Genomic DNA, 1,153,433 nt, shown 5'->3' on the forward strand with positions numbered 1-1,153,433 from the left:
TCTCCATTTCCTCCCATGATGTCACAAAAGACAGGAGTTCCATCTTTTCTTTCTTTCTTTCTTTATTTCTTTCTTTTTTCTTTCCTTTCCTTTCTTTCTTCTTTCTTTCTTTCTTTATTAAGTGCAGATTGTTTTTATATTTTTAATGTCAAAGTTAATTATAAAATAGTAAAATATTTGAAACCATTATAAAGTCTCAACAATTAAAACCACATGACACCAGCACAGAAATAATAAAGTAGATCAATGAAATATAATGAGCACTATGCAGACAAACATATATATCTGTTTAATACTGTAACATATGATTAAACTGATATTTCAAATCAATGGGGAAAATAAGGCTTATTCCAGAAATAAAGTGCATGAACCACTTTTACTTGAAATAAAACATATATAGAGCCATATTTCACACATTATACAAGAAATATTCCAGTGAGTTAAAAATGAACATGTAGAATCTAAGGAGTTTTCAGAGATAATGCAAACTAATATTTTTCTTAACCTGAAGTAATATATTCAAACCCAGGAGCTATAAAGTAAAATATTGACAATATGGCTATATTAAACATTTAAGACTATATGGTAATATATATATATATATATATATATATATATATATATATATATTTGCACTCTGTTGTCCATGTCCATAGGTCATTCAAACATGTTCTTTATTATATTACCATATATATATATATATATATATATATATGTGTGTGTGTGTGTGTGTGTGTGTGTGTGTGTGTGTGTGTATGATAAAGGACAAGTAATAGAATGGGAAAGTATTTGCCACCCATCTAAAAAAAGATTAATAATTGTACTTTTTTGGGGGGTGGGTGAAAAAGTTCTATAAACCGTTAATCAATTGATGGATAAAGAACACAAAAGTTATTTAAAGCTCTTTTAAAATAATAGAAATAGGCAATAAATATACAAAAACAGGTTTACTTTTAAGAAATAATAAAGGAACCATTAAAATAGCACATCATTGTCAAAATCAGATTAATAAGTATTAAAAATATCGGTAATATCAAGTATTGCCAATTGTGAAAGAAACTGGATATTCATTAACTCCTTTTATTCATCTTAAAGCAGTCCTTTAGCATATTTTGCAGTGCTGGTTTGGTGGAGGTGCATTCTTTTAGCCTTTTTTTGTCTGGGAAACTACTCATTTTGTCTTTCACTTTAATTGAGAGCCTTGAGAGATTCGAAGATGGCAGCAGAGTAAACAGGAGTCATGCTGACCACCTCCCAAGATCAAACTGGAATTGTGACTAGATAGTGGGGAAATCACCTGGAAAACAATGGAACAAAAGAGGGAGAGGAGCCTTGGAGATGCGAACAGAGAGTGGATTCAACTCTCACACATCCCTATGGGTGAGAATTGCGGTGGAGGCCCGAGAGGGTGGGCTGGGCTGGGCACCCACGGGCACCAGCGCCAGAGCGACAGTGAAGTGGCCAGTTGGATGCCTCTGAGAAGAAGAGGGTCTGAACCATAAACAGGGACCCCTAGGCTACAGTAGCTAAAACCAGAAAAACACACAAACAAAAGGCAACCCAGAAAAGCTTAGGGGCGCTCTTTGCCAGAAACAGGTGGCTGGGGATGCAAAGAGACATTTAAAGGGCCAACGCAAAAAATTTGCAGTGGCACCCACCCTCCTTGATCTCTGTGTAGGGGTGACAGCAGAGTGGGCTGGTACCTGGGAAAAGACTGATGAGGAAAACTTTGTGAAGAGAACAGACACGGCGGCCGGTGGAGACCCGGTGATAACTCACCTCCCACTCTGCAGCTACCATCTTGCTAAGGTGTAAGGAAATCAATTAAACTGCCTTTTGCGTGCTATGCACACAGCTTGTGCACATGAAAACTGGGGGCTAAGTGCAGACAAGCTGGAAGAAATAGAGGATCCCTGGCCAGAGGGGTCACACAGCTGCATAGAGCCTTGAGGAGAGACTGGAGATGGAGACGTTGGGGAAAGAAGGTGGGGAGGAACCGGGGAGCCCTGACTCCCTACCTATTCCATAGTTTCCATTTTGCACAGGCAAGACAAGCCCCCAAAGAGGCAGAAGTTGGGCTCGCGCTAGCCTGTCGGCCCGCGATTACAATCTGATCTGCAGAAATAGTGGATCCTTGGCTGAAGGGGTCAGAGAACTGTCCAGGGACGCCGGAGAAGAGACTGGAAACGGAGGCATTGGGGAAAGAAAGGGAGGAAGAACCGGGGAATCCCAACTCCTTCTCCTTTCTGTAGTCTCATTGTAGGCTGGCAGGCCAGGTGCCTAAAGAGCCAATGGCTGAAAAGCACACAATAGACAGCCCAAAACTACCCAGTACAGGAGCACACACTCTCTGAGTTGCTGGCGAGAGTTGGCGAGCCTGTGTGGGGAGCCACGACCGTGAGGGCTGGTGAGGGCTCCCGCAGGTTGGCACCCATGGGGCCTGTGAGGGAGTGCACAGATAGGGGAGGGCAGGTGTAAACCTGTACCTCAAGTGTAGAGCGGTCTGCAGAAATAGTGGATCCCTGGCCGAAGGGGTCACAGAGCTGCCCAGAGACCCTGGAGGAGAGATTGGAGACAGGATTAAATGGAGAGTCCCGGAACTGACTGCCTCCCATTTCCGTAGTCTCCATTTTGCGTGGGCAAGTGATGCCCCCAAAGAAACAAAAGCAGGGAAAGCACACAATCTAAAACCTTAAACTGACCAGTGCTGGGGTGCCCGTTGGGCACGGGTGCTGGACGTGTGCATGAGGTAGGGCAAATAAGCGCCCCTGGGCTGGGGCAAGTGCGCGCGTGCCAAAGAAGGCAGGGGATCATGCTGGTCCCGGGAGCTCACTGGAGGAGCCACTGTGAGAGTGCAGAGCAATCCACAGAAATAATGGATCTCTGGCCAAGAGGGTCACAGAGCTGCCCAAAGCAGGAGTCAGACAGACAATAGACTCCAGGGAAGCTCAAACAATCGACCCAAGGTCATATACGGTCAACAACTGACATCATCAGAGGCAGGTCCAGAAAAAAAATAAAGAAAATAAATAAATCAATAAAAGACCCACATAGTACGATAGAAGTTTAATCCACAAAGTTAGGAAATCTAGATGGATCAATTGAAGCAGAAGCGAAAATAAATAAATAAATAAATAAATAAATAAATAAATAAATACATTAATTAATAGACTCTCAAAAAATGGGAAGAAAAAGAAGTTCCCCCCGAATGAGTGGAAAATGGGGCTCCCCACAGAGAGAGCTAAATGAAATAGAGGCAAGGGAAGTGACAGATATTGAATTCAAAACAATGGCTCTAAGGAAGCTCAATGAGCTCAGCAAGCTCAAACAGAACTATGAGAAACTGCAGAGAAACTATCAGGATCTTACAACAAACTATATAAACCTGGAAAAGGACATAGAAACTATCAAGAAGAGACAAGAGGATATGAAGAATACCATTTCTGAATTGAAGAACACAGTAGAAGGAATCCAAAGCAGGCTGGATGAAGCTGAGGATTGTATAAGTGAGATGGATGATAAGGTAGTATAAAGCTCCCAGAAAGAACAGGAAATGGAAAAAAGACTCAAACAGAATGAAGAGGCATTTAGGGAAATGCAGGACAACCTAAAACGCAATAATATCCCCATAATAGGGATACCAGAAGGAGAAGAAGAGGAGTAAGGTATAGATAAATTATTTGAGAAAGTAATGATGGAAAATTTCCCCAATTTGAGGAGAGAAAAGGACTCATAGATCCAGGAGGCACAGGGTGCCCCACTGAAGAGTGACCCAAGGAGGTCCACTCCCAGACACATCATCATTAAAATGGCAACTATCAAAGACAAAAAGAGAATCTTCAAAGCAGCAAGGGAGAAGGAGAAACTAAATAGAAGGGCCCCCCCGATATGGCTACAAGCTGACTTCTCTACAGAAACACTACAAGCCAGAAGGGAATGGCAACAAATATTCCAAGTAACGAAAAGCAAGGGCCTACAACCAAGGCTTCTCTACCCAGCAAGGCTCTCAATTAAAATAGAAGGGGAAATACGGAGTTTCCCAGACTCGAGAAGTCTAAAAGAATACATCTCTACGAAACCAGCACTCCAAGATGTGCTAAAGGGACTGGTTTAAGAAGATGAAGGAAAAGAGTGAGAAAGAGAAAAACACAGGTACAAAGAGAAAAAATGAATAGGTTTCTATCAGTAATAATTCTCAATGTAAATGCACTGAATACCACAATCACAAGACACAGTATAGCTGATTTTTTAAGAAAACATGACCCACATATGTGGTGCTTACAAGAGACCCACCTCAGAGCAAAAGACCTACACAGGTTGAAAGTAAAGAGATGGAAAAAATATTTCAAGCAAATGAGCAAGAGAAGAAAGCAAGGGTTACAATATTTATATCAGACAAAATAGATTTCAAAACAAAGGCCATAAAAAGTGACACAGAGGTACACTTTATAGTACTTTAAGGAAAAATCTATGAGGAAAACATAGACATTGTAAACTTATATTCTCCCAACATAGGGGCACCAAAGTATACAAGGAAAATCTTGTGTGACTCCAAAAAAGATATTGACAGCAACACATTGATTGTAGGGGATTTTATCAACTCGCTGTCAAAAATGGACAGATATTCCGAACAAAACATCAAAATGGATATTGTGGAGTTGAATAATGCACTGAATCAAATAGACTTAACTGACATATATAGAATCATACATCCCAAAAAAGCAAAGTACACATTCGTTTCAAATGCTCATGGAAGTTTTTCAAAATTAGACCACATGACAGGACACAAAACCAAGACTTAGCAAATTCAGGAAAATTGAAATAATACCAAAGTTTTTCTCAAACCACAAGGCCTTGAAACTGGAAAATGAATCTTAAAGAGAAACTTCAGAAACTTACAAAATCATGTAGCCTGAACAGTAGGCTATTAAACAATGAATGGGTAAATAAAGAGATAAGAGAAGAAATCAAAAAAATTCTGGAAACAAATGAAAATGAATAGTCAGCAGACAAAAACCTATGGGATACAGCAAAGGCAGTCCTGAGAAAGAAGTTCATTGCAATACAGGCTTACCTAAAAAAGATAGAAACATTTCAAATAAAAGACCTAAAACTACAACTTCAAGAACTGGACAAACAACAACAAATAAATCCCAGAGCAAGTAGAAGGAAGGAAGTAGTCAAGATAAGAGCAGAACTGAATGACATAAAGATGAAAAGCACAATTCAAAGGATAAACCAATTCAGAAGTTGGTTCTTTGAAAAGATAAATAAAATTGACAACTCTTTAAGCAAACTCATCAAGAAAAAAAATGGAGAGGACCCAAATTAATAATATCAGAAATGAAAGAGGAGAAATAACAACTGATACCACAGAAATACAAAGGATCGTCAGAAACTACTATGAACAATTATATGCCAAGAAGTTTGAAAATCTCGATGAAATGGACAAATTTCTAGAAAAGTATAATCTTCCAACACTGAAGGAGGAAGAAACAGAAAGTTTTAACAGACTGATAACAGCTGGGGAAATTGAAGCAGTCATCAAGAAACTCCCGGCACACAAAAGCCCAGGGCCAGACAGTGTCACAGGAGAATATTACAAAACATTTAAGGAAGAGCTAACACCTGTCATTCTCAGACTACTCCCAAAAATCCGAGAGGAGGGAAGACTCCCAGACCTTTTCTATGAGGCCAGCATCACCCTAATCCCGAAACGAGATAAAGACCCTACAAAGAAAGACTACAGGCCAAATTTGCTGATAAAGATAGATGTTAAAATCCTCAAAAAATATTGGAAAACTGCATCCAGCAATACATTAAAAAGATTATCCACCAAGATCAAGTGGGATTCATCTCAAGGATATAGGGATGGTTCAATATATACGTCAATAAACATAATAGATACATAAATAAAAGAAAAGACAAAACCACATAATCATCTCGATAGATGCAGAATAAGTATTCGTTAGTGTACAGCACCCATTTATGATCAGAAAACTCAGCAAAATGGGAATAATGGGGCATTCCTCAACGTAATAAAGGTCGTATATGAAAAATCTACAGCCAACATCATACTCAATGGAAAAAAAAAAAAACTAAAAGCTTTCCCACTAAGATAAGGAACACTACAGGGATGTCCGTTTTGACCACTTGTTTTCAACATGATATTGGAAGTCCTAGCCACAACGTTCAGACAAGAAAAAGGAAAAAAAAAGGCATCCAAATATGAAAGGAGGAAGTAAAACTATCATTGTTTGCAGATGACATGATAGTGTACTTAAAAAACCCTGTAGTCTCTACCAAAAATCTTCCCCACCTAATAAGTGAATTTGGCAAAACAGCAGGATACATAGTCAGGATTCAAAAATCAAAGGCATTTCTGTTCACCATCCATGAAACAGAAGAAGAAGAAATCAGAAGAAAAACTACCATTCAATATAGCAACAAGAAAAATAAAGTACCTAGGAATAAATTTAACCTAGGAGATAAAAGACCTGAATGCAGAAAACTATACAACATTGAAGAAAGAAATTAGGGAAGACACAAATAAATGGAAGCATATATTGTTCTCATGGATAGGAAGAATTGATATCATCAAAATGTCCATACTACCCAAAGCAATTTATAGATTGAACGAAATCCCTATTAAGATACCGATGACATATTTCACAGAAATAGAACAGGCATTTGAAAAATTTACATGGAACCATAATCGACCCCGAATACCTGCAGCAATTTTGAGAAACACAAAGTAAGAGGGATCACAATACCGGACATCAAACTCTACTACAAAGCCACTATACTCAAAACAATCTGATACTGGCACAAGAACAGTCCCATAGACCAGTGGAACAGAATAGAAAGCCCAGAAATAAGCCCAGGTTTATATGGGCAACTAGTATTTAAAAAGGGGGTAAAAGCATAAAATGGAGCAATAATAGCTTCTTCAACAAATGGTGTTGGGAGAGCTGTACAGCTACATGGAAAAAAAATTAAATTGGGTCATCAGCTGACACCATACACAAAAATAAACTCAAGATGGATAAAAGACTTAAATATAAGTTGCAACACCATAAAAGTCCTATAGGAGAACATTGGCAGGAAACTCTCAAATATCCCACGCAGCAATTTTTTCACCGATACGTCTCCTAAGTCAAGGTACATAAAGGAAAGAATAAACAAGTGGGACCTCAACAAAATAAGAAGTGCCTGCATGGCTAAAGAAAACATCAGCAAAATGAAAAGGGTGCCAAACGTATGGGAAAATGTATTTTATAATGATACATCAGATAGAGGTTTGATCTCCATAATTTATAAAGAACTCACTTGACTCCGCTCCAAGAAGACAAATGAACCAATCAAAAAAATGGGCAAAGGACTTTGGCAGAGTATTTTCCAAGGAAGAGATACAGATGGGCCAGAGACATATGAAAGCATACTCAGCATCACTAGCCATCAGAAAAATGCAGATCAAAACCACCATGAGGTACCACCTCACACTGGTCAGAATGGGCATCATAAAACAGATCAACAAACATCAAGTGCTGGTGAGGCTTTGGAGAAAAGGGAACACTAGTACACTGTTGGTGAGAATGGAGACTGGTGCAGATATTGTGGAAAGCAGTGTGAAATTTCCTCAAAACGCTGAAAATGGAACTGCCTTTTTATTCAGTGATTCCCCTGCTGGGACTATACCCTAGAAATTCCAAAATGCCAATTCAAAAGAACCTAGGCACCTCAATGTTCTTAGCAGCACAAAATACGGTAGCCAAGTGTTGGTAGCAACCTCAATGCCTATCAGTAGCTGATTGGATCAAAAACTATGGTACATTTACACAATGGAATATTATGCATCAGAAAGAATAAAAGAACTATTACACTTCGCGACAGCATGTATGGAACTATAGAGTATTATACTAAGCCAAATAAGCCAGGGGACGAAGGACAAATACCGTATGATCTCACTTATATTCGTAACCGAACCAAGAATACAAAGATGGAAGTAAAATAATACCAGAATCCCTAAAATGAAAAGAAACCAACAGAGACAAGAGGAAAGGAGCAAGGGGTCAGCGCGGGGGAAAGGAAGGGAAGGGGAAAATCAAGGAACTAATATCAAGGTCTCATGGGCAAAACCAAAGAGGTAGGATTGAGGGAGGGAGTCAGGGAGGGAGCAAGGTAAATTGGTCGGTGGAAGGCAGAGAGAAATGTATTAAAAAGAAAAAAACAATGGGAAGGTATATACAAAATACAATCATGAATTTATTGATAAAGTAAAATTTAAGAGCCTTGCTGTGTAGAGCACTCTTGGTTGCAAGCCTTTCCTTTTCATGACTTGGAATATTTCTTGCCATGCTCTTCTTGCTTGCAATTTTTCTGTTGAGAAGTCAGCTTCTAGCCCTATCTAGGCTCCCTTATATGTTACCACATTTTCCTCCATTGCTTCCTTTAGGATTCTCATTTTTATTTGATAGTTGTCCTTTTAATTATGATGTGTCTTAATGTGGATTTCATTGGACACCTCTTGAATGGGACCCTCTGTGCTTCCTGGAATTTTGTGACTTTCTGTCCTCCAGTTAAGGAGGTTTTTGATTGTGACTTTGTCAAACAGTTTATCCCTTGCTCCTCTTCTTCTCCTTCTGGTATCCCTATTATACAGATATTATTGCATTACATGTTGTCCTGCATTTCATTGAATGTCTCTTCACTCTTTTTGAGTCTTTCTTTATTTTCTTGCTCTTTCTGGTCGCTCTTTTCTACCCTGTACTCCAGCTCACTGACTCATTCCTCTGCTTCATCTAGTATGCTTTTGATTCCTTCTACTGTGTTCTTCTATTCAGAAATTGTGTTCTTCATTTCTTTTTGTCTCGTATTGATAGTTTCTATGTCTTTTCTCATGCTGATATAGATTGTAATAAGTTCCTCATAGTTTCCCTGTATTTTTTCCTAATTCTCTCTGAGCTCACTGAGCTCATTTACATTCCTTAGAACTGTTGTTTGGAACTCAGTATCTGATAGTTTATTTGCCCCTATTTCATTAGTTCTATTTCTGGGAATTCCTCCTTTCTCTTCAAGTTTGTGGGTGGTTTTCTTTTGTCTTCCTATTATTTCTGAGACTCTTCTCTTTTGTTTCTGCCTCTTAATTTCATCTGCTTTGGTTTTCAGACTTCGTAGTGTGAACTTCTATGGTAGGAGACCGCTGTTTTTTCTTTCTGGGTCTGCCTCTGATGATATAAGACGTTGATCCTGATTTACCTTAGGCTGCCTTTAAGAAACTTCCAGGAATCTACTGTCTGTGCCTGTCTCCTTCAGGTGTTAATCAAGTAACTCTGCACTCAGCAGGCCTGCTTCCACAGCTCGGAGCTGGGCGGAGTCCCTCCTGGGGGCAGGGGTATTGGCTCCTCTCATGTCACTGTCATGCAGAGGAATGGTTACTTCCTGAGCTAGACTGTTAGTGCTATATGGGTGAGGAGTCAGCACTGGGATCCTGCCAGCTACTCTCTATGTTCTCTCCCCAAAGTCTCCTCCCCAGTCTCTCCTTAGGTATCTCCAGGCCACTCTGTGCCACCTTTAGGCAGGTATCTACTTTTGTGGCTGCCACTCTGCACTCATCAGGTGTTTCAGAGAACATGAGGGAGCAGAATGTCACATGTGGGTGGGGCTATAGGGTCCAGTCACACTTTTGCCACTCGGGGGAGTCGTCTCTGCCTGAGCAAAATGGCTACTGCCGCATAGTTCATGAGTCAGCATTGGGATCCCGCTGGCTACTCTCTCAGTTCTCTCTCCAAAGCCTCCTTCTCCAGTCTCTCCTCAGGTGTCTCTGGCCCATTCTGCCCCCGCCTTTGCTGGAAACCAGGGTAAGTGGCTGCAAATACAAATTTATGCGTTGGACTTTTAAATGGCTCTTTGTGTTTCCATCTTCCTCTCTCTGGCAGATAGCAACTCTGTCGCTTTTCGTAGCTGGCTGTTTTCTGTGTACCTTTGGGGCTCTGTTGATGTAGGCTGGAGATCCCCACTTTTGGTTTATACCTCACTCTTCTCAGGGTGATCTAACTGGCTCTATCAATATCCTTCTGGTGATGCCCCCTGTGGGCACCCCACCTACCTTCTTGAGTATCTACCACACTCCTTACCAGTTACATCGTGCTAAAGCTGATTTTTCTGTTTCCAAGTTTAGAATGCTCCTCTTGCTATTTTTCAATTGTTTGTTGTAGGCAATTTCTCCACAATTTAGTAGTAATTCCAAGGTGTCCCTGGGAGGAGGTCAGTGTGACGTCCACTCACTCTTCTGCCATCTTGATTCTCCTTAAGGGTATTATTGATTAGTATTTATTCATGGCCATTTTTCCCCTTTGTAACTGTGTTCCTCTCTCTCTCACTCTTTTTCTCATCTGCTTAATGCTGTCCCTTTAGCATATCTTGCAATTCTGGTTTGGTGGCGGTGTACTCTTTTAGCTTTCTTTTGTCTGGGAAACTTCTTTTTTCACCTTTATTTTAATTGAGAGCTCTGCTGAGTAGAGTAGTCCTTTTTACAGGTCTTTGCTTTTCATTACTTGGAATATTTCTTGTCTTTCCCTTCTGGCTTGTAGTTTTTCTGTTGGGAAATCAGCTGCTATCCTTATTGGAGCTCCCTTGTATGTTACTTTCTGTTTCTCCCTTGTTGCCTTTAAGATTCTATATTTGTCTTTGAATTTTACCATTTTAATTATGATGTCTCTTGGATTGGCCTCTTTGGATTCTTCTTGTTTGGAACCCTCTGTCCTTCCTGGACTTGTGTGACTCTTTCTCTCATCAAATTAGAGAAATTTCAGTCATTAGTTTTCCAAAGAGTTTTTCTTTCTCTTTCTCCTTTTCTTCTCCTTTTGTTATCCCTATTATATGAATATTAATATGTTTCAGGTTGTCCTAAATTTCCCTTAAAACATTTTCATTCTTTTTGAGTCTTTTTTCCCTATTCTTGTTCTTTCTGTGTATTTTTTCTACCTTGTCCTTCTCCTCACTGATTCAATCCTCTGCTTCATCTAGCCTAATTATAATGTCTTCTGTGTTCTTCAATTCAGAAATTGTATTACTCATTTTTTCATTGCTCTTGTAGTTTCTTTGTCTTTTTTCATATGGATGTAGTTCACAGTAAGTTACTTGTAGCTTCTCTGCAGATTTTTTGTTGTTATTGTTATTCTCACTGAGCTCATTGAGCTACCTTATACTTATTGTTTTGAACTCCACATCTGATAGTTTACTTGCCTTTATTTCATTTAGCATTCTTTCTGGTGATTCCTCTGTTCCTTTTTATTGGAGGTTGTTCCCCTGTCTCCCCTTTATAGGGGAAACTCTTCCTGTATGTTTATGCTTCTTAAATTTATCTGCTTTGATTCCATGCCTTTGTAGTGTGAACTTCTATGGTAGGAGACAATTCATATTCAATGGTGCAGTCTCCTTGATTTCCTGAACTTGATGGTCTTGGGATACCCTTTATACCATATATGTTGGCTTTCTGGAAGTAATTGGGTTTTGATTTTTGTTGCTCATTCTTTGGTGGGTTTCTCCCTCTATCTGCTTGACTGAAGGTCACTCCACCCACCATGTCTTGTATGCTGTTGAGCAGGTGCTGCCAGAGAAAAACCACAAAGCCCAAGAAGCAAACCTATATGCACAAAAATATATCCCACCAACAATCCAACTATCAACAGCAAATTAACCAACATTAATAAGAGTTTAAAGAGATTAAAACTATTTTAATGAGAATAAATGAGATGACCTACTGAAAGAAAAAAATTATTTTGAGAGGTTCAAGGGGAGAGCACTAGAAAGAATAGGGAACAAGAACAGTGTGAAGAAAGTAAAATTTACATCATAAATGAAAAAGGGAAGGAAGAAGATGGAATAAACAATAGAAGAGAATCATATTTTATTAGTTTTAAACATAAATTTAAAAAATAAAATAAAGTGAGAGAAAAGAACAGGAAAATAAAGAGATAATAAAAAAATATGAATCAAGTTGGAAAAAACATCCTCCACATCAGTATTAACAACAAATGTGATAAAATTAATATAGGTGTCATGGGGAAAAGAAGGAAAAAATAAAAGAGGAAAAAAGTTTACAGGAAAGGGAAATCATTTTCAATTGATAGAGGCAGAGGGAGTACTAAGATTGAGGAATGGAAATCAGGTTAAGAGATAGAAAAAATAAAATTTGAGATGAAAAGAAAAAGAAAAAAAGGGGGGTAAATGAAAGAGGGAGAAAAATAAAAGAAACAGGCTAAGCCATGGAAAAATTAAAATTTGGTATAAAAAAAGAGCAGGAGAGGGCAATAGTAAAATTTGAAATTCAACATGCAAAACTAGTGAATAACTTGAGATAAAATTTAAAAAATGCAACAACAACTACCCTATCCACAACCAAAGAACAAAGATTGTTAAAGGTGGAGAGAGGATGCAGGTATTTTAAGAATGGGAAAAAAATGTAAGATGACCATTGACAATAACATTGGTTTTAAGAGACTGGACGGGGAAAAGTAGTAAGAGTGTGGAATGGAAACAAGTTATAGCAAGAGAGAAAACACACTTTAAAATTAAAATAACAACAGGAAAGAAGATGATAGAATGGGGTAAGACAAGAGCAAAATATGTGAATTGAAATAAACTGTAGTGTTAAAATCTAGTGTCTTAATATGCACAAATTTGAAAAACAAGAAATGAATGTTACAAAGCTATGCATGAAAGAAAATATTACAAATCATGAAGAAGACAATGGTGGATTTTGTGTCAGTAGCATCTGTTATTTAACATTATATTTTCTTTCTGGGTCTGCCTCTGGTGATGTGAGATGTTGACCTCATCTGGCTTTAGGCAGCCTGTTTGAGACTGCTAGGGATCTACTGAGTGTGCCTAAGTATATCAGTTGTTAACTAGTCACCCTGAACTCAGAAGTCAGGCTTAAGCACCAGAGGTGGGGCAGACTCCCCCCAGGGGGCAGGACTATTGCTTCCCCTTAGACTGTTGCCACTGGGAGGGCAATGTCTGCCTGAGGAGGATGGATGCTACAGTCAGGGGGATGACTGAGCACAGGGATCCTGGTGGCTGCTCACTCATTTCTTTCCCCAAAGCTTCCATCCCAGTGTCTCCTCAAGTGCCTCTAGTCTACTCTGCCCCTGCCTTTTCCAGAGCTGAGGGTAAGTTGCTGCAAATGAAAATTTATGCACTGACACTTTAAATGACTCTTTGCATTTCTAGCCATCCATCTCTGGCAGAGAGAGCAACCCTGCTGCTTTTAGCAGCTGGATGTTATCTGTGTACTTTTGGGTTCTGGTGCTGTAGGTTACGGAGCCCAAATTGGGGTTTAGATCCCACAATTTTCATCAAGTTCCAACTGGCTACCTAAATGTCCCTCCAGTGCTTCAGCTGCTGCCTGTGGGCACCCAGCCAGCCCTCTAATGTATTCCCGTCACTCCCTACAAGTCAGGTTGTGCTGAAGCTGTTTCTTCTGTATGTCCGTAGTTATAAGGCTTCTCTCTCACTATTATTCAGTTCTTGTTCCCAGTGATTTCTCCACAATTTAGTTGTAATTACAGATTGGTACTGGGAGGTTGGTGTAACTTCCACTCACTCTCCCATCATCTTTGATGTTCAAAATATAATATTAGACTTAAGGTTTACCCACAAATGTGAGCCACAGGGAGTAAGGGGTCATAAGTCATCATAATTGGCTGACATGAAATTTCTTGGGCAGTGCTTGAATTGAAAGAACACTTGACTGTGTATGCAAGATTGTCTATAATTCAATCCTCTGGTTCAACCATAGTACAAAGTTCCAGAGCTCTGGAATCAGGAGACCTGGGTTACAGGCACAACTCCACTAGTTATAGCTCTAGGTCTTTAGCTAAGTTAATTCACCCATTAAAGACTCTTTCTCTCTCTCTCTCATACTCATTTACTTCCTACTTTTTGCAGTAAGTGTCAAACAAAAAACAACATAACTTCTTTAAATACAAAAAAGTGGCATGGACATGCTGGTTATTCTTGTGGCTTATTTGTTGTCATCTCCATATTTTCTTTAAAGGCTTCCAGCTATGATCAATGCTTTAAAGACTTAGTGTGGATTTATTGCATCATTAGCAAAGAAATTTACTTTTCTGAGAGGGCCAAGAGTACATTCTGTATAACATTGCCTTCCCTTGAAGTGACCACTTTCAAGTACTAATTTTGCATGCTACCAAGCATTTCACAGATGAAGGGGAACATTTTTGAAAAAAAAATCATTCCATTCAGACAATTGTTTCAAAACAGAGACAAATCATTTCTGATCAGAGCAAGACTACAACATTTTAAATGGAACTTGTTAAAAATGCAGCTTTCTCACAACTTGTTCTTATGTAAGGAGAATACTAACCTCTGTCTTTTATCATTAGGTTTGCCTGAGACAGATCACAGATGAAGGAACTTTTATGAGCCTTTTAGCCAAATGACTCATGCTTGCTTCATTATGTCACTTCGGAGAGCATTTCTGGCATTTCTCTTTATTCTCTAACACCATCAATAGAGCAGCTATTGTGCACCCATGATCAGGCTGATTATGAAAATGTGCTCAGAAGCCTGAAAACACCAATTGTCTTTTATCTGAAGAGGCCAACTGATATTGCCTAGATCTTGCAGTTCTGTGAATGGCAGAATTTGTTCTAGGACAGACAGATGAAGAACTATGTGTGGAATATGAAAATTACTTTTTTGGAAATGATTATGACATATGTGCTGTAAATTTTCTTTTTAATTTTTTTTTTATTTTTAGATCACACTTATTCTGTAAAAATTGTCTGAATTTTTCACCCTTTGCCCTCCTCAACCCATCCCACCCAGCCTCTCTCTCACAGTCAATTCCCATTCTATTGTCCATGTCCATGGGTCATTTGTACATGTTCTTTATTTAGTCCCTTCTCTTCTTTCCACTATTGACCTCCTTCCCCTTCCCCTCTGCTCACTTTCAGTCTGCTCCATGTTTCCATGCCTGTGGTTTATTTTATTTCTTAGTTCATTTTGTTGAATAGATTGCACTTATAAGTGAGATCATATGCTATTTGTCTTTCATCAACTGGCTTATTTCACTTAGCATACTACTCTCCAGTTCCATCCATGTTATCACAAAAGGTAGTAGTTCCTTCTTTCTTTCTTTTATTTTTTTAAATGTAGATTTCATTTATTTATTTAATGTCAAATTCCATTATAAAATATTAAATGTTTTCAATCCATTATAAAGTTTCAGCAATTAAAACCACATGACACTAGCACAGAAATAATCAAGTAGATCAATGAAACAAAATGAGCATTCTAGAAACAAACATATATATCTCTCTAACAATGTAATATATGATTAAATAGATATTTCAAATCAGTGGGGAATATAAGGCTTATTCAATAAATAAGGTGCATGGATCACTATTACTTGAAATAAACAAATATAAACCTTTATTTCACATATTACACAAGAAATATTCAGTTGAGTTAAAAATTAATATGTAAAATCTAACAATTTTAGGAGAAAATACAAAATATTATTTTACTTACCCTGAATTAAAATATTCAAACCCAGAAACTATAAAGTAAAATATTGGCAATATGACTATATTAAACATTTAAGACTATATAGTAATATACATATAAAAAAGTTAAAGGATAAGTAATAGAACAGGATAATATTTGCAACAAATCTACAAAAGGGTTAACAGTTTTGGGGTTTTTTTTGTCAAAAAATTCTACAAACATTTATTCAAAACATGGATAAATACCAAAAAGTCATTTAAATCTTTTTAAAAATAATAGAAATTGACAAGAAAAATACAAAAATAAGTTTAGTTTCAACAAATAATCAAGTAACAATTAATATAACACATCATTGTCACAATCAGTTTAATAAGTACTAAAATATTGTTAATATCATGTACTGGTGACTTTGACAGGAACTGGGTATTCATAGAATCTTTTTATTTATCTTCTTAAAGCGGTCACTGTAGCATACCTTGCAATTCTGTTTTGGAGGAGGTATATTTTAGCCTTCTTTAGTCTGCAGAACTTTTTATTTCATCTTCCATTTTGATTGAGAGCTTTGCTGGGTAGAGCAGTCTTGTTTGCAGGCCTTTGTTTTTCATGACTTGTAATATTTTTTGCCACTTTCTTCTGGCTTGCAGTGTTTCTGTTGAGTACTGGGGCTCCCTTATATATTACTACCTCTTTCTCCCTTGCTTACTTTAGGATTCCCTGTCTTTGCTATTTGCTATTTTAATGATGATATGTCTTGGAGTGGGCTTCACTGGGTCCCTCTTGAATGGGACCCTCTGTGTTTCTTGGACTTGTGTGATTTTTTTTCTCTCCTCAAAATAGGGAAGCTTTTCATCATTACTTTTTCAAACATGTTCTCTATCCCTTACTCCTCTTCTTCTCCTTCTGATATCCCTATTATATGGATATTATTGCATTTCAGATTGCCCTGCATTTCCCTAAATGCTTCATCATTGTTTTTGAGTCTCTTTTTCATTTTTTTGCTTTTTGTGGGAGTTTTTTCTACCTTATCCTACCACTTGCTGATTCATTCCTCTGCTTCATCTAGACTGATTTTGATTCCTTCTACTGTGTCCTTCAATTCAGAAATTGTATTCTTCATTTTCTCTTGTATCTTCCTGATAGTTTCTATGTTCTTCTTCATGCTGATATAGTTTGCAGTAAGTTCCTTATAGTTTCCCTGTAGTTTTTGTAATTCTCTCTGAGCTCACTGAGCTCATTGAGCTTCCTTAGAACCGTTGTTTGGAACTCAGGATCTGATAGTTTATTTGCCTCTATTTCATTTGGTTCTCTTTCTGGGGATTCCTTCTTTCCCTTCAATTGCTGGGGGGGGTGTTTCTTTCCTTACCATTGTTTGGTTGATCTTCTCTTTTGCTTCTGCTTCTTAAATTGATCTGTCTTGATTTTCTGACTTTGCGGTGTGAACTTCTATGGTAGAGACCGTTGTTTTGTTTTTTTTGTTTGTTTGTTTTTGTTTTTCCCTTCTGAATCTGCCTCTGATGATGTCAGATGTTGTCTGTTTGTGACTTTAGGCAGTCTGTTCAAGACTTCCAGGAATCTACTGTCTGTGTCTGTCTCCTTCAGCTGTTAATCTAGTCACTCTGCAGGCCAGCTTAACAACAGCACAGGGTGGGATAGAGCCCCTCCTGGGGGTGGCGTTATTGGATCCTTTCACTTTCTGCCACTCAGGGGAGTGGTCTGCCTGTACCATATGGTTTCTGCCATATGGGGGAATAGTCAGCACCTGCATTCTCCCAGCCTCTCTCTCCGCCCTCTCCCCAAAGTCTCTGTCTGCAGTCTCTACTCAAGCATCTCTGGACCTCTCTGCACACCACCTCCCCCTTAGCCTGGGATCTACTATCTGTGGCTGCCACTCTATACCCAGTCATCAGACCTTAGCACTACTGGCTGAGAGCCGAGTCCCTCCTGGTGGTGGGGCTAAAGTTACCTCTCACACTGTTTCCATTCAGGGCAGTGGTCTGTCTGAGCAAGATGGCTGCTGCTGTCTGGGGGATGAGTCACCACCGGGATCATACCAGCTACTCTCTCAGTTCTCTCCCCAGAGCCTCCTTCCCCAGTCTCTCCACAGGGTCTCTAGCCCACTCTGCTCCTGCCTTTGCAAGAGACCTGGGTAAGTGGTTGCAAAAGAAAATTTATGTGTTGGCCCTCCAAACTGCTCTTTGTGTCTCAAGTCATCTGTCTCTGGCAGAGAGTAACTCTTTCACTTTTCATAACTGGCTGTCATCTATGTACTTTTTGGGCTCTGGTGCTGTAGTCTGGAGATCCACACTTTTGGTTTAGACCCTGCTCTTCTCAGGGGGATTCTACTGGTAATTTCAATATCCTTCTAATGCTGCCACCTGTGGGTGCCCCTCCCATCTTCTTGAGTCTGTACCACACTCTTTATCAGTTAAGTTGTGTTAAAGCTGATTCTTCTGTCTGTCTGAGGTTATAAGGCTCCTCTCTCATTATTGTTCAGTTGTTTGTTTTGCATGATTTCTCCACAATTTAGTTGTAATTACAGATTGGTCCTGGGAAGATGTTTGTGTGACTTCCACTCCTCCACCACCTTGATTCTCTGTGCTGTAAATTTTCAAATGTAAATGATAAAATAGATGTATGATTTTTCACTGTGAATGTCAAGTTAGGTGTAATAAATATTATTGAATTATTAAAATTTATTTATTTTTAAAGAGGGGGGAGAGAAAGGGAAAGAGAGATGGATAAAAATTGATGTGACAGAGACATCATTAGGCTGCTTCCCGCTCATACCCCAACAGGGCGCCTAACCCACAACCCAGGTGTTCACCCAGATTAAGATTAGAACCAGGGACTGTGCTTTGTGGGACAACCCCCAGCCAACTGAACCACACCAGTCAGGGCAAAAAAATCAGTTCTGATTTATTAAAGAAGAAATTCCTAGAAAGATTGGCCTTGTCCGTTTTAGCCATTTTCCCGGTTTCCCCTTTGAAGATTCTTTGGTCCTTTCATTTTAATTTCACGTTGTCAAGTTATTCTAGGGTTTGTGGGAAGAATGCTTATTAAACTTAAGGCCTTCTAATAGAGAATGTGTTTTTTCCCCCCTAAATGCAATTTTAAAAATTCCGGTAAATACTTTTTTATAGAACATATAAAACTCTAGCTGTACCTTTAATAAGTTTTCCTGGATATGTGATGACAGCTTTCATTCATTGTTAAAGATAAAAATGATCTGTGAGGTTCTCTGATTCTGGGTGTGCTGTTGGCCTGTCTGACTGGAGGAGTGGTCTGCACATGATGGAGCTTGGGCTCCCTTAGGACCACTGGCCTACACCCCTCCGAAAGTCATCCAAATGAGGTTAGGGGCTGTGACATGTGACCTCTAGATAGAGCATAGCTAAGTGCCTCCTGGGGGTTAGCTCTATGATGTTGACCTCATCAACTTCATATGCTCCCAACTGAGCTAGGGCAGGGTGTCCTGTTTCTGACAGATTTGACATTGAGTGAACCTATTGTGTTTCCTTCTCTAGGCCCTTTATTCACACAAGTAACCATGTGGCATTTCATTCTTTGCCCCTTATCCAGCATCCCTTTGCACCTTTTCTTGCTTGGAAAGACAGAGTCTATTTTAAATAATTTAGTTTGGAATCCCAGATTGCCCTGACAGTGTTTGAAATAGATTATTCTGCAGAACCTGCAGGGAGGCCCAGTTTGACTACACAAAATGACCTCCCGATATATTCAGGAAAACTTTATGCGACAGTAGCTAAAACTTGACATAGTCAATTCAAGTCATCCGTGACAAACTGTTAGTTCTGTAAATCAGCAAATCCCTCTAGTAGTCAAATAGTGAGTAGAGAGAGACTAATTTTATGTTGCTTTAATGCTTTAAAAAATAGTGAATCATGATTGTGTTTTTTGTATTGACCAGGAGTCTAAAACATGGATATGAAAAAGGGTCTGGTGGTAGATAAAAATACTCAATTCAAGGCCACCTGGGAACTAGAGAGAAAGTTTGGTGAAGAGCATAGGTTAGAAACCTTGGTTTAGCATCAGAATTGCCTGGGGAGTTTGAAGAACATACCTTTGTCCAGGATCCACACTGAGCAGTTAAGTTTGAACCTCTGGGGAATGCCCTGACATGGCTGTTTTCACAGCTCACAGGAGATTTGAATGTGCATCCTGGAATAGGAACAATTTTTGGGGGAAAGGAAGCACAAGATGGGATTTCTTAGCTTAGTCTCTGTCCCTCATTGACGTTGTGAACTTGGATATATAATTTAACCATTCTGAATTTCAACATCCTCATCTGTAAAATGGGAATTCAAGTAATAGCTACTATTTATCAATTATTTCCTATGTACTCATCATGTGCTGACTGTAGTACATGTGTGAACTTGTTTAAGCTTTTTAAAAAACCTCAGAATATTTCAGTACGACAGTTATTTCCATTATACGGATAGGGAAACTGAAGCTCGGAGAGCTTGGATAATTGTTCCGTGCCATACAAATAATTAGTTTGCAACCAAGACTCTAATCCAGGTGATGTTGACTACAGAGTCTAAGCTCTTAAACATTATTCTAGAAAATAAAGATGACCACTATCACAATTTCTTTGCAAATTATCAATTAAATGAATTAATATATGTTTAAGTATTCTGTAAACTGTACATGGACATTCACAAGGAAGTTTTTTGTTAGTAGTTGTAGAAGTTTGAAGACTAAGCTGGGCATTTCAGTTTACAAAATATTAGCTTCTGATGAGAGGCTGCAGACATGTAAACAGAACTGTGAGTGGGATGTGGCTGAACGTTCACAGACCCTATGCCTTGGTTCGAATTACAAGACAGTCTTTTGGAATTGCTTAGCCCAAGCTAGCCAGGCCTTGCCAGGGTCTGGAGTCTGTTCAGAAATACATCTGAGATACCCTCCTCAGGACCTCTCTTACCTCATGTTTATGCTTGCTAAATTTCATATTCTTGCTCAGTTTACAGAACTAACTGTGCAATATCAACATCAGACAATTTATGTTGAGGGAGGGAGGAAAGGAGCAAGGGAGAGAAGAGGGAGAGGGGTCATATTTGGATTAGATGCTTTGACTTAGTGGTGGATTGGTCACACACATAATTTCACTCCCTACCAAAATCACCCCAAAACTATAAATAAATGACTTTTAAAAGATATAAACCCAAAGCACTTGGAAAAGTGAAGAGGAAGTAAAAATTGGGAAGCCAGAATGCATTTGGACAAATAGTAACTATATAGAAGATCTAGAAACCCAGGTCCTAAGTCAGCAGTGGGAAGAGCTGAGAATCAACCCAATTTATGTCACAGACCCCTCAAAAGACACAGGAATTGATGGTGCCGATGTCCCTGGCAGTGGGAGTGAAGAGGGTTCAAAATACAGAATACTGGTTGAAAGTTGTGTAAAGGGATGTTAGATCCATAATTCCCCTCTCTCATTCTTATACTCCTTCATTTTTTCCACTCCTGCAGAAAACGAGTGTTTTTTTTTTTTCTCTCAAAAGGGTAAAACAGAAAGTTGCTGGCCTAGGGTACTTTCCTAGAAACAGGGACACTAAATGAAAACATGCATGTACCACCAACAAAATTCAGGGACCTCTAGTCTAGTCTGCTTCCCCCAAAAATGCTGGCATCCAGGAAATAAAGAGAAATGTTCATTAGCTTCCAGTGGGAGGGAGGAAAAGAGGGAGTAAAGAAGGAAAGGAAGGAAGGAAGAAGGAGAGGGTGGGGGAAAGAAGCAAGTGTCATACATAGGGACAGAAATCAAAATGGGTTTGAACTTCATAACAATACTGGAAGCTAGAAGACAGTTATCAGTTCCCAAAGAAAATTACTTCCAACTTAAGATTTCTACCTAGCCATATTATCAGTCAAATAGGATGGTGTAAGGAAGACTTCTTCAGATATTCAAGATTCCAAACATTGTCTCCAACCAGTCCTTTCTGAGTAAGCTAAACAGAAGATATGTTTATTTAGCAAAGTGAAGGGATAAATGAAGAGAGAGGATTAAATCCATATAGGGAACAGGAACACCAACAGAGGAGAGAGGCAAGCTTAAGTCGCACGATGATGGTGAAGAGTTTCTCAGATATAGAGGGGAGCAACCTAGGTTGGAGTAGGTCAAAAAGCTCCAAATGAACTATATCAAAAAGATAAAACTGGTAGTTGATGTGAGGGGGTCTATATATGGTACTTTTGCAACTGCTAGAGAGTTTGGAGTTGCATTAGTGAAAAGTGTGTAGAGCATTAAGCCAAACAAAAATAAAAAAAACAAAGATGATTAACTCCAAAGAATTGTGAAGGAAAGGAATAATCATAGTTTTAGTATACGGCTTAATGTTGAACAGTATATATAATAAGAAGAATGTAATGTTTATTTACTTAAAGTTTTGATATAGATATGTTGGAAATTTGTAAGTACTTCATAAATTTTAGGTATTAACCCCTTATCATATGTATCGCCAAATATGTTCTCCCATTCTGTGGGTTTTCTTTTTATTTTATTGATGATTTCCTTTGCTGTGCAAAACATTTTAGTTTGATGTAGCCCAATTTGCTTATTTTTCTTTTGTTTCCCTTGCCTGGGGAGATATAGCCAACGAAAAATTTCTATGAGAAATGTCCGAGATTTTGCTGCCTATGTTTTCTTCTACAATTTTTATGGTTTTGGGTCTAATATTTAAGTCTTTGATTCATTTCAAATGTATTCTTCTGTGTGGTGTAAGAAGGTGAGCCAGTCTCACCTTTCTGCACATATCTGTCCAACTTTCCCAAAATCATTTTTTTAAAAAGATTTTATTTATTTATTTTTAAACAGAGGGTAAAGGAAGGAGGAAGACAGGGAGAAAACATCCATGTGTGGTTGCCTCTCAAGTGCCCCTCACTGGGGACCTGGCTTGCAACCTAGGCATGTGCCCTGACAGGGAATTGAACTCGTGGCCATTTGGTTTACAGGCCAGCACTCAAGCTACTGAGGCACACCAGCCAGGGCCCAACACCATTTCTTGAATAAACTATCTTTAGCCCATTGTACATGCTTGCTTCATCTATTGAATATTAATTGACTATGAAGATGTGGATTTATTTCTGAGCTCTCTATTATGTTCCATTGATATAAACACCAAAACACACACACACACACACACACACACACACACACACACTTTAAAAAATGGGCAAAAGACTTGAGTAGACAATTCTCCAAAGAGGACATACAGATGGCTAATAGACATATGAAAAGATGCTCAACATCACTAATCATCAGAGAAATGCAAATTAAAACCACAAGGAGATATCACTTCACACCTGTCAGAATGGTTATCATCAGTTGCACAAATAACAAATTCTGGTGAGGATGTGGAGAAAGGGGAACACTTCTGCACTATTGGTGGGAACGTAGATTGGTGTGGCCATTGTGGAAAGCAGTGTGGACATACCTCAAATATTTAAAAATGGATTTGCCTTTGACCCAGTGATCCCACTTCTGGAAATATATCCAAAGGAACCCAAAACACTAATTCAAAAGAACATAAGCACCCCTATGTTCATTGCAGCACTATTTACAATTGCCAGGAAATGGAAGCAGCCCAAGTGGCCATCAATAGATGAGTGAGCAAAAAAGCTATGGGAGATTTGCACAATGGAATACTAATTGGCCATAAAAAAAGAGAAAATTTTACCCTTTGCAACAGTGTGAATGGAGCTGGAGAATATTATTCTAAGTGAAATAAGCCAGCGAGAAAAGACAAATACCATATGATTTCAGTCATAAGTGGAATCTAACGAACAAACAAAACTAACAAGCAAAACAGAGACAGACTCATAGATAGAGAGCAGGATGACAGCTGGTGGGGGAGGTTAAGGGTGGAGGGACTGAGCAAAAAGTAAAAAGGGCTCATGGACATGGACAACAGTGGTGGGGGAAGGGATGTAAGGGAACTAAATGGTAATGGAAAGAATAAAACAAAGATTAAATAAAAATAAGCATGTTGGAAATTTGGAGGGATGGAAAGTACTTCAGCATGTGGTGGGGGAAGGGTAAAGTAAGAAGGCTAAATGCTCTTCTTCCTTAGAGGACAGTCAATAGAAAATACCTGAAATTGGAAAATCAAGAACTAGCAATCTAATTGTGTTATTTAGAGAAATGGGGATAAGTTCCCAGAGAATGAACTAAGGAATAGTTGCAAGCAATTGCTTCTTGAGAAGGGGGGAAGAAGATGAGGATGAAGTGCAGAGCTAGAGACTGCTGTTTGTCTTAAATCTTTTAGAACTAGTTCACTCTTTATGATTATGCACATACATAAATTTGATAAAACCTCAAACATCTGCTGTTTCCATTTGCAAACACAACCATGAAAAATACACTGTGATAGAAAGTAAACAAAAAAATCACAGAAACTCTTACTAAAGGCATGATGGTTACAAAAAATAAAGAATTAAGTTCACCATCAGAGAAGGAAAGTCTTCCTCAAATGTTATTTCTGAAAGAGAAATTAACATCAAGAGAATGGGCTGCAGTACATCAGGAGGAACAAGAGCCCTTCCCCCACCACTTGATGGTCACTTATGCATTGGTGTAACTACCTAGCCAAGAGTCCAGAAAAGCTGCACAGAGACCCCTTCATCTAGTCTCGTCTCTTTTTTATTGTTTTTAAATCCATTGGAACCAACCCAAATTCAATGGACACTTAATAGGTAGCTTCTGAAAAGAACATGAAACAGGACTACTGTTAGCATCTCCTCTGTCTAGGAATCTGGATTTTCCCTGACTTTAGCATCACTCTTTAGTATTTCAGTTCTTTCAATTAGAGTGAACACTGGGCAGATCCTAAATGCCAGTTAGCAGGATTTAATGAAATCCAGGAACTCCGCACACAGGAAAATCACAATAACAGATATATGTAGACATTTACATAATCTCTGTGATTCACTAGTTTAACCAGGAGATTATTAGAATTATTTGTTACTGTTTTTACCTCCTTTTGTATTTCTGCATAATATAATTGTGGTGATGACAATATATATTGACCAACTCCCCAGGGAACGTATACTTTACGACAAAACTTCCCAAGAAACAGCATTGCTAATGAAGAACTCAATGACATAGCTATGTCAACACTTCCTGTCTTTCAACAGACAGCAACAAAGGGGTTACAGTGGCTTTACTCTCCAGAGAAAGGGTTAGCAACATCAGATGGGGGCAGATGAAGATGAAAGTGTCCTGAATTACCATATTTTCTTGCTGAAGCACTAGTTTGTGAACGTGAAATGGATAGTGCCTCAGTAGAGTATACCAGACTCCTCTACTTGCAGAGCATTGCAACAAAGAAGAGCTTTTAAGCTGAAAAGTGCTTAATAGCATTTAAAATATGTAGCCCTACTGTTTTTGTGTGTTGCCCTAGGAAAGGCCCTAGAAAGGGTTGGGAAATCAGATATGGATGAAGAAGGAAGAGCAGTAATTCCAAAGAGCAATATGATCTTGAGCTGGCCAGGGACTTCCTTTCAGTGCACTAGGTAAAATCCACACAGGAACTCTTGATTGCATGTTGTTATATGGTATTATTAAGTGAATACGTTTTTCATGGATCACCTGCTAGTGTAACTAATTAACAGCTATTCTAATTAATTACACTGATCAGGATCATAAAATAATTTTAAGTTGCTTAACATGATCCGCAAGAGTAAAATGATTTCACTTTAATCCCTTAATGATTCTTTTCACGATTAATCAAACAAAATATATGTAGTTATTTGATCCACTTTTTTCATCTTGGAACCGTAACTCAGGGAAATTAGAGACATAAAGTGGATGCAAACTTAACTACATTTCATGCAGTAGCTAATTAAGCAATAAAGCACAATGGGGTGGGGGTATATGATTATCATGAGATAATCACCCTCCTGAAGAATTGCAAAACAAAACGTACAGTAGAGTACCTCTGCTCCCACAGGGCAGTGATTACTTTCAGATAAACACATATCCTGTCGAAGCCTTATTGCTAATTGAAAATTATTTTAATTTTACATAGAAATAAATTGAGAAAAATTACTTTGATCATAAGAAATGGTTCAATACAGTTTAAAGTTTTCATCTATCAGCAGTGACAACATTAATTTGTGTTTTAAAATGTTAAATAATAAATCATCATCTCTGGGTGATGGGGACCATTTTAAAAATTGTAAATATTTTAAATTTATTGTTTACACTGGAGAGTGCATACATTTGGTAGGCTGAGTGTATGAAATAACCCTCAAATGCTCATACTTCTAATAATTAAATTCCATATATTTTAGAAATCTTGCATCATTATAAAAAATAGTTGGCTAACTAATTTCCAACTAAAAAAGAGAAAAAAATACATCCATACGATCAGCTACAATTTATCAGACCATTACCAACTGAAACTTTTTCTCCACCCTCCAGTACTCCAGATGTGACAATAGGAACACACGTCCATTTAAATAGTGGACAGGTTTATGCCTCTTTTTAGAACATGGATCCTCTCCATTTCAACTGAAGAAAAAGGGAATGAAAAAAAAATCAAGCCCATGCAGAAAACAACAAAGCACAGTGAATAATAATATCCTTTTTATGCCAGGGCCAATTGGCCTTGTGAGAAGTCCCTTCTCACTTGCATGACACTGTCCCGTGACAATAATTTCTTTATCCCTGCCTGTACCATGCATGGTATAGGAAAACTGAATTTGCTCCAACCATCAGACCAAGTCATTTCTCCATTTAAGAGCAGTAATAGGGTTAGAACAGAGGTCACACAGGAGAAAAGCAAAATAAACAAAACCTTACCACTCTCACTGGAAGCTTCTTTTTTAATTTTATTTTTAAATCATGTTTATTCTATTATGGTTGTCTCAAATTTTCCCCTTTTGCCTTTGTTCACTGATTGCACCCACCACCCATGCTCCCACAGTCAATTGTCACTCTGTTGTCCATGTTCATGGGTCATTCATACACGTTCTTTGTTTAGTCCCTTCTTCTTTCCATCATTGTCCTCCTATCCCGTCCCCTCCGGTCACTTTCAGTCTGCTCCATGTTTCCTTGCTTCTGGTTTATTTTGTTCATTAGTTTATTTTGTTGAAGAGATTCCACTTAAAGGTGAGATTATGTTATTTGTCTTTCACTTCCTGGCTTATTTTACTTAGCATAATATTCTCCAGGTCCATCCATGGTGGTGCAACAGGTTGGAGTTCTTTCTTTCTTTTTAAATGCAGATGGATTTTTAAAATTGATTTATTTCTTTTTTATTCATTTTCCACATACATTTGCCTCCATTTACCCCCCACCACTTTCCCCTGCCCCACCCACTCCCACCACACCCTCTCAATCCTTCTCCACCTTGGACTCCTCAATCTGTCCTAAACACCTTTATTTTGATCTGACCCTTCCCATTCCCCTGCCACTACACCTCTTCCTCCATCCCTCCTGTCCATGTCACTGTTTTATTTCTTTCAACGTTGCTGGTTATATTTTCCTTCCCTGCTTGCTTTGCTGATTAGTTTCCACTAGTAGGTGAGATCATATGGTATTTATCTTTTTCCCCCTGGCTTATTTCACTTAGCATAATGCTCTCTAGTTCCATCCGTGCTGTTGTGAAGGGCAGTAGCCCATTCTTTCTTTCTATTGCATAGTATTCCATTGTGTAAATGTACCAGAGTTTTTTGATTCACTCATTTACTGATGGGCACTTAGGTTGCTTCCAGCATTTGACTATTGTAAATTGTGCTGCTATGAACATTGGGGTGCATAGGTTCTTTTGAATTGGTGTTTTAGGATTCTTAGGGTATAGACTCGGAAGGGGAATCGCTGAGTCAAAAAGAGTTCGATTTTTAGCTTTCTGAGGAAATTCCAAACTTTTCCATTGTGGCTGTACCAGTCTGCATTCCCACCAACAGCGTACTAGGGTTCTCTTTTCTCCACAACCTCGCCCACGCCCATTGTTTGTTGATTTATATATCATGGCCATTTGGACTGATGTGAAGAGGTATTTCATTGTGGCTTTAATTTGCATTTCTAATATGGCTACCGATGTTGAGCTTCCTTTCATATGTTTCTGGGTCCTGTGTATGTTGTCTTTGGAGAACTGTCTGTTCAGGTCCTTTGCCCATTTTTTAATTGGATTGTTTCTCTTCCTGGAGTGGAGTCGTGTGAGTTCTTTATACATTTTGGAGATCAAACCGCTGTCTGAGGTATCATTGGCAAATACATTTTCCCATAAAGGTGGTTCCCTTTTCTTTGTACTGATGTTCTTTTTGTCATGCAGAAGGTTCTTATTTTGAAGAAGTCCCTCATGTTCATTCTTTCCTTTATGACCCTTGCTCTAGGGGATATATAGATGAAAATATTGATATGTGGTATATCTGAGAGTTTCCTGCCTCTGTTCTCCTTTAGGACTTTTATGGTGTCAAGGCTTACATTTAAGTCATTTATCCATATTGAGTTTACTTTTGTATATGGCATCAGTTGGTGTTCGAATTTCAATTTTTTTCATGGAGCTGTCCAGCTCTCCCTACACCATTTGTTGCCGATACTATTTTACTCCATTTCACACTGCTGCCCATGTTGTCAAATATTAATTGACCATAGAGACATAGGTTTATTTCAGAGCTCTCTATTCTGTTCCACTGATCTCTGTGTCTGTTATTATGCCAGTACCAGGCTGTTTTGATTACAGTGGACTTTTAATATAGTTTGAGGTCAGGAATTGTGATCCCTCCTACTTTTTTCAGCTTTCTCAAAATTGCTGCGGCTATTTATGGTCATTTATCTTTCCATACAAATTTCTGAATTTTTTTATATATGTGAAATATTCATTGTCATTTTAATAGGGATTGCATCAAATCTATAAATTGATCTGGGTTGTATGGACATTATAATTATTTTAATTCTTCCAATCCATGAACACAGTATATGCTCCCATTTAATTTTGCCTTCCTTAATTTCTTTCTTCAGTGTTGCGTAGTTTTTTGTCTGCAGGTTTTTGATCTCCTTGGTTAAGTTTATTCCTAGGTATTTTCTTTTTCTTGTTGATATAACAAAGGGATTTTTCCCCCTGATTTCTTATTCTGATATTTCATTTCTGGTATTCAAAAATGCCTTAGATTTCTGAATATTGACTTTGTATCCTGCTTTTTTACCAAATTCACTTATTAGATCGAGTAGTTTTTTGAGGAGTCTATGGAGTTTTCTATGTACACTATCATGTCATCTGCAAAAAATGACAGTTCTCCTTCCTCCTTTCCAATTAGGATGCCTTATTTCTTTGTCTTGTCTGATTGCTGTAAATAGGACTTCCAATACTATGTTGTGCAGAAGTGGTGAAAGTGGACATCCTTGTCTTGTTCCAGATCCTAGTGGGAAAGCTTTTGGTTTTGCCTGTTGAGGATGATGTTTGCTGTAGGTTTTCTATATATAGCCTTTATTATGTTGAGGAATGCCCCCTTTATTCTCACTTTGCTGAGTGTTTTTTATCATAAATGGATACTGTACCTTATCAATTGTTTTTTCTTCATCTATTGACATGACCATGTGATTTTGGTATTTCCTTTTGTTTATGTGATGTATTATGTTTATTGATTTGCGAATATTGAACCATCTTTGAATCCCTGGAATGAATCCCAATTGATAATCATGGATGATGTTTTTAATGTGTCACTGGATGTGGTTTTCCAGTATTTTGTTGAGGATTTTACCATCTAAATTCATCACTGATATTGGTCTGTAGTTTTCGTTCTTTATTGTGTCTTTATCTGGTTTTGGGATTATGATTGTCCTTGCATCATAAAAAGAGTTTGGGAGGCTTCTCTCAGATTTTTTGGCATAGTCTGAGAAGGAAAGGGGTCAGTTCTTACTTAAATGTTTTCTAAAATTCTCCTGTGAAACCATCCTGTCCAGGGCTTTTGTGTGATGTGAAATTTTTTATTACTGCTTCAATTTCACCAGCTGTTATTGGTCTGTTCAGGATTTCTTCTTAATTTTCATTCAGCATTGGAAGATTACACTTTTTCTAGAAATTTGTCCATTTTATCGAATTTTTTCTAATTTCTTGGCATATACGTTTTCATACTAATTTCTTACAATCCTTTGTATTTCTGTAGTATCAGTTGTTATTTCTCCTCTTCCATTTCTGATATTATTTATTTGGGTCTTCTCCCTTTTTTTTTTTTCTTGATGAGTCTGCATTCTTCTTGATTTTGTTTATCTTTTCAAGAAACCAGCTCCTGGATTGGTCGATCCTTTGAATTGTTCTTTTAGTCTCTATGTCATTGAATTCTACTCTGATCTTCATTATTTTCTTGATTCTACTCTCTCTGGGCTTTGTTTTTTGTTGTTTCTCCAGTTCTGGAAGCTGGATGGTTAGGTCTTTTATTTGAAGTGTTTCTATTTTTTTTCTTTTTTTTTTATGATAGACCTGTATTGCTATGAACTTCCCTCTCAGGACTGCCTTTGCTGTGTCCCATAGGTTTTGTTTGGATCATTGTGCATTCATATTCATTTTTTTCCAGAAACATTTTTATTTCTTCTTTGATCTGATTATTGACCCATTCATTGTTGAATCATGCACTATTCTGTCTCCATGACTTTGAATATTTTTGAGTTTTTCCCTTGTGTTAGGGTTCTTGTTTCAAGCCCTTATAATCCAAGAAAATTTTTGTTATATTTTTGATTTTCCTGAATCTGTTGAGGCTTGTTTTGCATCCTATCATGTGGTTTATCTTTGAAAATGTTCTGTGTGAATTTGAAAAGAAGATATATATTGCTTCTTTGGTTTGCAAGGTTTTATAAATGTCAATTAAGTCCATCTGATCTAATGCATCATTCAGTTTCAAAATATCTTTGTTGAAGTTTTGTTTTGAAGATCTGTCCATTTTTGACACAGAGGTGTTAAAATCCTGTACTATCAGTATATTACTGTCTATATCTCTCTTGAAATCCCCCAAGATTTTCTAATATATTGTGGTGCTCCTATGTTGTTGGGTGCATATAAGTTTACAATGTTTATGTCTTCTTGATGGATTCTTCCTTTAAGTATTATATAGTATCTTTCAGGGTCTGTTTTTATGGCCTTTGTTTTGAAATCTATTTTGACAGATATAACTATTGCTACCCCTCCTTTTTTTTTCTTGTTCCTTGGCTTGAAATATTTTCTTTCCATCCCTATACTTTCAGTTTGTATAAGTCCTTTGTTCAGAGGTGGAGCTCTCATAGACATCATATGTGTGGGCCACATTTTCTTATCCATTCAACTATCCTACGACTTTTGATTGGGGTATTTAATCAACTTATATTTAAAGTTATTATTAATAGATACTTATTCATTTTTCCCTTTGTACCTATGATCCTCTATTTCTCACTCTTTTACTCATCTTCTTAAAACTGTCCCTTTAGAGGGAAGGAGGGAGGGGCAAGGGAAGGTGGTGAGGGGTAGGCAGAGACAAATGTATTTGAAAAAATAAATTAAAATAAAATAAAATAAAATAAAATAAAATAAAATAAAATAAAATAAAAATCCTGTTCCTTTAGCATAACTTGTAGTGCTGGTTTTGTGGAGGTGTATTCTTTTAGCTTTCTTTTTTTCTGGGGAAATCTTTGCTTCACCTTCCATTTAACTTGAGAGACTTGTTGGGTAGAGCAATCTTGGTTGCAGGCCTTTGTTTTTCAATACTTGGAATATTTATTGCCATTCTCTTCTGGTTTATACTGTTTCTGTTGAGAAGACAGCTGCTAGCCTTATTGGGGCTCCCTTATATGTTACTACCTGTTTTTCCCTTGCTTCCTTTAGGATTATCTGTTTGTCTTTGATATTTGCCATTTTAAAAATGATGTGTCTTGGAGTGGGCCTCATTGGGTTCCTCTTGAATGGGACCCTATGTGCTTCCTGGACTTGTGTGACTTTTTCTCTCCCTCAAGTAGGGACGTTTTCCATCATTACTTGTTCAAACAGGTTTTCTACCTCTTGTTCCTCTTCTCCTTCTGGTATCCTTATTATATGTATATTATTATGTTTCAGGTCGTCCTGCATTTCCCTGAATGCCTCTTCATTCTTTTTTAGTCTTTTTTCAATTTTTGGCTCTTTCTGGGAGGTCCTCCCAGCTTTGTCCTCCAGCTTACTGATTCTATCCTCTGCTTCATCAAGCCTGCTTTTGATTCCTTGTACTGTGTTCTTCAATTCAGAAATTGTATTCTTCATCTTGTCTTGTCTCTTTTTGGTAGTTTCTATGTCTTTCTTCATGATGATATAGTTTTCAGTTTTCATAGTTTCCCTGTATTATTTATTAATTCTGTTTGAGCTCACTGAGCTAGGTTAGTTTCTTAGATCTCTTATTTTGAACTCAATATCTGTTGGTTTAATTGCCTCTATTTCATTTAGTTCTCTTTGTGGGAATTCTTTCTTTCCCTTCTATTTGGGATTTTTTTCTTCCCATTATTTGTGGGTGTCCTCTTGTTTGCTTTTGCTTCTGAAAGTGATCTCTCTTGATTCCCTTACTTTGCGCTGTAAATTTGGTAGGAGACTGCTTCCCTCCCCCTTTCTTTCTGGATCTGCCTCTGGTGATGTGAGCTGTTGACCCTGTCTGACCTTAGGCAGTCTTTAAGAGACTTCCATAAATGTACTATCTGTGTCAGTCTCTTTCAGTTGTTAATCTAGTCACTCTGCCCTCAGCAGTCATGGCAGAGGAGAGTCCCTCCTGTTGGTGGGGGTATTGTGCCTTTCACGCTGCTGCCACTCAAGGGAGTAGTGTGCCTGAGCAATATGGCTGCTGCTGTATGGGGGAGGAGTCAGTACCAGGATCCCTCTAGGCTACTCCCTCAGTTCTCTACCTAATGCTTCTGTTGCAAGACTTTCCCCAAGCCCCTCTAAACCACTCCACATCTCTTTTATCCGGGGATCAGCTATCTGTGACTCCAGCTCTGTATTCAAAACTGAGGCCTGTGTAATGCTTAGTCTGGGCCTTGCCTACTCAGGGCATGACTTTGTGTCTTTTCACCCTGCAGCTACTCGGGGGAGTGGACTGCCTGACCAAGATAGCTGCTGTTATATGGGGGACATGTCAGCACTGATATCCCTCCACCTACTCACGCAGTTCTCTCACCAACACCTCCTTTTTCAGACTTTCATTTAGTGTTTCTAGACTACTCTGCATCTCTTTTAGTCAGGGATCTACTCTTTGTGTCTGCTTCTCTGTCCTCAGTGCCCCGGGCTGTGCAACACTGGGCTAAGGGCTGAGCCTACTGGGAGTGTGGCTGTGACCTTTCACTCTGCTGCCTTTTGGGGGACCACATCACCTGAGCACAATGGCAGCTGCAAAATGGGGAGTGAGTCAGCACTCGGGCCCTGATGTCCACTTTCTCAGTTTTTATTTTCCCTAAGCCTTCTTCTCCAGTCTCTCCTCAGGCGGCTCCAGCCCACTCTGCCCTCACCTCCACCAAAGCCCCTGGAAAGTGGCTGCCACTGCAAATTTTTGCATTGTCCCTTTAAATGGCTCTTGGTATCTCCAGCCACCTCTCTCAGGCAGAGAGCACAGTGCTTCTTTTCACAGCTGATGTTTCTTTGTCTTCCCATTATTTGTTAGGCTCTTCTATTTTGCTTCTGCTTCTTAAATTGATCTGTTTTGATTTCCAGACTTTGTGGTGTGCATTTCTGTGGTTGGAGACTGCTGTTTTTCTTTCTGCGACTGCCTCTGATGATGGCAGATGTTGTCCCTTTCTGACATTAGGCAGTCTTTAAGAGACTTCCAGGAGTCTACTGTATGTGACTATCTCCTTCTGTTAATGTCGTCACTATGCATTCAGCAGGCTGGCTTATGGACCCCACAGGGCAGGGCAGAGTCCCTCCTGGGGATGGAGGTATTGCATCCTCTCATGCTGCTGCTGCTCAGGGGAGTGTTCTGCCTGAGCCAGATGGCTGCTTCCATATGGGGGAGGAGTCAGCACCTGGAATCTGCCAGCCTCTCTCTCTGCCTTCTTCCCACAGTCTCTATCTCCAATCTCTCCTCAAGGGGGACCCCTCTGTCCCCCCCTTAGCCAGAGATCTACTATCTGTGGCTGCCACTCTGTACTCTGCAGTCAGGATTTAGCACTACCAGGCCAGAGCCAAGTCCCTCTTGGGGGCAGGGCTATTGTGACCTTACACACTGTTGCCACTCTGAGGAGTGGTCTGTCTGAGCAAGATGTCTGCTGCCATCTGGGGGAGGAGTCAGCTCTGGGATCCTGCCCACTCCTCTCTCAGTTCTCTCCTCAAAGCCTCCTTCAGCAGTCTCTCCTCAGGCATCTTTAGCCCACTCTGCCCCCATGTTTGCCAGAGACCAGGGTAAGTGACTGCATATAAATATGTATGCATAGGCCCTTTAAATGGCTCTTTGTGTTTCTAGCTGCCTGTCTCTGGCAGAGAGCAACCCTGCTACTTTTTGCAACTGGCTGTTTTCTGTGTAGTTTTTGGGCTCTGGTGCTGTGGGCTGGAGTTCCCCACCTATGGTTTAGACCCTGCTCCTCTCAGGGAAATCCAATTGGCTGTTTCAATATCCTTCTGGTGTTGCCATGTGTGGGTGCCCCACCTGCATTCTCAAGTCTGTACCACACTCCTTACTAGCTAGGTTGTGCTAAAGCTGATTCTTCTGTCTGTCAGAAGTTCTAAGGCTCCTCTCTCACTATTATTCAGTTGTTTGTTTTAGATAATTTCTCCACAATTTCATTGTAATTCCAGATTGGTCCTGGGAGGAGGTCAGTGTGACTTCCTCTCACTCCTCCACCATCTTGATTCTCCCACTAGCAGGTTCTAAACAATAAATAATATAGAGGAACACCTCTCATTGGCATGCCTGGTGGTATGTGTTTTTGTTTAATGTTCAGAATACTGTTGTAAAAATTTTAGTTTATAGATTATGCTCTTATAGTTGTCCCAGTTTTACATTTTGCCTACCTACACCCAGCACTCCCCACTCCCTGAGACATCCATGCCACAATTGTCCATGTCCATGGATCATGCATATAAGTTTTTTGCCTACTCTCTTCCCTTTACTGTACTGTAAATTTGCATGACTCTTCTGTAACTACTTATTTGTATTTCTTTTTTTATATATTTATTGTTCAGCTAAAGTTGCCCCACGTTTTCCCCATTGTTCTCCACTATTCCATTACCCCACTCTGTTCCCACTGTCAACCCCCGCATTGTCTGTGGCAATGAGTCCTCTATTCCTGTTCTTTGGCTTGCCCTTTCCCCTTTCTTCCCCCATTATCCTTCTCCCTTCAGGTCACTGTCACTTTGGTCTTTATTTCCATGTCTCTGGTTCTATTTTGCTCATTTGTTTGTTTTGTTGATTAGGTCCCACCTATAGGTAAGATGAAATTATTTCACTTAGCATCATACTCTCCAGTTCCATTGATACTGTCATGAAGGGTAAGAGTTCTTTCTTCCTTTCTGGTGCTTAGTTTCCATTGTGTAAATGTACCACAGTTTTCTGATCCACTCATTTACTGATGGTCACTTAGGCTGTTTCTAGAATGTAGCTCTTGTAAATAATGCTGCTATGAACATTGAGGTGCATAAGTTCTTTTGAATTGGTGATTCAGGATACTTAGGGTAGAGCCCCAGTAGTTGGATCTCAGGGTCAAAAGACAGTTCCATGTTTAGATTTTTGATGAAATTCCATACTGTTTTCCATAGTAGCTTCACCAGTCTGCATTCCCACCATGCACTAGGATCCCTTTTTCTCCACAACCTCACCAGCACTTGTTGTTTGTTGATTTATTAGTGATGGTTATTCTTATCATTGTAACATAGTATATTATTGTGGTTTTACTTTGCATCTTTCTAATGGCTAGTGATGTTGAGCATCTTTTCATGTGTCTCTGGACTCTTTACATGTCCTTCTCTTTGGAGAAGTGTCTGTTCAAGTCCTTTCCCCATTGTTTAATTGGATTGTTTGCCTTCCTGGTGTGGAGTTGTGTGAGTTCTTCATGTATTTTTGAGGTCAAATCCTTGCCTGAGGTGTCATGGGTGAGTATGTTTTCCCACATGGTTGGTTCTCTTTCCATTTTGGTAATGTTTCCCTTAACCATACAGATGCTTTTCATTTTGATGTAGTCCCATTTGTTTATGCTTTCCTTTATATCCCTTGCTCAAGAGGATGTATCAGTCAATATATGGCTGCATGGGATATCTGAATCTTTCCTGTCTTTGTTTTCTTCTTGGACTTTTATGGTATCAAGACTTATATTTAAGAATTTTATCCATCTTGATTTTATTTTTGTGTATGGTGTGAGTTGGTGATCTAGTTGCATTTTTTTTTGCATGTAGTTGTCCAGATCTCCCAAAATCATTCATTAAAGAGACTATTTTTACTCCGTTTTCTGTTCCTGATCCTTTGTAAAATATTAACTGACTGTATTGACATGGGTTTATTTTGGGGTTCTATATTCTGATCCATTGGTGTATATGTTTGTTCTTATGCCAGTACCAGTTAGGTTTGAATACAGTGGCCTTGTAATATAATTTGATATTATGTATTGTGATCCCTCTGACATTGTTATTCCTTCTCAAAATCACTGAAGCTATTTCGGGTTGCTTATGGTTCCATATTTTTTTTAAAGATAGCATTTATTTATTTTTGGATGGAGAAGGGGGGGGAGAGAGAGAGAGAGAGAGAAATGTGCAATTACTTGTCACATTCTCCTTATGGGGACCTGACCCACAACCCAAGCACATACTCCAACTGAGAATTGAATCAGCGACCCTTTGGTTTTCAGGCCAGCATGCAATCCACTGAGCAATACAAGCCAGGGAGGTTCTATAAGACTTTTGAAATATTTGTTCTCTATCTCTGAAATATGTCATTGGTATTTTGATAAGGACTACACTGAATCTATAGATTGCTATAGATAATATGGTCATATTAATTATGTTGATTCTTCCAATCCATTAACATGGTTTATGCTTCCATTTATTCATGCCTTCTTTAATTCCTTTCTTCAGTGTTGTGAGTACAGGTGTTTTACCCCCATGGTTAAGTTTATTCCTAAGTATTTTATTTTTCTTTTTGCTATAGTAAATTGGATTTTTTGCCTATTTTTTCTTTCTGATATTTCATTATTGGTGTACAAAAATGCCCTTGATTTCTGAATGTTGACTTTGTATCCCACCATTTTGTAGAATTCACTGATTAAGTTGAGTAGTTAGTTTTTGGTGGAATCTATAGGGTTTTCTATGTACACTATCATGTCATATGCAAACACTGATAGCTTTACTTCCTTCTTTCCAATTTGGATGCTTTTTATTTCTTTCTCTTGTCTGATCACTGTGGCTAGAACTTCCAATACTATGTCGAATACAGGTGAGGAAAGTGGACACCCTTGTCATGGGCCTGATCTTAGGGAAAAGCTTATTGTTTTTGCCCATTCAATATGATGTTGGCTGTAGGACTCTCATATATGGCCATTATTATGTTGAGATAGGCTCCCTCTACTCCCACTTTGCTGAGGGTCTTTATCATGAATAAGTGCTATAATTTACAAATGGTTTTTCACCATCTATTGATATGATTGTGTGGTTTTTGTATTTTGCATTGTTTATTGTGGTATTATATTTATGGATTTGCATATATTGTATCATCCCTTCATCCCTGGGATGAATCCCACTTGATCATGTTGGATGATCTTTTTAATGTATTGCTGGATATGGATTTCCAATATTTTTTCTGTTTTTTTTTAAATTAATTAATTTATTAATCATATTTATTCTATTATAGTTGTCTCAATTTTTAACCCTTTACCCCCTCCACCCATCCCAGCCCCACCTGCAACTCCCATAGTCAATTTCCACTCTGTTATTCATGACCATGGGTCATTCATACATGTTCTTCGTCTAGTCCCTTCCTCTTTCCACAATTGTCCTCTTTCTCCTTCCCTTCTGGTCCCTTTTAGTCTGCTCCATGTTTCCGTGCCTGTGGTTTATTTTGTTTGTTAGTTTATTTTGTTGAATAGAGTCCACTTATAGGTGAGATCATATGATATTTGTTTTTCATCAACTGGCTTATTTCACTTAGCTTAATAATCTCTAGTTTCATCCGTGTTGTCACAAAAAGTAGGAGTTCCATCTCTCTCTCTTTCTTTCTTTCTTAAATGCAGATTTATTTTATTTATTTTTTAAATGTCAAAGTTAATTATAAAATACTTTTAAAAATTAAAACCACAATAAAGTCTCAGCAATTAAACCAACATGACACCAACACAGAAATAATTAAGTACATCAATGAAATATAATGAGCATTCTAGAAACAAACATATATGTCTGTCTAACAATATATGATTAAGTTGATATTTCAAGTCAATGGGTAAAATAAGACTTATTCAACAAATAAAGTGCATGGACCACTATTACTTGAAATAAAACAAATATAGACCTTTATTTCACACATTATACAAGAAATATTCAGGTGAGTTAAAAATCAATATGTACAATCTAAGGAGTTTTAGAAGAAAATAGACTAATATTTTTCATAACTTGAAGTAAAATATTCAAATCCAGAAGCTATAAAGTAAATATTGACAATATAACTATATTAAAAATTTAACTATATAGTAATATACTTATAAAAAGTGTTAAAGGACAAAGAATAGAAGTATTTGCAACACATCTAAATCATGGTTAACAGGGTTTTTGGTGTTTTTTTTTTTTTTTTGAAAAAAAGTTCTATGAACATTTAATGTATGAATGGATAAAGACTACCAAATAGTCATTTAAATTCTTTTTTTAAATAATAGAAATAGACAAGAAATATACTAAAACAGGTTTAGTTTCAACAAATAGTAAAGGGACAATTGAAATAACATCATTGTCACAACCAGATTTTGAGTATGAAAAATATTGGTAATATCAAGTATTGTCAACTTTGAAAGGAACTGGGTATTCATACAAACTTTTTTTTTCATATTAAAGCAGTCCCTTTAGCATATTTTGCAGTGCTGGTTAGGTGGGGATGTAGTCTTCTGGGCTTCTTTTATCTGGGAAACTCCTTATTTTGTCTTCCATTTTAATTGAGAGCCTTGTTGGTTAGAGCATTCTTGGTTGCAGGCCTTTATTTTTCAATACTTGGAATATTTCTTGTCATTCCCTTCTGGTGTATACTCTTTCTGTTGAGAAGCCAGCTGCTAGTCATATTGGGGCTCCATTATATGTTATTACCTCTTTCCCCCTTGATTGCTTTAGGATTATTTGTTTGTCTTTGGTACTTGACATTTTAATGATGATGTGTCTTGGAGTGGGCCTCATTGGGCTCCTCTTGAATGGGACCCTGTGTGCTTCCTGGACTTGTGTGACTTTTTCTCTCCTCCAGTTAGGGAAGTTTTCCATCATTACTTTCTCAAATAGGTTCTCTATCCCTTCGCCATCCTCTTCTCCTTCTCATATCTCTAATATATGGATATTATTATGTTTCAGGTTGTCATGTATTTCTCTAAATGCCTCTTCATTCTTTTTTAGCCTTTTTTTTTCATTTTCTTGCTCTTTCTGGGAGTTATTTTCTATCTTGTCCTTCAGCTCGCTGATTCGGTCCTCAGCTTCCTCTAGCTTGCTTTGGATTCCTTCTAATCTATTCTTAAATTCAGAAATGTATTCTTCATTTCCTCTTGTCTCTTACTGATAGTTTCTATGTCTTTTTTCATGCTGATATAGTTTGCAGTAAGTTGCTGGTATGTTCCCTGTAGTTTTTGGTAATTCTCTCTGAGCTCACTGAGCTCATTGAGCTTCCTTAGAACCATTGTTTAGAACTCAATGTCTGATAGTTTACCTGCTTCTGTTTCATTTAGTTCTGCTTTGGGGGATTCCTTCTTTCCCTTCAACTGGGGGTTGTTTCTTTGTCTTCCTATTATTTGTGAGACTCTTCTGTTTTCCTTGTGTTTCTTAAGTTGATTTGTCTTGATTTCCTGACTTTGTTCTGTGAACTTCTATGGTTGGAGACCTCTGTTTTACTTTCTGGATCTGCCTCTGATGATGTCATCTGTTGACCCCGTCTGACCTTAGGTGGTCTGTTGGAGACTTCCAGTAATATACTGTTTGTGGCTGTCTCCTTCAGCTGTTAATCCATTCACTCTTCACTCACCAGGGCGCCTTATACAGTTCAGGACGGGGTGGGGGTAGTCCCTCCTGCGGGTGGAGTTATTGGGTCCTTTAATGCTGCTGCCATATGGGAGAGGATTCCGCACTGGGTTCTTGCCAGCAACACTCTCTGCTCTCTCTTCAAAGCCTCAGTCCCCAGTCTCTCCTTAATTGTCGCCAGACCTCTCTGCACCCTCTTTAGCCAGGGATCTATTGTCTGTGGCTGCCACTCTGCACTCAGCAGGCAGCTTAGACAGCACAGAACAATGTGGAATCCCACCTGGCGGCAGGGCTATTGGGTCTTTTGACACTGGTGCTGCTCATGGGGTGTGGTCTCTTCATGAGCAAAATGGCTGCTGACAAATGTGGGATAAGTCAGCACCAAGATCCCGCCAGCTACTCTCTCACTTCTTTCCCCATAGCCTCCTTCCCCTGTCTCTCCTCAGGCGTCTCTGGACCACTCTGCCCCTGCCTTTGCTGGAGACCAGGGTAAATGGCTGCAAATAAAAATGTATGTATTGGCCCTTTAAACAGTTCTTTGTTTTTCCATCTGCCTCTTTCTGGCAGAGAGCAACCCTGCTGCTTTTTGCAGCTGGCTGTTTTCTGTGTACTTTTTGGGCTCTGGTGCTGTGGGTAAGAGATCCCCTCTTTTGGTTTAGACCCCACTCATCGCAGGGGGGATCCAAATGGCCTTTTCTATGTCTTTCTCATACTGCTGCCCGTGGGCACCCTGCCCACCTTCTCGGGTCTGTGCCGCGCTCTTTACCAGCTAGATTGCTCTAAAGCCGATTCTTCTTTCTCCCAGGTTATAAGGCTCCTCTCTCACTATTGTTCAGTTGTTTGTTCCAGGTGATTTCTCCACAATTTAGTTGTAATTCAAGGTTGGTTCTGAGAGGAGGTCAGTGTGACTTCCACTCACTCCCTGCCATCTTGATTCCTCCCCTTTAACATTTTATATAATAATGGTTTGGGGATGAGAAACTCCTTTAGTTTTTTTTTTTTCTTGTCTGGAAACCTCCTTATCTGCCTTTTGATTCCAAATGATAGCTTTGCTAGGTAGAGCAATTTTGGCTGTAAGCAGCTCCTTTTCATGCCTTAGAACATTTCTTACCAATCCCTTCTAGAATGCAGAGATTCTTTTGAGAAATCAGCTGATAGCCTTATGGGAGGTCCCCTTTAGGTAACAAACTGCTTTTCTCTTACAGCTTATATGATTTTCTCTTTATCTTTATTTAACCTTTGGCCTTTTCATTATGATGTGTCTTGGAGTGGGTCTCTTTCCATCTATCTTGTTTGGGACTTTCTGTGCTTTCTGACCTTGCATATTTATTTCCTTCACCAAATTAGGGAAGTTTTCTTTCATTTTTTTCAAATAGATTTACAATTTCTTGGTTTCTTTTCTCCTCGCACTCTTATGATGCAAATGTTGGAAAGCTTGAATTTGTCCCAGAGACTGCTTACACTATCCTCCTGTTTTTCAGATTAATTTTTATTCTTGTTCTAATTGATTGTTTTTCCTTTGTGTTCCAAATCATAGATTTGATTCTCAGCTCATCCACTCTACTCTTGTATACCTGTTAACTATTCTTTATTTTAATTAGTGTATCCTTTGTTTCTGACTGGATATTTTTTATGATGTCGAAGTCCTCACTAATTTCTTGAGCATCTTATAGCCAGTTTTTTGAACTTTGCATCTGATAGATTGCTTATCTCCATTTTGTTTAATTCTTTTTCTGTTTTCTTTTTAATTTTTTTTATTTTTTTTTCCATTTAGGCTGTGTTTGTTGTCTTTTCCTTTTGGCAGTCTCTCTGTCTTATTTTTCTATATATTAGGAAGAGTTGCTTTGATTCCATTTCTTGGTAGTGTGGCCTAATATAGTAGATATTAGGAGGCAGTGGCACAGCCTCACCTAACACCCAAGCTGGGTACTCTAAATGCACTCTTTGTGTGGGCTGAGTACACCTTCTTCTGTAGTTGAGCTTTGATTGCTCTTGGCAGGTCTATAGGAGGGCTTTACCCAAGCTAGTCAGCTGCAAGGACTGGCTGTGACCACTGACCACCAACTTCCACCCTCCATGGAGGATGAGCTGTGCAGGGGCAGGGTGGTGGTACTGTGATGTGGTCTGTAGCTGTCTTCTGGGTGTGCAAGCTCTTGGGTTTCCCAGGTGGTGCAAACCAAGGTCAGCCCTGCTTGTGTTTTGCCTGGGGCCACCCTTCCTGAGCTATAAAGCAATTTGAGAACCTGCTACTTGTGCTGGGCTTGGAGATTCCCAGGCAAAGCCAAACTATGAATCTAGGTGGCTGCTGTTAGTGCTATACCTGGGGCCACTTAAAAAGAGGTATGGGGCATCGAGACTTACTGATGCCAGCTGTGGCTTGTTTGATAGGATTTAGTAAGTTGTGAAGCATGAGCCTAGACCAGATATTCATATGGTAAAGTCACTATTAATGGCTTGGGAGGGCTAATAATTTGGGTGGAAGGGAGTCTCAGAGGATTTCCGGGGTAGGGCAAACAGTATTAGCTAGATGATGGAGTCACAGATATAGTACCAATTTGTCAGCTCTGTCTCTCTGTGAGTGTAGATTCTGAAAAGGGACAATGTCCTCTGCCCACCCTCCTGTCTGGTACAAGTACAAAGCTGCCCACCAGTTCCCATCTTCATTCCAGACACTTTGGTTCCTCCCTGTATGCCACTGGTGCCTTTCAAGCTGCTACTCTGGTGGTAGAGCTCAGAGTGAGTAAGTCTGAGTGTCTGTGTGTAGGTTCTTTAAGGGAAAATTCTTGGCCCTCTGGAAGTTTCTTCCACTGACTCAGCACCCACTAGTATTTGCAGCCTGAAGTTGTGGAGACTTATCTTTCTGGCACTGGAACCCTGGGCTGGGGGTCCTTGTGTGGGGCTAGGAGTCCTTGCTCCTGACATATCTCTCCTGAATCTACTACACATGAATGTAGGACCAGCCTGTTCCATGTCTCTGCCCCTTCTACAAGTTCTGATAGATATGATTTCTTCATTTCCACAGTTGTCAGACTTCCATTCAACTCAATTTCTGACTTTTTGATTGATGTGGTTGTGTGAGAAAGCAAGCTATATTTACTTATACTGCCATCTTGGTTGGAAGTCCTAGAATAATTTCATTCTTATTAATCGTAAAGGAATACCTAGCAGTCTTTATCTTGATCAACTAAACTTCCTTTTATATTATGAAAAATCACTATATCTGACTTATACCCAAAATGATCAGATTTATTTAATTTTATATTACCCATGTTTTCTCTAAAATAATTAAGGCTTTCTCAAACATAGTTGTGTTTTTCAATTTTGACTCAAGACAATGACACAGAACTTATATTTGTTGCTTCTTAAAGATATTCATCCAAGTTGACCATGTTAGTTTCAAAATAAGGATTCATTTTAACATTGGTTTGCTTGTGAAGGGAATGTAGCTGTGTACTTATTGTGGCCCTGTGAAATAAATATAAATTATATCATATACAGGATACATTACTGACTTTATGAGATGCATAAATTGACAACGGAGTGCGCCTTCCATAAAAGTATCCTCCCATTGCTTACACTGTGTTTTTAATGTAACTTTGTTGACAGTGTGATGTCTTGAAATGTATGTAAGTAAAACAGTTGAACACTAGACTCAGGGATTATCCTTCAAGTGTCAGTAAATGTTATTTTTGAAAAAAAAAAAGTCTCACTTTTAACTTTGCTAAACATTCAATTCAAGCCATATGGTTTGATTAAGTCAAACCACTTGGTCCCATGAGGCTGTGCTTGGCATGGGATTCTCTACCATACAGAAAACAGTTTTTGGTCATAGTTAAGAATGATCAAGAGAAGATGGCGGAGGAGTGAATGGGAGTCACGCTGACCTCCTTCCCCCAAGACCAAACTGGAATTGTGACTAAATAGTGGAGTAATCACCTGGAAAACAATGGAACGATAGTGGGAGAGGAGCCTTGGAGCCACAGACAGTGGATTCGACTCTCACACATCCCAATGGGTGAGAAGGGTGGTGGAGGCTCGAGAGGGTGGGCTGGGTGCCCCCAGGCACTAGCACCAGAGGGAAATTGAAACGGCCAGTTAGCTTCCCCCGAGAAGAACGGGGTCTGAATCATAAACAGGGACCCTAAACTACAGCAGCTAAAACCAAGAACATACAGACAAAATGCAACCCCAAAAAGCTTAGGAGGGGCTCTCTGCCAGAGACAGGTGGCTGGGGATGCAAAGAGACATTTAACGGGCCAATGCAAAAGTTGCAGTGGCAGCCACCCTCCTTGATCTCTGGGTAGAGGTGGCAGCAGGGTGGGCTGGTGACTGGGAAAAGACTGGCGAGGAAAACTTTGTGAAGAGAACTGACACTGCGGCCGGTGGAGCCCCGTGATAATGCACCTCCCACTCTGCAGCTGCCATCTCTCCCAGGCATAAGGGAATCAATTAACCTGCCTTTTGTGTGCTCTGCACACAGCTTGTGCATGTGAGCTGGGGGGCTGAGTGCAGACTGGTTGGGAGAGCCTTGAGGAGAGACTGGAGATGGAGGAATTGGGGAAAGAACGGGAGGAAGAACCGGGGAGTCCCGACTACCTCCCCATTCTGTAGTCTCCATTGTGGGCTGGAAAGGAGCAGCCCAAAGAGGCAGAAGAGGGGCACACATGAACCAGACTGCCTGCGATTGAAACACAGTCCGCACAGGGGGTGGATACTTAGCCGAAGGGGTTATGGAACTGCCGAAAGGCCCCTGAAGAGAGTCTGGAAACGGAGGCATTGGGGAAAGAATGGGAGGAGGAACCAGGGAGTCCCGACTCCTTCTCCTTCCAGTATTCTCAATTGTGCAGGAATAGGCCACACCCACAAGCAGCCAAAAGCTGAAAAGCACACATAGACACCCCAAGAACACCCAGTGCAGGCACGCGCACTTGCACCGAGTGACCGGTGAGTGTTGGAGAGCATGTGTGTGACCCGCACAGGTTGTTGAATGCTTGCACCAGCCGGCAAGCCCTCCCACAGATTGGCAACAATATGGCCTGCAAGGGAGTGCACAGAGAGGCAAGGGCAGGCGTAAATAGACCCACCCGCCAGCGATTGCAGAGCGGCCCACAAAATTAGTAGATCCCCCGCCGAAGGGGTCACAGAGCTGCCCAGAGTCCCTGGAAGAGAGACCAGAGACAGGATTAACAGAAAAGTCCTGGAGCTGACTTCCTCCCATTTCCATAGTCCCCATTTGGCAAGAGCAAACAACCCACCCAAAGAGCCAAAAGCGGGGAAAACACAAAATAGAAGACCCTAAAATGACCAGTGCCGGGGAGCTCGCTGGTCAGGGGGGCCAGATGAGTACGTGAGGTCGCAAATAACCCCCTGGTCTGGGGCAAGCACATGCAAGCGCAGGCAGGCTGAGGATCCTGCCATGCCGGGAGCGCGCTCAAGGAGCCGGCATGAGAGTGCAGAGCGATCCCAAAAAATAGTCCATCCCTGACCGAAGGGGTCACAGAGCTGCCCCAAGCAGGAGTTAGACACAAAGAGTGGACTCCTGACAGTCTCAAACAAACAACCCAAGGTCATATTGGGTCAACAACTGACATCATCAGAAGCAGGCCCAGAAAGAAAAGTAAAGGACAAAAATACTTAACAGACTCACGAAAATGGAATGAAAAAGAAGTTCCCCCAAAATTAGCGGAAAAGGGGACTCCCCACAGAGAGAGCTAAATGAAATAGAGGCAAGGGAACTATCAGATATTGAATTCAAAACAATGGTCCTAAAGAAGCTCAATGAGCTCAGCCAGCTCAAAGAGAACTATGAGAAACTGCAGAGAAACTATCAGGATCTTACAGCAAACTATATCAGCCTGGAAAAGGACACAGAAACTATCAAGAAGACACAATAAGATATGAAGAATACCAATTCTGAATTGAAGAACATAGTAGAAGGAATACAAAGCAGGCTGGATGGAGCCGAGGATCGAATCAGGGAGATGGAGGATAAGGTAGAAAGAAGCTCCCAGAAAGAACAGGAAATGGAAAAAAGACTCAAAAAGAATGAAGAGGCATTTAGGGAAATACAGGACAACCTGAAACGCAATAATATCCATATAATAGGGATACCAGAAGGATAAGAAGAGGAGCAAGGGATAGAGAACCTCCTCGAAAAAGTAATGGTGGAAAATTTCCCTAATTTGAGGAGAGAGAGGCTCTCATGGATCCAGGAGGCACAGAGGACCCCACTCAAGAGTGACTCAAGGAGGTCCACTCCCAGGCACATCATCATTAAAATGGCAACTATCAAAGACAAAGAGAGAATCTTCAAGGCAGCAAGAGAGGAGAAAGTAACATACAAGGGGGCCCCCATATGCCTAGGACCTGACGTCTCAACAGAAACACTACAAGCCAGAAGGGAATGGCAACAAATATTCCAAGCCATGAAAAGCAAGGGCCTACAGCCAAGGCTACTCTACCCAGCCAGGTTTTCAGTTAAAATAGAAGGGGAAATATGGAGTTTCCCAGACAACAGAAGACTAAAAGAATACATCTATACGAAACCAGCACTCCAAGATATGCTAAGGGGACTGGTTCAAGAAGATGAAGGAAAAAAATGAGAGAAAGAGGAACACAGGTACAAAGAGAAAAGATGAGTAAATTTCTATCAATAATATATCTGAATGTGAATGGACTAAATGCCCCAATCAAAAGACACAGGGTAGCTGAATATCCATTCATGAAAACATGACGCACACATATGTCACTCTACTCTACTAAACTCTATTACAAAGCCACTACACTGAAAACAATCTGGTACTGGCACAAGAACAGACCCATAGACCAGTGGAACAGAGTAGAAAGCCCAGAAATAAGCCCAGGTTTATATGGGCAACTAATATATAAAAAGGGGGAAAAAAGCATAAAATGGAGCAATAATAACTTCTTCAACAAATGGTGTTGGGAGAGCTGGACAGCTACATGCAAAAAATTGAAATTGGATCATCAGCTGACACCATGCACAAAAATAAACTCCAGATGGATAAAAGACTTAAATATTTGTTGAAACACCATAAGAGTCCTAGAGGAGAACATTGGCAGGAAATTCTCAGGTATCCCACCCAGCAATTTTTTCACTGATATGTCTCCTAAAGCAAGGGACATAAAGGATAGAATAAACAAGTGGGACTTCATCAAAATAAGAAGCTTGTGTACAGCTAAAGAAAACATCAGCAAAATCAAAAAGGAGCCAACTGTATGGGAAAATATATTCACTAATGATACATCAGATAGAGGTTTGATCTCCAAGATATATAAAGAACTCACTCGACTCCACTCTAAGAAGACAAACGATCTAATCAAAAAATGGACAAAGGACCTGGGCAGACCCTTTTCCAACGAGAAGATACAGAGGGCCCAGAGGCATTTGAAAGGATGCTCAGCATCATTAGCCATCAGAGAAATGCAGATGAAAACCGCCATGAGGTACCACCTCACACCAGTCAGAATGGCAATCATAAACAGATCAACAAAGAAGAGGTGCTGGCGAGGCTGTGGCGAAAAGGGAACCCTACTACACTGTTGGTGGGAATGCAGACTGGTGCAGCCACTGTGGAAAGCAGTGTGGAATTTCCTCAAAAAGCTGAAAATAGAACTGCCTTTTTATCCAGTGATTCCCCTGCTGGGACCATGCCCTAAAAATACCAAAAGGCCAATACAAAAGAACCTATGCACCCCAATGTTCATAGCAGCACAATTTACAATAGCCAAGTGTTGGAAGCAACCTAAATGCCCATCAGTAGATGTTTGGATCAAAAAGTAATGGTACATATACACAATGGAATACTACACAGCAGAAAGAAAAAAAGAACTACTACACATCGCGACAGCATGGATGGAACTGGAGAGCATTATGCTAAATGAAATAAGCCAGGGGGTGAAAGACAAATACCAAATGATCTCATCTATAAGTGGAACCTAACTAACAATACAAAGATTCAAGGTAAATAAGACCAGCAACACTGAAAGGAAAAGAAATCAACAGAGACAAGAGGGAATGAGGGAGGGGGGCGGGGAAAAGGAAGGGAAGGGGAAAGTCAAGGAACATATAGTAAGGACTCATGGACAACACCAAAGGGGAAGAGCTGAGGGAGGGAAGGAGGGAGGGGGCAAGGGAAAGTGGTGTGGGGTAGGCAGAGACAAATATATTTGAAAAAATAAATTAAAATAAAGAAAAACATTTTCACATAAAAAAAGAAGTTGCTGATACCTTGCTAACTTTAGAACTCCTGCTAAAAAAGGGATATTAAATATACCCTATAAAGAAGCAATTGTATAATGTGCACTATAAATCAACATTAAAAAAAAAAGCTAAAATCTACCCTTTTTGCCATTACTGAGATCCAGGACTGAATATGACCCATAAGATTAAGGTCCTTTGTCATCGCTGATATCTCTATACATACATGTATATATGATATCTGAAGAAACATTTACAACAAAGCCTTGGTTGGTTGTTCGTTTATACAATGTGGCAGTTCTTATTCCAAGATTCACAGCTCTGATTTTGACATGCTCCAATGTGTCAATGAATTGGTCTAGATGGTGTTATAAAGCCACTAAAAGATCCTCAAAGCAAAATTAATTTAGTTAGTTTTTCTTAAAAGAAATATAAGCCATTCAGTACCTATGTATAAAGGAATGGTAAGAGTGTCCTGAAGTCCAAGGAACACAGATAGGGAATTGCATTTTCAGAATCGGTGGGAAATTGGGCCTGCTGGGTGACTTTTGGGAAGTTCCCTGACTATGGATGAGGCAAAGTATTTTTTTATTTGTTTTTGTTTTGTTTTGTTTGCTTTTGTTACAGGGGTTGGTGAAATATTTTAAACTCTTCTGCAGACATCTCTGAAATTTGCTTTTTTCATTCTTGTCTTGAAATTCAATCTTAGTTTGTAATGGTATGCGTTTAAAACTGTTTTTAGAAACAGGAATGTTTAGTGCTGTGTAGAAAGTCTCTGAGCCAAATTCTGCCTTAAGTGTGTACTTACATTTCCATTAAAAGACAGTGGCAACTCAGCTTGCAGAGCTGAGGGAAAAATTTAAATTCTGCTTCAGGAAATCAGAGTATTAGGAGCTGGAGTATTGAATTTCACTTTTCCCCAATGCTGACATTGACTTTCCTCCAGAGCATCACTAACTAGTGAGATCTACTTAAGTTGCATGATTTTTTAAATTTCCTTCCACTAACCCAAATTCAGAGATAGAAATCCAGGGCTTAGGGGGTCTCATATAGGTTTGCAATATTCCTAAAGGCCTGTGTGATCTTAATCACTTTTATATTTTATTTATAAAACAAATGCTTCACGACATTTAAACATTAAATGGATTATACTCAGCCATGTGCAATGTATAATTTTTAAAATCTCTGGTAAATTCAACGTGGGTGATTTTCATTCTTTGATATGTGGCTTTGATATAATATGTAACAAGCAATAACTACTTGAAATATTGTGGAAATGTGGTTTGATAAATAGTATTAACACCTGCCTTATATGTTAGTTGGGCTATATTAAGCTCTGAATGTACATGGGTATGTTTCTGAAAATTGATTTGATTTATGTTCCATCTAAACTGGTATATGTAGTGACTAGCTGGATTATAAAGGGTTCTATTTTCTTAGCTTTTGTTTCAAATCCAAGTATAAATTTTGGGGAGTTTTATAGCAGCATTCCTTCTTTTCTGCACTTTTTAATTCTTGTGGAAGCAGAATTGCCAAAGTACTTCCCTTGCTAATTCTTCTCCTCTTCCCCCCACACATTTACCAAGTCAGTTTGTACATTGTAACCAGGAAATAAATAACAAAATCCCTGCCAAAACCTGTACCATGAGACAAAGGCATGGAATATGGCCCTGGTGACATATGTCCTGTCATGGTATGGCATAGCCAATCCATACTAGGCAACAAGGATGAGGATTGTCACCAAATTAGATCTTTCCCTGCTTCTATAATAAGGCAACCTTCAGCCCATGGGAGCAGACTTTTTCCAGAGGATGCATGGTCTTCCCTTTGCCCCTCACACATTCAGCTTGTCTTTATGAAGGTGAAGAGTGAGTGTAAAACAGAGCATGTGAAAGCTTTTGGCTCTTCCTTAAGCATTTCCTGGGCTCCACTGCTGAGTAATTGGAACCTAGCTAAACCCCACTTTCCTTTTCTATAAACTCGAATTGTTTTAAGAATTAGGGATTAGAGAGAGAATGCACATACCTGGGACAAATATGGGTGCATTATTATGATCACTGTTATTCATTTCCATGCAATTAGTAATTGTGATTATAAATAACTTGGTATTGAGTCACAAGTGGTAAAAATGATCTGCTTGTTGATCTCTTTGGTGACTTGTGATAATAGCCAATCCATTCTAGGATGCCTGAATCCTACTTCAGGACTTCTTTTGCTGGGCCATGATGCTCTCTGTCCTCTCAGTATTCCATGACAGACAATGTCTATATCTTTATTAATTTCTTCTCCAAACAATGAAAAAGTTAAAAAAAAACAAAAAACAAAAAGGCACATAAGTAGCATTATGGACAGAGCAAGTTATATTTGTATTTTCTTTTTTTCCACTTTCATTTTTAAGGGAGCCATAGTATTACACACGAAAGTTGTATAGCTGTTTCTTTTTTAGTTGGCGAGATGAGTGATTTATGGAGTCAGCTGAGGATCTATGCCCTCAACTGAATTACTGCCTTTCCTAGTGCATTTCTAGTGACTAGCATGCTTGGAGAGGCTTGCACCTTGATGTGGATGACATGTTGGGTGGTGCTACAACCTGGCATTTGGGAAATGGTATGAGGTTATCTCTTCACAGAATGACACTGACCTCAACTGGTTGTTATGAGACTTTGAAAAGTTAATTGTGCTAAGAGTTAAAATAAAATGTATTTTTATATATTTTATTTTTCCATATAGATTTTAACCAATAAATCCATCTTAAAAGGTAATTCTGGGAACTTGTTAATTTATAAATAAAGTTAAAAGGGAATCAACACTTTGAATAAATTGCATTAGTGAACATGAAAAACAGTAACTTATTAAAATATTTTGTAATTCTTGTTAGTTCAAAGTCTTAAAAATATTATCCTGTACTTCTACTGTTCCCAGTAGGAATATAGGGAACAAGCTCATTTATGACCTATATAATGTAACTTTGGTTAGACATAAAACTGGAGCTCAGATATTCAGAGTTAATTATATTGGGAAGTAGGGAAGACACTGAGTAAGTAGTTGTTGTTTTAGGCAGTGGAATATATTCTATGGTGCATTTTTGTCATGTATCTTTCTAACTGACTAAAATTGTCAGCAAGTGCCCTGGCTGAGTGGCTCAGTTGGTTGGAGTTTCATTCTGTGCACCAAAAGACTGCATGCAGGTACAATTTTGATCAGGGCACATACCTAGGTTGCAGGTTTAACTGATCAATGTTTATCACAACGATGTTTCTCTCTCCCCCTCTCCCTTCCTCTCTAAAATCAATAAACATGTCCTTGGGTGAGGATTAAAAATAATAATAATAATAATAATAATAATATGAGGGAAGGGGAAAGTCAAGGAACATATAACAAGGACTCATGTACAAAACCAAAGGGGAAGAGCTGAGGGAGGGAAGGAGGGAGGGAAGGAGGGAGGGGACAAGGGAAAGTGGTGCTGGGGAGGCAGAGACAAATGTATTTTAAAAAAATAAAGTAATTCAGTGAAAAAAAAGATAGAAGTTTAAAAAAATAATATAATTGACAATTTGAGAATGCTATGCCTTGGAAGGTGACACTTGCAGGAAGGCATTTGAATCTTGGAAGGCAGCTAAGCTCACCACTATAATATCAATGCACCATGGCATTTGAATTTTGGAAGGTGCTCTCTTGGTAGAAACTGGCTCATTGACTGCTGCTTCTGGATGCTTCTCTCTCTCTCGCTATTTTGTGTTCAATTTGTCAAAATTAAATACAAAATTTAGGTAGTATGGTCTAAAATTAGCATGAGTTTGTAAGGATGAAAAATATATATGTATATACTTATGCATATTAGTTTCCTAAGGGTGCTGTAACAAATCACTACACATTTACTGGCTTAAGACAACACAAATCTGTTATTGCATAATCTGAAGGTTAGAAGTCTAAAATGGGTCAACAGGGTTGCATTCCTTCTTGAGGCTCTAGAGGAGAATCCCTTTTCTTGTCTTTTCCAGTTTTTAGAGGCTGCCTGCATTTCTTGGTTATTGGTACCATATTACTCTGACCTCTGCTTCTGTCATGCCTTCACCCCTCCACCTTTCCTGACTCTGCCTCCTGCTTACAAGAACCACTGTCCTAACTCTGGATCCAACTGGATAATCCTTAATAATTCTCATACATCAGAATTCATAACTTAATCACCAATGCAAAGTCCCTTTTGCTGCATTAGGCTCATAGTCAGAGAGTCCAGGGATTAGGATGTGGACATCTTTGGAGGCAGATTATTCAACCTACCACACATATGATTTACCTTCATGTGCTCCATTTACTTCATTTGTAAAGGATTGGCTAAAATGCTCCTTCACCTCCTCATACCTATTAGCAGTTCCATTCCTTGAGGTTTAGTGAAATATTTTCTATAAAGTTTGTTAAGGCAATGATTTCTGTATGAACAAAATGTGGTTAACAATGATTTGCTAGTTCAAATATGAAACATGAAACTCAGGCTTTTAAAAAATATTTTATTTACTTATTTTTAGAGAAAGGGGAATGGAGAGAGAAAGAGAGAAACATCAGTATGTAGTTGCTTCTGACATGCTCCCTACTGGAGACTGGGCTGCAGCCCAGACATGTGCCCTGACAGGGAATAGAACCGACACTCCTTTGCTTCGAAGTCCAGCACTTAATCCACTGAGCCACAACAGCCAATGTGAAACTCAGACATTTTTTACATCACCTTGTTTTATTACCTAACCTTTCATTTGTTACTTCACTTTTTTCTATTTTTAATTTATAAACTATGCTTATTCTATTACAGTTGTCTCTATTTTTCCTCCTCTACACCCCTCCACACATCCCACCCCAAATCCCCACACCCAGAGTCAATTCCCACTCTGTTGTCCATGTCAATAGGTAATTTATATATGTTCTTAGATTAGTCCCTTCCCCTTCTTTCCATCATTGTCCTCTTTCCCCATACCTTCTGGTCACTTTCACTCTACTCCATGTTTCAATGCCTGTGGTTGATTGTTTTATTTTTCATTATTTGATTTTAAATTTATAAATCATGTTTATTCTATTATAGTTGTCTCAATTTTTACCCCTATACACCTCTCTACCCATCCCACTACCACCCCCAGCTCCCACAGTCAATTCCCACTCAGTTCTACATGCCCATGGGTTAGTTGTACATGTTCTTTGTCTAGTCCCTTCTCCTCCTTTCCACCATTGCCCCATTTCCTCATCCCCTCTGGTCCCTTACAATCTGCTCCATGTTTCCGTGGCTGTGGTCATTTTGTTCATTAGTATATTTTATTGAATAGAGTACACTTATACGTGAGAGCATATGACATTTGTCTTTCATTAACTGACATATTTCACTTAGACTAATATTCTCCAGTTCCATCCATGCTGTCCCAACAGGTAGAGTTCCAACTCTCTTTTTTTTTCTTCTTTCTTTCTTTCTTCATTCCTTCATTCTTTCAAAATACAGATTAGTTTTATTTATTTTTTAAATGTCAAAGTTAATTCAAAAGACACAGGATAGCTGAATGGATAAGAAAACATGACACACACATATATTTCCTACAAGAGATCCACCTTAGAGCAAAAGACCTACACAGATTGAAAATAAAGGGATGGGAAAAAACATTCCAAACAAATGGGCAAGAGAAAAAAGCAGATGTTGCAATCCTTATATCAGACAAAATAGATTTCAAAACAAAGGCCAAAAAAGGAGACCCAAAGGGGCACTTTATAATACGTAAAGGACATATCTATCAAGAAAACATAAACATTGTAAATTATATGTCCCCAATATATGAGCACCCAAGTATATACAGAAAATATTAGACAATTTTAAAAAAGATATAGACAGCAACACCCTGGTAGTAAGGGATTTCAACACCCCACTGTCAAAAACGGACAGATATTCTAAACAAAACATCAATAAGGATATTGTGAAGCTGAAAGACACACTGAATCAAGTACACTTAACTGACATATAAAGAATCTTATATTGCAAAGAAGAAAAATACACATTCTTTTCAAATACTCATGGAAGTATTTCAAAGATAGACCACATGATAGTACTAAAGCAAGCCTCAGCAAATTCAGGAAAATTGAAATAATGCCAAACTTTTCCATGGACCACAAGGGCTTGAAACTAGAAATCAACGTCAAAGAGAAACTTCAAAAACTTGCAAACTCATGGAGACTGAACAGTAGACTATTAAACAATGAATGGGTCAATAATGAAATAAGAGAACAAATCAAAAAAAATTCTGGAAACAAATGAAAACTAACATACTACAGTCCAAAACCTAAGGGACACAGCAAAAGCAGTCCTGAGAAGGAAGTTCATAGCAATACAGGCTTACCTAGAAAAGATAGAAACATTTCAAATAAAAGACCTAACACTACAACTTCAACAACTGTAGAAACAACAACAAATAAATCGCAGAGCAAGTAGAAGAAAAGAAATAGTCAAGATTAAAGCAGAACTGAGTGGCATAGAGAAGAAAAGAACAATTCAAAGGATCAACCAATCCAGAAACTCATTCTTTCCAAAGATAAATAAAATTGACAATTCTTTAAACAGACTCATCAGGAAAAAAAGGGAGAAGACCCAAATTAATAATATCAGAAATGAAAGAGGAGAAATAAAAAATGATACCACATAAATACAAAGGACTGTAAGAATCTACTATGAACAATTATATACAAAGAAATTTGAAAAGCTTGATGAAACGGACAAATTTCTAGAAAAGTGTAATCTTCCAACACTGAAGGAGGTAGAAACAGAAACCTTGAACAGACCAATAACAGCTGGGGAAATTGAAGCAGTCATCAAGAAACTCCCAGCACACAAAAGCCCAGGGCCGGACGGTTTCACAGGAGAGTTTTACAAAACATTTAAGGAAGAGCTCACCCCTGTCCTTCTCAGACTATTCCAAAAAACCCAAGAGGAGGGAAGACTCCCAGACTCTTTCTATGAGGCCAGCATCACCCTAGTCGCAAAACCAGATAAAGACCCTACAAAGAAAGAAAACTACATGCCAATTTCACTGATGAACGTAGATGCTAAAATTCTCAACAAAATATTGGCACACCGTATCCAGAAATACATTAAAAAGATTATCCACCATGATCTAGTGGGATTCATCCCAGGGATTCAGGGGTGGTTCCATATACACAAGTCAATAAACATAATACATCACATAAATAAAAGGAAAGACAAAAACCACATAATCATCTCGATAGACTCAGAAAAAGCATTAAATAAGGTACAGCACCCATTTATGATCAAAACACTCAGCAAAATGGGAATAAATGGGGCATTCGTCAATGTAATAAAGGCCATATATGAAAAACCTACAGCCAACATCATTTTCAATGGACAAAAACTAAATGGGCAAAAAGATTTCCCTCTAAGATCGGGAATACGACAAGGATGTCCGCATTCACCACTTATTTTCAACATGTTATTGGAAGTCCTAGCCATAGAGGTCAGAGAAGAAAAGGAAATAAAGGACATCGATATAGGAAAGGAGAAAGCAAAATTATCATTGTTTGCAGATGACATGATAGTGAACATCGAAAACCCTGTAGATTCTACCAAGAAACTACCCCACATAATAAGTGAATTTGGCAAAACAGCAGTATACAAAGTCAGTATTCAGAAATCAAAGGCTTTTTTGTACACCATCCGTGAAATAGAAGAAGAAGAAATCCAAAAAAGAAAGCAATCTATATAGCAACCAGAAAAATAAAGTACCTAGGAATAAATTTAACCTAGGAGGTAAAAGACCTGTACGCAGAAAACTATACAACATTGAAGAAAGAAATTAAGGAAGACACAAATAAATGGAAGCATATACCGTGCACATGGATTGGAAGAATTAATATAATCAAAATGTCCATACTACCCAAAGCAATTTATAGATTCAATGCAATCCCTATTAAGATACCAATGACGTATTTCACGGAAATAGAACAGACACTTCAAAAATTTACATGGAACGATAAATGACCCCAAATAGCCACAGCAATTTTGAGAAGGAAACAAAAAGTAGGAGGGATCACAATACCAGACATCAAACTCTACTACGAAGCTACTATACTCAAAACAATCTGATCCTGGCCAAGAGCAGACCCATAGACAAGTGGAACAAAATATAAAGGCCAGAAATAAACCGAGGTCTATATGGGCAACTAATATTTAACAAAGAGGGCAGAAGCATAAAGTGAAGTAAAAAATCTCCTCTTCAATAAATGGTGTTGGGAGAGCTGGACAGCTACATGTAAAGAATTGAAATTGGATCATCAGCTGACACGATGCACAAAAATAAACTCAAGATAGATAAAAGACAAATATAAGTCATAATATCATAAAAGTCTTACAGGAGAACATTGGCAGGAAACTCTCAGGTATCCCACCCAGCAATTTTTTCACTGATATGTCTCCTAAAGCAAGGGACATAAAGGAAAGAATAAACAAGTGGGACCTCATCAAAATAAGAAGCTTCTGCACAGCTAAAGAAAACATCAGCAAAATGAAATGGAAGCCAACCCTATGGGAAAATATATTTGCTAATGATACATCAGAGAGAGGTTTGATCTCCAAGATATACAAAGAACTCACTCGACTCTACTCCAAGAAGACAAATGATACAATCAAAAAATGGGCAAAGTACCTGGGCAGATGCTTTTCCAAGGAGGTGATACAGAGGGTCCGGAGACATTTGAAAGGATGCTCAGCATCACTAGCCATCAGAGAAATACAGATCAAAACCACAGTGAGGTGCCACCTCACGCCGGTCAGAATGGCCATCATAAACAGATCAAGAAACAAGAGGTGCTGGCGAGGCTGTGGAGAAAAGGGAGCACTAGTCCACTGTTGGTGGGAATGCAGACTGGTGCAGCCATTGTGGAAAGCAGTGTAGAATGTCCTCAAAAAGCTGAAAATGGAACTGCCTTTTGATCCTGTGATTCCCCTGCTGGGACTATACCCTTAGAATCCCAAAACACCAATTCAAAAGAACCTATGCACCCCAATGTTCATAGCCACACAATTTACAATAGCCAAGTGTTGGAAGTCACCTAAATGCCCATCACTAGATGATTAGATCAAAAAACTATTGTACATTTACACAATGGAATACTACGCAGCAGAAGGAAAAAAAGAACTACTAAACTTTGGGACAGCAGGGATGTAACTATAGAGCATTATGCTGAGTGAAATAAGCCAGGGGGCGATAGACAAATACCATATGATCTCACCTATAAGTGGAACCTAACCAACTGTACAAAGATATAAGGAAAATAAGACCAGCAACACCGAAAGGAAAAGAAACTAACAGAGACAAGAGGGAAGGAGTGAGGGGGAGCGGGGGAAAAGGATGGAAAGGGGCAAGTCAAGGAACATATAGCAAGGACTCATGGACAAAACCAAAGGGGAATAGTTGAGGGAGGGATCAACGGAAAGTGGTGGGGGGTAGGCAGAGACAAATATATTTGAAAAAATAAATAAGACAATTTAAAAAAAAGAAAAAAATAAGTAAATTTATTTTTAAAAATTAAGACATTATGAATTCTCAGCTATTAAACCGACATGACACCAGCACAGAAATAAGAACCTAAGTCAATGAAATATAGTGAGTATTCTAGAGATAAACGTATATATCTAACAATGAATTATATGATTAAGTTGATATTTCAAATCAATGGGTAAAATAAGGCTTATTCAACACATAAGGTGCATGGGCCATTATTAGTTGAAATAAAACAAATATAGAGCCCTATTTCACACATTATACAAGAAATATTCAGGTGAGTTAAAAATATTATGTAGAATCTAAAGAGTTTTAGAAGAAAATAGAACTAATATTTTTAATGACCAGAAGTAAAATATTCAAACCTTGAAGCTATAAATATTGACAATATGATTGCAATAAATAATTAATACTATATAGGAATATACATATATATAAAGTTCAAGGACAACGTTTAAAAAAAAAAGTAGTTGCAAAACATCTAAGACATGCTTAATAGTGGGGTTTTTTTTTAGAGAAAAAAGTTCTACAAACTTTTAATCAATTAATGGATATAATACCAAAAAGTCATTTAAAGCTTTTAAAACTAATAGAAATAGACAAGGAATATAAAAAAACAGATTTAGTTTCAACCAATAGTAAAGGAACAATTAAAATAACATCATTGTCACAATCAGATTAATGAGTATTAAAAATATTGGTATTTTCAAGTATTGGAAACTGGGAAAGGAACTGGGTATTCATAGAATATTTTTCTTAATCATAAAGCATTTCCTTTATCTGTCTAAAAATGTAATATATGATTAAGTTTATATTTCAAATCAATGAATAAAATAAGGCTTATTCAATAAACAAGGTGCATGGACCACTATTATTTGAAATAAAACAAATATAGAGCCTGATTTCACACATTATACATGAAACATGCAGGTGAGTTAAAAATCAATATATAAAAATTTAAAGAGTTTGAGAAGAAAATACAAAATTATATTTTTCTTACCCTGAAGTAAAATATTCCAACTCAGAAGCTATAAAGTAAAATATTGACTATCACTATAATAAGCATTTAAGACTGTACAGTAATATAGTATAAAAAACGTTAAAGGACAAGTAATACAATAGAAAAGTACTTGCAACACATCTAAAAAAGGTTAATGATTTTTTTGTTTATTTCTTTTTCTTATTTTAGGGAAAAGTTCTACAAACATTTAACCTAAAAATGGATAAAGGATACCAAAAAGTCATTTAAAGCTTTTTAAAAATAATAGAAATTGGCAAGAACTATACAGAAACAGGTTTAGTTTCTACAAATGATAAAGGAATATTTAAAATAACCCATCATTGTCACAATCAGATTAATATATATTAAAAAGTATTGGTAATATCAAGTATTTGCAACTGTGAAAGGAATTGGGTATTAATAGAGTCTTTTTATTCATCTTAAAGCAGTCCCTTTAGCATATTTTGCAGTGCTGGTATGGTTGAGATGTGTTCTTTTAGCCTTCTTTTGTGTGGAAAAATCCTTATTTCATCTTTCATTTTAATTGAGAGGCTTTCTGAGTAGAGCAGTCTTGGTTGCAGGCCTTTGCTTTTCTATACTTGGAATATTTCTTGCCATTCCTTTCTGGCTTGCAGTGTTTCTGTTGAGCAGTCAGCTAGCTGTATTGGGGCTCCCTTATATGTTACTACCTCTTTCTCCCTGGTTGCCTTTAGGATTCTCTGTGTGTCTTTGATATTTGCCATTTTAATGATAATATGTCTTTGAGTGAGCTTCATTGGGTTCCTCTTGAATGAAACCCTCTGTGATTCCTGGACTTGTGTGACTTTTTCTCTCCTCCAATTATGGAAGTTTTCCATCGCTACTTTTTCAAACAGGTTCTCTCTCTCTTCCTCATTCTCTTCTCCTTCTGGTATCCCTAGTATATGGATATTATTATGTTTCAGGTTGTCCTGCATTTATCTGAATGCCTCTTCATTCTTTTTGAGTCTTTTATTCATTTTCTTGCTCTTTCTGGGAGCTTTTATCTACCTTGTCCTCCAGCTTGCTGATTTGGTCCTCAGCTCATCTAGCTGCTTTTGATTCTTTCTACTGCGTTCTTCAATTTGGAAATTGTATTCTTCATTTCCTTTTGTCTCTTATTGATAGTTTCTATGCCCTTTTTCATGCTGGTGTAATTTGCAGTAAGTTTCTCATAGTTTCCCTGTAGTTTTGGTAATTCTCTCTGAGCTCACTGAGCTCATTGAGCTTCATTAGAACTTTTGTTTGGAACTCAATATCTGATAGTTTATTTGCCTCTGCTTCAATTAGTTCTCTTTTTGGGATTTCTCCTTTTCCTTTGAGTGGTGGGTATTTCTTTGTCTTCCCATTATTTGTGAAACTTTTTCATTTTTGCTTCTGCTTCTTAAGTTGATCTGTCTTGATTTCCTCACTTAGTGGTGTGAACTTCTATGGTAGGAGACCACTGTTTTTACTTTTTCAATATGCCTCTGATGATGTCAGATGTCATCCCTGTCTGACCTTAGGCAGTCTGTTTGATACTTCCAGGAATCTACTATCTGTGGCTGTCTCCTTCAGCTGTTAATCTAGTCACTCCACACACAGCAGGTGGCTTAGACAGCAAGGGGCGGGGTGGGATCACACCTGGAGATGGGGCTATCGGGTCCTCTCACGTTGGTGCCCCTCAGGGCGAGTTGACTCTGCCTGAACAAGATTGCTGCTGCCTAATAGGAGAGTGAGTTAGCACCGAGATCCGGCTGGCTACTCTCAGTTCTCCCCAAAGCCTCCTTCCCTAGTGTCTCCTCAGGCGTCTCTATCACATTCTGCCCCCGCCTTTGCCGGAGACCAGGATAAGTGGCTGCAAATAAAAATTTATTTATTGGCCCTTAAAAAGGCTCTTTGTATCTGCAGTCACTTGTCTCTGGCAGAGAGCAACCCTGGTCTTTCGCAGCTGGATGTTTTCTGTTTACTTTTTGGTCTCTGGTGCTGTAGGCTAGAGATCCCCACTTTTGGTTTAGACCCTGCTCTTCTCAGGGGGATCCAAATGACTGTTTCAATATCCTTCTGGTGCTGCCACCCGTGGGAGCCCCGCCCGCCTTCTCTGATCTGTACTGCACTCCTTTCCAGTTAGATTGCACTGAAGCTGATTCTTCTGTCTCTGAGGTTCCAAGGCTCTTCTCTCGCTATTGGTCAATTGTTTGTTCCAGGTGATTTGTTCACAATTTATTTGTAATTCCAGGTTGGTTCTGGGAGGTCAGTGTGACTTCCACTCACTCGTCCCCTATCTTGATTCGTTCCTCCTCATTTGTTACTTCATATTTCCCACCATTATCTGCCATTGACCAAATGCAATTGGAGTTTTTTCCCTTTCTTAGTAACTTCCTCATTAATCCATTTTACAGCCTACACCTTGGCACAAATCCCTTCTTCCCTAAGCCATCTGATAAAGTCCAAACTTCTCAGCCTGAATCTAATACCTTCTTCTGTGCCCCAAAGCTTCTTTCCCATACTCATCCACCTTTGCTTCCCTAAATTTGCTCTTTCTTCTAACAGTCTCAGACACTCACTGTCCTTTGGTTTGGCTTGGTGCACTCCTAGCCTTAAGCTTCATGCTGTCTCCATTCCCTAGACACCTTTGGCATCCTATCCATATTGCCAGGCTCCAGTTTCAACTCAACAAGGAATCTTCACTTGCCCACTTCAGTCTTCAAGGATTTTCCTTTCTCTAAACCCTCTACTAGTTATAATTTATAACACTTATTTGACTGGTGTTAGGTAGCATCTAATTTGCTTAATTATTTTTACACATCAATAGGTCTTACTTCTACAAATAATTATAATCTTGAGATCAAGGGCTAACTATGGCTATACCATCCTGAACATGCCCGATCCCATCAGATCAAGGACCACAGCTTTCACATTGGTGAGCTCTCCACTAAGTATTTAACATCCAGTGAGTCTCAAATATATATTTCTTGATAGCAGTGTATGTGAATAGGGATTAGCTTTGCAGGCCTCTTGTTCTGTGATTTATTTTTCTGTGCTATTAATCAGGTACTTTATAACATTTAAATATATTGACATTTAATTTATTAGCTTGCACATGAACCCCTCTCTGTCTGCTATAGAAAGTTATGAACTGGCTCATTTTTTATGACTGCAAAACTATACAGAAGTTGATATAAGTTCTTTTTTAAGCTACACAGACACCTATTATAGTTCTGAAGGTAAGGACTTTTTCCTAAGCTTCAGTCTATATTTATGATCAGGCCTATCTAACATGGGTTCTCTTCTGTGAAGATTTTTCCCTTGGTGAATATATCTGAAGCTACTATTAACAAAACCCTCTCTTCTTGTGCATTGGTTTTGCAATGCATAGTCTTTGTGATTTCCTCCAAGGGTGCCCCAATATGAAGAATTAAATTTCACCAAAGCTATTGAATATACACTGCTTTCCCAATATGCAAGTTTCTACTTGCAACTAACACCATTATTATTTATACACTGAAAAGTGTATGCAGCCATATTAGCAAATGAAGATGCTTGTAGAGACAGACACTGCACATGTAGGAAAAACATTTCTAGAAGCTTTCAACTTTAAAAGGAGACATCGTCATCAGACCTATCCCAGGTTTTTGGCTTCTCTAAGAGCTGGATTGATGAGTTGGTCATTTTTCCTTGTGGCAGCACAGTAATAAGAAGGTAGGACTGAACATTTGATTTAAGGAAATGTTCTGATTAATAAAAAAAGATAAGCACTGTGAAAATAATTATGACTCTATTGGTGAAAATTCCCAAGTGATTTGAGGTGATGGAAAATGTAGGCTCTGTGATCTTTTTTCCCCCTTTTTTATGGGGCCCTTGGAAAAGAGGGGGAGGGGAAGAGAAGGAGGGAGTCAGCATTCCACAGAGTTACAAAATAATCACTGTATTTGTGTCAAAGCTATCTTTTGTGGCTATGATAATAATCACATCACAGATTTTAAGATGGTCTTTCACTCCATCTGCTAAATTGGAGAGGTTATTTCATGAGACTCAACGGTGATTATAAGGTTGGTTTTTCAGGCTTCAGTATGGCCTTCTGTCATTTTCACCCCCTAATATATGAGGCAATAGAAATCAGAAGTATGAATTCAAACTTTCTTTATCACTGAAATTCCCCACTTATAGTTAAATAATTAATTTTGAAGGCTCAAGTGACCTAATGTGCTGGAAATTAACCAATTGCAGGTGCAAAATCTTGCATCCATAGGAAGGTTTTGATGGGAATTGCCTTAGGAAATTGATCTCTTGTTATGTGCTGGGATGCAGGATTTGTGAGGAGATGGGTGTAAAGAATATTAAATGGAAACAGAAAAGAGGAAGAAGCAGGTGCAGGAGCTAGAAGGCGTGCAATTACAGTCCGCAGAAATAGTGGATCCCTACCTGAAGGGGTCACAGAGCTGCTCAGAGACCCTGGGGGAGAGACAGGAGACTGGATTAACCGGAGAGGTCCAAAGCTGACTTATTCCCATCTCCCTAGTCTCCATTTTGCATGGGCAAGACACACCCCCAAAGAACCAAAAGCGGGGAAAGCACACAATAGAAGACCCTAAACTGATCAGTGCTGGGGCACTGGCCGGGCCCCTCTGGCAGGTGAATGCACGAGGTCAGGTGAGTAAGCCACCCCAGGCGGGGACAAGCACGTGCGCCCAGGCCAGACCTCGAGTGCACGCAGGCGGGCGCAGGATACTGCCACAGCGGGGAGCATGCTCAAGGAGCTGCTGTGAGAGTGCAGACGGATACATAGAAATAATGGATCCCTGGCCAAACAGGTCACAGAACTGCCCAAAGAAGGAGTCAGACGCAGACAGTAGATTTCTGGAAGGCTCAAACAAGCAACCCAAAGTCATATAGGGTCAACAACTGACATCATCAGATGCAGCCCCAGACAGAAAAATAAAGATTAAATAAATAAATAAATAAATAAATAAATAAATAAAAAGAACCGCCTACTACCATAAAAGTTTAATCCACAAAGTCAGAAAATCTAGACGGATGGATTGAAGCAAAAGCAAAAACAAACAAACAAATAAATAAGCAAACAAGCAAATAAATAAAAATAATAGACTCTCACAAAAATGAGAAGAAAAAGAAATTCCCACCAAATGAGTGGAAAACTGGAATCCCCACAGAGAGAGCTAAATGAAATAGAGGCAAGGGAACTATCACATATTGAATTCAAAGCAATGGATCTCAGGAAGCTCAATGAGCTAAGCCAGATCAAAGATAACTATAAGAAACTGCAGAGAAACTATCAAAATCTTACAGCAAACTATATCAACCTGGAAAAAGGACATAGAAACTATCACGAAAACACAAGAGGATATGAAGAATACCATTTCTGAATTGAAGAACACAGTAGAAGGAATTAAAAGCAAGGTTGATTTGAAGCTAAGGATTGAATCAGTGAGATAGACGATAAGGTCGAAAAAAGCTCCCAGAAAGAACAAGAAATGGAAAAAAAGACTCAAAAAAGAATGAAGAGGCATTTAGGGAAATGCAACCTAAAACACAATAATATCCACATAATAGGGATACCAGAAGGAGAAGAAGAGGAACAAGGGATGGAGAACCTCTTTGAAAAAATAATGATAAAAATCTCCCCAATTTGAGGAGAGAAAAGGTCTCCTGGATCCAGGAGGCACATAGGGTCCCATTCAAGAGGGATCTAGGACGGTCCACTCCAAGACGCATCATCATTAAAATGGCAACTATCAAAGACAAAGAGAGAATCCTAAATGCAGCAAGGGAAAAGGAGAAAGTAACATACGAGGGGACCCCAATAGATGACTTCTCAACAGAAACAGTACAAGCCAGAAGGAAATGGCAAGAAATAGTCCAGGTAACGAAAAGCAAGGGCCTACAGCCAAGGTTGCTCTACACAGAAAGGCTCTCAATTAAAATAGAAGGGGAAATAAGAAGTTTCCCAGACAAAAGAAGGCTAAAAGAATACATCTCTACCAAGATATGATAAGGGGACTGGTTTAAGAAGATGAAGGAAAAGAATGAGAAAGAGAAAAAGACAGGTACAAAGAGTAAAAAAGAATAGGTTTCTATCAGTAATAACTCTCAATTTAAATGGTCTAAGTGCCCCAATCAAAAGACACAGGATAGCTGAATTTTTAAGAAAACATGACCTACTCATGTGCTGCCTACAAGAGACCCACCTCAGAACAAAACACCTACACAGATTGAAAGTAAAGGAATGGAAAAAAAAATATTCCAAGCAAAAGGGCAAGAGAAGAAAGCAGGAGTTGCAATACTTATATCAGACAAAGTAGATTTCAAAACAAGGGCCATAAAAAGAGACACAGAGGGACACTTTATAATACTTAAAGGACATATCTATCAAGAAGACGTATACATTGTAAACTTATATGCATCGAACATAGGAGCACCCAAATATATAAGGGAAATCTTGGAGGGCTTCAAGAAAGATATACACAGAAACACACTGACAGGAGAGGACTTCAACACCCCACTGTCAGAAATGGACAGATCTTCCAAACAAAACATCAAGGATATTATGGAGCCGAATGACACACTGAATCAAATAGACCTAACTGACATATATAGAACCTTACAATCCAAAGAAGCAAAATACACATTCGTTTCAAATGCTCAAGGCAGTTTTTCAAAGATAGACCGCATGATAGGGCACAAAGCAAACCTCAGAAAATCCAGGGAAATTGAAATACTACCAAAATTTTCTCAAACCAGAAGGGCTTGAAACGAAATCAACCTCAAAGAGAAACCTCAAACACTTGAAAACTCGTGGATACTGAATAGCAAACTATTAAACAATGAATGAGCCTATAATGGGAAAAGAGAAGAAATCAAAAAAATTCTGGAAACAAATGAAAATGAACGGACAACAGTCCAAAACCTATGGGACACAGCAAAGGCAGTCCTGAGAGGGAAGGTCATAGCAATACAGGCCTACCTAAAAAAGATAGAAACATTTGAAATAAAAGACCTAACACTATACTTCAATAACTGGAGAAAGAACAACAAATAAATCCCAGAGCAAGGAGAAGGAAGGAAATATTTAAGATTAGAGCAGAACTGAGTGGCATAGAGAAGAAAAGAACAATTCAAAGGATCAACCAATCCAATAGCTGGTTCTTTGAAAAGATAAATAAAATCGACAAGTCTTTAAGTAGACTCATCAAGAAAAAAAGGGAGAGGACCCAAATAACTAATATCAGAAATGAAAGAGGAGAAATAACAACTGATACCGCAGAAATGCAAAGGATTGTAAGAAACTACTATGAACAATTATATGCCAAGAAATTTGAAAACCTTGATGAAATGGACGTATTTCTAGAAAAGTATAATCTTCCAACACTGAAGGAGGAAGAAACAGAAAGCTTGAGCAGACCGATAGCAGCTGGGGAATTGATGCAGTAATCAAGAAACTGCTGGCACACAAAAGCCTTGGGCTGGATGGTTTCACAGGAGAATTTTACAAAACATTTAAAGAGTTAACCCCCGTCCTTCTCTGACTATTCCAAAAAATCCAAGAAGAGGGAAGACTCCCAGATGCTTTCTATGAGGTCAGTATCACCCTAAACCCAAAACCAGATAAAGACCCTTCAAAGAAAGAAAACTACAGGCCAATTTCGCTAATGAACATAGATGCTAAAATCCTCAACAAAATATTGGCAAATTGCATCCAGCAACACATTGAAAAGATTATCTACCATGATGAAGTGATATTCAGCCCAGTGATGCAGGGATGGTTCAATATATGCACGTCAGTAAACGTAATACATCCCGTAAATAAAAGAAAAGAAAAGAAAAGAAAGCACATGATCATCTCGATAGATGCAGAAAAAACATTCGATCAGGTACAGCACCTTTTTATGATCAAAATACTCACAAAATGGGAATAATGGTGCATTCCTCAACATAATTAAGGCCATACATGCAAAACCTACAGCCAACATCATACTCAACGTTCAAAAACCGAAAGCTTTCTCACTAAGATCAGGAACACGACAAGGATGTCCGCTTTCACCACTTCTTTTCAACATGATATTGGAAGTCCTAGCTATAGCAGTCAGACAAGAAAAAGAAATAAATGGCATCCAAATAAGAGCAGAGGAAGTAAAACTATCATTGTTTGTAGATGACATGATAGTGTACATAGAAAACCCTCTAGACTCCAGTAATAAACTAAAATTTAAAAAATTAAATTAAATTAAATTAAGAAAAGAATATTAAGTAGAAACTGATTCCCTCCCAGTGAAGAATTATGTGAACATTGACCTTATTTGATTAGGCAAAAGAGACCCTTTACTCTAAGCCCTTTACAATAGACATACCCAGAACACTATTGGACTGGAGATATTTACAGGTATACTCCACCTTTACCATCTACCTATAAGAGTTCAGTAATGTCACAGCTTGCCACCCCTCGCCATTTCATTCAAAATCAAGGTGAGATGTTTGGACTTGAAATTTAATCTCCAGAAGAATTTGGACCCCAGTTTTGTCTCCCATAACACGCCCTCAGGAAACCTGTGTTCTAGATTCCTATTTTTACTCAGGTTGATGAAATGACTTCCACTGCTTGAAATACCTCAAATAATCTGTCAAGATCCACCTTAAATCCTCATATCTTCTAATATTCTTTTCCAGCTCCTCTAGTCAAAGTTAAAACCTTTGTCCATTACATTCACATAGTATTTTGTACTTTTTTTTTTTTTTGGTACTTAGGCCTGAATTAGAATAATTTATTTCTCATTTATTTGTATATTCCTATAAAACCTAGTCTTAGTGTGGGAAAGAGAGAATGGATGAAAAGATGAGGGGATTAAGAAGTACATATAGGCTCTCGATGGTGTGCCTCAGTGGATTGAGTGCTGGCCTACGAACCAAAGTGTTCCTGGTTTGATTCCCAGTCAGGGCACATGCCTGGGTTGCAGGCCAAATCCCCAGTAGGGGACTCATGAGAAGCAACCACACATTGATGTTTCTCTTTTTTTTCCTTTATTTTTATTTTTAAATCATGTTTATTCTATTACAGTTGTCTCACTTTTTTACCCTTTCCCTCACCCACCCATCACACCCCCAACCCCTTCTCCAACGGTCAATTCCCACTCTATTGTCCATGTCCATGGATCATTCATACATGTTCTCATTTAGTCCCTTCTCCTTCGTTCCACCATTGTCCTCCTTCCTCATCCTCTCCGGTCAGTTTCAGTCAGTCCTGTGTTTCCATGCCTCTGTTTTGTTTTATTTGTTAGTATATTTTCTTGAATGGATTCCATTTATAGGTGAGATCATATGGTATTAGTCTTCAACAGACTGGCTTATTTCACTTAAAATAATATTCTACAGTTCTATCCATGATGTAGGAAAATGTAGGAGTTCCTTCCTTCTTCCTTTTGTTTTTAAAATGCAGAGTGTTTTTATTTATTTATTTATTTTAAATGTCAAGATCCATTATAAAATATTAAAAACTTTAAATCCATTATAAAGTTTCAGCTATTAAAACATGAAACCAGCATAGAAATAATCAAGCAGATCAATGAAATAAAATGAGGATTCTAGAAAAAAGTGTATATATCTGTCTAACAATGTAATATATCATAAAATTGATATCTCAAATCAATCGGGAAATTAAGGCTTATTCTACAAATAAGGTGTATGGACCACTATTACTTGAAATAAAACGAATATAGAGCCCTATTTCACAGAGTATAAAAAATATTCAGGTGAGTTAAAAATCAACATGTAAAATCTAAGGAGTTTTAGGAGAAAGTGCAAAATAATATTTTCTTACCTTGAAGTAACACGTTCAAAACTAGGAGCTATGAAGTAATTTGACAATATCACTATATTAAACATTTAAGACTATATAGTAATATACATATAAAAAAGTTAGAGGGCAGGTAATAGAATAGGAAAGTATTGGTAACACATATAAAAAAGGGTTAATAGTTGTTTTTTTTCTTGTTTTAGGGAAAATATTCAAACATTTAATCAAAAAATGGATAAAGAATACCAAAAACTCATATGTCATTTATATCTTTTTAAAAATATATTACAAATAGTCAAGAAATATACAAAAACAGGTTTAGTTTTAAAAAATAATAAAATATCAATTAAAATAACACATCTGTCATAATCAGATTAAATATTAAAAATATTGGTAATATCAACTATTGGTGACTGTGAAAGGGACTAAGTATTCATAGACTCTTTTTCTTCATCTTCTTAAAGCAGATACGTTAGCATATTTGACAATGCTGGTTTGGTGGAGGTGTATTCTTTTACCCTTCTTTTGTCTGGAAACTCCTTATTTCACCTTCCATTTTAAGTGAGAGCCTTGCTGGTTAGAGCAGTCTTGGTTGCAGGCCTTTGTTTTTCATGACTTGGAATATATCTTGCCATTCTCTTCTGGCTTGCAGTGTTTCTGCTGAGAAGTCAGCTGCTAGATGTATAGGGGCTCCCTTATATATAACTACCTCTTTCTCCCTTGCTTGCTTTAGGATTCTCTCTTTGTCTTTGATATTTGCCATTTTAATGATGATGTGTCTTGGAGGGGACCTCATTGTTTTTTTCTTGAATGGGACCCTCTGTGATTCCTGGACTTGAGTGACTTTTTCTCTCCTCCAATTAGCGAAGATTTTTATCGTTACTTTTTCAAACAGGTTCTCTGTCCCTTGTTCCTCTTTTCCTTCTTGTATCGCTATTATATGGATATTATTACATTTCAGTTTGTCCTGTATTTCCCTCAATGCCTCTTGATTCTTTTTAGTCTTTTTTCATTTTCTTGCTCTTTCTGGGAGCTTTTTTCTACCTTATCTTCCAGCTCACTGATTCCATCCTCTGCTTCATCTAGTCTGCTTTTGATTCCTTCTCCCCTGTTCACATCAGAAATTGTATTCTTCATTTCCTCTTGTCTTTTATTGAGTGTTTCTATGTCCTTCTTCATGCTGATATTGTTTAAAGTAAGTTCCTCATAGTTTCCCTGTAGTTTTTGGTAATTCTCTCTAAGCTTACTGAGCTCATTGAGTTTCCTTAGAACCATTATTTGGAAGTCTGGTAGTTGACTTGCCTCTATATCATTTAGTTGTCTTTCTGAGGATTCCTCCTTTCTCTTCAAGTTGTATTTCTTTGTCTTCCCATTATTTGTTAGACTCTTTTTTCTTGCTTCTGTTTCTTAAGTAGATCTGTCTTGATTTCCTGACCTTGTGGTGTGAGCTTTATGGTAGGAGACTGCTGGATTTTTTTTTGTTCTTTCTGTATCTGTCCTTAGTTATGGCCGATGTTGACCCTGTCTTACCTTAGGCAGTCTGTTTAAGACTTCCAGGAATCTATTGTCTGTGGCTTCTCCTTCAGCTGTTAATCTAGTCACTCTGAACTCAGCATGCTGGCTTAGAGACAGCACATTGTGTGGCAGACTCCCTCCTTTGGGCAGGGTTTGGGTCCTCTCATGCTGCTGCTCAGGGGTATGGTCTGTCTGAGCCAGAAGGATGATGCCAAAAAGGGGAGGAGTCAGCACCGGAATTACACCAGCTACTCTCTCCATTCTGTCCTCAAAGCATCCATGTCTAATCTCCCCTGAAAAGTCTCTAGACCTCTCTGTACCCTCTTTAGCCAGGGATATACTATCTGTGGCTGCCACTCTGTACTCATCAGGTCCATGTCCCTCCTGGGGGCAAGGTTATTGGGTCCTCTCAAGCTGTTGCCAGTTAGGGGAGTGGTCTGCCTGAGCAAGACAGTTGCTGCAGCATGGGGGATGAGTAAGCAGCGAGATCTTGCCAGCTACTCTCTGAATTATCTCCCTACAGGGTCCTTCCCCAGTCTCTCCTCAGGCATATCTAACTCACTCTTCCTCCTCCTTTGCCAGAGTTCAGGGTATATAGCTATAAGTAAATATTTATGTGTTGGCCCTTTAAACAGCTCTCTAACATTTCCAACCGCACACCCCTGGCAGAGATCAACCCTGCTTTTTGCAGCAGGCTGTTATCTGTGTACTTTTTGGACTCTCCTGCTGTAGGCTGGAGATCCCTGCTCATGATTTAGACCCTGCTCCTCTAAAGGAGATCCAATTTGACATTTCAGTATCCTTCTGGCACTGCCATTTGTGGGTGCCCCACTGGCCTTCTCGAGTCTCTACCATGCTCCTTACTAGTTAGGTTGTGGTAAAAGTGATTCTTTTGTCTTGCCTGAGTTATAAGGCTCCTCTCTCACTATTGTTCAGTTGTTTGTTCCAAGTGATGTCTCCACAATTTAGTTGTAATTTCAGATTGGTCCTGGAGGTGAGTTCATGTTACTTCCACTCACTCCTCCTCCATCTTGATTCCTGATGTTTCTCTTTCTGCCTTTCTCTCGTCCCCTCTCTTTATGAATGAATGAATTAATTAATAGTAAACTTTTAAAGGACGTACAAATAGGCAGTTATAGAAAATCCCTGGGGGTGTAAATAACAGTTTTGGAAATGCGGTAGCCATAGAACTTATATGCATGACCCATGGACATTAACAATGGTAGGGGGATTGCCTGAGGGAGTTGGGGGATGCTGGTTGGAGGGGGGCAAGGCGACTAAAATCAGGACAATTGTAACAGCATAGTCAATAAAATATAATTTAAAAAAATTACAACCACATATTTATTGTAGGAAAACCTCGACATAAGAAAACAAGCACACATTTTTTTTAAATAAGATTTATAAATGTTTTGTAGCTCATTAGTGATTTAATAGGGATGCTAGGTAATCCTCTGTGACTGGGAGTTGAATTTTTAGGATAAACTGTCAATTGGTGATCAATTGGAAATGAAGACAAAACTTTTAGAAATGATAATCAGTGAGAAAGTGGAAGTTGACTGATGATAGTTTAATTTACACATAACTTTGCAATAACACAATTGTCACACACACCAGTGATACGTACAAGCTATCTTTTGTTTATTTTTAGCCTGCTACACTTTTCCAAAATTGCAGGCACTATTGTAGAATTAGATGGAAAGTCAAATTGTCCTTTTGAAGGAAAGTGGTGTCTTTTAATGCAATGTATGGATCTAATGCTAGGTTCCAGATTAAACAAATGAGATACAGTATTTCAGTTTTTAACCACTGTGAGGAGTGATCCCTGCTTGGTATGGTGAACACTTTGGCCCATTCTATCCAGCAGGACCTGTGAAAACTCACCTCCAGAGTCAGCAGAATCCAAATTTCTGTGACAGGCTACTTCTTGCATATTTTTTACTTCTATTTTATTGAATTTCACTCTTAGCTTTCTTTCTGGGTAATGACAGAGGACTAACCAAGTTTTCTGAAATAATCATTCTACCCAAGAGATCTTATGCATAATTTTCCCACACTTTTTAAATTCCTGAAATGAAAGTCTATTTCTGTTAACTAGAATAGATTTTTGCTCTGCTCTAAAAAACTTTGTCATCAGTTCTTGAGAATCTGAAGCAAGATTATATGACCTTTTCCACCCAACACAAATTGTTTCTCCCTCTCCCTCCTGTCATTTTCATGCTGAGGGAATTCAAGCTCATTTTTTGGTTAAGAAAGTTAATACACAATACGCAGAATCATGGAACACAAGAATGCTCTCAGAAACCAAGAACAAACTCTCCTTAGCTTACACACCGCAGTTGATTCTTTTTGCCAAAGCTGCCTTGCACAAAGGAGGCATGTGATAAGTTGGGAAGAGTTATAATGGAACTTTTATATCACCAGTGTCAATAAGTTTAGACAGAGTTGCCAAACCATTACCATGGCTCTGTATTGTAACCCCTAAAAGAATTTTCTGTGTGTGAAACTACAATGAATGATGTCTGATATTTCCATCTCTTTTATATTTGTGCTTTTAGGGGGCCTTTAAAAACTGACTAGAATGCAGAATATTATAAAAGGAGATATGTTTATTCTGTTCATGAGAAGGCTCAATGAGCTTGGCTCAGCTGCATGTGAATCATCATGTCTTCCCTCACATAAAGGATAAATATGGCATTCATTTCAACCCATTTAGACCATTATTCTTTTGTATATAAAATAGGCCCAATTAAGACATTCTTGTGTTAATATCTGCACTCTATGTATGGCTAGAAAGAGTTTAAAAATATCCATCACAGCAAATGTCTCAAAGCTCTTCATGCATATTAAACATACTACCCTTACCTCCCTCCTCAGCTAAAGGCAATAATTCACTTAATCATGGAAATTTGCAAATTTTGGTTTTCTACTTACTCACACTCTGTCTATGCACAATCCAATATTTAGATTAAAAATAAACTTTGAAATATCTTGGGTTTTGGCTACATTTTTAAACTTTATCCAGATGTCTAGCATTGTAGAAACCCAGACTAAGAATCTACTCTCTTCCTGTTTTAATTCATTTATACTTATCCAAGTACACAAACAAGAAGTGACACGCTTGTCTTGTTCTCTCCCTCTTCTTCCTCTGTCTTCCCTGTCACTTCCCATGAAAGGGGGGCCAGGATCATCATTTTCCTTGGTGTCTAGCAGAAACTCCATTTTGTGTCTTCCATTGGTTATGCTAATTCATTAGACAAACTACACTGAGGCACCTTCAAGGCCGGGGCTCTAATCCTTCCATCAACTACTAGCTGTATGATCTCTGGAAACATTTAATTTCTCTGGGGCTTCGGCTTCTTTAACTATGAAAAACAGAAGGAGCCCAGGAAAGAGCTGGGACTTGTAATTGCCAAGACTCCATTGTAACCTGAACTTGTGTGAATTCTCTTAGCTTTACCTTATCCATGAAAATTAATTATTAATGAATATCACATTGCTAGTGAGCCTTTTGTCATCCTTTAGTCCACTGTTAGGCTGTTTTGACAACTTGTAGGCAAATTGGTAGAGGATATAATAACTAAAGGCATAGTTTTCAAAACTTTATTTTATTTTTTTCAGTTCTTTTTTTAAAATTAATTTATTTACTTTTTAAATACATTTGTCTCTGCCTTCCCCCCACCTCTTTCCCTTGCCCCCTCCCACCTTCCCTCCCTCAGCTCTTCCCCTTTGGTTTTGCCCATGAGTCCTTGCTATATGTTCCTTGACTTTCCCCTTCCCTTCCCTTTCCCTGCCCCCCCCTTCCCTCTTGTCTCTGTTGATTTCTTTTCCTTTCAGTGTTGCTGGTCATATTTTCCTTGCTTCTTTGCATTGTTGGTTAGGTTCCGCTTATAGGTGAGATCACATGGTATTTGTCTTTCGTCCCCTGGCTTATTTCGCTTAGCATGATGCTCTCCAGTTCCATCCATGCTGTCGCAAAGTTTAGTACTTCTTTTTTTCTTACTGCTGAGTAGTATTCCATTGTGTATATGTACCATTATTTTTTGATCCAGTCATCTACTAATGGGCATTTAGGTTGCTTCCAACACTTGGCTATTGTAACTTGTGTTGCTATGAACATTGGGGTGCATAGGTTCCTTTGTATTGGCGTTTTGGTGTTCTCAGGGTAGAGTCCCAGCAGGGGAATCCCTGGATGAAAACACAGTTCCATTTTCGGCTTTCTGAGGAAATTCCACACTGCTTTCCTTAGTGGCTGCACCAGTCTGCATTCCCACCAACAGTGGACTAGGGTTCCCTTTTCTCCACAGCCTCGCCAGCACCTGTTGTTTGTGGATCTGTTTATGATGGCCATTCTGACCGGTGTGAGCTGGTACCTCATGGTGGTTTTGATCTGCATTTCTCTGATGGCTAGTGATGCTGAGCATCCTTTCAAATGCCTCTGGGCCCTCTGTATCTCCTCCTTAGAAAAGCATCTGCCCAGGTCCTTTGCCCATTTTTTGATTGGATCGTTTGTCTTCTTGGAGTAAAGTCGAGTGAGTTCTTTGTATATCTTGGAGATCAAACCTCTATCTGATGTATCATTAGCAAATATATTTTCCCAAACGGTTGGCTCCCTTTTCATTTTGCTGATGTTTTCTTTAGCCGTGCAGAAGCTTCTTATTTTTATGAGGTCCCACTTGTTTATTCTTTCTTTTATGTCCCTTGCTTTAGGAGACATATCAGTGAAAAAATTGCTGGGTGGGATATCTGAGAGTTTCCTGCCAATGTTCTCCTCTAGGACTTTGTTGGTGTTGTGACTTATATTTAAGTCTTTTCTCCATCTTGAGGTTATTTTTTTGTATGATGTCAGCTGATGATCCAATTTCAATTTTTTGCATGTAGCCGTCCAGCTCTCCCAACACCATTTGTTGAAGAGGCTGTTATTGCTCCATTTTATGCTTCTGCCCCCTTTGTCGAATATTAGATGTCCATAGAGACCTGGGCTTATTTCTGGGCTTTCTATTCTGTTCCATTGGTCTATGGGTCTGTTCTTGTGCCAGTACCACATTGTTTTGAGTATGGTGGCTTTGTAGTAGAGTTTGGTGTCCGGTATTGTGATCCCTCCTACTTTGTGTTTCTTTCTCAAAATTGCTGTGGCTATTCGGTGTCGTTTATGGTTCCATATAAATTTTTGAAATGTCTGTTCTATTTCTGTGAAATACGTCATTGGTATCTTAATAGGGATTGCGTTGAATCTATAAATTGCCAAAACCAGATAAAGACCCTACAAAGAAAGAAAACTACAGGCCAATTTCGCTGATGAACATAGATGCTAAAATCCTCAACAAAATATTGGCAAACCGCATCCAGCTATACATTAAAAAGATTATCCATCACGATCAAGTGGGATTCATCCCAGGGATGCAGGGATGGTTCAATATATGCAAATCAGTAAACGTGATACACCACATTAATCAAAGAAAAGACAAAAACCACATGATCATCTCGATAGATGCAGAAAAAGCATTTGACAAGGTACAGCACCCATTTATGATCAAAACACTCAGCAAAATGGGAATAAATGGGGCATTCCTCAATGTAATAAAGGCCATATATGAAAAACCTACAGCCAATATCATACTCAACGGGCAAAAACTAAAAGCTTTCCCACTAAGATGGGGAACACGACAAGGATGTCCGTTCTCACCGCTTCTTTTCAACATCGTATTGGAAGTCCTAGCCACAGCGGTCAGAAAAGAGAAAGAGTTAAAAGGTATCCAAATAGGAAAGGAGGAAGTAAAACTATCATTGTTTGCAGATGACATGTTAGTGTACATAGAGAACCCTGTAGACTCTACCAAAAAACTCCTCAACCTAATAAGTGAATTTGGCAAAACAGCAGGATACAAAGTCAACATTCAGAAATCAAAAGCATTTTTGTACACCAGCAATGCAATAGAAGAAGAAGAAATCAGGAAAAATATACCATTCCATATAGCACGAAAAAAGATAAAGTACCTAGGGATAAATTTAACCAAAGACACAAAAGACCTGTATGCAGAAAACTATACAACATTGAAAAAAGAAATTAAGGAAGACACAAATAAATGGAAGCATATACCATGCTCATGGATTGAAAGAATTAACATCCTCAAAATGTCCATACACCTAAAAGCAATTTATAGATTCTCCTTCTATTTTAATGGAGAGCCTAGCTGGGTAGAGCAGCCTTGGCTGTAGGCCCTTGCTTTTCATGGCTTGGAATATTTGTTGCCATTCCCTTCTGGCTTGTAGTGTTTCTGTTGAGAAGTCAGCTCCTATGCGTATCGGGGCCCCCTTGTATGTTACTTTCTCCTTCTCCCTTGCTGCCTTGAGGATTCTCTCTTTGTCTTTGACATTTGCCATTTTAATGATGATGTGTCTTGGAGTGGACCTCCTTGGGTCCCTCTTGAGTGGGGTCCTCTGTACCTCCAGGATCCATGAGAGCCTTTCTCTCCTCAAATTAGGGAAATTTTCCATCATTACTTTTTCGAGGAGGTTCTCTATCCCTTCCTCCTCTTCTTCTCCTTCTGGTATCCCTATTATACGGATATTATTGCGTTTCAAGTTGTCCTGCATTTCCCTAAATGCTTCTTCAATCTTTTTGAGCCATTTTTCCATTTCCTGTTCTTTCTGGGAGCTTTTTTCTACCTTGTCCTCCGTCTCACTGATTCGATCCTCAGCTTCATCCAGCCTGCTTTGGATTCCTTCTACTGTGTTCTTCAATTCAGAAATGGTATTCTTCATATCCTCTTGTGTCTTCTTGATAGTTTCTGTGTCCTTTTCCAGGCTGATGTAGATTGCTGTAAGATCCTGATAGTTTCTCTGCAGTTTCTCATAGTTCTCTTTGAGCTGGCTGAGCTCATTGAGCTTCCTTAGAACCATTGTTTTAAATTCCATATCTGATAGTTCCCTTGCCTCTATTTCATTGAGCTCTCTCTGTGGGGAGTCCCCTTTTCCACTCATTTGGGGGGAACTTCTTTTTCTTCCCATTTTTGTGAGAGTCTGTTAAGTATTTCTGTCCTTTAATTTTCTTTCTGGGCTTGCCTCTGATGATGTCAGTTGTTGACCCTATAGGGCCTTGGGTTGTTTGAGCCTTTCAGGAGTCTTATGCCTGTGTCTGACTCCTGCTTGGAGCAGCTCTGTGACCCCTTCGGTCAGGGCTGGGCTATTTTTTGGGATCTCTCTGCGCTCTCACGAGGGCTCCTTGAGCGCGTTCCCAGCGAGGCAGGGTCCCCCACCTGCCTGGGCTTGCATGTGTTTGCCCCAGACCAGGGGGCTTATTCGTGACCTCCCGTACTCGTCTGGCCTCCCTGGCACGCGAGCTTCACGGCACTGGTCAGTTTAGGGTCTTCTATTGTGTGTTTTCCCTGCTTTTGGCTCTTTGGGTGCCTTGCTTGCCCTCGCCAAATGGGGACTACGGAAATGGGAGGAAATCAGCTCTAGGACTCTCCGGTTAATCCTGTTTCTGGTCTCTCCTCCAGGGACTCTGGGCAGCTCTACTTATTTTGTGGGCTGCTCAGCAATTGCCGCGGGTAGGTCAGTTTACGCCTGCCCTTGCCCCTCTGTGTAATCCCTCGCAGGCCGTATGGGTGTCAGTCTGTGTGAGGCCTTGCCGGCAGGTGCAAGCGTTCACCAGCCCGCGTGGGTCACACACACGCTCGCCAACCCTCGCCAGTCAGTGGGCACAAGTGTGCGTGCCTGCTCTGGGTGTTTTGGGGGTGTCTATGTTTGCTTTTCGGCTTTTGGCTCTTTGGGGGTGTGGCCTCTTCCCGCGCAATGGAGACTTTGGCAAGGAGAAGGAGCTGGGACTCCCCGGTTCCTCCTCCCGTTCTTTCCCCAATGCCTCCGTTTCTAGTCTCCCCTCAGGGGCCTCTGGGCAGTTCTGTGACCCCTTCGGCCGAGGATACAACCCCTGTGCAGACTGCGTTTCAATCGCAGGCAGTCTGGTTCATGCGCGCCCCGCTTCTGCCTCTTTGGGGTCGCTCCTTTCCAGCCCACAATGGAGACTACCGAACGTGGAGGGAGTCGGGACTCCCCGGTTCCTCCTCCCGTTCTTTCCCCAACGCCTCCGTCTCTAGTCTCTCCTCAGGGCTCTCCCAGCCAGTCTGCACTCAGCCCCGTAGCTCACAGGTGTACAAGCTGTGTGCGGAATGCACAAAAGGCAGGTTAATTGATTCCCTTATGCCTGAGCAAGATGGTAGCTGCAGAGTGGGAAGTGCGTTATCACCGTGCTCCACCGGCTGCAGTGTCAGTTCTCTTCACAAAGTTTTCCTCACCATTCTTTTCCCAGGCACCAGCCCACCCTGCTGCCGCCTGTACCCAGCGTTCAAGGAGGGTGGCTGCCACTGCAACTTTTGCGTTTGACCTTTAAATGTCTTTTTGCATCCCCAGCCACCTGTTTCTGGCAGAGAGCGCCCCTAAGCTTTTTGGGGTTGCGTTTTGTCTGTATTTTCTCAGCTTTACCTGCTATAGTTTAGGGGTTCCTGTTTATGATTCAGACCCCGTTCTTCTCGGGGGGAAGCTAACTGGCCCTTTCAATGTCCCTCTGGTGCCAGTGCTCGTGTGCACCCAGCCCACCCTCTCGAGCCTCCACTGCAATTCTCACCCGTTGGGATGTGTGAGAGTAGAATCCGCTGTCCCCGACACCAAGGCTCCTCTCCCACTATCGCTCCACTGCTTTCCAGGTGATTACTCCATTATTTAGTTGCAATTCCAGTTTGGTTTTGGGAGGAGGTCAGCGTGACTCCCTTTCACTCCTCCGCCATCTTTTTTTCATCTCTAGTTTTCAAAACTTTAAAATAAAAGGACAACATTTTGAAGCCACTTCTATTTTTTAATGTTGTTGCAATCCATAGTCACCTTATATTACCTTTTTTTAAAAAATTAATTTTATTTTTTAATTTTAATTTTATTTTTTAATTTATAAATCATGTTTATTCTATTACAGTTGCCTCAATTTTAACCCCTTAACATCCCTCCACCCATCCCACCACCACCCCCTCCCTGCTCCCACAGTTAATTTCCACTCTATTGTCCATGTCCATGGGTCATTCATACATATTCTTTTTCTAGTCCCTTCCCCTTCTTTCCACCATTATCCTTTCCCCATACCCTCTGGTCACTTTCAGCCTGCTCCATATTTCCATGCCTGTGGTTTATTTTGTTCGTTAGTTTATTTTGTTGACTAGAGTCCACTAATAGGTGAGATCATATGGTATTTGTCTTTCACCAACTGGCTTATTTCACATTGTTGTCACAAAAGGTAAGAGTTCCATCTCTCTGTCTTTCTTTCTTAAGTGGAGATTCATTTTATTTATTTTTTTTAAATGTCAGAGTTAATTATAAAATATTTAAAAATTTTAAACTATTATAAAGTCTGAGCAATTAAACTCGCATGACACCAGCACAGAAATAATCAAGTAGATCAATAAAATATTATGAGAATTCTAGAGAGAACCATATATATCTGTCTAACAATATAACATATGATTGAGTTGCTATTTCAAATCAATGGGTACAATAAGGTTTATTCAACAAATATGGTGCATGGACCATTATTATTTGAAATAAAACAAATATAGAGCCCTATTTCACACATTATACAAGAAATATTCAGACGAGTTAAAGTCAATATGTAGAATCTAAGGAGCTTTAGAAGAAAATAGAACTAATATTTTTCATGACTTGAAGTAGAATATTCAAACCCAGAATCTATAAAGTAAATATGACAATATGACTATATTAAACATTTAACTATATAGTAATATACATATAAAAAAATTAAAGGACAAGGAATAGAATAGGAAAGTATTTGCAACATGTCTAAAAGATGGTTAATAGGTTTTCATTTGTTTGTTTTTCTTTTTTTTAAGGGAGGGAAGTTCTACAAACCATTAATCAATAAATGGATTAAGAATGCCAAAAAGTCATTTAAAGCTTTTTTTGAAAAATAATACAAATGGGCAAGAACTATACTAAAATAGGTTTAGTTTCAACAAATAGTAAAGAGACAATAAAAATAACATCATTGTCAAAATCAGATTAATTAATATTAAAATATTGGCAATATTAAGTATTGGCAACTCTGAAAGGAACTGGGTATTCATAGAAAATTTTTCTTCATCTTAAAGCATTCCCTTTAGCGTATTTTACAGTGCTGGCTTGGTGGAGGCGTATTCCTTTAGGCTTCTTTGGTCTGGGAAAATCCTTATTTCAACTTCCATTTTAATTGAGAGCCTTGTTGGGTAGAATAGTCTTGGTTGCAGATGTTTTCTATTCATTACTTGAAATATTTCTTGCTATTCCTTTCTGGCTTGCAGTATTTTTGTTGAGAAGTCAGCTTCCAGCTGTATTGGGGCTCCCTTATATGTTACTACCTCTTTCTCCACGGTTGCCTTTAGGACTCTCTGTTTGTCTTTGATATTTGCCATTTTAGTAATGATGTGTCTTGGAGTGGGCCTCATTGGGTTCCTCTTGAATGGGACCCTCTATGATTCCTGGACTTGAGTGACTACTTCTCTCCTCCCATTATGGAAGTTTTCCATCATTACTTTTTCAAACAGGTTCTATATCCCTTCCTCAGCCACTTCTCCTTCTGGAATCCCTAATATAAGGATATTATTATGTTTAATGTTGTCCTGCATTTCCCTCAATGCCTCTTCATTCTTTTTGAGTCTTTTTTCATTTTCTTGCTCCTACTGGGAGCTTTTTTCTACCTTGTCCTCCAGCTCACTACTTTGGTCCTCAGCTTCATCTAGCCTGCTTTTGATTCCTTCTACTGAGTTTTTCTTTTTTTTAAATTTTAATTAATTAATTTATTTTTTTCAAATATATTTGTCTCTGCATACCCCCCACCACTTTCCCTTGCCCCCTCCCTCCCTTCTTCAACTCTTCCCCTTTGGTTTTGTCCTTGAGTCCTTGCTATATGTTCCTTGATTTTCCCCTTCCCTTTCTTTTCCCCTGCCCCCCTCCTTCCCTCTTGTCTCTGTTGGTTTCTTTCCCTTTCAGTGTTGCTGGTCTTATTTTCCTTGCATCTTTGTGTTTTTGGTTAGGTTCCACTTATAGGTGAGATCATATGGTCAGAAATTGTATTCTTCATTTCCTCTTGCATCTTGTTGATAGTTTCTTTTCCTTTTTCATGCTGATATAGTTTGCACTAAATGTATTTGTTGGTAATTCTCTCTGAGCTCACTGAGCTCATTGAGCTTCCTTAGAACCTTTGTTTGGAAGTCTATCTAATAGTTCACTTGCCTCTATTTCATTGAGTTCTCTTTCTGGGGATTCCTCTTTTCCCCTTCGATTGGGGTGTATTTTTTTGTCTTCCCATTATTTGTGAGACTCTTCTCTTTTGCTTCTGATTCTTAAGTTGATATTTCTTGATTTTCTGACTTTGTTGTATGAACTTCTATCATTGGAGACTGCTGGTTTTACTTTTTGAATCTTCTTCTGGTGATGTCAGATGTTGATCCTCTCTGACCTTAGGCAGTCTATTCAAGACTTCCAGTAATCCACTGTTTGTGGCTGTCTCCTTCAGTTGTTAATCTATTCACTCTGCACTCAGCAGGCCACCTTAGAGAGCTCAGGGTGGAAAGGTGTCTCTTCTAGGGGTGGGTTTACTGGGTCTTCTCACATTGCTGCCATATGGGGGAGGAGTCTGCACTGGGATCCCGCCAGCTACTCTCTCCATTCTCTCCCCAAAGCCTGCATCCCCAGTCTCTCCACACCCCTTTGCGCTCCCTTTAGCCAGGGATCTACTGTCTGTGGCTGCCACTCTGCACTCAACAGGCAGCTTAGACAGCACTGGGCAGGGTGGAATCTCACCTGGGGGTGGTGCTGTTGGGTTCTTTAATGCTGGTGCCATTCAGGGGTATTGGATTCTGCCTGGGCAAGGTGGCTGCTGCTGCATGGGGCTTGAGTCAGCACCAAGATACCTCCGACTACTCTCTCAGTACTCTCCCCAAATCCTCCTTCCCCAATATTTTCTTAGGTGTCTCCAGCCCACTCTTCCCTGCCTTTGCAGGAGACCAGGGTAAGTGGCTGCAAATAAAAATTTATGCCTTGGCCCCTTAAAGAGTTCTTTGCATCTCCTGCTGCCTGTCTGTGGCAGTGAACAACCCTGCTGCTTTTTACAGCTGGCTGTTTTCTTTATACTTTTTGGGCTCTGGTGCTGTGGGCTAGAGATTCCTGCTTTTTGTTTAGACCCTGGTCTTCTCAGGGAGATCCAACTGGCCATTTCAATATCCATCTGTTGCTGCTGCATGTGAACACCCCACCTGCATTCTAGAGTCTGTACTGCACTTCTTACCATTTAGATTGCACTACAGCTGATTCTTCTGTCTCCGAGGTTAGGAGGCTCCTCTGCACTAGTGTTCACTTGTTTGTTCCAGTTGTTTTATCCACCATTTAGTTGTAATTCCAGGTTGGTTCTGGGAGGAGGTCTTTGTGACTCCCACTCACTCCTCCTCCATCTTGAGTCTCCTTACCTTATTTTAAAATATTCCTTGTGTATACCTTTTTAATTATCTCAGCTTGTAAGAATCTCATACAAAATATGTATCCCCAAGATGACATAATGTTTGGTTGCTAGAAAGATTAGCTGCCAGAAAACACTAACAAAGTTCCTCTGAAATATGATATACTGCTTTGAATTTCAAAATATTGTTTTCTTTTAAGTTAATTTATGGTAGGGAGAAAATGATAAACTTTTAAAGACAAGTGACATCTAGTGACAGCATATAGAGTATATATAATGAATCTATCTTTCTCTCTCTCTACACACACACACACACACACACACACACACACACATTATTTTACATTATCAGAAGAAGCTAAAAGTTATTTATAATCTGAATACTATTCTTCTTCTAACTCATAAAAATTCTAAAAATCTGCTTGAATCATGAAACAAAACATTTTCTTACCCAGGGGACAATTAAAGCTTATAAATTTTGATTGAATTTTTAAAACTGTACTATTTTATTCCTCTATACATCTTTAGCTGTATGATGGCATATATCAGAAATTGGTACAAGGTAGATTTTACAAGAGGGTCTCATTTTAGCTTGGAGGATTTATTTAGGCCTGGTTATAATTTTCTTAATGAAGAAAACAAATTGACCAAGCAAGTACATTGTGCTACTGGAAGATGTGTGCAGGTCCTACACAGGAAGAAATTTCTAGTCAAAATGGGTGCCTGTTGAGAAAAAATTTGGAAATGAAATACTTTATTGTACCTTGTATCTTGCTTCTGACCATAGATCCACTCACAGTCAGACAACCCATCATGACAAAAGAGCTAATTATGCTACCAAGTGAGATTATGGCCCAACTGTTCAGAATACCCAAGGATTACAAGGGAATTGAGATAAACATTGTTTTCTTCCTCAGCTTTTTATATTCTTTTGTCCCTCACCATGGCCTGTTTGTCTTCAAAATAGCTCAAGCTCGACATTTTGCAAGATTCCACAAATAGTTCTGCACACAATTCCTTCCAGATTTCAGAAAGCCCTTATAATTTGTCCTGTAGAAGTTCCTCTGACCTCTCTTATCAAAGGGCTACAGACTTTCTTGCAAATGGCTCAGTGGCTATTGTCAGCAAAGCAGAGCTGGGAAAGGTGTGTGTTATGTGTGGGAGTGAAGTCTTACTGTTAAACCAGAACTCGAATAAGGACTTTTGACCACATATATGGTTGAGCCCCTTGAGTTTTAATTATATAAAAAGAATCTCCCAGTTGTCTGCCTTCAACTTATTATTCCAGGTAGCTCCAATGTGTTTGGTGTATATACTCTTTAACGAAGTTCTTAACACGTAGATTGAGAGAAAAGTGAGTTTTATTTTTTATTCCTGCTACTAACCATTTAAAAGGTTGGAGGATGACTAAAAGATGAGAGCTTGGTGGAAGAAGAAATGCTGAATTAATTTGATATCTCTGTGCTAATTATAACAGCATATTTCACATATGCATTCTTTAAACAACCATGTGGGGAAGACTTATCATATTGTCTGTATCTGAGTTCCCAGTTTCACAAGCTACATAGAGAAGGTACATACCTAAATATATAATAGTATTTTTTTGCCATTTTAACTCAAGAGGTGACTTTCCCAAGGGGCAATCTTGGTGACTGCTATTTCACACTTGGCTATGTGGTTTTCTGAGTCCTGTGTTATATACCAGCATATTTTTGTTTGCTCTAGCAATTTTGCCAAGAAATTCTTGATTGAGATTATTGTCCTAACAAAGCATTTTCCTCAGTGCGATTAGAAATTCATCATTTGAGGGTGACAGTAACTACCACCTCAATGCAAACTCTTTTGTGCTTACCTTGGGAGAACTAAATCTTCAGTATGTCTCTAACATGAGAGCGCAGGTGTTGTCATCATTGTCAAACCCTGCATAGTACTTTAAGCAAAGCTGTCACCAGAGTAGGAGTCAAAGGCATTAGGTTTTTCTGGAGGTGGGGCATATTGTACCTTGTAAATTGGTTTTATAAAATGAGCCTTGTCTCTCACTCCTACTAAGCAGTTTAGTTAGTGATTTTCTTAAGAAATCCATACTTGGTGGTTTGTGGATAACAATTGTATATGCAATGAACTAGGTAGCAGAAGAGTTGGGCTTGTAATAAAGATTGTTATCATTTTTCCAAGAATTACTCTCCACCATACTATTTTTGTTCATAGGCTATACCTTAGAGTTCCCCAAAAGTATATGTCCAGGGTCATTGAAAAATCTATATTAATCTATTCATTTAGGAGACACTGAAATTATAACTTGCTGCTTTTTGTCTCACCAGATTATTTTATGAATCACTCAGCATGTCCTGGGCTTAATAAAAAAATATAGCCATATCTCCTTTTATGGTGAGTTTTGTTTTGTAACTTATAGTAGCCTTACTCTGGAAAAGATGTCCAGATTAGGAGAGCTGGATGCTAGTCTTGCTAAGATTCAGACTATGCTTTGTGATTTCCAGAAAATTAGTTTATACACATCTCTAATGTGTATTAGTTACTCCACCTTTACTGGGGCTCTTTTTTTTTTTTTTTTGCCTCTGGGAGGTTTCAGAATTGTATTGTCCCCAAAGGAAAAGCAGAGCCTGCTTAGCCTCCAAATTTTAGCCAAATGTAATAACCGCTTATTTCATGAAGACCTTTTATCAGAGCTGCCAGTTCATACCATACAGAATGGATGTGCAGTCTTTACCTCTTCACTTTCCTGATCATTCGCTCACCCAACAGCATTCATATCGAGCAAAATAATGACCGAAAATACTTTCAAGGGAGAGCCTCCAAGGTAGTAAAAGCTTATGAAGCACATAAGTGTATAATTTCAGAATAGGAGATCTTAGGGATCTGTTCTGGTCTAGTTACTACAGCAGAAGTGATGCATAAACTAAGGACATACAGCTTTATGAATTATGGTACCTATGTTACAGCAGAAGCCCTCTCCTTAGATGAGATTAGGACCAGAAGTTGATTGATTAATCAGAAAGTCAAATAAAGCAGGGCATTGTTGAAAATTTATAATATATAAAACTTTTATTTTAACTTTACATGTATAAAATATATATTAGCAGTAATTTTGATGGTCTTTTTGAAATACTGGATGGCTGACTAGAGTTGTGTGTTGAATCTCTTGCATAATTTATTTGCAGATTATTTCTTTGAAGTGAAACAAGAGCTTAAAGGCATTTTAGCAAAACATCTCAGCCTTGACATTTTCTGGATCCTTTCATTTATTTTTTAATCCTTGACAGTTGTCTAATCCATAGTTTGACAGAAATTTTTTAGCGATGCATTTTAATCAATTGTTTCTAGACATTCAGCTTAGTTTTTAACAGTTACTCTGTTTTCCATTCATATTTAGTTTATCTAATACTTGTATTAATCATATATTATCTTATATATTCATGATAATTACTACAACTGCCATAAACAAGTTTAGGAACAAACATAAAGCTTTGTGGTAAGGATACAACTCAACTAACAGAAACAGATGTGTCCAGACACTTTACATATGAGCCCATGAGCTATGAGTATTGAGATATTTTTTTAATAACGTGTTAAGATCATCCATTCATTTATTTGTTGAGAACTTACTACGTGCTAGGAACATATTAGTAAATAAAATAGAATTCCTACCCACCAGGAGCTTACATTCTAGTGGGAGAGACAGAAAGTAACAAGTAAATATGATATGGACTATTGTCTTATTTTCTTGAGTCTTATTTACTTTAGCATTATTTGTATTACTTTTTTTTATTTTAGAACACTAAGAGCATTAGGATTGCACCTCTAATTTCCCTTTAGTTACTTGTTTACTTAAAATCTAGATCCTTAGTGATTAAAAAATTATATATTCTAAAACCTGAAAGAGCAATGGTGAGTTGAGATGTTGTACTTACATATTAATAATAGATATAAGCACCAGATGATGTGGCTGGCCACTTCTGAGAGCTCTGTAAGTGATTTCTGTTCATTCGCTGCACACAGTTAAGTACTGTATTAGTTGGGGTTATCTAGAGAAACAGAATCAATGAGAGATTTAAGGAACTGAGTCACACATATGTGGAAGCTATAAGTCTGATATTTCTATGGCAGACCAGCAGACTAGAAATTTAGATGAGACTTGTTGCTATAGCCTTGGGTCCTAAGGCTGGAAACTTAGAATTTCTATGTTGTAGTCTGAAAGTGGAATTTCTTCTTCTCAGGGAAACCTCGATCTTTGATCTTAAGGTTAACTGATTGGGTGAGTCCCATCCACATTATAGAGGGTAATCTCTTTTGCTTAAAGTCAACTGATTGTAAATGTTGAGTGCATATGCAAAATACTTTCACCACAACATCTAGATTAGTGTTTGAATAAACAACTGGGCACACTAGCTAGCCAGTTTGACCCATAAAATTTATCATCACAAGCCGCTTCTCTCTGCAGGTGCAGTGGTTGGTGCTGGGAGCACAGACCAAAAAGGCTCAGTCTCTGTCCTATAAGGCTTAGGGTCTTATAATTCAACATTCTCTGACTTGAGTGTCAGAACCCTTCGATGGAGAAGAAAATCCATTACCTGTAGTGATGAAGACCCAGGCTAGCTCATGCCAGAATTTTGACATAAAATTGTTTTCCTGTTCTTGCCTTTCTCCCCCTCTCTGCCTCATCCTCATTCTCTTGCTACTTGCACTCAACACACGGTTTGACAGCCATGGTAGTACAGTCTTTCTGGTCAATTGCCACTTATTTTTCCTTCTAAGTTCACTGTAAAGTCCTCAGGGACATTTTGAATTGGCATCCTGGGGAGGGAATGGATGAAATAGAGGCTGCAATGTGTAACCATTGATTCTATGAGGAAACACCCAAATAAAAATAAAAAAAATTAGCTTTCAAATTAGCCCTAAAGGCTTATAAAGATAGCATCATATAATATAAAGAACAGTAGCTCTCAGGATATCCACACTGTAACTTTCTGGGCAAATCACTGCCCATCTCTGGCCTTTAGTTTTCTCAGATGTAAAATGAAGAGGCCTAATTAACTGTTCTTTTAGATCTAAATGCCAGTTATTTTAGTTTACACCTGGGCAGAGGACCATGAATGATCTTTAATATTGAAAAAATCACAAAGACTTGGTTTTCAAAACATTTGAGAGGGTTAGAGCTTGAAAGAAATTGTTTTTTTTTTTTTTTATTAAGATCTGTATGAATGGTTGTGTCTTGAAAAAGTAAAATGTCTTTGCATCCCCTCATTCCATTGTGCCTAGCTGAGTGCCTGGCCAGTGTGTGCATGTTAAAGTTTGTAGAAATGAACTGAAGGAAGAATGTAAGTATTGGGGAGTTTGTTTTAGTCCTAATGTTTCATATAAGTGTATTATCTCTTCCATTAGGTATAATAAAAATATATTATATATTATATATGTGTGTATATATATGCATGCACATGCATGCGTGTGTGTGTGTGTGTAGGACTGGAATGCACGTACGTGAACATTGATGACTTCACTGTCCTGACCAGTGCGGGTGGTAGAGCTGTTGAGTGAGCAGGTGTACTGTTTAATCACAACATTCAAAATGACTGACTGAGCAGAGCAATGAATCTGCATCAAATTTTGTGTTAAGCTTGAACATTCCTCTGTGAAAACTATTCCAATGATTCAGAAGGCCACAGCTATGGGCAGCTGGTGATTGGCAGCTTCATCACGACAATGCACTGGCTCATGCATCACATCTCATGAGGTTTTTTGACAAAACATCAAATCACTCAGATGACTCAGTCCCCCTATAGCCCAGATTTGGTGCTCTGTGACTTCTATTTTTTTTTCCAAAACTAAAATTGCCTTACAAAAGGAAGAGATTTCAGACCATTGATGAGACTAAGGAAAGTATGACAAGGCAGCTGATAGCAATTGGGAGAACTGTGTGAGGTTCCAAGGTGCCTACTTTGAAAGGGACTGAGGCATCATTGTCTTAGGTACAATGTTCCTTGTATTTTGTATCTCCTTCAAGAAATGTCTTTATTTTTCATATTACATGACTGGATACCTTCTGGATATATTGATATATGGAGACTATATATATATTCCTTCTCCTGCTCAAACATTTGAATAAAGATGTTATTTTTCACTTGTTCTAGAATAAATGAAAACATGTTTAAAACCACCTCAAATAATTTGAGGTACAAGGAGACATAACTAGATAAGTAAGCACAATAATAAAAATAAACAGATAACTTTTTCACAGGGAAGGCCTGTGTAGGTGATAGTCATTAACATAAAATAAGCTGTAGCTTTTTACAATGCTTCAAACTAGAAGAGCCACACCTGACCCATAGACCTAGGATTAAGCATCTTGTATTCCAACTATTTTGGCAACTGTGTCTAACACGAGGTTTCATACTTTGGCCAATATGTGTGCCTTTTAAAACCTACAAGGCCAGGAAAAGGTCTGCAATAGCTGACAGTTTTATATTCAGTTAGTGATTTTCTAAACACAATATGACAAATAACACATTTATTTTAATTCTTAAATTGTTTAAAAACCAGTAGCTCTAGGTATTGCTAGTTAATAATATATAGCACAACATAGACCATTTTTAATTTTTTCTTTTGAATTTCTTTTTTTTATTTTTTATTGTTTTAATTAATTAATTAATTTTTTCAAATACATTTGTCTCTGCCTACCCCCCACCACTTTCCCTTGCCCCGTCCCTCAGCTCTTCCCCTGTGGTTTTGTCCATGAGTCCTTGCTATAGGTTCCTTGACTTTCCCCCTTCCCTTCCTTTTCCCCTGCCCCCCCCCTCCTTCCCTCTTGTCTCTATTGGTTTCTTTTCCTTTCAGTGTTGTTGGTCTTATGTTCCTTGCATCTTTGTATTGTTGGTTAGGTTCCACTTATAGGTGAGATCATATGGTATTTGTCTTTCACCCCCTGGCTTATTTCGCTTAGCATGATGCTCTCGAGTTCCAACCATGCTGTCGTGAAGTATAGCAGTTCTTTTTTTCTTCCTGCTGCGTAGTATTCCATTGGGTATATGTACCATAACGTTTTGATCCAATCATCTACTGATGGGCATTTAGGTTGCTTCCAACACTTGGCTATTGTAAATTGTGCTGCTATGATCATTGGGGTGCATAAGTTCTTTTGAATTGGCGTTTTAGGATTCTTAGGGTATAGTCCCAGCAGTTGAATCACTGGATCAAAAGGCAGTTCCATTTTCAGCTTTTTGAGGACATTCTACACTGCTTTCAACAGTGGCTGCACCGGTCTGCATTCTCACCAACAGTGTACTAGTGTTCCCTTTTCTCCACAGCCTCGCCAGCACCTGTTGTTTGTTGATCTGTTTATGATGGCCATTCTGACCGGTGTGAGGTGGTACCTCATGGTGGTTTTGATCTGCATTTCTCTGATGGCTAGTGATGCTGAGTATCCTTTCAAATGTCTCTGGGCCCTCTGTATCTCCTCCTTGGAAAAGTGTCTGCCCAGGTCCTTTGCCCATTTTTTGATTGGATCATTTGTCTTCTTGGAGTGGAGTCGAGTGAGTTCTTTATATATCTTGGAGATCAAACCTCTATCTGATGTATCATTAGCGAATATATTTTCCCATAGGGTTGGCTCCCTTTTCATTTTGCTGATGTTTTCTTTAGCCGTGCAGAAGCTTCTTATGAAGGTCTGAGTCTTTAAAATTTCTGAGATAGTGGGAAATTTTGAAAGGTTGAGTGATGCCTCTTCTAAAAGTTAAGCTTTTTTAATCATCAGAGGTCTTGCAGGTCACAGACCCCCCCTCATCACCACCTCTAAACCTGTCACCAGCTACCCTTCACTTTGGACTTCTCTCCTTTTCCACCTGCATTTTTCAAAAATTGTGTGCAAATAAGACTATAATGATCTAGCTCTAAATACATTTGATTCCAACATGACTTTAAAAGAAAAGACTTCTTCTGGATGCATCAGCACTGAAGTTGCTTCTACCTTTTAATGCCACATTATCAGCATTATATTACTTTCTATAATAGTATCAATATAATCCTTATAATGTCTGGACAGATCATCTTTAATTTGCTGGTTCCCTTTTCTCCACAGGCTCGCCAGCACCTGTTGTCTGTGGATCTGTTTACAATGGCCATTCTGACCGTTTTTTGCTGTGTGTTTTGATCATAAATAGAGGCTGTACCTTATCGAATGCTTTTTCTGCATTGATCAAGATGACCATGTGGTTTTTGTCTTTTCTTTTATTTATGTGAAGTATTATGTTTATTGACCTGTGTATATTGAACCATCCCTGCATCCCTGGGATAAATCCCACTTGATCACGGTGGATGATCTTTTGAATGTATTACTGGATGCAGTTTGCCAATATTTTGAGAAGGACATTAGCATCTATGTTCATCAGTGAAATTGGCCTGTAATTTTCTTTCTTTGTAGTGTCTTTATCTGTTTTTGAGATTAAGGTGATTCTGGACTCATAGAAAGAATCTGGGAGTCTTCCCTCCTCCTGGATTTTTTGGAATAGTCTGAGAAGGACAGGGGTTAGCTCTTCTTTAAATGTTTTGTAAAGTTCTCCTGTGAAACCATCTGGCCCTGGGCTTTTGTGCATTGGGAGTTTCTTGATTACTGTTTCAATTCCACCAGCTGTTATCGGTCTGCTCAAGCTTTCTGTTTCTTCCTCCTTCAGTGTTGGAAGATTATACTTTTCTAGAAATACGTCCATTTCATCAAGGTTTTCAAATTTCTTGGCATATAATTGTTCATAGTAGTTTCTTACAATCCTTTGCATTTCTGCGGTATCAGTTGTTATTTCTCCTCTTTCATTTCTGATATTAGTTATTTGGGTCCTCTCCCTTTTTTTCTTGATGAGTCTACTTAAAGACTTGTCGATTTTATTTATCTTTTCAAAGAACCAGCTATTGGATTGGTTGATCCTTTGAATTGTTCTTTTCTTCTCTATGCCACTCAGTTCTGCTCTAATCTTAAATATTTCCTTCCTTCTCCTTGCTCTGGGATTTATTTGTTGTTCTTTCTCCAGTTATTGAAGTATAGTGTTAGGTCTTTTATTTCAAATGTTTCTATCTTTTTTAGGTAGGCCTGTATTGCTATGACCTTCCCTCTCAGGACTGCCTTTGCTGTGTCCCATAGGTTTTGGACTGTTGTCCGTTCATTTTCATTTGTTTCCAGAATTTTTTTGATTTCTTCTCTTTTCCCATTATAGGCTCATTCATTGTTTAATAGTTTGCTATTCAGTATCCACGAGTTTTCAAGTGTTTGAGGTTTCTCTTTGAGGTTGATTTCGTTTCAAGCCCTTCTGGTTTGAGAAAATTTTGGTAGTATTTCAATTTCCCTGGATTTTCTGAGGTTTGCTTTGTGCCCTATCATGCGGTCTATCTTTGAAAAACTGCCTTGAGCATTTGAAACGAATGTGTATTTTGCTTCTTTGGATTGTAAGGTTCTATATATGTCAGTTAGGTCTATTTGATTCAGTGTGTCATTCGGCTCCATAATATCCTTGATGTTTTGTTTGGAAGATCTGTCCATTTCTGACAGTGGGGTGTTGAAGTCCTCTCCTGTCAGTGTGTTTCTGTGTATATCTTTCTTGAAGCCCTCCAAGATTTCCCTTATATATTTGGGTGCTCCTATGTTCGATGCATATAAGTTTACAATGTATACGTCTTCTTGATAGATATGTCCTTTAAGTATTATAAAGTGTCCCTCTGTGTCTCTTTTTATGGCCCTTGTTTTGAAATCTACTTTGTCTGATATAAGTATTGCAACTCCTGCTTTCTTCTCTTGCCCTTTTGCTTGGAATATTTTTTTTTCCATTCCTTTACTTTCAATCTGTGTAGGTGTTTTGTTCTGAGGTGGGTCTCTTGTAGGCAGCACATGAGTAGGTCATGTTTTCTTAAAAATTCAACTATCCTGTGTCTTTTGATTGGGGCACTTAGACCATTTAAATTGAGAGTTATTACTGATAGAAACCTATTCTTTTTTACTCTTTGTACCTGTCTTTTTCTCTTTCTCATTCTTTTCCTTCATCTTCTTAAACCAGTCCCCTTATCATATCTTGGTAGAGATGTATTCTTTTAGCCTTCTTTTGTCTGGGAAACTTCTTATTTCCCCTTCTATTTTAATTGAGAGCCTTTCTGTGTAGAGCAGCCTTGGCTGTAGGCCCTTGCTTTTCGTTACCTGGACTATTTCTTGCCATTTCCTTCTGGCTTGTACTGTTTCTGTTGAGAAGTCATCTATTGGGGTCCCCTCGTATGTTACTTTCTCCTTTTCCCTTGCTGCATTTAGGATTCTCTCTTTGTCTTTGATAGTTGCCATTTTAATGATGATGCATCTTGGAGTGGACCGTCCTAGATCCCTCTTGAATGGGACCCTATGTGCCTCCTGGATCCAGGAGACCTTTTCTCTCCTCAAATTGGGGAGATTTTTATCATTATTTTTTCAAAGAGGTTCTCCATCCCTTGCTCCTCTTCTTCTCCTTCTGGTATACCTATTATGCCGATATTATTGCATTTCAGGTTGTCCTTCATTTCCCTAAATTCCTCTTTGTTCTCTTTGAGTCTTTTTTCCATTTCTCATTCTTTCTGGGAGATTTTTTCTACCTTATCCTCCATCCCACTGTTTCGATCCTCAGCTTCCTTCAGCCTGCTTGTTATTCCTTCTACTGTGTTCTTCAATTCAGAAATGGTATTATTCATATCCTCTTGTGTCTTCTTGATAGTTTCTATGTCCTTTTCCAGGTTGATATGGTTTGCTGCAAGATCCTGATCCTTGCCCTGCAGTTTCGCATAGTTATCTTTGAGCTGGCTGAGCTCATTGAGCTTCCTGGGAGCCATTGCTTTGAATTCAATATCTGATAGTCCCCTTGCTTCTATTTCATTTAGCTTTCCTTGTGGGGATTCTACTTTTCCACTCATTTGAAGCGAAGTTCTTTTTCTTCCCATTTTTCTGAGTCTATTAAATTATTTATTTATTTATTTATTTATTTATTTATTTATTTATTTATACATACTTCTGCTTCAATTTTGCCGTCTAGATTTCCTGACTTTGTGGATTAAAAGTCTATGGTAGTAGGCGTGTCTTTTTTATTTATTTATTTATTTATTTATTTATTTATTTTTCTTTACTTTTCTTTCTGGGCCTGCCTCTGATGATGTCAGTTGTTGACCCTATATGACCTAGGGTCATTTGTTTGAGCCTTCCAGGAGTCTACTGTCTGTGTCTGACTCCTGCTTTGGGTATCTCCTTTACCCCTTCAGCCAGGGATCCACTATTTCTGTAGATCGCTCTGCACTCTCAGGCTGGCTCCTTGAGGGTGCTCCCCACCCTGCCGGATCCTGGGCTCACACATGCTTGCCCCAGCTCCGGGGGCTTATTCGTGGTTTCCCACACTCGTCTGACTTCCCAGCCTGGTGGGCACCCCGGCACTGTCCAGTTTAGGGTTTTCTATTGTTTGCTTTATCCGCTTTTGGCTCTTTGGCTGTGTCGCCTGTCTGTGAAACTATGGAAATTGGAGGAATTCAGCTCCATGACTCTCCACTTAATCCTGTCTCCAGTCTCTCCTCCAGGAACTCTGGGCATCTCTGTGACCCCTTCAGCTGGGATCCATTATTTCTGCTGACCACTCTGCACTCGCAGGCCCCTGCAGGTCAGTGTACGCCTGACCCCGCCTATCTACACACTCCCTCACAGGCTCCATCAGCGCCAACCTGTGGGATCCCTCGCCAGCACACGGGGGTCCACACACACGCTTGCTAACCCTTGCCGGTCACTCAGCGAGAGTGTGCGCTCCTGTACTTGGTGGTTTTGGTCTGTCTATTGTGTGCTATTTGGTTTTTGACTCTTTGGGGTTGCGGCCTGTTCCCACACAATTGGGACTACAGAAATTAGAAGGAGTCTGGACTCCCCGGTTCCTCCTCCCATTCTTTCCCCAACACCTCTGTCTCTAGTCTCTCCTCAGGGGTCTCTGGGAAGTTCTGTGACCCCTTCAGCTAGGGGTCCACTATTTCTGTGGACCACATTGTAATTGTGGGCTCTCTGGCTTGTCCGCACCCTGCTTCTGCCTCTTTGGGGGCACTTCCTCCCAGTGCTAAATGGAGAGTTTCGAATGGGGAGGGAGTTGGGACTCCCAGGTTCCTCCTCCTGTTCTTTCCCCAATGCTTCCGTCTCTAGTCTCTCCTCAAGGCTCTCTATGCAACTGTGTGACCCCTTTGGCCAGGGATCCACTATTTCTTCCAGCTTGTCTGCACTTAGCCCCCAGCTCACAGGCGCGCAAGCTGTGTGCGGAGCGCACAAAAGGCAGGTTAATTGATTCCCTTATGCCTGAGCGAGATGGTAGCTGCAGAGTGGGCTCCGCGGGACACCGTCTCAGTTCTCTTCACAAAGTCTTCCTCACCAATCTTTTCCCAGTCACCAGCCCACTCTGCTGCCACCTCTACTCAGAGATCAAGGAGGGCGGCTGCCACGGCAAATTTTTGCGTTGGCCCTTTAAATATCTCTTTGCATCTTCATCCTCCTGACTCTGGAGGAGAGCGCCCCTAAGCTTTTTGGGGTTGCATTTTGTCTGTGTGTTTTCCTGGTTTTAGCTGCTGTAGTCTAGGGGTCCCTGTTTATGGTTCAGACCCTGTTGTTCTCTCCCTCTGCCTTTTTATAATAAGGGCACCAGTCCTTGGATTTAAGATCCACCTTGAATCCGGAATGATTTTGTCTGGAGATCTGTAGCTGATTATATTTATAATGCAAAGCCTTTATTTCCAAATAAAGGTCACCTTCATAGGATCAGACATATCTTTTGGAGGTTACTAGTCAATATGTTACAGGGAGCAAATTCCAAGTATAAGCATCATATAAGACAATGGAAGATGTATGCTTTATATTAAGACATGTAGAAGAAGCTTTTGTTTTTGTTTTTGTTTTCCTGATGGGAGTGCATGAGTACAGAGACAGAAAAATGGAGAGCTTGGAGTGGTATGAAGGTAGAAAAGGTCAGGATAGGGATTAACTTTCCTGGGCACAGGAGAAAGAGAACAGAGGTGAGGGATAAGTTTAGGAAGACAGAATAGGGTTATGTCAAAACCAGTGACTTGGGAAAGATTAAACACTATAAAATCAGAAAGGAGAATGTGAGAATTCATCAGAGAGAGGTAACCAAAACTTGAATTAGGGCAGTAGCAGTAAGAACTGATGGAAGGATTGCATTCTGAAGGTAAAATGGCCTGGAAATTTATATATGTTATAGATGGAGGGAGTGGTCCAAGCAAAAGCAAGTAAAGAGAAGGAGGCAGAGATGAGGTCCAAATGTCAAGCCTAGGTGACTTGGTGTTTGGTGAAATTTTTGAAAGGAATGAGCAGCACAGGAGGAAGAGTAAATGTGAGGGAAAGTTAGATAATACTGATTTTGAGAAAGCTATGCAGAAATGACCCTGAACCAGGTGATATTTCAGGACTTGAGTCCAGGGAGGTGTCATGACCTGGAAATTTGGGGGTCTTTTATATAAAATCATCTTCCAAGCCCTGAGATTTCCCTTTTCTATCTCGCAAGGTAGAGAAGGGAAAACATATGGTGCTGGAGAGAGACTTGGGGACTTCATAATTTTGAGGATGAGATGAGAGGAACAGAAGGTATCAAAAAGGAGACAGTAAAAGAAAAGTCAATGCAGCAGAATGCAGTGAAGCTGGTCTCCATGTTTCAGAAGCCAGGCAAGAGGGTGTCAAGAATGTGGGGGTAACAGAGTCTTGAAAATAGTGATGATGGCCACACAACATTGTGAATGTACTTGATGCCACTGAATTGTACACATGAAAATGGTTAAAATGACAGGTTTTCTACTATATACTTATATATAGAGAGCTACAATTTGAAAAATTAATAATGTAATACCCCCCAAAAATGGAACTGATCAAGAATGTCACATACTGTGGTTAAGTCTAAAGGAATGAGAGTTGGAAAGAGAAAGCAAACTGCTTTAAAAATAATTACCTGAGAGAACCATGATTAGAAAAGTTTAGTTATCCCCAGTCACCCTGCTTTCTTTGGCAATTTGGAAACCATATTGGCAGAGCGGGCTGCTTCCTCTGCTGCATATCTTGGCTTGACAGTATAAAAACATTCACAGAGCTATGAATGCATGGACTCCTTAGAGCCAAGATGCTCACATCCATGTTTAAACTTTGAAAAAAAGAAGGTAGGTATGAAATATGCCTTTAGGAGTATAGTCACAATGCTTATAGATAATGATATCTTCATTGCCATAAACATATAGTGTCAGTTTCTTCAAGACTTTGGCATCTCCTCTGGGTTGCAACAACTGCACTGTAGTGGGAAACTAAATTCTGCCTTGGTGAATGAACTGCAGTGGTCTCTAGCAAGCACCTCTCGGCATGCTAAGATACCAGATTTACTCAAACTTCGTTTTGATGTGTTAGTTGTCATTGCCCATTTAAACAAGCATTTACACTATACATAAATATAATTATTATCATAGTCCTATTAAATATATTAAAATAAAATATGCATTTCACAATGTATTTCCTGTTTTAAAACAATTATCCAAAGGCAATAGAAACCTCATAATAATAGTAATTATCCTTCTGTGAATTACAAGTATATGGCGAGAATTAGAGAATGTGTGTGTGTGTAAGTACAGGGTAGGGAGTGATTGAAGAAATAAGAAGTGATAACCTTTCTGGGTCTCAGTTCTTTCTGATCTCTAAATGAGGGAACAGAACCATTTGACCTCTATGAGTACTTTCAATAGTAAATATTATGTACTCCTAATATTGTGAATAGAAAAGCAACACACAGGTTTAAAAGTTTGAGAAAACACCTTATTTGCTTTCAGGTGGTAAATTGTTAGTTTAATTAATCAGAACTTTAAAAAGTCAAATGTTTGATTAATTGCACCATTAATCTGTTTATATTAGTCAATCAAAACAAGTTGTTTGTTAAATGAATTTCCAGTTGGTAATATATAGATTTGTAATTTAATTAAAATCCCCATTCCTTATTTTCTTAAGACAAAAGGCACATCGATATATAGTTTGATGAGTGAAACATAGAAAATGCTAAGGAATCAGCTCAGCTGCAAGGATGATGATTTCTTACTAAGTTTTTTTGCAAAAAGAGAGCTGGGCCAAGCAATTAGACCCTCCCAGAATTGTGGGAAAGCAAGCTATTTTATGGGATATAAATTCCATTGCACACTGACAGTGAGTACAGCTCATGCTGTCCTCAGAAAACCTGAAAATTATATTTTCAGAGGCGTGGAGCCTTCCCAAGATTATTAAGCTCTCATCCTGTTATTTGAATCAGCAACTCTCAATCCAGCTATCCTGCAAACACTGCATGAGCCCTTCTGGTAGAGCCAAGCCCTTCCCTCTGTACCCTCTTCTCTACAGGCCCCCTTGAATGTCAGCTCCCTCTTTCCCAAGACTGACCTTCAGAAATTGATAAAAAGCCTCTGTGTGTCCTGAGTCTTACTTTTTAAGGTAAAATATCTCCAGCTCTTTCAAACAGTGACCACAGGCCAGTGCAGTGAGCCCTCTCCACTTTCCTTGAAGCTGAGCACATCCCTTTAGGCTTTGTTCCTCTGAGAGCACTGGGCCCCACAGAATTCCCACTGTGGGGACTCAGGGTGACCAGCTAGAATTACTTTCCTTTGGGACCTTTGTGCAGGCCTGGGAAGCTCCTTGATGAGGAAGAGTATTCCTACAAAACACTCATAGGAAGCCATTTCCCAGGTAGGTATTAGTCCCTCATTGGGTTTTATTTTTATTTTATTTTTTTAAAAAGTGTATTGTTCAGTTGCAGTTGTCCTCATTTTTCCCCCCATTGAGTTTTAAAAGGCACTGGGTTCCTTATGAGGTGATTTGGTTTTGATTTTCTGGGTAAATGAGGGGAGCAATGATTGGGGCTACACAACAACTAATGTTTGCACTTGTATTTGTAGTGTAATTACCAGGAATTTGGGAAAGTAGTTCTCTTCTTTGTTTTCCTCAAAGACTTCCATAATTCTTTCATGTGGGAAACACTGAAGGCCAATGAGGTTAAGCTCCAATGATCAATGTTTATAAGGTGAGGGACAGCTTGCCCCTCCCTGTACTCCCTCTTTCCCATGCACTGTAAGGCAACGTATAGAAAGTTTCCTCTTTCCTCTTTCCTCTGCTTCAGGTGTTCCTACTCATGCCTGAGCCTGGGATTGACCTTTCAGACACTTGACCCCTCCTCCCTGTCCTGTGACCATTCCTGTCTCCAGCCAGCCTGCTCTCTTACTATTTTTCCCACTAAGTTTCTGGACAGAAAGACAGGAAAACAAATTGTTGCTGGAGTTCAGAATAGATTTATTCTTACTAACCTTTATAAGACTTCTCCCATTGGTGCTAGCAAACCCCTGAATCAGTTTGATGCCTTCTTCACAGTTGCCATTCCAGAGCTTTCATTTCTTCTGTGAAGAGAGGTCCGCCTCTCTCTCTCCAAGTACTTAGCAGATAAACTTATCTTCTCTTCATAAAGGCCATTTGGCCATTTGGCATGAGTTTCTTAATCTTTCTTCCTCTCTACTTGTCACAGTACCTCTCACTGCTTCTAAGTACCTCTGGATCTCAGTTCTCTTCTTTCTACCTCCGGGGAAGAAGAATTGCTGCCACCTTCCCAATTGACCCATCAGTCTAAAAACACTAGGGTTTTCCCCTCCTCTTTACATTAGGGTTCAGGGTTCTAGATTATTATATTGGCTAAAAACTGCCTGTTATAGAAGCTACACACTAAATGAATAAATCCCTCTCAGTCTAAGAATATGCAGTGCGATTATATTGATAAATTCTTTCTGCTTAAACCCTTGAAAAGTAGAGAAATAATGTTTCTGGTTCTGCAGATTGTTTTAAGAAATATCTTAGAAAGAGGATAAAGAGATACATTCTTACCTCAATACTCCTCAGCTTCAGAACTCGTCAAACCCCCTTACCCATTGCATTTTGACAAGAAAAAATGTTTGAGCACTTGGCTCTTGCTCAGGACTTGTCACACTTGCTAGAACTTGTATTAGTCACAACGTCACCCTGCAAGAGAAAATGCTTCATTGTTTGATACTTGTTGGTTTCGTTACTCATTAGTTTTGCCACTCATCACAAGTTTCCTAACAAATTAACGACAAGTACCAAGATACCACTGTAGTTGTTAAGTGCACACATACAAGACAAGGGCAAGGCAGAAGCCCAATTGATCTAACTAGAAAAGATACAACATAATTTTTTATTTATCCAGTTAAGTACATACGTAGGCAGTGCAAAGAAGGACAAGCCAAGGGGGGACAGGTCCTGTCCTACTTGTCTCACACACTAAAAAAGGAGAATAGGGAAAGAAAATGAATTACATGAATACAGAGTAACCTGTAGAATACCCCGATGCTGAAGAATTCATTCTAGACTGCAGTGAAAGGATTTTTTTCCTCTACAACTTCATCTAAAGGGGTTTGGGGGACATGGACCAGAAGTCAGGAGTTGAGAAGGAATTGCCTCATGACAGTCTCCTAGAGGAGATAAGGAGATGAGTGGAACATGGCCACAGAACAGCTCCACAAAGGCCTTCTCTCCTCTCATGTTTTGGGATGGTCAAAAGACATTCTGCTGAGACTCATATCTGCTGTGACTCAAACCGCTTCCCACTTCCAAGGTCTCCAAGGCACCATGGCAAAACCTTGCCCTTAAAGCAGTAAGGGACCAGATAAGGCACAAGTGATGATGCCGTGCCTTAATATCTATTTAAAACCATGCCTCTGTGAGATTGGGAATTCCATTGAAATGCAAAGAGCATTTGAGTTTCACTGGCCTATGAATCCAGTAGTGAGAGACCAAAAACTAACTTCTATTTAACTTGCATATTAACTTAATAATCATGTATAATCTACTTTATGTTTAATGCTTAAGCAGAATTTCATTAATTTTTTGTCATTAAGCCAAATTTTATTTTAAAAATATATATAAATATAAATATATTTAGAGAGAGAGAGAAATTTTTCACAAACATTTGTCTCCATTTAGCCACCACCACTTTCCGCTGCCCCACCCACCCCACCTCAATATTTCCTCACCTTGGCTTCCTCCATGTGGTCTTCACACCTGCTCCTTGATCTGACTCTTCCCCTCCCACTTCCTACTACCCTCTTCCTACCTCCCTCCCATCCCCATAGGTTTCATTTTTCTTTCAATGTTGCTAGTCATATTTTCCTTGCCTGCTGGCTTTGCTGATTAGGTTCCACTTATAGGTGAGATCATATGGTATTTGTCTTTCACTACCTGGCTTATTTCACTTAGCATTTTGCTCTCCAGTTCCATCCATGCTGTCGTGAAGTGTAGTAGCTCTTTATCTTTTTCTATTGCTTAGTATTGCATTTTGTAAATGTACAATAGTTTTCTGATCCAATCATTTACTGCTGGGAGCTTAGGTTGCTTCCAGCACTTGGCTATTGTCAATTGTGCTGCTATTGACATTGGCGTGCATAGGTTCTTTTGAATAGGTGTTTTGGGATTCTTAGAGTATAGTCCCAGCAGTGGATTGGCTGCATCAAAAGACAGTTCCATTTTTAGATTTTTGAGGAAATTCCAAACTGTTTTCCACAGTGGCTGAACCAGTCTGCATTCCCACCAATGGGGTACTAGGGTCCCTTTTTCTCTACAAGCTCATCATCACTTGTTGTTTATTGATTTGTTTATGATGGTCATTATGACGAGTATGAAGTGGTATCTCATTGTGGTTTTGACCTACATTTCTCTGATGGCTAGAAATGCTGAGCATTCTTTCAAATGTCTCTGGGTCCTGTGCATGTCGTCGTCAGAGAAATGTCTGTTCAGGTCCTTTGCCCATTTTTTATTAGAATGTTTATCTTCCTGGTGTGGAGTCCTGTGAGTTCTTTATACATTTTGGAGATCAAACCCCTATCTGAAGTATCATTAGCAAATATATTTTCCCATAAGTTTGGTTCTTTTTTGATTTTGCTGATGTTTTCTTTAGCCGTACAGAAGCTTCTGATTTTGATGAAGTCCCATTTGTTTATTCTTTCCTTTATGTCCCTTGCTCTTGGGGACATATTGGTGAAAACATTGCTGTGTGGGATATCTGAGAGTTTCCTCCCTATATTCTCCTCTAGGACTTTTATGGGCTTGTGACTTATATTTAAGTTTTTTATCCATCGTGAGTTTATTTTTGTGTATGGTGTCAGTTGGTGGTTGAATTTTAATTTTTTGCATGTTGCTCTCTAGCTCTCCCAACACCATTTGCTGAAGAGTCTATTTTCCCTCCAATTTATGCTTCTGCACCTTTTATCAAATATTGAATGATCATAGAAACAATGATTTATTTCTGAGCTCTCTATTTTGTTCCATTGATCTATGTTTCTGTTCTTGTGGCCTTGTAATATAGTTTGATGTCGGGTATTGTGATCCCTCCTACTTTGTTTTTCTTCTCAATATAACTGCATCTATTCGGAGTCATTTATGGTTCCATATAATTTTTTAAATGTTTACTATATGTTGTGAAATACACCATGGGTATTTTAATAAGGAGTGAGCTGAATCTATAAATTGCTTTGGATAGGATGGACATTTTGATGATGTTAATTCTTCCAGCCCATGAACACAGTATATGCTTCCATATATTTGTGTCTTCCTCAGTTTCTTTCTTCAGTTTGTATAGTTTTCTTCTTACAGGTCTTTTAACTCCTTGGTTAAGTTTATTCCTAGGTAGTTTATTTTGTTGTTGTTGTTGTTGTTGTTGCTATAGCAAATGGTATCTTTTTTCTGATTTCTCCTTCTGCTATTTTGTTGTTGGTGTACAAAAATGCCTTCAATTTCTGAATATTGACTTTGTATACTGCTGTTTTTCCAAATTCACTCATTAGGTTGAGTGGTGTTTTTGAGGAGTCTATGGGTTTTTCCATGTACACTATCATGTCATCTGCAAACAATGGTAGATTTACTTCCTCCTTTCTAATTCAGATGCCTTTTATTTCTTTTCTCATCACTGTGGCTAGGACTTACAATATTATGTTGAATAGAAGTGGTGAAGGCGGACATCCTTGTCTTGTTCCTGATCTTAGTGGGAAAGCTTTTAGTTCTTGTCCATTGAGTACGAGGTTCGCTATATGTTTTTCATATATAACCTTTATTATGTTGAGGTATTCCTCCTTTATTCCCACTTTGCTGAATATTTTTTATTATAAAGGAGTACTTACTTTATCAAATGCTTCTTCCACATCTATTGATATGATCATGTGGTTTTGGTCTTTCTTTCTTTTTTTTTTTTATGTGATGTATTATGTTCATTGATTTGTGAATATTGAGCCATCCTTCCATCCCTGGGATGAATCCCACTTGATGATGGTGGATGATCTTTTTAATGTATTGCTAGATGCAGTTTGAAAATATTTTGTTGAGGACTATACCATTTAAGATCACCAGAAATATTGGCATGTATTTTCTTTTTTCTTCATTGTGTCTTTATCTCGTTTTCAGATTAAGATGATGCTGGCTTCATAAAGAGTTTGAGAGTCTTCCCTCTTCTTTGATTTTTTGGAATAGTTCGAGAAGGACAGGTGTTAGCTCTTCCTTAAATGCTTTGTAAAATTCTCCTGTGAAACCATCTGGTCCAGGGCATTTGTGTGGGGGGAGTTTTTTGATTACTGCTTCAATTTTACCAGCTGTTATCAGACTTCTCAGGCTTTCTGCTTCTTTTTCATTCAGTGCTGGAAGGTTATATTTTTTTTAGAAATTTGTCCATTTCATCGAGGTTTTCAAATTTCTTGGCATATAATTGCTCATAGTACTTCCTTACAATCCTTTGTATTTCTGTAGTATTGTTATTTCTCCTGTTTCATTTCTGATATAATTTTTTGTCTTCTCCCTTTTTTTCTTGATGAGTCTGCTTAAAGGCTTGTCGATTTTGTTTATCTTTTTAAAGATCCAACATCTGGATTGGTTAATCCTTTGAATTGTTCTTTTAGTCTCTATATCATTCAATTCTGCTCTGATCTTGATTTTTTCCTTTCTTAACTTGCTCTGGGCTTTGTTTTTGTTATTTCTCCAGTTCTTGATGCTGGAGGGTTAAGTAGGTTTGTTTTTTTTTTTTTTTTTTTTTTTTAATATTTCTATCTTTTTAAGTTAGGCCTGTGTTGCTATGAACTTCCCTCTCAGAACTGCCTTTGCTGTGTCCCATAGGTTTTGGACAGTTGTGTGTTCATTTCCATTAGTTTCCAGAAACATTTTGATTTCCTCTTTGATCTCATTATTGACCCATTTATTGTTGAACAGTGTACTATCCAGTCTGCATTAATTTGAATGTTTTTGAGTTTTTTCCTTGACTTTGGTTTCCAGTTTCAAGCCCTTGTGGTCTGAGAAAAAGCTGGTTATGATTTCTATTTTCCTGAATTTGTTGAGTCTTATTTTGTGTCCTATCATGTGGTTTATCTTTAAAAATATTCCATGTGCATTTGAAAAGAATGTGTATTTTGGTTCTTTGGGATGAAGTGTTCTATATATGTAAGTTAAGTCCATTCGATCCAATGTGTCATTCAGTTTCACAGTATCCTTATTGATCTTTTGTTTGGAACATCTATACTTTTTTGACAGTGGTGTGTTAAAATCCCCTACTACCATTACGTTACTGTTTATATCTTTCTTGAAGTCCTCCAAGATTTTCCTTATATATTGGGGTGCTCCTAAGTTGGGTGCACATTTGTTAACAATGTTTCTGTCTTCTTGCTCTAATCTTCCTTTGAGTATTATGAAGTGTCCTTCTGGGTTTCTTTTTATGACCTTTGTTTTGAAATCTATTTTGTCTGATATAAGTATTGCTACCCCTGCTTTTTTTTTCCTGTCCATTTACTTGGAATATTTTTTCTATACCTTTACTTTCAGTCTGTGTAGGTCCTTTGTTCTGACGTGGGTCTCTTGTAGGCAGCATATGTGTGGGTCAAGTTTTTTTTTTTTTTTTTTATCCATTCAGCTATCCTGTGTCTTTTGATTAGCGCATTTAATCCATTTACATTTGAAGTTAATATTGATAGGCAGTTATTCGTTTTCCCCCTTTGTACCTGTAGTCCTCTTTCTCACTCTTTTTCTTCATCTTCTTAAGGCAGTAGCTTTAACATATCTTGTAGTGCTGTTTTGGTGGAATTATTTTTTCTTTTTATCTCTTATCTGGGAATCTCCTTATCTCACCTTCCATTTTACTTGAGAGCCTTGATGGTTCGACTGTTGTTAGCTGCAGGCCCTTGCTTTTCATTACCTGGAATATTTCTTGCCATTCCTTCTGGCTTGTAGTGTTCCTGTTGAAAAGTCAGCTCCTAGCTGTATCAGGCCTCCCTTGCTACCTATTTCTTCCTTGCTGCCTTTAGGATTCTCTCTTTGTCTTTGATATTTGTCATTTTAATGATGATGTGTCTTGTACTGAGCCTCTTTAGATTCCTCTTGAATGGGACTCTGTGCATTTCCTGGACATGGGTGACTTTTTCTCTCCTTGAATTAAGGAAGTTTTCCATCATTACTTTTCAAACAGGTTCTCTATCTCTTCCTTCTCTTCTTCTTCTTCTCCTTCTGCTACCACTATTACATGGATATTATTATGTTTCAGGTTGTCCTGCAATTCCCTGAATGCCTCTTTAGTTTTCTAGTCTTTTTTTCATTTTCTTGTGCTTTATGGGAGCTTTTTCTACCTTGTTCTTTAGCTCACTGATTAAATCCTCTGCTTTGCCTTGCCTGCATTTGATTTCTTCTACTGTGTTCTTCAATTTGGAAATTGTATTCTTCGTTTTCTCTTGCCTGTTCTTGGTAGTTTCTAAGTCTTTTTTCATGCTGATATATTTTGCTGTAAGTTCCTCAGTTTCCCTGTAGCTTTTGGTAATTCACTTTGAGCTCTCTGAGCTCATTGAGCTTCCTTAGCCAGGGATCTACTATCTCTGTCTGAAGCTCTGTAATGAGCAATTGAACTTGCCCAACCCCATCAGGTTGAGCATCCTGCGGGAAGGTCTGTTGTGTCCCTTCATGCTGCTGCTGCTTGGAGGAGTGGTCTGACTGAGAAAGATGGCTGCTCTTGTATGGGGAAAGAGTCAGCACTGGGGTCCCCGGCTATCCCTCAATTCTCTCCCCATTGCCTCCATTGCCAGACTTTAATCAAGCGTTCCTAGACCACTCTGTGTCCCCTTTAGTCAGGGATCTACTATCTGTGATTGCCGCTCTATGCTTGGCACTGGGACCTGTGCGACACCGGGCTGGGGCTGAGCCAACTGGGAGCATGGCTATTGTGTTCTTTCATGCTGCTGCTGCTCAGGGGAGTTTTGCCTGAGCAAGATGGCAGCTGCAGAATGAGGCATAAGTCAGCACTTGGCCCCTACTGTCCACTTTCTCAGTTCTTTCCCCCAAGCATCCTCTTCCAGTCTCTCCTCAGGTGGCTCCAGCCTACTCTACTCCCACTTCTGCCAAAACCCAGGGAAAGTGGCTGCCACTGCAAGTTCTCGTATTCACCCTTTAAATGGCTCTTTGTGTCTCCAGCCATATGTTTCAGGCAGAGAGCACACTACTACTTTTCACAGCTTGCTGTTATCTGTGTGGTTTTTGGGGTCTGGTGCTGTAGGTTGGTGATCTGTCCTTATGGTCTAGACACTGCTCTTCTAAGGGGGATCCAACTGGCCATTTCAACATCTCTCTGGCGCTGCTGCCCATGGGCACCTAGTCCACCTTCTCAAGTCTCCACCACACTCCCTTCCAGTTAGGTTGTTCTGAAGCCAATTCGTCTGTCTGTCTGAGGTTTTTAGGCTCCTCTCTCGCTGTTGTTCAGTTGTTTTCCAGGTGATTTCTTCACTATTTAGTTGTAATTCCTGATTGGTCCTGGGAGGTCAGTTTGCCTTTCACTCATTCCTCTGCTATATTGAAGTCTCCTCATTAAGCCAAATTTTCAAGTGAATTTGAACTGGTATTCATTTCTTAAATTGATCTTTCTTTGGAATCAATTGAAAAGTGTGAGAGTCTTGTCCAAATTCCAGTGAATGTGAGTCAACTTGTTAAGTTAAATTTTAATATCTACACATTACATAGTATAATATTTATACTAGTCAACAGATTTTCAGTGTAGAATTCAAAGTAGTATACACTATGACTTGAGATTATAGTATGGTAATCATTGAAACCAGAGAATTGTGGGTTATCTCCTACTGAGATTGGTGCAGCTTGAGCAAAGGCTTTTGAAATATAAACACTGTCAAGCATGCAGTTCTAGCTTGTATTCATTTCTTGTGTTTTATGGCAATGGCTGATTATTGATTTCACTGTTATTGAGATACTTAGGGGAAAGATGGCTAACACACAGTACCATCTACTAAGTTGGATGGATAAGAAGTCAGTGAGGCCATTAGTAAGCTCTCTGAGCATGTCCAGAGCTGGACTGGCTTTGGGCTGGTGCAAAAGGAATGAGCTTACAATTGAAACAGTTGAAACAGGTGACTCCTGTGGTCTCTTTTGAGATTCTCTAATATAAATCTGTCTCATCCCTAAGTTGTGGATGTACATGTGTGCATACATACGTCCCATGTGCATTCACTATACCTTAATATTTAGCCAGATAATTGGTTTAATAGCTTGCAGTTTTGCCTATAAGATAACATTGAAACAGCCAGTTACAAAGAAAGCATTCTGTTACTCACTTGGGCATTTCTTTATTTAATAACGCTCTCTGCCTTGTGCTAAATGATGGGCTTTCCTTGGAGAGCTTCCAAGTTACTTCTCTCCTAAACTAGCCCAACAGTCAGGAATATTAGAGCCTTTTTATATGGAGTAGGTTGCTTCCAGACACTAACTTCTGTTAACTTTCAGTGATTCATGAACATTTTAAAGGAAAACTTCACTACATCTTATCTGTTCAATCTCCTGTTTCAAAACACCTGGAGTAGAGGAACACTCCTTTCTCTTCCTCTCTCACCTTTCATTTCTCTTACAAAGCAGTGAGCTCAGAGCACTGGATAGGCATCAGGCATCCCAGTGGGTGGTAGGTACAGAGAAAAGAGTATTAAATTATGTGTCATAAAACCAGGGCTCCAGCCCAAAGTCATGCTACTGAACATGTGGATGACATTGGGAGACCTATTTCCCCTCTTTGTATTTTATCTTGTCCATAATGAAAACTGATGGTTTTGATCTCCATATCCTATGAACAACTTTTGATTGAACAATTTTCATGATCAATTTTTTTTTCTGTTTTCACATTCCTGATTTAAATTACAATAATGTGTTATTGCAGGTGTGTGGTGCCTTTCAGGATAAATTTGGAAGATGTAGTGTCATCTCTATTGTTGTAATGTCATGGAACCCTCTTATTAATCAATAAAATTGACAGGTAATATGTAAAGTTTTATAAATGAGCAGCCACAGATTTAATACTCTATAATATGTAAATGTGATGAATCCATCTCTGTTGTGCTTAAGTACAGCATAAGGGGGCACATGTGGCCCCACTTGCCTTCAGTAATTGAGCATTTAGTTATTTGATATAATTTAAATATTTTGTGTTAGTCTCTTAAGCTACTTGCATATGAATAAGAAACATATTTCAGATCACTTTCAAATTGTTATTTTAATTTACTTTTACTTAGTAATAATACCTTAAATCTTTATAAAAGAGGGAAATTTTCTCTCTTATCCCCCTCTCTCAAAGATCTAGTTCTCTTCTCTTAGTGATAATAAGGATAATGCTAAGTAACATGGATAACACAATTTACTTTCACAGATGTTTTCACTTATATTATTATATTTGAGGGTCATAAAAATTCCAAGAGATACTTACTGATGAGAAAATTCAATCCTTGGAGAGCCAAACTGGCATTAAATGACAAAACAGGTATGGATGAACACATACTCTTTTTGCCCTGCTTCACCCATTAGGCATCCTTCAGAAAAGTAAGATGCTTTTCAGAGGGAGCATTTGAAAGTTTTAATCAGTCTTCATCATTCATTAATTAATCACCTCTGCTAAGAATATTGAAGCCCCACTATATGTTATGTAATGTCCATAGGCATTGGGGAGATAAAGGGGATTAAACTGCTGTACCTGTGGTAAGCAAAATAATGCCCCTCCAAAGATGTCCATGTCCTAAGCCCCTAAAACTGTAAATATGTTACTTACAAAGCAAGAGAAACTTCGCAGATGTGATTAAGTTAAGGATTTTGAGCTCCAGAGTTAACCCTGGGTTGTACAAGTGGGCCCTCCATGTAATCACAAGGATCTTTTGTAAGGAGAAGGACAGTCAGAGTTAGAAGAAATGTGATGATGGAAGCAGAGGTGAGAAAGAGATTTGATGATGCTATACTGCTAGCCTTGAAAGTAGAGGAAGGGATCACAAGCCAAGGGAGGAATGTGACCCTTAGGAGATGGAAAAGGAGAGAAAACTGATTCTCTCCCAGAGACTTCAGAGGGACTGTAGCCCTGCCTAAACCTTGATTTCAGCTGTGACCCATTTCGGTCTTCTGACCTCCAGAACCAAAAAAATAAATCCATTGTTTGAAGTCACTGAATTTGTGCTAATTTATTACAACAACCACAGGCAACTGATACAATGGCTGTCTCAAGGGACTCACCCTCTATTACAGTAAACAGATCAATCAGAGCAAATGAGGGTGAAGAGGAGCTGTGGAGTGCTGGGCAGTGGAGACGAGGCTCTGAATCCAGTGTGGATTGAAGGTGCAATATCAGCGAGGATTCCTCAAGGAGGTAACAAGGAAGATGAGTCACAAACATCTGGGCACAATTTTTCTCTGTGTCACTGTGCCCAAGGTAGGGTTTACTCCAGCAGGAAATGAATATTCCATTTGTCTTAGGGGTGGAGAGCAGAGCAGTAGAGGACCTACCATTCCTGATGATTCTGTACCCAGACCTGGTTTTGGTAGAGTCCTTGGCAGAGTCATCCCCTCTGCTTCTATGGAACGCACTGGTTGGTCATCAATTATAGATCTGTGTGAAATCTATATACATATAATATATGAGTGTATACACACACATACATTGAGTGCAACAAAACATATATATCAGCATAATATTCAACATCCATAAACTTAGAGACATAGTGTGGAATTTGAAACAGCTGAAACTTGAAGTTAATCATCTTTCCAGTTTGCGTTAGGCCATATATTACAATTAATGGAAGCAATTATAGGCAGATTAAATGACAGTGTCATGATTCATTGGAGTAATTCCTCTAGACAATGAGTATTCTAAATAACAGTAACTTATATTAGACTTTCAGTATTACTTGAGCATGTAGGGGGCTATGGATCAATGGGTATCTGATACTTGAAAAGCTTCAGCATTCAGTTTTTGTTGAATCTGTAATTAACAAATGAAATGAAACTAATCACAGTAAATTATTCATTTGCCTACATTCTTGTTGTTGAGCACACTGTGTGCTGAGGAACAAGAGTGTGAAACACTGCAGGGTGCAGGCTTGTGTGTGCTCTTGTATGTTGTGAAACCCATCAACAAATTAATGCCTCTATCAGACCATATTCTAGTTGTGTTACTGTGATAAAATGTTCCATCATTGCAAGCTGCTGATTCATCTGGCTTAAACAGTATGTGTTAATCAATGATTGCTTTATATTAAAAGGCACAATTTAATTTTGCTAGAGATTGGCTGGCACTTTCCCAAGAAAATATCAGTAAACTGAGGAGTTCTAAAAGTAATGTGTGAAATGTATGTGAAACAGGTAGAAAGAAGATACTGGAGGCTTATGCTAATCAAGATTTCTTCTAGCAATTACAAACATCGTAGAAAGAAAACAGGCATTAAAGTCTTCAAAACTGCGTAGAATTTAGATTTAAAGACACAGTAACTGGTAGATTGTCACACTCTATCATTTATTCCCTCTAGTTTCTATAGCTAAACAAAGTCCTCATCTCGTAGAATGAAATTTATAATAAACCAAGAATAGTGCTTAGGCTCTTTTGATATTTCAGAGAAGGGCCTTTCTGGACAGTGTTCGTGATGCTTATTAAAATATTAGGGACCATGATATCATTAGCTGCTTAATATAATTCTGTTTTACTAGTTTACTGTGCATCAGTATGCTCAATTGAGTCTTAGCATTAATACATTAATAATATACAGTTCACTGCCTCCATATGGTGCATTGGGTAGAAGTATATTAAACATATTACACAAACAGAGCTCAACACCTCACATATTGTTGATCAATAATGCACTAATTAGACAATACAACAGTCATAAAAATAAACACTGGCATATGTGCCCACAGTCTAAATGAAAGTAAGATTGAGAGAACAAATAAAATAGATAATTGGAGTTAATAAAAGAGGACCAACATAGGTTATACTGTTACAGTAAACTCAGAAGCACAAAATATTTTGCTGTTCTGAAGCAGAGCACTGAAACCAATATTGTTTAAGCTAAGTGGGTAATTAAATAGATCTAGAAAATCTCTTTTTAGTCTAGCAGTGCCCAGTAGAAATAAAATGTGAACCACAAATGCAAGCCACATATGTCAGTTTAAATTTTCTAGTTGACACATTAAAAAGCAAAAAGAAACAGGTGAAATTAATTTTAATAACATGTTATTGAACTCAGTGTATGCCAAATACCATTTTAACATGAAATCTGTATAAAATTATAAATTCTGTATTTAATACTATTTTCATAGTCTTTGAAATCTGATGTATCTTTTATACTTATAGCATATTTCAGTTCATACTAGCCACTTTGCAAGTGCATAGTTTGGCTGGTGGCTATGATTTTAGACAGTGCAGCTTTAGATTATTGCATTATAACTCTCCTCTTCCTATATCGCATGCTCCTTTGGATAAGTAGTTCCTTAGAAGGTTGTGATAGTGAGATTGAATGTGTTAACTGTGGGGACTGAGGCTCAGAGGGACCTATGACTTGCTCAAGTTCACACATCTTTAAGTGGCAGAATCACTCTCTAAAGCCTTTCTACTACATGGTCTCCTCCTTTCAAAAGTCCATCTTATATATGTCTTCTATTTCATTATTTTTCTTAAAAAATCATTTTTATTGACCATTAGCTAGTCCATTAATAATGATAACCCATAGAAAGTCATTTTCCGAAAGCCTTAAATAATGTTCCTTTGCTTCTAACACTTCACAACTTTTCCCATATTCTGAAAGAATAAAAGTAGCAAACATTTTGCAATTAGAGCACAGGATGATATAGTAGAAAAGTGTTCTTGGACACAGACAACTTGCCTTCATACCTCATTCTGCCACCCATTAACTGACTGACAGTGAGAATATTAAGTAATTAACCATTCTGGGTCTCAGTGTCTTCCATCTGTGAAATGGGAGGTTGTAGTTCCTGTCTCACTTATTTATCAGGGTAGGTTCAAGTCTCATGTAAGATCATTCTTGCGTAAGTGCTTTGTGAAGTGAAAAGTACCATGCAAGTGTAAAACTCTGTTGCTTTTCTAAAGAGAAGCAAAATTTTAAAAATCCTGGCATGTACCATATTCAGCTATTTGATTTGTAATTACATTAATAATATGTGAAGACACTCACCTTCAAAAAATTATACCACTAGACTACAGATAAGGCTAAGTTCTCCTCAATCAATCCCCAATATCTCTTCTCTCCCTTTAACCACCCATTGCAAGTTCATTTTATGCAGGCATTTTATCAAGATATGAACATTTAGGTTAAGGCCCAGCACCAGATATGACATAAGCAATCAGCACACCCATAATTGTGAATGACCAACTGGGCTAGTGATCTTAGGTAAGGAGGGGGCCCTCGATAGCTGAGCACATCTGTACCAATGCTGTAGCTCTGTGCTGCCACATGTAATTTGTAAGGGAGTGTGTGGATGCATTATGCCAAGATGCAAGAGTGAATTTTGCATTTATGGGTAAATCCATTGGATCCATACTAGATTTCTGGGATAAACTTGCCTTTCATATTCATTTAAAGATTCTTTTCATAAGATCTGGAAAAATAAAAGCTAGAATTTTCTTTTTCATATTAATTGACAGGAATGTTGGCTACTAACCTACTATGGCAGTATTTGCTGTAGAAAATTTTCTTTTTTATCAGTGAGTGCTGTAGAGGAGAAAGAAAGCTACCAATACTATCATGACAACTTAAATAACGATAATGATTATGATTATAGAAATAAGAACTGTTATTTGATCAAAAAGTACTTTTTGTTTAAAATATGATATATGAAAATATTAAATTGTAAGGCAATATCCATTTTTACTTGCTGCTTTTCAGAAAGCAAATGCAAAGTGACAGAACATTTTAATAACAATAGTGAGCATACCTAGAATACGTATTGTAAACCAAGTTACTAGCAGTGATATAATTAACTTTTGTAATTTTTTCAAAAGATGAATGTGTTGTTTTAATTTGCTTTTAAACATCCACAATATGGTCTCCAAGTATTTAAATACAAGAGAGACAGTTTATTAGAACAGAAGGAAACTATCTGGATGTATTGGTAACACCTTGCTTCCAAGCATTTCCAACAGCAACCTTCTGTTGAAGAGAAGATTGCATAAATTGCCAGTTATTATCATTTTAAATTTATAAACTTTCTTTTCCCTCCCTCCCTCTGGCATTTCTATGTGATTGTGTTCAAAAAGAATATTTTCAGTGGGGCCATTTTTATTACAGAGTGATTGAGCTCTGATTTACACATCAATTACCAACCTTCATGGAGATTTTCATGCTCCCCTAGCTGACATCAATGAAGCATAACTGCATAAATGCTTTATTTCATACCTGTTTTGAATGAAACTGGTATAACACATTGTCATATTGAGACAATATAGAAAACAATAAATACTTCCCTTGGAAATCTCATCGATTCTTTATGAGCTCAGCATTCATATTCTTATATCAGTTATCCATTTCTTTCTATAAGACTCTCCCCCTCAATTTCACAAATGCAATTATATGTTTATCCTTGAATATAAACATTTGCAAAAAACAGACTCTCATTTTCCAGCTTACCCAAAGAGCAGAAAATCTTGCTGTTTTCCTGAAAATATTGTAGATCAATTTCATTAAAACATGAACAAACAATCTAAGGAACTGAGTTTGGGGGCATCTTTAGTCTCTGGTTCACTCGTCCATATTTGTTCCATGGGATCATCTTTAGTGTCACTTGGCTCAGGTGTACTTGAACTAGCTGATGAACAGAATGTGAACTCCTCAATTGTTCAAGGTCCAGCTGGAATTCAGCTGCCTGGTTTTGCTTCCCACCCCATATCAACCTGAAGATGTTCCTACAACACTTTGTCTCTGTAGTCATAGCATTATTTTGGAATGGATTTACCTTTCCTTCTGGACTGTAAATTTCTTGAAGTCTTTTACTGTGTCTCATTATTTTTTCTCAGAACTAAACATTATGTCCCACATCACGTAGGTACCCAGTAAATGTTTGTTGATTAAATAGACAAATTGATTAATATGTTAATTAATATTGTTGTCAACATTTGTCACTGAACTTGGGCAGAGAGAATATATTTGCTTGTCATTTATTCAATCAGTCAGTCAAAAATAATTATTGAGAGCTGAACACTAAGATTGACACTTTTCCAGATAAATGGGAAGCAGAAATGTGTTATTACTCTATGCTGACAGTTTCACTTAACACTCTTAGTTCTCTCAGTCAGAGCAGGAAAAGGAGAACAAAGGGTGGTATAGAAAGTCAAAGGAGGCAGACTTAAAGATTGGGGAGAATTGACTGGAAGTCACACTGATCTCCTCCCAGGACCAATCTGGAATTACTAATAAATTATGGAGAAAACAACTGAGCAATAGTGAGAGAGGAGCTTTGCAACCTCATACAGAGGAATCAGCTTTAGCACAATAAACTGGTAAGGAGTGCAGTAGAGACTCAAGAAGGCAGACTGGCCGTCCACAGGTGGCAGCGCCACAAGGATATTTAAATGGCCAATTGGAAACCCCAGAGAAAAGTGCAGTCAGAACCACAGGCAGGGATCTCCAGTCTGCAGAACCAGAGCCCAAAAAGTACACAGATAACAGCCAGCTGCAAAAAGGCAGGTTTGCACTCTGGCAGACACGGTAGGGCTAGAGATGCAAAAAGCCATTAAAAGGGCCAATGCATAAATTTTGATTGGTGGCCATTTAGCCTGGGCTTCAGCAAAGGAAAGGGCACAGTGGGCTACAGCCACCTGAGGAGAGATTGGGGAAGGAGATTTTGGGGAAAAAATTAGAGAGTAGCTGGCAGGGTCCCAGTGATGACTCCAGCCTGATACTGCAGCAGTCATCTGGCTCAGGCAGACCACTCCACAGAGTGGCAGCACCATGAAAGGGCACAATAACCCCATCCAAAAGAGGGATTCTGACCCACTCTGTGGTGCATAAACATGACGGCTGAGTGCAGAATGAATAGATTAACAGCTGAAGAAGACAGCCACAGCCAGTAGATTCCTGGAAGTCTCAAAAAGAGTGCTTAAGGTCAGATGGGGTCAACAGCTGACATCATCAGAGGCAGATCCAGAAAAGAAAGAAGAAGAAGAAAAAAAAAAAGAGTGGTCTCCTATGTTAAAAATTCACACCACAAAGTGAGGAAGTCAAGACAGATCAATTTAAGAAGCAGAAGCAAAAAAGAAGAGTCTCACGAATAGTGGGAAGACAGAGAAACATCCCCCAATTGAATGGAAAGGAGGAATGCCCAGAAAGAGCTAAATGAAATAGAGGCAAAGAAACTATCAAATATGAAGTTCCAAACAACGGTTCTAAGGAAGTTCAGTGAGCTCAAACAGAATTACCGGAAACTACAGAGAAATAACGGGGACTTACTGCAAACTACATCAGCAGGAAAAAGGACACACAAACTATCAATAAGAGACAAAAGGAGATGAGGAAAAGATATCTGAATTGGAGAACACAGTATAAGGGTTCAAAAACAGGCTAAGTGAAGCAGAGAATTGAATCAGTGAGCTGAATGACAAGATAGAAAAAAGCTCCCAGAAAGAGCAAGAAAATGAAAAAAGATACTCAAAAAGTATGAAGAAGCGTTCAGGGAAATGGAAAACAACATGAAATGTAATAATATCCATATAACAGGAATATCAGAAGGAGAAGAGGAGGAAGGGATAGAGAACCTGTTTGAAAAAGTCATGATGGAAAACTTCCCTAATTGGAGGAGAGAAAAAGTCACACAAGTCCAGGAAGCACAGAGGGTCCCATTCAAGAGGAACCCAATGAAGCCCACTCCAAGATACATCATCATTAAAATGGCAAATATCAAAGACAAACAGGATCCTAAAGGAAGCAAGGGAGAAAAAGGTAGTAACATAGAAGGGAGCCCCAATATGGCTAGCAGTTAACTTCTCAAGAGAAACAGTGCAAGCCAGAAGGGAATGGTAAGAAATATTCCAAGTATTGAAAAACAAAGGCCTGCAACCAAGACTGCTCTGACCAGCCAGGCTCTCAAATAAAATGAAAGCGGAAATAAGGAGTTTCCCAGACAAAAGAAGGCTGAAAGAATACACCTCCACCAAATCAGCACTGCAAAATATGCTAAAGAGACTGCTTTAAGATGAAGAAAATGTTTCTATGAATACCCAGTTCCTTTCAGAGTTGCTAATACTTGATATTACCAATATTTTTAATATTCATTAATCTGATTGTGACCATGATGTTATTTTAATTATTCCTGTACTATTTGTTGAAACTAAACCTGTTTTAGTATCTTTCTTGCCTATTTTTATTATTAAAAAAAAACCTTTAAAGGACATTTTGGTATTCTTTATCCATTTATTGATTAAATATTTGTAGAACTTCCCCTCCCCCCAAAAAAACAAAAACGAAAAAAACTATTAAACCATGTGTTACATGTGTTGCAAATACTTTTCTATTCTATTCATTGTCCTTTAATTTTTTTATATGTATACTACTGTATAGTTAAATGTTTAATATGGTCATATTGTCAATATTTACTTTATAGCCTCTGCGGTTGAATATTTTACTTCAGGTCATGAAAAATATTAGTTGTATTTTTTTTCTAAAACTCCTTAGAGTCTACATATTGGTTTTTAACTCATTTGAATATTTCTTGTATAATGTGTTAAATAGGGCTCTCTATGTATTTTTTTATTTCAAGTAATAGTGGTCCATTTACCTTATTTGTTGAATAAGCCTTATTTTATCCATTGATTTGAAATATCAACAATCATACATATATTAATCAGATATATACATTTGTCTCTAGAACGCTCATTATATTTCATTGATCTACTTGATTATAACTGTGCTGGTGTCATGTTGGTTTAATTGCTGAGACTTTATAATGGTTTTAATTTTTTAATATTTTATAATTAACTTTGACATTTAAAAATAAATAAAATCAATCTGCATTTTAGAAAGAAAGAGAGAGAGAGATGGAAGTCGTATTTTTTGTGACAACATGTATGGAACTGGAGAATATCAAGCTAAGTGAAATAAGCCAGTTGATGAAAGACAATTTCCATATGATCTCACCTATAAGAGTAATCTATTCAACAAAATAAACTAATGAACAAAAGAAACCACAGGCATGGAAACATGGAGCAGACTGAAAGTGACCAGAGGGGATGGGGAAAGAGGACAATGGTGGAAAGAAGGGGAAGGGACTAGACAAAGAACATGTATGAATGATCCTTGGACATGGACAACAGAGTGGGAATTGACTGTGGGAGTGGGAAGTGGGGGTAGGATGGGTGGAGGGCGCTAAAGGGTGAAAAACTGAGACAGCTGTAATAGAATAAACATGATTTATAAATAAATAAATACATACATACATACATACATTTCTCCTCTAAAAAATAATGGTACATTTACCCAATGGGATACTACACAGCAGAACAAAAGGAGTTGCTCCTCTTCGCAACAGCATGGATGGAACTGGAGAACATTATGCTAAATGAAATAATCCAGATGATGAAAGACAAATGCCATACCATCTCACCTGTAAGTGGAACCTAGTTGACAAAACAAACAAGCAAGGGACATATAACCAGCAACATTGAAAGAAATATAAACCAACAGTGAGAGAGGGATGGTGGGAGAGGGGTAATGGGGAAACAATGGGAAACATCAAATCAGGGAACGTATGAAGAACAATGAACAAAGCCACAGAGGGGTAGAATTGGGGGAGGGAAGTTGGTGTTGGTTATGTAGGGGAGAGTGGTGGCAGGAAAATGGAGGCAGAAGTATTTGAACAATAAAAAATATTTAAAAATAATGTTAAAGGGAGTTGCATTGGGATAAAATGAAGAGTAATTGATAACATGTAATTTGGAGTAAAATAAGTTTATAAGATCTTAGTTACCTGCCGTTATTGCGATGAAGTTCAACATTTTCATTGTGAACTGGCTCAGAAATGCAGTCTGGGATGTACTAGTCTGCTAGGGTTGCTGTAACGAAGGATCACAAACTAGAAGTTTTAAATAGCAGACACTTATTTTCTCCATTCTGTCAACTAGGAGTTTGAAATCAATGTATCGCCAGCATTGGTTCCTTCTGAGGGCTATGAAGGAGAATCTATGCCAGGCTTCTCCCTAAGCTTCCAGCAGTTTGCTGGCAGTTGTTGGTATTCCTTGTTTTATAGCAGCATCACCCTGATCTTTGCCTTTATTTTCACTTAGGGTACTCCCTGTGTGTCTCTGTGCTTAAATTTCCCCTTTTTATAAGGTCACCAGTCATATTAGATTAGGGACTCACCCTAATGTAATATAACCTCATCTTATCTAACTACATCTGCAATGACCCCATTTTCAAATAAGGTCACATTCTGAGGTATGGGGGGTCAGGGCTTCACCATATTAATTTTTAAGGAAAAAACTTCATCTTATTATGGGGGGGCACTTAGTCAGGCATCTTGTCAAGGCAAGAGGGAGAAGTGTAACTCAGGAAGAAGTCATAACTAAAGGTCCATGTGACACATGAGAAAACAAACCTGATATGATAAGATTATGCACAGGGCAGCAGAAGAAGCAGACTCTGCCTGGGCAGTTCCTTGTTGTAGTCTTGATTTCAGGCTCCTGAATGCTCAGGCCAGATTTCTGTGGGAGTGAGTATGACATGGAATGTCAAGGGCCCAAAAAGTAAGCCTTAAGGAGATAGAATTTGCCTACATCATAATTATCGAGTACATGCAGATCAAAGTCTTTGGTGAGACATGAAAATACAGTTAGCTTAAAACTGTCAATTATAAACTACTCATTAAGGGCACTAATTTCCTTAGTTTAAAAGTAGTGAAGAATATTATTTCTGAGAAAATATTGCTTTAATTTAGGTAGTTTTGGAAATTGTCTTGCTATAGCTAACTGAAAATAAAACACCTTTTAAAAGTGTCATTTATGAGGTGCTGAGTTATATTAAGACCTTGACTTGGAAAAGAATTCCCAATATTTAATGGGCATAGAGAGGAAATACTTTGGACTGTTTTTACTTTGTTTGAAAGACAGAGTTGTTCTTTGCAGATTGACTGCAGAAACAACAGGTGTGGAGCTGGGGATAAGGCACAAGGAATGGAGCCAGAATACATTGGGACTGGATGAGAGATCTTCAGGAGCAGAGGGCCAAGCCAAGCCTTGTGCAGCCAAGGACAGCGTGTGCCTGCCACAACACAGAATTAAAACCAACCAGAAAGTTTTTCTGAGCCACCATAAATACTCAAAGTCTGTCATTGTATTGCCTCTTCTTGTGTCAATCCATGAAATAATTTCTGTTTCTGAAAAGTTGACATTTCCTTGAAGTAGATCAAGATTTAGATCTAGCAGCTTTTTAAAGATCATCATTAGCATTGACTGATGAATTTAAAGAGAGAATCCTAAATAAGAAAATAACAAGTTGACACTGAAGAATGCTTGAAGAAACACTGCAAGAATAAACAAGAAAATAAAAATTGTTACCTTTGATTTTGTTTTTTGGGGGGGTGTTTCTTTGTCTTCCCAATATTTGTGAGAGTTTTCTTTTTTCCTTCCGCTTCTTAACTTGATCTGTCTTGACTTCCTGACTTTTTGGTTTGGACTTTTATCATAGGAGACTGCTTTTTTTTTTTTTCCTGGATCTGCCTCTGACGATGTCAGCTCTTGACCCCATCTGACCTCAGGTAGTTTTTTAGAGACTTCTAGGTGTTACTCTCTGTTGTTGTCTCCTCCAGTTGTTAATATGGTCACTCTGTACTCAACAGTCAGGCTTAGGCACCACAGGGTGTGGCAGAGTCCCTCATGTGGGTGGGGTTATTGTTTCCTCTCAAGTTGCTGCTTCTCAGGTGGCTGATATGCCTGTGAAACGTGGAAGCTGCTGAATGAGGGATGAGGATGCACCAGGGCCCTGCCGGCTACTCTCTCAGTTCTCTCCCAAAGCCTCCTTCCCAACTCTCTCCTTAGGAAGCTCCAACCCACTCTGTGCCTGCCTTTGCCCTAGCCCTGGGTAAGTGGGTGCCAATACAAATGTATGTGATGGCCCTTTAAATTGCTCTTTGTGTCTCCAGCTTCCCTTCTCTGGCAGAGAGCAACCCTGCCACTTTTCACAGCTGTTTGCTATCTGTGTATATTTGAGGTCTGGTTTTATGGGCTTAAAGTCACCCCCTATTGTTCAGACCCCTGTCTTCTCAGGGGTTTCCAATTGGTCTTTTAAATATCCCTCTGTCGCTGCTGCCCATGGGTACCCAGCCCACCTTCTTGAGTCTCTACTGCACTCCTTACCAGTTATGTTGTACTAGCCAATTCCTCTCTCCACCTGAGGTTTTAAGTCTCTTTTCTTACTATTGTTCAGTTGTTTTCCAGATGATTTCTCCACAATTTGTAACTCCCGATTGGTCCTTGGAGGAGATCAGTGTGACTTCCATTCACTACTCTGCCCTCTTGAAGTCTGCCTGTTTTAATTTTTGAACTGATTCAAAAGTGATAAATATATAAATATGTACATGCACTGTATTCACTCTCTGACTGCATCTTTTCTTGGCTTGTGGTAAACCATTCCAAGACTCTATTAGTCTTCAGGAAGTATTCTTGATAGATTCTGGGTCATGAAATTATTTTCAGCTCTCCCTGTTTTGCCACATTGAATGTGAGGTACTTGCAAGTGATTGGTTTTTGTTGTCATTGGGTCAGTGAGCCAGGAGGAATGATAACAAAGTCTCATTTTCAATGAATGTGTCAAAACTAGACTTACTTTTAAATGGTTTTCTATAAAAGTGGAAATTAGACGCTAAACCTAAGAAAATGTTGCCAAAGTAGAAAAGAAACTCAGGGCTGCTTAGATGTTTATTGTGCAATGGAGTCTTCTTGTAGTGGAGTACTCAGTAAGACAAAGAGGGTGCTGGACATGAAGTTGAAGGAGATAAACGTGCATAGTTGCAGAGGTATAGCTAACACATTCTGAGCTGCCTGGGGGAGGAGAGAAGTAACCTTTGTTGGGGAGTCAGACACTTCTCTCCAACAGTCATGAATATTTCACCATGTCTCAGCAAACAGTTCTACTGTGGAAGGACAAAGAATTTAATTTCACTGGAAAGGCTGCTTTTAAAATACATTTTGACAGGTTTCTAGAAAATTATTGATATATTGACTACTACTGCAGGCAGATGGCAACATTTGAGCTGCCAGAGTCATGCTCATTCTATATAAAAGGGGCATTTATATTAAAATGGAATTTTGTAAAAAAATGGAATTTTAGTGCACTCTTATAATTTTTGATAATCAATATCTATTTGAGTACCTACCTGTGCTTGCTGTTCTGAGGTCTATACCATGCTTCAAAGCTGAAATATTCTGCAGGGAGTTTATGTTTTAGAAATATCCCTGAATCAATAGTACCATGTTTGTTGTATAAGCAGAGCTTAAATATGTGGATGCATTTTCTCTTCTACCTACCAGAATCTTCTTTTTGGCTAAGAGGATGGAGCCTGGATTCTGGCAGCCTCAGTGGTCACTTAATTTTGTGACACTGGGCATGTTAACCTGTCTGGATCTCATGTGTGTCAGTTACCTCATCTGAAAAGGGAGGATGAGGCTATCTCATCGTAGCTTTTGTGAGGATTAAATAAGAGAATTCTCATAAAATGCCTAGCCTTGTTTCTGGCACGGAGCAAAAAATTGATAGAGAGTAAATATCAGTGTTATTAGTGCTATTATTCTGCATGACATGTCTCTTTTCGCAATAACTGCTTTTCACCTTCAAGGCCTTTGTGTGGCATATATCAGCAATGCAGATTTCTGCATAATAGAATACATCTGTTCCCTAAAAGGGCCTGGTTCTTGATTTATCTTCATGTTAAATCCATCATATTTTGGTATGCACAAATGGGTCCAATAAAAAGATTTATATGTGAATGATTCTATCATGTGTGAAGATGAAAGTTGTTTTATAGTTGTTGCCTAGGACCCACTCTGGGAAATTCCAGTGTACTTGATCTGGCATGTTGACATGTGGCCCAGGGCATCGGGATTTAAACTCTTTCCTGGATGATTCCCATGTGCAACCAAAATTGAGAACCATATTAGAGAAGGTTAATGATATTTAGAGATATTTTAAGAAATCATTGTTTTAAACTTCAGACAATATTAATTTGTGAATTAAGTCCATGTATTGACCAATTCGGTGCCTCTATCTCAAAAATCACTTTCGGATCTAGACAGGAAAGTCTTCAGAGGATATCTAATGAAATATATTTTATGCTAGTCTGTTATTAGAAAGAATTTAGGCCTCAATAATAATACATTTTTGTCATATTTTTGGAGTAAAGAGAAGTTGTGAAAGCTATATGTAAATATCTTTGGCATAAGCATGTCTTGTCATAGTATCTCAGACTTTTTGAAAGAACACTGGATTGGGATGTAGCCTCATAGGCTGGTACTTTTCTATGAGCCTCAGTTTTTCATTCTTAAATGGAAATAATAATCCCTGTCTTGCTAATTAACCAGGCATTGTTGAGGAGCACATGAATCAATGTGCAGTATGGCTTTGTGTGATGAAGGCACAGAATGATCAGGTTGCCAGTGAGTGCAGCCTATGAGCAAACAGTAGTAGTTTACAAAAGCCTTCCTATCCACTATCATATTTAACCTTTACACCAACTGCATGGAGAGGGGAGAGAAAGATTATTCCCATTTTACAAAAAGGAAACTGAGGCTTAGAAATGTAAAGTGATTTATAAATGACCAAGAAACTTGTAACTGAAAGAGTGAGTCCCAGCCCAGATCTCAATTTGGATACCATCACTTCCAGACATACCTCAAAATTCTTTAGAAACAACAAAACTTGTTTATTTGGTTAATGTGAGGTTAGGTTTTTAGAATTCCTAGATGCATTCAATTATCTTTGCAGGTTGAGTATTTGGTATTTGTTAAAGGTATTATAACATAATTTTGGCAGTTTAGTAGGCTAGTCCATTTGTTGAAGAGAGCGATTGTATACAGATGTCTCAGTGAGTCCTGTTGTTTAAATATGACTTACAGGTTCTGATCTTATAAACTCCTTTGAGGGCTTTGTTCACATGGCCAGATCCAAAGTTCTCATGTGTCTTCCCTATGTGTGTAAAACAATTATGACCTGTTTTTAGCTTTTTAAAAAGCTTTGAATTTAGCACTTCACCCTTAAGTGCTTATGGATATTTGCAGAAAAAAAATAAATATTTTACTGGGGGTGATTTTGAAGATATTGAATAACAGAGCTTCTCTTTTTTAACTATAAGATGGTATTCTGAGATGTGGTCAATGTTAAATTCAAAATGGTCTAGATATTGGAAAAAAAAGTACCACTTGGAACTCTAGAACGTGTATTGCAGTAAGTAAATATAGAAATTCCATAGAAGGCAGAAATTCAGTCAAGAGAACCACAAGAAGAGAGTTATAGCTTATATTTGTACTTTGTGTGAATAAAATATGTATTTTTATGTTTTTACAAATATATTAGCTGAAATGAAAGTATTTTAGTGCCAGCTGGCTTAAAAAACAGTGATATTGAATTATGTGCCTTCATGTGTATCATTACTACAGTAAATTTGTATTAGCAGTATTTTTAAACTTGTACTTAAAGTAGCAATGTTTTTAATCTTTACCCATCTACCTTTGTAAAATGACCTAATTAGCTAAATAACGATTATTAAACCATGATAAATACAAACTGAATAAATTTAAACTGGTTCCTACTCTCCCTCACTCAGCTTCTCCACAAAGATATAGTTAATTTTTACAATCCCTTTACAGTCTGTACATTTTGGTGTAAGGAAATTAATGGGTTTTCTATACTGGAATCCAAATTAAATTCCCAGAGTTTTTCCCTACTGGCAATTTTTAATAAAATATAATCCTAAGGAAAATTGACCAATGGAGTGCAAATGAAACAAATATTTAATTTTGAGTGTGATGGAAACCTGGGAGGCAGAAGTGACAAAGAATTGTGTATGAGGAGGATAACCCGTTTGGGAATTGGAAGACCTGGGATCCTGCCTCCTAGTTCTGTCATACCTGCCGTGAGACCCTTTATCTTTCTTAGCTTAGTTTTCTCATCTGTAAAATTAGGTTACAGAACTAGATGATTACTAAAATCTCTTCCTATTTCAACAGTCTCTGTTCTAAGAGACTATCCTGCATTGTCAGTCTGAGTGTGCTACCACTGTGAGCTAATGAAGATGGCATAACTGAACCTTCTCAATCTCAGTGAATCTACATGTCGCCTGGTTTTATCGTCCCGTAAATGCACTTGTGACTTATAATGATAAAAAATGGAGTTACCTCTGTATAAGATCAGATTTAAGGGAAAGGATAGGAAAGTATCTGAGTAACAAATATGGGAAGAAATTGCTTGAATATGAAGATGAAAGAGGCATGGGTCCATATCTTCCTTTGCCATTACCTTGATGAGGGCTTGGAACAGCTTCTCTCATCCCAAGAGGGCCTTACCTTCCTCCTGTGTTAATAAGAGAAATTTCTCTGTTATTGGAGATCAAGGAAACAAACATGTGGGTGAAATCAGACCTAATATAAAAGTCTCCTTCTACAGAGACTTCTTGTCATCACACCTTACATCGAAGTAGCAGAGTTTGGACATAACTTGTTCTATTGTGCTTCACTTTATTGTGCATTACAGCTATTGCATTTTTTTTTTTTGCAAATTGAAGGAAGGACACTCTACCAGAAAAAAAGATTATAACTCACTTTATAGAGATACTTTATAGGCACTTCTCCAAAGAGCACATACAGATGACCAATAAACATATGAAAAGATGCTCAACATCACTAATCATCAGAAAAATGCAAATTAAAACCACAATGAGATATCACCTCACAACTGTCAGAATGGCTACCATCAATAAATCAACAAACAACAAGTTCTGGCAAGGATATACAGAAAAAGGAACCCTTTTGCACTGCTGGTGGGAATGCAGACTGGTACAACCACTGTGGAAAGCAGTATGGAGATACCTCAAAAAATTGAAAATGGATCTGCCTTTTGACCCAACAATCCCACTTCTGGGAATATAGCAAAGAAACCCAAAATACTAATTCAAAAGAACATAAGTACTACTGTGTTCATCACAGCATTACTTACAATTGCCAAGATATGGAAGCAGCCCAAGTGTCCATCAGTAGCTGAGTGGATAAAACAACTATAGGGCATTTGCATGATGGAATATTACTTGGCCACACAAAAAAGAAGAAATAAAATTTTACTATTTACAACAGCATGGATCGATGTGGAGAACATTATGGTAAGTGAAATAAACCAGTCAGAGAAAAACAAATACCATATAATTTTACTCATATGTGCAATCTAATGAACAATCTGAACAAAAAGGAAATTGGGGACAGGACTGATAGTTGGATAGCAGAATAACAGCTATTGGTGAGGGAGGTTAGGGGGTAGAGGGATTAGCCAAAAAGGAAAAGGGATTCATGGACATGAATAACATTGTTTCCATTGCAGAGAGGAGTGGGGTATAAGGATGTTAAATGGTAATGAAAAAATACAATAAACATTTTTTAAAATAGATACTTTATTGCTGTAGTCTGGAACAAAACCCATAGTATATCTGAGGTATACCTGTAGTTAAATGGAGTTTGTGCTTCTTTCTGTCCTTTTCCTGTCAACTAGGGCATGTATCAGTCAAGCAGGGATTCCACAAAGATAAGTTATAGAGAGAAAAACCAAAGACCTTTGGTTAATTAGGAATAAATTGAGTTTTGATTGTTCAATGATTTTTATGTCACCATAATGTGACAGAGTTCATTATATCTGGGAGAAAAATATTGAAAGAACACCTTAACTTGCTAAGAGTTACGAGTCCTTGAGTTGAGCTTTTTGGTTCAACTTCCCAATTTGAAAGTGAATTTTCACACTGGTAGGACCAATTTATCCTCTTTTCATCAGTGTGAATAAACTAGAATTATTTAAACTAATAATATGATAATTAATTCAGATTTTTGGCTTGAGTATTTCTTCATGGGCTGTAGAGCCCTTTGTTTCTTTGGGAAACAAGCCTGGGAGTGTAAAGGTACATCTGATTATCAGGGGAAATACATATGCTTTCCTGTGGCCTCTGCAGGACTCACTGATTCAAACACAACCTGCCTGAATCATAAGAACTTTAAATTAGTAGATAAAAAGGTCCTCATAATTATAAACTGCCATAGATATAATGAGGCTAAATACATAGTTGTGGTTTTAATAAGCTGGTGCTTCAAATTAATAATTTCTGTTTCAATCAGAAATCAGTGATGTTCTTTCTATACACTGTGAAAGCCTCATGTACTTTATTCCTCATTATACCTCGCCCTGTGAAGCTTTCAATACAATGCCACACTGAGTGAAAAAGAAAAAAAAAATGGAGAGATTCAGCTGCCTTCTAAGAGCAGAACTTTCTGGAGATTAAATCATTCTCACCAGAGACATGAGAATTAACTATTCTTTGTTTTATGTGTTTTAAAATGTAAAGTCAGTTTTCTTGCAACAGATAACACCCACATGAATAACTAATCTGCTCTTCAGATTTTTGTCTGGAATTTGGTAGCTAACGGACTAATGCAAAATGCAGCTAAGCACCTCCAACAAATCAACCCCAGGTCAAAAGAATAGAAAGTGCCTTGACTGTTGGCCACTTGAAGGGTTGAAGAATGTTTTACTTTCTTCTCCTTCTTTTCCTTCAAGTGTTTAATTATGTCTATGTCTCAAAAGAGAAGAATAGTAATCTACAAAGCCAAGAGACCAAAGTACTTCAGTCATGGGAGAACCAAATGTGATCTATGGGCCTGTTATTCTGGGCTGTCAGGTGCACAAAATGAACAGATAGCTAGAAAACTGACATCTGCTCACATTTCTCAGAAGCAGGAGACTTTGGCTCTTATTTGTATGTTGAGAATCATTTTCTATGGAATTCAAACAAATTGTGTACTTCTCCTTTGCAACAAAGCCTCCTCCCACCCTGACTAAATATTTCTTTAACTTGTTCTCTCCACCTCCACTCCTGACATCCTATGTTTCTTAGGTTTTGACAAATTAATGATAGGTTTGTGTAACCCATAGCCAATGCATGGTGCTGAGGTCAAATCTTGTGCTCCACACTTTATGGACTGAAGATGTTACTATCCCTAGGTGATTCTATATTAGCCTCCAACACAAATACATTGAGACACATGACGACTGTTTGAGATTCTGAACCCAACTTGTGAATGGAATTGAGAGATGATGCTAGCAATCGTAATACCTGTGGATAACATTTGAGACTACAAATGGTAGAGTGGCTTTCAGTATCTGGACTTGGCATCTTTCTTGACCAGGCGGGGCCCAGATGTGGAGCCTGAGCTTTGGGTAGAGTTCTAGAGGTTCTTTGATTTTAGAGGCAGTGATAACATTTGTTGAGCACACACATGAATGGCCCAGTGAGCTCTCATCTATCTGGCGTTGTTTGTAATATGAAAGCATATTGTATATTTAAGCACCCTATAAATTGCCACTATTTGTAAAACGGAGAAATTAAATGTTGTTTATCCAGAAGATAATGCTATCAAAGTCACTTTGAATTTGTCATTTCAAGGATTCCTGTGGAGAAAGGTGGTTGATTAAGTGTAGTGGCATCTTACTCTTTATGTATATCAATATCTAGATCCGCCATGGGTATTTCATGCTCCTGGCCTCTTCTTTTGTAAATTAAAGTCATGATACTCACAAGAAAGCTAGGCTACCAGTGATGGGCATTATGATTTGGGCTGCATTCTAAACCTGTCAGCTGTACATTTATATCGGTGTAACTCTTGCATTTTCTTTAGCTATTATGTTCATTTGCATGTCAATTATCTAATTAAATCTTAACCTTAAAATATTAATGTGGGGAAGGAAAGCAACATTTTTCTGGCACCTGCTAAGCATTTTACATAAGTCATATAATTCAAATTTTTGCAACATATATATACTCACCTTAGGTAAGATTGCAATCAAAAGCAGGGTGGGAGGGACCCAAATGAACAATATAAATCCACTACTTTAAGGCTTAAAGATTATAGTTGAATATGCATGGTTTTACATGATGGAGAAAATATATATTTTTTAATAAGGAAGCATTTCACGCTCACCAGTGTGGCTCAGTTTGTTAGAGCATTGTCCCTCATGATAAAAGGTTACCAGTTGAATTCCCAGTCAGGGCATATGCCCAGGTTGTGGGTTCAGTCCCTGGTCAAGGCATGTGCAAGAACCAGCTGTTTGATGATTCTCCCTTACATTGGTATTTCTCTCCCTCTCTTTCTCCCTCCCATCCCCTTTCTCTCTCCCTTCCCCTTTATCTAAATAAATAAATACCCAAACAAACAAATAAATAAACAAATAAAATATTAAAAAAATAAAGCAGCATTTTGTTCTATAAAGTTCAAGGGCCCAGAATATATCTTAGACATTGTCTGAAAGCTTTTCTATTGGTCCTCCAATAAGAAAGCACAAAATGTGATGAGTCCCACAGAGATACATGTATTTATAAAACACTTGTGTGTTAAAGTTATTCAAGGCTTTTACACCTTTTTTTTATTTAAAAAAGTTTGTTGCTCAAGCCAGACCCCTTTCTTTGTCAAAAGCTTCACAAAAAATGCTTTCAGTCACCCAAGATAAAAATTATGCTCTTAATGCAGTATCAGTTTGATAGCCATGACTTGCATTATTTTCTTCTTATTAACAATGAGAGCTAAATGATTTACTTGACTAATTAATCTATTTGTCCTTTTGTCTTTCTCTTTTCATTTTAGTCACTATGAACAAGACTGTAGTGCACTTAAGAAAATGGAATGGGAGTGGAGGAATCAAGAAGTCCAACAAGAAGATGATCTCTTTTCTTCAGGCTTTGATCTTTTTGGGGAGCCCTACAAGGTAGTTGAATATGTATGTAATTTATCTTTCTGGAAAATGGTTGCCTGTTACATCTTCGAATGTACTAATCAACATCAGATCTATATTTAAAGCACCCAAATCATTTCCAGGAGAATATACTTTATAAATAAATTACATACATGCACTGTATTTAGGGCAATTGCAAGGTTATGAGGAAGTCTTCAGAGGCAGATTCCATCTTCTTTGATGAGCAAAATAATATTTGAAAAGGACTTGTCAGACTTCCTGTCTCCAAAGAGGTCTTTACTGCCTAGCACTTCCTACAGCAAGGAGTGCTCCCATGATACTTTCTCCCACTTTGATATCAGCAAGGCAGCCACTGAAGACTTTTCAGAATGTTAACGGATATGTCTATTTCTCCTCCCAGTAAGTGCCATTCTATGCAAGGCTGCTGCATTCCTTTTTCATTTTAGGATTTTAAGATCTGTTTTGCCTTTTGGTTAAAAATCAAGCTTTTGGAGATTGCTCCAATCACAGAGAGTAGTGTAGCTAGGTTTATTTTCTAGTGGTATTCCAGCTGGTGTGTAGCTGCAATAACAATCATACTTCTATGTTTAAGTATCGATTTTATTTTATTTTTTTAATTTTTTAAATATTATTTTATTTTTTCAAATACATTTGTCTCTGGCTACCCCCCACCACTTTCCCTTTCCTCCTCCCTCATTCCCTCCCCTTGGTTTTGTTCATGAGTCCTTGCTATATGTTCCTTGATTTTCCCCTTCCCTTCCTTTTCCCCACCCCCCTCCCTCCTTCCCTCTTGTCTCTGTTGGTTTCTTTTCCTTTCAGTGTTGCTGGTCTTATTTTCCTTGCATCTTTGTATTGTTGGTTAGGTTCTGCTTACACGTGAGATCATATGGAATTTGTGTTTCACCCCCTGGCTTATTTCACTTAGCATAATGCTCTCCAGTTCCATCCATGCTGTCACAAAGTTTAGTAGTTCTTTTTTTCCTTCTGCTGCGTAGTATTCCATTGTGTATATGTACCATTACTTTTTGATCCAATCATCTACTGATGGGCATTTAGGTTGCTTCGAACATTTGGCTATTGTCAATTCTGCTGCTATGAACATTGGGGTGCATAGGTTCTTTTGTATTGGTGTTTTGGTGTTCTTAGGGTACAGTCCCAGCAGGGGAATCACTGGATCAAAAGGCAGTTCCATTTTGAGCTTTTTGAGGAAATTCCACACTGCTTTCCACAGTGGCTGCACCACTCTGCATTCCCACCAACAGTGTACTAGGGTTCCCTTTTCTCCACAGCCTCGCCAGCACCTGTTGTTTGTTCATCTGTTTATGATGGCCATTACGACTGCTGTGAGGTGGTACCTCATGGTCGTTTTGATCTGCATTTCTCTGATGGCTAGTGATGCTGAACATCCTTTCAAATACCTCTGGGTCCTCTGTATCCTATCCTTAGAAAAGCGTCTGCTCATGTCCTTTGCCCATTTTTTGATTGAATCGTTTGTCTACTTGGATTGGAGTCGAGTGAGTTCTTTATATATCTTGGAGATCAAACCTCTATCTGATGTATCATTAGCAAATATATTTTCCTATACGGTTGGCTCCCTTTTAATTTTGCTGATGTTTTCTTTTGCCGTGCAGAAGCTTCTTATTTTGATGAGATCCCACTTGTTTATTCTTTCCTTTATGTCCCTTGTTTTAGGAGACATACCAGTGAAAAAATTTCTGCATGTGATATCTGAGAGTTTCCTGCCAATGTTCTCCTCTAGGACTTTGATGGTGTTGCGACTTCTATTTAAGTCTTTTATCCATCTTGAGTTTATTTTTGTGTATGGTGTCAGCTGATGATCCAATTTCAAATTTTTCCATGGAGCCGTCTAGCTCTCTCAACACCATTTTTTGAAGAGTCTATTATTGCTCCATTTTATGCTTATGCCCCCTTTGTCAAATATTAGATGCCCATAGAGACCTGGGCTTGTTTCTGGGCTTTCTATTCTGTTCCACTAGACTATGGGTCACTTCTAGTGCCAGTAGCAGATTGTTTTGAGTATAGTGGTTTTGTAGTAGAGTTTGATGTCCGGATTGTGATTCTTCCTACTTTGTGTTTCTTTCTCAAAATTCTTGAGTCTATTCTGCATCGTTCATGATTCCATATAAATTTTTGAAATGTCTGTTCTATTTCTGTGAAATACGTCATTGGTATATTAATAGGGATTGCGTTGAATCGATAAATTGCTTTGGGTAGTATGGACATTTTGATGATATTAATTTTTCTAATCCATGAGCACGGTATATGCTTCCATTTATTTGTGTCTTCCTTAAATTCTTTTTTGAATGTTGTATAGTTTTCTGCATACAGATCATTTACGTCTTTGGTTAAATTTACGCCTAGGTCCTGTATTTTTCTTCTTGCTATATCAAATGGTATTTTTTTTTCTGATTTCTTCTTCTTCTATTGCATTGCTAGTGTACATAAATGCCTTTGTTTTCTAAATTTTGACTTTGTATCCTGCTGTTTTGCCAAATTCACTTATTAGGTTGAGGAGTTTTTTGGTAGAGTCTACAGGGTTCTCTATGTACACTCTCATGTCATCTGCAAACAATGATAGCTTTCCTTCCTCCTTTCCTATTTGGATGCCGTTTATCTCTTTCTCTTCTCTGACTTCTATGGGTAAGACTTCCAATACGACGTTGAAAAGAAGCGGTGAGAGCGGACATCCATGTCGTGTTACTGATCTTAGGGGGAAACCTTTAAGTTTTTGCCCATTGAGTATGATATTAGCTGTAGGTTTTTCATATATGGCCTTTATTACATTGAGGAATGCCCCATTTATTCCCATTTTGCTGAGAGTTTTGATCATAAATGGGTGCTGTACCTTATCGAATGCTTTTTCTGCATCGATCGAGATGATCATGTGGTTTTTGTCTTTTCTTTTATTTATGTAATGTATCACGTTTATTGACTTGCGTATATTGAACCATTCTTGCAAGCCTGGGATGAATCTCACTTGATAATCTTTTTAATGTATTGCCGGCTGCGGTTTGCCAATATTTTGTTGAGGATTTTAGCATCTATGTTCATTAGCAAAATTGGGATGTAGTTTTCTTACTTTGAATGGTCGTTATCTGGTTTGGGGATCAGGGTGATACGGCCCTCATAGATAGAGTCTGTGAGTATTCCCTCTTCTTAGATTTTTTGGAATAGTCTGAGAAGGACAGGGGTTGGCTCTTCCTTAAATGTTTTGTAAAATTCTACTGTGAAATCCTCCAGCCCTGGGCTTTTATGTGCCAGGAGTTTCTTGATGACTGTTTCAATTTCCCCAGCTGTTATCGGTCTATTCAAGCTTTCTGTTTCTTCCTCCTTCAGTGTTGGAAGATTATACTTTTCTAGAAACTTGACCATTTCATCAAGTATTTCAAATTTCTTGGCATATAATTGTTCATAGTAGTTTCTGACAATCCTTTGTATTTCTGTGGTATCAGTTGTTATTTCTCCTCTTTCATTTCTGATATTATTAATTTGGGTCCTCTCCCTTTTATTCTTGATGAGTCTACTTAAAGGCTTGTCAATTCTATTTATCTTTTCAAAGAACCAGCTTCTGGATTGGTTGATCCTTTGAATTGTTCTTTTCGTCTCTATGTCATTCAGTTCTGCTCTAATCTTTACTATTTCCTTACTTCTCCTTGCTCTGGGATTTATTTGTTGCTGTTTCTCCAGTTATTGAAGTTGTAGTGTTAGGTCTTTTATCTGAAATGTTTCTATCTTTTTTAGGTAAGCCTGTATTGCTGTGAACTTCTCTCTCAGGACCGCCTTTGCTGTGTCCCATAGGTTTTGGACTGTTGTAGGTTCATTTTCATTTGTTTCCAGAATTTTTTTGAATTCTTCTCTTATCTCATTATAGACCCATTCATTGTTTAACAGTCTACTGTTCAGTCTCCATGACTTTGCAAGTTTTTAAGTTTCTTTTTGAGGTTGATTTCCAGTTTCAAGCCCTTGTGGTCTGAGAAAAAGTTTGGTATTATTTCAATTTTCCTGAATTTCCTGAGGCTTGCTTTGTGTCCTATCATGTGGTTTATCTTTGAAACACTGCCATGAGCATTTGGAAAGAATTTGTATTTTTCTTCTTTGGGATGTAAGGTACTATATATGTCAGTTAAGTCTCTTTGATTCAGTGTTTCATTCAGCACCACAATATGTTTATTAATGTTTTGTTTGGAAGATCTGTCCATTTTTGACAGTGGGGTGTTGAAATCCCCTAATATCACTGTGTTGCGGTCTATATCTTTTTTGAAGTCATTCAACAATTTCCTTATAAACTTGGGGGCTCCTATACTGGCACCATGTAAGTTTACAATGTTGATGTCTTCTTGATAGATTCTTCCTTTAAGTATTATAAAGTGCCCCTCTGGGTCTCTCTTTATGCCCTTTGTTTGGAAGTCTACTTTGTCTGATACAAGTATGGCAACCCCAGCCTTTTTCTCATGCCCATTTGCTTGGAATATTTTTCTACATCCCTTTACTTTCAATCTGTGTACGTCCCTTGCTCTGAGATGGGTCTCTTGTAGGCAGCATACGTGTGGGTCATGTTTTCTCATCCATTCAGCTACCCTGTGTGTTTTTATTGGGGCATTCAGTCCATTCACATTGAGAGATATTACTGATAGAACCTTACTCATCTTTTCTCTTTGTACCTGTGTTCCTCTTTCTCTCATTCTTTTCCTTCATCTGCTTAAACCAGTCCCCTTAGCATATCTTGGAGTCCTGGTTTGGTAGAGACGTATTCCTTTAAGCTTCTTTTGTCTGGGAAACTCCGTATTTCCCCTTCTATTTTAATTGAGAGCCTAGCTGGGTTGAGCAGCCTTGGCTGTAGCCCCTTGCTTTTCATGACTTGGAATATTTGTTGCCATTCCCTTCTGGCTTGTAGTGTTTCTGTTGAGAAGTCTGCTCCTAGGCGTATTGGGGCCCCCTTGTATGTTACTTTCTCCTTCTCCCTTGCTGCCTTGAGGATTCTCTCTTTGTCTTTGATAGCTGCCATTTTAACGATGATGTGTGTTGGAGTGGACCTCCTTGGGTCCCTCTTGAGTTGCGCCCTCTGTATCTCCTTGGTCCATGAGACCTTTTCTTTCCTCAAATTGGGGAAATTTTCCATCATTACTTTTCGAGGCAGTTTTTTATCTCTTTATTCTTTTCCTTCTGGTATCCCTATTATGCGAATATGTTTGCATTTCAGGTTGTCCTGCATTTCCCTACATGCCTCTTCATTCTTTTTGAGCCTTTTTTTCCATTTCTTGTTCTTTCTGGGAGCTTCTTTCTACCTTATCCTCCATCTCACTAATTCGATCCTCGTCTCCATCCAGCCTGCTTTGGATTCCTTCTACTGTGTTCTTCAATTCAGAAATGGTATTCTTCATAACCTCCTGTGTGTTCTTGATAGTTTCTATGTCCTTTTCCAGGATGATATAGTTTGCTGTAAGATCCTGATAGTTTCTCTGCAGCTTCTCATAGTTCTCTTTGAGCTGGCTGAGCTCATTGAGCTTCCTTAGAACCATTGTTTTGAATTCCATATCTGATAGTTCCCTTGCCTCTATTTCATTTAGCTCTCTCTGTGGGGAGTCCCCTTTTCCACTTATATGGGGAGAACTTCTTTTTCTTCCCATTTTTGTGAGAGTCTGTTAAGTATTTTTGTCCTTTACTTTTCCTTCTGGGCCTGCCTCTGATGATGTCGGTTGTTGACCCTATATGACCTTGGGTTTTTTGTTTGAGCCTGCCAGGAGTCTACTGTCTCTGTCTGACTCCTGCTTGGGGCAGCTCTGTGACCCCCTCTGTGAGGACTGGGCTATTTTTCGCTATTGCTCTGCACTCTCATTTTGGCTCCTTGAGTGTGCTCCAGATGCGGCAGGATCCCCAGCCTGCCTGTGGTTGCATGTGCTTTCCCCAGACTAGGGGGCTTATTTGCGAACTCTAGTACTCATCTGGCACCCCTGGCTGGCAAGATCCCTGGCACTGGTCAGTTTAGGGTCTTCTATTGTGTGTTTTCCCCACTTTTGGCTCTTTGGGTGCTTTCCTTGCCCTCGCTAAATGGGGACTACAGAAATGGGAGGAATTCAGCTCCAGGACTCTCCGGTTAATCCTGTCTCAGGTCTCTCTTCCATGGACTCTGGGCACCTCGGTATCCCCTTCAGCCGGGGAACTACTAATTTTGTTGGCTGCTCAAAAATCCCGGGCCGGGCGGGTCAATTTACTCCTGCCCTAGCCGCTCTGTGCACTCCCTCGCAGGGCATATCGGTGCCAATCTCTGTGAGGCCTTGCCGACCCATACAAGCATTCTTCAGCCTGCATGGGTCACACACACGCTCGCCAATCCTCACTGGTTACTCAGCGCACGTGTGCGCCCCTGCACTGGGTGTTTTTGGGGTGTCTATGTGTGCTTTTTGGCTTTTGGTTCTTTGGGGGTGTGGCCTCTTCCTGCTCATTGGAGACTACAGTAAGGAGAGGGCGTCGGGTTCCCGGTTCCTCCTCCAGCTCTTTCCCCAATGACACCGTCTCCAGTCTCTCCTCAGGGGCCTCTGGGCAGTTCTGTGACCCCTTTGGCCAAGGATCCACCCCCTGTGCTGCCTGCATTTCAATCGCAGGCATTCTGGTTCATGTGCGCCCCGCTTCTGCCTCTTTGGGGTCGTGCCTTTCCAGCCCACAAGGGAGACAACAGAACGGGGAAGGAGTCGGTGCTCCCTGGTTCCTCCTCCTGTTCTTTCTCCAACGCCTCCGTCTCTAGTCTCTCCTCAAGGCTCTCCCAGCCAGTCTGTACTCAGTCCTCCAGCTCATATGCACAAGCTGTGTGGAGCGCACAAAAGGCAGGTTATTTGATTCCCTTATGCCTGAGGGAGATGGTAGCTGCAGAGTGGCAGGTGCGTTATCACCCGGGCTCCACCAACTGCTGTGTCAGTTCTCTTCACAATTTTTCCTCACCAGTCTTTTCCCAGGCACCAGCCCACCCTGCTCCCGCCTCTACCCAGAGATCAAAGAGGGTGGCTTCCACTGCAACTTTTGCATTGGCCCTTAAAATGTCTCTTTGCCTCCCCAGCCACCTGTCTCTGGCAGAGAGTGCCCCTAAGCTTTTTGGGGCTGCGTTTTGTCTGTATGTTCTTGGTTTTAGCTGCTGTAGTTTAGGGGTCCCTGTTTATGATTCAGACCCCATTCTTCTCGGGGGAAGCTAACTGGCCATTTCAATGTCCCTCTGGTGCTAGTGCCCGGGGGTACCCAGCCCACCCTCTCAAGCCTCCACCACCCTTCTCACCTGTTGGGATGTGTGAAATTCGAATCCACTGTCCGCGGCTCCAAGGCTCCTCTCCCACTATGGTTCCATTGTTTTCCAGGTAATTACTCCACTATTTGGTCTCAATTCTTGTTTCATCTTGGGAGGAGGTCAACTTGACTCCCATTCATTCCTCTGCCATCTTCTCTCCTCTCTAATTATTGATTTTATAATGACTAGCTCTGAACTTTCTATTTGGGGTGGCAGTTGGGGAGAGATTCTTTTCAAACTGCTGGAAGCTGATTGCTTTTTATTGAAATTTCACAACAGTGTAATTTTCTGTAATAAACAAAAATGATGTAAGATGTAAAATAAAAATAGAGACTATATTTATGTGTTCTGATTTTAGAAGAGCACCATTTAGGGAACAGTGACTTCTTGAAAAGGAAACTTCTTAATAAGGACTGCATGAGCACAAATACCACCATGAGATACAGAGTATGTTGTTTAGATTGATATCTAGTGAAACCAGACTCTTACTGCTTTGATCGGAATAAGTAAGCAACTCTTGTTCAAGACCCTCAAGTGTCTTACAAATTCAGTTAAGTCTGACAGAGACTTTAATCACTTAAAATATTAGTTTTCAATTTGTAGGTAATAATATTATTTAAAAAGGATTTTTCTATCTCAATTGATTTAATTTTTATACTACCTTTGAATCTGCATATTTTGAAAATTGATTAGTTTTTTTTCTTTTTCTTTTCTTTTATTTTTAAATTATGTATTTTTTTTTTAAATTCATACATTTGTCTTCATTTACTCACCACCACTTTCCCCTGCCCCACCCACTCCCACCTGCCCCCTCAATCTTTCCCCACTCTGGCTTCATCCATGTGTCCTTCACACCTGTTCCTCGATCTGACCCTTTCCCTTCCCCTCCCTGGTATCCCTCTCTCTCCCCTTCCCTTATCCGTCGTTTTCATCTTTCTTTCAATGTTGCTGGTTATATTTTCCTTGCTTGCTTGCTTTGCTGATTAGGTTCCACTTATAGGTGAGATTATATGGTATTTGTCTTTCTCCACCTGGCTTATTTCATTTGGCATAATGCTCTCTAGTTCCATTCATGCTGTCACGAAGTTCAGTAGTTCTTTTTTTTCTTTCTGCTGTGTAGTATCCCATTGTGTAAATATATCATAGTTTTTTGATCCATTCATTTACTGATGGGCAGTTATGTTGCTTCCAGCATGTGGCTATTGTAAGTTGCGCTGCTATGAACATTAGGGTGCATAGGTTCTTTTGAATTGGTGGTTTTTTTTTTTTTATTCTTAGGGTATAATCCCAGCAGGAGAATCACTGGGTCAAAAGGCAGTTCCATTTTTAGCTTTTTAAGGAAATTCCACATTGCTTTCCACAGTGGCTTCACCAGTCTGCATTCCCCCCAACAGTGCACTAGGGTTCCCCTTTCTCCACAACCTCACCAGCACCCATTGTTTGTTGGTTTATTTATTATGGTCGTTTTGACCAGAGTTAAGTGGTATCTCATTGTGGTTTTAATTTGCTAGAGAAATGATTAGTTTAACAAGCATTTAAACTAATACTCAACAGTCTTACAATGTATAGCATCTTTGGTTTATTCCCCTTTTGTAATGTCAAGTCCTGTTCAATCAGTCGTCTTACAACTTTAAGGTAAATATCAACTCTTGTTTACAAGGGCTGTTATATATGTATATTTATTTTTAGATGTAAGTGTTATTTTTTTTGAGTAGGCATTTAAAAATCTGTTATCAACATTGTCAGAAGTTTTAAAAAGCCATCTTGATATGTCAAGTATGTATCAGATACAGACACTGATGGGAACATTAGTCTAGTGCTGGGTCAGGACTATAATGTCATTACTAACCTGTTGCCTTTATGCTTCTTGATGAGGAAAAGGCCTTTGTTTTTGAGGAGACTGTGAAGGAAAGGAATAATGTTAACACTTGTAGTTTTTCCACATCTTATGATACTAAAACTGATGTGCACCTTCAAAAGCTCCCCATACCTGTACTGGTGCGGATATCCTTGGAGTAGCTTTACATGCTGTTGGCAATGGGAGTTCTAGAGCTCGCCCATGATCTACTGGTAGAGATGAAGGCATACCATTACTCTTTTTGGGGTTGTGTGGGAATGCTTACCAGACTAAAAGTCAAAATTCCTGGTGGTGGATCAGGATTTTCAGGGAACTTCTTTCCACTGTAAACCCTAAAACATTGCTTGATCACTTGTCCAACAATGTCAGTGATAATAAACTAGCCAATGAACACCGGTCCCTAGGACTGATTGCCCTGTCTAGGCAGAAAGAAGAAATGGTGATTTCTTATGTTCTTAGCTGATTTCTTTATTTGCTTTACCTCTGCCAGTCTCAGAATGGGAAGAACATTGATCAGTCTTAGACTAGATTGGTAGGTAAACTCTGTGTGGCTGCTTTTGTTGCTCATACCTTTTGAATTTGAATTAGTGTTATGCTGTGGAGAGGGATGTCTTTAAGTGATTAAAAAGTGTGACATACTTAGTTTAGTGTGGAAAGATTGAGAGGGATGAGAAACTAGTATGTATCAAGTGCCTACTGTTTGCCTGGCACTGTGCTGGGACTTTATGTATGTACTTGGTTAGTCCTTTCAATAACTTGTGTAAGCATCTTCCCCATGTTTCCCATGAGAAATTTGAGATTAAAAAAAGTGAGCAGCTTATCTGTACCTTAATGTCCATATTAAGTGGTAATCTAGAGCCAGTTTAGTGTGATTCTGTATCTGTAACAGGAAGCTGTTGATACATTCTGACAGGAAGTCAGAAGAAGCTTACCTTCTATGTGACTTTGGGGTAGAAACTTCATTTTTCTGATCTAGTTTCCTCTTCTTTGAAGTGAATAATAATACCTGATAATAACAACTGCTTACATTTATTGCTTTTCACAGCTCAACAAGAATGAAGAAATGAGGAAACAAGGAAACTGGGGCACAGAAAAGTTAAGTGGATTATATAAGGCCATTTGTATTGGGACAGTTAGAAGCCAGACTGAGACTAGAGCTGCTCTACTGAGTCACATGATTGTTGTAAGGATCAAGATAAACAACATGGGAAACCTTGCCCTGAAATCTGTAAAGTTCTGTACGAATTCAGGTTATTATAATTAAAGAAATAGCAATTTACAGCTTAGAGACATTAACTGTAAAAATATTAGAATTATGAAAAAAGAATTACTAAATCACATATATTAGCTACAATGAAATAAAAGGAAGAAATGAACCTCAAAAATTAAGTTAACTACATTTATTAAAAAAATAGTATGGTACAATTACATTCTAGAACATTAGTCTCGCAATGAAACTATACTACTGATTTGTAGATAGTGTTAGAAGCAAACTGAGGCAACTTTGCATTTCCTGAAGTAATGAGAGGCAAAATGCTTAAATGAAGGAGTGCTGTTAGTCATGAGCCACAAAACAGATATGTAATTCATTCCTGAAAATACTTGGAAAATGCATTCCCTTGTTAATGGAGAAATTGTGATTACTCAGAAAATAATGGTTGCAGAGGTTACCTTTAAAGAATCAATGAATTATCTAGAATGGAAAGTAAAGAATTGGCCAAACTGAAAGAAACCTGTAGTTATTGAAGTGACTGGATTTTGTTTTTGCCATTTTTATAATGTTCAATCAAGACTACTCAGAATACCTTGCTCTTAATAGGATTGCTAAAACTCTTCAGGGTGAAAAAGAAGTTGCTATGGTGTCTAATGAGAGTACATTGTGTAGGTGTACATAAATGTATTTCAGGCCCCACTGAGTTTTCTATACAGTGGATCTCATATAAGCACCTTGAGGAATTTAAAAACTGATTATTGTCAGTTACCCACCTCCAATGGTGGGAAGGCAAAGACTTCACTCAGTCCACTTGGACTGTACTATTAATTATTAGAGATTCTTAAATGATGGATCTCTGAAGCTATGTGTATGTGTGCCCTCTGTGCCTAACCCTGTCTCATGAGTGTTTTCAGCTTACCAGTATGTGTCTTAAAAATGACCATAGTAATTCCTACTTGTAGCCATAGGATGTATATTTTTCAAATAATATGGATCTTCCCTCAATGGGCAACATAGAAAGTGTTGCCAGTGAACTCAATCTTGAACTGTCTGGTCACAATTCTCTGTGAGACAATTCCTCTGTGAGCAAGATAGTCTAAGTGAGGTAACATTCCTCCATTCTTTCAGGTTACCCCAGCTCCATTCTTTTGTCATTACATAGGAAAACCCCACATTTGGAAATATTAGTCTAGCCTTGTTAACTCTACATGCAGACTTGCCTTCCTGGAGTTAGATTTTAATACAATGTTCTTGCTTTTTAGTCATCATGAGGAAAAGCCACACAAAGACATCTTTACATTTTCTGTAAAATCGGTGCTAAAAATTATTTTATTGTTCAAAGGTTCTTATAACTGAACTTAGTCCAATAAGAGGAATATATATTCATGTTTTAGTACATGGTAATCATTTGTTTTATTTAAGGAAGGTATGCTTCCTTCCTTAGACAAAGAGAATTCTACAAACTGAGATTTTCTTTATTCCCTTAGCTACCAAGAAGATTAGAGTTCAATTTAATGTTCAGTTGCAGTATCAACTTGGCTTCTCTTTTGATTTTCTATTGACAACTTTTGCTCCAAATCCTTTATTTTGATATAGGCAAGGTATGAATTATAATTTAATTCTGTTCGATTCAACAACAATTTATTGAGTATCTAATATGCACAAGACATATTGCTAAGTCTTAAATGTAGAAAAGTAAATAAAAAGTGGTCTCTGACCTTTAAGACCTTATAGTTTTGTGCAGGAAAAGAAATCAAAACTGTAGTGTAGTCTATATAATAAAAGGTTGATTTTCTAGACTTATTTAGAGAGCTTTCAATTTTCTTCCAATTTTATTCATATGGACAGTGTTTTATACATTGACCAATTTAGTACTTCGCCTAATTTCAAGCATATTTTAAAATATAGACATAGAAAAGATATCTAAGCATGCATCAGAATTACAGATCACTATAACAGTAGACATAAATGAGGAGACACTAAAACTAATCAAGTCGGGATTCGAAGATGGCGGAAGAGTGAATGGGAGTCACACTGACCTCCTCCCAGGACCAATATGGAATTGCAACTAAATGGGGGAGAAATCACCTAGAAAACAATAGAACAATAGAAGGAGAGAAACCTTGGAGCCGCGGACAGACAGTGGATTCAACTCTCACACACCCCAACAGGTGAGAAGTACGGTGGAGGCTCGAGAGCATGGGATGGGTGCCCAAGGGCACCAGCACCAGAGGCACATTGAGATGGCCAGTTGGATCCCCCTGAGAAGAACAAGGTCTGAACCATAAACAGGGAACCCTAGAATACAGCAGCTAAAACCAGGAAAACACACAGACAAAATGCAACCCCAAAAAGCTTAGGGGCACTCTTTGTCAGAGACAGGCAGCTGGGGATGCAAAGAGACATATAAAGAGCCAAGAAAACAATTTTCATTGGCAGCTGGATAGAGGCAGCAGCAGAGTGGACTGGTGCCTAGGAAAAGATTGGTGAGGAAAACTTTGTGAAGAGAACTGAGATGGTGTCCAGCAGAGCCTAGTTGATAACTCACCTCCCACTCTGCAGCTACCATCTCGCTCAGGCATAAGGGAATCAATTAACCTACCTTTTGTGTGCTGCACACACAGCTTGTGTGCCTGTGAGCTGGGGGGCTAAGTGCAGACAAGCTGGAAGAAATAGCGAATTCCTGGCCAAAGGGTCAAACAGATGCATAGAGAGCCTTGAGGAGACACTAGAGATGGAGGCGTTGGGGAAAGAACAGGAGGAGGAACCTGGGAGTCCCGACTCCCTCCCCATTTGGTACTCTCCATTTAGCTCTGGGAGGAAGCGCCCACAAAGTGGCGGAAGCAGGGTGCAGACAAGCCAGACGGCCCGCATTACAACGTGGTCTGCAGAAATAGAGGATCCCTGGCCAAAGGGGTCACAGAACTGCCCAGAGACCCCTGAAGAGAGACTGGAAACGGAGGCATAGGGGAAAGAATGGGAGGAGGAACCAGAGAATCCCAACTCTTTCTCCTTTCTGTAGTCCCCATTGTACACGGGCAGGCCTCGCCCCCAAAGAGCCACAGCTGAAAAGCACACAATAGACAACCGAAAACCACCCATTGCAGGCGCACACACACACGTGCCTAGTGGCCGGTGAGAATTGGCAAGCATCTGTATGGACCCACGACTGCACAGGCTGGCAAGGGCTCCTGCAGTTTGGCACCAACGGTGCCTGCGAGGGAGAGCACAGATTTGCAAGGGCAGGTGTAAACCAGTGCCCACATGGGCCTGCAAGTGCAGAGTGGTCAGCAGAAATAGTGGATCCCGGCCGAAGGGTCACAGAGCTGCCCAGAGACCCTGGAGGAGAGACTGGATATGGTATTAACTGGAGAGTCCTGGAGCTGATTGCCTCCCATTTCCATAGTCTCCATTTTGCATGGGCAGGCAACGTCCCCAAAGAGCCAAAAGCAGGAAAAGCACAAATAGAAGACCCTAAACTGAACTGCGGCGCCCGCCTGGTTCAGGTGCTAGACGAGTGCATGAGGTAGGGCGAATAAGACCTTGGGGCTGGGGCAAACACATGCATGAGCCCAGGTGGGCTAAGGGACCTGCTGGGCCAGTGAGGGCACTCAAGGAGCCTTTGTGAGAGTGCAGAGCAATCTACAGAAATAGTAGATCACTGGACAAAGTGGTCATAGCTCTCCCCAAACAGGAGTCAGACAGAGACAGTAGACTCCTAGAAAACTCAAATGACCCAAGGACATATAGGGTCAACAACTGACATCATCAGAGGCAGGCCCAGAAAGAAAAGTAAAGAAAAATAAATAAATAAAAAGAAACACTTACAACCATAGAAATTTAATCAACAAAGTCAGGAAATCTAGACGGATCAATTGAAGCAGAAGCAAAAATAAATAAATTAATTACTTAATAAACTCTCACAAAAATGGGAAGGAAAAAAAGTTCCCCCCAAATGAATGGAAAAGGGGAATCCCCACAGAGACAGCTAAGTGAAATAGAGGCAAGGGAACTCTCAGATATTGAATTCAAAGCAATGGCTCTCAGGAAACTCAATGAGCTCAGCCAGATCAAAGATAACTATGAGAAACTGCAGAGAAACTATTAGCATCTTACAACAAACTATATCAACCTGGAAAAGGACATAGAAACTATCAAGAACACACAAGAGGTTATGAAGAATACCATTTCTGAATTGAAGAACACAGTAGAAGGAATCACAAGCAGGCTGGATGAAGCTGAGGATTGAATCAGTGAGATGGAGGATGAGGAAGAAAAAAGCTCCCAGAAAGAATAAGAAATGGGAAAAAAAGACTCAAAAACAAAGAGGAATTTAGGGAAATGCAGGACAACCTGAAACACAATAATATCTGCATAATGGGGATACCAGAAGGAAAAGAAGAGAAGAAAGAGATAAAAAAAAAAAAGCCTCGAAAAGTAATGATGGAAAATTTCCCCAATTTGAGGAAAGAAAAGGTCTCATGGACCAAGGAGATACAGAGGGTGCCACTCAAGAGGGACCCAAGGAGGTCCACTCCAAGACACATCATCGTTAAAATGGCAGCTATCAAGGACAAAGAGAGAATCCTCAAGGCAGCAAGGGAGAAGGAGAAAGTAACATACAAGGGGGCCCCAATACGCCTAGGAGCAGACTTCTCAACAGAAACACTACAAGCCAGAAGGGAATGACAACAAATATTCCAAGTCATGAAAAGCAAGGGGCTACAGCCAAGGCTGCTCAACCCAGCTAGGCTCTCAATTAAAATAGAAGGGGAAATACGGAGTTTCCCAGACAAAAGAAGCTTAAAGGAATACGTCTCTACCAAACCAGGACTCCAAGATATGCTAAGGGGACTGGTTTAAGCAGATGAAGGAAAAGAATGAGAGAAAGAGGAACACAGGTACAAAGAGAAAAGATGAGTAAGGTTCTATCAGTAATATCTCTCAATGTGAATGGACTAAATGCCCCAATCAAAAGACACAGGGTAGCTGAATGGACAAGAAAACATGACCCACAAATATGCTGCCTACAAGAGACCCACCTCACAACAAAAGACCTCCAAAGATTGAAAGTAAAGGGATGGAAAAAAGTATTCCAATCAAAAGGGCAAGAGAAGAAAGCAGGGGTTGCAACACTTGTATCAGACAAAATATGTTTCAAAACAAAGGCCATAAAAATAGACCTAGAGGGACACTTTATAACACTTAAAGAAAGACTTTATCAAGAAGACATAAACATTGTAAATTTTTATGCACCCAACATAAGAGCACGCAAATATATAAGGAAAATATTGGACGACTTCACGAAAGATACAGACAGCAACACACTGATAGTAAGGAATTTTAACACCCCACTGTCAGAAACGGACAGATCTTCCAAGGATAGAAACATTTCAAATAAAAGACCTAACACTACAACTTCAAGAACTGGAGAAACAACAACAAATAAATCTCAGAGCAAGTAAAAGGAAAGAAATAGTCAAGATTAGAGCAGAACTGAATGACATAGAGACAAAAAGAACAATTCAAAGAATGAACCAATCCAGAAGTTCATTCTTTGAAAAGATAAATAATATTGACAAGCCTTTAAGCAGACTCATCAAGAAAAAAAGGGAGAGGACTCAAATAAATAATATCAGAAATGAAAGAGGAGAAATAACAACTGATACCACAGAAATACAAAGGATTATCAGAAACTACTATGACCAATTATATGCCAAGAAATTTGAAAACCTCGATGAAATGGACACATTGCTGGAAAACTATAATCTTCAAACACTGAAGGAGGAAGAAACAGACAGCTTGAACAGATCGATAACAGCTGGGGAAATTGAAACAGTAATCAAGAAACTCTGGACACACAAAAGCCCAAGGACCATAGAGTATAATAGGACAATTTTACAAAACACTTAAGAAAGAGCTAACCCCTGTCTTTCTCAGACTTTTACAAAAAATGCAAGAGGAGGGAAGACTCCCAGACTATTTTTATAAGGTCAGCATCACCCTAATCCCCAAACCAGATAATGATCCTACAAAGAAAGAAAACTACAGCCCAATTTCACTAATGAACATAGATGCTAAAATCCTCAACAAAATATTTGCAAATGGCATCCATCAATACATTAAAAAGATTATCCACCACAATCAAGTGGGATTCATCCCAGGGATACAAGGATGGTTCAGTATACGCAAGTCAATAAACATAATACATCACATAAATAAAAAAAAAGACAAAAACCACATGATCATCTAGAGAGATGCAGAAAAAGCATTCAATAAGTTATAGGACCCATGTATGATCAAAACACTCAGAAAAATGGTAATAAATGGGGCATTTCTCAATGTAATAAAGGCCATATATGAAAAACCTACAGCCAAATAATACTCAATGGGCAAAAACTAAAAGATTTCCCACTAAGATCGGGAACACGACAAGGATGTCCGCTCTCACCGCTTCTTTTCAACATAGTATTGGAAGTCCTAGCCACAGTGGTCAGACAAGAAAAAAGAAATAAAAGCCATCCGAATAGGAAAGGAGGAAATAAAACTATCATTATTGCAGATGACATGATAGTGTACATAGAAAACCCTGTAAACTCTACCAAAAAACTCCTCAACCTAATAAGTGAATTTGGCAAAACAGCGGGCTACGAAGTCAATATTCAGAAATCAGACATTTTTGTTCACCAGCAATGCAATAGAAGAAGAAGAAATCAGAAAAAGAAATATCATTCAATATGGCAAGAAGAAAAATAAAGTACTGAGGAATAAATTTAACCAAGGAGGTAAAATACCTGTACACAGAAAACTATACAACATTGAAGAAAGAAATTAAGGAAGACACAAATAAATGGAAGCATATACCGCGCTCATGGATTGGAAAAATTAATATCATCAAAATGTCCATGCTACCCAGAGCAATTTATAGATTCAATGCAATCTCTATTAGGATACCAATGACATATTTCAGAGAAATAGAACAGACATTTTGAAAATTTATATGGAACCATAAATGACCCAGAATAGCCACAACAATTTTGAGAAAGAAACACAAAGTAGGCGGGATCACACTACCGGACATCAGACGATACTACAAAGCCACTATACTCAAAACAATCGGGTCCTGTCACAAGAACAGACCAATAGACCAGTGAAAAAGAATAGATAGCCCAGAAATAAGCCCAGGTCTATATGGGTAACTAATATTTGTCAAAGGGGCAGAAGCATACAATGGAGCAATAATAGCCGCTTCAACAAATGGTGTTGGGAGAGCTGGACGGCTACATGGAAAAAATTGAAACTGGATCATCAGCTGATTCCATACCCAAAAATAAACTCAAGATGGATAAAAGACTTAAATATAAGTCGCAACACCATAAAAATCTGAGAGCAATTTTTTCACTGATATGTCTCCTAAAGCAAGGGATATAAAGGAAAGAATAAATAAGTGTCACCACATCAAAATAAGAAGCTTGTGAATGGCTAATGAAAACATCAGCAAAATGAAAAGGAAGCCAAGTGTATGGGAAAATATATTTGCTAATGATACATCAAAGAGTGGTTTGATCTCCAAGATATATAAAGAACTCATTCGACTCCTCTCCAAGAAGATAAATGATTCAACCATAAATGGGCATAGCACCTGGGCAGATGCTTTTCCAAGAAAGAGATACAGAAGGCCCAGAGACATTTTAAAGGATGCTCAGCATCACTAGCCATCAGAGAAATGCAGATCAAAACCACTATGGGGTATCACCTCACACCGGTCAGAATGGCCATCATAAACAGATCAACAAAAACAGGTGCTGGCAAGGCTGTGGAGAAAAGGGAACACTAGTAGACTGTGGGAATGCAGACTGGTGCAGCCATTGTGGAAAGCAGTGTGGAATTTCCTCAAAAAGCTGAAAATGGAACTGCCTTTTGATCCAGTGATTCTCCTGCTGGTACTATACCCTAAGAATCCCAAAACGCTAATTCAAAAGAACCTATGCACCCCAATGTTCATATCAGCACAATTTACAATAGCCAAGTGTTGGAAGCAACCTAAATGCCCATCAGTGGATGGTTCGATCCAAAAATAATGGTACATTTACACAATGGAATGCTATGCAGCAGAAAGAGAAAATGAACTTCTAAACTTCACAACAGCATGGACAGAACTAGAGAGCATTATGCTAAGTGAAATAAGCCAGAAGGCGAAGGACAAATACCGTATGATCTCACCTATAAGCAGACATAACCAACAATACAAAGATGAAAGGAAAATAAGACAAGAAACCTTTAATTGAAATGAAACCCATAGAGACAAGAGGAAAGGAGGGAGGGATGGGCAGGGGAAAAGGAAGGAAAAGGGAAAGTCAAGGAACATATTGCAAGGTCTCATGGACAAAACCAAAGGGGATGGACTGAGGGAGGGAGAGTGGGAGGGGCCAAGGGAAAGTGGTGGGGGGAAGGTAGAGATAAATGTATTTGAAAAAATAAATTAAAAATTAAAAAAAATAAAGAAAGTAAAAACTATTCAATTCTCTCTCTACTGAAGTAAAAATGAGCGTGTCCCTCTTATATACCACTGAACAGGAACAGGTATGTGACCCCTGATATGGTTAGCCTAGAGAGAGATAATTACTTCTCAGGGTTCTGAGGTATTTTGGTGATCTTTTTGAAATCATGAGACAAGGTTTTGATCCTGTAGAACTCTGTTTTAATCAAAGTTCAATTAATTTTCAATGAAAGACAAGTAAAATTTCAATAAATTTAACTTTGAGCATCATAGTAGCTAAGGCAATAAGGCTATAAAATTTACTTCATCTGATGGAAGGAAGCATGGCCTAACTCAGTGAATGAGACAATGTAAAATGAAGGCGTTTAAAATGGGAAATGAAGTTATTTCCCCTTGTTTGATAAAATCCTTGAAGCTGGCAAATTATTAGTGGTCATTAGGCAATATTTTACCCTAGAGCTAAACAGTTTGAGAGAACAGAACAATGTCTTGCATCAAATTCTTATGGGGCCCTCAGCTCAATGAAATCTCCTTGCCTGAATTTAGGAATTGAATAGAAAGACTGGTTTTGGCCTCTGCCCAAATGGTTAATTTTCTAACTCTCTTGAAGAGGAGACATTTATACAAAGGATTTGTCCTTGCCTTAGATAAAAAGTAATTTCTGCCATTAAAATGTACAAATTTAGGGCCTTTAGAGAATAAAAGTGATATCTACCCATCTTTATTTATGAAATATGCCTTTTAAATATATTTCTGAAAATGGAACATTTGTTCAGTTAAGGGTTATATGAAATGTTAATTGTTTAATCACTACTTCAGCACCAAGGTTATATGTAATGCAATATAACATGTTCTTGAGGACAAGAAAACTAAACTGATATACTTATATAGATTTCCAAAATTCTGCATCCCTGACAGACCCCTCTTAGCATATTTTAGCATACCTTTCCTTAATCTTAGAGATCATATTTTCCAAACTTCCTTCATTTTTTTAAAAGTGTCATCTATGATTTAACACATGGTATGAGTTGAATACTGTATACAATATATGGAGTTCATGCTAATAATGAAGGCAAGGTTTCCTGTGTGAATCCACCTCTGGTTATTCCTCTCTGGTATCTTATTTGGCTCCCCTCCTCCCTCCTAGTCTCTTAAAGGTTGATGTTTTCCAGGGTCCTCCCCTGAGGTCAATCTTCTCATTCTCCATTTTCTTTCCCTGGGTGATTTCATCCATTTTTGGAACTTCACTCTCCATTAATTTCCATATCCTCCCATCTTCACATACAGAGAAGAGCACACAATCATATAACCTAGGTTTAGACTGAAATACCAAATAGGCATACTCTCTGTGTGCACCTAGAGACTGGATTGTGTTAAAGGCATGTGAGAAACCTCAGATGTTAAAAATCTATCTTCAGTAGAGGTTATACCAGTGAGGAGGTGATTAAATCCTCCTGTGTTTGGAGAACAAGCTTATGGCTTCTGGGATACAAAGGTAACGTAGAGTGGGTGTCTTTCTTAACCACTGGCCCTGCAGGCACATGCCTACATGGGTGCCAGTAAACTTGATTATTTCCAACATCTTGGACAAAAAGAATGCAGCCTAGGCAGGAAAAAGTGCCTAGGCACTGTGCCCTTCTGAATTAAACATCTTATTTTGATAATATCCTTTTATAATTTTTATTGATTTATAAATCATATTTATTCTATTACAGTTGTCTCAATTTTTACCCTTTGCCCCCTCCAACCATCCCACCCCCACCCCCCACTCCAACAGTCAATTGCCACTCTGTTGTCCATGTCCAAGTGCCATTCATATATGTTCTTTGTCTAATCCCTTCCCCTTCTTTCCACCATTGTCCTCTTTACCCCTTCCCTCTGGTCACTTTCAGTCTGCTCCATGTTTCCGTGCCTGTGGTTTATTTTGTTTGGTAGTTTATTTTGTTGAATAGATTCCACTTATAGGTGAGATCATATGGCAATTTTCTTTCATCAACTGGCTTATTTCACTTAGCTTGATATTCTCCAGTTACATCCATGTTATCACAAAAGATATGACTTCAATCTCTCTCTCTTTCTTAAATGCAGATTGATTTTAGTTATATTTTAGATGTCAAAGTTAATTATAAAATATTTTTAAAAAACTTAAACCATTATAAAATCTCAGCAATTAAACCAACATGACACCAGCACAAAAATAATCAAGTAGATCAAAGAAATACGATGAACATTCTAGAGACAAACATATATATCTGATTAATATATATGGTTTAGTTGATATTTCAAATCAATGAGTAAAATAAGGCTCATTCAACAAATAAGGTGCATGGACCATTATTACTTGAAATAAAACAAATATAGAGCCCTGTTTCACACATGATACAAGAAATATTCAGGTAAGACAAAAATCAATATGTAGAATATAAGGAGTTTAGAAGAAAATGCAACTAATATTTTTCATGACCTGAAGTAAAATATTCAACCACAGAAGCTATAAAGTAAATATTGACAGTATAGATATATTAAACATTTAACTATATAGTAATATACATATAAAAAAGGTAAAAGACAAGGAATGGAATAGAAAAGTATTGGCAATACATCTAAAACATGGTTAATAGTTTTTGTATTTTTCTTTTCTTGGGGAAAAAAGTTCTAGAAACCTTTAATCAATAAATTGATAAAAAATACCAAAAAGTCATTTAAAGCTTTTTTAGAAAATAAAATAAATAGGCAAGAAGTATGCTAAAACAGGTTTAATTTCAACAAATAATAAACGAACAATTAAAATAACATCATTGTCGCAATCAGATTAATGAGTATTAAAAATATTGGTAATATCAAGTATTGGCAACTCTGAAAGGAACTGGGTATTCATAGAAAAGTTTTCTTCATCTTAAAGAAGTACCTTTAGCATGCTTTGCAGTGCTGCTTTGGTGGAGGTGTGTTCTTCTAGACTTTTTTTGCGTGGGAAACTCGTTATTTCGCCTTCCATTTTAAATGAGAGGCTTGCTGGGTAGAGCAGTCTTGGTTGCACGCCTTTACTTTTCATTACTTCGAATATTTCTTCCCATTCCCTTCTGACTTGCAGTGTTTCTGTTGAGAAGTCAGCTATTAGATGTATTGGGACTCCCTTATCTGTTACTACCTCTTTCTCCCTTGCTTGCTTTGGGATTCTCTATTTGTCTTTGATATTTGCTGTTTTAATGATGATGTGTCTTAGAGTGGGCCTCATTGGGTTCCTCTTGAATGGGACCCTGTGTGCTTCCTGGACTTGTGTGACTTTTTCTCTCCTCCAATTAGGGAAGTTTTCCATCATGACTTTTTCCAAACAGGTTCTCTATCCCTTCCTCATCCTCTTCTTCTGTTATCCATATTATATGGATATTATTATGTTTCAGGTTGTCCTGAATTTCCCTAAATTCCTCTTCATTCTTTTTGAGTCTTTTTTCATTTTCTTGCTCTTTATGGGAACTCTTTTCTAAGTTGTCCTCCAGCTTGCTGATTTGGTCCTCAGCTTCATCTAGCCTGCTTTTGATAGAGAGAAAATTCACCTTAATTAAAGAACACCTTCTACTGTGTTCTTCAGTTCAGAAATTGTATTATTCATTTCCTCTGATCTCTTATTGATAGTTTCTATGTCCTTTTTCATGCTGATATTGTTTGCAATAAGTTCCTCATAGTTTCCCTGTAGTTTCTTGTAATGCTCTCTGAGCTCACTGAGCTCATTCAGTGTCCTTAGAACCGTTATTTTTTTTTTATAAACTCAGTAACTGATAGTTTATTTTCCTCTATTTCATTTAGTTCTCTTTGTGAGGATTCCTTCTTTTCCTTAAACTGGGGGTTGTTTCTTTGTCTTCCCATTTTTTGTGAGACTCTTCTCTTTTGCTTCTACTTCTTAAGTTGATCTGTCTGGATTTCCTGACTTTGTGGTATGAACTTCTATGGTTGCAGATCGCGGTTCTTACTCTGGATCTGCTTCTGATGATGTCAGATGTTAACCCTGTCTGATCTTAGGCAGTCTGTTGGAGACCACCAGTAATCTACTGTTTGTGACTGTCTCCTTCAGCTGTTAATCTATTCACACTGCACTCAGCAGGGTGCCTTTGACAGCTCAGGGCAGGGTGGAGTCCCTCCTGAGGGCAGGGTTTTTGGGCCCTTTCACGCTGCTGCCATGGGGGGAGGAGTCCACACAGGGATCCCGCCAGCTACTCTTCCATTCTCTCCCCAAAGCCTCAGTCCCCAATCTTTCCTCAAATGTTGCCAGACCTCTCTGTGCTCCCTTTTGCCAGGGATCTACTGTCTGTGGCTGTGACTCTGCACTTAGCAGGCAGCTTAGACAGTTCAGGGCAGGGTGGAATCCCACCTGGGGGTGGGGCTATTGGGTCCTTTGACGCTGGTGCTGCTCACGGGGTGTGGTCTCTTCCTGAGTAAGATGACTGCTGCCACATAGGTGATGATTCAACACAGAGATCCTGCATGGTACTCTCTCAGTTCTCTCCCCAAAGCCTCCTTCTTCAGCCTCTTCTCAGGTGTCTCTAGCCTACTCTGTCCCTGCCCTTGCCGGAGAACAGGGTAAGTGGCTTCAAATAAAAATTTTGCGTTGGCCCTTTAGAAGCCTCTGCGTCTTCAGCCGCCTGTCTCTGGCAGAGAGCAACCCTGCTGGTTTTCGCAGCTGGCTGTTTTCTGTGTACTTTTTGTGCTCTGGCGCTGTGGGCTAGAGATCCCCACATTTCGTTTAGACCCTGCTCTTCTCAGGGGGATCCAACTGTCCATTTCAATATCCTTCTCTTGCTGCCGCCCATGGGAGCTCCGCTCACCTTCTCAGGTCTGTACCACACTCCTTACCAGTAGACTGCACTAAAGCCGATTCTTCAATCTCTGAGGTTACAAGGCTCCTCTCTCCGTAGTTACTGTCCAATTGTCTGTTCCAGGTGATTCCTCCATGATTTAATCTTAATTCCATGTTCGTCCTGGGAGGAGGTCAGTGTGACTTCCATTCACTCCTTTGCCATCTTGATTCTAGGATTTTGATAATATCTTAAGCAGATAGGAGAATAATTAGAAATCACTCTTGAAGTTAAAAAAGCTTTCATCAAGTCATTTCCAAGTATAGAGTTCTCTACCATTTTTAGGTATAAAAGGCTGTACATTTTTTATTTATTTGATTATTTATTTATGCAATTTGTTCCAATATATTTGTCTCCATTTACCCACCACCACTCTCCCCTGTTCCACCCACCCAACTTCCCCCACTCAAACCTGCCCCACCTTGGCTTTGCCCATGTGTCCTTCACACCTGTTCCTTGTTCTGACCTTTCCCCTTCCCCTCCCCACTTCCCCCCTTCCTATCTCCCTCCCACCCTGTCGGATTCTTCTGTCTTTCAGTGTTGCTGGTCATATTTTCCTCGCCTGCTTGCTTTGGTGATTAGGTTCCACTTATAGGTGAGATCATATGGTATTTGTCTTTCACCCCATAGCTTATTTCACTTAGCATAATACTCTCTAGTTCCATCCATGGTGTCGCGAAGAGTAGTAGCTGTTTCTTTCTGCTGTGTAATATTTCATTATCATAATGTACCATAGCTTTTTGATTCACTCTTACTGATGGGAAGTTATTTTGCTTCCAGCATGTGGCTGTTGTCAATTGTGCTGCTATGAACATTGGGGTGTATAAGTTTTTTGAGTTTGGTGTCTTGGGATTCTTAGGGTATAATCCCTGCAGTGGAATCACTGGATCAAAAGGCAGTTCCATTTTTAGCTTTTTGAGGAAATCCCACACTGTTTTCCACAGTGTCTGAACCAGTCTGCATTGCCACCAACAGTGTACTAGGTTTCCCTTTTCTCCACAACCTCACTAGCACCTGTTGTTTGTTGATTTATTTATGATGGTCGTTTTGACTGGTGTGAAGTGGTATTTCATTGTGGTTTTAATTTGTATTTCTCTGATAGCTAGTGATGCTGAACATCCTTTCATATGTGTCTGGGCCCTGTGTATGTCCTACTGGGAGAAGTGTCTGTTCAGGTCCTTTGCCCATTTTTTCATTGGATTATTTGTCTTCCTGGAATGGAGACATGGGAATTCTTTGTATATTTTGGAGATTGAACCCCTGTCAGAGTAATCATTGGCAAATATATTTTCCCATACCGTTGGCTCCCTTTTCATGTGGCTGATGTTTTCTTTACCCATGCAGAAGTTTCTTATTTCAATGAAGTCCCAATTGTTTATTTTTCCTTTATGTCCCTTTCTCTAGGGGACATATCATTGAAAATATTGCTGCGTGGGATATCTGAGTTTCCTGCCTATGTTCTCCTGTAGGACGTTTATGGAGTCATGACTTACATTAAGTCTTTTATCTGTCTTGAGTTTTTTTGTGTATGGTGTAAGTTGGTGGTCAAATTTCAGTTTTTTGCATGTAGCTGTCCAGCACTCCCAATACCATTTGTTGAAGAGGCTCCATGTTTTTTGCTTCTGCACAGTCTGTCAAACCTTAATTGACCATAGAGTCATGGGTCTATTTCTGGGCTCTTTATTCTGTCCCATTGATCCATGTATCTGTTCTTATAGAAGTAGCAGACTGTTTTGATTACCGTAACCTTGTAATATAGTTTGATGTCAGATATTGTGATCCCGCCTACTTTGTTTTTCTTTCTCAAAATTCCTGCGGCTATTCGGGGTCACTTATGGTTCCATATAAATTTTTTAAATGTTTGTTCTATGTCTGTGAAAAATGTCATTGGTATTTTAATAAGGATTGTGTTGAATCTATAAATTTCTATGGGTTGTATGGACATTTTGATGAAAATTCTTCCAAATCTTGAACATGGTATATGCTTCCATTTCTTTGTCTCTTCCTTAATTTCTTTCTTCAGTTTTATATAGTTTCTGCATACAGGTCTTTTACCTCCTTGGGTAAGTTTATTCCTAGGTAAGTTATTTTATTGTTGCTCTAGGAAAGAGAATTTCCTCCCTGATTTCTGATTCTGATATTTCATTTCTGGTATACAAAGTTTGACTTCATTTTATGAATATTGATCGTGTTTCTGCTGTTGTTACAAATGCATTTATTAGGTTGAAGAGATTTTTAGTTAACTTTATGGGGTTTTCTATGTACACTATCATGTCATCTGCAAGCAGTGATAGTTTTACTTCTTCCTTTCCAATTCGGATGCCTTTCATTTCTTTGTCTTGTTTTATTGCTGTGGCTAGGACTTCCAAAATTATGTTGAATAGAAGTGGTGGAAGTGTACATCCTTATTTTGCTCCCAATCTTAGTGGGAAAGGTTTTAGTTTATGCCCATTGAGTATGAGGTTGGCTGTAAATTTTTTCATATATTGCCTTTATTATATCGAGGTAGTCCCCCTTTATTACCCCTCTACTGTGGGGTTTTATCATAAATTGGTGCTCCCCATTATCAAATGTCTTTTCTGCATCTGTTGATGTGATCATGTGATTTTGGTCTTTCCTCTTTTTTTATGTGATGCATTATGTTTATGGATTTGCATCCATGGAATGAATGCCACTTAGTCATGGTGGATGATATTTAATGTATTGTTGGATACAGTTTGCTGATATTTTGTTGAGGATTTTAGCCTTTATGTTCATCAAGGATATTGGCCTGTAGTTTTCATTCTTGATTGTGTCTTTATCTATTTTTGGGATTAGGATGTTGCTGGCCTCATAAAAATAGTTTGGCAGTCTTCCTTTTTCTTGTATTTTTTTGCAATAGTCTGAGAAGGACTGGGGTCAGCTCTTCTGTAAATGTTTTGTAAAATTCTCCTTTGAAACCATCTGGTCCAGGGCTTTCATGTGCAGGGAGTTGTTTGATTAGTGTTTCAATTTAACCAGTTGTTACCTGTCTGTACACGATTTCTGCTTCTTCTTCAAGCAGGGTTGGAAAATTATATTTTTCTAGAAATTTGTCCATTTCATCAATGTTTTCAAATTTCTTGGCATATACTTGTTCATAGCAATTTCTTACAATCCTTTGTATTTCTGTGGTATCAGTTGTTTTTACTCCACTTTCATTTCCGATATTCTTTATGTTGGTCCTCTCCTTTCTTTTCTTGATGAATCTGCCTAAATGCTTGTCGATTTTGGTTATCTTTTCAAAAAAACAGCTCCTGGATTGGTTGATCCTTTGAATTGTTCTTTTAGTGTCTATGTCATTCAATTCTACTCTGATCTTCATTATTTCCTTCCTTCTACTCATTCTGAGCTTTGTTTGTTGTTGTTTCTCCAGTTCTTGAAGATGGAGGGTTAGATCCTTTATTTGGAATGTTTCCATCTTTTTGAGGTACACTAGTATTGCTATGAACTTCCCTCTCAGGCCTGCCTTTTCTGTACCCCATAGGTTTTGGACTGTTTGTGTTCACTTTCATTTGTTTCCAGAAATGTTTTAATTTCTTCTCTGATATCCTTTTTGACCAATTGATTGTTTAATAGTATGCTATTCTGTCTCTATGAGTATGAATGTTTTTGAGTTTTTTCCTTGAGATTTGTTTCTAGTTTCAAGTCCTTGTGGTCCATGAAAATGTTTGTTATGATCTCAAGTTTCCTGAACTTGTTGATACTTGTTTTGTGACCTATCATGTGGTCTATCTTTGAAAATATTCCATGTATATTTAAAAGAATGTGTATTTTTCTTCTTTGGGATGAAAAGTTCTATTTATGATAGTTAAGTTCATTAGATCTAATGTATCATTCAGTTCTTCAATATCCTTGTTGAGGTTTTGTTTGGAAATATATCGATTTTTGACAGTGGGTTTTTAGAATCCCCTACTATCAGTGTGTTGCTCTCTATATCATACTAGAAGTCCTCCAACATTTTCCTTATATATTTGGGTGCTCCTGTGTTGGTAAATTTTCGTTTACCATGGTTAAGACTTCTTGATGGATTATTCCTTTGAGTATTATGGCGTGTCCTTCTGTGTCTCCTTTTATGACATTTGTTTTGAAATCTGTTTTGCCTGACATAAGTATTGCTACCTCTGCTTTTTTTCCCTGTCCATTTACTTGGAATATTTTTTTCCATCCCTTTATTTTCAGTTTATGTGGGTCCTTTGTTCTGTGGCGGGTCTCTTGTAGGCAGCATATGTGCAAGTCATGTTTTCTAATCCATTCAACTATCCTATGTCTTGATTGGTGCATTTAATCTATATATATTTAAAGTTATTTTTGATGGGTACTTATTCATTTTTTCATTTTGCATCTGTACTCCTCTTTCTCACTCTTTTTCTATATCTTCTTTAAGCATTCCCTTTAGCATATCTTGTAGTGCTGGTTTAGGGGAGGTGTATTCTTTTTGCCTTCTTTTTTCTGGGATACTCCTTACTTCACCTTCCATTTTAATGGAGAGTCTTGCTGGGTAGAGTAAACTTCAGCCCCTTGCTTTCTTTGACTTGCAATATTTCTTGCCATTCTCTTCTGGCTTGTAGTGTTTCTTTTGAGAAGTCAGCTGATAGCCTTACCAGTTCTCCCTTGTACGTTACTACCTGTTTCTCCCTTGCTGCCTTTAGGATTCTCTGTTTGTCTTTGATATTTTCCCTTTTACTGATGATGTGTCTTGGTGTCATCCTCATTGGGTTCCTTTTGAATGGGACCTTCTGTGTTTCCTGGACTTGTGCAAACTTTTCTCTCCTCCCATTAGGGAAGTTTTCCATCATTACTTTTTCTAACATGTTCTCTATCCCATGTTCCTCTTCTCCTTTTGGTATCCATAGTATATGGATATTATTACATTTCAGGTTGTCCTGCATTTCCTGAATGTCTCTTCATCCTTTTTGAGTCTTTTTTTTTTCATTTTATTGCCCATTCTGGGAGCTTCTTTCTACCTTGTCCTGCAGCTCACTGATTCAATCCTCTGCTTCATCGAGCCTACTTTTGATTCCTTCTACTGTGTTCCTCAATTCAGAATTTGTATTCTTCATTTCCTTTTGTCTCTTAGTGATAGTTTCTATGTCCTTTTTAATGCTTATATAGTTTGCAATAAGTTCCTCCTAGTTTCCCTGTAGTGTTTAGTAATTCTTTTTCAGCTCACTGAGCTCACTTAGCTTCCTTCGAACCATTGTGTTGTACTCAATATCTGATAGTTTACTTGCCTCCATTTCATTTAGTTCTCTTTCTAGGGATTCCTCCTTGCCCTCCAATTTGGGTGAGTTTCTTTTTCTTCCTTTTTTTGTGAGATTTTTTTTTTGTTCCTGCTTCTTAAATTGATTTGTCTTGACTTCCTGACTTTGTGGTGTGAACTTTTATGTTAAGAGACCATTTTTTTTCTTTCTTTTTGTATCTACCTCTGATGATATCGGCTCTTGACCCTGTCTGACCTTTGGCAGTCTGTAAGAGACTTCCAGGAATGTACTGTCTTTGTCTTTCTCTTCCAGTTTTTAATCTAGTCACTCTGCCCTCAGCAGTCAGGGCTAGGTAGAGTCCCTCTTGTGGGCAGGGTTCTTGGTCCTTTCAAGCTATTGCTTCTCAGGGGAGTAGTCTCCCTGAGCAAGAGGCCTGCTTCCATATGGGGTAGGAGTCAGGATTGGCTTCTCCCTTCATTATGTCTCCAACACCTCCATCTCCAGTCTTTTCTCAAGTATCTCTAGACTACTCTGCATCCCCTGTAGCCAGGGAGTGCTATCTGTGACTACCAGTCTTTACTCAGTAGTTAGGCTTGCCCAACACCAGTCCAGGGCCCAATACTCCTGGTGGTGGGGCTATTGTGTCCTTTCATGCTGCTGCCACTAAGGGGAGTAGTCTCCCTGAGGAAGATGGCAGCTGCCATGTGATGGAGGAGTCAGCACCAGGAAACCCCTGGCCACTCCCTCAGTTCTCTCCCCAATGCCTATCTGCAGACTTTCCTCAAGCATCTCTAGACCACTCTATGTCCTTTTTAGCCAGGGATCTACTATTTGTGACTGCCTCTCTGTACTCAGTACCTGGGCTTGTAAGACACCGGGCCAGGTCCGAGCCTCCTGGGAGCTTGGCTATTGTGTCTTCTCACACAGCTGCCGATCAGGGGATTCAAAGTCTGTGCTTTCTATATTAGAAAAAAATATTCAGGGACTTAGCTATTTATAAAACAATCACAGTCATTTTAATAAGATTGTTATATCCTATAGGGGGTAGTATAGCTGGCATGTTGGCTGTCCATAGAATGGTTCCGTTGCCAACATCACTTTGAAAATCTGACTTTTATTTACTTAAGTGACAGTTTATATTGAAAAAAAATTTAAAATTGTTGAAAAGACAATGGAGAGCTTAAGTCACTGTTGATGAGCAGTTATATTATTTCAGAATAAACTAGTATGAATCAACACTATAACCCCCGGAATAAATAGGAAGACACCAGTAATTTATAGTTCTTTGATTAAAAGAAATTAGATTTGTTTTAGTCATAACTTAGCTCAATTAGATATTGTTTAATCCCATGCCTTTTCTAAACTGAAAATATTCATGGAGGTATAGTTTAACTGACTTCTTTCTCCATGAGCTAAGCCGTTTTTGTAGTATAATGTAATACAAAGTTCTGGCATGTCAAGAACAACTATATGTCAAACTTATAGTTGTTTATAATTCCAATGATCAGTAAGCACAAGTTGTGAATCACAATGCAGAATATCACAGCTCAGTTCATCTGATTTAAAGTTAGTTATTTTGCTAATAAAATTAATAAATGAAGTAATTTAAAACCTTCTTCCAATGAGCATGTTTAAGGACAGGCCAGGAAATATACAAACTTTAATTACATAGGTCATTTAAAGAGGCTATTTCCATAGCATCATTAATTTCTTTTACATAGCACATGAAAAGCATGAAATTATGTAGCAGCAAAAAGATTTAGAGAACTCTATATGCTAGTTTACTTAGAATATCTGTTTGAAACATTAACATTAGGAAACACAAACCTATTCATCCTCTCTCCTCTCACCCTAATTTTTTTTGTTATTTTAGACAAACAAAGGTGATACACTTGCCAATCGAGTCCAGAACATGCTGGAAAACTATGATGAAATGAAGGATTTATTAACTAATCATTCTAATCAGAATCATCTAGTTGGAATCCCAAAGAATTCTGTGCCCCAGACTCCCATCAACAAAAACAAACCAAGTTTTTTCCCAGAACAAAAGAACCAAATGATCCCACCTTACCAGGATAATACTCACCCTGCAGCACCAATGCCTCCACCTTCTGTTGTGATACTGAATTCAACTCTAATACACAGAAACAAGAAATTAAGACCTGACTGTTCACGACATAGTCATAACACTAGCAGTGTACTGGTAAGCCAGACCAGTAATCAGCCAAATAAGATGCAGGCATCTGAACAGGACCAGCCCCAAACTAGACTGGAAGACTTCTTTATTTACCCAGCTGAACAGCCTGAAGTTGGGACACTTGAAGAGTTAAATCCATCAGCAAAGGAAGACACTAATCTCAAATCCAGTGCAGGTGGTACATTCAAAGACATATTTCAATCCAATGCACCAGAAGAATATAAATTTACAGTGCAAGCACCTGGGTCTCCCCTAGTTGCATCTTCTTTATTGGCTCCTAGCAGTGGCCTTTATATTCAAAACTTCCCATCAGGGCTTTACTGCAAAACAAGCATGGGGCAGCAAAAACCAACTGCATATGTCAGACCCATGGATGGCCAGGACCAGGCGCCAGACATCTCTGCAACACTGAAACCTTCAATTGAATTTGATAACAGTTTTGGGACTCTGTCATTTGGATCCCTGTTGGATGGAAAACTCAGTACAGCCAGTTCAAAGACTAAGCTATCAAAGTTCACAATTCTCCAGACAAGTGAAGTAAGTAATTTTAAAGTTTTGTTTTGCTCCTTTTTTGATTTACTGGTCTAACCTCCATAATCAAGTATTCACAAGCAAATCTATTTACCTTCTAAAGCAATAAATGATGAGACTCTTCAAGGTCTGAGTTTTGATCTTCTGTCACTTGTGACTTGAATGATTAACACTCTGCAAATAGAGTTAAATCTTCATAATGTGAAATGACAAAAGAGTAGGTCACTCTGAGTGAATAAAAAGCTGGAGTCATGAAGTAGTTTCAGACAATACATTTTCAGTATTATGTAACAATTAACACTGCAGATTTGAATTGGTCGTAAACAATATGAGGCCCATGAAAAAATTGTCAGTCATGATAGGTCTTGATTAGCCAATAACATATCATAAACATAAACCACATAAGTTCCTTAAGGTACAAGAACATACAAGTGTGATTTGCTGGAGCTCAAAGTGGAAGGCATTCTTTAACAATCTTAGCTTCCTGGGTGCTTGCAGGGCTATCCCTTGGTAAGATTTTATGTTATATTCCATATTCCTCAATCTTCCCTTTTGCATCACCTTCTCTCACAAGTACCTATATTGCCATCTTATACTACTCTCAACTAACTTGAGTCCTCCTGTGAAAGCCAGACATTATGTTCAATCAGAATTCCACTGGGTTTAGAATTACTAAATGCTCTACCCATCTCAGGAATCACTGCCTTTTAAAAGAGAAGTCCCAAGGGACAAATGCATCTCCTAAAGGAACAAATCACTAATGATTCGTTCTCAGTTCTTGTGGCCCCTGGGTGTGGTACATATATTAGGTGCCCCTCATACACCACCATGTAAGCTACTGCCTACTCTACCTTAAGCACTTGATTGGTAGAAGCCACTGCTTTTTTATTAGATTCCTGTTACTGGTGACTAAAAGCTTAAAAAGACACAGAGGAAGAAATTAGGTTGAAATTCTTAATAGGAGTCACAGACAGTCTATATTGTTGCATACTCCAAGTTAGTGACGTCTAAATTAAGAGAAGCTTGCCCAAATGTGCACTCTGGCTTTTCTTCCTTTATTCATACTTATTAGGTGGGGTAATTTCAGAGGATGATGGAAACACAAAGGAAAGGAGGGCTGGAGTTGTTGGTTATATTTTCTGAATGCATATTTTTAATATTGTTTCATTTCTGAGACAGATACAGAAATTGTGAGCTCACTGAAAATAAGGAATGGTTCCTTCTCCTCTGTATCCTAAGTGCCTGACAAATGCTTGGCATATAGCAGATACTCAATAAATGTTTGTTAAATGAATGGATTTCAAAAATGGTCACTTGATTACATTTTCTAAGCCATAATGTTAACCAAATAAAATGAATAAAGGTAAACAATTGCTAAAAAATATATCCTCAATTATATTTTATAAATTGTACTCTGTCTTCCTGTATCTTATTGTACTCTTGCATAGTCATTTGGAAGCCCAGATTCCAATTTCCACTGGATGACTTAATACAGGATTGTAATACTTATAAACCAAAAAGAAACTGACTTTGAAGGAGGAGTATAATGAGAGACTGGGATATCATTTTAGTTCCTGCCCTTGCCCTGGTATCTGCTGTTGTTCCATCCTTACACAGCAGTGCCTTCATTCAGGACTGGTCTGGAAATACCACTGGCCCATTAAGAGGTCTGTCAACCTGTGCACAAATCTCATTAGTGGCGTGACAGATAACAGTTCCAGTGAGATCCACTCTGTTGTAATCCTTTCTCTTATGCATTCACAACTTGGCTGACCCAGATTCAGAAACAACTTCATGTTTTTTGCTCAGTCTATGGAACACCATTGAGAGTTACATTTCCAAAGAGTCTTAGCTGTCATCAACTCTGGAGATGATGATCCAAGAAGCTGCCAATGTGCACTGCACACAGTGTTCAGTAATGGACAGTGCAAATAGACTTTGGTAGAGTCTTATAGGAAAATGAGCCAGGTGAAATAAAGTCATCATAAGAGATCATTGAAGGAAATACTTATTTTAAAATATAGCTTTCAAGGAAGGATATAAAAGAGGGGTAGAGGGAAGCTTAACACCCTAAAGTCATGAGAATAAACAGACTCTAAGGGTAATGTGAAAACCAAAAATAGGAGGAAAGGAAGTGAGAGGTTAGACAGCCTAACAAAGAGCTCAGAAATGTGTAAATCAGAACATGGGCATAAGTATAGATAGGGTGGGACATTATAGAGCTTTAAATCTAATGGAATTTATGTGGCTAAAACTCTGACCAAGTCTAGAAATTCATCCTATTATATCTTGATGAACTTTTCAAAAGCATTTATCATTAGAAGTTAGCCCCAGTCCCTGGTGCCAAGAGTTCTAATCATTGAGTTCTGGGTCCCTAGTCAAAGTAGTCATCTTTGATGAGTAGCAGCACTATATTATTACTAACAAGGCTTGTCAATAATCACTGGATTTTTTTGAACATTCGCAATTCTTACCCTGGCTCTAGTGATAGGAGGCTGACATGTGTGTTAGTTCAATGTATTTGGGAGGACTGGGAAGTGAATGACCAGGAAACACAGTATTCTAAGATGTACAAATAAGCAGACATATTTGTATTTGTGAATTGAGACATGATAAACATTAAAATGAAATGTGCATGTGTGTGCACCCATTTGTTTCTGTGTCTATGCTTGTGCACATAATGGAGAAAATTTAATTATATACTATCCTTGAAAAATTCCCCTGATTCATAGGATTTCTATACCAATACTAAGGATACTAGAAGTCTAACCAAATTTATTGCAAAACATTAGTTTCTAAATAGAAGCATGCTTTTTAAACAAATAATTTGTTTGTGTAAAAACCTAATATCACAGATTTTATTATCATCCCAATCGAAAATAGACTGATGTGCTCTACAGTGGGACTTAGAAGAATTTTCTAGGAACTACATTTGAAAACAGTAACACTTATTTATATAGCAAGTGGAAACTGAGTGTTGCTTGCAGATGGTGTTTTAGTAAGAAATGAATTTGTTAATAAATGTAACTTTATACATGATTTTTATTACAAATGTTTTATTTTTCCATTAGAATAAGAATCTTCTGGTGTAAATAGCTTTGCACTTTGATGCAATTTGTTATTAGTGTTGTTTGGGAAGTAAATAATTGCATACAAGTGAAAAGGTCGATGACATGTATTGTGTCTCTATCCTAAGTCAATAACTTTCATGAGTACAATACTAATATGTGGGGTGTCATCACCATAAAGGGTCACTTTCTTTACAAGCTGCTCTTGGCTCTGACCTAAGACTATTTGAGTCTTTAGTTGCCTCAAAACTGTGAGTGCTTAGAATGTTTAATGGAACTGATACGATTGATGGGATTTGACTTTAGCTTATTTATTGACTACTTTTGTCAACCAGCTGAAAAGTTATTGTTCACATTTGTGACTGTGCCTGTTTTGTTTTATATCCTATGCAGTGAGCACTGTGAGTATCATTAGCTTTATTTATTATGAAGTAGATAAGAATCTCAGATTCCTTGTATGAGAATTGCAGAGAATGTTGGGAACTTACCATTTGTGGGCTGGATGTGCCCAGTTGGGCATACAGAAACCAAAGCATCCAGCTGCTGTGTGCAACTCATGCTACGCATTTTTCACTTGATGTATATTGTACTTTTTTATACATTCCTATGAAAATAAAATATATTCAGTCTGAATGCTATAAACCATCTAATTTCAACTCCATTGGAAATACCTCTGAAAGTTTTCGTTTTAGGGTACTGATAGAGACATTGATCTTAGCATTTATTCAGTAAAAGTGTGGGATTCAGAAAGTTTTGAATATCCTCTTCCAATCCATCACTAAAGGATGCTTCTTGTTTTTGGTTTTTGACTAATTCTTCCAACTCTTCAGTCTCATTCATAATTAAAATTGATTTTCTTCTCTGCATTTCTTCATCTCCCCCCACCATCTTAAGTGTTCCCCTGGGCTGAATGGCTCCAACAAAGCATCTGAAAAGGATAATTAATAATATCAATAGAACAGGGAGCACTGAATTCTTTGTGATGGAGAGGTCTGAGATGCTAGGAAAGGATTAAACTGAGGTTGTCACATTTTGGTGATTAGGAAAAGTGTTTTAGGTAGGCGTAGCTGAGATAATCCTCACAATCATAGGGCGGTTTCACCATACATAGAAGTCACCTGGGAGGCTTCACAGAGAAGGAGGTGAGAGATTTTGAACTTTACCTTGAAAACTGGGTGAAATTACAGTAGATGAAAAAGATCTGAAAGGCAGTTCATTTATGTGAAAATTAGTGATGGGTGGAGAGAATGAGAGATACAATAAAGAGAGGTGAGCTTTGGCCAGGTAGCTCAATTGGTTGGAGCATCATCCCTTACACAGAAAGGTTGTGAGTTGCAAGTTTGATCCCTGGTCAGGGCACATATCTAGTTGTGGGTATGATCCTAGGTTGAGGTGCCTATGGGAGGCAACCCATCCAAGTTTCTCCCTCACATCAATGTCTCTGTCTGTGTCTCTCTCTCTTCCCCCTCAGTCCCTCCCTTGCTAAAGTCAAACATATCCTTGGGTGAGGATTTTAAAAAAGGGAGAAGTGACAACATGCAAGGATATTCTGAGGACAGGCCAGGTTGTCTGCAGCTGTATGTTTGTAGGACCAAAGTGAGATAAGGCTCCAAAATTAGGCTATTAAGTGTCTTGACTGCTCAAGCAATGTCACAGCCAGATTGTGATGCTGAAGTTGAAGCTTTACTTTTTCAGTGGCTTCATGCATGATGACTTAGGGACTATCTCAAATGATGCTCTCCAAAATTCTAGCAGTAATTTTCGAACTCCTTTGTTTGCTACTCTCTTAAAAGAAAGCACATTTCATTTCTTGGTCTGTACACATCAGCTTTTTCTGAATATGTTTACCCAAGGCTTTTGTAAAGTAGTGCTGAAATGGTTCTAAACCATGCTATATTACACTGGCTTATGTGGCACAGTGGATTGAGTGCTGGTCTTAGAACCAAAGGGGGCCAGTTTGATGCCCAGTGTAAGGCACATGACTGCGTTGCAGGCCACTTCCCCAGTAGGGGACATGTGAGAGGCAACCACACATTGATGTTTCTCTCCATCTCTTCCTCCCTTCCCCCCTCTCCAAAAAATAAAAGTGCATTTAGAAAATAAATAAACCATGCTCTCCTTTCTTGGGAGTCCCTGTCTTTCCATTTTCTCATTAGCACTAGTGAAACCCAGGAATAGATCACAACTTTGGTTTAGTAAAATTTATCCAAATACCTGTGCTTTTTCTTTCCTTCTTATTTCTCAAGTGCTGTTCTTTTTAGTGTGTTTGTGTGTTTTTCTTTTCTTTTCAATGCTGTATGTGATTCTAGCCATCAGCATCCTGAAATAATGCCAGCTATTTGAACATTGCATTTAAAAAAATGAAATAGACTAATTGGTTTCTGTGCAACCATCTTGGTGTTCTGTGCTTTTTACATCCCTTGTTACTTTTAACATTTTGAGGTTGGAAAGAAACCAAAACATTGATTTATTATTTTCCTGTAAAAAAACAACCTTCAATTCCCATATTATGCAAATTTAAGGTATCATGAATGAAATATGTTAAAACATCACTATTTACTAATAATTTTAGAGAGTCTTTTTGAGATAGCCAAAAGTAAATCTTATGTGAGGGAATATATTGTGTATTAATTACAAAGCATAGTTTAGGTGATGTCAACTGAGATGTGAGTTCCACTTTAGCCAGGACTTGCTGTGTGAATTTGAGAGTGATTTTAACTCTCTAGGCTTCTTGTTTCATTGAGAGATTAGACTAGTTCATCAGTGAGGTTTCTTCCAGTAATAAATCTCTAAGGGTGTGCTTCTCCTTTGTGATGAAGCCCAAAACCACATCGTTTGTAAACTAACTTTGGCCATTGCCTCTCTCACTCATACCCCTCCAAGAGTATGGACATTAGAATAGCATGAAGTGATATGAGCCCAGTCTGCACAATTCTCAGTACTATCCCTTTAGAATAGTTGTGAAAATTTTAAGACTAGATAAGTATGGGAAAAATAGAATTAAATCTCCTTTTGGGATTAGATACCAATTCATCATGTAGTATTACTATATTTGAACTCATTTTTTAAAAAAAGATAAATATATGCAACTTTTAATTGGGCAATACCAAAGTGTGGACTCAGAAAATACCCCTGTAATATTTTTGTCACCACCCACTAAAATAATGAAAGACAGAGAATTTCTACTTTCAGATTACTTCTAGGAAAATATTTTGACAGATTCAGTATGCAGTGAACTGATAAGCCTTGTTAAGTGTGTCCTAAATCACCCTGTTATATCACTAGATATATTGATTAACTTAGTACATTCTGAGCCAGTCATAAAAAACAGACTGCTCATATTCTGAGTTAAAAAAAGAGAAAAAACAACAGGTAGATAACCATATTATCTCAACCCATATAGTGAATGTGAAGGGTTTTAGGGTGTAAAAGTTTTTATGACTGTTGTAAGTCTCTTTAGTTTTTTTAATTGATGTGAAAGCAAATTATCTTTACTTAACTATCTTTTAAAAAAGTGCTATGCTTTTCTTACCAAATATAGTTTATAATATAGGTTACAGTAAAAATCCTGGCACCTTTATACTTTATAGTTTACAAGTGCTTTCACATACATTATCTTGTTCTGTACAGATTCACAGAGGTATAATTTACAAATAACAATTGTATATGTTTCAGGCATAAAACTTTGTTTTGAAATACTTATACATTGAGAACTAATTTCTACAATCAGGCTAATTAACATATCTCATATAACTACCATATTTTGTTTGTGTGCTAAGAACATTTAAGTATAATCTTTAAGCAAGTTTCAAGTATATATCAATTATTGTTAACTACAGGCACATTGTTGTATATTAGCTCTTCAGAATTTATTTATCCTGCATAACTGAAGCTCTATACTCCTTGACCAACATCTTTCTACCTCCCCTTCCCCCAGCCATCTTATTTTGACCTCATTTTACAGGGTCAGGGATTATCATCATTCCCTTTTCACAAAAGTTGAAATGCGAGGTCTGTCCTGAAAAAGTCCAGCCATTGTTAACATAACAAGAACAGTTTGTGCAACATCCATGTAACCTAGCAGCCAAAGAGAGTGGACTGGAATGCACATGCATGAACAATGACAACTTCACTGTACTAGTCAGTGGGGAGCAGTAGACGCCATTGAGTGATCATGTGTGCTGTGTGGCTATCACATTCAAAATGACTGAGCGAGCAGGCAACAAATCTACATCAATTTGCATTAAGCTTGAACATTCCTTTGCTGAAACTATTTGGATGATTCAGAAGGCCGCAGCTATAGGCAACTGGTCATTGGCAGGTTCATCACGATAATGTGCCCGAGCATGCATCACGTCTCATGCAGAGTTTTTTTGGCAAAACATCAAATCACCCAGTTGACTCAGCCCCACTACAGCCCAGATTTGGTGCCTTGGGACTTCTGGTTTTTCCCAAAACTAAAATCACCTTTGAAAGGGAAGAAACTCCAGACTATCAATAAGGTTCAGGAAAAAAGGACAGGACAGCTGATAGAAATTGGGAGAACTGTGTGAGGTGCCAAGGTGCCTACTTTGAAAGTGATTGAGGCTTAATTGTCCTATGTACAATGTTTCTTGTATCTTGTATCTTCTTCAATAAATGTATTTTTTAGTATGTGGCTGGATACTTTCTGGACAGACCTCGTACAGTCTTAAAAAAACTAAAGGGACCTTGCCTTTAGTCCAGCATGTGGCTGTGGTGAGATTAGAACCCAGGTATATAGTGACATTTCCATGATGGCATTTCGTGTACAGTGTGCTGCTGTATATACATGGGTTAATTTTCTAAAAGTAACTTCTCTACTGACACATAAGGGGCAAGAGAATAATGAGCTGAACCTAGCTTCAGTTGAAATTCCCTTGCTGGGTTCATATTTCAAAAGTCCAGAGCCAAACATACTAAAAGAACAATTTTTCTTGTGGTATTAGAAGTTGCAGGCATGTGTTTTTCATTTACAAATATGGTGAGAAGTAGTGTTTTTCCAATTGCTAAATTAATAACATACGACACTGTTAGAAGACCTATTCTTGATTCATAAAGTTTCTGAGTGTTTTGTTTATCTGGTAGGGTGACTTTAGCAGAATCCTCAGACAACATAGCTAAAACCTGGATTTCTGTGGCTAAAGCACAAATGCCCTCAAGATAAACCTTAGATGTCAATGAGAGGTCCCTAAAAAGTAAGCATGGTTGCCCTAGAGGGAGCAAGACTTCTCTCAAATGTTTGAGCCTCACAAGATTAACTTTAAAAACTACAGATCATCAGATTGCAAAGGTACTTCACAAAGAGCAGGCTTTTATCAGAGATACTAAATGTTTGAGCCTCCCTGTACTTCAGCAAAAGAATGCAGATAATCCATAGATTTCTACCTAGAAAATTACTGTGAGAATAAATGAATTCTCACAGTACCCTTCTTGAGTTTTATTGCTGTTGTGGTTAACTTTATTCTCTCCCACACTACCCCAAGTTTCTATCACTAACTCTCACTATATCTTACCATCTAACCTCGCATAGGCATTCTGCTTTCTGGACTCAGCTCACATTCTTTTTTCCCATCTAATAAGACTCATATCTTTTTCACCTTTTATAAAAAGTGGCTACTTGGTTGAAGTATCATACATATTGCTGTACTTCTCTAAATATCTCCTATCTCTCCTCTCCTTGTTCGTACTTTAAATCCTATAGAATACTCTCCCACTGTCTTACACCATTCTGCCTTTGCCCTGCCCCAGATCATATACAAGATAAGATGGGAGTTTTGAATACCAGTAAACCCGCTGGAGGAGAGAACACATCAACAAAGGAGCCACCAAAAGGTGATGCCCAAGTACAACAACAGACCCCACACAAACAGAAGAAAGGGCAACTCTAGAACATCCAGACAAGGAGATCAAAGAAAGCACACCACTAAGTCCCACAGAACTCCCACCACAGAAGTTCATACTACAAAGACAGTAGACAAAGCAGAGCATTGGGAATCACAGAAAAAAAAGAGTCACCTAAATTGGGGAGACAAAGAAAGAAACTGCAATAAAAAGGAATAGAAGACTCTCCACTAAAAGAGCTAAATAAAATGGAGGCAAGCGAACTCTCAAATATAGAATTCAAAAGAATGAGTATAAGGATGCCCAAGTAACTCATAGACAACTACAAGGAACTGAATAAGCACTACAACAGTATGAAAAAGGAAATAGAAACTTTAAACAAGAACCAGGAAGAATAAAATTTCTGAAAAAATACACTAGAAGGGATTACAATCAGGCTGGATGAAGCAGAGGACCATATTAGTGACCTAGAAAACAAGGTACAAAGAAATACCAAGATAGAGCAGATGCATGAAAGAAAGGCTAAAAAAATATGAAGATACCTTAAGGGAAATGAGATAACATGAAACACAACATTTGAATCACAGGAATACCAGAAGGAGAAGAAAAATAGCAAGTGATTGAGACCCTATTTCAAAAAATAATGACAAAAAAATCCAAATCAGAAGAGGGAAAACACCATGCAAGATCAGGAAGCACAGAGGGTCCCAATCAAGAGGAACTCAAAAAGGCCTACTCCAAGATACATCATAATTAAAATGCCCAGTTTTAAAGACAAAGAGAGAACCTTAAAGGCAGCAAGAGAGAAAAAAGAAGTATCATACAAGAGAGCTCCAGTAAGGGTAACAGCTGACTTCTCAACAGAAACACTACAAGCCAGAAGGGAATGGCAAGTAATATTACAAGTAACGAAAAGCAAAGGCATGCAACCAACACTGCTCTATCCAGCAAGGTCTCAATTAAAATGGAAAGCAAAATAAGGAGTTTCCAGAACAAAAGAAGACTAAAAGAATACACTGCCACCAAACCAGCACTGGAAAATATGCTAAAGGGACTGGTTGAAGACTGTGGAGAAAAAGAGAGAGAGAACACAGGTACAAAGGCAGGGAATGAATAACTATCTATCAATAGTAACCTTAAATGTTAATGGATTAAATACTACAATCAAAAGTCATAGAATAGCTGAATGGATAAGAAAACACGACCCGCATATATGCTGCCTACAAGAAACCCACTGCATAACAAAAGACCTACACAGGTTGGAAAAAAAAATATTCCAAGCAAATAGACAGAAAAAAAAAAAAGCCTGGGTAGCAATATATATAAGACAAAATAGATTTCAAAACAAAGGCCATTAAAAGAGACCCAGAAGCACACTTTGTAATACTCAAAGGTAGAATCCATCAAGAAGACATAAACATTGTAAATATATATGTATCCAACATAGGAGCACCCAAATATATAAGGGAAATCTTGGAGGACTTCAAGAAAGATATGGAGAATAACACACTGATAGTAGGGGATTTTAACACCCCACTGTCAAAAGTGGACAGATCTTCTAAATGAAATATTAATAAGGATATTGTGATATTGAACAATGTTCTAGACCAATGGACTTAACTGATATATATATATATATATATATATATATATATATATATATATATATATATATATCAAGTTTTCATCCTAAAGAAGCAAAATACACATTCTTTTCAAATGCGCATGGATCATGTTCAAAAATAGATCACATGATAGGACACAAAAGAAGCCTCAACATATTCAAGAAAAATGAAATCATATCAAGCATTTTCTCAGAGCACAAGAGCCTAACACTAAAAACCAACCTCAAGAAAAAAATGCAAAAACACACTCATGGAGATTGAAGAGCATGCTATTAAACAATGGATGGGTAAATATGGAGATCAAGGAAGAAATCAAAAAGTTTCTGAAAACTCCGAAACTTATGGGCCACAGCAAAGGCAGCTCGGAGAGGGAAGTTCATACAGATACAGGCTTACCTAAAAAAGGTAGAAATAATTCAAATAAACAAGCTTACACTATATCTACAAGAACAGGAGGAACAACAACAAACAAAGAATAGAACATCTAGAAGGAAAGAAATAACCAAGGTCAACACAATTTTAAATGACACAGAGATGAAAAGAACAATTCAAAGAATCAATAAATCCAGGATCTGGTCTTTTGAAAAAACAAATAAAAATGACAAGCCTTTAAGCAGATTCATCAAGAAAAAAAGAGACAGGACCACAATAAATAAAATTATAAATAAAAGAGGAGAGGTCACAACTGATACTACAGAAATATAAAAAATTGTACGAAATTACTATGAACAGCTATATGCCAAGAAATTTTAAAACCTGGGTGAAATTGACAAACTCCTAGAAAACTGAATGAAGAAAAAGCAGCAAGCCTTAAGAGAGCAATAACAGCTGGTGTAATCGAAGCAGTAATAAAAAAACTCCTGGCCCACAAAAGCCTTGGAGTGGATGGTTTCTCAGGAGAATTCTACAAAACATTTAATGAATGGCTAACCCCTATCCTTCTCAGATGATTCCAAAAAATCCAAAAAGTGGGAAAATTCCCAACTCTTTTTATGAAGACATCATCATCCTAATCCCAAAACCAGACAAAGACATAAGAAAGCTAAAGTTAATATCACTGATGATCATAGATGCCAAAATCCTCAAAGAAATATTGGCAGACCACATCCAGTAACTTATTAATATTATCACCAACGATGATAAAGTGGGATTCGTCCCAGTCATGCAAGGATGGTACAATATTCACAAATCAATAAACATAATACAGCACATAAACAAAAGGAAAGACAAATCACATGATCATATCAATAGATGGGGAAAAATCTGATGTTACAGCATTCTTTTATGATAAAAAACAGTCTGCAAAGTGAGAGTAGAGAGAGCACACCTCAAGATATTAAAAGCCATATATGAGAAACCTAGAGCTAACATCATACTCAATGGGCGAAAATTAAAAGCTTTCCCACTAAGATCAGGAGAAAGACAAGGGTGTCCACCTTCACCACTTCTTTTCAACATAGTATTTGAAGTCCTAACCACAGTGATCAAACAAGAAAAAGAAATATAAGACATACAAATTGGAAAGAGGAAGTAAAACTGTCACAGTTTGCAGATGACATGATAGTGTACATAGAAAACCCCATAGACTCCACCAAAAAGCTGCTCAACCTAATAAGTGAATTTGGCAAAACAGCTGGATACAAAGTCAATATTCAAAAATCAGAGACATTTTTGTACACAAACAATGAAATATCAGAATCAGAAATCAGGGGGGGAAATCCCATTTGCTATAGCAATAAGAAAAATAATGTACCTAGGAATAAACCTTACCAAGGAGGTAAAAGACCTGTACTTAGAAAACTATACGACACTGAAGAAATTAAAGAAGATATGAACAAATGGAAGCATATACTGTGTTCATGGATTGGAGTAATTAACATCATCAAAATGTCCAAACTACCCAAAGTAATTATATATTCAATGCAATCCTTATTAAAATACCAATGACATATTTTACTGATATAGAACAAACATTTCAAAACATTATATGGAACCATAAAAGATCCCGAATAGCCACAGTAATCTTGAAAAGAAGAACGAAGTCAGAGGGATCACAATATCCAATATGAAACTATACTATAAGATTACTGTTATAAAAACGGTCTGGTACTGGCATAAGAACAGACACATAGACCAACAGAACAGCATAGAGAGCCGAGGAATAAACCCATGGTTCTATGGTCAATTAATATTCGATAAAGGAGACGGAAGCATTAAATGGAGTAAAAATAGCCTTTTGAAAAAATGGTGTTGGATCTGGACAGATAAATGCAAAAACAATGAAACTTGACCACCAACTTATACCATACACAAAAATAAACTCAAGATAGTAAAAGACTTTAATATAAGTCACAATACCATGGAAGTCCTAGAGGAGAGCATAGGCATGAAAATCTCAGATATTCCATGCAGCAATATTTTCTCCATTAATGTCCCCAAGAGTAAGTGACATGTAAAAAAAAAGTATAAATAAATGGGATTTTATCAAAATAAAAAGCTTCCACATGACTAAAGAAAACATCAGCAAAATGAAAAGGGAACCGACTGTATAGGAAAATATATTTGCCAATGATACCTCAGACAAGGGTTTGATCTGCAAAATATATAAATAACTCACTCCAGAAAGACAATCAACCCAATGAAAAAATGGGCAAAGGACCTGAACAGACAATTCTCCAAGGAGAACATACACAGGGCCCAGAGACTGATGAAAGGAAGTTCAGTATCACTAGCCATCAGATAAATGCAAATTAAAAACACAATGATATACCACTTCACACTAGTAAAAATGGCCATCATAACCAAATCAACACACAAGTGGTGGTAAGGTTATGGAGAAAAGAGAGCCTTAGTGCACTGTTGCTAGGAATGTAGACTGATGCAACCACTGTGGAAAACAGTATAGAATTTACTCAGAAAACTAAAAATGGAACTCCCTTTTGACCTGACAATTCCACTGCTGGGATTATACCCTAGGAATCCTGAAACACCAATTCAAAAGAACCTATTCAACCCAATGTTCATAGCAGCTCAATAGCCAAGTGCTGGAAATAACCTGAGTGTCCATCAGTAAATGAGTGGATCAAAAAACTATGGTACATTTACACAGTGGGGCACCATGCAGAAGGAAGGAAGGAAGGAAGGGAAGGAAGGGAAGGAAGAGAAGGAAGTGAGAGAGAGAGAAAGAAAGAGAGGAAAAGAGGGAAAGAGATAAAGAGAGGAAGGAAAGGAAAGAAAGAAAAAGAAAGAAAATGAAGGAAGGAAAGGAGAGAAGAGGGGAGGAGAGAAAAAAGAAAAAGAAAAAAAGGGAGGGAGGGAGGGAGGGAGGAAGAAAAAGAAAGAAAGAAAGAAAGTAAGAAAAGAAAGAAAGAAAGAAAGAAAGAAAGAAAGAAAGAAAGAAAGAAAGAAAGAAAGAAAGAAAGAAAGAAAGAGAAAGAAACTACTACCCTTTGTGACAGCATGGATGGAACTGGAGAGTGTTATGCTAAGTGAAATAAGCCAGGTGGTGAAAGCAAACACCATATCATTCCACCTATAAGTGGTCCTTAATCAACAGGACAAACAAGTAAGCAAAATATAACCAGAGACATTGAAATAAAGAACAGACTGATAGTAACCAGAGGAGGAGGAGAGGGGCAACAAGGTGAAAAAGAGAAGGTTAATCAAGAAGCATGTGTAAAGGACATATAGACAAAGCCAATAGAGGGGTAAGATAGAGGCCGGGAGGTAGGGATGGGAGGGACAGGGGGAGTGGTTGGGGGGGATGTAGAAAGTTGTACTTGAACATCAATAAAAGAAAAATCTATCTTCTACTCTTTTTACCTATCCCTACCACATAAACATGTTTATTTCACCCTCTGGGAAGAAAACAAAATTGCAGCATGTTATTGAATCTTTCTGAAATTAGCTTTTTGAATTTAGAAAGACAAAGAGTTAGTGCCAATTCCTTCTAAACACACAAAACAAACAAGATACTTTCTACATTTCTTTCAGTATTGGTTCAACTCTTAAATGGAATTAGTCAAAAATTGGTATTAAAATTTCCTGTGTGTTATATACCAACGCTTTGGAATGTTACAGTACTTATTGGGTGGAGAAGAGATTCCTGCTTAAATACTAGATATAATTTGTGGATTTTATTGTGACATATTTCATTTTGTGATTTACAAAGGCAGACATAAACATATTTATTTCCAAACCATGTTACAATATACACAGCAAAGCCATATAATAAAACAAGCAAAAACTATACTTGATCACTGCGAAGAAAATATTACCCTTATTTTTTCAAATGGAAATCGGATAGTAAAGTCAAAGTGGAATAATAGAAAAAATATTTCTTTAATAGAACTTTAAAAAATGCACCGTCATAAATCAAGAAGATATAGTACTTAAAGCTAGAAATAACAGTGTCATGCTTCCTGTTTTGAAAAGGCTTTTAGACATATTTATTTTTGCATTCCTATATAATCTATATGGCATTATTTATTCCAACAGCGTTAACTTTTTTGGCAGTAGGCTATATGACCTTTAAAATTTAAATTGGATAAAAATACCTTGAGAACATGACTTAGGACACCTCTTAAAATTTATTTTCAGTCACTTCTCTAATTATTCATTTATGTAATATTTGAAAAAGAAAAGAGTCTTGAAAATTGAAAGTCTCTGACAGAATTACATCCCAGATGAATGGTCTCAGTATTTCAGTCAGTTCAGTAACATCCTTGATTGCTAAAAAATTAGTGATGCCAAATGGAAGCTCTACTACCCTTTTACCTTGCCAACCTGAATACATTTCAGTTAGAATAGCCCACACTGTTTTTTTCTTATTCTGATTTTCCTTAAAATAACTTTCCACCATTATTCCCCTCCATCCCCAGGTATTTAAGATCCCAAGGTTGTAGGTCACTGAATTACAAACTTTGATACTTCCATTAACCAAGCAAGGAGTCAATTACTTTAGCTTACTGGATGATTCTCTGTGCCATTTATGTGAGTATTTCAAATATAAATTTGAAGAGCCTTATTTTGTTTACTATATCAATTAATTAGAAACTAGATTTTAAGCTTAATAAATACTATAGTTCTGAATAAGCATACTGATTTCAAAGAAAATCAATGTTTCTAAAGATGGAATGAATAAAGCTAGCCTGCTCTGAGCTATGCTGAAGAACAAAAACAAATACAAAGTAAGAATAATATTTATTCATTCATTTATTATGTATTGAGCTCATCTACATGCATACTGCACTTTCACAATTTGTGGGGGACCTAAACATGTTAGAAGAAGAGATTAGTGGATTTTGCCAATTCCAGTCATGGTACATAGCATGGAGTAGGTGCTTATTAAGCATGTGCTGAAGAACTGAAGAGTCCATAACATGTCTGAGATGTTATACAATAATCACAAGAAAATGTGTATTCAGTTTTGTGAAAACAAGGTAAAACCATAAAGACTTTCTTGAAAGTGAGTACCCTGGGATTGACCATCAAACAAGGTTAAGTTGAGCTTTCTAAGTGAGGGAAATCAGATGACCAAATGCCAAGAGTAGAAATAAAAGTTTTGATAAGTAATAAGCAGTCTCTTAATCAACCTCTTTTGACAGCTGTCAGGCATCTCTTTTGGTCAGAATACTGTGCTTGGGCTTTGAGGGAGACAACATTGGACAAGAAACTTACTTATAGCAGGGCAACTAAAATATGTACAGAAATAACAATAAAACAAGGTCAAACATCAAGGTTACAGGATAGTTCAGGTGACTCTAGGAGGTCAGATGAGGGAGATCTGCTGGCTGGCACATCTAAGATGACCCTAGGGAAGTATTGCCATCTGCACCAGGTCCTATGAAGTACTTGGATGAAATCATGGTAGTTCATTATCTTTTGGGGCCTTAGACCTTTTGAGAAACCAATGAAACCTCTAGCTCCTTTCCCCCAAAAAATGTACAAGTGTATATACCCAAACAATTTTGTGTGTAATTGCTTAGACTTCCTGAAGACAATCTATGGATCCTCCAGGGAGTCCGTGTACCCAAAACTGAGACTTTTGGTGGAGGGAATACATGGTTTTGGGAAAGGTAGAGAGCTTTATTCAGATTGCAACTGCATCACCTCTAGCTATGTGATTTAGGCAAGTTTCTCAAGCCCTCAAAGTCAATTTCCTCATTTATGAAACAAGGACAATAACGTCTACTTTAGAGTCTTGAGGCGTGAGTTAACAGAAGTCGTGTGATTACATTGCTAGATGTGAAACACATTCTACATTTACAATGTGGCTGATGCCCCTGGGAGTAGGGACATGGGCTGCCTAGCTAGGTTACTTTATTATGTACTGTCTTCCCTCTATCCATTCCCACTGCTCAACAGGGTATTTGTGTTTTAAAATAATCATCAATATATAAAAAGAGAATGAGCATATGAGCAAAAGTACCTGGGAAATATGATCCCCATACTGGATTCTTAGGATAAGAAAATTTGAAAATGAGCCTATATGTTCTATTTTGATGTTAAATACAGTATGTGTAAAGGTGTGTGTGTATGCATTTTTCTGTGTGTGTGTGTGTGTAAATAATAGAATGTTATAATGAGGCTTTCATGTTCCCTTTGATTCACCTACATGCCAGAGAGCTTTATGCTTTCATATTTCTCAGATATACCTGCAGACATTTTCAAATATTTCTCCATTGTTTGTTTTGATTTGCTGATGGATGCCTCAAGATTTTGGTAGGAGCATTCATACTCACACCGAAACACACACATAAATACAAATGTATACATATATACACACAGAAATATGCATACCAACAAAACAAAAGCAGCAGGTGACCACTGCATACTGTAATTATAACTTCGCTTTACAAACATGATATTTATTGAAGAAATAAAAGGATGGTAAAAATGAGTGGTTAAGTTTAAAATCAAAAGTCACTCAACTGGTCATTGTACGGCTGACTTTGAACGTTTTGATTGCAGGGCTTAAACATATGTAATCCTAATTTTAAGAAAATTGGCAGAGCCTTTTTACCCAGCAATTCCACTGCTGGGATTACACCCTAAGAATCCCAAAACACCAATTCAAAAGAACCTATGCACCCCAATGTTCATAGCAGCACAATTGACAATAGCCAAGTGTTGGAAGCAACCTTAAGTGCTCACCAAAATGAGTGGATCAAAAAACTATGGTACATTTACACAGTGGAATACTACACAGCAGAAAGAAAGAGCAAGCTACTACCCTTTGCTGCAGCATGGATGGAACTGGAGAGCATTATGCTAGCTGAAATAAGCCAGGGAGTGAAAGGCAAATACCATATGATCTCATGTATAAGTGGAACCTAATCAGCAAAGCAAGAAGGCAAGGAAAATATGACAAACAACTTTGAAAAAAAGAAGAAACTGACAGGGACAGGAGGGAGGGAGGGAGCGGGGTATCAGGGAGAGGAAGGGGAAGGGTCAGATCAAAGAACAGATGTGGACACATGGATGAAGCCAAGGTTGGGGAGGATTGAGGTGGGAAGGTGGGGATGGGTAAATGGAAACAAATGTATTTGAACAATTTAAAAATAAATTAAACAAAAAAGTGGGTAGAATAAATATTAATTATATAAACAAAAGTTCTTTCATTCAGCTTTTCATTGCTCTGTATTTTATCCAAAATAATATGAGCGATTTTTTTAAAGTACTTCTAAAAACCACATGTAGGCATGGCTTGTTCCTCATGTCTACAATCATTTGAATGGAAGTGCCAAAGCCCTGGTGCTGCCATAGACCATAGCCAAGTCTCCTATGAATCTTAATCTCACAAGTTACATTGGAAAGAAAAGACTGTCGGACCATCCAACTGCTCTGAGAAAGATGCAAAATGTTAGGTCTGGAGAAGAGTGACAAGTTCTTGTCTGAGACTAGAAACAAAGTAGGTATTTCATACATTCATGTAGGTAGCTAGGTAGGTGAGTGGGTGGGTAGATGGATGATGGTGGACATTTTAAACAAGCCTAGTGATATAACAAGTTTAGAATCTTTATATTAAATCATCAAGACATGTTTATTCATTTACATGAAAAAGGACACTTTTTTCTAAACAAGATCCTTGTGATTAGGTTTATAATAGCTAACTCTGCATATTTAAATCAAAATTTTATATAAAATGATCCTAACCTGTATATTTGGGCATTTTTTTTCTTTTACAGAGAAATTCAAAAAAGTTGATGATTTGGATAATTTCTAAATCTCAGGTCTTTGGTAAAGCATATTGGAAGTCTGTGTTGTTCGGGAAATGGCATATATTATTATTTGCATTTTTGTTATCATTTAAAGGACAATGGAAGGTCAGGAACGACAGTGGAAATGTTTCACTACACCACACCTTTGCCTGAGGGGAACCAAGTGTAGAGATCAGAAAATAATTTGACTGCTATCTAGCTGATCTAAGTTGCAGTCTTGTATCTTCTTGTATTGAACACACATACATTGAGCAAGTCGCATCTATTCTCTGAGCCAAATATTTCTCAGCTATATAAGATGGAGAAATCATCACTACTTTCCTTAAAATGTTCTGTAAACATATACAGATGTTATTGACATCCAAGTGCTGTGTAAACTCTAAAGTGTATTGTTCATGAAAGATGAGAGCTTACCAGATTCTTTTATCTGTCCAGTGGGAGTACATGTTATTCTCAGTCACTGGTTGTGAACAGGAATGTATCAGTCTACATAGTACTCAGACTAAATAGATTGACAATTGAGGTTAAAATATGTTTTGAGCTCTAACTTTTAATGTTATTGACTTCAAGATTTCTCATGTAGAATTGCCCCTTCCTATTTTGCTTTCTTGTGGGTAAGAGGGCCACTAGTGGTACTGGATTACTGCTATGTTAATTTTATCCTTGTTGGTATTATGTGAGAGATATTTCTTTTCAAGCATAGAATTTATATTCAAGGCCTATATCTCCCCTCTCATCAATAAACTGTAACTGAAGTTCTTGTTTGTAAGCTTTCCAAATCAGGTTGTTCATTCCACCAACCTTTCTCTTGACAAAATACCAGCCACAAATATTTTGCCTATTTCTGATCAAGGTGCAGTCTCAAGCTCTTCCTGGGTGGTAAGAGACTTACTTGGCTTGTTGCCTCTCAGAAGAGCTTTTGAGACTTGCATAACTATTCAGAGTATTTCTGTTAATGAGAAATTGCACAACAGAAACTTGCTTTCTGTTGACTTTTCTTCATTGAAATGAATGTGTGCCTGCCATACATTAATTTAATTTAACTCATACCTAATTGCCCAGAAGTTACCCTGTCTGAGAGCCTATTCTTTACATTTTAAATGAGGATAGACTGATGTTAAAGACATCAGATCATAAAGACAATCTAGATCTTAAAGACATTAACAAATTCACAAGCATTTTCACTGGAGATAAATTGATGATGGCTATTTTTAATGAATAAGATCATTATTATAAAATAATGAATCTATCTATCTATCTATCTATCTATCTATCTATATATATATATATATATATATATATATATCTTAACACCTACACACCTACTTGATATTTTTAAATATCAGCACAGAGACCCTAAATTTGAAAGTGAACTTCAGCAGCAAGTGTCCATTTACAGAATAAGCGCCACTGCAGCTAAGTTGAGAAATATAATTGTAGTTATTTGGTGAAGTAGAAATCAGGTAATTGCAACTGTACATATATTATCAAAGGAAAATATCTTCATTTTGACTAACTGCCATATTTTAACCTCAGATTTGTTATAACCTATTTTTCCATGGTTATCATCTGTGTGGTATATATTTAGGAATCAAAGCAGTTTTTAGGCTCCAGTAGCTAAGTGGAAATAAATGTGTACTTGTTGACAAGCTTTTCTAGTATATAAGGAGAGAGTGTTGCTTTTCTGATGTAAGTAGCATATCTTAGAACAGGGTTCCAGGTTAGATATTTCAGACTAAAGATATTTCGGTAGGTGCTTAAATTCCAATTAAATGTGTTAAATCCATACTTAGAGTCAAATTTGATGTGAGACAATTTATTCTGAACCACAGTCCTAAGTAGTGAGAAGTGATCTGCTAGGTCAAGGCTTAACTCAGACCTTGGCAGTGACTCTATGGGTGAGAGTGGGGAAAGAGGAGATGGAAGAACAGTGACCAGTGGCTGAACGCAATTTAATATTATCTTTGCGCATTAGTTAGTTCTTTCATTTATTTAAACAAAATCAGGAACGTTTCAACCTAGCTGTTTTGCCTGTCCTATGGCAGAAATTATTAGAGGATGCCAAAGGAATATGCTGGGTCTATGTACAGAGGTTTTGAGTTTTCTTTCCTGACTAGCACAATTTAGCACAATGGTGATGTTATTTTCCTATGAGTTTGAAATTTTTAAATATTGTATAAAATATTCAGAATCATGAATACCTAAATGAAAGGTATAAACTCTAGAATAGGAGAATAAAAGCCTATGGTCAAATACCTGTTCTTTTATATAATTGATAACAACAATTCTGGTGAAATAATATTGTAGATATGAGCCATTCCAGAGTTTATATTTATGTATATGTAAGCGTTTTGGAATTTAATGCTCAGAATTGCAAAATACTTTTTTCCTGCATAGCTCCCTCACAGCCTACTAACATAATATCCCTTTGTCTTCAGATTTAAAATCCACTGGGATATTTAACTCTTTTGTAAACATTCAGAACTTTAATATAAAATGTGTCCAGGTGAAAAACCCTTATTTCCCCTCCATACACAAACACCTTGCATATGCGAGCCTTTCTTTCTCTGTCTTTGTTTCTCTCTCTCTCCCTCCCACCCTTCTTCTTTCTCTCCCTCCCTCCCTTTCTGATGTGCTCATACACACTGATAAGTACTTTCATTTTCTTCTCAGGAGTTATAAAGCCCAAAGACCTATGCATTTTTCAATTTCAGAAATTGCCTACATGGGATTCAGTGGTATATTTGTAGTGGACATTTTCTAGTCTGTGATTTTTAGCGAAGTCTAATAAAAATCATAAAATGTTTGGTTTCTGTAATGGTTTCCATTATGACAAATTTCTGAAAATTTCATATAGACTTAAAGCAATCCAGAAATCAAGGCACGAGATGTAATTATTGATCTTAGTTTATATGTGATGAATAAAAGGTCCAGGGGGAGAGATAGGACACAATTACACCAACATTTCTTCAGACTCCCATATAAATGTCCATAGCAGCCATGACCCCTTCTTTTTTGCTCTTCATTCAGACTTAGTCAATCAATCAACATGCAATGATTGAACACTTACTCTGTGGTAAATATTTATAGGGTATGGCTCATAAGGCCATATAAGTTATTAGAGTCAACACTTTTTACAATGAAAGAGGATATTAATGAAGCATTACAAAAGGTACTAGGGACCTTTAAACAAGTGCTTAGCCTCTTTGAGCCTCAGTTTCCTCAACTGAGGATGAGAATAACACACACACTAAGTAGCATGTGTATAGTGCATTAACAGTGCCTGGTGTACAGTAAACCCTCCAAAAGTGTCCATTTCTTCTTCTTCTCTGGAAGTGTTACCACCACTGGAATGCTGTACATTTTTTCCAATACTTAATTATACTTACCAAAGCCTGCCTTCTACTGAGGTACTTGTTCTATACACATGCCTTTTAATGCTATTTGCATCATAATTCATTGGAGAGCTGAGTCTGTACCTTACTAATCTTTACATTTACTATGGAGCTATTAATTAGCTACTGACTGAACACCCTTATTTAACAAACAAAAATATTTTTAAAACAGGATGGGCATAGATAGATAAGCTTGAAAAATAAAGCATACTTTCATCAAATTAATGTATAAGAAGTTGTGGAACAAAAAGTCGATGAGTTCTCTAAAGATAATTTAGTCTAATACTCAAGCAATTCTATATGACTAGGGGAATTTCTGGACTACATTTAGATATAAGACTCATTTTTTTTTCAGAAAACATGTATTGGCATGTTCACTGGAATTAGGAAAGAGTAAATAAGTAACCATCTCTACATCACAAGGTTTTTATTTGTAAAAAGCAGAACAAATTAGCAGCCTTCAGTTTCAACTATTTAAAAGTACTGCCATGAGCTTGTTTTAAAACTTGTAATTTTGTTCATTTTGGGATGTGTCTGGATTTTTAAAAATTGTTAAAATAACTTATAGAGATTGCAAAAACTAGAAAGTTTTCTCATGGCAGCATCCTGTTTATTTTTAATTAATGTCAAGTAGGTGCATATCAATGTGTTAATTTGGTGCAGCAGAAAATTTCATAGTGCCATTCTTACTAAAAAACATTGAAAGGCATATTTTCAAATGTCATTTAGTTGATGATATTTAAAGGGTTTTTTTATGTATTTAGTTTTCTCAAGATGATATTGGTACTTAGATAAGTGCTCATTATCTTAACACTTTGATTTCTTTTTTTTAAACATAAATCATTTTTATAAAAAGCAAAGTAGATGTGGAGGAAATTTTCATACTGAAATGGTAAAAATAATATCAAATAACTCAGCCAAATAACTAGAAATTTTCACTGAAACAACTAGGAAATAAGTATTCATTTCTAAATTTTGGGGTGTTACATGAAATATGCCCATAATCTTCCCTTATAACTTTAATATCTGCTTTCTGGCATGCATTGTTTCAGACAAGAAGCCAGCCATTAATTTCACTGTGGTTAATTTTTATGTGATGAATCACGGACACTCATTTCAAAATTTTTTCTCCTTTTCTTTTTCGCATTTTTACAGTTATCTATCTATCTATCTAGTTATTTATTTATTAATGTATTGTTCAATTTTTTTTCAGTGTTTTTTCTTTAATTTTTAACGGATTTATTTTTTTTATTTTTTTATTGTTCAAATATATTTGTCTCCATTTTCCCACCACCACTTTCCCCTGCCCCCTCCCCCTCCCTTCCTCCCTTTGATTTCTATTCTGCTTGATATTGCTGTGTAACCAGAAGCTTCCTTCTCTAATTTCCTAGTTTACTGGTTTCTCTCTACACAATATTTTTTCCCTTTGTGGCAGAACCCAGGATGCAGGGAGTTTTGCTAGTGGCTACATTGATGTTTAAACATTTTAAGTTGCTAAAGAAAACCAGCTGGGTAATGAATTTGGACTTGTGTATGATAAATCTCATTACTTTCTGCCTTCCTCTTCCTCCCCTCTCTCATTTCCTTTTTTCCTATATTGAATTACTGCTATGCACTAGGCATCAGATATTCATATGCAGCTGCTTTCTAAAAATCTGTACTTGTATATTCCCACAGATACCCCATATTTGACATAATTGGTACTACCAATTGGACATAATTGGACATAATACTGTTGAGTAATGGTACTACCATCAGTCCCAGAAATCTGAAATCACCTTAAAATTCCCTCCCACTCCCTTCTGCTCTATTGCCTATCAATCATCAAATCTTATCTTCCTCATTTACTTTGAAATTATAGTTTCACCTTGTACCAGTTGAGCATCATGTCTCACCTGATTTCTGAACATTGTTTTCTTGCCTCTGGTCTTGCCCCTCCTCACCAAGCCTTCATGTTTTATTCAGGGTGACCGCTAAGTGCATCCCGTTGCCTAAATATGTACGTGAAGCCTCTGGAAAAACACTTTTGACCTGGTCCTGGCTGCAGTTGTCAGATTCTTCACTCAGCACTACCTCACATACTGCCTTTCAAGCCACATGAGATGTGCCAATGCTCCTCTAACCTTCTGCTTTCAATTTGCACTTCATATTCGTTAGAAAGACTTCCCAAGCCAGGTACCCATCTTCTCCATTGCTGGGGCACCATGTTTTTATCCCATTGGAAATCCATCTCACATTCTCCAATAGCCAAAAAATTCCTTAGAGGTAGAGGATGTAGATAAATTTACTTATCAGTGTATCCCCAGCACTTAGCAGAGTGTGTCACACTTAACTTGGTGTAGTATTACTAGCTATATTAGTTTGCTTGGGCTGCCATAACAAAGTATCATAGACTGAGTGTCTTAAACAACAGAATTTTATCTTCTTGCATTGCTCAAGGCTGGAAGTCAAGGGGTTGGTGGAATCTATTTCTTCTGAGGATTCTCTCCTTGGCTTGTAGTTGCCATCTTCTCCGGGTCTTCACATGGTCTCCCCTGTATGTCTTAGTGCCCTTATCTTGTTTTATAAAAACACCATTTATATTGGATGAGCACCTACTTTATTGACCTCATTTTAAATTATCTCTTTAAGGTCCTTTCTCTAAACACAGTCATATTCTGAGGTACTGGAGATGGGGGCTTCAATATACAAATTTTGAGAAGACACAAATGGGCCCATAACACTTGTCTTTCAGGTAGTATCAGTCTAGTATACAATAGTCCTGCTTAAGGCTTATCTTACTACATATGGGAAGACATAGTGAAAGTGGGATTCTCACAGTGTGTTCCTGGGAAGTTGGGGAGTCTTCAATTTTAAGTATGTGAGCTTCCTAAGACTACTGCTGGGCAGTTTCTCTTTTTCTAGTCCATGGATTAAGTTGATCTGAATCAAGTAACAATGCCAATAAGCTGTTCAGGAGACTAGATGTGAGTGGGTGTCCTTCAGTAATGTCAGCTGTACTACCAGATCCTAGGGATTTTACTTTTCTCTTAGTACTGAAAACTACTTTAACAATTTATTATGTGCCCATTAACAAAATACCAGGTTTATGTGACCAAATCTAATCACTCACTTTTTGCAAGCTAATTTGGAAAACAATATCCTTAAATCCTCTGAGTTGACTTGCTACCATAAAGCAAACTTAGATACTCAGAAATAAGTTGGCTGACATTAGTACATTTGTCAGTTTATAGATGACTGTAATCTATTGGTTATTTTTTACTCAGAAACATATAAATTATCAGTACCTTATTCTCTCCATGGTGTGTTTCATTGACAAGCATTGTTGACAGGGTCTTAGGTATTATTTTTTTTCTTACTTTAAATTTTTTATTGTTCAAATACATTTCTCTCCACCTTCCCACCACCACATTCCCCTGCCTGCCTCCCCCAACTCCCTTTCTCAATCTTTCCCCTATTTGGCTTTGTCCATGACTCTTTATACATGTTCTTTGATTTGACCCTTCACTTCCCTTGCCCTGCCCCCTTGACTCCTTCCCTCATGAGTCTGTTGGTTTCTTTTTCCTTTCAATGTTGCTGGTTATATTTTCCTTGTTTCTTTGTTTGTCTGGTTAGGTTCCACTTATAGGTAAGGTCATATGCTATTTGTCTTTGGCCCCCTGGCTTGTTAATTTAGCATAATGCTCTCTATTTCCATCTATGCTGTCACAAAGGGTAGTAGCTCTTTCTTTCCTTTGGCTGTGTAGTATTCCATTGCTTAAATGACCCAGAATTTTTGATCCAGTCATTTACTAACAACCATTTAGGTTACTTCCAGGCTAGGCTATCATCAATTGCGCTACTATGAATACTGGCATACACAGGTTCTTTTGAATTTGTGCTGGGTATAATCCCAGCAGTGGAATTTCTGAGTCAAAACACAGTTCCATTTTTAGCTTTCTGAGGAAATTCCACAGTTTTCCACAGTGGCTGCATGAGTCTGCATTCCCACCAAGAGAGTACTAGTGTTCCTTTTTCTCCACAGCCTCGCCAGCACTCATTGTTTGTTGATCTATTTATGATGGCTATTCTGACTGGTGTGAGGTGGTACCTCATGGTGGTTTTGATCTGCATTTCTCTGATGGCTAGTGATGCTGAGTATCCTTTCATATGCCTCTGGGCCCTCTGTATCTCTTCCTTGGAGAAGTGTCTGTCCAAGTCCTTTGCCGATTTTTTAATTAGATTGTTTGCCTTGGAGTGGAGTCATGTGAGTTCTTTATATATGTTGGAGATCAAACCTCTATCTGACGTATCATCGGCACATATATTTTCCCATACAGTTGGTTCTCTTTTCATTTTGATGATGTTTTTTTTAGCCATGCAGAAGCTCCTTATTTTGATGAGGTCCCACTTGTTTATACATTCTTTTATGTCCTTTGCTTTGGGGGATAGATTACTAAAAATGTTGTAGTGTGGGATATTTGAGAGTATCCTGCCTATGTTCTCCTCTAGAACTTTTATGGTGTCATGACTTATATTTAAGCCTTTTATCCATCTAGAGTTTCTTTTTTTGTATGCTGTCAGTTGGTGGTAGAATTTCAATTTTTGCATGTAGCTGTCCAGCTCTCCCACTACCATTTGTTGAAGAGGCTATTTTTACTCCAATTTATGCTTCTGCCCCCTTTGTCAAATATTAATTCACCATAGAGACATAAGCTTATTTCTGGGATTTATATTCTGTTCCACTGATTTATGTGTCTGCTCTTGTGCCAGTACCAGACTGTTTTGATCACAGTGTCCTTGTAATAGAGTTTTATGTCTGTTATTGTGTTCACTCCTGCTTTGTTTTTCTTTTTCAAACTTGTTGTGGCTATTCAGGATCATTTATGGTTCCATATAAATTTTTGAAATATCTGTTCTATGTCTGTGAAATATGTCATTGGTATTTTAATAGGGCTTTTGCTGAATCTATAAATTGCTTCGGGTAGACATTTGATGGACATTTTGATGATGTTAATTCTTCCATTCCATGAACATGATATATGCTTCCATTTATTTGTGTCTTCCTTAATTTCTTTATTTAGTGTTGTATAGTTTTCTGCTTACAGGTCTTTTACCTCCTTGGTTAGATTTATTCCTAGGTACTCTGTTTTTCTTGTTGCTGTAGCAAATGGGCTTTTTTCCTAATTTCTGCTTCTGCTACATCATCGTAGGTGTACAAAAATGCCTTCAATTTCTAAATATTGACTTTGTATCCTGCTGTTTTACCAAATTCACTTATTAGGTCAAGTAGTTTTTTGGTGGAGTCTATAGAGTTTTCTATGTACACTCTCATGTCATCTGGAAACAATGCTAATTTTACTTCCACCTCTCCAATTTGGATGCCTTTTATTTCTTTTCCTTCTCTGACTGCTGTGGCTAGGACTTCCAATACTATGTTGAATAGAAGTAGTGAAAGAAGACATCCTGATCTTGTTCCTGATCTTAGTGGGAAAGCTTTTAGTTTTTGCTCATTGAGTATGAGGTTGGCTGTCAGTTTAACATATATAGCCTTTATTTTGTTGAGGTATGTCTCTTTATTACCATTTTGCTTAGTGTTTTTATCATAAATGGGTGCTTTACCTTATCAAATGTATTTTTTTGGCATCTATTGAGATGATGTGGTTTTTGTCTTTCCTTTTGTTTATGTGATGTATTATGTTTAATGACTTGCGTATACCGAACCATCCTTGTATCCCTGGAATTCATCCCACTTGATCATGGTTAATGATCATCTTAATATTTTGCTGGATGCGGTTTGCCAATATTTTGTTGAGGATTTTAGTGTCTATGTTCATAAGTGATATGGACCTGTTGTTTTCTTTCTTTGTCGTGTCTTTATCTGGTTTTCACATAGGATAATACTGGCCTCATAAGAAGAGTCTGGGAGTCTTCCCTCTTCTTGGGTTTTTTGGAACAGTCAGACAAGGGCAGGGTTTAGCTCTTCCTTTAATGTTTTGTAAAATTTTTCTGTGATACTGTGTGGCCCAGGGCTTTTTTGTCCTGGGAGATTTTTTGATTACTGCTTCAATTTCACCAGCTGTTATCAGGCTGCTCAAGCTTTCTGCTTTTTCTTCCTTCAGTGTTGGAAGATTATACTTTTCTAGAAATTTGTCCATTTCATAGAGGTTTTCAAGTTTCTTAGTATATAATTGTTCATAGTAGTTTCTTACAATCCTTTGTAGTTCTGTGGTATCAGTTGTTATTTCTCCTCTTTCTTTCTGATATTATTTATTTGGGTCCTCTACCTTTTCTTTTTGATGAGTCTGCTTAAAGGCTTGTTCTTTTTATTTATCTTCTCAAGGAACCAGCTTCTGGATTGGTTGATCCTTTGAATTGTTTTTTTACCCTCTATGTCATTCCATTCTGCTCTGATCTTGATTATTTCCTTCCTTCTTCTTGCTCTTGGATTTGTTTGTTTTTGTTTCTCCAGTATTTGAAGCTGTATGGTTAGGTCATTTATTTGAAATATGTCTATCTTTTATGGTAGACCTGTATTGCTATGAACTTCCCTAGCAGGTCTACCTTTGTTGTGTCCATATCTTTTATACTGTTGTGTGTTCATTTTCATTTGTTTCCAGAAATGTTTTAATTTATTCTCTCACATCATTATTGACCCATTCATCATTTAATAGTGTACTATTCAGTCTCCATGAGTTTGAAAGTTTTTGATGTTTTTGCTTTAGATAGATTTCTATTTTCAAGCCCTTGTGGTCCAAGAAAATGCTTGTTATTATTTCAATCTTCCTGAATTTGTTGAGGTTTATTTGTGTCCTATCATGTGGACTGTCTTTGAAAAGGTTCCATGTGCATTTGAAAAGCATGTGTATTTTGCTTCTTTGGGATGAAAGTTTCTATATATGTCAATTGATTGCATTTGATCTAATGCATCATTCAGTTCCACAGTATTTTTGTTTATGTTCAGTTTGAAAGATCATTCCATTTTTGTCAGTGAGGTGTTAAAATCCCCTATTGTCAGGGTGTTCCTGTCTATACCTTTCTTGAAGTCCTGCAAGATTTTTGCTGTATATTTGGGTGCCACTATCTTTGGTACATAGATGTTCACAATGTTTATGTCTTCTTGATGGATTCTTCCTTTGAGTATTATAAAGTATCCTCTGTGTTTCCTTTAAGGTCTTTGTTTGAAATATATTTTTTTCTGATATCAGTATTGCTATGCCTGCTTCTTTTTCTTGGCCATTTGCTTGGAATATTTTTTTTCCCATCCCTTTACTTTCAATCTGTGTAGGTCCTTCATTCTGAGGTGGGTCTCTTGTCAGCAGCATATGTGTGGGTCATGTTTTCTTATCCATTCAGCTACCTTGTGTCTTTTGATTGGGGCATTTAGTCCTTTCACAGTGAAAGTTATTATTGTTAGGTACTTATTCATTTTTTCCCTTTGTGCCTGTGTTATTCTCTTTATCATTCTTTTTCTTCATCTTTTTAAACCAGTCCCTTTTGCATATCTTGTAGTGCTGGTTTGGTGGAGGTGTATTTTTTATTCTTCTTTTCTCTGGGAAACTCCTTATTTCACCTTCCATTTTAATTGAGAGCCTTGATGGGTAGAGCAGTCTTGGTTGTAGGCCTTTGTTTTTTTATGACTTGGAATATTTCTTGCCATTCCCTTCTGGCTTACAGTGTTTCTGTTGAGTAGTCAGCTGCTAGCTGTATCAGGGCTCCCTTGTTTGTTACTACCTCTTTCTCCTTGGTTGCCTTTAGGATTCTCTCTTTGTCTTTGACATTTGCCATTTTAATGATGATGTGTCTTGAAGTGGGCCTCATTTGGTTCTTCTTGAGTGGGACCCTCTGTGCTTCCTGTACTAGCGAGAGTTTTTCTCTCCTCCAATTAGGGAAGTTTTCCATCATTACTTTTTCAAACAGGTTCTCTATCCCTTGCTCCTCTTCTTCCCCTTCTGGTATCCCTATTTAATGGATATTATTGCATTTCATGTTGTCCTGCATTTCCCCTAATGCTTCTTCATCTTTTTGAGTCTTTTTTTCCATTTCTTGTTCTTTCGGGGGTCTTTTTCGTACCTTATTCTCCAGCTCACTGATCAGATCATCTGCTTCATCTAGACTGATTTTGATTCCTTCTACTGTGTTATTCAATTCAAAAATAGTATTCTTCATTTTCTCTTTGCTGTTGTTGATCGTTTCTATGTCCTTTTTCATGTTGACATAGTTTGCAGTAAGTTTGTCATAGTTTCCCTGTAGTTTTTGGTTGTACTCATTTGGGTCATGTTTCTTTTCTTTCCCATTATTTTTGAGGCTCTTCTTTTTTCTTTTGCTTCTTAAAGTGATCTGCCTTGATATCCTTACTTCGTGTTGTGAACTTCTAAGGTAGTGGATGGGTCTTTTTTTTTTCCTTTTCTTTCTGGGTCTTCCTCTGATGATCTCAGATGTTGACTTTGTCTGAACCCTGGTAGTCAGTTTGAGGCTTCCAGGAATCTACTGTCTGTGTCTGTCTCCTGCATTTGTTAATCTAGTCACTCTGCCCTCAACCATCAGGCTTAGGCACCACAGTGTGGGACAGTTAGGTTCTTGTGTCCTTACTGGCTACTGCCACTCAGGGAAGTGGTCTGCCTGAGCAACATGAAAGCTGAGGAGTGGGGGAGGAGTCATGTCTGGGGACCCCCTGGCTACTTACTCATTTGTCTCCCCAGTGCTTCTGTCTACAGTCTCTCCTCAAGCGTCTCTAGACAGCCCTTTGTCCCCTTTAGTGAGGAATCCACTTTCTGTGCCCCTGCTCTACACTCAGCACCTAGATCCATGTGCAATTTCTGGCTGGGGCTGAGCGTCCTGAGGGCAGGACTATTGTTTCTTATCATGCTGCTGCCTCTCTGGGGCATGGCCTGCCTGAGTGAGATGAAGACTGCAGAATTGGGGAGGAGTCAGCACTGGGATCCACCCAAGCTACTCCGTCAGTTCTCTCCCCAGTGCCTCTGTCTCCAGCTTCTACTCAAGCGTCTCTAGACAGCTCTGTGCCCCCTTTAGCCAGGGATCTACTATCTGTTCCAGCCACTGTGCACTCATAACCTAGGCCTGATTGTTGGCCCTTTAAACATCTCTGCATCTCCAGCTGCCTGCCTCTGGCAGAGAGCAACACTACAGTTTTTGCAGCTGTCTTTTGTCTGTGTGCTTTTTTGGGTTCTGATGCTGTCAGCTAGAGGTCCCTGCTTATGATTCAGACCCTGTTTTTAGGGGGATCCAACTGGCTGTTTCAATATCCCTCTTGTGCTGGCGTCCTTGGGCACACAGCCCATCCTCTTGAACCTCCATTGCACTTCTTACCCGTTAGGTTCTGTGAAAGCCAATTCCACTGTCTGTCTGAGGCTCCAAGGCTCCTCTCTCGCTGTCATTCCATTGTTCTCTAGGTGATTTCTCCACAATTCCAGTTTTGTCCTGGGAGATCACTGTGACTTCCACTCAGTCCTCTGCCATATTCCCCAATACTCCTTAGGTATTTTTTTTTGTACAAAAAATTCCAGATCCACATGCAGTTGAAATATGAAATTAAGATTTTACTGAAAGACTTGGGCTTTTTTTTTTTTTTTTTTTTTTTTTTGCTGAGTCTAGCAGCTCATCTATCATAAGGCTCATTTTGATTGATGGGACTTTGATGTCATCAAACTCAGAGGAATGTGCTGGTTAGAGGGATGTTCCTCAGATTAGAATTTTTTCTTCACCATATTAGAGTGATTAGATTTCTTCCAGCTGCCTCATCTTTTAGAGACACTGTGGCTGACAATCTCACTTGAGAAGCAGTAGAGCTTGGTGGTTAAAAGCATGAACTCATGAACCAAACTGCCAGAATCTGAATTCCATATTGGCTCTATAACTGTTGGCAAAGTATTTCATGTCTGTATTGGTTTTCTAGGACTGACATAAAAATCTTTCACAGACTGGGTGGCTTAAGCAACATACATTTATTTTCTTTCCACTTATGAAGGCTAGAAGTTCAGGATCAAGGTGTTGGCAAGGTTGGTTTATTATGAGGGCATCTTGGTTTTTGAGAGGCAGCTTTTTTTCTGGTGTCTTTAGGTGGTCCTCCCTCTCTAGATGTCTGTCCTAATCTCCTCTTCCTACAAGGATACAAGTCATATTGGATTAGGGCTAACCCCAATAACCACATTTTATTTTAATTATTTCTTTAAATACATTATTTCCAAATACAGATTGGGACAAAATAGGTTTACAATTATTCATATGGAAAAACAATACAATATTTAATAAATAACAATAAAATAATAAACTCTTGTTTTACATACTCAAAACTGTAAACGTACTTTTGCCACACCTCATATGTACACATTTTGAAGTACTGGCTGTTAGGATGTCAATATATGAATCTGGGGACAGGCACAATTCAAGCTATAAATATAACACTAGGCCTTGGCTATCTTATCCACAAAACAGGAATGATAATATATCCTACCACAGAAGGGTGAGGGAATTAAATGAATTGGTTCAATGTAGAGTGCTTAGAACAATAACTCAGCATGTGGTAAGCCCTCATGGATTTTTAGCTAATATTATGTAAAATTACATTCAGAATAGTTTTGAAGCTGTTTTGTTGTTTACTAGACAGAAATAGTAATAGTACATTCTTCATTTCTAATGGATCTTTAATTCATGAAGTGACAAATATTCTAAAACCCCTTGTTAAATTAAACTGTTCCAAATGGATCAATATAACTTGAAACACATTGAACCTTCATACAGAGGGTTCTGAGAGCTGGAAACATAGTATGCTTAAAGAGACAATCCTACATAATATCCCTGAAAAGTAAAAATATTTACCAAAAGATGGGATTTTGTAATTCTGTTTGAGCTTTTAATCCCATGAGCTATCACTAAATAACTCATCTTTCTTGATTAGTTGACTAACAATGGGAATATATTTTGGGACTAAAATCCTCATGGATGAAACATTAAATTCAGATTTTTTAATTTTTTTTAAATTAATTAATTTATTTTTTCAAATACATTTGTCTCTGCCTACCCCCCCACCACTTTCCCTTGCTCCCTCCCTCCCTCCCTCCCTCCCTCCCTCAACTCTTCCCCTTTGGTTTTGTCCATGAGTCCTTGCTATATATTCCTTGACTTTCCCCTTCCTTTCCTTTTCCCCTGCCCCCTTCCCTCCTGTCTCCTATAAGCAGAACCTAACCAACAATACAAAGACGCAAGGAAAATAAGACCAGCAACACTGAAAGAAAATAAACCAACAGAGATTTTTTTTTTAATTTTTAAATTATGTTTATTCTATTATAGTTCTCTCAATATTTCCCCATTTGCCATCCTCCACCCACCCCACACTTCTCTCCTCTCCCACAGTCAATCCCCACTCTGTTTTCCATGTCCATGGGTCAGTCATACATGTTCCTGGTTTAGTCCTTCTCTTTTCCAACATTTTCCTCCTTCCCCATACCCTCTGGTCCTTTTCAGGCTTCTCAATGTTTCCATGCCTGTGGCTTATTTTGTTTGTTAGTTTATTTTGTTGAGTAGATTCCACTTACAGGTGAGATCATATGGTATTTGTCTTTCACTGACTGGATTATTTCGCTTAGTATAATATTCTCCAGTCCAATCCATAATGTTGCAAAACTTAGGAGATTTTTTTCTTTCTTTCTCTTTCTTTCTTTCTTTCGTTCTTTCTTTCTTTCTTTCTTTCTTTCTTTCTTCTTTCATTTTTTAAAATGCAGATTGATATTATTTGTTTCCTTTTTAATGTCATGATCAATCATAAAATATTTTAAAAATTTAAATCCATTGTAAGGTCTCAGCAATTAAAACAACATAACACCAGCACAGAAATAATCAAGTAGATCGAAGAAGTAAAATGAGCATTCTAGAGACAAACATATATATCTGTGTAACAATGTAATATATGATTAAATTGATATTTCAAATCAATTGGGAAAATGAGGCTTATTCAGCAAATAAGGTACATGGGCCACTATTACTTGAAATAAATATAGAGCCCTATTTCACACATTATACAAGAAATAATTCAGGTTAGTTAAAAATCAATATGTAAAATCTAAAGAATTTTAGGAGAAGATATAAAATAGTATTTTTCTTACCCTGAAGTAAAATATTCAAACCCAGAAGCAATAAAGTAAAATGTGGACAATATGAATATATTAAACATTTAAGACTATATAGCCAAAAAAAAGTTAATGGGCAAGTAATAGAATAGGAAGGTATTTGCAACACATCTAAAAAAAGGTTAACAATTTTGGGGGAGGTTTAGGGGGAAAATACTACAAACATTTAATCAAAAAATGGATAAAGAATACCAAAAAAATCATTTAAACCTTTTTTTAAAGTTTTTTAAAGATAATTAAAATAGGCAAGAAATATACAAAAACAGATTTAGTTTCAACAAATAATCAAGTAACAATTAAAATAACACATCATTGTCACAATCAGATTAATAAGTATTAAAATAATAGTAATATCAAGTATTGATGACTGTGAAAGGAACTGGATGTTTCTAAACTCTTTTTCTTCATCTTCTTAAAGCAGTCCCTTTAGCATATCTTGTAATGCTGGTTTGGTGCTGGTGTATCCTTTTAGCCTTCCTTTGTCTGGGAAACTCCTAATTTCACCTTCCATTTTAATTGAGAGCTTTGCTGGATAGAACATTCTTAGTTGCAGGCCTTTGCTTTTCATTACTTGGAATATTTCTTGCCATTCCCTTCTAGCTTCTGTTGATTAGTCAGCTTCTAGATGTATAGGGGTTCCCTTATACGTTACCAACTCTTTCTCCCTTGCTTTCTTTAGGATTCTCTGTTTGTCTTTGAGATTTTCCTAAAAGAGATGTGTCTTGGAGTGGGCCTCATTGGGTTCCTCTTGAATGGGACCCTCTGTGCTAATTAATAATTAATATTTTAAATTAATATTTAATTAATATTTTAAATTAATATTTAATTAATATTTAAAATGTTAAAATTTAAAGACAAAGAGAGAATCTTAAAAATAGCAAGATAAAAAAAGCAGTTATCTAAAAGAAGGATCCCAGAATACTGTCAGATGATTTCTTAACATAAACTTCACAGGCTGGAATGGATTGGCAAGAAATATTCAAAGTGATGAAAAGCAATTAACTACAGCCAAAATTACTCTACCCAGCAGAGCTATCATTTAGAATCAAAGGGCAGATAAAGTTCCCCAGACCAAAAATAAAAGGCTAAAGGTGTTCATCACCATGAAACCAGTATTACAAGAAGTCTTAAATTGTCTTAAGGAGAAGGAAAAGAAATATAAAAATATAAAGAATAAATTGGAAATAAATACATATCTATCAAAAATTATGTTAAATGCAAATGGATTAAATGTTCCAATCAGTAGACATATAGAGGCTGAATGTATAACAAAATAAGACCCTTATATATGTTATGTACAAGAGACTCATTTCTGATCAAAAGACACACAGAAACTGAAAGTAAAGGAATAGAAAATGATATTTTCTATTGTGAAAGTAGACACAAACAAACAAGAAACTCTTGGGGTAGCAATACTTATACCAGACACAACAGACTTTAAAACAAAGGCTATACAGCAAAGGACAAAGAAGAACCCAACAATTACACTTCTGGGTATTTATTAGAATAAACCAAAATCAATAAATTTAAAAGACATGTAAATTCGCATGTTCAATGCAGCATTATTTACAATAGACAAGCTATGTAAGCAACCTAAGTGTCTCTCAATAGTTGAATGAGTGAATAAGAAGTGGTGTATAAATACAACTGAATATTACTCAGCTGTAAAAAAGAATGAAATGTTGCCATCTCCAACAGATGGACTTAGGGGTTATTGTGCTGAGTAAATAAGTTAGGCAGAGGAAGACAAATGCCATGATTTCACTTATATGTGGAATCTTAAAAACAAAATAAATGAACAAGTAGAAAAGAGACTGACTCATAGATAGAAATAACGTTTTGACAGTTGCTTGATGTAAGGGGGTGAGAGGAACAGGTGAAAAAATTTAAGGAATTGAAGAAGTACAAATTGGTAGTTATAGAATAGTCATGGGGAAGTACAAATTGGTAGTTATAGAATAGTCATGGGGATGTGAAATAAGGAATATAGTCAATAATATTGTAATAACTATGTATGGTTCCAGGTGGGTACTAAATTTATTGAGGGATCACCTCATAAGTTATGTAAATATCTAATTGCTGGGCAGTACACCTAAAACTAATATGATATTGTATGCCAACTATAATTGGAAAAATAAAGTAAAAAATAATTCTGGGGTAAAAAGGAGCCACAAATAAACTGAAACTAGTGTTTATTTTACTTGTGCCATAAAAAAAGAATCACGTACTATTAATTTTTGGCAAGATAATGTTACATTTATTTTAATGTCATATATATTATATATAAAAATAAGAATCTTAAAGATATAGCTACATGTTCCATTTACTTTCTTAACTTATGTTAGTTTTGTTATATATATATGGAGACAAGATGCTATCACTGCAAAATGATGCTACCTAGGAAATCAACTCTACAATGGGGGTTTTTATGTTGTAAGATTTTGAGGAGAGCTTTTAGGGCCAACACTTATGAAGGACTAAAGAATCTGATATAACCCTTCAGCGTTCTCTTGAACTGAATTTGGGCGCCAGGCCTTTAAACCTCTGCATCAACCGGTTACTGGATGTGGGCTGACCCCAGGAAGTGGATGCAACTTTGTTTGAGGGGCTCTCTTAGACAATTCTCCAAAAGGTGACTCAGTTTTATCAGTAAGTAGCCAGTTCGTCCACCATTGGAGGGATGAATACTTCTGTCTGGAATAGGAGCAGGAATCTGGGATACTACATGGACACATGCATGTACACAATTATGCATATCTATTTACATCAATGGTGGTATATTTAATAGATGTTTAGCTTATGACTTTTCATGCCTATTTTTAGTTCTTCCAATATTCCTCTCTGGAGTGGTCCTAGATATATGGATATATAGATTAGATATATAGATGATAGATAGATATAAAAGACATATAGATAATATAGATATATATTATCTATATATGTATAAATAGATATAGATATAGATATTTCTTTTCTTTATATCTTCTTCAAATGACTCAACTTAATACCTGTTTATGGCCTCCTGGACCAAGCCACTTGAGGAAAAGTGATTATTTGTTATACATTGGCATAATTATTTTATATCTGTGTGAGAACCAAAGCCCATAGGTTGTACTTGCCAAAGGAGAAGAATACATGGGATTGCTCAGAATAAATCGATTGTTTCAACTGCATAACTGCCTCTGGTCTCACCTGGCAATAAATTATTATTTGATATAAACTTATATAGACTTCAAGTTTCTCTCCTCATGCCACCCCTTCAAAATAAAAATAAAAAGCAGAGTTCTATTAAGAATGTTATATATACACAATGGAATACTACACAGCAGAAAGAAGAAAGAAAGAAGAGGAAGAAAGAAGAGAAAGAAAGAAAGAAAGAAAGAAAGAAAGAAAGAAAGAAAGAAAGAAAGAAAGAAAGAAAGAAAGAAAGAAAGAAAGAAAGAAAGAAAGAAAGAAAGAAAGAAAGAAAGAAAGAAAGAAGGAAAGAAAAGGAGCTACTACCCTTTGGGACAGCATAGATCGAACTGGAATGCATTGCGCTAAGTGAAATAAGCCAGGTAGTGAAAGACAAATACCATATGATCTCACCACTAACTGGAACCTAATAAATAAAACAAACAAGCAAGAGAAATACAACCAGCAACACTGAAAGAAAAAAAAAAGCAAACTGACAGTAATAAGAGGGGAGGAGGGTGGGGGGTAAAGGGGAAAAGAAGGGGAAGGGTCAAGTCAAGAAACATATATAAAGGACCCATGGACAAAGCCAAAGTGGAGAAGGATTGAGGGTGAGAGTTAAGGTTGGGTGGGCAGGAGAAAATGGTGGTGGGAAAATGAAGACACATGTATTTGAACAATAAAAAAGAAGAATGAATAAACTTCATTTAGCATAAAATAAACCAGATGGTGAAAGACAAATACCATATGATCTCACCTATAAGTGGAACCTAATCATCAAAACAAACAAGTCAGCAAAATAGAAACAAGGACATGGAAATAAAGAACAAACTGACAGTGGCCAGAGGGAAGGGGGAGGGGGATAATGGGGGAAAGAAGGGGAAAGATCAAGAAAATTGTATAAAAGATCCATGAACAAAGAAAAGGGGGAAGGAGAATTGAATGTGGGAGGTGGTAGGGTGTAGGGCAGGAGAGAGTAATGAAGGAAAATTGGGGACAACTGTAATTAAACAACAATAAAAAAGTTTTTAAAAAGAATTAATAAATTTATATTGACTTCAAGTTGCTCTCCGTATGCCTCCACTTTAAAAGTAAAAAATCAGAGTCTTGTTAAGAATGAAATATCCAAGGCCATAAAACTGCAATTGGCCAGAACCAACCTACTGATGATGCATTTGAAGAAAGGCTCCATTATTTAGAGAACACCCTTAACTCAAATTTGTATGCTCTGAGGAATAACCCTTTTTGAGCTTAAAGGGACCATTGCATGCAATCTGTTGTCCATCAACCATGCCAGGTAGGGGATAGAGAGAGGTGAATAAAGTTCATAAAGTTTCAAAGCTACTCTTGAGCAAAATGCTTGACTGTTTTGTTTTATTTATTTTCATTTTTATTGTTCAAATACATTTATCTCCATTTCCCTGCCACCACTTTCCCCTGCCCCTCCCACTCTCACCTCCCTCCCTCAATCCCTCCCTACCATGGCTCCATCCATGTGTCCTTCATACATGCTCCTTGATTTGACCCCTCCCCTTCCTTTCCCCACTACCCCCTCCTTCCTTCCCCCTCATTTCTGTTGGTTTCTTTTTTTCTTTCAATGTTGCTGGTAATATTTTCCTTGCTTGTTTGTTTTGTTGATTAGGTTCCACTTAGAGGTGAGATCATATGGTATTTGTCTTTCACTGCCTGGCTTATTTCACTTAGCACAATGCACTCTAGTTCCATCCATGTTGTTGCGAATGGTAGTAGCTCTTTCTTTCATTCTGCTCCGTAGTATTCCATTGTATAAATGCACCATAATTTTTTGATCCCCTCATTTACTGATGGGCACTTAGGTTGTTTACAAAATTTGGCTAACATAAATTGTGCTGTTATGAACATTAGGGTGCATAAGTTCTTTTGAATTGGTGTTTTGGGATTCTTAGGGTATAATCCCAGCAGTGGAACCACTGGGTCTGAAGGCAATTCCTTTTTGCTCAAAATGCTTGATTGTTTTCAATATTAAAAGAAAAGAATGATCTTTGTTGGGCTCAAAGCACCTGGGGTATGTTTGAATATTGCATTGCTCTAAATCCAGAATGATGCATGCGCATAAGCATTTTATATTCATACTGCAACTATCATGTAATTATAATGAATTAGTTTAGGAAAATTATGTGATTAACCATTTCTAATAAAGCTTTTGATAATTTGTTTCATTTTTAATTATAAAAATAGAATGCCTGTTTGAAAGTTTGAATGGAATATCATAAAACATATTATTAACAACCATCCAGCCAGTCCTCTGAGTTACCATTTCTATGGTCTAGGTTTTATTTCTAGCTTCATTTCAACTTTACAAATATCTACTGAGTGCCTATTAAGCACAAAGCAGTATTTTTATGGTAAAACCCCATCTGGTGACAGGTAGGGAGGCTACACATTTGGACAGTGTTGAAACCTGATCGTGATATAATCTATGCCACTGGAGACAATAACTCAATTCTGTCTGAGGTAATGACATTCTAGTCTAACACATGTATATAGAATCTGAATACAGGTGTGGTGAAGAACAATACCATCTGAGAGCAAATAATCAATGTAAGAAATGTAGTTCACAGCAACTTGCTTGCTCTTTACACTGTCATGGTTAATTGGTCATTCTTATTGCCCTTTGTTTAAAATCATCTAAGAGTTAATTGACATTCATTAACAGATACCTTTGCAGTGGAGTTTCAGAAACAGTCATTAAGTTAGCTAATAAACATAAAAAAATAAAAAAAGGTCCTATTACTGGGCCTCAATAGGCTATTTAACATTTTGAATAAAAATGCATAAATATAAATTAAACATTTTTCAAACTGCTAAGAGTGTGGTCTATAATAATGCTTTGATCTAATTTGTTCCTTTGAAGAAAGTGTACTCCAGATAAAGTGGTTCTAGTTAGAAATCATCACCTTTGGTGATCTCTCGGAGAAGCCAGGGAAAAACCAGAGGTAAACCATCATGCCAAACAGTATATTTTACCTAAATGTAGCACCTTCTAGTGTAAGACAAGAGCTAATCCTTATATCATGGCATTATTTGACCACATAGTAGGTTCCTAAAGTAAGTACCTTAATGAGATTTAGAAAACAGACTCATTTTACAAGAGAAAGAAACAAATTTCTGCTTTTAACAATAAGTGATATTTTCCTGACCAAGTGCCTCAGTTGTCGTTCATCAGTGTTATAATGTCAAATCATCAACCATATCTCATGAGAACAAACTCCAAGAAACATCCACATTATTTTGGAATGATTGAAGGATGCTGACCTCTGATTCTACCCAAGGACCAGGGACTAGGACATGTAAACATTTTCAAATAAGCTTTAACCTTCATCTCTGTATATCTTTATATACACAGCTCCAGTTTACTCCAAAAGGCACACGATTCTAGAAGTGATACAAAGTGAGGCTACAAAATCAATAAAAAATTATCATTCTTACTTTGTGACACAACCAGGCATTTCCAGTTATCTGAATGGAAATGGAAAATTATATAATTTAAAAAGTTCACTATTCAAAGGATATTTGTGTTTTGTGGCAGTTTGTGTTTTTAAAGACAGAAAGAGGAATGAGAATAAGGACAACCTTTGCTCCAACATAAAATACCATAGGAGCTCCCTTAAGTTACTTCTACCCAATGAGAACTTGCAAGATTAACCAGTACTCTCTAAGCACTGTGGGAAATCCATGGGCTGTAGCCTATAACACATACACTGATGGAATTGGTAACTTTTGAGTACACCTGATGTTTCATCTCCTACCAGTTGAATTGTATGGCTAGTGGGGTTAGCATTTATAGTCCCCAATCATGTTAATGCTGATTGTACTTAGTATTGTAGTCATGTAATTTTATAAAATATGGTATAAACCAAAGAAAAGTGAGTGTGAAAAAAAGGCAATTTTCTCCTATAATGTGAAGTTGAATGTTTTGACGAAAAATATTTCTATTTATTTTCTTTTTTAAATTTTATTTTAATTTATTTTTTCAAATACATTTGTCTCTGCCTACCCCCCACCACTTTCCCTTGCCCCTTCCCTTCTTCGCTCCCTCAGCTCTTCCCCTTTGGTTTTGTCCATGAGTCCTTGCTATATGTTTCTTGACTTTCCCCTTCCCTTCCGTTTCCCCACCCCTCCCTCCTTCCCTCTTATCTCTGTTGATTTATTTTCCTTTCAGTGTTGCTGGTCTTATTTTCCTTGCATCTTTGTATTGTTGGTTAGGTTCCACTTATAGGTCAGATCATATGGTATTTGTCTTTCGCCCCCTGGCTTATTTCGCTTAGCATGATGCTCTCCAGTTCCAGCCATGCTGTCGCGAAGTTTAGTAGTTTCTTTTTTATTTCTGCTGCATAATATTCCATTGGGTATATGTACCGTAACTTTTTGATCCAATCATCTACGGATGGGCATTTAGGTTGCTTCCAACACTTTGCTACTGTAAATTGTGCTGCTATGAACATCGGGGTGCATAGGTTCTTTTGTATTGGCGTTTTGGTGTTCTTAGGGTATAGTCCCAGCAGGGGAATCACAGGATCAAAAGGCAGTTCCATTTTCAGCTTTTTGAGGAAATTCCACACCGCTGTCCACAGCACAATGGCTGCACCAGTCTGCATTCCCACCAAGAGTGTACTAGGGTTCCCTTTTCTCCACAGCCTCGCCAGCACCTGTTGTTTGTGGATCTGTTTATGATGGCCATTCTGACTGGTGTGAGCTGGTACCTCATGGTGGTTTTGATCTGCATTTCTCTGATGGCTAGTGATGCTGAGCATCCTTTCAAATGCCTCTGGGCCCTCTGTATCTCCTCCTTGGAAAAGCGTCTGCCCAGGTCCTTTGCCCATTTTTTTATTAGACTGTTTGTCTTCTTGGAGTGGAGTCGAGTGAGTTCGTTATATATGTTGGAGATCAAACCTCTATCTGATGTATCATTAGCAAATATATTTTCCCATAAGGTTGGCTCCCTTTTCATTTTGCTGATGTTTTCTTTTGCCGTGCAGAAGCTTCTTATTTTGATGAGGTCTCACTTGTTTATTCTTTCCTTTATGTCCCTTGCTTTAGGAGACATATCAGTGAAAAAATTGCTGGGTGGGATACCTGAGAGTTTCCTGCCAATGTTCTCCTCGAGGACTTTTATGACACTGAGACTTATATTTAAGTCTTCTATCCATCTTGAGTTTATTTTTGTGTATGATGTCAGCTGATGATCTAATTTCAATTTTTTGCATGCAGCCATTCAGCTCTCCCAATACCATTTGTTGAAGAGGCTGTTATTGGTCCATTTTATGCTTCTGCCCCCTTTGTCAAATATTAGATGCTCATAGAGACCTGGGCTTATTTCTGGGCTTTCTATTCTGTTCCACTGGTCTATGGGTCTTTTATTCTGCCAGTACCAGATTGTTTTGAGTATAGTGGCTTTGTAGTAGAGTTTGGTGTCTGGTATTGTGATCCCTCTTACTTTGTTTTATCCTGTGTATTCTGGATGAGGCATTTAGTCCATTTGCATTGAGGGTTATTATTGATAGAAACTTATTCATTTTTTCTGTTTGTACCTGTGTTTTTCTCTTTCTCACTATTTTTCTTCATCTTCTTAAACCAGTCCCTTTAGCATATATGTAGTGTTTGTTTGGTGGAGACGTATTCTTCTAGCCTTCTTTTACTGGGAAACTCCTTATTTCCCCTTCCATTTTCAGTGAGAGCCTGGCTGGGTAGAGCAGCCTTAGTTGCAGGCCTTAGCTTTTCATAACTTGGAATATTTGTTGCCATTCCCTTATGGCTTGTAGTGTTTCAGTTGAGAAGTCAGGTGGTACTAGCTCTATCTGGGCTCTCTTGTATGTTACTACCTGTTTCTCCTTTGTTGCCTTTAGTGTTCTTTTTTTTTTGTCTTTAATTTTTGCCATTTTAATGATGATGTGTGTTCAAGTGGGCCTCATTGGGTTCCTCTTGAATGGGGCCCTCTGTTCTTCCTGGACCCATGAGATCTTTTCTCTCCTCAAATTGGGGAAATTTTCTATCATTACTTTTTCAAAGAGTTTCTCTATCCGTTGCTCCCATTCTTCTCCTTCTGGTAACCCTATTATGTGGATATTATTGCCTTTCAGGTTGCCCTGCATTTCCCTAAATGTCTCTTCATTATTTTTGAGTCTTTTTTCAATTTCTTGTTTGAGAGATTTTTTCTACCTGTCCTTTATCTCGCTGATTCAATCATCTGCTTCATTTAGTCTGGTTTTGATTCCTTCTACTGTGTTCTTTAATTCAGAAATGATATTATTCATTTCCTCTTGTATTTTCCTTATAGCTTCTATGTCTTTTTCCATGTTGAAACAGTTTGCTGTAAGATCCTCATAATTTCTCTGTATTTTCTCATAGTTCTCTGAGCTGGTTGAACTCATTGACTTTCCTTAGAGCCATTGTTTTGAATTCAATATCTGATAGTTCACTTGCCTCTATTTCATTTATCTCTCTCTGTGGGGATTCCTCCTTTCGAGTCCTTTTTTTTTTTTTTTTTTGCTTCTCCTTCAATTGATCCATCTATATTTCCTAACTTTGTGGATTAAACTTCTACAGTAGTAGGCAGGTCTTTTTCTTATTTATTTTTTCTTTCCTTTTCTTTCTGGGTCTTGCTCTGATGATATCAGTTGTTGACCCTGTCTGACCTTGTGCCATTTCTTTGAACATTCCAGGAATCAACTGTCTTTGTCTTTCTCCTGCAATGTCAATCTGGTCCCTCTGTCTTCATATGTCAGGTTTAGGAACCACAGGGCAGAGCAGTGCCTGCTGATGGTGGGACACTGTTGTCCTTATAGCTTGTTGTCATTCAGGAGAGTGGGCCACCTGAGCAAGATCGAGAACAAGGACTGGTGAAGGAGTCATCACTGGGATCCCCCCCAGCTATTCCCTTAGTTCTCTCCCCAATGCCTCCATCTCCTCTCTCTCCTCAAGAGTCTTTAGGCATCTCTGTGTCCCTTTTAGCCAGGGATCTACTATCTGTGCAGGCAGCTCTGCACTCAGCACCAAGTACAGCATGCAACTCTTGTCTGGGCCAGACTGTCCTGAGGGCAGGGATATTATTTCCTTTCCTGCTGCTGCCTCTTTGGAACATTGTCTGCCTGTGCAAAATGGAAACTACGAAAAGGGGAAGGAGTCAGCTCTGGGACTCCCTGGTTGCTCCTCCAGTTCTTTCCCTAATGCCTCTGTTTCCCGTCTCTCCTCAAGGGTCTATGGGCAGCTCTGTGACTCCATTGGCCAGAGATCCCCTATTTCTGTGGATTGCACTGTACTCACATGCCTGCCCGCTCACAGGCGCACCAGCCTGCTTGTGCACTGGCCCGCTCATGCCCGCACTGGCACTGGGCAGTTTAAGGCCATCTATTGAGTGCTTTCCCTCTTCTGCCTCTTTGGGGCCATGGCCTGCCTGCACAAAATGGAGACTATATAAAGGGGAAGGAGTCAGCTCTGGGACTCCCTGGTTACTCCTCCAGTCCTTTCCCCAATGCTTCTGTCTCCAGTTCTCCGCGAGGGTCTCTAGGTAGCTCTGTGTCCCCTTTGGCTAGTGATCCTCTATTTCTTCCAGCCACTCTGCACTCAACACCCCAGCCCAGATGTGCACAAGCTCTGGGCAGAGCATGCAGAAGGCAGGTTTATTTATTCCCTTATGCCTAAGCGAGATGGTAGCTGCGGAGTGGGAGGTGAGTTATCACCACAGCTCCGCTGGCCACTGTCTTAGTTCTCTTCACAAAGTTTTCCTCACCAATCTTTCCTCAGGCACCAGCCCACCCTGCTGCTGCCTCTACGAAGTGATCAAGGAAGGTGGCTGCCAGTGCAAATTTTTGAGGTGGCCCTTTAAATGTCTCTTTGCATCTCGAGCTGCCTGTCTCTGGCAAAGACCACCCCTAAATTTTTCACTTTTGCATTTTGTCTGTGTGTTTTTCTGATTTCAGGTGTTGTAATTTAGGGGTCCCTGTTTATGATTCAGACCCTGTTTTTCTCAAGGGGATCCAACTGGCCATTTCAATTCCCCTGTGGTGCTGGTGCCCATGGGCACACAGTGGAATCTAAAGGTTTCAAAGTGAATCCTATCAGAATTTATCTTTCTCTGTTGAACTCATTGCACTTAGCATATACCCTCTAGGTCCATCCACAGTGTCACAAATGACAAGATCCCATTCTTTTTTATGTTCCGTAGTTTATATGTACCACATCTTTATTATCTTTTTGTCTACTAATGGATGCTTGGGTGGCTTCCGTATCTTGACTATTGTAAATAATATTGCAATGACCATATATATTTTCAAATTACTGTTTTATTATAGTTTAAAAAAAATTTATTGTACATTTTCCATTACCATTTAGTTACCTTGTAGCCACCTTCCCCCACCCCCGATTGGACCTTTTTATCTCATTTCTTTTTTTTAAATTGTTGTTCTATTACAGTTACCACAATTTCCCCACATCACCCTTCCTTGCCCCACCCACCTTCACTCTGATAGTTAATCCCCTCCCTGCTGTTCATGTCCATGGGTCATTTATACTTGTTCTTTAATTACGCCCTTCCTCTTCATTCCTCCCTATCCCTTTCTCCCATTTCCTCAGGTCCCTATCAGTTTGTTCCTTGTTTCCATGCCCATGGTTCTGGTTCTATATTACTCATTTCTTTGTTTGTTTGTTTATTCTATTAAGTTCCTGTTATAGGTAAGATCAAATGGTTTTTGTCTTTTGCCAACTGGCTTATTTCAGTTAGCATAATACTCCCCAGTTCCATCCATGCTGCCACAAAAGTTAGGAGTCCCTTCTTTCCTTCTGTTGCTTAGTATTCCATTATGTAAATGTACCACAGTTTTTTGATCCATTCATTTACTGAATTAAAGTAATTCAGTAAAATGAATTTTCTGAATCTCTTTACCTGTTAAGCTCAGAGTGAAAAGGGAAGCTCAAAGCTGCCAATATTTATATATAGTATTTGTTATGGTTGTTTCAATTTTTAGTAAAACTAGTCAAAGGGAGACAGACTTTGAGAGACCAGAACAAACAAAAGTACATAGAAAAGTATTTATTTAATCAATGCATGGTGTCAAAGCATTTAGACTTCTCTGTCCTACTGTCAGTATTTTCTGTTGCCTTTAACAGTATGCTATTTTTCTACCCTATGTTTACTGCAACATCATAGTTCAGGAGCAAATTATTTACCCAAGTTTTTTCCATGTCACAGGGCCATGAACACCAAATTATGTTAAGTCTTGACCAGGAAACTTCAGATTATGATGATTGTTTTTTTTTGGTCACTTGGTCATTATTAAACATGAACTGCCTCTCCCATTCTTAAAGAGAAAATATGTGTCATGCCAAATAGATCCTTTAAATGTTGTCTATTTCCCATATTGTGGCTTGACACATACACCAGGAAAATGATTCTCATGATTTCCATGCCGCCCCCAAGTTATATTCAACTTGGAAAGTAAAACAGTAGTTTTATTCTAGGTGGGTTATGGATTTTGAAATTTAGTTTTTGTTTCATAGCTTTTTGAGGGTAAATCCCTTGCTTAGTAATTACTGATCCAGTGGGACAGGCAACATGCCTGCTCAACTCTAAGCTAATAGAATTTAATGAGGTTATCTGCATGTTTCCAGCCTCCTTCTACCCTTTCCCTGCCACATATGCTGATGATGAGCAACTCATATCTCCTGTTTACTAAAATTTCTTTTTTTTCTCTCTCTTTTTTTTTAAATTAATTTATTTACTTTTTAAATACATTTGTCCCTGCCTTCCCCCCACCTCTTTCCCTTGCCCCCTCCCACCTTCCCTCCCTCAGCTCTTCCCCTTTGGTTTTGTCCATTAGTCCTTGCTATATGTTCCTTGACTTTCCCCTTCCCTTCCGTTTCCCTGTCCCCCCCTTCCCTCTTGTCTCTGTTGATTTCTTTTCCTTTCAGTGTTGCTGGTCATATTTTCCTTGCTTCTTTGCATTGTTGGTTAGGTTCCGCTTATAGGTGAGATCATATGGTATTTGTCTTTCGCCCCCTGGCTTTTTTTGCTTAGCATGATGCTCTCCAGTTCCATCCATGCTGTCGCAAAGTTTAGTACTTCTTTTTTTCTTTCTGCTGCGTAGTATTCCATTGTGTATATGTACCATAATTTTTTGATCCAGTCATCTACTGATGGGCATTTAGGTTGCTTCCAACACTTGGCTATTGTAAATTGTGCTGCTATGAACATTGGGGTGCATAGGTTCTTTTGTATTGGCGTTTTGGTGTTCTCAGGGCATAGTCCCAGCAGGGGAATCGCTGGATCAAAAGGCAGTTCCATTTTCAGCTTTCTGAGGAAATTCCACACTGCTTTCCATAGTGGCTGCACCAGTTTGCATTCCCACCAACAGTGCACTAGTGTTCCCTTTACTCCACAGCCTCGCCAGCACCTCTTGTTTGTTGACCTGTTTATGATGGCCATTCTGACTGGTGTGAGGTGGTACCTCATGGTGGTTTTGATCTGCATTTCTCTGATTGCTAGTGATGCCGAACATCCTTTTAAATGTCTCTGGGCCCTCCATATCTCCCCTTTGGAAAAGCATCTGCCCAGGTCCTTTGCTCATTTTTTTTATTGGATCTTTTGTCTTCTTGCAGTGGACTCGAGTGAGTTCTTTATATATTTTGGAGATCAGACTTCTATCTGATGTATCATTAGCAACTATATTTTCCCATACAGTTGGCTCCCTTTTCATTTTGCTGATGTTTTCTTTAGCCATGCAGAAGCTTCTTATTTTGATGAGGTCCCACTTGTTTATACTTTCCCTTATGTCCCTTGCTTTAGGAGACATATAGGTAAAAAAAAAAAAATGTTGCATGGGATATCTGAGAGTTTCCTGCCAATGTTCTCCTCTAGGACTTTTATGGTGTTGCAACTTATATTTAAGTCTTTTGTCCATCTTGAGTTTACTGTTGTGTATGGTGTCAGCTAATGATCCAATTTCAATTTTTTGCATGTAGCCGAACAGCTCTCCCAATACCATTTGTTGAAGAGGCTATTCCTTCTCCATTTTTCACTTCTGCCCCCTTTCTTGAATTGTAGATGCCCATATAGACCTGGGGTTATTGCAGGGCTTTCTATTCTGTTCCACTGGTCTATGGGTCTGTTCTTGTGCCAGTACCAGATTGTTTTGAGTATAGTGCCTTTGTAGTAGAGTTTGATGTCCAGTATTGTGATCCCTCCTACTTTGTTTCTCTTTCTCAAAATTGCTGCAGCTATTTGGGGTCATTTATGGTTCCATATAAATTTTTGAAATGTCTGTTCTATTTCTGTGAAATATATCATTGGTATCTTAATAGGGATTGCATTGAATCTATAAATTGCTTTGGGTAGTATGGACATTTTGATGATATTAATTCTTCCAGTCCATGAGCACAGTATATGCTTCCATTTATTTGTGTCTTCCTTAATTTCTTTCTTCAATGTTGTATAGTTTTCTGCATACAGGTCTTTTACCTCCTCGGTTAAATTTATTCCTAGGTACTTTATTTTTCTTGTTGCTATATCGAATAGTATTTTTTTTTCTGATTTCTTCTTCTTCTATTTCATTGCTGATATACAGAAATGCCTTTGATTTCTGAATATTGACTTTGTATCCTGCTGTTTTACCAAATTCACTTATTAGGTCGAGGAGTTTTTTGGTAGAGTCTACAGGGTTTTCTATGTACACTATTATGTCATCTGCAAACAATGATGGTTTTACTCCCTCCTTTACTATTTGGATGCTTTTTATTTCTTTTTCTTGTCTGATCACTGTGGCTAGGACTTCCAATACGATGTTGAAAAGAAGTGGTGAAAACGGACATCCTTGTCTTGTTCCCGATCTTATTGAGAAAACCTTAACTTCATATTTTGATGACCTCAGTGAGATAGGGCCTTAGAGCCCAGTGCATTCTGTCTCCCTGTGGGGAGTTCAAAATGGGCCCTTTTATGTGTTAGCCTTGCTGTCTTACTCTTGAAAAAAAAAGAAAAGAAAAGAAAAGCCTTCTGCTTTTTGTTTATCCTGCCCAGATGGTTTTTCAGATCTTTCCAGCTCCTGCAGGTGGTGAGAGATTGAGTTCAATTTTCCCTTTCCAGTGATCCCACCAAGGAAGTGGGCGCAGTCTAGCCTACAATAATCACAGGTACACAGTTTCTAGCCCACTGCCCTCAGAATACTGTGCACTCCGCACTCTCCACTCTGTACCATTGCTTCAGGCTAGGGCTGAGAAACCACCTTACTTTGCATCCTTTGATCATTCTGCCAGGCACTCTGAGTGGGAACAAATCATACCCACAATACTCCTTCCATGTTGACTGGGCAGGTGCATGTGCGCTGTCCCTGCCCAGCAAGCCTCAGTTCCCCTTTTGTAAAAAGTCTCTGTGAGTGCTGCTGCTACTTCAAAACACTTCCTGGCTTTCCACATTCTCCAAATCCCTGCCAATTCAAGAATCTATCTCAGTAATGTCCAGTCATGACCCTCATCCTTCCCAGCTCCAGGTCCCACCAAGGGTCCCCCAACCTTTGCACTGTCCTGGCTGGCAACCACCTCCCCAGTTTGGGTGCACCAGAAGCTGTGTGCATGTGTGCAGACTGTTTCTCCCCAGCAACTTTGTACATTCAAGTCCCTCCTGGCATGGGTTTGTGGTTTCCCTGCTCTGAGAAGGGAAGGAGCCTCTTGAGTTTCATATGTTCTTTATAAATTTTGAGTATTAAACCATTATCAGATATATCATTGGCAAATATGTTCTCCCACTCAGTGGGTTTTCTTTTCATTTTGTTAAAGGATTCCTTTGCTGTGCAAAAACTCAAGTAGTCCCATTTATTTAATTTTTCCTTTTATTTCTTTGTCCAAGGATATAGATCAGAAAAAAATGTTGCTATGATAAATGTCTGAGATATTACCTGTTAAGTTTTCTTCTAGGATTTTTAAGCTTTCAAGTCTAACATTTAAGTATTTAATTTATTTTTAATTAATCCTTGCATATGGTGTAAGGTGTTCTAATTTAATTTTCTGTATGTGTCTGCCAATTTTCCCAACATCATTTATTGAATACACTATTCTTACCCCACTGAATGTTTTTGCCTCCTTTGTCAAATATTAATTGACTGTAAATGCATAGGTTTATTTCTACGCTCACTATTCTGTTCCTTCGATCTATGTGTCTGTTTTTATGCCAGTACCGTACAATTTTGATTACTATGGCATTATATTATAGTTTTATACCAGGTAGCATGATATGTCCAACTTTGTTCTTCTTTCTTTAGATTTCTGTTACTATTCAAGATCTTGTGTGGTTCTATATAATGTTTGGGGTTATTGGGGATATTTGTTCTAGCTCTGGGAAATACACCATTGATATCCTGATACAAATTGCACTGAACTTATAGATTGCTTTGGGTAGTTTGGACATTTTAATGATGTCAAGTTTCTCTATTCATAAATACAGTATATGCTTCCATGTATTCATATCTTCTACAATTTCTTTCTTGAGTGCCTTATAATTTCCTGAACACAGGTCTTTACTTCCTAAGTTAAATTTATTTCTAGGTAATCTATTATTTTTAAGCATTTGTGCATGGGATTTTTTTTCTAAAGATTCCCTTTCTGATAGTTCATAATTAGTGTATAAAAATACAGCTGATATCTGGATATTTCTTTTGTATCCTGCTACTTTACTGAATTCATTTATCATGTTAGTAGTTTTATGGTGGAATCTCTAGGATTCTCTATATACAGTGTCATGTCATTTGCAGATAATGGCAGATTTACTTCTTTTAAAATTGGGATGCCTTTTATTTCTTCTTGTCTGATTTTTGTGGCTAAGACTTCCAGTTCTATGTTGATTTTGAGTGGTAAAAGCAGACACCCATATCTTATTCCCAATATTAAAGGAAACACTTCTAGTTTTTGCCCATTGAGTATGATGTTGGCTGTTGGTTTGTCATAATAGGCCATTATTAAGTTGAGGTATGTTCCCTTTATTCCCATTTTTCTGATAGTTTTTAACATAAATGGGTGTTGGATTTTACAAAATACTTTTTCTGCATCTATTGATATGATCATATGTTTTTTGTTGTTCATTTTGTTCATGTGGTGTATGAGGATTATTGATTTACAGAAATACTATGGATTGGCCAAAGGGTTCATTCAATTTTTTCCATAAGATGGCTTTACTAGAGATTAGTTGTCTTTTACTTCATTCCAAAAAATGTCGTTAACCATATCAGCATGCATTTTAAAGAACTTATCATTATTGAATTTTTGTGTAGCCATTTTAATATTGAAGATGGAAGAAAATATGTAACATTTTTGGCATGCTATGCTTTAATATTTCAATAAGGGTACAAACACAACTAAAATGCAAAAAAAAGTGCAGAGTATGGAGAATGTGCTGTGATTGATCAAATGTGCAAAGGTGGTTTGCAAAGTTTTGTGCTTGAGATTTCTTGCTGTACAATACTTCATAGTTAGGTAGAACAGTTGAAGTTGATAGAGATCAAATTAAGACATTAATTGGGAACAATCAATATTGTATCATGTGGGAGATAGTTGGCATATTCAAAATATCCAAATCAAGCACTGAAAATAATTTGCACTAACTTGGTTATATTAAGCACTTAGATGTTTGGGTTCCCCAAAAATTCAGTAGAAAACAAACTTTCTTGAAGGTAAGAGTTGAATCATGGAACATGTTTAAAAGACCCATGAAAAATGACAATGGAGTGGAGAATTGAATGTAGGAGGGGGTTGGGCAGGGAAGGGGAGGGTAAAGTGGGGAAAATGGAGGTCACTGTAATTGAAAAACAATAAAAATAAAAACAAATAAAATAAATTTCAATTTAAAAAAATAATTCTTGATTTTATATCCACATGTGATTCTCTACTTAAATGTAATGAAAGTGTTCCATTTTAAAAACAAATTTTAAGGGAATATGGCAGAGAAATGAGTGGAAGTCACACTGAACTCATCCCAGGAACAAACTGGAATTGCAACTAAATTGTGGAGCAATCACCTGGAAATAAATGGAACAATGGTGAGAGAGGAGACTTGGAGCCTCAGACAGACAGTGGAATTGGCTTTGGCACATCGTAACGGGTGAGAAGTGAGGTGGAGGCTTGAAAGGGTGGGCTGGGTGCCCACGAGTGCCAGCCCCAGAGGGATATTGGAAAGGCCAGTTGGATCCCCCTAAGAAGAACAGGGTCCAGATCATAAGCAGGGACCTCAATCCTACAGCCTAGAAGCCTATGCCAGAACCCCCCCCCAAAATAAAAACACACAGAGAAAAGACAGCTACAAAAATCCTAGTGGTATTCTCTGCCAGAAACAGGTGGCTGAAGATTCAAAGAGATGTTTAAATGGCCAACGCAAAAAATTGCAGTGGCAGCCACCTACTTTGGTCTGTGGGCAGAGGCAGGGGCAGAGTGGGCTGGAGCAGCCTGAGGAAAGCTTTGGGGAGAGAAGTGAGACAGTGGCTATCGTGGCCCCAGTATGATTCATTTCCCACTCCATGGCCTCCATCTTGCTCACTCACAGAGGATGCAGTGGCCTTGCCCCTAGGAGTGTCTACCCCTGCCAGGGGTTGTACACAGGCCTGGGTGCTGAATGCAGAATGGCCAGCACAGATGGTGGATTCCTGGCTGGAGAGGACATAGAGCTGCTTGGAGACACTTGAGGAGAGACTAGAGACAGAGGCCTTGGGGGAAGAACTGAGGGAGTACCCAGGAGGATCCTGGTGCTGGCTTCTTCCCCAATCTGCAGTCTCCATCTAACTCAGGCAGGCCATACCCTAGAGAGGCAGCAGTGGGAAAGGCAACAATAGCCCCACCCCCAGGAGACACTGCCCCTCCCTGTGAAACTTAAGCCTGACAGATTAGAGCAGAGTGACTAGATTAACAATTGCAGCAGTCAGACACAAACAGTAGTTTCCGGGAAGTCTCAAACAGACTGCCAAAGGTCAGATGATCAGAGGTCAACATCGGACATCATCAAAGGAAGACATAGAAAGAAAAGAAGAAACAAAAAAAGACCTCTCTACTACCACAGAAGTTCACATCACAAAGCCAGGAAATCAAGGCAGATAAATTTAGGAAGCAGAAGCAAAAAAGAAGAGTCTCACAAATAATGGGAAGGAAAAGAAACACCACCCCGCATGAGGGGAAAAGAGGAATCCTCACAGAGAGAACAAAATGAAATTAGATATTGAATTTAAAACAATGGTTCTAAGGAAGCTCAATGAGCTCAGTGAGCTTAAAGAGACTTATGAGAAACTACAGGGAAACTATGAGGAACTTACTGCAATCTATGCCAACATGAAAAAGGACATAGAAATGATCAACAGGAGACAAGATGAAATGAAGAATACAATTTCTGAATTGAAGAACACAGTAGAAGGAATCCAAATCAGTCAAGATGAAACAGATGATGGAATGAGCAAGCTGGAGGACAAGGTAGAAAACAGCTCCCAGAAAGAGCAAGAAATGGAAAAAAGAGTCAAAAAGAATGAAGAGGCATTTAGGGAAATGCAGGACGACCGGAAACGTAATAATATCCATATAATAGGGATACCAGAAGGAGAAGAAGAGGAGTAAGGAATAGAGAGCCAGTTTGAAAAAGTTAGGATGGAAAACTTCCCTAATTGGAAGAGAGAAAAAGTCTCGCCAATTCCAGGAAGCACAGAAGTTTCCATTCAAGAGAAATACAATGAGGCCCACTCCAAGACACATCACCATTAAAATGGCAAATGTCAAAGACAAAGAATCATAAAAGCAGCAAGGGAGATAGGGGTAGTAACTTTACGAGAGAGCCGTGATAGGGCTAGCATCTGACTTCTCAATGGAAACACTGCAAGCCAGAAAGAAATGGCAATAAATATACCAAGTAATAAAAAGCAAAGGTCTGCAACCAAGACTAATCTACCCAGAAAGGCTCTCAATTAAAAAGGAAGGTAAAATGAGGAGTTTTCCAGACAAAAGAAGGCTAAAAGAATACACCTTCTCCAATGCAGCACTATAAGATATACTAAAGAGAATGGTTTAAAAAAAATGAAATGAAAAAAAGAGTGAGAAAGAGAACACAGGTACAAAGAGAAAAAAATGAATAAGAACCTATCAAAAATAACTTTAAATGTAAAAGGAGTAAATATCCAAATCAAAAGACACAGGATAGCTGAATGGATAAGAAAACATGACACACATGTATGCTGCCAACAAGTGACCCACAACAGAACAAAGGACCTAATGAAACTGAACGTAAAGAGGCGGAAAAAAATATTCCAAACAAATGGACAGGAAAAAAAAATCAGGGGTAGCAATACTTATATCAGAAAAAATAGATTGCAAAACAAAGACCATAAAAAGAAAATCAGAGGACACTTTTAAATATTCAAAGGATGAATCCATCAAGAAGACATAAACATTGTAAACATATATGTACCCAACATAGGAGCACCCAACTATATAATGAAAATCTGGCAGGACATCAAGAAAGATATAGAGAGCAACACACTGATAGTAGAGGATTTTAACATCCTTCTGTTAAAAATGGATAAATCTTTCAAACAAAACATCAACAAGTATATTGTGGAAGTGAATAGTGCATTCAATCTAATGGACTTAACTGATATATATGTAGATATAGATATAGATATAGATATAGATATATAGATATATCTTTATCTATATCTACATCTATCTATCTATCTATATATTTTTTTGAACCTTTCATTCCGAAGAAGCAAAATACACATTCTTTTCAAATGTACAGGGAACATTTCCAAAGATAAAATATGGGATAGGACATAAAACAAGCCTCAACAAATTCAAGAAAATTAAAATAATACCAAGCATTTTCTTGGACCACAAGGGCTTCAATTTGGAATCCAACATAAAGGAAAAACCTCCAAAACGTTCAAACTCATGGAGACTGAACAGAACACTATTAAACAATGAATGGGTCAATAATAAGAAAAGAGAATAAATTAAAATGTTTTTGGAAACAAATGAAAATGAACACACAACAGTCTAAAATCTTTGGGACCCAGAGAAGGCAGTTCTGAGAGGGAGGTTCATAGCAACACAGGCTTACCTAAAAAAGATAAAAACATTTCAAATAAATGTCCTAACCCTGTAACTTCAAGAGCTGGAGAAACAACAACAAACAAATCACAGAGCAAGTAGAGGGAAAGAAATAATCAAAATCAGAGCAGAATTGAATGACATAGAAACAAAAAGAACAATTTAAAAGGTGAACCAATCCAGGAGCTGGTTCTTTGAGAAGATAAGCAAAAAGGACAAACCTTTAAGCAGACTCATCAAGAAAAAAATGGAAAGAGCCCAAATAAAAAAATATTAGAAATTAAAGAGAGAAATAACAACTGATATCTAAGAAATACAAAGGATTGTAAGAAATTACTATGAGCAATTATATGCCAAGAAATTTGAAGACCTTGATGAAATGGAGAAATTTCCTGAAAAGTATAACCTTCCAATTTTAAATGATTAAGAAGCAGAAAGCCTGAACAGACTGATAAGAACTGGAGAAATTGAAGCAGTAATCACAAAACTCCCGGCACACAAAAGCTCGGGGCCGGACAGTTTCACAGGAGAATTTTACAAAAAAATTTAAAAAGAGCTAACCCCTACCCTTCTCAGAATATTCCAAAAAGTCCAAGATGAAGGAAGACTCCAACACTCTTTTTATGAAGCCAGCTTCACCCTAATCCCAAAAACAGATAAAGACACAACAAAGAAAGAAAACGACAGGCTCATATCACTTATGAACATAGATGCTAAAATCCTCAACAAAATATTTGCAAACCACATTCTGCCATACATTAAAAAGATCATCCACCATGACCAAGTAGGATTCATCCCAGGGATGCAAGGAAGGTTCAATATGTGCAAATCAATAAACGTAATTCATCTCATAAATAAAGGGAAAGACAAAAACTACATGATCTTCTCAATAGATGCAGGAAGAAAAAACATTTGATAAGGTAAAGCACACATTTATGATTTAAAAAAAAATACCCAGCAAAATGGGAATAAAGGAGTCACACCTCAACATAATAAAGACCATATATTAAAAGCCTACAACAAACATCATACTCAATGGGCTAAAATTAAAAGCTTCCCCACTAACATCAGGAAGAAGACAATAATGTCTGCTTTCATCACTTCTATTCAATATAGTATTGGACTTCCTAGCCACAGTGGTCAGATGAGAAAAATAAATAAAAGACATCCAAATTGGAAAGGAGGAAGTAAAACTATCATTGTGTGCACTTGACATGATACTGTACAATGAAAACCCCATAGACTCCTCTGAGAAACTATTCTACCTAATTAGTGAATTTGGCAAAACAGTAGGATACAAAGTAAATATTCACAAATCAAAGACGTTTTTGTACACCAACAATGAAATATCAGAAGCAGAAATCTGGAAATGATCCCATTTGCTGTACCAACAAAAAATAAAGTATGTAGGAATAAATTTAACCTAGTAGGTAAAACACCTGTAAGCAAAAAACTATGGAACACTGAAGAAAGAAATTAAGGAAGAGACAAATAAGTGAAAAAATATTCCATGTTCAAGGATTGGAAGAATTAAGATCATCAAAATATCCATACTACACAAGCAATTTGTAGATATAATGCATTCTTTCTTAAAATATAAATGATGTATTTCACAGACATAGAACAGACACTTGAAAAATTTTTATGGAACCATAAATTACCCTGAATAGCTACAGCAATTTTGGGACAGAAAAACAAAGCAGAAGGGATCAGAATAACAAATGTAAAAATATATTACCAGGCCAGTGTAATCAAAAGAGTCTGGTACTGGCAAAAGAACAGACACATAGATCAGTGGAACAGAATAGAAATTCCAGAAATAAACCCATGTCTCTATCATCGATTAATATTTGACAAAGGGGGCAGAAGCATAAGTTGGAGTTAAAATAGCCTCTTCAACAAATGGTGTTGGGAGAGCTGGACAGCTACATGCAAAAAATTGAAATTTGACTATCAACTGACACCATACAGAAAAAATAAACCCAAGATGGTTAAAAAACTTAAATATAAGTCACAACACCATAAAAATCCTAAAGGAGAACATAGGCAGGATATTCTCAGATATCCCATGCATCAATATTTTCACCAATATATCTCTTAAAGCAAGGGACATAAAAAGAAAAAAAAAAAAAAAACAAGTGGGACCTCATCAGAATAAGAAGCTCCTGCATGGGTAAAAGAAACATCAGCAAAATGAAAAGAGAACCAGCCATATGGGAAAATATATTTGTCAATGATACATCAGAAAAATGTTTATCTCCAAAATATATAAATGACTCCACTCCAAGAAGACAATCAGTCCAATTAAAAATTCGGCAAAGGACCTGGACAGACAGTTGTCCAAGGAAGAGGTACAGAGGGCCCAGAGACATATGAAAGGATGCTCATCATCACTAGCCATCAGAGAAATGCAAATTAAAACCATAATGAGATACCACTTCATGCTGGTCAGAACGGCCACTATAAACAGATCAACAAACAACAAGTATTGTCGAGGCTGTGGAGAAAAGAGAGCAGTAGTACACTGTTGGTGGGAATGCATACTGGTGCAGCCATTGTGGAAAACACTTTGGAATGTCCTCAAAAAGCAAAAAAACAGAGTTGTCTTTTGACCCAGCTATTCCACTGCTCTGATTATGCCCTAAGAAGCCCAAATCACCAATTCAAAATAACCTATGCACCCCAAAGTTCATAGCAGCACAATTGACAACAGTCAAGTGCTGGAAGCAACCTAAGTGCCAATCAGTAAGTGAGTGGATCAAAAAACTATGGTATATTTACACAATGGAATACTACACAGGAGAATGAAAGAATGAACCATTACCCTTCGCAACAGCATGGATGGAACTAGAGAGCATTATGCTAAGTGAAATAAGCCAAGGGGAAAAAGACAAATACCATATAATCTCACCTGTAAGTGGAACCTAACCAACAAAACAAAGAAGCATGGAAAATATAACCAGCAACATTTAAAGAAGAAAGAAACCAACAGAATCAAGAGGGAAGGAGGGAGGTGTGTGGGGAAAGGGAAGGGAAGGGTCAAATCACAGAACATGTATGGAGGACCTATGTATAAACCATAGTGGGAAAGGTTTGAAAGAGAAAGGTGGGGTAAGGACATAAGGAAAAGTGGTGGCAGGAAGGTGGAGACAAATGTATTTGAACAATAAAAAAAATAAAATAAAATAAAAATAAATTTTGATGGGTGATGAAAAGCGGATACTTTACAGTGATGTGGAACAGAAGAGATTGTGGGGCAAGTAAAATGGATCATGACTAGCCATATGAAATGTTGCTTTGCATCCAAAGAAGGTGATATTGTGTATATGGTGGGATTGGAGGGATTCTTCTATTATGAGCTCCATCCAAAATCCAAATGATTAATTACAACAAGTACTTCTCTCATAGACCAAATGAAAGTGGCAAAAGATAAAAAGCATCTGTATTTAGTCAACAGAAACTGCATAATTTTTCATCATGATAATGCAAGACTACATGTTTTTTGATTACCAAGGAAAAACTGTTACAGCTTGGCTGGGAAGTTCTTATTCATCTGCCATATTCACCAGACATTGAATTTTTGGATTGCTATGTATTTCAGTCCTTACAAAATTCTCTTCATTGAAGAAATTTCAGTTCCCTAGAAGACTGTAAAGGGCACCTGGAACAATTCTTTGCTCTGTGGATAAAACATTTTGGGAAGACAGAATTATAAAGTTGCCAGAAAAATGGCAGAAGACAGTGGAACAAAATGATGAATTTGTTGTTCGATAAAGTTATTGGTGAAAAGATTTTTAAAATGTGTATTTTATTTTTACTTAAAAACAAAACCTTTTAACAAATCCAATACCAACTTTGTATACATGGGATAAATACCATTTGATCATGGTATATAACTTTTTAATGTATTGCTGGATCAGGTTTGCTAATATTTTGTTGAGGATTTTAGCACATTTATTCATCAGAGATATTGGCCTATAATTTTTTTTTATGTAGTGCTTTTATTTGGTGTTGGAATTAAGAAAATGCTGGTCAAATAAAATGAACTTGAGAGTCTCCCCTCCTCTTGAACTTTTTGGAATAGTTTGAGAAGGATAAGTGTTAGTTCTTTGAATTTTGGTAAAATTCAAGTGTGAAGCTCTCCAGTCCTGATTCAGTTTTGGAAGATCCTATGTTTATAGAAAAATATCCATTTCATCCAGATTGCCCAGATTGTTGGTATATAGTTATTCATAATATTTTTTCACACTCTTTTCTATTTATTTTTTAATATTTCAAAAGATTTTATTTACTTCTAAGAGAGAGGGAAAAGGAGAGAAACATCAAAGTGCAAGAAATAGATTGATTGGTTGCCTCTCACATGCCCCCAACTAGGGAAATAGCCTGCAACTCAGGCATGTGCCCTGACAAGGAATCAAACCTATGACCTCTTGCTTTACAGGCCAGCGCCCACTTCACTGAGAAACACCAGCCAGGACTCCTTTGCATTTCTTTGGTGCCAGTTGTTAATTGTCCTCTTTCATTTCTGATTTTATTTATTGGGATTCTCTTTCTCTCTCTCTCTTTTATTATGGATGAGTCTTATTATAATTTGTCAACCGTGTTTATTTTTTTAAAGAAAAACTCTTGGTTTCAATTATCTTTTTCCATTGCCTTTTAAGCCTCTATTTCATGCTTTTTCTCTGGTATTTCTTAATTCCTTTCTTTTGCTCACTTTTGGCTTTGTGTGTTGTTTATTTCTAAGTTATTTTAAGTGTAAACTTAGATTGATTCTTTGAGATTTTTCTTGTTCCTTGAGATAGGAATGTAATGCTATGAATTTCCCCATTAGAACTGCTCTCATAGTGTCCCATAGATTTTGTGTTATTTTGTTCTCACTTTCAATGTTTTAAGGCAGTTTTTCTTTCTTCCTTGATCTCATTGTTAACACTTTCATTGTTTAGTGGAATGTTATTTAGACTACATGTCTTTGTGTTTTTCAGAGGTTTTTTTTTTTTCCCCTGTGATTGACTTCTAGTTTCATACCATTATGGTTAGAAAAGGTACTTGATATGATTTCAATCTTCCCAAATGTAATGAGAATTGTTTTGTGTCCTAACATGTGGTCCATTATAATAATATTACCTATGAACTTTAAAAGAATACATATTTTCCTGTTTTGGTTTGAAATGTTCTGAGGATATCAATTAAATCCATGTGATCTAGTGTGTCATTTGAGGCCACTAATGCCTTATAGATTTTCTTCCTGGAAGATCTATCCTTTGATGTCAATGGAGTGTTAAAATTCCCTACTAAAACTGTATTACTGTCAGTATTTCCCTTATAGCTCATCAATATCTATTTCAAATATTTAGGTCCTCCTGTTTTGGGTGCATAAATGTTAACAGAATTATATATATTTGTTGGATTGCTCCCTTCATCCTTATGCAGCATCTATCTTTGTCTCCTAAATAATCAAGATCAGGGCAGAATGAAATGGGACAGAAACTAAATGAAAAATCCATAAGATCAATAAATCTAGGATCTGATAGATTTCATTAAAAGATAAATGAAATTGACAAGTCTTTAACTAGACTGAACAAGAAAAAAAAAAGAGAATGGGCTCAAATAAATAAAATCAGAATCAAATGAGGAGAAGTTTCAACCAATACCCCAGAAACAGAAAGGATTGGCATACTATGAACTAATATATGCTGAGAAATATGAAAACCTGGGAAAAATGTAAAAAAAATTCTATAAACATATAATCCTCCAAAACTGAATCAAGAAGCACAAAGACAGAACAGACCGATAAAAGCTAGAGCAATTGAAGCAGTAATTTAAAAACTCCTAGCTAACACCCATGAACTGCCCAGTTTCACAGGAAAATTTTACAAAATATTTAAGGAAGAGCTAACCCTTGCTCTTTTCAAACTATTCCAAAAAATCCAAGAAGAGGGAAGAATCCCAAACTCTTTGTATGAGTCCAGCATCATCCTAATCCCAAAACAGATAAAGATACAACAAAGAAAGAAAACTACTGGCCAATATCGCTGGTGAATATAGATACTAACATCCTCAACAAAATATTGGCAAACCACATCCAGAAATACATTAAAAATATCATGCATTATTATTAAGTAGGATTCATCCCAAGGATGCAAGGATGGTGCAATATTCACAAATCAATAAACATAATACATCACATAAACAAAAAGACAAAATCACATTGTCATATCAATAGATGTGGAAAAAGCATTTGTTAAGGTACAATATTCATTCATGATAAGAACACTCAGCAAAGTGGGAATAAACATGAGCATACCTCAACATAATAAAGTCCATATATGAGAAACCTACAGCCAACATCATACTCAACAGGCAAAAACTGAAAGCTTTCCCATGAAGATTGGGAACAAGACAACGGTGTCTACTTTCACCACTACTTTTTTGAAAGATAAGATTTCTTTCTTTTTTAGAAAAAGGTTATATTTATTATTTTAGAGAGTAGAAGGGAGGGAGAAAGAAGGAGAGAAACATCAATGCATGGTTGCATCTCGCACGCCCCCTGCTGTGGACCTGTCCTGCAATGCATGCATGTGCCCTGACTGGGAATTGAACCAGTGACCCTTTGCTTCACAGGCTGGCACACAATCCACTGAGCCACTCCAGCTAGGGACACTTTCACCACTTCTATTCAACATAGTATTTTAAATCCTAGCCACAGTGATCAGATGAGAAAAAGAAATTAAATAAAATTAGAAAGGAAGAAATAAAACTGTCACTGTTTGCAGATGACATGATAGTGTACATAGAAAACCCTATAGACCACCAAAAAAATTCCTTGACCTAAGCGGTGAGTATGGCAAAACAGCAAGATACAATCTCAGTATTCATAAAAAAGGAAGCATTTTTTGTGAGTTAAATTAAACATCAGCAATTAAATATCAGAAACAAAAAATAGGAAAAATATCCCACTTACTATAGTAACAAGAAAAATGAAGTACCTAAGGATAAACCTAACCAAAGGGAAAAAAACCTGTACTCAGAAAACTAAACAGTGAATAAAGAAATAAAGGAAGACGAAAATAAATGGAAACATATACCATGTTCATGGATTGGAAGAATTAACATAATTAGAATACCCATACTACCCGAAACAAATTATAGATGCAATGCAATTCCTACTAAAATACTAATGACATATTTCACAAATATAGGAAAATATTTCAAAAGTTATATAGAACCTGAAATGATCCTGAAGAGCTTGAACAATTATGAGAAAGAAGCACAAAGTAAAAGGGATCACATTAACTGACATCAAACTATATTAAAAGGTCACTGTGATCAAAATAGTCTGGTACTGGAATAAGAATAGAAACATGGATCAATGGAACAGAATAGAGAGCCCAGAAATAAACCCATGTCAATATGGTCAATTAATATTTGATAAAGGGGGCAGGTGTGTAAAATGGAGTAAAAATAGCCTCTTCAACAAGTGGTGTTGGGAGATGTGGAAAGTACATGCAAAAAAAAATAAAATAAAATAAAAAGAAAAATAAACTCAACCACCGAATTACACCATACACAAAAACAAACTCAAGATGGATAAAAGACTGAAATATGTCATGACACCATAAAAGTCCTAGAGGAGAACATAGGTAGGGAAATTTCAGATGTTCCATGCATCAAAATTTTCACCGATATATCCCCTAGAGCAAGAGATATAAAGGAAGGAATAAACAATTGGGACTACATCAAATTAAAAAGCTCCTGCAAGGCTAAAGAAAACAGCAACAAAATGAAAAGGAAATCAAACATATGGGAAAATATTTTAGCCAATGACACATCAGGCAAGGGTTTGATATCCAAAATATGCAAAGAACTCACATAACTCCACACCAGGGAGACTAACAATCAAATTAAAAAATGGGCAAAGTACCTAACAGACACTATGGACAAAGCCAAAGTGGGGAAAGATTGAGGGTTGGAGGTGGGCTTGAGTGAGGCAGGAGAAAGTGGTGGTGGGAAAATGAAGACAACTATACTTGAACAACAACAAAGAGAAAAGGGAAAAAAAAAGAAAATCAAGATGAGATACCACTTCACACCAGTCAGAATGGCCATCATTAATAAATCAACAAGCAACAAGTACTGGTGAGATTGTGGAGAAAAGAGCACCCAAGTACACTGTTGGGAATGCAGACTGGTGCAGCCACTGTGGAAAACAGTATGGAATTACCTAAAAAAAAAAAAACAAACTAAAAATGGAAATGCCTCTTGACCTGGTGATTCCACTGCTGGGATTTTACCTTGGAATACTGAAATACCAATTAAAAAACCTGTGCATCCCAATATTCATAGCAGCATTATTTATAATAGCCAAGTGCTGGAAACAGCCTAAGTGTCCATCAGTAAATTAGTGGAAGAAAAAACTGTGGTACATTTACACAATGGAATCTTGAGCAGCAGAAAGAACGAAGGAACTCCTACCCTTCATGACAGCATGGATATAGCTGGAGAGTATTATGCTAAGTGAATTAAGCCAGTTGGAAAAAGACAAGTACCATATGATCTCACTTATATGTGGAACCTAATCAAGAAAACAAAGAACGAGACAAATAGAACCAAAGACATGGAAATAAAGAACAAATTGACAGTGACCTGAGAAGTGGGGAGAGGGGAATAAGGGGGAAAGAAGGGGAATGGTCAAATCAAGGAATAGATATAAAGGACACATGGACAAGGACAAAGGGCAGAAGATTGAATGTGGAAGAAGGATTTGGGCAGGGCATGAGAGAGCAAGGGTTGAAAAATCGGGAGACCTATAAATGAACAACAATAAAATATTTAAAAAATAAAACCTTTGGTTTTAATCTATTCTGTCAGATATAAGTATTGTACCCCAGCTGTTTTTCCTGCCCATTTGCATGAAATATCTTTCTTTCTTTCTTTTTTTTTTTTTTTTTAGTCTGTATGTAACTTTTGCTCTGATGTGGACCTCTTGTAGTCAGCATATATATGGGTCTCAGTTTATTATCTATTTATCTATTCAACAACCCTATTTCTTTTGATTGAAGTAGTTAATCCATTTACATATAGACTATTGATAGATACATATGTATTTATTGCCATTTTATTATTCTAACTCTGTTCCTATGTTTTTTTCCCTCCCCTTTTAAAAGGAATTCTGTTAACATTTCTTCTATACTGGTAACAAACTCCGTAGATTTTTGTTGTCTGGGAAGCTCTATATTCTTCAATTTTATATGTTACCCTTGCTGGATAAAGTAGTTTTGGTTGAAGGTTCTTGCTTTTCAACATTTTGAATATTTCATCCCAGTCACTTCTGGCCTGAAATGTTTCTGTAGAGAAATCAGATGACAGTCTTATGGGAGCTCCCTTATAGGTAACTAGCTGTCTTTATCTTGTTGCTTTAAAATTCTGTCTTTTTCTGCCCTGGCTGGTGTGGCTCAGTGAATTGAGCACCAGCCTGTAAACCAAAGGGTCACCAGTCTGATTTCCAGTCAGGGCACATGCCTGGTTTATGGGCCAGGTCCCTGGTGGGAGGCACACAAGAGGCAACCACACATTGATTTTTCTCTCTCTTTCTCCCTCCCTTCCCCTGTCAAAAAATAAATAAATAAATAAATAATCTTTGAAAAAGATTGGCTTCCATTTATAAAATGAAAGATAAAATAAAAGAAAATTATGTACTTTTCTTTAAATGTTACCATATTAATTATGATGTGTCCTGGTGTGAGGTTCATTGAGTCAATCTTGTTTTGAACTCTTCACTAAGTTAGGGAAGTTTTGGGTTATTATTTCTTCAAACAGGTTTTCAATCACTTGCTCTATCTCTTCTTCTTCTGGTACCTCTATGATGTGGATATTGTTATGCTTTATGCTGTCTCAAAGGTCCCTTAAACTATCCTCATTTTTTTTCCTTTTTGTTGCCCTGTTTAGATGTTTTCTGCTACCTTGTCTTCCAAACTGCTGATTCAGTCCGCTGTATATCCAACCTATGATTTATTCTGTCCAGTGTATTCTTCATTTCAGATATTCTGTTTTGTATTTCTGACTGGTCTTTTTTAATGGTTTCTATGTTCTTTTTCATACAATTGAATATCCTTATTACCATTATTTTCAACTTTATATCTTATAAATTGATATATTATATTTCACTTAGCTCCTTTTCTGGAGATTTCTCCTGTTTTTTCATTTAAGGCCTGTTTTTTGGTCCCCCAATTTTGGCTGTCTCTTTGTATTTGTTTCTATATATTAGGGAGATCTGATATGTCTTCCAGTTTTGTAGGCTGGCTTTATGTAGTAGGAGGTCCAGTGGTGCAATCTCTTTGATCAAAAGCACTGGGTGCTCCAGGAATGTCCCTTGTGTGATTTATGTGGGTCCTCCTGGTATAATTGAGTTTTTACTGCTATTGGCCCATTCATGCGTGGGATCAATACTCAGCTTGGCTTACTATGAGGATCAACCCCGACATCAGTGTGGAAACTGTTGAGTAGGTGCTGACCACATGAAGTAGAATTCACCTCAGCAGTGACTTGTTCCTACAAATATCTCCTTTGGGATATGCTACTTGTGCAACTTATTGGATCCTGTTCTGATGTTTTTTGGAACTGAACACTGTATGTGTTGGTTCTGGGCCTCTTGAGAGGCATGCTTGTGTGGGCAATGTCAGTCAGAGCCTGTGACTGACCCTGGGCAAACTGTTTGGAACTAAAAGTGATCCACAATTTGTGGGTGCCTCTCCTGGGCCTGTGTGTGTGTGGGAGGGACCAAGCAGCTCACCAAGTCTGGTTTTTATCTGTACTGGATCCAGGGGTAATTCCTCAAAAGTCCCAAGGTACCCTGAGATCTTCCTCCACTTCTCTCTGCCTGCCAGTTTCCTGTTAATCTCTGTCATATAAAGAGTCTCTGGCTGTATATGAGTTGCATGATGTAGGCCTCATAGTGAGTCACCAGGTAGAGGATAGTAACAGGTTCAACTCAGTGCCAGTACTGGGTCTGAGGCCAATTGCCAAATGTGCTGGGTATATCAAATCTAGTGGCCACCCACTGGGTGCTTGCACACCTTTGTGTTGGTGTTGGGTATCAGGGAGTTTTCAGGTTGAGATCCACAGAATTTATTAGTCCCAAACAGAATAAAGTTTGGATGTGTGAAGGAAGGGCTCTGGTTCAGTTGATATTTTCAAGGAAAAATGTTCTCTCTTCAAGAGCCACCCCCTCCCATATTCTGCTGGGAGGAGATAAACTTCATCAGGGTGGGGTTGCTGGGAGCTGGGAGGATGGAGTTATTCTCCCATGATGGAGTAATACCAGCTAGGCTTTGGGGAAGGCGGCATGTGTGGTCCCCTCTCCAAGAGTCACACTGCTCAGTCTGTCCTTGATTTTTCCCAGACCTCAGCAGGGCAGAGACACTAAGAGTTGGGTAGGTGTTGCTTCCAGGTCCAAAGAGGGAGCCTGGGGGACGCATCCACCAAAATCCCAGATTATGTTTCTAGCATATCTCCTGTGAAGGGGGAGTGCCACTCAGATTCACAAGAAGGTGGTGGGAATGGCTTCCATCTCAAAGACACACAACTCATTCACTGACACCCCCTGAATTTACACAGACTTCTACATCATGGCCAAAGCAGCTGACTCCTCAGCATGGTGTAAACTGCAGGGTGGGATTAGACATATTTTAAAGTGTGGGGGTCCTGTTTTCCCCAGTGTGATACCTCAAGGAGGAAAGTGTTCCACCCAAGAAAAATGTCCTTTGAAGTATAGGCGAATGACTCAGCACAAGGATCCTGGTCACTGTCCCTTCAGCTTTCTCCTCAGAGCCACAATCCTCACATTCTCCTCAGAAGACTCTATTCCATTCTGCCCTCCCTCTGCTGGAGCCCAGGGTAAGAGTCTGTGAATGAAATTTTGTGTGTTGTCCCATTAAAAGAATGCCTGATCTTTAACTATCTCTAATCTCTTTCTGATGGACAGAAACTCCATTGTTTTTCACAGTCTGATTTTATGTGGGTGTCTCTTCCTGACTCTGGGCTGGGGAGCCCATCTTGAGGTTTAGACCCTACACTTTTCAGGGGGAACCCCTGGCATCTGATATATCTCTCTGGAAACTTAGCCACAAGCTATGGGAGTGGGGCCATCCCTTTTTGCATCTCAACTCTTCCTACCAGTCTTTATGTGACTTCTGCAAATGCTTGGTTATAAGACCTCTTCAGATAATCCTCAGTTGGTTATTCAGAATGATTTTTATATAATTTAATTGTAATTCTAGTTTGGTCCTGGGAAGATGTGACTGTAGCTTCCACCTACTCTACCACCATCTTGGATCTCCTTAGCATTATAGTCTTAACCCAGTGTCACCTTTAGGACTTTGCAATACTTGTCATTTATTCCAAGAAAGACTAAAATATAAAGCGATTCAGAAAGTATGGCTTCTCAAAATTTAATGGTGGTAGTAATAATACCATTATGGGGCAGGGATTTTAAATGATTAAAATATTAAATAAATCAACTCCTAAAATAAAAAGGACAAATATTTTTTTTCAGAATTTCTGTGAAGCCTTCTAAAATATTTCAAGCTCTGTTAACTTACAGCAACATTTGTTGGCTGATCATCATTACTACTCTTGTATTTTGGTTATTTTGTAATATATGCCCACTCATATATTCCAAAATTCTCCGTTAATTTAATCTTTTTTTTTTAAATCTTCAGGATATGATATATGAACTGGTCTATAATTTGTATAGATTAAAACCTGAACTGTGTATTTTAACCAACATAAGGAGATATTTACAACATCCTCAAAAGTTATGCTATAGAATAAAAAGGAGTTAAATTGAATATTTAAATTGTTCCATGTCACTCTATTAGAGACAATTCGCATATGCCATTGTAGTGCAAATGAAAAGTGAACTTTACAAGTAATAACTTCCTTCTTATATTCTTTGATCAACTAAACTCCAAAAGTAGGAAACTCAGAATCAATTTGAAAAAAATTTCCAGCATGTTAGTTCCCCCTTTTTCTAATTCAAATGACAACATTGTCATACTTTGGTCTGAGTAAGAAGTCTAGATATAGGGCAATGTAGTACAAATTGAACTACTTCAGAGCAAGATTTCATGGGTCAACATTTATGGTTAAATTTTAGGGTAGTCAGTTTTTGGATTAAGCTGGCTGCCTTAGCCAAATGTGCTGGAGTTATTTTGGGACCACCCTGACTACTATTAACTTGAATGTGAAAAGATGTGTCAGAATGAGTACAATGACTATCTTGAAAACATGTCTTTCATACATCCTTGCAACCTAATAAAGTGGCTGGCACTCAGTAAAGGATAGGCACTCAATAAATGTCTATTTTTGAATGAATTTGTGTCTTTAATGTGAGCAACATTATATACTGCCCAGGGAAAAACACAATATATTATATATCATATTAGCAAAATTATCATTGTACTGATCTCATAGAATTGGTACAAGGCTAAAATTATATAATCATGTAAATTCTCTTCAGTAGTATGTAGTATATTGTAATATCTCAATAAGTATTTATGTACAAAGTATATAGTATAATAAGGTCTTCTTACAATGGCTGCTGTTGGAACTACCTGTGAGACACACACACATGCACACATGTGTACATGCACACACAGAGACAGTGCTGCACAGTAGAAAGGGTAACATATCTGTGGCCAAGAGAACTGAATTCTGATACTCGTTTCACACTTTGTATGATCTCTGACCTCAGAAAGTCACCATTAACTACCTAGCTAGCTTCAATGTCTCACCTATAAAACGGGAATTATAACTCAAACTGCTTGAAGGCAAGGTTTTAAAATAAACCCTCTCTAGAGGGCTTTTCTAAGATTCTTAAGTGCCACAAGTCAATGATAATCTTAATATAAACTGCAGACATCTCATATGAGAACAAATTTATGATACATAAACACTTAATCTAAAAATTGTTATTGAGGTGATGATCAGGGACTCTAGAACAGTCATGGATTATTTGAATTGGAAGGGTTCCTCACACAACAGATTGTGTATGGAGATCAAGTTAAAGAAAGTAAATTCCCTAAGGCCAGTCCTAATTTCTAATGAAATTTCAGATTATAAATTACTTATTTAAATGGTGATGAGTTTGAGTAAGTTATTTTTATTACATCAGTGACTTAGATGAGAAAAATGGCACAACAGAATTGAAGAAAAATAATGCTCTTAAAACGTATCCAGCAATACAATATACCTTTTTGAAAATGTATGATTCCATATACCCTACTTCTCTACCTTCCTTGATAGCAGTTTCCATCCATCATATAGGAAATAGATCTGAGAAATATATTTATATTTTTCTAGGGTTCTGTTCTATCTTTCTGCTTAGGAAAATAGAAACACTTAAATTCTTATGATTTTATATGTAACATACAATTTATTTATTTTTTATTGTGGTAGAAAATATATGACATCAAATTTACCATTTTATCCATTTGTTATGAACAGTTCCATGCCATTAAGCACATTTGCAATGTTGTAAAACCAGCACCACTATCTATTGATATTTCCAAAACTTTTATTATCCAAGATATAAATGTTGTAATATAGTATTTTGTGAAATAAAGTTGTATCTTGACCTTTGAAAAATTGTGTTGGGATAGCACTTTATCTCTACATAGATAATTTGCCCAGCGGCTTTACTTTATGCTTTTTTTTCTCCTGCTAAATTCTATTTAAATAATTGGTTTTATTTTCTAGATATATGCCATATTCCTCAGAGACAATTTTCACATTTTTTTGCATCTGTGAAATCATAACAGCTCTATAGGATGGGATGAGGCACTGGTTTCAGGTCATTGGCTAGGTAAGATATAATTATTACCTATCTTAAAAATCATGACAGGGCTAATTTTAGTATTCTTCTAACTGATTGATTTTTATATGTTGTTTAATTATTTATAAACTTCTTTTTTCAGTAACAAATTACATCTGAAGTTACTAGCATTCACATGTATTTAAATATATCAACCATAGTTAACCACAGTCATTGAAATGCTTAACATGCCAAATTTAAACAGCAAAGTCAAGAGCAAATGAATAAACAAGGAATGAAGGTGTTGTTACTGTGTAGAATAGTTTTTACCTTGATTGCATATATCATAGTTAAAAAACATTTTTTTTAAGTAAGAACAAAATCTTCAATCCAGTTTGGCTCTGAGGAAAAAAAATCATTCTGTAAAATGGATAAACTGCTATTTTCCTTACCCAGTGATTTCTACCCAGTATTTCTAAATACTGATAAAAAATTGTTACAAGTCTTTTAGGTAGCATTATTTGAAAATCTACTTTATTATGTATGACAGACTACATCAAAATAATTGTCTCTGCCTACCCGCTTTGGTTTTGTCCATGAGTCCTTGCTATGTTCCTTGACTTTCCCTTTCCCTTCCTTTTCCCCACCCCCTCCCTCCTTCCCTTTTGTCTCTGTTGATTTCTTTTTTTTTAATTTTATTTTAATTTATTTTTTCAAATACATTTGTCTCTGCCTCCCCCCCACCACTTTCCCTTGCCCCCTCCCTCCTTCCCTCCCTCAGCTCTTCCCCTTTGGTTTTGTCCATGAGTCCTTGCTATATGTTCCTTGACTTTTCCCTTCCCTTCCTTGTCCCTGCCACCCCCCCCTCCTTCCCTCTTGTCTCTGTTGATTTCTTTTCCTTTCAGTGTTGCTGGTCTTATTTTCCTTGTCTTTTCCTTTCAGTGTTGCTGGTCTTATTTTCCTTGAAAAAATAAATTAAAATAAAATTTTTAAAAAATCCCCCCCAAAATAAATAAAAACAGCTTGATATGTCATGAGTAATAGGAAAAAATGACCAAATAAAATCTATAAAGTTTAAAAAAAATAATCGTGTGTGGTGCTAGTCTGGGTTAAAGAGAATCACCTTTGATGTTATTAATTTTTATATTATTTCACCCATAAAAAATCTTATAGCAGCAAAAGTTTTATTGCAATGTATTTCAGTATCTAATTTATTCATGGAATAAATATTTCCTATAATGACTTTTGAAGTAAATGTATTCTGAGATTCATGCATACCCATGGCTGCTGTAAAACCATAAAATTTTGGTTAAATTGAGGTATCTCTTCATTCCTCTTGGAAAGTGTAATTGGGAGCCTGGAAGATTTTATGCAAATAAAGACAAAATTGTTTAGCTTTCCATTTCATCCAACATATCCCTTTTACTGAGTTCAAGCTATTATTACAATTAATAAATTTAAGTGGAAGCACTTCATCAACTGTATTGAGCCACTACTACTACTAAAAGGGTACCATATGCTAGGCCCATTTTGTGCTATTGAACATATGTTCTTGATAGAGAAATTCTTTTTTATTGCCTTTTGAATATTTTGTGTGGTACTGGTTCAAGAGCCTTCTATCATTTAGTTTGGTACCTGCCCTTCTCCTCTCACTCCTTCCCTGCCTCATCTATATCTTTGGATTCTTCTGGTGGTTGTAGTGGTGGTGGTTGCTCAGCTCTTCTTTGAACTAGATTCCATGGATATCTACTTACCGTGATCTGCATACACTAAACAAACATGAATAAAAGTATTAGTTTCACATACTTAGTCACACTCACCTCTATCCTCACTTAGGAGAGTAGGCTCAAATTACTTTACCAGGTATTTTATTCTAGTATTTTCTCAACTCACAGATGTAAGAGGTAATTGTAGTATTTGGAAAAATGGAATCTGTGTTTATCATTAAGCTCAAGAATCTTTGTGACTGATGTGGGAATATTACTGCATGATAAGCTCATGAAATTATATTTAAAGATTCAATTCACAGAAATAAATTATTTTGAAAGCATAATATTATATTACACTTTAAATGTTTTTAAGTAGAATTGCATATTTTTAAAAATTTGAAGTTTCCTCTCCTCAAGAAGTAAAGGAAGTCACTTTTCCTTAAGGACAAGTGAGGCAGAAGCATGGGCTCTGATCCCACAGAGTCTGTCCTGGGGTCTTCATGGATGGGGGAAGTAAATTGAGTCATCCCAGACACTTCTCTGAATGCTAAGAGAGGAGGTGGCTCTACCCTCTAATGGAGAAGGCCCCAAGCCTTTCTCTTGAAGTGTCCTTTATTGAGAATCATATGTGCAGGGGTATACAGCAAAGCTCATCAATCAATGTCAAAAGGCTATATTTACAGAAAACAGATAGAGATCATAGATAACAATTGAAGGAACACAAGAGATTTGCCTCAGGTCAGGGTCTGTGAATAATGTAAATTTCCTTTCCAGCATGAGTGGGTTATCATAGCTTTTGAGGGAAGAACAAAGCATGCTTAGAGGAACTTCTACACCTGATCTCTTCCCCCCACCCCCGCCCTAGGAAGTGCTAGATTTGGTTTAGGGCTGCACCTGCCTTTAGTATTGTTTCCAGCCTGAGCCAGGTGAGTGTGGCAGAGCTGCCAAGAGATAAGAAGACTTCTTTCAGATAGAATGAAGACTCCAGCCATATCAAAGCCAAGGGGTGAGGGTCTTTTTGCCTATTCTCCATGTCCCCCAAGTTCTTCCCTGATGCCCATGTGGCTATGCCTGTCTTAGGTTTCCCCTGCCATCAAGTGATCTTACCTGTCATTGAATAACCAGCCATCCTTCGGGGCCAAGCAGAGTGATGTGAGGGAGGCAGGGGATGCGCCCCTTCCAGGGGGACAGGTTTTATCTCCTCAGTGGCCTATTTTCCCAAGGCCTCCTTGCTTAGCTCCAGCCTTGGGGCCCTTTCGACTGTCAGCGAGGCTACAGTTCCTTAAACCAGATGGGGAATTTCCCAACTGACAAGGACAATGAAAATTTTACAAATCACACAGTACGTGTTCCTCTATCTAGACAGCTGCTTTGGCTTGGAATCCTCTGAAAGATTGGTCAGAATGAAATGTGTGACTACTTCCTCAATTAAGAAAAAGGGAACTTGGCTCTAAAATATGGATTTTGATGAGTATAATCAGAAATTCAATATATAATTATTTTTTCTTTTGAAGAGAGGAACTTTTATGCATTCATGTTCATCCATTCAATGATATTTATAGTGCACCTACTATATTTTAGTCACTTTTCTAGGCACTAGCAATATATTAATGACTAAAACAAGCCAAGTTACTGTCTTCATTGACATTATATTTCATACAGGGGAGTAGATGGGAGACAGAAAATAAAATAAGTATGCAAAATATAGAATATGCAGGATGGTAATAAGTGCAAAGGAAAAGAGTAAAGCAGGAAAGGAGTTGTGACACAGTTTGGGGGCTCAATTTTTTTCTTTTATTTTTAAAGATTTTGTTTATTTACTTTTAGAGAGGGGAAGGGAGGGAGAAAGAGAGGGAGATAAACATTGATCAGTTGCCTCTCATCTGTGCTCTGACTGGGGATGGGAGACCAAACCTGCAACCCAGGCATGTGCTCTGACAGGGAATTGAACCAGTGACCTTTTGCTTTGCATGTCTATTTCCAACCTGAGCCACACCAATCATGGAAGGTGGCTCAATTTTTAAAAGAGTGTTTAGGAGAGGCCTCAATCATAAGACATGTGAGCACACACTAGAGGGAGTTGAGGAAACAAGTAATGGGGCTCTTTGTGGGAAAAGCCTTCCAGACAAGGGAAACAATAAGTGCAAAGGTATGTCTGAAAATATACCTAAAACTATTAGAAATAATATTGAATGTGAACTATAATTGAAAAATAAAATTATATAAAAGTATGTCTGAATATATGAAATAGGCTACTGAGGTTTGAGCAGAGCACGTGATGGGGGAGAATGGCAGGCAATGAGGCAGGAAGGTGGTGGTTGAGTTTGAGGCAGGCAGACAGCAGGTCATGTTTTTAAAGATTTCTTCCTTCCTCCCTTCCTTCCTTCCTTCCTTCCTTCCTTCCTTCCTTCCTTCCTTCCTTCCTTCCTTCCTTCCTTCCTTCCTTTCTTTCTTCATTTATTTAATAGAGAAGGGAAGGGAGAACGAAAGGTAGAGAAACATCCATGTATGAGAAAAACATCAATCAGTTGCCTCTCAAATACCTTCAACTGGGTACCTGGCCTGCAACCCAGGCATGTGCCATGACTATAAATCAAACTGGTGACGTTTTTCTTTGTGGGATGGCACACAACCAACTGAGCCACACCAGCCAGGGCTCATGGAGCATCTTGCTGGCTATTTGTAGGGCCTTGGATTTTACTCTAAGTTATATGTAGTGTTTTGAGCAGTGTGTTAGGCACCCTTGTGTAATATTTTAGTAAATAAAGAAATGCATCAAATTTAGTCCTTTCCCTTGAAATGACAATGTTAACTTTGGTAAGAGCATTTTATAAGCCCATATGTTCTAGAGGAATCATCTTCAGTAGTGAGGAGAACTTGGACTTTCAAGGAAGACTGCACAGTTTGATTTCATAAGGAATGCCTCCAATACAGAATTTCTAGTGCTTCCTGTTCCATCCAACAACAAAAACTTCTGACAATAACTTATGTCCCAAAACCACTAACAGTTAGCTTAATTATAGACATCTGCACAGTTCCATTTATCCATTGGCAGAAATAAACTTGAAAAAGGTACCCAGATATTTACTCTGAGTCCAAAAAACAGTGTGAGGTAGTCAGTTTGCAAATAAAAGAAGCTGAGAAGAATGCAGGAAGAGGATTAAAAGTTTATCCTTTTCAGAAATGCAGGAAGAGGATGTTTCCCATCTTAACGGGGCCATAATTCCCAGTAGCTCTCTTATTGAGGCTCTATTTAGGTAAGTGAGTTAATTTTTGTCCGCTCAAAAGTTCTGTTATAATGGTTCTTTCAGAGTATGAAACTGCAAAGAAGTGAATGTTGATGACCAGATGCATGGAAGCATGTTTTAAATGATTACTATGTAATTGATATATCCTACTATCCATTGTACCCAGGTCATAGTGGAGCTAAAACAATTTCAAGAGGGTCAAGACATACTTGGATTACTTGCTGCAGTGATATAAAAATCTCCCAGCAGTCTGCCTTAAGTCCTATAAAATCATATTAGACTTAATGAAACCTTTTGCAAGAACACTGCACTTCTATGATGCATTTAACTGAGTTATTGACATGTTGTATCTGGATTGAAGAAATATGTAATCTTTTGATTTATTACTGTGAGATTAAGGAAATAAAATATGTGGATCACTAATTTTTTTTAAGATTCAGGGCATGTATCTTTATGTATAATCACTCCCTAACTATTTAAAACACGCTCCCTTAAACTTTGTCTTCCTTCTCAGACTAGCACTTGCATTTCTACTATGTGATTTTAGTTATAATGCACATTTTTAAGATAGAAAACTCTGATACTTAACTCTGAAAGGAGGTGTGGTCATGTTGTTTATTTTTGTTGCTTTAGCACAACTGAGTTTGATTAAAAACTAACACTAGGTCAGTTTAGTTCTGTTGGAAGGATGAAGTGACTGTGGAGTGCTTACTCTGTGTCATACTGCGTTTATTATAGAGTATCTTCATGCATCATCTTCAAAATGAATGAGTATACACCGCAAGGCTGATACAAGAAAGTTACTGAGAACCAAAATTTTCTGTCAATGAACTGTTTATAGTCTCCTTTTCTCTTAAAATATCATCTTCTAGATTCCAAAGTTTTGATATGGACAGCTACTGCCCAAGATTGAAATGTCACTCTTTCTTCAGACATAGGTATTCAGGTGCTCCCTCTGTCTTGTCAACCTTCATAAGCCCAGCCAATTTGATGCCATAAAATTAACCATCATAGTTTTTGACACTCAGTAAGTACTTGAAAGAATGAATAAATACAAATACAAACATTTACTGAATACCTGTGTGCTGGTAAGTGAAGCAAGTAAGTCAGAGTTTCTCCCCTGAAGTACATCAAGGGCTTGGTGGAATAAGGGAGAGAGGTGGAGATAGAGACAGGAATCAGAGAAACAAATATAAAGGGAAAAATAGTGTGAGAATGTAGAGTAAAAGAATGGAGATGTCTGTTGGTAGAATTTGGGAATGACTTCCATGTGGTGGTGGCCTTCAGGGATCACCTAATTGACCTTGAGTGGTAGAAGGTGGGAGAGGGTAGACTAGGCTGGGAGAGTGGTGCTGATAGAAGTTCCAAGATGGGAAGAAAATGTTATGTTTGCAAAGCAGCAAGGGATCTGGGTTACTTATCAAGCAATGTGTAAAAATGGATTTCAGCTGTCATGTTCTTCTAGAACATTTCATATCATTGAATTCAGTTCTGGTTAGACATACAAGCAAAGAAGAACAAGTTAAGTGGGTATTCCACCAAGAAAGTGCAAGATAAGCATGTGCATGTGCATTTTCTTCTCCTCCCTGAAAACTTATACAAACCTGTGATGAGAAACCCCTGAACATACACACACAGAGAAGCATGTGTGCACCGTAGCTGCTTCTAAGGACAGGTTTTTCCTGACACTGACAGAGTGGCCTCTTCTAATGATGGGGAGAAGACCACAGAGAAGGTTCTTGCACACATCCCAACAGAGTCTGTATGTGGTTGAGGATGACATAGGTCATGTGAACACATATAGCGAAGGAAAATCTGTGAGATTCAAATTGTATGCTGTCCACATATAGACTTTTGAATCTAGATGGACGAGTTCACTAGTCTATAGCCTAGCCATGAACTTGTTTGTTTAGCACCATGTGAATCAAGATTCAAAATATGGCTACATCACCTCTTCAAAGCCCATCTTCTAGGTAGATCCCCTTGTATTGCAGGTATTACCATTGAAGCTTTCTGTGGACAGCTACCATCTCAGACATTCCATATATATTTTAGAATAGTGCCTGAATTGTGAAAGTCTTTTGCAGCATACATTATTTGATTGTAAAACTAAATGCTTTGCTATCATATAATTAATTTAAAAAGTATATAATATATTGGAACATACTAAGTGCAGACCAAAAAATAAAAAACAGAGGGAAACAGTCTGGCAATTCTGAGAAAAAGTTAATCACAAATTTACTGTATGGCTTAGCAATTCCAAGAGAACTGAAAACATTTGTCCACACAAGAACTTATACATAAATATTCATAATAACATTATTCATATCAGCCAAACATTGGAAACAACCCAAATATCCATCTATGGATGAATGGATAAACAAGATGTGATTTATGCATACAATGGTATATTATTCAGCCATAAAAAAGAATAAAGTTCTGACCCATTCTTGACATTATGCTAATTGAAAGAAGCTAGACACAAAAGGCCACCTATTGTATAATTGAATTTATATGAAATGTCCAGAATAGACAAGACCATTGAAATAGGAAACAGATAGATTAGTGGTTGCCAGTGGCTTAGGGGAGGAGAGAATGGGGAATCATTGTTTAAAAGCGACAGGGTATCCTTTGGAGAGGGGGTGATAAGATTTAAGTGAATCAATAACATAACCTGGGGAGAGCAATGGGCCTAGGAAGGTAAGCATAGGTTTGAGGTCCAGCCCTTGTGTTTTTAATCTGTAAAACACTGGGCAAGGTACTTAACTTCAGAACTATAGATTTTGCATATTCATTCTAGAGGTGAAAATACCATCCCTCCCTATCTTACAGGGCCATTGTAGGGTTCATGTGAATCAAATATGTGAAAATGCTTTGAAAAATGCGATTTGGTTACATAAATGGAAGGTATTATTTTTAGTTGTCAAATTTAAAAACTTTTATTCAGAAAATGTAAAACTTTCAATCCATTCTTTATATAGAACCTATGGGTGTTTAAATGTTGATAAATATGTTTTTATTTTATAAAAGCATATAAAGACTCTGAGCCCCTTGAGAACAGAGAAACATGTTTTTATTTAACTTTGTGCCCTCACTGCCTAGCACCATTCTGTCAGCATGGTAGGAGTGCAGTTAAGCATGGTTGAGTAAATGGATAAATAAACCAATTGTATGTTTAATAATACTCATCATGTAATTATATACAGTGTCCTAGGCTTGGCCAAGAGCACTGTCTGAGAAATTCAATACTCAGGTGTCTGAGAATTGATGGAGAAGCAAGCTGACAATCTGGAACTAGGTTTGAGATCATGTCATAATAGTTATTGTATTATCACCTATAATAAAGAACATGGTTGAGGCCACAGCAGTTCTCAGGGCCAGTAAACCTAGGCAGTTTGGAGTAGTATATGTGAGGTTTAGTTGTAGTGACCCAGGGAAAATTCAGTTGGAAGAATTACTTCACCTCTTTTTGTTAGTCCATGAAGTTCTGCAAGTGGCTCCAAGCATTGCAGTCCTTCTTTAAGAAGATGGTGGGCCATATGAGTAGGCTGTAAAAGGTCTGCTGTCAGTAAATGCATTGACAATGTGTTTTTTACCTCTTTACCCTTAAAATAATGTCACTGGTCATAATGAGATAATTCTTTTGGCTTAAGAATATCCAAAACACTGGCATAAATTTACTTTGTGGTAGGTACAATTTTGTGGATACCCTGCTCATTAAGCAGTGAAACTTAGAAAAATATCAGTTAAGGGTCTTGGGATGGTAAAAATGCTTCACTGGTTGTCTCTCATAGAACTAAGGAAAACCAAGGCTTAAAAGATTGTATATGCATCCTCAAGTTGTAACAGTTGACAGAAATACATTGAATGTCATTCTGAAACTTCAAGATCATGTGTATTTTTTTTTTATCTTTCAGATAGACATAAGAGTCCCTATCTCATTAAGTGGATGTGGGAATCAAAATCAAACAACTCATTTATTCAGTCTAAGTACTCACACATCTGAGGATGAATGGAGAAAGCTAATATCACAGGATTGAGGTTGAGGTCATTATTAGCTTTTTTATTATCACCTAAAGTTGTTGTTTTTTAAAAAGCATCGGTGAAGGTGGAAATTAAGCATAGCGTATGACAGTACCTAGCTGTTTACCTGAAAGTAACACAGAATAATATTAAGTGTTAACTGTAATTGAAAAATTAAAAAAATAAATAAATAAAAGCACATAGCTGAGTTCCTGGCACATAGTAGATGCTCATTGAAAAAAATTACACACTAGCCACAAGGCCAGATACTTGGCAGTAAACATGTAGAATGTTACAGAACACCATTTTTCTCAATTAGATGGATTAAACCATTGTTTCCATGCACTCTTTCTGCCTCTTCTATTCCCTTCACCTTGTCCCTCCTGCTTTACTGGTATAGTATTGAGTCGTTTTCTCTATTAGTTCTCTTCAATTCCACTTTTTTTCCCCTCCATGTTTGGCTTCATTCCGCAGTGAGAGCTATGGGCACAAAATACCCCAACTACAATAATGCTTATGGCTAAACTGGCTACTGAGGTTTTGTTGGGGTTTTTTTTGAAAAATGTATATTTATTTATTTGATGCTGGACAACTTATGGAAATGTTGCTCCAGTTTCCTTGGATTTTTTTGATTTGTTTTTAACCACATGGCATTTTATTGTATTTCTTGCCATTACCATTTATTCCCCTTACACACTCTTCCAACCCCCTACTTCTGCAATTACCACTTTTTTACCCATGTCCATGAGCTCTTTTTAGTTTTTGCTTGATCCCTCCACCCCCCACCAAACCACATCAAGCTGTCAGTCTGTGCTCTATCTATGAGTCCATCACTATTTTGCTTGTTAGTTCAAATTGTTTATTATATTCCACATATGAGTGAAAAAAATGTGGTATTTTTCTGGCTTATTTCACTTAGCATAATGTTCTCCAGGTCCATCCATGCTTTTAAAAAGGGTAAATTTTCTTTTATTTTACAGCCAAATAGTATTCTATTGTGTAAATGTACTATTGCTATGTTACCTACTCATCTACTGATAGACACTTGGGCTACTTCCAAACATGTAAATAATGCTGCAATGAAATAGGGATACATACATATTTTTTTGAATTAGCGTTTCAGGTTTTTTGGTATAAATTCCCAGAAAAAGAATCACTGGTTCATAGGCAATTCCATTTTTAATTTTTTGAGGTAGCTCTGTACTGCTTTCCACAGTGGTGCACCATATTAATTTCCACTAACAGTTCAGAAGGGTTCCCTTTCTCTACATTCTTTCCAGCACTTGCTATTTGTTGATTTATTTATGATAGCCATTCTGACTGGTGTGAGGTGATATCTCATTGTGGTTTTAATTTGTATTTCTTTGATGATTAGTGACATCGAGTATCTTTTCATACATCTATTGGCCATTGATTTGTCCTGTTTGGACATTTTTTAATTAGAATGTTCAGTTACCTGGTGTTGAGTTTTATAAGTTCTTTATAAACTTTGGATATTAAACCCTTACCAGATGCATTGGCAAATATGTTCTCCCATTCTGTAAGCTGTCTTTTCATTTTGTTGATGATTTCCTCTACTGTGCAAAAACATTTTAGTTTGATGTAATCCCATTCGTTTTTTTTTTCTTTTGTTTCCCTTGCCTGAGGAGATGTATCAGGTAAAACATTGCTACAAACAATGACTGAGATTTTACTGACTGTGCTTTCTCCTAGTATTTTTATGGTTTCAGTTCTAACATTTATGTCTTTAATCCATTCTGAATTTATTCTTCTGTGTGGTGTAAGAAGGTGGTCTAGTTTTATTTTTCTTCATGTACCTGTCCAATTTCCCTAACACCATTTCTTGAATAAACTATCTTTAGCCCATTGTATGTGTTTCCTTCCTCTGTCAAATATGAATAGACTATGAAGGTATGGTTTTATTTCTGGTCTTCTCTATCCTGTTCCATTGATCTATATGTGTATTTTTATGCCAGTGTCATGGTTTGAATACCACCACCTTATAGTATAGTTTGATATTAGGTAGCATGATTCCTCTAACTTTATTCTTATCTCTCAAGATTGTTGTTGCTATTTGAGGTCTTTTGTGGTTCCATATAATTTTTTTGAAATATTAGTTCTAGGTCTGTGAAATATGTCATTGTTATCTTGATAAGTATTACCTTGAATCTATAGACTGCTTTGGGTAGTATATGCATTTTAATGATGTTAATTCTTCCTACACATGAACATGGTATTTCCTTCCACTTATTTGTATCTTCTTCAATTTCATTTTAGAGTGTATTATAACTTTTTGAGTACAGATCTTTTACATTCTTGGCTAAATTTAGTCCTAGATATTATATTCTTCTTTGAAGCAATTGTGAATGGGATTATGTTCTTAAATTTTCTTTCTGATAGTTCAGTATTGTCATGTAAAACTGCAACTGATTTCTGGATATTAATTTTGTATCCTGATACTTTACTGATTTCACGTATCAGTTCTAATAGTTTTTTGGTGGAATCTTTAGGATTCTCTGTATGCAGTATCATGTCAACTGCAAATGATGACAGTTTTACTTCTCAAATTTTGATGCCTTTTATTTCTTTTTCTTTTTTTTGAAACTGCACTTATTTATTTAATTTTTTTATTGTTGTTCAAGTACTTTTCTGATTGTGATGGCTAGGACTTACAGTACAATGTAGAATAAGAGAGGTGAAAGCAAACATCCCTGTCCTGTTCCCCATCTTAAGGAGAATGTTTGTAGTTTTTGTCCATTGAGTATAATGCTGGCAGTGAGTTTGTCATATATAGCCTTGAATACATTGAGGTGTGTTTACTCCCACTTTACTAAGAGTTTTTTTTTTTAATCATAAATGGGTACTGGATCTTATCAAATGCTATTTATGCATCTGTTGACATGACAATGTGGTTTTATCCTTTATTTTATTTATGTGGTGAATCATGTTTATTGATTTGTAAATGTTGTACCAACCTTGCATCCTCAGAATAAATCCTACTTGATCATGGAATGTCATCTTTTTGATGTTTTGTTGTATTTGATTTCCTAATATTTGGTTGAGGCCCGTAGCTTCTGTAATGATCAAGGATATTGGTTTAGAAATTTATTTATTTGTAGTATCTTTATCTGATTTTGGAATTAGGATACTCCTGGCCTTATAAAATGAGTTTGAGGTTCTTCCTTCCTCTTGAATTGTTTTTGGAATAGTGTGAGAGGGAAAGGTAGTAGTTCTCTGAATGTGTGATAAAATTCACTTGTGAAACCATGAAGTCTAGGGCTTTTGTTTGTTTGGAGGTGTTTTTTTGGGGGGGGGGATTTTTTTTATTTCTCCTTCAATTTCTGTAGTTTTAATCTGTCTATTCAGATTCTTTGATTCTTCCTGATCTAGTTTTGGAAGATGGTATGTTTCTAGGAATTTTTCCATTTTGTTCAGGTTGTATAATTTGTTGGCATATAATTGCTCATAACATTTTCTTACAATCCTTTGTGTTTCTTTGGTGTCAGTTGTTATTTCTCCATATATTATTTTTATTTTTTTGCATCCACTTTATTTTTTATTTTCAATGAGTCTGGTTAAAAGTTTGTCAATCTTGTTTATATATTTCAAAGAACCATCTCTTATTTTCATTGATCTTTTCTGGTTTTTTAGACTCTATTTTGTTTATTTCTGCTCTGATCTATATTATTTTCTTCCTTCTACTTTGAGCTTTGTTTGTTGTTTTTTCTTCAAGTTCCTTGAAGTGTAAATTTAGATTATTTATTTAAGCTTTTACTTATTTCTTGATACAGCCTGCAATGCTTTGAATTTCCCTCTTAGGACTATTTTCCCAGTGTGACACAGATTGTGGGTTGTTTTTTCATTTTTGTTTGTTTCAAGGTATCTTCTGATTTCTTCCTGATCTCATTGTTACGCCATTTATTGTTTAATAACATGTTGTTTATAGCTCCCATGTCTTTGTTTATTTTTCAGTTGCCTTCTGTGATCGATTACTAGTTTCAAAACTGGTCAGAGAAGATGCTTGATATATGATCTCAATCAAATTATTGAGAATTTATTGTACCCTAACATAATCTATCATAGAAAACTTTCCAAGTGTACTTGTATTTTCTGCTACTTTGGGATGAAATGCTCTAAAGATATCACTTAAATCCATTTGATCCTGTTTTTCATTTAAGGCCATTCTCTCTTTGATAATTTTCTGAATGGAAGATCTAGCTATTGAAAACAATGGGGTTTCAAATCCCCTGGTATGGATGCACTTCAGGTAGCCTCTTCCTTTATATCCATCAAGGTTTGCTTTACATATTTAGGGGGTCCTATCTGGGGTACATACATGTTTACTAGATTTATATCCTCCTTCTGGATTGGCCCCATTATCATTATGTAGTGACCTTATTTGTCTCTTACTATACCTTTGGTTTAAATGTCTATATTGTCAGATATAAGTATTTCTGTCCCAGCTTTTTTTTTTTCTATTCATTTTCATGAAGTATCTTTTCCATCCCTTTACTTTTAGTCTGTGTGCATCTTTTTTTCTGAGGTCTCTTGAAGACAATACTTATATGGGTATTGTTTTCTTATCCATTCAGCTAACCTATGTCTTTTGATTGGAGCATTAAAGCTATGAATATTTAAAGTGATTAGTGGCAGATGCATGTTTATTGTCATTTTATTCTTAAATATTTTTTCTGTCCCTCCTCCCTCTCCTTCCACCCTCCTCCTCCTCTTTCTCCTGCTCCTTCTTCCTTCTTCAAACAAGCCCTATAACATTTGTTGAAATACTGGTTTGGTGGTAACAAACACCTTTAGCCTTTTCTAGTCTGTTAAGCATTTTATTTCTCCATCATTTTTTTTATTTTTTTAATTTAAAAAATTTGTATTATTTTTTTAAAATTTATTTATTTCCTCTTTTTAAAAAATTTTCACATATATTTGTCTCCATTTACCCGCTACCACTCTCCCTTACACCACCCACCCTCACCTCCCCCCATCAATCCTTCCCTAATTTGGCTTCATCCATGTATCCTTCACACCTGTTCCATGATCTGACCATTCCCCTCCCTGCTACATCCCTCCCCTACTTCCTCTCATCCCTGTGGGTTTCTTCTTTCTTTCAATGTTGATAGTCATATTTTCCTTGCCTGATTACTTTGTTAATTAGGTTCCACTTATAGGTGAGATCATATGGTATTTGTCTTTCACTGCCTGGCTTATTTCACTTAGCATAATGCTCTCCAATTCCATTTATGCCATCATGAAGGGTAGTGTCTCTTTCTTTGTTTATGCTGCATAGTATTCCATTATGTAAATATACCATAGGTTTTTCTTTTATATTTTTGCTTATAAAGTTCACTTAGGTTATTTTTTTATTTTTATAACTTTTCATATGCTTTTCTAAAATTTTTAAATCATGTTTATATTATTACAGACAATAATTGAGACAATTATTGAGAAAAATTGTCTCAATTTTCCCTGCTTTACCCCCTTACACCCATCCCACCCCCACCTCCCACACCCACAGTCAATTCCCACTCTGTTGTCCATGTTCATGGGTCATTCACACATGTTATTTGTCTAGTCTTTTCCCCTTCTGTCCACTATTGCCCTCTTTCCCCATCCCCTCTGGTCACATTCAGCCTGCTCCATGTTTCCATGCCTGTGGTTTATTTTGTTCATTAGTTTATTTTGTTGACTAGATTCCAATTATAAGTGAGATAACATGGCAATTGTTTTCCCCAACTGGCTTATTTCACATGGCATAATATCCTCCAGCTCCATCAATGATGTTGCAAAAGGTAGAAGTTCTACTTTTCTTTCTTTCTTTCTTTCTTTCTTTCTTTCTTTCTTTCTTTCTTTCTTTCTTTCTTTCTTTCTTTCTTTCTTTTTCTTTCTTCCTTCCTTCCTTCCTTCCTTCCTTCCTTCCTTCCTTTCTTTCTTTCTTCTTTCATTCTTTCATTGATGAAGATTATTTTTATTTTTTAAATGTCAAAGTTAATTATAAAATATTTTAAAAATTAAATCCATTATGAAGTCTCAGCAGTTTAAACAACATGACACAAGCACAGAAATATTCAAGTAGATCAATGAAATATAATGACCATTCTAGAGAGAAATTATATATCTGTCAAAAATGTAATATATGATTAAATTGATAATTCAAATCAATGGGTAAAATAAAACTTATTCAACAAATAAGGTGCATGGACCACTATTACTTGAAATAAAACAAATATTGAGCCCTATTTCATACATTATACAAGAAATATTCAAGTGACTTAAAAATCAATATGTAGAATCTAATGAGATTTAAGAGAAAATACAAACTAATATTTTTCTTACCCAGAAATAAAATATTCAAACTCAGAAGCTATAAAGTAAAATATTGACAACATGCCTATATTAAACATTTAAGAATATATAGTAATATACATATAAAAAACTTAAAGGACAACTAATAGAATGGGAAAGTATTTGCCACACTAAAAAGGGTTAATAGGTTTTTTTTAGGAGGAGGAATTCTGCAAACCTTTAATCAAAAAATTGATAAAGAATACAAAAATTCATTTAAAGCTTTTTAAAAATAATAGAAATAAGAAAGAAATATACAGAAATAAGCTTAGTTTCAACAAATAATAATGGAACAATTAAAATAACCCATCATTGTCACAATCAGATTAATACATATTAAAAATATTGGTAATTTCAAGTATTGGCAACTGTGAAAGGAACTGGGTATTCATAGACTTTGTTTCTTCATCTTAAAGCAGTCCTTTTAGAATATTTTGTGGTGCTGATTTGATGGAAGAGTTTTCTTTAGCCTTCTTTTATCTGAGAAGCTCCTTATTTTGCCTTCCATTTTAATTAAGAGACTTGCTGGGTGTAGCAGTCTTGGTTGCAGGCCTTTGCTTTTCATTATTTGGAGTATTTCTTGTCACTCCCTTCTGGCTCGCAGTGTTTCTGTTGAGAAGTCAGCTGCTAGCCGTATCGGGGATTCCTTTTAAGTTACTACCTATTTCTCCTTTTCTGCCTTTAGGACTCTCTGTTTGTCTTTAATATTTGCTGTTATAATGATGATGTGTCTTGGAGTAGGCCTCATTGGGTTCCTCTTGAATGGGAGCCCCAGTGATTCCTGGACTTGTGTGATCTTTTCTCTCCTCCAGTTAGGGAAGTTTTAATCATTTTTTCAAAAAGATTCTATATCCCTTCCTCAGTTCTTTTCTCTTTCTTATATCCCTATTATACAGAAATTATTACATTTCAGGTTGTCAGGCTTTTCTGCATTTCCCTCAACGCCTCTCCATTCTTCCTGAGTCTCTCTCTCTCTCTCTTTTTTTTTTTTTTTTTTTTTTTACATTTTCTTGTTCTTTCTGGGAGCTTTTTTCTCCTTTGTGATAAGCTCACTGATTCGATCCTCTGCCTCATCAAGCCTGGTTTTGATACCTTCTGCTACATTCTTCAATTCAGAAATTTTATTCTTCTTTTCATCTTATCTCTTATTGATAGTATCTATGTCTCTGTTGATACTGATATAGTTTTCAATAATTTCCTCATAGTTCCCCTGTAGTTTTTGATAATTCTCTCTGAGCTCACTGAGCTCCTGCGTTTTCTTATAATTGTTGTTGTGAACTCAATATCTGATAGTTTACTTACCTCTATTTCATTTAGTTTTCTTTGTGGGAATTCCTTCTTTCCCTTCAACTTGGTATTGTTTCTTTTCTCCCCCCATTATTTGTGATTCTCTTGTTTTTGTTCTCTGCTTCTTAAATTGATGTGTCTTGACTTCTTGTCTTTGTGGTGTGAACTTCTCTGAAAGTAGACCCTTATTTATTTTTCTTTCTCTATCTGTCTCTGATAATGTCAGCTGTTGACCCCATGTGACCTTAGGCAGTCATTAAGAGACTTCCAGGTATGTCCTGTCTGTAGCTGTCTCCTTCAGTTGTTCGTCTAGTCACTCTGCCCTCAGGAGTCAGGGCAGTTCAGAGTTCCTACTGTGGGTGGGTCTATTGTGTCCTTTCACACTGCTGTCACTCAGAGGAGTAGTCTGTCTGAGCAATATGGCTGCTGTTGTATGGGGGTGGAGTCCACATTGGGGTCCCCTCGACTACTCCCTCAGTTCTCTCCCTAATGTTTCCATCGCCAGACATTCCTCAAGTGTCTCTAGACCTCTCTGTATCCCCTTTAGCCAGGTATCCACTATTTATAACTGCCACTTTGCCCTCAGTACCCAGGCCTGGCAATACCTCACTGGGACCAAGCCTCCTGGTAGCATGGGTGTTGTGTCCTTTCAAGCTGATGCTGCTCAGGACACTGGTCTGCCTGAGCAAGATGGCTGCTGCCATATGGCGGAGGAGTCTGCATTGGGATACCCCTGGCTACTCTCTCTGTTCTCTCCTCAATGCCTCCATTGCCAGACTTTCATCAAGCATCTATAGACCACTCTGTGTTCCCTTTACCCAGTGCTCTACTATCTTGACTGCCACTCTGTAGTCAGTACTCAAGCCAGCACAACACCGGGCCAAGGCTGAGTATACTGGAAGCATCGCTAGTGCATCCTTATATGCAGCTGCCACTCGGTGGAGTAGTCTGCCTGAGAAAGATGGCAGCTGCAGAATGTGGCGTGAGTCAGCACCCGGCCCCGACCATCCACTTTCTCAGTTCTTTCTCCCAAGCCTCCTCCTCCAGTCTCTCCTCAGGTGGCTCCAGCCCACTCTGCCCCTGCCTCCATCAGAGCCCAGGCAAAGTGATTGCCACTACACATTTTTTTTTTTTTTTTGCTTTTAAATGTCTGTTTGTGTCTCCAGCCACCTGTCTCAGACAGAGAGCACACTGTTGGTTTTCGCAGGTGGCTGTTGTCTGTGTGCTTTTAGGGCTCCCGTACTGTAGGCTGGACATCCCCGCTTATGGTTTAGACCCTGTTTTCTCAGGGTGATGCAAATGGCTGTTTCAGTATCACTCTGGCACTGCTGCCTGTCGCCACCCCACCAGCCTTCTCCAGTATCTACCACACTCCTTACCAGTTAGGTTGTGCTAAAGCCAATTCCTCCTTTGGTCCAAGGTTTTAAGGCTCCTCTCTCACTGTTGTTTAGTTGTTTTCCAGGTGATTTTTCCCCAATTTAGTTGTAATACTAGATTTGTCCTGGGAGGAGGTCAGTGTGACTTCCACTCACTCCTCCGCCATCTTGAAGTCACACATCTTTCCTTCAATTTTAAATGATAGCCTTGCTGGGTAAAGTCACCTTGGTTGTAGGTCTTCCCTTTTTATCACTTTGTATATTTCATGCAAATCCCTTCTGGCTTGAAATGTTTCTGTTGATAAATCAGATGACAGTCTTATGGGAGCTCCCTTCTTGGTAACTAACTGCTTTTCTCTTGCAACTTTTAAGATTCTCTCCTTGTCTTTAAGGCTAGCCATTTTAATTATGATGTGTCTCATTGTAGCCCTCCTTTCAACCATCTTGTTTGGGACTCTCTGCAATTCCTGGACTTTTTTTTCTTTTTCCTTCACCATGTTAAGGAAACTTTCAGTTATTATTTCTTCAAATATTTTCATAATCCCTTGCTTTCACTCTTCTCATTTTTGGTTTCCCTATGATGCATATATTCTTATGATTCACGTTGTCCCAAATGTGACTTAAACTATCCCTATTTTTTAATTTGTTTTCCTTTTTGCTGCTCTGTGTGTTTTTTCTACCTTGTCTTCCAAACCACTGATTTGATCCTTCATCTAACTACTTTTTATTCCTTCCAGTGTATTATTCATTTCAGATATTGCATTATTTTTTTCTGACTGGTCCTTTAAATGATTTCTATGTGTGTTTTATGCTGTTGAATATTCTTATAATCATTACTTTGAACTCTATATCTCAAAAATAGCTTGCCTGTGTTTATTTTAGCTATTCCTCTGGAGAATGCCCTTGTTCTTTCATTTGGGGTCTGTTCCTTTGTCTTCCCATTTTGGCTCTCTCTTTGTGTGTTTTATATCTATTAGGTAGATATTCAAAGACTCTGGTGTTGCTGTATGCCAGACACTTCCTCTGATTGGCCTTGGGCAACCTGTTTGGAGATATCAGCAATCCACAGCTTGTGGCTCCCTTTGCTGGGCCTGTGTTCATATAGGGAGGAAGAACATGAAAACCAAGGCCAGCTTTTATCAACACTGATCCCAAGGGAGGGTCAGCTAAAATCTCGTAGAGCCCAGGAACTCTTCACCTTTGCAAGCTCTTTGTTAAGCTTAATCACTGAAAAAGCCTCCATTGGTATACCAATGGAGTTTAAGCTGCACAGGGTGGGGCAAGCTACAGATGGGGTTATTGCTTTCTCCCAGGCTTATGCCACATTGATGGGTGGGCCCTGCCTGAGAAAGATCATTTCTACAGTTTGGAGAGTGACTCAGCACAGGAATCCTGGTGGCTGACCCGTCAACTCTCTTCCCAGAGTCACCAACCCCAGGCTCTCCTCATATGGCTTTCATCCCCTCTACCCTCCTGCCAGAGATTGGGGTAAATGGTTACAAATGAAATTTTGTGCTTTGGCCCTTTAAGAGGGTGTGTACGTCTCTAGCTGTCTCTCCATGGCACACAGACCCCCCACTGCTTTTTACATCTGGTTACTATTTGAGTTCCTTTCCCTGTTCTGGTTCTCTAGGCTGGGGAGCCCCACTTTGATTTTATACCCTATACTTCTCAGAGGTAACCCCCTAGCTGTTGAAATATCTCTCTGGAACTTCAGCTGTTACCCTTGGGGGCCCAGCCAGTCCTCTTGTACCTCCACACTTCTTACCAGTCTCAGTGTGGTGGTGTGGTTTCTTCTGTAAGTCCTTTGTTATAAGGTTTCTTTCCAGCTAGTGTTCAGTTGATTATTCAGGATGATTTTTCTATAATTTAGTTGCAATTCTAGTTTGGTCCTGGGAGGAGGTTAGTGTAGCTTCCACTTACTCCACTAACATCTTGGATCTCCTTCTCAGAATTTTTAGATTGTTCTTGTACCTACATTTCATGTGCACTGCCTCCTTTCTCTTTCTCTCCTTTCCTCCCTTGCTTCGTGTGTGTATGCATGTGTGTGTCTGTGGGTATCTTCTATTATAAATATAAATATATATTTTGTATATATAATATATCTATATTATATCTATACCTATCTATATATCTATATCTATATCCAGGCCACACACCTATCACCTATATCCCATATGCATTGTCCCCTTTCTCTTTCTCTTTTTCTCCTTTCCTCCCTTGCTTCTTTATATATATAAATTATTGCCCTAGCTAGTATGGTTCAGTGGATTGAGTGCCAGTCTGTGAACCTAAAGGTCATCGGTTCAATTCCCAGTGTAGGGCACATGCCTGGGTTGCAGGCCAGGTCCCCAGCAGATGTGTGTAAAATATGACTACACATTGATATTTCTCTCCCTTTCTAAAAATAAATAAATAAAATATTTTAAAAAGTATGTGTGTATGTATTTATATAATTTCTTATTCTGCCTATAAATCTTATTTCTTCTTTGTTTTTCCCCCTTTGGACTTAATATGTATCTATGGTTGATGCTCCATAAATGTTTATTATGAGCAATAATAATAATAGCAGTAGAAAGAGCAACATATGAACTATTCCTCAGTGGTTTTTATTTCATGTACCAAATTAATCATTAATGTTGTCTTCAATTACTTCTCAAAGTATGGTGGAAACATAATTCTTAGTAATATTTTATAATAACTATATAAACAAATATTTGCCATGCTACTATGATCCCTACTTCTTCATTCATAGAAGAATATTGTTTTACATTGTCAAGTAAGAGGGCGGCAATTGAAGTGAGACTTGCAATTTATGATTTGCTTCACTTTCCAAGGCAAGTCCTGAGAGGTGGCTTTTTTTTTAGTGGATCTAGGATCATTCTTTTGAAATGTATGCATGTTGGAAAAAACAGATATCTATATCTGCATGCTTATGGTTATATCAATATCTATGCAACCATGCTCTGCAACGTAGGATACTTTCCCAGCCTCAGGAAACTGAGTTGACCCCAACTGACCAGGGTTTAAAAAATGCCTAATTTTTTCTTGACATTATAGGCTTAAAATCTTAGCATGGAGAATTCCTCTCACTTCATGTAGGTGGACTTTCCTCTGAGCATATTTCACAAGATGGTACACAATGTGAAGGAAACTTTCACATTTGGATGTAGTATAAAAGTGAACAAAATTAGGCAAGGCTAAAAATAATCATATGTGGCAAAATGGAAACTTGAACATTACAGTGAAGAACACATGCTTTCGAGTAGGACATAACTGGTTTTACCATTTATTTGCCATGTGGCATTGGAGAATGTTCTTCTCTGGTCCAGTGCTTGCACAACTGTAAAATGGTGTTAATTGTTCCTGCTTTGTGATGTCATTATTGGGCTGAAATGAAAAGAATGCATTTGAAATCACTTGTGAGGATATCACAAGATAATATTTTATCAAATGTTTATCACCTGGAATCACATAATAAATGGGAGCAGTTATTATTGTCCCTTAAGATGAATTGTCTTTGCAGTCTCTTGTTAAAAGGATGCCATCCACTTAAGGCCAGCAATAGAGGACAGGGAAGTATTGTGGGCTAATGTTTTTTTTTTTTTTCCCTTTGAAGGACAGATCATTCCAGTCTTGAAGAAACAGGGTGAGCTTCACAGAGGAGGCATGATTTTATCTGGTTGTTTCAATTCACAAGTGTATTAGTTTGTTAGAGCTGCTTTATAAATCAGCACCGCAAACCAGGTGACATAAACAATATAAAAATATTATCTCAGAGGTCTGGAGGCTAGGAGTTCAAAATCAAGGTGTCAGCAGGACCACACTTTCTCTGAAGGTTTTAGGAGAGGATACTGCCTGTTTCTTTGAGTTTCTGGCTCACCCAGGTGTTCTTGGCTTGCAGCTGCCTGCATCATTTCAATCTCTGCTCCCATCAACTTTAGATCCTATGGTCATGTAGAATTTTCTGTGTGCATGTCTTAGTCTAGATTTTCCTGTTCTTATAAAGATATTTATTGTATGGGATTAAGGTCTCACTTTAGTCCAGTAAGACTTTCTCTTAACCTCTTTAATTACATCTGCAATGGCCCCATTCCCAGAGAAATTTAGTCTTACTCACTGGTACCAGGGATTAGAACTTCAACGTATCTTTTTGATGGACAGAGTTTAACCCATAATGGTAATTATGGGTATCTTTTAAGGTATTGCTTTCTACTTGGTACTGACCTTAATCTGGAAGGAATAAGCAGGGCTTGGAAAAGGGAGGACATATGAGGGAGAGATTATTTGAGGTGAAGTTCAGGAACAGAAAAGCAAGACTTTGTTCAGAAAGTAACATAATGACATGTTTATCAGTTGAAGTTTTCCCCTGAGCATGGTGGGAGGAGGTGCTGGGAAGATGGGCTATGTGATATATGTTCAGGCCTTCTGATGTTTGGAGTCACACTGGCCTCTTTAACCTTGTTCCCAAACTCAGGCATTGGCCATTGCTTCCACTCAGGCTTGCAGCAACCAAACCTGCAAGATATTCTACATTTCCTGAATCTTCCCACCTCCACCTACTTCTCTTTGGTCAATCATTAAAGGCTGTCGAGCTAACTCTCCCCACACCCTTATTGCCTGGATCATGGCCACACTACTTTCTAACTTGTTTCTCTGCAATCAGTTTTTCTCCGTATCTGGCCCTCCATACTGCTTCAAATATGTGCATGCCAATGCCCTGTTGAAAAATTGTCCAGTGATTCTCCATCACTTATACAACAAAATTCAAACTACTTGGTTTACCACAAAGGTCAAATGTACCTACCCTTTCACTACCAGGCACCATTCCCCATAAACACCCTTCATCTCCATCACAGTGAATTACCACCACCTTTAGCACCTCAACTACTTCATACTATGGCATGCTCAATGCCCACTTAAATCCTGTACCTCTAAGAAATATCCTGTTCCTTTTTGACATTTCACTCTCTTGTTAGACCCTTCTCAACCTTTATCACTCAAGTATAACCTTCTCCATGAAGCCTTCCTTGATCCCCTTTCTGGTCTGTGATAGATGCTAATTTTTCTCGTGCTTAATGAGTATACAACTATTTTCAAGTCTCTATTGTCACATAGCAGCACTGATTAACTTGGTTTTCCACTCCACATAACCAGTGTTTGAAAAGGGTCTCTAGCTCAAGCATGTCTGTAGCTTTCATGCATAGTGGTAAGCCTAGCCCAGAGAAAGCAGCCAGAAAATGTCATTGGCTAGGGAATGGAAAGGTGAGGGAAAGCCAACCTCATGGCCTGTGAGTTGCTCCTGAGATGATTGACCCCTAATGTGTTCTGGCAAAACTGTAGGTAGAAACATCTTCTACACCACTTACAAAAACTGTGGCAAGGGAGGAACTTAATAAAACTGATAGATAAGGAGAGAAACTTTCTAATTTTACAGTCCATGGGCCCTGACATTTGGCAGGGCTCATATGTAGGGCTCACTTTTCTCTGTTTTAATTCACCATTTTCCAAAGTCTAATTACTGAGAACAGATTAAGCATAAGATAGGAAGTGGGGGTGGGGGAAACACCTTCAGTATGTTTCAATCACCTTGTAAACATCTTGTGATGAGGATGGCTATTAAACAGGAATGCTCAGCACCAACTGAAGCTCAGACAAGTTCAGTCAAGCAAATCAATGAAAGTTAATCTTTCAGTGTCAGCTGGCTGAATTTCAGATGACTGATTAATGCTTTTACTGGAAAGATGGAATGTTGGAATGCGAGATAGTACTCTGACAGCTACAGATGGTGGCAATTACTACCAGTAGAGCCTGTCCTGCTATGAGCCCAAGATGTCTGATCTGTGACCACAGAAAAATAAAAGAGGGGCCTTCCAGCTAGGCCTGTAACCTGTCTTTTATTGTTCTGTAACCAAAATTGGATTCAGGTGTGAACACTTTTTTTTCTTTCTGTGACAGAGTGTTGAACATGAGGAGGGGACATGTTAATTACATAGCCATGAGATAGGTGGGGCAAGTCACTACCAATTTTAGCCATGCCTTCCCACCTTATTCCCAGCAAACTAATTAAATCATCATGGAATATGGACAAAGGCAAATGAAAATACCCCACATACTTATGATTCCCATGGGACTTTGTACACATCAGTATCATCTGGGGCATTATTTATTGGGGTGCCCTTCCTAGAAGGATCACTGTGCTTCTTCCTGTGGCAGCCTTCAGAGCTATGCTTTTCCCAAGTTTATATCATGGTAACAATTGGGAGCATGGTACATATTTGGGGTCTAACATTCAAAAGCCCACTAGTTTGCTGCTTCTCTGAGAGATTAGCTTGTACTAAGACTGAAGGCAGTGGCTAAGAATAAAACCTTGGCTTAATCTGCATTATCATTATAAGAGGAACAATAATAAAATTTTTACAAATAAGAATAACATGGACAAAAATAGTATCTGTAGCCACTTTCATATATTGAGTTTTTGATGCATGTTACTTATGTTACTCTTAGTCTTCACAACAACCTTGCCTGAGAGATATTACTACCCCTTTTGACTGAGTGAACTGAATAACAGAGAGGTTGAATGACTTGCCCAAGGCCACAAAATTACTGAGTTATGCCACCTACATTTTAACACAATTCTCCAAACCTAAAAACAAGTGTGGCCTAGAACAGAAAAGAAGATTATTCATTTCCATGTTACATAGTTCAAGAGTAAGTTAATAACTTGTTGGATGAAGCAATAAAAGTATTAATACTGGGCTGGTAAATAATAGTGGAATAGCAAGGGAAGGCAGAGAGGCAACACTGGTGGTAGTAATTAACACATCATTTAAATTTTTCCTATTATTATTGGTAGCCATGTTTTATTTCCAATGGGCTGTGACAGAATTTTATGATTCTGGCCCTAGATGATGGTTAGGCATGGGGACGGTTTTCTTGGAGCAGGCAAGGAGATAGTGTCAGCTGGCATCCCATAGCTTGAGTCAAGAGGAGGCACTAGCCTATTTGAATTACTGAGGTTTGGAGTGGCAACTCCAAGGATACCAGGAGCACTGTCGCCTTCACACAGCCTGGTACTATGTGCCACCCCAGATCTGCTCTGTCCACTCAGATGTTGCCCTCTATTTGGCGTGGTTTCCTTGGAGGTAGAGTTGGTTGAGGGTGTCTTCTGGGGTCCTCTTCTCAGGATTTGTACATACAGGTTCTGGGTCTGGAAGATCAGGTTTTCCATTAGAAGACTATCACCCCCCCACACACACATACTTCTTACTAAAACATAAAGCAAAATCAGGTTCCATTGACTTCTGGGAAAACCTTAGAAAATTAACACATCATCGTAAAATGTGTTTTCTCCAACTTTATGGGCAAAGAGAGAGAGAGAGAGCTGGAGTCCCAAGAAAACTTGATTCACTAAGAAACAGCCAGTGTTCTTAAGACATTTTCATTTTTCTGACATAACGCTCATCTTTCATAATCTCCCAATATATTTTCCTTTTTTCTGTTTTCTTTTATTTCTATATTTTTTCTGTATTCAACAGAAATTATCATTTAATGAATTATTTATTTTGGGGGATATTTAATGGAATTTGTCTAGACATCTGTGATCTCTCATTGATTTTTTTCCCCAAAAGGCAATTAGTTATGAGAACTTAAGCAACTCAGAATTATTTTATTTGTGATATTGAAACCTTCGTGGACAGAATATCTGGACCACTTTAGTTTTCCTTCCTGGCTTTTCAAGATGGTTAAGGGTATCCTTTCCAGGGATGTCCAACCCAAGCTTATGGTTTCTGAAAACTTCTCCCATTGATTCTCACAACTGTCCTCTGAGGTTGATATTTTCATTCCCAATTTATAGATTTAAAAAATTTATAGATTTAATGAGCTTGAAACATGCTGAAAATCTCTTCAAAGAAACAACCAGCAAAGTGTGGATCTAAACGCAGACATTCTGATCCCCAACTCTATTGTTTTCACTTTTACCACAAAGTTAGCTTTTAAACCCTCAGCCCCTCACCTTTCTTTAACATGGAAATAGCTTACATCAGAGCACACTTCAGTGGCAATTTGCTAACAATGTTTATAGCCTTGTAATAATGTCTCAAGGCTGTTATTTTTTTAGCAAATGTTCCTTAATTTTTCAATTCAAGAATCAGTGTAGTTCCTATAGGAAAAGATTATATTTTGTATATTTTTGGTAGTTGATGGTATTTATCAACTGCTGTGGGCAGATGAGTGCTATAGAAGAGTTGATGGAACAGGAAAGAAGTTGCAAGACAAAAACCTGGAAAGACTTACCAAATACTATTCAGAAAGAGTAACTGGTTTTGTTTGGAGACATAACCTCTATAAGGCAGATGGGGTGGAGAAGCTTTCGGCTAGTGAACTCTCCTGACAACAGAGATGATCATCTAAAAGTCTCTTGGGTTTCTCTGCTTTACTAGTAAAAACTGCTACTAAGGCACTGCAGGTTGTAAACATGGATGCAACTAAAGTATCCAATTCCTTCTCTTAATCATTTGATATGCATAGCTAAATTATAGCTAGTTATAGCTAAGGATGGAAACTGTGTGCAATCCTCATTCCAGACAGCACTGCTCTTGCAGCATCACTAGGTTTACTGTTCATTTTTCTTTGTCTCAAGCTATTTAATGACAAATCTATAGACTTAGCTTTCCCTAGGCCTGGCTTCTTATTAAGAGAATTTTTGCCATCTCTTGAACCCACTTTCATTTCCTGTCAGCAAGAAGAGAGGGGAGAAAACTGATAGTAATCGATAGGCCATAGGCCCCAAGTGGACAGTTTTTTGGGGACTGGAGAGGATGATGGATCATTTTATGTAACATTAAACCCAGGTGTGTTACCGAACAAATGGACCCTTGCAGTGTGTGGGGGGGGACGCCCAGATGCTATTACCGAAATGACACCCCCCTTTTTTGGGGTCCCTCGGTTGTAGGTCCTTTGCCCACTGCCCTTGGAATTATGGCTCTGAATGGCAGAGTTTGGTGAAAAAGAAAGGAACTATTTATTCAAAAGTTATACAGGTTTGATTAATGGCTGAATGTCACCCTTAAACCTCAAAATCCCTTCAGAACAATCAACAGGACACACACCATCCTGTCTTCCCCCCTTTGCCCAGTTAGGCCAGTCAGGCCAGTCTGGGGTACTGTCCTTCAGAAGAAAAAGAACAGAAGTCCGGGGCTCGACTGGGCAGGCCTCTTGCGGGTCTCAGCACCATCCACTGCGTCAGGGCGATCTCCATCTCTTAATCTGTAACCATGTGGCACCTTCTCATGGCCCACTAGCAAGAGTCTTTTCTCCCCTCCTTCTTCCCACATGGTCTTCCCACATGGTCTTCACACTGTCCCCCAGAGTCTGTGTCCCTTTGTCTCTCCTGCAGGCCCCCTGTCTCTCCTCTTTCTCTCCCAGTTAAATTCTGTATTAAGTCTTGTTTAACCTTCCTGATTAACTTTCCTTATAGGCAAAATAACCCTTTTTTCAAATGAAGAATGAAGCTATCCTGTTATTGACATGCAAAATGACTCTCAATGGCCCTGCTCCTGGCCCCCATCCTCCATGGTAGCCCACCCTGGGGTGGGGAGAATATATTTTTCTTGGACACCCCAATCTCTGGACCCTGTTATAAATACCTTTGGGGGGGCCCTGGCTGTGCCCCGTTACAGGTGGGCACTTACCCACTTTTCTTTGGTGCATCCAAAGGACTGTCTAGGACTTGGCACAAATTAATGTGTTTGTGTTTCATTCCACTTGGCCACTGGCCAGACAGGATACTCTATTTTCATTTTGAAATTTCACTCAGCAGATCCTTAAAAGTCATGAGAGAACTTTTCCTGAGTAATAAAAAGCATCCTTTATTTAAAAATAATTATTTTTTAATATGAATATGTCAGATGTTTGAAAGTGTTCTGGTCATATTAAAGCATGTTTTAATAATGTGCTTACAAACGCAGATCCAATAGTAAAATTTTTTTTGATGGTAACTTATAAGCAAATCATTACAAAATGTCTCTAAGCCTAGTCTGATGCAGGTTTAGAAATCTAATGGAAAAAATATCCACTAGTTGAGTAAGTCAATTATTTGAGATTGCACAAATATTGTAAACTTCAATACATAACTTATAACATGTTTTTCCTTAGGAACTCAGACAGTTAAAATGAATGCAGATTTCATTAACTGAGCAGTTTTAAAATTTTAGAAGGAAATGGGATCTAATTACTTGGGAAAGTTTGGGTTATTCCGAGTATACATCATTTTGTGTTACATCACTGGAACACCTCTGTATTTTTGGTTCTGTCCACACACATGGTTATTATGTGTTTCCTGTATTCTAGAGTCCAAGCTAGCCACTGGGATGTATATAAAGCTCTAAGATTAATTAGATATTACCTTTGCCTGCCAGGAATTTACAGCACTATGAAGTGAATCAGAAGAGGGACAACAAAGACAAACAAGCCAGAATGAGGTTTGTAGAAAATAGAGGTATACGGGATAACTTTAGCAAGCAGAGCCTGCTGTATCTTCTGACTGAAGGGACCAAAGAAGAGGAGGATAGAAAAACAACCACTTGAGTGAGAACTTAAAGTATGAGAATACTATTGATAAGTAAAATATGGAGAAAGGTCATTTCTCATTGAAGGAAAAATAAAGTCATAAAGGCATGTAAGCACATGGTGCATAAGGAAGACTGTTAAAGGAGCAGAGGATGAAAGATCTATATGTCATACTAGAGAGATTATTCTATTTTCTGTAGAGGTTTATGAGAAGGGGAAAGGATATGCTCTCTGCTGAGAATAAGTGTCTGAAGGGGACTAACATGTTCAGACCTCATTTTAATTCTGGTGGAGAATGGATAAGAAGAGCATGAGACTGGCGACATGGAGACAGATCAGTTAGGAGCTATTGCAGTAGTTCAGGGAAGGGTTGATGAAGGTTTGAAGGGGGTCACTGAAACAATTATCCAGTAAATTTAATCAATGCAGAGAGTGACCTGGCTGATTCAGGGGTGGTGATGGGAAGGGAAACACTTTACTCTCAATTACTTGCTTTAATTGGCTTGACTTGTCCAGATAATTTTCTTGACTCCACACTTTTCATTGTCAATGTCACAGCCATTGTATGGTTGGACAAATTGCTTAGTATCTCTGAGTTTTTTTTTCATCAGCTGTAAATTGGAGATAATAATTCTTGCCATCAATGATAATTGCCTCAAGGGAATGCTTTATGCATGTTGTGAGGGGTAGCATATTCTTGGCATCAAATAATCATGAATAGCACTTCTAATACTTCTACTAATGTGTTTGGAAATCTTCAGAAAAGTCAGTACCCACAATAATAAATATCTTAAATATGAAGAAATATTGAGAAGTAATAAAAGGGTGACACCATTTTGTTAAACAATAATCCCTGATGGCTTCATTTTCATTTGCAAATCCTCTCTGATCTATTTGCATTTAATTCACAGAATATTTTGTTTAATGAATGCAACATCCAAAGTTGCCTTGAGAATCTTTCTAGGATTTTTGCAGCAGATCGGAAGCTGCCTTCTACCAGCTCAAATGATGTTCCAAACACTTAAGGCTGCTAGATGGTTGTTTGCCTGCCCATCTATGAGTAACAGTTGAAGTTCAGGGGTGTCTCAGAGTTTGACAGAATCCTTTGCCTGTGACCCAAAGGCCAAGTGACTGAAAAATTTGTTATTTTTCAAAGTGGTGATGGAAGTTTTAAAAAAATGCCTTTGATAACTGACCTCAGGCTATTATAGAGTGTTAAGGAAATAAATTGGCTGAATTAAGGGAACATTTAGATGACATTTTATGTCAGGAAGCGAGCCCACCTTTCTTCATCCTCTGCCCCCCCCACAATCAAACAAAGCAAAAGCCAACATTTACTAATAGTTTGATGTTCATATGTTGTGATATGAAGACATCAGATATTTTTCAAAACACCTGGGGCTGGTTGGCCAGCATTAGCAATTCTTAAAGAAAATTAGAAAAACACCCAAATCCAACCATGCATGTCAGTTTTACTATCAGCAAACAATTAAAACTATTTCTAGGGCTTAAAGCCAGCTCACCAGGAAATTCAGGCAAGTGGGAGCTGACCTTCCCGTTGCAAGGAAATGTGCTTTCTGATTGAGCTGAGTCCCCAGGAAGCTCAGTTGTGGAAGAGAAGAGCTCCATTTGAACCACTAACTAGACAGATGATATTGAAAGACCTTTCTCCAGGACGAAGAGTTTAACAACCAAGAGAGTTCTACTCACACTTACGGGCAAGACCCCAGAGGCCACTCTCCCAGAAATCAGCTCTTTCTGACAAGTCACTTTAGTGAGAAAACTACTTCAAATTATAGCAACCAGTTTGTTGTTTAGGTAAAATCTTCCTGATGCTCCTCTACCCGCAAAAGACCCCAGAATATTGGCTTCTGTGCTTTACCAGGTGCCTTGGACCAGGTTCCTCTGTATATGTGCACAACTCAGGATTCAACAGTGTTGAGACAAATTGCATGTACCCTTTCTTAGCTGGTTTTGGTGAAGGACCAGTCCCAAAAGTCCTAAACTGGTGTGAAAACATTTGAATCCTTCTAAATTGGTTGTTCTACATTATGCTAAGTGAAATAAGCTAGGTAATGAAAGACAAACACCATATGATCTCACCTATAAGTGGAACCTGATCAACAAAACAAGCAAACAAAATATAACCAGAGACATTGAAATAAAGAGCAAACTGAGAGTAATCAGAGGGGAGGAGGAAAGGGAATAATGGAGGGAAAGAAGGGGAAGGGTCATCAAGGAACATGTATAAAGGACACATGGACAAAGCCAAAGCAGGTAGCATTGAGGGTGAGAGGTGGGGGTCGGTTGAGTGGGGGGAAGTGGTGGCAGGAAAATGAAGACAACTGTACTTGAACAACAATTAAAAAAATAAAATAAATAAATTGGTTGCTCTAATATGAATGGGAAGATTTAATCTGTGTGAATATGGGTCTGGCTTTGACTTGACTCCTGGTCCAGGTTTTAAGTTTCTAATAAATAGCATTTTCTTTCAGAGGGCAACTTCTACATTTTCTTACAATTAACAAAAAAAGGAAGTATTTGGGTCATAATACTTGCTTTTAAACAAGATAGAAAGCCCCTGTTTATTTTTAGGAAGGAAGAGTTTAGAAAGCATTTTATATGAAATCAAAAGGCCCAGGGTGCAAGGGGAACTTCTGCCAATTTTTTCATTACTATAAGTTTGGGTAAGTCACTTCAACCTCCTAATCTTCTGTTTCTTAACATATAAAATGGGAATGTCTAGTACTTGCCCCACTAGCCTCTAAGCATTGTTTGGAGGACCAAAGAAGATACTCCATATATACATTCTTTAAAAACTATCAAAGGCTGTTTATTTGGGAGTTTCTATTTGGATGAGGAATGTATTATGAGCAAAGGGACTATGGTTGTCCAGGTTAATTATCTGTGACTAGATGCAGGAAGAATCCAAGTTTTTGTTTGTTTTTGGGAGGGCTTTTTTTCCTTGGTAATTAAATTGCCACAACTTGGAAATTATTTGATCTTTGTTCAAGAGATTATCATTGACTCATATATAGAGATGCAGTTAACTTTCCACCAGTGATTGAGGTCAACCTTAAACTTTTATAATAATTATTTTTCCCCACAAGGTTTTGTCTGGATGTGGTGTTCACCATTTCCCCCATCAATTAACTGGTGAGGATAAAGTAATCAAATATTAATTTATTTTGACAGGTCCTGAAACATACTGCCCACAAGCTTTATGTTATCTGTTGAGGACATTTGAATATGGATGGATTAAATTGCCATGAATTTATTCATTAAAATATGTGTGACATAACACTCATGTCTCCCACCTTAGGTAATAAATACTATAGGATTTTTTGATCATAAAATATTGTCTGTTAAATCTAGTATACTTTTGTGCATTAATTCATCTACTTGATAATATTGGAATGAACCTTTATTCTAAGAAACTGTGCTAGTATTCTGGAGGTGGGCTTTGCTAGTCTTATCTATGATCCCTGACATAGAAGAGACTCTATAAAGTAATTTTTTTATGAAAATGAAAAAAAATTAAAACACTACCAATGAAAAAAAAGCATAATTTTATTAAAGCAAAAGCTACATTTTCTGAAACCACATGGTTTGTATTTTTTCTGCCTGTAGGATCAGGTTTTGTTTTGTTTTTTTCCCTTTCCATTTGGAATGCTGCCATTGGGTTAACATATCAGTGGATGCAAAACCCACCAGTCGATATAATTAATGCTTGGAAATTGTGATTTTCACTCCCATCAAGTACAGGAAAATAACTTAATGAGACAGTGAGCCTCACCAAGTGCTAATTTTTTCATGAAGACAAAACCAGCCAGTTATGAAGCTACTTGCATATGGTTTGTAATCTGAGTGGAAGGCGACTAAAACTTACCCAGCTATTTCCATGTGGTGGCCTCCAACAATAGTGCCATTCTCAGTAACACTGTTCAATATGGCATCTCTTTATGTAAGTATAGTGGTTTGGGAGCAGAAGCTTGGGGACAGAAAGTATGATATGGACCTCTCTTCAGCCAGTGAGGACACCCCAATCCACATTAGGCTCACACAGGGAGAAAGGTGAAGTATTTGCTCTGAACTTTTTTTTATCTCCAGTTGTCTATGGATCCCCTTCTTATAATAAGTTCTTCTTTGGCTCTTGACCTTGAGCATAGCTCAAGAGCTTGGCCCAAAAACTGAAAATGTAAGAGGGAAGGAATAAAAGTACTAAGTATATACTATTTGCTTGGCAATTTGAAAGGCCTTTAAACAACACACTTCATTTGAACCTCTCAACACTCTAGGGAATAGCTAGCAATATATCCTTACTGAATGATCAGTCTGCCTTCCCAAAGCTATGTAGTAAGGATAGAGCCAGGATTGAAGCAAAGTTCCTTTAGACCTCATGCCTTGTGCTCTTTTCAGTACACTACACTGACTTCGTCTTTCCTGTCTTGATTATAGCTACTCAAGAGAGACCATTCTCTTGGTTGACTTAGACTGAACAATTTCATAATTTTGAATATGCTCACTAAAAATCATTTTAGGAATTAAGAATACTTTACAAGTCCAGCTCATTTTATACCAGTGAGAGAGCCTTTTCCCCACCACTTCCATCAAATAATAGGGGCAGTGAAACCTGTCTATAAAAATAGTCCATTGTAAACCTGGTTTCCATAAGTTTAGTGTCTTTGTATTTCTTGTCTTTCCTCAACTGGTTTAAATATGTACACAGAAATAGGTGTGAAAACTAGAAGAATCCTCCAAGATCATCTAGCAAGTTTGACAAGATGAGTAAACTTGGATCCAGAGGAGATTGTCAGTTCTTCCAAAGTCACATAGAAAGCAAGTGGCAGCAATAGAACATGACCCTGAGAAAAATGTAACTGTGTGCTTACAGCTATAAATTAGATCACACAAATTCATTAGATAATGGTTCAGATAAGAATAGATTCTTGAGTTTTTCAGTGCCTTGACAGATATGGCACTGCATGGGATATACTTGAATGGGATTCACATGCATCTTAGGCATTAAAACAAGAGATGGCACATTATATTTGATGTTAGAAAAGCGAAATACACTGTCATGTTATGTGCAAACAATGACAGTTTTACTTCCTCTTTACCAATTTGGATACCTTTTATTTCCTTTTCTTCTCTGATCACTGTGGCTAGGACTCTGAATACTATGTTGAATAAAAGGGGTGAAAGCAGACAACCTTGTCTTGTTCCCGATCTAAATGGGAAAGCTTTTAGATTTTGCCTGTTGAGTATAATGTTGGCTGTAGGTTTCTCATATATGAATTTTATTACGTTGAGATATGGCCCGTTTACTCCCACTTTGCCGAGTATTTTTATCATAAATGTATGCTGCACCATAGCAAATGCTTTTTTCTGTATCTATTGATATGATCATGTGTTTTTTGTCTTTCCTTTTGTTTATGTGATGTATGACATTTATTGATTTGTGAATATTGAACCATCCTTGCATCCCTGGTATGAATCCCACTTGATCATGGTGGATGATCTCTTTAATGTATTGCTGGATGAGGTTTGCCAATTTTTTGTTGAGGATTTTAGCGTCTATGTTCATCAGCGATATTGGTCTGTAGTTTTATTTCTTTGATGTATCTTTATCTGGTTTTGGCATTAGGACGATGCTGGCCTCATGAGAAGAGTTTGGGAGACTTTCTTCTTCTTGGATTTTTTCAGAATAGTCTGAGACAAGTGTTATCTCTTCCTTAAATATTTTGTAAAATTTGCCTGTGAAACCATTTAGTCCAGGGCTTTTCTGTGCTGGAAGTGTTTTGATTACTGCTTCAATTTCATAGACTCCACCAAAAAACTACTCACCCTGATAAGTGAATTTGGCAAAACAGTGGAATACAAAGTCAATATTCAGAAATAGAAGGCATTTTTGTATACCAACAGTGAAATATCAGAATCATAAATTAGAAAAAAATCCCATTTTCTAAAACTACAAGAAAAATAAAGTACCTAGGAATAAACTTAACCAAGGAAGTGAAAGACCTGTATGCAGAAAACTATACAACATTAAAGAAAGAAATCAAGGAAGACACAAATAAATGGAAGCATATACCATGTTCATGGATTGGAAGAATATAAATCATCAAAATGTCCATACTACCCAAATGTATAGATTCAACACTATGCCTATTAAAACACCAATAATGTATTTCATACATAGAACAAATATTTCAAAAATTTATATGGAACCATAAATGACCCTGAATACCTGCTGCAATTTTGAGAAAGAAGAAAAAAGTATGAGGGATCACAATACTTGACATTAAACTATATTACAAAGCCACTATACTCAAAACAATCTGGTACTGGCACAAGAACAGACCCATACACCAGTGGAACAGAATAGGGAGCCCAGAAATAAACCCATGTCTCTATTTTCAATTAATATTTGACAAAGGGGGTAGAAGCATAAAATTGAATAAAAATAGCCTTGTCAACAAATGGTGTTGGGAGAAATGGACAGATACATGAAAAACATTGAAATTCGACCACAAACTTACACTGTACACAAAAATTAACTCAAGATAGATAAAGGACTTAAAAATAAATTGTGACACCATGAAAGTCCTAGAGGAGAACATAGGCAGGAAACACTCAGATATCCATGCAGTAATATTTTCACTGATATATCCCCTAGAGTTAGGGACATAAAAGAAGGAATAAACAAATGGGACTTCATCAAAATCAGAAGCTTCTGAATGGCTAAAGAAAACATCAGCAAAATGAAACAGGAACCAACCGTATGGGAAAATATATTTGCCAATGATACCTCAGACAGGGCTTTGATCTACAAAATATATAAAGAACTCACATGACTCCACTCCAGGAAGACAAACAATCCAATTAAAAAATGGGCAAAAGACATGAACAGACATTTCTCCAAGGAGGACATAAACAGGGTCCAGACACATATGAAAGGATGCTCATCATCACTAGCTATCAGAGAAATGTAAATTAAAACCACAATGAGATACCTCTTCACACTGGCCAGAAAGGCCATCATAAATAAATCAACAAACAATTAGTGCTGGCGAGGTTGTGGAGAAAAGGAAGCCCACGTACACTGTTTGTGGGAATGCAGACTGGTGCAGCCACTGTGGAAAACAGTTTGGAATGCCCTCAAAAAGCTAAAAATGAAACTGCCTTTTAACCTAGCAATTCCCCTGCTGGGACTATACCCTAAGAATCCCAAAACACCAGTTCAAAAGAACCTATGCACCCCAATGTGCATAGCAGCACAATTTACAATAGCCAAGTGCTGGAAGCAACCTAAGTGCCCATCAAGAAATGAGTGGATCAAAAAACTATGGTATATTTACACAATAGAATAGTACACAGAAGAAAGAAAGAAGGAGCTACTATCCTTTGTGGCAGCATTGATGGAACTGGAGAACATTATGCTAAGCGTAATAAGCCAGACGGTAAAAGACAAATACCATATGATCTTACCTATAAGTGGAACCCAATCAACAAAACGGACAAGCAAGAGAAATATAACCAGAAACATTGAAAGAAACAACAAACTAACACTAAGGTGATGGGAGAAGGGAAGAGGGTAACGGGGAAAAGGAGGAGAATGGTCAAATCAAGGAACATGTATAAAGGACCCATGGACAAAGCCAAAGTGGGAAAAGATTGAGGGTGGGAGGTAGGGGTTGGTGGGTCAGGTGAAAGTGGTGGCGGGTACATGGAGACAAATGTATTTGAAAAATTCATAAGTAAACAAACAAACTAATACATACATATTTTAAAAAAGAAAAAAATTATAGATTAAAGTACAAATTAATATTTGGCAATATTTACTGGACAAATTTTTTTAATAAATCTGTTATTTATGTCTGTACAAAAAATATACTTAATTCATTATGTCCCCTCTAAATTTGGAATTAACTTAGATTTGTTAAAATGGGGGAATTTTGGTTCAATAATTATTTTGTATGATTTGTAGGTGTTATTAGAAATGATCAATTTCAAGCTCGATAATTATCATAAAATCGTCTATTATTAATGTAAGTATTTCATTTTAAGTTTGATGAGGCATACAACATATTATAGTGGAGTAATTACTACATTAGAATCAGAATTTGCTGGACTGTTGTTTTTCTGTCTATAAAGTAAAAATGAACTTAACTTAAAACTGAACTTAAAATGAAGTTAAGGTTCCTAAAATTCTAAAATCACGTGGTTGGTGAATTAGCATCTACTTTTCAGGTAGGGGAATTAAGAAATATATTTGCTGTAAAAAAATGGGCATTAGGTATTATTTTACCACAGGAATAGGATGACTGGTTCATAAATATCAGTGGGTCATGTTCTATGTTCCTAGACTTCACATTTCCTTTATGAACTCGTATTATTCCATCTTCCCACAGTCACTCAAGACATCTGCAAATGCTCTCTAGATTTCTTCTCTTTGATTATTTTCTATTGGGATTATGTTCTAGCCTATATTTTCTGCTTATTCAAAGTTATTTTTTTCTTGTAATCTTGGTTTTCACGTATTTTTGTGATTTTCTACTACTTTGTGTTTCCTGGCAAAGGTAAATCTTGTACTGTTCACCCGTTTAAAATTCTAGTCCTAGCTTCCACCTCCTCCACAAACATTCGTTCTCTAATCTGACCTCAAATCTTCCATCCTGGCTGGTGTGACTCAGTGGACTGAGTGCTGGCATGTGAGCTGGAGGTCACTGGTTCAGTTCCTAGCTGTCGCATGTGCCTGGTTTGCAGACTGGCCCTTGGTGGTGGTGTGTGTGTGAGAGGCAACCACTCATTGGTATTTCTCTTGCTCTCTTTCTCCTTCCTTTCCCCTTTCTCTACAAATAAATAAATAAAATCTTTAAAAACTTTAATTTTCTTTTCAATCTACAGTTTATTTTTCTTATGAAGCTTTTGTAATATTTTCACCTTATGGACTAAATAAGAAATTAAAAACAAATGACATTGTATTATAATGATCTAATGTAATCAACTGAAACATGAATGTGTTGTTTTTCAAAGAGTAACTGTATTTGTCAAGTGAGTGTTACTCCATCTTAAATAATAAAAAGAATGTATTTGGCATCCTTCGATAATAATTGTAGATGAAAGTGAAGATTTTGATGAAGGTTTATAATTTTTTAAGTGACTACTGAAAATAGTAGTTGTGGCAAGTGTTTAAATATAGCAAAGGAACACCTTTGGAGACACACACACACAAATACTTCTCTTGGGAATGGATAATTTGTTCCTCATGTCTTACTAAATAGTTCAAACTAACATTCAGTAATGAATCTTTCAATTCTGGGTGTGGTGTGAGTATGTTTGTAAGTGTGTGTATGTGTATATATCATGGTGGGGAGGTTGCATGTGATAAATTTCTTATTTTATTCTTTCTGCTCTTTCAATTTTCCTGGAGGACCCTGAAGTCTTTATTCTCTTAATCATGTCTGCTTACTCAACAACAAAGAAAATGGACTGAGAGCGTACATGAATAGAAAAGGTGAGAATTCTAATGTGATCTAAAAATTAAGAAAAAAAAAACCTCTTTGGGGGGATTAGAATAGGGGATACTAGTTATTTGATTAAAAATGAAGGCCTTAATGAATTCTATCACAAATAGATTCCTAAATTATTATGAGATGTGACATTCAGGCAAAGAATGGAGAAAACTATAGAGTGGGTTTGTTTGAATGGCTTTTAAAAGAGAGCATAGGAAATGGGGGTGTGTGGGGCAGGGAAAAGTGGTGGCAGGAAAATGAAGACAGATGCATTTGAACAATTAAAAAAAGGAGAGCACAGAAGTATAAATAAATATGTATGTAAGAAATATATGGAAACAAATGTGTAAATATGTGCTTATATTATTGTTTTTGCTATGCTGTGATTTCTGTATAGAAACAGCTTAAGAATTCCTATCCCTAATTGTTTAGATCTATGTATCCAAACAAAGGGGTAAGTAATGGTGCAAAGAACCCAAGAGGATAACCTTACATTTTCAAATCACTACCTTCTACCTCCTTTCATTCAGTGCTTGAAATAGCCTTGTTTTGGAGGAGCCCCTATAAGGGCAGTTATCTGGGGACTCAGCACAGTTAAGTAGAAATTTACTCTCAAGTACACTGCCAGTAAATGGCAGGCCTAGGGCTCAGCCCTGACTCATAACCAAGTGTTCAATTTTTCTTGATAAAATCTTATTATTCTATAATGTTAAGAACTTTGCATGTATGTAAAAATACAATTAAAGTAGCCAATTATTTTACCAGTATGAATGTATTTAGAAATGGCAATTCAGGACATGCAAGTTATGACAAATCATAGGCAAGTCCAGCGAACAAAGTAGAGACAAACATTACTTTGTAGAGAAAAAGGAAGGAGTTGGGAAGGGCTATTATAAACAAAATGTCTATCAAAGGAAGCCAGAAGTTTGAAGTGTAGTGGTATCCATTGGCTGTGACATGGTGTTTTCTCATTGGCTGGATCTGTTGCTAGGCAACGAGAGAATGTTCCTCTTGCTGGAGTGGTAAGGTAAGCTTCTTCCTGGGGATAAATCTAAGGGTACAGTTTTCTGTGGGAGTCTGCAAAGTGCAGTGAGTGATCATACGTAAGAGCTACTCCTCCAGTCCTTCCTGACTCTATTTTAAATGAGATTTTCTTTATTCATTTTCACAAGTTTAAAGAAGAAAACGAAGTTAAGGCACAATATCATCACCCAGAAATATTGACTATATTGTTTTATATTTTTTAAGATTGCATTTATTTATGTTTAGAAAAAGGGGAAAGGAGGGAGAAAGAGAGGATGAGAAAATCAATGTGAGAGAGAAACATTGATCAGCTGCCTCTTGTGCACACCCTGTCTTCAGGTTTAACCCGCAACTCAAGCATGTGCCCTGACTGGGAATTGAATGAGCTACCTTTTGCTTCACAGGATGACAGCCTGTGAAGAAACTGAGCCATACTAGTCAGGGCGACTATGTTGTTTTATTTATGCATATATGTTCCTGTGGAAGACAGGAATTGAGATTATCATTGCAATCAGTTTTGTACTTTGTATTACTCTTCTTAATGTAATATTGTGAACATTTTCCCAAGTCATTAAACTCTTCAGAATTATAATTTTAAGTTGTCTGTGCCTTTCTCCTGATTCGTGCCTCCCCTTTCAAGGTGACAATGTCAGAAATGGAAACATGACACATGCTGACATTCTAAGAGCCTTCTAATATTTATGTTATTGTTCTACAAAAGCGTCACATTAGTTTTGTTTTGTTTTAGTTTGTTTTGCCTCAGGTTTAAATAAGGAAGGCATGGAGAAAGATGCCTCTATATCCAACATGTTTTTAAGCTGACCTTGCTTCCCTTACTACCCTTAGACTTGTCATGATCCTTCTGTTATTTCTTATCTCTAAAGTGGGAATGCTCCTCATTGGTGAGGGGAGAATACAATGAAGATACAAGATCCCTTAATATGTAGAACATTGTCTAAGGAAATAAAGGTTACACTAGGATTTCCTGAGCTGTCTCTACCATGATGTGTTAGGTGGTAACCTTTGCTCCTGGCTCCTGCTTTCCTTAGAGGGACCTGTGGGCAAATTATTGATCTTGTAAATATCTTTTGTTAATATCCTTTCCTTTTGAATTTATTGAAGTTACATTGGTTAATAAAATTACATAGGTTTCCAGTCTAAAATTCTATAATACATTATCTGTATGTTTTATTGTTTTCACCATTTAAAATCTAGTCTCCTGTTAAATCAACTGCTGATCAAGACTCCTAAGTTTATGTATTGTGCTTAGAATTGCTGTATGAGCTTAAGACAGTAATTTTCTCTCTGTGGCTTCATTTCTGAAATTGGATTCTCTAAATGTTGGACTAGCTGATCTACCCAGGTCCACAAGTTCTAAAATTGTTGTATGTTTGTCGTATTTTATATAATGAGTGGCTGACCAAATATGAGCCCTCTAATGCAGCTCCATAGGTAAGGATGAAGAGGTGGAATATATTTTCTAATTTCCATTAACCCCTTGCCACATGTACCCTCACCTCAGGATTTCTCTTAGAAGCTAAATGATTCTTGGCTTCTTGCAAAACAGTGTTTTGATGAGTTCATTTAAAACGGATCAACAACATATGGACTCTATTTAACTCAAAATGCCCATTGCTTTGAAAATGAAACAAACAAATAAAAAAAGGCTTTGGTAAATGTTTTTAAAAGTATTTTGAAATGTATCCTATACTTCCTGTGGCTGTGCCTTTATATGAATGTGATGATTATTGTTTGCATCTTTTTTAAATCCTGAAGCCTATAGTGTCTGTTGCAAATATATGTACATTAAAAAAACAACAACAAAAAAACAGTAGGTACAAGTAGACAATCATACTGTATTATTGGAAGGGGAGAGAAAGCATGCACCATGTAGTTTATCAATTAAAAAATAGTAGCCAAAGCTAAAATGAATAAATATCAGTAGAAATGGCAGCTTTATTAGTAATGTGTGATGATGCAATAGGCAGACAAGGAACAATAGTCCTCTACTTATGTTTATTCTTAATCTTGAATTCCTGATGGGCTTTTCATTGAAAATCCAGTTTTTCTCCTCTGAATATTAGCTCTTGTGTGTAAGAAGCTATTTAATTTTCTCTTACCTATGACCTAAACTATCCCCTCTCAAGCTTTTTTAAAAAATGAGTATGTCATAGCATCATATGCCTTTCTTTATACTCACAGTGTTTTGGAAGATTACACATAAGAGAATACAAGTTGTAATGACAAGTAGAATCCTTCCTTTTACTTTTATTACATCAATTGGAGTGTTGGTTTCTCTAAAGGGACCAATGTCGTTTAACTGTTGGAGCATATTAAACCCCTGCCTATGGTGGGGGAATAGAGAATTCATATATATATGTAAGGTTAAAGTCATTTTATTCATTCATCCAATCGTTCATTCATTCACTCTTTATTACCTGCTACTTTCTGTCTTATACAGGAGACAGACAAGTAAATGAGTGATGGCAATACCATGCCCTCTAATACAGAAATGGCCAAGATACTGCGGCAACATGAGAAAGAAGGGACTGACTTGACTGCCATCAAGGAAGGGTTCTTCTTAGAGTGCATTTTCTTCTTTAAGACTGAGGACCAATTCACTGGTAGGAATTGGTTGGGGAAAGCATCCAAAGAGATAGAAACAGATTGTACCAAAGCACAGAAATGTGAAAGGGTCTGTCTGACTTTGAAAAGAAAGAAGTTCAGCCTGTGTAGTCACTGGCATGGTGGCAGAAAGGTGGATGGTTAGGGGATGGGGACCCTAGACATAAGAGAAGCATTAGAGAAACACAGATCTTTTTTCAAATACATCTTTCACTATGACTATATGACTTCATGAATCCTTCTTGACTCACACAAGCAGAGACACAGACATCAATAAAAGTTATTGTTGGCAATAACATGAATTGTTCCCCCATGAACTCCTACTCACCCTTCAAGACATAAGTGAAATGGCACTTTTGAAAGGAAGTCTCCTTTGATACCTGACTGCTGGTAACTTCACATAGCATGTACCACAAATTATGGATGTTGCCTTTTTCAATCGCCTATCTTGCTCACGGCTATATTTCAAGCCCCAACATAATGTCCAGTACCTATAAATAGCCTAGTAAATAATTTTGAATATATAAAGGTATACATTAGGCCCACTAAAACTCTCTGAATGATACAGGTACAACCTTGAGCATATTTGGGAAAAAAAATCTTTCAACTTAGATATCAATGGAAGTAACACAATTTGAACCTTCATCACAACACATGAACTGTTAGCACCAAGTTAAAGGTTTTTGGTTTTTTATTTGCATTTTATATCCCAGAGTCACTTCCCAAATATTTATGCCTGGGACTATTTTGCCGTTTACCAGTTTCTTTTCTTTTCTATTATTTTCATCAACAACGCATACTTTAATATGATGTTACACTGAGCTATATTAGATCATCTATAAATATCTTAGGCTTTCAAAGCATAGGCAATATATATTCAAAACAGGACCTAATATTTCAGAGCTTCATATTCTACTATAATTATATGGTTCAATGCAAGTGATTATATCTCTTCTTCAGTAACGGGATGAAAAGTTTTGGTTTGCTGGTTCCCTCATAATTTACTGCCTAGGAATAATAGGCCAGTCTTGCAGAAGAAAAAAAAAGATGATAAATGATGCTAGCTAGGAATCATAGATTTATTAAATTTCTATCAAACAGTGCAAAAAATCTGCTTAAGTTAAAAATGGGCTCAAATTTTTTAATCAAAATTCATGAGTCCTGATGCTTGGTTCAGTAGGTCCAAGGAAGGCTTGAATTGAAGACTGATTAAAGAAAATAAAAAGCTCTTTTGAAGTAATTTTTCAATGACAGCTTTTAATTGGATGTTAAATCAAATTCTTATCTGCCTTTCTGCAGATAGCACATTATGTAAAATATAGTTAGTGGAACTACCACTGTAACTGATACACTGAATATCAATTGACTTCTCACTTTACGCCAAGAGGGGAGAAGGGCTGTGGTTGTCAGCCTGACAAAAATTAAGTATGCAAATTAATGCTTCAGTGTATGAATATGATTTACAAGGGGTTCAAAGTGTTGTTGAGAGAAAATACTGAGGTTTTTCTTTCCCCTTCAAGGTTAGCAAGTGCTCAGTGACTTTTGCAGATTGTATATGGGCATAGGTGCATTAGTGGGGTCCCCATGTGTGTATTTTGCCACTGAGCATTGGCTGGAAACTGAAATACTCCTGAAGAGCAAATACTGAACTCATTCCCTAATGTCCCTTTCTAACATCCATGAATGTCAGCCCATAGAAGCAACTTTGTTAGCATTTCCTCATTTTCCAATATAAACAGTTGGTGTGGCCTTAATAATTGGCCTTTATACATCCTTTGCAGAAGATGGGTGCTGTGCCTCTGGACGGAGGGGTCTGCCAGTACTGGGGAGCTTGCAGAGTACTTTGGTTAGCAAATGGGAACACTTGGGACCCTATGTTAAAACAAAGGTGGGTATTCCTGGAAAAGTCTGCTGTCTTTTCTTTATTCTTGTTTATTCTATTACAGTTGTCCCAATTTTCCCCACTTTGCCCTCCTCCGCCCAGCCCATCCTCCACCCCAAAAGTCAATCCCCACACTGTATCCATGTCCATCGGTCATTCATATGTGTTCTTTGTCTAGACCCTTCCCATTATTTCTGCCATTGCTCCCCTCCATCCTCCCATCTGGTCACTATCAGTCTGTTCCATGTTTTCATGTTTCTGGTTCTGTTTTGCTCATTAGTTTATTTTGTTCATTAGATTCCTCTTATAAATGAGATCATATGGTATTTGTCTTTTACCACCTGGCTTATTTCTCTTAACCTAATTGTCTCCAATTCTATCCATGTTTTCGCAAAATGCAGACATTCCTTCTCCTTTCTTTCTGCTGCATAGTACCCCATTGTATAAATGTACCACAGTTTTTCAATCCATTTATCTACTGATGGACACTTAGGCTGCTTCCAAAACTCAGCTATTGTAAATAGCACTGCCATGAGCATAGGGGTGCATAAGTTCTTTTGAATTGGTGCTTCAGGATCTTAGGGTATATTCCCACCAATGGCATTGCTGGATCAAAAGGCAGTTCCATTTTTAATTTTTTGAGGAAATTCCATACTGTTTTCCACAGTGGCTGCTTCAGTCTGCCTTCCCACCAATAGTCCACAAAAAAATGAAAATAGACCACCAACTTACACCATACACCAGATAAACTCAAAATAGATAAAATACTTAAATATAAGTTGCAGTACCATGAAAGTCCTACTAGGAAACATAGGCAATAAAATTTCAGATATTCCATGTAGCAATATTTTTGCCAAAATATAGGGCAAGGGAAATAAAGGAAAAATAAACAAAGAGGATTGTATCAAATTAAAAAGCTTCTGCATAGCTAAAGAAACCACCATCAAAATAAAAAGGGAACTCACTGTATGGGAAAACGTATTTACCAATGATGCACCGGACAAGTGTTGAATATCTGACATATATAGAGAATTCATACAACTCAACACCAGGAAGACAAAAAATCTAATTAAAAAGGGCAAAGGACCTGAATAGACACTTCCCCAAAGAGGACATACTGATGGCCTCAGAATGGCTCTCATTAATAAATCAACGACAAGTGCTAGCAAGGATGTGGAGAAAAGGAAAAGTCTGCTGTATTTTGGAGGTGGTTAGTTGGAGGAGAGTGGAACAAATGTCTCACAGCTGACTGAGATGGTTTTGTTTTGCAAGAGTTAATGGAACTTTTTGAAGTGCTGAGTTAATTCCCAGAATAGTACTTACAGATTGAAGGAATGGAGTTTGCATAGATACCATAAAAGAGACTAGTTTTCTCATACATATTTTTAATGGTAGATTTTTAATAGACAGTTCATTAATTTCATGGTTCTTTATACCAAGAATAATATTCTTTAGGCTTGGAAAACATTTCTCCCATTTTTTTTCTTATTTTAAAAAGAACTGTAAAAACTCTATCATAGAATTTTGAAGTGGGGAAACCCTAGCACATAGCTCAAATCCAAATACATCTTCATTTCCCTGTTACCCTAAGTAAAATTGCATCTGTATTGGTTTCCCATGTTTGAAATTACACATGCTATAATCATTTTGCTGCTTGAGAATGATCAAACCTAGTGAAATGTATGTCTCATAACTAGAAAATCTGTTCCATTGTATATTTTGCTGAACTTTTTAAAGAGCAGACTTTAGTTTAATTGCCCAATTCTACATTTCAACAATAACACTTATATCTGTACATATTGTGTGCTTTCTTTGGGCTAGGTTTGTCACTTTATATCGATGGCAACCTGTGGTGAGTGAGGGAACACCAAAGGAATGGCCCAAGACCAAATGGCTAAAAGTGACCAAGCCTGCACTGCAATCCTGCTTGGACTGACCACAAATACAATGTGCTAGGGGACGCAATGCAGCATGCTTTTCTCCCTCAAATTTTCACAGCTTTTATAAGGTAGCTGGCATTAAGCACATTTTACCGGGAGAAATCTGAGGCTCAAGAATGCTAAGTTATTAAAAGCATAGAAATTAAGAGGCTGATGTGCATTTTGTGCCATAATCTTTCCATTTCTTCCTTTCACCTCTTCCTCCTCACCTCCTTATACTTCCAGGCACTTTCTCTACCATGATGCTGAATGCCTACACTCCCAATGTGCTTTCAAAGACTCCTAAGCAGTGATTCTTTCCTGATTTTACTTTTGTCAATGTAAGAAACATCCAAACCTATAAGAATTTTGGGGGAGTTTATTTGAGCCAAACTGATGACAATTTCTGGGAAGCAAAACCTCAATGGATTGAGAAAATGCTCTGGAAAATGGCAGCTTTGTACCTTCAAAGAATTGCAGTATTAAACTCCTCACCATTTCCCCGCCATTAACTACTTGTTTTTCAGGCTTCTGCATATATTCCTTCCACTGCTAGGAATGCCTTCTGTGCTAATTCATAGCCATCTATATCTTCCAAATACAACAGAAATAACACGGTACTATATGAACTTAATGAGCCCTTGTCTTATATCCACTGCTAGGCTGTCTAGCTACCACTTTTTGTCCACTACTGAGCACAATGTCTTGAACATAGGGTGAGCTCTCTTGCTGTTTACAGATGGAACAAAGAAAGAGAGTAAAGGAGGGAGGGGAGAGAGAGGAAAAAAAGGCAGCTGGGGGGCCATTTAGTCAAAGCACTGGAGAATCAAACAACTCGTTAATAATCCAAGTATGGAGTATGAACCTCTACTTTTATTCCTGAATAGCAGCCCAATTAAAAAACTGGATTTCAAGTGATAGAATGTCATGGTCACATTAATATTGAATGAACCACAGCATATCCCTGATTTAATTATGTTATGTGAAAATCCAAGTAGTGATATAAGAACATTTCCCTTTTGGGGCATTAGTTGTTTTTTAATTTAACCTTGTGGCAGTGGAAACCATCTCTTCAATAAAGCAGTATTATCTGGTGAAAATTCTAATGAACTTTGGCAGAAATTCATATTTTTCAGTTAATCACATAGAATAAAAATATTATGTTACTTGCACGGATATGTTTCAAATTATAGTTTTGCATTATACTATTTAATTGTCTTTTATATGCAGTATTTTACATTTTGTTAAGAATTTCTGAAGCAGAGGGTTTTTAGATATTGAATGCATTTCTTAAGACTGTACATTTTAATATTAAAATCTCACTTTTTTCCCAGAGTCATGTTGCAGGTTATAATACTCCTTTCCCAGGGCACCTCATCCCCATACCTGAATGCAAAGACCAAAGTCAGGGGAGCTTGAGAAGCCATTTGTAAAGCTCACTTCTCCTTTTTCAGCTCTAAGACCTTGGGGATATTGTGATGCTATAGCTGTTTGTCTGTGGGGGAGAAAATAGGACTAAGTGAAATGAAACCATAGCAGGTCACTCAACTCCACATTGTTATAGTATGCATAATCTGTTTTTTCCCCTGGAAGCCATGAAAAATGTTCTTTATTTCTTGTTTTACAAAAATAGCTATCCCTGTGTCGATAATGCTAGTTTGAATTTTTCAAAAGAATCTGTGAATTGTAACTGCTTTGATAGTTTTGCAATTATTTTTTAGTTTGTGGTTTTGCTCTGAAAATCATACACCGTGGGGTAAATTGATGTACAACTAGAGGAAACTTTTGAGGCAACAGTATAAATGGATTTATGAAGCAAACTCTCAAGAATACGGCCCAGCAGATTTCATAGCACATGCATCTGGTCTTATATGCTTTGGCACACCTTCATTTATCTCACTAAACTTATCCTGGCACATTTTTCGCATAATGGCTTTTCTAATTTCTTTGGTTGGCAAAATATCAACATTGAATCTTTTGAGGGAATATAGCACTTTCTCTGTTTTGTTCTCCTGGAGCTCTGATGTACTCATATGTCCTGCATTTTACCTAGTGGCAGAAGGGCAACTTGTCATTGTTGATTATGACCAGGGTAAATGGTGAATGTGAGATTTTATCTAGTGCTTTGAACTGAAAATTTTCCCATAGATAAATGACAGAAGATAGCATATGGAGCCCATATTCTTTGAGTTTATTTCTAAATCCCATGGGAGCCATTGCTACCTGGTCTGCCACTTAGCCTTCTGAATACCCCCTCACTCTTTCTGGAAAAATCATTCTCTCTCAATCTTGCTACATGTGTCCAGCTAAGATGTACATAATACAGACTCTAGAACTTCCCTATAGTTAAGCAAAGTATTCTTCTGCACATGAAGGAACAAAATAATAGTGGAGCTTTTGTTTCTGATGAAGATCTTTTCACTGAATAAATCAGGATTATGATCAAGAATAGACCAGGAAAGCAGAAAACACAACCAGGAGCCTCTAAAATCACTGAACCTAGTATATTTATGTTTCAAATCTTATTCAAAGAGCACTAACGTACAATCATATTGATTATACAAGAGACCTCATTATGTATATAATGATATGCAACACACATGAGCAACCATACTATTTAGACTTTTTATCTCTATTAATCTGATAAGCACTAATGCAACATTTACTTACCAATACTTCTGTTTACCTTCTTAGAATGTTAAGGAAGTTTTGGGAGTGAATCTGGTTTTCCACAATTTTTAAATATCATTTTCTAGTGAGCTGATATCTATTTTTTTCCTCTCAATAAACTTTTCTATAGCAAAGACTATCAGGATCATTTCCTGAACAGTAGAACTGATTTTATATGTGTACCCATCTTCAGAAATAACCATTGTAAAATCAAAACTCCTGGAGATCTCACAAGGAATTTCATGATAAAAATCTAGGGACCATAATTTTCCTGGTCATTTATTTTCTGTTTTGAACCTCTCCTCCCCTCCCCACAAAAAAATAATAATAATAACTCCATTAAAAATCAGGTTTATCTCTGAAATTACCAGAAATCACAAAATGTCAAATTATTGTGGTAGTGGAAGCCAGTATAAAAAGGGGGAAGATTTATTTGTTTGTAGGGAAGACCCAAGGACTGTTATGGGCTGACTCCCTATATGGGTCCAAACATCTGACCTTTCTTAATGCCAACTGAGAGAATGAGTCACCTTTGAGATTTTCTTCCTGCTTTGCCTTCCCCCCATTTTCCTTTCTCAGCATCAGCAGGATAGAGCCCTGCTAGAGAATCCATTAATTGTTTGGGTATTGATTATACATTGTTGAAAGAACAACTAGCTATTGTGAAGGAAAATGTTTAATGTGCTGAAAAATGAAAACTCCTTATGAGTAGAGACACTTCTTTTCTGTTAAGAGATTATTCAACTTAAATGTACTGTTATGGAATACAGAGGAATAATGTGTAACCCTTGCCCTCCAAAAGCTCATTATCTAGTAGAAAGGCTATGTGAAATATGCAAGAAATTACAATGAAATAAGTAGCAGGGCTTTCATAGTATTTTTGTGGGCTGTGGATAAATTGGATGAAAGCGTGAACATGCAGGTTGCGCTCACTCTTTCATAGATGGAGGAGTTTTTCTAAGTTGGTTGTATTGACAATTATGTTTTTTTTTAAATAATTGCCAGAACAAGTTTAGGAGTTGAGGGGATAGATTAATATTTGAAACTTCCTGATTGTTTTCTAACTTGGTATCAAGTTACCAATTTACATGTACTTACCCTAGAAAGTCCCATGTTCAATAAATTCTTTGCATTTTGTATAGTTAAGTCTATTTTCTTCGTAACAAAAACTGCTTTTGTCACTTTTGTTTTCAAATCACTATGACACTGAGACAGTTCAGTGCTTTGTCTGTGCTTAATTATGATATTTAGTTACATAAAAACCTTTCCTTTTTTCCAATCTATATCAGAGCCTTTGTGCTAACCTCCCAGTTCTGGGTCATATTGTATTTGCTCCTCAACAGAATAACACAGGGGTTCCTGTTCAGGTTACACTAAATCACAGACTGATGAGAGGTGACAGTTCTGCAGTAAGCTGTAATCATGTGTTGTTTGATGTTTGCCTCTGTGGGCCAAATTTTGACAGAAAGAATGACAGGTGAGTTCACTGTATATATGCAGATAGTCTAAAATGAGATTACAGCACCACAGGGATAGAATTTTATTGCACCTTATTCTTTAGGCAAGGAAAATATATAGAATTTATATAGAATTTTCTAGCAACAAAACCCAAATACTCAAACATTTTTAAAGCCATCACATAGTAAAATATCCAAATATGTATTAATATTTATATTCATGGATATATATGTATGCAATTATTATAGATCTTATATTATTAATTATATGATGTGTTAATTTAATCTATATATCTGTCTCCTTCTGTCCAGCAAGCCATTTTATAAGATGTTTTCTAAATCTTATATGAGATGTTCCCTAAATTTTCTTGGAACTCCCAAATACCTTCTCCAAAACAAACATTCTTTTGGTCACCTGAGTTCACTCCTTTAAGGAAAATCCATGAAGCAGAACTTCTGAACCTGAAACATTGTCTAGCTTCCTTGTTTATGATTAATGATTATTTATAAGTTTGATGGACTGACCAGTGAAATACTTAGAGTAGATTTGTATCAATGAAGAGCAATATAGAGGATTAGTATATAATGGGCCTTAGAATATAACAGCCTGCATTTATATTCAGGAGCTGTCTCATATTAGTGTGGGCAAAATATTTAACTGATCTTAGTCACATTTTCATTATCTATAATGTGGGGATAATAATAGTGCTTACCTTAGACAGTCAGTAAAGATCACCTGAAATAAACCATGTAAAGTGCTTAGCACAAAAGGTTAGCTCTGTTGTATATGAGCTAACATTCAATTTGAGCTGTCTTGGGTGAAAAACAGAGCTGGGTAGGGTTAGCAGAAAGCAAGAAGAGTTAACAGATTAATGCAGTGTCTCTCCTTATTGTGCTATATACCTTATAGTGGGATGATCTCATGTAAAAGAGCTAACTATGCCTTCCTTTATGCCGGTAAAGTATGAGAATTCTGAATTTTATACCTTTGAGATGTGAATGATTCATTTGATATTGGTTATTTATGTCCTTTATAATTTATAAACAATTATCTTATTTATTTGAAATTGTTATTTCAAGAGCTGACACATGCCCCTCTGTTAGCTCTATATTAGTAAATTTGAGGCTTCATTCACCCTGCCTGAACAGTATTGAAACCTGCCCAGGCACAATAACCAAAGGATAATTTTGAATTGTAAAAATAAAATAAATAAGATAGATGTTTTGCAGTGAAAACTTCCTTACTCTCTGGATGATTAGATTTAGATTGTGCAAAAGGGATATTTTGATGGCTTATGACAGCTTAGCACAATGTATTCTTGGAAGTTATGTATCAGAAATCAATTATCACCTAAGAAAATGAGACACATAAATGTAAGGAGTAAATGAGAAGCAGCTAACTCTTGATTTCTGGAATTATTACATCTGACCTGTAGACCCCTTGTCAGAGTGGGTATTAAAAAATGCCAGGGTACAATCACATGACATGAGTACATGGAGTCTTAAAAAAGGGTCCTCTAATAGGGAAAATAATATAAGAAGGTTAAACTGTAAAAGCCTATCCAGTTATATTTCAATCTGCTATACGGTATTTAAGGAATTTTGTTCTATAAAAATCTTGCCTCAGGATATAACATTTTGGTTGTGGCCAGTACTACGCTGAGTTTTATTTGGTATATAGCGGGAGTTTACAAACTATGGATGCTTGTTTTTTGTAAATGAAATTTCATTAGCACACAACCATGTCCATTTGTTTACATATTTTCTGTAATTGTTTTTGTGCTAAAAGGGTAGTGTTAAATAGTTGTAACAGAGACCATACAGCATGCAAAGCTGAAAATATTTACTACATGGACCTTTATAGGAATAGTTTGCTGACTTATATATATTATATCCTTGTGCTATATACATATGTGTGTGTGTGTGTATATATATATATGTATATATATTCCAGAGCATCATACATGCATATTTTAAGTGTATTTTATTGATAATACTATCACAATTGTCCCATATTTTCTCCCCATTATCTCCCTCCACCCTGCCTCTCCACTCCCACAAGCATTTCCTTCCTCCCTTAGTTCATGTCCATGGGTCATACATATAAGTTCTTTGGCTTCTCCATTTCCTATACTATTCTTAACCTCCCTTGTATACTTTGTACCTCCTATTTGTACTGCTTATTCCCTGTACCATTTCCCCCATTCTTCCTCCTTCCCTCCCCTGTGATCTCCATTTCTATGATTCTGTCCTACTTGTTCGCTTACTTTGTTTTTTGTTTTTGTTTTTAAGTTCTGTTATTGATAGTTGTGAGTTTGTTGTAATTTTTTCTGTTCATAGTTTTTGATCTTCTATTTCTTAGATAAATCTCTTTAACATTTCATATAATGAGGGCTTGGTGATGATGAACTCCTTTAACTTGGCCTTATCTGGGAAGCACTTAATCTTCCCTTCCATTCTAAATGATAGCTTTGCTGGATAGAGTCATCTTGGATGTAGGTCTTTGCCTTTCATGACTTTGAATACTTCTTGCCATCCTCTTCTTGCCTGAAAGGTTTCTTTGAATAAATCAGCTGATAATCTTATGGGAACTCCTTTGTAGGTAACTGTCTCCTTTTCTCTTGCTGCTTTTAAGATTCTCTCCTTAACTTTAATCTTGAGTAATGTAATTATGATGTGCCTCGGCATGTTTCTTCTTGGATCCAACTTCTTTGGGACTCGCTAAGTGTCCCAGACTTACATGTCCAGTTCCTTCGCCAGAGTGTGGAAGTTCTCCATTATTTTTTCAAATAAGTTTTCAATTTCTTGCTCTTCCTCTTCTCTTTCTGGCATCCTTATGATTCAGATGTTGGAACGTTTAAAGTTGTCCCAGAGGTTCCTCAGCCTCTCCTCATTTTTTTGAATTCTTGTTTCTTCATTCTGTTCCAGTTGGATGTTTATTTCCTCCTTTTGTTCCAAATCATTGATTTGAATTCTGATTTCCTTCCCTTCACTTTTGATTCCCTGTATATTTTTCCTTTATTTTGTGACCGTGCTCAAGCATTTCTTTGAGCATCTTCATTATCAGTGTTTCAAACGCTGCATCTGATAGGCTGTCTATCTATCTCCTTGTTGCTTAATTATTTTTCTAGCATTTTGATCTGTTCTTTCATTTGGGTCATATTTCTTCGTCTCAATGCACCTGTTACATTGTAAGGGGGTGGAGCCTTAGGTATTCACCAGGGCAGGGTTGTGGTCCTGTATGTGGGGGAGGGGTCAGACAGGGAGCAATGCTGCTTGCTAGCTTACTTGGATCTCACCCTACTTTTTGTCACTTCCCTTGCTTCCCACAAGGGAATTGTGTCCTTTCAGGTGTTTATTCCCAACTGGGTAGGCTTTGTGTGACTTGTAGGACCCTGTGGGTCTTTCCAACAGACTCTCCTATGAGATTAGGATTGTCTTGCACCACCACAACCCCCACAGATTTTTACAGCCAGAGATTTTGAGGCTTTATTTCCCTATATTGGAACCCTGGGTTGTGTGGATTATCTCACGCCCCAGTTGTTCCTCCCCGCTTGTCTGCATGTGAATGTAGGTTATTCTGGACCACCAGCCGCTGCCTTGTCATGTGCCCTCTCTGCCCTGGCTGCCTGTCTCCACCCCTCCTGCCAGACTGGATGAATGTTTCTTCCATACATGCACATTAATTAAAAAATAATATAGATTACTATGCCATGCTCCTAGCATCGTGATTTGCTCTCATTATATTTTCATTATGTGCCCAATAATTGAGTTATTAGTAGATTCTTAAGATACAAAGACTACTCAAAGATTTGACAGCTTCTTGTGGTCTTGCTTGTTTGTGGTGATTCTTAGGCAGATATTTATAATAACTTGTTTTAATAAAAGTAATAGATGTTGTTTGTATAAAATTGGGAAACTTCAGAAAAGCTTAAAGGACAGAATAACCTTAAAGGACATAATCTCACCAACCAATAATTACCAGTGTAGACATCTCAGTGAAACCTATCTCTCCAGGTTACTTATCTCTCCCAAACAAAAACATACTGTGTATTCTGTATCAACTCTTTGGCATCATTTCATGCATACCTGGCTTTTTTTTTTTTCCCTTTAGTAAAACCAAGGAGTGGAATTATTGGTTCAGAGGGTAAAAACACTTTTAAGTCTGTTAATACTTGTTGCTCAACATCTTCCATCAGAATAAATGAAAGCAAATATCCCCTACTCCTTTTTGATTAGCAACATTAGGTAACATTACCTTGAAATGTTTGCTATTTTGAGAGTTTAAATGTGTCATTTTTAAATGTTTTTACAAAATATTTTTTTCCTTACCACTCTCTCTGTCTGTTTACCATCTTTGAGGTGTTTGGAGATTTTCTGAAATAGAAGGCTGAATCTTTGTCATTCAGGATGCTTTGTGGAAAAGATTTCCCTCAAAAGATGGAACATTGTATCTTGTTTTATTCTTGATTCTTGCTGCCCAAACCCAGGCCCAGGAAGTGTTTCCACTCTGCTGCCAGGGAAAGAGATTATGTTTTAGGTAAGAAGACCAACAATCTTGAATTTAAATTGCTAAACAGGTAGTCCTGGGAAAATCAGGACAGTTGATCACATTATTTTGCTTTGTGTCATAGTAATTGGACTTAACTCTTGGAAATGTCAGATGGGGGCTGCAATGTGAGGAAGTCCTCATAGAAAGCAACTTTTATATGAAAAAATTCTGTCCTTTGGTTCTCACAACCCTTGAAGATATTTACAAAATTATAAGCCATTCAAATTTTGGAACTTTGAAAAGTTTTACTGTTCTACTTAATTATTTTCATGACTTTAGGAGTTCTGGGGCTTATTTCACTTCTTTTGAACTATGAAAGTAAACAACACTTAAACCAGAAAGAATGAAGGGCTTTGCTGCTCAAGAAATATTGTGAAATGAATTCAATGATTATTACTGAGATAAGAAGGTGAGAATGCAGTGTGACAATGAATGCACAATATATTCAGAGAATCAAAGTGGTTCTGAAAGTGACATTTTTTGACACAGTTCTCAACCTACATTATCATAACCACAGAATGCACTGTATGTAGACAATGTTGATTCCAAATCACAACAAGGGATTGTAGGGTAAGTGGAGGCAGTCTGGCTCCCTCACCAGATGCATGGGTAACTGGAGGGAGCAGCTCCTCACAACCTTGCAGGAGTCTGATAAAGCAGTGTTCTCACAGCCTTGAGCCTGAGTCTCCCAGCCTTGACTCCGGGTGCAGTAAACTGCCCTGTAGCCTTGAGTAAGCTCGCATGCACAGCTTATGCTTGATTACTTCACTTTCTGGCCTATAGCCTGCTGTTTGGGTCTAGTACTTAAGGGGTAGGAACTTTGGACAAGGGAGGGAATCAGGTGCCGGTAGAGACATGGGCTTGCGGCCTGTGTGACTCACCCGAATAAAGGCATGTCAAGCATCCCCACAGCTCCACGCATCTTCTTCTATCTACCTGAGCCCTGAGTGGGCCTGCCCAGCCTAGAGAGGCTGCTACACAAGGGTGGAGATATTTTTTGTTTTATTTCGGGGATGGAACAATAATTATGTTATCCAAGGGATAGTTTCATTACTAGAAATGCCTCTGATCTTCCCTATATCCATCGTAAGCACATTCAAATAGCTTTAGGGACATTGTTCCTGTGCCTCACGTCACTTTACCTACTTACTGTGATTATGAGAATTCCTGAACTGTGTCTAAGAAACCCAAGCCATATTAATTCTAGAATGAGAAAACATAGTCTCACCAAATGAATCTAGTAATTTCATCAACTTCTTAGGCACGTTGTAAAAAAAAAATGTAAAACAACTAATGGCAGTTGTAAAGCTCCCAGTATTTTTTAAAGAGGTTTTCTTGACACCCTTCCTTTGAGCCAAGGGTAGTGAAGGTAGACTGGAAAATTCACCTGAAAGAGGTTGTTCATTTTTTCTAACAAATGTACCTGCCCAAAAGCTAATTCAACCCTTTGAATAATAAAAAATAGTGTTTTAAAGTTAAAAAGAAAACATTGAAACTAAGTTGTTTGTTCATTTATTTGTTCCAATGTGCTGGAATTGGAATTTTCATCAGATTAGAATAATGACTTGCAATTTAAGACCTAATAAGACCTAAGTAAATATAACATGGTATAGCCCTTCTCAAAACAACAAATAATTGATATTTTAAAATCTTTTTTTTAGTATTGAGAATTTCCAAGCATTTATATGCATTTTATACTTGACAGTATCCTCCTGATAAAAACCGTTGTGGTTTAATAACCAAAGTTTAAAAAATACCCAAACCAAGATTTAGAATGGAAACAGTGACATACCTCTTGAAGTCTTTGGAGCAACTTTGAATGGAGCTACATAAATAACCAAAGTGGAGTTTTCTATGGGTCCCCTGTCAACAGATTCTAATTCCCACCTATATTACCTGAATACAGAAAACAGTATAAAGCACAAATCAGAGATGTCACTTTTCTTCCTTTCTGACACAGTTCATAAAAATTTCCTCAAGTTTTCATTAATGTCTCTCTCAGTGGATCCTGGGGAAGAAAGATCGCCTTTGGACATTGTCAAATATTTACAGGGATATAGGTTTAAGAATGTAGTACCAATTACACACTCACAACTGGGCTGACTCTGGATTACTGGAAAATGGATGGGCAAGCTGCTAGTGTCATTGAGAAGAAGCAAAATCATTGAAAATTAAATTGGAAATTTTATGTGTATTAAAGCGTAAAATACTCCAAAATATAGAACTGCACACCTAGACTTTATATCCTTTATCTCCTTGAACACTTAGAGCATTTTCAAAGTGCCTTAAGCAAAGCATTGTTGGATAGTTTGTCAATCTCGTAAATAGCATATGCAGCTCTTATTAAAGTTTAAAGTAATTTATTTCCAATATAAATATGCAGAATTTTGTGAAGATTTTATTTATTTATTTTTAGAGAGAGAGGAAGAAAGGGAGAAAGAGAGGAAGAGAAACATCAATGTGTGGTTGCCTCTTGTGCACCCCTGACTGGGGACCTGGCTGCAACCCAAGCATGCGCCCTGACTGGGAATTGAACTGGCAACTCTTTGGTTCACAGGCCGGCAATCAGCCCACTGAGACACACCAGCCAGGGGTAAATATGCAGAATTTTTAAGTATGCCTGTATTAACCTGACAGTCAGTGCCAAGTCCACAATTTTGGAACCTAAACAATTTTATTTACCCAAAGATTTAAGTGCAACTCTTCTGTATTGTGATCTTTATGTATTATTTTATCCATATACACAACATAGTCTTACATTTTAATAACATTGTCCCTATGTGTTCAAGCCTCAGCTTTCTTATATGAAAATTAACTTTGTATCTCCCTACCACTTCATGGATTTGCTGTGTAAATCAAGAATGATACGTTTGCTGGACAAAAAGTGTGGGTAGTTATAACTCCAGCCAAAGTTGAAATATGTAGCTATATTAAAACTTATAGATTGGAGTATTTTTATTCTTTTAAACTATTCTTTAAAGTATTTTTGATACTATATAGTTTGAGGAAAAGTTGTTGTACTTATGGTTTAGTTTTGTGTGTATGTAGTGCAGGTATAGGAGATATAAAAACACAAAATTACAGAGAAAGTCAATGATTGTGATAGCATACCACTCAACTGTCTTTCAAAATGAAGTTCCAAAATGCCTTGCATTATTTATTTCTTCAATTTAAAGCATTCACTATCCAGTCTACCTTTATTTCCCATTAAGTGCAAGCCCTGATGTTAGGTCAACAGTCCATGATTCACTAACTCTTTAGAGTGAAAATTTATTCAATGATTAATTCAACAAATGTTTTCAGAGCCCTAACTCTCTGCCAAGCACTGTGCTAGGTGCTTAGAATAGTGAAAAATGTGTCTTTGACTGTGGTTACCCCAATGCCTAGCATCTGTCTGCTCTATAGTATAACTTAATAAAGTTTGTTGAACAGATGATAATCAAATAAATTAGTGTATGACTGAGGAAGTGAGTGACACAGTTCTCTGCAAGTATAAACTATTTTATCTCCGAACACGTTTCTCTGCCAATCATGAACCTCACTACACTACTTATATCAGGGTGCATGATCCATTATGTCACTTAGCATCTCATCATGAAGATCTAGAAAAAGAAGTTTCCTCAGATCTCCATCTGAGAACAATGGATCTTTCTTAGCATCTAGTTGGCTCATTCTCAATTTCATGCACCCCCTGCATCTCATAATGTGTCAGGAAGACCTCTTTTCTCTGGCTGCCAGGAAAGAGTGCCTTCTTTTTGACTCACCTGGAGTAAGTTTCTAGGCATTTGTAGAAAGCATTTAGGCAACTTAATCTTGACCTGATACCATTTTCCTTATTCCCTCTATTTTTATATCACTGTACTATGTTTATCTTCATAAGTTACCTGAAATTCATTTGTGATAGAACAGGGTTGAACTTGTAAAATATGAAAAAAAAACTAGATGTGGCAAATAGTTACACACCTTCAGAGCCCAGGGTAATGAGGCCTTTTGTGGATAACTTACTTTTTGAACTCCATGTGTGCTTTGCTGAATTATTTTATAGTTTCAAATAAATGTAACATGGCTTGGCCCTTTTCAAAACAACAAATAATTTATTTCTAAAAATATTTTTTTTTAGTATTGAGAATATCTAAGTATTGTATAGGCTAAAGGCATCTATACTTGACAATATTCTCCTGATAAAAACTTTTGTGGAACTTATCATTGTGTTGAACATGCATAAAATGTTCGCTGAATTGAATTATACTGAATATTTTATGTCCTGGGCTTTTCCAGGGGAGTAAAACCCAAATTTGCAATCTTGGTCTCAGAGATATGTGTAGAATATGTTTGTTGAGTGGTGCCATTTCCCAAACACTTTCTATTTTCAATGAACAGGAAGACCTTACTACAATATAGGGTTAATTTGCTATTTTCCACTTCTTTTAACCTGATTATTATTTTTATGAAATAGCAAGATAGGAAATTAGTAAGAGAAATTGAAGATGAATGAATGGATGTTCAAGTTCTGCAATTCTAAATAGACAGCTTTGATTCCCAAATGATTAATTTTTATTTTTATCACTGCCTTTACAGTGGTGCCAGTTGGAACCATAGCACGTAAGGTGTCACCCAAAAAAGAAATGTGCTCAAGGAATAAACTAACAACTCTAAGATTTTCGTGGGAGGAGAAGGAGTAATCAGAGCAATAACTTTTAGAGACTATATTTTGGAAAAATTCATGCTTTAATATTGAAATAATAATTACATTAATCTTTAGATTAGTCAGTTGAAATGTTAAATCCTTTGGCACAGACTTAATGAAAATTATCATAATGATGTCAGAAAGAAATCTGATGGTTGCCTTTTAAATGTCAAAGAAATTGCCTATTGTGATAAAATACAGATGTGGCTTAGAAAGAAACTTGCAGAGTGAGCAGATATATAATCAAAATATATAATTAAAGCAAAGAAAGCTTAAATCAAATTAATTTTCATTTGACAGGAACAATTATGTTTACATCATTGAGTGCAAATATCATAGCCAAAACTGAAATTAGAAACCAATAATTTTGATGAAAGGACACTTATGCTGACTTTTCTCATGCATAATTGGAAAGCATACAAAATGCAATGCTTGTTCTAATTAGAATTAACATTAAAAGATGCCAGTTTTGATGAATTCTGGATTTTGCCATAAAATAGATTGTTTAAATAATTGAACTATAGAGACATGCAAATGCATTTGCTTGTTTGTTCAAAATGAGATCAGGAAGCCAGTTTAGGAATATAACTTTAATAGTAGCAATGATATTAATTATATTAATTTTTTTCTGTCAATGGCATCTTGTAATTTTGTTGGCTTTGGTTTGTTTCTATTTCTTTTGATAATCTGATTTTAGTCTCAAAATTTGCCTTTTATTCTCTTTTGCAAAGTTTTTTATTGCATTTGTACCTCCATACACAAATGCCTTATAAAAAATAAGATCCAGTTGTTCACTTGGCATATACAAAAAGTGTTTTATGGCAGGTTCAGAAATGCAGATATCAAAAGACCTTGTGATATGGTCTTGTTATTTCATCTTAAAGTTCAAATTTGCTATTTCTGAATGATTGTACTCAAGGGGAAAATTTGCTTCCCATTGACAGATCCTTTTGAAATAGTTGTTCCTGAATTCTTTGCTAGAATCAATAACTTTGGTGACATTTCCAGTGATTTTGGCAGTTGAGAGAAGCAGGGTAAGGTGTTAACTGGCATGCTGGGGCTTTGAATGGGGGTCCACAAATTATTACTCTGTGGAAAGTGTTTTACCACTCTATATCCTTTGCTTTTCTTGATTTCTTGTCATATTTCTCTTTTCTTATTTGTTTTTTTTCTTCTTTCTCTTTCCTTATTTTAAAGTTAAAGCTTTGGACTCATCAGAAGCAGCAGTGGTCCTAGATGCCTAACTAAATCTTCAGGGACTTTTGGAGTAATTTTATTCTTTGCAATTAGATTTCTTCTATCACATCATTTCTTTTTCAAATTACTGTAAATTATGAAACTCCTAATCCCATCTATGTTGGAAACATATGTGTTTCTAGCAAGACAGGTGGACCTAGATATACCAATGGATACAAAGAGTACCTTAGTTGCTTCCTGAAAATAGATTGGGATTTATGGAATCCTTTTTTGCATAACATGTAAAATTTCTATTTAGGGTATATTGAATGCCTTACTAATCAGGGCCCTTTACAATGTGTCAAAGGATTACTAAGTGAGGATATAGATTCCCTTCTTTTTTAAAAAATTTTATTTAAATTTATTTTTTCAAATACATTTGTCTCTGCCTCCCCCCCACCACTTTCCCTTGCCCCCTCCCTCCTTCCCTCCCTCAGCTCTTCCCCTTTGGTTTTGTCCCTTCTTAAGAAAGTCTTTATAAGCAATGAGGATTCTGATCTGCCAAAGATTATTTAGGGTGATGATGCCTGAAGTTTCTCTAATTCTATGATCGTGATCACTGTCACCTTTATTTTTGGCTTAGTGTTATCTCAGAATTTCCCTGTGCTCAGAAGTGCTAAAAGAGGTACTGAAGTTGTGGATTCTCCCTTGATTATTGGTAGAATTAATCATCTTTGGTCTTCACATTTTTGTTTGGATTGTGTTTTTGTTTGTTTGATTGATTTTGGTATAAGGGAAAAGGGCCATAGAGAAAGTAAGTAATATGTGATTTTTAAGGACCAGAGTAATATGGTACATGAAATACCATTTGAATATAACGTCCCAGATGATTATTATATTGCTAACAACTATTATAGGTAATTATTAATATATTGTACATAGTGTTAAAGAAAGGAAATTGGAAGGGAGAGAGGCTTTTCAATGTCAAAATACAGAATAATAATTTATCATGAAGTCCAATTTGAACTATTAATATAGTTAGGTGACATGGGTTAAACTATCATAGTCAATTAAATGCTAGTTGTAGCCTTGACCAGATAGCTCAGTTAGATAGAGCATCCTCCTAATATGCTAAGGCTGTGGGTTCATCCCTGATAAAGGCACCTACAATAATCAACCAATAAATGCATTACTAAGTGGAACAACAAATTGATGTTTCTGTCTCTCTGGCTCTCTGTCTCTTCCTCATTCTCTCTCCCTCTAAAAATCAATAAAAAACATAGATGCAAAAGATAATCATTAATAACTTCTTAAGTAAATGACTTTTATTTGATGAAATGACACCATGGAAGAAAGCATGATGTGATGTAACCATTGGAATTACTGTGACAATACCAGGAAGATTTCTGTTGTTAAGAAGAAAAGTAACCTCCAATGATGGACTCAGAAGAGTTTTCAATTGAGAGATTTTGACGTATGTGCCTATTGATGGCAGGGGTCACCAGAGAAGGCTTCTAGAACCTAAAGCTCAATCTTAAGAGAGAAAGGAATTCCGAAGTCTATGATTTCATAATACTCTTGCAACCACATGTTGAACAAACTGATTTGCTAAGAACTAAAAAGGGCTGGGAAACAAATAATAGTGATCTTAATAGAGGGTGATTTTGGCATTTATAACTCAGTTGGTTTTCCTTAATTATATAAGACAGCTTTATTTTCACAACCTGGCTTATAATGAGGTGAATGATATCTAATGTATTTCTAATGAGCAATACTATGCTAGAATATAGCATTTTACATTTGCAGTTATTATTGAAATCAATTTTATTTTGTTTTCTTTCTAAGGGTTTGGTGATATAGGTCAGGATAACCATGCCAATTGTATAGAAGGAATAATTGTATGTGTGGTTCCAATGTAATGAGACTTAACAATATAATCTGAACACTTACATCCTAAAGTCGGGGGTCACTGAGAGTATGGCTATAAATTTTACTTGGATGGTGCCTCTGTCAGGCCACACATCTCCTCTGTGCTGTTCCCTGTGCTTGGAATATTAGGCTGTCTTCATTTTTCCCTGCATGGTGAAATTTATTTATCCCACAAGACCCTGCTCCTGACCTCTCTTCTGAAGGTTACTCTGCTCCCTTCCCAGCACTCTTCCTAACCCCAGAAGTTCGCCCCATTTTCCCTAGTCCAACATTTTTTCTTCCTGCAACCATTAGAGCATGTATCACTTTGACTAATGCAGTCTGGTCACATATACTTCTTGGACTAAACTTGTGAATCCCTGTGGACCTTTACCTGAGATGTGTGTCCCAGTTACCTGCAACTGTCCTTTCTCTTCAGAAACTGGGAGCTGAGATTGAGGTCTTAATTAAACGTAATTCATATCACCTTAACTATACTTCCAGGTCTTCAGAGCCTGCTGTCTCTACCCTACTGCCCTTCCTGACAGTTTTATAGAGGGGTCTCATTCAAAATGAAACAAAATTGTGATTTTGTGAACACACGCATCCACATACATTTGTAAATCACTGTGGTCAATAGGACTTTTCAGTTTTTGAGCACTAATGGTTTAGGCTATAGATTAGGTTTTCCCATACATATCATATGGAGTATAAATTCAAAAGAAAATTTGGGATTCAGAGGATGGCAGCTGAGTAGGGGGAAGCTGAGCCCACATGCTTGGGCTCCAACCACAGATTTTTGGCTGATCTTCCATCAAGTGAATTGAACAATCAATGAATCTCAGCTGATTTGAATTTAGACAGGAAGTCAAAGCAGATCAATTTAATATGCAGAAAAAAAAGAATCATCTAAAGCAGGAGACAAGGAAACATTCCCTAATCAAAATGAAAGCAGGAATCCCCGGAAAGAGTGCTAAATGAAATTGATGCCAGCAATCCATCAGACATAGAATTGAAAATAATTATTATTAGGATGTCCAAGGAGCTCAGTAAGAACTACAGAGAACTATATGGGAGTTACAAAGAAATCACTGGGAACTACATCATCATGAAAAAGGACATAGAAACTAAGAATAAGAGCCAGGAGGAGAATACAATATCTGAAATGAAGAATACACTAGGAGGAATTAAAAGCAGGCTAGATGAAGCAGAGGAATGAATCAGCAATTTGGAGGATAAGGTAGGAAAAAAAAACAGAGCAAAAAAACGAAAAATGACTCAAAAAGAATGAAGACAATATGAGGGAGTTGAAAGACAGCAAGAAACATAATAATATTCACATCATAAGGACACCAGAGGAGAAGAAAAGAAGCAAGGGATAGAAAACCTGTTTTAAAAAGTAATGACAGAAAACCTCCCTAACTTGGTGAGGGAAAAAGTCATGCAAGCCCGGGAAGCACAGAGGATCCCAAATAAGATGAGCCCAAAAAGGCCCACTCCAAGATACATCATAATTAAAATGGCAAAATTTAAAGACAAAGAGAGAATCATAAAGGCAATGAGGGAGAAACAGCTAGTAACATACAAGGGATCTTGGATAACACTATCAGCTGATGTCTCAACAGAAACACTACAAGCCAGAAGGGATGGCATGAAATCTTTCAAGTAATGAAAAGCAAAGGCATGCAACCAAGACTGCTTTACATTGAAAACATTAAGTTAAAAAGGAAGGATAAAAAAGAGTTTCCCAGACAAAAATAAAGGCTAAAAGAGTACATCTCTACTAAAGAAGCCTCATAAGAGATGCTAAAGGGACTGCATTAAGAAGATGAAGAGAGAGAGAAACACAAGTTCAAAGGGGAAAAAATGGCAATGAATAAGCATCTATCAATAATAACCTTAAATGTAAATGTATTAAATGCTCCAAGAGACATAGGGTAGCTGAATGGATTAGAAAACATGACCTGGATGCATGCTTTCTACAAGATATCACCTGAGAACAAAAGAGCTACACAGGCTGAAAGTGAAGGGATGGAAAAAAAAATATTCCAAGCTAACAGATATTAAAAAAAAAAAAACTGGTTTAGCAATATTTAAATCAGGCAAAATAGACTTCAAAACAAAAGCCATAGCAAGAGACAAAGTAGGTCACTACATAATACTTAAAGGAGTAGCCCAACAGCAGGATACAACAGTTGTAAACATATATGCACCCAAAATAGCAACACCAAAATATATTAAAATTTTTTTCTAGGACTTCAAGAAAGATATCAACAGCAACATTGTCATTGTAGGGGGTTTTAACATCCCTCTGTCAATAATGGATAGATACTCAAACAAAGAATCAACAAGGATATTGTGGCATTGAATGACACTCTAGATTAAATGGACTTAATTGATATAACAGAAAATTTCACCCTATAGAAGCAAAATACATATTTTTTTTTCAAATGCATAGGCTACATTTCCAAAGATAGACTGCATGGTAGGACACAAAACAAATCTCAACAAATTCAAGAAAATTGAAATCATAACAAGCATTTTCTTGGAGTATAAGGGCTTGAAACTAGAAACCAAGATCAAGAAAAAACTCAAAAGCAATCAAATCCATTGAGACTGAATAATGTTGTTAAACAGTGAGTATATAAACAGTGATATCAAGAGAGTAATCAAAAAATATCTGGAAAGAAATGAAAATGAGCACACAATATCCCAAAACCCATGGGACACTGAGAAGGCAGGCCTACCTAAAAAAGATAGAAAAATCTCAAACAATATACCCCACATCTATAAGGACTAGAGGTACAACAACCAACAAACCAAAGAGTAAGTAGAAAGGAGGAAATAATCAAGATCAGAGCAAAATTAAATGACAGACTCTAAAAAATAATACAAATGAACAGTGAATCCAGAGCTTATTCTCTGAAGAGGTAAAATAAATAGACAAATATTTAACCAGACTAATCAAGAGAAAAAAAAAAGAGAGGATCCAAATAAATAAAATCAGAAAATGAAAAAGAAGTTACAACTCATACCACAGAAATACAAAAGATTATAAGAAAATACTATGGACAACTATATGCCAAGAAATTGGACAACCTGAATGAAATGGATAAATTTCTAGTAATATATACAGTCTTCCAAAAGTGAATCAAGAAGAAGCAGCAGCCTAGCAACTAGCAAAATTGAAACAATCATAGAGAGACTTCAAGATGGCGGAGGAGTGAGTTGAAGTCACACTGACCTCCTCCCAGGACCAATCTAGAATTATAACTAAATTGTGGATAAATCACCTGGAAAACAACTGAGAAATAGTGAGAGAGGAGCCTTAAAGCCTCGGAAAGACAGAGGAATCAGCTTTGGCATAACCTGACTGGTAAGGAGTTTGGTAGATGCTCGAGAAGGTGGAATAGGCACCCAGTGGTGGAAGTGCCAGAGAGACATTGAAACAGCCAGTGGGATCCCCTTGAGAAGGGCGACATCTAAACTGTAAATGGGGATCTCCAGCCTACAGCACAAGAGCCCAAAAACACACACACAGATAACAAACAAACGTGAAAAAGAGGCAGGGTGTTCTTTGCCAGAGACAGGCAGCTGGAGACACAAAGAGCCGTTCAAAGGGCCTACGCAAAAATTTGTAGACATCCACTTACCCAGGGCTCCAGGGGAGGCTAGGGCACAGTGGGCTGGATCCACCAGAGGAGAGACTGGGGAAGGAGGATTTGGGGAAAGAACTGAGGAAATGGTCAGCAGGGTCCTGGTGCTGACTCACCATCCATTCCGTAGCTGCCATCTGACTCAGGAAGACCACTCCCATTAGCAGCAGCAGTTTGTAAAGGCACAATAGCAATGTCCCCAGGAGTCTCAGCCAAGGCTCCTGTGATGGGGAGGCCCAACTGCTGAGTACAGAGCAGCAATCACATAGTAGATCCCTGGCTAAAGGGGGCACAGAGTGGTCTAGAGTCATTTGAGGAGAGACTGGAGACAGAGGCATTGGTGAGATAACTGTGGGAGTAGCCAGGAGATACAGATGCTAATGCCTCCCCCATAGCAGCAGCCATCTTTCTCAAGCCGACCACTCCACTGAGTGGCAGAAGTGTGATAGGACACTATTGCCTGGCCAGAGTGGGGACTCTGCCCCGCCCTGACACTGGAATGCAGAATAACTAGATTAACAAGTAGAGGAGACAGACACAGACGGTATATTCGTGGAGGTCTCTTAAAGATTGCCTGAGGTCAGATCAGGTCAACAGCTGACAGCATCAGAGGCAGATCAAGAAAGAAAAAAAAAAGAAAAGAACTCTCCTACCAGAGTTCACACCAAAAAGTCAGGAAGTCAAGACAGATCAATTGAACAAGCAGAATAAAAAAAAAAAAAAAAAAAAAAGACGTCTCACAACTAATAGAAATAAAAAGAACCACACACCAATCTAAAGGAAAGAAAGAATCCACAGAAATAGAGCTAAATGAAATAGAGGAAAGAAAACTATCAGCTATCAAGTTCAAAACAAGGGTTCTTTTTTTCTTTTTCTTTTTTTTTAATTTCTTCTATTTTAAAAAAATTTTCACATACATTTTCCTCCCTTTATCTGCCTCCACTTTCCCCTGCCCCACCCAACACCACCTTTCCCCCTCAATCCTTCCCCACCTTGTTTTCCTCCATGTGTCCTTCACACATGTTCCTTGATCTGACCCTTCTCCTTCCCCTCCCCTCAACCTCCCTCCCTTCCATGCTCCTGTCCTTGATAGATTCTTCTTTCTTTCAATGTTGCTGGTCATATTTTCCTTGCCTGCTTGCTTTGCTGATTAGGTTCCACTTATAGGTGAGATCATATGGTATTTGTCTTTCACTGCCTGACTTATTTCACTTAGCATAATGTTCTCCAGTTCCATCCATGCTATACTGAAGGGTATAGTAGCTCTTTCTTTCTTTCTGCTCTATAGTATTGCACTGTGTAAATGTACCATAGTTTTTTGATCTACTCATTTACTGATGGGCACTTAATTTGCTTTTATCACTTGGTTATTGTAAATTGTGCTGCTATGAACATTGGAGTGCATAGGTTCTTTTGAATTACTGTTTTGGGATTCTTAGGGTATTATCCCAGCAGTGGAAATGGTGGGTCGAAAGAGAGTTCCATGTTTAGCTTTTTGACTAAATCCCACATGGTTTTCCACAATGGCTGCACCAATCTGCATTCCCACCAACAGTGGACTAGGGTTCCCTTTTCTCCACAGCCTCTCCAGCACCTGTTGTTTGTTGATCTGTTTATGATGGCCATTCTGACCGGTGTGAGGTGGTATCTCATTGTGGTTTTAATTTGCATTTCCCTGATGGCTAGTGATGCTGAGCATCCTTTGATATGTCCCTGGGTCCTGTGTATGTCCTCCTTATAGAAGTGTCTGTTCAGCTCCTTTGCCCATTTTTTAATTGGATTGTTTGTCTTCCTGAAGTAGAGTTGTGTGAGTTCTTTACATATTTTGGATATCAAACCTTCGTCTGAGGTATCATTGGCAAATATATTTTCCATACTATTGGTTCCCTTTTCATTTTGCTGATGTTTTCTTAGCCATGCGGAAGCTTCTTCTTAGAAAAAATCCCATTTTTAAAAATTTTTCCATTTTATCCTCTGCTCTAGGGTACATGTTGTTGAAAATATTACTGTGTGGCATATCTGAGAGTTTCCTACCTATGTTGTCCTCTAGGACTTTCTTGGTGTTGTGATGTATATTTAAGTATTTTATCCATCTTGAGTTTATTTTTGAGTATGGTGAAAGCTGGTGCTTGAACTTAAATTTTCTGTATATGCTGTCCAGTTCTCACTCCACCATTTGTTGACAAGGTAATTTTTACCCCATTTTGTACTTCTGCACCCTTTGTCGTATATTAATTGAACTAAAGACATCAATTTATTTATGGGCTCTATATTCTGTTCCAATGATCTATGTGTCTGATCTTATGCCAGTACCAGACTATTTTGATTACAGTGGCCTTTTAATATAGTTGAGATCAGGTATTGAGATATATCCTACCTTGTTTTTCTTTCTCAAAATTCCTGCATCTATTTGAGGCCATTTATGGTTCCATATATATTTCTTAAATATCTGTTCTATGTCTGTGAAATATGTAATTGGTATTTTAATAGTGATTGTGTTGAATCTATAATTTTTTTGGGTAGTATGGACATTTTGAGGATATTAATTCTTCCAATCCATGAAGATGGTATATGTTTCCATTTATTTGTGTCTTCCTTAATTTCTTTCTTTTTTGTTGTATAGCTCCCGACATACAAATCTTTTAACTCCTTGGTTAGGATTATTCCTAGGTACTTAATTTTTCTTGTTGCTATAGCAAGGGTTTTTTTTTCCTAACCTCTGATTCAGATATTTCATCTTTGATATACAGAAATGTCTTTGATTTCTGAATATTGAATTTCTACCCGGCTGTTTTGCCAAATTCACTTGTTGGGTAGTGTAGTTTTTTGGAGGAGTCTATGGGGATTTCATTGTACACTATCATGTCAAGTGCAGACAATGATATTTCTACTTCCCTTTCCAATTTGGATGCCTTTTACTTCTTTTTCTTGTCTTGTCACTGTGGCTAGGACTTCCAGTACTATGCTGAATAGAGGTGGTGAAAGCAGACATCCTTGTATTTTTCCAGATCTTACAGGGAAAGATTTTAGTTTTGACCCATTGAGTATGATGTTGGGTGTTGGTTTTTCATATATGGCCTTTATTATACTGAGTGATGCCCCCTTCATTTCTACTCTGATGAGTGTTTTTATCATAAATGGGTGCTGTACCTTGATTATGTGACATATTATATTTATTGATTTGCGAATATTAAATCATTCTTGTATCCCTAGGATGAATCCCTCTTGATCATTGTGGATGATCTTTCTAATGTATTGCTTGATGCAGTTTGCCAATATTTTGTTGAGTATTTTAGCTTCAATGTTCATCAGAGATATTGACCTGTAGTTTTCTTTCTTTGTTGTGTCTTTGTCTGGTTTGGGGATAAGGATAATGCTGGCTTCCTTAAAAGAGTTCGAGAGTATTCCCTCTTATTGAATTTTGTGGAAGAGTCTGAGAAGGACAAGGGTTAGCCCTTCTGTTAATGTTTTGTAAAATTCTCCTGGGAAACCGACTGGTCCAGGGCTGTTGTGTGCTGGGAGTTTTTTGATTACTGCTTCAATTTCACCAGCTGTTATCAGTCTGCTCAAGTTTTCTGCTTTCTCTTCATTCAGTGCTGGAAAGTTATATTTTCTAAAAATGTGTTCATTTCTTTGAAGTTTTCACATTTCTTGGCATATACTTGTTCATAGTAATTTCTTACAATCCTTTCAATTTCTGTGGTACCAGTTGTTATTTCTCCTCTTTCATTTCTGATATTATTTAGTTCAGTCCTCTCCCTATTTTTCTAGATGAGTATGCTTAAAGGCTTGTCGATTTTGTTTATCTTTTCAAACATACAGCTCCTGGATGTGTTGACATTTGAATTGTTCCTTATGTATCTATGTCATTCAATTCTGCTGTGATATTGATTATTTCCCTTCTTCTACTAACTTCGGGCTCTGTTTGTTGTGGTTTCACCCGTCTTGAAGCTGGAGGGTTATGTTGTTTAGTTGAAATGTTTCTATCTTTTTGAGGTAGCCTGTATTGCTATGAACTTCCCTCTCAGGACTGACTTTGTCGTGTCCCATAGGTTTTGGACTGTTGTGTGTTCATTTTCATTTCTTTCCAGAAAAATTTTGATTTATTCTTAGATCTCCTTATAGACTATTCATTGTTTAAGAGTATGTTATTCAGTCTCCAAGAGTTTGAATGTTTCTGAATTCATGCCTTGAGTTTGGTCTCCAGTTTCAAGCCCTGGTGGTCTGAGAAAATTCTCCTTATTATTTTTTTTTTTGGAACAATTAAATTATTTACCAAGAACATCCCTTTTCAAAACCTGCCATTTGTATTTTTTTAATTTATTTACTTTTAAAATACATTTGTTTCTGCCTCCCCCCCACCACTTTCCCTTACCCCCTCCCTCCTTCCCTCCCACAACTCTTCCCCTTTGGTTTTGTCCATGAGTCCTTGCTATATGTTCCTTGACTTTACCCTTCCCTTCCCTTTCCCTGCCCCCCCTTCACTCTTGTCTCTGGTGAATTCTTTTCCTTTCAGTGTTGCTGGTCATATTTTCCTTGCATCTTTGCATTGTTGGTTAGGTTCCGCTTATAGGTGAGATCATATGGTATTTGTCTTTCGCCCCCTGGATTATTTCGCTTAGCATGATGCTCTCCAGTTCCATCCATGCTGTCGCGAAGTTTAGTAGTTCTTTTTTTCTTTCTGCTGCGTAGTATTCCATTGTGTATATGTACCAAAATTTTTGGATCCAATCATCTATGGATGGACATTTACGTTGCTTCCAACACTTGGCTACTGTAAATTGTGCTGCTATGAACATTGGGGTGCATAGGTTCTTTTGTATTGGTGTTTTGGTGTTCTTAGGGTACAGTCCCAGCGGGGGAAACACTGGATCAAAAGTCAGTTCCATTTTCAGCTTTCTGAGGAAATTCCACACTGTTTTCCATAGTGGCTGCACCAGTCTGCATTCCCACCAGCAGTGGACTAGGGTTCCCTTTTCTCCACAGCCTCGCCAGCACCTGTTGTTTGTTGATCTGTTTATGATGGCCATTCTGACAGGTGTGAGGTGGTACCTCATGGTGGTTTTGATCTGCATTTCTCTGATGGCTAGTGCTGCCGAGCATCCTTTCAAATGCCTCTGGGCCCTCTGTATCCGCTCCTTACAAAAGCATCTGCCCAGGTCCTTTGCCCATTTTTTGATTGGATCGTTTGTCTTCATGGAGTGGAGTCGAGTGAGTTCTTTATATATCTTGGAGAACAAACCTCTCTCTAATGTATCATTAGCAAATATATTTTCCCAAATGGTTGGCTTCCTTTTCATTTTGCTGATGTTTTCTTTGGCCGTGCAGAAGCTTCTTGTTTTGATGAGGTCCCACTTGTTTATTCTTTCCTTTATGTCCCTTGCTTTAGGAGACATATCAGTGAAAAAATTGCTGCGTGGGATATCTGAGAGTTTCCTGCCAATGTTCTCCTCTAGGACTTTGTTGGTGTTGCGACTTTTATTTAAGTCTTTTCTCCATTTTGAGTTTATTTTTGTGTATGGTGTCAGCTGATGATCCAATTTCAATTTTTTGGATGTAGCGGTCCAGCTCTCCCAACACCATTTGTTGAAGAGGCTGTTATTGCTCCATTTTATACTTCTGCCCCCTTTGTCAAATATAAGATGCCCATAGAGACCTGGGCTTATTTCTGGGCTTTCTATTCTGTTTCATTGGTCTATGGGTCTGTTCTTGTGCCACTACCAGATTGTTTTGAGTATGGTGGCTTTGTAGTAGAGTTTGATGTCCGATATTGTGATCCCTCCTACTTTGTGTTTCTTTAACAAAATTGCTGCGGCTATTCGGGGTCATTTATGGTTCCATATAAATTTTTGAAATGTCTGTTCTATTTCTGTGAAATACGTCATTGGTATCTTAATAGGGATTTCGTTGAATCTATAAATTGCTTTGGGTAGTATGGACATTTTGAGGATATTAATTCTTCCAATACATGAGCACGGTATACGCTTCCATTTACTTGTGTCTTCCTTAATTTCTTTTCTCAATGTTGTATAGTTTTCTGCATACAGGTCTTTTGTGTCTTTGGTTAAATTTATGCCTAGGTACTTTATATTTTTTCTTGCTATATCGAATGTTTTTTTTTTTTTCTGATTTCTTCTTCTTCTATTGCATTGCTGGTGTACAAAAACGCCTTTAATTTCTGAATGTTGACTTTGTATCCTGCTGTTTTGCCAAATTCACTTATTAGGTTGAGGAGTTTTTTGGGAGAGTTTACAGGATTCTCTATGTACACTATCATGTCATCTGCAAACAATGATAGTTTTACTTCCTCCTTTCCTATTTGGATGCCTTTTATCTCTTTCTCTTGTCTGACCACTGTGGCTAGGACTTCGAATACGATGTTGAAAAGAAGCTGTGAGAGTGGACATCCTTGTCCTGTTCCCGATCTTAGTGGGAAAGCTTTCAGTTTTTGCCCATTGAGTATGATATTAGCTGTAGGTTTTTCGTATATGGCCTTTATTACGTTGAGAAATGCCCCATTTATTCCCATTTTGCTGAGTGTTTTGATCATAAATGGGTGCTGTACCTTATCGAATGTTTTTTCTGCATCTATCGAGATAATCATGTGGTTTTTGTCTTTTCTTTTATTTATGTGATGTATCACGTTTACTGGTTTGCGTATGTTGAACCATCCCTGCATGCCTGGGATGAATCCCACTTGATCGTGGTGGATAAGCTTTTGAATGTCTTGCTGGAGGCGGGTTGCCAATATTTTGTTTAGGATTTTAGCATCTATGTTCATCAGCGAAATTGGCCTGTAGTTTTCTTTCTTTGTAGGGTCTTTATCTGGTTTTGGGATCAGGGTGATGCTGGCCTCATAGAAGGAGTCTGGGAGTCTTCCCTCCCCTTGGATTTTTTGGGTAGTCTGAGAAGGACAGGGGTTAGCTCTTCCTTAAATGTTTTGTAAAATTCTCCTAGGAAACCGTCTGGCCCTGGGCTTTTGTGTGTCTGAAGTTTCTTGATAACTGCTTCAATTTCCCCAGCTGTTATCGATCTGTTCAAGCTTTCTGTTTCTTCCTCCTTCAGTGTTGGAAGATTATACTTTTCTAAAAATTTGTCCATTTCATCAAGATTTTCAAATTTCTTGGCATATAATTGTTCATAATAGCTTCTGATGATCATTTGTATTTCTGTGGTATCAGTTGTTATTTCTCCTCTTTCATATCTGATATTATTAATTTGGGTCCTCTCTCTTTTTTTCTTGATGAACTTGCTGAAGGCTTGTAAATTTTATTTATCTTTTCAAAGAACCAGATTATGGATTGGTTGATCTTCGGAATTTTTCTTTTGTCTCTATGTCATTCAGTTCTACTCTAACCTTGAGTATTTCCTTCCTTCTACTTGCTCTGGGCTTTATTTGTTTTTGTTTCTCCAGTTCTTGAAGTTGTAGTGTTAGGTCTTTTATTTGAAATGTTTCTATCATTTTTAGGTAAGCCTGTATTGCTATGAACTTCTCTCTCAGGACCGCCTTTGCTGTGTCCCATAGGTTTTGGACAGTTGTCTGTTCATTTTCATTTGTTTCCTGAAATTTTTTGATTTCTTCTCTTATCTCATTATTGACCCATTCATTGTTTAATAGTGTACTGTTCAGTCTCCATGAGTTTCCAAGTTTTTGAAGTTTCTCTTTGAAGTTGATTTCAAGTTTCAAGGCCTTGTGGTCTGAGAAAAAGTTTGGTATCATTTCAATTTTCCTGCATTTGCTAAGGCTTGCTTTGTGCCCTATCGTGTGGTCTATCTTTGAAACACTGCCATGAGCATTTGAAAAGAATGTGTATTTTTCTTCTTTGGGATGTAAGCTTCTATATATTTTAGTTAAGTCTCTTTGATTCAGTTTTCATTCAGCGTCCCGATATCTTTATTAATGTTTTGTTTGGAAGATCTGTCTATTTTTGACAGTGGGGTGTTGAAATCCACTACTATCAGTGTGTTGCTGTCTATATCTTTTTTGAAGTCATCCAACAATTTCCTTATAAACTTGGGGGCTCCTATATTGGGAGCATATAAGTTTATTATGTTGATGTCTTCTTGATAGATTCTTCCTTTAAGTATGGTAAAGTGCCCCTCTGGGTCTCTCTTTATGGACTTTATTTTGAAATCTACTTTGTCTGATACAAGTATGGCAACCCCAGCCTTTTTCTCATGCCCATTTGCTTGGAATATTATTTTCCATCCCTTTACTTTCAATCTGTGTAGGTCTTTTGCTCTGAGGTGGGGCTCTTGTAGGCAGCATATGTGTGGGTCATGTTTTCTTATCCATTCAGCTACCCTGTGTCTTTTGATTGGGGCATTTAGTCCATTCCCATTGAGAGATATTACTGATCAAAACTTACTCATCTTTTCTCTTTGTACCTGTGCTCCTCTCTGTCTCATTCTTTTCCTTCATCTGCTTAAAGCATTCCCCTTAGCATATCTTGGAGTGCTGGTTTGGTAGAGATATATTCTTTTAGCCTTCTTTTGTCTGGGAAACTCCATATTTCTCCTTCTATTTTAATGGAGAGCCTAGCTGGGTAGAGCAGCCTTGGCTGTAGGCCCTTACTTTTCATGGCTTGCAATATTTGTTGCCATTCCCTTCTAGCTTGTAGTGTTTATGTTGAGAAGTCAGCTCCTAGGCGTATCGGGGCCCCCTTGTATGTGACTTTCTCGTTCTCCCTTGCTGCCTTGAGGATTCAGTCTTTGTCTTTGATAGTTGCCATTTTAATGATGATGTGTCTTGGATTGGACCTCCTTGAGTCCCTCTTGAGTGGGGTCCTCTGTGCCTCCTGGATCCATGAGAGCCTTTCTCTCCTCAAATTAGAGGAATTTTCCATCATTACTTTTTCGAGGAGGTTCTCTATTTCTTGCTCTTCTTCTTCTCCTTCTGGTACCCTATTATACGGATATTATGCGTTTCAAGTTGTCCTGCATTTCCCTAAATGCCTCTTCATTCTTTTTGAGTCTTTTTTCCATTTCTTGTTCTGTCTGGCAGCTTTTTTCTACCTTGTCCTCCATCTCACTGATTCGATCCTCGACTTCATCCAGCCTACTTTGGATTCCTTCTACTGTGTTCTTCAATTCAGAAATGGTATTCTTCATATCCTCTTGTGTCTTCTTGATAGTTCCTATGTCTTTTTCCTGGCTGATATAGTTTGCTGTAAGATCCTGATAGTTTCTCTGCAGTTTCTCATAGTTCTCTTTGAGCTGGCTGAGCTCATTGAGCTTCCTTAGAACCGTTGTTTTGAATTCCATATCTGATAGTTCCCTTGCCTCTATTTCATTTAGCTCTCTCTGTGGGGAGTTCCCTTTTACACTCATTTGGGGGGGAACTTCTTTGTCTTCCCATTTTTGTGAGAGTCTGTTAAGTAATTTACTTATGGTATTTTTTCTTTTATTTTTCCTTCTGCTTTAATTGGGCTGTCTAGATTTCCTGACATTGTGGATTAAACTTCTATGGCAGTGGGTGAGTATTTTTATTTATTTATTTATTTATTTATTTATTTTTGTCCTTTACTTTTCTTTCTGGGCCTGCCTCTAATGGTGTCAGTTGTTCACCCTATATTGCCTTGGGTTGTTTGTTTGAGCCTTTCAGGAGTCTAATGCCTGTGTCTGACTTCTGCTTGGAGCAGCTCTGTGACCCCTTCGGTCAGGGCTGGGCTATTTTTTGGGATCTCTCTGCGCTCTCACGCGGGCTCCTTGAGCGCGTTCCCAGCGCGGCAGGGCCCCCCACCTGCCTGGGCTCGCATGTGCTTGCCCCAGACCATGGGGCTTATGCGTGACCTCGCGTACTCATCTGGCCCCCCTTGGCACGCGAGCTTCGCGGCACTGGTCAGTTTAGGGTCTTCTATTGTGTATTTTCCCCGCTTTTGGCTCTTTGCTGCGTTGCTTGCCCTCGCCAAATGGGAACTACGGAAATGGGAGGAAATCAGCTCTAGGACTCTCCGGTTAATCCTGTTTCTGGTCTCTGCTCCAGGGACTCTGGGCAGCTCTACTAATTTTGTGGGCCGCTCCGCTATCGCGGCGGGCAGGTCAGTTTACGCCTGCCCTTGCTGCTCTGTGCACTCCCTCGCAGGCCGTATGGGTGCCAGTCTGTGTGAGGCCTTGCCGGCCAGTGCAAGCGTTCGCCAGCCCGCGTGGGTCACACACACGCTCGCCAACCCTCGCCGGTCACTTGGAGCACGTGTGCGCGCCTGCTCTTGGTGTTTTGGGGGTGTCTATGTGTGCTTTTCGGCTTTTGGCTCTTTCGGGGTGTGGTCTCTTCCCGTGCAATGGAGACTACGGCAAGGAGAAGGAGTCGGGACTCCCCGGTTCCTCCTCCCGTTCTTTCCCCAATGCCTCCGTTTCTAGTCTCCCCTCAGGGGCCTCTGGGCAGTTCTGTGACCCCTTCGGCCAAGGACCCACCCCTTGTGCAGACTTCACGCAGGCAGTCCCCCTCTGCCTCTTTGGGGTCGACCTTTCCAGCCCACAATGGAGACTACCGAATGGGGAGGGCCGTTTCTTCTCCCGTCCCCCATCCTCCTTTCAGTCTCCCCTCAGGGGCCTCTGCAGTTCTGTGACCCCTTCGGCCAAGGACCCACCCCTTGTGCGGACTCAACGCAGGCAGTCTGGTTCATGCGCGCCCCGCTTCTGCCTCTTTGGGGTCGCACCTTTCCAGCCCACAATGGAGACTACCGAATGGGGAGGGAGTCGGGACTCCCCGGTTTCTTCTCCCGTTCTTTCCCCAATGCCTCCGTTTCTAGTCTCCCCTCAGGGGCCTCTGGGCAGTTCTGTGACCCCTTCGGCCAAGGACCCACCCCTTGTGCGGACTGCGTTTCAATCGCAGGCAGTCTGGTTCATGCGCGCCCCGCTTCTGCCTCTTTGGGGTCGCACCTTTCCAGCCCACAATGGAGACTACCGAATGGGGAGGGAGTCCGGACTCCGCGGTTCCTTCTCCCGTTCTTTCCCCAACGCCTCCGTCTCCAGTCTCTCCTCAAGGCTCTCCCATCCAGTCTGCACTCAGCCCCGCAGCACAACACGCATACAAGCTGTGTGCAGAGGCCACAAAAGGCAGGTTAATTGATTCCCTTATGCCTGAGCGAGATGGTAGCTGCAGAGTGGGAAGTGCATTATCACCCGGGCTCCACCGGCCGCCGTGTCAGTTCTCTTCACAAAGTTTTCCTCACCATTCTTTTCCCAGGCACCAGCCCACCCTGCTGCCGCCTCTACCCGGCGATCAAGGAGGGTGGCTGCCGCTGCAACTTTTGCGTTTGCCCTTTAAATGTGTTTTTGCATCCCCAGCCACCTGTCTCTGGCAGAGAGTGCCCCTAAGCTTTTCGGGGTTGCGTTTTGTCTGTATTTTCTTGGCTTTAGCTGCTGTAGTTTAGGGGTTCCTGTTTATGATTCAGACCCCGTTCTTCTCGGGGGGAGCTAACTGGCCGTTTCAATGTCCCTCTGGTGCCAGTGCCTGTGGGCACCCAGCCCACCCTCTCGAGCCTCCACCGCACTTCTCACCCGTTGGGATGTGTGAGAGTAGAATCCACTGTCCGCGGCACCAAGGCTCCTCTCCCACTCGAAAATTCTCCTTATGATTGAGATTTTCCTGAATTTGTTGAGGCTTGTTTTGTGTTCTATCGTGTGGTTTATCTTTGAAAATGTTCCATGTGCATTTGGAAAAAAAAATGTGTACTTTGCTTCTGTGAGATGAAATGTTCTATATATGTCAGTAAAGCATGTTTGAACTATTGCAACATTCAGTTCCAAAACATCCTTGTTGATGTTTTATTTGGAAGATCTACTCATTCTTGACAGTGGATTGTTAAAATCCCCTACTCTCAGTGTGTTGCTTTCTGTATCTTTGTTGAACTCCTCCAAGATTTTCCTTATATATTTGGGTGTTCCTATGTTGGATGCATATAGTTTTACAATATTTAGGTCTTCTTGATGGATTCTTAATTTGAGTATTATAAAGAGTCCTTCTGGGTCTCCTTTTATGGCCTTTGTTCTGAAATCTATTTTTTTCTGATATAAGTATTGCTACCCCTGCTCTTTTCCCCTGTCCGTTGGCTTGGGATATTTTTTCTGTTCCTTCACTTTCAGTCTGTGTAGGTCCTTGGTTCTGAGGTAGGTCTCTTGTAGGCAGCATATGTGTGGGTCATGTTTTCTTATCCATTCAGCTACCCTGTGTCTTTTGATTGGGGCATTTAACCTATTTACAATTAAAGTTATTATTGATGGGCACTCATTCATTTTTTTCCCTTTGTACGTGTGGACCTCTCTTTCTCACTCATTTTCTTCATCTTCTTAAAGCAGTCCCTTTACCATATCTTGTACTACTGGATTCGTGGAGGTGTATTCCTTTAGCCTTCTTTTCTCTGGGAAACTCCTTATTTTGCCTTCCATATTAACTAAGAGCCTTGTTGGTAGAGTAATCTTGGCTGCAGGCCCTTATTTTTCATTACTTGTACTATTTCTTGATATTCACTTCTAGATTGTAGTGTTTCTGTTGTGAAGACATCTGCTAGCCGTATCAGGGTTCCCCTGTATGCTACCTTTTTTCCTTTGTTGCCTTTTGTATTCTCCCTTTGTTTTTGATATCTGGCATTTTAATTATGATGTGTCTTGGAGTAAGCCTCATTGGATTCCTTTTGAATGTAACCCTCTGTGCTTCCTAGACTTGTGTGACTTTTTCTATCCTAAAATTAGGAAATGTTTCCATCATTACCATTTCAAAAAATGTTCTCTATCCCTTGTTCCTCTACTCCTTCTGGTATCCATATTATATGAATATTATTACATTTCAGGTTTTCCTGCGTTTCCCTAAATGCCTCCTCATTCTTTTTGAGTCTTTTTCATTTTCTTGCTCTTTCTTGGAACTTTCTTCTACGTTGTCCTCCAGCTCAATGATTTGATCCTCTGCTTTATCTAGCCTGCTTTTGGTGGCTTCTACTGCATCCTTCAATTCAGAAAATGTATTCTTCATTTCCTCTTGCCTATTATCGATAGTTTTCATGTCTTTTTTTTTTATCCTGATATCCTTTGCAATAAGTCCCTCATAGTTTCACTATAGTTTTTGGTTATACTCTTTGAGGTCACTGAGCGTCCTTAGGGCCATTGTTTTGAAATCAGTGTCTGATGATTTAATTTCCTCTAATGCATTTAGTTCTCTTTGTGGGGGTTACTCCTTTCCCTTCGATTGGGCGGTATTTATTTTTCTTCCCTTTATTTATGAGTCTTTTCCCTTTTGCTTCTACTAATTAAATTAATCTGTTTTTACTTCCTGACTTTGTGGTGTAAACTTGTACAGTAAGAGACCCTCTTTTTTTTTTTTTCTTCCTGGATCTGCCTTTGACGCTGTCAGCTGTTGACCCTGTCTGACCTTAGTCAGTCTTTAAGAAACTTCCAGGAATCTACTGTCTATGTAAGTCTCCTTGAGGTGTTAATCTATTCATTCTGCCCTCAGTAGTCAGGGTGGGGCAGAGTAACTCCTGTGGATGGCGCTATTGTGTCTTTTTACGCTGCTGCCCTTCGGTAGAAGTGGTCCACCTGAACAAGATGCGTGTTGCCTTTTTGGGGGAGGAGTCAGCACCAGGATCCCCCAGCTACTCCCTCTGTTCTCTCCCCAGTGCTTCTGTCACCAGGCTCTCCTCAAGCTTCTCTAGGCCACTCTTCTTTCCCTTTAGCCTGGGATCTACTATCTGTGACCGCCTCTCTGTACTCCTCTCCCATGGCTACGTGACACCGAGCCAGGGCCGACCCTCCTGGGAGCATGGCTTTGTGTCCTTCACACTGCTACTGCTGCTCGGGAATGGTCTGCCTGAACAAGATGGCAGCTGAGGAATTGAGGTTGAATCAGCAGTAGGACCCCACTGTCAACTTTCTCAGTTCTTTCCCCAAAGCCTCCTTGTGCAGTCTCTTCTCAGGCGGCTCCAGCCCACTGTACACCTGCCTCCCCAAGACCTCCAGGTCAGTGGCTTCCACTACAAATTTTTGCGTTGTCCCTTTAAATTGCTCCTTGTGTCTCCAGCTGCCCATCCCTGGCTGAGAGCAACCCTGCCACTTTTCACAGCTAGCTGTTTTCTGTGTGCTTTTTGGGCTCTAGTGCTGTAGGCTGGATGTGTTGTAGACTCTCTAGGCTGGACAGGTCCACTCGGGCCTCAGGTAGATTGAAGAAGATGCGTGGAGCCTTGGGGATTCTCGACATGCCTTTATTTGGGAAAGTCACACAGGCACAAGCCTGGTCCAGAAAAATCACACAGGCCGCAAACCCTGTGTCCCTGCCACACACAAGCCACGAGACTGTGTGGAGTGAGTCACGCAGGTCACAATCCCATATCCAAGCCGGCTCCCCGACTCCCCAACCAATCCGAAGCTCCTATCCCTTAAATACTAGCCCCAAACAAAGCAACCAACAGGCCCAAAGGTGAAGTGACTATCTTGAGCTGCGCAGGCAATCCTACTCAAGGCTACAGGGCAGTTGATCGCACCTGGGGCTCAAGGCTGTGGGAAAAATGCTTTATCAGACTCCTTCAAGGTTTTGAATAGCTGCTCCCTCTGGTTACCCATGCATCTAGACCACCTCCACATACCCCACACTGGATATCCCTGCTTATAGTTTAGACCCTGCTCTTCTCAGAAGGATCCAATTGACTGTTTCAATATCCCTCTGACACTTGCACCCATGGGTGTCTATTCCAACTTCTCAAGGTTATACCCCACTCCTTATGAGATAATTTGTGCCAAAGTCAATTCTTCTGTCTGTCCAAGGTTTTAGGGCTCCTCTCTCACTATTATTCAGTTGTTTTCCAGGTGATTTCTCCACACTTTAGTTGTAATTCCAGATTGGTCCTGGGAGGAGGTCAGTGTGACTTCCACTCTCTTCTCTGCCATCCAGAAGTCCCCCAAAACAATGGTTCTAATGAAGCTCAGTGGGCTCAGTGAGCTCAAAGAGAATTACCAAATACTACAGGGAAACTATGAGGAACTTATTGCAAACTGTATCAGCATGGGAAAGGACATAGTAATTATCAATAAGGGAGAATAGGAAATGAAGAATACAATTTTAGAATTGAAGGATGCAGTAGAAATAAACAAAAGCAGGCTCAGTGAAGCAGAATATTGAGACAATGATATGGAGGACAAGGTAGAATACAGCTCCCAGAAACAGCAAGAAAATGAAAGAAAACTAAAAAAAAAAAAAAAAATGAAGTGTTGAGGGAAGTGCAGGACAACCTGAATCATAATAATATCTGTATAATAGGGAGACAAGAAGGAAAAGAAGAGGAAGAGGTAGAGACTCTGTTCAAAACAGTAATGATAAAAAACTTCCCTAATTGGAGGAGAGAAAAAGTCACACAAGTTGAGGAAACACAGAGGGTCTCCTACACGAGTAACCCAATGATACCCACTCCAAGATACATCATCATTAGAATGGCAAATATCAAAAACAAAACAAAACAAAACAAAACAGAACAGAACCCTAAAGGGATTCTGGGAGCAAGGGAGAAACAGGCAGTAACATACAAGAGGGCCCGAAATGATGAGCAGATGTCTTCACAACAGAAACACTACAATCTAGAAGTGAATATCAAGAAATAGTACAAGTAATGAAAAATAAGGGCCTGCAGCCAAGATTACTCTACCAACAAGGCTCTTAGTTAATATGGAAGGCAAAATAAGGAGTTTCCCAGAGAAAAGAAGGCTAAAGGAATACACCTCCACGAATCCAGTAGTACAAGATATGGTAAAGGGACTGCTTTAAGAAGATGAAGAAAATGAGTGAGAAAGAGAGGTCCACACGTACAAAGGGAAAAAAATGAATGAGTGCCCATCAATAATAACTTTAATTGTAAATAGGTTAAATGCCCCAATCAAAAGACACAGGGTAGCTGAATGGATAAGAAAACATGACCCACACATATGCTGCCTACAAGAGACCTACCTCAGAACCAAGGACCTACACAGACTGAAAGTGAAGGAACAGAAAAAATATCCCAAGCCAACGGACAGGGGAAAAGAGCAGGGGTAGCAATACTTATATCAGAAAAAAATAGATTTCAGAACAAAGGCCATAAAAGGAGACCCAGAAGGACTCTTTATAATACTCAAATTAAGAATCCATCAAGAAGACCTAAATATTGTAAAACTATATGCATCCAACATAGGAACACCCAAATATATAAGGAAAATCTTGGAGGAGTTCAACAAAGATACAGAAAGCAACACACTGAGAGTAGGGGATTTTAACAATCCACTGTCAAGAATGAGTAGATCTTCCAAATAAAACATCAACAAGGATGTTTTGGAACTGAATGTTGCAATAGTTCAAACATGCTTTACTGACATATATAGAACATTTCATCTCACAGAAGCAAAGTACACATTTTTTTTTCCAAATGCACATGGAACATTTTCAAAGATAAACCACACGATAGAACACAAAACAAGCCTCAACAAATTCAGGAAAATCTCAATCATAAGGAGAATTTTCGAGTGGGAGAGGAGCCTTGGTGCCGCGGACAGTGGATTCTACTCTCACACATCCCAACGGGTGAGAAGTGCGGTGGAGGCTCGAGAGGGTGGGCTGGGTGCCCACAGGCACTGGCACCAGAGGGACATTGAAACGGCGACCACCGAGAAGAACGGGGTCTGAATCATAAACAGGAACCCCTAAACTACAGCAGCTAAAGCCAAGAAAATACAGACAAAACGCAACCCCGAAAAGCTTAGGGGCACTCTCTGCCAGAGACAGGTGGCTGGGGATGCAAAAACACATTTAAAGGGCAAACGCAAAAGTTGCAGCGGCAGCCACCCTCCTTGATCGCCGGGTAGAGGCGGCAGCAGGGTGGGCTGGTGCCTGGGAAAAGAATGGTGAGGAAAACTTTGTGAAGAGAACTGACACGGCGGCCGGTGGAGCCCGGGTGATAATGCACTTCCCACTCTGCAGCTACCATCTCGCTCAGGCATAAGGGAATCAATTAACCTGCCTTTTGTGGCCTCTGCACACAGCTTGTATGCGTGTTGTGCTGCGGGGCTGAGTGCAGACTGGATGGGAGAGCCTTGAGGAGAGACTGGAGACGGAGGCGTTGGGGAAAGAACGGGAGAAGGAACCGCGGAGTCCGGACTCCCTCCCCATTCGGTAGTCTCCATTGTGGGCTGGAAAGGTGCGACCCCAAAGCATTTGGGCTGGAAAGGTGCGACCCCAAAGAGGCAGAAGCGGGGCGCGCATGAACCAGACTGCCTGCGATTGAAACGCAGTCCGCACAAGGGGTGGGTCCTTGGCCGAAGGGGTCACAGAACTGCCCAGAGGCCCCTGAGGGGAGACTAGAAACGGAGGCATTGGGGAAAGAACGGGAGAAGAAACCGGGGAGTCCCGACTCCCTCCCCATTCGGTAGTCTCCATTGTGGGCTGGAAAGGTGCGACCCCAAAGAGGCAGAAGCGGGCGCGCATGAAACACCCACACCCAGCCAAAAGCAGAAGGGGGCGCGCATGAACCAGACTGCCTGCGATTGAAACGCAGTCCGCACAAGGGGTGGGTCCTTGGCCGAAGGGGTCACAGAACTGCCCAGAGGCCCCTGAGGGGAGACTAGAAACGGAGGCATTGGGGAAAGAACGGGAGGAGGAACCGGGGAGTCCCGACTCCTTCTCCTTGCCGTAGTCTCCATTGCACGGGAAGAGACCACACCCCCAAAGAGCCAAAAGCCGAAAAGCACACATAGACACCCCCAAAACACCAAGAGCAGGCGCGCACACGTGCTCCAAGTGACCGGCGAGTGTTGGCGAGCGTGTGTGTGACCCACGCGGGCTGGCGAACGCTTGCACTGGCCGGCAAGGCCTCACACAGACTGGCACCCATACGGCCTGCGAGGGAGTGCACAGAGCAGCAAGGGCAGGCGTAAACTGACCTGCCCGCCGCGATAGCGGAGCGGCCCACAAAATTAGTAGAGCTGCCCAGAGTCCCTGGAGCAGAGACCAGAAACAGGATTAACCGGAGAGTCCTAGAGCTGATTTCCTCCCATTTCCGTAGTTCCCATTTGGCGAGGGCAAGCAACGCAGCAAAGAGCCAAAAGCGGGGAAAATACACAATAGAAGACCCTAAACTGACCAGTGCCGCGAAGCTCGCGTGCCAAGGGGGGCCAGATGAGTACGCGAGGTCACGCATAAGCCCCATGGTCTGGGGCAAGCACATGCGAGCCCAGGCAGGTGGGGGGCCCTGCCGCGCTGGGAACGCGCTCAAGGAGCCCGCGTGAGAGCGCAGAGAGATCCCAAAAAATAGCCCAGCCCTGACCGAAGGGGTCACAGAGCTGCTCCAAGCAGAAGTCAGACACAGGCATTAGACTCCTGAAAGGCTCAAACAAACAACCCAAGGCAATATAGGGTGAACAACTGACACCATTAGAGGCAGGCCCAGAAAGAAAAGTAAAGGACAAAAATAAATAAATAAATAAATAAATAAATAAAAATACTCACCCACTGCCATAGAAGTTTAATCCACAATGTCAGGAAATCTAGACAGCCCAATTAAAGCAGAAGGAAAAATAAAAGAAAAAATACCATAAGTAAATTACTTAACAGACTCTCACAAAAATGGGAAGACAAAGAAGTTCCCCCCAAATGAGTGTAAAAGGGAACTCCCCACAGAGAGAGCTAAATGAAATAGAGGCAAGGGAACTATCAGATATGGAATTCAAAACAACGGTTCTAAGGAAGCTCAATGAGCTCAGCCAGCTCAAAGAGAACTATGAGAAACTGCAGAGAAACTATCAGGATCTTACAGCAAACTATATCAGCCAGGAAAAAGACATAGGAACTATCAAGAAGACACAAGAGGATATGAAGAATACCATTTCTGAATTGAAGAACACAGTAGAAGGAATCCAAAGTAGGCTGGATGAAGTCGAGGATCGAATCAGTGAGATGGAGGACAAGGTAGAAAAAAGCTGCCAGACAGAACAAGAAATGGAAAAAAGACTCAAAAAGAATGAAGAGGCATTTAGGGAAATGCAGGACAACTTGAAACGCATAATATCCGTATAATAGGGTACCAGAAGGAGAAGAAGAAGAGCAAGAAATAGAGAACCTCCTCGAAAAAGTAATGATGGAAAATTCCTCTAATTTGAGGAGAGAAAGGCTCTCATGGATCCAGGAGGCACAGAGGACCCCACTCAAGAGGGACTCAAGGAGGTCCAATCCAAGACACATCATCATTAAAATGGCAACTATCAAAGACAAAGAGAATCGTCAAGACAGCAAGGGAGACGGAGAAAGTAACATAAAAGGGGGCCCGGATACGACTAGGACTTGACTTCTCAAAAGAAAGAGTTCAAGCCAGAAGGGAATGGCAACAATTATGTCAAGTTATGAAAAGCAAGGGCCTACAGCCAAGGCTGCTCTTTCCAGCAAGGCTCTCAATTAAAGTAGAAGGGGAAATATGGAGTTTCCCAGACAAGAGAAGGCTAAAAGAATACATCTCTCCCAAACCAGCCCTCTAAGATATGCTAAGGGGAATGCTTTAAGCAGATGAAGGAAAAGAATGAGATAGAGAGGAACACAGGTACAAAGAGAAAAGATGAGTAAGGTTCTATCAGTAATATCCCTCAATGGGAATGGATTAAATGCCCCAATTAAAAGACACAGGGTAGCTGAATGGATAAGAAAACATGACCCACACATATGCTGCCTACGAGAGACCCACCTCAGAGCAAGAGACCAACATAGATTGAAAGTAAAGGGATGGAAAAAAATATTCCAAGAAAACGGGCATGAGAAAAAGGCTGGGGTTGCCATACTTGTATCAGACAAAGTAGATTTCAAAACAAAGGCCATAGAGGGAGACCCAGAGGGGCACTTTATCATACTTAAAGGAAGAATCTATCAAGAAGACATCAACATTGTAAACTTACATGCTCCCAAAATATGAGCCCCCAAGTTTATAAGGAAATTGTTGGACTACGTCAGCAAAGATATGGACATGAACACACTGATTGTAGGGGATTTCAACACCCCACTGTCAAAAGTGGACAGATCTTCCAAAGAAAACATTAAAAACACATATTGTGATGCTGAATGACGCACTGGATCAAAGAGACTTAACTGACATATACAGAACCTTACATCCCAAAGAAGATAAATACACATTCCTTTCAAATGATCATGGCAGTTTTTCAAACATAGACCACATCGTAGGACACAAAGCAAACCTCAGCAAATTCAGGAAAATTGAAATAATATCAAACTTTTTCTCGGACCACAAGGGCTTGAAACTGGAAATCAACCTCAAAGAGAAACTTTAAAAACTTGCAAGCTCATGGACACTCAACAGTAGACTATTAAACAATGAATGTGTCAATAATGAAACAAGAGAATAAATTAAAAATTTTCAAGAAACAAAAGAAAATGAACAGACAACAGTTCAAAACCTATGGGACACAGCATAAGCGCTCCTGAGAGGGAAGTTCATAGCAATACAGACTTACTTAAAATTGATAGAAACATTTAAAATAAAAGACCTAACACTACAACTTCAAGAACGGGACAAACAACAACAAATAAATCCTAGAGCGAGTAGAAGGAAGGAAATAGTCAAGATTAGAGAAGAACTGAATGGCATAGAGAAGAAAAGAACAATTCAAAGGATTAACCAATCCAGAAGTTGGTTCTTTGAAAAGATAAGTAAAATGGACCAGCCGTTAAGACTCATCAAGAAAAAAAGGGAGAGTACCCAATTTAATAACATCAGAAACGAAAGAGGAAAAATAACAATTGATACCACAGAAATACAAAGGATCGTCAGAAACTACTAAGAACAATCATACGTCAAGAAATTTGAAAATCTTGATTAAATGGACAAATTTCAAGAAAAGTAAAATCTTCCGACCCTGAAAGAGGAAGAAACAGAAAGCTTGAACAGATCGATAACAGCTGGGGAAATTGAAGCAGTTATCAAGAAACCCCAGACACACAAAATCCCAGGGCCCGATGGTTTCCCAGGAGAATTTGACAAAACATTTAAGGAAGAGCTAACCTCTGTCCTTCTGACTACTCCAAAAAATCCAAGAGGAAGGAAGACTCCCAGACTCTCTCTATGAGGCCAGCATCAACCTGATCCCAAAACCAGATAAAGACCCTACAAAGAAAGAAAACTACAGGCCAACTTCCCTGATGAACATAGATGCTAAAATACTCAACAAAATATTGGCAACCCGCCACCAGCAAGACATTCAAATGGTTATCCACCACGATCAAGTGGGATTCATCCCAGGCATGCAGGGATGGTTCAATATACGCAAACCAGTAAACGTGATACATCACATAAATAAAAGAAAAACAAAAAACACATGATCATATCGATAGATGCTGAAAAAGCATTCAATAAGGCACAGCACCCATTTATGATCAAAACACTGAGCATTATGGGAATAAATGGGGCATTCCTCAATGTAACAAAGGCCATATATGAAAAATCTACAGCCAATACCATCCTCAACGGGCAAGAACTAAGAGCTTTCCTAGTAAGATCGGGAACACGACAAGGATGTCCACTCTCACTGCTTTTTTTCACCATCGTATTGGAAGTCCTAGCCACAGCTGTCAGACAAGATAAAGAGATAAAAGCATCTAAATAGGAAAGGAGGAAGTAAAGCTATTATTGTTTGCAGATGACATGATAGTGTACATAGAGAACCCTGTAGTCTCTACCAAAAAACTCCTCAACCTAATAAGTGAATTTGGCAAAACAGCAGGATACAAAGTCAACATTCAGAAATCAAAGGCATTTTTGTACTCCAGCAATGAAATAGAAGAAGAAATCAGAAAAAAAAATACCATTCAATTTAGCAACAAGAAAAATAAAGTACCTAGGAATAAATTTAACCAAAGGTGTTAAAGACCTGTACACAGAAAACTATACAATATTGTGGAAAGAAATTAAGGAAGACACAAATAAATGGAAGCATATACCGTGCTCATGGATTGGAAGTATTAATATCATCAAAATGTCCATACTACCCGAAACAGTTTGTAGATTCAACGCAATCCCTATAAAGATACCAATGACATATTTCACAGAAATAGAACAGACATTACAAAAATTTATATGGAACCATAAACGACCCCAAATGGCCTCAGCAATTTTGAGAAAGAAAAACAAAATAAGAGGGATCACAATACCGGACATCAAACTATACTACAAAGCCACTATACTAAAAACAGTATGGTACTGACACAAGAACAGACCCATAGAGCAGGGGAACATAATAGAAAGCCCAGAAATAAGCCCAGGTCTCTATGGGCATCTAATGTTTGACAAAGCGGGCAGAAGCATAAAATGGAGCAATAATAGCCTCTTCAAGAAATGGTGTTGGGAGAGCTAGACGGCTCCATGCAAAAATTTGAAATTGGATCATCAGCTGACACCATACACAAAAATAAACTCAAGATGGATAAAAGACTTAAATATAAGTCGCAACGTCATAAAAGTCCTAGAGGAGAACAGTGGCAGGAAACTCTCAGATATCCCATGTAGCAATTTTTTCACTAATATGTCTCCTAAAGCAAGGGACATAAAGGAAAGAATAAACAAGTGGCACCTCATCATAATAAGAAGCTTCTGCTCGGCAAAAGAATACATCAGCAAAATGAAAAGGGAGCCAACCCTCTGGGAAAATATATTCGCTAATGATACATCAGATAGAGGTTTGATCTCCAAGATATATAAAGAACTCACTCGTCTCCACTCCAAGAAGACAAATGATCCAATCACAAAATGGACAAAGGACATGGGCAGATGCTTTTCCAAGGAGGAGATACAGAGGACGAGAGGCATTTGAAAGGATGCTCAGCATCACTAGCCATCTGAGAAATACAGATCAAAACCACCATGAGGTACCACCTCACACCGGTCAGAATGGCCATCATAAACAGATCAACAAACAACAGGTGCTGGCGATGCTGTGGAGAAAAGGGAGCCCTAGTCCACTGTTGGTGGGAATGCAGACTGCTGCAGCCACTGTGGAAAGCAGTGTGGGATTTCCTCAAAAAGCTGAAAATGGAACTGCCTTTTGATCCAGTGATTCCTCTGCTGGGACTATACCCTAAAAATACCAAAACGCCAATTGAAAAGAACCTATGGACCCCACTGTTCATAGCATCTCAATTGACAATAGCTAAGTGTTGGAAGCAACCGAAATGCCCCTCAGTAGATGATTCGATTAAAAAATTATCGTACATATACACAAAGGAATACTATGCAGCAGAAAGAAAAAAAGTACTGCTAAACTTCGTGACAGCATGGATGGAACTGGAGAGCATTATGCTAAGCGAAATAAGCCAGGGTTTCAAAGACACATACCATATGATCTCACCTATAAGTGGAACCTAACCAACAATACAAAGATGGAAGGAACATAAGACCAGCAACAGTGAAAGGAAAAGAAATCAATAGAGACAAGACGGAAGAATGGAGGGGGGCAGGGAAAAGGAAGGGAAGGGGAAAGTCAAGGAACCTATAGCAAGGACTCATGGACAAAACCATAGGGGAAGAGCTGAGGGAGGGAAGGAGGGAGGGGGCAAGGGAAAGTGGTGGGGTGTAGGCAGAGACAAGTGTATTTGATAAAATAAATTAAAATAAATTGAAAAAACAAAACAAAACAAAACAAAAAAAAGAAAGAAGTCCTAGACACAGAAGTCAGACAAGAAAAAGAATTAAAAGGCATCCAAATTGGAAAGGAGGATATAAAGTGTCTTTGTTTGCACATGACATGATAATGTAGATAGAAAACCCCATAGACTCCTCCAAAAACCTACTGAACCAGTAAGTGAATTTGGCACAAGAGGAAGATGCAGAGTTAATATTCATAAATGAAGGCATTTTTGTACACCAAAAGTGAAATATCAGAATCAGAATTCAGGAAAAATTTCCCCATTTCTATAACAACAAGAAAAATAAATTAACTCAGAATAAACTTAACCAAGGAGATAGAAGACCTGTACACTGAAAACTATAAAACTATAAAAAAAGAAATTAAAGAAGGCAGAAATAAATGGAACCATATATGATGATCATGGATTGGAAGCATTAACATCATCAAAATGTCCATACTACGCGATGCAATTTATAGATTCAACACAATCCTTTTTATAATGCCAATTACATATTTCACATACATAAACCAAACATTTATAAAAATTTTATCGAACCATAAAGACCCTGCATAACTGCAGCAATTTGGAGAAAGAAAAACAAAGTACGAGTGATAATAATACCTGTCGTGAAACTATATTACAAGGTCACTGTAATCAGAACAGTCTGATACTGGCATAAGAACTGACACATAGATCAATGGAAAATAATAGAAAGCACAGAAATAAACACATGTTTCTATGGTCTATTAATGTTTGAGAAAAGGTGCAAAACCATAAAATGGAATAAAAATAGGCTCTTCAACAAATGGTGTTGGGACAGCTGGACAGCTACCTGCAAAAGAGTGAAATTCGACCACCAACTTATACCATACTCAAAAATTAACTCAAGATGGATAAAAGACTTAAACTTAAGTTGCAATACCATAAAAGTCATACAGGAGAACAGAGGCAGGGGACTCTCAGATATTCCATGCAGCAATAATTTCACCTCTATGTCCCCTAGAGCAAGGAACATAAAGGAAATAAATAAACAAATGCCACTTCATCAAAATAACAAGCTTATGCCCGGCTAAAGAAAGCATCAGTAAAATGAAATGGGAACCAACCATATGAGAAAATATATTTGCCAATGATACCTCAGACAAGGGTTTGATATCCAACATATATAAAGAACTCTCAAGACTCACTCCAGAAAGATAAAAAATCCAATGAACATATGATCAAGGACCCGGAACAGACACTTCTCCAAGGAGGACATACACAGGGCCCAGGGACATATGAAAGAATGCTCAGCATCACTAGCCATCAGGGAAATGTAAATTAAAACCACAGCGAGATACCACTTCACATTGGTCAGATTGGCCATCATAAATCAACAAAGAATGGGTGCTGGGGAGGCTGTGGAGAAAAGGGATACCTCATACACTGTTGGTGGGAATGCAGAGTGATGCAGCCACTGTAGAAAACAGTGTGGAATTTTCTCAAAAAGCTAAAAATGGAACCACCTTATGACCCAGCCATTCCACTGGTGGGACTATTCCCTAAGAATCCCAAAGCACCAATTCAAAAGAACCTATGCACCCCAACGTTCATAGCAGCACAATTTCCAATAGTCAAGTTCTGGAAGCAACGTAAGTCCCCAACAGCAAATGAGTAGATCAAAAAAAAGTACACTTACACAGTGGAAAACTATGCAGCAGAACGAAAGAAAGAGCCAGTACCCTTCGCAATAGCATGGATGGTACTGGAAAGCACTGCTAAGTGAAACAAGTCAGGTGGTGAAAGACAAATAGCATATGATCTCACCTATAAGTTGAATCTTATCTACAAAGTCTGCAGGTAAGGAAAATATGACCAGCAACATTGAAAGATGGAATAAACCAACAGAGATGGGAGGGGGTGAGGTAGGGGGTTAGCGGGGAGGGGAAGAAGTGTCAGATCAATTACCGGGTGTGAGGATCTCATGGATTAAGCTAAGGTGTGGGAGGATTGAGGGAAGCAGGTGGAGGTGGGTGTGGCAGGGGAGAGTGGTGCTGGTTAAATGGAGACAATGTATTTGAAAAAGTTTTCTAAAAAATAAATAATTTTTTTTTTAAAAAAGGAAACAGTAATCATGAAACTCCCAGCACACAAAAGCCATGGAGTGGATCGCTTCAGAGGAGAATTTTACCAAACAGTTAAAGAAGAACTAACCCCCATCCTTCTTAAAATATTCCAAAAGTTTAAAGAAGGGCGGAGACTCCCGAACTATTTTTTTGAGGCCAGTATTATAATTCCAAAAGCAGGTGAAGATACAGAATACAAAATACTTGAGGCCAGTATCTCTGATGAACATAGATTCTAAAATCCTCAACAAAATATAGGCAAACCACATCCAGCTTTATATTGAACAGATCATACATCATGATCAATTGAGATTCACCCTAAGGATACAAGGATGGTAAAATATTTGCAAATTAATAAATTTAATATATCTCATAAACTTAAGGAAATATACAAATTACATGACCATATCAATACATGCAGAAAAAGCATTTGGTGAAGTACCGCATCCATTTATGATAAAAATACTCAACAGAGTGGGAGTAGTGGGAGCATACCTTTACATAATGAAGGCCGTATACAAGATATCTACAGCCAGCATCATACCCAATGGGCAAAGACTAAAAGCTTTCCCACTAAGATCAGGAACTAGGCAAGGGTGTCTGCTTTCACTGCTCCTATTTATCCTTGTACTATAAGTTCTAGCTACAGCAATCAGAGAAAAAAAAAAAAGAAATAAAATGCATCCAAATTGTAAAGGGGGAAGTAAAACCTTCATTATTCCTAGGTGACATGATAGTGTACATAGAAAACTCTACAGACAACAGAAAGTAGGAAAAAAAAATGGCTTTTACTACAGCAGCAAGAAAAAAAAAAAGTAGATAAGAATAAATTTAACCAAGGTGGTAAAAGATCTATAGTTGGAAAACCATAGAACACTGAAGAAAGGAATCAAAGAAGATACAAATAAATGGAAGCATTTACTAAGTTTATGGATTGGAAGAATTAACACCTTTAAATTGTTCATACTACACAAAGAAATCTATAGATTCAATGCATTCCTGTTAAAGTACCAATGGCATATTTCATAGGTTTAGGAAAAATATTTCAAATATATATATGGAACCAAGAAAAACCCTGAATAGCAATCTTGAGGAAGAAGAACAAAGTAGGCCCTGGGTGTTGCTCAACAGAGTGAGTACTGACCTGTTAACCAAAAGTTCACCAGTCTGATTCCCAGTCAGGGCACGTGGCTGGGTTGCAGGCTGGGTCCCCAGTTGAGGGTGTGCAAGAGGCAACCAAACAATGTATCTCTCAAACACTGTAGTTTCCTCTCTTTCTCCATCTCTTCCCCTCTCTCTAAAAATAAATGAATAAAATCTTTAATATAAAAGAACAAAGTAGGAGGGATCACAATACCTGATATCAAACGATATTACAAGGCAACCATAATCAAAACAGGCTGCTACTGGCAGAAGAACAGACACATAGATCAATGAAATAGAACAGAGAGCCCAGAAACAAATCCATATCTATATGGCCAATTAATATTTGACAAAGGGGGTGGGATATGCAATGGAGTAAAAATAGTTTCTTCAATAAATGCTTCTGGGAGAACTTGAGGGGTACATGCAAAAAAAAAAAAAAAGAAAGAAAGAAACTAGTCCACCAACTTACACCATACACCAGAATAAACCCAAAATGCATAAAAGACTTAAATATAAGTTGTGATACATTAAAAGTCCTAGAGAAAAACCTAGGCAGTAAAATATCAGATATCTCACATAGCAATATTTTTGCTAATTTATCTCCTAGGGCAAAGAAAATAAAGGAAAGAAAGAAAAACAAATGAGACTACATCAAATTAAAAAGCTTCTGCATGGCCAATGAAACCATCATCAAAGCAAAAAGTGATCTTATCATTATGGGAGAACATATTTGCCCATAATACATTGGACAGGGTTTTAATCTCTAAAATATATAAATGACTCATATGACCGAATACCTGGAAGACAAACAATCCAATTAAATAATGGGCAGAGGACCTGAATAGACACGTGTCCAAAGAGGACATACAGATGGCCCATAGACATATGAAAAGATGCTCAACATCCCTAGCCATCAGAGAGATGTAAGTTACAACCACAATGAGATACCTCTTCACACCAGTCCGAATGGCCATCATAAACAAATCAACAAATAACAAGCACTGGAGAGGTTATAGAGAAAAGGGAACCCGAGTGCACTGTTAGTGGGAATGCAGACTTGTGCAGCCACTTTGGAAAACAGTATGGAATTTCCTCAAAAAGATAAAAAATGGAACTTCCTTTTGACTCAGCAGTTTTACTGCTGGAAATATACTGTAAGAATCCTGAATCACCAATTCAAAAGACATTAAGCACCCCTGTATTCATAGCAGTGCTATTTCCATTAGCCAAGTGCTGGAAACAGCCAAAGTACTCATCTGTAAATGAGTGGATCAAAAAACTGTGGTACATTTACACAATGGAATACTATGCAGCAGAAAGAATGAAGGAATTTTGTGACAGCATGGATGGAACTGGAGACTATTATGCTAAGTGAAATAAACCAGGTGGTAAAAGACTAATACCATATGATCTCACCTTTTAAGAGGAATATAATGAACAGAAAAAAAAATAATTAGCAATACAGAACCAGAGGCATGAAAACATGGAATAGATGGACAGCTTCCAAAGGAAGGGAGATACTGGTGGAAAGAAGGGGAACAGCCTCATCAAAGAACATATATGACTGACCGATGGACATGGACAACGATGTGGGTATTGACTGTGGGATAACGTGGTGCACAGTTTGGAGGAGGGCAAAGAGGGGGAACTTGGGACAACTGTAATGTAATAACAGTTAAAAAATAAAGCCCTTTTGAAAATAATAGAAAATTTGCTTTCTAGGGTAGTGATTGGGGTAGGAAAAAGCAGCACTTGGGAAAACTGACCAAAATGTCTTTGCTTTGGCAGAACATTACGGAGACATGTTTTTGACTGCTATAAAACTGACCCTTAAGTGGTATGTGGTTCCTCCCAGACAACATGAACTTAGGAAACAGATCTTGCTATCATCTCACTTCTTTTTTATTACATGCATGTGACACAATGTGCACACACATAACCACATAATAAGGTAGAAATTCTTCTGATAGATATAGATTAACTCCAGCCAGGGTTATTGGGAATACGTCAGAAGCAGGATATTGTATTTGATCTGAATGTTGAAGTATCAGTGGGATTTGTAACTGTGGAGTTGAGGAAGGTGTGCAGTTTCAAGATCAAGAGGCAATCCAAGTGGAGAAAATATAATAAAGGTATAGACAAAGGTTTGGAATCTCATGAAAGTTTAAATTGCATAATGCGTTATTGAAAGTTAGCTCAAGATCCATTGAGAAATAAAAAGGATGATCTGTAGTCTGGAAAGTCCTCATAGAAGCCTTAGAACATTTGGAGAGCCTGGACTGGGAAAGCCTCTCACTCCTTCATGAGGACTGATCACAAAACATTTTAACACAGGGGCTTCCTTGACCTGCTTATGATGATTTTTCTTTTGCACACTGAAATTATTTATAGTTTCAAATAGTATAAATATATTTCAATGCAATTATATTTTTTTCAGAAAATATTTAAAATTTCAGTAGTGAAACTGCGATCTTTAGAAGGGCCTGTTGCAAGATTGGCCCTGGCTGGCCTCTGGGAACTTGGCATTGAAGACATTCCTTAACTGAAAAAGCTGTCTCACAGTGCTTAGGCTAGGCTGTTCCTACAAACAATGTGATTTATGCTTAACACCTGCTTTCCTTCTGGGAGTCTAGAGTTTTAGTACATAGTGGATATGTAGTACCTACATGACAAGCCCCAAGTGAAAACCTTGACTCCCAGGTCATTAACAGGCTTCTGTGGACAAAGGTATTGCATCCATGTGATTACATTTTCAACATTGGGACAGAGTGTGTTTTTTGTGGCCTGTCACAGGAGGGACAGAACATAAGGAAGCCTAAATATGGATTCCTCTAGATGCCACCTATGTTTTCCCTATAATATCATCACTTATCCTTTACCTGTAGAAACCTTAGCTGTGACTACAACTAACTATATGCCAAGTCCCATGAGTTCTCTAAATGTGTGGTTGATGTTTTTTAAATTGTCACCTGAGGATATGCTTATTCATTTAATTTTTTTAAGTCCTCACCCAAGGATATGTTTTTATATTTATTTGAGAGAGATAGGAAGGGGGGAGAGAGACAGAGAGAGAGAGGCATTGATGTGAAAGAAAAACATCATCAATTGATTCCCTCTGATAAGTACCCTGACTGGGGATCGAACCCACATCCTAGGTATGTGCCCTGACCTGGAATTGAACCCACAACCTTTTGGTGTATGGGATGATGTTCCAACCAACTGAGACACCTGGATAGAGAGGAATGTGTGGGTGATTTTAATGGGCACTGCAAAACAGGATTACACTGTACATAGGACTAAACTGCAACTTTGTGTCATTGAAAACAAGAAAATATCAGTTTTCAAATGATATCTGTCCAACTAGAGGAAATCCTGATGATCTTCCAAGAACAGGTCCAAAACCTGTATTTTCTCCATATATAATAATAACATCCTCTTTCTCTTTTCCATCTGTAATTGCAAGAAGATAGCCTCTGATTTTCATTTTTTATTGCCTGCCACTGAACATCCATCCAATTTATTGAATTCCCAGAATAGATGCCACTTTATAGCCTCACTACCATCTTGTCTGTTGAGACTGGAAGTAATCCAAGTAAAGACAATACTATAGTAAATATTTTTTCTCCTCTCACACCAGGTGATTCTCAGTCAATCTGATTGCTGACATATTTTATCTCTACCTGTAACAGATGTTTCGTTTGGAGATGGAAATAAACATTACAAAGCATTAACAACAGGAGAACTTGTATGAAAGTGAACCCAAATGATTCCCTGCTCATTTAATACAGCATGATCTTGGCCTGTTGTTTTGTCAGGTTTTGCCAGTAGATTTCAAGGGACTTATTTTAAGTTGGCAATTAGTTATGCGAAGTAACTTGTACATGCATTGAAGAGATTTCTTAACTGAAAAATCTGTCTCACTGTGCCTAGATAGCTTGGAGTAGTGAAGGTAGAAAAACAGACCCTTGTTTGAAATGAAAGGACAGATTGAAAGTTTACTTGCAAAAAAAAAAAAAAAAAAAAAAACACCTGCAGAATTTATGCAAGACTGGACATAGGCAGGAGACTGCTGGCCCTACAAATATTTTTTTTGAGCCATAATAGCTTACTACCTGATTTAATAGGTTACATTCACTGCCTTTATGGCCATCCTTATATTCTATTTTCAAGGAAGTCATCTCAACACACATTTGATATGGCAATGCAATTAACATTCCTTTGGTATAGGTACTGGTTAATGAACCATACTGACTTTTTTAGAATAAATCACTCATGTTTTGTTTTTCAAATAAAATAGAAATGCATTTATATGGTGATGTTTGATATATTAAAAATTCTCAGATGACTTAAAACTTTGAATTCTCATCCTTTATGTCCACAGTGTCTAGACATGAAGAAAAGATCTAAAGAGGCATCTGAAAGAAGTTTAAATGTTTGAAATTTAGAATCCAAGAGTAAAGAATGACAAAATTATGTTTTTGAAGAATTGAACATTGGCTATATAAAACTACTACGTTATTACTACAGAAGAGTGGTCTTGCCAGGTACGATGGCACAAGCCTGTAGCCCCAGGAGGCTAAGGCAAGAGGATCGCTTGAGCCCAGGAGTTCTGGGCTGTAGTGCATTATGCCGATCAAGTGTCTGCACTAAGTTCGACATCAATATAGTGACCTCTTGGGAGCAGGGACCACCAGGTTGCCTAAAGAGGGGTGAACCGGCTCAGGTCAGAAATGGAGCAAGTCAAAACTCTCATGCTGATCAGAAGAGTGGTCTACATTTTCAAAGGTCACCCCCTCACCAGAGAACCCTATCAATTTCAGGTATAATATTTGGTTACTTGAAAACTTCCATCATTTGCCCTGGCTTGTGTGCCCTGACTGGGAATGGAACATCCTGTGAACCAAAGGGTAACAGGTTCCATTCCCAGTCAGGGCACATGCCTGGATTGTGGGCCAGTTGCCCAGCAGGGAGCATGTGAGAGGCAACCACGCATTGATGTTTCTCTCCCTTTCTTTCTTTCTTTCTCCCTCCCTTACCTCTCTAAAAATAAATTTAAAAAATATTTTTAAAAAGTCTATCATTAGGATCCTCTATGTACAATATCATGTAATCTGCAAATAAAGAGTTTTACTTCTTCCTATACAATTTGGATGCCTTTTATTTCTTCTACTTGTCTGATTGCTGTGTCTAGAACTTCCAGTACTACGTTGAATAAGAAAGATGAAAGAGGGCATCCCTGTTTTGTTTCCCATCTTAAAGGAAGCAATTGTAGTTTTTGCCCATTGAATATGCTGGCAGTGGGCTTGTCATATATAGTCTTTATTATGTCTAAGTATGTTCCCTCTATTCTCACTTTGCTGAGTTTTTATCATAAATGGGTGATGGATTTTATCAAATGCTTTTTCTGCCTTTATTCATATGATCATATGGATTTATCCTTTATTTTGTTTATGTGGTGTATCACATTTATCGATTTGTGGATTTTGTATCAATCTTGTATTCCTACTTGATCATAATGTGTGATTTTTTTTATGTATGCTGTATTTGGTTTGCTAACATTTTGTTTAGGATTTTAGCATCTATATTCATTAGCGATATCAGTCTACAATTTTCTTTGTAGTGTCTTTATCTGGTTTTAGAATTAGGATAAAGATCCTACAAAGAAACTACTAGAACTGATAAATTAACTCAGTAAAGTATCGCTACAAAATTAATATCCAGAAATCAGTTGCATTTTTATATGCTAATAATGAACTACCATAAAGGGAAATTAAGAAAACAATCCCATTCACAACTGCTTCAAAAAAATAAAATACCTAGGAATAAATCTATTCAGGGATGAAAAATACATGTACTTGGAAAATTATAAAACACAAGAGAAATTGAAGAAGAAATAAATGTTTAAGTACATATTGTATTCATGGATAGGAAGAATTAACATCATTAAAATGTCCATTCTACCCAAAACATTCTATAGATTCAACTCAAATCCCATCAAGATACCAATAACATATTTCACAGAACTAAAACAAATATTTCAAAACCATAAAATGTCCTGCATAGCAATAGCAACCTTGAGAAAGAAGAAGAAAATTGGAGTTATCATGCTACCTAATATCAAACTATACTATAAGCCCATCGTAATCAAAACAGCCTGGTACTGTCATAAAAACAGACACATAGATCAGTGAAACAGAATGGGGAGCCCAGAAATAAACCCATACCCTAATAGTCAATTAATATTCAACAGTGGAAGCAAGCACATACAATAGGCTAACGGTAGTTTATTCAATAAACAGTGCTGGGAAAATTGGCTAGATATGTGCAGAACAATAGAACTAGACCAAATTCTTATACCACACATAAGAATACAAAATGGATTAAAGATTTAAATGTTAGACCTGAAAACATAAAAATCCTAAAAGAAAACACAGGCAGTAAAATCTAGGACATTGCTTGTAGCAATATTTTATCTGATACATCTCCTCAGACAAGCAAAGCAAAATAAATAAAAAACCAAAGAGGGTAGGTTTGAGTGTGGGAGGAGTGGATGGGTCCAGTTGGAGAGAGTGGTGGTGGGGAAATGGAGACAACTGTACTTGAACAAGAATAAAAATAAATAAATAAACAAATAAAAATAAAATAAACAAATGGGAGTACGTCAAACTAAAAAGTTTTTTTTTTTCACAGCAAAGGGAACCATCATCAAAGACAACCCCTACAGTGGGATAACATATTTGCCAATACTACTGATAAGAGGTTAATATCCAAAATTTATGAAGAACTTATAAAACTCAACACCAGAACAATAAACAATTCAATTTAAAAAATAGGCAAAGGACCTGAATAGATACTTCCCCAAAGAGGACATACAGCTGGCCAGTAGACCTATGAAAAATTGCTCAGTTTCATTAATCATCAGAGAAATGCAAATTTAAACCATAATGAGATATCTATCACCATACACCTGTCAGAATGACTATTATCAATAAATCAACAAACAAGAAGTGCTGGCGAAGATGTGGAAAAAGGGGAACTGTTTTGCTCTGTTCGTAGGAATGTGGATTGGTGCAGCCACTTTAGAAAACAGTATGGAGATACCTCAAAAAATTAAAAATGAAACTTCCTTATGACCCAGTGATTCCATTTCTGGTAAGAAACCCAAAACACTAATTTGAAAGAACATAAACAATGCTATGTCCATTGCAGTTATTTACAATCGTCAAGACATGGAAGCAGCCCAAGCATCCATCAGTACTTGAATAGATAAAACAAATATGGAGCATTTACACAATAGAATACTATTCAGACATACAGAAGAAGAAAACCTTAGCCTTTGCTACAGCAGGGATGGACCTGGAGAACATTATGCTAAGCCCGTCAGGGAAAGACAATCACCATATGATTTCACTTATATAAGGAATGTAGTGAACAAACTGAACTAACAAGCAAAGTAGAGACAGACATAGATAGAGAGCAGGATGACAGCTATGGAGGTGATTGGATGGTGGAAGGATCGAGCAAAAAGAAAAAAGACTCATGGGCATGGGCAACAGTGTGATGATTTCAAGGGGAAAGGGGTAAGTGGGAGACAAATGGCAATGGAAAAATACAATAAAAATAAATTTTAAAAAACTTCCATTAAAAACACTTCCAAAGTATGTTTGAGATGTAATATTTTTATTCTCTATAGACAGCTACATGATGATTTCTTTATTTGAGATTTCCAAATAATTGAAAGCTATGAAGAACTGAGATATGTAATCTTAGAACTGAGAGTGAGAAGACAGGCGCTTTATACATTTTATTTTTCCTTTACTTATTTGTCTTGGATTTTCAATACTTTGTAATTAAAACCAATATTAAGATGAGAAGACAAAATACAGGGGTGGGCAACCAGTAGGTTTACAGATGTGAGTACACAAAACAGTCTATTCTTATATTATTATTTATTAATTATTTTATTATTTTTCATACCAAGAACTGTAAACCTACTTTTTCACACACCTGCATAATGATAGCTAATCACCCATTTATTGATCAGGAAGCAATTGGTTATATACGATATAATATTTTTTTGTAAATCAACAAACAGAAAGACTAGGATACTATACGCCAAGATGTTAACTAGTAATTTCTAGGAGTTAAAGTCTTCTTTATTGTTATTTTTATATTTTATATCAATATCATGCTGTTTTTTGTCATAAGATGAAACTGTGTATCTTTTTTAGAAGAAGCAATTATTATGGGGACCTAAAAAAGTGATAATGACTATACATTTGATTATGGTTACATTTTTTTTCAAATCTTCATGAGGATAGAGCAATCCTTAAACAAAGGCTGTTTCCAGCTCTTGTTAACCAGTGTTTTATAAATAAATTGAGGGCCTAGGTAATTTCACAAGCACTTGTGAAGAGCCTCTGAGTGGTAAATAAGATTCATGCTATAAATATGCAAAGTTGAGGAGATAACTAATCAGAATGACAAATGCAAATGTGCAGTATACTATATAGATGTAAAGCTTCTGTTGAAAAAATGTTAAAGGTCTGATGAAATCAGGTCTCATTTTAGGAGCCCTTAAAGCAGGGAGATTTTATGGTGGAAAATAGGACAGAAGACAGTTTTTGTCTTTGGGATGAAAACCATCTAGGGAAGTATGTGGGCTCTACAGAGTCCCTCAATATTAGAACAATACAGAAAGCAAAGATGATGAGGTCCCTGGATGTGCAGGAAACTAGGACTCTCTCAAGCAATCAGTTAGAAGTATTTCTTTTGCAAAGGATTAGAATGTTGGAAATGTGTGACCACCCTGCTTCAACATGTTATTTCACATTAGACTGTCTTGATCTTTTGAGAGAAAACCTCTCTTTCAGAGAGTTTTTCCTTGACCCATATAGTTTTCTTATGCTTAATGACAAGCACTTGAACAATCTTATCTTTTCTTCTCCTTCCCTCTTCCTTCTCACTTTGCTGACTTCATATCCTATGTTCCTCCTTTACTCATTAATCTTCCTTGTGTTTCCCTCTAGGTTTATATAAGGCTACTATATACTTGGATACTGCTATTGTAATACTAATAGTCACTGCTTTAAAAAAATAATACTGTCTAAAAACAACCTGTACAATTTTAGAATCACCACTCCTTCTCCCTCGTATTTATGGGAACATATTGGTTTTGTTTAGGGGATTTTTTTTTTTTTTGCCTCAGACCAGTGGGCTTGGAATAGCTAATGAGACAGGTTACTTTCTGCAAAGCAGTTTTCCAGTGCTACTCCTTGTTCTTAGGCCAAATGGCAGAAAAAAAAAAATTAGTAACTGTTTCATGCAATGAACTTTGGAGGCCTTTTGAATAATCAGAAAGAGAGAGCACTGGACTATTGCACTGGAACCTACAGAATAATTTTTATTGATTTGGTACTCAGCTTTTTTGGGTTTTTTTTCCCTTGATTCATTGGAATTATGCACAGTCAACCAATCATTAATCTAAATGATTATTTATGCAAATTGATCTGCCTTTATTGAAAATCTCTACAGGACACTGTAGCCTGTTTTATACATTTAGATATGGTTAATATCAGGGAAGGCAGTTATTACAAAAATTAACTAGATGGCCCGGAAAGAGTTGTCCATTGTTTTTGGTTAACAAATTCTTTCAAATTATAGTTATAAGTTGTATATAAGATGAACATTCTATTATAGTATCTGAAATAGCTTATACAACTGGAGCTACTGAATCTGACAAGCTGGAATAATAGTGACTCCTGCACTAGCATGTACTTTGCGTTTCTCAATAGTACATGTTAATTACTATGTAAGCACTAGATTTTGTTATTATTACTTATTTGCAAATTTTCACATTAAATCTATGAGGAAGACATTGTTAGCCCCATTTTTTAGCCTAGCAAAGTGAGGTCCAAGGTTGTATTATTCTCTAATAGTTCTAGAGGTATGAAAAATCTAAGAGAAGGTGAGTGCAAGACCCTCTGGAGGCTTCAGGGGAGAATTGTTCCTTGTCTCTTCCAGCTTTTGGTGGCTGCCAGCGGTCTTTGCTTTATGGCCCCATGACCCCAATCTCTGCTTCCATCTTCATATTAACCTTTTTACTGTATTTGAGTGTCTTCTACTCTTTTGTCTGTGTCTGTTCTAAAATTCCTTCAATTTTTCTCCTTTAAGGATGCATGTGATTGTATTAAGAATCCACCCAGATAATCCAGGATAAACTCCTCTTCTGAAGCTTTTTGACCTAATCTCATATTTTGCCAAAGAAGTTAATATTAACAGATTCAAGACACTAACCATGAACATATCTTTTTGACACCATTTTGTGTATGACACAAAGTTTATCCCATCAATAAATAGCAGAACTGAAACTGAATGGAATCTGGTATCTTAATACCAAAGCCTTTGTTCTTTGTAATAACAGTCATAAACTACACCTATCTCTGCTGTACAGTAAACTTGGAGATTACTCAATGTTAGTTCTCACTTTTAGAGGATAAGAAACCAAGTCCCTCAAGGAGAAATTTTTTGGAAATATTGTTAAGAATTCATACTAAGAAACATAAAAACAAAACAGAGTAACAGTTAATAGAGCAGAATATTTTCCCATTTCTGTATAAGAAAGTAAGGATTTTACTTGGTGTGTTTCAGACTGAAAACTTTGGATATTATTTGGTCTAAAATAATATTTTATTTCGTCATTTAGTGAGCATATTATCAGTAACATATTTAGCATAAAATTTATTAGTGACATGTCTTTTAATTTAGCTTGTTCAATTGGTGCTAATTTAGTTAGATTGCATTAAATTACACAATTTAATGTAGCTATACATGGTCAAGAAATCTATTCCAACAATTTAGGTAATTTTTCATGTACCTGAACAGTAAAATTATTATATTAGGTAACTGAAAAATGCAATATTTAAAAATAATAATTTCCCAGGTGTCTTGAAAGGAGCTTAGCACACAGAGCGTATCTTCCATGTCTACTCATTTTCCCATGCAGAATAAATAACCAAAATATAGATGCAGAAAAATAAATTGATACTTTTAAAAGCATATCAGAGTCATTAAAAAGGAGCCTTGTTCCAGCCTTCATTTCTGATTTGCCATGGTAAGGAGCCAATAACATTGTGGAGAGTGTTTCCTATCATTGATCTGTATGTCTTCCTATTTGAACTTCAGTGGTTAGAAGATGGCAGTATGAAGTTATTGACATTTTTCCCTCAGTGGTAAAAGGAAAACACAATAGACGTTCAGAAAACCTATATACAAAAGTAAAACATTATCCAAATTTTCTTCATTGTGCATGATGGTAAAAAGAGGACAAAGAACAGGCCCATGCCTCCTGCTTGCTTTTAGTTTTGCCAGTAATGACATGCATCACACATCTCCCACAGATAACTGAATGGATCCTGCAATATCACTGAAAGCCATTCTAGAAGGTAATAACCATCCCTAGATAATACTTTGTAACTTGTCTTTAGAAGGAAAAATTTCCTTGGTCTTTGGGGGATCTATGATAATTCAATTTATACCTACAGGTAACTTTTTCTTCTTTCTTTTCAGAAGTGAAAAACACTGGGTGGAGTTGCTAAACTATAGACAAATTTGGCAGAGACTTAGAGCTTCTTCCATTTGTGAGAATCACAGGAGAATCAAGCCCTGGGTGCCTTGTAAACTGAGTGAGCACCATGCAGTGGCCGAAGCAGCCCTCTCCCCATGAGTTTCCAGCACAATCTAGCTTCTGTCTCTCCTCCTGAGTGTTTCACAGTAAAGGGAGAAAATGGTGCACGGCCTAATTGGTTTTGCCACGGTATGTGTCTGAAACTGGTGCCTTTAGTGGATGCCCTTTTTAGTGTTTATAAAGACACTTAGCCTGGGGGTGACAAGAGAGCAGAATAGATTAAAGAAAACTTACATAATGCCAAAGAACTAGGAAGGTGTCTAAGCCATTACTGTCATCAGACAACATTGTCACTGTGGCATTCACCTTGCACACTAGAGCCTGGCTATGGGTAGTACTGGGTCACTGAGATCACATACCTGGGCCTCTTCCTTGAAGGAGGCTGCTGAGGTGAAGTTTTTCTTCAGTTCATGGTGATGAACTTTACTGTTGCCAATCGCAATACTCATTTGAAAAAGGGGCTCAGGTAGGAAAAGCTGCAGGGAGTGAGGAAATTTGCAGCAGCATTTTAAAGGAGAGGAAAAAAAAGTTGGGAAGGGCAATGCAAACTCAGGAAGGCCAGAGGAAAGTGCAGTCTGGCAGCATTCTGGCAGAGGTACCTGTTTGTTGAAACCTCCCTCTGAATACCTTGATGAGATGAACCCATTCCTTGGTACCTAATGCTAGAACGCTTCAGAATTGGATACCTCTCATTGAGTACCATTCATTCTAATAAAATTAATGTGACAATTTGGAATGAGATTTCATAATGGGCTCCATAATGGGCTCTAAATATGCATATTCTACTTGGGAACTGTACATAATTACTCAATTACACCTGCAAATTATGTTGTAGCTCACTAATTATTCAAATACTGGGTACAATTCCACAATTGTGTGTGTAATTGGTTTAATTGTTAATGCAGTTAGGTACAGGTGCACAGTGGTTAATTACACATGCAGGAGTAGCTCTCAAGCAGCCCGCTTTCCTCATGCATGAGCCCTCTCACTTAGAGAGAGAGACACATGTGGGTGATGTACACAAAGCCACGGGTTATCAGCGAGGGTTGATTTGGCATGGCTTTCACTTGGGAATTGCAGCATATACATTTAGGAAACAATTATTTCTTTAACTAAATTCAGCTGTTTATGCTTTTTTTTTTCTCTTGCCCCCCCACCCCAACAGAGAGAGGCAAGGGGCACAGACATACACACACAGTTACACAATCAGATAGTAACAGAATCACATACAAAGTACTTCATGCTGTGGCTCTACTCATATTTTCATGAATAGTCTCATTGTCTGGTGAGATTAGCTTTTAGTTAGGGGTTTTATTACTGTCTTTCCCAGTCACCCATATGGTTTCAGGAATCTCATTTATCAGAACCCAATGTCAGGATATTTATGTCACTTCTAGGGTAAAATATATACTGGAAGGTGAAATTAAGGTGATTTCTGGGACATTCTGATGGTTTATGTCAATGAGAACAAAATAAGAACTGCTACTGTAACTGTGTAAACTGGAGTTCAGCCACTTGAGCCTTCAGTCTACATGACTCAATAATTAGTGTTGAAGGAAACAGGTTTTTATTAATAGGGTTCCAACCTTGGGGTGGGGGCTGAGACCATTCCTGTTCAGCCTTTCCCTCCCATGAGACCCAGCACTTCCCTTGCTCCCCAAAAGGCTACAAGCCAAAACCATGCCCAGAAGTCCCCCATATCCTTATCTGTCCATCAGCAGTCCATGCAAACAGATTTCCATTCTCTTTGGAATGTGCACTTGTGGGTTTCTCCATCCCACAATCCTCTCCATCCTCTCAGCAGCTATCTCCTTCCAGATTTGGGGTGCATGGTTCACAGCTTCTATGTAGCAATCCAGGAAACCATGTACCATGTTACACTGTCCCAGAGGGTGGAGCCCAATGAGGCACACATCCCTGCATGGGGCCCTGCCTCCAGGAGTGGGCTCCCATCATTTGTTGGGTCTAAGCACCTGGTGGGCCCGGCATCTCCTGGTCCCATGGGCGGTTCTGTCCGTGCATGGAGCAGGGCCAGAAGCTCAGAACCTCCAAATGCCAAACACCCAGAGAAAGAGAAAGGGCTTGCACTAAGCTCTAAAATCCTATACCAAGGGAGCAACTTCTCTGTACATGCTTCAGAAAAGCAGAAGTCTGCAGCTCAGCGTTCCAGGTCACAGGCCAGCTCCAAGCATTTCTCATGTGCTTGTGAGCTTGGACTGGCAGGTCCCCGCAGCTCTGTGAGCTCTGCTGCTGTTTTCTCCAGGCAGACTTCCAGGAAACCTTGTGGCTACTTTCTCTGCAGACTGTGTCCTCTCACCTTGTGTCTCCCTATTTAACTATTGACCTTCCCTAATTTAAATGATCGGCTTGTATGTGACCTCATATCCAGCTCTTTCTATAATGTGTTAGTATTCACCATTTTTGCCAGCTCCCCAGTGTATTTGACACCCTTTTGGCTGCCATGTTTAGTCAGGTCAAGATCTCGCAGTGACGCACAGGCAACCGGGAATGACATCTGCCCCTCTTGCTACGTAATGAGTCAGTGCATGTTCTTACAGTCACATACACATTTTGCCTCAGGCTGCAGCCTTTTTACTGTCAGGAAGGCATGGCTATTAATTTGACTTTGTATTGCAATGTGTCTTAAATGCTATACTTCCTGCTCTGTAGGCACCTTGCTCTTAATCCTGCCTGAAGATAGGATTGTGGGGATTGTACCACTTTTATCAGGGGACACATGCTCTGTACCCTGTTACACTGCCACATTCACACTTCACCTTTTCACTCATCTCTTCACCTACTTCAGCCTCATTTCACCTTGTGGCTTGTCTCAAGGAACTGGTAAGAGCCTTCCTGGTCAAATCTGATAAATGCTGAAACCTTGTGTGTCTGTGGGTCAGAAACTGGGTGCATTATCTCACTCTACAGAAGATATACTACAGATATGCCCTCAAGTTTTCAAGATGATTTAACTTCACATATCGTATACAGTCATTCCCGTAAACCAGAAGTTTTTAACCTTTGATGAATCATAGTGTATTTTGAAAGTTTAATCAAAATGCAGGGAAAGGGAAGGGAAGGGGAAAGTCAAGGAACATATAGCAAGGACTCATGGACAAAACCAAAGGGGAAGAGCTGAGGGAAGGAAGGTGGGAGGGGGCAAGGGAAAGAGGTGGGGGGGAGGCAGAGACAAATGTATTTAAAAAGTAAATAAATTTTAAACAAATAAAATAAAATAAAAAAAGAAAAGGCAAAAAAAACAAAAAAACAAAATGATGGAACTGCTTGCCACAAAATGCACATAGGCATGCACACAAGATTTTGCATATGACTTCAGTCTCCTTTAAGCCCTTTCATATATCCCAGGTTATTAACTCATTCCACAAACGCTCCATGTTTTAGCAACTAACAAAGTGCCCAGTTCATAGCTGAGCTTTAATTGAATGAAATGCATTATATGAAGGAACACACACACACACATGCACAAAAAGAACTTTTTGATGATAAATTCATCTTTATTTTGTCTGGAAAGGTATGGTCAGCAAAGCTATAAGTTTCTGTTATTATTATGACCATCTTTTAGTTTCACAACAGAGTTGGTAAACTTAAAAATGAGTATTCACAGCCAAGTATCCATTTGATGATCTGGATTGCACCCTTGGGAAGTAGGGAAGAGAGGATGAGTTGGGAATGATGCACAGTAGATGTCAATGGTCTTGTGTAAACACAGATCTACTTGTACACAGAATGGGGGACTCCAAGTCTGCATGTGCCATATGCACATTGCACCTCAGGCCCTTGTAGCAATCAACATATATTTATTATTTTGACTCTGTGCTCCCTAAGCCTAGCTCTGAGGAACTGGTTCTCTCATGAAAATTTTTATATACCCTTCATGCCCTAAGGGATGTGGGTCATCTTTAAAAAAAAAGAAAAAAAATTAATCAGCACTGGTTTGTGATCCCAATGCCAAAAGGAAAATGGATCACAAAAAAGACAAATCAGTCTGTCAACAATATGGGAGAACCATTTTAGGAAGCATGGAGATTAGGGGCAAAGGAACCCACTCAAATGTGGACTTGGTCTGATAGAAGAGATGCACTCTGCCTCACTGATGCATGGGGAATGGAACTAACCTGCTTCATATCCAAATCCATGGCCCAGAAGGTGCCCAGTGGAACATAGGGACAATTCTAGAACTCACATCATAGGATTACCGTGAGGATTAAGTGAGACAATCTTTGTGGGACATTTAGCATAGTGCCTAGCACATATTAAATATTTAGTAATAATGGCTATATTTTGTATTATTATTTTCTTTTTTTAAAATTTTTAAAACGATTTTAATTTTTTTTATTTTTAGAGAAGGGAAGGGAGAGAGAAAGTGGAAGAGAAACATCAGTGTGTGGTTGCCTCCCTCATGTGCCCTGATGGGGACCTGGCCCACAACCCAGGCATGTGTCCTGACTGGGAATTGAACCGGTGGCCTTTGGTTTATAGGTTGGCACTTGATCCACTGAGCCACACCAGCCAGGACAAAGTTCTTGCTTTTTTAAAAATTAAAAAAAAATATTAAAATTTTATTTATATTTAAAAATATACTTAAATTTAAACTTTACAAGGCTTTGCTATTATTATGTAGTGACAGTCAGCATAAAGATTAACCAAAATATTTAATATTTACACTTGCTTTTGGCTTTTTATTCTTCCTTTCAGTTGTATTTGGTTTATTTTTTTCTTCCTGAAAATATCCCTTTAATATTATTTTTTAAAAATTATATATTATTGATTTTACTATTACAATTGTCCTGGTTTGTCCCCCTTTTCCCACCTCCACCCAGTGTGTCCTACTCCTTCAGGCAATCCCTCCACCATTGTTCATGTCCATGGGTCATGCATATACGTTCTTTAGCTACTCCATTTTCGATACTATATCTTACCTCCCCATGGCTATTCTGTAACTATCTGTTTGTACTTTTAATCCCCTCACCTCTTCACCCATTCTCTCCTCCCCCATCCCCCCTGGCAACCTTCCAGTAAATAAGTTCTTTTCTCTTGCTTTTAAGAGTCTCTCTTTATTTTTAACATTTGGCCCTTTGATAATGATGTGTCTTGGAGGGGGCCTCTTTGCATTCATCATAATTGGAACTCTCTGTCTTCCTGGACTTGCATGCCTATTTCCTTCACCAAATTAGAGAAGTTTTCTTTCACTATTTTTTCAGAGATATTTCTAATTTCTTACTCTTTCTCTTCTCCTTTTGGCACCCTTATGAAGTGAGTGTTGGACCTCTTAAAGTTGTCCCAGAGGCAGTTTATACCATACTCATTTTTTAAAAATTCTTTTTCCTTCTTGTTCTTCATGGTTGTTTTTTGCTTCCTTATCTTCCAAATCATTGATTTGCTTCTCAGCTTCATCCACTCTAATGTTGTTTCCCTGTAAATTGCTTTTTATTTCAATTAATGTATGCTTCGTTTCTGACAGGTTTTTCTTTTTTTTTTCTTTTTTTTTAAGCTGCTGAGGTCCTCACTAAGCTCCTTGAGCCTCCCTATAAACAGTGTTTTGAACTCTGCATCTGAGAGATTGCTTATCACCATTCCATTTAGTCGCTTTTTTCTGGAGTTTTGAACTGTTCTTTCATTTGGGCCATGTTTCTTTCTCTCTTAATTTTGGCAGCTTTCCTGTGGTTATTTCTAAGTAATATGTAGATCTGCTTTTTTCTTTCTTTAATTATTTTATATTTCTTAATTTATTTTTTCAAATACATTTGTCTCTGCCTACGACCCACCACTTTCCTTTGCCCCCTCCCTCCTTTCCTCCCTCAGCTTTTCCCCTTTGGTTTTGTCCATGAGTCCTTGCTATATGTTCCTTGACTTTCCCCTTCCCTTCCTTTTCCCCACCCCCCTCCCTCCTTCCCTCTTGTCTCTATTGATTTCTTTTCCTTTCTGTGTTGCTGGTCTTATTTTCCTTGCATCGTTGTATTGTTGGTTAGGTTCCACTTATAGATGAGATCATATGGTATTTCTTTTTCGCCCCCTAGCTTATATCGCTTAGCATAATGCTCTACAGTTCCACCCATGCTGTCGCGAAGTTTAGTAGTACTTTTCTTCTTTCTACTGCGTAGTATTCCATTGTGTATATGCACCATAATTTTTTGATCCAATCATCTACTGATGGGCATTTCGGTTGCTTCCAACACTTGGCTATTGTAAATTGTGCTGCTATGAACATTGGGGTGCATAGGTTCTTTTGTATTGGCGTTTTGGTCTTCTTAGGGTATAGTCCCAGCAGGGGAATCACTGGATCAAAAGGCAGTTCCATTTTCAGCTTTTTGAGGAAACCCCGCACTGCCTTTCACAGTGGCTGCAGCAGTCTGCATTCCCACCAACAGTGGACTAGGGCTCCCTTTTCTCCACAGCATCGCCAGCACCTGTTGTTTGTTGATCTGTTTATGATGGCCATTCTGACCGGTGTGAGGTGGTACCTCATGGTGGTTTTGATCTGTATTTCTCTGATGGCTAGTGCTGCCGAGCATCCTTTCAAATGCCTCTGGGCCCTCTGTATCTCCTCCTTGAAAAGCATCTGCCCAGGTCCTTTGTCCATTTTGTGATTGGATCATTTGTCTTCTTGGAGTGGAGTCGAGTGAGTTCTTTATATATCTTGGAGATCAAACCTCTATCTGATGTATCATTAGCGAATATACATTCCCATAGGGTTGGCTCGCTTTTCATTTTGCTGATGTATTCTTTTGCCGTGCAGAAGCTTCTTATTTTGATGAGGTCCCACTTGTTTATTCTTTCCTTTATGCCCCTTGCTTTAGGAGACATATCAATGAAAAAATTGCTGGGTGGTATACCTGAGAGTTTCCTGCAAATGTTCTCCTCTAGGACTTTTATTACGTTGCGACTTATATTTAAGTCTTCTATACATCCTGAGTTTATTTTTGTGTATGGTGTCAGCTGATGATCCAATTTCAAATTTTTGCATGGAGCCGTCTAGCTCTCCCAACACCATTTGTTGAAGAGGCTATTATTGCTCCATTTTGTGCTTCTGCCCGCTTTGTCAAACATTAGATGCGCATAGAGACCTGGGCTTATTTCTGGGCTTTCTATTCTGTTCCACTGGTCTATGGGTCTGTTCTTGTGTCAGTACCAGATTGTTTTGAGTATAGGGGCTTTGTAGTACAGTTTGATGTCTGGTATTGTGATCCCTCCTACTTTGTTTCTCTTTCTCAAAATTGCTTCTCTTTCTCAAAATTGCTGAGGCTGTTTGGGGTCGTTTACGGTTCCATACAAATTTTTGTAATGTCCGTTCTATTTCTGTGAAATATGTCATTGGTATCTTAATAGAGATTTCAGTGAATCTATAAATTGCTTTGGGTAGTATGGACATTTTGATGAAATTAATTTTTCCAATCCATGAGCACTGTATATGCTTCCATTTATTTGTGTCTTCCTTAATTTCTTCCTTCAATGTGTATAGTTTTCTGCATACAGGTCTTTTACCTCCTTGGTTAAATTTATTCCTAGGTATTTTATTTTTCTTGTTGCTATATCGAATGTTTTTTTTTTTTCTGATTTCCTCTTCTTCTATTTCATTGCTGATGTACAGAAATGCCTTTGATTTCTGAATGTTGACTTTGTATCCTGCTGTTCTGGCAAATTCACTTATTAGGTAGAGGAGTTTTTTGGTAGAGTCTACAGGGTTCTCTATGTACACTATCATGTCATCTGCAAACAATGATAGCTTTACCTACTGCTTTCCTGTTCAGATGCCTTTTATCTCTTTCTCTTGTCTGACCGCTGTGGCTAGGACTTCCAATACGATGTTGAGAAGAAGCGGTGAGAGCAGACATCCTTGTCCTGTTCCTGATCTTAGTAGGAAAGCTTTAGTTTTTGCCTGTTGAGTATGATATTGGCTGTAGGTTTCTCATATATGGCCTTTATTACGTTGAGGAATGCCCCATTTATTCCGATTTTGCTGAGAGTCTGGATCATAAATGGGTGCTGTACCTTATCGAATGCTTTTTCTGTATCTATCGAGATGATCGTATGATGTTTGTCTTTTCTTTTATTTATGTGAAGTGTCACGTTTACTGATTTGCGTATATTGAAATATCCCTGCATGCCTGGGATGAAATCCACTTGATTGTGGTGGATAATCTTTTAATGTATTGCTGGAAGCAGTTTGCCAATATTTCCTTGAGGATTTTAGCATCTATGTTCATTAGCGAAATTGGCCTGTAGTTTTCTTTCTTTGTAGGGTCTTTATCTGGTTTTGGGATCAGGGTGATGCTGGCCTCATAGAAAGAGTGTGGGAGTCTTCCTTCCTCTTGGATTTTTTGGAATAGTCTGAGAAGGACAGGGGTTAGCTCTTCCTTAATTGTTTTGTCAAATTCTCCTGTGAAACCATCCAGCCCTGGGCTTTTGTGTGCTGGGATTTTCTTGATGACTGCTTCAATTTCCCCAGCTGTTATCGGCCTGTTCATGCTTTCTGTTTCTTCCTCCTTCAGTGTTGGAATATTTTACTTTTCTAGAAATTTGTCCATTTGATCAAGATTTTCAAATTTCTTGGCATATATTTGTTCATAGTAGTTTCTGACAGTCCTTTGTATTTCTGTGGTATCAGTTGTTATTTCTCCTCTTTCGTTTCTGATATTATTAAATTGGGTCCTCTCCCTTTTATTGTCGATGAGTCTGATTAAAGGCTTGTCAATTCTATTTATCTTTTCAGAGAACCAGCTGCTGGATTGGTTGATCCTCTGAATTGTTCTTTTCGTCTCTATGCCATTCAGTTCTGCTCTAATTTTGACTATTTCCTTCCTTCCACTTGCTCTGGGATTTATATGTTGTTGTTTCTCCAGTTCTTGAAGTTGTAGTGTTAGGTCTTTTATTTGAATTGCTTCTATCTATTTTAGGTAAGCATTTATTTCTATAAACTTCCCTCTCAGGAGTGCTTATGCTGTGTCCCATAGGTTTTGGACTGTTGTCTGTTCATTTTCTTTTGTTTCTAGAAATTTTTTTGATTTCTTCTCTTATCTCATTATTGACCCATTCGTTGTTTAACAGTCTACTGTTCAGTCTCCATGACTTTGCAAGTTTTTGAGGTTTCTCTTTGAGGCTGATTTCCAGTTTCAAGCCATTGTAGTCCGAGAAAAAGTTTGATATTATTTCAATTTTCCTGAATTTGCTGAGGTTTTCCTTGCTGCCTATCATGTGGTCTATCTTTGAAAAACTTCCATGAGAATTTGAAAAGAATGTGTATTTTTCTTCTTTGGGATGTAAGGTTCTATATATGTCAGTTAAGTCTCTTTGATCCAGTGCGTCATTCCGCATCACAATATGTGTTTTTAATGTTTTGTTTGGAAGATCTGTCCACTTTTGACAGTGGGGTGTTGAAATCCCCTACAATCAGTGTGTTCCTGTCCATATCTTTGCTGAAGTAGTCCAACAATTTCCTTATAAACTTGGGGGCTCTTATATTGGGAGCATATAAGTTTACAATGTTGATGTCTTCTTGATAGATTCTTCCTTTAAGTATGATAAAGTGCCCCTCTGGTCTCTCTTTATGGCCTTTGTTTTGAAATCTACTGTGTCTGATACAAGTATGGCAACCCCAGCCTTTTTCTCTTGCCCATTTGCTTGGAATATTTTTTTCCATCCCTTTACTTTCCATCTGTGTTGGTCTCTTGCTCTGAGGTGGGTCTCTCGTAGGCAGCATATGTGTGGGTCATGTTTTCTTATCCATTCAGCTACCCTGTGTCTTTTGATTGGGGCATTTATTCCATTCCCATTGAGAGATATTACTGATAGAAACTTACTCATCTTTTCTCTTTGTACCTGTGTTCCTCTCTGTCTCATTCTTTTCCTTCATCTGCTTAAACCAGTCCCCTTAGCATATCTTAGAGGGCTGGTTTGGGAGAGATGTATTCTTTTAGCCTTCTCTTGTCTGGGAAACTCCATATTTCCCCTTCTATTTTAATTGAGAGCCTTGCTGGAGAGAGCAGCCTTGGCTGTAGGCCCTTGCTTTTCATGACTTGGAATATGTGTTACCATTCCCTTCTGGCTTGTAGTGTTTATGTTGAGAAGTCAGCTCCTAGGCCTATTGGGGGCCCCTTGTATGTTACTTTCTCCTTCTCCCTAGCTGCCTTGAGGATTCAGTCTTTGTCTTTGATAGTTGCCATTTTAATGATGATGTGTCTTGGAGTGGACCTCTTTCAGTCCCTCTTGAGTGGGGTGCTCTGTGCCTCCTGGATCCATGAGAGCCTTTCTCTCCTCAAATTAGGGAAATTTTCCATGATTACTTTTTCGTGGAGGTTATCTATCTCTTGCTCTTCTTCTTCTCCTTCTGGTATCCCTATTACATGGATATTATCGCGTTTCTGGTTGTCCTGCACTTCCCTAAATGCCTCTTCATTCTTTTTGAGTCTTTTTTCCATTTCTTGTTTTTTTCTGGGAGCTTTTTTCTACCTTGTCCTCCATCTCACTGATTCGATCCTCGGCTTCATCCAGCCTGCTTTGGATTCCTTCTACTGTGTTCTTCAATTAAGAAATGGAATTCTTCGTATCCTCTTGTGTCTTCTTGATAGTTTCTATGTCCTTTTCCAGGTTGATATAGTTTGTTGTAAGATCCTGATAGTTTCTCTGCAGTTTCTCATAGTTCTCTTTGAGCTGGCTGAGCTCATTGAGCTTCCTTACAACTGTTGTTTTGAATTCAATATCTGATAGTTCCCTTGCCTGTATTTCATTTAGCTCCCTCTGTGGGGAGTCCCCTCTTCCACTCATTTGGGGGGAACTTCTTTTTCTTCCCATTTTTGTGAGAGTCTGTAAAGTAATTTACGTATTTTATTTATTTATTTTTGCTTCTGCTTCAATTGGGCTGTCTAGATTTCCTGACTTTGTGGATTAAACTCCTATGGCAGTAGGTTGGTCTTTTTATTTATTTACTTATGTATTTATTTATGTATTTATGTATTTATTTATTTATTTTTCCCTTTACTTTTCTTTCTGGGCCTTCCTCTGATGATGTCAGTTTTTTACTATATATGACCTTGGGTCATTTTTTTGAGGCTTACAGGAATCTATTGTCTGTGTCTGACTCCTGTTTGGGGCAGCTTTGTGATCCTTTTGGTCACGGATGGGCTCTTTTTTGGGGTCGCTCTGCTCTCTCACGCCTGCTCCTTGAGTGTGCTTCCCGTTGCGGCATTATCCCCCACCTGCCTGTGCTCGCATGTGCTTGCCCCAGACCAGGTGGCTTATTCCCGACCTACCATACTCGTCTGGCCCCTTTGGCTGGCAAGCTTCCCGGCACTGCTCAGTTTAGGGTCTTCTATTGTGTGCTTTCCCTGCTTTTGGCTCTTTGGGTGCTTTGCTTGCCCTCGTCAAGTGGTGACTAAGGAAATGGGAGGCAGTCAGCTCCAGGACTCTCTGGTTAATCCTCTCTCCAGTTCTCTCCCAGGGACTCTGGGCAGCTCTGTGACCCCTTCGGCCCAGGATCTACTAATTCTGTGAGCCGCTCTGCAATCGCGGGGGGGGGGGGGTCAATTTACGCCTGCCCTTGTTGCTCTGTGCACTCCCTTGCAGGGGATATGGGTGCCAATCTGTGGGAAGCCTTGACAGCCGGTGCAAGCGTTCGCCAGCTCGCTCGGGTCACACACATGCTTGCCAATCCTCACCGGCCACTTGGCACATGTGCGCGCCTGCACTTGGTTTTGGTGGTCTATGTTTGCTTTTCGACTTTTGGCTCTTTGGGGGTGTGGCCTCTTCCTACGCAATGGAGACTTTGGCAAGGAGAAGTAGTCGGGACTCCCTGTTTCCTCCTCCCATTTTTTTCCCCAACATCTCCGTTTCCAGTCTCTCCTCAGGGGTCTCTGAGCAGTTCTGTGACCCCTTCAGCCAAGGACCCACCCCCTGTGCGGACTACATTTAAATTGTGGGCAGTTGGGTTCATGCGCGCCCCGCTGATGCCTCTTTGGGTTCCAGCCTTTCCAGCCCACAATAGAGACTACAGAATGGGGAGGGAGTCGGCTCTCCCCGGTTCCACCTCCCGTTCTTTCCCCAACGCCTCCATCTCCAGTCTCTCCTCAAGGCTCTCCCAACCAGTCTGCACTCAGTCCCCCAGCTCACACAGGTACAAACTGTGTGCAGAGCGCTCAAAAGGCAGGTTAATTGCTTCCCTTCTGCCTGAGCGAGATGGTAGCTGCAGAGTGGGAGGTGCGTTATCATGAGGGCTCCACCGGCCGCCGCGTCAGTTCTCTTCACAAAGTTTTCCTCACCAATCTTTTCCCAGGCACCAGCCCACCCTGCTCCTGCCTCTACCCAGAGATCAGGGAGGGTGACTGCCACTGCAATTTTTGCATTGGCCCTTTAAATGTCTTTTTGCATCCCCAGCCACCTGTCTCTGGCAGAGAGTGCCCCTAAGCTTTTTGGGGTTGCATTTTGTCTCTATGTTCTTGGTTTTAGCTGCTGTAGTTTAGGGGTCCCTGTTTGTGATTCCGACCCCGTTCTTCTCGGTGGAAGCTAACTGGCCGTTTCAGTGTCCTTCTGGTGCTAGTGCCTGTGGGCACCCAGCCCACCCTCTCGAGCCTCCACTGCACTTCTCACCCATTGGGATGTGTGAGAGTCAAATCCACTGTCTGCGGCTCCAAGGCTCCTCTCCCACTATCGTTCCATTGTTTTCCAGGTTATTACTATTTAGTTTAGTTAAACTATTTAGTTTACCAGTATTTAGTCACCTACTATTTAGTCACAATTCCAGTTTGGTCTTGGGAGGAGGTCAGCGTGACTCCCATTCACTCCTCTAATATCTTAATCTCTGTATTATTATTTTCATTGTTACTATTTCTATTGTTGTCATTTGTGTCTGAAAGTATGGGAAATTTACCCTATAGTGTTGTTGCCTTCTTCCTCCTCCCCCAGCCATTACTCTCTGACCCCTGCCATTGAATATTATTCATACATTCTTTTTGGCATTTTCTATAATTTGCCTTGTAGTGTTGGTATTTGATCCCACCAACTAAGCTATATAACCAAATGAATTTGTTGGGCTGCCATGAAAAAATACTGCAAACAAGGTGGCTTAAACAACAGAAATATATCATCTTACAGTCTGGAGGCTGGAATTCTGATATCAAGTTGTTGGCAGGGTTGGTTCCTTCTAAGGACTGTGAAAGAGAATCTGTTTGAGGCCTCACCTTGACTTGTAGATAGCTATCTAATCATTGTGGCTTCATACTCACTTCCTCTATGCACATCTTTGCCTAAATTTTCTATGTGCAAGGACACTGGTCATACTGCATCACAGCTCACCATAACTGATCTCATTTTAATTTGATTATATCTGCAAAATCCTATTACCAAATGAGCACATATTGTGAGTTACTGGAGATTATGACTTCTACATGGATTTTAGGGAGAGGGCAAAATTGAACCCATAGTAATGATGATTAATTATATGACGTATATTTTATATGTTTTTGAAGGTCCTACAGTGCTGTTTAGTGTGGTAGATGGACTACAGTAGAAGCAGCAATGGGTCTCTTATTCTAATGCTGTTTATCTCTGCCGATGGTCTAATTGGCCATTCTGAACCTATTCACTATCTAAATGTAAGGTACTAATCCCTATTTCATGGACCTTATGAGAATTATACCTTATATACATGCATATAATAGATACTCAGGAAAGGGTAGTTATTACTTGCAAATGTTTAGTGAATTAATGAATGAAAAAAAGTATGGAGGGATGATTGAAACCTAGGTGTCTAGTCACAATGTAGGCCAGAATTGTAGGTTTTTAAGTTCTTTGCTAAGATGGTCTCTTTTTCATTGCATTTTGTGATTTTGTGCCCAGTCCATGCATAAAGGAAAGGAATATGTGGCTTGGTTTGGGAGCTACAAAAAGTTACTCGATATTCTAAACCAATTTTTGAATAATAGTCAACATTTTGGCATTGTGTGTGTGTGTGTGTGTGTGTGTAAGTATCTGTATGTATAAGTGTGTGTGTGTGTTTGAGCAGTCCAAGTGTGTCTCTGAGATTGTGATACTTAATCTTTAGATAGACAAAATCATTTCATTATCCTTCTAAACTGAAATGTGTTTACTATATCTTATAAATGTATTTCAGAGGTGTTGGGGAAAGAACTGGAGGAGTAACTGGGTAGTCCCAGAACTAACCCCTTCCCCTTTCCGTAGTTTCCATTTCATGCAGGCAGGCCACACTCCCAAAGAGGCAGAAGTGGGAAAGCACACAATAGACGACCTTAAACCGCCCAGTGCCAGCCTGCGAGTGCGAGCAGGCCAGCGCACGTGTGAGCGGGCCGACATGGGAGTACAATGTGGTACACAGAAATAGGGTATCCCTGGCCAAATGGGTCACAGAGCTGCCCAGAGACCCTCGAGGAGAGACTGGAGACAGAAGTGTTGCAGAGAGAACTGGAGGAGTAACCGGGGAGTCCCGGAATTGACTCCTTCCCCTTTCCGTAGTCTCCATTTTGTGCAGGCAGACTACACCCCAAAGAGGCAGCAGCAGGAAAGGAAATAATAGCCCTGACCTCAGGACAGTCAGCCGGGACAGGAGCAGTGTGCTGGCCTTGCTGCTGAGTGCAGAGCTACCTGCAGAGATAGTACACTCCCAGCTAAAGGAGACACAGAGATGCCTAGAGACTCATAAGAAGATACTGGAGGCAGAGGCATTAGGGAGAGAAATAAGGGAACAGGTTGGGGGGATCCCGCTGCTGACTCCTTCCCAAGTCCTCACTCTCCATCTTGCTCAGGAGGATAACTCCCCTGAGTGACAGCAGGCTACAAGAAGAAGATAGTCCAGCCATCAGGAGGCAATGCTCTACCCTGAGGTGCCCAAGCCTGACAGATGAGGATCGAGTAACCGGATTGACAATTGCAGGAGACAGACACAGACAGTAGATACCTGGAAGGCTCAAACAAATAGCCCAAGGTCAGACAGAGTCAACAACTGACATCATCAGAGGCAGACCCAGAAAAATAAGGAAAAATAAATAAATAAATAAAAAGACCCACCCACTACCGTAGAAGTTTAATCCACAAAGGCAGGAAATCTAGACAGATCAATTGAAGCAGAAGAGAAAAAAAAAAAAAGACTCTCACAAATAATAGGAAGGAAATAAAGTTTCCCCAAAATGAGGGGGAAGGAGGAATCCCTACAGAGAGAAATAAATGAAATAGAAGCAAGTGAACTATCAGATATTGAATTCAAAACTATGGCTCTAAGGAAACTCATTGTGCTCAGCCAGCTCAAAGAAAACTATGAGAAACTGCAGCAAAACTATGAGGATCTTATGGCAAACTATTTAAACATGGAAAGGGACATAGAAACTATCAAGAAGACACAAGAGGATATGAAGAATACCATTTCTGAATTGAAGAACACAGTAGAATGAAACAAAAGTAGACTAGATGAAGCAGATAATCGAATCAGTGAGCTAGAGGACAAGGTAGAAAAAAGCTCCCAGAAAAAACAAGAAGTGGAAAAAAGACTCAAAAAGAATGAAGAGGCAATTAGGGAAATGCAGGAAAACGTGAAACGCAATAATATCTGCATAATAGGAATACCAGAAGGAAAAGAAGAAGAGTAAGGGATAGAGAACATCTTTGAAAAAGTAATGATGGAAAATTTCTGCAATTTGAGGAAAGAAAAGGTCTCATGGATCCAGGAAGCACAGAGGGCCCCATTCAAGAAGACCCAATTAGGCCCTCTCCAAGACATACCATCATTAAAATGGCAAAAATCAAAGACAAAGAGAGAATCTTCAAGGCAGCAAGGGAGAAAAATGTAGTAACATAAAAGGGAGCCCCAATATGGCTAGCAGCTGACTTCTCAACTGAAACACTACAAGCAAGAAGGAAATGATAAGAAATATTCCAAGTAATGAAAAGCAAGGGCCTACAACGATGGCCGCTCTACCCAGCAAGGCTCTCAATTGAAATAGAAGAGGAATTAAGGAGTTTCACAGACAAAAAAAAAGGCTAAAAGAATATGGCTCCAGGAACATAGAGCAAGGACTAATGGAGAAAACCAAAGGGGAAGAGTTGAGGGAGGGGGCAAGGGAAAGTGGTGGGAGGAAGGCAGAAACAAATGTATTTGAAAAAATAAATTAATTAATTAAAAAAAAGAATACATCTCCACAAAACCAGTACTACAAGATATGCTAAAGGGCCTGGTTTAAGAAGATGAAGAAAAAGAATTAGAAAGAGAAAAACAAAGGTACAAAGAGAAAAAATGAATAACTTTCTATCAATAATAACTCTCAATGTAAATGGAACAAATGCCCCAATCAAAAGACACAGGATAGCTGAATGGATAAGAAAACATGACCCACACATTTGGTGTCTACAAGAGACCCATCTCAGAACAAAGGACCTACACAGATTCAAAGAAAAGTGATGGAAAAAATATTTCAAGCAAGTGGACAAGAAAAGAAAGCAGGGGTAACAGTACTTATATCAGAAAAAAAAAAAAAAAGACTCCAAAACAAAGGACATAAAAAGAGACCCAGAGAGTGACTTTATAATACTTGAAGGAAGAATACATCAAGAAGACATAAACATTGTAAACTTATATGCACCTAATATAGGCGCACCCAAATATATAAGGAGAATCTAGGAGGACTTCAAAAAAGATATAGACAGCAACAAAATGATAGTAGGGGATTTTAGCACGCCACTGTCAAAAATGGACAGATCTTCCAAACAAAACATTAACAGGGATATTGTGGAGCTGAATGATGCATTAAATCAAATGGACTTAACTGACATATATAGAATTTTACATTCCAAACAAGAAAAATACACATTCTTTTCAAATGCTCATGACAGTTTGTCAAAGATAGACCACATGATAGGACACAAAGAAAACCTCAGCAAATTCAGGAAAATTGAAATACAAACAACAGGTGCTGGTGAGGCTGTGGAGAAAAGGGAACACTAGCGTCCTGTTTTTGCGAATGCAGACTGGTGCATCCATTGTGGAAAACAGTGTGGGATTTTTTTTTCAGAAAGCTGAAAATGGAACTGCCTTTTGATCCAGTGATTCCTCTTGGGACTATATCCCAAGAATCCCAAAATGCCAATTTAAAAGAACTTATGTACCCCGATGTTCACAGCAGCACAATTTGCAATAGTCAAGTGTTGGAAGCAACCTAAATGTCCATCAGTAGATGATTGGATCAAAAAATTATGGTACATTTACACAATGGAATACTATGCAGCAGAAAGAAAAGAAGAACTACTACCCTTCATGGAAGCATGGATGGAACTAGAGAGCAATATGCTAAGCAAAATAAGCCAGGGGGCGAAAAACAAATACCATATGATCTCACCTATAAGTGGAACCTAACCAACAAAACAATGATGCAAGGAAAATTAGACCAGCAACACTGAAAGGAAAAAGAAACCAACAGAGACAAGAGGGAAGCAGGGAGGGGTGGTTGGGGGGTGGAAAGGAAGGGAAGTGGCAAGTCAAGGAACATATAGCAAGGACTCATGGACAAAGCCAATGTGCGGAAGGGAGAGGGAGAGGGGGGAGGGGGCAGGAGAAAGTGGTGGGGGGTAGGCGGAGACAAACATATTTGAAAAAAAGAAAAAAGTGTGTCATTTTGTAGAACAAAACAAAAGAAAAACCCCTCCAAGTAACAACAGGTGTCATAGACTGACCCCAATATTCAATAGTAAGGAAGCAGAGCACAGACAATTTTTTGGAAACAAAGGAAATAAAAGTTCATATTGACATTGTTCTTGATTATGGATTCAATTCATTAGCATAAGAGTGTCAAAATCAAACTTAGATTTCCTTTTGCCTGCTTGTCTCAACATTTCAAAAATGGCTAGACGTGTATTATTTGCTATTTGGTTGAAATAAATTGGAATATCATTTGGTTGGCCAAAAAACCAAGCTCATAACCACCAGTTTTTAACGTTGTCAATTGCTGTAATTCACAGAGATATAGATACATATAATTGTCATGTTGAAGGTAATTGAAAGATGTCGAATCTCTAATCACTTCAATGAAAGAGATTGCCATCAATAAAAAGACTCTCAAACTGGGGAGTTATATTCATTTGAGCAGAGGGATTTGTGAACTCTCTGCTATCTTGTCCTTCAACAACTGTTGCATACACCTTTGAAGATGTAGTAGCACATTTAGTGGAAGAAAAGAAATCCATATTCTAGTTAATTGTACTTTGTTCATTTTCAGCTTCCAGGTTCTAACGTGAGTCTTCTTAGTAGATGGCTAAATTGTCATTTGTGATATCTAAAATTTGATGTATCTCTTCCTATAAAGCACAGCCTCACTGTTTGTGGCAACACATTCTATCTAGTTTAGATATCATGGAAAAATCATTTGTGGATAGGAGGAGAGGGACATTAGTGACTATATTTTGTCAGAATTTTTCACAAGCGGCAATTGGTTTCATAATCACTCTAAAGCAGTTACAGCATTGTGTGTTAAATGAACATTAAACAGTCTAATGCAATAAAGATGAAGCAGGAACATTGTACTTCCATTAGGTTTTCTATTCTCAGCAGTTCCACAAAGTCACATATCAAGAACTATCTGAGCGGATTCATATTAATATAGTATCTGTGTGATTGCAGAATCAAAGGGCCATTGTTATTTATATTTGGAGCCTAAACCAGCGTTCTCTGTGCAGAGTTGACCTACCTTTCCACTGTCCTGCTCCTGTTCTTACCACCTTCTTCTGTATGCTCGGGAGGTCATATTTTAAAATTTCCCCAGGCCCAGTTTGTCGTGCAGTCACATTTCTTATCACGTCTGAAGGATGTTGTGCTTCTTACGGTAATGAGGCCTTCTTTGTTTCAGCTTCTGCATTGCTCTCAGTGATTCCCATCCTTCCTGTAGTCTGAAGGCTAATGCTGTGATCACAGAGCCATGGAGGGCCTCTCAGAGTAAACAACTCACCTATTACTCAGTTGGGACTTTAAAAACTGATTTACATCTGTTTCAGGCTTTAAGATGCCATGTTTATTGTTTTTAATGCATTAAAACAATTTATGAGCATCATTTGTAATGCTTGCTTGTGTGGAAGTTGTATGTTTGTCTCGGTTATTGTGTTCATGTATACATCTTACTGCATATTTACAAAAAAGGCTGAACTAAGTGATGCCCACTTGAATATGTTTTAGAGAGAGAGCAATGACACACCTGGAAGGCATTAATTTTTTTTCTGAATTTAGTAGCTACCATAGTGTATTTCCCACTAAAACTACTGAAGAATATTTTCCATCTTCTCAGAAATGATTATTATTTGGTTTTAAATTGTTTTAAAGTGTATCTTAAGAACATGTTGTCTCTAAGGAGATGTAGTCTGTAAAAAAATAAAAATAAATAAGTCCATGCACCTCTCATATCTCAGATATTTAAGACTCTAATCCTGCAATCCATTTCTAGACACCAGAAAAATGAATGGGGAAATTGATGCAATAAAAGGATGGTGGATTGAGTTTTCTATGGCCCCATTTGTTTCCCTAGTAGCTAATAATACCACCAATCTAACAGAATCTGTGTCCCACAAATGAGGACAGAAATATTGGTTATTGCCAAATGTGATTATTTCATCATAATACTACATAGGGTTAAGAGTCATGGTTAAATATGTTTGTATATAATATAGGGGCATGTATCGAACACAGAAACAATCAGACCTATTCATTTCATAGTGAAGAGACAATGGTTCAGAGAACAGAGGTGATTCGCCAAAGATTCACAGCTAGATAAAAGAAACAATGAAAAATGGCCCCCAAGTACCAGAATATGGTACTTGTGGTTCAAATGATGTATTTTGAGGCTATCAAATGGTACCTTGACAAAATGAAGATGGTCTGATAATCCAACCCTTACCAAATGTTCTGGATGAAAGCATAACAGACCCTCTTAAAAAAATACTTATTTTCAGTCATATTGATTATCTGTAAAATCAGTTTATTCAACCACCAGTCATAATCCTATTTTGGGGAGCTCTGCAAATTGAGATATATGTTCTTCGAATCTCTTCATTCCATAGGTGGAAAGCCAAAGAGAAAGAGATCTAGAGAGAAGAGTACAACCAGGGTCTCCTAAACTCAGCTGCAGGGTTCATTCCCATTGAACACCACTCTCCTCTCATGGGAAACCATATATTTTTAAAATTCACTCTCTGTTGTTGGTACAATTAGTCAGACCCAGTGTGAGGTGTGTCCATTGCCTGACCTAAAGCTTAAGAAACAAAAATAGAAGTACAAGTTTATTGATATGTTGAATTGACTAGTTGTCAAAAGGTTAGCTTGGCCATGGTCAAGGTGAAAGGAACATTTCAAACATGACCGGGCTGCAGGGTATATTCCCTTGAATATAGTGAAAAGTTTTTCATGTTGCTAATACTAGAAAGAGTAATTTTTCTCTGATTAAAATAGAATAAACAACCCAGTAGTGAACCTCTTAGCAGGAACTTATGAGACATGCAGTCTGAAAAATTTGCGATTAGATTATCAATGGTAGTCCAATGTCAATTTATTCTATATGTACTCTTCCATACATATTTCACATTTGCAGAAACACTAAAGTTTCAAATACAGAACTGCACAGTAGGCCAATTAAATCTTTTTAAATATTTGCTCCTGAATTACTTGTCTTTTTTTTTTTATTGCTGTTAAAGTACAGTTGTCTTCATTTTTCCACCACCACTTTCCCCAGCCCCACCCACCCCCACCTCCCATTCTCCATCCTTCCCCCCTTTGGCTTTGTCCATGGGTCTTTTATACGTGTTTCTTGATGACACTTTCCCTTCTTTGAATTACTTGTCTTTTTTTAAAAAATATTTTATGTATTATTTTTGAGAGAGGGGAAGGGAGGGGGGATAGAGAGAAACATCAATGTGTGGTTGCCTCTCGCATGCCCCCTACCGAGAACCTGACCCTTAACCCAGGAATGTGCCCTGACTGGGAATTGAACGGGCGATCATTTGGTCACAGGCCAGAACTCAGTTCCCTGAGCCACACCAGCCAGGCGTGAAATACTTATCTTTCTTCAACATGCTCAACATAGTCTTACTTTCTAGTTTGATTTAATTTGTTGTTTACAGTAGTCTCCTTCTTAGCCACTGGAGATGTGCTCCAAGAACCCCAGTGGATGCCTGAAACTGTGGATAGTACTGAACTCTGAATAAGGTACTTTTTACCCTATACATAAATACCAACGATAAAGTTAAATTTATAAATTAGGCATAATAGATTAACAACAATAATTAATAATAAAATAGCAAAATTATAACAATAAATTGTAATAAAAGTTATGTGATGTGGTTTCCTTTCTCTCTCTCTCTCTCTCTCTCTCTCTCTCTCTCTCACACACACACACACACACACACACACACACACACACATTGTACTTTTCTCACCTTTTTTGTTCTTATAATGATGTCAGGTAACAAAATGCCTGCAAATGCCTACTTGATGAGATGAAGAAAGGTGAATGACATAGGCATTTTGACCTAATGCTAAGCTACTATTACAATTTGGGGTCATTAGTAAGTAAAATAAGGACCATTTGAACATAAGCACTTTGATACTGTGACAGATGATCTGGTAAACGACATGGCTCCTAAGTGACTAATAGGTGGGTAACATATACAACATGGATATGCTAAACAAAGGTGTGATACATGTTCTAGGCTGGAGAGAGTAGGCTGGCATGAGATTTCGTCACACTATTCCAAATAACATGCAGTTTAAAACATTAGTGTTTCTACTTTTATTATGTTTCTGATTATGATTAAAAACAACTATATAAGTTCTCAGAACAAAGGACTCACTCTCTGGCTCTCACTTGCAAAAAAAAACATAAATTTTTTATTTCTTTAATTTTCTATTTAATGTTTGCACCACATTGACAGAAGGTAACTAAAACCACAGAAAGCATAACCATAGTTGAGGGAGGAACTACTGCAGAAACATAAAAGGTATCAAATCCTCTCATGGCTATTTTAATCAGTTTCTCTTTGAGATCTTATGAAATAGTCTATTGAGCTGTACATTATACTTTATATAGTTTGATTTGTAGTGATTGTATTATCCATAGTAGCGAATGCAAAGAAATAATCATGATATCTTGTTTATCCTACAGAGTTAGATTTATTATAACCTTATGCTTATCAGAACAATGGAAAAATTGGGCTCATTGAAATGTAACTTATATTTGCATGTTTACTACATTATGTTGTATTAGCATAACAAAGATGTTTGACAAAGTGAAAATAATATATAATACAACTCATTTTTAATAGGGACTGCTACATACATTATGTTTTAATTTTTTAAAAATTTTTATTTTGATTTAAGAGAGAGAGAAAGGAAGGGAGAAAGAAAGGGAGAAAAACATCCAGGTGACAGAAACATCAATTGGTTCCCTTCTTTACAACCCTCAACCAGGGATTGAACCTGCAATGCAGGCCTGTGCCCTGACCAGGAATTCAACTGGTGCCCTTTTGATTTGAAGGACAATGCCCAACTAACTGAACCACACTGGCCAGGGCCATAGTTTATTTTTCGATGATATAACAGAGAATGTCTTCATATACAATGGTTAGGAACACAAGTTTGAAGTCATACAGATATAGTTTTCTATCTTGTCTTTTTCACATATTAACTGTGTGATGACCTTAGGCAAATTACTTAACCTGTCTGAACCTCACGTTTATCATTTAAAAAATGCGTATAATAATGTCTACATCATAATGTTGTCATAGAGATTTAGTAAGATAAATGATAGGCCTGGCCCATTGTAACTGCTCAACACGCATTTCTATAAATAGACCTTTATATGACCATTTTAATACTAAAGATATAACACCAAAAGACTGTGTTGACATGTGCATCTTACCTTTAGCTCAGTATACTATTAAGCTGTAGAAATACTTATGTAAAATGCCAATGCTAGTGTGGTGTGGCTATAGTATTCATTGTTCCTTGGGGGCAACTGCCACCAAGAGTTCACTGTAGAGTCTAGATTCACTAGGTCCAAAGGTTGCTGTTAGGTGCTGGTTTGGGTAATGGGATATATATCACAATGTCTAATTAAGGAACGCAAATGAAACTGATCATTTCCCTTTTGGTGTGCCTCTTCCTTCCATTTAAGGGCTGGATTCTGGGATTGCATTAGTAAAATTGGGTAACCAAGTAAAAAGTAAAAGAAAGAAATAATAGAGGAAATACCCTAAATTTTCAGAAATACCATTTAGTATGTCAAATTTCATTTTTGAAATGAACACTATTATAAAGGAGGTAGGGATAGATCATTTGCACAAATGGGGCATTTGTAACTTCTCTTATACATATCTTTCCAGAAATTAACAAGTATTATTATTTTCTGCACTTAAATAATAATTTTCAAAATGGCTTTATTCACCAAACCTTCTCTTCTCAATACTTCTAATTTGCTAACATTACCTTTCCTCATTGCCTTACTGTGATTGGCTCAGTTGTCTAGACAACATGGTGCTATGAAAGCCAAGGAAATACACCAGGAAACCTCACCATGCTCTATGGCCAAGGGGTCTAAGTGGGAGGTTCAGCCTATTGTCTAACACACCTAGCTGTCAGCAAAGCTAGGTTTTGACTTCCTGATGATAATAACCTTTGGTGGTGATGGTGGAGGAAGGAGGGGCCTGCACTGCTGAGCAGATGAAGAGCTAACATATCAAAAAAAGACATCAATCTTTGTCTCCCTTTTTATGTGTCATCTGTTCTTGTTTATGCAATGCTTTCTCAGACATCTTTTCATCACAGTTTTAACAGCCACCATTTATCACACTATTTAATATTTTAAGAGATATTTCTTTTAGTAGAATGAAACCACAGTTCTCAAATTTAATTCATTCCAGAAAATCATGAAAGATATGATTTGTTCAAAAAATGAATCTCCTTTGTTTGTTGTCCGAGAGATGTGTGACTGATCATACAGATATTGGCATGAAAAGGTTGTTGGGTAGAGAATCAAGACCTGAAGTTTTGTTTGACAATTGAGACATTTTTTTTTTCCATGAACAACTTGGTCTAGGACCAAATTTTTTGAGAATCAAGACTTTCAAGAACCAAGGTTTGACTGTACTTGTTTTCCATGGTAAGACAGGTCACAACTCAGCTCCTCTCACTTCCCAATAGAATACAAAGAAAGCTGTGCAGATAGATCTATCAGCTCTTTCTGATTCTTCTAATCAGGGGAATTGTGATTAGAGCTTTTTGAATGGATTAAATGGACATTAATTGAGTTGAATGGAATCAAATGGAATTATGAAGTAATGAGTCCCTTGCCATGAGAGTTCTGTAAGCAGCGGTTATATAACTACAAAAAACTTGGCCTTTTTCAGTAAGATGGATCAGAGTTTATTCTCAGATCTTCCATTCACATGGTTGTATGAACTTAGGAAAATTATTTCACCTCTCTGCAATTCATTTGTCCTCATCTTTGATGGGTCAAATCAAATGGGTCTCATATTAGAAGGTTGGAGTTTAAAACCCCCAGAACCCTTTCTCTGTTGAGAGTGTATCATGAGCCCTGGCTGGTAGGCTCAGTTTGTTAGATCTTTGTCCCAATATGCCAAAGTTGCAGATTCAATCCCCAGTCTAGGCATATACAAATTAATGCATAAATAAGTAGAACAACAAATCAATCGATGTTTCTCTCCCTCTCTGTCTTTCAAATCAACTTAAATAAAAGTATATCATAAAGTGAGTGTGTACATTACAGGAAAATAAACTAGTAACATTAGTTTTGCATGTGACATATGGCACATTTATCATGAGAGAGCTATTCCATTTATCACTTAGTTCTTCTCCTTTCCCTGCATTATATTTACCAGATAACAGTCAGATTTTTAATGCTCTGGACCAAAGGTCACTACTACACCTGTAATGGCTGTCAGAGGCAGTTCTTTTACAGAGTGTCCATCTTATTCTCAGCAACCAAATTTCAGAAGATGAAAAGGTGCCCATACAAGCTCTGGTTGGTTGTTTACCCTCTCTTTGAATAAAGCAATAAAAGGAGAAGGTTATATTGTGTTGAGTGAGCAAGTGTCTTTCTTCATTCTAGCCTTGGCATGACATCAGTAAGCTCATTTCACCACAAATCCATGACATCTAAAATCAATATTAACTATGGATGTTCATAGGAGGACAATTTTCCAGCATATTTGGACTGCCAATGAAATAGTACAAATTTTAATTAAATGTGAAATGGCCAGTAAGCAAAAGCTAAGGGAGGAATCAAGCACTGGAGTAACAAGGTGTTGACTGCAATGTGGAACCTAAGTCCTCAGTGCTTCATAATAACTTTGGAGGCTTGGCTGGAGGAAAGAGTTGGTCTGCCAGTGACCATAGCAGGTATCTTCAAAGCACAGACTCTGAGTCATGACTGTATAGGTGATATTACTTCAAGATGCTCTTTTTCCTCTCTAGAGTTTTTGACATACCATTTTGTGGGTCTCTTAAGACTATCAATGTTTTTTTGTCTTTAATATTGATGGTCAATTTGGAATTTGTTATAACATTGTTTGCTCTATAACAGAGATATTATCCTCTTACCTTAGAGGGGAACCTTCATTAAATTTTATGAACTTGGCTCCTGAATTCTTATGGATTTAGTGGGCATTCTGTAAGTCTATGTTTATAGACCAACAGCATGAAATAATGGAAGATATACTGGATTGAGTAGCCGAAATCCTAGGGCCTAGTCTTCACCACTAATGCCTAGTCTTCACCATAAAATGTCAGGCAAGTCATGTAACCTTTTGACACAACTCTAAATTTATGAGGGGTTATTTGTATAAATATTGGTCTTAGTAGAAATAATAATAGATTTTTAATATTACCCTCATATAAATGTCCTCATTCCCTTTTGTATTCATAAGCCACTAGAATGCTGTTTTTAAGAGTTTTGAATTAAGGTGCTAATATCTTTACATTAAGGATCTAGGAAATCTCACGTGGGGTTAAATGATCTTTTATAGAGAAGAGAAACTGAGGATGTTGAAAATGCTAATTGGAAAACTTATCATCACAAAATAGATAGTTGATGCTCCTTAAAAACATTGCATCATCCTGATAAGGTATCACATTTTCTTTTTGAGCATGAATTGTGAAACAAAGGCAGAACATTTAGAAAATGTATTTTATAAGTATACGTAAGTGCTAGAATAGGTAATTTCAAGATCAGTATGATCATAATAAATTTTTATTTACATTACACCCTTAGCCAATTGTCTTGTGGGTGACCAACTAAATGTACACTAAGTATTAATAATTTCATAATTTAAATTGTTATGTTAGCGTTGGCTGGTGTGGCTCAGTGGAATGAGTGCTGGTCTACACACTAAAAAGTCACCAGTCTGATTCCTGGTCAGGGCACATGCCTGGATTGCTGGCCAGGTCCCTGGTTGGGGGCATGAGAGAGGCAACTGATCGATGTGTCTTTCACACATTGATGTTTCTCTCCCTTTCTTTGTCCCTCCCTTCCCCTCTATCTAAACATAAATAAATAAATATTAAAAACATAAACTGGTATGTTATTTTAAATTTTAAGAGTCTCTCTTTTCATGATAATCCATTTGAATGAAGAAAAATTTTGAAACTGATTTTAAAGATGTTCAAATAACACTTTATATTGTAATATATATGGATTAGTTTATTTGTCTTAACTTGGGAGCTTTTATAGGTTTCAACTATATGTGTTTGCCACAAATTGTGTTGTTTGTGCTTATGGCATCAGTGAGAATAAATGGATGGTGTGGAGTCTGTGAGGGCCACTGGAGGAAAGTTTCCAATCTCCTAATACATATCAGCGTCTGTATCTGTTTCTGATGTGGTCCAACAAGAGGTCAACATTCTTAAGCAAAGGAAGGCTTTCTAAGAGTGAACAGTAGACACTGAAAGTAAATTAATGAAGACCAACAACTAATAATCTCTTTGACAAGAAGCAATTCTTGCTGCCCACATTTAGAGACCACTAGAAGTTGTCTCCATTGGCAACTAGGTTTTGACTTTCTGCCCTGAGCTGCCAAAAATATTACAGTAGAAAATGTGAAAGTTTCACTTTGAATTGTAATTTCAATGACTGTCTAGTGAAATGGATTTGTGCTCCAACACTGCACCTTTGAGGCTTTCAGTTGATTCACATAAGATGAAAATTTGTGTGGTCTGACAGGTGAAAAGGTCACAAGCACACTTGATGTCTGATGGTCTCAGTACATTACCAAATCTTGATTAAAAAATGAAGATTTAGGAACTATTATGGGATTTTAAAAAATAATCTTTTCAAACAAGCCATTTCAATATGGTTTGACAAGTTTATTAATTTAAACAAGTATAGATATTTTCAGTATAATTCAGCAACAAGAAGCTCTCACATGACTGAGGCACTTTGGCTTTTTGAAATTGACATCTATTTGTCATTTTGGTCTTCCTGATATTCAAAACTAAACTGTCCACTCTTTATTGCTTCCATTGAAGTTCTAAAACATGGTGTCTTTCTGTTTCATCTTGAAGATATTTTCTGGAATGATGTTTTACTTCTGTATATCATGGGGGCCCTATAGCTGTGAAATGTACAGTTTTTCATTTTAGATTGGAGATGTCTACTAAAGATCAGCTAATGAATACAAGTTGAAATTTTGAAATTCATTTGCTTTGGACAACAGATTGATAGACTTGAGCCACTTTACAGATTAGATTCTAGATCACTCCTTTTGTTCTATATCTTGAGAAATTGTGACTTGCCCAAAGTCATACAGTGCCATAGTTACTACCTATTTGAATCCTTTTTCTTATTTAAAGTTAAGGTCAAGTCTCAAGTCATTTCCTCACCACCCTAGATTCATGGACACCTTTCTCTTTTGCAACTTTCTATTACAGTCAGTGTCAAAGCCGTTCATCTATCTTTTCAAAGTAGGATCACCACACATTTTTGGATTTCTAGAATAGTCCAGATCTGCAATAATCTTTCATTAGCCCCATATTTCATATTCTGGAAATTGCCATATTTAGCCATCTAAGTCATGCAACCCAAACTGGTTCCCACACCTGCTCAAAGAAAAATCCTCCTTCTGTCCATGTGCCTGATTCAAGAATCAGAAAATATGTGCCAATTTTCATTTCCATTTACTAATTTTAAGTAGATAGGTCATATTTACTCATCTAAAGGAGATGTTCCCTGTGGACATTTATTCTTTATCTCCTACTGAATTTCCCACAATTCTTAGTACAGTGTACTGTGCAGAGTAGAGATACAGTGTGTGTTTTCCTACTTGGAAAATTTTCTTACTGTGAACAAAATTTCCAAGCTCCAATTTTGCAAGTACCCCCAACACATTGATTCCAGTCAAGAATAAGTGTGGTCATTTTAATTTTCATTGAGTTTATTTTATTTGTATCAGTGACTTGTTTTAACTATATCTGAAATTATGAAAATCAGCCAGGTATCTGTTATTTCTTAGTTGTGTGAAAGTACACAGCTAGGAAATAATCAATGTTTTCATGTGGCTATAGCACAAGCTAGGATCATTGCTGATATACATATGCTGTCCATGTTAATTGACACAAATCACTGGGCTCCATAAACCATGGTACACAATGCATCACCCCCTCTTTGTTATTCAGTGTACAATACAACGTATTCAAGACACTTTACAAAGTGGGCCCACACTTAATGAATTCCACAGACCTTCTTTTTGACACTATGTCAAAGGTTTGGGTTTGAAGAGTGATTTTCTGGAGAAGTGCCATGCCCATCCATGAGCCAAATGTTTTCAGAGTGTCCAATACATACTGGGTAGATTGGGTCCTGGGGCCATTTCTCCAGTTAACTGGAGATACTAAGTAAGGCCAAGGGAAAGTTTAACAAACAGGAACTTCTTATATTTGTTCTATTGATTTTTCTGTCAAAAAAAAGTGTATCAAATTGTGGTGTTTTCAAATAAAAGCATCTGGAATAAACTCTAATTTTAGAGAATGATTTTCTGGATGCACATGAAGGTGCATTTGGGGAAAGGCTGGATGTAGCAGGAGATAGGTAACAATGTAAGGTTACTTAACAAAGCAGGAAGGTCAAGGGCTAGGGTTATAAATCATTATTTACAGTTGAACAAAGTAGCAATTTTAGCAACTTTCCATTCTCAAATGTGAGACCATCTTCATGGTAATCAAACTGTTACTCTGATACAGTTTGCTTATCGGGAGACAGATTTGAGATTGTGACCTGAAAATGGAATATGTCTTTCACTTAATTTCAATTGCAAACAGGGCAGAAAACCTATTCCTACTGTGGCATATTTTTTAAAGCAAAGTCAGGCACCTACATTGACCTCTTATTTACATTTCTTTCAGAAGAAAAAATGAACCACACTAAAGCTATCAAGAAAAACATTTCACAACAGGCAAATTAATTGTTTTTACAGTATTTGAGTGTAGGATTTGTCAAATAAAACATGTCTTGACAGTTAATAGTGTCATTTAGAGTCAGAAAAGTATTGGCTTATTTGTTACTGAATAAAAAAGACAACAAATGTTTTGTATAAAGAAATTTTAATGTGTTCAAAATCCTCATTAAGGATTAATGGACATGCTCACTTAGCATAACTCCTCATTAATTTGAGGCTAAACAGTTACTTCTGCATTTCAATCTCAGTATTGTTTCTTAACATATTTTTCAAACTTCTCTTTAATTAGATCTTATACTTGAGTTTGGTCTCTATATCATTGGAGATGTAGAATTAATTAATGAGATATATAAATCTAATGGAAGTGAGTTATTATTAACAGACATTTCATTTTAGTGAGCAGTTAAACCACATGTAAGTAGGTGCAGCACTAATAGATTTAAGAAGTATAGAAAAATGTGAACTTCCCTTTATATATTTAGCACTGTCACTTGGCATTAATAGATACAATTGCTTTAATTGAAGTTATAAATAATAGGGGAGCTGGCTAGAATTCGGTTCCTATGCACAAAGCTTGTTCTTTAGAATAATCACTGTCAAAAAAGAGCAATTGTAAGTCTGTTTCTGTGGAATTGCAGTGTCATCCATGGGTAATTAAGATCATCCTAAGTGCAAGGTATAGAGAGTCAAAAAAGGTGCCAAGTTCATTAGAGGTTAGTCTGAAAGTGCACTTTCTATCAAGTGTATTCTGTTGTCATGTTTTTATTGAGAGTATGTATGGGCACAATTTATAAAGTTTATTCCACTTACACTGCTTTAAGTAAATTTAGCTGGTAGAAAGTAAAACTGAAGTCTGTTTTTCTTTTCTTTCTTTCTTTCTTTTTTTTTTTTTTTGTATTAAAGCAGACACTTAAATCATTACCTATGTCTTTAGAAGACTGAAGTAGTTTCTTTAGGTTAAGGGATTGTGAATGCCAAGGATTGACCTTTCTTTTCTAAAAGACTTTCAAAAATAAGAGCCAAAGATATGTATTTAAAATGTTCTTTCATAAATAATGTTACAGAACTTAAAGGCCCCAGAATATACCTGTGGAAAAGTCTTCAGAGGCTACCAGTAAATCCTGAACTCCCACTTCACTCCCTGCCACCATAAGGAAGTTCTTGTATCTTTAGAAACCATAAATGCTTTGAAGAACTTGTGAAAAGTGTATTATAAAAATAATCATATTTTAAAATGTTTCATGCTAACAATCACACAATAAGTATGTAAGATATTTGCTTAAATAAACAATATTTAAATGATTAAACTTAGCACTTCTTTAATCAATTTGTAAACTACTTCCAATGTTATGTAGGAATGATCTCTTTCAGGAAGATATGGCTTAATCAAGTTCTCTGTTTCCCTATAGAGGGAGTTGAATTCATTTAGCCCCAGACAGGTGAACTTCAAGTCCTGGGGCCATATTTCACCCTGGGAATAATTTCATCTCCTTCTGGATGATATCATGGGATTCATCATTGTGGGATCCCAGAAAATCATTACTCCTACTCTTGGGCTCTCTGCTTCTTCCATTCAGAACAAATCCTCTTACAATTAAAGTAGTTGGAGAACTACAAACTGTTTAATTAGCTAGTCATTGTTGGAAAGAGCTATAATTAATATTGGGGTGCAGAATGTCACCTCCTTCTAAATCACCAGAGCTACTTGGACTCCAACTCTCTCCTCTGCCATGCTTCCTCCCTCTTTTTTCTCCCCTCTTTTTCTCCATACTCTCAATATATACAGTATTCCCTTCTGTGTTTCAGACTGTAACTAGCTAGCTAGCTCTTTCTCCCTATTCCCAAGTAGTTTTGCTATATTTCCCTAGCAAATCCATGTTCCTGTTCTTTTTTTAAGATTTCATTTATTTATTTATAGAGAGAGGGGAAAGGAGTGAGAAAGAAAGGGAGAGAAACATCAATGTGTGCTCCCCCTGCTTGGGACCTGGACTGCAACCTAGGCTTGTGTCTTTACTATAAATCAAACTAGTGACCCTTTGGTTCCCAAGCCGGCGCTCAATCCACTAAGCTGCACTAATCAGGGCTCCCTGTTCTTGTTCTTGAAGAAAACTATTTCCTACCTTTCCATTCTCCTCATATTTCCAATAACCACCTCCCATTCTCAGCTGATGACCTTGCCACATACTTTATAGAGAAAAATGGATACAATCCGACAAGTACCACCTCATCATCTCATCTTTAATTTCTCCAGTCCAACTGCTTATGTGTACCTAGGCACTCTAGCTTCCTTCCCATTATAGTGGAAGTAGTATCTAGAAGTGTCCATGCTCTTACTTCAGGCCAACCTCTCCAACTGTGTCTCAATCCACTCTCTATCTTCTCAAGGATTTTGCTTTTACCATCACCCTCTTTCTCTGTTGCAACTCTTTACCCCTGTCCACTGAATTATATGCATTGGTATATAATTATACTTTAATATTATCCCTCTTAAAAAATAAAGAAAAAATCTTCACCTCCACACTCCTACTTCCTATCACCCATTTCTCTGTTCTCTTTCACAGTAGAAGTTTTTTATTCAGTCTCTCCACTAACCCTCCTCACTCTCTCTTCAACACACTCCACTCAGGTTTGCATGCACTGCATGCCACTGAAATAACTTTTACAAAATTTATCAATGACCTGGATCTTGCCAAACCCAATGGCAGATTCTGCATCTATATCTCATTGTCCAGTTTCTCCCTGAAGCACTTTGTTCTCCAGGTCTCTAGGATGCTATGCTTACCTGATTTTCCTCCTGCCTTTTTAGACACTAAGAATTCATGTGTGACTTTGAAATACATGGCATGTGATAGATAATATGTTATGCTCCATGGAATGTGGACTCCTAGCAAAAGGTACTATATATGGTCTTTTGGTTCAGTTTCATCTTAGGATGACTAAGGCGTGAAACCAGTTTTATAGATTAGGCCCATAGTACACATATGTTACATGTTTTATATGACTTTTTATGTAATGGTTACCTTAATTATTTTATATTTGTTAGTACAAAAATTAGTTTACATTTCCCATGCACTAAAAAAATACATAGAGGAAGAGAGAATGTACCTTGAATTTTACAATCAGCATTAATAACCCACAATGAAAATAATTAATGCATAGGAGATAGAGAATTTAATGCTGAGAAATGGACTACTACATAGAATAACAATATATATGATACAATAAATATAAAATCATGTAATCAAAGAGATACCTCAGAGATCATCTTTCTTGACAGTCAGTCAAATATGAAGGTGCTGTTATTCTTTGGCAAAATGGGAAATATGAAAATAATCATATATGTGAGTGTGTTTAATGTCACTAAGTTTGCTGTCATATTTGCAAAAAAAAGTCCTTCCTACTTTTTGTGTGTTGTTTTTGTAATTTTTTATGACTCTCTCTCTCTCTCTCTCTCTCTCTCTCTATATATATATATATATATATAATATCCCCTATTATTTTTGTACTGCTCTGTGAAATGCAAAACACTGGGAATTTTTAATATACTTCCATGTCTTTGTTGTATAAACTGAAGAGTGATGAAGTGAATTGTCCAAAATCAGGCAGTTAATTCACAATAGGACATGTACATGAAACTACTGTTTCCTGACTGTGACTATGTTTTTCTTTTCACTGCTTCATTATATTATATTTATGTGAAAGTGAGATAACTGCTTTGCAATTGCTTCTTTGTTCTATACTATGAGATTTTGCTATCATCATGGACCAGTCAGGTGAATCTGAAAACTCTCAAAACTCTAACATTTAGTCTTTATTTGTCAAAATTCAAAAGTGAACTTGCTTCCTGATATATCATTTTTTGTATATTTAGATCATGCAGGTTAGCCTTGTTAATGGTGATTATCGATATAGTTCAGAAGCAGCCTTACTGCACTTCAATTTCACATCTGTATTTTTACGGTATTGTCCTAGAAGAAATGATGGGCCCACACACAAGATAACAATTAACGTTAATGGAAGCACCATAAGAAATGATTTGTAGAATCAGTATTTTATTTTTTAAGATTTTATTTATTTATTTTAGAGAGGGGGAAAGGACATAGGAAGAGAGGGAGAGAAACATCAATGTGTGGTTGCCTCTCACGTGCCCCCTACTGGGGACCTGGCGTGCAACCCAGGCATGTGCCTTGACTGGTAATTGAACCAGCTACCCTTTGGTTTGCAGGCCAGCATTCAATCCACTGAACCACACCATCCAGGGCATAGAATCAGTATTTTAATCTTAAATGGTTCTTTGTTGTGGTACTATTTGGGCAGAGCAGAAGTGCCTATTCCATGGGCAATAAGGAGTCGGATGCCTGCCCAGAAATTTCAAAAGGAAGGGAACATGGTTGTAAGGCATTTGGGTTGTAGAGAAAACACCAAGAAAAGAAAGAAGGCTGAGAAGAGCACAGGAAAGAATGGGCAACCAAGTTGGATCAGAGTTTGGAGGCTGGCAAGGAGAAATAGGAGGATATGGCTTGAGTGTGAGCAAGAGAATTAAGGATCTAGGAGAGAAGCCTGAAAATGTGTAAGGAATGGGGTCTGACTGTGGATAATCTGACCAGCAGTGACTGCACAGCCCAGGCATGGATGTGGGCAGTAGCATCAGCAACTAGAGTGACCTCAATTCACAGTTCAGGTGACCAGAGGCAGGGTATCCTGGGGAGAATGTAGGTATGGTGTCCAGGCACTTCCTGATAGGTTCTTAGTTTCTTAATGTAATCTTTCTAGATGTGTACCTTATTTTACTTTGAGATTAAAGCCCCTTCCCTGTTCTTAGGTCACTCTTGTACAGAAACCAGTTATTAGAGCAACTACATGAACAGAGAGCTAATGGCTATTCAGAGCTGACTCAATTAAGTGCTCTCCACTTGAAATTCCATCACCATTAGGTACTCTCAGCTGATGATGTAACTTGCTGCATATGCTTCCTCCTGTTGCCCATACCTAATGTAATCGGTGAAGAGATATGCTTATAATGAAACACATCACCCACACTTACCCCACTCCTTCTACCCCTACTCCCCCGTTTCTCCCTGTTGTCTTATGCCCTCAAGTACTGTCTCCAGTCTCCTTTTTCACCTTCACTGAGAGTCACCAGATGGAGCAGCAGCAACTGGACACTCTTTTATACACTGGACCTATGAATAGGATTTAATAATTAATGACATTCACAACATTTCTAGTAGCCAAATTTACAAGGTGACCAAACTACCTATTCAATGGTCATAAGGATCAGGGTATTGACACCTTTCCAAGGGACTTAGAGGAATAGAATAGAATGTGTTCATGGAGACTTATGACACCTTTTGCTTAGCTAAGGTACTTTTTATAAAAAGATTGTATTTATTTTTAGAGAGAGAGGAAGGGATGGAGAAAGAGAAGTACAGAAACAGCTATGTGTGGGTTGCCTCTGGCACAGCTCCAACTGGGGACCTGTCCTGCAACCCAGGCATATGCTCTGACCAGGAATTGAACCTGCGACCTTTTGGTTCACAGGCTGGCACTCAATCCACTGAGCCACATCAGCAAGGGCAAAGGTACTTTTCTATACCTCAGGACATCTCAATCTCACAACAATCTTAGAGGTAAATTTTTTTATTTCCCTTATATAGAGACGGAAACAGGCTTAGAGATGTTCAAGCATCAGAACTGGGATTAAAATCAAAGTTTGTCCAGCTTTAAAAACATTGCTCTTTCTGTTATCCCTTTATGATGCCCCAAACATAGTAACTTATCTCATTTATTTGCTCAAATAAATAAAATGTGATTGTTATCTCTTCCTTTTTAGTTTTAGTTCCATGTAAGATTCTAGGCCACAGGTAATTTTCTATACTTGGCTTAAAATGACATGTTACATTCCTTTGATCTTCACACTCTGCTTTTGGTTCCTTCTTTTCTTAGAAGGAATGGTGAATATTAGCCTGTTTTACATGGGATATTTTGATCATGAGGCTCCCTTAAAATTGTCCAGAAACAATATTTTATTATAAGCACCAACTCTTTGGACACCCAATATGTTTTCTCAATTAAAATGAAATCAAAAGATGACCTAATTGGAGGAGAAGATGGTAGAGGAGAGAATGGGAGTCACGTTGACCTCCTCCCAAGACCAAACTGGAATTGCGATGAAATAGTGGAGTAAGCACCTGGAAAACAATGGAACAATAGTGGGAGAGGAGCCTTGGTGCGGTGGACAGTAGATTCGACTCTCATATATCCCAACGGGTGAGAAGTGTGGTGCAGGCTCGAAAGGGTGGGCTGGATGCCCATGGGCACTAGCACGAGAGGGACATTTAAACGGCCAATTAGCTTCCCCTGAGAAGAACGGGGTCTGAATCATAAACAGGGATCCGTAAACTATAGCAGAGCAAGAACATACAGACAAAATGCAACCCCAAAAAGCTTAGGAGCGCTCTCTGCCAGAGACAGGTGGCTGGGGATGCAAAGAGACATTTAAAGGGCCAACGCAAAAATTGCAGTGGCAGCCACCCTCATTGATCTCTGCGCAGAGGTGACAACAGGGTGGGTTGGTGCCTGGGAAAAGACTGGTGAGGAAAACTTTGTGAAGAGAACTGACACGGCGGCCAGTGGAGCCCAGGTGATAATGCACCTCCCACTCTGTAGCTACCATCTCGCTCAGGAATAAGGGAATCAATTAAACTGCCTTTTGAGCACTCTGCACACAGTTTGTACCTGTGTGAGCTGGGGGACTGAGTGCAGACTGGCTGGGAAGGCCTTGAGGAGAGACTGGAGATGGAGGCATTGGGGAAAGAACGGAAGGAGGAACTGGGGAGTCCCGACTCCCTCCCCGCTCTGCAGTCTCCATTGTGGGCTGGAAAGGCGGGAACCCAAAGAGGCATCAGCGGGGAGTGCATGAACCCGACTGCCCACAATTGAAACACAGTATGCCCAGGGGGTGGATCCTTGGCCGAAGGGGTCACAGAACTGCCAGGAGGCCCCTGAGTAGAGTCTGGAAACGAAGGCATTGGGGAAAGAATGGGAGGAGGAACCAGGGAGTCCCGACTCCCTCACCGTTCTGTAGTCTCCATTGTGGGCTCGAAAGGCGCGTCCCCCAAAGAGGCAGAAGAGGGTGGCGCAGGAACCAGAATGCCTGCGATTGAAACACAGGCCACAAAGGCAGTAGATTCTTGGCCGAAGGGGTCACAGAACTGCCCACATACCCCTGAGGAGATTATGGAAATGGAGGCGTTCTGGAAAGAATGGGAGGAGGAACCAGGGAGTCCCGACTCCTTCTCCTTGCCGTACTCTCCAATGTGCGGGAAGAGGCCACACCCCCAAAGAGCCAAAAGCCGAAAAGCACACATAGACACCCCAAAACACCCAGTGCAGGCGAGCACACTTGCGCCGAATGACCGCCGAGGGTTGGTGAGCGTGTGTGTGTGTGTGACCTGCACGGACTGGGGAATGCTTGGACCGGCCAGCAAGGCCTCCAACAGATTGGCACCCATACAGCCTGCAAGGGAGTGCACAGAGCAGCAAGTGCAGGTGTAAATTGACCCGCCTGCCCGCGATTGAGGAGAGGCCCACAAAATTAGTAGAGCTGCCCAAAGACCCTGGAGGAGAGACTGGAGACAGGATTAACCGGAGAGTCCTGGAGATGACTTCCTCCCATTTCCGCAGTCCCCATTTGGTGAGGGCAAGCAATGCACCCAAAGAGACAAAAGCGGGGAAAAAACACAATAGAAGACCCTAAACTGACCAGTGCCAGGGAGCTCGCCGGCCAGTGGGGGCAGATGAGTACGCGAGGATGCAAACAAGCCCCCCGGTCTGGGGCAAGAACATGAGAGCCCAGGCAGTTGGGGGATCATGCCCGACGGGAGCGCGCTCAAGGAGCCGGCATGAGAGTGCAGAGTTATCCCAAAAATTAGCCCAGACCTGACCGAAGGGGTCACAGAGCTACCGCAAGCAGGAGTCAGACACAGACAGTAGACACCTGGAAGGCTCAAACAAACAACCCAAGGTCATATAGGGTCAAGAACTGAAATCATCAGAGGAAGGCCCACAAAGAAAAGTAAAGGACAAAAATACTTAAACAGACTCTCACAAAAATGGGAAGAAAAGGAAGTTCCGCACAAATGAGTGGAAAAGGGGAATCCCCACAGAGAGAGCTAAATGAAATACAGGCAAGGGAACTATCAGATACTGAATTCAAAACTATGGTTCTAAGGAAGCTCAATGAGCTCAGCCAGCTCAAAGAGAACTATGAGAAACTGCAGAGAAACTATCAGGATCTTACAGCAAACTATATCAGCCTGGAAAAGGACATAGAAACTATCAAGAAGACACAAGAGGATATGAAGAATACCATTTCTGAATTGAAGAACACAGGAGAAGGAATCCAAAGTAGGCTGGATGAAGCTGAGGATCAAATCGGTGAGATGGAGGATAAGGTAGAAAGAAGCTCCCAGAAAGAACAGGAAATGGAAAAATGACTCAGAAAGAATGAAGAGGCATTTAGGGAACTGCAGGACAACCAGAAACGCAATAATATCCGTGTAATAGGGATACCAGAAGGAGAAGAAGAGGAGAAAGAGATAGATAAACTCCACGAAAAAGTAATGATAGAAAATTTCCCTAATTGGAGGAGAGAAAGGCTCTCATGGATCCAGGAGGCACAGAGCACCCCACTCAAGAGGGACTCAAAGAGGTCCACTCCAACACATCATCATCATTAAAATGACAACTATCAAAGACAAAGAGAGAATCCTGAAGAAAGCAAGGGAGAAGGAGGAAGTCACATACAAGGGGGCCCCGATATCCCTAGGAGCTGACTTCTCAGCAGAAACACTACAAGCCAGAAAGGAATGGCAACCAATATTCCAAGTCATGAAAAGCAAGGGCCTACAGCCAAGGCTGCTCTATCCAGCAAGGCTCTCAATAAAAATCAAGGGGAAATACGGAGTTTTCCAGACAAGAGAAGGCTAAAAGAATACATCTCTACCAAACCAGACCTCCAAGATGTGCTAAGGGGACTGGTTTAAGCAGATGAAGGAAAAGAATGAGACAGAGAGGAACACAGGTACAAAGAGAAAAGATGAGTAAGTTTCTATCAGTAATATCTCTCAATGTGAATGGACTGAATGCCCCAATCAAAAGACACAGGGTAGCTGAATGGATAAGAAAACATGACCCACACATATGCTGCCTACAAGAGACCCACCTCAGAGCAAGAGACCTACACAGATTGAAAGTAAAGAGATGAAAAAAAAAATTCCAAGCAAATGGGCATGAGAAAAAGGCCGAGGTTGCCATATTTGTATCAGACAAAGTAGATTTCAAAACAAAGGCCATAAAGAGAAACCAGAGGGGCACTTTATAATACTTAAAGGAAGAATCTATCAAGAAGACATCAACATTGTGGAGCTGAATGATGCATTAAATCAAATGGACTTAACTGACATATATAGAACCTTACATCCCAAAGAAGAAAAACACACATTCTTTTCAAATGCTCATGGCAGTTTTTCAAAGATAGAGCCCATGACAGGAACAAAGCAAACCTCAGCAAATTCAGGAAAATTGAAATAATAGCAAACTTTTTCTCGGACCACAAGGGCTAGAAACTGGAAATCCACCTCAAAGAGAAACCTCAAAAACATGCAAACTCATGGAGACTGAACAGAGGACTATTAAACAATGAATGGGTCAATAATGAGATAAGAGAAGAAATCAAAAATTTTCTGGAAACAAAAGAAAATGAACAGACAACAGTCCAAAATTTATGGGACACAGCATAAGCACTCCTGAGAGGGAAGTTTATAGAAATAAAGGCTTACCTAAAATAGATAGAAGCAATTCAAATAAAAGACCTAACACTACAACTTCAAGAACTGGAGAAACAACAACATATAAATCCCAGAGCAAGTGGAAGGAAGGAAATAGTCAAAATTAGAGCAGAACTGAATGGCATAGAGACGAAAAGAACAATTCAGAGGATCAACCAATCCAGCAGCTGGTTCTCTGAAAAGATAAATAGAATTGACAAGCCTTTAATCAGACTCATCGACAATAAAAGGGAGAGGACCCAATTTAATAATATCAGAAACAAAAGAGGAGAAATAACAACTGATACCACAGAAATACAAAGGACTGTCAGAAACTACTATGAACAAATATATACCAAGAAATTTGAAAATCTTGATCAAATGGACAAATTTCTAGAAAAGTAAAATATTCCAACACTGAAGGAGGAAGAAACAGAAAGCATGAACAGACCGATAACAGCTGGGGAAATTGAAGCAGTCATCAAGAAACTCCCAGCACACAAAAGCCCAGGGCCGGACGGTTTCACAGGAGAATTTGACAAAACAATTAAGGAAGAGCTAACCCCTGTCCTTCTCAGACTATTCCAAAAAATCCAAGAAGAATGAAGACTCCCAGGCTCTTCCTGTGAGTCCAGCATCACCCTGATCCCAAAACCAGATAAAGAACCTATAAAGAAAGAAAACTACAAGCCAAATTCCCTGATGAACATAGATGCTAAAATCCTCAAGAAAATATTGGCAAACGGAATCTAGCAAGACATTAAAAAGATTATCCACAACGATCAAGTGGGTTTCATCCCAGTCATGGAGGAATGGTTCAATATATGCTAATCAGTAAACGTGATACATTACCTCAATAAAAGAAGGGACAAAAACCACATGATCATATCGATAGATGCAGAAAAAATATTCGATAATGCACAGCACCCATTTATGATCAAAACACTCAGCAAAATGCGAATAAATGGGGCATTCTTCAACATAATAAAGGCCATATAAGAAAAACCTACAGCCAATATCATACTCAACGGGCAAAAACTGGAAGCTTTCCCAGTAAGATCGGGAACACGACAAGGATGTCTGCTCTCACAGCTTCTTTTCAGCATTGTATTGGAAGTCCTAACCACAGCGGTCAGACAAGAGAAAGAGATAAAATGTATGAAAATGGGAAAAGAGGAAGTAAAGCTAATATTGTTCACAGATGACATGGTAGTGTACATAGAGAACCCTGTAGACTGTAGTAAAAAACTCCTTAACCTAATAAGTGAATTTGGCAAAACAGCAGGATATAAAGTCAACATTCAGAAATCAAAGGCATTTTTGTACACCAGCAATGCAATAGAAAAAGAAGAAATCAGAAAAAAAATACCATTCGATATAGCAAGAAGAAAAATAAGGTACCTAGGCATAAATTTAACCAAAGACGTAAAATACCTGTACGCAGAAAACTATACAACATTGAAAAAGAAATGAAGGAAGACACAAATAAATGGAAGCATACACCGTGCCCATGGATTGGAAGAATTAATATCATCAAAATGTCCATACTACCCAAAGCAATTTATAGATTAAATGCAATCCCTATTAAGATACCAATGACGTATTTCACAGAAATAGAACAGACATTTCAAAAATTTATATGGAACCATAAACGACACCGAATAGCCTCAGCATTTTTGAGAAAGAAAAACAAAATAGGAGGGATCACAATACCGGACATCAAACTGTACTACAAAGCCACTATACCCAAAACAATTTAGTACTGGTACAAGAACAGACCCATAGACCAGTGGAACGGAATAGAAAGCCCAGAAATAAGACCAGTTCTCTATGGGCATCTAATATTTGACAAAGGGGGCAGAAGCATAAAATGGAGCAATAATAGCCTCTTCAACAAATGGTGTTGGGAGAGCTGGACGGCTACATGCAAAAAATTGAAATTGGATCATCAGCTGACACCATACACAAAAATAAACTCAAGATGGATGAAACATTAAATATAAGTTGCAACACCATAAAAGTCCTAGAGCAGAACATTGGCTGGAAACTCTCAGATACCTCATGCAGCAATGTTTTCACCTATATGTCTCCTAAAGCAAGGGACATAAAGGAAAGAATAAACAAGTAGGACCTCATCAAAATAAGAAGCTTCTGCACGGCTAAAGAAAACATCAGCAAAATGAAAAGGGAGCCCACCCTATGGGAAAATATATTTGCTAATGATGCATCAGATAGAAGTTTGATCTCCAATATATATAAAGAACTCACTCGACTCCACTCCAAGAAGACAAACGATCCAATCACAAAATGGACAAAGGACCTGGGCAGACGCTTTTCCAAGGAGGAGATACAGAGGGCCCAGAGGCATTTGAAAGGATGCTCAGTATCACTAGCCATCAGAGAAATGCAGATCAAAACCACCATGAGGTACCAGCTCACACTGGTCAGAATGCCCATCATAAACAGATCAAATAAGAACAGGTGCTGGTGAGGCTGTGGAGAAAAGGGGACCCTAGTCCACTGTTGGTGGGAATGCAGACTGGTGCAGCCACTGTGGAAAGCAGTGTGGGATTTCCTCAAAAAGCTGAAAATGGAACTGCCTTTTGATCCAGTGATACCTCTCCTGGGATTATACCCTAATAATACCAAAACGCCAATACAATAGAACATATGCACTCCAATGTTCATAACAACACAATTTACAATAGCCAAGTGTTGGAAGCAACCTAAATGCCCATCAGTAGATGATTGGGTAAAAAATTATGGTACATATGCACAATGGAATACTACGCAGTAGAAAGAAAAAAAGAACTACTAAACTTGGCGACAGCATGGATGGAACTGGAGAGCATTATGCTAAGCAAAATAAGCCAGGGGGTGAAAGAGAAATACCATATGATCTCACCTATAAGTGGAACCTAACCAACAATACAAATATGCAAGGAAAATAAGACCAGCAACACTGAAAGGAAAAGAAATCAACAGAGACAAGAGGGAAGGAGGGAGGCGGGGCGGGGAAAAGGAAGGGAAGGGGAAAGTCAAGGACCATATAGCAAGGACTCTTGGACAAAACCATAGGAAAAGAGATGAGGGAGAGAAGGAGGGAGGGGTAAGGGAAAGTGGTGGGGGGTAGGCAGAGACAAATGTATTTGAAAAAATAAATTAAAATAAAATTTAAAAAAATAAAAAAATAAAATAAAAATACACACACACACACACACACACACAAAACACACACACAAAAAAATAGTTGACCTAATTGGCTGTAACATGTCATTGTTGTGAAATCTTTTGTGTTTTGTTTTGATTAGTTATATTATCTGAAGACTTCTTTCTGCATCTTATGTAATATTAACTGTTCTCATTTAATCATAGGCTCCTGAATACATACTAGAATAGGGCAGGTTAAGGTGAGGGAGGGAGGAAGGGAGAGAAGGATCCTAATGTGAACTGGGTTTGAAGTTTTCCAAACTGGAAAAACTTGGACTCCCTGAATGGGGAGGGGAAATAAAACCTTTGAGGCTGCTGTCCCTTGTTTTTAAAATTGACTAAAGATAGAGGATTAAAAGTTTTTAAGAGATAGAATACTCATTTGGTAGTAGAATATCATAACTTGAGTTCTCATCTTATTAGTAATTGCCATGTCGAAGGAGCTCTTTGTCCTATAAATCAATCATGGGTGAAAATGTGGTAATTTGTTAATGAAAATACAAGTGAAATTAGTTTGGAAGCCACATGTCATGAATATTAACTATATTAACTGGACCAATAGAATAGTATTTGGAGTTAGTGATATGTCTCTCAGTGTCCTTGTCATTTTTTAGGGGAATCCAAGCATTCATTGGCTATTAAACTTGCAATTTTTGAATTTTTCTTTACAAACTATTTGCCAAAGTGGAATATACCCAGAATAGTGGGCTTTAATTGCCAGGTATCATGGGACAACCTCAGGGTGATTTTAGGGAAAAAAAATGACCTCTCTTCTCCCACAACCTCTTAATAATAATGTACTCAGAGATATGCCTTAAGCTCCTTCAGGTTAATAATATGGTGATTATTATTCTTTTAATGTTTTAAATTAATCTTCCATGTTTTCTATTAATGCTAGCTGCTGCTTATGTCTCTCAATGCCACAATCAATATATTTTTGATATGTTGTATTACCCTAATTGCCAAGAAGTATGCTCCAAACTGATTAATTCCAGAATGATTAGAGCACCCTATGCAATTCATATATTGTTGCTTCAGTTAATTGAATATTTGATGATTTAAAGGTACCCTTATTTTTTCCTAAAATATGTATTTATCACCAAACAGGTGATCTCTGTGTGGTCTCTCTGTGGCTCTATGGGATGGCAGCCTGTCACATGCAGAGAGGGTAGTCATTTGTGAGGGTTCTCGGTAAACTCACCACATGCCTGATGTGCACCACCTTCCTGGCCCTCAGAAGACCATGTCCATGCCCAGCACAAGAGGGACTTTTGGGGCCAGGAGTGAGGAGAGCATAGTCTCCCCTGTATGGCATGCAGCTTGCTTTCCGCTCCAGGAGGAGCGGGCAGAGAGGGGAAATACAAAAGAATGCTGCATCTCTGAGTAGTTAACTTGCGCTTTGTGGAATATCTGAATACTCAAGAGTGGATATTAAGAGAGGAAAAGATGGCTCCAGAATTAAACAACAGCTTGGCAACTCATTGGGTAACAATTCTAATCCTAGTGTCACCACTAGCTCTCTTCCTCACTCTCCTTTCACACCTGTCTGAGTGACTAGCGAATTATTATAAGAAGGGTGAATGTCTCAGAGAGAGAGAGACAGAGAGAGAAACTGAAAAAAATTTTGGGCTGAATCTTGGCCTCAGTCCAGCTTTCTTCCCTGGCACAGCACTGCGGGGGGCTCAGACACTGAAGTGGCTTCAGGTGGCCCCACCACTTCTCAGCCATGTCAAGTCCTTGGCCTCTCACTCGTATATGGAATGTGGACTACAGTGGGGACCTTGGCAACTGGGAGCTTCTGTTGGACAAGGCTCTGTTCATAAATCCAGTAGGCACCCTCCTCCCGACACCCAGATCAGACTTCTTGCATGAAATTATCAGTGTTGTCTGTTTCTGTTTGTCTCCCCAGTTTCTGTGGGGTCTTAAATTCACAAATTATGTTGTCTTTAGTTCTTTAAATCCTCCCTCTTGGCACCATCCTGAGCACAGTATGTGCTCAATCAGAATTTGTTGTCTAAATAAATAAATGGTATATTTCTTGCTGATTTCTATTATTTTAAAAGAAAAGCTTTAAATGAATTTTTGGTATTCTTTATCCATTTATTGATTAAAGGTTTGTAGAACTTCTTTCCCTAAAAAAAGAAAAAAACAGCCTATTAACCATGTTTTAGATGTGTTGCAAATATTTTTCTATTCTATCCCTTGTCCTTTAACTTTTTTATATGTATATTACTATATAGTTAAAAGTTTAATATAGTAATATTGTCAATATTTATAACTTCTGGGTTTGAATATTTTACTTCAGGTAATGAAAAATATTAGTTCTATTTTCTTCTAAAACACCTTAGAATCTACATATTGAGTTTTGACTCACCTGAATATTTCTTGTACAATGTGTGAAATAGGGCTCTATATTTGTTTTATTTCAAGTAATAGTGGTCCATACACCTTATTTGTTGAATAAGCCTTATTTTATCCATTGATTTGAAATATCAACTTAATCATAAAGTGCATTGCTAGACAGATATATACATTTGTCTCTAGAACATTCATTATATTTCATTCATCTGATTGATTATTTCTATGTTGATGTCATGTTGGTTTAATAGCTGAGATTTTATAATGGTTTTAATTTTTTAACATTTTATAATTAACTTTGACATTTAAAAAATAAATAAAATCAATCTCCATTTAATAAAGAAAGAGAGAGAGAGAGATGGAACTCCTACCTTTTGCAATAACATGGATGGAAGTGGGGGATATTAAGCTAAGTGAAATAAGCCAGTTGATGAAAGACAAATACCATATGATCTCGCCTATAAGTGGACTCTATTCAACAAAATAAACTAACGAACAAAATAAAGCACACGCATGGAAACATGGAGCAGATGGAAAGTGACCAGAGGGAATGGGGAAAGAGGACAATGGTGGAAAGAAGGGGAAGAGACTAGACAAAGAACATGTAGGAATGACCCATGGACATGGAAAACAGAGTGGGAATTGACTGTGGGAGTGGGGGGTGGGGGTGGGATGGGTAGAGGGGGATAAAGAGGTAAAAATTGAGACAATTGTAATAGAATAAACATGATGTATAAATAAATAAATAAATATTTACAAAAAATAAATGGGAGAATTGATGAATAAACAGAGGCATGAATGAATGCGGTCCTATTACCTTTGTCAAGATTACCTTACAATGTATATCCCAGTGTGTCTCTAAGATTTTATTTTACCATCTCATCTAGACACGTAATTCTGAGAAAAAAGAGGTGAAGTCATGTAGTTATTTGTGTTAGCAGACCCCCACCCTGCACACCATTCTAGGCACCGAGGAAATATTTGCTGGTTACTTCAAAAGCACTTGCAGAGGGAAAAACACTTGTGGTTCAAATGTACTTATCTTGCAGTAAAAACAGCTGTGTGGCAGGACTAGATGAGTTTGTGGAACTAGTGGCTCCATGTGAACACTGGACTCCAGTATTTATTTTTAATTATTCAAATACACTTGTCTCCATTTTCCTGCCACCACTTTCTCTCGCCCCACCCACCCCCACCTCCCACCTTCAATCCCTCCCCACTTTGGCTTTGTCCATGGGTCCTTTATACATGATCCTTGATTTGACCCTTCCCCCTCTTTTCCTAGTTACCCCCCTCACTCCTTCCCTCTCATTAATGTCAATTTGTTTTTTCTTTCAATGTTGCTGGTTATATTTTTCTTGCTTGTTTGTTTTGTTGATTAGGTTCTACTTATAGGTGAGATCACATGGTATTTGTCTTTCATACCCTGGCTTATTTTGCTTAGCATAATGCTCTCCAGTTCCATCCATGCTGTCATGAAGGGTAGTAGCTCCTTCTTTCTTTCTGCTTCATAGTATTCCATTGAATGTACCATAGTTTTTTGACCCACTCATGTATTGATGGGCACTTATGGCTCTAGTATTTCTTTTAAAAAAAATCTGAACACTCGGTGTGGATGAATATTTATTTGTCTGCCCTTATCTATAAACCTCTTCCCAATTCTGAGTGCTAGCAACCCCAAGGGCTTATTATTAGATTTGCTGCAAAGCCCAAGAGTCCACAACTTTTTCTATTTTGATAAGATTCCTCCCATAAAGAAATGGATATTTATAATACCACATGTACAGATGATATTTTCAGTTGGCAAGAGTGAGTCAGATCTTACCTTGAAAAGATGAGAACACTGGACTTACATTAAAATAAAACAGGAAGAAGAATGACAGGTCAAGCAATAATAACTTGACTGATTGTGTGGGGCTTTGTGGGTCACAAAGCACATTCACATTACTTATTTCGTTTGCTGCTCAGTGAAATCCTATGACGTTTGAAAAGAGTAGGTATTATTATTATCTTTATTTTATTTTATTTTACATTTGGGTAAAGTGGGACTTGAGAGGTAAAGTTACTAAGTTCTGCTCCTAGGTGGTACATCCAGGATTTTCACCCAATTCTTTAGACTCATAAGGAAGTGTTCTTGCTTTGTCTGCATATTGATGATATTTTTCCTCCTTAATTTGAAAATTAACCTTTATGTGTTTGTGTGGAAAAAGAATAACAAAAACCTCTTCATGAGAGTGGGCCATACATTTTTAGTCCAGGCATCCTATACTGATACAATGCATCAATGATATTAAAGGTTGAAGACTTTGCTATAAACATTTTGAGATTTATGTTTTGGGGAGGCATTTGTTAGAAGTTTAGGAATTGTTTTTAGAAAATACAGTTCCTGGAGCACTGAACAACGGAATGAAATTTTATTTTCTATTAAGAATAAGCAATTGGACTCTGGAATCTCATAATAGACCAGCATCTCTCAGCATACATTTGGCAAATACTCATTCTGTGCAATGGTAATAATTGTTAGTGGGGGGTATCAAAACTAAAGTCCCAAGAATTCAGTCAAGAAAGTTGGGAATGTGCTGCATTAAACCAATGAGACAGGTGTCTCAGAGCTTCTAATTTGCATCATGTATCTCCAAGAGGATAGAATGCAGCATTTCCCTCACTTATTTGGGCATGGAACCTTTCATTTGGAAGAACCAGTGTCCATGGGATGATCTCCTTTTTAGCACTTACCACAGTTAACAGTGGTACATTAACTATGTGATTCTTCATATGCCTTCCTTTTGAGTCTCCAAACTCCATAAAGAAGGAAACTGATTCCTTCTGCTTCTCTTTGTATCTGTGTCTATTGCAAGTCTGGGAGTACAGTCCCTGGCCTTCAAACAATATTTGTTGAATGAATGGATGAATGAACAAAGGAACTGTGCTAGGCCAAACATCTATGATTTCCTATCAGAAACCTGTATTTAAGGTTCTTTACAAAGTGTGCCCCACCAACTTTTTTAGCCTTTCCTTCCACTTTTCCTTTCCAGTATTAGAATATGATTGTTCTTGGAAGGGTAATTGTATAATTTATTGTCCAAACTGGGACACTTTTTTTTAAGGTAGAAAGAGGACACTGTCAATTAGTTATGCCAGGATAACCCAGGCTAGATGGCCCCTCATTGTTGGTGACTCTCACTTAGCCTGCCTCCTGCACTAGGGATTTTATGCTTCTTGGAGCAGATAATTTTACATGGAGAAGGCATTCAGTAAATATTAGCCGAAATTTATGCATATGCAATAGCAACTTTAATGCTAATTTAAGATTTGCTGATGATTTTAACATTTTTTTTAACATTGAGGAAAACTGGAGCCATATTCTAGGCCCCAATTCCTGAAATATAATTATGTTCATACTCCAATATATCAGAGTAACTAAGGGGTTATGACTTAATTGCCCTGTGAGAGGCCTGGAACATGAGGGCTCTGTAGGAGTGCACTCTGTATAAGACTGGCAAATCACGTCCCAAGGAAATTAACCAAAAGACCAAATCTTCTTATCAGAGCTGGAGGAAGGTGGAAGTGTTCAGACTGAAATCCTGAAAGGGGGAAGGTGTGAAGGAGAGTGTTAAGAATATTTAGAGGATGCACATGAACTGCGCAAGTGACATCAGGCCCAGAAGACATTTTTCCAGGTGGTTTTCCCATTCTCAAGGCCCTGTCATGCACTGTTTTATAGCTGGTGTCTCTTTGGCTTCTTGTATTCATTATGGAACCCCTGGTGGAAAGGACCACTGGCCAGATATGGAGTAAGTCCTCAGTAAATTTTGGTAATTGATTGAATTTTGATTGATTAAGAAGGTGTCACACTGGAAAAGATGGCTCATAAGATTCATTTCGTATCTTTGTGAGAGTCTCTCTAAAGCCAAGGCAAGCACACAATTTACACAAGAGTTTTCCACTTGGTGCTCTGGATAACAATTGTAGGCATCTGGTTGGGCTCATAAGATCAGATAACTTAATTTAATTATGGAAGTGTTTCATTTTTTAAAAATATGTGATTATGAGTAACATACCAAACTATGTAAGAAAGCCAAAGAGGTCTTAATGATTAGGAAACTAAACTCCTTCTTTGGATAGTTGAGCAAAGTGAAGCCTATGGAATGGGAGAGGATGGCTCAACATCCACAGCAAATCAATGAGAGAATGAGTCGTTCTCTTTCTGCACTTCGCACTGTAGTCTTACCGCTTCACTAAAGTAGAGTAAAATTGGCCATTTCCAGATTCTTACTGCTTTGTATTTAATAGGGAAATGCCACATTGTCAGCTGTATTTACTTTCTTTACATTTTTTCCTACAGAGTAAAAATATTATGCAATAAGCTTTTCTGAAAGTAACTAGATTATGCTTAATTTTTTTCTGTCTATTTTGTTTTAGGTAAGCCTTCCCAGTGATCCAAGCTTTGAGGAAATCTTGCTGGTGAGTTTGAACTTCTATTTCTGTGTCTTTTAATAATGAAGCAATCTATCTGCTGAAACTGTTTAAAGTGAGTACTGTTCTTTTTCTGGGAGTATAACTTCAAGACCCTTCTGCTTATACATCCTGTTTCATTTCTTATCTGTCATCTCCCCATCCTTTAATTAGGTAGTCAGTCTCCTAATCTCACCAATCTTCTGTCCTGTTATTGTATCTTTATGGGTCTTTCATTTGGGGTCTAGATGGACTTACCACCTTTTAAAGGAAACTTACCCTAAATTTTTGCCTTTCTGCTTTCTGGGATTCCAAGTCAACTTCATTGTTGCCTCCACTACATTGTTGATGGCAAATGGTTATGGAAATTGTAGCTTATAATGAGGGCCTGAGGCATGGAAGCATGGATTTGAGGAGAAGAGGAGAGATAAGAACGATGTCAAGTTGTAGGAAATGATACTAAAGGAGTGAATTTGTGCATGAGAATAGCATGGAGACAGCACACATTTACAAAAGGTGGTAGTAACCTCTCCCAAAATGAATGATTAACCAAAGGGAAATACTAAAGCCAAGCTAGAAAAATTAATCATCTCTGGCTTTTGGGATTGTAAGACAATGAGGTACATGAAAAGCAAGAATACTGGGAGAGAGGTCCAGTCCTGCCTCTCCCATTTGTCATTTATGTGATTTGGACAGATGACTTAATCTTTCTGGATATCCCTTCCTTGTCTGTAAAATAGGACAATAATACCTGTCCTAATTCCCTTATAAGCTGCCGAGTGTTAAATGCTTATTATTATGATAAATGTTGACAAATGTGGCCATGAGAAAACCATGCAGGCTTTCCATTGGGGAAAGAAAACAATCTGTGTGCCAGTTAAAATGCTGCACCCCTTTCCTCACTTACCAAAGTCATTCCAACTCCTCCTGAAATTCTTCCTGGTAAGTTCCTTCCTAGCAGCCCAGTGTTTGAAGCAAACCCTGTGAAAACATAGCCAAAGGAAAAATTAAGAGCAGAAAGCCGTTTACTGTCAGATTGAATAGCCATGTGATTCTACCTTTTGTGGATATTTGTGTATCTTTTCAGCTCTAAAATATCATTGTTAAAAATAAGTCCTATCACTCTGATCAGAGATGAGACTATCTTAATTAGGGATATACTAGCTACTTTTGTAAGATAAGAGCCCAGGAACCCCTTAGTCATCTCTCTCCTGTGTCTAAGTGTCTGGGTGTGGGTTAGGTGATTGTTGTGAAATCCACAAATATGATGTACCCTGGGAACCCAGTCACTTGCTTCTTCCATTGGGGAGAGAAATGTCATACACCAAATACACCAAATCCTTACTGATATGTTGGTTACCTTCCATAAAGAAACATCTCACCCTGGTCTCTACAGTAGTATTGTTCTTCCAAATGATATCAGTGGTCTTTTATTAATTTTCACAAGAATGCCAGACCCATTTCAAAATCACTGCCTAATTTGTCACAGTTGAAATCTCTACTTAAGAGTAGCTGAGCTCAGTTACCTAGGAGGCTCACACGGTGACTAAGTGAGGGGAGTGAGTGAACACACGACAGGGACTGGCAACTCCAGTCTGCTGGGGAAGACACTTAGAGAAACAACAGAATGTCACTTAAACATGGAAGGAAAAGAAGCAGGTTCCCTTAATAAGCTTGTAAAACTTAGCACCCTTTGGGAAATTAACAAAAGTTCTGTTGTTCTTGCAAGAGAATGTAGGTGAATGTCTTTTTCTTTTTTAAGGGACCATTGATTATATGCAATTCTTGTTTTTTCAAAAAACACCATTAATAAGTGAGCTTTTTTATTGAAGAATAACGTGTTTCATTTTCTTTGCTTAAAATAGAAATAAGGGGAAAGGTCAAGTCAAGGAACTTGTATATAGGACCTATGAATAAAGACAAGGGGGCAGAGGATTGAATGTGGAATGTGGGGGGTAGGGCAAGGCAGAGTAATGGGGGGAAATGGAGACAATTGTAATCGAACAATAATAAATAAAATGTAAGAAAAATAAGGTTTCTGAAATTTGTCTCAAATTTTATTACTAATTCTTAAATTTTTATAGACCGTATTATATGGCACAATAGAGTTCTTGCTGTACATTTTTGTTGTCACATGTTCATGTTCCTATTTGCTTGAGGGCCTTATGGACATTTGGATCATTCTACAGAATGTCTATTTTTGTCATTTTGTTCCTCATCTGTCTCCTTCTTTGAGCAAGAACCTTTTATCTTTATCTCCAACTATCTCTAACCCCCCTCAGTGCTTTTCAAACTAAGCACAGTCAAGAGCAAGTGAGGTCATCTTCTCTTCCTTACTGAAGTGGAGCTATTGAGAGGAAGGAGCCTAGGAACAGAAAAATCTAACTTTCAGTTGCTCATGATATTCTTTTACTTCCTAGCTATGTTGCTTTTTGGTCTTTTCATCTAGGAAACAGGGGGTAATCATTCACCCACCACCCAACTGTAGTGAAAGAATCTTTAAAATGTACATGCTGTATGTATATATAATATAGAGATCTCAGTTTGTTTGCTCTTCCAACTATCCCAACTTCCCTGATTCCACCTTTTTTTCCTCTACAACACTGAAAACAAATTCATGCAAACCCACTTTATATCACATAGGGACAGGCTTCTTATATTCACCAAAGGCAACACAAATGACATCTCTCCCACTCTCAGCCTCAGTGCCCAGGCAATAGAACTATTTTTGCCTAATCCATTTCATTTTGGCTCCTTTTTTCAAGATGCCAGTCAAATTTAAACCAGCTGGCTTTCTTGGAAAGCTTCTCTCACCATTTCTCTGATAATGGGCTCAACTCCCTTTCAGATCAACACTTCCAATTCTCTTTGTTTGCTTGCACTCCTGGTTCTCATACTAGGCTGTAGCCCACCTTGTATGTCATTCTAGGGCTCATTTAACCTGATATGGCAACTTTATTTCCCTATAGCACATGACTGTCTTTCAAAACACTTGAACCTTGTTTTCTTATCTTGATCATAAGAAACATGTCAGTCCCTTACTATTTCTAGAAATTGAGCACCAAAAAGGATATAAATGACTTGCAATCAAGGGTGAGGCTAGTATACAGCAAAAAGGAAATAAAACCTTGTCTTTCTTTTGTATTACACCTGTTGACCTCCCTATCACAAACCTACAAAGAGAATCTTTTGATTTATAAAAAATGAATTGCTTAAATTCCACTTCTGAGAATATATACAAAGGAAATGAAAACACTAACTTGAAATAAATATCTGGACTCCCATGTACACAGCAACATTATTCACAATAGCCAAGATAAGGACACAACCTAAGTGTTCATTCATGGATGAGTGGATAAAGAAGTTGTGGAGGAGAATCAAGATGGCAGAGGACTGAGTGGAAGTCACACTGACCTCCTCCAAGGACCAACCTGGAATTACAACTAAATTGTGGAGCAGTCACCTGGCACAAACAACTGAACAATAGCGAGAGAGGAGCATTGTAACTTTGGAGACAGAAGAATCGACTTTGGAGCAACCTGACTGGAGAGGAGTGAAGCAGAGACTTGAGAAGGCAGGCAGGGCGCCCACGGGTGGCAGCACCAGAGGGATACTGAAACTGTCAGTTGGATCCTCCTGAGAAGAGTGGGGTCTAAACCAAAAGAGGGGATCCCTAGCCCACAGCACCAGAGTCCAAAAAGTATGCAGAAAACCTCCAGTTGTGAAAAGCGGCAGGGTTGCTCTCTGTCAGAGACAGGTGGCTGGAGATGAAAAGAACTGTTTAAAGGGCCAATGTAAACATTATTATTTGCAGCCATTTACCGTGGTCTCTGGCAAAGCTGGGGGCAGAGCGGGCTAGAGACACCTGAGGAGAGACTGGGGAAGGAGGCTTTGGGGAGAAAACTGAGAGACTAGCCGGTGGGACTTCGGTGATGACTCGTCTCCCATGTGGCAGCAGTCACCTTGGTCTAGTAGAGACCACGCCCCTTGAGTGGCACCAGCATCAAAGGACCCAATAGTCTCACACCCAGATGGGATTCCACCCCACTACGCACTGTCTAAGCTGCCTGCTGAGTACAGAGGGGCAGCCACAGGTAGTAGATCCCTTGCTAAAGGGGGTGCACAGAAGTCTAGAGATATTTGAGGAGAGACTGCAGACGGAGGTTTTGGGGAGAGAATGGAAAGAGTAGCTGGCGGGATCCCAGTGCTGACTCCTCCCTTATACACAGCTGAAGTTAGAGAAGACCCAATAACCCCACCCGTAGAAGAGACTCCGCCCATCCCTGAGCTGTCTAAGGTGCCCTACTGAGTGCAAAGTGAATAGATTAACAGCTGAAGGAGAAATCCACAAATAGTAGATTACTGGAAGTCTCGAACAGACTGCCTAAGGTCAGACAGGGTCGACAGCTGACATCATCAGAGGCAGATCCAGAAAGCAAAAACAGTGGACTTCATACATAGAAGTTCACTCCACAAACTCGGGAAATAAAGGAAGAACAATTTAAGAATCAGAAGCAAAAGAAAAGAGCCTCTCAAATAATGAGAAGACAAAGAAACACTCCCCACTAGAAGGGAAAGCAGGAATCCTCAGAAAGAGAACTACATGAAATAGAGGCAAGTAAACTATCACATATTGAGTTCCAAACAATGGTTCTAAGGAAGCTCAATGAGCTCAGTCAGCTCAGACAGAATTACCAAAAACTACAGGGAAACTAGGAGGAACTTGCTGCAAACTAAATCAGCATAGAAAAGGACATAGAAACTATCAATAAGAGACAAGAAAAAATGAAGAATACAATTTCCGAATTGAACAACACACTAGAAGGAATCAAAAGCAGGCTTGATGAAGCTGAGGACTGAATCAGCAGGCTGGAGAACAAGGTAGAAAAAGCATCCTGGAAAGAGCAAGAGAATGAATAAAGACTCAAAAAAAAAAAAAGGGTACAGACATTGAGGGAATTGTAGGATAACCTGAAATGTAATAACATCCATATAATAGGGATACTAGAAGAGAATGAGGAAGGCATAGAGAATCTGAAAAACTAATGATAGAAAAGTTCCCTCATTGGAAGAGAGAAAAAGTCACACAAGTCTAGGAAGCACATAGGCTCCCATTCAAGAGGAACACAATGAGGCCCACTCTAAGACACATCATCATTAAAATGGTAAATATCAAAGACAAACAGAGCATCCAAATGCAAGCAAGGGAGAAAGAGGCAGTAACATATCAGGGAGCCCCGATATGGCTAGCAGCTGACTTCTCAACAGAAACACTACAAGCCAGAAAGGAATGGCAAGAAATATTCCAAGTCTTGAAAAGCAAAGGTCTGCAACCAAGACTGATCTACCCAGCAAGGCCCTCAATTAAAATGGAAGGTGAAATAAGGATTTTCCCAGACAAAAGAGAGCTAAAAGAATACACCTCCACCAAAGCAGCACTGCAAAATATGCCAAATGAACTGCTTTAAGAGGATGAAAAAGTTCCCATGAATACCCAGTTCCTTTCAGAGTTGTCAATACTTGATATTACCAATATTTTTAATACTCATTAATCTGATTGTGATGAGGATGTTATTTTAATTGTTCCTTTATTATTTGTTGAAACTAAATCTGTTTTAGTATATTTCTTGCCTATTCCTATTATTTTTTCTTTCTTTCTTAAATACAGATTGATTTTATTTATTTTTTAAATGTCAAAGTTAATTTTATTAAAAAATTTAAAACCCTTATAAAATCTCAGCAGTTAAACCAACATGACACCAGCACAGAAATAATCAATCAGATCAATGAAATATAATGAGCATTCTAGAGACAAATGTATACATCTGTCTAACAATATATGGTTAAGTTGATATTTCTTGTCAATGGGTAAAATAAGGCTTATTCAACAAAGAAGGTGCATGGACTACTATGACTTGAAATAAAACAAATAAAGAGCCCTATTTCACACATTATAGAAGAAATATTCAGGTGAGTTAAAAATCAATATGTAGATTCTAAGGTGTTTTAGAAGAAAATAGAACTAATATTTTTCATGACCTGAAGTAAAATATTCAACCCCAGAAACTATAAATACATATTGACAATATGACTATATTAAACATTTAACTATATAGTAATATACATATAAAAAAAGTTAAAGGACCAGGAATAGCATAGAAAAGTATTTACAACACATCTAAAACATGGTTAATAGGGTTTTGCTTTTTAGGGAAAAAAGTTCTACAAACCTTTCATCAATAAATGAATAAAGAATACCAAAAAATCATTTAAAGCTTGTTTTTTTAAAAAAATAATGAGCTGACTGAGCTCATTGAGCTTCCTTAGAACCATTGTTTGGAACTCAATATCTGATCGTTTACTTGCCTCTATTTCATTTAGTTCTCTTTCTGGGGATTCCTCCTTTCCCTTCTAGTGTGGGGTATTTCTTTTTCTTCCCATTATTTGTGAGACTCTTCCTTTTTGCTTCTGATTCTTAAATTGATCTTCCTTGATTTCCTGACTTTGTGGTGTGAACTCCTATGGTTGGATACCGCCGTTTTTGCTTTCTGGATCTGCCTCTGATGATGTCAGATGTTGACTTTGTCAGACCTTAGGCAGTCTGTTTGAGACTTCCAGTGATGTCCTGTTTGTGGCTTTCTCCTTCAGCTGTTAATCTATTCACTCTGCTCTCAGCAGACTGCCTTAGACAGCTCAGGGTGGGGCAGAGTCCCTCCTGGAGGCAAGGTTATTGGGTCCTTTCCCGCTGCTGCTGCCGTATGGGGGAGGAGTCCGCCCTGTGATCCTGCTGGCTACTCTCTCCGTTCTCTCCCCAAAGCCTCCTTCCCCAGTCTCTCCTCAGGCGTCTCTAGCCCACTCTGCCCCCACGTTTGCCAGAGAACAGGCTAAGTGACTGCAAATAAAAATTTTACATTGGCACTTTAGAAGGTTCATTGCATCTCTAGCTGTCTATTTCTGGCGGATTGCAACCCTGCCACTTTTCGCAGCTGGCTGTTTTCTTTGTTCATTTTGGGCTCTGGTGCTGTGGGCCAGAGATCCCCACTTTTGGTTTAGATCCTGCTCTTCTCAGGATCCAACTGGCCTTTTCAATATCCTTCTGGTGTTGCCACCCATGGGCGCCCCGCCCGCCTTCTCAGGTCTGTACCGCACTCCTTACCAGTTATATTGAGCTGAAGCAGATTCTTCTGTCTGTGAGGTTACAAGGTTCCTCTATCGCTCTTGTTCAGTTGTTTGTTCCAGGTGATTTCTCCACAATTTAGTTGTAATTCCAGGTTGGTCCTTGGAGGAGGTCAGTGTGACTTCCACTCACTCCTTTGCCATCTTGATTCCCCTCAGTAGTGTTTTCCTATTATTAAAAAAAAAAGTCTTCAAATGACTTTTTGGTATTTATCCATTTATTGATTAAAGGTTTGTAGAACATTTTTCCCTAAAAAAGAAAAGAAAAGAACAAAACCTATTAACCACGTTTTAGATGTGTTGTGAATACTTATCTATTCTATTCCTTGTCTTTTAACTTTTTAAAATATGTATATTAATATACGGTTAAATGTTTGATATAGTCATATTGTCGATAATTACTTTATACCTTCTGTGTTTGAATATTTTATTTTAGGTCATGAAAAATATTAGTTCTATTTTCTTCTAAAACTCCTCAGATTCTATATATTGATTTTTAACTCACCTGACTTTTTCTTGTATAATGTGTGAAATAGGGCTCTATATTTGTTTTATTTCAAGTAATAGTGGTCCATGCACCTTATTTGTTGAATAAACCTTATTTTACCCATTGATTTGAAATATCAACTTAGTCATATGTTACCTTGTCAGGCAGATATATACATTTTTCTCTTGAACGTTCACTATATTTCATTGATCTACTTGATTTTTTCTATGCTGATGTCATGTTGGTTTAAATGCTGAGACTTTATAATGGTTTCAATTTTTTTAAATATTTTATAATTAACTTTGACATTAAAACATAAATAAAATCAATCTCCATTTAACAAAGAGAGAGAGAGAGAGAGAGAGAGAGAGAGAGAGATGGAACTCCTACCTTTTGTGACAACATGGATGGAAGTGGGGGATATTAAGCTAAGTGAAATAAGCCAGTTGATGAAAGACAACTACCATATGATCTCACCTATAAGTGGACTCTATTCAACAAAATAAACTAACAAACAAAATAAACCACAAGCACAGAGACATGGAACAAACAGAAAGTGACCAGAGGGGATGGGGAAGAAGACAATGGTGGAAAGAAGGATAAGGGACTAGAAAAAGAACATGTATGAATGACCCATGGACATCGATAACAGAGTGAGAACTGACTGTGGGAGTAGAGGGTGGGGTCGGATGGGTGGAGGTGGATAAAGGGTTAAAAACTGAGACAACTGTAATATAATAAACATGATTTATAAATTTAAAAAAATAAAATAAAATTTAAAGTTTATTAGAAAATAGAAGTTGTGGTATGTCAGTTTACATATACACAATGGAATATTATTCTGCCATAAAAAATGAAATCTTACTCATTTTTGACAATATGGATGGTCCTTGAAGATTACAAACACTGTATGATCTCACCTATGTATTAAATCTAAAAGTATTTGTTAATATGCCAGTGTCTCCCTTTTTTAAAATTTTTTTAAATGCAAATTCCTTTAAAAAGAGCAAAACCATAGAAAAAGAGATCAGACTTTTGTTTACCAAAGGCATAGGGTGAAGGGAGGTGAAATTACAGAAAAGTGGTCAAAAGCACTAGGGATGTTATGTACAACATGATGACTGAAGTTACCATTACTATATGGTATATGGTAAAATTATTGAGAGTAAATCTTACGAGTTCTCATCATAAGAAGATCTTCTTTTCTTTTTTTCTTTCTCTTCTTTTCATTATATTTATGTGAGAAGATCAATATTAGATGAAACTATTGTGGTAATTATTTCACAATATATAAAAATCAAACTATCATGCTCTACTCCTTGAACTTACACAGTGATGTATGTTAATTGTTTACCCAAATCCATCTTCAATTCACAAGTTCCAGTCCACTTTACATTTAACATAATAGCATAAACCAACAGTTCATTTCACCTTTTGTTGTTTCCTTAATCTGTACACATTTGATTATGTCAAAATAACTTCAAGCAGTTTTCAAACAATCTGAATTTACCAGTCTATAGCACTTTTCTGCCAAAATGCCCTTTTTAAACAGAATAAGTTGCTGAAAATCAGATTTTTCCTACTTGTCAAATACATTATTGCTTATTATAAATTTTAGAAATCACAAACCTCAAGGCAGCAATCTGCTTAGTGCAGCCCAGCTTGTTTACTTGTTTTCGTCAGCATGCCATTTTCTCTTGAATGTCAAGCTACTTTCAAATACAAACAGAAATGAAAAATAATAATCCTGGCCCCAGTGATAGCATTTTGCAGTCACAATTCATCCACCATACAAGGGATTCCTAAGCTGCTCATATGTAATAATATGGGAAACAGCAGAAGCTTCTTTTCTGAACTACATGGGGTTTTATGGGTCTTAGAGTAACCATTTCTGAAAGAGTTAAGACAATGAGAACAGCATGTACTAAATGGATGGATGTTCAATGATTATTAATTCTGCAGTACTATGATTTATTTATTCCTAGTAAGAACTTACTTTGAAATATCAACTATCAATCAAGTAATTTCTAGAGTAAAAATTTCTAGAGTAATGCAGTTAGAGTGCTTCTCTTAGATTTTATTCTGAACAGATGTGTTTCCTACCAAAGTACTTTCAGTAGCTGATAATTTCATAGACAAATATCTGTAACAGAAATTCACTGTTTATAAGGGATGCTGAACTTGCTATCAAGGATTTAGGGAACTTGATTTGATAAATTATTGTCTCATAGATCTCTCCCTGCCATATGGATCAGGTTGAAAATCACTGACATGGCTACTTTTTATTGACTGAAGTATTATCTGTGTTTACAACATTCTAAATTATGGCCATTCTACTTCTTAGGTGTATGTTTAAGTTTACAATTTTAGCATGGAAAAAAAACTTACTAAATAATTACAGAATGACCATATATAGTATGTGCTATTTTTTACTTTTAAAGGGGAAAGATATGAAAAGGCACATCTTAAGAGTTAGAAAAATATGCCAGGAAACAAAATTGATCAGATAATTATATCTGAAAAGAAATTTGATTATATTATCATAACTATGAAGCATAATCAAATACCCTTCAGTACAACTTATTTGATAAGTGTAACTAATAATTTGGCAATCAATTTTTTATTCTGTGAGATGAATGTATAAATAATGTTCAAAATGGAATCATGCAATTTTCTATATAATTGTCTTAAATACTAATACTTCCAGAATATGTTAAAAAGCATCTCTCTTATACCAGTGTGAACTTTTAAAATCATACTTCCTGAACTATTAGTATACTGTTACATCCAAGAAAGGCAACAATTCTTAAATATAATTTATTCTATAATTAATGTTAACAATGATGGAGTCAAATGAACTAAGAAATGATTGTATTCTCTGCTATTCTGATGACTAGATCTTACCTAATGGCTTTGGGAAATATGTAAATGTATCAGTGGATGAAAATGCTCTGGGATGGGTAAATTATGTGGGGTGTTGCCATTTCTGAAGCTAATTCAAAGCACTCATGGACTTAATATGTGGTATGCGTATGTGAGATGAGCTATTCATGGAGCCAAATTAGCCCATTAGAGATCTTACCCATTATTTGCCTCCCCATAATCATTTCCTGTTTTCTCAAACACAAACCAACCTAGAAATATGATAAATTTAATTATAACAACTATTATGTGAACAACATAGGTAAGCCATCCAGTGTGCTTCCAAATGCACTTAGAGATTGTCAAGCAGTTAAAATATTTTCATGTGGAATTTGGGTATTTACATCTAATATAGGATGTAAATTTTATTTTTAAATTATATTTTATTGTTTATCTCTTGCAGTTGTACAAATTTCCCCCTTTGCCCCCTCCACCTAGCCCCTCCACTCCCTCTGCCAATCCCCACACCATTGTCCATGTCCATGGGTCATGCATATATGTCCTTTGGTCATTCTATTTCTTATGCTGTACTTTATATTCCCATGATTATTCTGTAACTATCAATTTTTACTCCTTAATTGCTTCACCTTTTTCACTCACCTGCCTGAACACTCTCCCATCTGGCAACCATCAAAATGTTCTCTATCTATGATTTGGTTGCTGTTTTACTTGTTTGTTTCTTTTGTTTTTAGGTTCAATTGTTGATAGATATGCATTTATTGCCATTTTATTGTTCATATCCTTGATCTTCTCCTTAAAGAATACCCTTTAACAATTTCATATAATACTACCTTGGCAGTGATAAATTCCTTTTACTTCTTGTTTAGGAAGCTCTTTATCTGTCATTTGATTCTAATGATAGCTTTGCTGTGTAGAGAAATCTTGGTTGTAGGTATTCACTTTTTATCACTTTGAATATTTCTTGCCAGTCCTTTCTAGTCTGCAAAGTTTATTATGAGAAATCTGCTGACAGTCTTATGGGGGTTCCCTTGTAGGTAACTAACTGTTTTTCCCTTGCTGCTTTTAAGATTTTTCTCTTTGTCTTTAACCTTTTGAATTTTAATTATGATGTGCCTTTGTGTGGTTGTCTTTGGGTTCATGTTGTTTGGGATTCTCTGCATTTCCTGGACTTGTATGTCTATTTCCTTCAACAAATTAAGGAAGTTGTCTGTCATTATTTTTTCAAATAAGTTTCCAATTTCTTGCTCTCCCTCTTCTCCTTCCAGCAACACCATGATTTGAATGTTGGAATGCTTTAAGTTGTCCCAGAGGCTCCTTACACTATCCTCATTTTTTTAGATTATTTTTTCTTCTTGTTGTTCTTATTGGTTGTTTCTGTTTCACTGATTTGATTCTCAGATTCACCCACTCTACTGCTGATTCCCTGTAAATTGTTATTTATTTTAATTAGTGTATCCTTTGTTTCTGATTGAATATTTGTTATGCTGTTGAAGCCCTCACTATGTTCCTTGAGCATCCTTATAACCAGTGTTTTGAACTCTGCATCTAGTAGCTTGTTTATCTCCATTTTGTTTAGTTCTTTTTCTGGAGTGTTGTTCTTTCTCATTTGGGGCATATTTCTTTGTCTCCTCATTTTGACAGCCTTTGTGCTTGTTTTTATGTATTAGGTAGAGCTGCTACATTTCCGAAGCTTTGTAGAGTGGCCTAATGTAATAGGTGTCCTATAGGCTCCAGTGGCATAGCCTACCCTATTACACAAGCTGGGTACTTGAAGTGCACCCACTGTGTGGGCTGTGCACACCCTCCAGTTAAAGTTGAGCCTTGGCTTCTGTTGACACATACAAGATCAACCACTGCCTTTATTCTGCCCAGGGTCGCACAGCATAACCTACAAAGCAATCTGCAGATGGCTGAAACTTGTGTTGGCCTTGGAGGTGTCCAGGCAAGGCCAGGTTGTGAACCAAGGCTGGCTTCTGCTACTGCTGGGACTGGAGAAACTTAATGAGATATATGGGGTTTTCTAAAGCCAGATGCTGCTTGTTTGAGAGAATATGGGAAAATCTGAAGCATGGACCAAGACAAGCCATTCCTATGAAAAAGCCACTGGATATATCTTGGTTTGGCCTGAAAGCTGAGTGGAGCAGGACCTCAGAGAATCATCAAGGGGGGGCAAACAATGATATCCAGGTTGATAGAGTCCCAGATATGGCATCTGTTGCTGGTTCTGTGGCTCTGCAGGTGAAAGGTTCAGAAAAGGAACAATGGTCTCCACTATCACTTCTGCCTGGGAGAAAGCTGCCCACTCCCTGCTCTCTCCCTGATGCCAGATAATGCAGTTCCTACCCATATGTCTCTGATGCCTTTCAATTTGCTGCCCCCATGCTGGAGCTTAGAGGAAATGGGTCTGAGTAAGTCTATGCATGGGCCCTTTAAGAGGATCTGTCAGGTATTCCAGGAGTTTCTGCTTTCCACAGTTTCAGTTCCTGCTGGATTTTACTGCCAGGAGTTATAGTTACTTATTTTCCTGGCACTGGAACCGTGGGCTTGGGGAGCCTGGTATATGGCTGGAACCTTTGACTCCTGAGATTTTACTTTATTTTACTTTACTCCCTACTTTTATCTGCCACACATGGGTGTGGGAACAGCCTGTTCCACATTTCCACCACTCCTACCAGTCTCGATGTGGTTTCTTCTTTAATTCCATAGTTGTAGGACTTCCATTCAGCTCAATTTCTGATGGTTATGAATGACGGACATTCTATAGTTTAGTTTTAATTTTGATGCGGTTGTGCGAGGAAGCAAGTACCATATTTACCTATGCTGCCAATCTTACTGGAAGTCCCATGATGTGAATTTTAAGTGATTAAACAAATGTCATTGGGATAATGAGTAATATAAGTAATGAGGCGGCTGGCCCAGTGAATCATGGGAATCTGTCAAACAAGGGAACATGTCATAGAAGAGAAGATGTCAAATACCAGTAACTTAGCAAATCAGCATTTAGTTGCCCAGGTAGTGGGCAAGAGTTAGACCCTTTAAAACACCTGAGTAAATGTATGAGTCCCTACATATCTTAGGTGTGCTATAAAAATAACTCTTCTATAAATAAAAGACCCATGGGCAAAGCCAAATTGGGGAAGGATTGAGGGTGAGAGGTGGGGATGAGTGGGGCAGGGGAAAGTGGTGTCAGGAAAATGGAGATAAATGTATTTGAAAATTTTTTTAAAAAACTCTGTTCTCTATCAACCTGTTCCTCTTTGAGAATATGGTGATTTATTATATTCTATTGAATTGAATGAAAGCAGGTGAGAATGTAAGCCATGTGTATAATTTATACCTACTTTCTGTATCTTGGGTGTACAGAGAGGATAACAAAACAATGTATTAGTTTGACTAAAAGCAGTCTATGCTTATCTGAAAGAAGTAATAGCTTCCAACTGTTGTGTGAGAAACAACTTTTTATCCTGTCTGTGCTTGTAGGATTGAGTTGGTGGAAAAAGAGGTAATGCAAGGACCTTAACCATTCCATTTTCATCTGTGTAAAGGTAAAACAAGTGTCTCTGGAAAATGCATTGAGGAAGTAGTATCTCAGAATCAATTTGGTAAGCATCTTCTACTTTTGAAATGAAAGATGAAGCAAGGCCTATTCCTTCTCTTGTTAATCACCAAACACATTATGGAGAATGAGAAAAAGAGATGTTAACTCTATAATTGATCTAACTAAAAGACATCTATAAGCCTAAATTACAATTTGTTTTGTGAAGGTCAAACAAGGAAGACTCCAAGAGATGATTCTTATGGTCGTGAATCTGGGGCTTATGAAGCACTGATTTGCAGGATAAGTGGCACACCATGAAAAGCAAAAACAATATTGGAATAATGAGAATGGGTGTGAAGGTTTGTGATGGGAGTTTCCATGGACCAAGTCTGGGACACATATACCTTGAGAATGGGAAAGGTAGAATTAAATGAGAAACTACATAAGTAATCCACATTTGTGGAAAGCACTTTGTTGCTGAAGCAAAATGGAAGAGTTGAGATGCTGCTTTGCGAGAAGTCTGCAGGGCTGATGTCTCTCGATAAGCTAGAAGTAAAGGCCAAAGCAAATGGTGACACACCCTGGTGTTCAGAAGAGATTCTTGCTAGTCTTAGATGAAGCCATAGACCCCGTTGCCACACACACACACACACACACACACACACACACACACACGCACACACACACAAATCCTCCAAATAACTGGTCCAAGAAGAACTCTTATCACTAAAAAACTAGTAATGTCAAGAAAGGAATCATCATAAGATCGATGCAAAAATACACACAAAAAATCGTATGAGAAAAATGTAGCAGAAAAAAGCATTGCTAGGGAACAAATTAAAGCTATGACTAATGTAGTTGAATGGATTGTTTTAAAAAGCAATTTTATCTAAAAAAACAAGAACCAAAGAGCTAACAGGTGTTATTTTAAAAATAGATAAATCACTAGCTGCAAAATATATAAAACAAGCAATAATACAGAGAAATAACTTTTCAGGTACAGACAAAATAATATAATCATGAGTAGCACTTTACTTACTTCTGTACAAATAAATGTAATCATCTAGATGAGATGGGCAGTTTTTCTAGTGAAATATAATTAACTGAAAATGACTCCAGAAGATAGAAAATCTAAACAAACTTGTCACCACCAATTAAATGGAAGCTAGTCCTGCCCCTTAATGAAATCTTCACTCTCAGATGGGGTTTCATGGGATAAGTCAACCAAACCATTAAGGAATAATAGACCTCAATTCTTCCAGTATATAGAACAAGAAGAGAAATTTGCAACATATTTTTTAGAAAAGCCAGACTAGCATATAATATTGATACCAAGGTCTGACAAAAACTAAAATAGAAGAAGAGACATGGGAATATAGAACAGACTGACAGCTGCCAGAGGGAGAGAGGGGAGGAGGATAATGGTGGAAAGAAAGGGAAGGGATCTGTGAAGGAATACAAATGAATGACCCATGGACATGGACAGCAGTGTGGGGACTGACTGTGGAACAGGGTGGGGGCTGGGAGGAAGAGGGAAAAGAGGGAAATTGGGACAACTGTAATAGTATCACAATAATAAAAAAGAAAGCATGAAAATTACTAAAAAACACATTACTTTCTGTACATTGATGTAATTTTCTCAATGAAATACTAACAAACAGCTTTGGCTGGTGTGGCTCAGTGGATTGAATGCCGGACTGTGAACCAAAGGGTCACAGGTTTGATTCTTAGTCAAGGCACATGCCTGAGTTACGGGCCAAGTCCCCAGTAGGGGACACACAAGAGGCAACCACTCATTGAAGTTTCTCTTTCTTTCTCCCTCCCTTCCCTTCAATCTAAAAATAAATAAATAAATAAATAAAATAAAGAAATACTAACAAACAGAATCAGACAGAGCTTTAAAAAATATGTACTATGACCAAGTAGGTTTTATTCCAGAAATGTAAAACTATTCAATACTGATAAATCAATCAATATAATATCTTTTTTATGAATATAATAATAAGAAAAAAACTACATGAACATATTCATAATGCTCAAAGATGCTTGATAAAACTCATCCCTAATTCATGATAAAATAAAAATAGATGAAAACATCCTTAATCTGATAAAATACATCAATTTCAACACAAAAACTAATGTCCCATTTCACAGAGAAACTCTAGAAACATTCCCGTTATAGTTAAGGAAAAAGACTAGATTTTCTTTGTCAACATTATTATTTAATATTGTTAAAGATTTTACCCATGTCAATTAAACAAGCTAAACAAAAGTAAGAGGTAGTTAAATGGGAGAGAATGGGTAAAATAATTATTTGTAGAATATATATGTATATGGTTTTCCTGAAAATTTCAAGATAGTTAACCAAAAAGCTATTAAGAGTAAAAAAGCAATTCAGCAAAGTTTCAGTGTACAAAGTAAATATATAGAATAGTCTGTTATTCACCACACTGTGTGGCAGGCAGGGGGGTGAGTGGATTACGCATCGTGTAATAGACTGTACATGCATTTCTTAGAATGTTTCTATATTTGAAAGAATACATTGTTGAAACAGTGGGCAAAAGCTTGTTCTGTTTTTTTAAATATCACTATAATTTCATTTACAGTTTCAAAGTTGCAACAAATGTAGTTCCTTAGTAGCTCTTTAAAAAATGATTCATTACTCACTTGTACTCATTGATGAACACAGTATTTGCATTGGTTTACCAGTAAATACTTTTTTAAAAAAGAAATCATGGACATGGACAACAATATGGTGATTACAGCGGGAAAGGGGAGGAGGGTGGGTGGAGATGGAAGAGGGTGTAAAAGGAATAAATGTTAATGGAAAACTACAATAAAAAAGAAAAAAACAAATTGAATATGTAAAGCAATTAATCTATAAGGTATAATGAACAAAAATACTCCATTAATAGCTTATAAATTTATTTAACAAAAAATGTGCCAAAGCGACATAAACATGTTGTCACTATGCAAGACAATGAAGAATATTTAAATAAATGGAAAACCATGCCATTCTTAGGAAGACAATATGAAAAACATATCTATTCTCTCTAACTTAATCTTGGATCCTTACCTCACACCATACAGCAATATTATTTTCAGCTCAACGTATTTCCATTTTATGATTGAAAATAGGACTTCTGGCCAAGATGGAGACATAGGTAGATAAAATTAGCCTCCTTGTACAACCAAAAAGACAACAAGAAAGTTAAAAACAAAAAAGAACCAGAACTTCCAGGAAATCTGACAACCAAGGAGTTAAAGAAGAAACATCCATCCAGACTGGGTGGAGACAGGCAGCCAGGATAGAGGACGCATGGCAAGGCAGCAGACAGGGCGGGCAATGTGGAAGCTGGCAGACAGGGCAGTCCCACATTTGTGACGGATAAACTGGGAGGAGCAACTGGGGAGCAAGACAGACCACACAACCCACGCCTCCAGTGCGGAAAAAGAAAGCTTCAAAACCTCTGGCTGTAAAAATCTATGGGGGATGCGGCAGCAGGAGAAACTCCCAGCCTCACATGAGAGTTCATTGGAGGGACCCACAGGGTCCTAGAATGTACACAAACCCACTCACCTGAAAATGAAAACCAGAAGGGCCCAATTTTCTTGTGGATATCAGCGGAAGTCACTAAAAGCTGTCGGAGAGCTGAGCAAGTGGCACTGTTCCCTCATGGACCCCTCCCCCACACACAGCGCCACAATGTACTGATGTGGGTTACCCTGCCCTCGTGAACACCTATAGCTCCGCCCCTTCTAACATAACAGGCTGAGACAAAGAAATATGACCCAAATGAAAGAACAGATCAAAGCTCCAAAAATAGAACTGAGAGATGAAGATATTGCCAAACTATCAGATGTGGAGTTCAAAACACTCGTCATCAGGATGCTCACAGGAAGAGACAGGGCTACCTGAGAAATACAGTAAAATTATGAGGCAGTTCCAAGGATATAGGTCAGATTGAAGACATGTAATTTGTACTGGTTCCCATCTGCAGATTGTGTAATTTTCTCCATCAGTACTTAGCTCATTACTCAGACACCATTGACTAATGAGCCAAGGAGAGCCTGGAGGCCTCAGAGAGGTTGAAATAAGTGCCCTAAATCACATAATTTAACAGCTACTAAGCAGATGAAACAAGATGAGAACTCAGGTTGGCTTGAATTGAATCTAATATTAAATAGTTACATAGTAGTTTTTTTGTACCTGGCACTGTTCTAAGGATTTTACATGTAGTAACTCACATAATCACCATGCTGATGCCAATAAGTAAGTACTATTATCATCTCCCTAATACAGATAATGAAATGGAAATACTTTGAGCTTAAATAACTTTCCAGGTTCAACAGCTAGTGTGGCAGAACCAAGATTTCAACTCAGGCTGTTAACCATTATGCATTACACCTTTCACTATAAAAATACAGGGCTAAAGGAGTAGGTTTTAAATGATTACTACAGGGCTCAGCCCCTGACACAGTGGATAATAATGAAGCTAGGTGAGAATGCTAATACCATCTGCCAGAATCAGGAAAACAGCTTATCAGATGGACCAAATCTAATCAATGATGTTTCATAGGAGTATACCTATATGGTAATGCATTTGAGTCCACTAATGTTTAGAGCAGACAAGAAAAGTTTAACAGAAACATACATTATTGCCCACAAATGTATTAATAGAAGGCAAGTATCTGGAGCAAGGATCCACAAAATTTTCAAGGACCATATTATAATTATATGTTGTTATTGAGGCCATACATTCTCTGTCTCAACTTTTCAACTTTGTTGTTTTAGCATAAAGCATTCATAGACAAGATGTAAAAAAATGCTTTTGACTATATTCCAATAACACTTTATTGACAAAAACAGGCAGTGGACCAGATTTGGCCTGTGAGTTGTTTTATGACCTCTGTTCTAGAACACCTGGAACTGAGAAGGTAATAGGTTCCCTTCGCTCTGTGATATTTAGACCACACTTGGCATGTGGTATTGATTTTTGGCTAGCACATTAAAACATTATACTCACTAAAATTTACTATTTTTTAATTACAGTCATATGAGTTTTAACATAGCATAAATTTCTATAATCCCCATCTTTAGCAGACTACAAAACAGAATTAAATCCAAAAAAATTCCTCATCTTACCCTTTTGTAGTCAGACTCTCCTCCCCACCCTCCAAGCCCTAGCTAGCACTGATCTGTTCTCCATTCCTACAACGTTGCCTTTCCCAGTATATTCTATGAAGAGTATACATTATATAATTTTTCCATAGTGATTTTTTAAAAGATTTTATTCATTTATTTTTAGAGAGAAGGTAAGGGATGGAGAAAGAGAGGGGAGAAACATCAATGTGTGGTTGCCTCCTGCACGCCCCTCACCAGGGACCTGGCCTGCAGCCCAGACATGTGCCCTGACTGGAAATAGAACCGTTGACCCTTTGGTTCACAGGCTGGCACTCAATCCACTGAGCCACACCAGCCAGGGCCATAGTGATTTTTCACTAAGCATATGACTTTGAAATTCACTCAGGTTATTACATGTACTGATAATTAATTCCTCTTCGTTCCTGAGTAACATTTCTTTATGTAGATATCCAATATTTTGTTTCTCCATTTACTCATTGAAGGATAGTTGGGTGTTTCTAGTTTTTGGTGATTTTGAATAATTTTGGTATTGATAATTGTGTACAGATATTTGTGTGAACCTATATGTTCATTTCTTTTGAGTATATACCTAGCAGTGGGATTGATAGGTCATATAGTTAATATATATTTAACTTTATATAAAAGTGCTGAATTGCTTTCTAGAGTAGCTGTACCATTTTTCATTCACACCAACAATATATGAAATATTCTGTTGTTTAGCATCCTTGCCAGCACTTGATCTTATTGCTATTTTTTTTTTAATTTCAGCTTTTCTAATAGATGTATAACGGTGTATCTTATGGTTTTAAATTGTGTTTCCCAAATGACTAATGATATTGAGCATCTTTTTATGTACTTATTCTCATTTTTGTATATCTTATTTGATGAAGTGTTTGATTAAATCTTTTGCCCTTTTATTAATTTTTTTAAATTTATTTATTTATTTTTTTAATTTTTCAAATACATTTGTCTCCATTTACCTGCCACCACTTTCCCCTACCCCACCCACTCCTCCCTCCCCACCTCAATCCTTCCCAACTTTGGCTTCGGCCATGTGTCCTTCACATCTGTTCCTTGATCTGACCTTTCCCCTTCCCCTCCCCAATACGCCCTCCCTCCCTCCCTCCCATCCCTATCAGTTTCTTCTTTCTTTCAATGTTGCTCATCATATTTTCCTTGCCAGCTTCTTTGCTGATTAGGTTCCACTTATAGGTGAGATCATATGGTATTTGTCTTTCACCACCTGGCTTATTTCACTTAGCATAATGCTCGGTTGTTAGTTATCTTATTGCTAAACTTTGAGAGTTCTTTTTGTATTCTGGATATAAGTCTTTGGTCAATTATGTGATTTGCATATTTTTTTCCAGGTTGTGGATTGTCTTTTCACTCCCTTGATGGTGTCTTTCTAAGAACAAAAGTTCTCTTATGGGTTGTACCAAACGCGTGACCGAAAGTTTCAGGTCTGAGAACTTGTCTAACCCAAGGTCATGAAAATTTTCTCCCATGTTTTGTTCTATGAGTTTTACAGTTTTATGTTTTACACTTAGGTCTTTGATCTGCCTTGAATTAATTTTGGTATATGGTGTGAGGTGTAGGTTGAAGTTTATTGTATTCATTCTGCTTTCGAGCCATTTGTTGGAAAGACTATTTTTCTCTATTGAATTTATTTTGCATTTATGTAAAAGTGCCTTGACCTTATTCATGTGCTTTTACTTCTGGACTCTGTAGTTTATTATATTGGCCCATATCCCTGGCCTTTTTCCAATACCATAACATGTTGATTATAGCTTTATAGTATGTCTTGAAATAAAATAATGTGAATCCTCCAACTTGTTTTCCAAAATATTTTGGCTATGTTAGCTTCTTTTCCAGTGTATATGAATTTTTAGAAACATGTTATCTATATTTACAAAGAATCCTGTTTGAAAGCTGTTTAATATCATATCTATAGATTGATTAGGGGAAATTTGACAACTTTACTTACTTGTTGCTTCTTTCAATTCAGGAACACAATGTGCCTTTCCATTTATTTAGGTTGGCCACTCTGTTTTTAGAGGGACATTGATATCCTATCATTACATTTTGGAGAAAATCCAAACTCACTTAAGAACTATATGAACAAAGTTATCCATTATAACATTATTTGTAATAGCAAAAATAAAATGCTACTATATATCAAAAAAAAAAGTAAATTCTGATCTATACACTCAAAAATAATCAGCCATTAAAATGTTAGCTTTGAGTATGGTGTGGTGACATGGAAAACCTTATGAAATACTGTTAAGTGAAATAACCAGAATATAACAATTTAATTTCTATAGCTATGTAAAAAAGATAATTAAAAATAAAGGAAAATATTCTGAAATAATAATTCTTATTTTATTAGAGTGACAAGATTATAACGTTTTTTTCTTTTTTAAATTCTCTCAATTTCTATAATTTACATTACTTTAATTAAAAATTTAAGAAAAATGCTGCTGAACAGAATTGCATTTAGCAAAGTGTAAGCAGAATAGTGAGTGGTCCTAAAATCAGAATGGCTGGAGATAAAGTAACCAGAAGAAAATTGAGCTGGAAGAGGGAGAAGACATGAGTGTCTGAGGTACTCACCATATGGAAGGTAGTGTCAGAGGCTAAATTTAGGGGAGGAGACCTCAAATGGTGGAACCCAACCCCTGAGTGGCAATTATAGGGGGATAAGTATTTGAGCAATAAAAGGAAGAATGCTCTAAGGAGACATCATCATTAAAGAAGTAAAGCTTCACTCTTCTCACCTGCTGAACATTTTTGGGTAACTTACCCACTCTAGATTTCATTTACAAAGTTGTGGTAATACTGCCTAATTTTCAGGATTAGTGGAAAGATTGAGTGAGCTGATGTATGTGAAGCCCCTAGTGTAGTGCTTGGAACACTTCATAAATATTAAATCTTTCTTCTTTCCCCTGTTCCAACTGGCGGATCTAAGGATAGAAGGGAAGTGAGGTCTCTTTGTCACCAAATGTTTTCAAGAAGATGTGCTCTGTTTCTAAGCACCTAGAGGATAAACTCCAAAATCCTTATCTTGGCAGTCAAAACCCTGCCTGTAGGCCATAACTTGTGACTACTTATCCCTTGCCACTTTTCCCAACTGCATGTTCTTTTCTCCATCTTCCAACAGACTTCTTTCCCTTCCTTAAATATCCCATCCTTTCCCCCAAGCCACCCCCGATCTGTATGTGTTGGCTCCTCCAACTGTGTGGAACCCCATCCACTCTTGTCTGCCTGGTGAACTCTTGTTCACACCATGTGAGAGCCAACACAGAGATCACTTCTTTTCTGAAGCCCTAATACTGTTCAAATGAAATGAATCACTCTTTTTTCTTCTGGGTCCTCTCAGCACTTCATGTACATCTACACTTGCCACCTATATGTGTTAGGGGAGCTGCATCTCACAGCATAGTGCAACATCTTTTAGAGCAGAGAATGTGTCAAACTCTGTCCTATTGGCCTAACCCAGAAGTACTCCCTCCATACACACACACACACACACACACACACACACACACACACACACACACAAAGTGATTAGAACAGTTATACAAATGTCAGGCATTATAACTACTCCTTTCTTACTTTTCCAAATAATATATTTAACACCATATTTGATGTTTTTCCAGTACCAATTATTATTTAATATAATTGATCTTGCCTATTTTTAATATCATTCCTCAAAGTAAAATAATGTTAGCATTAGCACTGTAAACAAGATATTGATTAAAGGAGAGTTCCATATGCTTACTATAATTGGAGAAAGGAGAAACAATTTGAATCTCTCAAATAATGTTAGCGGGACAGATTTGGTACTATTTACTGTGCATATTATCATTGTGGTCAAAAGAAAGAAGCATTTATGAAATGTGCTCTTTCCTCCAAAGTAAGTGTCCCAGACCCTTTTGCGATTGGATGCCTGCATGTCATTTCCATTAAATACTCTCAGCCTTGTAGCAAAGATTATGTTAAAATGGAACTTTCCTCGAAAGCACTCCATTCCTTGGATGAATGTTAACATGAGCAGACTCATTCAGTTCTCCACTAGCAATATGGTAATTAGAAATTGCAAAATTCCAAAAAAAAAAAAAAAAGAACTAAGGCTCGTCAAAAACAAAGGCATCCTGGTTGTCTGGCCCTCTGATAATTTTGTATTCAGCTCCATAACCAGCTTCTCAGGAACTATTGGGACTGGAAGAAATCTGAGAAGCTTGCCAACCCTGAAGCATTGCAGCCTCTTTCCTGCTCTTTAACCCAGGAGCCCCTGGTACAGTGTCATACACAAAATACTTTTGATACAAAAATGAATGGTTGTCTGATCTGGAAGCTGTACCTCAATGTTGTTAGAGCCTGGTCTGTGTTACAGAGTAAAAGACCTTGAATTGGCCTTTGGAAGAACTGGGATTAAGAGGAAAGAAATGTATCAATGACACTGGACTGTGCATCAAGAGATCTCAAAGCTACTCTCAACCTTTTTAGTACCTTATTTTGTGACCCTCAGCTATTTTATTAACATTACGTGCTACAAGTTTCCCATCTGTAAAATTGAAGTGTTGACTCCAAGGTCTGGCACAAATAACGCCCCCTTTTTATTACAAAAATCATAAGCATGTAATTCTGTAACATAACAATATCACAGTTAAGTACACCATATGACATTTTAGGTTAAATATTCAGATAAAAACTATAAATTATTACACCCATATTATTAACCTACCAACCACACTCAAGCAGGCCTTACTTCTGCCACACCCTGTATTTTGCACTAATACAGTAAAAATAGCCACATGTGACTGGTTATTTAATACAAGTTAATTAAATGTTAATAGGAGTTTAGTTCCTCAGTACATTAGGCATATTTCAGTGTTCAGTAGGCACATGTTGCCAGTGGCTGCCATAGGACAGTACAAAATACAATATTTCCATCATTGCAGAAAGTTCTATAAAGAGAAGTGCCCCTAGATTATCCCTTAAGCACCATTGACATCTTAATTCTGAGTGTTATCATTAAATAAAAACAAATAATTTTACCTTCCAACTATGTACCTTTAACTATGTTTAGAGTATATCTGAATAATTTATTTCCATCCTGAGGCTTATGTAAAGTATACTAGTCTAATGTTACTCTAGCTCTGAGCAGTGTACCTACTATATAAAAAAGGACTAAAAATCTAACTAAATAGGTAAAAAGCGATAAAGTGGATGTTCTCACAAAGAAGAGAAGAGGACAGAAATTTAAGACATATATAACTGGCTTGGTGGGTAGGGCAGGGAAGGAAATACCCTCAGTTCAAGCCTCAGGCAAGTTCCTTTCCCTGGGTGCAGTAGAAGTGATCTTGCCTTCATCATCAGGCTCTAAGAAGGAAAGAGTATACAAAACCCTAGAAGGGTCCTTTCCAGAAAAAGCACTTGGGATTTTATATGACAATTACTTCCTAGGGAGAGTTCCTTATGCAGGGCTTGATCTGTACAATCATAGACACCTGAATTGTTAATCTTAAAATGGTCTAAGTCCTGAGAATAGCCATTCATTCAATTGAATTTTGGTGACAAGACACATTTAATAAATCTAGCCCTTTCTAAATAGGGAGTCTAAATAGTATACCAATCAGACAGGAGAATGAGAAAGCCTGGTTCTGCTGCATGCCATACAGTGTTACCTGTATAGAGCTCATCCCCATGGAGCATGGTGGGGACTAAAGTCCAGAGCACAAAGCCAGGCCCCTGGAAAAAGGTCATTGATCTGCTACATACTGACTGTGTGACTTTGTGCAGTGGTTGTTTTTCATGGAGACTCAGGCATTTGATATATGACATGAGAATTAAAAACAAAAACAAAAACAAAAACAAAACTACTTTCCTGAATTCTAGAGTGGATGAAATACACTAACATAAATGAAATATTTAGTGAATTCTAACCCCTAAATTCATGGAATCTTCTATTGGATTTTATTACGAGTCTTCCTATTATTGTTTAACAATTCCAAATATTTTTAGAGGGTGACTTTGAATTCTGTTTCAACCTTTTACAGACTCCCAATGTAACTTAGTTGAGGAGTTTAATTTGCCCCTGCAATGGTTTTCTTAACTATTAAATATGTAAGCCTCTTTCATGTCCCTAATTCAGCGTAGTACTTTTTTTCCTTTTTCATTTTTGACTATTTCATGGTTTATAAGTAACATTGCAACTTTTTAAATTGTCACATTTGTTTAATTAGCTCAGAGACTGCCACACTGATTTATTGTTAGCTATATAACAGTCTGCCTGGGTAACTGCCAAATTGCTGACCACATTTACCTCTTTTTTCAAAGCAAATGAAAGAGAGACTACGTGAGCAACAGCCAGTGGAGGGGAGAGGCAGTGTACTGTTGGGCTGGGAAGAAAGAAGTGCCCAGTATAAAACCACTGGATGACAATTGACTTTTGGTCAAGAGACACAAATTGATTACATACTACAGTCAGAAGTCCAGGCCTGAGAGAATCAGGTTTATGGGGGAGAATGCTGTTTATTCACCTGCAGCCCAATGTGCCATTTGCTCACGAGAACCTTTCCAACAAAGGGTTTGACATTGTTATCTTTGAATCTTTTCTCCGAATCTTCTCTTCGGTGCTTTACTAAATTTATAACAAGGAGTAACTTTATCGACTTGGTTACCTGAAAAGATGGCATAGCCTAAAAACAGGTATAGGTTTAAAGAGTATTTCGAGACATCCATAGGCAAGAGATACCAACCAAATTATTAGGGAAGCTTTGGGTAGAGGACAATTGGAAAACATCCTTTACTCAGGGTAAGCAAATACTTTAGCATACAGATATGGGTGCCTCAAAGATGTCAAAGGGAAACACTTAATGAAAGACACTTTGATAATAGACCCCATGTACGATCATTACCTTTTTATTTAAAAAAGAAAGCTAGGTAGTGAAATACAAGAATTGGACTGGATTTCTCTTTAGCAAATACTTAGTATATTATATCTCTGTGATAGGATTTCCATACACATATTATATCATTAGTTATTCCTAGCTTACACTGTTGGCAGGTGGCTGTTTTCGCCAAGGCAGAGAAGAACCTGTCTTCCTGATTTCAACACAGCATTGCCACTTTATAGCATGCCTATACGGCAAGGTTTTAAGTCTACATTGCCTGGCCCTTAAGGCGTTCATATTGAATTAAAAATGTTGTTTTTCTCCATTAGTCAGACATCCATTTAGAAAAAATATGGCTCTCACTTTTGCCACTTACTTGATACTCTTAATATAGAATAAATAAACTATATATTTACCATTATTTGAAGTAATTGCAGACAAAAAACTAATCTGGAGAGAGAAGCAACTGTCCAGGTGTGGAAGTCCCCATCCCATGGAGCCCTCCAGCCATCATGGATGAAGAAATAAGTCATTCCAGACTCAGCTTGTCTGCCAGGAGAAAGGGGTGGCAATTCCCTCTAGCGGAGAATGCCCGAGCCCTTCTCTGAAATGGCTTTTATTGAGAACAATATGTGCAGGGGTATACAGCATACATGCAAAGCTTATCAATCCATATCCAAAGGCTCTAGATAACAATAAAAGGAACACAGATCAGCCTTGGGTTAGGGTCTGTTAGACATACTGGAGCCAGATGGTCATTAAGCCAAAGTTCAGGGGCTCAGGAATCTTCTTGCCCACTATGAGACTAAACACTTGTTTGTTTGTTTGTTTTTTTTCTTAACAGGGCAGTACAAAGCAGGGCAAGTTTCAGTGGACACAATGCATTCTTTAGGCCAGATTTCCCAAGGGAACCCTTGGTGCTAGCATCGGGTCATGTCTGCTTCTCAGTATTCCCAGTGTTCTGGTTGAGACTTATAGGCCCCTGTCAAGGCCTGGCTTGTGCAGGGCTACAATTCCCAATACCCCACAAGGTGGTCCCCAACACCCAGGCATTCGGGAATACTCAGACTGTTAGGGTCTTGGAATATTTGGAGGAGGTTTTCTTAATCAGTTTCACTGGGGTTTAGTTGTAGTTTTGATGTTGTTAATTTTAGGCCACTGGAAGGAGTTCAATGCCTCTGCTGGTTTATTGGGAGAAGATGGAGAAGAGGGTCCTGGTGTTCAGTAATTATACTGTCATCTTTTAATCCATTTGTTAATTAATTTCCTGTGAATAGGACAAACCAGTTCTCTTTCATCACCCTGGACCTGTGATTCTATGATTCTAAGATTGAAATAGCTGTTTCAGAGGAAAAGCAATTTTATGTAAATCATATTGGCTGGACATTCAGCCCTATTAGTGGCCTGGTGCCTTATTTTTACTGAGCTCAGAAATAATGAAAGGTCAAAGCTAAAGCCAAGTTTTTCACTGGAGGCCTCTTTAGATGAAAATAAATATTATTTTTTCCTCAGAAATTGAGTCTTTGTTCCTTTTAAAAGCAGTTGTCATGAAGTCCTCATTAGCATTTTTTTAAATGTGATCAGTGTAAAACACAAGAAAGCTATCATATTTGAAAAGTTACATCAGCCCTTAGAAATGGAGTGCTAACACCTCGTGTAAGTATTTGAAAATGTTTAGACTGCCTCATCCCCACCGTATTAACATGCACCCAGAGGTGGTTTGATCGGCCCAGCTTCACCGCCCCAACGTGCTGCGTCCTGGCGCTCAGTCTCCATGCCAGTGGTGAGTGCTGCACTCCCAGCTCCACAATTCCAAAGACACAGCCTCTTCGACACATCCAACCCCTGGGAATCAGCAGCTTCAGCAGCGGGAGTTGCCGCAGCCACCTTGGCTCTTCTAACGAGTCCTTCCCCTCACCCCGCTGAGAGCCTGTCCAAACCACCGGGACACCTCTTTCATCCTCTCTCCAAGGCTCCTGGGATGACAGACAGCCCCAGAGAGGTCTGAGGACCGGACTGTGGGCAGCGGCAAGCACATGGTGAATGGTGCTCTGGAGAGCCTTCTGTGATTACAGCTCACCTTTTCCTGGGACACTTTCTTGAAAGGATCAGCAGACATTCAGTTTATTCAGATATAATCCCAGATTAATGGAGTTGTTGCAGGGCTGATAACGCGACTCACACTGACCCCAAAGTACAATGCTGAGCAAACTGCGTTCTCAAGGATCACTGCTGTCAGAAAGTATACTGCTAATCTAGTTCTAAATTGGAAGTGAAACCATATCTGTTGGCTACGAGCATTGAACCTGGTTATTGTACAGAAGCAAGAAGATGGCTGAAGACTGAATGGGTCACGCTGACCTCCTCCCAAGACCAAACTGGAATTGCGACTAAATAGTGCATAAATCACCTGGAAAACAATGAAACGACAGAGGGAGAGGAGCTTTGGAGCTGCGGACAGACAGTGGATTCAACTCTCACACATCCCAACGGGCGAGAAGTATGCTGGAGGCTCGAGAGGTGGGCGGGGAGCCCATGGGCAACAGCGCCAGAGGGACATTGAAATGGCCAGTTAGCTCCCCCTAAGAAGAACAGGGTCTGAATCATAACCAGGAACCCCTAGACTACAACGCTGAAACCAGGAAAACACATAGACAAAACACAACCCCAAACAGCTTAGGGGCTCTCTCTGCCAGAGACAGTCAGCTGGGGATGCAAAGAGACGTATAAAGGGCCAATGCAAAAATTTGCAGTGGCAGCCACCCTCCTTGATCTCGGGGTAGAGGTGGCAGCAGAGTGGGCTGGTGCCTGGGAAAAGATTGGTGAGGAAGACTTTGTGAAGAGAACTGAGATGGTGGCCGGCGGAGCCCCGGTGATAACTCACCTCCCACTCTGCAGATAACATTTTGCTCAGGCATAAGGGAATCAATTAACCTGCATTTTGTGCACTCCACACACAACTTGTGTACGTGTGTAGGGGGTGGTTAAGTGCAGACAAGCTGGAAGAAATAGAGGATCCCTGGCCAAAGGGGTCACACAGCTGCAAGGAGAGCCTTGAGGAGAGACTGGAGACGGAGGCATTGGGGAACGAACAGGAGGAGGAACCGGGGAGTCCCGACTCCCTCCCCATGCTGTAGTCTCCATTTTGCACAGGCAGCACATACCCTCAAAGAGGCAGAAGGGAGCGCAGGGGAGCCAGACAGCCCACAAATACAACACAGTTCACAGAAATAGTGGATCCTTGGCCGAACGGGTCACAGAACTGCCCAGAGACCCCTGAAGAGAGACTGAAAACATAGGTGTTGGGAAAAGAACGGAAGGAGGAACCGGGGAATCCCAACTCTTTCTCTTTTCTGTAGTCTCCATTGTGCGCGGGCAGGCCACGCCCCAAAGAGCCAAAAGCTGAAAAGCACACAATACTAGCCAAAATTACCCAGTGCAGGCATGCCTGCACACACACATGCCGAGTGTCTGGAGAGGGTTGGCAAGTATGTGTGCGGACCAGCGTGGGCTGTTGAGGGCTCCCGCAGGTTGGCGCCAACAGAGCCTGCGAGGGAGGGCACAGATTGGTGAGGGCAGGCGCAAACCGACCCCCGCGGGCCTGCAAAAGCAGAGCAGTCTGCAGAAATAGTGGATCCCTGGCAAAAGGGGTGACAGAGCTGCCCAAAGCAGGAATCAGACACAGGCAAAGTTAACACAAGCAAAGTGCTGGAAAGTTCAAACAAATGACAAAAGGTCATATAGGGTCAACAACTGACATCATCAGAGGCAGGCCCAGAAAGAAAAGTAAAGGAAAAAAAATAAATGAATAAAAAGACCCGCCTCCCATCATAGAAGTTTAATCCACAAAGTCAGGAAATCTAGATAGATCAATTGAAGCAAAAGGAAAAATAAATAAATAAATAAATTACTTAATAGACTCTCACAAAAATGGGAAGAAAAAGAAGTTACTCCCAAATGAGTGGAAAGGGGACTCCCCACAGAGAGACTAAATGAATAGAGGCAAGGGGACTATCAGATATTGAACTCAAAACAATGGTTCTAAGGAAGCTCAATGAGCTCTTCCAGCTCAAAGATAACTATGAGAAACTGCAGAGAAACTAAAGGATCTTACAAAAATCTATGTCAACCTGGAAAAGGACTTAGAAACTATCAAGAAGACACAAGATATGAAGAATACCATTTCTGAATTGAAGAACACAGTAGAAGGAATCCAAAGCAGGCTGGATGAAGCCGAGGATCGAATCAGTGAGATGGAGGATAAAGTAGAATGAAGCTCTGAGAAAGAAAAAGAAATGGAAAAAAAAACTCAAAAAGAATGAAAAGGCATTTAGGGAAATGCAGGACAACCTGAAATGCAATAATATCCACATAATAGGGATATCAGAAGGAGAAGAAGGGAAAGGGATAGAGAATCTCTTGGAAAAAGTAAGGATGGAAAATTTCCCCCTTTGGAAATAGAAAAGATCTCATGGATCCAGGAGACACAGAATGCCCAACTTAAGAGGGACCCAAGGAGGTCAACTCCAAGACACATCATCTTTAAAATGGCAAGTGTCAAACACAAAGAGAGAATCCTCAAGGCAGCACGGGGGAAGGAGAAAGTAACATACAAGGGATCCCCCGATATGACTAGGAGCTGACTTCTCAGCAGAAACACGACAAGCCAGAAGGGAATGTCAACAAATATCCCAAGTAATGAAAAGCAAGGGCCTACAACCAAGGCTGCTCTACCCAGCAAGGCTCTCAATTAAAATAGAAGGGGAAATAAGGAGTTTCCCAGACAAAAGAAGGCTAAAAGAATACATCTCTATCAAACCAGCACTACAAGATATGCTAAGGAGACTGGTTTAAGCAGATGAAGGAAAAGAATGAGAATGAGCAAATAGACAGGTACAAAGAGAAAAAATGAATAGGTTTCTATCAGAAGTAACTCTCCATGTAAATGACCTGAATGGCCCAATCAAAAGACACAGGATAGCTGAATGGATAAGAAAACACGACCTACACATATGCTGCGTACAAGAGACCCACCTCAAAGCAAAAGACCTACACAGATTGAAAGTAAAGGAATGGAAAAATATTCCAAGCAAATGAGCAAGAGAAGAAAGCAGGAGTTGCAATACTTATATCACACAAAATAGATTTCAAAACAAAGGCCATAAAAAGAGACCCAGAGGGACACTTTATAACACTTAAAGAATCTATCAAGAATACATAAATATTGTAAACTTAATATGCTCCCAATATAGGGGCACCAAAGTATATAAGGAAAATTTTGGACGACTTTATAAAAGATATAGACAGAAACACACTGATAGTAGGAGATTTCAAGACCCCACTGTCAAAAATGGACAGATCTTCCAAACAAATCATCATTAAGGATATTGCGGAGCTGAGTGAGGCACTGAACCAAATAGACTTAACTGACATATATAAAACCTTACATCCCAAAGAAGTAAAATGCACATTCTTTTCAAATGCTCATGGAAGTTTCTCAAAGGTAAACCACATGATGTGACTCAAAGTAAGCCTCAGAAAGTTTAGTAAAAGTGAAATAATACTAAACTTTTTCTCAGAACACCAGGCCTGGAAACTGGAAATCAACCTCAAAAAGAAACTTCAAAATCTTACAAACTCATGGAGACTGAACAGAAGACTATTGTACAATGAATGGGTCCATAATTAGATAAGAGAAGAAATTAAAAAATAATTGGAACAAAAGGAAAATGAACATACAACAGTTCCAAAACCTATGGGACACAGGGCAGTCCTGAGAGGGAAGTTCATAGCAATACAGGCTTACCTAAAAAAGATAGAAACATTTCAAATAAAAGACCTAACACTACAACTTCAAGAACTGGCGAAACAACAACAAATAAATGCCAGAGCAAGAAGAAGGAAGGAAATAGTCAAGATTAGAGCAGAACTGAACAGCAAAGAGATGAAAAGAGCAATTCAAAGGGTCAACCAATCCAGGAGCTGGTTCTTTGAAAAGATAAGTAATATGAGAAGCCTTTAAGCAGGCTCATCAAGAAAAAAAAGGAGAGGACCCAAAAAATAATATTAGAAATGAAAGAGGAGAAATAACAACTGATTCCACAGAAATACAAAAATTGTAAAAAACTATTATGAACAATTATATGCCAAGAAATTTGAGAGCCTATATGATAAGGACAAATTTCTAGAAAAGTATAATCTTCCAACACTGAAGGAGGAAGAAACAGAAAGCTTTAACAGACCAATAACAGCTGGGGACATTAAAACAGTAATCAAGACACTCCTGGCCCACAAAAGCCCTGGGCCGAATGGTTTCATAGGAAAATTTTACAAAACATTTAAGGAAGCGCTAACCCCTGTCCTTCTCAGACTATTCCAAAAAAATCCAATAGGAGGAAATACTCCCAGACTCTTTTTATGAGGCCAACATCACCCGAATCTCAAAACCAGATAAAGACCCTACAAAGAAAAAAACTACAGGTCAATTTCGCTGATGAACATAGATCCTAAAATCCTCAACAAAATATTGACAAACTACATCCAGCAATACATTAAAAAGACTATCCACCATGATCAAGAGGAATTCATCCCAGGGATGCAGGAATGGTTGAATATATATATGTAAGTCAATAAATGTAATACATCACATCAATAAAAGAAAGACAAAAACCATATGATCATCTCGATAGACCCAGAAAAAGGATTCGATAAAGTGCAGCACCCATTTATGTTCAAAACACTCAGCAAAATGGGAATAAATGGGGCATTCCTCAAAGTAATAAAGGCCATATATGAAAAACCTACAGCCAATATCATACTCAACACGCAAAAACTGAAAGCTTTCCCACTAAGATCGGGAACTCGACAAGGATGTTCGCTTTCACCGCTTCTTTTCAACATCGTATTGGAAGTCCTAGCCACAGCGGTCAGACAAGGAAAAGAAATAAAAGGCATCCGAATAGGAAAGGATGAAGTAAAGCTATCATTGTTTGCAGATGACATGACAGTGTAGATAGAAAATCCTGTAGACTGTACCAAAAACTTCTCAACCTAATAAGTGAATTTGGCAAAACAACAGGATACAAATTCAATATTCAAAAATCAAAGGCATATTTGTACACCATCAATAAAATAGAAGAAGAAATCTGAAAACAAGAAAAATAAAGTACCAGGAATAAATTTAATCAAGGAGAAAACTATACATTGAAGAAAGAAACTAAGGAAGACACAAATAAATAGAAGCATACACTGCACCCATGGATTGGAAGAATTAATATCATCAAAATGTCCATACTGCCCAAAGCAATTTATAGATTCAACGAAATCCCTAATGAGATACCAATGACGTATTTCACATAAATAGGACAGACATTTGAAAAATTTATATGAAACCATAAACTACCCGGAATAGCCGCAGCAATTTGGAGAAAGACAAACAAAGTAGGAGGGATCACAATACCGGACATCAAACTGTACTACAAAGCCACTATACTCAAAATAATCTGGTACTGGCACAAGAACAGACCCATAGACCAGTGGAACAGAATAGAAGCCCAGAAATAAGCTCAGGTCTCTATGGGTATCTAATATTTGACAAAGGGGGCAGAAGCATAAAATGGAGCAATAATAGCCTCTTCAAGAAATGGTGTTGGGAGAGCTGGACGGCTACATGCAAAAAATTGAAATTCGATCATCAGCTGACACCATACACAAAATGAAACTCAAGATGGATAAAAGACTTAAATACACCACGAAAGTCCTAGAGGAGAACATTGGCAGGAAACTCTCAGATATCCCATGCAGCAATTTTTTCACCGTTATGTCACCTAAAGAAAGGGACATAAAAGAAAGAATAAACAAGTGGGACCTCATCAAAATAAGAAGCTTCTGCATGGCTAAAGAAAACATCAGCAAAGTGAAAAGAGAGCCAACCATATGGTAAAAATATATTTGCTAATGATACATAAGATAGAGGTTTGATCTCCAAGATATATAAAGAACTCACTTGACTCCACTCCAAGACAAACGATCCAATCAAAAAATGGGCAAAGGACCTGGGCAGACGCTTTTTCAAGGAGAAGTTACAGAGAGCCCAGAGACATATGAAAGGATGCTCAGCATCACTGGCCATCAGAGAAATGCAGGTCAAAACCACCATGAGGTACCACCTCTCACTGGTCAGCGTGGCCATCATAAACAGATCAACAAACAACAGGTGCTACTGAGGCTGTGGAGAAAAGGGAACACTGTACACTGTTGGTGGAAATGCAGACTGGTGCAGCCAGTGTGGAAAGCAGTGTGGAATTCCCTCAAAAAGCTGAAAGTGGAACTGCCTTTTGATCCAGTGTTTCCCCTGCTGGACTGTACCCTATAAATACCAAAACGGCATTTGAAAAGAACCTATGCACCTCAAAGTTCATAGCATCACAATTTACAATAGCCAAGTGTTGGAAGCAATCTAAATGCCCATCAGTAGATGATTGGATCAAAAAACTCTGGTACATTTACACAATGGAATACTACACAGCAGAAAGAGAAAAAGTACTACTGAACTTCGCGACAGCATGGATGGAACTGGAGTGCATTATGCTAAGCGAAATAAGCCAGGGGGCGAAAGACAAATACCATATGATCTCACCTATAAGCGGAACCTAACCAATGATACAAAGATGCCAGGAAATTACGACCAGCAACACTGAAATGAAAAGAAACCAACAGAGACAAGAGGGAAGAAGGGAGGGGGAGCAGGGGAAAAGGAAGCGAAAGGGAAAGTAAAGGAACATATAGCCAGGTTTCATGGACAAAAGCAAAGGGGCAAAGTTGAGGGAGGGAGGGGGAAAGGGGGCAAGGGAAAGTGATGGGGGGAAGGCAGAGACAAATGTATTTGAAAAAATAAAGAAACAAATTTTAAAATATAAACATAAAAACAAAAAATAGAAAATGTTTAGACTAAGGATTGCAAGAAATGTATCTGTCTGACTGCCTCTCTTTGGCTAGATTTGTCATTCTCTAGTGCTTTTCACTTGTAGCATAAACTGGCCTTCTAAATGACTCCTGTATTGCTGCATTTACAGTGTATATCTGTCTAGAAATGTGAGATAAAAAAAATCTCTAGTAATTTCTGGAACATGATAAAAAAATTCATGCTACTTAATAAACACACACATAGCTCTGACAAATTTATTTTAGTTCTGCTTTTGAATTATAACTAATAATTGCCATTATCTTACTCTCATTCAAATTGTAAATACTCGAATTACTTAAAATCTAGCTGACCCCTGTGACTGGACATGGTCAAGCTTCCCAGATTTTAAAAGTATTTCAGACAGTAGCAACTCAATAAATGGTCTTTAAGTCAATGAAATTAAATGTAGATCATTAAGAATGATGCTGGGGGAGAAATCAACGAAGGTGTGTATGTTTTATTATATTGGGTTGGCTAACCTGGAGCTAAAAGCAAATTGCAGATTAATCATAAAGAAATGTCTCACACTATGAGTATATAACATATCATTCCATCCAATAAAGTGGCTCTAAAAAAATAGCTATATTATAAAGTCCAGGGAATTGTTTTAAGCCAGTGTATCTTAAACAATTGTCATTTGGATATAGTTGATGTCAAAATAATTTGAAACAGAGGAGCTAGAAGAAACTCAACAACAAAGTTAAAATCACTTTCGAAAAAAGTAGCAGTGTCAAAGTTAGTTTATAATAAAACAATTTCATGGGTTAGAGAAATAAGAAAAGTTACTTGAGAAACTCTCAAAATCCTCTGATGCTTGAACTGGACCACTGAGCAGAAGCCTTCTATCTAAGTTTCCTTTTTTCCTCCTGATTTTTTTTCAAAATATATTTCAATAAATTAAAGAATATTTACTGATGGATCATTCTTAAATTTCTTACGTTTGAATTTAAGCTAAGTGTGCCTTTCCAGAAGAAAGCAATTTCAATCTAACATTTGCTAGTGGGGTGACCAGTCTTCTATTCTGATTGGTTCAACTAAGTAAGACACTGTCCTGATAAAGATTGAAATTAACAAAGCAATCATCAGGGAGTCAAACTCCCTTATTTAGAGGGGCTTACTGACTTCTAAAGCAGTAGGCCCCTGTGTTGGAAAGTTCACATGGTTGGAAATTGTTTCTTAGTTAGAATTGGTTCTCTCCTAACTGCTACCCAGAGGGCTAGTTCTAACCTCTTGTCCACAAAGCATGTCCCAGATCTCTTCCAAATTAGAGCCCTTCAAGTATTTTTATGAGCCTCTCAGACCTTTCCTCAGCCTCTGTTTTCTGTAGACTAAATTTTTCTGTTCTTTTAAAGAACATCTATATATGTGTTTAGCTTTCCAAGCTCTTACAGTTCTAGTAGCTGTCCCCTTTAAGAGACTACAGTATTCCAATGCCTTTGCTGAAATGGGGCATCCAGGATGCCACAGTGTTTCAAATGTAGTCTGTCAATGCACTGTTGTAGAATCAACTACTGCCTTCCACATTCTGAATATCATACTTACCTTAATATCACATGAGTTCAGTTGGCCTTGGTTCTTTTGGTTGCCAATATCCCCCCCCCAAAAAAAAAAAGTTACTGGGGAATCACCTAAAATCCTTGGGTTTTTCAGCCCATGAATTACAGCACTCAGGTGGTCTTTTTCATTCTACAATTTTACACTTGGTTTGTGGAACATAATTGCGGTTTTCATGTACCTCTGTTAAAATTCATCATACTGGCTTCAGGCTAGTTTTGCAAGATTGGTATCATCTGCATTTATGATGAGCAGACATTCTATATGTTCTTAAGTTATTGATTAAATGAGTTAATGTTTCTGAAACATTTTTTTCAACCAAAAGATAAACAAGGAATTACTAAAAGTGACAGAGCCCTATGGCATGCCTTTTGAGACTATCTTGTACATTTACCTTGTTTACTTAGCAATTTGTATAAGCTTATTCAATTGCACTATAAATCCACCTTAGTATGTGTAATGCACCTCACACATCTCCATCCTTAGTTGTAAGAGTTACATGTGAGACTTGGTAAATGCCTTGCTGAAGCCAAGATATATTACGGCCATGGCAATTTACCACCCTGCCCACTAGGATCCCATTTCCCAATTTTTTTTTAATGTTCTAAACTATGGTCTGGCCAGGGTTAAAAAACACTCCAGAGCCCTATGTAGACAGCACATTTTGTATGAGCATCTTTAGGGCAAAACATTTTGGAAACACAATGTCTATCCTGCCAGGGTTTGGAAGGGGAGATGCCAGTAGTTCTTCCCTTGTGCCCTGCTTCCTTCCATGAGGAATGTAATATGGAACAGCCAAGTTCCCTGACCCTGGCCAAATGATTCAGTCCTTCAGTCCTTGTCCATCCAAGACCTGCCTGAGGAATGCTTACCAGGAAAAGCAGGTAGTTGCATGTTTCTGTTGGGGCTGCAAAACGGCAAGGCTACTTTCTGGTATGCCACACTAGGAGTGGCAACCTGTACAGACCACAGTTGGTACAAGAATATCCCTACTGCTGACTGCTCAGCTCCTTCTGGGGGCCCATCCCATAAAGCCAGCTGCAGTTTCTAACATCTGTTTCCTGTTTAACAGATGCATTGCTGCTGCAGATAACAATGCTAATACCTCTGTCTGGCTTCACACTCCTATCATAGAGGAGTAGAGCTTTCTATGGGTCAATTAGCAATCAGTGGTGGATTGAGGGCTGAGCAATGATTGGACTTCTCCACTCCTGAGGCCCAACTCCCTGGAAAACCTCTTCTCTGAACCCCATCGTCTCTTTTCCCTTATTCTCTGGCAAACCTAATGCCTAACTGTAGCCTCCACCCCTCCATTTCTGGCTCTCCAGGGAACTGTCAGGGTCCATGATATAAATTTTCTAAATTATTTATTCAAACATATTAAGTTTTCTGATAAGTATTAACGCGCGCGCGCGCACACACACACACACACACACACACACACACACACACACACGGTTTTGCTCTGGAGGAGGGTTGGCCCCTTTAGATGAAGCAGATTTTACTGTCCAACAAGCATACCTACCTTCCTTGCACAAATGGGACAGGTGGACTAAATATTTTCAGGTTTAAATTTGTTTTGGAGAAGCAAGGGTGCTGATTTTCCTTAGGCTATGGAGGCATGTAAGACTGCCCATTGCATATACTTACTTTCCTATTACAGTAATCTATGGGAGTATACTTACTGGGGGAAAAAAAGGAAAAGTAACCCCCTCCCACAAAGGAAGTTAGAGACCAAGATCAATTAGCATGACTTGGGAGTTCTTTAAATCCAAGTCTGTATGAAAATAAACTACAACCTCATTGTATGGGTGTATTTTCCTTCTATCCAATCATATTTCTATTTTAACACCACTCAGCTGTTCTCAATTATTCTTTTTTTAATTTTTATTTTATTTTTCCATTACCATTTATCCTCCTTATACCTCCCTCGCCAACTCCCACAATCACCCCACTGTTGTCCATGTCCATGAGCCCTTTTCCCTTTTCACTCAGTCCCTCCACCCTAACCCCTCATCACCTGTGGCTGTCATCCTGCTCTCTCTCTCTATGATTTTGTCTCTATTTTGTTGTTAGTTCAGTTTGTTGATTGGAGTCCCCATATGAGTGAAATTATATGGTGTTTGATTTTTTCTTACTGGCTTATTTCACTTAGCATAATGTTATCTGGATCCCTGCAAGCTGTTGTAAAGGGCACATTTTTTTTCTTTTTATGGCTGAGTAGTATTTCATTGTGTAAATGTCCCATAGTTGTTTTATTCACTCATCTGCTGATGGACATTTGGGCTTCTTCTATAGCTTGGTGATTTTAAATGACACTGCAATGAACATAGAGGTGTTTATGTTCTTATGAATTAATGTTTCAGGTTTTTTTCAGATATATTCCCGGAAGTGGAATTGCTGGGTCAAAAAGCAGATCCATTTGTAATTTTTTTTAAGTATCTCCGTACTGCTTTCCACAGTAGCTACAACAGTCTGCATTCCCACCAACAATGTACTAGGGTTCCCTTTCTTCACATCCTTGCCAGCACGTGTTGTTTATTAATTTGTTAATAATGGCTATTCTGACAGGTGTGAGATGATATCTCATTATGTTTTTAATTTGCATTTTTCTAATGATTAGTGATGTTGAGCATCTTTTCATATGTCTATTGGCTATCTATTTGTCCTCTTTAGAGAAATGTCTATTCAGATATTTTGTCCATTTCTTAATTGAATTTTTTTTGGTGTTGAGTTTTATAAGTCCTTTATAAATTTTGGATATTAACCCCTTATCAGATGTATCAGCAAATATGTTCTCCCATTCAATGGTTGTCTTTTTATTTTGTTGATGGTTTCCTTTGTTGTGCAAAAACTTTTTAGTTTGGTGTAGTCCCATTTGTTTATTTTTTATTTTGTTTCCCTTGCCTGGAGAGATATATCAGATAAAATACTACTACAAGCAATGTCTGAGATTTTGCTGTCTCTGTATTCTTCTAGGATTTTTATGTTTTCAGACCTAACATTTAAGCCCTTAATCCACTTTGAATTTATTCTTGTGTGTGGTGTAAGAAAGTGGTCTAGTTTTATTTTTCTACAATTTTCCCAATATCCTTTATTTAACAAACTATTACAGGAATTTGTAAATACCTCTAAAATTTCAGTTTTGCATTCTTGATACTTCAGCAGACGGAAGGGGAAAAATACTGAGTCTTGAACCTTAGACAGAGCCTAAGGAACCTGTTGGCTATGCAGATGCATGCAGGCTTATGTTTGTAATGTTGTCACTGGGTTTATGGGGCTAATAGCAACAAACTTCGCATATATCCCACACTATATGGTTTCTAAAAATTTTTTCACACTCATTAGCTTACTTTCCCCTGTGGCAGGCCTGAAGAGGTAGACAGAAGAGGTAGAGCAGAGATTAACCATTGCCAGGTGGAAGAACCCCTAGAAGCCATCTGAGCCAAAGGCCACATATTACAGGTAGGAAAACTGAAGCGCAGAGAGGGCAAGTAACCTGATCTGGATCACTTAGTTTGGCAGAAGTAAAACATGAGTTAAGCTCTTCTTATTTTTATGTCAGGGATCTTTTGATGATCCTCTGACTCTAACAAAAACAGCAGCAGCAACAACAACAACAACAGCAACAGCAGCAATTGCAGTGAAATATGTGAGATACCACCAACATTCATATTCATTATGATAGTTATTTGAAAAATTGCTATAATTATCTCTTGTTTGAACTCTTTGGGGTAAGGATCTTAATGTTTATGTTATGATGTTATGTAACATAGACATGTATTGTTTGCACATCTACTATGTGCCAGGTATAATGTTAGCCTCTGAAAAGAATACACACATACACATCATCATATGTGCACAAACACTGTTCTTCTCACCTGCATTATTAAGCCTTTTCCAAATTCTCACTCATAGAATTCCTCCCTGACACCTTTGTATGCTGCTCTCTCTTGGTGGTTAGCATGTTAAGCAAAGCGAGCTGTTCCTGGGAAGGGACTTGACCTTTTATTCTTTCTAGATTCCAGTGGCTGGTATATAATGCCTACTCAATTCAAGTTAGTAGGATAAAATGCAGGAAATCCACCAAAGAAACTGCTACTTGCTAACTGTGTAGCTTTGGATGAACCACATCACTTCTTTGTATCTCTGTTTTCTCACCTGTCAAATGAGTATGAGGCTAATCCTTGCCTCTTTATTCAGTGGTACAAAAAGATGGAACATAGAAATCAGCACTTGGCTCACTGTAATCAGTTGGTAAATCATGGTATTAATTATTCACACATAGAAACTTCAGAGACTAATAATATTTTATTTTAGCCAGTTACTATGTAATGAGCACTGTAGATACAAAGTTGAATAAGACAATGTTTGGGACAGGATGCTAATTGCCTGAAATAAAAACCAATTTAGACAAACCTGTGTTAGATGAGGATGGGATGTATTTGAGATTAGCAGAGTCTGGAATTCAGGCTGTGTTCTGCGCCTCAGTATGTGGGGTACCCAGCTACTGCTTGTAAGTCAGGCAAAGCAGTGCTACCCACAACTTATTTTGGATTCAATAGAGTCCTAGCTATGAGCCACAGCATGTATAACATGGTCTGGAAAAATCTCTGGTGGAAAAATGGATCCTTTCTGATTTTTCTGGGTTTGACAATGGAGTTTTCAGATCACAGTAATGTAAGCATCTGCTCATTTTTAGAAATCATGTAGAATGCTCTATTGCTTGTGAAACCTATTTTTATCATATATTGAAAAATAAAATATTCTTACTTAGTCCTTTCTCCATTAACCATGTTAATCAGTCTTACAAAGGAAAGACATATCTAGTGTAGTGGAAAAGAGTGTGCACTTTGTAACTGGTCATCAGCATTCATTTATAATTAATGTGAGACTGTGTGCAAATGGCCCCATGTTTTGCAACTTCCAAAACTTTGACTACCCAGTGGGGATATTAATTCCCATTTTGTCTCTCTCTTGGGAAGGGTCAAGGATCAATGAGACCCAGAGATAGAATTTCAGAGCAATCATATGTGCGTGTGTGTTAGTGTGTGTGTCTAATTTCTGTTAAGGGAGAAGTGACAAGATGTTGAGTACAGGTGCTCATCACTGCAGCCTGATATAAAAACCATGACAACATTTTAGAGTAGTTTTTTCATCCCTTCCTGATGGACGGGTAAAGAATTAGGATAGTTGTATAGGGATGTATGAGTGTTTTTATCTTAGGAATGGCAAGAACATGAAACAGATTAATATCTTTCAAGTGAGAATGAAAAGGATAACAATGGAAAATCTGCTCTGAGATTTCTGCACTTTACATCTCTAATATGGGGAAGTGGGTTTCTCTACTATTCCTCGATGAAGATATTCTTTTCCTTTTTCCATATAAATGACTTTATTGATTCTTAAACATTAAATAAAAATGTAAATCTCTCTGTTTCAATTTCTAAGATGCAATACGTTGATAAATGTAACACAGAAAACAAAAAGGACTTTGGTCTTCAATAATTTTTTAAGAGTGTAAAAAGATCAAAATTTTTGACAACCTCTATTGTAGAGGCATCAGATTCAAGTTTTTCTGAGTAAGAAATCAGTATTTTATTTCACTCCTTTGTAACATTTTTATTTTTTGTTCAAATATATTTGTCTCAATCTTCCCGCCACCACTTCACTCTACCCCCCTCCCCCACCTCCCTACCTCAATCCTTCCCCACTTTGGCTTTGTCCTTGGGTCCTTTATACATGTTCCCTGACTTGATCCTTCCCTTGCTTCCCCCCAACACCCCTTCCCTCTTTACTCTGCTGGTTTATTTTTTCTTTCAATATTGCTGGTTATATTTTCCTTCCTTTTTTGTTTTGTTGGTTAGGTTCCACCTATAGGTGAAATCATATGGTTATTTGTCTTTGGCTCTGGCTTATTTCACTTAGGATAAGGCTCTCCAGTTCCATCCATGCTGTCACAAAGGGTAGGAGCTCTTTTTTCTTTCTGCTGCATAGTATTCCATTGTGTAAATGTACCATAGTTTTCTGATCCACTCATATACTGTTGGGCATTTAGGTTGCTTCCAACACTTGGCTATTGTAAATTGTGCTGCTATGAATATTGGGGTGCACAGGTTGTTTTGAAATGGCATTTTGGGATTCTTAGGGTGTAATCCAAACAGTGGAATCACTGAGTCAAAAGACATTTCCATTTTTAGATTTTTGAGGAAATTCCAAACTGTTTTCCACAGTGGCTGCACCAGTCTGCATTCCCACCAACAGTATAATAGGGTTCCCTATTCTCCACAGCCTTGTCAGCACCTGTTGTTTGTTGATCTGTTTATGATGGCCATTCTGACTCGTGTGAAGTGGGATCTCATTGTGGTTTTAATTTGCATTTCTCTGATGGCTAATGATGCTGAGCATCCTTTCATATGTTTCTGGCCCCTCTGTATCTCTTCTTGGAAGAAGTGTCTACCCAGGTCTTTTGCCCATTTTTTAATAGGATTGTTTGTATTCTTGGAGTGGGGTTTGATTTTTTTATATATTTTGGAGATCAAATCTCTATCTGATGTATCATTGGCAAATATATTTTCCCATAGGGTGGGCTCCCTTTTCATTTTGCTGATATTTTCTTTAGCCATGCAGGAGATTCTTATTTTGATGAGGCCCCCTTGTTTATTTTTTCCTTTCTGTCCATTGCTCTATGGGACATATCGGTGAAAATATTGCTTCGTGGGATATCTGAGAGTTTCCTGCCTATGTTCTCCTCTAGGACTTTTATGGTGTTGTGATTTATATTTAAGTCTTTTATCCATCTTGGGTTTATTTTTCTGTATGGTGTCAGATGATGATCATATTTCAATTTTTTTGCGTGTAGCCGTCCAGCTTTCCTAACACCATTTGTTGAAGAGGCTATTTTTACTCAAAATTATTCTTCTGCCCTCTTGTCAAATATTAGTTGACCATAGAGACTAGGGCTTATTACTGAGCTTCTTATTCTGTTCCACTGGTCTATGAGTCTGTACTTATACCAGTACCAGACTGTTTTGATTACACTGTCCTTGTAATGTAGTTTGCTGTCCGGTATTGTGATCCCTCCTACTTTGTTTTTCTTTTTCAAAATTGCTGTGGCTAGTCAGGGTCATTTAAGGCCCCATATTAATTTTTGAAATGACTGTTCTATGTCTGTGAAATACGTCATTGGTATTTTAATAGGGATTGAGTTGAATCTATAAATTGCTTTGGGCAGTATGTACATTTTGATGATATTAATTCTTCTAAGCCATGAACACAGCATATGCTTCCATTTTTTGTGTCTTCCTTAAATTCTTTCTTAAGCGTTGCATAGTATTCTGTGTACAGGTCTTTTAAATCCTTGGTTAAATTTATTCCTAGTTAGTTTGTTTTTCATATTGCTATAGCAAATGGTATTTTTTTCTGATTTCTTCTTCTTCTATTGCATTGCTGGTATACAAAAATGCCTTTGATTTCTGAATATTGACTTTGTATCCTGCTGTTTTTCAAAATTCACTTATTAGGTCAAGTATTTTCTTGGGGAAGTCTATGGGGTTTTCTATGTACAGTATCATGTCATCTGCAAACCATGAATGTTTTACTTCCTCCATTCAAATTTGGATGCCTTTTCTTTCTTTTTCTTGTCTGACTGCTGTAGCTAGGACATCCAATACTATGTTGAATAGAAGTGGTGAAAGCGGACATCCTTGTCTTGTTCCCAATCTTAGTGGGAAATCTTTTAGTTTTTGCCCCTTGAGTATCAAGTTGGCTATAGGTTATTCATATATGGCTTTTATTATGTTGAGTTATGCCCCCTTTATTGCCATTTTGCTGAGTGTTTTTTCATCATAAATGAGTGCTGTACCTTTTTGAATGCATTTTGTGCATCTATTGAGATGATCAGGTGGTTTTTCTCTCTCCTTTTATTTATGTGATGTGTTATGTTTATTGATTTGCATATATTGACCCATCCCTGCATCCCTGGGATGAATCCCACTTGATCACGATGAATGAACTTTTTAATGTATTGCTGGATGTGGTTTGCCAATATTATGTTTAGGATTTTAGCGTCTGTGTTTATCAGCAATATTGGCCTGTAGTTCTCTTTCTTTGTAGTGTCTTTATCTGCTTTAGGGTTTAGGATGATGCTAGTCTCATAAAACGAGTGTGGGAGTCATCCTTCATTTTAGATTTGTTTGGAATAGTCTGAGAAGGACCGGGGTTAGCTCTTCCTTAAATGTTTTGTAAAATTCTCCTGTAAAACCATCCGGCCCAGGGCTTTTGGGTGCCGAGAGTTTCTTGATTACTGCTTCAATTTCTGCAGCTGTTATCGGTCTGTTCAGGCTTTCTGCTTCTTCTTCATTCAGTGTTGGAAGGTTATACTTTTCGAGAAATTTATCCATTCGATCGAGGTTTTAAAATTTCTTGGCATATCATTGTTCATAGTATTTCTTACTATCCTTTGTATTTCTGCAGTATCAGCTGTTGTTTCTCCTCTTTCATTTCTGATATTATTTATGAGAGTCCTCTCCCTTTTTTTCTTGATTTGTCTGCTTAAAAGCTTGTAAAATTTCAAAGAACCACCTCCTGGATTGGTTGATCCTTTGAACTGTCCTTTTAGTCTCTATGTCATTCATTTCTGTTCTGATCTTCATTATGTCCTTCCTTCTATTTGCTCTGGGATATATTTGCTGTTGTTTCTCCAGTTCTTGACGTTGTAGGGTTAGGTCATTTATTTGAAATGTTTCTTTCTTTTTTAGGTAGGCCTGTGCTGCTATGAACTTCCCTCTCAGGACTGCCTTTGTTGTGTCCCATAGGTTTTGGACTGTTGTGTGTTCATTTTCATTTGTTTCCAGAAACTTTTTGACTTTTCTCTTATCTCAGTATTTACCATTCATTGTTTAATAGTCTGTTATTTCATCTTTATGAGTTTGAAAGTTTTTCAGGTTTTTTCCTTGAGGTTTGTTTCCAGTTTCAAGCCCTTATGATCTGAGAAAATGCTTGTTATTGTTTCAATTTTCCTTAATTTGTCATGGCTTCTTTTGTGTCCTATTATGTGGTCTATCTTTGAAAATATTCCATGTGCATTGAAAAGAATGTGCATTTTGATTCTTTGGGATGAAAGGTTTTATATGTGTCAGTTAAGTCTATTTGATCTAATGCATCATTCAGTTCCACAATATCCTTCTTGATGTTTTGTTTGGAAGACTTATCCAGTTTTGACAGTAGGGTGTTAAAATCTCCAACCATCAGTGTGTTATTGTTTATATTGTTCTTGAAGTCCTCCAAGATTTTCCTTATATATTTGGGTGCTCCTATGATAGGTGCATATAAGTTTAGAATGTTTATGTCTTCTTGATGGATTCTTCCTTTGAGGATCATGAATTGTCTTTCTATGTCTCTTTTTATGCCCTTTGTTTTAAAATCTATTTTGTCTGATATAAGTATTGCTACCACTGCTATTTTTTTCCCTGTCCATTTGCTTGGAATATTTTTTTTTCCATTCCTTTACTTTCAGTCTGTTTAGGTCCTTCATTTGAGGTGGGTCTCTTGTAGACAGCATATGTGTGGGTCCTGTTTTCTTATCCATCCAGCTATCCTGTGTCTTTTGATAAGGATAATTAGTCCATTTTCATTTAAAGTTATTATTGATAGGTACTTATTCATTTTTTCCGTTTGTACCTGTGTTCTTCTCTTTCTCCCTCTTTTTCTTCATCTTAATCCTTTAGCGTATCTTGTGGTGCTGGTTTGGTGGCGATGTATTCTTTTAGTCTTATTTTTTCTGGGATACCCCTTATTTCACCTTCCATTTTATTTGAGAGCCTTACTGGGTAGAGTAGTCTTGGTTGTAGGCCTTTGCTTTTTATTACATGGAATATTTGTTGCCATTCCCTTCTGGCTTGTAGTGTTTCTGTTGAGAAGTCAGCTGCTAGCTTTATCGGGGCTCCCTTGTGTGTTATTTCCTGTTTCTCCCTTGCTGCCTTTAGGATTCTTTCTTTGTCTTTGATATTTGCCATTTAAATGATGATGTGCCTTAGAGTTTGCCTCATTGGGTTCCTCTTGGATGAGGCCCTCTGTGGTTCCTGGACTTTTGAGACTTTTTCTCTCTTCCAATTAGGGAAGTTTTACATCATTACTTTTTCAAACAGGTTTTTAATCCCTTGTTCCTATTCTTTTCCTTCTAGTATCCCTATTATACAGATATTTTTATGTTTCAGGTTTTGTGCATTTCCTTAAATGTTTCTTCATTCTTTTTGAGGTTTTTTTCTATTTCTTCCTCTTTCTGGGAGCTTTTTTTCTACCTTGTCCTCCAGCTCCCTGATTCGATCCTCTGCTTCATCCATTGTGCTTTTGATTTCCTCAACTCTGTTCTTCAATTCAAAAATGCTATTCTTCATTTCCTCTTGTCTCTTATTGATAGTTTGAGTCTTTGTTCATAGTGATATAGTTTTCAATCAGTTCCTCATAGTTTCCCTGTAGTTTCTCATAGTTCTCTTTGAGCTCACTGAGTTCTTTGAGCTTCATTAGAACCATGGTTTTGAATTCAATATCTGATAGTTTACTTTCCTCTATTTCATTTATTTCTCTTTGTGGGATTTCCTCCATTCCCTTCATTTGGAGGGTATTTCTTTTCCTTCCCATTGTTTGTGAGACTCTTCTTTTTTCTCCTTCTCCTCCTCCTCCTCCTCCTCCTCCTCTTCCTCCTCCTCCTCCTCCTCCTCCTCCTTCTCCTTCTTCTCCTTCTCCTTCTTCTTTTCCTTCTCCTTCTCCTTCTTCTTCTTCTTCTTCTTCTTCTTCTCCTTCTCCTTCTCCTTCTCCTTTCTTCTTCTTCTTCTTCTTCTTCTTCTTCTTCTTCTTCTTCTTCTTCTTCTTCTTCTTCTTCAATTGATCTGTCTCAATTTCCTGACTTTGTGGATTGAATCTTTATGGTAGTAGGTGGTTCTTTTATTTTATTTTGTTTTTCCCTTTTCTCTCTGGGTCTGCCTATGATGATGTCAGTTGTTGACCCTGTCTGACCTTAGGCAGTCTGCTTGAGACTTCCAGGAATCTACTCTCTGTGTCTCTTTCCTCCAATTGTTAATGTAGTCACTCTGCCCTCAGCTATCAGGCTTATACATCACAGAGTGGGTCAGTGCCTCCTGAGAGTGTGGCTATCATGTCCTTATAGGCTGCTGCCCCTTAGAGGAGTCATCTGCCTGAGAAAGATGGAGACCTTGGAATGGGGAAGGAGTCAACACCAGGATTTCCCTGGGTACTCCCTTAGTTTTCTCCCCAACTCCTCCTAATCCAGACTCTCCTCAAGCATTCCTAGGCAGCTCTGTGTCCCTTTTAGCCAGAGGTCTACTGTCTCTGCAGACCGCTCTGCACTCAGCACCAAGGCCTGTGCCCAACTACTGGGCAGAGTGTCTGGAGGGCAGAGGTATTGATTCCTTTTCTGCTGCTGCCTCTTTGGGGCATGGCCTGCCTGAGCAAGATGGAGACTGAGGAATGCGGAAGGAGTCAGTACAAGTAATCCCCCAGCTACTCCCTCAGTTCTCTCCTCAATACCCTGTCTCCAGTTTCCCCTCAAGGTTCTCTAGGTAGCTCTGTGTCCCCTTTAGCCAGGGTTTCACTATCTCTGCCAGCCATTCTACACTCAGCACTCAGGCCTGCGCACAGTTCCTGGGCAGAGTGTCCTGAGTTTAGGGCTATTTTTTCCTTTATGCCTGAGCAAGATGGTAGCTGCAGAGTGGGAGATGAGTCATCACCAGAACCCCACTGGCCACCATCTCAGGTCTCTCCTCAAAGCTTTACTCACCAATCTTTCCTCAGGGTCCAGCCCACTCTGCTTCCACCTCTGCCCAGAGACCATGGAAGGTGGCTGCCACTGCAATTTTTTGTGTTGGACCTTTAATCGTCTATTTGCATCTCCATTCTTCTGTCTCTGGCAGAGACCACCACTACGTTTTTCTCAGTTGTATTTTGTCTGTGTGCTTTTTTGGGTTCAGATGTTGTAGTCTAGAGGTCTCTGCTTATGATTCAGACCCTATTCTTCTTAGGGGGATCCAACTGACTATTTCAATATCCCTCTGGTGCTGGCACCCATGGACACCCAGCCCTCCCTTTCAAACCTCCACCACACTTTTTACCCATTAGGATGTGTGAAAGCCAATTCCACTGTCTGTCCAAGGCTCCAAGGCTCCTTTCTTGCTGTTGTTCCATTGTTTTCCAGGTGATTTTTCCACAGTTTCATTGCAATTTCAGTTTGGTCCTGGAAGGAGGTCAGTGTGACTTCCACTCACTCCTCTGCCATATTCCCTCCAGTCCAGTGATGAAGATATTCTTAGGAAATTATATTCCTTTCAGTGGCATTCTCCCTACCTTAATCAAATGTGTCATCATACTCTGGAATCAGCTTGCTGGTTCATGAAATTTCACATTTCCCAAAAACAGGGAATCAATTGTAATTAGAAATGCAAAAGTGTATACAATTCTGTGTAGACTGGCAAGCAAGTCAACGCACTGTGACAGTAATTCAAGGTAATAAGAACCTGCCATAGAGTAAATACAGAAGACTTGAGGGAGAAGGTACACCTTTAAGAAGTGAGTTCATCCATCAGGTGACTGAAACAACTTTTAATCAAGTCAGAGACACACCTCTAAAGCCAGTGGTCGAAAGAGATAAAACTAAATCTCTCATTGATTGAAGCATGCTCCCTAACTACTGAAAAGAAACAACACTCTTATGCCAGGCTGGTGCTTACTGCCTTTTGGTTGACTCTGGTTAAATAGGATCTATATCTTTTAAATGATGAGGGTAACTTTGAAGAAGACCAGTCTTACACAGAACTCAAGCCTTGGATGTCTCAGCCTAGAGAAAAGACAACATCGGAGGATAGAATTTCTGTCTTTCAAGCTGAAAGCTTGTCATATTAAAGAAGAGATGTGTTCTGTGCAGCTCCAAAGTGAGATCTATAAGTAGAAATGCCTGGGAGACAGGACTTTAGCTCACAACCAAGAAGAATAATCTAGTCAAGTTGTCTCAACATGGTCCAGGTTGCTTCAAGGAGTAGTGAGTTTCCTGTCAGTGGCAATGTGCAAGTGGATGCCAAATGGACCTTTGCATTGCACATAGGCTTCAGGCACCAGTGTGGAGCAGAAGAATGGACCAAATGACTTTAAGTTCCTCTAAAAAAAATAGGCTAATTAAGTCAGTATCTTTAAAAGACTTACTATGTTTAGTGAAAAAGGTATTTAATTTTCTGTTACCTAAAATAAAGTTGTTTTGTTTTTCCTCACCAGATGACACATTCCTGGCCTACTCCTCTCACTGCCATGCATACTCCTGGAAACTCAGAGCCAAACACATTTTCCATCTCAGGACAGGTCAGTTATCTACCTTCCTCCCTTTTCCTTTGTCTTATTTCAAGTATGCCAATCTTGCAACTGTATTCTTTAAAATAACAATAGACATTGTCTTCTATTTTCATAAAATTTAGACTCTCTCATGCCCTTTGAAATATTAATATAAATATTATTTTTATTGAAAGAGAATCTTTAAGAAAATATACAATTTGACATTGGCATGTGTTATACTACCTGGAGCATGGCCACTGTTCATGCTGTTGTGCCCAGAGCTGATGAATCAGAGAGAAGAATGAACTTATTCCCTAAGAAAGACCAACTAGAGCCCTGACGGGTGTGGCTCAGTGGACTGAGCACCAGACTGTGAAGCACAGCATTGCTGGTTTAATTCCCAGTCAGGGTACATGCCTAGGTTTCAGGTCGGGACCCCAGTGGGGGGCACTTGAAAGGCAACCACACATCAATGTTTCTCTTCTCTTTCTCCCTCCCTTTCCCTCTCTCTAAAAATAAATAAAATATTTAAAAAATATGAATAAATAAAATATGCTTGGACTAATAATATATGTATTCTTTAAATAAAGAAAGAGCAAATAAATAAAGTAACAACATCTGAATTTTTTAATTAAAAAACCTATACTCTTCAGTCTAATGCATCAGTTTTCATTTTTATGTCACCTTCCAGTTCCTGCTCACAGAGCATATAGATCTTTACACACCAACACATGGTATTGACAGAAAATTATATTCTATAGTTCTATTATCAAATGTTTAATATAATTTTTCCTCATCTGTTCCCATGAAGAATTTTTCTCACCATCAGTTTTTAAAATGCTTAAGTAGACATGAAGATTCTAATAACACACTTTAAAAGAAAAACAATCTTCTTCCTTCCTCTTTTTTTTCTTCCATCCAATTAATCATCCATCCATTCAGAAACCATTTACTGAGGACATACTAAAGTTAGGGATGAAGAAAATCCCTCAATATGTTATCAGATAAATGATAAAACAATGTAAAAAATGTATTCATAGATAATAAAAGACTCAGAGAAGTATCTAATACTCCCTGGGGCATTGAGGAAATGTTCACAAAAATGGCAGCATTTGGAGTATGCTTAGGACTTTGACAGGTGGGGAAGAGCTCAGGAGAAGAGCACTCCATGAAGAAGAACAAAATGGGAAAATTCATGACAAGGTGAGGGATCATAGTATGATCCATATTGATATGATGTCCCAAGTGCCTGGATCAGTGTTTGTGTGATGGGGAGTAGAGAGAGACAAACCCTGGGAAGATAAATATATCCCTGCAAAAGGCTTTGTATGCCAGCCAAGAAATTTGCACTTTATATGTAGAAGGAGAAAACATATCCCTTAATTTTTAGGATCATGATTTAGACAGTAACATTGGCCTAAGCTGCATTGATCCCCTCCCACCTTTAAATGAGATCAGAACTAAGAGAGCAGCAGCCCTCTGTGTCCTTCTCTGAGTATGTATTATTCCTTCCTGTATCTCCACTCTCCCTCCTTACATTGCTCTTGACCTGGGACTTTCTCACTATCATCCTAACCAAGGAATCAATCCATCCATCTCAGACATTGAATCCAACACTTGTACATTAATTGTAGTGTTTTCAGCTATGTTCTCCAATTTTAGATATACTTTGTGCAAGTTACAATTTTGACATTTACAAGTATATACAATAGAACTGCTTGATTACATTACTTTTGTAGTAAGTGCAAAATTTGAAATCAGGCATGATTTGCTTTTTCTGACAATTATCTGTGCTACCATTAATCCTATGAAAAAGGTAGAAGCAAGTGGGATACAATGGTGAAACCAGGTGACCACACACCAACATCACTCAGTGTTGTTTTGCTTGATTCCTGACAAAATATTGGTTTGAAAGAAAAGTGGATTTTAAATAACAATAACATCAACAACACGTGTAATGCTATAATATGCCTCACCTCATTCTAAGGGTTTAATATGTATTAAATAATTCAATACTCACTACAACCAAAAGGGATTGGTAATTTGACTATCCATAGTTGACAGAGGAGGAAACTGAGACACAGAACTAATGTGCTCAGAATTACCTAGCTACTAAATAAGGAAACCAGTCTTTAGATCCAAGTGTTCTGGCAATGTTTTTTTTCCCACATGGATTAAAAGATGTCCAAGTTCAAATTCCATTTTCTAAAACATGGGTTTCTCCAGTAAATACATGTAACTGAGGTGACCACTCTTTCCACAGTACTTGAATGAGAACTAAGTGAAACAGAAAGCATCCCTTTCAGAAAGCATCCATTTCTCCTTCTACCTATGGCAGAGCTTGCACAGTGGAAAGGGTGCTGTTTTAGGAGCTGTGGAGCTGGCTGCTTGGAACCCAGGCTCTGCTATTTTCTGGCTATATGGTCCTGATCAAGTTCTCCTGAGCCTCAGTTTCCCTATATGCACTGCATGTGTGTGTCTGTGCACACTACATAATCCCAATGGATTTTTCAGGACAAATAATCTATAATCCTGTAAACTTATAAAAAACAGATGCAGTTGAGAATTCTGAACTTACTTAAGTTTACTTATCCATCTCAAATTGAAAATGCTATGTTTTATCATAGAGAATGAAAAAAAAACTCCAAGGAAGGAAGTATATTGATAAGCAACATTGACAGAGCTAATAATATCCTCAAGGGAAGTCCAGTAAAAGTTTCACGGAGGTAAACATCTTATAGACACAGGTTGGTGAACTGTAGCACACAGGTTTTTAGAGGTTTAAATGGTTAAGATTTTTTTAAAAAGAATATGAACTATAATTATATGAGCAAAATTCATATGAAAGATATGAATTTCAAATTTTAGTTTGTATAAATTGTTTCCTTAGAATGCAATCACAATAGGTCATTTACATATTATTGATGAATGCTTTCACACTACAATGGCAGAGTGAAATAGTTATGAGAGAGACACTTTGTCATGAAAATCTAACATATTTACTATATGCCCCTTTACAGGAAAAGTTCATCACTCATCCTCTGGAATCGAGATTTTATTTATTTATTTAATTTATTTTCTTTATTTTTTTCAAATGCATTTGACTCTGCCTTCCTCCCACCACATACCCTGTCCCCTCCCCCTCCCTCCCTCAATCCTTCCCCTTTGGTTTTGTCCATGAGACCTTGCTAAACATTCCCTTACTCTCCCATTCCATTCCTTTCCCCATCCCCACCTCCATCCCTCTTGTCTCTGTTCATTTATTTTCCTTTCAGTGTTGCTGTTTCTTATTTTCCTTGCATCTTTGTATTTTTTGCTAAGATCCGCTTATAGGTGAGATCATATGGTATTTGTCTTTCGCCCCCTGGCTTATTTCACTTAGCATAATGCTTTCTAGTTTCATCCATGTTGTCGCGAAGTTTAGTAGTTCTTTTTATCTTTCTGCTGCATAGTATTCCATTGTGTAAATGTACCATAGTTTTTTGATCCAGTCATCTACTGATGGGCATTTAGGTTGCTTCCAACACTTGGCTATTGTAAATTGTGATGCTATGAACATTGGGGTGCATAGGTTCTTTTGAATTGGCGTTTGGAGATTCTTAGGGTATAGTCCCAGCAGGGGAATCACTGGATCAAAAAGCAGTTTCATTTTCAGCTTTTTGAGGAAATTCCACACTGCTTTCCACAGTGGCTGCACCAGTCTGCATTCCCACAAAAAGTGTACTAGGGTTCCCTTTTCGCCACAGCCTCGCCAGCAACTGTTGTTTGTTGATCTGTTTATGATGGCCATTCTGACCGGTGTGAGGTGGTACCTCATGGTGGTTTTGATCTGCATTTCTCTGATAGCTAGTGATTTGAGCACACTTTCAAATGTCTCTGGGCTCTCTGTATCTCTTCCTTGAAAAAACGTCTGCCCAGGTCATTTGCCCTTATTTTGATTGCATCATTTGTTTTCTTGGAGTGGAGTCGAGTGAGTTCTTTATATATCTTGGAGATCAAACCTCTATCTGATGTATCATTAGCGAATATATATTCCCATATGGTTGGCCCCCTTTTCATTTTGCTGATGTTTTCTTTTGCCGTGCAGAAGCTTCTTATTTTGATGAGGTCCCACTTATTCTTTTCTTCATGTCCCTTTCTTTAGGTGACATATTGAAGAAAAAATTGCTGCGTGGGATATCTGAGAGTTTCCCGCCGATGTTCTCCTCTAGGACTTTTATGGGGTTGCGACTTGCATTTAAATCTTTTATCCATCTTGAGTTTATTTTTGTGTATGGTGTCAGCTGATGACCCAATTTCAAGTTTTTGCATGGAGCCGTCCAGTTCTCCCAACACCATTTGTTGAAGAGGCTATTAGTGCTCCATTTTAGGCTTCTGTCTCCTTTATCAAATATTAGTTGCCCATAGAGCCCTGGGCTTATTTCTGGGCTTTCTAATCTGTTCCACTGGTCTATGGAGCTGCTTTTGTGCCAGTACCAAATTGTTTTGAGTATAGTGGCCTTATAGTATAGTTTGATGTCTGGTATTTTGATCCCTCCTACTTTGTCTTTCTCAAAATTTATGCAGCTATTTGGGATCGTTTATGTTTCCATATAAATTTTTGAAATGTCTGTTCTTCTTCTGTGAAATACGTCATTGGTATCTCAATAAGGATTGTGTTGAATCTATAAATTGCTTTGGGTAGTATGGACACTTTGATGATATTAATTCTTCCAATCCATGATGAAGGTATATGCTTCCATTCATCTGTGCCTTCCTTAATTTCTTTCTTCAATGTTGTATAGTTTTCTGCATATAGGTCTTTTACCTCCTTGTTTAAATTTATTCCTAGGTACTTTATTTTTCTTGTTGCTATATTGAATGGTATTTTTTTCTCATTTCTTCTTCTTCTATTGCATTTCTGGTGTACAAAAATACCTGTTATTTCTGAATATTGCCTTTGTATCCTGCTGTTTTGCCAAATTGACTTAGTAGGTTGAGTAGATTTTGATAGGGTTTCCACGGTTTCTATGTACACTATCGTGTCATCTGCAAACAATGATAATTTTATTTCCTCCTTTCCTATATGGATACCATTTATATATTTCTCTTGTCTGACTGCTGTGGCTAGGTCTTCCAATACGAGGTTGAAAAGAAGCGGAGAAAGAAGACATCCTTGTTGTGTTCCTGATCTTAGTGGGAAAGCTTTCAGTTTTTTCCCATTGAGTATGATGTTGGCTGTAGGTTTTTCATATATGGCCTTTATTATGTTGAGGAATGCCCCATTTATTCCCATTTTGCTGAGTGTTTTGATCATAAATGGGTGCTGTACCTTATTGAATGCTTTTTCTGCATCTATAGAGAGAATCATGTGGTTTTTGTCTTTTCTTTTATTGATGTGATGTATTACATTTATTAACTTGCGTATATTGAACCATCCCTGCATCCCTGGGATGAATACCAGTTGATCATGGTGGATAATCTTTTTAATTTTTTGTTAGATGCGGTTTGCCAATATTTTGTTGAGGATTTTAGCATTTATGTTCATCAGCGAAATTGGCCTGTTGTTTTCTTTCTTTCTAGGTTCATTGTCTGGTTTTGGGATTAGGGTGATGGTGGCCTCATGAAAAGAATCTGGGAGTCTTCCTTCCTCTTGGATTTTTTGAATAGTCTGAGAAGGACAAGGGTTACCGCTTCCTTAAGTATTTTGTTAAAGTCTCCTGTGAAACCGTCCAACCCTGGGCTTTTGTGTGCCAGGAGTGTCTTGATTACTGCTTCAAATTCCCCAGCTGTTATTGGTCTGTTAAAGCTTTCTGTTTCTTCCTCCTTCAGAGTTGGAAGATTATACTTTTCTAGAAATGTGTTCATTTCATCAAGGTTTTCAAATTACTTGGCAGAAAATAGTTAATACTACTTTCTGACAGTCCTTTGTATTCCTGTGGAATCAGTTGTTATTTCTCCTCTTTAATTTCTGATATTATTTATTTGCATCCTCTCCATTTTTTTCTTGATGAGCCTGCTTAAAGGCTTCTCATATTCCTTATCTTTTCAAAGAACCAGTTCCTGGATTGGTTGATCCTTTGAATTGTTCTCGTTTCTATGTCATTGAGTTCTGCTCTTACCTTGACTATTTCCTTCCTTCTACTTCTTCTGGGATTTATTTGTTTTTGTTTTGCCAGTTCTTGAAGTTGTAGTGTTAGGTCTTTTATTTGAAATGTTTCTATTTTTGTTAGATAGGCCTGTATTGCTATGAACTTCCCTCTCAGGACTGACTTTGCTGTGTCCAATAGATTTTGGACTGTTGTGTGCTCATTTTAATTTTTTCCAGAATTTTTTTTTTATTTCTTCTCTTATCTCATTATTGACCCATTCATTGTTTAATACTCTACTGTTCAGTCTCCATGAGTTTACAAGATGTTGAAGTTTCTCTTTGAGGTTGATTTCCAGTTTAAAGCCCTTGTGGTCCAAGAAAATATTTGGTATTATTTCAATTTTCCTGAATTTGCTGAGGCTTGCTTTGTGTCCTATCTTGTGGTCTACCTTTGAGAAACTGCCATGAGCATTTGAAAAGAATGTGTATTTTTCTTCTTTGGGATGTAAGGTTCTGTATATGTCAGTTAAGTCTATTTGATTCAGTGTGTCATTCAGCTCCACAATATCCTTATTAATGTTTTGTTTGAAAGATCTGTCCATTTTTGACAGTGGGGTATTGAAATCCACTACTATCAGTGTGTTGCTGTCTATATCTTTTTTGAAGTCATCCAAGATTTTCCTTATAAACTTGGGAGCCCTTCTGTTGAGTGCATATAAGTTTATAGTGTTTATGTCTTCTTGATAGATTCTTCCTTTAAGTATAATAAAGTGTCCCTCTGAATCTCTTTTTATGGCCTTTGTTTTGAAATATATTTTGTCTCATATAAATATTGCAACCCCTGCTTTCTTCTCTTGACCATTTGCTTGGAATATTTTTTCCCATACCCTTACTTTCAATTTGTGTAGGTCTTTTGCTCTGAGGTGGGTCTCTTGTACGCAGCATATGTGTAGGTCGTGTTTTCTTATCCAATAAGCTAACCTGTGTCTCTTGTTTGGGGCATTTAGTCCATTTACATTGAGAGTTATTACTGATAGAAACCTATTGATTTTTTCTCTTTGTACCTGTGTTTTTCTCTTTCTCACTCTTTTCCTTCATCTTCTTAAACTAGTCCCTTTAGCATATCTTGTAGTGCTGACTTGGTAGAGATGTATTCTTTTAGCCTTCTTTTGTCTGGGAAACTTCTATTTTCCCCATCTATTTTAATTGAGAGCCTTACTGGGTAGAGCAGCCTTGGCTGTAGGCCCTTGCTTTTCCTTACTTGGAATATTTGTTGCCATTCCCTTCTGGCTTGTCGTGTTCCTGTTGAGAAGTCAGCTCCTAGCCGTATCAGGGCCCCCTTGTATGTTACTTTCTCATTCTCCCTTGCTGCCTTGAGGATTCTCTGTTTGTCTTTGATAGTTGCCATTTTAATGATGATGAGTCTTGGAGTGGGTCTCCTTGGGTCCCTCTTGAGTGGGGCCCTCTGTGCCTCCTGGATCCATGACAGCTTTTCTCTTCTCAAATTGGGGAAATTTTCCATCCTTACTTTTTCCAAGAGATTCTCTATCCCTTGCTCCTCTACTTCTCCTTCTGGTATCCCCATTATACGAATATTATTACATTTCAGGTTGACCTACATTTCCCTAAATGGCTCTTCATTCTTTTTGAGTTTTTTTTTTCCATTTTTTGTTCTTTCTGGGAGCTTTTCTCTACCTTATCCTCCATGTCAGTGATTCAATCCTCGGCTTCATCCAGCCTCTTTGGATTCCTTCTACTGTGTTCTTCAATTCAGAAATGGTATTCTTCATATCCTCTTGTGTCTTCTTGATAGTTTCTATGTCCTTTTCCAGGTTGATATAGTTTGCTGTAAGATCCTGGTAGTTTATCTGCACTTTCTCAAAGTTGTCTTTTAGCTCGCTGAGCTCATTGTGCTTACTTAGAACCATTGTTTTGAATTCAATATCTGATAGTTCCCATGCCTCTATTTTATTTAGCTCTCTCTGTGGGGATTCCCTTTTTCCACTCATTTGTGGGGAACTTCTTTTTCTTCTCATTTTTGTGAGAATTTGTTAAGTTATTTATTTATTTATTTATTTATTTATTTATTTATTTATTTATTTATGCTTCTGCCTCAAGTGGGCTGTCTAGATTTCCTGACTTTGTGGATTAAACATCTATGGTAGGAGGCAGGTCTTTTTATTTATTTATCTATTTGTTTCCTTTAATTTTCTTTCTGGGCCTGTCTCTGATGATGTCAGTTGTTGACCCTATCTGACCTTGGGTCGTTTGTTTGAGTCTTCCCGGAGTCTACTGTCTGTGTCTGACTCCTGCTTTGGGCAGATCTGTGACCCCTTCAGCCTGGAATTCACTATTTCTGTGGATCACTCTGCACTTGGAGGCCCCCGCGGGTTGGTTTACACCGTCCCCTGATGATCTGTGCACTCCCTCGCAGGCCCCGTGGGTGCCAAACTGTGGTAGTCCTCCTAAGCCCGCATGGGTCCTCACACACACTCTCCAACCCTCGCCAGCCACTTGATGCAAGTGTGCGCTCCTGCACTGGGTGGTTTTCGGCTGTCTATTGTGTGCTTTTTAGCTTTTGGGTCTTTCGGGGTGTGGTTTGCTCCCACGCCGTGGAGACTATGGAAAGGTGAAAGAGTCTGGACTCCGCGGTTCCTCCTCCCATTCTTTCCCCAACACCTCTGTCTCCGGTCTCTCCTCAGGGGTCTCTGGGAAGTTCTGTGACCCCTTTGGCCAGTGATCCACTATTTCTGTGGACCACGTTGTAATTGCGGGCTATCTGGCTCATCCACGCCCTGCTTCTGCCTCTTTGGGGGCGCTTCCTCCAGCACCAAAATGGAGACTACCGAATGCAGAGGGAGTCGGGACTCGCGTTTCCTCCTCCTGTTCTTTCCCCAGTGCCTCCGTCTCTAGTCTCTCCTCAAGGATCTCAATGCAGCTGTGTGACCCCTTTGGCCAGGGATCCTCTATTTCTTCGAGCTTGTCTGCACTTATCCCCCCAGCTCACATGCACACAAGCTATGTGCGGAGCGCACAAAAGGCAAGTTAATTGATTCCCTTATGCCTGAGCGAGATGGTAGCTGCAGGGTGGGAAGTGATTTATCACCGGGGCTCCGCCAGCCACCATCTCAGTTCTCTTCACAAAGTTTTCCTCACCAATCTTTTCCCAATCACCAGCCCACTCTGCTGCCACCTTTACCCCGAGATCAAGGTGGGCGGCTGCCACTGCCAATTTTTTCATTGGCCCTTTAAATGTTTGTTTGCTTCCCAGCCGCCTGTCTCTGGCAGAGAGCACCCCTAAGCTTTTCGGGGTTGCATTTTGTCTGTGCGTTTTCCCTGGTTTCAGCTGCTATAGTCTAGGGGTCCCTGTTTATGGTTCAGACCCTGTTCTTTTCAGGGGGATCCAACTGGCTGTTTCAATGTCCCTCTGGTGCTAGTCCCCATGGGCGCCCAGCCCACCCTCTCGAGCCTCCACCGCACTTCTCACCCATTGGGATGTGTGAGAGTTGAATCCACTGTCTGTCCACGGCTCCAAGGCTCCTCTCCCTCTATCTTTCCATTGTTTTCCAGGCGATTACTCCATTATTTAGTTGCAATTCCAGTTTGGTTTTGGGAGGAGGTCAGCTTGACTTTCATTCACTCCTCTGCCATCTTAGCTCTCCCTTCTGGAATCGAGATTTTATAGGTTCCTCTGATTATAGGATTATCTTCAAGGCTATTAATTATTTAAAATAACCTCACATTAGTTTGTGAAAAGATTTTTGCCTCATTATATTCTATACAAAAATTCCCTATATGACATGTCTATGAGAAAATGCACAGAACCAAGTAAGGCATTTTTTGAAAGTTTATATTATGTTCATCAACAATTATTGCATGATCAATGAAGATGCTTTCTTCAACCATCCTATTTCTAGTTTGAATTGCATATGTATGTAAAGTAAGTTGTATAATATCCAAAAATGTTTCATTTGTTTGGGATTTTGGTTTTAAAAAGTCTTACCTAGATTAACATTAAAAACAGTGTCGAGAATACCAATGGCTCAAATTTAGCAAATGACATAACCCTCCAATTTTTTTCATGCATCCCTGCCCTGCTGCCCTGCACAACTCTTTGTTTGAGTTTACAGTTTAAAGTAATTGGATAAAGGTTAAAAACTCAGTCCAGATTTCTAGGACCAGTACAAAGCACTGGCTGCATATTTCTGTCTCTAATCATATACTTGGTTTATTTGACTCTGGAAACTTTAATTTGATTCCTAAAGGTAAACAAGCTCAAACTTGTACTATGCAATTGTAATAAAATTCCTTTAAAATATAACAAGTAGAAATATTGAGATATAGTTAAAACATATAAATGGTTAACTTCTCATTTATTTGGCACTCTGGGAAATGAGGAGTTTTGAATAGCAGAAATTCTTGGATAACCAAAATGCATCCTTAAATAGGAATCATGTAATGGACATCATTTTGAAAGGTAATTAATATTTTCCTGACTTCTTATAAAAATTATACTGAACATATTTTATACAAATACACATTGGATTTCAAAGATTTGGAGTTAAAAAAATAAGGTAAAATATCACTTTAATAAGTTTATATTGATTATATGTTGAAATGATAATATTTTGGCTTAAATGGGTTGAGTAAAATATATTATTCAAAATAAAAATTATACTGAACATGCTTAAGTATTTCTTGATAACTTAAACATTATTATGAGCCTAAGTTATACTATGCTGTAATATCATGCTATGCTGTAATTGTGCACTCAGGAGTTATTAAGATGGGTAGGAATTTTAGCTCTATATTAAATAGCCATAGAGTCTTGTACTCTTTAGTTATTAATTTTCTGTGTCATTTTCTTTGATCCCCTCTCTTGTCAGTTATCATGTCTCAGTATTCCTAGTGGCTGTGCCTGTAAAAGTGTTTAACCTTGCTCATCACGTATATTTGCCAAGTGGAGGGAATCAAATGGCCAAACTTGTTAAGAGTTCTTTGTGAAAAGTCAATTGTATATCAGTAAAGGTAAAGAAACTTTTCAACAACACAGTTCTTAAGTTGAGAAGCTTTTTTCATCCCTTATGGATATTTTATGGTAATCTTCTGGAGTGCTGCTGATCTTACCAGAAGATAAGTCTCTTGGGCAACAGAATTATGCTAAATAGACTGAAAAGTTCACTTTTCATTAAAGCACAATGTTATCATTCTTGTTCACTTCTTTTAAATATAAATTATGCTGTGATCCTATTTTTGCTCTATAGTGTGACGAGATTAAGTTTAAAGAGTATATTACTTGCAGCACTGATTGCTGTAATTGTTTCTTGTATTTACTTGAATTGTTTCTAGTTTTGGAGTGTTTACTTTGCAGTTCATAATTCTCTTTTCCATGCATACAATGCTGTACATGCCCTGTACATCACTGTAGTGCTTCTGCCTGCAAGTTTTGTCAGGATCCACACAGGTGTGCCACACTCTTAGAAAGATTTATATGTAAATGATGCATCGGGTGATTTTCAAATCAAATTTAAATCTTTTTTAAATAATGTGCTCCACTACCATATTTCAAATTCCTTCCTATACTTCACCAAATTCGTAATCAAGTTTTAAGAACACTTCTCTCATGAAAATGAGACATATCTGTTACATATGTATCACAGTTAAAACAGAAAAAAACATGATTATTTCTTTGTTTGAGCTAAGTCCCCTTTTCTTCCTTACAAACATTATTGCCTAGTGCAATGAGAAATTATAGACTTGAATTTTACACATGGAGGTCACTTGCTCCCATGTTGCACAAATTTTCAAATAGATACCAAGCTGACATAATTCTGGAAAATGACAGTTACGGTCATGTTGCAGCAGGTTTGGCTAGCAAATGTTTGTCCTTCTAAAAGAGCTACACACAGATACCTAATTAATGAAATTGTAAACAGTGGCTTCCTATTTACAAACATTATTCAAGTTATATCTTCAGCAATAACATATATGCATTCTACCCCTTTGACTTATTTAACTAATGCATTTTATGTGTTCTTCCTTATAGGAACCTCAACATCTGACTCCAGGATTAGCCTTACAAAGTAGGTGTTTTTTTTCTTTTTCATTAGTCCAAACTTCATGTTCTCTCCTCCCTCTCCTTCTCTTTTTTACCTAATATCAGTGAAACATAAAATAACAATAACGAAAATTCTTATTGTGATACATCCAAGTGGTTCTTTTTTCATGTTTTATTAATGGCATGATGCTGTGAAAAAAATATGACTGTAACGGCGGAATGTTTACAAAACAATTCAATTCAGAATAACTATTCGATAGTAGAAAACATGGGTAGTAATTGTGTGTTCCCTTTCTTTACAGAATGGAGCAACCCAACCAGCAAAGCTTCTACAAAGTCAGTATCTCTTAAGTTGTGAGTACTTGGGTTTCAAAAATAGGCTTTTTCATGGGCATTTGGCAAGGAAGTGGTTCCTCAGTGCTGTGTGAAGCTTTTTCCCTCTCCTTCTCCTTGAAAATATGAACCTTGTCTCATAATAATAATATGGAGTTAGGTTAGAGGGGAGAACAAAATTTACCACAATTAGAAAGTAACAGTAAAAATAAATGAGATCACCATTAGATTCTCTAATGATGTAGACACAGGCTGGATAAATACTTAGCATATGAAAACAATTGTGATTCTTGACTAGTTGTTTGAGCACTGCATAACTTCAACTACAGACATCATTATACACAATACTTAGCAACCACTGACAAGGATAGGGAAAGGACATTTCTAAACAGCCATGACTGGGCATAGAATATTAAGTGGATCGTTATGGCCAGCCATCCTGTGACCTCACTGTTTGCAGGTTATCTGATGACTGCATATTACAGCCAAACAAAGGCAGCCAGGAAGAGATGGAATAAGAGATTCCATGATGACAGGTTGAAGTTCAGAAGCCAGGGCCCTGAAATTCACCCATCACTGCCTTCATTTTTTATTAATGTTAACCGAATGAGGGAGAAGGAGAAATCAATTTCCTCAGGTAAACTATCGTAGATTTTGTAGTATCCATTTGTCCATGAGTATATCAAGGGAATAGTTCTCTCACAACTCCTTTTATTCCTAATAATATAAAATGGGAGTCAACTTTCCTGTGTAATAATCACATACTTGAAATTTTTCAAAATGAAATCATTTATAATGTTAAAGGGTCCTAAAGGCACACTTGAAATGAATTGCTTACCTTTTGGAAGCTCTCAAGTAATTGCATAAAACAACTGGGAATGATTCCCAAATAGGCTGAGGCTCAGGGAAAGTCAATGCCATTTCCATGTGCTTGGTTCTGTTTAGCAGCAAAACACCCAAAACCATAACCCTAGCACTCATACTCTTATTTTGTTTTCTGTCCAGGTCTGCTAATTCAAGGTTCAATTTAAACAACAAAAATTGTCCATTTAAAGAAGTGAGAAAAAATAAGAGGGTGGAGGGGAAGAAAACAATAACCCTGACATAAGAATCAGATTATGTAGAAACACAGAAATCAAAATAATCTTTGATATTGTTCATTTCAGCTTTTTTATTAATCACATTTTTAATTTTCCTCCCCCTTGTTATGCTGGTAAATAATAGATCTTATCCTCCTACCTTGCTCTGTTCCCATTAAAAGTCAATAAAATTCACACATGCACATGCACACTTGAGATTTAGGAAATCAATGCAAGTCTTGAAACATGAAGAAAATATAAAATTATTTTTCCCATTATAAAATCATCTTACTCTTAAAGCATGAGTATTAGTTAGGCTTTCACTATGAAATATGTTGATTCCCATACAGGCCTTGAAATGCAATATTGCAATAGTTTTCAACTAACATAAATAAAGTCATGAATTATGGTTTACACTAAGTGACTTCATTTCCAGAGTCGAGCACTTCATAGCACGGGGTATACAGTGCATTGAATAGGACCATGATTTCCTATAGGAAGCATCAATAAAACTAGAAGGCACTGGGTCTATTTTATGAACAAGCCACTTGCTCTCTGTTTAGCTGATTGACCTAAAGTCCAAGTATTATCCATCAGACTTTAGCTGAAGTAACTTCTCTTTTTATGAATGGGTATGGGTTTAATACAGAACAGAAAAGAGTTATAAGAATTATTTTGATTTTTAGCTTCCAAAATTTTATCAGCTTAGCCATTACTAACATTTTCCCATATTTTAGTACAGCATGCCTTTTATGCCAGCTTCTAGTATTTTACATTTGGCAGGGTAATCCTCCAGGCAACTAAAAACATTCTGAATATGGACCAACTGTTGATGGCTGGAGGTTGGTGGGAAACAACCCCTAAGTTGTCCGTGCTGCAGAAGAGATACCCTCTCATGGTCAGAAAATATCTTGGACATACTCCTGCCACTTACTGCAGTAAAGGGAGATGAGTCTTATAAAATGGAATCCCTTGATTAGTGGGGTACTTTATTACTTCCTCTTTCCTTAGTCTTTTTTCCCCTGGCTTATGAAATACAGATCTTCTATTTGAGTCTGGATTGTTTATAAGGAATGCATGTGTGGGTACCAAGTCAAAAACACTGGTCCAAATGTGCCTGGTTAAAGATAGGAACTAGTTAGGCTCAACCTGTGTTCTTTTTTTTTTTTTTTGTGAGTGTGCAAATTGTTTCTTTTCTTAAATGTTTTATTGTTGTTCAATTACACTTGTCCCCATTTTTCCCCCATTACTCTTCCCTGCCTGCTCACTCCCTTCTCCCACATTGAATCCTCCTCATTGTCCTTGTCCATGGGTTCTTCATACATGTTCCTTGACTGGACGTTTCTCCTTTCTCCCCTTTTATTCCCTTCTCCCTTCCCCTCAGGTAAATGTCAGTTTGTTCTTTATTTCCTTATCTCTGGTTCTATTTTGCTTGCTTGTTTGTTTTGTTGATGAGATTCCATTTAGAGGTGAGAACATGTGGTGTTTATCTTTCACCAACTGACTTATTTCACTTAGCATAATACTCTCCAGTTCTATCAATGCTGTCTCGGAGGGTAGGAGTTCCTTTTTTCTTTCTGTTGCATAGTGTTCCATTGTGTAAATGTACCATGGTTTTTGATCCACTCATTTACTCATTTACTTAGGCTGTTTTTAGCACTTGGTTATTGTAAATAATGCTGCTATTAACATTGGGGTGCACAAGTTCATTCAAATTGGTGTTTCAGGATCCTAAGGGTTTAATTCAGCAGTGGTGTAGCTGGGTCAAAAGGCAGACTAATTTTTTTTTTTTATTTTAAATTTTAACTTCTAACTTCTTTGAGGAAATTTCATCCTGTTTTCCACAGTGGCTGCACCAGTTTGCATTCCAGCTAACAGTCTACTAGGCTTCCATTGTCTCCACAACCTGCTCAGCAATTGTTCCTTGTTGATTTGTTTATGATGGTCATTCTGACTTTTGTAAACAAGTATCTCATCATAGTTTTAATTTGCATCTCTCTGATGGCTAGTGATGAAAATCCTTTCATATGCCTTTGAGCCCTCTGTAGGTCCTCCTTGGAGAAGTATTTCTTCTGGTACTTTGCCATTTTTAAAATTAATTAATTAATTATTTTGTTTACATTTTTCAAATACTTCTGTCTCCATTTACCTGCCACCACTTTCCCCTGCCCCACCCACTCCTCCCTCCCCACCTCAATCCTTCCCAACTTTGGCTTTGTCCATGTATCCTTCACACCTGTTCCTTGATCTGACCCTTCCCCTTCCCCTCCTTTCTACCCCCTCTCTCCCATCCCCATTGGTGTCTTCTTTCTTTCAATATTTCTAGTCAAATTTTCCTTGCCTGCTTCCTTTGCTGATTAGGTTCCGCTTATAGGTGAGATCATATGGTATTTGTCTTTTACCACCTGGCTTATTTCACTTAGCATAATGCTCTCCAGGATTGTCTTCCTGGTGAGGAGTCCTGTGAGTTCTTTATATATTTTCAAACCCTTGTCCGAGGTGTCATTGGCAAATATATTTCCCTATTTGGTTGGTTTCTTTTCATTTTGCTGATACTGTCTTTAGCTGTGAAGAAGCTTTTTATTTTGATGAAGTCCCATTTGTTTATTATTATGTCCTTTGCTCTAGGGGATATTTTGGTAAAAATACTGCAACATGGAATATCTGAGATTTTCCTGCCTGTGCTGTCCTATAGGACTTTTATGGTGTTACATCTTATATTTAAGTCTTTTATGCATCTTGATTTTATTTTTGTGTATGGTATGAGTTGGTGGTCGAGTTTCATGTTTTTGCATGTAGCTGTCCAGATCTCCTAACACCATTTGTTAAAGAGACTCCATTTTATGCTTCTGCCACCTTTGTAGAATATTAATTGACCATAGAAACATGGGTTTATTTCTGGGCTCCCTATTCTGTTCCATTGATCTATATGTCTATTCTTACTCCAGTACCACACTGTTTTGATTACAGTGGCCTTGTAATACAGTTTTATACCAGGTATTGTGATCCCTCCTACTTTGTTCTTCTTTCTCAAGACTGATGTAGCTAATCGGGGTCCTTTATGGTTCCATATAATTTTTTTAATGTTTCTTGTATATCTGTGAAATACATCATTGGTATTTTAATCGGGATTGAGTTCAATCTATAAATTGCTTTGGGTAGTATGGACATTTTGATGATGTTAATTCTTCCAATCCATGAATATGATATATACTTCCACTTATTAGTGTCTTCCTTAATTTCTTCAGTGTTGTGTAGTTTTCTGAGTACAGGTCTTTTGTACTTGGTTAGGTTTATTCCTAGGTACTTTAATTTTCTTGTTGCTATAGCAAATGAGGCCTTCTTTCTAATTTCTATTTCTGATATTTGTACACTGATATTTTTGTACACTGATATTGTCAGTGTACAAAAATGCCTTCAATTTCTGAATATTGACTTTATATCCCGCTGTTTTGACAAATTCACTTATTAGGTTGAGTAGTTTTTTAGTGGAGTCTATAGGGTTTTCTATGTATACCATATGTCATCTGCAAACAATGACACATTTACTTTCTCCTTTCCAATTTGGATAGAATTTATTCCTTTTTATTTTCTGATCGCTGTGGCTAGGACTTCCAATACTATGTTGAATAGAAATGGTGAAAGTGGACACCCTTGTCTTGTTCCTGATCTTAGTTGGAGAGCTTTTAGGTTTTCCCAGTGAGTATGATGTTTCTTGTAGGCTTCTCATATACAACCTTTATTATGTTGTCATATGTTCTCTCTACCCCCACTTTGCTGAGTGTTGTTTTTATCATAAATGAGTGCTGTACTTTATCCAATGCTTGTCTGCATCTATTGATATGATAATGTGATTATTGTCTTTCCTTTTCTTTATGTCATATATTACTTTTATTGATGTGTGAATATTGTACCATCCTTGCATTCCTGGGATGAATCCCACTTTATCATGGTGGATGAGCTTTTTAATGTATTGCTCTTGCATTTTGGCAATATTTTGTTGAGGATTTTAGTGTCTATGTTCATCACTGATATCGGCCTGTAGTATCTTTTCTTTGTTGTGTCTTTATCTGGTTTTGGGGTTAGGATGATGTTGGCCTCATAAAAACAACTTGGGAGTTTCCCTCTTCTTGGATTTTTTTGGAATAGTTTGAAAGGGATAGGGCATAGCTCTTCCCTAAATGTTTTGTAAAATGATTCTGTGAAATCATTTTGTACACAGCTTTTGTGTGCTGGGAGTTTTTTGAGTCCTGCTTCAGTTTCAAGAGGTGTTATTAGTTTGTTCAGGCTTTCTTCTTCTTCTTGATTCAGTTTTGGAAGATTATATTTCTAGAAATTGGCCAGTTTCACCCAGGTTTCAAGTTTCTTGGCATATAGTTGTTCACTGTAATTTTTAAAAATTCTTTGTATTTCTGTGGTATCATTCACAATACCTCATCTTTCATTTTTCATTTTATTTATTTGGGTCCTCTCTCATTTTACTTGATGAGTCAGTTAAGGGCTTGTGGATTTTGTTTACATCTTCACAGAACCAGCTCCTAGATTTATTGATCCTTTGAATTGTTCTTTTAATCTCTATGTCACTTAATTCTGCTCTGATGTTGATTATTTCCGTTCTTATGCTGGCTCAGGGTTTTCTTTTTTGTTGTTCCTCCAGTTTTTGTAGCTGTAGGGTCAGGTTGTTTATTTGAAATATTTTTTTTTCTTTTTAGGTAGGTCTACATTGCTTTGAACTTCCCTCTCAAGTCTTCTTTTTCTTTGTCTCATAGGTTTTGGGCTGCTATGTGTTCATTTTCATTTGTTTAAAGAAACATTGCAATTTCTTCTTTGATCTTCTTATTAACCCATTCATTGTTTAATAGCATGATATTCAGTCTCCATAAGTTTGAATGTTTTTGAGATTTTTCCTTGAGGTTGGTTTCTAGTTTCAGCCCTTGTGGTCCAAGACAAAGCTTTATATGATTTCAGTTTTCTTGTATTTATTGGGGCTTGTTTTATGTACTATCATGTGGTCTACCATTGAAAATGTTCCATGTTCCATGTACATTTAAAAAGAATGTGTGTTTTGCTTCTTTGTGACGGAAGGTTATATATAACCTTTCATCACATATATATGATATGAATATCATATGATATGAATATATATGAATATATATATATATACATATATATATATATATTCAGTCAAATCCATTTGATTTAGTGTGTCATTCAGATCCACAATATCCTTGTTGACACTTTGTTTGGAAGATCTCTCCATTGTTAACAGGAGGGTGTCGAAATGCCTTAATATAAATGTGTTGCTGTCAATATCATACTTGAAGTCCTCCACGATTTTCCTTTTATGTTTGTGCGCTCCTATGTTGGGTGCATATAGGTTTACGATATTTATGTCTTCTTCATGGATTCTTCCCTTGAATATTATGAAGGCTCTTTTTATACCCCTTGTTTTGAAGTCTATTTTGTCTGATATAAGTGTTGCTACTGTGGCCTTTTATTCATGTCCATTTTCTTGGAATATTTTTTCCAACACTTCACTTTTAGTCAGTGTAGGTCTTTTTTTTCTGAGATGGGTGTCTTGTAGGCAGCATATGTGTGAGTTATGTTTCTTATTCATTCAGCTACCCTATGTCTTTTGATAAGAATGCATAATCTGTTTACATTTAAAGTTATTATTGTTAGTTACTTATTTAATGCCTCCCTTTGTACCTGTGTTCCTCTCTCTCTCTCTCTCTTTTTCTTCATCTTATTAAAGCAGTTACATTAGCATGTCCTGCAATGCTGTTTTGGTGGATGTGTATTCTTTTAGTCCTCTTTCTTCTGGGAAATGCCTTATTTTGCCTTCCAATGTAATTGACAACTCTGCTGAGTAGAGTAGTCTTGGTTGCAGGCGTTTGCTCTTCATTACTTGGAATATTTCTGGCCATTCCTTTCTGGCTTACAGTGTTTCTGTTGAGAAATCAACTGTTAATCTTATCAGAGTTCCCTTTCTGTTTCACCCTTGCTTCCTTTAATATTCTCTTTTTGTAGTTGAATTTTGTCATTTTATTTATAATGTCTCTTAGACTGGGCCTCTTTGGGTTTATCTTGATTGGGACCCTCTGTGCTTCCTGTACTTTTGTGACTATTTCTTTGATCAAAAAGGGAAGTTTTCCATCATTACTTTCCAAACAGGTTTTCTATTCCTTGCACCTCTTCTCTTCCCTCTAGTATCCCCATTACATGGATATTATTACATTTCATGGTGTCCTCAGCTCTCCCAACCACTCTTATTTCTTTTTTAGGCTTTTTTTCCTTTTCTTGATCTTTCTGGGAATTTTTTCTACCTTGCCCTCCAGCTCACTGATTCTATCCTGTGCTTCATCTAGTCTGCTTTTAATTCCTTCTACTGTGTTCTTTGAGAAATTGCATTCTTCATTTACTCCTGGTTCTTACTGATTGTTTTTATGTCCTTTATCATGCTGATGTTGTTCACAGTAAGTTCCTTGTAGCTTCCCTATAGTTCTTTGTAATTCTCACTGAGCTCATTGAACTTCCTTATTATAACTGTTGTTTTGACTTCAGTGTCTGATTGTTTGCTTGCTTCTATTTCATTTAACACTCTTTCAGGAGATTCCTCCTTGCCTTTTGATTGAAGCTTGTTTCTTTGTCTCTCTATTTTAGGGGAGACTTTTCTTGTTTGCTTCTTCTTCTGAAATTGATCTACTTTGACTCCTGATCTTTGTGGTGTTAAGTTCTATGGTAGGACACTTGTGTGATTCAGTGGTGCAGTCTCCTTGATCTCCTGAACTCGGTGCTCTTGTGATGCCCTTTATGCCATTTATGTTGGCGCTCTGGATGTAATTGGGCTTTGATTATTGTTGGGTCATTCTTTGGGTGGCCCTTTCCTCAAGCTGGCAGACTGAAGGTCACTCCACCCACTGCATCTTGTATGCTGATGTGCAGGTGCTGCCAGAACAAAAGCACAAAGCCCAGGAATCAAACCCACACCTCTCAAAATAACTCCTACCTGAAATACCACTACCAACAGCAAATGAGCCAGTATTAATAAGGGCATAAAGAGATTGAGACTACTACAAAAAAGGAAAAGAAATAGGAGATGATGCACTGAAAGAAAAATGATTTTGAGAGGGTAGATAGAGGAACACTAATAAGACTAAGAAATTGGAGCAATGTAAAGAGAGAAAGGAAAAATAACATCATAAATAAAAAAGGGAATGAAGAAGGCAGAATGAAATAAGAGGAGTGAAGGGTATAGGTTTAAGCAAGAATTAATAAAATAAAATAAAGTGCAAGAGAAAAAATGGGGAAAGAAAATAAATAATAAAACAAAATGGGAACCAAATTGGAGAACAATATCTACCACAGAACTATCAACAAAAAAAAATGAGCTAATATTAATATAAGAGGGAAAAAAAGAAAGGAAAAAAAAAACTCCAGAGATGTCTAGAGGAAGGGGGAGTGATTTGGAGAAGATAGAGGGAGAGGAATAATAAGAGTGAGGAATAAAAACCAGGATAAGACAGAGAAAAATTAAAATTTGAGGCAAAAAAGGAATTCAAAAGGGCAGGATGAAAGAGGGACAAAAACAGGGTAACACTGTGAAGTAGTAATATTTGAGCAAAAAAAAAAAGAAAGAAAAAAGAAAGAGTTGTATGGAGACAGAATGGAGTAAGAGCAGGAAACAGTAAAATATGAGATTTGAAATACAAGAATAGTGAAAACCTAGTGATAAAAATGAAAAAAAATGCAATAACTACCCTATCCACAGCCACCAAGTAAAGATTGCTAATGCTGGAGAGAGGATCTGCGTATTTTAAGATTGGGAAAGGGAATATGAAATGACTATTGACAAGAAAATTGGTTTTGAGAATCTGGACAGGGCAGAAATAGTAAGAGTGCAGAATGGAAACAAGCTATAGCATGAGAGAAAGCAAAATTTAAAGTGAAAATAATAAGAGGAAAGTACAAGGTAAAATGGGGTAAGAAAAAGGAGCAAAATATGCAAATTGAAATAAACTGTAATACAAAATCTAGTAAGTTAATATGCACAAAAGTGAGGGACAAGAAATTATGTTAAAAAAAAAACTATGCAGGAAAGGAATCAAGATGGTGAAGGAATGAGTGGAAGTCACACTGACCTCCTCCCAGGACCAACCTGGAATTACAAGTAAACTGTGGTGAAATCACCTGGAAAAATCAACTGAACAATGGCGAAAGAGGAGTCTTGTAACCTTGGAGACAGAAGAATCAGCTTTAGCACAATCTAACTGGTAAGGAGTATGGTACAGACCTGAGAAGGTGAGTGGGGAGCCCACAGGCGGCAGCACCAGAAGGATACTGAAACAGCCAGTTGGATCCCCCTGAGAAGAGCAGGGTCTAAACCAAAAGTGGGGATCTCTGGCCCACAGAACCAGAACCCAAAAAGTACATAGACAACAGCCAGCTGCGAAAACTGGCAGGGTTGCTCTCTGCCACAGACAGGGGGCTGGGGATGCAAATAACTGTTTAAAGGGCCAACACAAAATTTTTATTTGCAGCCACTTACCCTGGTCTCTGGCAAAGACGGGGGCAGAGGGGGCTAGAGACACCTGAGGAGAGACTGGGGAAGGAGGCTTTGTGGAGAGAACTGAGAGAATAGCAAGTGGTATCTCAGTGCTGACTCACACCCATGAGGCATCAGCCCTCTTCCTCAGGCAGAGACCACTCCCCCTGAGTGGCACCTGTGAAAAAGGACCCAGTAGCCCCACACCCAGGTGGGATTCCACCCTGCCCCATACTGTTTAAGCTCCCTGCTGTGTGCTGAGTGGCAGCCACAGATAGTAAATCCCTGGTGAAAGGGGGTGCACAGAGGTCTGGGGACAATTGAGGAGAGACTGGGGATGGAGGCTTTGGGCAGAGAATGGAGAGAGAGGCTGGCAGGATCCCGGTGCAGACCCCTCCTCGATAGGGCAGCAGCGTGAGTGGACCCAATAACCTCGCCCCCAGGAGGGACTCCAGCTGGTGCTGCGCTGTCTAAGGTGGCCTTCTGACTTCAGAGAGAATTGATTAACACCTGAAGGAGACAGCCACAAACAGCAGATTAGTGGAAGTCTTAAACAGACTGCCTAAGGTCAGACAGCGTCAACATTTGACATCATCAGAGGCAGATACAGAAAGTAAAAACAGCTGTCTCTTACCATAGACGTCACACCACAAAGTCAGGAAATCAAGACAATTCAATTTAAGAAGCAGAAGCAAAGAAAAAAGTCTCTCAAATAATGGGAAGAGAAGGAAATACTCCCCACTTGAAGGGAAAGGAGGAATCCCCACAAAAAGAAATCAATGAAATAGAGGCAAGTATACTATCATATATTGAGATCCAAACAATGGTACTAAGGAAGCTAAATTAACTCACTGAGCTCAGAGAGAATTACCAAAAACTACAGAGAAACTACGAGGAACTTAACTACAAACATGTCAACGTGAAAAAGGACATAGAAACTATCTATAGGAGACAAGATGAAATGAAGAATACAATTTTTAATTGAAGAACACAATAGACAGAATCAAAAGGAGGCTAGATGAAACTGAGGTCCAAATCAGCGAGCTGGAGGACAAGGTATTAAAAAGCTCAAAGAAAGAGCAAGAAAATGAAAAAAAGACTCAAAAAGAATGAAGAGGCATTGAGGGAAATGCAGGACAACCTAAAACGTAACAATGTCCGTATACTAGAGATACGAAAAGGAAAAGGGGATGAGGAAGGAATAAAGAACCTGTTTGAAAAGTAATGATGGAAAACTTCCCTAATTGGAGGAGAGAAAAAGTCACACAAGTCCAGGAAGGACAGGGGGTCCATTTCAAGAGGAACTGAATGAGGTCCACTCCAAGACACATAATCATTAAAATGGCAAATATCAAAGACAAACAGAGAATCCTAAAGCAAGCAAGGGAAAAAGTAGTAGTAACATATAAGGGAGCCCCGATATGGCTAGCATCTGACTTCTCATCATAAACACTACAAGCCAAAAGGGAATGGCAAGAAATATCCAAGTAATGGAAAGCAAAGGTCTGCAACCAAGACTGCTCTACCCAGCAAGGCTCTCAATTAAAATGGAAGGCGAAATAAGGAGTCTTCCAGACAAAAAAAGGCTAAAAACTACACCTCCACCAAACCAGCACTGCGAAATGTGTGGAAGGGACTGGTTTAAGATGAAGAAAATGTTTCTATGAATACCCAGTTCCTTTCAGAGTTGCCAATACTTGATATTACCAATATTTTTAATGTTCATTAATCTGATTGTGACAATGATGTTATTTGAATTGTTCCTTTATTATTTTTGAAACTAAACCTATTTTAATATATTTCTTGCTTATTCCTATTATTTTTTTAAAAAAAGCTTTATATGACTCTTTGGTATTCTTTATTCATTTATCAATTAAAAGTTTGTAGAACTTTTTTCCCTAAAAAAAAAAAATCCTATTAACCATGTTTTAGGATAGCAAATACTTTTCTATTCTATTCCTGGTTCTTTAACTTTTTTAATACGTATATTACTATATAGTTAAAAGTTTAATATAGTCATAATGTCAATATTTACTTTATAGCTTCTGCGGTTGAATATTTTACTTCAGGTCATGAAAAATATTAGTTCTATTATCTTCTACAACTCATTAGATTCTACATATTAATTTTTAACTCACCTGAATATTTCTTTTGTACTGTGTGAAACAGGGCTCTATATTTGTTTTATTTCAAGTAATAGTGGACCATGCACCTTATTTGTTGAATAAGTCTTATTTTACCCATTGACTTGAAATATCAACTTAATCATATATTGTTAGAGAGATATATTTGTTTGTCTCTAGAATGTTCATTATATTTCACTGATCTACTTGATTATTTCTGTGCTGGTGTTTTGTTGGTTTAATTACTGAGACTTTATGAGAGTTTTAAATATTTTTAATATAATTAACTTTAACATTAAAAAAATAAAATCAATCTTTATTTAAAAAATAAAGAAAGAGAGAAATGGAGCTGCTACCTTTTGTGACAACATGGATGAAACTGGAGAATATTAAGCTAAGTTAAATAAACCAATTTATGAAAGACAAATACCATATGATCTCACCTATAAGTGGACTCTATTCAACAAAATAAACTAATGAACAAAATAATCCACAAGCATGGAAACATGGAGCATACAGAAAGTGACCAGAGCAGAGGGGGAAAGATGACAATGGTGGAAAGAAATGGAAGGGACTAGACAAAGAACATGTATGAATGACCCGTGGACATGGACAACAGAGTGGGAATTGACTGTGGGAATATGGGGTGGGGGTGGAATGGGTGGAGGGGCGTCAAGGGGGAAAATTGAGACAATTGTAATAGAATAAACATGATTTATAAACTTAAAATAAATAAATAAATAAATAATTTTAAAAAGTAAAATTAAAAAAAAAACTATGCAGGAAATAAAAATATTACAAATCACAGTGAAAACCACAGTGGATGTCATCTCAGTACCTAGTAATTACCACTGTATTTTCTTTCTGAATCCACCTCTGGTGATGTCCGTTGGTATACCAGTCTGGCCTTAGCAGTCTGTTTGAGACTACCAGAGATCTACTATTTGTTGCTGGCTCCTTCAGTTTTTAATCTATTCACTGCACTCAGCAGTCAGGCTTAGGCACCACAGGGGAAGGCAGAGTCACTCCTGGAGTCGGTGCTATCGCTTCCCCTCAGGCTGATGAAAATTGGAGGGGAGTGGTCTTCCTGAATAAGATGGGTGCTACAGTATGGAGAGATGACTCAGCATCAAGGTCCTGGTGGCTGCTCTCTCAGTTCTCTCCTCAAATTCACTGTCCCCAGTCTCTCCTCAAGAGTGTCTAGTCCACTGTGTCCTCACTTTTGCCAGAGTCCAGGGTAAGTAGCTGCATATGAAAAATGTATGTGTTGGCCCTTTAAATGGCTCTTTGCATCTCCAGTTGTCCACCTCTTGCAGAGAGCAACTCTGCCGCTTTTCACAGCTGGATATTACCTGTGTACATTTTGGGCTCTGGTGCTGTAGCTGGGGAGTCTGGCTTTGACTTTAGACCCCACAGTTCTCAGAGGGATCCTCCCAGCCTCTGAAATAGCCCTCTAGCACTTCATCTGCCACCCTTGGCAGCCCAGCCAGCTCCCTCGCATCTCCTCTGCACTCCCTACCAGTCACATTGTGTTGAAGTTTTCTTGTTTCTGTCCATGGTTATAAGGCCTCTCTCCCTCTATTGTTCAGTTGTTTATTCCAAATGATTTCTCCACAATTTAGTTGTAATTCCAGATTGGTTCTGAGAGGAGGTTAGTGTAACTTCCACTCACTCCTCTACCATCTTGGATCCTCACTCTCTGTTATTGACAGCCACTGATCTCTGTGGGTCTTTTAGAGAACTAGATCTTTCTTAACTTGGTATATTCCATTGAAACACAATGTTTTTATGGGGTGTACACCCATGGGGTGACATCCTACCTGGTCCCACTAGAATTCTCTCCTCCTATGAGGCAAGAGACTGGGGGAAATTAAGACCTGAGTTTTAGTCTCTATCCCATGGCTGATTGGTATTGAGGAGGGAAAGTACTGACCTAGTATTCAGAAGCTATGAGTTTAAATCACAGGAGAATTTATTTTTATTTCAAAGTATACAAATAGAGCCCCTTAAAGAAAACCAAGCAAATTAATTTTCATGTGTATACACGTACAGGTACACACAAATACTTATCAGAATTCAAATGTAAATAGTCATACTCTTTAGTATTTAAACTTAAAAACATAAAATTTAATTTAACCCTTAATAATTTCTGCAGGAAAGAAAAGCCAACAGTTTTTCATTCTGTGTTGCCTCAACCTGTATGAATATGAGCTATATCAGTCTTAGAACTGGCTTTACCCAAGTCTTCTAAATCTAATGGAGGTGCTAGCTTCCTTAAAAAGATCTTTGTAAAAAAAAAAGATAATGGAACATGGGCTTATGAAGATCAAATTGTATTTCTCAGGCTGTAGAATTGTATATTTACATAGTAATTCTATGCCTGATCTAAAACATCTGTATGTTTCAGTTACAAGATTCAGGGATTAAAATGGACACACCAGATGTTGTGTTACTTTCTAGTTTCTTAATGAAGCCATTAAGGAGTAGTAGAGGAGAAAACTGAAACCAGACCAAAAGAACTTGAATTTTCTTGAGTTGGGTTACTTCATCATGTCAATACAGTGGCTTTACAAAAACACATGACCTTGTTGGAATTTTGTAAGTCATTCTACATAGTAACGGCTAAGATATATTTGGTTACCATGAGACACATTTTAAGATAGCATCCATGAATGTAAGGGTATCCATCTAGTCAGGCCTTCATTTCAGTTAATTTTGTGAGTACTATTGAAAAGACAGCACTTCCAAATATGTAGTTCTTTTGTTACACTTGGTCGTTAGCACCTGAATTATGCCTAGTTGGAAACCATCCAGACCCCCTTTTAATCAAGCAGCTCCTGTGTTTTAAGCCATGCTGTTGAGAATTCCTACAGTTTCTGTAAAAGCTCAATATAAAGGCATATGTTCTTTCTTTGCCATAAAGCCAGTTCCTCCACTTATGATATTAGCTACAGGTTTGAAAATATCCCAGTCATTGACCCAGAGAACTGATGAAAGATCTTATAAAGACAGACTAGTTTTGGCCAGCCTTAGTTTAATTGTGGGTGATGGGTATACATATCACATGAACAAATCTTTGGATATAGCACTGGTTAAAAAGAAAGGACTTACACTGTCACAGGAATGGCAGAAGTTTCAGACAATAATCATTGTGCTATTGAGCACATGTGCCAGGCTATGCCTCAGGCCCATGCCAGGTACTTTTACATGCATTACCTTATTACACTTGCAAACTATCCTGGAGGGACTTCAAATGGTTCACATTTTGCAGATGAGAAAGGGGGAACTAGAATACAATCCCTTAAGATGAAATGTGCACAGTCCAGTGGGAAGACAAAATAACCTTGCCCACTTATCTTGAATGGACAGTTTGGCTATGAGGACACAGAAGGACTAAATAGGTTACATTACTCCTTGGTGGGAAAACTTCAAAGCAGGCTAAAGTCTGCACAGGCTTAAAGCCCTCTCTCTTCCCACCAGGCTGCCCTTCTTCATGGGATCTGATGAGTTCAGGGATTTGGTACAGGACATTTGACCTTTTAAACCTGGAGACAACCTTCAAATGGACTGATTTGTAGAGCTGAAGTTGGTGGGAACAAGTCCTAACTTTTTTTATACCTCTCTGTATAAATAAATTCTGGGTTTTTTTGGTTCTATTCAAAGACAAATTTGAACATCCACCTAGAAATGTAAAAAATGAAGAATATTAAAGTCAAAAAATTAAAATTAAAAAAAGATTGTATTTCTTTATTTTTAGAGAGGGAAAGGGAGGGGGAAAGAGAGGGAGAGAAACATCAATGTGTGATTGCATCTCGTGTACCCGCTTCTGGGGACCTGGCCTGCAACCTAGGTATGTGCACTGACTGGGAATCAAACTGGCAACCCTTTTGTTTGCAGACCGGCGCTCAATCCACTGAGCCACAACAGCTAAGGCATACTTCTCTGTTTTAGATGATACAAAATCAAGTCAAAATTGCTTCAAATAAATAATTATTTCTAAACTTTTCTCTTTGTGGTATTAAGATTTAATTACCATTGAAAATCGAAAGCTTATTAGATTGTTTTCCAGTTTTTTATAACCTATGACAAACCTTTCATTATTTCATAGGTGAATTTTATTTATTTATTTATTATTTTACCAAACAATACCCTCACATTTATTACAACCCTAATCATACTTCTGTCAAGGAGAAAGTGGTGAGGGGAAGGCAGAGACAAATGTATTTGGAAAAATAAATTAATTAAAAAAAGTTCCCTTTGTCTCTCTGATTTGAAAGTTGAGAACTTCAGTGTCTTACTGCAGAGCAATAATCCATATCTCTACTATTTTCATATATTCTTCCCTAAATTGATGTTTTTTTCTGCTACTTAGATACAATTTTGATTGCAAAGTGACTGTATAATGAGGCAAGGGGAAAATGACTGTTATTTTCCTAATTGGATTAATTATTTTTTATTGTTTTTCAAGTACAATTGTCTCCATTTTCTACCCACTGCTCTCCCTTGCTCCACCAACTCCCACCTCCCACCCTCAATCCAATCTACCTTTTGTATGTCCATGGATCCTTTATGCCTCTTCCTTGACTACCCTTCCCCTTCTTCCCTCTGTTATCCCCCTCCCACTGTGGAAAACAGCATGGAATTTTCTCAAAAACTTAATCAGGTTAATTCTTAATCAGAACACATGATTTCGTACTTGGAATTTAGAAATAGTACTCATCAGTTTGGTTTATGAAATCCAGGCTAACCTCTATTGATAAACTGGTAATCTCAGTGACTTTCACTGGTTGCAGTAATTCTGGCATTCAAATGGAGATGTATGTCAACTCTAGCTTTTAATTTGTCTTGTGTGCCCAGCATCTCAGAACTTGCCAACTTTTTCTAAGGACTTAATATATTTTTGGAAGTTCTCCACTGCATCAGGAACAGCTACCTGGGGGCAGAGAAAACAAAATGTGGCAGCCTGATCAATCTGTGAATTAAAGGTAGTTAAGTTTGAAATGAATCAGCATGAGGTCCTTAAGAAGAGTAATCAGACATCAAGAGGATTTTATTTTGAAGATTGTATATTGGCTAATGTGACAATAAGCAATATTGGCAATTGGAATGCTCACAACAAGAAGCCTTGAAGCTGTTGGTGTTTGATAGGCACCAAGGTTGAAAACGGGCCCTCCTTCAATAGGAGCTGTGGTTTCCATTTTTATTATAAAAGCTAAAAACATATGTTTTTTCCTCAGGTAGCAAAAAAATCTTGAAAGAGCAGATTTTATTTTTTGTGGTGTTTTCATGTACCAAGATTTATATGTTTCAGGTAGATTTTTTGACACCATAATTAGAAGCAAACATCTATTTCTCTTTGGGGAAAGTCAAGAATCTCTTCCACCTAATTTGCATCCATGTTTATATTCATTCATTCACATTTTCATTTCTTTCAACAAAAATGAATTATGCCCTTATTATATGTAAGTCTGTGGGCAAGGCACTATGGTAAATCAGGATGAAGCACCACATGTTCTCCCATCAAGGAACTCACAAGTAAGGAAAAATTAGACTTGCACAGCTAACACCAATGCTTCAAGTAATATTTATTGAGTGCCTACTATGTGCCAGGAACTTTTTCTATTTACAAGCCCATGGGAATCCTTTATATTCTGTACTGACATAAACTAAAACTCAGCAACATTGAGTGAGTTGCCCAAAGGGCCACAGTAACAAAGCCAGGGCATAGACTTCTGAGATTATGCTGTTAACCTGCACTAAAATCATCCATGTGCACTTTGGAGATGATCCTACTGGTGTGAAGTCAGGTGTGCTCTTGCTCAGGTATTAGCCCAAAGTAGACCAACCACAATACACATGAAAATGCTCCTTGTCCATTTTGGTTTAGATCATATTGGAAAGTATCATATTTGAATACTATCACTGAGTTAGGTCTTGTTATACTGCATTTGCTGATGTGGACATTCTATAAGCAAGCACAGGTCCATCCTCAACTCAGGGCATTTAGTCAGATTATGTCATCATGCCTGTAAGATGCTTCCTTTGGGTAAGCAGAAGAATCTATGACTGTAAGGGACTTATACCACCATATAAAATCTCTATGAGGTTAATTTTGGTGGCCTGTGACCCAAACAACATCCTTCTCAAGAAACCCCCATATTGCCATATTGAAGTAAAAAGAAAAGAACTGATATTTTAGGTCTGTTTCTGTGAGAGTTTCATCCATAACCTTTCATGCTTACCAATGTGTGTGATAATTGGAAAGTTGCTTTATATCCTCTAAAATTATTCCTAATGTTATCAACCAATGTCTTATTTCTAAGTTCTCAACATTTTGAACAGTAACTGGGAGTGAAACAAATAATGCTGGTGAAAAATATTGAAGTTAGTAAGAAAGGGACCAAAGTTAACATAATTTCAGCTGTATGATTGAACAGAATATTGTGATAACACATGCACCTGTGCAAACACATGCTTTATATCCCAGAATATCAGGTCCCTCTAATTCTGTCTGATCTAATGAGATGCACATACACATGCACACTCTTTTTGCAGTTACTTGATTGTAAAATGCTACCACCAGGGCTGCTTTTCATGTGCACAGTGATTGATCATTATAAAGCACTTTCATACAATGCATTAGCCTCATGTGAATGTTACAGCAATCCTGTTAGATAGGCAGGTGAAAAGAAATCAGGCTTAGGGAGTGGAAGATATTTGCCCAAAATTACCCATCTAGGGAGTGGTGGAGCTGGGAGAGGAAGCCAGTATTCTGAATTCCCATTGCTTCTTTGTTCCCAGATTCTCCAGAGGGCTGCAGGGTCAAAATTCATCAATCAGAGTGCTGACAAGTCTTCTAGGGCCAGGTGAAGAAAAACATAGCAGCAGTGTAGACAAGCTCATGAATCATTCCTAGAAATTAAAAGAAACAAACAAACAAACAAACCTGAGACTGAAGTAGATAAGAAGGAATATCTACCCCACTTTTAAACTATTCATTCTGTTTTTTCATCCTATCAAAAATATTTCACAAGAAGCCAGGTCCTTTGCCACAATTATATTATCAGGAATATTATATTTAAATTATTTTTCTCTTGCCACATTGTCAGAACTTCTAAAAGTACCTCCATTTTACTGATGAGTGGGGGACAGTATCGGTAGGATACCACAGGTGCTTGCAGAATTACATCTGTAAAATCAGTTGAAAACTCTGACAAATGCTTTTCTTTGTGGTTCATCCATCCACTTCAATAATAAGGACCAAGTAAGGGAAAAGGTCTCAAAGTGGTTTCATTGACATCTTCAGATATGTTGCCAAAGGTGGGACAGAGGGATGGAGTAGGGTGATATTGGGGTATGCCTTCTAAAAACCAAATGAACAAAATTTATTTTCTTTGCTACTTCATAGAATCTTGGCACCAAATATCTACTAGGACAACCCCTAATATACTACCTGGTCCTTAACTAAGTTTCCAGGATACCTGAGTGATGAGGAAGGAAAAGATATAGAGATGGTGAAGGTAATGATTTATACAGAAAACAAACTACAATTCTGCCACCTGCATTGCCCACTTTTTAAAAATCCCAGATATCTCAATATTATAACAAAATGGAAAATTTCTAGGGTTTCAAGAGAAAAAAATTAAATATCTTATACTCATAATATCTATAAATTATCTAGGATATCTGGACGTTGTAAAGATCATTCTAGGTTTCTCCAAAATCATTTTCATCTATCGTATAGTGCAGAGAGAAAGGAGGCAAAGGAACTGCAAGTGAGCAATGTACTTGGATAATTATAGCCACCACGTGTCTAGGCACCTTCTATATGCCAACCTCTGTGGCAAAGATTTTACAAGCATTAACTATTTCATTCTCAGAACAACTCTGTGAGACAGAATAGCATGATCATTGTCACCACCACCATCATTACCATCATCATCACTTCCAGGATTGTCCTCTCAAGGGTTCAAACAACCCAAACACTCATGGCTGCATAGCCATTGCTAGTACTGACACTGGAAACAAGCCTGCGTGGTTCTGTGCACAGTGTCACTTCTCTGATTCAATCATTTAATTATCTTCCCTCCTCACAATACCTCTGTAAAATTAAGCTGATTTTGAGATGGAAATTTCATGTCAGAACAGTTAAATGGCTTGATGAAGATCACATACTTAGTTATTGAAAGAGCTGGAATTTTACTCTAGGATTTATGGCTTACAAAACTCCAACTTTTTATTTCTTATACCATATCTGCCATACCTGTACAAAGTTTCAATTGAACAATGATTGTTGAGTACAAATGCAAATAACACTGATAGCAATAATACTTTTGAGTTATAGTACATTTTCCATTTCCACACATCCTTACATTTGTTACATTTGGTCTTTACTTAATCCTGGGAGTCAGGAGACAGGGAGGCAGTTACTGTTCCGGAAAGACTTCAGCTTCCAAGTTTCCACCTCTAAGTGGCTCAAATCCCCTTCTCCCATTTCCTGACTTGTGACTTGATAAAGTCACTTGATGCTTTCTGAGCCTTTGTTTCATCATACATACAATGGACACGTGATATTACTCAGACTCTACAGTGAATTGTGCTGCCATTGGACGATCGTGCATGGACACTGCAGTCAGTTATTTGCATTACTTCATTCCCCACATTAGAAGTGAGGGAAGTCAGGCTCAGATGGCTTAAGTGGCATGCCCAAGATCACATAACTCGTAGTGTTGTAAGGCTCAGTTCCAAGCCTATTTAGTCTAATTTCCTTTTTGTGAATGTACACCATTCTCAAAAGTGTTGTGTCAATATGGTTTGAATGAAAGGATAATTCCCAATGCTGACAGAGAGCAATTGACTTAATCAAAATTAATCATTAGGTGTATTACTCCTCTCCTAGTTAGATTAGATATTCCCAGCTCATTTCTGTATGTTTCAACATGTTGAGAAGAGTGAGCATATTTTCCCACCCAAAGTATCATTTGACTTAGTGATAGTTTCAGCATTTGTAGAAGAATTTGAGAACTTAAAAAAAATCATATACATTTTACAATCTCACTATTTAGATAACGGAATTTGGGGTTAGGTCCACTCCTGGTCTTCATGATTTTTTGTGGGTGCTCTCTTATTCTGGGGTTGAAGAGGACATGAAACCAGTGACATCTCTTTACTACTGGATTAAAATGTCAGGTTGCTACTGTGGTAACTATACATAGATCCTGATAGTAAGAAACTTAAAAGTACACCACTGCCATAAATTTTGAAGAAAATTTGCTTGCAATAGTAAGGGAGAGCCTCTTAATTGAAATAATCTGCTTTTTGGTCCGCTAGAAAGAGTCTGTGTGTCTGTAAAGGGTAGGACATAAAAAGTGTATATTTTGAATTTTTTAAACATGAAAATGGCTGTGCTTTGAAGCAAAGCTGTTTTCGGCATGAAAAAATTTAAATCAATTTCAGCTCAATCTATACTATTTAGAAATAACTGTGACATTCATGGTGGCAGAAAGCCAAGATCCACAGTAAAGATGTAAAGACAGTCAAGGGAGATGCTTCTGGAGGTTCATCCCAGGCAAACCTCAATGGCCCTGGGTTCCAAATGGCAGCCACTTCCATACCATAGGTTGTTGTGCCTATGTCTCTGCCTAGTAGGGACATACAAAGCTGCCACACAATATACTTTCAAATCAAGAAGGCAAGTGGTCACTTACTGACCCAATGGTATAAAGAGCTTGAAATCATATCAATGTTCCCAAAGCCCAGGAAATGAAACAAATCATATAGGGTATTTCATCTCTGAAGAAGATGAGGGATTGAGGCATTTGAAATTTCAGAGATTTTGTCTCCCCTTCCTTTTTGCATTTCTTTCTTAAGACAAGCACATCATGGTGAGTCTGGCTTTGCAATGGATTATGGACTATGTTCATGGTTCTTAAAGATTATTTGATTGGACTTTTAATTTTTTCTTATGACATATTCAGAACAAGATTTTAATGTGTATTTATTATACAACAAATAGAAAATATCTCTTTAACTCTCTGAGAGAAGCAATTTCAGACCTGAATTGAAGATCTCAATCTGAAAAAATTGGCATATCCTTACCACACAACAGATATCAAATATTAAATCTGCTGGACAATATAAATTAGTTGTAATCGAGGAATATGGAACACAGGAATTCTTATTCCCCATTGAGGGACAGCTCTGTCTGAAGTTCTGAGAAGAGATTATCTTTCACCTCACTGGAGAGCCTCTGCATTCTGGTTTGGTCAGTCTTTGTGCTAAGGGATAATGATGACTAAATTGTGGTATTCCTCCAAAACCAAGGAATGCCCAAGATAGGCCAATAACCAAACACCACCAGCCTTCTACTCCTGAAGACTATAGGACCTCAGTTAGCACCTTTGACTCTACTAACATTGTAAGTTTACAAGTCTGTGAGCTCCTTAGAGAAGGGGGATGGTATGGATTTGCCTGTGTTTCCTCAGCAACTGGTACAGTGGCTGCTACAAAATAGATTACCGGAAAACATTATTGATTAAAGGGTAGATAGTTAAAGTAGAATCCAGAAGGTGTCAATTATTCTGAATTAATATTCACATTTTTAATTAATAAATTTATTTTTTCAAATATATTTGTCTCTGCCTGCCCCCCACCACTTTCCCTTGCACCCTCCCTCCCTTCCTCCCTCAACTTTTCCCCTTTGGTTTTGTCCATGAGTCCTTGCTAGATGTTCCTTGAGTTTCCCCTTCCCTTCCTTCCCCCTGCCTCCTTCCTTCTTGCCTCTGTTGGTTTCTTTTCCTTTCAGTGTTGCTGGTCTTATTTTCCTTGCATCTTTGTATTGTTGGTTAGGTTCCACTTATAGGTGAGATCATATGGTATTTGGCTTTCGCCCCCTGGCTTACTTCACTTACCACAATGCTCTCGAGTTCCATCCATGCTGTCACGAAGTTTAGAAGTTCTTTTTTTCTTTCTGCTGCATAGTATTCCATCGTGTCAATGTATCATAGTTTTTTGATCCAATCATCTACTGATGGGCATTTAGGTTGCTTCCAACACTTGGCTATTGTAAATTGTGCTGCTATGAACATTGGGGTGCATAGGTTCTTTTGAATTGGCGTTTGGAGATTCTTAGGGTATAGTCCCAGCAGGGGAATCACTGGATCAAAAGGCAGTTCCATTTTCAGCTTTTTGAGGAAATTCCACATTGCTTTCCACAATGGCTGCACCAGTCTGCATTCCCACCAACAGTGGACTAGGGTTCCCTTTTGTCCACGACCTTGCCAGCACCTGTTGTTTGTGGATCTGTTTATGATGGCCATTCTGACGGGTGTGAGGTGATACCTCATGGTGGTTTTGATCTGCATTTCTCTGATGGCTGGTGATGCTGAGCATCCTTTCAAATGTCTCTGGAACCTCTGTATCTCCTCCTTGGAAAAGTGTCTGCCCAGGTCCTTTGCCCATTTTTTGATTGGATCATTTGTCTTCTTGGAGTGGAGTCAAGTGAGTTCTTTATTGATATATTTTATTTTTAGATTCTTCAATTTATATTGAAAAGATAGTATCATAAGAAGAAATATAAGTATGAGTATGTGCATGTATGTGTATGTTCATGTGTGTGTCTGAGTACAATTTAGTCACGGAAGGCATTATAGTATAGACATTGAACTGGACAAACTCTATAACAAGGTTATCAGGGTTCAAATCCCAGCTCTATTATGGTTTAGTCATGTGATCTTGGGCAAATTTTTTAACCTCTGTATCACTCAGTTTCGTCATTTGTAAAATGAGGATAGTAATAGCACCTATATAATAGAATGAAATGATTAAAATGCTTATCATAGTGCTTGGTACATAAGAAGTTCTGAATATATGTTAATTTTTTATGCTTATGATTAGTACTGTCATTATTACTGAGTGCCCTGATTCAGTGTCATTTTCACTAATGTTCTAATTTTCAGCCACTTGAGGAGCCTTTTACTTAATTTCGTGACTTGTTCCAGAGGTTCCCAGTTGGAGAAAGGCCTCTTTAGGAATACATCTGGAATAAATTGAACATTTCTTCTGTTGATCACCTACTCCAGCCCCCCAAGATAAAAAGGAAAAATTGCTAAAATGTCTTAAATGCATACATTTGTGGTATTAGGCACGCTGTTCTTCTTGGAATTCATCACATCACAGCCACAACTGTACTTTCAATACTGTGATTATTTAGGAAAAAAATAAAAGAAAGGACTTATTAAATACCAGGCACTATGCTGACTGTTTTATATCCACTAGATAATTGAATATTCATAACCCAGTGGGATGTAGGCACTACTATTATCCACATTTTACATAGAATGAGCTGAGGTTCATAAACTGAAACTCAGTTTTCACAACCAGTAACATTGGGTTCATGTCTTTTTTTGAAGAAATAGATATCTTCATTTGCAAGCAACATAAACATTCATATAGAAAAGCCTACAAAATTCACACCAAAACCACCAGGGCTAAGTCAATTCAGCAAAGTCATGTGACACAATAGCAAGATATAAAAATCAATTGCACTTCTATCCTAGCTACAAGGAGTAAATTTAATAAAATATGTTCGAGACCCATACATTAAAAACTATGAAACAGACTTGAAATAAATTAAAGAATACTTAAATAAATGGAGAGAGACATCATACTCATGAAAATTTAATGTGGTTAAGTTTTCAATTCTCCCTGAATCTACAGATTCAATGCAGTCCTATTCAAAATCTCATTAGTATTTTTGTAGAACTTGACAGGCTTATTAAAAAATTTTTATGTCAATGCAAATGACTTTGTTTAGCCTCAAACCAATTGTATTTTTTCTTTCTGTGTTTTTAAAAATTTTTTATTGAATCTATTGGTGTACCATTGATTAATGAAGTTATATACGTGTCAAGTGTAAAGTTCTATAATACATTATCTTTATATTGTATTGTGTACACCATCCAAAGAAAAGTCTCCATAAACATTTTCTCCTCTCTACCCTCTTCTATTTCCCCTCAACCCCTTTCCCTCTTATAATCACCATACGGCTGTCTGTGTCTATGAGGGGTTTTGTTTGTTTGTTTAATCCTTTCATCTTTTACAGCAGCCCCTCAACTCCCTTCCCCACTGACAGCTGTCAGTCTTTGTTTTGTATCTATGAGTCTGTTTCCATTTTGTTCATGTGTTTAATTTGTTCATTAAATTCCACATATATGTGATGTTTTCTTTCTCTGACTGGCTTATTTCACTTAGCATAATACTTTCCAGGTCTTTCCATACTGTCACAAGAAAAAATAAGATTTATTTATTTTTTATGGCTGAGTAGTATTCCATTGTGTAAATGTCCCATAGTTGTTTCATTCACTCATGTATTGATGGGCACCTGGGCTGCTTACAAATCTTCGCTATTGTAAATAGCAATGCAATGAATGTAGGGACATATATATTCTTTCAAGTTAGTGTTTCAGGTTTCTTCAGATATATTCCCAGAAGTGGAATTGCTGGATCATACGGCAGTTCTATTTTTAATTTTTTGAGAAAACTCCATACTGTTTTCCACAGTGTATTCACCAATCTGCATTCAGTGAATTTATGTCTTGAACCTATGTCTGGATGACTCCAGTAAGAGACCCCTGAACCTGGTCTTCCTACATACTCATGGAATATCCAACCCTAGAATCCACCAGACTCAATTGTCCTGGGAAATGACAATACCTCCTCAGAGATAACAAGACCGCAACTTGACCAAGGACATTCTCTGCTCTGATTCCCAGAAGAGACTCCTATATTTCATAAAATCACCACTGGAGTAATTCCTCAAGTCATGACTGTGGATTGCTTGATACATTCATACATACACACACACAACTGAATAACTGTTTCTGAAATGTTATAACAAGCACATGGAAGTTTTCTAATCAGGTGGAATAGAATCATTTTCTGAATTTTCATTTTTTTGCATGCATAAAAAAGAATTGTCTGAATAAGAAAACATATGAATAAAATTTCATGGACTATTCCCTGACCTTCTGTGATATAAACACTTTACTCTTTTGTCTAGGCAAATCATTCCTGATGCTGCATATCTGCTTCTGTTTCCTTGGTCTAAAAAGACATTTCATATTCTGCCTTTAATTATTATCAGGCTTGAGACTATGAATCCCTTGATAAATAAGCTTGTTTTGCTGGGAGTGAAGATAACATTTAAATAGGTTTTAGAAACAAGAATGAAATCTCAGAAGACAGGCTATTGTAGAACATACCGTATATCAAAATACATAAACATGCAGTTGTAAGGGTGGCTTAGTACACACATTGCTGACTGAACTATGAAAAACAATTCACCAAGATACTATTTCCTTTTACTCCTAATCTCTGAGTTAACAAAGTATTGCCATAAAGTAGATATGCACTATTTAAAAATATCTGTGAGTGTTTTTAGAATATCTCTTTCAGGCCCAATAGACTTATCTTTTTCCTTCTCTTGGTAGGAAAAACACACTTTAAGGAATTTAGTTAAGTGATATATAAAATGAAGATTTAAAAACAGTTTTAAAAGATAACAGTCCTTAGCAAAGAAATGTTTTTAGCAATTTGATTCTGAATGTGACATAAATTAACTAAAAAATATAATCAAAGATGTCCAATGAAATCTTTCCAATCTGTCATATGTTAGAACTTGACATCCATTGTATTTGTTACTGACACGTTTACTATTTTAAGATCCTGAAACTATAGGTAAAATAAATATATCAGTACAAATAAATGAATTTTCATATTCTGAAAAGTGATCTTTCTATGGACAGCATGAATTATCCTTGTTAAGAGCCACCTCTGTGGGAGAACAACTTTCTCAAACACCATTCTCTACATAAAGTTTTATGTAAAATTCCTAGAAATCCTGTTCCAAAATGATAGCATAATGGGAAATATTCCTAAGCATGCATCCATCTATTGCTGTTGATAAAACTTTCAGATCTAAAGTAACTTGACTTTTAAAATAATGTTTCAATTCAGATTTGTTGTTCTTTAAAAAAAAGTTTTGTGAGATATAATGAGGCAGTTCATTATGGACATCAGAACATTTCAAACCATTTCCAGTTTGAAGTCATTAAACAACTCCCCACATTTCAAACTATGGAATAGTTTCTAAGGTAACTAAGCGGTATAAAACACCTTTCTTAGTTTAATTCCAATAATGTAAATTGTGAGGATATGGAAATATTTCAAACTAATGTTTCTCATAAATAGCATTAAAAAGATCATCCATCTCAAAAGAAGGCAAGGGACAAAGCAGATGAATCATGATAGTCTCCCATAGTGAAAAAACTGAGAAAATGACCATCCATGTGCCCACTCCATTGTAGTGTATTTGGTTGCATGACAGTTATGACTGAATGATTATATTTCCTAATTTTATGTGAGAGAGAAAAAGAAAAGACATACAGAGATGTTTTCCCACTTGAAACAAACCTGTTACAAAAATTCTAGCACGTATTTCCAGATTTTGAAAAGGTATTTTTTTAGCCTTAAAAAGAATCTTTCACTTTGAAAATTATTCAGTGTAGTTTCCCTTTAAATAGTAAGGTCATCTCATGCATTTACAGTATGCTTTGATTTTCAAAACATCAATTTACATACACTTTATAGAAACAAATCTAATTGTACAAAGTAATACTTGCATAATTAGTTAAAAATCTTTTTTAAATAATTGGGGTCCATGGTTTATAGTGTTTGTTCAATATTAATATTAATTATTTATAGTCCAGAAGCTTTTGCTAGCACAAATAAAGATGGAGATGCTACAGACTGCCTCAGAGGTAATTCCATAATGCTCACTCATTCATACTTAGTGAGATGCCATGTTTCAGCAGCAGTCAGTCGAACACAGCCTTATTCTTATTCTCATGGGAACATAATCCTTCGGTGCCTTTTGTACCCACTCAGTTTGTCTGGCTCACAAACACATTCCATGAGCTGAAAATCTAACATTAAATTAGTAAGAAAATTAGAGCAGTTTTCATGACTTAACATTTGAAATGGAATGTAATCCTTGGTGTGCAAAGTATTTACAGCTAATGTGAAATGGGCAGATCAGTAACAAGAAACATGGTATAGCATTTCTCAAAATATGAAGTCTTCAAAGAACCCTGGCACCCTGTGTGGAAAGGTTACCTGAGAATGATCATTTCATACACAGCAAAATGTCATTGAAAAGGGAGCTTGGGCTGGGCTGTGCAACATCATTTGAGATCTGTGCACTCAGAAACTGTAAGTACATCTGAAAAGCAGAAGACACACATCCCTGTTTTCACCAGGATGTTTTCAATAAGGTTCTGGATGGCTTGGCTTTTTAAAGTGAATGTATTTGGTCTTTGTTGGAGAGAGGGTTAAACCACACAGGAATATTTACAGCAATACAGATATTAACATTATGTGGATTATCTATTCTTCTATGAGGCTTTTTGGGGAACTTATTTTCCTCTACATTAAAATAAACAGCCCCTGCAACAAATACAGGCATTTAAGCAAGCCCTTACCCAATAACTTGGCTAAATACAGTTTTGAACTTATTAATGGAATTGAGCTTGAACAGTTTACCAAAGATTTTTGTGAGCTGATTATACAAGGTGTATCCTGGGCCCTTTATTTGTACAGCACTGATTTTAGATATTTTTAATGTATTTGTCTCAGATAATTTTCAAGAACATACTAAGCATCTCAAATTTAAAAAGAAAAGGTCCATCTCTACATTCAGTTGTGACCACTAGGCAGGTTGGCAAGACAGTTTAAGAATGCGGCTCTGGACCTGGCTGATGTGGTTCAGTGGATTGAGTGCCAGCCTGTGACCCATAGAGTCACTGGTTTGATTCCCAATCAGAGCACATGTCTGGGTTGCAGGCCAGATCCCAAGCAGGAGGTGTTCAAGAGACAACCATTCATTAATGTTTCTCTCCCTCTCTTTCTCCCTTCCTTTCCCTTTCTCTAAAAATAAATATATAAAATCTTTAAAAAAAAGAATGTGGCTCTGCGTGATTATTTTGAAAATTTAGCATATTGACTCATATCTCCGATTTGAAAATAAGGTTTTTACTGTACTTTAAAAATATTCTTTATTGATGCCAAAAATTTTCCTTGGAAGCTTTATCTATATGGTTTTATTTATTCCATGAAAATGATGTGAATATTTGAAGCAAATATATTCACAGGGAAAGAAAATAACTTCTTTTCTGTCAATTATGTGGATGTATAAGGCAAAATTATTTTAGATATGAAATAATCTAAATTTCACCTTTTCTTAAGTGATTTATCGTAAAGTATTACCACTAAATAGTTACCATGGAATATTGTTATTCAGAAAAAGAGGACATTTATGACCCAATATATTTGGGAACCAGTGGACTAAAAAAACATTTTTTTTAATTGTAGAAATTCTTGGAGCCTTTAATATGCTAATATTTGCTGTGTTTCTACAGGAAGGGTATGAAATAGGAATTATTTCCAAAACTGAGTTGTCTATAGAATTTTTCTTCCCAGAATTCCCTCCTGACATCTTGTGGAATTTTGGTACATGCTCGCCCCTGTATGTAGACTTAACTTCAATATTTACCTGGAGTGGTGATGCTCATTATTTTTTATTTTTCTACCCTCACTCCACTTTTCCTCTAATTGATCCACCAGCTCAGATAGTATGTTTTAAGTTAAATACTCCTTTTAGGCTACTTAGTGAAGTTACAATTTTTATTCAAAACTCATGGAGACTTTATTTTTGTACAATGTGGAAGGTGTCCTCAAATTCCACAATTTCCACCCTGAAATTTTTTTTGTGTGTGTGAGGAGGTGTCTTTTGTCTGTTTTTTCTTTTCTTCCCAGACCACCTCCAACTGTAAGTAGTCTTGGGTGGTTGACTCCACCCTCTGATCATCTTCCCTCACTGTGGGGAGAATAACTGACTGAATAGAGAAAGAAATGCTGCATACTCACTGAGCATTCATGGGAAATAATTTGTTGCCATGTGTTACAATCCTAGGGACTGAGTGTGCTTAACAGCATTTTATTAAGTATTGCTGAGAAAGGTAATAGTCCTATTATTCCGGTGACTTTTGAGACCATTATGAATGCAGCTGGCATTATTGAAAATGCAATAATTAAGTCAACTCTCAAGTCAAAGCATGTGGATTGTCCTCTTCAAACTGTTTTTCCCCAGCTGACAGCTCTGGGCTATCTTCTCCCACCTCCTGTGGGAATGTGTGTGTGTGTGTGTGTGTGTGTGCGCGCGCGCGCGTGCGCGCGCGTGTGTGTGTAACATTAGATTAAGAGAAAACACAAGAATATATTACACACACACGCTCCCATGCGCGCGCACACACACACACACACACACACACACACACTTACTTTGTATCAAGTAAGAGGTTGTATCAGATACAATCCAGAGTCTAAAAGAAAGAATTTCCCATTTTGCCCTGAAATTCTGTATGCTACTAGGCTCTATCAGCACCAGCAATCCAGAACTGATATATTCCCTCTTAAACAGCCAAATCATATATTCAAGACTAAGAATGTGTCCTTTATTTAAGTACTTTCTTGATAACAGATCTCCTATTATTGAAAGCATTCACTACATAGTTAAGCTTGTATAAACTCCTTCACTGGAATTTCTAATCTTCTGATGTACACACTTAAAACAAAGATGTTTCCATGTACACAGTAATGCATTTAATTATCATTTTAAATTATTGACTTAAACACTTATGAACATACTTTACAATAATGAATATAACATACAATTAATTTATAATTTTCATTATGTCTTACCTCATTCACATTATCGAACCTTGATAGTTACTTGATTGGATATGAAAGTACCCAAAATATTGATGGGTAGCTGAGATGAGTTCTAATTAGTTTACTCTTTCTGCCTTAATCAATTGCATGTTGTTCTTTGTATTTATCCCTATATACTCAATATTAGTAATATGCATCTTATAAAATTTGTAGAAAGAGAGATGGCTTGATGACTGTATTTGGAATATATTATAACAGCTACCTTATAATATGGAGGGAATCAAATATTGAAATTTTTATTTCTGGGGTTAATCTTTTGCTTTTAAATTTTCTCATGTGTCATTATCACTACCATATATGTCTTTAAGAGATACATTTTTGTAAAATCACATTTCTCAGAAATGGGTGAGGTTAAATGAAGAAATTTAGCAATAAAAATGATCCATCAAAACACAACAAAAATTTAAATTGAAAATGCTGAGGTCCTGGTATAAAAGTATGGGTTGTAAAACTACCCTCTTTGGTGGGGGGTGGCTGGATAAAAAAGGTGAAGGAATTAGCTAAAGAACATATATGCATATCCCATGGACACAAACAAGAAGTGGTGAAGCCCAGAACAAGGGGAGCAGGTGCTGGGTGGAGCTGGGCAAAGGGGGGAAGAACAGAGGACATCTGTAATGTCAACTATATTTTTTTAAAAAAGTCCATCCTCCTTGAGGCTAGAAGTTGCTAGGGAAATATGGCTGCAAATCACACCTCTAGATCTTGTTAAAATCATTATCTATACATCAAGCTCTCCTTTGCATTACCTTTCTAGAAAATTTTATTTAATTTATTGGGGTGACATTGGTTAATAACATTAGATATGTTTCAAGTATAGATATCTATAACACATGATCTGTATGTTGCATTGTGTGCCCACCACTCACAGTCAAATCATCTTCCATCATCATATATTTGGCCCCCTTTATCTGTTTTACCCATACCCCTCTGGTAAACACCATACTGTTGTCTGTGTCTATAAATTTTAGTTTTATATCCCACATACCAATGAAATCATATGGTTCTTGGTTTCTGTCTGACTTCACTTAGCATAATATTCTCAAGGTCCATCCATGTGGTTGCAAATGACATATTTTAACTTATGGCTAAATAGTATTCCATTGTGTATATGTGTTACATCTTCTTTATCTAATCACTTATCTAAGGACTCTTTGGTTATTTCCATGTTTTTGTCACTGGGAATTCTGCTGCAATCAACATAGACGTACATGTATCTTTGCGAATAAAGGTTTCAAGGTTATTTGAGAAGATACTCAGAAAAGGGGATGCTGGGTCATATCGTAACTACTCTTAAGTTTTTAATCTTAGATTCATTTATTTATTTTTTAATTGTTCAAATACATTTGTATCCATTTCCCCACCACGATTTTCCCCTGCCCCACCCACCCCCACCTCCACACTCAATCTTTCCCCACTTTGGTTTTGTCTATGGGTCCTTTATACATGTTCCTTGAATTGGCCCTTCCCCTTCTTTTCCACATTACCCCCTCCCTCCTTCCCTCTCATAACTGACGGGTTGTTTTTGCTTTCAATTTTACTGGTTATAATTTTCTTGCTTCTTTGTTTTGTTGATTAGGATCAACCTATAGGTGACATCATGTGGTATTTGACCTTCACCCCCTGGCTTATTTCTTTAGCATAATGCTCTCCAGTTCCATCCATGATATCGCGAATGGTAGTAGATCTTTCTCTATTTCTGCTGCGTGGTATTCCATGGTGTAAATGTACCACAAATTTTTGATCCACTCATTTGCTGATGGGCATTTAAGTTGCTTTCAGCACTTGCCTATTGTAAATAGTGCTGCTGTGAACACTGGGGTGAGTGGGTTCCTTTGATTTGCTGTTTTGGAATTCTTAGGGTATATTCCCAGCACTGGAATCACTAGATGAAAAGGCAGTTCATTTTCAAGCTTTTTGGGGAAATTCTACACTGTTTTCCACAGTGGCTGCACCAGTCTGCATTCCCACCAACACTGTACTCAGGTTCCCTTTTTTCCACAACCTCGCCAGCACCCCATGTTTGTTAATTTGTTTATGATGGCCATTCTGACCTGTGTGAAGTGGTATCTCATGTGGTTTTAATTTGCATTTCTCTGATGTCTAGTGATGATGAGCATCATTTCATGTGTCTCTGGGCCCTGTGTATGTCATACTAGGAGAAGTGTCTGTTCAGGTCATTTGCCCATTTTTTAGTTGGATGGTTTGTTTTCCTGGAGAGAAGTTGTGTGAGTTCTTTGCATTATTTGGAGATCAAACCCCTGTCTGAGGTATCATTGGAAAATATATTTTCCCATACAGTTGGTTCCCTTTTCATTTTGCTGATGTTTTCTTTAGTCATGCAGAAGATTCTTATTTTGATGAACTCCCATTTGTTTTTTTTTTTGTTTGTTTGTTTGTTTTTCCTTTTTTTATGGTCCTTGCTCTAGGGGACAGACGTATTGGTGAAAATATTGCTGCATGGAATATTGGAGAGTTTCCTGTCTATGTTCTTCTCTAGATCTTTTATGGTGTCACAATTTATATTAAAGTCTTTTATCGATCTTGAGTTTATTTTTGTGTATGGTGTAAATTTGTGGTTGAATTTAATTTTTTTCCATGTAGCTGTCTAGCTCTCCCAACACCGTTTTTTGAAGAGGCTATTATTACTCCCTTTTATGCTTTTGCACATTTTGTCAAATATTAATTGACCATAGAGACATGGGTTTATTTTCTGGGCTATTTTGTTCCCTTGATCTATGTGCATGTTCTTATGCCAGTACCAGACTGTTTTGATCACTATAGTCTAGTAGGATAGTATGATATCAAGTATTGTGATCCCTCCTACTTTGTTTTCCTTTCTCAAAATTGCTGCAGGTATTCAGGGTCATTTATGGTTCCATATAAATTTTAAAATGCCTGTTCTATGTCTCTGAAATACACCATTGGTATTTTAATACAGATTGCATTGAATCTATAAATTGCTTTGGGTCATATGGACATTTTGATAATGTCAATTCTTCCAATCCATGAACACAATGTATGTTTCCATTATTTGTTTCTGCCTTAAATTTTTTCTTCAGTGTTGCATAGTATTCTGCACACAGGACTTTTACCTCCTTAGTTAAGACTATACCTTGCTACTTTATTTTTCTTGTTGCTACAACAAAGGGGATTTTTCCCCTGATTTTGATTCTGATATTTTATTTTTGGTATACAAAAACACCTTCAATTACTGAACATAGATTTTTGTATTCTGCTGTTTTGCCAAATTCACTTTTCAGGTCAAGTAGTTTTTTGGATGAGTCTATGAGTATTTCCATGTACACTATCTTGTTATCTGCGAACTATGAAGTTTTACTTCCTCCTTTCCAATTTTGATGCCCTTTATATCTTTTTCTTTTCTGATCGCTGTGGCCAGAACTTCCAATACCATGTTGAATAGAAGTGGTGGAAGTGGAAAACCTTGCCTTGTCCTCAATCTTAGTGGGAAAGCTTTTTGTTTTTTCCTATTGAGTATGATGCTGGCTGTCAGTTCCTCGTATATGCCCTTTATTATGTTGAGGTATGGCCTCTTTATTCCCACTTTGCTGAGTGTTTTTATCTTAAATGGGTGCTGTACCTTATCAAAAGCTTTTTCTGCATCTATTAATATGACCGTGTGTTTTTTTTCTTTTGTTTTTGTGATGTATTTGCTTATTGATTTGCAAATATTGAACCATATTTGCATCCCTGGAATGAATTCAACTTGATCATGGTGGATTATGTTTTTAATGTATTTCTAGATGCGGTTTTTCGATATTTTTTTAGCATTTTAGCATCTATGTTCATTAGCTATATTGGCCTGTAGTGAACTTTCTTGATTGTGTCCTTATCTGGTTTTGGGATTAGGATGATGCTGGTGTCATAAAAAGAGTTTGGGAGGCTTCATTCATCTTGGAATATTTGGAATAGTTTGAGAAGGACAGGGGTTAGCTCTTAAATGTTTTGTAAAATTTTCCTATGAAACTGTCTGCTCCAGAGCTTTTGTGTGCTGGGAGTTTTTTTGATTACTGCTTCAATTGCATCAGCTGTTATAGTTCTGTTCTGGCTTTCTGATTCTACTTCATTCACTGCTGGAAAGTTATACTTTTCTAGAAATTTGTCCATTTCATCGAGGTTTTCAACTTTCTTGACATATAAATTTTCATAGAAATTTCTTGCAATCCTATCTGTGAGTGCTGCTCTCTTTCAGCACCCAGGCCTGTGCAATGCCTGGCCAGAGCAGAACCTCCAGTAGGCATGGCTATTGCAACTTTTCACGCTGTTGCCACTTGGGGGAATAGTGTGTCTGAGCAAGATGGCTGCTGCTGTATGAGGGAGGAGTCAGCATCGAGATTCCCCTGGCTACTCCCTCATTTCTCTCCCCAGTGCCTCCATTGCCAGACTTTTTTCAAGTGTCTCTAGCCAGTTCTGCATGCCCTTTAGCCAGGGATCTTCTATCTGTGACTTTCACTCTGCATCCATCCCGGGCCTGCACATCACAGGGCTGTGTTGAGCCTACTGGGAGCATGGCTATTGTGTCCTTTCATGCTGCTGCCACTTAGAGGAGTGGTCTGCCTGAGCAAGAAGACAGCCATTGAATGGGACGTGGGTCAGTACCCGGACCCCCCCCCATCTACTTTCTCAGTTCTTTCTCCCAAGCCTCATTCTCAAATCTTTCCTCAGGTGGCTCCAGTCCACTCTACCCCTGCCTCCGCCGGAGCTCAGGGAAAGTGACTGCCACTACAAATTTTAGCCTTGGCCCTTTAAACAGCTATTTGTGTCTCAAGCCGCCTGCCTCAGGCAGAGAGGATATTGCCGTTTTTCACAGCTTGCTGATATCTGTGTGTTTTTTGGGCTCTAGGGCTGTTGGCTGGAGATTCCTGCTTATGGTTCAGACCCCACTCTTCTCAGGTGGGTATATCTGGCCGTTTCTATATCCCTCTGGTGCCTCCACCCTTGTCCACCCGGTCCAACTTTTCGAGCCTCTACTGCACTCCTTACCAGTTGGGAAATTCTGAAGACGATTCCTCTGTCTGCCTGAGGTTTTAAGGCTCCTCTCTCGCTATTGTTCATTTGCTTTCCAGAGGATTTCTCCACATTTTAGCTGTAATTCCAAACTGGTCCTTTGAGGAGATCAGTGTGACTTCCACTGACTCTTACACCCTCTTTTTTTTTTTTTTTTTTTTTTTTTTAGGATTTCAGTATATGAATTTTATTTTTTTGAATTTTTTTGAATTTATTTATTTTTTAAATTTATTTACTTTTTAAATACATTTGTCTCTGCCTCCCCCCGACCTCTTTCCCTTGCCCCCTCCCTCCTTCCTTCCCTCAGCTCTTCCCCTTTGGTTTTGTCCATGAGTCCATGCTATATGTTCCTTGACTTTCCCCTTCCCTTCCCTTTCCCTGCCCCCACCTTCCCTCTTGTCTCTGTTGATTTCTTTTCCTTTCAGTGTTGCTGGTCATATTTTCCTTGCATCTTTGCATTGTTGGTTAGGTTCCGCTTATAGGTGAGATCATATGGTATTTGGCTTTCGCCCCCTGGCTTATTTCGCTTAGCATGATGCTCTCCAGTCCCATCCATGCTGTCGCGAAGTTTAGTAGTTCTTTTTTTCTTTCTGCTGCATAGTATTCCATTGTGTATATGTACCATGACATTTTGATGCAATCATCTACTGATGGGCATTTAGGTTGCTTCCAGCACCTGGCAATTGTAAATTGTGATGCTATGAACATTGGGGTGCATAGGTTCTTTTGTATTGGTGTTTTGGTATTCACAGGGTATAGTCCCAGCAGGGGAATCACTGGATCAAAAGGCAGTTCCATTTTCAGCTTTCTGAGGAAATTCCACACTGCTTTCCACAGTGGCTGCACCAGTCTGCATTCCCACCAAGAGTGTACTAGGGTTCCCTTTTCTCCACAGCCTCGCCACCACCTGTTGTTTGTGGATCTGTTTATGACGGCCATTCTGACTGGTGTGAGGTGGTACCTCATGGTGGTTTTGATCTGAATTTCTCTGATGGCTAATGATGCTGAGCATCCTTTCAAATGCCTCTGGGCCCTCTGTATCTCCTCCTTAGAAAAGCATCTGCCAAGGTCCTTTGCCCATTTATTGATTGGATCGTTTGTCTTCTTGGAGTGGAGTCGAGTGAGTTCTTTATATATCTTGGAGATCAAACCTCTATCTGATGTATCATTAGCAAATATATTTTCCCATACTGTTGGCTCCATTTTCGTTTTCCTGATGTTTTCTTTTACCATGCAGAAGCTTCTTATTTTTATGAGGTCCCACTTGTTTATTCTTTCCTTTATGTCCCTTGCTTTAGGAGACATATCAGTGAAAAAATTGCTGCATGGGATATCAGAGAGTTTCCTGCCAATGTTCTCCTCGAGGACTTTGATGGTGTTGCGACTTATATTTAACTCTTGTATCCATCTTGGGTTTATTTTTGTGTATGGTGTCAGCTGATGATCCAATTTCAATTTTTTACATGTAGTCATCCAGCTCTCCCAACACCATTTGTTGAAGAGGCTATTATTGCTCCATTTTGTGCTTCTGCCCCCTTTGTCGAATATTAGATGCCCATTTGAGTATTTTTTCCATTTCTTGTTCTTTTTGGGAGCTTTTTTCTACCTTGTCCTCCATCTCACTAATTCGATCCTCGGCTTCATCCAGCCTGCTTTGGATTCCTTCTACTGTGTTCTTCAATTCAGAAATGGTATTCTTCATATCCTCTTGTGTCTTCTTGATAGTTTCTGTGTCCTTTTCCAGGCTGATATAATTTGCTGTAAGATCCCGGTAGTTTCTCTGCAGTTTCTCATAGTTCTCTTTGAGCTGTCTGAGCTCATTGAGCTTCTTAGAACCATTGTTTTGAATTCCATATCTGATAGTTCCCTTGCCTCTATTTCATTTAGCTCTCTCTGTGGGGAGTCCCCTTTTCCACTCATTTGATGGGAACTTCTTCTTCTTCCCATTTTTGTGAGAGTCTGTTAAGTATTTTTGTCCTTTAGTTTTCTTTCTGGGCTTGCCTCTGATGATGTCAGTTGTTGACCCCATAGGGCCTTGGGTTGTTTGTTTGAGCCTTTCAGGAGTCTAATGCCTGTGTCTGACTCCTGCTTGGAGCAGCTCTGTGACCCCTTCGGTCAGGGCTGGGCTATTTTTTGGGATCTCTCTGCGCTCTCACGAGGGCTCCTTGAGCGCGTTCCCAGCGCGGCAGGGTCCCCCACCTGCCTGGGCTCGCATGTGCTTGCCCCAGACCAGGGGGCTTATTCGCGACCTCGCGTACTCATCTCGCCCCCCTGGCACGCGAGCTTTGAGGCACTGGTCAGTTTAGGGTCTTCTATTGTGAATGTTTCCCGCTTTTGGCTCTTTGCTGCGTTGCTTGCCCTTGCCAAATGGGGACTATGGAAATGGGAGGAAATCAGCTCCAGGACTCTCTGGTTAATCCTTTTTCTTGTCTCTCCTCCAGGGACTCTGGGCAGCTCTACTTATTTTGTGGGCCGCTCCGCTATCGCGGCGGGCAGGTCAGTTTACGCCTGCCCTTGCTGCTCTGTGCACTCCCTCCCAGGCCGTATGGGTGCCAGTCTGTGTGAGGCCTTGCCGGCAGGCGCAAGCGTTCGCCAACCCGTGTGGGTCACACACACGCTCGCCAACCCTGGCCGGTTACTTGGCGCAAGTGTGCGCGCCTGCTCTGGGTGTTGTGGGGGTGTCTGTGTTTGGTTTTCAGCTTTTGGCTCTTTGGGGGTGTGGCCTCTTCCAGCGCAATGAGTACTACCGCGAGGAGAAGGAGGCGGGACTCCCCGGTTCCTCCTCCCGTTCTTTCCCCAATGCCTCCGTTTCTAGTCTCCCCTCAGGGGCCTCTGGGCAGTTCTGTGACCCCTTTGGCCAAGGATCCACCCCCAGTGCAGACTGCGTTTCAATCGCAGGCAGTCTGGTTCATGCGCGCCCCGCTTCTGCCTCTTTGGGGTCGCACCTTTCCAGCCCACAATGGAGACTACCGAACGGGGAGGGAGTCGGGACTCCTCGGTTCCTCCTCCCATTCTTTCCCCAATGCCTCCGTCTCCAGTCTCTCCTCAAGGCTCTCCCAGCCAGTCTGCACTCAGCCCTGTAGCTTACAAGCTGTGTGCGGAGCACCCAAAAGGCCGGTTAATTGATTCCCTTATGCCTGAGCGAGATGGTAGCTGTCGAGTGGGAAGTGCGTTATCACCCGGACTCCACCGGCCGCCGTGTCAGTTCTCTTCACAAAGTTTTCCTCACCAGTTTTTTCCGAGGCACCAGCTCACCCTGCTGCCACCTCTACCCAGCGATCAAGGAGGGTGGCTGCCGCTGCAACTTTTGCGTTTGCTCTTTAAATGTCTTTTTGCATCCCCAGCCACCTGTCTCTGGCAGAGAGCGCCCCTAGGCTTTTTGGGGTTGCGTTTTGTCTGTATTTTCTCGGCTTTAGCTGCTGTAGTTTAGGGGTTCCTGTTTATGATTCAGACCCTGTTCTTCTCTGAGGGAGCTAACTGGCCGTTTCAATGTCCCTCTGGTGCCAGTGCCCGTGGGCACCCAGCCCACCCTCTCGAGCCTCCACGGCAATTCTCACCTGTTGGGATGTGTGAGAGTAGAATCCACTGTCCGTGGCACCAAGGCTCCTCTCCCACTGTCGCTCCACTGCTTTTCAGGTGATTACTCCATTATTTAGTTGCAATTCCAGTTTGGTTTTGGGAGGAGGTCAGCGTGAGTCCCATTCACTCCTCCGCCATCTTTCCGACTCTCTTCCACCCTCTTGTAGTCTTTTTTATTTTATATTATTTTATTTTATTTTATTTATTTTATTTTATTGTTGTTCATGTATAGTTGTCTCCATTTCCCCCCTACCACTCCTCCCTCCCCACCGATCCCCACCTCCCACCCTCAATCCTACCTGCCTTTGATTTTGTCCCTGGGTCCTTTATACACAGTCCTTGATTACCCCCTTCCTTCCTATGTTAAACTTGTCCCCCTCCCCTCTGGTTATGATCAATTTGTTCTTTATTTTCATGTCACTGGTTATATTTTTCTTGCTTATTTGTTTTGTTGATTAGGTTCCACTTGTAGGTGAAATCGTATGGTATTTGTCTTTCGCCGCCTGGTTTATTTCACTTAGCATAATGCTCTCCAGATCCATCCATGTTGTTGTGAAGGGCAGGAGCTCCTTCTTTCTTTTTGCTGTGTGGTATTCCATTGTGTAAATGTACCAAATTTTTTGATCCACTCATTTACTGATGGATACTTAGGCCAACCAGTACATTTTAGACCTCATGAAGACATATACTTGTCAAAAAAATAGAAGGTAAATATTAATGATCTTTAGAGTATGCAGGAATCTAGTAACTGATTCTAACTAAGAGCAGGACTCAGAGCTTCTTACAACTTTATGACCAAGCTGCATTAGCAGGGACCAAAAGAAATTGATGTCTCTTATTTTTGGCTTTGATAAAATGAGTTGAGAGTTCAAGATCAATGCCTATGGATTATGTTCCACAGACAAAAAAAAAAAAAAAAAGAGGCTCTTAATTGGTACTAAGTAGCATACTTGTTGTCAGGGAAGGATTGACACAGTTATTTCTATGGCACCCCACCCGAACTCCCAGAGCTGTGCTTTTATAGGATAAGGGGAAGGCAATATAAGTCAACTTATACTCTTAGCCTTTAAGGATTATTTGTGCCCCTAAACAAAGAGAGTGTTCACATTTCTAAGCTGTCAAATTAGTATGATTCTTTGCCTAGGATATACATCAGTTTTTATTTTTAATTAAAGTGTAATTAGTGGGAAAAAATATGGTAGAGTGACAGACACTTTTTTTGTTGTTTTTTGTCACTGCTTAAAGAAACAGAAGCAAAAATAATTTTTAAAAAAAGCCATAATAAGAATGAGAAAAACAATCTTAGCACATTCTAGATGTTCACACTATTCTAGAACGTAGATGCAGTTTTGTACTGGCACAGATCCCTGCAATCTGCTGTGCAACACATCTCTTCAATGCTCTGTTTCTAATCACTTCCATCTGTAAAATTGGAGTACCACCAGCCTTATAAGATGGATTAAGTATTGCTTAAACGAATGAGGTTGGAAAGTTAGTGTGTCATGTAATAAGAACTTGTGGCTGCATTCTAATAAATATTAAGAAAAATGATGTAGGAATATGCTTTAAGTTTCTGCAAATGCTCCTCACTTTATAAATGCAAGCTTGGTGATCATGCAAAAAATAATTATGCTTGCAATTTTTCCACATTTATTCCATTTAGTACCAAGAAGGAACTCAATGAATGAATTAAAGTCACTTTTAATAACATGACAGTTTTTAAATGCTGTAGCATGATGTTGTACATTTCTAAAGATCCAGAGGAAGTATTAAATGTAGAATAAGCTCTTATTTTCTCCCAGGAAAACTAGGGAATTAGAGCTCCAAAATGAAGCAGACCCAAAGAATTCCCATCCACAAAACTCATGAGTGTGAGAAATCATATGTGGAGTTGGGGTAGTCAGATGCCAAGTTCCTTAGAAGCAGAGCCTTACACAGGAATTTCCTGAGAACATGCGTTAAAGAAGGAAAAATCTTTAAGGAAGTGAAGAGAGAAGGACAGGGCTGGGGAAGACAGCCAAGGAAAGTGGTGATCTCAACTGGAGCTTGGCTTCAGCTTGACCCTATAGGGATTCCTTTTTGTCCCTTGTCAGTCAGTCATTGGATATGGGCAGTTCTTTAGAAAGGAGCCCATCTGGAGGGCCCTGGAGGAGGAACCACAGCAGCTAGAGGACTAGTGCACCATCCTGGTAACAGGGATATGGGAAAGCTCTCCACTCTAGGACCTCAGGCTTGTAGAGCCAGGTAGCTCTTTACCAAAGCAGGGCCTTTCTCTTACTGAGCAATTTTCAGAGTAGCAACATTTTATTGAGCAGAATATACTCCATACCTGAATAATAATTAAAATTTCCTTTAATTATCAACAAAAGTATTCATATAGATGACCACAACAGTATTTTTCTTTAAGATGAACTGTTCTAAGTACAAGAAGATAACACAGGTGTTAATTTCAGTTCTCATTTGTTCATATGCTTTAGAAACATAGGGGTTGTCAATTCTGCAAACAAGCTCTCCTCTTTCATATCTTTCCATACTTCCATGGCTCTCATGTAACATGCCTTCTATCTACAGTGCTCTTGAATTCTTATCTTATACTTATATCTCAAGATCACATGAACACCTGACTATCCCTAGAGCTTAGAATCTAAACTTCTCCCAACCTTCACATACCTTGTGCCCTCAAAGCAAGGAGCTTCCCTTCTCATGTTGTGCCTACTCTGAGTGGAGAAAGAGGTGCCATTATGCTCCACCAATATTCCCAAGTTCCTCTCAGTCTCTCACTAGGAATATTTCACAGCCCTTCCTAGTCAGCATATTCTGCTGTTAACATCAGATCCTAATGAAATTATATACACTGCCCTGATACATTAGAGCGCCAGCCACTCACCACTACTAGCCCATTTCCAGACACTTAAAACAACCTCCTCTAGATGCCTAAGATCCTAGTTCCCTCAATATCACACTATTCTGATGATTCTAGACATCCCAGCAGTGATTATCAGAGACTGTGGTCTTTGTTGCCCTCAAAGGATCTTAATCAGAAAAATTACATGGTCAGTTATACTTTAGGAAGACCACATATTGTATGATCTCATTTATATAAAATATTAACAGTAAGGAAATTCATAGAGAGATAAATCAGATTAGAGTTTGCCTAAGGATGGAGGAGATATAAGAACTAGGGCGGTGATAGCTAAAGGGCATGCAATTTGTCTTCAGAGTGTTGAAAATGCCCTAGAACCAGATAATGCTGATGGTTGCACAACACTATGAATGTACTAAAAAGTACCAAAAAGTACATTTTAAAATGGTGAATTTATGTGCTTTTATTCACAATAACAGATAGATAGAACAAAGGGAATGAATGAATGAATGAGTGTGCACTTAAATAAAACAAACCAAGGAGGAGGTCATGCTAGATATGGAGTTCAGCTTTCTTGGGCTTGAGGCATTTGTGGGACATGGTGATGGAACTTTCTAGTGAAAAGTACGATTTATGAGTGCAGAGATCAGGAAAATGTTCTAGGCTGAAGCTGTAGATGTGGGAGTCAGGGCAGTGGATGTCACCCAGAAAGCATGGAAAATCAAGAATATCAAGGGGAAGAGAGCTATTTGTGGATAAGTGAGCAGTTAGAGAAAGAAGGCAAGACTGCTGGCAGGAGCAGTCAAAGTAGTGGAACTTAGAACTGTTTGTCCATACACTTTTTCTTGCATTCTTGGTAGGGAGACCATAGTCCCATTATTGGCCATGCCTCCATCATCCATAATTATCTTGCCTTCTGGATTTTGTCCTCTAAGTCATATTCTGTGGTATTTAACCCTTCATGCTGACTGACTAACCTCTTCTGGCCAGTATGTGCCAAAAGAGTGATATTTTAAGCTCTCCAAGGGGATAAAAGTCATGGTACAAGAATGCTTCTATTCTAAAATATTACACATTTAAAGAGTATGAATCTTTCTTTAGATTGCATTTTCAGAAGTAACTGGAAGCAAAATTTACCTTTAGACCTGGCAAGAATGGAAGTAAAATCAAGGAGGTTTACCAAAGGAAAATAGTAATCTATCTTAAAAATAAGATGATCCCCTAAATAGAATGGGGAATGACATGATGTTTTGTTATGTTTTAGCTTTGGAGAAGCTATTTCAACTTAAGAGGTTTGGATGGCCCAAATTTCATGTACTTTTTATTTTAGAAAATTGGTTACTGGGCTTCTCACCCATTACCTCAGTTGCTATTTTCTCTTAGCAGACATGTTTTTGTCATAACCTTAAATGTTGTTTCCCTAAGATGGACACTTAGGTTGCTTCCAAGACTTGGCTACCGTAAATTGGGCTGCACAATGTTTTTCTTCCATTCTGTGGATACTTTTCTTAATTTTTTGAATCCTGGGTATCCTTATGTAAGAACAGAGATAACACAAGCATGACCTCCCAGATTTCATGGAAAGAGTCAATGAAATGATCCATTATCACATTTATCCCAGTGAATGTCTGGCATACATTAAGCTTATCTGAATAAGTGTTAGTTATTGTTAGCTACAATAACATTAGCTAACTTAGATTCATTATGAGACAAAGGCAAGGTATGAGCCTTTGAGTCATAATTACATATCTGACAGAGGTGACATGAAAAGGTCAGAATGCTTTGGTTTACCTAACATGTTATTCCTAGAATGACTGAAGCAGTTTTATTTGGGGTGCTTGCATTTTATTCTGAATATATTTTGTAGTTCTAAAAATTAGCTGATAACTACTGGCCAGTATTGGGACCTACCACTCTCCATATATCTATATTTATAGCTGATTCTCTCACCATCTAGACAGCTAATTACCCATCTGTCTTCAATGCAAGTCTATAATTAGCAGCATAGAAATAGCCTACTACTGAGACAGGCATTCAGAATGGGCACTTTCTTACTTAAAGCCAAATTTTGAAAGAATAGATCTCCAATTTCCTAAGATGTTTACTTACTGCATGTAAAACCTACTCTGGTGGCTCCCCGTTGTTTCTTAAACTGTTTTTTTTTTCTTTACCAGAGACCTGCTGATTTTCTCTTCAGTAATTATCTCAATGCTGTTCTTCAATGTGTTGGTAGAAGAACCGGGCTCCCATTTGTCCTGATATTAGTAATAATAGAAATAGTAGCATTTATTAAACATTCACTATCATACCGTTTTCACATATTATTTCAGTTACTCTTCACAACAACCATGGAAATTACATATCAGCAGCCTAGTTTTAGAGACAAAAAAAACGAAAGCTCAGAGAGGTTAATCAGCTTCTCTAGATTTGCACAGCTAGTAAACATGAGAGCCGAAACTGGATCCCCAGTCTTTGATCTTTCCTAAATATAGTGTCACCTCTTAAGAAACTGGATTTACCAAAGAACTTAATCATTAGGTATCTAGGTTATTTGTGTTTAAGGCCTAGAAAACCAATAATTTCTGATCCATTGATAAATTTAATACTTAACAGTTTTGATCTGTATGCCACTCAGTTAACAATAATGGGCCCTCTCTCATCTTGACAATCATGATATCTCAAAAATTGATCTTTTCTTCTGGAGTCAATTAAGTGTTAAAATAATGGCTTTATGTGTATTCAGCAGAGTCATTGAATTAAGAAACAAAATACTGGTGAGACACAAATGATTGATTTGCAATAAGTTGAAGTTTGGAGCGAGATGGCCAAAATGATTCAATATGGCTGGCTTTCCGCATAAACGTGATTGTTCCATGTGCTATAATTTTGAGTGTAAACAAATCTGCAGAAGATAAATAGATCATGTAACCCATTTAACAGGCACAGAAGAAGCTGTTAAGTTATAAAAGACCCATTATTCAAAATGTTCAGATAATTCCTCTCTTTTAGAGCCAGTACATGATTGGCTTTGCAGCCAAGAGCATCAACGCAAATTTTGAAATCCAAGAAGAAATGCATGCCTCATACTTAGGGAAAATGTATGTCCAGACACCATGGAACTCCCTCTAAAACAATTCTCATTTTGTTAAAACAGTAAGATCAAATTTTCAATCATGTTGCTCACTATCTCTGCTTTTATAAAGCTTGTAGGGAAACCTAAAGGTCAATAAAATGGTGATGTGTTTTTGAAGGATTAATATTTGGTGAAAGGTCAAAGTGGAAACTGAGTTTTTTCATGTCATTTTTTAATTTTGTCTTTACCTGCATGGAAAGAATTCCTTGTGGAAGCAATATGTGATGCTTCAAAACTGTCTAAATTGGAGTAATTATCAGAAGAAATGGTGTCATTGAGTGATATTAGTCTATATTCCTTCTGTATACCCAATGAATCAATATTAATACAGATTTTTAATGGGAGATTTTAAGCTTTTATTCTTTTCATTGTTGTTCAATTACAGTTGTCCCAATTTTCCCCAGTTGCTCTCCCCTGATTTTCCCATACACTGCTCCCTCAGTCAGTCGCCCACCCTGTTATCAATTACCATGGGTCCTTTATACATGTTCCTTGACTAGACCCTTCCCATTATTTCCCCTGTTTTTCCTCTTCGCCCTCCCATTTGGTCACTGTCAGTTTGTTTCTTATTTACATGTCTCTGGTTTGATTTTGATCATTTGTTTTGTTAATTAGGTTCAACTTATAGGTGAGATATTATGGTATTTGTCTTTTGCTGTCTGGCTTATTTCACTTACAACAATACTCTCCAGTTCCTTCCATGCTGTCATGAAAGGTAGGAGTTCCTTTTTCTTTCTGCTGCACAGTATTCCATTCTGTAAATGTACCAGTTTTTTTTTATCCACTCATTTACTGATAGGCACTTAGGCTTTTTCCAACTCTTCACTATTGTAAATAATACTGCTGTGAATATAGAGGTGCATAGGTTCTTTTGAATTGCTGTTTCAGGATTCTTAGGGTATAATGCCAGCAGTGGGATCATTAATTCAAAAGGCAGTTCCATATTTAGTTTTTTGAGTAAATTCCAAACTCTTTTCCACAGTGGCCGCACTAGTCTGCATTCCCCTAACAGTGTACTAGGGTTCCCTTCTCCCCACATCCTCACCATCATTTGGTGTTTGTTGAATTGTTAATGATGGCCATTCACCAGTGTGAAGTGGTATGTCATTGTGGTTTTAATTTGAATCACTATGATGGCTAGCAATGTTGAGAATTTTTTCATATGTCCAGGAGACCTCTGGATGTACTCCTTGGAGTAGTGTTTGTTCAGGTCCTTTGCCTAATTTCATTTGGATTGTGGTTTTCCTGGTGTTGAGTCAAATGAGCTCTTTATATATTTTGGACCTCAAATCCTTGTCTGAAGTATCATTGACAAATATGTTTTCCCATACAGTTGGTTCTCTTTTCATTTTCTGTTCTCTTTAGCTATAAAGAAGCTTTTTAATTTGATGAAGTCCCATTTGTTTTTTTCTTTCCTTTATATCACTTGCCCAACAAGATATATAAGAGAAGATATTGCTGCATGGACTATCTGACATTTTACTGCCTATGTTTTCCTATAGAACTTTTATATTGCCATGATTTATATTTAAGTCTTTTATCCACCTTCAACTTATTCTGGTGTATGGTGTAAGTTGGTGGTCAAGTTTCATTTTTTTTGCATTTACCTGTCCAGCTCTCCCAGATTTAATGAAGAGACTATTTTTACTCCATTTTATGCTGCTGCCTCCTTCATTGATTATTAATTGACCATAAACATGGATTTACTTCTGGGCTCTCTATTCTGTTCCATTGATGTATGAGTCTGTTCTTATGCCAGTACCACACTGTTTTGATTACAGTGGCCTTGTAATATAATTTGATATCAGGTATTGTTATCCCTCCTACTTTGTTCATTCTCAAAATTGCTGAGGCTATTTGGAGTCATTTATGGTTCCATGTAAGTTTTTGAAATATTTGTTCTATATCTGTGAAATATGTCATCGGTATTTTTGTAGGGAGGCGTTGAATCTATAGATTGCTTTGGATACTATGGACATTTTGATGATGTTAATTTTTCTAGTCCATGAACACAGTGTATGCTTCTATTTATTTGTGTCTTCCTTAATTTCCTTCTTCAATGTTGTGTAGTTTTTTGAGTATAGGTCTTTTACTTTCTTGGTTAGGTTTATTCCTAGGTACTTTATTTTTCTTCTTGCTAGAGCCAATGGGATTTCTTTCCTGATTTCCATTTCTGATGCTTCGTTGTTGGCGTACAAAAATGCCTTCAGTTTTTAAATATTGACTTGTAACCTGCTCTTTTGCCAAATTCATTTACTAAGTCTTGTAGTTTTTTGGTGGAGCCTATGGGGTTTTCCATTTACACTATCATGTTTCTGCAAACAATGACAGTTTTACTTCCTCCTTTCCAGTTTGGATGCTTTTTATTCTTTTTTCTTGTTTGATCGCTATGGCTAGACCTTCCAAAATTATGTTGAATAGAAGTCATAAATGTAGACACCCTTGCCTTGTTCTTGTTGAATATGATGTCAGCTGTAGTTTTCTCATATCTGGTCTTTATTTTGTTGAGGTATGATCTACCTATTCCCATTTTTCTGTGTGCTTTTGCATAAATGGGTACTGTACTTTATCAAATGTTTTTTCAGCATCTTTTGACATGATCAAGGGATTTTTGGTTTTCGTTAGGTTTATGTTATCTATTACGTTTATTGATTTACAAATATTGTGCCATCCTTGCATCTCTGGGATGAATCCCACTTGACCATCATGCATGATTTTTCCTATGTATTGCAGGGTGCAGTTTTCCCATATTTTGTTGTTGATTTTAGCATCTATGTTCATCAGTGATATTAGCCTGTATTTTTCTTTTTCTGTTGTGTCTTTACCTGATTTTGGAATTAAGATAACACTGGCCGCAAGAGTTCAGGTGTCTTCTCTGTTCTTTAAATTTTTGGATAGCTTGAGCAAGATAGGAGTTAACTCTTCCTTAAATGTTTGGTAAAATTCACCTGTGAAGCTGTCTGGTCCAGGGCTTTTGTGTGCCAGGAGTTCTTTGAGTACTGCTTCAATTTCAATCTGTTATTGGCCTATTCAGGCTTTCTGCTTCTTCTTGACTGAGTTTTGGAATATTATATGTTTCTAGAAATTTGTCCATTTCACCCAGGTTTTCACATTTCTTGGAATACAGTTGTTCATAGTAATTTCTGATAATCCTTTATATTTCTTTGGTATCAGTTGTAAATTCTACTGTTTATTTTTTTTTATTTTATTTATTTGGGTCATCTCTATTTTTTTAACTGATGAATCTGGCTAAAAGCTTGTTGATTTTGTTTTTCTTTTCAAAGAACCAGCCCTTGGACTTACTGATCCTTTGAATTGTTCTTTTAGGCTCTGTGTCATGTAATTCTGTGCTGATCCTGATTATTTCCTTCTTGGCCTCTGGGCTTTATTTGTTGTTTTTCCTTTACTTCTAGTAGATAGAGGGAGAGGTTTTTTATTTGAAATTTTTCTAGCCCTGGCTGTTCTGGTTCAGTGGACTGAGTGCCAGCCTGCAAACCAAAGGCTCACTGGTTTGATTCCCATTCATGGCACATGCCTGGGTTGCAAGCCAGGTCCCTGCCGGGGGAGGGGTGGTACATTAGAGGCAACCACACATTGATGTTTATCCCCCTTTCTTTCCCCTTCCCTTTCCCACACTCTAAAACTAAAGAAATAAAATCTTTTTTAAAAATACATTTTCTATCTTTTTTTTCAGTAGGCTTGTATTACTGTGAACTTCCCTCTCAGGACTGTCTTTGCTATGACCCATGGGTTTTAGGCCGTTGTGTGTTTATTTTCATTTGTTCCCACAAACTTTTTGATCTCTTCACTGATGTCATTGTTAACCCATTCATTCTTTAATAGCATGCTATCAGTCTCCATGTAATTGAATATTTTTGACATTTTCCTTGTGGATGGTTTTTAGTTTCAAGCCATTGTGTTCTGAGAAAATAATTGCTATAATTTCAATTTTCCTGTATTCATTTAGATACCTTTTGTATCCTACCATGTGGTCTATCTTGAAAATGTACCATGTGCATTACAAGAGAATGTATATTTTTCTTGCTTGGGGTGAAAGGTTCTGTATGTATCAATTAAGTCCATTTGATCTGGAATATTGTTCAGTGCCACAATATTCTTGTGGATTCTTTGTTGATAAGATATATCCATTGTTGACAGTGGGGTGTGAAAATCCCCTACTATCAGTGTGTTGCTGTCTATATCTTTCTTGAAGTCCTCCAAAATTTTCCTTATATATATGGGTGCTCTTCTGTTGGGTGCATATATGTTTACAATGATTTTATCTTCTTGATGGATGCTTCCCTTAATTATTACAAATTGTCCTTCTCCTTCTCTTTGAATGGCCTTTTTCTGAAATATTTTATTTGACATAAGTATTGCTTTTTGAGTGTGTTTCTCTTTGCTTGGAATATTTTTTCCCATCCCTTCACTTTCAGTCTCTGTTGATCATTTTTTCTAAGGTGGATCCCCAGTAGACAGTATATAAGGGGGTCATGTTTTGTTATCCATTTAACTACCCTATGTCTTTTGATTGGAGCATTTAATACATTTATATTTAAGGCTATTACTGACTTAATCATTGCCATTTTTTTCTGTACCTCTCCTCTCTCTATTTCTCTTTCTACTTCTCTTTATAGCAGTCCCTTTAGCATCTTTTACAGTGGTGGCTTCATGGAGACATACTCTTTTAGCCTTCTTTGGTCTTGGAAGCTCTTTATTTCACCATCTATTTTAAATACGGGCTTTGCTGGATAGAATAGTCTTTATTGTAGGTCCTTGATTTTCATTATTTGTAATATTTTATGATAATCCTTTCTAACTTGCAATATTTCTCTTGAGGAATCTGTGGATAGCCTTATTGGTGCTCCCTTGTATGTTAATTGCTGTTCTTCCCTTGCTGAATTAAGATTCTGTCTTTGTCTTTAACATTTGGCATTCTAATTATGATGTGTCTTGGAGTAGGTCTCTTTGGGTTCATCTTGATTGGGACCCTCTGTGCTTCCTGAACTTGTATTACTTTTTCCCTCTCCAATGTAGTGAAGTAGTCTGTCATTTTTTTTTTCAATCAGGTTTTCTGTGCCTTGCTCCTTTTCTTCTCCTTCTGATATTCTTATGATGCAAATGTTGTTACATTTAATGTTGTTGCAGAGTTCCCTTAGGCTATTCTTGTTCATTTTGAGTCTTTTTTTTTTCATTTTGTTGTTCTGCCTTGATATATCTTTCTACCTTGTCTTCCAGCTCACTTAGTCCTCTGTTTCATCCAGCCTTCTTTTAATTCTTTCTAATGTATTTTTCATTTCAGATATTGTATTCTTTATTTCTTCCTGGCTCTTTTCATAGTTTCTATTTATTTTTTCATGCTGCTGTTATTCACACTCTGTTCCTTGTAGTTTTCATTGAGTTCCTTGAGCATCGTTATAACCATTTTTTGTGAATTCTGTATTTGATAGATTGCTTGCTTTAATTTCATTTAGCTTTTTCTTGGTATTCTTCCTTTCAATTGGGGGTTCTTTTTTTTGTCTCCCCATTTTAGGTGATTCTTTTTGTTTCTTTCTGCATCTCAGGTTGTTCTGTTTTGCCAACTTGTCTTCATGGGGAGGAATTCTGTGCTGGGAGTTCTGTGGGACTCAATGGTGCAGTCTCTTTGATCTCCTGACCTGGCTGCTCTAGAGCTGTCTTTTATTCAGTTTATGTGGGCTCTCTTGTTGTACTTGGGCTTTGCTTGTTGGTGGTTCATTCATTGGTGCATACTCTCTGCTGCATACTTCCCTCCAGCTGGCTTAATAAAAGCCACAACTCCTGCCATGTTTTGTATGCTGTTGTACAGGTGCTGGTTAACAAAGCACTACTACCCAGAAAACCCAACCCATGTCAGCAAAAATACCCACCTTCCATATCAGCAAAATCAATAGCAATTTATCAAAAATAAATAAACTTGGAGGCATAATAAGAACATAATATTACAAGAAAGAGGGTATATGAGATGACGAAAAGAGGGAAAATGATTTTGAGTGCGACGAGGGAGTAGGACTAATAAGAGTGATGAATAGAAAGAAAGTGAAGAAAGGGAAAGAATAACATTTAAATGTAAATAAAACAGGAAAGGACAGTGGAAAAATGGATTAAAAGAAGGGAAGAATATACTATGAAGTTTGAAGTCAAATTAAAAAGTATTGAACCAATAGGGAAAAAATTGCAGAAAAAACACAGCAGGGTCAATAATAATGACAGCTGAGGGAAGATTAATAAAGTTGAAAAGGGAATAAGAATACACAAAAGAAAAGCAAATATGAGATGTGTACAGTAATTAAAAATGATTTTGAGAAGATGAGAGAGGAAAACTAATATGGTAAGGAATAGAATACATGTTAATAAAGGGATAAAATTAAAATAAAAATTTCTTACTCAACTGATCAAGTGTAGGCAGAGGGCAAAACAGAGTTACACAGGCAGACAGTATCCTATGGGATTTAAAATCCAAACAAATAGTGAACATATAAGAATTCCATTGGAGAAGAACAGAAATAATCATGATATCCTCTCCCAACTAGGCACAACTTATAAAGATGGAAAAGAAAGAAGATTGTTATAAGAGGGGGGAAAGAATGTGAGTTGACTTAAGGAAGGAAGAATACTTTTGTGAGGATGGATAGAGGAGAAATAGTAAGAGTAAGGAATGGTAACATGGCATAGTGTAGGAGAAAATAAAGTTTACAACAATAATAATAAAGGTCGGGAAGAAGGCAAAATGGAGTAAGACTAGGGAAGGGTACTATGTGGATTTGAAATATATATATAAAAATATATATATGAAGAATAAAAATAAAATACCAAGAGTAGTGAGTTATTTGGAATACAATTGAGGCTAAAGAAAAAATATTAAAAGCCTATGTGAAAGGGAGAAAAAGGAGAAAAAAACACAAGTTCTGAGGAAGAGCGAGGTAAAATTTGTCTCAGCTGTTGGTGTTCACCTTCTGACTCGTCTTTCTGGATGCACATCTGGTTTTGTTTTGTTTTATTGTTTTTTTTTAAATTGTTGTTCGAGTGCTGTTGTCTCCATTTTTTATCAGCTCAAAGTCCCGGGGAGGGTCATCCAATTTATGGCAAGACCACCTGCATCTCCTTCACCTGCTTCTAGAGGGAGCTTCGGTTGAGATCAAGAGGGTGGGGCCTCTGTGTCTCCCCTAGGAGGCACTGTTCCGTCTTCTTGTCTTCTGGAAAATTGTGGGTGTGTTCCCTATCCCCCTACACCTCCCGTCTTAGCCTGTCCTGGTTTATATCCAATAATGTATAGTTTCTGATTAAATAGCTGTCCATTTCATGTGGGGGGGCAATCTGTGTAAGACTGTCAGTTCTCTCCTGCTTAGTGTAGACAGCATCTCTGTGTGCAAGCCAAGGCTGGGAGGAGCCTTGGAGCCTCCTTGCTGCACACTTTCTGAACTTCCTGCTTTGATGGCCTCAGTGTAATATGGCCATACGACCCAGTGTATTTTGTCTTCCTGTTAGGAGTTCAAAATTGGCTCTTTAAGTCGTTCATGTTGTTGTCTTACTCTTGCAGAAATGTCCCCTGAAAAGTTGTTAAGCCTGCCCAGACCGCTTCGCAGACCTTCCCCTGCTCTGGCAGGAGGAGGGGGCTGGGCTCAACTTTCCATTCCCAGATGCTCCACCAAGAAAGGGGGCCCAGTCTGGCCTCAAATAATCTCAGATGCACAGTCCCCAGCCCACCACTCTCATAGGACACTGCAGCCCAAACTCTCCACTGTGTGCCACTGTGCCAGGCTGAGGCTGAGAAACTAGCTATCTTTGCACCTCTTTGATTAATCTGCCCAGCTGTACTGAGTGGGAACAAATCATGCTCGCAATCCTCCGTTCTTGTTAGCAGGACAGCTGCATGCCTGGGATCCCTGCCCAGCACATCTCGGCTCCCCTTTTTAAAGTCTCTCTGGGCGCTCCCACTGCAGCACTGAGTCACTGTCCGGCTTTCCACAAATTCCATCTCTCTGAAAAGCCAAGAATCTTTCACAGTCATGGCCAGCCATAATCCTCCTCCTCCACCAGATCCAGGTGCAGACAGTATCTCACTCATCTGACTGACGTCTGCTGCCACAGCTATGGGTATGCCACGGGGTGGGTGGGGGTGTGTGTGTGCGCGCGCGCATTGCCTGGTTCTCCCCAACTACTTTGCATATCTATGTCACTCCCTGCCAGGGTCTGGGGATTCCCCACCGGGGGATCGGAGGCAGCCATTAGGATCTCCATGGATGCAGGAACCACAGCCGCTGGTGCCACTCCTAAGGACATTCCCAGTCCACCTGTAAAACCTCTTTACTGCCCATTTGGAAGTGTCCTCTGTATTCTTTGGCTTCCAAACTTCACATTTGTTCAGATGCTGTTGACTGTTCACTTTGTTTTTCAGAATATCAGCTAAGTATCTGAGATGGGTGCAAGAGCAAGTGGAATAGGCTCCCACCTACTTGGCTGCCATGTTATCCAACATTATTACAGATATTTGAAAACACTTGAAGCGCAGTCATCTGTGATTTCATTTTTGTTTTAAAATATATGTTTAAACATTGATCTAACCTTTCAACATACTAAGACATACATTTAGATGGACAGTTTTCTGTTATATATTTCTTATCCAGAAAGGATGTATCCTTCTCTACCTAGTTATTTAACAGTGTTGTTCAAAAATGAATAAGAAATATTATCCAGTATATTTTTATTAAGATGATCATATTTTTTTCATTTTATTTGTTGGTGACATGATGTCTTTTACAAATAGATTTCTCAGTATCAAACTGTTTATGCATCCTTGGAATTTGGTAAATTAATATTTTATGATATGCAGTTCAGTTGCATGTTATGTAAATTTGAATTTTCAATATTTGAAAAAGTTGAAATAATTATGCAAATTATCTTTGTACTCAAAAAATAATTATTCTTCTTGTGGCATGCAAAAGCTATTTATGGCAAAGGTACAATTATTTCCTTTCTTTATGCAACTTTTGCTTTAACGTGAGAACACATTTCTCTAGTTTTCTTTGTTTCCAGATAGAGTGGTGTGTGATGTGTTCAAGATAATTCAGATCGAAATATCTTGAGCCAAAAATCCCAATAGATGATAAAGATTGGGTGATTCCTATGCACTAGGAACTTGAAGTGGGTTATTTTATTTAATGATTACAGCAATCTTATAAGGTGGTCCCTCTTTCACTTAGATACCAGAAGTTCAAAGGATTTGATCCAAGATGCCACAGATAGTGAGAGTTTGAACCTGGACCTGTACAACTACAGAGCAATCTCAGTCCCTACAGTGAGCCCTGCACTATGCTCAGAAACCACATGAAAGTCAGTTGGCTTTGCAAAGAAAGCTACTGGTCTCCGAGGACTCTGAACATTGGTTAGTTCTTACATAAGTGTGTCTTTGGACTCAGGTTATAGCTAGCTTAGCTAACATTCATCAATCTTAGCAGGTAAACAAGTTCATTAGCTACTGTTTTACATATTATAAGAATACTCTTAGACTTTGTTAGAACTTACATATGGTCAGCACATTTGACATAAAACATTAATAAATGCATATGTTCAGCATGGCACCAGAATCTGGAAAATAGTTATCAACTGACTAGAATGTCTGGTGGTTTAGGGGAACACCTCTGCCATTGCAACCTGGATACCCAGCATGTATCCAAACAAGCCATTTAGACTGAGGCTTGAACCACAGCTTATTTGAGTCTTGGCAGAATGTCAAGTGATCTTTCCAGATCAGGAAAGGACAAGAAACTTTTTTATATGAACTTCAAGGCCATTTCACATGCATCACTTTCTCCTCTGGAAAGGAACCATAAGATAATTTTCCATTACCTTCCAGGTTCTGATAAAGTATAGAATGTTCTGTCCTGCTCAGTGAAGAATATACCTGCAACTTATAAAATCCCTTAAATGAAATCTAGAATGGGATCCTCAATAACAGAATATCTCACAACTTGCTCTGCAGTCATCAGGTCCCTTTTGTTTCGGTGTCATCTTTTTTTTTTTTTTTTTTTTTTTTGGTGTGTGGGACAAGGATCAGGGGAAGATTTGTCCAACTTCCTTCCTTCCATTATGTATGCACTGAACTGTCTGAATCAAAAAGTAAATTGCTGTATCTTTACCAGCTGAATCACTTAGGCCTTGGTTTTGGCATTGCCTTGTCTGGTATGTGTGTACATGACAGGTGGTACCCATGTTCACCTGATGGAATGCTCACAGGGGTCCTGGGTTATATGTGCCCCAAATAGTTTTTCCAACTCTAGGATTTTATAAGGATGAAACATTGTCAATATGGGTTATAAGACATTCCACCTTCTACTCAAAACAAAATGCATGTGTGGTGGTGGTGAGGGGTCATTTTGATGCAACAGAGAGGGTTATACATATAAATCAGGTAAAGTTTTCATAAACAACTGGGCAACATTTGTTGTGAATGTATTAGTTGGACCTAAATAATCAGTTTTGACTATTCTGTCTATACAATCTGAAACAATATGTGAATTCTTTATGCATTAGCATAAAAGAAATCCTATCTGCTTTGTCAATTCAGGTAAACAACCTTTCTCCAAAACTTTTCTCTAGAAATGGGTTTCAGAAACAGTTTAAAGCATTCCAAGATCAAGTGCTATGTTATCAGTGGCTGAGAATTTGCAGTGCCTCAGACCTAGCTAAAAATGGGTTCTTGCCCCCATTGAGTTTAATGTAAGGCACAATGGCTTCAGCGGGCATGAGTTACAGTTCAATAAAATGAACTTAAAATTTCAGTTGTTTTGAAGTGTTTTCTTAGATAGAGATTAATGGACCAGTTCAATAAAGGAGTTCCTTACTTCTTTAACAATGAGGAGCTGATGTAAAGAGATAAGTAATGAAGTACCCTCTATTATTGGGAGGTATTTTGGAGGTAACCACAAGGGTTTTTTTTCTCTCTAATTAACTGTGATTACTCTAAGAACCTGAAAGAAGGCTGAAAGGGACAACCACCAAAAGAAGGTTTCGTGGCAAGAAATCTGCCTTTCATCACCACTTGGGAATGGAGCTAACCATGTCTTTCTTCAGAGAGAAAGGTGGGACACTAGAGACACTCCTTCTGCCAGATAGCAAAGGTTCTCAGAGCCATGGGATAATGAAGAGACATTGATCAATATGGTAGGCAGCCTCATGTGGAGGAGTGTGTGTATATTTTGGAGTGTGGCAGAATTTGTAATATAAATTCAGTGCCCTCAGACAGGCTAAGAAGACCTTGGATATCAGTATCATCAATGTCCCAATTTAGCTCATTCTAATTCTGACATGTTTCTAGAATCTGGTCCCTTCTTTTATCCATCTTGACTATTTTATACCCTGACCCAGACCACTAGCCTCTGTTACCTGGACTAAATATGGTGGTGGTTTAACCAGTTTTCTTTCTACCCCCTTTCTCCAGTCAATCTATAGTCTTTGCTCCCAGAGGGCTCTACCTCTCACTCTTCATGTCCATCCACTGCTTAAGAATTTTGATTGTTTCCATTCCCATTATTCTTTAGAAAAAGAATACCCAATCCCACCCTATCCTGTCTCCTTAGACTCATCACCTTTCACTACTGCCTACAGATAGTATATTCCAGCCAGACCAAGCATCCTGCCTTTACTGAAACCTTAAGTATTTTGGTATCTCTGTTTGTTCTCCTCATGCATATCTTTTCTTTCTTTTTCTCCTGGCAGTTAATTCTGCCTTGAAGACATTGATCAAAAGTCACTGGTTCTGGTTATCCATCATCAGACTCCTCAAGTAAACGTAGACATTTTTTCTTTGAGTCTCTTCTTGCAGGCTTCTAACATTGAATTTACAACATCGGGTTGTGAATGTTTGTTTATAAAGTCTTTTTTAATTAAAGATTTTATTTCTTTATTTTTAGAGAGATGGGAAGGGAGGGAGAAAGAGAGGGAAATAATCATCAATGTGTGGTTGCCTCTTGAACACCCCCAATGGAGGCCTGGCCTTAACCCAGGCATGTGCCCTGACTGGAAATTGAAATTGCACCCCTTTGGTTCACAAGCCAGCACTCAATCTACTTAGCAACACCATCCAGGACCTTTTATGAAGTCTTTATCCTTGCTAAAATTCAAGCTTGTTAGGGAAAGGGACTACATCATGCTCATATGTGCTTCTCCAGGGTCAAGCACAGTCATGGCATATAATAATGATAGCAGCAGTATTATTGAGTGCTTACCAATGATTTTATATACCAATTCTCATTTAATCATCACACCAAACTTTTAAAATAGGCACTGTTATTGGCTTCATTTTACAGATTAGAAAACTGAAGGTATGATAAGCGAAGTGACTTGCCAAAACCCACACTTAGAAAGTTTTAAACTTGGAGCTTAAATTCAGCACAGCCAAATTTCAAAACCCATGCTCTTAAGTGCTGCAATATTATTTCATCCACAAATATCAGGCCTAGTAAATGGTCTTGAATAAATCCTTATTACTCTACTTGTATGATTTTCCCTATTGCTCACTGTGACTCAAAGGAAATTCATTGAAGATTCTTGCACAATGCTACTGAAGTATGCAATATCAATTATCAAGGTTCATGCTTAGTATTTTTTTAAGGCAAAAGATTCTTTTCCCTTTGGAATTATCCCAACACTTGTTTTCAGTTCAAGTTGGTCTGCTGGGGTATGGTCTTGGGAAATCCACTCTTAGATGTTTTCACACACACACACACACACACACACACACACACACACACACATATATAACTGAGAAATGATCAATAGTCTTTTAGTATATGTAATATTCTTGAAAGCCATCTGAATTCTATTAGGCAGCTTGTCCTTTGCATGATAACTTGAGTTTCCACATTGGGAAAATATTACATAACCCAGAGAAATATACCAAGAAAACAAAAATCTAATTAAAAATAATGACTGTGGAGCAGAAAATTGGTATTGTGCTGAATTTATGTGATCTATTCTAAGGAAGTCCAATGTTGAAGAGGTGACAGTTTGATACAAGTCAACAGACATATACACCAAGGTTCCTACTATTATTTTTCTTTTATGTATGCAATATAGGTATAAATCCATATATACCACACTGACTCTACATAAAGTGTATTTAGTCTTTTCTTCTTTTTTTCCCTACTGTTGCCTTTATGTACTCACCACTCTGGCATATATATGCATATATATATATATATATATATATATATATATATATATATATATATATATATAATTTGCAATTTCTCAAATCTCTGAAATAGATATCATTTTTTTCCCATTGCACACAGGAGTGAACTGACATCCAGAGAGGTTGAGTTACTTAAATTCAGGTTTTCTAACTAAATCATATGCAATATCTATGGAGCCACAATTACCTCCAAATCATACTACTTGTCTTAATGGGGTTTTTCACATTCTGTTTCTCTAATCCCTGGGGCACTCCACAGGTCCCTCCTAACCTGGTTGTGACAAAAGAAACAAAACAAACAAAAAAGAAAAAATGCCAACACACCACTGATTTTATCTCTTTTTTTTATTTTGGGATTCCTTATAAGTTTTCATCTGGTAGGGAGAGTATTCTTGAGTTTAAGAGAATTCAAAAGCCATTGATTGGCTTAAAGCAGCAGGGGTTGGCAAACATTTTTATATAAAGACTAAGATAGTAAATATTTCAGGCTTTCTGGGCCATATATTCTGTTACAACTACTGAACTCAACCATTGTAGCACAAAAACATAACCAATATGTAAATTATGGGCATGCCTGTGTTCCAATACAACTTCATGGATAATGAAATTTGAATACCATATATTTTTCACATGTTTTGAAATATATTCTTTGAGCATTTTTTCAGACATTTAAATCATTCTTAGCTCACAGGCAGTTCAAGAACAGAGAGGGAGAACTTATTTAGTCTGAGGGCCTCAGTTTGATGATTCCTAGACTAAAGGAACTCCAAATTCTTTCACTAATTAATCAAAGTAACCTTATGATATCCCCATTTCTGAAACCTCTAGACAGCCATCGGCTACAGAAGACACTCCTTCTCTGGTATGCACATCTATGGCAAGGCACACAATCTAGTTTTGACCAGGCTGAAGGACCACTGGGTGGTACTTAGCTAGACCCTCTAGATCTAGGTAAGTACCCGTTAGATCTTGGAAGTTTATTCCTACAGAATACAGTCTAGATCTTCAGACTGTTTGTCACTGCCACACCCCTCAGATTGGAATTTTTCATGATCCAAGGTGGGTGATCATGGAATCAGACTTTTCAGTTAAAAACTTGAGAAAAGGAAATGTAGCTCCTCCTGAGAAAAAGCCTGCCTATATTTACTTCAGGGAAACAGAATGAATGCTTTGAAAAGTATCACCACCTCTTCCTCATCACCTGACTTACTACCAACAAATGATTCAATGCTGCAGAGAACACAAAGCACTAGGTAAGAAAATATGTAACTCCCTGAGTAATTCTAAACCCGTCATGTTTCATTCCTCCTAGCCTCATTTATGAAGATGATGTGCTCTTTAAGGAGTCAATAGAGCTAAGTTACTATTCTAGAAGAGAGCCAACAGTAAGACACTGTGTGATGAGAAGGCACAAGCCTTGAGGAATTCCACAAACTAAAGTGCTCAGCCCAGCTCAGGTTTGTTATTCAACTGGAGCCATAAAAACTTACTGTGATTGTCATCAGCTCTGGCTACTTATGAAGAAAATGATAATTTAAATGAGTCTCCTGAAGACCCCAAAATAATTAAGACAGAAGCTATGGCTCCTAATTTTTTATTTAGAGCCTAAAACGTGAGTGAAACAACCTCACCTGCACAATGATAGAAGCACTGTCTATATCTCCAACAGCATTCGATGTCTATCTTCCCAGAGTAGATTATAAAAAACAAGGCTTAGACTTCCACATGAAAGCTACAATAAAGCACAGGAAAATTCCCAACTGGCAGAACTTTCTAACAATTAATGTTACTGAACAATATAAATGTACTGCCTTCTATCCATCAGACAATGGCTTATGGCTATATGTGGGGGATGTTTCAGCTATTAGGTGACAAGGTGAAATAGATAACACAGGTACTTCCAACTTTAAGATCCAGGGTTGATCTGAGTATCAGTCACCTATATTGCAGTTATTTTCATAGATACCTGGAATCTCAAATCCAGCCAGTATCAAGTGGCGCACCTGATAACTTATCTGCCCAGAAGGCCATCATTTTGTAATTCACAAAAAAGCACTGTGTAGACTTGCAGCCTAAACATTCATGGTTCTGAAGGTTGCTTCTGAGCAAAGGTTCTGGATCAACTAACAGCGTCTGAAACCCAGTCTTATATACAAAGGTCAGAACCAGCTATGTATTGGAACTACCTCCTAAGAGTAACTGGCCAAAAGACAAGGTACACAAGGTAAGCACAACTTCCAGTGGGAGCCACCCTTAGCCTATTTCTCTGAATCTGCAGATAGCTCCATGTTTATAAGTAGTAGAACATTAGGACATTCTCTCTCTCTCTCTTTTTTTTTTTTTTTTTTTTTTTTTTGCAATTCTCACTTGAAATTGTCTCTGTGTTTCCTCTTACAACACGCTTTTAAAACTTTGGGGTATTTTTTAAAGATTTTATTTATTTTTAGAGAGAAGGGATGGGAGGGAGAATGAGAGGGAGAGAAACATAGATGTGTGGTTGCCTCTCACATGTCCCCAACTGGAGACCTGACCAGCAACCCAGACATGCACCCCAACTGGGAATCAAACTAGTGACACTTTGGCTTGTAGGCCAGCACTCAATCCACTGAGCCACACCATCCAGGGCAAAACTTCAGGATATTTTAAGTGCTCTAAGAGGATCTCAAGAGAGTCAAAACAGTCATGATGGGTTTAGGCCTTGGTATAAGAATAAATTCAAGCCCTGAAACTTTCAAAACCCTTTAAGGACCTCAGAATCTCTCTTCATCTGGTCAGGGGCTTCCAATGATATTTGTTACATGATACCTCTGCTGGTCTTTGAGTCACCACCACAGCCCTTTAAAAATTATTGTTTCAACCTCTATAGCACCATTTCTTGGGTAATAATAATGATAACAATAATAGCAATAATAACCAATAAGAAAACAGCAGCTGCATGTATTTACTCCTAAACAGTTTATATGAACTTTATTTTTATAATCCTTCCAAAAATTACCCAAAATAGCTACTATTGTACATTTTAACATGTGTGAAAATTGAGATTCAAAAAGTTTTATTATCTAGTTCAAGAGAGCATACCTATTAGAAAATCCTGTATTCAAACTCAGGTCTGCCTGGCTCTCAAGCCTTTTCTCTTAAAACCTTGCTGCTGCAACTGAAGGCTTTATTTCCATAGAAACTTCTGTGCTAATGTTTTCATCCTTCTATTTTTTCCTCTTCAAAATAACCTAAGTGTTCTACTATGTGAAGTAGCAAGGTTTATGGTTAAAGTCACATGGGCCTGTCACTTCATCCCTAGGATTTCCCAGTGGAAAGAGCCCTCTGAGGACACCAGTTGCAACTTGAGACCTAGAGAGCTAGAGATAAAGAAGATCCAGGGAAAAAACTCTCCCTTCTCCAATGCCTATAGTTTTCTTTTTGTTTATTCTATCTCATCTGCCCCAATTTTTTTTAATAGGAGCTTTTATAGGATCATCTCTTTATGGCAAGGAATTAGTTTTGTTGACACAGTTTTCTGAAATATTTTACTTCTCAATACTATAGAAATTATAAATGATAGTAAAAATAAAAGCAGAGAGTTCTCACACAAAGACATTGTGGATGATTAGGTCCTGAAAAAATACCTCAACTCTCTCAGGACATCTACTTTGTTCTGTTTTCATATAATTTAAAAGTAGAAGAATAGGTATTCAGAGATTCAAGATGACAGAGTACGAGTAAGTGAAAGTCACACTGACCTCCTCTCAGGACCAATATGGAGTGAAAACTAAATTGTGGAGAAATCATCTATAAAAAACAACTGAACAATAGCAAGAGAGGAGCCTTGAAACCTCAGACAGACAGAGGAATCATCTTTGACACAGTCTAACTGGTAAGGAGTTCGGTAGAGGCTCGAGAATGTGCACTAGGTGTTCACGGGTGGTAGCATCAGAGTGATATTACAATGGCCAGTTGGACCATCCTGAGAAGAGAAGGGTCTAAACCATAAGTGGGGATCTCTAGCCTAAAGCACCGGAGCTCAAAAAGCACACAGATAACAGCAAGGTGTGAAAAGCTGCAGGGGGCTCTCTGACAGAGACAGGTGGCTGGAGAATCAAGGAGTCATTTAAAGGGTCAAAGCAAAAATTTGTAGTGGCAGCTACTACCCTGGGCTCTGTCAGAGGTGAGGGCAGAGTGGAATAGAGACACCTGAGGAGAGAATGGGGAAGGAGGCTTTGCAGAGAGGACTGAGAAAGTGGCCAGAGTGGTTCTTGTGTTGACTCAGCACCCATTCTGCATCTGCCATGTTGCTTAGGCAGACCACTCTCCTAAGTGGCACCAGCGTGAAAGCACACAATAGCCCTGACCCTAGGAGGCTGGGGCCTGGTGTTGGACAAGCCTGACTGTTGAGTACAGACAAGCAATCACAGATAGTAGATCCCTGGATAAAGGGGATGCAGAGTGGTCTAGAGATGCTTGCGGACAGTCTGGTGACAGAGGTGTTGGGGAGAGAACTGAGGGAATAGCCAGAAGAATCCCAGTGCTGACACTGCACCCATACAGTAGCAGACATCTTGCTCAGGCAGACCACTCCCCTGAGTGGAAGAAGCATGAAAGGACACAAAATACCCCACCCTTAGAATGAATTCGGCCGGGCCCTGACTGCTGAGAGCAGAGTGACTAGATTGACAACTGGAGGTGACAGACACATGCAGTAGCTTCCGGGAAGACTCTTAAAGACTGTCTAAGGTCAAACGGGGGTCAAGAGCTGACATCATCAGAGGCAGATCCAGGAAGAAAAAAAAAAAAAAAAAGAAAGTGGTCTCCGATGATAGAAGTTCACACCACAAAGTCAGGAAGTCAAGACAGATCAATTTAAGAAGCAGAAGCAAAAAAGAAGAGTCACTAATAGGAGAAAAAGAAACACCCCCAACCAAGAGATAGGAGGAGTCCCTAAAAAGAGAACTAAATGAAATAGAGTCAAGTAAATTATCAGATATTGAGTTCAAAACAACAGTTCTAAAGAAGCTCAGCGAGCTGAAAGAGAATTACTAAAAATCAGAGGGAAACTATGAAAAACTTATTGCAAACTATATCACCATAAAAAAAGACATAGCAAACATCAATAAGAGGCCAGAGGATATAAAGAATACAATTTCTGAATAGAAGAATGCAGTAGAAGTAATTAAAAGCAGACTCCATGAAGCAGACGATCTAATCAGTGAGCTGGATAGCAAGATAGAAAAAAGTTCCCAGAAAGATCAAGAAAATGAAAAAAAGACTAAAAAAGAATGAAGAGGCATTTAGGGAAATGCAGGACAACCTGAAACATAATACTATCCATATAATAGGGATATCAGTAGGAGAAGAAGAGGAGGAAGGGATAGAGAACCTATTTGAAAAAGTGATGCTGGAAAACTTTCTTAAATGGAGGAGAGAAAAAGGTCACCCAAGTCCAGGAAGGACAGTCCCATTCAAGAGGAACACAAGGAGTCCAACTCCAAGACACACCACAATCAAAATGACAAATATCAAAGACAAACAGAGAATCCTAAAGGCAGCAAGAGAGAAAGAGGTAGAAATACACAAGGGAACCTTGATACAGCAAGAAGCTTACTTATTAACAGAAACAGTACAAGCCAGAAGGGAGGGGCAAGAAATATTTGAAGTACTGAAAAGCAAGGGATTGGAGCCAAGACTACACTACCCAGCAAGGCTCTCAGTTAAAATGGAAGGTGGAATAAGGAGTTTCCCAGACAAAAAAGCTTAAAAGAATACATTTCCACCAAAAAGCACTACAAGATATGCTGAAGGGACTGATTTAAGAAGATGAAGGAAAAGAGTAAGAAAGAGAACACAGATACAAAATGAAAAAAAAATACCTTTCAATAATAATATTTAATGTAAATGGATTAAATGCCCCAATCAAAATACATAGGGAAGCTGAGTGGATAAGAAAACATGACACACACATATGCTTCCTGTAAGAGACCCGCCTCAGAACAAACGATCTACACAGATTCAAAGTAAAGGGATGAAAAAAAAAAAATCCAAGCAAAGTGACAGGAAAAAAAAAAAGCAGGGGTAGCAATACTTATATCAGACAAAAGAGACTTCAAAACAAAGCCTATAAAAAGACAACCAGAAGGACACATCATAATACACAAAGAAAGATTCCATAAAGAAGACATAAATAAACATTGTAAACGTATATGCACCCAATATAGGAGCACCCCAATATATAAGACAAATCTTGGAGGACTTCAAGAAAGATATAAACAGTAACACAGTGATAGCAGGTGATTTTAACACCCCACTGACAAAAATGGATAGATCTTCCAATCAAAACTTCAACAAGGATATTTTTCAGCTGAGCGATGCTTTAGATCAAATGGAGTTAAATGGCATATATAAAACCTTTCATTCCAAAGAACCAAAATACACATTCTTTTCAAATGCACATGGAACATTTTCAAAGATAGACCACATGATCGGACACAAAACAAGCTTCAACAAATTGAGGAAAATCGAAATCATAATAAGCCTTTTCTCAGACAACAAGCTCTTGAAACTGGAAACCAACCTCAAGGAAAAAAACTAAAAAATATTCAAACTCATGGAGAGTGAATAGCATGCTATTAAACAATGAATGTGTCGATAATGAGATCAAAGAATACATTTAAAGTCTCTGGAAACAAATGAACACACAACAGTCTAAAACCTATGGGACAGAGAGAAGTCAGTCCTGACAGGGAAGTTCATAGCAATACAGGCTTACCTAGGAAAGATAGAAAGATTTCAAATAAATGACCTAACCCTTCAGTATCAGTAATGGGAGAAACAACAACAAAGCCCAGAGTAAGAAAAATAAAAGAAATAATCAAGATCAGAGCAGAATTAAATGACATAGAGACTAAAAGAAGAATTAAAAGGAGCAACAAATCCAGGAGCTGGTTCTTTGAAAAGATAAAGAAAATTGACAAGCCTTTAAGCAGACTCATCAAGAAAAAAGGTAGAGGACCCAAATAAATAATATTATAAATTAAAGAGGAAAAATGAGAGCTGACACCAGAGAAATGCAAAAGATTGTAAGAAATTACTATGAACAATTATATGCCAAGAAATATGAAAACATCAATGAAATGCACAAATTTATAGGAAAATACAATCTTCCAACAGTGAATGAAGAAGAAGCAAAAGCCTGAACAGGCTGTTAACAGCTGGGGAAATTGAAAGAGTAATAAAAAAAACTCCTGGCAGAAAAAAACTCCTGGGCCAGACGGTTTCACAGGACAATTTTACAAAACATTTAAGAAAGAGCTAAACCTTGTTCTCAGATTATCCCCCAAAAAATACAAGATGAGGGAAGACTCCTAAACTCTTTTTATGAAGACAGCAACATTCTAATCCCAAAACCAGATAAAGACACAATCAAGAAAGAAAACTACAGGGCAATATCACTCATGAACATAGATGCTAAAATCCTCATCAAAGTATTGGCAAAGCACATCCAGCAACACATTAAAAAGAATACTAACCATGATCAAGTGTGATTGATCCTAGGGATGCAAGGATGGTTCTATATTCACAAATCAATAAACATGATATATCACATAAACAAAAATAAAGTAAAAAATCACATGATCATCTCAATAGATGCCGAAAAAGCATTTGATAGGGCACAGCACCTATTTATGATGAAAACACTCAGCAAAAGGGAATAAAGGGGGCATGCCTCACCATAATAAAGTCTATTTAAGAAAAACTGACAGACAAACTCATACTCAGTGGGCATAAACTAAAACCTTTCCCACTATGATCAGGAGCAAGACAAGGATTTCCACTTTCACCACTTCTATTCAATATAGTATTTGAAGTCCTAGCCACAGTGATAAGACAAGAAAAGATATAAAAAACATCCAAATTGGAAAGAATGAAGTAAAAATATCATTGTTTGCAGATGACACGATAGTGTATATAGAAAACCCCATATACTCCAACAAAAGACTATTTGACCTAATAAATGAACTTGGCAAAACATCAGGATACAAAGTCAATATTTAGATATCAAAGGCATTTTTGTACACCAACAATGAATATCAGAAGTAGAATTCAGGAAGAAAAAATCCCCTTTGCTATAACAACAAGAAAAATAAAGTACCTAGGAATAAATTTAACCAAGGAAGTAAAACACCTGTACGCAGAAAACTATTCCACACTGAAGAAAGAAATTAAGGAAGATGCAAATAAATGGAAGCATATACCGTGTTCATGGATTAGAAGAATTAATGTAATCAAAATGTCCATACTATCCAAATCAATTTATAGATTCAATGCAATCCCTATTTAAATACCAAGGATATATTTCACATACATATAACAAACATTTCAAAAATTTATATGGAACCATAAGTGACCCTGAATATCCGCAGCAATTTTGAGAAAGAAAAACAAAGTAGGAGAGATCACAGTACATGACATCAAACTATATTACAAGGCCACTGTAATCAAGACAGTCTGTTACTGTCACAAGAATAGATACATAGATCAAGGGAACAGAATAGAGAGCCCAGAAATAAATCCATCTCTATAGTCAATTAATATTCATCAAAGGGTGCAGAAGAATAAGATGGAATAAAAAGAGCCTCTTCAACAAATGACATTGGGACAGCTGGACAGCCACATGCAAAATATTGAAATTCGACCACCAACTTACACCATACACAAAGATAAACTCAAGATGGATAAATACCTTACATATAAGCAGCAACACCATAGAATCCTAGAGGAGAACTTAAGCAGGAAACTCTCAAATATCCTACATAGCAATATCCTCACCAATATGTCCCCTAGAGCAAGGGTCATAATGGAAAAAAATAAACAACTGAGACTTCATAAACAATTGGGAGTGCACAGCTAAATAAAACATTAGCAAAATGAAATGGGGGCCAACTGTATGGGAAAATATATTTGCCAATGATACTTGAGACAGGGGTTTGATCTACAAAATACATAAAGAACTCACATGACTCCACTCCAGGAAGACAGACAATCCAATTAAAAAGTGGGTAAAGGACCTAAACAGACACTTCTCCAAGGGCGACACACACAGGGTCCAGAGACACATGAAATGATGCTCATTATCACTAGCCATCAGAGAAATGCAAGTTAAAACTACATGAGATATCTCTTTACAAGGGTCAGAATGGCCATCATAAACAAATCAACAAACAGTGGGTGCTGGTGAGGTTGCTGAGAAAAAGGAACCCGAGTACAGTGTTGGTGGGAATGCAGACTGGTGCAGCTACTGTGGAAAAGTTTGGAATTTCCTCAAAAAGCTAAGAATGTAACTGCCTTTTGACCCAGCAATTCTACTGCTTGGATTATGCCCTAAGAATCCGAAATCAGCTATTCAAAAGAATCTATGCAGCCCAATGTTCATAGCAGCACAATTTACAAAAGCCAAGAGCTGGAAGAAACCTAAGAGCTCATCAGTAAATGTATGGATCAAAAAACCATGGTACATTTACACAATGGAATACTGCAGAGCAAAAAGTAAGATGAAAGAAAGAAAGAAAGAAAGAAAGAAAGAAAGAAAGAAAGAAAGAAAGAAAGAAAGAAAGGAAAGAAGGAAGGAAGGAAGGAAGGAAGGAAGGAAGGAAGGAAGGAAGGAAGGAAGGAAGGAAGGAAAGAAAGAGAAAGAAAGAAAGAAAGAAAGGAAGGAAGGAAGGAAGGAAGGAAGGAAGGAAAGAAGGAAGGAGAAAGGGAAAAAGAAAGAGCTACTATCCTTTGTGACAGCATGGATGGAACTGGAGAACATTATATTAAAGCGTAATAAGCCAAGTGGTGAAAGACAAATACCATATGATCTCACCTATTAGTGGAACCTAATAAGCAAAGCAAGCAGGCAAGGAAAATATGACCAGCAACATTGAAAGAAAGAAGAAACCTAAGGTACAGGAGGGAGGGAGGGAGGGAGGGGGTAGCGGGGAAGGTAAGGGGAAGGGTCAGATCAAGGAACAGGTGTGAAGGGCACATGGGCTAAGCCAAAGTGTGGAGGGATTGAGGGAAGAAGTTGGGGACTGGTTGGGGCAGGGGAGAGTGGTGACAGGTAAACGGAGACAAATGTATTGGAACAATAAAAAAAGAAAACAGAGAATCTATAAAAAATTAATAAAATTAATAAATTTGTAAAAAAAAGTAGAAGAATAAGTATTGTGGCTCTTTTTTAAGATTGCACACACAAGCCTACATTTATATGAACTTTTTTTTTCATATTTTGGGATATCTAGTATGTTCATGGATTTGTCTATGCAATTATAACCTCTTGAAAAGAGATTACCATTTTTCTCCTGAGACTACCTTAACTACAATGGGTTTGAATAGTACTGCTATAATAATTAAATCCAAAATCATTTATAGTCTTACACTTCCCCTAGAATAATGTTCAGCATTAACTATGGAAGGGAACAAAAACAAGTACATGTATATTCAATAATAAAACTTAATAGGTCAGGGACAGAGTGGAAGGAAATGAGTGCCTAACACCTCTAGAGGTAACTAATGGTAGTTTTTCTTTCTAGTTATTTTCTTGACTTGAGTTCACTGGGACTTCAACACATATATCAAACTGTCCTTTATTAACAACCAAATCTATACCAAGCTTTGTTACACCAGGATGTTTAATGAAAATCACTATGTATATCGGCTTTCTATTTGCAGAATTGTACAATTGAGGGTCTTTAATGTCTATCTTAAAATCATAGAGGGTTGATTGGAGAATAAAATAGATGAGTTCCAGCTCTTCACATTCTGGTTCTGGTTGTGGTAGTTCTACAAGAAGAAGAGTAGCTTGAAGACCAGGAACCCATCTCTGGATCCAGCTTTGAGACTCCATGAGACCACTCTGAGTACCATGGCCTCACATTGAAGACTTTGCTTGGGATTACTTGTTAATAATATTAATGATGTACATTATTTCTAACTGTGATGATATACGTCCAGATTAACAATGATGCCCTGCATTAATTTTGTGTTTTCATAAAGCATTTCACAAATAAGAGTTTAATTATGAACCTATTTAACAGATGACAGGCACAGATGAGGCTCATAGACAGTAAATGACTTACCCAAGATATAAGAATATATGATTAGCCAGCAGTTGAATCCAAATATATTGAGTTGAATCCCAATATATCAATACTTTTTTTTGTTTTTGCTGTTGATTTTATTTATTTAATACATTATTCTTTATAATTTATATCCTCTAGAAAAACATTACATATTCTCAAGTTCCAACTGAAGATGGTATGAGTTCCATGTTTTCCTAGTTGTGTGATCAGGATCAAGTTCTTCAGCCTCTCTAAGCTGTGGTATTTCCATTTAGAAACTGTGGCTAAAACAGCATCACTTTCATATGATCCAAATGACTTGTTGCTGGTCAAATAAGTAGCACCTTCTCTGACACAGAAATGGATTCTCTAAATGATAGGAATTGCCAAACACTTGGTTTAAATTAAAACATAGTCATTGCCTACCTGTATTTACACATGGAGAGATGCACACAAGGAAAATAAAGACCTTTATGACCAGAAAGAAAGAGTTCCCACTCAAAGACTGGGGACAAGGTCTAAAGTAGTATTTATTAAATAAAAATATTAACACTAATTTCTCTGTGAAGGTTGTGTATCTGGAATTTTAAGATAATAAATATTCTTCCCTCTGTAGCTCAAATTTGTACAAAGAGCAGGTCACACTGGAATTCATATTCTTGTAGGAAAAAAAGGTTCTGTGTGCACAATAAACAATTTTGAAGATACTATTTCATCACAAAAATTCAGTCCACTATATTTTTAAGGTATCTTGCCTTAGGGAGAAAGATTTCTTATCCACATCATGAGTTCACATTTATTGGATAGAATTTTACAGAAAGAAATCAGTCATATATCAAAAAGTTAGTGACTAGTTATTTTTTGCCCAGATATTTTGTGACCACTAAGCTGACACAATGCAGAAGACACTGAAAGGTAGTGAAAGTTCTTTGGACCTTTTGCCTGCCATCTAGAGAGTCCTAGCAGGCTTTGGCCACAATCTCTGGAGCTAGGGACTGTTATCATACCCTTACCCTTTCATGGGAGACTTGAAGCATCTTTTTCTGTAGATATCCAATGTCACATTCCACCTCCACAGAGACTGATAAGTACATTTATTATAATATATAATAATTTTTATTATTAATAAAATATATAATATATATAAATATATATTAATAAAAATAATAATATATAATAATTTAAGTAGTAAAAATATATAGACTCCAGTCATATCTACAGATGCTGAAATAGTCCTTTTTTCCACTTGATTCAGGAGAAGATAGAGAGGGAAGACTTGTGCAGAGTATGACATAGATACAAGAGCTCAAATATCTTATTAGCTGAAAGAAAGTTGATTCCCTCTGCAGCTTTAACAGAATTGCAGCTATCAGATTGTATCTTCAATATTTTGTCTTCATTGCAAGATGGATCTAAGGATGATTTAGAAAAGACATTTTCTAATGTAAACTACACTCTGCTTTTTTTTGTAGAATGCTTGAGGATGACCTGACGTTGAGCAGTGATGAAGATGATCTTAAACCTCTGAGGTCCTTGACCACTCAGTACACTGCCACTGAGCTATACCAGGTAGAAATATATTGGGCCTTGGTTTGGGACCTAAGAGGTGGAAGCAAATGGAACTTGAATGGTTTTGCCATCCACAAGCTTACTCCCTGCTTCATGTCTGCTCTTTGGTGAGAGAGAATGAAACAAAGATAGGCATAATATTATGGAAGAGGGTGTAATAGCTTGCACTTTCATTAAAACTACAGTAAGGAGATGTTGAGCACTTGAAAACTGCTTTCACCTTCTCCATCTGCTTCCTTCTTGACATACACAGTACTGGTCATCAGTAAACAATTGAGATTGTCTTTCCCTCTCTTGGGCAAAGTGTTGTCTTGAATGAGGCTTAATTTTCCTCTAGTGAATCCTGTGGGAGGCTTAAAGCCCACACTCATTAATTAATTGAAATATAAACATGATTGCTTCATTCATCTTTCCCAAGTACACCACTTCAAAACCCAGCTGGGAATCAGTACCCAACATCTTGCAGCTTACATGACCCTTCAGTCAAAAAAGAAAAAAAAAACATTTGGAAAAAGTTTGCTGATGCCTTACTTCAATTCTGCATTACAAACATTTACAGTATTTACCTTAAATTATGATGGGAAAAATGTGTGTTTCCAGAATTTCAAATGAGACTGGATTCTTGATTTGAAAAGGCCAAGTATCCTTTATGAATCATGAAAATGGCAAGATACCATGTGGTGTCAATTATCTTTGTGTGTTTTCTCTGTGGCAGAGAGCTATCGTACATGTGAGGTCCTTCTAGGTGTGCTTATAACCTCAAATTAGAAACACAGGACTCTCTTTTTTAAAGCCAATACCTGACCAATTCTTTCTACAGTGAAGTCTGCTAAGTTATAAGACTGAAACCAGAATATTTTAAAGAATGCTCATGCACAGATATTTCAAGATAGTTAACAAATATGAAATTCCATATCACTAAATATTTTATGAAGAACCTGCAAAGAAAAGCTTAGGAAAAATTATCACGGCTCACTTATTCCATTCACATCTACAATTGTTTATCACATTAGAACTCCTACAGTTCTGTATAATTTTAAATTGAACACATTTTCAATGTTATATGTCCAATACGTTCTTCTTTACTTTATCCATTTTAATCTGCTTACTTTTTTGAGAGGACGTTTACTAAAGCTGGAGACAGTGAAACAAGGAAGGGCTTAGGACAGAGGAAGCAACGGGAAAGAAACTAGGAGGGCTGCTTTGGCTCACTGAAGGTCATAGAAAAGGGGCCTTAGAAACAGGTTCAGGGGGTTAGTGTGAGACAAGCTGTTGCCACCTGTTGCTCCACAGGTTGCACATCTCATGGGGTCACTTAAGCGTTTAGGAGATGTATGCTTATGGGGAAAGAAAGGCATGAATGTGTTCCTGAGGGGGAAAGCTATCTACACTTTTGCTAGTATGTAAAAATTGAATCTTTGCCACTTTGGCACTTTATCAAGAACAAATGCAGTTGATATAAAATCAGCCTCACCACCGAGTTGCTGTTTCTCAATTGAAGGTTGAGACCTCACCTTTCCATCGCAGCTAAAGAGAACTCTCCAATCACAATGAATCATAGGTGAAGCCACACCAAATTTACAGAAGATCAATGGAAGATTCTCATCAAAACATTCAACTGAAAACCTTACCCAGATTATGTTAGCAAGCAAAAACTTGCTTTAGAAATGCACATTGAAGGGACTTAAAGATGGCAGAGGAGTGAGTGGAAGTCACACTGACCTCCTCCCAGGACCCAACTGGAATTGCAACTAAATTGTGGAGAAATCACCTGGAAAACAATAGAAAAATAGCGAGAGAGGAGGCTTAGAACCTCAGACAGACAGAGGAATTGGCTAAGGAGCAAAATAATTGCTAAGGAGTGCGGTAGAGGCTCCAGAAGGTGGGCTGGGTGCCAACAGATGGCAGTGCCAGAGGGATATTGAAACAGTCAGTTGGATACCCCTGAGATGAGCGCGGGTCTAAGCTATAGGTGGGGATCTGCAGTCTACAGCACCAGAGCCCAAAAAGCATGCAGACAACCCCAGCTGAGAAAAGGATGTGGATGCTCTCTGCCAGAAACAGGAGGCGGGAGATGCAAAGAGCCATTTAATCACAAAAATTTGTAGTGGCAGCCACTTTCCCTGGGACCTGGCAAAGGCAGAGGCAGAGTGTACTGGAGCTGCCTGAGGGGAAAATGGGGAGGGAGGCTGTGGGGAAAGAACTGAGAAAGCGACTGCCAGGATCCGGGTGCTGACACAGCCCCAATTCCACAGCTGCCATCTTGCTAGACAGACCATTCCCCTGAGTGGCAACAGCATGAAAGGACAGAATATCCCTGCCCTAAAGAGGCTCTGCCCCCACCCGGTGTTCTGGAGGCCCTGGTGCTGAGTGAGGAGCAGAAGTCACAGATATTTGATCCCTGGCTGAAGGGAAGGCAGAGTGGTCTAGAGGCACTTGGTAGAGTCTGGAGTCAGAGGTGTTGCAGAGAGAACTAAGGGAGTAGCCGGGGAAATCCCAGAGCTGACTCCTCCCCCATACAACAGCAGACATCTTGCTCAGACAGACAACTCCCCTGAGTGTCAGCAGCATGAAAGGACATGATATCCACATACCCAGGAGGCTCTATCTCTGCCTGGTGTAACACAGGCCAGGGTGCTGAGTACGGAGCGGCAGTCACAGATAATAGGTCCCTGCTTAAGGAGGACACAGAGTTCTATAGAGACACATGAGGAGACTCTGGAGGTAGAGGAACTGGGGAGAGAACTGAGGGAGTAGCTGGGGGGATCCCAGTGCTGACTCCTCCCCTATATGGCAACAGCTATCTTTCTCAAGAAGACTACTCCCCTGAGTGGCAGGATCATGAAAAAACAAAATAATTCCACACACTAGAGGGAATATGCTCCTCCCTGTGGAGCTTAAATTGGACACTGAGGGCAGAGTGACTATATTGAAAACTGAAGGAGACAGACACACAGTGTAGATTCCTGGAAGTCTCTTAAAGACTGCCTAAGGTCAGATGGGGTCAAGAGTGGACATCATCAGAGGAAGATCCAGAAAGGGGAAAAAAAAAAGAAGTGGTCTCCTACCATAAATGTTCACAACACAAAGTCAGAAAGTGAAGACTGATCAATTTAAGAGGCAGAAGCAAAAAGGAAGAGTCTAACAAATAATGGGAAGAAAAAGAAATACCCCCCCAATGGAAGGGAAAGGAGGAATCCCCACAGAGTGAACTAAATGAAATAGAGGCAAGTAAACCATCAGATATTGAGTTCAAAACAATGGTTCTAAGGAAGCTAAGTGAGCTCAGTGAGCTCAAAGAGAATTACCAAAAACTAAGGACAAACTTTAAGGAACTTATTGCAAACTACATCAGCATGAAAAAGGACATAGAAACTCAATACGAGGCAAGAGGAAATGATGAATAGTTTCTGAATTGAAGAAAACAGTAGAAGGAAACAAAAGCAGGCTCATGAAGCAAAGGTTCAAATCAAGGAGCTGGAGAACAAGGTAGAAAAAAACTCCTAAAAAGAGAAAGAAAATGAAAAAAGACTCAAAAATAATGAAGAGGGGTTGAGGGAAATGCAGGACAATATCAAATGTAATAAGATCTGTATAATAGGGATACTGGAAGGAGAAGAAGAGGAACGAGATAGAGAACCTGTTTAAAAAAGTCATGATGGAAAACTTCTCAAATTGGAGGAGAGAAAAAATCATACAAGTCCAGGAAGCATAGACGGTCCCATTCAAGAGGAATCCAATGAGGCCCACTCCAAGACACATTATCATCAAAATAGCAAATATCAAAGACAGAGAATCCTAAAGCAAGCAAGAGAGAAAGAGGTAGTAACATATAAGGAAGCCCTGATATGGCTAGTATCTGACTTCTCAACAGGAATACTGCAAGCCAGAAGGGAATGACAAGAAATATCCCAAGTCATGAACAGCAAAGGCCTGCAACCAAGACTGCTCTACCAACAAGGCTCTCAATTAAAATGGAAGGCGAAATAAGGATTTTCCCAGACAAAAGAAGGCTAAAAGAAAACATCTGCTCCAAACCAGCATTGCAAAATGTGGTGAAGGGACTGCTTTAAGATGAAGAAAACAAGTCTATGAATACCCGGGTCAGAAAGGAATTCCCAGGTGCCAATATTTGATATTTCCAATATTTTTAATACATACTAATCTGATTGTGACAATGATGTGTTATTTTCACTGTTCCTTTATTGTTTCTTGAAACTAAACCTGTTTTTGTACATTTCTTGCCTATTTCTATTAATATAAAAAGTTTTAAATGACTTTTTTGTATTTTTTTTAATTTATTTTTTCAAATACATTTGTCTCTGCCTACCCCCCACCAACTTTTTTTCATTGAACGTTTGTAGAAATTTTGCCTGGAATAAAAAAGAAAAAAATATTAACCCTTTTTTAGATGTGTTGCAAATACTTTCCTATTATATTACCTTTCCTTTAACTTTTTAAAAATATGTATATTACTATATAGTCTTAAATGTTTAATATAGTCATATTTTCAATATTTTGCTTTATAGCTTCTTGGTTTGAATATTTTACTTCAGGGTAAAAAAATAATAGTTTTTATTTTCTCCTAAAACTTCTGAGTTTCTAAATATTGATTTTTAACTTACCTTTATATTTCTTGTATAATGTGTGAAATAGTGCTTTATATTTGTTTTATAACGAGTAATAGTGTTCCATGAACTTAATATGTTGAATAAGCCTTATTTTACCCATTGATTTCAAATATGAACTTAATCATACTTTACATTGTTAGACAGATATGTATGTTTGTTATTAGAATGGTCATTATATTTCATTGATTTACTTGAATATTTCTGTGCTGGTGTCATATTGTTTTAGTTGCTGAGATTTTATAATGGTTTTAAATTTTTAATATTTTATAATTGTCTTTGACATTAAAAAATAAATAAAATCAATCCACATTTAAAAAAGAAAAATAGAAAAAAAGAAAGAAAGGTGGAACTCCTACTTATGTGACAATATGGAAGGAACTGGAGAATATTATGCTAAGTGAAATAAGCCAGTTGGTGAAAAACAAATACCATATGATCTCACGTATAAGCAAAATCTATTGAAAAAATGAACTAATGAACAAATTAAACCAGTGGCATGGAAACATGGATCAGACTGAAAGTGGCCAGAGGGCATGGGGAAAGAGGTCAATGGTGGAAAGAAGGGGAAGGGACTAGACATAGAACATGTAAAATTGATCCATGGACATGGACAACAGAGTGGGAATTGACTGTGGGAGCAGGGGTGGTGGTGGTATGTGTGGAGCGGGGAAAGGGGATAAAAGAGAGACAAATGTAATAGAATAAATATGACTTAAATATTCAAAATATAAAAATAAAAAATATAAAACAAAAGTTTGCTCTACGCAGCAAAGTTCTCTATTAAAATGAAAGACAAAGAAAGGAGTTTCCCAGACAAAAGAAGGCTAAAGGAATACAATTCCAACAAACTAACACTTCAAGATGTGCTAAGGGAGCTGCTTTAAGAAGATGAAGAAAAAAAGTGAGAAAGAGAGGAACACAGGTGAAAAGGAAAAAAAAAAGAATAAATATCCATCAATAATAACCTTAAATGTAAATGGACTAAATACCCCAATCAAAAGACATAAGAGAGTTGAATGGATAACAAAACATGACCCACACATATGCTGCTTACAAAAGATCCATCTGAGAACAAAGGACCTACGCAGATTGAAAATAAAAAAGTGATGGAAAAAAATATTCCAGGAAATGGACAAGGGAAAAAAATGCTGGGGTAGCAATACTTATATCAGACAAAATAGATTTCAATACAAAGACCATAAAAAGACACCCAGACGGACACTTCAAAATATACAAAGGAATAATCCACAAGAAGACATAAACTTTATAAACATACATACACCCAACATAAGAGCACCCCAATATAGAAGGAAAATCTTGGAGGATTTCAAGAAAGATAAACAGTAACACACTGATAATAAGTGATTTTAACACTCCACTGACAAATAAATGGATAAATCTTCCAATCAAAACTTCAACAAGGATATTTTTCAACTGAACGATGCTTTAGGTCAAATGGAGTTAAATGACATATATAAAACCTTTCATTCCACAGAAACAAAATACACATTCTTTTCAAATGCATATGGAACATTTTCAAAGATTGACTACATGATAGAACATAAAACGAGCCTCAACACATTCAGGAAAATCGAATCATAATAAGTCTTTTCTTAGACAACAAGGACTTGAAAGTAGAAACCAACCTCAAGGAAAAAATTCAGAAACTTTCAAACTCATGGAGACTGGACAGCATGCTATGAAACAATGAATGGGTCAATAATGAGATTAGAGAAGAAAGAAAATAGTTTCTGGAAACAAATGAAAATGAACACACAACAGTCTAAAGACTATGGTACACAATGAAGGCAGTCTGAGAGGGAAGTTCATAGCAATACAGGCCTACCTAGAAAAGATAGAAACATTTCAAATAAACGACCTAACCCACCAGCTTAAAGAACAGGAGAAAAACAACAAACAAAACCCAGAGAAAGTAAAAGAAAGGAAGTGATCAAAATCAGAGCAGAATTGAAAGACATAGAGATTAAAAGAAAAATTCAAAGGGTTAACCAATCCTGGAGCTGGTTCTTTGAAAAGATAAACAAAAATTGACAAGCCTTTAAGCAGACCCATCAAGAAAACAAGGGAGTGGCCACGAATAAATAATATCATAAATTAAAGAGGAAAAATGAGAGCTGACACAAGAGAAATGCAAAGGATTATAAGAAATTACTATGAAAAATTATATGCCAAGAAATTTGTAAACCTCGATGAAATGGACAAATTTATAGAAAAATAAAACCTTCCAACACTGATGGAAAAAGTAGAAAGCCTGAACAGATCAATAACAGCCAGTGAAATTGAAGCAGTAATCAAAAAACTCCCAGCCCACAAAAGCTCTGGAATGGATAGTTTCACAAGAGAATTTTACAAAACATTTAGGAAAGAGCTAACCCCTGTTCTTCTTAGACTATTCCAAAAAATCCAAGATGAGGGAAACTCCCAAACTCTTTTTATGAGTCCAGCATCATCCTATTCCTAAAACCAGATAAAGATATAACAAAGAGAGAAAACTACAGGCCAATATCACTCACAAATACAGATGCTAAAATCCTCAACAAAATATCGGCAAACCACATCCAGCAATACATGAAAAATGCCATCCACCATGATCAAGTGGAATTCACCACAAGGATTCAAGGATTGTTCAATATCTGCTAATCAATGAATGTAATAAATCACATGAGCAAAAGGAAAGACAGAAACCACATGATCATCTCAATAGATGCAGAAAAAGCATTTGATAAGGTACAGCGCCCATTCATTATAAAAACACTCAGCAAAGTGGGAATAAAGGGGGCATATTTCAACATACTAAATACCATATATGAAAAAACTACAGCCACCATCTTAATGGGCAAAAACTGAAAGTTTTCCCACTAAGATCGGGAACAAGACAAGGATTTCTACTTTCACCACTTCTATTCAATACAGTATTTGAAGTCCTCACAACACCAGTCAGACAAGAAAAAGAAATAAAATGCATCCAAATTGGAAAGGAGCTAATAAAACTATCATTGTTTGCAGATGACATGATAGTGTATATAGAAAACCCCATAAACTCGAACAGAAAACTACTCCACCTAATAAATGAATTTGGCAAAGCAGCAGGATACAAAGTCAATATTGAGAAATTGAAGGCTTTTTTTAAATGTGCCTTCTGGAATATCAGAAACAGAAATGAGGAAAAAGTCCCCTTTGCTATAGCAACAAGAAAAATAAAGTACGTAGGAATAAACTTAGCCCAGGACGAAAAAGACCTGTACACAGAAAACTATACCACACTGAAGAAAGAAATTAAAGAAGACACAAATAAATCAAAGCATATACTGTATGCATGGATTAGAAGAATTAACATCATCAAAATGTCCATACTACCCAAAGCAATTTATAGATTCAATGCAACCCTTATTAAAATACCAATGACGCATTTCACAGAAATAGAACAGACATTTCAAAAATTTATATGGAACCATAAATGACCCTGAATACCTGCAGCAATTTTGAGAAAGAAAAACAAAGCAGGAGGGATCGCAATACCTGACATAAAACTATATTACAAGACCACTTTAATCAAAACAACCTCATACCTGCACAAGAACAGACCCATAGACCAGTGGAACAGAATAGAAAGCCCAGAAATAAACCCATGTCTCTACGGTCAATTAATATTTAACAAAGGGGGAGAAGCATAAAGTGGAGTAAAAATAGCCTCTTCAACAAATGGTTTTGGGAAAGCTGGAAAGCCGCATGCAAAAAATTGAAATTTGATCACCAACTGACACCATACACAAAAATAAACTCAAGATGGATAAAAGATTTAAATTTAAGTTGCGACACCGTAAAAGTCCTAGAGGAGAACATAGTCAGGAAACTCTCAGGTATCCCCAGCAGCAATATTTTCTCTGATATGTCCCCTAGAGCAAAGGACATAAAGGAAATAATAAATAAGTGGGAGTTCATCAAAATTAGAAGCTTCTGCATGGCTAAAGAAAACATCAGCAAAATGAAAGGGGAGCCTACAGTTTGGCAAAATATGTTTTCTAATGATACCTCAGACAGGGGTTTAATTTCCAAAATATATAAAGAACTCACAGGACTCCACTCTAAGAAGACAAACAATCCAATTTGGCAAAATAGTGGCATGTTCTTTTCTTAGGATACTTCTTCACTCCAATTCATATTCCAAATTTATGGTTGCCTGGGGGTGTTTGTTTAGAAGTCATTAGTAACTAACAAACCTCACGCAATGTATCAGATGTACTTATGTTTATTGGAATTTTCCAAATTTTAAGTTTAGTAAGGATTTTCAAATATACTGGAACAACAAGAACATATCTAGTAAAAGCTGTGTAATGAAGCACTTTGCCATACTGATAATGTGAGATTTTTTCATTTATATGCTGCCTTTGGAAATTTTTACTGGGGTTTTTGTTTAGGGTCCAAGGAATGTTTTACTCTGTCCCTCAAATATCTGCCATCTGCTGTATGTGCTACCAGGCAGGCTGAAAACACCCAGGGCCTTATACTGAATGTAAAACAGAATTTGTCTTATTCTTAAGTAGCTATATTATTTTTTTCTATTTATTTTGCAACATCAAAGGGCATAAGCATAAACATTTTAATCAACAGAAGAATTGTCCATTCAAAATTTAAGCGGATGGGCAGATAAAGGGGGCAGACCAGCCAAAGTGCATGCGATAACATAATTGTTATTTCTCAGAATTATCTCATAAAGGTTTTTGGAACATTAGATATAAACATTTATAAACTTACTAATAAATCTTGTTTCTTGCTAATAGAAGTGGACTTGGATTCCATAGTTAGCCCTGAATCTATCTATGTATCTATCTATGTATCTATCTATCTATCTATCTATCATCTATCATCTATTTATCATCTATAAATTATCTATCATCTATCTATAATTTTATATATATGCATATATAGTCATATTTCACTTAATGACAATGAAATACATCATTAGGTGATTTCCTCATTGTTCAACTGCTTAAGGACAATGATGAGAAAAAAACAACATCACAAGATTAAATCAAGCACAAGGAGAAATGCTCTACGTATGAAGCTGCTGTGGGCAGAACACAGCATACTGCTTTACAGTAAAATTTTTCTTTATAAGTAGAAAGAGTACACTCTAAGATAACTATAAAAATATAGTAAAGTAAATACATAAGCCAGTAATGTAATTGTTTATTGTCATTAGCAAGTATTATACAGAGTTAATAATTATATTACTATGCTTTTATAGAATTGGCAGCACAGCAAGTTTGTTTAAACCAGCGTCATCATAAACACATGAGTAATGTGTTGCACGATGATGTTACAATGGCTATGAGGTTGTTAAGCAATAGGACTTTTTCAGCTCCATTATAGTTTTATAAGACCACTGTTCTACATGCCATCTATCACTGACTTGATTGTTGTTAAGTGCTGCAAGGTTGACTCTATACCGAAACACTTGTGTGTGTATTAAAATATAGGATACCAGAAGTTAAAATGACCATGGAGGTTCTTCACTTCAGCTGCCTAATTTTCTCACTGCGTCATGGTGTCAGTAGGCATTTGGTATTTTAAGATAATAGAAAATACATATTGGTCCCTCCTCAAGTTCCTGGTATAGAGCTCCTAAAATCCTTGCAAATTCCTACATCATAAGAGCATTAAGATCACCTTTTGTTTTAATATTTGGTCTTTGACTCCAGTTGCTGACACAAGGTATTGAATCCCTCGGAACTTCCTGGGTGACAAGAATGCCTTTTGTCCTAATGTGGCAATTCTGTATAGGCTCCTGGATGGGGGCTGGTCACCAGAAAGACCAAGCCGTGATCTGAAGCTTGGAATTTTATGCCCAATTCTACCCCACCATCTACTTCTCTAGAGAGGGGAGAGAGGCTAGAAATGGAATTAATAATTGAACATGCCTATATTGAGAAACCTTCATAAAAATTCTGATAATATAGAGTTTAGAGAGCTTCCTGGTTGGTGAAGACATCCACGTACTAGTAGGGTGAAGAGCCCCAAACTTATGGGGGCAGAAGTTCTTATGCTTGGGACCCTCCTAAGACCTTGCACTATATCCTCTTCATCTGACCATTCATCAGTGCCCTTTACCATAGGACACATATGTTCTTTTCATAAATGAAAAAAATTCATTTATTAATTTTTAGAGGGGAAGAGAAGGAGAAAGAGAGGGAGACAAACATCAGTGTATGGTTGCTTCTTGCGCGCCCCCTACAGGGGACCTGGACCACAACCCAGGCATGTGCCCTGACTGAGAATCAAACCAATGACTCTTTGCAAGCCAGCGTTCAATCCACTGAGCCCCGCCAGCCAGGGTGTAGCCTTTACTATACTCTTTAATAAACTGATAAACATAAGTAACTCTTTTCCTGAGTCTTGTGAGTCACTCTAGCAAATTATTTGAACCCAAGGAGGAGGCTATGAGAACCTGTTATTTATAGTCCATAGGTTCAAAGCACAGGTGACAACCTGGACTGCAACCAGCATCTAATGTGGGGGGAAGCAGTTTTGTGTGACTGGGCCTTTAACCTGTGGAATCTGATGCTACCTCTGGGTAGATAATGTCAGAATTGAGTTAAATTGTAAAAATACCCAGCTGGTATTCCAAAAAAATTCCTGGAGGGGAAAAGACCCTCAAATATCTAGGTATCAAAAGTGAGTGTGGTAGTGGTGTAAGAGTAGTAAGAAACACATGTGAATGACTACTGTGTTTTCTAATACAAGTAGATGAATAAAGATGGATGTACAGTAGTCCCCCCTTATCTGAGGGGCATACATACCAAACTCCCCAGTGGATGCCTGAAACTACAGGTAGCACTGAATTCTATGTATGCTATGTTTTGTTCCAATACATGTTGATACATAACTATGATAAAGTTTAATTTGTGAATTAGGTGTCAACAAAAATAATAATAAAATAGAACAGTTGTAACAATATCCTGTAATAAAAATTATGTCAATGGCATAAGGGCCATTATAAAGTGAAATAAAGGTTACTTGAATACAATCACTCTGATACCATGACAGTCAACCTGATAGCTGAGATGGCTACAAAGTGACTAATGGGAGGGTAGGATAGACAGCATGGAGTTGCTGGACAAAGGAATGATTAACATCTCAGACAGCACACAGCAGGATGGCATGAGATTTCATCACACTACTCAGAATGGCACACAATTTCAAACTCATGAATTGCTTCTGGAATTTTCCATTTAATATTTTTGGACTGTGGTTGACCATAGGTAACTGCAATCATGGAAAGTGAAACCTCAAAGAAGGGGGGTGTTACTGTAGTGTCCTTACCAGGAACAGAATGTGCTATAAAGGGAAAAGAAAGTCTGAACATAATAGTATGCAAATGCTAAAGAAAAATCATCAGTATTTCCTCCCATGTAGGTTTGGAATACATATATCATGGATTACCTACTATTCAGTAAGAATACTCTGCATTCTTTTGGGTACCCATGATAGAGAGAGAGTCTGTATTAGTTATTGATCGTCTCCCCCCAAAATTACACATATCATTTTGTGAGGGTGTGCTCCCCTAGCATCAGTAGAAAAAAGACTCAAATTGGCTGGGGAAAATATGGAATTTTCAAATCCACAAACCCCAGGGGAACAGGGAAATTCAGTGCCACTTACATTGGCCCTTCTAATGGGAAGAATAAATAACTCAAGCCAATACTAAGTTGTTCTGCCTGGTGTCTTTCTATTTACTTAGACAATTAAGTTTGACAGATGATTCTTATAAGTGAAACATGTTTCTTCCCCAAAGACAATGCATTTTTTATTATGTTACAACATACCAAACTTTAGTTATGAATAAATTTCCAGTTGACAAATGGATCGTGAAAGAGTTTTTGATGCAGCAAAATAGCCAACCCATAGGGAACAAGTCTTAATGAAATGTATACACTTCCGAATCCTGTTATCACACCATCTTTGGGCCAGACACTATAAAATTCCCACAGGTTGCCATGTTAGTGAAATATTCATGCAGGGACAAGTAGGACCTGCTGTGAGGCCACTGTTCAGCTGTGTTGGTAGGGTCTTGAATGGCAGGGCAGATGAAGTTTATACATAGTTCAATGAACATTGGAAAGCAAGGAAACATTTTGAAAAAGAGTGATGTTATCAAAGCAGAACATAAAATGGGGATACTCGGGAGACCAGGTATGAATAAGAGCTTCATGTAAATATTAGGTGTTTATGCAAGGATTGCTGTCTCTGAATGTAAAGTAAGAAATTTGGATCAGTATCCAGGTGTTGCAAAGTGCTGAGAGAGATTTTCTCTTCTTAACCTGCCATCCAGGCTGTGTGTACATGTTACCAGCTAGAACTCCAGCCTATAGGATATTATGCAAGCCTCTGTCTGTCTGTTTTACCCATTCCAGTGAAATCTATTTAAATGCTGTAACTAAGCTCTTCATTTTTATCTTTGGGCAAGTGCTCTCAGTATATGTCGGTTTAATTGATTTAAACAATTCTGTAGGTATTGATTTTAGATAACCTGAATACCCTAATGTTTACTTATTAATAGAGAAGTTTTTCTTTTGAACTTAGACAATTGATGCAATTTAACAATACATGCCACTAGGTTAAGATATGGCTGTGTCTCATAGAATAAAGCTGTGGAAAAGTAAAAATAATGCAAAATAAAGACACACAAAACCACAACAATTGTTATATATTTTTCCCATAATGCCTAATATCCAGTTATTTGAAATTATGTGAATGATTGACTGTTGAATTTTTATCAAAAATATATTATATAGGCCTACCTTTGGTGTATTTGTTAGTATAATGCCAGAGGAAAGACATATATAAGCAGTACATGTACCCGCCATATAGAGCGATACTAATAAAATCACATTTCATGCTTGAGTGACAGCATTATTATTAAGGAAAAAAGCAGTACATGAATACTTAGCCTTGTAAAATGAGTCTACTGCTACAATATCTCTAGACCATCTGACTTATTTTGACAATCTCAACAAAAAGGAAACATAATAATGCATTGAGTTTGTTATTTGTAAACGTTGGAGCGGTGGATATTGTCATAACTGGATATAACTGTTCAGAGAGTGCTTCTTAAAAGCTCAAAAACATTCTCGAATTTTTATAAATATATTATACATATCTATTGCACTAGAACAACAGTTAATGATATATAATTACTGAGGCAGAATTACCTTACCAAAGAATTTTTAAGAAATTTCACCACTGTATAAAAGATGACTAGCAACTTTCGAAGTGTCTTATATGTATCATTTTCTTCCTAAAGAAACATGATGTTATGTATGTCTTGGAGAGTGGGCATCCATTTTCCTTACTTTCTTCTTTTTTTTTTCCTTCTTTCTATATATTTTGTCATGATAGATCTACATTTTATGGTACATATAATTTCAGTATGCTCCCCGAGTCACATAAGCACTAGTGCAGTAAAAGCATTATCTATATAACAGAAAACCAATATCTTTTCTTTTTGAGGAAGATAGATTTAATGAGTGAGCAAATATAAGCATGTCCTTAGCCTCATTATCCCTCCTGAGGAAATAAATTTGCTGCTAGCAAGATAGCATGATATGACAAATAAAGCTGGTAATGAAAGAAGAATCAGCTCATAAACACTGCTTGGAATGAGAGAAATGCCTTCTTCGTGGACATATAATTTCTCAAGATGCCATGTAATGGAGAAAGCTCACATAGAGTAGCATCTTTAGGGCTTCCCAAACACAGGGTCCAATGTTGGTGAAAATGCAAAGAGCCTTTCTGATTGAGTGGCATGTAAAAGGAGGGAATGCTCTTGGAAGAGTCACCTGGAAAATAGGGATGTTTCCTAGGTAGGTTTGTGTGTGTGTGTATGTGTGTGTGTGTGTGTAGAGGGGGAGAGGGGGAGAGAGAGAGAGAGAGAGAGAGAGAGAGAGAGAGAGAGAGAGAGAGAGAGAGAGAGAGAGAGAGACAAAGAGGATAAGGAGAGTTATTTCAGTGTGTGCACATTTACTGGTGCCCAGAAAGAACCTCAGGCTCTCTTACCTCTCTACTAACACCATCACCCTCTAAGAAGGTTCAGGGCAGAGGTCTGTATGAAGGTAGGCTTCTCTCTGGCTGGGACAGGCCTGCCAGTATTTAAACACATCAAAATCTTCATCAAGTTAAAACTTTCCAGACAAAAATGTTCTGTTCATTCCAGAACTATTTATAATTTAGAGAGAAGAACGGAGTGCTTCCTATAATCCTCATAGGAACAACTGCATAGTTTTGATACTGCAAACTTGTCACTATATACTGCCTGGCCATAAAAATTTATGCACCAACACCTCTGTGGAAAGCAGTCACAATCAAGATGCACTGCATTTGCATAGCATATTATGGTTTCTAGAGCACTGTCATGTGTGTTGCCTATTCACAACCAACCTTGATGTGGACAGGGCAAGAGTGATTATGTTTAGAAATGTTCACCATCTTGCTTATGCCATGAAGATATCAAGTGACAAAGCTAGGAATAGAACCCAAGTTTTGGATTTGTAGCATCATACTCTTTCTACTATGGCCCATTACCACTCATCATGCCACAATGGAGTATATGTTTAATATTTTAAATAAGTATATCATCTTATACTACTTTCTTAATTGCAAGATAAGGATCACACTAGGGAAATGTGGCAAAAAATAAGTAAAATATAGGTTTTAAAAAGCATAGAGACATTAAAAATTAAAGCAACATAAGTGTTAACTATCTAGCCTCTATTTTCTTTTTTTTAATTTTTTTAATTTTTAAATCATGTTTATTCTATTACAGTTGTTTCGATTTTCCCTCTTTACCCCCCTCCACCCATCTCGTCCCTGACTCCCACAGTCAATTCCCACTCTTGTCCATGTCCACGGGTCATTCATACATGTCTTTTGCCTAGTCCCCCTCTTTCTTTCCACCATTGTCCTCCTTCCCCATCTTCTATTTTCTAATCAGTTGAAACTACTTTAATGTATGCTTTTAAGCTCAAAATTAACTTTAATCCCAATATGGAACCCTCTTAAGGCTTGGTAAATTATAATATATCATTTCATTTTAATTTTTCTCCTTTTTTCATGGTTTCTCACATACTTGCACATGTATCTGGAACTTGGAATTATCTTCCCATGTTACAATATATAAGGAGAAAATTTCCATGGAATTTTATCCTTGTATTTTTTGTAGACTAATTATTATACCCTAAAGATACATATATTTTTTCACATAAATTATTTATTTTGGTTTTCTTCAAAGTCTCTTCATTTAATAATTCCTAATTGCATGCTTAAAACAAACTCAAATTACAGTGAAAGGGAGGAACACAAATTGTAAGCTGTGCCTCATGTCTGGTGGAGACTCCCTGTGACCACTTACTTTAAAGATTAAATGTAATGAGCACACAGGGAAATGACACAAGCACATCTGACTGAAGTTAAGGTTAAACTAAAGCTGTTGGGACTCTAGAGTGATTTTAAGTTAATTTCAAAAGAAAAGAACATTTTAACATATATATTTTCAATCAATAGCCAAATGATTGGAAAAATTTATTTGAATGAAGGTATTTTTGTTTAACTGCTGTATAAAGTCACATGTTTCTTAGAAACTGGCCTTCAGCATTGTTATGTGCCTCCCGATCATAGGAAAATAACGAGGTCTACTTGACAGTCTCAAAGCATAGACAAGAGAGGACATTTTCAAAAAACATGTCACTGTATCAAAGTGAAGTTAAACAATGTCACATTGTTTTCTCCCATATGATTCCTCTGCCAGTGGCATGTTCATGCTATCATACCCAGCATGCTTTAAAAGAAAACCACATGGACACCATGCCCATTACTTTATGATTACCTAAGTCTTCAAAAACAAACTTTGTTGGATTTTAAGGGATTTGGAAAAGTGGATTCATGTGATTTTTTAAAAACATGTCTTCATCCCACTATCATATCCTATTCCAAAACAGCAGGATTGTGGTGAAAAGTTTGTAGAAAAGGTAGATATGTGTCTCTGTTTGTGTGTGCACAGACTGCATTAAGATCAATGCCCAGCTTCCACTCCTCACCAGCATCAGCCTCTTCATTTCAGCATTCTTTACATGAAGAAGTACTAATATCTTAAGTACATGAGACAAGACTTGAGCAAACCAAGCACATATACCTTGAGTTAATCATTTTTACTGTCACCTTACTCTCTAATTTTCTCACTATTCCACCACTTACCAAATTTCAAACTCAGGCACAGATGGTGAGAAAATGATTTTTGTCTACTGAGCCAAAGAAAGTGCCCAAATACTAATAGGTATTTATCTAGCAACAGAACCTGAGAATCAATAGAGGAGGACTTGGATTTCCAACATTGATGTCTAAGCTTGGGAAGAGATTGGTTAAAAAATTGCTTTGAAGTACTTTGAGTTCTTATGCATAGAATGGTCCATCACATTTATGCACTTGTCACCTAGAATGTCAAGTCCAATGTTAGATTATAAATTGTCTCTGTTACAATCAGTTGTCTTTGCTTTTTAATTTACAAAAGTTTGCCCTTTGTCTCTTAGCCCTCACTCACCTCCAGGATTCACAGATAAAGAGGTCTCCAAATGGATAATTTTTAAGGTATCTGAAGAACCCTGAGGTTCTCAGAGCACTTCTTCAATGCTCCTTACATTAAATGTTATTTCTATAGCCTGAAAAAGTTTAGGGGAGTGCAAGATTGGTTCTGACTAAGTAATTATGCTACAGAAATGTGAAAACATCATTAAAACATTCAAATGCTTAAACAATTTGATAGACTGCAGCCATTCTGCCATCAGTACCCTCACTGTGTTGCTTAGCAACATTTTAATTCCGGAAGAATTGAAGGAGATGCAATCCCTGTGGATAGGGAAACAGGAATAAAAGGGCTGTTGACAGATGATCTGAGTTGTTTCTTCTAATATACTCAGAAGATTGCTAGCTCTTTTCATGAATGGCAAGTGGACTGAAAACAGATCAGTGGGTTCAGTAATAAACTGGGACCAGACTCCATGTCTAAGGTGATGCAGGCTCAGAGGCCCAGAGATTTCCTCATTTTGCTGATTTTGTGTATGTTTACTTAAAGGTTCCAGGGGAGGAAATTGATCTGAGCATTCATTGATCCTTTGCCCTTTTGTGATGTCAGCTAGTGCTTTATCCTTTTTATCACCATGCAGGTGCAGCCAGGTGTCAGTAGTAATGCATGGTAAATGACTCCTTATCACAGATCTAAAAATTCAAGATATATCCGTGACCATTACATCTGCACCTACCACCTCCTCCCATCACAACAACCCAAGCAGGTCCACACAGCAGGGAAGATTAATGTGAAATGTGGGAAGAGGAGGATCCACTTGTGTATCTAAGTGCCCATTCCTATGAACAGTGCTGAAATTTCCAGACAGCCCTGACAATGCCTGCTTGTGTCTGAAGGCTGTACTTAGATAGGTAACCACATTCCCCTGGAGAGGAAAATTGCTTTTTGTGCCTACAGTCTGCTTATCTCCAGCAGCTTGCTTCAGTTAGCTCCTTATCTTTCTAAAGAGCAGTTTATATTGTTTATTGTTTTGGTACCTAGTTGCAAATATTGTGCCTAGAAATGTTGTCTAATTGCATTTTTTCTTCTGTTTACAGGCTATTGAAAAGACAAAATCTAAGAATAATCCTGTGAAGTAAGTTATTTTTTATTAGTTGGAAATTTTAATTTGAATGGATTATATGCATGTGAAAAATTAATATCATAAAATGAACTTTGAATTTTGACTTAATCTCTATTCATGACAATTTAAAAACAAAACAAAAACAAGCAAAAAAATACCTCCAATAAGACAGAACCAGCTTTTATTGTTTTCTGGTGGTCCTGATGCTGAAGTGCCCTAAACTGTGCTGAGTTTACATAAATTAACATATGCCATCCATGAATACTATTATAATCATATTCATTGCATAAAAGATCAATCCTGTGGGCTTTGCACATGCTAAAACATTACATTTTTAATTGCAAACCTTAGACCTATGACAGAGACACAAATGGCTGAAAGCGAACCAAGTTATTTCTAGCCATGTGGGGAGATTTGGCACCTTGGCATAGAGATCTCGCAACTCTGTTAATGAAAGGCGTGTGAAATATATTTAATTTAGGTTTTTCTAGCTACCAAAGAGCTAATTCCAAGTCATTTTATGGTACACTGTTAAATTATAAACAGCCTACACAGCACGTTTTAAAATGTAGTACATCTTAGACTCCTATCTCTTCCAGAACAGAAAATTTCAAATTAAGTAGGATGTCCGTCTTGTCATTTGGGTTTGTGACATCTGATTGTATTGTTATGTTTCATACCAATCCTGCTAGCCATGTGGCCTAGAAAAGATCTCCTGTATTTGCTGGGTTAGTATAGGGCTTATAATATTACATCTCTAGGAACTATGTGTTAATTTATGTCAGCTGACTTCCATTATAGTGGGTACCAAATGAAGAAGTGGGGAGTTCATGTATTTTTAACAGTTTCTGGGAGAATGGATCAGCTAATTCCAATGACAAGAAGGCTACTTGTGTTTTGCAAAAGAATTAACTTTTTCCAAGTCTCCAGGTTAGTGTTCAGCACAGCATTAAATGTAAATTCTAATTCTTTTATCAAAAATTCTAGTGTGTTTTGTTTTCAAATTTAATTTTTCTTAAATCACAGAATATTCCTTGTCAAGCTTCTGTAGCCTCTGGAGGGATATTTCTAGTCTGGAAATGTTTTATGCTGTAGTTGTCCTATGGGAATAATTTTAGGAGCTGCATTTTTCCATAGTTGATGGTTGTGGATGAAATCTTGTCTGCAGCTCGATTTCTTTTGTGTCTATGTACAGAAAGCTTATTTACTGCCAGCTTATGGCAGGTGAGCCCTGTGGATTAGAGTAAGGTGCTAATGAGGCCAAGGCCAGGACTGTAGTCCCTGGGTGGGCCATTAGTAATATTTCACTTTATTTGACTGCACACCTCCCTTTGGTCCATCCATATGCAGATGTATGCCCGAGGTCACAAAGGATGAGGCAAAGGCTGGAGGAACATAAATCTAAGCCTTCAATGAGACAAACATCTCCAAGTTCAAGCCCTCTCAATAAGACGTGAATCCCAAACTCTGTCTTTGGGTGCCTAAGATTGGCAGTGTATAGGGTTGCATTACATTGTACTCTAGTGGCCAAGAAGTGAGAGCAGTTTTCTCTTTGATTTTTATGAGGATTTGACCCTACAGATAATTATATTTTTATGAACTCTTATTAATTCAGAGTGCAGATTTCATCTAATATCTAACACTTTAAGGAATATTGTAAAGAGAAAACAGGAAAACCAGAAGAGCCAAAAATTAGTAATAGAATATAGAGCTTTATACTTTTACATATATTTGAAAATCTACTTAGTAATAAGCCTACATCACAGTCATCTGGTAGACACTTAGAACTGTCTTCTACTTCGACAATATACTATTCTCAGTGTGAGTTTGGGTGTCCTGTTGCAGTGGGGCTCACAATACCTAACTCACTTGCCTAGTTATAGCCATTATTTAAGTAAAAAGGCCTCTTCAGGACCTCAATTCAGGGACAAGAATTTCAGAGCGTGGTTCAATTATGTGACCTGACAGCAGAGCCGAAGTGGGTTTTAAAATATTTGATGTATAGTAGTCTTCTTTCCATGTTTGATGTCTGCCAGAAAAATTCAGTTACACACAGTACATGGGACCCCAGATAGAGTAAGCTTCAATCCATGTATTCTTAATGAATGAACAAGTAAACAAATTGAACACATTGCAGAAAACAGTCTTTCAGGAGCCTGGCCTGGGGGTTTAATAAGACTGGTGGCTCTACACTAGTAGTGTCAGATCAGAAGGGCCCATGTGTTCTAATTGATCAAGTTGTGCAGTCTTTCAGTATTGATTCATGCCACATATAAAGTATTTACACATTGCTCTGGTTCATTCTAGATTATTTTTTTTGCCTCTGATCAGTTACTGGCTTGATTTTGTGTGCAATTAACATTTGATTGTTTGTTTAAGCATACAATGGAAAGTTCATACAGTCTTGCTGGAAAAGTAGAGGTCGGGAGACATCATTTACAACTAAAGTATGAACAGTTTGATGAATATGATTATATGTGAGATTGGGTGTCATCCTCTGGTGCGTTGTTTGACCAATGGTTGGGAAAAAAATCAAGAAGAATACTTTGTGACATGTGAAAAGTTCAACTTTCAGTGTCTACAAAAAAATGTTTTGTTGGCACACAGTTATATTCATTTATTTCCACATTGTCTGTGGCTCCTTTTGTGCTACAGTAGCAGAGTTGAGTAGTTGCAACGGAGATCATATGGACCACAGAGCCAGAAGTATTTACTGTGTGGTCCCTTACCAGATAAGTTTGCTGACCGCTCCTCTAGTTGGTCAGGTAGAAAAGGGCACAGATGTAAGCTCTTCCATGACTGTAAAAGTTAAACTATCAACCCCTTCTCTTTATGTCCTTTAAAACATTGAGTAGGTATTTGCTGAGCCCTTACTGTGTGTTCTGGACTTTCTGAGGCTGATGTACCACCTAATTCTCATTCAGTGCAAAGACTACTCTTTAATCACTATCTTTGAAAGTTGGTATGGATATGAGGTCCATAGACGAGGCAGTGATACTTCATAAACCAGTGAACACATAACTAAAGTATACTGTGTCTTTCAAGTTGTGTGTAGAAAGATATATTGCAAAAAGTACATGTATTTTCTAAAATTTCTGTTACTTAAAAAGATCTAACTAAGGATAAGTAAGCTTTCAATTACAGTGATTGTAAATGATTCACAGTATCAATTTAGTTTCTATATGTTCCTATCTAAAGGATGGCATTCCCCTCCTTATTCCTCAGCCACTGTTCAATTTATTTTTAACACTTTCATGGATTTTAAGGTTTTTTAAATCACCACAGAGAGACTGTGGTAAACATAAATTACACTCTATATAAAGGAGAAATTAAATTTATGCTTAGTGAATGTAAGCACATAATGTACCTGAATACACTAATGACTTTAACTTGAAACATTAAATATTTATTACCTTTGAGGATAAGAATCAAAATGGAGTGTTCTTAAGATCGGTGGTCAGGACAAGAAATGCCAGTGTACAAGGCGTTACCCTAAAAAACTGGAATTATCTTCTGGAAGGCACGCCCCTTTTAGTACAGTCTTCCCCAACAAAGTGAGTGTTCTAAGAACCCATTTATATCAGTGTACTAGCTGGCATTGTTGTGAGGTGCTGCATTTGGCTTCAGTTAATTTTTTGAAGAATTTTTCAATGTGGTTGCTCATTTCTTGTTAACACACCTGCCCACACCACATTAAGTGTTCAGCAGCTTCTGACCAAAAATCATAATATCCCTATGCCTCACCCTCCCTATTCACCTGATTTCACTCTGAGTTACATTTTTTTTTGTTTCCCTGGATGAAAAAAGTCCTGAAAAGGAAATATTTTGCTGATTTGGAAGAAGTGAAACAAAAAAAAATAGTAGAAGCACTAAAAGGCATCTAAATTTATTCAAAAACTGTTTTGAACAGTGGAAAAAAATGTCTCGATGGGTGTATTGCATCAAATGGAGAATACTTTGAAGGTGACTGAGATTTAAACACGTAAGAATAAATACACATTTTTATAACTAGATTCTGCATTTAGGGGGCCCTCCTCATATTTCTCAGTCCATCAGAACCATACTGGTATCAAAGTTTTGTTAATATGTTCAAACTGTAGTTCTTTAATGTGTCAGAGAGACTTTCACTTGTATATTCACATTCTGCAGCAACTATCTCTAAGTTTTCATTTTGACAATGAGGCCTGAGAGATGTACAGATTTATTTTACCATAAGTATGTGGTAAAGTAACTTATCACATGCATTTTTAAAAGCACATTTCTATTATTAAGATGTATATGATAGTTTCTACAAGTGTGAAATTGCTTTTGGCTAAAAGCCATGTACTAAAAAACAAGCAAAGAAAATATAACCAGCAACATTGAAAGAAAAAAGAAGCCAACAAAATCAAGAGGGAAGGAGGGAGGAGGGGACAGGGAAAGGGAAGGGAAGGGTCAAGTCAAGGAACATGTGTTGAGGACCCATGGACAAAGCCAAAGTGGAAAATGATTGAAGGAGGGAGGTGGGGGAAGGGGGCAGGGGAAAGTGGTGATGGGAAGGTGGAGACATATGTATTTGAACAATAAAAAAATATAAAATAAATAAATAAATAAAATTTATATGGGACAAGAAAAAAAACCACCCCACAATGGGGCTAAGTTAAGTTTTGTGCCTTTTTAAGGCATGGCATTGAAACCATGTGTTGATATTAATAGTCTCTGATATGCCATCTCTAAAAAAAGATCACATATCTAATAAAAAAAAAATCTAACCGAGGTTGACATCTGTTACCAAAAGAGAGAGAGAGTGCACAGTGGTCAAGCATAAAATTTTTACCCTTACACTTTAGCAATATTAAACAACATGATAGTTGTCTTTTACAAGTAAGGATCAGAATCCATTCTGCTTAGGAAATCATAGCTTTATTAAGAACCAATCCATCTAACTAGAGAGCATTATGCTAAGCGAAATAAGCCAGGGGGCAAAAGACAAATACCATATGATCTCACCTATAAGTGGAACCTAACCAACAATAAAAAGATGCAAGGAAAATATGACCAGCAACACTGAAAGGAAAAGAAATCAACAGAGACAAGAGAGAAGGGGGGGCAGGGAAAGGGAAGGGAAGGGGAAAGTCAAGGAACATATAGCAAGGACTCATGGACAAAACCAAAGGGGAAGAGTTGAGGGAGGGAAGGAGGGAAGGGGCAAGGGAAAGTGGTGGTGGGGGGAGGCAGAGACAAATGTATTTAAAAATAAATAAAGAAAGAAAAAAATGCTTGGGGGGAAAAAAAAGAACCAATCCATCTTATAGATACAGTGGTTTCATTTTTTAAAAAAAAATAGTTATAAAGATTATCCTGACCATGAATTTTGTGCATTATTCATTTATTCACCCATTGAATATTGAGGATCTACAGTATTCCCAGAACTGTGATAGGGATTAAAAATAAATATGACTCAGGTCTTACCTTCAAAGTGTTTAGAATCTAGTTAGATTCTAGTTAGATAATTGGTTTGCAAAAAAACTAAATACAAGATAGAAAGAGATACATTTGTTAAGTGGAGGACAGATAAAGTATGAGGGAAGCTCTAAGGACAGAAAATGCTTCTAGCTGTGACTACAGGAGAAGGGGTGAAGGATCAGGTGACATTTACACCAGGACTTTAAAGACTGCTGGACTGAAATATTGGTGCCAAGTTGTCAGGCAGTGAAAGGCTGGGTTGGAAACCAAGGCTCAGGAGGAATAGTGGTTTAGGACCCTTGGAGCTTATCCAGCTGAGAGAGATTAGCTTAGTAGAGTCAAATAACATTGAAGAGCTCTGACTTGTTACTATGAATCATCAGTTAGTCCCCTAATTATTAAATGTAAAGAGTCTATAAGACCTAGGATCTGGTTCTGAATCTAACACTAGCTTGAAGTCTAAAATCAGACATGTTCCTTTCTTTCTACAGACCCTAGTTAGATTATTTATGTGGTTCTTCTACTTCTTAAAAAATAAAGCTTGAAATCTTGTTTTATAATTATGCTTATTTTAGAGAATGTTTGATGTAGAAGCATACCAGCACATACATTATAAACATTGCATGTATAATACTTGTGTTGATACACATACTTGCACACACACATAATGCCTTTTTCCATCATTTCTGCCTTATACATCTGTGAAATGAAGGACAAGAAACCATATCATTGTAAGAAGATAGTGTGGCTCCAAGGATATGGGGTTTAGCTTTTTAAGTAACCCCTTAGGACAAAAAGTAATTTTGTTTTTGGAGCTCATATCTCTTGTGATGCTCTTCGAGGCATGCACATCATATGCATGTAGAATGTCACTGGGATCACCACATCCTATCAGAATGACATGTAGTGGACTCAGTACTGTGTTATATTAAACACTAGTCTTGTGGGGTTTTCTTCTTTAGGAAAACAAGGCTCCACCACCACAAAAGTTTGGCATACACCATCGTGTCTTTTTTCTTGATAAACCCTATGCATATTTGCATACTGCAGGGTCAAAGAAGTCCTGTAGGAGGTCTGTTTAACTTTCTTTTAATATTTCCAAAATCTATTTGACCAGAGGACACCTTTATCCAGCATGGTGTTTCGTGGAACATAGAATTAGATGCTCTACTCCATGTGAAATTAAATGACTATTTGGGGAGGTCTGTCCCCTGTAGGAAGTTCTGAGAAACTTAGGGATGAGTAACGTACACCCAGTCTCTAAAAAGAGTACTAGAAGTGAGTAGATTAATTAAAAAGTCAACTATGAAAAGGAAAGAAATCTCCCAAGTCTGAAATGATAAAATATATCTTATGTGTCTTTTACAATGGCACACTCAATGATTTTTATGAATTGTGAATGTGTTGCAGAGCAATCTTCAATGATTGTAAGGGACATTTAAGAGTAGGTCCCTCTGAAAGAGACCCATGAAGCCTGCAGTCCCGAGTAGGCCTCAGAAGAACATTGGGTAAGCTGCCTGGACCACTAATTTCAGTGAGGCACATAGACCAGTGTGCCCCTACATCAATAGAAGTATAGTTAATCTTTAGTCATCTCTGGTCATTCCAAGAGCAATAAATCTGTCTAAACAGCTGCATAGAATGAACTGTGTCTTTTATGTTGTCCAGATAGCTACAATCGATGAAGAAATTTCTAGTAATCAAGTTCACAGCTAAGGGAACTTGCACAAATTTCTGGTCACCCTCCTTTTCATGGTTAATTGGAGTTGCAGCATCTAGGCAATCTCAGATAATGCAATTAAGGTCCAGAGAATAGACTGCTCAAGACCCTAATGTTCCAGAAATACCCTCCATTTTGTGCCATCTGCCTCATTCTTATCAACTCAGAAAATACACATGTTCACTTTTAACACCTATAAATTTTCTGTTGGTTTTAAAAAATCATATTATCTAATGTTATGTAACAATTTGTTTTATAAGAATATGGCATTAAATGTTTCAAAAATTTGAGCGAGCAAGTTTTCAGGGACTTTAACTATTATGCCAATTTTGATTATGCTAACTTTATACCTATAACAAAGAATTTCTTCCAAACTTTAGCAGGGTAGGGGTGAACAGTGGAGTAAAAGGTGGTGCAACTGTAACTGAACAAAAATAAATTTTAAAACATCTTTAAGAATGGTGTTGTTACCATAATTCATCTTTCCAAAAGATTTTTGAGAATCCTATTTTTAAGATGGTGAATTAAGACTCTAATAATGATGATGATGAAACAGAAATATGAAGCACCCATTTATTAGTGAAGGAAAAACACCTCAAACAAGCCAGTAAATGTGGACTTAAGCCAATTTAAAGGAAATTAAGACACTTTTTAAAGCAACAGCATTTATAAAATACTTCTTTATCCACTACTTCATAAAATATTATGCTATTTTATAACTCTGTGCTTCTTATCATTTGCTGTTCAGGCAATAATCAACAACTCTGTTTAATCCATTCATACAAGTCAACTCAGTTTTTTATTAAGAATCAAGCCTAGAATTTTATTTTAATATTATCATTCTTCAATCTTTCAAAAAATTGTTAATAGATTCACATAGCCGATCTACTAGGAATTCCAGCAAGCCTTGTACAGATGTTCTTTTAACAAATGTGAATTGTCTAAATACTGTTTACTAGGCTCAGTTGATAGAGAGGTTAGTGAAGTAAAGTTTCTGTCCTAGAAATCCTCACCTTCTAATAGGGAAAAGGACACGCCATCACAGTACAATATAATACACAGGATTTGTTACGGAAACACATGCAAGCATCATATGAGGCACAGGAGAAGAAGCAACCACTTAACTAGAGCAGGATGGCCCTAGATCAGCAGGAGGCCCGTGATAAACATGGGTGATGAAGCCATTTGAGATAACAGAACAATACTTGCAAAAGGAATAATGAGAAAAAAAGCAGGTGTGATGTTATGGACCATGTCTGGTAGGAAGAAGCAACAAAGGACAGGGAGCATTTTTCACAGTAGAAGGAAATACCAAAGTGGCAGCAGTGTGAGAGAACCCAATGAACCCACCCCCAGGAGGAATTCTGACCCACCCCTTGATGTCTTTAAGCCAGCATGGTGAGTGCAGAGTGAATGGATAAACAGCTGAAGGAAAGAGCCATATGCAGTATATTCCTGGAAATCTTGAGCAGAATGCGTAAATTAAGACAGGGTTAACATCTGACATCATCAGAGCCAGATCCAGAGAGAAAGGGGAAAAAAAAGAAGTCTCATACCATAGAAGTACACACCACAAAGTTGGGAAATCAAGACAAATTAACTTAAGAAACAGAAGCAAAAAAGAACAGTCTCAGAAATAATGGGAAAACGAAGAAACACCACCAAGTTAAAGAGGAAAAAAAAGGAATCCACAGAAAGAGAAATAAATGAAATAGGAGGAAGTAAACTATCAGTCATTTGAGTTCCAAACAACAGTTATAAGGAAGTTCAAAGAGCTCAGTAAACTCAGAGAGAATTACCAAAAACTACAGGGAAACAATGAGGAACTTATTGCAAACTATATCAACATGAAAAAAGGCATAGAAACTATCAATAAGACACAAGAGGAAATGAAGAATACAATTTCTGAATTGAAGAAGACCATAGAAGGAATCAAAAGCAGGCTAGATGAAGCAAAGTATCAAATCAGTGAGGTGGACGAAAAGGTAGAAAAAGATCCCAGAAAGAGCAAGAAATGGAAAAAAGACTCAGAAAGAATCAAGAGTCATCTGGGAAATGCAGGACACCCTGAAACGTACTAATGTCCATATAATAGGGATACCAGAAGGAAAAGAGGAACAAGGGATAGAAAAACTGTTAGAAAAAGTAATGATGGAAAACTTCCATAATTGGAAAAGAAAAAGTCTCACAAGTCCAAGAAGCACAGAGGGCCCCATTCAAGAGGGACCCAATGAGGTCCACTCCAAGACAAATCAACTTTAAAATGGCAATATCAAAGACAAAGAAAGAATCCTAAAGACAACAAGGGAGAAACAGATAATAACATACAAGGGAGCCCGATACGGCTGAGAGCGGACTTCTCAACAGAAACACTACAAGCCAGAAGGGAATGGTAAGAAATATTATAAGTACTGAAAAGCAGAGGCCTGCAACCAAGACTGCTCTACCCAGCAAGACTCTCAATTAAAATAGAAGGTGAAATAAGAAGTTCCCCAGACAGAACACTAAAAGAATACCTCTTCCTCCAATCAGCACTACAAGATATGCTAAAGGGGCTGGTTTAAGAAAATGAAGAAAAAAGAGTGAGAAAGGGAAGAACACAAGTACAAAGGAAGAAATGAATAAGTACCTATCAATAATAACTCTAAATATAAATGGACAAAATGCCCCAATCAAAAGACACAGGATAGCCGAATGGATAAGAAAACATGACCCACACATATGTTGCCTACAAGAGACCCACCTAAGAACAAAGGACTGACACAGATTGAGAGTAAAGGGATGGAAAAAAATATTCCAAGCAAAAGAGCAGGGGAAAAAAATCAGGGGTAGCAATACTTACATCAGACAAAATAGATTTTAAAATAAAATTCATAAAAAGAGACCCAGAGGGACACTATAATACTCAAAGGAAGAATCTATCAATAAGACATAAACATTATAAACTTATATGCACCCAATATGGGAGCAACCAAATATATAAAGAAAATATTGGAGGATGTCAAGAAAGACATAGACAGCAACACAATGATATTAGGAGATTTTTACACCTGACTGTCAAAAATGGATAGATCTTCCAAACAAAACATAAATAAGGATATTGTGGAACAAATGATGCATTAGATCAATTGGACTTAACTGACATATATATCACTTTTCATCCCAAAGAAGCAAAATACACATTCTTTTCAAATGGGAATGGAACTTTTTCAAAGATAGACCACATGATAGGACACAAAAGAAGCCTTAACAAATTGAGGAAACTTGAAATAATAACAAGCATTTTCTCAGACCACAAGGGCTTAAAACTGCAAACCAATCTCAAGGAAAAACCTCAAAAACTTGCAAACTCGTGGAGACTGAACAGCACACTATTAAACAATGAATGGTCAATAATGAGATAAGAGAAGAAATCAACAAATTGCTGGAAGCAAATGAAAATGAACACACAACAGTCCAAAACCTATGGGACACAGCAAAGTTAGTCCTGAAAGGGAAGTTCATAGCAATACAGGCTTACCTAAAAAAGATAGAAACATTTCAAATAAATGATATAACACTACAAATTCAAGAACTGGAGAAATAACAACACATAAATCCCAGTGCAAGTAGAAGGAAGGAAATATGAAGATCAGAGCAGAATTGAATGACATAGAGACTAAAATGACAATTCTAACAATCAACCAATCCTGGAGCTGGTTCTTTGAAAAGATAAACAAAACTGAAAAGCCTTTAAGCAGACTCATCAAGAAAAAAAGAGAGAGGACTCAAATAAATAATATCAGAAATGAAAGAGGAAAAATAACGACTGATAACACAGAAATACAAAGGAGTGTAAGAAACTACTATGAGCAATTATATGCCAAGCAATTTAAAAATCTCGATGAAATGGGTAAGTTTCTAGAAAAGTAAAATCTTCCAACACTGAATGAAGAAGTGGAAAGCCTGAACAGACCGATAACAACTAGGGAAATTGAATTCTTAATTAAAAAAACTGCTGCCACACAAAAGCCCTGAACTGGATGGTTTCACAAGAGAATTTTACAAAAGATTTATGGAAGGGCTAACCCCTGTCCTTCTCAGACTATTCCAAGAAATCCAAGAGGAGGGAAGACTCCCAAACTCTGTTTATGAGGGCACTATCGTCCTAATTACAAAACCACATAAAGACACTACAAAAAAAAAAAGAAAACTACAGGCCAATATCACTGATGAACATAGATGCTAAAATCCTCAGCAAAATATTGGCAAACCACATCCAGCAATACATTAAAAAGATCATCCATAATGATCAAGTGGGATCCTTCGCGGTGATGCAAATATGGTTCAATATACACAAATCAATAAATGTAATACATCACATAAACAAAAGGAAAGACAAAAAACACACGATCATCTGAATAGATGTGGAAAAAGCATTTGATAAGGTACAATACTGATTTATGATAAAAAAAAAACACTGAGCAAAATCGGAATAAAGTGGCATAACTCAACATAATAAGGGCCATATATGAAAAACCTACAGCCAACATCATACTTAATTGACAAAAACTAAAAGCTTTCTGACTAAGATTGGGAACAAGAGAACAGTTTGGGATTTCCTCAAAAAGCTAAAACGGAACTGCCGTTTGACCCAATGATCCCACTGCTTGGATTGTATCCTAAGAATTCCAAAAGGCCAATTTAAAAGAACTTCTGCACCTCAATGTTCATAGAAGCACAATTTACAATAGCCACACGCTGGAAGCTACGGAAATGCTCATCAGTAGATGAGTGGATCAGAAACTATGGTACATTTACACAATGGGCTACTATGCAGCAGAAAGAAAGGAAGAGCTACTACTCTTCACGACAGCATGGATGGAACTAGAGAGCATTATGATAAGTGAAATAAGCCAGGGGGCAAAAGACAAATAGCATATGATCTCATCTAATTGGAACGTAGCCAACAAAACAAATAAGCAGGGAAAATATAACCAACAACATTGAAAGAGAAAAGAAACCCACAGAGTCAAGAGGGAAGGAAGGGAGAGGGTGGGGAAAAGGAAGGGAAGGGAAGGGTTAAGTCAAGAAACATGTATAAAGGACCCATGCACTAACCAAAGTGGGGAAGGATTGAGGGAGGAAGATGGGATAGCGGGCAGGGGAAAGTGGTGGCAGGAAGGTGAAGCCAAATGTGTTTGAACAAAAAAATAAAAATTTAAAGAATAAAAAAATAATAAAAAATAAAGAATTCAAATAAAATTTTATCATAAATTTTCATACCAATTAAATCCTTCTCTTTTTATTATTATTTTTTTTAAAAAGAAGAAGACAATCTATTACAATGTTTCACTCTGAAATAAATGTGTTCTTGGCCAAAAAAAAAAAAAAAAGTGGTTTCACAAGTTTTTTGGTACTATTGACATTTTGGCCAAATAATTCTTTGCTGTCGAGCTGTCTTATGCATTGGAAGATTTTTAGCAGTGCCCTTGGCCTCTACCCACTAGAAGACAATAGCAGGAGATAGCTGATGTACTCAAAATATTAAAATCAATAAAGTTATTGGTGAAAAAGAAAAAAATTATTTTATGTCATCAAAAAAAAAATATGGACATTTTGGTCTATCCAATACTGTTCTAACGTCATTTTCAGAATTTATTTCACAAACAAAAATACTTTGTCAATGTGTTCTTATCAGCTACAAGCATAAACATAATAGAGCTATTTTATTTATAGGAAAATGATGCATGCCCCTAGGTTAATTAACTACATGCAGGGATCCCAATAGTAAATAAGTCTTCTATCAATCACAGAACATGTTCAAAATCAGGAATCTGAGGTCATAGTTACATATTTAGTTGACTAAGAGTTTGGGGAGGAGGCACTTAGAATTATTCAAATGACAGTTTGGTCAGGGAGCTGAAATAGGAAACAGACAGTGCCTGCTTTATTAAAGCTTTTACCTAAACCAACAGCAGTTATTTAGAGAGCCAACATCTAAAAGGGGGGCAGATCATTCTTCCATAGGAAAATACTTCTATTTGTAGAATTTACAAGATGGGGATAGATTACATGTCATTATAACCCAGTTTTTATGTGTACATGCATTTATATACTCTATACCTTAAAATGCCCCATGGTAATTTAAACTCAAGATAAAATTGTCGCTGGAGTTGGGCAGACAAAGATAGCCATAACTCTAAGTGTTCTCAAATATTTTTCTTGGTGTCAATTTCTCTTCACACCACCCTCTAGTATTTTCACTGCTTTTCTTCTGTCAGCACCATATTTCACAAGTGAATTCCATGTAGCTGGGGAAAATACTTCTAATAATTCTTGTGGAGTTTTGTTTATTTTTTAGCAGCTTTAGGGAGTGTATGACTATAAACTTCCATGGGATCCTTGTGAGTTTCTAGCAGGGCAACCCAGGGCAACCAAGGAGATCATTCTTACTAGTTTGTCTCTGCATTATCAAACCTTGCAATGTACATTGACAGGAATTTGGTAATACCAGCATCAAAATGCAGACACAAACCTCATTCATCTCTTTCCCATTAGCTGGATATGTGTATTACTACCCACATTGGCTAGATGAACGTTTAACTTGGTCCAAATCATAATGTAAGGATTTACTAAGCAAATTATACATACTAGAAAGCTTGCTTTAAAGATATGTGTGGTTGCCCACATACACTGTCTACACATATACACGTACACGGATATATAATTTAAACCCAACCTATTCCCAAAAGTGGATTTGATATGATTGAAACAAGATTGTAGAGGAGGATTTTTAAAACAAACACACAACCCTACTATTTTTAGCACTACAGAAACATCTGGTTGCATATATGATACAACTAGAAAATACTATGTTTCCAAATCCACCCAAAATGAGGTCTGTCCTACAATGACAGAGCTGAGCACAGCCAGGCCTTTCTGCAGTGATGCCGTTGTGGTGCAAAGTCTGTTGGGAAATCCTCTTAGAGTGCTCCATCACACATGTGTAAGATTATGGCGATCCTTAGTGGTATATCTTTAGTGGATCCTGGTGGTGGACACTTGAATGTGGATTTAACTTTTGAAAACTAGTCCAAGAACATGAGTCAGGGCCAGGGATATTTAAAAAGTGGTCAATCAATGCAACTAATGTGTGTATTGTTTTAAAATAATAGTGATTCTTCTCCTGTGGACAGTGAATGTCCTGAAGAGAAATGTTACAAAAGCTAAGCACAAGAGCGATACCATTGGACACCCACCCTGTGCAAAAAGACAACCTCTCCAGCATATACCCTCACCATACCTTTTACCCTACTTTATTTTTTAATAATTATAATCATACTATATTCATTTATCTGTCTCTTTATTGAATTGGTCAATCTATTTATCTATAATCTATCTTTGTTTTGAGGTGTAACCTCCCACCAAAATGTCAGGTTCATATGAATGTGAATTTTGTTTTATTCACTGCTGTCACCTAGCATCTAAAAAAGTACCTGAAATATAGTAGGAGCTCAATATTTGTTGAGTGAATGAGTGTAATAATCTATGGATATGACTTTGAAGTTCAGCCACCCTAGTTTAGTATGAGACAGTTTAGCCTGGGTGTAAGCCTGATTTTCTACTGCCTTGTAGATAATCACTGAACTCTTTACTAACTCTTATATGAATTACTAACTTTTCCTGGAAGGTATCCAAGATTTCCTTTAAAATAGTATATATTTCATATTGGTTTAACTCTGAGGTATTTGAAAGTTAGTTTTACTGTCTTTCTAGAGCTAGAATTTTACCTCACAGATGATTTCTCTGGTCTATATCCACTTTCTTACTCAGAATATATTCTCACTGTTGACTTTTTTATTTTTATTTTTTTTTTCAAATATATTTGTCTCTGCCTTCCCCCCACCACTTTCCCCTGCATCTTCCCCCCTCCCTCCCTCAATCCTTCCCCTTTGGTTTTGTCCAAGAGACCTTGATACATGTTCTCCGACCCTTCCCTACCCTTCCATTTCCACTGTCCCCTCCTCCATCCCTCCTGTCTCTGTTTGTTTCTTTTCCTTTCAGTGTCGCTGGTCTTATTTTCCTTGCATCTTTGTATTGTTGGTTAGGTTCCACTTATAGGTGAGATCATATGGTATTTGTCTTTCGCACCCTGGCTTATTTTCCTTAGCATAATGCTCTCTAGTTCCATCCATGCTGTCGCGAAGTTCAGCAGTTCTTTTCTCCTTTCTGCTGAGTTGTATTCCATTGTGTAAATGTACCATGGTTTTTTGATCCAATCACCTACTGATGGGCATTTAGGTTGCTTCCAACACTTGGCTTTGTCAATTGTGCTGCTATGAACATTGGGGTGCATAGGTTCTTTTGAATTGGCATTTTGGGATTCTTAGGGTATAGACCCAGCAGAGGAATCGCTGGATCAAAAGGCAGTTCCATTTTCAACTTTTCCAGGAAATTCCACACTGCTTTTGACAGTGGCTGCACCAGTCTGCATTCCCACCAACAGTGTACTAGTGATCCCTTTTCTCCACAGCCTGGCCAGCACCTATTGTTTGTTGATCTGTTTATGATGGCCATTCTGACTGGTGTGAGGTGGTACCTCATTGTGGTTTTGATCTGCATTTCTCTGATGGCTAGTGATGCCAAGCATCCTTTCAAATGTCTCTGGGCTCTCTGTAACTCTTCCTTAGAAAAGCATCTGCCTAGGTCCTTTGCCCATTTTATTGATGGATCATTTATCTTCTGGGAGAGGACTCGAGTGAGTTCTTTATATATCTTGGAGATCAAACCTATATCTGATGTATAATTAGCAAATATGTTTTCCCATACGGTTGGCTCCCTTTTCATATTGTTGATGTTTTCCTTAGCCATGCAGAAGCTTCTTATTTTGATGAAGTCCCACTTGTCTATTCTTTTCTTTATGTCCCTTGCTTTAGGAGACATATCGGTGAAAAAATTGCTGCATGGGATATCTGAGAGTTTCCTACCAATGTTCTCCTCTAGGACTTTTATAATGCTGTGGCTTATATTTAAGTCTTTTATCCATCTTGAGTTTATTTTTGTGTACAGTGTCAGCTGATGATTCAATTTCAATTTTTTCTATGTAGCCCTATAGTTCTCCCAACACCGTTTGCTTAAGAGGCTATTATTGCCCCATTTCAGGTTTTTGTCCCCTTTGTCAAATATTAGTTGCCCGTATAGACCTGGGGTTATTTCTGGGCTTTCTATTCTGTTCCACTGGTCTACTGGTCTGTTCTTGTGCCAGTACCAGATTGTTTTGGGTATGGTGGCTTTGTAGTAGAGTTTTATGTCCGGTATTGTGATCCCTCCTACTTTGTGTTTCTTTCTCAAAAATGCTGAGGCTATTCGGTGTCGTTTATGGTTCCATATAAATTTTTGAATTGTCTGTTCTGTTTCTATAAAATACGTCACTGGTATCTTAATAGGGATTGCATTGAATCTATAAATTGCTTTGGGTAGTATATACATTTTGAAGATATTAATTCTTCCAATCCATGCGCACGGTATATGCTTCCATTTATTTGTGTCTACCTTAATTTCTTTCTTCAATGTTGTATAGTTTTCTTAGTGCAGGTGTTTTACTGCCTTGGTTAAATTTATTCCCAAGTACTTTATTTTTCTTGTTGCTATATGGGATAGTATTTTTTTTTCTGATTTCTTCTTCTTCTATTTCATTGCTGGTATACAAAAATGGCTTTGATTTCTGAACATTGGCTTTGTATCCTGCTGTTTTGCCAAATTCACTTACTAAGTTGAGGAGTATTTTGGTGGAGTCTACAGGGTTTACTATGTACACTAACATGTCATCTGCAAACAATGATAGTTTTACTTCCTCTTTTCCTATTTGGATGCCTTTCATTTCTTTTTCTTGTCTGACCGCTGTGGCTAGGACTTCCAATACGATGTTGAAAAGAAGTGGTGAAAGCGGACATCCTTGTCGTGTTCCCGATCTTAGTGGGAAACATTTTGGTTTTTGCCCGTTGACTATTATGTTGGCTGTAGGTTTTCCATATATGGACTTTATTACATTGAGGAATGCCCCATTTATTCCCATTTTGCTGAGTATTTTGATCATACATGGGTGCTGTACCTTATCGAATGCTTTTTCTGCATCTATCGAGATGATCATGTGGATTTTGTCTTTTCTTTTATTTATGTGAGGTATTACATTTATTGACTTGCGTGTATTGAACTATCCATGAATGCCTGGGATGAATCCCACTTGATGGTGCTGGATAATCTTTTGAATGCCTTGCTGGATGCAGTTTGCCAATATTTTGTTGAGGATTTTAGCATCTATGTTCATCAGCAAATTAGATCTGTAGTTTTCTTTCTTTGTAGAGTCTTTATCTGGTTTTGGGATTAGGGTGATGCTGGCCTCATAAATATATTCTGGAAGTCTTCCCTCCTCTTGGATTTTTTAGAATAATCTGAGAAGGACAGGGGTTAGCTTTTCCTTAAATGTTTTGTAAAATTCTCTTGTAAAACCGTCTGGTCCAGGGCTTTTGTGTGTCAGGAGTTTCTTGTTTCCTGCTTCAATTTCCCTAATTGTTATCACTCTGTTCAAGTTTTCTGTTTCTTCCTCCTTCAGTGTTGGAAGATTATACTTTCCTAGAAATTTGTCCATTTCATCTAGATTTTCAAATTTCATGGCATATAATTGTTCATAGTAGTTTCTGACAATCCTTTGTATTTCTGTTGTATCGGTTTTTGTTTCCCCTCTCATTTCTGATACTATTTATTTGGGGCCTCTCCCTTTTTCTCCTAATGAGTCTGCTAAAGGCTTTCCAATTTTCTTTATCTTTTCAAAGAACCAGCTCCTCCATTGGTTGATCCTTTCAATTGTTCTTTTCATCTCTATGTCATTCAGTTCTGCTCTAATCCTGATTATTTCCTTCCTTCTATTTGCTCTGGGATTTATTTGTTGTTGTTACTCCAGTACTTGACGTTGTTGTGTTAGGTCTTTTATTTGAAATGTTCCTTTCTTTTTTAAGTAGGACTTCCCTCTCAGGACTGTCTTTGCTGTGTCCCATAGGTTTTCGACTGTTGTCTGTTCGTTTTCATTTATTTCCAGAATTTTTTTTTTATTTCCTCTCTTATCTCATCATTAACCCATTCATTGTTTTATAGTGTACTGTTCAGTCTCCATGAGTTTGCAAGTTTTTGAAGTTTCTCTTTAAGGTCGATTTGCAGTTTCAAACCCTTGTGGTCCAAGAAAAAGTTTGGTATTATTTCAATTTTCCTGAATTTGCTAAGGTTTGCTTTGTGTCCTATCGTGTGATCTATCTTTGAAAAACTCCCATGAGCATTTGAAAAGATTGTGTATTTTGCTTTTTGGGGATGTAAGTTTCTATATATGTCAGGTCTATTTGATTCAGTGAGTCATTCAGCTCCACAATATGTTTATTGATGTTTTGTTTGGAAGATCTGTCCATTTTTGACACTGAGTTGTTGAAATCCCCTACAATCAGTGTGTTGCTGTCTATATCTTTTTTGGAGTCATCCAAGAATTTCTTTATATACTTGGGTGCCTCTATATTGGATGTGTATAAATTTACAATGTTTATGTCTTCTTGATAAAGTCTTCCTTTAAGTATTATATAGTGTTCTTCTGGGTCTCTTTTTATGGACTTCGTTTTGAAATCTACTTTGTCTGATATAAGTATCGCAACTCCTGCTTTCTTCTCTTGCCCGTTTGCTTGGAATATTTTTTTCCATCCCTTTACTTTCAATATGTGTAGGTCTCTTGCTCTGCAGTTGGTCTCTTGTAGACAGCATATGTGTGGGTCATGTTTTCTTATCCATTCAGTTATCCTGTGTCTTTTGATGGAGGCATTTATTCCATTTACATTGAGGGTTATTACTGGTAGAAACCTATTCATTTTTTCTCTTTGTACCTGTATTTTTCTCTTTCTCACACTTTTCCATCATCTTCTTAAACCAGTCCCTTTAACATATCTTGGAGTGCTGGTTTGGCAGAGACGTATTCTTTTAGCCTTCTTTTGTCTCGGAAACTTCTTATTTCCCCTTCTATTTTAATTGAGAGCATTGCTGTGTAGAGCAATCTTGGTTGTAGGCCCTTGCTTTTCCTTACTTGGAATATTTGTTGCCATTCTCTTCTGGCTTGTAATGTTTCTGTTGAGAAGTCAGCTCCTAGCTGTATAGGGGACCCCTTGTATGTTACTTTCTCCTTCTCCCTTGCTGCCTTCAGGATTCTCTTTTGACTTTAATAGTTGCCATTTTAATGATGATGTGTCTTGGAGTGGACCTCCTTGGGTCCCTCTTGAGTGCGGCCCTCTATGCCTGCTGGATCCATGAGACCTTTTATCTCCTCAAATTGGGGAAATTTTCCCTCATTTCTTTTTCGAAGAGGTTCTCTATCCCTTTCTCCTCTTCTTCTCCTTCTGGTATCCCTATTATGTGGATACTATTGCATTTCAGGTTGTCTTGTATTTCCCTAAATCCCTCTTCCTTCTTTTTGAGTCTTTTTTCCATTTCTTTTTCTTTCTGGGAGCTTTTTTCTTCCTTATCCTCCATCTCACTGATTCGATCCTTGGCTTCATCCAGCCTGCTTTGGATTCCTTCTATTGTGTTCTTCAATTCAGAAATGGTATTCTTCATATCCTCTATGTGTTCTTGATAGTTTTTATGTCCTTTTCCAGGTTGATATTGTTTGCTGTAAGATCCTGATAGTTTCTCTGCAGTTACTCATATTTATCTTTGAGCTGGCTGAGTTCATTGAGCTTCCTTAGAACCATTGTTTTGAGTTCAATATCTTATAGTTCTTTTGCCTCTATTTCATTTATGTCTCTCTGTGGAGATTCCCCTTTTCCAGTGTGCTTTTCAACCTTTGACTCTTTGGGGGTGTGGCTTGTTCCCATAGAATGGAGTTATGGAAAGGAGTAGTCGGGACTCCCTGGTTCCTCCTCCCGTTCTTTCCTCAACACCTCTGTCTCCAGTCTCTCCTCAGGGGTCTCCGGGAAGTTCTGTGACCCCTTCGGCCAGGTATACACTATTTCTGTTGACTGTGTTGTAATCGCGGGCCATCTGGCTCATCTGCATCCTGCTTCTGCCTCTTTGGGGGCGCTTCTGCCCTGCGCATAATGGACACTACGGAATGGGAAGGGAGTCGAGACTCCGCGGTTCCTCCTCCCGTTCTTTCCCCAGTGACTCTGTCTCTAGTCTCTCCTCAAGGCTCTCTATGCAGCTGTGTGACCCCTTTGGCCAGGGATCGTCTATTTCTTCCAGCTTGTCTGCACTTAACCCCCCAGCTCACACATGACAAGTTGTGTGCGGAGAGCACAAAAGGTAGGTTAATTGATTCCCTTATGCCTGAGAGAGATTATAGCTGCAGAGTGGGAGGTGAGTTATCATTGGGGCTCTGCCGGCCACTGTCTCAGTTCTCTTCACAAAGTTTTCCTCACCAATCTTTTCCCAGACACCAGCCCACTCTGTGGCCACCACAACCCCGAGATCAAGGAGGGCAGCTACCACTGCAAATTTTTGCTTTGGCCCTTTAAATGTCTGTTTGCATCCCCAGCCGCCTGTTTCTGGCAGAGAGCACCCCTAAGATTTTTGGGGTTGCGTTTTTTCTGTGTGTTTTCTTGGTTTTAGCTGCTGTAGTCTAGGGGTCCCTTTTTATGGTTTAGACCCTGTTCTTCTCAGGGGGTTCCAACTGGCCGTTTCAATGTCCCTCTGGTACTGGTGCCTGTTGAAGCCCAGCCCACGGCACTTCTCACCCATTGGGATGTGTGAGAGTTGAATCCACTGTCTGTCCACAGCTCCATGGCTCCTCTCCCGCTATAGTTCCATTGTTTTACAGGTGATTTCTCAACTATTTAGTTGCAATTCCTGTTTGGTCTTGGGAGGAGGTCAGTGTGACTCCCATTCACTCCTCCACCATCTTCCTCCAATCTCACTGTTGATTTTGAAAGGAGAGTACAGGAAGAAAGATGTCAGCCTCTCTATAGGTAGGGGTTATGAAGAGGGAGTTGTGTTTAAAAGCATTAGGCATTTTAAATAGTGACAGAAGGAACTTTTTTCACTGTGGAACGAGGAAAGAGAAAGGTCATTAATTTAGCAGCTGATAGCAAATGCTATTTTTTATTTTTGAAAGGCCATCTTGATGCTCAGTAATTAGCAAAAGGGACACACAGCATCCAATGCCAAAACATGCCTATTTGCCCTCTTTTTCAGAGCTGGGGAGTATGAGAAACACCTAATTTCCCCTTTCTCCTTCCCACCACACTTCACTGTCATACATGAAGAACCTTTGGTAACCTTCCACATTAGCCCATAGTTTTAGAATTTGGATGGCTCTAAAGTGTGCAGCTTTAGAGGAATTGGACCTTAAGCAAGGCTTTAAATAAAAAGTCACAAATATTTCTAGCCACAAGAGTTTAGACAGTAGCTCTGTCTAGTGTAAAACTAAGCAAACATTCTTTTATTTCATGGTATGCCCATGCATATGTAAGTAAAGAAATCATTTGGTCACATCTAAATGATGCAATTTAAAAAAAATCATTTTATATTGATGTGTATGGATAAAACTAAAAAAAAAAAACAAACAACTCCACACATTTCAGGAAATAACAGTGCTACAAGGGTAGGTTTAACTCATACAGCATTTCCTATAATTGAATTGCAGATCAGGTACTGTATGACGCTGTATGAGTCAAAACTAACCTTAGAGCACTGTAACAATGTCTCAGGGATCGCTCTTATGCAGTACTTGCAATAATTTAAGTTGATTTTTATTGGAAAATCATTGTTGGATGAGAAACATACTCAAGAGAAAATTTGAATGGAATGAACTGTTTTTTGGTGCCAGTGGAACATAATCCAGACCAGTTCTCTTATTAGAGTTCTGAGTCTTTCTGTTCATTCAGACAACACATTCATTAGAAATCTTTCAGGCATGGTAGAATAACAAAAAAATTAGATAAATTTACTTTGAATTGTATGGGGGGCTTATTGGCTAACAGGTCAGTAATCAAATTGTAGTTTTGGGAATGCACATTAAATATTTTACTACTAGTGGCAATATTTACTGTAGTTTTTATTTCAAAAACTTATCATGAAGCTATTTTACATAATGTTCTAGGATATCAAAGATCCTGGATGGATGACAAGACAGAATTATGGAGTGTAAAGTAAGAAGAAAGAGGATGGTGATACTAAGTAGTGAAGTTCTCACAGTAATTTCATAGACATCAATCATTTTTTGCTTATTGATCTTTTAATTATAAAAAAAAAAGAATCCAGAGGAATGAAGATGGCGGAGGAGTGAGTAGAATTCATGCTGACATCCTCCCAGGGCCAACCTGGAATTGCAACTAAATTGTGGAGAAATCACCTGGAAGAAACAATTGAACAATAGTGTGAAAGGAGCCTTGTAACCTCAGAGACAGAAGAATCAGCTTTACTGCAATCTAACTGATAAGGAGTGCAGTGCAGACCTGAGAAGGCAGGCAGGGCTCCCGTGGGTGGCAGCACCAGAAGGATATTGAAAGAGCCAGTTGGACCCCCTGAGAAGAGCAGGGTCTAAACCAAAAGTGGGGATCTCTAACCCACAACAACAGAGCCTGAAAACTACACAGAAAACAGCCAGCTGTGAAAAGTGGCAGGATTGCTCTCTGCCAGAGACAGGCAGCTGGAGATGCAAAGACCTGTTCAAAGGGAAAAAACATAAATTTTTATGTGCAGCCACTTACCCTGGTCTCCGGTAAAGGCAGGGGCAGAGTGGGCTAGAGACGCCTGAGGAGAGACTGGGGAAGGAGGTTTTGGGGAGAAAACTGAGAGAGTAGCCAGGGGGTTCTCTGTGCTGACTCATCCCCCATGCGGCAGCAGCATTTTTGGGCAGGCAGAGACCATCCCCTTGAGCATCACCAGTGTCAATAGCCCCATCACCAGGTGGGATTCCACCTTGCCTTGTGCAGTCTAAGCTGCCTGCTGAGTGCAGAGTGGCAGCCACAAACAGTAGATCCCTGGCTAAAAGGTCGGGCAACACTTGAGGGGAGACTGAGGATGGAGACTTTGGGAAGAGAATGGAGAGAGTAGCTAACAAGATCCCAGTGATGACTCCTCCCCTATATGCAGCATCGTGAGAGGACCCAATAATCCCACCCCCAGAAAGGACTCCACCCTGCCCTGATCTGTCCAAGGCCTGCTGAATGCAGAATGGATAAATTCACAGCTGAAGGAGACAGCCACAAACAGAAGATTACTGGAAGTCTTGAACAGACTGCCTAAGGTCAAACAGGGTCAACAGCTAACATCATCAGAGGCAGATCCAGAAAGTAAGAGCAGTGGTCCCCAACCATAGAAGTTCACACCACAAAGTCAGGAAATCAAGACAGATCAACTTAAGAAGCAGAAGCAAAATGGAGTCTCACAAATAATGGGAACACAACGAAATGCCCCCCACTCAAAGGGAAAGGAGAAATCCCCAGAAAGAGAACTAAATGAAATAGAGGCAAGTAAACCATCAGATACTGAGTTCCAAAAAACGGTTCTAAGGAAACTCAATGAGCTCTGTGACCTCAGAGAGAATTACCAAAAGCTACAGGGAAACTACGAGGAACTTACTGCAAACATGTCAACATGAAAAAGGACAGAAACTATCAATAGGAGAGAAGAGGAAATGAAGAATACAATTTCTTAATTGAAGAACACAGTAGAAGGAATCCAAAGCAAGCTGGATAAAGCTGAGGACTGCTCAGCGAGCTGGAGGACGAGGGAGAAAAAAGCTCCCAGAAAGAACAAGAAAATGAAAACAAGACTCAAAAAGCATGAAGAGGCATTGAGGGAAATGCAGGACAACCTGAAATAATAATATCCATGTAATAGGGGCACCAGAAGGAGAATAGGATGAGGAAAGGAGAGAAAACATGTTTGAAAAATTCATGATGGAAAACTTCCTTAATTGGAGGAGAGAAAAAGTCACACAAGTCCAGGAAGCCCAGAGGGTCCCATTCAAGAGGAATCCAGTGAGGACCAGTCCAAGACACATCATGATTAAAATGGCAAATCTCAAAGACAAACAGAGAATCCTAAAGGAAGCAAGGGGGAAAGAGGTAGTAACATATAAAGGAGCCCCAATGCAGCTAGCAGCTGACTTCTCAACAGAAACACTATAAGCCAGAAGAAAATGGCAGGAAATATTCCAAGTCATGAAAAGTAAAGGCCTGCAACCAAGACTGCTCTACTCAGCAAGGCTCTCGATTAAAATGGAAGGCAAAATAAGGAGTTTCCCAGAGAAAAGAAGGCTAAAAGAATACACCTCCCCCAAACCAGCACTGCAAAATATGCTAAAAGGACTGCTTTATGATGAAGGAAAAGTTTCTATGACTACTCTTTTCCTTTCAGAGTTGCCAATACTCAATATTACCAATGTTTTTAATACTCATTAATGTGATTGTGACAATGATATTTTAATTGTTCCTTTACTATTTGTTGAAACTAAACCTGTTTTAATATATTTCTTGCCTGTTTTTATTATTTTAAATAAAAAGTTTTAAATGACTTTTTGGTATTTTCTGTCCATTTATTGCTTAAAGGTTTGTAGAACTCTCCCCTGTGCAAAAAAATTCTATTAACCATATTTTAGATGTGTTGCAAATACTTTTTTATTCTATTCCTTGTCTTTTAACTTTTTATATGTATATTACTATAGAGTTCAATGTTTAATATAGTCATATTGTAAATATTTACTTTATAGCTTCTGGGGTTGAATATTTTACTTCAGGTCATGATAAATATTAGTTCTATTTTCTTCTAAATCTCCTTAGATTCTACATATTGATTTTTAACTCACCTGAATATTTCTTGTATAATGTGTGAAATAGGGTTCTATATGTTTTATTTCAAGTAATAGTGGTCCATGCTCCTTATTTGTGGAACAAGCTTTAATTTTCCCATTGATTTGAAATATCAACTCAATCATATATTACATTGTTAGACAGATATATACATTTATCTCGAGTGCTCATTATATTTCATTGATCTACATGATTATTTCTGTGCGGGTGTCATGTTGGTTTAATTGTTGAGACTTTATAATGGTTTTAATTTTTAAAAATATTTTATAATTAACTTTGACATTTAAAAAATAAATGAAATCAATATGCATTTAAGAAAGGAAGAGAAACAGAGAGAGATTGATGGATCTCCTACCTTTTGCGACAACATGGATGGAAGTGGAGAATATTAAGCTGAGTGAAATAAGCCAGTAGATGAAAGACAATTACCATATGGTCTCACCTATAAGTGGACTCTATTCAACAAATTAAACTAACGAACAAAAGAAAGCACCCACACTGAAACATGGAGCAGACTGAAAGTGACCAGAGGGGATGGGGAATGAGGACAATGTTGGAAAGAAGAAGAGACTAGACAAGGAACATGTGTGAATGACCCATGGGCATGGACAAAAGAGTGGGAATTGACTCTGGGATTGCAGGTTGGGAGTGGGATGGGTTGAGGTGAGTAAAGGGGAAAAAATTGAAACAACGGTGATATAATAAACATGATTTATAAAAGACAAGAGGGAAGGAGGGAGGGGGTGGGGAAAGGGAAGGGAAGGGGAAAGTCAAGGAACATATAGCAAGGACTCATGGACAAAACCAAAGGGGAAGAGCTGAGGGAGGGAAGGAGGGAGGGGGCAAGGGAAAGTGGTGGGTGGGGAGGCAGAAACAAATGTATTTGAAAAAATAATTTAAAATAAAATTTTAAAAATAAATAAATAAAAAATTAAATTAAATCTTGCACAATATAAAAAAATAATCCAGTTATTTTGACAGGACAGTACACCACAACTGTCCAGGAAACCCTAATTCAGAAATGTAACCCAGCTCCCAAACTTCACCAAATGGAAAGAGAATATAATAGAAAGAATACATGGAGTCTCTAGCAGGGAGAAAGGGAAGGAGTAAATTGAAAAAGAAATCACCTATCAGTGGGCTCTGGTAAGCTTGAGGTGACATTAATTCTGGAGGCTGGAGAGAAGGTACTCAAAAGCTGATTTGATTCCTGAGGATAGGAAAGTTGGAGGGGGGATGCCAGAAAGAACAAGTTTATGAACAAGAGGGGAGACAGCAGAGGGGATGCTCATCAAAGCATATAGTGCAACTTAGCCCTCTATCTTCTTTTTTTAAAAATTAATTAATTTATTTTTTCAAATACACTTGTCCCTTCCTTCCATCCTCCACTTTCCCTTGCCCCCTCCCTCCCTCCCTCAACTCTTCCCCTTTGGTTTTGTCAATGAGTCCTTGCAAACCTTACAATGATAGATGGAGAGAGGATTCCCTTGTTACGGTCTGCTAAAAGTCTATCTGGAGAAAAAGGAACCCTAGTACACTGTTGGTGGGGATGCAGACTGGGGCAGCCACTGTTGGAAACAGTATGGAATTTCCTCAAAAAGCTCAAAATGGAACTGCCTTTTGACTTGGCAATTCCACTGTTGAGATTATACCCTAAGAATCCTGAAACACGAATTCAAAAGGAACAATGAACCCCAATGTTCATAGCAGCACAATTTACAATAGCCAAGTGTTGGAAGAAACCAAAGTGCCCATCAGTAAATGAGTGGATCAAAAAAAACTATGACACTTTTGCACAATAGGATACTTTGCAGCAGAAAGAAAGAAGGAGCTTCTACCCTTTGTGACAGCATGGATGGAACTGGAGAACACTATGCTTAGTCAAATAAGCCAGGCAGTGAAAGACAAATACCATTTGATCCCACCTATAAGTCGAATTTAATCAACAATACAAATAAGCGAGCACAATATAACCAGAGACATTGAAATAAAGAACAAACTGACAGTAACCAGGTGGGGGAGGGAGAGGGATAATGGGAGAACACAGAGAAAGGGTCGTCAAGGAGCATGTATGAAGAACCCATGTACAAAGCCAAAGGGGGTAGGTTTGAGGGTAGGAGGCAGAGATGAGTGGGGCAGGGCATAGTGGTGGGAAGAAAATGGAGACAACTGTAGGTGAACAACAATAAAAAAAATCTATCTGTTTAGGTCACCCATTAGAACATGAGAAAACTTGGTCAGACATAATGTGCCTAATATCTATTTCTAGGTTTTTAATAATTCAGACATTAAGTATAAAAGTCAAAATGGTCTCTGCTGACTGGTTGGTACCCTTCTTTTATGAATTTTATGCCCATATTATTACTATTATTTACTTTTACCAGGAGAGGGGAAGTAAAACAATCCCAGGATGCAGCAGTCACACAAAGCTTTTAACTACTGATTTAAGTGGTACATGGTTTAATACAATATTTGAATTTCTAGCAATCAAGAAACAACTTTGTGGAATATCACCAGAGCTCAGTTCCCAGTGGGAATAATGAAGATGATTAGATATTCTGAGTTCTTTGTGTCATTCAAAGAAACCAGAATCTTATACACATTGGCGTTAGCTTCCTTTCACTTTATTTCAATTTTTCAATAACCAGGTCATCACATAATGGTTTCTTCATAATGAAATTTAATGTTGAATTGAATTCATCTTTCAAGTGAAAGAATATTGTGAATCTTTCTGAAATCTGATCTTTGAAATAATTTTACTGTTCAAAAAATTATAAATATACCTCAAATTCCCCCAAACAAGAATAATGTAACAAATAAATAATAAAAACAAACTCTCTGTATTTCAAAAAATGTTATAGTAAATGTTACCCACCCCCATATCCCACATTCTATTCCCCCCCATTGCCTTTGTTTATGTGTCCTTTATACAAGTTCCATGACCCTTCCCTTTCTTTGTGACATTCCACTCTAAATGATAGCTTTGTTAGATGGAGTCATCTTATATGTAGGTACTTTTCATGACTTTGAATACTTCTTTCCAGTCCCTTCTTGCCTGCAAGATTTCTTTGGAGAAATCAGCTAATAGTCTTATGGGAACTCCTTTGTAGGTAACTGTCTCCTTTTCTATTGCTGCTTTTAAGATTCTCTCCTTATCTTTAATCTTGGGTAACTTAATTATGATGTGTCTTGATGTGTTCCTCTTTCAGTCCAACTTCTTCAGGACTCTGAGATTCCTGGACTTGCATGCCTATTTCCTTCATCAAATTGGGGAAAGTTTCCTTCATTATTTTTTCAAATAAGTTTTCAATTTCTAGTTCTTCCTCTTCTCCTTTTGGCAACCCTATGATTCAGATGTTGGAACATTTAAAGTTGTCCCAGAGGTTCCTCAGCCTCTCCTCATTTTTTAAAAAAAAATCTTGCTTCTTCATTCTGTTTTGGCTGAATGTTTATTTTTTCCTTTGTTCCAAATCATTGATTTGAGTCCTGGTTTCCTTCCCTTCCCTGTTGGTTCCCTGTATATTTTGCTTTATTTCACTTTGTATAGCCTTTGATCCTTCCTTTATTTTGTCTCTGTACTCAATGATTTTTGTGAGCATCCTGATTACCAGTGTTTTTTTAATTTTTCAAATACACTTTTCTCCATCTACCCGCCACCACTTTCCCCCACCTCACGCACCATCACCTCTCCCCCTCAATCCTTCTGCACCTTGGGTTTGTCCCTGTGTCCTTCACACCTGTTCCTTGATCTGGCCCTTTCCCTTCCCCTCTCTGCTCCCCTGTTCCCTCACTCTCTCCCATCCCTGTTGGTTTCCTCTTTCTTACAATGTTGCTGGTTGTATTTTCCTTGCCTGCTTGCTTTGCTGATTAGGTTCCACTTATAGGTGAGATCATATGGTATTTGTCTTTTCACTGCCTGGCTTATTTCACTTTGCACAACGCTCTCCAGTTCAATTCATGCTGTCGCGAAGGGTAGCAGTTCTTTATTGCTTTCTGCTGCATAGTATTCCATTGTTGATTACAAGTGTTTACAACTCTGTATCTGATAGGTTGACTATCTCCTCATCACTTACTTATTTTCCTGGAGTTTTGATCTGTTCTTTCATTTGGGCCCTGTTTCTTTGTCTCGGCGCACATGTTATGTTTAAGGGGTGGAGCCTTATATATTTACCAGGGTGGGACAACTCATATTGCTGCGTTGTGGTGCTGTATGATGGGCTCGGTCAGAGAAGGAACAATGACACTATCTTGACTCTCTCCCCACTTTAAGTCACTTCCCTCACTACCCACAAGCAAATTGTGCCCTTCTTGTGCTGATTTCTTGTTGGGTGGGTTTGTGTACATTCTAAGAACCCATGGGTCCCTTCAATGGACACTCCTATGAGACTGGCAGTTTCCCCCACCACTGCAACCCCCACAGGTTTTACACAAAGTGGTTCTGAGGCTTTATTTTTCCTCTGCCTGAAGCCTGTGTTGTGTGGTCTGTCTTGCTCCCCAGTTGTTCCTCCCAGTTTATCAGCACATGAATGTGGGATTGCCTGGTGTGCCAGCTGCCACTTTGCTGTGCATCGTCTCTGCCCTGGCTGCCACTCTCTGCCTCTCCCACAGGTCTGTATGAATGTTTCTTCTTTAACTACTTGGTTGTCAGACTTCCATACAGTTCAATTTTCTGGCAGTTCTGGTTGTTTTTAGTTTTTGAATTGGTTATTATCCTTCTTTTGGTATTGCAAAGAAGCGAAACATACCCAACTACCTGTTCCTCTTTTTTCAGGATTGTCTTGTCTATTATGGGTCCCAATTACACATTTTTTATCTTCACTTTTCTTTTATAAACAGTTCCTTTTAGTTAAGAAAGCAGCTCTTGAGTAGATATTTGAACTTTACATATGTGACGCAAGAAAAAAGCCTTAGTTCAATACAGAAGTGGATGTTTTTAATTCTGAATCCAAGGGCCCCAGGAGAATGACATTGGGAATCAGACCTTAAATCTATTCAATAACCTCTTAAAGCATGTAGTCAAGTTCCTCTCCAAATCTGTGTTTACATTCATGAATTACTGAGACTTGAATTGCTTTTACAGTAATGTTGCAGACTGTGATTTCCCCTAGCCTACATTGTACATGAGAACCACTAGCTGACTCCAATTAAGGAATGCCACCAGTAAAATTGTCTTCCCTTTTCTACATTCCAGAATATAGTGAAGAGGGAATTTAATAGCATTTTAATTATATTGAGTGATATTGCAAGTATAGTAATTTATAACTTGATATGTTTAATGCTTAGAATAAAAAAGACTCTATTATATGGGCCCTTCTCAAGAGCATCTAATATCTTATGGATTGGTAACTAGTATTAAGTATAAATGGTATTCTCCAACTCTGCAAATTGTTCGTTCTACTTACAAAACAATGGATGGTATGGCTATTATATCACATATCCAAGGTTTCCAAATCCATGTTTTTATTTCTTGGCAGTTTTCTATAACTCTGTAAAATATTTTAGTATGACAAAGTCACTTCAATTACACAATCATTTAAGTTTTGCCAAGGTTGAGTATAGATAGTTTGTGTTCATTAGAGCACAAAATTAGAATTTTCATTGCTGCAACTGTAAATGCTGTTTGGATCAAGCATTTGCTCATAAAATCTTGGATAACTGATAATTGCATCTTCCTGTTTTCCAGCATATTCTAATCTTTGTCCTGGATGTTGAATAAGTAATTCTCTTCCAAATTGCACAAAGTGCATGAACTGTCCCCCAGGGTCAGAAGAAAGAAAAAAATATTTCTTTAATATTCTCAGCTTTATTTGGCCCAAAATCTGGCAGTTAGACCAGACTAAGTCTGGGGAAAAAACCCATCTGGCATGCTTGCATCTGTTCTTACATTTGCCAATCAGGGTTTATAAAAAATCAATGGCGCAAAAACATGAAGCTTTGAAGAAGTTCTAACTTGCGTCTAAATAATAATTCAAATGTTGCATCATTTGGTCCTTATGGAGTATAGTTTTGTTTTGGGGATATTTAATGAATCTGTTTCATCTTACTCTCATATTCTCTGGAAAAAGTGGAAAATAGTTCATATTTAAGGACCTTCTTTTTCTGCCCTTTGTCTTTTCAGATACTGGAATGACTATGCCAAGGGGGTTTAGATACCTTGGTGCATTTATTAACAGACACACAGCCATCCCTGCTTTCTTCCCAGTCAATAGGGCATTCTCAGAAAAACACCAGCACTTGATTCTATATCATTCCTACATACTCTCCCTGTTCTCCAACCTTTTTCCATGTCACTCAGAATTGGTCATATATGAAGAAGCCCTTCCTTCTCTCTCCCTTTCTACAATCAAAGGAGAGAGGACATTTATTATTCATTGTGATGCTTTCTCTTTGCCAAGGTTATTCTCTTGCTTCAGACTCAGAACAGCTCATTGACTTGCAGGGATCCAAAAGCCATAGGCATAGGAAAAAAGTTTATTATGGGAAGCATATGACTCTAATAGATTTTGAAGCCCTGAGTTATCAAAAGCACCTTGTTAAAAGGTGGTTTCCTTAATAAAGCCATCCCTCAATATTACCTTTAAGGTTAGCTTTATGATGTGAGAACTAAGTACATGAATATTAAACTCTATTACTCTTCACTGAAATTTGGAAACTGAAACATAACAATCCATGCCTAACTCACTAAATAAAATAGTAAAATAAAGCATGTGTGATGGATAAAATATGGGCATGTACTAAAAATCACAATTTGCATTAGCACAGTTAAATAGGGTCCTATAGACAGAACATAGGGAATCAAAAATACTTCACCTCCCAAGAAAACACACCATTTTTTGCTTTGTATCATGCATATAGTCTTTGCTTATAAGGGTTTTATTCTTTGTCAGGGAATCCACGGGATTCCAAATACTCCCTCTCACAGAATCCCAAATTAATTTCTAAATCCAACCAAAAGCTGATTGTGCATTTTTGAGGCTGGTGAGTATCTAGACCTTAGAAGGAGGACTGTTTGCATGTATCTGTTACAGAAAAATGAAATTAGGTATGGTTTTCAGGGGCTTATGAAAATGGGTTGAGTCTCTAACTCTTCTAGATACTGTAAGGGGTTCCAAAATAAAGATGCCAACACCCACCCACAGGGTCATTAAGGTTTATATAGAAGAGGTGGGGAAGTTCAGATACACAAATGCATCCACTTTCAGATAGATGCAAACACAAGTGTGATCAGAATAATTTTTAAATGTTAGAATCAAACCAATCCTCCCTCTCACACATGCAAAAATCTGGCTGGTTCCAATAGCCTTTGGATAATCTGTGCTTACACTGCTTCTGTAGAGTTTTAATGTCTGTGCTCTTGATCCAGCTTAGATCTTGCCAAGAGTTCTTCATAGACTGAGTATCAACAAACAACCCAGACAGATCTACTCAATAAGTAAATGTGTATAACAAGACAATTGCACACATCTAACTGTAACCAATCCACAGACAGTGATACAAAGTAGATTTGCATGATATTAGATTGAATTATTTTAATAATTTGCTTTTAATAAAAGCTGTCTTGTTTACCCCCATTTACTCCTGAATCAAATGTAATAAGGAACTGCATACATTTTAAGGCTCCATGCAGAGCTAATCCTGTCTAATCTCTGAATACTTTCTGCTCAAATGTAGCTTCTTGTCAGTGAACATCCATGGGGTTAATTTTGAGACCATCTAGTTAGTTTATCCCAAATGTTAAAAATGTCATCATAAGGACACAAGGTTATGATCCAAATATTTACACAAAATTATTATGGAATAATGAACAAATAATTTGAACTTTTTATTCAATGTATAGTCAGTGCCTACTACACCGAAGGCACTTGTAGTTATTTATATGAATAGATGGAAGAAATAGTAGAAGTAAGCTTTACTACTAGGACAGCATTTCCACAGTGTGTCACACACACATTTGTCCCAAGAAATGCTAATGTTCACTTCCAGAAAAAAAAATGCCGGCTACTGGCCCTGCTCTCAGCAGTCCAGGACCTCTGTAAGGCTTTCCAAGGACCTGGTTTACAAGAGGCAGCCTGGAAAGGTGAGGAACACAGGCTCTAGTGTTTGGGTTCAAATCCTAGCTCTTCTCTTCCTTACAAGGTAGCTTTAGGCAAATTGCTTCACTTCTTTTTGCCTCCCTTTCCTCATTGATAAAATGGGGATACATGATAGAACCTGCTTTATAGGGTGTGATGGAGACTAAATGAATTAATATGGGTAAAACACTTAGAATAGTGGAGGTATAATTGTTTGCTATGATGTTCACCCCTGTATTGGAAATGCTTCCATATGAGTTCAGTGACAAAAACTCCAGACCTGATTTGAGAAGACCAGGTTTTACAGCCTGCCTAGATTTGTGGCCTGGAGCAACTTTCTTAATTTTTCCTCAACTTTAGTTTCTTTTTCAAAAATGGGATAATACCTCTTATGTGTATAAAAATCCCTGGCATATGTTAAGTGCTGGATTAGCATCTGTTGAGTCTGCTGGATGCTTGCTCTTAAAGTAATTCCCACAAAAGCAACCCACAATTTCACTGATCAGGTATTTCTAGTATTTTCCTTGCCTTGTCTTGAAACCCTTCTGCTTCCTATGCACTGTGCATTATGTAAAGAGAAAGTCCAGTGTTAGGGAAGTATCAAGGTTGTGCTGGAAGTTTCATTTTAGTTCTGTTTGCTATGTCATAAAAGAAAATAACAAACTATATGTTGGCATCCTTTGCTAAAAGCAGCCTAGCCACATCACAGTCTGACAATTCTCTTTATTTTGTCTCTTTTGAGATGAAAAATGTGGGAGGAAATTATCCCAATCTGCATCATAGTAGTTGCATGAGATCCCCACTACTGGCACTGGCCAAATGATGTTATAATTCAGGAAGAAGACATCCTCCCCCTTAACTCACATCACCTTTCCTATGCAAAGGAGAAAGGGAGCTCATTAAGATTCATGCGAGTTACTCTTTTTGAAGACCTATGGGAAAATCAATTTTATTGAAGAGCTGAGAAGGAAGTAGCCATGTATGCTATGGTTTCTAAATGAAGATGTAGCATATGGAAAACACAGAGGAAAATTTATAGAACGTAATGTTAGATGATATGTGGTAATGGTCATGTAGCTAGTATTCTCAGCAATCCACACTTTCCACATCAAAGTACTGTCACATTGCAATTACCTCTTTGCCATTAACCCAGCAATTGAACCTTGCATATGACTTCAACCCATACTCATTGATTTTTGTCACTCAAATTAAAGACTATTGGTGGTTTTATTATTTTTTTTTAAATTCTGTATTGTTCCAATACATTTGTCTCCATTTACCTGTGACCACTCTCACCTGCCCCAACCACCTCCACCTCACCATCTCAATCCTTCCTTACCTTGGTTTGGACCATGTGTCTTTCACACCTGTTCCTTGATCTGGCCCTTTTCCTACTCCTCCCTTTTTCCCTCCTCCCTCCCATCCCTATCGGTTCCTTTTTTTCTTTCAATATTGCTGGTCATATTTCACTTGCCTGCTTGCTTTGCTGGCTAGGTTCCACTTATAGGTAAGATCATATGGTATTTGTTTTTCACAGCTTGGCTTATTTCACTTAGCATAATACTCTCCAGTTCCATTCATGCCATCATGAAGGGTAGTAGCTCTTTCTTTCATTCTACTGTGTAGTATTCCATTGTGTAAATGTACCCTAATTTTTTGATCCACTCAATTTCTGCTGGGCACTTAGGTTGCTTCCAGCACTTGGCTATTGTCAATTGTGCTTCTATGCACATTGGGGTGCATAGGGTCTTTTGAAATGGTGTTTTGGGATTATTAGGGTATAATCCCAGCAGTGGAATGGCTGAGTCAAAAGGCAATTCCATTTTGAGCTTTTTGAGGAAATATAAAACTGTTTCCCACAGTGGCTGCACCAGTCTGCATACCCACCAACAGCATAACAGGGTTTCCTTTTCTCCACAACCTCACCAGCACATGCTGTTTGTTAATTTGTTTATGATGGCCATTCTGACCCATGTGAAAGGGTATTTCACTGTGGTTTTAATTTGAACTTTTCTGATGGCTAGCGATGCTGCACATCCTTTCATGTGGCTCCGGGCCCTGTGTATATCCTCCTTGGAGAAGTGTCTCTTGAGGTCCTTTGCCTTTGTTCATTGGATTGTTTGTCTTCCTGGAGTGGAGTCATGTGAGTTCATTATATATTTTGGAGATCAAACCGCTGTATGTTGTATCGTTGGCAAATATATATTTCTTATATGGTTGGTTTCTGTTTCATTTTACTCATGTTTCCTTTAGCCATACAGAAGCTTCTTATTTTGATGAAGTCCCAATTGTTTATTTTTTCCTTTATGGAACTTCCTCTAGGGGACATATCAGTGAGAATATTGCTGTGCGAGATATCTGAGAGTTACCTGCCTATGTTCTCCTCTAGGACTTTTATGGTGTTGTGACTTACATTTAAGTCCTTTATCCATCTTCAGTTTATTGTTATGTATGGCAAAAGTTGGTGGTCAAATTTTCATTTTTTTGCATGTAGCTGCCCAGCTCTCCCAACACCATTTATAGAAGAGGCTATTTTTACTCCATTTTATGTTTCTGCACCCTTTGTTGAATATTAATTGATGATAGAGACATGAGTTTATTTCTGGGCTCTCTATTTTGTTCCATTGATCTATGTGTCTGTTCGTATGCCATTACTAAAATTTTTTCAATACAGTAACCTTGTAATATAGTTTGATGTCAATATTGTGATCCCTTCTACTTTGTTTTTCTTTCTCAAAATAGCTGCAGCTATTTGGGGTCATTTATGATTCCATATATAGTTTTGAAGTGTCTGTTCATGTCTGAGAAATACGTCATTGGTATTTTAATAGTGATTGTGTTGAATGTATAAATTGCTTTGGGTAGGGTGGACATTTTGATGATGTTAATTCTTCCAATCCATAACCATGGAATGTGCTTCAATTTATTTATGTATTCCTTAATTTTTTCTTCAGTGTTATATAGTTTTATGCATACAGGTCTTTTACATCTTTGGGTAAGTTTATTCCTAAGTTCATTATTTTGTCTTGTTGCTATAGCAAACAGGGATGTTTTTCCTGATTTCTGCTTCTGATGTTTCATTTTTGGTATACAAAAACATCTTTGATTTCTGAATACTGACTTTGTATCTTGCTATTTTGCCAAATTCACTTATTAGCTTGAGTAGTTTTTTGGTCGAGTCTATGGGGTTTTCTTTGTACACTATCATGTCACCTGCAAACAATGATAGTTTTACTTCCTCCTTTGCAATCTGTATGTCTTTTATTTCTTTTTCTTGTCTAATCACTATGGATAGGACTTCTAATACTATGCTGAATACAAGTGATGAAACTGGTCATCTTTGTCTTGTTCTCGATCTTTGTGGAAAATCTTTTACTTTTTGCCCATTGAGTATGAGGTTAGCTGTACATTTTTCATATATGGCTTTTATTATGTTGAAGTGTGCAAACTTTATATGAACTATGCTGGGTGTTTTTTTTTATCATAAATGGGTGCTGTATCTTATCAAATGCTTTCTCTGTAGCTATTAATATGATCATGTTATCTTTTTCTTTCTTTTTGTTTATGTGATGTATTACATATATTGATTTGTGAATATTCAACCATCCTTGCATCCCTGGGATGAATCCCATTTGTTCATAGTGGATGCTCTTTTGAAGGTATTGCTAGATGCAGTTTGACAATATTTTGTTCAGGATTTTAGTGTCTATGTTTATCAACAATATTGGCCTGAAGTTCTCATTCTTGGTTGTGTCTTTATCTGGTTTTGGGATTAGGATGCTGCTGGCCTCATAAAATTAGTTTGTAAGTCTTCCATCTTCTTGGATTTTTTGAAATAATATGAAAAGTACAGAGGTTAGCTCTTTAAATATTTTGTAAAATTCTCCTGTGAAAGCATCCGGTCAAAGACTTTGTGTGCCAGGAGTTGTTAGATTAATGTTTCAATTTCACAGGCTGTTATTAGCCTGTTCAGACTTTCTGCTTCTTCTTCATTCAGTGTTGGAAGGTTATATTTTCTAGAAATTTGTCCATTTCATCGAGGCTTTCAAATTTCTTGGCATATAATAGCTTATAGTAATTTTTTATAATTCTTTGTATTTCTGTGATATCAGTTGTTTTTCTCCTCTTCCATTTCTAATATTGTTTATTTGGGTCCTCTCCCTTCTTTCCTTGATGAGTCTGATAAGGCCTTGTCCATTTTATTTATCTCTTCAAAGAAGCAGCTCATGGATTGGTTGATCATTAGAATTGTTCTTTTAGTCTCTATGTCATTCAATTCTGCTCTGATCTTGATTATTTCATTTCTTCTAATTGCTCTGGGCTTTGTTGTTTCTCCAGTTCTTGAAGCTGAACAGTGAGTTCCTTTATATGAAATCTTTCTATCTTTCAAGTTAGGTCTGTATTGCTATGAACTTCCCTCTCAAGACAGTCTTTGCTATGCCCCATAGGTGTTAGACTGTTGAATATTCATTTCCCTTTTTTTCCTGAAACTTTTTAACTTTTTTGATCTCAATATTGACCCATTCATTGTTTAATAGCATGCTATTCAGTCTCCGTGAGTTTGAATTATTTTGAGTTTTTTCCTTAACGTTGGTTTCTAGTTTCAAGTCCTTGTGGTCCGAGAAAATGTTTGTTATAATTTCAATTGTCCAGAATTTCTTGAGCCTTGTTTTGTGTCCTATTATGTGGTCTATCTTAGAAAATGTTCCCTGTACATTTGAAAAAAAAATATGTATTTTTCTTCTTTGGGATGAAAGGTTCTATATATGTCGTTAAGTCGGTTTTACCTAATGAACCGTTCAGATGTTTTGATTGGCAGATCTATCCATTTTTGTCAGTGGGGTGTTAAAATCCCCTACTATCAGTGTGTTGCTTTCTATATCTTTTTTGAAGTCTTCCAAGATTATCCTTATATATTTGGGTGCTCCTATGTTGGGTGCATATAGGTTTACAATGTTTATTTCTTCATAATAGATTATTCCTTTGAATATTATAAAGTTTTCTTCGCAGTCTTTTTTATGGCCTTTGTTTTGAAATCTGTTTTGTCTGATGTAACTATTGCTACTCCTGCTTTTTTTTTTCTCTTTGTGGTTGCTTGGAATATTTGTTTCCATCCCTTTACTTTCAGTGTGTGTAGGTCCTTGGTTCCAAGGTGTGTCTCTTGTAGGCAGCATATGAGTGGGTCAAGTTTTCTTATCAGTTCAGCTTTCCTATGTTTTTTCATTGGAACATTTAATCCATTTACATATTATTGATAGGTACTTATTCATTTTTTCTTTTTTTCTTTTTTCATTTTTTATCTGTGTTCCTCTCTGTCTCACTCTTTTTCCTCATCTTCTTAAAGCAGTCCCTTTAGCACATCTTGTAGTGCTGCTTTGGTGGAGGTGAATTCTTTTAGCCTTCTTTTCTCTGGGAAAAATTCTTACTTCTCCATCCATTTTAATTGAGAGTCTTGTGGGGTTGAGTAGTCTTGCCTGCAAGGCCTTGCTTTTCATGACTTGAAATATTTCTTGCCATTTCTTTCTGGCTTGTAGTGTTTCAGTTTAGAAGTCAGCTGATAGCTGTTTCTGGTCTGCCTTGTATGTTACTACCTGTTTCTCCCTTGCTGCCTTCAGGATTCTCTGCTTGTCTTTGATATCTGCCATCTTAATGATGATGTGTCTTAGAGTGGACCTCATTGGTTTCCTCTTGAATGGGACCCTCTGTGCTTCCTGGACTTGCGTGACTTTTTCTCTCCTCCAATTACGGAAGTTTTCCATCATTAGTTTTTCAAATAATTTCTCTATCCCTTGTTCCTCTTCTTGTGGTATCCTTATTATGCAGATATTATTACATTTCAGGTTGTCCTGTGTTTCCTTCAATGCCTCTTTTTTTCTTTTTGAGTTTTTTTTTCATTTTCTTTTTCTTTCTGAGAGCTTTTTTCCTACCTTGTCCTCCAGCTCTCTGATTGGATCACCTGCTTCATGGAGCTTGCTTTTTATCCCTTCTACTGTATTTTTCAATTCAGAAATTGTATTCTTCATTTCCTCTCATCTCTTATTGAGAATTTCTATGTCTTTTTTTCATGCTGAATATGGTTTGTAATAAGTTCCTCATAGTTTTCCACTAGTTTTTTTTTTCATTCTATTTGAGCTCACTGAGCTCATTCAACTTCCTTATAACCACTGTTTTGAACTCAATATCTGATAGTTGACTTACCTCTCTTTCATTTTATTTCTTCGTGGGAATTCCTCCTTTTCCTTTGTTTTTCTTCCCATTATTTTTGAGCCTGTTCTTTTTTGCTTCTTCCTAAATTGATCTGTCTTGACTTCCTGACTTTATGGTGTTAAATTCTATGGTTGGAAACTGCTTTTTTTTTTTTTTCTTTCTTTCTTTCTGGATCTGCCTCTGATATCAGCTGATGAATCCATCTAAACTTAGGCAATCTTTAAGAGACTTCCAGGGATCTGCTGTCTGTGTCTGTCTCCTCCAATTGTTAATCTTGTCACTCTGCCCTCAGCCACCAGGGAAGGGCAGAGTCCCATCTGTGGGTAGAGGTATTAGGTCCTTTCATTCTTTGACACTCAGGGGAGTAATCTGCTTGAGAAAGATGGCTGTTACCGTATGGTGGAGGAGTCAGCACAGGGTCCCCATGGCTAGTCCCTCAGTTCTCTCTGAAAGCCTCTATCTCCAGACTTTCCTCAACTCTCTAGAGACCACTACACATCTTTTTTTAGACAGGAATCCTGTATCTGTGACTGTTCCTCTGTACACAACACCCAGGTCAGCGCAAGGCCTAGCCGGGGCACAGCCTCCTCCGAGCATGGCTATTGTGCCCCTCCACGTGGCTGCCGCTCAGGGGAGTGTTCCCCCTGAGCAAGATGGCTGCTGTCATATGGGGGAAGAGTCAGCACCAGGGTCTCCAAGCTGTTCCGTCAGTTCTTTCCATAATGCCTCTGTATCCAGAGTCTCCTCAAGTGACTCCAGACCACTCCATATCCTCTGTAGCCAGGGATTTACTATCTGGAACTGCCGCTCTATACTCAGTACCCAGGCCTGTGCAATGCTGGGCAGGGGCATAGTATCCTGCGGGCGGGGCTAATGTGCCCTTTCAAGCTGCTGTTGCTCAGAGCAGTAGTCCACCCAAGCAAGATGGCAGCTGAGGAATGGGGGGAGAGTCAGCACTGGGTCTCTACTGGCCACTTTCTCAGTCCTCTCGCCAAAGCCTCCTTCCCCAGTCTCTCTTCAGGCGACTACAGCCCTTTCTGTTCACACCTTTACTGGAGCCCAGGTAAAGTAGCTACCACTACAAAATTTTGCACTTGTCCTTTAAATATCTCCTTGCATCTCTGACTGCCTGTCTCTGTCACAGAGCACACTGCCACTTTTCACAGCTAGCTGTGGTCTGTGTGCTTTTGAGGCTCTGGTGTTGTAGGCTGGATATACCCACTTATGCTTTAGACCCTGCACTTCTCAGAGGGGTCCAACTGGCTGTTTCAATATTCCTCTAGCACTGCCACCCTTGGGCACCTAGTCCACCTTCTTGAGCCTCTCCTTCACTCCTTACCAGTTAGGTTGTGCTAAAGCCAATTCCTCTGTCTATCCGAGGTTTTGAGGCTCCTCTTTCGCTATTGTTCAGTTGTTTGTTCCAGATGATTTCTCCAGAATTTAGTTGTAATTCCATATTGGTCCTGAGAGGAGGTCAGTGTAACTTCCACTCACTCCTCCACCATCTTGAATCCTCTGGTTTTTCTCTTTCTGTGACTTCTTAGAATAAAAGTCTTGATGTCACATAGAAAATGTAGCATATGAATTCCTCCTTCTAACTCTAATTGAAAAGATTACAAAGCTTTCATTTGGTGCTCTTCTCACAGTACTGTTTCTTCCAAATTAATTTAAGATTCTTCAACCCTGAAAGCAAGGGCCTCATTTTCTACAGTGATCACATTTAAGTTTTGTTTTGTTTTTTTTTTAAACGAACTCCAGTCACAGGTTTACCTTTCAGCACCACTTTGAGTAATGTTAAGATTCATTTATGGATGCTTGAGACTTAACACCCTTCAATTTATTCAGAGAAATAATAAATTCTGAAAGGAAGAGAAATTGGGGTCTTGAACAGAGATATTTTTAAATAACTGCTAATGCTATGGTTACAGAATTCTTTTTTTCTCATTTTTTTTTGTTCAATTACAGTAGTCCAGACTTTTCCCCCATTTTTCTCCCCTGTACCATCCCCCAACTCTCACAGTCAATCTCCCCTTTGTCCATGCCCATGAGTCCTCTATTTGTGTTCTTTGACTTGACCCTTCCCATTCTTTCCCCTCTTATCCCCCACCTCTCTCCCCTCTGGTCACTGTAAGGTTCTTCTTTATTTCCATTTCACTGGTTTTATTTTGCTCACTTGCTTCTTTTGTGGATTAGGTTCCCCTTATATGTGAGATGATATGGTGTTTGTTTTTCACTGCCTGGCTTATTTCATTTAGTATAATACTCTCCCATTCCATCCATGCTGTCTTAAATGGTAGGAGTTCCTTCTTTCTTTCTTCTGCATAGTATTCCATTGTGTAAACGTACCACTGTTTTTGGATCTACTCATTTACTGATGGGCACATAGGCTCTTTCTATCACTTGGCTATTATAAATAACGCTGGTATGAACATGGGGGTGAATATGTTCTTTCAAATTCGTAATTCAGGATTCTTAGGGTATAAACCCAGCAATGGGATTGCTGGATCAAAAGAAAGTTCCATTTTTAGCTTTTGGAGGAAATTCCATACTGTTTTCTACAGTGGCTTCACCAGTCTACATTCCCACCATCAGTTTACTAGGTTTCCCTTTTCCCCACAGAATCACCAGCACTTGTTGTTTGTTGATTTATTAATGATAGCCATTCTGACCAGTGTGAAGAGAGAAGGCACATGTCTGTGACATGGCACAAGGTAGGAAATATATCTTAGCTGAGACCTTACTTCTACCAGACTGATAAGCTTTATAAGTGTTCTATTTAATTAAATAACTATATTACAAAAGAATATTTCTTTCTATTTTTCTCTCCCCTTTATGCTTTTTAATTTTTTTTTTATGTTTTATCTTCCCTTTTTACTCTATGCCTGCCTCCCTCTCTATAACTTATTTCCTCACAGTCTTCTCTTCTACTTTTTTTTTTCCATTTTCTCTGTCTTACATTCTTTCATTCTTTTTACCAGGACTCAAATTTAACCTTCTTGTTATTACACAGTAATCTATAAAATTAAAATAAATGGTGAGGGGAGGTTGAAAACAGTGTAAGGCAGGGATATGGTAATGGGAAAAATATAACAACAACAAAAAAGAATGGTAACTGAATGCTTGTCTAGAGTAAAGGGGCCTGCAATGAGTCTCTTGTGTTTGGTTATTATTTTGAGTGTTAAACAACAATTCAGTCACAGGTAAAGAGATACCTTGCTTTTCACATTCTAGAAAGATGGTGGCTTCTTTTCTAGAGGGTCAAGAGTGGTGTTTATAACAAAAGCACTATCAGAGGACTTCAAAAAGAGGTAGGAGTGAATGGAAGTCACACTGAAATCCCCCCGAGATGAATCTGGAATTAAAAGTAAATTGGGGAGATAGCACCAGGAACAAACAACTGAACAATAGAGAGAGAGGAGCTTTATAACCTCAGGCAGACAAAAGAATCAGCTTTAACACAACCTGACGGGTAAGGAGTATGGTGGAGACTTGAGAAGGGCAGGGCACCCACAGGCAAAAACTTCAGAGGGATATTGAAATGGCCAGTTGGATCCCCATCAGATGACAGGGGTCCAAAAAATAAGCAGTGATTTCCAGCCTACAGTACCAAAGCCCAGAAAGCACACAGATAACAGCTAGCTGCAAAAAGCAGCAGGGTTTTTCTCTGAGAGAGATGGGTGGCTTGAGAAGCAAAAAGCTGTTTAAAGGGCCAACACATAAATTTACACCGGTAGCCACTTACCTTGGGCTCTGAAGAAGGTGGGAACTGAGTGGGGTAGCGATGCCTGAGGAGACATTGGTGAAGGAGGCTTTGGGGAGAGAAGTGAGAGAATAGCCAGCGGATCCTGATGCTGACTCCTCCCCCATATGGCAACAGTCATCATGCTCAGACAGATCACTCCCCTGAGCAGTAGAAGCATGACAAGACCCAATAGCTCCTCACCCAGGAGTGACTCAGCCCTGTAATGGTGGTTCTTAAGTCTGACTGTTAAGTGCAGAGTGACAAGACTAACAATTGAAGGAGATAGCCACATACAGTAGATTCCTGGAAGTCTAGCACAGACTATTTAAGGTCATATGGGGTCATCAAAGGCAGATCTAAATAAAAAAAAAACAGCAGTATCCTACCATAGAAGTTCACACAACAAAGTCAGGAAGTGAAGGTAGGTCAATTTAAAAAACAGAAGCAAAAAAGAAAAAGAGAGAGAGAGAGAGTCTCACAAATAATGGGAAGACAAAGATAAATCACCAATCGAAGAGAAAGAAGGAATCCCTAGAAATAGAACTATATAAAATGGAAGTATGTAAATTATCAGATATTGACTTCCAAACAACAGTTCTAAGGAGGCTCAATGAGCTCTGTGAGCTCAGAGAGTATTACAAAAAAACTACAGGGAAACTCCAAAGAACTTACTGCAAACTTTATCAGCATGAAAACAGACAGAGAAATTCTCAACAAGAGACAAGAGGAAATGAAGAATACAATTTCTGAGCTGAAGAACTCTGTACAGGGAATCAAAATCAAGCTCGATGAAGCAGAAGATTGAAATGGTGAGCTGGAGAATGAGGTATAAAAAAGCTCCCAGGAAGAGCAAGAAAATGAAAAGGATTAAAAAAGAATGAAGAGGCATTTAGGGAAATGCAGGACAACATGAAACATAATAATGTCCGTATACTACAGATGCCAGAAAGAGAAAAGGACCAAGGGATAGAGAACCTGTTTAAAAAAGTAATGATGGAAAACTTCTCTAATTTGAGGAGAGATAAAAGTCACAGAGGTCCAGGAAACACAGAGAATCCCAACAAGAGGAATCCAGTGAGACCTGCCCTAAGACACATCATCATTAAAATGGCAAATATCAAGAAAAATGAGAAAATGCTAAAGGCAACAAGAAGATAGAGATAGTCTAATACCAGGGAGCCCAGATGCAAATTACAACTAATTTCTGAACAGAAACATTAGAAGCCAGAAAAGAATGGCAAGAAATATTTCCAGTCATGAAAATGAAAGGACTGCATCCTAGATGGCTCCACCCAACAAAGCTCTACATTAAAATGGAAAGTGAAAGGAGGAGTTTCCCAGATAAAAGAAGGAAAAAGAATAAACCTTCCTCAACCTAGCACTGCAAGACATGCTAAAGGGAATGCTTTAAGAAAATGAAGAGAAAGAGTGAGAAAGAGTGGAATAGAGGTACAAAGGGAAAAATTGAATAAGTACCTATCAATGATAACCTGAAATGCAAAAAGGTTAAATATCCCAATCAAAAGATATAAAATAGCTGAATGGATAAAAAAACATGACCCACACATATGCTGCCTACAATAGACCCACCTCAGAACAAAAGACCTACACACACTTAAAGTAGAGAAATAGAAAAAAAAATTCCAAGCAAATGGACAGGAAAAATAAAATAGGGGTAGCGATACTTATTTTAGACAAAGGAGATGTCAAAACAAAGGCCATAAAAAGAGACTCAGAAGGATACTTTATAAAATTCTAAGGAAGAATCCATCAAGAAAACAAACATTTTAAACCTATGTGCACCTAACATAGGAGCACTCAAATATATTAGGAAAATCTTGGAAGACTTCAAGAAAGATACAGACAGCACTACAGGGAAAGGAGAGGATTTTAATATCTCACTTAAGAAAATTGATAGATCTTCCAAACAAAATATCAACAAGGATATTTTGCAACGGAAGTATGCATTAGATCAAACAGACTTAACTGATATATGTATAGAACATTTCATCCCAAAGATGCAAAATACACATTCTTTTCAAATGCACATGGAATATTTTTAAAGATAGACCACATGATATGACACAAAACAAGCCTCAACAAATTAAAGAAAGTTGAAATCATAGCAATCATTTTCTAGGACCCCAGGGGCTTGAAAGTAGAAAGCAACTTCAAGGAAAAATTTCAAAAACATTAAAACTCATGGAGACTGAATACCAAGCTATAAAGCAATGAATGTGTCAATAATGAGATCAAAGAAGAAATCAAAAAGCTTGTGGAGACAAGTGAATATGAACATACAACAGTCCAAACCCTATGGGACACAATGAAGGCATTCCTGAGAGGGAAGTTCATAGCAATGCAGTTCTACCTAAAAAAATATAAAAACGTTTCAAATAAACAACCCCACCCTACATCTTCAAGAACTGGAGAACAACAACAAATGAAGCCCAGAGTGAGTAGATGAAGGAAAATAATCAAGATCAGAGATGACTTGAATGAGCTAGAAAATAAAAGAAAAATTGAAAGGATCAACCAAACCAGGAGATGGTTCTTTGAAAAGATACTCAACAAGACTTCTAGCAGAATAATCAGGAAGAAAAAGAAGACCCAAATAAATAATATCAGAGACGAAAGGGGAGAAATAACAAGTGAAACTACAGAAAGACAAAGGATTGTAAGAAATTATTAGGAACAATTACATGCCAAGAAATTTGAAAACCTCAATGAAATGGAAAAATTTCTAGAAAAATATGAACTTCCAATACTGAATGAAGATGATCATACAATATTTCAAAATCTTACTGCACACAAGATCCCTGGTCCAGTCCTTCTGAGATTACTCCAAAAAATCCAAGAGGAGGAAAGACTTCCAGAATCTTTATATGAGGCCAACATCAACCTAATCCCAAAATCACATAAAGACCCTACACAGAAAGAAAACAACAGGCCTATATCACCGATGAATATAGACACTAAAATCCTCAACAAAATAGTTGCAAACCGCATCCAACAATACACTAAAAAATATCATCCACTATGATCAAGTGGGATTCATCCCAGGGATGAAGGGATAGTTCAATATATAAGTCAATAAATGTAATACATCACATAAACAAAAGGAAAGACAAAAAACACATGATCATCTTGATAGACGCAGAAAAAACATTCAATAAGGTACAGCACCCATTTATGATCAAAACACTCAGCAAAATGGGAATAAATGGAGCATTACTCAACGTAATAAAGGCCATATATGAAAAACCTACAGCCAACATCATACTCAATGGGAAAAAAACTAAAAGCTTTCCCACTAAGATCAGGAACACGACAAGGATGTCCACTTTCACCACTTCTATTCAACATGGTATTGAAAGTCTTAGCCACAGAGGTCAGACAAGAAAAAGAGATAAAATGCATCCAAATTGGAAAGGAGAAAGTAAAACTATCATTGTTTGCAATGACATGATAGTGTACATAGAAAACCTGTAGACTCTACCAAAAAACTACTCAACCTAATAAGTGAATTTGGCAAAACAGCGGGCTACAAAGTCAATATTCAGAAATCAAAGGCATTTTTGTATACCAGCAATGAAATAGAAGAAGAAATCAGAAAAAATCCCATTCGATATAGAAATAAGAAAAATAAAGTACCTAGGAATAAATTTAACCAAGGGGGTAAAAGACCTGTATGCAGAATACTATGCAACACTTAAGAAAGAAATTAAGGAAGACACAAATAAATGGAAGCATATACCGTGTTCATGGTTTAGAAGAATTAATATCGTCAAAATGTCCATACTGCCCAAAGCAATTTATAGATTCAACTCAATTCCTATTAAAACATCAATGATGTATTTCACAGACATAGAACAGATTTTTCAAGAATTTATACGGAACTATAAATGACCCTGAATAGCTGCAGCAATTTTGAGGAAGATAAAGAAAGTAGGAGGGACCACGATACTGGACATTAAACTATATTATGAAGCCACTACACTCAAAACAATCTGGTACTGGCACGAGATCAGACCCATGGACCAGTGGAACAGAATAGGAAGCCCAAAAATAAGCTCATGTCTATATGGTCAACTAATATTTGACAAAGGGAGCAGAAGCATAAAGTGGAGTGAAAATAGCCTTCTCATCAAATTGTGTTGGGAGAGCTAGACATCTACATGCAAATAAATGAAATTCAACCACCAACTTATACCATTCAAATAATAAACTCAAGGTGGATAAAAGACTTAAATATAGAAGCCTCTGCATGGCTAAATAAAACATTAGCAAAATGAAAAGGGAGCCAACCACATGGGAAAACAACCTTGCTTATGATTTCTTGGACAAGTGTTTGATCTCCAAAATATAAGAAGAACTCATACCACTCCACACCAGGAACACAAACAATCCAATTAAAAATTGGACTAATAACCTCAACAGACACTTCGCCAAGGAGGACATACACAGAGCCTAGAGACATATGAATGGATGCTCATCATCTCTAGCCTTTAGAGAAATGCAAATTAAAACCACAATGAAATACCACTTCACACGGGTCAGAGTGGCCATCATAAACAAATAAACAAACAATGGGTGCTGGTGGGGTGGTGGAGAAAAGGGAACCCTAAGACATTGTTGGTGAGAATGCAGACTGTTGCAGCCACTATGGGAAACAGTTTGGTATTTCCTCAAAAAGCTAAAAATGGAACTGCCTCTTGACCCAGTGATTCCACTGCTGGGATTATACTATAAGAATCCCAATACACCAATTCAAAAGAATCTGTGCACCTTAATGTTCATAGCAGCACAATTTACAATAGACAAGTGCTGAAAGCACCCTAAATTCCCATCAGTAGATGATTGGATCAAAAAATTATGGTACATTTATACAATGGAATACTATGCAGCAGAAAAAATGAAAGAGCTACTACACTTCATGACAGGATGGATGGAACTGGAGAGCATTATGCTAAGTTGAACAAGTTAGGGGGTGAAAGACAAGTACATATGATCTCACCTCTAAGTGGAACCTAATCAATGAAACAAACAACCAATAAAAATACAACCAGCAACATTGAAAGAAAAAAACATACCGAGAGTAATGAGTGGGAAGGATGGAGGTGGGTCATGGCAAAAAGAAGGAGAAAGGTCAAATCAAGGAACATATATAAAGTACCCATGGACAAAGCCAGAAAGGGAAAGAATTGAATGCGGGAGGTATGGTGGTTGGGGCAGTGGAAAACGGTAGCAAGAAAATGGAGACTAATGTATTTGAACATTAAAAAAATCCTTTAAAATTTTTTCTAAAAATTTTTAATTGATTATTAATTTATTTTTAATTTGTGAATCATGTTTATTCTATTACAGTTGTCTTAGTTTTCCCCCCTTTACCCCTCGCCACCCATCGCACCCCCACCCGCCACTCCCACAGTCAATTCCCACTCTGTTGTCCATGTCCATGGGTCATTCATACATGTTTTTTGTCTAGTTCCTTCCCCTTCTTACCACCACTGTCCTCTTTCCCCCTCCCCTCTGGTCACTTTCAGTCTGCTCCATGTTTCCATGCCTGTGGTTTATTTTGTTGAATAGAGTCCATTTATAGGTAAGATCATATGGTATTTGTCTCTCATCAACTGGCTTATTTCTCTTAGCTTAATATTCTCCAGTTTCACCCATGTTGTCACACAACAATGAGGAAGAGACAGAGAACCTCTTTGAAAAAGTCATGATGGAAAACTTCCTTAATTGGAGGAGAGAAAAAGTCATACAAGTCCAGGAAGCACAGAGGGTTCCATTCAAGAGGAACCCAATGAGGCCCACTCCAAGACACATCATCATTAAAATGGCAAATATCAAAGACAAACAGAGAAACCTAAAGGAAGCAAGGGGGAAAGAGCTAGTAATATATAAGGGATCCCCAATAAAGCTAGCATCTGACTTCTCAATAAAAAAAGTTTTTTTTTAAAAAGCACCTCAAACATCCTACTGCATAAGATTAAAAATAATTTTATAATGCTCTTATGCATATACTGTTAAGTCTTACTTCATTTTAATGTAACAGCTTTAAGGAAAGAATTATCAAGTAGACTAAATGGCCATTTTCCATGTGGCATTTCCATGTGCTTAGTTTGATATCAATGCAAAGATGATTAGAGTTTCTCTATGTATTCTAGAACATACAAGTGGTACCTAACGTTTCCTCAGTGGAAGATTTGACTCTTTTTTTTAATGATCTTCCTGTTCTGTTCATGTATAATACTGTATCCTAAATATAAACCTATCATCAAGTTTAGCAAATCAATACCATAAGAGTGTGAAATGTTTCCCCAAACTCTCCATAAGAGTATTTCATAGTAAAAGCAGTTGAAAAAGAAGCTGCAATGGAATATCTTATGAGATAGAAATTTAGATCACAAAAGGGCCATAAAAGTCACAAGCTGTTTGTGTGAGGCAAGGTATATATTATACCCATACGAAACTTGCTGGGAAGAAAGAGGAAAATTGCTAACCAATTTGTGGTTATAGCTTTTTCTGTTAATTCTGTTGGGTTTCAAAACTTCTGAAAGTTAGAAACTTCTGCCAGCTGGCATTATGTAGAGAGAGTATGATAAGTGTAATTACAGTCACCAGACCAACACCAATTATTTGAAGCCAGTAAAGTTTTTATTATCTTCAAGACCATCAGTGCTTCTTGCATTTATTTAGCCTCAGAATGGCAAAGTGGAGCCCAATATCATTTGTCAGTAACATAGTTTGGAATCATCCCAGGATGTTTCGTTTACATCTTTCAAAAATAGTTTTGCAAATGATAGATGAAATACTGTGAAATAGAGTAGATGAAAGAATAGGCCTGCTTTTGAGAGCCCATACAGGTTCCAAGATAGCAAGAAGGTGTACAGAGGGAGGCTGTACTTAATATTTCATAATGTTAGATGATCTGTCTTGTCCATTGTTTCAGGCTCTGCAGACCCAACTGCCTTCTGAAAAAAATAGCAGCAAAAATTACTGTCTGTACTGGGAGCCTACTGGCCCCCACACATTCTATATGCATCATCTTACTTAATCAGTTCAACAACTCTGCAAAGCCTTGTTCTCTTTATACAAATGAAGAAACTTAGGCTTACAAAGATTATTTAGCAGTAGTTGAGAATCCAGCCTGGAGTTTCTTGGGTTTCCTAGCTGGGATCTTTCCAGGACACCATGCTCCTCCTCCATTTTATAAGTCATTTGATGGTCAGAACCACACACCTTACACATTTTTATACTTGGGTCACTCTTGGAATTACTACACTGAGATTTAATCTAAAACATTTTCCACACTGAGGACAGGAGCTGACATATATCTTGGATATGTACTTTTCTGCATTTTTCATCCAAGCTGTAAATCTTTCTAAACATTAAAAAAAAATAACTAACTAGGTTACAATTACAAGTCTTTTAGCATAAATCTTTAGGATTCCCTGTTGATTACAGGCTAGTGCCATACCAGTCTACCCATGTATTTATTTCCATCTGAACAATAAAAGTAGTTTCTGGCTTCCCTTCAGTTAATATTCCTCTTTAAAGAGCAGCACTCTAATAATGAAAACATATGAAATAAAATTTCATCCCTGCTGTACTCAATCTGATTTCTTCAAACAAATTAATACTGTTACCTTTTAATATCATCAGAAACCTGACATCTCATAATTATCTTTAGGTTACAGTATAGCTGAAGCAATAGTCCTGGTATTTTTGTGCCACTTGTGATTTACTGAAGTACTTTCTTTAAATGGCAAAAGAGATATTAAATGGCACCCTTGTCATCTGTCTTTGTCTGAAATAGCTTTTATAAAACCACATGGAACTCTCTGATTCTGTTTTTTGTAAAGTTCCCAATCATTTTAAAATTCCATGCCTAAAGGGTACTTTCTGTAGATGGCTCTCTAGTCTTCACTTAGATGTAGGTCAGCCCCATACCTAGGGCCCAGTGGGTGTTCCCACTCTTCTTTACCTACAAAACCAAAGACGGAAAGCAGCTGAGATTCACAGGTAGCCCAGAAGAGGTATGGAAGTCCCCAACTAGTGATTACAGTTAGCTTCTGACAGACCTACAAAATGAGTCCAGCTTAAGTGCATGAAGTGTACATCCACTAGCTGGAACAGTTAAATACACAAAGTAATCATACCTTGTCTGATTATGTGATGCAACATCATAGCCTGAGGCAGAGCTGTGGCATGAGAAACCAGGTGTCAGACAGACTCGGGCCATCCTGACAGTGCTGAATACTAACTCTGTGGCCTAGAACTAGTATAGGTTCCTTCAGGGTCATCAGCTTCTTCATTGGTATATGGGAATAAATCTCTGCACTGGCTCCCTCGTAAAGTTCTTTCAAGGAAGAAAGAGAGTGTTCTTTGTCCAAATGATGTGTCATCTATAAGAAGATATTAACTGAGGTTATTTTGACCATATATTGGCCAAAGAGCTGATTAAAATTATCAGGTCTTGCCATGTCCTGGCCTACAATAAACATTAGAGAGTGTTCTATAAATTGCCTGGAAAAGCTTTCACCTTGGATCACATCAGCAACTCTCAGCAAAGGTGGAACAAAAGTAAAAGTGGAGACCTTGGTGGCAGTTGGGGTCATGTAAGGTACTTGTGATTTCTATGTTAGGATGGAACTACACAGTGCTAGCAAGAGAACTCTGTGTTCTTGAGCCAGTCTGGGCCACTGTGGCCTGTGTGAAGTTTACTATCACAGCATTCCTTCTCCAGACTGGAAACTGGTTCCCCTCAAATAACCAGAGCCAATTAGCAGTAGTGCCTTTCCTGCAAGTCACTAAGTCTCCAAGTGCTCTGCTCCCCATCCCCATGTACCACTTATGTTCTAACCTTAGAATTTAATTTGCATTGGTCCCAAACATGTACATACATAACAAATAGAGCAAGGACTCTCTGAAGTCCTTTGCTAGTGAAACTGAAGAAATGTCTATCAACTTGTTAATCACTAAACAGCAGCTGCTCTGGTTTTAAACACAGTGATCCCAGTCCTGTGGCCACTAAGGCAGTGTTATTTTGTCAGCTGCTGACTTCAGAAAGGGACTTGGGATGAGTGATAGTTTTGTAATTTCATTTCACCAAAGACTGCATTCATTTTAAAATTGTGATAATATGAGCATTTAAGAATTAATGCACAAGCCATATTTGTGACTTACATTCTTAATACTGAGTTATGTCATTGTATCTCCCTATTGCAGTATGTTGATATCTTAAATAGCATCTCTGCTTAGAGTAAAGAGAGAAAATGTGAAGGTTGTAATAGTCATTATAACCTATTTATCAGAGTGGTACAGTTATAAATTGTACTTATCCACTTAATTGGTGACCTTAGTCATTATATAAACATAAATCACACCAGGATAGCATCTTCTAGTTTGCATAACTTGCACCACTTTTATCATCTATAATGATGTTGTTGAAATAAATTTATTAATGTGACTTAGAAAGACAAAGGTAAATTACCTTGTTTTTCCGTTGTGATTATTATATTAGATGAAGGCTTAAATGCATGTTTTTTCTATGTTTATCATTTATGCTATTACAGTTAACCTAATTGTTCCCCTTCACCCCCCCACTGCCCGTACTCCTACTTCCATAGTCAGTCCCCACACAGTCGTCCATGCCTGTGGTCCTTCATATAGGTTCTTTACCTTCCTTCAAACAGTCCCCGCCTCATTCTTCCCCTCTTACAATGGTCAGTCTATTCCATGATTCTATGCCTCTGGTTCTATTTTGCTCATTAGTTTATATTGTTCATTATATTCCTCTTATAAGTGAGATCATACAGTATTTGTCTTTCACTGACTGACTTATTTCACTTAGCATAATAGTCTCCAGTTTCATTCATGCTGTCACAAAAATGTAGGAATTCATTCTTTTTTTTTTCTGCTTCTTGGTATTCCACTGTGAAAATGTACCCCATTTTTATAAAATCTTTTATTTATTTATTTTTAAAGAGAGGGGAACAGAAGGAGAAAGAGAAGGGAGGGAAACATCAATGTGTGGTTGCCTCTCGCACACCCCACACTGGGGAAAATGGCCCTCAACCCAGGCATGTGCTCTACTGGGAATCAAAAGGGCGACCCTTTGGTTCACAGGCTGGCATTCAATTCACTGAGCCACACCAGTCAGGGCTGTACCACATTTTTTTAATCCACTCCTTTACTAATGGGCACTTAGGCTTCCAAATCATGGCTGTTATAAATAGTGCTGCTATGAATACAGGGGTGCTTAAATTCTTTTCAATTGGTGTTTTGGGATTCATAGGGTATACAAAGTCTGTCCAGAAGGTATCCAGTCATGTAATATAAAAAGTAAGGATGTTTATTGAAGAAGATACAAGATACAAGGAATAATGTATATAAGACAATGACTCCTCAGTCCCCTTCAAAGTTGGTGCCTTGAGACCCAACACAATTCTCCCAATCCCCATCAGCTGCCCTGTCATATTTTCCCAAATCTCATTGACAGTCTAAAATCCCTTCCCTTTCAAAGGTGATTTTAGTTTTGGGAAAAGCCAGAAGTCACAGGGCACCAAACCTGGGCTGTAGGAGGGCTGAGACACCTGGGTGATTTAATGTTTTTCCAAAACACTTTGCATGAAGCATGAGGCATGATGCATGAGCGGGAACGTTGTCATGATGAAGCTGCTAATCGCCAGTTGCCCATATCTGCAGCCTTCTGAGTTATCCAAATAGTTTCCATGGAGGAATATTTATGCTTAATGAAAAATTTGATGCAGATTCACTGCTATACTTGCTCGTTCATTTTGAATGCAATGGCTACACAGCACACGTGCTCACTCAACAGTGTTTTCTGCCCCCACTGACTAGTACAGTGAAATCATTATTCACAGATGTGCATTCCAGTCCACTCTCCTTGGCTGCCAGGTTACTTCAATGTCACACAAACCATTCTTATTATATTAACAATGGCTGGACTTTTTCCTGACAGACCTCATATTTCAGCAGTGAAATTTCTGGGTCTAAAGGTAGTTCCATGTTTAATTTTTTGAAGAAATTTCTTTCTGTTTTCCACAGTGGCAACACCAATCTGCCTTCCCACCAACAGTGCACTAGGTTTATCTTTTCTCCACAACTTCTCCAGCACTTGTTGTTTGTTGATTTGTTTATAATGGCCATTCTGACTGATGTGAGGTGATATGTAATTGTGGTTTGAATTTACATCTCTCTTATGTATGGTAATGTTGAACATTTTTTCATAAGACTATGGGCCATTTATTAGTCCTCCTTCATGAAGTGTCTATTCAGGATCATTGCCCTTTTTTTTTTTAATTGGATTGTTTGTCTTTCTGGTGTTGAGTCATATGAATTCTCTATATATTTTGGAGAGTAAACCTTTATCTGATGTCATTGGCAAATTTGTTCTCCCATTGAGTTGATTCCCTTTTCATTTTGATGATGGTTTCTTTAGCTGTGCAGAAGCTTTTTAATTCGATGTAGTCCCATTTGTTTATTGTTTCCGTTATTTCCCTTGCCTTAAGAGATATATCAGCAAAAGTATTGCTACATGGGATATCTGAAATTTTACTGCCTGTTTTCCACCAGGACTTTTATTATATTAGCCCTATTATATTTATTTTAATATTTTATCCTTTTTTAGTTTATTCTGGTGTATGGTATAAGTTGGCGTTATAGTTTTATTTTTATTTTTTGCATGTACCAGTCCAGTTTTCCCAACCATATTTATTGAATAGATTATCTTTACTCCATTGTAAGCTCATGTCCCCTGTATCAAATATTAATTGACTATAGAGATATGGGTTTATTTCTGGGTATAAATTCTGTCCTATTCATCTTTGTGTGTGTTCTTTTTTAAAATATTTTTATTTTATTTCTAAGAGATTTTTAGAGAGAAAGGAAGAGAGGGATAGCATCATCAATGTGTGATTTCCTCTTGAGTGCCCCCTACTGGGGACCTGGCCCCCAACCCAGGCCTGTGTCCTGACTAGGAATTGATCTAGCAACCCTTTGGTTCACAGGCCAGCACTCAATTCACTGAGCCACACCAGCCAGGGCTGTGCTGGGAAATTTTTGATTACTGCTTCAATTTCAGTGGTTGTTATCAGTCTATTCAGGTTTTCCTGCTTTTTCCTGATTCAGTTTTGGAATATATTGTTTCTAGAAATTTATGCATTTCATCCAGGTTGTCCAATTTCTTAACATATAATGGTTTATAGTAATTTCTTACAATGCTTTGTATTTCTGTGGTATCTGTTGTTACTTCTCTTTCTTTTCTGAATTTATGAATTTAGGCACTCTCTCTATTTTTCTGGATGAGTATGGTTAAACATTTGTCAATTATGTTTATCTTTCCAAAAACCAACTCGTGGAGTTCATGAAATTTTTTTTTTAATCTTGGAATTTCTTTCTCTTTTTTTATTTATAAATCATGTTTATTCTATTATAGTTGTTTCAATTTTTACCCCTTTACCCCCCTCCACCTATCCCACCCCTACCCCCACTCCCACAGTCAATTCCCACTCTGTTGTCCATGTCCATAGGTCATTCATACATATTCGTTGTCTAGTCCCTTTCCTTTCTTTCCACCATTGTCTTCTTTCCCCCTCCCCTCTGGTCAATTTTAGTCTGTTCCATGTTTCTGTAACTGTGCTTTATTTTGCTCATTAGTTTATTTTGTTGAATAGAGTCCACTTATATAGGTGAGATTATATGGTAATTGTCTTTCATCTACTGGCTTATTTCACTTAGCTTAATATTCTCCACTTCCATCCATATTGTTGCAAAAGGTAGGAGTTCCATCTCTCTCTCTCTCTTTCTTTCTTAAATGTAGATTGATTTCAATTATTTATTTTTTAAATGTCAAAGTAAATCATAAAATGTTAAAAAAATTAAAGCCATTATAAAGTCTCAGCAATTAAACCAACATGACACCAGCACAGAAATAATCAAGTAGATCAATCATATATAATGAGTGTCCTAGAGACAAACATATATATCTCATTAATATGTGTATGATTAAGTTGATATTTCAAATCAATGGGTAAAATAAGGCTTATTCAACAAATAATTGGCATGGACCACTATTACTTGAAAAAAAAAACAAATATATAGCCCTATTTCACTCATATTCACAATATACAAGACATATTCAGGTGAGTTCAAAATAAATATGTAGAATCTAAGGAATTTTAGAAGAAAATAGAACTAATATTTTTCATGAACTGAAGTAAAATGTTCAAACCCAGAAGCTATAAAATAAATATTGACAATAAGACTATATTATTAACTATATAGTAATATACATATAAAAAATTAAAGGACAAAAAATAGAATAGAAAAGTATTGGCGACACATCTAAAACATGTTTAATAGGTTTCTTGTTTCTTGTTTTTATTTTTGAAAAAAGTTTTACAAATATTTAATCAATAAGTGTGTAAAAAATATCAAAAAGTCATTTAAAACTTTTTTAAATAATAGAAATAGGCAAGAAATATACTAAAACAGGTTTAGTTTCAACAAATAGTAAAGGAACAATTAAAATAACATAATTGTCACAATCAGATTAATGAGTATTAAAAATATTATTGATATCAAGTATTAACAACTCTGAAAGGAAATAGGTATTCATAGAATCTTTTTCTTCATCTTAAAGTAGTCCCTTTAGCATATTTTGTAGTGCTGGTTTGGTGGAGGTGTATACTTTTAGCCTTCTTTTGTCTGCGAAACTCCTTATTTAAACTTCCATTTTAATTCAGAGTCTTGCTGGGTAGAGCAAGCCTTTGCTTTTCATGACTAGGAATATTTCTTGTCATTCCCTTCTGGCTTGGAGTGTTTCTATTGAGAAGTCAGATATTAGCCGTAGTGGGGCTCCTTTATATGTCACTAACTTTTTCTCCCTTGCTAGCTTTAGGATTCTCTGTTTGTCTTTGATATTTGCCATTTTAATGATGATGTGTCTTGGAGTGGGCCTCATTGGGTTCCTCTTGAATGGGACCTTCTGTGCTTTCTGGACTTGAGTGACTTATTCTCTCCTCCAATAAGGGAAGTTTTCCATCATGACTTTTTCAAACAGGTTATCTGTCCCTTCCTCCTCCCCTTCTCCTTCTGGTATCCCTATTATATGGATATTATTACATTTCCAGTTGTCTTGTATTTCTCTAAATGCCTCTTCATGCTTTCTGAGTCTTTTTTCATTTTCTTGCTCTTTCTGGGAGCTTTTATCTACCTTGTCCTCCAGCTTGCTGATTCGGTACTCAGGTTTATTGAGACTGCTTTGGATTCCTTCTAGTGTGTTCTTCAACTCAGAAATTGTATTATTTATTTCCTCTTCTCTCTTATTGATAGTTTCTATGTCCTTTTTCATGCTGATATAGTTTGCAGTAAATTCCTCGTAGTTTCCCTGTAGTTTTGGCAATTCTCTCTGAGCTCACTGAGCTCATTGAGCTTCCTTAGAACCGTTTTTGGGAACTGAATATCTGAGAGTTTACTTGCCTCTATTTCATTTTGTTCTCTTTGTGTGGATTCCTCCTTTCCCTTAGAGTGGGGCATATTTCTTTGTCTTCCCATTATTTGTGAGACTCCTCTTTTGCTTCTGCTTCTTAAGTTCATTTGTCTGGATTTCCTGACTTTGTGGTGTGAACTTCCATATTGGGAGACCACTGTTTTTCCTTCCTGGATCTGACTCTGATGATATCAGATGTTGACCCTGTATGAACTTAGGCAGTCTCTTCGAGATTTCCAGTAATCTACTGTTTATGGCTGTCTCCTTCAGCTGTTAATCTATTCACTCTGCACTCAACAGGGTGCCTTAGACAGCTCAGCGCAGGGCAGAGTCCCTCCTGGGAGCAGCGTTATTGGGACCTTTCATGCTGCTGCTGTATGGGGGAGGAGTCCACACTGGGATCCCACCAACTACTCTCTCTGTTCTCTCCCATAAGAACTCTGTCCCCAGTCTCTCCTCAAGTGTCGCCAGACCTCTCTGCACCCTTTTTAGCCAGGGATCTGCTGTCTCTTGGTGCCACTCTGCACTCAGCAGGCAGCTTAGAGAGCACAAGGCCAGGTGGAATCCCACCTGGGGGAAGGACTATTGGGTACTTTGATGCTGGTGTCACTCAGGGGGCGTGGCCTCTACCTGAGCTAGATGGCTGCTGCCGCATGGGGGATGAATCAGCACCAAGATCCCTCTGACTACTCTCTCAGTTCTCTCCCCAAAGCCTCCTTCCCCAGTCTTTCCTCAGGTGTCTCTAGCCCACTCTGCCCCCGCCTTTGCCAGAGACCAGGGTGAGTGGCAGTTTGATTAAGCTAAAGCCAATTCTTCTCTCTCCAACATTACAGGACTTCTCTCTCGCTATTATTCAGTTGTTTGTTCCAAGTGATTTCTCCACAATTTAGTTGTCATTCCAGGTTGGTCTTGGGAGGAGGTCAATGTGACTTCCATTCCCTCCTTCACCATCTTGATTCCTCTGATCTTTTGAATTGTGGGTTTGTTTGTTTGTTTGTTTGTATTTTTGGTCTCTATGTTATTTAATTCTGCGCTGATCTTAATTATTCCCTTCTTTCTCGCACTGGGAATTGTTTGTTGTTGTTCCTCTAGTGCTTTTAGATGTAAGATAAGGTTGTTTATCTGATATTTTTCTCTTTTTTAGGTAGGCCTATATTGCTATGAACTTCCTTCTCAGGACTATGTTTCCTCTCTCCCATAGGTTATGTGTTCATTTTGTTTTGTCTTGAGGTACTTTTTTATTTCTTCCTTGATCTTATTATTAATCCATTCTTACTTAACATCATGTTATTCAGCCTCAATGTGTTTAAATGGTTTTAAGTTGTTTTTTTTTTTTTCCCTTGAGGTTGATTTCTAGTATCAAGCCATTGTGATCTGAGAAGATGGTTGATGTGATTTAAATTATCTTGAATTTTTATTTTTTATTTTTTATTTTTTTAATTAATTTATTTACTTTTTAAATACATTTGTCTCTGAATTTTTAGAGGTTTCTTTTGTATCCTCCCATGTGGTATATCTTTGAAAATAATTGATGTGCATTAGAGAAGACTATATTTTGCTTCTTAGGGTGAACTGTTTTGTAAATATCATTTAAGCACATTTAATCTAGAGTGTCATTTAGTTCCACTATATCCTTATTGATTTTTCGCCTGGAGGACCTATCCATTGTAGGCAGTGGGATATTAAAATTCACTACAATGGCCGTGTTGCTGTCTATATCTTTTTTTGAAGTCTTCCAAAATTTTTCTTACATATTTCTTATGTTGGGTATGTATATGTTTACAAGAGTTGTATCTTCTTGCTGGGTTGGACTGCTCCTTTAAGTATTATGTAGTAACCTTCTTTGTCTCTTGTTATGGCCTTTGTTTTGAAATCTATTTTGTCTGATATAAGTATCACTACCCCAGTTTTTTTCTTCTATTATGTCCATTTTGGGGGGAATATTTTTTCTATACCTTCGTTTTCAGCATCTGTTAATCTTTTGTTCTGAGGTGGATCTATTGTAGACAGCATATGTGAAGCTCATGGTTTTTTTTTGTTTGTTTGTTTGTTTTTTATCCATTCAGCTACCTTATGCCTTTGATCAGAGTTTTTAATTCATTTATATTTAAGGCTATTATGAATAGGTACTTGTTTGTTGTCATTTTTTTTCTCTTTCTACCTGTGTTCCTAGCTCTCTCTTTATTCCTTCTTCTGCTTATAGCAACCCCTTTAGCATCTTGGTAGTGCTGGCTTGGTAAAGATGTACTCTATTAGTCTTCTTTTGTCTGGAAAGTTCTTTAATTGCCTTTCAAATGTAATGAGACCTTTGCTAGATAAAGTAGTCTTGGTTACAGATCTTTGCTTCTCATTACTTGGAATTATTCAGGTGAATCCCTCTGACTTGCAGTGTTTCTGTTGAGAAATCAGCTGCTAGCTTTATTGGAGCCCCCTTTATGCTACTAGCTATTTCTCTCTTGCTGTCTTTAAGATTATCTTTGTCTTTAAAATTTCCCTTTTATTTGTGTTGTGTCTTGGAGTGGGCCTCTTTGGACTCATCTTGATTGGGACATCCTGTGCTTCCTGGACTTATGTGACTTTTTCCTTCACCAAGTTAGAGAAATTTACTTTAATTATTTTTTCAAACAGGTTTTCTTTTGTGTGTGTGTTAATTTTTTTTATTGTTGTTCAAGTACAGTTGTCTCCATTTTCCTGCCACCACTTTCCCCCACTCCACCCACCCCACCTCCCATCCTCAGTCCTACACCCTTTTGGCTTTGCCCAAGGGTTGTTTACACATGTACGTTGAAGACCCTTCACCTTCTTTTCCCCTTTATCCCTCTCCCTTCTCCCCTCTGGTTACTACCATCATTTTGATTTTTATTTCTATGTTTCTGGCTATATTTTGCTTGCTTGTTTGTTTTGTTGATTAGGTTCCACCTATAAGTGAGATCATATGGTATTTGTCTTTATCCACCTAGCTTATTTCACTTAGCATAATACTCTCCAGTTCCATCCATGCTGGAGCTCCAGGAAAGGAGCTCTTCCTTTCTTTCTGCTTCATAATATTCCATTGTGCAAATGTACCACAATTTTATAATCCACTCATTTACTGATGGGCACTTAGGTTGCTTCCAGCACTTGGCTATTGTAAATTGTGCTCCTATGAAAATAGAGGTGCATAGGTTCTTTTGAACTGGTGTTTCAAGGGTCTTAGTGTATAATCCCAGCAGTGGAATGCCAAATCAAAAGGCAGTTCTATTTTTTTGCTTTTTGAGGAAATTCCATACTATTTTCCACAGTGGCTGCACCAGCCTGCATTCCCACCAACAGTGTACTAGGGCTCCCATTTCTCCACAACCTTGTCAGCACTTTTTGTTTGTTGATTTGTTTATGATGGCTATTCTGATCAGTATGAGGTGGTATCTCATTGGGGTTTTAATTTGCATTTTTCTAATGGCTAGTGATGCTGAGGTACCCTTTCATATGTCTCTGGGCCCTGTGTATGTCATCCTTGGAGAAGTGTCTGTTCAGATCCTTTGACCATTTTTTTTAAACTGGATTGTTTGTCTTCCTGGAGTGAAGTCGTATGAGTTTTTATATATTTAGAAGATCAAACCCTTGTTCGAGATATCATAGGTAATAATATTTCCCATACGGTTGGTTCCCCTTTCATTTTGCTGATGTTTGCTTTAGCTGTACAGAGGCTTTTTATTTTAATGATGTCCTTTTTTCAAATAGGTTTTCTAACCCTTGCTTATTTGTATCCCTATAATAAAAATATGGTACATTTTGAATTTACCCAAAGCTCCCTTAAACTATCTTCATTCATTCATTTTAGTCTTTTTTAGTTTTGTTGCTCTGACTGGGTGTTTTTTTTAATAGTTTGTCTTCTAATTTCCTGATTCATTTAGCCTACTTTTAATTCATTCTAGTGTATTCTTCATTTCAGACATTGTATTCTTCATTTCTACTTGGTCTTATTTATAGTTTATATGATCTTTCTCATGCTGATGTAATTCCCACTAAGTTACCTGTAGTTCTCAATAAGTTCTTTGAGCATCCTTAAAACCATTAATTTAACCCTTATGTCTGACAAATTGCTTGCTTCAATTTTATTTTGCTCTTTTTATAGAGATTTCTCCTTTCCTATCAATTGGGGTTAATTCTTTGTATCCCCATTTTGCTCGACTCTTTTTGTTTGTTTTATGCATGAAATTGATCTGCTTTGACTCCTTGTCTTTGTGGGGTGGTCTTCTGTGGTAGGAGCCCTGTGGGACTCAATGGTGCAGTCTTCTTGATCTCTTGAGCTGGGTACTCTAGGGATGCCCTTTATTCAGATTATATGGGCTCTCCTATTGTATTTTGGGTTTTTTTTTTGTTGTTGGCCCATTCATTTTTGGGTTATCCCTGCAGGTGACTGACTGAGAATCTCAACCCTCACCACATCTTTTATGCAGTTGTACAAGTATCAAATGAACACAACAAAACAACACAGAAAACAAGCCTCACACAAGCAAAAATACCCCCCAACAACAGCATTATCAAGGACAAAGGAACAAATATTAATGAAGTTGGTAAGATACTATAATGAAGAAAAAAGGAGTATGAGTTGTAAACAAAAGTGAGAGGATACAGGGAGGATAAATAATAAGAGTAAGGATTTTATGTGAGGAATCACCACAAAAGTTTAAAGAAAAGGAGAAAAGAAAATTTAAAGTGAAAATGAGAAAGGGAAGGAAGAAGGAAAAATGTGGTAAAAAAAAGAGAAGAATAAAATATGAGATTTGAAAAAACAGGAACAAAATTTAAGAGAAAGAAAAAAATGTTAAGAAGCCATGCAAAAGAAAAAAAATATCATGAATAATGAAAAAGAATGAAGTAAAATTAATCTCAGCAGAGACTGGTGGTTACCTTAGGATTTTCCTTCTGGATATCACTCTGGTGTTCTTTTTTCTTTTTTTTAAGATTTTATTTATTTATTTTTAGAGGTGAAGGGAGAAAGAGAGGGAGAGAAGCATCAATGTGTGGTTGCCTCTTGCATGCCCCCAACTGGGGACCCAACCCGCAACCCAGGAATGTGCCCTGACTGGGAACCAAACCCAAAACCCTTGGGTTTGCAGACCGGAACTCTATCCACTGAGCCACACTAGCCAGGGTCAACCCTGGTGTTCTGAAGCTGTTGTATGCCAATGTCATAGGGCATCCACATCTAGATCTAGGCCACCTGTTCAAAGCTACTAGCAATCCACAGTCTGTGTCTGTTTTATTCAGGCTTAGCTGCATCTGTGATGGACCTCACTTCTCTGCACTGCTGGTTTTTATCAGCAAAAAGCCCAGGGGTAGATCAACTAACGACCTAAAACATCACAGGTACAACCTCCACCTGCCTCTGCCCATAGTCCTGCCACTAGCTTTAGTATTGCTGCTGACCCATCTGTTTCTGATAGAGCTTCTGGTGGAATCAGGATAGGACCCCTGGATCTCCTATAGCAGGTGCTGTTCAGAACTCTGGGAAGATGGTAGATACATTCACATATCTGAGTCTCTCCCAGATTATTTCCTTGAACTCAGCAGGGTGAAATCCCTAGTGGGATTGCAAAGGGATATCCAGATTCCAGAGTTTGAGTCTGCCATAAACCAAGAAGTCATTCCTAGGCTTTCTGGTGAAGAGGAAGCACCAGTCTAGTTCACAAGAAAGTGTATGAAATGACTGTGCCCCAAAGCCAGTCTCTAACACCCCTGAGTTCCTGTATGTTGCTGTCTCCTGAGCAGAGGATAAGATACAGGTTGTAGGAAAGTAAGAAAGAAAGAAAAATTAAAAAAATATTTTAGATTCCCACCCACATACACGATTTCAAGGGTTATGGCAAGTTGGATTCCAGAGGATGGGGCTAGAAGGCTTCCTGAGGCTGTTGTGAGTAATTTTCCCATAGGGCTCATTGATGAGCTCATTGTTTTCCCCTGGGATGGACTTGCTCTTCACAAGAAAAATAGCTTTGCGCTATAATGTCATATCCTTGCACTGGGAACCCAGCAGCCGTTCCCCCATGCATTTCCCCACAGTCTCCCACTCCAGGCTCTCAAGGCTTGACTATAAACCATGATGCCCTCTTTTCTCCTGGGCCAAAAGTGAGTAGCTGGGAATGAGAAACCTGTGCATTGGCTGCTTAGAACAAAAGGAAAGGAAAAAGAAGAAGAAAAGTAGCTTTGTCTTAAACTGGCTCTATCTTTGGCGTGCAAAAAACATGTGGCCTTTCACTGCTGGATACTGAATGGGCAGGTGATGCCAACACTGGTGCTCTGTGCTTTGGAGCCCAGTCTGAGGTCCAGGCTTCCCTGCTTTCCAGGGGAAGCTCCCACAGGTGTGTGCCTGCCTCAGCCACCTCCCATGAAACTGGTGCCAGCCCCTTTTGCATCCCTCCCCTTTCTACTGGTCTCCAGGTGGTTTCCTGCCTGTCCTTGGTTACGTATCTCCTCTTCAGGTAATCTTCAGTTTTCTTATTTTGGGTGGGTGTTCTCCTCCTTACCTTTATTTTCAGCTTGGTTCTTGAAAGCGGTGAGACATAAGTTCTCCTGCCCCAGCACCATCTTGCCTCTTTCTCTGAAATTCATGTTTTAATCCTGTTCCTAATATTGTTTTACACTTGGAGTAAGGGTTGAGTTCTCCTGAAAGTGAATTAGGAAGTCAAGTCTTTTGGAAGAGTGCTAGAGGACCACCTCATAATATTATGGGAAGTATCTACTCCAAAAGAAAAGGACTGGTCATCACAGTGTGCTTATCCTTAAACCTAACAATTTGTGTCATGTATTTGCTACTTACATGTAACTGGGACTCCAGTTCTACCTTCTATGATACTATTGCAACTCCTGCTTATATCAGGAAATATGACTTAGGCCAATGTCAACCTCAATATGGCAAATGTGCAGTAAAATCCACTTGGAGCCAAGAGACTAGCACTTTCCAATCAAATATGTCCCCAACCCAGCATATTTCTTTGCCCTCTGTGCCCCAGTTTATTCTGATATTGGGTGGAAGGTATTGGTGAGACACACTCCACATTCAACTCTCAAAAATTCCATGTGGAATATTATGAGTTTGGATTTGATTCCAAAAATGACTCATATGGGACTAAAGGTAGCAAATAGTTCAAGATAGCTAATCTCGGGAGATTTTCCAGATTAGAAACCTGTGATAGCTACTCTTGGCTTCTTGGATATTCAAAAAAAAAGTGCAGACCTGCTGAAAGGCTACTACTCTTCTTTGGGCTTAGAAATAATGAGCCATGTGACCATCTACAACTCTCTTTGTTGTTCCTCTCTGCATAGTAAGAAGAGCTCTGGACTCAGGCTGACCTGAAGTTGACTACTAGCTCTTTCAATTATTAGCTGTGTAATTTAGGCAAGCTAACTTAAGCTATCTAACCCTAAGTGTCTGGGAAGCTGGATCCAGCTATATACAGTATAAGAAGATTTCCTTGCCCACCCCTTAAAATCAAACTCATAAGCTCCCTTATCCCAATTGTCCTCAATTGTGTTTCAGCACTATTCCCATCTCTTTAAAGAATTAATGTGAGGATTAAGGCTATTTGTGTCAACTACTCAGCCCCTGGCACAGAGTAGTTTCTCAATACAGAAGTACCCTTATTCCTATTATCTATTGTTAGCAGTTTATTTTGTCAGTCATTATATCCACCATCCTTACGTAATTCACAAAACACACAATATACATTTATTTATGTTTATTCATGCATTCATGCATCAAATGTGCATGTAGTACCCACTAGATGCCAATAACTGTTCTAGAAGATAGAGATATACCAAGAAACAGAACAGCTCAAAACTCTGCCTGAGTAGAGTTTATATCCTATCAGGTGAAAACATAATAAATGGCATAAGTATATAATGATAAAATATGTTAGAAGGTGATAAGAGTTATGGAGGGAAATGAGGGGAAAGTGCTAAAGAGGTATTTTTAGATATGGTAGTCAAGGAAGACCTCACAAAGAGTTGGCATCTGAGTAAATACATAAAGGAAATGAGAGTATGAGCTCTCCAGATATTTCAGGGAATATAATTCCAGAATGAAGAATAGCATGTGCTGATACACAAAGGTACCTGGAATGCCTAGAAACAGTAAAAAGATAGTTCAGTTGAAATAGGATAAAGGTGAGGATTTTAAGAGAGGAGGCCAGAGTGTTCACGGATTCCAAGGAAGAGATACAGAGGGCACAGAGACATTTGAAAGGATGCTCAGCATTACTACCCATCAGAGAAATGCAGATAAAAACCACAATGAGATACCACCTCACACCAGTCAGAATGGCCATCATAAACAGATCCACAAACAATAGGTGCTGGCTAGGCTGTGGAGAAAAGGGAACACTAGTACACTGTTGGTGGGAATGCAGATTGGTGCAGCCATTGTGGAAAGCAGTGTGGAATTTCCTCAAAAAGCTGAAAATGGAACTCTCTTTTGATTCAGTGATTCCCCTGCTGGGACTATATCCTAAGAATCCCAAAACGCCAATTCAAAAGAACCTATGCACCCCAATGTTCATAGCAGCACAATTGACAATAGCCAAGTGTTGGAAGCAGCCTAAATGCCCATCAGTAGATGATTGGATCAAATAATTTTGGTACATTTACACTGGAATACTATGCAGCAGAAAGAAAAAAAGAACTACTAAACTTTGCGAGAGCATGGATGGAACTAGAGAGCATTATGCTAAGGAAAATAAGCCAAGGGGCGAAAGACAAACACCATATGATCTCACCTACAAGCGGAATCTAACCAACAATACAAAAGTGCAAGGAAAACAAGACCAACAACACTTAGAGGAAAAGAAACCATCAGAGACAAGAGGGAAGGAGGGAGGGGTGGGTGAGGGAAAAGGAAAGGAAGGAGAAAATCAAGGAACATATAGCAAGGACTCATGGACAAAACCAAAGGGGAAGGATTGAGGGAGGGAGAGGGCAAGGGGAAGTGGTTGAGGGAAGGCAGAGACAAATGTATTTGAAAAAATAAATACATTTTAAAAAAGAATAAATAAACAATTTTTTTATTAAAAAAGAGAGAGAGAGAGGAGGTCAGAATGTTCACTGGGAACTTTTCAACAAGAGCTAGTAGGCCATAAAAAAGACTTTAGCTTTGACTATAAGTTGGGAAGCACTGGAGGATTTTGAACACGGGACAGACCTGATCTCATTTATGCCATCATAGAATCAAACTATCATTATTGAGACTACTGGGGCCATGGAAGCAGATTAGAAAATAAGGAGACTATTGCTATAATCCAGGTGATAATGGTGGAGGCTTTGGACCAGGGTAGTGGTGGTGAGGATGGTGAAGATTAGAAGGATTAGAGATATATATTGAGGGGAAATCAGACAAGATATGTCAATGGATTGATTAAATGGTGATATGGAAAAAATAAAGAAGTCAAAAAATGATTCCAAAATGTTTAGCTTCCAATTCAAATATATTAAGCATAACCACTTGGAAAAATGCTATTACTATTAAATGCATAATTTATTATAATAATCATTAATAGTCTGATAACAATGAGACCCTGTGTAGGTAGTATACTCTTCCCTTTTCTCATCCCATTGTTTCTATTGTCCTTTATGTTTTACTTAAGTTTTAATTTTGCCCTTCCCTTTTGTCATCCCATTGTTTCTATTGTCCTTTATGTTTTACTTAAGTTTTAATTTTGCCCTCTCCCTTTCTTCACCTCAGTTCTCTCAAATTCTTATCAGTTCTCTTCCCTCTTACCACTCAATAACATTTTCCCCTCTTTTAATCATCTCATATTCCCTTTGTCATATCTTGTGTCTGCAATGCCTCCATGTTTGTTAATCTTAGTTAAATTGCAGGTGGGATTGCTGATATGGTAAGTGGGATCTTTTCGCTAGCATAGGTTTGGTTGTCTGGTAACACTGCTCTGTTAACTAACAACTGTACAACAACAAACAAGACAGTGTGGGAGTTATTAATACCAGTAAGCCCTCTGGAGGGGAGAAACTCCCAGCAAGGAAGCCACAAACAGGAAAAGCCAAAGTAAAACTAGAGGGCCCACATAAACAGAAGAAAGGGCAACCCTACAGCATCCAAACAAGGAGACCAAAGAGACCACACCACTGAGTCCAGCAGATCTCCTACTACAAAAGTTCACCCCATGAAGACAGTTGGAAAAGCAGAGCATCTGGAAACACAGAAACAAACAAAAAAGTTGCCTAAAATGGGGAGACAGAGAAAGAACCCCAAATTGAAAGGAATGGAATGATTCCCAGTAAAAGAGTTAAGTGAAATGGAGGCAAGCAAACTATCAGACATACAATTCAAAAGAATGGATATAAAGATGCTCAAGGAACTCATTGAAAACCACAAGTAACCAAATGTGAACTACAAGAGTATGAAAAAGTTGAGGGAGGAAAGGAGGGAGGGAGCAAGGGAAAGTGGTGGGGGGAAGGCAGAGACAGATGTATCCAAATAAATAAATAAATAAATAAATATAAAAAAAGAAAACAGAAACTATAAATAAGAATCAGAAAGAAATCAATAATACAATATCTGAAATAAAAATAATAGACTAGAAGTAATCACAAGCAAGCTGGATGAAATAGAGGACTGAATCTGTAAGCTGGAAGACAAGGTAGAAAGAAATACCCAGGTAGAGCAGCAGTATGAAACAAGACTAAAAATGTATACTGATAGCTTAAGGGAACTTCAGGGCAATATGAAACACAACATTTGAATCAATGGAATATAAGAAGGAGAAGAAAAAGAACAAGGACTAGAAACATGTTTGGAAAAAATAATGACAGAAAGCTTCCCTAACCTGGAGAGGGAAAAGACCACACAAGTTCAGGAATCACAGAGGGGCCCAATAAAGATGAACCCAAAGAGACTCTAAGAGACATCATAATTAAAATGGCAAAATTCAAAGACAAAGGGAGAATATCAAAGGCACCAAGGTAGAAACATAGTAAAATATAATGGAGAGCCAATGAGGTTATCCACTGATTTCTGAACAGAAACACTACAAGCCAGAAGGGAATGGCAAAAAATATTCCAAGTAATGAAAAGCAAAGGTCTGCAACCAAGACTTCTTAGCAATGTTCTCAATTAAAATTGACAGCAAAATAAGCCATTTCCCAGACAAAAGACTACACTTCCATCAACCAGCACTGCAAGATATGCTAAAGGGACTGCTTTAAGAAAATGAAGAAAATGAATGATAGAGGAACACAGGTACAAAGGGAGTAAATGAATAAGAACCGATCTATAATAACATTAAACATAAAAGGATTAAATACTTCAATCAAAAGACATACAGTAGATGAATGGATTAAAACAAACAAACAAAAAAAGACCTGCACATATGGTACCTATGAGACACTCACTTCAGAATAAAATACCTACACACACAGAAAATGAAGAGATGGAAAATAACATTCTAAACAAATGGACAAGGAAAGAAAAAAGCAGAGTAGCAATACACATATCAGACAAAATATACTTCAAAATAAAAAGCCACAAAAAGAGACACAGATGGACACTTCATAATACTCAAAGGAAGAATCCATCAAGAAGACATAACACTGCAAACATACATGAGACCAATATAGGAGCACCTAAATATATAAGGAAAATCTAGTAAGACTTCAAGAAAGCTATAGGCAGCAACACACTAATAGAAGGGGATTTTAACATCCCAGTGTCAACAATGTATAGAGAGAATCAAGATGGTGAAGAAGCAAGTGGAAATCACACTGACCTCCTCCCAGGACCAACCTGGAATAACAACTAAATTGTGGAGAAATCACCTGGAACAATAAAAATGAACAATAGTGAGAGAGGAGCCTTATGACGGACACTAGGAAAAATCAGCTTTAGCCCAACCTAACTGGTGAGGAGTACCATAGAGACTCAAGAACGTGGGTGGAGTGCCCATGGGAAGCAGCACCAGAAGGATATTGAAATGGCCAGCTGGAACCCCAGGAGAACAATGGGGTCTAAGCCATAAGCCGGGATCTCCAGCCTACAGCAACAGAGCCCAAATACTACACAGATAACAGTCAGCTGCGAAAAGCTGCAAGGTTGCTCCCTGCCAAAATCAGGTGGCTGGAGATGCAAGGAGCCATTTAAAGGGCCAGTACATAAATTTTTGCTTGCAGCCACTTACCCTGGGATTTTGCAAAGGTGGGGGCAGAGTGTGCTAGAGATGCCTGAGGAGAGACTAGAGGAGGTTTGGCGTGAGAAGTGAGAGTAGCCAGCAGGCTCCCTGAGCTGACTCCTCCCATGATGGCAGCAGCCACCTTGCTCAGACAGACCACTCGCCTGAGTGGCAGCAACGTAAGAATAAAAAAATGGCCCTATCCACAGGAGGGATTCTGCCCTATGGTGTATCTAAGCCGGCCTGCTGAGTGCAGAGTAGCAGCAAAATATAGTAGATCCCTGGCTAAAGAGGGTACAAAATGGTCTGGAGACACTTGAGGACACACTGGAGATGAAGGCTTTTTGGGGAGAACTGAAAGAGTAACTGGCCGGATCCTGGTGCTGATTGCTCCCCCATGCAGACCAGCCATCGGGCTCAGGAAGACGATTTCCCTGAGTGGCAACAGTGTAAGAGGACCCAACAACCCCGTCCCCACTAGGGACTTCATCCTGCGCTTCATCCTGCTGTCTCTAGGCTGGTGGGCTGAGTGAAGAGTGATTAGATTAACAGCTGAAGGAGACAGCCACAGAGAGTAGATTCCTGAAAGACTTGAACAGAATGCTTAAGGTCAGACAGGGTCAATATCTGACATCATCAGAGGCAGATACAGAAAGGAAAACAAAAAACAAACAAACAAACAAACAAAAAAACAGATCTCTCTTACCATAGAGGTTCACACCACAAAGTCAAGAAATCAAGACCAATAAATATAAGACACAGAAGCTAAGAAGAAGAGTCTTACAAATAATGGGTAGACAAAGAAACACCCCCCAGTTGAAGGGAAAGGAAGAATCCCCAGGATGAGAACTAAATGAAATAGAGGCAAGTAAACTATCACATGTTGAGTTCAAATCAAAGGTTCTAAGGGAGCTCAATGAGCTCAGTGAGCTCAGGGAGAATTACCAAAAACTAAAGGGAAACTATGAGGAACTTACTGGAAACTATATCAGCATGAAAAAGGGCATAGAAACTATCAATAAGACACAAGAGGAAATGAAGAATACAATTTCTGAACCGAAGAAAGCAGTAGAAGGAATAAAAAACACGCTAGTTGAAGCAAAAGATGAAATCAGCGAGCTAAAGGATAAGGTAGAAAAAAGATCCAAGAAACAGTAAGAAAATGGAAAACAGACTCAAAAAGAATGAAGAGGCATTTAGGGAAATGCAGGACAACCTGAAACCTAATACGATCCATATAAAACGGATACCAGAAGGAGACGAGGATGAGGAAGGGATAGAGAACCTGTTTGAAAAAGTCATGATGGAAAACTCTAATTTGAGGAAAGAAGAAGTCACGCTAGTCCAGGAAGCACAGACGGTCCCATTCTAAAGGAACCCAGTGAGGTCCACTCTAAGACACATCGTCATTAAGATGGCAAATATTAAAGACAAACAGAGAATCCTGAAAGCAGCAAGGGAGAAAGAGGTAGTAACACATAAGGGAGCCCTGATATGGCTAGCTTCTGACTTCTCAACATAAATACTACAAGGCAGAAGGTAGTGGCAAGAAATATTTCAAGTCATGAAAAGCAAAGGTCTGCAATTGAGTCGGTTCTACCCAACAAGGCTCTTGATTAAAATGGAAGACAAAATAAGGAGTTTCCTAGACAAAAGACTAAAAGAATACACCTCCACCAAACCAGTACTGCAAAATATGCTAAAGGGACTAATTTAAGACGAAGAAAAATTTTATGTGAATACTCAGTTCCTTTCAGAGTTGCCAATACTTGATATTCCCAATATTTTTAATACTTATTAATCTGATTGAGACAATGATGTGCTATTTTAATTGTTCCTTTATTATTTCTTGAAACTAAACCAGATTTTATATATTTCTTGCGTAATTCTATTATGTTTAAAAAGCTTTATATGACTTTTTGGTAATCTTTATCAGTTTTTTGACTGTAGAATTTTTGCCTGGGCAAAAACAAACAAACAAATAATTAACCCCTTTTTAGATGTGTTGCAAATTCTTTCCTATTATATTACTTGCCCTTTAACTTTTTTTATATTTATATTACTATATAGTCTTAAATATTTAATATGGTCATATTGTCAATATTTTACTTCATAGATTCTGGGTTTGAATGTTACCTCTGGGTAAGAAAAATATTAGTTTGAATTTTCTCCTAAAAATTCCTTAGATTTTATATATTGATTTTTAACTCACCTGAACCTTTTTTGAATAATGTGTGAAATAGAGTTCTATATTTGTTTTATTTCAAGTAATAGTGGTCCATTCACCTTATATGTTGAATAAGCTTTATTTTCCCCATTGATTTGAAATATCAATTTAATCATATATTGCACTGTAAGAAAGATGCATATATATATGTATATATATATATATTTCTATAATGCTCATTTTATTTCATTGATCTACTTGATTTCTGTCTGGTATGACGTTGTTTTAATTGCTGAGACTTTATAATGGATTTAAGTTTTTTATTTTTTTATTTTTTTTGTTTTTTGTTTTTATTTTTATTTACTTTTTAAATACATTTGTCTCTGCCTCCCCCCCCCACCTCTTTCCCTTGCCCCCTCCCACCTTCCCTCCCTCAGCTCTTCCCCTTTGGTTTTGTCCATGAGTCCTTGCTATATGTTCCTTGACTTTCCCCTTCCCTTCCCCTTCCCTGCCCCCCCCCCGTCTCTGTTGATTTCTTTTCCTTTCAATGTTGCTGGTCATATTTTCCCTGCATCTTTGCATTGTTGGTTAGGTTCCGCTTATAGGTGAGATCATATAGTATTTGTCTTTCGCCCCCTGGCTTATTTCGCTTAGCATGATGCTCTCCAGTTCCATCCATGCTGTTGCAAAGTTTAGTACTTCTTTTTTTCTTTCTGCTGCGTAGTACTCCATTGTGTATATGTACCATAATTTTTTGATCCAATCATCTACTAATGGGCATTTAGGTTGCTTCCAAGACTTGGCTATTGTAAGTTGTGCTGCTATGAACATTGGGGTGCATAGGTTCTTTTGTATTGGTGTTTTGGTGTTCTCAGTTTTTTAATATTTTATAATAGATCTTGACATTTAAAAAAATACAATAAATCTGTATTTTAAAAAAGAGAAAGAAAGAAGAAAAGAACTCCTACTTTTTGCAACATCATGAATGTTCCATGGATGGAAGTGGAAAATATTATGCTAAGTGAAATAAGCCAGTTGATGAAAGACAAATACATTATGATCTCACCTATAAGTAGAATATATTCAACAAAATAAACTAATGAATGAAATAAACCACAGGCAAGGAAACATAGACCAGACTGAAAGTGACTGGAGGGAATGGAGAAGGAGGACAATGCTGGAATGAAGGGACTAAACAAGGGACATGTATGAATGACATAGGGACATGGACAACAGAGTAGGAATTGATTGTGGGAGACAGGGGAGGGGTGAAATGGATGAAGGAGGGTATAGTGGGAAAAAACTGAGACACTTTAATAGAATAAAAATGATTTAAAAGTAAAATTTTAAAAAGGAAATAAAATGGATATGTCTTCCAAACAAAATATCAACTAGGATATTCCAGTATTTAACAACACCTTATATCAAATGGACTTAACTTATATATACAGAAGCTTTCATCCCATAGAAGCAAAATACACATTATTTTTAAGAGCTAATAGAATATTTTCATAGACAGACCACAAGATAGTACAGCAAAGAAGCTTCAACATATTCAATAATATTTAAATCATAATGAGCATTTTCTTGGACCACCAGGACTTAAAACTAGAAACCAACCTCAATGAAAAACTTAAAAACATTGAAACTCATGGAGACTGAATAGCATGCTATTAAAAAATGAATGGATCAATAATGAGATCACAGAATAAAACAAAAAGTTTTTGGAAACAAATGAGAATAAAAAAACAACAGTCCAAAGCTTATGAGACACAGCAAAAGCACTATTGAGAGGAAAGTTCATAGCAATAGAATCCTATCTACAGAAGATGGAAATATTTCAAATAAATAACCTAATGTACAAGAACTGGAGGAACAAAACAAACAAAGCCAAAAGCAAGTACATGGAAGGTAATAGTCAGGATCAGAGCAAGATTAAATGACAAAGAAACTAAAAAAAAATAATAATAATAATCAAAGATCAATATATAAATCCAGGAGCTGTGTCATTGAAAAAATACACAAAATCTACAATCCTTTAACCTAACTCCTCAAGAAAGAAGGGAAAGGACCCAAATAAATAAAATCAGTAATGAAAAAGGAGACATTACCACTGATACCACAGAGATAAAAAGGATTGTAAGAAAATACTATGAACAATTATATTCCAAGAAATATGAAGACCTGAGTGAAACAGACAAATTTCTAGAAACATAATCATCTAAATCTCAATCAAGAAGAAGCAGAAGCCTGAACTATAAGATAACAGCTATTGAAATAGAAGTGGTAATAAAAAAATTCCCCACATACAAAAGCCCTGGACAAGACAGCTTGACAAGTAAGATTTTTAGAAAATATTTATGGAAGAGCTAACCTCTATCCTTCAAAAGAAAGACAAAAATCATATGATCATGCCAATAGATGCTGAAAAGCATTTGATAAAGTACTACAATTATTTATGACAAAAACAACTCAGCAAAGTGGGAATAGAGGGGGCACAGATCAACATAATAAAGGCCATGTATGAAAAATGTACAGCCAACATCATACTCAATAGGGAAAAATAAAAGTTTTTCCCCTAAGACTAGGAAGAGGACAAGGGGGCCTGCTTTCTCTACTTCTATTCAACATAGTTATGGAAGTTCTAGCCACAGTGATCAGACAAGAAAAATAAATAAATAGCATCCAAATTGGAAAAGAGGAAGTAAAACTGCCATTCTTTACAGATGACATGATAGTGTACATAGAAAATCTTATAAACTTTACCAAAACACTACTTCACCTAAAAAGTGAATTTGGCAAAACAGCAGGGTACAATGTCAATGTTTACAAATATAAGGCATTTTTATTCACCAGCAACAAAATATCAGAATTAGAAATCAGGAAAAAAAATCCATTTGCTATAGCAACAAGAATAATAAAGTACCTAGGTATAAACCTTACAAAGGAGGTAAAATTCCTGTACTCAGAAAACTACACAACACTGAAGAAGGAAACTAATGGAGACATAAATGAATAGAAGCATATACAGTGCTCATGGAGAGGAAGAGATAACATTATCAAAGTGTCCATACTACCCAAAGAAATTTATAGATTCAATACAATCCCTATTAAAATACAAATGACACATTATACATATATAGAACAAAAGTTTCAAAAATTAATATGGAACCACAAACAACTCCAAACATCCTCAGAAAACTTGGGAAAGAAGAAGAGAGATGAAGGGACCACAATGCTCGATATCAAACTATACTACTAGGCTCCTGTAATGAGAACAATCTGGTAATTGAATAAGAACCGACACGCAGACCAATAGAACAGAATAGAGAACACCAAAATAATTCCATGTCTCTATGGTCAATTAATATTCAACAAAAGGGGGAAGAAGCTTAAAATGGATGAAAATGCCCTCTTCACTTAGGGGAGAGAACTGAGAGAGTAGCTGGCAGAATCCCAGTGCAGACTCCTCCCCCTTAGGGCAGCTGCCTGAGAGGACCAAATAACCCCGCCCCCAAAAGGGACTCCACCCCTCCCTGAGCTTTCTAATGTGGCCTGCTGATTGCAGAGTTACTAGATTAACAGCTAAAGAAAACAGCCACAAATCTCTAAAATTCCAGTAGATTACTGGAAATTTCCAACCAGCTGCCTGAGGTCAGACGGGGGTGACATCTGACATCATCAGAGGCAGATCCAGAAAGAAAGAAACAGCACGCTCCTACCATAGAAGTTCACACCACAAAGTCAGGAAATCAAGACAGATCAACTTAAGAAGCAGAAGCAAAAGGAAGTCTCACAAATAATGGGAACACAAAGAAATGCCCCCCACTCAAAGGGAAAGCAGAAATTCCCAGAAAGAGAACTAAATGAAAGAGAAGCAAGTAAACTATCAGATATTGAGTTCCAAACAACAGTTTTAAGGAAGCTCAATGAGCTCAGTGAGATCAGAGAGAATTACCAAAAACTACAGGGAAACTACGAGGCACTTACTGCAAATTATATCAGCAAGAAAAAGGACACAGAATCTATCAATAAGAGAAAAGAGGAAGTGAAGAATATGATTTCTGAATTGAAGAATACAGTAGAAGGAATCAAAAGCAGGTTAGATGAAACCAAGGATTGAAACTGTGAGATGGAGAACAAGGTGGAATAAAGGCTCCCAGAAAGGGCAAGAAATGAAAAAAAAAAAAAAAGACTCAGAAAGAATGAACAGGCATTCAGGGAAATGCAGGACAACCTGAAATGTAATAATATCCGTATAATAGGGATACCAGGAGGAGAAGAGGATGAGAAAGGGATAGAGAACCTGTTTGCAAAAGTCATGATGGAAAACTTCCCTAATTGGAGGAGAGAAAAAGTCACACAATTCCAGGAAGCTCAGAGGGTCCCATTCAAGAGGAACCCAATGCATCCCACTCCAAGACACATCATCATTAAAATGGCAAATAGCAAAGACAAACAGAGAATCCTAAAGGAAGCAAGGGGGAAAGAGGTAGTAACACATAAGGGAGCCCCAGTGCAGCTAGCAGCTGACTTAACAGAAACACTACAAGCCAGAAGAGAATGGCAGGAAATATTCCAAGTAATGAAAAGCAAAGGACTGCAACCAAGACTGTTCTACCCAGCAAAGCTTTCAATTAAAATGGAAGACAATATAAGGAGCTTCTCAGACTAAAGGAAGCTAAAATAATACACCTCCACCAAACCAGCACTGCAAAATATACTAAAGAGACTGCTTTATGATGAAGAAGAAGAGTCTATGAATACCCAGTTCCTTTCAGAGTTGCCAATACTTGATATTCCCAATATTTTTAATATTTATAAATCTGATTGTGACAATAATGTGTTGTTTGTTTACTTTTTGTTGAAATTAAACCTGTTTTTGTACATTTCTTGCCTATTTTTATTATAGTTAAAAAAACTTTAAATGTTTTTTTGGTATTCTGTATCCATTTATTGACAAAAGGTTTGTAGAATTTTTTCCCTAAAAAACAAAAACAATCTATTAATCATGTTTTAGATGTGTTGGAAATACTTTCCTATTATATTACTTGTCCTTTAACTTTTTTATATGTATATTACTGTATAGTCTTAAATATTTAATATAGTCATATTGTCAATACTTAATTTACAGCTTCTGGGTTTGAATATTTTACTTCAGGTCATGAAAATTATTAGTTCTATTTTATTCTAAAACTCCTTAGGTTCTACATATTGATTTTTAACTTGCCTGAATATTTCTTGTATAATGTGTGAAATAAGGCTCTCTATTTTTTTTATTTCAAGTAATAGTGGTCCATGCACTATTATTAAGCCTTATTTTACCCATTGATTTGAAATATCAACTCAATCATATATTATATCATTAGAAAAATATATACATTTGTCTCTAGAATGCTCATTATATTTCATTGATCTAATTGATTATTTCTGTGCTGGTGTCATGTTGGTTTAATTACTGAGAGTTTATAATGGTTTAAAATGTTTGAATATTTTATAATAGATTTTGACATTTAAAATAATAACTAAAATCAACCTACATTTAAGAAAAAGAGAGAGATGGAACACCTACGTTTTGCAACAACATGGATGGAACTGAAGAATATTAAGCTAAGTGAAATAAGCCAGTTGATCTCACCTATAAGTAGAATGTATCCAACAAAATAAACTAATGAACAAAATAAATCACAGGCATAGAAACACGGAGCACACTGAAAGTGACCAGAGGGGATGGGGAAAAAGGACAATGGTGGATAGAAGGGGAAGGGACTAGATAAAGAACATGTGTAAATGACCCATGGGCATGGACAACAGAGTGGGAATTGACTGTGGGAGGGGAGTGGGGGTGGAATGGGTTGAGGGTGGTAAAGGGGGAAATATTGAGACAATTATAATAGAATAAACATGATTTATAAATTAAAAAATAAAATAAAAATCAAAATGTTAAAAAAATAGCCTCTTCAACAAATGGTGTTGGGAGGTCAGGACACATAAATGCAAAATATGAAACTTAACCACCAATTTACACCATACACCAAAATAAACTCAAGGTGGATAGAAGACAAGTCTCAACACCATGAAAGTCCTGGAGGCGAGCATAGGCATGAAACTCTCAGATATTCAACGCAATCAATATTTAGGGGACTGATATATCTCCTAAAGCAAGGGACATAAAGGAAGGAATAAACAAATAGAACTTCATCAAAACAAAAACTTTCTACATGGGTAAGGAAAACATCAGCAAGATGAAAAGGGAACCAAAAATAGGGGAAAATAGTTTTGCCAGTGATACCTCAGATAAGGGTTTTATCTTCAAAATATATAAAGGACTCACACAACTCCAAAACAGGGAGACAAACAACTCAATTTAAAAATGGACAAAGGACCTGAACAGACCCTTCTCCAAGGAGGACATACATAGGGCTCAAATATAAATGAAAGGATGCTCAGCACCACTAGCCATCAGAGAAACGCAAATTAAAACCTCAAAAAAAAAAAAAAAACCCACAATGAGATACCACTTCACAGTGTACAGAATTACCATCATAACCAAATCAACAAACAAATGCTGGCGAGGCTGTGGAGAAAAAGGAATCCTAGTACCCTGTTGGTGGGAGTGCAGACTGGTGCAGCCATTGTGGAAAATAGTGTGGAATTTCCTCAAAAAGCTGAAAGTGTATCTCACTTTTGATCCAGTGATTCCTCTGCAGGGACTATACCCTAAGAACCCCAAAACGCCAATTCAAAAGAACCTATGCAACCCAATGTTCATAACAGCACAATTTACAATAACCAAGCGTCGGAAGCAACCTAAATACCCATCGGTAGATGACTGGATCAAAAACTGTGGTACATGTACACAATGGAATACTATTCAACAGAAAGAAAAAAAATGAACTCCTTCCCTTCATGACAGTGTGGATGGAACTGGAGAGCATTTTGTTATGTGAAATAAGCCAGGTGGTGAAAGACAAATACCATATGATCTCACCTATAAATGTAAACTAATCAACAAAGCAAATAAGCGAGCAAAATAAAACCAGAGACATGGAAATAAAGAGTAAACTGACAGTAACTAAAGGGAAAGGGGGAGGGTCATTAAGGAACATATATAAAGGACCCATGGACACAAACAATGGGTTGGGAAGATTGAATTTGAGAAGTGTGTATGGCAGAGGAGAGTAACAGGGAAAATGGGGAAAACTGTAATTGAACAACTATAAAAAAAGGAAAAAATTAAAGACAAATAATCAAACAAAAAATGAGACCCCATGTAGAAATATTTCAATATTTTTTCCCAATATATGGACTGGGAGAATGTTAGTTGCTTGATGACTTTTTAATGACAGTATTGAAGGGGAAATATATAGGGAAACTTCTCGTAATCCAGAAGTTCTCAAATTTAGACATACATCAGAATAACCTGTGAAGTTTGTTAAGAAATCTAGATATAAAGTCACTCTCAGATTTATGGACTTAGACTCTGCTTTAAGCACATACACGCATATACCACCACATATACCACATTGTCACTGTTGTTTTTTATTACTGATCAGTCAAATGCCTGGTTTGTGGTCGACCACTAACTAGCTCTCAAAATGAAATAGGGTTGTTTTAAACAAAGTAATTTCCATCTCTGAGTTGTCTGTACTTACCATCTATTGTCTACCACCAAAGCAAAATGGCCACAGCTGCTCTTATTAGAGAGGTGTTTAGGAGGCTAATTGTCTCACAACTCCTTCATTTGGTTAAACATACCACTGATTGGCCTCAGTTCTCGTTCTGACAATTCAGAGAAATGGATTAAAAATCCCCATCCTCTATAACTATATGATTCTATGATACGATGACTCTGCTGCATTGTTATGAAATTGTTATTGAAAGGCCATTTGCCTCTTAAAACTGGGTATTTACAAAACCAGGGACTGAAATATAGTGATCGGTATTTTATTTAAAGTATATAGTTAATTTATAATAGTATAGCCTAATAGCAAAGAATCACATCTTTGGAATCATATAGTCCCTCATTCAAATTTAGAAGCAAGTTGCTTCGTCTCTCGAAACCTGTTTTCTCACCTATAAATTGAGGATGATAATAATATATATACCATGAAACTGTTGTTAGGATTAAGTGAGACTCCATGAAAAGATGGTTGGCACAGCATGAGCCTAAAAAATGTAGCTATCATCATCATCATTACTATTAAATTAAAGGTGACTAGTAAACATTATAACTTTCCAGTTATCATTAGAGAAGGCTACAAATAATTTCATGAAATCATTTTTAATGATTTTAGTACTTTTAAGAAACAGATCTCTCTGAAAATGCACATGTGGTTGGGTGAATGGCTGAAATAGAAAATAACTTTTCAAAGACTGTTCTGGAAAAAGAAACAAACAGATAAACAACCAAAAAATGAGACTGTTTCTTCCAGCCACTTATTGGCAGTGATACTTGAGAAAAGTCATAGCACATATAAGCCAAAAAATTAAATATTAGTAATATTAGTGTTATTACATATATTGTGGGTGGTAATGGTAAAGATTATAGTGGTAAAAGAATGTCAGATAAAAGAAGATATGTATGCATCATATCCTAATAATTTTCAGAGGCATAACACTTAGTCATCAAATTCACATGAGAAGTAACTAACTTATTTTGAAATCAGATGCATATGAGATGTTCTCTTGATAAGCTGCAGGTTGTTGATAGGCTAACAATGACCCTAATATTTTTGTTACTTGAAAATATATACCAGGAATCTGTGCATTTTTATGCAATTGTAAGCCCAAATTTCATATTATCACCATTTTCCTGTATTTCAATACCTCATTTTCAGAGGTCATGCTGTTGTTGCTCTGTTTTCTAGGATAAGTTAAGTCCATATATTATATATTACCTCACCCCAGACCTTCTTGCAGCTCTCTCTGCAGACCTCCCTCCCCAACCTGTGATCTTCTGTTTCAGATGAAATTGCCTCTTCCTACAGTCTGGAGGGGAGATGAAGAGTTTGTATTAGCTCAGAGCACCAGCTTTGTCCCTGTCATGTAATCAGAAGCTTGCCTGAAATTTTAGTATTTCACAATAACTGCCATGTTTTCCAATAACAATGATAAAAAGGCAGGTATAAAGGCAAATATTAAGGCCTCTGGCTAACAAAAGCAGATTTCAGAGAAAATGTGAAAATAGCAACATACTTTCACAATAAAGAGAGTGTATTTTACACTTCAGGGAAAGAAGTCTTTGACAAAGCAACTATTTAAAGAGGACTGGGGATATGGTTTATTTACATTTAGGAGTAGGAGATTTTTTTCTTTTTCCAATTCATAAAATCATAACCTTCTGGTAAATAACATCCCAGAAGATATTTATCAAAGTGGAAAATCTGTGGAAAGGAACATCTTGCATTCACTCTAATATTTTGCCTTTTCTTTTGACATTTTCTTGCCACAGTGACAAGGTAGCAGTGTGATGGATAATATTGCATTATGTCTTTGTAAATGGACATGGATTGTCTATTATACTTACCATTAGACTTCTTTAGAACCTTGGAGTGCAAGTGTTTGGTAAATTGGAAGAATTATATACCAGGATCTATAAACACTGTGGGTAAATTGAGATGTATCCCAGTGGACTTTTCAAACTTTCATCCATAATTTCTTTTCTTGATTTTATTTTTCACTTCCTACATCTTCGACTTTTTCCTGTAGTCATTGTGGGCAGGGTGGGGGGGGGCTATGTTTGGGGGTCTCAGAATTGAGGTCAGATATAGAGGTAATCTACATTTGTTTTCTTCTGTGCAACAGAACTACTATACCACTTTATTATTCCATATTTTAAGTGTTACCTGTACAGTAGATAAGACCTGAGTAAAACAAGAGAAAATTTAAATTCATTGAATAATTACAGTTAGTCATAGCACCAAGAGGCTACTGTGGAGCTGAACACTTCAAAGGACATGTGGCATGTGGCAGCTTAGCATGTGGTATTACTCAGAAGCTCAGGACTACAGTGCAGGCTCCAGCCTCCTCAGGCAAAGCCAGCTCAGTGGATGGCCTCTGGCCTATGGCCATATGGGATGGGAGAAGAGACCACAGTTAAGAGTAGATTTTCCATTGCATTCTTAAAGCAGAAACATGGCTCTGTGATTATAAGTTTATCTATTTTCAGATGACCCACCTGAAGACAATGAGATTGAAAATAGATCTTAAGAGTTCTCACCACATACACATACACAAACACACACAGTGTAATTATGTGATATGGTAGTGGTGTTAACTAAGCTTATTTTGGTAGTCATTTCTTTTTTTTATTTTTGACTTTATTGCCATTTAGTCCCCTTATGCCCCTCTCCCCCCGCAATCAACACACTGTTGTCCATGTCCACGAGTCCTTTTCCCTTTTGCTCAATCCCTCCACCCCCTAACCTTCCTTGCCCACTAACTGTCATCCTGCTCTCCATTATGAGTCTGTCCCCATTTCCTTGTTAGTTCACTTTGTTCATTAGATTCCTCATATGAATGAAATCATATGGCATTTGTCTTTCTCTGACTGGCTTATTTCACTTAGCATGATGTTCTCCAGGTACATCCATACTGTTGCAAAGGGTAAAATTTTCTTCTTTTTTATGGCTGAGTAGTAGTCCGTTGTGGAAATGTCCCATGGTTGTTTTATCCATTCATCTGCTGCAGGACACTTGGGCTGCTTCCATATCTTGGCAATTGTAAATAACACTGCAACGAACATTTTTGTAATATATAAGTATATCAAATTAACATGTGTTATACCTTAAACTCACACAAGGTTATATGTCAATTATATATCAATAAAGCTAGAAAAAAAAACAAAGACAGGGAAATATACATTAGAAAGATATGTAAGAACCCAGAACAAAGGTTAAAAGAAAGGAAAAGAAAGAAAAAAATCTCCTACTCCTAAATGTAAATAAACCATATCCCCAGTCCTCTTTAAACAGTTACTTTGTCAAAGACATCTTTCCATGAGAAGAGAGGGTTCTTTTTTTCTCTCTGCCTGTGTCTTATAGCATTGTGTCTTCTCTTATCTTGTCATTGGATAATTGCCATAGGTTGACTTAACTAATTTTCCTGTGACCAAAGATAAGGATATGGTGAAGTTACTACATGGTAGCGGAGATGGTGAGCACAAAAAGAGAACACAAAATCTTTTGATTTTGCAAAATTGTCATTGAAAGGATAGCCAGAACATAAATGATACTGTTTTGGATTTAAAAGAGTAAGCAGGTGTCTTCAAAGTCCCAAATGAGCTATCTACAACTTGTACAAACAAGAGCAAAATCAGGCCTGTTTTTTATTCACACAAACAGTTTAAATCATCTGAATTCCACAGTTTCCAGAATTCAGATGGTGCAAAATAGTCCATAATGAGCAGCACCTGTGCTTACCTCAATTAGCAGTGCTGAACAACAGCAGAAATGGCTTACTAGAATTATTTTTAATAATAGATTTAATTACATCTTTCATAATTGGATTTAAAAGCTACAAATTTCATTTTGCAACTTGTTCATGAAATTTGTATGCAAAGTTTGGCTTTTATTAAAAATAAATAGTCTATGAAGGAAAAATTGCAAAACAGCCAGCTGTTGGTGACTAAGCAGCCAAATTATAATCCAAATGCATGGCAAATATCTTTTTATTATTTCAGTAATGGAATTTCTTTTAAGGAGTGGAGCATAATTTAACATGAGGAACTTATTTATAATACAATAGTGCTTCATTAATAAATGTATTATTGTCACTTTTACTGGAGTCTCATGTATTTCTTTTCAGTCTGTGTGATAGACTTTGAGAAAGCCACTACAACAGTGTTGTTTGTAGACAATAAAATTAATTGAAGACAGGGTCATTAACTCAACCTGAATACCTCTGATTGCTACTGTAAATAAAGTTGGAGAGAAAATGGCTAGTCTTTATCATCATTATAGATTTCTCTTACATTTTCACATTGCCTTGTATATTAAGATCATTCTGCTTAGCAGCTTTGTAGACTCTCATATTTATGGTATTGTCTTACATGGCATATAGCCATAAATATATCATAACTTTATAAAACATGATATTAGAAAACAGCCTATGTCGAGTCACAACTCATAAAAATCATCATACTAGTAAATGAATAATTCACAGTATATAAACCATCATATTAAATGGAAGTAAAATCACAGAGCCAAGGTTGCTTTAGTCTCCCCTTACCGGTCCATGTACAATTTGGAAACACAATTAACACAAGATGGGCTCTCAAAGATACAATTACTAAAGAAAGAACAAAGCAAGAGAAGCAGTAATTAAAATCTCTTCATGTTTCATTTGAATCTGTGCCCTTTTTTTTGTCTTTCTATAACAACATAAATAATATGCAAATTATAGGAGGTTAGGGTTTTTTCCCCTTTCATTCTAGAATAGAACTACTTTAAATATACATACTAAATATGTGACTTGTTATTTTACATAGCATTAGCCTGTTACAGGCATATGAGATATATAAAATGGATTTGGAAAAAAATCCCCCCCCCCATTATAATGACAAATGATTTACAAAGATATATCCCTGGTTGGTGTGGATCAGTGGATTGAGCACCAGCCTGTGAACCAAAGGGTCACTGGTTCGAGTCCCAGTCAGGGCACATGCCTGGGTTGCAGGCCAGGTCCCCAGTAAGAGGCGCATGAGAGGCAACCACACATTGATGTGTGTGTCTCTCTCTCCCTCCCTTCCCCTCTTTAAAAATAAATAAATAAATCTTTAAAAAATAAAAAGAAAATAAAAATATATGGACTGGAAACTTTCTACAAATGGACTTTTTTAAAAGTCATTTTATAATATAATTCAGAAGTAGACCATTAAAATGGACAGTATTATGTTGAATAATGAGCCTTTTATAAGTAACACACCAAAATGAGACAGAGAAGAAGGTGCAAGGAGGAGGAAAAGGAAAGAAAATTCTATGCCTTGTTATTTTTCTTGACAAGATAAAATTTTTTTAAAAATATCTAAGATATCATCAATATAAATATGTACTAGATCATCTATGCTACTTGAAGAGTAGGCCATAGCTCCAATGTCAGTAATTTATCATTGCCCTACCACCAAATGGAAGCCTATCAGTTTTTTCCAGCTTTATCAAGGTATGATTGACAAAAATTATATATATTTAAGGTATGCAAGTTGATATTTTGATATACATCTACATTGTGAAATGATTATTACAATCAAGCTGATATAACACATTCATAATCTCATACAACTACTTTACCTTTTCCCTTGAGATCTACTCTCTTAGCAAATTTCAAGAATACAACACATCATTACTTGTGGGAGTCCCTGCCCCACAGAGTCCTCACGGCCATCACAGATTAAAAGAATGAGTCATTCCAGACACATTTGGTCTGCCAGGAGAAAGGGATGGTGATTCCCTCTAGTGGAGAATGCCTGAGCCCTTCCTTGAAATGGTTTTGTATTAGAGTCAGTACCTGAAGGGGTATGCAGTATGCATGCAAAGCTTACCAATCAATGCCTAAAGGCTACATTTACAGAAAACAGATAGGGATCATAGATAACAATGGAAGGATCACAGAGATTTGACTCAGGTCAGAGTCTGTAAGACATGCTGAGATCAGATGGTCATTAAGGTATGGCTCCTGGATTCAGAAATTCACTACTTCTGTTTGGAGCTTAAACATCTTGTTTATATTAACAGAACTATACAAAGCAAAGCAAGCTTCAAAGGGTAAAATGCATTTATGGCCTGATTTCCCATGAGAAGCCTTGGTGTTAGCATCAGATCATGTTTGCCTCACAGCATTCCCAGTTTTCTGGTTGAGACTTATAAGCCCCTTTCAAGGCCTGGCTTGCACTGGGCTAAAATTACTGATACCACACAAAGTGGTACCAAACAATTACTAACTACAGTCACCATGCTGTACAATAGATCTTCAAAAGTTGTATATCTTATAACTGAAAGTTTGTATCCTTTGACCAACATTTCCCCTTTGCCCATGCTGCTAACTCCTGGTGACCACCATTTTACTCTGCTCCTATGAATTGGATTTTTTAAAGATTTCACATATAAGTGAGAACACACTATTTTTCTTTGTGTCTGGCTTATTTCATTTAACATAATGTACTCTTGGCTCATCCATGTTGTTGTAAATGGCAGGATTTCCTACTTTTTAAAAAAGATTTTATTTATTTACCTTTAGAGAGATGAATAGGGAGGGAGAAAGTGAAAAACATCAGTGTGCAAAAGATATATCAATTGGTTGCCTCTCTCATGCCCAAACAAGGGACCTGGCACACAACCGAAGCACCTGACCTGACTAGAAATTGAACTGGAGACCTTTAGCTTCACAGGCTGGTGCTCAATCCACTGAGCTCCAGCAGCCAGGGCAGATTCCCTACTTTTAAAAGACTTAATAATATTCCATTACATATACTATATTTTTAATCCATTCATTGGATTTTTTAAATCCTCACCCAAGAATATGTTTATTTATTTGAGGGAGAGAGAGCCAGAGAGAGTAAGAAAGAAAGAGAGAGAGAGGAGAGAGGAAAAAAAGAAACATTGATGTAAGAGAGAAACATTGATTGCTTGTCTCCCACACATTTCCTGACTGGGAATCAAACATGCAACCTTTTGGTGTATGGGACAATGCTCCAATCAACTGAGCCACCTGGCTAATGCCATTCATTTGTTGAGAAACACATAGGTTATTTCCATATATTGGAAACCTATCAGTTTTCACAAGTTTTATGACACACTGAAAAAGGTCACATTCCCTTAAATATTTAATGAGTCATATCTGACAGAAAAATAAATGCCAATTAAGTTCTTTCAGACTTTTTATATTTACATTGATATTTTCAAAATTAATGTTGTGTATATGATGAGAACTTGAGTAATGTTTGACTTTCATACATATGAATGTACATTTGTGTACACTGTTAAAACATGGCTAGAACCCAAATGGGGAATTAATGTAAATATTGGCCAGCAATAATATCTCTTAGTTAAATGACTAATGCCCAACATATACTACAGAAGTCAATATTTCTGCCCTTAGCCAAGTACAGGCAACATTATTTTTAAGTCATTTATTATTATTATTCTATTAAAACTGTCCCAATTTTCCACCTTTGCTCCCTCTCCCCATCCCAACCTCCATTTCCACAGTCAATTCCCACACTGTTGTCCATGTCTGTGAGTCATTCATACATGTTCCTTGTCTAGTTCCTCTCCCTTCCTTCCACCATTATCCACCTCCCCCCTCCCCTCTGTTCATTTTCAGCCGGTGTGGTTCTATTTTATTCATTAGGTTATTGTTCATTAGATTCCTCTTTTAAAAAAAATTGTTGCTCAGCTAGAATTGTCTCCATTTTCCTAACACCACTTTTTCCTGTCCTACCCACCCCCACCTCCCATCCACAATCCTTCCCCATTTGGCTTTGTCCTTGGGTCCTTTATACATGTCCCTTGATGACCTTTCACCTTCTTTCCCCCTTATCCCCCTCCCACCTCCTCTTAGGCTACTACTGTCATTTTGTTCTTTATTTCAATGTCTCTGGTTATATTTTGCTTGCTTGTTTGTTTTGTTGACTAGGTTCCACTTATAAGTGAGATCATACAGTATTTGTCTTTCATCACCTGGATTATTTCACTTAGCATAATGCTCTCCAGTTCCATCCATGCTGGAGCTCCAGAGTAGTAGCTCCATCTTTGAGGAGGAAGGTAGACTCTGGATGTCCCAGCTCAGGTCCAGCTGAAACAATGTGGGTCCTGAAGGTCCCTGTTTGGGTGCCAGCTGAGGTGGAGCGTGAACTCTGCCCTGCAGAGTATGCTCCGTGTCATCCTGGATGGGGAAATAAAATAAGTCATCCCAGACACTTTTCTCAGTCTGCCGGAGGAAGGGGGTGGTACTTTCCTCTAGTGGAGAAGGCCCCGAGTCCTTCTCTTGAAGTGGCTTTTTTTTTTTTTTTTTGAGAACTGTATGTGCAGGGATATGGATGCAAAGCTCATCAATCAATGTCAAAAGGCTACATTTACAGAAAACAAATAAAGTTCATAGATAACAATTGAAGGAACACAAGAGATATGCCTCAGGTTCAGGTCTGTGAATAATGTATATTTCCTTTCCAGAATGAGCCAGTTATCATAGTTTTTGAGAGAAGAACAAAGCATGCTTCAAGGAACTTACTTCTAGGCCTGATTGACCCGTGGGAACCACCAGATCCAGCTTAGGTCTGTACCTGCATTTAGTATTGTCTCAAGCCTGAGCCAGGCAGGTGGGAGCAGAGCCACGAAGAGATAAGGGGACTTCTTCCAGATACAGTGAGTACTCTAGCCATATCAAAGCCAAGGGGTGAGGATCTTTTTCCCTTTCCTCTATGACCCCCAAGTCCTTCCCATTATGGCTCCATGCGACTGTGGTAGTCTTATGTTGCCCCCACCATTTAGGGGTCTTACCCATCATTGACTAACCAGTCATCCTCTGGGGCCAAGCAGGGTTATGTGAGGTACAGGTTTTATCTCCTCAGTGACCTTTTTTCCAAAGGCCTCCCTGTTGAGTTCCAGACTTAGGACCCTCTCACCTGTCAACGAGGTTACAGTCCCTGAAACAAGGCGGGACAGTTCTCAACACTTCTTTATTTCTTCTGTACAGTATTCCATTGTGTAAATGTACCACACTTTTTTGATCCACTCATTTACTGATGGGCACTTACACTGCTTCTAGCAACTGGTTATTGTAAATTGAGCTGCTATAAACTTTGGGGTATGAAAGCTCTTTCGAATTGGTGTTTCAGTATTCGTAGGGTATAATGCCAGGCAAAAGGAAGTTTCATTTTTAGTTTTTTGAGGAAATTCTATTCTGTTTTCCACAGTGGCTGCACCAGTCTGCATTCCCACCAACAATGTTCTAGGGTTCCCTTTTCTCCACAACCTCACCAGCACTTATTATTTGTTGATTTGTTTACAATGGCCATTCTGACCATTGTGAAGTAGTATCTCATTGTGGTTTTAATCTGCTGCTCTCTAGTGACTTGTGATGCTGAGAATCCTTTCATATGCCTCTGGGCCTTCTGTATGTCCTCCTTGAAGAAGTTTCCATTCAGGACCTTTGCTCATTTTTTAATTGGATTGTTTGTCTTCCTGGAGTGAAGTCATGCATGTTCTTTATACATTTTGGAGATAAAATTGTTCTAGGTATCATTAGAAAATCTATTTTCCCATACAGTTGGTTCCATTTTCATTGTGCTGATATTATTTTTAGCTGTGCAGAAGCTTTTTATTTTGATGAAGTACCATTTGCTTATTCTTTCCTTTTTGCCCCTTGCTCTAGGGAACATATCAGTGAAAATATAGCTCCATGAAACATCTGAAACTTTCCTGATGATGTTCTGCTCTAGGACTTTTATACTTTTGTGGTTATATTTATGTCTTTTATCCATCCTGAGTTTATTTTTGAGTAACATGTAAGTTGATGATCGAGTTTCATATCTTTGTATGTAGCTGTACAATCTCCAAACACCATTTGTTGAAGATACTATTTTTACTCTATTTTATGCTTCTGGACCCTTTGTTGAATATTAACTGACCATAGAGACATGGGTTTATTTCTGCACTGTCTATTCTGTTCCATTGGTCTATGTGTATGTTCTTATGCCAGCACCAGACTGTTTTGATTACAGAAGCCTTGTAATATAGTTTGGTATCAGGTGTTGTGATCCCTCCTACATTGTTCTTTCTCAAGATTGCTGAGGCTACATGGGGTCATTTATGGTACCATATCAATTTTTGAAATGTTTGTTCTATATAGGTGAAATATGTCATTGGAATTTGAATAGGGATAGTACTGCCTCTATAATTTGCTTTAGGTAGTATGGACACTTTGATGGTGTTAATTCTTCCACTCCATGAGCACATTATATGCTTCCACTTATTTGTGTCTTTCTTAATTTCCTTCTTCAGTGTTGTGTACATTTCTGAGTACAGGTCTTTTACCTCCCTGGTTAAGTTTATTCTTAGGTTCTTTGTTTTTCTAGTTGCTATAGCAAATAGGATTTCTTTCTTGATTTCTATTTCTGATACATTGTTGTTGATGTGCAAAAATGCCTTCAATTTCTGAATGTTGACTTTGTATACCTCTGTTTTGCCAACTTCACTTATTAGGTCGGGTAGTTTTTTGGTGGAGTCTATGGGGTTTTCTTTGTACACTATCGTGCCATCTGCTAACAATGAAGGTTTCATTGCCTCCTTCCCATTTTAAATACTTTTTATTTCTGATTCTTGTCTGATCCCTGAGACTAGGAATTCCAATACTATGTTGAATTGAAGTGGTGAAAGCAAATACCCTTGCCTTGTTCCTGATCTTGGTGGCAAAGCTTTTATTTTTTGCCCATTGCATATGATGTTGGCCGTAGGTTTCTCATATGTGGCCTCTATTATGTTGAGGTATGCTCCCTTTACTCCCACTTTGCTGAGTGTTTTTTATCATAAATGGGTGCTGTACCTAATTAAAAGTTCTTTCCACATCTACTTATATACCATATAATTACTGTCTTTCCTTTGATTATGTGATATATTACATTTATTAATTTGTGAATATGGAACCATCCTTGCATCCCTAAGATGAATACTACTTGATCACGGTGGGTGATCTTTTTAATGCATTGCTGGATGTGGTTTCCCAGTATTTTATTGTGGATTTTATCATCTATGTTCCTCAGCGATGTTGGTCTGCCATTCCTTTTCTTTGTTATATTTTTACCTGGTTCTGGGATTAGGATGGTATACTGGCCCCATCAAAAAACTTTGTAAGTATTCCCTCTTCTTGGAATATTTGGAATAGTCTGAGAAGGATAGGGGTTAGCTCTTCCTTAAATGTTTTGTAAAATTCTCCTTTGAAAATATCTGGTTCAGGACTTTGGTGTGCCTGGAGTTTTTTGGTTACTGCTTCAATTTCACCAGCTGTTTTTGGTCTCTTCAGGCTTTCTGCTTCTTCTTCATTCAGTTTTGGAACATTATATATTTCTAGAAACTTTTCCATTTCACCAAGGTTTTCAAACTTCTAGGCAAATAGTTTTTCATAGTTATTTCTAATAATCCTTTTTATTTTTGTGTTATCAGTTGTTACTTCTCTTCTTTCATTTCTAATATTATTTATTGGGGTCCTCGCCCCCTTTTTTATTATTCTGACTAAAGGCTTGTTGATTTTGTTTATTTTTTCAAATAGCCAGCCCCTGGACTTGTTGATTCTTGGAAGTGTTCTTTTAGTCTCTATATCTTAATTCTTCTCTGATCTTGATTGTTACCTTCCTTCTTCTTGCTCTGGGATTTTTTTTTCTTTTGCTCTTGTTGTTGTTACTCCAGTTCTTGTAGATGTACGGTTAGGTTAATTTTTTTTAATGTTTCTATGTTTTTTAGGTAAACCTGCATTTCTATGAACTTTCCTCGCAGGACTGCCTTCACTGTGTCCCATGGGTTTCAGACTGTTTTGTGTTCATTTACATTTTTTTCTACAAACTTTTTGATTCCTTCCTTGATCTCATTATTGACCCATTAATTGTTTCATAGTATGGTATTCAGTCTCCATGAGTTTAAATGGTGTTCAGTTTTCTCCATAAGGTTTGTTTCTAGTTTCAAGCCCGCGGGGTCTGAGATAATGCTCGATATTATTTCAACTTTCTTGAATTTCTTGAGGCTTGTTTTGTGTCCATTCATGCAGTGTCTTTTTAAAAATATTCCAAGTACAGTTATGTGATGTTGAAAGAATGTGTATTTTGCTTCTTTAGGATTAAAAGTTCTGTATATATTAGTTAAGTCCATTTGATCTGGGGCATTGTTCAATGCCGCAATATCTTGACTGATATTTTGATGGAAGTTTTATCCATTGTTGACACTGGGGTACTAAAATCCCCTACTGTAAGTGTGTTGCTGTCTGTACCTTTCTTGAAGTGCTCCAAAATTTTCCTTATATATTTGGGTGCTCCTATGTTGGGTGCATATAGGTTTACCATGTTTATGTCTTCTTGATGGATTCTTCTTTTGAGTATTATAAAGTGTCCTTCTCTGTCTCTCTTTATGACCTTCGTGTTGAAGTCTATTTTGTCTGATATAAATATTGCTACCCTGGCTTTTCTTTTCCTGTCCATCTGTTTGGAAAATATTTTTTTATGACCCTTCACCTTCAGTCTGTGTAGGTCCTTTGTTCTGAGGTGGGTCTCTTGTAGGCAACATATGTGTGGGTCATGTTTTATTATCCATTCAACTACCCTCTGTCTTTTGATTGGAGCATTTAATCTATTACATTTAAGGTTTTTCTTGATATATATTTATTCATTGCCCATTTTTGCATTACCTGTGTTCCTCTTTCTCTCATTCTTTTTTTCCTTCTTTTTAAAAATGTTTTATTTATTTACTTTTAGAGAGAGAGGAAGGGAGGAAGAAAGGGAGAGACATACCAATGTGTACTTGCCTCTCGCATGCCCCTTTCTGGGGACCTGACCTGCAAACAAGCATATGCCCTGACCAGGCATCAAACGACTGACCCTTTGCTTCACAGTCCAGTGCTCAGTCCACCGAGCCACACAAGGCAGGGCTCTTCTCCTTTGTACAATATCTTTAGCACCTCTTGCTGTGCTGGTTAGTGAAAGTGTGTTTTTTTTTTACCTTTCTTTTTCTTGGGAAACTCCTTGTTTCACCCTCCAGATTAAGTGGCAGCTTTTCTGAATAATGTGGTCTTGGTTGCAGATACTTGCTTTTCATTACTTGGAATATTTCATGCCAATATTTCTGACTTGTAGTGTCTATTTTGAGAAATCATCTTAGAATATTATTGGATCTCTCTTGAAAGATACTTCCTGTTTCTCCCTTGCTGCCTTTAATGTTTTCTCTTTGTTTCTTAAAATTTGGCATTTTAACTATGATGTGTGTTGGAGTGGGTCTCTTTTGATTAATCTTTATTGGGACCTTCTGTGCTTCCAGGACTTGTGTGACTTTTTCCCTCATAAAGTTAGGACAATTTTCTGTCATTACTTTTTCAAACAGGTTTTCTAGCCTTTGCTCCTTTTCTCCTCCTTCTGGCATTCCTATGAGTCGAATGTTGTTGTGTTTCATGTTGTCTTGCAGTTCCCTTAAGTTATCTTCATATTTTTTTAGTCTTTTTTTTTTTTGTGCAGCTTCTCTACCTGGGTATTTCTTTCTACATTTTCTTCCAGCTCACTGCTTTATCCTTTGCTTCATCCAGGCTGCTTGTAATTGTTTCTAGTATATTTTTTTTTCAGAAATTGTATCCTTCACTTTTGAAAAAAAGTTATAATGATTGTATTTATTTATTTTTAGAGATAGGGGAAGGGAGGGAGAGAGGGAAAGAAACATCAATGTGTAGTTGCCTCTAGTGTGATTTCTACTGGGGATGTGTCCAGCAACTCAGGCATGTGCCCTGACTAGGAGCCGGACCAGTGACACTTTGGTTCACAGGCTAGCACTCAGTCCTCTCAGCCACATGAGCCAGAGTTCTAGTTTTAGTTCACAGTTTTTATTTCCTTTTTTCATGCTGTTTTTTTTCCCACTCACTTCCCTGTAGTTGTCACTGAGTACTTTAAACATCCTTATAACCATTTTTTTGAATTCCATATATGATAGTTTGCTTGTGTCCATTTCATTTACCTTTTTTACTGGGGAATCTTCCATTATTTTTCATTGAGGATTTTTTCTTTGTCTCCCCATTTTAGGTGACTTTTGTTTATGTGATTTTAAGTGTTCTGCCTTTCCCAATGCTTTAATAGAGTGAACTTGTGTAGTAGGGGTTCTCTGGGACTCAGCGGTGTGGTCTCTTTGATCTCCTTGTCTGAATGCTCTAGTGTTACTCTTCTGTTTGTGTGGTCTCTCTTGTTGCACTTGTTATTTACCTGTTGGTGTCTCCTTTATTGGTGAATTCTCCTCTCCAGTGGGTTTATTGGTAGTCACACCTCCCACCTTGTTTGCTCTTGTTCAGGTGTTGGTTAAGAAAGCAGTATTACTGGACAACCAAACGTACACCAGCAAGAATACCCCCCCCTACCACATCAGGAATCTCAACCATAATTGAGCTAAGGTTAATAATAGTGAAGAGAGATTGTGAATATTAGAAGATATGACAAAGGGAAAATGAAATTACTAAAAGAGAGAAAATAGTGTTGTGTGGTAAGAGGGAGGAGAATTGATAAGAATTGGGATAGAACCAAGATAAAGAAAAGGAGACACCGTCATTTACAACATAAGTAAAACACAAAAGTGTGATGAGAACAAAAGGGTCAGAAGATGGGAGAGAATACTATGAGTTTTGATGTAAACTGAAAAAGTAGAAGACCAATAGGAGCAAAATTACAGTAAAACCACAGCAGGGATGACAACCACAACAGCTGAGTGAAGTTTAATAAAGATGGAATTGGAATAAAAATATTGTAGAAAAGCAAAAGCTGAATGTGAGATATGTAAAGTAAAAAAAAAATATTTTGAGAAGGTGGTGAAGCAAACTAATAAGAGTAAGCAGTAAAGACTAATTTGAGAGAAGGATAAAAAAGGGAAAAAAAGGAGAAAGAAAACAATGAAGTAAAACTCCACACATAGCTAATCAGAGGCAGGGAGAAGTGAAATGGAGTAATACAGCAGGTAAATATTCTGAGATTTAAAATAAAAACAAATAGTAAACTATTAAGAGTTCCCTTGGGTAAGTACAGCAATAACTGTGGTATTTCACCAAACTAGACACTATTTATAAAATATGGAAAAGAAATATGACTCTTATGAGAGGGGAAAAGGAATGTGAAGTGGCTTAAAAAAGAACAGTGTTTATACAAGATTAGATGGAGGAGAAATGGTGAGAGCAAGGTATAGAAACTTGGTATAGTGAGAAAATAAAGTTAACCACAATGTTAACAAAGATCAGGAAGATGGTGAAATGGATTAAGATGAGGGAAGGATGCTGCATGGAATTTGAAATATCAATAGTATTATAAGAAATATATAATCTGAATGCAAAAATAAAAAGTAAAAGACCAAGAGTAGTGTGTTATTTGGAATACAAGTGAAGTGAAATAAGAAAATTTAAAATTCAAAATGATATGAATCCACAAATGGCCCTGAATAGCTGCAGCAATTTTGAGAAAGAAAAACAAAGTAGAAAGGATAAAAATACCTGACATCAAACTATATTACAGGGCCTCTGTAATCAAAACAGTCTGGTACTGGCATAAGAACAGGCATATAGGTCAATGGAACAGAATAGAGAGCCCAGAAACAAACCCACGTCTCTATGGTCAATTAGTATTCAACAGAGGATGCAGCAGCATAAAATGGAGTAAAAATAGGCTATTAAAAAAAATAGTGTTGGGAGAGCGGGACTACTACATGCAAAAAAAAAAGAAAATTCAAACACCAACTTACACCATACACAGAAATAAACTCCAGATGGATAAAAGACTTAAATGTAAGTCATGATACCATAAAATTCCTAGAGGTTAACATAGGCAGGAAACTCTGAGATATCCTACGCAGCAATATTTTCACTGATATGTCCCATAGAGCAAGGGACATAAGTAAAAGAGTAAACAAATGGGACTTCATCAAAATAAGAAGTTCCTGCATGGCTAAAGAAAACATCAGCACAATGAAAAAGGAACTAAACATATGAGAAAATATATTTGCAATAATACCTCAGACCGAGGTTTGATCTTCAAAATGAATGAAGAACACACATGACTACACTAGAGGAGGGTAAACAATCCAATGAACACATGGGCAAAGGACCTGAACAGACACTTCTCTAAGGAGGACATACAAAGGGCCCAGAGACATATGAGAAGATGCTCAGCATCACTAACCATCAGAGAAATTCAAATTAAAAACACAAATGGATGCCAGTTCACACTGGTCACAATGGCCATCATACACAGATCAACAAACAATGGGTGCTGACAAAGCTGTGGAGAAAAGGGACCCCTAGTACACTGTTGGTGGGAAAGCAGACTGGTGCAGCCAGTGTGGAAAACAGTTTGGAATTTCCTCAAAAAGCTAAAAATTGTACTGCATTTTGACCCAGTGAATCCACTGCTTGGGACAATATGGTAAGAATCCCAAAACACCAATTCAAAAGAACATATGCACTCCAATGTTCATAGCAGCACAATTTACAATAGCCAAGTGCTGGAAGCAACCTAAGTGCCCATCAGTAAATGATTGGATCAAAAAACTATGGTACATTTACACAATGGAATACTTCACAGCAGAAAGAAATGGCTACTACCCTTCAAGACAGCATGAATGGAACTGGAGAGCATTATGCTAAGTGAAATTAGCAAGACAGTGAAAGACAAATACCATATTATCTCACCTATAAGTGGAACCTAATCAGTAAAGCAAGCAGGCAAGGAAAATATTACCAGAAACATTGAAAGAAAGAAGAAACCGACAGAGATGGGAGGGAGGGAAGGAGGAGGGTAGTAAGAAGGGGAAGATGAAGGGGAAGTTCAAGGGACAGGTGTGGAGGACATATGGTCAAAGCCAAGATGGGGAAGGATTGGGGGTCGTAGGTGGGGCAAGGGAAAGTGGTGGCAGATAAATGGAGACAAATGTATGTGAATTTCTTAAAAGAAATAAATTTTAAAAAATAAAATGCAATATGAAAGAGAATAATAAAAATAACAAGCAACAAAAACAAAGAGAATGAAGATAGTGGAAGAATAAATGGAAGTCACACTTGCCTCCTCCCAGGACCAATTAGAAATTACAACTAAGTTGTGGCTAAATCATCTGGAATAAGCAACTGAACAATAGCAAGAGAAGAGCCATCTAACCTCGGACAGACAGAACAATCAGCTTCAACACAACCTGACCAGCAAGGAGTGAGGTGGAGACTCGAGAAGATAAGTGGAGCACCCACAGTAGCAGCACTAGAAGGATATAGAAACAGACAGTTGGATCCCCCTGAGAAAAGCAGGGTCTAAAACATCAGTGTAAATCTCTACCCTACAGAACCAGAGCCCAAAATGTACACAGAAAAGAACCAGCTGAAAAAAGCAGTGGATTCTCTCTGCTAGAGACAGGCAGCTAGAGATGCAAAAAGTTTTTAAAGAACCAATGCATAAATTTTTATTTGCAGCCACCTAACCTGGTCTCCAGCAAAGATGGGGCAGAGTGTGTTAGAGACACCTGAGTAGAGACTGGGAAAGGAGGCTTTGGGGAGAGAACTGAGGGAGTACCCGGTGGGATCCCAGTAGACTCATCCCCTAGACTGCAGCAGCCATCTTCCTCAGGAAGACCACTCCTCTGAGTGGCAACATCATGAGAGGACACTATAGCCCCTCCCCCAGGAGGGACTCTGACCAAAGCCAGTGGTGTGAAAGCCTAACAGCTGAGTACATACTGGCAGTCACAGATAGTAGATCCCTGGCTAAATGGAATGAGAGTGGTCTAGAGACACTTGAGTAGTGAGTGGAGATAAAGGCTTTGGGGAGAGAACTGAGGGGATACATGGCGGGATCCAAGTGCTGACTCTTCCCCCATATGACAGCAGCCATCTGGCTTAGTCACATGACTCCTATGAGCAGCAGCAGCATGAGAGGACCAAATAAGCCCACCCACATGAGGGACTCTGCCCCTCCCTGTGGTTTCTAAGCCTGACTGCTGAGTGCAGAGTGACTCGATTAACAACTGAAGGAGACAGCCACAGACAGAAGTCTCCTGGAAGTCTGCAAAAGACTGCCTTAATCAGATGGAGTCAACATCTGACATAAACAGAGGCAGATCCAGAAAGACAAAACAGCAGTCTCCTACCATAGAAGTTCACACTACAGAGTCAAGAAATCAGGACAGATCAATTTAAGAAGCAGAAGCAATAAAAAAAAGTCTCACAAAGAATGTGAAGACAAAGAAACAACTGCAAATTGAAGGAAAAGGAGGAATCCCCAGAATGAGTACTAAATGAAATAGAGGCAAGTAATCTATCAGATATTGAGTACAATGAACTCAGCGAGCTCAGATAAAATTGCAAAAAACTACAGGGAAACTATGAGGAACTTACTGAAAAATATGTCAGCATGAAAAAAGACATAGAAACTATCAATAAGAGGCAAGAGGAAATGAAGAATACAGTTTCTAAATTGAAGAACATGGGAGAAGGAATCGAAGGCAGGTAGATGAAGCAGAGGATTGAATCAGTGGTCTGGAGAATAACATAGAAAAAAGCTCCAAGAAAAAGCAAGAAAATGAAAAAAGACACAAAAGAATGAAGGTGTTTAGGGAAATGCACGACAACATGAAATGTAATAATATCTATACAATAGGGATACTAGTAGGAGAAGAAGAGGAGGAATGTTTAGAGAACCTTTTTGAAAAAGTAGTGATGGAAAACTTCCCTAATGTGAGGAGAGAAAAAGTCATGCAAGTCCAGGAAGCACAGAGGGTCCCATTCAAGAGGAGCCCAATGAGGCTCACTCAAGACCCATTGTCATTAAAATGGGAAATATCAATGACAAAGAGAGACTCTTAAAAAAAAAAAAAAAGCAAGGGAGAAAGAGTTGGTAACATATAAGGGACACCCAGTATGGTTAGCAGCTGACTTCCCAACAGTACCACTGCAAGCCAGATTGGAATGGCAGGAAATATTCCAAGTCATGAAAAGCAAAGGCCTGCAACCAAGCCTGTTCTACCCAGCAAGGCTCTCAATTTAAATGGAAGGCAAAATAATTTCCCAGACAAAAGAAGTTAAAAAGTATATACCTCCAGCAAAGCAGCATTGCAAAATATGCTAAGGAGACTGCTTTAAGGAGGAAGAAAGAGAGTCTATGAATACCTAGTTCACTTTGCAGTCAGCAATATTTGGTATTACCAACATTTTTAATACATATTAACCTGATTGTGACAATGATGTGTTATTTTAATTGTTCTTTTATTATTTGTTGAAACTAAACCTGTTTTTGTATATTTCTTGTCTATTTCTATTATTTTTAAAAATCTTTAAATGACTTTTTGGTATTCTTTATCGATTTTTTGACTAAATGCTTGGAGAATTTTTTTCCCTAAAAAAAGAAAACAAAACTATTAATTCTGTTTTAGATGTGTTGCAAATACTTTCTTATTCTATTGCTTTTTCTTTTTTTTATATGTATCTTACTGTATAGTCTTAAACGTTTAATATAGTCATATTGTCAATATTTGACTTTATAGTTTCTGGGTTTGAACATTTTACTTCAGGTAAGGACAATATTATTTTGTGTTTTCTCCTGAAACTCCTTAGATTTTTCATATTGATTTTTAACTCATCTGTATATTTTGTGTGTAATGTGTGAAATAGGGCTCTATATTTGTTTTATTTCAAGTAATAGTGGTGCATGCACCTTATTTTCTGAATAAGCCTTATTTTCACCACTGATTTGATATACAAATTTAATGATATATTACATTGTTAGACAGATATATGCATTTGTTTCTAGAATTCCCATTTTACTTCATTGATCTACTTGATTATTTCTGTGCTGTTGTCATGTTGTTTTTAATTGCTGAGATTTTATGATGGATTTAAATTTTTTAATATTTTAAAATGTATTTTGATATTTAAAAAATAAATAAATAAAATTAACCTATATTTAAGACAGAGAGAGAGAGAGAGAGAGAGAGAGAGAGAGTTGGAACTCCCACATGGATGTTACTGGAGAATATTAAGCTAAGTGAAATCAGCCAGTTGGTGAAAGACAAATACTATATGATCTCACCTATAAGTGGAATCTATTCAATGAAATAAACTAACAAACATAGTAAAGCACAGGTAAAGAAACATGGAGCAGATTGAAAGTGACCAGAAGGGATGGGGAAGGAGGACAATGGTGGAAAGAAGGGGAAGTGATTAGACAAAGAACATGTATGAATGATCCGTGGACATGGACAACAGTGTGGGAATTGACTGTGGAGGAAGTTGGGATGGGTGGAAGATGGCAAAGGGGGAAAAACTGAGACAACTGTAATAGAGTAAATATGATTAAAAGAACAACTATCAAATTAAAAACAAACTAACAAAACCAAAAACTAATAGAAAGAAGAAAAAAACATGCAAGTTTTGAAGGAAAACAAACTGAAATTTGTCTCAGCTGTTGGTACTGGCCTTCCAACTTCCTTCTCGATATGTCTCTAGTTGTTTTCTGACAACTCCAGGTCTTATTGTCTTAGTCTTTAAAAAAATTATTTTAAAAAAAAGCCTCTTGCTGTTTTTATACCTGTCAAGCCCCAGTTTTATAGGTCTTCCAGGATCCTGCAGGCAGAGAAGGGTTTGGCTCAGTTTTTCTCTTTCCCTATGGTTCTGCAAGGATGGGGGCTCAGTCTGAGTTACAATAATCACAGGTGCCCAATTTTCAGCCCACAGTCTCAGAACACTGACCGGCTCACACTGTCAACTCTAGGTATTTGTACCAGGCCAGTGCAAATAATCCAGCTCATTTTGAACTCTTTTTTACTGTTCTGTGACGTATACTGAGTGGGAGCAAATTACACCCACAGTCCTCCCTCTTTGTTGGCCTGGCTGCTGTGCTGGTGAGGTCCCTGCAAGGTGGCTTAATTCCCCTTTTGAAAAAAAGTCTCTTCTGGCACCACTGCCTACCTGAACCTCTGCTGCCCCCCAACTTTGATCAATCCAGGAGACACTCTCAGTGGGAGCAAATCACACCCACACCTCTCCCTCTTCGCTGGCCCAACTGCTGCATGTCATAGATCCCTGCATGGCAGCCTAGTTCCCCTTTTGAAAAACGTCCCTTTGGGTGCCACTCCCACTCCTAACCAACACCTGGGTTTCCACATGGTCCAACTTTCTGATTCTTCCAGAATCTATCTGGGTCATAGCCAGTCACGAACCATATCTTCTCCCAGCTCCAGGTGCCACCCGGTTCCCCAAGTTCTCTGGTACTGTCCCAGCTGGCAACCGTCGCCCCAGCTGGGGTATGACACTGGCTGTGTGTCACTAACTGCCTTTTTATCTCCCAGCAAATTTATATGTCCAGGTCTCTCCTGGCATGGGTCTGGGACTTCCCCACTCTGGAAGGGGAGGTAGCTGCTAGGCTGCTATCACTGACCTTGCTCTCCTCCAATGCTCCTGAAGTAGCCATGGTCTCTGGGGCAGGGCCCAGGGATATTCCTGTTGGCCTACACATCCCCCTTACCATCCATTTTGAAGCATCCCCTGCACACTTTGGCTTCAAAACTTAATATCAGCTGGGATTCTGTTGGATGTTCACTCTGTTCTTCAGAAGATCAGGTAGGTGTCCCAGCTGGGTGTACAAGCATGTGGGCTCAGCTCCCACCTACATCACTGCCAGCTTCCTCCCTGTGTAGTATAGTTTATCATCAGGTATTGTGATCCCTCCAACTTTGTTCTTCTTTCCCAGGAATGCTTAAGATATTCAAGGTCTTTTATGGTTCCATATGGAATATTTGCTCTAGATCTGTTAAATATGCCATTGGTATTTCAATAAGAATCGCATTGAATCTATAGATTGCTTTGGGTAGTGTGGGAATTTTAATGGTGTTAATACTTCTAATCTATAAACACAGTATATGCCTCCATTTATTTGTATCTTCGTCAGGTTTTTTTCTTCACTGTTCTAAATTTTTCCAAATACAGGTATTTTGCATCCTTGGTTAAATTTATTACTAGGTACTTTAATTTTTTCTTTGCCATACTAATTGGGATATCTTTCTTAGTTTCCCTTTGTGATAATTCATTGTTGTACAAGAATGACATATATTTCTGAATATTAACCTTGTATACAGCTACTTTGCCAAGATCACTTATTTTTTTGGTGGAGACTCTAGGATTTTCTCTGTACACTAGCATGCCATCTGGAAATAATTACAGTTTTACTTCCTCCTTTCCAATTTAGATGTTTGTTTCTTTGCTTTTTTGTTTATTTATTGTCTCATTGCTGTGGTTAAAAATTCCAGTACTATGTTGAATAAGAGTTGTGAAAGCAGACACCCTTGTCTTGTTCCTGATCTTAAGGTAAAAGTTTTAGTTTTTTCCCATTAAGTATGTTGACAGTAGATTTCTCATATATGGACTTTATTATGTTGAGGTATGCTCCCTCTATCCCCACCTTTCTGAGTGTTTTCTCATGAATGGGTGATGGATTTTATCAAATTATTTCTCAGTATCTTTGATATGATCATGTGATTTTTACCTTTCATTTTGTTTACGTGATTCATTACATTTATTTATTTGTGCATGATAAACCATCTTTGCATCACTAAAATAAATCCCATTTGAACATATATGAAATGTTTAATTTATTGCTGGATCAAATTTTCAATATTTGGTTAGCATTTTAGAATCTATGTTCATCAGAAATATTGGCCTGTAATTTTCCTTTCCTTTGCTGTTTCTTTACCTGGTTTTGAAATTAGGTCTCATAGCAGCACAATTTGCAATAGCCACGTGTTGGAAGCAACCTAAATGCCCATCAGTAGGTGATTGGATCAAAAAACTATGGTACATTTACACAATGGAATACTATGCAGCAAAAAGAAGAAAGGAACTACTACACTTTGCAACAGCGTGGATGGAACTAGAGAGCACTATGCTAAGCGAAATAAGCCAGGGGGCGAAAGACAAATACCATATGATCTCACCTGTAAGTGGAATCTAATCAACAAAACAAAGATGCAAAGAAAATATGACCAGCAATATTGAAAGAAAAAAGAAACCAGCAGAGTAAAGAGGGAAGATGGGAGGGAAGGACAGGGAAAGAGAAGGGAAGAATCAAGTCAAGGAACATATAGCAAGGACTCATGGACAAAGCCAAAGTGGGGAAGGATTGAGGGAGGGAGATGGGGGAGGGGAGGGCAGGGGAAAGTGGTGGTGGGAAGGCAGAAACAAATGTATTTGAACCAAATAAATAAATAAATAAACAAATAAATAAATAAATAAAAGGAAATTAGGTCTCATAAAGAGTCTGGAAGTCTTCCTTCATATTTTATTTTTTGGAATCATTTGAGTTGGATAGGTGTTAGTTCTTTGAATGTTTGGTAAAATTCACTTGTGAAGCCATCTGGTCCAGGGCTTTTGCGTGACAGGAAGTTTTTTGATCAATGCTTCAATTTCACTAGTTGTTATCAGTCTGTTCAGGCTTTCTGACTCCTATTAATTCAGTTTTGGGAGATTGCATGTTTCCAGAAATTTGTCCATGTCACCTAGGTTGTCCAGTGTATTGGCTTATAGTTTTTCATAGTAATTTCTTTTTTTTTAAGTGGCTATAAAAAAGAAGGAACTCCTACACTTCTCACAGCGTGGATGGACCTGGAGATAACTATGCCAAGTGAAATAAGCCAGTCAAAAAAACAAACACCATATGATCTCACCCATAGGTAGAATCTAATGGGAAGAACAGAGGCAGAGACATTGATGCATGGAGCAGACTGATAGCTGTCAGAGGGGAGGCAAGAGGGAGGACCAGATGGAGAAATGTGAAGGAACTAGCCAAAGAACACACATGGGTGGCCCATGGATGGGGTCAGAAACGTGGACATCTGTAACGATGTCAACAATAAAATTAAGTTAAAATACACAATTGTGAATAGAAAACTAAATGCAGGGCTTTGGAATTCATTTGTATGAATAAGGGGGCCCTAAGCTGAAGGTTCATTAGCTTCTCTAATGCTCAATGTATGTTTTTATTTTTTTTATTTTTAAATCATGTTAATTTCATTACAGTTGTCTCAATTTCCCTCCCTTTGCCCACCTCCACTCATCCCACCCATCCCCCTCTCATCTTACCCACCCCCCTTTCCCACAGTCAATTCCCACTCTGTTGTCCATGTCCATGGGTCATTCATACAAGTTCCTTGTTTAGTCTCCCCTACCTCCCTCCACCATTGTCCTCCCTTCCCAACCCCTCCAGTCCCTCTCAGTCTGCAGCATGCTTCCCTGCCTGTGTTTTTTTGTTGTTGTTGTTCCTTAGTTTATTTTGTTGAATAGATTCCACCTACAGGGGAGATCACATGGGACCTGTCCTTCAACTGGCTTATTTCACCCAGCCCAATACTCTCCAGCTCCATCCATGCTGTTGTAAAAGACAAGAGTTCCCTCTTTCTTTTATTTATTTATTTATAAATTTATAAATCATGTTTATTCTATTACAGTTGTCTCAGTTTTTATCTCTTTACCCACCTCCACCTACCCCACCCCTACCCCTGACTTCTTACCATCCTTTTCCTTTCAACGGTATCCATTGTTACTTCTCCTCTTTCATTTCTGATTCTATTTATTTGGGTCCACTCTCTCTGTTTCTTGATTAGTCTGGCTAAAAGTTTGTCAATTTGTTTTTTCTTTTCAAAGAACCAGCTTCTGGATTCATTGATACTTAGGATTCTCTTTTTAGCCTCTATACCATTTAATTCTGCTAGATCTTGATTGTTTCCTTCCTTTCACTCTCTCTAGGCTTTGTTTGTTGTTGTTCCCCTAGTTCTAGTAGATGTAGGGTTAGGTTGTTTATTTGAGATTTTTCTATCTTTTTTTAGGTAGGCCTGTATTGCTATGAATTTTCATCTCAGGACTGCCTTCACTGTATTTCATAAGTTTTTAGATGTTGTGTGTTTATTTTATTTTTTCCCAGATACTTTTTGATTTCTTTCTTGACCAAACTGCTAAGCCATTCTTTATCTAACAGCATGTTATTCAGCCTCCATGTATTTGAATGGTTTTAAGTTTTTATCATTAAGTTGGTTTCTAGTTTCAAACCATTGTGATCCTAGAAGATGGTTGATGTGATATCAATTCTCTCAAACTTGTAGAGGGTTGTTTTGTGTTCTACCTTGTAGTCTATCTTTAAAAATAATCTGTGTGCATTAGAGAAGAATATATATTTTGCTTCTTGGGGTGAAATGTTCTGTAAATATCATTTAAGTCCATTTCATCTGGAGTATCATTTAATTCCACTATATCCTTGTTGATATTTTGTTTCAAAGATCTGCCCATTGTTGACAGTGGAGTGTTAAAATCCCTTATGATGACTGTGTTGCTGTCCACAGCTTTCTTTAATTCCTCCAAGATTTTCCTTATATATTTAGATGTTGCTATATTGGGACATATATGTTTATAAGGGTTGTATCCTCTTGCTGGACTACTCCGTTAAGTATTATATAGTGACTTTCTTTGTCTCTTCTTATGGCCTTTGTTTCAAGGTATATTTTGTCTGATATATGTATTGCTACCTCAGATTTTTATCATGTCTATTAGCTTGGAATGTTTTTATTTCTTTCATGTGTTCAATTTCAGTCTCTGTAGATCTTTTATTCTGAGGTGAGTTTCTTGTGGACAGCATTTATGAGGATCGTGTTCTCTTATCTATCCAGCTACCCTATGCCTTTGATTGGAGCATTAAATCCTTTTACATTTAAGGTTATTATTGATAGGTACTTATTCATTGTCATTTTTCGCTTTGTACCGGTGTTTCTGTCTCTTTTTTTATTTCTTCTTCTTCTTAAAGCAGTCCATGCAGCATGTTGGCAGTGCTGACTTTCTAGAGATGTACTCTTTTAGCCATCTTTTGTCTGGGAAAAATTTTTTTAAATTTTATTTTAATTTATTTTTTCAAATCCATTTGTCTCTGCCTATCCCCCACCACTTTCCCTTGCCCCCTCCTTCCTTCCCTCCCTCAGCTCTACCCCTTTGGTTTTGCCCATGAGTCCTTGCTATATGTTCCTTGACTTTCCCCTGCCCTTCCTTCCCCCCGCCCCCGCCTGCTTCCCTCTTGTCTCTCTTGATTTCTTTTCCTTTCAGTGTCCCTAGTCTTATTTTCCTTCCATCTTTGTATTGTTGGTTAGTTTCACTTATAGGTGAGATCATATGATATTTGTCTTTCGCCCCCTGGCTTATTTCGCTTAGCATAATGCTCTCCAGTTCCATCCATGCTGTCGCGAACTGTAGTAGTTTTTTTTTTTTTTTCCTTCTGCGGTGTAATATTACGTTGTGTATATGAACCATAACATTTTGATCCAATCATCTACTGATGGGCATTTAGGCTGCTTCCAACACTTGGCTATTGTAAATTGTGCTGCTATGAATATTGGGGTGCATGGGTTCTTTTGTATTGCCATTTTGGTGTTCTTAGGGTATAGTCCCAGCAGGGGAATCGCTGGATCAAAAGGCAGCTCCATTTTCAACTTTTTGAGGAAATTCCACACTTCTTTCCACAATGGCTGCACCAGTCTGCATTCCCACCAACAGTGTACTAGGGGTCCCTTTCTCCATAGCCTCGCCAGCACCTGTTGTTTGTGGATCTGTTTCTGATGGCCATTCTGACCGGTGTGAGGTGGTACCTCATGGTGGTTTTCATCTGCATTTCTCTGATGGCTAGTGATGATGAGCATCCTTTCAAATGCCTCTGGGCCCTCTGTATCTCCATTTTGGAAAAGCATCTGCCCAGGTCCTTTGCCCATTTTTTGATTGGATCCTTTGTCTTCTTGGAGTGGAGACGAGTGAGTTCTTTATATATCTTGGAGATCAAACCTCTATCTCATGTATCATTAGCGAATATATTTCCCCATATGGTTGGCTCCCTTTTCATTTTGCTGATGTATTCTTTTGCCATGCAGAAGCTTCTTATTTTGATGAGGTCCCACTTGTTTAATCTTTCCTTTATGTCCCTTGCCCTGGAGACATATCGGTGAAAAAAAATGCTGCGTGGGATATCTGAGAGTTTCCTGCCAATGTTCACCTCTAGAACTTTTATGGTGTTGCGACTTATATTTAAGTCTTTTATCTATCTTGAGTTCATTTTTTTGTATGGAGTCAGGTGATGATCCAATTTCAATGTTTTGCATGTAGCCGTCCAGCCCTCCCAACACCATTTGTTAAAGAGGCTATTATTGCTCCATTTTATGCTTCTGCCCCCTTTGTCAAATATTAGATGCCCATAGAGACGTGGGCTTATTTCTGGGCTTTCTATTCTGTTCCACTGGTCTATGGGTCTGTTCTTGTGCCAGTACCAGATTGTTTTGAGTATAGTGGCTTTGTAGTAGAGTTTGATGTCCGGTATTGTGATCCCTCCTACTTTGTGTTTCTTTCTCAAAAATGCTGAGGCTATTCAGGGTCGTTTATGGTTTCATATAAATTTTTGAAATGCCTGTCCTATTTCTGTGTAATATGTCATTGGTATCTTAATAGGGATTGCGTTGAATCTATAAATTGCTTTGGGTAGTATGGACATTTTGAGGATATTAATTCTTCCAATCCATGAGCATGGTATATGCTTCCATTTATTTGTGTCTTCCTTAATTTCTTTCTTCAATGATTTATAATTTTCTGCATACAGGTCTTTTACGTCTTTGGTTAAATTTATGCTTAGGTACCTTATTTTTCTTCTTCCTATATCGAATGGTATTTTTTCTCTGATTTCTTCTTCTTTTACTGCATTGCTGGTGTACAAAAATGCCTTTGATTTCTGAATGTTGGCTTTGTATCCTGCTGTTTTGCCAGATTCACTTATTAGGTTGAGGAGTTTCTTGGTAGAGTCTACAGGGTTCTCTATGTGCACCGTCATGTCAGCCGCAAACAATAATAGCTTTCCTTCCTCCTTTCCTATTTGGATGCCTTTTATCTCTTCCTCTTGTCTGACCTCTGTGGCTCGGACTTCTAATACAATGTTGAAAAGAAGCGGTGAGAGCCTACATCCTTGTCGTGTTCCCGATCTTAGTGGGAAAGATTTCAGTTTTTGCCTGTTTAGTATGATGTTGGCTATAGGTTTTTCATATATGGCCTTTATTACATTGAGGAATGCCCCATTTATTTCGATTTTGCTGAGTGTTTTGATCATAAGTGGGAGCTGTTGCCTATCAAATGCCTTTTCTGCATCTATCGAGATGATCATGTGGTTTTTGTGTTTTCTTTGATTTATGTGATGTGTCACGTTTACTGATTTCCATATATTGAACCCTCCCTGCATGCCTGGGATGAATCTCACTTTATCGTGGTGGATAATCTTTTTAATGTATTGCTGGATGCGGTTTGCCAATATTTTGTTGAGGATTTTAGCATCTATGTTCATCAGTGAAATTGGCCTTTAGTTTTCTTTCTTTGTAGGGTCTTTATCTGGTTTTGAGATCAGGGTGATGCTGGCCTCATAGAAAGTGTCTGGGAGTCCTCCCTCTTCTTGGATTTTTTGGAATAGTCTGAGAAGGTCAAGAGTTAGCTCTTCCTTAAATATTTTGTAGAATTCTCCTTTGAAACTGTCCAGCCCTGGGCTTTTGTGTGCCGGGAGTTTCTTAATGACTGTTTCATTTTCCCCAGCTGTTATATGTCTGTTCAAGCTTTCTGTTTCTTCCTCCTTCAGGGTTGGAAATTATACTTTTCTAAAAATTTGTCCATTTCTTCCAGGTTTTCAAATTTCTTGGCATATAATTGCTCATAGTAGTTTCTGACAATCCTTTGTATTTCTGTAGTATCAGTTGTTACTTCTCCTCTTCCATTTCTGATATTATTCATTTGGGTCCTCTCCCTTTTACTCTTGATGATTCTGCTTAAAGACTTGTCAATTTTATTTATCTTTTCAAAGAACCAGCTTCTGGATTGGTTGATCCTCTGAATTGTTCTTTTCATCTCTATGTCATTCAGTTCTGCTCTCATCTTGACTATGTCCTTCCTTCTCCTTGCTCTGGGATTTATTTGTTGTTGTTTCTCCAGATCTTGAAGTTGTAGTGTTAGGTCTTTTATTTGTAATGTTTCTATCTTTTTTAGGTAAGCCTGTATTGCTATGAACTTCCCTCTCAGGACCGCCTTTGCTGTGTCCTATAGGTTTTGGACTGTTGTTTGTTCATTTTCATTTGTTTAGAGAAATGTTTTGATTTCTTCTCTTATCTCATTATTGACCCAGTCATTGTTTAATAGTCTATTGTTCCATCTCCATGAGTTTTCAAGTTTTTGAAGTTTCTCTTTGAGATTGATTTCCATTTTCAAGCCCTTGGTGTCCAAGAAAAGTTTGGTAATATTTCAATTCTCCTGAATTTGCTGAGGTTTGCTTTATGTTCTATCGTGTGGTCTATCATTGAAAAACTGCCATGAGCATTTGAAAAAAACGTGTATTTTTCTTCTTTGGGATGTAGGTTCTATATATGTCAGTTAAGTCTCTTTGATTCAGTGTGTCATTCAGCACCACAATATGTTTATTAATGTTTTGTTTGGAAGATCTGTCCATTTTTGACATCGGGGTGTTGAAATCCCCTACTATCAGTGTATTGTTGTCTATATCTTTTTTGAAGTCATCCAACAATTTCTTTATAAACTTGGGGGCTCCTATATTGGGAGCATATAAGTTTACAATGTTGATGTCTTCTTGATAGATTTTTCCTTTAAATATTATAAAGTGCCCCTCTGGGTCTCTTTTTAGGGCCTTTGTTTTGAAATCTATTTTGTCTGATACAAGTATGCAACTCCAGCCTTTTACTCTTGCCCATTTGTTTGGAATATTATTTTCCATCCCTTTACTTTCAATCTTTGTAGGTCTCTTGCACTGCGGTGGGTCTCTTGTAGGCAGCATATGTGTGGGTCATGTTTTCTTATCCATTCAGCTGCCCTGTGTCTTTGATTGAGGCATTTAGTTCATTCACATTGAGAGATATTACTGATAGAAACTTACTCATCTGTTCTCTGTGTACCTGTGTTCCTCTCTCATTCTTTTCCTTCATCTTCTTAAACCAGTCCCCTTAGCATATCTTGGAGTGCTGGCTTAGTAGAGATGTATTCTTTTAGCCTTCTCTGGTCTGGGAAACTCTGTATTTCCCCTTCTATTTTAATTGAGAGCCCTGCTGGGTAGAGCAGCCTTGGCTGTAGGCCCTTGCTTTTCATGACTTGGAATATCTGTTGCCATTCCCTTCTGGCTTGAAGTGTTTTTGTTGAGAAGTCATCTCCTAGGCGTATCTGGGCCCCCTTGTATGTTACTTTATCCTTTCCGTTGCTGCCTTGAGGATTCTCTCTTTGTCTTTGGCATTTGCCATTTTTGATGATGTGTCTTGGAGTGGACCTCTTTGAGTCCCTCTTGAGTGGGGTCCTCTGTGCCTCCTGGATCCACGAGAGCCTTTCTCTCCTCAAATTAGGGAAATTTTCCATCATTACCTTTTCGAGGAGGTTCTCTATCCCTTGTTCCTCTTCTCCTCCTTCTGGTATTCCTATTATACGGATATTATTTCGTTTCAGGTTGTCCTGCATTTCCCTAAATGCCTCTTCATTCTTTTTTAATCTTTTTTCCATTTCTTGTTCTTTCTGGGAGCTTTTTTCTACCTTACCCTCCATCTCACGGATTCAGTCCTCGGCTTCATCCAACCTGCTTTGGATTCCTTCTACTGTGTTCTTCAATTCAGAAATGGTATTCTTCATATCCTCTTGTGTCTTCTTGATAGTTTCTATGTCCTTTTCCAGGTTGATATAGTTTGTTGTAAGATCCTGATAGTTTCTCTGCAGTTTCTCATAGTTATCTGAGCTGGCTGAGCTCATTAAGCTTCCTTAGAACCATTGTTTTGAATTCAGTATCTTATAGTTCCCTTGCCTCTATTTCATTTAGCTCTCCCTGTGGGGATTCCCGTTTTCCATTCATTTGGGGGGAACTTTTTTTCTTTCCATTTTTGTGAGAGTCTGTTACGTAATTTACTTATTTTTTTTATTTATTTTTGCTTCTGCTTCAGTTGGGCTGTGTATATTTCCTGACTTCATGGATTATACTTCTATGGCAGTAGGTAGGTCTTTTTATTTATTTATTTAATTTATTTATTTGTTTGTTTGTTTGTTTGTTTGTTTGTTTATTTATTTTTCCCTTTACTTTTCTTTCTGGGCCTGCCTCTGATGATGTCAGTTGTTGACCCTATAGGACCTTGGGTTGTTTGTTTGAGCCTTCCAGGAGTCTACTGTCTGTGTCTGACTCCTGCTTGGGGAAGCTCTGTGACCCCTTCCTTCCAGGCTGGTCTGTATTTTGGGATCGCTTTGCACTCTCACACTGGCTCCTTGTTCGAGCTCCGCAGCCCGGTATGATAACCCGCCCGCCTGGGCTCTCTTGTGCTTGCGCCAGCCCAGGGGACTTATTTGCGACCTCTCATACTACTCTGGCCCCCCTGGAAGGCAAGCTCCCTGGAACTTGTCAGTTTAGGGTCTTCTATTGTGTGTTTTTCCTGCTTTTGGCTCTTTGGGTGCGTTGCTTGCCCTTGCCAAATGGGGACTACGGAAATGGGAGGAAGTCAGCTCCAGGACTCTCTGGTTTATCCTGTCTCCCGTCTCTCCTCCAGGGACTCTGGGCAGCTCTGTGACCCCTTCGGCCTGGGAAATACTAATTTTGTGGGCCGCTCTGCATTCGCGGGCGGGCGGGGCAATTTACGCCTGCCCTTGCCGCTCTGTGCACTCCCTCTCAGGCCATATCGGTGCCAATCTGTGGGAGGCCTTGCCAGCCGGTGCAAGCTTTCGCCATCCCGCACAGGTCACACACACACTCGCCAACCCTCGCCGGTCACTCGGCACAAGTGTGCGAGCCTGCACTGGGTGTGTTTGGGGTGTCTATGTGTGCTTTTCTGCTTTTGGTCTTTGGGGGTGTGGCCTCTTCCCGCGCAATGGAGAATACGGCAAGAAGAAGGATTCGGACTCCCCAGTTCCTCCTCCCGTTCTTTCCCCAAAGCCTCCGTTTCTAGTCTCTCCTCAGGGGTCTCTGGGCAATTCTGTGACCCCTTCGGCCAAGGATCCACCCCCTGTGCAGACTGCCTTTCAATCGCAGGCAGTCTCGTTCGCGCGTGCCCTCCTTCTGCCTCTTTGGGGCCGTGCCTTTCTAGCCCACAACTGATACTACAGAACGGGGAGGGAGTTGGGACTCCCCAGTTCCTCCTCCCGTTCTTTCCCCAATGCCTCCATCTCCAGTCTCTCCTCAAAGCTCTCCCAGCCAGTCTGCACTTAGCCCCCCAGCTCACACGTGCACAAGCTGTGTGCAGAGCGCACAAAAGGCAACTTAACTGATTCCCTTTTGCCTGAGTGAGATGGTAGCTGCAGAGTGGGAGGTGCGTTATTACCCAGGCTCCACTGGCCTCCCTGTCAGTTCTCTTCACAAAGTTTTCCTCACCAGTCTTTTCCCAGGCACCAGCCCACTGTGCCGCTGCCTTTACCCAGAGATCAGGGAGGGTGGCTGCCACTGAAATTTTTGCGTTGGCCCTTTAAATGTCTCTTTGCCTCCCCGGCCACCTGTCTCTGGCAGAGAGTGCCCCTAAGCTTTTCGGGGTTGAGTTTTGTCTGTATTTTCTTCGTTTTAGCTGCTGTAGTTTAGGGGTCCCTGTCTATGATTCAGACCCCGTTCTTCTCAGGGGAAGCTAACTGGCCATTTCAATGTCCCTCTGGTGCTAGTGCCCGTGGGCACCCAGCCCGCCCTCTTGAGCCTCCACCGCACTTCTCACCCTTTGGGATGTGTGATAGTCGAATCCACTGTCCGTGGCTCCCAGGCTCCTCTCCCACTATTTTTCCATTGTTTTCCAGGTGATTACTCCACTATTTAGTCACAATTCCACTTTGGTCTTGGGAGGAGGTCAGCGTGACTCCCATTCACGTCTCCGCCATCTTCTCTCTGAGGCTCTTATTTGTAACGTGGTACATCACTTGAAGATAAACTGCTTGAAGTTGCTGCCAGAGGTCCAGAGAGGGGAAGAATTATCTTGTCTGGGAAAATTTTACTTCACTTTCCATTATCGATGAAATTCTTTCTGAATAATGTGGTCTTCGTTGGCTGTCCTTGCTTTTCATTACTTGGAATATTTCACGCCAGTCAATTCTGGCTTACAGTGTTTCTGTAGAGAAATCATCTTTAGCCTTATCGGAACTCCCTTGTATGGTACTTGCTGTTTCTCCCTTGCTGCCTCTATGATTCCCTCATTGTATTGATTTAAAGATTTTATTTATTAAATTTGAGAGAGAGGGGAAGGGAAAGAGTAAAGGAGGGAGAGAAACATCAATGTGTCATTACTTCTTGCACACCCTCCACTTGGGACCTGGCCTGAAACCCAGGCATTTACTCTAACTGGGAATCAAACCAGTGACCCTTTGGTTCACAGGCCAGCACTCAATTCACTGAGCCACACCAACCAGGGCCCTTTTTTATCTTTAAATTTTCCCATTTTAATTATGATGTATTTTGGAGTGTCCCTCTTTGGGTACATATCAGTTGCGACCCTTTGTGCTTCATCAACTTGCATGACTTTTTCCCTCACCAAATTATGGATATTTTCTGTCATTACTTTTTCAAACATGTTTTCTCTTGCTTGCTCCTTTTCTTCTTCTTTTGGTATCTTTATGATGTGAATGTTATTATGTTTCCTGTTGTCCTGCAGCTCCCTTAGATTATCTTCATTCTTTTTGAGTCTTTTTCTTTTTTTCATCTTGTTGCTCTGTCTGGCTGCTTTTTTCTACCTAGTCTTCCAGCTTTCTGATTCAGTCCTCTGCTTTATCTAGACTCTTTTTAATTCCTTCTACTGTGTTCTTCAGTTCAGATACTGAATTCTTTAATTTCCCTTGGTTCTTATTCATACGTTCTATGTCCCTTTTCATGCTTCTGCAGTTCCCACTAAATTCCTTGTAGCCCCCATAAAGTTCCTTGTATTTCTCACTGAGTTCCTAGATCATCCTTACAACCATTATTTTGAACTCTATGTCTGATAGATTGCTTGCCCCAATTTCATTTAGCTCTCTTTTCTTAGAATTCCTCCTTTCCTTCTCATTGGGGTTGTTTCTTTGTCTCCCAATTTTAGGCAACTCTTTTTGTTTGTTTCTGCATCTGATATTGCTTAGCTTTGACTCCCTGTCCTCATGGGGTGGCCTTCTGTGGTAATAGTTCTGTCACATGCAGTGGTGCGGTCCCTCTGATCTCCTGATCTGGATGCTGGTATGCCCTTTATTCAGTTTATGTGGGCATTCTTGTTTTCCTTGGGCTTTGATTATTAATGGCTAGTTTTTTGTTTCATTCTCCCATGTGGATGGCTGTCTGAGAGTCACAACCTCAACCATGTCTTGTATGCTGCTGTACAGGTGCTGACAGAAAGAAATCAAAACAACCCAGAAAACCAAACCCACACCAGCAAAAATACCCCCCTACCACATAAGTAATATCAACAGCAAGTGATTAATAAAGGTGGAAAGAGTTTAAGAATACTTTAAGGTAGAAAGAAAGAGTATGAGATGACAAAAGGAGAGATAAATTATTTTTAGAGGGAAGAAGGAGGAGAAATAATAAGAGTAGGGAATAGAAACAAGGTGAAGGAAAGAAGAAAATAATGTTTAAGACATAAATTAAAAAGAGAAGCAAAATAGCAAAATGGAGTAAGAAAAGGGAAGAGTATAATATGAGGTTTGAAATAAAATAGAACAAATAGTGACTCAATAGGAACAAAATTGAAGAAGTACCAAAACAGAGTAAATAACAACCACAAATGAGCAAATATTAATGAAGTGGGAAAGAGAATAAGAATATTATAAGAAAGAGAAAACGGACTATGAGATGTCTGCAGTAAAGAAAAAAAATGATTTTGAGAGGATAGAGGGAACAGTAAGGAATAGAATCCAGGCTCATAAAAGGAAAAAAAAATCCAAACTGAAATAAGCAAGTGCAGGGGGAAGGCAAAATGGAGTAAAACATAGGGAGAATAACCTATGATATTTGAAATGAAAAATAGTGAACATATATGAATAAAATTGAAGAGAAACAGAAATAACTGCAATATATCGCCAAACAAGCAGTGATGAATAATGGTAGAAAGAAAATAATAATGTTATAGGAAAGTAAAAAAGAATGTGAGATGACTAAAGGAAAGAAAAATGATCTTGGGAGGATAGAGGGAGGAGAAATAATAATAGTAAGGTACAGGAACAAGGCACAGAAAGAAGGAAAATAAAATTTAAAATAAAAATAAGAAAAGGAAAAGAGAAAACAAAAGTGAATAAGACATTCAAAGCGTACAATGTGAGAGACAAATGTATTTGAAAAAATAAAATAAATTGAACATAAAAAAATAAAAAAATAATAAAATAAATGTTGTAAAAGGGATAGATAGATGGGTGGATGGATAGATCGATTGTGTATGTGGATGGTTGGGTTTATTAAGTTACTGTTTCACTAATAAAAGAAGTACATATGAAAAAAATAAAAATATTAAAAATATATAAGTATAAAGAATAAAAAATAAAAGACAAAATAGTGAAATGGTTGGAATGCAATTGAAGGAAAAGAAGAAATATTAAAAGGCTATGCAAGAACAAAAATAATGCAAATAATGAAGAAGAATGAGTAGAATTCATCTCAGCAGAGTTTGGTGTCTCTCTTTTTTCTTCTTTTCCTTCTGGATCTGATTCTGTTTTTTTTTTTTTTTTTTTTTTTTTTATCAGCTCAAGGTCCAGGGGTGGGTCATCCAAGTTCTGGCAGCACCGTTTGTACCACCTTCACCTCTAGAGGGGGATTCTATTGTAATCAGGAGGAGAGGCACCTGGGTCTCCCCTGAGAAATGCTGTTCAGTCTTCTGGTAAAATTGTGGATGTATCCCCCTCCCGCTGTGCTATCTGTCTTGGTCTATCCCAGCTTATTCCCAGTAATGTATAGTTTCTGATGAAAAAATTTTGTTTCAAGGGAGAGGCCAATCTGTGTAAGAGGGTCAGCTTTTTTTCTGTTGGTGTTTATTGAAAGGATAAAGTCAGCCCCATTTGCTATTATGGCACTGACACCGGAAAAGACAGTGTTCATGCTGCTTGTCACGTACCAGACACAATAAGCAGATATAGGGATTGAACCTTCTTTATGGGTGCTTTATTAAGATGGCCAGTGATCTGAGAAGATGGCAGGTTTGTACCCTAACAGACGGTCTTACATTCCATTTTCAACCGACTCTCTTTATAGGGAGAAAAGTGTAAGTAAGAGGATTGGAATTCAGGGGAAAAGTTAATCAGGCAAAAGCTGCAACATTCATTCATCTGTGTCTTGGATGGTGGTCTTTATCTGTGTCCTTGGTGTCTCACCCTGGAGTACAGTGGCTCAGATATCATCTTGATTGCTTGCAGTCCTCCTGAGGCACAACAGTGGAACCTAGAACCTATAGTCTCCTAGAGTCAAGATGGGTCATACTTTCAGTTTCTGAAATAACAGCTTTTACATACATTGATTACTAAGCTTATTAGCTACAACCTAAAATTTTCCAGCTTTTGAGGTTCCCATCAGCACCATTTGCTGAGGAGGCTTATGGCCTTGACAAAAATGACTGCTATTTTACTCTTCTGAGCATATGTCCCCAGGACTGGAAATTACTGGAAAACAAGAACAGTACTAACTGCTCCCTACAGCCATGGACAGGAGATAACATTGAAACAAATTGCAGCCTCACATTACAGCACCCCAATAGCACAGGGGCTACACAGACAGCAGTAACCTCCACCCCTTTTAATCCAGTTATAATCCAATAAAAGCTCAAAGGCCCCACCCCTCAATGCTGGTGTATTTCTCCATACCATGACCCCCTCCTTTCTTGGAGAGTGAATAAAATCTTTATTCTCTTGCTTTCTTCTCTTTGTGAGTTCTTTCACAGCCCATGTGACTGGTCACCCTAACACTGATAACAGCTCTGTGTGGCAGTCAAGGCTTGGCAGGGTCCTGATTACTCCTTGCTACACTGATTTTTTATCTCCGTCTTGCTGGCCTCAGCGCTACAGGACACTAGCAACTAGTGTATTTTGTCTCCCTGAGAGAAGTTCAGAGCGCTTTTGGAGTTTTTCCTGTTTTTCTCCTGCGGATATGCACTCTGCAAGTGGTTCTTAAGCCTGCCCTGCCTGTTCTGCAGAGCTTCTCCATTGGATGCGGTGTTTGCAACCCTGTAGGAGGTGGGGGTTGGTTATGTCCTTCCCTTCCCAGAGGTTTGAACTCTGCCAGAGAAGGGGGTTCTTCTGGCTGTGAATAATTTTAGGTGCTTAACTCTTGCCCAATTCCCAGCCCACTGCCCTTGCAGTAGACACAGTCATGAACTCTCCATTTTGTGTAGTCCCTGGCTTTCTAGCTGCACCAGGACAGGGCCCAGAAATCCCTTTGCTGTGCTATTTTCTGATCTTCCTGCCCAGATGTATTCAGTGGGAGCAAACTGCAATTTCAGTCTTGTGCCTCTGCTGGCTGGGAAGCTGAACATGGGGTCCCTGCCTAGCACACTTCAGCTCCCCTTTTAAAAAGTCTCTCTATGGCACGCCCACTGTGGTACCGAGTCACCACTCAGTTCTCCATGGACACTGCCTCTCCAAAAAGTCAAAAGTTTGTCATGGTCACAGCTTGCCTCTGCCCAATCCATGTGAAGCCCTTGATCATTTTAGGAGATAGACTACCTCTCTTTCTGTCTGGCACTCTCCTGGTTGGCATTTCTCACTGCAGCTATGGACGTGCTGCTCACTGTGTATGTAACCTGGATTTCTCTGACTCCATATATCCTCCAAAGTCACTCCTGTCCAGTGTCTGGGAGTTCCTTGCATAGGACAAGGATCCCCTGCACTGGTGGCGGGGGGGAGCCACAAAGCTGTGGTTTCTGACTAGCCTTTCTGCTGCTGCAGACACCACACATGAGGTATTTCCCCTTCAACTTACAAAATCTCATTGCCACCTGTTGTGAAGTATCTTTTATATTCCTTGGTTTCAAAACTTCACATCAGCTAAGATTCTATTGTTTGTTAAGGTTATTTTTTGGAAGATCAGCTGAGAAGATCAAGTGGACTCAGCTTCCACCTCCTCAGCCACCATCTTCTCCCTCTTTAAATCTTTTTTATTCTAAATTCTGTTCTCTTTAAAATTGATAAATTTCCCAAATTCTCTGCATGAGAACTTCTTCCAAATAACAAATTCCTGTTAGTGACAAAAACCAAATACTCTGACCTTATTACTACTACTAGACTATTTTTTGCTATCACAGGCTCTGCTAGTTCTTGGAGAAATGCCTAAGTTTATTTCCATTTCATTTTAGGTCAGCTTTTAAGTGACTCGGTGTTCATTTATAATATGGGATCACCATTCTTGTTACTATCGATGTGGATTCAAGTGTAAACTCTGCCATTCCATATATAGGAGTCAGTGTTGAATAAAGCAGCTGTGCTTACTTATTACTGGTGGCCATAATCAACTCTTCCTCTTGATATAAAATGTGAGTTGGATGCAAAATCAAGTGAGTTCCCTAAGTATGAAGAAAGTGTGATATCATATTCTCTCATTTGCACTTGACCTCCTTTAATTTACCATTGTTGAGAAGGGAAACTGTTAGCTAGAAGGAAAGATTTTCAGGAAGATAACATTATGGGACTAAAGATCCAGTATTTCCTTTGCTGTCATTCAAAATAGCAGGTGCAGGAAATTATGTTTGCAACAACTGGGCTTTTTGACTTTAAGGGTTTCTGTGTAGAAGATTTAAGATGTCAGTTTTAAATATGACATTGATAGTGTTAGAGAAAGAATGGGAGTGAATTCTTATAGAAACTGTCATTTTTCCTGTCTGTTTGTTAATGGTTTTTGTGATTAAAATGCTGGGGGAAATTTTCAGGTCCATTTATCATGGGAAGGAACACCTTATTTTTCTTAATGTAATTGTGTCATAATTAGCAATGCATGTGGGCTAGGAAATTTAGCTCTGTCTTTTGTAAAAGTCCTTCAACCTTATATTTAATCACAAATTGATTGGATATTTTTAATTCCATGAGGAAATTAATTATGCCACTAAAAAATCATCAACTGGAAAGCGTGGGTAATATCAAGCACAATGTAGACTGGGCTAGGTAATGTATCAAAATGATATGACAAGAATAGCTCATATTTCATAGAAATTGTAATAAAGGAATCATCATTTTAATTAAAAATAGTAATATCTGTGTGTATGCAGCACTCATTTTCAGTAAGAGCCACCCCATTTATTTCTTATATTCATGCATACATGTCTACTCTGTGATGCATCAATAGCTATTGCTGTAAATACCAATTACCTTGAAAATGTTCATCCAAAGAAGTTGCATTTTGAAAATGGAACTGAAGACAAATACCATATGATCTCACCTATAAGTGGGACCTAATCAACAAAACAAACAAGCAAGCAACATATAGCCAGATATATTGAAATCAAGAACAAACTGACAGTAACCAAAGGGGTAGGGATAGGGGGATAACAGGGGAAAGACAAGGAAGGGTCAGGTCAAGGAATATGTATAAAGGACCCATAGAAAAAGCCAAAGTGGAGAAAGATTGAGGGTGGGAGGTGGGGATGGGTAGGGCAGAGGAAAGTGGTGGCAGGAAAATGGAGAAAACTGTGCTTGAACAATAATTTTAAAAAAACAAAGAAAATGGAACTAAAGCTGAAGAATCAGGCACTGTGTAGATTCAGCATCCATACATCCAGTTAAAAGGTCATAAATTCATCATCAGGCAACCTATTTACTTAATTGTTTTCATCAAATTAACTTATGATTCAGGATGTTTTGGTGTTGGGTAGGCACTCCTAGGTGTTGACTTCTGGTGAAATTCAGCAATACATAGATATTTCATGGTCAAATATTGTTCTTTACCAGGTGACCTTGTTTGTGCTGATTTTCTGTTAATTATCAGGCAATTTGGGATATTTTTTCATAACAAGAAAATTATTTACAATTCATCATGCTAGTCACCCTACAATATACAAAATAACTTACAGTGTGGCTCCTGTCATCAAAGAATATTCAATCTAGTTGAAGAGACAAAAGTTTAGCACATGGGCAGCAGTGTGGTAAGGGTGGAGGAGAGGGATTGGGTGGAGGTACAAGAAGGTATACAGGAGATAAATGGTGATAGAAAAAATAAATAATAAAATAAAAATAAAAAACAATAGCCCTAGCTGGTGTGGCTCAGTGGATTGAGCACTGGCCTGCAAACCAAGTGATTTTTAGTTTGATTCCCAGTCAGGGTACATGCCTGGGTTGTGGGGCAGGCCCGCAGTTGGGGGTGCATAAGAGGCAACCACACATTGACGTTTCCCTGTCTTCCTCCCTTCTCCTCTGTCTGAAAATAAATAAATAAAATCTTTAAAAATAAATAAAAATAAAAACAATACAATTCATGTTCTCAAGAGGGCAAAAATGAAATAATTCAAAAATAATTAAACTGTGACACAATTAGTTTAAAAAATCAGAACAGGACAGTATATGTGAGAATTGAAGTTATTGGGGAGGATGTCATGTTAATTTGAATTTGAGCTTAAAAGATAAAGATTTAAACAATCAGAAGAGAGGAAAAATGTGGTATTCTCAAGGGGAAAATAGGATAAGAAAAGGCATGGAGGCAATGTAGGAGCAGGAGGAGACAGAAGTGGTAGGCATTTTGGGAATAGAGGAAAATAAAACCTGACATTAAGGTAGGGTGGTGAAGGAGGTAGATCTCTGTAAATCTTGTAGAGAAGAGCATCTATCTGAGAGGAATTCATTATAAATTCTGAAGCCAAGAAATCTCCTGTTGAATATGGTCATTGGGACCAAGTACAAAAGAAGTCAAATGTTTTAGTCCACCACAGAATAAGGTTTGGGAGAATAAGGAAAAGACATTTGATTTGCAATGGACAGAACAGGGATTGTTGGGGGCATGTGTTGACCATATCTTTAAGAAATTTTAGTGACTCTTTCCTGATTAGGAACTTTCAGTCTGGTACCACCCAGAAGGACTGAGCAGCTTTTGCTCCTCACGGTTGTGTTGCTGTTTCTTCTTCCTTAAGTTAGGGTGAGACACTGAAATTTTGCAAGTAGCAATTTTTATCATTCACTTAGGTATTTTAATTCTCATGTTTACAGTATATTTCAGATATGATTATGAAGACACATTCAGTAAGAAAATGTATGAGTTTTATTTTAGAAATTGTTTATGTGACTTTCAATTCCATTTGTTGAATGCCCTGCATTCCACATGCAGGGATTGTTTAGGTATTACTATTATAATTAAAAAACATTTATTTTAAAAGAACATATATCAATATTCAGAAATATGTCCGATATCATTGGAAGAATCATAAGAAACTGGTAACAGTGGAAAACTTTGGAAAATTGAGTAATATGACAGTAAAGAGTAAAAAGATATGCTTTTCATTGTATCTTTTTTGTATATTTTCAATTTAGTGCCATGTTTGTACCATGTTTATTATGTATATAAAACAATACAATTTTTAAGAACCACAACAATATGTAACATAAAGTACATTTAAATTTCCCTATTCTTAACAAACTGTTAATGTATGTGAAATTATTAGCTGTCAAGTATAAATCTTTTACTGTAGCCTCAGTGAGATTTGTCATTTGAATGAATTAAATACAAGGTTTTCCTAGCATTAAAGGTTGCAAAATCTTGAAAGCTATCTCATTATGTCACTTGAAGTAAATGTTTGGGATTAATTCTGTGTTCTGCTTGCTTTTTGATATGATTACAGGGATGAATATTGTAGTAGATCCCATATTCTTTTTTATTTATTCAAGCTAGACTAGGTGTGGTGTTTAAGAAACAGTCACAGTATCCTGGTGAGCTCTCCCTCCCCCATCTTTGGAACTCAGCCTCATGACTTTGGCTATAGGGTCCTGCGGCTTCATGAGAAAAGCAGGGAGGACACCTGTTTCATCTAACCACCACCCCACTCTACCATCACCAGTGTTCTTGTAGCAACCAAATGATGTCATAAGAATAAAAATGCTGAAACATTATCAAGTGCTCTGCACTTGAAAAATATTTTGGTTTTGTTGATCCAATGATGATGATATTCTATTGGGATGGACCATATAGACATAGATAGTAGATAGTGGATATGCCTGGGAACAGTTTTCCCAGAGATCTATAAAAAACACTTCTTTATGGCTTCACTCCAGGTGTCTTAAATGCACCAGGCATTAAACAGAATGTGTGTGTGATTGATAAGCCTCTAGCTTTGGAAACTCATTGCTTAATCAAGTGTCAGTGACACATCAGATAACAAATCAGACATACATGAGGAGTGGACAATACTGATAAGGAAACTGGCATTGAGAGCCTTCAAAGAACAAATGTAGTTTAGGGAGAGACTGGAAGAAGGATACTTACTTCCTAAATTGAGAGGTAACTCTAAGTATGATGGGTAACAGAAAGAGGACGTCAAGCAAGGGGAAATGGTAGAAGGTTGTGGGGAGCTGCTCTGAGCCTATGTATTTTTTCCAGAAAATTCAACCTGTCCACTGCCCAGGCTCTCCTGATAGGTAGTTGGGATCCATCTATCTCTGGACCTGTTCTGTAGACACAGAGATTTCTATATGGAAACAGCTTCCAGGATTAAGTCACCCAGAATTAGTACAGACCCTGCTCCACCTAAGATTTGTGACTGCTGTAATTCTTTATTAGAGGGCTTTGACTTTGTTATAGATTTCTGGCCTCTGGCCCTCTCTGAGCTCCTCATCAATGCAAGATGCCAATCACTCATTATATTCATTGGTGGAGATGAGGGCTCATGAGAGTCAGCATTCATGTCCACTTGCTTGCCTTCATTCTCTTTCTTGCTCCCAATTTTTAGATGTTCTTTAATAGCAAAAGAGGTGAAAATACTTGGCTATAAATGTTTTTTTTCTACCTGTTTAGCTGTTTGGTCAAAACAGGTCTGACTAATAGCATAAAAGTCAGTGTGGCTTTTAATTATTTCCAGAAGAATATAAATGATCAGTTTATTCTTCCAAAGCAAACTGTTGCTCTCAAGATAAAATGTCCCATTATCCAGCATTGACCAGACTTACTGGGAACATGCCAGCATCCTCCACAGTGCCATCACAGCTCATACTGTGGTAAGGCTGAATCCAGATGCCTCACCTCTTTTACTGTTTCATTTCTTTGAAATTGCATATTGAAGTTTGTCCCATCGTATCCTTAAAACTGTTTTTAACTTGATAATGTTTGGCACTAAGTCTCAGTATTCTCAGCTGTAAAATGGAAATAGTAAGGGTGTCTAACTCATAGGACCGTTGTGAAGATTAAAAGACAAAATGTAGGGAAAGTGCTGAACCTGGTTCCTGACTCACAGATGTATGATCCATACATCATAGCTAAGTCTAGTACTTCCATTATGAATTATGCACTGGGTCCAAGCCATGGCCAGTTATGTAGTCTAATGCTGCCCTGATCCTTGGTTAGGACAGTGGCAAGCTACCTTTTACCCTTGCACTGACCTGTAGCACACGTGTGGAGGAAAGAATCATGTATGTGTTCAACTCCTGGTGCAGGCAGGTAGTCTAAGGAAAGTTGAAACTTGTAAGAAGGAATCTGATTAAAACCTCTGAAGGAATAATTTCCTAAAGAAAACTTATATTTGACCAAGTTTGATTAAATATTACATGAGAGAGTTAATTTTCTCTTGCTAAAGGAGGACAGAATAATTATGGAAAAATAAAATCCTCAGTTGATCTCAAAACTGTGCTTTAGCCTTTAGTTTAAAATTTACTAACATTTTCCCCCCCAAAGCTGATAGATGAATAGCCCAGGTAGATTTTAGCCTTGATACTTTTAGTGTGGTCCACCCACCAGGAGTATCTCCATCACCTGGGAATGTGTTAGAAATGCAGAACTTGGGATCGATAATTAGAACCTGAAGGTTAATAAGATCTCCAGGTGATTTGTATGCACAATAAAGTTTGAGAAGCACTGGTTAATAAAATTCTTTCAAATTCCATCACTCAGTCCTCTTATAAGCCTCTGTGGTATGTTAGCTCCATTTTACAGGTGAGGAAACTGATACCCTTATGTTAAGTGCTCAGCCTAAGGTCGCACAATAATACAGTACCCAAGGCAACAGTCATAATGAAATCATCTGACTTCAATCCCATGCTCTTCCCACTGTACTAAAACTACCTCCTGAAAATCAATAAAAGAAATGTAGCTATTTTTAGATATTTGAAGTAGACTGGAGAGAAAGGGCATGGGCAGGAAAAGAAGACCTGGTCCTGGGTCTGGTCATTCCAAAATAAGAAAACGAAAAAAAAAGTAACCAAGCCATGATTGATTGTGAATAAACTATAATTATAAGACAAATACCATATGAGCTTACCTATAAGCGAAACCTAACCAACAAAACAAAGATGCAGGGAAAATAAGACCAGCAACACTGAAAGTAAAAGAAACCAACAGAGACAAGAGGGAAAGAGGGTGGGGTGGGCTGGGGAAAAGGAAGGGAAGGGGCAAGTCAAGGAACATATAGCAAGTACTCATGGACAAAGCCAAAGTGGGGAAAGATTGAGGGAGGGAGCAGGGGGAGGGGGCAGGGGGAAGTGGTGGGGGGAAGGCAGAGACAAATGTATTTGGAAAAATAAATTAATTAATTTAAAAAATAAAAGAAAATAGGTCACCAAAGATGTACAAGAGTAGTTTTACAGCAGATATTGTGATAAAAACAAATTGTTAAATTTCAATATTTTCTATTTACATAAAAGAAAATAAATTTCAAAAAAGAACAAAAAATTATTGCCAAAATCACTGAGCAATACCACCTCAGAAAGGAAATAGGAGGTATAAGGTAAATTAAGAGAAATGAGCACTAACTGCTAGTGATCAAAAAATGTGAGGGGCCAGTCATTTTCAGTTACCATGAAAGTTCCAAATTGTCAACTTGCAGCTTCTCTGTAAGATATAAACTCTTTCACTGCCTGTTGCAGTGGCAGCAAACTGCTGGTACCTACCTTACAGGAATCTCTGGCTCCCAGAGATCCTGTGATAACATTGGGACCACCCAGATTTCCAGGATCATCTCTGCATCTCAAGATCCTGTATTTATTCATATCTGCAAAATTCCTTTTGTCACTTGAAGTACCATATTTACAGGTTCCAAGGATTAGGGCATAGACATCTTTGGTTGAGTCATTATTTTGCCAACCACAAATCCCTTCAGTCATTCAGGGCTTTAAACAAAGTCATGTATGGTAACTTGCCCATGAAAATGAATATGAATGGATAGATGTGCATCTCTTTATTACTTTTTGCAAATAAACTGAGCAGGCTCCATTACAAACACCGGGGTTAGACAAAAGAACAAATGCCTAGTATACACACACTGGAAAATGATTATCTCCTGAAGCCATGCCATGAAATGCTATCTGCTCATCAATGGCATCAGTGTCTTAACACAGAGAATGTTTTTGTGTTGTAGCCTCCCTAGGCTGGGCAGGTTCATGAGAGACTCAGGTAGACAGAAGAAAATGCAGGGAGCCATGAGGATGCTTGACATGCCTTTACTTAGGGGAGTCACACAGTCTACAAGCCTGTGTTGGGGGAGTCACGAAGGCCACAAGCCCGTGTTTATGTCAGCGCCCCACCTCGGGAGTGACACAGGCCATAAGCCCATGTTTATGTCGGCGCCCCACTCCACTCCACTCCCTCATTTCCTTACTCTCTCTCAGTGAGAATCCCCCATCTCCTTAAGTACTAGCACAAACAAAGCCAGCTCAGGCAAAAAAGTGAGGTAATCTAGCATGAGCTGCAAATGCGAGCCTACTCAAGACTAAGGGGCAGTGTATTGCACCCACACTCAAGGCTATGAGAACACTTCTTTATCAGACTCCTTCAAGGTTGTGAGAAGCTGCTCCCCTCTAGCTACCAAAGAACCTGGGTGAGGAAGCCAGACTGCCTCCACTTACCCTACAACTTTATGCTGAGTTCTTATAATAACATTGTGATAAAAGGTATTTTACTTTCAAATTGTGCTTGAGGGCCATCTCAGGGAAGGGAGCAAGCTGCTGGGGATACTCTCCTATTTCGTGTTCTATCCTTTGTTTCCACCAGAGAAACTTTGCTTTTTATCTGTATTATGTGTACACTATGTAGTGGACAATTGGGATAAATGGATTTTGGGAGTGGATGGGGTAGATTTCAAAACTACTGACTCAGACAAAAATGGGATCCCTCTCATCACCTGTCTAAAATAAGTTCAGGGTTCAGAGTGTCTGCCTCCAGTGGCTTAATGTCTCAAGGGAGATATATTGTTCCAGTTTGGGAACCTGGAGTTCAAAGAGGAAAATGAAGAAGAGAGGTGGGATCAGCTATAAATGTTGATTGCTTTGCCCCATGTACAATTTAATAAAATCATGTATGAAGCATTTCAAATTAGCTGGTATACAGATATTTGATCTATATAAAACTGAAAAAAGAGTCATTTTGATGAAATCCATACAAGTATTAACTAAAGAAAAAGGTTCAATACAGGGCTCCCCCTTTAAACATCCCATGCTACATGTCTTTGGACAGTTTTGAGCCTCATGAAATATGTTGCCAAGATCAACACCCTGTGAACTTGCTTGTCAAAGCCTTCCCATATCCATTTCTCACTACAAAGTAATTTCGTATTCTGGAATCTTTCCTTCTTGATGCCCACCCAGCTTGATTGAGTTGAATGAACATCATCCCTCTTTATTTCCTAAGAAAGGATTTTATAGTTAAATTAGCATTACAGTCAGGCAGCACTGATGCAGATGTTTGGCTTTCTGGAGTCTGTTAATCTGAATTAATGCAAAGTCTGATTTATAAAATATCCCTACAGAAATGTAGTTTTTAATCATACAAGATCTCTATGCCTGGTAAAGTGTTGCCAGGAGCAGGTCATTACAAATCTGTCTTAAGGAGCAGATAGTGCACATGTCTCCTCACACATTTTCTCAAAGGTCCATAATTAGCCTCCCTAAAGATCTTCTATACACTTTAGTTTCAGAAGGATTGTAATCTTTGAGTTGTAAAATACCTTAGAGTTCATTCAATCCCACTTTGCACCCACAATAGGAATCCCTCTACCACATTCTTCATTTCCAGCTATCCAGTCACCTAATGGTGTGAAACTAATTAGTCTACAAAGTAGGGACTTCTTTCTGTGGGCACCTAGATTTTTATAAATCCTTCCTGATGTTGAAGTGAAACATTCCTGACTATATCTCTAAATCATTGTCCCTCAGAATAAGCCCATACCCTTTCCCACAGCACTGACTTTCATGGTTTTTGAAGATTATTATCATATAAGCCACCCTCCTACCTTCCCCAGAATCTTCCTCAGGCAAAATAGTTCCAGTTCTTCCATGTGGCTTCCAGGCTCTCTATTGCATGGTATCATATTGAAAGCCCTTTTATTGGAAGAAGCCTGGTCTGTGTCAGCAAAGAGAGGCTGCTATGTCTAGAGATTAAGGTGCTGGTACCCTTAAACATTCCATATTAGTGCCAACCAAACTTGTCTGGAGAAAACATCTGAAATACCTCCTGAACTTCACTCCCACTGGCTTGCTTTTTTCTCCTTCCTTAACCCTGGATTTCTCTACTAGGGACATTTACTTGCTAAGCCAACTTCTTTGTCCTCAGTCTGGTCCTTGACCATGAAGATTTACAAAATGTGTTTGGGATTAAAATGAGGCTTGGTCCATTCAGTAAAGACTGCTCACTCTGATGAACACAATAGCAAAATTTTACCTTTGTAAACATTCGGCAGTTGACTTTGAAGTTGTTACAAACATGGGTCCTTTGAAAAGTTGTATTATATTAAAGGTGAAATCCCAGAGTACACTTGTAATATTTGCAGTATGTGGAGTAGATGGTTTAATATATTAAGTGTTATTGATTTTTAGTATCACACATTTTCTCTCTTGTAACCACTAGCATTTAAAAAAAAGTTTATTAAAATATGAGAGTAAATGGTGCATGGGAAATTATTCTAATACGTTCTGCTGAATGAAGAATGTATAAATTGCACATCAGTCCTTCATATCCATGGAAGAATCAAGTATTGCATGCACTAGCTTCACTCAAAGCCACTTTATTACACATTCAGAAAATAAATTAGCAACATATGAAAATAAATGTAGAGGTGGGAATATAACCAGCTAAAGAGATAATGGGTTTCAGTGAGGAATTGAAAGTAAATATGGTGATGATTTAACAACAGGAAAGTTTCATAGGATTCTAGACAAGAATGTGGCTGAGCCAATCATTCTAATATTGAGGTTTGTCCTGCTTGTGAAGATGTTTTGGCTTTGTATGTACTTTTCGTCCCGGGGAGCAGCCCCAGCTGGGTGTAAAGTGGGCCCACAGGAAGTGAGGGTCAGATTTAGATGTGTGGCTTACATTTCTCAGCAGGCTGTGTACAGCCAGATTTTCCAGCAACCTCAGAACAGCAGATAGATAGTAGAAGCATAGGAAGGTACTGAGGAGAGCAATTTTGCTTTCATTTTGAACATGTTGCCCTCTCACAAATGAATTTCAGTCCTCAAGACATCCTCTCTGAATTCAAATCCACCTTCCCTCTCATCCCCCAAAATCCATCAGTGTGGGTATAAAAAGCTGATGTACCTTTTCTTGTTCTTTCTATACCAGTGTCCCCTAAGTAGTCCATGGGGGCCTTCCTAAGCACACAATAGACTTAGCTGTAAGAAGTCTTACATAAAATAATTTCAGGACTTATTTCATTGTGTCTCAGTCAGCTTTACTCTTACATTTGAAAAGTCTTTATGTATTTGAAAAATAAATGAGTTAATTAAAAAAAGAAAAGTATTTTGTATCTATTATGTCTATATATACTTATGTATATAATTATGGTCATTTTTTTCTTATATGGTTTCTGTCCACAATTACAATCCTTAGTCACAATTCTGAAATCCAACAATTTCTGAAAAGCATTATTGTGAATAACTTTGAGACAAACTCATTTAATGATAAAACATGACCTAAATTGCTAGGCAGATATTTATTTATAGTGATTATCTAGTATTCTTACTGTGAAGTAAATATTACTACAGCAACATTAATGAGTGTTATTAAGGGATGCTTCCTTGGGTCACAATGCGTATACACACACACACACACACACACACACACACACACAGAAAAGGGTATTTTATATTTATATCTATATATATTATTCACAAGATTATTATATTTTAAATATTTTACTTATTTTATTTTACTTTTTTATAATTTGAACTTCTTTTATTAAATTAATTAATTTATTTATTTTTAAATTTTTCACATACATTTGTCTCCATTTACCCACCACCATTTTCCCCTGCCCTACCCATCCCCATCTCTCCCTCATCGATTCTTCCACATCTTAGTTTGGTCCATGTGTACTTCACACCTGTTCCTTGATCTGACCCTTCCCCCTTCCCATCCCCGCTACCCCTCGCCTCCCTTCCTCCCTCTTGTCCACGTCAGTTTATTCTTTCTTTCAATGATGCTGGTCATATTTTCCTTGCCTGATTGCTTTGCTGATTAGGATCCACTTCTAGGTGAGATCATATGTTTTTTGTCTTTAGCCCCCTGGCTTATTTCACTTAGCATAATGCTCTCCAGTTCCATCATGCTGTCGCAAAGGGTAGTAGCTCTTTCTTTCTTTCTGCTGCATAGTATTCCATAGTTTATTGATCCACTCATTTACAGATGGGCACTTAGGCTCCTTCCAACATGTGGCTATTGTAAATTGTGCTGCTATGAACATTGGGGTGCATAGGTTCTTTTGAATTGGTGTTTTGGGATTCTTAGGGTACATTTGCAACAGTGAAATTGCTAAGTCAAAAGGCAGTTCCATTTTTAGGTTTTTGAGGATATTCCAAACTGTTTTCCACAGTGGCTGTACTGGTCTGCATTCCCCCGGTCTGCATTCCCACCAACAGTGTACTAGGGTTCCCTTTTCTCTACAACCTTGTCAAGACCCATTGTTTGTTGATATATTTATAATGGCCATTGTGACTGGTGTGAAGTGGTATCTCACTGTGGTTTTAATTTGCATTTCTCTGATGGTTGGTGATGACGAGTGTCCTTTCATATGTCTCTGGGCCCTCTGTATGTCCTACTTATTAATTTTCCCCCTTTGTACCTGTGATCCTCTCTTTCTCACTCTTTTTCTTCATCTTATTAAAGCAGTCCCTTTAGCATATCTTGTAGTGCTGGTTTGATGGAGGTGTATTCTTTTAGCCTTTTGTCTGGGAAACACCTTATTTCATTTTCCATTTTAATTGAGAGCCTTGCTGGGTAGAGTAGTCTTGGCTGCAGGCCCTTGCTTTTCATTTCTTGGAATATTTCTTGCCATTCCCTTCTGATTTGTAGTGTCTCTGTTGAAAGTCAGCTGCTAACCATATCAGGGCTCCCTTATATGTTACTGTCTGTTTCTGCCTTGCTGCCTATAGGATTCTCTGTTTGTCTTTGATATTTGCCATTTTAATGATGATGTGCCTTAGATGGGCCTCACTGAGTTCCTCTTGAATGGGACCTCCTGTGCTTCCGGGACTTGCTTGGCTTTTTCTGTCCTCCAATTAGGAAAGTTTTCCCTCATTACTTTTTCAAACAGGTTCTCTATCCCTTGCTCCTCTTCTCCTTTTATCCCTATATATGGATGTTATTACATTTCAGGTTGCCCCGCATTTCCCTGAACCCTTCTTCATTCTTTTTGAGTCTTTTTTCATTTTCTTGCTCTTTCTGGGAGCTTCTTTCTACCTTGTCCTCTAGCTCACTGATTCAGCCCTCTGCTTCATCGAGGCTGCTTTTGATTCCTTCTACTGCATTCTCCAATTCAGAAATTGTATTCTTCTTCTTTTTTTTAACATTCATTTATGTATTTATTTATTTTTAATTAATTTATTTTTTGAAATACATTTGTCTCTGCCTCCCCCCCACCACTTTCCCTTGCCCCCTCCCTCCCTTTCTCCCTCCCTCAACTCTTCCCCTTTGGTTTTGTCCATGAGTCCTTGCTATATGTTCCTTGACTTTCCCCTTCCCTTACTTTTCCCCCACCCCCCTCCCTCCTTCCCTCTTGTCTCTGTTGGTTTCTTTTCCTTTCAGTGTTGCTGGTCTTATTTTCCTTGTATCAGAAATTGTATTCTTCTTTACCTCTTGCTTCTCATTGAACGTTCTTGTGTCCTTTTTCATGCTGATATAGTTTGCAAGATGTTCCTCATAGTTTCATTGTAGTCTTTGGCAACTCACTTTGAGCTCACTGAGCTTGCTGAGCTTCCTTAGAACCATTGTTTGGAACTCAATATCTGATAGTTTATTTGCCTCTATTTCATTTAGTTCTCTTTGTGAGGATTCTTCCTTTCCCTTCAATTGGAGCAGTGTTTCTCTCTCTTCCCATTATTTGTGGGACATTTCTTCTTTGCTTTTGCTTCCTAAATTGATCTGTCTTGACTTCCTGAATTTGTGGTGTGAACTTCTCTAGTAGGAGACCTCTCTTTCTTTCTTTCTCTCCCTCTCTCTGGATCTGCCTCTGATGATGTTATCTATTGACCCCGTCTGACCTTAGGCAGTCTTTAAGAGACTTCCAAGAATCTACTGTCTGTATTTGTCTCCTCCAGTTAGTAATCTAGTCACTCTTCCCTCATCAGTCAGGGAAGGGCAGAGTCCTTCATGTGGGCGGGGCTATTGTGTACTTTCATGCTGCTACTGCTCACAGGAGTGCTGTGCCTGAGCAAGATGGCTGCTGCATATGGGAGGATTCAGCACCAGGATACCCCTGGATACTCCCTCAGTTCTCTCTCCAAGGCCACCATCACCAGACTTTCCTAAAGCATCTCTAGAGCACTCTGTGTCCCCTTTAGCCAAGGATCTACTATCTGTGACTGCTGCTCTGTATGCAGCACCTGGGCCAGTGCAACACCGGTCTGGGGCCGAGCCTACTGGGAGCCTGACTATTGTGTTCTTTCCCACTGTTCCTACTCGGAGGAGTTGTCTGCCTGAGCAAGGTGGCAGCTGCAGAATGAGGCATGAGTCAGCACCTGGCCCCCACCACCCACTTTCTCAGTTCTTTCCCCCAAGCGTCCTTCTCTAGTCTCTCCTCAGGCGGCTCCAGCCCACCCTGCCCCCACCTTGGCTGGAGCCCAAGGAATGTGGCTGCCACTATAAAATTTTTTGTTGGCCCTTTAAACGGCTCTTTGTGTCTAGCCACCTGTCTCAGGCAGAGAGCACACTGCTGCTTTTCACAGCTGGCTGTTATCTGTTTGCTTTTTGGACTCCGGTGCTATAGGTTGGAGATCCCCACTTATGGTTTAGATTCCGCTCTTCTCAGGGGGATCCAAATGGCCATTTCAATAACCCTCTGGTGCTGCCACCCGTGGGCACCTAGTCCATGTTCTTGAGCCTCTACTGAACTCCTTGCCATTTAAGTTGTTCTGAAGCCAATTACTGTGTCTGTCCCAGGTTTTAAGTCTCCTCTATTGCTATTCTGTTGTTTTCCAGTTGATTTCTCCACAATTTACTTGTAATTCCAGATTGGTCCTGGGAGGAGGTCAGTGTAACCTCCACTCACTCCTCCGCCATCTTGAAATCCTCCTGGTACTTCTACTAATTTGACTTTAGAGAGGGGGAGAGAGGGAGAAAGAAAGGGAGAGAAACATTAGTGCATGGTGCCCCTTGCATGTTATCTACTGGGGATCTAGTTTACAACCCAGGCATTTGCTCTGACTGAGAAGAGAACCAGTAACACTTTGGTTCGCAGGCTGGTGCTCAGTCCACTGAGCCACAACAATTATGGCTTATTTTTTTTTTTAATTAAAAATATCTGAATATCAAAAACCATCAATCCCCCAAAGGGCTTTAGATAAGGAACACTTATACACACAGACACATTTACATTTCTACTATGGCAGTAAATCTTTTATTTTTTATTTTTCTAAGGAATAAATTTATTCTGGTAAATGAAACATCTGTTTTTTGTGTATATCACCTCAATGCATTCTGATTTGAAGAAATAATCCTTGATATTATTTTCTTTATTACAGAAATTTCTCAAAAGTAACACAGGAAATTAAAACTCTATCCTGAAATAGTACGAAGTAAATCTAGACTCAGCTTCAGTTTGGTGAGATTAGAATGTCCATAGTATTTTTCTTTTTCTATATTATTGGTCAAGTAGAGACAACTGTCTCTATTTTCCCATTACCACTTTCCCTACCCCACCAACTCCCACCTTCCACCTTCAATCCCACCCCCTTCTGTGTCTGTCCATGGCTCCTTTATACATGTTCCTTGAAGACCCTACCCATTCTGTCCCCCATTATCTCCCTCTCCCCCTATGGTTACTACTGTAATTTCACTCTTTATTTCCATGACTCTGGTTATATTTTGCTTATTTGTTTGTTCTTTTGATTATGTTCCACTTACAGGTGAGATCATATGGTATTTGTCTTTCGCCCCCTGGCTTATTTCACTTAGCATAATGCTCTCCAGTTCCATCCATGCTGTCACCAAGAGTACAAACTCCTTCTTTCTGCTGCGTTGTATTCCATTGTGTAAGTGTGCCATAGGTTTTTGATCCACTCATTTACTGATGGGCACTTAGGTTTCTTCCAGCACTTGGCTATTGTAAACTGTGCTGCTATGAACATTGGGGTGCATAGGTTCTTTTGAATTGGTATTTCAAGATTCTTAGGGTATAATCCAAACAGTGGAATTTCCAGGTCAAAAGGCAGTTCCAATTTTAGCTTTCTGAGGAATTTATATATTGTTTTCCAAAGTGGCAGCACCAGTGAGCGTCCCCACTAACAGTGTACTAGGGTTCTCTTTTCTCCACGACTTCACCAGCACTTGTTGTTTGTTGATTTGTTTATGATGGCAATTATGACCAGTGTAAAGTGATATCTCTTTGTGGTTTAAATTTCCAACTCTCTGATCACTAGTTATGCTGAGCATCCTTTCATATATCTCTGGGCCTTGTGTATGTCCTCCTTGGAGAAGTGTCTGTTCAGGTCATTTGCCCATTTTTTAAATTGGATTATTTGTCTTCCTGGAGTTGAGCTGTGTGAGTTCTTTATATATCTTGGAGATTAAACCCCTCTATGAGGTAACAGTGCCAAATATATTTTCCCACATGTTGGGTTCCCTTTTCATTTTGCTGAGTTTTGTTTTTTTACTTGTGCAGTAATTTTTTATTTTGATGAAGTTCAATTTGTTTGTTCTTTCCTTTATGTCCCTTGCCTTAGGGAACATATCAGTGAAAATATTGCTGCATGCAGTATCTCAGATTTTCATGCCTATGCTCTCCTTTAGGATTTTAAGGTGTAACTTGTTATATTTAATTTTTTTATCCATCTTGAGTTTATTTTGTTGTATGGTATAGGTTGGTGCTCTAGTTTCTCTTTCTTTCTTTCTTTCTTTCTTTCTTTCTTTCTTTCTTTCTTTCTTTCTTTCTTTCCTTCCTTCCTTCCTTCCTTCTTTCTTTCTTTCTCTTTCTTTCTTTCTTTCTTTCTTTCTTTCTTTCTTTCTTTCTTTCTTTCTTTCTTTCTTTCTTTCTTTCTTTCCTTCCTTCCTTCCTTCCTTCCTTCCTTCCTTCCTTCCTTCTTTCTTTCTTTCTTCTTCCTTCCTTCCTTCCTTCCTTCCTTCCTTCCTTCCTTCCTTCCTTCCTTCCTTCCTTCCTTCCTTCCTTCCTTCCTTTCTTTCTCCCTTTCTTTTTTTGCATGCAGCTCTCCAGCTCTCCAAACACCATCTGTTAAAAAAATCTATTTTTGCTCCACTTTATACTCCTGTCCCCTTTGTCAATTGTTAATTGACCATAGAGTCATGGGTTTATTTCTGGGCACTCTATTCTGTTCAATTCATCCATGTTTCTGTTCTTATGCCAGTACCAGATTATTTTGATTACAGTAGCCTTGGAATATAGTTTGATGTCTGATATTTTGATCCCTCTTACTTTGTTCTTCTTTCTCAAAATTGCTACATTACTCTGGGTCATTCATGGTTCCATATAAATATTTGAAATATTTGTTCTAGATATGTGAAATATGTCATTGGTATTTGTATAGGGATTGCATTGAATTTATAAATTGATTTGAGTAGTATGGGCATTTTCATTTTGTTAATTTTCCTAATCCATGAGCACAATATATGCTTCCATTTATTTCTTTTTTTCCTTAATTTATTTTATCAGCTTAGTGTAGCTTTCTGAGTATAGGTCTAGTACCTCCTTGGTTAGATTTCTTCCTAGGCACTTTATTTTTCTTATTTCTGTAGTAAATATGATTCCAATTTTGATTTCTGTTTCTGATATTTTGTTCATCGTGTACAAGAAATGCTTTTGATTTCTTAATATTTACTTTTTATCTCACTGCTTTGCCAAATTTATTTATTAGTTTGAGTAGTTCTTTGGTGGAATCTCTAAGGTTTTCTATATACACTGTCGAGTAATCTGCAAAAAAAGGACAGTTTTACTTTCTCTTTTTCCAATTTAGATGCCTTTTATTTGTTTTTCTTGTTTGATCACTGTGGCTAAGGCTTCCAATACTATGTTGAATAGAAGTGGTGAAAGGAAACACCCTTGCCTTTTTCCTGATCTTAGTGGGAAAGCTTTTAATATTTGACAAATGAATATGATGTTGGCTGTAGGTTTCTCATATATGGACTTTATTATGTTGAGATATGCTCCCTCTACTCCCACTTTCCTAAGTGTTTTTATTATCAGTGGAAGTTGTACTTTAACAAATAATTTTCCACATCTATTGATATGATCATATGATTTTTGTCATTCCTTTTGTATATGTGATGTATTATGTTTATTGATTTGCAAATAGTGTACCATTCTTGCATCCCAGGGATGAATCCCCCTTGATCATGGTGTTAGTTTTTTTTAATGTGTTGCTGGATATGGTTTGCCAATATTTTGCTGAGGATTTTAGCATCTATGTTTATCAAGGATATTGACATGTGGTTTTCTTTCTTTGTTGTGTCTTTTCTGGTTTAACGATTAGGATGATGTTGGCCTTATAGAAAGAGTTAGGGAGTCTTTGCTCTTCTTTGAATTTATGGAATAGTATGAGAAGGACAGGGGTTAGCACTTCTTTAAATATTTTGTAAAATTCTCCTGTGAAACTGTCTGGTCCAGAGCTTTTGTGTGCTGGGAGTTTTTTGATTCCTGCCTTAATTTCACCGGCTCTTATTGGTCTGTTCAGGCTTTCTGCTTCTCCTTGATTCAGCTTTGTAAGATTTTATGTTTCTAGAAATTTGTCCATTTCACACAGGTTTCCAAATTTCTTGGAAAGTAGTTCCTCATAGTAATTTCTTACAACCCTTTCTATTTATGTGGTATCAGTTTTCATGTCTCCTCTTTTATTTCTGTGTGTGTATGTGTGTGTGTGTGTGTGTGTGTGTGTGTGTGTGTACCCCTTCTCTTTTTTCTTGATGAGTCTGGTTAAAGACTCATTGGTATTGTTTATTTTTTCAAAGAACCAGCTCCTGGATTTATTTATCCTTTGAAGTGTTCTTTTAGTCTCTGTATCACTTAATTCTGCTTTGATTTCTATTTTTTCCTTCTGTCTACTCATTCTAGGCTTTGTTGATGTTCTTCTAGTTGTAGATGTAGTGTTAGGTTGTTTATTTGAAATGTTTCCTTTTTTTTGGTTAGGCCTGTATTGGTATGAACTTCCTACTCAGCATGACCTTAATTGTGTCCAATAGGTTTTGGCTGTTGTGTGTTCATTTTCATTTGTTTCCAGAAACATTTTGATTTCTTTCTTGATCTCACTATAACTCATTATTGTTTAAATGCATGCTATTCAGTCCCCATGAGTTTGAATGTTTTTGAGTTTTTCCTTTGAGGTTGGTTTCTAGTTTCAAGTCCTTGTGGTAGGAGATAATGCTTGATATGATTTCAATTTTCTTGAATTTGTTGAAGCTTCTTTTGTGTCCTATAATGTGGTCTAGTTTCAAAAATGTTCCCTGTGGAATTGAAAAGAATATGTATTTCGCTTCTTTGGGATGAAATGCCAATGTTTTATATATGAAACATTGAACATATTGAAATATGTTCATATATATATATATATATATATGTGAACTTAAGTCCATTTGCTCTAAGTGTTGTTAAGTTCCACAATATCCTTGTTGATGTTTTGTTTGGAAAATATATCCATTGTTGACAGCGGGGTGTTAAAATCCCCTACTATCAGTGTGTTGTTGTCTATATCTCTCTTGAAGTCTTATAGGATTTTCCTTATATATTTGGCTGCTCCTATGTTAGGTGCATATATTTATACAATGTTTCTATGTTCTTGTTGGATTCTTCCCTTGAATATTATGAAGTGTCCCTTTTTATGGCGTTTGTTTTGATGTCTATTTCATCTGATATAAGTATTGCTACCCTGGCTTTTTTTTTTTATGTTCTTTTGTTTAGAATAATTTTCTCCAACACTTCACTTTCAGTCTGTGTAGATCTTTTGTTCTGAGGTGGGTATCTTGTAGGCAGCATATTTGTGGGACATGTTCTCTTATCCATTCAGTTACCCTTTGTCTTTGATTGGATCAATTAATCCATTTACAGTTGAGGTCATTATTGCCAGGTATTTATTCATTTTTCCCTTTTTACCTGTGTTCCTCTCTCTCTCACTATTTTTCTTCATCTTAAATCAGTCCCTTTAGATATCTTTCAGTACTGGGTTTGTGGAGGTGTACCCTTTTAGATTTCTTTTGTCTGGGAAACACCTTAATTCACCTCCCACTTTAATTGAGAGCCTTAGTAGATTAATCTTGGTCAAAGGCCTTTGCTTTTCATTGCTTTCAGTATTTCTTGCCATTGCCTCAGGTATATACTGTTTAAGAAGTCAGCTGCTATCCTTATTGCAGCTCCTTTTTATGTTACTTCTTACTTTTCCATTGTTGCCATTAAGATTCTCTCTTTGTTTTTGAATGTTGCAACTTTAATTATGATGTGTCTTAGAGTGGGTTTCTTTGGGTTCCTCTTGAATGAGACCCTCTGTGCTTCCCAGATTTGTGTGTCTTGTTCTCTCATCAAAATAGGGAAGTTTTCCATCATTACTTTTTCAAACAGATTTTCTATCCCTTGCTGCTTTCCTTATCCTTCTGGTACCCCTTTTATATAGATATTATGCATTTCCTGTTGTCCTGCAATTCCCTTAACCCTTCTTTGTTCTTTTTTTAATCATTTTTTTTCCTTTTCTTGCTCATTCTGGGATTTTTTTTTCTACCTTGTCTTCCTGCTCACTGATTTGGTCCTCTGCTTTGTTGAGCCTGCTTTTGATTCCTTCCACTCTGTTCTTCAATTCAGAAATTGTGTTCTTTATTTCTTCTTGTCTCTTGTTGATTGTTTCTATGTCTTTTTTCATGCTGATATAGTTTGCAGTAAGTTCCTTGTAACTTCCTTGTAGTTTTTGATAATCCTCACTGAGCTCATTTTGCTTTCTTATAATCATTGTTTTGAACTCAATTTCTGATAGCTTACTTGCCTCTATTTCATTTAGCACTCTTTCTGAGAATTCTTCCTTTCCTTTTTATTGGAGGGTTGTTTCTTTGTTGTGTCCTTATTCGAGAACTCTTCTTGTTGGGTTCTGCTCCTCAAACTGATGTTTTGACTCCCTGACTTTGTGGTGTGAACTTCTGTGGTAGGAGACCTGTGAGATTCAGGGGTTCAGTCTCCTTGATCTCCTAAACTTGATGCTCTTAGGATGTCCTTTATGCCATTTATGTTGGCTCTCTGGATACAATTGGGTTGTTGGGTCATTGTTTGGTGGGTCTTACCCTCCAGCTAGTTGATTGAAGGTCACTCTTCCCTCCACATGTTGTATGCTGTTGTGGAGGTACGGGCAGAACAAAACCACAAAGCCCAGGAAACAAACCCACACCCACAAAAATAACTCCCCACTCAATCCCACTATCACTACCAAATGAACCAGTATTAATAACAGTGTAAAGAGATTAAGAGTATCATAAGAAAGGAGAGCAAATATAAGATAATCTACTGAAAATAATGATTTTGAGAGGGTAGACAGAGGAGCACTGATAAGAGTTGGGAGTCAGAAGGATGTGAAGAGAAAAAGTAAAATTTACTTTATGAAGAATAATGTGAATGAAGATGGTGGAATAGAATATGAGAAGGGAGCATATAGTTTTAGGTTTAAATAGAAAATAAAAAAAAAATAAAGTGAGAGGCAAAGAAAGGAATGAAAAAAGTAAATAATAAAAATATAGGAACCAAATTGGAGAGAAAGATCCAACACAACACTATCAACAACAAATGAACTAAAATTAATATAAGTGGGATGGGAATAAAAGGGCAAAAAGAAAGAAATAAAAGCTTAAGAAATGTCTCAAAGAATGAGAAGTGGTTTTTGAAATGATAGAGGGAGAGGGAATACTAAGAGAGAATAACAAAAACCTGGCTAAGACAGGGAAAAAATTAAAATTTGAGATGAAAAGAAAAAGAATAAAGAAAAATCAATGGACAGAATGAAAGAGAGAAAGAAGAAAGACAAAAAAAGAAGAGAAAATCGTCTAATACAGGGTAAAATTATAAATTTCAGATAGAAAAGAGTAGGAGAGAGAAATGGTAAAATTTGAGATTTAAAATACAAAATTAGTGAAGACCTGGAGATAAAATTTTTAAAAAAGCAAAAACAGCTACTCTACACACAATCAACTAGTAACGATTACTAAAGGTAGAGAGAGAACGCAGGTATTTTAAGAGCAGGGAAAATGGATGTGAGATGACCATTGATAACGAAATTAGTTTTTTGAGGCTGGACGGAGGAGAAATGGTAAGAGCACAGAATTAAACAAGTTGTAGCAAGAGAGGAAAGAAAATTTAAAACAAAAATAATGAGAGGAGAAAAGAAGGTAAAATAGGGTAAAAGAGGGGAAGGACATGTATGTAAATATGTAAATTGAAATAAACTATAGTATAAAATATAATGACTTAATATGCACAAACTTGATGGACAAGAAATGAATTTTAAAAAGCTATTCAGGAAAGAAAATACCACAAATCATGGAAAAGACCATGGTGGATTTCATCTCAGTAGCCTCTAGTATTTACCACTGTTTTTTTCTTTCTGGATCCACCTCTGGTGATGTGAGATGCTGACCCCATTTGACCTTAGGGAGCCTGTTCAAGACTTCTGGGGATCTACTGTCTGTGGCTGTCTCCACTTCAGGATATCTATAATAGTTTGAGAGGCCAGAAATTTTTATAACCACATACAGATCACAGAAACAGATTTGACACAACATGACTGGTGGGGAGTGTGCCGGGATGAAGAGGGTTGGCTGGACTGCCATGGGTGACAGCTGAAGTGTTGGAAGGATATCTCTGTGGCTTCAAGGATCCCCCTGAGAAGTGTAGAATCTAAACCCCAAGTGGTGCTCCCTAGCCTGTAGTACCAGACCCCAAAAAGTACACAGATAACATCCAGCTTTGAAAAGTGGTAGGGTTTCTCTCTGCCAGAGACTGATAGGTAGAAACACAAAGAACCACTTATAGGGCCAATGCATAAATTTTCATATGGAGCCACTTACCTTGGACTTAGCAAGGGAGGGTGCAGAGTGGACTAAAGACACTTGAGGAGAGACTGGGGACTGTGGCTGTGGAAAGAGAACTGAGAGAGCAGTTGCCAGTATCCTGCAGAAGCCATCTTGCTCAGACAGAGCACACCTCTCTGAGTGTCATCACCCTGAGAGGAAAAAATAGCCCTGCCTCCAGGAGTTACTCTGCTCCACCTTGTGGTGCTGAAGCCCCTCTGCTAATTGCAGAGTGACTATATTAAGAAATATATGAGTCAGCCACAAATAGTAAATCTCTGGTAGTCTCAAACAGGCTGCCTAAGACCAGACTGGAACATCACCTGACATCACCATAAGCAGGTCCAGAAAGAAAAAAAGTACACCTGCACAACAGCATACAAGCCATGGTGGGTGCACAGACCCTCAGTCAGCCAGCTGGAGAGAAAGGCCCACCAAAGGATCATCCAACAACTATTAAAACTCAATTACATGCAGAGAGCGAACATAAATGACATAAAGTCATCCTAAGATCATCAAGTTCAGGAGATCAAACAGACTGCATCATTATATCCCACTGGTCTCTTACTATAGAAGTACACATCACAAAGACAGGAAGTCAAAGCAGATCAATTTGAGAAACAGAAACAAACAAGGTAAGTATTCCTAAAATGGGGAGACAAAGAAATAATGCTTAATGGAAAAGAATGGAGGAATCCTCAGAAAACTGAAAAATTTAGTAGAGGCAAGTAAACTATCAGATAATGAGTTTTAAAAAATGGTTATAAGGAAGTTCAATGAGCTCAATGAGAATTACAAAGAACCAGAGGGAAGCTACAAGGAACTTACTATGAACTACATAATCATGGAAAACGACATAAAAACTATGAATAAGAGTCAGGAGGAAATGAAAAATACAGTTTCTGAATTGAAGAACACAGTAGAAGGAATCAAAACCTGGCTAGATGAAGCAGAGGGTTGAATTGGCAAGCCAGACAACAAGGTAGAAAAAAAAATCCCAGAAAGGGCAAGAAAAGGAAAAAAGACTCAAAAAGAAATAAGGGGTTAAGGGACCTTCAACACAACATGAAATGTAATAATATCTGTATAATAAGAATAACAGAAGGAGAATAGGAGTAAGGGATAGAAAATCTGTTTGAAAAAGTAATGGTGGAAAACTTCCATATTTTGATTAGAGAATAAGACACACAAATCTGGGAAGCACAGAGTGTCCCATTCAACAAGAACCCAAGAAGAGGTCCAATCCAAGACACATCATAATTAAAGTTGCAATATTGAAAGACGAAGAGAGAATCTTAAAGACAACAATGGAGAAACAATAAGTAAAACACAAGAGAGCTCTGATAAAAATAGCAGCAGGTTTCTCAACAGAAGCAGTACAAGTCAGAAGGGAATGGCAAGAAATATTTCAAATAATGAAAATAAAAGGCATGCAACCAAGGCTACTCTACCCAGGAAGGCTCTCATTTAAAAAGATGAAATAAGGAGTTTCCCAGACAAAAGGAGTCTAAAGGATACACGTCCACTAAAGCAGCATTGAGAGACATGCTAAAGGGACTGCTTTAAGAAGATGAAGAAGCCCTAGCTGTTGTGGCTCAGTGGATTGAGCGCCCGCATGTGAACCACAGGGTCACTGATTCAATTCTAGTCTAGAGCACATAACTGGGTTCCTGGGCCAGGTCCCCAGTGGGAGGCATGTGAATAGCAACCATACAGTGACGTTTCTCTCTCTTTCTCCTTCCTTTTCCCTCAATTTGAAAATAAATACATAATATCTTTTTAAAAAGATGAGGGAAAAGAGTGAGAGAGAGAAACACAGGTACAAAGGGGAAATTGGCAATGAATAAGTACCTATCAATGATAACCTTAAATGTAAATGGGCTAAATGCCCCAATCAAAAGATATAGGGTAGCCGAATGGATAACAACACATGATCCACACATATACTGCCTACAAAAGACCCACCTCAGAACAAAAGACCTGCACAGTATGACAGTGATTGATTGAAAAAAAATATTCCAAGCCACTGGACAAGAAAAAGAAATCTGGAGTAGCAATATTTATATCAGAGAAAATAGACATCTTAACAAAGGCCATAAATAGAGACACAGAAGGACACTTCATACTACTCAAGGGAAGAATCTATCAAGAAGACATAAACATTGTAAACACATATGAACCCAACATAGAAGCACCCAAATATATAAGGAAAATCTTGAAGGACTTCAAGAAAGATATAGAGAGCAAAACACTGTAGGAGATTTAAGACCTGGCTGTCAGCAATGGATAGATCTTCTAAACAAAATATCAAGAAGGTGATTGCAGCATTGAACAATGCCCTACATCAAATGGACTTGACTGATATATGTAGAACCTTTCATAGCAAAGAAATAAAATGCACATTCTTTTCAAATGCTCATGGAACATTTTCAAAGATAGACCACATGATAGGACATGAGGCATGCCTGAAATAATTCAAGAAATCTGAAATTGTATCAAGCATTTTCTCAGACCTCAAGGGCTTGAAACTAGAGTCCAACCTCAAGGAAAAAACTCAAAAATATTCAAACTCATGGAGAGTGAATAGCATGTTATTAAACAATGAATGTGTTAACCATGAGGTCAAGAAAGAAATAAAAAACTTTCTGGAAACAAATGAAAATGGACACAGACCAATACCTATGGAACACATCAAAAGCAGTCCTGAGAGGGAAGTTCATAGCAATACATGCCTACCTAAAAAAGATAGAAACATTTCCAATAAACAACCTACCCCTACATCTACAAAACTGGAGGAACAACAACACAGAGCTAGAACGAGTAGAAGGATGGAAATAGTCAAGATCAGAGCAGAATTAAATGACATAGAGAAAAAAAAATTCAAAGGATCAATAAACCCAGAGGTTTGTTCTTTGAAAAGGTAAACAAAATATACAAGCTTTTAACCTGACTCATCAAAAAAAAAAGGGGGGGGAGAGGACCCAAATAAATAAAATCAGAAATTAAAGAGGAGAAATTAAAACTGATACCACAGAAATAGAAAGGGTTGTAAGAAATTACTATGGACAACTATATGCCAAGAAAATTGAAAACCTGAGTGAAATGGATGAATTTCTAGAAATATATATTTTTTCAAAACTCAATCAAGAAGAAGTATAATGCCTGAACTGAAAAAAAGACCAGCTACTGAAATTGAAGTAGTAGTGATCAAAATATTTCCCACACACAAGAGCACTGGAAAAGATAGTTTCACAGGAAAATTTTCACAAGACATTTAACTAAGTGCTAACTACTATCCTTCAAAAGAAAAACAAAAATCATATGATCATATCAATGGATGCTGAAAAACCATTTGATAAAGTACAGCACCTATTTATGATAAAAACACTCAGCAATGTGGGAATAGAGGGAGCATACCTCAAAATAATAAAGACTATGTATGAGAAACCTGTAGCCAACATCATACTCAATGAGCAAAAATAAAAGTTTTCCCCCTAAGATCAGGAACAAGACACAAAGGGGTCTGTTTTCACCACATCTATTCAGCATAGTATTGGACGTTCTAGCCACAGTGATCAGACAAGAAAAATAAATAAATAGCATACAAATTGGAAAGAGGAAGTAAAACTGTCCTTCTTTGCCAATGACATGACAGTGTACCTAGGAAACCCTACAACTTCCACCAAAAAAATACTCGACCTAATCAATGAATTTGGCAAAACAGCAGGATGCAATGTCAATATTCAGAAATCGAAGGCATTTTTATACACTGAGATAATCAGACTCAGAAATCAGGAAAAAAGTCCCATTTGCTATAGCAACAAGGAAAAAAATTAGTATCTAGGAATAAACATTACGAAGAAGATAAAAGATTTATATTCAGAAAACTACACAACACTGAAGAAAGAAATTAAACCAATACAAATGAATGGAAGCATATACCATGCTCACGGACTGGAAGAATAAATGTTATCAAAGTGTTCACACTACGCAAAGAAATTTCTAGATCCAACATAATCTCCGTTACAGTACAAATGACATATTTTACATGTAAAGAAAAAAAAATTTCAAAAAATTATATGAAACCAGAAATGACCCTGAATAGCCGCAGCAATCTTGAGAAAGAGTAACAAAGTCAGAGGGATCACAATACCCAATATCAAACTATACTACAAGGCTACTATAATAAAAAGAGTCTAGTACTGGCATAAAAACAAATACATAGACAAGAGGAACAAGATAGAGAACCAAGAAATAAATCCATGACTCTACGGTCAATTAATATTTGACAAAGGAGGCAGACCATAAAATTGAGTAAAAATAGCCCCTTCAATAAATGGTGTTGGGAGACCTGGACAGATAAATGCAAAAAATTGAAACTTGACCACCAACTTATACCGTACACCAAAATAAACTCAAGGTGGATGAAAGTCTTAAATATAAGTCTCAAAACCCATAAAGATTTTATTAGAGAGAATAGGCATGAGAACTTCAGATATTCCATGTAGCAAAACATTCACTGACATGTCCCCTAGAGCACAGGATATAAAGAAAAAAACATATGGAACATCATCAAAATAAAAAGCTTCTGCACAGCTAAAGAAACATCAGCAAAATGAAAAGGGAACCAACCATATGGGAAATATATTTGCTAATGATACCTCAGAAAAGGGATTGATCTCCAAAATATATTAAAAAACTCACACAAATCCACTCCAGGAAGACAAACAATCCAATTGAGAAGTGGGCAAAGGACCTGAACAGACACTTCTCCAAGGAGGACATACACAGGGCCCAGGGACATATGAAAGGATGAGCAGCATCACTATCCATCACAGAAATGCAAATTAAAACCACAATGAGATACCAATTCACACAGGTCAGAATGACCATCATAACCAAATCTACAAACAAGTGCTGGCGAAGCTGTGGAGAAAAGGGAACCCTAGTACATTGTTGGTGGGAATGCAGACTGGTGCAGCCACTGTGGAAAACAGTTTGGAATTTCCTAAAAAAACTGAAGATGGAACTGCTTTTTGACCCAACAATTCCACTGCTGGGATTATGCCCTAAGAATCCTGAAACACCAATTCAAAAGAACCTATGCACCCAATATTCATAGCAGTGCAAGTTACAATAGCCAAGTGCTGGAAGAAACCTAAGTGCCCATCAGCAAATGAGTGTATCAAAAAACTATGGAAACTATGGTATACTTACACAATGGGATACTATGCAGCAGAAAGGAAGAAGGAGGTCCTACCCTTTAGGACAGCATGAAAGGATGTGGAGAGTGTTATGCTAAGTGAAATATGCTGGGTAGGGAAAGACAAATACCATATAATTTCACCTATAAGTGGAACTTAATCAACAGAACAAACAAGCAAACAAAATGCAACCAGAGTCATTGAAATAAAGAACAGACTGACAGTGACCAGAGGAGGTGAGGAGGGGATTACAGGGGGGAAAAGGAGAAAGGTAAACAAGAAACATGTATAAAATACATAGACAAAGCCAAAAGTGGGAAGGATCCAGGGTTGGAAGTGGGGATGGGAGGTGTGGGGGAAGTACTGGTTGGAAAATGGAGAAACTATACTTAAACATCAATTTAAAAACATAACACTACTCAACCTATTTAGTGAATTTGGCAAAATGGCAGGATACAAAGTCAATATTCAGAAGTCAAAATAATTTTTGTACACCAACAATGATATATTAAAAACAATTATTTGAAAAAAAAAAAACTATTTACTCTAGCAACAAGACAAATAAAATCCTGAGGAATAAACCTAAGTAAGGAGGTTAAAGACCTGTACTCAAAAAACTACACAACATTGAAGAAAGAAATTATAGAAGACACAAATAAATGGAAGATATACCATTTTCATGGATTGGAAGAATTAACATCATTAAAATGTCTACACTATGCAAAGCAATTTATAGATTCAATGAAATCTTCACTAAAATTCCAAGGACATATTTCATATATGTAGAAGAAATATTTCAAAAAATTTATATGGAAGCCAATGACCCCAAATTCCCTCAGTAATTTTAAGAAAGAAGAACAAAGTAGGAGAGCTTGCAATACTTGATTAGAAAGTATATTGTAAAGCCATTCTAATCAAAATAGTCTGATAGTGGCATAAGAACAGACACATAGAACAATGGAACACAATAAAAAGCCCAGAAATAAATCTGTTACTTTATGATATATTAATAATTGACAAAGTGGGCAGGAGCATAAAATGGAGTAAAAATAGCCTCTTCAACAAGTGGTGTTGGGAGAGCTGGACAGCTACATGCAAAAAAATGAAACTTGACCACCAACTTACACCATACACCAAAATAAACTCAAGATGGACAAAAGGACTTGAATATAAGTTGTGACACTATAAAAGTCCTAGAGGAGAAAATAAGCAGGAAAATTTCAGGTATCCCACACAGCAATATTTTCACCTATGTACCCACTAGAGCAAGGTATATAAAAGAATAAACCTATAGGACTATGTTGCACTGCGTGGCAGCTATAGGGGCGTGCCACCACCGAGGAGCGCTGCAGAGAGCTCAGTGCTCCCTGAAACGTGAGGGAAACTGGCTGGGGCCAGCTGAAGTGGGAGCAGGGCTCCGAAACCCGTAGAGCCCATTCTGGGGTTGTCACGGATGAAGGGAATAAAACAGATAACGTCTCAAACACTTCTCTGTTTGCTGGGAGAGCCGAGGGGGGGCTTCCCTCTCACTGGATAAGGCTGTGTTACATCCCCCTAGTGGGGAAGGCCCTGCTGTCCTTTGTTCCAAGGCTTTTATTGAAAAACTTATCAGTGGGCTAGGTAACAGGAATGCATGTGTACACTCGTTACATTAGCAAGTTAAGTTTCACAGAGAACAGATAGTTTTAAGAAAACAAGTGACAGGAATTTACTGATCTACATGTTTCTGAGAGGAGACTAGAATCAATAATAGAGATTATAAATAAGGGGAAAGTAGACTTAAAGGCACCTTAAAGATATAGGGTAAAAGGTGTAAATAAAGCAAATGTCTTAACAAGGTAAGGGGTGTAAATAATGTAAATGTCCTTCACAGCATGAGCTGGCCAGAGATCTGAGGAAAGAACAAAGCACATTTTAAATAAATTACTTTTAGACTTGATTTCCTTGGCAACCCCCAGACCTGATTTACAGCTGACTCCCGCATTGTTTCAAGCCTTAGCCAGGGTGGGAAGGGGACCACCAAGAGATAAGGAGACTGCTTCTCAACTGTAATGAAGACTCCAGCCATGTCCAAGCCAAGTCAAGAGGTGTGGGGGCCTTTTTGCCCCTTCTCCATGTCCCCCAATTTCTGGTCTGCTGACAATATCGGCCAATACCTGTCTTAGGTCATATACCTCAGCTTGAGGTAACTTACCTGTTGATGGCTATTGGCCCTCGAAGGCAAAGCAGAGAGTCAGGGGCTAAGTCCCTGCCAGAGGGGAACAGGCCAAGTCTCCTCAGGAGCCTGCTTTCTCTGAGGCCTCCTGATTATTTCCACCCTTGGGGCCCTCCAGCCTGACGGCAGAATTACAGCTTATGAAAACAGGCCGGGCGTTTCCCAACAGGACTACATCAAACTAAAAATATTCTGCATGACTAAGAAAACATCAGCAAAATGAAAAGGGAATCAAACATATGAGAAAATATATTTGCCAATGATACCTCAGACAAGGGTTTTATCTCCAAAATACATAAAGAATGCTCACAACTCCACACTAAAAAGACAAACAAGCCCATTAAAAAAAATGGGCAAAGGACCTAAACAGACACTTCTCCAAGAAGGAGATACAGAGGCTCCAGAGACATGTGTAAGGATGCTGAACACCACTAAGCATAGAGAGATGCAAATTTAAACCACGATGAGATACCACTTCATGCAGGTCAGAATTACTATTGTAAACAAATTAACAAAGAACAAGTGCTAGCGAGGTTATGGAGAAAAGGGAACCCTAGTACACTGTTAGTGGAAAGGTATTCTGTTGCAGCCACTGTGGAAAACAGTGTGGAATTTCCTTTAAAAAATAAAAATATAACTGCCTTTGACCTGGAGATTCCACTGCTGGAATTATGCCCTAAGTATCCTGAAATACCATTTGAAAAGAACCGAAGCATCCCAATGTTAATAGCAGCATTATTTTCAATAGCCAAATATTGGAAACTGCCTAAGTCTCCATCTGTAAATGATTGGATCAAAAAACTATGGTACATTTACACAATGGAATACTATGCTGCACAAAGAAAGAAGTGGCTCCTACCCTTCATGATAGCATGGATGGAACTAGAGAGTATTATATTAAGTGAAATAAACCAGGAGGTGAAAGACAAATATAATATGTTTTCACCTATAATTGGAACCTTATCAACACAACAAACAATGTAGCAAAATGGAACCAGAGACACAGAAATAAAGAATAACCTGACAATGACCATAAGGGTGGGGGAGGGATATAATGGGGTTAAGAAGGGGAAGGGTTAAGTTAACGAACATGTATAAAGGACCAATGGACAAAGACAACAGGGGTTGGGAGAATTGAATGTGAAGGGGCTAGGCAGGGCAGGAGAGATCAATGGAGAAAAACTGTAATTGATCATCAATAATTTTTTTAGAAATCTGAAATTAATGCATAAATATGAAAGAAAAGTAAGAAACAACCTTTTAAGTTGAAAGTACTAGCTAAGTATGAGTTAGATCTTATCTCTCAATCCACCATCCAGTAGTCTCAGTACTGCTGATGCTCTGCACTAATTTGAACTATTGGACTTACGAAGAGATACAAACACACACAGAGACATTTTTTCCAGGAGATATAGTCCTATATTTCTTCTGCTTCCTCTAATTTCTTGGTATTAATAAGCAGACAACTGTATTTACAGATACAATTTACTTAGCAAATGGCAAGAGGGAAGGAAGAATACCATTTCTGAATTGAAGAACACAGAAAAAGGAATCAAAAGCTGGCTAGATGAAACAGAGGAATGAATCAGCAGGCTGGAGGATAAGGCAGAAAAAAGCTCCCATAAAAAGCAGGAAAATGGGGGAAAAATCTCAAAAATAATGAAGAAGCATTTAAGGACATGCAGGAAAACCTGAAACATAATAATATCCATATAATAGGGATACCAGAAGGAGAAGAAGAGGAGTAAGGGATAGAGAACCTGTTTGAAAAAGTCATGATGGAAAAGTTCCGTAATTGCAGGAGAGAAAAAGTCACAAAACTCAAGGAAGCACAGAGGGTCCCATTCAAGAGGAACCCAATGAGGCCCACTCCAAGATACACCATGATTAAAACGGCAGATATCAGGACAAGCAGAGACTCTTAAAGGAAGTAAGGGAGAAAGAGATAGTAACATATAAGGGAGCCCCAGTACGGCTAGCAGCTGACTTTTCAAGAGAAACACTACAAGACAGAGGGAATGGCAAGAAATATTCCAAATCATGAAAAGCAAAGGCCTGCAACCAAGACTGCTCTACCCAGCAAAGCTCTCAATTCAAATGAAAGGTGAAATAAGGAGTTTCCCAGAGAAAAGAAGGCTAGAAGAATACACCTCCACGAAACCAGCATTACAATATATGCTAAAAGTACTGATTTAAGATGATGAAGAAAATGTCTATGAATACTCAGTTCCCTTCACAGTCACCAATACTTGATATTACCAATATTTTTAATACTTATTCATCTGATTGTGACAGTGATGTGTTATTTTAATTGTTACTTAATTCTTTGTTGAAACTAAACCTGTTTTGTATATTTCTTGCCTATTTCTGTTATTTTTAAAAAGCTTTAAATGACTTTTTGGTATTCTTTATCCATTTTTGACTAAATGTTTGTATAACTTTTTCCTAAAAAATTAAAAAAAAAAAACTATTAACCCTTTTTTAGATGTGTTGTAAATATTTTCCTATTTATTGCTTGTCCTTTAACTTTTTTGTATGTATATTACTATATAGTCTCGAATGTTTAATATAGTCATATTGTCAATATTTTACTTTATAGCTTCTGGGTTTGAATATTTAGCTTCAGAGTAAGAAAATATAATTTTGTATTTTCTCCTAAAAGTCCTTATATTTTTCATATTGATTTTTAACTCACCTGAATATTTTTTGTATATTCTGTGAAATAGGGCTCTCTATATTTTTTTTTATTTCAAGTAATAGTGGTCCATGCATCTTATTTTTTGAATAAGCCTTATTTTCCCCATTGGTTTGAAATATCAATTTAATGATATATTACATTGTTAGATACATACATTTGTTTCTAGAATACTCATTCGATTTCATTGATCTGCTTGATTATTTCTGTGCTGGTGTTATGTTGTTTTAATTGCTGAGACTTTATAATGGATTTAATTTTTTAATATTTTATAATATTTTATAATCTTGACATTTAAATAAATAAATTAATCAAAACAATCTGCATTTTTTAAAAATAAAGAAAGAACTAACTCCTATCTTTTGTGACAACATGGATGGAACTGGAGATTATGCTCAGTGAAATTAGCCAGTCAGTTAAAGATAAATACCATATGAACTCCTCACTGTAAGTCGAATCTATTCAACAAAATAAACCAATGAACAAAATAAACCACTGGCATGGAAGCATGGAGCAGACTGAACGTGAGTAGAGGGGATGGGGAAGAAGGACAATGGTGGAAAGAATGGGAAGGGACTAGACAAAGAACATGTATGAATGGCCCATGGACATGTACAACAGAGTGGGAATTGACTGTGGGAGGGTGTGGCAGGGTGGAATGGGTGGAGGAGGGCAAAGAGGAAAAAATTGAAACAACTGTAATAGAATCAACATGATTTAATAATTAAAAAATAAAATGAGCTTTTGCTATATGAAAGATATTCCTCCTTGGGGAATTAAGGGGACATCTTTATGGACACAAGGTACATGTAAAGAAAAGGCTTTCTACATTGGATAATGTCTGATAAGGAGTCCATGCTGGTTTTAGTGGTATCTGGAACCCTCTTAAGCAGCAGCTGAGTATGGATCCAGCTCAGAGCTCAAAAGGTCTCATTTTGAAGTTGAATAGGATCCTATTAGCCTGTGGGGTGGGGACAGACAAGAAATAATGCTCTATGCTTACAGAGTATTGGGAAGACGGGTCCTTGGGGAACATCTTTCTCCAGGTTGAGGGTAAAGCTGTAGGATAAGGTGTCTTCCAGGATTAGGCCTACAATCTCCTGACTCAGCTGAGTTGGAAACAGCCAGGAAGGGATCTGGAAGTGTGAGAGGCAGTAAGCTTCTGCTGGCCAGCCAGGCAGATCAGTGGGCTAGCCACAGCACATCAGTGAATGCCCTGTAGCCCCCAGCCCACCCTTCACCATGATTAACAAAAAGGGGTTTTGATGAAGATACAGAGAGATAAGAACCCTCCCCCATGTTTAGACCCCCATTTCTGAGCGAAAACAGAGCAAAACTCATTATAAAGAGACAATGAGCTAAAGGAGAGAGAAAGATGATGACACACCACAGTGTGACAAGGACATGTGAGAGTGATTCGTGGTGGGACACAGAGAGCAAATTATTACTAAGGAAGAGCATTGATTGTCAATAAAGGCAGAGTGACAAATGGTATCATCTTTCAAATGTTTTGCTTGTCAGCTTTACAAATTTAAAATCAATCATTAGAGATGGTTAGTGCTTTATGATCATACCTACTGGTAAGAGTTTTACAAAGTGTTTACAAACAATTATGGTGGAGGAATATGAGAAGTACATCTTCTCATTTGCTTATTCATGCAGTCAACTCTGGTCACCCTGGTGCTGGATGCGGGATTCTGGGTGTTTGGAGCTGGGCACCTGCAGTGAATATGCTTTATATAGCCTCTACTGTTGAGGGAACTTGGAGAGTATTGTTGTATTCTCACTTTTCTAACTAGCTATGAGACAGAGGCAAGCCACGCCCGGCTCTGGACCTCAGTTCCCTCTGATTAAAATGAGGATTCAACTCATCCCTTCTTGGTGAGAGGACTGTACTGTGTGTATGCTAAGATCATAGTCCCTTGAAAAACTTATGGGTTTCTGAAAAAGATGGCAACAGAAAATAAAAATTATCTTAACTGGAAAAAATGGGACTATTAAGAATGTAAGACTGTGCATCTGTATCTGCGTGCAACCTTGGCTTAAATTTTTCATGTGGAGTGAGGAAGGCAAGGCTTTCTTGGAAAGGAAGTAATTGTGATGAAACCCCAGGAACTTGGACACAAATAGATCTGCTTTTAATGAAACCTTTGATCATGGGCCCCTCACTAAGGATCATGTTTCCGATTTGTAAATTGGGACAGAATGTTTCACTCTGCCTATGTACCAAAAATCATAGGTCCTTATGCTGAACTGAGCTCTTACAAATATCTTGACACTAAAGAAGGCAATGAATGACGTTATTTTTCTTTCAGCCCACTCTTGAGGACACCTCAGCTCCCAACTGCAGTGCAAGCCACTGGGGGATCTGGCAGCTCCAGTGACTCAGAGAGCAGCTCAGAGACTGACTCAGAGACTGAAAGCAGCACCACAGACAGCGAATCCAATGAGTTGCCTCATGTGGCCACTCCAGAGGTGGGTGAGATGGCCAGTGCCACAACCACGATCTGCCTGTCATCAAGGCAGTACCCCAGAAACACAGACATGCACACACTTTCAGCACAATAATTATTTTAGCACAATAAGAATTGACAAAAGAATTCAGGTACAGTCATACCTGGGTACTCATCAGCTTCAGAACTCATCGAACACTACTCGTATCTTTTTATTTTTATTAATTTTTATTTTTACTTTTTTATTTATTTATTTTTTAAATATATTTGACTCTGCCTACCCCCCACCACTTTCCCTTGCCCCCTCCCTCCTTCCCTCCCTCAGCTCTTCCCCTTTGGTTTTGTCCATGAGTCCTTGCTATATGTTCCTTGACTTTCCCCTTCTCTTCCTTTTCCGCCGCCCCCACTCCTTCCCTCTTGTCTCTGTTGATTTCTTTTCCTTTCAGTGTTGCTGGTCATATTTTCCTTGCATCTTTGTATTGTTGGTTAGGTTCCGCTGATAGGTGAGATCATATGGTATTTCTCTTTCGCCCCCTGGTTTATTTCGCTTAGCATGATGCTCTCCAGTTCCATCCATGCTGTCGCAAAGTTTAGTACTTCTTTTTTTTCTTTCTGCTGCATAGTATTCCATTGTGTATATGTACTATCACTTTTTGATCCAATCATCTACTGATGGGCATTTAGGTTGCTTCCAACACTTGGCTATTGTAAATTGTGCTGCTGTGAACATTGGGGTGCATAGGTTCTTCTGTATTGGCGTTTGGGTGTTCTCAGGGTATAGTCCCAGCAGGGGAATCGCTGGATCAAAAGGCAGTTCCATTTTCAGCTTTCTGAGGAAATTCCACACTGCTTTCCACAATGGCTGCACCAGTCTGCATTCCCACCAACAGTGGACTAGGGTTCCCTTTTCTCCATAGCCTCACCAGCACCTGTTGTTTGTTGATCTGTTTATGAGGGCCATTTTGACCGGTGTGAGGTGGTACCTCATGGTGGTTTTGATCTGCATTTCTCTGATGGCTAGTGATGCTGAGCATCCTTTCAAATGCCTCTGGGCCCTCTGTATCTCCTCCTTGGAAAAGCATCTGCCCAGGTCCTTTGCCCATTTTTTGATTGGATCGTTTCTCTTCTTGGAGTGGAGTCGAATGAGTTCTTTATACATCTTGGAGGTGAAACATTTATCTGTTATATCATTAGCAAATCTATTTTCCCATAGGGTTGGCTCCCTTTTCATTTTGCTGATGTTTTCTTTTGCCATGCAGAAGCTTCTTATTTTGATGAGGTCCCACTTGTTTATTCTCTCCTTTATGTCCCTTGCCCTGGAGACATATCGGTAAAAAAAAAATGCTGCGTGGGATATCTGAGAGTTTCCTGCCTATGTTCTCCTATAGGACTTTGATGGTGTTGCGACTTATATTTAAGTATTTTATCCATCTTGAGTTTACTTTTGTGTATGGTGTCAGCTGATGATCCAATTTAATTTTTTCCTATGTAGCCCTCTAGCTCTCCCAACACCATTTGTTGAAGAGGCTATTATTGCTCCATTTTAGGCTTCTTCCCCCTTTGTCAAATATTAGTTGCCCATATAGACCTGGGCTTATTTCTGGGCTTTCTATTCTGTTCCATAGGTCTGTGGTTCTGTTCTTGTGCCAGTATGAGATTGTTTTGAGTATACTGGCTTTGTAGTATAATTTGAAGTCCGGTATTGTGAACCCTCCTACTTTGTCTTTCTCAAAATTGCTATGGCTATTTGGAGTCACTTATGGTTCCATATAAATTTTTGAAAAGTCTGTTCTGTTTCTGCAAAATATGCCATTGGTATCTTAATAGGAATTGCATCAAATCTATAAATTGCTTTGGGTAGTATGGATATTTTGATGATATTAATTCTTCCAATCCATGAGCATGGTATATGATTCCATTTATTTGTGTCTTCCTTAATTTCTTTCTTCAATGTTGTATAGTTTTCTGCATGCAGATCTTTAAACTGCCTTGGTTAAATTTATTCCTAGGTACTTTATTTATCTTGTTTCTATATCGAATGGGATTTTTTTTCCTGATTTCTTCTTCTATTTCATTGCTGGTGTACAAAAATGCCTTTGATTTCTGAACATTGACTTTGTATCCTGCTGTTTTCCCAAATTCACTTATTAGGTTGAGGAGTTTTTTGGTAGAGTCTACAGGGTTCTCTATGTACACTATCATGTCATCTGCAAACAATGATAGCTTTACTTCCTCCTTTCCTATTTGGATGCATTTTATTTCTTTTTCTTGTCTGACCACTGTGGCTAGGACCTCCAATATCATGTTGAAAAGAAGTGGTGAAAGCGGACATTCTTGTCATGTTCCCAATATTAGTGAGAAAGCTGTAAGTTTTTTTTTTTTCCATTGAGTATGATATTGGTTGTAGGTTTTTCATATATGGCCTTTATTACGTTGAGGAATGTCCCATTTATTCCCATTTTGCTGAGTGGTTTGATCATAAATGGTACTGTACTTTATCGAATGCTTTTTCTACCTCTATCCAGATGATCATTTGGTTATTGTCTTTTCTTTCATTTATGTGATGTATTATGTTTATTGACTTGTGTATATTGAACCATCCCAGCATCCCTGGGAAGAATCCCACTTGATCACGGTAGGTAATCTTTTCAATGTATTACTGGATGCAGTTTGCCAATATTTTGTTGAAGATTTTAGCACCTATGTTTGTAAGCGAAATTAGCCTGTAGTTTTCTGTCTTTGTAGGGTCTTTACTGGTTTGGGGATTAAGGTGATGCTGGCCTCAAGGAAAGAGTCTGGGAGTCTTCCCTTCTCTTGTTTTTTTTTTTTTTTTTTTTTTTGGAATAATCTGAGAAGGTCAGGGGTTAGCTCTTCCTTAAATGTTTTGTAAAATTCTCCTGTGAAACCGTCCGGCCCTAGGCTTTTGTGTGCTGGGAGTTTCTAGATTACTGCTTCAATTTCCCCAGCTGTTATCGGTCTGTTCAAGCTTTCTGTTTCTTCCACCTTCAGTGTTGGAAGATTATACTTTTCTAAAAATTTGTCCATTTCATCAAGGTCTTCAAATTTCTTGGCATATAATTGTTCATAGTAGTTTCTCACAATCCTTTTTATTTTTGTGGTATCAGTTGTTATTTCTCCTCTTCCATTTCTGATATTATATATTTGGTTTCTCTCTGTTTGTTTCTTGATGAGTCTGCTTAAACGCTTGCCAGTTTTATTACCTTTTCAAAACCAGCTTCTGGATTAGTTGATCCTCTGAACTGTTCTTTTCGTCTCTATATCATTCAGTTCTGGTCTAATCTTGACTATTTCCTTCCTTCTACTTGCTCTGGGATTTACTTGTGGTTGTTCCTCCAGTTCTTGAAGTTGTAGTGTTAGGTTTTCCTTTGAAATGTTTCTATCTTTCTTAGGTAAACCTGTATTGCTATAAACTTCCCTTTCATGACTGCTTTTGCTGAGTGCCATAGGTTTTGGACTGTTGTATGTTTATTTTCCTTTGTTTCCAGAATTTTTTAAATTTCTTCTCTTATCTCATTATTGACCCATTCATTGTTTAATAGTCTATTGTTCCATCTCCATGAGTTTGCAAGTTTTTGAAGTTTCTCTTTGAGGTTGATTTCCATTTTCAAGCCCTTGGCGTCCAAGAGAAGTTTGGTAGTATTTCAATTTTCCTGAATTTTCTGAGGTTTCCTTTGTGTCCTATCATGTGGTGTATCTTTTAAAAACTTCCATGAGTGTTTGGAAAGAATGTGTATTTTTCTTCTTTGGGATGTAAGGTTCTATATATGTCAGTTAAGTCTATTTGATTCAGTGCATCATTCAGCTCCACAATGTCCTTATTGATGTTTTGTTTGGAAGATCTGTCCATTTTTGACAGTAGGGTGTTAAAATCACCTACTACCAGTGTGTTCCTGTCTGTATCTTTTTTGAAGTTGTCCAAGATTTTCCTTATATACTTGGGTGCCCGTATATTGGGAGCATATAAGTTTACAATATTTATGTCTTCTTGATAGAATATTCCTTTAAGTATTATAAAGTGTCTCTCTGGGTCTCTTTTTATGGCCTTTGTTTTGAAATCTATTTTGTTTGATATAAGTATTGCAAACCCTGCTTTCTTCTCTTGCCCATTTGCTTGGAGTTTGTTTTTCCATCCCTTTACTTTCAATCTGTGTAGGTCATTTGCTCTGAAGTGGGTCTCTTGTAGGCAGCATATGTGTGGGTCATGTTTTCCTATCGATTCAGCTATCCTGTGTCTTTAGATTGGGGCATTTGTTCCATTTACATTGAGACATTACTGATAGAAACTTATTCATTTTTTCTCTTTGTGCCTGTGTTTTTCTCTTTCTCACTCTTTTCCTTCATCTTCTTGAACCAGTCCCTTTAGCATATGTTGTAGTGCTGGTTTGGTAGGGATGTATTCTTATATCCTTTTTTTTGTCTGGTAAACTCGTTATTTCCCCTTCTATTTTGATTGAGAGCCTTGCTGGTTTGAGCAGCCTAGGTTGTAGGCCTTTGTTTTTCATTACTTGGGATATTTGTTGCCAATACCTTCTGGCTTGTAGTGTTTATGTTGAGAAGTCAGCTCCTAGCCCTATCGGGGCTCCCTTCTATGTTACTTTCTCCTTCTCCCTTGTTGCCTTGAGGATTCTCTCTTTGTCTTTGATAGTTGCCATTTTAATGATGATCTGTCTGGGAGTGGACCTCCTTGTGTCCCCTTGAGTGGGGCCCTCTGTGCCTCCTAGATCCATGAGACCTTTTCTCTCTTCAAATTGGGGAAATTTTCCATCGCTAATTTTTCAAAGAGGTTCTCTATCCCTTGCTCCTCTTCTCCTTCTCGTATCCCTATTATGCAGATATTATTGTGTTTCAGGTTGTCCTGCATGTCCCTAAATTCCTCTTCATTCTTTTTGAGTCTTTTTTCCATTTCCTGTTCTTTCTGGGAGCTTTTTTCTACCTTATCCTCCATCTCACTGATTTGATCCTTGGCTTCATCCAGCCTGCTCGTGATTCCATCTCCTGTGCTCTTCAATTCAGAAATAGTATTCTTCAATTCAGAAATAGTATTCTTCATAACCTCTTGTGTCTTCTTGATAGTTTCTATGTCCTTTTCCCGGTTGATATAGTTTGCTTTAAGATCCTGATAGTTTCTCTGCAGTTTCTTATAGTTATTTTTTAGCTGGTTGAGCTCATTGAGCTTCTTTAGAGCAATTATTTTGAATTCAATATCCGATAGTTCCCTTGCCTCTATTTCATTTAGCTCTCTCTCTGGGGATTCCCCTTTTCCTTCATTTGCGGGGAACATCTTTTTCTTCCCATTTTTGTGAGAGTCTATGAAGTAATCAATTAATTTATTTATTTTTGCTTCTGCTTCAATTGATCCATCTAGATTTCTTGACTTTGTGGATTTAACTCCTATGGTAGTAGGCGGCTCTTTTTATGTATGTATGTATGTATGTATGTATGTATGTATGATTTCTTTACTTTTCTTTCTGGGTCTGCCTCTGATGATGTTAGTTGTTGACCCCATATGACCTTGGGTTGTTTGTTTGGGCTTTCCAGGAGTATATTGTCGGTGTCTCACTCTCACTTTGGGCAGTTCTGTGACCCCTTTGTCCAGGAATCCACTATTTCTGCGGACCATGTTGTAATCGTGGGCCGTCTCGCTCAGGAGCATCCACTTCTGTCTTTTTGGGGGCACACCTTGCCTGCCTAAAATGGAGACTACAGAAAGGGGAGGGAGTCGGGACTCCCTGGTTCCTCCTCTCGTTCTTTCCCCAATGCCTCCATCTCCAGTCTCTCCTCAAGGCTCTATGCAGCTGTGCGACCCCTTTGGCCAGGGATCCTCTATTTCTTCCAGCTTGCCTGCACTAAGCCCTCCAGCTCACATGCACACAAGCTGTGTGTGGAACGCACAAAAAGCAGGTTAATTGACTCCCTTATGCCTGAGCGAGATGGTAGCTTCAGAGTGGGAGGTGAGTTATCACCGGGGCTCCGCCGGGCACCGTCTCAGTTCTCTTCACAAAGTTTTCCTCTCCAATCTTTTCCCAGGCACCAGCCCACTCTGCTGCGACCTCTACCCAGAGGTCAAGGAGGGTGAGTGCCAGTGCAAATTTTTGCATTGGCCCTTTATATGTCTCTTTGTGTCCCTAGCTGCCTGTCTCTGGCAGAGAGTGCCCCTAAGCTTTTTGGGGTTGCGTTTTGTCTCTGTGTTTTCCTGGTTTTAGCTGATGTATTCTAGCAGTCCCTGTTTATGGTTCAGACCCTGTTCTTCTCAGGGGGATCCAACTGGCCATCTCAATGTTCCTCTGGTGCTAGTGCCTGTGGGCACCCAGCCCACCCTCTCAAGCCTCCACTGCACTTCTCACCTATTAGGATGTGTGAGAGTTGAATCCACTGCCTGTCCACAGCTCCAAGGCCCCTCTCCCTCTATCGTTCCATTGTTTTCCAGGTGATTTCTCCACTATTTAGTTGCAATTCCAGTTTGGTCTTGGGAGGAGGTCAGCGTGACTCCCATTCACTCCTCCGCCATCTTCGAATTCCTCTCGCTAATGGGTTTTGAATTTCGATGATGTGCCAATACTGTGAGAAGATCTTGACTTACATTTACTCATTTCATCCTAAAACAAAACAAAACAAAAAGGCTTTGAGGTCCTTGCTATTATTATAGCCACTTTACATATGACAGAATGAGGTTATGGGCAGTTAAGAAAGAACTTTCCCAAGACCTCATACATAGCCAATGACAGAGCCAGGACTTAAACCAGGCTGTGTGTGTTGCCAGAGTTAGTGCCCTTAATGTCAGAGTTATGCTGCTACCTTTGGAAGTCAATACAATTTCCTGGACCCCTACCTGCCATTGCCCTGTGCAGGTTGGAATCATAGCTACTGAAGTGTTTTTAATTATGTCATCTTCTGTTAGCTGATGCCATAAACCTCAGCTGATGTTTTTCAAATGAATAGCAATTCTAATAAAAAAAAATGATGGCTCTTTTAGTTCCACAGGCAGAATCCAGAGTTAGGAATCAAGCACCTGAAGAGTATGCATCATTTCTATGGCTTAAGAGCAGATGCTAATGCCAGCATGCATGTACACATACACCAAGGAAACTGTAGTGGTTTTCAGAAGTTAAATATTTTCATCCTTCAGTAAAAATACAAAACACTTATTCTTTTTGCAGTGAATTATAGCATCATATAGGAAGCACTGGCACTCTGGCAGACGGAAAGCCTTTTCTTTTGAATTACACTTGAGGCACACTTACATCCTTTTCAGGACTGGAGATCATTACGTCTGCTTACTGGTGAGAGGCTGAGTATGAGTTTCATCAAAGGATTTTTTGAACAGGTTTCCCTACCAAGCCTCCCTACACAGTCTCTGAAAAAACTCCTTGTGAATAATTCTTTCCTTCCTTGTAAGAGTGGAGAATATTTTCATAAGAAGAATGGAAATTAGTTTAAATATGTATATTGGGGATTGTTTTTGGCATATTTGGCTCTTTAGGTAATTTGATTAATGTAGATTCTGTGTGTGCATTTGTAAATGTGTGAATGGTCACTTAACACCCAAAGCTTTTACCACCAAACAACCAGTATACTGAGGGTCCTCCTGAATCTTTCCCAGATGTGAAATTGATTCTTGCTGCTGTTTCTCAATCTGTAGCCTGAGCCGCCCACAACCAACAAGTGGCAGTTGGATAAGTGGCTTAACAAAGTGACATCCCAGAACAAATCATTTATTTGTGGCCAAAATGAGATACCCAAGGAGACTATTTCTGTGCCTCCAGCAATCATCCAACCAATGGAAGTCCAGGGCAAAGTGAATACAATCCCCAGCCAGGTCCTGGATGAACCCAAAGAGAGGCCTCTTCTCAGTCTCATCAGGGAGAAAGCCTGGCCACGGCCCACCCGGAAAACTCCAGAAGCAAAGGCTTTGAAGAATAAGTTTTCAGAAACTATTGATACAGCTTCCCAAAAGACAATTGGGAAAAAACAGCCCAAAATGTTTGATAAGAATACCAACATTGATGAGTTTACCTGGCCCAAACCAAATATAACCAGTAGCACTCCCAAAGAAAAAGGAAGTATGGAGCATCCGGATGCACCAAGAAGCCGCAACAAAGCCACTGCCCACAAAGCAGTCCCTAGAAAAGAACCAAGGCCTAACATTGCATTGGCTGCCGAGAAAAATAAATGCAGAGGGCTTGGAAAAATTGCCCCAAAGTCCCAGGATCTCATTGAAACAGATTCATCTATGTCTGATTGTAACACAGATCAGGGAGAAACCTTGCAGATCAAAGTCCTGTCTCCTTGTACTGTTCCTGGGGGCAATTTTGCCAAATCCAAGGAAACCTGTGGTGCTAGCCTGACCTTCAACACCTTAATCAGTTGCAGCAGAAATAACAATTTATTCATCAGTAATGAGGAGCTGGCTTTTTCACCCATCCCTGTCATGCAATCTGAGCTTCTATCCCCTCTACAAGAGCAAGAGAATCTGAGAAATCTCTGGGTGAAGATTGACCTTGACTTACTATCTCAAGTACCTGGCCACAACTCACACCAAGCAGCACCAGCCAAGACAGACCACAGGGGGACCACCTCAAAACCTAAGCACCGCATTGCTGGGGCAAATGCTGAAAAAAACACACCTAAAGGCAAGCGTAAGCACAAAGTAAGTGTTTTAATGTTGGCTGCCAATTGATCATGAGTATTGGCTAACTTGACCTTGAGTCTTATTTTTAAGGATTCAAATGAGAGTTTATTGCAGGTTTTGGTGAAGGCAATGATGCTTTCCATGGGAAATGGTGTATTTGACATGATCAGGGAGGAAATGTTAGGAATGATCAGGGTTTGGCAGCTAATGTCTAGAGTATCCAATATGTCACAGAAGCAATTACAGTGTGTAGGAAAGAAGAATATGAAGAGTATCCTTCCTTGGGCAATCAGTCCCTGTGATCATCCCCTTAAGCAGATCCTGCTTTCTGGGACTCATAGATCATTACTCTATAGTTCCCAGCAGCAGCAAGGAACTCAAGTGTTCCTAAGGTCAAAATGCATCCTCTGGGCCTTGTTAGTTTATCTGAACAAACATCAGCATACCCACAATCCAATTACACTTTGATTATCCTGGGTCCTGCTAGACATATATTCTGCCCAGTTTGCTTGGTCCCCTAGCCTGTGTGGTCAGCTTGACTTGTGAAAATCTTCCCTGCATGAGGTTAGGGCTGAATTCCAGGACTAAAAATTATAATCAGAAGATGAAATGCAGAATGGCCTCTTCAATTTCAAATACATCTAGGGAAGTGAGTTTGTATCTAATAGGCTCATTCTTTTGTAACTCCAGACATTGTGAGTGTTTTTGGAGTAACATCATCTTGTGATGATTTAGGGAACATTTTTAATGGCTGCCACAGTGGATGGAGAGGAGGTTTCTATATTTTTCCCCATTTCTTCTGTCCCTTCCCAGAAGAGACTTAAGAATCATCAGAAATGGCTTAGATTCTTTACTAGGGGACACCCTTATCTGTGGCCAAACCATACTGCTGAAATGTATACTGCACAGATGATTTAAGTCTTCATTCAGCATTAGCAACTCAAAGCAGGGACTTTGTGCTGTACACCAGTTTATCCAATGAGAGTGTTCCACACTAGGGACCAAAGTCTGGAGTCCTTGCATTTTCATTTTTTCTCCATTTTTAGTGAACACAACAGTACAACTAGGGGTAAAAAGTGTACCTTCATAACGAATACATGCAAAGGTCCAAAGGTGTGCCTTATACATTGTTAATTCCTGTGCATGTTATTGATTGTATAAGTGATGTTTATATAATACCCACTATCCCCATGCTGCTTGGACATGATTTATGCCATGTTAAAGTTGAAATGTTAGTTTCTACATTACTCATTTGTTGATGGGAGAAGTATCTGAAAAGTATAGATTCTCTTTACTTTTGCTATGAGATTCCTGTGCCACCCAATCTTTAATTAGAGGTTCACATCACAGCTCAACTAGCTCAAATTCCAACTTTTTGTAGGAAGAGGGTAATAGGAACAAAGCTAATTGTTTCTCCATCAAATCAAAGGTGCTTATTGTTTTAAAAGTCTGCATGTGCTGTGCATTTTAAACTGTGTATTTTTTCCTGTTAAAGCCAACAGAAGTCTCGGAGAAAATCCCTGAGAAGAAGCAACGCCTGGAGACCACCACTATCTGCCTGCTCCCTCCTTGCATCTCTCCAGCTCCATCACACAAGCCTCTCTGCTCTAAAGAGTGAGTTTTCCCTGTTTTTGTATGATACTTCTATTGTTCAGAAACTTAAAAAATCACCTTTTGGGGGTTCTAGTCTCAGATTAATATTATGTAAAAAACAACAGTTGTTCAGCCCAGTCCTGACTGCTATTTCTGGTCTAACATGAGTAGAATAAGAGAGAGGGAACATAGGCTGCCAGATTTGGGGTGGAACCATGAGCTTTTTAATAACATTTCCTTACCCTAACTCAGATTGACAATGATTCTGTTTGGCCAACATGAACTTTTATGACTAAGTGAGAGTTAAAAGGAAGTAAATGGGGAGCATCAAGAAACATTTATCACTTGAACCAGATCACCTGATTCTGGGCAACTTCCAGTTCTGATGGTGATTAAACCATTTTCCTGGGAAGCAACCCCTTGGCCTTGATAGGATGACCCAACTGCTGCTTCATCTGTGGTATCATTATTTAACCTTAATATTAAGCTTGAAGATCAGTAGATAGATCCTGAACACCTCAGAGGCCAGGGGAATGCCATGTCCAGGAGGATCAGAGAGATGAGCTATCTGGGAGTGCTCCTCCCTATGTGATTCTGTGTTGGAGAAAGAATCTAAAGGTTAATTCCAATCATTTGTCAACTCTTCACCCTTCTCCCTCTTTGTGAAAGGTTCCAGAGTCAGGCAGGATGTGTCCTTGTTTCCCCCTCACTTAAACAGCCTCAGCCTTCCCTAGAGAAGTTCTCCCCTCTCTGTTTAAACCAAACATTGTGACTGTGTTCTGTCTTACAAATATCACTTAACAACCATATCAGTTACTGGAGCCATGCCATCTGGATAATTATTGCTATAAATGTATTCAACATTAGGGATTATTTCCATCAAAAACCAGTTTTGGAGCTTATTAGCAGCCCAGAGCATAACAGAAAATCTGGCTAACTGCTGCCAACAAATGATTTCAGTTTATTGTTTAATGTCAGTGATATAGCATCAATCTGCCACAGATAAGATGTCAGAAAGAAATTTTTGGTTTACATTTGTTTGGATCCTTGTTGTTTTGAGATGAAAGATAGAAAAAGCACAACTATCATTAGATCCACTCAATATAGCATGGCAGTTTGAGCCCTGAGCTGTGCCTTTCCCTGAAGATCCATAACTCTGTGAACTGTGTCTGTATTCCCTGGTATAACTTTGATCTGAAACATCCCTTCACATACTTGGAGTTCTCAGACCTAGAAACTCTTACAGTGGAGCAAGCTGATGCTCTTCACCTTAGAGTGGGCCAGTCATGTAGAAAAACATGTAGAAGAATCTCCAGTGATTAAACATGCTCATCTTCCAAGGAGAAAGAACTGCAATGGCAGTTCCCAGGCTTTGACATGTTAAAGCCACTTAAAGGCAAAAAGAAAAGGCAGAGGACAGTGAAGAATTGCCACACCATCAGTCCTCCTTGCTAGCCTCATTAAGCAACACAATGCCCTGTCACTATTTCTATTTCATGGATGAGAGATGATCAAATATTAAGTAAATGTCTAATTATTAGAATATGTTCTCATAAAATGCTGTTTTAAACTTAGGGTAGTTATAGTCTTTCTGCTTTTCTTATAGGTAGGAAAGCAGTGGTTACCTAATAGCATTTTTTATTCAGGAGGGCCTGAGTCAGGTTTTAATAGTTATCAAAAAAATTCAAGTCTGTGAAAAGATCTCGGCAGATGAGGGACCATAGAATGGCCTCTCAGAGGTCTTCTCCTGGGAAACTCTCCTTAAGTTTTGTCTGCTCCTTTGTGCTTTGTTGTCCCTGAAAACTAAATCCTTGGAAATTTCTATCAGTCAACATTTACTTTTCTAAATGAATATTCTAAACCTAGCAAAGAATGCCACACCAGACTTTGATAGCTGGAGTTCCCTGTCATCCAACAGAAGGGCCCTGCTGAGTTCCTCCCTGATTCTTTGGAGTTTGAACCTTCAGGAATCATAAACAAGGCCTCTGAGGCATTGAGGAATGATGATATACTACTCTTGTCTGCTGTCTTCATCTGCTCTCCTATAAGAATTGTGGAAAGTAACAAAAACTATTTTTGTAGTAAGAAGCTGGAATGGTGACAGAATGGTCTCAACAAAATGCTCCCTGGATATTATTATTTTTTACAAAAATTTTATTAAATACTAAATTGATATATAAAAGCTTATAAAATATGTACAAGGCACAGGGAATAGATACAGATTAAGAAATAGAACATAACTGTTACCCTGAAAGTCTTCTGCACATACCTCTCAATTTTCTCCACTCTATTCAACGGCACAAACTTACAGTGAATATTTTATTAACTTCCTCTTTTTAATTATTTTAACATGGATCTTTAATTCATCCAATATATTTGCTTAGATTTTTTAAATATTTTATTTATTTTTAAAATCATGCTTATTCTATTACAGTTGTCTTAATTTCCCCCCTTTGCTCTCCTCCACCCATGACACCCCATTCCCCTCTCCTACAGTCAAATCCCACACTATAGTCCAAAGCAATGGGTCATTCATACATGTTCTTTGTTTAGTCCCTTCTCCTTCTTTCTACCAGTTGTTTTCCTTCACCTTCCCCTCGGATCACCTTAAGACTGCTCTATGTTTCCTTCCCTGTGGTTTATTTTGTTTGTTAGCTTATTTTGTTGAAGAGATTCCACTTATAGATGAGGTAATATGGTATTAGTCTTTCAACGACTGACTTCTTTTCCCTACCACAATATTCTCCATTTCCATCCATGTTGTTCCAAAAGGTAAGAGTTCCTTCTTTTTTATCTTTTATTTTTTTGTGATTTTTTTTAAATTTATTTACTTTTTAAATACATTTGTCTCTGCCTCCCCCCCACCTCTTTCCCTTGCCCCCTCCCACCTTCCCTCCCTCAGCTCTTTCCCTTTGGCTTTGTCCATGAGTCCTTGCTATATGTTCCTTGACTTTCCCCTTCCCTTCCCTTTCCCTGCCCCCCCTTCCCTCTTGTCTCTGTTGATTTCTTTTCCTTTCAGTGTTGCTGGTCATATTTTCCTTGCATCTTTGCATTGTTGGTTAAGTTCCACTTATAGGTGAGATCATATGGTATTTGTCTTTCACCCCCTGGCTTATTTCGCTTAGCATGATGCTCTCCAGTTCCATCCATGCTGTCGCAAAGTTTAGTACTTCTTTTTTTCTTTCTGCTGCGTAGTATTCCATTGTGTATATGTACCATCATTTTTTGATCCAATCAACTACTAATGTGCATTTAGGTTGCTTACAAAACTTGGCTATTGTAACTTGTGTTGCTATGAACATTGGGGTGCATAGGTTCTTTTGTATTGGTGTTTTGGTGTTCTCAGGGTATAGTCCCAGCAGGGGAATCGCTGGATCAAAAGGCAGTTCCATTTTCAGCTATCTGAGGTAATTCCACACTGCTTTCCATAGTGGCTGCACCAGCCTGCATTCCCACCAACAGTGGACTAGAGTTCCCTTTTCTCCACAGCCTCGCCAGCACCTGTTGTTTGTGGATCTGTTTACGATGGCCATTCTGACCGGTGTGAGGTGCTACCTCATGGTGGTTTTGATCTGCATTTCTCTGATGGCTAGTGATGCTGAGCATCCTTTCAAATGCATCTGGGTCCTCTGTAACTCCTCCTTAGAAAAGCATCTGCTCTCACCGCTTCTTTTCAACATCATATTGGAAGTCCTAGCCACAGCGGTCAGACAAGAGAAAGAGATAAAAGGCATCCAAATAGGAAAGGAGGAAGTAAAACTATCATTGTTTGCAGATGACATGATAGTGTACGTAGAGAACCCTGTAGACTCTACCAAAAAACTCCTCAACCTAATAAGTGAATTTGGCAAAACAGCAGGATACAAAGTCAACATTCAAAAATCAAAGGCGTTTTTGTACACCAGTAATGCAATAGAAGAAGAAGAAATCAGAAAAAATATATCATTCAATATAGCACGAAAAAAGATAAAGTACCTAGGGATAAATTTAACCAAAGACACAAAAGACCTGTATGCAGAAAACTATACAACATTGAAAAAAGAAATTAAGGAAGACACAAATAAATGGAAGCATATACCGTGCTCATGGATTGGAAGAATTAATATCCTCAAAATGTCCATACTACCCAAAGCAATTTATAGATTCAATGCAATCCCTATTAAGATACCAATGACGTATTTCACAGCAATAGAACAGACATTTCAAAAATTTATATGGAACCATAAACGACCATGAATAGCCGCAGCGATTTTGAGAAAGAAACACAAAGTAGGAGGGATCACAATACCGGATATCAAACTCTACTACAAAGCCACCATACTCAAAACAATCTGGTACTGGCACAAGAACAGACCCATAGACCAGTGGAACGGAATAGAAAGCCCAGAAATAAGCCCAGGTCTCTATGGACATCTAATATTCGACAAAGGGGGCAGAAGCATAAAATGGAGCAATAACAGCCTCTTCAACAAATGGTGTTGGGAGAGCTGGACGGCTACATGCAAAAAATTGAAATTGGATCATCAACTGACACCATGCACAAAAATAAACTCAAGATGGATAACAGACTTAAATGTAAGTCACAACACCGTCAAAGTCTTAGAGGAGAACATTGGCAGGAAACTCTCAGATATCCCACGCAGCAATTTTTTCACTGATATGTCTCCTAAAGCAAAGGACATAAAGGAAAGAATAAACAAGTGGGACCTCATAAAAATAAGAAGCTTCTGCATGGCTAAAGAAAACATCAGCAAAATGAAAAGGGAGCCAACTGTATGGGAAAATATATTTGCTAATGATATATCTTTCTTTTAAATGCAGATTGATTTTATTTATTTTTTAATCTCAAGATCCATCATAAAATATTTTAAAAATGTAAATACATTATAAAGTCTCAGCAATTAAAACAACATGACACAAACACAGAAATAATCCAGTAGATCAATGAACTAAAATGAGCATTGTGGAAAAAAGTATATATCTGTAAAACAATGTAATATATAATTAAATGGACATTTCAAGTAAATGGGGAAAAAAGGTTTATTCAATAAATAAGGTGCATGGAACATTATTATTTGAAATAAAAAATATAGAGCCCTATTTCACACATCATACAAAAAATATTCAGGTGAATTAAAAATCAATATGTAAAATCTAAAGACTTTTAGGAGAAAATACAAAATAATATTTTTCTTACCCTGAAGTAACATTCAAACCCAGGAGCTATAAAGTAAAATATTGACAATATGACTGTATTAAATATTTAAGACTATACAGTAATATTCATGTAAAAGAAGTTAAAGGATAAGCAATAGAATAGGAAAGTATTTGCAACATATCTAAAAGAGGGTTAATAGTTTTTTTGGGGGGGAGGGGACAATATTCTACAAACATTTAATGAAAAAATGGATAAAGAATACCAAAAAGTCATTTAAAGCTTTTTAAAAAGAATAGATTTAGGCAAGAAATCTACAGGTTTAAAACCTGTACAAAAACAGGTTTAGTTTCAACAAGTAATCAAGTAACAATTAAAATAACACAACTTTGTCACAATAAGGTTAATAAGTATTAAAAATATTGGTAATATCAAGTATTAGTGACTGTGAAAGGAACTGGGTATTCATAGATTCTTTTTCTTCATCTCCTTAAAACAGTTCCTTTAGCATATCTTGCAATGCTGGTTGAGTGGAGGTGTATTCTTATGGCCTTCTTTTGTCTGGGAAACTCCTTATTTTGCCTTCCATTTGAATTGAGAGCTTTGCTGGGTAGAGCAGTCTTGGCTGCAGGACTTTGCTTTTCATTCCTTGGGTATTTCTTGCCATTTCCTTCTGGATTGCAGTGTTTCTGGTGAGAAGTCAGCTGCTAGCCATACTGGAGCTCCCTTACAAGTTACTACCTGTTTCTCCCTTGCTTCTTTTAGGTTTCTCTGTTTGTATTTGACATTTGCCATTTTAATGATGATGTGCCTTGGAGTGGGCCTCATTGGGTTCCTCTTGAATGGGACCCTCTGTGCTTCCTGGACTTGTGTGATCTTTGCTCTCCTCCAATTAGGGAAGTTTTTGCTCATTACTATGTTCTCTATCCCTTGCTCCTCTTCTTCTCCTTCTGGTAAACCTCTTATAGGGATATTATTAACATTTCAGGTTCTCCATTTCCCTAAACACCTCTTCATTCTTTTTGAGACTCTTGTCAATTTCTTGGTCTTTCTGGGAGGTTTTATTTTATTTATTTATTTATTTATTTTTACTTTGTCCTCCAGCTCACTGATTCGATCCTCTACTTCATCAAGCCTGCTTTTGATTCCTTCTGCTGTGTTTTTCAATTCAGAAATTGTATTCTTCATTTTCTCTTGTGTCTTATTGGTTGTTTATGTGCCTTTTTTCATGCTGATACAGTTTGCAGTAAGGTCCTTGTAGTTTCCCTGTAGTTTTTGGTTGTAGTATCTGAGCTCACTGATCTCACTGAGCTTCCTTAGAAACCTTGTTTGGAACTCAATATCTGATAGTTTACTTGCCTCTAATTCATTTAGTTCTCCTTCTGGGGATTCCTCCTTTTCATTTGAGAAGGAGGTTATTTTGTTGTCTTTCCATTATTTGTGAGACTATTCTTACTTGTTGCAGCTCCTTAAATTGATCTCTCTTGACTTCTTTACTTTGTGGTGTGAACTTCTGTGGTAGGAGACTGCTGTTTCCTTCTTTCTAGATCTGTTTCTGATGATGTCCACTGTTGACCCATCTGTCCTTAGGCAGTATTTAAGAGACTTCCAGGAATCTACTCTCTGTGTCTATACTACAGTTGTTAATTTACTCATTCTGCCCTCAGCTGTCTCGTCTGGGCCTATTCTCTCCTTTGGGTGGGGCTATAGGGTTCTTTCACAGTGCTGCCACTGAGGGGCTAGTCCTCCTGAGCAACATGACTGCTGCTGTATAGGGGAGGAGTAAGCACTGGGAACCCCTGACTACTACCTCAGTTCTCTCCCCAATGTCTCCATCTCTAGACCACTCCACATGCCCTTTAGTCAGGATCTAATATCTGTGACTGTTGCTCTGTACTAAGTACCCAAGCCTGTACAACAGGCCAGGGCCAAGCCTCCTGTAGGTGTGGCTATTGTGTCCTTTCACGCTGTTGCCACTCAGGGAAGTAGTCTGCCTAAGAAAGATTGCAGCTGCAGAATGAGGAGTGAATCAGCATTGGGACCCCACCAGCAACTTTCTCAGTCCTCTCCCCAAAGTCTCCTTCCTTGTATCTCCTCAGGAAGCTCCAGCCCACCCTTCACCCACCTCTGCCAGAGCCCAGGGTAAGTGGCTGCCACTACATATTTTTCTTTTGCCCTTTAAATGACTCCTTGCATCTCCAGCCACCTTTCTCTGGCAGAGAGCACTTATACGCTTCTTGCAGCTGGCTGTTGTCTGTGTGTTTTTTGGGCTCTGGTGGTGTAGGCTGAAGATCCCCACTTATGGTTTAGACCCTGCTCTTCTCAGGGGGATCCAACTGGCCCTTTCAATATCTGGTGATTCTGCCCATGGGTGGCTAATTCACCTTCTCGAGACTCTACCACACTCCTTACCAGTTAGGTTGTGTTAAATCCGATTCCTCTGTCTGTCCTAGGTTAAGACTCCTCTCTCTCTATTATTCAGTTGTTTTCCAGGTGATTTCTCCACAATTTAGTTGTAATTCCATATTGCTCCCGGGAGGAGGTGAGTATGAATTCCATTCAATTCTCCATCATCTTCATTCTCTGGACATGAATCTTCATCCTTATAGTTTCCATTATTTTAATAAGGCATCACAACATTCTTATAATGGTTCTATACATCAAAGAACTTTTAAAAATCCACTGGAAAATATTTTGATTTTATCCAATTAAGGTAATGGCAAAAACAGTTAAGTTTTTCTTTAAAATTTTTCCAGATAAGAATTCACAGAGTCACATAATGAAACAAAAGGTGCATAAACAAGTGTTATTACAATGGGAAGTTTTGGGTAAAACAGAGGAATTCGAATAAGGAGGCTCCATTAACTTCCACCATTTCAGAAAATCAAACCACCTAAATGCTTGTTCATCTTTGATTGGTTGCTTTGAGATTTTATAAATCAGTATTTCTAGACACAAATAAAATTAACCAAGAGGAAAACATTAATTCTTTTTGATTTAATATTCTATTGAAAGTTGTAGTCAATAGAGAATCAAAATGGCAGAGTAGTGAATAGAAGTCACATTGACCTACTGCCAGGACCAACCTGGAATTACAATTGTGGAGAAATCACCAGGAACAAACAACTGAACAATAATGAGAGAGGATCCTTATAACCTCAGGCAGATAGAAGAATTAGCTTTAGCACAACCCAACTAATAAAGAGTGCAGTAGGGACTTGAGAAGGTGGGTGGGGCATCCACGGGTGGTAGCACCAGACAGATATTGAAATGGCCATTGGATCCCTTGTGAAGAGCGGGGTCTAAACCATAAGTGGGGATCTCCAGCCCACAGCACCAGAGCCCAAAAAGTACACAGATAACAGTCACCTGCAAAAAGCAGCATGGTGGCTCTCTGCCAGAGACAGGTCGCTGGAGATGCAAAGAGTCATTTAAAGGTCCAATGCATAAATTTTTATTTACAGCCACTTTCCTTGGGCTTTGGTGGAGATAGTGCCTGAGTGGGCTGGAGGCATCTTGGGAAAGACTGGATAAGGAGGCTTTGGGGAGAGACCTGAGAGAGTAGAAGGTGGTATCCCAGTGTTGACTCCTCCCCCGGTCCACAGCAGCCATCTTCCTCAGGCAGCCGACTCCCTTCAGCAGCATCAGCGTGAGAGGACCAAATAGCCCCGCCCCAGGAGGGCCTTAGCCCTTCCCTGTGGTGTCTGTAAGCCGGCCTGCTGAATGCAGAGTGGTAAACACAGATAACAGGCCTCTGGCTAAATGGGTCACAGTGTGGTCTGGAAACACCTGAGGAGAGACTGGAGATGGAGGCTTTGGGGAGAGATCATAGAGAGTAGCTGGAGGGATCCCAGTGCTGACTCCTCCCCCATACAGCAGAAGCCAACTGGCTCAGGCAGACCACTCCCCTGAGCAGCAGCAGTGTGGGAGGACCCAATAACCCTACCCCCAGGAGAAACAATGTCCCGCTCTGTGGTGTCTCTAAGCCTGACTGCTGAGGGCAGTGACTAGATTAACAGCTGAAGGAAACAGCCACAGAGAGTAGATCTCTGGAAGTCTCGAACAGATAGCTTAGGGTTAGACAGGGTCAACATCTGACATCATCAAAGGCAGATCCAGAAAGGGGAAAAAAAAAAGACACTGGTCTCCTACCATAAAAGTTCACACTACAAATTCAGGAAATCAAGGTAGATAAATTTAAGAAGCAGAAGCAAAAAAGAAGTCTCACAAATAATGGGACACAAAGAAACACCCCCAAGTTAAAGAGAAAGGAGGAATCCCCAGAAAGAAAAAAATAAAAGAAATAGAAGGAAGTAAACTATCAGATATTGAGTTCCAAACAACAGTTCTAAGGAAGCTCATTGAGCTCGGAGAGCTCAGAGGGAATTACAAAATACTACAGGGAAAATACAAGAAACATAGTGCAAAATTTATCAGCATGAAAAAGGACATAGAAACTATCAATAAGAGACAAAAGGAAATCTAGTTTAAAATTTCTGAATTGAAGGACAAAGTGGAAGAAATCACAAGCAGGCTTGATGAAGCAGAGGATCAAATCAGTGAGCTTCAAGAGAAGGTAGAAAAAAGGTCCCAGAAAGAACAAATAAATGAAAACAGTATCAAAAAGAATGAAGATGTGTTGAGGGAAATGCAAGGCAACATGAAACATGATCATATCCATATAATAAGGATACCAGAAGGAGAAGAAGAGGAGCAAGGGATAGAGAACATAGTAATGAGCAAAAACTTCCCTAATTGGAGGAGAGCAAAGATCACACAAGTCCAGGAAGCACAGAGGGTCCCATTCAAGAGGAACCCAATGAGGCCCACTCCAAGACACATCATCATTAAAATGGCAAATGTCAAATACAAACAGAGAAACCTAAAAGAAGCAAGGGAGAAACAGGTAGTAACTTGTAAGGGAGCTCCAGTATGGCTAGCAGCTGACTTCTCACCAGAAACACTGCAATCCAGAAGGAAATGGCAAGAAATACCCAAGGAATGAAAAGCAAAGTCCTGCAGCCAAGACTGCTCTACCCAGCAAAGCTCTCAATTCAAATGGAAGGCAAAATAAGGAGTTTCCCAGACAAAAGAAGGCCATAAGAATACACCTCCACTCAACCAGCATTGCAAGATATGCTAAAGGAACTGTTTTAAGGAGATGAAGAAAAAGAATCTATGAATACCCAGTTCCTTTCACAGTCACTAATACTTGATATTACCAATATTTTTAATACTTATTAACCTTATTGTGACAAAGTTGTGTTATTTTAATTGTTACTTGATTACTTGTTGAAACTAAACCTGTTTTTGTACAGGTTTTAAACCTGTAGATTTCTTGCCTAAATCTATTCTTTTTAAAAAGCTTTAAATGACTTTTTGGTATTCTTTATCCATTTTTTCATTAAATGTTTGTAGAATATTGTCCCCTCCCCCCAAAAAAAACTATTAACCCTCTTTTAGATATGTTGCAAATACTTTCCTATTCTATTGCTTATCCTTTAACTTCTTTTACATGAATATTACTGTATAGTCTTAAATATTTAATACAGTCATATTGTCAATATTTTACTTTATAGCTCCTGGGTTTGAATGTTACTTCAGGGTAAGAAAAATATTATTTTGTATTTTCTCCTAAAAGTCTTTAGATTTTACATATTGATTTTTAATTCACCTGAATATTTTTTGTATGATGTGTGAAATAGGGCTCTATATTTTTTATTTCAAATAATAATGTTCCATGCACCTTATTTATTGAATAAACCTTTTTTCCCCATTTACTTGAAATGTCCATTTAATTATATATTACATTGTTTTACAGATATATACTTTTTTCCACAATGCTCATTTTAGTTCATTGATCTACTGGATTATTTCTGTGTTTGTGTCATGTTGTTTTAATTGCTGAGACTTTATAATGTATTTACATTTTTTAAATATTTTATGATGGATCTTGACATTAAATAAATAAAATCAATCTGCATTTAAAATAAAAAAAGAAGGAACTCCTACCTATTGTGATATCACGGATGGAACTGGAGAGCATTATACTAAGTGAAATAATCCCATCAGTGAAAGACAAATACCATATGATCTCACCTATAAGTGGAATCTATTCAACAAAATAAACAAACAAAATAAACCACAGGCAAGGAAACGTAGAGCTGAATGAAAGTGACCAGAGGGTTGGGGAAGGAGGACAATGGTGGAAAGAAAGAGAAGGGACTAAACAAAGAACATGTTTGAATGACCCATGGACATGGGTATCAGACTGAGAGTTGATGGTGGGAGAGGCAGGCCAGGTGGAATTGGTGGGGAGGGCAATGAGGGAATAATTGTGACAACTGTAATAGAATAAACATGTTAAAAAAAGAAAATTGTACTTAAGAATCATAAAAAAATGGATACACAGTACAATATCAGTTGTCTAAGAAAAGATTAAAATTCAAATAATCAACATTGATTAATCTAAGACAGTAACTGAAACAAAGATCCATTATTCTATTACCATGTCAAACAGCTAGCATAAGCTTTTAGTTGTTCTCTTTAATTTAAATCTCAGTCTATTTAATTATGCCCATTTAATAGATATGTTAATAGGTTTGAAAGCAGAGGACAGCAGGTGTCTTGTGGTACTATGAAAAAATATTTTTTAACTGTAGTTTGGCAAAATGGAGTATATCAATACCTCAATATAACAACTTAAGGTCACAGGGGCTCGTTGCATCTTGACAGTAGGGTAGAACATTTTGAACATAAAATTTCTAATGTGACACTAAAATATTTAATGCATTATTTATTTCTAAGTAGTGTGTAAGGTTATTGTTTCTTTCTTTTTTAAAAATATTTTATTTATTCATTTTTAGATAGAGGAGAAGGGAGTGACAAAAAGAGGGTGAGAAACCTCAATGGTTGCCTCTCACACACCACCAGCCAGGGACCTGGACCACAACCCAGGCTTGTGTCCTGACTGGGAATCTAACTGATGACCCTTTGGTCACAGACAGGCACTCCATCCACTGAGCCACACTTGCCAGGGCAAGCATAGTATTTGTTAAGAAAATACCCTCCTACTAATGATTGTTTACTCTACCATTTATTGTGTGATTACGCAGTTAACCCCTAAGGGTAAATAAGTAGGAACTATCCTAAAAACTGAAGATTAAATTGTACATTGGATTTTTCATAAAAATCTAACTAGTAGTAATCTTAAAAGGTTACAAATACCACATTGGAGCACACTGCATTAGACACTTGTATTTATCATGGAGTTCTGCTTCAAAGACATATGTTTGTCCTTGGATACATATGTTTGCATTTATCTATAGCTGTATCTATACAGAGAGTATCTCTCTATAGAGATATATGTTTATATGTGGTTTTTAAATGTTTTATTTATATTTAGATTTTTATTGTTCGAATACATTTGTCTCCATTTACCCGCCACCACTTTCCCCTGCCCCTCCCACCCCCATCTCCTTACCTCAATCTCTCCCCACCTTGGTTCCATCCATGCATCCTTCATACATGTTCATCCCTGCTGTCATTAAGGGTAGTAGCTCTTTCTTTCTTTCTGCTGCGTAGTATTCCATTGGGTAAATGTACCATAGCTTTTTGATCCCCTCATGTACTGAGGGGCACTTACATTGTTTCCAGCACTTGGCTATTGTAAATTGTGCTGCTATGAACATTGGGGTGTATAGGTTCTTTTGAATTGGTGTTTTGGGATTCTTAAGTGTTTTCTTATTTTATGATTATATTAATTCAATTTTAGAGTGGAGAAGAGAGGGAGAGAAACATCAGCGTGTGGTTTTATTTTCCGCACCCCCTGCTGGGGACCTGGCCAGCAACCCAGGCGTGTGCCCTACACTGGGAATTGAACCAGCAATTGTTTGGTTCGCAGGCCTGCACTCAATCCACTGAGCCACATCAGCTAGGGCTGTATGTGTGTATGTGTATATATATATATATATATATATTCTTCATCACAGGTAAAAGACCACTAACTAAAATATTACTTCAGCTGAAAATACTGGAATAATGGAAAAATTCAGAATAAAGACAAAACTTAATGATACCCTAAACTATTTCTTTACACAGAAATAATTCATCCAGAAGATCTAATAGAAGAAAAGAAGAAAAGCTCTTCCCTCCTTCACTTTCTCCACTGCCAGAGGATCCTCCACACCATAGAAACATCAGTGGCAATAACATTTCCATCAGTCAAGACAAAAACATCCCTGTGATTGGACAGATCACCTCTGCAAAATCTAAGAAGAGTGAAAGCAAATTCTGTGCTACCTTTAAAGGAATACCTGTAAATATAAGCATCTTAAATAAATGTTATGATTGTCAGGTAGAAACAAGCTGACCCAACTTATGTAACTAGACTTGACCACATGGTGGTGTTGCAGGGGAATGGGAGGAAGAGGCAGAGAGAAAATATATATGTGTGCACACAAATACACAAACTCTTCATTATTTCAAATCTTTATTAGTCTAATTTAGGATCAGTCTTACTGTTCCAAATAAATTATTATGCAGAAACTCGGGGCTTTGGACATCCTTTGGTCCAAGCTTTTCATGTCTTGGGGGTGGGAACACTTCCAAAATACTTACCATAGCACCTGGTACATGGTAGGCACTGATCATTTAGTGACTAAAAGAACAAATGAATGGTATGGAATTACCCAAGGTCACTGAACTGGGGCTGGAACTCCAAGTTACATCTTTCCACCTCCCAGCTTAGTAGGTATGAATGGACCAGATGCTATGGTCAGTATTTTGGATGTGTATCCCACCCCCAAATATAAAGGTTTGGGCTAAAGGACATCAAAAGCCCTGAGTTTCTGCATAATTATGTTTGGAGCAGTAAGATTAGAATGAACGCTTGAAACCTATACAATCTTATTAACCAATATCACCCCAATACATTTAATTTTTTTAAAAGATGTTTATTTATTTTTAGAGAGAGGGAGAGGGCGGGACAAAGAGTGGGAAAAGAACATCGATGTGAAAGAGAAACATCAATCGCTTCTCGGGCACCTCCCAACTGGGGGCCTGGCCCACAACCCAGGCTGGTGCCCTGACTGGGAATCAAACTGGAGACCTTTTGGTTCATAGGGTGGCATTCAATCCACTGAGCCATACCAGCCAGGGCCCAATCAACTTAATTTAAAAATAAAAATAAATAAATAAATAAATAAATAAATATATAAATAAAAAGAGTAACTAAAATGATGGAATTTAAAAAGTGAATTTGTTGATAAAATAACAGAATTATTCTAAGCCCAACTGAAGCATTACCTAGTCCTTTGGATTTTTTGCACTGCTGCACAATTAGCATAGATAATTGAGAATTTGTATCACTTTTCATGTCCACACAGAATACATTTTCATCTCTCTCTGGTATAAGTACATAAACTGTGGGAACCATGAGCCATAGTGTCACTAGTAAATATTAATGACAATTTTATCTGCCTTGTAAATGCATGTATATGCAGAGGTAGCATCTGTATATGTGTATTCTCCTTTAAATGTCATATAAAAAGTAAATGAATGAAACTCAAAGACTTTTCAAATGTCTGGTGCCAAACTGGTGGACCCTGAACCAAAAGTACCCATTTAACATTCCATAGAAACCCATAAATCCTCTGAGCCATAAGAAAGCCAATTTATAGGTCCTCTATTATCTGAGATGACTGAGATACTGAGATTATATATATATGTATGTATATTATATATTTAATGTATATATGTATATTATATATAAGATACATATACATATATATAAATTTTATCACTGATATAAATTGTGTAATAGAATTGTCATGTTTAATATGAAATTTATGTATATATATGTATGCACACATAATATTTTCATTCACATTTAAAGATGCTGACTATAATTTTAGGAATTAAACAACATATTCTAAACAGTAATTACATTTTCAATCCTATTTTTCATACTGAATATAACTAATATTATAAACTCCAACTGTTGCTATTTTCTATTGCAAGTTTTTGGAGGGTATATACCATATCTAGGCAATTCTCTTTGTATAGTGCCTAGTATATTGTTGCAAATAATTAGGTGTTTAATACAAATGCTTTTATGATGATGACAATGCTCACAAGAATCGACAAATTCATTCTCACAAGAACTAAAAACTACTGAGAATTCTAATAAGTATGATTACCTTTGCACTTATAAATTGATCACTATTTTTTAAGGAAATCACTGTGTACCCTATTATACACCAATGCACCCCAATTGGGTACCCCAAGCACCCATTGCCTCTCCTTTGTCCATTCCTTCTTTCTATTAATGGTTTGAAATATGGGGAGAGTTTGTGATATATATTTTGCCCTAGTCTGGGAGCTAAAAGACTTGATGCATAGGACTTCAACAACTTTGGTCTATGACCTTGAACAAATTATGAAATCTCCATAAGATGAGTAGGTTTGACTAGATTATCTATAAGGCTTCTTCCAACTCTAGAAGTGTCTTAAATTTTGGGCTCTCAGAGACTTCTCTCTTCCAATTATGCATAAAGTCTCAAAGGATATGTTAGTATGGACAGAGGGCATGTTTATATAACTTACATAATCATGGCTGAATGCTGCCATTTCCAGTCAGATGTTCCAGGACTGACATTGATGTCATGTGCATGGTGGACATTTAGGGTTCTTGTCACATATTTTTACTATAGACAGTGGCACTCTCTTGGGCTGACTCCACTGTTTGGTCTGGGTTATCTGGCTCTGGCAGTAGAAACATAGAGCTGGCTTAGGAGTTTTAGAATACTGATTCTTTAAATGTATTTGGGCTGAATAAGAACCATGATAATTTTTAAACTATTTTCTCCATATCTATCACTATAATTTTTAGATGTGTGTTTAAACTCCCAGCACATTTATGTTAGTGAGCTCCTGGTAGTAATAATTTTTGACAATCAGAGAAGGTCCAGGATCAAGTAGAAAAGAGACTTTCAAGGCTATAAGAAATGCTCACATTTGTCTTTTATCTTTACAGTGACAATTTTGACTAAGCACAGATGCATTCATTCAACAAATAATTAGCAGCACTAGGCTGTAGCATAGGGTGGATGGGGTGGGGGCAGCAGTGTCATAAATCAGAGGTGGTTCCAGTGCTCAAAACACTCTCAAGCTAAGGTGAGCCATGAGACACGCACTCGACGAGCTAGAATATAAAATATCTGGTGATTGGTATCACACAGGAGGGATCAAGATAGACCTTTCAGATCTCTAAAAGGACCAAAGAAGATTGAGGCACTTCTGGCCATAAGGCAGACATAGGGCATTTTCCTGGAGAAGTCATTTCTTAAGCTGGGTCATGATAGATGAGTAGAGTTTAGACATGGAGGGAAGTAATTAAACAAAATGTATTATGTCAATTTAATAGAATAGTATTCAGCCTTAAAAAGGAAGGAATCTCTGACACATGCTCCAGCATGGATAAACCTTGAGGACACTTTGCTAAGTAAAATAAGCCAGCCCCGTAAAGACAAATATTGTATAATTCCACTTACATGAGGTAACTAGAGTAGTCAAATTTGCAAAGAAAGTAGAAGGGTAGTTGCCAGAGGCTAGAAGATAGTGGAATTGGAAATTTTTGTTTAATGGGGAGAGTTTCATTTTTGCAAGATGAAAAAGTTCTGGAGATTGGTGAGACAACAATGTAAATGGACCTAACGCTACTAAACTATACACCTAAAAATGGTTAAGATAGTAAATGTGCTATTATATGTATTTTACTGTAATTTTAAAAGTTAAAATGGAGTAAATTATCAGACAGTGAAAAAGAAAATGTAATGAAGGGAAGGCTTTTTTCAACTCTAAGAATCTGTATGAAGCAAAGCATGAAAGTAAAGAAAGCAGGATATGTTCAGTTTGGTGGGAGGTTCATGGGAAGGAGTAATAGATGATCAGGGAGGGCATTACATACCAGTAAAGGAGCTAAGCCTTAGTTTGCATCTGGGCAAAAGGTAGTGAAATATGTGCAGCTTTGTTTAAAAAGCTCACGCTGGCAGGCAGCTGATTGAGAGTGGATTTAAAAAGCTTAGCTTAGAGTTTGGGAGTCAGCCAGGAGGCTGTTTGATAGTCTAAGTCAGAAAACACAAGAGCCTGCACTTTGAGGCTTCCAAATAGGAAAAAACAGATTTGAGAAACATTGGGGAGATATGATGAATAAGAATTTGCAATTGATTGGGCAAGGTAATGGATAGAAAAATATTAAGAATGAAATAAAAGAGTGGTTTTCTTTTTTAAATTTTTTAAAAGATTTTATTTATTTACTTTTAGACAGAGAGGAATGGAGGGAGAAAGAAAGAGAATAAAAACATGAATGTATGGTTACCTCTTGTGTGCCCCCTACTGGGGACCCAACCTGCAACCCAGGCCTTTGCCCCGACTGGGAATCGAACAGGTGACCCTTTGGTTCACAGGTTGGCACTCAATCAACTGAGCCACACCAGCCAGGGCAGAACAGTGGTTTTCAAAAAGTTTTAGGAACATTATTATAACTTTTTGACATAAAATCATTTATAGAATTTCAATATATAAAGATGATTAAAGCAGAGCAGCTCAGATGGGAGGCAAGGTGGTGAGTACACAAGTTCCAATGTTCCTGGCCCAAGGATGGCTACAATACCCTTACTGACATGGATAAATCCACCCTTGGTGACAGGGAGGACCATCCTATAATTAAGAGAGATAGGGAGCTGTTTCGGTTATCAATTTGGTTTCAGAGAAATCTGAGGTCCCAATGGGCCATCTTGATGGAACTACCCAGAGGTGGTCATTACAGGTCTAGAGATTTGCAGAGAGTATAATATTGAGGTTTCCTTTTGGGATATACTGTTTATTATCAAATTTGTGATAATGCATACAGGGAGAAGAAGAAGCATCATGGCAAATATGTTCAGATGTAGATGAGCCAGGACTGTCCCATAGTTGCCAGTTAGGGAGAAAAGAGTCTGCCATGTGAAGAAGCATACAGGTGGTCTCGGGACACGTGCTATCACATAGTTAGAAATCTCACCACCTACTTTCTCTCTGGATCCCATTATGTTTATGGAAATGACAGGTCAGTGTGAATCTCAGAAGTCTCTTACCCATTTGATTTTTGACCTTGTCAAAATGAGCTTTCACCATCTGAAGACTTCAAAATGAGGAGGCATTCATGTAGCATTCACTTAGCTGTAAATGAGTCAAGCTCCTCATATGAATGAAAGGGCAGCTTTGGCCTTGGCCCCAATGTAATGATTATTGCAGAAAAATGACTGGTTTGATATTTGACTGCACTGGATCTTGTATCTTGCACAGTGACCTGACCTGAGTACTTACCCTAGTGAAATTTTGCAGGCTGGTTCTCTTATCAAAATTATACACCTCTACCTCACTCCCTCTCCTTCCCTCCCTTTCCCATTCTTCTCCTCTCACATCTCTTATTAGATTTAGACCCACTCCCTCTCCCTCCCTCCCTTTCCCATTCTTCTCCTCTCACATCTCCTATTAGATTTAGACCTTTGCCAATGGCTGTGTTCATGGGATGATGGGATAATGTGTCCCCAGTACGTGACTGGCTTAGTATTTGGTGTCATCATAGAACAAAATCTGTTAATTCACAGAGTTCATAAAATATACCAGGGTCACTATTTATCCTCAAGCTGTGTCCATGGTTTTCTTATCTCTTGCCTTGTTTGTTAGTGTGCTTCACATTCACATTATGAAAAGATGTTCTAAAAAACTAGACCCAATGGAAGTTATTTGTCCTCCTTTTTCCCAGGAGAGAGACACACCAAAAAAGGCAGCCTCTGCCACCGTTACTGTCACCAACACTGCTATTGCCACTGCTACCACCACTGAAATTGTCACTGCCCCTGTCATGGCCACTGCCACTGCTACTGCCACAGCCACTACCACAAGCACTACCAGTACCATTTCCACCACCACCTCTACTATTACTACTGGCCTAATGGGTAGCAGTCACCTGGAGATGACGTCCTGGGCAGCCCTGCCCCTTCTGTCCACCAGCACCACCAGTGTCCGGAGACCCAAGCTCACTTTTGATGACTCGTATGTTGTCCCCAGATTATCGTGGACCCAGTTTGGGAGTGGTGAATGGGAGGTGGGGTCAGTATGACTACTAGCACCATGCAATGTGTCACCTCAAAATAAGACTTCAGTAGCAGTTCCTATAGCCTTAAAAATATATCCCCTTTCCTCACACACTCCTATCCTTACAAAGAAATATATTTGACCCATTTTAATTGTCAATCTCTGTTACTGTTTCCAAAGGCAGGTGTTTAATTCTTGATTTTTGTCCTCCTTTCTTATCAATGTCCCCACATAGAACTGTGAGCCAACAAAGAGGTTTACAGCTCAATTTTATTGGATTTGTTTGGATAATTGGAACATTTGGGTTTGGAGGATGTAGTTATTTATCTTAATGAGCCATTGTGTACTTCAGATTTCATTTATAGAATTATTTCAAGGTTAGTTATTGTATGAATGATAACATTCTTCTGCCCGTCTCAAGGTGTTGTATAAGAATGGATTTATAACAAAAATATTTTTGATTATGCCATTTTAACTGAAAAGATGACCCATTTGCTTCTAAAAGAGGTCATTTTGTTTGTTTAGGGTTCACAATGCTGATTATTACATGCAAGAGGCTAAGAAGCTGAAGCACAAAGCTGATGCACTGGTAGGTTTCCTTCCTCTTGTTGCTTTGTTCCCATTAAAGTTTTATGCTTTGAAGGTAAACACAGAAGGGACTTTAAAAACAATACAAACTTTCTGATTGCTACTGTGATGTGGGGCGATTGGAACTGCTTAATTCCTTACACTGTAATTCCCAAATTTCTTTGCACTGTGTTATCCTGCCTTTCATGTATTGGCTTTTTCACCGTTCTTCCTCTTTCCCCAATTTCAGAAGCTCAATGGCATGTGCTATTATCATTGCCTTTCAAATGGATTTCAAATGACTGTTGAAATTGGTCTGGAGAAGGTGGGGGCTTTATTTTGGTCTGGTAAACCAGAAACTGGTGTAGGAAGGAAGAAGGTTTTTGAAAGCTGATAAAGCGGCCTCAAAATTTGGTTTTGCAAAATTCAGGTATGTAGAAAAAAACTCAGCTCCTTGCTGAATTTGACTACATGTTTCCAGAGTGAGACCCATAGTCAGTCTAGGACCCTGAAAAAAGAGGAATTTTGGTTACTTGGATATCTCAGGACATTTGGTCCTGCTGCCTCTAACTAAACGTTTTAGCAAACTAGAACAGTGATGAGCCCAGCATGTTGTGTTGTTCCTCAGGACTTGATTGATCCTCCTAACAGGGGGTCTCAAACATGTGTTGTTACAATTACTTTGGGAACTTTAAAATAACCCTGCTGCAGTGATCCAAGATGGCAGAGGAGTAAGTAGAAGCTACACTAAGAACCTCCCAGGACCAATCTGGAATTACAACTAAACTGCAGAAATCATCCTCAATAACCAGCTGAACACTAGCCAGAAAGAAGCCTTATAATCAGGGAATAACAGAATAAATCTCTTCACCATGACAAGACTGAATAAAGAGTGCAGAGGAGACACAAGAGGGCTGACTGGGCTCTCACAGGTGACAGCTGGAGTGCTGTAGGGATATTTCAGTGGCCAGAGGGTTCCTTCTGAAAAGTGTGGGGTCTAAACCCCAAGCTGTGTTCCCCAGCCAACAGGACCAGAGCCAAAAATGAACCCAGGTAACATCCAGCTGTGAAAAACAGAAGGGTTTCTGTCTGCCAGGGAGAGACAGCTGCAGATGCAGAGACCCCCTTTAAGGACCAATGCACAAAATTTCATTTGCATCCACTTACCCTGGGCTTCAGCTGAGGGACAGCAGAGTTGAGTAGAGTCTGGGTTTGGTAGCTTGGGGAGACAACTGAAGGAACAGCCACCAGGATTCCTGTGCTAAGTCATTCCCTAGACTACAGGAGCCATCTTTCTTAGGCAGAGCAATCCCCTCCCAGTGCTCTGAGTAGTATAGTGTTAACCCATTCATTATTTAATAGCATGTTATTCAGTCTCCATAGATGAGAATGTTTTTTGAGTTTTTTCTTGAGGTTGATTTCTAGTTTCAAGCCATTGTCATCTGAGAAGATGCTTGATATGATTTCAATTTTCTTGAATTTATTTAGGCTTGTTTTGTGTGCTACCATGTGGTCTATCTTTGAAAATGTTCCATGCACATTTGAAAAAATGTATCTTTTGATTCCTTGGGGTAAAAAGTTCTGTATATATCAGTTAAGTCTATTTGATCTAGACTGTCATTCAGTGCCACAATATCCTTGTTGAATTTTTGCTTGAAAGATCTATCCATTGTTGGCAATGGAGTGTTAAAGTCCCTACTATGACTGTGTTGCTGTCAATAACACTATTTTTGTTTATTTTCATTTAAAAAATGTTATTGTTCAAGTAACAATAACAAGTAACAAATGGAGACAATTTTTCCTGACACCACTTTCCCACGCCTGATACCCTCAACTGACACCAACAATCCTACCCCACTTGGGCTTTGTCCATGGGTAGTTTATCCATGCAACTTGAGGATCCTCCCCTTCCTCCTTCTTTATCCACCTCCCCTCCAGTTACTACTGTCAATTTGTCTTTTATTTCCATGTCGCCAGTTATATTTTGCTTGTTTGTTTGTTTTGTTGATTAGGTTCCACTTACAGGTGAGATCTTATGGTGTTTGTATTTCACCACTCGGCATATTTCACTTAGCATAATGCTCTACAGTTCCATCCATGCTGCTGTGAAGGAGGAGCTCCTTCTTTCCTACTGCATTGTAGTACTCCATTGTGTAAATGTATCAAAATATTTTGATACACTCATTTACTGATGGGCACCTAAGTTGCTTCCAGCTCTTGGCTACTGCAAATTGTGCTGTTAGAACATTGGGGTGCATAGGTTCTTTTGAACTGGTATTTCAGGATGCTTAGGGTATAACCTCAGCAGTGGAAGCACTGGATCAAAAAGCAGTTCCACTTTTAGTTTTTTAGAGTTATTCCTTACTGTTTTCCACAGTGACTGCACCAATCTGCATGCTCACCAACAATGTATTAGGGTTCCCTTTTCTCCACAACCTCACCAGTACTTACTGTTTGTTGATTTGTTTAAGATGGTCATTTTGGTCAGTGTGAAGTCATAGCTCATTGTGGTTTTAATTTGCATCTTACTGATGGCTAGAGATGCTGATCATCCTTTCATATGTCTCTGGGCCCTCTCTTTGTCCTCCTTGAGGAAGTGTCTGTCCAAGTCCTTTGCCCATTTTTTAATTGGATTGTTCGTATTCTTGGAATGGAGTCCTGTGAGTTTTTTATATGTTTTGTAAACCAAACCCTTGCCCAAGGTGTCAGTGGCAAATATATTTTTCCATGCAGTTGATTCCCTTTTCATTTTGCTGATATTTTCTTTAGTCGTGCAGAAGCTTTTCATTTTGATGAAGTCCCATTTGTTTACTCTTGCCTTTATGTCCCTGCTCTCAGGGACATATTGGTGAAAATATTGCTGTGTGGAATATCTGACATTTTCCCACTTATGTTCTCCTCTAAGACTTTTATCGTATTGTAATTTATATTTAAGTGTTTTATCCACCTTGAGTTTATTTTTGTGTATGGTATAAGTTGGTGGTCGAGATTCACTTTTCTTCATGTAGCTGTACAGATCTCCCAACACAATTTGTTGAAGAGGTGATTTTTACTCCATTTTATACACTTGTCCCCTTTGTCAAATATTAATTGACCATAGATATATCAGTTTATTCCTAGGCTATCTATTCTGTTCCATTGATCTATGTTTCTGTTTTCATGTCAGTACAAGTCTGTATATTTTACATTGGCCTTGTGATACAGTTTGATATGATAACATATCAATCTTTGAAAAGTCTGTTCTATATTTGTGAAATATGTCACTGGTATTCTAATAGGGATTGCATTGAATCTATAGCTTGCCTTGGGTAGTATGGATATTTTAATGATATTAATTCTTCCAATCCATGAAAATGGTATATGCTTCCATTTATTTGTGTCTTCCTTAATTTCTATCCTCAGTGTTACATAGGTTTCTGAGTATAGGAATTTTAACTCCGTGGTTAATTTTATTCCTGTACTTTATTATTCTAGTTCCTACAGCAAATGAGCTTTATTTTACCCTGATTTCTGTTTCTGATATTTCATTGTTTGTATACAAAAAATGCCTTTGGTTTCTGAATATTGAATTTAATCGCACTGTTTAGCCAAATTCACTTATTGGTCGAGTGGCTTTTTGGTGGAGTCTATACGGTTTTCTATATACACTATCATGTCATCTGCCAACAGTGACAATATTACTTCCTCCCTTCTAATGTGTTTTCTTTTTCCATTTTTTAAAAAAATATTTATTTATTTATTTATTTATTTATTTATTTTTGTTAAAACACATTTGTCTCCACCTTCCAACCACCACTTTCCCCTGCCCCCCCACACCTCCTTCCCTTGATCCTTCCCCACTTTGTCATTGTCCATGAGTCCTTGATATATGTTCCATACATTGACTCTTCCTTTCCCTTTCTCCACCCACCCCTCTCTCCTCCCCTCTTGAATCTGTTGGTTTCTTTTTTTCTTTCAATGTTGCTGGTCATATTTTCCTTGCTTCTGTGTTCTGTTGGTTAGGTGCCACTTATAGGTGATATCCTATGGTATTTCTATTTCACCCTTGGCTTATTTTGCTTAGCATAATGCTCCCTAGTTCCATCCATGCTGTCGTGAGGTGTAGTACTTCTTTTTTTCTTTCTGCTGCATATAATTTCCATTGTGTAAATGTACCAGTTCTTTGATCCAATTATCTACTCATGGGCATTTAGGTTGCTTCCAACACTTCTTTATTGTAAATTGTGCTGCTATGAACTCTAGGGTGCATATGTTCTTTTTAATTGGTGTTTTGAAGTTCTAGGTTTTAGTACCAGCAGAGGAATCCCTAGGTCAAAAGGCAGTTCTCTTTTTAGGTTTTTGAGGAAATTCCACACTGTTTTACACAGTGGCTGCACCAGTCTGCGTTCCTATCAACAATGTAATCGGGTACACTTTTCTCCACAGCCTCGCCAGCACCTGTTGTTTGTTGATCTGTTTATGATGGCCATTCTGACTGCTGTGAAGTGGCATCTCGTTGTGGTTTTAATTTGCATTTCTTTAATGTCTAGTGATGTTGAGCATCCTTTCAAATGTCTCTAGGCCCTCTCCATTTCTTCCTTGGAAAAGTCTCTGCCCAGGTCTTTTGCCCATTTTTTAATTGGATCATTTGTCTTCTGGGAGTAGAGTCATGTGAGTTCTTTATATATTTTGGAGATCAACCCTCTATCTGATGTATCATTGGCAAATATATTTTCCCATATGGTTGGCTCCCTTTTCATTTTGCTGATGTTTTCTTTAGCAGCACAGAAGTTTCTTATTTTGATTAAGTCCCACGTGTTTATTCTTTCTTTTATGTCCCTTGCATTAGGGGACATATCGGTGAAAATATTGCTGTGTGGGATACCTGAAAGTTTCTTGCCTATGTTCCCCTCTAGGACTTTTATGGTGTTGCAACTTATATTTAAATCTTTTATCCATCTTGACTTTATTTTTGTGTAATGGTGTCTGCTGATGATCCAATTTCAATTTTTTTGCAAGTAGCTGTCCAGCTCTCCAAAACCATTTGCTAAATAGGCTATTTTTACTCCAATTTATGCTTCTTCCCCCTTTGTTAATTAGTTGCCCATATAGACCTGGGCTTATTTCTGGGCTTTCTATTCTGTTCCACTGGTCTATGTGTCTGTTTTTGCTCCAGTACCAGACTGTTTTGATTATACTGGCCTTGTAATATAGTTTGATATCTGGTATTGTGATCCCTCCTACTTTTTCTTTCTCAAAATTGCTGTGGCTATTTGGTGTTGTTTATGATTCCATATAAATTTTTGAAATGTCTGTTCTATTTCTGTGAAATAGGTCATTGGTGTTTTAACATGGATTGCGTCAAATCTATAAATTAGTTTGGGCAGTATGGAGATTTTGATGATATTAATTCTTCCAATCGATGAACATGGTATATGGTTCAATTTGCTTGTGTCTTCCTTAATTTCTTTCTTCAATGCTGTATAGGTGTCTGCGTACAGGTCTTTTACCTCCTTGGTTAAGTTTATTCCTAGGTACTTTATTTTTCTTGTTGCTATATCGAATGGTATTTTTTTTTCTGATTTCTTCTTCTTCTGTTTCATTGCTGGTGTACATAAATGCCTTTGATTTTTGAATATTGACTTTATATCCTGCTGTTTTGCCAAATACACATTATGTTGAGTAGTTTTTTGGTGGATTTTACAAGTGTTTCTATGTACATTATCATGTCACCTGCAAACAATAATAGTTTTACTTCCTCCTTTCCAATTTGGATGCCTTTTATTTCTATTTCTTTTCTGACTGCTGTGGCTAGGACTTCCAATACTATGCTGAATAGAAGTTGTGAAAGCAGACATCCTTGTATTGTACCGGATCTTACTGGGAAAGATTTTAGTTTTTGCCAATTGAGTATGATGTTGGCTGTACATTTTTCATATATGGTCTTTATTACATTGAGGTATGCCCCCTTTATTCCTGTTTTGTTGAGTCTTTTGATTATAAATGGGTGCTGTACCTTACCGCATATTTTTCTGCATCTATCGAGATGATCACGTGCTCTTTCTCTTTCCTTTTGTTTATGTGATGTATTATATTTATTCATTTGTGTATAATGAACCATCGTTGCATCCCTGGGATGAATCCCACTTGATCGTGGTGGATGATGTTGTTAATGTATTGCTCAATGCGGTTTGACAATATTTTGTTGGGGATATTAGTATCTATGTTCATGAGTGATATTGGCCTCTACTTTTCTTTCTTTGTAGCATCTTTATCTGTTTTGGGGATTGGGGTGATCCTGGCCTCATAAAAAGAGTCTGGGAGTCTTCCGTCCTCTTGGATTTTCTGGAATACTCTGAGAAGGACAGGGGTTAGCTCTTCCTTAAATGTTTTGTAAAACTCTCCTGTGGAACTGTCCGGCTTAGGGCTTGTTTGCTGGGAGTTTCTTGATTACTGCTTCAATTTCCCCAGCTGTTATTGGTCTGTTTATGCTTTCTGCTTCTTCTTCGTTCATTGGCAGAAGGCTATACTTTTCTTGAAATTTGGCCATTTGATCGAGGTTTTCAAATTTCTTGGCATATAATTGTTCATAGTAATTTCTTACAATTCTTTGTATTGCTGCAGTATCAGTTGTTATTTCTCCTCTTTCATTTCTGATGTTATATACTTGGGTCCTCTCCCTTTTTTTCTGGATGAGTCTGCTTAAAGGCTTGCCGATTTTATTTATCTTTTCAAAGAACCAGCTCCTGGATTGCTTGATCCTTTGAACTGTTCTTTTTGTCTCTATGTCATTCAGTTCTGCTCTGATCTTGATTATTTCCTTCCATCTACTTTATCTGGGATGTATTTGTTGTTGCTTCTCCAGTTCTTGAAATTGTAGGGTTAGGTCCTCTATTTGAAATGTTTCTATCTTTAAGTAGGCTTGTATTGCTATGAACTTCCTCTCAGGACTGCCTTTGCTGTGTTCCATAGATTTTGGACTGTTGTATGTTCATTTTCATTTGTTTCTAAACATTTCTGATGTCTTCTCTTATCTCATTATTGACCCATTCATTTTTTAATTGTATACTGTTCAGTCTCCATGAGTTTGCAAGTTTTTGGGGTTTCTCTGTGAGGTTGATTTCAAGTTTCAAGTCCTTGTAGTCTGAGAAAATGCTTGATATTATTTCAATTTTCCTGAATTTGCTGTGGTTTTCTTTGTATCCTATCATGTGGTCAATCTTTGAAAAAGTTCCATGCACATTTGAAAAGAATGTGTATTTTGCTTCTTTGGGATGTAAGATTCTATATAGTCAGTTAACTCCATTTGTTCTAATATGTCGTTCATCTCCACAATATCCTTGTTGATGTTTTGTTTGGAAGATCTGTCCATTTTTGTCAGTGAGGTGTTAAAATTCCCTACTATCAGTGTGTTGCTGTCTATATCTTTTTTGAACTCCTCCAAGTTTTTCCTTATATCTTTGGATGCTCCTATGTTGGGTTCATATAAGTTTAAAATGTTTATGTCTTCTTGGTGGATTCTTCCTTTGAGTGTTTTAAAGTGTCACTCTGGGTCTGTTTTATTGCCTTTGTTTTGAAATATATTTTATGTGATGTAAGTATAGCTACCCCTGCTTTTTTTTTTTTTCTTGCCCATTTGCTTGCCATATGTTTTTTCCACACCTTTACTCTCAATCTGCATTAAGTCTTTTTTTCTGATGTGGGTCTCTTGTATGCAACATATATGTGGGTCATTTTTTCTTATCCATTAAGTTATCTTTTCTCTTTCGATTGGGGTATTTAGTCCATTTACATTTAGAGTTATTACTGATAGGTACTCATTCATTTTTTTTTCCCATTCATACCTGTTTTTTTATCTTTCTCACTCTTTATTTTCATCATCTTAAACCAGTCTCTTTAGCATATCTTGTAGTCCTAGTTTTGTGCTTTTAGTCTTCTTTTGTCTGTGAAACTCCTTATTTCACCTTCTATTTCAATTGAGAGCCTTGCTGGGTGGAGCAGTCTTGGTTGCAGACCTTTGCTTTTCATGACATAGAATATTTCTTGCCGTTCCCTTCTGTCTTGTAGTGTTTCTCTTGAGAAGTCAGCTGCTACCCTTATCGGGTCACCCTTATTGGATACTACCTGTTTCTCCCTTGCTGCCTTTAGGATTTTTTCTTTGTCTTTGATATTTGCCATTTTAATGATGCTGTATCTTGGAGTGGGCCTCATTGGGTTCCCCTTGAATGGGGCCCTCTGTTCTTCTTGGACTTCTGATACTTTTTCCCTCCTCAAACTGGGGAAATTTTCCATCCTTACTTTTTCAACAGGTTCTCTATCCCTTGCTCCTCTTCTCCTGGTATCCCTATTATGCGTATATTATTACACTTCAGGTTGTCCTGCATTTCGCTAAATGCACCTTCATTTTTTTTTTTTAGTCTTTTTTCCATTTCTTGTTCTTTGTGGGATCTTTTCCCTACTTTGTCCTCCAGCTTGCTCATTCAATCCTCTGCTTCATCTAGTCTGCTTTTGATTCCTTCTATTGTGTTCGTCAATTCAGAAATGGTATTCTTCATTTCCTCTTGTCTCTTATTGATAGTTTCTAAGTCCTTTTCCAAGTTGATATAATTTGCTGTAAGTTCCTGACAGTTTCCCTGTAGTTTCTCACAGTTCTCTTTGAGCTCGCTGAGCTCATTGAGCTTCCTTAGGACCATTGTTTTCAATTCAATATCTGATAGTTTACTTGCCTCTATTTCATTTAGTCTCTCTGTAGAGATTCCTCATTTCCCCTCATTTGGGAGGTATTTTTTTTCATTCCCATTATTTGTGAGAATCTTCTACTTTTTGGGTTTTTTTTTGTTTGTTTGTTTGTTTGTTTTGTTTTGTTTTCCTTGTGTTTCAATTGATCAGTCTTGATTTCCTGACTTTGTGGATTAAACTTCTGTGGTACTAAGTGAGTCTTTTTATTCATTTATTTATTCATTTTTCTTTTCTTTTCTTTCTGGGTTTGCCTCTGCTCATGTCAGTTGTTGACCCTGTCTGACCTTATGCCATCTTTTTGAGACTTCCAGGAATCTACTCTCTCTGTCTGTCTCCTGCAATTGTTAATCTAGTCACTCTGCCCTCAGCTGTCAGGCTTAGGCACCACAGAGTGGGGCAGTGCCTCATTAGGGTGGAACTATCATGTCGTTACAGGCTGCTGCCACTCAGTGTAGTGATCTGCCTGAGTAAGATGGAGATCGTGGAACGGGGAAGGAGTCAGCACCGAGATCCCCCCTGGCTACTCTCTTAGTTCTCTCCCCAATGGCTCCAACTCCAATCTCCCCTCGAGAACCTCTACGTAGCTCTATGTCCCCTTTTTCCTGGGGTCTATGATCTCTGCATGTAGCTCTGCACTGAGCACCAAGGCCCACATGCAACTCCCGTCCCAGCCGGACTGTGCTGAAGGCAGGGCTATTATTTCCTTTTCCACTGCTGCATCTTTGGTGCATGGCCAGCCTACACAAAATGGAGACTGTCGAATGAGGAAAGGGTTAGTACCGGTAACTCCCTGGCTATTCCTCCAGTTTTTTTTCCCCAACACCTCAGTCCCCAGTCTCTTGTCAATGGTCTCTAGGCAGCTCCGTGTCCCCTTTGGCCAGGGATCTGCTATCTCTGCTGGCCACACCACACTCAGCACCCTGGCCTGCGCGCAAGAACTGGGTGTAGTGCTCAGGAGGCAGGTTTACTGATTCCTTTATGCCTGAATGAGATGGTAGCTGCGGAGTGGGATGTGACTCATCACCAGGGCCCCACTGGCCACTGTGTCAGTTCTCTTCACAAAGCTTTCCTCAACAATCTTTCCATAGGTTCCAGCCCACTCTGTTCCCTCTTCTACCCAGAGATCAAGAAAGGCAGCTGCCACTGAAAATTTTTGTGTTGGCCATTTAAACATCTCTGCATCTCCAGCTGCCTGTCCCTGGCAGATAGTTCGACTATGCTTTTCACAGTTGTCTTTTGTCTGTATGCTTTTTTTGGTTTCAGATGTTATAGCCTAGGTGTCCCTGCTTATGATTCAGACCCTGTTCTTCTTAGGGGGATCCAACTGGCCATTTCAATGGCCCTCTGGTGCTAGTGCCCCTGGGTGCCCAGCTCACCCTCTCGAGCCTCCACTGCACTTCTCACCCCTTACAATGTGAGGAAGTTGATACCACTGTCTGTCTGCAGCTCCCAGGTTCCTCTCTCTCTCTATCATTCCATTGTTATCCAGGTGATTTCACCACAATTTAGTTACAATTCCAGTTTGGTCTTGGGAGGAGATCAGTGTGACTTCTTCTCACCACTCTGCCATATTCCTGTTATCTCCCCTCCTTTCTAATTTGGATGCATTTTATTTCTTCTCATTCACTGATCACTGTGGTTAGGACTTCCAATACTATGTTGAATAGAAGTGGTGAAAATTGACATCCTATTCTTGTTCCCTATATTAGTGGGGTGGGAAAGTTTTTAATTTTCACCTATTGAGTATGATGTTAATGAAGATTTCTCATATATCCTTTATTATGTTGCAGTACTCTCCCTCTACTCTCATTTTGATAAGTGTTTTATTTTTTTTATCATAAATATGTGCTGTACCTCATCAAATACTTTTTCTGTATCTATTGATATGCCCATGTGATTTGTCTTTCCTTTTGTGTATGTAATGTATCCTGCTTATTGATTTGCAAATATCATATCATCCTTGCATGCCTGGGATGCATCCCACTTGGTCATAGTGTGTGATCTTTTTAATGTATTGCTGGATGTGGTTTGCCAATTTTTTGTTGATGACTTTAGCACTGTTTTCATCAGCGATATTGGCCTGTAGTTTTCCTTCTTCATTGTGTCTTTATCTGATTCTGCTATTAGGATGATGCTGGCCTCATAGAAAGAGTTTGGGTGTCTTCCCTGCTCTTGGATTTTTTGAAATAATCTGAGAAGGAGAGGATTATCTCTTCCTTAAATGGTTTGGAAAATTCTCCTGTGAAACCGTCCAGTCCAGGGCTTTTGTGTGCTGTGAGTTTTTCGATTACTGCTTCAATTCACTTGTTGTTATTGTTCTCTTCAGGATTTCTTCCTCTTCATTAAGTTTTGGAATATTATATTTTTATTGAAATGTGTCCATTTCACCCAGGTTTTCAATTTTTTGGCACATAGTTTTTTGTAGTAACTTCTTATAATCCCTTCTATTTCTGTGGTGTAAGTTTCAATTTCTCCTATTTTATTTCTGACTTTATTTATTTGGGTCCTCTCTTTTTTTCCTCATGAGTCTGGTTAAAGGCTTGTTGATATTGTTTATCTTTTCAAAGAACCAACTCCTGGATTTATTGACCCTTTGAATTGTTTCTTTTTGTTGTTGTTGTTGTTGTTGTTGTTGTTGTTGTTGTTTTTAGTTTCTATGTCATTTAATTCTGCTCTGATCTTGATTATTTCCTTCCTCCTACTTGCTCTGGGATCTGTTTGTTGTTTTTCCTCCAGTTCTTACAGATCTAGGGTTAGGTCGTTTATTTGAAATGTTTCTATCTTTTTTAGGTAGACCTATATTGCTATGAACTTCCTTCTCAGGACTACTTTCATTGTGTCCCATAGGTTTTGGTCTGTTATGTGTTCATTTTAATTTGTTTCCAGAAAGTTTTTGATCTATTCTGTGATCTCATGACTGACACATTCATTGCTTAATAACATGCTATTCATTCTCCATAAGTTTAAATGTTTTTGAGTTTTTCCCTTGTGGTTGGCTTCTAGTTTCAAGCCCTTGTGGTCCAAGAAAATACTTGATATGATTTTCATTTTCTTGAATTTGTTGAGGCTTGTTTCATGTCCTATCATGTGGTCTATCTTTGAAAATGTTCAATGTGCATTTGAAAAGAATGTGTATTTGACTCCTTTGGATGAAAGGATACACACACACACACGCATTCAAATACATACATAATCAGTTAAGTCCACTTGATCTAATGAGTTGTTCAGTTCCACAATACCCTTGTTGACATTTTTTTGGAAGATCTACCCATTGTTGACAGTGGGGTGTTAAAATCCCCTGCTATCAGTGTGTTCGTGTCCATATCTTTCTTATAGTTCTCCAAGATTTTCCTTTTTATTTTAAGTTCCTATGTTGGATGTATATATGGTTACAATGGTAATAACTTCTTGATTAATTTTTCCTTTAAGAATCATCTAATATCATCTAATTAAAAAGCTTCTGCATGGCTAGAGAAAACTTCAGCAAAATGAAAAGGAAGTCAACAATATAAGGAAATGTATTTCTCAATGATACTTCAGACAAGGGTTTGACCTCCAAATATATAAACAACACATGTGACTGAACATCAGGAAGACAAAGAATCAAAGTAAAAAGTGGGTAAAGGACCTCAACAGACACTTCCTCAAGGTGAACATACAGAGGGCCCGCAGACATGAAAGAATCCTCAAAATTATTATCCATCAGAGATATGCAAATTAAAACCACAATGAGATATCACCTCACACTGGTCAGAATGGCCACAATTAACAAATAACAAGTGCTGGCAAGGTTGTGGAGAAAAAGGAACTATAGTACACGTTGGTGGGAATGCAAACTTGTGTTGCCACTGTGGAAAACAGTATGAAATTTCCTCAGAAATCTAAAGATGTAACTGCCTTTTGATCCAGTGATTGCACTGCTAGGATTATACTCTAAGAATCTTGAACCACTAATTCAAAAGAACCTATGTATCCCAGTGTTCATGACAGCTTTATTTACAATAGCCAAGTGCTGGAAAGAGGCAAAGTGCCCATCAGTAAATGAGTGAACCTAACAACTATGGTACCTTGAAACAATGAAGCAGCAGAAAGAAAGAAGGAACTCCTACCATTAATGACACCATGGATGTAACTGGAGAGGATTATGATATGTGAAATAAACCAGGGGGTGAAAAACAAATACCATATGTTCTCACCTATAAGTGCAACTTAATGAATAAAACAAACTAAAGAACAAAACAGAACAAGAGGGCTGGAAATAAGGAACAGATTGACAGTGCCCAGATGTGAAAGGGGTGGTGGTTAAAGGGGGAAAGTAGGGGAAAAGTCTATTCAAGGAACATGTATAAAGGACCCATGGACATAGATGACAGGATTAGGATTAATTGTGGGAGTGTGGGGGTGCAAGGCAAAGGAGAACAATTAGAGGAAAATTGGGACATCTTTAACAGAAGAACAAAAAAACAGTAATTAAATTCTATATGTACACATAAATAAAACAAATGATTAGATAACAACTAAGGTAGATAATACAAAGAAGCAATGACATTGGAAGACCAAGAAACATGCCCCAAATGAAAGAACAAGAGAATTCTCCAAAAAAACTACATGAAATTAAAACAAACAACTTATCAGATAGTTTAGAGTAATGATCACAAGGATACTCAACAGCATGAAAAAAATACATAGAAATCATAAAAATGGACCAATCAGAAATAAAGAATGCAATATCTAAAATAAATAACACACTGGAAGGAATAAACAATAGGTTAGATGAAGCAGAGGATCAAATCAGAGGTTTCAAAGACAACGTAGGGGAAAAGAAAAAAACACCCAGACAGAGCAGAGATAAGAAAAAAGAATTTTAAAAAAATGAGGAGAGCTGAAGAAACATCTTGGACAAAATGAAGCATAATTGCATCTGCATCCTGGGAATACCAGAAGGAGAAAAGAGTGAGCAAGGGACTGAGAACCTATTTGAAGAAATAATGACCAAAAATTCCATAATCTGGTGAAGGAAAAAGACACACAAGTCCAGGAATCTCAGATAGTACCAAACAAGTTGAACTCAAAGAGGCCTACACTAAAATGCATTATAATTAAAATAACAAGGCTTAAAGACAAGGAGAGAATCTTAAAATCCAAGACAAGCAGGTAGTTGCATACAATGGAGCACCAATTAGGCTGCCATCTGGTTTCTCAACAGAAACATATCAGTCCAGAAAGGAGTGATGTGAAATATTCAAGGTGATGAAAAGCAAGGACCTACAACTAAGACTACTTTACCCTGCAAGGCTATCATATAAAATTGAAGGACAAATAAGGTGCTTCCTGTACAAAAACAAACAAACAAACAAACAAACACCTCAAGGAGTTTTTTTTTTTTACCACCAAACCAGTATTGCAACAAATGTTAAAGGCTTGCTTTAAGAAGAATAAGAAGAGAAAGAAAACAAAACAGAAGAATAAAATGGACCTAGTACATATTTATCAATAGTCACCTTAAATATAAGTAGCCTAAATGCTCCAACCAAGAGACATAGGGTAGCTGAATGCATAGGAAAACAAGACCCATATGTATGCTGCCTCCAAGAAGCCCATCTCAGATCAAAAGGTACACTCAGACTAAAAGTAAAGGAATGGAAAAAAAAATATTTCATGCAAATCAAAAGGGAAAAAAGCTGGAGTAGCACTACTTATATCCAACAATATAGACTTTAAAACCAGAGCTATAGTAATAGACAAAGAAGGGCACTACAATAATGGTAAAGGGAACAGTCCAACAGGAGGATATAACCCAAGTAAACATTTGCACACCCAACATAGGAGTGCCTAAATATATGAAGCAAATCTTGATAGACATAAAGGGAGAGATCAACAGAAATACAGTTATATTTGGTGATTTTAACACCATATTGACTTCAACGGATAGATCTTCCAGACAGAAAATCAACAAGGAGACAATGGCTTTAAATGAAACAGTAGAACAAATGGATTTAATTGATACCTTCAGAGCATTTCATACTGAAACAACAGAATGCACATACTTCTCAAGTGCACATGCAATATTTTCTAGAAGACACAGCATGTTAGAATACAAAACTAGACTCAATATTTAAGAAGACTGAAATCATATCAAACATTTCCTCTGAACAAAATGCTATAAAGCTAGAAATTAATCACAAGAACTCTGAAAAACTTGCAAAGACATGGAAGCTGAATAACAGGTTGTTAAACAATGAATGGGTCAACAATGCGCTCAAGAAAGAAATGAAAAGACACCTTGAAACAAATGAAAATAAAGACACAACAATCCAAAATCTGTGGGGCATTGGGAAACCAGTCCTAAGAGGGAAATTCATAGCATTACAGATCTATCTCAAAAAACAAAAAAAGCTCAGGTAAACAATATAACTTCACAACTAAATAAATTTACAAAAGAACAACAAACAAAGCCCAAAGTGAGTAGAAAGAAGGAAATAATAACAATCACAGCAGAAATAGAGCCTAAAAATGATACAAAAGATCAATGAATCCAAGAGCTGGTTATTTGCAAAGATAGACAAGATTGACAAACCTTTAACCAGACTCATTAAGAAAAAAAAGAGAAAGGACCCAGAAGTAAAAGCAGAATTAAAAAAGTGGATAACAACTGACACCGAAGAAATACAAAGAATTAAAAGAAAATAGTATGAACAACTATATGCCAACACACTGGACAACCTAGACAAAATGGATAAATTCCTAGAAATATATAAACTTCCAAAACTAAATCAGGAAGAATCAGAGAATCTGAAAAGACAGATTACACCTAGGAAATTGAAACACTAATCAAAAGACTCTCAACAAACAAAAGCCCTGGGCTGGTTAGCTTCACAGGTGAATTTTACCAAACATTCCAAAGAGAACTAATACCTCTCTTCAAACTACTTCATAAAATTCAGGAGGATGGGAGACTCTCAAACTCATTTTATGAAGTCATCATTATCATAATTCCAAAACCAGAAGAAGATACTACAAACAAAAAAATTACAGGCCAATACACCTGATGAACCTAGATACTAAAATTCTTAACAAAATATTAGCAAACAGAATACAGCAATGCATCAAAAAGTCATACACTGTGATCAAGTTGGATTTATTCTGGGAATACAAAGTTGGTACATTCATAAATCAGTAAACGTGATTCACCACATGAACAAAATGAAGGATAAAAGCCACATAATCAGATCAATAGATGGAGTAAGAGCATTTGGTAAAATCACAGTTATGATTAAAACTCTCAGCAAAGATGGATTAGAGGGAACATATTTAAACATAATAAAGGCCATCTATGGCAAACCCACTGCCAACATCATGCTCAATGGGAAAAAGCTACAAGCATTCCCTTTAAGATTGGGAAATAGATAGGAATATTGACTTTTACTTCTTATTTAACATACTACTGGAAGTCCTCACCACAGCAATCAGACAAGAAGAAATAAATGGAATCCATATTGGAAAGGAAGAAGTAAAACTGTCATTATTTTCAGATAACATGATACTGCACATAGAAAACCCCAAAGACTCCAACAAGAAACTATTAGAAATCATAAATGAATTTAGCAAAGTGGCAGGATACAATATTAATATCCACAAATCAGTTCCATTTTTATATGCCAATAACAAACTCACCCAAAGGGAAATTAAGAAAACAATCCCATTCACAATTGCTATAAAAAGAATAAAATGCCTAGGAATAAATCTAATCAATGATATATAAGACTTGTACCCAGAAAATTATAAGACACTGAAGAAAGAAATAGAAGAAGATACAAATAAGTGTAAGGATATACCATGTTCATGGATAGAAAGAATTAACATCATTCAAATGTCCATGCTAACCAAAGAAATCTATAGATTCAACACACTTCCTATCAAGATTTCAATTATGTATTTCACAGAATTAGAACAAATATTTTAAATATTTATGTGGAAACACAAAAGGTCCCACATATCAAGAACAATCCTGAGGAAGAAGAACAAAGTTGGAGGAATCATGCTTCCTAATATCACACAATACTATGACATAGGCATAGGTATTAAAACAGCCTGGTACTGTCTTAAAAACAGACACATAATCAATGTAACAGAAGAGAGAGCCCAGAAACAACTCCACACCTTTATAGTCAATTACTATTCAACAAAGAATACATGCACCTACAATGGGCTAAAGATAGTTTATATAATAAACAGTGTTGGGAAAACTAGACAAATATGTGTAGAAAAATGAAACTAGACCACCTTCTTATATCACACACTAGAATAAACTCAAAATGGATCAAAGACTTAAATGTTAGACCCAAAACCATAAAATCCTAGAAGATAACATAGTCAGTAAAATATCAGACATTGCTCATAGCAATATTTTATCTGCTATATCACTTCGGGCAAGAGAAACAAAAAAATAAACAAATGAGATTATATACAACTCTAAAGTTTTTGCACAGCAAAGGAAATCATCAACAAAATAAAAAGACAACCCACAGAATGGGAGAACATATTTGCCAATATATCTGATACGGAGTTAATATTTAAAATTTATAAAGAACTTACAAAACTCAACACTAAAAACAAACAAACAAAAACAAACAAAAAAACAATTAAAAAATTGGCAAAGAACCTGAATAGACAATGCTCCAGAGAGGAATTACCGGTGGCCCATAGACATATGAAAAGATACTCAATGTCACTAATCATCAGAGAAATGCAAATGAAAACCACAATGTGGTGTGAGATACCTTCTCACAACTGTCAGAATGGCTATCATCAAAAAAAATCAACAAACAACAAGTGCTGGCAAGGATGTGGAGAAAGGGGAAGCATTTTGCACTGTTGGTGGGAATGCAGACTGGTGTAGCCACTGTGGAAAGCAGTATGAAGATACCTCAAAAAGTTAAAAATATATCTGCCTTTTGACCCAGAGATCCCACTTCTGGGAATATATCCAAAGGAATCCACAATACTAATTTGAAAGAACATAGGCACTCCTATATTCATTGAAGCATTATTTGCAATTGCCAAGATATGGAGGCAACCCAAGTGCCTATCAGTAGATGAGTGGATAAAACAACTATAGGACATTTACACAATAGAATACTACTCAGCTATAAAAAGGAGAACACTTTTACCATTTGCAACAGAATGGAAGGACCTGGGAAATGTTATACTAAGTGAAATAATCCAGTCAGAGAAAGACCGATACTGTATGATTTCACTCATATGTGGAATCTAATGAACGAACTGAATGAATGAGGAAAATGAGGACATACTCATAATTGGAGAACAGGATGATAGCAAAGGCCGGGATGTGAGAAGATGGAGGGATTGAGCAAAAAGGGGAAAAAAAACTCATGGACAGGGACAACAGTATGGTGATTGCAGAGGGGAGGGTGGTATAACTGGACTAAATGGTAATGGAAAAAATACAATGAAGATTAAACAAACAAACAAACAAATAAATAATAGCCAACCCTAATTACCAGACCACAGCCTAGGCTAACAGAATCAGAATTTTTGAGACTGGGACCTGCACATGGGTATTATATCTCCCCAGGTGATTCCCAAGTGCAGCCAAGATTGAGAGAACCCCTGCCCTAGAGGAGGCCCTAAAGTTAACCTCCTCACCTTTGACTAAACCCCAGCATAATTAGAGGTATCAGTTAAAGCCCATTGAATTAAAAAAAAAACAGTATTATCCTCCATCATTGCATTGTGTCAGCCAAGACTTAACTTGTTCCATAGTGTTTGACACCAGGAGGTCTGTAATAGAGCACCATGATAGTCTCAGCACTATCATTTGTGTGTAGTGAACTTTAACTGCCATGGAACTTACATCTGCCATTTCCCTACTTTTTGTCATTTTTTCACTGTTGTCCAAATTTCTCAGCTGTTATTTCGGCTAACCTTTTTGTGGAGTTCACTGTCCCCTGGAAACACTTGTTCTCCACTCCTTTGGATAAAAGTGCCAAGGCCACCTGGGTGCAAGCTCCACTAGAAATGTTGAGAAAACTGTGCCTTTGTGACCATTGTATGCTTGATGAGAGATTTGAGTAGCATTGGGTGGCAGTGCTGCTGGCTTGAAGACCAAAGGTTTTTTGTTTTGTTTTGTTTTGTTTTTCCCCCTAAATGTCTCAACTCTAAGGCACCAGAGAAAAGCTCTGGAGTTTGCCTTCTGTCAAAATCAAGACAAGGGAGCACATAACTATTCTTTGACAAGCTGGTCCATGAGCTGATGAAGACTGGGACATACATGTGAGGCCATATATGTGAAATGTTAAAAGAACTGGGAAAAACCTGACCTGGCTGGTGTGTGTCAGTGGATTGAGTGTTGTCCTGCAAAACAAAGGGTTGCCTGTTTGATTCCTAGTCAGGGGACATGCCTAAGTTGCAGGCCAGGTCCCCAGTAGGGGGTGTGCAAATTGCAACCACACATTAATGTTTCCCTTTAAACATTAAATTCTTCTTTAGAAAGAAGAGAAGGGAGGGAGAAAGGGAGGGAGAGAAACATCACGTGTGGCTGCACTTCACACGCCCCCTGCTGGGGACCTGGCTCTCTTTCTCCCTCCCTTCCCTTCTTTCTAAAAATAAATAAAATATTTTTTAAAAAGAACTGAGAAAAATCAGAGATACAGAAATACATGTGGCTCAGTGGATTGAATGCCAGCCTGCAGAACAAGGGATCGCTGGCTCTATTCCCAGTCAGAGCACATGCCTGGGTTGTGGGCAAGGTCCCCAGTAGGGGGCGCATGGGAGGGAACCACACATTGATGTTTCTCTCCCTCTTTTTCTCCCTCGTTTCCTCTCTCTCTAAAAATAAATAAAATCTTTAAAAAAATCAGCAATACTATCTGCTCTCCAAAGTATCTTTAAGTGTTCCCCTCCTCCCCAAACCACTTTTGGTCTAATCCATTTAGATAATGCATTTCAATTGGAGATATTCTGCCCACATGAAGGTAAAAACTGGTTCTTGAAAGTGGAGTGAAACAGTCTTAAATAGTTCTATGGTGTGTGGCCCTTTAAAGGGCCACAATACATAAAGAGATTATCAGGAGCCCTGGCCATGTGACTCAGTTGGTTGGAGCATTTTTCCATGCACCAAAAGTTTGCCAGTTCCATATCGATGTTTTTTTTCCCTCTTTATCCCTCTCTTCTTTTTTTAAAAAGATTTTATTTATTTATTTTTAGAGAGGGGAAGGGAGGGAGAAAGTGAGGGAGAGAAACATCATGTGTGGCTGCACTTCACACACCCCCTGCTGAAGACCTGGCTGGCAACCCAGGCTTGTGCCCTACACTGGAAATCAAACTGGTGACCCTTTGTTTCGCAGACCAGCACTCAATCCACTGAGTCACACCACCTAGGGCTCTCTCCCACTCTTCTTTCTTCTCTCTTTAAAAATCAATGGAAACATGTCTCAAGTGAGGATTAAAAAATACTGTGCTTGTCACATAAAACTGTCAGTGGGACCCCACTTAAGAGTCTGAGGGGACTGGGGAGAGAGAGAAAGAGTGAGAGAAAGATATCATCAGGTTATTGTTGGTATTAAAGTTTCAATAGGAGTATATGAAAAAATATCTTAAAAACCTCCATCAGGAGGTGGTGATGATGAAAAAAATGGTTGATAAACATTGATTTATTTTAGAGTAAGATATCTTTGCTAGGTTTATGTCTATTCTAGAGCTGGAAGCACCCTTGTAGTTCAAGTTCCTTATGTTATAGATGGAGAAATTGAGGCCCAGGAAGGGGATATGACCTGAACACTAACTATATCTATAGTCATGACATTTCTCTGGACTACAGTTTCTCCTTTTTGAAAAGGGGGTGTTGAGGCTAGGAGCCCTTTAAAGATTCTTCTCTTAATGTATTGGAAGAATTAACACCATCAAAATGTCTATACTACCCAAAAGAATTTATAGATTCAATGTAATCCCTATTAAAATACCAACATATTTCACAGACATAGAACAAACATTCAAAAAATTGATATGGAACCATAAATTACCCCGAATAGCTGCAGCAATTTTGAGAAAGAAGAACAAAATAGTAGGGATCACAATACCTGGCATCAAACTATATTACCAGCCCACTGTAATCAAAACAGTCTGGCAGTGGCATAAGAACAGACGCATAGCTCAATGGAAAAAAATAGAGAGCCCAGAAATAAACCTATGTCTCTGTAGTCAATTAATTTTTGACAAAAGAGGCAGAAGCATGAAATGGAGTACAGATAGCCTCTTCAACAAATGGTGTTGGGTGAGCTGGACAGCTACATGCAAAAAAATTTTAATTCAGCCGCCAACTTACACAATACACAAAAATAAACTCAAGACGGATAAAAGACTTAAATATAAACTGCAATACCATAAAAGTTCTAGAGGAAAACAGGTGGGAAACTCTCGGATAACCCACGCAGTAATATTTTCACCGATATGCCCCCTAGAGCAAGGGACATAAAGGAAAGAACAAACAAATGACACTTCATGAAAATAAGAAGCTTCTGCATGGCTAAAGAAAACATCAGCAAAATGAAAAGGGAACCAACTGTATGGGAAAATATATTTACCTATGATACCTCAGACAGGGAGGGGTTTGATCTCCAAAATATATAAAGAACTCACACGACTCCACTCCAGAAAGACAAATGATCCAATTAAAAAATGGGCAAAGGATCTGAATAGACATCTCTCCAAGGAGTACATAAACAGGGCCCAGAGACTTATGAAAGGATGTTCATCATCACTAGCTATCAGAGAATCGCAAAATTGAAACCACAATGAGATACCACTTCACACCGGCTGCAATGGCCATCATAAACAGACCAACAAACAATGGGTGCTTGTGAGGCTCTGGAACCCTAGTACACTGTTGGTGGGAACGCAGACTGGTGCAGCCACTGTGGAAAACAGTTTGGGATATCCTCAAAAAGCTAAAAATGGAATCGCCTTTTGACCCAGCAATTCCACTTCTGGGATTGTACCCTAAGAATCCCAAAATGCCAACTCGAAAGAACTTATGCACCCCAATGTTCATAGCAGCACAATTTACAATAGCCAAGTGTTGGAAACAACCTAAGTGCCCATCAATAAATAAGTGGATCAAAAAACTGTGGTACTTTTATACAATGGAATGCTACTCAGCAGAAAGAATGAAAGAGCTACTACCCTTCACGACAGTATGGATGGAACTAGAGAGCATTATGCTAAGTGAAATAAGCCAGTAGGTGAAAGACTAATGGCATGTGATCTCACCTATGAGTGGAACCTAATCAACAAAACAAACAAGGAAAATATAACTGGCAACATTGAAAGAAAAAAGAAACCTCCGGTAGCTTGAGGGAAGGAGGAAGGAGGGTAACAGGGAAAGGAATGGGAAGGGTCAAATCAAGGAACATGTATAAAGGACCCATGGACAAAGCCAAAGTGAGGAAGTATTGAGGGAGGGAGGTGGGGGTGAGTGGGGCAGGGGGAAGTGGTGGCTGGAAAATGGAGACCAATGTATTTAAACCATAAAAAAAATGATTCTTCTACCTATGGATTTATAAATGAAATCACGTTTTCAAAAATCAGAATGTAAAGATTAATTTCTAAATGGGAGAGCTATTTGGAGCCAAGGAGATTATTTTGTAAAGCAGGAGAAGATGATAGTTGGCATATATACATAGATATTTTTAAAAATCACTTAGAAATTGCTTGAAAATGATATTTTCCACAGCTTCTCAAAGAAAGGAAACCACAGAATTCTTGCAGTACATAAAAACTGAAAAACATTTATTGTAAAAAGTCATTTACAACAAACAAGAAATTCTGTAGGACCTGTGACTCATCATTTTATATTTGTACATAATCCTTTTCCAGAGACAACTACACTCTCATTTTGAGAATTGAAGCCTGAACAGTTGTATAGAAAATATATATTTTAATGAAAGGTATATAAGAAAATTAAAATAGCTAAGTCTGCTCTATATTTTTCTTTTACATAAAATTGTGCATTAGTGGAATTTTTATATCTAGTTATTAGACATTGGAAATTAAATACTGTTATAAAATACTCACTATAAAAGTGTTATATATAATTTTCGTTACACATAAAAAAGAAATCAGTATGTCTAAGCCACTTTAATTGGGACCATTATCAAAGCTAAAACCTTTTGCAATAAAATTTTACTAAACTAAAATATTTAGTAGTGCTATATTTTTCGGCTTTTTGACACACTATTTCAGACAATTATTTTTTAATTAATTTATTTTTTTCAAATACAATGAATGTGATGTGATTATTGTCTACACACTCTATCTTCACATTTTTCATGACAGTCGCATCAAATTTTTTTACTCCTCTCTTGGGAGTAAGGTAGATGTGCTTACAAAGAGTTCCAAGTAAAGACTGTATATGTTAGTTGTCCACAAGGCTTACAAAAAGCAGTTTTATTGCAAGCTTGTCTATAGTACACTACAATGATCAGTCTAATAAATTTGGTGAATAGAAACTAATCAAGGCAGTGATTTGGTTTCTGGTATCCTAAAAAGATAACAACAAAAATAATACCACAAATACTTGATAATACTATAATACATGATACCTAAGCTGCAGTTTTCTTTTTTCAACCAGCCTCAGTGTGACGATAATAGACCCTTAAATCAGTTATGTTATTGTCAACACACATTCATACATTGTCCCACCTCTACATCAGGGTTTCCTAGCCTTAGCACTATTAGGCAGGGTAATTCTCCATTGTGGAGGCTGCCCTGTGCATTGCTGAATGTTTAGTCACAGCTCTGGCCTGTGACAACTAGACACCCTCTGTCCCTAGTAGCAACAACCAAAATTGTCTCCAGATATTGCCAAATGTTCCCAGAGGGAAGGTTGCAAAATTGTCCCACTTTGAGAAGCCCCCCTTAATATAAAGGAGAAAGGGGGATATTGTGTTGATGACTCTTCTTCCTGTTTCAGTTTGAGAAATTTGGCAAAGCTGTGAATTATGCTGATGCAGCCCTGTCTTTCACCGAATGTGGCAATGCCATGGAGCGCAACCCTCTGGAAGCAAAGTCTCCATATACCATGTACTCTGAGACTGTGGAGCTCCTGAGGTAAATGGCCTTTCTGCAAACATCTTCCTAAACTCATTTCAGTCATAATTGGAAGCTTCTATTTTTTAAATATTACTTCTACATAGTAATAATTTGTCCAAGACATCGTCTTCTTAGAAATCATGACAATTAATTCTTGCCATTTTATTAATATCATGTAAATTTATAATTCATGGACACTGCCTTTATAAATTATCCTTCAAGGGGTTATAATGGATTATAATTTGCAATATTCATAAGATTAAAAAGGAAATGTAGTGGGTAGAAATGTAATAATTTCACTGTTTGGCATGGACACTTTTCTATTTAAAATGCTATTTTATAATTCAAAAAAGTAGTATTATTGGGATTTCTGTTATAAACCATGTTTTCTAAGAATACTTCTGCTTTGGTTACTGAAAATGGAGGGAGCACTGTTCCAGCATAAAGTTAGCATTAGCACCACAGGTGTGGAGTAGACTTTCCATGCCTCTGGAATAAGGGAAACAGACAAGGTGGTAGCAGAAGCAGCATAGAGATGAAAAGATCAAAATTGGAGAGTGTATATTAACTGCACAGATTATTGGTTTCATTTGTATTTTAAATGAATTTTTTTAGCTTGTTGATATTGGCAGCGTAGAATTTGTGGGGAATCAAAAAAATTCCTGAGAGAAGGGGAAAGAGAAAAAATGGTATCCATTCTAGCGTTTTCCAGTAACCTTCAATATTTGTAAAATAATTTAATCCACCTCTGAATAATGGGTGAGCACTACTGTTTGGTGGATTGATTAAGTAATTGCTTTTGAGTGAATGAACAGTTCTTCACCTGATAAGCCCTTATATACCGGTCACCTCTGGTTTGATTAATCAATAATTCCAGGCCTGGTTTTCAGGTTTTTACTATGTTACTTGTAAACACAAATCTGAGGACACTTGTACCTAAACTTTTAGAAATATTAAACAAATTTAGCATGCATATTTTATAAGAAAGCATTCCAAAATATCTAAAAACATAAACTATTATAAAGAAAAATATGCTCACATAGAATAATATTTAGTTAAAGCCTCAAAAGTAAGGAGATAATGAGGAAAATCACAGACAGACAGCTTTGTTTTCTCTCTGCTCTGAGAAACATGTAAAGTACCTCTCCAATTTCATGCACAGTGAAAGCTGCCATTGCCATTCCATAGATTTTAAGAGAAAATTGATTTTTTAGTGTCTATTCAGGACTGCCTGTGATTTTCAAAAGTGCACTGAATGAAATTCTGGCAAAAATGATAAGCAATAAAAATGGAAGGAACACAATGAGCAAACATGGAAAGAATTCATGTCTTCTATTCATCCAAGAATTTTAAAAAGACACTTTTTAAATTAACAAGAAATTGTAAAATTTACAATAGCCAACTGATGAAAACAGCCTAAGTACCCATCAGTAAGTGAGTGGATCAAAAAATTATGGCACATTTACACAATGGAATACTACACAGCAGAAAGAAAGGAGGTGTTCCTACCCTTTGCGACAGCATGGATGGATCTGGAGAGCATTATGCTAAGTGAAATAAGCCAGGCAATGAAAGACAAATACCACATGATTTCACCTTTAAGTGGAACTTAATCAAAAGACAAGCAAGCAAAATATAACCAGAAAAATTGAAATAAAGAACAAGCTGACAGTAACCAGAGGGGAAGAGGGGATAATGTGGGAAAGAAGGGGAGGGGCTGTCAAGGAACATATATAAAGGACCCATGGACAAAACCAAAGGGAAGTAGGATTGATGGTGGAATTTGGGGAGGCTGGGGCATGGGAAAGTGGTGGCAGGAAAATGGAGGCAAATGTATTTGAACAATAAAAAAAATTTAAAAATAATAAAAGAGACAGAATAAAGATGTCAGAGGAGGGAGTGGAAGTCACACTGACCTCCTCTCAGCACCAACCTAGAATTATAACTAAATTGAGAAGAAATCACCTGGAACAAACAACTGAACAACAGCAAGACAGGAACCTTGTGACCTTGGAGACAGAAGAATCAGCTTTAGTGCAACCTAACTGGTAAGGAGTGCAGTACAGACCTGAGAAAGTGGGTGGGGTAACCACGGATGGCAGCACCAAAAGGATATTGAAACGGCCAGTTGGATCCCCCCGAAACTAGTGGGATCTAAACCAAAAGTCGGGATCTCTAGCCCATAGCACCAGAGCCCTAAAAGTACACAGAAAACAGCCAGCTGAGGAAAGTGGCAGGGTTGCTCTCTGCCAGAAGCAGGCAGCTGGAGACACAGAGAGCCTTCTAAAGGGCCAACACACAATTTTTTTATTTGCAGCCACTTACCCTGGTCTTCGGCAAAGGTGGGGGCAGAGTGAGCTAGAGACACCCTAGGAGAGACTGGGGAAGGAGGCTTTGGGGAGAGAACTGAGAGAGTAGCTGGAGGGATCTCAGTGCTGACGCATCCCCCATGCAGCAGCAGCCATCTTGCTCAAGGCCCCTGAGTGACACCAGCTTCAAAGAACACAATAGCCCTGCCCCCAGGTCGGATTCTACCCCACCCAGTGCTGTCTAAGCTGCCTGCTTAGTGCAGAGTGGCAGCCACAGACAGTAGATTTATGGCCAAAGGGGGAACAGAGAGGTCTAGTGACACTTGAGGAGAGACTGGGGAGAGAGCTTTTGGGCAGAGAATGGACAGAGTAGCCAGCGTAATCCCAGTGTTGACTCCTCCCCCCTACAGCAGCAGCATTAAAGGACCCAATAACCCTGGCCCCAGGAGGGACTCCACCTCGCCCTGAGCTGTCTAAGGTGCCATGCTGAGTGCGGAGTGAATAGATTAATAGTCGAAGGAGACAGCCACAAACAGTAGATTATTGGAAGTCTGGAACAGACTGCCTAATGTCAGATAGGGTCCACATCTGATATCATCAGAAGCAGATCCAGAAAGTAAAATCAGCGGTCTCTAACCATAGAAGTTCACACCACAAAGCCACGAAATCAAGACAGATCAACTTAAGAAGCAGAAGCAAAAGAGAAGAGTCTCACAAATAATGGGAAGACAAAGAAATACCCCTCACACTCGAAGGGAAAGGAGGAATCCCCAGAAAGAGAACTAAATGAAATAGAGGCAAGTAAACCATCAGATACTGAGTTCCAAACAACGGTTCTAAGGAAGATCAATGAGCTCGGTGAGCTCAGAGAGAATTACCAAAAACTACAGGTAAACTACGAGGAACTTACTGCAAACTATATCACCATGAAAAAGGACATAGAAAGCATCAATAAGAAACAAGAGGAAATGGAGAATACAATTTCTGAACTGAAGAACACAGTATAAGGAATCAAAGCAGGCTAGATGAAGCTGAGGACTGAATCAGTGAGCTGGAGGACAAGGTAGATAAAAGCTCAAAGAAAGAGCAAGAAAATGAAAATAAGACCCAAAAAGAATGAAGAGGCATTTAGGGAAATGCAGGATAACCTGAAAGGTAATAATATCCGTATACTTGGTATTCCAAAAGGAAAAGAGAACGAGGAAAGGATAGAGAACCTGTTTGAAAAAGTCATGATGGAAATCTTCCCTGATTGGAGGAGAGAAAAAGTCACACAAGTCCAGGAAGCACAGAGGGTCCCATTGAAGAGGAACCCAATAAGGCCCACTGCAAGACACATTATCATTAAAATGGCAAATATCAAAGACAAACAGAGAATCGTAAAGCAAGCAAGGGAGAAAGAGATAGTAACATATAAGGGAGCCCCGATATGGCTAGCTTCTGACTTCTCAACAGAAACTCTGCAAGCCAGAAGGGAATGGCAAGAAATATTCTATGTCATGAAAAGCAAAGGTCTGCAACCGAGTCAGTTCTACCCAGCAAGACTCTCAATTCAAATGGAAGGTGAAATAAGGAGTTTCCCAGAGAAAAGAAGGCTAAAAGAATACACATCCACCAAACCAGCACTGCAAAATATGCTAAAGGGACTGCTTTAAGATGAAGAAAAAGTTTCTATGAATGACCAGTGCCTTTCAGAGTTGCCAATACTTGATACTACCAATATTTTAATACTCATTAATCTTATTGTGACAATGATGTTATTTTAATCATTCCTTCACAATTTTTTGAAACTAAACCTGCTTTAGTATATTTCTTGCCTATTTCTATTATTTTTTTAAAAAGTTTTACATGACTTTTTGGTATTCTTTATACATTTATTGATTAAAGGTTTGTAGAACTTTTTTCCCTAAAAAAGCAAAAACAAAAACAAAAAAAAATCTTATTAACCATGTTTTAGATGTGTTGCAGATACTTTTCTATTCTATTCCTTGTCCTTTATCTTTTTATGTGTATATTACTACATAGTTAAATGTTTAATATAGTCATATTGTCAAAATGTACTTTATATCTTCTGGCATTGAATATTTTACTTCAGGTCATGAAAAATATTAATTCTATTTTCTTCTAAAACTCCTTAGATTCTACATATTGATATTTCACTCACCTGAATATTTCTTGTATAATGTGTAAAATAGGGCTATTTGTTTTATTTCAAGTAATAGTGGTCCACGCACCTTATTTGTTGAATAATCCTTATTTTAACCATTGACTTGAAATATCCACTTAATCATATATTATATTGTTAGAGATATATATATATATATATATATTTGTTTCTAGAATGCTCATTTTATTTTATTGATCTACTTGATTATTTCTGTGCTGATGTCATGTTTAATTGCTGAGACTTTATAATGGTTTAAAATTTTTTAAATATTTTATAATTAACTTTGACATTAAAAAAATAAAATCAATCTGCATTTAAGAAAGAAAGAAATAGAGAGAGATGGAACTCCTACCTTTTGCAACAACATCGATGGAAGTGGAGAATATTAAGCTAAGTGTAATAAGCCAGTTGATGAAATACAATTACCATATGATCTCACCTATAATTGGACTCTATTCCATAAAATAAACTAATGAACCAAATAAACCACAGGCATGGAAACATGGAGCAGACTGAAAGTGACCAGAGGGGATGGGGAAAGAGGACAGTGTTGGAGAGAAGGGGAAGGGACTAGACAAAGAACCTGTATGAATGACCCATGGACATGGACAACAGAGTGGGAATTGACTGTGGGAGTGGGGGGTGAGAGTGGGATGGTTGGAAAGGGGTAAAGGGGGAAAAATTGAGACAACTGTAATAGAATAAACATGATTTATAAATTAAAAAAATAAAATAAAATAAATGAACTTAAAAAAACAAAAGACCCTTTTAACTGGGTGATTGTGGTTTCTCCATGCTCATGTCAGACATAGTTGTATATTACTTAACCCATCTGTCATAAACACAACTGAGACTGACTTTGTGTCAACTTCCCATTGAAAAATCAATAATGTTTAGCTACACTATTCCTAGAAACAGCATTTATACACACAGCTAGCCAATAGTAATTGCACAGCAGTGTCCTAGAATATGAACTCCAGATTTCCCTCACTTCTCCAGTGCTAACTTCTCTAAGTCATCAGTGGCACTCATGGTTATCATTTGTTAATGTTTTCAAGAAAGCATGCCTTACCCACATGCCCTAGTCAGTCCTCCCAAACAACGCAAATGTGGGGCTAAGACATTCAGATTATGAAGATACCAATAAACTTGGAACTTTCTGAAGGATAATATAGATCCCACTTGAGCTTTTCCTTTCTCTTTAAAGGTATGCAATGAGACTGAAGAACTTTGCAAGCCCCTTGGCTTCAGATGGGGACAAAAAGCTGGCAGTATTATGGTAAGTTTCATAGAGGCCAAGAAGAAATGGCTGAAATGTTGCAGAACAATTTGAAAACTCCAGATTAATTTAAGCTGCTTAGCCCAGATCAATATTATTGTTTTCTATTAAACTATTAAAGGATAACTAATGGATTTCTCCAGTTGCTGACTAAACATTTACTCTCCTAATTTATACCCTTATCAAGATGGGATTTTAATGCTTACCTCTTCTTTTTTAATGTTCCTACTACTTATGTGTCTCAGTAACTGTAGGAGAGTAACTGCAAAATATAAATCAGCATTTTTTAGTTTACTGGTTTCCTTAAGCATTGATATTAACATAATCCTTTCTTCATCACTACAGCTACCGATGTTTATCACTTCTATACTTGCGGATGTTTAAACTGAAGAAAGACCATGCAATGAAGTACTCCAGATCACTGATGGAATATTTTAAGGTAACCCTTATTTTGTATAATTTATAGATGCTTTGGCAATTAAATCACTAATAAGACATGACAAGCATGTTATTAAATATCAAGGTTGTTGCTGTCAAATGCTTAACCTCCTTCATCTTGGCATGCTGTGGCCCTTCCACTTCTCCTTTGGGGCTCAGCAGAGAGCTTAGGTTTGATTTTATTTCAAGGAGAAAATAAACAATAGTGCAATCATCTGATTATTCTCTGGATCTTCCAAATGGACCTTAGCAGCTTCCCAGCTGCAGTCAGCAGGAATGATATCTTCTGCCCCACCCTGCATGATGGACCCACAGCCTGTGGCTGACTGTGGCCAACCTTGTGTTAAATGATAATCTAATCTAGAAATTTCTCACCTTACGGAGCCCTTTGACCATGAGGAGTCTTAAAGTACAGTGGTTGAACTTTAATACAATTGATTGCTTTGCTTACCAAAATCCATAAATCCACAAACAACAAATAAAAAAATAAATCTACCGTCTAGGGAGCAGAAGTTCTTATTTTGCAAGTAAAATACATATTTACCTCAAGATGCAATGCCAAAACTTGGGAATGAGCCTGGGTGAAAACTACAAACAATAGTCTGGTGCTAGGCCTGGCCACTGTACCAAAAATAGGTGGCTTGAGGGTCACTGGAGCTTCTGCTGCTTCTTCCCCCAAACAGTGGTCATGATATAGAATTGAGGAGATTTAGGTCTCTTGTTAGTCCTGTCTCAAAAAAAAAAAAAAAGAAAAAAATATTTATGTATGTGTTTGTTTATTTATTTATTTATTTACTTACTTACCAAGTGGATGGCACCACTTGGGTAAATTGCACCAAAGCAGTTGTGAAAATGAAATGAATTAAATCATGACCTTGCATCAATCATCCAAGTCCAGTGAGTGGCAAGGCGACGTTATATGAGGACACAGGCTGAGTTGGGATACAGAGGAAGTTCACTAGCTATTATGCAGTGTGGCTGTAATACCATAAATCTAGTGCTTATGTAGATGAACAAGTTCAAATACAACAGTTGTCCATCCCCTCATATGTCTACTGTCTCAACCTACGCTCTAGAAATGTGATTCTTAAACTTGAGTGAGCATCACGATCCCCAAGAGTGCTCATAAAGCCAGAGCGCTGAGTCCCATCCCCCAGGTCTGGGATAGGACCTGAGAATTGGCATTTTAGCAACTTTCCAGGTAATCCTGATGCTGTTGGTCCTGTGATCACACTATGAGAGCTACTGTCCTCTTTCAGCCTGTCCTGTGTAGTTTCCATGGCATTGCAAAATACCAAACATATGTTTAATATCTAACTCCTCTGGCAGTACGTTGAGCTTCTTTGAGATTAAAAGCTAAAGTCTGCAGAATTTACCTTAGATGTGGATCTCTAATCCAGAGAAGTGTTGTATTGTCAATAGGTTCTGGAAAGTGCCAAGTCTCTTCCTGGCACCCCATTTGCAAAGGGGGCTGGATGGGAATCCGAGAGGCAGAATAACCTGGGCCATGAGGCCAGAGAGGCAGGCCTGAGTCAGGCTCAATGCCACAAGTGTCCTGGCCCTGTACTACTTGGACTTCAACCTGATAAGGTCATTATAATGAGCCAGGTCACTGTCCTAGTGTAGTGATGCTTAGTATCAGTGTTCCCTGCACTCCATAAGTGTTTAGCCATGAGAATGCAGAAGGCCCATTCTTTAAACCAAACCAGATCCATCAAAGAAAAATACAATGTTTAGCATTCCATTGCAATGCGGCTGTGGACCAGATGCATTGCTAAATTGTGAAAATTGTCAGCCATGAGGATTTGCATGTAAAGATATCAAATCAAGTCAATTCATGAAAAACAAAACACAACCACTATTTGGTCCTGGGACATTCCTAAGATATCATAAATTACAGCCCACCTTGCATCCCAGGAAAACCATTTGCAACTGGAGCTAAAGGTGAAATACTTGCTGTACTCTGAAGAGCTTGTTTTGCAGAATAAATTTCAGATAAAGATAATTATACCACTTCATGGAGAACTGAGTCTAATTCATTGGGCCTTTTAGTATATAACATCTTTCATCAAGTGACTTTCATGGTTTTGATTGGAGCCAACTAACTACCCTAACCAGCTATTTACATTGAGTGTGCGTCATGGTGTGCTGATGTGTACATACATCCCAGCTCTGCTCATGAAACAGGAGGTATCCCGAAATGCTGCAATCAGTATTAATGTACTCTAAATCACACTTCCACCTGTTTCTGAATTAATAAAACACAAATAGATGACCTTATTTTCCTCTTGTTTTCTGTCTTTTTTTCTAGCAAAATGCTTCAAAAGTCACTCAGATACCATCTTCGTGGGTAGGCAATGGGAAGTAAGTATCTTATGAAAATTGCTCTTTCAGAAAATTAGTGATGTAATAAACCACAAATATTTTGTATTGTCAACTCAGAAGCAAAGGTAAATTTTGAGACTACAGTAATTTTTGTAGACAAAAAATTCTAGTCACGTTTAACCTAATAGCAAGACAGAAAAGTTTAATATGGTGTGATTCCCAATTTCTTTAACTTTTTGATCTATAAGCCAAATTATGACCATGAAATATATCTTAATGAGATAACAAGCACCATGCCATTTCAGAGAGTCAGGGTAAAAGTTAAGGTTAATGCAGTGATTTTTCAATGATTCAGTCAGTAATGAAAAATCAATGAAATATTTCCTGATATATGGTAAGTGCTGTTTAATAAAACCAAAGGCATAATAGTGCTGAAAATGTAAAGGCACTTAGCCAATTATCTGAGTTTTCATGGTGATTTTTATATTAACACTAAAATACCGTGACCTAAAATATAAATGCATCTACTATAATGCTGATAGAGCTATATGTGCTTAGAGCAGCTCAGTCTTCCAGCAGTAGGGTGGGTGTCTGGAAATCCATCGACCTAGTCCTGATGCTGCTCTTAACTTCCAAGGTAAGCTAAGTGAATCACTTCCTTTCTCTGGGTTTGTTTCTCCATCTCTAAAACAAAATGGCTGGACCTAATGACTTCTCGGCCCATCTGAAGAGCTATTCTTGGAGGGAGATTTTTCAGTCCTAGTTGTGGCTCAGCCATGAACTGACTATGCATCTGTGCTTACATGTTTGAGCATTAGTTTCTCCTCTGATGCCAACACTTCCCTCACCACTGCAAGCTAGTGGTGGAAAGGAAAAATAGATGACTGTGGACATACACTTATGCAAAGAGCTTATTTTTTCATTTGTCATCATTTCAAAATCCCTGTTTCTCAGATCAAAACACTTTCTTCAAGAGTAAAATAGTCTCCTCTGCCACTTTATAAATATCTGAAAAACACACTCCTAAAGCAGTGGCATGATGAATTCTACTGTAATATTATAAAAACATTCAGAGTGAGGAAACAGATCCATTAAAAAACTATGTGTTAACTCAAATATTTTATTGAAAGAAAGTACTGTTTAAATTATTGAATTAGTTCTTATATTGAAAAACAAAAGCAAAAGAACACTTCTCACTGAAAGTTCAAAAATAAAAATAGCCATTGAAAGGCTCAGGGAAAGCTATTTTCTGTGAGCACAGAGTAAATCAAGGGCAAGTTTGAGTAAACAGCCATTAAAGGATCACTGAGAATAGATATGAGGTCTGTCAGGAAAAAGTCCAGCAATTGTTAATATAATGTGAATGACTTGCCCGATATTGATGTAATCTGGCAGCCAAGGAGAGTGAACTGGAATGCCTGTTCATGAACAATGATAACTTCACTGTACTAGTCAGTGAGGGTGGTAGACACCATTGAGTGAACATGTGGACTGTGTGGCTGTCACATTCAAAATGACTGAGCAAGTAAAGCAACAAATCTGCATCAAATTTTACATTAAGCTTGAATGTTCCTCTGTGGAAACTATTCAGATGATTCAGAAGGCTGCAGCTATGGGCAACTAGTCATTGGCAACGTCATCACAACAATGTGCCTGTTTATGGATCATGTGTCCTGCAGAGTTTTTTCATGAAACATCAAATCACCCAGGTGACTCAGACCCCTCACAGCCCATATTTGGCACCTTGAAACTTCAGGCTTTTCCCAATACTAAAATCACCTTTGAAAGGGAAGAGATTTCAGACTGTCAATAAGATTCAGGAAAATATGACAGGGCAGCTGATGGTGATGGGAAGAAATGTGTGAGATCCCAAGGTGCCTACTTTGAAGGGGACTGAGGAGTCATTGTCCTATATACAATGTCTCTTTATCTTGTATCTTCTTCATCACATGTCTTTATTTTTCATAGTTCATAGCTGGATGCTTTCCAGACAGATACACACACACACACACACACACACACACACACACACACACACACACAGTCTGAAATTAAAGGAGTAAAAGATATCCTAAGGTTGTAGAGTCACATTAAAAGCCTCCTGAAATGATTTTTTAAAGTAGCTCCTGTCTTAAGAAAGCCTGCTCCCTTTGGTAGGTCATAAAGGTAATGAGTGAGGCAACTCAAAACAATCACCCAGAAGTTACATATTATTTATTCAGCTTTCACTTCAGGAGCATTTCCTTATGAGGGGCTGAGGACACAGCTGAGTTCAATATGATTCCTGAACTCCAGAAGTACGCTGTAGAGTGGGGGGAGGTGACAGGTTTGAATAAAGCTCTGTGGAAGCCCAAGAGAGAGGTCAGGCCTCTCTGTTTAAAGAGGAATTCTTGTCTGAAAGCAAAGACTTTATAGTCGGTTTTCCCCAGTGATTGAGCATTGCTGGCCCCACACAGGGCCCCTCACACCACTTTCCAGAAGCAGCACTCCTGACCTTGAGAGCTGTAGGGGAAGAAAGAGCAAAAAAGCAGTTGGAAGGTAAGGAAAAACCTGCTTGGTATAGAGCAAGGGTCTGCCAACATTCTGGATAGCACCAAGTGTTACATATTTTGGGATTTGCCAGTGAAGAGGCAAAACTGAGGTTATTATATGGAGAGAATATTAGAGATAAAATAAATTTCTGCAAATATTTACTGATAAAATTCAAAATATAATAACAATTAATTACAACTTTTACAATACAAGTCACCTGAGGATAGGAATAAGAGGTTTTTTTTGTTTTTGTTTTTTTTTTTGAAATAACACTTTACTTAATTGAAGTTCAAAGTTAGTGTTCCCTCTCATCATATCAATTGAAAATGTTCACCTTTTCTAATTATTTGTAGCTCACAGGCCACGCAGAAATAGGTAGTGGTCCAGATTTTCCAACTCTTGATCCAGAATCATGGAAGCCATGTTGTGGACAGTTTAAAGAGCTGAGCAACAATTTCAAATGTGACACAGACAGAAGGAAAATAAAGAGGGCTAGGATGGCTATAGAACTGTGAAATCAGGAGGCCATTGGAGGCACTGTTTCAGTACACAGGTGGATGTGGGCACTGCATTAAAAGGTTTACAAGAGAAGGGATATGTCCACTTGTTTGATACATTGGCCAGTAAAAGGAATGTGAGGGGTTTGGTGCTCACTGGAGGAAACATTGACATTCAGTGAAATTTGGGAGGAGAGTGCCTGTGTGAACATAAATGCAATACCTGTGAGCTTGGGGAGAGTAGTGGAAATAAGCCAATGTGGACACAAGGGTGAAAATAGATGTGGATAGCCTGTCAAATGAAATCTTTAGTACAGTAAAGGGTAAGACTTTTAGGTAATATGATGGAATGGAAGGAAAGTGGACTTTGGAGAAAAACAGACCTGTTCTTTTTTTTTTTTTAATTTTCCAATTACAGTTTACATACAAATACTATTTTATTTGTTTCAGGTGTTCAGCATGGTGGTTAGACAATCATATACTTTACAAAGTGTTCCACCTTATATTTCCAGTACCTACCTGGCACCCTATAATTATTACAATATTATTGACTATATTCCCTATTTTGTACTTTACATCCATGTGACTGTTTTGTAACTACCAATTTTTACTTCTTAATCCCTTCACCTTTTTCATGCAGTCTTTCAATCTCCCTACCCTCTGACCACCATCATTCAAAACAGACCTTCTTTCACATTTTGGCTCTTCAACTGATTTGCAGTATGGCCCTCATAAAAGAGCTCAACTTCTCTATTCCCTTTTGTCTATGAAACAGTGGCGGCAGAAACTCACCCACAGAGTACCCCGAAACTTAGAGATACTATTAGTAAAGCCCATATCACCATGTTTGGCACACAGTTAGCTTTAAGAAATGGTGGCTGATACCACTGCCATGGTTTTTGTTGTCATTGTTACCTTTTTGAGTTGGAAAATATAAGCTATCCCAGCCCTGGAACCCCCACAGCTCTTGGTCTTTTACCATAGATTGCTAGAAATTAATGGAGTCTGCTCTCTATTAGACTATTAGGTCTTTTCAATGAGGAGTTCTTTATTCTTTTATTGACCAAATGTTGTGTGCCTACTATGCATGAGACACTTGCCAGACCCTTTACATTTTTTTTATCCTTGTGTTATTATGTATCCTTCTACCCTCCTCACAGCACCTAATATGTAGTGGATACTAAATAAGGAATAGAGGGATAGCTGGAAAGCAAGTTGTTCATTTACTTAACTGGTATTCATTAAGTGCATAGCATGTGCATCAGGCATTTATCTACATAGCACTGGATAAATATAAATAGACAAAAATTCTCGCCTTTGTCAAAGCCACATCCTGTTGGAAGAGAAAGACAGTAAAAAAAAAAATGCAGTGTGCTAAATGATGATAAATGTCAAAGAGAAAATAGAAACAATGAAGGGAGTTAGAAAGGACTGCTTGGCATGGGGCAGGGAGCAGTAGGACTATTTTGAATAGGGATGCTAGAGGAAGATGATAAGAGAGCCAGCCCTGCAGATACCTGACGGAAGTGAATTCAAGCACAGAGACAGCAACCACCTTCAAAATGGAGACATGCCTACTTAGTCCAAAGAACAACAAGAGGGTAATTTTGACTGAGAGGTGAGAAAGTATGGTGGGTTGGGTCATGATGCTAGTGGTGGAGGTGAGGGGAAATGTGATTTTTTGAGCATGCTCATTTGCATGGACCATGCACATGTGATGAAAAAGGCAAGATCTTCAAATAGACCCACAGAAAGAAAACAAGATGAGGAATGCCAAGCAATGGGGAGAGCCAAGTTAGAGTTGAAGTCACACTGAGATGAGTGGTGCATCAGCCCTCTTTTAATCAGAGCTATAATTTCCTAGACAGGTTATCGTTTTTTCATTTTATTACTACAGTATTGTGTGCAGACATGCTCATGACAAGATCAGCTCATGGAGCCTCTTGTGAGATCAGTAATGAAAAAGCAAATCCGTGCCCTAAATCTCCTTGACTTCACTACTCCTTACTTCAAAGAAAGTAAGTAGGAAGTGGAAGACAAAGAATGTCCCTCAATAACACTTCAAAGTTTATGAACTAAAAAGGCCTTTTCAAGATGCATGAGGTCAACAGAGGTGATTTGTTTCCTCTTGTATTTCTATACATGATTGGGAAGCATTGAGTCCAACCTTTTCCTCCAGTGGACAGAAGATCCTGCGAGGGGAGGAGACATTCTCAGGAGCACACAGCAATTTAAGATAGAGCTAGGACTAGAATTCAGGTCTTCTGGGATTCCAGTACTTCTTTCCAAGGACACGTGGTCCCCTTTCAATATTTGTGACACCTGACCATTTTGCAGTTTTCTCTAGACATTACAAATGAGGATATATCCCTCTCTTGCCATAACTTGACATGTAAGAGTTAATGACCAACACTAGGGGAAAAGGCTAAAAAATAGCATTTGCAACCTGCCATGATAAAAAAAAAAATCCAGCATCTGCTTTTTTTGTGTCTGTGTCATTAGCTGACTCTTTTGTGCCTAGATCCCTTAGCTTAGACCTCTCCCCACCCTACTCCTGCCTTGAGAATAAATCTTTCTATCAAGAACTATCAAAACTTCTCAGAAATTAAAAATAGAACAGTAAAACCTTCACATCCTTTTACACCAGATAAGTGTAGAGCAAGTGAGGATCCACTTTCCCCCTCATACCAGAAGATATGTTGTACTTTATTTGCAGAAATGGACTGAATTCCTCACCTGGCTATAAGCTCAGCCTGCATGAGTCTTAAGGCAAGTATTGGAATTGCTTCTAAATTGAGTTCAGCACCACTTTGGAATTTTGGTACCTTGTGAATGCCATTTACCCAGATCCTCTGTTTAAGCTGCTTCTCTCAGTGCACATCTGCTCTATGAACATAGTTGACTCTGAGGAAAACAGTCACCCTGGAAATCTAGAGTTGCCAGCAGTAGTGGCTGGTAAAGAGGAGAAAGAATGAGACAGGGTTCCTTGATGGTGTGTGAGGGGTGTTCAGAGAAATGAAGAGGGAGTTCCTTCAAACATGCAGACTTTGGGAGTTCCGAACACAGCTTTCTCCCATTTGTTTAACTTCCCCTTTAAAATGTTCAATCATAATAACATGCTACATTTGTCTGGGAAGTGGTTCACAGTCTGAATAAAAAAAGTATAAGGAGGCCAAGGGTACATACAGACTTTACTCATGGGCACAGGAAGCCACATATACCTTTGAGACTATCTCCAGGGAAGTCTGCAGCAGGCCAAGCTAACATCAGGCCCTCCATGTTATATGTAGCCAGCAGGCAACTCTTGTTGCTGACATTAAAAAATTAAACAAAAATCTATCTTCAAACATTTGTACTGCCTAAAGTATGAATGCCAAAATCTTTTCTGTATTAACCACTGCGCAGGTGAATAGTCAGTAATTAACAGACATTCCTGTATAGCGTGTTTTAAAGAATCCTAATGAGATCTTTAGAATCTTACTTTTTCCACCTTCCCTAATACTGCTCTTTGAGGGGTTTTAAGAAATACACTTTGCTCATTGTGGTGACTGTATTTGGAGCAAACTGTTATTGTCATTTCCACAAAACACTTTGATAATAGACCAATATTGCACACTAAATATTTTCTAAATGCAAATAGCCATTCTGACAGCAGGTATAAAACTTATAATAGTTCTGAGCTGTTCCTCTCTCGGAAAAATCACAATACTTGGATACACACGTACACACACACACACACACACACACACACACACACACACACATATTTCTTTCAATATATTTATTTTGGTAGAATTAATGTCAGGGAAAGATTTACCAGCTCTTTCTGATATGTTAAAAGAATGTAGCAATGCACATGGAGTCAGCAATGGTTATCAAAGGTAGTGTGACTTCACTGTTTAACATTAGAAGTGGATAAGCATGGCTAGTTTTGGCATTGTAGCCCTGTGTGGTTGGTCAGATGAAACAGGAATGGGAAGATAATAATCTCTCTCTATACTGGAGCCCCTGAAGAAACTTACTGTGTTGGCAAAAGCTATAAGGATATCATTTGATAAGAGTCAGTGGAATGTGGGAACAAGCCCCACTCCACTTGGGCTTCATATTTGTTCACCATGCTAAACCATACTGTGGAAAATGGTGTTATCATGAGGTCCCAGTGTCATGAGGGAGATCTAGAGCCCACGGTCACTCTTTCCAACCAGCCTAACAAGACCTGTCTCTTCCCATTCCCCAGGAACCCTTCATCCCCAATGTCTCTCAACAACATCTCTCCCATCAATACAATGGGGAACTGTAACAATGGCCCAGTCACCATCCCCCAGCGCATTCACCATATGGCTGCCAGTCATGTCAACATCACTAGCAACGTGTTACGGGGCTACGAGCACTGGGACATGGCTGACAAACTGACAAGAGAGAACAAAGGTATGAACTATATCCATTGTTCACAGACCATGGTGGAATCAACTGTGCTTTGAAGGACTTGACTTTTCCTGGTGGCCTTATCTTTGTGTCTCTGATTTCCAGGGCTTAGATGAGAGAAGGGGGTGTTAACTCTGGGCTGACACATTGACCATTTTTTTTTCCTGAGGAAGCAAAGAAAGCCTAGGATTTGTCTCTTTTGAAGCTTAAACTAATCTGAATTGTGAGGTGTTGGCAAATGACTTTTTATGATTTTCACTCAATGGTAAAGATAGAAACAACATAAAAATAGAGGCAAAGAAAAGGAGAATCATTTGAAGTTCATTGATATTCTGTTGGCTTCTGTTGTCAACTTTATTTTTTTTTTGAGAGGTAAGGCTGAACTAAGGCCTCTACCTTCATTATAACCAGAAGCTCCAGTGAGTGCATGATAATATGGCTTGAATTCAGAAGCAAGGGCCAAAACTCAGCTACTATTTTTAACACACTGACAGCTGAGATGAAGGATAAGGGTAACACATGAGGTTTGCTACAAAACTAATGCAGAGAAGATCATACTTTACTAGAGAGTGAGTCAGTGGTCTTTGGTGACTTAAGCTGCCACCTATGACCCTAGCTGTCACATAGGTTCACAATGAAGCCTTGCTATCCTAGTGAAGGTGGGAAGTAAAAATAAACAGCATTTTTGCTTTGGCCATTCATTTGAATCAGCTGACTCTGGCCCAGGAACCACTGACAGCTTCATGCCAGTCAAGGTGGGGACAGATGTGGACCTTTTGATTCAGACTGCAGAGAGTTGACCAGAAATCTGTAGTGGAATTGTTTGGTCAGGAAGAGGGAAGTATCATCAGCATTCTACATGGTCCAGTGCCTGCTCCTGGGATATGAGGTGGTGCAAGTTGCTTAGAGTGGGCTCGGGTGCTACTAGATCCCCAACAATGAGTGATAGGGATTTCCTGGATTCAGGCTGTGGCTTCAGGTCACCTAAATGCAAATGGAAGTTCTCATGGGTTCAAATATAAAGGGTTTACTGGGCTTCCTGGCCCAATTCTTCTCCCAAGCCCAAGAATCCTCACAACCCAGGTAGCTCTCCTTTCCTTTCTACTCTGGCCCCAAGGTTCTGCCTTGCTTCCCTTTTGTTTGAAAAGCTGCTACTCTAGGCCCTGGGGTGGTTCTCTCCAGTGTCTGATTATGGAATGAGGCACAGACTTCCCACCCCTCCTCTGTACTGCGCCTTTACTACTGCATTGCTGACTATGTGGGAAAAAGTCCCAGTGGAGTAGGAACGTTGCAGATTTTGAAGTCTGATCATTTATGTTTAAATCCTGCCTGGTTCGTGTGCTGGCTGGGTAACCTCAGGCAAGTTACTTAAATCTGTGCACTACTTCATAGCTTCCATCTCTATAATAGATATAATAATAATAATAATATGATGATGAATAAAATACCCAGAAGAATGATAAAAATGAGTTAAATGAAATAATATGTGTAAAGCAAACAGCATAAAATATCAGATACAAGGTAGAAATACTGTGAATATTTATTCTCCTTCCTTACTCCATAGTATTAGACAGGGTGGGGCAAAAGTAGGTTTACCCCTGTTCATAGGAAAATAATACAATAATTAATAAATGATAATACAAGGATATACTGTTTCATGTACTCACAATTGTATACCTACTTTTGCCCCACACCATATATCTATGTAACTCAGAGATTCTATGGCTATCAAAGCATATTTCACAATTTGAGAATTTGAACCTCAACTCAGATATAAATTTATACTTACTTCTGGGGCTATTTGCAAATATTGCTTACATGTGTTTGTGCAGTAATTTTTATATGCTAGCAACTGCACTATTTACTTTATCATTTGTTGTCTCTTTTATTCCCCATGTCATAGATGAAGAAACTGAGGATGATTGAGGTTAAAAAACTCACCCATAATTTCACAGCTCTTAATGTTGGGAGCAGAAATTGAACCTAGAACTGTCCAACTCCAGAATCTGAACTCTTAACCAATACACTACACAGCCCATCTATAGATAAACATTAATTATGGATCCTCAGAGACCTGAATAGTAGGAAATTCTTTTATAAACACATATATATGTGTGTGTATATGTATAACACACACACACACACACATATATATATATACACACACACACACATATATATATATATATATATACACATTTTTAAGATTTTATTTTATTTTTAAAGAAAGGGGAAAGGAGGGAGAAAGAGAGGGAGAGAAACATTAATGTGTGGTTGCCTTTCATGTGCCCCCCACTGGGGTCACGTCCATGCAACACAGGCATGTGCCCTGACTAGGAATCGAACCAACCCTTTGGTTCATAGGCTGGCACTCAATTCACTGAGCCACGCCAACCAGGGCAATAGAGGGCAATTCTTAACTGGTCTACTTTTCTAGGCTTCTGGAAATCCAAAGACAACTGGTCGAGACAATCAGGTCTATCCAAGTGTTCTAGAATCACAAGTTAAGGCACAAAGCATCTTAAAACTTGGCTAGCTTGTCTGCCCCCAACACCATCTTATTTTGTATTGGTAACTGGAGGGCAGTTTAATATGTATGGACTTTGTTCATAATTGCATCCATCTTCAAATTCTGTTAAATAAATTTCTTTTAAATTAACTGCAGAACTTTTTAGGAGCAATGTAGTGATTATGCTGGTGTTCCAGTGAAATGGTACCAATCTTGTCCTTAGCACAAATTTATCAAGGAATTGTTCAATTTTATGCCTAATATGAATGAAAACAACTTTGTCACTCTACCAGCAGAAAGAAAGTATAGCCTACTAATTAATGTTGTCATTAGGTTTTTACTTTTCAGTGGACTGGAGAGAGATCTTAGTTTGGAATCTTTTCTTTGCAGCCTTGAGTTTTACACAGTTGTCATTTCTGAACTGCTTAGAGTTGGAAATTTTTCCCACATCTGTCTTGTCCACACAGAGATGAGGAAACTGAGGCACTTCTCTTTGCTTGATACTCTGTGTCCTACTAGAGACAACTGTGTACTTCCATATTTTTCCACTCAGTCATGTAGTAAAGGTGGATGAGGTTGGCTCTCTCAGTGGGAGGTCTCCATTTCTGGCCTGTGCCTACCCACCTATGCAGCTACAGATGACTTATTGCAGAAGATTCTAATGTTAAAATGGACCAATGGGGCTGATGTTGCTCTCTGGTCTTTGATATAAAAACACTGTACCCTACCTCCCCAGCTGCTTACTTATAGCAGTTATTGAAGTAGTGACTGGATGTCGAGTTAAGAATGCCACAGCAGTCTTTTTGTAGAATGCCCATTGGAAACCTTGGCTCACATGCAGCTCACATTCATTCAACAATGACTAGGTCCTTTGTCTCTGCCTCCTAGTTTTTGTTGAATGCATGTGAGCTGCATGTGAGCCAAGGTTTCCAATGGGCATTCTACAAAAAGACTGCTGTGGCATTCTTAACTCGACATCCAGTCACTACTTCAATAGACAAATGTATTTAAAAAGAAAGAAAGAAAGAAAGAAAGAAAGAAAGAAAGAAAGAAAGAAAGAAAGAAAGAAAGAAAGAAAGAAAATAAAAAAAATTAAAAAATAGCCAAGGAGAGGTTAAGAATAGTATAGGAAATGGAGAAGCCAAAGAAGTTATTTGTACGATCCATGGACATGAACTAAGTGGGGGAATTCAGGGGGAAGGGGCGGTGCAGGGTGGTGGGGAATAAGGGGGAGGAAAAAAATGGGACAACTGTAATAGCATAATCAATAAAATATATATTCAAAAAAAATAACAATGACTAGGTCCTTAAACATTTCCCGTATTGTATTACATATGAAAGTTTTGATAGCTTAGATGCCAAAAATAATTTATTGCTTTATCAGCAGAAATTACTTTCATTGCATAGTACAGGTTAAAAAGCATCACATAATTAAATGAAGTTTATACCTAGAGAAGGAACCCATAAATTATGCATAACATGAGGAATAAAGGCATTGTTTAGTGAAATACCATCTGCCGGATAATCAAGTCCATGAAACCCATGCATGGGAATTGCTTTCCAAAAAAGCAAGAGAGCATCTTGACCACTTTAAGGTAGTCTCCAGCCTTCCCTCAGATACCTCACCCCCAACCAGTACAGGTATGATTCCCTCATGGCTGAAGCTGCCTCTTCTATGGGAAGCTAACAAAGGAGACAGCAGAGACCCTTCTCATAACCAAAATCAACACAGTGATAAACAGGTCAATTCAGACAAGGAAAGGGGACACTGAGGTAGTTTCCAGACATTATATAGTCTTTTTCACATCTCTCATCCCCACCCCAAAGCAGGAAATCTAATAGTCTGGTTACATTGGTTAATAGGTGGCCTCAGTGTTTCCTTCTCCAAGTCACCAGGAGGAGAATCAGCTGGGGATTCTTACCATCCATGCCTGCGGGTGAGGGGAAGTTGTTATGTAACATAATTGCAGGTCATTTTCCTTCCCTGAAGGAATTGGCAATAAGCCTTACCAAATAAGATGTCTCCTAGATGTTTATTTAGCCTCAGATGCTAATGGCTATAATTGCTGTCCAGGATCACTGACTATGTCTGCATCATGCCAAGGAATTTTGGTAAACTCGATTCATTTAGACAAAAAGAGAAGAGAATATTTTAAATTCAATAGCAGATAGAATGACAAACAGCTTGATATATAGACCATGACTCTACCATTTTGTGTATAAGGATACTTTTCTAGATATAAATTTATAGTACATAAGAATATAAATTCAATAAATAATATACAATATATAAGCACATTTTATTTTATATACACATTTATGTATATATTTTAAATGTGTGTGTAAATATATATATCTTTATTATATAAACATAAATATACAGGCAAATATATTTTTATGTATAATATATACATAGTGTGACATATATGTGTATATATATGCGTGTATGTATATATTTGTGTCTCTGTATCTAGCAAACCTCCACAGGATTGTAATATACTTTTAGAAACTCTTTGAGAAAATATATTGTTATTTGAAAAATCTTACTATGAATTAGTAGATTTAAATGAATATGGGTTTTATCAATCACAATAACACAAATATTTATGCTGCAGGATTTTGGATCTAACTGAAGATTAAAATAATAGTGCTTGATATACATATGGTGTTTTTGTCCCTTAGTAGATACTCTATAAATTTTCATTGAATAAATGAACAATGAATAACTTTTCCAATGTCCGCATGGTTGTGTTGCATGAAGTCAGCTTAAGCAATCTGGTGCATGTTTTCAAGATGCACTTAAAGGCCTAACCAAGATCTCCTCTGATTTTCAGAATTCTTTGGTGATCTGGACACATTGATGGGGCCTTTGACCCAGCATAGCAGCATGACCAATCTTGTCCGCTACGTTCGCCAGGGACTGTGTTGGCTGCGCATCGATGCCCATTTGTTGTAGTGGGTGCTCCCCCATCTCCAGCATTACTGTCCATCATTCTACCTCTACCAGAGTACCTATCTGGTGGAACTCCACTCATTTGAGAAAGTTCTCTTTATGTTTGTTTTTACGTTTCTCTTGATACCTGTAAAAAAACAGAAATTATTGTAAGTGGATACTACAACTTGAGAACAGTGTATGTTTTATTGCTTAGTCATTTTTTAGTATTTTGTATACATGTCTTAGATTCCACCAGCCTTTTCTGCTGGATGCAATGGCACAATCCCTATAGTATTGTTTTAAGTCCACACAACCAAAAACAAAGAATGAAAAATACTTGTGATCATAACAGGTTCCTGAGAAATGAAACTATATATATGAATGTAGACACAAAGTACCTGTAAATATTCAAATTTTCAGCAGTAGCCATTTTCCAAACTGTATTCTTATGTGCAGAGAAGAACATATGTTGAATCCATTGTTTAACTTTTGTGGTTCCCACAGACTCAATATTCAGACGACAATTTTCACTGTCAAAATCCACTAGTTAGATGTTGTAGCAACCTTATAAAATCAAGAGCATTAAGAAAATAAATAAGCATAGCAATGCCATTCTTAAAACAAAACTGTGGCACACAACCAGAGGACATTTTTGTTAGCATCCCCTTACCTGATTCCTGATTTTTAATATTTTAATGATGAGGAGTGGCAACATTTACTTCAACAATTTTAAGGCATCAGCTACATAAATATTTTTGAACTCCATGATTTGAAGTGTAAATCCTCTTAAGGGGCAGTTCAGTGGGTGCATGCCCTAGTAACCAAAATGCCACACTCCAGTTTTAGAAATGAGAGATAGGAGGTCTGGAAAACATCCATGAATTCATACCTCTTCCTCTTTTGCAGTTAGTACATGGGTTCATAACTGAAAGGATTTTTTTTTGTTTGTTTGCATTTTGCTCAAATCTCTGGTAACAAAAGTCAAGTTATCACTACATAGAAGTAATAATATATAGTTTGCTTCCTAATGGCTTTAAAATATGGACTTTCCCAATTAGTATCCACATGTTCTATTTTACAGGGTTACCTTTTTCTTCTTTCTATTCTATTTCCTTTCTTTTCTTTTTGGGGGGCTCTTTAGCTTTTGTCTGAAATACAATCATTGATTTTATTTAAGTCTCTATTAGTATGAATCATTCCCATTTAAATTCCAAAGAAGAGTCCAAATTTTTTAAGTAGTAGTTAACCTTTTAACAAAAATTTGTCTTGAGACAATGCGTCAAATAACCCTGAAGTTTAGGAACAGTTCACCTAATTTGGACATTTCCAGATCAGCTGCAACTATCCCCACCCCTTATGACTCTGTACATTCATTTTATGTCCCTCAACATTACAATGTAAATATCATCTTTGGTATTCTAGCTCCCCGGACAAATTTCCCACATGTAATGAACACTATCTATACATTAGTTCTTTATAATTACCTGCTGGTATATAATTTCATGTATCCTTTAATCTGCTGCATTATTGAATTCTGTTCTCTGAATCATGACAAGCTAAATAACAGCTACATGTACATGAAAGATACAAACTTGTATGATTTTTAAAGCAAGTCATGCAAGTTTTTTATTGGAACAGCAAGGGATCACTCTGCACTCTTATTGTCAAGGTTAGATATCTACCCAGTTGCAAAAAGCCAGATTTGAGCTCTGCTCTCGTCAGTTTTGAGTTTAAGGTCCTTTGTTGTATAATAAAGTTGTGACAATTTACTCCAATGGCTGAGGCCACATTGTTAAAATCATTGCTGGGAGTGTCCTAACAGCTGAAACCAGAACTTTGTATGCTCCCAATGTTGTTGAGCTTTACATTTTCAGTTTCAACAACACTCACACATACAGACACACACATAGATGAATCTAAGAAAATCTTTTCTGAGTCTCCTAAATGAGAAAAATAATAATATGAAAGACTCCAAGCCCAAAGTGAGTGTCACATATAATTAAGCTTATGGCTTTGCAGTATCTCCAGTTCTCTGTTTTTAATGGCTTACCAGGTAGAGTGCCTGACTATTACTATATGGTCGGGCAAAAGTAAGTTTACAGTTGTTCGTATGGAAAATAATAAATAAGTAATAATATAAGAATAAACTCTGTGTTTCACACACTCATAACCAAACCTACTTTTGTTCCACCCTGTATAATGAAGCCCACTGGACTGACTTACAAGTTCAATCTAGACCACATTCCTAGACCATCATGGATTTAGGAACAGGTTCTTGAAATTAAACCTCCATAAACTACATATTCAAATGCTAGGGGCAGTTTCCTAGGGAAACAAACATATTGCCTCATGGATGAAAGTCTTGTAGCTCATTTCAGTGAGTTGCTATATCTACTTTGCATACAACAGGGAGGTAGCAGAGAATCCCGCTACCTGATGACACCTCTGGTGGCTGGGTGTAGTGTGTGCCACATCAGTAGCACAATTATCAAATCTGACAGTTGAGCTCAGGATCACCACCAGGTTATTTAGTATACCCATTTGTAAAACATCTTAAAAACCAGTTAAACATAGAAAATGAATTGCCTTCCTGTCCCTGAAGATGAGATATCTTTCGGTTTCATGATTAAGGATTGTTGCTGTTTTCTAGGCATTCTATTCATCACATTATAAACAGTGATGCGTGTCGTAGGTATGGAGCTATTTGGGGGATTTACATAGTTTGTCAAGTAGATATCTTCAGTGTACCAGTTTGTGGGAAGGACATAAGACATGTGGATTGCAGTGAGAGATCCTGCCTCGAGACCTGGATGGAGGCTTGGTGAGACACATTTTAATAAGCACATAGAGGCTAGGTAAAAGGCAGAACAATGAGCAGCTCCAATTGAGGAACACAGAAGGATATCAGCCTTGCAAAGTGACCCAATAAGGCCACCACTATGCCTTCATTTGTCACCCAAGCTCCAACAACAAAGATTTTTACAAGTTTGTATTATGATGTTGTCTTGGTTTTGTATGTTTAATTGACTTTGGATTTTTTAGTGGTTTTGTCACATTACTGAGTTTGGTATATAGGATTAATTTCAAAAGGGTATGCCAGTGTGGTCATCAGGGTAGAATTAGCCATAAGCATGTTGTTAGCCAGCCTGTATATTCTTAGTTATTTAATAATCTCATTGAGAAAATACTAGTAGTTTTGTATTTGAATGATGCATTTGAAAAGCAGATTAGCTGCTGCCTACTTTTTAAAGACTTGAGGTTGGGATGCCTTTTTCCATATAATGTCATAAAGAGACTCAAATATTCAGTCAATAACCAAGTTACTAAATTAGGAACCATTTGCTAAAATGTGTTTTGTTGAGTTTTCAAATGGATGGATTTTCATTCGGACATTACATCATTAAATACATTGTGTTGGGTCTGCATTGAAAAGATACTTGTCCTATCATATCTTTCCCAAAGGTATCTAATTAGAACTGTGTGTTATTTAAATTTGCATCCTGGAGGTTGAAGTTGGAGTATGAAGTTGGAAAGCATTTTTGAAGGCAAAATCAATTTAGCCATGAGGGTGAGGACCTCATGTAATTCTCAGCTGACATGATAAAATTCCCCTGCATGAGTTGGCAGGTGGGAGAAGCAAACTGGATCACTGGGTAGGAGTACTCAATAACTAAATGAACTGCTTGCCTAGAGAAGCATCACTATACCCATTGAGAAAGTGTGTGGTAAGATAATATAGCTACACAATATAAAATGAATGGGTCAATTCATTATCCCCAAATTCATTTCAGTGGGGAAAAAATATTGGGCCACTTGCCACTGTTCTGTAATGTGACTGGCAGACTAAACTCCTTCTCCTCTCTCTCCTTCTTCTTCTTTTTCCTCTTCTTTTTCCTCCTTCTTTCTCCTCCTTCTTCTATTTCTTCTTCTTCCTCTTTCTTTCTCCCTCTTTTCCTTCCTCTTCCCCATCTCCCCCTCCTCCTCCTCCTTCTTCTCCCCCCTCCTCCTTCTTCCTCTTCTTACTTTTTCTCCTTCTTTCTCCTTCTATTTCTTCTTTTTCCTCTTTCTTTCTCCTTCTCCCTTCCTCCTCTTTCTCCCCCCCTTCTTCCTCCTCTAATTGTTCTTTGTTGTAGTAGTCATTTCTCGTTTCTACTTGCACAGCCTTATTCCCATAGTTAAACTCTGATTCCTTTTCTCTTTGGTGTTAGCAAATGCCAACAACAGAAATGGCATCTGTGTATTTATAATCAGCATTTGCCCTGGCAGGGGATGAATTGGATAGGCTGATCTCAGACATTAATTCCACCATCTGATATTTTCTTGGAAAGAAAAAGTATTAATTCCATTTCCATTCTCCTCCTTACAAATTTAGAAGCCCTCTTTAACAAGAGCATCACATATGCCTTTATAAATGATTGACTCAAATAAAATTGCATTGTAGGGAGGGTAGGGGGGCTGGGGGTGGGAGGTGAAGGGTAGGGAAGCTCTTCTAGTCCAGGCTGCAGTTCTTGCCCCTTTTTGCTTCTGACATGAGGTATTAATTAATCATTCATCAGGATGACATTGGGTTAGGGGACACTGAACTGCTTTTCTGATACATGATCAATCATATTTCTTCTAAGAGATCAGAGCTTTGCTGTTTCATTAATTGTGCAGTGTAGATTAATGGTGTTTAATAAAAATTATTCAAAATTTCAAATTACTTTGCCAGTGACTTCAATTTTGTTGGCTCTTTGATTTATACCAAACTTTGAGGAGGGAAGTGGGAAGCTAAGGAAACCTACCTGATACCAGGTCTCTGGCAGGATGCTGCAGTGGTAAACACATTGCCTGTCATCACTTGCAGCAGCAGCATGAAAACCAGCTGTGGGCAACCTTCTGAAGAATACCCCAGTGGATGCTTTCTGCTGGGGATAGTTTGCTCCTACTGAGGGCTTCATTGTTCTCTAGCTTCTGCAGCAGGAAGCCAACTGCCATATACAGAGCTTAATAAGAATTGTGAATCTTTACTTATTTGATTTTGGCCTACATCTCTCATGTGGCTATCATATAGAAGTGTCTTGGAGAGTAGAGCCCAGTGAAGTGACAATGGGTAGCCAAATGCATCCCAGATGCTCAAGCCCTTTTGTGGCTCTGCAGTACTTGAGAAATTAATGGAAGAGGAGCTCCTGGGCAGGAGGGAGTACTGGAGAATCTCCCAAAGAGACTGAGCTGGTTCCATGTTTCCCAGATCAAGAGCAAGCTTCTCCTTTGGTCAGCCTGGCATGTAACCAGTGGTATATTGGTAAAATGTTTAATAATCAGTTCTCTGAGAAGGTAAAACACTTGATCTGTGGCATTTGCCAATTCCTGTGGTGTAAGTACTTCCACAATGGATGTTTTCAAGCTGCTAACTATGATGTCACTGAATACGGAGTTGGGAAGAGATGCATGCAAAGTTAGGAGATTGAGCCTGCCAACTCTAACACACTACTGAATGAAGTCAGTCAATGAGGGCTTGAATTTCACCTTTATGTTAATATGGATGTGCACACAAATACACATTCACACACATGCATACACATACACTTTGATAACAAACTATTATTTTCAAAAATGAATCAAACCTCTGCACATGTATATAATTTATGATGAGGCCCTAGACACATGAGTTTTTAGCAGGAGAGAGCTGAAAAGAATGAAGCCATCTTGAGCCCAAAACATAGGTGGATCTGTAGGGGTAGTTTGACCATCTCAGCATTCTGAAGGTTAAATGGAAGTGAGATAAGTACTTAGAAAACACTCATGGGTGGTTTAAAATAAGCATAGGTGAGTGTTATTGTTATAATGTTAAAACAAACATCCAAGTGGTATTTCTAATATGTAAATCTAAATTGGATACACTATTTACTACTTCTCCTTCTAATTGGTAGCCTTTGTGTAGTTAGGGAACATGAATGCTTCTATGGAGAATAGCACAGTCCAAAATGTATTGGGTTGTTTTCTCATAATATAGAAACTCAGTAATTCTCCTCATCTCACTGATGTTGTTCAGAAGGTTTTTACATTATTTATTGGTATTGAAGTTTTTCATTTAATATGCACTTTTAGTTAAAAGTACTTACTGCTCTAGCTCTGATTCTGAATTCAAACCAGAATCTCCTGTATCTAGTTCATGATAAATATTCAGAAATAATCATCCAAATCAAAATAATCTCTTTTCTACCCAATATAAAGAAAACAAAGGTCACTAATAAGAAAACATAAAATTAAATATATTTTTCTAGGAGAATGAAGTTTTCATTAAAGACATTAAAGGCATACATACACATCTTTTATATTAGACCTCTCCATCATAAATCATACTGAGAGTAGAATAGAAAGTCTCAAAGGACCTGTTCTCCTAACCCTGTGCATCTTTTGTAGCTAATAAGTTTACACCTGGAAAGCTTGAAGAACTTACCCTAAAATATTTTTCTTAACATTTCTTTGTTACGTCCAAGCCTATGTCTGCAGTTGATTGTTAGCCCTGGAAGAGATCCATGTCTTATACTTTCTTCTTGGCCTTTGTTTTGCCCCTGCAGTTCTTTTTGTGGCCAGCACAATAAAAATTTTTGGGGAGGTATTCAATCCTCCCGTGGTATTCCTGCACTGCTTATCCTGATTAGGAAATGGTAACATCTGCAGATGGTTTAATTCACATTATACTCATCTAGGGACTTGGATTCCCCCTAGAATCCAAGGTCAGTTTGAATGCTTATAGAGAGCTAGAAATGCGTTCATAATCATCCAGTAATTTGCTATTTCAAAACCATTCTCACTAATCATTCATATTCACCCTCAAATATTACAAATGAAATTGATTCTATCTCAAGACAATTTGTCACTTAGTTTTCTTCTTGGATGATTCCACTCTCTGGATATTTTAAAAGGAGAAATGTCTGAGATGAAATCCCTAACATTTATTTAGTTTACAAATTGTTGTTCGTATTCCTATTTTCATCAGAGTGCTCCTGAAGATTGTTTGATGTAGTATTGCCTTTGAATAAAATTAATACCTCAAAAGTGAGTTCAGTAGAGATAACATTCTCATAAGGCTACCTGGGATTGTAAGATACCTAAAATTCTTCCCCTTGGCACACTTGGTTAGTTGAAAAACAGCACTCCTTTAGGTCCTTCAAAGAAGAGACTGGTTTTCTTTCTTTTTCTGTGGTTGTGGTGGTTGTGGCTATGGCTAAGGTTATTCTTGTTACTTCTCTCTCTCTCTCTCTCTCTCTCTCTCTCTCTCTCTCTCTCCCCCCCACCCACTCACCTCCCTCCCTCTTTCCCTCATTAAAATATTGAGATCTGGAATCTTTGGTTAATCTGCATTAGACGAGTCTACTACAGGTTAGAAGTGATAACTGAATCTAAGCAAATGTTGATGGGTTTTCAAAAAATAAAACACCATGTTCATTGAACCCTTTTATGCCCCATGCTGGTAAATGCTAAGTACAGATGTAGTTTTTGCAGCAGGGACTATTTATAATATCCTCTGAGACCTAATGCAGTTTAACAAATGACTTCATCTATTTTTTTCAGTTAATCACATGACTGAGACTTGAAAAATACCCTGAGACTTGTCAGAGCTTTCTTCTGCCTGGTCTACAGTGCATGTTCTTGCTTGGTATCCAAGAGGCACATTCATGTCTTATGAGCTTATGTAAAGTATTTCCAAAAGTTCCCATTAGCTTGTATATAAGAACAAGAAAGATAGTTCCCAACATGTTATACATGAAGATGTGACTCTGTAAATCTCTGTTGTTCTTGAAAAAAGAAGACATTTTCATTCATATTTTAAACAGACACTTTTTACACTTGTGTCATGGAAAACACTTATTGAGTAACCTGGATACAAATGGGAATTTAAATGTCATCATATGCTTTGAGTGGGGGGTTCTCACCAATGATATGTCTCTGGAACATTGTGGCAAGCCATAACTGTACAAATAGAACACATTGTGTGTATGTGCGTCTGCACATGTGTAACATGTCTGGCTTGCCGTCTTTCATGGGATTCTGGCTTTCCCTTCCTGAAATGTGTTATTTTATAGTTACAGGAAGCCATGACTAAAGTACTGTCTGGAAAAAGTCCGGCCATTGTTACTGTAACAGGAGAGGTTTGCACAACATCAATATAACCTTGAAGCCGAGGAGCGTGGACTAGAATGCACATGCATGAACAATGATGACTTCACTGTACTAGTCAGTGGGGGTGGTAGATGCCATTGAGTGAGCGTGTATACTGTATGGTCATCATATTCAAAATGGCTAAGCAAGTATAACAATGAATCTGCATCAAATTTTGTGTTAAGCTTGACCATTCCTCTGCAGAAACTATTGGAATGATTCAGAAGGCCGCTGCTATGGGCAACTCATCATTAGCAGTTTCATCACAGCAACACTGCCACTCATACATCACGTCTCGTGCAGAGTTTTTTGGTGAACCATCATGTCACCCAGGTGATTCATGCCCCGTACAGCTCATACTTGGTGCCCTGGGACTTCTAGCTTTTCCCAAAACTAAAGTCACCTTTGAAAAGAAAGAGATTTCAGGTCACCGATCAGGTTCGGGAAAACATGACAGGGAAGCTGATGGTGATTGGGAGAACTGTGTAAAGTGTAATACCTACTTTGAAGGAGACTGAGGTATCATTGTTCTATGTACAAAGTTTCTTGTATCTTTTTTCAATAAATGTCTCTATTTTTAATATTACATGGCTGGATAGTTTCTGGTCAGATCTCATATGACTGCAGTGCTTAGAATGAAAACTCATTTTTTCTCAGAAGCTTTTGCCATAATATTATGGTTCAATCATATAGATTCCACTGACCTTTGCAAAGGAAGAGGCCCTGTTCAAATCCATCTCAGTTTCTAAGAGAAAACTGTAGATCAAAATATAAGGGAGGGAAGATGAAAGCCACATCAGCTACAACAAATGAGCTGAGTTGAGCCCTCAGAGTTGGAGTGAATTTTCTCTGTGCTGCAACTCAAATCCCTGGGGTCACTTTCCTGGCCTGGACTCCCTCCGCATCTGTAAAGAAGCAGAACCATCAGAAATAGCTTGGCCTACTTCTTGAAAAGAAAACTTCCTGAGGCCCTGACCTCAGTTAGGAAGACCCTTTTCCACACTGATGATACTCCAGTGGCTTTAAAAATATGATAATTCATAAAGTGAATTTGTTTTATTATAATCCAGTTAGTCTCTTGAACTACTTTTTTGAAGTATGCAGATTTCCAATATTCTTACCCATTGCAGATTCACCAGCTGTCACAAGCAAATTCATTTAATCAGAATTTCAGGAAGTTCAGATTTTCTGTATAGACCAAGGTAACTCTTCTAACATCAAGCAATGAATGAAATGATATCTGGTTCCTAAAAACTAGTTTCATGTGCTTTATATGTGTAAAACTATCTGCCTGTGTTGCTTGCATTTCAAATATGTGGCACACAAGCATTTTCTTGGTGCTTTGTTCTCAGTACAGTAACTCTGTATAAACATTTTGATGAAGTTTTGTTGTTTTCCAATATGATGTATCTCTAAAAATAATATTGGCTGAGCCAGTGCTTTGGTTTCTCTAATAGAGGCATTAACTATACTGCCTATGCATTAAATTATTTACAAATGTAAAATAAAATTTTTATGAAAATCTCATTTTAGACATGTAGGTTATTCTGCTTACAGACTTTGTGGCCATAATTAACTTGTTAATGCCTGTTTTGTATTATAATATGTAGTCAGTGATCCCACTTACCTCAACAGCTTTAAAACTGAGGGCCATAAAGTAAATAACTCTCACAAAGCCAATTCACTTTGTAATAGAGACCCTTGGATCACCGTTCAAAGCTCATTTAAGAGAAAATCATCAAATGTTTAGTTATCAGGATTCCTAGTACACAACACAAAAAAACCCTGCAAAATATAAAGTAATAACTGTAAGTAGTTGTAGAGAGAACAGATGAAATAATAAAACTAGACTGAAAACTTAAATGCACAGCCAACTGTGGCCATTTACTGCAGGAGCATGTAGCCACTGGGCTGGGAAGACAGTCTAAGCAATAGATTTAGGCCACAACAATGACTTCAAGCCATTAGGAAAAGGTTAAGTTTTCTTAAGTATATCATTTTTTACTAAGGCAGAAAAGCATGCCATATATTGTTGAACTATTTCCTTCAAAGTGTTAAACATTTCCCAGACAGTGAAAGAGGAAGTGTCAAATATCTAGAATATTCATTTATATGGAATGCAGTCTCTGGCCATGTGAAGTGAAATTTCACAGTGCTAAGACACTATATAGCACAGAACACTCATAAATGAATACATTAACAATCAGCTTAGCTGAATTTTATGTCAACAAATGAACTACATTGGGCTTCGCCAGATATTTTGATACCGTATGATCATAGTCCAAATATGAACACTGATGTAGCTAAAAGTGGTTGAAACTGGTGGTTGTAATGATGTCACAAAAAGTTCCAAATCCTTTCCAAAATTTTAAGCCTATAATATCTGTAAATATGAACATTTTTCTTATGCGGTAATGAAGTAAATCAAGCTAAATGGATTATAAATTTGTTCTCAAAAAACCAAGTTGTGTTCTACTTCTCTTGAAAACCAGGTGCCATAAATTATGATCATGCCTAGGTAAAAGTATTCATGTGTGCAGAAAGTAACTGAGAGGAAATATGCAAATTGACATTTTAAAAAATTAGAGTGGTAGTATTATGCTAATTGATCAGTGTATGCAGCACTGTGTGGCAGCCACTGTTCTAGCATTTTCTCTTCAATTAATTTATATAATTACATATGTATGGCCCTATGAAATAGGTACTATTATATCTCTGCTCTATAGATGATAAAACAAGGACACAGAGAGGTTAAGCAGCTTGCCCAAGGACACACAGCCAGGGTTTGGACAGTTTGATTTTAACCACTTCCCTCTATTGCTTGTCACTATTATACATAATGCTATTGCTGCTATAGCATCATTTTATTTTTAGAAACAAAAGTAAAGAAGGCACCTGAGCCCTCAGGAAGGGATGTCCTCTTGGTACTTCCAGAAGACACTCAAGGAAAGGCATTGGGCTAGTCTTCCAGAAACACCTCTTTCCATTAAGGCTAAGAGCAGGACCCAAGTGGAGTCAGCAACTCAGGAAAGGTTTGCTGAGGTAGGACCCCTTGTGCTTGGAAGCAGCAAGCAGAAGAGACTACACCATCGCCTCAACCCAGCTGGACACTCTGGCTGGGGTAATGAGCTTGCCTTGTATTGGCAGAGTTTTAAATCAGTTCACTGGGAAGGCAGGCCCAATGGGGCTTAAATTCTTGTCTCTGCCATGTGGCTACCAGTTCAGTAAGGAAGCAGAGCATGCCAGTGGAGCAAGTGCCCTGGACTTTGAGGAAGGATTTTAGAGCAGGCTCTTGCTGCCCGACTTCTTTAAGTCATTTAAACTTTCTGCACCCCAATTCCTTTCTCTAACAAATGGAGTTGATATTAACCTGTTCCTTGTTTCCCAGAGACAAGCAAGATGTTAAAAAGACTCGTGTTTCTTATCCTACATCCCTTCTTGGCAACTGTAAGGAGTATGTTGCCCCAAATAATTTTCTCTGACACATTACCATTATCAGTGCCAATAGTGTCCCTCCTCTGAGAGCAACTCCCAGGTTATCTTGCTTGTAGGGGATATGCCACAATTGGGTAGGCAGTAGCAGAGTGTACAGCAGAGTGGCCTAGGACTGCACTGAGCCTCATGCTTTAAACAGAGAACCTGTTTAGCTTTGTAAGTTTCTGCAGGAGACTCATTTTGGACTTGGGTGTTCTATTTTGTCCCCATCCTTCTTTTATTTTATTTTTTTGGAAAAGGATATAAAATTGTAAATCCTGTAGCTGTGATATTTGTTAATGGGGATTTTGCCCATAAGTTTCAGGTATAGTCATTTGAATCTGACATGCATTTTCAGGGACTTTTGCAACTATGATTAGTTATGTGCTGATCACATTGTGAGCTTGGGGTCTCTTGGCGCTGATGGTCACAAGACCTAGTGTGTGAGTTCAGGAGGAGAGTGGAATTCAGGAAATGGCATTCAAGCCCTGTGTTTCTAGATCTATTAATCTCCATCTTGGGGAAATGCCAGAGGGGCTGTTAGAAATGCAAATGCCAGGTCTCACTCCCAGAGATTCTGATTCCATAGGCCTGTGTCTGTGTCTGGGTCTCTGGCATTTAATTCACCTTTACTGATTCTAATATAGAACCAGGAGGAATCTCTCCATGATTAATTATAGAAAGTACTCCCGGTTACTCTCCATCCTGCTCACCTTCCTGGGGATAGTGGGAGAAATATTTAAAGAGTAAAGAAAGAACCAGAGATAATGATGCTTCTACTGCTCTACAGAAAGCATCCCACAGGAATCCAAGCTCAGCATAGTCTTCTCCAGAAAAGGTATTTCCTTTCAGGCTTTTATTTAACTTTCCAGGAATTTTACAGTTAGTTCAAACCAGAATTCACTTGAATTTATTGTCATTTCCCAAGTAAAACAGGCCTTGCAGCAGGCTAGATCTGTGAGGGAAAACTCAAAAGGAGGGCTGCACCTCTGGAAACATTATCTTCAGTAGGACTGAACCTAAGCAGAGAATGATGGTGGAGATCTGAGATTCTGCCAGATTTTCCAATTCTGAGGTCACAGCATAACCAAGGGAACAGTCAGAAATCTTCCCTCACAGAGGTTCATTTGGAAAGATTCCCCTGCAAGACATAGTTGGGGTACAGCACTTGAAGAACTAAAAAACTCCAGACTAAGCTGAGAGGAAAGCTTCCTGTGGGTCTCTGAATGTTATAGACATGGTAAATGATGGGCTCTGTGCATTGGCCCCTGTGCTGTTCACTTCTCCACAGCAGGCCAGGACTGATTAGCTCAAAACCCATTGGCAAAAAGCCTCAAAAATTTACACAGCTATTTGTTTTAATTAGAATCCAAATAAGTAGATTTTTTACATAGAGGCAGTCTGCTTTACATGCTCTATGAAACATTGCCCAACATCTGATAGCTAAATATAATGTAAACCCTGGGATTTTAAGGACCCTAAGTCGCTGTTATCTTTCAGAGCTGTCTGGCCCAGTGACTCCCCATCAGCTGCTTAGTGCCACCTTATTTTCTTCAGTCAGCCCCCAAATCACTCAGATTCACTAGACCCAGGCAGAGAAAAAGGGCCCTGAAAGATCAACTGACATGGAGTAGTGGCAGGCTCCATTAAGGGTCTCCTCCTGGCAGCCCCTAAGCACCATAAACACTCCCTAAACTGGCCACGTCTTGGCTTCAGCTAACTGAACAAGTTTTATAATAGCCACCAAATACATCCTAAGCAAAACCCTCACTGGGAAAGAGCTAGTTCCCCCATGGTGTGGCCCAATACCCCAGGGACCCCATTGTCACTCAGATCCAGCTCCTACCCTAATGGCTTCTTCCCCAATCCCCACACTTCAGAAGCTTGGTAGGTGGCTTTTGCCCCAGCTATAGAATTAGAGCTGAGCTCATCTCCCACCCTCACACACAGAGTACTTTAAATTTGGCTGAGATTAATGTGTTACCAGTATCTGGGGCCCACCACCAGAAATTCTGATCTAGTTGATTTGAGGACTATTCACAAACCCTCCCATCCCCAAACCATCAAGTGGGGAGTTTCTAAAGATCTCCAGGTGATCCCTATCTGCAGTCAAGCTTAAGAATCATTTTTTAAGCCAAAGCTTCTCCAGCTAGAGCTATATCTTGTAACGCACCCCACCCCACACTGTGCCTGGCAGTGTGGACTATATCTTTGTATATGGCTGAATTTCTGGGCCCATAGCCTGTATGTGGCAGCACATCAAAAGTCATTCAAAACCCAGCAGACATTTGAACATGGGAGCTCATATGATAACCCCATATCATCCTTCTTGGATCCCTGAATATTCTTAAAATCCATCTGGAATCTGTTACCAACAGAAATAATCATCCACAAAATAATTATTAACCCAAATTTGAAGTGGAAGTTGTAACCCCGTATGAGTTAAGATATGCCTTAGAGCAATGATTTTCAACATTTTTCATCTCATGGCACATGACTAATTACTGTAATTCTGAGGAATGCTAAGAAATATATATTTTTCCAATCTTACAAATATAGGCATAATTTTGATTCATTCACATCAGATTGCTATTGTTGTATTGGCTGTTGTTATTTTTTTTTTTTTATGTGACAGTCTAAGGGAAAAGACCTCAGTGCCCCTGACTAAATAGTCAGGTATTGTATACTTTATTTTATTTTATTTCTTAAAACTATTTTATTTAGTTATTTCTAGAGAGAGAGGAAGGGAGGGAGAAAGAGAGAAACATCAATATATGGTTGCCTCTAGCATGCCCCCAAATGGGGACCTGGCCCACATCCCAGGCATGTGCCCTGACTAGGAATCAAACCAGTGACCCTTTGTTTCACAGGCTGGCACTCAATCCACTGAGCCACACCAGCCAGGGCAGTTATTGCAAATTTTAAAAATTCTTGTAGCACACCTGTTGAAAATCTCTGCCTTATAGTGTAACCTTAAACTGGGGGCAAAGCCTGTCTCAGGCCAGGATTTATAGCCTCCTAGGGCTTGTCTGATGAGTTGTGTGTAGCATGGAAACACGAGAACATGGACTCACAATTCTCATTGTTAATTTAGTTCCATGGAGTTGTGCTTTTCTTCATTGAAGCTGAAAATGGATTTGTGGGTACAAAGTGGTGACTGTTTTCTGTCACTTGGGGGCTTAGGGGCCTGTACTGTCCTTGAATTGCTCACAGAGTGCACACGAGTAATCTGAGGAGCCCTTCTCCTCCCCATCCTCATCAAGGTCTGTGAGTGGGGCCATGACTGAAAGGGCAGCCATCAGGATGGAATAATAGGTGTTGTACAAAGACATCACCGAATCATACAGTGGGTGACCTGGGTGGCTGGCGGGCAGTTCCCCTGTGCCATCGGTTCCGGCAGGAGCCGTGGGCACAAACGTGACATTCCCGGGTGTGCCCTCTCCACTTGGGCCACCTGGCTTACTTGGGCCCTGGACCATGATGGCACTATCAAACTTGTGGACCGCAGACCTGAGAACTTGAATGACCGGATGCCACTGGGTCCCTGAGCACTTGGAGCCTTCTTCTGGGTCTTTGGGTCGGCTGCTTTGCTGCTTTCTTTATGGTTCATTCTTGGGGAGTGTCCTGTAGGGGCCACCTGCTTTTTCCTCTTTGGAGATGTTGCACTGGTCCCTGGCCAAGCTGCAGTAGTCATCCAGTTGCCTTTTCTCTTAATGTTCTCCATGAGCCAAGGCTTGTCTATTTGGAAGTTGGCATTGTGGTAGATCTGAAACAAAATTAATCATTTTAGTCATTCCGAGAGACAATATATCTGTTTGACACTAACTGGCCTCTCAGAGTCTTAGTCTTTAGTCATGCCTGCAGGTTATCTCTAAGGGGGTGATAGTTTCGTATGAAAATCTATACTTCCTCATCTTTTGATAAACACTGTCTCATGAAAAAAGAGTTATCCCTTGAAATGAAACCCTTTCGGTATATCATTCTCCTTAGTCTACTAGGCAGATATTCGAATAACAGAGAATATGGGAAATGGGAGGACTTTCCACTTTACCATTAATCTGTTGTTCCCTGGAGAGTGAACTGAAGTCACTTGAGTGTATTTTTCTGAATCCATAGAGGTTTATCAAACTGATGAAACTCTTCAGGCTTTCTGATTTGAAGGTTTTCTCTGTGCCCCTGCGGCAAAGAACCTCCCTATGGAAAAGATCTTCCTTGATGATCACAGTGTTTCCATTTTCATTCCAGTGCATGGATGTGAAGGCGTCATCCTCCACTATCCTCCAAAGCTTTCTTGGGAAGGACAGCCCAAGAAGAATGTCATTTCCTCCTATGCTGGCAGCAACTTGGTTTGGGTTCTGTGGTTGCAGATTGTTTTGGGGGCTTGGATCTTGGCTCAAGGCTTGGTCCCCATGCCCCTCCAAAACCTCTCTTGGATCCACATTTTGATCCAGGGATTTATAAGCTTGGATCCTTATTGGTGGCATTCTATCCTCTGATTGAGCTGGCTTGGCTTCATCCATCTCATCAATATTTGGACTAGTCATGGATCTGCTCTAGAACAAAAAGTATTTGCCACACAAGATTGTATCACTGAACACTAGGGTCAGAAATGCCTTTGGTCAGAGCAGGTATGCCCAATATATACTGTTCCCAAAATTCTGGAATTTTGGTTGTGCGGTAACCAGTTGCTGAAGTCATAGTCCTCTTTATTGGTCATGTGATGTCACAAAGGTGGCTCATGGCTGGTCTGGAGAGTGAGACCAGGCCTCACTCTCCAGTGCGGAGGAGTGGACCAGAATAGGGTCCCCAGCTACTCTTTTTTCAGAAAGTACAGAAAAATAGTGTTCAGATGGCCAGAAAGGGCTCTTCTCTGCTGCCAGGCACAGTCTTTCATGTTTCTAGGCACTTGCCAGGTTAAGAAGTCATGATCCTAGATCCCTTCTCTACAGGTGGGGGAGGTCTGTTAATGGCCTCTTTGGTTGCTCAAAGGCGAGACACTAGTTAGTTCTAGCTTGGCTACCACCTGGATTGCCTGGGTCAGATGGGGCCCTGGAAGACTGTATCTCCTGGAAGACTCTGGTGGGCCCAGTCTCAGTTAGTAGCTCTCCTCTCTGTCAATCCTCCCCCCATCTTCTTGCTTTGCTCTCTTCCAGCTGCTCCTGCTGGTTGGTTGGTCCTGTTCTGATGGGCCCAAACTAAGTCCTGATTTCTTACCCTGGGTCAAGCTGTCCCTACAGTAGGACTGGGCACCCCCACAGGTGGGAGTGCTCCTCTTCTTCCTCAACCTCAGTGCTACCCCAAGCACCTCAGTGTTACCCATGATGTTGGTGTGCGAGGGGACAGCCTTATCCTCTGCTCTGCTGGGAAGTCCCCACTTGAGTTCTACTTGCCCCTGAGTCTCACCCCTCTCTGCATCACACCAGGATTGGCTTAGTTTCCATTTATTTCCCATAGGAACTCTCTTCATTCCATACAATGTGCTCACTTTGGGACACCTCTATTTGCCTTATCAAATTACCCTCACCAGGCCCTCAGGCTCAGCCTCCCTTGAGGCCTCCTCTACACCCCATTTCCTTTATTCAAAAAGGTTGCTAGGCTTTTGCTTTCCCAGATTTCTGGCCTCCCACTTCCAAATTGGATCTCCCTTGGTACTTCCTCTTTCAATTACTGAGTTGGGGGATAGGCATAAATTCAGTTCTGTTGAAACAAGCATTCCATGATTCACTGTTATGCCAGCCTCCTTCTCCTTGTCAGAAATCCACCACACCCCCACCTGTATGTCTCTCTCCTGCCATTGCCTTGAAGATGGGTACATTGAATCATTTTGTTTCCTCTTTGCTTAGATACTTTTCAAAGATCCTACTTTACACAGACTCACTACGGAGTAAAATTCTGACTTGTTTAGCTAGCTGTGACTGACGGATGCTGAGATGAAGATAATCATAAATACGTACTTGAACATAGACAAGAGTCTGGGAGTGAGATGGGACAAAAGCCAAATTCAAGTCATGTTCACCACAGAGGAAAGGAGAGTAGTTTCGGTGATCCTTGTTTCCTAGCTTTTGTAGACAGCTTTGGTCTTAACACTCATTCTGTATAAGGAGATAGAGTGGTACTGTAGAAAGGCCCCACCTGCACAGGTCCTAGGTCTTTGTTTCAGCTCTCCCACTAAGTGGGGTCATTTTCCCTTTTGGGGGGTCAATCCTTTGTTTCTGAAAGGGGAGTGCAAAGGCATTTGAGAAGAGAATCTCCGAAGGTACATCTCAGTCTGAGGACTGCATCCTTAATGGAGGCCACAGGTCTAGATTTTGGCTTAGTCCATGGCCTTTGTGTTTCTAAGCAGGATTACAATGCATTCATTCAAAAAGTCAGTTTATTCTGGGAGGACATGCCCTAGAGTCTAAGAATTGAGGAGAAGGTCATTGATAGTGTATTAGAACGGGGCTCCTAGTGTCTCTGGTTAAATAACAAGTTTCCTTCAGTTCCCTAGCAAAGTATTATTTTTTAAGTGAGTTCTTTAAAGAATGAAAATTATATTTCCTTGTAGCCCTTGCTAGCTCATGGACTCTTCTGGTTACTTATTCAAAGGGATTTCCTTTTTTGTGGGAGGAAAATTATAGAGAAGTTTTGGAAACCACAGTCTTACATTTTGTGGAGAACAGGTGTTTATTTGATGTGATTTAGGCACTCTTGCATCCCAGGGCTTCTGTAAGACCATTAGCTGATATACTTTGACTCAAGAGTCACTGAATTTCCACTGTGATGAAGAATCTAGGACAGTGATTTTCAGCCTCTTCCATTTCATGGCATACATAAACTAATTACTAAAAATCTTCAGCACATCAAAACAGTATTATGTATTTTGTGTGACCAAAAAAAAAAATAGGTATAGTTTTGATTCATTCACACAAGACAGCTATTGTACTGGTTGCTGTCTTTTTTATCTGACAGTCTAAGGGAAAAAAGGTTAGTGCCCATGACTACATAGTCAGGTATTGCATGTTTTAAAAATTCTTGTGGCACACCAATTGAAAATTTGTGCCTTAGAGTATACCTTTTAGTTGGGGGCAATGAGGAGGCCTAGGTTTGCATTTGAGCTCTTCAAGAACTCCCTAGTGACTCTCTTTTATGAACCTCTGAACCTCAGTGTCCAATGACTGCCAGGAGAATTAAAATAGATTTACTTGATGCTCAGTCAAAACAAGGATTAGGACATGACATGCAATCCCTGACAGAGAGACTAATATGGAATCTAGGCTGGTTCTTCTCCCTAAGGATGAAGGAGACTGAAAATGTTCCCTCATTGCCTGTACATCTTCCCCCAAATCCTCAGGCATGACCCAAAGAACCTTCAGAAAGCAGACACTTTTTCTTAATCCCCTGTTTCATCCTAAAATTTTTGTGTACCTTGCATTAGATTCCATAATACTCCATGGTTTCTGTTTGTTTTAATATAAAATCACATTTTCCCTCTAAAAATTATTATTACAGCATTATTATTATTTATCAATAATGTGTTGTTATTATTATTAACATGGTAATCCTACCCCTATCTCTCTTACCATACTCACAGTTTGTATTGGTATTGTTTATGGAAATGGAGAATGGCTAACACACCTTACCCATAAGAGTAAACTTCCTTAGATTCATAGCAGACTACAGATGGTACAGCATGACAATACAGGCCAAGTAAATTGGGTCCCTGAATAGAAGGTATCTCCCATCAGGGTAAAAGCCAGTAGAATGAGTCTATAGTAGCCAAGGGGAAGAAGAAAAGCCAAGCTCCCTCTCCAGGGTACCAGGGAGCTACTCCTTAGACCTGTCCCCAACCCAAACTGGTCCTGACCTACCACCTCTATCCATGTGGCTATATTGCCTTTCTGTTTTTCATGGTCTATAATTTATGGCTTGGCAAATTCTAACTTCTTTGTAGTGGAGTCACTGTGTTTGTTAGCATAATGATTTCTCAGAAAAGATATCAGTAAAGGCTGAGTGAAACATAAAACCCCCACAACTTCAACTGCTGAATAAATTCTGGAATGAGTTGTCAGGAACATTTTATTTACTGACTTCACACATTTCATTTATTTCTGGCATGGGGCCAGCCTTCCTGACAGTAAAGATTTATTGATTTAATTGCCTAGGGTAACCACGCAATAAAATCATCTCAAAGATACATTTTCATTGCACTGTGCAGCATGGAGGTAATTTTTCAAATGTTATGGCTATATTTTTGCAGTTTACAGGTGCAACATTTGTTTAAAGTAGGGATGTCTCATTATTGTAGTTCAGATACACTGAGGGTCAGCTCGTAGGTAAAAATTTCTTCTTGAGGGGTGTGTGTGCACCCACACGCAAGAGAAAGAGAGAAAGCATTTCTTCAGAAAAGAAATAATATTTTCTTAATTAGTTGTTAAATCTAATGTCCATGAAAAAGTGGGGTTTCATGGTATTTTATTTTTTAAATTTCTTTCTTTATTAAAAATATTTTCACATACATTTGTCTCCATTTACCTGTCACTACTTTCTGCTGCCTAACCCACTCCCACCTCCCCCACTCAATCCTTGCCCACCTTGACTTCATCCGTGTGTCCTTCACACCTGTTCCTTGATCTGACACTTCTCCTTCCCCTCCCTGCAACCCCTCTCCCTGCCTCCATCACATCCCCAACAGTTTCTTCAGTCTTTCAATGTTGCTGGTCATATCTTCCTTGTCTGCTTGCTTTGCTGATTCGGTTCCACTTATAGGTGAGATCATATGGTATTTGTATTTTGCCTCCTGACTTATTTCACTTAGCATAATGCTCTCCAGTTCCATCCATGCTGTCGCGAAGGGTAGTAGCTCTGTCTTTCTTTCTGATGCATAGTACTCCTTTGTGCAAATGTACCATAGTTTCTGATCCACTCATTTACTGATGGTCACTTAGATTGCTTGCAGCATGTAGCTATTGTAAATTGCGCTGCTATGAATATTGGGGTGCATAGGTTCTTTTGAATTGGTGTTTTGGCATTATTAGGATATAATCTCAACAGTGGAATCTCTGGGTCAAAAGGGAGATCTATTCTTAGCTTTTTGAGGAAATTCTAGACTATTTTCCACAATGGCTGTGCCAATCTGCATTTCCACCACCAGTGTACTAGTGAGCTAGGGACTTTCCTTCACAACCTCGTCATCACCTGTTTCTTGCTGATTTATTTATAATGGCCATTCTAAAGGCGTGAGGTGGTATCTCATTGTGGTTTCAACTTACATTTCTCTGATTGGTAGTGATACGGAGCATCCTTTCATATGCTTCTGGGCCCTGTGAATGTCCTCCCTGGAAAAGTGTCTGTTCAATTCCTTTGTCCATTTTGTAATTGGATTGTTTGTCTTCCTGGAGTGCAGTTGAGTGAGTTCTTTAAATATTTTGGAGATGAAACCTCTGTCTGCGGTATCATTGGAATATATATTTTCCAATACAGTTGGTTCCCTTTTCATTTTGCTAATGTTTTCTTTAGACATGTAGAAGTTTCTTATTTTGAGGAGGTGCCACTTGTTTATTCTTTCCTTTACGTCTCTTCCTTTAGGGGACACATCAGTGAAAATAATGCCGCATGGGATATCTGAGAGTTTCCTGCCTGTGTTCTCCTCTAGGACTTTTATGGAGTCACAACTTATATTTAAGTCTTTTATCCATCTTGAGTTTGTTTTTGTGTATGGCACCAGTTGGTCATCAAATTTCAATTTTTTGCATGTAGCTCTCCAGCTCTCCCAACACCATTTGTTGAAGAGGCTATTTTTACTCCACTTTATGCTTCTGCCCCCTTTGTCAATTGTTAAATGACCATAGAGACATGGGTTTATTTCTGGGCTCTCTATTCTGTTACACAGATCTACGTGTCTGTTCTTGTGCCAGTACCAGACTGTTTTGATTACAGCGGCCTTGTAATATAGTTTGATGTCTAGTATTCTGATCCTCCCTGCTTTGTTTTCTGTCTCAAAATTGCTGCAGCTATTTGAGGTCGTTGATGGTTCCATATAAATTTTTGAAATGTCTGTTCTATGACTGTGAAATAAGTCACTGGTATTTTAATAAGTATTGCATTGAATCTATAAATTGCTTTGAGTAGTATGGACATTTTGATGATGCTAATTGTTCCAATCCATGAACATAGTATATGCTTCCTTTTATTTGTGTCTTCCTTAATCTCTTTCTTCGGTGTTCTATAGTTTTCTGTGTACAGCTCTCTTTCTTCCTTGGTTAAGTTTATTCCTAGATACTGTATTTGTCTGGCTGCTATGGCAAAGTGGATTTATTTTTCTGATTTCTGCTTCTAATATTTCATTGTTGGTGTACAAAAATGCCTTCAATTTCTGGATATTGACTTTGTATCCTGCTGTATTGCCAAATTCACTTATTAAGTAGAAAAGTTCTTCAAAGGAGTCTATGGCGTTTTCTTTTTTTTAATTAAATTTTATTTTTCAAATACATTTGTCCCTGACAACCCCCCACCACTTTCCCTTGCCACCTCCCTCCTTCTCTCCCTCAGCTCTTCCCCTTTGGTTTTGTCCATGAGTCCTTGCTACATGTTCCTTGACTTTCCCCTTCCCTTCCTTGTCCCCGCCCCCCCCCCCTTTCATCTTGTCTCTGTTGATTTCTTTTCTTTTCAGTGTTGCTGGTCATATTTTCCTTACATCTTTGTACTGTTGGTTAGGTTCCACTTATAAGTGACATCATATGGTATTTGTCTTTCACCCCCTGGCTTATTTCGCTTAGCATAATGCTCTCCAGTTCCATCCATGCTGTCGTCAAGTTTAGTAGTTCTTATTTTCTTTCTGCTGCTTAGTATTCCATTGTGTATATGTACCACAATTTTTTGATCCAGTCATCTACTTATGGGCATTTAGGTTGCTTCCAACACTTTGCTATTATAAATTGTGCTGCTATGAACATTGGGGTGCATAGGTTCTTTTGTATTAGCGTTTTGCTGTTTTTAGGGTATAGTCCCAGCAGGGGAATCACTAGATCAAAAGGCAGTTCCATTTTCAGCTTTCTGAGGAAATTCCACACTGCTTTCCACAGTGGCTGCACCAGTCTGCATTCCCACCAACGGTGGACTAGCATTCCCTTTTCTCCACAGCCTCGCCAGGACCTGTTGTTTGTTGATCTGTTTATGATAGCCATTCTGACTGGTGAGAGGTGGTACCTCATGTGGGTTTTGATCTTCATTTCTCTGATGGCAAGTGATGCTGAGCATCCTTTCAAATATCTCTGGGCCCTCTGTATCTCCTCCTTGGAAAAGCGTCAGCCCAGGTCGTTTGCCCATTTTTTGATTGGATCCTTTGTCTTCTTGGAGTGGAGTCGAGTGAGTTCTTTATATATCTTGGAGATCAAACCTCTATCTGATGTATCATTAGCGAATATATTTTCCCATAAGGTTGGCTCCCTTTTCATTTTGCTGATGTTTTATTTTGCTGTGCAGAAGCTTCTTATTTTGATGAGGTCCCACTTGTTTATTCTTTCCTTTATGTCCCTTGCTTTAGGAGACATTAGTGAAAAAATTGGTGTGTGGGATATCTAAGTTTCCTGCTAATGTTCTCCTCTAGGACTTTGAGGGTGTTGCGACATATATTTAAGTATTTTATCCATCTAGAGTTTATTCTTGTGTATAGTGTCAGCTGATGATCCAATTTCAATTTTTTGCATATAGCCGTCCAGCTCTCCCAACACCATTTGTTGAAGAGGCTATTATTGCTCCATTTTATGCTTCTGCCCCCTTTGTCAAATATTAGATGCTTATATAGACCTGGACTTATTTCTGGGCTTTCTATTCTGTTCCACTGGTCTATGGATCTGTTCTTGTGCCAGTACCAGATTGTTTTGAGTATAGTGGCTTTGTAGTAGAGTTTAATGTCCAGTATTGTAATCCCTTCTACTTTGTGTTTCTTTCTCAAAATTGCTGAGGCTATTCGGGGTCGTTTATGGTTCCACATAAATTTTTGAAATGTCTGTTCTATGTCTGTGAAATAGGTCTTTGGTATGTTAATAGGGATTGCGTTGAATCTATAAATTGCTTTGTGTAGTATGGACATTTTGATGATATTAATTCTTCCAATCCATGAGCACGGTATATGCTTCCATTTATTTGTGTCTTCCTTAATTTCTCTTTTCAATGTTGTGAGTTTTTTGTGTACAAGTGTTTTACGTCTTTGGTTAAATTTATAGCTAGGTACTTTATTTTTCTTCTTGCTATATCCAATGGTATTTTTTTCTGATTTCTTCTTCTTCTATTGCATTGCTGGTATACAAAAATGCCTTTGATTTCTGAATGTTGACTTTGTATCCTGCTGTTTTGCCAAATTCGCTTATTAAGTTGAGGAGTTTTTTGGTAGAGTCTACAGGGTTCTCTATATACACTATCATGTCACCTGCAAACAATGGTAGTTTTACTTCCTCCTTTCCTATTTGGATGCATTTTATCTCTTCCTCTCTTGTGACTGCTGTGGTTAGGACTTCCAATACGATGTTGAAAATAAGCGATGAGAGCTGACATCCTTGTCGTGTTCCCGATCTTAGGGGGAAGGCTTTCAGTATTTGCCCGTTGAGTATGATGTTGACTGTAGGTTTTTCATATATGGCCTTTATTACTTCGAGGAATTCCCCATTTATTCCCATTTTGCTGAGTGTTTTGATCATAAATGTGTGCTGTACCTTATCGAATGCTTTTTCTGCATCTATCGAAATGATCACGTGGTTTTTGCCTTTTCTTCTATTTATGTGATGTATCACGTTAACTGATTTGCGTATATTGAACCATCCCTGCATCCCTGGGATGAATCCCACTTGATCGTGGTGGATAATCTTTCTAATGTATTGCTGGATGCGGTTTGACAATATTTTGTTGAGGATTTTAGCATCTATGTTCATCAGCGAAATTGGCCTGTAGTTTTCTTTCTTTGTAGGGTCTTTATCTGGTTTTGGGTTCAGGGTGATGCTGGCCTCATAGAAAGAGTCTGGGAGACTTCCCTCCTCTTGGATTTTTTGGAATAGTCTGAGAAGGACAGGGGTTAGCTCTTCCTTAAATGTCTTTTAAAATTCTCCTGTGAAACTGTCCGGCCCTGGGCTTTTGTGTGCTGGGAGTTTCTTGATAACTGCCTCAATTTCCCCTGCTGTTATCGGTCTGCTCAAGCTTTCTGTTTCTTCCTCCTTCAGCGTTGGAAGATTTTACCTTTCTAAAAATTTATCCATTTCATCAAGATTTTCAAATTTCTTGGCATATAATTGTTCATAGTAGTTTTTGACAATCTTTTGTATTTATGTGATATCAGTTGTTATTTCTCCTCTTTCATTTCTGATATTATTAATTTGGGTCCTCTCCTTTTTTTTCTTGATGAGTCTGCTTAAAGGCTTCTCAATTTTATTTATCTTTTCAAAGAACCAGCTTCTGGATTGGTTGATCCTCTGAATTGTTCTTTCCATCTCTATGTCATTCAGTTCTATTCTAATCTTGACTATTTCCTTCCTTCTCCTTGCTCTGGGATTTATTTGTTGTTGTTTCTCCAAATCTTGAAGTTGTAGTGTTAGGTCTTTTATTTGAATGTTTCTATCTTTTTAAGGTAAGCTTGTATTGCTATGAACTTCCCTCTCAGGACTGCCTTTGTTGTGTTCCATAGGTTTTGGACAGTTGTCTGTTCATTTTCATTTGTTTCCAGAAATGTTTTGATTTCTTCTCTTATCTCATTATTATCTCATTGTTTCATACTCTACTCTTCAGTCTCCATGAGTCTGCGAGTTTTCAAAGTTTCTCTTTGAGATTGTTTTCGAGTTTCAAAACCTTGTGGTCCGAGAAAAAGTTTTGTATTATTTCAATTTTCCTGAAATTGCTGAGGTTTGCTTTGTATCCTATCATGTGGTCTGTCTTAGAAAAACTGCTATGAGCATGTGAAAAGAATGTGTATTTTTCTTCTTTGGGATGTAAGGTTCTATATATGTCAGTTAAGTCTCTTTGATTCAGTATGTCATTCAGCACCACAATATGTTTCTTAATGTTTTGTTTGGACGATCTGTCCATTTTTAACAGTGGGGTGTTTAAATCCCCTATTATCAGTGTGTTGCTGTCTATATCTTCTTTGAAGTCATCCAACAATTTCCTTATATACTTGGGGGCTCCTATATTGGGAGCATATAAGTTTACAATGTTTGTGTCTTCTTGATAGATTCTTCCTTTAAGTATGATAAAGTGTCCCCCTGGGTCTCTCTTTATGGCCTTTGTTTTGAAATCTACTTTGTCTGATACAAGTATGGCAACCCCGGCCTTTTTCTCACTCCCATTTGCTTGGAATATATTTTTCCATCCCTTTACTTTCAATCTGTGTAGATCTCTTGCTCTGAGGTGTGTCTCTTGTAGGCAGCATATGTCTAGGTTATGTTTTCTTATCCATTCAGCTACCCTGTGTGTTTTGATTGGGGCATTTAGTCCATTCACATTGAGAGATATTACTGATAGAAACGTACTCATCTTTTCTCTTTGTACCTGTGTTCCTCTCTCTTTCATTCTGTTCCTTCATCTGCTTAAACCAGTCCCCTTAGCATATCTTGGAGTGCTCGTTTGGTAGAGATGTATTCTTTTAGCCTTCTCTTGTCTGGGAAACTCTGTATTTTCCCTTCTATTTTAATTGAGAGCCTAGCTGGGTAGAGCAGCCTTGTCTGTAGGCCCTTTCTTTTCATGGCTTGGAAAATTTGTTGTCATTCCCTTCTGGCTTGTAGTGTTTCTGTTGAGAAGTCAGCTCCTAGGTATATGGGGTCCCCCTTGTATGTTACATTCTCCTTCTCCCTTGCTGCCTTGAGGATTCTCTCTTTGTCTTTGACATTTGCTGTTTTAATGATGATGTGTCTTGGAGTGGATAATCTTGAGTCCCTCTTTAAGTAGGGTCTTCTGTGCCTCCTGGATCCATGAGAGTCTTTCTCTCCTCAAATTAGAGAAATTTTCCATCATTATTTTTCTGAGGAGGTTCTCTATCCCTTGCTCCTCTTCTTCTCCTTCTGGTATCCCTATTATATGGATATCATTGCGTTTCAGGTTGTCCTGCATTTCCCTAAATGCCTCTTCATTCTCTTTGAGTCTTTTCCATTTCTTGTTCTTTCCGGGAGCTTCTTTCTACCTTATCCTCCATCTCACTGATTCGATCCTTGGCTTCATCCAGCCTGCTTTGGATTCCTTCTACTGTGTTTTTCAATTAAGAAATGGCATTCTTCGTATCCTCTTCTGTCTTCTTGATAGTGTCTATGTCTTTTTCCAGGCTGATATAATTTGCTGTAAGACCCTGATAGTTTCTCTGCAGTTTCTCATAGTTCTCTTTGAGCTGGCTGAGCTCATTGAGCTTCCTTAGAACCATTGTTTTGAATTCAGTATCTGATCATTCCCTTGCCTCTATTTCATTTAGCTCTGTCTCTGGGGAGTCCCCTTTTGCACTCATTTGGGGGGAACTTCTTTTTCTTCCCATTTTTGTGAGAGTCTGTTAAGTATTTTTGTCCTTTACTTTTCTTTCTGAGCCTGCCTCTGATGATGTCAGTTGTTGACCCTATAGGACCTTAGGTTGTTTGTTTGAGCATTCCAGGAGTGTACTGTCTGACTCCTGCATGGGGCAGCTCTGTGACCCCTTCTGTCAGGGCTGGGCTATTTTTTGGAATCTCTCTGCACTCTCACTCCGGCTACCTGAGTGCACTCTCAGAGTGGCACGATCCCCCACCTGCCTGGGCTGTCATGCGCTTGCCCCAGAACAGGGCGCTTATTCGCAACCTCGCCTACTCATCTGCCCCCCCTGGCTGGGGAGCTCCCCGGTACTGGTCAGTTTAGGGTCTTCTATTGTGTGTTTTCCCCGCTTTTGGCTCTTTGGGTGCATGGCTTGCCCTCGCCAAATGGGGACTACGGAAATGGGAGGAAGTCAGCTCCAGGACTCTCCGGTTTATCCTGTCTCCCGTCTCTCCTCCAGGGATTCTGGGCAGCTCTACTAATTTTGTGGGCCGCTCTGCAGTCATGGGCAGGCAGGGCAATTTACGCCTGCCCTTGCCGCTCTGTGCTCTCCCTTGCAGGACGTATTGGTGCCAGCCTGTGGGAGGCCTTGCCCGTCGGTTAAAGCGTTTGCCAGCCCGCGCAGGTCACACACATGCTTTCCAATCTTTTCAGGCCACTCGGCGCAAGTGTGCACGCCTGCACTGGGTGTTTTTGGGGTGTCTATGTGTGCTTTTCAGCTTTTGGCTCTTTGGGGGTGTGGCCTCTTCCCGCGCAATGGAGACTTTGGCAAGGAGAAGGAGTCGGGACTCCCCGGTTCCTCCTCCTGTTGTTTCCCCCATGCCTCTGTTTCCAGACTCTCCTCAGGGGCCTCCGGGCAGTTTCCTGACCACTTTGGCCAAGGATCCACCCGCTGTGTGGACTGCATTTCAATCGCAGGCAGTCTGGTTCATGCGCGCCCTGCTTCTGCCTCTTTGGGGTCGCGCCCTCCAGCCCACAATGGAGACTACAGAACGAGGAGGACATCGGGACTCCCCAGTTCCTCCTCCCGTTCTTTCCCCAACATCGCCCTCTCCAGTCTCTCCTCAAGGCTCTCCCAGCCAGTCTGCACTCAGCCCCACAGCTCACATGCATACAAGCTGTGTGCGGAGCGCCCAAAAGGCAGGTGAATTGATTCCCTTATGCCTGAGCATGATGGTAGCTGCAGAGTGGGAGGTGCGTTATCACGGGGCTCCACCGGCCACCGTGTCAGTTCTCTTCACAAAGTTTTCCTCACCAGTCTTTTCCCAGGCACCAGCCCACCCTGCTGCCGCCACTACCCAGAGATCAAGGAAGGTGGCTGCCACTGCAACTTTTGCGTTGGCCCTTTAAATGTCTCTTTGCATCCCCAGCCACCTGTCTCTGGCAGAGAGCGCCCCTAAGCTTTTCGGGGTTGCATTTTGTCTGTATTTTCTTGGTTTTAGCAGCTGTAGTTTAGGTGTCCCTGTTTATGATTCAGACCCCGTTCCTCTCGGGGGAAGCTAACTGGCCATTTCAATGTCCCTCTGGTACTAGTGCCCGTGGGCACCCAGCCCACCCTCTCGAGCCTCCACCACACTTCTCACCCATTGGGATGTGTGAGAGTCGAATCCACTGTCCACGGCACCAAGGCTCCTCTCCCACTATCATTCCATTGTTTTCTAGGTGATTATTCCACTATTTAGTCGCAATTCCAGTTTGGTCTTGGGAGGAGGTCAGCGTGACTTCCACTCACTCCTCCGCCATCTTCTCTCCTCAGGCCAAATTCCTATATGGTTTTCTATGTATACTATCATGTCATTTGCAAACGATCATAGTTTTACTTCCTCTTTTCCAATTTGGATGCCATTTCTTTCTTTTTCTTGTCTGAATACTGTGGCCAGGACTTCAAATACTGTATTAATTGAAATGGTGAAAGAGGACATCCTTGTCTTGTTACTAATTTTCGTGGGAAAGATTTTAGTTTTTTCCCATTGAGAATGAGGTTGGCTGTAGTTTTTTCATATATGGCCTTTATTATGTTGAAGTATGCCCACTTTATTCCCACCTTGCTGAGTGTTTTTTTCAGAAATGGGTGCAGAACTTTATCAACTATTTTTCCCCCTCTATTAATATGATCGTGTGGTTTTTGTCTTTACTTTTTTTATGTGATGTATTATGTTTATTGATTTGCAAATATTGAAACATCTTCGCATCCCTAGGATGAATTCCCCTTGATCACGATGGATTATAATTTTTAATGTATTGCTGGATGTGGTTTGACAATATTTTGTTGAGGATTTTAACGTCTATGTTCATGAGCAATATGGGCCTTCAGTTTTCTTTCTTTATTTTGTCTTTATCTGGTTTTGGGATTAGGATGATGCTGGCTTCATAAAAAGAGTTTGGGGGTCTTCTCTTATCTTGGGTTTTTTGGAATAGTCTGAGAAGAACAGGGGTTAGCTCTTCCTTAAATGTTTTGTAAAATTCTCCTGTGAAACCATCCAGTCATGGGCTTTTTTGTCCTGGGATTTTTTTTTTTTATTTCTGCTTCAATTTCACCAGCTGTCATCAGCCTATTTAGGTTTTCTGCTTCTTCTTCATTAAGTGATGGAAGGTTATATTTTTCAAGAACATGTTCCATTTCATCAAGGTTTTCAAATGTCTTGGCATATAATGGTTCATAATAATGTTTCACAATCCTTTGTATTTCTGTGTTATCAGTTGTTTTTTTCTACCCTTTCATTCATGATATTATTTATTTGGTTCCTCTCCCATTTTTACTTGATTGGTCTGTTTAAAGTCTTGTTGATTTTTTTTAAATGTTTTCAAAGAAGCAACTCCTGAATTGGTTGATCCTTTTAGTCTCTATTACATTCAATTCTGCCCTGATTTTGATTATTTCCTTTCTTCTGCTCGCTCTGGGCTTTGTTTGTTGTTTTTCAAGTTCTTGAAGCTGGAGGGTAGGATTGTTTATTTGAAATATTTCTATCTTTTTAAGGCAAGCCTGTATTGCTATGAACATCCCTCTGAAGTCTGCCTTCTCTGAATCCCATAGGATTTGGTCTTTTGTGTGTTCATTTTCATTAGTTTCCAGGAACATTTTGATTACTTCTTTGATCTCATTATTGACCCATTCATTGTTTAATAGCATGCTATTCAGTCTCCATGAGTTTGAATGTTTTTGAGTTTTTTCCTTGAGGATGGTTTCTAGTTTCAAGCTGTTGTGGTCCGAGAAAATGCTCGTTATGATTTTGATTTTCCTGAATATGTTCAGGCTTTTTTTGTGCCCTATCATGTGGTCTATCATGGAAATATTTTATGTACATTTGAAAAAAATGCATATTTTGCTTCTTTCAAATGAAAGTTACTATAAATGTCAGTTAAGTCCATTCAGTCTAATGTGTCGTTCAGTTCCACACTATCCTTGTTGATGTTTTGTTTGGAAGATCTATCCATTTTTTACAGAGGGTGCTGAAATCCACTATTATCAGTGTGTTACTGTCTATATATTTCTTGAAGTCCTCCAAGATATTTCTTATTTATATTGGGGTGTTCCTATATTGGGTTCATATAGATTAAAATTGTGTATGTCTTCTTGATTGATTCTTCTTTTGCATATTATGAAGTGTCTTTCTGGGCCTCTTTCTATGGCCTTTGTTGTGAAAACTATCTTGTCTGATATAAGTATTGCTACCCCAGCTTTTTTTTTTTGTCTATTTTCTTGGAATATTTTTTTTTCCATCCCTTTATTTTCAGTCTGTGTAGGTCCTTTGTTCTGAGGTGGGTCTCTTGTAGGCAGCATATGGGTGGGTCATGTTTTCTTATCCATTCAGCTATCCTCTGTCTTTTGATTGTGGAATTTAATCCATTTATATTTCAGGTTATTATTGATAGGTACTTATTCATTTTATCCCTTTGTACCTGTGATCCTCTCTCTCTCTTTTTCTTCATCTCCTTAAATCAATTCCTTTAGCATATATGGTAGAGCTGGTTTGGTGCAGCTGTATTCTTTTAGCTTTCTTTTATTTGGGAAACCCCTTACTTCACTTTCCATTTTAATTGAGAGCCTTTCTGTGTAGAGTAGTCTTGTGTCCAGGCCCTTGCTTTTCATTACTTGGAATATTTCTTACCATTCCCTTCTGGTTTGAAGTGTTTTGTTGAGTAGTTAGTTGCTAGCCATATCAGGGCTCCCTTGTATGTTACTACCTGTTATTCCCTTGCTGCCTTTAGGATTTAATCTTTGTCTTTGCTATTTGCCATTTTAATGATAATGTGTCTTGGAGTGGGCCTCATTGGTTTCCTCTTGAATTGGACCCTCCGTACTTCCTAGAGTTGTGTGATTTTTTCTCTCCTCAAAGTAAGGATGCGTACCATCATTACTTTTTCAAACAGGATCTCTATCCCTTGTTCTCTTTTCCTCCTGGTATCCTTATTGTAGGGGCATTGTTATGTTTCAGGTTGTCCTGCATTTCCATGAATGTCTCTTCATTTTTTTTTTTAGTCTTTTTTCATTTTCTTGCTCTTTCTGGGAGCTTTTTTCTACCTTGCCTCTAGCTTACTGATTCGATCCTCTGCTTCATCTGGCCTGTTTTTGATTCCTTCTACTGCATTCTTCATTTCAGAAATTGTATTCTTCATTTCCTCTTCCCTCTTATTGATAGTCTATGTCTTTTTTCATGCTTATATATTTTGTAATAAGTTCCTCATAGTTTTTCTGTGGTTTTTGATAATTCTTTTTGAGCTCACTGAGCTTCTTTAGAACCATTGTTTTCTACTCAATATCTGAATTTTTTACTTGCCTCTATTTCATTTAGTTCTCTTTTTGACGATGCCTGTTTCCCCTTCAATTGTCTGGTGTTTATTTTTCTTCCCATTATTTGTGAGGCTCTTATTTTTTACTTCTTTTTTCTGAAATTGATCTGTCGTGACTTCCTGACTTTGTGGTGTGAACTTCTCTGGTAGGAGACTGCTTTATTCTGCTTTCTTTCTTTCTGGATCTGCCTCTGATGATTTCAGCTATTGACCCCGTCTGACCTTATGTAGTCTTTATTAGACTTCTAGGAATCTTCTGTCTGTGTCTGTCTCCTCCAGTTGTTAATCTAATCACTATGCCCTCAGCAGGATGGGCAGAGCAGAGTCCCTCCTGTTGGTGGGGCTACTGTGTTCTTTCTTGCTGCTGCTTCTCAGGGCGTGCAGGCTGCCTGAGCAAGATGGCTGCTGCCTTATGGGAGAGGAGTCAGCACCTGGACCCTCCCTCTGGCTACTTCCTTATTTTTCTCCCCAGTGCCTCCATTGCTAGACTTTCCTCAAGTGTCTTTAGACCACTCTGCATCCCCTTTAACCAGTCATCTACTATGTTTGACTGCTACTCTGTACTCAACACCTGGGCCTAAGCAACACCGGACCAGAGCAGAGCTTACTTGGAGCATGTCTATTGGGTCCTTTCACACTGCTGCCTCTCGGGGGACTGGTCTGCCTGAGGAAGATGGCAGCTGCAGAATGAGGCGTGAGTCAGCACCCGGCCCCTGACATCCACTTTCTCACTTCTTTCCCCCAAGCCTCCCTTTCCAGTCTCTCCTCAGGCAGCTTCATCCCACTCTGCCCCTGCCTCTGCCAGAGCCCAGGGAAAGTGTCTGCCACTAAAAATTTTTTTGTATTGGCCCTTTAAATGGCTCCTTGCATCTCTAGCTGCTTGTCTCAGGCAGAGAGCACACTGCCACTTTTCACAGCTGTCTGTTATCCGTGTTCCTTTTGGGCTCTGGCGATGCAGGCTGGAGGTCCCCACCTGTGGTTTAGACCCTGTTCTTCCCAGGGTGCTCAACTGGCCGTTTCAATATCCCTCTGGCAATGCCACCCATGGGCATGTACTCCATCTTCTTGAGCCTCTACCACACTCCTTACAGGTAGGTTGTACTAAAGCCAATTCCCCTGTCTGTCCAAGGTTTTAAGGCTCCTCTGTCACTATTGTTCCATTGTTTTCCAGGGGTTTTCTCCACAATTTATTTGTAATTCCAGATTGGTCCTTGGAGGAAGTTAGTATGACTTCCACTCACTTCTGTGCCATCTTGAAGTCCAATCCGGGGCTTCACTTTAATCAGGAGTGTGCTTGGATATTGTTTACAGCATTCTAAGAATTATTTGTTTCCAGCTGTGTGATGTTTTGTACTACATGAACCTCACAAGGTAGATTGCCATTTGTGACATTCACATTTATTGCTTCTTTATATATTTTTATTTAACCTGTTAAAGTGCTTATTATAGCTCTGAACAATGGGTAAATGAAGAACTCTGATTAACTTCCAAGTTAATGGTAACATTTAAGAAAGTCAGAAATAGCATATATTTTTAACAATGTGAAATATTTTCTTATCTCTCATGACATATTTTCCAGTGCTTTTGCTTTGATTTCAGGTTTCAGATAGTGCTGTTTAATAGCTTATTAAACTTGCAGCCTAGAAGATTTCCTATTTGGATAAAATTTTATTTTTGATCAGGTGTAAACTTTTGAGCCACATGTGTTTTTTGTGTTTTTTTTTTTTAATTTATTGAATTCTAGTGACCAGATTCTGTCTGGTTTTCTCAGATGATCTTTTTGCAACACAGGACTATGCAGGAGCTGGTCAGAAACTTGTCCTTGAAACCTCATTCCTGCCCATTTTGGACAGGGGCAACAACCTGGGATGGAGGGTAGGAGGTAGTTGTGGGTTTTTTAGGTGAATCTGGATGAGGAGCAAAGGACCACATGCTATATTTGAATATCAGTCCAAGGCCTCTTTGCTCAGATAGGGAAACTGAGGCCTAAGGAGTAAGGAGCAGATGTATGTCTAAAAGCAGATATCCAGATCCTCCAGCCAGATTTTCCCATTTTCTAGTACCCATGAAGCTCCTTTCATATTGTTCAGTGATACAGTCCAACTATGCACTGTCTGGGGAAACCCATTGCCTCTCTCTGTATTTAAGTTTATCTGTTGGCACATGAAGGGAGTTGGAGTAGATGCATGCTAAGTGTTCATACAGCTCTGACAGTCTGCAGCGCTAGACATGTGCACATCTAGCCAGTCTCATCTCCACCACCTGGCCATTACTACAACTGAATCATCATCTCCTGCTTAAATTTTAGATTTCATGAATTCAATATCCACACTTTATTGTGGCCCAGACTCATGTCATCCACTGTTTCATGGCTACATATTTTCTTCCAGTGGAATGGGCTTTGCATAGTTTGTAGGCTATGATTTGCAGAACTGCAACAAAGTGAAGTTAGACTATGACTAAAGCAGCACCAATGGGAATTTGACATAAGATGTAGTAGTGAGTCCAGCTGATTATGTGGACCTGTTACCCTGCCATAGACAATGTCTGGGTGGAAGCTGATCCAATGAAAGAGGTATCCATGGCAGTGCACCTGAAGCTCAGTAGTAGGACTGGTTGCTAGGTACAGGGTCTGTATGTGTGTGTTTGCACATTCACTTAACCAACACAAATGTGTGAAGAGTCTGTTATATTGTGGGTCCTCTGCAGGAGGGAATATAAAGAAAAAGGAGTTATATGCGCATTGAGGGTATTTGACATATACCTGATTCAGGTAGCCTGACAGACACCTGCTTGGCAAACTCTAAGGTTCAGGACTCTCCATCCTTTCACTATAGCAACTGTGTCCTATCTTTTCTCTCTACTTCTGCTTTTGCCTGCCCCCCCCCCATATATTCTGGCCACACAATAGCCAGAGGTATCCTTCTAACATGCAAATCATATCATGTCATTTCCTAATTAAAATCCTTAAAATACTCCACATTATCCCAGAACAGACTTCAGAAGCCTTAGTATAACTTGATAAGACCTGGATGGCTTGGCTTCTGCTTTGCTTTACATCTGACCTCTCTCTTCTCATCCAATTAGCAACTCCTTTAGAGCTTTAGCTACTAGGCTGCCCATCTACCCAGGTGCTCATCTCTCTCTCTCTCTCTCTCTCTCTCTCTCTCTCTCTTACACACACACACACACACACACACTATCCTTGATTTTTATCCTTTCCATAATTATTTATATCAAATCCATAAAGTAGTCTTGTTAACTCTACATTAAATAAATATCCATAAGCTGTCTCCTTCTCTCCACTGCTTCCATTGTAATCCAGATCACCATCATCTTTCACCTGCATGTTAGTATATTAAAGATTCAGAAATCTCTGGAAAATTAAAGCTGTTTATCTATGGTTAACCCTCAGGTTCCAAGATATACTTGGCAATGACTTTTGTTGAATGACTATTACTATCACACATTCAGCAACTATTTATTGTTTTCTTTGTGCTGTAAATTGTCTAGTTGTTGTGAGCATATCATTTAAAATGAAAAGATAAAGTCTTCCATTTTGGATTTTAAGTTCCAAAGGAAAAGACAGTGCATAAAATAAACCCATTTACAATATCTAGAACACAGGTAGTAAGTGCTGCTAAAGTAGGGTACAAGAATGCCTGAGGAGGGTTGGTGCTGGAAACGAATAGAAACATTTAATTCATTCTGACAAAAGGGAAGGCAATGCACTTTGGCACACACATCTTAGAATGAAATGTTGTAGTATTCAGGGAATGTTACCTGGAAGATAAATGCCTAACTCAAGGAAAAACTTGTTTCAGCTGAGTCTCTCACAGACCTTAGCTTTCACCACCCACACTGCCATCTGCTCCTTTAATGCATATTCATACACCCCTCCACTCCCGCCATACCCAAGGACTTTTCATTCCCCCCCCAAATATCCTGTGACCTTCTTTGCCCATGTTACTCTCTACATGAAATGCTTATGTCCTCCATCCTTGCTTGGCAAAATAAAATTCATTTCTGTGTCCTTCATTTCTTTCTTCCTAGAAAATAGCACAAGGCTTTGCCTGGGGCTGTCTGTTAACTTGAATCATTCTACCTTTCCCTTTGTCTTGTTAATGCTTCCCTTCCCGGAATTGCACTACTGCCCTTGTTTTTCAAAGGAGAAAACAACTTCCCCAGAAAGTTGCCAAGGCCAAGAGGCTGTCGTGTCCCATTTGAACATAAAATGATATCTTAAGACCTCTGGCCATGCAGAGCCCCAAATATTCCTCAGAGGAAGTCTTGCATGAAACATGGGAAGCTCAGAATTGCTCTTTCCTCTCCCCTCCACAAATGCTAAGAATGAGGGCCCAGCTAAAACCAGCACATCTGAATCTCTGACCCTTTCTGCTTATTCCTGGGTTATTAAAAAGGGGCATTTGAAAGCAATCAAGGTCCTGCCACAGGCAAATAAGACAATGGCCAATAAAGGGTTAGTTCATGCCAAGAGAGGAGTTTGGAGTCCACAGAAGGGCAAGGTAGAAAGTTGACCCCCTGTGAGGATTTCTAAGAGATTGTTTGGACCCAGTCAGTCCAAGGTAAGCAGTGGAAAAATGAAGGTCTCCTTCATATGGAAGACATTAAGATTATAAATCAGGAAGTTCGTGGCAGGGAGGATATTAAAAAGCATACACAGTTGACTGTTAATTTGAAAACAGTCAACTGGAAGACCATGCAGGAATTGGGCAAATCTGGCAGTGCTTTCTGGCCTAGAAAGCTAGAGGTATATCTCTCAATTGATGAAATTCTTATGCATGTCAGGCAGACTTCTGTTGCTATCCCATCAAACAGCAGCCAGAATTACAAATTAACCAAATAATTTATCACTCTGCATTAATATTTTAAAATCCATTGGTATGTTCATGTCCCTTTACTTAAAAAAAAATCCCATTTTCTATAGTGCGAGGCCATGACCTGGCAGAACCACTAAGGATCATTCCATTGTAGTGGTCTATCTGAACCTGCACGAAAGAAATAACCAGGTTCCTTGGCTTGTATATGCAGGAAATTGAACAACATATTTTGTCTGTTGCACATGACAGTGGCCATTAGAGATTGCACACAATGAATATAAATTTAGGCCAGACAGGATTAAATAAACCACACCAGCATGTTGTAGTGCCCTTTCTTTTGCTGAGTGGGTTCCACTCATAAGTATGTAGCTACAAAGACTCTCATGATTTGCTGTCACCTTTGTGAGCCTGGTTGGTATGGTGGCAGCAACCAGGACAATGCACATTTCCCTTTGAAATGTTCCATTGCTACAGAGCCAAGTAAAACACATCATTTGAGTTTTTTGTCCTATAAAATTCCTTCCCCAGGGCTTCCATGACTCAGCCTGGCCAACTGGATCAGCCTGAGAGAAACTATTGGAATAAATCATGACAGTTGGTTCTGTAAGATAAGCAGAGCTTTTGAAGGAACTGGACTGGATTTTCAGGTACAATATCATTGCTTAGTTCCACTCAGGGCTGGCTTCATGTTGAATTGAACTTCTTTGCCTGACTTCCTAGCCCCATTTTCTTTGAAGCTATTCAGTGTCTTATAGACTCATTCCTTCATGAGCACAATAGTTAATGGGCATGCATTATGCAGCAGGCATGTTCCTCGGCATGAAGGATACAAAATGAATGCAGCAGACTCCCCTCCTCAAAGAGAGACTAAGAAGAGGCTCCCATAAAGCCTTTGCTAAGTGGTCTGTGGTTGTGAACGTATGACCATGTGCCTCACTCTTCTACATCAGTAGATTTCAAGATTGTTTAAAATTTTATGTTACCATTTTAAAAATTAAGGTATAATTTACATACAGTAAGACTTGTCCTATTTAGCATACAGTTCTGAGGGTTTTGACAAGTGCAAACCAACAAAATTAAGATATAGGACAGTTCTGCTACCTCCATACCTCTTTGTATTCAACACCATCAAGCTTTTTGTTCTTGGAACTCATTTATATTCTTAAAAATTATTCAAGACTCCAAAGGGCTTGTATTTGTGTAGGATATGTTTATCATTATCTACCATATTATAAATTAAAAGTGGTAATTAAAAAATAATGTGTTAATTCACTTTAAAATAAAATAAACCCAATACAAAGTAATATAAAAACATTTTTTAAAAAAGTAACTTTTCCAAAATAAAACAAGTTAATGAAAAGAGTTGCATTGTTTTTACATTTTTGCAAAATTTTAATAGTGTCTAATGAAAGAGAGTCAGATTCTCATATCTACTTCTGCATTGAATCTGTTGCAATATGTTGCTCTAATTGAAGTATAGGAAGAAAATTCACATAGATATACATTTGGAAAAGTAAAATCTATTTTAATAGACTTTTCTGATAATTGGGGATATTCTTTTCTCATACAACAAAATATATCATAAAAATCTCAACAAGAGGGAGCTTTTCTAAAGGTTAGTAACAATAAAGATTCGAAATCATACCAATGAACATTTTTATTGTTATTCCATTACAGTTTTCTCAATTTTCCCCCCTTTGCCCTCCTCCACCCATCCTATGCCCCCCACCCCCTGCTCTCACAGTCAATTCCCACATTGTTGTCCATGTCCGTGGGTCATTCATACATGTTCTTTGTCTAGTCCTTTCCCCTTATATCCACCGCTATCCACCTCTCCTCTGGTCACTTTCAGTCTGTTCCATGTTTCCATGCCTGTGGTTCTATTTTGTTTGCTAGTTTATTTTGTTCATTAGATTCCTCTTACAGGTGAGATCATATCGTATTTGTCTTTCACCACCTGGCTTAGTTCACTTACCATAATGTTCTCCAGTTACATCCATGCTGTTGCAAAGGGTAGGAGTTCCTTCTTTCTATGTCAATGAGCATTTTGTACTCTTATATAATAAAATCCACTAGTATCTCTCACTTTGAAAGGATCTTTTAAAAAGCTATGATTTTGTTACACCATGCATTAGTCATTTGGGAAACATATGTGCCCTGAGTTGCCGATCTTCCAAATGATGATACTTTCCATTATGCAATGCCTAAAGCCACACTTGTTAATATCACCACCAATCTGTTGGGAAAATCTTTTAAGTATTGCATAGATGACAACCTCAGACTGATGGATTGAGTTTTTCAAAATTTTAATTTTTACTTGAAAGTTCAAATTTTATCATTGGAAAAGTTACTGTCACCTGTTTCCCTTAAAGGGACAAGCTCATTTTGTTCTTTTTTTTCATGAAAATGCCTACTAAATGCCCAACTCTAAATAGGCATTTCACTTTGTTCCTTATTCTTTCAAGTAGAAACTAAGCTCTATGAAAAACTAAAAGTCAGCCAGTTCAGCTCAGAACTCAATTGCACAAGTGGTTTTCTTTGAGTCAACCATCTTACCATGGTGTGTGACAAATGCTTTATACACAATCACCACTTTGTCATACATAATATTAAAAAGACTTATGAGTATACTAAAGGTATGGATTTTAATGAAATCATTCATCATTTATCTACTTCACCAAAGACATTATTAAGTGAAAATGGCTTTTTTCCCCTCCAACTGCAAGTGTCTGGCAGAGAAGAATACAAAAAAAAAAAAAAAAAAAACTACTATGGTTCGGAGCCACTAGCTTCATTTGTGCTCAAGTGACAGCAGTTTTACCCTATGTTGCTTTTGCACTATCAATGTAAATGTGAACACAATCAAAATGCAAATAATACAAATAAATTTGACTTTATAAGCTCCCCAAAGAGTCTTTGGACTCTTATGGGTCCATGGACCACGCCTCAAGAACCAATGTTTTAAAACAATACAAACAACAGATACAGACAACAGAATGGTAGTTATCAGAAGGGAAAAGGAATGAGGGGAGAAGAAAGGCTTTCAAGGGTGTCAAATATACAATGATGGAAGGAGACTAGACTTCAGGTGGTTGGCACATAGTGGAGTATATAGATGTCATATTATAAAGCTGTACACTTGAAATTTATATAATGTTATTTTACCCTAGACTCTGGGACCTGTTCTATTATGTCTATAAACTTTGTGAGAACTGAGTTCTGTTAATTGCTGTATCCCTACCACCTGGCACAGTGTCTGGTACATAGTAGGCCATCATTTAATATTTGCTGAATGAATGGATAAATAAATGAATCAATGAATGAATGAACAGTGAGGAGTGAAGCTGAAATATGGGACACTATAAAAGTTTCACCAGGAGGTGGCCACTGTGTTCTCTAGCTATTTATCTACCATTTTGCTTTCTGCATATGTAAAAGTGGACTTTGAAACCCACAGAAGAATGGTGTTTCAGCACAGGGTGACAAAAGGCCTATCTACAGAGCCTTCTCTTCAGGAAATGTCTGCAGTGGTCCTAAAATCACTCACTAAATGGGAACTTGGGGGCAAAATAAAAATTTCACTATTTTTATTGCAAATGAAAATTTTCATTTTTCATTTTAAGATGCTGGTGATGCAAGCCCAAAGAGGTCTGACTGACAGAGGAGATGACAAACAGTAGGCCCCTCAGGGAAAGAAAGCTGCACCTAAAGAGCAGATTGGAGTGAACCACAGTAAGATACAGCAAATCACTCTTCTGAGCCACTCTATAGAGAGTCTTAGATATGAGAGCCATGTTTGAAAAGAAACTCCGCATTTAAAATGTCACTCACAGAACTCACAGAAGAAAAAGAAACTGCAGGAGAAATAGCAACCCAATTGGAAGTGTTCTGTTCTGAGCTACCTGTACGCATATGCAGTGATTGACACTGTTAGAGAATGCATAGGTCACACCTACTGATGTGGGAAAAATTTCTACATTATTCACCTTGGCCCAGCACAGTGCCTGGCCAATAGTGGATCCCTATATATTTAATTAAACCATGCAGAATCACAGGCCAACCATGCACTGACTTACTCACTGACCGACTCACCCAATCTGAGTTCCAGCACTGCAGCACCAGCTCAAAAGGTGCCAGGGACATATAGGAGGAAATGAATTATCTTGGATAAGGTTGAACACAGGAGGGACAGCTTTCCCCAACACAGACAAAATGCTAGCAGACCATTGCTCTTTTGTTGAGCCTCCCCTCCACAGAGCTGGCAGGCAGGTGCTATATCTGAGTCTTCATCAGCCTGGCTAACACTGGTCATCCTACACTAGCAATTTCCACAGACTTCACCAACCAACCACTCCCATGAGTGACATACTCAAGGGGTGGACTTAGCAGGCACCAGAGCCACAGTGAAGTGAGTCTTGCACTATGGGGTAGACCCCTGCACAGCAGGCCTTCACATTGGTGGAGGCCAGTCCTCACAGCCAGTGGGCTTGGGGGTAAATCCCTCCCAACATCATTCAAGACTCAACTACAACAGGAGGTGCACACAGCTCATACAGGCTGTACACCTGGAGTGCCTAGGTCAGGTGACCTGGGAGGCTGCACCACTGGGACCTACAAGACATGTACTATATAAGATCACTCTACCAAGTGCAGAAAATGTAACAGCTCTGGCTAATACATAGAAATAAACAAAGGGAGGCAGCAACAAAGAAAAAAAAAAACACGTCCCAAATAAAAGAACAGAACACAACTCCATAAAAACAACTAAACAAAAGCAAGATAAGCAGTATAACCAAATGCAGAGTTCAAAACACTAGCTATAATAATGTTCTATGGTTTCAGCGAGAACTTCAAGGAAAGATGGGAAAGATAAAAATAAAAATAGAAAACATTTTAAAAATCAGTCAGAAATGAAGAATACGTTACAGGGAATCAATGATAGAGTAGATGAAGCAAAGAGCAAAGGACTAAATCAGAAATTTGGAAGGTAAAGAAGCAAGAAACACCCAATCAGAAGAGCAAAAAAAAAAAAAAAAGTATACGGTATCCTACTGAGATTCCTCAGCATGCAGGAGGAGTGACACAACATGGCCCTGAAGGGTCTGGGATTCCTCCCTTGAATAAGAACATCCTTGGTTGCCAGAGGCTTCATCTGGCTGTAGTGGATGGGGAGGTTATCCACTAGAGGTAGTGTGCATGGAGCTTCACCTAACAATATGGACCCCAGACCTGAGAACCTGAACCCTGGGGTCAGCATGGATGAGATCAGAGAAGATAAGGATGAAAGCCAGCTCTGTGGGAAATAAAGCAGGAGGCAATATGGGGAAAAAATGAGGATAGTTTAAGAAGCTTCTGAGATAAGTTCAAGCACACCAACATACATATCAATGGGTATGTTTGGGGGAGTCAAAGAAGAGAGACAGAAAGGAATTGAATCTATTTGAAAAAATAATGATGGAAAATTTCACTAACTTGGTGCAAGGAACAGACATACAAGTCCAGCAAGTGCTGAGAGCCTCAAACAAGATGAATCCAAAAAGGCCCACACCAACAAACATCATAATTAAAACAGCAAAGGGTAAAGACAAAGAGAGAATCTTAAAAGCTCCATGAGTAAGACAGTTATCTACAAGGGAGCTACCATAAGACTGTCAGCTGATATCTCAACAGAAATTTTGCAGGTCAGATTGGATTGGCACAAAATATTCAAAGTGATGGAAAAGCAAGGACCTACAGCCAAGATTACTCTACTCATCAAGGTGATCGTGTATTTTTAATTTATTTTTTTATTTTTTTTTTATTTTAAAGTGAGGGGAAGGGAGTGAGAAAGAGAGGGAGAGAAACATCAATGTAAGAGAGGAACATCAATAGACCAGGGACTAAACCTGAAACACAGGCATGTGCCTTGACCAGGAATCAAAATGGTGACCCTTTAGCTTGCGGGCTGATGTTCAACCAACTGAGCCACAAAAGTAGGGTGCCATCAAGGCTATCATTTAGAATCAAAGGACATGTTCCTTGGGGGGAAGGACAGAAAATGGAAGGTAAAGGTGGGTAGAGCAAGGGAAAGTAATGGGGGGAAATGAGGACAACTGTAATTGAACAAAAATAATTTTTTTAAAGAATCAAAGGACAGAAAAGGAGCTTCCCAGACATGAAAAAGTAAAGGAATTCATCAGAACCAAACAGTATTGTAAGACATGTTAAAGTGTATTCTTTAAGAAGAAGAAAACATAAGAATAATAAAATGGCAATAAATAAATATCTAATAACAATTACTGTAGGAGGGAAGGTGGCAGAGGAGTGAATGGAAGTCACACTGACCTCCTCCCAGGTCCAAACAGTAATCTTAACTAAATTGTGGAGAAATCACCTGGAACAATGATTTCAACAATAGTGAAAGAGGAGCCTTCTAATCTTTGACATACAGAAATATCAGCTTTAGCACAACCTGATTGCACTGGCACAAAAACACACAAGATACGGTGGGCAGCGTGACCCTCAGTCAACAAACTGGAGGGTAGAACCCAGCAAAGATTGAACAAAAAACAATGAAATCCAATTACTTCTAGAGAGCCAACATAAAGAGCACAAAAGTCATCCAAAATGCAGCAAGTTGAGGAGATCAAGGAGAAAGCACCGCTGAATCTCACAGTCGTGTACCATAGAAGTTTACACCACAAAGTCAGGAAGTAAAGAGAGATCAATTTAAGAAATGGAAGCAAAAAAAGAAGAGTCTCACAAATACTGGGAAGACAAAGAATCATCACAAAATTGAAGAGAAAGGAAGAATCCTAAGAAACAGAACTAAATGAAATAGAGGCAAGAAAGCTATCAGATATTGAGTTCCAAACTCTGGTTTCAAGGAAGCTGAATGAGCTCAGGGAGCTCAGAGAGAATTACAAAAACAAACAAATAAAAAAAAACCTGCAGGGAAACTATGAGGAACTTACTGCAAACTATATCACTATGAAATAGGACATAGAAACTATCAATAAGACAGAAGTGGAAATAAAGAATACAATTTCTGATCGGAGAACACAGTAGAAGAGATCAAAAGCAGGATAGATGAAGCAGAGGACTGAATCAGTGACCTTGAGGACAGGGTAGGAAAAAACTCCCAGAAAGAACAGGAAAAAGAAAAAAAAAAGACAAAAAAGAATGAAGGTGTTTAGGAAAATGCAGGACAACTTGAAAGATAATAATGTCCATATAATACGGATAACAGGAGAATAAGAGGAGCAAGGGATAGGGAACATGTTTGAAATTGTAATAATGGAAAAGTTCCTTAATTTGAGAAGAGAAAAAGTCACACAAGTCCAGGACGCACAGAGGGTCCCATTCAAGAGGAACCCAATGAAGCCCACTCCAAGACACATCATCATTAAAATGGCAAATAGCAAAGACAAAGTGAGAATCCTAAAGGAAGAAAAGGAGAAACAGGTAGTAACATACAAGGGAGCCCCGAAAGGGCTAGCAGTTGACTTCTCAACAGAAACATGGCTAGCCATTAGGGAATGGCAAGAAATATTCCAAGGAATGAAAAGCAAAGGTCTGCAACCAAGGCTACACTACTGAGCAAAGCTCTCAATTAAAATGGAAGGCAATATAAGGAGTTTCCCAGACAAAAGAAGACTAAGAGAATACAGTTCCACCAAACCAGCACTGCATGATATGCTAAAGGGGGTGATTGAAGAAAATGAAGAAAAAGAGTGAGAAAGAGAGAAAAACAGGTACAAAGGGTAAAAAAATTAATAAGTACCTATCAATAATAACATTAAATATGAACGGATTAAGTGCCCCAATCAAAAGACATAAGGTAGCTGAACGGATTAGAAAACATGGCATGCACATGTACTACCAACTAGAGACTCACCTCAGAACAAAGGACATACAAAGATTAAAAGTAAAGGGATGGAAAAAAAAAAATTCCAAGCAAATGGACAGGGAAAAAAAAAAAAAGCCGGGGTAGCAATACTTATATCAAACAAAATAGATTTCAAAACAAAGGTCATAAAAAGAGACACAGAAGGATACTTCATATGACTCAAGGAAAGCATCCACCAAGAAGACATAAGCACTGTAAACCTATATGAACCTAACATCAGAGCATCCAAGTTTATAAGGAAAATCTTGGAGGTCTTCAAGATAGATATAGACAACAACACATTGATAGCAGCAGATTATAATGCCCCACTGACAACAATGGAGGGATCTTCCAAAAAAAATCAACAAGGATATTGTGGAAGTGAACAAAACATTAAATCAAATGGACTTAACTGACGATATCTATCTATATCAATAGATAGATATCGATATATAGACATATAGACATAGATAACCTTTCATGCCAAAGAAGGAAAATATACATTCTTCTCAAATGCACACAGAACATTTTCAAAGACAGACCACATGATAGAACACAAAACAAGCCTCAACAAATACAGAAAAAATTGAAATCATATCAAGCATTTTCTCAGACCACAAGGGCTTGAAATTAGAAAGCAACCACCAACCTCAAGGGAAAAAAACTCAAAAACATCCAAACTCTTGAAGGCTTAATAGCATACTATTAGACAATGAATGGGTCATTAATAAGATCAAAGAAAAAATCAGAAAATTTCTGGAAACAAATGAAAATGAACACACAACAGTCCAAAACCTATGGGACACAGCTAAGGCTATCCTGAGAATGAAGTTCATAGCAATATAGGCCAACCTAAAAAAGATAGAAACATGTCAAATAAATGACCTATCCTTACATCTTTAAGAACTGGCAAAACAACAAAAAACAAAGCAGAGAGTAAGTAGAAGGAAGGAAATAATCAAAATCAGAGCAGAACTGAATGACATAGAGATTAAAGGACATTTGAAATGATCAACAAATCCAGGAGATGGTTCTTTGAAAAGATAAACTGAAAATATAAGCAGACTCATTAAGAAAAAAAGGGAGAGGACACAAATAAATAATATCAGAAATGAAACAGGAGAAATAACTAACACAACAGAAATAAATAAAAATTGAAACAAATTATTATGAAAAAAATATGTCAAGAAACTTGAAAACCTGTATGAAATGGATGAAATGGAGCAATTTCTTGAAAAATATAGCCTTCTATCACTGAATGAAGAGGAAGCAGAAAGCCTGAACAGGCCGATAACAGCTGGTGAATTTGAAGCAGTAATCAGAAAAATCCCAGCACAAAAAACCCAGGACTGGATGGTTTCACAGGAGAATATTACAAAACATTTAAGGAAGAGCTAACCCCTGTTCTTCTCAGACTATTCCAAAAAACCCAAGATGAGAGAAGACTCCCAAACTCTTTTTATGAAGCCGGCATCATCCTAATCCCAAAACCAGATAAAGACAAAATAAAGAAAGAAAACTGCAGGCCCATATTGCTCATGAACATAGACGCTAAAATCCTCGACAAAATATTGGTAAACCACATCCAGCAATACATTAAAAAAGATCATCCACTATGATCAAATGGAATTCATCCCAGGGATGCTAGGATGGTTCAATATTCGCAAATCAATAAACGTAATACATAACATAAAAAAAGTAAAGACAAAAACCACATGATCATATCAATAGATGCAGAAAAGATTGTTGATAAGGTTCTGCACCCATTTATGATCAAACACTTAGCAAAGTGGGAATAAAGGGGGCATACCTCAACATAATAAAGACTATATATGAAAAACCTAGAGCCAATTTCATACTCAATGGGCAAAAACTAAAAGGTTTCCCACTAAGATCAGGAACATGACAAAGATATCTGCTTTCACCGCTTCTATTCAACATAGTATTGGAAGTCCTAGCCACAGCGATCAGACAAGGAAAAGAAATAAAAGGCATCCAAATGGGAAAGGAGGAAATAAAACTCATTGTTTGCAGATGACATGATAGTGTACAATGAAAACCTCATAGACTTTTTCAAAAAAAATTACTCAACCTAATAAGTGATTTTTGGCAAACAGTGGGATACAACATCAATATACAGAAATTGAAGGCATTTTTGTACACCAATAATCAAATACCAGAATCAAAAATCAGGGAAAAAATCCCATTTCTTATAGCAGCCAGAAAAAGGAAATACCTAGGAACAAACCTAACCAAGGAGGTAAAGACCTGTTCTCAGAGAACTACACAACACTGAATAAAGTAATTAAGGAAGGCACAGAAAATGGAAGCATATATTCTCTTCATGGATTGGAACAATTAACATCATTAAAATGCTCTTACTACTGAAAGCAAATTATAGACTCAACACAATCCCTATTAAAATACCAATAACATATTGCACAGATATAGAACACACATTTTAAAAATTTGTATGGAACCATCAATGACCCTGAAGAGCTGCAGTAATTCTGAGAAAGAACAAAGTAGAAGGGATCAAAATATCTGACATCAAATTATATTTCAAGGATACTCTAATCAAAACAGTCTGGCACTGGCATAAGAACAAACACATAAATCAATGCAACAGAATAAAGCACCCAGGAATTATCCCATGTCTATAAGGTCAATTAAAATTCAACAAAGGGGCAGAAGAATAAAATAGAGTGAAAATGGCCTCTTCAACAAATGGTCTTTGGAGAGCTGGACAGCTACATGCAAAAAAAAAAAAAAAAAGAAAAAAAAAGAAAGAAAAAAAGAAAGAAAAGAAAAAGAAAAAAGAAAATTGACCATCAACATACATAATACACACACAAAAAAAAATGTCAAGCTGCTTAAAAGACTTACATATAAGTCACAATACCATTAAATTCCTAGAGGAGAACATAAGCAGGAAACTCTCAGATATCCCACACAGCAATATTTTCACCATTATGTCCTCTAGAGCAAGGGACATAAAGGAAACATTTAACAAATGGGACTTCATCAAAATAAGAAGCTTCTGCACAGCTAAAGAAAACATCAGCAAATGAAATTGAACCAACCATATGAGAAAATATATTTGCCAATGATATCTCAGTGAAGGGTTTGATCTCCAAAATATGTAAAGAACTCACACGACTCCACTCCAGTAAGACAAACAATCCAATTAGAAAATGGGCAATGAACAGACACTTCTCCAAGGAAAGCATACAGAGGGCCCAGAGACATATGAAAGGATGCTCAGCATCACTAGCCATCAGACAAATGCAAATTAAAACCACAGTGAGATACCACTTCACACCACTTAGAATGGCCATCATAAACAAATCAACAAACAACAAATGCTGGTGAAGTTGTGGAGAAAAGGAAACCCTAGTACATTATTGGTGGAAATGCAGACTGGTGCCACAGTGGAAAACAGTTTGGATATTCCTGAAATAGCTAAAAATGAAACTGCCTTTTGACCCAACATTTCCACTGGTGAGATTATACCCTAAGAAGCCCAAAACACCAATTCAAAGTAACCTATGCACCCCAATGCTCATAGCAACACAATTTACAATTTAAGTGCTGGAAGCAATCTAAGTGCCCATCATTAAATGAGTGGATCAAAAAACTGTTGTACATTTACAGAATGGAATATTATACAGCAATAAGGAAGAAAGAGCTACCACACTTTGCAACAGCATGGATTGAATTGGAGATCTTTATGCTAAGTGAAATAAACCAGGGAGTGAAAGACAAATTGCATGTGTTCTCACCTATAAGTGGAACTTCATCAACAAAACAAACAAGCTAGAAAAATATAACCAGCAACATTGAAAGAAAAAAAAAAACAGACTTTCTGTCATAACAAACTTTACTGTCATAACAAGAAAGATGGAGGGAGGGTGGTAAGGAAGAAAAGAAGGGGAATGGTCAAATCAAGGAACATGTGTAAAGGACCCATTGACAGAGCCAAGGTGGGTAAGGATTGAGGGTGGTAGTTGGGAGGGTGTGGCATGGGAAAGTTTTAGTAGGAAAATAGAAACAGATGTATTTGAACAACAAAAAAACAGGAAGGAAAGTAAAAAAAAAAATACTTTAAGTGCAAATAGATTAAATGATCCAATCAAAAGAAATATAGTTGCTTAAGGGATAACAAACAGGACCCTTATATATACTGTTTGCAAGAGATCTACTTCAAATCAAAAGACACACACAGACTGAATATAAGATGATGGAAAAAGATATTTCATGAAAATGGAAACAAATGCACATAAAAAAGCTGGCGTAGCAATATTTATGCCAAGCAAAATAGACTTTAAAATGAAGGCTATAACAAGAGACAAAGAAGGACCCTGCAATTTCACTTCTCAGTATTTATCTGAAGATAGCCAAAACACTAATTCATAAAGACATATGCATCCATTTGTTCATTGCAGCATTATTTACAATAGCCAAGATATGGAGGTAACCTAAGTGCCCATCAATATATGAATGTATAAAGAAGTGATGCACATATATAATGGAATATAACTCAGCCATTAAAAAGAATGAAATCTTTCCATCTGCAACAACATGGGTGGGGCTAGAGCATATCGTGCTGAATCAAGTCAGACAGAGAAAGATAAATGCCATATGATTTCACTTATGTGTGGAATCTAACAAACAATACAAATGAACAAGCAGAACAGAAAGAGGATTATAGATATAGAGAATATTTTGACGGTTGCCAGATGGCAAGGGGTTTGGAGGAATGGATGGAAATGTGGAAGGGATTAAGAGGTACAAATTGGTAGTTACAGAATAGTCACAGGTTGTAAAGTACTGTATAGAGAAGGAATATAGTCAATAATATTGTAATATCTATGTACATGATAAATGGGTGCTAGATTTATCAGGGTGATTGCTTTGTTGTCTATATAAATGAGTCTAATCAATGAGTTGTATATCTGAAACTAATATAATATTGTATGTAAAGTATAATTTAAAAAAATAATTAAATCATTTTTTCAAAAAAGTTACAGGCCTTTGAATCAATATTCAAGTTATAGTGATTTTTTTATTTTTTTGCCTAAGATTTAGCACACTATTGCTCTATCAGTGTGTGTGAAGGTTCACATAGCTAGTTCAGGTCCAGGGACTCTCTTTTCATGTTCCTTATTGTCTAATTCACATTGCATGGATAATCTTAAATCTACAATAGAGAGAAATAAAGTATTACTACTGTTACAAATTCATGGCTCTTCAGAATCTGCTGGTATTGGAACAGTCTAGATCTTTGCTCTGCAGTTCCCTCATACAAGTCACTTAATTGCTTGTGATGCTGCCATTATCTATAACTCCACCTATGAACATCAGCTTCTAATTGACTCAGTTATTGTTACTATGCTTTGTTGTTGATGACAACAAACACAAACCGTCCTCACCCTAGAATATGCAGGAAGATGTGAATACTCAGTTTACTGTTTGGCATTTTACAACATAACTGTAGAACAGTACATCTTCCAAAGATGTACTCTCTTGAGCTTTCTAGGATATAATCACTGTATTGCTAGGATGGGATTTCCTTTTAAGTGGACTACACCCATGTTGGGGACGACTTTGGGTGGTATCAGGAATAGTAGTCTTGCATGAGCCAGGCATTGAAAGGGGCCTATAAGTCTCGACCGGAATACTGGGAATGCTGGGAGGGAGACATGACCCGATGCTAGCACCAAGGGTTCCCATGAGAAATATGGCCTAAAGAATACATTGTGTCCACTGAAGCTTGCTCTGCTTTGTACTGCCCTGATAAGGAAAAACCAAGTGTTTAGTCTCAAAGCAGGGGAGAAGATTCCTGAACCCCTGAACCTTGGCTTAATGACCATCTGGCATCAGTATGTCTTGCAGACCTTAACCAAAGGCTGATCTATGTGTTCCTTTTATTGTTATGTATAGCCTTTTGATATGGATTGACATGCTTTGCATGTATGCTGTATTTTCCTGCACATATCATTCTCAATAAAAGCCATTTCAGAGAAGGGCTCAGGGCATTCTCCACTAGAGGGAATCACCACCCCTTTCTCCTGGCAGACCAAGTGTGTCTGAAATGACTTATTCTCATCCATGATGGCTGGGAGGACTCTGTAGAACAGAGACTCCCTCATACCCCAACATTCCACACACAGCCACCAGAAGGGAAGATAGACAGTGGGCCCATTTGAAAAAGGTGAAAATGAAGAGTGGTTCCATTCATATAAAGAATGAACATGATATCACTACTACATTATTTAAAGCAAAATAGGAAAATTTTCAGAAAATCCCATGGAGGAATTAGGCAACAGTCGCCTACATATGACTTCTTGACAACTGGCACAGACCCACAGAAGGGTTGGTGTTCTGTGTGCCAGTGACAGGGGGACACAACAGGTAAAAGATTCTTGACACTATCCCTCACTCTTATGTGCTTTAGGCTGTGGTCAGAACACAGATGAGCAGAAGCCCATGCATAGGCACCCACATTCAGCTCAAGCCCAAGGTTTGGTGGTACACTAACAGGAGCCCAGAGTCCTGAACTCACTGTATACAGTTGTAAATGAGAGTCATGTAAAAAGATATTATACACAACACTCTGGAACAACCCACAAGAATGAGTCCAGGGGTTCTTTAGGACATCAGGTGACCCCACAAGCAGAAGTCAGGGCCCCACAGAGAAAGATCCAGAGAGACCCCTGATAGGAGAAATGTGGACTGGGAACTATGTGGGTCTGAAACACTGTGCCTGGATGACATTAGTAGCCTTGGCTAGTCCCAGGTACCAGAGGAGTAAGTCTTAGAAAATTCTGGAAGGCATTCAAATTAAGGAACCTTCTGAAAGAAGGGGACTAGAATAGATGACATGCTTTTTCATGCCTGAGAGCAATATTGCAGTAAGAGACTATTTTCAAGCTCTCCTTAAATCTACGTAATGAGACAAGTCCTCACCAATGGAATGAGTAAAATTGAAGTGTGCTACTTCTGAACCAAAGTAGCTAGAGAGCGGGTATAACTTTTTAAGTTTCATGTGTACTCCTGCCTGCTGTAAGTAAAGCCATCTCAAACCTTAGTGGTAGCATAGCCACAATATGGAGGAACTCTGGGTTTCTTAGTTATCATGTGGAGAAAAGTCTCCCAAACAGCAATGCTCATAGTACACTGATATCTGAAAGAGAAACAAACTTTGATTGTACTAAGCTACTGACATTTGGGAAGTTTATTTGTTAGGCAACCAATGTTATCCAAAATATACAGACCAAGTTTACACAGGCTTATTTTTAAAATCTCCAAGGAGGACATACAGAGGGCTCACAGTCATATGGAAGAATGTTCAGAATCACTAGCCATCAGAGAGATTAAATTAAAAACCATAATGAGACATCACTTCACACTGGTCAGAATTGCTATCATAAGCAAATCAACAAACAACAAGTCCTGGCAAGGCTGTGGAGAAAAGGAAGTCCTAGTACACTGTTGGTGGGAACGCAGACTGGTGAAGCCACTGTGGAAAGCAGTTTGGAATTTCCTCAAAAAGCTAAAAATGGAACTGCCTTTTGACCCAGCAATTCTACTGCTGGGATTACACCCTGGGAATCCCAAAATGCCAATTCAAAAGAACTTATGCACTCCAATGTTCATAGCAGCACAATTTACAATAGCCAAGTACTGGAAACAACCTAAGCGCCCATCAATAAATGAGTGGATCAAAAAACTGTGGTACTTTTACACAATGGAATACTATGCAGTGGAAAGGAAGAAAGAGCTACTACCCTTCGCGACAGCATGGATAGAACTAGAGAGCATTATGCTAAGCGTAATAAGCCAGGGGGAGAAAGACAAATAACATATGATCTCACCTATAAGTGGAACCTAACCAACAAAACAAAGATGCAAGGAAAATAAGACCAGCAACACTGAAAAAAAAAGGAAACCAATGGAGACAAGAGGGAAGGAGGGAGGGGTGGGCAGGGGAAATGTAAGTGAAGGGGCAAGTCAAGGAACATATAGCAAGGACTCTTGTGCAAAGGCAAACTGGGGAAAGATTGAGGGAGGGAGGTGGGGAGGGGGGAGGGGAAGTCATGGGGGGAAGGTGGAGACAAATGCATTTGAAAAAATTAATTAATTAAAAAAAGGAGTTGGAAAACCAAAAGAGTATAAAATATATTTGTTATAAATATAAGTGCTAAAAAACTTTTATTCTGAGTATTTAAAGTATTTTTGCAATTCAAAAAGAAACAAAAGACATCTTTAGAAAAATGAGGGAAGGACTTGAATGAGACACTTCATAAGTTAGCTAAATGGCCAACAAATATATGAAAGATATTTAACCTCATTAGTCATCATGGAAATTCAAAATAAAATCAGAGTACAATATTACAAATAATAAAAGACTGATAGTAATGTTACATGTCAGTGAGCATGTGAAACAGCCAGAGCTTTCAGACACTAGTGAGAGAAGTATAAGTTGGAATAGCTATATTGGAAAATTGTGAGTGTCTACTAAATATATGCTAAATATATATATTTTTTACATATATATTTATACAAATATATATACATATATATGTATATATACACACATACATACACACACACATATATACACATCTAAATATATGCATATATTATGATCCAAGAACTATACTCATAGAAAACCAAGAGAAAATTATATGTTGTACACCGAAATGTTCATAGCTGCACTCTTTTAAAGCCTCAAATTTAAAAGAGCCCAAAAATCAGTCATTAATAGAAAAAATAAATTGTTACATTTATATAATAAACATTATCTAACAATAAGAATAATAAAGAATCAAGATGGCAGAGGAGTGAGTAGAAGTCACGCTGACTTCCTCCAAGAACCAACCTGGAATTTCAACTAAATTGTGGAGAAATCATCTGGAACACAAAACTGAACAATAGCGAGAGAGGAGCCTTGTAACTTCGGACACAGAAGAATCAGCTTTAGCGCAATCTAACTGGTAAGGAGTGTGGTAGATACTTCAGAAGGCGGGCGGGGCACCCATGGGCGGCAGCACCAGGATACTGAAATGGCCAGTTGGATCTCCTTGAGAAGAGCGAGGTCTAAACAAAAAGCTGGGATCTCTAGCCCACAGCACCAGAGCCCAAAAAGTACACAGAAAACAACCAGCTGAGTAAAATGGCAGGGTTGCTCTCTGCCAGAGACAGGCAGCTAGAGACGCAATGAATCTTCTAAAGGGCCAACACATAAATTTTTACTTGCAGCCACTTACCCTGGTCTCTGGCAAAGATGGGAGCAGAGTGGGCTAGAGACACCTGAGGAGAGACTGGGGAAGGAGGCTTTGTGGAGAGAACTGAGAGAATAGCCGGTGGGATCTCGGTGCTGACTCATCCCCCATGCGGCAGTAGCCATTTTGGTCAGGCAGAGACCACTCCTCCTCAGTGGCACCAGTGTCAATGGACCCAATAGCCCAACCCCAGGGTGAGATTCCACCCCGCTTTGTCCTATCTAAGCTGCCAGCTGTGTGCAGAGTGGCAGCCACAGACAGTAGGTGCCTGGATAAAGGGGGTGTAGAGAGGTCTGAAAATACTTGAGGAGAGACTGGGGACAGAGGCTTTGGGGAGAGAACAGACAGAGAAGCTGGCAGGATCCCAGTGCTGACTTCTCCCCCATATGAAGCATCGTGAGAGGACCCAACAACCCCACCCCCAGTAGAGACTCTGCCCCGCCCTGAGCTATTTAAGGTAGCCTGTTGAATGCAGAGTGAAAAGACTAACAGATGAAGGAGAAAGCCACAAACAGTAGATACCTACAAGTCTCAAACAGACTGCCTAAGGTCAGACAGGGATGACATCTGACATCATCAGAGGCAGATCCAGAAAGTAAAAACAGCAGTCTACAACCATAGAAGTTCACACCACAAAGTCACAAAATCAAGACAGATCAATTTCAGAATCAGATGCAAAAGAGAAGAATCTCACAAATAATGGGAAGACATAGAAATATGCCCCACTCGAAGGGAAAGGAGGAATCCCCAGAAAGAGAACTAAATGAAATAGAGGCAAGTCAACTATCAGATACTGAGTTCCAAAAAATGGTTCTAAAGAAGCTGAGTGAACTCTGTAAGCTCAGAAAGAATTACAAAGAACTATAGGGAAACTATGAGGAACTTACTGCAAACTATATCAGCATGAAAAAGGACATAGAAACCATCAATAAGAGACAAGAGGAAATGAAGAATACAATTTCTGAATTGAAGATCACAGTAGAAGGAATCAAAAGCAGGCTAGATGAAGCTGACGATCACATCAGTGAGCTGGAGGACAAGGTAGAAAAAGCTCCTAGAAAGAGCAAGGAAATGAAAAAAGACGCAAAAAGTATGAAGAGACATTTAGAGAACTGCAGGACAACCTGAAACTTAATAATATCAATATAATAAGGATACCAGAAGGAGAAGAGGATGAGGAAGGGATAGAGAACCTGTTTGAAAAAGTAAGGGTGGAAAACTTTCCTAATTGGAGGAGAGAAAAAGTCTCACAAGTTGGAAGCACAGAGGACCTCATTCAAGAGGAAACCAATGAGGCCCACTCCAAGACACATCATCATTAAAATGGCAAATATGAAAAACAGAGAATCATAAAGGCAGCAAGGGAGAAACAAGTAGTAACATACAAGGGAGCACCAATGCAGCTAGCAGCTGATTTCTCAACAGAAGCACTACATGCAATTAGGGAATGGCAAGAAATATTCCAGGTAATGAAAAACAAGGGCCTGCAACCAAGACTACTTTACCAAGCAAGTTCTCAATTAAATGGAAGACAAAATAAGGAGCTTCCCAGACAAAAGAAGGGAAAAGAATACGCCTCGAGCAAACTAGCATTGCAAGATATGCTAAAAGGATTGCTTTAAGAAGATGAAGAAAACGAGGTAGAGAGGAAAAGAGATACAAAGGGAAAAAATGAATAAGTACCTATTAATAATAATGTTAAATGTGGATGGATTAAATGTTCCAATCAAGAGACACAGGGTAAATGAATGGATTAGAAAACCTGACCCACACATATGCTGCCTTCAAGAGACCCACCTCAGAACAAGGACCTACACAGACTGAAAGTTAAAAGATGGAAAAAAAATATATTCCAAGCAAATGGACAGGAAAAAAGAAGCCAAAGTAGCAATACTTACATCAGACAAAATAGATTTCAAAACAAAAGCCATAAAAAGAACCCAGAAGAACATTTCATAATACTCAAAGGAAGAATCCATCAAGAAGACATAAATATTGTAAACCTATATACACCCAACATAGGACCATCCAAATATATAAGGAAAATCGTGGAGGACTTCAAAAAAAATATAGACAGCAACACACTGATAGTAGGAGATTTTAATGCCCCACTGTCAACAATAGATCTTCTGAACAAAATATCAACAAGGGTGTTGTGGAACTGAATGATATATTAGATCAAATGGACTGAACTTTATATATATATATTTTATATATATTTATTTATAATATATATTTATATACATTATTTATAATATTTATTTATTTATAAATATATATTATATATAAATACATATTTATTATTTATATGTAAATATATATTTATTATTTATATATAAATATATAATATATTTATATATTATAGATTTATAATATGTATTTATAAAGTTTATATATAAAGTTAATATATATTTTATAATATATTTTGTAATATATTTATTATGTATATATTTATTTATAATATTTATTTATATAATAATAAATATATATTTATTTTTATATATCTATTTATAAAGTTTATATATATAAAGTTCATATATATTTTTGTCACACACACACACACACACACACACACATAACCTTTCATCCCAAAGAAGCAAAATACACATTATTTTCAAGTGCGCATAGAATATTTTCAAAGATAGACTGCATGATAGTACACACACAAGTCTGAATAAATTCAAGAAAATTGAAATTATGTCAAGCATTTTCTTGGACCACAAGGGCCTGAAACTAGAAACTAACTTTAAGTAAAAAACTCAAAAACTTTCAAACTCATAAAGACTAAATGTCAGTAAAGAATGAAGGGGTCAGCCTAGCTGGCGTAGCTCAGTGGAACCAAGGGGTTCACCAGTTAGATTTCCAGTCGGGGCACATGTCTGGGTTTTGGGACAGGTTCCTAGTTGGGGGCATGTGGGAGGCAGCTGCACATTGATGTTTCTCTCTCTCTCTTTCTCCCTTCCTTCCTCTCTCTCTAAAAGTAAATAAATAGAATTTAAAAAAAAAAAACAATAATACAATGAATGGGTCAATAATGAGATCAAAGAAGAAATCAAAATCTTTCTGGAAACAAATGAAAATGAACATACAACAGTCCAAAACCTATGGGACACAGCAAAGGCAGTCCTGAAAGGGAAGTTCATAGCAGCACAGGCCTGCTTAAAAAGACAGAAACTTTTAAAATAAACAACCTAAACCTATGTCTTCAATAACTAGAGAAACAACAACAAACAAAGCCCAGAGCAAGTAGAAGGAAGGAAATAATCAAGATCAGAACAGAACTGAATGACATAGAGACTAAAAGAACAATTCAAAGGATCAATAAATCCAGGAGCTGGTTCTTTGAAAAGATAAACAAGATAGACAAGCCTTTAAGCAGACTCATCAAAAAAATAAATAAAATAAAGAGGACCCAAAGAAATAAAATCATAAATGAAAGAGGAAAAATGGCAACTTATACCACAGAAAGATTGTAAGAAATTACTATGATCAACTATATGCCAAAAAATTTGAAAACCTGGGTGAAATGGACCAATTTCCAGAAACATAGTCTTCCAACACTGTATGAAAAGGAAGCAGAAAGCCTGAACAGACCGATAACAGCTAGTGAAATTGAAGCAGTAATCAAAAAACTCCCAGCACACAAAAGCCCTGGTCTGGATGGTTTTACAGGAGAATTTTCCAAAACATTTAAGAGCTAACCCTTGTCCTTCTCACTCTATTCCAAAAAATACAGGAATAAGGAAGACTCCCAGAGTCTTTATGGAATGCATGGATGGAACTGGCAAGCAGTATGCTAAGTGAAATAAGCCAGGTGGTGAAAGACATTTACCACATGACCTCACCTATAAGTGGATCCTAATCAACAAAGCAAATAAGCAAGCACAATATAACCAGCAACACTGAAGCAAAAAACAAACTGATAGTTACCAGAGGGGAGAGGGATAACAGGTTAATGAAGGGAAAGGGCCATCAAGGAATATGTATAAAGGGCCCATGGACAAAGCCAAAGTAGGGAAGGATTGGGAGCTGGGGTGGGTGGGGCAGGGGAAAGCGGTGGTGGGAAAATGGATACAACTGTACTTGGACAATAATAAAAAAAATAAAGTAAAATACAGAATAGTATAGGAAATGGAGAAGCCAAAGAAGTTATATGTATGACCCATGGACATGAACTAAGGTGGGGATGCTGGTGGTCGGGAGGATGGTGGGCATAGGGTAATAAAGGGTAGAAAAAAATTGAACAGCTGTAATAGCATAATCAACAAAATATACTTAAAAAAAGAGGAAAAAAAAGTAGAAAATCACCAGTCACAGCCCACACTAAAGATCAGGAGAATACACAAGGGGTACACGCAAGTAAGTTGATATCAAGAAGCACCATTTATTTTATATGTGGCCTACCACTTGCAGATTATCAATAAAGAAACAAAAATTAGACTGGTGGGTTTATTTAATAAGCAATAATGGATTCTAGGAGAATATGTGAGCATATCTTCAAAATGCTTAAGAAAAAGCCATCAATCTAGAATTTTATTCCAAAACAAAATTGTTGTAATAAATAAAAAATGCTTCTTCAAATGTAAATGAAAAGTATATATTTCTAAGAGATAATAGCTCTGAAGTAAGCAAAATCATTTAATATATCTAGAATTCAATATCAAGGTTAACTGATACAGCATTCAAGATTAAAGGTAAGATAAAACATGATTTTTTTCATACAAAATTAAGAGAATTTACCACACCTACCAAATGATATACTTCAGTGCCTTGAAGAAAAGTGATCCAAGAAGAAGCAAAAGAAATAACATGAAGCAGTAAAACCTGTCACATCAGGATGAAAAGGAAGCTTAAAAATGTCATAAAGAAAACAAGGTTCAAAAAAAAGGATCAACAAATCTAAATTTAAGTGAAAATGTGAAGAAACTGGAACTCTCATACTTGACAAGTTATTTGGTAAAATACAGCTTGGCATTGCCTTTATCTACTATAGGTAAATAAATGCCTAATCTGTGATGTGAAAATCACAATTTTAGAAAACTAAGGTTATATTCAAGCAAACATCTCTAAGGCTGTTTGTTGGAACTTTACAGCCACAATTTGGAAACAACTTTAATATACATCCACAGAGGAACTGATTAAAAATAATTTTGTATTCTGATTAATTGGTCTGTGATGTTACCTTATGATCCAGACATTTAAAAGCTCCCCAGGTGATTCCAATGCCTTGCCAAGATTAAGAAGAGGGCTTATCATGGCTTTTGTAGAGTACAGGAATTACTAGTTAAGATTACATATACCTGGGTGTCTGTCTCTTTCTTAAGAATAGCATCCTAAAGTTCACTTTATTGTCCAAATGCATTGGTAATCACTAATGTAGTCCAATGATGTATGTACTGTATTCTCAAAGAACTACCAATAAAATCCCTACAAGCTAAAAAACAAAGTCATAAAGAGACGACTTTATTGTGAAGAAGGAACATCGTAAATCTGATTCAGTACTTTCAAAGACATTCAAGGGCAATTATCAACACAACTTACCAGAGGAAGAAATTGATGTGTTAAATATGAACTTCTCCCTTCCACATTTTCTTCCTAAAAGGAGCCTTTGGAAAGTCATAGGTAAGAGTTGGAGGCCATTGATAGAAAATCCCAGGGGAATTATTCAATAAAAGTTGATAAATATTAGCCAGATAAAGTTTTCCTTCTTTATAAATATTTCACTGTGTGAAGGGGAACCTTCAGCTCCATCAAGAGGAAAAGAGAAAAAAATATATGTTTTCTGAATAAGAGAAGCTTATGGAGAAACCAGAAAAGGAAAAAAAATTCTAACGGGTACAAATAAAAACAAAGAGGAGAAAGTAGGGACTGTCAAATGCTCAGTGAAGATAACAATAATATATTAGACTTAGGAAAAGAAAAGAGCATGGCAAAACAAGACAAAGCAGTATAGTAAAGACATACTTCAAAATTATTATAAAGGTTGTCTCTGGGAAATGATATTACTGGTAATTTTTATTTTCTTTTTATATATTTTTATAAATTTTTACAGAAATATATTCTGTAATAATAAAACTCTCTCTTCAAAAATTATAGAATGATAATTTTATTTATTTGTTGTCATAATATAAACTTTTTGTAAAATGTATTGTCATTCAGTTACAGTTGTTACACATTTTTGCCAATTCTTCACCGAAACCCTGTCCCACCCCCACTCCCCCCATTGTCCCTGCCCAGGAAACATTTATTCATGTTTCTTTGCTTGCCCCTTCATCTTCTTTCCCCCACTATCCCCCTCACACCTCCCATCTGGTCATTATCAGTTTATTCTTTATTTCCAAGTCTCTGGTTCTATTTTGCTCATTTGTTTGGTTTGTTAATTAGGGTCCACTTATAGATGAGATCATATGGTACTTGTCTTTCACCGCCTGACTTATTTCACTTAGCATAATGTTCTCCAGTTCCACTCATGCTATCATGAAGGGTAGGTGCTCCTTATTTCTTTCTACTGCATAGTATTCCATTGCTTAAAACTGCCAAAGTTTTTAGATCCACTCATTTACTGATGGGCACTAAGGCCATTTTCCACCCTTGACCATTGTAAGTAATGTTGCTATGAACATTGAGGTGCATAGGTTCTTTTGAATTGGTGTTTTGGGATTCTTAGGGTATAATCCCAGCAGAGGAATTGTCAGGTCAAAAGGTAGTTCCATTGTCAGCTTTTGAGGAAATCCCTAACTGTTTTCCACAGTGGCTGCACCAGTCTGCATTCCCAACCACGGTGTGCTAGGGTTCCCTTTTATCCACAACCTTGCCAGAATTTGTGTTTGTTGGTTTGTTTATGATGGATATTCTGACTGGTGTAAAGTGGTATCTCATTGTGGTTTTAATTTGCATTTCTTAGATGGCTAGTGATGCTGAGCATCTTTTCATATGTCTTCAGGGCCTTCTGTATATCCTGCTTAGAGAAATGTCTGTTCAGGGCCTTTGCCCCTTTTTTAATAGGATAGCTTGTCTTCCTGGTGTGGAGTCATCTGAGTTCTTTATATATTTTGGAGATTAAACTCTTGTCCAACGTTTCATTGGCAAATATATTTTCTCATATGGTTGGTTCCTTTTTCATTTTGCTAATGTTTTCTTTACCAGTGCAGAAACTTTTTAGTGTTTTATATAGTCCCACTTGTTTATTCCTTCCTTTATATCGCTTGCCCTAAGGGAAGTATCAGCTGTGGAGGATATCTGAAAGTTTCCTGCCTATGTTTCCTCTAGGATTTTTATGGTATCACACCTTATATTTTTGTGTCATCCATCTTGGATTTATTTTGGTGTGTGGTATAAGTTGGTGGTTTAGTTTGATTTCTTTGCATATATGTGTCCAGATTTCCCAAAACAGTTATTTAAGAGACTATTTGTGCTTCATTTTAAGTTCTTGCCCCCTTTGTCAAATATTAACTAACCATATTAACATGTGTTTATTTCTGGGCTCTCTATTCCATTCCATTGGAGTATGTGTCTGTTCTTATGCCAGTACCAGACTATTTGATTACAGTTGCCTTGTATTATAATTTGATTGCAGGTATTGTGTCCCCTGCTACTTTGTTCTTCTTTCTCAAAATTGCTGCAGCTATTCAGGGTCATTTATGCTTCCATATACATTTTTTAAACATTTGTTCTATATCTGTGAAATATGTCATTGGTATTTTGATAGGGATTGTGTTGAATCTGTAGATTACTTTGGCAATATAGACATTTTATGATGTTAATTCTTATAATCCATGAACATGGTATAGGCTTCCATGTTTTTGTTTGTCTTTATTTATTTTTTCAGTGTTGTATACTTTTCTGAGTACAGGTCTTTTAATTCCATTGTTCAGTTTATTCCTAAGTATTTTATCTTTTATTGTTGCTAGAGTAAATCTGATTTTTCCCTAATTTTTGTTTCTGATATTTCATCTTTGGTGTACAAAAATGCCTTTGATTTCTGAATACTGACTTTGTGTCCCGCTCCTTTGCCATGTTCAATTATTAGATCCAGTATATTTTTGGTGGAGTCTATGAGATTTTCTATGTATACTATCATGTCATCTGCAAAGAAAGACAGCTTTACTTATCACTGTGGCTAGAAATGTCAATAGTATGCTGAATAGAAGTGGTAAAAGGGGACACCCTTGTCTTGTTCTGGATCTTAGGGGGAAAGCTTTTTTTTATTGAGTGTGATATTGGCTGTAGGTTCTCATATATAACCTTTAGTATGTTGAGCTATGCTCCCTCTATTCCCACTTTGCTTAGTCATAAATGAGGGCTATACTTTATCAAATGCTTTTTCATGTCTATTGATATGATCATGTGGTTTTTGTCTTTTGCATTGTTTATGTGGTGTATTGCATTTATTGATTTGTCTATATTGTACCATCCTCACATCCCTGGGATGACTCCTGCTTTATCATGGTGTATGGTCATTTTAATGTCTTGGTGCATCTGATTTGCCAATATTTTGTTGAGAATTTTAGCATCTATGTTCATCAGCGATATTGGTCTGCAGTTTTCTTTGTTTTGTCTTTATCTGGCTTTAGAATTAGGATAATTCTGGTCTCATAAAAATAATTTGGGAGTCTTCCCTCTTCTTGGAATTTTTTTTTTTTTTGGAATAGTTTGAGAAGAATTGGAGTTAGCTTTTCCATAAATGTTTGGTAAAATTCTATGAATCTGTCCAGCTCAGGTCTTTGTGCAGGGATTTTTTTTGATTACTGCTTCAATTTTCCTTACTCATATTGGTCTATTCAGACTTTCTGCTGCTTCTTAACTCAGTTTTGGATGATTATATGTTTCTAGAAATTTGCCCATTTCTCCCAGGTTTTCACATTTCTTGGCATATAATTGTCCATAGTAATTTCTTATACTCCTTTGTATTTCTGTATTATCAGTTGTAATTTTGCATTTTTATTTTATAATTTTATTTATTTGGGTCATAGCCCTTGTTTTCCTTGATGAGTCCAGTTAAGGCTTGCCAAAATGTTTATCTTTTCAAGGAACCACCTCCTGGATTTATTGCTCCTTTGGCTTGTTCTTTTAGTCTTAATGTCCTTTCATTCTGACTTTATCTTGATTATTTCCTTCCTTCTACTCTGGGCTTTGTTTGTTTTTGTTTTTCTAGTTTTTGTAGATGTAGGGCTAGACCTTTTACTTAAAATTTTTCTGTTTTAGGTAGGCCTGTATTGCTATGAAATTCCCTGTCACGACTGCCTTTGCCGTGTCCCATAAATTTTGGACCCTTGTGCATTCATTTTCATTTCTTTCCTGAAATTTTTTAATTTCTTCCTTTATCTCATTATTTTACCATTCATTGTTTATTACCATGTTATTCTGTCTCCATGTATTTGAATGTTTTTGAGTTTTTTCCTTGAGGTTGGTTTCTGGTTTCAGGCTCTTGTGGTCTGAGAAAATACTTGTTATGATTTCAATTTTCTTGAATTTGTTGAAGCTTGTTTTATGTCCTATCATGCAGTCTATCTTTGAATATGTTCCACATGCATTTGAAAGGAATGTGTATTTTGCTTCTTTGGGATCAAAGGTTATATATATCAGTTAAGTCCACTTGATCTAATCCATCATTCAGTTCTGCAATATCCTTGTTGATATTTTGTTTGGAAGATCTATCCATTTTTGACAGTGGGGTGTGAAAATACCCTAGTTCAAGATTGTTGCTGTCTATATGCTTTTTGATCCTCCATATATAATGAAAATCCTCCAAGACTTTCATTATATATTTGAGTGCTCCTATGTTGGGTGCATATGTGTTTATAATGTTTATAGCTTCCTGTTGGATTGTTCCTTTTAGAATTATGAAATGGCCTTTTTTGTCTCTGTTTATGGCCTTTGTTTTTGAAATCTATTATGTCTGATATAAATAAAAAACAATATTTATCTTTCCATTGTCTTGGAGGCTTGTCATAGTGTCTTACGGATAGAGTTCTTGAACATGGTACAGGGAAATATTGCAAACTTGTGTCATTCCTCAACATTATTACCTATAACATTACCTATCATTTAGAATTGCATACATCTTTCTGTGAGAGTCATTAATAGTGCCCACCCAATATTTCTTTTAGGACACAAAGTAGGATTTTACTTGCAGTCTTTCTTTTGAAGTTTGGTTTGGTTATATGACTTGATTTGCCCATTAAACATACGTACAAGTTAAACGCTTTTCACTTCCAAGTACAATTTGCTGAGCTACCTCTTCTTACTAAAATAATGTTAAGATCACCATTCAGATGGAACTTCCATTGGCCTGAGACTCTGAAGGACTGTGATGAGCCAGATCCTTATACTGACTCATATTGGATGCATTGTAAAAACAAGAAAAAGGGTTGGTTATGTTCCACCACTCTTACTTGAGAGTTGTTTGTTACTGCAGCATAAGGGCTTTGCTCATGCAGCCCTCCAGAGATCCTATTGAGAGATCCGTACTGGTGATACTGTACATTTGTTAAGGGTTTCTAATTTCTCTCCTCAGAAATTTGAAAACCAAATGAACTGGAGCAGAATAGGTCTTCCTAACTTCCAGTCAAGTAGAGGCATAGGTAAAATGGCTCACCACCAAGCAAAAAAAAAAAAAAATACAACTAAACGATAAAACATTTATCACCCAGAATAATCAGAAAATTGAGCTGTGTGGAAGTCTGACAACCAAGGTATTAAAGAAGTCACATTCATCCAGATGGGTAGGAGGGGTGGAGATACAGAACAGACAGTCCCACACCCACATGCGGGGCATAAAATCGGGAGGGATACCTTGGGAGTGAGGGATTCCGCCTCCCCACCATACCACCCAGCCCAGAGTTCCAGTAAGATAACTCCCCATAAAATACAGCAGCGGGTTGAGGGAAGCAGAAGAAAGTGCAGGATTCCCAGGTGTCTCCTCTTAAAGGGCCCTCAACAGACTCAGGACTTATGCAGACACACTCCCTCTGGGCTCCAGCAATGGGGTAGCAGTTGGAAGGGAGCTAGTGGCATATGGCAAGAAATTGAAGTGTCTAGCATCGAAATGAGTGCCAGGGGTCAGCTTCTGACCAGACAAAACTCCAGAGGCCAGGCAGTGGCCATTGTTCCCTTTCTGAGCCCTCCCCCATACAGAGCCACAGAGTGGCAACCCCATATCAGCTCAATCAGCCTGGTTCACATGGGTTTCCCCACCCTAGAGATTATCTAAGGCTTTGTCCCATTCAACGTTCTGGTGTACTTTTCTACAATAGGCCATGCTACTAAGATAGGGAGTCAAAGCAACTCCACCTAATACATAGAGGCAAACACAGGGAGGCTGCCCAAATGAGGAGACAAACACATATGGGCCAAATGAAAGAACAGAACAAAACTCCAGGAAAAGGACTAAGAAAAAGGGAAATAAGCAATCTGTTAGATGCAGAGTTCAAAATACTGGTTATAAGGATGCTCAAAGAACTTGGTGAGGACCTCAATAACATAAAAAAGATCCAGTCAGAAATGAAGAACACACTAATTGAAATAAAGAACAATTTATAGGGAAAAAACAGTAGAGTGGATGAATCTGGGAATCAAAACAATGACTTGAAACATAACAATCAACAAAAACAAACAAACAAACAATAAACAACCATCAGAACAGCAAGAATAAAAAAGAATCCAAAAAAAACAAGGATAGACTAAGGAGCCTCTGGGACAACTTCAAATGTACCAACATTTGAATCATAGGGGTACTGTAAGGAGAAGAGAAAGAGCAAGAAATTGAAAATTTATTTGAGAAATAATGAAAGAAAACTTCCCCAACTTGGTGAAGGAAATAGACATACAAGTCTGGGAAGCACAGAGAGTCCCAAACCAGATGGACCCAAAGAGGACCACACCAAGACACATCATAATTAAAATGCATATTAAAGGTCAAAGATAAAGAGATAATCTTAAAAGCAAGAGAAAAGCAGATAGTAACCTACAAAGGAGTTCCCATAAGACTGTCAGCTGATTTCTCAAAAGGAACTTTGCAGGCTAGAAGAGACTGGCAAGAAGTATTCAAAGTGATGAAAAGCAAGGACCTACAACCCAGACTACTCTATACAGCAAAGCTATCATTTAGAATGGAAGAGCAGATAAAGTGCTTCTCAGACAAGGAAAAATTAAAAGAGTTCATCACCAAGCCATTATTATATGAAATGTTTAAGAGAATTATCTAAGAAAAAGAATATCAAAACTGTAAACATTAAAAAGGCAATAAATCCACAACTATCAACAATTGAACCTGAAAAGCAAACTAAGCAAGCAAGCAGAAGAGAAACAGAATCATACATATGGAGGTAATTTGGAGGGTTATAAGTTGAGAGGGAGAACAGGTATAATGGGGCAAAAGGTGCAAGGATTAAAAAATACAAATTAGTAGGTACAGAATAGACAGGCTGATCTTAAGAACATAGGGAATGAAGTAGCCAAAGAACTTATATGCATGACCTGTGGACATGAACATGGGGGAAATCACCACAGGGAATGTAGGGTACTGGATGGAGGGGGGCAAAGGGTAAAAAGAGGACAACTGTTATAGCATTATCAATAAAATATATTTTAAAAAAGAACAGGTGTTCCCTAACATATTTTGAAAGGTAGACTTAAAATCACTGCATGACTTCATGTTAAACTTTAACACTCCATACTTAGATTTACTCCAATGGCCAGGGCATCAGAAGGATCTGTTTCTACTATTTATTCATAAAAAATCTCCAGGACTCACAGAGAAAATAATCTCAGTATTGCTGCACAGAAAGTCCTCTTTTTCCTCCTCACAAATGGCTAATTGATTTGGAATCCCAGAGGCAGTGCAAGACAGAAGGGAGAGGGAGAATAAAAGAAATTGCTTTAAATGGGTTAAATATACCTATGAAGAAAAAAAAAACAACAACAAATTTTCCTACAAAGCAAATCCATTAATTAAACCTTTCCATTGGGAGAACTTCCTTAGACTCTTCACATTAGTCTGGAATATATATTACAGAACTTTACTTAGTCTTCTAAGTAACATAAATTAACAGTTACTACAGCAATTGTTGAACTATGTGATGCACATAAAACTCTCATTATGCTTAGAGCAAGAGTCAACATTTTAAATCACTCTTGACTCATCATGAATCAAATGTCCCTTCCTGGATATTCCAATGTGCAAAGGTTGAGCATTTATGAATATTAATGGAATGTAGAACTAATGTGGCACATTATATCTTCAAAGTGTTTTAACTATAATAACTAGCTAAAATCCAGAGTGTTTCTTTTTTGAGTGTCTGTCTCATCCATCTTTAAATTAGGGAACTAAGATGAGGCCTACTGAGGGCCCCAAGAACCATTGTCAGTTAAGGAAATGGCACTCTTTTCTATTGTTAGAAATCCTGGGTCTAGAATTTTATTATTTGTCATAGGAGTGATGTAAGAAAGAAGATATCACATCAAACCACAATTATAGATATATTTTTGGTATGTACATGGAGAACACTTTAAGGAAATGTAAGAAGATTGCCAGGTGAGGATGGGAGGGCAGGGGTATGAACTTGGCATGGAGTGCAGGCTGATGTTCTGGAGAAGGCCTGGGAAGTGAACAAATGCCCTCTTCTCCACTCTCATGTGGCTGCCTCTTTGCATCCTTTTCATGGGAGATTCATTCTGGGGCCCTGAAGACTACATAGTGCTCACCATAGCACCAAGCTGTGCTGCCTGTGTTCTGGGTAAGCTCTGAGTCCTCTCTGTGGTCAGTTTTTCAACTGCCACACAGCCTGGTACCAAGGAGCTGTTCAGTCAGCGCCAGCTTTGTAGGCGTGTAGCCAGAGTAGCTGCCTGGTGCTACAACTTCGGGAGGGCTCTGGGCTTGGTTGAATGCTCTGTGGTCACTGTGTTGAAATTTTTAATAATTTTATCTTTGACTTTATGTTTTATAGTAACATGGGGTGGTACAGTAAGGCTGGGAGACTCAGGTTATCTCCCACCCCACTCACCTCCCTGGGATGGGTTCTCAGCTACCTGCTCCCCTAATCTGGTACTCCTGGGCAACACCTGGCCTATCCCTCCACATCAACTTCCAAATACCAATGCGAGTGACCCTCTTTCCCTGGCAGGTGCCTGGATACAGATATGTGGAGGGTCAGAGTTAGGCATGCATGCACTAAAAAGTGTCAGGGTGGGACATTGCAGCAGCTGTCCTTAATCTGGCCTGACAGCATCACCACAAATTCAGCAACTAGGCAGAGTTGAGCCTTGCATCTCCCCTAAGCCAGGTATCCAGTGTGTGCTGGAGTGGAGGTCTCCTGTTTATCATAGGTTGGGCTGGTGGGAAATAGAAATGCGTGGCTTGACTTCCCTGCATTCAAGCTCTCAGCTGGGGCACTGTGGCCATCTGGCATCTGGCAGCAGGAGTGATTTGGCAGCCAGTGGGCTTCATGGGACTCCCAGGCAACTTTTAGGGTCTATACTTGCCTAGCAAGTATCTCTGTGCTCAAGTGTATATAGCATTAAAAAGGAAATAAAAATCTCCACAATACATCTAGAGAGAGACTGTGAAAGAAAGGAAAAATGTTTTATATTTTTGTAACTTCTATAGCACCTTCTTCCTGACTTCTGAACAAGGGCTTCATATTTTAATTCTGTGCTGGCTCTCACAAATTATGTAACTGGTCCTGTCCTCAGTTAAAATTTGTTCATAACAGTAGCCATTATTTATTGAACAATAATTCCTGCTAAGCACTATACTAGGTGCTTTCCATGTATCATCATATCTAATCCTTAAAAAGAGCTTTAGGAAGTAGATATTGCTCGTTACTATCTCTACAGCATATGAATTTTGGATCCAAATTACTTAACTTTTATGTACCTCAGTTTTCTCATCTGTAAAACAGGCCATATTAGACTGCAGTATGTGAAATTGCCATTTTTAAGTAAGAAATGGTAAAATATTGGTAATTTTGTATGACTCAACTTAATATTACCTTCCTCATAGGAGTGTAAGGAAGATTCAATGATATAGTACAGGAAAAGTACTGAGAAAAGTGTCCAGCTCATAATAAGCACCTGACTAATGTTTACTACTTGGTTTATATTTGTAGTGATGTTTTTTCTTATTGTGGTGGCTCAGCATTAGGTTTATTTTGTTTATTCACTTAGGAATAAGTTATCTTGGGATTTTTGAGTCATATGGTCAGATATATATTGTTTCTTGGTGAACTGTTTTCTTCCCTTTGTAGCATTTTTTTCTATTATTAGGCAGTAGCTAGGAATGAGCAGCCAGAGGGGAAACAAAAGCAGAGCCTTCACCATTACAGTCTAATAATAATAATGATCTTATTAATAATGTAATATTTTTCTTTTATACAAAACTGGGACTCCTATAAGTTAAGTGGCATGGCCAGAAAGTGATGGGTCTGAGATGAGAGTTGAAGCTTTCACTCTTCAAGTTACATTGCCTCGCTTACATGGGCTGTTTAGAAAAAGCACCAGGCTCTTCCCATTCTGGTTTGACCTTGGCCCCCAGATACACGTCCTGAGCTGACATGCATCTTATCTCTGTGACTTACCCAGAGTTTGGAATGCAGCCTTAATACTGTCCTTTGAGGCACATGGTAGCATTGTTTTTTCCTCATCTCTAAAACTACAGAAATTTCTCCCACCTGAAAATACAGTGTATTTGCATGTACCAAAGGTGGAAAGCAGCTTGCCAGAAAGTTATTGTATAAAGAGAATGAGTATTTTCTTGTATTTAGATCCAACTTTCCAAGGACATAGGCATCTTAAGATTTGTTCTCTCTGATGATTTCCTTCTTGAAGGACTCATGAGGATTATAACTGCAATTGATTTTTCTTTTATTAGCTTTTATTATGAACTAAGAAAAGGTAAAGATTCATTTTGGATAAATCTTCAAAAGTTCAGAAAGCTCCCAAGACTCCTGCTGAACTTTCTTAATCTCTTTACAGCTTTGCATTCTGTGTAATCATCCATATTTGTGAAGGGTAAACTGTTCTGGCCTTCTTTATCTCTGTCACTGCCAATCTCCTGCTGGCCCCAGAAACACTGCCACACTTCAGTGAGAGCCCTGCACTTCTTTCTGCTGGCTCACACAAGTTTGGCATCATCTGGGGAGACACAAGCACAGCTCTTCCCTGAGGATGCCAGACCTAAAAATAGATTTCATTCAAATCGCAGAGCCTATTGGCAAGGGCCAATGGGGGGAAAGTCCTGAAATATAGGATATTTTTTAAATGAAAGACCTTTTGGAAATGAATGTACCATTAAATCTTCATCATACATCCTAAATAATGGTCAGCATTTCTCTTATTCATAGAAAAGAAAACAAAAATGTTTTTTGCATTCTCATTTCCAAGAATTTGACAGTCTTATAAGCAGTCTTGCCTGGGAATTTTCAGAAGTGTTCTCTATACCAGCCTCAGTTTGAAGACAATGTTGCCCTGACAAGCAATAGGAAAAGAGAGATAAAGTGACTTTAAAAATCTTCATGTTGAATTATGTCCTTTCACATGAAGAAGCCACAGAGGTTGGAAACTCACCACAACATGGGAGAGTCAGGAACCCTAGTTTCAACTCATGCCTCTGGTACTCATTCCTAAGAACACCTCACCTCAGCCATTCACTTTTCTGGGTCTCCATTCCTCCATGAGGAAAGTGAGGGTTTGGATGCAGTCTTTAAGGAACACTTCAGTTTCAACATCTTACATTAACACTTTTGGTGATAATAATGTTCATAAAAATTACATAGTAGTACCACGTGTTATTGAGAATTAACCATGTGCAATGCAATTTGCTAGCTGTGTGAAATTAGAGCAAGTTACTTAAGCTCTTTGTGCCTCAGTTTCTTCATTTGCAAAATGGAGGTAATAGGACTCACCTTCCACATAGGGTTCTCATGAGAATTAAATTAGTTAATACACATAAAATCCCATATGCTTGCCATAGGAAGGCCTCAAGAAATGTTATCTGTCATTATTATGATATTGTTGACATTCTTTTCTGAATTTTATGCAAATATAGACTACATATGCCTCTCTCCCAATGCCAAAATCACTACTCAAATTAGTTAATATGGAAAAGGGAAAATAGGCTACCAGCAGGGTAACAGAGGGGTAAAAAAAAAAACAGGGAAAAAAGGGGGTGCATTAACTACATGTTTAAAAATCTAGGGATTTTTAACTAACCATATTTAATTCCCCTTTTTAAAAAAATATGTATTTAAAGCAGACTCAGGAATATGGCAGAGGAGTGAGTGGAAGTCACACTGACCCCCACCCAGGACCAAACCGGAATTGCAACTAAATTGTGGAGAAATCACCTGGAAGACAACAGAAGGATAGCAAGTGAGCAGCCTTGGAGCCTTGGACGGACAGTGGAATCAGCTTTTGCACAACCTAACGGGGGAGAAATGTGGTGGAGGCTCGAGAGGGTGGGACAGGCACCCATGGGTGCCAGCACCAGAGGGATATTGAAATGGCCAGTTGGATCCCCCTAACAAAAACAGGGTCTGAATCATAAGTGGGGACCTCTAGACTATAGCACCAGAACCCAAAAAAGCACAGACAAAAGACAGCTGTGAAAAGCATAGTGGTGCTCTCTGCCAGAGACAGGCGGCTGGAGACTCAAAGAGATGTTTAAAGGGCAAATGCAAAAACTTGCAGTGGCAGCCACCTACCTTGGTCTGGGCAGAGGTAGGGGTAGAGTGGGCTGGAGCTGCCTGGGGAGAGATTGGTAAAGAAAGCTTTGGGGAGAGAACTGAGCCAGTGGCCACTGGGGACCTGGTGATGACTCACCTCTGACTCTGCAGCTTCCATCTTGCTCAGGCATAAAGGACACAATAGCCCTGCCTTCAGGACACTCTGCCCTGGTCAGGAGTTGTGCACCAGCCTGGGTGCTGAGTGCAGAATGGCCAGCACAGATAATAGATCCCTGGCTAAAGGGGACACAGAGCTGTCTAGAGACGCTTGAGGAGAGACTGGAGACGGAAGTGTTGTGGGAGAGAACTGAGGGAGTAGCCACGGGGATATTGCTGCTGACTCCTCCCCCACTCCTCAGCTTTGATCTCCCTCAGGCAGACCATTCCCCTGAGTGGCAGCAGCCTGTAAAGACACAATAGCCCCACCTGAGGCACTGCCCCACCCTTTGGTGCCTAAGCCTGACTGCTGAGGTCAGAGTGACTAGATTAACAATTGCAGGAGACAGACACAGACAGTAGATTCCTGGAAGTTTCAGACTACTGAAGGTCAGATGATGTCAACATCTGATACAATCAGAGGCAGACCCAGAAAGAAAAGAAAAAGAAAAAAAAAGACCCATCTATTACCATAGAAGTTCACACCACAAAGCCAGGAAATCAAGATAGATCAATTTAGGAAGCAGAAGCAAAAAAGAAGAGTGTCACAAATAATGGAAAGGAAAAGAAACACTCCCCAAACAAGGGGAAAGGAGGAATCCAACAGAGAGAACTAAATGAAATAGAGGCAAGTATACTATCAGATATCGAATTCAAAACAATGGTTCTAAGGGAACTCAATGAGTTCAGTGAGCTCAAAGTGAATTACCAAAAACTACAGGGAAACTATGAGGAACTTACTGCAAACTGTATCAGAATGAAAAAGGACATAGAAACTATCAATAAGAGATAAGAGGAAATGAAGAATACCATTTCTGAATTGAAGAACACAGTAAAAGGAATCAAAAGCAGGATAGATGAAGCAGAGGATCGAATCAGCAAGCTGGAGGACAAGGTAGAAGAAAGGTTGCAGAAAAAGCAAGAAATGTAAAAAAAGACCCAAAAAGAAAGAAGAGGTGTTTACAGAAATGCAGGACAACTTGAGTTTATATGTATATGTATTTTTTTTTTTTGCATTTCTCTGACAATGAGTTACATTGAACCTTTTTTTCACATGTCTGCTGCCCAGCTGTAATCCTCATTGAAGAAATGTCTATTCAGGTCCTTTGCCTAGTTTTTAATTAGATTGTTTGTTTTCTTAGCGTTGAGTTGTATAAGTTGATTTTTTTTTTAATTTGAGGTATTATCTCCTTTTCAGACGTATCATTGAGAAATATGTTCTCTCATTCAGAGGGTTGTCTTTTTTTTTTTTTTGATGGTTTTCTTTGTTGTGCAAAAACTTTTTGTTTGATATGGTCCAATTTGTTCAGTTTTTAAATTTCTTTCCCTTGCTGAAGAAGATATAGCAGAAAAAATATTGCTAAGAGAATGTGTGAGATTTTACTGCCTATGTTTTATTTCAGATTTTTTTATGATTTCAAAACTTACATTTAAGCCATTAATTCATTTCGAGTTTATTCTTGTGTATGATGTAACAAACTTGTCTAGCTTCATTTTGTTTGCATGTACTAGTCAAGTTTTCCCAAAAACATTTAGTATTTAAATAAATGGTCTTCAACAGATTGTATATTATTCCCTCTTTTGTCAAATATTAATTGACAATGCATACATGAGTTAATTTCTGGTCTGTCTATTCTATTTCAATGATTTACATGTCTGTTATTATGCCAGGACCATGCTATTTTGATTTTTATGTCATTATACTATAGTTTAGTATATATTAAACTAAATAAATGTGATACTGACAACTTTGTTCTTATTTGTCAAGATGATGAGACTATTCATGGGTTTTTTAGTGCATAAGTTTTTGGGATATTAGTTCTAGTTCTGTGAGATATGATGTGGTATTTTATTTTTCTAATTTTTATTTGTTTAATTATTTTTTGCCACCACTTTCCCCTGCCCAACCCACCTCCACCTCCCACCCTCAATCATGTCCCATTTTGGCTTTGTCCCTAAGATCTTTATATATCTTCCTTGATTTGACACTCCCCTTTCCTTACTCCCGTTATCCTTTTCCCTCCTCCCCTCTGATAACTGTCAGTGTGTTTTTTCTTACAATGTTGCTGGTTATATTTTTCTTGCTTGTTTGTTTTGTTTATTAGGTTACACTTATAGGAGAGATCATATGTTATTTGTCATTCACTGCCTGGCTTATTTCGCTTGGCATAATATTCTCCAGTTCAATCCATGCTGTCATAAAGGGTAGTAGCTCTTTTTTTCTTTCTCTCTGCTAAGTTGTATTCCATTGTGTACTAGAGTATTTTAATCCATAATTTATTGATTAATAAATTATGTTGCTCTTATGTTGCTTCCAGCACTTGGCTATTGTAAATTGTGCTGCTATGAATATTGGGGTGCATAGGTTCTTTTGAATTGGTGTTTTGGGATTCTTAGGGTATAATCACAGCAGTGGAATCACTGGGTCAAAAGGCAGCTGCATTTTTAATTTTTCAGGAAATTCCAAACTGTTTTCCACAGTGGATGCACCAATCTGCATACCCACGAAAATTGTACTAAGGTTCCCATTTCTCCACATCCTTGCCAGCACTTGTTGTTTGTTGATTTCTTAAAGATGGCCATTCTGACCAGTGTGAAGTGGTATCTCATTGTGATTTTAATTTGCATTTCTCTGATGGCTAGTGATGCTGAGCATGTCTCTGGGCCCAGTGTACATCCTGATTGGAGAATTTCCTGTTCAGGTCCTTTGCCCATTTTTTAATGGGACTGTTTGTCTTACTGGAGTGGAGTCATGTGAGTTCTTTATATATTTTGGAGATCAAACCCTTGCCTGAGGTATCATTGATGCATATATTTTCTCATATGATTGTTTCTGTTTCATTTTGCCAAAGTTTTTTTTTTTCAGCCATGCAGAAGCTTTTTATTTTGATGAAGTCTTATTTGTTTATTCTTTATGTGCCTTGATCTAGGAGACATATCAGTGAATATATTGCTGTGTGAAATATCTGAGAGTTTCCTGCTTATGTTCTCCTCTAGGATTTAATGGTGTTGTGACTTATATTTAAGTCTTTTTAGCCATTTCAAGTTTATTTTTGTGCATAATGTAATTTGGTAAAATTTATTTATTTATTTATTTTTGCATATACCTGTCCAGCTCTCCCAACACCACTTCTCGAAGAAGATATTTTTACTCCATTTAATGCTTATGCACCCATTGTTGAAAATTAATTGACCATAAAGACATGGGTATATTTCTGACTCTGTATTCTGTTCCACTGGTCTATGGGTCTGTTCTTATGCCAGTAAGAGATTGTTTTTATTACAGTGGGCTTGTAATATATTTTGATATCAGCTATTGTGATTGCTCGTACTTTGTTCTTATTTCTCGAAATTTCTGCAGCTGTTTGGGGTTGTTTATGGTTCCATGTAAATTTTTGAAATATTTTTTCTATATTTGTGAAATATGTCATTGGTGTTTTAATATTTTTAATTTTAATTTATTTTTTCAAATACATTTGCCTCTGCCTCCCCCTCACCACTTTCCCTTGTCCCCTCCTTCCTTCCCTCCCTCAGCTCTTCCCCTTTGGTTTTGTCGATGAGTCCTTGCTATATGTTCCTTGACTTTCCCCTTCCCTTCCTTTTCCCTGCCCCCCTCCTTCTTTCCCCCTTGTCTCTGTTGACTTCTTTTCCTTTCAGTGTTGCTGGTCTTATTTTCCTTGCATCTTTGTATTGTTGGTTAGGTTCCGCTTATAGGTGAGATCATATGGTATTTGTCTTTTGCCCCCTGGCTTATTTCGCTTAGCATAATGCTCTCCAGTTCCATCCATGCTGTCACGAAGTTTATTAGTTCTTTTTTTTCTTTCTGCTGCTTAGTATTCCATTGTGTATATGTACCATAATTTTTTGATCCAATCATCTACTGATGGGCATTTAGGTTGCTTCCAACACTTGGCTATTGTAAATTGTGCTGCTATGAACATTGGGGTGCATAGGTTCTTTTGTATTGACGTTTTGGTGTTCTGAGGGTACAGTCCCAGCAGGGGAATCACTAGATCAACACCATCAAAGTCCTAGAGGAGAAAATTGGCAGGAAACTCTCAGATATCCCACGCAGCAATTTTTTCACCAATATGTCTCCTAAAGCAAGGGACATAAAGGAAAGAATAAACAAGTGGGACCTCATCAAAATAAGAAGCTTCTGCATGGCTAAAGAAAACATCAGCAAAATGAAAAGGGAGCCAACCATATGGGAAAATATATTTGCAAATGATACATCAGATAGAGGTTTGATCTCCAAGATAGATAAAGAACTCACTCGACTCCACTCCAAGAAGACAAACGATCCAATCAAAAAATGGGCAAAGGACCTGGGCAGACGCTTTTCCAAGGAGGAGATACAGAGGGTCCAGAGGCATTTGAAAGGATGCTCAGCATCACTAGCCATCAGAGAAATGCAGATCAAAACCACCATGAGGTACCACCTCACACCGGTCAGAATGGCCATCATAAACAGATCAACAAACAACAGGTGCTGGCAAGGCTGTGGAGAAAAGGGAACCCTAGTACACTGTTGGTGGAAATGCAGACTGGTGCAGCCACTGTGGAAAGCAGTGTGGAATTTCCTCAAAAAGCTGTCATTGGTATTTTAATAGGACTGCATTGAATCCATAAATTGTTTTGGGTAGTATGGACATTTTGATAATGTAAATTCTTTGAATCCATGAACCTGGTATATGTTTTCATTTATTTCTGTCTTCTTTAATTACTTTCTTCAGTGTTGTGTAGTTTTCTGTGTACAGACCTTCACCTCCTTGGTTAAGTTGATTCCTAGGTACTTTACTTTTCTTGTTGCTATAGCAAATGAGATACTTTTCCTGATTTCTGACTCTGATATTTAATCGTTGGTGTACAAAAATGCCTCTGATTTCTGAATATTGACTTTGTTTCTGGCTGTTTTGCCAAATTCATTTATTAGGTAGTTTTTGGTGGAGTCTACAGGGTTTTCTATGTACACTATCATATCATCTGCAAACAATGATAGTTTTACTTCCTCCTTTCCAATTTAGATGCTTTTTATTTCTTTGTCTTGGCTGATCACTGTGGCTAGGACTTCCAACACTTTGTTGAATAGAAGTGGTGAAAGCCATCCAACTTGCCTTGTTCCCATTCTCAGTGGGGAAGCTCTTAGTTTTTGCCCATTGAATATAATGTTGGCTGTAGTTTTTCATATATGGCCTTCATTATGTTGATGCCCCCTTTATTCCCACTTTGTTTAGTGTTTTTTATCATAAATGGATGCTGTACCTTATCAAATGCTATATATATATATATATATATATATATATATATATATATATTCCATTAAATCCATTTGATCTAATCATCATTCAATTACGCAGTATCCTTGTTGATGTTTTGTTTGTAAGATTTATCTATTGTTGACTATGGTGTATTAAAATCCCCTACTATCAAGAAAATCTATACATTTCTTAAGTCCTCCAAGATTTTCCATATATATTGAGGTGCTCCTATGTTGGGTGCATATAGGTTTACAATGTTTATGTCTTCTTGATGGATTCATCCTTTGAATATTATAAAGCGTCCTTCAGTGTCCCTTTATATGGCCTTTGTTTCGAAATCTATTGTGCCTAATATAAGTATTATTACTGCTGCTTTCTTTTTCATTTCCATTTGCTTGGAATATTTTTTCTATCCCTTTACTTTCAGTCTGTGTAGGTCCTTTGTTCAGTGGTCATTCTCTACTGGGCAACATGTGTGAAGGTCATGTTTTCTAACCCATTCAGCTATCTTATGTCTTTTGATTGAGTATTTAATCCTTTTCCATTTAAAGTTATTATTGAAAGTTACTTGTTCATTTTTCCCCTTTGTACCTGTGATCCTCTCTTTCTCACTCTTTCTCTTCATCTACTTAACGCAGTCCCTTTAGTATATCTTGCAATGCTGCTTTGGTGGAGGTGCATTTGTTTAGCCTTCATTTGTCTGGGAAACTCCTTATTTCACCTTCCATTTTAACTGAGAGCCTTGCTGAGTAGAATAGTCTTGGTTATAAGCCTTTGTTTTCCATTACTTGAAATATTTCTTGGCATTCTCTTCTGCTTTGTAGTATTTTTGTTGTGAGGTCCACTGCTAGCTCTGTCAGGATTCCCTTGTATGTTACTACCTCTTTCTCCCTTCCTGTCTTTAGGATTATATCTTTGCTTTTGCTATTTGTCATTTTAATGATGATGTGTCTTGGAGTGGGCCTCATTGTCTTCCTCTGAAATGGCACCCTCTGTGCTTCCTGGACATGTGTGAGTTTTTCTCTCCTCCAATTAGGGAAGTTTTCCATCATTACTTTTTCAAACAGATTCTCTTTCCCTGGATCCTCTTCTACTTCTGGTATATTAATTATAAGATGTTATCATTTTTCATGTTATACTGGATGTCCCTAAACTCCTTTTCATTCTTGGGGCCTTTTTTTCATTTTCTTGCTCTTTCTTGGAGCTTTTTTTTACGTTATACTCCAGCTCACTACTTTGATCCTCTGCTTCATCTGCCCTGCTTTTGATTCCTTCTACTGTGTTCTTCAATTAAGAAATTTTCTTTTTCATTTCCTCTTGTCTCTTATTTATTCTTTCTTTTTTCTTATTTATTTATTTATTTTTTAAATTTATAAATCATGTTTATTTTAATTGTCTCAATTTTAACCCCTTTACCTCCCTCCCTCCACCCATTCAACCCTCACCCCCTGCTCTCACAGGAAATTCCAACTTTGTTGTCTATGTCCATGTGTCATTCATACATGTTCTTTGTCTAGTCCCTTCCCCTTCTTTCCACCATTGTCCTCTTTCCCCATCCCCTCTGGTCACTTTTAGTAGGCTCCATGTTTCCGTGCCTGTGGTTTCTTTTGTTCGTTAGTTTATTTTGTTGAATAGAATCCACTTATAGGTGAGATCATGTGGTACTTGTCTTTCATCAACTGGCTTATTTCACTTAGCTTCATATTCTCTATTTCCATCTGTGTTGTTACAAAAGTTAGGAGTTTCATCTCTCTCTCTTTCTTTCTTAAATGCAGATTGATGTTGTTTATTTTTTTAATGTCAAAGTTAAGTATAAATATTAAAAAAAATAAAACCATTGTAAAGTCTCAGAAATTAAAATAACATGACACCAGCAGAGAAATTATCAAGTAGATCAATGAAATATAATGAACACTCTAGAGACAAATATCTCTGTCTAACAATGTAATATATGATTAAGTTGATCTTTCAAATCAATGGGTAAAATAAGACTTATTCAACAAATAAGGTTCATGGACCAGTATTACTTGAAATAAAACAAATATGGAACCCTATTTCACACATTATACAAGAAATATTCAGGTGAGATAAAAATAAATATGTAGAATCTAAGGAGTTTTAGAAAAAAAATAGAAATAATGTTTTTCATGACCTGAAGTAAAATATTCAAACCCAGAAGCTATAAAGTAAATTTTGACAATATGACTATATTAAACATTTAAGACTATACAGTAATATACATATAAAAAAAGTTAAAGGACAAGGAATAGAATAAAAAGTATTTGCAGCACATTTAAAACATGGTATATATATATAGTTTAGGGAAAAAGTTGTGCAAACCTTTAATCAATAAATGTATAAAGAATACTATAAAGTCATTTAAAGCTTTGTTTAAAAAAATAGAAATAGGCAAGAAATATACTAAAATAGTTTAGTTTCAAAAAATATGAAGGAACAATTCAAATAACATCATTTTCATGAGCAGATTAATGAGTATTAAAAATATTGATATTATTGGCAACTCTGATAGGAACTGGGTATTCATAGATTATTTCCCTTCCTCTTAAAGCAATCCCTTTTAGTATATTTTGCAGTGTTGGTTTGGTGGAGGTGTATCATTTTAGCATTTTTTTTTCTGGAAAACTCATTTTGTCTTCTGTTTGAATTAAGAGCCTTCCTGGGTAGAGAAGTCTTCGTTGTAGGCCTTTGCTTTTCATGCCATGGAAATTGGGAAATTATTGCCATGACGTTCTGGCTTACAGTGTTTCTGTTGAGAAGTCAGTTGCTAGCTGTATTGGGGCTCCCTTATGTGTTACTACCCCTTTCTCCCTTGCTTCCTTTAGGATTCTGTTTGTCTTTGATATTTGCCATTTTAATGATAATGTGTCTTGGAGTGGGGCTCATTGGGTTCCTCTTGAATGGGACCCTCTGTGCTTCCTGGACTTGTGTGACTTTTTGTCTCCTCCAATTATGGAAGTTTTCCTTAACGACTTTTACAAACAGGCTCTCTATCTCTTCCTCATCCTCTTCTCCTTCTGGTATCCCTATTATATGGATATTATTACATTTCAGGTTGTCCTGCAGTTCTCTAAATGTCTCTTCATACTTTTTGAGTCTTTTTTCATTTCCTTGCTCTTTCTAGGAGCTTTTTCTACCTTGTCCTCCAGCTCACTGATGTGATCGTCAGCTTCATCTAGCCTGCTTTGGATTCCTTCTACTGTGATCTTCAATTCAGAAATTGTATTCTTCATTTCCTCTTGTCTCTTAATGATAGTTTCTATGTGTTTTTTCATGCTGATAGAGTTTGCAGCAAGTTCCTTGCAGTTTCCCTATAGTTTTTGGTAATTCTGAGCTCACTGAGTTCATTGAGCTTCCTTAGAACCGTTGTTTGGAACTCAGTATCTGATGGTTTACTTGCCTCTATTTCATTTAGTTCTCTTTCTGGGGATTCCTCCTTTCCCTTCGAGTGGGCCATATTTCTTTTTCTACCCATTATTTATGAGACTCTTCCCTTTTGCTTCTGATTCTTAAGTTGATCTGTCTTGATTTCCTGACTTCATGGTGAGAAATTCTATGGTAGGAAACTGCTGTTTTTACTTTCTGGATCTTCCTCTGAGGATGTCAGATGTTGACCCTGTCTGACCTTAAGCAGCCTGTTTGAGCCTTCCAGTAATCTACTGTCTGTGGCAATCTCCTTCAGCTATTAATCTATTCACTCTGCACTTAGCAGGCCACTTTAGACAGCTTAGGGTGTGGCAGAGTCCCTCCTGGGGCAGGTTTATTGGGTCCTTTCATGCTGCTGCTATATGGGGTAGGAAATCCGCACTGGGATCCCACGGGCTACTCTCTCCTTTCTCTCCCCAAAGCCTCTCTCCCCAATTTCTCTTCAAGTGTTTTCTGACCTCTCTGCACCCTCTTTAGTCAGGGATCTACTGTCTGTGGCTGCTACTCTGCACTCAACAGGCAGCTTAGACAGCACAGGGTGGGGTGGAATGCTCCCTGAGCATGTGGCTGTTGGGTCCTTTGACACTGGTGCCACTCAGGGGGAGTGGTCTCTGTCTGAGAAAGATGGCTTCTGCCGCATGGGGGATGAGTCAGCACCGAGATCCCGCCGGTTACTCTCTTAGTTCTCTCCCTAAAACCTCCTTCCCCAGTCTCTCCTCAGGCCTCTCTAGTCCACTCTGCCCTCGTCTTTGCCAGAGACCAGGGTAAGTGGCTGAAAATAGAAATTATGTGTTTATCCTTTAAACCATTCTTTGTGTCTCCAGCCAGCTGCCTCTGTCAGAGACCAACCCTGCGTTTTACTCAGCTGGCTGTTTTCTGTGTACTTTTTGGGCTCTGGTGTTGTGGGCTAGAGAATCCTACTCTTCTCAGGGGATCCAACTGGCTATTTCAATATCTTTGTGATGCTGCTGCGTGTGGGTGCCACGCCCCTACCGCCTTCTCAGATCTGTATCGCACTCCTTACCAGTTAGAATGCACTAAAGCTGATTTGTGTGTCTCTCAGGTTACAAGGCTCCTCTCTCATTATTGTTCAGTTGTTTATTTCAGGTGATTTCTCCACAATTTAGTTGTAATTCCAGGCTGGTCCTGGGAGGAGGTCAGTGTGACTTCCACTTACTGCTTGGCCATCTTGATTCTCCTATTCATACTTTCTATGTCCTTTTTTATGCTGATATAGTTTGCAGTAAGTTCCTTATAGTTTCCCTGTAGGTTTTTTTAATTCTCTCTGAGCTTACTGAGTTCATTGAGCTTCCTTAGAACTGTTGTTTGGAACCTAGTATCTGGTAGTTTACTTGTTTTTGTTTCATTTAGTTCTCTTTCTGGGTATTCCTCCTTTCCCTTCCATTGGGAGTGTTTCTCTGTTTTCCTATAATTTGTGAGATTCTTCTTTTTTGCTTCTGCTACTTAAATTGATATGTCTTACTTTCCTGACTTTGTGGTATGATCTTCTATGGTAGGGGACTGCTGTTTTTCCATTCTGGATCAGCCTCTGATGATGTCAGATGTTGACCCTGTCTGACCTTAGGCAGTCTGAGACTTCCAAGAATCTACTGTCTGTGGCTGTCTCCTTCAGCTGTTAATCTAGTCCACAAAGTGCATCTTAACTTCTTTTTCCTTCTTCATTATACCAATGTTTATTTCTCTATTGAAATAGATTACCTCTTTAGTAGTCAACCAAACTATCATTACTGAAGTGTACATTTGTAACAAGTGTGACATTTACGGCACTTGATTTGTAAATGCCACACACAACTCTGTTTATAAAGGTATGTGTGCAATTAAATAAATGTCTGAGCTAAAGGAAGAAATATAACCCATTCAAACCTTATTCCAATTTATTTACAGGTAACTACTTGTCTGATTTCTTTGTTTGCCTAATTTCTCAATGGTTCTTTTCTTTCCCTTTTGATTATTATCTTAAAGAGGACTGACAGTGTTTTTATTTTTCCATTTTTATTATTGTTCAAGTACAGTTTTCTCCAACTGAGGTTTTTTAAATCATTTTTAATTGCTTCCTTTTATATTATTTAATTTTTATATGATTTTTATTCTACTACAGTTGTCTCAGCTTTTCCTCCTTTGCCCCACTCCAACCATCCCACTCCCCACCCCCCTCTTCCACAGTCAATTCCCACTCTGTTGTCCATGTCCATAGGTCATTCTTACATGTTTTTTTTAGTCCCTTCCCCTTCTTTCCATCATTGTCCTCTTTCCCCATCCCCATTGGTCACTTTCAGTCTGCTCCATGTTTCCAAGCCTGTGATTTATTTTGTTTGTTAGTTTATTATGTTGAACAAATTCCACATGTAAGTGAGATCATATGGTATTTATCTTTCACCAACTGACTTATTTCACTTAGCGTAATATTCTCCAGTTCCATCCATGTTGTCAAAAAAGATAGGAGTTCCTTCTTCTTTCCTTTCTTTTTTTTTAAGCAGATTGATTTTATTTATTTTTTAAAATATCAAGATCCATTATGAAATATTTAATAATTTATATCCATTATAAAGTCTCAGCAATTAAAACAACATGACACCAACACAGAACTAGTGAAGATCAATGAAATAAAATGAGCATTCTAGAAACAAATGTATATGTCTAATGATGTAATATATAATTAAATTAATATTTCAAATCAATGGAGAACATAAGGCTTATTCCACAAATAAGGTACATGGACCACTATTACTTGAAATAAAACAAATATAGAGCCTTATTTCCATATTATACAATAAATATGCAGGTGAGTTAAAATCAATATATAAAATCTAAGGAGTTTTAGGAGAAAATGCAAAGTAATATATTTGTTACCCGAAGGAAAATACTCAAACCCAGAAGCTATTTAAGTAAAATATTGACAATGATTATATTAAACATTTAAGACTATATAGTAATATACATTTTTAAAAAGTTAATGGACAAGTAATAGTATATGAATGTATTTGCCACACGTCTAAAAAAGGGTTTACAGTTTGTTTGTTTTTTTCTTGGGGGGGCATTCTACAAACCTTTAATAAAAAATGGATAAAGAATACCAAAAAGTCATTTAAAGCTTTTTAAAAACAATAGAAATAGGCAAGAAATATGCAAAAACTAGTTTCAGTTCAACAAATAATAAAGGAACAATTAAAATAACACATCCTTGTCATAATCAGATTACTAAGTATTAAAAATATTGGTAATATCAAGTATTGGTAACTGTGAAAGGAACTTGGTATTCATAGACTCTTTTTCTTCATCGTCTTAAATCAATGCCTCTAGCATATCTTGCAATACTGGTTTGGTGGGCATGCATTCTTTAGACTTCTTTTGTCAGGGTAACCCCTTATTTTGCCTTCATTTTAATTGAGAACCTTGCTGTGTAGAGCAGTCTTGGTTGCAGGCCTTTGTTTTTCATTCCTTGGAATATTTCTTGCCATTCCCTTCTGGCTTGCGATGTTTCTGTTGAGAATTCAGCTACTAATCATATTGGGGCTCCCTATGTTACTACCTCTTTCTCCCTTGCCTCCTTTAGGATTCTCTGTCTTTGCTATTTCCCATTTTATTGATGATGTGTCTTGAATTAGGTCTCATTGGGTTCCTCTTAAATGGGACCCTCTGTGCTTCCTGGACTTGTGTGACTTTTTCTCTCCTCCAGTTAGGGAAGCTTTCCATCATTACTTTTTCAAACAGGTTCTCCCTGCCTTGCTCCTCCTCTTTTCCTTTTGGTATCCTTATTTTATGGATATTATTACGTTTCAGGCTTCCTGCATTTCCTTAAATACCTCTTCATTCTTTTTTAGTCTTTTTTCATTTTCTTGCTCTTTCTGGGAGTTTTTTGTAACCTTATCCTCCAGCTAGCTGATTCGATCATCTGCCTCATCTAGCCTGCTTTGTTTTCTTTATACTGTGTTCTTTAATTCAGAAATTGTATTCTTCAATTCCTCTTGTTTCATGGATAATTTCTCTGTCCTTTTTCATGGTCATATGGTTTGCAGCAAGTTCCTCATAGTTTCCCTGTAGTTTTTGGTAATTCTCTCTGAACTCACTGAGCTCACTCATCTTCCTTAGAACCATTGTTTGGAACTCAGTATCTGAAAGTTCACTTGCTTCTATTTCATTTAGTTCTGTTTCTGGGGATTCCTCTTTTTTTTCCCAACTAGGAGGTGTTTCTTTGTGCTCCCATTATTTGTAAGACTCTTTTTTTTTTTTTTTTTGCTTTTGCTTCTTAAATTGATCTATCTTGATTTTCTCAGTCTCTAGTGTGAACCTCTGTGATAGGACACTGCTGTTTTTATTTTCTGGACCTGACTCTGATGATGTCAGATGTTAACCCTGTCTGACCTTAGGAAGTCTGTTCGAGACTTCCAAGAATCTACTGTCTGTAGCTCTCTCTTTCAGCTGTTAATCTAGCCACCCTGCACTGAGCAGGCTGGCTAGGGCAGCATAGGGCAGGCTGGAGTCCCTCCTTGCTGTGGGATTATTGGGTCCTCTCCCATTGTTTGCCATTCTGAGGAGTGGTCTGCCTGAGTAAGTTGGCTGGTGCTGTATGGGTGAGGAGTCAGCCCTAGGATTCCACCAGTTACTCTCTCTGTTCTCTCCCATGTCTTACCTCAAGTGTCTCTAGATCAGTCTGCACCCCCTTTAGCCAGGATCTACTATCTGTGGCTGCCACTCTGCACTCATCAGCCTGGCTTAGATATCAAAGGGTGGGGTGGAGTCCCTACTGGGGATGGGGTTATTGGGTCTTCTCACATTGTTGCCACTCAGAAGAGTGGTGTGCCTGAGCAAGATGGCTGATGCCATATGGGGAATGAGTCAGCACCAGAATCCTGCAAGCTACTCTCTCAGTTCTTTTCCCAAAGCCTCCTTCCTCTGTTTCTTCTCAGGTGTCTCTAGCCCACTCTGCCCCCACCTTCCCCAGAGACCAGGTTAACTGGCTGCAAATAAAAATTTATGCATTGTCCCTTTAAATGGCTTTTTGCATCTCCAGCTGCCTGTCTCTGTGGCAGAGATCTACCTTGCCACTTTTCACAGATGGTTGTTTTCTGTGTATTTTTGGGGCTCTGGTGCTATAGACTGGAGATCCCTGCTTATGGTTTAGATCCCACTATTCTCAGGGGAATCCAACTGGCCATTTACATATCCTTCTGGTACTGCTACCCATGGGCACCCCACCCTCCTTCTTGAGTCTCTACCACACTCATTACCAGGTTGTGCTGAAGCTGATTCTTCTGTCTGTACAAGGTAATAAGGCTCCTCTCGCTATTGTTCAGTTGTTTGTTCCAAGTGATTTCTCCATGATTTAGTTGTAACTCCAGATTGGTCCTGGGAGGAGGTCAGTGTGACTTCCACTCACTCCTATGTCATTTGACTCCTCTCCCATTTTTAAATTATATTTAAATATATTATGCATGGTGCAATAAAGAAGTGAGATGTTGTGACTTTTAAATATGTCTTTAAAGTTTTGCTTTGCATTTTATATATGTTTTCTGTAGTTTTAACTGTCACCATTACAGAGTTTCCTTCTCAAGTTTCATTTCACTACCCCAATATCTCCACTCATATTTCCCACCGCTATCAGGAATGACTCATATACACTCATACTGAGATTTGTTTCTGGTAAAGTATGCAGAGACTAAGCTTTGTACACTAGGATTTTGCTTGAGACGAACACACGGTGTTGAAAGTATTTGTATAATTCCATTTCTTATTGGGGGAAAAACTTTACTTATTTTTGTTCTCTGTGCTTCTTATCAGTCAAATTCACAATGCTCTTCTGTATAATATTTGCATTTCCCTGTTTACAAATCACTTTGATATTCATTTGATTCTCATAAGGACCCCTTGATACAGGGAACATCATTGCTCTTCTCCAATAGATTAGGAAACTAAGGCTCACCCAAGAATGGTAGCACCATGAGCTATGTATTAAACTTGACAGCTTTCCATGATTGCTTTTTTTATTCATTTAGTTAATTGAAAAGTATTTTCTACACTCTCAGGATGTGCCAGTTTCTGTGTTAGGTGCTATGTGCTGCTCCTTTGTTTCTCCCAGTCTCTTGAAGTGACAGATGAGACACTTTCCTTTAGAATTTAAAAAACAAAATTATTTTGATTATCTGAAACTGATGTTTTATTTCCAGATAAAGCATAAGCACAGAGGTACTGCCCAAATTGAAATAGAAAGTAATTAAATAAGGCAGACTTAGCAAAATGGTGCTCAAAAGCTGTCATATACCAAAACTAACTCAGCCTTTAACTCTATGACCTTAGATGACTCAGTTCACCTCTATTGGTCTCAGTATCTCCATATTTATAAAAAAGTTATAAACTAAGTGTATTATAATAGTTCTAAGAATCTGACTGTAAAGATTCATGTTAATTGGAGCTCACTATCCATTGAAAGATTCACTAGGTCAGTGACTATCAGTAAGGAGGGGGGCTACATTCCCCACACTGGTGTTGTGTCATATTCTTAGGGTATGTGGAATTTGAAAGGGAACTCAATATTATAATTGAATATTTTAAAAGTTGGGGAAACCTATTGATTTTTTATTGAAAACTGCAGAATACAAAGTTGTGTAGTCTTCTGGACTGATGAGAACATATACTCAATTTTGGAGGTGATATTGGGGAAAGAGTAGCAGATTATCTATTGACTTATATGATCTGTAGGTTTTAAGAAGTAAAGGATTCTCTGCTTGGCTTGCAGGAGTGGCAGGCAGGGTTGGGTCAGACTCCACAGACCCTTTGGTCACCCCTTTACCCCAGAGAGCTCCTGGTGGATTATATGCTGAATGTCACTCCCTTCCTTCTTCCTCTAAGTTTCTGTCTGTCTTATGGGGGCTGGAGAGGAGGGATTTCAACTGATGTGCTCTTTCCTTGCTGCAGAAGCTCTCCTCTCAAATTGAATTACTGCTTCCTACATGCCAAGTAGCTGATTACTTAACCACATACTTGTTTCAATGTCTTCCTCTACAGAAGTTTAATTCTGGTGTTCATTTCCATATGGTGCCTTTTCCTTTCTGGTATCCCAACTTGTTGATTTCAGCTAGTAGTCCTTGATACCCAATGTGTTCTTTATTTCACCTCTCATTTCATTTAACCCATCTGTTTACACTATAAGTCACTCTTGCTGGTTTTTATCTCCACTTTGTCAGTTACCGCATTCATTTGTACCCCTTCTTCCAGGTTCATCCACAGCTTTGGTCTATCTAGCATTTATCCAACCATACCTTTATGCCATATTACTATGTATTGTTATACCTGAAGCATCAATTTTTCCCCTTTTTTCCTGAAAAAAATAGTTACTAGCTAAATGATCACGCTTTTCAAGCCTTCCCTACTAGAAGTGTACAGATTATCAGTGATCAAGGACTTTCATTAAGTGCATCATTAAGCAAACACTCTCCTTTAACACACCACAAATCTGTCTTTCCCAGAAGAAGGGCACAAGGGAGAAGACCAGAGCAGTTGTTTTGCTAAGTTCTTCATATGCATGCAGAATAAAGAGTGGCCCTTCATCTTGATGAGGCCTTCTCTGCTCTCCACATAAACATATAACTGGCAGTGACATCAATTTTTTTTTAGAGATTACCACAGGCTTTTTTGCAGAAGACAGGCAAGACTCAGTGACTTGCACCTGAAGAATGCTCCCAATTTCTTTTCTTGTTCTCTTTAAGATAAAATAAATTCAGAAACTTGGAGTTAAAATTCTCTTGAATTCTAGAAAATGTCTCTGTTAAATGAAGCAACTTGCCATGCACTGTGAAACCCTCCCTGCTCCCAGAAATGCCACTGGATCAGACTCCCAAACTTCCACCTCAGTGACACCCCTTTGAAAAGCCATTGTTTCTAATTCAACTGCTGAATGTGACCACTGACTCCTCATTTACCCCTTTGAAGCCCAGCAAAAATGGAAAGCTGAAAGGAGGAAAGCACCTAGGAAAAGCAGCCCAAGAGTAAACATCAAAATGCCTGCACTCTGCCTATGCTTTTAAAAAAATCACTGAAATACAGTGGGAGCCAATAGCCTTGTTTCTTATTCCTAAAACTCCAGCAAGCTTCACTCTGCCCTGACCAACTTTTGAAATGGGAAAAAAAAAAAAAAGATGGGTGATTAACAAAGAAGAAATGCCATGCTTAGATGATTATTTTATTTCCCAGATATGTCTTTCCTGCCTCATTAATAAACCTCTGGAGTGGGTGAATGTACTTCATATCCAAAGCAGGTAATAATGGCCCATCAAGACATACCATGTTAGCATCCTAATGCCTTATCAAAGGTTTATTGAAGAATGAAGTCATCTTGCTATTTTCACTGGTTTTAAAGTTACATGAAGACAAATGAAATATCCTTTTCCTTCATGTATTTTCCCCCAACCATTTCTGACAATATCTTCCGTGTATAAATCATACTTCTCTGATAGCATTTGGCTGTGCCTATCAAATTAATAATGGAACCAAGAGAAGACCAGAGGTCTGAGTAAATTCATTATGTTCATTTAAAGATGCAGAAACATGTTGATGGCATATTCAACTCCAGAGAACAGTAAGTTATGTGCATTTTCTAATTTTCTGGTGCTGGAACTTAGGATCTGTAGAGTGGTAAATATGTTATTGGAACTCTATATAGCTGTAGTTGAATCTCTAATATAAACAATTGTAAAATGGAAAATCTGTCCATTCCAGTGATTTATTCAACCCTAGCTTAAGTGCTGGTTGTCTTTATGCAATGATAGAAGCTGATTCAGTGTTCCAGACACTTAGCAGTGGGTCAAAAGTCTCTTGCGTATTAAAGACTGTTACCCCATCACCACCCTGCCTGTTCCTCTGGCTCTAGGCTTTGAGCCATCTTGGCTCATTTCTATCCCTTGTTCTCTGCTTTTCATCAGTTGCCTTGCCCTGTTGTTTCTCTGTCTTATAGACTCTTTTATCTCTTCCATCTTCTCTGTGGCTGCCCCCACTCAACACCTCATTACTTCTTGTTGGGATACTGTAATTATCTCTCTGAGAGTGCTCATAGCCCTGCCATTCAACCCAAAGAATGCACACTGTGGCTGAGTGCCTATCCTGAAACAGCCCTAATCACTTCAATTGCAAACATTAAAAGGTTTCAATTTGCTTGCATAAGAAAGCTGTTCTGCTTTGCCCTGGCAACCGAAATCATCCTCCATGAGATTTGAGAAAACTCACCAATAACACCTTTCCATATCAATATGTTGCTACTACTTCCCTTTATGTATCCTCTTTTGAACCAAAATTAAGATACTTGCTGTCCTCCATATGCATAGTAGACTTTCTACACTTTGGCTTCTTGCTTAAATTATTATTTCCATCTTTCACATCCTGCCCCACCCCATGCCTACATATCCAAATCTTATTCATCCTTCAAGAATAATTTTAAAAGTAAATTCTCCCATGAATACTTCTCTGTTTTCCACAGCCAGAGGTGATTATTGACTCTTCTGACCCTCCAAAATACTTGTTATTTGCCTATGTTGTGTTTTGTCAGTTTGTCCTGTATTAGAATAATTCCTCCTTGTGTATTTTTAGAAATTCATGAGAGAAAGAAACAGGAGGGGCCAGATGATCTGATCCAAGTGCCTTTACTTGAAGCTATGCTATAGGCAGGCTGAGTCTGGGCAGAATGCAGCTGTGCAGGGAGGCAAGAATTGGGTTTTTAAAAGAAAAAGTGTGGGGTCATGGGGAAATAAGGGAGGGGTTAGTCTCTTGTTCTTCTGGGCTGTTGCCTCAGGGTTTCAGTATGTGAGTCAGGACAATAGATTAGGTAAAGGACCAGGCTCCCAAGTTCAGGAAGATCAGCCTGACCACCAGCCATTGTGGCTGGCATCAGATGTCTATTGTGCAAGATGGGAGACAGTGTCAATTAAGCCAAGAGCTATCAAGTTCATTGGGATAACTGAGTCATGAGTAGTCAGGTGGGTCAGGAAGATGACGTAACCCTTTTATACATGCAATAGCTTTTATTTTCAAAAATTGTCACGTATTTTATTTTATATAATCTTCTTAACAACTCTCTAACAAGGTAGGGTTCACTATACCTGTCCTACAGATCAAGAAACCAAAGCTTAGAATGATGAAATGATGGTTACTGGCAGTCAGAAGTCAAACCCAGGTTTGCTTTTCTCATTCCAAGTTTTTATAAACTCCTGATTGTCAATGTTTAAAAAATATGGTTGAAGTTTCTTTCTGACAGGGAGAGACAGACTTTAATTTGATGATAATCACTTGTTTGACTCAATTCATGGTTATTCCCTCCAAGTGATTTGGTTGTAGAGATACCATAGGATAGTGGAAAGAATAAGTTTTAACCTGCATTCTGCCACCTTCAATTTATATGTTCCTGGCAAACAACTTTCCTGCTCTGTCCTTCATTTTCCTGATCTGTGAAATAGACACATTTGTACTTACTTAGCCAGGATTAAAAGGAGAAAACATGTGCTAAGTACATATGAGGTATTCAACAAACATCAGATCATCAATCACCACCATCCATTTGCCTATGTACCTGGGAATTCTCTGAAGCCAGATGAATTTGAGTTCTGCATCTCTTTTGAGGAATGGGGACGGAAGAGATAAACCCCCTACTCTTGCCACCAACTTTTGTCTTATTTCTATCCTAGGGTAAATCAATAGAGCATATTGTTTCTGACCTTTTCTAAGTGAGATGAGATCAGAAGTATCCTGAAGAAGCAACTTCATTTAACTGATAAGATTTTTCTCATAGGTCCGTTCAGAGTGCTCTCAGGGATGAGAACCAAGCATTTGGATTTAATGCAAAAGATCAATTTGTGATACTGTCACCTTTTGGTGACTAACTAATTTAACTCAATCATCTAAAGACTACAGTGCTCAACAGATCAAGAGTTCCAGATTGATCTACATGTGGACTGCTTGGCCATGTAGCATGCTGTTCCATTAATTCCATCTAGCCTCCTACTACAGTTTCATTGGGCTTTTTTCATGGAGACTGAATTATTGATTGAAAATGGGAATAAATAATAAAGACAAAGATCAAGGCAAATGGTAGGATTTTTAAAAAATACAGTATACATTCCATTTAGTGTAATACTCTCCATGTAAGAGAAAGACAAGTACCATATTATTTTACTTATATGTGCACTTTAATGAATAGAACAAACTAATAAACTAAATAGAAACATATTCATAGACACAGGGAACAGACTGACAGCTGTCAGAGGGGAGTGGAGGGGAGTTGAGAACCTGGGTTGAAACGGTGAAGGGATTAAGGAAAGAAAAAAAAACCTCATAGACACAGACAACAGTATGGTTATTACCAGAGAGAAATGAGGTAGGGGGTGTAGAAGAGGATAAAGGGGGGTAAATGGTAATATAAGGAGACTTGACTTGGGGTGGTGAACACACAGTACAATATACAGATGATATATTATAGAATTATATACCTAAAACCTATATAATTTTATTAATCAATGTCATCCCAATGAATTCAATTAAAATTATTTTAAAGGTTAAATTTAAAAATGCAGTATACATAACAAAAAGTAAAAAAAAAAAAATGAATTTCCAAAGTGAACATACCAATAGATAGAACTCTCCCTAGGTCAGGAAATAGAATGTTAGCTGGATCCCAAAAGTTTTGTTCATGCCCCTTTCTAACCACTACTTTCTCCTCCAGGGAAGATTAATTTTGCCAAAAACCCAGATCATAAAGGAGTGAAACTTCTGGAAGGCCATCAGTATGAGAGGCAAAGCACAGAGCTATTGTATCAATTAAGTGCAAACATGCATTTATATTTTACTATAGAAAGTTAGTAGGTGCTTAATGAATAGGATTGCTATTTTGTCATGGTTATTATTAATGAATATAGATCATGCAGTGTAAACTCAAACTCAAAACACGTATGATGCTGAAAGTATTGGCTACAGATACCTTCATCTACTACAATGGTTACTTTCACCTACTACAAGGAGCACACTATTTGAGCGACATATTTCTTTACCGTTTATTTAAAATTGTTTCAAGTGTTGTGATTGAGTAGAGAGTGCCTAGTTCAATTTGGAAGTTGAACTTGAGCTATAACAACTGGTTTGTACATTTTATTTAGCAAGCAATTATACTTATTAATTGACAAGAAAGAAGTTTTAATTCCATTATACAAACATTGTTATTTGAGGACCTGTCTTCAGGGTGACACCTGTAAAAACAACACAGTGACCCTTCTTACATACTTCAACTTCTTTGACATCTTGGAGATTACTTCCCTTTGCTTCAAAAAGCCTCAGCCTCAACCCTTGAAAGTCCCCTTCACTAGAGCAGTCTTAATTGCCACCCCAGCTTTAATTGATGTCAATAGCAGCAGCTGCAAGAGGTGAAGATTTTTGGCCACTCTAACCAACATATACAAGGCCAGTTCCTACAAACAACCCTAAAGACCAGGCGAGTTCATTCTACCTTCCTTGTCAAATAACTTACATGTTCCTAGGCAATCAAGGCCCAATCTCAGCTCTGCCACTTGCAATTAGTTAGGACTGCAGGCAAACACTGAGCAGAGACTGATGGCAGTTACCCATGGGGAGTGATGACAGGCTTGAGAAATAGGAAAATATAGAGATTCCAAGGGCTATGATGGATAAACTGAGAAAAAGTAGAATGTCAGGTTCAGAATGCCTTCCTCAAACCCTTTTTGTGAGTTACACAGATCTCATCTGGCCATTTTTTAGGTCACATGAATAATAATTGGTTGAGAAATATGTTACATTTTCTGTTCTTCTAAAGAACATTGGGGTTTGCTGTTGGTTCAAGTCCATTTTTATTTTATTTTTTTTAAATTTATTTACTTTTTAAACACATTTGTCTCTGCCTCCCCCCCCACCTCTTTCCCTTGCCCCCTTAATATCCATGATCATGGCTTCCTTTTTCAACAAATATTGCTGGAAAAACTGACTATCCACATGCAAACAAATAAATTTGAAATTTTACCTAACACTATATATAAAACTTAACTCAAAATAGACCAAGGACCTAAATATAAGACCTAAAACAATAAATCTCTTAGAAGAAAACATAGGACAAAAGCTTCACAACATTGGATTTGGCAATGATTTCTTGGATATGATAACAAAGTCATAGGTAAAAAAATAGAAGACAAATTGGACTACATTAAAAAATTTTTTCTCCTCAAAAGAAACTAAGACACTATCCACAGAGTAAAAAGGCAAACCACAGAATGAGAGAAAATATTTGCAAATCATATATATGATAAGAGTTTAATATATAGGTAATACAGAGAGCTCCTAAAATTCAACAACAACAAAAAAACCTGACTCAAAAATGGGCAAAGGACTAGAATAGACATTTCTCCAAAGAAGTTAATATGAATAGAAAATAACATGAAAAAAAGGCTCATTGCTAATAATTAGGGAATGCAAATCAAAACTTTGAGATACCACCTCACACCTATTAGATTGACTACTATTAAAAAAACTACAAAAAAACAAACAATAAAACAGAAAACAACTGTTGACAAAGATGTAGGAAAATTGGAATCCTTGTGCACTGTTGGTGGGAATGTGTAATGGTACAGTTGCTATGGAAAACAGTATGAAAGTTCCTCAAAAAAATATAAACATAATTGCCATACAATCAGCAATCCCACTTTTAGTTATGTACCCAAAGAATTGAAAGCAGAGTCTTGAAGAGATTTTTGTATACTCAGGTTTATTTACAATAGCTAAAATTCAAACCAACTCAAGTGCCTAACAGTTGATAAGAGGTCTATCCATAGAATGGAATATTATTCAGTTTTAAAAAGGAAGGAAATTATAAACTATTTCATAGCACAGTTATCTTGAGCACATAGTTTTAAGCAAAATAAGCTAATCACAGAAAGACAAATGCTATATGACTCCATTTATATAAAGAACTCAAAGTAATGAAAATCATAAAGACATAAAATAAGATGGTGGTTGCCAAGGACTGGGAGAGGAGAAAACAGGGAGTTATTGTTGAATGGGGACAGAGTTTCAGTTGTACAAGATAAAAAGAGTCATGAGGATAAACGATGGTGATAATTGCACAACATGTAAATGTACTTAATACTACTGAATGGTACACTCAAAAAAGTTAGGTTGGTAAATTTTATGATATATGTATTTTATCACAATAAAAAATAATAACCTTGGCTTCCATGATCCTATGCTCCAAGCCTTGAAAAGAAGCACTTGGTAAGGGCAAGATGGTGAAAGAATGAATGGAAGTCACACTCACCTCCTCCCAGGACCAATCTGAAATGACAACTAAATTGTGGAGAAATCACCTGGAACAAAAAACAAAACAAAACAAAACAAAACTGAACAGTAGTGACAGAGAAGCCTAATAACCTTGGACAAACAGAAGAATTAACTTTAGCACAACCTTACTGGTAACAAGCATGGTGGAGACTCAAGAAGGCTGGCTGGGCACCAATGAGCAGCAGCACCAGAGGGATATTTAAGTGGCCAGTTAGATCTCCTTGAGAAGAGTGCGGCATAAACCATAAGCAGGGATCCCCAGACTACAGCACCAGAGCCAAAAAGTACTCAGGTAACAGCCAACTGCAAAAAGTGGCAGGGTTACTCTCTGCCAGAGACAGGTGGTGGGAGATGCAAAGAACTGTATAAAGAGACAATGCATAAATTTTTATGTGCAGCCACTTACCCTGGACTCCAGCAAAGACGGGGACAGGGTGGACTAGAGACACCTGAGGAGAAACTGGGGAAAGAGGCTTTGGGGAGAGAACTGAGAGAGTAGCCGGCAGGGTCCCGGTGCTAACTCACCCCCATTCAGCAGCTACCATCTTACTCAGGCAGACCACACCACTGAGATGCATCAGGATGAGAAGAAACTATAGCCCCACCCGCAGGGGACTCTGCTCTGGCCTGTGGTACTTAAGACTGACTGCTGAGAACACAGTGGCAGCCACAGAGAGTAGATCCCTGGCAAAGGGGGTGCAGAGTGGACTAGAGACACCTGAGGAAAGATACTCAAGGAGAGACACTTGAGGAGACAGAGGCTTTGAGGAGAGAACTGAGAGAGTAGCCAGCGGGATCCCGGTGCTGACTCCTTACTCATATGACAGCAGCCATCTTCCTCAGGCAGACTACTCAGCTGACCCATGGCAGCATGAGAAGAAACAATAGGCCCGCCCCCAAGAGGGCCTCTGCCCCAACCTGTGGTACCTAAGCCTGACAGCTGAGTACACAGTGACTAGATTAACAACTGAAGGAGACAGCCACATACAGTAGATTCCTGGAATCTACTGTGTTGAAGAGACTGCCTCAGTTCAGACAGGGTCAACAAATTACATCATCAGAGGCAGATCCAGAAAGAAAAATCAGTGGTAAATACTAAAGGCTACTGAGATTAAATCCACTGTAGTTTTCACAATGATTTGTGATATTTTCTTTCTACACACCTTTTTCTTTATTTTTTTTAATTTTTAAATCATGTTTATTCTATTACAGTTTCTCTCTTTGTCCTCCTCCACCAATCCCCCCTGCCCCCCTCATCCACAGTCAATTCGCACACTATTGTCCATGTCCATGGGTCATTCATACATGTTCTTTGTTTAGTCCCTTCCCCTTATTTCCACCATTGTCCTCCTTCGCCATCCCCTCTGAACACTTTCAGTCAGCTTCGGTTTCCTTGCCTGAAGTTTATTTTGTTTGTTAGTCTACTTTATTGTAAAGATTCCATTTACATTCCATTTGTGATATCATATAGTTATAGTACTTGTCTTTCACCGACTGGCTTATTTCACTTAGCATAATATTCTCCAGTTCCATCCATGATATCACAAAAGGCAGAAGATTCTTTTCTTTCTTTTTCTTCCTTCCCTCCTTCCTTCCTTTCTTTCTTTCTAAAATGCAGATTAATTTTATTTATTTTTTAAATGTCAAGATCCATTATAAAATATTTAAAAATTCAAATCAATTATAAAGCCTCAGCAATTAAAACAACATGACACCAGTACAGAAATAATCATTAGATCAATGAAATAAAATGAGCATTCTAGAAACAAATGTACATATATCTGTCTAACAATGTAATGTACGATTAAACTGATATTTCAAATTGAGAGAAAAAATAAGGCTTATTCAAAAAGTAAGATGCACGGACTACCATTACTTGAGATAAAAAAAAATTAGAGAGCCCTGTTTCACACATTATAAAAAAAACATTCAAGTGTGTTAAAAATCAATATGTAAAATCTCAGGAGATTTTGGAGAAAAATCAAAATAATGTTTTCCTTACACTGAAGTAATGTATTCAAACCCAGAAGCTATAAAGTAAAATATTAACAATATGACTATATTAAACACTTAAGACTCTACAGTAATATATCTATAAAAAATGTTAAAGGACAAAAAATAGAAGAGCAAAATATTTGCAACACATCTAAAACAGGGGTAATAGTTTTTTTTTTGTTTGTTTGTTTTTGGGTTTTTTAGAGCAAAAATTCTACAAACCTATAATTAAAAGATGGATGAAGAATACCATAAAGTCCTTTAAAGCTTTTTTTAAAAATGAAATAGGCAAGAAATATATACAAAAACAGGTTTAGTAGCAACAAATAATAAAGTAACAATTAAAATAACACATAATTGTCACAAACAGATTAATAAGTATTAAAATTATTGGTAATATCAAGTATTGGTGACTGTAAAATGAACTGAGTATTGATAGACTCTTTTTTTTTTTTAACTTCTTAAAGTGGTCCCTATAGCATATTTTACAATGCTGTTTGGAGGAGTATTCATTTAGTCTTCTTTTGTCTGAGAAGCTCCTTATTTCACCTTCCATTTTAATTGAGAGCCTTGCTAGGTAGAGTAGTCTTGGCTACAGGGCTTTGCTTTTCATCACCTGAAATATTTCTTGCAATTCCCTTCCGGCTTGTGGTGTTTCTGTTGAGAATTCAGCTGCTAGGAATATCAGGGCTCCCTGATAAGTTATTATATATTTCTCCCTTGCTTCCTTTAGGATTCTCTGTTTGTCTTTAATATTTTCCGTTATAATGATGATGTGTCTTGGAGTGGGCCTCATTAAGTTCCTCTCAACTGGGACCCTCTGTGCTTCCTGGACTTGTGTCACTTTCGCTCTCCTCCAATTAGGGAAGTTTTCCATCATTACTTTTTCAAACAGCTTTCTATCTCTTGCTCCTCTTCTTCTCCTGGTATCCCTATTTTATGGATATTATTACGTTTCAGGTTGCCTTGCATTTCTCTCAATGCCTCTTCATTCTTTTTGAGTCTTTCTTCATTTTCTTGCTCTTTCTGGGAGCTTTTTTTCTACCTTATCCTCCAGCACACTGATTCAATCTTCTGCTTTATCTAGCCTGCTTTTGATTCCTTCTACTGTGATCTTCAATTCAGAAATTGCATTCTTCATTTCTTCTTGTCTCTTATTGATGGTTTCTATGTCTGTTTTCATATTGACATAGTTTGCAGTAAGTTCCTCAGAGTTTCCCTGTAGATTTTTGTAATTCTCTCTGTGCTCACTAAGCTCATTGAGCTTCCTTAGAACTGTTGCTTTGAACTCAGTATCTGATAGTTTACTTGCCTCTATTTCATTTAGTTCTCTTTCTGGGGATTCCTCCTTTCCCTTCAATTGGGGGTTGTTTCTTTGTATTCCCATTATTTGTGGGGTTCCTCTCTTTTGCTTCTACTTCTTAAATTGATCTGTCTTGATTTCCTGACTTTATGGTGTGACCTTCTATGGAAGAAGACAGCCTTTTTTGTTTTTTTCCTCTCTGGACCTGCCTCTGATGATGTCAGATGTTTACCCTTTCTGAACTTAGGTAGTCTTTAAGAGACTTCCAGGAATCCACTGTCTGTGGCTGTCTCCTTCAGCTATTAATCTAGTCCCTCTGCACTCAGGAGGCTGTTTTAGAGACACCACAGGGTGAGGCAGAGTCCCTTCCAGAGGCTTGGTGTCTGGGTCCTCTCATGCTGCTGCCACTCAGGGGAGTGGTCTCCTTGAGCAAGATGGCTGTTGCCTTATATGGGAGAAGTCAGTACCGGGATCATGCCAGCTACTCTCTCCATTCTCTCTCCAAAGCCTCCATCTTCAGTGTCTCCTCAAGTGTCTCTAGACCACTGTGTTCCCCCATTAGCCAGGGATCCTCTATCTGTGGCTGCAACTGCACTAAGCAGACCAGCTTAGAGACACCACAACGTGAGGCCAGGCCCTCCTGGCGGTAGGGCTATTAGGTCCTCTCACACTATTGCTGCTCAGGGGTGTGATCTCCTTGAGTAAGATGGCTGCTGAAATCTAGGGGATGAGTCAGCACCACATTCCCGCCTGTCACTCTTTCAGTTCTCTCCCCAAAGCCTCCATCTCCAGTCTCTCCCCAGGCATCTCTACCCACTCTTCTGCCACCTTTGGCATAGCCAGGGTAAGTGGCTGCAAATAAAAATTTATGCATTGGCCCTTTAAATGCGTCTTTGCATCTCCAGCAGCCTGTCTCTAACAGAGAGCAACCCTGCTGCTTTTCACAGCTTGACTGTTATCTGTGTACTTGTTGGGCTCTGGTTCTGTAGGCTGCATATATCCGCTTATGGTTAAACTCCTCTCTTCTCCAGGGGATCCAACTGGCCGTTAACATATCCCTCTGGTGCTGCCACCCATGGGTGCCCCCCGCCTTCTCGAGGCTGTACAACACTCCGAATGATTTAAGTTGTGTTAAACCTGATTCTTCTGTCTTTCTGAGGTTATAAGGCTCCTCTTTCTCTATTTTTCAGTTGTTTGTTTCAGGTGATTTCTCCACAATTGAGTTGTAATTCCAGGTTGGTCCTGGGAGGATGTCAGTGTGACTTCCACTCACTTCTCTGCCATCTTGGTTCTCTCTCTACATACCTTTTTAATGTTCATTTTGGGTACATCAAATGTGTACATATTAACTCCTAACATTTTATACTAATAGTTCATTTCTCTCCTTTTTTATAATAGTCTTAATCACTTTATAGCCTTATTAATAATGGTTCATTTGCTGTTGATAGTGGGATTGCAGCAGAAAGTTATTTTTACAGATTTGGGGTTGTCTCCTGAGCTTCATAGTTTTGTTCTGCCAGCACCTGTACAATAACACACAAGATGTGGTGGGCAGAGTGACCCTCAATAAGCTGGAGGGTAGGACCCACCAAAGAATGACCAAACAATAATCAAAACCCAATAACTTCCAGAGAGCCAAAAAATGGCATAAAAAGCAATCAAAGAGCAGCAAGTTCAGGATATCAAGGATACGCCACACTGTGTATCACTGGTCTTGTATCATATAAGTTCACACCACAAAGTTAGGAAGTCAAGACATATAAATTTAAGAAGCAGAAGCAAAAAAGAAGAATCTGACATATACTGGGAAGACAAAGAAACACCTCAAATCAAAGGGAATGGAGGAACACCCAAAAGAGAACAAAATGAAAGAGAGACAAATAATCTATCAGATACTGTGCTCAAAACAGTGGTCATAAGGAAGCTCGCTGAGATCAATGATTCTGAGAATTAACAAAAATTACAGGAAAACTGTGAGGAACTTACTGCAAACTATAATAGCATGAAAAATGACATAGAAACTATCAAAAAAAGGCAAAAGGAAATGAACAATACAATTTATGAATGGAAGAACACAGTAGAAGGAATCAAAAGCCAACTAAATGAAGCAGAGGAATGAATCAGTGAGAGGGAGGACAAAGTAGGAAAGAGCTCCCAGTTAGAGCAAGAAAATGGTAAAAGACTCAAAAAGGATGAAGACAAATTTAGAGAAGTTTAGGACAACTTGAAATGTAATAATATCTGTACAATAGTCATACCAGAAGGAGAAGAAGAAGAGCAAGGGATAGAGATCCTGCTTGAAAAGGTAATGATGAAAGAGTTCCCTAACTTGAGGAGAGAAAAAGTCACACAAGTCCAGGAAGAACAGAGGGTCCCACTCAAGAGGAACCCAATAAGACCTACTCCAGGACACGTCATCAATAAAATGGCAAACATCAAAGACAAAGAGAGAATCTTAAAGACAAGAAGGAAGAAACGGAGTAACATACAAGGGAGCCCCAACATGGCTAGCAGTTGACTTATCACAGGAACACTACAAGCCAGAAGGGAATGGCAAAAATATTTCAAGTAATGAAAAACAGGTTTCCAACCAAGAGTACTCTACCCAGGAAGGATCCATATTAAATTGGAAGATGAAATAAGAAGTTTCCCATTCAAAAGAAGGTTAAAAGTGTACACTTCCACCAAATCAGTAGTGTAAGATATGCTAAAGAGACTGCTTTAAGTGGAAGAAGAAAAAGAGTGAGAAAAAGAGAAACACATGTACAAAGGGAAAAATGAATAAGTCTTATCAATAATAACTTTAAATGTAAATGGATTAAATGATCCAATCAATAGACATAGTGTAGCTGAATGCATAAGAAAACATGGGCTGAACACATACTGCCCACTAGAGACACAATTCAGAACAAAGAACCTACACAGGATGAGAGTAAATGATAGGAAAAAAAATATTCAAAGCAAATGGACAAGAAAAAAAAAGATTGGGTAGCAATATTTATATCAGACAAAATAGATTTCAAAACAAAGTCCATTAAAAGAGACACATAAGGACACTTAATAATACGCAAAAGAAGAATCCGTCACAAAGACATAAACATTGTAAACATATATGCACCCAACATAGGAGCACCCAAATATATAAGGAAAATCTTGGAGGACTTCAAGAAAGATATAGACAGAAACACACTAATAGTAGGGGATTTTAACACCCTACTGTCAACAATGGATATACCTTCCAAACAAAATATCTAAAAGGATATTGTGAAACTGAACGACACATTAAATCAAATGTACTTAACTGACATATATAGAAACTTTCATCCCAAGGAAGCAAAATACACATTCTTTTCAAATGCACATGGAACATTTTCAAAGCTAGACCACATAATAGGACACAAAACAAGCCTCAACAGTTTCAAGAAAATTGAAATCATAAAATGCATTATCTTGGACCACAAAAGCTTGAAACTAGAAACCAACCTCAAAGAAAAAGCTCAAAAGCATTAAAATTCATGGAGACTGAATAGCATGCCATTAAACAAAGAATGGGTCAATAATGAGATCCAAGAAGAAATAAAAAAATTCATGGAAACAAATGAAAATGAACATACAACAGTCCAAAACCTATGCGACATAGCAAAGACCATCCTGAGAGGGAAGTTCATAGCAATACAAGCTTACCTAAAAATATAGAACCAATTCCAAATAAATGACCTAACCCTACAGCTTTAAGAACAGGAGAAACAACACCAAACAAAGGCCAGAGTGAGTAGAAAGGAGGAAATAATCAAGATCATAGCAGAACCAAATAACATAGAGACTCAAAGAACAATTAAAAGGATCAATAAATCCCAGAATTCATTCTTTGAAAAGATAGACAAAATTGACATGCTTTAAGCAGACTCATCACAAGACACAAGGAGAGGACCCAAATAAATAATATCAGAAATGAAAGAGGAGAAATAAGAACAGATACCACAGAAATACAAAGGATTATAAGAAATTACAATGAACAATCACATGTCAAGAAATTTGCAAACCTGGATGAAATGGACACATTTCTAGAAAAATATTACCTTTCAACACTGAATGAAGAAGCAGAAAGCTTGAACAGATGAAATGCAGCTAGTGAAATAGAAGCAGTCATCAAACAACTACAAGCACACAAAACCCTGAACCGGATGGTTTCATAGGAGAATTTTACAAAATGTTTAAGGAAGAGCTAACTCCTTCTCATACTATTCCAAAAAATCCAAGAAGAGGGAAGACTCCCAAACTCTGTTCATGAGGCCAGAATCATTCTAATCCCAAAAGCAGATAAGACACAACAAAGAAATAGAACTAGAGGCCAATAGTGCTTATGAATGCAGATTCTAATGTCCTGAACAAAATATTAGCAAGCCACATCCAGCAATATAGTAAAAATTTCATGCACCATTATCAATTGGGATTTATCCCAGTGATGCAAGGATGGTTCAATATTCAAAAATCAATAAACATAATGCATCACATAAATGACAGGAAATCACATGATCATATCAATAGATGAGGTAAAAGCATATGACACAGTACAGCATCCATTTATGAAAAAACACACAATAAAGTCAGAATAATGGGGGCACACCTCTACATAATAAAGGGTACATATGAAAATCCTATGTCCAACATCATACCCAAGGGACAAAAATTAAAAGCTTTTCCACTAAGGTCAGGAACAAGACAAGGTTGCTGCTTTCACGACTTCTAGTCAACAAAATATTGGATGTCCTAGACACAGTGGTCAGACAAGAAAAATAAATTAAAGACATCCAAATTGGAAAGGAGGAAGTAAAACTGACATTGTTTGTAGATGACTAGAGAGTGTACATAGAAAACCCTATGGACTCCACCAAGATATTACTCAACCTAATAAGTGAATTTGGTAAAACAGTGGGATACAAAGTCAATATTCAGAAATTGAAGGCATTTTCATACACCAACAATGAAATATCAGAATCAGAAATCAGGAAAAGATCTCATAAGCTATAGCAACAATAAAAATAAATTACCTAGGAATAAACTTAACCATGGAGGTAAAAGACCTGTACTCAGAAAACTATACAACACTGAAGAAAGAAATTAAAGAAGACACATATAATTGGAAGCATAAACCGTGTTCATGGATTGGAAGAATTAACATCACTGAAATGTCCATACTAACCAAAGAAATTTATAGAATCAACACAATTTCTATTAACATAACAATGATGTATTTCACAGATATAAAACAAACATTTCAAAAATTTATATGGAACCATTAAAGACCTTGAATGGCTGCAGTAATTTTGAGAAGGAAGAACAAAGAGGGATCACAATACCTGACAGAAAACTATATACATGGCCTATTTAATCAAAACAGACTGATAGTGACATAAGGACACCTAGATAAATGGAACAGAATAGAGAGCTCAGAAATAAATGTATGTTCTATGGTCAATTAATATTCAACACAGGGGGCAGAAGCATAAAATGGAGTAAAGATAGCCTCTCCACCAAATGATGTTGGGAGATCTGGACAGCTACATGCAAAAAAATTAAGCTTGACCACCAACTTACAGCATACACAGAAATAAACTCGAGGTGAATAAAAGACTTAAATCTAAGTTGCAACACCTTAAAAGTCCTAGTAGAGAGCATAAGCAGGAAACTCTCAGATATTCTATGCAGCAATATTTTCACTGATATGTTCCCCAGAGCAAGGGACATAAAGGAAAAAATAAACAAATAGGACATCATCAAAACAAGAAGCTTCTGCATAGCTAAAGAAACATCACTCAAATGAAAAGAGAACCAAACATACTGGAAAATATATTTGTCAATGATACCTCAGTCAAGGGTTTTATCTCTAAAATATATAAAGAACTCACATGACTCCACTCCAGGAAGACAAACAATCCAATTAAAGATTGGGCAAAGGACTTGAAAAGACACTTTTCCAAAGAGAACATACACAGAGCCCGTAGATGTGTGAGAGGATGCTCAGAATCACTAGCCATCAGAGAAATGCAAATTAAAACCACAATGAGATACCACTTTACATGATTTAGAATGGCCATCATAAACAAATCAAGAAACAATGGGTTTGGCGAGATTGTAGAGAAAAGGGAACCCTAGTACACTGTTGGTGGGTATGCAGACTGGTGCAGCCATTGTGGAAAACAGTTTAGAATTTCCTCAAAAAGCTAAAAATGGAACTGCCTTTTGATCTAGCAATTCCACTACTGGGATTATACCCTAAGAATCCCAAAACACCAATTCAAAAGAACCTATGCATTCCAATGTTCATAGCAGCACAATTTACAATAACCAAGTACTGGAAGGAACCTAAGTGCCCATCAATCAATGAGTGAATCAAAAAACTATGGTACATTTTCACATTGGAATGCTATACAACAGAAAGAAAAGAAAACAAAACAGCTACTACCTTTCGTGACAGTATGGATGGAACTGGAGAGCACTATGCTAAGCAAAATAAGCCAGGGGGTAACAATTACCATATGATCTCACCTATAATTGGACCTCATCAACAAAACAAACTAGCAAGAAAAATATAACCAGCAACAATGAAAGAAAAAAAACAAACCAACAGTAACCAGAGGGAAGGAGGATGGTGGTAATTGGGAAAAGGGGACAGATCAAGTCACAGAACATATATAAAGGTTCCATAAGCAAAGCCAAAGTAGGGAAGGATTGAGAGTGGGAGGTGGGGGTGGGTGGGGCAGGGGAAAGTGGTGAAGGGAAAATGGAGAGAAATGTACTTGAAGAACAAAAAAATTAAAAATAATTTAATAAAAAATAAAGTGTAATTAAATTTAATATAATATTTTTTTTAAAAAGCACTTGAAAGTACGTGGTAGGATGTTTCTTGTCCTCAGAACAAAGGAATGATTTGTTCTTTGCTTTCTGATTTCTTTTTTATAATGCCAAGTCTTTATCTTCCTGTCTGATTTCATCTTATCTTTGAGCCCTTCCCATTTCAATGTTCCTACAGGCACCAGTACCTGTCTTCTCCATACTATCTATGGCCCTTACTCTGCAAGGCCAGATACTTCAGGTTTTCTAGTCTGAGCAAGTTGGAAGCTTCTCTTTATAAATTCTGGAATCGCTGGCCAACCACTGTTCTGTACAGAGACAAGATCTAGTTCATGCTTGTACCTCCTTGGGAAGCTTTCCCAGATCACTAAAAAATATCTGATCCTCCCCATCCTTGCTTCCATATTTACATGTTCTGGAGCCTAGTACTGACTCATTTATGTGGGAATAGATTGCTCATCTCTTGGTCTCACTCTCTGTGACCTCCTTGAGGGCTAGGGCACAGTTTTATTATTTTTCTCTACATCTTTATCTTTCAGTCCACTGCCTGCATAAAAGAGGCATGCAGTCATATTCCAGACTGATGAATGAGTATTTATGCTGACCATACACTATGAAAAATTTCAGTTGCTAGCTTATTTTTTTACGTTTTTTCTCAAAAGTAATAGTCAGGTAATAATAATTTCAGTATTTTCTACATTCAACCTAAAGTACAAGCTTATCTTACTGACATATCTACTTGTATTAAAAAAAATAACCAGAAAACCCAAACCAACTTACTCTTCCAGTAACCTTCCTGCAGCTTCCATTCTCTCTTGCCAACCTTACTTTCTTTTTTACTGCTAGCTCCTCTTGTGTATATTCTATGGCCTACCCCTCTAGGCCCATCACACTTTTTGATTTTGGTTTGACTATTTGACTATATGTTCGGGGAGCTCGAAGAGTTGCATTCAACTCTCACTTTAACTGGGCTTTCAAACTTGTCCTACAACTAACCCTGAAACGACTTATCTAGCCTCATATTACATCATCTCTGTGAAGTTTGAATTATACTGGATTATTCCCCCCCTTTTTATTCTCTATTTCATTAGCTTTCATGCCTTCATACTTTTGTTCAAACTGGTCACTCCTATAACTTTCTTCCCTATCTTTTTGGCTCCCCACTGTATTATTCAGGTTTAACCAAATCTCTAATGTCACCTCCACCATGGAATGACCTGCCTCCTTCACTTTGCTCCCATAAGATATTGTAAACACTTCCCTGATTACATGTATTCTGTGTATCTCACAACATTATTAATTGTGTATTCATCCCACACTAGTCTCCATACTTCTTGTCTTCTCCATGTTGGTATCATTAGTACCTGCTCCAAGTGGATACTCAATGAATGCTTATTAAACCAAAAAGACCCATAAATTGTACTCTGTTATTTTATTTGAGATCTATTTTAAGGAATGTTAAAATGTGCTTAGATATAATCAAAGAGATTGTAATTTCAAACCAGGATTTAACTGTATTAACTTTTCGGAAAACAATTTTTCTAATCAAGAGAAAGGAAGTCCATCATAATTAGCTAAGGATTCTTTTCTAATATTTTTCAAATTAGTAAAGATGTCATTAACTGAATCACACAGACCTCATTACTTTATCATATGTGACAATGATTCAACTGTCATTAAATAAGAATGAAAATATTTTTTATGATCTTGATTTTAACATGCATTTTAATATGTATTAATGACACTCTAATGAAGACTATAGGTAGCAGATTTACCACAGGTATTAGAAATTAGCCATGGCTGGTGTGGCTCAGTGGATTGAGCACTGGCCTGCAAACCAAAGGATAGCCAGTTTGATTGCCAGTCTAGGGCGTGTGCCTAAGATGCAGGCCAGGTCCCCAGTAGGGAGTGCAGGAGAGGCAACCACACATTCATGCTTCTCTCCCTCTTTATCCATCTCTTCCTCTCTCTAAAAATAAATAAAATCTATTTTTAAAAAAAGGAAATCATTTTTCCCTAACGCCAATTATGAAGGATCAATTGACTTTTTCATCTTGAGATATGATTTTCAGGTACAACCAGCTCAGATATTTGAGATGAATGTGAAAAACTTGTTTCTGAAAGGCAAGTCATAAAAAAGTGCACCATTTTTGGAGGTTAAAAACTGTCTGTTGCTTTCTTCAGCATTGGCCATGAAAAGAAATAGCAATGTATGGAATTGCTTTGCTTTGGAGAAATTGCTTTTGTTTTTTAGTAGTTAAACCAGATTTATCTTCAGAAATGAAGTTTCTCTGGATAATTTCTAGGGGATTCACTGTGATTGAAGTTTGCACATTTGGCAATCTATTAATATCTTCCCTTTCATATTATATCATCACTCACTCATAACCTTCTCATAAACCAAGTAAGCAGAAGCCTCCTAACAATAAGATAAGATAAAGGATGAATTGATAACATCTCCTGCACAAGGTCCCTGGTTCAGAAACTCCCCACCCAAGGTGGGGGATGTTGTTTGAAGTCCCTAAGTTGTTTTCTATCCATTTAGGTCACTTACCACCATATTAAGCCAGTCATTTAGAGATCATTAAAATTAATGTCCAAGAACAGTAAATATAAGTGAACATATCCATGAGATTTAATCACTCTGTCTAATCAACCTAAATGCAGTAAAGGTAAACACGAAGTCTATGCCAGAAGTTACACCAGAAAGATCAATGGGTGCCCACTTACCTAACCCCAGATCACAAGCTTCAAAATAAAGGCCAGTCAAAGTGATAGATTCCAGCTGTGATGATGCATGGAAACCTTCTCTGGTGACCTGAGGTGGCAACCCACAATGTAATGACTCACCAATGAGGAAGAAAAGCTGAAGAAGGATCTGGAAAGCAGTGATCTTATTGTGACAAGTAACGCATGCCTAGAAATGTATGTCAGTTTCATCCAGATGGCCATTTTAGCCTTGAAAAATTGGATCAACACAAATGAATGGAGTTTTGAAAGTTCAAAGGTTTTTGTTTTTTTTTTTGTTTGTTTTTGTTTTTTGGTTTTTTTTTAAATAAAAGTTTGCTTCCCTAAAATCAAGCAATCATTCAGGAGGCATATAACGCTATTACTTCCAAATGTCTCTCATTACCACACTGAATATTTTTGTCTCAGACTTATGGCAGCTCAAGTTTGTTTTCCTTCAAATATTTCCTATCCAAAGAACGCCTTTTAATTTGCAACTTAGAAAAAATTAATTCCCCACAGACATTTGCAGGCAGCCCCTACCTAGTGTTGCAAATTCTACATTCAAATAGGATTCAATTTTTGCTCATTTTCAACCTAAATACTTGTGTTCTGTACAACAGAATCATGCATTTCTATCTCCACTGCCTTCTGTACTTCTCTTTCTAAGACTTCTAGGCCCTGAATATGAAATTCAAACTTTTTACGACAAATTAATAAAAATCAGAAACAAGAACAGATTTGTTTGCAAGAACACACATATTCATGCTGAAGTCAGCAAAAGAAGTGGGTATCAGAGAACAGAGTCTGACTCAGCAGACAAACACAGGGGTGAGCAAAAGTAGGTTTACAGTTGTGAGTGACATTCTTTTGAATTAAAGCTATTGTAGTGATTATAACTTGCATGTCTTTCCATATAAACAACTGTAAGCCCATTTTTGCCCACCCTTTTATATAAGGTCTGTTCAGAAGGTATCCAGCTATATAATATGAAAAATAGAGACATTTATTGAAGAAGATACAAGAGACAATAAACATTGTACACAGAACAATGATATCTCAGTTCCCTTCAAAGTAGGCACCTTGGGACCTAACACACTTCTCCCAATCTCTATCAGCTTCCCTACCATATTTTCCTGAATCTCATCAAGGGTCTGAAATCTCTCCACTTTCAAAGTGATTTTAGTTTTGGAAAAAGCCAAAAGTTGCAGGGTGCCAAATCTGGGCTGTAGGGCGTTGGTTCACCTGGGTGATTTGATGTTTCACCAAAAACTCTGCCTGAGAAGTGGTGCATGAGTGGGTGTGTTGTGATGAAGCTGCCAATCACCAGTTGCCCATAGGTTTGGCCTTCTGAATCATCCGAATAGTTTCTGTGGAGGAATTTTCAAGCTTAATGCAAACTTTGATGCAGATTCATTGCTCTACACACTCAGTCATTTTTAGTGTGACAGCCACACAGTACACATGCTCACTCAGCTGTATCCACTGCCTCCACTGACTAGTACAGTGAAGTCTTCATTGTTTATGCATGCACATTCCAGTTTTCTCTCCTTGGCTGCCAGATTACATCAGTGTCATGAAAACTGTTCTTGTTATATTAGCAATGTCTGGACTTTTTCCAGACAGACTTCATTATATTTACTGCATCTACATCATAGTCACATCTATTGAACAGGCAGACTCACTTAGCAATTCAGTATCCCACCAAACCCCAAGGCTTATTTCATCTTGGAAAATATACACGTGCCTTCCAGATGTTGACAACATGAAACAACCATGATTTCTGGTATATGTATGTGGTAGGGAGGTGGGTAACACATGGCATTCTTGCAGAAATTTCTCATTGGAGTGGTTTTTTGCATTGTAGTGAGTGCTGTATGCATGCAGCATTTGTATTGTTTGGAATAAATTTAAAATGCAGAGTTTGCAGAGAAAAAATGGTAAGAAAAGAGTGGTCTTAGACATTCCACTATATATTTAGGTTTTGCTGAAATTAAAAGCTCTTATGTGATGTTGACTTGTTATCAACTTGAACATGATTGCAAAGATTTAGTACAAATAGCACTATGCCCCTCCTGTATGCATCACCCCCCAAACACACATGAAGGATTTCTAGATTCCATTTACAGTATATCTGCCCTTCCCCAATCCTGCTGAATAGACTAAAATTTGCCACTTATTTTCCAATGTAGATTGTTTTTAGTCAGCTTGATATAGTTGAAAGCCATAACCAAGTGAGTCTCCATGTAAAATTTTCCTTTAAGTTGTAACATATTATTCTCTATATATTTAGGTCTACCAAATGTAGATCCAAGCCAGTTTGAGCTAGCTCAGTTTTTAAACGTATTAGAAATATTGCATTTTTTTGGGTAGGGGGAATGCTTACATTTAGGATCTGACACTTTGAAATGTTTCCTTGAGCTCAGTTCCAGGTTGGGGGTGGGGCTGAATGGAGATGGGAAATGGGGCTCAGCTGGTTTCCAATTCAAATTTATTTGCAAGTAGAGAAACCTGACCCACATACACATGGCTCACTATAAGAGACCTCTGCTATTTGAGGTGTCAGGGGCTCCAATTTCAATTCCTTTTTTTTTTTTTTTAAAGAAACACCTGGACAAAACCCATGTAATTAAATGGCAGTTTTTTAGTTTATTTAAGTTTCAAAAGAAAATAAAACCCTCCTTAGACATGTCTCTTCGGTTAAAAATGTATCCTAATCTTTTCCAAGGAAGACACACTTCACTCCCCAGTTTTCAATCTATAAATATAAGGGGTGCACAGGAACAGCCCTTTCTAGATGATTAAAGAATGAAGTTAGTTGACCCTCTATCAAATATTGACCATGATGATATCCTTATTTATGAGATTTCGTCCCCTCCCCCACTCTTATCACAAATACTGCGCTCTTTTTTTATTTTTTTATTTATTTTAATTTACTTTTTCAAATACATTTGTCTCTGCCTACCCCCCACCACTTTCCCTTGCCCCCTCCCTTCTTCCCTCCCTCAGCTCTTCCCCTTTGGTTTTGTCCATGAGTCCTTGCTATATGTTCCTTGACTTTCCCCTTCCCTTCCTTTTCCCCGCCACCTCCCATCCTTCCCTCTTGTCTCTGTTGATTTCTTTTCCTTTCAGTGTTGCTGGTCTTATTTTCCTTGCATCTTTGTATTGTTGGTTAGGTTCCACTTATAGGTGAGATCATACGGTATTTTTCTCCCCACCCCCGGGCTTATTTCGCTTAGCATAATGCTCTCCAGTTCCCATGTTCCAGTTCCAGTTCTCCATGCGCTAACTCTTAATGGATTTTTGTCCTTGAACAAGATTACCTGTCTCCTCTGTGGTATTATTTGTTGCTCAAGAATTAAAAATGAACAGACAGTAGGGAACCTTTAAAAAGCAAAGGTTTTACCTTTATTCCAATTCCCAAGAGTTAAAAATGGACAGTAGGAAACCTTAAAAAAGGCAAAGAAAAATGAATTAGCAGAATATCAACAAGAAGCAAAGGAAAATCTAAATCGTATTCCATATTATAGGTATATTTGGCTGAAACATGGTAAAATGGAGCCAAAAATGAATGTTTTTAATCTAAATGTTACATTAATCTATTGGCTCAAAATAACTCACTCTTTATAAATATAGTTAAAAGTTATGAATACAGCCCTGAAAAAAATGACCACAAACAGCAATGAATGCATAAGAGATGGGCTTCAAGGTTAAGGCACTGAGCCTGTCAAGCAGGAAGGAGAAAGCTCTTCTGAGAGGAGAGAGATTATTAGATCAGTTGTGAATTTGTCCTGCTTATTTTATGAGGTGTATGACAGAATTAAAATATAGTTTATGCACAAATGATGGTCCATAGCTCAACAGAATATCTTTTTCTATGTATTGGTTTTGAGTGTACACCATACATAGTTATCATATTATTGACTATATTTCCTATGATTTATTTACTTCCTGTGACTATTTTGTAGCAACCAATTTGTGCTTCTTAGTTCCTTCACTTCTTTCACTCAGTGTGTCAACCTGCCCCTCCCCCCTGCCTCTGGCAATCATCAGTTCTCTCTCTGAATCTATGAGTCTTTTCCATTTTGTTTGTTCATTTCCTTTGTTCTTTACATTTCACATATAAGTAAAATCATATGGCATTTCCCTTTCTCTGACTGACTTATTTTGCTGAGCATAATACCTTCTAGGCCCATCCATGCTGTCACAAATAGTAAGATTTTACTCTATCTTATGGCCAAGTAATATTCATTGTATATATGTAACACCACTTTTTAATCCATTCATCTACCAATGGACACTTGGGCTCCTTCCATATCTTCGCTATTGTCAGTAATGTTACAGTGAACTCAGGGGTACATATATTCTTTCAAGTTAGTATTTTGGGTTTCTTGGATAAATCTCCAGAAGTGTAATCACTGAGCCATATGCAAGTCTATTTTTCATCTTTTGAGGAAACTTCATACTGTTTTCCACAGTGGCTGCACCAGTCTGCATTCCCACCAGCTGTGTATGAGGTTTCCCTTTTCTCCACATCCTCACCAGCACTTGTCATATGCAGATTTACTGATAATAGCCATTCTGACAGGAGTGAGGTGATAGCTAAATGTGGTTTTAATTTGCATTTACCTGACAGTTAGTGACATAGAACATCTTTTCAGGTTTCTATTGGCCATCTAGGTATCTTTTTTGGAGAAGTGTCTTTCAGATCCACTGCCAAGTTTTTAATTGGATATTTTGGGATTTTGGGAATTAAATAATATGTATGAGTTCTTTATCAATTTTAGATACTAACCCCTTATCATATGTATCACTGGCAAGTATGTACTTCCATTTAGTGTTTCTTTCCATTTTTTTAAATTATATTTCTTTGCTGTGCAAAACTTTTTAATTTGATGTAATCCTATTTGTTTATCGTATTTTTTTGTTTCTGTTCTCTAAGCATTACTAAGACAAATGTCAGAAATTTTACTGAATATGTTTTCTTATAGAAATTTTATGGTTTTGAGTCTTACATTTAAGTCTTTAATCCATTTTGAGTTTATTCTTGTATAAGGTGTAAGTAGATGGTTTGGTTTCATATTTTTTTTTGCAAGTATCCAATTGTCCCAGCACAATTTATTGAACAGATTGTCTTTACCCCATTGTGTGTTCATGTTCTTGGTTCCTTTGCCATCTATTAATTGACCATGTTGCTGTGGGTTTATTTTTGGGCTGTCTATTCTGTTCCATTGATCAAAATGTCTGTTTTTAAACCAGCACCATGCCCCATGACACTTTCATTACTATAAACTTGTAATATAGTTGACATTGGATAATGTGATAACCCCAACTTTCTGCTTCTTTCTTAAGATTGCTGTGGTGATTTGAGGTCTTTTGTGTTGCCATATAAATTTTTGGATTACTTGTTCTAGTTCTGAGAAATACTCCATTGGTATTTTGATAGGAATTGCACTGAATCTATAGATTGTTTTGGGTAACATGGACATTTTAATGATGTTAATTCTTCTATCCATGACCATGGTGTTTGCTTCCACCTATTTGTAACTTCTTTTATTGTTTTTTTCCTTCAGTGTGTTATAGTTCTCTGAGTACAGGTATTTTACATCCTTGGTTAAATTTATTTCTATGTATTTTAATCTTATTGAAGCAATTGTGAGTGAGATTGTTTTCTTAGTTTCCCTTTCTGATAGTTCATTATTTGTGTATAAAAATGTAACTGATTTCCGAATATTAGTTTTCTATCATGCTACTTTACTGAATTCACTTTTCAGTTCTAGTTGTTTTTTTTTTGTTTGTTTGTTTGTTTGGTTTTTTTTTTTTGGAGAATCCTTAGGGTTCTCTATACATAGTATAACATCATCTGCAAATAATGAGACCTTTACTTGTTCCTTTCCAATTTGGATACCTTTTATGTCCTCCTCTTGCCCAACAGCTGTGGATAGGACTTCCAGTACAATATTGATTAAGAGTGGTAAAAACAGACATTCTTGTACTGTTACTTTTAGTTTTTCTCCAATTTAGCAAAATGTTAGTTGTGAGTTTATCATATATGGCTGTAATTATATTCAGGTAGGCTCCCTCTATTTCACCTTTGCTTAGAGATTTTATCATAAATGGATGCTGGATTTTATCAAATTCTTTTTCTGTACCTATTTATATGATTGTGTGACTTAATTTTTTAAATATTTTATTTATTTATCTTTACAGGAGAGGAATGGAGGGAGAACGAGAAGGAAAGAAACCTCAATGTGTGTTTGCTTCTCGTGTACCACCTATTGGAGGCCTGGCCTACAACCCAGCCATCTGCCCTGACTGGGAATTGCACCAGCAACTCTTTGGTTTGCAGGCCAGTGCTCAATCCACTGAGCCACACCAGCCAGGGCCAGTTTGCTAATATTTTGTTGAGGATTTTTGCATCTATGTTCACCATGAATATTGGCCTATAATTTTCTTTCTTTGTAGAATCTTTATCTTGTTTTGCAATTAGAATAATGCTGGCCTCATAAAACTAGCGTGGTTGTCTTCCATCCTCTTGAATTTTTTGAAACAATTTGAAAAAGATAGGTGTTAGTTCTTCTTTGAATGTTTGGTAAAAGTAAACTGTAAAGTCCAGGACTTTATTTATTCATTTTTTTGCTGGGAGCTTTAATACCACTTCAATTTCATTAGTTGTAATCAGTCTTCTCAGGTTTTCTAATTGTTCCTCCTTCAGTTTTGATAGATTGTATGTTTGTAAGAATTTATCTATTTCATCCAGGTTGTCCAATTTGTTGGCTCATACTTGTTCATAAAATTTTCTTACAATCTTTTGTACTTCTGAGGTGTCAATTGTTACTTCTCTTTCATTTATGATTTTATTTATTTAGACCCCTCTATTTTTTTTCTAGATGAGTCTTGTTAGAAGTTTGTCGATCATGTATATCTTTAAAAAAATAAGAACAGTTCTTGGTTTCAATGAATTTTGTAAAATATTATCTTTTCTATGTCATTTCTACTCTATTATTTCTTTTTTTATTTTATATTATTTTCTTTTTTATTGTTCAAATACATTTGTCTCCACCTTCTTGACACCACTTTTCCCTGCCCCCTCCCCCATGTCCCTCCCTTAATCCATTCCCACCTTGGTTTTGTCCATGGGTCCTCTACACATGCTCCTTGACTTGACTCTTCCATTCATTTTCCCCACCGCTGCACCACCATGCTTCCCTCTTGATACTGTTTGTTTCTTTTTTCTTTCAAAGTTACCGATTATATTTTCCTTGGTTGTTTGTTTTGTTGCTTAGGTTGCACTTATAAATGAGATCATATGGAATTTGTCTTTCACACCCTGGCTTTTTTCACTGAGCATAATGCTTTCCAGTTCCATCCTTGCTGTCATGAAGGGTAGTAGCTCTTTCTTTCTTTCTGCTGTTTAGCATTCCAAAGTGAAAATGTACCGTAGTTTTTTGACCCAATCATTTACTGATGGGCATGTAGGTTGCTTCCAGCACATGGTTATTGTAAGTTGTGCTGCTATGAACATTGGAGTGCATAGGTTCCTTTGAATTGGTGTTTTGGGATTCTTAGGGTATACTCCTAGCAGTGGAATTGCTGGGTCAAAAGGCAGTTCCATTTTTAGCTTTTTGAGGAAATTCCAAACTGCTTTCCACAGTGGCTGTGCCAGTCTGCATTCTCACCAACAATAGACTACGGTCCCCTTTTCTCCACAGCTTCTCCTACACCCGTTGTTTGTTAATCTGTTTATGATGGCCATTCTGACTGGTGATAAGTGGTATCTAATTGTGGTTTTAATTTGCATTTCTCCGACAGCTAGTGATGCTGAACATCCTTTCATATGTCTCTGGGCACTCTCTCTCTTCCTTAGAGAAGTATCTGTCCAGGTCCTTTGACCATTTTTTTAATTGGATTGTTTGTCTCCTTGGAGTGGAGTCGTGTGAGTTCCTTAAATATTTTGGAGATCAAACACCTATCTGATGTATCATTAGCATATATATTTTCCCATATGATAGCTTCCCTTTTAATTTTGCTGATGTTTTCTTTAGCCATGCAGAAGCTTCTTATTTGGATGAGGTCCCACTTGTTTATTCTTTCTTTTGTGTACCTTGCTTTATGGGACACATCAGTGAAAATATTCCTGTGTGGGATATCGGAGAGTTTCCTGCCTATGATCTCCTCTAGGACTTTCAATGTGTTGCAACTGATATTTAAGTCTTTTATCCACTTTGTGTTTATTTTTGTGTATAGTGTAACTTGGTGGTCAAATTTCAATTTCTTGCATGTAGGCGTCCAGCTGTCCCAACACCATCTGTTGAAGAGGCTACTTTAACTCCAATTTATGCTTCTGCCCCCTTTGTCAAATATTAATTAACCATACAGAAATGGGTTTACATCTAGGCTCTCTCTTTTGTTCCATTGACCTATGTGTTTGTATTGAACCCAGCACTAGACTGTTTTGATTACAGTGGCCTTGTAATATAGTTTTATGTCCAATATTGTGATCCCTCCTACTTTGTTGTTCTTTCTCAAAATTGCTGTGGCTATTCAGCATCATTTATTATTCCATATAAATTTTTGAAATGTGTGTTCTATGTCTGTGACATATGTCATTAGTGTTTTGATAGGTATTGTGTTGAATATGTAAATTTCTTTTGGTAGTATGGACATTTTGATTATGTTAATTCTTCCATTCCATGGACATGGTATACACTTCCATTTATTTGTGTCTTCCTTAATTTCTTTCTTCAATGTTGTATGGTTTTCTGCATACAGGACCTTTACTTCCTTGGTTAAATTTACTCCTAGATACTTTATTTTTCCTGTTGCTATAGCAAATGGGTTTTTTTCCCTGATTTTTGCTTTTGATATTTTATTGTTTGTGTACAAAAATGCCATTGATTTCTGAATATTGATTTTGTATCCTGCTGTTTTGCCAAATTCGTTTATTATGTTAAGTAGTTTTTTAGTAGAGTCTAAGGGGTTTTCCATATACAGTATGATGTCATCTGCAAACAATGATAGTTTTACTTCCTCCTTTCCTATTTAGATGCCTTTTATTTCTTTTTCTTGTCTGATCACTGTGGCTAGCATTGCCAATACTATGTTGAATAGAAGTGGTGAAAGTGGACATCCTTGTCTTGTTCCCGAACTTAATGGGAAAGTTTTAGTTTTTGCCCATTGAGTATGAGGTTGGCTGTAGGTTTTTCATATATGGCCTTATTATGCTGAGGTATGTCCCCTTTAAAACATGTTGCTGAGTGTGCTTATCATAAATGGGTGCTGTACCTTATCAAATACTTTTTCTGCATCTATTGAGATGATCATATGGTTTTTGTTTCTGCTTTTGTTTGTATGATGTATTCCATTTATTGATTTGTAAATATTGAACCATCCATGCATTCCTGATTTGAATCCCACTTATTCATGATGGATGATCCTTTTAATGTATTTCTGGATATGGTTTGCCAATATTTTGTTTAGAATTTTAGTGTCTGTGTTCATAAGCAATATTCGCCTGTAGTTTTACTTCTTTGTTGTGTCTTTACCTAGTCTTAGGATTAGGATGATCCTGGACACATAAAAAGAATTCTCTCATCTTGGATTTTTTGGATGAGTCTGAGAAGGATGGGGTTAGCTCTTCTATAAGCATTTTGTAAAATTATCTTCTGAAACCCTCCAACCTAGGGCTTTTGTGTGCCGGGAGTTTTTTTTTATTAATGCTTCAATTTCACCAGCTGTTATCAATCTGTTCAGGCTTCCTGCTTCTTCTTCATTCAATGTTGGAAGCTTACACATTTCTAGAAATGTGCCCATTTCATCGTTCTTACAATCCTTTGTATTTCTGTGGTATCAGTTATTTCTCCTCTTTCATTTCTGCTGTTATTTATTTGAGTCCTCTCCCTTTTTCTCCTGATCAGTCTCCTTAAACTCTTGTTTACATTTTCAGAGAACCAGCTCCTTGATTGGTTGACCCATTGAATTGTTCTTTTAATCTCTATGAATTTCAATCTACTCTGACCTTGATTATTTTCTTTCTTCTACTCACTCTGGGGTTTGTATGTTGTTGTTTCTCCAGTTCTTGAAGTCATAGGGTTAGGTCATTTATTTGAAATGTTTCTATCTTTTTTAGCTAGGCCTGTGTTGCTATGAACTTCCCTCTCAGTACTTCCTTTGCTTTGTCCCATAGGTTTTGGATTGTTGCGTGTGCATTTTCATTTGTTTCCAGAAACTTTGATTTCTTCTCTTATTGAATTATTGAACGGTTCATTGTTTAATAACATTCTATTCAGTCTCCATGAGTTCGGAAATGTTTGAGGCATTTCCTTGAGAATGTTTTCCAGTTCCAAGCCCTTGTGGTCTGAGAATATGCTTGTTATTATTTCCATTTTACAGAATTTGTTGAGACTTTTTTCTTGTCATATTTTGTGGTCTATCTTTGAAAATGTTCCCTGAGCAGTTAAAAAGAATGTGTAATTGGCATCTTTGGGATGAAAGGTTATATATACTTCAGTTAAGTCCATTCAGTTTAATGCATCATTCAGTTTCAAAATATCCTTGCTTATATTTTGTTTGGAAGATCTATCCATTTTTAGTGGGGTGGTAAAATCCCTATTATCAGTGTGTTGCTGTCTATATCTTTTGTGAAGTCCTCCAAGATTTTCCTTATATATTTGGGTGCTCCTCTGTTTGGTGTATATGTTTACAATGTTTTTGTGTTCTTGATGCACTCTTCCTTTGAGTATTATGAAGCATCCTTCTGGGTCTCTTTTTATGGCCTTTGTTTTGAAATCTATTTTGTCTGATGTAATTATTCCTACTCAGGCTTTTCTTTCTGTGTGTTTATTTGTAATATTTTTTTCCATCCTTTTACTTTCAATCTGTGTATGTCCTTTGTTCTGATGTGGGTCTCTTGTAGGTAGTATGTGTGGGTCATGATTTCTTATCCACCCAGCTATCCTGTGTCTTTTGATTGTAGCATTTAGACCATTTATTTTTAAAGTTATTATTGATAGGTACTTATTCATTTGTACCTTTTTACCTGTGTTCTTCTCCTTCTCACTTCTTTTATTCATCTTCTTAAACCAGTGCCTTTAGCTTATCTTGCAGTGCTGCTTTGGTGGAGGTGTATTCTTTTAGCCTTCTTTTATCATGGAAATGCCTAATTTCACCTTCCATTTTAACTGTGACCCATGCTGGTTTGGGCAGTCTCGATTGCTGGCCTTTGCTTTTTATTATTTGCAATGTTTCTTGCCATTCCCTTCTGGCTTGTAGTGTTTCTGTTGAGAAGTCAGCTCCTAGCCATATTGGGGCTCCCTTGTATGTTACTATCTGTTTCTCCCTTGCTGCCTTTAGGATTCTTTCTTTGCTTTTGATATTTGCCATTTTAATGATGATGTGTTTTAGAATGGGCCTCACTGTGTTCCTCTTGAATGTGGCATGTGCTTCCTGGACTTGCATGAATTTTTCTCTCCTCCAATTAGGAAAGTTTCCCATCATTACTTTTTCAAACCAGTTCTCTATCCCTTGATCCTCTTCTTCTCCTTCTGTTATCTCTATTAAAAGGATATTATTACATTTCAGGTTCTCGTGCATTTTGCTAAATGCCTCTTCATTCTTCTTGAGTCTTTTTTCCATTTCTGCTCTTTCAGGGAGCTTTTTTCTACTTTGTCTTCCAGCTCACTGATTTGATCATCTGCTTCATATAACCTGATTTTGATTCCTTTTACTGTGTTCTTCAATTCAAAAATTTTATTTTTCATTTCCTCATGTCTCTTATTGATAATTTCTATGTCCTTTTTTATGTTGATATAGTTTGCAGTAAGTTCCTCATAGTCTCCCTGTAGTTTTTGGTAACACTTTGAGCTTGCTGATCTCGTTGATCTTCCTTAGAACCATTGTTTTGAATTCAATATCTGATAATTTACTTGCCTCTATTTCATTTATTTCTCTTTGTGTGGATTCTTCCTTTCCCCTCATTTGGTGGGTGTTTCTCTTCCTTCTCATTATTGTGACACTTTTTTGCTTCTGCTTCTCAAATTGATCTGCCTTGATTTCCTGACTTTGTGGTGTGAACTTCTATGGTAGTAAATGGGTCTTTTTTTTTCTTTTCTTTTCTTTCAGGGTCTGCCTCAGATGATTTCAGATGTTGACCTCATTGCGCCTTGGGCAATCTGTTTGAGACTTCCAGGAATCTACTGTCTGTGCCTGTCTCCTGCAATTGTTAATCTAGTCTCTCTGCCCTCAGCAGTCGGTCTTAGGCACCACAGGGCAGGGCAGTGCCTCCTGAGAGTGGGGCTATTGTTTCCTTATTGCTGCTTCCACTCAGGGCAGTGGTCTGCCTGAGCAAGATGGAATCTGAAGAGTGGGGTAAGAATCAGCACCGACATCCCCCTAGCTTGTGCCTCAGTTCTCTCCCCAACACTTTCATCAGCAGTCTCTTCTCAAGTATCTCTAGACAGCTGTGTGCCCCCTTTAGCCAGGGATCTACTATTGGTGCCGGCTGCTCTGCACTCAGCACCCAGGCCTGTGTACCACTCCTGACCAGGGAAGAGCCTCCTGAGGGTCAAGCTATTGTGTCTTTTATCCCTGAGAAAGTTGGAATCTGTGGAGTGGGAGGTTAGTCATCACCGGGGCCCTGCTAGCCACTGGCTCAGTTCTTCCTCCAAAGGTTTCTTCACCAATCTCTCTTCAGGCTGCTGCAGCTCACTCTGACACCACCTCTGCCAGAGACCAAGGTAGATGGCTGACACTGAAAATTTTTGAATTAGTTCTTTAAACGTCTCTTTGCATCTCCTGCTGCCTGTCGCTGGCAGAGAACACCACTACACTTTTTACAACTGTCTTTTTGTCTGTATGCTTTTTTGGGTTATGGTGTGTAGGGTAGAGGTCTCCACTTATGATTCAGACCTTGCTCTTCTTAGGGGGATCCAACTGGCCGTTTCAATATCCCTCTGGTGCTGGCACGCGTGGGTACCCAGCCCACCCTCTCGAGCCTCCACTGCACTTCTCAACTGTTAGGTTGTGCGGAAGCTAATTCCAGTCTGTCCATGGTTCCAAGGCTCCTGTACTACTATCGTTCCATTATTTTTCAGGTGATTTCTCTAAAATTCAATTGCAATTCCAGTTTGGCTCTGGGAAGAGGTCACTGTGGCTTGCACTCATGGCCCTGTCATATTCATGACTCTAGTATTTATTATTTCTTCCCTTCTACTCACTTTGACTTTAATTGTTGTTCTCTTTGTAATTCTTTAGGTGTAAAGTTAGACTGTATATTAGCAATTTTTTTTCTTCTAGAGGGATCCTTATATTGCTATGAATTTTTGAGGTATCATATCATTTCTGAAGGAGAGTACACCATTAATTAAATGATTATTTTCTTACCAATAATATTAACTTCAGAAATTGTTTCTATCCATTCAAGGTTTTTATAAGGAGAATTTACAACCAGATCAACATAATACTTCATGTAATACATCCTTTTTGGAGGGAACAGTACAATGGGCCAGAGTACATTAGCTCAGATTTGAATCAGAGTCTTGAGGTCATGGTATTGGCAGATAAAAGGCCAGAGTAAACACACACACACAAAAAAAATCATGCCCCACAAGTCTTTAGAATCAAGGTTCAGTGCTTCAGACAAAGTCTTCAACACATTTTTTAGAAGATTTTTTTTTATTTTTATAGAAAGGAAAGGAAGGAGAGAGTGAGATACATCAATCTGTGGTTGCTTCTTGTGCACCTCCTACAGGGGGTTTGGCCCACAACCTAGGCATGTGCCCTGACTGAGAATCGAACAGGCAACCCTTTGGTTCACAGGCCCACGTTCAATCAACTGAGCCACACAAGCCAGAGCTGATTTCTGTTGTTTCTTAATTTAAGACATTTTGTCTTCAAGATATTTTTAAAGATAAGATGGAGAAAAGCCATAAAAATACGACCTGACATGGAGGCAGTGTGCAATAGTAGTTCAGCACATGGACCTTGAAATCCAACTTCCTGGGTTCAAATCTTTGCTCTACTACCATCAGCTATGTTAAATATGGACAAGTTAAGGCCCCCATGCTTGAGTTTTCTCATCTGTAAACTGTATATCACTATTGTGCATACTTCAGTGGGCTAATGTAAAGATAAAACAAGATTACACACATAGAGCACTTATAAGAGTGACATAGAGTAAGCACTAAGTGAGTGTTACCACTTGATTTTTCTTGTTGCTGGATAGAGGAAGTATTCTGGACCACTGCTGCTAGATTTTACACATGACTGTCTTTGAGACTGTATTCACATGGTATACCACTGTTCAAAATCTCTTTCTGGCATTCATATAAGATCAGGAAAGAAGAGTGTGAGGACATAATTGATACCTTCTCAATGAATAACTATTTTTTCTATTCATTTATTGAGCATCATTACTTTATGACTTCTTCATGCCCAAGTAATAGAGCAACTAAACAAATAGAGGTAGTCTCTTAATAGTTGAGTTTTATAGCCTACCTCTGCTTCCCACTGTGGGTCTGGGGGAAATGAAATAATCTTTCACCCTGCAGAGACCACCATATTTCTGCCATTAGAACCCTTATGGTTTAAGAAAAAACTCCTCCAAAAGGTCTGGAAAATAACATATGAGTAGCTGCTTTCAGAGTTTCAGATAATATCTTGATAACATCTACATTGTTTATTTATGTTTATGTATTTTTATCTTGCCTAGCTCTCCAAAGGTCATGAGACAACATAAATCAAGTACTGTACAATATGACAAAAATAAATGTGGAGGTTTGGCTGAAGATACAGATTAAGAACATACATCTTCAATACCTTCTCTCCCACACCATTACAAAATGCATAAAAATGTTTTATAGGAAAGTAATAAATGTAAAGCAATGTTGATAAAGAAGAAAAAATGTCATCAAGGGCCACAAATGTTAGGGAATCCTTGTGATATAGAAAACAGACTTTACTGAAACGAAGGGCAACATATACACAGGAGATCACTTCAAGCTCACAAACAATAGATGTGAGTAGCTGAAGTGGCCTCAGGATAACTGTCAGGGTATTTAACTAGGCAATTTTTTTTCCAATAAGAGTTCTAGAAAAAGAGATGACAGGGGAAAAAAATAAGAAATAATAGAAGAGAATTTCCCAGAGCTAAAAATGACACAGCACATTAGACATGCAAAGGACTACCATGTGACAAAGAGAATGAATGAAAAACACTCACCTACATATACCCTGCAGAAATTTCAGAACCTCAAAGATTAAAAAAAAAAAACCCAAACCTGCCAGAGATTATATAAAAAAAGAACAAGAATCAGATTCACATCAGACTTCTCATCAATAAAAATGGATGTTAAAGATAATGAGTTAGGGAAATTGAAAATTATTTTGAACCTTGTGTCCTATGCCTAGCTAAACAAGATTTAATGCAAAAAAAAGTAAAGTAATTTTCATTTGTATTTGGAGTCGAAAAGCTTATGAATTAGTGACTTTTTTATTTCTTCATGAGACAGTTCAGCAAAATGAATAATAAATAGAAGAACAAAAGATGATATAGCATATAAGAAAGAGAAATGAACAAAGAAAACTGTGAAAGTTACAGTTGAGTCCAAGGAATAGTGAACGAATAATATTTCTAGAAACAAAAAGATGAATAATAATAAGAAATTAAATATCAAAATCTCTAAAAATTAAAAAGGGAAGGGCAATGAGTGAATGTATGGTAAATTTCTTTTTCTTATCTTTATTTTTTGTTCAAATACATTTCTAACTACCTTCCCACCACCACTTTCCCATGCCCCCCACCCACACTTCCCTCCCTCAATCCTTCCCCACTTAGGCTTTGTCCATGGGTCCTTTATACATGTTCCTTCACTTAACAGTTCCATTCCCTTTCCGCACACCCCCCTCTTTCCTTCCCTCTTGACCCTGTTGGTTTCTTTTTTCTTTCAACGTTGCTCATAATATTTTCCTTGCTTGTTTGTTTTCTTGGTTAGGTTCCACTTATAGGTGAGATCATATGACATTTGTCTTTCACCCTCTGGATTATTTTACCTACTATAATGCTCTATACTTACATCCATGCTGTCATGAAGGGTAATAGTTCTTTTTTTATTTCTGCTGCATAGTATTCATTTGTGTAAATGTACCACAGTTTTTTGATCCACTCATCCACCGATGGGTATTTAGATTGCTTCCAACACTTGGCTATTGTCAATTGTGCTGCTATGAACATTGGGATGCGTAGGTTCTTTAGAATTGGTGTTTTGGGATTCATAGGGTATAATCCCAGCAATAGAATCACTGGGTCAAAAGGCAGTTCCATTTTGAGCCATGGGAGGAAATTGCAAACTGTTTTCCACAGTGGCTGCAACAGTCTGCATTCCCACCAACGGTATATTAGGGTTCCATTTTCTCCACAACCTCACCAAACCCAATGTTTGTGGGTCTGTTTATGATAGCCATTCTGACCAGGGTGAAATGATATCTCAGTGTGGTTTTAATTTGCATTTCTCTGATGGCTACTGATGCTGAGCATCCTTTCGTATGTCTCTAGGCCCTCTGTATCTCTTTCTTGGTGATATGTCTGTCCAGGTCCTTCACCCATTTTTTAATAGGATTGTTTGTCTTCTTGTAGTGGAGTCATGTGAGTTCCTTATGTATTTTAGAGACCAAACCTCTATCTGATGTCATTGACAAATATATTTCCCATATGGTTGGCTCCCTTTTCATTTTGCTGCTGTTTTCATTAGCCATGCAGAAGCTTCTTATTTTGATAAGATCCCACTTGTTTCTCCTTTCCTTTCTGTCTCTTGTTTTAGGGGATATATTGGTGAAAATGTTGCTGCATGGGATATCTGAGAGATTCCTGGCAGTGTTCTCCTCTAGGATTTTTATGGTGCCATGACTTATATTTAAGTCTTTTATCCATCTTGAGTTTATTTTTGTATATGGTGTCAGTTGGTGATCAAATTTCAATTTTTTGCATGTAGCTCTCCAGCTTTCCTAACACCATTTGTTGAAGAGGCTATTTTTACTCTAATTTATGTTTTTGCCCCCTTGTCAAGTATTAATTGACCATAGAGACATGGGTTTATTTCTGGGCTTTCTATGCATTTCCACTGATGTATGTCTTTGTTCTTGTAACAGTACCAGACTGTTTTGATTACAATGACCTTGTAATATAGTTTTATGTCCAGTATTTTGATCCCTCCTACTTTGTTTCTCTTCTCAAAATTGCTGCATCTTTAGGGGTCATCTATGGTTCTATGCAAATTTTTGAAATGTCTGTGAAATACATCTTTGGTATTTTAATAGGGATTGTGTTGAATCTATAAATTGATTTCGGTAGAATGTGCATTTTGAAGATGTTAATTCTTCAATCTATGCACACGGTATATGCTTCCACTTATTTGTCTCTTCCTTAACTTCTTTCTTCAGTGTTGTATAATTTTCTGCGTACAGGTCTTTTACTTCCTTCGTTAGATTTATTCCTAGGTACTTTATTTTTCGTGTTGCTATAGCAAATGAGATTTTTTTTCTGATTTCTGCTTCTTCTATTTCATTATTTCTGTACAAAACTGCCTTTGATTTTTGAATATTGACTTTGTTTCCCGCTGTTTTGCCAAATTCACTTATTAGGTTGAGAATTTTTTTGGTGGAGTCTACAGGGTTTTCTATGTACATTATCATGTCATTTGCAAACAATGATAGCTCTACTTCCTCCTTTCCAATTTGGATGCCTTTTATCTCTTTCTCTTGTCTGACCATTGTGGCTAGGACTTCCAATACTATGTTGAATAGACATGGTGAAAGAAGACACCCTTGTCTTGTTCCCAATCTTATTGTGAAAGCTTTTAGTTTTTGCACATTGAATATGATGTTGGCTATAGGTTTTTCATATATAGCCTTTATTATGTTGAGGTATGCCACATTTGTTCACATTTTGCTGAGTATTTTTATCATACATGGGTGATATAACTTATCAAATGTGTTTTCTGCATCTATTGAGATGATCATATGGTTTTTCTTTCTTTTGTTTGTTTAAGTGATACATTACATTTATTGATTTGCATTTCTTGAACCATCCATACATCCGTGGGATGAATCCCACTTCATCATGGTGGATGATCTTTTTAATGTATTGCTGGATGTGGTTTGGCAATATTCTTTTGAAGATTTTAGTGTCTTTTAGGATTCTTTTGAGGATTTCATCAGCGATATTGGCCTGTAGTTTTCTTTCCTTGTACTGTCTTTATCTGGTTTTAGGTTTAGGGTGATGCTGGCCTCATGAAAAGAATCTAGGAGCCTTCCTTCATCTTGGATTTTTTTGTAATAGTCTGAGAAGGACATAGGTTAGATCTTCCTTGCATGTTTTGTTAAATTCTCCTGTGAAACCAGGGATTTTGTGTGCCGGGAGTTTCTATATTACTGCTTCAATTTCATCAGCTGTTATTGGTCTGTTTATACTTTCCACTTCCTCTTCATTCATTGTTGGAAGATTATACTTTTCTAGAAATGTTTCCATTTCATCGGGGTTTTCAAATTTTTGGCATATAATTGTTCATAGTAATTTCCTACAATCCTTTGTATTTCTGTGGTATCAGTTGTTATTTCTCCTCTTTCATTTCTGATATTATTTATTTGGGTCCTCTCCCTTTTTTTCTTGATGAGTCTGCTTAAAGGCTTGTCAATATTATTTATCTTTTAAAAAAATCAACTCCTGGATTCGTTGATCCTTTTAATTGCTCTTTTACTCCCTATATCATTCAATTCTGCTCTGATCTTGATTATTTCCTTCTTTCTACTTGCTCTGAAATTTATTTGTAATTGTTTCTAGAGTTCTTGAAGTTGTAGGGTTAGGTCGTTTATTGGGAATATTTCTATCATTTTTAGGTAGGCCTGTATTGCTATGAACTTCCCTCTCAGGGCTACCTTTGCTGTGTCCCATAGGTTTTGGACTGTTGTTTGTTCATTTTCATTTGTTCCCAGAAAGTTTTTGATTTATTCTTTTATCTCATTATTGACCCATTTATTGTTTAATAGTGTGCTATTCAGTCTCCATAAGTTTATAAGTTTTTGAGGTTTTTCCTTGAGGTTGGTTTCCAGTTTCAAGCCCTTGTTGCATGAGAAATGCTTGTTCTTAATTCAATTTTCCTGAATTTGTTAATGCTTGTTTTCTGTCATATTATGTTGTTTGTCTTTGAAAAAGTTCAATGAGCATTTGAAAAGATTGTGTAATTTGCTTCTTTGGGATGAAAGTTTCTATATATGTAAATTAAATCCAATTGGTTTAATGCATCATTCAGTTCCACAATATCTTTGTTTAAGTTTTGTTTGGAAGATCTATCCATTTTTGACATTGGGACGTTAAAATCCCCTACTATCAGTGTGTTGCTCTCTGTATCTTGAATTCCTCCATGATTTTCCTTATATATTTGGGTGCTCCTATGTTTGGTGTATATATGTTTACAATGTTTATGTCTTCTTGATAGAATCTTCCTTTGAGTATTATTAAGTGTCCCTCTGGGTCTCTTTTCATGGTCTCTGCTTTGAAATCTATTTTGTCTGATATAAGTAATGCTACCCCTGCTTTTTTTTTTTTCTTGTCCATTTGCTTGGAATATTTTTTCCATCCCTTTACTTTCAATCTGTGTAGTTCCTTTGTACTGAGGTGGGTCTGTTGTAGGCAGCATATGTATGGGTCATGCTTTCTTATCCATTCAGCTTTCTTGTGTCTTGCTTGGGGCATTCAGTCCATTTACATTTAGAGTTATTATTTAGAGTAACAGAAGCAACCAAAGGCTGGTGATAAAAACAACAGCAACAGCAACTGATACTTTTGTATACAGAAACCAAATTAAGATAGCATGGATCAGTAACCATAATAATTGTCTATAAATCTACTTATTAAAAAAAGAAATGCTGAGATTGAATTAAAAAATTAACTTACATACTGTTTCTAAGCGATAACCTAAGACAAAAATAACACACGAAGGTAGAAAATAAAGGGATGGAAATATATTCTATGCAAATATTCACAAAAAACAATATGCAACAGTATTAATATCAGATTAGAATGCAAGATGAAAAACATTAAAAATGATGAAATGGATATTTCATATTTACAAAAGGAATGATAATAAAGACACAAAGATGAATTTCCTATACATTTTTCATATAGCTTGGAAATGTATAATATAAAAATTATTATAAATGGAAAGATAAACTTAAAATTCAAAGTCTGTTATCATAGTGCGAAACTTTAACTTAGCCATCTGATAAATCTACAGAATAAGTGAACAAAAATACAGTTAATCATCAATTAAACCACAAAGAAAATCTCAACAAACTATTCAAAAATAGAGATCACACAAGGTATATTTTTAACTTAATTCCATAAAATTAGAAAAGGATGAACAAAAATATTTAATGTTTTTCTAAACAATTGTTGGATTAAAGTAAAATTAAATGCTATCTAAATTTATAAACTATTTAGAAGTATACAATAATAGGAACATTGTATAGTAAAACCTATGAGATGTATTGAATGTAGAATTCAAAAGGGAATATTTTATATAATTTATTAGAAAACAAGAAATATTCTAAATATATGGCCTATGTTTTTACACAAGATTGTAGAAAAACAACAGCAAAATAATTTCAAATTAAGTGATAAATTAAGACAAAGCACAAATTAATAAAATAAAATATTTTAAAATATAAAACAGCAGGTTCTTTGAAAACATAAATGAGACAAATCTTTGCAATTATGTCAAGAAAAGAGGAAACAAATTAGGAATACAGAAGCACATATATTTACAGTTATTGAGGAGGTTTTTTGTACATTACAAAAGAGTATACAAACTTATCCCAATAATTTTAAAAATAAAGAAATTTCCCATATGATGTAAATTTTTTCAGAGCACTTAATAGGATTAATAGGTTTCTTTCATGTTCTGTAATGCTATACTACCTTAATATCCACAAAAAACAAGTTTTAACACCAAATGAAAAACTATAGCTTATCTCATCTCTGAAAATAGATCTGGGTTGCAGACCACCAACTTCTCCTTCTGTCCTTACATGATGGAAGGGGCTAAAGAGTTTCATGAGATTTCTTTTATAAGTACTTCCATTTATAAAGGTTCCACCCTCATGATCTCATTAATTCCCAAGTGCCCACCTATTAATACCATCACTTTTGGGAGTTATGATTTCAATATGTAAATTTTAGGTTGACACAAACATTCAGACCACAGCAGAGTCATTACTTTAAGCCGGGATGTATTCATACACTGAATATATCATGTGTATTTGTTGATGCAAATGATCTGATTGATAGCAAAAAAATCTGTAATGCTTCTCTCACTAATCTGTGTTTCTGATCTTCCCTGGGAGGTGTTAGTATGGATACAAGAACTATGGATTCACTCCCCTACTATTCTGAGCTATAGAAACTAAGCCTGACCTTCTCATTGCTTAGACACAGTATTCTTCCATTTCACTCAAATGTCTGATCTCTAAACTTGAAGAGGATTGTGCCATGCCTATCCTAGGACTCTGCTTGATGAAGGAGGTAATATGGTACACATGAGGCTCTTGTACAAAATCAATTATAATGTTTCTTCTTTGAACTCTCACTGGAGTCTTCCTTTGCAAAAACATTTTGCTTCCTCTCCTTCCATGTAAGGGCAAAACCAGCTAGAAGCTAAGGAATCAAGATTTATGGTATAAATGGTTTCACAGATATACACTTATCTACAAACTCATCAAGTGTATATTAAATATGTACAGCCTTTTGTATATTAATCATACCTCAATAAAGTGGTTTTATCAAAAGAAAAAAAATAGTTAACTTCTCTTGTTAGTCTAATTAAACTGTGACAACCCAATCCCTGAGGCTGTGGAGACCAAAATCTAGTTTTAATGGGGAAAGGTGATGTGGCAAAAAAAAAAAAATGTAGACACAGAAAATACATGAAATGTCATTATTTCACATATAATCCCACCACATCCAATAAGTCATCAGTTGCCTTCCTCCACAACAGAAGATTATCAGCAAGCAGTGGGAAAGAGTTCAACTCTTGGATACCAAGTCACTTGAACAAGTTTGTTTTTAGGAAATCCCTATAGCTTAGTTTTCAATTAAAACATTAACTCTGAAAGGGTCAATTCAGGCTCTTCTAGTTAAAGAACCTATCACTGAAATTCTCTACTTACACAAGTCTCTCAAAGTCAGAATGATCTTTACTGGCATTGTTTTAGTGTCGAAGAAATCTCATTCTTTGTTGCAAAAACTCAGGTAGCATCCTACCCCTTGATAGCCAGCATACTTTGCAGAAGAGTCCTAGATTCACTGTTTGATTCTTCTCATAGCAGCCAGAAAAGAAGTGAAATCAGAGACATATTTTGATCATATTCATGATTGTTGCTCTTGCTTTCAAACCTGAGATATAATCAAGAGGCAGTTGTTTTCCATGAATGAATCTGTTTGGATATTCAGGCACAACCTTAATTTATTGTTTAACAGCAGTGTATATATTGCAGATTTTCTAAGTCCATATATGCACTGTTTTCCCCATTTAAAATCATCTTTCACAGGAGAATCAAGATGGCGGAGGAGTGAGTGGATGTCACACTGACCTCCTCCCAGGACTAACCTGGAATTACAACTAAATTGTGGAGAAATCACCTGGAAAACAACAGAATGACAGTGAGAGAGGAGCCTTGTAACCTCAGAGACAGAAGAATCAGCTTTAGCGCAATCTAACTGGTAAGGAGTGTGGTACAGACCTGAGAAGACAGGCACCGTGCCCAAGGGCCACAGCATCAGAAGGATATTGAAACGGACAGTTGGATTCCCCTGAGAAGAGTGGGGCCTAATCCAAAAGCAGGGATCTCTAGACCTGAACACCAGAGACCAAAAAGTACATAAAAAACAGCCAGCTGCAAAAAGCGGCAGGGTTGCTCTCTACCAGAGATAGGTGGCTGAAAATGCAAAGAACTGTTAAAAGGGCCAACGCATAAATCTTCATTTGCAGCCACTTATTGTGGTCTCTGGCAAAGGTGGGGGCAGAGTGGGGAAGAGAAAACTGAGGAGAGACTGGGGAAGGAAGCTTTGGGGAGAGAACTGAGACAGTAGCTCACGGGATCTCGGTGCTGACTCATCCCCCATGTAACAGCAGACATCTTGCTCATGCAGAGACCAAACCTCCTGAGCAGCACCAGAGTCAAAGGACCCAATAGCCTCACCCCCAGGTGAAACTTGACCCCACCCTGTGCTGTCTAAGCTGCCTGCAGAGTGCAGAATGGCAGGCACAGACAGTAGATCCCTGGCTAAAGGGGGCACAGAAAGGCTTGGCGACACTTGAGACTGGGGATGGAGGTATTGGGGAGAGAATGAAGAGAGTAGCTGGCAGGATCCCACTGCAGACTTCTCCCCCATATGCAGCAGTGTGAGAGGACCCAATAGCCCCACCCCCAGGAGAGACTCCACCCTGCCCTGAGCTGTCTAAGGCTGCCTGCTGAGTGCAGAGTGAATAGATTAACAGTCGAAGGAGACAGCCACAAACAGTAGATTACTGGAAGTCTTGAACAGACTGTCTAAGGCCAGACAGGGATGACATCTGACATCATCAGAGGCAGATCCAGAAAGTAAAAACAGCAGTCTCCAACCATAGAAGTTCATACCACAAAGTCAGGAAATCAAGACAGATCAACTTAAGAAGCAGAAGCAAAAGAAAAGAGTCTCACAAATAATGGGAAGACAAAGAAATACAGCCCACTTGAAGAAAAAGAAGGAATCCCCCAAAAGAGAATTAAATGAAATAGAGGCAAGTAAACTATCAGATATTGAGTTCAAAACAAGACTTCTAAAAAGCTCAATTAGCTCAGTGAGCTCAGGGAGAATTACAAAAAACTACAAGGAAACTATGAGGAACTTACTGCAAACTACATCAGCATGAAAAAGGACATAACAATAAGAGATCTCAGGGGGATCCCACTGGCTGTTTAAATACCCCTCTGGTGCTGCTGCCCATGGGCACCCAGTCAGCCTTCTTGAGTCTCCGTCGCACTCCTTACCAGTCTGGTTGTGCAAAAGCTGATTCTTCTGTCTGTCCGAGATTATAAGGCTTCTCCCTTGCTCTTGTTCAGTGGTTTGTCTCAGATGATTTCTCCACAATGTAGTTGTCATTCCAGATTGGTCCTGGGAGGAGGTCAGTGTGACTTCCATTCACTTCTCTGCCATCTTGCCTCTTACATCTGATATATTGTAAGGTTTATTAAATTAGCTTGGTTTTTAACAAATTAATTAGAATATATGTGAGTTTGAGTCTGTGAATTCAGCAAATGAATAAGGTCTCTTTTATAGTGGAAGGTCATAAACTTATTCAAACATTTAAGGAAACTGCTTTGAATATTACCTTATGCATCTATGGAGCATGTGTTAATAGTATAAAATCCATGGGCACTGACTGTATAATTGGTTGCAGGTCTTAGACAATGTAACTGCTCATGCAGAAAAAGTATTCAAGCTCTCTCTTCTGGACATTCTAATGGGTATATTGTTAGATCTTATGGAGAAAAATGAAGAAATCAGATTAGCTCTACTAATACTAACACCACATAGCTTTTTAAGAGTTATGGGATAGTAGTCAAGTAGCCTCCAAATACTCCATATAGAAAGCAGCTCCCACAGTTTGGTGCCATGATGAGTGATTTCAAGATAACTTAGCAGTATTTTTTAAAGATTTTATTTATATATTTTTACAGAGGGGAAGAGAGGGGAAGAGAGGGAGAAAGAGAGGGAGAGAAACATCAACGTGTGGTTGCATATTGCGCACTCCCTGCTGTGGACCTGGTCTGCAACCCAGGCATGTGCCCTACACTGGGAATCAAACCAATGACCCTTTGTTTCGCAGGTCGGTGCTCAATCCCCTGAACCACACGAGCTAGGGTCAATGTGGGTTTTAAAGTGTCAACCCCATGTACAGTTGAAAATCTCCTTATGACTTTTGACTCCCACATAACTAAACTACAACTCTCCCTCAGCATCTGTGGGGCATTATTTCAAGGACCCCCATAAATACCAAAACCTGTAGATGTTAAAGCCCCTTATATAAAATTCCATAGAAAAATGTCAGCCCTCTACATCCATGAATTTCCAACTGTGGATAGAAATCAGTGCAGGTATTTATTTAACAAAAATTCTGTGTATAGGTGGACCCATGCAGTTCAAATCCATGTTGTTCAAGGGTCAACTGTACAACTGAAATCTTGGTGGTCTTCAGTAACTGTAGCATTCAATAACTAGAATTCAAAAATCAAATTTAACTTGGATTTCTCACCCTGGCTGGTGTGGCTCAGTGGACTGAGCACCAGCCTGTGAACCAAGGGCTGCCAGTTCAACTTCCAGTCTAGGGAACATGCCTGGGTTACAGGCCAGGTCCCCAGTAGGGGGTGCGTGAGAGACAACCACACATTGATGTTTCTCTCCCTCTCTTTCTCCCTCCCTTCCTCTCTCTCTAAAAATAAAGAAATAAATAAAATATTTAAAAGATAACTTAGATTTCTCAAAGTAATGTTTTTCACTGACCACATAAGAGACCTTTATATATTTAGAGAATATAATTTGCCCTCAGAAAACCAACTTGCAAAGTTCTCATGAAATGGTGTCCTGACCCAGTCACAAATAAGAATGAGGTGCCTCTTCCACTTTCCTAATCAGTCCTACCTTAGACAGGTTGGAACATATCATAAACTTTAATCTCAAGCTTATTATACCAAATGGTTTCCAAAGTTGGTTTCCTGCCTTTATCCACGAAGATATGGCCAATATCATGAGTTCAATGTGATTCTTAACCTATTGGGAGTTTTCATAAAATCTAGGGAGATTCTGTTCAGAAAAACAAACATATCTCTAAAAAATTATTTGAACAACCTCAAATAGTTCCCAGCAGGAATAAAGTTGGAACACAGACCAGCAGATTAAGAGCCTCCATGAATCAAGACCACTCCATTCTCTCTACTACTAGATGGACTTCCAAACAATACTTACTGTGTGATCATGAGGCAGCTTCTCAAATGTCTTTCCCTGTTTCTCACTTACTGTTTCATTATATTTTTTTTATTTGCTTTATGTTAGAACAATTTTAGGTTCACAGCATAATTAAGTGAAAAGCATAGTTCTCATATACTTTCTGCCCCCATGCACTAATAACTCCCCCCACCATCAAAATCCCACACCACTGTAGTGCATTTGTTACAATCAATGAACCTACATTAAAACATTTATTATCACCCAAGTGATAATAGTTTGTGTTGATCCCTAATAATTTATATTAGGGATCATTCTTGCAAAACTATGTATACCCATAAAAATTTTGAAAAAGAGCAAGGAAATTATCAATCCAAAACTTAGGAGAAATGTTACCAGAGGTGGAGATGAGGGACAGTGTTGGGGAGCTTCTAAGTTACCAGTAAAGTTGTATTTCATAAGGTAGGTGATGGGTTCTTTTATGATGATGATGATGATAATGCATGAATGATATATTTCACAAAAATTTTGAAAGTATTGGAAAGCCCAGATCATAATAATTTAAAACAAACTTTTTGTTAGTCTCTTTTTAAAACCAATGCTAATAACTTTCATTATATGATTTACTAGGTTGATGTGCTAAATTTGATATGGGGAAAGGAAACAATAAGTGGTCATAAATAAGTATTTCCATATTTCTCCTCTTCATACAGAGTGAACACATTCTCTGGAGAGCAGAGATTACCACAATAGTTGCACCAGTTGTGCTTCTCAATGCTTCCCTCAAGTCCCAATCAGTCACACAGCAAAAGAAACACAAAATAAGGCAGGCACATGCTTTCCTCCTATTAAATAGCTATGAAGGTATTTTTAAAATATCATGTGTAAATATTTCCCTTACAGAGTTAGAGAATTTGAGGATGTGGGTTGGTGGGGTGATCCCTCCTAAGACATCAGTGTTAGTTTTATTTCCAGTACACTTGAATCAGGAGCCAATCCTATTGGCAATAATTTGGGGCATGGCGGGAGAGGGAAAAAAGGAAAGGGAAAGAAAACAGAGATAAGGAGAAAGACAAAGAAATAATTGTCTCACAATGAAGTCTGGGGAGAAAGAAAATAAGGAAGAGTTAAACGAGGCCAAGAGTAACCTTGCTGTTGGGAAGGAGGCATGAGAAACACCTCTACCACTGTGGAATGTAGAGCAAATAAAGGTAGTTCAAAGATAGGAGGGACTCTGGTGGGAGTCTCCACAGAATTAGATCAACCTGGAGAGGCCCTGAAACCCAGATCCTTAAATCCTCATAATAGTTTAATAATAATTTCATTTTTAAGATTTTATTTATTTATTTTTAGAGAGAGGGGAAGGGAGGGAAAGAAACATCAATGTGTGGTTGTCTCTTGTGTGCTCCCTAATACGGACCTGGCCCACAACCGAGGCATGTGCCCTGAGTGGAAATCGAACCAATGACCCTTTGGTTCACAGGCCAGAACTCAATCCACTGAGCCACACCAGCCAGGGAAATAATGGTAATTTCTTATTATATCTTCTTGGTTATGCTTTCATCATTGTATAATATCCTTCTTTTTCTCTGGTGACAGTTTTTGACTTACAGTCTATTTTTTCTGATACAAGTGTGGCAACCTCTGCTCACTTTTCAGCCTAAGCCTGTCCTTAAATATAAAGTGAGTTTCTTGTACATAGCATACAGTTGGATCTTTTTTTCCCTTCTTTATCCATTCTGCCACTCTATGTCTTTTGATCAAGGAGTGTATAAGTCTGCTCAGTCCATCATAACAAAATACCATAAATTGCATGGCTTGAACAATGGAGTTTTATTTTCTTACAGTTCTGTAGCTAGAAATCCATGATAAAAGAAACAGCAAATTTGGTTTCTTGTGAGGACTCTCTTCCTAGTTTGTAGATGGCTATCTTTGTTCTGTGTCTGAATAATGTTTTTCTTATTTGCTCACATGGAAAGAGAAAACATTTCTGGGTTTTTTTCCTCTTCTTATGGGGATTTCATCTTGTTATATTTTGTACACATCAACATACATTTACAGTTAAATGTCAATTTTCTTTCATATTTAAATTTTATACAAGGATTAAAAGTGATTTATACACCATCATTATAATATTACAGGATTTTTTATTTGTCTATATATTTACATTTAGCAGAGAGCTTTATATTTCTGTATGCTTTTGTGTTAATGTCTAGCACCTAGCATCCATTTGTTTCAACTTGAAGAATTCCCTTTAGCACTTTCCATAAGGCAGTTGTAGTAGTAATGAACTCTCTTGGCTTTTATCTGGGAACGTCTTTGTTTCTCCATCATTTCTAAAGGACAGTCTTTCTGGACATTATATTTTTTGGGCAGTATCATTCTTTTTTTTTCTTTTTAGCACCTTGAAAACATCACTTTGCTCCCTTCTGGCCTATAAGGTTCTTTTGAGAGATTCCCTAACAATCTTATGGGAGCTCCTTTGTATGTGAAGAGTCACTTTTCTCTTGCTGCTTTCAAGATTCTTTTCTGTGAATTTTGACAATTTGACTATAATGCATCTTGGTGTGGACCTCTTTGTATACATTCTATCCTTATCTGTAATCCTTTGAGTTTCTTGAATTTAGATGTGCATCCTCTTCCTAAGATTTGGGAAATTTTCAGCCATTATTTCAAATACTGTCATTTCTCAAAAGATATTGGCCCTTTTGGTAATGTCTGGTAATGTCTCATAAGTCCCTTAGGCTTTCTTCACTTTTTCTTTTTAATTTATTGATTTTAGGGAGAGAAAGGGGGGAGAGACAGAGAGAGGGACAGAGGGGGGGAAACATTGATTGTTCTTTCACTTATTTATATATTCATTGGTTGGTTTTTATATGTGCTCTGACTGGGGATAGAACTGATAGCTTTGGCATATTGAGACAATGCTCCAACCAACAGAACTACTTAGGCAGGGCCACTTTTTCTTTCTTTCTTTCTTTTCTTTTTTTTTAATTCTTTCTTCATCCTGTTCCTCTGACTTGGTATTTTCATGTGACTTGTCTTAGAGTTTTCTGGTTCTTTCTGCTGCTTGATCAAGACTGCTGTTGGTTGTAAGAAATTTTTAATTTAGTTATTGTATTCTTCAGACCCTGACTTTGTTTAGTTCTTATTTATAGTGTCTATCTCTTTGTTGATATTTTCATTTGATTCATACATTTCTGATTTTAATTATCTATCTGTGTTCTCTTGTAGTTCATTGAATTTTCTTAAGTTTATTTTGAATTCTTTGTCAGACTACTCATAGACAACTTTATTTACGGTCAATTCATGGAGATTTATAGCATTCCTTTTTTGGGGCTATGTTTCCCCGTTTCTTCATATGTCTTGTTATTTTTTGCTAGGATTTGTAAATTTGAAAAAAAACAGCCACCTCTCCAAGTCTTGTGGACTGGCTTTGTGCAGAAAGAGAACTTTAAAAATCAGCCTGGCTAGACACTTATGGGATCTTTCAAATTTAGGGGATGCATCTTATCTGGAGGTGTGCATGTAATTTCCCAATTAGCGAAGTTTGCCATTTCTTTTTAAGGAGCTCATAATCTTTTGTTGTCTCTGGTATTTGTCAGCAATACTTCACATTCTCTGTTGCTGCAACAAGCCATTGAGTTTCACTTTGTTCTCAGCATCTCTCAGACATTCAAAGTATGCCAATTTTCCATCATTACTCTGAGTCAGATAAAACAGAATCCAGTGTCCCAGGCAACTTCTCAAAAGCTGGAACATTGGATATATGCATATATTCCACTATTTTCTTTCTCTCCCAAGGAGAAGCTATAAACTGGGTGTTTTCTCTTGATCATGACAACTTATGCTGGATTTGTACAGGGTTTTCACAGGTAAAATGCAATGGCTTTCTTACCCTTTACAACGTGGTTGTTTTTGAGGCTTACTGCAATTTATTAACTAGTTTCTGGAATTATCATAAATGCTTTTTGGATTCTATGTTATTGTTAAGTGGCTCTCTCTGTATGGGAAGGAGGTCTGTAGCTTCCTATTCCATTATATTCCTCTATCTTCATACTTCCTGAGGGATGAAGAATCTGAGGCTTAGAGAGATTAGAAAAATTGCCTGAAAATACACAGTTAGAAAGTTGCAGAAATAAAGCTTGCATGAGGTCTAGTTTGAGCCCCAGCCTGTGTATTTAGCATGTGTACCCATACTACAGTTGGCAGTGAACAAGAAGAAGAAAAATCATGCAATCTGAGGCCATTCAGTGCAGGGGATAAAAGGGCTGTGGCACTGAGTCAAGAAGGAAAATTTTTCCTTCCTACTGGGCACTTCATTTGCTTAGGCAAGTTAATATAGAGATCACTTTTGAATGGTTTACTTTAAAATGTATTCAATGCCAAAAATATTCCCTTTTAAAGTTGGAAAAAATGATAGCTTTCAGTTTCTTTAATCTCTTCTTACAGAGGTATTTTCAGGTCTAGCTTCATCACTACCTTCTAATATAACCTAGAGCAAGTCACATGGCTAGGAACTGAACCTAGATTTGAACCTATGACTTTTTAGCCCTAATGTTCCTTTACATGCGAGAAGCAATGTGGGGTTCATTTTTGCAACTCTTATATCACAGTATAGCATGAGGCCTGGGGCTTAATGATTTCTGGTTGGAAAATAATGCAGATAGTCAAAAGCTGGAAACATTCTCCCATAAAACTTTGGTGGTTCAACTCAAAGTATTTTCATGGCTGTAGTTGCATTGGGGATCACAAGGGACAACTAAGTCCTCAAATATATGGGGTCAAGTCCTGGGGGAAAAGAAGAAAGTGTAAGAGTCAGGACACTTGAGAAACAGGACCAGGGGCTTGGTGATGGAGCATATCCCAACATGCTAAACTGGTAAAATGAGTCTGAAAGGGGAAAAAGGAAGAATAGGAATGACTACAAGTTTTTACATCTTTCTTCTTTTCTTTCCCTTCCTTCTTTCCTTCCCTAATTCTTTTCTTCTGTCCATATTTTTCTTTCTTTAGTAAGGGCTTTCACTGTAGCCACTATAGGGAAATAGATAGGGGTAGGATTGTACAAGAAATATACACTATAAAATTCAAAAATATTTTTATAATAATGGTTGTTGGATTATACTCACTGACTTCCTTGATCTCTAAGGAAGTCCCTAATCTCAATTTTCCAATTATTTGTTTAAACCTATCATTTATGCCTTTACATATGTGGCTCAGTGGGTTGGGTATCATCCTGCAACCCAAAAGGTCAGGGGTTCAGTTTGTGGTCAGAGCACATGCCTGGGTTGTGGCCCAGGTCCCCAGATGGGAGTGTGCAAGAAACAACTAGTTGATGTTTCTCTAACATTGATGTTTCTCTCCCTCTCTTTCTGTCTTCCCCTTCTCTGAAAAGAAATACATAAAAGTTTTTTTAAATAAAAAGAACATTTATTATATTTATTATTATTATTATTTCTGAAACAATAAAAAATTACAGAAATCAAAAGCAAAATAGGTTATGTGTTATTATACTAGCTAAACAAATCAAAGAGAATGCCATAGTAGAAAGATGGGAGCAGGTGTTGCAGGGTGGAGGAGAGCAAAGGGGGGAAATGGGGACAACTGTAATACAAACAATACAATATTTAATAAAATACATATAAATTAACCCTGGCTGGTGTGGCTCACTGGATTGACTGCTGGCATGTGAACCAAAGGTTCACTGATTTGATCTCCAGTCACAGCACATGCCTGGGTTGCAGGCTAGGTCCCCAGTAGGGGGTACGTGAGAGGCAACCACACATTGATATTTCTCTCCCTCTTTTTCTCCCTCTCTTCCCCTCTCTCTAAAAATAAATAAATAAAATCTTACACACACACACACACACACACACACACACACATACACTCACACACACACATATATATTAGAGGAAGAGAATGGTGGCAAGGTAGGTTGTAGCTGATCCCACTTGCTAGTGCAGCCAACTATGACATTTTACTGATTGTCAAAAAAAAAAGAAGTGAACAGTCAACACAATCTTAGCTGATATGAAGTTTGGAAGCCAAAGTGAACAGATGATGCTTTGAAACAGGCATATTCAAGATGAGGTGGGAGTTGTGAATACAAGTAAGCCCCCTGTAGGGGATAATCCACCAGCAAAGAAGACACCAACAAGTAAAGCCCAAGTACAAGAGAGCCCATGCAGAGTATAAAGAACCACCCTAGAGCATCTAGACAAGCAGATAAAAGAGATTACACCACTGAGTCCCACAGAACACCTACTACAGAAGGCCACCCCATGAAGACAGGCAAACAAAGCAGCTCAATCTGAGATGTAGTAACAAAAAAAAAAAAGAGTCACCTAAAATGGTAAAATGAGGAGACAAAGAAAGAACCTCCAATTGAAGAGAATGGAAGAATCACCAGTAAAAGAGGTAAATAAAATGGAGCAAGCAAAGTATCAGACATAGAATTGGAAAAAAAAAAGGGGGGGGGTTATGAGGATGCTCAAGGAACTCAGTGAAAATGACAAGGGGCTGAGTGGGAACTACAACAGCATGAAAAAGCAAATAGAAATTATAAACAAGAACCAAGAAGAAATGAAGAATACACTATCTGAAATTTAAAAAAACAAAAAACAAACAAACAAACAAAAAAACACTAAAAGGAATTCCAAGCAAGCAGGATGAAACAGAGGACCAAATCAGTGAGCTGGAAGATGGGTAGGAAAAGGAAAAAAAAAAAAAAAAAAACCAGGTAGAGCAGAAATATGAAAAAAGACTCAAAAAGTATGAGGATAGTTTAAGGAAACTTTAAGACAACATGAAACATAACAACATACATATCATAGGAATATCACAAGGGGAACAAAAGCAGCAAAGAATAGAAAATCTGTTTGGGGAAAAAAAAATGGCAGAAAACTTCCATAACTTGGAGAGGGAAAAACCATGCATGTTTAGGAAACAGAGAATGTCCCAATCATGATGAACACAGGCCTACTCCAAGATAAATTATAATTAAAATGCTAAATTTTAAGAAAAGATTTCATTTATTTATTTCCAGAGAGAGAGAGGGAGAGAAACATGAACACGTGGGTGCATTTCACGCACCTCCCACTGGGGACCTGGCCTGCAACCCAGGCATGAGCCCTACACTGGAAATGGAACTGGTGAACCCTTGGTTTGCAGGCTGACACTCAATCCACTGAGCCACACCAGCCAAGGAAAAATTCTAAGACAAAGAGAGAATCTTAAAAGCAGCAAGGGAGAAAGAAATAGCACAATACAAGGGAGCTCCGATAAGGTTAACAGCATATTTCTCAACAGAAACACTGAAAGTCAGAAGGAAATGGACAGAAATATTCCAAAAAAATGAAAAGCAAAGACCTGCGACCAAGACTACCCAGCAAGGCTCTCATTAAAATGAAAGGCTAAATAAGGAGTTTCTCAGACAATAGAAGGCTAAAATATACACCTCCACCAAACTAACATTGCAAGACATGCTAAAGGGACTGCTTTAAGAAGATGAAGGAATAGAGTGAGAGAGGGACACAGGTACTAAGGGAAAAATGGCAATGAATAAGTACCTATCAATAATAACCTTAAATGTTAATGGATTAAATGTTCCATTCAAAAGAAATAAAGTAGCCAAATAGAATAGAAAACATGACCCATGAACATGATGCATACAAGAGACCCACCTAAGGACAAAAGACCTACACAGACTGGAAGTGAAGGGTTGGAAAAAATATTCTAAGCAAACGGACAAAAATAAATAAATAAATAAATAAATAAATAAATAAATAAAAGTAAAAGTAAAAAAAAAAAAAATAAAAGAAGCCCAGGTAGCAATACTTATGTCAGACAAAATAGACTTCAAAACAAAGTCCTTAAAAAGAGACACAAAAGACAATTCTAAAAGGAAGAATCCATCAAGAAGCTATAAATATTGTAAACACATATGCATCCAATATAGGAGCACCCAAATATAAAAGGAAAATCTTGGAGGACATCAAGAAAGATATAGAGAACAGCACACTCTGAATAGCAGATTTTAACACTGCATTGTCAACAGTAGACAAATCTTCCATAAAAAAGAATCAACAAGGACATCATGGCACTGAACGACATGCTAGATCAAATGGCTTTAACTGATATATAAAGAACATTTCATTCCAAAGAAGAAAAATACATGTTCTTTTCAAATGCACATGAAACATTTCCAAAGATAGACCACATGATGAGGCACAAAGCAAGCCACGACTAATTCAAGAAAACTGAAATCATATCATGCATTTTCTCAGATCACAATGGTTAGAAATTAGAAACCAAATTCAAGGGAAAAAGTCAAAAACAGTCAAATACATGGAGACTGAATAACGTGATTAAATAATGAATGGGTTAACAATGAGATCAAGGAAGAAATCAAAGAGTTCTGAAAACAAATGAAAATGAACACACAAGAGTCCAAAACTTATAATACACAGTAAAGGCAGTCCTGAGAGGGAAATTCATAGCAATACAAGCCTACCTAAAAAGGATAGAAAAATTTCAACTAAACGACCTAACCCTACATCTACAAAAAAAAGGAAGAACAATAATAAACAAAGCCCAGAGTGAGTATAAAGAAGTAAATAATCAAGATAAGAATAAATTACATCCTGGCTGGTGTGGCTTAATGTATTGAGTACTGGCCTGCGAACCAAAGGGTTGCTGATTCGATTTCCAGTCAGGGCACATGCCTGGGGTTGTGGGCTAGGTATCCAGTATGGGGCGTGTGAGAGGCAACTACTCATTGATGTTTCTCTCCCTCTCTTTCTCCCTCCCTTTCCCTCTGTCTAAAAATATTAATGAATAAATAAATAAAATATTTTTTAAAAAAGGCCAGAGTAGAATTAAATGACATAGAGACTGAAAGAGCAATTCAAAAGATCAATAAATCATCAGGACCTGGTTCTTTGAAAAGATAAACAAAATTGACAAGCTTTGAACCAGGCTCCTCAAGAAAAAAAGAAAGGACGTAAATAAATAAAAGCAGAAAAGAAAGAGGATAAATTACAACTCATACAACAAATATACAAAAGATCATAAGAAATTACTATTAACAACTATATGCCAATAAATTTGAAACCTGGGGGAAATGGGGGAATTTCCAGAAACATATAATCTTCCAAAACGGATTCAGGAAGAAACAGAAATCTTGAAGAGACTGGTAAATATTGAAACTGAAGCAGTAATCAAAAATCTACTGGCACACAAAAGTCTTGGGCTGGATGGCTTCATGAGAGAATTTTACCAAACATTTAGGGAAGAGCTAACCTCAATTTTCTCAGATTATCCCAAAATACCCAAGAAAAGAGATGACGTACAAACTCTTTATGTGACCAGTATTATCCTAATTCCAAAAGACACAACAAAGGACAACTACAGACCAATATTGCTGATGAACATAGACACTAACATCCTCAATAAAATATTGAGAAGCCAGATCAAGCAATACATTAAAGAGATCAAACACCATGATCAAGTGGGATTCATTCCAAGGATGCAATGATGGTACAATATACACCAAGGAATTAAAGTAATACATCACATAAATGACACAAAAAACAAAAACTTATGATCATATCAACAGATGCTGAAAAGTATTTGATAAAGTATAGCACCCATTTATGATAAGAACACTAAGCAAAGTGGGAATAGAGGGAACATGCGTCAACATAACAAGGGCCATATATGAGAAATTTACAGTCATCATCATACTCAATGGGCAAAAATTTAAAACTTTCCTACAAATATCAGGCACAAGACAAGGGTGTCCATTTTTAATATTTCTATTCAACATCGTATTGGAAATTCTAGCCACAAGGATCAGGCAAGAAGAAGAAATAAAAGGAATCCAAATTGGAAAAGAAGAAGTAAAGCTGTCACTCTTTTCAGATGCCATGATAATGTACATAGAAAATCCTCTAGACTCTAGCAAAAAACTACTCGACCTAATAAATGAATTAAGCATAATGGTGGGATACAATGTCAACATTCAGAACTTGAAGGCATTTTTATATACCAACAAAGAAACAACAGAAAGAGAAATCAGGGAAAAAAATCCCATTTACTATAGGAACAAGACAAATAAAATACTTAGGAATAAGCATAACCTAGGAGGTAAAAAGACCTGTACTCAGAAAACTGCAGAACACTGAATAAAGTAATTAAGGAAGACACAAATAAATGGAAGCATATACCGTGTTCATAGATTGGAAGAATTAACATCATTAAAATATCCATATTACCCAAAGCAATCTATAGATTCAACTCAATCCTCATTAAAATACCAATGACATATTTCTCAGATATAGAACAAATATTTCAAAAGTTTATATGGAACCATAAATGACCCTGAATAGCCTCAGCAATTTTGAGAAAGAAGAACAAAGTAGGAGAGATCACAATACCTGTTATCAAATTATATTACAAGGACACTCTTATCAAAACAACCTGTTACTGGCAGAAGAACAGACACATAGACTAATGTAATGGAATAGAGAGCCAAGAAATAATCCTATGTCAATATGGTCAGTTAATATTTGAGAAAGGGTGCAGGAGCATAATATGGAATAAAAATTACCTCTTCAATAAATTGTGTTGGGATATCTGGACAAGTACATGCAAAAAATTAAACAGACCACCAACTTACACAATATACAAAAACAAACTTAAGATGGGTAATATACTTAAATATAAATTGTGACACCATAAAAGTCCTAGAGGAAATCATAGGCAGGAAATTTTCATATATTTGATGCAGGAATATTTTCACTGATATATCCCCCAAGGGCAAGAGATATAAAGGAAAGAGTAAACAGATGGGACTACATCAGCCTAAAAAACTTCTGCACAGCTAAAAAAAAAAAAAAAAAAACAGTAAAATGAAAAGGAAACCAAACACGTGGGAGAACATATTTGCCAATGATACCTCAGACAATGGTTTGATCTACAAAGTACATAGAGAACTCCCCCAACTCCACACCAGGAATGCAAACAATCCAATTTAAAAAATGGACAAAGGGCCTGAACAGACACATCTCCAAGGATGACATGCAGAGGACCCATAGACATATGAAAGGATGCTCAGCATCACTAGCCATCAGAGAAATGCAAATTAAAACCACAATGATACCACTTCACACTGTTCAGAATGGCCATCATTAATAAATCAACAAACAATGAGTGCTGGTGAGGTTGTGGAGAAAAAGGAACGCTAGTACACTGTTTTTGGGAATGCAGACTGCTGCAGTCACTATGGAAAACAGTATAGAATTTCCTAAAAAATCTGAAGATGGTACTGCCCTTCATTCTGGCTATCCCACTCCTGGGATTATACACTAAGAATCCTGAATCACCCCAATGCACCCCAATGTTCATAGCAGTGTTATTTACAATAGCTAAGTGCTGGAAGCAGCCTAAGTGCCCATCAGTAAATGAGTGGATCAAAAAACTTTGGTACATTTATACAATGGAATACTATGCAACAGTAAGAAAGAAGGAACTCCTACCTTTCATGGCAGCATGGATGGAACTGGATGGAAATAAGTGAGGTGGTGAGAGACAAATATTACATGATCTAACCTATAAGTGGAAACATCAACAAAATAAACAAGTGAGCAAAATATAACCACAGATGTGGAAATAAAGAACAAAGTGACAGTGACCAGAGAGCAGTGGGGAGGCAGATAACAGGACAAAGTAGGAAAGGGGCAAGCCAGGGAACATAAATTGGGGGGGGGGGGGCTCAAGTGCATGGACAATGGAAGACAGATGGACTCTGGGAGTGGGGGGACAAGGGCCGGGGAGAACAATGGGGAAAAAAGTTCAGCCCTAATTGAACAACAATAAAAAATTGCAAAGAAAGGAAGAAGAAAATATTGGAGGATAAAAAATAAAATAAGAAAGAAAGTCGGTTCTTGAGTCCTGAATCTGCCACTCGCTAGAAATGTAGTGTGCAACTACTCAGCTTCAATAAGCTTAAGTTGTGCTCATTGGTAGAAGGAACATGATAATAGTGCTGACCTCCCAGGATTGTTTTGAACATTAAATGAAATAATGTGCATGAAACTACTTCATAACTGTAATTTGCTGGGTACTTTGTTTATAATTATTTTTGTATTTTATATTCTCCTTCAGCTCTTGTCCACAAGCATATAACTTTACCCAGCTATGAGAGTTGTATACAAAATTCATTGCTTGCCTCTTGCTCTTATCGTGGAGTTGCTTGCCTGTTTCTATATCATCAGTATCATCATCTTTTAAGGCACTGTGTTATATTAAATAAAAATGCCAAAATGCATCAAACCATTTCTCCACCGCTGGGTGGTGTATCTATTCTTGAAGCTTTGCTATATGGATAACATTGAGCTATTTTTAATGGTTTGTAACTTTTTGACCATTAACAGGGAACTTTAAACCCAACTTCTATAAGAGATAAAGAAGTTATTCCAAGAGTATAGTTGGGCTAAGTCAGGCTTTCTGCCAATAAGGCTTTCAGGAGTCAGAACAGTCCCACCAAAATGACAGTGTCTTAAGGCCCATAAATTGTACTTTGCATCCCTGCAAAGATAGAAAACAAACACAGAGAATGGTTTGGACATCAATTTTTCAATGTAACTGTGGGAATTGTTATGCATATTGCTGGGAACACTTATTTAGAGACTGGAATATATTTATACAGAATTTTCAAGTACCAAAAGCCAAAGTCCTTGTTGAAAGACATTACAATAAAAAACATTCTAACTGGGTGTGGTAACAAAGAGCAAAGTGGTCCAGGCTGACAGTCACAAGGAGTCTGAAAATGGAATTGGTGCCATAGGAGGTTTTTCCAGAAGGCAGGCCTGGGGCAGGCAAGAAGAAGAGGAGCAGTCATAATGAGAGAAGACCAGCACCAAGAGCCACACAGAGGAAGGAAAGGTTAGGAGAGCAGGGTCAGTGAGGTTCAGCAAGAGGAATCAGAAACCTGCCATAGGTTAATAGGCCTTTTCTAAGCTGCCTCATTAAGAGAGACCAGGTAGAATGGAGGGAAGTGGCCTCTCCTGGTAATGGCAAGAAAATCAGATGATGGTTGGCTTCTAAAACAAGAAGTGGGCCAAGAGGATACAAGTGGTAACCATCAAATAAACCAAAGGATGATACAGACTGGATCTAGCACACTTATATGTGCCACATGAAAGAGGTGGTGAGGGCAGAAGCAATCACAGGTCAAACTGAATGTCACCTTTATGCATAAAACCCTTCAAATCTTCCCCTTTGGTCTTAGGACAAATTCTGACTCTACCCTATGGCTTAAAAGTCCCTGAATGTTCTGATCCCAGGCCACCTTACCAGCTTCATATCTATCCCATGCCCCAGTGTTCTGGCTCAGAGTGCCTTCTCTCAGGTCCTTAAATGAGTGGTGCTCTTTCTCACTTCCAAGCCTTTATTTATTTTTTAATATTTTGTTATTTATGCTATTACAGTTGTCCCAATTTTCCCCATTCATCTCCCTCCACAGAGCCGGCTCCCTACGTCCATTGTCAATTCTCATGTCATCATCCATGTCCATGGATATGTTCTTTGGATATGCATGTTCATATATGTTCTTTGACTAATCCCTTCACCTTCTTTCAATCAGTTCCAAACTCCTCATCCCCTATTACAGCTGTCAGTATATTCCATGATTCTATGACTCTGATTCTGATTGCTCATTCGCCTACTTTGGTCATTAGATTCCATTTATATGTGACATAATATGATACTTGTATTTCACTGACTGGCTAATTTCATATACCATAGTAGTCTCCGGTTGTATACCTGCTGTCCCAAAAGGTGAGAATTCCTTCTTCTTTACTGCTGTGTACTATTCTATTGCATAAATATACCACAATTAGTTTTTCTCATCTACTCATTTACTTATGGTCACTTAGGCTGTTTCAAAATCTTGGATATTGTACTTTTCTTTTTCTTTGGACTCCAAGATGGTGGAGGAGTGAGTTGAAGTCAAACTGATCTCTTCCAAGGACCAATCTGTAATTACAACTAAGTCATGGATAAATCACCTGGAAAACAAACGAAAAATAGTGAGAGATGAGCCTTAAAACCTCAGACAAACAGAAGAATTGGCTTTAGCAAACCTAACCATTAAGGAGTGTGGTAGAGGCTCGAGAAGGTTGACTAGGCACTGATGGGGGGCAATGCCAGAGAGATATGGAAGCAGCAAGTTGGATCCCCCTGAGAAAGGCAGGGTGTAAACCATAAGTGGGGATCTGCAGCCTACAGAACCAGAGACCAAAAAGCACACAGATAACAGCCACCTGTGAAAACCAGCAGTGTGCTCTCTGCCAGAGACAGGCATCTGGAGACACAAGGAGCCATTTAAAGGACCAACACAAAAATTTGTAGTGGCAGCCACTTACCCTGGTCTCCAGCAGAGGTGGGCACAGAGTGGGCTAGAGACACATGAGGAAAGACTGTGGAAGGACGCTTTGGCGAGAGAACTGAGAGAATGGAGAGTGGGGACCTGGTGCAGACTCACCCCCCATATAGCAGCAACCATCTTGCTCAGGCAGACCACTCCCTGGAGCAACAGCAGCATAAAAGGACACAATAGCCCATCCCGCAGGAGGCTCTGCCCCAGGCAAGCATTGCACAGACCTGGGTACTGAGTACAGAGCGGCAGTCACGGATAGTAGATTCATGGCTAAAGGGGACAGAGTGGTCTGAAGTTGCTTGAGGAGAGCCTGGAGACAGAGGCCCTGGGAAGAGAACTGAAGGAGTAGCCATGGGCATCCCAGTGCTGACTTCTCCCCATATGGCAGCAGCAATCTGGATCAGGCAGACAACTCCCCTGAGTGGCAGCAACATGACAGGATACAATACCACGGCCCACAGGAGGGACTCTGCCCGGCCCTGACTGATGAGAGCAAACTGACTAGTTTAATAACTGAAGAAGACAGACACAGACAGTAGATTCCTGGAAGTCTCTAAAGGACTGCCTAAGATCATATGGGGTCAACAACTGATATCATCAGAGGCAGATCCAGAAAGAAAGAAAAAAAAGTGGTCTCCGACCACACAAGTTCACACCACAAAGTCAGGAGCTCAAGATAAATCAATTTAAGAAGCAGAGGCAAAAAAAAAAAAAAAAAGTCTCACAAATAATGGGAAGGCAAAGAAACATCCCCAAATCGAAGGGAAAGGAGGAATCCCCACAAAGAGAACTGAATGAAATAGAGGCAAGTAAACTATCAGATATTGAATTCAAAACAACAGTTCTAAGGAAGCTCAATGAGGTCAGTGAGCTCAAAGAGAATTACCAAAAACTACATGGAAACAATGAGGAACTTATTACAAAATATATCAGCATGAAAAATTATATAGAAACTCTCAGTAAGAGACAAGAGGAAATGAAGAATACAATTTCTGAATTGAAGAACACAGTAGAAGGAATCAAAAGGAGACTAGATGAAACAGAGGACTGATCAGCACGCTGGAGCACAAGATAGAAAAAAGCTCCTAGAAAGAGGAAGAAAATGAAAAAAAAGACTCAAAAAGAATGAAGAGGCATTTAAGGAAATGCAGGACAACCTGAAACGTAATAATATCCATATAATAGGGATACCAGAAGGAGAGGAGAGTGAGGAAGGGAAAGAGAACGTGTTTGAAAAAGTAATGATGGAAAACTTACCTAATTGGAGGACAGAAAAGGTCACACAAGTCCAGGAAGCACAGAGGATCTCATTCAAGAGGAAATCAATGAGGCCCACTCCAAGACACATCATCATTAAAATGGCAAATCTCAAAGACAAACAGAGACTCATAAAGACAACAAGGGAGAAACAGGTAGTAACATACAAGGGAGCCCCGTTATAGTTAGCAGCTGATGTCTCAACAGAAACACTACAACCCAGAAGGGAATGGCAAGAAACATAACAAGTCATGAAAAGCAAGGGCCTACCACCAAGACAACTCTAGCACCAAGGCTCTCAATAAAATGGAAGGTGAAATAAGGAGTTTCATACACAAAAGAAGCTTAAAAGAATACACCTCCAGCAAACCAGCACTACAGGATATGTTAAAGGGACTGCTTTAAGAATGTGAAGAAAAAGAGTGAGAAAGAGAGGATCACAGGTAGAGAGGGAAAAAATGAATAGGTACCTATCAGTAATAACTTTTAATGTAAACAGATAAAATGCCCCCACCAAAAGATATAAGATAGCTGAATGGATAAGAAAACAAGACCCACACATATGTTGCCTACAATAGACCCACATCAGAACAAAAGACCTGCACAGACTCAAAGTAAGCAGATGGAAAAAAATATTCCAACCAACTGTACAGGATAAAAAAGCAGGGGTAGCATTACTTATATCAGACAAAATAGATTACAAAACAAAGGCCATAAAAAGAGACCCAGAAGGACAATTTATACTACTTAAAGGAAGAACCCAACAAGAAGGCATAAACATTTTAAACCTATATGCACCCAACACCAGAGCATCCAAGAATATATGAAAAATATTGGAGGACTTCAAGAAAGCTATAAACAGCAACACACTAACAGTGGGGGATGTCAAAAATGGATAGATCTTCCAAACAAAACATCAACAAGGATATGGTGGAACAGAATGACACATTAGATCAAATGGACTTAACTGATTTATACAGGACCTTTCATCCTAAAAAAGCAAAATACACATTATTTTCAAATGTACAAGGAACATTCTCAAAGACAGACCACATGATAGGACACAAAACAAGCCTCCACAAATTCAGGAAAATTAAAATAATAACAGGCATTTTCTTGGACCACGAGGGCTTGAAACTAGAATTCAACCTCAAGGAAAAAACTAAAAAATATTCAACTCATGGAAACTAAATAGCACACTATTAAAAAATGAATGGATCTATCATGAGATCAAAGAAGAAATCAAAAAATTTCTAGAAACAAATGAAAATGAACACAAAACAGTCCAAACCTATGGGACACAGCTAAGGCAGTCCTGAGAGGGAAGTTCATACCACTACAGGCTTATCTAAAGAAAGTTAGAAACATTTGAAAGGAAAGACCTAACCCTCCAGCTTCAAGAACAGGAGAAACAACAACAAACAAAGCCCCAAGCAATTAGAAGAAAGAAAATAACAAGATCAGAGCAGAAGTGAATGACATAGAGACTAAAAGAACAATTCAAAGGATGAAACCATCCAGCAGCTGCATCTTTGAAAAGATAAAAAAAAATGACAAGCCTTTAAGCAGACTCATCAAGAAAGAAAGGTAGAGGAATCAAATAAATAATATCAGAAATGAAAGAGGAGAAATAAAAACTGATAACTCAGAAATAGAAAGGATTGTCAGAAACTACTATAAACAATTATATGCCAAGAAATTGGAAAACCTCGGTGAAATGGACAAATTTTCAGAAAAGTATAATCTTCCAACACTAAAGGAGGAAGAAACAGAAAGCTTCAACAGACCAATAACAGCTGGGGAAATTGAAGCAGTAATCAACACACTCCTGGCACACGAAAGCCCTGGGCTGGATGGTTTCACAGGAGAATTTTACAAAACATTTAAGGAAGAGCTAACCCTGTCCTTTTCACACTCTTCCAAAAAATCCAAGAGGAGGGAAGGTTCCCAAACTCTTTTTATGAGGTCAGCATCATTCTAATCCCAAAATCAGATAAAGACACAACCAAGAAAGAACTCTGTAGGCCAACATTGCTGATGAACTTAGACACCAAAATCCTCAACAAAATATTGGCAAACTGCATCAAGCAACACATTAAAAAGATCATCCACCATGATAAATTGGTATGCATCCCAGGGATGCAGGAATGGTTCAATACACACAAGTCAATAAAAGTAATACATCACATAAATAAAAGAAAAGACAAAAACCACACGATCATCACGATAGATGCAGAAAAAGCTTTCGATAAGGTACGGCACCCATTTATGATCAAAACACTCAGCAAAATGGGAATAAATGGGGAATTCCTCAATGTAATAAAGGCCATATATGAAAAACCTACAGCCAACATCATACTCAATGGGCTAAAACTAAAAGCTTTCCCACTAAGATCGGGAACACGAAAAGCATGTCTGCTTGCACCACTTCTTTTCAACATCGTATCGGAAGTCCTAGCCACAGCGGGCAGACAAGAAAAATAAATAAAAGGCATCCACATAGGAAAGGAGGAAGTAAAGCTATCATTGTTTGCAGATGACATGATAGTGTACATAGAAAACCCTATAGACTACAAAAAATCTCCTCAACTTAATAAGCGAATTTGGCAAAACAGCAGGATACAAAGTCAATATTCAGAAATCAAATGCATTTTTGTACACCAGCAATGCAATGGAAGAAGAAGAAATCAGAAAAAAATACCATTCAATATAGCAAGAAGAAAAATAAATTACCTAGGCATAAATTTAACCAAGGCGGTAAAAGACCTGCACACAGAAAACTATACAACATTGAAGAAAGACATTAAAGACACAAATATATGGAAGCATATACCATGCTCATGGATTGGAAGAATTAATATCATCAAAATGTCCATACTGCCCAAAGCCATTTATAGATTCCACACAATCCCTATTAAGATACCAATGACATATTTCACAGAAATAGAACAGACATTTCAAAAATTTATATGGAACCATAAATGACCCCGAATAACCACAGCAATTTTGAGAAAGAAACACAAAGTAGGAGGGATCACAATACCAGACATCAAACTCTACTACAAAGCCACTATCCTCAAAACAATCTGGTATTGACACAAGAACAGATCCATAGACCAGTGGAACAGAATAGAAAGCCCAGAAATAAGCCCAGGTCTCTATGGGCATCTAATATTTGACAAAGAGGGCAGAAGCACAAAATGGAGCAATAATAGCCTCTTCAACAAATGGTGATGGGAGAGCTGGAGGGGTACATGCAAAGAATTGAAATTGGATCATCAGCTGACACCATACACAAAAATAAACTCAAGATGGATAAAAGACTTAAATATAAGTCTCAACACCATCAAAGTCCTAGAGGAGAACATTGGCAGGAAACTCTCTGATATCCCACGCAGCAATTTTTTCACCGATATGTCTCCTAAAGTAAGAGACATAAAGGAAAGAATAAACAAGTGGGACCTCATCAAACTAAGAAGCTTCTGCACGGCAAAAGAAAACATCAGCAAAATGAAAAGGGAGCCAACGGTATGGGAAAATATATTTGCTTATGATACATCAGATAGAGGTTTGATCTCCAAGATATATAAAGAACTCACTCGACTCCACTCCAAGAAGACAAACGATCCAATCAAAAAATGGGCAAAGGACCTGGGCAGATGCTTTTCCAAGGAAGAGAGACAGAGGGCCCAGAGACATTTGAAAAGATGCTTGACATCACTAGCCATCAGAGAAATGCAGATCAAAACCAGCATGAGGTACCATCTCACACCAGTCAGAATGGCCATCATACACAGATCAACAAAGAGCAGATGCTGGCAAGGCTGTGGAGAAAAGGGAACCCTAGTCCACTGTTGGTGGGAATGCAGACTGGTGCAGCCACTGTGGAAAGCAGTGTGGAATTTCCCCAAAAAGCTGAAAATGGAACTGCCTTTTGATTCAGTGATTCCCCTGCTGGGACTATACCCTAAGAATCCCAAAATGCCAATTCAAAAGAACCTATGCACCCAAATGTTCATAGCAGCACAATTTACAATAGCCAAGTGTTGGAAGCAACGTAAATGCCCATCCATAGATGATTGGATCAAAAAACCATGGTACATATACACAATGGAATACTATGCAGCAGAAAGAAAAAAAGAACTACTAAACTTCACGACAGCATGGATGGAACTCAAGAGCATTATGCTAAGTGAAATAATCCAGGGGGTGAAAGAGAAATACCATATGATCTCACCTATAAGTATAACCTAACCAACAATACAAAGATGCAAGGAAAATAAGACCAGCAATACTGAAAGGAAAAGAAATCAACAGAGACAAGAGGGAAGGAGTGGGGGCAGCGGAAAAGGAAGGGAAGGGGAAAGTCAAGGAACATATAGCAAGGAGCCGTGGAGAAAACCAAAGGGGAAGAGCTGAGGGAGGGAAGGAGGAAGGGGGCAAGGGAAAGTGGTCGGGTGAAGGCAGAGATAAATGTATTTGAAAAAATAAATTAATTTAAAAAAATGATTCTGTCTTTGTCTTTAAAATTTGGCCTTTTAATTGTGATGTGTCTTGGAGTAGGCTTTTTGAGGTTCATTTTGATTGGGACCCTCTGTGTCCTGAATATGCATAGCTATTCCCCTCTCCATATTAAGGAAATTTTCTGTCATAATTATTTTCAAACAAATTTTATATCCCTTTCTCCTTTTTTTCTCCTTCAGATATTCCTATGATTCAAATGTTGTTCTGTTTCCTGTATTCCTGAAGTTCCCTTAAGCTATTCTCATACTTATTTAGTCTTTTTTCATGCTGGTGCTCTACCTAGGTATTTCTTTCTACCTTGTCTTCAAGCTTACTAATTCAGTCCTCTGCTCCATCCAGCCTGCTTATCATTCCATTTAGTTTATTTTCTTTTTATTTTTGATGTGCAATCTTAATTTCTTTCTTGTTCTTTTATATAGTTTCTATTTCATTTTTCATGTAGTTATAGTTCCTATTCAGTTACTTGTTATCATTGAGTTACTTGAGCATAATTATAGCCATTTTTTGAATTGTATCTCTGATAGTTTGCTTACCTCAATTTCATTTAGCTCTTTCATCAGAGATTCTTCCATTCCTTTTAATTGGTGGTTCTTTCTTTGTCTCCCCATTTTAGGTGACTCATTTTGTTTTTTCTGCAATTCTGGATGCTCTGCTTTTTCAGATGTCTTCATAGGGTGATCATCTGTGGTACAGTTTCTGTGGGACTTAATGGTTTGGTCTCTTTGATCTCTTTGTGTGGATCCTCTAATGTTGCCCTTTGTTCCATTTTTGTGGGCTCTCTCATTGTACTTGGGCTTTACTTGTTGATGGTTTTTTTGTTGCTGGATTCTCCCCTCCGTAGGTTACTGGGAGTCACAACTCCTACTTTCTCTTATATGGTATTGTGCAGGTGTTGGTTAACAAAGCAGTATTACGAGCCATCCAAACCTAGATCAGGAAAATGAATGCCCTACCCAGTCCACAATCTCTACCGCTGTTGAGTAAATATTAATAAAGGTGAAGAGAAATTACAGATATTATAAGCTATAACAAAGGGAATATGAGATGAGTGAAAGAACAGAAAATATTATTGAGTGGTAACAGTGAGAAAAATTGATAAGGATATAACTGAGGTAAAGAAAGGGAAAGAACAAAATTAAAATGTAGGAAAAACACAAAAGGGCAATGAGAACAATGGGGAAAGAAAAGGGAATAATATACTCTGAGGTTTGAAGTAAAATTAAAAATGTTTTGGACCAATGAGAGCACAATTGCAGAAAAACCACATCAGAGTTGATAGCAATGACAATTGAATGAAGTTTAATAGAGGTGGAATGGAAATAAGAATATTGTACAAAAGCAAAAAGTTAATATGGGATGTCACCAAAAAGAAAAATGATTTTGAGAGGATGGGAGAAGCAACGTAGTAAGAGTAAAGAGTAAAGCCTAGATTGAGAGAAGGGGAAAAAAAAGAAAGAGAAAAAAATGAAATAAAATTCCTCACTCAACTGATCAAGGGCAGGGGGAGGTGAAATGGAGTAAGACAGCAGGAGTGTATTCCATGTGATTTAAAGTACAAACCAATAATAAACAGGTAGGAGTTCTGTTGGAGAATTAGAGAAATGACTATGATATTTCACCCAACTAGCCTCTGTTGACAAAATGTGGAAAAGAAAGAAGACTTTTATGAGAGGGGAAAAAGAATGTGAGCTGACTTAAGAAAGAAGAGTTCTCATGTGAGGTTAGATGGAGAAGAGATATTGAGAGTAAGGGATAGGAACAAGGCAAACTGTGAGAGAAAATGAAGTTTACTGCCACAGTAATAAATTGTGCTGCTATGAACATTGGGTTGCATAGGTTCTTTTGAATGGGCGTTTCAGTATTCTTAGGGTATAACCTCAGGAGTGCAATCACTAGGTCAAAAGGCAGTTCCATTTTTAGCTTGAGTAAATTCCACACTGTTTTTCACAATTGCTGCACCAGTCTGCATTGCCACCAACAGTGTACTAGGGTTGCCTTTTCTCCACAGCCTCACCAGCGCCTGTTGTTTGTTGATCCGTTTATGATGGCCATTCTGACTGGTGTGAAGTGATATCTCATTGTTGTTTTTATTTGCATTTCTCTGATGGCTAGTGATGCTGAGCATCCTTTCATATGTCTCTGGGCCCTCTGTATCGTTCCCTTAGTGAAGTGTCTGCCCAGTTACTTTGCCCATTTTTTAAATGGATTGTTTGTCTTTTTGGAGTGGAGTCATGTGAGTTCTTTATATATTTTGGAGATGAAACCTCTACCTGATGTATCATTGGCAAATATATTTTCCCATATGGTTGGCTCCCTTTTCATTTTGCTGATGTTTTCTTTAGACATGCAGAAGCTTCTTATTTTGATGAGGTCCCACTTGTTTATTCTTTCCTTTATGTCCCTTGCTTTATGGAAAATATCAGTGAAAATATTGTTGTGTGGAATATCTGAGAGTTTCCTGACTATTTTCTTCTCTAGGACTTTTAGGGTGTCACAATTTATATTTAAGTCTTTTATCCATCTTGAGTTTATTTTTGTGTATGGTGTCATTTGGTAATCAATTTCCAATCTTTTGCATGTAGTTGTCCAGCTCTCCCAACACCATTTGTTGAAGAGGCTATTTTTGCTACAATTTATGCTTCTGCCCCCTTTGTCAAATATTAATTGACCATAGAGACATGAGTTTATTTCTGGGCTTTCTATTCTGTTCCACAGATCTATGAATCTGTTACTCTGCCAGTACGAGATTGTTTTGATTCCAGTGGCCTTGTAATTGTTTGATGTCCAGTATTATGATCCCTCACTTTCTATTTCTTTCTCAAAAGTGCTTCAGCTATTCGGGATCATTTATGGTTCTATATAAATTTTTGAAATTTTGGTTCCATGTCTTTGAAATACATCATTGGTATTTTAATAGCAATTGCGTTGAATCTATCGCCTTGGATAGTATTGACATTTTGACGATGTTAATTCTTCCAACCCATGAACACAATATATGCCTCCATTTGTTTGTTTCTTCCTTAATTCCTTTCTTCAGTGTTGTATAGTTTTCTGCATACAGGTTTTTAACCTCCCTGGCTAAGTTTATTCCTAGGTACTTTATTTTACTTGTTGCTGTAGCAAATGGTATTTATTTTCTGATTTCTTATTCTTATATTTCATTGCTGGTGTACAAAAATGCCTTTGATTTCTGAATATTGACTTTGTATCGTGCTGTTTTGCCAAATTCACTTATTTGTTTGAGTAAGTTTTTGGTGGAGTCTACAGGGTTTTCTATGTACACCATCATGTCCTCTGCAAACAATGATAGTTTTACTTCCTCCTTTCCTATGTGGATGCATTTTATTTCTTTATCTTGCCTGACTGCTGTAGCTGTGACTTCCAATAGTATATTGAATAGAAGTGGTGAAAGCGGACATCCTTGTCATGTTCCCGATCTTATAGGGAAAGCTTTTAGTTTTTGCCCGTTGATTATGATGTTGGCTGTAGTTTTTTCATATACGGCCTTTTTTACATTGAGGTATGCCCCCTTTATTGCCATTTTGCTGAGTGTTTTTATCATAAGTGGTGCTGTACCTTATCAAATGCTTTTTCTTCATCTATCAAGATGATCATGTGGTTTTTGTCTTTCCTTTTGTTTATGTGATGCATTACATTTATTGATTTGTGTATATTGAACCATCCTTGAATCCCTGGGATGAATCGCACTTGATCATGGTAGGTGATCTTATTAATGTATTGCTGGATGCGGTTTGCCAATATTTTGTTGAGGATTTTAGTGTCTATGTATATAAGTGATGTTGGCCTGTAGTTTTCTTTCTTTGTACAGTCTTTATCTGCTTTTGGGATAAGGGAGATGTTGACCGCATAAAAAGAGTCTGAGAGTCTTCCTTCCTCTTGGATTTTTTGGAATAGTCTGAGAAAATTTTTGAGTTAGCTCTTTCTTAAATGTTTTGTGAAATTCTCCTGTGAAACTGTCTGGCCCAGGGCTTTTGTGTGTTGGGAGTTTTTTGATTACTGCTTCAATTTCCTCAGCAGTTATTGGCATATTCAGGCTTTGAGCTTCTTCTTCATTTAGTGTTGGAAGAATATACTTTTCTATAAACGTCCTTTTCATTGAGGTCTTCAAAATTCTTGGCATATAATTGTTCATAATAATTTCTTACAATGGTTTGTATTTTTGTTGTATCAGTTGTTATTTCTCCTCTTACATATCTGATATTATTTCTTTGCATCCTGTCCCTTTTTTTCTTGATGAGTCTGCTTAAAGGCTTGTTGATTTTATTTATCTTTTCAAAGAACCAGGTTCTAGATTGGTTGATCCTTTGAATTTTTCTTTTCATTTCTATGCCATTCAGTTCTACTCTGATCTTGATTATATCCTTCCTTCTACTTGCCCTGGGATTTAATTGTTGTTGTTTCTCCAGTTCTTGAAGTTGTAAGGTTAGGTCCTTTATTTGAAATGTTTCTATCTTTTAGTTGTAAGGTTAGGTCCTTTATTTGAAATGTTTCTATCTTTTTTAGTATTGCTATGAACTTCCTTCTGAGGACTGCCTTTGCTGTGTCCCATAGGTTTTGGACTGTTGTATGTTCATTTTCATTTGTTCCCAGAATCTATTAATCTCTTCTCTTCTCGTTATTGACCCATTCATTGTTTAGCAGTGTGCTGTTTAGTCTCCATGAGTTTACAGGTTTTTGAGGTTTCTGCTTGAGGTTAGTTTCCAGTTTCAAGCCCTTGTGGTTTCAGAAAATACTTATTATTTCCTGAATTTGTTAAGGCTTGCTTTGTCCTATCATGTGGTCTATCTTTGAAATTTTTCTATGTGCATTTGAAAAGAATGTGTATTTTGCTTTTTTAGGATTAAAGGTTCTATATATGTCAGTTAAATACAATTGATATAATGCATCATTGAGTTCCACAATATCCTTCTTGATGTTTTGTTTGGAAGATTTAGCCACTTTTGACAGTGAGGTGTTAAAGTCCCCTACTATCAGTATGTTGCTGTCTATTTCCTTCTTGAAGTCCTCCAAGATTTTCCCTATATATTTGGGTGTTCCTGTGTTGGGGAAATATAAGTTTATAGTGTTTATATCTTCTTGATGGATTCTTTAAGTATTACAAAGTGTCTCTCTGGGTCTCTTTTTATGGCCTTTGTTTTGAAATCTATTTTTTCTGACATAGGTATTGCTACCCTTGCTTTGTTTTTTTTTTTTTTTCCTACCCATTTGCTTAGAATATTTTTTTTCCATCCCTTTACTTTCAATCTATGTAGGTCCTTCGTTCTGAGGTGGGTCTCTTGTAGGCAGCATATGTGCGGATCATGTTTACTTATCCATTCAGCTATCCTGTGTCTTTTGAATGGGGCATTTAGTCCATTTACACTTAGAGTTATTATCAATAGAAACGTATTTATTTCTTCCCTTTTTACCTGTGTTTTTCTCTTTCCACTCTTTTTCTTCATCTTCTTAAACCAGTCCATTTAGCATATCTTGTAGTGCTGGTTTGTTGAAGATGTATTATTTTAGGCTTTTTTTGTTTGGGAAACTCCTTATTTCACCCTCCATTTTATTTGAGAGCCTTGCTGGGTAGATTAGTCTTGGTTGTACGCCTTTGCTTTTCATTACTTGGAGTATTTCTTGCCAGTCCCTTCTGGCTTGCAGGGTTTCTGTTGATAAGTCAGCTGTTAGTTGTATTAGGGCTCCCTTATATGTTATTACTTCTTTCTCCCTTGCTTTCTTTAGGATTCTGTTTTTCTTTGATATTTGCCATTTTAATGATGATGTGTCTTGGAGTGGTCCTCATTGGGTTCCTGTTGAATGGGGCTATCTGTGCTTTCTGCACTTGTGTGACTTTTTCTTTCCTCAAATTAGGGAAGTTTTCCATCATTACTTTTTCAAACAGGTTCTCTATCCCTTGTTCCTCTTCTTCTCCTCCTTCTGGTATCCCGATTATGCAGATATTATTACACTTCAGGTTGCCCTGCATTTCCTTTAATGCCTCTTCATTCTTTTTTAGGTTTTTTTTTTTTCATTTCTTGCTCTCTCTGGGAGCTTTTTTCTACCTTGTTCTCCAGCTCGCTTATTTGATCCTCTGCTTCTTCTAGCCTGATTTTGATTCCTTCTACTGTGTTTTTCAATTCAGAAATGGTATTCTTCATTTCCTCTTGTATCTTATTGATAGTCTCTGTGCCCTTTTCCCAGTTGATATAGTTTGCAGTAAATTCCTGATAGTTTCCCTGTAGTTTCTCATAGTTCCTTTTGAGCTCACTGAGCTCATTTCACTTCCTTAGAGCCATTTTTTTAAATTTAATATATGGTAGTTTACTTGCCTCTGTTTTATTTAGTTTTCTCAGGATTCCTCCTTTCATCCTTTCCCCCCATTTGGGATTTGGGAGGTGTTTCTTTTCCTTCCTATTATTTGTGAAAGTCTTTTTTTTTTTTTTTTTTTTTTTTTTGCTTCTGCTCCAATTGATTAGTCTCAATTTCCTGACTTTGTGGATTAAACTTCTATGGTAGTAGGCAGGTCTTTTGTTTTTGTTTTTTGTCTTTTCTTTTCTTCCTTGGTCTGCCTCTGATGATGTCAGTTGTTGACTCTGTCTGACCTTAGGCCATGTGTTTGAGACTTCCAGGGATCTACTGTCTTTGTCTCCTGCAGTTTTTAATCTAATCACTCTGCCCTCAGCTTTCAGGCTTAGATACCACGAGTTGTGGCAGTGCCTCCTGAGGGTGGGGCTATCGTGTCCTTACAGGCTGTTGCCACTCAGGGCAGTAATCTGCCTGAGCAAGATGGAGACCATAGAGTGGGGAAGGAGTCAGCACCAGGATCCCCTCCCGCACTGGCTACTCCCTTATTTCTCTCCCCAATACCTCTGACTCCAGTCTCTCCTCAAGAGCCTCTAGGCAACTCTGTATCCCCTTTAGCAGGGGTCTAGTATCTCTGCAGGCAGCTCTGCACTCAGCACCATGGCCCGCATGCAACTCCTGTCCAGGATGGACTGTCCTGAGGGCAGGGCTATTATTTCCTTTCCCTCTGCTGCCTCTTTGGGGCATGGCCTGACTGCACAAAATGGAGACTGCGGAATGGGGCTGGAGTCAGTACCGGGATCCCCCCGGCTACTCCCACAGTTCTCTCCCCAACACCTCTGTCTCCAGTCTCTCATCAAGGGTCTCTAGGCAGCTCCGTGACCCCTTAGGCCAGGGATCTACTATCTCTGCCAGCCCCACTGCACTCAGCACCCAGGCCTGCACATGCAAGTCATGAACAGAGTGTCCTGAAGGCAGAGTTATAGTTTCCTTTAAGCCTGAACGAGATGGTAGCTGTGGAGTGGGATGTGAGTCATCACTGGGGCCTGACTGGCTACCGTCTCAGTTCTCTCCACAAAGCTTCCTTCAGCAATCTTTCCTCAGGCTCTAGCCCACTCTGCTCCTGCCTCTGCCCAGAGACCAAGGGAGTTGGTTGCCACTGCAAATTTTTGCGTTGGCCTTTTAAATATCTCTTTGTGTCTCCAGCCATCTGTTTCTGGCAGAGAGCACCACTATGCTTTTTGTGGTTGTCTTTTGTCTGGGTGCTTTTTTGGGTTCAGATGTTGTAGTCTAGAGGTCCCTGCTTAAGATTCATACCCTGTTCTTCTTAGGGGGATCCAACTGGCCATTTCAATATCCCTCTGGTACTGGAGCCCTTGGGCACCCAGCCCACCCTCATGAGCCTCTAATGCACTTCCCATTAGGATGTGCAAAAGTCAATTCCACTGTCTGTCCAAGGTTCCAAGGCTCCTCTCTCTCTATTGTTCCATTGTTTTCCAGGACATTTCTTCAAAATTTAGTTGCAATTCCAGAATGGTCCTGGGAGGAGGTCAGTGTGACTTCTACTCACTACTCTGCCATATTCCCCCTTCAAGATGAAAGAGAAATTAATTTAAAAAAATGCAAATTCTGATGAAGAGCAAGGTGAAATTTGTCTCAGCTGTTGATGTTCACCTCCTAACTTCTTTCTGGATCTGTCTGTTTTTTTCTCACCTCCAAGTCTTACTGTCTTACTCTTGGGAAAGAAAAGAATGCCCCTGCTCATGGTTGTTAAGCCTGCCTGGCTGGTTTTGCCAATCTTTCTGGCTCCTGAAGGCAGTGAGGGGCTGGGCTCCTTTTTTTGGTGGTTCCACAAGGAAGTAAGCTCAGTCTGGGTTACAATGATCATATGTGCCCCGTTTCTAGCCCATGTCCTCAGGACACTGTGAGGCCCAAACTCTCCACTCTACACAGTGCGCTGAGATGATGCCTGAAGACCACCTCACTTTGTACCCCTTTTATCAATCCATGAAGTACACTGAGTGGGTACACATTGAACCCACAGTCCTCCCTCTTTGATGGCCAGGCAGCTGCATACACAAGGTACTTGCCCAGTGTGCCTCAGTTACCCTTTTGAGAAAAATCTCTTTGGGCACCACTGCCACTCTGAGCCACTGACTGGCTTTCCACACACTACAACTCTTTTGCAAGTCCAGAGTCTATCTCAGATATGGCCAGTTGCAGCCCATCTGTTCTCCCAGGTCCAGGTGCTGCCAGGATCCCACCAACTCTCTGGCACTGCCCCAGCCAGTTGGCAACATCTCCCAGTTTGCATGTGCTACCAGTTTCCACCTCCCTCTGCCACAGAGACTTTACACATTCAAGTCTCTCCTGGCATGGGTCTGTGATTTACCCACACTGGGAGGGGAAGGAGCTGCTATGCTGCTATCACTGATATGGCTCTATATGGATTATTTCCCTGTGGCAGCTGCAGTTTCTGGTGCCACATCCAGGGACTTTCCCCATTCCTCTCCACCTATGAAACCTCTTTACCACCCATTTTGAAATATCCTCTGCACACTTTGGCTTCCAAACTTCATATCAGCTAAGATTATGTTGGCTGTTCACTTTGTCCTTCTAAAGATCAGCTAAGTGTTCCAGTTGGGTGTATGAGCAAGTGGGTTCAGCTCCCACCTACTTCACCACGATCTTCTCTCCAAGAGGACACAGTTTAACTTTTTGTTTTATGAATAATGTCATATTTCTGAGTTCCCTCCAGAGCTGTTCAGCCAGGCTGCCAAGAGGTTGCTGGGGCCTATGTCTATCTCAGGGCTGTTGCGAGAAATGTATGAAGCCATGAAGGGACAGTCTTTTTGCTCTGAAAGTGCTGCACACTTGTGGGCAATCATTTTTACCCATGCCACTTATGTTATCAGCAAGAGGAAGCAAACTTTCAACTTCAGAAGGCCAAGATGGTGACTTCAAAGAAGATACCACCAGACTGTTAAACATAGAATGTGGTATGCCCCTCTCAGATCACAGGTGCTGAGTTCTGTAAAGTTTTGTCTTGCACAGAACCAAGGACTTTTGATGTGTTTAATAACTCACCAATCCTTATAACCCAGCTTATTTTGCCCTGGGGCAACTTGAGGTACAATCCCTTCTCACTTGAGGCAGAAGAATGGCAACTCAAGGGCTCAGAAACAAACTGATTTAGATAGTGGATAAGTTGATAGTCTTATTTTTGTCCAGTGATCAAACACATGCTTGACAACTAACATTCCAGAATTCAGAAAAAAAATGTTCTTTACGGAGAATATAGCACCTGGGAAAACATGAGTATAAGTGACTGACAGCATAGCCAGAGGCCATAAAGCCCTCTTGTAATTCTCGCCAATCTCTCCTACCTTCAGAAACCTCCTTCATTGTCAGTTTTGTTGTACAAAGACAGGATATCTCAACACTCAGTTGAGAGGTGATGATGGCCCTGACTTGAGCAGCCAGCTGTAAGGACAAACAAGACAGGGGCAATATGAGAGCTATGTTGATCACAGCAGTACAAATTCTCAGCAGCCTGTGTGCATTGTTAAAATCCAAACAGATCTGAGCATGGAGCAGCTCTCCTTAACTCATTTTGTGGCAAAACTGACTTGAACTGGGGCCGGAGTACATTTATAGTCTTTATTTATCCTACATAATGTGAATATTCATATGTTTCACTGCAGAAACATGATTTGTTTGATTGTGGAATGCTGCCTTGGTTTTATGTAGTATGTGATATATGTAATATATTCTTTTTTAAAAATTTGAAACTTGAAAGACTCTGAACCATACCTGAGTCCATGGGTTTCAGGTAGGGATTGGAAGCCAGACTGCCTGATTCTAATTCCAACTATACCACCTAGTAGCTGTATGACCTTTGGTATATTAATTTACCTCTCTAAGCCATAATTAAAATAATGGCACCTATTTCATTGAGGTGTTGTGAAAATTAAGTCAGCAAATAAACATAAAGTGCTTAGATGTTGATGTTAAGATGAATGACCTGAGAACAATTGGAACAAACCTGGGCTCCCCAGGAAGCCAGGTTATTATACACTTAGAGTGATCAACCATTATCAAAGAGGCCAGCTCTACAGGATTTGATGATGTTGGATGCTGGAAGAGAATGAAGGGAAGCATTTACTGGTAAAACTAAACATCACTGCCATCATTTGGGACTGCAACATTTGCAACCTTATATGTTCTCTGGGATCTAGACTTGAATCCACTGTCAATTTATTTTGTGACCTTGTGCAAGCCTCTTGTCCTCTCTGGACCTTTGGGGCAAGAATGGGTAAATTAGATGATTTCTTAAATCTAACCAGCTTGAACACATTACCTCCAACAGAAACATACTGCAAAAAAACAGCTCTGAGGATCTGAAAATCTCTCACTTGCTAATTCCTGGGGGCTAAGGCAACACAATCCTTGTTTTCATAACCCACAGTTTTGTAGTTATGTCCAGGGCCAGACCAGAGTAGCATATGGGCAGACGCAACCCCTAGATATTTATAATTGATCAGGACATACTATAATAAAGTAATTTTCTTGTCTTTATTCACCATGTCAGCAGGGATCTGCCTGGAGTTCAGGAAGGGTGACAGAGTAATCTGAGCTGTAACTGAAAACCTGTTTTTCTTCTACAGTTATTTAGCCTGCCATGAGATGTGGCAGGCAGTGGAAAAGAGTCCAGACAAGCAGCGGGGGTTGGCTATCCTCAAAATATTATACAGGAACTTTAAAACTGAACTAATTTGTGCTTTGTAATGATTTCAATAATATGTAAATTAAATTAGAGTTTGAATCTAAGCTAAAGGAGAAATTTTATATTGCCAGCAATTGCATGGCCACAGAAAAAAATCTCATTGTACAATAGTGTTCCCTCTTTTGTACCAGCAACGGAAATTTTCATTAATGGTTCTGGGGAAGAATATGTAACATGCATTACTTTTCAGTATCAAAGAATGGTCAAAATTACATGGAGATGTGAGAACTCCTCTGGGGCTTATGACTCTCTGGGTTGAGGCAAAGACAATATCATTGCAGACCTGGTTTACAAGTTCTGCCAGTGCAAGGCACTGCCATGTCAAATAAACACAAACCTCAATCTTCTCAATTGACAGTAGAAAACCCAGGCCTGTAATCTGCCCCAAATGAGACTCTGAATTAGGAAAACAACCACATTCCTAGTTGGGACCTATGTGAAAAATAATACCTCCCCACCCACAATAACTGTGTTAAAGTCTAAATTGTGCAACTCAAAGTAGTTAAGGACTTAGAATACTCTTCACATACCCATTCTCTGAGTCAGTAATGTAATTTTTCCCTAAGGTTTTATCTTGCACCTTTTTGACCTCAGAGAATTTTCCAATAGCCAGGTTTGTGACAAACAAAACAAAAACAAGAAAACAGAAAAACTAGTCACACATAATATTGATAAAGTTAGGAAATAAAAGTGTATCACAGGCCTGAATGTTGTAGCTCATTTGCTAGTATAGCACCCTGCATCCCTACTGTAAATAGCTATACAAGCCTTCCTTAAACCAAGAGACCCAAAAATGTTCATTAAAATCCATCCCATTTTTTACTGGTCTGATTTGAACTGAGTGTAACATCTCCAGGGGCATCTTTTTTCTGCTTTGCAGAATCTTTTAGCACACCATCTGTTGGTCCCATGAGAACCTTCTAATTGGATCTGTCTAGCTTATCAAAAGGCAAGGAAAATTTGAAATTTGCATTGCTAAAAGCCTTCTCTAGAAGTTAGCATTCCAGCTAGTTCTGAAGAGTATTAGGTGTTCACACTTGAAATACCATAAGTGAAGTCACACTTGGTGGAGTATAAATAAAGTGTTACATAGTGTACATATGTCATGTGGAAGCTCTGAATTACACAGGTTACCTAGTTATAAGTTTATATCACAGCACTGGAGTTACAAGAGAATAGTAAACATCACACAAGGACTTTCCCTCCTCTTCTGGAGAAGGGATTAGTGTGTTTTAGTTTGTATACAGAATAATTATATCATTTTAGATAAATTTATGACCTTGTTATTGTCTTTATTTGGAGAGTAAATGTAGCTTACAAAGAAGTGTATTGCTGCTAACTTGAAAAAGGGTGGGTTATAATGGCTAATATTAAATGTCAACTTTACTGGGCCAGGGAGTGCTCAGATATCTGCTTATGCATTATTTCTGGTTGTGTCTGGTTGTATTACTGAGCTGGGGTGGTGTATTGAATGCAGATCCAGCCAGAACATATGGAAATCAGAGAGAAGGTATTGACCACTAAAGGATCAGCCAGAGAAATGGGGTCCTGGCAGTGGGAAAACTGTCCAGAGGTAGGGTGGCAGATTAAAAGCAATGTGTACAGGAAAGGTTAGAGTTTGGGTCATTAGCTCAAACAAACCAGTGAGGCAGGTCTGATAAGATGAGAGCCCTAGAAAAGGAATCTGGACCTGGAACCCTAGATCAACAGAAACACTGTCATATCCAAACCAGCTGAGACGCTGTGGCCCCAGCCACATGGCTAGTGGCCCATTTTTAAACACAAAGATTCTAGTTGCACTCATAGCCAGCCCAGATGCTAGAATTACTATAGATGGTAATCCAAACCTTGCGTAAATACAGAACTTGTATTTTTCAAAACCTTTCTTCCTTAATTAGTTCTTTTTTGCCTTTAAGAAACTCTTAAGCAGGCAGGTCAGGTGTTATATTCATTTGCATAGAAAGAGAAGTTTTTCACCTATAGTTACCCAATCATCCAAGGAGAGAGAAAAATGGCCTAGTCTCTAGGTTTGTTTGTTTGTTTGTGTGTTTGTTTCAGGAGCCTCATGCCCTTTTTAAGGACTGACTGGCACAATCATCCAGGTTTCCACTGGTAAATAGCTCATATCCACAAGGCCTTCAGATCCTAAGCTGCTTAGGGCCATGGCCCTTCATTTTCCAATATGCCTGCAGTTCAAAGACTGGATTCTGATGAGAAGTATCTGGAGTCTGATAAAGGCTAATTACAGTTAAGGAAAATGAAAATTAGAAACTGAAAAGAAGATTGGCTTCTACTACTGCCTGGGCAGAATAATCAAGAAATTAGCATAAAATGATGGCGACTATAAAGAGAAAATAAAGGATACTTGAAGTATTAAAATTAAAGGTATGCTGAAAAGTGGAATATCCCTTGAGGACCCAGGCCATCTTCTTTGTTGTCATGTCATAAAACAACTAAAAAAGTTTTTCAACAAGGCAACGGGGGCTCTGTAGAGGAATTGTCTCATAAGCTATGTTTGGGACTAGGGCTGAAAGACACTGTCTAATGGGTAGACTTTCCTGCAAGATATATGTGGACCCTGACTGAGCCCAACCATTTTAGGGTTGTTCTGACAAAGTAGAGCTAATACAGAGAAGGTCAATCAGTGAAATAAAGGGTCTTAAATCACAATATGAGAAAGCCTTTGAGAATGGTCAGGGTTTTAACTGATGAGGTGATGACTCCAGATGAGCACAGTCAATATTTTCAGTTATTTTAGTGGGCATATCACAAGGAGAAGAGATTACAGGTAGTCATTAGACTCCTAATGGAAGAGCTAAAATTACAGTGAAAGCATTTTAAACTAAGTATTGTTGAGCTCCTTTCCCAAGCTGCACAGTGGATAAACACTTTTCATATATGGTCTCATTTAATCCTTAGGAGCACCCTGTGAAGTAGAATCAGATATGTTCCATGCCCAATGTTCTTTCCATTATATCACATAGATATTAATTCAACATAAGAAAAACAACATGTAGAGATGTGCAACAATGGAATTTATGCTTCATGACGTAGTGGATTCTCTACCATTTGAAACATTCAAACAAAAGCTGAATAAAAATTGCCAGGTATTCAGGAATTCAGGTAAGGATTGGGCCACATAACGTTTAATGTCATTACCAACACTAAGTTGTTTGTACTCAGCTACTTCAAAAGCAGATGGGGCACATGTTGTAAATGAATCTATGATCAATCCCCAGTAACTGGAAACGAGAGATCAATGACTCACAAATCACTCTAAATCCTTTTTTTAAGCCTCCTAATACAGAGACTATTTACTACCCACTTCACATAGTTTACTAATTTGATAGCAGCCTTCTGTTTTCTTGCCCTATAGGGTAGAAAAATATCCATGGAAGAAAAATGAGACAGATGGTCCAGCCTGCATATGCAGCTTAGCATTGAGAACAGTTGCAAATAGATCCAGGGGAAAAAGTGAAATACCTCATCCTGATATAGGAACTATCAATATTTTTATCAATTGAGTAAAAATATTTTTTCCAACAGGGTTTTACTGTAGGTAACAAATGTTCATCTTCACCTTCCAGCTTCACTCTAAGATCCTTAAGAGAATGTCCTTTCCTCTAAACTATTTCAGCTCACCTTCCTGTTACTCTCCCAAGAAATTAGGCCCCAACATTTCCATCTTATCTCTGGCCAACATTAATTCTATGAATTGTGAATATGCTTTCTGGCTGAGCCTTAATGTGAATTGCAACACAATTCCATTTGGTAATGTGATAGAAGCAGATAAACCAAAATAATTAGTCTCATAACTACAAAACCTCATGAAGATATAAGCAATGTTTTCATGTCTTTTTAAAATACTTTATTTATTTATTTACTTTTATATGGAGGGGAAGGGAGGGAGAAAGAGAGGGAGAGAAACTTCAATGTATAGTTGCCTCTTGAGCACCCCCTACTGGGAACCTGGCCTGCAACCCAAGCACGTGCCCTGATTGGGAATTGAACTGGTGACTCTTTGGTTTGCAGTCCAGCAGTCCAGCACTCCAGCCACAACACTGAGCCACACCAGCCAGGGGTGTTTTTACATCTTTTTACCCCATCTACTCCTCCAAAAAGATTTTAGGGAGCCTAAACACAATAATTTAGTGGCAAGACAATAAAACCAAAATTGTTTAAGCAAGAACAAAAAAAAAAATAGAAGGGTCAAGTAATAATAATATGTAGAGAGTAGTAAAAAAGATATGAGAAGATATGGGTCAGACGATGCAAACTCATATGCCTAAAGCAGGTAGCATAAACATGTGGATCAGGCAAGATTTAAGACAATTTGGAGAGGAGCTAAAAATCCAAATTGTCTTAACATATATATATATATATAGTATATATGTCTATATAGTATATATGTATATATAGTATATATGTCTATATATATAATATTCAAATGGATTATATATGTGTGTATATATGTGTGTGTGTGTATATAATCTGTCCAGAAAAAATCCAGCCCTTCTTAATATAACGAGAACGGTTTGCACAAAATCAATGTAACCTGGCAACCAAGGAGAGCAGACTGGACTGTGCATGTGTGAACACTGACACCTTTACTGTACTAGTCAGTGGGGATGGTAGACACTGTTGAGTGAGTATGTGTGCTGGGTGGCTGTCACATTCAAAATGACTGAGCAAGTAGAGCAGTGAATTTGCATCAAATTTTGCATTAAGCTTGGACACTCTTCTGTGGAAACTATTCAGATGATTCAGAAGGCTGCAGCTATAGGCAAATGGTGATTGGCAGTTTCATCCTGGATAATGTGCCTGCTCATGCATCACATCTCATGCAGTATTTTAGCAAAACATCAAATCACCAAAGTAACTCAAACCCCTTACAGCCCAGGTGTGGCACCCTGTGACTTCTTGCTTTTCCCAAAATTAAAACTATCTTTGAAAGAGAAGAGTTTTCTTAGAATCCTGAAACACCAATTCAAAAGAACGTATGCACCCCAATGTTCATAGCAGAACAATTTACAATAGCCAAGTACTAGAAGTAACCTAAGTGTCCATCACTAAATGAGGGGATCAAAAAACTATGGTACATTTATCCCTGGCTGGTGTGTCTCAGTGGATTGAGTGCCAGCTTGCAAAACAAAAGATTACCAGTTCAATTCCCACTCTAGGGCACATGCCTGGGCTGCGGGCCAGGTCCCCAGAAGGGGGTGCATGAGAAGCAACCACACATTGATGTTTCTCTCCCTCCCTTCCTCCCTTCTTTTCCACTCTAAAATAAATAAATAAAATATTTAAAAAATCCATGGTACATATACACAATGGAATACTACGCAGTAGAAAGAAAGAAGGAGCTCTTACCCTTCATGACAGCATGGATGGATATGGAGAGCATTACGCTAAGTGAAATAAGCCAGGTGCTGAAAGACATACCATATGATCTCACCTATAAGTGGAACCTAATCAACAAAACAAAAAAGCAAACAAAGTAGTACCAGAGACATAGAAATAAAAAACAAACTGAAAGTAACCAGAGGGGAGGGGATAAGGGAATCTCAGGAGAAAGAAGAGGAAAGGTCATCAATGAACCTGTGTAAAGGACCCATGGGCAAAGCAAAAGGGAGGTGGGATTGAGGATAGAAGGTAGGGATGGGTGTGGCAGGGGAAAGTGGTGGCAGGAAAATGGAGACAACTGTACTTGAAAAACAATTAAAAAAAGAGAAAGGGTAGAGATTTCAGACCATGTATAATATTTGGGAAAATATGATGGGACAGCAGATGGAGCTTGGGAGAACTGTGTGAGGTCCCAAGGTGCCTATTTTGAAGGGGACTGGGTCATTATCATCCTTTGTACAATGTTACTCACATCTTGTATCTTCTTCAATAAGTGTATCTATTTTTCTTTTTAAGGTTATTTGTTGTTTTTTTTAAGATTTAATTAATTTATTTTTTAAAGAGGGGAAGGGAGGAAGAAAGAGAGGGAGAGAAACATCAATGTGGTTGCATCTTGCATGCTCCCTGCTGGGGACGTGGCCTGCAGCCCAGGCATGTGTCCTGACTGAGAATTGAACTGGCTACCCTTTGGTTCGCAGGCTGGCACTCAATCCACTGAACCACACCAGCTAAGGCAAATGCCTCTATTTTCCATATTACATGGCTGGATACCTTCTTGACAGACCTCATATATATTCACATGATTTTCCAAAAGCCTTGTGAATATTTTTGTACACAGGCTAGTTTAATGTAATTTATCCATTGTTCATTTATAGGCAACATTCAGGCCCCTGGGTATGACACCTAACCCAAATTAAGAGAAACTGCTTAAAATGAGCAACAGCCATGGCTGGTGTGGCTCAGTGGATTGAGTGCTGGCCTGCAAACCAAAGGGTCACTGGCTGGATTCCTAGTCAGGGCACACATCTGAGTTGCAGGCCAGGTTCCCAGTTAGGGGGCACATGAGAGGCAACCACACACTAATGTTCCTCTCCCTCTCTTTCTCCCTCCCTTCTCCTCTCTCTAAAAGTAAATAAAAAATCTTTAAAAATAATAATAATAATAGTAATAAATAATAATAATAATAATAATAATAAAATGAGCAACAATTTGAGTCTTAGTTTCCTGGAAGACAAGACAAAGAAGGACAGATGATGGCCTAGAGGACATTCAGCAGCTCACAAAAGCAATTAAATAGTCTGTCAAGAAAGACAACCTGTTTCTTATTTCAGAACTCTAAGAAAAATTTGTTGCCTAGGTCTTTGCCTAAGGGAACTTGCACAACATAATAGATGGTATACTTAATGGGAGTTTACCCAAGACATGTATTGATATTTCACATATGCTATCTATTATGTGAGCCCTCAGGAATATTCAAATGTATAATGTTAAGCTATAGTTCTTTGAAGCCAATTCCACTGTGGAACAGAGTGATAGGTATTATGTCCGTGCCTTTTTAGAGCTCTCGTATAATATAGTGACAAAGCCTTGAAATTTTAGAGGAATGCCCTAAAACTGGCATTCTTGAATATCAGTGGCTTCCTCTTGGTTTCTGACAGGAGCAGTAATGCAGATAATTCAAACCAGAAGTCCTGAGAGGTGACTGAAAAGAAGGGGAAGTGCTCTTCAATGTTGACAGAAAGAGGATCCAAATCAAACTCAGCATGGAAATAGAGTATTACCTGCAGCCTGAGCCTATGCTTGTCTCAAAGAACAGCTTCATTCACACACTTGGGATGTATTTTCTCTTTCCCCAATCCGCTTTTAGCTATAACATCTCTGTACATACCACAGGCACACAATGGGGCCATAATCATATATTTTCCTATGGCTTTAAATACCAACTTTATGCTCATGGCTTCCAAATTGATTACTCCAGTCTAGACCACTTCACTGAGCTGCAGACTTGCATAATGAACTGCTCTCTATATCTTCTCTTGATTTCTCAAAAGTATATTGAATATTGCAAGGTCAAAACTAAACTCAAGTTTTTCTTTCTCCAAATTTACTTTTCTCCCAATTTTTTACACCTTAGTAAGTGGCATCAACATCTCCCCAAATGCTTAAGCCAGAAACCCGGAAGTTGTCACCATTAATTCCCACTTCTTGAGGTTACACGAGAGCATAGGGAAGGGCCTGGGACCTGAAGTCTATTGCCCAGCTTTGAATCCTAGGGCTACTTTCAACCAGTTATGTGATGTTGGACAAGTCATTCAAGTTCTCTATGATTCAGTTTTCTCATTTTCAAATTGCAATAATAACACCTATTTTACAGAGTTTTAGGAAGATTAAGTGAGATAGAACATAGGAAGCTTTTGGGATAATAGTTGACACTTATTCAGTAAATGGTCAATATTTTTATTCTCCTTCCCACTGTGTATCCTACCTGTTATATTAGCAGTCTCCTTCCTCTATAAAATATAAATAATATAACCTAACTTGCAGGAATGTTTGAATGATTACATGAAATAACAAATATACAGTACCTGAGTGGCAGATCCTCAATAAATAATTGTTTTTATTAGTGACAATTATTATTTTGACTGAGGCATCATGAAGTTATAAAAAGAATTGATTCTTTAATGATTCAACAGATATTTTTAAAGCATCTACTAAATGTCAGGCATTGTGATGTACACTGGGAATAGAGTGATAATTAAAATCAATATCTTTGCCCTCACGGGAATTTATTTTCTAGTGATGGTTTCACCATACAATCAGTGTAGTAAGTTATTACATAGTATGTTAGTTGGTGAAAAGTGCCACTGGAAAGAACAATGCAGAGAATGAAAATAAGAAATTTGGAAGAGGTTGGGATTATAATTTTAAAGAGAATGGCCAGGGAAGGCCTTCCTGAGAAGGTGACATTAGAATGAAAACATGAAGGAGAGGAAAAGGAAATCAAATGGATATCTGAAGGAAGAGGATTCTAGGCAGAGTAAAAAGACCTGCTAAGATCTTGAGGCAGGGGCATGGCCAGCTTCTCTGAGAAACAACAGAGGCAGGTGTGGCTGACATAGAGGGATTTAGGAAAAGAGTGGTAACAGATGAAGTCAAATACACAAGGGACCCGAGTATGAAGGACATTCTAGGCTCTTGTAACAAGTTTAACTTTTGCTCTGAGTGAGATGGGAAACCAGTGGAAAATTTTAGTGATAGAAGAAACATAGTATTTTATTTTTGAATGTATGTCTTCTTAAAAATTTGTTTCAGGTGTACATTATGGAGATTAAACACATATATAATTTGTGAAGTGATCCCCCTGATAATTTTAGTATCTACCTGGCACCATACATAGTTATAATATTATTGAGCATATGCCTATGTTGTACCTTGCATACCATGACTATTTTGTAACTACCGATTTGTACTTACTCCCTTCACCTTTTCTTCCATCCCTCCACCCCATCCCATCTTGCAACCTTCTGTTCCCTGTATCTATGAGTCTGTTTCTGTTTTGTTTGTTCATTTATTTCGTGTTTTAGATCCCACATATAAGTGAAATCATGTGATATTTGTCTTTTTCTGTCTGACTTATTTCACTTAATATAATACCCTCTAGGTCGACCCATGTTGCAGATGGTAAGATTTCATTTTTTCATAGCCAAGCAATATTCCATTGTTGATGTGTACCACATCTTCTTTATCCATCGTATGTATGTATGTATGTATTTTTTTATTGTTTAAGCTGTTATAGTTGTTACCACTTTTCTCCCCTTTCCCTCCCTTACCCAACCACAACCTCTCCCAACCCCAAGCCAACCCCCACATTCTTGTCCATGCCCATGGGTTGTGCATAACTGTTCTTTGGTTAACCCTTTCATCATCTTTCATCCCATCCCTCCTCCCTCCTTTCCAGCAGCTATCAGTCTGTTCTATGTATCTAAGCTTCTGTTACTATCTTGTTTGTTAGTTTATTGTGTTCATCAGCTTCTGCATATAAGTGAGATCATGTGGTATTTTTCTTCCACTGACTGGCTTAATTTACTTACAATCATCTATTGATGAGCACTTGGGTTACTTACATATCTTAGTTATTATAAATAATGCTGCCATGAACATAGGGATACAAATATTCTTTCAAATTAGTGTTTTGTGTTCCATTGGATATATTCTCAGAAGTGAAATTGCTGGGTCAAAAGGTAGCTCTATATATAACTTTTTGAGGAACCTCCATACTGTTTTCCATAGTAGCAGCACCAATTTGCATTCCCACCAAAAGTGCACAAGGGCCCCGTCTTCTATACGCCCTCTTCAATACTTGTTGTTTGTTGATTTAATGATGATAGTCATTCTGGCAGGTGTGAGGTGATATCTCCTTGTGGTTTTAATTTGCATTTCTCTCTTTTCATATGTCCATTGGCCAGCTTATGTACTCCTTGGAAAAGTGTCTACTCAGGCTTTATACCCATTTTTAAATTGTATTTTTCTGTGTTAAGTTATATGAGTTCTTGTTTTTCCTTTATCTTTTTTTAAACTTTTAAATCATGTTTATTCTATTACAAGTGTCTCAATTTTTCCCCTTTTGCCCTCCTCCACCCATCACATTCCATCCTCCACCCCCACAGTCAACTCCCACTTTGTTGTCCATGTCCATGGGTCATTCATGCTTGTTCTTTCTCTAGTTCCTTCTCCTTCTTTCCACTATTGTCCTCTTTCTCTATCTGCTCTGGTCACTTTGAGTCTGCTCCATGTTTACTTGCCTGTGGTTTATTTTGTTCCTTAGTTTATTTCGTTGAATAGATTCCACTTATAAGTGAGATCATATGGTATTTGTCTTTCACCATCTGGTTTATTTCACTTAGCATAATATTCTCCAGTTCCATCCATGTTGTTGCTAAAGGTAAGTGTTCCTTCTTTATTCTTTTTTTTTTTAAATGCACACTGAGTTTATTTATTTTTAAATGTCAAAATCCATGATAAAATATTTAAAATTTTACATCCACAATAAAGTCTCTGGAATCATGACACCTGCACAGAAATAATCAAGTAGATCAATGAAATAAAACGAGCATTCTAGAAAGAAACGTATGCATCTTTATCTTTTTTATTTTTTTAATTGTTCAAATACATTTGCCTCCACCTTCCTGTCACAACTTTCCCCTGCTCACCATCCCCACCCCCCTCCCTCAATCCTTTCCCACTTTGGCTTTCTCCATGGGTCCTTTAAAACTTATATATCTTTCTAACAAAGTAATATATGATTTAATTGATACTTCACATCAATGGGGAAATAAGACTTATTCAACATATGAGGTGCATGGATAACTATTATGTGATATAAACCAAAAATATAGAACCCTATTTCACACATTATACAAGAAAGATTCAAGTGAGTTAAAAGTCAATATGTGGCGCAGAGTGACCGGCGAGGGTTGGCGAGCGTGTGTGTGACCCACGCGGGCTGGTGAACGCTTGCACCTGCCGGCAAGGCCTCACACAGACTGGCACCCATACGGCCTGCGAGGGATTGCACAGAGGGGCAAGGGCAGGCATAAATTGACCTACCCGCCGCGATTGCGGAGCAGCCCACAAAATAAGTAGAGCTGCCCAGAGTCCCTGGAGGAGAGACCAGAAACAGGATTAACCGGAGAGCTGATTTCCTCCCATTTCCGTAGTCCCCATTTGGCGAGGGCAAGCAACGCACCCAAAGAGCCAAAAGTGGGGAAAACACACAATAGAAGACTCTAAACTGACCAGTGCCGCGAAGCTCGCATGCCAGGGACGTCAGATGAGCACGGGAGGTCACGATTAAGCCCTCTGGTCTGGGGCAAACACATGCGAGCCCAGGCAGGTGGGGGACCCTGCCGCGCTGGGAACGCGCTCAAGGAGCCCACGTGAGAGCTCAGAGAGATCCCAAAAAATAGCCCAGCCCTGCCCAAAGGGGTCACAGAGCTGCTCCAAGCAGGAGCCAGACACAGGCATTAGACTCCTGAAAGGCTCAAACAAACAACCCAAGGTCAGATAAAGTCAACAACTGACATCATCAGAGGCAGGCCCAGAAAGAAAAGTAAAGGACAAAAATACTTAACAGACTCTCACAAAAATGGGAAGAAAAAGAAGTTGCCCTCAAATGAGTGGAAAAGGGGACTCCCCACAGAGAGAGCTCAATGAAATAGAGGCAAGGGAACTATCAGATATGGAATTCAAAACAATGGTTCTAAGGAAGCTCAATGAGCTCAGCCAGCTCAAAGAGAACTATGAGAAACTGCAGAGAAACTATCAGGATCTTACAGCAAACTATATCAGCCTGGAAAAGGACATAGAAACTATCAAGAAGACACAAGAGGATATGAAGAATACCATTTCTGAATTGAAGAACACAGTAGAAGGAATCCAAAGCAGGCTGTATGAAGCTGAGGATCGAATCAGTGAGATGGAGGATAAGGTAGAAAAAAGCTCCCAGAAAGAGCAAGAAATGGAAAAATGGCTCAAAAAGAATGAAGAAGCATTTAGGGAAATGCAGGACAACCTGAAACGCAATAATATCCGTATAATAGGGATACCAGAAGGAGAAGAAGAGGAGCAAGGAATAGAGAACCTCCTCGAAAAAGTAATGATGGAAAATTTCCCTAATTTGAGGAGAGAAAGGCTCTCATGGATCCCGGAGGCACAGAGGACCCCACTCAAGAGGGACCCAAGGAGGTCCACTCCAAGACACATCATCATTAAAATGGCAAATGTCAAAGACAAAGACAGAATCCTCAAGGCAGCAACGGAGAAGGAGAAAGTAACATACAAGGGGGCCCCGATACGCCTAGGAGCTGACTTCTCAACAGAAACACTCCAAGCCAGAAGGGAATGGCAACAAATATTCCAAGCCATGAAAAGCAAGGGCCTACAGCCAAGGCTGCTCCACCCAGCTAGGCTCTCCATTAAAATAGAAGGAGAAATACGGAGTTTCCCAGACAAAAGAAAGCTAAAAGAATACATCTCTACCAAACCAGCACTCCAAGATATGCTAAGGGGCCTGGTTTAAGCAGATGAAGGAAAAGAATGAGACAGAGAGGAACACAAGTACAAAGAGAAAAGATGAGTAAGTTTCTATCAGTAATATCTCTCAATGTGAATGGACTAAATGCCCCAATCAAAAGACACAGGGTAGCTGAATGGATAAGAAAACATGACCCACACATATGCTGCCTACAAGAGACCCACCTCAGAGCAAAAGACCTACACAGATTGAAAGTAAAGGGACGGAAAATAATATTCCAAGCAAATGGACATGAGAAAAAGGCTGCCGTTGCCATACTTGTATCAGACAAAGTCGATTTCAAAGCAAAGGCCATAAAGAGAGACCCAGAGGGACACTTTATCATACTGAAAGGAAGAATCTATCAAGAAGACATCAACATTGTAAACTTATATGCTCTCAATATAGGAGCCCCCAAGTTTATAAGGAAATTGTTGGATGACTTCAAAAAAGATATAGATAGCAACACACTGATAGTAGGGGATTTCAACACCCCACTGTCAAAAATGGACAGATCTTCCAAACAAAACATTAATAAACATATCGTGGCGCTGAATGAAACACTGAATCAAAGAGACTTAACTGACATATTTAGAACCTTACATCCCAAAGAAGAAAAATACACATTCTTTTCAAATGCTCATGGCAGTTTTTCAAAGATAGACCACATGATAGGACACAAAGCAAGCCTCAGTAAATTCAGGAAAATTGAAATAATACCAAACTTTTTCTCAGACCACAAGGCCTTGAAACTCGAAATCAAACTCAAAGAGAAACTTCAAAAACTTGGAAACTCATGGAGACTGAACAGTACACTATTAAACAATGAATGGGTCAATAATGAGATAAGAGAAGAAATCAAAAAATTTCTGGAAACAAATGAAAATGAACAGACAACTGTCCAAAACCTATGGGACACAGCAAAGGCGGTCCTGAGAGGGAAGTTCATAGCAATACAGGCTTACCTTAAAAAGATAGAAACATTTCAAATAAAAGACCTAACACTACAACTTGAAGAACTGGAGAAACAACAACAAATAAATCCCAGAGCAAGTAGAAGGAAGGAAATAGTCAAGATTAGAGCAGAACTGAATGACATAGAGACAAAAAGAACAATTCAGAGGATCAACCAATCCAGAAGCTGGTTCTTTGAAAAGATTCATAAAGTGGACAAACCTTTAAGCAGACTCATCAAGAAAAAAAGGGAGAGGACCCAAATTAATAATATCAGAAATGAAAGAGGAGAAATAACAACTGATACCACAGAAATACAAAGGATCATCAGAAACTATTATGAACAATTATATGCCAAGAAATTTGAAAATCTTGATGAAATGGACAAATTTTTAGAAAAGTATAATCTTCCAACACTGAAGGAGGAAGAAACAGAAAGCTTGAACAGACCGATAACAGTTGGGGAAATTGAAGCAGTCATCAAGAAACTCCCAGCACACAAAAGTCCAGGGCCAGACGGTTTCCCAGGAGAATTTTACAAAACATTTAAGGAAGAGCTAACCCCTGTCCTTCTCAGACTATTCCAAAAAATCCAAGAGGAGGGAAGACTGCCAGACTCCCTCTATGAGGCCAGCATCACCCTCATCCCAAAACCAGATAAAGACCCTACAAAGAAAGAAAACTACAGGCCCATTTCGCTGATGAACATAGATGCTAAAATCCTCAACAAATTATTGGCAAACCGCATCCAGCAATATTCAAAAGTATATCCATCACGATCAAGTGGGATTCATCCCAGGGATGCAGGGATGGTTCAATATACGCAAATCAGTAAACGTGATACACCACATAAATCAAAGAAAAGACAAAAACCACATGATCATCTCGATAGATGCAGAAAAAGCATTTGACAAGGTACAGCACCCATTTATGATCAAAACAGTCAGCAAAATGGGAATCAATGGGGCATTCCTCAACGTAATAAAGGCCATATATGAAAAACCTACAGCCAATATCATACTCAACGGGCAAAAACTGAAAGCTTTCCCACTAAGATCGGGAACATGACAAGGATGTCCGCTCTCACCGCTTCTTTTCAACATCGTATTGGAAGTCCTAGCCACAGCGGTCAGACAAGAGAAAGAGATAAAAGGCATCCAAATAGGAAAGGAGGAAGTAAAGCTATCATTGTTTGCAGATGACATGATAGTGTACATAGAGAACCCTGTAGACTCTACCAAAAAACTCCTCAACCTAATAAGTGAATTTGGCAAAACAGCAGGATACAAAGTCAACATTCAGAAATCAAAGGCGTTTTTGTACACCAGAAATGCAATAGAAGAAGAAGAAATCAGGAAAAATATACCATTCGATATAGCACGAAAAAAGATAAAGTACCTAGGGATAAATTTAACCAAAGACACAAAAGACCTGTATGCAGAAAACTATACAACATTGAAAAAAGAAATTAAGGAAGACACAAATAAATGGAAGCATATACCGTGCACATGGATTGGAAGAATTAATATCCTTAAAATGTCCATACTACCAAAAGCAATTTATAGATTCAACGCAATCCCTATTAAGATACCAATGACGTATTTCACAGAAATAGAACAGACATTTCAAAAATTTATATGGAACCATAAACGACCTCGAATAGCTGCAGCAATTTTGAGAAAGAAACACAAAGTAGGAGGGATCACAATACCGGACATCAAACTCTACTACAAAGCCACTATACTCAAAACAATCTGGTACTGGCACAAGAACAGACCCATAGACCAGTGGAACAGAATCGAAAGCCCAGAAATAAGCCCAGGTCTCTATGGACATCTAATATTTGACAAAGGGGGCAGAAGCATAAAATGGAGCAATAACAGCCTCTTCAACAAATGGTGTTGGGAGAGCTGGATGGCTACATGCAAAAAATTGAAATTGGATCATCAGCTGACACCATACACAAAAATAAACTCAAGATGGATAAAAGACTTAAGTATAAGTCGCAACACCATCAAAGTCCTAGAGGAGAACATTGGCAGGAAACTCTCAGATATCCCACGCAGCAATTTTTTCACTGATATGTCTCCTAAAGCAAGGGACATAAAGGAAAGAATAAACAAGTGGGACCTCATCAAACTAAGAAGCTTCTGCACAGCAAAAGAAAACATCAGCAAAATGAAAAGGGAGCCAACCCTATGGGAAAATATATTTGCTAATGATACATCAGATAGAGGTTTGATCTCCAAGATATACAAAGAACTCACTCGACTCTGACTCCAAGAAGACAAACGATCCAATCAAAAAATGGGCAAAGGACCTGGGCAGATGCTTTTCTAAGGAGGAGATACAGAGGGCCCAGAGGCATTTGAAAGGATGCTCTGCATCACTAGCCATTAGAGAAATGCAGATCAAAACCTCCATGAGGTACCACCTCACACCGGTCAGAATGGCCATCATAAACAGATCCACAAACAACAGGTGCTGGCAAGGCTGTGGAGAAAAGGGAACTCTAGTCCACTGTTGGTGGGAATGCAGACTGGTGCAGCCACTATGGAAAGCAGTGTGGAATTTCCTCAGAAAGCTGAAAATGGAACTGCCTTTTGATCCAGCGATTCCCCTGCTGGGACTATACCCTGAGAACACCAAAACGCCAATACAAAAGAACCTATGCACCCCAATGTTCATAGCAGCACAATTTACAATAGCCAAGTGTTGGAAGCAACCTAAATGCCCATCAGTAGATGATTGGATCCAAAAATTATGGTACATATACACAATGGAATACTATGCAGCAGAAAGAAAAAAAGAAGTACTAAACTTCGCAACAGCATGGATGGAACTGGAGAGCATCATGCTAAGCGAAATAAGCCAGTGGGCGAAAGACAAATACCATATGATCTCACCTATATGCGGAACCTAACCAACAATGCAAAGAAGCAAGGCAAATATGACCAGCAACACTGAAAGGAAAAGAAATCAACAGAGACAAGAGGGAAGGGGGGGGCAGGGAAAGGGAAGGGAAGGGGAAAGTCAAGGAACATATAGCAAGGACTCATGGACAAAACCAAAGGGGAAGAGCTGAGGGAAGGAAGGTGGGAGGGGGCAAGGGAAAGAGGGGGGGGAAGGCAGAGACAAATGTATTTAAAAAGTAAATAAATTAATTAAAAAAATAAAAAAAAGTCAATATGTAAAATAGAAGAACTTTTAGGAGAAAATACAAACTAATATTTTCCTTGCCCTGAAACAATATATTGAAACCCAAAAGCTATAAAGAAAAATGTTGACAATATGGCTACATTAAACAATTAAGACTTTAAAATACTACTCATGTAAAAAAAGTTAAAGGACAAGTACTAGAATAAGAAAGTATTTGCAACACATCTATAAAAGGGTTAATAGTTTTGGAAGACTTTTTAGGGAAAAAATTCTACAAACATTTAATCAAAAAATGGATAAAGAATACCAAAAACATCATTTAAAGCTTTTTAAAAAATAATAAAAATAGACAGGAAGTATACAAAAACAGGTTTAGTTTAAACAAATAATAAAGTAACAATTAAAATAACACATCATTGTCACTATCAGAGGAATAAGTATTAAAAATATTGGTAATATCAAGCATTGGTGACTGCGAAAAGAATTGAGTATTCAATGACTCTTTTTCTCCATCTTCTTAAAGCAGTCCCTTTAGCATGCTTTGCAGTGCTGGTTTGGTGGAGGTGTATTCTTTTAGCCTTTATTTGTCTGAGAAGCTCCTTATTTCACCTTCCATTTTAATAGAGAGCCTTGCTGAGTAGAGCAGTCTTGGTTGCAGGCCTTTGCTTTTCATGACTTGGAATATTTCTTGCCATTCCATTCTGGCTTGTAGTGTTTCTGTTGAACAGTGTGCTGCTAGCCATATTGGGGCTCCCTTATATGTTACTACTTCTTTCTCCCTTGCTTCCTTTAGGATTCTCTGTTTTTCCTTGATATTTGCCATTTTAATTTGATGTGTCTTGGAGTGGGCCTCATTGGGTTCCTCCTGAGTGGGACATTCTGTGTTTCCTGGATTTGTGTGACTTTTTCTCTCCTCCAGTTAAGGAAGTTTTCCATCACTATTTTTTTAAACAAGTTCTCTATCCCTTGCTCCTCTTCTTCTCCTTCTGGTATCCCTATTATATGGATATTATTAAGTTTCAGGTTGTCCTGCATTTCCCTAAATGCCTCTTAATTTTTTTTTTTAGTCTTTTTTCCATTTCTTGTTCTTTCTGGGTGCTTTTTTCCTACCTTGTCCTCCAGCTCGCTGTTTCGGTCCTCAGCTTCATCTAGCCTGCTTTTGACTCCTTCTACTGTGTTCTTCAATTCAGAAATTGTATTCTTCACTTCCTCTTGTTTTTTATTGATAGTTTTTATGGGTTTTTTTTTCATGCTGACATAGTTTGCAGTTAGTTTCCCTGTCTTTTTTTGTAATTCTCTCTGACCTCACTGAGCTCATTGTACTTTCTTAGAACTGTTGTTTGGAACTCAATATCTGACAGGTTATTTGCCTCTATTTCATTTAGTTCTCTTTGTGGGGATTCCTCCTTTCCCTTCAACTACGGGGTGTTTCTTTGTCTTCCCATTATTTTTGAGACTCTTCTTTTTTGCTTCTACTTTTTAAATTGATCTGTCTTATTTCCTGACTTTGTGGTGTGAACTTCTATGGTAGGAAACCACTGTTTTTTTTTTTCTTTCTGAATCTGCCTCTGCTGATGTCAGATGTTGACCCTTAGCACAGTCTGTTCAAGACCTTGAGGAATCTACTGTCTGGCTGTCTCCTTCAGTTATTATTCTAGTCACTCTGCACTCAGCAGTCAGGCTTAGAGACACCACAGGTCAGGGCAGAGTCTCTCCTCGGGGCAGGGTTATTGGATCCTTTCATGTTGTTGTTTCTCAATGGAGTGGTCTGCCTGAGCAAGTTGGCTGCTTCCACATGGAGGATATTTCAGCCCCAGAATCCCATCGACTCCTCTCTCAGTTCTCTCCCCAAAGCCTCCATCTCCAGTCTCTCTTCAAGTGTTTCTAGACCACTCTGTGCCCCTTTTAGCCAGGGATCTAATATCTGTGGCTGTCACTCTGTACACTGCCATCAAGTTTTAGCATTACCAGTCTTAGGCAGAGCCTCCTCAGGGTGAGACTATTGGGTCCTCTTATGCTTTGTGGCTCTGCCTGAGGAAGATGGCTGCTGCCCTATGGGGGATGAGTCATCACTGGGATCCCACTGACTACTCTCTCAGTTCTCTCCCCAAAGCCTCCTTCCCCAGTCTCTCCTCAGGTGCCTCTAGTCCACCTTGCCCCCGCTTTTGCCAGAGTCCAGGGTATATGGCTGCAAATAAAAATTTATGTGTTGGCTTTCAATGGCTCTTTGCATCTCCAGCTGCCTGTCTCTGTCAGAGAGCAACCCTGCTGCTTTTCGCAGCTGGCTGTTACCTGTGTACATTTTGGGTTATGGGGCTGTAGCCTGGAGATCCCCACTTTTGATCTAGACCCCGCGCTTTGCAGGGGGATCCAACTGGTTCTTTCAATATCCGTCTGCTGCTGCCACCCATGGGTGCCCCGCCAACCTTCTCAAGTCTCTACCACACTCCTTGCCAGTTACGTTGTGCTAAAGCTGATTATTCTGTCTGTCTGAGCTTATAAGGTTCCTCTCTCACTATTGTTCAGTTGTTCACTCCAGGTGATTTCTCCACAATTTAATTGTAATTCCAGGTTAGTCCTGGGAGGAGATCAGTATGACTTCCATTAACTCCCCCACCATCTTGATTCTCCTCAAGTTATACGAGTTCTTTACACATTTTGGATATTGACCCCTGAAATAATGCACCATTGGTGAATATCTTCTCTCATTCAGAAGATTGTCTTTTCATTTTGTTGATGGGTCCTTTTGCTGTGCAAAACCTTTTTAGTTTGATGTAGTCCATTGTTTTTCTTTTGTTTATCTTGCCCATGGAGACATATCAGAAAAAATAAATATTAAGAGCAATGTCAGAGAGTTTAATGCTTATGTTTTCTTCTAGATGGTTTATAGTTTCTAGCCTTTAACCCTTTTTGAGTTTACTCTTGTATGTGGTATAAAAAGATGGTCTAGTTTCATTATTTACATATATTTGTCCAATTTTGCCAATACTACTTATTGAAAAGACTACACTGTCTTTACCCCATTGTATTACCTTTCCTCATTTGTACAGATGCGGGTTCATTTCTGGGCTCTCTATTCTGTTCCATTCATGTATGTGTCTATTTTTGTGCCTGTGCCATGCTGCTTTAATTACTATAGCCTTGTAGTATAGTTTGATATCTGGTAGCATGATACTTCCAACTTTGTTCTGCTTTCTCAAGATTGCTGTGGCTCTTCCATGTCTTTTGTGTTTCCATATAATTTTTAGGATTATTTGTTCCTATTACGTGAAAAATGTCATTGATGTTTTGATAGAGATTGCATTGAATATATTGATTGCTTTTGGCAATATGAATATTTTAACAATTTGTTTTCAAAGTTTCACTCTTCCTGCTATATTGAGGCTAAACTGATAGCAGCTGGGGTAAGAGTGGAAGTAGGGAGTCCAGTCAGCAGGCTATTTCCAGAAGATGAGTCAAAGTTGACGATGGCTTGGACAAGAGTGATATCAATGGAGATGGTGAGAAGTGTTCAGATTATGGATATATTTTTAAAGTAGGGCTCAAAAGTTTTACAGAATGGCTATGAGGTATAAAAACAAAATCAAGAATGATTTCAATTTCTGGAATCTGAAAGTATGGTTTCAAATCCAGCTCCACAACTTATCTGCTGGAGCAGAGGTTCATACACAACTAAAACCCTGAGAGAGCTGAGCCTTCTCCACTTAGAAGATCTTTGGTTCCAAAGGATGGGGAACTAAATGAGAAATCAATAACAAAGTATTTAGAAAATCCTCAAACTTTTCAAAATGAAATAACATATTTTAAATAATTCATGAATCAAAGAGGAGTGTGAGGAAAGTAATGTGTGTGTGTACATTTATTTAACTGAATGAAAATAGAACATATAAAAATCTGTGGAATGCTGCTCAAAGAATGCACAGAGGAAGATTAATAGTGCTAGTTTCTTATTGTAGAAAAGAAGAAATGTCTCAAACCAATAATCTAAGCTTCAACTTCAAGATACTAAGAAAAATCAAGCAAAAGAAAGGAAATAGTAAAGATAAGAGCAAAAATCAATGAAATGAAAACTAACATTAGAGATCCATGAAACACAGTTTATTGAAAAGGCCAATAAAATTGATAACCCTCAGTAGGACTTACAAAGAAAAAAGAAGACACATATTATCAATATCTAGAATAAAATGGAGGATATCATTACAGATATGTAGACAACGGGAATTGTATGAACAACTCTATTTACATATATTTAAAAATAGGTAAAATGAACTGATTACTTTTTTAAACACTATTTTTAATGGCTCCATGATATTCCATTATAAAGGTAATAATCCTTAACTTTTCACTTAACATTGGCTATTTAGGTTGTTACCATTTTTCCTATTTATTAAAACAAAACAAAACCTTTATGATGAATATTTTTGTGCATGAACTTTGGTATCTATTTCAGATTGTTTTCTTAAAATAGAATCTTAGAAATTATGTATCTAAAGTATTAATATGCTATTTTATCATTTTAAAATAATAATTTGAAATTATTATAGTTATTGTTAATAAATAATACAAATAGTCATAACATACAAATTCAAAAGATACTAAATGTTGTACAGTGAAAATTACGTCTCCTTCTCACTTCTGTCTCCCAGCCACCAGTAATCCAGTCTGTTTCTCGATTTCCTTTCAGAGAAATCTTTATATTGTGAGCACATATGTCCTGTAGATCATTTCATGTTACTACATAAAAGAAATGCATTATTTTTTAAGAGCTGTGTAATATTAAAATTTATCTCTTTATTGACACGTGGATCCTAATATTTTTCTGCTATAAACAGTGCTACACTGAATATCAATGCATAGACCTTATTTCCCACAGTATGAAATACTAGGAGTAGAAGTTCTGGGTGAAAATTTTGAACATCTAGCATTTTAATAAGGTATTATAAAATGTATTTTCATAGAGGTAATATCAATTTATATTTCTATCAATAATATGATAGAGAAGAGTCTTTTTCTCTCATTTATGTAATATATTACAAAATGCTTTAATTATTTCCAGTTTAAGAGATTAAAATGTTCATTATCATTTTCACTTTCATTTTGAGTGAACTTGCATTTTCAGTATCCACTTATTTCTTTTTGGAGGGAGGGGTATTTATTTTTTTTGGAAGAGTTCTTATTTTTTCCTTAATTATTCATAGGCACTAGGGTTGAAACAAATGTCTTATTATTTCTCTGTTGTCATTATTTGTCAAGCCATAAAAATCACTGCCTTCATTTATTCTATGGTTGATTTTGAAAAGAAGCATTTCTATGAATACTGTGGTCAGAGTGAGAAAGAGCACTTGTAGAATACAGTGCAGTCTGCTGTAATGTTCATTTGGTCTTCCTCATTACACTATGGTTTTAGTAGAGTATTTGGGATATGTGAAATTATTTTTGCATGGAAGTTAAAGTGAGATAAGCTTTCATATTCTCAAGTATTTCCTTACACTCCAATGGAGAACGACTGTCTTAGTGGTTTAAAAGAGTAGTACATACATTGTTAAAAGAGTGCTAAAAAAATAGTATTGCTACCTTTTAGAAGTATAATTGAAAGTTCACTATAGGAATATCTTAGAAATAGAACAAGCCATTTGCACACATTATTCAAAAATGTATTCTTGCAAGTACAGAAGCATGTTCTGATTTAAAAATGCATGTATATGGAATTACAGGAATGGTAAGATAAGTTTCTTAAATCTAAAATGAAAATATGTTTAGAGAAGTTTACTCGAAACTTCAATCTGCTTTTTCTTCTGTAAAACCAGAAAAGAGTTGTTTGTATTCTCTTCATTCCTTACTGTGGAACCTGTGTTGTTTTTTCACCAACTCTTCAGCAGAAGAAAAAAAATCCCTAATTTGAAACTCTTCTCATTGTGTCCTGAAGAAACCTGACTTCAGACGTGATAAAACTAATCCTTTTAGAAGATATAGCTGAGAACCTGTGTGAAATAGCACATATTTTGAAGAATATTGTGTTGAATCTTAAAATTGGGCTTAGCATAAACTAAGGATGCAGAATGTAATTGGAGTTAACATCAAAATCTGTTTTATATAAGAAAATATTACAGACAAAGTTATAGTGAGTTAGTTTTAGGGAGACCTTTGAACAATCTAGAATGAATAAATGTCTTATTTAAAAAATTCATAGGCATTATTTTTAATTATATTTTATTGCTTATGCTATTACAGTTGTCCCAAAATTGTCCCCTTTGCCCCCCTCCACTCAGACCCCACTCCCTCAATCTGTTGTCCATGTCATTGGGTCATACATATATATTCTTCAGCTACTCTATTCCCTATGCTGTACTTTACATCCACATGACTGTTCTTAAAGTAACAACTTGTTCTTCTTAATTCCTTCAACTTTTTCACCCATCTCTCAGACCACCCTATTATTTGGCAACCATCAAAATGTTCTCTGTCTCTGTGATTCTGTTTCTGTTTTGTTTGTTTGTTTATTTTGTTTTTCAGATTCAATTGTTGACAAATATGTATTTATTGCCATTTTATTGTTCATATTCTTTTATTTTTTCTTTGTCTTTTTAAAAGAAGACCCTTTAACATGTCATGTAATACCAGTTTGGTGATGATGGACTCCTTAGCTTTTTCTTGTCTGGGAAGTTCTTTATCTGTCCTTCAATTCTTAATGATAGCTTTGCTAGGTAGAGTAATCTTTGCTATAGGTCCTTGCTTTTCATCATGTTGAGTATTTCGTGCCAATTATTTCTAGCCTGCAAAGTTTCTTTTGAGAAATCAGCAGACTGTCTTATGGAGGCTCCCTTGTAGGTAACTAACTGCTTTTATCGTGCTGTTTTTAAGATTTTCTCTTTATATTTAACCTTTAGCATTTTAATTATGATGTGTTTTTGGAGTGGGCCCCTTTGGGTCCATCTTGTTTGGGACTCTCTGTATTCCCTGGACTTGTATGTCTATTTCCTTTACCAAGGAATTTTTTTTTTCTTTGGGGAATATTTCTTTCATTATTTTCTCACATAGGTGTCAATTTCTTGCTCTTTTTCTTCTTCTTCTGGCATCCCTATGATCCAAATATTGGTATGCTTGAAGTTGTCCCAGAGGCTCCTTACACTATCTTCATTTTTTGGATTCTTTTCTCTCTTTGCTGTTCTGATTGGTGTTTTTTTTTTTCCTTTCTTATGTTGCAAATTGCTGATTTGATTCTTGACTTCTGAGTAAATCTTTGTGTGGGTCTTATAAGAGGAACTGCCTGGGATTCTAGAAGTTTCTGTCTTCCACAGCTTCAATCCCTGCTGATTTTTTACAGCCAGAAGTCATGGACACTTACCTTCCTGGCACTGGAACTCTGGGCTGGGAACCCAGAGTGGGGCTGGAACCGTTCACTCCTGAGATACCCCTCCCGATTTTTATCCACCACACATGGGTGTGTGACCAGCCCATTCCACATCTCCATGCATCCTACCAGTATTGATGTGGTTTCTTCTTTAATTCTGTAATCATAGGTCTTCCATTCATCTCAATTTCTGATGGTTCTTAATGATGGTTGTTGTATAGTTTAGTTGTAATTTTGATGTGGCTGTGTGAGGAAGTATGTTGTGTTTACCTATACCACCATCTTGACCGGAAGTAGGCAATATTTTTATATTGATGAAATTTTAGCTCTTTGGTTGTTATTTGCAAGAATTTTTTGTACAGATTATCATTTCAGTTGTTTATGTTTTTTGTCATCCATAAATGTTTTTTTAAATGTTTTAACTGTTGTTCAATTACAGTTGTCCCCATTTTCCCCTTATTGCTCTCATCTGGCCTAGCCACCCCTGCTCCCACATTCAATCTCCCCCTGTTGTCTTTGTTCATGAGTCCTTTATATATGTTCCTTGACTTGACCCTTCCCCTTCTTTCCTATGTTATACCCCTGTCCCCTCCCCTCTTGCCACTGTCAGTTTGTTCTTTACTTCCATGTCTCTGGTTCTATTTTGCTCACTTGTTTGTTTTTCTCATGAGGTATCACTTATAGGTGAGCTCATATGGGATTTGTCTTTCACCACCTGGCTTATTTTACTTAGCATAAATGTTTTATGTGCATGGTTGTATCTGTTTATGGTAATGGTACTGAGTTTGGTCAGTTTAGTCAAATGGAGAAAGCTATTCTCCACTGGGAAATTTTTAAATATATCATTGCATTTTCCTTTGGCACCTTTATGAGTTTATATTTTATACAAAGTCTTGCTCAATTTAAAATTTATTTTTGTGTAAAGTGTGAGAAAAGGATACAACCTAATTTTTTTCACATAGCTTACCAACACCATGTGTTGTATATTCACTTTTGCCCATTATTTTAAAATGCTAGCATTATCCTACATTGAATTCCCATAAATATTTAGATCTATTTCTGTTTCTCTATTTTGTTTTATTGATCTGTCTGTTTTTCTGTGAACTCTAAAAACTATTCTAGCTTTATAATATATTTCAATATCTAGCATAGCTAGTCTCACCCTTTGTTGTTCTTTTCTAGGTTTTATTTTTTTACATTCTCATCCATTTATTTTTTCCAGGAAAAAAATATAAAATTTTTGCCTTTTTTTCTCTCAGTTTTACAAGTGTTTACATTAGGATTGTTTAAAGTTCATGGAATAATTTGGGGAGAAATGGCATCTCTATAATTTGATATTCTCTGTTTAGAAAATAAATGTCTTCTCATTTGTTTACTGCTTATTTGCATTTTCATGCAATTTTTATTTTACTTGTAAGGTACATTTTATTTTATAATGGAATGACTTGTTGAATATCAATTTACCAAAACTCATCAAATATGAAATACATAAATTAAATATCCCTAGAATTATTAAAGAAATTATATCTGTATTTTTAAAACTTCCAAAAGAAATCAGTGTTCCCAGATAGAATTATTGGTGAATTATTATACCAAACACTTATATAAGAGACCCATTTCACAAAACCTCTTTCCCAAATTAGAATAGGGATACTTCTCAAATCACTTTATGAGGTCATTATTAGCATGATACCAAAATTAGACAAAGTAATTACAAGAAAATTAGAGGCCAATAATCCTCGTTAATGCAAAGTTCCTCGAAAACATTAGCAAATCAAATTCAGGAATATATAAAAATAATAATGTCACAACCAAACGGAATTTACCCTTGGATTGCAAAGTTGGCTAAATATTTAATAATCAATAGATATAATTCACAATATTAACAGTCTAAAAAAGCACATGATCCTTTCAATAGGTTCAGAAGAATAATTTGACAAACTCCAAGGTACACTTATGATAAAAGCTTCCTCAACTGCTAAAGAGCATCGACAAAAGACCTACAGTTAATAATACACAATGGTTAAAAACTAAATGCTTTAAGATTAAAAATAAGGCAAGAATGCCTTCTTTCACCACTCATATCCAACATCATTCTGAAACCCATAGTACAACAACAAAAAAAGCATATAAATGGAAAGAAAGAATTAAAAATTTCCTTATTTGAAAATGGCATGATTGCTTATGTATAAAAAAGCAAGTAAACTAACCCCCCCCCCAAAAAAAACCCTCCCAGAACTAATAAGTGAGTTCATCAAAGGCACAGGATACAAAGTTAACACACAAAAACACACTGTATTTCTACTTACTAGCAATGAACATTTAGAAACCAATTATTTTTAAAAAAAGAAACCATTTACAATAGTTCAAAAAAATGAAATACTCAGGTATAAATCAGGTATAAAACATGTAAAGGATGGTTATGTTGATAAAACACTGATAATGGAGAGACAAACTGTGTTTATGGATTGAAATGCTCAGCATACTAACAACTTTAATTCTCCAAAAATTGTTTTACAGATTTAATACAATTCCAATAAAAATCCCAACAGGATATTTTTGTCGATATAGACAAACCGATCCTAGAATTAATATGAAAAAGAAAAGGAACTAGAATAGCCAGCACAAATTTTGAAAAAAATGAGGTTGAAAGACTCACACTACTGAATTTTACAACTTACTACAGAGATGCAGAAATCAAGACAGTGAAGCATTGGCAGAGGGGTAGACACATAGATCAATAGACCTGAAGTGAGTCCAGAAAATGACCCTCTAAAATATGTTCAGGAGAGGGGGAACATGTCGGAGGAGTGAAAGGTAGTCACACTGACCTCCTCCCAAAACCAAACTGGAATTGCAACTAACTGAAGTAATCACCTGGAAAGCAATGGAGCGATAGTGGGAGAAGAGCCTTGGTGCCGCGGACAGTGGATTCTACTCTCACACATCCCAACGGGTGAGAATTGCGGTGGAGGCTCGAGAGGGTGGGCTGGGTGCGCACGGGCACTGGCACCAGAGGGACATTGCAAGGGCCAGTTAGCATCCCCCCGAGAAGAACGGGGTCTGAATCATAAACAGGAACCCCTAAACTACAGCAGCTAAAACCAAGAAAATACAGACAAAACGCAACCCCAAAAAGCTGAGGGGCGCTCTCTGCCAGAGACAGGTGGCTGGGGATGCAAAAAGATATTTAAAGGGCAAACGCAAAAGTTGCAGCGGCAGCCACCCTCCTTGATTGCTGGGTAGAGGCGGCAGCAGGGTGGGCTGGTGCCTGGGAAAAGACTGGTGAGGTAAACTTTGTGAAGAGAACTGACACGGCAGCGGGTGGAGCCCTGGTGATAACGCACTTCCCACTCTGCAGCTACCATCTCTCTCAGGCATAAGGGAATCAATTAACCTGCCTTTTGTGCGCTGCTCACACAGCTTGTATGCCTGTGAGCTACGGGGCTGAGTGCAGACTGCCTGGGAGAGCCTTGAGGAGAGACTGGAGATGTAGGCATTGGGGAAAGAACGGGAGGAGGAACCTGGGAGTCCCGACTCCCTCCCCGTTCCGTAGTCTCCATTGTGGGCTGGAAAGGCGTGGCCCCAAAGAGGCAGAAGCGGGGTGCGCATGAACCAGACTGCCTGCGATTGAAACGCAGTCCGCACAGGGGTTGGATCCTTGGCCGAAGGGGTCACAGAACTGCCCAGAGGCCCCTGAGGGGAGACTAGAAACGGAGGCATTGGGGAAAGAACGGGAGGAAGAACTGGGGAGTCCCGACTCCTTCTCCTTGCCGAAGTCTCCATTGCGCGGGAAGAGGCCACACCCCCAAAGAGCCAAAAGCTGAAAAGCAAACATAGACACCCCCAAAACACCCAGAGCAGGCGCGCACACTTGAGCCGAGTGACTGGCGAGGGTTGGCGAGCGTGTGTGTGACCCACGCGGGCTGGCGAACGCTTGCACCTGCCGGCAAGGCCTCACACAGACTGGCACCCATACGGCCTGCGAGGGATTTCACAGAGGGGAAATGGCAGGTGTAAATTGACCTACCCGCCGCGATTGCGGAGCGGCCCACAAAATAAGTAGAGCTGCCCAGAGTCCCTGGAGGAGAGACCAGAAACAGGATTAACCAGAGAGTCCTAGAGCTGATTTCCTCCCATTTCCGTAGTCCCCATTTGGCGAGGGCAAGCAACGCACCCAAAGAGCCAAAAGCAGGGAAAACACTCAATAGAAGACCCTAAACTGACCAGTGCCACGAAGCACGCATGCCAGGGAGGCCAGATGAGTACGGGAGGTCGCGAATAAGCCCCCTGGTCTGGGGCAAACACATGCGAGCCCAGGCAGGTGGGGGACCATGCTGCGCTGGGAACGCGCTCAAGGAGCCCACGTGAGAGCTCAGAGAGATCCCAAAAAATAGCCCAGCCCTGACCGAAGGGGTCACAGAGCTGCTCCAAGCAAGAGTCAGACACAGGCATTAGACTCCTGAAAGGCTCAAACAAACAACCCAAGGCCCTATAGGGTCAACAACTGACATCATCAGAGGCAGGCCCAGAAAGAAAAGTAAAGGACAAAAATACTTAACAGACTCTCACAAAAATGGGAAGAAAAAGAAGTTGCCCTCAAATGAGTGGAAAAGGGGACTCCCCACAGAGAGAGCTCAATGAAATAGAGGCAAGGGAACTATCAGATATGGAATTCCAAACAATGGTTCTAAGGAAGCTCAATGAGCTCAGCCAGCTCAAAGAGAACTATGAGAAACTGCAGAGAAACTATCAGGATCTTACAGCAAACTATATCAGCCTGGAAAAGGACATAGAAACTATCAAGAAGACACAAGAGGATATGAAGAATACCATTTCTGAATTGAAGAACACAGGAGAAGGAATCCAAAGCAGGCTGGATGAAGCTGAGGATCGAATCAGTGAGATGGAGAACAAGGTAGAAAAAATCTCCCAGAAAGAACAAGAAATGGAAAAACGGCGCAAAAAGAATGAAGAAGCATTTAGGGAAATGCAGGACAACCTGAAACGCAATAATATCCGTATAATAGGGATACCAGAAGGAGAAGAAGAGGAGCAAGGAATAGAGAAACTTCTCGAAAAAGTAATGATGGAAAATTTCCCTAATTTAAGGAGAGAAAGGCTCTCATGGATCCAGGAGGCACAGAGGACCCCACTCAAGAGGGACCCAAGGAGGTCCACTCCAAGACACATCATCATTAAAATGGCAAATGTCAAAGACAAAGAGAGAATCCTCAAGGCAGCAAGGGAGAAGGAGAAAGTAACATAGAAGGGGGCCCTGATACGCCTAGGAGCTGACTTCTCAACAGAAACAGTACAAGCCAGAAGGGAATGGCAACAAATATTCCAAGCCATGAAAAGCAAGGGACTACAGCCAAGGCTGCTCCACCCAGCTAGGCTCTCCATTAAAATAGAAGGAGAAATACGGAGTTTCCCAGACAAAAGAAAGCTAAAAGAATACATCTCTACCAAACCAGCACTCCAAGATATGCTAAGGGGCCTGGTTTAAGCAGATGAAGGAAAAGAATGAGACAGAGAGGAACACAAGTACAAAGAGAAAAGATGAGTAAGTTTCTATCAGTAATATCTCTCAATGTGAATGGACTAAATGCCCCAATCAAAAGACACAGGGTAGCTGAATGGATAAGAAAACATGACCCACACATATGCTGCCTACAAGAGACCCACCTCAGAGCAAAAGACCTACACAGATTGAAAGTAAAGGGACGGAAAATAATATTCCAAGCAAATGGACATGAGAAAAAGGCTGGCATTGCCATACTTGTATCAGACAAAGTAGATTTCAAAGCAAAGGCCATAAAGAGAGACCCAGAGGGGCACTTTATCATACTTAAAGGAAGAATCTATCAAGAAGACATCAACATTGTAAACTTATATGCTCTCAATATAGGAGCCCCCAAGTTTATAAGGAAATTGTTGGATGACTTCAAAAAAGATATAGACAGCAACACACTGATAGTAGGGGATTTCAACACCCCACTGTCAAAAATGGACAGATCTTCCAAACAAAACATTAATAACCATATCGTGGCGCTGAATGACACACTGAATCAAAGAGACTTAACTGACATATATAGAACCTTACATCCCAAAGAAGAAAAATACACATTCTTTTCAAATGCTCATGGAAGTTTTTCAAAGATAGATCGCATGATAGGACACAAAGCAAGCCTCAGTAAATTCAGGAAAAGTGAAATAATACCAAACTTTTTCTCAGACCACAAGGCCTTGAAACTCGAAATCAACCTCAAAGAGAAACTTCAAAAACTTGGAAACTCATGAAGACTGAACAGTAGCCTATTAAACAATGAATGGGTCAATAATGAGATAAGAGAAGACATCAAAAAATTTCTGGAAACAAATGAAAATGAACAGACAACTGTCCAAAACCTATGGGACACAGCAAAGGCGGTCCTGAGAGGGAAGTTCATAGTAATACAGGCTTACCTAAAAAATATAGATACATTTCAAGTAAAAGACCTAACACTACAACCTCAAGAACTGGAGAAACAACAACAAATAAATCCCAGAGCAAGTAGAAGGAAGGACATAGTCAAGATTAGAGCAGAACTGAATGACATAGAGACAAAAAGAACAATTCAGAGGATCAACCAATCCAGAAGCTGGTTCTTTGAAAAGATTAATAAAATTGTCAAGCCATTAAGCAGACTCATCAAAAAAAAAAGGGAGAGACCCAAATTCATAATATCAGAAATGAAAGAGGAGAAATAACAACTGATACCACAGAAATACAAATGATCATCAGAAACTATTATGAACAATTATATGCCAAGAAATTTGAAAATCTTGATGAAATGGACAAATTTTTAGAAAAGTATCATCTTCCAACACTGAAGGAGGAAGAGACAGAAAGCTTGAACAGTCCGATAACAGCTGGGTAAATTGAAGCAGTCATCAAGAACCTCCCAGCACACAAAAGCCCAGGGCCAGACGGTTTCCCAGGAGAATTTTATAAAACATTTAAGGAAGAGCTAACCCCTGTCCTTCTCAGACTATTCCAAAAAATCCAAGAGGAGGGAAGACTCCCAGACTCCTTCTATGAGGCCAGCATCACCCTGATCCCAAAACCAGATAAAGACCCTACAAAGAAAGAAAACTACAGGCCAATTTCGCTGATGAACAAAGATGCTAAAATCCTCAACAAAATATTGGCAAACCGCATCCAGCAATACATTAAAAAGATTATACATCACGATCAAGTGGGATTCTTCCCAGGGATGCAGGGATGGTTCAATATACAAAAATCAGTAAACGTGATACATCACATAAATCAAAGAAAAGACAAAAACCACATGATCATCTCGATAGATGCAGAAAACGCATTTGACAAGGTACAGCACCCATTTATGATCAAAACACTCAGCAAAATGGGAATAAATGGATCATTCCTCAACATAATAAAGGCCATATATGAAAAACCTACAGCCAATATCATACTCAACGGGCAAAAACTGAAAGCTTTCCCACTAAGATCGGGAACACGACAAGGATGTCCACTCTCACCGCTTCTTTTCACCATCATATTGGAAGTCCTAGCCACAGCGGTCAGACAAGAGAAAGAGATAAAAGGCATCCAAATAGGAAAGGAGGAAGTAAAGCTATCATTCTTTGCAGATGACATGATAGTGTACATAGAGAACCCTGTAGACTCTACCAAAAAACTCCTCAACCTAATAAGTGAATTTGGCAAAACAGCAGAATACAAAGTCAACATTCAGAAATCAAAGGCGTTTTTGTACACCAGAAATGCAATAGAAGAAGAAGAAATCAGAAAAAAATATACCATTCGATATAGCACGAAAAAAGATAAAGTACCTAGGGATAAATTTAAACAAAGACACAAAAGACCTGTATGCAGAAAACTATACAACATTGAAAAAAGAAATTAAGGAAGACACAAATAAATGGAAGCATATACCGTGCTCATGGATTGGAAGAATTAATATCCTCAAAATGTCCATACTACCCAAAGCAATTTATAGATTCAACGCAATCCCTATTAAGATACCAATGACGTATTTCACAGAAATAGAACAGACATTTCAAAAATTTATATGGAACCATAAACGACCCCGAATAGCCGCAGCAATTTTGAGAAAGAAACACAAAGTAGGAGGGATCACAATACCGGACATCAAACTCTACTACAAAGCCACCATACTCAAAACAATCTGGTACTGGCACAAGAACAGACCCATAGACCAGTGGAACAGAATAGAAAGCCCAGAAATAAGCCCAGGTCTCTATGGACATCTAATATTCGACAAAGGGGGCAGAAGCATAAAATGGAGCAATAACAGCCTCTTCAACAAATGGTGTTGGGAAAGCTGGACGGCTACATGCAAAAAATTGAAATTGGATCATCAGCTGACACCATACACAAAAATAAACTCAAGATGGATAAAAGACTTAAACATAAGTCGCAACACCATCAAAGTCCTCGAGGAGAACATTGGCAGGAAACTCTCAGATATCCCACGCAACAATTTTTTCACTGATATGTCTCCTAAAGCAAGAGACATAAAGGAAAGAATAAACAAGTGGGACCTCATCAAACTAAGAAGCTTCTGCACAGCAAAAGAAAACATCAGCAAAATGAAAAGGGAGCCAACCCTATGGGAAAATATATTTGCTAATGATACATCAGATAGAGGTTTGATCTCCAAGATATACAAAGAACTCACTCGACTCTACTCCAAGAAGACAAACGATCCAATCAAAAAATGGGCAAAGGACCTGGGCAGATGCTTTTCTAAGGAGGAGATACAGAGGCCCAGAGGCATTTGAAAGGATGCTCGACATCACTAGCCATCGGAGAAATGCAGATCAAAACCACCATTAGGTACCACCTCACACAGGTCAGAATGGTCATCATAAACAGATCCACAAACAACAGGTGCTGGTGAGGCTGTGGAGAAAAGGGGACCCTAGCCCACTGTTGGTGGGAATGCAGACTGGTGCAGCCACTGTGGAAAGCAGTGTGGAATTTCCTCAGAAAGCTGAAAATGGAACTGCCTTTTGATCCAGCAATTCCCCTGCTGGGACTACACCGTGAGAACCCCAAAACGCCAATGCAAAAGAACCTATGCACCCCAATGTTCATAGCAGCACAATTTACAATAGCCAAGTGTTGGAAGCAACCTAAATGCCCATCAGTAGATGACTGGATCAAAAAATAATGGTACATATACACAATGGAATACTGCGCAGGAGAAAGAAAAAAAGAAATACTAAACTTTGCGACAGCATGGATGGAACTGGAGAGCATCATGCTAAGCGAAATGAGCCAGGGGGCGAAATACAAATACCATATGATCTCACCTATAAGCAGAACCTAACCAACAATGCAAAGAAGCAAGGAAAATATGACCAGCAACACTGAAAGGAAAAGAAATCAACAGAGACAAGAGGGAAGAGGGGGGCAGGGAAAGGGAAGGGAAGGGGAAAGTCAAGGAACATATAGCAAGGACTCATGGACAAAACCAAAGGGGAAGAGCTGAGGGAGGGAAGGTGGGAGGGGGCAAGGGAAAGAGGTGGTTGGAAGGCAGAGACAAATGTATTTGAAAAGTAAATAAATTAATTAAAAAAAATAAAAAAATAAAATATGTTCAGTTGATTTTTGACAGAGAAAAAGCAGTCTTTAAAAAAATAGAGTTGGAAAATTTGCATGTCTATAGAAAAACAAAACAAAGAAAAAAATCGAAAAATTTTACTCTCTTTAACCTCAAACTTTATTAAAAAAATTAAATATATCATCAACATGAATGTAAGAGATAATACTGTAAAACATTTAGAAGAAAACATGGCAAAACATTTTGGTCACCTGAAGCTAGGCAATGAGTTCTTAGGCAAAAGACCAAGGGACTGATCCATACAGTAAAATTGAGAAATTCGACTTCAGCAGAAATGAAAAATGTTGCTGTGTAAAAGACACTGTAACAAACAACAGGTGCTGGCAAGGGTGTGGAGAAAAGGGAACACCAGTACACTGTTGGTGGGAATGCAGACTGGTGCAGCCATTGTGGAAAGCAGTGTGGAATTTCCTCAAAAAGCTGAGAATGGAACTGCCTTTTGATCCAGTGATTCCCCTGCTGGGACTATACCCTAGGAATCCCAAAACGCCAATTCAAGAGAATCTATGCACCCCAATGTTCATAGCAGCACCATTTACAATAGCCAAATGCTGGAAGCAACCTAAATGCCCATCAGTAGATGAGTGGATCAAATAACTATGGTACATATACACAATGGAATACTACGCAGCAGAAAGAAAAAAAGAACTACTAAACTTCGTGACAGCATGGATGGAACTCGCGAGCATTATGCTAAGCGAAGTAAGCCAGGGGGCAAAAGACAGATACCATATGATCTCAGCTATAAGTGGAACCTAACCCACAATATAAAGATGCAAGGAATATAAGACCAGCAACACTGAAAGGAAAAGAAACCAGCAGAGACAGGAGCGACGGAGGCATGGCGGGGGGGAGGAAAGGAAGGGGAAAGTCAAGGAACATATAGCAAGGTCTCATGGACAAAACCAAAGGGAAAGGATTGAGGGAGGGAGAGGGGAGGGGGCAAGGGAAAGTGGTGGGGGGAAGGCAGAGACAGATGTATTTGAAAAAATAAATAAATAAATAAATAAGCTGAAAATGGAACTGCCTTTTGATCTAGTGATTTCCCTGCTGAGACTATACCCTAAGAATCCCAAAACGTCAATTCTCAAGAACCTATACACCCTAATGTTCATAGCAGCACAATTTACAATAGCCAAGCATTGGAAGCAACCTAAATGCCCATTAGTATATGACTGGATCAAAAAATTATGGTACATTTACACAATGGAATACTACGCAGCAGAAAGTAAAAAAGAACTGCTCAACTTCGCAACAGCATGGATGGAATAGAGAGCATTATGATAAGCAAAATAAGCCAGAGGGCAAAAGACAAATACCATATGATCTCGCGTATAAGTGGAATCTAACCAACAAAACAAAGATCCAAGGAAAATAAGACCAGCAACACTGAAAAAAAAAAGAAAGCAACAGATATAAGAGGGAAGGAGGGAGGGGTAGGCAGGGGAAAAAGAAGAGAAGGGGCAAGTCAAGGAACATATAGCAAGGACCTGGACAAAACCAAAGTGGGGAAGGATTGAGGGAGGGAGACGGGGGGATAGGGTAGGGGAAAGTTGTTGGGGGGTAGGGAAAAAAAAGCAAATGAAAAGACAGTCTAAATACCGGGGGAAATATTTTTCAAATCATATATCTGATATTGAATTTATACTGAGAACATATGAAGAAACTCAATAAAAGAGCAAACAAGTAATCCAATTAAAAAATGAGTGGCCCTGGCTGGTGTGGCTCAGTGGATTGAGCACCAGCCTGTGAAAAACAAAGGGTTGCTGGTTCGATTCCCAGTCAGGACACATGCCTGGGTTGCAGGCCAGGTCCTCACTAGGGGGCATGCAAGAGACAACCCCACATTGATGTTTCCTTCTCTTTCTCCCTCTCTTCCCCTCTCTAAAAATAAATAAATAAAATATAAAGAAATGGATGAAAGACTGAATAGATACTTCACCAAAGAGGAAATGTGGATAACATATATGCATATGGAAAGATGTTCAGCAATACTATAAATTACAGAAATGCAAATTAAAACTTCATTGAGATATTACTGCACATATATCTTGATGTGCAAAATAAAAAAAACTGACAAAGTATTGGTGAGCATGCTGAGCAACTGCAACTCTTCCACATTATTTGTCTACTCTGGAAAATAGTTTGGCAGGTTTTTTTTAAATTAATAAAGTTAAATATGTAGTAAACATATGACCTAGTTATGGCACTCTTGAGAATATTTAAAATTTATGTTAATACAAAAAGAAGTATATCTATGTTTAAAGCAGCTTTATTTATAATAATCAGAAAATGAAAACAATCCAAATGTACCTCAGTATGTGAAAAATTAAGCAAATTATAATAACATCCATTAAGTAGAATATTACTCAAAAGCATTATGGATAAATCTTAAAGGTATACTCCATTAATTTGATGTTCTCCAAAAGTCAAAACATTTGTGGTAAGGAATAATATATGCCAAATTCTAGACTACCTATTCCATTACATTGATCTATATGTCCATAATTACTGCTCAACTATGAGTCTCTCAAGGGTAACAGCTACATCACATTAAACTCTGAACTTCCAACATGTTTCACATAGTAGGCACTCCTTAAAGGTTGTTGAATGGGATAAGGAAGACTTCCAAATTCACATAGAGAGACACAGGTGGAAAAATTCAGAAATAGAACCCAGGTCCTGGCTCTACACAGCCACACACCCCCAGCTATCAATACCCAGAAGTAGCAACTGTTCCAGCTCATCTTTTCTAGGAGGATTAAGCACCCTCTCAGCTCCTGACATTATAATTGCTGTGCACAACCAATCTCAAGGATAATTCCATTACAGAAGTGGCCTTTCTCTAAGCAAATTTCAGATCTTGACAAACTGATCTCTTGCTGAAATGGTTGAGGGGATGTTCATTTTTTCATCTTCGTCTTTGGGAAATATGTGGTAAACTGGAAAGTCACCCTCAACCATATTGCAAGCATTTTTAAAATAACTTCCAGTAGCAATTTTTATATGGGTCTTCTATCATCTCAGATTCTTACGATTTCAGGCCAAATCCTTAGGATAATTTTATAGAAGTCAGAATGTCAATTTTGTGAATCTTGGAAAGTCATGTATTGTTTTTTTTTTTTTCTTGGCTTAGATAGTTGATGTGGTTTATACTTTTGGATTCTGAAGGCCAAATTTCTGCAGTTGTCCTATTGCTCATGATTATAAGATTGGTAGCTGATGGTTACATACATATATCACATCAGAATTTATGGAGATTGTGACAATCAGATTATAAGCATGTGATGTCATAACAAGCAATCAAACTTTATTTGACCATCCAAACCAATTATATGCCTAATATAATTTAAAAAACTTCTGGTTCTAATCTTGTATGTTGTAAACACATACAGACATTCTTAAGGTAAACCACACAAAGTAAAGGAATTCAACAAAACAAACCTTTTTGCAAATCAACATTACAGATTCATTATTTACCCACTCAAATAGCTAATCCTGCAAAACACTGTCTCAATGGAAGCACCTATCAAGGCTATTGCTCTGTGCTGCAGCACTTTCCTGTGGCCAGAGTCTCATGTTTGTCTGAAACTTGATGGTTCTGTCTGGCCATGCATCCAGGCTGCCTGGGTAACCACTCTGGGACAGGGTCATGCGTGCCATATGGTAAGAGTGCTGAATTGAAAAAAATAGAGGCTGTAGAAGCTCCCAGGTTATTTGTCAGCTTGGTCTAGTTCACTTGCTCTTACTTTGCAATTTTTAGCTTAATGGTTCTCAACCCTGGCTGTACATTAGAATCACCTTGGAAACGTTTTACACATGGCCAGAATACATATCAGAATACTTAATTTCAAATCTCTGCAGGTAAAACCAAGGCATTCATGCAGTACAAACTCTCCAAATGTTTTCAGTGTGTATCCATGGATGAGAAGTATTCCTCTGGATCAACCAGTTATGGATTCTCCCACTCAGACCTTTGCTGCAACTACAATTTCATTCATAATCTTCACACTCCAGAAAGATTTGCTGAAAATAGATTTACATTTTGAGGAAAGCTTGGGCTTCCAAAGAATTCCACATTGGTAGAACTGTTGGGAAGAGGAAGAAAGAAATTTGTGGTCATATTTCAGCCCTCAGGCTCTCCTTTAAGTCAGTCTTCCAAGCTGTGTGTCCCTATAGTAATAGCTCTTTCATTCATTCCAGGTATTCGGGCAGCTTTCAACTGTGGTATATGCTCAGTCTACCTGGTGATAAGAGTGATAAAGAAATGGAAGTTTTCCTCCAAGATCCATACTCAAAATGGTATCCTTGGGGAGCTTCAAAGAACAAGTCCAGTACCCTCCCAGGCTGAAAAGTGAGCTGGAATTTTGTCTCAGTTTCTTTAAATGACCTCGGCTTACTAACACAAACATACCTTAGGAGTATGCAAAAATATTTCCTTTAATAATAGCTAACACAGGGAGCCACCATGTTGGCCACAGCTGGACAGGTCGGCAGCTGAAGCAGAGCCTGAGGGTCACGGGAGTCACCGACGTGCTGACAGTGGATGCGGAGGAGCCCAATTTCCAGGTTCAGGACCTGCAGCAGCTCTTCGTGTGCTCACTGGATGAGCCCAGGACCAACTTGCTGAGCTTCCTGGACAGCTGCATGGCCTTAGTGCACCAGGTGCACACCAAGGACCACGTAGTGCTGGTGCACTGTCATGCGGGAGTCAGTCAAAGTGTTGCTGTAATGATTTCATTTCTGATTAAGACTCAGCAGCTCACCTTTGAAAAATCTTATGAAAACCACCAGGTGATCCAATCCAAGGCTAAGGTGAATGAGTGGTTTGACTGGCAACTGAAATTATACTAGGCCATGGGATGCAAAGTAGGTACTTCTAGTGCAATTTATAAGCAATATAGTTTACAAAAGTTTACAGAGAAGTATCCAGAGAATTGATTTCAACCAGTGGACACATTTTCATTGTCATGTAGAACTGCAGAACTTACCTCAATAACTTTTTGCTGTTGACCTAACTACAGTTTTACAAGGACTGAAAGATGAGTTCTCTACAAATGTAGGAAGCTCGGGCAGTCTTTATTTCGAAGTTCTAGCATTTTGGATCATAAGGAAGGAAGTGGCCCAATAGCCTTTGACTACAAGAGACTGGCATCAACTCTCACATCAGTCCTGGGGAGCCAGACTCAATGCACATCAAATTTTATTGGACCTGTACAGTGGATGGAGCCTACCATGCTGGGAGTGATGGATGGAAAACTTCTGTGCCCCAAATGCTATGCCAGGTTGGGTTCTTTCAATTGGTATGGTAAACAGTGTCCTGTGGTTGATGGATAACACCTGCTTTCCAAATCTATAAGAATAGAGTGGAAAAAGTGAAAACGCTGCTGGTTCTGAGATAACAAACAAGAAAAGTATGAACTTGCAGCACTTGAGAGCTGGGAAAGAAACTTATCGGTAGATACAGGATACTTTCTTCTTGTCATTCACACAGAGTGTCTGGTGTTTGGACCATCAACATTTATTGGAAATGTGAGAAGATGAAATCGCTAGATGTGACTTGGAAACTGTGTTTAAGTAGAATACTTCATATGGAAGTCAAAACTTTTTAATCATAAATTATATTTTATTTGATATTAAAATATTCTATACTCCCCCCCAAAAAAACTAACACATATTGTCAGGTATTAAATGTTGTATGCATATTCATTTATTTACTAATCTTCAGTAGGTACTATTTCTATCCCCATTTTACAGATGGGAAAACTGAGGTACAGAGAAATTAAGTAATTTGTCTGAGATCATTAAACTAGCATGTGGCAGAGCCAAAACGCAAATGCAGGCAATCTGTCTCCAGATCATGCAGGATTACCAACTTGTTCCCCTACTCATAAATTCTTCCTCTTGCCTACTCTGGATTTGGCCCCTATTTGGTTTTGTAATTTGACTCCCATTCCTTCATAGCCCTAAAACTTGTTGCCCTCTTTTAGACTTGTTTTCTGCTTTGCCCATGGCTTTTTCCTTTTAAAACAGTCTTTTGATTACTGTCTGTTTGTCCTTTTTTTCAATTTCTCCCATTATATTTTGATTGCTTGTTTCTTTCATACATTAGGTTCCACTTACAAGTGAGATCATATGGTATTTCTCTTTCACCAACTAGCGTATTGCACTTAGCATACTCTCCAGTTCCATCCATGCTGTTGCAAAGGGTAGTGGTTCCTTCTTTCTTTCTGCTGCGTAATATTCCCTTGTGTAAATGTACTATGGTTTTCTTTTTATTGTTCAAATATATTTGTCTCCATTTTCCCACCACCACTTTCCCCTGCCCCACCAACCCCACCTCCCACCCTCAATCCTTCCCACTTTGGCTTTGTCCATGGGTCCTTTATATATGTTCCTTGATTTTACCCTTCCCCTTCTCTTCCCCATTACCCCCATTACTCCTTCCCTCTCATTACTGTCAGTTTGTTTGTTTTTTTCAATCTTCCTGGTTATATTTTTATTCCTTGTTTGTTTTGTTGATTATGTTCCACTTATAGGTGATATCATATGGTATTTGTCTTTCACCACTTGGCTTATTAAACTTAGCATAATGCTCTCCATTTCCATCCATGCTGTCACGAATGGTAGGAGTCCCTTCTTTCTTTCTACTGCATAGTATTCCATTGTGAAATTATACCACAGTTTTCTGATCCACTCCTTTAGTGATGGGTACTTTGGTTGCTTCCAGCACTTGGCTATTATAAATTGTGCTGCTATGAACATTGTCGTGCATACGTTCTTTGGAATTGGTGTTTCAGGATTCTTAGGGTACAATATGAGCAGACTAATTGCTGGGTAAAAAGGCAGTCCATTTTTAGTTTTTCAGGAAATTCCATACTGTTTTCCACAGTAGCTGCACCAGTCTGCATTCCCACCAACAGTTTACTAGGGTTTCCTTTTCACCACCACATCACCAGCACTTATTGTTTGTTGATTTGTTTATGATGGTCATTCTGACTAGTGAGAAGTGGTACCTCATTTTGGTTTTCATTTGCATCTCTCTGCTAGCTAGTGATGCTGAGCATCCTTTCATATGTCTCTGGGCCCTGTGTATGCCCTCCTTGAAGAAATGTCTGTGCAAGTCCTTTGCCCATTTTGTAATTGGATTGACTGTGTACCTGGTGTGGAGTTGTGTGAGTTCTTTATATATTTTTGAAATAAAATCCTTGTCTGAGGCATCACTGGCAAATACATTTTCTCATATGGTTAGTTCCCTTTTCATTTTGCCAATTTTTTTTTTAGCCATGCAGAAGCTTTTAAATTTGATGAAGTCCAATAAGTTTATTCTCTCCTCTATGCCTCATGCTCTAGAGGTCATATTGGTGAAAATATTGTTATGTGGAATATCTGATATTTTCCTGCTTATGTTCTCCTCTAGGACTTTTATGGTGGGATGACTAATATGTAAGTCTCTTATCCATCTTTAGTTTATTCTTCAGCATGTTATAAGTTAGTGGTTAAGTTTCATTTCTTTGCATGTAGCTGCCCAGATCTCCCAACATCATTTCTTAAGGAGGCCATTATTACTCCATTTTTATGCTCCTGCCCCCTTTGTCAAATATAAATTGGCCATAGAGACAAGGGTTTATTTCTGCACTGTCTATTCTGTTCCACTGATCTATGCATCTGTTCTTATGCCAGTACCAGACTGTATTGATTACCGTGGCCTTGTAGTTTGATGTCAGGTATTCTAACACATCCTACTTTGTTCTCCTTTCTCAAAAATACTGCAGCTATTTGGGATGATTTATGGTTCCATATAATTTTTTTAAATGTTCTATGTCTGTGAAATATGTCACTGGTGTTTTAATGAGGATTGTGTTGAATCTATAAATTACTTTGGGTAGTATGGACATTTAGATTATGTTAATTCTTCCATTCCATGAACACAGTATACGCTTCCATTTATTTATGTCTTCCTTAATTTCTTTCTTCAGTATTGTGTAGTTTTGTCAATACAGGTCTTTTACCTCCTTGGTTAGGTTTATTCTTAGGTATGTTATTTTTCTTCTTGCCATAGCAAATGGGATTTTTTCCTTAATTTCTGTTTCTGATATTTCATTGTTGGTTTACAAAAATGCCTTCAATTTCTGAACATTGACTTTATATCACACTGCTTTGCCAAATTCACTTAATAGGTTGAGTAGTTTTTTGGTGGAGTCTGTGTGGTTTTCTATGTACACTATCATGTCATCTGCAAACAATGACAGTTTTAGTTCCTCCTTTCCAATTTGGATACCTTTTACGTATTTTCCTTGTCTGATCACTGTGGCTAGCACTTCCAATACTTTTTTGAATGGAATTGGTGAAAGCAGACATCCTTGTCTTGTTCCTGATCTTAGTTGGAAAGCTTTAGTTTTTCCCATTGAGTATGATGCTAGGTGTAGGTTTTTCATATATCACCTTTATTATGTTGAGGTATGCTCCCTCTATTCCCACTTTGCTGAGTGTTTTTTAACATAAATGGGTACTGTACCTTACCAAATGCTTTTTTCATATCATTGATATGATCATGTGATTTTTGTCTTTCCTTCTGTTTATGTGATGTATTACATTTATTGATTTGTGAATGTTATACCATCCTTGCACTCCTGAGATGAATCCCACCTGATCATGGTATATGATCTTTTTAATGTATAACTGCATGCAATTTGCCAATATTTTGTTGAGGATTTTAGTGTCTGTGTTCATCAGCGATATTGGCTTGTAATTTTCTTTCTTTGTTGTGTCTTTATCTGGTTTAGGGATTAGGATGATGCTGGCCTCATAAAAAGAGTTTGGGAGTGTTCAGTCTTCTTGAATTTTTTGAAATAGTCTGAGAAGTATAAAGGTTAGCTCTTTTCAAAATATTTTGTAAAATTCTCCTGTGAAACCCTCCCATCCAGATCTGTTGTGTGCCAGGAGTTTATTATTGCTTCAGTTTCACCAGCTGTAATCAGGCCTTCTGCTTCTTCTTGACTCAGTTTTGTAGGAATATTTTTTTTCTAGAAATTTGTCCATTTCTAGACCCAGGTCTTCAAATTTCTAGGCATATACTTGTTCATAGAAATTATTTTTAATTTATTTCTTTTTATTGCTCAAATACATTTGTCTCCACCTTCCCACCACCACTTTCCCCTGCCCCTCTCCCCCACCTCCCTCCCTGAATCCTTCCCCCCTTTGGCTTTTTCCATGAGTCTTCCACACATGTTCCTTGACTTGACCCTTTCCTTCCTTTTCTCCTTCCCCTCCTCCCTCCTTCCCCCTTGATTCTGTCGGTTTCCTTTTTCTTTCAATGTTGCTAGTTATATTTTCCTTGCTCGTTTGTTTTGTTGCTGAGGTTCCACTTACAGGTAAGATCATATAATTGTCTTTTGCCCCCTGGCTTACTTCACTTAGCGTAATGCTCTCGAGTTCCATCCATGCTGTTGCAAAGGGTAGTAGCTCTTTCTTTCTTTCTGCTGCATAGTATTCCATTGTGTAAATGTACCATCGTTTTTGATCCACTCATTTACTGATGGGCACTTAGGTTGCTTCCAGCACTTGGCTATTTTAAATTGTGCTGTTATGAACATTGAGATGTATCAGTTCTTTTGAATTGATGTTTTAGGATTCTTAGGGTATAGTCCCAGCAGGGGAATTGCTGGATCAAAAGGCAGTTCCATTTTCAGCTTTCTGAGGAAATTCCACACTGCTTTCCACAGTGGCTGCACCAGTCTGCATTCACACCAACAGTGGACTAGGGTTCCCTTTTCTCCACAACCTCGCCAGCACCTGTTGTTTTTTGATCTCTTTATGATGGCCATTCTGACTGGGGTGAAGTGGTATCTTATTGTGGTTTTGATCTGCAATTCTCTGATGGCTAGTGATGTCGAGCATCCTTTCATATGTCTCTGGGCCCTCTGTATCTCTTCCTTGGAAAAGCGTCTGCCCAGGTACTTTGCCCATTTTTGGATTGGATCATTTGTCTTCTTGGAGTGGAAACTTGTGAGTTCTATATATATTTTGGAGATCAAACCTCTATCTGATGTATCATTAGCGAATATATTTTCCCATATGGTTGGCTCCATTTTCATTTTGCTGATGTTTTCTTTAGCTGTGCAAAAGCTGCTTATTTTGATGAGGTCCCACTTGTTTATTCTTTCCTTTATGTCCATTGCTTTAGGAGACATATCAGTGAAAAAATTGCTACATGGGATATCTGAGAGTTTCCTGCCTATATTCTACTCTAGGACTTTTATGGTGTTGCGACTTATATTTAAGTTTTTTATCCATCTTGAGTTTATTTTTGTGTATGGTGTCAGCTGATAATCAAACTTCAGTTTTTTACATGTAGCTGTCCAGCTCTCCCAACAGCATTTGTTGAAGAGGCTATTTTTACTCCAATTTATGCTTCTTCTCCCTTTGTTGAATACTGATTGACCTTAGAGACATGGGTTTATTTATGGGCTCTCTATTCTGTCCCACTGATCTATGTGTCTGTTCTTGTGCCAGTACCAGACTGTTTTGATTACAGTGGCCTTGTAATGTAGTTTTATGTCCAGTATTGTGATCCCTCCTGCTTTGTTTTTCTTTCTCAATATTGCTGTGGCTATTCGGGGTCATTTATGGTTCCATATAAATTTTTGAAATGTCTGTTCTATGTCTGTGAAATATGATTTTGGTATTTTATGTGGATTGCTTTGAATCTATAAATTGCTTTGGGTAGTTTGGACATTTTGTGTTCGTAGTAATTTTTTACAATCCTTTGTATTTCTGTGGTACTAGTTATAATTTCTCTGCTTTCATATCTCATTTTCTTTGGGTCTTCTCCCTCTTTTTCTTGATGAGTTTGGTTAAAGGCTTGTCAACTTTGTTTATCTTTTCAAAAAACCAGCTCCATCTAACTTTACATCTACAAGAACTGGAAACACAACAATAAACAAAGCCCAGAGTGAGTAGGAGGAAGGAAATAATCAAGGTTAGAGCAGAATGCAATGACATAGAGCCTAAAGGAATAACCCAAAGCATCAAGAATTTTCTTGTTTTGAGCTCTCTAGAGATACAGAGAAGAGGAAACAGGATATATATATATATATAGAGAGAGAGAGAGAGAGAGAGAGAGAGAGAGAGAGATGCTGACACATACTAGGTATTTAGGAAATACCTATGGCATCAAGATGTTCAGAGCCTGACTAAGGGAGCTAATCTCTAGCTCTGTTCCAATCTCAGCCCTCCATCCTAGCTGATAGCTGCGGGATTATCTGGGGTCTGGTTAGCAATCACCAAAGCTTTAATTCCTCTCAGACCAAAGTTGCTTCTCTCTGGTTTAACTGGGCCACAGAATACCTAAGCATCAAAATACCACTTGAAAATAGTACCTTTGCAACATTTGTGTCATAAATCCAAAGGACATGACTCCTTCTGTGAAGAGCAAGGCCAGAGACAATTAAATGGCTGTGAACACCATTAGTCCCCCCGTGACAGGTCAGCCTGAAGAAAGGGAGGGAATTCAAATTTTTATAAGAATAAAAATAGATACTCTGTGTTTTGCAATCTGAATTTCAGCTGCTCTGGCATCTTAAAATTTCCAGTGTAACTACCTCAGAGCACAGGCTGCTTCTCGGGACTTTTTAGTGGAAATATGAATAAACCTCTGAAAGGATTCCCACATCTTTAACTAACAGCAATGGAAACAGATATTCCAAGTTATGCAATGCAGGGCTTTCCAGCAGGCTATGCTTATTATCTACAGAAAAGGGTAAAAAGCATCAGGACACTGGACAGTGGCAGGAGTCGAGCATCTAATTGTCATACCTTGAATTTGCTCCTTATTTGTCATTTCTCCATTTATGTTACAAACATTTGCTGTACCCACAATGGCAGTAAATTCAGTGATATCCTTGAAGAAAGAAATTATGTCTTGTTTTTTGCTGTTAAGGCCTATGAATACAGCATGAAACAAGATGTGGGCTTGGACTTCCAGGACATCACAAAGTAACAGTGTATATATAGTGTGTGTATATATATTACACTATAACCCAATGAAAATTCATTATAAATAGTGTGGAGTTAGAGGTGGAGATACAGATATAGTGCTAACACTAAGAGAAAGCACTTTGTCTCAGGGCATGGTGAGAGGTTTCCTAGGTGAAGTGGTATCTAAGATAAAATCAGAAAGGAATAGCATTGTGCAGGACAAGGTGGAAAGTGTTTTGCAGGCAAAGGGATATACACGGTCAAAGGCCTGGGACAGGAGCAAACCAGAGACTAAAGTGGATATGCATAACCAGATTCAGTTGGATAAGACAAAGGCAAAGCAATATTTCACCATTGTGTGGGTACACAAATAGCTGCTTTTTTTTTCTTTTCTGTAGCCAACAGCAAGGTTCAATTGAAGAAAGCAATGAATTAGAAAGTCTCTCCGTAGTTCTCAAATTATTGTGGTTTTTCACTAGTTAATACCATCCCTTCCAGTCACATATTCTGCTCTTAATCTTTTGAACAGTTTTATAATTACATTTTCTGCCTCTTACTGGTTTTTACTGAGATTCTCTACCAAAGAAGAAATAAGACTGTGGTAGAGAATAGGGACATGTGCAAAAATGAAAATTGCATGTCAGTGTGCCCTCAGAATTAGTGGTCAGGAGGCAAAATAAAGCCAAGGCATGCCATGGCAAAAGATGTTGGCTCCTGAGAGCCCCTGATGCACACAACTGAGATTGGTATTGGTCCCAGGTTTTAATGCCAGGATGTACCCTGAGCATTAAAGATGTCCTGAGACTGAGAGGCCTTTTTGTGTCAGAAAGGGCCACGTGCCCCACATGGTGGATGTCCTCCTGAAACAGTCTTTCCACCCAAATGTGTTCTACAAATCCCAACTCAAATGCAAAAGTAAAAGCTGTCAACTCTGATATATTGGGAAGACAATGCAAGCAGCTGCTGTTTGTATTTTGTTTTTAGACATCTTTTTTTTTCCCTTCAGACTGATCACAATTTCTATATTATTCCTTCCTCTAGGTCAAACAACATCTGTTGTATAAAAAAATAAACTATTTCACATTTTCAAGTTTACAACTTCCATTTCTATCATGCTGCTGCAGCAATATCATGCAGTTATTTTATTTCCCCTCTGAAGAAGTCATTATGGTCAATGGTGTCAATATCTTAAGGTTGAAGCAGTTCCCTAGCAGATTGTGACACACTGTTGAGGGTTTTCCTGTCAATAATGCTTGTGTAGGCTCTGATAATAATAAGCTACAATAACTCCAAAGGAGAAGTTCCTGTTTAACTTTAAAACAGAGCCCTGATTTTGCCAAGGGATATCTTCAGGAAACTCCCTACCACCAGATTTGTGTTTCTCCCTGTCTTAGAATCTCTGATAAATAAGAAATGTGGGTGAAGTCATTTCTGCAGTTTGGTTGTAATGATGAGGAAGGAATGCTATTAAACAGAATCAAATTTTTGACTAATGGCCAAGTTACTATAGCTAAAAATTACCAAAGATTCAGCTCCTCTGGCCTCCTTTTAGTTTGAACACATATTTGCCCCTTCTCCCTGAAAAACTCTTCCTCTTCTCCAATCTTTAACTAGCTAACATCTACACATCATTCAGATCTCAATTCTTCTGTCATTGCCATGCTTAATCCCTTCCCCCACAGAATACATCAAATTCCCTTACTATACAGTCTCATCACTCCACATACTTTTCTTTTTTAGTACTTAACTACAGTTGCAGTTTCAATTATATTTGTGCAATCATGGAACTGAAAGTTCCCAGTGTAGGGACCATTATCTAATTTGCTCATCATTACATCCCTACCACCTAGTATGGTACTTGGAATAAAATGGACACTCAATAATTACTTGATGAAGCATCAAGCTCTCTGTTCTTGTATTGGTCATGACCAAGTAGTATTAGCTGCTGTGACATACAACCCCAAAATCTCAGTGGCTTAACACAGAAGATTTATTTCTCATTCACATAAGGATCTAATGTGGATTGGGCAATTCTCAATGGTGACATTCCAGTGATTCAGGTTTCTTCCACGCAGTGATGTTGCAGTCCTCAACATATACCTGCCAGAGTCTTTTAAAAAGAGGAAGAGTGAGGGCAGATCAACAGAAGATTTTAGAGCCAGGTGCAAAAAAGATACACTGTCACTTCTGCCCACATTCTATTGGCCAGATCCCCGTCATGTACCCCACCATAAGGACAAAGGAGGCTGGGAAATGTAGTTTTCTTATGTGCTCAGGGAGAGAAAACAGGATTGGTGACCATCCAGTCCATCTTTGCCACACTCTCTGCTATAACTTTACATCTTCTATAACCATGTGCACTACATTAGTCAGTTTGTGAGAGAAACAGAACCAGTAAGATTTGGCTCATACAGTCACTGAAGCCAAGCATTTCCACAATCTACCATCTGCAAGCTGGTGGTGTAATTCAGTCTGAGTCTAAAGGCCTTAGCATCAGGTCCTGGTAGGGTAAGTCCAGGTCTTAGTCCAAAAGCCTATCCAAGGGTAGGAGGAGATGGATATCTCAGCTCAATCATAGAGAATTAATTCATTCTTTCTTCACCTTTTGTTCCATTCAGGCCCTAAGGATTTGGATCCTACCCATCTGCATGGGTCATGGTGATCTTTCTCAGTCTACTTTTTTGAATGCTAATACCTTACAGAGACACCCTCACAGACACATACAGAAATAATGTTTTACTAGTTATCTGAGAATCCCTTAGCTTAGTCCATGTGACACATAAAATTAACCATCAGAAGTACCAACAATAAATCCAAACAAACAAACCCTAAAACATTCTGCCTTCTTCCTCTCCTTACCCTCATATCCTACCTTAGCCATTCCTGATCTCAAGTACAGGTTTGGGCTAGAAATCACAGGTTTTTGGTTAAATCTTTCCTAAGAAGCAAGTAAATACTTTCAGAACCAAATAACATAGCATAAGCCATATTCCCTTATCAGAACCCTTTATCAGCTCCCCATGGCTTACAAGATTTTCCATAATTTAGTCCTTAATGCCTTTTGAAAAGCATTCATCAACTTAGTTTAAGGTAAGTTGCTTTATCTTTTTATTCACAGACCGACATTCAATCCACTGAGCCACACAAGCCAGGGCTCATCTTAAATATTCATGTGAAATTTTGGCATTCTGCTCCAAGTTATAGCCATGAATGTTTAAATTTTATGTTTCCCTTGAAATTCCTAAATACAATTATTGGTCCAAGAAGATGCTCTGACTTTATCCAATGGTTTTAGATGTTGCTTGGCATGAGTGCAAAAGTTTGAGTAGCACAGCCCCATAATCTCTGAGTGAGTGTGTGTTAAGCTGGCTCTGCTAGAAAAAATCCAGCAGAGATGTCCCTTACTCCCTAGAAACTTGTTTGTGTGTGTTTGGGCAGCCATAGCAAAGCACCACAGATTGGATGGCTTAAACAACAGAAACTAATTTTCTCACAGTTCTGGAGACTGAAAGTCCAAGATAACAGTGTTAGGTTTGGTTTCTTTTCAAGTTCTCTTCTTGACTTGAAGATGGCTGCTGTTCTCCATGTTCTCACATGGTCACCCTTCTCTGTACACATAGGTCTATGTCCTAATCTCCTTTTCTTATAAAGACACCAGTCATATGGCCCAACCTCCAAATATAGTGATAATCTGAGGTCCTTGAAATTAAGACTTAAACATATGCATTTGATGGGGACACTCTTCAGCCCCTAAGAGACCTCAAAGGTAATCTGAAGAACAGGAACAACAATAGTACTGATAAAAAAAGAAAAATTCCCCAATTAATTTATTGCAAGGAAAAAAAATGGCCCTTCTCTCAACACTCACAGCCATCTATCCATGTGTTGGCAGATTTAGATTTAGAGCATTTTGATTTAAGGAATCTTTGCATCTGCCTACAGCCTGTGGAGTTCTGTGCTTTGTAGCATTGTTTTGTGTTTGGTTTTGCCATGGCTGCTGCACATATCAAACAACAAAAGGGATTTGAATTGCAATAATTTGCCTTCTCTGTCTTTCACATTTCCCTGACTTGGTTGTCAAGCTTTTGAGGAAAATCACAATTATGCAAATATTTTCTAGGCTGATACCTGCTATCCCTCTATTTGTTTTCTGATAAATATGTCCTTTCCCTAGAATACTATTCAAATGCCAGGCTGTGATCAATTCCAGTGCCTATCTTATCCCTCTGTTCTATGACAGCCCTGCCTGCATAAGAGGCCCTGCCCCTTGAGAGAGATGTTCTTAGAACTCAGTTTCCCTACTCTTTCCCCAGCCAGTATTCAACGTCTGCTGAGCAGAAACAGGTTTTGGTAGCTGCGAGAACCTGAAGCTCTGATCTGGTTTGCATGACGGCTTCAGGGAAATTAAGTGCAAGCTGTTTGAGAACACTTCTCTGGAGAATATTATGAAATCCCAGAAGTGAGAATGTGTGGACAGTGCCTGCTTGCTCCTCTCTTCACCTTACCCTGGCTTTCAGAAAGAAGGAAAAAAAAGTGAAGCTTAGTATTTGATATTGAGAATTAATTAGAGCCCCAAATCCCATACCAGCCAGCAGGTTTCTTAATGAGGCCAATGCATACATCTTCTTCAGCTGCTTCAATTCATATCCCACCCATACAGGAATCATTAAAGTGCCTCACAATGCCCCATGGTTTTAAAATGCTATCACATGCTTACTCATCTGGTCCCCATAATCACTCTAGTAGGTGGTCAAGACAGGAGGCATTCTCCTCACTTCCCAGATTAGTTTTCAGGGGGTTTGAGTCACTTTCCCAAGGTTACCACTAATAAATAGTAGAAACCGGATTTGAACTCAGCTTATCTAACACCAGGGCCCATAAAGTTAACCACCATTATTTTACTACCTCCCCAGAAAGAAGTATGACTGCTTTAATGCCAGGGAGCCACACCTAAGACTCCCAGTGACAGAATTACTCAGCTAGGGTTTTAAGAAAAGATGAATAGATCTAGTTAAGTTTGAATCTCAGAGGAACAAAGAATAAATTTTTAGTATAAGTATGGCCCATAGTTATGCTTATCTCAAATATTGCATCATATATACTCAAATATACTAAAAATTTATCCAATGTTTATCTCAAATTCAAATTTAACTGAATCTTTTGTTTTGTATTTTCTAGATCAGCCAACACCATTCTCAGCATTATCCTAACAAAGCTGACCATCCACCTGGCCTTTTCATTAGCTCTGCTCCATTCATTTCTTTCTTTGTCTAATATCACCTTTATCCAGTGACCCAAGCTTAAAGTTTGCCAGTCACATCTTCTCCCTCCTCCTGAATTCACCTATCCAATCAGTCACCATGCACCAGAGAGTAAGCATCTGCTTTTGTTCTCTCAGCTTGCCACCCCCATCTCCTCTGACCACCACCCTGATCCAGAAACCAATTCATCACCCAGATCATGATCAAAGTATTACTGGTCACTGTATCTGACAGATGATTGCCAGATTTTTCTAACGAAAGCACAGGGCATTCTCCTATTGAAAACCATTTGAAATATGTACCATAATATTTTGATCCAATCATCTACTGATGGGCATTTAGGTTGCTTCCAACACTTGGCTATTGTAAATTGTGCTGCTATGAACATTGGGGTGCATGGGTTCTTTTGTATTGGCGTTTTGGTGTTCTCAGGGTATAGTCCCAGCAGGGGAATCGCTGGATCAAAAGGCAGTTCCATTTTCAGCTTTCTGAGGAAATTCCACACTGCTTTCCATAGTGGCTGCACCAGTCTGCATTCCCACCAACAGTGGACTAGAGTTCCCTTTTCTCCACAACCTCGCCAGCACCTGTTGTTTGTGGATCTGTTTATGATGGCCATTCTGACCGGTGTGAGGTGGTACCTCATGGTGGTTTTGATCTGCATTTCTCTAATGGCTAGTGATGCAGAGCATCCTTTCAAATGCCTCTGGGCCCTCTGTATCTCCTCCTTAGAAAAGCATCTGCCCAGGTCCTTTGCCCATTTTTTGATTGGATCGTTTGTCTTCTTGGAGTAAAGTCGAGTGAGTTCTTTGTATATCTTGGAGATCAAACCTCTATCTGATGTATCATTAGCAAATATATTTTCCCAAATGGTAAGAGAAATTATCAATAATTTTTCCAGTTTAAATTAAATGTATCTAATATTAAGGTATTAACGTTATCTAATACTAGGAAGAAATGTTCCACTGTATGTTTATTTTCTTTCATAAGAGCGGCTAAAAACTATGATTGGGGTACCTATGAAAGTGGGCAGGGAAGGCAGTTGAATAACATGTGACAGACACTCTACTTGGTGTTATATTCTTAAGTATACATTTTGAAATTTAAACACATGGTACTCACGTCCCTACAAAACAAGTTCATGTCAACATTTTTTATCTGATTAATTAATGAGGGAAATATAGGCAAGTTAAATCAGTTCAATGAGCATCTGAGGAGTTGGATATTTATAAGTAAATTAATAAAGAAATGTTAATCTAAGATTGTCCATACAAAGTTAATTAATATCTTAAAGAGCAATAAATGTAACTTTTAGAGTTTTCTTTATGACAAATATGATCTCACTTATATGTGGAATATAATGAACAAAATAAACTAATGAACAAAATAGCCCCAGAGGAAAAAAAAAAAAGAAAACCATTTGAAGACTTCCTAAGCTTTGTTCAGCCTTCAAAGCTTTCTGGATTGAGGTTAAATCTGATGATGCCACCACCTACCTAGCCTCCTACCACAGTTGAGTGTGGACCCTAAGCCTAAGCCACACTGAAGAGTCCAGCTTCCAACAATACACTTATGTTTGCTTATTTATATCCATTGGCATTGAATCCTACTTCCCTTGTCATCTCCAAGTCTAACCTGTTATCACTGCCTCCAGGAAATCTCTCATAGTCTGCTTTTTCACAGCCACAAGTGATCTTGCCTCTGGCTCAACACTCACAGCATTTTCTAGCCCTTTCAGTCCATGCTACATTATGTTTCTATTCTTGTTATTTTGGCATGTCTTAGCTCCTCTCTCCACCATCTTATATCCTTAGGGGACAAGAGCTATTTTGTGTGATACGCTTTCTCCTACATGTCCTATCTAGTGCACATGCTACTCGTTCCACATAAATGTTTGAATATAAGTAAATGGTTTGACTCCATAAACATTCTCCACTCTATGACTCCTACTCTGTGCCAAGAGTGGACCAAATCATGGAGATAGAATGATGACAAGATCTGGTCTTTTCCTTTCAGCATACCATGAAAGCAGAGCAACCTGTAACTGGAATAGAACTGGGTTACTCTGAGATCAATCCCAGCCCAATATTTCAACAAAAGGCTCATATACTAAACTCCAGAAAGCTTTGAGGAATAAGGCAGGGCTTCACTAAAAGACTCTTGAGAAGGTTGTAGAGGTTAGGGAGGAATGATGAGGAAAATAATACTACAGCATGCAACAACATATCCCCAAATTCTTCCTTCCATCTCTCCAACCCATTCTTTTTTGGCAACTACTCATCCCACTTCTTTCTCTCCCTTGTACCTAAATTCAAATAGCAGCTCTCAGTTGCCCTTGATGATGCTCCCTTCTCCTAGGACTTGGATTCTTTAAGGATTGTTGTATACATTCTTATGTTGAGCAGTTGAGCCCTTTTCTTGGTTTCCATGTGTTCATCCCTAGGCACTACCTGCAAAACAGCATTTATAGAGACCAAAATAATTTTTAAAATTAAATAATTTGTTTCTACCATAAATTGATGAGATACCCTGTGAGGGTCTTCTGGAGATTAAGATAAAAGTCCTAAAAAGAAGGAGAGAGTTTGAGGAAAGCCCTGAAGAGGGGTTCAGGAACCCATATTGCTCTTCTATCTTTGATGATAATTTTCTTTTAAGCCCCTCTTGCAACTTGCAGCAAGTGGTTTCTGGATAGTCTCACATCCTGACACAACTTTGTATAATCCCCTTATACTAAATTTGGGCTGGACTTAGTAACTCACTCCTAATTAAATAGAATACTGAAGAAGTGATGAGATGTCACTTCTATCATTAGGTTATTGAGAGGCTCCAGTATACATCTTGTTCTTACTTATGTGTACTCTCTTACTCTCTCATGGATTGCTCATCCTGGGAGAAGCCAACTGCCATACTATGATGCAGCCATTAGGAGAAGTTCATATGAGTGAGCTGGGAATAAAATTCACTCATTTTTGTCAGGTCTTGAGATTATTACAGCCCCAACTGTCATCATGGATGCAACTTTATAAGAGACCTCAAACTAAAGGCTACCTGCTCTTTAACCCAGATACCTGGCCCATACAAACAGTGAAATATTTTTTTGTTGTTTTAAGCCACTAAGCTGTGGGGTGATTTTGTTATTCAGAAATAGATAACTAATACACAGCTGAAGCCTCCATATGCTTCTCTCTGACTCAAGAGAAAAGGGATGCAGCCAGCTTCGGAAGAACAGGCAGCAGGCAAAAATGACTGCAGTAAGCACACCCATCTTACTTTATGTCCAAATGTCATTTTATAATGCTACAGTCAAAATGATAAAGCCAGTGGTCCCCAGAGACAGTTGAGGTGGTTTTAAAGCTGTTAAAACCCTGCTTCATGAATCCCACACCCATATACAAATGTGTGTGTAGCTCAAACTTTGAAAAGCCATTTGCTTTCTCTTTTAGTTAATGAAGTGAAAATATGGCATTTTACACTGACATAAAATCACTAAAATGTTTTACTCTCATCCCCAGTTAGTTACAATTAAACATAGAAAAAGAACAGGAAAGTCATTTTCTTATGGCATCTTGTGGTATAGGAGAGGAAACTTGTGGTCCTCTGTGATTGCAAGGTTTAAGTGAGAAAGTTAGAGGCAAGTACAAGGTGAGAGCACAGAGGGCAGTCCTCCAGACCCACCTAGACTGGTGAAGTGTGCATCCCCACACCAGCAGTCCCTTGCAGCTCAGAATGCCAGGATAAATGCTGCCCGATGCTTTCTTGGGAAGAAGAAAAGAGGTTCTCACTACAAGGTGCTCCCACTTGACACAGGGCTTCTTAACTTGAGACCTGCAAATACCTAAGGGGACATTGATGGATTTCAAAGGACTCAGAAATTCCTGACAGCCAGAACTCTAATGTATTAAAAAGTGAATGTGAAAAACAAATAACATATGATTTCACCTATAAGTGGAACATAATCAATAAAACAAACAAGCAAGAAAAATATAACTAACAACATTGAAAGAAAAAACAAACTGACAATAACAAGGGGGGAGGGGGGAGGGATGTAATGGGGAAAGAAGGGGAAGGATCAAATCAAAGAACATGGACAAAGCCAAAGTGAGGAAGGATTGAGGGTGGGAGGTGGGGATGGGTGGGTCAGGGGAAAGTTGTGGTGGAAAATGGAGACAAATGTATTTGAACAATAAAAAAAGTACATGTGTGTCAATGTATGGGTGATGATGGTGTACAGATACCTGTGTAGGTAAGATATGTGTTTGTGTGTTTCAGGTGAAGTATTTATGTATATATAGATATGTTAGATTATGTGGATGGGGAGAATGTGTACTTTTCTCTGTGTGGGCATATATCAAAGGGAATGTATGTGTGTATTTATGAAGATCTGGGTGAGAGGATATATTTAAGTGTGTATGTGAGTTATGCATTAGAGGATAAATTATTATGCCCTATGTGTATATGTATGGGTGATGGAGTTTTATAGTACTTGTGAATGTATGTAAGTGTATGGTTGGGATGTATCTGTATTTATACATATACCTATACACATATATTTATGAGTATGGCAGAAGTAAATATATGAATGGTGAGTTTATACTTGAGATGGTATCTATGTGTGTATGTTTGAGTACATATGTGAAGGGGTATATAAGTGTATGCTTTGGTGATAAGGAGCAGGAGTTTATATATAACAGTGAATGTGTCTGTTTGGATGTGTCAGGTGTTGCATCTATATTTATGAATGTGTTTGAATGTGTGAATGAAAGGTTATATATGTATAGGTGTGTCTAAAAGAATATGGAGCAAGTGGAGTACATATATCTGTATATATATGTGATGGGTTGCATATTCATATGTGAAAGCACATTGATTTAAGGTACATATATAAATGTAAGTATGGGTGATTTTACGCATTTGTGTGTGAGTATATGTGAAGGAGTTAATATGTACATGTTTATGTGAATGTGCAGTTTAGGAAATGTATAGTGTGTTTTGGGGTGATAGTATAGGTGTTGATAAGGATGGGAGTTTGTACATCTGTGCTTTTAAAAATATATGTGTGAGGTGAGTATATAAGTACCTCTGCATCAGTTTAAGTATGAGGTAATATGTATGTGTGTGCATAAATAAATAAAGTATATATTAATATATGAGTAAATAAGGTATATATATGAATGTGTGTGTCAGTGTAGGATGAAGAATATATATTCTTCTGCATATGCATGTGTGTGCACACATTTTAGTGTGTGGATAATAACATATATGTGCCTGTATGGCAGAGAAGTCTGTGTGTATGGAAGAGAATGAGCTAGAGATGGATGTGTATGTGTGCATGTGTGCATGCTTGAGTACATAGGGAAAGGAAGTATTTATGTATATATGTGTTAATGTATGAGTGAGGTATCTATTTCATATATATGATTTTTTTGTGTTTGAGTGTTTGTGAGAGCTTATATTAATGAGTGTGTTTAAACATATGACTAAGGTGTTATAAATGTATGTGTGTTTGAGTGCATGACTAAAATAGTGTATATGCATTATATGTTTCAAAATTTGAGTGAGGGGTTATGTATTGTGTGTTTGGTGATTATATGATGGATGCAATATAAGCACATTGCTTGTAAATATATGAGTGGAGATTTGTATATGTACATTTGTGTGAGTTTATGGGTCAATGGTTGTGTACGTATATGTATGTGAGTGTATGGATAAGAAGCTGTATAGATGTATTTCTGCGTGTATATATGAGAGAGAGAGAGAGAGATGATTGAGGAATGAGTATTTGAGAAATTGTGTATATATGTAAGACTGTATGCTTGTATGGTAGGTGTGTATGTATGTATTTCTGTGACTCCATGGGTGAATGGTGTATATACGGTGCAAATACATAAGTGCAAAGAAAAAGATATTGTATATTTACATTTGTGTGGTTTGTGGGTGAATATGTTATATATGTATGTGTACATGTGAACATAGATCTGTCTGGAAAAAGTTTAGCCATTGTTAATATAATGCAAATTGTTTGCATGACATCGATGTAACCTGGCAGCCAAAGAATGTGGACTGGAATGCACATGCACGAACAATGACGACTGCACTGTACTTGTCAGTGGGGGCAGTAGACGCTGTTTAGTGAGCTGTTACATTCAAAATGACTGAGTGAGTATAGCAATGAATCTGCATCCAATTTTGTATTAACTTAACATTCCAGAGTGTTAACCAAGATAGCAGAGGAGTGAGTCGAAGTTATACTAACCTACTCCCAGGACCAATCTGGAAGCACAACTAAATTGTAGAAAAATCACCCAGAACAAACAACTGAACAATAATGCGAGACAAACCTTAAAAGCAAGGACAAACAGAAGAATCAGCTTCAGCAAAATCAGTAGCTGGTAGGGAGTGTGGTGAAGACATGAGAAGACTGGCTGGGCACCAACAGGCAGCAGCTAAAGCAATGAAGGGATATTTAAGCAGCCAGCTGGGTCCCCCTGAATAGTGGGGGGTCTAAACCCTAAGTTTGGATCCCCAGCCTAGACTACCAGAGCCCAAAAACTGCACAGATAACATCCAGCTGCAAAAAGTGGCAGGGCTGCTCTCTGAGAGAGACAGATGGCTAGAGACACAAAGATCCATTTAAAGGAACTACACATAAATTTTCATTTGCAGCCACTTAGCCTGGGCTCTGGAAAAGGAGGGGGGGGAGATGCTTGTGTAGAAACTGGGGTTGGAGGCTTTGGGGAGAGAACTGAGAAAATAGCCACCAGGATCCTGGTGCTGAATCATCCCCCATACTGCAGCAGCCATCTTGCTTAGGCAGACCACTTCTCTCAAAGTGACCGCAGCATGAGAGGAAACAATGGCCCCACCCCCAGGAGAGTCTCCGCCTTGCCCTTAGGTGCTTAAGCATGACTTCTAAGTGAAAAATGGCTAGGTTAACAACTGACAGGGTCAGCCACAGACAGTAGACCCTGGTCGTCTCCAACAGGCTGCCTAAGGTCAGACAGGGTCACAGAGGTGGATCCAGAAATAAAAAAAAAAAAAAAAAAGTGGTAAATATTAGGTGCTACCAAGATGAAATACACTGTGGTCTTCTCCATGATTTGTGATATTTTCTTTCCTGCATAGCTTTGTAACATTCATTTCTTGTCCTTTAAGTTTATGTATATTGTCAATAGATTTTATACTATATTTCAAATCACATATTTTGTGCCTCCCTTCTTTTACTCCATTTTACCTTCTTTTTTCCTCTTATTATTTTCTGATTAAATTTTATTTTCTCTCTTGCTACAACTTGTTTCCATTGCACACTCTTACTATTTCTCCCCCATCCAGCTTCTCAAAACCAATTTTCTTGTCAATGGTTATCTCACATTCTTTTTCCTGCTCTTAAAATACCCACATTCTCTCTCCACTTTCAGCAATCTTTGCTCATTGGTTGTGGATAGGGTAGTTGTTGTTGAATTCTTTCAATTTTTTTTCTTGAGATCTTACCAGTTACATATTTAAAATCTCAAATTTTACTGTTTCCCTCTCCTACTCTTTTTATCATCTCAAATTTTAAATTTGCCATGTCTTACCTGTTTTTTACTTTTTATTTTCATTTCAAATTTTAATTTCCCCCTGTCTTAGCATAGTTTTCATTCCTCATGCTTAGCATTCCCTCTACCTCTTTCATCTCAAAGTCACTTCTTTTTCCTCTACACATCTCTTTAGCTTTTCATTCTCTTTCTCCTCTTACTCCCATCTCACCTATATTAATTTTAGATCATTTGTTGTTGATAGTGTTGTGGTAGATCTTTCTCTCTAATTTGGTACCTATTTTTTAATATTTATTTACCTTTTTCCCTTTTTTTCTCTCTCTCATTTTATATTATTTTTTAAATTTCTGTTTAAACCTAATACTATAGAATTCCCTTCTCTTACTCCAAGCAACTTTCCTCATTCCTTTTTTAAATTTATGTTGTAAATTTTACTATCTTTGCAAAGCTCCAATTCTGTACACATTTTTTTTTTTATTGTTCAAATGTCTGTCTCTATTTTCCCACCACCACATTCCCCTGCCCCCCTCCAACCCTCCCTCCCTAAATCCTTTCCCATTTTGGCTTTGTCTATGCATCCTTTGTTTTCTTTATTGTTCATATACATCTCTCTCCAACTTCCCACCACCACTATCCCTGCACAATCCCCCACCTCCCTCTCTCAATACTTTCCCATTATGGCTTTGTCCATGGTTACTTTATACATATTCCTTGACTTAGTCCTGCCCTTCCTTTTACCCAATGCCCCCTCTCTCATTCCTTCTTGATTCTATTAGTTTCCTTTTTTTTATTTCAATTTTGCTGGTTATATTTTCATTGCTTGTTTGTCTTGTTGCTTAGGTTCCACTTATAGGTGAGATCCCATGGTATTTGTATTTTGCCTCTGACTTATTTCACTTGGCATAATGCTCTACAGTTATATCTATGCTGTTGCAAAGGGTAGAAGCTCTTCCTTTTTTCTACTGTGTAGTATTCCATTGTGTAAATGTACCATCATTTTTGATTCACTCATTTACTGATGGACACTTAAGTTGCTTCCAGCACTTGACTATTGTAAATTGTGCTGCTATGTACATTGGAATGCATAAGTTCTTTTGAATAGGTGTTTTGGGATTCTTATGGTATAATCCCAGCAGTGGAATCACTACGTCAAAAGGCAGTACCATTTTTAGCTTTCTGAGGAAATTCCAAACTGTTTTCCAGAGTGGCTGCACCAGTCTGCATGCCCACCAACAGTGTACTAGGGTTCCCTTTTCTCCACAGCCTTGCCAGCACACATTGTTTGTTGATCTCTTTATTATGGCCATTCTGACCAGGGTGAGGTGGTATCTCATTGATGTTTTAATTTGCATTTCTCTGATGGCTAGTGATGCTTAGCATCCTTTCAAATGTCTCTGGGCCCTCTGTATCTCTTAGAGAGGTGTCTGTCCAGGTGTTTTGACCATTTTTTAATAGGATTGTTTGTCTTCTTGGAGTTGAGTCATGTGGGTTCTTATATATTTTGGAGATCAAAACTCTATCTGATGTATCATTGGTAAATATATTTTCCCATATAGTTGGTTCCCTATTCATTTTGTTGATGTTTTCTTTAGCTTTGCAGAAGCTTCTTATTTTGATGTGATCCCACTTGTTTATTCTTTCTTTTATGTCTCTTGGTTTAGGGAACAAATCAGTGAAAATATTGCTCTGTGGGATATCTGAGAGTTTCCTGTCTATCTTCTTCTCTAGGACTTTTAGGGTGTTGCAAGTTATACTTAAGTCTTTTATCCATCTTGAGTTTATTTTTGTGTATGGTGTCAGTTGGTGATCAAATTTCAATTTTTTGTGTTTGGCTATGCAGCTCTTCAAACACTATTTGTTGAAGAGGCTATTTTTACTCCAATTTTTTGCTTCTTCCCCCTTTGTCAAATATTGATTGACCCATATATACATGGGTTTATTTCTGGGCTTTATGTTCTCTTCCACTGATCTATGGGCCTGTTCTTGTGCCAGTACCAGACTGCTTTAATTATAGTGGTCTTGCAATATAGTTTTATGTCCAGTATGGTGATCCCACCTGCCTTGTTTTTCTTTCACAAAATTTCTGTGGCTATGGGGATGGAAGATGGCAGAGGAGTGAATGGGAGTCACGCTGAACTCCTCCCAAGATGAAACAGGAATTATGACTAAATAGTGGAGAAATCACCTGGAAACCAATGGACCGATAGAGTGAGAGGATCCCTGGAGCTGCAGACAAACAATGGGATCAACTTTCACACATCCTAATGGGTGAGAAGTACAGTGGAGGCACGAGAGGGTGGGCTGGGCGCCCAAAGACACCAGCAGAACATTGAAACGGCCAGTTGGATCCCCCTGAGAAGAACAGGGTCTGAATCATAAACAGGGACCCCCAGATTACAATATCTGAAACCAGAAAAACACACAGACAAAATGCAACCACAAAAAGCTTAGGAGCGCTCTCTACCAGAGATAGGCAGCTGGAGACGCAGACATTTAAAAGGCCAAAGCAAAAATTTGCAGTGGCAGCTGCCTTCCTTGATCTCTGGGAAGAGGCAGCAGCAGAGTGGGCTGGTGCCTGGGAAAAGACTGGTGAGGAAAACTTTGTGAAGAGAACTGAGATGGTGGCCAGCGGAGCCCCAGTGATAACTCAACTCCAACTCTTCAGCTACCACTTTGCTCAGGCATAAGTGAATCAATAAACCTGCCTTCTGCACACTCCATCCAGAGCTTGCACGTGCATGGGCTGGGGTACTGAGTAAGGGAAGAAATAGAGGATCCCTGGCCAAAGGGGACACAGAGATGCCTAGGGACTCTTGAGGAGAGACTGGAGGCAGAGGCATTGGGGAGAGAATTACAGGACTAGCTAGGGGAGATCTCAGTGCTAACTCCATCCCCAGTCAATGTTCTCCATCTTGCTCAGGCGGACCACTCCCTTGAGTGACAGCAGCCTATAAGGGCAAGATAGTCCCACCATCAGGATGCACTGCTCCACCCTCTGGTGCCTAAGCCTGACAGATGATGACAGACTGACAAGATTGACAATTTGAGGAGAGGGACACAGACACTAGATTCCTGGAAGGCTCAAACAAACAGCCCAAGGTCAGACAAGGTCAACAACTGATATCATGAGAGGCAGACTCAGAAAGAAAATGAAGAAAAAAATAAATAAAAATACCCACCTACAACCATAAAAGTTTAATACACAAAGTCAGGATATCTAGACAGATCAACTGAAGCACAAAAATAATAAAATAATAAAAAAACCTCTCACAAATAACGGGAAGAAAAAGAAGTTCCCCCCAAGTGAGGGGAAAGAAGGAATCACCACAGAGAGAGCTAAATGAAATACAGGCAAGGGAACTCTGAGATATTAAATTGAAAACAATGACTCTAAGGAAGCTCAATGAGCTCAGCCAGCTCAAAGAGAACTATAAGAAACTGCAGGGAAACTATCAGGATCTTACAGCAAACTATATCAACCTGGAAAAAGACATAGAAACTATCAAAAAGACACAAGAGGAAATGGAGAATACCATTTCTGAATTGAAGAACACAGTAGAAGGAATCAAAAGTAGACTAGATGAAGCAGAGGATTAAATAAGCAAGCTGGATGACGAGGTAGAAAAAAAGCACCCAGAAAGAACAAGAAATGGAAAAAAGACTCAGAAAGAATGAAGAGGCATTTAGGGAAATGCAGGACAACCTGAAATGTAATAATATCCACATAATAGGGATACCAGAAGAAGAAGAAGAGGAGCAAGGGATAGAGAACCTGTTTAAAAAAGTAATGATGGAAAACTTCCCTAATTTGAGGAAACAAAATTCTCACAAATCCAGGAAACACAGAGGGCTCTATTAAACGGGAACCCAATGAGGCCCTCTCCAAGACACATCATCATTAAAATGGTAAATATCAAAGACAAAGAGATAATCTTAAAGGAAGCAAGGGAGAAACAGGGAGTAACATACAAAAAAGTCCAGATATGGCTAGCAGCTGACCTCTGTCCTGAAACACAACAAGCAAGAAGGGAATGGAGAGAAATATTCTAAGCAATGAAAACCAAAGGACTACAACCAAGGCTGCTCTACTCAGCAAGGCTCTCAATTAAAATGGCAGGGGAATTAAGGAGTTCCCCAGACAAAAGAAGGCTAAAAGAATACATCTCTACAAAACCAGGACAACAAGATACGCTAAAAGGACTGGTTTAAGATTATGAAGAAAAACAGTGAAAAAGAGAAAAACAAAGGTACAAAGGGAAAAAATAAATGTTTCTATCAATAATAACTCTCAGTAAAAATGGACTAAATGTCCCAACCAAAAGACACAGGATGGGTGAATGGATAAGAAAACATGACCCACACATATACTGCCTACAAGAGACCCACCTCAGAACAAAGGACCTCCACAGATTGAAAGTAGAGGGATGGAAAAAAATATTCAAAGCAAATGGGCAAGAAAAGACAGCTTGGATAGCAATATTTGTATTAGAAAAAATAGATTTCAAAACAAAGGCCAAAAAAAGAGATCCAGAGGGACACTTTATAATACTTAAAGGAAGAATCAATCAAGAAGACATAAACATTATAAACATATATGCACCCAAAATTGGAGCACCCAAATATATAAGGAAAATCTTGGATGATTTCAAAAAAGATATAGACAACAACACACTGGTAGTAAGGGATTTTAACACCTCACTGTCAAAAACAAACAGATCTTCCAAAAAAAAACATCAACAAGGATATTGTGGAGCTGAATGATGCATTAAATCAAATGGACTTAACTGACATATATGAAACCTTAGATACTAAAGAAGAAAAATATACATTCTTTCAAAAGCACATGGAACTTTTACAAAGACTGACCACATGATAGGACACAAAGAAAACGACAGAAAATTCAGGAAAATTGAAATAATATCAAGCATTTTCTCAGGCCACAAAAGCTTGAAAGTGGAAATCAAACTCACAGAGAAAGCTGAAAAACTTGCAAACTCATGGAGACTGAACAGTACACAATTAAACAATGAATGGGTCAATAATGAGATAAGAGAAGACATCAAAAAATGTCTGCAAACAAATAAAGTGAACATCCAACAGTCCAAAACCTATGGGACACAGCAAAGACAGTCCTGATAGGAAATTCATAGCAATACAGACCTACCTAAAAAAGATAGAAATATTTCAATAAAAGATCTAACACTACAACATTAAGAATGGGAGAAACAACAACAAATAAATCCCAGAGCAAGTAGAAGGAAGGAAATGATTAAGATCAGAGCAGAACTGAATGACATGGAGATGAAAAGAACAATTCAAAGGATCAACCATCCAGAAGCTGGTTCTTTGAAAAGATAAATAAAATCGACAAGCCTTTAAGCAGACTCATCAAGAAAAAAGGGAGAGGACCAAAATAACTAATTTCAAATATAAAAAATGAGAAATAACAACTGATACGACAGAAATAGAAAAGATTGTCAGAAACTGCTATGTATAATTATATACCAAGAAATTTTAAAACCTTGATGAAATAGACAAATTCCAAGAAAACTATAATCTTCCAACACTGAAGGAGGAAGAAGCAGACTGCCTGAACAGACCAATAACAGCTGGGGAAGTTGAAGCAGTTATCAACTCCCGGCACACAAAAGCTCTGGGCTGGATGGTTCCAAAGGAAAATTTTACAAAACATTTAAGGAAGTGCTAACCCCAGTTCTTTTCAAACTATTCCAAAAAATCCAAGAGGAGGGAAGACTCCTAGACTCTTTCTATAGGCCAGCAACATCTTAATCTGAAAATCACATAAAGACTGACACAGAAAGAAAATTACAGGCCAATTTCACTGATGATCATAGATGCTAAAATCCTCAACAAATACTGACAAACCGCATCCAGCAACACATGAAAAGTATTATCCACCACGATCAAGTGGGATTCACCTCAGGGATGCAGGAATGGTACAATGTATGCAAATCAATAAACATAATACATCACACAAACAAATGAAAAGACAAAAACCACATGTTCATCTTGATAGATGCAGAAAAAGTATTTGATAAGGTAGAGCACCCATTTTTGATCAAAACACTCAGCAAAATGGGAATAAATGAGGTGTACCTAAATGTAACAAAGGCCATAAATGAAAAACCTACAGCCAACATCATACTCAATGGTCCAAAACTAAAAGCTTTCCCAATAAGATCAGGAACAAGACATGGATGCCCGCTTTCACCACTTCTATTAAATATAGTATTGAAAGTCCTAGACATAGCTGTCAGACAAGCAAAAGGAATTAAAGGTATTCAAATTGGAAAGAAGGAAGTAAAACTATCATTGTTTGCAGATGACATGATAGTGTACATAGAAAACCCGGTAGACTTCACCAAAAATCTATTCAACCTAATCACTGAATTTGGCAAAACAGTGGGCTACAATGTCAATATTCAGAAACCAAAGGCATTTTTGTACACTAACAATGAACTAGATGAACAAGAAATCAGAAAAAAAAAAAACTACCATCGATATAGCAACAAGAAAACTGAAGTACCTAGGAATAAATTTAACGAAGGAAGTAAAAGACCTGTACCCAGAAAACTATACAACATTCAAGAAAGAAATTAAGGAAGACACAAATAAATGGAAGCATATACTGTGTTCATAGAGGGGAAGAACAAATATCATTAAAATGTCCATATTGCGCAAAGCAATTTATAAATTCAATGCAATCCCTATTAAAATACCAGTGACATATTTCACAGAAATAGAACAGACACTTCAAAAATGTATATGGAATTATAAATGACCCTGAATAGCTGCAGCAATTTTAAGAGAGAAAAACAAAGAAGGAGGGATCACAATGCCAGACATCAAACTATATTACAAAACCATTATACTGAAAATAATCTGGTAATGGGAGAAGAACAGACCCCTAGACCAGTGGAACAGAATAGAAAGCCCATAAATAAGACATGTCTATATGGGCATCTAATATTTGACAAAGGAGGCAGAAGTATAAAGTGAGGTTAAAATAGCCACTTCAACAAATGCTGTTGGGAGACCTGGATGGCTGCATGGAAAAAATTGAAATTGAATCACCAGCTGACACCATACACAAAAATAAACTCAAGATGGATAAAAGACTTACATATAAGTTGCAACACCATAAACGTCATAGCGGAAAACAGTGACAGGAAACTCTCAGATATCCCATGCGGCAATATTTTCACCAATATGTATCCTAAAGCAAGGGACATAAAAGAAAGAACAAACAAGTGGAACCTCATCAAAATAAGCAGCTTCTGCACAGCTAAAGAAAACATCAGCAAAATGAAAAGGGAGCCAACCCGATGGGAATGTATATTCGCTAATGATACATCAGATAGAGGTTTGATCTCCAAAATATATATAGAACTTACAAGTCTGCACTCCAAGACAAACGATCCAATCAAAAAATGGGCAAAGGACCTGGGCAGATGCTTTTCCAAGGCAGAGATACAGAGGGCCCAGAGACACACAAAAGGATGCTCAGCATCACTAGCCATCAGAGAAATGCAGAATAATACCGCAATGAGATACCACCTCACACCGATTAGAATGGCTATCATAAACAGATCAACAAATAACAGGTGCTGGCAAGGCTGTGGAGAAAAGAGAACACTAGTACACTGTTGGGGGGGAATGCAGACTTGTGCAGCCACTGTTGAAAAGAGTGTGGAATTTCCTCCAAAAGCTAAAAATGGAACTGCCTTTTGATCCAGTGATTCCCTTCCTGGGACTATACCCTATGAATCCCAAAACACCAATTCAAAAGAACCTATGCACCTCAATGTTCATAGCAGCACAATTTACAATAGCCAAGTGTTGGAAGCAACCTAAATGCCCATCAGTAGACGATTGGATCAAAAAACTATCGTACATTTACACAATGGAATACTACACAACAGAAAAAAATAAAGAACTACTACACTTCGCAAGAGCATGAATTGAACTAGAGAACATTATGCTAAGCGAAGGAAGCCAGAGGGCAAAAGACACATACCATATGATATCACCTATAAGTGGAACCTAACAAACAAAACAAAGATGCAAGGAAAGCAAAACGAGCAGCATTAAAAGAAAAAAGAAACTAGCAGAGAAAAGAGGAAAGGAGGGGAGAGTGGGCAGGGAAAAGAAACGGAAGGGTCAAGTCAAGGGACATATAGCAAGGACTCATGGACAAAAACAAAGTGGGAAAGGATTGAAGGAGGGAGAGGGGGAAGGAGGGCAGGGGAAAGTGGTGGGAGGTAGGTGGAAAAAATGTATTTGAGAAAATATAAATAAATCATTTTTTTTAAATTGCTCCGACTATCGTGGTCCTTTATGGTTCTATATAAATATTTGAAATGTCTGTTCTTTCTGTGGAATACATCATTGGTATTTTCATAAGGATTGTGTTGAATCTATAAATTGCTTTAGGTAGCATGGACATTTTGATGATGTTAATTCTTCCAATCCAGGAACACAGTATACACTTCAATTTATTTCTGTCTTCCTTAATTTCTTTCTTCACTCTTGTACAGTTCCTGCATACAGATCATTTACCTTCTTGGTTGAATTTATTCCCAGGTACTTTATTTTTATTGTTGCTATTGCAAAAGGGATGTATTTTCCTGATTCCTGCTTATATTATTTCATTGTTGGTGTACAAAAATGCTTTCAATTTTTGAATATTCAATTTGTATTCAGATATTTTGCCAAATTTACTTATTAGGTTGAGTAGTTTTTTGGTGGAGTCTATGCAGTTTTCTATGTACACTATCATGTCATCTGCAAACAATGATAGTTTTACTTCCTCCTTTCCTATTTGGATACCTTTTATTTCTTTTTCTTCTCTGACCACTATGACTAGGACTTCCAATACTATGTTGAATAGAAGTGGTGAAAGTGGGCATCCCTGTCTTGTTCCCGATCTTTCTGGAAAAGCTTTTAGTTTTTGCCCATTGAGTATGATGTGGGCCATAGGTTTTTCATTTATGGCCTTTATTATGTTGATGTATGTCCCTTTTATCCCCTTTTTGCTAAGTATTTTTATCAGAAATCGGTGCTGTATCTTACCAAATGCTTTGACTACATCTATTGAGATGATCATGTGTTTTTTATCTTTCCTTTTTTAATGTAATGTATTACATTTATTGATTTGTGAATATTGAAATATCTTTGAATCCCCGGGATGAATCCTACTTGATCATGGGGGATTATCTTTTCAATGTATTGTTGGATGAAGTTTGCCAATATTTTGTGAGGATTTTAGCATCTATGTTCATCAGTGATATTGGGCTGTAGTATTCTTTTTTTGTTGTTCCTTAAACTGGTTTTGGGATTAGGATGATGTTGGCCTTATAAAACTTTTCGGAGTCTTCCCTCATATTGGATAGTTTGGAATAGCCTTAGAAGGACAGGGGTTAGCTTTTCCTTAAATGTTTTGTAAAATTCTCCTGTGAAACTGTCTGGTCCAGATCTTTTGTGTGCCAGGAGTTTTTTGATTACTGCCTCAATTTCACCAACTGTTATTGGTCTGTTCAGGCTCTCTGCTTCTTCTTCATTCAGTTTTGGAAGCTTATACTTTCTAGAAACTTGTCCATTTCATTGAGATTTTCAAATTTCTTGGCATATAATTGCTCATAGTAATCTCTTACAATACTTTCTATTTCTGTGGTGTCAGTTGTTATTTTCTCTCATTTCTGATTTTATTTATTGGGGTCCTCTCTTTTTTTTCTTGATTAGTCTGCTTAAAGGCTTTTCAATTTTGTTTCTCTTTTCAAAGAACCAGCTCCTGGATTGGTTTATCCTTTGAATTATTATTTTAGTCTCTATGCCACTCAATTCTGCTCTGATCTTCATTATTTCCTTCCTTCTATTTGCTCTGGGTTTTGTTTGTTGTTGTTTCTCCAGTTCTTGACGTTGTAGGGTTAGGTCACTTATTTGAAATATTTCTATCTTTTTTAGGTAGCCCTGTGTTATTCTGAACTTCCTTCACAGGAATGTCTTTATTGTGTCCATGGTATTTTATGCATGTTCCTTTACTTTACCCTTCCCTTCCCTTTTACCCCCATCCCTCCTACCCTCTTGATTCTGTTGGTTTCTTTTTTCATTTCATTATTGCTTGTTATATTTTCCTTGCTTGTTTTTTTTTTTTTTTTGCTGATTAGGTTCCACTTATAGATGATATCCTATGACATTTGTCTTTTGCCCCCTCACTTATTTTACTTAGCATAATGCTCTCCAGTTCCTTCCACGCTGTCATGAAGGATAGTAGCTTTCTCTGTCTTTCTGCTGCATAGTATTCCATTGTGTGAATGCAATACAGCTTCTTGGTCCACTCATTTTCTGATGAGCACTTAGGTTGCTTCTGGCACTTGGCTATTGTAAATTGTGCTGCTATGAATGCTGGGGTGCATAGGTTCTTTTGAATTGTTGTTCTGGGATTCTTAGAAATTTTCTATTCTTATTACTGCTCCTTCCTCTCTCCTCTCAAAATAATTTTTCTTTCAGTAGGTCACCTCACATTCTCTCTCATCTCATATAATAGTCTTAATTGCTTTATATCCTTTTTAAAACTGGTTCATTTGCTTTTGATAGTGGGATTGCGGTGGTAGTTATTCTTGCACCTGTGGACTTGTTTCCTGCACTTTGTAGTTTTGTTCTGACAGCACCTGCACAACAACATACAAGACATGGAGGGGAGAGTGTCCCTCAGACAACCACCTGGAGGAAAGGACCCACCAAAGAATGACCAAACAATCAAAACGCAATTGCTTCCAGAGAATCAATATAAATGGGATAAAAGGCACCCCAACAGAATGAAGTTCAGAAGATCAAGAAGACTGCACCACCGATTCTCACTGGTCTTCTACAATAGATATTCATACCACAGAGTCAGGGAATCAAAACAGATCAATTTAAAAAGGAGAAGCAAAAAAAAAAAGTCACACAAATAATGGGAAGACAAAGAAACAACCCCAATTGAAAGGGAATGGGGAATCCACAGAAAGAGAAATAAAAGAAAAAAAGGCAAGTAAACTATCAGGTATTGAATTCAAAACTGATTAGAAGGAAGATCAATGACCTCAATGAGAATTATAAAAAACTACAGGGAAATTATGAGTAACTTACTGAAAACTATATCAACAAGAGAAAGGGCATAGAAACTATCAAAAAGAGCCAAACAGAAATGAGGAATACAATTTATGAATTGAAGAACACAGTAGAAGAAATAAAATGCAGGGTATATGCAGCAAAGGATTAAATCAGAGAGCTGGGGAACAAAACAGAAAAAAGCTCCCAGAAAGAGCAAGAAAATGAAAAAAAGACTCAAAAAGAATGAAGAGGCATATAGGGAAATTCAGGACAACCTAAAACATAATGATATCCACAAAATATGGATAACAGAAGGAGAAGAAGAGGAACAAGGGATAGAGAACCTGTTTGAAAAAGTCATGATGGAAAACTTCCCTCCTTGGAGGAGAGAAAAAGTCACACAATTCCAGGAAGCACAGAGAGTCCCAAACAAGAGGAACCATAAAAGGCCCACTCCAAGACACATCATTATTAAAATGGCAAATTTCAAAGAGAAAGAGAGAATCTTCAAGACAGCAAAGGAAAAACAGGAATTAACATAAAAGGGAGCTCCAAAAAGGCTAACAGCTGAATCTCAAAAGAAACATGGCAAGTGAGAAGGGAATAGTAAGGAATATTCCAAGTAATGAAAAACAAGGATGTGCAACCAATACTACTCTATCCAGCAAGCCTCTAATTTAAAATGGAAGGTGAAACAAAGAGTTCCCCCAAAAAATGAAGACTAAGAGAATACACCTCCACCAAACCAGCATTGCAAGATATGCTAAAGAGACTGCTTTAAGATGAAGAAAAAGAGTGAGAGAAAGTGAGGATCACAGGTACAAAGAAGAAAAATGACAATGAATAATTACCTATCAATATAATAATGTTAACTATAAATGGGTTAAATGCTCCAGTCCAAAAACATAGGGTAGCTGAATGGATAAGAACACACGACCCACACATATTACCTACAAGAGACCCACCTAAGGCCAAAAGACCTACACAGACTGAAAGAGAAGGGCTAGAAAAAATATTCCAAGGAAATGAACAGGCAAACAAAGCTGGGGTAGCTATTTTATACCAGAAAAAAAATATACTTCAAAACAAAGGTCATAAAAAGAAACACAGAAGCACACTTCATAATACTTAAGGGAAAAAAATCCATCAAGAAGACATAAACATTGAAAAACTATATTCACCCAACATAAGAGCACCCAAATATATAAGGAAAATTTTGGAGGACTTCAAGAAGGATAAAAACAGTAACACATTTATTATATAGGATGTTAACACCCCACCATCGACAATAGATATGTCTTCCGAACAAAATATCAACAAGGACTTTGTGTCACTAAAGAGCATGCTAGATCAAATAGGCTTAACTGAAATATATAAAATATATAGTTTCATCCCAAAGAATTAAAATACACATTCTTTTCCAATACACACGGAACACTTTCAAAGACAGGCCACATGATATGACACAAAACAATCCTCTACAAATTCAAGAAAATTGAAATCGTATCAGGCATCTTTTCAAACCACAAGGGCTGGAACCTAGAAAAGAACCTCAAGGAAAAAAACTCAGAAACATTCAAATTCATGGAGATTCAATAGCATGCTATTAAACAATGAAAGGTTTAATAAAGAGTTCAAGGAAGAAATTAAAAAGTCTCTGGAACAAATTAAAATGAACACACATGAGTCCAAAACTTATGGGACACAGAGAAGGCAGTCCTGACAGGGAGGTTCATAGCAATACAGGACTAACTACAAAAGATAGAAACATTTCACGTGAAAAACTTTTCCCTTTATCTATAAAAAGTGAAGCATCAACAACAAACAAATCCCAGAGCAAGGAGAAAGAAAGATATAATAAATATTGGAGCAGAAATAAATGACATAAAGACTAAAAGAACATACAAAAGATCAATAAATCTAGGAGCTGTTTCTTTGAAAAGATAAAATCAACAAACCTTTAATCAGACTCATCAAGAAAAAAAGAGAGAACACAACTAAATAAAATCTGAAATGAAAGAGGAAAAATAACAACTTTTATTAAAAATACAAAGAATTATAAGAAATTACTATTAACAACATTTATTCCCATTTTGCTGAGTGTTTTGATCATAAATGGGTGCTGTACCTTATCGAATGCTTTTTCTGCATCTATCGAGATGATCATGTGCTTTTTGTCTTTCTTTTTGTTTATGTGATGTATTACGTTTGTTGATTTATGTATATTGAATCATCCCTGCATCCCTGGAATGAATCCCACTTGATCATGGTGGATAATCTTTTTAATGTATTGCTGGATGCAGTTTTCCAATATTTTAGATGCGAATTTTAACATCTATGTTCATCAGTGAAATTGGCCTGTAGTTTTCTTTCTTTGTAGGATCTTTATCTGGTTTCAAGATTAGGCTGATGCTGGCCTCATAGAAAGAGTCTGGGAGTCTTCCTTCCTCTTGAATTTTTTGGAATAGTCTGAGAAAGATAGGGGTTAGCTCTTCCTTAAAAGTTTTGTAAAATTCTCCTGTGAAACTGTCTGGCCCAGAGCTTTTATGGGCCGGGAGTGTCTTGATGACTGCTTCAATTTCCCCAGCTCTTATCAGTCTGTTCAAGCTTTCTGCTTCTTCCTCCTTCAGTGTTGGAAGATTATACTTTTCTAGGAATTTGTCCATTTCATCGAGGTTTTCAAATTTCTTGGCATATAGTTGTTCATAGTAGTTTCTGACAATCCTTTCTATTTTTGTGGTATCAGTTGTTATTTTTCCTCTTTTATATCTGATATTAGTTATTTGGGTCCTCTCTCTTTTTTCTCAATTAGTCTGCTTAAGGGCTTGTCGATTTTATTTATCCTTTCAAAGAACCACCTCCTGGATTGGCTGATCCTTTAAATTGTTCTTTTTGTCTCCATGTCATTCAGTTCTGCTCTGATCTTAGTTATTTCCTTCCTTCTACTTGCTCTGGGATTTATTTGTTGTTGTTTCTCCAGTTCTTGAAGTTGTAGGGTTAGGTCTTTTATTTGAAATAGTTCTGTCTTTTTTAGGTAAGTCTGTATTGCTATGAACTTCCTCTCAGGATTGCCTTTGCTGTGTCCCATAGGTTTTAGACTGTTGTATGTTCATTTTCATTTGTTTCCAGACATTTTTGGTGTCTTCTCTTATCTCATTATTGATCCATTCATTGTTTAATTGTGTACTGTTCAGTTTCTATGAGCTTTCAAGTTTTTGAGGTTTCTCTATGAGGTTTATTTCCAGTTTCAAGCCCTTGTGGTCTGAGAAAATGCTTGGTATTATTTCAATTTTCCTGAATTTGCTGAGGCTTGCTCTGTGTCCTATCATGTGGTCTATCTTTGAAAAATTCACTTATACGCGGAACCTAATCAACAAAACAAAGATGCAAGGAAAATAAGACCAACAATACTGAAAGAAAAAAGAAACCAACGGAGACAAGAGGGAAGGAGGGAGGGGTGGGCAAGGGAAAAGGAAGGGAAGTGGCCCAGTCAAGGAACATATAGCAAGAACTCATGGACAAAGCCAAAGTGGGGAAGGATTGAAGAAGGGAGAGGCGAGAAGGGGACAGGGAAAAGTGGCAGGGGGAAGGCAGAGACAAATGTATTTGAAAAAATAAATAAATAAATGTGGACAGATAAAAAGTGAACATTAAAAAGAAGAAAAGGAAAAGACAATACTTAAAAATGATTTAAAAGAAAAATATTATAGCAATATAATTTACTGTATTTGTGAATCAAAGGAGAAAAATTACATGATCCTCTGATCCATAAAAACATTTAATAAAGTTCAACACCTGGTTATGGTTTAAAAAAAAATGGCATGGTGTTAAATAGGAAGAAACAAAGCGGTAACTATTTCTAAATGAAATGATTATCTGAATAAAAACCTTAACTGAAAAAAAAAAGAAATGATTATGAACAACAATAATCAAAGAAATTTGAAAATCTGGGTGAGATGGACAAATTTGTAGAAACATAGAATCTTCCAACATAGAATCTTCTAACATGGAATCAAGAAAAGCAGAAAGGTTGAACAGACTATTACAACTAGTGAAATTGAAGCAGTAATCAAGGAACTACCAGCACATAAAGCCCTGGATCAAATGGTTTCACAGGATAATATTACCAAACATCTAGGAAAGAGCTAAAGCTTATTCTTCTGAAATTATTCCAAAGAAAAATTCAGTAGTAGGGAAGACTTCCAAACTTTTTTATGAAGCCAGCATAATTCTAATCCGAAAACCACAGGAAGACACAACAAAGAAAGAAAACAACAGGCCAATATTGCCGGTGAACATAGATTCTAAAATTCTCAAAAAATATTGATAAACCACATCCAACAATACAATAAAAAAAGATCATACATTATAATCTCATAAGATTCATCCCAGAGATGCAAGGTTGGTACAATATTTGCAAATCAATAAACTTAATACATCACATAAACAAAAGGAAAGACCAAAACCACATGATCATATCAACAGATGCGAAAAATACATTTGATAAGGTACAGCACACATTTAGGATAAAAGCACTCAGCAATGTGACAGCACAGGGAGCACACATCAACATAATTAAGGCCATGTATAAGAATCTACAGCCAACCTCATATTCGATGGGCAAAAACTAAACACTTTCTTCCTAAGATAGGAAAAAAACAAGAGTATCTGCTTTCATAACTTCTATTCAAAGTAGTAGTGGAAGTTCTAGCCACAATGATGAGATAAGAAAAAGAAATAAAAGGCATTCAAAACAGAAAGGAGGCAGTAAATCTCTCAGTGTGTGCAGGTGGCCTGATAATGCACATAGAAATCCCAATACACTCCACCAAAAAACTTCCTGACCTAATGATTAAATCTGGCAAAGCAGTGGGATACAAAGTCAATATTCAGATATTGAAGGCAGTTTTCTACACTAATAACAAATTATCAAAAACAGAAATTATGAAAAAAATCCTATTTGCTATAGCAACAGGAAAAATAATTCACTCAGGAATAAATCTAACCAAGGAGGTGAAAGACCTATATGCAGAAAACTACACAACACTGAAGAAAGAAATTAAGGAAGACATAAAGAAATGGAAGCACGTACTATGTTTATGGATTAGAAGAATTAGCATCATGAAAATGTCCACACTACCCAAGGTAATTTATATATACAATGTTATCCCTAATAAATACCAATGACATATTTCACAGATATAGAACAAACATTTCAAAAATTAATATGGAACTATAAACGATGCCAAATAGCTGTAGCAATTATGACAAACAAAGTAGGAGGAATCACAATACTTGATCAACACCACTGTAATGAAACCAGTCTGGTACTGGCATAAGAACAGACACATAGATCAATGGAACAGAATACAGAGCCCAGAAATAAATAAAAGCCTCTATGGTCAATTAATATTTGACAAAGGAGGCAGAAGCATAAAATGGAGTAAAAACAGTCTCTTCAACAAATGGTGTTGGGAGATCTGGACAGCTACATGCAAATAAATGAAACTTGACCACCAATTTATACCATACACTAAAATAAACTCTAGATGGAAAAAAGACTTAACTATAAATCGTGACACCATAAAAATCCTAGACAAGAACATAGGCAGGAAAATCTCAGATATTTCATGCAGCAACATTTTCACCAATATGTCCCATAGAGCAAGGGACATAAAGGAAAGAATAAACAAATGGTCCTTTATCAAATTTAAAAGCTTCTGCATGGCTAAAGAAAACATCAGCAAAATGAAAGGGGAACCAACTGTATGAGAAAATATATTTACCTATGATACCTTGGACAAGGGTTTGATCTCAAAAATATATAAAGAACTCACACAACTCCACTCCAAGAAGGCAAACAATCCAATGAACAAATGGGCAAAGGGCCTGAACAGACACTTCTCCTTGGAGGACATAAAAAAGGCCCAGAGACATATGAAAGGATTCTCAACATCACTAGTCATGAGACAGATGCAAATTAAAACCACAATGAGCTACCACATCACACCAGTCATAATGGCTACCATAAACAAATCAACAAATAAGTGCTGGCAAGGTTGTGGAGAAAGGGAACCCTAGTGCCCTCTTGGTGGTAATGCAGACTGGTGCAGCCACTCTGGAAAACAGTATGGAATTTCCTCAAAACACTAAAAATGGATATGCCTTTTGACCCAGCAATTCCACTGCTGGGATTATACCCTAAGAATCCTGAAACACCAATTCCACAGAACCTATGCATCACAATATTTATAGCAGCAAAATTTACAATAGCCAAGTGCTAGAAACAGCCCATCAGTAAATGAGTGGATCAAAAAGCTGTGGTACATTTACACAATGAAGTACTACGCAGCAGAAAGAAGGAAGGAACTCCTACTGTTCATGACAGTATGGATGAACTGGAGAGTATTATGCTAAGAGAAATAAGCCAGGCAGTGAAGGATAAATACCATATGAGCTCACCTATAAGTGAAACCTATTGAACAAAACAAACAAACAAGCTAAATACAACCAGAGATATGGGAATAAATAACAAACTGACAGTGACCAGAGGGGAGGGGTGCGAGTGAGAATGGGGGAAAAAAAGGGAAGGGTCAAATCAAGGAACATGTATAAAGGACCTATGGACAGGAACAACAGCGAAGAGGATTGAATGTGGGAGGTGGTTGGTGGGCAGGGCATGGGAGAGTAATAAGGGAAAATGGGGACATCTATAATTGAACAAAAATATAAAATAATTAAAAACTAATATAATAAAGAAGAAGCTTGAACATTTCTCTTCTAAAACTATTTGGATGATTCAGAAGGCTGCAGCTATGGGCAGCTCGTGATAGGCAAATTCATCAAGACAATGTACCATCTCATGCATCTTGTCTTATGTAGAGGGTTTTTTGTTGTTGTTTTGCAAAACATCAAATCTCAACCCCCTTACTATGGAGACCTCTGGCTTGCAAAGTCCCCCGATTCATTGCAGATAGAGGAATCATTCCAGACACTGGTTGCCTGTCAAGAAAAGGGGATGGCAATTCTCTCTAATGGGGAATGCCCCCAGCCCCTATGCTCAATGGCTTTTATTGAAAGGGTTATCAGGGATAGGTAGCAGGAATGTAGAGGTAATGTATCTACATCAGTATCTTAAGTTTACAGAGTGTAGATGATGTTTGATGAAGACGAATGGCAGGAACATGCCAATTTGCATGAGTCCAAGATGAGAACACATAAGAGAGCTAAATGGTTTAGGGTCCGGGTTCGTGAACAATGTAAATTTCCTTCCCAGCATGAGACAGTTATCACAGCTTGAATAAGAAACAAAGCATGCTTCAAGGAGTGTAATTTACTTCTAGGACTGATTTCCCCTGGGGACCGCCCAATCCAGTTTAGGGCTGTACCTGCCTCTAGTATTGTTTTAAGCCTGAGCCAAGTGGGTGGAGCAGAGCAGTCAAGAGATAAAGAGACTTCTTTCAGATAGAATGAGGACTCCGGCCATGACAAAGCCTAGGGGTGAGGGTCTTTTGTCCCTTCTCCATGTCACCCAAGTCTTTCCCTGATGGCCCCTTTGCAACTGTGCCTGTCTTAGGTTGCCCCTGCCATCAAGGGGTCTTACCTGCCATTGACTAACCAGCCATCATCCAGGGGCAAGCAGGGTGATGTGAGGGATGCAGAGGCTGCGCCCCTGCCAGTGAGACAGGTTTTGTCTCCTCAGTGTCCTATTTTCTCAAGGTCTCCTTTCTCAGCTCCAGCCTTGGGGCCCTCTCACCTGTCAGTGAAGCTACAGTTCCTGAAACCAGACGGGACAGTTCCTAACACCTTACAGCCAAGATTTGGCACCCTGCAACTTCTTGCTTTTCAAAACTGAAATCACCTCTGAAAGGGAAGAGATATCATACCATTGGTGAGATCTGGGAAAATACCACAGGACAGCTAATGGCAATTCCAAAAAAGAATTTTGCAGAGTGTTTAGAACACTGGAAGAGATGCTGGGAGCACCTTCTGAGGTCCCAAGGTGCCTACTTTGAAGGAGACTGAGTACAATGTTTCTTGTATCTTGTATCTTGTATCTTGTATCTTGTCCTATGTACAATGTTTCTTGTATCTTGTATCTTCTTCAATACATGTCTCTATTTTTCATAGTGCATGGCTAGATACTTTCAGAGCAGACCTCATAAATGTGAAATTGTGAATATGTGAGTGTATGGTTTATGAACATATATGGAATCTGTGCATGGCTGAGGGGATCTACATGTATGTGTGTGTGAGTTAGAGGGTTTATTTATCTGTTTCTTTGAGTGTATTGCAAGGAACATGTATGGTTATGTGTGTTATGAATGTTATGTCACAGATGTATATGAACATGTGTGTTTGTAAGCATGTGTGTAAGTATATTGATAAAGGGTGTGTATATAGGAATGTTTTTGTTTATGTGAATATAGGGATGAAGGCATGTGAGGGTATTCCTGTGGGGTTTACATTGAAGTGTTTGTATAGGTAAGTAGAGTGTATATGTACCTGTGCAGAAATGTATGCTTGAAGAAGGTGCATATAAGTGTGAATGTGTAGGTATTTTGTTGGAGTACATGTGTGTATGTGTGAGTATATTGTCTTAGGGATATACAAATTTATGCAAATGAGTATAGGGATGTGGGAGTGTATATAAAATGTATTTGTGGGTGTGCTGTGAATAGTTATACAGGGGTGGGCAAAAGGGTGTAATTTGTATTACAGTTGTAATAAAAATTACAAAACATGCATACAAAAAAATAAACTCAAAATGTATGCATGTTTTGAAGGATCTTTCCTATGAAAAGCCACTGGTTATGCCCACTTTCTCTTAAGCCAGACTGCTCCATGAGTCCTTTATTTATTTCCAACTTTACACAGTGGAATACTATGCAGAAGAAAGAAAAATAAAGAAGAAAGAAAGAAAGAGAGAGAGAGAGAAAGGGAGAGAGAGAGAGAAGAAAGAAGGAAAGAAAGAAGGAAGGAAAGAAAGAAAGAAAGAAAGAAAGAAAGAAAGAAAGAAAGAAAGAAAGAAAGAAAGAAAGAAAGAAAGAAAGAAAGAAAAGAGCTACTACCATTTGTGACAGCATGGATGGAACTAGAGAGCATTATGCTAAGTGAAATAAGCCAGGGGCGAAAGACAAATACCATAGGATCTCACCTATAAGTGGAACCTAACCAACAAAACAAACAAGCAAGGAAAATATAACCAATAACATTGAAAGAAACCAACAGAATCAAGAAGGAAGGAGGGGCGGGGTGGGGAAAGGGAAAGAAAGGGTCAAGGAACATGTATAAAGGACCCATGGACAAAGCCAAAGTGAAGGAGGATTGAGTGAGGGAGGTGGAGGAGGAGGGCAGGAGAAAGTGGTGGCGGGAAGGTGGAGACAAATGTATTTGAACAAAAAATAAAAATTAAAAAACAACATGCATAAAAAAGGGCCAAGTTCTATTTTTAATTCAACCCTCATGGTAACAGCCTCTCCCATTATCTTCCATGTTGCCCATTCATCTCAAATACCAAACACTGTCAAGTGCTTTGGGGAAAGTCAAGGAACATATAGCAAGGACTAATGGACAAAACCAAAGGGGAAGAGCTGAGGGAGGGAAGGAGGGAGGGGCAAGGGAAAGTGGTGGGGGGTATGCAGAGACAAATGTATTTGAAAAAAAATAGAAAGAAAGGAAGGAAGGACGGAAGAAAGAAAGGAGGAAGGAAGGAAGGAAGGAAGGAAGGAAGGAAGAAAGAAAGAAAGAAAGAAAGAAAGAAAGAAAGAAAGAAAGAAAGAAAGAAAGAAAGAAAGAAAGAAAGGAAGGAAGGAAGGAAGGAAGGAAGGAAGGAAGGAAGGAAGGAAGGAAGGAAGGAAGGAAGGAAGGAAGGAAGGAAGGAAGGAAGGAAGGAAGGAAGGAAGGAAGGAAGGAAGGAAAGAAAAGAAAAGAAAAGAAAAGAAAAGAAAAGAAAAGAAAAGAAAAGAAAGAAAGAAAGAAAGAAAGAAAGAAAGAAAGAAAGAAAGAAAGAAAGAAAGAAAAGAAAGAAAGAGAAAGAAGAAAGAAAGAAGTGGAGCATAGAATTGGGATAGTTTGATAGCAGACTTTTCCAAAATTTTAATCAGAACTAATTTTCCACATGAATATTCCTAAAGTAACATCTATCCTGGAATTGATGAGTCTTACTCTGTTTGCATGCATTAAGCCACGTGCTGAGCACAGTGGAGGAGTTAGACATAGATTACAGTCTCTGTCATCACAGAGATCACAATCAGGGAAGAAAGGAAAATAAGCACACATGAACAACAACAAATTGCTAAACACAGCAGAACTCATGGGTTGAGTAGGAGTCAGTGAGAAACCACTGCACCTCTCACTGCTGCAACTGAAGTACCCATGATGACATAGGAGAGTACACATGGAGCCTAGGGATTTGGGGCCAGCAGTAGAAGCCCGATGTGAAATCACACAAAGTGAAATTTCTTGGAAAGTTTCTGGAAAGCATTGTTTTAGCTAAAAAATTCAAGTAAGGTTTCCTACTTTAAAATTTTTCCTTGATTAGTTCAATGCACCATAAAATATTTTAATTTGCTTTATATCCATTAAAACTGATGTTGCAGGGAGATACCCATATCGATTCCATAGCTCCTTGCAAAATCAAGTATGATGTTTTGTAACCCTGAGGACCAAGGTACTCCAACCTGGTGCTTGGGGGAATGAAAACAGGTGTCCTAACACCTACAACCTTTCCTGTGTTCCTGGCTTTATTCATTCAACCTCCCAAGTTGCCTGTATATTTCATTAAAGGTTGTGACTCATGGTCTGAAAAGGCACAAATGTTAGAGTGAGCTATACTTTCTTCTCCAAACCCTAATTACAGCCTGGTGGCATACTAATGCTACTTGGATCAATAGGTAACAGAGGAAGGAGAGGATCAAGGAAAAATTAAATTTACATAGGAGTTACATGGTGGTCATAACCCTTCAGAGTTCTTAGTACTATCAAGTGTGCCTGTTGGGTCTGCCTTTCCTGTTTTAAATCCAATATTTACAAGTTTATTTCTTCTGTACTAAGCAGCATAAATGAGAAGATGTCAGTATCGTTTGCGGAATAATTAAAGCTAAACTGAAACACAGTCGGAGTATTCTCTACTCTTCCCACTCTCCTCCCCACTTTGGATATTATTTGGAGTTCTGTATAATGATATTATGTTTGTTTTTGTTTTTACAGTAAAGGAAATATATTATTATTGTTATAAAAAATAAAAAAATAAAAATAAAAATCTAAGCACACTGTAGCTCCTGAATTTCCTTTACCTATCCTGACAGCAATGTCTTCAAAGAACTTCCATAGGTTATTTTAAAATGACTTCTTGTAGTTTGGAGCTTAATTTCCCAAGAGCTTTCTCTTCAGTGCTGGATGTGCGAGGGGGAGGACCAGGGAGGTTGATCCAGCAGCCCTACTGTGGTAACATGGTGAGCTCTGGCAGAGCACTGGGTAAGAGAGCCCACAGAATTAGGGGTGGTTGATGGGGGAATTCTCTGCCTCCAGCATGAGCTGATCACAACTCCTTAGCTCTCAGAGTTCCCCCCTCCACAGTGGACTACCCAAGGCAAGGATAGAGCTACCTTCACCGCTACCCTACCAATTCATTCCTCATGGCACCTCTAGACACACAGGAGCCATTGCCATGGTAGCAACTGCCACAAGAAATTTCTCAGCAAAGTCACCAGCTGGGTCACCATCTCACTCTGCCCAGTCTATGCAATGTCCCTTCCTGCAAGGCAAGGGGCTAATCATTCATCACAGTAGTTAAAGCACCTGAAGTTGCCTCTGTAGCTCAATAAGGGTTAGGCCAGTGGAAGAAAAGTACGTCCAGGGCAATCAGGCTTGTCATCAGCTTTACTAGCTAAAGCACAGAGCTACTGATTCTACTGGAATGTTCCCCTGATGCACTCTGCTCCACCTACTGATTGACTGAAACCTGATTTCCAAACCTCTCTGGTCTTCACCTCCCAACTCCTTCCTTTGGGATCTCATAGCATTTTCCCTGAGGCTTACTAGAATTTGTGCCATCTGTGCCCTCTATATTACTACTGTTGTATGCTCCTTTGTCAGGATATATCTCTGGAAGGCAGGGACTCAGTGTCCTGCAATTGTGGACATCCAGAAATGTGTATATCCCTGTTACTGGACAAAAATCTGATGCTCAGAGCCTTCTCCACTGTAGGCTGGGATGTATTCACTCTGTTGGTGGCCACATACTATTCTATGACAGTGTGACAGTAAGGAAAAGAACAAGAAGTCACATCTCTATGCCCCCATATTTCCTAGGGATAGGTGCAGTATCTTAGTCCTCACAAAAGCTCTGGGAATTATCCTTAAATTACAGTTAGAAATATTTGGTAATATACCCGCATAGGTAGTAAATTGGCAGAGCTGGATTCAGAACATAACTCTATTGAGGACTATGTGAGCAGGTAAGAGTTAGCTGACCATGAAGCAGTGTTCCATGGATGGTAGCAATCACCATTCCCCACTCATGTGGTAGTTCAGTTGTAGATCCAGGTAAAGGAGCTAACCAGTCTCTGGGCCTCAGTTTCCATATCCATAAACTAAAGGGGGTTGGATTTCCAAAGTCTCCTTCTTTGAAATACTGGGCTTCTGGAAGATAGAAGTAGAAAGAAGAAAGCAGCAAAAAGAAGGGGTATAAGGCTTTCCTTTTCCAGCTCAACAGCACTTCTTAAATTGGGATCCATACACAGGTTGCAAGAGAGCTACAGATCCCCTGAAACAGTCCACACAACTTCGTGTACATGTTTCTGAGTGGATATTTCTGGAGAAAACAGATATAACTTTAATTTGAGTCTAAAACTACAAAGAAGATATTAGAGGATATAGTAAATCCCAGGAGGGCCCCCTGTATCCATTGGGCATTCATCCCCGTCTCAAGTTTCCTTATCACTGTTAAAATCTAACCTGACTTGGTCCCCCTTGCTGAGCCTCAATGCCTACATCTATGAAATAGACATAATAACAATAGTTATCATAAAAGCTCTATGAGGAAAAGTATTGGTACTACCTGGCTCTCAGTAGTCACTGGGTAAATGTTATTTTCCTTTCCTTTCTTCTAAGTCTAATTACAAATTAGAGTTCTAATTATTCTTCATAGTTGAAAGACTTTTATCTCTGAAATGGTTATTATTTCTATTGTTATTAGCTGACATTTATGGAGTGCTTATTGCATGGTAGGCACTGTTCTAAATGATATTCATTTATTTACTCATTACAATGACCCACCAAGCAGATGTTATTGAGTGGGTATTTTTTTAAAATATTTTACTTATTTATTTCTAGAGAGAAGGGAAAGAAAGGAGAAATAGAGGGAGAGAAACATCATTGTGTGGTTGCCTCTCACACACCCTCCACCAGGGACCTGGCCCACAACCCAGACCTGCTCTGACTGAGAATCAAACTGGCGACCCTTTGGTTTGCAGGCTGGCACTCAATCCACTGAGCCACAGCAGCCAGGGCAAGCAGATGCTATTTTTACCTCCATTTTACAAATGAGGAAACTAGGCAGGTACTATCATATTAAATACCTTGCCCAAAGTCACCCAGCTAAGGAGGAAAGCCAGAATTCTAACCCAAAATGATCCCAATGTAAATATGTGTAGGCTATTACACAATACTGACTCCTATTGGTTAGCAGTAAGTTTTCATAAGCCTTGGCCTTCCTCTGGCTTCTGAGAGAAGCCTGACCTTATCCCAAAAGCCAGCACCCTCAACTCTGGCATGTACCTTCAGGTACCTAAAAGCTAGACCATTGGTACTACCCATTTCTACCCCAGCCTGGATTCAATCACGTACACTAAACTCAGGAAGCCAACTCATATCAATTTCTGCTGTTACAAGCACTCATTCATTTATTCATTCATAAATAAATCCACACTGTTATATTCATTTAATATTTCTTTCACTTTTTGTATCACTCTCCTCTTCCTTTAACTTCTGTCTTATTTCCCATACCACATGTCAACAACCTGAATTGTATCCTTTTACATTTTTCGACATGATCACATAATTATATTCAGATAATATGCATATGCACACACACAAATAAATACATTTGGGGCAGTTGGTCATTGTTTTATAAAACCAAGATCATATTGTGTACACTTTTCTGTTCCTTGTTTTCCCCATTCAGGAATCCCTTCCAGAAATCCCTCCAGGACAACTGGCAGAACTCTCTAGTTAAGTCTTTTTCCTGGTTGTGGTCATATCCATCATTCACCTTACCTTTCAGTCACACTGAAGTCTGGCAGTTCTCTGAATACCCAGAGTCTATCCTGGCCCTGTTACTTGCCCTTACTACTCTGTAGGCCCAGAAAGTCCACTTATCTGTCCACCTACAGGATATCTCCTCATCTGTCAAGACTCAGCTATAGGTAAGTAGTCCCTAGCCATCAAATGACCAAGAAGAATTGATGTTAGTTTCCTTTGTGTCTTCAAAGTTCCCTGAGAAGATTTTTGTCTGAGAACATCCAAAATGATAATGAAGTCACATGTTGACATCTATCTTTTCCAACTAGACTCTAAGTTCCAGGAGAACAGAACTTGTCTGTTTTTCACACTGCTAGCACACTCTAGGTATCTAATAAATAATTGTTGATATGATGAATGAATGAATGAGGATTATGAAAGCCTGAACCAAATGACTGATAGTAGATAGGAGTGGCATTTGGTGAGCCTCAGATCTATTTTTGAGGTAAAACTTACCTGAGTGTTTCTCATTTCCAGAAGAACATAAGCACCATGAAAATAACATGTCTGTCTTGTTCATAGTTTCATCCTTATTGCCTAGATTTAACAGTGTCTGATAGATTGTTGGTGCTTAATAAATATTTATAAAATAAACTAATTATACAGGATCCAGAGATCCCTGGCCTGGGTCTTGTCCTTAACCTAGGCAAATTTGCTCTTTAGCAACCCATACCTTTGACCCTGCAGGACCTCAAAGAATTCTACCACCTATTTGACTACCTGAGCTGTCTAAATCAAGGTACAGTATAATTACTCTTCAGAACCTTTCTAGTTCCAGCCTAGACCTGTGGCCAAGAAGATGCTGTGTGTGCATGCCACTCCTCATGAGTGCACATGCATGGGCGAAGCTATATGTGTACAAATGGCACATATGAATGTGATGCAGGATCTCCAGCATGGAGGCTCAGAATATTTCTATGATGTTGCTAGGGTAAAGATGGACAGAGCTACCTTATTCTCCTGTCAAAACCAGGCCAAAATCTGAGCTCTAGAGAGAAACCTTTAGCCCAATGCAAACTCAGGAAGTAGATCTAACTGAAAGGTATTTACCTTAGGATGGCCTCAAGAACCCTGGGATCTGGGAGCAGGTATGGAAAAAGAAAGGCCAATATTCAAGCCGAGCCCCCAACGAGAGTTTCAGCAAGAGAAGACCCCTGTATTCATAGCCACACCCACAGGAAAGGTCCCCTGAAGCCGAACATTGTTTGTGTGGAGCAAGGAATAGTCTAGGGAAGAGTGATTACTTCTTGACCTCCATGGTTGCACTTGTCTGCAACCTCTCCCATAAATCAAGGTCAGAATCCCATGAAACTCATAATCCTAGCACAAAACAATAGCCTGAGCAAATGTACTGACAATGAAGAGCATGGAAATTTCCACAGGCTACAGTAAGGTGCTCAGTTTGTGTGATGATACATGAAGGTCAGGTATGAAAAATTAGGCTGTACTAGAGGGGGGGACTGTATCCTGAAGGTAATTTGAGGGAAGAGGGAGTAATCCATGAAAAGAGTTCAAGCAGTGGTATACCATAATCTGCTTTGGGGTCGATAAAAAGACACTCTGGTGGCAGTGTGGAGAACAAAATGGATGAAGACAAGATTTAGGCACAGAAAGAAAAAGAAGAGACCATGACAGTCAGAGACATGGAAAAGCAAATGGATGATAGAGGAGAGATTTAGGAGAAAGACTTAGCAGAGCTAGAGCAATGGCAAGGGGATAGAGAGCAGGCCTGAATGTCAAGGAGGTGATGGGGAATTGTGGAAGATGGGCTTGATTTGAAGGAAGGCTTTTTTTAATTTATTTTTTCAAATACATTTGTCTCTGCCTCCCCCCCACCACTTTCCCTTGCCCCCTTCCTCCTTCCCTCCCTCAGCTCTTCCCCTTTGGTTTTGTCCATGAGTCCTTGCTATATGTTCCTTGACTTTCCCCTTCCCTTCCTTTTCCCCACCCTCCCTCCTTCCCTATTGTCTCTGTTGATTTCTTTTCCTTTCTGTGTTGCTGGTCTAATTTTCCTTGCATCTTTGTATTGTTGGTTAGGTTCCGCTTATAGGTGAGATCATATGATATGGCGGGGGGTGAAGGAAGGCTTGAATGCAGGCAGCAAGAGTCTGTCAGAGGTGACTCAAGCTTTGTCCTCAAACAAGAAACAGAAATGATGAATAGAAGACGAGCTTCAGGAGGGAGTTTGTGTGGTTGGAGGAACTTGAGACAACACAAATGCAGAGGTCTGCCTTGACTAGTTTGAATTGGAGGTCTCAGCAGCCAGCTGAGCACAAATGCCTAGCAGGCTGTTGGAAAAGAGCTCAGCTCTGGAGGCAGCAATATGACAGTGACCACGTGAAATGACTTAACCCTCAAGCCAGGCCAGACTAACTTCACTGACCCAGAACATACAGGCCCAAATAACTTGGCAACCCTGGCCTGCAACTTGGCACAAAGTATGTGCTATGAAGCCTGACAGCAATGAGTTTTCACAACTTAAGTTCTACTCCCTATATATATGACTTGAAGGAGATATATTTAACTTAGGTTTGAAATATAAAATGTTTTTACAACAATTTATTCCATTAGTATGTATATTCACTTCCCACTTCAGAACTAAATGAGTCTACTAATTGAATACATTTATTTTAACTGCAGGAGCATTTATTTCCAAAATAAGGACATGTGAATTATGTGCAGGGTGAAATTAACCCCAGGATGCTAATCTATACATTCATCTTCCTGGACATATATTGTTCATGGGTGCCTGGTTACATTACTAACCATTTCACAGCACTGTTCAAAACACTACTGAACACAGGCACCTTTGCCACCTGGAACCATATCCTTTTTGTTATCCTCTTACTGAGAACTGTGTGATTGTATGGAATGTGGAATTTTAATATTACCATGCTCAGTCCAAACCTAAGAAGACTAGGTATTCAAGCTTCGCAAGCATGTGCCTATATAATTCAAGGACAATTTTTACTGGGAGAGAAGATAACTCTCTCCAGTTATACTTAGCAGTGTTTTTGCTCACGTTTTATGAGAACTGACACCTTCATACTCTTGTTACTGACACTTCCTAGAACTGAGCACATATCTGTAATTCTCATGCTAAGTCATTAGTATTAATTAAGCCACATCAATAGAATAATTTAGCTAGTCACTCAACATCTTTTGGGAGCTCACAGTTGCGGTAGCACTAATTTATCATTTTAGAGACTTAATAGGGAAGAAATGCAGCATGGGAAAGAGGAGTTTTCTAGACATATGGGCATTCTTGCCTTCTCAGACACTGGGGAGTCATTTGTAGAAACCTCAAGGATATGACACTCAATTTTCCTCATGTGCATTGTGCAGCAGCAGTACTTCTTAGTTAAAAGAATCCCCCGTTCCTTCATATCTTCCTCCCTCCTTCTCCATTTCTCCTTTCTTTCCATCATTTCTTTCTTTCAAGATATTTATTTAGAACTTACTCAGTGCCAGGGAATGTACTAAGTAGTAGAAGGACATTAGTTAACAAGTAAAAGTCCCCTCCCCTAAGGAGCTGAGTTCCTAGGGAGGAGATATATTTATACATAAATGAACAAACAATATGTTCAGGTTGTAAGACATACTATAAAGAAAAAGAAAGTATAAGGGGATGGAAATGATGAGAGAAGATGCTATTTGAAGACCAGGTAGTTCCCTTGCAGCACAAAGACATACCATTCCAATGAGGGATTTCCATACACAAACAGATGCATAGGCCCAATGAAGTGGTTCTGTGTACCATACAGAGATCCTAGCCCCATGGAGGGAATAAGTATCCATTGAATACCAGAGATCTCCACCACCCTCTTATTGTATCTCCACTCCCGATCTCCCCTGGAATGATCAAAACATTTTCTTTGCAGGGATTAGATGGATTGGGCCCATGTAGTTTATTTTAAGTGAAGAGACTTTTAATATAACTTCTGTGTTTCCATTAGACTGGACATTCTCCAGGAGGCAGTGGAAGTTAACAGGAAAGAAGATACTCCTGCTATTAGATACCTATACTTGGGGGGCACACACATAGTGTTAGTAATAATTGGAATAAATTTTAATCTTTTTTAAAGTGATATCTTGGTGTTGTTGGAACTATAGGCTTTACATACCCAAGTGGCTTTCATATCCAAGTCACATGTGCCAATGCCTATGAAAAACAGAGACCATTACTATCTATTTTTTGCCCTGAGCTAGTAGATTTCCCTTGGGGATCTCCTGGCTTCTAATGAATGATCAGACAAATAATATGGAAATGTTTCTGATTCCATGAATGACACATAGGTTGGACTCAAGATGAGTAAAAGAAGTCTGCACTGAATGGACTTTGATCTCTTTAACAGTGGTCTAGAAGAAGGCATTGCTTGTCATCAGGAACATGTGAGGCTATATTAAAGAATTCAAAACTAACTATTTAAACCCCAAATACTGTGACCTGCTATACATTCTTGATTGTGCTGTGTGGAAAAAAATCTGGCAAAATATGGATATACATAGACCATTTTACACATATGGTTCTTTATTTTAATTTTTTGTTATTCTATTATATTTGTCCCAATTTTCCACCCTTTGCCTTCCACAGCACAGCTAACCCTGCCCCCACAGTCAATCTCTACATCATTGTCCATGTCCATAGGTCATTAATACATTTTCTTTGACCAGTCTTTTCCCCTTCTTTCCACCATTATCATCCTCCCTCTTCTCTTTGGTCACTGTCAGTCTGTTCCATGTTTCCATGCATCTGATTCTATTTTGCTCATTCATTTATTTTGTTCATTAGATATTCTTATAGGTAAGGTCATATGGTATTTGTCTTTTACCACCTGGCTACTTTCACTTAGCATAATCCTCTCCAGTTCCATCCATGATGTTGTGAAGGGTAGGAGTTCCTTATTTCTTTCTGCTGCATAGTATTCCATTGTGTAAATGTACCACAGCTTTTTGACCCACTCATTTATTGATGGGCACTTAGGCTCTTTCCAGTATTTGGCTCTTGTAAATTGCACTGCTGAACATAGGGGTGCATAAGTTCTATTGAACTGGTGTTTCAGGATTCTTAGACTATATTCCCAGCAGTGGAATCACTGGGTCAAAAGGCAGTTCCATTTGTAGTGTTTTGAGGAAATTCCATACTGTTTTCCACAGTAGCTGCACCAGTCTGCATTCCCACCAACAATGCACCAAGGTTCCCCTTTTTTCCACAACCTCACCAGCACATATTTTTTTTATCGATTTATTAATGACAGCCATTCTGACAGGTATGAGGTTATATCTCATTGTGGTTTTAATTTGCATCTCTCTGATGGCTAGTGATGTTGGGCATTTTCCATATGGATATGAGCCATCTGTATGTCCTCCTTGGAGAAGTGTCTCTTCAGGTTCTTTGCCCATGTTTAATTGGATTGTCTGTCTTCCTGAATTGGAGCTGTATGAGTTCTTTATATATTCTGGTGAATAAACCCTTGTCCAGTGTATCATTGGCAAATGTGTTCTCCCATATGGTTGGTTCCATTTTCATTTTGCTGACGTTTTCTTTAGCCATGCAGAAGCTTTTTAATTTGATGTAGTCCCACTTGTTTATTTTTTTCTTTTATTTCCCTTGCTGTAGGTAATATATTGGAAAATATATACACATATGATTTTTAAACACACTAAAGTAGACCCACATGTTGTACCATAAATTCAAAGTGCTTGACCTGTACTTTTCATGGCAGCTGGTGGTCCTGAGGACTAGGCTCGAGGGTGAGGGCTGTGTATTATCAAACACCACTGATAAATGAGGAAGGAAGAAAGGTTGACTTTATATGCCTGTGTGCGTCTACAAACTACAAAGGATATCTCATGTTATTGAGGCTCCTATCTGTTCTGAGTGGCCACAGAAAATGATAGTTAAAGACTTGAATTATCTGGGAGACAAGTCCATATAGATTACAAATATATATCAAACTGTTCATTTCTTTTTTCCCATCATCACTTATATGGATGAGTACTCTACAATTGTTTTTGTCTACTGTTGCACCACCATGCCTGAATAAAGTCTGGCCCAGAGTAGATATTCCACAAATATTTGTTGCATAAGTGAATGATATAACTGTTTGCAGCAAGTGTCTGGGAAAAACACAAGCCAAAGACACTTAAGATAGCAGGCTGCATGAAAAGGATTATTTGTTTTCTTACAATATACAAGGTGTGTCCAGAAAAATCCAGCCGTTGTTGATATGTGAGAATGGTTTATGCAACTTTGGGATTCTTAGGGTTTTTTTTAATTTTTTTTTCATATTTTAAATACATTCATTTGCATTTACTCACCACCACTCTCCCTTGTCTGAACCACTCCACCTCCACATCCATGTGTTCAATGTACCATTGGCATATATATTTTCACATAGAGTTGGTTCCCTTTTCATTTTGCTGATGTATTCTTTAGCCATGCAGAAGCTTCCTATTTTCATGAAGTCCCATTTGTTTATCTTTTCCTTTATATCCTTTGCTCTAGGAGACATATTGGTGAAAATATTGCACCATAGGATATCTGAAAGTATCCTGCCTATGCTCTTCTCTAGGACTTTTATGGTGTCATGATGTATAGTTAATTCTTTTATCCGTCTTGAGTTTATTTTTATGTATGGTGTTAGTTGGTGGTTGAATTTCAGTTTTTTGCATGTACCTGTCCAGCTCTCCCAATACCATTTGTTGAAGAGGCTATTTTTACACCATTTTATGCTTCTGCACACTTTGCCAAAGATTAATTGACCATAAAGATACAGGTTTATTTCTGGGCACTCTATTGTGTTCCATTGATCTATGTGTCTGTTCTTATGCCAGTACCAGACTGTTTTGATTACAGTGGCCTTGTAATATAGTTTGATGTCATGTATTGTGATACCTCCTACTTTGTTTTCTGTCTCAAAATTGCTGCGGCTATTCAGGGTCATTTATGATTCCATATAAATTTTTTAAAAGTCTGTTCTATGTGAAATACATCATTGGTATTTTAATAGGTAGTGCATTGAATCTGTAAATTGCTTTGGGTAGTATGGACATTTTGATGATGTTAATTCTTCCAATTCATGCACACGGTATATGCTTCCATTTATTTGTGTCTTTCTTAATTTCTTTCTTCAGTGTTGTAATGTTTTATACATAAAGGTTTTTTGCCTCCTTTGGTTAAGATTATTCCTAGGTACTATATTTTTCTTGTTGCTATTGCAAAAGGGATTTTTTTCCCTGATTTCTGCTTCTGATATTTCATTGTTGGTGTACAAAAATGCTTTCTATTTCTGTATAATTGTCTTTGTATCCTACTGTTGAGCCAAATTCACTGATTAGGTCTAGTAGTCTTTTGGTGGAGTCTATGGGGTTTTCTATGTACACTATCATGTCATCAGCAAACAATGATACTTTTACTTCCTCCTTTCCAATTTGATGCCTTTTATTTCTTTTTCTTGTCTGACTGCTATGGCTAGAACTTCCAATACTATGTTGAATAGAAGTGGTGGAAGTGGACATCCGTGTTTTTCCTGATCTTAATGAGAAAGCTTTTAGTTTTTCCCCATTGAGTATGAGGTTGGCTGTAGCTATTTCAAATATGGTCTTTATTATGTTGATGTATGCCCACTTTATTCCCTTGTTGCTGAGTGTTTTTTACCATAAATGGATGCTTTACCTTCCCAAATGCTTTTTCTGCATCTATTGAGATGTTCATGTGGTTTTTATCTTTCCCTTTGTTTATGTAATGTATTCCATTTATTAATTTGTGAATATTGAACCATCCTTGCATTCTTGTGATGATTCTCACTTGATCATGGTGGATGATCCTTTTAACGTATTGCTGGATGTGATTTGCCAATATTTTGCTGAGGATTTTAGCATCTGTGTTCCTCGGTTGTAATGGCCTGTAGTTTTCTATCTTGATTGTGTCTTTTTCTGGTCTTCTGTTTAGAATGATGCTGGATTTGTAAAAAGAGTTTGGGAGTCATTGCTCTTCTAGGGTTTTTTGGAATACTCTGAGAAGGGCAAGGGTTAGTCTTCCCTTCAAAGTTTCGTAGAATTCCCCTCTGAATCTGTCCAGTCAAGGGCTCTTTTGTAGTGGGAGTTCTTTGATTACTGCTTCAGTTTCACCAGTTGTTATCAGTATGTTCTGGCTTTGTGCTTGTTCTTCCTTTAGTGTTGAAAAGTTATATTTTTCAAGATATTTCTCCATTTCATATACGTTTTCAAATTTCTTGTCATAACATTGTTTGTAGTAATTTCTCACATTCCTTTCTTTTTTGTGGTATCAGTAGTTATTTCTCCGCTTTCATTTCTGGTGTGATTTCTTTGGGTCCTCTCCCTTTTTTTCCTGATGAGTCTTCTTAAAGGACTGTCTATTTTGTTTATCATTTCAAAGAACCAATGACTGGATTGATTGATCCTTTGAATTATTCTTTTACTCTCTATATCATTCAATTCTGCTCTTATCTAGATTATTTCATTTCTTCCATGAACTGTGGGCCTTGTTTTTTCTTCTTTCTCCAGTTCTTTTTTTTTTCAAAACTTTCAATGCATCCTTTTATTTTTTTTATTCTCTCTTTTTTCCAAGCATTTATTTATTTACTTATTTATTTTTAAATACATTTGTCTCTGCCTCCCCCCACCACATTCCCTTGCCCCCTCCCTCCTTCCCTCCCTCAGCTCTTCCCTTCTGGTTTTGTCCATGAGTCCTTGCTATATGTTCCTGGGCTTTCCCCTTCCCTTCCCTGTCCCTGTCCCCACTCCCTCCTACCCTGTTGTCTTTGTTTATTTCTTTTCCCTTCAGTGTTGCTGGTCATATTTTCCTTGCATCTTTGTATTGTTGCTTACGTTCCGCTTATAAGTGAGATCATATGGTATTTGTCTTTTGCCCCCTGGCTTATTTTGCTTAGCATAATGCTTTCCAGTTCCATCCATGCAGTCGCGAAGTTTAGTAGTTCTTTTTTTCTTTCTCCTGCATAGTATTCCATTGTGTATATGTACTATAATTTTTTGATCAAATCATCTACTGATGGGCATTTAGGTTGCTTCCAACACTTGGCTATTGTACATTGGGCTGCTATGAACGTTGGGGTGCATAGGTTCTTTTGAATTGGTGTTTTGGTGTTCTTAGGGTATAGTCTCAGCAAGGGAATCACTGGATCAAATGACAGTTCCATTTTCAGCTTTCTGAGGAAATTCCACACTGCTTTCTACAGTGGCTGCACCACTCTGCACTACAACGAACAATGCACTACGGTTCCCTTTTCTCCACAACCTCGCCAGCAGTTGTTTGTTGATCTGTTTATGATGGCCATTCTGACTGGTGTGAGGTGGTACCTCATGGTGGTTTTGATCTGCATTTCTCTGATGGCTAGTGATGCTGAGAATCCTTTCAAATGCCTCTGGGCCCTCTGTATCTCCTCCTTGCAAAAGTGTTTGCCCAGGTCCTTTGCTCATTTTTTGATTGGATCGTTTGTCTTCTTGGAGTGGAGTCGAAAGAGTTCTTCATATATCTTGGAGATCAAACCTCTATCTGATGTATCATTAATGAATATATTTTCCCATATGGTTGGCTCCCTTTTCATTTTGCTGATGTTTTCTTTTGCCATGCAGAAGCTTCTTATTTTGATGAGGTCCCACTTGTTTATTCTTTCCTTTATGTCCCTTGCTTTAGGAGACATAGCAGTGAAAAAATTGCTGCATGGGATATCTGAGAGATTCCTGCCAAAGTTCTCATCTAGGACTTCTATGGCATTGCAACTTATATTTAAGTCTTTTATCCATCTGGAATTTATTTCTGTGTATGGTGTCAGCTGATGATCCAATTTCAATTTTTTGCATGTAGCTGTCCAGCTCTCGCAACACCATTTGTTGAAGAGGCTTTTATTACTCCATTTTAAGCTTCTGCCCCCTTTATCAAATATTAGATGTCCATAGAGACCTGGGCTTCTTTCTGGGCTTTCTATTCTGTTCCACTGGTCTATGGGTCTGTTCTTCTGCCAGTACCAAATTGTTTTCAGTATGGTGGCTTTGTAGTAGAGTTTGATGTCCGGTATTGTGATCCCTCCTACTTTGCGTATCTTTCTCAAAATTGCTGTGGCTATTCGGGGTCATTTATGGTTCCATATAAATTTCTGAAATGTCTATTCTATTTCTGTGAAATAGGTCAATGGTATCTTAATAGGTATTGCGATGAATCTATAAATTGCTTTGGGTAGTATGGACATTTTGATGATATTAATTCTTCCAATCCATGAGCACAGTATATGCTTCCATTTATTTGTGTCTTCCTTCATTTCTTTTTTCAATGTTGTATAGTTTTCTGCGTACAGGTCTTTTACGTCTTTGGTTAAATTTATGCCTAGGTACTTTATTTTTCTTCTTGCTATATCGAATGGTATTTTTTCTCTGATTTATTCTTCTTCTATTGCATTGCTGGTGTACAAAAACGCCTTTGATTTCTGAATGTTGACTTTGTATCCTGCTGTTTTGCCAAATTCACTTATTAGGTTGAGGAGTTTTTTGGTAGAGTCTACAGGGTTCTCTATGTACACTATCATGTCATCTGCAAACAATGATAGCTTTACTTCCCCTTTCCTATTTGGATGCCTTTTATCTCTTTCTCTTGTCTGACCGCTGTGGCTAGGACTTCCAATACGATGTTAAAAAGAAGCGTTAGGAGCGGACATCCTTGTAGTGTTCCCGATCTTAGTGAAAAAGCTTTCAGTTTTTGCCCATTGAGGATGATATTGGCTGTAGGTTTTTCACATATGGCCTTTATTATGTTGAGGAATGCCCCATTTATTCGCATTTGGCTGAGTGTTTTGATCATAAATGGGTGCTGTACCTTCTCGAATGCTTTTCCTCCATCTATGGAGATGATCACGTGGTTTTTGCCTTTTCTTCTATTTATGTGATGTATCACATTAACAGATTTGCGTATATTGAACCAGCCCTGCATCCCTGGGATGAAACCCACTTGATCGTGGTGGATAATCTTTCTAATGTATTGCTGGATGCAGTTTGCCAATATTTTGTTAAGGATTTTAGCATCTATGTTTATCAGTGAAATTAGCCTGTAGTTTTCTTTCTTTGTAGGGTCTTTATCTGGTTTTGGGATCAGGGTGATGCTGGCCTCATAGAAGGAGTCTGGGAGTCTTCCCTCCTCTTGGATTTTTTGAAATAGTCTGAGAAGGACAGGGGTTAGATCTTCCTTAAATGTTTTGTAAAATTCTTCTGTGAAACCATCCGGCCCTGGGCTTTTGTGTGCTGGGAGTTTCTTGATGACTGCTTCAATTTCCTCAGCTGTTAACGGTCTGTTCAAGCTTTCTGTTTCTTCCTCCTTCAGTGTTGGAAGATTATACTTTTCTAAAAATTTGTCCATTTCATCAAGGCTTTCAAATTTCTTGGCATATAATTGTTCATAATAGTTTCTGATGATTATTTGTATTTCTGTGGTATAAGTTGTTATTTCTCCTCTTTCATTTCTCATATTATTAATTTGGGTCCTCTCCCTTTTTTTCTTGATGAGTCTGCTTAAAGGCTTGTCAATTTTATTTATCTTTTCAAAGAACCAGCTTCTGAATTGGTTGATCCTCTGAATTGTTCTTTTTGTCTCTATGTCATTCAGTTCTTCTCTCATCTTGACTATTTCCTTCCTTCTCCTTGCTCTGGGATTTATTTGTTGTTGTTTCTCCAGTTCTTGAAGTTTTAGTGTTACGTCTTTTATTTGAAAAGTTTCTATCTTTTTTAGGTAAGCCTGTATTGCTATGAACTTCCCTCTCAGGACCGCCATCGCTGTGTCCCATAGGTTTTGAACAGTTGTCTGTTCATTTTCATTTGTTTCCAGAAATTTTTTGATATATTCTCTTATCTCATTATTGGCGCATTCATTGTTTAATAGTGCACTGTTCAATCTCCATGAGTGGGCAAGTTTTTGAAGTTTCTCTTCAAGGTGGATTACGAGTTTCAAAGTCCGAGAAAAAGTTTTGTATTATTTCAATTTTCTTGAATTTGCTGATGCTTCCTTTGTGTCATATCATGTGGTCTATATTTGAAAAACGGCCAGGAGCATTTGAAAAAAATGTGTATTTTTCTTCTTTGGGATGTATGGTTCTATAAATGTCAGTTAAGTCTCTTTGATTCAGTGTGTCATTCAGCCACACAATATGTTTATTAATGTTTTGTTTGGAAGATCTGTCCATTTTTGACAGTGGGGTGTTGAAATCCCCTACTATCAGTGTGTTGCTGTCTATATCTTTTTTGAAGTCATCCAACAATTTCCTTATATACTTGGGGGCTCCTATATTGGGAGCATATAAGTTTACAATGTTGATGTCTTCTTGATACATTCTTCCTTTAAGTATTATAAAATGCCCCTCTGGGTGTCTCTTTATGGCCTTTCTCTTGAAATCTACTTTGTCTGATACAAGTATGGCAACCCCGACCTTTTTCTCATGCCCATTTGCTCGGAATAATTTTTTCCATCCCTTTACTTTCAATCTGTGTAGGACTCTTGCTCTGAGGTCAGTCTCTTGTAGGCAGCATAAGTGTGGCTCATGTTTTCTTACCCATTCAGCTATCCTGTGTCTTTTGATGGGGACATTTAGTCCATTCACATTGAGAGATATTACTGATAGAAACTTACTCGTCTTTTCTCTTTGTACCTGTGTTATTCTCTCTCTCATTCTTTTCTTTCTTCTGCTTAAACCAGTCCCCTTAGCATATCTTGGATTGGTGGTTTGGTAGAGATGCATTCTTTTAGCCTTTTCTTGTCTGGGGAACTCCATATTTCCCCTTGTATTTTAACGGAGAGCCTAGCTTGGTAGAGCAGCCTTGGCTGTAGACCCTTCTTTTTCATGGCTTGGAATATTTGTTGCCCTTCCCTTCTGGCTTGTAGTGTTTCTGATTAGAAGTCAGCTCCTAGGCGTATCGGGGCCCCCTTGTATGTGACTTTCTCCTTTCCCTTGCTGCCTTGAGGATTCTCTCTTTGTCTTTGACATTTGCCATTTTAATGATGATGTGTCTTGGAGTGGACCTCTTTGAGTCCCTCCTTAGTGGGGTCCTCTGTGCCTCCTGGATCCATGAGACCCTTTCTCTCCTCAAATTAGGGAAATTTTCCATCATTCCTTTTTCGAGGAGGTTCTCTATCCCTTGCTCCTCTTCTTCTCCTTCTGGTATCCTTATTATATGGATATTATTGCGTTTCAGGTTGTCCTGCATTTCCCTAAACGCCTCTTCATTCTTTTTGAGTCGTGTTTCCATTTCTTGTTCTATCTGGCAGCCTCTTTCTACCTTGTCCTCCATCTCACTGATTCGATCCTCAGCTTCATCCAGCCTGCTTTGGATTCCTTCTACTGTGTTCTGCAATTCAGAAATGGTATTCTTCATATCCTCTTGTGTCTTCCTGATAGTTTCTATGTCCTTCTCCAGGCTGATATAGTTTGCTGTAAGATCCTGATAGTTTCTCTGCAGTTTCTCAAGTTCTCTTTGAGCTGGCTGAGCTCATTGAGCTTCCTTAGAACCATTGTTTTGAATTCAGTATCTGATAGTTCCCTTGCCTCTATTTCATTTAGCTCTGTCTTTGGGGAGTCCCCTTTTCCTCTAATTTTGGGGCAACTTCTTTTTCTTCCCATTTTTATTAGAGTCTGTTAAGTATTTTTGTCCTTTACTTTTCTTTCTGGACCTGCCTCTGATGATGTCAGTTTTTGACCCTATATGACCTTGTGTTGTTTGTTTGAGCCTTCCAGGAGTCTAGTGTCTGTGTCTGACTCCTGTTTGGAGCAGCTCTCTGACCCCTTCGGTCAGGGATGGGCTATTTTGGGGGATCTCTCTGCACTCTCATTCGGGCTCCTTGAGCGTGCTCCCAGCGCGGCAGGATCCCCCGCCTTACTGGGCTTGCATGTGCTTGCCCCATACCAGGGGGCTTATTCGCGACCTCGCTTACTCATATGGCCCCCCTGGCCGGCGAGCTCCCCGGCACTGGTCAATTTAGGGTCTTCTATTGTGTTTTCCCCACTTTTGGCTCTTTGGGTGCGTTGCTTCCCCTCGCCAAATGGGGACTACAGAAATGGGAGGAAGTCAGTGCCAGGACTCTCTGGTTAATCCTGTCTCTGGTCTCTCCTCCAAGGACTCTGGGCAGCTCTACTAATTTTGTGGACCACTCCGCAATCGCTGGTGGGCGGGTCAATTTACGCCTGTCCTTGCCGCTCTGTGCACTCCCTCGCAGGCCGTATAGGTCCCAATCTGTCGGAGGCCTTGTGGGCCGGTACAAGCATTCACCAGCCCACACGGGTAACACACACGCTCGCCAACCCTCGCCGGTCACTCAGCGCAAGTGTGCGCGCCTGCACTGGGTGTTTTGTGGGTGTCTATGTGTGCTTTTCCGCTTTTGGCTCTTTGGGGGTGTGGCTTCTTCCCACGCAATGGAGACTATGGTAAGGAGAAGAAGCCGGGACTCCCCAGTTCCTCCTCCTGTTCTTTCCCCAACGCCTGAGTTTCTAGTCTTTCCTCAGGGGTCTCTAGGCAGATCTGTGACCCGTTCGGCCAAGGATCCACCACCTTTGTAGACTGCATTTCAATTGCAGGCAGTCTGGTTCCTGCACGCCCCTCTTCTGCCTCTTTGCGGGTGCGCCTTTCCAGCTCACAATGGGGACTACGGAACGGGGAGGGAGTCAGGACTCTCCGGTTCCTCCTCCCATTCTTTCCCCAATGCCTCCGTTTCCAGACTCTCCTCAGGGCCTTCTGGGCAATTCCCTGACCCCTTCGACCAAGGATCCACGCCCTGTGCGGACTGCGTTTCCATCGCAGGCAGTCTGGTTCATACGCACCCCGCTTCTGCCTCTTTGGGGTCGCACCTTTCCAGCCCACAATGGGGACTACGGATAGGGGAGGGAGTCGGGACTCTCTGGTTCCTCCTCCTGTTCTTTCCCCAATGCCTCCATCTCCAGTCTCTCCTCAAGACTCTCCCAGGCAGTCTTCACTGAGCCACGCAGCTCACACACGTACAAGCTGTGTGCGGAGCTCACAAAAGGCAGGTTAATTGATTCCCTTATGCCTGAGCAAGATGGTAGCTGCAGAGTGGGAGGTGTGCCATCACCGGGCTCCACCGGCCGCCCTGTCAGTTCTCTTCACAAAGTTTTCCTCACCAGTCTTTTCCCAGGTACCAGCTCACCCTGCTGCCGCCTCTACCCAGAGATCAAGGAGGGTGTCTGCCACTGCAATTTTTGCGTTGGCCCATTAAATGTCTCTTTGCCTCCCCAGCCACCTGTCTCTGGCAGAGAGCGCCCCTAATCTTCTTGGAGTTGCATTTTTTCTGTATTTTCTTGTTTCTAGCTGCTGTAGTTTAGGGGTCCCTGTTTATGATTCAGACCCCTTTCTTCTCGGGGGAAGCTAACTGGCCGTTTCAATGTCCTTCTGGTGCCAGTGCCTGCGGGCACCCAGCCCACCCTCTCGAGCCTCCACCGCACTTCTCACCCGTTGGGATGTGTGAGAGTAGAATCCACTGTCCATGGCACCAGGGCTCCTCTCCCACTCTTGCTCCACTGCTTTCCAGGTGATTAGTCCATTATTTAGTTGCAATTCCAGTTTGGTTTTGGGAGGAGGTCAGTGTGACTCCCATTCACTCCGCCGCCATCTTCTCTCGTCCTTTCTCCAGTTCTTGAATCTGGAGGGTTAAGTCATTTTTTTGAAATGTTTCTATCTTTTTAGGGTAGGCCTCTGTTGCTATGAACTTCCATCTCCAGACTGCCTTTCATGTATCCCATAGGTTAGGGACTGTTTTGTGTTCATTTTCATTTGTTTCCAGAAATTTTCTGATTTAATCTCTTATCTCATTATTGACCCATTCATTGTTTAATAGCATGCCAATCACTAACCATGAGTATAAATGGTTTTGAGATTTTTCCCTGAGGCTGATTTCCAGTTTTGAGCCCTTGTGGTCAGAAAAAAATGTTTATTACAATTTTGACTTTTCCTGAATATTTTCAGGCTTGTTTTGTGTCCCATCATGTGGTCTAATTTTGAAAATATTCATTGTGCATTTGAAAAGAACATGTATTTTGCTTCTTTGGGATGAAAGGTTCCATATATGTCAGTTAAGTCCATTTGCTCCAATACATCATTGAGTTCTTCACTATCCTTGTTGTTGTCTTTTTTGGAAGATATATCTTTTTTTTTTTTTTTACAGTGGGGTGTTAAAATCCCCTACTGTCAGTGTGTTACTGTCTATAACTTTCTTGGAGGCCTGCAAGATTTGTCTTATATAGTTGGGTGTTCCTATATTGGTTGTATATATGTTTATAATGTTTATGTCTTCTTGATGGATTCTTCCTTTGAGTATTTTAAAGAGTCCTCCTGAGTCACTTTATATGGCCTTTGTTTCATAATCTATTTTGCCTGATATAAGTATTGCTTTCCCTGTTTTTTTTTCCTTGTTCATTTGCTTGGAATATTTTTTCCATCCATTTATTTTCAATCTGTATGGGTCTTTTTATCTGAGATCAGTCTCCTGCAGGCAGCATATGTACAGGTCATATTTTCCTATCCATTCAGCTACCCTATGTCTTTTGATTGGAACATTTAATCCATTTATACTTAACGTTATTATTGATAAATACTTATTCATTTTGTCCTTTTTTAACCTTTTTTTTCCACTCTTTCTCACTCTTTTACTTTATCTTCTTAAAGCAGCCCCTTTAGTATATCTTGTAGTACTGGTTTGGTGGAGGTGTATTCTTTTAGCCTTCTTTCGTCTGCAAAGCTCATTATTTTGCCTTGTATTATAATTAAAATCCTTCCTGGGTAGAGTAGTCTTCATTGCAGACCTTTGTTTTTCAATATTTGGAATATTTCTTGTCATTTTCTTCTGCCCTGAAATGTTTCAGTTGAGAAGTCAGCTGCTAGCCTTGTCATGGCTCCCTTATATGTTACTAACTTTCTCCCTTGCTGCCTTTAGGATTCTCTCTTTTTCTTTGATATTTGCCATTTTAATTATGATATGTCTTCGAGTGGGCCTCATTGGGTTCCTCTTGATTGGGACCCTCTCTGGTTCCTGGACTTCTGTGATTTCTTCTCTCCTCCATTTAGGGAAGTTTTCCGTCATTACTATTTCAAACAGGTTTTCTATCCCTTGTTCCTCTTCTCCTTCTGGTATCCCTATTATACAGACATTATTACATTTCAGCTTTTCCTGCATTTCCCTAAATGTCTGTTTATACTTTTTCAGTCTTTTTCATTTTCTCGCTCTTTCTGGGAGGTTTTTTTTTTTTTTTTTCCCCTATCCTGCAGCTCACTGTTCGATTCTCTGCTTCATCTAGCCTACCATTGTTTCCTTCTCCTGTGTTATTCAATTCAGAAATTCTATTCTTCATTTCCTCCTTCTTGTATTGAGGGTTTCCATGTCCTTTTGTCTGCTGATATAGTTTGCAGTAAGTTCCTCATAGTTTCCCTGTAGTTTTTCTGTAATTCTCTCTGAGCTCACTGAGCTCATTGAGCTTCCTTATAACCCTTGTTTAACCCAATATCTGATAGTTTACTTGTCTCTTCTTCATTTACTACTCTTTCTTTGAGTTTTGCATTTCCTTTTGATTACAGTTTTTTTTCCTTTGTCTTCATTTGAAAGAGAGAGTACCCAAATAAATAAAATCAGAAATGAGGGCAGAGACAGGTGGCTAGAGACACAAAGAGACTCTTAAAGGGCTTGCACAAAAATTTGCAGTGGCAGCCACCTACCTTGTTCTCTGGGCAGAGGTGGGAGCAGAATTGGCTTGAGCCACCTGAGGAGAGATCGGTGAGGAAAGCATTAGGGAGAGAACTTACACAGTGACCAGCGGGGCCCTGGTGATGACTCACCTTCTACTCCATAGCTTCCATCTTGCTCAGGTACAAAGGACACAATAGCCTCACCCTGAGGATTCTCTGCCTTGGCCAGGAGTTGTGCACATGCCTGAGCGCAGAGTGTAGAGTGGATGGCACAGATAGTAGACCCCTGGTTAAAGGGCACACAGAGCTGTCCAGAGACACTTGAGGAGAAACTGGAGGTGGAGACATTGGGGAGAGAACTGAGGGAGCAGCTTGGGAGTTCCCGGTGCTGACTCCTTCTCCATTATGCAGTTTCCATCTTGCTCAGGAAGGCCATGCCCCAGAGAGGCAGCAGCTGGAAAGAAACAACAGCCGTGCCCTGAGGACACTCTGCCCCAGACAGGAGTTGCATGTACACTTGGGTCCTGATAGCAGAGCAGCTGGAAAATAAAGTGGATCCCTGGCTAAAGGGGACATAGAGCTGCCTAGAGACGCTTGAGGAGAGACTGGAGATGGAGCCATTGGAGAGAACTGAGGGAATAGCCAGGGGGACAGCAGTGCTGACCCCTTCCCCACTCCTCAGATACCATCTTCCTCAGGCAGACCATTCCCCTGATTGACAGCAGCCTGAAAGGAAACAATAGCCCCACGCTCAGGAGGCACTGCTGCTCTGTGGTGCCTAAGCCTGACAGCTCAGGGCACAGTGACTAGATTAACAATTGCAGGAGACAGACACAGACAGTATATTCCTGGAAGTCTCAAACATACTGATGAAGGTCAGAAGAGAGCAACATCTGACATCATCAGAGGCAGACCCAGAAAAAAAAGAACTTCTATGGCAGAATGTCTACTGCCATAGAAGTTCACAACACAAAGTCAGGAAATGAATGTAGATCAATATAGAAATCAGAAGCAAAAAAGAGGAGTCTCTAAATAATGGAAAGGAAATGAAACTTCCCCCAAACAAGAGGAAAAAGAGCAATCCTCACAAAGAGAACTAAATGAAATAGAGGCAAGTCAATGATAAGATATTGAGTTCCAAACAACGATTCTAAGGAAGTTCAGTGAACTCAGTGAGCTCAAAGAAAATTATGAAAAATTACAGGGAAACTACGAGGAACTTACTGAAAACGATATCAGACACATCATCATTAAAATGGCAAATATCAAATACAAAGAAAGAATTCTAAAGGCAGCAAGGGAAAAACACATGGTAACATACAGGGGAGGACTGATAAGGGGACTAGCTGACTTCTCAACAGAAACAGTACAAGCCAGGAGAGAATGGCAAGAAATATTCCAAGGAATGAAAAGTGAAGGTCTGCAACTAATACTGCTCTACACAGCAAGGCTCCCAATTAAATCAGAAGGTTAAATAAGGAGTTTCCCAGACAAAAGAAGGTTAAAAGAATACATCTCCACCAAACCAGCACTACAAGATATACTAAAGGGACTAGTTTAAGAAAATGAAGAAGAGTGGGAAAGAGAAAAACACAGATACAAAGGGAAGAAATAAATAAGTTTCTATCAATAATAACTTTAAATGTAAATGGGATAAATGCCCCAATCGAAAGAAACAGGATAGCTGACTGGATAAGAAAACATGACCCACACATATGCTACCAACCAGACATGCACCTCAGAACAAAGTACCTACACATACTGTAAGGAAAGGGTTGGAAATAAATATTCCAGGCAAATGGACAGGGGGAAAAAAAGCTGAGGTAGTAGTACTTATATTAGACAAAATAGATTTCAAAACAAAGGCCATAAAAAGTGACCCAGAAGGAAACATTATAATATTCAATGGAAGAATTCATGGAGGCAATAACATTGTAAACATATATTCACCCATCATAGGAACACCCAAATATATAAGAAAAATCTTGGAGGAATTCAAGGAAGATATAGACAGTAACAAACTGATAGTAGGGGATTTTAACACCACACTGTCAAAAATGGATAGATCTTCCAAACAAAATATCAACAAGGATAGTGTGGAACTGAATGATGCATTAGATCAAATGGATTTAACTGACATATACGGAACATATCATCCCTAAGAATCAAAATACACATTCCTTTCAAATGCACAAGGAATATTTTCAAAGATAGACAAACCTGGACACAAAACAAGCCTCAAGATTCAGGAAAATCATAATCATAACAAGCATTTTCTCATACTACAGGGTCTTGAAACTGGACACATACCTCAAGGAAAAACGTCAAATACTTTCAGTCTCATGGAGACTTAATAGCACACTATTAAACAAAGAATGGGACAATAATGATATAAGAGGAGAAATCAAAAATTTTCTGGACATAAATGTAAGTGAAAATTCAACAATCCAAAACCTATGAGACACAACAAAGGTAGTCTTGAGAGGGCCTACCTTTGGCCCATAACAACACAAGCCAAACTAAAATATATAGAAACATGTCAAATACATCACCTAATCCTACAAATTCAAGACCTGGAGAAATGAAAATAAACAATTCCCCGAGCAAATAGAAGGACAGAAATAATCAAGATCAGAGCAGAATTGAGTGACATAGAGACTAAAAAACAATTCAAAAGATAAGCCAATCCAGTGGCTGGTTCTTTGAAAAGATAAACAAAATCGAAAAGCTTTTAAGCAGACTCATCTAGAAAGAAAAAGAGGAAGCCCAAATAAATAATATCAGAAATGAAAGAGGAGAAATAACAGCTGATACCATAGAAATAAAAAATTTTATTTCTATTGTAAGAAATTACTATGACCAATTATATGCCAAGAAATTCAAAAACCTCGATGAAATGGACAAGTTTCTAGAAAAGTATACTCTTTCAACACTAAATGAAGAAGAAACAGAAAGCCTGAGCATATTGATAACCGCTGGTGAAATTAAAGCAGTAATCAAAAAACTCCCTGCCCACAAAAGCCCTGGACCGGATAGTATCACAGGAGAATTTTACAAAATATTTAATGAAGAGCTAAACCCTATCCTTCTCAGACTATTCCAATAAATACAAGATGAGGGAAGACACCCAAACTCTTTTTATGAGTCCAGCACCATCCTAATCCCAAAATCAGATAAAGACACGAAAAGTAAGAAAACTACAGGCCAATATCGCTTAGGAACATAGATGCTAAAATCCTCAACAAAATATTGTCAAACCGCATCCAGTAATATATTAAAAGGAACATCCACCATTATCAAGTAGGATTCATCTCAGGGATTCAAGGATGGTTCAATATACAAAAAATCACTAAATGTAATACATCACATAAACATAGGAAAGACAAAAACCACATGATCATCTCGATAGAAGCAGAAAAAGCATTTGATATGTTACAGCACCCACTTATGATAAAAAAAACATTCAGCAAAATGGGAATAAAGGGAGCATACCTCAACATAATATAGGCCATATATGAAAAACCTATAGCCAACATCATACTCAACAAGCAAAAACTAAAACTTTCCTAATAAGATCAGGAACAAGGCAAGTATGACCATTTTCACTGCTTCTATTCAACAAAATATTGGAATTCCTAGCTATAGCTGTCAGACAAGAAAAAGAAATAAAAAGCAAACAAATTGGAAAGGAGGAAGTTAAACTACCATTGTTTGCAGTTGACATGATAGTGTACACAGAAAACTGGATAGATTGCATCAAAAAACTACCCGACCTAATAAGTCATCTTGGCAAAACAGCAGGATACAAAATTTATATTCAGAAATAGAAGGCATTTTTGTAAACCAACAATGAAATATCAGAAGTAGAAATCAGTAAAAAAAAATCTCTTTTGCTATACAAACAAAAAAAATAATGTACCTAGGAATAAACTTAACCAAGAAGGTAAAAGAAATGTGTGCAGAAAACTTTACAACACTGAAGAAAGAAATGAAGAAAAACACAATTAAATGGAAGCATATACTGGGTTCGTGGATTGGAAAACCAAAGGGGAAGAGCTGAGGGAGGGAAGGAGGGAGGGGGCAAGGGAAAGTGGTGGGGGGGAGGCAGAGACAAATGTCTTTGAAAAAATAAATTAAAATAAAATTTTAAAAAAAGAATTAACATCATCAAAATGTACATAGTACCCAAAGGAATTTACAGATTCAATGCAATCTCTATTAAAATACCAATGATGTATTTCACAGAAATAGAACAGAATTTCAAAAATTTATATGGAACCATAAATGACCCTGAATAGCCACAGCAATTTTGAGAGAGAGAAACAAAACAGAAGGTATCACAATACCTGACATCAAACTATATTACAAGGCCACTGTAATCAAAACAGTCTGGTATTGGCACAAGAACAGAAACAAAAATCAGTGGAACAGAATCAAAAGCCCAGAAATAAAGCCATGTCTCTATGATCAATTAATATTTGACAAAGTGAGCAGAAGTATAAAATGGAGCAAAAATAGCCTATTCAACAAATGATGTTGGGAGAGCTGGAGAGCTACATGCAAAAAATTGAAATTTGTTCACCAACTGACACCATACACAAAAATAAACTCACAGTGGAAAAAAGACTTAAACATAAGTGACAGCACCACAAAAGTCCTAGAGGAGAACATAGTCAGGAAACTCTCCGATATCCCATGCAGCAATATTTCCACCAATATGTCTCATAAGGCAAGAGACATAAAAGAAAGAATAAACAAGTGTGACCTCATCAAAATAATAGCTTCTGCAAGGCTAAAGAAAACATCAGCAAAATGAAAAGGGAACCAACAATATGGGAAAATATATTTGCCAATGATACATCAGATAGAGGTCTGATCTTCAAAATACATAAAGAACTCAATCAAGACAAACAATCCAATTAAAAAATGTGCAAAGGACCTGGAGAGACACTTCTCCAAGGAAGAGATACAGAGGTCCCAGAGACATATGAGATGATTCTCAGCATCACTAGCCATCAAAGAAATGCTACTTAAAACCACAATGAGATACCACTTCACCCCAGTCAGAATGGCCATCATAAAGAGATCAACAAACAATGGGTACTGGTGAGGCTGTGGAGAAAAGGGTACCCTAGTACATTGTTGTGGGAATGCAGACTGGTGTGGCCAGTCTGAAAAACAGTTTGGAATTTCCTCAACTGGAGAGCATCATGCTAAGCGAAATAAGCCAGGGGGCGAAAGACAAATACCATATGATCTCACCTATAAGCGGAACCTAACCAACAATGCAAAGAAGCAAGGCAAATATGACCAGCAACACTGAAAGGAAAAGAAATCAACAGAGACAAGAGGGAAGGGGGGGGGGCAGGGAAAGGGAAGGGAAGGGGAAAGTCAAGGAACATATAGCAAGGACTCATGGACAAAACCAAAGGGGAAGAGCTGAGGGAGGGAAGGTGGGAGGGGGCAAGGGAAAGAGGGGGGGGGGAAGGCAGAGACAAATGTATTTAAAAAGTAAATAAATTAATAAAAAAAAAAAAAAGTTAAAAAAAAAAAATCTAAAAATGGAACTGCCTTTTGCCCCAACAATTTCACTGCTGGGATTATATACTAAGAATCCCAAAATACCAAATCAAAAGAACGTATGCACCCAAATGTTCATAGCAGCACAATTTACAATAGCCAAGAGCTAGAAGAAACCTTAATGCTCATCAGTAAATGAGTGGACCAAAAAACCAAGGTACATTTTCACAACGTAATACTACACAGCAGAAAGAGCTACTACCCTTCGTGACAGCATGGATAGAACTGCAGAGCATTATCCTAAGTGAAATAAGCCAGGGGGTGAAAGACAAATACCATATTATCTCACCTATAAGTCAAACCTAATCAACAACAACAAAAAAAAATTAGCAAAACAGAACCAGAGACATGGAGATTAGAAACAAACTCACAGTCACCAGAGGTGAGGGAGGAAGGGCATAATGGGGGAAAGTAGGGGGAGGGGCAAGTCAAGGAACATAGTAAAGACCCATGTACATGGACAACAGTGGGTAGGATTGAATATGAGTTGGGGGGTAGGCAGAGCAGAGGAGAGCACTGGAAGAAAAATGGGGACATCTATAACAGAACAGCCATAAAATTTAAAAAAAAATAAATCTTAAACTTTCAGGAAATATTTTTTTTCTTTTTTGCCTTAGGTTTGAACATTCCTCCATGTAAACTATGTAGATGATTCAGAAGAACTTCAGGGCTGATGCGATGAGTGCCGCACCAATAGTGTGGCATAAATACTTCAAAAATGGTCAAGAATCTGTTGAAAATGATCCACATTCTGGAAGGTCTGCTACAAACACAATACCTGAGAATTTGGGACATTTATGGACTACAGTGAACAAAGATCGGCAACTGACAGTGTGAGAACTAGAAGCTGATATGGGGATTCCAAAAACTACTGTGTCTGAGATTTTGACACAGGATCTTGGCCTGAAATGTGCCATGGCAAAATTTATTCTGTGGCTTCAGCTACTACACCAGACATACATTGTGCTACACTTGCTGTGATGATTAAAACTGCTACAAATGAACCAGATTTCTTCAAGAAGGACATAGCTGGAGATCAATTGTGGGTCTATGACTATGATACAGAAATTAAGGCCCAGCCAGACTAGGAAAGATGGCAGAGGAGTGAATGGAAGTCACATTGACATCCTCCCAGGACCAATCAGTGAATACAACTAATTTATGGAGAAATCACCCAGAACAGCAATGAAACAATGGCAACAGAGAAGCCTTGTAACCTCAGACAGACAGAACAATCAGCTTTAGTAAAACCTGACTTGTAAGGAGTGTAGTGGAGATTCGAGAAGGCTGGCTGGGCACCCACAGACAGCAGCGCCAGAGGGATACTTAAGCAGACAGTCAGATCCCCCTGAGAAGAGTAGGGTATAAACTATCAGTGGGGATCCCCAGCATAGAGCACCAGAGCCCAAAAAGTACAGAGATAACAGCCAGCTTTAAAATGTGGCAAAGTTGCTCTCTGCCAGAGATGGGAAGCTAGAAAGGTGGCAGAAGAGTGGGCTAGAGACACTTCAGGATAGACTTGGGGCAGAGGTTTTGGGGAGAGAACTGAAAGTGTAGCCAGTGGGATACTGATGTTGAGTAATCCCCCATTCAACAGCAGCCATCATGCTCAGGCAGACCACTCCCCTCTAAGAAGCCTGAGGGGAAACAATACCCCTGATCCCAGGAGGGATTCTGCCCTGATTTGTGGTGCCTTACCTTGACTACTGAGTACAGAGTGACTAGATAAACAACTGAGGAAGACAGCCACAGACAGTAGATTCCTACAAGTTGTGAACAGTCTGCTAGGGTTAACATCCTTTTTTAAAAATTTTTAAATCATGTTTATTCTATTACAGTTGTTTCAGTTTTTCCCCCTTTGCCCTCTCTGCCCATCCCCCCACCCCTCTCCCACAGTCAATTCCCACTTTGTTGTCCATTATCATGAGTCATTCACACATGTTCTTTGCTTAGTCCCTTCCCCTTCTTGCCAGCATTGTCTTCTTTCCCCATCCCCTCGGTAAATTTCAGTCTGCTCCATATTTCCATGCCTGTGGTTTATATGGTCAGTTTATTTTGTTGAACAGATTCCACTTATAGGTGAAATCATATGATATTTGTCTTTTACCAACTGGATTATTTCACTTAGGATATTACTCTCCAGTTCCATCCATGCTGTCACAAAAGGTAAGACATAGATTAACATCTGACATCACCTGAGGTAGATACCGAATGAAAAAACAGCAGAAAATAATGGAGGCTACTAAGAAGAAATCCACTGGTCTTCTCTATGATTTCTAATATTTTCTTATTTCACACCTTTTTAATGTTAATTTACAGTTCATCAAGTTTGTGCACATTATGTCATTAGATTTTATACTAACAGTTTATTTCTCTTCTTTTACATAACAATCTTAATCCCTTTACAGTCTTATTAATATTGGTTTAGGAGAGAATCAAGATGGCAGAGCAGTGAGTAGAAGTCACACTGACCTCCTCCAAGGACCAACCTGGAATTACAACTAAATGGTGGAGAACTCACCTGGAACAAAAAGCTGAACAATAGCAAGAGGAATCATGGCCCTCAGAGACAGAAGAATTGGCTTTAGCACAATCTAACTGGTAAGGAGTGCAGTACAGACCTGAGAAGGCGGGTGGAACACCCATGGGCGGCAGCACCAGAAGGATAGTGAAACAGCCAGTTGGAACCCCTTGAGAAGAGTGGGGTCTAAACCAAAAGTGGGGATCTCTAGCCCACAGCCCCAGAGCCCAAAAGGTACACAGAAAACAGCCAGCTGCAAAAAGTGGTAGGATAACTCTCGGCAAGAGACAGGTGGCTGGAGACACAAAGAACTGTTTAAAGGGTCAATGCATAATTTTTTTTATTTGCAGCCACTTACCCTAGACACCAGCAAAGGTTGCTGCAGAGTAGACTAGAGACGACCGAAGAGAGACTGGGGAAGGAGTCTTTGGTGAGAGAACTGAGAGAGTAGCCAGTGGGATCTCAGTGCTGACTCCTCCCCCATGCAGCAGCAACCACCTTGCTCAGGCACACATCACTCCCACTCAGCAGCAACAGCATCAAAGGACCCAATAGCCACACCCCCAGGTGGGATTCCACCCCACCCTGTGCTGTCTAAGCTGCCTGCTGAGTGCAGAGTGGCAGCCACAGACAGTAGAACACCAGCTAAAGGAGGTGCAGAGAGGTTTTGCAACACTTGAGGAAAGACTGGGGATGGAGGCTTTGGGGAAACAATGAAAAGAGTAGCCAGTGGGATCCCAGTGCAGACTCTTCCCCATATGGCAGCAGTGTGAGTGGACCCAACAACCCCACACCCAGGAGCAACTCGGCTCTACCCTGAGCTCTCTAGGGTGGCCTCCTGAGTAGAGAGTAAATAGATTAACAGGTGAAAAAGAGAGCCATAGACAGTAACTTGCCGAACGTCTCCAACAGACTGTCTAAGGTCATACAAGGTCAACATCTGACATCATCAGAGGCAGATCCAGAAAGTAAAAACAGCAGTCTCCTACCATAGAATTTCACATCACAAGTCACAAAATCAAGACAGAGAAATTTAAGAATCAGAAGCAAAATAGAGGAGTTTCACAAATAAAGTGAAGACAAAGATATATGGCCCACTCAAAGGGAAAGGAGGAATCCTCACAGAAAGAACTAAGTGAAACAGAGGCAAGTAAACCATCAGATACTGAGTTCCAAACAACTGTTCTTAGGAAGCTCAATGAGCTCAGTGAGCTCAGAGAGAATTACCAAAAAAAAAAAAAAACACAGGGAAACTACGAGGAACTTAATTCAACCTATATCAGCATGAAAAAGGACACAGAAACGATAAATAAGACACAAGAGGAAATGAAGAATACAATTTCTGAATTGAACAACACAGTAGAAGGAATCGAAAGCAGGCTAGATGAAGCAGAGGACCAAGTCAGTGAGCAGGAGGACAAGGTAGAAAAAAGCTCACTGAAAGAGCAAGAAAATGAAAAAAAGACTCCTAAAGAATGAAGAGGCATTTAGGAAAATGAAGGACAACCTGAAACATAATGTTATCTGTATAATAGAGATAGCAGAAGGAGGAGAGGATGAGTAAGGGATAGAGAACCTGTTTGAAAAAGTAATGATGGATAACTTCCCGAACTGGAGGAGAGAAAAAGTCACTCAAGTCCAGGAAGCACAGAGGGTCCCATTCTGGAGGAACCCAATGAGGCCCACTCCAAGACACATCATCATGAAAATGGCAAATATAAAAGACAAACAGAATCCTAAAGGAAACAAGGGAGAAAGAGGTAGTAACATGTAAGGGAGCCCCAGTGAGGCTAGCAGCTGACTTCTCAACAGAAACCATGCAAGCCATTAGGGACAGGTAAGAAATATTCCAAGTCATGAAAAGCAAATGCCTGCAACCAAGACTGCTTTACCCAGCAAGGCTTTCACTTAAAATGGAAGGTGAAATAAGGACTTTCCCAGACAAAAGAAGGCTGAAAGAATACACCTCCACTAAACCAGCACTGCAAAATATGCTAAGGTACTGCTTTAAGATGAAGAAAAAGTTTCTATGAATACCCAGTTCCTATCAGAGCTGTCAATAGTTGATATTACCAATATTTTTAATACTCATTAATCTGATTGTGACAATGATGTTATTTTAATTGTTCCTTTACTATTTTTTGAAATTAAACCTGTTTTAGTATATTTCTTGCCTATTTCTATTATTTTTTTAAAAAGAATTTTAAATGACTTTTTGGTCTTCTTTATCCATTTATTGATTAAAGATTTGCAGAACTTTTTTCCCTTAAAAAAAAAAAACTATTAACCATGTATTAGATGTGTTGCAAATACTTTTGTATTCTATCCCATCCCTTGTCCTTTAATATTTTTTATATGTATGTTACTATATAGTTAAATGTTTAATATAGTCATATTGTTAATATTTTAATTTATAGCTTCTAGATTTGAATATTTTACCTCAGGTCATGAAAAATATTAGTTCTATTTTCTTCTAAAACTCCTTAGATTCTACATACTGATTTTTAACTCACCTGAATATTTGTTGTATAATATATGAAATAGGACTCAATATTTGTTTTATTTCAAGTTATACTGGATCATGTACCTTATTTGTTGAATAAGCCTTATTTTACCCATTGATTTGAAATATCAACTTAATCATATATTATATTGTTAGACAGATATATACATTTGTCTCTAGAATGCTCATTATATTTCATTGATCTACTTGATTGTTTCTGTGCAAGTGTCATTTTGGTTCAATTGCTGGGACGTTATAAAGGTTTTAATTTTTTTCTTAATATTTTATAATTAACCTTGTGATCGAAAAAAATAAATAAAACAATCTGCATTTAAGAAAGAAAGAAAGAGGGAGAGAGATGGAACTTCTATCTTTTGTGCCAACATGAATGGAACTGGAGAATATTAAGCTAAGTGAAATAAACCAGTTGATGAAAGACAAATGTCATATGATCTCACCTGTAATCGGACTCTATTCAACAAAATAAACTAAGGAACAAAATAAACCACAGGCTCGGAATATGTAGCAGGCTGAAAGTGACCAGAAGGGATGGTGAAAGATGACAATGGTGGAAAGAATGGAAAGGAACTAAACAAAGAACATGTATGAATGACCCATGGACATGAACAACAGAGTGGGAATTGACTGTGGGAGCAAGAGGTATGGTAGGGTGAGTGGAGGAGGGCAAAGGGGGCAAAACTGAAACCTCGTAATAGAATAAATATGATTTCAAAAAAGAACAGACACATAGATCAATGGAACAAAATATAGAGTAGAGAAAAAAATATGTCTCTATGGTCAATTAATATACAACAAAAAGAGTAGAATCATAAAATGGAGTAAAAATAACTTAGTCAACAAATGATGTTGGGAGATCTAGACAGCTACATGCAAAAACTGAAATTCAACCACAAACTTACACCAAACACAAACATAAACTCAAGATGGTTAAAACACTTTATTTTAAGTCACAACACCATAAAAGTCCTAGAGGAGAACTTAGGCAGGAAACTCTCAGATATTCCATGAAGCAATGTTTTCACCGATATGTCCCCTAGAACAAGGGGCATAAAAGAAAGAATAAAAAAAAAATGGGACTTTATCAGAATAAGAAGTTTCTGCATGTCTAAAGAAAACATCAGCAAAATGAAAAGGGAACCAAACATGAAAAAATATATTTGCCTGGGATACCTTGGACAAGGGTTTCATCTCCAGAATACACAAAGAACTCACATGACTCCACTCCAGGAAGACAGGCAATCCAATTTAAAACTTAACAAAGGACCTAAACAGACACTTCTCTAAGGAGCACATACAGAGGTCCCAAGGACATATGAGAGGATGCTCAGCATCATTAGCTAACAGAAAGATACAAATTAAAACCACAGTGAGGTACCAGTTCACACCAGTCAGAATGGCCATCGTAAACAAATCAACAAACAAGTGCTGGTGAGTTGTGGAGAAAAGAAACCTTTGTGCACTGTTGTTGGGAATGCAGATGTGCAGCCACTGTGGAAAACAGTTTGGAATTTCCTTGAAAAGCTAAAAATGGAACTGCCTTTTAACCCAGCGATTCCACTGGTGGGATTATACCCTAAGAATCCCGAAACACCAATTCAAAAGAATTTATGCACCCTAATGTTCATAGCAGCAGAATTTAAAATGGCCAAGTGCTGGAAGCAATCTAAATGCCCATCAATAAATGAGTGGATCAAAAAAGTGTGGTGCATTTCCACTATGGAATTCTATGCAACAGAAAGAAAGAAAGAGCTACTACCCCTTCGCGACAGCATGGATGGAACTGGAGAGCATTATTCTAAGTGAAATAAGCCAGGCAATGAAAGACAAATACTATATAATCTCATCTATAATTAGAACCTAATCAATAAAACAAACAATCAAGAAAACTATAACTAGCAACATTGAAAGAAAAAACAAACTGACAGTCACCTGAGGAGAGGCAGGTGGGTCATAACATGGGAAAAAACAGGGAAGGGTCCAGTCAAGGAGCATGTATGAAGCCCACATGGACAAAGCCAAAATGGGAAAGGATTGAAGGTGGGAGGTATAGGTGGGTGTGGCATGGGCAAGTTGTGGCAAGTAAATGGAGACAACTTGACTTAAGAAATTTTTTAAAATAAATAATTAATTAAAGAAAAGGAATTAAAGCCCTGTCATTCCAATGGAAGCTGCCTGGTTCTCAATGTTCAAAGAAGGTAAGGGAATGTCACAGCACGATCAAGTCTATGTTAACTTGTGATTTTTGATTGGGAAAGTGTTGTTTATCATGAGTATGCCCCTTCTGGCCAAACAATTAATGAGTACTACCTTAGTATATTTCATCATTTAAGAGATGCAATAGGACAAAAACAGCCACAGCTATGGACAACTGGTGATTGGCAGCTTCATCATGACAATCAACCCACTCGTACATCACGTCTCCTGCAGAGTTTTTTGGTGAAACATCAAATCACCCAAGTGATTCAGCCCCTCTTCAGCCCAGTTTTGGTGCCCTGTGACATATGACTTTTCCCCAAACAAAATCACCTTAGAAAGGGAAGAGATTTCAGACTCTTGAGATTCAGGAAAATACGACCAGGCAGCTGACGGTGATTCCAAAAATGGATTTTGTAGAGTGTTTTCAACAGTGGACATGTTGCTGTGAGACTGTGTGAGGTCCCAAGGTGCCTACTTTGAGGGAGACACAGGCATCATTTTCCTGTGTACAATGTTTTTTGTATCTTGTATTTTCTTCAACAAATGTCTTTGTTTTTCATAGTGCATGACTGAATACTTCCTAGACAGACCTCATATTTTTGAGAGTTCTTTATATATCTTGATATAAGTCCGTTGTCAGATATGTGCTTTGCAAATATTTCCTGTGCCATATCTTTTCATTCTTTTAATTATGTCTTTGAGGAGCTCATTTTTTTTTCATTTTGACATAGTTCAGTTTATCATTTGGTTCTTTTATGGCTTATGCTTTTGGTGTCATGTCTAAAACAGTCTTTGCCTAAGCCAAAGTCACAAAGAATTTCACCTATGTTTCCTTGTAGAAGTTTTACAATTGTAGATTTGACATTTAGGTTTGTGATCCATTTTGAGTAAATTTCTTATTATAGTGAGGTAGTTGTAAAGATTCATTTTTTGCATTTGAGCATCCAGTTGTTTCAACACAATTTCTTAAAAAGAGTATTATTTCTCTATGAATATGGCAGTATTTGTAATAGCACACTATTGGAAACAATGTACATGTTCATCAATAAGGAACAAGTTGAATAAACTCTAGCAGTTCTATCCAGTGGAAATCCATGGCACTATCAGGAAAAAAAAACAGCTCTATATACACACTTAAGTGTAAAATTCATTTTCATTTCTTTTCTGTGGACTGTCTGTTATATATTTTCATTCAATAAATATTAATAATGTTCCTCTTGTGTGCCAAGTAGTGTTCTAGGCACTGAGGTTACAGCAGCAATATCTAGCAGGAGGAAACAGAAAATAAACAAAGAATTAGCAGCACATTAAGTCTGATGATAAGAGCCATAGAAAGAAAATAAAGAAGGGTAAGAAAAGTGAGGAGTGTAGAATTGGAGGGATATAATTTTAAATAGATAGGAATGGGATGATTTCCCAAAAAAGTGACATTTGAGTAAAGACCTAAAGGGTGTGAAGGAGTGAGTCACACAGACATTTTGGAGGCATGAATTACAGGCTAAAGGAACATCCAGGCCCTGAGGTGAGAGCTTCTGGAGGAGAACAAAGAGGCCAGTGGGGCTAGAAGAGAGTGAGTAAGTAGAGGGGTTGAAAAGGAGATGGACTGAGACAGATGACAGGACATGTAGGTCCTTCTTGTAGATTAGTTACTGTAAGGACTCTGATTTAGTCTGAGTGAATGGGGACCAATTGGGGAGTTTCAGCAGAAGAGGGACAGGTTTATCTTGTTGATTTGAAGGAGTTCTTTATACATTAAGGAGATTATTTCTTCATCAGCCATATATTTTGAAATTTATAATTAGCCATTTGTCATTTATTTCAACTTTGCTTATGATATTTTTCTATGTTAAACTTGTAAATACTTACTTAGTTAAATGTATCAATTTTTGCATAATGGATAATTGTCATTTGTTTACCCAGAATTAATTTTTGATTCATCCAGTAACAGACTACAATTTTTGTTTGGAATTAATCCTTCCCCCACTCCTCACAGTATGCATGACTTAGGAGCCTGAAGACTTCAAGAAAAAAATGGGCCTGGCCATGCCAAACATTGCATTCCCTAACACCTGCTTTCTCCACAAGAGGAAGTAGGTTGGGGCAGACATGAGACCTCTGCTACTCCCAGGGACTAACTCTTGGGGCTCCATTTCCATGTGCTCCTCTGAACAGATGAAACTCTATTGAAAGCTGCCTAAATTGCCCCATGGCCAACTGCTTAGAGAAGCTCTAAGGGACTGAGGTTCTGCCTTTCTCCATTCCACACCTACTTCATATATGAATAATAGAGATAGGCAACTTTGTGATCTGTTATCTACATCATCTAGACCCAAATCAGAGGCATAAGGAATAAATAAGGAGTACCCCAAAAGTTCTCAAACCTCAGGCTGTCCAGAAGGTATCCAGTCACATAATATGAAAAATAAAGACATTTATTGAAGAAGATACAAGATACAAGAAACATTGTATGTAGCACAATGACACCTCAGTCTCCTTCAAAGTAGGCACCTTGGGACCTTATACAGTTCTCACCATCCTCATCAACTGCCCTGTCATATTTTCCCAAATCTCATTGATGGTCAGAAATCTCTTCCCTTTCAAAGGTGATTTTAGTTTTTGGAAAAACAAGATGTCAAAGAGTGCCAAATCTGGCCTGTAGGGGGTATGTGTCACCTGGGTGATTTGATGTTTTGTCAAAAAACTGCACTACATGTGATGCATGAACAGGCAAGTTGTCATGGTGAAGCTGCCCATCACCAGTTGCCCATAGCTGCAGACTTCTGAATCATCTGAGTAGTTTGTTCAAGGGGAATGTTCAAGCTTAATGCAAAGTATGATGCAGATTCATTGCTCTAGTCACTCAGTCATTTTGAATGTGATGGTCGCACAGTACACATGCTCACTCAATGACATCTACCACCCCCACTAACTAGTACAATGAAATCATCATTGTTCACACATGTGCATTCCAGTCCACTCTCCTTAGCTGCCAGGTTACATCGATGTTGCACAAATCTTTCTCATTATATTAACAATGGCTGGACTGTTTCTGGACAGACCTCATATATACCTCTTGTCTTTAACCCTTTTATTCACTACCATTTTCTCACTCATGGTATAATGATAATATCTACTTCATAGAGTCATTATAAGGAATTAAATGAGTTAGTATACCTAAATCACTGAGGGCCTACAACAAGTGCTCAATGAGTGCTATTGAGCTATCATTATTATTACTGCCTTCTTTAGGATGAACTTACAGTGTCTCCTCTTACAAGACCATAAAAGTTGAATGTTTCTGGTTGCCTCTATTATGCCATTTTAATTTGGGGAGTGATTTAGCATCTTGGGTGACCTTTTAAGCACCTGAGCAGTGTTTTTCTTTAGCTTTCCAGATAGGATATCTGCAAATGTTAATAATTCTGTTACTAACATTTTATTTAGAATTTTATATTTATATTCACATGAGAAAGTGACTTTCATTTTCTTCTGAGTTCATCAATCCCAATTCATTCAGAAAAACAGAGCCACTTAAGTATTTCAGTGTGTTAATATAGAAATTTAAGCTTATTTTAATTTTGAATTACTTGAATTATTTGAATCATTATTGCAATAATACTGCAGGTGGATAGACATAGATTCCTAATAAAATTAGAGTCTGTTACTATATAAAGCAAAAATTAATTCTGGGTAGTCCAACAACAACTATGTATTATGCAAAAGACTGATACATTTGACTAAATATTAATTTGAATTATTTGAATTAACATAGAAATCCAGGCTAGGAAAGCTGGTGGTGCAGGTCAGCAGAATCACTACAGAATAACAAGAAAGATGCAGTTTGAAGGGTCAAGAAGCAGACACTGAAGATTCAAGACTGAAGCAGAGAAGTAGGGGATCCTCAAATCCCTATGTGAACACTGCTGGAATGCTTAATAACCTCTGAGAAAGCTCCCATTCTGCAACAACTAAACAGTGGTTCTCAAGCTATCAACAAGAAGCCATCATAAATCTCTTATCTGTCCCTATGTCTGATTGCAGTATATCCAGAGACAAATGGTCTAAATTTTTCTTTGGCCTTCTAAATCTCATGAGAGGTCCTCTCCCTTGACCAGCTCTAACAAAGAACCTAATAGGTCAGGGGATTATGGGAAATGTAGTCCATTTTTTTCCTCCAAGAAATGGAAGTGATTCCAAGTTGACAGCAGACAATCTAGAATAATTTAATAGTTTTGGCATTTATGCTTCTTTTGTGTTCCAAATATATAATACATCTTTGAAAAGAGAATGTATTCTTTAATTTCAGGATATAGAAACAATCCACCTTATTGATTAGGTATTACAAATGTGAATTTAAAACTTTAGTTTAATAAATGCATCTTATTAACTCAGTTATTTAAGGACTCTACAATTACTGATTTATTGATTTTTTTATCATGGAATAATGGAGCTAAATGAAAAACTACACTGTATTTCCAATTCTCTTCATATCCCCCTACATTTTGTTTTATAATTTTTTAACAAACTTATTGAGATGACACTGGTTAATAAAATTATATAAGTTTCAAGTGTACAATTCTATATAGTACATCATATGTATATTGTATTGTGTGATCATGATCCAAAGTCAAGTCTTCTGTCACCATTTATTCCCCCTTTACCCTTTTCTACCTCCTTTTACCTCCTTCCCTCTTGTAATTGCCATACTGTTATCTGGGTTTATAAGATTTTGTTGTTTTTTGTTTTTTGTTTTTTTGCTTAATCCCCTCACTTTTCCCCCCAGGCTTTCAACCCCCTTCTCCTTTAAGAGCTGTCAGTCTGTTTTTGTTTCTTTGAGTCTGTTTCTACTTTTGTTTGTTTGTTCATTAGATTCAACATACAAGTAAAATCCTGGGTATTTGTCTCTCTGACTGGCTTATTCACTTAGAATAATGTTCTCCAGGTCCATCCATGCTGCCACAAAGGGTAAAATTTTATTTATTTTTTTTACAGCCGAGTAGTATTCCATTATGTAAATGTACCATAGTTGTTTTATCCACTCATCTACCAATGAACACTTGGGCTGTTTCCAAATCTTGTCTATTGTAAATAATGCTGCAATGAACATAGATGTACACAAATTCTTCCCAACTAGTGTTTCAGTTTTCTTTGGATATATTCCCAGAAGTAGAATCCCTGGATCATAAGGCAATTCTATTTTTAACATTTTGAGGAACCTCCAAACTGTTTTCCACAGTGGCTGCACCACTCTGCATTCCCACCAACAGTGTACTCGGGTTCCCTTTTCTCCACAATCTTGCCAGCACTTCTTGTTTGTTGAGTTATTTACGATGGCCATTTTGACTGGTGTGAAGTGGTATCTCATTGTGGTTTTAATTTGCATGTCTCTGGTGATTAGTGATCACTTGGAAAAATATTTAGTCACCATTGTCATCAGCTCCACATCAAAATGTTCATATCTTATCAGCTTACTTTGCCTTTTTGTCCTGTTATTTCCATGATTTTGTGATATTTTTGTAACACCCCCAGTTCCTTTCTTATTATTAGTCATTCTTGAGTAAGCTTAAATAGTCCTATACCAGATATTTGAAAGGAATTGTGTCAAAGAGGACCCAGGGCCAAGTTCTGGGTTAGCAGACAATCCCCTGATTGCCAGTAAGGTCCTTACAATGCATGATCTTATGGGAGAACATGGTAAGGAAGTTTTTTTGGATGTGTTTTTTTGTGTGATAGATAAAGTGACTGAGAGGTGCTCTAGCATTTTTGTTTTCATATTAGCTCACAAAGAATGACCACTACAGAGCTGCTTAACACTCGCAAGTTTCTTCCACATCCTGCTCATATACAAAGATGGAGCATCTGTGAGTTTTATTACTCATTCCTATTTTTCATGATATTTTAAGGTATCTAAGAGAATACAGTAGGCCCCTGCATTCAAACATGTACTCAGATCTTATTGTTTCAAGAAAAATACTGTTGTATTTGCCCTTAGAATAGACCACCTATTTTGGAGAAATTTTTGCTCTGACAGCTCTTCCCAAGATCTAGAAAGTCACGTATCCTCTATTGGAATCCCCATCATTCCATTCCAATGTTAAAAATGTGACATCTCATCTTGTTTTTATGGTTTATGATTATAGGTGTTTCCTACTTCCAACAAAAATGGGGTTTTTATTTTTCTCATTTGCTTTTTGTTTTTCCTATTTGGCCTCAGAGAGAAATAAAAACATTTTTACTCCAATATCTTAAAATAATGTCTGGGAGGAATGTAGACTACTCACTTATGTCTAGTGTGCTATACATCAGAATCTATTTGTTCTTTTTCTTGAATACACAAAAAAACTACATTTCCTAGCCTCTCTTGCAGTTACATGTGGCCATGTGGTTGCGATTTAGGCAATGGAATTTAAGCAGAAGCAAGGTATGCCAGTTCTAAGTCTTTCCCATTAAAACCTCCCAACATGCACTTTTCTATACCTTCCCATTCTGCCTGGTTTAGTTGGAGATCACCACTGTGACATTAAAAACCATTTATCAAAGAAAGCAGAGCCTGCATCCCTGAAAGACCATGTAAAACAAAACTCCCTGACAATTTGGGATCATCCTGAATTGTTATACAAGCAAGAAATAAACTTCTGTATTCAATCACTAAGTGTATGGGTTTATTTATCACTGCAGTCTAGCCTAACCAAAATAATATAGTGAGGGGATCAAGACACTGTAGGTTATTCAGTGTGTCATTATCTTTAGGAACAAGTTATAAAAGTTAAAAGTACCAGGTATCAAGGCTGGTTGACTCAACATTTACCAGAATAAGCAGTGATATGATACCAGAAGGAGCTGTGATGTCTATAAGTGGGGGATTGATCATTGCTATGGACAGTAAAGAGCAAAGTGTTCAAACACAGGAATCTTTGTATTATAGAAAATTGGAACTTCCTTGTATAAAAATACAGGAAGGAAATAAAGCAGACAGTAAAGGTGAATCACAGATATAACTATTCACCCCATAGGAGAATTTGAAGGGTAAACTTCCTTTACTTATTTATTACTAAAGGGGCCTTCTAGCTATTTAACTCATAGCAACCCTTCTGGCCATTGTCAACCAGCCAACTCACATCCTCAAATGAATGGGATAAAGAGGTATCACTTCCAGGCTTCCACTATCCCCACAAAGTGGGTTTGAATTTTGGACTTCCTTATAGCCCCTATTTCTGCTTCTTTTCATTTAAACTGCAGTCACTGAGTATCTACCAAACACTAAGTATATTACTAATAAGAACAGGAAAGACAATGATTCTTTACCAATGCCAGATGAGAGTAAGGATATGAGTCCTTCCTCAAGGAGCCTGTAGTCTTCCCTTGGCAGTGCCCTTACCCTCCAGGCCAGATTATGGAAAAGCATCAGTCTCAAGCAGATTTATTGAAAAGTGAGTAAATGTTCAGCTAAATAGTCTTTATTTTCAAGGAACCCCTCCTAAGGCTCTGCACTTGATTTTGTATTTGTAATTTTGAATATTTTTTCTAAAACAGATCTCTCAAATTATGCAAGCTCCAAGTCCTATAAAACCTGGATCTGCTGTCTAATAGCTAGGTTGCTTGATCAGAAATAACTTCCAGGGCTCATTGATGGTGGTAAAACTCTTGCTTATATATTTAAATATAAATGCAGAGAATGTGAAGGACTTTCAGGCTAAAACCAAGGTTTTCTGCTGGTAGCATGACTGCCAGAAAACAGACGGCAGGATCTCTATCTGTTTGTAGAAGATCAAAACTGCACCGCATTGCCTTGACTAAGGACATGGGGCTTTGTTTCCCATTAAGTGAATAAATAAAATAAATTAAGAACATTACCTGCAATTAGGAAAGTGGGAGAAAGACTCATGACCACATCCCCACAATAAAGTCATTACTTTCATTTGAGAAATCCCTTTTTAGACTCTGTTCACAGTTTTGTTGGAATAAAATGATGTTCTAGACAGTCCTGCTTTGTAGAAACAGGTTGTTTTCTCATAATAAGCATTTTTACATACTTCTACATTGTCTCCATAGCCAGTTCATTTAGTTGCTATGTCGTATACCAGTGATGGGCTCTGAGTGATTTCAACAGTCCTATTTTTAGCTTCCATATATCACTTTTACAAATAATGTTGCAATGGACACTTTTGAGAGTAGAACTCTGATTTTACCAGAGATTATTTAGGACAAACTGGGGCAATGAAATCCTACTTCATAACCTGGCTTAAGAGAAACAAGACTTCAAAGGATAGAGTGGCTGGCCTGGAGTCACAGCTCAGCACATGGTCAGTGAATGGTATGCAAAGCAACCCCAAGGGGGTTGTTTCAATTTGTACAATTCCAGGAACACTTAGGTGTGTCGCTCTTAACACACTCTCATCGACATTGAGCCAGGGGGTGAAAGACTAATACCATGTGATGTCATCTATAAGTGGAACCTAATCAACAAAACAAACAAGCAAGCAAAATATAATTAGAGACATTGAAAGAAAAAACAATCCAACAGTAACCAGAGAGGAGGAGAGAAGGGGGAAAAGAGGAAAAGAAGGGGAAGGGTCAAGTCAAGAAACATGTATAAAGGACCCAGGGACAAAACCAAAGTGGGAAAGGATTGAGGGTAGGAGGTGAGGGTGGGTGGGGCAGGGGAAAATGGTGGCAGGAAAGTGGAGACAAACGTAATTGAAAAATAAAAAAATATCATTTATATTTTAAAAAATTGACAATTATCATATAGACAATTTCTACCAGGAGGCTTTTCACATTTTGCTCTGGAATCCCTGACTTGCAAATGCTTCAATAATTTACATATTCCATCAAAAGTAGAATCTAGTGAATTCTTACATAAATTTTAATACTTTTTTATTTTTCTATTCTATAATTATTTTTCTTTTTTTTATTTTTTATTGTTCAAATACATGTGTCTCCATTTTCTCACCACCATGTTCCCCAGGCACCCTCCCCACCCCAATCCTTTCCCACTTTGGCTTTGTCCATGGGTCTTTTATACATGTTCCTTGACTTGACCCTTCCCCTTCTTTTCCCCATTATCCCCCTCCTTCCCTTCTTCTTGATTATCTTGGTTTCTTTATTATTTTAATGTTGCTGGTTATATTTTGCTTCCTTGTTTGTTTTGTTGATTAGGTTCCACTTATAAGTGAGATCACAAGGTATTTGACTTTCATCACCTGGCTTATTTGACTTAGAATAATGCTCGCCAGTGCCATCCATGCTGTTATAAAGGGTAGTAGCTCTTTTTCTTTCTGGTACATAGTATTCCATTGTGGAAATGTACCTTGGTTTCTTGATCCACTCATTTACTGATGGGCACTTAGGTTGCTTCCAGCACATAGCTATTGTCAAATGTGCTGCTATGACAATTGGGATGCATAGGTTCCTTTGAATTGGCATTTTGGGATTCTTAGGGTATAATCCCACCAGTGGAATTGCTGGGTCAAAAGGAAGTTCTAGTTTTAGCTATTTGAGTAAATTCCAAATTGTTTCCCACAGTGGCTGTACAAGCCTGCAGTCCAACCAACAGTGTACTAGGGTTCTCTTTTCTCCACAACCTCGCCAGCACCCACTGTTTGTTGATTTGTTTATGATGGCCATTCTGAACTGGTGTGAAGTGGTATCACATTGTGGTTTTCATCTGCATTTCTTTGATGGCTAGAGATGATGAGCATCCTTTCATATGTCTCCGGGCCCTGTGTATATCCTCCATGGAGAAGTGTATGTTCAGGACCTTTGCCAATTTTTTAATTGGATTGTTTGTCTTCCTGGAGTGGAATCGTGTGAGCTCTTTTATGTATTTCAGAGACCAAACCCTGTTTGAGGTATCATTGGCAAATATATTTTCCCATACAGTTGGTTCTCTTTTCATTTTGTTGATATTTTCTTTAGCCATGCAAAAACTTCTTATTTTCATGAACTTTCATTTGTTTACTCTTTCCTTTATGTCCCTGGGGCTAGAGGATATATTTGTGAAAATATTGCTACATGGAATATCTGAAAATTTCCTGCCTATGTTCACTGTAGAACTTTTATGGTATAATGACTTATAGTTAAGTCTTTTCTCCATCTTGAGTTTATTTTTGTGTATGGTGTAAGTTGGTGGTTCCATTTCAATATTTTGCATGTAGCTCTCCAGCTCTCCCAACACCATTTGTTAAAGAGGTTATTTTTACTCCATGTTAAGTTTCTTCCCTCTTTTGTTGAATATTAATTGACCATAAAGACATGGGTTTATTTCTGGGCTCTCTATTCTGTTCCATTGTCTATGTTTCTATTCTTATGCCAGTAACAGACTGTTTCGATTAAAATTGACTCATAATATAGTTGGATGTCAGGTGTTGTGATCCCTCCTACTTTGTGTTTCTTTCTCAAAATTGCTGCAGCTATTCGTGGTCATTGATGGTTGCATATAAATTTTTTAAATGTTTGTTCTATGTCTGTGAAATACATCGTTGGCATTTTAATAGGGATTGCATTGATTCTATAAATTGTTTTGAGTAGTATGGACATTTTGATAATGTTAATTCCTCTAAACCATAAAAATGGTATATGCTTCCATTTATTTGTGTCTTCTTTAATTTCTTTCTCTAGCGTTGTATAGTTTTCTAAGTACAGGTCTTTTACCTCCTTCGTTAAGTTTATTCACACGTAATTTATTTTTCTTGTTGCTATAGCAAAGAAGATGTTTTCCCCTGATTTCTACTTCTGATATTTCATTTTTGGTGTACAAAAAATGTCTTCAATTTGTTAATTTTGACTTTGTATCCTGCTGTTTGCCAAATTCACGTATTGTGTTGAGTAGTTTTTTGGTGTTGTCTATAGATTTTTCTATGTACATTATCATGTAATCTGCAAACAATTATAGTTTTACTTCCTCCTTTTGAATTTGGATGCTTTTTATTTCTTTTTCTTGTCTGATCACTGTGGCTAGGACTTCCAAAACTATGTTAAATAGAAGTGGTAAAAATGGACATCATTGTATTGTTCCCAAACTTAGTCAGAAAGATTTTACTTTTTGCACGTTGAGTATGAAGTTGGCTGAAGATTTTTCATATATGGCCTGTACTATCTGGAGCTATGCCCCCCTTTATTACCATTTTGCTGAGTGTTTTTATCAGAAATGGGTGTTGTACCTTATCAAATGCTTTTTCCACATTTATTGATATGATTATCTGGTTTCTGTCTTTCCTTTTGTTTATGTGATATATTACATTTATTGATTTACAAATATTCAGCCATCCTTGTATCCCTGGGATGAATCTCACTTGATCATGGTGGATGATCTTTTTAATGCACTGCTGGATGTCAATATTTTGTTGAGGATTTTAGCATAAATGTTCATCCGTGATATGGGATTGCAGTTTTCTTTCTTTGTTGTGTCTTTATTTGGGTTTGGATTAGGATGATGTTGGCCTCATAAAAAGAGTTTGGGAGTCTCTTCTCCTCTTGGATTTTTTGGAAGAGTTGGAGAAGGACAGAAGTTAGCTATTCCTTAAATATTTTGTAAAATTCTCTTGTGAAACCATGTGGTCCAGGGCTTTTGTGTGCTGGGAGTTTTTTAATTACTGTTTCAATTTCACCAGCTTTTATTGGACTGTTCAAGATTTCTGCCTCTTCCTCTTCCAGTGTTGGAAGGTTATATTTTTCTAGAAATCTGTCCATTTCACCGAGGTTTTTAAATTTCTTGGCATATACATTCATAGTAATTTCTTACAATCCTTTGTATTTCTGTAGTGCCAACTGTTATTTCTCCTGTTTCATTTCTGATATTATTTGGGTCCTCACCTATTTTTTCTTGATGAGTCTGCTTAAAGCCTTGTCAATTTTGCTTATCTTTTCAAAGAACCAGCTTCTGGGTTGGATGATCCTTTGAATTGTTCTTTTTGTCTCTATGTCATTCAGTTCTATTCTGATCTAGATTATTTCCTTTCTTCTGTTTGCTCTGGGCTTTGCTTGTTGATGTTTCTCCAGTTCTTGAAACTGTAGGGTTAGGTCATTTATTTGAAATGTTTCTATCTTTTTGAGGTCAGCCTCTGTTGCTATGAACTTCCTTCTCAGGACTGCCTTTGCTGTGTCCCATAGGTTTTGGACTTTTGTGTGTTCATTTTCCTTTGTTTCCAGAAAATTTTTGATTCCTTCTTTGTCTTGTTATTGACTTATTGATTGTTTAATAGCATGCTATTCAGTCTCCATGAGTTTGAATATTTTTGAGGGGTTTTTTTTTTTTTTGAGGTTGGTTCCCAGTTTCAAGCACTTGCGGTCTGAGAAAATTCTTGTTATGATATCACCTTTTCTGAATTTGTTGAGAGATTTTTTGTGTCCTATCATTTGATCTTCTTTGAAAATGACCTTACACACTTGAAAAGAATGTGTATTTTGCTTCTTTGGGGTGAAAGGTTCTATATATCTCAGTTAAGTTCATTTGATATAATACACTGTTCAGTTCCACCATATCTTTGTTGATGTTTTGTTTGGAAAATCTATCCATTTCTGACACTGGGGGTGTTAAAATCCCCTACTATCAGTGTTTACTGTCTATATATTTCTTGGAGGCCTCCTCAATTTCCCTTATATATTGGGGTTCTCTTATATTGGGTGCATTTAGGTTTACAACGTTTATGTCTTCTTCATGGATTCTTCTTTTGAGTATTATGTAGTGTCCTTCTGGGTCTCTTTTTATGTCCTTTGTTTTGAAATCTATTTTGTTTCATATAAGTATTGCTACACTTGCTTCTTTTTTCCTGTCTTTTATCTTGGATTATTTTTGTCCATCCCTTTACTTTCAGTCTGTGTAGATCCTTTGTTCTGAGGTGGGTCTATTTTAGGCAGCGTAAGTGCGGGTCATGTTTTCTAATTCAATCAGCTACACTATGTCTTCTGATTGGAGCATTTAATCCATTTACATTTCTTAAAACTTTTTTCTTTTATTAAAATACTTTATTTATTTACTTTTAGAGAGAGAAAGGGAGGGAGAAAGAGAGGGAGAGAAAGAAACACCAATGTTTGTGTGCATACCACATGCCCCCTGTTGGGGAACTGGCCTGCAACCCAGCCATGTGCCCTTCACTGGGAATTAAACCAGTTACCCTTTGGTTTGTAGGCCAGTGCTCAATCCACTGAACCACACCAGCTAGGTCTAATACATTTAAATTTAAATTTATTATTGATAGTTACTCATTATTTTTTCCCCTTTGTACCTGTTTTCCTTTCTTTCTCACTCTTTTTCCTGATTTTCTTAAAGCAGTCCTTTTAGCATATGCTGCAATGCCAGCTTGATGGAGGTGCATTCTTTTAGCTTTCCTTTGTCTAGGGAGCTCCTCATTTCACCTTCCATTTTAATTCAAAGTCTTACTGGCTAAAGTAATCTTGGTTGCAGGCCTTTGCTTTTCATTGTTTGGAGTACTTCCTGCCATTCCCTTCTACCTTATACAGTTTCTGTTGAGAAGTCAGCTGCTAGCCAAACTGGGGCTCCCTTATATATCACTACCTGTTTCTCCCTTGCTGCATTTAGGATTCTCTGTTTGTCTTTGATATCTGCCATTTGAATGATGATGTGTCTTGGAGTGGGCCTCATTGGGTTCCTCCAGAATGGGACCCTCTATGTTTCCTGGACTTTTGTAACTGCATTTCCTCAAATTAGGGAACTTTCCATTATTACTTTTTCAAACATGTGTTCTATTCTTTGCTCATCATATTCTCCTTCTGATATCCCCATTATATGGATATTATTATGTTTCCGATTGTCCTGAATTTACCTCAATGTCTCTTCATTCTTTTTGAGTCTTTTTTTTCCTTTTCTTGCTCTTCCCAGGAGCTTTTTTCTACTTTGTCCTCCAGTTCACCGATTCAATCTTCCCCTTCATCTAGCCTGATTTTGATTCCTTCTACTGTGTTCTTCAATTAAGAGACTGTATTCGTCATGTCCTCTTGCCTCTTGTTGATAGTTTCTATATCCATTTTCATGCTGATATAGTTTGCAATAAGTTCCTCATAGTTTCCCTGTATTTTTTCATAATTCTCTCTGAGCTCACTGAGCTCATTGGGCTTCCTTAGAACCATTGTTTTGAACTCAATATCTTATAATTTACTTGCCTCTATTTCATTGAACTCTCTTTCTGTGGGTTCCTCCTTTCTCTTTGATTGGGCAGTTTTTCTTTGTCTTCCTGTTATTTATGAAACTCTTCTTTTTTTCTTCTGCTTCTTAACTTCCTCTGTCTTGACTTTGCAACTTTTTGGTGCGAACATGATGGTAGGAGGGCTGTGAGAGCCAGTGGTGCAGTCTACTTTATCTCCTGAACTTGCTGCTTTTTGAATGCCTTTTATGCAATTAATATGGGCTCTCTGGAAGTAATTCAATTTTGGTTGTTGTTTGGTAATACTTTTGTGGGTCTTACCCTCCAGCTGGTTGACTGAGAGTCACTCTACCCATCATGTCTTATGTGCTTTTGTGCAGGTGCTGCCAGAACAAAACCACAAAGTCCAGGAAACAAACCTACCTCCCCAAAAATAAATCTCTCCTGTAATTCCACTATCAACAGCAAATGAACCAGCATTAATAAGGCTGTAAAGAGATTAAGACTATTATAAAAAAAGGACAATAAACTTTTAGTATAATATCTAATGACTTAATATGCACAAACTTGATGGACCCAAAATGGACATTAAAAAGCTATGGGGTAAAGAAAATATCAGAAATCATGGAGAAGACCACACTGCATTTCATCTTGGTAGCCTCTAGTGTGTACCAGTTTTTTCTTTCTGGTTCTGCCTCTGATGGTGTCAGATGTTGACCTCCTCTGACTTTAGGCAGTCTGTTTGAGACTTCCAAGAATCTACTGTCTGTGTCTGTCTCTTTCAGCTGTTAATCTAGTCACTCCTTACTCCTTAGACAGGCTTAGGCACCACAGGGTGGGGCATAGTCCCTCCTCGGTGTGGGGCTTTTGTTTCCTCTCACACTGCTGCCACTGAAGGGAGTGGTCTGCCAGAGCAAGATGGCTGCTGCTGTATAGGGGATGACTTGGCACCAGAATCCCACTGACTACTCTCTTGGTTCTCTCCTTGAAGCCTCTGTCTCTGGTATTTCCTCAAGTGTCTCTATTCCACTCTGCATCACCTTTATCCAGTGATCTGTTATCTGTGGCTGTGGCTTTGCACTCAGTAGTGAGGCTTAAGCACCACAGGTCCAGGAAAGAGTCCTGGGAGTGGGGTTATTGGGTCCTTTCATGCTGCTAAAGCTCAGGAGAGTGGTCTGCTTGAGCCAGATGCCTGCTGCCATATGGGAGATCAGATCAATCAACATTGGGATCCCACTGACTACTTTCTCAGTTCTCTCCCCAAAGCTTCCTTCCCCAGTCTCTCCTCAGGCATCTCTAGCCCACTCTACCCCCACCTTTTCTGAAGACCAGGGTAAGTAGCTGCAAAAAAATGTTTATGTATGGCCCTTTCAACAGGTCTTTGTGTCTCCAGTGGCCTATCTCTGGCAGAGAGCAACTCTGTCACTTTTCACAGCTGGCTGTTATCTGTGTACTTTTTGGGCTCTGGTGCTGTAGGCTGGAGCTCCCCACCTATAGTTTAGAACCCACTTTTCTCAGGGTGATCCAGCTGGCCACTTAAATCTCTCTCTGGCACTGCTACTAATGGTCATCCAGCAAGTCTTCTCGAGTCTCCACCACACTCCTTACCAGACATGTTGGCTAAAGCTGATTCCTTTGTCCATCCAAGGTTATAAGTTTTCTCTCATTATTATTCAGTTATTTGTTCTGGGTGATTTCTTCACAATTTAGTTGTAATTTCAGATTGGCCTGGGAGGTGGTCAGAGTGACTTCCATTCACTCATATGCCATGTTGGAAAAGAAAAATGGTGTATGAACTTTTTAATGAATTGCTGGATATGGTTTGCCAACATTTTATTTAATATTTTAGAGTCTGAGATCATTAGCAATATTGGCATGTAGGTTTTTTTCTTTGATGTGTCTTTATCTGATTTTAGAATAGGATGATGTTAGCCTCATAAAAAGAGTTTGGAAGTGTTCCCTCTTCTTGGACATTTTAGAATAGTCTGGGAACAATAGGGGTTAGCTCTTCCTGAAAAGTTTTTTTTTTTTTAATTCTCCTGTGAAACCAGTTTTTTTATTACTAATTCAATTTTACTAACTGCTATCAGTCTGTTCAGGCTTTCTGCTTCTTCTTGTTTCATTTTTGGAAAATTGTATGTTTCTAAAAATTTTTCCATTTGCCCTGCTTGTCAAATTTCTTGGCGTATAATAATTCATAGTTATTTCTTACAATCCTTAGTATTTCTTTGGTATCAGTTGTACTCTCTCTTCTTTCATTTATTATTTTATTTATTTAGGTCCTCATTTTTTTTTAGTCTAGTTAAAAGGTTTTTTTTTGTTTTGTTTTGTTTTGTTTTTGTTTTGTTTATCTTTTCAAAGAACAAACTTCTGGATTTATTGACCCTTTTAATTGCTATTTTACTCTCTATGCCATTTGATTGTGCTCTGATCTTGATTATTTCCTTCCTTCCGCTAGCTCTGGGTTTTGTTTTTGTTCCTCCCAATCTTGTAGATGTAGTGTATCACAATGGACTTGTCTCCCAGGATTGACTTTGCTGTGTCCCATAGGTTTTGGGTTGTTGTGTGTTAGTTTTCGTTTTTTACAGAATCTTTATGATTTCTCCTTGATCTCATTATTAACCCATTCATTGTTTAATAGCATGCTATTCAGCCTCAATGAGTTTGAATCTTTTTGAATTTTTCCTTGAGGTTGGTTTGTAGTTTCAATCCTTTGTGGTCCAAATAAATGTTTGATATCACTTCAATATTCTTGAATTTCTTTAGGCTTGTTTTGTGTCCTATCATGTAGTCTATGTTTGAAAATGTTCCATGAACATTTGAAAAGAATGTGTGTTTTGCTTCTTTGGGATCAGAGGTTTTATATATTTATCAGTTAAGTCCATTTGATCTAATGCATCATTCATTTCCACAATGAATATTTTCATTGTGATATTTTGAATTCAATATATTCATTGAGAGATATTTTGTTTTGAAGATCTCTCTATTGTTGACAATGGGACATTAAAATCCCCTACTATAATTGTGTTGCAGTCTATATGCTTCTTGAAGTACCCTCATATTTTCCTTATAATTTTGGTACTCCTATTTGGGTGCATATATAATTTACAATATTTATGTCTTCTTGATGGTTTCTTCCCTTGAGTATTATGTAGTGTCCTTCTATGCAAACAGATTATTTAAAAGGGGGAACTGAGGTACACAATGCAGTGACCTCATGTGTGAAGCATCCTGGTCAACAAAGTGGGAGAACTGGGATTCAATTTGTAGCCAGTCAGGGCACCTCATAGATTGATCAAAGGGGAGCACCAGGGGCTCAGAGCAGCAGCAGTGCCAAAAGAGATTATTTTCAAAAAGGGGTACTGAGGTGCACCATGCAGGAACTTCATGCTCACAGCTGCCCTTCTAAAAAAGAGGCAGGAGTGTGGGCATGATTCACTTCCACAGAGCACACCTGACAGACTGATCAAAGGGGTGTAAAGCGAGGTGTCTTATTGGTGCTGGCTTGGCGCAAATGCACGGAGTTGAGATTGTGGACCCCCAGTGCTCTGAGGGCATGGGTTGGAAACTGGGCACCTGTGATTATTAAAGCACAGATTCACCTCAATCCTTGTAAAACCAAAGGAAAGGAAATCACAGAGTCCAGCACCCTTCTGCCTGCAAGTTACAGTAGGATCTGTGAAACTGACTGGGGAGGTTTCAAATCAGTAGGAGGCTTCTTTTTTCAAGAGTAAGACAGTAAAACTTTGAGCTGAGAGAAAACCAGAAATAGATACAGAAAGAAGGTAGAAGGCAAACACCAACAGCTGAAACAAATTTCACTTTGCTCTTCATCAGAAATTGCAAGTTTTTTTATTTATCTTGCTTCCTTCTGTTTATTTAGTTTTTTGTTTTGTTTTTTATTCTCCCGTTCATATTGCATTTTAGTTTTTCTTCTTACACTTCACTCATATTCCAAATAACACACTACTCTTGGTCTTTTACTTTGTATTCTTTTTATTCAGATTATATATTTCTTATCATACTATTGTTATTCCAAATCCCACACAGCACTTCCTTGATGTTAATCCATTTTGCCATCTTCCTGATCTTTATCACTGTTGTTGTAAACTCTACTTTGTCTCATACTACGCCAAGTTTCTAACCCTTACACTCACTATTTCTCCTCCATCTAACTGCACGCAAGTGCTCTTCTTTATTAAGTCAGCTCACGTTTTTTATTTCCTCTTATAAGAGCTTTATTTCCTTTCAACCTTTTATAAGAGTGGATAGTTGGGTGAAATACCATGGTTATTAATGTACTTCCACAAAGGAACTCCTACTTGTTCACTATTTCTTTGTACTTTAAATCCCATAGAATACTCTCCTGCTGTCTCACTTCATTTAGCCTTTCCACTGCCCCTGATCAGTTGAGTGGGTAATTTTATTTCATTGTTTTCTCTCTCCATTTCTTCCCCTTCTCTCAACTTAGGCTATACTCTTTACTCTTATTAGTTTGCTTCCCCAGTCCTCTCAAATTCATTTTTTTAAGATTTATTTTATTTACTTTGGAGAAGGGAAGGGAGGAAAAAAGAGAGGGAAATAAACATCAATGTATGGGTGCATCTCTCGCTCCCCCTACTGAGGACATGGCCTGCAACCCAGGCATGTGCCCTGACTGGGAATCAAACTAGCATCCCCCTTGTTCACAGGCCGCTGCTGAATCCACTGAGCCACACAAGCTAGGTAGCCACACAAAATAATTTTTCTTTACTGAAGACATCTATTCACTTTTTACTTTTCTACAATATTCTTATTCTTGTGTCACCTTTATTAAACTCCATTCAGCTGTCATTGCTATCGACACTATTGCAGTTTTTCTGCAATTTTGTTCCCATTAGTCCAGTACCTTTTCAACTTTACCTCAAACCTCATAGTATACTCTTCCCTTTTCTTATCCCATCGTTCTAAATGACCTTTCTTTTTTTACTTATGTTTTAAATTTTGTTCTCTCCCTTTCTTCACCTTGGTTTTGTCCCACTTCTTATTAATTCTCCTCCCTCTTACCACTCAATAACATTTTCCCTTCTTTTAGTCATCTCTTATTCTCTTTGACATATCTTATAATATATTTGCAGATATCTCTTCACCTTTATTAATCTTAGTTGAATTGTGATAAGGATTGCTGATGTCTCAGGGAGGTTCTTTTTGCTGGCATATATTTGGTTGTCTAGGAATACTGCTTTGTTAAACAACACCTGTACAACAGCATACAAGACAAGGTGGGAGTTGTGACTACCAGTAATCCTGTGGAAGGGACAAACCCATCAGTTAAGGAGCCACCAACAGGTAAAGCCCAAGTTTAATAAGAGACCCCACAGAAACCAAAGAAAAGACAGTCCTAGAGCATTTATACAAACAGATCAAAGAGACTGCACCAGTGAGTCCCACAGGACCCGACAGTGAAGTTTGCCCCATGAAGAAAGTTAGCAAAACAGAGCATCCTAAAATGGCAAAACAAACAAAAAGAGTCACCTAAAATGGGGAGACAAAGGAAGAACCTGCAGTGGAAAGGAATGGAAGATTCCCCAGCAGAAGAGCTAAAGGAAATGGAGGCAAGCAAATGATCAGACATAGAATTCAAAAGAATGGTTATAAGGATGCACAAGGAACTCAATGACAACTACAAGGAACTGAGTGGGGGCTATGACTGCATGAAAAAAGAAAAAGAAACTAGAAACAAGAACCAGGAAAAAATGAAAAATACAACATCTAAAATAAAAAAATGCCCTAGAAGAAATTACAAGCAGGCTGGATGAAGCAGAGGACGAAATTAGTGAGGTGAAAGACAAGGCAGAAAGAAATACCCAGGAAGAGCAGCTGTATGGAAGTTTTTTTTAAAAAAAAACTGAAGATAGATTAAGGAAACTACAGGACAACATGGAATACAACAACATTCAAATCCTAGGAATACCAGAAGGAGAAGAAAAGGAGCAAGGGTTAGGAAAATTGTTTGAAAAATTAATGACAGAAAAGTATCTTAATCTGGAGACAAGAAAAACCATGGAAGTTCAGGAAGCATAGAGGCTCCCAGTCAAGATGAACCCAAATAGACCCACCCCAAGACACATCATCGCTAAAAGGGCAGATTTTAGAGGGAATCAAGATGGCGGAGGAGTGAGTAGAAGTCAAACTGACTTCCTCCCAAGACCAACCTGGAATTACAACTACACTGTGGAGAAATCACCTGGAACAAACAACTGAAAAAGAGTGAAAGAGGAGCCCTATAACCTTAGAGACAGAAGATTTAGCTTTAGCATAATCTAAATGATAAGGAATGAAGTAGAGACCTAAAAAGGCAGGTGGGGTGCCCACAGGCGGCAGAACCAGAAGGATATTGAAATGGCCAGTTGGATCCCCCTGAGGAGACCACAGTCTAAACCAAAAGTGGAGATCTCTAGCCCACAGCCCCAGAGCCCAAAAAGTGCACAGAAAACAGCCAGCTGTGAAAAGTGGCAGAGTCACTCTCTGCTACAGACAGGTGGCAGGAGAAGCAAAGAACTGCTTACAAGGACAACACAGAAATTTTTATTTGCAGACACTTACCCTCATCTCCAGCAAAGTTGGGAGCAGGATGGGCTAGAGATGCCTGAGGAGAGATGGGAAGGAGGTTTGGGGACAGAACTGGGAGAGTAGCTGGTGGGATCTTGGTGCTGACTCATCCCCCAAGTGACAGCAGCCATCATGAACAGGCAGAGACCACTCACCCTGAGCAGTACCAGCATCAAAGGACCAAATAGCCCCACATCCAGGTGGGATGCCATCCTGCCCTGTGCTGTCTAAGCTGTCTGCTGAGTGCAGAGTGGCAGCCATAGACAGTATATCCCTTGCTAAAGGGGGCACGGAGAGGTCTGGAAACACTTGAAGAGAGACTAGGGAAGGAGGCTTTGGGGAGAAAACAGAGAGAGTAGCCGGAGGGATCCCAGTGCTGCCTCCTCCCCCATGCGCACCAGCGAGAGAGGACCCAATAACCCTGCCCCCAGGAGGGAATCCGCCTGACCCTGAGCTGTGTAAGATGGTCTGCTGAGTGCAGAGTAAATAGAATAACAGGTGAAGGAGAGAGCCATAGACGGTAAATTGCCGAACGTCTCCAACAGACTGTCTAAGGTCATACAGGGTCAACATCTGACATCATCAGAGGCAGATCCAGAAAGTAAAAACAGCAGTCTCCTACCATAGAATTTCACATCATAAGTCACAAAATCAAGACAGAGAAATTTAAGAATCAGAAGCAAAATAGAGGAGTTTCACAAATAAAGTGAAGACAACTTAATTCAACCTATATCAGCATGAAAAAGGACACAGAAACGATAAATAAGACACAAGAGGAAATGAAGAATACAATTTCTGAATTGAACAACACAGTAGAAGGAACCGAAAACAGGTTAGATGAAGCAGAGGACCAAATCAGTGAGCGGGAGGACAAGGTAGGAAAAAGCTCACTGAAAGAGCAAGAAAATGAAAAAAAGACTCCTAAAGAATGAAGAGGCATTTAGGAAAATGCAGGACAATCTGAAACGTAATGTTATCTGTATAATAGAGATAGCAGAAGGAGGAGAGGATGAGTAAGGGATAGAGAACCTGTTTGAAAAAGTAATGATGGATAACTTCCCGAACTGGAGGAGAGAAAAAGTCACTCAAGTCCCGGAAGCACAGAGGGTCCCATTCTGGAGGAACCCAATGAGGCCCACTCCAAGACACATCATCATGAAAATGGCAAATATAAAAGACAAACAGAATCCTAAAGGAAGCAAGGGAGAAAGAGGTAGTAACATGTAAGGGAGCCCCAGTGAGGCTAGCAGATGACTTCTCAAAAGAAACACTGCAAGCCAGAGGGAATGGCAAGAAATATTCCAAGTAGTGAAAAGCAAATGCCTGCAACCAAGACTGCTTTACCCAGCAAGGCTTTCACTTAAAATGGAAGGTGAAATAAGGACTTTCCCAGACAAAAGAAGGCTGAAAGAATACACCTCCACCAAACCAGCACTGCAAAATATGCTAAGGGACTGCTTTAAGAAGATGAAGAAAAAGAGTCTATGAACACCCAGTTCCTTTCAGAGTTGCCAATACTTGATATTACCAATATTTTTAATACTCATTAATCTTATTGTGACAATGATGTTATTTTAATTATTCCTTTACTATTTTTTGAAACTAAACCTGTTTTAGTATATTTCTTGCCTATTTCTATTATTTAAAAAAAAAACTTTAAATGACTTTTTGGTTGTCTTATCCATTTATTGATTAAAGGTTTATAGAACTTCCCCACCCCCCAAAAAAGCACCTATTAACCATGTTTTAGATGTGTTGCAAATTTTTTTCTATTTTATCCCTAGTCCTTTAACTTTTTTATGTGTATATTACTATATAGTTAAATGTTTAATATAGTCATATTGTTAATATTTACTTTATAGCTTTTGGGTTTGAATACTTTACATCAGGTCATGAAAAATATTAGTTCTATTTTCTTCTAAAACTCCTTAGATTCTACATATTGATTTTTAACTCACCTAAGTATTTGTAGTATAATGTGTGAAATAGGGCTCTATATTATATTCTATTTCAAGTAATAGTGGTCCATGCACCTTATATGTTGAATAAGCCTTATTTTACCCATTGATTTGAAATATCAACTTAATCATATATTGTTAGCCACATATATACGTTTGTCTCTAGAATACTCACTATATTTCATTGATCTACTTGATTGTTTCTGTGCTGGTGCCATGTTGGTTTAATTGCTGAGACTTTATAATGGTTTTAAATGTTTTTTAATATTTTATAATTAACTTTGATATTAAAAAATAAATAAATTCCATCCGCATTTAAGAAAGAGAGAGATATGGAACTCCTACCTTTTGTGACAACATGGATGGAACTAGAGAATATTAAGCTAAGTGAAATAAGCCAGTTGATAAAAGACAAATACTATATGATCTCACTTATAAGTGAATTCTATTCAACAAAATAAACTAGCAAACAAAATAAACCACAGGCATGGAAATGTGGAGCAGACTGAAAGTGACCAGAGGGGATGGGGAAAGAGGACAACCCTGGAAAGAAGCAGAACAGAGTAGACAAAGAACATGTATGAATGACCCATGGACATGGACAACAGAGTGGGAATTGACTGTGGGAGTGGGGATTGGGGTTGGGATGGGTGGAGGGGAGGTAAAGGGGTCAAAATTGATACAACTGTAACAGAATAAACATGATTTATAAATTTAAATAAATAAATAAATATTAAAAAATAAGATGCCAAATTTTAAAGACAAAGAAAATATCTTAAAGGCAGCAAGGTAGAAACAATAAATAATGTAGAAGGGAACTCCAATAAGGATACAGGCTGATTTCTCAACAGAAACACTGCAAACCAGAAGGGAATGGCAGGAAATATTCCCAGTAATTTAAAGCAAAGGCGTGCAAACCAAGACTACTCTACCCAGCAAGTCTCTCAATTAAAATGGAAGGCAAGATAAGGAGTTCTAGACAGAATAAGGTTAAAAGAATATGCTTCCATGAAACCAGCATTGCAAGACACGCTCAAGTGACTGCTTTAAGAAGATGAAAAGAGTGAGAGAGAGGAATATAGGTACAAAGTGGGAAAATGAGTAAGTACCTATCAATAATAACTTTTAATGTAAATGGATTAAAAGTTCCAATCCAACCCTGGCTGGTGTGGCTCAGTGGATTGAGTGCTGATCTGCAAACCTAAGGGTCATTGGTTTGATTCCCAGTTAGAGCACATGACTGTGTTGTGAACCAGGTCCCCAGTTGGGGTTCCGTGAGAGACAACTATACATCGAACCTTCTCTCTCTGATCTTTCTCCCTCCCTTCTCCTCCCTCTAAAAATAAACAAATAAAATGTTCTAAAAAAATGTTCCAATCAGAACACATAAGACAACTGAATGGATAAGAGAACATGATCCTCACATATGCTGCATACAAGTGACCCATCCAAAAACAGAAGACCTACACAGACTGATTGATAGTCCAGAGTTCCACCCAAGATGGAGACATAGATAGTAACACTTTGCTTCCCCACACAAAGGGTCACAACCAATTTAAAAACAAAGAACAACCAGAACTTCCAGAAAAGTAAACTGCATGTAAGTCTGACAACCAAGGAGTCAAAGAAGAAACATTCATTCAGACTGGTAGGAGGGGTGGACACGGACAGCCTGCTCAAAGAGGATGCACAGAAAGCCATTAGCTGGCAGACCATGGCAGGCAAGGCAGTGGCTGGCAGATGGGATATCTCACATTTAGTTGTGTATAAGCCAGAAGGAACACTGGAGAACAAGACAAACAGAGCACCCCATGGTGCCAGAGCAGGGAAATAAAGCCTCAAAACCTCTGGATGTAAAAAACCTGTGGGGGTTGCCATGGTGGGAGGAACTCCCAGTCTCACAGGAGAGTCTTTTGGAGAGGCTCACAGGATCCTAGAATGTACACAAGCCCACTCACCTGGGAATCAGCACTAAAAAGGGCACATTCTACTGGTGGGAAGAGGGGGAAGTGACAGAAAGTATGGCAAGAGCTGAACAAGCTAGAAAGTGGTATCTTTCCCTCTCTGACCTCTTCCCCATAAATAGCGCCACAAGACAGAGGTGGGTTACTCCACCCTGATGAATATCTAATGATCCACCCTTTACATTGTAACAGGTATTCCAAAACAAAGAAATATGACCCAAATGAAAGAAAAGATCAGAATTCCAGAAAACAAATGAAGCAACAAGGAGATACACAACCTATCAGATGCAGATATCAAAACACTGGTAATTGGGATGCCCACAGAATTGATTGAGTACTGTCAAAAAAAAAAAAAAAACAATGAAGAAAGAAATAAAGGCAATACAAAGTGAAATAAAGCAAAATATACAGGGAGCTAAAAGTGAAGGAAAGGAAACCAAGACTGAAATCAAAGATTTGGAAACAAAGAAAGAAATGTACAACCATAACAGAATGAAGAAACAAGAATTCAAAAAAAATGAGGAGAGGCTGAGGAACCTCTGGGACAACTTTAAACATTACAACATCTGAATCATAGGTGCACCAGAAGAAGAAGAAGAAATTAAACAAAAATTGAAAACTTATTTGAACAAATAATTAAGGAAAACTTCCTTAATCTGACAAAGGAACTAGACACACAAATCCAGGAGTCCCAAAGTAGTTGGATCCAAGAAGAAACACACCAGGACACATCGTAATCACATTGCGCAAGATTGAAGATAAGGAGAGAATCTTCAAAGAAGCAAGAGAAAAGGAGACAGTTATCTACAAAGAAGTTTCCATAATATATCAGCTAATTTCTCAAAGGAAACCTCAAAGACAAGAAGGGGCTGGAAAGAAGTATTCAAAGTCATGATAGGAAAGGACCTACACCCAAGATTACTCTGTCCAGCAAAGCTATTATTTAGAATGGAAAGGTTGATAAAGTGCTTCCCAGATGAGGTAAACTTAAAGCAGTTCATCATCACCAAGCCCTTACTATAGGATACTTAAAGAGACTTACTTATGAAAAAGACGAAGATCAAAACTATGAATAGTAAAATGAAAACAAACTCACAACTATAAAATACTGAACTTAAAAAACAAAACAAAAACAAAGCCAATAATTAGAACAGGAACAGATTCAAAAAATTGGAGTACAGATGGAGGGTTATCAGTGGGGGGACGTAGAATGAGGGAAGGGCACAGACAATAAGAAGAATTGGTAGACATGAAATAGACATCGGGAGGTTAAGACAAAGATCTTATGTGTACAGCCCATGGACATGAACTAAAGTGGGGAGACTGCTGGAGGGTCAGGGGGTACATGACAAAAGGGGATAGAGGGGAGAAAAAATTGTGAAAACTGTAATCCTGTAATCAATAAAATATACTTTATAAAAGCATTATAGACATTCCAAATTTTAAGCCTAGGCAAAGGAAGGGAAAAATAAATTTTAATTAATGACAACAAAAAGACAAACACACACTGAAAGTGAATGGTTGGAAAAAATATTCCAAGAAAATAGCAGGAAAAAAAAAAGCAAGAGTAACAATACTTATATAAGACAAAATAGACTTCAAACATAGGACAGAAAATGAGACACAGAAGAACACTTCATAATATCCAAGGGAAGAATCCATCAAGACATAGACATACAAACATATATGCACCCAACATAGGAGAAAACAAATATATAAGGAAAATCAGACGACATCGGGCGCTTTCAGGGTGGTATGGCCGTAGAGTGAAAAATAAATTTAAAAAAATAAATAAAGTAAAAAACATAAAATATATGCATTAAAAAAAAAGGAAAATCATGGCGGACTTCAAGAAAGATATAGAGAGAGGAGATTAAGATGTAGGAGGAGTGAATGGGAGTCACGCTGACCTCCTCCCAAAACCAAACTGGAATTGGGACTAAATAGTGGAGTATTCACTTGGAAAACAATGGAACAATACTAGGAGAGGAGCCTTGGAGTCACAGACAATGGATTCAACTCTCACACATGCGAATGGGTGAGAACTGCAGTGGAGGCTCCAGAGGATGGGCTGGGTGCCCACGGGCACTAGCACCAGAGGGACATTGAAACGGGAGTTAGCTTCCCCTAGAAGAACGGGGTCTGAATCATAAACAGGGACCCATAAATTACAGCAGCTAAAACCAAGAAAATACAGACAAAATGCAACCCCAAAAAGCTTAGGAGGGGCTCTCTGCCAGACACAGGTAGCTGGGGATGCAAAGAGACATTTAAAGGGCCAATGCAAAAATTGCAGTGTCAGCCACCCTCCTTGATCTCTGGGTAGAGGCGGCAGTAGGGTGAGCTGGTGCCTGGGAAAAGACTGGTGAGGAAAACTTTGTGAAGAGAACTGACACAGCAGCCGGTGGAGCCCAGGTGATAACGCACCTCCCACTCTGCAGCTACCATGTCTCTCAGGCATAGGGAATCAATTAACCTGCCCTTTGTGTGCTCCGCACACAGCTTGTGCGTGTGAGCTACGGGGCTGAGTGCAGACTGGCTGGGAGAGCCTCGAGGAGAGACTGGAGATGGAGGCATTGGGGAAAGAACGGGAGGAGGAACCGGGGAGTCCCGACTCCCTCCCCGTTCCATAGTCTCCATTGTGGGCTGGAAAGGCCTGCCTCCAAAGAGGCAGAAGTGGGGCGAGCACGAACCAGACCGCCTGCAATTGAAACGCAGGCCGCACAGCTGGTGGATCCTTGGCCGAAGAGGGTCACAGAACTGCCCTGAGAACCCTGAGGAGAGACTAGAAACTGAGGCATTGGGGAAAGAACGGGAGGATGAACCGGGGATCCGGACTCCTTCTCCTTGCCATAGTCTCCATTATGAGGGAAGAGGCCACACCCTCAAAGAGCCAAAAGCTGAAAAGCACACATAGACACCCCAAAAACACCCAGTGCAGGCGCGCACACTTTCACTGAGTGACCGGCGAGAGTTGGCAAGCATGTGTGTGACCCGCGTGGGCTGGAGAAGGCTTGCACCGGCCAGCAAGGCCTCCCACAGATTGGCACCGATATGGCCTGCGAGGGAGTGCACAGAACGGCAAGGGCAGGCGTAAATTGACTCACCCAGCCCGCGATTGCAAAGCAGCCCACAAAATAAGTAGATCCCGGGCAGAAGGGGTCACAGAGCTGCCTAGAGTCCCTGGAGGAGAGACCAGAGACAGGATTAACCAGAGAGTCCTGGAGCTGACTTCCTCCCATTTCCGTAGTCCCCATTTGGCGAGAGCAAGCAACACACCCAAAGAGCCAAAAGCAGGGAAAACACACAATAGTAGACCCTAAACTGACCAGTGCCAGGGAGATCGCCAGCCAGGGGGGTCAGATGAGTATACGAGGTCGCAAATAAGCCGCCTGGTCTGGGGCAAGCACATGCGAGCTCAGGCAGGCCGGATATCCTGCCGCGCTGGGGAGCGCGCTCAAGGAGCTGGTGTGAGAGTGCAGAGCGATCCCAAAAAATAGCACAGCCCTGACGGAAGGGGTCACAGACCTCCCCAAGCAAGAGTCAGACACAGACAGTAGACTCCTGGAAACCTCAAACAAACAACCCAAGGTCATATAGAGTCAACAACTGACATCATCAGAGGCAGGCCAAGAAAGAAAAGTAAAGGGGAAAATAAATAAATAAATAAATATAAATATATATATATATAAAAATATAAATAAATAAAAAAAATATATATATATATAAAGACCCACCTACTACCACAGAAGTTGAATCCATAAAGTCAGGAAATCTAGACAGCCCAATGGAAGCAGAAGCAAAAATAAATTTAAAAAATAAGTAAATTACTTAATAGACTCTCACAAAAATGGGAAGAAAAAGAAGTTCCCCCCAAATGAGTGGAAAAGGGGACTCCCCACAGAGAGAGCTCAATGAAATAGAGGCAAGGGAACTATCAGATATGGAATTCAAAACAATGGTTCTAAGGAAGGTCAATGAGCTCAGCCAGCTCAAAGATAACTATGAGAAACTGCAGAGAAACTATCAGGATTTTACAACAAACTATAGCAACCTGGAAAAGGACATAGAAACTATCAAGAAGACACAAAGGATATGAAGAATACCATTTCTGAATTGCAGAACACAGTAGAAGGAATCCAAAGCAGGCTGGATGAAGCTGAGGATCGAATCAGTGAGATGGAGGATAAGGTCGAAAAAAAGCTCCCAGAAAGAACAAGAAATGGAAAAAAGACTCAAAAAGAATGAAGAGGCATTTAGGGAAATGCAGGACAACCTGAAAGGAAATAATATCCATATAATAGAGATACCAGAAGGAGAAGAAGAGGAGCAAAGGATAGAGAACCTCCTCGAAAAAGGAATGATGGAAAATTTCCCTAATTTGAGGAGAGAAAGGCTCTCATGGATCCAGGAGGCACAGAGGACCCCACTCAAGAGGGACTCAAAGAGGTCCACTACAAGACACATCATCATTAAAATGATAACTATCAAAGTCAAAAAGAGAATCCTCAAGGCAGCAAGGGAGAAGGAGAAAGTCACATACAAGGGGGCCCCAATACACCTAGAAGCTGACTTCTCAACAGAAACACCACAAGCCAGAAGGGAATGGCAACACATATTCCAAGCCATGAAAAGCAAGGGCCTGCAGCCAAGGCTGCTCTACCCAGCAAGGCTCTCCATTAAAATAGAAGGGGAAATACGGAGTTTCCCAGACAAGAGAAGGCTAAAAGAATACATCTCTACCAAACCATCCCTCTTAGATATGCTAAGAGAACTGGTTTAAGCAAATGAAGGAAAAGAATGAGAGAGAGAGGAACACAGGTACAAAGAGAAAAGATGAGTAAGTTTGTATCAGTAATATCTCTCAATGTGAATGGACTAAATACCCCAATCACAAGACACAGGATAGCTGAATGGATAAGAAAACATGACCCACACATATGCTGCCTCCAAGAGACCAACCTCAGAGCAAGAGACCTACACAGATTGAAAGTAAAGGGATGGAAAAAAAGTATTCCAAGCAAATGGGCATGAGAAAAAGGCTGGGGTTGCCATACTTGTATCAGACAAAGTAGATTTGAAAACAAAGTCTATAAAAAGAGACCCAGAGGGACACTTTATAATACTTAAAGGAAGAATCTATCAAGAAGACATCAACATTGTAAACTTATATGCTCCCAATATAGGAGCCCCCAAGTATATAAGGAAATTGTTGGATGACTTCAAAAAAGATATAGACAGCAACACACTGATAGTAGGGGATTTCAACACCCCACTGTCAAAAATGGACAGATCTTCCAAACAAAACATTAATAAATATATTGTGGCGCTGAATGACACACTGAATCAAAGAGACTTAACTGATATATATAGAACCTTACATCCCAAAGAGGAAAACTACACATTCTTTTCAAATGCTTATGGCAGTTTTTCAAAGATAGACCACATGATAGGGCACAAAGCAAACCTCAGCAAATTCAGGAAAATTGAAATAATACCAAGCTTTTTCTCAGACCACAAGGCCTTGAAACTGGAAATCAACCTCAAAGAGAAACTTCAAAAACTTGGAAACTCATGGAGACTGAACACTACACTATTAAACAATGAATGGGTCAATAATGAGATAAGAGAAGAAATCAAAAAAATTCTGGAAACAAATGAAAATGAACAGACAGCAGTCCAAAACCTATGGGACACAGCAAAGGCGGTCCTGAGAGAGAAGTTCATAGTAATACAGGCTTACCTAAAAAAGATAGAAACATTTCAAATAAAAGACCTAACCCTACATCTACAAGATCTGGAGGAACAACAACAATGCCCAAAGCTAGTGGAAGGAAGGAAATAATCAAGATCAGAGCAAAATTAAATGACATGGAGATTAAAAGAATAATTCAAATGATCAATAAATTCAGTAGTTGGTTCTCTGAAAAGATAAACAAAATCAACAAGACTTTAACCAGACACATGAAGAAAAAAAAGAAGAGGACCCACTTAAATATTAGAAATGAAAGAGGAGAAATTACAACTAGTACCACAGAAATACAAAGGATTGTAAAAAATTACTACAAACAAGTATATGCCAAGATATTTGACAAAGATAGCAAAATGGACAAATTTCTAGAAACATAATCTTCCAAACTGAATTAAGAAGAATCAGGAAGCCTGAACAGACCAATAACAGTTAGTGGAATTGAAACAGTAATGAAAAGATCTCCCAGCACACAAGAGCCCTGGGCGGAACAGTTTCACAGGACAATTTTACAAAACATTTCAGGAAGACCTAACCCCTATACTTCTCAGACAATTCTAAAATGCCCAAGAAGAGGGAAGACTCCCAAATTCTTTTTATGAGGACAGCATCATTCTGTTTCCAAAACCAGACAAAACACACAACAAAGAAAGAAAACCACAAGCCAATACCGCTGATAAATATCATACAAAATGATAATGAGGGATTCATCTCACAGATGCAAGGAAGGGTCAATATTCACAAATCAATATATGCAATACATCACACAATGAAAAGGAAAGTAAAAAATACATAATCATGTCAATAATGCAAAAAAATTGAAATAATATAGCACCCATTTATGATAAAAAAAACACTCAGGAAAGTTGGGGTAGAGGTAGCATACATCAACATAATAAAGGTGATATATGTGAAACCTAAGGCCAACATCATACTCAATGGACAAAAACAAAAAGCTTTCCCACCAAGATGAAGAACAAAACAAGTCTGTCAGTTTTCATCACTTCTATTCAACAAAGTACTGGAAGTTTTAGCCACAGCGACCAAACAAGAAAAAGAAATAAATTATATCTAAATTGCAAAGGAGTAAGTAAATCTGTCACTGTTTGCAGATGACATGAGTGTACATACAAAACCCTTTAGATTCCACAAAAAATTACTTGACCTAATGCATTAATTTGACAAAACAGTGAGATACAAAGTTGATATTTAGTAATTGAAGGCATTTCTGTACACCCATATCAAAATACCAAAAACAGAAAGCAGAAAAAAAATCCCATTTGCTATAGCAAAAAGAAAAATAAAGTACCCAGGAATAAACCCAACCAAGGAGGTAAAAGACCTGTATTCAGAAAATTACAAAAACTAAAGAAAGAAATTAAGAAATATACAAATAAATGGAAGCATATACCATGTTCATGGATTGGAAGAATTAACATCATCAAAATGTCCATACTACCCAAAGCAATTTGTAAATTCAATGCAATCATCATTAAAATATGAATGGCATATTTCACAGACATAGAACAAACATTTCATAAATTTATATTGAACCATAAATGACCCTGAATAGCCTCAGCAATTTGGAGAAAGAAAAACAAAGTAGGAGGGATCACAATACCTGACATTAAACTATATTGCAAGGCCACAGTAGTCAAAACAGTCTGGTACTGGCATAAGAACAGACACATAGATCAATGGAACAGAATAGAGAGTGCAGAAATAAATCTATCTCTCTATGGTCAGTTAATATTTGATAAAGTGGGCAAGAGCATAAAATAGAGTAACAATAGTCTCTTCAACAAATGGTGTTGGGAGATCTGGGCAGCTACATGCAAGAAAATAAAATGATCAGCAACCTACAGCTTATATGAAAATAAGCTGAAAATAGATAAAAGGCTTAACTATAAGTTGTGACACCATAAGAGTCACAGAGGAAAACATAGGCAAGAAAATGTCAAATATTAAATTCAGCAACATTTTCACTGATATGTCCTGTAGAGCAAGCGATACAATGGAAAGAATTAACAAATAGAACTTTATCAAATAAAGAAAGCTTTTGCATGGCTAAAGAAAGTATCAGTAAAGTTAATGAGAATCAAGATGGCATACGAGTGAATGGAAATCACAGAGACCTCCTCCCAGGACCAACCTGGAATTACAACTAAATTGTGGACAAATAACCTGGATCAAACAACTGAACAATAGAGAGAGAAGAGATTTTTAACCTCGGACAGAGAGAAGAATCAGCTTTAGCACAATCTAACTGGTAAGGAGTGTGATAGAGTCTCAAAAAAGCAGGTGGGGCTCCCACGGGAAGCAGCACCAGAAAGATATTGAAACAGCCAATTGGATCCCCCTGAGAAGAGCAGGCTCTAAAAAATAAGTGGGGATCTCTAGCCTATAGGACCAGAGTTGAAAAAGTACACAGATAACAGCCAGCTGCAAAAAGCAACAGGGCTGCTCTCTGAGAGAGACGGGCAGCTGAAGACATAGAGAGCCATTTAAAGGGCCAACGCATAAATTTTTGTTTGCAGCCACTTACCCTGGGCTCTTGCAAAGCTGGGGGCAGAGTGGGCTGGAGATGCCTGAGGAGAGACTGGGGAAGGAGGCTTTGGGGAGAGAACAGAGAGAGTATCTGGTAGGATTCTGGTGCTAACTTATCCCCTATTCAACAGCAGCCATCTTCCTCAGGCAGACCACACCCCTGAGAGGCAGCACCTTGAGAAGACACAATAGCCCCAACTCCAGGAGGGACTCTGCCCCACCCTGTCTAAGCAGGCTTGCTAAGTGCAGAGTGACTAGATTAACATCTGAAGGAGACTGTGTGTGGTGCCATAGCCGCAGACAGTAGTTTACTGGAAGTCTCAAATAGACTGGCTAAAGTCAGACAGGGTCAACATCTGGCATCATCAAATGCAGACTCAGAGAGAGAGGAAAAAAAAGAACTTCTCCTACCATAGAAGTTCACACCACAAAGTCAGGAAATCAAGACAGATCAATTTAAGCAACAGAAGCAAAAAAGAAGAGTCTCACCAATAATAGGAAGACAAAGAAACAACCCCCAATCGAAAGGAAAGGAGGAATCTCCACAAAGAATTAAATGAAAGATAGGCAAGTAAATTATCAGATATTGAGTTCCAAACAATGGTTCTAAGGAACCTCAATGAGTTCAGTGAGCTCAGAGAGAATTACAAAAAAACTACAGGGAAACAACTAGGAACTTACTGGAAACTACATCAGCATGAAAAAGGACATAGAAACTATCAATAAGAGACAACAGGAAATGAAGAATACAATTTCTGAATTGAAGAACACAGTAGAAGGATTCAAAAGCAGGCTAGATGAAGTAAAGGAATGAATTAGTGAGCTGGAAGATAAGGTAGAAAAAAGCTCCCAGAAAGAGCAAGAAAATGAGAAAAGACTCTAAAAGAATGAAGAGGCATTTAGGGAAATTCAGGACAACCTGAAATGTAATAATATCTGTGTAAGAGGAGCAAGGGATAGATAACCTGTTTGAAAAGGTAATGGAAAACTTCCTTAATTCGAGGTGAGAAAAAGGCATACAAGTCCAGGAAGCACAGAGGGTCCCATTCAAAAGGAACCCAGTGAGGCCCACTCCAAGAAACATCAAATTAAAATGGCAAATATCAAACACAAAGACAGAATCCTAAAGGCAGCAAGGGAGAAACAGGTGGTAACATATAAAGGAGCTACAATAAGGCTAGGAGCTGACTTCTCAACAGAAACACTACAAGCCAGAATGGAATGGCAAGAAATATTCCAAGTCGTGAAAATCAAAGGCCTGCAACTAAGACTGCTCTACCCAGCAAGGCTCTCTATTAAAATGGAAGGCAAAATAAGGAGCTTCTCAGATAAAAGAAGACTAAAACAATACACCTCCACCAAACCTGCATTGTACAATATGCTAAAGGGGCTGCTTTAAGAAGATGCAGAAAAAGAGCCTATGAATACCCAGTTCCTTTCATAGTCACCAATACTTGATATTACCAATATTTTAATACTTACTAATAATATTGTGACAATGATGTGTTATTTTAATTGTTACTTTATCATTTGTTGAAACTAAAACTGTTTTTGTGTATTTCTTGCTTATTTCTATTATTTTGTTTAAAGATCTTTAAATGACTTTTTGGTATTCTTTATCCATTTTTGATTAAATGTTTGTAGAATTTTTTCCCTAAAAATAAAAAAAAACCTATTAAACCTTTTATAGATGTGTTCCAAATACTTTATATCGTCAATATTTTATTTTCTATCTTCTGCATTTGAATATTTTACTTCAGGGTAAGAAAAATATTAGTTTGTATTTTCTCCTAAAACTCCTTAGATTTTACATATTGATTTTTAACTCAGCTGAATACTTCTTGTATAATGTGTGAAATACAGCTCTATATTTGTTTTACTTCAAGTAATAGTGTTCATGCACCTTATATGTTGAATAAGCCTTATTTTCCCCATTGATTTGAAATATCAATTGGATCATATATTACATTTATAGAAAATATATACATTTGATTCTAGAATGCTCATTTTATTTCACTGACCTACTTGATTATTTCTCTGCAGGTGTCATGATTTCTGAAACTTTATAATGGTTTTAAATTTTTTAATATTTTATCATGGATCTTGACATTTAAAAAAATAAATAAAATCAATCTGCATTAAAGAAAAGAAAGAAAAAAGGAACTCCTACCTTTTGCTACAACATGGATGGAACTGGAGATTATGCTAAGTGAAATAAGCCAGTCGGTGAAAGACAAATACTGTATGATCTCACCTATAAGTGGAATCTGTTCAATAAAATAAACTAACAAACAAAATAAACCACAGCCAAGAAAACATGGAGCAGACTGGAGGTGACCAGAGGGGATGGAGAAAGAGGACAATGGTGGAAAGAAGGAGAAGAGACTAAACAAATAACATGTATGAATAATACATGGACATGGACAACAGTGTGGGAATTGACTGTGGGAGTGGGGGACAGAGTGGGATAGGTGGAGGAGGGCAAAGGGAGAAAAACTGAGACAACTGTAATAGAACAAAAGTGATTTAAAAATATTTTTTTAAAAAAAGCATCAGCAAAATGAAAAGGGAACCAACCATATGGGAAAATTTATTTGTCAATTTTACCTCAGATAAGGGTTTGATCAAAATATATAAAGAACTCGAACTGTTCCAGCCCTGTTTGGTGTGACTCAGTGGACTGACCTTGACTGTGACCCTACAAACCTAAGGGTCGCTGGTTCTATTCCCAGTCAGGGCACATGCCTGGGTTGTGCTCCAGGTCCCCGGTGGGGGGCTTGCAAGAGGCAACCACACATTGATGTTTCTCTCCCTTTCTCTTTCACTTACCCTCTTTCTAAAAATAAAATAAATAAAATCTTAAAAAATAAGAATAAAGAATTCACATGATTCTACACCAAGAAGACAATGATCCAATTAAAAAATGGACAAAGGACCTCAAGAGACACTTCTCCAAGGAGGACATACATAGGGCCCAGAGACATATGAAAGGATGCTCATCATCACTAACCATCAGAGAAATGCAAATTAAAACCACAGTGAGATATCACTTCATACAAGTCAGGATAGCCATTATAAAGAAATCAACAAACAAATGCTGGTGAGGTTGTGGGAAAAGGGAAGTCTGGTAGGAATGCAGACTGCTGCAGTCACTGTGGAAAACAGTGTAGAATTTCCTCAGAAAATTAAAGATGGAACTGCCTTTTGACCAGCAATTCCACTGTTGGGATTATACTCTAAATATACTGAAATACCATTTCCAAAGAGCCTATGCACCCCAATGTCCATAACAGTATAATTTACAATAGCCAAGTGGGAGAAGCAGCCTAAGTACCCATCAGTAAATAAGTAGAGCGAAAATCTGTGGTACATTTACACAATGGAATACTACACAGCAGAAAGAAAAAGAAAGAATGAGCTCCTAACATTCAAGAGAATGTGTATGGAACTGGAGAGCATTATGCTAAGTAAAATAAGCCAGAGGGTGAAAGACAAATACAGTATGATCCCACCTTTAAATGGAACCTAATCGATGAAACAAACAAGCAAGCAAAATGTAACCAGAGACATGGAAATAAAGAACAAAGCGATAGTAACCAGAGTGGAGGGGGGAGAGTGATAACAGGGGAAAGAACAGGCATGGTTGTGAAGGAACATGTATAAAGTATAAAGGACCAATGGACAAAGAGAACAAGCAGTGGAGGATGGTATATGGGAGGTGGTTGGTGAGTAAGGCACAGGAGAGTAATGACGGAAAAATGTGGACAACTATAATTGAAGAACAATAAAAAATAATAAAACAGGTAAACCTCAAAAAGAAAAACAGTGTGAGCAAAGGTTTGGAGGCATGAAAACATGGACTGTGCTGTGAAGAATGTTGTTTTATCACAGCACAGGATGTGCAGAAGGATCTCCCACCATCAGCAGGCTCTCCTGCTTGGTAGGAGTCCACTATGGCTGGAAAAGGAACAAATTAGAATAGGTCCTATTTGAGGCTCAGCCCAGCAAGAGGGCTGGCTGGTTATTATTGCTTTCTGCACCCTTAGCTTTCCCTTCCCTGGTATCATCACAGACTCCAAAGGCAGTCCTGTGATTGTGGCAAGACAGATACACATTAGGTTGTATTAATCAACAGCATCCATCTTATTTTATTCGCCCTAAGAATACATAGTAAAATAACAAGGGTTCCCAAGAGAAGGTAGAGCTATGGCAGTTCCCAAGGAACAGGAGTCTTCGCCAGCATGGCTGTCTTTGACACAGCTGCTCTCTGCTCAGTGCCCTTGCCACCAAACTTGATATTTCACGTATGGTCAGATAAGATGCACAACACTCCATGATTTTTATTTTTGGACCAATATAATTATTATTGCTCTCATTACCCAAAATCATATATGAGAGGGAACCCCCAAAAACTGTAATTATCTCTTAGAGGGTGGGCCCCTTGTAGTACAGAATTCCCCCACTAGGTGAGAGTTCTGGGAACCCATCCGTATCAGCATACCAGCTGGCATTGTTGTGAGAGGCTGCATTCAGCTTCAGCAATGTTTTGTGTTTTTTTTTTAAGACTCTTTCAGTGCCTTTGCCCATTTCATTATGGGTGATTTACAAGCACACCTGCTCACACCATACTGAGTGATCAGCAGTTTTTGACCAAAACCACAAGACCCCCATGTCCCACCCTACCTATTCACCCATTCTCACCCTGAGGAAGCTTTTTTTGTTTTTTTGTTTCCCCAGATGGGAAAAGTCCTCAAAGGGAAATGTTTTCCCCATGAAACAAAGAATGGCAGAAGCACTAAAAGGTATCAAAATTGATGAGGTCCAAAATTGTTTTGAGCAGTGGAAAAAACATCCCAATAAGTGTATTGCACCAAATGGAGAGTACTTTGAAGGTGAATGAAATTTAAACATGTAAGAATAAATACATAATTTTTTATAAATTCTGTTTTTTCAGGGTCCCGTAAATACCAGTTTAAGAGTAATATAGGAATTGTCTCTTTAATTTGATGAGATCATCTTTCTGCTTGGCTTTTGTCAAAGGAGATATGGGTAGTGGGGAGCAGCCTGTCATCACACTCTCTCCTAAGCTTGTTACTCAGCCATACATACTAAAAACTCTATCCCTGCAGGTTTAAAAAGGGGACCTCCAAGGGTGTTGTGGGCAGGTGCACTCATAAATCACCTAACATGAAATGGACAAGCACATTGAAAGGGTCATCACTGAAGCTGAGTGCAGCTTCTCACAACAATGCCAGCATGGGCCAGAGGCTCTGTGGCTTGGCATCCTGGGATATCACCAACGAGGAGTCATAACTAGTTTAGGCCAGTGGGCAACCTAGTTATCTTCCTACATCAGGAATAACAAATTGGATTAATCTCACCTTCCAATTTTGAATAATTGGAAATATCTGCCTGGAGTGCTCTGTTAAGAAGGATGCTGAGGCAGCACCTGGACCATATGCATTCCCTAGAGAAATAAAGCTTTCAACATAGGTGGAGTGGGAAGGGAAGGGATTGTTAACAACCCTCATAGACTAAACATCTACTGTGTGCCGGGAGCTGTGACCGCTCTATTTAATATTTCTCTGTGTACTTGGCACATGACCTCCCCAAACCCCACATACACATATGCAAACCTTTAGTATAGAACAGGTAACATCTTAGGGCATTTCATTAGGTCCATTCTCTGGACCTAATTTTTGACAGCAGGCATCATTTTTCATTCCTTGGAACCCCCAGGACCCAGCACAAGGCCTGACCCTGTGCAGGCTCTCAGAAAAGACTTCCTTGAGTCAACAAATGTACAAACCTGGGGGTGTCTAACTCTAAAGTTCAAGGCTTTCCTCCTGTGGGGCATGGCCCAGACTCCTCAGGGAGTGGCACTCCATGGAAGGTGGGACCTGCAGACAGGTTTAATTGTCATCTGTTCTCTTACCAGCCCTTGAAAGATTTGCTAAAAGGACCTGCGGCTATGAGGTTTGCTTGATCTTTGTTCCCCTACACATAGTAAAGAGCTCTGGCTCAACTTTCCCTCAATATGGCCCACTACTGTGACACAGAGAAGCAGAGTCTGGATCCGGTTGCTAAGAAGAGCAGACTGGGAACTTCCTCAAGCCCCACCCAAAACAGCCCAGTGGCTGCATTGACATGAGCAACTTATCATAGGTCCTTCTCCTGGAACTCCATGACAGAGAGGCCATGGACTCACTTCTGCTTCTGCTATGAGTGACATCACTGTGCCTCACCACAGCTGACACAGCTGCTAAACCTGAGAACCCCCAAACAATGACTGGGATGCCACTGAATGCAATACACTAGACCAATGAACATGGCCCTCTGCTAGGCCCCACAGGAGACAGCAACAGCATATGCCCTCAAAGAGTACTCTGATTTTCAGAAATGGCAGGAACATTGGAAATCATGAATTGTATTGTAGGTTCTAAAGTGGGCAGGGGGTAAACAAGAGGGAAGAGGAGGGTTGGGACCATAGGGCACCAGAATCTCTGTGCCCAGTTCTTTATCTACTAGAATTCTACCAAAAAAAAAAATGGCTTAGAAAAAAAGAAAAATTTCACCCCTTAAAAACAACAAAGTAAACATTTTACCAATCAAAAATAAAAATTGATTTACAGAGAAGAAAGGACATTGTCCTCAGTCTCACAGCTAGGTCATAGCAAAGCCCAAGCTGGAATATGTACTTCCTGGATCATGCTATCCAAAGCACATTGATACAGGACTATCACATCCCTGGAGAGCTCTGCTAAAGGATATGTGCCTTTGTAACCACTTCATGGCAGAAGTAAGATGGAAAGTGGATTAGTTTCTTGGAGCTGTCATAAAAGTGCCACAAACTAGATGGCTTAAACAACAGAAATGTATTGTCTCAGTTCAGGAGGCCAGAAGTCTAAGACCAAGGTGTTAGCAGGATTATCCCAACCTCTACTTCCATTTTCATTTTCACATAGCATTCTTATTTGCAAGCCTACTCAGTTTCCAAATTTCCCCATTTCATAAAGACACCAGTCATATAGGGTTAGGGCCTCATCTAATTTGACTACATCTGCAAAGACTCTACTTCCAAATAAGGTCACACTCTGAGATACTGGGAGTTAGGGCTCAAACATACAAATTTAGGGGGACATAATTTAACCCATAACAGCAAGTATAGTCAGAAGCCAGAGGTAAGCAATGAGCAGTGAGGTCATATGCACAGAAGGCTTTCTGAGGGAGGGTGAAGAATAGGGTGCTGGTAGGAGTGTAGGGAAGGCTGCCTTGCTTCTTGTTGTTTTCTCTTCCCCTACCTTTCAGGGTTGCTGTGGAGGGGACAGGAGGGAATGTGTTTTTTTTAATATAAAAGCACACTTGACTAGAATTATTAAGGCACTAGTGGTGGCATATGCCATTCACACTTATTGCCATACCAGCCCATCCCCTCCATGCCCATCTACACACATAACTGCATGACCAGGAATATGAAACCAGAAATCACCTCAAAGATATTAAACTTCATAAAATCTTTCCTGTTTGCACAAGAACAAACCACTTGCCCTTTAACAGGCCAGAAGAACTTGCAGGTCTCACCTTCTATAGATTTATGGTGATCCACAGAATAATAACATTTGAATGTTTTGAAGATCTGGTTGAATGTTTTATGCAATTCTATAAGGAGATTCTGTGACCTAGAGAGAAAGGACTTACCCAAGGTCACAAAGAGTTAGAGACAAACCTAGAACTCATTCTTCAGTTTCCAGCATCATATAAGAACACCTTGATCATAGGATGGTGAAGCCCAATATTCTTTCTACATTTTCCCTTTCTTCCAGCATGTCAGCTTCCTGATCATTCTAGGAATACAGTAGGAGGTTTACCCACTGTATGTCGGTCGTGGGTATTATCTAAAAGGACCAACTAGAGATACTACCTTTCTCCATAAAAGGAACTCCTGGGTGAGGGGGTGCACTTCCAGCATTATATTGCATTTCCAGTGTTGTATTGAAGTATGAGCTTTTGTACTTCTCCGTAAATTGTCATTTTCTACATTTTGACAGCCTGCCCTTGAAAACATGTTACCCCATATCACAGGGCTGTTTCTGCTCTGCTACTAGGTAGTCTAAAAAAATTAAGTAAACTAGACACTAAGTAAAGAATATGCCATGGAGGCCATAGGAGAGACTTCTAAATGAAGTCCATGTGTACCAGCTACTACTCCAGCTGCTGGAGTTCTGGGGGTGGGATTCAGTGGTTCTTTGTTTTTTTTTTTTCTCATTTTTGATTGGATACTTAACAGGTTATCTGAGTTTGGCACCCTATAAGGTGAGTGAGGAAAGGTTTGTAGCAGGCAGTGTCCAAGCCCTTCAGATGCTGAGAGCCAGGGCACAGCAGAGTGCCAGAAACTGCTTGTTACCAGGAAAAGGGGTCCTCAGACACTTGGCTCTCACTAATATACGTAAAGGATAGCATTTTCTCCAGAAATATGTCCTCTTCCCTGATGCAGTCACTGATCACATACAATCCAAGAAGTTTGTCAGTTAACCATTTGACTAAAATGCAACCATTGTGTTTCCTTGGCAAGACCTGCAACACACAATTTGTCTGAAGACACTTGCATTTCCCACCTTTCTAACTGCCAACTATTATTAAAGGCATTAGAATAGACCTAAAGTAACTATTTCACCATTAACATAGAGTTTTTAACTTGTTCTGGAATAAAAGAAATAGTAATACCATTCAAATGTATGAGGTCAAGCACCTAAGTGTGTGGCTGTTTCATTTTTTAAAGTATCTAACAATTTGCATGTAAGAGATTTCTTTTAAAAAAAAGGATTTTATTTATTTATTTTTAGAGAGAGGGGGAGGGAAGGAGAAAGAGAGGGAGGGAAACATCAATGTGTGCTTGCTTCTCGTGCACCCTCTATGAGAGACCTGGCCCGCAACCCAGGTATGTGCCCTGACAGGGAATTGAAACAGTGAGCCATCAGTTCATAGGCTGGCACTCAATCCACTGAGCCACACCAGCCAGGATGCATGTAAGAAATTTCATGCAATAAAAGGAATTGGAAGATGGCGGAGGAGTGAATGGGAGTCACACTGACCACCTCCCAAGACCAAACTGGAATTGCTACTAAATAGTGGAGAAATCACCTGGGAAACAATGGAACAATAGAGGGAGAGGAGCCTTGGAACTGTGGACAGACTGGATTCAACTCTCACACATCCCAGTGGGTGAGAGTGCGGTGGAGGCTCAAGAGGGTGGGCCGGGTGTCCACGGGCACCAGAACCAGAGGGACATTGAAATGGCCAATAAGCTCCCCCTGAGAAGAACGGGGTCTGAATCATAAACAGGGACCCCTAAACTACAGCAGCTGAAACCAGGAAAATGCACAGACAAAATGCAACCCCGAAAAGCTTAGGGGGCGCTCTCTGCCAGAGATAGGCGGCTGGGAATGCAAAGAGACATTTAAAAGGCCAACGCAAAAATTTGCAGAGGCAGCCGCCCTCCTTGATCTCTGGGTAGAGGCGGCAGCAGAGTGGGCTGGTGCCGGGGAAAAGATTGGTGAGGAAAACATTGTGAAGAGAACTGAGACAGTGACCGGCAGAGCCCAGTGATAACTCACCTCCCACTCTGCAGCTACCATCTTGCTCAGGCATAAGGGAATCAATTAACCTGCCTTTTGTGCACTCCACACACAAATTGTGCACGTGTGAGCTGGGGGCTAAGTGCAGACAAGCTGGAAGAAATAGAGGATCCATGGCCAAAGGGGTCACACAGCTACATAGAGAACCTTGAAGAGACTAGAGATGTAGGCGTTGGAGAAAGAACAGGAGGAAGAACCGGGGAGTCTGGACTCCTTCTCCTTTCTGTAGTCTCCCTTGTGTGGGAACAGGCCACATCCCCAAAGAGCCAAAAGCTGAAAAGCATACAATAGATACCACAAAACCACCCAGTGCAGGCACGCACACTCGCGCGGAGTGGCCGGGGAAGGTTGGTGGATGTGTGTGTGGATGCGTGTGGGCTGCCGAGGGCTCATGCATGTCGGAGCCAACAGGGCCTGCTACGGAGTGTGCAGATCTGCAACAGCAGGTGAAAACCGACCCACGCAGGCCGACGAGTGCAGAGCGGTCTGCAGAAATAGTGGATCCGGGGAGGAAGGGGTCACAGACCTGACCAGAGTCCCTGGAGGAGAGACTGTAGACAGGATTAACCAGAGTCCTGGAGCTGACTTCCTCCCATTTCTGTAGTCTCCATTTGGTGAGGGCAGGCAATGCACCCAAAGAGCCAACAGTGGGGAAAGCGCACAATACAAGACCCTAAACTGACCAGTGGCAGGGTGCCCGCCAGCCTGGAGGGCCAGGTGAGTACACGAGGTCCTCAATAAGCCACCTGGGCAGGAGCAAGCACACGAAATCCCAAGACGGCAGGGGATCCTGCTGGGCCAGGGAGCGCACTCAAGGAGCCTGCGTGAGAGTGCAGAGTGATCCACAGAAAAAGTGGATCTCTGGCTTAGGGGGTCACAGAGCTGCCCAAAGGAGGAGTCAGACACAGACAGTAGACTCCTGGAAAGGTCAAACAAATGACCCAAGGTCCTATAGGGTCAAAACTGACATCATCAGAGGCAGGCCCAGAAAGAAAAGCGAAGGAAAAACAAAATAAATAAATAAATAAATAAATAAATAAAAAGACCCACCTACTACCATAGAAGTTAAATCCACAAAGTCAGGAAATCTAGACAGCCCAATTGAAGCCAAAGCAAAAATAAATTAATTAACTAATTAATTAATTCATAGACTCTCACAAAAATGGGAAAAAGAAGTTCTCCCCAAATGAGTGGAAAAGAGGACTCCCCAAAGACAGAGCTAAATGAAATAGAGACAAGGGAACTATCAGATATTGAATTCAAAACAATGGCTCTAAGGAAGCTCAAAGAGCTCAGCCAGCTGAAAGATGACTATGAGAAACTGCAGAGAAACTATCAGGATCTTACAGCAAACTATATCAGCCGGGAAATGGACATAGAACCTATCAAGAAGACATAGAGGATAGGAAGAATACCATTTCTGAACTGCAGAACACAGTAGAAGGAATGAAAAGCAGGCTGGAGGAAGCTGAGGATCGAACCAGTGAGATGGAGGATAAGGTCGAAAAAAAGCTCCCAAAAAGAACAAGAAATGGAAAAAAGACTCAAAACGAATGAAGATGCATTTAGGGAAATGCAGGACAACCTGAAACGCAATAATATCCATATCATAGGGATACCAGAAGGAGAAGAAGAGGAACAAGGGATAGAGAACCTCCTCGAAAAAGTAATGATGGAAAATTTCCCTAATTTGAGGAGAGAAAGGGTCTCATGGATCCAGGAGGCACAGAGGACCCCACTCAAGAGGGACCCAAGGAGGTCCATTCCAACACACATCATCATTAAAATGGCAACTACCAAAGACAAAGAGAAAATCCTCAAGGCACAAGGGAGAAGGAGAAAGTAATATGCAAGGGGGCCCCTATTCGGCTAGGAGATGACTTCTCAACAGAAACACTACAAGCCAGAAGGGAATGGCAACAAATATTCCAAGTAATGAAAAGCAAAGGCATACAACCAAGGCTGCTCTACCCAGCAAGATTCTCAATTAAAATGGAAGAGGAAATAAGGAGTTTCAAACAAAAGAAGGCTAAAAGAATACATCTCTACCAAACTAGCACTCCAAGATATGCTAAAGGGACAGTTTAAGAAGATGAAGGAAAATAATGAGAAAGAGAAAAACAAAGGTACAAAGAGAAAAAAAGAATAGGTTTCTATCAGTAATAAGTATCAATATAAATGGAACAAATGCCCCAATCTAAAGACACAGGATAGCTGAATGGGTAAAAAAAAATTACCCACACATATGCTGCCTACAATAGACCCACTTCGGAGCAAGAGACCTACACAGATTGAAAGTAAAGGGACGGAAAAAAAATATTCCAAGCAAACAGGCAAGAGAAGGGATGAGGTGCAATATTTATATCAGACAAAATAGATTTCAAACAAAGGCCATACAAAGAGACCCAGAGGGGCACTTTATAATACTTAAAGGAATAATCTATCAAGAAGACATAAATATTGTAAACTTATGTGCACCCAACATAGGGGCTCCCAAATATATAAGGAAATTCTTGGGAGACTTCAAAAAAGATATAGGCAGCAACACACTGATAGTAGGAGATTTAAACACCCCACTGTCGAAAATGGACAGATCTTCCAAACAAAACATCAATAAGGATATTGTGGAGCTGAATGACACACTGAATCAAAGAGATTTAACTGACATATATAGAACCTTACATGCCAAAGAAGAAAAATACACATTCTTTTCAAATGCTCATGGCAGTTTTTCAAAGATAGACCACATGATAGGACACAAAACAAACCTCAGCAAATTCAGGAAAATTGAAATAATACCAAATTTTTCTCAGACCACAAGGGCTTGAAACTGGAAATCAACCTCAAAGAGAATCTCCAAAAACATGCAGACTCATGGAGACTGAACAGTAAACTATGAAACAATGAATGGGTCAATAATGAGATAAGAGAAGAAATCAAAACATTTCTGGAAACAAATGAAAATGAACAGACAACAGTCCAAAACCTATGGGACACAGCAAAGGCAGTCCTCAGAAGGAAGTTCATAGCAATACAGGCTTGCCAAAAAAGATAGAAACATTTCAAATAAAAGACCTAACACTACAACTTCAAGAATTGGAGAAACAACAACAAATAAATCCCAGAGCAAGTAGAAGGAAGGAAATAGTCAAGATTAGAGCAGAACTGAATGACATAGAGATGAAAAGAACAATTCAAAAGCCAACCAATACAGAAGCTGGTTCTTTGAAAAGATAAATAAAATTGACAATCCTTTAAGCACATTCATCAAGAAGAAAAGGGAGAGGACCCAAATAAATAATGTCAGAAATGAAAGAGGAGAAATAACAACTGATACCGCAGAAATACAAAGGATTGCCAGAAACTACTATGAACAATTATATGCCAAGAAATTTGAAAGCCTTGATGAAATGGACAAATTTTTAGAAAAGTATAATCTTCCAGCACTGAAGGAGGAAGAAACAGAAAGCTTGAACAGACAGATAACAGCTGTGGAAATTGAAGCAGTAATCAAGAAACTCCCGGCACACAAAAGCCCAGGGCCGGACAGTACCACAGGAGAATTTTACAAAACATTTCAGGAAGAGCTAACCGCAGTCCTTCTCAGACTATGCCAAAAATTCCAAGAGGAGGGAAGACTCCCAGACTCTTTTTATGAGGCCCGTATTACCTTACTTCCAAAACCAGATAAAGACCCTACAAAGAAAGAAAACTACAGGGTAAATTTGCTGATGAACATAGATGCTAAAATCCTCAACATATATTGGTAAACCACATCCAGCAATACATTTAAGACATTATTCACCATGATCAAGTGTCATTCATCCCAGGGATTCAGGGATGGTTGATTATACGCAAGTAAATAAACGTAATACATCACAAAATAAAAGAACAGGCAAAAAACTCATGATCATCTCGATAGACGCAAAAAAGTATTTGATAAGGTACAGCACCCATTTATGATCAAAACACTCAGCAAAATGGGAATCAATGGGGCATTCCTCAACAAAATAAACATCATAAATGGAAAACCTACAGCCAACATAATACTCAATGGGCAAAAACTGAAAGTTTTCCCACTGAGATTGGGAACACGACAAGGATGTCCGCTTTCACCGCTTCTTTTCAACATCATATTGGAAGTCCTACCCACAGCGGTCAGACAAGAGAAAGAGATAAAAGGCATCCAAATAGTAAAGGAGGAAGTAAAACTATCATCGTTTGCAGATGACATGATAGCGTACATAGAAAACCCTGTAGACTCCACCAAAAAACTACTCAGCCTAATAAGTGAATGTGGCAAACCAGCAGGATAAAAGGCAATATTCAGAAATCAAAGGCATTTTTGTACACCAGCAGTGAAATACAAGAAGAAGAAATCAGAAAATAAAATACCATTTGATATAGCAACAAGAAAAATAATGTACCTAGGAATAAATTTAATCAAGGAGGTAAAAGACCTGTACACAGAAAACTATGCAACATTGAAGAAAGAAATTAAGGAAGACAAAAATAAATGGAAGCATATACCGTGCTCATGGATTGGAAGAATTAATATCATCAAAATGTCCATACTACCCAAAGCCATTTATAGATTCAACGCAATCCCTGTTAAGATACCAATGACGCTTTTCACAGAAATAGAACAGACATTTCAAAAATTTATTTGGAACCATAAACGACCCCGAATAGCCTCAGCAATTTTGAGAAAGAAACACAAAGTAAGAGGGATTACAATACCGGACATCAAACTCTAGTACCCAGCCACTATACTCAAAACAATCTGGTACTGGCACAAGAACAGATCCATAGACCAGTGGAACAGAATAAAAAGCTCAGAAATAAGCCCAGGTCTCTATGGGCATCTAATATTTGACAAAGGGGGCAGAGCATAAAATGGAGCAATAATAGCCTTTTCAAAAAAGGTGTTGGAAGAGCTGGATGGCTACATGCAAAAAATTGAAACTGGATCATCATCTGACACCATACACAAAAATAAACTCAAGAAGGATAAAAGACTTAAATATAAGTCACAACACCATCAAAGTCCTAGAGGAGAACATTGGCAGGAAATACTCAAATATCCCATGCAGCTATTTTTTCACTGATATGTCTCCTAAAGCAAGGGACATAAAGAAAGAATAAACAAGTGGGACCTCATCAAAATAAGAAGCTTCTGCACGGCTAAAGAAAACATCAGCAAAATGAAAGAGGAGCCAACCCTATGGGAAAATATATTCGCTAATGATACATCAGAGAGAGGTTTGATCTCCAGGATATATGAAGAACTCACTCCACTCCACTCCAAGAAGACAAACAATCCAATCAAAAAATGGACAAAGGACCTGGGATGACTCTTTTCCAAGGAGGAGATACAGAGGGCCCAGAGGCATTTGAAAGGATGCTCAGCATCACTAGCCATCAGAGAAATGCAGATCAAAACCACCATGAGGTACCAACTCACACTGGTCAGAATGGCCATCATAAACAGATCCACAAACAACAAGTGCTGGTGAGGCTGGGGCGAAAAGGGAACCCTAGTCCACTGTTGGTGGGAATGCAGACTGGTGCAGCCACTGTGGAAAGCAGTGTGGAATTTCCTCAAAAAGCTGAAAATGGAACTGCCTTTTGATCCAGTGTTTCCCCTACTGGGACTATACCCTAAGAACACCAAAACAGCAATACAAAAGAACCTATGCACCCCAATGTTCATAGCAGCACAATTGACAATAGCCAAGTATTGGAAGCAACCTAAATGCCCATCAGTAGATGATTGGATCAAAAATCATGGTACATATACACAATGGAATGCTATGCAAGAGAAAGAAAAAAAGAACTGCTAAACTTCGGGACAGCATGGATGGAACTGGAGAGCATTATGCTAAGTGACATAAGCCAGGGGGCGAAAGACAAATACCATATGATCTCATCTATATTTGGAACCTAACCAACAATACAAAGATGCAAGGAAAATAAGACCAGCAACACTGAAAGGAAAAGAAATCAACAGAGACAAGAGGGAAGGGGGGGGGCGGGGAAAGGAAGGGAAGGGGAAAGTCAAGGAACATATAGCAAGAACTCATCGACAAAACCAAAGGGGAAGAGCTCAGGGAGGGAAGGAGGGAGGAGGCAAGGGAAAGTGGTAGGGGGTAGGCAGAGACAAATGTATTTGAAAAAATAAATTAAAGAAATAAATAAAAAAATAAAAAAGGAAAAAATAAAAGAAGTGAACCTCAGATTCCATCTCCAGATAAGGTCCTGAGATGCATTTTCTTAGGAGAAACAGCCTGCCCTTAATGCAATTAGATGATAATACTGCAAGCCAGAAGCTAAAAGGTTTAAGTATGTATCTCCCTAAGTTCTAAGTGACTTCGTATGTGCCCATTTAACTTTCCACCAAGATTTTAGGAGTTTGATACTGGAGTCTATGAATTTAGATAACTCATTGGTTATGGGACACTAGGCATGCACAGGTATCAACTATGTTTTTAGATCCCTCAAACATGACAAGAATTCATGTAGAGTATCGTAAGTTACTACCTACTGCAGACTCAAACACAGCTCTGAATTTCTATTACAGCCTTGTCCATGACTTTCAGGCTTCATTCATTTTTGTAGAATTTGGTTTGGCTTTACCTTTTTATTTTAAAGGTGTATGTGACAAAATACAATTATGCTTTCATTTTGTAAAACCAAATACCTATGTGAGAACTGTCATGGCTACCGTAAGCTGCAGACAGTCCCATTGAAGCAGCTGATTGCCATTTAAAAATAATTCACTGCCTTAAGAGTGATTCTTCTGTTTTTTTTTCTTTGTACAACATTGCTGTATCTCACTCTAATTATTCAATGCTAAGTTCATACTTCTGAAACAGGAGGCTTGAGTCAGAGGAAATGGTGTTTGATTTGCTGCCATGGAAACATCTCACTGTAGATGGACTCTAATCCCATGACAACTCTCTCTGTTAAGAACCATTTTTTTCTGACACAATAAAAATCTTAACAAGGTCAGATTTAATAACCATCTCAATTCCTCAATTTTCCCCTGTATTTGGTGTCAGCAAATCATTTTTGAAAGAGATATTTAAAAGAATGTTTCCTTGCTTTCTGTATAAAATGATTGTTTATGCTTCTAACTGCATAAACCTGTTTTCATGTCACATTAATCTGTAGTAACACCTTTTGTTATTGCATAATTTCCACATTAAATGAAAGTTACTTATAATTGTTCAGACTGCATTGGCAGATGTTAACATTTGTGGTGCATTGTTCTCGTTAATACATACATTAGCGGTATTATTAAAGCTTATCATTTGCCAACAAACATTGTTTACAGTATTAACAAATGCTATCATCATTTATCTTTCTGTTTGTGTTGTAATAATTTACCAAACTGATTATCATGCAAGTATGCAGTTCAGTGAGACAGGAAGTGTGCAATGCCATGCTGAAATGAAAGACTTTGTGTTGGAGAAAGGTAAATGAAAGATTGCCTGCTGTGTGATCTTAAGCAAAGCCTTTCCTCTCCCTAGGCCTTGTTGCATCATCTCTACAATGAGGGATGAGACCATGTGATTTCTAAGGAATCTTCCCATATCTGGCAGATCCTGATCTGTACCAGCCCTGCCCAGTAGGGGACATAGACTTCTGGGCTCCAGTCTTGCACCTCCTCCTGAGGATTTCACAGAGCCCTAAGGCTATAATCAGCTTTTTGACTTGTCATGAGTATGGTGGTATTTGCCTAATCTCAAATGCCTTTAATTTGCTTCATTATAGACTTGCGTTCATCCTGTGAAGGCAAAGGGCAGTTTTTAACTCCAGTTTGCAGATGAAGAGTCTGAGACTCAGAGAGGTTAGTTAAGCCAGCTGCTCAAGACCACACAGCTTTTGCTGTGCAGAAGTATGTTTCAGATGCCCAATACTCAACACTGCCAAGGGAGTCAGGTTAGTGAAAGTGTTCAGGAATACAGATACATCCAACCCCTTTCATGTTCAGCATTTTGAATCCCAGCTCTGTCTCATACTACTTAGGTGCCTTGGGTAAATCATTTAACCTCTCTCTATCCCAGATTTCTTATCTGTGAAAGGGATGAGTTGGCATGACTGCCTCACATGGCTGAATCAAAAACTAAATGTGTTTATGCATGTAAAGTGCTTAGTGCAGAGCCCAACACACAGTAGATGCTCATGATTGTAGTGATGATTAACCTCATCATTACCTCCATGATCTCCAGATGGAGCTGCATACCCTCTGACAGCTGCCTTTCATTATCCTTTCCATATTCTTTGGATATCTCCTCCTTTCCCAAGCTTTGGCATGCCTATCATTCCCAATGACTACAAATCTCACAGAAAACACCAAACATAAAATAAGCCAGATGCCTACATACTTAAATTATTCCATTCCTTGATATTCATTCTGTAAACATGGTTCTGATATCCCTTTAGACATAAATGCCCTATGATTTGTGTGAGAAATGTAGCAGATGCAAATATTTTTCTCGCCTTCTTTCCTGATTTCCTTCCACCAGTCATCAAAGCTTGAAATAAAACAAATATAGAGCCCTATTTCACACATTGTACAAGAAATATTTGTCCACCAAAAGCTGTGAAGGTGGCATTCTCTGAAGTGAGATTCATAATAAGGCCTAGTCATATGAGAGCCCATTCAGCTTGACTGGGAGATTTTCTCCCAGAAAATTTACATATTTGCAATTCTTCTAATGTCTTAATGCTCTGGCCTGGTACAACACTTGGAGTAGTGCAAAGGAAAGAGAAGCAACTGTTCATTGCTTAGGTACACTTGGAGCCCTCTCCTTACCTTCCAGCAAGAAAAACTTTGGCCTCGAGTGCCTTTGGTTGCCTCCCATACTCGCTCTTGTTTGGAGGTTACCAAGTTCCAAGGAACATAGGATTACCCAAATCTGGCTCTGGGTCCTTTATGAATTACCCATGCAACTTCTTCATTCAGTTTCCCATCCAACTCACTCTCCAACACAGACATCTCAAAATGAATTGATTGAACTAGATTGCTTCCAATAACACCTCCTGAGCTGCCAACATGGATACAAATATGGCTGGCAGGACTGTGTTTAATTGCTCTCAGGGCTACATACTCTAGAAGGGACAAATATCTAGTCACTCTTGGACATCGCTCTTGTAAATCTTACTTTTACATGTAAAAGAATCGATGCTGAAATATGTTAAACAATCAGTAAAATATTTTGTAGACCTATGGTCTAAGTTTTGCTCTCTGAACATTAGTGCAGAGAGTACCTAGAAATGTAGACAAGATATTAACTAGATTGTACTTTCTTTTTTGTTATTTATAAGTCACATTTATTCTATTACAGTTGTCTCAATTTTTACCCCTTTACCCACCTCCACCCTTCCCAGCCCCACCCTCCACTCCCACAGGCAATTCCCACTGTGTTGTCCATGTCCATGGGTCATTCATACATGTTCTATGTCTAGTCCCTTACCCTTCTTTCCACCATTGCCCACTTTCCCCATCCCCTCTGGTCACTTTCAGTCTGCTCCATGTTTCCGTGCCTGTGGTTTATTTTCTTCGTTAGTTTGTTTTCTTGAATAGAGTCCACTTATAGGTGAGATCATATGGTACTTGTCTTTCATCAACCATCTTATTTCACTTAGCTTAACATTCTCCTCTTCCATTCATGTTGTCACAAAAGGTAGGAGTTCCATCTCTCTCTTTCTTTCTTAAATGCAGATTGATTTTATTTTTTTAAATGTCAAAGTTAATGATAAAATATTTAAAAAATTTAAAACCATTATACAGTCTCACCAAATAAACCAACATGACACCAGCACAGAAATAATCAAGTAGATCAATGAAATATAATGATTATTCTAGAGACAAATGTATATATCTGTCTAACAATATATGATAAAGTTTATATTTTAAATCATTGGGTAAAATAAGGTTTATTCAACAAATAAGGTGCATGGACCACTATTACTTGAAATAAAACAAATATAGAGCCCTATTTCACACATTGTACAAGAAATATTCAGGTGAGTTAAAAATCAATATGTAGAATCTAAAGAGTTTTAGAAGAAAATAGAAATAATATTTTCTATGACCTAAAGTATTCAAAACCAGAAGCTATAAAATAAATATTGACAATATGACTATATTAAACATTTAACTATATAGTCATATACATATAAAAAAGGTAAATGATAAGGAATAGAAGAGAAAAGTATTTGCAACACATCTAAATCATGGTTAATAGGTGCTTTTTTCCGGGGGAAAAAATTCTATAAACCTTTAATCAATAAATGGATAAGGCTACCAAAAAGCTATTTAAAGTTTTTTTTTAAATAATAGAAATAGGTAAGAAATATACTAAAACATGTTTAGTTTCAACAAATAGTAAAAGAACAATTGAAATAACATCATTGTCACAATCAGATTAATGAATATTAAAAATATTGGTAATATCAAATATTTGCAACTCTGAAAGGAACTGGGTGTTCATAGACTCTTTTTCTTCATCTTAAAGCTGTCCCTTTAGCATATTTTGCAGTTCAGGTTTGGTGGAGGTATATTCTTTCAGCCTTTTTTTTGTCGGGGACACTCCTTATTTTCCCTTCCATTTTAATTGAGAGCCTTGCTGGGTAAAGCAGTCTTGGTTGCAGACCTTTGCTTTTCAATACTTGGAATATTTCTTGCCATTCCCTCTGGCTTGCAGTGTTCCTGTTGAGAAGTCAGATGCTAGCCATATCAGGGTTCCCTTATATGTTATTACTTTATTCTCCCTTGCTTGCTTTAGGATTCTCTGTTTGTCTTTAATATTTGCCATTCTATTCATGATGTGTCTTGGAGTTGGCCTCATTGGGTTCCTCTTGAATGGGGTCCTCTGTGCTTTCTGGACTTGGGTGACTTTTTCTCTCCTCCAGTTTTCCTCATTACTTTTTCAAACAGCTTCTCTATCCCTTCCTCATCCTCTTCTCCTTCTGCTATCCCTATTATATGGATATTATTAAGTTTTAGGTTGTCGTACATTTCCCTAAATGCCTCTTCATTCTTTTTGAGCCTTTTTTCATTTTCTTCCTCTTTCAGTGAGCTTTTTCCTACCTTGTCCTTCAGCTCACTGATATGGTCCTCTGCTTCATCTAGCCTGCTTTTGACTCCTTCTACTGTGTTGTTCAATTCAGAAATTGTATTCTTCATTTCTTCTTGTCTCTTATTGATAGTTTCTATGTCTTTTTTCATGCTGATATAGTTTGCAGTAAATTCCTCATAGTTTCTCTGTAGTTTTTTGTAATTCTCTCTGAGTTCACTGAGCTCATTGAGCTTCCTTAGAACTATTGTTTGGAAGTGAACATCTGATAGTTTACTTGCCTCTATTTCATTTAGTTCTCTTTGTGGGGATTCCTCCTTTCCCTTTCAGGGGGCATATTTCTTTGTCTTCCTATTATTTGTGAGACTCTTCTCTTTTCCTTCTGTTTCTTATCTGTCTTGATTTTGTTACTTTGTGATGTGAACTTCTATAATTGGAGACTGCTGTTTTTACTTTCTGGATTTACCTCTGATGATGTCAGATGTTGACACTGTATGACCTTAGACAATCTTTTGGAGACTTCCAGTAATCTACTGTCTGTGGCTATCTCCTTCAGCTGTAAATCTATTCATTCTGTACTCAGCAGGCCACCTTAGACAACTCAGGGTGGGCGGAGTCCCTCCTGGGGTGGGGTTGTTGGGTCCTCTCAAGCTGGTGCATATGGGTAGGAGTCCGCACTTGGATCCCACCGGCTACTCTCTGTATTCTATCCCCAAAGCCTCCATCCCCAGTCTCTCCTTAAGTTTCACCAGACCTCTCTGTGCCCCCTTTAGCCAGGGACCTACTGTCTGTGGCTGCCACTCTGCACTCAGCAAGCAGCTTAGAGAGCCCAGGGTGGGGTGGAATCCCACCTAGGTTTGAAGCTATTGGGTCTTTTGACACTGGTACCGCTCAGGAGGAGTGGTCTCTGCCTGCACAAGAAGGCTGCTGTCACATGGGTGATGAGTCAGCACCAAGATCCCGCTTGCTACTCTCTCAGTTCTCTCCCCAATGTCTCCTTCCCCAGTCTCTCCTCAGGCATCTCTAGCCCACCCTGCCCCCAACTTTGCAGGAGACCAGGGTAAGTGGCTGCAAATAAAAATTTATGCATTGGCCCTTTAAACAGTCCTTTGCATCTCCAGCCACCTGTCTCTGGCAGAGAGCAACCCTGCGGCTTTTTGCAGCTGGCTGTTTTCTGTGTACTTTTTGGGCTCTGGTGCTGTGGGCTAGAGATCCCCACTTTTGGTTTAGACCCCGCTCTTCTCAGGGGGATCCCACTGGCCATTTCAATATCCTTCTGGTGCTGCCACCCATGGGCACCCCGCCCGCCTTGTCAGGTCTGTACCGCACTCCTTACCAATTAGATTGAGCTAAAGCCAATTCCTGTGTCTCCAAGGTTATAGGGCTCCTCTCTCACTCTTGTTCAGTTGTTTGTTCCAGGTGATTTCTCCCCAATTTAGTTGTATATCCAGGTTGGTCATGGGAGGAGGTCAGCGTCACTTCCACTCACTCCTCCGCCATCTTGATTCCCCTCAAAAAACTTCTTTTCATGGATCGTACTTTCTTGAACAGCCAAACAATACCTTTCTCTCTGGTGAGATTTAGAATAATTGAGTGAAAAGCATGATGTAAGGCTCAAGTAATAACAGCACAAAAGAGGAGTTAATGGAAGAGACAAGAGCTCCATTTCTTTTCTGACTCCTGGATATTAACACTACTTCCTTAGTATCCTCCAAGTTGGTTATCTCTCCATTTACTCTGCTACTGCCATAATTCAAACCCTCAGCACTTCTCTCTTGGTCACTATAGCAGTCTCCTAGTTGGACTCCATGCCCTCTTTCACTTTCCTTTTAACTCTAATACCAGAGAGATCTTGATAAAACTGAGTCAGAAAAGTCTCAGGCTGTGACTAAGTATTTAACATGCAGGAACCCCAGTGTCAGGCACTGTGCCCAAGCAGGCACCAGGGATACAGCAATGAACACTCATTGGCCGTCTCATGATAGGCATAACATGGCTGTGATTGGGGCATGGAAGAGGCTACAGAGAAAAGAGCTCATTAAAATACTACCACTTATACTACCTGTGTGACATTGAGGAAAGCACATAACTTCTCTGGCTTTTGGGCTCCTTGACTATACAATGGGCATAAAAATGATAACTCAGCCTTTTGGATGTGGCCAGACTCAGGTGAAATTAGTACCTGAGTGAATATCTCAATTCATCATAAAGTGCTGTACCCAGGTAAGGTGGTGTGCCTATTGACTCAGGAAAGACAGAGTAGCCTGAGCCAGTCTCCCAGAGAAAGTGAGATGTCACCTGAAATTTTGGCAAGAATTTCACAAGGTAAGAAGAAGAATAAAGGAGTTTCCCTAGGTCATAAAGCTCAATTACAACCAAGGAGAGACAAAGCACTTCCTTGATAACCAACCCAGTTGTAGTTGTCTCCATGACCAGGGCAATAAGAGTACTTTCCACCTTATTTACCTTGTGTCACTGAAGAGTCAAGAGCAGATTATGAGACACACAGTGCTGAAAAGAAAATGAACAGCCTAATGGGACTACCAGATCTTGAAGTGCTGCCAGTGATGTGGTGACCAAAGCCGTCATTTTTTTTCTCTTACTGCTTTAGATTTTCTACATCCCAATCTCACTATTTTGTGTGTATGTGTGTGTGTGTGTGTGTGTGTATATATATATATATATATATATATATTGCCAAATAATTTATGACAAGAGCCAAGAACTAAAAGGAAAGTTGCCATAGGCACATCCGAGCCACTGCTGTCAGAAAACCCATGCAGATTGGTTTGGGAAATATTGGGGAATATCTTTCAATGTCCCAGTACACACTGAGAAGTGCCCCCAAAGTGGCTCTGCTAACTATAGGGGCAGCAGGGTAAGGGGATAAACAAAGAGCAAGGGGAAGGAGTTCCTTTCTACACAACAGGAAGTTCCATAACCAATATTCCCACTGCCTTTAATAATCAGAGCTCAGTTTTGCCTTCCTAACTGGTATGCTTACTGAGGAAAGTACACTGGACCAGGAGTCAACAGATCCTGATTGGAGACCTTGGTTTTCTTCCTACAAGTGAAGTGATCTTGGAAAGAGGCCTTGCCCTCTCTTATTCTCAATTTCTTCATCTGTGAAATGGATTGGATCTTCACTTACCCCACAAGCTTGTGTGAGAGAAGAGACGGCTGTAATGTGATAGATAAATCGAAGTGATTTTTATTACTAAATCAAGCCTTGGAACTTATATATTCACTGCCTGCTTTCAAGTTTGAAAATAGAGCTTAAAGTTTGAGTACAATTCATTAAAACCTAATTAGAAGACAAACTGTCTTTCATTTGAACATGTGACACAGAATCCAGCAGCTTAAACATAAGGATTGTTTACTTGAAACTCTTTGTTTTAATTCATAGCTTCCAGGATTTGTCAAGCAGCTGCACTGAGCAGGCCCACTGAGGGAAATGCAGAGAAAAGGGCACTGTACCCACCTTCCCAGAGCTCAACATCCAATTTGATGAGAAGATATGTCCACAAATAAACAAGAGACAGAATGTGCTTCGGAGTTGACATAGCTACAGAACTAATGCAGTAGACCAGGGGTCCCTTGGAGACAGAATTTCATCTGATTGGGAAGAAGTCTAGATACTTCTTTTAAAAATGAAGAGCTTGAAAGACTTAAAGAGAACATGTGGTTTGGCAGGGATAGATGGCAAAAAAAAAAAAGGAACAGCAGATGGATCAAAGTAGCAGAGGCAGGAGAATGTGGACTTAGTTCAGAAACCCCGAGTCTGACCCAGCTGTGTCAGGTGCCAGGTGATGAAATGAAGCTAGGAAGATCAGACTTAGAAACTTGACCTTAAGTCAGTTCTTAGTGCAGAGCTGTAGGCAGCCATGGGGCTTCTCAGAAGTGACTTCATATGTTTTGATTTTATCCTGCTGGCTTCATTGACCCCCAAAGCCTTCCTGTCTCCCTGACCTGCCTGAATTCAGGACTATACATAATCAGGCTGGTCTCAATCTGTAATAACCTGTATTTTTCACTAACCCCTCTCTCTTTTCTTCTATAATAATCTGTTGAGCACTCTGAGAAATTTTTGATATACCATTTGATTAGGCTCAATTATAGTCCCAAACTATTCAGTGAAACACTAATATAGATGCTACAGTAAAGGAAATTTTGCAAATGTAAATAAATCCCTGAATCAGTGGGTTAAATTAATCCAAAGGAGGTTATTTTAGGTGACCTGATCTAATCAGGTAAGCTCTTTAATGAGGGTTTAGCCAAGGTTGTCCAACCTTTTGGCATCTGTGGGTCACACTGGAAGACGAAGAGCTGTCTTAGGCCACACATTAAATACACAAACACTAACAAAAACTAACAAGAAAATAAAAGGTTTTAAGTAAATTTATGGTTTTGTGTTGAGCTCCATTCATAGTCAGCCTGAGCTGCAAGCGGCTCATGGGCCATGGGTTTGAAACCCATATTAGGATTTTCCTGAGACAGAGACTCCAAAGAGCTACTGCTCACAGGAATTCAGCCTGCCTATGATCTTCTCCCCTTATTTCTACCTGTGAATAATGAGCTTCAGCCAGTGCCTGTGTAGCTACAGCCTGCTACTGATCTTCTTTTTCTGACTGCCTGCTCCACAGACTTTGGACTTGCCTAATCATCCCCCACTATTGCATAAGCCAATTCCTTACTGTTACATATATATAGCATATAGTTTATAATAGTATATGTAATAGCATAGTTAATACAACACACACACACACACACACACACACACACACACATCTTACTATTGCTTCTGCTTATCTGGTTCAGTCCTGACAGATGGCAGCTGCACTGTACCAAACTACAGAACACTGAAGGCACAATGGTGAGTAAAACATAATCCTTACCCACAAGGAGCTCAAGATGTATTGGAGATGAGACACTTCAACTACCACTTCAAGACAGCAGATCTATTCAGTGGATATAAATGATCACTTATGCTAGATGAATAAGTTGAGGAGATCTGATGTACAACATTGTGCCTATAGTTAACAGTACTGTATTTTCCACTGAAAATTTTGTTAAGACAGTAGATCTCATGTTAAAGGCTCTTAAGTACAATTTTTTTTAAAGATAGCCGATCAGTACTAGAAAAGGGTAGCATATGGGAGGCATGAACAAAGGACATTTAAGCCAGAATCAGATGGTAAGAAACACTTTGGGGAAACATTATGACAAAGCGGAAACCCAAGGGCTAAGCCATTTGATATATGAGTGGGGAGAAGAATAAAGGGTTCCTAGATAGAGAAAATAGTGTGTAAAGATACGGAACATTAGCTAATGCTATAATACTCAAAAGTTGCTAAGTGAGTAGATCTTAAATTTTCTCACCAGAAAGAAAGAAATGGTAATTATGTAGCATGATAGAGGTATTAGCTAACATCACAGTGGTAATTATTTTGCAATATATAAGTGTATCAAGTCAACATGTACATATAAACTTATCAAATCAATACATTGTACACCTTAAACTTAGACAATGAAATATGTCAATTATATCTCAAAAAAGCTAGAAAAAAGTACATAAAGTTTTTACACAACTTAATAGCATAGAAACTAATAACCCAATTAAAAATGGGCAAAGGACCTGAATAGACATTTTTCCAACTAAGATGTACAAAAGTCCAACAGGTACATGAAAAGATGCTCAACATCAGTAGACATTAACAAAAAGCCAAGTAAAACCACAATGAGATATAACCTCACATCTGTTAGAATGACCATTATCAAAAAAAACATGACAGAACAAATGCTGGTAGGGATGTAGAGAAAAGGGAAGCACTATTGATGGGATTGTAAATTGGTATAGCCACTATGAAAAACTGCATGAAGTATCTTCAAAATATTAAAAAGAAAAATACTATATGATCCAGCAATTCTATTTCTGTGAATATAGTCAAAGAAAACAAAAAGACTAACTTGAAAAAATATCTGCACCCCCATGTTTACAGCAGCATTATTTATAATAGTCAAGATATGGATACAACCTAAGTGTCCATCAATAGATAAAGAAATTGTGGTATATATACACAATGGAATATTACTCAACCATAAAAAATGAGGAAATACTGCCATTTGTGACAACATGGATAGATTTGAGGGCATATAAATGAAATAAGTCGGACAGAGAAACACAAATACTATATGATCTCATTTATATATGGAATCTAAAAACAAAACAAAACAAAACAAAAACAACTTCTGGAAAAAGAGATCAGACTTGTGGTTACTAGAAGTAGAGAGTGAAGAAAGATGGTCAAAGGCATAAACTTCCAGTCATAAGATAAATAAGTAATATGTTTGTAATGTAGAGCATAACTATAGTTAACACTTCTGTATGGTATATGGTAAAGTTAGGTGAGTACATCCTAAAAATTCTCATCACAGGAATAATTTTTTTCTTTTCCTTTTTATTGTATCTATATAAGATGATGACTGCTAGCAGAACTTATTTTGATAATAATTTCACAATATATGCAAATCAAAGCATTATGCTGTATACTTTATACAGTAATATACATCAATTATTTTTCAATAAAACTGAAAAAATTAAATAAAATACTCTGAGATCTAACCCAATAATTAGCACAGAGTCCAGCATACAGAAGGTACTCAATAAATATTTGTAGATAAATGAATAACTTATTCACCTTCTGTGTTTAAGTGAAAAAGAAGTTGCCCTGGGTAGGAATATAAGTCAGGCACAAGCTGTAATTATTGAAGTAAGGAAAGGAATGAGAAACCAGGTAGTCTTCAAAGGTTCTTTGAATAAATAGCTCTCCTGAGGTACATTTTGGGCAAAGAAGTAATAGCCACTAGGCTTCCATCCATGTGCAGAACCTTGTCCTGGAACTAGGTCAATTTGAAAGGGTCCTGTGTAGTCCAAAAGTGACAGAACAGTTATGGGGATAAAAGGGGTCTTGGGAACAGGAATTGTGTGAATGAGTACATATCAAAAGGAACTATATCACACAGATCAAAAAACTTTGGCCAAACTTGGTGGATGTAGCCTTTCAAAGAATTGTTTTTTGTTTGTTTGTTTGTTTTGTTTCCCCAAAGTTTCAACATAATGCTCAGAAAGCAAAGAAAAAAATGTAAGGGTAAAGAAGGTATGTCTTCTATAAGTTTAAGAAGAGACGCTGCAGCACTGCAAAAATAATATATATATATATATATATATATATATATATATATATATATATGGCCTGGAAAGCTCTGATAACAATAGTGAAAGCTGTTTAAAAGTACCTGATATTGCTTTACAGTACAAAATTATAAAATTATTGATCCCTTGTGAGCATTACAAAGTCCCCTAAGCAGCTATCCCCAGGAAGATTTCTCTGAAAAAGGGAGCCCAACAAGTCTTCCATAGTGGGTCAGTCCTGATGATTAAAGTGACATTTAACTGTTGAATTTTTATGATTTGAAACTACACTTAGCAAAAGAAAATTTCACTGACAAAAACTACTGACATAATAGTGGTAATAAATCATGTGATTCTTTTTGTTTTCCTTGTGATATATCCAAGCGTAAGCATCTTGTACTCATCCAACTTATTATGGCTCATACTGGGCACTAGACTGTAATGACAAATCATTCAAAATCCCTGTCCTCAAAGACTATTCCCTTGAAAGACCTGAAGGAGCAAGAGTGAAGAAAAGACTATAGAAAAGTCTACATGGGACTCCAAGTGGGTCACTTTATTTTGTTTTTTTTTTCTGTATGTTTGTTTGTTTGTGTGTTTGTTTAGCCAAGGGGGTCAGTTTTCATGAAAGAGGAATAGTTCCCATATGGAGTGGCTCTTTCCCAGGTAGACAACTATCATGAGGAGGGAGGGATATTTCAGGCAGAGGAGATCATGGGAGATAAGACCCAGGGACTGGCAATTTCAGGGATATTTCTTATTGACTGGAATGTCAAGTGAGAGAGGAGTGCTAAGAGGGAGGCAAAGGACTAACCATCAAAGGGCCATTTATGCTGTTTTAAGAAGGTTGGAGGTGATCCTGTAACTAGTGGTCTCGACTTTGTACAGAAGAGCCACTTGAAGACTTGTAGAAACATGATGGGAGACCACAGGTTCTGTTGTTCAGAATGCAGACCAGTGGTGGCAAAGCAAGGTGGGAGACACTGAAGAACTACTGTGGGGGAGGCCATGTCCACTGGACCCGAAATGATATTTAGAGTCTTAATAGGCCTTTAAGCTCTGAATATTTTCCTTTAAAACATGTATATGTGATGAATGATATTAAATTTAAAAAATGTAACCTGCTTTCTTCACAAAGCCTGAAGAGTATGTCACATGAAATTGCACAGGCACACCAGGAACACTCTAATGAAATTCATCTTGTTTTTTAATCTTACTTTTGTTTGACAATACACAGGACAGAGCACTTCCCTGTAACCTCCTCAGCACCAGCCTCAGCATTGAAGAAATTGGTTTTGCTCACTCCAAGAAGTTGTAGGGGTCAGGGACGAGGTAAAGAAGGGAGGGATCCTGAACTTCCACCTCCCCCCAGCAGTAACAAGAGGACCCAACCTCCCTTGGTGTCAACAAAAGCACAGAAGTAAACATACAATTTTATCCTCACCTTGAATTAATGAGTTGGTGCTTCTGTTACAATCAATCTAGAACTTGACTGAGTAAACTTCTTGTTGGTAATGGTGTTGGTGTGAAAACTCCAAAACTACTTTATGGATCTGGAGCAACTGAGTAAATATATGAGGTTGGCAATTGAAATTCTCACTCTGAAAGAAAAGAATTACAAATATGGAATTGAGGAAGGAGAGAAAGAACTTTGGATTGTAATTTAAAACACTTGCATCAAGTTGCCATTTAAAATTAGATGAGGGATGGGGAAGACACCTGAACATGTGTGTGCTTCCTATCCCTGTCCACTAAATGTGACTAGAAACAATGAACTCATCTAGTCCCCCGATGCTGGTTTATATTATCCACACAAAAGAATCAGAGTTTCTTTGAGAAATGACATATTTCAGGCTAGGGCAGACTAGGGTATCCCTGTTGAAGCAGCCAACCCATTGAAGTCAGAAACCAGTTGGCACTGTCTATGATGATATACTGGAACTAAAGGACATTGGTCCAGAAGGGCAGAGAACCAGTCATTTGGGGCCTAAGCCTGCATGTACCTGTGAGGAACTCTAGAAGCTATACTTCCTAACCTCTCTATCAAGGCTTCCTGGTCATGCTCTCTTTGTGTTCTGTTCTCCAGAAGACTGCAAACTTCTTCAGCTATACCAAAAAGAACTAAGAGAAGAGGTTTGCATCCTCATCTTAGCTGCACATTTAGCAGTTGTTGTACATAATTTGGTAGGTATCTTAAGTTAAGGAATTCCCTGGAAGAACCTTTAGTTACCCTGTCTTTACTCAGAGTACCTCTTTCTGGAGTTCTTGGCTTCTTCTTGGGGTAGTCAGGTGATTTTTTTCCATAAGAAAGAATGATCTCCAATAACTTTGTGTGAAGCCTAATGAAATTCAATGTTTTTATCTATTTTTTATGACAACTTTTGTATTAGGAAGTGATTCTCTCACTCCTTTATACAGTGAGATCCTGGGGAGTGGAAATTTATCTGGATGTGCCAAGAGGAAGGGACCACTGGGGCTCTGCTGATATTGAGGGGGATCAAGATATGAGCTCTAACCCAAACAATGGCTGGGCTGCTCAGCTTGATAGTCCTTCCTTCAGCCACATACTTTTTACTGAGTATGTATTTTATGCCAGTTCAAAACATATGGAACAGCTATATGGTACTGAAAATTGGAGGCCCAAAGATAAGGAATATGTACCTGCCTTAGTCAGCTCAGGCTGCCATAACAGAATACTATAGACTGGGTGGATTTAACAACAAAAATTTATCTACTTACAGTTCTGGAGGCTGGGAGCCCAGTATCAGGGCACCAGCATGATCGAGTTCTGATGAGGGCACTCTTCCTGGTTTGTAGACGCTGCCATCTTAACTGTGAAATGGCATGACCTGTCTTCAATGTGTGTGTATAGAGAGAAAGAGCAAGCTCTCTGCTGACTCTTCCTATGAGGATACTTCTTTTAAGGGTCCTGCCCTCCTGACATCATCTACACCTAATTAATTCCCAAATCCCCCAAATCCAAATACCATGACATTACGGATTAGAGCTTCAACATATGAATTTTGCAGGGACACAATTTAGTCCATAGCATGCCTTATACTCAAGGAGCTTATAGACTGTGGCCAGAGACATATAACTAAACCGACAAGTGCAACATGCTATACAACTGAGGGATCACTTTTCACCTATTAGATGGGCATAAATCCCAAAAGTAGACAGACATCAAATAAATAGTACCACAAGCCATGCATAATTACAAACCATGAGAAAATCTAAAACAGGGAGCCAGGATGCTATTCCAGAAGGAATAACTCTGGAGCCAGAGAGTAAGCTAAGTTCAGTTTGTACAGATTGAGTTACAGGGGCCTGAGAAATGGTATATATACATTGTATTACAGAAGGGATTTTGATTATGAGTCAAAACCAAGCAAATAAGTAAGCTGACACTTGTACCTTCGCACCCCCTCCTTGCTAATTAACCTAAGTAATAGAACCAAGAGTTGCAAAGGATACAAAATGCCCTTGGGAAATTTTGAATTAATATTATAAATTTTATGGCTAATGGATCAGGACTACTGAGGCTACTAGAGGTCTGGAGCCAACATATCTTCTTACAGAAATACAGATTGCTAGAATTCCAGGGGTCTCAGAGATTTTCTACTAAAACCTTCTCAACTTCCGGCTGAGATGGAGGCATAGGTAGATATACTTTCTTTCCTCACACAACCAAAAGAAGGACCACAACAAATTTAAAAGCAAAACATAACCAGAACTGCCAGAAAATTGAACTGTATGGAAGTTGAACAGCCAAGGAGTAAAAGAAGCAACATTCACCCGGAATGGGAGGAGAGGCGGAGATGGGCAGCTGGGGTGGAGAAGATGCATGACAAGGTGGGAACAGGAGGACCGGGCGTTCTGACATTTGCATTCAAATAAACCAGAAGGAACAGCTGGAGAACAAGACAGACTGCACAACCCAAGATTCCAGTGAGGGAAAAGCAAGCCTCAAAACTTCTGGTTGTAAAAATCTGTGGCGGATGCAGTGGCAGGAGAAACTCCGAGCCTCACAGAAGTGTCCACTGGAGAGACCCACAGGATCCTAGAACATACACAAACCACTCCCCAACCAGGGAATCAGCACTAGAAGGTCCCAATTTTCTTGTGGGTAATGGGGGAAATGATTAAAAGCCAGCAGAGCTGAGCAAGTGGCACAGTTCCCTCTCAGACACTTCCCAAGCAGACAGCATCACAGCTCAGCAACTTGGGTTGCCCCACCCAAATACTTAAGGCTTCCCCTTCCAATGTAACAGATGTGCAAAGACAAAGAAATATGGTCCACACAAGGGCTTGAAACTGGAAATCAACCTCAAAGAGAAACTTCAAAAACTTGCAAACTCATGGAGACTGAACAGTAGACTATTAAACAATGAATGGGTCAATAATGAGATAAGAGAAGAAATCAAAACATTTCTGGAAACAAATGAAAATGAACAGACAACAGTCCAAAACCTATGGGACACAGCAAAGGCAGTCCTGAGAGGGAAGTTCATAGTAACACAGGCTTACCTAAAAGATATAGGAACATTTCAAATAAAAGACCTAACACTACAACTTGAATAATTGGAGAAACAACAACAAATAAATCCCAGAGCAAGGAGAAGGAAAGAAATAGTCAAGATTAAAAAAAAAAAAAAAAGAAAAGAAATAGTCAAGATTAGAGCAGAACTGAATGACATAGAGACTAAAAGAAAATTCAAAGGGTCGACCAATCCAGAAGCTGGTTCTTTGAAAAGATAAATAAAACTGACAAGCCTTTAAGCAGACTCATCAAGACAAAAAGGGACAGGACCCAAATTAATAATATCAGAAATGAAAGAGGAGAAATAACAACTGATACCACAGAAATACAAAGGATCGTCAGAAACTACTTTGAACAATTGTATGCCAAGATATTTGAAAACCTTGATAAAATGGACAAATTTTTAGAAAAGTATAATTTTCCAACACTGAAGGAGGAAGAAACAGAAAGCTTGAACATACCAATAACAGCTGGGGAAATTGAAGCAGTAATCAAGACACTCCCGGCACACAGAAGCCCAGGGCCGGATGGTTTCACGGGAGAATTTTACAAAACATTTAAGGAAGAGCTAACCCTAGTCTTTCTCAGACTATGCCAAAAAATCCAAATGGAGGGAAGACTCCCAGACTGTTTTTATAAGGCCAGCATCACCCTAATCCCAAAAACAGATAAAGACAAAGAAAGAAAACTACAGGCCAATTTCACTGATGAACATAGATGCTAAAATCCTTAACAAAATATTGGCAAAACACATCCAGCAATACATTAAAAAGATTATCCACCACGATCAAGTGGGATTCATCCCAGGCATGCAGGGATTGTTCAATATATGCAAGTTAATAAATGTAATGCATCACATAAATAAAAGAAAGGACAAAAACCACATGATCTTTTTGATAGTTGGAGGAAAAGCATTCGAGAAGGTACAGCACCCATTTATGATCAAAACACCCAGAAAAATGGGAATAAATGGGGCATTCCTCAATGTAATAAAGGCCATATATGAAAAACCTACAGCCAATATCATACTCAACAGGCAAAAACTGAAAGCATTCCCACTAAGATTGGGAACATGACAAGGATATCCACTTTCATCGCTTCTTTTCAACGTCATACTGGGAGTCCTAGCCACAGCAGGCAGACAAGAAAAATAAATAAAAGGCGTCGAAATAGGAAAGGAGGAACTAAAACTATCATTGTTTGCAGATAACATGATACTGTACGTAGAAAACCCTGTAGACTCTACCAAAAAACTCCTCATCCTAATAAGGAAATTTGGCAAACCAGCAGGAAACAAAGTCAACATTCAGAAATCAAAGACATTTTTGTACACCAGCAGTGAAATAGAAGAAGAAGAAATCAGAGAAAAAATACCATTCGATATAGCAACAGGAAAATTAAGTACCTAGGAATAAGTTTAACCAAGGAAGTAAAAGACCTGTACGTAGAGAACTATACAACATTGAAGAAAGAAATTAAGGAAGACACAAATTAATGGAAGCATATACCGTGCTCATGGATTGGAAGAATTAATATCCTCAAAATGTCCATACTACCCAAATCAATTTATAGATTCAACGCAATCCCTATTAAGATACCAATGATATATTTCACAGAAATAGAACAGACATTTCAAAAATATATATGGAACCATAAATGACCCCGAATAGCTGCAGCAATTTTGAGAAAGAAAAACAAAGTCTGAGGGATCAAATTACTGGACATCAAACTGTACTAGAAAGCCACTATACTCAGAACAATCTGGTACTGGCACAAGAACAGACCCATAGACCAGTGGAACAGAATAGAAAGCCCAGAGATAAGCCCAAGTCTATATGGGCATCTAATATTTGACAAAGGGAGCAGAAGCATAGAATGGAGCAATAATAGCCTGTTCAACAAATGGTGTTGGGAGAGCTGTACGGCTACATGCAAAACATTGAAATTAGATCATCAGCTGACACCATACACAAAAATAAACTCCAGATGGATAAGAGACTTAAATATAAGTCACAACACCATAAAAGTCCTAGAGGAGAACATTGGCAGGAAACTTTCAGATATCCCACACAGCAATTTTTTCAGTGATATGTTTCCTAAAGCAAGGGACGTAAAGGAAAGAATAAACAAGTGGGACCTCATTAAAATAAAAGCTTCTGCACGGCTAAAGAAAACATCACCATAATCAAAGGGGAGCCAACTCTATGGGAAAATATATTTGCTAATGATACATCAGATAGTGGTTTGATCTCCAAGGTATATAAAGAACTCACTCAACTCCACTCCAAGAAGACAAACGATCCAATCAAAAAGTGGGCAAAGGACCTGGGATGACACTTTTCCAAGGAGGAGATACAGAGGGCCCAGAGGCATTTGAAAGGATGCTCAGCATCACTAGCCATGAGAGAAATGCAGATCAAAACCACCATGAGGTACTACCTCTCACTAGTCAGAATGGCCATCATAAACAGATTAACAAACAACAGGTGCTGGCGAGGCTGTGGAGAAAAGGGAACCCTAGTCCACTGTTGGTGGGAATGCAGACTGGTACAGCAACTGTGGAAAGCAGTGTGGAATTTCCTCAAAAAGCTCAAAATGGAACTGCCTTTTGATCCAGTGATTCCCTTGCTGGGACTATACCCTAAGGACACCAAAACGCCCATACAAAAGAACCTATGCACTCCAATGTTCATAGCAGCACAATTTACAATAGCCAAGTGTTGGAAGAAACCTAAATGCCCATCAGTAGATGATTGGATAAAAAATTTATGGTACATTTACACAATGGAATAATACTCAGCAGAAAGAAAAAAAAGAACTGCTAAACTTCGCGACAGCATGGATGGAACTGGAGAGCATTATGGTAAGCGAAATAAGCCAGGGCACGAAAGACAAAAACCATATGATCTCACCTATAAGTGGAACCTAACCAACAATACAAAGATGCAAGTAAAATAAGACCAACAACACTGACAGGAAAAGAAGCCAACATAGACAAGAGAGAAGGAGGGACGGGGGGCAGGGAAAAAGATGGGTAGGGGAAAGTCCAGGAACATATAGCAAGGACTCATGGACAAAACCAAAGGGGAAGAGTTGTGGGAGGGAGGTAGGAAGGGAAGGGGCAAGGGAAAGTGATGTGGGGTAGGCAGAGACAAATATATTTGAAAAAATAAATAAATTATTTTAAAAATAAGTAAATAAAGACCAAAAAGAAAAAAAAGAGAAAGAAATATGGTCCAAATGAAAGAACAGATCAAATATCCAAAAATAGAACTAAACAATGAACAGGTAGCCAACTGGTCACGTTCACAGTTCAAAATACTAGTAATTTGTATGATCACTGAATTGGTTGAGGGTGGTTGCAAAATTGAGAAAAAAGCGAAGGCTATGCCAAGTGAAATAAAGAAAAATATACAGGGAACCAACAGTAAAGGGAAGGCAACTGGGATTCAAATCAACAATTTGGAGCAGAAGGAAGAGATAAACATTCAACCGAACAGAATGAAGAAATAAGAATTCAGTCAAATAAGGAGAGGCTTAGGAACCTGTGGGACAACTTTTAATGCTCCAACAACTGAATCATATGGGTGTCAGAATGAGAGGTGAAAGAGCAAGAAATTGAAAACTTATTTCAAAAAAAAAAAATAATAATGGTCCTGGCTGGTGTGGCTCAGTGGACTGGGAGCTGCCTGCAATCCAAAGGGTCCCTGGTTCAATTCCCATTCAGGTCACATTCCTGGATTGCACACCAGGTGCCCTGTAGGGGGCTCATGAGAGGCAACCCCACATTAATGTTTCTCTCCCTCTATCTCTCCTTCCCTTCCCTTCTGTAAAAATAAAAATAAAATCTTTTAAAGAAAATAATGAAATAGAACTACCCCAATCTGGCCAAGAAAATAGACTTCCAGGAGATCTAGGAAGCTCAGAGAATCCCAAAGAAGTTGGACCCAAGGAAGCATGTACCAGGGCACATCATACTGAAGTTACTGAAGATTAAAGATAAGGAGCCTATCTTAAAAGTAGCAAGAAAAAAGGAGACAGTTACCTACAAAGGAGTTCCCACAAAACTATCAGCTGATTTCTCAAAAGAAACCTTGCAGGAGAAAAGGGGCTGGAAAGAAGTTCTCAAAGACATGAAACTCAAGGACCTACATCCAAGATTACTCTATTCAGCAAAGCTAACATTTAAAATGAAAGAGCAGATAAAATGCTTCCCAGATAAGGTAAAGCTAAAAGAGTTCATCCTCACCAAGTCCTTATTATATGAAATGTTAAAGGGATTTATCTAAGAAAAAGATCAAAAACTATGAACAGTAAAACAGAGACGAGGGGGAAGGGAAGAATGGGGGAAATGGTACAGGGAATAAGTAGCATAAATAGTTCATAAAATAAGCAGGGGGAGGTTAAGAATAGTATAGGAAATGAAGAAGCCAAAGAACTTATGTATACAATCCATGGGCATGAATTAAGAGTGAGTGGGAAGGAATGCTAAGGGGTGGGGTGGTATAAGGTGGAAGGGAATAAAAGAGAGTAAAAAATGGGGAGAAAAAGAGAAATCAAGATGGCAGAAGAGTGAATGGCAGTCACACTGACCTCCTCCCAGGATGAATATGGAATTACAACTAAATTGAGGAGAAATCACCTGGAACAAACAACTGAACAATAGTGAGAGAGGAGCCTTATAACCTCATACAGAAAGAAGAATCAGCTTTAGCAAAACCTAACTGGTAAGGAGTATGATAGAGAATCAAGAAGGATGGCAGGATGCCAACAGGGGGCAGTGACAGAGGAATATTGAAATAGCCAGTTGGATCCCCCTGAGAAGAGCAGGGTCTAAACCATAAGCAGGGATCTCAAACCTACAGCAAAAGAGCCCAAAAAGTACACAGATAACAACCAGCTGTGGAAAGTGGCAGGGTTGCTCTATGGCAGAGATGGGCAGCTGAAGATGCAAAGAGCCCTTCAGAGGGCCAACACATAAATTTTTATTTGCAGCCACTCATCCTGTTCTCTGACAAAAGTAGGGGCAGAATGGATTAGAGATGCCTGAGGAGATACTGAGGAAGGAGGCTATGTGGAGAGAATGGAGAGAGTATCCAGTGGGATCCCAGTGCTGACTCATCCCCAATATGGCAGCAGCCACCTTGCTCAGGCAGACCATTCCCTTGAGCAGCAACAAAGAAAGACGACACAATAGCCCTGTCCCCAGGATGGACTCTGCCCTGTCCCAGTGGTGCTAAAGCATGACAGCTAAGTACAGAGTGGCAGCCATAGGTAGTAGATCCCTGGCTAAACGGGGTGCAGGATAGTCTAGAAACACTTGAGGACAGACCGGAGATGGAGGCTTTGGGGAGAGAATGGACAGAGTAGTTGGTGGCATTCTGGCTCTGATTCTTCTTTCATATGGCTGCACCCACCGGGCTCAGGCAGACAACTCCCCTGAGCTGCAGCAGCATGAGAGGACCGAATAACCCTGTCCCCAGGAGGGATTCTGCCCCATCCTGTGGTGTCTAAACCTCGCTGCTGAGTTCAGAGTGATGTGATTAACATCTAAAGGAGATAACCACAGACAGCAGATTACTGGAAGCCTGAAAGAGACTGCCTAAGGTCAATCGAGGTCAACAGCTGACACAATGAGAGGCAGATCCAGAAAGAAAAAAGAGGTCTCCTACCATAGTAGTTCACATTGGAAAGTCAGGAAATCAAAACAGATCAATTTAAAAGCAGAAAATAAAAAGTTTCACAAATAAGGAGAAGACAAAGAAACATGCCCCAATTGAAGGGAAAGGAGAAATCCCCAGAAAGAGAACTAAATGAAATAGAGGCAAATAAACTATCAGATAATGACTTCCAGAAAATGGTCTTAAGGAAACTCAATGAGCTCAGTGAGCACAGAGAGAATTATTAAAAAACTACAGGAAAACCATGAAGAGCTTAAAACACAATATATAGGAGTGAAAAAGGACATAGAAACTATCAATAAGAAACTAGAGGAAATGATAAATACAATTTCTAATTTGAAGAACACAGTAGAAGAAATCAAAAGCAGGACAGATGAAGCAGAAGAATGAATCAGCGAGCTGAATGACAAGGAAGAAAAAAGCTCCTAGAAAGAGCAAGAAAATGAAAAAAAACTCACAAAGAATGAAGAGACATTGAGTGAAATGCAGGACAAACAGAAAAGTAATAATATCCATATAATAGGGAAATCAGAAGGAAAAGAAGAGGAGCAAGGGATAGAGAACAAGTAATGACGAATAATTTCCTTAATTTGAGGAGAGAAATTTGACAAGTTCAGGAAACACAGAGGGCCCTGTTCAAGAGGAACCCAATGAAGCCTACTCCAAGTCACATCAAATTAAAATGGCAAATGACAAAGACAAACAGATTATCTTAAAGGCAACAAGGGAGAAACAGGTAGTAACATATCAGGGAGCTCCAGTACAGCTAGCAGCTGACTTCTCAACAGAAACACTACAAGCCAGAAGGGAATGGCAAAAAATATTCCAAGTCGTGAAAACCAAAGGCCTGCAACCAAGACTGCTCTACCCAGCAAGGTTCTCAATTAAAATGAAAGGTAAAATAAGAATCTTCTTAGACAAAAGAAGGCTAAAAGAATGCACGTCCACCAAACCAGCATGGCAAGTTATGCTAAAGGGCCTGCTTTAAGATGAAGAAAAAGAGTCTATGAATACCCAGTGTCTTTTACATTCACCAACAGTTGATATTACCAATAATTTTAGTATTTATTAATCTGATTGTGACAACAATGTGTGATTTTGTTACTTTATTATTTGTTGAAACTAAACCAGTTTTTGTATATTTCTTGTTTATTTCTATTATTTTTAAAAAGCTTTAAATGACTTTTTGCTATTCTTTTTTTTAAATTTATTTTTTCAAATATATTTGTCTCTGCCTACTCCCCACCACTTTCCCTGTCCCTCCCTCCTTTCCTCCCTCAGCTCTTCCCCTTTGGTTTTGTCCATGAGTCTTTGCTATATGTTCCTTGACTTGCCTCTTCCCTTCCTTTCCCCCCCTTTCTCCTTCCCTCTTGTCTCTGTTGATTTCTTTTCCTTTCAGTGTGCTGGTCTTATTTCCCTTTCATCATTGCATTGCTGGTTAGGTTCCAATTATAGGTTAAATCATATGGTATTTGTCTTTTGCCCCATGGATTATTTCGCTTAGCACAATGCTCTCCAGTTCCATCCATGCTGTCGTGAAGTTTAGTAGTTCTTTTACTCTTTCTGCTGTGTAGTATTCCATTGTGTACATGTACCATAATTTTTTAATCTAATCATCTACTGATGGGCATTTAGATTGCTTCCAACACTTGGCTATTGTGAATTGTGCTGTTTTGAACATTGGGGTGCATAGGTTCTTTTTATTGCTGTTTTGGTATTCTTAGGGTATAGTCTCAGCAGGGGAATCACTGGATAAAAAGGCAGTTCCATTTTCAGCTTTTTGAGGAAACTCCACATTGCTTTCCACAATGGCTGTACCAGTCTGCATTCCCACCAACAGTGGACTAGGGTTCCTTTTTCTTCACAGCCTCGCCAGCACATGTTGTTTCTTGATCTGTTTATGATGGCCATTCTGACCGGTGAGAGGTGGTACCTCATGGCGGTTTTGATATGCATTTCTCTGATGGCGAGTGATGCTGAGCATCCTTTCAAATGCCTCTGGGCCCTCTGTATCTCCACCTTGTAAAGCATATGCCCAGGTGCTTTGCCCATTTTTTGATTGGATCGTTTGTCTTCTAGGAATGGCGTCGAGTGAGTTCTTTATATATCTTGGAGGTCAAACCTCTATCTGATGTATCATTAGCGAATATATTTTCCCATACTGTTGGCTCCATTTTCATTTGCTGATGTTTTCTTTCGCCATGCAGAAGCTTCTTATTTTGATGAGGTCCCACTTGTTTATTCTTTCCTTTATGTCCCTTGCTTTAGGAGACATATCAGTGAAAAAATTGCTGCGTGGGATATCTGAATATTTCCTGCCAATGTTCTCCTCTAGGACTTTTATGCTGTTGAGACTTATGTTTAAGTCTTTTATCCATCTGGAGTTTATTTTTGTGTATGCTGTCAGCTGATGATCCAGTTTCAATTTTTTACATGTAGCCATCCAGCTCTCCCAACACCATTTGTTGAAGAGGCTATTATTGCTCCAGTATATGCTTCCTCCCCCTTTGTCAAATATTAGATGCCCATATAGACTTGGGCTTATTTCTGGGCTTTCTATTCTGTTCCACTGGTCTATGGGTCTGTTCTCGTGCCAGTACCAGATTGTTTTGAGTATAGTGGCTTGGCAATAAAGTTTGATGTCCGGTATTGTGATCCCTCCTACTTTGTTTTTCTTTCTCAAAAATGCTGCAGCTATTCGGCATCGTTTATGTTTCCATATACATTTTTGAAATGTCTGTTATATTTCTGCGAAATATATCATTGATATCTTAAGAGAGATTGCGTTGAATCTATAAATGGCTTTGGGTAGTATGAACATTTTGATGATATTAATTCTTCCAATCCATGAGCACGGTATATGCTTCCATTAATTTGTGTCTTCCTTAATTTCCTTCTTCAATGTTGTATAGTTTTCTGCGTGCAGGTCTTTTACATCTTTGGTGAAATTTATGCCTAGGTACTTTATTTTTCTTCCTCATATATCGAATGGTATTTTTTCTCTGATCTCTTCTTCTTCTATTGCATTGCTGGTATACAAAAATGTCTTTGATTTCTGAATATTGACTTTGTATCCTGCTATTTTGCCAAATTCCTTATTAGGTTGAGGAGTTTTTTGGTAGAGTCTACAGGGTTCTCCATGTACACTATCATGTCATCTGCAAACAATGATAGCTTTACTTCCACCTTTCCTATTTGGATGCCTTTTATCTCTTCCTCTTGACTGACCGCTGTGGCTAGGATTTCCAATACGATGTTGAAAAGAAGCAGTGAGAGCGGACATCCTTGTCGTGTTCCCGATCTTAGTGGGAAAGCTTTCAGTTTTTGCCCATTGAGTATGAAGTTGGCTGTAGGTTTTTCATATATGGCTTTTATTATGTTGAGGAATGCCCCATTTATTCCCATTTTGCTGAGAGTTTTGATCATAAATGGGTGCTGTACCTTCTCGAATTCTTTTTCTGCGTCTATCAAGATGATCATGTGGTTTTTGTCTGTTCTTTTATTTGTGATGTATCCCGATTACTGATTTGCATATATTGAACCATCCCTGCATCCCTGGGATGAATCCCAATTGATCGTGGTGGATAATCTTTTTAATGTATTGCTGGATGCGGTTTGCCAATATTTTGTTAAGGATTTTTGCACCTATGTTCATCAGTGAAATTGGCCTGTAGTTTTCTTTCTTTGTAGGGTCTTTATCTGGTTTTTGGATCAGGGACATGCTGGCCTCGTAGAAAGAGTCTGGGAGTCTTCCCTCCTCTTGGATTTTTTGGAATAGTCTGAGAAGGACAGGGGTTAGATCTTCCTTAAATGTTTTGTAAAATTCTCCTGTGAAACCGTCCGGCCCTAGGCTTTTGTGTGCCAGGAGTTTCTTGATGACTGCTTCAATTTCGCCAGCTGTATCAGTCTGTTCAAGCTTTCTGTTTCTTCCTCCTTCAGTGTTGGAAGATTATACTTTTCTAAAAATTTATCCATTTCATCAATATTTTCAAATATCTTGGCATATCATTGTTCATAGTAGTTTCTGATGATCCTTTGTATTTCTGTGGTATCAGTTGTTATTTCTCCTCTTTCGTTTCTCATATTATTAATTTGAGTCCGCTCCTTTTTTTAATTGATGAGTCTGCTTAAAGGCTTGTCAATTTTATTTATCTTTTCAAAGAACCAGCTTCTGATTTGGTTGATCCTTTGAATTGTTCTTTTTGTCTCTATGTCATTCAGTTATACTCTAATCTTGACTATTTCCTTCCTTCTTCTTCCTCTGGGATTTATTTGTTTTTGTTTCTCCAGTTCTTGAAATTGTAGTGTTAGGTCTTTTCTTGAAATGAGGGAAGGTGGGAGGGGGCAAGGGAAAAAGGTGGGGGGAAGGCAGAGACAAATGTATTTAAAAAGTAAATAAATTAATTAAAAAAAAAGAAAAAGAAAAAAGAAAGAAAGAAAGAAATGTTTCTATCTTTTGTAGGTAAGGTTGTATTGCTATGAACTTCCCTCCCAGGTCTGCCTTTGCTGTGTCCCATAGGTTTTGGACAGGTGTCTGTTCATTTTCATTTGTTTCCAGAAATATTTTGATTTCTTCTCTTATCTCATTATTGACCCATTCATTGTTTAATAGTCTACTGTTCAGTCTCCATGAGTTTACAAGTTTTTGAAGTTTCCCTTTGGTGGATTTCCAGTTTCAATCCTTTGTGGTCTGAGAAAAAGTTTGGTATTATTTCAATTTTCCTGAATTTTCTGAGGTTTGGTTTGTGCCCTATCATGTGGTCTGTCTTTGAAAAACTGCCATGAGCATTTGAAAAGAATGTGTATTTTTCTTCTTTGGGATGTAAGGTTCTATAATGTCAGCTAAGTCTCTTTGATTCAGTGTGTCATTCAGCCACACAATATGTTTATTAATGTTTTGTTTGGAAGATCTGTCCATTTTTGACAGTGGGGTGTTGAAATCACCTACTATCAGTGTGTTGCTGTCTATATCGTTTTTGAAATCATCCAACAATTTCCTTATAAACTTGGGGGCTCCTATATTGGGAGCATATAAATTTACAATGTTGATGTCTTCTTGATAGATTCTTCCTTTAAGTATTATAAAGTGCCCCTCTGGGTCTCTCTTTATCACCTTTGGTTTGAAATCTAGTTTGTCTGATACAGGTATGGCAACCCTAGCCTTTTTCTCATGCCCATTTGCTTCGAATATTTTTTTCCATCCCTTTACTTTCAATCTGTGTAGGTCTTTTGCTCTGAGGTGAGTCTCTTGGAAGCGCCATATGTGTGGGTCTTGTTTTCTTATCCATTCAGCTATCCTGTGTCTTTTGATTGGGGCATTTAGTCCATTCACATTGAGAGATATTACTGATAGAAACTTACTCATCTTTTCTCTTTGTACCTGTGTTCCTCTCTCTCTCATTCTTTTCCTTCATCTGCTTAAACCATTCCCCTTAGCATTTCTTGGAGTTCTGGTTTGGTAGAGATCTACTCTTTTAGCCTTCTCTTGTCTGGGAAACTCCATATTTTCCCTTCTATTTTAATTGAGACCCTTGCTGGGTAGAGCAGCCTTGGTTGTAGGCCCTTGCTTTTCATGTCTTGGAATATTTGTTGCCATTCCCTTCTGGCTTGTAGTGTTTCTGTTGAGAAGTCAGATCCTAGGCGTATCGGGGCGCCCTTGTATGTGACTTTCTCCTTCTCCCTTGCTGTCTTGAGGATTCTCTCTTTGTCTTTGATAGTTGGCATTTTAATGATGATGTGTCTTGGAGGGGACCTCTTTGAGTCCCTCCTTAGTGGGGTCCTCTGTGCCTCCTGGATCCATGAGAGCCATTCTCTCCTCAAATTAGGGAAATTTTCCATCATTACTTTTTTGAGGAGGTTCTCTATCCTTTGCTCCTCTTCTTCTCCTTCTGGTGTCCCTGTTATATGGATATTATTGTGTTTCAGGTTGTCCTCCATTTCCCTAAATGCCTCTTCATTCTTTTTGAGTCGTTTTTCCATTTCTTGTTCTTTCTGGCAGCTTCTTTCTACCTTATCCTCCATCTCACTGATTTGATCTTTGGCTTCATCCAGCCTGCTTTGGATACCTTCTACTGTGTTCTTCAATTCTGAAATGATATTCTTCATAGCCTCTTGTGTCTTCTTGTTAGTTTCTATGTCCTTTTCCAGGTTGATATACTTTGCTGTAAGATCCTGATAGTTTCTCTGCAGTTTCTCATAGTCATCTTTGAGCTGGCTGAGCTCATTGAGCTTCCTTAGAACCATTGTTTTGAATTCAATATCTGATAGTTCCCTTGCCTCTATTTCATTTAGCTCTCTCTGTGGGGAGTCCCCTTTTCCATTTATTTGGGGGGAACTTCTATTTCCTCCCATTTTTGTGAGAGTCTGTTAAGTAATTTACTTATTTTTTTTTTATTTATTTTTGCTTCTGCTTCAATTAGGCTCTTTAGATTCTCTGACTTTGTAGATTAAACTTCTATGGTAGTAGGTGCGTCTTTATATTTATTTATTTTTTAATTTTCCCCTTTACTTTTCTTTCTGGCCTGCCTCTGATGATGTCAGTTCTTGACCCTATATGACCTTGGGTTGTTGTTCGAGCCTTACAGGAGTCTACTGTCTGTGTCTGACTCATGCTTGGGGCAGCTCTCTGACCCCTTCAATCAGGGCTGGGCTATTTTTTGGGATCGCTCTGCACTCTCACGACAGCTCCTTGAGCGTGCTCCCTGGCCTGGCAGGATCCCCCACCTTCCTGGGCGCGCACGTCCTTGCCCCAGAGCAGGGGGTTTATTCGCGACCTCGCATATTCGTCTGGCCACCTTGGCCCACGAGCTCCCCGGCACTGGTCAGTTTAGGATCTTCTATTGTGTGTTTTCCCTGCTTTTGTCTCTTTGGGTGTGTTGCTTGTCCTCTCCAAATGGAGACTATGCAAATGGGAGGCATCAGCTCCAGGACTCTCCGTGTCATCCTGTCTCTGGTCTCTCCTCCAGAGACTCTGGGCAGCTCTCTGACCCCTTCAGCCCGGGATCTACTAATTTTGTGAGCCGCTCTGCTATCGTGGGCCGAGCAGGTCAATTTACGCCTGCCCTTGCCGCTCTGTTCACTCCTTTGCACGCCGTATTGATGCCAATCTGTGGGAGGCCTTGCTAGCCTGGTGCAAGCCTTTGCCAGCCCGCACAGGTCACACACATGTTCGCCAACTCTCGCCGGTCTCTCGGTGCAAGTGTGTGCACCTGCACTGGTGTTTTTGGGGTGTCTATGTGTGCTTTTCTTTGGGGGTGTGGCCTCTTCCCGCACAATGGAGACTATGGCAAGGAGAAAGAGTCGGGCTCCCCGGTTCCTCCTCCCATTCTTTCCCCAATGCCTCCATTTCCAGACTCTCCTCAGGGGTCTCTGGGCAGTTCTGTCACCCCTTCAGCAAAGGATCCACGCCTCTGCGGACTGCGTTTCAATTGCAGGCCGTCTGGCTCGTGCGTGCCCCTCTTCTGCCTCTTTTGGGGTCGCGCCTTTCCAGCCCACAATGGAGACAACAGAACGGGGAGGGAGTCGGGACTCCCCGGTTCCTCCTCCCATTCTTTCCTCAACGCCTCCATCTCCAGTCTCTCCTCAAGGCTCTCCCAGCCAGTCTGCACTCAGTCCTCCAGCTCACATGCACAAGCTGTGTGTGGAGCACACAAAAGGCAGGTTAATTTATTCCCTTATGCCTGAGAGAGATGGTAGCTGCAGAGTGGGAGGTGCGTTATCACGGGGCTCCACCGGCCGCCCTGTCAGTTCTCTTCACAAAGTTTTCCTCACCAATCTTTTCCTAGGCACCAGCCCACCCTGCTGCCTCTTCTACCCAGAGATCAAGGAGGGTGGCTGCCACTGCAATTTTTGCGTTGACCCTTTAAATGTCTCTTTGCATCCCCAGCCACCTGTCTCTGGCAGAGAGCGCCCCTAATCTTTTCGGGGTTGCATGTTGTCTGTATTTTCTTGGTTTTAGCTGCTGTAATTTAGGGGGCCCTGTTTATGATTCAGACCCCGTTCTTCTGGGGGGAGCTAACTGGCCATTTCAATGTCCCTCTAGTGCTAGTGCCCATGGGCACCCAGCCCACCCTCTCAAACCTCCACCGCACTTCTCACCCGTTGGGATATGTGAGAGTCAAATCCACTGTCCACAGCTCCAAGGCTCCTCTCCCACTATCGTTCCATTGTTTTCCAGGTGATTTCTCCACTATTTAGTCTCAATTCCAGTTTGGTCTTGGTAGGAGGTTAGCGTGACTCCTATTCACTCCTCTGCCATCTTCTCCTTTGGTATTCTGTATCCGCTTTTTGAGTAAATGGTTTTAGAATTTTTTCCTTAAAAAAAAACTATCAACCCTTTTTTATATATGCAAATACTTTCTTATTCTATTACTTGTCCTGTAACTTTTTATTTATGTATATTACTCTATAGTCCTAAATTTTTAATATAGTCATATTATCAATATTTTACTTTATAGATTCTGGGTTTGAATATTTTACTTCATGGTAAGAAAAATATTAGTTTGAATTTTCAGCTAAAACTCCTTAGGTTTTACATATTGATTTTTAACTCACCTGAATATTTTTTGTATGCTTTGTGAAGTAGGGCTCTATATTTGTTTTATTTCAAGTAATAGTGATCCATGCATATTATGTGTTAGATAATCATTATTTTCTCTATTTATTTGAAATATCAATTGAATCATATATTACATTGTTCGACAGATATATGTACATTTGTTTCTTGAATGCTCATTTTATTTCATTGAGCTACTTGATCATTTCTGTGTTGGTCTTGTTTTAATTGTTGAGACTTTATAATGGTTTTAAATTTTTTAATATTTTATGATAGATCTTGACATTTAAAAAATAAATAAAATCAATTTGCATTTAAAAAAAAGAAAAAATGAACTCCTACCTTTTTTGACAACATGGATGGAACTGGAGAATACTATGGTAAGTGAAATAAGCCAGTCGGTGAAAGACCAATACCATATCATCTCACCTTTAAGTGGAATCTATTCAACAAAATAAATGAATGAGAAAAATAGACTACAGGCAAGGAAACATGGAGCAGACTGAAAGTGACCAGAGGGGATGGGGATGTAGGACAATGATGGAAAGAAGGAGAAAGTGTTAGACAAAGAGCATATATGAATGACCCATGGACATGGACAATAGAGTGGGAATTGACTGTGGGGCGGGGAGGTGGGGTGTGTGGAGGAGGGTAAAGGGGGAAAAATTGAGACAACTGTAATAGAATAAACCTGATTTAAGAATAAAAGTAAATAAAAGAAAAAAGAAATTAATAAAAAGACAAAAATTAAATGAAACATCTTAATTTTGTGTGTAAGAATATCTCAACCCAGTGAAAAGACGTGTTCAAGTTCATATGGCTGGTTTCTCAAATGTCACGCACTTAAGTTGTTTTTTTTTTAATTTACTGTGTGACCTTGAAAAATTTCCTTAGTTCCCCTATGATTCTGTTTCATTAATAAACTAGAGGTAGTAATAGCACCTACTCCATAATTGTACTGTGCCATTCTGCAGACCCTTTCAGTGGCACTTGAATCTATGTCCTCTAGTTAAAGCCATCCCATCCCACAAAAGGTCAGTGGACTTGATAAGTAGCCCTGCAGGCAGGTGACTGGGTCCTTGGCTTGCTCAGAGGCAGTTATCCATAAAGTGTGGATTATAAATCTAATTGGTGACAATAGTAATAGCTATCCCATATTGAGCATCATTCATGTGCCGGGCACTATGTTAGGGACTTTTTTCATGGAATGGCTAACCATAAAATCAGACTTGCAAAGCCAATAGAATCATCCCTTATTTCACAGAAGAAACTGAAGTAAATGAAAAAAAAACAAATATTTCAGCAAATATGACAAGAGTGAATATTCTTCATATATAAAAAGCTCTCATAAATCAGTAAGAAAAAGTTTCAGTACAAAAGACACAAAAGAAACAAACAGACAATTGCAACACATGTATCATATATGTTTTATAAACATTAAAATGTCCAACATGACTGGTAATCAATAAATGTAAATAAAAATGAGACACTGTTTTTTGGTCCATAAAAATAGAAAAGATTTTAAGCATCAGATTACACATGATTGGCAAAGTGGCAAGGGTATTTGTACTCACACTCTGATATAAAATTCCAACTAGTAAGACTCTTGAAAGGTAATTTAGTAAATTACATAAAAAATCTACAAAAATCTTTATTATTTTGCTCAATATTTCTATTTAAAGGATTTATTCTATAAGGATAATTAGAAAAATGCATTAATATATGAACAAAGCATTCAACAATATTATATTAAGTCTAATTGGTCAGTTAAGCTCTGATATATTTATGTAGTAGAACAAAACTCAATACTAAAATTATGTTTTCAAAAATATATTGTCCATGATATAATAAATCAAAAACAGGATACAATATTTTACATCCAATAGACATATATTTTATACATTCATGCATACATCTGCATATGCATAGAAAAATACTGAAAGAACACACAAAAATTAAAAAAGGGATCTAAGGGAGGTAGGATAACTGGTAATTTTTAAATTTTATTTTTCTGTATTTTCTAAATTTTGAGCAGTGACTTCATAATCAGAAAACACATACATTTTACCAAAAGGCAGCTGTAAATTATTCTAAATGAGTTTTTATCTCCTAACCTGGGTGATTTCTACTCCAAGACTGTGACAACAAAGACAGGGAATAGCTGAAGTCTGTTAATTCTTGAGGAATATCTCTCATAAGACTAGATGACACTGAGAGAGTAGGAAAGGAAACATTCTAGTCCAATTTTCTAAAAAGAGAATGTGGGCAATTCTGTAAATCCCAGTGCAATTTAGTGAGTTTATAACCAATTGACCAACTGCCTATACGTACACATCCAAAATTCTAATTAACTCAACTGTGTTTGCTGGAGGCAGACCTTGGATTTGTCTAGTTTAATAATTTTCAACAGACCCTTGGATGTAGATATTGATGACTTATAGATAAAATGTACAGATATCATGAAACTGCAAGGGAAATAAGCTATATTGAAGAATATAAGGACAAATGGTTATTTCAAAGGAAGAGCTGCTAAAGTGAAACTATGAAGATGAAGTTTCATAAAGTTAGTGCAAAGTTCTGCACTTAAGCCCCCCAAAAATCAATGTTTTTAGGGGAAACCTGATTTAATGGTATGCATGAAGATGACATAATCCAAATGGAAGGGACTCCTCCTCATTCCCTGCCCAACTACTCTCAGCACATTCCCACCTCCACACATCTGGTTCCGGCATATGCCTCCCTGGAAGGCCTTCTTGCCCTTCTCTCTTCTCTACCAGTCTGATCCTCTTTACCTGAAGGTCTGTCCCACCTTGCAGAGATTCATCCCATGGCCCTCTTAAAGCAACTGACCAAGGATACCAGGCAACATACACTCTCTTAGAGAGGCTGGAAATCCCTCAGATTTGTATCTTGTACCCCAAAATAGTCCCTGCTCAATACACATCTGGCATAGAGGGCACAGATATATCAGTACAGTCACAGAGATCTGGGATGATAATTAAGCAGAATAATAGTCAAGAAGGATGTGTATGCTGTTCTGTTCTCCTATTATCCTGCTTGCTTGTTCCTTTAAGGTCCCTGATAATTTATGGTGCAGCAAAAATCCCATTAGAAGAGGCTACATGAAGATGTTCCAATTATGTCAATGTACTGGAATTTGGGTTGTTGAAGGCAATTCCAAATGAAAGAACCACTGGCCAGGATTGTCAGTTTCCACTAGGAATTTGCCTTGTAATATCATTAACAGGAACAAGACATGCCTAGTTTTGAAAATGCCTATGGAATAGAATGATATAATACCTGGACAAAAATTGTAACTAGATTCTGTAAAAGCTAAATGTAGCCCTTTGAGACCCATGGACAAAGCCAACTGGGGGTTAGGATTGAGTGTGGGAGGTGGGGTGTGTGGGGGCAGGGGAGAGTGGTGGGGAGAAAGTGGGAACAACTATAATTGAACAACAATTTTTAAAAATATGAAAAAACTAAATGTAGCCCTTTAAGTATATAATTAGTTTGTGGTTTATATAGCTAAGGATGACCAATGAATGGGAACATGGTTCCCATGTTCCCATTCAGCTCCATGGTTCCAGAGACCTGGACCTGGAGCTGAATGGTTAAGTGTATAGTCAAAAGTAAGTGACTATAAGATGACATAGCTCTTGATGCTAAACACTGGCTATATATTTGTATTTTGTATGTAAACATAACATGTTCTCTTCTGTTACCCTGAAGAATCTTTGATAATTCCCATGTGAAATTAAAGACATCTGGTTCATTCAGTTATTTATTATTCTCCATAAAATGAGTTAGGAATTTGTCTCCATGAATAATGTTAACCATAATTGTTAGTTTACTCCTATTCATTGACAGTAATAAAAATGTATAAGAAGAGACAGAAACATTATTATTTCTTGAAGTGCAATTTCATGTGGTGAGAAAACATGTTAATATGCTGCAAAGTGCTATAGGAATTTGGTTCTCAAAGGAATGGCAGTACTAAATGTATTCTCACAAGAAGGAGCCTCAGAAGGAAAACATTTATCTTCATAAAGTCTCTAATTTGCTGAGCAGCAATGCATTCTTCCTGCAATCTGCTGACTCCATTAAATGTGAAGCTGTGGAACTAGCTCTGTCACATGAGAGGCCCCTGCATTTCTGAGAAGAGGAAGTATGGAGCTCTTTCCCCATGATAATAGGTTCCCCCTGAAAACCAACAAGCTCAAGCCCAGACACACAAATGGGTGATCTGTTACCTCTTTCTAAAATAAGTAAATGGGATACTGACAAGTATTCTTCTTTTCCCAATGGTTAGGTGATTCTTCATGAGACTAAGAGAGAACAGATTTTGCAAACCCTCCAGTTTTACAATTTTAAGAGACTCTTGGTTCTGAGGGTGTTTTCCCATCCTTCTGATATGGACCCCAGCAGCTGACACAAGTCTGGGTCAACATGAGGGCAAGAGCAGTTCTGCTCAGCACTTTTCTATATGTGCATTTCTTAATCGATGTTTCCTTATTCATATATAATGTCATGAATCAGTGTTCTTGAATATCACAGAGGCAGAGTGGGCTCCGATTCCTTGGAGTTATGTGCTTCTCGTTTGCCAATAGGTAGGGGTGTCTTTAATGAGCTAAAATAGCCAAGAAAAGCAAACAGACTTCAGAAGCAAAGCCGAACTGCCAGTTTGGACACATAGTAGGGAGTGAAAATACACTGAATAGTTTTTGATACACTGTGAGAACATTTCCCACTCACCTTCACTTCCCAACACTTTACAAATAGAGTCTGTACTGGAAATTAGGACAAACATCCTATCTGCATTCATATCATGAGAAAATGCAATTTCAGGTGCCATTCAGGAAAGGATAGGGGTATAGAGCACAAGCTAAAAATATTAAATTAAGAAGAGGTGCTGTGAATAGTTATTTAAAAATCCAAGTGTAAGTTTATCTAGAGAAGAAATTGGCTTTAACTGAACCAAGAAGTTAAGGCTTCCTCCACACCATGCCGCAAGCCACAGTTGTGGCTGTCTAAAGACAAACCTAGAAGAATCAAGGTATTCATTTGGTGACATGAAAACCAGATACAAGCACACCTTATTTTTCTTTTTAGAGAGAGGGGAAGGAAGGAGGAAAGAAACGGAGAGAAACATCAATGTGTGGTTGCCTCTTGTGCTCCCCCTACTGGGGACCTGGCCCACAACCCAAGCATGTGCCCTACTGGGAAACAAACCAGTGACCCTTTGGTTTGCTAGTTAGCACTGAATCCACTGAGCCACACCAGCCAGGGCCAGAAGCACCTTATTTTATTGTGTTTCACTTTATTGTGCTTCAAAGATGTTGCATTTTTATTTTTCATTTATTATTATTTTTAAGATTTTATTTATTTATTTTTAAGAGAGTGGGGGAGGAGGGGAAAAGAGAGGGAAAGAAAAATCGATGTACAAGAGAAACATCCATTGGTTGCCTCTCGCACACCCCAACCGGGAGCCTGGTCCGCAACCCAGGCATGTGCCCTGACTGGGAATCGAACCAGTGACTTTTTGGTTTGCAGGCCAGCATTCAATCCACTGAGTCACACCAGCCAGGGCAGGTGTTGCATTTTTAAAAATTAAAGGCAAGACCCTCCACCAGCAAAAAGATTATGACTCTTTATTGCAGTGGTTTAGAACTGAACATCCAATATCTCCAAGGTATGCCTATAGTTGAAGAGAGCCAACAATAAGGTCCAAGAGTTTGGAGACAATATTGGTCATTATAAGAGTCCCAACACTTAGGTGGTGTTTAGAGAATATTTATTAAGTAAATGGATGGATAGATGAGGTTCATTGCTCAGTTTTTCTCCGGTAGTTTGAAGGCTTACATGGATGTGTCATTAATCCTGTCCTCCAAGTAATGTTGGCCTGTCCAAAAGAGGCTATATTTTGTTAGCAGGATAGATTCTGAAATGTTTGACCAAGCTAATAAATTCCCAGTGACCAATTCCCAGAATTCTAATTTTCTGTTCTGAGAATAGTCTTATATTTGTTGAATATCCATCACATGCAAATTATTTGACCCGTGTTTTCACTGCATCCTTAGAGCAGCCCATTTTACAAGTGAGGAATCACAAAAGTGTTAAGTAACTTGCCTAAGAGTATACAGTTAGTAACTGGTAGAACAGTACCTACAACACACTCATTCATTTGGCAAGTATCCAAAACAAGGTTCCAACATGCCAGACCCTGTTCTTGGTACTGGGTTTACCATAGAAAATAAGACAACATGTTTTATGCTTTCCTAGAACCAACAATCTAGACAAAGAGGTTGTCATTAAACAATTTAATTAATAACCCAGTGAATTACATGGCTACACTGGTGAGAAGTATTACAAAGGAAAGGCACTTAGTGCTATGAGAACAAACAGCAGCTGGAACTAACCTTATCTTGAATGAAGGTCACAGAGTCTTCCTTGACAAAGTGACATTTGAGTAACACTTTTATGGATAAATGAGAATTAACTAGATGAGAAAGAGAATAATAGGGTATTCCATGAAAAAGAATCATGTGCAAAGGAGGCCTAGAGGTGGACAGAAATAATATATCTCCTGAGGAATTAAAAGGCAGCCTATGTGACTCAGTGGCAGAGAATGGCATGGACAGTTGCTCAAGATGAGGATCCAGTAGGCCATAGGAACTATGTAGCTGGTGTTAAGGATTTTGAGATTTAGCCTAAGAATAATAATAATAATAATAAATCTTTGAAAGGTTTTAAGTAAAAAGAAAGATACATGATAACATCTGCATTGTTAAGGGGTCACTTTTATCACTGCATGGAGAACAGATTGAAAGTAGTAAGAGAAGAAGCTGGGAGATGTGCTTGGAACCAGGAAAGTTGCCCAGATAAGAGGAAATGATGGTGACTAGGGTTGGCAGGGAGGATACAAGGAGATAGATATAGAAGAAAGATATTTAGAAGATGACATTTATACAGATAGTAGGTTGAGTGTATGCAGGAAATCAGGGAGAAGGAGATATCAAGGATGACTCAGATTCTGGATTGAGTAACTGAATGTAGGGAAATGTTTTCCACTGAAATAGGGCATGGATAGGGTGGAGAACAATCTGCCTACCTTGCATCTATTTACGTAGTATTCCAGCAGGAAATACTTTTCAACTCAAACACTAACAGTGCTCCATCCTTGATGTGGCTATTTGAATCACTTTCAGAGGTGAAATGTCATTCTATTCATGAGGACATCTGAATTGGTCAATGGAAGTTCGAATGGCATAACATGAGAAGACTAGTGCCCATCTAGGTTACATACCAGCATTTGTTTAAAAATGATGCTAATTGCATTGCAGATCCACCCCCATCACCACCAATAAGCAGTCAAAACCTGTTCAGGCTTTTCAGAGTTTCACCATGAGGTTTCCCAGTCTTTGCCCCTGATGCTCAGTTAATAGGAGTATACAGAACAAGACACTAGTGATGGGCCCAAGTGTTGGTCTAAGCCTCGCACAGTCATCTGCTCAATGATTTTTTAAAAGGATGTTGAGCCCTGGCTGGTATTGCTCAGTGGATTGAGCGCCAGCCTGCAAACCCAAGGGCCGCTGGTTTGATTCCCAATCAGGGCACATGCCTGGGTTGCAGGCCAGGTCCCCAGGAGAGGGTGCACAAGAGGCAACCACACATTGATGTTTCTCTCTTTCTCTTTTTCCCTCCCTTTCCCTCTGTCTAAAATAAATAAATAAAATCTTTTTTTTAAATAAATAAAAAACTTTGAAACATTCAAGTAAATAGAAGCATTTGAGAATATCTGTCTTTTATAAATTATCTGGCTAATTGCCAGTCCATCTGGAAACGCACAAAGGAGAAGGAAGAAGAGGTTTCAAAAACCGACTGTGCAAAGCTCAATGCTTAACAGCCCAATGACTCTGTGAGACAACCTATCTAGAGAGTACAAGTTAAGCAATCTTTGCTTGAATGGAATGATAGCACCATGGTCCTTCAAAGAGGCACTTGGTTCCATAGAGTAAGAGCATTTGCTTTTAGTGCTATTTATTTAACATTTATTGGTGAATCAAGAACAGAATCTGACCTGACCCTAAGCATAGATTGTACAGCACATCAAATTCCTATATTCACAGTATGTCTAAATAAAGGATTCATTTATTCAATAAATATTTTACATGAAAATATAAAATTAAATATTCAAAAGAATCACTCATCATATTTGAACAACATGGCCCTTATTCTGTAGACACTTGATGTATGACAACCTTGCCCTATTGTTTTACAAGCTCTACTCTATACTAGGCTCTGTACACCAACTCTCACTGTCTGACTTGGGGCCTCTGTTTGACAGCCTTTCAGACTACCTTCTCTGGCCTTCTGGATTTCATGTCCCACTTGGCTCTCATTCCAAATGCTTTTTGTTAGCTCAGTGTTCCTCCATGAATTCAAAAGTAAGGTTTCCCCATAATCCTCAGCTTCTTAGAACTCTTCTACTTGGGCATAAATATACCTGTGCATATACACAAAATTGCCCCCTTTCCAGTAACCTTTTGCACAAGTTAAACATGTTGGAGGCTACTCATATTACTGGGGTTAATTTTCCCCAGGGAGGCAGAGCTTGTGGCACCATGATCTCCCCAACTCAGCTAGCTAAAACCACAAGTACCTAAGGTACTGGACCCACAGTAACTGCATCTTTTGTTTTGGTGCTAATTTGAAATTTTAAGAAAAAATTATAAGAACCCAGAAAAGGTGAAAGTTTATTAGATAGTTTCCCTCTTTCAAGTGCCATGAATATCAGAGGTTATAAAGGCAGCCTTGGCATTGATTCCTCCTTTATTGGAGTCAGGGAAAAAAGGAGAAGAGGCCATTCCAGTAGGGTGTTGTTGTTTGGCAGCCTTCTCAGGTTGTCAGCTTGTATTCTCCATGCTCACTAGCTTTCCACCATGTTATAGATATGGTGCAGGCCTTTCTCAATCTATCTAGTAGAACTCTGAACTCAGAGGCTAAGAAGCTCATTCTTGCCTTTGTGTTGAGATTATTAAATCTGCTCTTTGTTCAGTTAGTGAGCTGGTGTTTGGGTCTGAGATATTAAGTGTTCATGGTGTTATCTCTCTGTGCTATAGATTCAAGGGGGCTTCATCTCTAATGATGTCCCTTAGAGTACAAAGAACGCTATGTTATCATAAATTCTTCCAGCAAAGTGGTAACCATTAGGCTACTTAGTGAGAAGCCACATTCTGTTCTCAACATTAACTGATTTTTTTCACATCCACAAGGAGCCTTCTATAATAGGCAAAGCCTGGGCCAGGTTAGGACTATGGTGAGGTAAATGAGGCATATACTGCCTCCTTGAGAATTATAGAAGTATGTCGAAGGTGCCTCCCTTACCATATCCTAGTCCCTCCCTTCCTAAGGCATGAGGCTAACATTTATTCCTAACAAAAATCCCAGATTTAAAGTTAGAAAAAGTATTGATAAAAGAGAGATTTTTAATTTTTAAAAAATCTTCTCTCATTTCATCCATGCTGTCATGAAGGGTAGAAGCTTTTTTATCCAGGCAGTAAAAGACAAATACCATATGATCTCACCTATAAATTGAACCTAAACAACAAAACAAGCAAGCAAAATAGATCAAGAGACATGGAAATAAAGAAAAAACTGACAGTGACCAGAGGGAAAAAAGAGAGGATAACAGGGGAAAGAAGAGGAAGGGTAAAGTCAAAGAACATGTATAAAGGACCCATGGATATGGACAATGGGATGGGAGAAGATTGAAAGTGGAAATAGGGGGTGGGTAGGGCAGGTAATGGTGGAGGGTAATGGAGACAACTGTAAGTGAACAATAATTAAAAAAGATCTTGGTCCATTAACTATCTTAGATCAGGCTCATAAAAGATTTATCAAACAATTCAAAGGCTCCTGTATGAGGTTTGAGGACCCAAAGATTAATAGGATGGGGAGGGGGGAGGGCATGCACAGGGTCCCTAGCAGTGTGTTCACAAGGTCACAGGCTTTGTTAAATTTGCAAAAGCAGACATTTTAATCACAATCAGTTAAGTCTACTGATCCTTTTGACTCTAACTAACCCCTCAACCACATTTCCCATTTCCCCTTGTCTCAGGTGGTATTGAAATGGCTACAGGCATTTTGAAAATCACACTAGGGGAAGTTGACTTAGGATATATCAATTGTGAGCTAAATAGGATATATTTATGGAGTTTTCAGGTAATTTCATGATTAGTTAAATTATTCCTAAACATCCTGCTCTAGGAATAACATCCAGGACACTTCTACCACCTATTAGGCTGACTTATCTGGGGTCTTGAAGTAACAGGGTATAGAGCATGGGTCCCCTGAAGGCTGAGGAATACCACTGTCACCCCCAAATCCTGCAGGGTGCAGGAAGGGAGCAGGAGGGGTGCCCACAGATCAGAAAGTGCAGCATTTAAGACTCATTGCATAACAAAGGCAAGTTAACAGCCTTCACCTTCCTGAAAGGAAGATCTCAGAAGCTGCAGAATTTTGTACACGACTGTGAGAATGTATGGTCACTCGTGACATAGCCAAGGGTGAAGCTTATACATTTGGAGGTGGATTCCCTCCTTGGATGCCTGTGTGTCACTGGGAACTCTTGCCCTGACTTAAGATGGCAGCCAAAAGAGAATCAAAGATGATGAGGAGCTGACAAAAATGGTGGACACTAATGCACCATAGAAAGAGCCAGATGTTAGATTACATAGGAAGTTATAAACCAAACATTTAAAATTGGAGTGGAAGGTTGGAAGGTCAGTCATCCACAAGGTCTGTAGAGAGATTAGCCATGATGTTTGCAGAGAGGTCTTCAGAGAAGGCTGACAGAAGGTCAGGAAGTCTGCCTCGAAGTCTGCCTGCAGAAGAAAGTAGCAGAGCTGGAAGTGCTGTGGGGGACCTGCCTGGCTACCCAGACTTGTGAAAGACGCTTGAAGCTGCTCTATGACTAGGAATGCTAAGTTTCAGACTTCTGCTTTTCTAAAAAGCTGTACCTCTGAGTGGCATACTCTGAAACTGACTTGGTTTGGCAAAGGAAGGTAGGATTATTTGTTTTGGGGTGGTTTTTTTCTGTATTTTTTTATTGTTCAAAGACATTTGTCTCCAACTTCCCACCGCCACTTTTCCCTTCCCCCTCCCCCACCACCCTCCCACAATCCTTCTCCACTTTGGCTTTGTTGATGGGTCTTTTATACACATTCCTTGACTTGACCCTTTCCTTCCCTTTCCCCAACCCCATTCCCTCTTAATTCTGTTGGTTTCTTTTTTCTTTCAATGTTTCTGGTTATATTTTCCTTGCTTCTTTCTTTTGTTGGTTAGGTTCCACTTATAGGTAAGATCATATGATATTTGTTTTTCGCCCCCTGGCTTATTTTACTTAGCATAATTTTCTCCAGTTCCATCCATGCTGTCACGAAGGATAATAACTCTTTCTTTCATTCTGCTGCATAGTATTCCATTGTGTAAATGTACCATAGTTTTTTGATCCACTCATTTACTGATGCGCACTTAGGTTGCTTCCAGCACTTGCTATTGTAAATTGTGCTGCTGTGAACATTGGGGTGCATAGGTTCTTTTGAATTGGTATTTTCAGATTCTTCAGATATAATCCCAGCAGTTGGACTCACTAGGTTAAATGGCAGTACCATTTTTAGCTTTTTGAGGAAATTCCAAACTGTTTTCCACAGTGGCTGCTCTTAAAGAAAGTAGGACTTAATGGAAGAAATCTGAGATTATTCTAAATCTATATAACCTTTAAACAAACAACCCCTTTCCTTCTCCACCAAACTCTTGCCTTGAAAGTCATGCTTCTTGGCAAAGGGCAGTCAAACCCCACAGCTGTTTCATAACATCATTTCCTAGTTTTATAACACTGGCACCAAGATCTAGAGTTCTATTATTTATACACATATCCCATAGCATCTGGTACAAATGTGTGCAGATAGTGGAAGACAAAGAAAGCTTGAGTATACTGAGTCAGAAACTAGTCTATGGAAAAGTCTTTAAAATATGATATACATATTTTAAAAGACAAGTTTTCAAAATTTGACAATATTAACAATATAGATGAATTACGAACAAAGAATTGTGAAGCTGGTTGAAAAGAACAAAGAATTGTGAAGCTTGTTGAAAAAAAAGTTTTTCGGTTGTTGAGAGAAAATGCCAGAGGAGTGAATGGGAGTCATGCTGACCTCCTCCTAAGACCAAACTGGAATTGCGACTAAATAGTGGAGTAATCACCTGGAAAACAATGGAACAAGAGTGGGAAAGGAGCCTTGGAGCCGCGGACAGTGAATTCGACTCTCACACATCCCAACGGGTGAGAAGTGCGGTGGAGGCTCGAGAGGGTGGGTTGGGGGCTTACGGGCACTAGCACCAGAGGGACATTGAAATGACCAGTTAGCTCCCCCCAGAAGAACGGGGTCGGAATCATAAACAGGGACCCCTAAATTACAGCTGCTAAAACCAAGAAAATACAGACAAAACGGAACCCCAAAAAGCTTAGGGGCGCTCTCTGCCAGAGACAGGTGGCTGGGGATGCAAAGAGACATTTAAAGGGCCAACACAAAAATTGCAGTGGCAGCCACCCTCCTTGAACTCTGGGTAGAGGGGGCAGCAGGGTGGGCTGGTGCCTGGGAAAAGATTCATGAGGAAAACTTTGTGAAGAGAACTGACATGGCGGCCGGTGGAGCCCAGGTGATAACGCACCTCCCACTCTGCAGCTACCATCTCTCTCAGGCATAAGGGAATCAATTAACCTGCCCTTTCTGCGCTCGGCACACAGCTTGTACGTGTGTGAGCTGCGGGGCTGAGTGCAGGCTGGCTGGGAGAGCCTTGAGGAGAGACTGGAGATGGAGCGTTGGGGAAAGAACGGGAGGAGGAACCGGGGAGTCACGCCTCCATCCCCGTTCTGTAGCCTCCATCCCCGTTCTGTAGTCTCCATTGTGGGCTGTAAAGGAGCGACCCCAAAGAGGCAGTGGCAGGGTACACATGAACCAGAATGCCCGCAATTGAAACGCAGTCCACACAGGGGGTAGATCCTTGGCCCAAGGGGTCACAGAACTGCCCGGAAGCCCCTGAGGAGAGTCTGGAAATGGAGGCGTTCGGGAAAGAATGGGAGGAGGAACCGGGGAGTCTCGACTCCGTCTCCTTGTCATAGTCTCCATTGCGTGGGAAGAGGCCACACCCCCAAAGAGCCAGAAGCTGAAAAGCACACATAGACACCCCAAAAACACCCAGGGGAGGCACGCACACTTGAGGCGAGTGCCCGGCGAGTGTTGGCGAGCATGAGTGTGACCCACGCCGGCTGGCGAACGCTTGCACGGGCAGCAAGGCCTCCCACAGATTGGCACTGATATGGCCTGCGAGGGAGTGCACAGAGCGGCAAGGGCAGGCATAAATTGACCCGCCCGGCCAAGGATTGCAGAGAGGCCCAAAATAAATTAGTAGATCCCCGGCGGACGGGTCACAGAGCTGCCCAGAGTCCCTAGAGGAGAGACCGGAGACAGGATTAACCAGAGAGTCCTGGAGACAAATTCCTCCCATTTCTGTACTCCCCATTTGGCGAGGGCAAGCAAGGCACCCAAAGAGCCAAAAGCAGGGAAAAGACAAAATAGAAGGCCCTAAACTGACCAGTGCCGTGGAGCTCACCGGCCAGGGGGGCCAGATGAGTATACGAGGACGCGAAGAAGCCCCCTGGTCTGGGGCAAGCACATGCGAGCCCAGGCAGACAGGGGATCCTGCCACACAGGGAAGGGCACTCAAGGAGCCGTGGAGAGAGTGCACAGCGATCCGAAAAAATAGCCCAGCCCTGATTGAAGGGGTCACAGAGCTGCCTCAAGCAGGAGTCAGACACAGACAGTAGACACCTGGAAGCCTCAAACAAACAACCCAAGGTCATATACACTCAACAACTGACATCATCAGAGGCAGGCCAAGAAAGAAGAGTAAAGGAAAAAATAAATAAATAAATACATAACTACATAACTACATAAATAAATAAATAAATAAATAAATAAATAAATAAACCCGCCTACTACCATAGAAGTTTAATCCACAAAGTCAGGATATCTAGACAGCCCAATTGAAGCAGAAGCAAAAATAAATTTAAAAAATAAGTAAATTAATTAACAGACTCTCAAAACATGGAAAGAAAAAGCAGTTCCCCCTAAATGAGTGGAAAAGGGGACTCCCCAAAGACAGAGCTAAATGAAATAGAGGCAAGGGCACTATCAGATACTGAACTCAAAACAATGGTTCTAAGGAAGCTCAATGTGCTCAGCCAACTCAAAGATAACTATGAGAAGCTGCAGAGAAACTATCAGGATCTTACAACAAAGTATATCAACCTGGAAAAGATCATAAACTATCAAGAATACAAAAGAGGGTATGAAGAATACCATTTCTGAATTGAAGAACACAGTAGAAGATATCCAAAGCAGGCTGGATGAAGCCGAGGATTGAATCAGTGAGATGGAGGATAAGGTAGAAAAAAAGCTGCCAGAAAGAACAAGAAATGGAAAAACGGCTAAAAAGAATGAAGAGGCATTGAGGGAAATGCAGGACAACCTGCAACGCAATAATATCCCTGTAATAGGGATACCAGAAGGAGAAGAAGAGGAACAAGGGATAGAGAACCTGCTCGAAAAAGTAATGATGGAAAATGTTCCAAATTTCAGGAGAGAAAGGCTCTCATGGATCCAGGAGGCACAGAGAACCCCACTAAGGAGGGACTCAAAGAGGTCCACTCCAAGACACATCATCATTAAAATGATAACTGTCAAAGACGAAGAGAGAATCCTGAAGGCAGCAAAGGAGAAGGAGAAAGAAACATACAAGGGGAACCCAATATGCCTAGGAGCTGACTTCTCAACAGAAACACTACAAGCCAGAAGGGAATGGCAACAAATATTCAAAGTCATGAAACGCAAGGGCCTACAACCAAGGCTGCTCTACCCAACAAGGGTCTCAATTAAAATAGAAGGGGAAATACGGAGTTTCCCAGACAAGAGAAGGCTAAAAGAATAGATCTCTACCAAACCAGAACTCCTAGATATGCTAAGGGGACTGGTTTAAGCAGATGAGGAAAAGAATGAGAGAGAGAGGAACACAGGTACAAAGAGAAAAGATGAGTACGTTTCTATCAGTAATATCTCTCAATGTGAATGGACTAAATACCCCAATCAAAAGACACAGGATAGCTGAATGGATAAGAAAACATGACCCACACATATGCCGCTTCCAAGAGACCCACTTCAGAGCAAGAGACCTACACAGATGGAAAGTAAAGGGATGGAAAAAAGTATTCCAAGCAAATGGGCATGAGAAAAAGGGCAGGGTTGCCATACTTGTATCAGACAAAGTAGATTTCAAAGCAAAGGCCATAAAGAGAGACCCAGAGGGCCATTTGTAATACTTAAAGGAAGAATCTATCAAGAAGACATCAACATTGTAAATTTATATGCTCCCAATATAGGAGCCCCCAAGTTGATAAGGAAATTGTTGGATGATTTCAAAAAAGATATAGACAGCAACACACTGATAGTGGGAGATTTCAACACCCCACTGTCAAAAATGGACAGATCTTCCAAACAAAACATTAATAAACATATTGTGTGGCTGAATGACACACTGAATCAAAGAGACTTAACTGACATATATAGAACCTTACATCCCAAAGAAGAAAACTACACATTCTTTTCAAATGCTCATGGCAGTTTGTCAAAGATAGACCACATGATAGGGCACAAAGCAAATCTCAGCTAATTCAGGAAAATTGAAATAATACCAAACTTTTTCTCAGACCACAAGGCCTTGAAACTGGAAATCAACCACAAATAGAAACTTCAAAAACTTGTAAACTCATGGAGACTGAACAATAGACTATTAAATAATGAATGGGTCAATAATGAGATAAGAGAAGAAATCAAAATATTTCTGGAAACAAATGAAAATGAACATACAACAATTCAAAACCAATGGGACACAGCAAAGATGGTCCTGAGAGGGAAGTTCATAGCAATACAGGCTTACCTAAAAAAGATAGAAACATTTCATATAAAAGACCTAACACTACAACTTCAAGAACTGGAGAAACAACAACAAATAAATCCCAGAGCAAGCAGAAGGAAGGAATTCGTCAAGATTAGAGCAGAACTGAATGACATAGAGACAAAAAGAACAATTCAGAGGATGACCCAATCCAGAAGCTTATTCTATGAAAAGATAAATAAAATTGACAAGCCTTTAAGCAGACTCATCCAGAAAAAAAGGGAGAGGACCCAAATTAATAATATAAGAAATGAAAGAGGAGAAATAAGAACTGATACCACAAAAATACAAAGGATCGTCAGAAACTACTATGAACAATTATATGCCAAGAAATTTGAAAATCTTGATGAATTGGACAAATTTTTAGAGAAGTATAATCTTCCAACACTGTAGGAGGAAGAAACAGAAAGCTTGAACAGAGCAATAACAGCTGGGGTAATTGAAGCAGTCTTCAAGAATCTCCCAGCACACAAAAGCCCAGGGCCAGAGTGTTTCACAGAAGAATTGTACAAAACATGTAAGGAAGAGCTAACCCCTCTCCTTCTCAGACTATTCCAAAAAATCTAAGAGGAGGGAAGACTCCCAGACTCTTTCTATGAGGCCAGCATCACTCTGATCCCAAAATCAGAAAAAGACCTCACAAAGAAAGAATACTACAGGCCAATTTCGCTGATGAACATACATGCAAAAATCCTCAACAAAATATTGACAAACTGAATCCAGCAATACATTAAAAAGATTATCTTCCACAATCAAGTGGGATTCATCCCAGGGATGCAGGGATGGTTCAATATACTCAAATCAGTAACTGTGATACATCACATAAATAAAAGAAACGACAAAAACCACATGATCTTTTTGATAGTTGGAGGAAAAGCATTTGAGAAGGTACAGCACCCATTTATGATCAAAACACTCAGCAAAATGGGAATCAATGGGGCATTCCTCAACGTAATAAAGGTCATATATGAAAAACCTACAGCCAACTTCTTACTCAACGGGCAAAAACTGAAAGGTTTCCCACTAAGATCGGAAACACGACAAGGATGTCCACTCTCACCACTTATTTTCAACATCGTATTGGAAGTCCTAGCCACAGCGGTCAGACAAGAGAAAGAGATAAAAGGCATCGAAGTAGGAAAGGAGGAAGTAAAGCTATCATTGTTTGCAGATGACATGATAGTGTACATAGAGAACCCTGTAGACTCTACCAAAAAACTCCTCAAGCTAATAAGCGAATTTGGCAAAACAGCAGGATACAAAGTCACCATGCAGAAATCAAAGGCATTTTTGTATACCAGCAATGCAATAGAAGAAGAAGAAAACAGAAAAAAAAAAAAACACCATTCGATATAGCAAGAAGAAAAATAAAGTACCTAGGAATAAATTTAACTAAAGAAGCAAAAGACCTGTATGCAGAAAACTATAGAACATTGAAAAAAGAAATTAAGGAAGACACAAATAAATGGAAGCATATACTGTGCTCATGGACTGGAAGACTTAATATCATCAAATATCCATACTATCCAAAGCTATTTACAGATTCAACGCAATCCCTATCAAGATACCAATAACATATTTCACAGAAATAGAACAGACAATTCAAAAATGTATATGGAACCATAAATGACCCCGAAGAGACTCAGCAATTTTGAGAAAGAAACACAAAGTAGGAGGGATCACAATACCGGACATAAAACTCTACTACAAAGCCACTATACTCAAAACAATCTGGTACTGGCACTAGAACAGATCCATAGACCAGTGGAACAGGATAGAAAGCCCAGAAATAAGCCCAGGTCTGTATGGCCATCTAATATTTGACAAAGGGGCAGAAGCATAAATGGAGCAATAATAGCCTCTTCAAAAAATGATGTTGGGAGAGCTGGAAGGCTACATGAAAAAAATTGAAATTGGATCATCAACTGACACCATACACAAAAATAAACTCCAGATGGATAAAGGACTTAAACTAAGTCACAACACCATAAAAGTCCTAGAGGAGAACATTGGCAGGAAAATCTCAGATATCCCATGCAGCAATTTTTTTCTCTGATATGTCTCCTAAAGCAAGGGACGTAAAGGAAAGAATAAACAAGTGGGACCTCATCAAAATAAGAAGCTTCTGCACGTTGAAAGATAACTTCAGCAAAATGAAAAGGGAGCCAACCGTATGGGAAAATATATTTGCTAATGATACATCAGATAGAGGTTTGATCTCCAAGATATATAAAGAACTCACTCGACTCCACTCCCAGAAGACAAACAATCCAATCAAAAAAAGGGCAAAGGACCTGGGCAGATGCTTTTCCAAAGAGGAGATACAGAGGGTCCAGAGACATTTGAAAGGATGCTCAGCATCACTAGCCATCAGAGAAATGCAGATCAAAACCACCATGAGGTACCACCTCACACCGGTCAGAATGGTCATCATAAACAGATTAACAAACAACAGGTGCTGGCGAGGCTGTGGAGAAAAGGGAACCCTAGTACACTGTTGGTGGGAATGCAGACTGGTGCAGCCACTGTGGAGAGCAGTGTGGAATTTCCTCAAAAATCTGAAAATGGAACTATCTTTTGATCCAGTGATTCTCCTGCTGGGACTATACCTTAAGAATACCAAAACGGCAATACAAAAGAACCTATGCACCCCAATGTTCATAGCAGCACAATTTACAATTGCCAAGTGTTGGAAGCAGCCTAAATGCCCATTTGTAGATGATTGGATCAAAAATTATGGTACATATACACAATGGAATACTACACAACAGAAAGAAAAAAAGAACTACTAAACTTCGCGACAGCATGGATGGAACTCGAGAGCATTATGCTAAGCGAAATAAGCCAGGGGGCGAAAGACAAATACCATATGATCTCTCCAATAAGTGGAACCTAACCAACAGTACAAAGATGGAAGGAAAATAAGACCAGCAACACTGAAATGGAAAGAAATCAACAGAGACAAGAGGGAAGGAGGGACAGGGGGCGGGGAAATGGACGGGAAGGGGAAAGTCAAGGAACATATAGCCAGGACTCATGGACAAAACCAAAGGGGAAAAGCTGAGGGAGGGAAGGAGGGAGGGGACAAGGGAAAGTGGGGGGGAGTAGGTAGAGAGAAATGTATTTGAAAAAATAAATTAAAATAAACTAAAAAATAAATAAATAAATAAATAAATAAATAAATAAATCCCTCCAAAGTAAATATAGTCATGAACCTAATTGCACCAAGCAATCCAGCACTGAAATTTTTAAAGGAAAAATTCTAGTATAGGTGGAGATGAATTCAGAGATGTAGATTTTACCCCTGTGGTGGAAGGCCTTGAATACTTTTGAAGGAATATGTATCTTCTATTGGACAGAAAACCAAACAAACCCTTTGTTCTTTGGGTGTAGTTTCTATTTTTTTACCTTGGGTCAAGCTGTACTTGTAAGCCACACAAGACAGCCACCTCTTACTACCACTGTCAGTTACAATGGAAACAGAAGACACACAGTACATGCTTACTACTCCAAAATGAATGTAGATGATCCCCAAATCCCTTTTTTTAATCCAAATTTGCCTCATTCTGGAAGATACAGTTAGAAGTCCATCTCCTAGATCAAGCCTCTTCCCACCCCAAGTTCACCATGGCCTCTTCCTCCTACCTTGAAGTCCCTAAATGATTATTAATAAAACTTGTGGGAAATTAATCACATCCTTCCTTGTGACCTATCTCCTTGAAAATTATCTATTTCAAGTGTTGTTCAAGTTTTGCATTGCTATTTCACTTTTCACACAATTATGCTTAACTCCCTAACTTGGCTATATGGTTCATAGGTCTGACCTGGCCTGATATATCTTTGCACAGGGTGTCACTCTCCTGCTGTAACAACTGCACACCTTCTCAGGATACTTTTGAGGAAGAGAACTCCAGAGCAGTGGGTGAATGGGTCTCAGAGTCAAGAGGCTTCCTCTGATGGGAAGTTGCTATGACCATCCAATGGGGGTAAGGAGATGGTATGTGCACATGCTACAGAAAAGGGATAGGAATGAATTCAATGGGATAGAATTCTCAGGATAAATCAGCAGGCCTGAATGGGCTCAGAGGAGTAAGGAAAAGTCAAGGATATCTCCATCTGAGCTAGGCATGATCTTCAAGGTACCAAGAATCGTGCCAACATAGATGATCCACATCAGCTAAGCCCTTCACATAAAGAGGACATTATAACAAAAGATCATTTGCTCAGTTGGTTGAAGGCTAAATGGTCCAGTGGCTCTTATGGCACTAGGGATGACACAGGCACAAAGGAAAAGGAGCTCACCAGAGGCTACTTTCTTGAAAGCCTTCTGCTTGTGGTCCTGATAATTCTAGCTTCCTACCCTTCAGGTTATCCAAGCCCTTTGCAGACCAAACTATAAAGATCCCTATGGGGGAGGGTACTCAGAACACTACTCTATCTCCCAATACCAAAGATAAGACAAAAGCCAACCCTGGCTGGAGCCCATCAGCTTTAGATGCTGGACCAAAAAGGACTTCCCAGAAAGCATAATTCTCCCTTTCTCGCATGTGTTCTTATTAATTGGCACTTGGCTTACCAACACAACTTCCACTCTACTCCAAAGTGCCTGAGGTAGTTCTGGATATTTCCATGAAAGGCAGCTTAAAATAAGGAAAACCACAGGGATTTAGAAGTCAGAGAAACCTGGGTTAGTAGTTTTGTGGCCTTGGGCAAATCATTTCCCATCTCTTGGTTCAAGTATTCCTCTCTGTCAAATGGCAGTAAAATGATAATATATTTACCCAACAGGTTGGTGTCAGTGTTAAGTGTCACCCATCACAAGCAGGCATTCAACAAGCAGCAATCATTATTGCTGTCACTCTGTTGTGGTAAATTTAGACAAAGAAAAGCCCAGAAAAGGGACAATCAACAGGATTGCTGGGAACCTGCCCCTCCCCAAACACATCCTTACACATATCCACTCAATGCTCTCACAGGCCTCCCAGGGCTTATCTGAGGCCTAACCAAAACCCTAGTATGCCTCTTGAACAGATGAGGCTCATAGTTGCTCAAAACGTCCACCCAGGAGATTCAGCAGAGGTTGAGCTCCCCTTCCTACCAGCCAGGCCTGGAGCCTGCATCTTATTCAAATACTGATTAACATCTGTTGGAAAAAATTTGTGATTTTGTTTCTTGTTAGTGGGCAGGCTATCCCTTCCTAAGTAGAAAAAATTCAATGTGCAGCTAAATTTCAATCTTCCAGCCAAATTAATCTGTTTCCCCCCTGGAACTACAACCAGAGAATGGGCCTGAACTCTTCTAGGAGCTTGCTATTTCCACAAGAAATGTTCATGCAGGGATTCAGGGAGTCAATAACCCAAACTCTTTTTATGTATACAGTACTTCGCAGTTTCTAAGTCACATTCACAACCATTATCACATTTAGTCCTCTGAATAACCCTGTGAACTAAATATGAATAAACCCATTTTACAGAAGACTATGGGCTCATAGAAATAAGGTGATTCAACTGAGGTCTCTCTCACATATATACATACACGTTTGTAGTTTTCAACCTGAAATTCAAACATGAGTCTGGACTCCACATTACACATCCCTTCTACCCATCTCTGTTACCTCTTATTATGTCCTTCTTTCTTCTTAAATACCCAGCAAACAATCTCCATCATCCCCTAATTTATCTCTTTTTCTGTGCCTCATGCTCACCTAAGAAGTTTTATGGCTCCAGAGTAAAGCCAAGCTCTCAGGCCAGAAAGATGAACATGCTACAAGTAAGTGACCTGGAAACTTCTATTTTTAACAGTTTAATTTAAAAGGAAACAGACATCATTTAACTAATTATTTTTCTATTTTTTTTCTAGCTATTAAAGAACTTACATATCTAATAAATATTTAATAGGAATTCCCCTCCAGCTGAATTCAGGTCCCTCAGCATCCCATTACCATGTCTTAGAATTGTATCATCACTGTCACTTGCTTAATTATGCTAAGAAAGAGTTGAATCGTGTGGCTATTGGGATCAGAGAATGATTAAATTCACTTGGCACGACTTTGGATATCTCATTATAATCCCCATTTAACCCTTCTAATTGAGTTATTTTTTTCTCCAATACTGACTTGGGAAAGGCTTGCTCAAGTGTAGCTACTATGTATCTTTCTAAGCCTTGCACAACTCTGCACTGTGCCAGAAAAGATCAGAAGTTACTTCACACATCATTTGCCTCCTAAGAACACCAGCTACCCAATTAACAATGACATAAAGTCCTAAAGAAACAGGTGTGGAAACTGGACTGAGCCATTTTTTTTTCAGATCAAGCAATGTGGTTCCCTCTGATGTTTGAATCCTTTCTGCAGTAGCAGGACCTAGGACTCATCCAGGCCCTGATTGGATTCCTCCAATGTCAGTAAACTCACTTCTCCCCCAAGGCATCCCCTTTCCTCTTTAGAGTACTCAGAAAGTCTTTCATTGCTTTCAGTCACTAGATTTCCCCCTACACTCCAGATGCTCCTTGCTTGTTTTGATAAAGAAATCTTCTCTCCCTTTAGCAATGCGCAACTTCCTCCCATGACCCCACTAAGTCTTCTCCTCTCTCAGATATACATCCCCATTTTCTTCATTCTCCATATAATTCGATTCCCAGTCCCTTCCTCATTCAAATATTGCTCTTCTGTTTTCATCTTTATCTCTCCCCTCCATTTCTCCTCTCCCTTGCTACTTTTCTTCTTGAGGGCCTACCCTACTGAGTAACAACCACAAAGTAGATAATGGACAAAAAACAATGAGCATGGTAAATGTGGCCCCTATCCTTCCAGAGCTTAGAGTCTAGGTAGGGAGATAAACAAGCACAGAGACATTTATATTAACTAATAACACAGGCCTCATGTGTTATAAGTAAAGGAGCAGCATCTAATATTTATTAAATGTTGACTCTGTGTCCACTTTGTGCTAGGTATATTTCATGGATTACTTCACTTATTCCTCACAAAAACTCTATTCTATAGAGGAGGAAACTGAGGCACAGTGAAGGTTAAGTAACTTACCCAAGATTACCCAGTAAGTAGCAGATGAAGAATGTGAACCAATCAAATACACTGTGATTCAACTTTCTGATTCTGGAACTCAGATTTGGATTAAATATCCCAAGAGTCCTCTGACTAGTCAAGAAAGATCACAGCACTTCCCTCCTCTTGAACACTCCATCTCAGCAACTCTTTCTTGTCTTAAGAGCTTGACTCCTCCAGATGCTTGTTCATGAATGTGCTGACCTCCAAACCCAGAGATGATGTTTGCCTGTGCTCATCCCAGGAAGCCCTCACTGAACCACCTCCCCACTCTGATTTGTGAAATGTTTGCTCAGTGTATTTCCTTAAGCCTCACACAAATTTACACTGTGCCAAAAAGACCAGAAGTCACTTCACACATTATTTGCACTCCCAAGAACACCAGCCACCCAATGAGAAAATTACATAAAACCATGAAGAAATGATTGGGGCTGTTCCCCTCCCTCAGCTTTTCTGTCAGCAAAGCTCATGCCAGGCCCTTGCTCCTAGGCCCATAAGCCTTCAGGACCATGGCTTGGCCAAAGAGAATTGCATCCTAGAAGAATGGCCTAACAGGAGCTCCCAACTGCTCCCCAGATGTGCTCCAGCATCCCTGACTTTTACTCTTTGGAAAAACTTGCTTTTTCTCCCCATGAATAAAATAGACACAAGAGGGCTAACCACACATTCAAGCCTGAGCAAACTGTATTTTATTATGTCTCTTCACTGGTAGAGGGGAAGGCTAATAAGCCAAGTTAAAAAGTATGTAACACTCTGATTTCCTATGGAAGGCTACTTCTTGAATAAAGAGGATCGACTTGAAACTGAAATGCACAACCCCAGTTCTGCCACCAAGTTGTACTGTGAACTTGGGCAAGTCCCTTCTCCTCTCCAGGCCTCCACTTCTTGCATAAGGAGTGGTTTGAGCAAGCCAGTGGGGGAGAAGAGGCTAAAACATATTAATATTTGTCCTCTCATCTTCTGAATTCTTCTAGCAGGGCTAATCATAAAATCAACAGAGACAGATTAACAGAAGAAAATCAAAGTTTTAATATATGTGCATCAGGGAATTCACATAGGCATGAAAATACCAAAGACAGTGAGGCAATATAAGACATTTTGGACAAAAGAGAAAAGGGAAAGTAGGGAACAGGGTATTCAATTTCAGAAGTGAGAATAGGTGATTTACAGGTAGTTGAAGAAGAGTGGAACATACATGGCAGAAAAAAATTCTTGCTAGGCAACTCAGAAATAATAGAACACAGGAATATCTAGCTAACAGGCTTGGAATCTTCCTAACTAATGCTAGGGTAAAGATTCTTAAGGTAATTAAGCCAAGGCTCCCTTCTTAAAGTAGGTTTCTCTGTCTGAATCTCTTGCAAATGAAAGGAGGAAGGGTCATAGGTTCTTTCTGACTTTATGTTTCTCAATAAACAGCTTAAAAATCGATACCCCAAAAAGATAGCCCCACAGTAGCAAAACTTTGCCTCCCTACACCAATCTCTGTAGGTACTTCGAGCTTTAGGGTAGGATGGGTTCAAGCCCATTCATTAACTGCTTTGTCTTCCAATAATATCCTTGAGTGTCTAAGTGCGAATTCCTGTGGAGTAAAGGTGAATTGGGTTCTAGGGAAGAGTGACTGAGGAGGCAAATGCAGCCATTGTGATGCAATATTGCAATATTTCAGCCTTCCTGAGACCTCCTTTTTGCCCTATTGCTAACTATTAGCAAGCCTAGTCTTATGGTCTGGGAAGCACCAGCACTACACGGTAGGCCAGAGGGAGGGAAGCCCAACTGCAACCACAGGCTGCCTTCTCACAACTTTAATGCTGCCTCCCCCAATCATCAGCCAGATACCTGGGCTCTGGGACTACAGTTCTTTCTAGCTGGCCTCTGTCCACACTAGAGAAAAGATAGAACTTTCCTGAAACACACAAATGATTAATAGTCACCACTCCTGGGGCTATTGCCTATTCCCAAACAATATAAAAGGCAGAGTGGTGATGTTTGCAAAGAAAAGCTATGACTTAAAGGAATACAGAGATGTGTCACTGGGATTGGTCTGCCAGCTGACAGCCCAAAGTCCAAAAAAGCTGGCATAGACCTGGGTGAATATACAGGCTCTGGCCATCTTAGCACTTTAGAATATATTTCTCATCATACACTGATCTCATCATTATCTCAGGGTTGATTGAATGAGCGTTACTCATCCACACCCTGAAAGCTCTCAAGGTCCTAAGGAAGGAAATGAAATGACTTCTTACCAGATTACAATAAGAAATAAAACTGCCCAGGAACCTAGACCTTCTTGTCACTGGGTTTCTGGGAAGCCAACTTGACATCACCAAGTTGCTTGAGTAACATGGAGGCACACTGAAGATCCCTGCTTTGGGCCACATCTATCAGAGACTTGGATGCCTCCCTGGGTAAATGGGGAAGTTGAGCAAGGCAGTCTTAGATCTTCCATTCAGCCCTTAAAATACAAAGAGTAGATGTAAATCCTTCTCAAGTTTGCAAATCACATTCCAGAAGACCCATCTCTCTCCCTCTAAACTCAAACACCTACACACAGCCCTCTCCACCCCCCTTTAACATCTTTTCACTCACATTTTCATGTCTTAGTTCTCTGCATTCACACCAACGCACCCATTGCCCCTTGGCTACCAAGGCTTTGCTCCTTTCAACAGTCTGCTTTTCCCAGTTCTTCCTAGGCCTCCCCATCCTAAGTGTGGCAATGACAATGTAAAAACCACCCTAAGTGTTAAATTCACTCTTAGTATGCACCTTAAACTCTGCTGCTGCTGCTGCTGCTGCTGCTGCTTTTGGGAAAATGAAACAATTTACTGAGCTTCCTACTCAAATAGAGTCTTATCCAATGGTTCAAACCTCATAAAACAGCCACAAATAAAAAGCACATAGGCCTAATAGACCTGTACATATGAAAAAAAAGTCACTTGGATTACAAAACCCTTTCCACAGGCTCTACTAACCCACCTTGTTCTAACAAGATGAGGACTGCAGGGTGGTCGACTGGAGCTGGAAGGGCACACAGCACGGGAAGCCAGAGTCCTGTATTCTACTGTGGAACCTACTTAAATTTGTCAGCTTTAAACAGCACATGACCTGTGCCTTGATTACTTTGGAAAACTCTTCACTTCTCTGAAATTCAGTGTCTATATAAGCAACATGGTGAAAACAAACTTGATAAAAACAAGAGAATCAAAATCAATTTAATTAACAAACAGTATGTAGTTTATAGTGTGACAGACATTGTCCTAGACATTTTATATATATTAACTCACATAATCATCACAATCCTTTGAATTAGATATTGTTGTTATTATCTTGTTACAGAAGAGGAAACTAAGGCACAGAAAAGCTACAGAACTTGCCCAAGGTCACACAGCTGGTGAGCAGCAGAGCTGGGATTTGAACCCAGTAATCTAGCTCCAGAATCTGGACTCATAACCACAATGCTATGCTGAGTAATAGGCTGTTTTCACTATTTCTGATTTATAGATCACTAATAGGCTTGGATTCCATGTCCAAGGCTCTCTCCCTTACTTGTCTTCACCTCTCACATACCCTGTATGCTCACTGAAGATCCTCTATAGAAAGTTATATCTGGAAGAACCTGAAAACCTTCAAGGCTTTGCTCAGAGCAGAGATTAGTAATCCAGGATATGGTCCTGTGAAGTCTCATGTGAGACTGGCTTCTGAGGTTCACAGTGTTAATCTTACTCAGCGCCATGTCTTATTTGTCATGATACTTTAATCAACAACAACTATTTCAGCAGCTGGAAGTTTGGGCTGGAATTCATGGAGATGACATCTGGCTGAGGCTAGTCTTATTTCAAGAGGCCAATTCAAGTACCTTATCAGAAAGAAGCCCTAGGGGTCCTGTAGTTCCCTAGACAAGAGCCTTTCTGTAGAATATGAGGCCACAGTTCCAAGTTGAAAGTTGGTCTTAGTATACTAAATGTCTGTCCTGAGAAATTAACAGACTTAATTTCATTTTCCCTCATTTTATGTGACTTACTTGGCTTACAGGTAGTTTTAATAGCAAGAAAAGTAGTTGGAAACACTTTCTTGAAAACAACACAAAGCTCTGTCAGTCCTCTCCAAGATATTTTCCAGAGTCTCTCTCTTTCTCCACTTCCCCTTCAGAGAGCAGGACTATGAAAAGCAGATGACCTTTTAATAAGAATCTGCAGCCTGGCAGATCATTCTCCTAAGACACATACCAAGTAACCAGCCTAGAGTGCACTCCTACCCCTCAGGCTTTAGACTATATTTCACAGCCTTCTCTGAATTCTCATATCTAAGTACATTCAGGTAATAAAACTACTACAACACTACAGTGACATAGTTAACAAAAATGCCTGATGGTTTTATTATTTTTTTATCCTTTATCTCTGAGAAGGAGAAACATGGTGCAGACACTTGAATGAGAGAGCCCTGCCTTGAGAGCAGACAATGCTTACATTATGATCTGCACTTTCAGGACACGTGATTTTTATCCACAATGTATTTATCACTAAGGTAATCTTTCTAAGATCTCTCTGGCAAGGAAAGGCAAAAGAACATAAAAAATTACTCCCATGTCATGCTTTGTTTCAAATCTAAAAGGAATCTACTCATAATACTCATGATCAGAAATTCTTCTTTGTGATGAAGGGCAGGAAAAATACCAGGAAAGAAAGAAATGATTACTAACAGCACAGCTGAAATGAGATGGCTAACAGTTGATTAAATTTAGAAGTTAGCCTCTATAGATAAATAGCCCATCAAATGCTCTTTAAGAAATGTCAGTAAAGATTCCTTGATATCATTAAATCAAGAAAATAATGGATGGAAGAAAATCAATATTCACTGAGTGTCTATAGAGCTGAAGGAATAATACTAGATGCTTTCTGGTGTGCTACACCATTTAAGATGCAGAATGTTCCTGTCCAGAGGGTGTTATCACCATTCACTGGGTAGATAAGGAAACCAAGACTCAGAGAGGAAGTGGCTTACTGAGGGCCACTAGGAAGTGGCAGAGCTTGGATTCAAACATCATGATGCCTCACTCTTTCTGAAGAAGCTATAGAGAGTCACGTAAGAAATTTAGCTTATCATTTTGACTTGTAGGAAACCTAGTCTTTCCTGGGGTCTGAGTTCCTTTAGCACATACTGCATATCCATCTAATGCCCTCACTTAATGAACAAGAAAATGCTGCCCAGGGTTCCCTGTACTCTGATGCAGTGAATATTCTTAATAGGTATTATTTGAGTTTTAGCTATTTAGTTACAAGCTTCATTATTTTAGTATTTTTCCAGAAGTCACAGAATAGACCTTTGTTCACATCCATTATTCAGGAATCTTGATTGCAAGAAACAGAAATTAAATTCAATCTAGTCTAAGCCACCCCTCAAAATACACACTTTTGATTTTAAAAAATCCAAGGCCAGGAAGGACAAGACTCCTCAGAAACAACAGGAACTAGGGATTCAAATACCAACAACTAGCTCACCTATGAACATATGTACATTCACTTATGAGCTCCCCCTTCTCCCTGTGTATATATATGTGTGTTAAAACGTTACGATGTGTAGCTCCAGGTCTCACTCTCTTAAGGTCAAGTTCAAAACTCCTACTGAAGGGAATTCATCCAGCTTGGAGTAATGTCTGTATCTCTGAAACAAACAACAATAGTCAAAGAGAACAAGGCAGGCAATCCTATTGAAGCCCACATACCAGTTTATGGATTAGCAATCCCTTAAAATCACCCACCCCTGTCCGTTTAGCTACAGTGGGAAACAGTCAGGTTGTATTAAACATGTCTGACCAAGGACTGTACCTTAAGCCAGGGCTGAAGGTGAGAAAGGCATTACACTAGACATATCTAAAGCCAACTCAGACCTGGATAAGTTTATAGAAGCCCTTAAATGTAACATTGAACTCCCCAATGGGCATAGCCCAGAAGAGCTGTGTAATAAAGAACTGCTGTACATTCCTTACTTTGAGCCTCTCTGCTCAAGCAAACTGACTCAAGGTCTGGCTAGCTGAATCCAGCCACAACCAACCCAGGGGTCATTAGGGAAACATTCTTACAGGAAGAACTTGTCATGAAAGGATTATCATGAGTTCTACTCATCAGCCATCTTATTTCATTTCAGTTCATTTGTCCACATCCATAAAGACTTAATATATATAATATATAATAATATATATACACGTATATATTGCCTGCTACATTTGGCCTCCATTTATTTTCCTGTCACTAGGAACAGAATTGGTGTCCTTGACTGTCTTACCTGCAATGAAGCTCAAAGATCAATTTAATTTTAATTTTTATCTCATTTGTAACAGGACACAGGCAGGGTCCCCCCCAAATGGGATTTGTAACAGAGTCTAGAAATTGGGGTATATAAGAAAAATATAGAATATTCACACTCCCCCCTGCTCCCGCAGGCAGGCTACCATGGGGGATGGGAGACAGGGAGCAGGGCCATTGAGAGTCATTTTGCATGTCAATAACAGGCCAAGGGTCATTGAGAGTTACTTTGCATGTCAATAACAGAAGGAAAGCTTCATACTTCATATGCAGAGATGGATATTTTACATATCAACCAGGAAGGTTTGTATAACTTTTACCCAATAGGGAACTGGAAAGCAGCTCCCTGGTTACAGCACCTGCTGAAGGAGTCAGAGATGGGGTTGCAGGGGAGAATTCACTCAGGGGTGTAAAACCCAGGCACGGCAGCTTTGCTAGAGGCCTTTCAACCACATGTTTTAGGAAGTAGGATGTAACTGGGAAGGGGAGACAGGACTGTGAGAGAGCAATGGGACACAGGCTCAGGGGAACAATGTGAAGACCACATGGGCAGAAAAGGGGAGAAAGAACTCACTAGGGGGCCATGAGAAGGTGTTACGTGGTTCTGAATTAAAAACTGGAGATCATGGTGACACAGTGGATGGTGCTGGAAACTGTGAGGCACCTGCCTAGCCCAGCTCCGGACTTCTGGTTTTTTTTTTTTTCTTCTGAGGGATGATACCTCTGACTGGCCTGACTGGCCGAACTGGGTGTGCCGTTAAGGGGCACATATGAGCCAGTGGCCACTTAATTTGGACGTTCAGATTTGCAGACAATAAAGGCCCCAGATCAAAATAAGAATAACTAAATACTTTATTAAAATAAAACAAAATGAAAGCAAGCGTCAAGAGCA

At 38.3% G+C, this 1,153,433-nt stretch overlaps 1 protein-coding gene and 1 pseudogene across 1 annotated transcript; both read left to right on the forward strand.

The window, feature by feature from the left end:
- The first annotated feature begins 123,932 nt into the window (after positions 1-123,932).
- AFF2 (ALF transcription elongation factor 2) lies at positions 123,933-764,128 on the forward strand. The gene is made up of 20 exons (XM_054587889.1): positions 123,933-123,955; positions 128,492-128,612; positions 159,411-160,271; positions 384,118-384,159; positions 446,247-446,283; positions 446,561-446,612; positions 517,563-517,659; positions 535,983-536,020; positions 688,621-688,780; positions 696,419-697,426; positions 698,904-699,022; positions 712,257-712,473; positions 717,967-718,256; positions 718,824-718,887; positions 742,573-742,709; positions 748,375-748,446; positions 748,792-748,885; positions 751,196-751,248; positions 758,476-758,666; positions 764,007-764,128. The coding sequence occupies exons 1-20, from the start codon at positions 123,933-123,935 to the stop codon at positions 764,126-764,128; spliced, it is 3,798 nt and encodes a 1,265-aa protein (XP_054443864.1).
- A 202,955-nt stretch (positions 764,129-967,083) lies between these two features.
- On the forward strand, positions 967,084-968,186 carry LOC129082179 (dual specificity protein phosphatase 12-like; annotated as a pseudogene).
- Positions 968,187-1,153,433: the final 185,247 nt, after the last annotated feature.

Source organism: Pteronotus mesoamericanus, unplaced genomic scaffold (genome assembly GCF_021234165.1).
Source record: "Pteronotus mesoamericanus isolate MK-2021 breed Mesoamerican mustached bat unplaced genomic scaffold, CSHL_Meso_final scaffold_12, whole genome shotgun sequence".
Lineage (NCBI taxonomy): Eukaryota > Metazoa > Chordata > Mammalia > Chiroptera > Mormoopidae > Pteronotus > Pteronotus mesoamericanus.

What these genes read in the sequence shown, in the direction of transcription:
- AFF2 (XM_054587889.1), top strand. Translation starts at nt 123,933, where the DNA reads ATGTCGCCTGGTTTTATCGTCCC. An exon ending in CAATTCTCCAGACAAGTGAA is followed by an intron (nt 160,272 to 384,117) that starts GTAAGTAATTTT and finishes ATTTTGTTTTAG; the next exon opens with GTAAGCCTTCCCAGTGATCC. An exon ending in AAGCTCACTTTTGATGACTC is followed by an intron (nt 718,257 to 718,823) that starts GTATGTTGTCCC and finishes TTGTTTGTTTAG; the next exon opens with GGTTCACAATGCTGATTATT.